At 38.6% G+C, this 1,034,722-nt stretch overlaps 6 protein-coding genes, 2 non-coding genes and 8 pseudogenes across 11 annotated transcripts; 4 read left to right on the top strand and 12 right to left on the bottom strand.

The window, feature by feature from the left end:
- Positions 1–63,821: 63,821 nt before the first annotated feature.
- LOC148007245 (oocyte-specific homeobox protein 8-like) lies at positions 63,822–65,403 on the bottom strand. The gene is made up of 3 exons (XM_087603196.1): positions 65,379–65,403; positions 64,542–64,948; positions 63,822–64,052 (listed from the first exon to the last, which is right to left on the bottom strand). Exons 1-3 carry the CDS (start codon positions 65,401–65,403, stop codon positions 63,822–63,824), a joined length of 663 nt encoding a protein of 220 aa, XP_087459322.1.
- Positions 65,404–137,907: 72,504 nt separating this feature from the next.
- Positions 137,908–195,004, bottom strand: LOC100360574 (alcohol sulfotransferase-like). The gene is given in 7 exon segments (XM_087606683.1): positions 137,908–138,020; positions 145,101–145,278; positions 155,464–155,558; positions 187,071–187,126; positions 187,128–187,174; positions 193,378–193,586; positions 194,872–195,004. Coding segments are annotated over 7 exon segments (831 nt in total).
- A 27,276-nt stretch (positions 195,005–222,280) lies between these two features.
- On the top strand, positions 222,281–223,764 carry LOC148007246 (endogenous retrovirus group K member 6 Gag polyprotein-like; annotated as a pseudogene).
- A 34,305-nt stretch (positions 223,765–258,069) lies between these two features.
- On the bottom strand, positions 258,070–300,846 carry LOC148007247 (uncharacterized). Its single transcript, XM_087606686.1, has 3 exons — positions 300,643–300,846; positions 298,489–298,732; positions 258,070–258,690 (listed from the first exon to the last, which is right to left on the bottom strand). Exons 2-3 carry the CDS (start codon positions 298,598–298,600, stop codon positions 258,350–258,352), a joined length of 453 nt encoding a protein of 150 aa, XP_087462812.1. The 5' UTR covers positions 298,601–298,732; positions 300,643–300,846; the 3' UTR covers positions 258,070–258,349.
- On the top strand, positions 272,917–273,040 carry LOC120100453 (small nucleolar RNA SNORA17; annotated as a pseudogene).
- Positions 295,416–297,482, bottom strand: LOC134485102 (nucleolin-like; annotated as a pseudogene).
- Positions 300,847–309,258: 8,412 nt separating the features above from the next.
- Sult2a1-ps1 (sulfotransferase family 2A member 1, pseudogene 1) lies at positions 309,259–379,603 on the bottom strand (annotated as a pseudogene).
- Positions 379,604–386,732: 7,129 nt separating this feature from the next.
- Positions 386,733–437,859, bottom strand: Sult2a6 (sulfotransferase family 2A, dehydroepiandrosterone (DHEA)-preferring, member 6). Its single transcript, NM_012695.4, has 6 exons — positions 437,669–437,859; positions 436,321–436,529; positions 422,157–422,283; positions 399,753–399,847; positions 388,501–388,678; positions 386,733–386,960 (listed from the first exon to the last, which is right to left on the bottom strand). The coding sequence occupies exons 1-6, from the start codon at positions 437,799–437,801 to the stop codon at positions 386,848–386,850; spliced, it is 855 nt and encodes a 284-aa protein (NP_036827.3). The 5' UTR covers positions 437,802–437,859; the 3' UTR covers positions 386,733–386,847.
- Positions 437,860–460,750: 22,891 nt separating this feature from the next.
- Positions 460,751–882,037, bottom strand: Ncl-ps3 (nucleolin, pseudogene 3; annotated as a pseudogene).
- Positions 509,353–588,073, bottom strand: LOC148007248 (sulfotransferase 2A6-like; annotated as a pseudogene). The gene is made up of 8 exons (XR_015643912.1): positions 587,998–588,073; positions 584,311–584,590; positions 560,061–560,269; positions 559,969–559,996; positions 550,761–550,852; positions 548,072–548,073; positions 518,909–519,035; positions 509,353–509,537 (listed from the first exon to the last, which is right to left on the bottom strand). The product of XR_015643912.1 is annotated as a sulfotransferase 2A6-like (transcript).
- LOC134485278 (alcohol sulfotransferase-like) lies at positions 770,820–856,803 on the bottom strand. The gene is made up of 6 exons (XM_087606690.1): positions 856,632–856,803; positions 855,077–855,285; positions 834,337–834,463; positions 782,806–782,900; positions 778,030–778,207; positions 770,820–771,046 (listed from the first exon to the last, which is right to left on the bottom strand). The coding sequence occupies exons 1-6, from the start codon at positions 856,765–856,767 to the stop codon at positions 770,934–770,936; spliced, it is 858 nt and encodes a 285-aa protein (XP_087462816.1). The 5' UTR covers positions 856,768–856,803; the 3' UTR covers positions 770,820–770,933.
- On the top strand, positions 795,341–795,413 carry Trnag-acc5 (transfer RNA glycine (anticodon ACC) 5). The gene has a single exon. It is a non-coding gene; the product is annotated as a tRNA-Gly (tRNA).
- LOC120100121 (U6 spliceosomal RNA) lies at positions 799,635–799,741 on the top strand. The gene has a single exon (XR_015655750.1). It is a non-coding gene; the product is annotated as a U6 spliceosomal RNA (small nuclear RNA).
- Srp72-ps1 (signal recognition particle 72, pseudogene 1) lies at positions 861,069–864,724 on the bottom strand (annotated as a pseudogene).
- LOC148007249 (nucleolin pseudogene) lies at positions 880,807–881,591 on the bottom strand (annotated as a pseudogene).
- A 45,804-nt stretch (positions 882,038–927,841) lies between the features above and the next one.
- On the bottom strand, positions 927,842–984,795 carry Sult2a1 (sulfotransferase family 2A member 1). Of its 3 annotated transcripts, NM_131903.1 has the most exon segments (6): positions 927,845–928,065; positions 941,723–941,900; positions 946,270–946,364; positions 975,769–975,895; positions 983,315–983,523; positions 984,559–984,725. In NM_131903.1, coding segments are annotated over 6 exon segments (852 nt in total). In that variant the 5' UTR covers positions 984,689–984,725; the 3' UTR covers positions 927,845–927,952.
- Between the last annotated feature and the right edge of the window lie 49,927 nt (positions 984,796–1,034,722).

A 1,034,722-nucleotide genomic window follows, 5' to 3' on the forward strand; every position in this document is an offset into this window, starting at 1 on the left:
TGGATTGTATATTGGGTAATTTGAGCTTTTGGTCTAATATCCATTTATTAGTGAGTGCATACCATGTGTGTTTTTTTTGTGATTTGGTTACACTCACTCAATATGGTATCTTCTAGTTCCATCCATTTGCCTATGACTTTCATGATGTCATTGTTTTTGATAGATGTGTAGTATTCCATTGTGTAGATGTATCACATTTTCTGCATCCATTCCTCTGTTGAAGGGCATCTGGGTGCTTTCCATCTTCAGGCTACTATAAATAAGGATAGTATGAACATAGAAGAATATATGTCTTTGTTGTATGTTGAAGCATCATTTGGGTATATGCCCAGGAGTGATATAGCTCGGTCTTCAGGTAGTGCAATGTCCAAAATTTTTGAGAAACCTCCAGACTGATTTCCAGTATGGTTGTACCAGCTTGCAATACTGTTGCAACACTTCCCTTCTCTAATGGATCCAAAGATCTTTCCCTTCTAAAATTGTTCCCTCTACTCACTGTATTATCCCAGTAGCCAAGTTCAGCACTCCTTGGGGACTCGCAGACCACTCTTGCCCAGGAAATAGGTAGGCTATCTGAATAGATTTTTACTTCTCTCAACATGTCTCAAAGTCAAATCACCCAGTCAGATACTTATCTCTGCAGCAGAACACCAAACTTTGTGGGGCGTGAATTGCTTTGCCCCAATACCCAACTCCAGAATGCACTCCCAAGGAAGCCCCAGCTCATTATGACAAGGAAACCAATTAGGTTACAACTTCAGATCTTCATATGTCCCTTTATTCTTCAAATCCAATCCCTGAGTGTCATGCCCACCTCCTCATTGCTGTGGCCTCTCCTCACTATCTGGCCCCATTCCGCAGAGATTAACTAAGTGGATCCTGGTGGAACACCCTCTTTTCCTACCTCTTGTGAAGTCCCTCTACTGATTCTGGCCCATTTCTATTCCTAACTCTCAGGTCCCACAACCCATAAACACATCTTACCTGGTACCCCAATGTAATTCTTACAGGCTATATAGAACCGCTTCATTCTCCCAATAACCAGAGTAAAACAGATGCCAGGGAATACAACTCCCACCCAATAAAGGCAAGACCAAATATGAGCACCTAGAATTATTATCTTCCTAATCTAAGATGTCTAAATGCCAGTGTAAAAATAATCAATAACAATCAGGACAATATATCTCACTAGAGCCCAGCAATCATAACACAGAAGTTCCTGAATATTTCACCATAGCTGAAACACAAGGAAAAATTCTTAAAACAGCTTGCACAATATGATAGTGGTCTTTTAAAAGTAAATGAATATATCCCTTAAAGAAATCTATGAAATCACAAAGAAACAGTGGAAAGAAATGAATTGAACTGATTTACACCTGAGTAGAAATATAATCAATGCAGAAAATCCAAATTGTAGGTAATCTCAAATTAAAATTTTTAGGAACTCAAACAGGTATCTCAGAGGCAAACTTCACCAACAAATACAATAGATATAATAGAGACTGTTAGATATTGAAGACATGATAGAAGAAATAAATATATTAAAGAAAATAATAAATATACAAAACTCCTGTCACATAATATCCAGGATATCTGGGTCACTTCTATGAAAAGACCAGATCTACAAATAAAGGAATAGAAGTAGGAAAGGAAACCCAGGTCAAAGGCACAGAAAATATTTTCAACAAAATCATAGAAAAATTACTGACTCGAAGAAAGAGATGCCCATCAAAGTTCATGAATCATACAAAACACCAAGTAAATTGGACCATAAAAGAAAATACCTTGGAGAAATGCACCCACCTTAAAAATGGTAGAAAAAGTGGGTATCCACTTGTAAAAATGGAGATATCCCCCTATCTCTCACCCTAAAATAACTCTAAATAGAGTTAATATAAGACAGAAACTCTGAAACTGAAAACAGTTGTGAAAATATTCCAAATGAAAATAAATATCATGGCTTTCTTGTAAGATTTAGTCCCTCAGCAAACAAATTGAGAAGACAAAGATCATTTTTCTCCAATTAACATTTTTTGAATCTCTGTCAAAATTCAGAGGTACATGTTTACATCTGGATATCCTTTTCTGTTCTGTGGATCCACGTGTCTTGTTTAGCCCACTAGTGTTTTGCTTTTATCAATGTGCTACTTAGTGTAATGTAACGTTGCATAGATATCATTTGATGCTGAACAGAGTCTCATTAGCTGTCCACTTTTATCTTGAGTATATAATATACTGGCATCAGCTACCTGAAGAATGTGGCTTATAGACATAGGCTACAAGGTCGGGTTGCTTTGTAAACTTAAGTTACATCATCTTTAGGGAAGATTCAACTTAAATAATACCACTTTGAATTAATAAATACTTATAATATAGTCACTGTTCATTATTTACTATGCACTATTTTAAAATATAACTCTATTAACCTGTGAAGGATAATTTGTAGTATACCTATTTTAAAAAGTCCCCTGAGCACATAATAATAAAAAAATTAAATGTACAGAACAAATTATGAAAGCACGTGCAAGGGATAGGATGGAGAAATCAAGTGGGAAAGGGGAAGGGAGAGGGGGTTGTGGAAGGAATTGCAGGGAGAGACAGGTAAAATTAAGAGGTATTTGAGAGATAGTATTGAAATCTAGTACAGTGGAAACTTCCTAAAATCTATGAATATATGTAGGTGATCAAAGTGAAATCATCAAATAATGGCCATCTCTTGTCACAAAGAAAAAAGGAAAGAAAAAAAGAAAGAAAGAAAGAAAGGAAGGAAGGAAGGAAGGAAGGAAGGAAAGAAGAAAAATTCTAGTATAATGATTGGGTTACAGCTAGTTGAATTTTTGGCCAAATTGACCCCATGGCGATACCTTTCAAAAAATCCAGACTGTTGATAAAACTATAAGTTTCTTTCCACAAATTGACAGTAAGCCCCCATTGCTGAAGACAATATCTGTACAAACTATTGAATGTGAAGCTGTTTTCAGCAGAGAACATTTACTCTTACATCCTAGTGTTGTTAGTACAGAAAGGCACTCTGCATGCCCCACAAAGAGATTCCATTGCATGATTGGGAGGCCATAACATAAAGTGCTTGAATGACCAAGGACCTGAAACTAGATAGACCATGGACCTATGGTAAAACCAAATAATGCTAAAAATACTGGTAAAAATGAAAAAATACTGGTAAAATGACTACTAATGATATTCTGCTATATACATAGAACAGTGCATTGTTTACGCATCTTCAGAGAATCTTCCTCTTGCAGCAGATGGGGACAAATGTAAAAACATACAGCAATATATTATAGAGAGTGAGCCACCCTAAATGGATATCTCCATCAAATCCCTCCCCCTAGAGCTCAGGGAACCACTCAGAAGATGAGGCTGAAAGACTGTAAAAGCAAGAGGAAATTGAGAGCACCAAGAGATATGATCCCTAAGATATCGAAGCAGCACTGACATAGCTTGGGTGAGTCTGTTCCACAAATTCTGTGTCTATATCATTGCCTCCAGTTTAGTGTTTTCTTGAGATTCCTGAGTGAGAGGATGAGTAGGTCTCTGATCCTTGTGCTTTCAATCAGACTTCCTTTCTTTTGTTGGTTTGACTTGTCTAACTTCGATGTGATAGTTTTTGTTTTTCACACATCATTTGGCTTACACTTACACAGCACTGTTCACTATTGGAGGAAATCAGGACAAGAAGTTAAACAGCACAGCAATTTGGCGGCTGGGGCTAATGCTGAGGCAATAGAGGTATGCCTCTTGCTGGGTTGTTCACCATGGTAAATGCAGTCTGTTTTTCTTAAAGAACCCAAGGATGGTAGCTCCCACAGGGGCCTGGGCCCTCCCCTTTAATCAATGATCAAGAAAGGGCCTTGAAGGTTTACCTACAGTCAGATCTTATAAAGGCATTTTTTTGTAATTAAAATTCCCTCCTTTCTGGCGATTCTAGCTTGTGACATGTTGACACACAACTATTCAGCACATTACTTTATATTGCATTCTATTATTTTTTTTCTTAATTTGGGAGTCATGTTGTACTACATGTTTTTGAGGAAAAAAATTAAAGTTCTGTGGGTAAGGAGGCATAGAGGATCTGGAAGGCCTCAGGGAGAGGGTGAATATGAACAAAATACATTCATATTTAAAAGTCGTTTTAATTAATAAAAGATAACTTTAAAAGTCAAACAAACAATAAAAAACAGTTCTCAGTAAGTTTCCTCATTACTAGGGTCAAGTTCTTAACTGTGTAGTGACTGTAAGACTGATGTTCACCTTTTTCATGTCTTCACATTATAGTACCAAGGAATTGTCCTATTCTCTCATGGACATCCAGCCATGGATGTGCTCAAGCCATGATCCGTAAAAGACTATGTGCAGGGAGAAGTAAAGTGTCAATTACAAAACTTTAATATAGGGTCTGCTTGACTTTCTTCACTTTTCTGAAAGTAGCATCAGAAAGTTTCACTCAAAACAAATCTAACTAGTCTGTGTTCATAACATTAAATATGATGTTAGAGGTAAATACACAAATAAAGAACTGATAAAATCAAGTTCATTTACAAACTCATTACCACACAGACTTACCACTGATGCCATGAGGAAAATCCAGAAGGGATTCATGTAAGCACCTGCCTTCTGGTGAGGTGTTCTAGGAAGACAGAAAGATTTGATGACAGAGATGGGAGAACGGTATTTTATATGGTGTAGAAAAGAAAGATTCCCATCAATACAGCAACATATTGGCTGAAATCTAGTGGAGGTATAAATCAAGACTATATGACATCATTAATAATCACACCAACAAAGTGAGTGAAGGGAAGAAGACACGTGTGTGTGTGTGTGTGTGTGTGTGTGTGTGTGTGTGTGTATGACAGAGAGAGGGGGGGAGGGAGGGAGAGGGAGAGGCAGAGGGAAAGGGAGAAGGAGAGTGAGAGAGAGAGAGGGGGGAGAGAATGCTTGTGAGGTTTAAGAATCACCTTAGCAATATGTATTAGAGGTGGATATGTTGATTTTGAGAAATATATAGGGCACTGCCAAGTGGAAAGGCAAGAAGCAGAGGAATTTGAACTGAATATCTCTACTCAGCATACCTATGTCTGAAGTTCATTATGGGGGTATTCTTAAATGTTACAATACAGATGTGCGAGGCCAATGTGCCTTGTAGCATCATAATGACACAATTGTAATGGGGTAACTTAAATGATGTCTGCTTTGATTTGAGGATTGATCTTCAGGAAGGAATTTATGGTTGGTATTATAAACATGGCCATTAACCCATGGCTGGAGAGGTCATAGTTCCAAACTAGGGTTCCTACTATCACTTTACTAAATGGTCATGTTGTCAAATTACCTTCTAAATATTTGTATATGTACACATGGATTTATGTTTTTCTTTATCTTTCTTAGACATTAATTTTTGCAGCTGGTATTAGTTAATGGAGAGACTTATAAATGATCAAAATGTGCATCATAATTGTGAGTGTTCAGTCATTGATATGATTTCTATCATCCCCTACCCATGGCTCAGGAAATATCATGGGATAGGAAGTAGAAAGTAAAAGCTAAAGAAAGGGGGAGAGTGCTTTGAAATTGTCTTCTGTGAATATTGTTCTCTGAATATGAGTTAACTATTATGCAAATGTGCTTATATTCTCAATGGTTGCCTACTGAAAAATTGCATAAAGCCTGTCAACATTCCAGGTTGGATGTGGAGGGTGTTCAGAGACCCCACTCCTGATTGAAGAAATATTTGCAGTTGATGACTACTAGATGAGAAAGACTCCCATACCCTTTTAGTATAGGACCCCTGTTTGGTTTCTCGTGCTCACATGGATGGCCCCACATCCATGTACATATCAGCATCACAAATTAGCCTCAGTGGATTATTTTTTAATAAAAAAATTAAGTTGTGTTATGGGTGCACTGGGGACTGTATAATGTGTTGGAGTGCATACTGGCAAATCTAGTAGAATATGATACACTCTTCACTTTTTAAATTTTCAAAGAATAAAAATATGTAAAAATGAAAATACTATGAAAAATAAAAAAAGAACAAACAAATGACATAGGAATATCTAGTACTTGTCTAGCTGAAATTCTTAAAGCAGATAAATCAGGAAGAAGGGGCCAATATTTGATGTTAATTCACTTACTTCTGAAAGGCACCAGTTCTATTATCTAAGACTTATTTACTTCAAGAATGAGTTTTTAAAATTTATTCAGAAACCAACTCATAATGAGTTTTCATTATAGTTTAGTTCATCTCTCATCCACCATCAGAAAAGTTTATCTATGTAGTAGGCAGTGATTAATTCAGACCCACACCTCTTAAAGGTGCAGACAATAAGAGACTTTGGTGAACACTAAATGGGGCTTCTATATTAAATGTTTTTCTCCAAGGTTCAGGGATCATTTTGGATGGGGATGGGACATATTGTAGAGGCAGAGGTGGTGGATGACTTTACTAAAACAGTACTTTCTGGACACTTCATGGCAGTTGGACATATGAACTCAGCAGTTGTGACAGTATGTGCAAGATCTGTACAAGCCAGACTGAACCTGAGCATGGAGCAAGAAATTGGTCATGATATGCCAACTTTTAGGAACTACTAGTGATTGATAGTTTCCTGAATAAATTCAGTTTACTTTAAGAGAGTTTATCCAACTCCACTGGATAGTCATATACACCCTAAAATGTATAAGCAGCATTAATTGGAATGTATGGTTCTAAAAGTGATAGGAGTGCAGAGATGGCTCAGGAGTTAAGAGCACTTGTTGCTCCCACAGAAGGTCTTGGTTGAGTTCCCAGTATCAAAATTGTGACACACTATCTTCTATAACTTCAGCTCCAGAGGATCTGATGTACTCCTGGTCACTCTGTGCAATACAAACATTGTGGTTCACATACACACATGCAGATAAAAGACACCTAGACATAAAATAAAAAATAAATCTTTAAAAATTGACTATACAAAGTTAGATGCTTATGGAATGAGAAGAGGATATGGGAGGGACCAGGGAAGAGAATGAATGTGATAAAAATGCAATATATGGAATTATCAAGGAGTTAAACATTATATTTAAAGACATTTCATACAAAGACAGATCATAGAGATAATGAGTGAACTCAAAGAACATTACTCTTTTAACTAGTTAGAAGAAAGATCAATGAAAGGAATGCCTCATTTTACAATTATATACATGGAGATTGGGAGAAAATGGAAATCTCTAGAAAGTTGAAGTTAATGAAATAATCTGTAAAAATTTATTTTAATTTTAATTTTTGTATATGCTTCTGTGTTGTTATGTGAGATTGCATGTATGTCTGGGTATACTTGCATAAGAGAGAAGAAGATTTCAGTTGGTCTGAAGCTGGAGTTATAGAAATTTATGACCTACTGTGGGTGTGAGAAGTGGGAAACAGACTCCAGTCCTCTCAAAAGAGCAGCAAATTCTATTGACCACTGAGCCATCTATTCTGCCCCTAATGATATCATTTCAAGAGAAAGATATAAGAGCAACTTTATGGAACAGTGAAAAGTAGAAATTAGCACAAATACAAAATTGTAAGTGAAATAAATAGATTTACAAAAGGTAGGATATTTTATGCCTCAATGTATAAAAGTGCTTATCATATAAGCCTCATGATTAGATCTCAGTCTCTGTAACCTGAATAAATTAGAAGAAAATGAATGACTCCACAAAGTTTTCCTCAGGTTCTCACTGATGTTCAGAGACATATGTGTATCCATACAGACATTTTGGAAACATACACACCAGATAACAATAAAGAAAGAAGTTCGGTCCCCAGCTCCGAAAAAAAGAACCAAAAAAGAAAGAAAGAAAATATCTCTAAAGGGAAAAAAGAAGAAAGCAGCTGAACACAATTTATAAATATACTGTAGGACAGTCTTAATTAGGAATCATGTAGATAACATTGGCCTATGAATATGTATTTAAAGGATTGTCTGATTGTTAATTGATAATGTAGAAGGATGATATACATTGTGGGAAGCACCATTCCTTATTTTCCTGAAAAGTATAATGGAGGAAAAATCTAGGTGAAGGCAAAAATGCAATAGCCTATATCTTTATTCTCTCCCTGCTCATGACTGTGTAAACAAAGAAAGTACATTGAAATCAGTAAGAGAGAATCACTAAATCAAATATAAAGAAAGGACTCTCAGAATAACAGATTCATCAACTACAGTTTTAAAGGCAGGAGGGCTGCAAATCTATATTTAAATTCCAAGAAGACAACCACTGACAAGTCACAGTACTATTCCTAGCAGTGCTACTTGTCATAACTGAAGGAGAAATAAAAAAACTTTATATATGTTGAAAAATATGTGAAATGAATTAATGGCCAGCAAGTCTTTTCTACAAAATATACTTGAGAAAAACAATTGTATCTATAAAACTGTAACATCATGAATTAATTTCAACAGTCAACTTGATAGATCTCAGTGTCTCCTTAGAGTCTAAGTTAAGATATTGCCCCAATCAGATTGGCCTGTGGCTGTGTATTTGAGTGATTGTCTTGATTTATCATTGAGGTGGTAGAGCCCACAGAATAAACTTGTGGACATGATCTATGTGAGAAAACTGTGAGTGAGACACTGAGTAAATTAGTTAGCTGATTTGTAAACTGGTTTCACATCAGTTCCTTTTCAATATACTGCCCGGATTTCTCCAGTAGGTAGATTTTAGACCTGAAAGTGCAAGTCACTTTCTGCTCCTAAGGTGCTTCTGGTAAGAGTATTTTATCAGAGAAACCATAAACCAAACTGGACCAATAAATAAACAAGAAATAAAAGAAGAGCTGGAGTACCTTAGCAAAATCATCAAAATGAAAGGAATTAATAGATACCTTTCAATGGTAACTGCATATTAATGTCAATTCTTTAATCAAAAGATACAGCCTAGGAAATCGAATCAAAAAGTAAAAAGAATATTTTTGCTGTACGTTATCACAAAAGATGGATGGGACCTTGTAATGACATGGTTAAACAAAGTGTTCTAGGCAAATGGAACAAGAAAGCAAGCAAATAGTGCTATTGTCATCTGAGAAAACAGACTAGATCCAAAATCTTGTGAGAAGTAATAAACATCACTTTGTATTGATTAAGTACTAATACATGGAAATAATAGTGCAATTCTAGTCACAGGTCTACATAGTTCTACAAAGAAGATGCTACTAGATATAAAGTCACAAACAGTTGTCTCACTCTGAAGAGTTGACATGTCATCTCATTAAAAAATAAACAGAATTAAATGATGTCCAGAATAAAACAGGCTTAACAAATCTCCACAGAACAATAAATCTAAACACTGTAGAATGCATATTGTTCTCAGCAGCCCACAGAAATATCACTCAAGTAGATACACATGTTAGGACACAAAGAAAAACCTTAACCAATATAAGTTAAAATAAATTTTTAGCCTTCTGGTCTCTAACTGTGCACAGAGCTAAGGCTGTCCCACAGCTGTTCGAACCCAAAATCTTCCTGCAGAGAGCTCTTCAGAAAGGAGCGCTCTCACTCCTAAACTCACAGGTGGGACCCCACTTTCACTCCACTGACAGTCCAAGGAGAGACCCGACAACAGCCTACAGGACAGCCTGAGACAGGACCCTTCCAGCCTCCATTTGAGTCTAGAGCTAAGGCTGGCCCGTAGCCCTCCATTCTCAAAACCTGCCCTGAGAGTGCTGGTCACAGAAGAGCTCTCACTCCTAAGACTACAAGCTCACAGACCCACAGGAGAGACAAGCTTCAGTCAGAGACAGCAAGAACAACTAACATCAGAGAAAACCATATGACCAAAGACAAACACAAGAACCTAAGAATCTTCAGAACCCAGTTCTCCCAACACAGCAAGTACTGGTTATCTCAACACACTGAAAAAGAAAGATTTGGATTTAAAATCACATCTCATGATAATGATAGAAGATTTTAACAAGGACATAAATAACTCACTTAAGGAAATAGAGTAGAACACAGGTAAACAGGCAGAAGCCCTTAAGGAGAAAACACAAAAAATCCTCAAAGAGCTAGAGAAAACATACCCAAAAAGGTGAAGGTATTAGACAGAACCATACAGGATCAAAATGGAAATAAAAACAATAAAGAAATTACAAAGAGAGAAAACACTAGAGATAGAAAACCTAGGAAAGAGATCAGGAGTCATAGATGCAAGCATCACCAACAGAATACAAAAGACAGAAGAGGCAGAAGATACCATAGAAAACAGACACAATAGGCAAAGAAAATGCAAAAAGCAAAACGGTCCTAACTAAAAACATCCAGGAAATCCAGGACACAATGAAAAGACCAAACCTTTGGATAATAGGTATAGAAGAGAATGAAGATTCCCAACTTAAAGACCCAGCACATATTTTTAACAAAATTATAGAAGAAAATTTCCCTAACTTAAAGAAAGAGATGTCCATGAACATACAAGAAGCCTACAGAACCCCAAACTGATTGGACCAGAAAAGAAATTCCTTCCATCACATAATAGTCAAAACACCAAATACACAAAACAAAGAACATTAAAAGCAGTAAGGTATAAAAGTCAAGTAATATAAAATGCAGACCTATCAAAATTACATCAGACTTCTCAACGGGAACTATGAAAGCTAGAAGATCCTGAACAGATGACATACAGACCCTAAGAGAACACAATTGCCAGCCCAGGATACTATATGCAGCAAAACTCTCAATTAACATAGATGGAGAAACCAAGATATTCCATGACAAAACCAAATTTGCACTATATTTTTCCACAAATCTGGCCCTACAAAGGATAATAGATGGAAAATTCCAACACATGGAGGAAAGCTACACCTTAGAGAAACCAAGAAAGTGAACTTCTTGCAACAAACCCAAAATATGAGAGTCACACAAACATAATACACATCTAACAACAAAAATAACAGAAAACAATAATCACTATTCCTTAATATCTATTAACACTAATGGACTAAATTCTCCAGTAAAAAGATATAGACTAACAGACAATATGTAAACAGCATGCAGGATTTCGCTGCACACAGGAAATGCACCTCATTGACAAAGGCCACACAACTTAAGAGTAAAAGGCTGGGATAAAATTTTCCAAGAAAATGTTCCCAAGAAAGAAGTGGATTGGCCATTCAAATATCAAATAAAATTGAATTTCAACTAAAATTTATCAAAATGGTAAGGAAGGATAACATATTCATCAAAGAAAAGTGGCTACCAAGAGAAAGTCTCAATTCTGAACACCTATGCCCCAAATGCAAGGACACCCCCACATTAATAAAAGAAACTTTACTAAAGCTTGAATCATACATTGCACCACACACAATAATTGCAGGAGACTTAAGCACATCATTCTCATCAATAGAAAGGTCATGGAAACAGAAACTACAGAGCCACAGTGAAACTAACAGAAGTTATGAACTGAATGGATTTGACTGATATCTATAGAACATTTCATCTTAATACAAAAGAATATGCCTTCTTCTCAGCAACTCATGGTACCTTCTCAAAAATTGATCATATGATTGGTTACAAAACAGGTCTCAAGATATACAAGGAAATTGAAATAATGCCATGCATCCTTTAAGATCACCATGTACTAAGGCTGGTCTTCAATAACAACAAACATGACAGAAAGCCTACGTATACATGGAAGCTGAACAACATTCTACTCAATGACAACTTGATCAAAGAAGAAATAATAAAAGAAATTGAAGACATTTTAGAATTTAAGGGAAATGAAGGCACAACATACCCAAACTTATAGGATACAATGAAAGCAGTGCCAAGAGGAAATGTCATAGCTTTGAGTGCATCCAAAATGAAAGTAGAGAGAGCATATATTAGCAGCTTGACAGTGCTCCTAAATGGTCTAGAACAAAAGGAAGCAAATACACCCAAGAGGAGTAGAAGGCAGGAAATAATCAAACACAGAACTGAAATCACCCAAGTTGAAACAAAAAGAACTATGTAAAGAATCAATAAAACCAGGAGCTGGTTCTTTGAAAAACCCAACAGGGTAGATAAACCCTTAGTCAGACTAACCAGAAGGCACAGAGACAGTATCCAAATTAACAAGGCCAGAAATGAAAAGGGAGATATAACAACAGAAACAAGAAAATACAAATATTATCATACCTACTGTGAAGTCTATCCTCAATAAAATTGGAAAATCTGGATGAAACGGAATATTTCCTAAACAGTACCAGGTACCAAAGTTAAATCAGGATCAGATAACCATTTGAACACTCCCATAACCCCTCAAGTGGTAGAGACAATCATTAAAAGTCTCCCAACAATTAAGAAAGCCAAGGTCCAGATGGGATTATTGCAGAATTCTATCAGACCTTCATAGAAGACCTACTACAAACTACTCCACAAAATACAAACAGAAGAAACACCATCAACTTCAGTCTTTGAAGACATGGTTGTGTTTATACCTAAACTACACAATGACCCTACAAAGAAAGAAACTTCAGGCCAATATCACTCCTGAATATGGATGCAAAAATACTTAATATAATTCTTGCAAACTGAATTCAAGAACACATCAAAGTGATCATTTATCTGGCTCAAGGAGGCTTCACCCCATGAATGCAGGGATGGTTCAATATATAGAAATCCATCAACAAAATCCACTATAGAAACAAACTCAAGGAAAAAAAATCACATGGTCATTCCATTAGATGTTGAGAAAACATTTCACAAAATTCAACACCCCTTCATGATAAAAGTCCTGGAAAGATCAGGAATTCAAGGCTCATGCCTAAACATGGTAAAAACAATATACAGCAAACCAGTAGACAACATCAAACTAAATGGAGGGAAAGTTGAAGCAATCCCATTCAATTGAGAGACTAGACAAAGCTGCCCACTCTCTCTCTACCTATTCAATATAGTACTTGAAGTCCTAGCCAGAGCAATTAGACAAGAAAAAGAGGTCAAAAGGATACAAATTGGAAAGGAAGAAGCCAAAATACGCTGTTTGCACATGATATGATGGAACACTTAAGTAACTTACAGCTGATAAACCACTTTGGCAAATGTGTGGAAATAAAATTAACTCAAACAAATCAGTATCCTTCCTCTGCTCAAAGGATAGACAGGCTGAGAAAGAAATTAGAGAAAAGACTCCCTTCATGATTGCCACAAATATTATAAAATACGTTGGTGTGCCTCTAACCAAGCAAGTGAAAGATCTGTATGACAAGAAATTCAAGTCTCCAAGGAAAGGAAAAAAATCTTGGAAGATTGAAAGATCTCCGAAATTCATGGATTGGCAGGATTAATGTGCTAAAAATGACCATCTTCTGGAAAGCAATTTACAGATTCAATGGAATCCTCAACAAAATTCCAACTCATTTCTTCATAGAATTAGAAAGAACAATTTGCAAATTCATTTGAAAAATCAAAAGCCCCAGGATAGTGAAAATTATTCTCAACAATAAAAGAATTTGTAGGGGAATCACTATTTATGATCTGAAGCTGTATTACAGAACAATCATGATAAAAAGTGCATGCTATTGCTACAGAGACGAGCAGGGAGATCAGTGGAATAGAATTGAGACTCAGAAATGAACCCAAACACCTATGGTTACTTGATCTTTGACAAGGAGCTAAAATTATCCAATGGAAAAAAGACAGCATTTTTAACAAAATGTGTTGGTTCAATTGGAGGTCAGCATGTAGATTGCATATTGACCCATTCTTAACTCCTTCTACAAAGCTGAAATCCAAGTGGATAAAGACATACACATAAAACCAGCACTGAAACTAATAGAAGAGAAAGTAGGGAAAGCCTCAAATACAAAGGTACAGGGGAAATTTTCCTGAACAGAACACCAGTGGTTTATGCTCTAAAATCAAGAATTGACAAATGGGACCTCATAAAATTGCAAAGCTGCTGTAAGGCAAAGGATACTGTCAATAGGCCAAAATGGTAACAACAGATTGGGCAAAGATTGTTACCATTCGTACATCTAATCAAGGGCTAATGTCCAATATATACAAAGAACACAAGAAGTTAGATTCCAGAGAATCAAATAACTATTAAAATTGTGTACAGAACTAAACAAAGAATTCCCAACTGAGGAATATTGAATGTCCAAGAAACATGTTCAACATCCTTAGTCATCAGGGAAGTACAAATTGAAACAACCTTGAAATTCCACCTCACAGTATTCAGAATGCCTGAGGTAAAAATCTCAGTTGACAGCAGGTGCTGGAGAGAATGGAGTGAAGGAGGAAATCTTTTCCATTGTTGGTGGGGTTGCAAGCTGGTACAATCAATCAGTCTGGTGGTTCATCAGGAAACTGGACATAATACTACCTGAGAACCCAGCTATAACACTCCAGGGCATATACTCCAAAGATGCTCCAGCAATAACAAGGACACATGCTCCCCTTTAATCATAGCAACCTTATTTCCAGAACAGGAAAGAACCCAGATGTCCTTCAACAGAGGAATGAATAAAAAAAATGTAGTACATTTTCACAACGGAGTACTACTCAGCTATAAAAACAATGGCTCCACGGAATTCATAGGCATGGATGGAACTAGAAAATATCATGAGTGAGGTAACCCAATCACAAGAAAGTACACAAGTATGAACTCACTGAGTAGTGGATATTAGCTAAAAAGCTCAGAATACTCAGAATACTTGATCTTCACAGACCATGTGAAGATCAAGAAGGAAGAACAAACTGTGGATGCTTCAGGCCTTCTTAAGAGGGGCAATAAAACTATTCATTGGAGGAGATATGGAGACAAAATTTTTAGCAGATACTGAAGGAGTGGTCATTCAGAGCCTGCCCCACCTGGGGATCCATCTCATATATATATATATATATACAGCCACCAAACCCAGACAAGATTGATGAAGCCAAGTGCATGCTGACTGGAGTCTGATATAACTGTCTCCTGAGAGGCTAAACCAGAGCATGACAAATACAAAGGCAAATGCTAGCAGCCAATCATTGAACTGAGAAGTTGGTCCCCATTGGAGGAGCTAGAGAAATGATAGAAGGAAGCAGAAGGGGCTTGCAACTCCATGAAAACAACAATACCAACCAATCAGAGTTCCCAGGGACTAAACTATCACATGAAGATTATACATGGTCATACCATGTGCCAGCAGGAATGACGCGGCACACACAGGATCCTACTGCAGAAAAGCTTTAATGTGTCTTGAGAGGGAGAGCATAAGCTTACAATGCGGAGACGCCGAGTGAGGAATAACCGTCCCTTATATAGGAAACTATCCTCACCTAGGACGTGTCACTCTCTGACTGGTCGCTGCCAATTATGCCAGATGATGTACCAAAACGTACGTGTCCCTTTGAGTAGGGAAGTTACCAGGCGCCTGCGTATTGCCCTTTTTACTAGGTGCGTTCTGCCGGATGCCGGTGCCATCTTGTAATGGAGTTTGTGAGGACAGCTCCTCACATCTGTGAGGACAGCTCCTTGGACAGCTCCTCACATCTGTGAGGACAGCTCCTCGGACAGCTCCTCACATCTGTGAGGACAGCTCCTCGGACAGCTCCTCATATCTCCCCCTTTTCTGTTTTTTTAAGCAAACAGGACACCCAGATATAGGAGGGCGAAGACAGAGGTCATATCCTCGTACAAAGTTGGCGAACCTGTACAAGAGAGATACCCTTAGGCTGTTGTTGGGACCCAGGGCACTCCCGACCCGTCGCACTGCCATTTTTCGAGGGAGGGAAAACTGGGGCAGAAACCCTCATGTAATATGACATGCTTTCCAGGGAGCGTATTTGGTAGAACTTCCCTGTGCGATGCTAAGCTCGTCACCCCTCATGGGCTGCTCAAGCCGGACACTCTAATCCTGTGCAATGAACCGAGGTTCTAGGAGTGCAAGAGTTGTCCAGCCGGCGACCTGTTGCTTGAGCATGGTCAACCAGATATCGGCTGATGCTCCTTGTTCAAGGGCTACAAGCGCCTGGGCGATCACTACTTTGTCTTTCTTGTTTGAGATCTCAATTTGCAAAGCAACCAGAGGAGTAACACTAATCCACAGCAGAGGATCACTCCAAAAAGTCCCACTCCCACCCATTCCTTGAAATAAGAGACTGCTGAGGTGATCCAGGACGACAATCCCTCCGTCAAAGACAGGTCCAGTCAGGTAGAATTTACTTGAATGATGGTCGCTCTCAGCTCTCAAAGTGTCTGTTCAAACTCCGAGGTCCAATTCTGTAACAGATGCTGTGAAAGACTCTTAGACAGATTAGCAGCTCGGGTAAATTTGTCATATTATATGGAGGTGACACAAAGGCCTGGGAGTTTTTGCTCACAGCCAAGCTGGGCCAGTTGCCATAGAATGTCTAATTGCTCTCGGACCAGATCTATATGTTGGTTGACAAGCATAAGGCCTCCCTATGTCTGAGTATTGGCCGAGGCCTGTCTGTCCCGAGCCACAGAGATGGTGGCCGATAAATCATTGATAGTTTGGGTTGTCTGTACTGAATTTGACAAGGCCAATGCCGAGGCAGTAACCGAGGCAGCGACTGCTGTCATGGCAATAATGCCAGCAATAATTGCAGAAGTACCAAAATCTCTTTTTCCTCTAAATAAGGTCATGGTCCCTGGGGCATCAACAGGGATCGGGATAAAGCTAGGCATGCGGGTAACTACTGTGATATTTTATATGAGTAGCTGTCCAGACAGAGGCAGCAGGTTTGATGTTCCCCGTCCAGGAAAATGACAACCGTCCCTTTTCACCCTTTCCTCCAAGTAGCATCGCCATGGGCGTAAGATCAGTGCAGCTACCATTAACGCAATGTAAGGCCACCACCATAGAGAACTGTGGCGTTAGCCACCATGTCCTCCTCACCAGTTCCCCATGTGGCCTCCCTTAACCAAGCAGAAGATTGATTATATAACATAATGCAAGGGAGATCAAAAGATGTTTTGTTGAATATGCCAAAAGGCTGCCCTTAAGGGGAATAGTCCTATTTTCTTTTAGTCGTTCAACTTGTGGATCCTTAGGTAAATAGGCCAACCCTAAATCCCTGTTAGTGGTACATCACCGGCATCGGGAGTGGAAAGGTTGACATTATTCCCCATCGTAGCTCGCCCTGCACCGTTGCTGGCATCCATGGAAGAAGAGTGAGGAGGTGCAGGAGTCCCAGTCCCTTCTTGATCACTTGCTGTGATGCTCCAAGTAAGTCGTCCTGGGATCCATTTGGGATTTTCATTGTCCTGTGGAAAAACACAGACAGCTCCCCTGGATCTTATTAAAACAGGATCCGGGCCTTTCCATTCATTTGTTAATACATCCTTCCATTTGACTAATTCTTTTGTCCTCTTGGGCTCTGAGCAATGTCGCTCAGCCCTGTTTGTCCAGCTTCATCAAGATTTAAAAAATTTAAGGTAAAAAGGGCCAGAGCAGTGGCCACTCGGGGTGTTGGGGGGAGTTCTATCATAATTCCCCTTCTTTGTTTTATTAAATATGATTTGAACGTCCGATGAGCACGCTCTATGATTCCCTGTCCTTGAGGGTTGTAGGGCAGGCCCGTCAGGTGGGTAACCTGCATCTGAGCACAAAACTGACAGAATTTTTGAGATGTGTAGGCGGGGCCATTGTCAGTTTTTTCACATTTTGGCTTTCCCCAAGCACTCCATGCTTCAAGGCAGTGCTGAATGACATGTGTTGTTTTTTCTCCTGTAAGTGGGGTGGCATGTAGAATGCCAGAACATGTGTCTATAGATACATGCACATACTGTAATTTTCTAAAAGTAGAATTATGAGTAACATCCATTTGCCAGATTTGCAATGGCTGTATTCCTCTCGGGTTGACCCCGATATGAGGAACTGGGAGGAACTGGCAGCACTGTTGGCATTGGGTGACTATATCACGTGCCTCTTTTCTTTTCTTTTTTTTTAAAAAGATTTATTTATTCTATATAAGTACATTGTAGCTATCTTCAGACACACCAGAAGAGGGCATCAGATCTTATTACAGATGGTTGTGAGCCACCATGTGGTTGCTGGGATTTGAACTCAGGACCTCTGGAAGAGCAGTCAGTGCTCTTAACCACTGAGCCATCTCTCCAGCCCCGCCTCTTTTCTAGTTATAGAGAAGCAGCGGCGTAAAGTTTCTGAGGTGACATGGAAATTGCCATGAAAGGCTTTAGCGGCCTCTAAAGGAGAGGCCAGGGCCAGAGCTACCATTTTTGTGGCTTTGTCAGCCAAATCATTCTCTGAACTCATTGGGCCAGGGAGTCCAGAATGGGCCCGTATATGAGTAATGTATACAGGAAATCTTCTATTTAATAGGATAATTTGGATTTTTCGGAAAATATCTGCCACCTTACTAGTGGTTTTAATTATACCGGCGGTTTCAAGAATACTAACAGCACTAGCTCGGCCTCCTCCTCTGAGTCTAAGGTTTTATTTTCAGAGCTTTCAGAACTGTCGAGGTTCAGCGCTTATAGCTCTTTCACAGGGTATAGGCTGGCTTCCCCTCCTGGTTTATGTGTAGAGGAGGAAGTGCTGGAAAATTTCAACGCTGCCTTCTCTGCGGACTTACCGGGAGGGCCCTTTTTCTTTCTTAGGACGTCCTTTTTCTTGCGCGCGCCCAACCTCTCACTACGTTCGGTTTCTGACAGACTTTCCCGGACTACCTTGAGAGTGGCCTGTCCTTCTACTACTGCTGCCTTACACGTTTCATCCTTTAAACAATTCTTAACCAGCTTCCATATAGCTTTTGTCCCTAGGCGCAGATCCTCTTCCGCCAATTTTCTGTCAAGGTCTTTTCCAAGTTTGTTCCATGAGGCAATCGTAAACGAGCCTGAACAGGCAAACCAAGGCGCCACCCTCTCCAGCTCCTTCACAAAGTTTTTAAGTGTTCCTCCTCCAATTTTGATGTTCCTCTGCTTTAACACTGTTTCCAAGGCCGTGACCACAGACTGTGAGGATCCCATGATGGGCCAGGAACGCCGGCGGCTTATCTATGTCCGTCTGACAAGGTGAAAGGGTAGAGACGGACACACTGCTCTCTTATGTACGGGAGTCTTACACGCGCCTCCCGGACGGTGCCACTTATCTATGTCGGCCTTATCGCGTCCTTGTTCCTCAACAGTCAAAATCGAAGGTAAAAGGGAGCTGCACGAAGCTCACTTATATACGAGAGACTGAGACGCGCCTTCAGCTGCTGTGATCGTCCTTTTAACAACGAAAACGGTGAAAACAGAACATAAAGAGTAGGGTGGCTCCCAGGACAAATACTATAGCCTCAACAAATCCTTCCCAAGGTGGTGACAACCCCAGACCAAAGTCCAAGAGAGGGCTGCCTCTCCGAACGTATCTACCTGCAGTTCTGAATCCTCCTTGTCGCCAAGGGATCTCCGAAGGTGCTGACGATGGCGAGGTCTTTCCCGGGTTTTCGGCACCAGATGTCCCGCCTTACATCTCGCCAGCAGGAACGACGCCGCACACACAGGATCCTACTGCAGAAAAGCTTTAATGCGTCTTGAGAGGGAGAGCATAAGCTTACAATGCGGAGACGCCGAGTGAGGAATAACCGTCCCTTATATAGGAAACTATCCTCGCCTAGGACGTGTCACTCTCTGACTGGTCGCTGCCAATTATGCCAGATGACGTACCAAAACGTACGTGTCCCTTTGAGTAGGGAAGTTACCAGGCGCCTGCGTATTGCCCTTTTTACTAGGTGCGTTCTGCCGGATACCGGTGCCATCTTGTAATCGAGTTTGTGAGGACAGCTCCTCACATCTGTGAGGACAGCTCCTTGGACAGCTCCTCACATCTGTGAGGACAGCTCCTCGGACAGTTCCTCACACAGAAGGGGCTTGCAACTCCATGAAAACAACAATACCAACCAATCAGAGTTCCCAGGGACTAAACTATCACATGAAGATTATACATGGTCAGACCCATGGCTCCAGCTGCATATGTAGCAGAGGAAGGCTTTGTTGGACACAAATAGGAAGAGAAGTCCTTGGTCCTGCCAAGTCTAGAACCCCCAGTGCAGGGAAATCCTGGGGGAGGTGGGAGAGTGTGGGTATGTGGTTAGGAGAGCACCATCAGAGAAGCAGGCAAAGGAGAGACAAAATAGGGACTTTCCAAAGGGGAAAATGGGAAAGAAGAAAACATTTGAAATGTAAATAAAGAAATTTACAAAAAAAGTAAAAACAAGATCAACAATTAATAAGTGAGACCTCATGAAACTGGCAATCTTCTGTAAGGAAAAATTGGCAACCCACAGATTGGGAAATCTTCCCTAACTCCACATCAGATAGAATGCCAATATCCAAAATATATGAATAATGCAAGAAGCTAACCTCCAAAATGCCAAACAACCCAATTAAAAAATGGAGTATAGAGCTAAATGGAGAATGTAGAGCAGAGAAATCTTGAATGGCTGAGAAGCCCTTAAAGAAATGTTCATAGTTCTTAGTCACCAGAGAAATGCAAATAAAAACCTTGAGATTTCATCTTATGGCTAAGATAAAAAATAGGGTGACAGCACATGTTGCAGAGGATATAGGAAAGAGGACCACTCCTCCATTGCTGTTGAGATTGCAAACTTATACAACCTATATAGAAATCAATCTGAATGTTCCTCAGAAAAATAAAAAATAGATCTACCTAAAGATCCAATCATACCTTACCACTCTTGGACGTACACCCAAAATATGCCCTACCATGCACAGGAACATGTGCTCTACCTCACTCACTGAAGTCCAATTTGTGATGGCCAGAATCATAAAAAAACAGATGTTTCACAATAGAAGAAAGGATACAGAAATATGGTTCATTTACACAATGGAATACTATTCCACTATTAAGAACAAGGATATCATGAGCTGTGCAGGCAAGTGGAGTGAACTAGAAAATACTTCCTTAGTGAACTAACTGGTCCAAAAGGCCATTCATGGTATGTTGTCACTAATAAGTGCATATTAGTTAAAAATCAGAATGTCTAGGATATATCCCACAGAACTCAAGAAGTTTGACAAAGCAAAGGGTCTAAGTGAGGATGTTTCAATCCCACTTGAGACAGAGAAGAAAGCAATCATGAGATCAGAGGGAGGGACTTGCTTTGGAGAGGAGGGGGACGAGAAAAGGGGAACATGATCATGTATTGGGGGTACATAGGAGAAGCCATGAAGGCTAGCAAATTGAATGGACACATGCAATCTTGGGTTGGGAGGTGGGGGCGCCCTCTACAAAGTACCTAGGATCTGAGAGGTGAGAGATTTTTAGGACTTAAGTGGAGAGACCTTATATGAAATGCTCAACACTGGGGAGAGGGAACTTGTAGAGTACACCTCTAGTTGAAAGACAGGGCATCAAGTGAAGGGATGGGATTGGTATCCCACTATAAAAAACTCTGATTCAGTATTGTCCCTTTCTGAAAGAATTGCAGGGACGAAAACAGAGAATATTACTCAGCTATCAAAAACAACGAGTTTATGAAATTCGTAGGCAAATGGTTGGAACTGGAAAATATCATCCTGAGTGAGCTAACCCAATCACAGAAAGACATACATGGTATGCACTCATTGATAAGTGGCTATTAGCCCAAATGCTTGAATTACCCTAGATCCCTAGAACAAAGGAAACTCAAGACGGATGATCAAAATGTGAATGCTTCACTCCTTCTTTAAATGAGGAAAAAGAATACCCTTGGCAGGGAAGGGAGAGGCAAAGATTAAAACAGAGACGGAAGGAACACCCATTCAGAGCCTGCCCCACAGGTGGCCCATACATATACAGCCACCCAATTAGACAAGATGGATGAAGCAAAGAAGTGCAGACCGACAGGAGCCGGATGTAGATCGCTCCTGAGAGACACAGCCAGAATACAGCAAATACAGAGGCGAATGCCAGCAGCAAACCACTGAACTGAGAATAGGTCCCCCGTTGAAGGAATCAGAGAAAGAACTGGAAGAGCTTGAAGGTGCTCGAGACCCCAAAAGTACAACAATGTCAAGCAACCAGAGCTTCCAGGGACTAAGCCACTACCTAAAGACTATACATGGACTGACCCTGGACTCTGTCCCCATAGGTAGCAATGAATATCCTAGTAAGAGCACCAGTGGAAGGGGAAGCCCTGGGTCCTGCTAAGACTGAACCCCCAGTGAACTAGACTATGCGGGGAGGGTGGCAATGGGGGGAGGTTTGGGAGGGGAACACCCACAAGGAAGGGGAGGGGGGAGGGTGATGTCTGTCCGGAAACCGGGAAAGGGAATAACACTTGAAATGTATATAAGAAATACTCAAGATAATAAAAAAAATAAAAAAAAAAACTCTGATTCAGTATTGTCCCTTTCTGAAAGAATTGCAGGGACGAAAACAGAGAAGTGCCCGAGGAAAAGGAGTTCCTGTGACCAACCCAGCTTGGGATTCATCTCAAGATGAAGCTTCAAGGCCTGATACTATTACTGAAGCTATGGTGTGTTTACAGAGAGGAGCTTAGCTTAGCTGTCTTCTGAGAGCCCCAAGAAGCAGCTGACTGAGATAGATGTAAATATTTGCACCAATGGACTGAATTTGGAGACCCCTGTGGTTGAATTAGGGAAAGGCTGGAAGAAGCTGAAGAGGAAGGTGACTTCATAGTAAGACCAGCAGAATGAATAACCCAGACCCCTGAGATCTCTCACATACTTAGCCATCAACCAGGCAACAAATACTAGCTAGTATAAGGACCAATGCACAGATAAAACTGGGGAGTGCCTGGTTTTGCTTCAGTAAGAGAAGATGCATGTAACTCTAGAGAAACTTGAGACCCCAAGGAGTAGGGATGTCAGGTGGCAGGTGTGGTAGGGGTAGAGGGTTGAGGAGTTGGGAGGGTTGGAACATCTTCTTGCAGACAGGGGGAGAAGAAATGAGATGAGGAACTATGGGAGGGTGGACTGGGAAGGGGATAATGACTGGACTATAAAGAAAGAAAGGAAAAGAACCTGCAGCTAGATCTTATTGAGGCATTTTCTAGATTGAGGGTCCCTCCTTTAAGATAAGTTGTGTCAAGTTTGCATAAAACTATTATATTATATTATATTATATTATATTATATTATATTATACTAATTATAGAGTATAGCTACATTATGGGGTTGGGTCATGGTATGCATAAGGAGGTCAAAACAAAATTTGTGAAGATTCCTCACTCCTTTCTTCATCATACATTATATGCAAGGAACTAATGAAGTCTGGCATGCAAGGCAGTTGCCTATATCTGCTGTGCCAGCCATTGACCTTTAACATTGGTTTCCACCTTCACCATAATAAGCCATGGTGTAGCATTTTCTACAAGTAGGTAGAACTGTATCTTGGGGCTTTTATTTTTTATCAGACTTCTGGATCTTACAGGGATACTTACATGATCTGTTGTCTTTATATTTTGTGTGACTTACTGTCATGGTATGAACCTATTTTTTATTTCACATCCATTTTCTATCAAATCTTGAGCTAGAGAGGAGACTGAGTATATGAAGATACTTGGCACCACACTAAGTTCAATCTTGGCACCAACATGGTGGAAGGCAAGAACAAGCTACCAAAAGTTGTTCTCTGACCTCTACACATACACCATGATACCACCAACAAAATACATTGCTGTAACTTTTCTAATAAAATATTTTTTAATATTTCAAATCCATAGAATGAATAAAATGAATAAAATGATTTAAAATACCATTCAAGTTGTGTCAAATATTTTAAACAAGAAATAAAATCCTGATGAAACTCTTTCATCAGGTTCTTTATCATTCTTTCATGCCTGTCTTCAAAATGTATCATTACATTCTACTCTGGGGTGGAAAAGTCCAGCCTCAGTCTTACTGTCTTACTATGCAATATTGGACCTCTGTAGTCCATGATGACAGAGTAATGACAGGGACAAGCACGCTTTCCTGTTGGTAAGTGGCTGGACAAACTAAGAATTATTTGACTTACACCATCAGAACCCAGTTCTCCCAACAGAATAAGCTCTGGATACCCTGGCACACCTGAAAACTGGGATCCTGACCTAAAATCATATCTCAAGAGTCCTTTAAGAAGGATATAAATAGCTCACTGAAAGAAATTCAGGAAAACACAGGTAAACAGGTAGAAGCCCTTAAAGAGGAATCATATGAATCCCATAAAAAATACAGGAAAACACAAACATGTGAGGGATTGAACAAAGTGGTACATGACCTAAAAATGGAAATAGAAACAATAAAGTAAGCATGAATTCAGGTAACCTTGGAAATGGAAAATCTAGGAGGGAGGTCAGAAGCTACAGATGCAAGCATCAACAACAGATTAAAAGAGATAAAAGAGAGAATCTCAGGTGTAGAAGATACCTTAGAAGATATTGATGCAACAGTAAAAGAAAATACAAAACAAAAACCTCCTAATCCAGAACATCCGGGAAATCCAGGATACAAGAAAAGACCAAACCTAAGAATAATAGGAATAGTAGAGAGTGAAGATTCCAGCTCAAATGACCAGAAAACATCTTCACAAAATCATAGAAGAAAACTTCCCTAACCTAAAGAAACAGAGAGCCATAAATATATGTGAAGGCTTTAGAACACTATACAGATTGGCACAGAAAAGAAAAACACATAATAATTAAAACAGTAAATGCACAGAAGAAAGAAATAGTCTTAAAAGCTATAAGGGAAAAAGATAGATCCATCAGAATTGCATCAGACGTCTTATCAGAGACCCTAAAATCCAAAAGAGCCTTAGAGGTCACACAGACCCTAACAGAACACAAATGCCAGCCCAGGCTACTTATCTCTGTAAACCTCTCAATCATCATAGATTGAGAAACAAAATATTCCAACAAATTTCCCATCCACACAGCAGAATTCAGTGTGATAAAGATACGGTAAGTTGACCCTCCGGTCTTATTTGAGTATTTCTTTAGAAACCTCCTGACTGCTCTAGTAGAACCAGTTCCTTTTCCTAACATTTTGACCAGCATTTTCTGTATGGATGGGAAATGATGTTCTCAGTGTTCCCAATTCCCCACATGTTAGACATGGTTATAGAGAGGTTGTCATCTGTACAGTGAATAGGTATAGAGCTATGGTACCTATTTAATTTAATGGTTAATTAACTGTCCCAAATTCCACTCCTTATGTGGCATACTGGAGAAGCAGCTTGTTGATAAGCATTTGTGTAACAAGCACAAGGCCTGGGTTCAATCCTCTGTCCAGGAAAGACAAAAAATCTCACTTACATGGTTTAGGATAAGTCATCATGGACATATTTATCATTCATTACAAATATGTCATTGACTTGTCTTATGGTTTCAAATGAGAATCACAAAAGAGGGAAAGGCATATCTTCTAGCTGCACATAGTTTTATGGCATGACAATAGCTCTGTGAATACACCCCTAGTGAACCAGAAACAGTAATTAAAAGTGTCCAAGGCAAAAGAAGTTCAATGCTAGATTTATTCAGGGTATAGTTATATCAGATCTTCAAAGAAGAATCCATGTCAGTACCACTTAAATTATTCTGCAAAATAGAATCTGAAGGAACTTTGCCTAATTCTTTTTATAAGGCCATAATTATTCTAATACACAAATAACATAAAGAGTCAACAAAAAAGAAAATTAAAGATAAATTTTCCTTATGAACAAAGATGCAAAATTCTCAATAAAATGCTTGAAAACTAAATTCAAGAACTCATGAAAAATCATGCACATCAATCAAGGAGGCTTCATTCCAGAAATGTAGGTATAGTTCAAAATACATTGATGAACACAATCTACTCAATCTGTAAACAGACTGAAAGACAAACAAACCCCATGGAACAATTCATTAACTGAGTAAGGGCTTTGACAACATACAACATGCTTTCATAAAAGTCCTAGAGAGGTGAAGGATACAAGGGACTTGCACCAATACAATGAAGGCAAAAACAGTAAGCTCACAGGAAACATCAACCTAAATGGAGAGAAATCCAAAGCATTTACACTAAAATTAGGAACAAAACAAGGTTGTCTACTCACTATATACCTATTATTTATAATACTTGAACTTATAGCTAGAGAAATATGATAACTGAAAGAGAACAAGGGAATATAAATAGAAGAGAAAGAAGTCACAGTGTCTTTATGTTCATATGATATGACTTTACATATAGATAACTCTGAAAAACTCCAGGAAACTTCTACAGCTGATAAACCCTTAGAGTGAAATAGAAAGGTCCAAAAAGAACACAATAAATAAATTGATTTTCTATAAACAAATGGATTGAGAAAGAATTGGGGAAACAATACGTTTCACAATTGCCTCAAATATGTCTTGGGGTAAATTTAATTAAGCAAGTGAAAGATTGTATAAACAAACAAACAAACAAACTGTAGCATTGGACTGAGGTCAGGGACTCCTACCGAAGAGTTAGAAGAAGGATTGATGGAACTGAAGAGAATTAATTACAATTTCATAGAAGACCAACTACTAACCTGGACCCCTGGGAGCTCCCAGAGACTAAGCCAACAACCAAAGAGCATACATGGGAAGGTATGAAGCCCCTGAAACATATGTAGTAGAGGACTTCCTTGTTTGGTCTCAGTGGGGGGAGATGTGCCTAATCCAGTAGGGACTCATGCCCAGGGCTTGGGTGGGGGATTCCCAGGAGCTTCCTTTCAAAGGGGAAAGGGAAGGGATTGAGAAGAAGTCTTTGAGGAGTGGAGGACAGGGTGATAAATATGGATCCATTTTAAATTTTCCACATGATGACATTCAGTTAACCCATCGTGATTTCTTTTTTCCATTGCATAATATTGATTTCTTTGTTAAAATCATATGATCAAAGGTTATTGGTTTATATCCGGGTCTTCTACTTGATTCCTTGATCCTCCTGTCTGTTTTTATGCTAATGTCATGCAGTATTTGCCCCGACCCGCAGGGCAGTTGACCAAGGTCTGGGGTCCACTTAGGAGAGAATGGGGGACAAGAGAAGCAAAGAACGGACAGCAAGTCAAGAAGTCTGATCAAGCTGACAATTTTTAATTTTTCTCAGGCTGAAGATATACTGGTAGAAGCAAAATGTAGGGAGGGGTTGGGTGACCACAAAAGAATGGGCCTGGCTTGATAACCAGGATATTGGCTGGGTAAATCAGCCAAGTAGGAGAACAGCAGGGTGGGTTGCTTAGTGACCTGACCATCAGTGCCTGACCACCGGTACTCAGTGATCTGACACCTAGATTTATGCTCTCTATTGAATTTATGGAGAGCTCCAGGTGCTGCTTTGATCTAACCTAAGGCTATTGCTTTGTGTTCTAAAATAAGGCTAAAATACAATTGCTTTTTAACCTGAAGACTATTGCTTATTATTCTAGCATAAGGCTAGAATACAATTGCTTTTTAACTTGAAGGCTACTTTCACCATCTCAAGGCCGCTCCCAACATCTCCCCCTTTTTCTTTACTTAGAAGGACCATGGTGTAATTTTTTTTTCTTTTCTTTTTGCTAAGGTGGGGATAGAGGCCTGACTTCTGGTATTTTTGGCTGGTGTTAACTCTCACGTATGTTGTCTGGATACAAGGGCCCATGAAGCAGACAACACTTAGCTCAGGCAAGGGAAGCACAAGTAGGCAGGGTGGTCTCGGGCAGGACTTCAAGTCATGAGAGAGCCCTTTGGTAACTGCCTCTGTCTTAGGTTGGAGCAAACCATTTTTATGTCTCTAGGCTCGTCATTGGATAAGGCAGCAGCTTATGGCAGCCCTCCTGTCTTAGGCCTCAAATGGTCAGAGAATGTTGCTCTCTTACCCGTCATTGACTGTCCAGTTTAGCTTACGGGGGAGGTGGTTGATAGCAAGGCACACACCTCAATCATTCATGTCGTGGTGATGACAATGGACCTGTATATGCCTAACTTGAATGGTTTCGGGTTGTTGCTTACATGCCATGAGCGTGTTGAAAATCACGGGTCCCAGTAACCACAGGCAAAGTATTAACTAAGGATCTTATAAAGGGCATCAAAAGAGCCAGACTTGTCTCTCAGGAGGCCCAGGAGCTTTGTACAAAGGCATCCCCTTGCAGTGTCTCATCTCGCCTCCCTTAGCAAAGGTAGAAGGAACTTTGTCACCAAGAGGGCGGAGGGCCTGGGACACCTCCCCTTATTTGGTCCTGGGGCAGAAATGCCCTTTCTTAGGTTGGGTGGAGATGGGAATGGGAAGTGCCCAAGGTGGGATAATATTTTTGTCTTGTGTTTTCTGATCCTCCGTAGCCAACCTATGATAATGAATCTGTATAGGTTTAGCCATTAAATCATCTATTTGTCGCTTTATAAAGCCTGTAAGTATACTAAGAGCCCAAGGGCCAAATGAAATAAGCAAAATTAATCCCACAAATGGTCCTAAAATGGAGGGCAGTAAGGTGGTAAGCCATGGGGAGGTTGAAAACCAGTTCTGATACCAGCTTTCATCTTTTTCTCTCTTTTTCTTTCTCTTTTCTAAGCCTTCTCTAACCTTTTTATACTCTCTTTTACCATGCCTGTTTTGTCTACATAGAAGCAACACTCTTCTTTGAGTGCTGCACAGAGTCCTCCTTGTTGTAAAAAGAGCAGATCAAGTCCTCTGTGATTCTGAACTACTACTTCTTCGAGGGAAGACAGAGAGTCAGACAGGTCGTCAACCCCTTGCTGGAGTCTTTGGACATCAGCATCGATGGTAGCGCTGAGTTCTTGGTACCTGGATTTAGAGAGAATGAGTGAAGAGATACCTGTCCCTGTTCCCATGGCACCAAAGCCAAGGAGCACTGATATGGTGATGGCAGAAATAGATTCTCGTCATTGACAGACCAAAGTGGGGGGTAGGTCAGAAGACTGATCCCAGAGATGAAAAAATTCCTCCGAATGATAATAAATTAATCAAGGAACTAATTGTACAAGAATACAAAAATCTGACTTTATGGGGGAAAAAGCCTCAGTTGAAAGGCAGGGAGTAAGGCCATCGAGGCAAACCCACCAGGCATCATTAGGGGGCAACAGGTATTGACTGTTTTTATCAGGGGCAAGGGTGAGATTACAAAGGTGGGCATACTGTAAGGGGGGAGTTATAAGGGTAACACAAAGGCCCAATCCAGAGACCTGGGAGAGGGACAAACCATTCCATTATCCAGGTTGCCAGAGACAATGTCTAGAATTGAAAAGCTCTCAGGGAGAACTTTCCCTCGGGATGGAGACCCTCCAACTTCAATGACCAGACCGAGACACCACAGGATGCAATCAGCAAGAGGATTTGATTTATTGTCGGGATACATAGGTACCTGTGGGCGCTTCAGTCACTCGGGGGACTGGCGCGCCCCACGGAACCAAGGATGGGCTTTTTATAGGATTTTGGGGAGCAGAAGCAAGCATACAGAAGCAGATGCATGGTTACAGGGATATAATTGGTGGATTCTAATGTGGCAAGGGTTCAGCCCGGGGGCAAGTTTCCTAGCTACCTTCCTGGAACATAACGACTGACTCGGCCCCCCACCAGGGTGTGGGACCTCTCCCGGGGCTTTTCTTATTGTTAGGTGCTCAACCGCAGTCGTCCTGTTGCCAGGCCTTCAACCAAACATCTCCTGCTTGGCAGCCACTGTGTACTCAGTGTTCTAACCTTTCCCTGAACCAGTCATCTTAAGTACAGCCTTGCAAAATGGCGTTACTGCTGCTAAGCTGGGGTCTTTCAGAATCATTGGTGGGAAAAAACGTGTCAGGAATAGCAATTCCCTCATAGAAGGGTGGCTGAGAATGATAACATAGTCAGCAATTATCCACAATATCAGGGGAAGTAGCATTAAGCATAAGTGTAGGGAGCGGCACATATAGATAAAAGATTGCGCTGACATCTGGTGGTCATTTGTGGTTAACACCACAAAGCGCATGTCCTTGACATTCCTCTGGCATCTACAAGGCCAGGGTAATATTCATGCTAATAAGGTATTTCATGCTCCACCAATCCCCAGAGGACAAGTTTACAGCTACAGCCTGTCTTGTATATAAGGTGAGTGCCTTTGTTCCTCGGGGTCCCCCGTATCAACAATGAGGTGTTCCTACAATAAAGGCTGTTGAGAAGAATCCAACGGTGTTGCGTCTTCCTTGCTGGACGAGGTGGGCGTTACACGTAAGAAAGGTTTTATTTATTAGGGTAAGGACGAGGTTCTGGGAAGAAGAAACTAACAATGTGGGAACATGATTAGCAGAGGTAGGGGACTGTGGTTCTGAAGGAGATTGGAGTGGAGGTACTAAAATGGGATTAGGTCCAACTGGTATTGGCTTAGAAGCATAGACAGGTTCTTTTGAGAAATTTTATGGTGAAAGTGAGACCTGTATCTGACCCAAACTGATATAGACGGAGGCTCCATGAGAAGCCATGTGTCCAATCCTTGCCCTTTGCGTGATTGGTAAATTTAATATCTAGGGGAAGACACCAACCTAGGGTGGATGGTTCCCTGCCCCTACAGAGGGGGTTTCGATGGAGATAGTTAGAGGGGGGAGAAAAATTTCTAGATACTGTGATGTAATCCCAGGAAGAAGTTGGTTCCCAATAAGTTGTTCCAGTGGTCTCACATCCCCAGGAGGCACAATAGTAATCTGACTCACTGCCACACTTATTGTGGAATGCACGACCTCTGTGATATCCAGGGCATACGGAAAAGTCAGTGGCCTGGAGCAAGGTTCGTCTGATTGCATTATCGCAGCCAGGTTGGGCAGATCTGTGGGTCAAAATGAACGAATTGTGGGTTTGATGGCTCTGAGTGTGGGACATGTTATCCTCTGGGGCTACTTGTAACTCAAGCTGATGTTCAAGGCCCCAAGGGGCCCCAGCCCCGAGGGCTAATTTACAAAGGTCTGGGTGGAGTGAAGAGGACACCAGATAGTGTTAGAGATTTGTGAAATTGACCAAGCCACATCTTGTCTTTCTGTAAGAACTATCTAGGTCTAGTTCCAAGGCATATGTCTATTGTTAGAGTACTTGGGCTGGTGGTGACGAGGGATGGAGATCACCTCTGTCAGTAGCAGGATCAAAAGGATCTTTTTCTGGAGCAGCATCTGGAAGAGAAAAGGGATGAGTCTCAGGAGGAGACGACAGCTCCATTCTGGACATTGGTGGATTAACAGTTTGTATGAGTCTTTCTGGCAACCATCTTGGGCCAGCATTCTCTTTGTCATATATACAGGCAGATCCTCGTCCGCAGATGAGGATGGGGTCTGGTCCTTTCCAGTGTCCCGTGAGGGGATCTTTCCATCATACTAACACATGGGAATCTTGTGACCTAGGGTGCCACAAATGGTCAGCAGCTGACCTGCCCTCAATATCAAGAGATAGGAAATTAAGTACAAAGAGGGCATGATTGAGCCTATTTCGAGGTGTCAGAGGAGAATAAGCATCTGTGACTGTTGTTAAACATTGAAGCATGTTCTTTAAGGTTTGATGGGCCCATTCTACTATGCCCTGGCCCTGAGGATTATATGGAATACCTGTAATATGTTTAATACCAAACTGGGCACAAAATTGTTGAAATTTAACCCCCATGTATCCAGGACCATTGTCAGTTTTGATAACCTGTGGCTTTCCCATGGTAGCCATACACTGTAAAGTGTGGGTGATCACATCATGTGATGCTTCTCCTGAGAGGGGGGACCCATGAATGAACCCACTGTAAGTATCTATGGTGACATGAAGGTATTTTAGCCTTCCAAAGGAGGGAAGGTGGGTGATATCAATTTGCCATCTTTCATTGGGAACCAGTCCCTGGGGATTGACTCCCAAGTGAGGAACTGGCAATAAGGTGGCAATCCTCCACAGGACTTAACTATTTCTCTTGTTTGATCTCTGGAGATCTTAAACATCTGATGCAAGGTGGAGGCATTTAGATGGTGTAGTGCATGAGCCCGCCTTGCCTGATCTATGGGGTCTATAAGGGCAGGGAATATAGCACGAGTGGCCTCATCAGCCAAGGCTTTCCCTTTTGACAGAGGGCCACCTAGACCAGAATGGGCCCTTAAGTGTCCCACGAAAAATGGTTCTGTTCTCTTTATAGTAAGGGATTGAATTTCTACAAACAACTTGGAAGCAGTAGAAGCAGGCTTAATATATGGGACTGTTTCTAATACTGGAATAGAATGAGCCACATAGGCACTATCAGTATATAGATTAAATGGGGTTGTTGCTAATTTTTTAAAGACCTGAAGTATGGCAAACAACTCAACAAACTGGGCAGAGGAGTATGGGGACTGTATCGTGATGACTTGTTCCTGTATAACATAGGCAGCTTTGCCAGTTGAGGAGCCATCTGTAAATACCAGGGTGCCTTCAGGTAACTCTAGGAAAGGTCAAGGAATGTATTTTTATGAATTGTATAAGGGGGTCATTTGGGTAATGGTTATCTATAATCCCTGCAAAGGAGGCACAAGCTATGGCCCAAGCGTCATTGGACTGAAATAGCCAATCAACTTGCTCTGAAGTATGGGTCACAATAATAATGTCTGGATCTTTTCCAAAATATTGTCTAGACATTTTTCTTCCCTAATTAAGGCAGCAGATAGGGAGTAATAGGTGGCCAAAACCTTGTTTGGATTGGAGAGAAGATATGCCCAAAATAGAGGGTGTCCTTTTTCTTTTGGAGCCCGGGATTGTTGCCAAAAGACTCCCACTGGGGTATGTGCAGTAGCACAGACAATAAGATATAGGGGGGAAGCATAATGTATCTGGAATGAGATCTGAGAGGAGATAGCCTGACCTATCTGTTGTAGTGCCAAAATGGCCTGTGGGGTGAGGGCTCGGGGGGGGGGGGACAAGGGATGAGAATCTCCTGAAAGAAGTTCATTAAGAGGGACTAAAGCCTTGGGGGGAATCTTTAAATAGGGGCAGATAAATTGAAGGTTTCCAAGTAATTGTTGAAAATCATGTAGAGTTTTAAGGGATGAAAGCTGGAGTTCAACTTTAGGGGTACGGATCTGTTCAAACTCGAGTTCATACCACAGATAGAAATATGGGTCTTGTATTTGAATCTTTTCAGGGGCAATTTTAAGCCCCCGGGAGCTAAGGGCCTCTTGGAGTTGTTGGAAGCATGAAAAGGCCTGTTGTTTATCAGGACGCCCCAATAATATATCATTCATGCAATGAAGAAGATAAATTTGAGGCCAAGCCCTCCTGATGGGCTGGATTACCTGGGCTACGTATTTTTGAGCCAGGGTAGGGCTGTTGGCCGTGCCCTGAGGAAGGACATGCCAATGAAAGCGATCCATAGGACCCTGGAAATTAACTTGGGGAATGCTGAATGCAAAATGGTGACAATCTTCTGGGTGAAGAGGTATGGTAAAGAAGCAATCCTTTAAATCGATAATAATTTTAAAAAACTCAGCAGGAATGGCAGCAGGGGAAGGAAGACCAGGTTGTAGTGTTTCCATGGGTATCATAACTTTATTTACCATGCGAAGATCCTGTAAGAGCCTCCATTTGCCAGATTTTTTCTTAATGACAAAAATTGGGGTATTCCAGGGGGATGAGGATGGCTCAATGTGGCCAGCTGCTAACTGTTCCTGCACTAACTGTCTAGCAGCTGTCAGTTTTTCTTGAGTTAGTGGCCACTGATCAACCCAGACAGGGATATTTCTCTGCATGAGAAACAATTTCTGTATGAGCCTAGGGAGCAGGCATGACTGTGGCCGCTAAGGAAAATGTGAAGGCGGGGATCCCAAGCCTCTTCGATCTAGCTTCTGTGTCATAGCCAATGGTTCTTTATTGCCCTGTGCCTGTTTTACCAATCCTTATCCAGGTAGGAATCCCTGGGCCAACATCTGCTTTGTAACTACCTCGTTAGGGCTAAAATTCATCTGGGAAAGGATGTCTCTCCCCCAGAGGTTAATTGGCAAGTCAGGTATTACATAGGGAATCACAATTCCTGAATTTCCTTCTGGATCTGTGCATCTAATGGTCTGAGCACTGACTCATGGATTTTTAGAGTGTCCAATTCCTTGCAAGTGAGTGGCTGAATCAGTTAATACCAGGCAGCCGGCCAAAACCTGTCAGAAATAACTGTGGCATCAGTTCCTGAGTCTAAAAGTCCTTGGAAAGTTTTTCCATTCAGACTCAAAGTAAGCATAGTCCGAGAAGAAGGTATCTTCTGGGCCCAAAACACCTCAGATATTCCTTGTTCTCCCGGGACTCTGGCATCTTTATGATGTGGATTTCTGACTGGCAGCTTGGGGAGTAACAATAACTGTGCAATGGCTTGTTGTGTAGGTATAAGTATCGGGGCCACTTGTGGCACTGGCCAGGACCCGTATTTATCCCTGGTGGTCAGGGTTTACAACCCCAGGTGTGATCTGGAGTCCTTTCAGGAAAGGGAAGCTCTACCCAAAATCATACAAGAGTATTTAGGGGTAAGGGGCCATAAACGCCCGTGGATATGGCCTGGATACCTTCCTCAGGTGTTAGTATTGTACTGGCGGAGGCACAGAGGTCCAATCCTGAGCTGCTCTTTGTGGCTCGCCAGAGATGGGCAATTGATTGGGTGAGGGGTGGAATTGATTGGGTGAGGCGTGGCTGGCTTGCTGAGGGACAAACCCTACTGCTCCCGGGCCTGTCCTGAAGGAGGGGGCCGGAGGCTGCCCCCGTGGGAAGTTTCCCGACTGCTGTGGAGGCAGAGGGGGGCCTTGGCTGTCAGTTTTGGATCAGCATTTGTTAGCCCAGTGTCGACCTCTAAAGCAGTAGGGGCACAACGTAGTAGGCGGAGCCCTCATTGGGGAAGCATTCCCTTGTCTCTCAGCTGGGGGTCTTTTATTTTGAGGAGGGTGGGGGCATTCTCGCATGAAATGACCAACTTGTTTGTAGTTAAAGCAGGTTTTTTGAGAATTATATAAGCCTGTCTTTTGAAGAGCAGCTCCAATAGCTAAACCAATAGCGTGGCTTGTTCCTGCCCCTGCGCAGAGGCGTACATACTCTGCAAGAGGCTTTGACCGGTGGTGTTTGAGAATATCCTGGCAAGTGGAATTGGCATTTTCAAATGCTAGCTGTTTAATAAAGGGATTTTCAGGCTCTTGAACACCAAACAAGCACTCCGCTGTTTCGGTCAAATGGCTGACAAAAGAATTGTATGGTTCATCAGCTCCCTGGAGTACCTTAGTGAATGTGGAGGAGAAACCAGACTTGGGAGGCAACCTTTTCCAGGCTGCCAGGCATGTCTGACAAATTTGAGCCAAAAGACCAGGAGAAAATTGCATTTGAGACTCTAAAGTATTAAAGGGTGGCTCACCAAGAATCTTTTTTGCTGTTCATGACCTGGTATCAGGACGTACACGATTTTTTGTTTAAATTTCTTTTGTGGCTTCAGCCATTTCAGATTTCCAAAGCACAAAGTCACCGCCTGAAAGCGCGGCTCGGGCAAGCTGCGAAAACTCGTTTGGTGTGAGCCATCCTTCAGTAAAGGATTCTAAAAGTGCCAGTGTAAAGGGGGCCACTTTGATACTGCTGTTTTGAGCTTTTCTAATATTTTAAAATCTAGGGGCTGATAATGATAGCGTGGAGGACACGGCACAGGTCGAGCTGCGCGGGACCCAGAGCCAGCAGCCGTATCTCCCGGCTCCTGTGAGTCAGGGTGAAATTCTGCCTCCTCCTCAGAATCACCATCTGTAGCTCGATCCTCCTACTCCTCTAGGGTGCCTGGGGTGGAGGGGTCTCTAGGGACTCTTGCCCCGCTCCTCAGGGAGAGGGGAAAGGCTAAAGCTTTATGTTTCTTGTTTGGAGTTTTACCCTGGCCTGCAGCCTTAAGCTGGGGACTCTGCGAGGGTGTCAGCTCTGTCAATTTTGTCTCTAAATCACGAAGAGCTATAAGCAATTGTACCTGCTCTTTTCTAGTCTCTACCATGTGCCTCAAGGATGTCACATCGTTGGTCAGCTGGCGACAAGCATCTGAGACAGGGGTTGAATCAAGGACTGCATCTAGGAGGCCATAAGGCAGAGGGGGAAAAGATAAGGGAGAGCGAGTATCAGCTCTGGTACTATCTGTGGCCAGCGCTATAGTGGCTTCTTTTGACTCAAAATGAGCAGCTCCCGCCTCTAATTTAACCTCCTACTCAGGAGAAGAAACACCACTCTTGCCTAAATCTTGAAGAGAAGGATAAAGTTGTCTATTAGGTTGGCATTCTGGTGTATTGGGTGGAGCATTGGACATAATCTTTTCAGCGGAGAAAGGTCTAGCAGGGATAGGATCAAAGGCACTCTCCATATCAATAATGACCAATGTGGGGGGAGGCGACTTAATGCCAGAGACCAACTCCTCTCCCAATATGGGGTCAACAGGTGAGAGGAGGGGAGCAAGCTTCCTCAAGGAGCTTTCCTTCAGTGAATGCTCTCCTGCCTTGACTAAATGCTGAAGATCTGGGCATTCAGAGGTGGTTCTAAGGATATCATTAATAAGAGACCAATAACTGAAGGCAGTGACTGGAATTTTTTTAGGACCAAGAACCTCATAATAATCTTTAAAACAATCTCCAATTCTGAGCCACCTTTTTTGATCAATTGTCCCTTCCCGGGGAAACCAGGGACATAGATCTTCTACCTAATCTAAAAATTTTATTAAATCTTTCTTTTTAACCCTAATTCCTCGCGTCTTGAGTGACTGCTTCAGTCCTGTCACAAATAGTGACTGCTTTGAAAATGCTTGTCCCATCACTTACTAACCTCCTCCTCCTGAACTGTCTCACGGCGCGTGTTCCGTGGCATCCTAACGATCCAAAGTCACTCTCTGGTGCTTCAGAAAAGGGCGGACAGGCCTGTCCTTACTGATGAGCGGTGTTCTCTCCTCTGTGACCCCCAGGGGGTCCCTAGATAATCATGGTAAATTCGTAGAGCCAGAGATACTAAGGATTCAAGGCAGAGACATGTGAATCTTTTCAGGAAGGGAAAATAAAACAGATAGTTTGGGTGTCCTGGGGGCATGTATGTATCAGAGGGGTCATGGAGGGCAGAGAATGTAGGGAAAGGCTACTGGCAGACACATCTAAATATTTAGGGCATTTGGGAGGGGGCAGAAATCTAGGGCAATGAAAACTATCAGGAAATTTTTAGGATGACCCTACCTAAGACTCCTAGTAATGTGGAACACAGAACATAAACCAGCTGTCTACTGTAAACAACCAATATCCAATTGGAAGTACTGGGACCCCAACCCAACCACAAAACTTTTGGCTTACAATTTGTCCTGCCTGCAAGATGTGTTGATACAGAGATGGAGTGTCCACATTTAGAGTGGCCTACACTGACTCCACCAGCTTGAGACCTATGCTGTGAGAGGGAGCCAACTCCTGATATTTCCTGGAGTGTCAAAAGCTAGATATGCTGGATGGCCCAGAGACTACCATTATGGGCGTACAACCAAATACCCCCATAATGATGAATAATGATATTCTGCTATGCTTGTAGACAGGAGTCTAGCATGATCACCCTCAGAGAGGCTCCAACCAGCAACTGATGGAAACAGATGCAGACACCCGTGGGGAAACATCAAACATAGCTTGTTCTATAGAAGAGAGGGAGGAAGGGTTGCAGGAGACAGAGGGATCAAGAACATTACAAAAAACCCACAGAATCAATGAACCTGGGCTCATAGGGGATCATAGAGACTGAACCTACTATCAGGGAGCCTGCATGGGTCTGACCTAGGCCCTCTGCATGTATGTTATGCTTGTGTATCTTGGTAATCTTGTAGGAATACTAACAGTGAGAGTAGGGTCTGTCTCTGATTCTTTTGTATTTTTTTGGGAACCATTTCCTCCTACTGAGTTGTCTCACCCAACATTAATAGAAGGAGAGATGTTTGGTTTTATTGTAGCTTGATACGTCTGGGTGGCCTGCCTTTATTTGGAGAGAAAAACAAAAAGAGTGGATTGTAATTGGAGATTTGCAGAAGAAAGGAGGGAAAACTTATGTTGGGATGTAATATATTAAAAAATAAAAAAATAGAGAGATATATTTAAGTTGAATACTAACTGAAAATCTTTTATCCTTGACTTATTTTTGTATTCATTTTAGGATTTGATTCATGCAGCAGCATAGTTATGGAACTTAACACTTGAAGGTCAGTGCAGCATCTTAAATCATTCAGGGTCGAAATTTAAAAACAAGAGAGGGGTTGGGGATTTAGCTCAGTGGTAGAGCACTTGCCTAGCAAGCACAAGGCCCTGGGTTCAGTCCCCAGCTCAAAAAAAAAAAAAAAAAAAAAAAAAAAAAAAAAAAAAAAAAACAAGAGGGAAATTGTAACCCCTCCTAGAAGGAAACTGTACAGTATAACCATGAACTCTGCTTCAGAAAGCTTTTTTAAAAACAGGATATATTAAAAATTTACTCAGATCTAACCAAAGGTTAAGTCCTCTTGTAAAAGCAGCTGGCAATATTTACTCAAAGGCTAAGCATGGTACTGCTCTTGTAGCGGACCTAAGTTTGGTTCCTAGAGCCCACATTGTGTGTGTGTGTGTGTGTGTGTGTACATGTGTGCATGCATGTGTGCATACACACACACAAACACACAACTAGAAATAAATATTTTCTAAGGAAATATTTTAAAAATGATCTCTGATGAAGAAGAGAGTACTTCAGATTTTAAAATTTTTAATAATTACTTTTTTATATATCTTTGTGTAAATGGGTTTGTGCATTCCACCATGTGTAGAAGTCAGAAATCAACTTGCAGGTTCATTTCTCTCCTTTTATGTAGGTCTAGTGGATCAAATGCAGATCCTCATGATTGGCCACAAGCACCTTTACCAGTTGAGTGATGCTGCCTGTGCCAATATTGGGGAGCAGTTTTATACAATCCTATGAGGCATATTGTAGTCCATATTGTAGAAAGGAATCTACATGAACATGCTCAGCACATAACCACTGAAAATAGTTTGTTTTGAGTTTGCAGCTCCCACACTCCTGAACCAGATAGCACTAGATGAGCTCAAAGTTCATACTAATTAGACGCAGCTTTACAAGAAGGACTTCACCAGGGAATAGTTCAGAGACCTCTGATCTTTGCACAAATATACACAATAAAGAGAACATTTTGTTTTTAATATTCAATTCTTCCAGACACGTTGGCACATGGCTTTAATACCAGCATTCCGGAGGCAAGAAGTTCAAGGTCACCTACTCTAAAATTTTAATTTAATTAAAAATAAATATAAATATTTTGAGGGAATGTCCATTGCCTTGTTTGGTGCAATTTTTGATTTTTAAACTTGCTATAGGATGAATATGGAGGTAAGAAAACAATGGTCAGGACTTGGATTCTTCTTCCATCATATTGTTTCTGGAGAGAACTCATATCATCAGGCTTGGCCTCAAGAAACCCCACCCACTAAGCTGTCTGTTGGCCCTGTTTTTCAGTTTTCCTCAAACTATTTCTTTGACTGTATATCAACATCACCAGTTTCAAAGGGGGTAAAAATACATGAATTTCATTTTATGTAAAAATTTATCTTGGGGAAAGTATTGTAAGTTGCAAAAAAAAAAGAAAATTAAAACTACAAGGTATTATCCCATAAATGAAAAGAAAGCACATTTTAGTTAAAAATATTCATATAAATGCATATAAGAGCCAATTGTCTCTTCCTACACATTTCTTGACTTGTTTCTATAATTACAGACCTGACTTAAATGCATTATACATTATGTATAGTGTAGAATTTCTCATTTTCAGCTCTGTTGGCATTTAAACTTGGGAATTATGCATTGTGGAGAGTTGCCCTGGGTTTTGTAGGGTATTTATCAATCCCAGATGTCAGTAGTATCTATGTCTTCAAGTTATAAGAAGTTAAGATGCCTCCAAACATGTCATTGTTGAATGTACTTCAGAAGGTGCAAAAATTCTACTAGTAGAATAAGGGCCATCATGAAGGTTCTTATTTGTAGAATTTATTTTCAAAGCACAGGATAATGGAGTCACTGAATGGTTTTTAGTAGTAGAGTAATGGAATTACCAATGGATTTCACAAGCAAGTTAAAAGAGGCAGGACAGACAGACCATGAATTCTATTTCTCTTTCTTTCTCTCTGCACTCAGTTATTAATTCAATTCAGCCTCTAGGTTCAGCATCCATCTCATATCCTCAGGTTAAGCATCCACAGATAATAGGCCTCTTCTGAACATCAGAGCTCTGTTACATGTGACTTTTTAAAAATGGAATTCTGGTGTTCTTTGTGCAACTTGAAGACAGCTCTGCTGAAGAATCTTCTTTCCAATGGCATCTATTTCCTGTTCATGCAATCTTGTGAGTTCTGTAAGCATTGCAATCCCCCTGAATTTTGTAAGCATCCTTTTTGCCTCTGGGAGGGAATACTTCAATTCATAGCTCATTATTTGAGCTTCTTTTGGGGCACTATGTGGCATTACTAATATAATGTCTATGGTAACACTAGAGTTGACTGTGAGTTGTAAGAATCTTAAATACAGGGTAAGTTAGGGTTTTACTGCTGTGACCAAGGCAAGTCTAATAAAGTACAATATTTAATTGGGACTGGCTTTACAGGTTCAGAGTTCCATCCAGTATCATCAAAGAGGTAACATGGCAGCATCCAGGTAGGCATGGTACAGGAGGAGCTGAGAGTTCTACAAGCTGCCAGCAGAACACTGACTTTTAGGCAGCTAGGAGTAGGGTTTTAAAGCCCACATCCACAGTGACACAACTACTACAAGAAGGCCACACCTCCAAATAGTGCCATTCCCTGGGTCAAGTATATACAAACCATTCCACAGGGCCACATGTTCTTTGTATTTGATTTCATTTTAGTTCTTGATACAGTGATTTCTAAATGGTGGATTGTGGGGCAAGTGGCCTGTGCCACTAGAGAGAGAGGAACTGGTAAGACTAAAGTGGGTTAAGAACCCTAGGGAATATCAGAATTGAGAATTGAAGATGGAACCATCTCCCTGCCAAGCTTTACCTGTCCTGGGATACCTAACTATGATGTTGCATGGAGAGGACCATGCCAACCAGTCACAGAGCATAAAAACCTGTAGTTCTCCATGCCTGTGAGGTATCTAGATAGGCCTTGTGTGTTTAGTCAATGAGCTTCCTTCCCTTCCTGAGAATTCTTTCCTGAAAAACGCATTTAATCCCTGGTTTGTTCACCCTGAGATAGATGTATGCATTCATATCTACATACCCCCTAAAATTAAAAATTTTGGACAAGAAACTGTCTCCTTCATCCAGGAACATCACAGGGGTTGGAGGTGCAGAGGTGGCTGGGAGGGAGTTTCATTGTAAAGAACCTCACCTAAATATCCTAGAGTAGGCCCTTTCTCTTTCACTCCTCTTGTCACTCTTGGCATTTACTAGGAACCAAAACTGATTCTGCTTCATCCTGGGCTCAATCATCCACTTCTTGTCTGATGGTTAGAGAAAGGGTGGGCCCGTAGCCCTGTTATCAACTCCCTGATGTCCCCAATGGCATCTGGGTACACAAGAGATTGAGAATCACAGCATCTGGCCCAGATCTCATTGTTTTTTTCCACAGGCAGAGATCTCTATGGTGGACTTTGTTCTGCCTCACCTGAGCAACTTACCAGTAGCATGGCTGTGTTCCAGCACCCCAGCTGTGAGGCAGGTGTGCAGCATGACAATGGATGTTCAATATTTCTTTCTTTGTATGTGCCTTATGTTTGTTTTATTAATCATTTTATTTGTTCACATTTTAAATAATATCCCCCACCCTGGTTCTCCCTATACAGCACTCCCTATCTCACTTCCCTTCCCCCCCTTCTTTGCTTTATGAGGATGCTGTTCTACCCACTCACCCATTCCTGCCTCACTGCTCCAGCATCAATATATGCCAGGGTATCAAGCCTGGATAGAACAAAGGGTCTCCCCAACCATTGACGTCAGAAAGGGTGTCTTCAGCTACATGTATATCTGGAGCCATGGATCCCTCTCTTTATATTCTTTGGTTGGTAGTTTAGTAGTATCTGGAAGATCTGGGTGGTCAAGTTAGTTGATATTGTTCTTTCTGTGGGGTTGCAATCCTCTTCAGCTCCTTTAGTCATTCCCCTAGCTCTCCCTTTGTGGTCCTGAGCCCAGTTTCATGTTTGGGTGTGAGTATCTGCATCTGTATTAGTCAGGTGCTAGAAGAACCTCTCAGGGAACAGACATATCAGGCTCCTGTCAGCAAGCCCTTCTTGGCATCAGCAATAGTGTAGGGGTTTAGTGTCTGCAAATGGGATGGATCCCTAGGTGGGGAAGTTTCTAAGACCAGCCACAGTAATCTAGTCTCCAGTGGGGGAGGGATGTTGGGGAGACCTCTATGTACCCAAGAAGAGTAAATTGACTCCAAAGCCAGATTTCTTTACAGAATTAGAACTTGCTCTTTATTCTGAATGCTTCTAATTCAATATATAGTGAACATTGTTTTAAAAATTTTTAATATTGAAAATTGCATATATATATATACACAACAAAAGAGATTCATAAATGTATACAATAAAAACATCTAACTTTGGGGTTTGAATATGCTTGGGCCAGGAAGTGGCATTATTAAGAGGTGTGGCCTTTTTTGCAGTAGGTGTGGTCTTGTTGGGGGAAGTGTATCACTGTGGGCATGGGCAAAGAGAGCTTCCTCCTAGCCTCATGAGAATGCCAGTCTTCTCCTGGGTACCTGTGGAACAAGATGTGGAAGGTTCGGCTCCTCTAGTCTCATATCTGCCTGGATGCTGCCCTGTTTCCTGCCATGATTATAACAGACTGAATCTTTGAGATTGTAAGTCATCCCCAATTAAATGTTTTATGTTATAAGAGTTGCTTATAGGGTCATAGGGTCTATTCACAGTAATAAAACTCAAACTAAGATACTACCCCCATTTTTTTCTCTTTTCAACTTATCTGTTCTTGTTCTGCTTTTGCAATAATTTTTACAAGAGAAAGGGAGATAAACAACATCTACCCCTTCCAAGGGTAGTAGAGTGGTCAAAATTTTATTTCTTTATTGTTGTAAGAATATGAATGTTTGCCTAAATGCATGGCTGTCTTCATATAAATCCAGTGCCCACAGAGGCCAGAGGAGGGTATCAGATTCTCTTGGACTAGTGTTACAGATATCTTTGAGGTGTAATGTGGGTGCTAGGAATTGATCTCAGGTTCTCTGGAAGAGCAGCCAGTATTCTTTACTGCTGCACTATCTCTTTCCATCATCAACAAACCTAGGTTTGACTTCTTCAAAATTTCTCTGGACTTATTGTGTGTACATGCAGAGGCTGGGTGAGGTGCTGCTAACAGAACACTGAATTGATGAAAAGCATGCTCAGAGGAAATTCTTCATTCCTCAGGTAAATTCTTTTCCTAGTCCTCTCAACCTATTTTCTAGCCCCTCCTTAAGACCACATAGCCATATCCAACTAGGATAGCATAATCGTGTACAAATAGTTGGGGGAGTGATTGGATATCTAGGTGAGGTCCTACCCTTCCCTTGAATGAGGAATTCTCAACAGTCAACAAGCCCACCTGCGATGTGCGTTTTGCAAACAAGCACAGTTGAACTGGTTCAGGTGGGTGATGTTGGCAGGGAGGGTAATGCTGTATAATACAAGGACCTCTCCCAACTTTTCATCATTGCTTGTAACCCACTAAGTATAGTGAATGCTGCTCATATGTGCGTGAGAATGGGGTCACTTACTGTATCACAGAAACCCTAAACATGGTCACATTCTCCAGAGGAATATAGTTCTCACTCCTCCAGCAGTAATAGCTCTTCAGTATGAGATGGAACCTAGAGAACATCTGCTTCAAGAGTGTCAGACATTTTCATACTTGAGATCTTTTGCAAGTAACAACAGCTACTATGAGTTAATGTTGCCATATCATGGTGAATGACTAGAGATACACTATGAACACTTGGAAATTAATTGTTTGTCAAATGGATTCTCTTCACATTGCATATAACATTTGTCCCTTAACCCCATTCTTATTATTAGCATCCATAGCATAAATACTCTCTTTAACCAGAATTCTAAGCCTAGCTCTGATCTTTATATCATCCTTACTCTATTCCATATTATATATTTTTTCATTATATAATCTAGGGTTTTATGTTTTGGTAAAATTTTTGAGACAGAGTCCAACTATGTAACCATGGCTGGTCTGAAAATATACAAGAATATCAGGGTGGCCTTGGACTCACAGAGATCCTTCTGCTTCATCCCTCTGAGTGCTTGAATTTAAAGAATGTGCCACCAGGCTTTGCTATTTCTGAAATTTCACTACATGGTGAAGGAGGCTTGGGAAATAGGTATGTGTACTTGAGCAAAGGAGCACAAAGATGGCAGAAGATGTTATGTCCTCTGGAACATGTCCTCTAACAGATGTTTATGAGCTGCCCAATCTGGGTGTTAGGTATTGTACTTGAGTCCTCTGGAAGAACAGCAAACACTAATAACTCAGCCATCACTTCAGTTTTAGTATAATTTATTCCTTAAACATTTTCTTTAAATTTTATATTTCATGGATATTTACATTTCAAATGATATCCCCTTACCACCCTCTCCTATACTGACTCCCCCTCCTCCTGCTTCTGTGAGGATGCTCCCACTTCCATGTACTCATTCCCAACTCAAAGTCTAGGCATTCACCTACATTGAGGAAATGACCCTTTGCAAGACCAAGGGCTTTTCCTTGATGCTGAACAGTGTTGTCCTCTACTACATATGTGGCTGGAGTCATGGGTTCCTCCATGCATATTCATTGGTTGGTGGTTTTGTCCCTGGAAGCACTTGTGGGGTCTGGTTGGTTGATATTGTTGTTCTTCCTATGGGGTAGCAAACCCTCTCAGCTCCTTCAATCTTTTCTCTAACTCCTCCATTGTGGTCCCTTTGTTCAGTCCAATGGTTAGCTACAAGCATCCTCATCTGTATCAGTAGGGCTCGGGCAGAGCCTCTCAGGAGACACCCATATCTGGCTCCTGTCAGCAAACACTTCTTGGCATCAGCAATAGCAACAGGGTTTGATGTTTGCATATTGGATGGATCTCCATGTGGGGCAGTCTCTAGATGATGTTTTCTTCATTCCTTGCTCCAAACTTTGTCTTTTTGTCTCCTTCCATGAGTATTTTGTTCTTCCTTCTAGAAGGACTGAAGCATCCACATTTTGGTCTTCCTTCTTCTTGACCTTCATATGATCTGTGAATTTTTTTTAGATATTCCAAGCTTTTGGGCTACTATCCACTTATCAGTGAGTGCATACCATGTGTGTTCCTTTGTGACTTGCTTACCTTTGACTAAGAATTTCATGCAGTCATTGGTTTTAATAGCTGAGTGGTACTGCACTGTGTAAATGTACCACACTTTCTGTATCCATTCCTCTGCTGAGAAACATCTGTGGTTTTTTTTTTTGCAGCTTCTGGCTTTTATAAATAACGCTGCTATGAACATAGAGGAGCATGTGTCCTTGTTATATGTTGGAGCATATTTTGGGTATATGCCCAGGAGTGGTATAGCTGCCTCCTTAGGTAGTTCTATGTCCAATGTTTTGAGGAACCACCAGACTGATTTCCATAGTGGTTGTACCTGCGTGCTATCTCACCAACAATGAAGCAGTGTTCCTGTTTCTCCACATTCTCTCCAGCAAACTCTCATGCGTTTTTGATATTAGCCATTCTGACTGGTGTGAGGCAGTATCTCATGGTTTGTTTGAATTGCATTTCTCTGCTGATTATGGATGTTTAACACTCTTTAGGTGCTTCTCAAACATTTGGTATTCCTCAGGGGAGATTTTTTTTTGTTCAGCACTGTATCCCAATTTTAATAGGATTATAGAATTTAATAGAATTATATTGAGAATTTTTTCATCGATATTCATGAGGGAAATTTGTCTGAAGTTCTATTTCTTTGTTGGGTCTTTGCGTGGTTTAGGTATATGCATAATTGTGGCTTTGTAGAAGGAATTGGGTAGTGTTCCTTCTGTTTTAATTTTGTGGAACAGTTTGGACAATATTGGTATTAGATCTTTTATGAAGGTCTGATAATTTTGCACTAAACCCATCTGGTCCTGGGCTTTTCTTGTTTGGGAGACTTATAATGACTGTTTCTATTTTTTAGGAGTTATGTGATTGTTGAGATAGTTCATCTACTCCTGATTTAACTTTGGCACATGATATCTTTCTAGAAAGCTGTCAATTTCTTCCAGACTTTCCAGTTTTGTTGAGTATAGGTTTTTGTAGTAGGATCTTATGATTTTTTGAATTTCCTTAGATTCTGTTGTCATCTCTCCCTTTTCATTTCTGATGTTGTTAATTTGGATACACTTTCTGTGCCCTCTGGTTTGTCTAAGTGTTTATCTCTCTTGTTGATTTTCTCAAAAATCCAGCTCCTAGTTTTCTCGATTCTTTGTATAGTTCTTTTTGTTTCTACATGGTTGGTTTCAGCCCTGAGGTTGATTATTTCCTGCTGTCTTCTCATCTTTGTTGTATTGGCTTCTTTTTTGTTCTAGAGCTCTTTAGTGTGCTGTCAAGCTGCTGATGTATGTATTCTCTTTCCAGTTTCTTTTTGGAGGCACTCAGAGTTATGAGTTTTAATCTTAGCACTGCTTTCATTGTATTCCATTAGTTTGGGTATGTTGTTCCATCATTTTCATTAAATTCTAAAGAGTCTTTAATTTCTTTCTTTATTTCTTCCTTGACCAAGTAGCCATTGAGTAGAGCATTATTTAACTTCCATGTGTATGTGGACTTTCTGTCATTTTTTTTTGTTGTTGAAGATCAGGCTTAGTCTCTGGTGATCTGATAGGATGCATGGGATTATGTTAATCTTCTTGTATTGGTTGAGGCATGTTTTGTGACAAATTATACAGTCAATTTTGTATAATGTACCACGAGGTCCTGAGAAGAAGGTATATTCTTTTGTTTTAGGATGAAATGTTCTATAGATATCTGTTAATTCCATTTGGTTCATAACTCAGGTTAGTTTTTCTATGTCTCTGTTTGATTTCTGTTTCTTTGATCAGTCCATTGATGAGAGTGGGGTGTTGAAATCTCTCACTATTATTGTGTGAGGTGCAATGTATGCTTTGAGCTTTAATAAGGTTTCTTTTATTAATGTAGGTGACCTTGCATTTAGAGATAGCTATTCAGGATTGAGAGTTCTTCTTGGTGGATTTTTCCTTTGATGAACATGAAGTGTCCTTCCTTATCTTTTTTGATAACTTTGGTTATCAAAAACTTGGTTGAGAGTCAGTTTTATTCTACATTAGAAGAGCTACTCCAGCTTGTTTTTTGGGATCATTTGCTTGGAAAATTGTTTTCTAGCATTTTACTTTGAGTTAGTTTCTGTCTTTGTCACTGAGGTGTTTTTCCTGTATGGAGCAAAAAGACAGGTGCTCTTTACATATCCAATCTGTTAGTCTATGTCTTTCTATTGGGGAATTGAGTCCATTGATGTTAAGAGATACTAAGGAATAGTGATTGTTGCTTCCTATTATTTTTGCTGTTAGCGATGGAATTATGTTTGTGTGACTCTCTTCTTTTGAGTTTGTTGCAAGAATATTACTTTCTTGCTTTTTCTAGGGTGTACTTTTTCTCCTTTTATTGGAGTTTTCTATCTATTATCCTTTGTAGGGCTGGATTTGTGGAAAGATAAAGTGTAAATTTGGTTTTGTCATGGAATAGCTTGGTCTCTCTGCCTATTTTAATTGAGAGTTTTGCTATATATAGTAGCCTTTGCTGGTATTTGTGTTCTCTTAGTGTCTGTATGACATCTGCCCATGATATTCTGGCTTTCATAACCTCTGGTGAGAAGTCTAGTGTAACTCTGATAGGTCTGCCTTTATATGTTACTTGATCTTTTTCCCTTACTGCTTTTAATATTCTTTCTTTGTTTTGTGCATTTGGTGTTTTGACTATTATGTGATGGGAGGAATTTCCTTTCTGGTCCAATCTAATTGGAGTTCTGTAGGCTTCTTGTATGCTTATGAACATTTCTTTCTTTACGTTAGGAATGTCTTCTCTAATTTTGTTGAAAGTATTTACTGGCAGTTTAAGTTGGGAATCTTCTCTGTCTTCTATACCTATTTTTTATGTTTGATCTTTTCATTGTGTCATGGACTTAGTGGCTGTTTTGGGTTAGGAGATTTTTGGCTTTTCTAATTTTTTGACAGTTGTGTCAATGTTTTCTAGGGTATTTTTCTACCCCTGAGATTCTTCTATCTCTTGTATTCTGTTGGTGATGCTTGCATCTATGACTCCTGATCTCTTTCCTAGATTTTATTTCTTCAGTGTTTTCTTTCTTTGTGATTTCTTTATTGTTTCTATTTCATATTTATGTCTTGGATGGTTTTGTTCAGTTCTTTCACCTATTTAGTTGTGTTTTCCTTTTATTCTTTAAAGGATTTTTGTGTTTCCTCCTTAAGGGCTTGTACTTGTTCACCTGTGTTGTCCTGTATTTTTTTTAAGGGAGTTATTTATGTCTTTCTTAATTTCCTCCATCATTATCATGAGGTGTGATTTTAAATCCAAACTTGCTTTTCTGGTGTGTTTGGATATTCAGTATTTGCTTTGATGGTAGAACTGGGCTCTAATGATGCCAAGTAGTCTTGGTTTCCACTGCTTTGGTACTCATGTTTGCCTCTTGTCATCAGGTGGCTCTGATGTTAGCTGTACTTGCTGTCTCTAATAGTGGCTTGATTCTCCTCTAACCCTGTGTGTCAGTACTCCTGTAGAAATGTTTCCTCCAATTGGGATTTAGGTACAGAGAGCTTTGGGCCAGGGTCAGCTCCAGGCACTGGAAGGGTCCTGTCCCAGACTGCTGCTGGGTTTATATGTCATGAGGGCTCCAGGTGGTTTGCTTGGACCAGAAGTGTTGGTTTTACCTCTGTACTCAGGTTTGTCAGTGCTCCTTGTGACTGGATTTCAACCTTAATTTCTGGTCAGTTTTCCAAGTGACGACTTCTTCTTCTTCTTCTTCTTCTTCTTCTTCTTCTTCTTCTTCTTCTTCTTCTTCTTCTTCTTCTTCTTCTTCTTCTTCTTCTTTCTTCTTCGTCGTTTTTTGTAACAGATTGAACTTTATTATATGTCTAATCTTTCTTACAGTTGCATTACAGGAGCAGTCTACACTCTCAACTATTGAACTATCTCTCCAGCCCCTACCCAGACAAATTCTAGTTAATGGCCTATGGTAAAAAACAAACAGACAGACAACAACAAAAAAAAAAAAAAACAAAAGAAAAACAAAAAACAGAACAAAACTGTTTTCCTCTAGAAAAATGATGTCAGTAATAATTCAGGGTGGCCTCAAAATCACATGACCTTGAGCTCTTTGTTCTCCAGTTTTTTACCTCCCCAGTGAAGGGATTATAGGTGTACACCATTATGCCTGGTTTATGTAGTGCTAAGAATTGAACCCAGGTCCGTGTGTATACCCTAACAACTGTATGACATTCCAAGAGACTTTAAAAACTTATGTGCTACAGTGTTTTGACCTTAGAGGCACCACTCTGCTAAGGAAAGTTAAACCCCATTTCTGAAGACATCATGAAGTTTAGACAGAGGCCAAGAGGACCCAAGCTGATTGAAAAGCCTCTTCCCTAAGGAGTAGCTTCCATTATATCAGAAGGATCCATAGAAACTTCCAAAGGATAGAAGTAACCAATGTTCCTACCCACCTTTGACACTTGTAAACTACAGCAATGATCAGCCTGGCATGGTAGCTTCATGGGTACAGTGGCATGTATAACTTGGTATTAATCAGCAATCCTATAATTAGGTTAACCTGCTCAAGGGAGAAATCCTGCATATCACTGGAAACCTAGAGAACTATACCTTTGTGTTTTCTAAATGGACATAATCCTCAGCTACATTATAAATATTTATTTATGCCTTCCAATAAGTGTGGTCCTCATCCCTCATCAGGCAATCTTCTCCTTGCCACAGACTGATACCATTACAGAAAGTGACAACCAATCAAAATGTAGAGTTGCTGGACCCAGTTCCAATACATATATCTACAAAGCAACTCCTGCACCTAAAGCTTAGGGATCATTGTGGGGAAAAGGGAGAATAGGGTGCTAAATCTAGAGGACTAGGAAATTTGTTGTGAGATTGTACTTTCTAGAAATGTCAGAGATACTACACCCATGAAGAAGTCTCACTAACATAACAAAACAAAAGCAATACCCACAGGCATGCTAACATATAGAGAAAAAACTCATGAGACCTCCTCAGCTTTAGAACTACAGACACCTAAGGAATTGTGAGAGTGGGAGAAATAGTTTTCCCGAGAAGAGTACAACAGTTTCTATCGAATTCCAAATTATCAGTCTTGAAAAATATAAATACAACTAACATGATATAGACTGAGAAAGTTATCCATGTAAGGATAGTATATATGTATCAACAATCAAGGGGAAAAAGCCATGAATTTGAAAGAGTTTAGGCCAAGTTACATGGGAGGGTTTTGAGGAGGAAAGAGGAAAAGAAAATGATGTAGTTATATTCACAAAAAGTAAAAATAAAAAAATCAAAACTTATCTTGAATTAAAAAAATAAAATAATGAATATAAACAAACAAACAAAATAAGTGTGTGTTAAGATATAGCAAATGCAAAGATCTAGGAATTAAAAACATTTGTGTAGAATATGCTAACGGGGTCCTGAGGAGTGTGGGTCAGCAGTAGAGCACTTGCCAGATTTCCCCCAGTGAAGAACTGGAGATGTAGATTAAGTAGATAGAACACCTGTCTGAAATATGATGGTGAGACTGTTGGCATGTCTCAGCCATACTTCACTAACATAGAATTTATGCACCCTGGGTTCAATCTTTAGGATTAGAAAAAAAAAGATATCTCTTTTAAGTTTTAGTCACACTGTCAAACTTCATGTCAAAGTGTATGCTATTTAAATGCGTACAATCCCTTGTCAAATTCGTGTTTTTAGCACAAATTACAAAGGTTTTGCTGCTTCTCCATGGTTTACTCTCACATAAAATTGGGGTATCCCTCCCTTTCCCACATCTGAGGCCTCCTAGCAAACACAGCTGTTAACTAGGCAACACAGGACCAAGCACCCATAATTGAGCTGGTCCCGGGGTCTAGAAGGCTGGTGTGTTGCTGCCCTCTAGTGGCCATTTATCATCACAAGAGCTATGTGGTCTGGAGCCTCTTTTCTGCACTGGCAGATGAAGAGGTTTGCTCTGTCTTGTGACTACTGGACTATGAAGTAACGAAGAAAACCAGTCTTGCGGACTGCAAAGGAGCCAAGTTCAGTTTCCAGTACCTATGTCAGGTTATTCTAAACTGCCTGTAACTCTAAATCCATACAATCCAACCTCCTCCTCTCCTTTGAGGCCACCTGTGTGGACGTACGTCCCCACCACTCACATAACAAAACATGAACAAAGGAGCAAACAAGTAAATCCATTCAGCATGAGTTACATAAAATACTGGCTCAAATGAACAAAGACATAGTAAGTAATGTGGACACGGGAGAAGATGGCACATGCCTCCAGTCAGGAGGGAGAGACAAGCAGATCTCCATTAGTCTGAGTCAAGCCTGGTCTAGAGGCTACCCAGGACTATATAATGAGACCCTGCCTCAAAATATTATTATTAATGAGGATCCAGAGTGACATGTTAGCAGCTAATAGCACTGGCTGTTCTTCTAGAAGACACGAATTTGATTCCCAGCATGAAATGGGCAGCACACAATCATCTGAAACTCCAGTCCCAGGTGACCTGATGTTCTCTTCTGGCTTCCAATGGTATCATGCACACAAAGGCTATATCCTGGGATTGAACATTGGAGTGGTGATGATTCCTAGTTGAAGTTCTGAACTCAGTAATGAACTCAGCTCTAAATGAACCACCTCTTCTTCTCTCTCTGTTTCTCTGTCTCTGTCTCTGTCTCTGTCTCTGTCTCTCCCTCTCTCTCTCCCCTCCCTCCCTCCCTCCCTCCCTCCCTCCCTTCTTTCTGGCCCACAGTCCTATCATTCCACATCCCATACCTCTTCCCCAATTTCACCCCCTCCCCCCGTCTCCACTAGACCTCTAAACTCCCTGGGGCCTACAGTCTCTTGAGGGTTAAATGCATCTATCTTCTCTGACTGAAACCAGACCTCAGTGTCCTCTGCTGTACATGTGTTAGGGGCTTCATATCAGCTGGTGTATACTGCCTGGTTGGTGATCCAGTGTCTGAGAGATCTCAGGGGTCCAAATTAATTGAGACCCTTACAAATTAATTGAAGTCCTCTCACAGGGTAGCCCTCCTCCTCAACTTCTTCCAGCTTTCCACTATTTGAATCACAGGAGTCAGTAGCTTCTGTTGATTAGTTGGGTGCACATATCTGCATCTGACTCTTTCAGCTGCTTGTTGGGTCTTTTGGAGGGCATTCATGATAGGGTAAACATACTTTTGTTTGTGAGGGTTCCTTAGCCTCAGTAATGGTGTCAGGTCTTTCCCTGTCCGTCGTCCCCTTGAGCTGAATCCTCTTTTGGCCTGAACCTGGAACTTCTTTACCTCAAGTTATTTTCCTTTTCATCTGTGCAGGTTTTTGAGAATGGAACATTTGTGGGTCAGAGTTCTGACTGTGGGATAACAACCCCTTCCCTCTCTTTCTTCTGGAAGTGGGCTCTACAAGTCACCTCATCCCAGTGTAGAACATTTCATCTAGGGTCCCCCACTTTGAGTTCTGAAGGTCTCTCACCTCCCAGTTCCCTTGTGCATTCTCAAGGGACCTCCCAGCCTCCTACCGCCCAAAGTTGCCTGTTTTATATTTATTTCTATTGGAAGTAAAGTTGTGCATATAATATTTTCTTTTTTAAATTTTATTTAATCTTTTTTTACACCAGATTTTATCCCCCTCCAGGTCCACCCTCTGACTGTTCACCATCCCATTCCTCCTCCCCATTCCCTATCTCTATGTAGATGTCCCCACCTCCCCCACCCCACCAGACCTCTATACTCCCTGGGGCCTCTAGTTTCTTGAGGGTAAGCACTTACCCTCTTTGACTGAACACAGATCTAACAGCCCTCTGATGAATATTTGTTGGGGGCCTCATATCAGCTGGTGTATGCTGCCTGGTTTGTGGCTCAGTGTCAGAGTGATTGCGGGGGTCCAGGTTAAATTGAGACAGCTGGTCCTCCTAAAGGGTTGCCCTTCTCCACAGCTTCTTACAGCTTTTCCCTAATTCAATTACAAGGGTTTGCAACTTCTGTCCATTGGTTGGGTATAAATATCTTCATCTGAGTCTTTCAGCTGCTTGTTGGGGTTTTTCAGAGGGAAGTCATGCCATGTCTTCCTGCTGGAGGTAAGCTTTACAAGTTACATTTCATCTAAGGTCCTTCTCTTTGAGTCACGTGAGTCTCTCACACCCCAAGTCTCTGGTACATTCTGGAGGGTCTCCCCCACCTCCTACCTCCCAAGGTTGACCGTTTCCATTTTTCTTCTGGCCCTCAGGGCTTCAATCCTTTTCCCCACCCAATAACTGCTAATGTGTTCCCCTCTTTCCCTTTTTTTCTTTGAGTATGTTTATGTAATGAATTATGTTAATGAATTTACATATATTGCATCCCTGGGATGAAGCCTACTTGAGACTTGTGAATGATGGTTTTGATGTTTTCTTGGATTCGGTTTGCAAAAATTTTATTGAGTATTTTTTGCATCAATATTCATAAGCAAAGTTGGTCTGAGGTTCTCTTTTTTGTTGCATATTTGTGTGATTTAGGTATCAGAGTAACTGTGGCTTTCTAGAATGAATTAGGTAGTGCTCCTTCTGTTTCTATTTTATGGAATAGTTTGAGGGATATTGGTTTTAGGTCTTCTTTGAAGGTCTTATAGAATTCTGCAGTAAAGCCATCTGGCCTTTTTTTTTTTTTTTTTTTTTTTGGTTCTGAGATTTTTAGTGGATTCTTCTATTTCCTTATGGGAGGTGAATCTGTTTAGATATTTATGTGCTCTTTATTTAACTTTGGTATGTAGTAGTTGTTTAGATTACCATTCATTTCATTCAGATTTTCCAGTTTTTGTTGAGTATAGGCCTTTGAAGAAGGATCTGATGATTTTTTTAAATTTCCTACTTTTCTGTTGTGTCTCCTTTTCATTTCTGATTTTGTTAATTTGTATACTGCCTCTGGACTCCTTAGTTTGGCTAGGAATTTACCTATCTTCTTGATTTTCTGAAAGAACCAGCTTTAGGTTTTGTTGATGTTTTGTATCTTTCTCTTTGTTTCTATTGATTGATTTCAGCCCTAAGTTGACTATTTCCTGCCCTCTACTCCTCTTGGGTAAGTTTGCTTCTTTTTGTTTTGGAGCTCTCAGGTGTGCTGTTAAGTTGCTAGTGTAAGATCTCTCCAGTTTCCTTACCAGGGCACTTAGTGCTATGGATATTTCTCTTAACAATGCTTTCATTGTGTTCCATAAGTTTGGGTATGTTGTGACATCATTTTCATTAAATTCAAGAAAGTCTTTCATTTCTTTCTTCTTTTATTCCCTGACTATGTTATCATTGAGTAAAGGGTTGTTCAGTTTCCATGTATATGAGCGCTTTCTGTTGTTTTTATTGTTATTGAAGACCAGCCTTAGGCCATGGTGATCTGAAAGGATGCATGGTATTATTTCAATCTTCTTGTGTTGGTTGAGGGTTGTTCTGTGACCAATTATATGGTCTATTTTGGAGAAGGTACCATGAGGTGCTGAACAGAAGGAGTATTTTTTTGTTTTATCGTATAATGATTTCTATCCCTGTGTTTGCTGGTCTACATGACTCTATCTAGAGCCTGCCTCATTTGTCCCTGGGTTGATTCAGGTCTCATGGTAGGCCTGTGGCCCTGGCTGTATCAGACCTCCTGTTGGGCCTTCTGACTATGGGTTCTTCAGAGGGGCAGAGAATCTGCTGATCTGTTGCCTTGGTTGCAACAGATCTTCTATGAGACCTTCAGACTGGTGGGTCCTGAGAGGAATATTCAAGCTATTGTCTTATTCTCCAGGGGTCCTACAGTGTGTGGTTTCTGTTTCCATGTGTGCAGCAGATCTCCAGAGAGGCTTTCAGTCTGTTGAGTCAGTTGCCCTGCATGCCACAGAGCCTGCAGAAAGTCTTCAGTTAGCCTGTGTGCAGAGGAAATGGTGGGGTACCTTCAAACTTTGGCATATTCAGGGGAGCACATATGGTGGTGGTCAGTTGGTAAGTTGCCATGTGTGCATCAGATCTGTAATGCCTTCAGGCTGTCAGTTTGTGCTGTCAGTTGCCCTGTGTGCTGTGGATCTCCTGGGATGCCAGTTGTCCTGTATGCAGCAGATTTCCTGGGATGCCTCAGGCTGTGGTGTCTTCAGGGGAGCAGACTAGCTAGCAGTCTGCCCCAGAAAAAGGACTGTCCAGGAGGTATGTGGAATTTGTTGGGTGGGAGTTTTGGAGAGTGGTGGGTCCTGAGTCCAGTAGGCTCCCAGTGGCAGCTGCAGGACTTTGGGAGAGTGTTAATTAAATGTTCTGAGTACAGCAGATCTCCTGGCATGCCTCAGGGTGTAGGAACTAGCTCACAGTCTGCCCCAGAAGAAAGGACCAATTGGAAAGGCCTCCTCTTATTTTCTAATGTCTGTCTGCCTGTCTGCCTGTCTGCCTGTCTGCCTGTCTGCCTGTCTGCCTGTCTGCCTGTCTGTGTGCTATATACAGACGTCATGTGGTGACTTTTGACCTCAGAGACCAGAGGAAGACACAATATCCCCTGGAACACATGACTATGTACCATTATGTAGATTTTGCAAGTCAAACTTGTTGTGTTTTTGCCAAGAGTGGTAATGACTCAATACTGCCCCATCCCTCAAGGCCCTATGTGTTTCAATAGACTTATTTTTATATGTATATGTGCAAGGCCTGGATATGTTTATGCACCATGTGTATGCTTTGCGGTCATGTAGGTACCTGGAACTTAGTAGTGGTCAGCCACATTGTATATGCTGAAAACTGAACCTAGGTTCTCTAGAAGAGCTGCCAGTACTCTTAAGCACTGATACTTCTATCCAGCACCTCATTTTTGTTTGAATTTAATATGCTTTTGGGGACTTTAAAGTCTCACTAACACAGCTATCCACATGCAAATATTTATAAGGGAAACCTCATGATACTCATCCCTATAGGCAACAAGTGAATACTGAAATCAGGGGGAATAATCTACACCAGGGCAAAGCATACCAGTTGGTAATCTAATACCAAATGGTGGATCCTGAAAACATACAAGTGACATTATATAGACTTGATAGAGTATATGCATGTAATTAAGAATCTATGTATCTATGCATCTATCTATCTATCATCTATCTATCTATCTATCTATCTATCTATCTATCTATCCATCTATCTATCTATGTATCTATCTATGTATCTATCTATGTATCTATCTATGTATCTATCTATGTATCTATGTATCTGTGTATCTATGTATCTATCTATCTATCTACCTATCTATGTATAATAACAATGAACAGAGGCTATGGATTTTTTTCTGTTTTATAAATTAATTTATTCACTTTACGTCCTGATCACCTCCCCTCCGTATCCCCTTTTCCACAGTACTTCCTCATTTTCCCTCTCTTTCTCCTCTGAGAGGGTGGAGTGCCCCCCCCCCGTTTATTCCCCCTGCCCCTGCCATATCAGATCTCTTCAGAGCTAGATTCAACCTCTCCCACTGAGTCCAAACAAGGCTTCCCAGCTTTAAGAACATAGTTCATACTCAGACAGGCAACAGGTTTAGGGACAGTCCCTGTTCCAATTGTTTGGGACCCACATGAAGACTGAACTACACATCTGCTACATATGAGCAAGGGTTACCTAGATCCATCTCATGTATGAAGAGGCTGTGAATTTCAAATTGAGCAAGAAGAGTTATGTGAGAAGGTTTTGAAGGAGGAAGGAGGGGGAGAAAGTGGTGTAATTACAATCTCAAATGTACAAGAAGTCTTTTAAAAAGTTTATCTTATTGGCTAAGATCAAAAACTCAGGTGACAGCAGATGCTGGCGAGGATGTGGAGAAAGAGGAACACTCCTCCATTGTTGGTGGGATTGCAGACTGGTAAAACCATTCTGGAAATCAGTCTGGAGGTTCCTCAGAAAATTGGACATTGAACTGCCTGAGGATCCAGCTATACCTCTCTTGGGCATATACCCAAAAGATGCCTCAACATATAAAAGAGACACGTGCTCCACTATGTTCATCGCAGCCTAATTTATAATAGCCAGAAAATGGAAAGAACCCAGATGCCCTTCAACAGAGGAATGGATACAGAAAATGTGGTACATCTACACAATGGAATATTACTCAGCTATCAAAAACAACGACTTTATGAAATTCGTAGGCAAATGGTTGGAACTGGAAAATATCATCCTGAGTGAGCTAACCCAATCACAGAAAGACATACATGGTATGCACTCATTGATAAGTGGCTATTAGCCCAAATGCTTGAATTACCCTAGATCCCTAGAACAAACGAAACTCAAGACAGATGATCAAAATGTGAATGCTTCACTCCTTCTTTAAATGAGGAAAAAGAATACCCTTGGCAGGGAAGGGAGAGGCAAAGATTAAATCAGAGACTTAAGGAACACCCATTCAGAGCCTGCCCCACATGTGGCCCATACATATACAGCCACCCAATTAGACAAGATGGATGAAGCAAAGAAGTGCAGACCGACAGGAGCCGGATGTAGATCGCTCCTGAGAGACACAGCCAGAATACAGCAAATACAGAGGCGAATGCCAGCAGCAAACCACTGAACTGAGAATAGGTCCCCTATTGAAGGAATCAGAGAAAGAACTGGAAGAGCTTGAAGGGGCTCGAGACCCCAAAAGTACAACAATGCCAAGCAACCAGAGCTTCCAGGGACTAAGCCACTACCTAAAGACTATACATGGACTGACCCTGGACTCTGACCCTATAGGTAGCAATGAATATCCTAGTAAGAGCACCAGTGGAAGGGGAAGCCCTGGGTCCTGCTAAGACTGAACCCCCAGTGAACTAGTCTATGGGGGGAGGGCGGCAATGGGGGGAGGGTTGGGAGGGGAACACCCATAAGGAAGGGGAGGGGGGAGGGGGATGTTTGCCCGGAAACCGGGAAAGGGAATAACACTCGAAATGTATATAAGAAATACTCAAGTTAATAAAAAAAAAGAAATGAAATATCAATATTTGATATTTCCATGTTCCTCATTTGGAGAAAAAAAAAAGTTTATCTTATTTTTATTTATATCTCTCTGTCTGCCTTAGAAACTACCCAGAAAGGACAGAAAAGCATGTCAGTTTCCTATGGAACTAAGTAACAACTGATTTTAGGTTGTCATGTGGATCCTGGGAACTAAAATTCTCTCCTCTGAATGAGCAACAAGTGCTCTTAACCTCTGAGTCATCTCTCCAGTTCCCACTTTATTTTTTGATTGACTTAAAGAAAGTGTCATTCTTATGGAAACTGGGTTTGTCAGAGTGCTTGCCTGGGATTCATGAAGCTCTGTGTTCAATATACAGCAATAACTGTGATCACATCATTAGGGAGATAGATACAGAAAGAACAGAATTTCAGGATCATTCTTAGCTAGGTTGTGATACAAGAGACCTTTGTAAAAGGATCCCTGTCTTTAGTCCAATCCTATTACCACTTGCCAAAATGAAACTGAAGACCTAATATGCCAACCTCCACATTTCTGGGAAAGTCTCTAAATGTATCAACCTTACTTTTGACTTAGGCAGTTTGTCTTCTGGCTAACTGATATGGTTAACTGAAGTTAACTGAAGGACATGTTTTTTGTGCTTAAAGTCTCACTCTGAAAGAGGTGCAGTGTTATACTGTGATCCATAATACTACTGTAGCTGCCATCCTGCTCAAAGATTTTTCTGTTGGTTTAAATCCATATCTGAGCAGTCTTTTCTGGTTTACAAAAGAATGATGATTTCTCCCCACAAGTATCCTGGCATGTTTATGAGTGGATATAATACTGGTATATGAACAACATGACTGGAGAGTGGATTCCAGATGGATTAGTAGAAGATGAAAGCAAAAAGATCAGAAACCCAAGTCTTGTTCTTTCCAATAATAATAAACTCTTGACCCGGCTGAACTCCATGAAAACACATATCAAAGAATGAAAAGGCTGAATGTGGTGGTGCTTAACTTGGGAGACAAATGCAGTTGTATATCTGTGAGCTTGAGACCAGCCTTGTCTACAATCAGAATATCCAATGCTGTTACACAGAGAAGCCCTGTCTTTAAAAATCACCACCACCACCACCATCCTCACCACCACCACCACCACCACCACCACCACCACCACCACCATCCTCATCACTACCACTACCACCACCACCATCACCACTACTACCACCATCACCACCACCACCATGACCAAGAACAACAGCAAAAGAAAGAAAGAAAAGAAAACTAGAAAGAAAAAGATCCAGGCTCATCCTCTATGTATTCAAAACAACTTTGAACTTTCTAATTCAATCTCAATGCAGTGGTGAGGATGGAGTGCCCCAGGTCACCATCCCTTGCTCCCTCACTCAGCCTTAGGGTTTGGTGCTCATCCATTAGCATATGAAATCATCTCCCCAACCAACCCAGGGGCCCCATGTGTTCTTGATCTCTCAGATAGCCAGGGAGTTCTCTTCTTCTCTGCACCCCTCTAACTAGAAGCAGGATCTTGTTTAAGGAGGGTTAGCATATCTGTTTGTACACTTCCATTAAGGTTTGTTTAATAAGCAGGAGGAGGCCAGGTGTAGTGATACACCTCTGTCATCCCAGTATTCTGGAGTGGGAAATAGGACAGTCTTGTATTCCAAACCAGCTTGGGTTAAGTGAGACCATGGGTGATTCTGGACCCGCCTAACCTACATAATAAGTTCTAGGGCAGCCACATCTATACAGTGAGACCTTATCTCAAAATAGTAACTAAAACAAGTGAGACCCTGTCTGAAAACTAATAAGTACATAGTGAAGATGTCTCAGTGGATCATAGTCATTGCGGTTAAGTCCGATATCATGAATTCTATCACCAGAACCCACAAGGTGGAAGGAGAAAACCAACTACCAAAATGCTGTCCTCTGACCTCCATATATGTGGCAGGAGTCAAGTTAAAATAGATTAATGTAATGCTTAAATTTTCCTTTCATTTTATGTGTTTGTGTATTTTGACTGCAAAATAGCGTATATGTCCACAATATCAGGTCCCTCAGAACTGGAGTTACAAATAGTTGTGATCTGCCACATAAGTGCTGGGAATTGAATCCAGGCCCTCAGGGAAAGCAGCAAGTGCCTTTAACTGGCAGAATCATCTCTCTAACTCCCCAACCAAATTTAAAGGCATTCTGACCAACACAGCCTAATACATATCCACTTACCACATCACACCATATATAAATCTGTTCTGCTCTGACCAAGACCTCATGAAATAAGAGGATTGCAGTATTTGCAAAGGGGGAACAGATAGCCCAAAGAACCAGGTATGAAGAGGAAGACTATAGAGCCCAAATGGCCATAGAAAGGTAAGAGGCACCACAATGGAAGAAGAGGCAGCTGCATAGGAGTCTCATGCAGAGAGTTAGCAGCCAGATATCTCCATAAGCCTGCCCCAGGGACCTAGTGAGAGTAAGATGTCATCACTAGCTGCCAACACATTTCTGCTGTTGTCAAGAGTAGCATATACTCCCTATGCACATGCTCTATATCCTTGTATAAAATGTCAGTACCTCTCCTCCCCATGCTCTTTCTCCCTTCATCTTCACCCAGAGGCAACCTCTGCATACTCCCACTCCCAATAAACCTCTCATGTGAGGTCTGTCACATGGTGTTGCTTTATGATTTCTATCAGTTAAATGATAACACAAAGTACTCAGAAGGAGTCAGCGTGTACAAAATGATCACAGTTCAAACTGTCCAGTCTACACAAATTAAATTGAATAATGATCAAAGTTCCTGAAAACTGAGGGTGAGAGAAATAGTCTTCACCTTCAAGTTGGTGTTTCCCAATACCAAAAATCAGTCTTAGAAATATACATACAAGTAGCAGTATAAGGAATGAGAAGTCTCTATGGGAGGGTTTGAAGGTCTTTAGGGAAGAAAGGGAAGGGATAAATGATGTAATTACATTATGTACAAAAATAAGAGAAAAAAGTCCAGGATTAGGGCTATAGCACAGTGATAAGACATTTTTACTAAGTGCATAAAACACAGGGTTCACTCCACATGAAACAAAACAATAGAAATAATATCCAAAGGTTGAACATAATGAAAATGAAGCAATAGAAGTGAATATAAATAGTTGAATGCAAGGCAAGCTGGAAGAGTACTATGGGGAGGAAGAGACCAAGAGAAAGCCAGGGACACAGGGGAGAAGGAAGTAGGGACAATATGAAAAATCATAATGATAATTATGGATTTGTATTTTTGGTTTTATTGTATTAAAATAGGTTCCTACTGAACAACCAAGTAAAAAACATACATGGGTTGGACCAAGCTCCTCCCACCTACATGTGTAGCAGTTGTGCAACTTGGTCTTCATGTGGATCCACCAACAATTGAAGTAGGGTCTGTGTGTTTCTGACTTTGTTGCTTACCTGTTGGTCTAACTTTGATGACTTGACTTGTCAAGTCAAGATGTGCCCAGTCCTACAGGGACTTGTTGTTCCAGGGTAGGTTGGCACCTGGGAGGAGGGGTTCTTACTTCTTTGAAAGAGGGGGGCTGTGTATCTGTGGGACTGTGAGAACAAGACTTGAGAGGTATGTAAAGGGATGTAAAGGGAATGCATATATTAATGGAAAAATTAAGACAGACTTTCACTATGTAGTCCTGGTTGGCCTGAGGGTAATTATGTAGACCAGACTGGCGTTGAACTCAGAGACCCATCTTCTCTTCCTCATTATTGGGATTAAAGCATGTGAGACCACACCTAGCCTGGAAGCCTCCTCTGTGAGAACTAGTTCTCATAGTTTTCAAAAGTGTTGACACACACCTTTAATCCCAGTTCTTGAAAGGCAGGCGCAGTTCAAAGCCACCTGGTCTACAGAGCTATGCAAGAGAAACCCTCTCTCAAAAAACTCTCAAAGTACTATGCCAGTTGCCAAGGACAAAAAGCACCCATAAGTCCTACCCAGCTGTGAAGCCTACTAAATCCATCGATGATCAGCTGTTATGTAGTAGCAGTTCCCTCCCTCTTGGTGAGAAGATCAGAACAGAGGATATTAAAAGGGAGGTGAGACAATAGAATATTCACAGGGCAATAAGGGAAGCAATAAAAGTAGTGTCCTGAGCCTTTAATCCCAGAACACAAGACAGAATTCTGTGAGTTTGAGACAACCATGGTTTGCATGTACAGTCCCAGCTCAGTCAAGTTATACAGTGAGACCTTGTCCCAAATACCCCTCAAAAAGGGGGGAGCTGGATGAAACAACTGCATGTTTGAAGAACTGGAATCTCCAAACCTATAAAGTTCCTTGAGATCAGGAACTAAACATCTCAATAGCTTCCCAAATCACTGAAACTGACCAGATTCAATAGGTCTCCAAAATCCCAAGAATATATAAAAAAACTGCTCAGACACTCTCAAGTCAATTAAACTACTTGGAAGAGGCTAAAATCACCTGAGCCACCAGGAAGACATTCTCTGTCCTGTTAAAAAAACTGCCTAGAGTTTGGGCAGTGCAGTCCAGGTTTTCAGCATTCATGAGCAGTCATTATTGTTTACACAGGCTTTGGAGGTGTAAATGATTTTTGAGTGACAGTAGAACTCACTCTTCATCAAGTTGTACTTTGGTGATACTTGAACTTCGGTCCTCTCTCTCTACCTGGGGTGTGAAGATATTTGCTCATTCCTCCCCAGGAATTGTGTCACAGAATAAAATCACACCAAGAGAATCTGAGGGTGAAATAGTAGTGACTTGTAAATCTGAGGAACAACAAACAGTCATGTCATTGGATTTAAGGCCTGGGAAATAGGAGAGAATTGATGCTTGGTATTGTAAGCCTAGTCATTAACTCATTGCTGGTAAGGTTGTGGACCTTAAAAGAACTTATTGCTGCCACATTCCTAAACTAGAATAATTCCTAACTGCATTCTAATTCCTTCTTCTCACCAAGTGTAGTTCCCACTCCTCAAACTTTAATAAAAAAAGAGAAACCACTATAGAAAGCCACAAAATTCCAAATGAAGAAGACAAGTGATCATTTGGTATCCTGCCACAACTATCTATCTACAACATAATTCCTTCAGCTGGGCTCAGGAAACATTGCAGACACAGACCATAGAAGAAAGCCATAGGTGGTCAAAATTCAGAGAACAATTATCAACCATGGGGTGCCCAGTTCAACATGAATAAAATAAAGAATTGAGTTTAACTGTCAACACAAATATAGTGCATATATGAAACAAAGAATTGAGTTTAACTACACATGCCTTTAATTAACAGAATATACCAAAGTAAAATATACAATAAACAACAGGGACCAAAGAGTTCTCAGCAATAACCTCATGGAAAGTAGAGATGGGCAAATTCAGGGGCAACAAATTTGATAGCTGTATAGATGGGAATGTCAAATCTTTAGAGGCCTTGATCCAAGAACTAGTCCTGGAATACAATGTTGTGTCTACATGGATTTTCAAAGCTGCAGCTTTTGAGGGAGCTTGAGCTGCTTCTGACTCTATGAAGTTAGCAGAGTACTAGAGCTTTGGCTAGGGCTGAGACTTATCTCTGGAGCTGAGTCTAATGTGTCTTCAACTGCTACAGATTGAACTGGGTCCGTGGCTTTTGTTGAAGGAAATGGGCCAGTGATTGCTATAGTCTGAGTATGGTCAGCCAGCACCACACCCAGAATGTTCCCCAAGCCTGATCAAGACTGGAGAATGGATGGGAAGGTATCAGAGGGACTCGGTTGAAGAAGGGAGCCAACATCTTCTAGGTTTGGGGACATAGAATGACCAGTGGCCCCAGAATTAATGAGAACATGACCCCTTGTGCTAGTGTGGTGAGCATGGGCTCTCCCACCTTGATGCCTTTGTGCTTCTTGGCGTTCTTCTGGATGCTCTCTGAAATATTTAGACCTTCGGTTCTTAAACCATATCTGAAGAGACAAACAAAGAAGAGAAAAATTAAGGAGAGAGGCCTCACACACTATTTAAGTCCTAGAGCTGAAGCTTCTGTGTGGAAAGTCAAGGTCTTTTGCCAGCTCCCATTGACATATCACAGGGCCTTGAACGCCCAATAGGAGGCAGGAAGGCAATATGTGCAGGGCATGAATCCAGAGGGACAATGGAAATTTCTGATATACGAGATCAGAGGGTTCAAAGGAAACTCCATGGGGCATCAGTATGGCTCTAGGTTATTCAGGGTTTTCTGAGAGATCCAAGAGGGATGCAGTGTCTAACCATGTGTCCATGGTAGTGAAACACTCAACTTTCTGTAACCTGGAATTAAACAGCTTCTAACAAACAAACAAACAAACAAGCAACCAAGCAACCAGAAGTGATGGGAGTCGGGGTAACCATGCAGGTGGCTAACAGGGGAGGGACTATACTGACTAGATAGGAGAGAGACAAGAGAGGGGACAGACCCGAATCTGGTTTTCCATCACACAAATGCTTTGTGCCAACATCTTGCGTTGCTTGAAGGAAGGATACTTGGAGTTTTTGAAGAAATTTTCCAGCTCACGCTTTTGTTCTGGACTATACCTGATGCGACCTCTCCACTCTCTCATAGGAGCATTGCTGAGAACTTGTGGCCCTGGATGAGGATCCACTTGTGGATGAGGAGGGAAGTGAGAGGGAAAAACCTGAAAACCTGGGTTCACTGGAGATCCTGGAGGCATTTGTAGACTTTCAAGTAATGGGAAGATTTGTGGCATTTGGCGACTATGAGGTACTAGTTGGGCTGGGGGCATTTGGAGATCTGGGAATGTTGGAGGTCCAGAGATCCTATTTGTAGGTAGAATTGTTGGGGCAGCATTCTGCATTAGAAAGCCTAGGAGAAGGAATAAAAGGTCAAGGAGATGCCACAATCCTCAGAGGCTGCCCTTCAAGATTCCAAATCAATATACCTGACATACTATACAGAGAATTCCGTGCTATCTTGGTAGGAGAGGCAGGAAAACAAAGCACAGAAACTTAGCCTAAGAACCAGTACCCTGGTTGGCACCCTGACTTCTACCTCCCTGCCAGTCCCAGAATATATCTTGCCTTCAGACTTGACATTAAAAAAGTAAACCCACAAAAAACTCCCGGTTTAATTCAGGACCCAGAGAGACTGGGGCTGGGTATGGACCTCACTCTGGATTTGTGATACAACTGTCACAAGCCTGCTGTTCCTCTCTCACCTCCCTTACTGCCCAAGAAGGGGATAAAGTGCCCCATACCATCTACATTATCCATTCAGCTTCCCCAGTACAACTCACCTGAATAATCAGTAGGCTCCTGCATCTTGGCTCGCTCTGTTCTGGTGTTTGAGGATTGTGATCCCAGGACCTGGACTTAAATCACCTCTCATTACTGTCTCCTCTCTTCCCACCCATTCTGAAACTTTCTTGCCCTGTTGTCCTTGCAACACTGCTTTCTATATATAGTCCTCACCTCCAACTCTCCAGCCACACCTTCTCAAGGTGTAACCTTGGTGACTACAGTTTTCTTTCAAATTTTGACACAGGGTCTCTCAAGCTCCAGGGTTCCCTGGACCTCCCTATGTAATCAGATTGTCTGCAAACTCCAGGAAACCTGCTTGACTCTGCCTCCCTTCCAAGAGCTGGGATTAAAGGTGTGAGCAACCACACCCATCAGTTCATCTTTTTTCTGTTTGAGAAGCTTCTGTATGCTGCTTTGTGCTGGAAACTAAGAAACTGATACCATCTAGGTTCTGCTTTCCAAGGGTTCCATCCCTACTCCTCATTGACATCTATGTATGTACTTACAGTCAGCCTTCTTGATGTTCTTTTTCATAACTTTCTAATTCTTGAGGCCCCCTCCACTCGAAACAGGGCCTCTGAATTGAAGGTCAACCTGGTCTACAGTGTGAGTTCCAGGAAAAGGGCCACATGGAGGAACCCTATATTGAAATAATAATAATAATGATAATGATAATGATGATGATGATGATGATGATGATGATGATGATGATGATAATAATAATAATAATAATTTTAAAAAATTATACATATGTGCAGGAAAGCCTATGTCCATCCCATATATGCTTCTTGGTTGATTGTTCAGTCACTGCGAACCCCAAGGATCCAGGTTTGTTGACCCTGTTGATCTTCTTGTAGAGTTCCTATCTCCTTAGATGCCTCAATCCTTCCTCCCAGTCTTCAGTAAGAGTTCCTACCCTCCAACCACAGTTAGGTGTTGGTGTCTATATCTAAGTCAGCTGCTGTATGGAGCCTCTCAGAGGACAGCCATATTAGATCCATGTCTGCAAGCATAAGAGAGTACTATTAATAGTGTCAGGGATTGGTGCTTGCCTGTGAGATGGGTTTCAAGTTTAGTTGGTTATTGGTTGACCATTCCCTCAGTCTCTGCTCTATCCTCCATCCCTGCATTTCTTGTAGACAGGATAAATTTGGGATTGAAAGTTTTGTGGGTGTGTTGGTGTTCCTATTCCTCCATTAAGGTTCCTGCCTGGCTAGAGGAGGTGCCCACTTCAGGTTCCATATTCCTAGTGCTTTGAGTCACACTAACAATACCCCCATTGAGTCTTGGGTACCTTCTTTATCCCAGATCTCTGTCTCTTTCTGGAGTTTGCTCCTTACCTCCCCACCCCATCAGTTGCAGATTTCATTCATTCTCATGATTATCTGGTGATACCCCCTTTCCCTCTTCACAACTGATCCTGAAACCCCCCCCCATTTCACTACACATCCTCTCTCCCATGCAGTTTCCTCCCTCCATCTGCCTCTTATGACTGTTTTATTCCCTCTTCTACGTGAGATTCAAGCATTCTTGCTTGTGCTTTCCTTCTCGTTTAGCTTCTTTGGGTCTATGGAATGTCACATTGGCACCCTGCATTGTACAGCTATTATCCACTTATAAGTTTGTGCATACCATGTCCTTTTGAGACTGAGTTACCTCTCTGAGGATGATATTTGCAAGATTCAATAGCTGAATAGTATTCTATTGAGTAGATCTACCACATTTTCTTTATTCATTATTTAGTTGAGGGTCATCTAGTTTGTTTAGTTTCTGGTTATTTTGAATAAAGCTGCTGTAAAACATGTTGAACAAGTGTTTTTGTCAGATGTTGGAGCATCTTTTGAAAGTATGCCCAGGAGTGGTGGTGTATCTGGGTATTGAGGTAGAACTATTCCCAGTTTTCTGAGAAACTGCCTAATTGATTTCCAAAATGGTTGAATATGTTTTCACTCCCACTTGCAATGGAGGAGTGTTCCCCATGCTCTACATCCTTGCCAACATGTGCTATCACTTCAGGTTTTATCTTAGCTATTCTGACAGGTATAAGACAGAATCTCAGTATTGTTTTGATTTCCATTTCCCTGATGACTAAAGACTTTAAACATTTATGTGCTTTTCAGCCACTTGAGATTCCTCTGTTGAGAATTCTCTGTTTAGCTCTGTGCCTGATTTTAAGTTGGGTTATTTGGGTTGAATTTTAAGCTAATTTCTTGAGATCCTTATAAATTTTGGATATTAGTCCTCTGTCAGATGTAGAGTTGATGAAAATCCTTTTCCAATCTGTAAGCTGCCATTTTGTCCTATTTATTGTGTCCTTTGCCTTGTAGAAGCTTTGCAGTTTCATGAGGTCTCATTTGTCAATTGTTGTTCTCATAGCTTGAGGCATTGATTTTCTGTTCAAGAAATTGTCTCCTATACCAATGAGTTCAATGGTATTTCCCACTTTCTCTCCTATGAGGTTTAGTGTATCTCGTTTTATGTTGAGGTTCTTGATCCACTTAGCCTTGAGTTTTGTGCAGGGTGATAAACAAGACTCTATTTTCATTCTTCTACCTGTTGCTATCAAGTTAAACCAGCACCATGTGTTGAAGATGCTTTCTCTTTTCAATTGTGTAGTTTTGGTTTCTTTGTTAAAAATCATGTGTCCATAGGTGTGTGGATTTATTTCTTGGTGTTCAATTCGATTCCATTGATCAAACTTTCTGTTTCTGGGCCACTACCATCCAGGTTTTATCATTATTTTTCTGTAGTACAGCTTGAGTTCAGTGATGATGATTTCTCCCAAAATTCTTTTATTGTTCAAGATTGTTTTGGCTATCCTGGGTTTTTGTTTTTCCATATGAAGCCGAAAATTGTTCTTTCAATTCTCTAGAAATTGTGTTGGAATTTTGATGGGAATTGCATTGAATCTCTAGGTTGCTTTTGGTAAGATGACCATTTTCACTATGTTAATTCTGCCTATCCACAATCATAGGAGCTCTTTCCATCATCTGAGGTCTTCGATTTTTTTCTTCAGGAACTTGAAGGTCTTGTCATACAATCTTTCACTTGCATGGTTAGAGTTATACCAGAAGATACTATTCTTGGCTACTGTAGAGGGTGTTGTTTTCCTAATTTCTTTATTGGCCAGTTTGTAGAAATGAGAGCTACTAATTTCTTTTATTTAATTTTGTCTCCAGCCACCTTGCTGAAGGTGTTTATCAGCTGTAGGATTTCTCTGGTAGAATTTTGGGGGTTGGTCATGTATACTATCATGTCATCTAGAAATAGAGGTACTTTGGTTTCTTCTTTTCAGGTTTGTATCTCCTTGATCTTCTGTAGTTGTCTTATTGCTCTGGCTAGAACTTAAAGTACTATATTGAAGAGATAGGGAGAACGTGGTTGGCTTGTTTTGTTCCTGAGTTTAGTGGAATTGCTTTAAGTTTCTCTACATTTAGATTGATGTTGGCTATTGTATACTACTCTGATTCTGTTTAGGTATTTGCTTTACATCACTGACACCTCTAATACTTGTAACATGAATTAGTGTTGGATTTTGCCAAAACCTGTGTCAGCATCTAATTAGATGATCGTGTAATTTTTTTATTTCAGTTTGTTTATATGGTGGAGTACATTGATGGATTTTTGTATGTTGAACCATATCTGCATCCCAGGGATGAAGCCTATTTGATCATGATGAATGATGTTTTTGCTGTGTGCCTGACTTTGGTTTGTGGGTATTTTATTGAATATTTTTGGATCAATGTTTATAAGAGAAATTAGTCTAAATTTCTCTTTTTTGTTGGGCTATTGTGTGGTTTAGTTATCAGACTGTGGAAACATAGACTGAGTTTGGCAGTGTTCTTTGTGTTCTGTTCTGTGGAGTAGTTTGAGGATTATTGATATTAGCTCTTCTTTGAAAGTCTGTTAAAATCCTACACTAAAATGATTGGGCCCTGGGTTCCCAGGCATTTTTTAAATTTTTTATTGGAAGACGTTTTTCTTCTTCTTCTTTGGATTTTTTAATTTACATTTCAAATGGTATTTCTTTTCCTGGTTTCCCATTCATAAACCCCCTATCCCACCTCCTCCCCTTCTTCTATAAAAGTGTTCCCTTCCCTATCCACCATCCCCATTCCCGCCACCCTTGACATTCTCCTATACTGGGTCCAGCCTTGGCAGAACAAGGGGCTTTTCTTTGCACTGGGGCCCAAAAAGGCCATAGTCTGCTACATATGCAGCAGGAGCCATGGGCCCATGTATAGTCTTTGGGTCATAGTTTAGTCCCTAGGAGTTCTGGTTGGTTTGGATTGTTGTTCTTATGGGGTTGCAAGCCTCTTCAGCTGTTAATGACTGACTATATTACTTTATGGGTTATAATGCTTTATAGTTTACATATTTTTTTTTCTTTTTTCGGAGCTGGAGACCGAACTCAGGGCCTTGAGCTTGCTAGGCAAGTGCTCTACCACTGAACTAAATCCCCAACCCCACTAATCTTAATTTAACTTTGGTAAGTGGATAATATCTGCCTAGAAAATTATCCATTTCTTTAAGATTTTCTAATTTTTGTGAACTAAAGAATTTTGAAGTAAGGTCTAATGATTCTTTGAATTTTCTCAGTATCTGTTGTTATCTCTCACTTCTCATTTCTAATTTTGTTTCTTTGGATACTCTTTCTCTATCTTTTAATTGGGTTGGCTATGGGTTTGTCTATCTTGTTGATTTTCTCAAAGAACCAGCTCTTGGCTTCCTTAATTCTTTGCATAGTTTTCTTTGTTTCTAACTGATTGTTTTCATCTCTGATATTTCTTTCCTGCTTTCTACTTGTCTTTGGTGTACTTGCTTCCTCCTTCTCCTCCTCCTCCTCCTCCTCCTCCTCATCCTCCACCTCCTCCTCCTTCTTTTCTTCTTCTTCTTCTTCTTCTTCTTCTTCTTCTTCTTCTTCTTCTTCTTCTTCTTCTTCTTTTTCTTCTTCTTCTTCTTCTTCTTCTTCTTCTTCTTCTTCTTCTTCTTCTTCTTCTTCTTCTTCTTCTTCTTCTTCTTCTTCTTCTTCTTCTTCTTCTTCTTCTTCTTCTTCTTCTTCTTCTTCTTCTTCTTCTCCTCCTCCTCCTCCTCCTCCTCCTCCTCCTCCTCCTCCTCCTCCTTTTCCCTGAGATTTCAGGTAAACTTTTAAATGACTCACATAAGAACTTTCTTGTTTGGTTGGTTTTTAATTCTTTAATCTTTCAAACAGTCCAGTCTTTATCCCCCTCCTGGTTCACCCTCTGACTGTCCCACATCCCATACCAAGAGGATGTTCCTATCCCCCATCAGACCTCCACACTCCCTGACCTGGAATTCCTCTCCGAATATGAGTTGGGGGCTTCATATCATCTGTTGTATGCTGCCTGTTTGGTGGCTCAGTGTCAGAGCAATCTCAGTGGTTCATGCTAGTTGAGACTGCTTGCCTTCCTATAGGTCCCTTTCCTCCTCAGTTTATTCTAGCTTTCACTAATTCAACCACAAGGATCACCAGATTTTGTCCATTGGTTGGGTGTAAATATCTGCATCTTACTTCTTTCAGCTGCCTGTTGGGCCTTTCAGAGGGAAGGCATGATAAGTTCCTATTTGTAAGCACACCATAGTATCAGTAAAAGTGTCAGACCTTAGTGCCTCCCTTTGAGCTGGATCCCAATTTGGGCCTGTCAGTGGATATCCTTTACTTCAGGCTCTTCTTCATTTTAGACCCTGCAGTTCTTTCAGACAGGAAAAATTGTGGGTCACAGATTTTGATTGTGGGATTGCAATGCCATTCCTCCACTTGATGCCCTGTCTTTCTGCTGGAGGTGGACTCTACAAATTTTCTCTCCACTGTAGGCATTTCATCTAAAGTCCCTCTCTTTGAGTCCAGAGAGTCTCTCACTTACTGGGCTTCTGGTATATTCTAGAAGATCCCCCACCTCCTATCTCCCAAGATTTCCCATTTCCATTCTCTCTGCTGGCCCCCAGGGCTTCAGTTCTGCTCTCTCCCCCACCCAGTACTTGATAATGTTCCCCTCTTCCCCTCTTCCCCTAGTTGTTCCCTTTTCTACTGTGGTTTCTCACTTCTTCTCCCCACCACCCCTGATTTCTATTTTCTCTCTCCAAAGTGGGATTGAGACATCCTCACTTGAGTTTATCTTCTTGAGTTCTGTGGATTGAATCCTGGCGTTCTGTACTTTTTGGCTAATATCTACTTATTAGTGAGCACATACCATTCATGTCCTTTTTGGGTCTGAGTTACCTCACTCAGAATGATATTTTCTAGTTCCATACATTTGCTTACAAAACTCATGATGTCTTCATTCTTAGTAGATGAGTAGTATTCCATTTTGTGAATGAACTACATTTTCTTTATCCATTTGTCCATTGTGGGACATCTGTCTTATATCCAGATTCTGGCTATCACAATTAAGGCCACTATGAACGTAGAAGAACACATACTCCTGTGGCATGGTGGAGGCATCTTTAGGGTTTATGCCCAAGAGTGATATAGCTGGGTCTTCAGGTAGATATAAATCCACTTTTCCAGGAAACCTCTAGATTGATTTCTAGAGTGGTTGTACCAGTTTGCAATCCCACCAGCAGTGCAGGAGTGATACTCTCTCTCCACCTCCTTAACAACATGTGCTGCCACCTGAGTTTTTGATCTCAGCCATTCTGATTGGTCTAAGGTGGAATCTCAGGGTCGTTTTGATATGCATTTCCCTGATCACTAAGGATTTGAAACATTCCTTTAAGTGCTTCTTGGCCAATTGAGAGGCCTCTGTTGTGAATTCTCCATTTAGCTCTACACACCAGTTTGGGGATGTGGTGGGGGATGGTTGTTTGGTTTCTTGGTCATTAGCAATCTGAGTTCTTTATATATTTTGGGTATTTGCCCTCTATGGGATGTGGGGTTAGTGAATAATTTTTCCCAGTCTTTAGGTTGCCAATTTGTCCTATTGACTATGTCCTTTGCATTACAGAAGCTTTCCAATTTAATAAGGTTCAATTTATCATCTCTTGATCTTAATGATTGAACCATTGGAGTACTGTTTAGGAAATCCCCCTGTGCCAATGAGTTTGAAGCTCTTTCCCACTTTCTCTTCTATTAGATTCAGTGTATCTTGGTTTATGTTGAAGTCTTGATACTCTTGGACTTGAGTTTAGTGCAAGGTAACAAATATAGATCCATTTTCATTTTTCTACATGTGAATTGCCCATTAAACTAGCACCATTTATTGAAGAAGCTTTCTTTTCTTCATTGCATATTTTTGACTTGTTTGTCAAAGATCAAGTTTCTGTAAGTGTGTGGTTGTATATGAGAACTTTCTAACTTCTTTATGGAGGCACTTTGAGTTATGAAATTTCCTCTTAGCACTGCTTTCATTGCATCCCATGAATTTCAATTTATTTTGCCTTCATTTTCATTGAATTCTAGAAAGTCTTTAATTCCTTTCTTTATTTCTTCTCAGATACAGAGACTTGTTTAATTTTCATCAGTGTATAGGCTTTTTGTGTTTCTGCTGTTGTTGAATTCCAGCTTCGATCTGCAGTGATCTGATAAGATACAAGCCAATATTTCAATTTTCTTGTATCTGTTGAGGCTTACTTTGTGACAAATTATATTGTCAATTTTGAAGAAAATCCATGAGATGCTGAGGAAGGTATATCCTTTTGTGTTTGGTTGAAATATTCTATAGATGTCTGTTATGTCTTTTGATTCATAGTGTCTGTTAGTTTTGTTATTTCTCTGTTTAGTTTTTGTTTTGGTGACTTCTAAGTTGGTGAGAGATGGGGTGTTCAAATGTCTCACTATTAATATGTGGGACATGCTGTATGATTTAAGCTTTAGCAATGATGCTTTTACAGATCGAGTGCCCTTGTGTTTGAGGCTGAGGTGTTCAGAACTGAAACACCATCTTGGTCAATTTTTCCTTTGATATGTATGAAGTGACATTACTTGTCCCCAATCTTGGTTGAAATTGTACTTTATTAGATATTAGAATGGCTACTCCAGCTTGCTTCCTGAGTCCATTTGCTTGGAATGCTTTTTTTCCAGCCCTATATGCTGAGGTAATATTTATCTTTACTGCTGAGATGTCTTTCTTGAATTCAGCAGAATTATGGATGCTGTTTTCACATCCGTTTTCTTAGTCTTTGTCTTTTTAATGGAGAATTGAGTCTATTGACATTGAAAGATATTAATGGTGTGTGTGTGTGTGTGTGTGTGTGTGTGTGTGTGTGTGTGTGTGCAATTTCCTTGTTTTGACTGGAATGTTTCTTGGATTTAGTTATTCTGTGTAGGTTGGGGTTTTCCTTCTTGTATTTTTGTAGGGCTGGATTTATGGATATATATTGATTGAATTTGGATTTTTATTGAAATACCTCTTTTTCCCCATCTATGGTGACTTAGAGTTCTGCGGAGTATAGTAGTCTAGGTTGCAGTAAGTTGGCTTAATGTTGTTTATATTCTAATGTTAATTTCAGGCCTCTAAACCTGGCCTCCAAATACAAAGGAGTCTGTATATAAGACACTGAGGGACTCAGTCCCCCATTAATTGTGATTATTAAATAAATATGCAAACAGCTAATAGCTGGACAGAAGAGACATAGATGGAGTAGGTTCCATGGGCTTGGGGAGAGAGGACCAGTAGGACAGAAGGAACAGGAAATAGCCATCACATGGTAAAGGAAGAACATGCAGGAGAGGGGAGAGAGAAGAGTGGCTATGGGAAAGAGAGAAAGAGTGGACAGTGTAGCCTGAGGGCTACCAAACTGGAGCTAAGAGGACCCAAGATGAAATGTAGTAAGTTATGTTACAGGGTTATTATTATTAAAGTAGATTCTAGCTGCACAGATGGTAAGCAGCTGATTAGCTATTTTGATGCATAAGGCTGTGTGTGTTTTAATCTGGGAACTCAACCACCAAAGGTGGGGTAGAATTCCCGCATATGGATTTTTCATATTTTCTACTACATAGGTAGGTGAATTTTAGAGGTTGCAAGATATCTGTTCAGGTCCTTCTAAATTTAGAGTCTTTGTTGAGAAGTGAGGTGTTATTCTGATAGGTCTCCTTTTGTATATAACCTGGCCTTCTGTCCTTGCCGCTTTCAATATTCCTTCTTTCTTCTATAGACTTTGTGTTTTGATGTTCCAGGAGGATTTTCTTTTCTGGTCCAGTCAAATCGGTGTTTTAAAAACCTCACTTTTGTTTACAGGCATCTTTTTCTTTAGGTTGGGAAAATTTTCATCTATGATTTTGTTGAGAATATATTCTCAGCCTTGAAGTTGAGAATCTTTAGCTTCTTCTATTCCTATTATAATTAGTTTAAGTCTTTATGGTTTCTCTATTTTTCTGGTTGTTTTGTGTCAGGAGATTTTTACATTTAACATTTTCTTTGACTGATATATGAATTTCTTCTATTATATCTTCTATGCCAGAGATTCACACTTCCATCTCTGATCTTCATTTTTTAAGCATTTAAAAATTGACACTTTAATAAGTATACAGGGGAGGGGCCATGGAATAGAGGGTTTATGGACGAGAAATTGGGAAAGGGGATAACATTTGAAAGGTAAATAAAAAAATCCACTGAAAAGATTTTAAAATAATTTTCAACAAAAATTTTACTTTTTCTACACTACCATTAAATCTATTCATATATTTTTATGTTTCTTATTTTTTGAGGAAAAATTACTTTGTCATTTGATTTATTTTTTGATTTTTATTGGTTATTTTTAATTTACATTTTAATGTTATTCCCTTTCCTGGTTTTCCATCTATAAACCCCCTATCCCATCCCTCCTCCTTCTTCTATGAGGGTGTCCCCCCTCTCCAAACAACCTACCTTCCTGCCTCCCCACCCTGACATTCCTCTACATTGTGGGAAGGTAGGGGTTCCAGAATTGGCAGGAGCAAGGGATTCTCCTTCCATTGGTGCCCTACAAGACCATCCTCTGCTGCATAGGCAGCTAGAAACATGGGTCTGTCCATATTTAGTCTTTGGTTAGTAGTTTAGGCTCTGGGAGCTCTGAGTGATTGGTATTGTTCTTATGAGGTTGCAAGGCCCTTCAGCTCTTTCAGTGCTTTCTCTAACTCCTCCAATGGGGAGTTCATTCACAATTCAATGATTTGCTGCTAGCATTTGCCTCTGTATGTTTCATGCTTTGGCACAGCCTCTCAAGAGATAGCTATATCAGGCTCCTGTCAGCATGAACTTCTTGTCATCAGCAATATTGCCTGGGTTTGGTGGTTTTTCTATATGGGCTGCATCCTCAGGTGGGGCAGGCTCTGAATGTCCATTCCTTCAGTCTCTGCCCCAAACTTTGTCTCCATATCTCCTCCTATGAATATTTTTATTCCCTCTTTCAAGGAAGACTGGAGCTTCTGAACTTTGGCCATCCTTCTTGAGCTTCATGGGGTCTGTGGATTGTAACTTGGATAAATTGAGCTTTTGAGTGCATGCCATGTTTTTTTTTTTTTTTTTTGGTGATTGGGTTATGTCACTCAGGATGACATTTTCTAGTACAATCCATTTGCTTATGAATTTCATGAAGTCATTGTTTTTGATAGGTGAGTAGTACCCCATTGTGTAGATGTACAACATTTTCTGTATCCATTCCACTGTTGAAGGGCATCTGGCTTCTTCCCAGCTTGTGGCTATTATAAACAATGCTACTATGAACATAGTGGAACATGTGTCCTTGTGATATGTTGGAGCATCATTTGGGTTTATGCCCTGGAGTGGTATAGCTGGGTCCTCAGGTATTATTATGTCTAATTTTCTGAGGAACCTACACATTGATTTCTAGAGTGGTTGTATCAGCTCAATCACACCAACAATGGAGGAATGTCCCTCTTTCACCGCATTCTTGCCAGCATCAGTTGTCACCTGAGCTTTTTATCTTATCCATTCTGACTGCTGTGAAGTGGAATCTTAGGGTTGTTTTGATTTGAATTTCTCTGATGACTAAGGATGTTAAACATTTCTTTAGGTACTTCTCAGCTGTCAATGACGGGCCTGAGGGTACCAGGAAGAGAATGGGGGACAAGAGATATGAAAAAGGACGCCAAGACAAGAGTCTGATCAAGGCGACAACTTTATTTTTTCCCAACGCTGAATTTATACTGTATCAGGGGTAACAGAGGGAGGGAAGAAGTATGAAACATTTCCACAGGCCAAGGACACAGTATTTGTGTGGTCAGCTGATGTTAACAGGATGTTGGTTTTTCAGAAAGGTTACAAGTCATCACATTGGGTATCTTGACGTCAAATGTATTTCTCAGCAAGGTCAGAGCTTTATCATATGATTATTCATCCTGAGCACCAGATTTATATTAGTCTTCTGCAGCTGGCTGGGGATTTTCCATGAACCTAGTCATACTTAATTCTAACCATAATAATAATATCAATAATGGAGGGTTTCAAGGGCATCACTCTCAACACTCAGCCATTTGGTAGTCCTTAGTTGAGAATTAGTTTTTAGCTCTGTACCCCATTTCTATTATGGTTATTTAATCTTGAGTCTAACTTCATTAGTATTTTGTATATATTGTATTATTGTATATAAGCCCTCTATTGGATGTGGGATTGGTAAATATCTTTTCCCAATCTGTTGGTTGCCATTTAGTCCTAATGAAAGTGTCCTTTGCCTTACAGAAACTTTGCAGTTTTATGAAATTCCATTTTCAATTCTGAATTGAAGAGCATAAGCTGTTTGTATTCAGTTTAGGAAATTTCCCCAGTTCCCATGTGTTCGAGGCTCTTTCCCACTTTCTCTTCTACTTGTTTGAGTGTATCTAGTTCTATGTGGAGGTTTTTAATCCACTTATACTTGAACGTTGTACATGTAGAGAAGAATGGATCAATTTGCATTTATCTACATGCTGACCTCCAGTTGAACCAGCACCATTTGTTGAAAATGCTGTGTATTTTTCCCATTGGATTGTTTTAGTTACTTTGTCAAAAATCAAGTGAACTTAGGTGTGTTGGTTCATTTCTGGGTCTTCAATTCTATTCCACTGATTTACCTGCCTGTCTCTGTACCAATACCATACAATTTTTTTATAACTATTTCTCTGTAATTCAGCTGGAATTTAGGAATGTTGATTCCCCCAGAATTCCTTTTATCTTTGAGAATAGTTTACTCTATCCTTGATTTTTTTTAATTCCAATTGAATTCGCAAATTAGTCTTTCTAACTAAATGAAGAAATGAATTGGAATTTTGATGGAGATTGCATTGAATATGTAGATTGCTTTCAGCAAGCTGGCCATATTTACTATATTAATCCTGCAAACCCCTGAGCATGCCTGATTTTTCCATCTTCTGAGATCTTTTGCGATTTCTTTCCTCAGAGACTTTAATCTTGTGTCATACAGATCTTTCACCTACTTGGAAGTCACTCCAAGGTTTTTTATATTATCTGTGGCTATTGTGAAGGGTGTCATTTCTCTAATTTCTTTCTCAGCCTGTTTATCCTTTGATTGGAGGAAAAATACAGATTTGTTTGCGTTAATTTCATATCCAGCCACTTTGCTGAAGTTGTTTATCAGGTTTAGGTATTGGTAAAATTTTTGGGGTGATTTATATATACTATTATATCATCAGCAAATAGTGATATTTTGACTTTTTTCTTTCCAATTTGTATCCCTTTGACCTCCTTTTGTTGTCTTATTGCTTTCACTTGGACATATAGTACTATTTTAGATAGGTAGGGAGAAAGTGGACAGCCTTGTCTTGTCTCTGATATTAGTGGGGTTACTTTACATGTCTCTCCATTTAGTTTGGAGTGGGCAACTGGTTTGCTGTATTTTGTTTTTACTATGTTTAGGTATGATCTTGAATTTCTGGTGTTTCCAAGCTGTTTATCATGAAGGGATATTGAATTCTGTCAAATGCTTTCTCACAATGTAATGAGATGATCATGTTTGTTTATTATGTTGATGGATTTACATATTATGAAGTATTTTTGCATATGTGAGAAGAAACATACTTAACCATGATGGATGATCATTTCAGTGTGTTCTTGGATTCAATTTATGAGAATTATATTGAGTATTTTTTCATCAATATTCAGAAGTGAAATTGGTCTGAAGTTCTGTTTCTTTGTGTGGTTTAGGTACAAGCATAATTGGGGTTTCATAGAAAGAACTGAGTAGTGTTCCCTCTGTTTCTATTTTGTGAAATAGTTTGAAGAGTATTGAGTCTTTTTTAAAGGTTCTTATAGAATTCTGCACTAAACCCATATGGTCCTGAGCATTTTTTAGGTTGTGAGAATTTTAATGATGCTTTTACCTCTTTAGGGGTTACCGGACTTTTTTGATGGTTTATCTGATTCTGATTTAATTTTGGTTCCTCTTATCTCTCTAAAAAATTGTTCATTTCCTTGAGATTTTCCAGTTTTATTGAGTATAGACTTTGGTAGGAGAATCTGATAATTTTTTGAACTTCTTCAATTTTTTGTTAGGCCTGCCTTTTTGTTTTTGACTTTGTTAATTTGGATATCCTCTCTGTGCCCTCTGGTTAGTCTGACTAAGGGTTTATCTATCACTTTGGTTTTCTAAAAATCCCAGCTCCTGGTTTTGTTGATTGTTTGTATAGTTCTTTTTGTTTCTACTCTGTTGATTTCAGCCCTGAGATTGATTATTTCTAGCCCTCTATTCCTCTTGCATATATGGGCTTCTTTTTGTTCTAGAGCTTTCAGTTGCGCTATCAAGCTGCTAGTTTGTACTCTTTCCAGTTTCTTTTTGGAGGCACTCAGAGCTATAAGGTTTCCTCTTAGGACTGCTTTTATTGTATCCTATAAATTTTGGTACATTGTGCCTTCATTTTCATTCAATTCTAAAATGTCTTTCGTTTCTTTCTTTATTTCTTCCTTTACCAAGTTAACATTCAGTTTAGAGTTGTTCAGTTACCATGTGTATGTGGGCTTTCTGTTGCTTTTGTTGTTATTGAAGGCAAGCCTTAGTCTGATAGGATTCAAGGGTTTATTTCAATCTTCTTGTATCTGTTGATGCCTGTTTTGTAACCAATTATATAGTCAATTTTGAAGAAGGTACTGAAGTTGCTGAGAAGAAGGTATATTAATTGGGTTATCTTGCACTTGGTGTATCTGAAAAAGACACGATTGACAATAAAACTAGCAAGCCTAACCGGTCTCTAATCTGCTCTAAATAAAATTGACAAACTTTCCCCCTCTATAGTCAAAGACGCTTGTGATTATCCTATCATCAAGAGTGACTTTCAAACATTTCTTGTAACAGAATGGCTCACATATGAGGTTGATCGACCCTTCTAAGGTACCTTTGGTTATCAGATAACCTGAGCAGTGGTTATCTGATGGCCAACAAGATCAGATGGGTTATATTTTGCCTTGGGTTGAAGCATCTTACAACCAGCCCCCAACATGGATGAAGGTCTGTATGGTCAAAAACTGCTAAGGAGACTAAGCCTTGATTATTAGTAGATGAACTTTTTGAGGGCCAATAGTACAGACCCAGGAATTCACTCTGATCTGGACACCCACCCACCTCAATTTTATCAATCCAGAATTCCTCATGGAAAAGTAAAGGGACAAATGGCCCATCTAAGGATCCATCCCATCTGCTGACATCAAATTCAGACATTGTTGCTGATGCCAAGAAGTGCTTAATGACAGGAGCCTGGTATAGCTGTCCCCTGAGAAACTCTGCCAGAGTCTGGACAATACAGATTCAGATGTACACAGCTAAACATTGGACTGAGTGCAGGAACCCCAATGGGGAAGTTAGAATCAGGACTGTAAGAGCTTAATCATTAGAGACAAAAACTCTCCCAAAGTGCCAATAATTGGCTTTGTTATTCATGTGGTGGGTAAACTGAGGCAGGGAGCTATTAAGGGTCAGTGCTTAGAGCTGCTAACTAAGGTAGATCCAGAAACCTTCAGGGGCTGCTGGGAAAGGCAGCCAGTGATTAGAGAAATTAATTCAAGCTTTTTTCCCCTGAGGGAACAAAGTTTAATTTACTGGTGATAGCACTCTTTGTGGCCAGCAGAAAAAAAAAACTGAACTCTTTTACTTCCTTGGGGCTGGTGAGAAAGAGAATGAAAGAGAAAATGTGTATACACACACACACACAAACACACACACACACACACACAAACACACACACCACTGAGTGGATAACAAAAATGCAGAGTCCAATAACTTCAGACACAAATTTTATATATATATTATGCATATATATGTATATAAATACACACATACACATAACACACACACACGTGCATACAGATGTACTAATGAACATATACACATTCACACATAAAATGGTTAGAGGAAATCTCCAGCAAGCAGGCTCCAAAATTTTCACAAAAACATACATACATATATACATATATAGTTAAATGTACACAACTGGTAGAAGGAGCAAGCTCCACCACAGCCTGGAAAACCTTACATGTATACATATATACATATATTTGGTGGATGGAAGGAACATTATTCTAACACATTACACCCACAAACGTTACACATTCATATAGTTGATGGATGCTTCAACCCTTATTCACCCAAACTTTACACATATACACATACACATAGGTGATGAGTGGGAGAAACAATGTTCCAGATAACCATATCTTATTCTTTTTGCAAAGCGTATATCTCTCAGCAAATTTTTTAAGCAGTATACAATTATAATGTGATTACATTTAATTTCCTTCTAATGAATGATTATGAAAAAAAAACTGTGTTTCTCATTACCTTTATAAGGAATAACATTATATAGTAAAGGTAAAGAAAACAAATTATTCTTTAAAAAATCATGTACATTGATAACAAAGCAACTTATTATATATTAACAAAGTGTAAGCAAGCAAGGTTGCTTTCTCAGCCAGTTTCAATTACTGGTAGGAAGAAATTTGTTGTTACAAAGAAAGAAGTAATCATTTTACTTACCTTTCAAAGTAATTTTGTAAGATTCTTTAATCACAAATCTAAACTTTTATATAAAAATAGTTACATCTACTTTAAATCCTTAAAATGAACGTCTACTTATCAATAATTCTTAGTAAAGCATATCAGGAAGCCAAAGACAAAAATGGGTATAAGAAATCAATCATTTCCTGAGAGACACTACCAGAATACAGCAAATACATAGGCCAATGCCAGCAGCAATCCACTGAACTGAGATCGGGAACCCCGTTGAAGGAATCAGAGAAAGGTCTGGAAGAGCTTGAAGGCGCTTGAGACCTCATATGAACAACAATGCCAACCAACCAGAGCTTCCAGGGACTAAGCCACTACCCAAAGATTATACATGGACTGACCCTGTGCTCCAACCTCATAGGTAGCAATGAATAGCCTAGTAAGAGCACCTGTGGAAGGGGAAGTCCTTGGTCCTGCCAAGACTGAATGTGATTGTTGGGGGAAGGGTGGTAATGGGGGAGGATGGGGAAGGTTAGGGGGATGTCAACCCAGAAACAAGGAAGGGGAATAATAATTGAAATGTAAATAAGAAATACTCAAGTTAATAAAGATAAAAAAGCATATAGTTGCTAAGGTACAGACTTCAGACTTTACTAGAAGATTATTTGCAAAGCTGCACAATAGAGTCCATAAAAATATTTAATAAGTAAACTATTTTGTAAATAAAATTGTGAACGTTGGCCATAATCAGTATCAAATCATCTACATTAGTGTACGGATGAAATTAAAACATATAACTGTCAATAAAAGTCAAAAACAGGAAAAAAAAATCAACCATTACCAGCCCATTCTCAATGAGAGTCACATCAGCCAGAGATGCAATTTTTTTTTTACTCCTGTCCTAGCCTCACTAATAAAAGTGTTGAGACATGGGCACTGGAAAAAATTTCCTGAACAAAACACCAATGGCTAATGCTCTAAGATCAAGAATCGACAAATGGGATCTCATAAAACTGCAAAGCTTCTGTAAGGCAAAGGACACTGTGGTTAGGACAAAACGGCAACCAACAGATTGGGAAAAGATCTTTACCAATCCTACAACAGATAGAGGCCTTATATCCAAAATGTACAAAGAACTCAAGAACTTAGACCGCAGGGAAACAAATAACCCTATTAAAAAAATGGGGTTCAGAGCTAAACAAAGAATTCACAGCTGAGGAATGCCGAATGGCTGAGAAACACCTAAAGAAATGTTCAACATCTTTAGTCATAAGGGAAATGCAAATCAAAACAACCCTGAGATTTCACCTCACACCAGTGAGAATGGCTAAGATCAAAAACTCAGGTGACAGCAGATGCTGGCAAGGATGCGGAGAAAGAGGAACACTCCTCCATTGTTGGTAGGATTGCAGACTGGTACAAGCATTCTGGAAATCAGTCTGGAGGTTCCTCAGAAAATTGGACATTGAACTGCCTGAGGATCCACCTATACCTCTCTTGGGCATATACCCAAAAGATGCCCCAAAATATATAAAAAAGACACGTGCTCCACTATGTTCATCGCAGCCTTATTATATAATAGCTAGAAGCTGGAAAGAACCCAGATGCCCTTCAACAGTGGAATGGATAGAGAAAATGTGGTACATCTACACAAAAGGAATATTACTCAGCTATCAAAAACAATGACGGGGTTGGGGATTTAGCTCAGTGGTAGAGCGCTTGCCTAGGAAGCACAAGGCCCTGGGTTCAGTCCCCAGCCCCAGAAAAAACAAAACAAAACAAAAACAAAAAAACAAAAAAAAGAAACAATGACTTTATGAAATTCGTAGGCAAATGTTTGGAACTGGAAAATATCATCCTGAATGAGGTAACCCAATCACAGAAAAACACACATGGTATGCACTCATTGATAAGTGGCTATTAGCCCAAATGCTTGAATTACCCTAGATGCCTAGAACAAATGAAACTCAAGACAGATGATCAAAATGTGAATGCTTCACTCCTTTAAAAGGGGAACAAGAATACCCTTGGCAGGGAATAGAGAGGCAAAGATTAAAACAGACACAGAAGGAACACCCATTCAGAGCCTGCCCCACATGTGGCCCATACATATACAGCCATCCAATTAGACAAGATGGATGAAGCAAAGAAGTGCAGGCCGACAGGAACCGGAAGTAGATCTCTCCTGAGAGACACAGTCAGAATACAGCAAATACAGAGGCGAATGCCAGCAGCAAACCACTGAACTGAGAATAGGACCCCCGTTGAAGGAATCAGAGAAAGAACTGGAAGAGCTTGAAGGGGCTCGAGACCCCATATGTACAACAATGCCAAGCAAGCAGAGCTTCCAGGGACTAAGCCACTACCTAAAGACTATACATGGACTTACCCTGGACTCTGACCTCATATGTAGCAATGAACATCCTAGTAAGAGCACCAGTGGAACGGGAAGCCCTTGGTCCTGCTAAGACTGAACCCCCAGTGAACTAGATTGTTGGGGGGAGGGCGGCAATGGGGGGAGGATGGGGAGAGGAACACCCATAAAGAGGGGGAGGGAGAGGAATTAGGGGGATGTTTGCCCGGAAACCGGGAAAGGGAATAACACTCGAAATGTATATCAGAAATACTCAAGTTAATTAAAAAAAAAGTGTTGATATATTCCCTAAGACTTTTAGCAGCAGGACCAATAGTAAAAACATCTCAACATAGCTTCACTAATAACTTTATTTTTTTCAAACATTTTCTAAAGGGGATAGTCATTGTTGACAATCAACATCTCTATCTTCTTCCCTAGGATGATGATAGAAGCATTAATCTCCTCCATTATTAATGCCTGAAAGAGAGCAAGCATTAGTACTGTGAATGCTAAAAATACTGCTCAGTGAAGGACTGGCAGCCATTAAAAGTTTACATATAATTCTTAGATTAAGAGGGATTTGAACGTGCTTGTCTAGCAAACGCAAGGCCCTGGGTTCAGTCTCTAGCTCCGAAAAAAAAAAAAAAAAAAAAAGAGGGATTCGAACGCAAGTACAGCAGAGCAGAACTGAATAACAGTATAAAGTACTCAGAACACATAATCCTCAGTGCTGTGCCATACCAAAGACCACCCAGGTGGCTGTGGTAACCTGTGGCACATTCCTTGAGTTATAAAACAACTTGTAACTCCTCCTACATGGTCCTCTGCACCCAAGTCTCTAGGTTTTCAAGTAAAAAGGGTAATCAATTACTTTTCATTCAATCAAAATTTCCATATGAGCTACTTTGCAGGAATAGACCTGAAATCTCAGTTGCTAAGGAAACCACAGCAAGTGAATTAAAAGTTCAAGGGCAATTAGGACTAGAGAGTGAATTCAGGGACAATTACAGTTCCATAGAAAGATGCTTTTTGATCCTGTTTATTTAAAAAAAAATATGGGAGAGGACCTGGCATCTAGCTGAGTGGTACAACTCTCTGCTTTCTTAATACTCACAAGGTCCCAGCTTTAAACTCCAGTATTAAGAAAAAATGAGAGGAGTAAAGTGATGAATCAATGTTAAGAGTATTTGTTACACTTGCGGAAGATGCTAGTTTAATTGCCAGTACCCATATAGCAGTTCTTAACTGTCTGAAACTCCAATTTTAGAGGATCCGATTTCCCCTTCTGGCCTCCAGATGCCTGGGGCACAGATATCTCTAAAAATACCAACATACATAAAATAAAAGTAAACAAATGCTTCAAAAAATAAAGTGGTTGGTGATGGCTGGAATAAGTGATTATATTTAGTGAGGAAATCATGCTAAGTGGCAAATGATTGCAAATGTCTCATGAGGCTGGAGGAAGATCTGCAGATCTCACTCTTAATCCTTTGCCATTACCCTGAGCTGCACTTTCAGACCTGGGAGATTTCATTTTTTAAATGTCTCAATTACATATTATTTAGAGTGAAAGATGAAGAGGGTGACATAGGAGGACATTGACATCTTTCAGGAATCTGTTCTCTTCTCCTTTCCTATGGATTCTGGAGATTGGGTCATACTGAGGATAGAAACAAATGCTTTTATTCAATGAAGTATCTTGTCAGCCTCAGAAAGTTTGTTCTTAAAATTGTGATAGACAGCAAGGCATGCAGATGACACCTTTAATTCCAGCATCTAAGAGAGGGAATCAAATGACTTACTAAGGGTTTGAGAACAACTTTAAACAAGAATATTTAAAAAGTCAATAGATGAGAGCCAGGTGAAATGGCAAAAGCCTATGGTAATCCCATCATGCAGGTCGGCAGGGCCAATAGCTTCAGGACAGAGTCTCCTACATCAATACAAATAAGAAAATCAGAGCAAGAAGAACAATTTATCTGGCATATGAATAAATTAGGAAAACCCCCTGCTGCTATACTCTAGCAGCCCCAGGGTAACACTAAATGGAACTTTGGGAAATATGACCTTAGGAAAGGCCTCATGCCCAGCCTCTCCACTGCTGGACCTGGAAACAAGCTTCTCACAGCATCAAGTGTCAGGTGCTATTTCAGTGCCTCTATACAGCAAGGTGGGAATGAGTACATTGAGAAAGGGGGAAGTAACCCAAGGACCTGGGGATCTGTGGAACATAGCAGACCCTGACACTTTTCTTATATTCATGCATATTCCAGGGTCATCAGTGCTGGTCTACAATACTAACTTTTTTTTGCTGCATTCAAGTCTTGCTAAGACTAAGGCTACTTGGAAGTAACACAAGGATGAGAGGTGCTCTGTGGTGTCAGGATATAGGGCAGTGCAGTGTAGGCATCGATGTTGGGGACTTAGACCTGTTTGAGCCCAGAACTGGGCTGAAGCAGCAGTCAGAGCTCTGATGGGGTCGTGGGCTGCATCTGCAGATTTTGCTGGGGATGAAGCTTACAATAGGTCTTCTCCAGCTGCAGCATTTGCATATTTTGGATTAGCCAGCCAGTAACCCAGCCTGGGCAATATATTCCAGATCCAACCTGCCCCTCTGCAGGCCTGATAAAGACTGGAAAACTTTGTTCCAAGGTTGAGAAGATACCTTACAATTAAATGACTTCTGGAGGGTAGTTGTTATTCTATGGACCCAGGCACATAAGATCTCCACTGACATGTTTAGTGACATGGACATGTCTTCTGAAGCAAAAGGGCTAAGCATGGGCTTCCTGGATATTGAGGCTAATGTGAACTTTTCTACAGAACATCCCAGACACCCATTGCTCAGATCCCCCTGCCCCTCTTTATGGGGCCATAAGCCTTGAAGGATTAAGGAACCCAGAGCTCTGCTCGATTCCATGTAAAAACTCATTCATCCCCAAATATACTATGCTCAAACCCACTATGTAAAGGGTTTGAACAACTCAATAGGGAATCAGTAAGCTTGACATATATGATCGCATACTTTCCCACTCTATCACCCACTCCCACCATAAATCACCAACTCCTGGTGCCTCTACATGAGATAAAATTCATAGATCATTGTAGACCAGAATCCTTCTTAGTGTTTATGTTTTCTCTATTTAAACCTGTGCTTAATACCTGTCTCCACAGTGAACCCTCCATTCCATCCCACCTTTCATTCTTATCCTCTGGAATTTTGAAATTGATGAGTTTATCTCTAATTATTAAGAAAGTACTGTGTTTTTCTTGGGTAGTATGCTGAGGGGTGGAGTTGGAGGTAGGCAGAAAGAAAAACAGAGACTCAGACAAACCCTCTCTATGCTCCAGTTCAGAGGAATCTGAGTTATAGTCTTGTATTCTCTGTTAGTAAATGTGCATCTAAATGATCTACCAGGTAGCCATCCTCATTCTTCTGTATTGGTGGCACTCCTGTGTTACATGAAAGAAAGTACCATCTTTGCCCTCATGGACACTCTATACTTTGCCCATACCATCCAGCAGCATCCCTCTGTCCAGAGGATACTCAGACCTTTATTTTCTATTTTCAAAATTCATCCAGGTGCTTGGATAATAAAGCTCAGAACACGGTACTGATGAAAGCTTGCTTTCTGTTCAATGTTTGTCCCCATGCTCAGGACCAATGGTCATTTAGGAGACAGCTGCTACTACCTACTGATAAATGACTGGACTGCATTCCAGTTTCCATCTGGAACCCTTGAGTTGAACCCCATGAGTCTAGCTAGGCACCTTGGATGGAACACACTTTCTAATATAGTAAATTGCATGTAAGAAATGTATTACGCTGGGTGTAGTGGTGTTTGTCATTAATCCTAGAACTCAGAAGACAGTCACAGCTTTATGAGCTCAAGACCTAGCCTGCACACTAAGAATACATACAGAGATCCTGTTTAAAAACAGCAAAAGAAAGACTGTTACTCAAAATTCAAAAGAAAGAAAGGAAGGTATCAGATTTGTTATCTTGAATCCCCAGAAAAATGATTTTCCATATGTAAGACATAAAAGTGAAATGGAATATCAAATACTCCAAGAATCATAGCAAGCCTGGAAATTGGGCCTGTGGGAAAGCACATGTCTAGAACCCACCAGGGAAGAACTTGGGCTATGGAAAAATACTAGTGGACTAGCCTAGCAAGAGCAGTTCCTGGGTTCATCCTAGCACTGAAGACTAGAGAAAAAAATAGGGCTGTTGTCACAGGTCTGTAATGTCAGTTGCTGAAGGCTCTGATGTAGGAAAATTGAAAACTCTAGGTGACCCTGGGCAAGTCAATGAGAACCTCATTCAAAATAAAAACTATAAAGAGTGGGCCAGTGTGATGTCTCAGCAGTCTTACTGCTCCTATGGGAGATGAGAATTTGATTTCCAGCCCCCATGTCAGGTAGTTTATATCTGACTGTAACTGTAGTTACAGGAAAATTTTAAGTCTCTGCTCATTGAGGGCATCTATATTCAAATGTGTAAAGGCACATACAATCAAAACTATCAAATCTTAGATGAGTGGTGGTGGTGTACATCTTTAATCTCTGTATTCTGGGTGTAGAGGCAGGCAGATGTCTATGCATTTAAGGCCAACCTGGTCTACAAAGATATTTTCAAAACTGCCAAAGCTACATAGAGACACTGTCTCAGTAACAAAACAAAACAAAACGAAACAAAACAAAACAAAAAAGATATAGCAGTCAATAAGATTGCTCTTCAAAAGTCCATGGCCACCAAACCTGAATATATGAGATTTAGCTCCCAGCGAATATGCTTGTAGGTCTGCTTCACCATGCACATTAAGGCATCTAAACACACAAATAGATTTTAATTAATTAATTTACATCACAAACCCTGCTCCTCCTCCAAGTCCCTCTTTCAGAGTTCCTTTCCACATCCTCCCCTCTCTCTAGCCTCTTAGAGGCTGTCCCTCTCCAGTTATCTATCCCAGCAAATCTCTGCCAATTTAGGTGCATCCTCTCTCATTGATGCCATACAAGTAAACCATGAAAACTAAGCTGCCTGTCTTCTACATATGTGCTGGGAAATTCATTCCAACCAGTGTATATTCTTTGGTTGGTGGGTCAAACTCTGAAAGCTCCCAGTGGTCTAAGTTTGGTGACTCTTTTGGTCCTTCTGTGGGGTTCCCAATTACTTCAGGGTCTTTATTCCTTTTACCAATTCTTCTCTGTCACAGACCTCTGTCTAATATTTGGCATAATATTTGGTAGGTATCTGCATTTGTTTCAGTCTGCATATTTTTTTGAGTTATGACTCCCTGTCTTATCCTTGCTGGCCTGGAACTATCTGTGTAGACAAAGCTGACTAGCCTTAAACATAAAAGTGTATAGGATTGAAGGTTGTGCACAGTGTATCTGCCTAAAATTTTAAAAATAACTAAAGTTTCTATACAAAATAGAGCTTGGTATTGGAGTGTATCATAAAAATTCTAAAGCTCTGGATCAAGTTCATGGTATCTCCAAATATAAACAAAATGAATCTCTTTTTGTGGTCACTGGACATCATAGTTGTTTTCAGGATTTCTCGGAGCTTAAAAAACGTGTCTTTGGTGGCACACCTTACAAGAATGAAAATTTTTACTTGTTATCAAAATTTTCCTATTCTTAAAAGAATGTGTACCATTAATTGTGATCTGGCTTTTCCCTTTCCAGCTTGTTCCAGATTTTTTCTAACATTTTATTTAGCTTAGCTGCAATTCAATAATAAATCTAATGCTGTCAATGGTGTGAAGTATTAAAATAGAACAGATTAATTTTTCTCTCAAAACCATTTTACTAACTTATAGAAATCACACAGTGGGTGATTATTACAAAACACTAAACACTATTGATACTTACCCCTTCACCTTTAGAAAATATGTAACCATTTTGTTCCATACTCACCAGCTATTTTATTTTGTTGCTGTAATATTCCTGCCCATCATTGGGAGAGAAAAACAACTTGACTCAAAGTAGGGCCATGCTGACCACATACTTTATTATGTTCTGTATATAATGAGGTTTGTTAATCTTAAGAAATTCCACAGCCATAAATTTCATTTAGAATCTGTCAAATTAAATGTCAATATGAACTGTTATGTTTAAAATGGGTTGAGACAGGGTTAACCAACTACTTGACAGAGCTTCCTGCATCTGCTACTCGGTTTTTACTCTTTCTTCCCTTCTCCCTCCCTCCCTCCCTCCCTCCCTCCCTCCCTCCCTCCCCTCTCTCTCTCCCCCTCTCTCTTCATTTCTTTCTTTCTTTCTTTCTTTCTTTTTTTTACAGTTTTAGCCTTTATAAGCTGGTTCTGAGAAATGTTTGTGGTGCAGCTTTCAGCTCCTGTGTCTGACTGAAGTTGTGTCCTCACCAGTTTTTACGTGAGTGCTCAATAATCTATCCCTGTCTCACTGAAACCAGTGTTTGTATGGTTTGTGGGGTTACTTCTGAACCCCAACAAATGCCAAGATTAGTTTGCAGTGAATCCTGAAATGTCAGCTTACATATACATCCTGTCATTCAGCAGACACAAAAAGGAGCAACAGATCACAGATTCCAGCTTGGTCTACACACAGAGACATTGTCTCAAAAAGAACCAAATACAGGAGTTTGATTATTGAAAATAATAAAACATTCTGTAAATAATGGAAAAAAATATACACACGCATATTTTAAAAACCACAGAACTTAAATGGGTGGTACACATGCCTTTAATCCTAACCCTTGGGAGGCAGAGGCATACAGAGTTCAAGACTATCCTGGGCTACTGAACTAATTATCAGATAGCCAAGGCTACACAGAAACCCTGCCTGGAAAAACAAACAATAAAAATCCCAACAAGGAAATCAAGAAACAACAAAGAGTCAGGAGTAAATGGGTGGGTGGGTGACTGGGCACTTTTATCAAATTAGGAGGATGTGGGGATGAGATAGGGTGGTTTCCAGAGTGGAAACTGGAGAAGGGGATAACATTGAAAAGTAAATAAAGAAAACATACAAGAAAAGAAAAGAAAAAAAATCACACACTTTATAGAATTAAAAAAAAAAACCTAGAGAAATTTCTAATTCTTTTTTTTTCCATTTTTTTTATTAACTTGAGTATTTCTTATATACATTTCAAGTGTTATTCCCTTTCCCGGTTTCCGGGCAAACATCCCCCTCCCCCCTCCCCTTCCTTATGGGTGTTCCCCTCCCAACCCTCCCCCCATTGCCGCCCTCCCCCCATAGACTAGTTCACTGGGGGTTCAGTCTTAGCAGGACCCAGGGCTTCCCCTTCCACTGGTGCTCTTACTAGGATATTCATTGCTACCTATGGGGTCAGAGTCCAGGGTCAGTCCATGTATAGTCTTTAGGTAGTGGCTTAGTCCCTGGAAGCTCTGGTTGCTTGGCATTGTTGTACTTTTGGGGTCTCGAGCCCCTTCAAGCTCTTCCAGTTCTTTCTCTGATTCCTTCAATAGGGGACCTATTCTCAGTTCAGTGGTTTGCTGCTGGCATTCGCCTCTGTATTTGCTGTATTCTGGCTGTGTCTCTCAGGAGCGATCAACATCCGGCTCCTGTCGGTCTGCACTTCTTTGCTTCATCCATCTTGTCTAATTGGGTGGCTGTATATGTATGGGCCACATGTGGGGCAGGCTCTAAATGGGTGTTCCTTAAGTCTCTGTTTTAATCTTTGCCTCTCCCTTCCCTGCCAAGGGTATTACAACTACATACAAGCTAGAAGCTCAACATTCAGGGCACTAACTCAAGAGGTTCAATAATTCCTCATGAGGTAGATAAAGAACCAGATCCTGGATCCAGGGTTGGTTAGGGGTAGGGTGGGGTAAGTGGGATGGGGTGTGGTGGTGTTGGTAGTCTTGGGGGCACATGCCTTTAATCCCAGTACTTAGGAGGCAGAGGTAGGCAGGCTCTGTGATTTAAATGCCATACTGGTATACAGAGCAAGCCTAAGGATAGCCAAGAAACCTTATCTTGAAAACAACTGAAAGAGCCAGAGTTGGGGTCAATATAAGGCCAGTGGGAAAGTTCCAACACAAACCTCCAAGCACAAAGACCCATCTCTTCCTGGGAGTAGTTAGTTCGTGGAGCAACTGCAAGCCAATTGTCAAACAAAGCCACCTGTGCCTCATAACCATCTCTCTTGGTATAGTCCAGAACAGTCCACTGACCATGAGTCACTTTGAAGGTTGCTTTGCCCCACTGATAGTAGCCTTCTTAGCTATCAATTGTTTGTATTCTGTCCCAAATGTTCTCATTCTGCCCAAATTGCTTACAAGGTATATAACTCCCAGTTAGAGTCTGCTTAGGGTCACCTCTCTTCGAAATGGATCTGCTCCTAACTCCTTGTTGGAATAAAGTTTCCCTTGAATTTGCATTGATTGCCGCCTCTATGAGTCACACTCAAGGAGTCCCAGATAGGGTTCAGTTCAGACCTCACACCACAACAAACAAAAACAAAAAAGTCAGCTCCTGTATTAATAATCAAAAATAAACTGGATATGGTATCATGTAACTATATAGTGTTGTTTCATGACATCTCTTCTGGAAAAAATATTAAAATGAGAATAATACCACAGCCATGGAAAATTTAAGATGTTAGGTATAGAACAGTATAACCCAAGTTGTGAGTGAAGTAACCCCCCCCCCCCACTTGAGAAACACCAGGCCTGAACCTGGTAGATCTATAGGTCAATGCCTTCCGCAAAAATTGCCCTCCCCTCTAAAAGTGTCCAATGTCTTCACTGCTGATCCTAGAAATTCACAGGCTTTTCCTGTGATCTCTGCCCTAAGTGCCAATGAAAGAATTAATCTGGCCCACCTTTGTGAAAGCATCAAATGTCCACAGGCATCCTGGGGAGATAATGTACACAGAAAGTTCAAACCAACTCCAGGATATAACTTGGAGTACTCAGAACACAGTAACACCCACTGTCCAGCTCCCACAGATTCAGAAAATGTTACAATCTGTCTTCAAGGCCATCTCTTCCTGGACACTCACTGAGTTTTTGAAAAGAGCAAACTTTTTGATCCAAGGTTGAGAGTGACTAGGTGAGGTCTACAAGAGTGTCCATGTCATGAATTTCTGAGCCAGAGTTTCTTAGCAGATGGACCTTGTTTCTTGAGCATCCTTTGTGTCTCAAGTTATCTCATTGTGTTTGACATTGGAGCTTTGGCTGGGGCTGAGTACCTCTTGAATGAGACTCACAGAGACAGTGATCGATGCAAAAGCAAGAGGAGTTTAATTCTGACATGTCCTCACTTCAAGGAGAAATGACCCTGAGCAGACTCTAACAGGGAGTTTTATATATACCTTGCAAACAATTGGGGCAGTATCTGAAAGACCCCCTTCTAGAAAGGGAATTATACAAGCCCAGCCCTAGGCCCTCAAACATAAAAATGACAGATAAGTTTTAATACACAGGCTTGGAACTAAAATAAGCCTTATGAGAAAGTTCAAGAAGTTCAAATGTGTCCCAAGACTTGTGGGACAAGCTGACCCAACATTTAGACAAAATAGCCCAGAAAAGAAAACAAAAGGCAGAAACCAGACTAAAATATGGGCATTGCTCCATGGGCCACCTGGCAGGGAAAAAGAAACAGTCCCTGACCCCCTGAGAGACCCGACCACCATGTACTTTTTGCTAACTCACTGTTATGATTATAGCCAAAATAGGTAATGTACACGTATGCCTCATTTACTCCACCAATCACATCCCTGTAACCATGCATCTGCTTCTGTAAGCCTGCTTCTGCTTCCCAATGCCCTATAAAAACCCATCCCTGGTTCTGCTAGGTGCGCCAGTCTTCCGAATTGACTGGGACGCCCACAGACACCTGTGCTTCCTGATCAATAAAAATCCTCTTGCAGATTGCAGCCTGTGGACTCGGACTGGTCATTGGGGCTTGAGGATCTCCCTCCTGAGGGAAGATTCTCTCTGAGAGTCTTACATATCCAAACAATTGGAAACTAGGCAGGGTGTTATTGATGGGGTGAAATGAGTTTCAAGCTGACTCCTGGTCAGTGGAACGTTGTGGACTTTCCAAGGGGAAGAATGGTTGGGAGTCAAGGGGGGGTGTTGAGTGGCAGGGGGGTCACAGGCAGCTTTGTTTGACAGTTTGGCTTGAAGTTGCTCCAGGAACTAAACTAGTCCTACCATCCTTGGACGGGAAGGTTCTTTTGTGTTTGGAGGTTTGTGGTGGAATTTTCCCACTGGCCTTAGATTGAACCCATCTCGGGCACTTTCATTGCTGAAGATGGGGATAAAAGTATCAGCAGTCAGGGATATAGGGCACTTATCCAAACACCATAAAGGCATTATACAGCAAGCCAATTGCCACCATGAAATTAAATGGAGAGAAAAAGTAATTTCACCCAAGGCAGGGACATTAAGGCAATTCCCTCTCTGACTATTCAAATTAGTACTTGGAAGTTTTAATTAGAGCAGTAAGACAACTAAAGTAGATCAAAGGGTTAACATTGGAAAGGGAGAAGTCAAAGTATTGCTTTTGGCAGGTTATTTGGTAGTATACATTACTAACTTTTTGTTTTGTTTTTAACTAGGGGTTATAGCTCTGCTTAAATTGTTTATATGATCCTGATTTAACTTTGGTAGGTGTAAGCTCTTGAGAAATTTATTCATTTCTTGTAGAATTTCCAATTTGGTAGATTAAAGGGTTTTTTTTTTAAATTCTCTTGTACATTACACCCAAACCTCAGTTTTCCTTCCCTCCACTCTTCCCAGTTTCTCCCATCTCTCCTTCCCTTACATTCATTCCTCCTCCAATTCCCTCCAGAGCAGAGCAGACCTCCCAGGAATATCAACTGAACAATGGATAACAAGTTACAATAAGTGTAGGCAAAAACCCTCATAAAATGACTGGATTACACAACCCGGTAGGAAATAAAGTGTACTGAGAATTGGAAAAAGAAAGTTTTAATGATAGGACTGGAACACAAACCTAGCTGGAAAACTGTTGATCTACATTTGTCTTGCCAGCAAGATATGCTGGGATAAAGGTGGTGCAAAACTTGTGGGAGTGGCCAATGGATGACTAGTCCCCCCTGAGGGAAACATCACAAGTGAAAACTCACACAACATCTTAGGTTCAGGAAATTTTCATCTATGATTTTTCTTGAAAATATTTTCTGGGCTTTTGAACTGGGTTTCTTTTCCTTCCTCAATTTCTATTATTCTTATATTTGCTTTTTTCATAGTGTCCCAGATTTTCTGAATGTTTTGTGTCAGGAGTATTTTAGATTTTACAATTTCTTTGACTGAGGTATCCCTTTCTTTTCATGTTTCACCTTCAATGCCTGAGACTCTCTCTTTCTTATTTTGTCTTTTATTGCTGAAACTTGCCTCTAGTTCATGTTTTAATTTTCTGAACTTTTCCATTGTAGAATTTAGTCATTATTCTTATTCAGTTTATTTCTAATTTCAGATTTTGAATTTTTATTTTCAAATTTTATTTTGTTTCCTTCCACAGGTTGTTTGGGGTTTCCTACATTTCTTTAATGGATTTATTCATTTTCTTTTAATGTTTGTGTTTCCTGGTTTTCTTTAAGGTATTTATTTGCTTCCTACTTAAGGGTCTCTATCATCTTCTTACAGGTGGTTAAATATCTTTTTTTAAAATTTTCATTCAGCTATGTTGAAATAATTCAGGGCCTGCTATGGAAAAGTGGCTGAGCTGCAGAACAAATATATTTTCCTGGACTTTATTGATTATGTTCTTACACTGGAGTCTGCACATCTGGAATTGGGATGATTGTAGGTCTAGGTATTGATTTTTTAATTTGTCTTTTCTGAATGGAAGGTTTTTTTTGGTGTCTGTTTCCTCTGTGAATTTTAAGTAAGGGTGACAGTTGTGTATGTTGCCTGGCAGTAAAATATTCTGTGGACTTGGTAAATATGGTCTCTGAGAGTTACAGGAAAATGTGTTTCTGGGTAGTGGGATCTAACAATCAGGAATAGGCAAACACTTGGATCTGAAGAGGTTCAGAGGAGGGATGAGAATAGTATTTTAACCAAGTTCTGTTTGCTTAGTTTCCCTGAAATGTAGGTAGACAGTGATGAGAGAATGCATCAGAAGTGATGTTATAGCTCTGGGACATGATACTCGGGAACTGGATGTAGACAAAGAAAATTAGGGAGGAAGACTGCCCACATGCTTCCTTGCCAAGAGTCATCTGTGGGTTAGAAGGGGATGCCTGGTAGAATGAAGGGCTGGGGTAACATAACAAGCAGATGGGCTGGAGATTAGTGGAGGGAAAGGTTCATAGGATCTGCAGAATATATGGATATAGGGGAGGAAGTGTGCACCTGGTGTTCTGTTGAATAATGAAGGCTATGGAGGATTGGGTTTGGAGGAGAGGAGGGAGAAATGAAGGTCTACAGTTAGTTCAGCCTGTTAGGTGGTGTAGTCACAGGGAATGTATGCTGGTGTTGCAGACTGGGATACTGGCATGGTTTTCTGGAACAAAGTTACAGGAGAAGAGTTTTTGTGACCAGGTGGACATGGGATAACATGGGAAAGGGAGACAGCAGCAATTGTTTTAATAAAGAGTTTTGGATGAGACTTAGATATTGTTTTATTTACAATGCTGGAATATGTTTTAGGTTTGTTTTATTATGACTATGCCTCTGTTCTTAACTCTTGAAGTAAGAAACTAACTAATTAATTAATCTATTACTTTACTTTTTGATATAGCTTTTCTCTGTATAGCACTGATTATCTTGAAACTTGCTCTGTAGACTCAGCTGCTCTCAAAGTCAGAGATTCATCTTATCTGCCTTCATCTCCCAAATGCTGTGTTTAAAGGCATGCCCTACCATCAGCTTGGTAGAAAGTATTTAAAATTTGACTTTTACAAGAGGCTACAGTGGAGGGATTTTGAGCTTTTCAAAGAGATTTGGACTTTTAAGGAGAATGGATATTTGTAGGTACTGGACCTTTAACCTGAATTTGTAAAGACTGTGGAGCTTTTAAAGTACTTTATATTTTAATGTGAGATCTTAGGGATGAATGAGATAGAAAAGGTGTGGCTTGATGATCATAACTTTGTGTGTAAAGTTGATAAGGGGTCAATTGTTTTGGATAATTTTATGTCAGTATGACACAATCTGAAGACATTTGAGGGGTAGCAACCTCAATTAAGAAAACACCTCTATAACACTGGGCTATAGGCAAGACTTTAGGGAACTTCTTAATTAGTGTTTGATGGGTGAGGGAGACTGCTAAGTGAATGGTGCCATTCCTGAGCTGATAGTTCTGGGTTCTATAAGAAAAGAGGCTTAATAAGCTATGAGGAGCAAGTAAGTAAGCAGTACTCCTCAATGGCCTCTGTGTCAGCTCCTAACTCTGGGTTACTGCTCTGTTTGACTTCCTGTCCTGTCTTCCATTCATGATAAAAAGTGATATGGAAACCTAATCCAAGTAAGTCCTTTCTCCCAAAATTGTTAGCCATGGTGTTTCATCATAGCAATACTGGTCCTAATGAAGACACCGTCACATCAAGGAGGCTCTTGCAGCCTGTGGGTTAATTCATTCTGCAGCCCCATCCTATGGAAGCATAGCTGTGTTGAGTATACCTTTCTTTATTGAACAGGCATATATAATGATGATTTGTTTGAGAGCTGAAAAACTTAACAGAGACTTGTCACTGCCCTGTAAGGTCTCCTGATACCTTGGGCCTCCAGCCCAGAAGAAATTTGATCTCTACTACTTGGTGACTATCTCAAAAAAAAAAATGGAACTATACTCATCATGCTGTCCATGGGTCTTCCAAATTTCTTTCCATTGTTGGGTACCCCTTATTGATTTTTAATTGCCTGCTCAGATTTCCATCTCCCTGTTACCTTCTCCATACACACTTCCTTTATCTGGACTATTCAGAGCCTTATTGTGCTCTCCAAGTTCACTATAGATCCTTTTGGTATCTATCCAGGGTTTCTCCATGCTCCCACACACATGGTTTAGTGTATTCTCTTGATGGTGGCTTGTTTTTGTGTCCTCAGATTGTACTTGGGTAAATGAATGTTTTGGTGACAGCTACTGACATCTTCTTTTGAGGGACTGAACTTCCTTCAGTTCCTTCTCAGGAGTCCAGCCACTTCCAGATAAATAGAAATGCAGAAGAATAGAAGCTTCAACTTCTTGAGTGTGACTGAAAACCTCTGGCAGGAAGAATTACATTCTAAATATCAGGTTTTGGGGAATGTTCCTTGACATGAGAGAGAATGAATAATCAATACAATATCTAACTCAAGGCTGAAAAAGAACTACTGGCATGTGGCTTGGTAACAAAGCACTTGCTCAGATTTGTGGGGACAACCTGGGTTCAGTTCCCAACAGTTACATCAAAGAAACAAATGCAAGAAAATAGAATACTTTTTGCATGTTTAATTTATTTTGAGATAGAATTTCACTCTATATCCCTGACTGTCTTGAGACTTACTATGTTGACTAGGCTGGCCTCAAACGCACAGAGATCTGCTCATCTCTATCTCCTTAGTGCTACCATGAAAGGCATCTGCTGCCATCACCCAGTTCACATCATGGTTTTTAATAGGATCTCCCTATAAAGTTTTGACTCTGCCAGAATGTCAAGCAAAATAAGTTTTACTAAATTTTATTTTATTTTAAATATATGGGTGTTCTGCCTACATGTATGTTTGTGTATCATGTGCATGCCTGGTGCATATGGAAACCAAAGAGTGTCTTGGATCTCCTGGATATGGATTACATATAGCTGTAGGCTTCCAGGTGGGTGAGGGGAACCAAACCCAGGTCCTCTTAACTATAGAGGCTTCTCTCTAGCCTCAAATAAATCTTTTAAAAGGAAGATATGGGGGAAGCTTTGAGAGAGGAGATGGGAAGAGAGGGGACTGGTATTGGGGTGTAAATGGAATAAATAAGAAATGAATGAAAAACAAAATAAAACATTAGTTAAAATGGCTTTGCTCTGACTAAGGTCCTCTCAGAAAAATCAGAGTCTCCTTCATGCTCTCTCTAAACTTAAATTTGGTCATACCTGTGAGTTTTCCTTCCAAATATTAACTACTAACTTCTTAGTTTTCAAGAATCAGACAAGATTGCATATATTCAGAATGTACCCAATAGCATAATGGGCATAGTTATGACCTACGAGTTCCATAAAGTTAGTTAAAGTCATATTTTCTGGATTACTGGGGGCCTTTCTGGTTGAGATAATATTGAGATATATGAGATATGATTCTCTGTAGGTTGATGAGGCAGGTAAAATGTTTTCTATCAAGCCTAACCACCAACCATTCCTTCATGGTGGAAGGAAAGAACAAACTCTCTAACACAAAATTGTATTCTTACATTCACTGTGTGCACACTCACATGCACTCACACACACAATAAATGAAATGTAATTTAAAATTTGTTCTGGGACTGGTCTATCCTCTGAAAGCATCAGACACACATGATAGACACAGTTATATTCAGGCAAACATTCATACACTTTAAATACAATAAATCTTTAAAAATTAAGAAAATAAGGCAGGGCAATAGAGGAAGACACCCCTTGCCTTCCTGTGACTTTTCCATCATGTCCAAGTACAGGACCATGCACACAAGAACACACACACACACACACACACACACACACACACACACACACAGAGAGAGAGAGAGAGAGAGAGAGACAGAGACAGAGAGACAGAGAGACAGAGAGACAGAGAGAGATAGAGAGACATAGACAGACAGACACATGTTAATACAGCAAGCTCATGTTTATATTATTAGGGTGCACACCTGTGTTCATGTAGAAGGATGAATTTGAGGGATAGATGTTATATAGTTTTTTAAAAAAAATGGTTGTCTCAACAATGTCCCCTCCCCAAAAAGTCCTGAAGTTGAGCCTAATTTGCTGAGTCTGAATCATTGTATTACTAAATTAAACCAGTTCATGGACACAGCAAACATGCATGATATAGAAAGGGTAAATATTAAAAGGCACAGACAACTGCAGAGTTAAAGATAGAAATGGAAAAAAAAGAAGAGAGATGACCAGAAAATACAGAAGAAATAGCAAATATCTATAATATCAGCAGATGGGAGTCAGATTACTATGAGTTTAAGGCCATTCACATCTATGAAGCAAGACCCTGCCTTAAAAGAGTGGTAGTGGTGGTGGTGGCAGTGGTGGAGGAGGATAAGGAGGAAGAGGAGCAGGAGGAGGTGGAGAAAAAGGAGAAGGAGGAGGAGGAGAAGGAGGATGAGGAGAGATGGCTCAGTGGTTAAAAGAACTGACTACTCTTCCAGAGGACTCAGGTTACATACGCAGTACGACATGACTACATACAATCCTCTGTAACTCCAGTTCCAGGGGACTAGATGCCCTCTTCTGGTCTCTAAGGGTGTTGCACACACATGGTCTCTCTCTCTCTCTCTCTCTCTCTCTCTCTCTCTCTCTCTCTCATATGTGTGTGTGTGTGTGTGTGTGTGTATGTGTGTGTGTGTGTGTGTGTGTGTTTGTGTGTGTGGAATGTCGTAGGTGTCCTGACTTTCTTCACCTATAATAACGAGTGTCTATTTGGTGCATTGCTGTGATGTCTACATTTATGACTTACTTATTTTCTTCTCAGTGTACTAGGGATTGAATTTAGGGCCTCCAACTTTTTAGATGAATGTAGAGACTGTGTCACTGAGCTGTGTCCTCAGCCCCTCACTGAGATTATAGGCAGGTGATCTACCACTGAGGCTCATTATTAATCCCTCACTGGAGGATATTAGGCAGGTGATGTAGTACTGACTTATACTGCTAAGCACCTTCAAAATTTGCTATGGCAAGATCTCACTAAGTTTTCTAGTCATGTCTTAAACTTGTGATCCTTCTTCTTTGTTGGGAGCGATGCCCTTGAAACCCTCTATTATTGATGTTATTATTATGGTTAGAATTAACTTTGACTGGGTTCATGGAAAATCCCCAGCCAGCTGCAGAAGACTAATACAATTCTGGTGGTCAGGATGAATAATGATATGATAAAGTTCTGACCTTGCTGAGAAATACATCTGACATCAAGATACCCAATGTGATGACTTGTAACCTTTCTGAAAAACCAACATCCTGTTGACATCAGCTGACCACACAAATTCTGTGTCCTAGACCTGTGTAAATGTTTCACACTTCACACCCTCCCTCTGTTACCCCTGTTATGGTATAAATTCAGCCTTGAAAAAAAATAAAATTTGTCACCTTGAACAGACTCTTCTTCTCATCTCTTGTCCCCCATTCTCTTCCATGTACCCTCAGCCCCCTTGTTGACACTTCTTAGCTCCCCAGTGCTGGAATCCCAGGTCTGCTGTACCTGACCTGGTCCTGTGTTCCTTCTTAGTTCACTTCTAGCACATTTGGAGAAAGGCATTTTCAAAACAAACAAACACCCAGCTGCACACTATGTGTAGGAAGGGTAGATCAAACCTTATTTGTTTCTACCTAACAAAGTTTGCCCTTCAAACAATCACACAGAAGCAAACAGAAAAAAGTATCACTCACATTTAGTAATATCAACATTTTAAATCAATTTTATTCTTAATAACCAGGGAGGGAAGACCTGAGAGGCCTATGAGTGGTAAAGGATAGAACAGGAAAGTTAACATCAAATTAAGAGGAATATTGGCCTTATTTTATGGCTATTTGCTTTGACGGGCTTGTGGATTGAAAAGTAACATTTGTTGGGGAAATGGAGGGTATTGAGATAGGTTTTATGTTGCCAAACCCACAAACGTGCAATGCACCCTACAGTGACCTTAAAGTTTTAATTCCCCTGCCTCAATCTTTCTCATGTTGAAATCACAAATATGGAACATCACTCCTGGCCTTTGAAATAGAACATAGGACATACTCTGTGGACATCTGAAAGACCTCTACCAGGTGGGCGCATGAACAGGTCTTCAAACCTCTTGATGAGATTCAATTCCTACAGACATATGGAGAACCCCAGCACTGGTTCTCTCCTGATTCTGGGATCTTGTGACTGGGATAGAGGGATTAATATTCTACTTTCGTGAGGAATATTAGTGTTGGCATAAATGATAAGCCATACAATTGGGGTGGAGGCTCAGTATGTAGTCAAGACTGGCCTCAAGCTCAAAGCAAACCTTCTGCCTCAGCCTCCCAAATGCTGGGGCTACAGGTGTGATCCATCATGTTTAGTGTGTTACTCTGGTTGGTAGTTCCTGGAAGAAGCTGCCAGGTAAAATGAACTGGCATATCATTTTGAAATGTAAAGCACTGTGAACCATGTGGACCTCCTAAGTTTATAAGATGACTTGATTGATTGACTGGTGGCTGGATCAGCATGATAATGGTACAAGTCTTCTGAACCTAGGTTTAATAGCACAGACCTGTGACAATGCTGTTCTTTAGGAGGGGAAGATGGCAAGAGGATCTGAAGATCAAGGTCTGCCTGGGATGCAAAGTGAATTCAAGGCCAGTCTGGGTAACTTGAGAGACTGTATGCCAATGCTAAAATAGATGGTTCTATCCCCATGTGTATATTAGCAATGTAAATATGACCTAGTGTGTTTTAAAGAAAAGGAGGAAGAGGGGGAGGAGGGGAAAAGAGGCATAAATAAAATTTAGAGAAAAATGGGGGTTGTTCCAGAAGAATCAAAGGTAGAAAAGAGGGTAGATATGATCTAAATATTAACACATTCCTATTTTATCAATAGATAAAATTAACAAACAATAATTTTATTGCTTAGTTTTTTGAAATTATAGTATGATTACATTATTTTCACTTTTCTTTCATTCTTCCAAACCAAAAAATATATTTTTTAAAAAAGTAAGATAACAAAATATGCTAGAGAGATGGCTCAATGTGTTAGAGTACATATTGTTCTTGTAGAGGGTCTGAGTTTAGTTATCAGTACCCAAAATTCATGGCTCTCAATTATATATAACTCCAGCTCCAGGAAATCAAATGCCATCATATATCCCCTTCAAAAACTTCAATTGTTTGTGTGCGTGTGCCCATAGGCACACAAACACACAATTAAAATGAATCTCTATCCTTATGTAGTGGCTTTAATAACATCACCTGGGAGTCAGAGTTATAAGGATCTCTGATGAGTTCAAAGCCAGCATGGTTTACAGATTTAGACCTTATCTCAAAAATAAATTGTTTTCAGATGAAAAAATTAGAGGGCTGACGATGTAGTTCAGTGGTACGTTACTTGTGTACATACATGAGACCCTAAATGGAAACAGAGAGTGCAAAGGGAAGGAGAACTTTGGTAGGACAGTGTGGTGAGAAGGCATCATATGAGAAGGGTGTCATAAAGGAAATGAGGGGCATTTAGGCCACTTCATAAATGTGGCTGCTACCATTGGCCTCTCTCCTTCACCTACTCCGAATCTGACAAGGGTCCACAGAAAGTCATAGTAAGGGTAGGACGGTTCCAGGGAGCAGATCATCCTACCTAGACCCTGAACATAGGCAGGTTGATTGTGAGAACTACCTTCTGTCACATACATATCTGGGGATTGTCTTGGTGACCAGGTCCTCCAATTTCTCCAGTTGGCTCTTGGTGAATGTGGTCCACTCCTGGCACTGCTTCATAGGGGCGCCTGTGTGCAGGCAAAAGAAAGAACTCTCAGGTTAGCTAGATTTGTTGGATGCAGGGTGTTAGGTACCGAGGAATACCTGCCCTGGAGTCTTTTATTCACATCCATCTGCTAAATAAAGAGCTGTATTTATTCCCTGGCTATTTCAGTCTCCAGAAGAATTGGTGTCACATGTGCACTCAGAGAGAACTGATTTCAGTACTGCAAGGAATTGCCCCTCGTTTTTTTTTTTTTTACCTTCCATTTGTTTCTTTCTTACCTCCTACCCCCTTCTCTTCCTCTACCTGACTCTCTTCTTCTATCTATTGCCCTATTTGTTTCCAATCCCCCTCTTTTTCATTACAACTGGGTTTCACTCTGTAACCCAGGAAATCCTGGTGAATAATTATAACTGAATTGTCCATTAAAGAGTCATGGCTGTATTTTCACTTATTCAGTGCATGAAGGCCACCTTCTCTATAACTGGATTCCATTTTTGGGGGAGCAGAGAATATTGAAGAATACCATTTACCATCCATGGATTAGGATCCAGTATGAAAAAGATATGGTGAAGTGACAGTAGTTCAGGAGACAATTTGAGGAATTAGATGAGTCCATGGGAACAGATTCAAGAATAGGAGACTCTCAGGCCCATTTTCCAGGGTCTGAGTAAGGAGGGGATGCACCTAGTGAAAGAATCCACTCCAAATTAAAATGAAAAGAAGGAATTGAGGTGTTAGATATTGAAGACTGTGTTCAGGCAGAAAAGTCATCCTGAATGGTAAGCAGAGACTAAGACAGAACCTAGCAAGTTCACAGAACTGAAAGGACATAGGAGGGCACTGGGAGATAATAGTTGTCCCACGCGCAACCTTGCCAGCAAGAAAACACGCGGGGACATACGAATCCTTGCGGCAGCAAAACTTTTATTGAAATCTTAAGGAGAGCCCCACGCGCCCGCATGGCGCGGCTTATATACACCCTAGTGCGGCGCATCCACACCTGATTGGTCGCTTACCCATGATCTCATTAGGCACGCCCTGGAGTGGGCAAAGACCTGGCACGAAGGCACTCTTGCACATGCGCACAGTTAACTTCCTGAAAGGAAGTTGGCTGGCGCGGCAGAGGCCAGCGCCATCTTGTAATGGCGGAAGCTATCCTGGCCTTCCACGTGGGGCGCAGTGGAAGCCAGCGCCATCTTGTGGTGGCGAATGTTAAAGCGGCCCTCTACATCTCCCCCTATTTATTTATTTATTTTATAACAGTCCTGATTTATTTTATATTATTTTATAACAGTCCTGATCACCCTATCGCGTGCAATGAGGAAACCTCAGCGATGTGGAAGGGCTGATCAAAGGATCATTGAGTCTCTTTCATCCCAGTGCAATGGATCCACAGATCCATGGGGTGCAAGAGCAGAGAACTCAGATACCGACTAATTTTTTGAAGATAGATAACCAAATTCCAGGGGAGGCCCCTTGTACAATGGCCACAAGTGCTTGAGTGATAACGGCCTTGTCACGTTTCTGTTGAGATCTGAGTTTGCAAACCAACTCAGCATGAACACTAATCCACAGCATAGGGCTGCACCAAACAGAGCCACTCCCGATAAGTAGTGGGCACCTCATCTGGTTCACCTCAGCTGTTACCACCAAGGGCCGTAGTCAAGCCGCTCCTATAATAGAATTTAGAATTTCCAATTGTTAGCAACTACTCCAGAAAGTTCACCCACTGTGTTTGTATAACAATAGATTGGGGGAGGATAACTCCAGACACTGCAGACACAATGTCTGCAGCAGTAATGGCTGTTACAATAGCAGCGAAAGTGTCAAGGTCTTTTCCAGGACAGTTCAGGATCAATCATTTTTCTCTGGAACAACCAGCAGACAATGGAACCATTTCTGAGATCTGTACAACCAGGGCAGAGTTCCCCAGTCCACAGCAGCTTTAAGCAGGTGGCATTCCTGTGAAGCTACAGACTGTAAAATGACCAGTTAAGGCAGCAAGAGTCACCAGGGAAAATGAGGGGGGCAGCAACGGCTGGAGTCCAGTCTTCTCCAGCAAGCAGCAGTGCATAGAGGGTCAGAGAGCGGGCCATAGTGGGACGGGACACACGCAGCGGTAACACTGACTGTAGCAACAGCAAAATCTCTGTGATGACAAAAGGTGAGGAGGAATCTTCCATCTTCCTCTCAGTGCAGAGGAATGACTCTAGGGACCCGAACCACGAGAGCTGAATCTTCATGTAACCAGGATCAGCAAGTCTCAGCAACCACTCAGGCAGCTGGCACACTCTTGTAGCATCCTGTAGAAAAAACACAAACATTCCCTCTTCCCCATATAAAATATCTGGACAGGATCATGTCAATATGTGGATCTCTCTATTTCACCTAGGCAGAAGTATGCCTAGTTGTAGGGTGCCATAAACTTTGGCATCCAAATTTTAAAATTGAAATAAAAGGAGCATTATTTAGCATACAGGGATAACTCCCCCTTTTATTTATTAAGATATAGTAAAGATATTATTTATTAAGGTAAGTCCTCAAGGATTAAATTGAGGACACTAAGCACTTGTATTTATAAATTGACTTGTATACCAAATTATTGTCTCCAGCATTATTGTTTTGGATATAAAAAGAATGAAATTTTTTGACTAATTGTTCCTATGTAAGGCCTATAATGTCTGGTATCATTGTCCTCCCTTGCTGAAGAGCCCAGGCAATCCAGTTTGAGTTCTTAAATGTCCTATAAAGGAACAATACTTAGTGCTCTTAACCACTAAGCCATCTCTCTAGCCCCTCACCAGCTTTAATTACCTAAACATAAGCATTAATTAGAAATGCCAAATCCTGTAAATATTGTCCAATTTCAGTCTTACTAGAAATCTCTGAGCTGGCAGGGTGAGGCTGAGAATTTAAAGTAAGCAAATGGAGTCTTCCTCTTTTCATGAGGGAGTGTTATCAACTCCATTACCATTTTCAAAGAACTGGGTCTATGGTTTTGTTTAGTGTCTGAGCCAGAGCACTGAAAGGACAGTGAGTTGTCAGACAATTCACACTGAAATCACTCATTGATTTTAAGTAGAAAACCTGTCTCTAATAAAGCATTAAGTAATTGAAATCAATTGTAAACCACAAGCCACACATTGGCCATCAGTATGTGAATTGAAAGCTTGATTTTTTAACATTTTAAAAACAGTGGCTATAGCATGTAATTTAATAATCTGTGTTGAAGCAATAGAAACTCAAGAGAATAAACAAGTGATCCAATCATATATGTAGTCTTTTCATTAGATGAACCACCTATAAATACATTAGGCGCATTTCCTATGGGTTGTAAGTACAAATATGCAGGAAGTACAAAAGCATGTAAAGAGTAAAATTATCAATTTTTCCTGAAAAATTTGTATATGTAATAGGCCAAATATCAGTATTTTGTAATAACCAATTTGATTGTTGTTTGCAATAAGATATGTTTCACCAGGTTTCTTTTTAAAATACTTCCATGACTCCAGTCCACAACTCTGTATTAACACAGCTGAAGTTTTATCTCCAATGTGCATAACAAAGACCTAAGTCCTCTGGTAAGGTGAGGTACTTAGCCAATTAACATATCCTTAGAAGCTTAAAATTAGTTTCAAATATTCTTTTTTGGAGTAGTGTAACAGCTACTCCCCAAATATTAAAGCTCATTTTGAGAACAAAGGTTTGTAGTAAAAATTTCCATACACACTGAAAGATTTAAATTCTAACTTCTTACATTGAAGAAGCGACAAAATTATATAATATAAGGCTATTAGCCATTCTTAATGATATCACTTTATGGGCTCTTTAAAACTATAAGCAAGCTCATGAAATGAAAACTCAAAATCAATCCTCTAAATCTATCTTGAAATGGCAGTTGGAGTAAGGAAACTGGCTCTAATGTTCTCACAAGTTTTAAAAACTCATCAATCCTACGTGAATCCTGTAGCAATCTCTACCTGTTTGATTTTTCCTCAATTATAAATAAGTTTGAGTTAGTAAATGTAACACTGGCAATCCTTAATCAAATCCTTAAGTTCTCCTTGTAACACCAGAGCACAACCACAAGGTCACCTGAGTTCTGAGTAGTGACTAGGCAGCTGTCCTTGGGGCAGTGGAATTAGCACTAAAATACAGATAACTTCAGGGCAAACCACAACTTTGGAAAGCAAAACTCTCTAGGCAGCTGTTCTTGGGGCAGTGGAATTAGCATCAAAATACAGATAACTTCAGGGCAAACCACAACTTTGGAAAGCAAAACCTCCAACAATCTAGTACAAAGTTTGACTGCCAATTCCTATATATGAACGCACGATGGCATAGTCTCTAGTACCTCAACAAAGAGACATTGTCCTAAATACTTTTAGAAGCCTTGTTTCTAGAATAAGAATTTCATAAAAATATTATCTCAATTTAGATCTGTTTCCCTGGGTTGGTTCATGCCACATGTTGTCTAGAATGACTCCATACAAATTACCAGCTTTATGTCAACTTTCTGTTACCAATATTATACCTTTTTAACCATGTCCAATAACTTGAAAGCCAATAGTCCATAACCAAGGCAAATAGAGCATATTTACACATTTAAAACCAATCAGAAACAAATTGAAGTGGCTACACATATCTTTAATATTTAGACCAAACACCATTTTTACCTTTTAGCTATGATTTTAAGAGAAGCACCTTGTCACCTGTTGAGTCAAATAATAAGTCAGGGATTTCTCTAAGAGAAAAACAGCTCTCAGCTCTTGTACCAAAGAAGCTGAGAAGCTGCTGGCGCCTTTAAGATCAGCTCATGCAGACGCTTAGCCTCTGGGCAGCTTCTCCAGCTAACCTAGACTCCTGGCTGCAGGTGCAGGGCTCTAAAGGCCTGATTGAAACTGTTTTTTATTCATTTGTCCCCTTTTGAAATGAGTTAAAACCAAATCAAGGTGTGAACGATCAGCAGATAAAGTTTTTACCATTTTTTTCTTTTGAACATGAAACATAAAACATTTAAACAACGAGAAACAAGAACCACAGACATAAACTGACAGACATGGGGACATCCTGGTGCACCAAGGACAGACAATAGACAAAGAGGGAAAAAAACAGATGGTGTTCACGGTGACTATCCACTCGAGTGGAGTTGATATGGACGATGGATTGTCTCAATTCCTGGACTAGTCCATCAACGTGTTGAAACCCAATTCCTGTAAGATACTGAGATATATTACGGGATATCTGAACAGCACAACTGACATTCACAAATGGTATGGAAGTGAAACACAGTCTGAGTATTTCCACTCACAACCCAATTACATTAACTCCATCAAGCTGTGCATGGGCATTGAGATGTCCTTTTGTTTGATTCTCCTGAATAAATTTTCAAGCAGTCTGCCTCTATCAAGCCTAATCAGTATGACTCTGCAAAGCTTATAGAGCCTGATTACACCTTTTACCAGCACAAAGACAAAATTTTTCTCCCAAAATACTGTGTTCCTTTTATCTCCTTTTCTTTTCATTTTTTCTTTAGAGACCTTTTCTCCCTCCGACATACTTTCTTGTTGCTCTGTAAGGACCCTCTGACCTGTCCTAATGGCTGTAATGGCTTCCCACACAAAGAAAAAAATAAACAAAATTGCCAGCCTTGTCTACGAAGGGTCCATAACTTTCGATTTCTTCACAGTGGCTCTCCACCTAGGCCCATATCTTTCTTCTTCATAGCGAGCTGCCTCATCCTCTAAATCCTCTTTCTCAGAGGAGCCAAGCTCATCTGTTTCTGAACTATCAAGCCCCAAGACCTCTAACTCCTTTACCAGATAAAGGCTTTTTTTTCGGGGTTTTCTCCTCCTTTCCCTGTTTATTTAATTTAATCTTAGCAGGGAGGCTCCCTTTTTTATTCAGGGTCCCCTTTGTATTCGGGGCCCCCGTTTTTGCAGGGGTCCCTCCCTCAGTAGCAGAGGTGGCCACTGTCCCTGGGACGTCCTTTCCCCGTACTATCACCTCTGACGGTGGTAAGACCGCAGAGGGCCCTGGTTATTGAGATCGATCAGTATCACTTTTTTATTGCAACCTTTCACTACACTCCGTTTCTGACATGCTTTCCTGAATTTCGTCCAGGGCCTCTTGGCCTGCCGCTATTATAGGACGAAAAATGTCTTTACCTAAACAATCCTTAACCATCTGCCAAATTCCTAACGTTCCCGGCCTCAGACTACCGTGTGATAGAGGCCTCAACAGCACCCTCAGCAGAAGGAGAAAGATACGGTAGGTCAAGACCAAACAATTCGGAAATTATCATGTCTCTCAGAGCTTACCTCAATTCCTGCCGCTTCTGGATTCTCTCCTCGGACGGAGGACTCCCTCTCGGTGCCTGGCAATGGTGTGGTGTTTTTTATCCCAGGTTCTCGGCACCAAATGTCCCATGCACGACCTCGCCAGCAAGAAAACATGCGGGGACATACGAATCCTTGCGGCAGCAAGACTTTTATTGAAATCTTAAGGAGAGCCCCACGCGCCCGCATGGCGCGGCTTATATACACCCTAGTGCGGCACATCCACACCTGATTGGTCTCTTACCCATGATCTCATTAGGCACGCCCTGGAGTGGGCAAAGACCTGGCACGAAGGCACTCTTGCACATGCGCACACAGTTAACTTCCTGAAAGGAAGTTGGCTGGCGTGGCGGAGGCCAGCGCCATCTTGTAATGGCTAAAGCTATCCTGGCCTTCCACGTGGGGCACAGTGGAAGCCAGCGCCATCTTGTGGTGGCGAATGTTAAAGCGGCCCTCTACAAATAGTATTGCAAAATGTACCAGTGTTGAGAGCAATAAAACAATGTCTGAAAAAGCATTTCATGTCTAGATAGGTAGCTCTGGGGTTAAGAGCACTGGCTGCTATCTCAGAGGTTGAAGTTGATTAATTGAAACTCTCTTTGGGTAATTCATGAACTGCTGTAGGTTTATAGAACTCTTCCCTGGCCTACGTGTCACAGCAGACATGTGTTACATGGGCACAGTCACACATCTAATAAAAATTAAATGGGCCTAGTTGTGGTTCAGCCAGTCAGAACTATTCTTCAAGGAAGACAGATTTTGTTCCCAGAATTCACATGGCAGTTCACAAACTCTGTATCCCCAGTTTCCATGGATAAGAAGCTTCATTTCACCTCTGTGGGTTACTCCATACCCAAGATGTCACACACAAATGTCAACATAAATGAAGATAAATATTTTAAAACGTGAATCTTTAATACTAAAAAATAAAAAAGGTTTCCAGAGTCAGATGTGGGTTGTATTCCTTAAACTCCAGCACCTGAGACTTGGAATCTAAATGATCAGGAGTTCCAAGGCTTTCATTCTGAGTCCCATGGAAACATTTCTCAGAAACAAACCCAGAAAAATTTGGATTCAGAGAGCACTAAGAAGTCTATTTACTCCAAATGGGAAGATGAACACACATATGTACAAAAACAAAAACACAAACACACATACAGACACCCACAGCAACACAGAGACATGGAAAACCACAGAGGCACAGAAAACCACAGAGACACAGAAACAGGCATGTGTACACACATTCTCTCTCCCCCTCCTCTCTCTCCTTAATCAGCGTTCAATAAGAAGGACCCCTGACACATGATAGAAGAGAATACAATTTAGATTCTGAGGTTGTTTTCCTCTGTAATATAAGCTGATCCCCAAAGAAGCCGTGCTGAGTAATGTCACCAGCATGAAGAGAGGAGAGTAATCAGAATCACTAGAACAAGAGAGAAATGTATCTGTCAGGGGCAGATGGAGAGGGAGAAGGGAGATGCTCTTCATTGAACAGAGATTTTTTTGGTAAGCCAAAAACCTTCTTCAGATCATCTGAGCAACAATTGGAATAGGTTTCACGAGACTAATCACAGCTGAACACCTGTTTTCACCCGTGTAACTGTGTACTGAGATCAGTATTGGCCAATGTGCGATGCCACCCTAATTAAGCAGTAATGTGACAGACTGGTAGAGTTAGAAAACCACAATTCTACCTCTCAGTACTTGTGTGTGTGTGTATTTATTTGTATGTGCATATGTATATTATTTTATGTACATGTACATATAATTTTGTATGTGCACATGTATGTATTCATGATGTGTAGATGTGTTTATATGTGGACATGTGTGTGATATCTACATATGAGTACTTTTGTGTTACAGTCACATGTATATATGAATATGGGCATGCATGTATGAGTATGTGGCATATGAACCTGCGTACATGTATCCAGACATGCTTACTCTTAAGTAGGGGATGGAAGTGAATGTATAACAACTTTTGTATAACAATCACTCTCTTTCATAAATTTTGAGACCAGTTTTGTCTCATGGCACACACTCATATCTGCTTCTATGAGCTTGCTCCCCACCCACCCACTCCTGAATCACAGTTCTAGCATTCCCCTATGCTTGGAGAACCAAGGACCTCCCCTCCAACAGCTGCCAGATTATGCCATTCTCTGCTACATATGCAGCTGGAGCCATGGGTTCCTCCATGTGTACTTTTTGGTTGGTGGTTTGGTCCCTGGAAGCTCTGGGGGATCTGCTTGGTTGATATTCTTGTTCTTCCTATGGGCTTGCAAACCTCTTCCATTCCTTCAGTCCTTGCCCTAACTCCTCCATGGAGGTCCCTTTGCTCATTCTGATAGTTGGCTGCAAGCATCTTCAAATGTATCAGTAAGGCTCTGGCAGACCCTCTCACGCAAAATCCATATCAGGCTCCAGTAAACTTCCAATTAATATTAAAATAATTATTTCAATAATTTTAAATGAAATAATTCCTGTGCTGTTAGTTGAGTCAGTTTTTACAGTTGTTCCTATTATAATCAGTCTGTTCATGTATCAGCATTGATTACTCTATCTTGCTGTGGGTTTACAGTTAATTTTACATCCTCTGAATTAAGTTGTCTGTTGAAATGATAGCCACTCAAATTACTAGTGTGATTGACAGAATTGCAAGGAACAACTGAGAGTCCTGAGGATCTCGCCCAATACATATCATTGTTAGACAGCAGTTTAGTTGCGTGGTCTTCCGGACCTTTTGGTCTGTGAACATTAGACACTTTATTTAACCACTGTTCTGTTAGTGATCTTTCATCTCAGAACACAAATGTAAAGGCATCTACAGTTACACTACATAGAGAGATGTTAAGATGGCTCAGATGTTAAGAGCACTTGCTGCTAAGTCCAGGGAACTGGACTTAGTCCTAGAATCCATTCTGCTTTACTCACAACCATCTGTAATTTCAGCTCCAATGGATCTGACTCATACTTCTTTCCTCCACAAGCATTGCACAAGCATGTGAGTATATACATTGAGAGACATGGGAAATGAATATTAAACAAACAATCCAAGAAACAAAATAACTATCTTTTCAATCTTTCATGGAGCTTTCCTCAGCAGTAGACCAAAATCTAAAAATAATCATCACATCACTCCGTTATTCGAATACTACCACTATAACAACTCCACGGGTATTTTACAACAGATAACTGGTTAATGCATGCTATAAAACATTTGCAAAAGAGTTCATAGAGATTCAGGTGTTCTAATGCATACTGGTAATCCCAGTACTTGACATTTAGAAGGAAGAAGATTAGGAATTCAAGGTCACATTCAATTATGTAACACCTTCATAAATGCTACAAACATGTAACATTTGAGACTGGACTTCACTACCCGAGACTCTGCTTTCTATCCCAGAAGACACTGAATTCTTTTAACAGGTAAAGAGGCATGATGTAAAGCCTAAAGAGTAAAGTTAGATCTCTGGAGCCAACTAACTTGTGGAAGTAAAGAACTGAGCCTACCAGTTTGCACTTTGATCTTCACATACTTGTTTTGGTATATGTACATGAACACAATATGTCAACACAGCATGGGCATGCACCAAATGTAAATGATTAATCTATTGATACTTGGAAGTTATTTTATTAAATTGCTAGGGAAATCAAATGAAGATGTTTTGCAACTGAGTGCATAGGTTTTCCATTATCCTGTTCTTAGGTTGAAGGTTATTTTTTCAGAAATCCCTGGGATGTTATTGTGTAAAGCTATCACTTCTGGAATGTCATCAATTGCAATAAGAGACCTCAGTCACTAGAAGGATATTTCAAGGCTTTCATTCAAGGGAAAGATGACAACTGTGCAATATTTGTAGGTGAGGAATGGGCTACTCACACATATAAAAATTTTAACCCAGAATTGTTTCTGTCAAAAGGAAATACAGGGACAAAAATGAAGCAGAGACTGAAAGAGAGGCCATCCAGAGACTGCCATACCTTGGGATCCATCCCATCTGCAGACACCAAACCCCAACACTATTGCTGATACCAAGATGTTCTTGTCAAGATCAGAGCCTGATATGGTTGTCTTCTGAGAAGCTCTGCCATAACCTTACTAAGACGAATATAGGTACACACAAGAACCATTTGAAATGAGCCTGGGGACCCCAGTGTAAAATCAGGTGAATGACTGAAGGAGCTGAGTCCATAGAAAGAACTACAATATCAACCCATGGGACATCCCAGAACTCTTGGGGACTAAACCACCAACCAAAAAGCACACAGGGGCTAGTTCATGACTCCTGATACATATGTAGGATATGCCTTATCTGACATCAGTGGGAGGGGAGGGGATTGGTCCTATGGAGGCTTTGTGAACCACAGAAGGGGGATGCTGGAAGGGTGAGGCAGGAATGGGTGGGTAGGTGTGTTCGGAATACCCTTTTAGAGACAAAGGGAAGGAGGATGTGATGGGGGGAGTTGTAGAGGGGAGACCAGGAAGGGAGACATTCGAAATATAAATAACTAAAGTAGTTATAGCAAAGTTTTTCTATTTATACAGTGTTTTACCTGCATGTATACCTGCAGGCAAGAAGAGGGCATCAGATCTCATTACAGATGATTATGATACACCATGTGGTTGTGGAAATTGAACTCAGAAGTTCTAGAAGTACAGCCACTGCTCTTAAATCTGGAGCAATCTCTTCTGTCCCATATTTACTATTTTTGCTTGAAATTTATTTATTTGTAGACGTGTTTCATTTACATGTGTTTCTGTGCAACATGTGCATACAGTGCTCACAGAGGCCAGAAGAGACAATCAGATTTTCTGTAACTAGAGTTAGAGATAGTGAGCTGCTGTTTAAGTGCGTGGAAAAGAACCTTGGTATTCTGAAGAACAGTCAGTTCCCCTAACTACTGAACTATCACTCACCTATTTATTTAATATTTCTTTCTACTTATGTGTATGTACATGTGACAGAGTATATGCCATATATATGCATGTATTTGAGGATGCTAAAATTTAGATCTGATTCCCTTAAAGGAAAATTATAGGCATTTGTGAGCCACCCAGTTCAAGAACCAGAAACGAAGGTTCTTTGCAGGAACTATGAGTGCTTTTAACCACAGAACCACATGTCAGGCCTATATATTTTTGACAGAAAGTCTTTAAGGGTTCATTTTAACATGTATATTCTGAAGTACTGTCAACATTTTATATGTGGAAGTCCTAATCTCAAATAGCTCAGAATGTGACTCAGTTTGGAGACAATGAATATTTAATTGAGATAGGGTATTTTATATTATCTTGAAATTGAGTACAAGACTTTTGCTGACTGTATAGATGTGCTACAACTAAGTCATGTCCCAGTCCTAACTGGGAGATTATAGGCATGTGCTCTACACTAAGTCTCACTCCTAAAGACTGAATGATGAATTCATAGCTAGTGCTGTAGTATGAAGCTTTGATATCAGAGACATAGCCCTTTACAAATTTATTAAGCTTAAAATGAGATGATTAGCAGGACACCAAACAGTGGAGCTGGTGTCCTTAAAATGGAAGTTTTAACATAAACACAGCGGAAAAATGCAGTGAAGGCACAGTAATAAGACATCAATTTACAGACCAAGGAAAGAAGCCTGAAAGAGTCCCATCCCTGGTACTCTAGGAAGAAGCAGACCTAAACAAAAAGCCACAAGATCTCAGATTTCTATACCATGAAACTATCAGGACATATGAACGTTTATATATGTAGACTGTGTAGAATTTTTAATTAGTTGAATTGAAATCTTTAATAGTCATCTGCACAGGAATCTTAGCACAGATAGAAAAGGAGGCAAGCAGGGACTTCACATCTCTCACAAGATCTGTCCTAACCTTGAAATCCATGCTTTTCTGCATAGAAGCTCAGACTGAAGCTTCAATAGCGTATTCTATAAGAAGAATGTAGGGTTTTCTAAAGAACTGTTCTAATAGTATCAATATACAAAGCTATCTGAATTATAAATGGGTATTTCACATGTTCTGTTGACTTTGCCCCTGTGTGCACAAAACCCACTGTTTCCTCTCAAAATCCATTAATTATTAAATATCAATCTGGTGAAATGGCTCAGTGGATGAAGTCACTTAGCTCTAATATTGAAGATCTGAGTTCCTAAGCTTAATCATGGCACTAACATGTTAGAATAAGATGCAACTTTCAAAAGTTTTCCTCTGACTCACGTACATATACCACGATGGCAACATATGTGTGTGTGTGTGTGTGTGTGTGTGTGTGTGTGTGTGTGTGTGTATTCTAAACTATACTTAGTACTTTAAATATACAAAATGCTGAAGAAATCATAGAATTATGATTCTTACTTGAGACAAAAATTTTGGATAACATGTAAAAATTCAATTCTGGCTTTTTTTCATCCTTTCACCCTGATAGCCAGAAGTTTTGTCACACTTTAGTCCAAGGTATGGTTCAAGATCTTAGGTTTCAGCTGCACTTATTCTCTGCCATCAGGGACTCTAGCATTATTAAACCACAAGTCAATTTAAATGCTTTCTTTTATACATTTCCTTAGTTATGATCTTTTGTCTCAACAATTGAAAAGTAAATAAGACAATCACCAATGTGATATATCCATTTATCTATTTATATATCAATTAATCTCTGTCTGTCAGTCTGTCAGTCAGTCTTTCTGTCTGTCTGCCTACTTATCCAGCCAGGCATTTTCAAATCTACCCACCCATTTATCTTATACTCAGGCATAAGGATAGTAACAATGTGTTCATATGGCAAATCAGCAATACATTGTCTCAAGAAATTAATTTTAAATAATGTGGTATGATCAAATGGTAAATGTCTTGCCTAGCATTGTGTGGACATGAAAGCCATCCCTATTACCTTTAAAAATATCACAACTCATTGCAAGGGCCTGTCTCTCATTTATCACTCTCAAATTTTGGCAGAAGCATGCCTGCATTCACACATTTGCATTCACACCATCAAAACACAGGTACTTAACATGCATCAAAGAAAAGATAAAAGACAAGCCAGATGCAGTGACACACATTTGCAACGCTGCCATTTTGTAGATAGAAAAAGGTGTCTAGGAGTTCAATGTCATTTTCAGATCCTCAGTGAATTTGTGGCCAATCTTGAATCATCCAGATTCTGTCTCAAAACAAACAAAAATCCATGAACATGTTAGTGCAGACACGAACAATTAGCCCATTACATATATCTATATGGTAATTAACACTGGTTCTACCATGAAAGTTTTTAAGAGATATTTGTTTGGAGACAGTGATTGCAAAGGGCATGTCTACAAGTCTAGCCTCAGTATCATTTTGTAGCCCAGGATGGCTTTGGATTACTGACTCTTTTGTCTCTACCTCATGAGTTTTGGGATTATATTCTCCTACTCAGCCTGGATATTTGTTATTTCTTAAACTTTATTGGAGATGTATAAAGTGTTGAAAATTGATTCATGGATCTAACAACAACCAACCAACCACAAGATCTGTTAGTGGGAAATCATATACAATAAATAGACAGGTTACTATCTGTCTTCTGGTGAAGTATACTAGGAAGATAGAAAGAATTGATGACAGAGGTGGGAGGAATGATATATATGATGTTGGAAGAAGATTCCAATCAGTATACCATCTGATTCACCAAAATAAAAAGAAGGTATGAATCAAGGTTTATGATATCATTTCCATGATGGTAATGAGGGTAATATGGTACATGTTTGTGTGTGTGTGTGTGTGTGTGTGTGTGTGTGTGAGAGAGAGAGAGAGAGAGAGAGAGAGAGAGAGAGAGAGGGAGAGAGAGAGAGAGAGAGAGAGAGAGAGAGAGAGAGAGAATGCAAATCTGGTTTTGAAATCATGTAAGCATTTGTGTAGGAGGTGGATCTGCTGATTAGAAGAAATAGCAAGGGCACAGCCAAGTATGACAGACAACAGCCAGAGGGTTCTATGAACATAGTGGAGCATGTGTTCTTGTTATATGTTGGAACGGCTTATACCCAGGAGTGGTATAGCTGGGTGCTCAGGTAGAACTATTTCCAAATTTCTGAGGAATTGCCAGACTGATTTTCAGCGTGGATGTAACAGCTTTCAATCCCACCAGAAATGGAAGGGTGTTCTTTTTTGCAAGTCCTGGCCAGCATCTGTTGTCACCTGAGCTTCTGATTTGAGTCATTCTGACTGGTGTGAGGTGGAACCTCAGAGTCATTTTGATTTGCATTTCACCAATGACTAAGGATGTTGAACATTTATTTAAGAGCTTCTTGTTCACTCAAGTTTCCTCAGCTGAGAATTCTCTGTACCCCATTTTTAATAGGGATATTTGGTTCTCTGGAGTCTAACTTCTTGAGTTATTTTTATATTTTGTATATTAGCTCTTTATAGGATGTAGGGTTGTTAAAGATATTTTCCCAATCTGTATATTGCTGTTTTGTCTTATTGACAGTGTCCTTTGCCTTATAGAAACTTTTCAATTTTATGAATCCCATTTGTCTGTAGTCCATCTTACAACCTGAGCCCTTTTGTTATGTTAAGGAAACTTTCCCTGTGTCAATGTGCTCAAGGTTCTTTTCCACTTTCTCTTCTACTAGATTCAGTATATCTAGTTTTATGTGTAGGTCCTTGATCCACTTGGACTTGCACTTTGTACAAGGAGATAAGAATGAATCAATTTGCATTTTTCTAAATGCTGACTGCCACTTGAACCAATACCATCTGTTGATTATGCTTTTTTCAACTGGATGATTTTGGCTTCTTTTTCAAAGATCAGGTGACCATAGGTATATGGGGTCATTTCCAGGGCTTCAGTTCTATTCCATTCATTTACCTGTATGTCTCTGTAACAGTATCATCCAGTTTTTAATCACTATTGCTCTTTAGTAGAGGTTGAGGTCAGGGATGGTGATTGTTACAGAAATATTTTTATTGTTGTGAATAGTTTTCACTATCTTGGGTATTCTGTTATTCCAGATGAAGATGAGAATTGCCTTTTCTATTTGTGTGAAGAAATGAATTGGAATTTGATGGTGATTGCGTTGAGTCTATAGATTGATTTTAGTCAGATGGCCATTTTAATATGTAAAGCCTACCAATCTATGACCATGGGAGATCTTTCCAACTTCTGAGTTCTTCGATTTCTTTCTTCAGTCTTTAAATTCTTCTTATTTTATTGGATTTTTTATTTACATTTCAAATGTTATTCCTATTCCAGTTTCCTGTCCATAAGCCCCCAATGCCATCCCCCTAACCCTTCTTCGATGAGGGTGTTCTCCCTCCCCAACCAACCCCCCTTCCTGCCCTCACATTCCCCTACACTGAGGGGGTCTATCTTTGGAAGGACCAAGGGCTTCTCCCATTGGTACCCAACAGGACCATCCTCTGTTACATACATAGCTGAAGCCATGGGTTTTTCCACATGTTGTCTTTAGGTAGTGGTTTAGTCACTGGGAGCTCTGGTTTGTTGATACTGTTTTTCTTATGGGGTTACAAGCTCCTTGAGCTCTTTCAAACCTTTCTCTAACTGCTCCAATGGGGAGATTCCATTCTCAGTACAATGGTTTACTGCTAGCATTCGTCTCTGTATCTGTCATGCTCTGGCTGAGCTGCTCAGGAGACAGCGATAGCAGGCTCCTGTCAGCCTGCACTTCTTGGCTTCATCAATATTGTCTAGTTTTGGTGGCTGTATCTCCAGGAGCAGTCTCTGAATGACCTTTTTTTTCAGTCCCTGCTCCACAATTTGTTCCTATATTTCTTCCCACAAGTATTTTGTTCTCCCTTCTAAGTAGGACTGAAGCATCCACATTTTAGTCTTCCTTCTTGGGCTTCATATGATCTGAGAATCGTTTCTTCTGTATCCCAAGCTTTTTGGCTAATATCCACTTATCAGTGAGTGCATACCATGTGTGGACCTAGTTATACCACTCCTGGGCATATACCCAAAAGATGTTCCAACATATAGCAAGGACACATGCTCTACTATGTCTTATTTATAATAGTCAGAAGCTGGAATGAACACAGATGACATTCAACAGAGGAATGGATACAGAAATTGTTGTACATTTACACAATGGAGTACTACTCAGCTATTAAAAATAATGACTTCATGAATAGACGGAACTAGAAAATATCATCCTGAGTGAGGTAACCCAGTTACAAAAGAACACACATGGTATATACTCACTGAAGAGTGGTTATTAGGAAAAAATCTTGAAATTCCCACAATACAATTTACAGACCTTATGAAGCTCAAGAAGGAAGATCAAAGTGTGGATGCTTCAGTACTACTTAGAAGGGGGAACAAAGTACTCACCAGAGGTTAAGGGGTGAGGGACTTTGGAGGAAGAGAGGAGCGGGAGAGGAAAAGAAAGGGGCAGGATCAGGTGTGGGAAGAGACAGGATAGATGTACAAAGGGTCATGAAATAGAACAGAGGTGTGTATCAATGGGGAAAGGAGAACATGGGTAGTCAATATATAGTCCCAGATGACAGGAAAGCAAGAGTCTCCCATAAAACAATAGAGATGGCATTAGCTGAAATGTCCAACAAAAAGGAAAGAGAGAGAACCTGTAGAAATCATATCCAGAGTGTTGGCATTGTCCCCAATTGAGGGATGATGCCATCCACCTTTCTTAAAAATTTTTTACCCAGAATTGCTCCTGTCTGAAAGAAATACAGGGACACAGAGTGGAGCTGAGATTGAAGGAAATGGCATCCATGGACTATATTTCCTGGGGATTCATCCCATATGTAGCCACTGAACCCAGTCACTTTTGCTTATGCCAAGAAGTGTTTGCTAACAGAAGCCTGTTATTGCTCTCTCCTGAGAGTTTCTGCCAGAGCCCACAATTGCACATGATTGCTACCAACTGTCTGCCTGAACACTGAGACACCAATGGCAGAGTTAGGGGAAGGAATGGAGGAGCTGAATGGGTTTGCAGCCTCATAGGAAGAAGAATAATATCAACCAATCAGAACCCGCAGAGTTCCCAGGAAGTAAACAATTAACCAAAAATACACGTGGAGGGACCCATTGCTCCAGCGGCATATTTAGCAGAGAATGGCCTTCCTTGGCATCACTGAGAGGGCAGCTTCCTTGATCCTGTGGAGGATTGATGACCCAGCATATGGGAATGCTTGGGCATCATGTTAGGAGTAAGTGAGTGGTTGCAGGAGCACTCACAGGCAAAGGAGAGGAGGGGAGGGTGGGAAGGGGATTGGGAGTTTGTGGATGGGTAAGCAGGAAGGGGTATATCTTTTGAAATGTAAACAAATGAAATGATTAAGAAAAATATTTCTGGTACAGAAATTTGTCTTTTTTAACTAATTAATTTAGGTATTTGGGTGATCTATCAGCATGTACACCTGCATGCCAGAAGAGGGCACCAGATCCTATTATAGATGCTTGTGAGCTACCATGTGGGTGTACTCTACCTCTGGAAGATCAGCCAGCCTTCTTAACCTCTCAACCATCTGTAGACCGCCATCTCAAGAGTACACAGGGATGGACATGTGGCTTCAGCTGCAATGTAGCAGAGGATGGCCTTGTCAGAGGTCAGTGGGAGGAGAGGCCCTTGGTTCAGTCAAAGCACAATGCCCCAGTGTAGGGGAATGTCAGCGAAGGGAGGTAGGAGGGAGGGAGCTGGATGGGTGGTAGAATACTCTCACAGAATCATGGGGAGATAGTGAGTTTCTGGATGGAAAACCAGGAAATGGGACAACATTTGAAATATAAGTAAAAAATATCCAATGAAAGAAAAAAGTCAAAAAAGAAGTGTAATTCACTATAAAAATAGAACAAGAAAACAAAAAAAGAGTATAAGCCAAGTAAACACCATTTCCCCCTAAATTGCTTCTGGTATGAAGTGTTTTATCAGAGAAACCGTAAATCAATGTGCAACAGCTTTTAAACAAGAAATAAAGAAAACAAACAAACAAACAAACAGAAAACCAGCTCAAGCTCCTTGGGAAAATCATCAAAATGACAGGAATCATTAGACACCATTATGTTGTAAATGAATATGGTGTCAATTCTGTAATGAAAAGACAAAGGCTAGGAGATTGAATAAAAGTAGAAGGAAATATATAAATTTGTTGTGTTTTAGAATAAAAGACAAATGTTACAATGGAATAATGAAAAAGGTGATTTGGGCAAATGGAACTAAAAAGCAGGGGGTGTTGCTCTTCTAATCTGAAAAAAAATCACTTTCTGCTGATTGAGGAACTATTTATGGAGAATACTGTACAATTCTAAACAGAAGGCACCCATTTCTACAAGAAAATAGTACTCGATGTACTGTCACAGTCTCTCGCCAGGCATCATAGTAGTCTCAACCTCAGCCACAGACTGGTTATGCTGATAGAAAATTAAAAGAATTATATAATATCACAGACAAAATAGATTTAACAGATATCTATAGAGCATTATATATGAACACACTATAGAATATGTATTGTTCTCAATAGCCCCTTGATCTTCCTCTAAAAGTGATCATACATTAGGACACAAAGTCTTAAAACATGGCAAAATAAAACTAATCTCTTATATTCTATCTGACAAAAATGAAAAACTCTAGAATGCAGCAAATCCATGGAGCTTAAACAACTCACAATGATGAATGTGTCCTTGAACAAAAAAAGAAAAAATTCTCCTAAAAATCAAATGAAAATACAACACCCTTTAATCTGTAGAATGCAATGAAAACCAGTACTAATTGAAATGTTTCAATTCAAAATACCTACATTAATAAGTCAAAGACATTTCTAGGTATTAGTTAATGATTCAGCTTAAGCTTTGGAAAAAGAACAAGTAAAACTCCAAAATCAGTGGCTAGAAAAAACCACAGATATTGATTAGTGAAAGGAAAGCAGCTGATGCAACAAAACAAATATAGCAAGACATTGAATCAGAGTTGATTCTATCACATGTAAACAATACTGACAAAATATTAGATAAATTAAATGTTAGACAAAATAATCAAAAGAAGAAGTAGATTTCAAAACTAATAGTTTAAAACCTGAAAAGTGAGACATTATAACAAGCACCGGTGAAATACAGAAAATTATTAAACTTTTCCTCAATAAAACATTTCACTAAGTGGAAAATAAAAAGATGGATGAATTTCTACACAGATTAAAAACTATGAAAATTAAACCAAATGACATTTAAAAATTTAAACTGGTAGATACAGAGATAACAATCAAAATTAAAAGACTTTATGGTCAGAATCAGAATTCAATGGCATATGGCCACATAGTAGCTCACAACGCCCTCTTCCACAAGATTCACATGAAGTAAATCACATAAAATATAAGCTAGAAAAAGAACAAATGGGGAAAAGAAAACGAATACAAATATGAAAGAGAGAAGTCAAAATACCTTTATTTTCCACAATTATAATAAAAGATCTAAAAGAGTTTACCAGAAAAGACTTAGATCAAATAAAGGTTTTATCAAAGCTACAAAATACAAAATTAACATACAAAAATCAATAGTTGTCTTGTTTAATAGTGACAAAAATGAGAAACACATCATAGAAATATTTGTTCCCATTTATCTCAAGAACATATGTCAGAATCAACCTAAACAAGTTTGTGTGTTTAAGAGAGATGTCCCCTTTAAATTTCATGCATTTTAATACTTGGTTTCTAGTTGGTAAATGGTTCTGTACAATTAACAATTTATAAATTTGCTAAAGAAAACATATCACCGTGAGTGGCACTTAAGGTTTCAAAAGATTAACACCATTTTGAGTGCCCTTTGTTTCCTGTTTCCACAATCAGGTTCTATGGGTGGCAAACCCCTTCAGTTCCTTCAGTCCTTTCTCTAACTCCCCCATTGGGAACCCAGTTCTCAGTTCAATGGTTGGACTCAAGCATCCCCATCTACACTTTTCTGGTTGGGCGGAGCCTCTCGAGAGTCAGCTATATCATGCTCCTGTCAGCTTCTTGCATTCCTCAATACAGACTGGGTTTGGTGACTATATATGAGATGCATCCACAGATGAGGCAGTCTCTGGCTGGCCTTTCCTTCAATCTGTGCCCCACGGTTTGTCTCCATATTTTTTCCTGTGAATATTTTCCCCCTTCTATGAAGGACTGAACCATGCATATTTTGTTCTTAATTCTTCTTGAGCTTCATATGGTCTATGAATTTTATCTTTGGTACTGAGCTTTTGGGCTAATATCCACTAATCAGTGAATGCATACCATGTGTGTTCTTTTGTGACTGGGTTAACTCACTCAGGATATTTTCTAATTCCATGAATTTGCCTAAGAATTTCATGAAGTCACTGTTTTTAACTAGCTGAGTAGCATGCCATTGTGTAAATGTACCACAATTTCTTGATCCATTCCTCTTTTGAAGATTATCTGTGTTCTTTCCAGCTCTGGTTATTATATAAAAACATAGTGGAGCATGTGTTTTTATTATATATTGGAGAATATTTGGATATATGCCCTGGAGTCCTATAGCTGTGTCTTCAGGTAGTACCATGTTAAATTTTGTGAGAAACTGCCAGACTGATATCCACAGTGGTAGTACCAGCTCACAGTCTCATGAGCAATGGAGGAATGTTTCTTCTCCACATTCTATTCACCACCTGCTCTCACCTGAGTTTTTGATCATAGCCATTCTGACTGGTGTGAGGTGGACTCTCAGTGTTGTTTTGATTTGCATTTCCCTGATGGCTAGGGATGTTGAAATATCTGTAGGTGTTTCACAGCCATTCTATATTCTTCAGTTGAGAATCCTTTGTTCAACTCTGTTCCACATTTTTAATAGGGTTATTTGATTGTCTGGACTTCTTGAGTTCTCTGTATATACTGGATCTTAGCCCTCTATCACAGAATTGGTAAAGATCTTTTTCAAATCTGTTGGTTGCATTTTGTCCTGTTGACAGAGTCCTTCGTCTTACAGAGGTTTTGCATTTTATGAGGTCCTATTTGTCTATTGTTGATCTTACAGAATAGGCCACTGGTGTTCTGTTCAGGAAATTTTCCCCTGTGCCCAAGTGTTCAAGACTCTTCCCGACTTTCTCATTACAGTCAGTGTTTCTCGTTTTATTTGGAGGTCATTGGTCCACTTCTACATGAGTTTTGTACAAACATATAAGAATGGATAGATTCGCATTCTTCTATATGCTGACTGCCAGTAACCAGTTCCATTTGTTGAAAATTCCAGCACCTTTGTTAAAAATCAGGTGACCATAGGTGTGTGCATTTATTTCTGGGTCTTCAGTTCTATTTTATTGCTCTGCCTGCCTGTCTCTGTACCAATGCTATGAGTTTTTTTTTAATCATGATTGCTATGTAATACAGCTTGACTTACAGGATGGTGGTTCCCCCAGAAGTTCTTATATTGTTGAGAATAGTTTTCCTTCTGACTGTGGGCTTCATATCACATTGCAGTGCTTACCATAGTTTCTAGATGAAGCCTCTGCTCACAGGCAGTGAACTTTATTTTCTTGTTACCAAGCACTTAAATTGTGAAATGTGAATCAGGGTTATGGTGCACAAGGAAAGAATGCTAGCCATGAGGTCTGTGGCATCATATAATGAATTCCATATAAAAGTAAACCATATGTACATTATCTGTAGTAGAATGACTGTCACCTGTTAAATACGCAGGAAGAAAGCTCTTTTTGGTGGCTCAGTATGAAGATTCAGAAAACATGGAATGAAATATAATGTGGATTCTGACAGATCTAATATTTGATGTAATAGTTAACTCTTTGCTTGGATCTGAGCAGTTACCTTGGATCTGAACAGTTGTCCCTAGGTTTGACATCATTGGATAAACAAATCCACAATATGCATAGATAATGGGAATGCCATTTAAACAGTCGAGTGTGATTAGATGTGGGTTTTCTTCTGGAAGAAGTAACTTTTTTTGAATTCATGCAGTGGTCTCTAGATGGCTATTGATAGTCTAGTCTTCTTCAACAGGCAAAGCCTCCTACAGATATCAATAGTGACCTGTAACTCCTGTTTTCCACGTACTACTTGTAGAGTTGTCATGTATTAGAGGGCCCACCCCCTGTGATCTCTCCAAAGAACATCTTAGGTCATCTCTTTGTAAAGAAGTACATCAGCTTTCAGGGCATCAACCTGGTTTTGATGTTTGCAGTTTCTTTCAACTATGCCACTGACAAAATTGAATTTTCCTTAACTACTGTAACTGAGCCAATTGGACAACATCATTCCAGATAATGAACCACCAGAGCTAAATGTGGCAAAGTGTGGTTTTCAGATGCTACAGGGCACCCTAACATTGGAACACAACTCTCTGATTATCAAAGTCATCCATGTGGCTAAAATGAAGGTAGTGATTGACACTAAAACAATTTAAAATATTTTCTCATTCTATAACTGCTCATTTTATACACCAAGTCTAACCAGTTTTGTTCTGTAAAAGGAGAGCCCTTAGCATAAATCATGGCCGATCTATTTAGGGCAATTAAAAAAGACAATTATGAGAAGGCATGTTCTGTAAGTATTTGTTTCTTTACCAACAGATTGATGATGAACTTATTAGTTCCTCACCGTCTCCTGCATCCTGTAATACCTTGATGAATCCTTTATGTCTTTGCTTCACACCATGCATTTGTGACTTGTATTTTCCTTCAAGATCTTACCTTCAGTCTGCTTCAGGTACACACCTTGCTTGTCTTATCTGCTACTTCAATGCCTCCTTACTACCAGCCTGCCTTGTTTCCTTTCTATCCCTTCTATCCATAACTCAGAGGTCACTCTTAAAAGATATTTTCTTATTTGTGTTTCACTTTCACAATCTGCTCACTGTAAGAGCACAATAAATTTCCTTCATTTGATTGCCTCACTTTAATCTTCTGTGGAATAGATATGCATTGGGGCTGTGCTCTCACCCTAAGACCTTAGCTCTGCTCTGGTGCAGAGAATGTTTTCCAGAGTCATTACTCTTTTTTTCCACAAGGAAAGGCTGTTTTCCTTTTGTTAAATGTATTATTTTTAGTTGCCTTTCATGGTAATGGGGTTCATCATGGCATTTTACACACATAATTATACTTTGTCAATATTTGTTCCCATTACTTCCTTTTGGTCTTCATTCTCTCTAGTGTGTGTCTTCTTCCACCTTTCAAATAACTCCCTCCTGCTCTTGTATTTGTGCACAAATTTGTAGTTTAATCTAAATTCTGCATGTCAAATAAGACACGCGATATTCATCTTTTTCATCTCCCATTTTTCTTCTTGTCCTCCAACTCTTCTGACTCATTTACTTCCAGAAAATTATCATCCTTGTATTTTCATTACATATAAAATACATAGATATGGCTAAGGGGAAGAGAGATAGATAGGTAACAAACAGTTGTTAGATGAAATGTAATTAGATAAGATAGATAATTAGTAGATTGATGATAGATACAGGGTAGAGAGATAAGATAGATACATTATCAGTAGATGACAGAAGAAAGATATTAGATAGATAAGTAGATAGCTATTACACTTAATAAGCAAAACATAATACTTGTTTTTTTGAAGTTGCTTTATTTTGTTTAACATGATGGCATCTAGGTCTATTTATTTTTATACAAACAATGTAACTTTACTTTCTTGATGACTCAATAGTCAGTAAAAATTACTGGGTACTGAATTATTTCTCACAAAATGTTGATGCTATATCCACATGCCCTTGTGAATATATGATCTTAACAGGAAATGAAAACTTTACAGATGTGAGCAAATTAAAATAAGATGAGTGGGGGAGTGGCACTCTTCCACTGTTACTATCTTTCTGAATGTAAGAGTATTTAAGCATGTAGATAGATGTGAACACAGGTACTGGGCTATAAGACCATGAAATGGAAACTTACAATGATGTAAACTGAGACAAGGGACACCAAATAATTGTCCATGAGTGTCAATTGCTTCCATACTGACCTCTGAAGTAAAGGAGTCTGATCTCAGAATCCCATATTACACTGGGCCACATGTTCTTGGTCCCAGGTTCACTGAGGACATGTTTGATTTTTACTGTTATTGAGTAATAACTTATATAATTAGCAGTTTATACAAAGATGTTACTTACCAAGACCCTGATTAGTTTTCTGGAGAAATTAACATGAAGTAACATAATACCCATTTTGTAGACAGTGGCCTTGAGACTCTGGAAAGTTAAGTAATAGGCATTTGTTTGTTTGCTTGATGATTTTTATTTGCAAAAATTGGTGCAGTAAAGTTCTTATTTATAGGCAATGAACTTTGACCCTGGTAAGTTGAGTAGCTGATTTTCCCCCCTAAGAAATTCACAAAGACTAACTCAAGACATCACATAGTACCTATGTTGGTGATGTGTGTTTGACTAAGGACTAGAAACAAAGAGAAAACAGGAGAGGAAGTGAACATGAGAGATTACAACAATGGGGCAAGAGGCAAGATTAATTTCCTGGGATAATATCCCCATTTATAAATAGAACATCACAGTTATTTACCTATGGACAAGGTGAGGGATCTGAGCTCACAGACTGTATTTCACATAGCTATAATAACACCTGACAGGATCAACTTGTTTAGAGGATTGAAACCATCATGGTAGGGAAGGCTTGGTGCTGGAACTCAATCATAGAGGCCTGGAATTGACTGTGCAGCTTGTTAATTGTCCCATGAACATAGAGATGGACTAAAAGGGATGCTGGCTCATAATGGGGAAGGCCTACACTGGTGTTCCTACATCTACCAGCTAGGTCCTGCTACCTAAAAAGTTCTATACTCTTTTAAAACAGTGGCATCAACTGAGTACCAAATGTTAAGATACATGTGCCTGTGGTCGCATTTTGGATAAAAACCAAAACAGACAGGAGCTTAGTGGTTTATCTCTAGGTCACTAGAGCCAGCAGTTAGTCTCCTGCCTGCTTTTTTCTCAGGGTTCTGCTGACTACAGAAGAACTGTTAGAGAAAGAAAGCAGAAAGGAATAAAAGGCCAGATATTGAGTATGCTAATAAGCTAATGATTGTGAGGAGCAAGACATTAAGAAGAAGAAAGGGGAAAAGATGGAGAGAGAGGGGAGGGACAGAAAATACAATGAAACAAGTTGGTATGAGACAGATTTGTGGGGGGGCATCAACAGATAGGGGAGGGCATAGAGGAGGGGGGCAGAAGGATAAAATTAATCTCACAGAGTTAAACGAGAGTTGTTTGTGTGGCCCTGAGTTTGGAATTGTCACAGTTTGTTGTGCTTTACAGTGGGTATGCAAGCGGTACTGTGACACCCTCTCTCCTACAGTGTGTTGGATGCCAGTATATCAGGAGTAAGTCGTAGGGCAAGGTGAACCACCTCTACCTCTATAGTTGACACAAAACAAAACAAAAAAGTAGTAAATCTGGGAAGGATATTTGTAATAAGTAATGATATGGTGTTTTGGGGAAAGAACAAAGAGAACAATCAGATCACATTATATGCATGTATAGAATTGTCAAAGAACAAAACTTATTATTTTATTTACTTTATAACCCCAATTGCAATGTCTCTTTCTTCCTCTCCTTGCAGTATTCCTGTTTCACTCTCTTTCCCCTAGTCCACTTTTCAGAAAAGGAGAGGCCTCCTATGTATATAAACCAGCGTTGACTGAAGAACAAAATGTAGTTTTAAAAACTTTTTATTCTTTGTGAAATTTGTACAATGTGTTTTTATTTTATTTATCCTTTCCCAAATCTCCCCAGATACATCCACCCTTCCTTATCTCCCTAACTTTGAGTTCTTTTTAATATTTATTCACCCATCGATTCTCATTTGTGTTGCCTATATGTTCATGACTATGAGGCCTTCTGTTGGGACATGATGGATTATTTTCTGAGAATTTTATCTAAGTATTGTACCTACATCATTTTTTCCTCTCCACCTCACTACTTCAATCTTTCCTGTATCTCCTCGTTAAATTTGTGACCTTTTAAATAAGTATTGTCACATATATGTCACTCACAGGCATACTCTCCTACGTCTAATTAATAATTAAACATTATTTAGCATACATATATATGCTTATATGTATATATACTTAAGAGTGATTGCTTACAATTTTTTTATCTTTTTTTTTAAATTAACTTGAGTGTTTCTTATTTACATTTTGAGTGTTATTCCCTTTCCCGGTTTCCGGGTAAACATCCCTCTAATCCCTCCCCCTCCCCTTCTTTAGAGGTGTTCCCCTCCCCATCCTCCCCCCATTGCCGCCCTCCCCCCATCAATCACGTTCACTGGGGGTTCAGTCTTAGCAGGACCAAGGGCTTCCCCTTCCACTGGTGATCTTACTAGAATATTCATTGCTACCTATGAGGTCAGAGTCCAGGGTCAGTCCATGTATAGTCTTTAGGTAGTGACTTAGTCACTGGAAGCTCTGGTGGCTTGGCATTGCTGTTCATAAGGGGTCTCGAGCTCCTTCAAGCTCTTCGAGTTCTTTCTCTGATTCCTTCAATGGGGGTCCCGTTCTCAGTTCAGTGGTTTGCTGCTGGCATTCGCCTCTGTATTTGCTGTATTCTGGCTGTGTCTCTCAGGAGCGATCTACATCCAGCTCCTGAAGGCCTGCACTTCTTTGCTTCATCCATCTTGTCTAATTGGATGGCTGTATATGTATGGGCCACATGTGGGGCAGGCTCTGAATGGGTGTTTCTCCTGTGTCTGTTTTAATCTTTGCCTCTCTATTCCCTGCCAAGGGTATTCTTGTTCCCCTTTTAAAGAAGGAGTGAAGCATTCACATTTTGATCATCCGTCTTGACTTTCCTTTGTTCTAGGCATCTAGGGTAATTCAAGCATTTCGGCTAATAGCCACTTATCAATGAGTGCATACTATGTGTGTTTTTCTCCGATTGGGTTACCTCACTCAGGATGATATTTTCCAGTTCCAACCATTTGCCTACAAATTTCATAAAGTCGTTGTTTTTGACAGCCGAGTAATATTCCCTTGTGTAGATGTACCACATTTTCTGTATCCATTCCTCTGTTGAAGGGCATCTGGGTTCTTTCCAGCTTCTGCCTATTATAAATAAGGCTGCTATGAACATAGTGGAGAATGTGTCTTTTTTATAAGTTGGGGCATCTTTTGGGTATATGCCCAAGAGAGGTATAGCTGGATCCTCAGGCAGTTCAATGTCCAATTTTCTGAGGAACCTCCAGACTGATTTCCAGAATGCTTGTACCAGTTTGCAATCCCACCAACAATGGAGGAGTGTTCCTCTTTCTCCGCATCCTCACCAGCACTTGCTGTCACCTGAGTTTTTGATCTTAGCCATTCTCACTGGTGTGAGGCGAAATCTCAGGGTTCTTTTGATTTGCGTTTCCCTTATGACTAAAGATGTTGAACATTTCTTTAGGTGTTTCTCAGCCATTCAGAATTCCTCAGCTGTGAATTCTTTGTTTAGCTCTGAACCCCATTTTTTAATAGGGTTATTTGTCTCTCTGCGGTCTAACTTCTTGAGTTCTTTGTATATTTTGGATATAAGGCCTCTATCTGTTGTAGGATTGGTAAAGATCTTTTCCTAATCTGTTGGTTGCCATTTTGTCCTAACCACAGTGTCCTTTGCCTTACAGAAGCTTTGCAGTTTTATGAGATCCCATTTGTCGATTCTTGATCTTAGAGAATAAGCCATTGGTGTTTTGTTCAGGAAATTTTTTCCAGTGCCCATGTGTTCCAGATGCTTCTCTAGTTTATCTTCTATTAGTTTGAGTGTGTCTGGTTTGATGTGCAGGTCCTTGATCCACTTGGACTTAAGCTTTGTACAGGGTGATAAGCATGGAACGATCTGCATTCTTCTACATGTTGACCTCCAGTTGAACCAGCACCATTTGCTGAAAATGCTATCTTTTTTCCATTGGATGGTTTTGACTCCTTTGTCAAAAATCAAGTGACCATAGGTGTGTGGGTTCATTTCTGGGTCTTCAATTCTATTCCATTGGTCTATCTGTCTGTCTCTGTACCAATACCATGCAGTTTGTATCACTACTGCTCTGTTATACTTCTTGAGTTCAGGGATAGTGATTCCCCTGGAAGTCCTTTTATTGTTGAGGATAGTTTTAGCTAACCTGGGTTTTTTGTTATTCCAGAAGAATTTGCAAATTGTTCTGTCTAACTCTTTGAAGAATTGGATTGGTATTTTGATGGGGATTGCATTGAATCTGTAGATCGCTTTTGGTAAAATGGCCATTTTTACTATATTAATCCTGCCAATCCATGAGCATGGGAGATCTTTCCATCTTCTGAGGTCTTCTTCAATTTCTTTCTTCAGTGTCTTGAAGTTCTTATTGTACAGATCTTTTACTTGCTTGGTTAAAGTCACACTGAGGTACTTTATATTATTTGGGTCTATTATGAAGGGTGATGTTTCCCTAATTTCTTTCTCGGCTTGTTTCTCTTTTGTGAAGAGGAAGGCTACTGATTTCTTTGAGTTAATTTTATACCCAGCCACTTTGCTGAAGTTGTTTATCAGCTTTAGTAGTTCTCTGGTGGAACTTTTGGGATCACTTAAATATACTATCATATTATCTGCAAATAGTAATATTTTGACGTCTTCTTTTCCGATCTGTATCCCCTTGACCTCCTTTTGTTGTCGGATTGCTCTGGCTAGAACTTCAAGAACTATATTGAATAAGTAGGGAGAGAGTGGGCAGCCTTGTCTAGTCCCTGATTTTAGTGGGATTGCTTCAAGTTTCTCTCCATTTAGTTTAATGTTAGCAACTGGTTTGCTGTATATGGCTTTTACTATGTTTAGGTATGGGCCTTGAATTCCTATTCTTTCCAGGACTTTTATCATGAAAGGGTGTTGAATTTTGTCAAATGCTTTCTCAGCATCTAATGAAATGATCATGTGGTTTTGTTCTTTCAGTTTGTTTATATAATGGATCACGTTGATGGTTTTCCGTATATTAAACCATCCCTGCATGCCTGGGATGAAGCCTACTTGATCATGGTGGATGATTGTTTTGATGTGCTCTTGGATTCGGTTTGCCAGAATTTTATTGAGTATTTTTGCGTCGATATTCATAAGGGAAATTGGTCTGAAGTTCTCTTTCTTTGTTGGGTCTTTGTGTGGTTTAGGTATAAGAGTAATTGTGGGTTTATAGAAGGAATTCGGGAGTGATCCATCTGTTACAATTTTGTGGAATAGTTTGGATAATATTGGTATGAGGTCTTCTATGAAGGTTTGATAGAATTCTGCACTAAACCCGTCTGGACCTGGGCTCTTTTTGGTTGGGAGACCTTTAATGACTGCTTCTATTTCCTTAGGAGTTATGGGGTTGTTTAACTGGTTTATCTGTTCCTGATTTAACTTCGGTACATGGTATCTGTCTAGGAAATTGTCCATTTCCTGTAGATTTTCAAGTTTTGTTGAATATAGGCTTTTATAGTAAGATCTGATGATTTTTTGAATTTCCTCTGAATCTGTAGTTATGTCTCCCTTTTCATTTCTGATTTTGTTCATTTGGACACACTCTCTGGGTCCTCTCGTTAGTCTAGCTAAGGGTTTATCTATCTTGTTGATTTTCTCAAAGAACCAACTTTTGGTTCTGTTGATTCTTTCTATGGTCCTTTTTGTTTCTACTTGGTTGATTTCAGCTCTGAGTTTGATTATTTCCTGCCTTCTACTCCTCCTCTGTGTATTTGCTTCTTTTTGCTCTAGAGCTTTTAGGTGTGCTGTCAAGCTGCTGACATATGCTCTTTCCTGTTTCTTTCTGCAGGCACACAGCGCTATGAATTTTCCTCTTAGCACAGCTTTCATTGTGTCCCATAAGTTTGGGTATGTTGTACCTTCATTTTCATTAAATTCTAAAAAGTTTTTAATTTCTTTCTTTATTTCTTCCTTGACTAGATTATCATTGAGTAGAGCATTGTTCAATTTCCACGTATACGTGGACATTCTTCCCTTATTCTTATTGAAGACCAATTTCAGGCCGTGGTGGTCTGATAGCACGCATGGGATTATTTCTATCTTTCTGTACCTGTTGAGGCCCGTTTTTTGACCAACTATATGGTCAATTTGGAGAAAGTACCATGAGGAGCTGAGAAGAAGGTATATCCTTTTGCTTTAGGATAGAATGCTCTATAAATATCCGTTAAGTCCATTTGGCTCATGACTTCTCTAAGTCTGTCTACGTCTCTGTTTAATTTCTGTTTCTATGATCTGTCCGTTGATGAGAGTGGCGTGTTGAACTCTCCCACTATTATTGTGTGAGGTGCAATGTGTGTTTTGAGCTTTAGTAAGGTTTCTTTTACGTATGTAGGTGCCCTTGTATTTGGGGCATAGATATTTAGGATTGAGAGTTCATCTTGGTGGATTTTTCCTTTGATGAATATGAAGTGTCCTTCCTTATCTTTTTTGATGACTTTTAATTGAAAATTGATTTTATTTGATATTAGAATGGCTACTCCAGCTTGCTTCTTCTGACCATTTGCTTGGAAAGTTGTTTTCCAGCCTTTCGCTCTGAGGTAGTGTCTGTCTTTGTCTCTGAGGTGTGTTTCCTGTAGGCAGCAGAATGCAGGGTCCTCGTTGCGTATCCAGTTTGTTAATCTATGTCTTTTTATTGGGGAGTTGAGGCCATTGATGTTGAGAGATATTAAGGAATATTGGTTATTGCTTCCTGTTATATTCATATTTGGATATGAGGTTATGTTTGTGTGCTTTTTTTCTCTTTGTTTTGTTGCCAAGACGATTAGTTTCTTGCTTCTTCTAGGGTATAGCTTGCCTCCTTATGTTGGGCTTTACCCTTTATTATCCTTTGTAGTGCTGGATTTGTAGAAAGATATTGTGTAAATTTGGTTTTGTCATGGAAAATCTTGGTTTCTCCACCTATGTTAATTGAGAGTTTTGCAGGATGCAGTAACCTGGGCTGGCATTTGTGTTCTCTTAGGGTCTGTATGACATCTGTCCAGGGTCTTCTGGCCTTCAAAGTTTCTGGCGAAAAGTCTGGTGTGCTTCTGATAGGTCTGCCTTTATATGTTACTTGACCTTTTTCCCTTACTGCTTTTAATATTTTTTTCTTTATTTTGTGCGTTTGGTGTTTTGACTATTATGTGACGGGAGGTGTTTCTTTTCTGGTCCAATCTATTTGGAGTTCTGTAGGCTTCTTGTATGCCTATGGGTATCTCTTTTTTTAGGTTAGGGAAGTTTTCTTCTATGATTTTGTTGAAGATATTTACTGGTCCTTTGAGCTGGGAGTCTTCACTCTCTTCTATACCTATTATCCTTAGGTTTGATCTTCTCATTGAGTCCTGGATTTCCTGTATGTTTTGGACCAGTAGCTTTTTCAGCTTTACATTATCTTTGACAGTTGAGTCAATGATTTCTATGGAATCTTCTGCTCCCGAGATTCTCTCTTCCATCTCTTGTATTCTGTTGGTGAAGCTTGTATCTACAGCTCCTTGTCTCTTCTTTTGATTTTCTATATCCAGGGTTGTTTCCATGTGTTCTTTCTTGATTGCTTTTATTTCCATTTTTAATTTTTTCAACTGTTTATTGTGTTTTCCTGGAATTCTTTCAGGGATTTTTGTGTCTCCTCTCTATGGGTTTCAACTTGTTTATTTATGTTTTCCTGGAATTCTTTCAGGAATTTTTGCGATTCCTCTCTGTAGGCTTCTACTTGTTCTCTAAGGGAGTTCTTCACGTCTTTCTTGAAGTCCTCCAGCATCATGATCAAATATGATTTTGAAACTAGATCTTGCTTTTCTGGTGTGTTTGGATATTCCATGTTTATTTTGGTGGGAGAATTGGGCTCCGATGATGCCATGTAGTCTTGGTTTCTGTTGTTTGGGTTCCTGCGCTTGCCTCTCGCCATCAGATTATCTCTAGTGTTACTTTGTTCTGCTATTTCTGACAGTGGCTAGACTGTCCTATAAGCCTGTGTGTCAGGAGTGCTGTAGACCTGTTTTCCTGTTTTCTTTCATCCAGTTATGGGGACAGAGTTTTCTGCTTTCTGGCATGTAGTTTTTCCTCTCTACAGGTCTTCAGCTGTTCCTGTGGGCCTGTGTCTTGAGTTCACCAGGCAGGTCACTTGCAGCAGAAAAGTTGGTCTTACCTGTGGTCCTGACGCTCAAGTTTGCTCGTGGGGTGCTGCCTACGAGCTCTCTGCGGTGGCAGCAACCAGAAAGAACTGCGCCGCCCTTTCCGGGAGGTTCCGTGCACTAGGGTTCCAGATGGCATTTGGTGTTTTCCTCTGGCGTCCAAGATGTGTGTGCAGAGTGCAGTCTCTTCTGGTTTCCCAGGCGTGTCTGCCTCTCTGAAGGTTTAGCTCTCCCTCCCACAGGATTTGGGTGCAGAGAACTGTTTATCCTGTCTGTTTCCTTCAGGTTCCGGCGGTGTCTCAGGCTCAGGGGTCCGGCCGCTCCTGGGCCCTCCCCTACGGAAACCCAGAGGCCTTATACAGTTTCCTCTTGGTCCAGGGATGTGGGCAGGGGTGGGCAGTGTTGGTGGTCTCCTCCGCTCTGCAGCCTCGTGAGTGCCCACCTGACCAGTCGGTGAGGTCTCCCTCACGGGGTTTGGGAGCAGAGAGCTGCCGTGGGCCAGGATCCGCGGGTGTGGGACTTCCCGAGATACTTTTTTTAAAATTAGACAAAATGAGTGAGTTGTAGGATGATGTCATCACCAAGGTGTAGGCAGGTACAGGATAGAATGAGGCCTGTCATTGAATGAGGAGACTGTAATGGAAAGGGGTGAAGACTGGAGGGACTGGAAGAGAAGCTATAGAGAGAACATGGAGGCTGATGTTAAGATTCCATGCTGTGTATTTGTAGGTTTTTATGAATATTATTAAGGCATGGATGTGTACAGGCCTTTGCAGGTATAGGTGGGTAAATATATCTTATTAATTGGATCAGAGGTTTTTGTGTTGTGTGTTCTTTCTTGTGGAGAGTTGAGTTTGGGAGAGTGTGTGGTGGCAGAGACATTGGGCTGCAATGCGATGTGTATTTCTTGCAAGGTATCTAGTAGATATCTTCGGGCCCTGCAGTGGTGGACTAGTGGGGGAAAAAGACAGCCATTTTTATAATTTTGCAACACCACTACCAGAAGACATATAGCAAACCCTTGACACTATTTAATGATACTCTGCTATTCTTGCAAATAAGAGTTTACCATATCTGCTATCTTTGAGATTTTATCCATCATTTGATTAAAACAGACAAAAAACACATCCAAACATTAGACAGAGCTCAGGTAATCTTAAGGAAGAATTTTGGGTAGAATTGAAGGAGCTGCTGTGGTCAAGATCAATAGAAGAAGGCCTACAGAGGCAAATAACCTGGACCTATATTGGCTCGCAAAGACTTAATGTTCAACCAAAGAGTATGCATTTATTGGACCTAGGCTGCTGACAAGTATGTAGCTGTTATGAATCTTAGTTTTCATGTGAGTCTCATGAAGACCAATTGAAACAGGAGCTGTCTGTGACTTGGACTCTCTTCCCTGCCTTTGGATCCCTTTCCCATAGTTGGGCTGATTTCTCTGAACTCAGGAGGAGAGGTTGCACTTAGTCCTTATGGGATTCGATGTACCATGGTGCGTTTGTCCCTGGGAGGGGAGATAGGTGGTCCCCCTTCATTGAGGAGTAGAGACGAAGAGACAGAGGGAGGAAGTTATCAGTGTGGGATGGAGAGAAGAGGCAATGGCTGTAACCAGCATGAATAAAATAAATGAAAAAAAAAAGAGTAAAAGAAAAAAATAGGAATATATATATATATATATTTCTTCAGCAAAATTTAAGATGATATTTGAGCAAAGTATGATAAACACTTAAATACTGAGATATACTTCTTTAATTTCCATAGCATCACACTGAGAATCTTTTGTCATGTTTGTTCTCAGTAAATAAATCCCCTCATAAATTACTTATGAATGAAAATAAAATATTATAAAGCTGGAATTCTAGAAAGTAAATTGGAATTTGCTGATAATATACTATAAAATAGTAATAAAAGTAGCAAATATTTGATTACTCAAGACTTCGTGATTCTAGGCCAAATAGATGACTATCAAAAATGGAGAGATATTGGTACTGTTTAGGTAGAGGACCTGAGGTCAGATTCTAGGACCCAAATCAGGAAGTTTACAGCTTCATGATACTGCAGGTTCCTAGTACCAGTGCAATCTTCTGGCCTCTGAAGGCACTACAAACTGAAAGGATCACCCACCAATACCACTACCTACACAACCACCACCATCACCACCTCTGTTGATACTACTTGTATTAGTAATACTATCTTTTAAAAAATCACTTTCACAATTCCACAATAGTATTTATTCAATGAAATCATTCAGCTTTCAGATATAGAATAACTGAAACATAAACATCAGTGTTCATAAAATATTTAAAAGTTTTGAAAATTTATTCCCATGGGAACATCCCTGGAGGGAAACCAGCCATTTTTTCCTGGACCACTTTATCAAAGGCTCTAGCTTGGGCTACTGTGAAGTGATTCTTCCAGTCCTCAATTGTGCCTGAGAAATTGGAAGCACAAATAAAGGTGGGTTAATAATGGACTTACACTGCTCTAGCTCCTCCCATCACATGCTCTTACTATCTGTTTCATAAAGACCACACAGTTAATAAAGCAAACTACCATTTTCTGTAGAAACCTACTTAATCCCTGAAATCATATATACAGATTGCTCCCTCTGTGGAAATTATATCCTACCTTTTCCTCACCTAACCTACATGCTACACAATCTAACAGCAGCAAAACTGACTTGATCTTTTTATTTATCCAGATTATTCCTACTTTCCATCATATCTGTTTCTATCAAATTAGCCAACTCAAGAGTGTTTATCATCTCAATTGTCGAAACAGACTTCACCTGTGCTATCTACATTCTAATGTTTACTTATAGATGTTCTTCACAGCATGCAAGTAACTTTCAAATAATATCTTTAAAAGATTACATATGTGTGTGTGGGTTCACATGAGAGCTTCATATATAGTTTTGAGCAGGATTTCAGCTGTTTTGTTTTTCCCACAAAATAAAGGTTACCCAGACACTCTCAGTTGATAACATTGCAGGATTTATGTTTCACTCAGCCATGTTGTTTTGTGATTCATGAAGCTCTGTATAATTTCAGCCCCAAACCTTTGTAGCACTGTCACTTCTGACTGCACATTGATTTTCACCACTCCATAATAGAAGGTCTTTAGATTTAGCCTTAGAGATTGGTCAACTGCTCATGCTGTGATGTGTCTTCCTGCACTCCAGAGGCATAATATCTTTCATTTAATTACATCTTGGTCTTTATTAATAATGTGGTAAGTTTCTCATACCATCTTTCTTCTATTTACAACCCAGCAGCCCCCATCCTGCTTTATTTCCTAGCTATGGGATGTGTTCCATCCATTTCTGCTTTAAATATACGCACAGAATACGCATCTAATATATGTGAAAAAGATGTGTTTCTTAAATTACTAAATGGTTCATTTTACAAAGAGTGCCAGACATATAGGACATTCTCAGGGTTGAATTTTTCAATGAATTTATGAATGTGTGAGAAAATGTGTGTGAAATGTGTTAGGCAGTGCTCAAACTTTACTGATGAGGAAAAATTAGTCTTTGAGATGTTACCAAGTATGATAGTGATGGATGTGGAAGGGAATCCAAATGATTGACAATAGAAGTCATGCTTTTGTTTATCACATTACTTTCTTTCTGTATTATCACACAATTTAATTTTAATTCCCCTGTGGGCTGTATTAAAGAAAAGATAAAGAATTAATAAAGTATAAATCACTAACACAGCATATTAAAATAATATACCATTAGCTGATACGAATACAAAATATCTTCTGATTAGATGAGTGCCTATCAGTATCCATTGCTACTCTCAGGTTTCTTATGTTCTTCATTATTAGACCATGTTTTCTTCTTCTTTTCCACAGCATGTCTGGATCCTGAGAAGCCAAACCAGATAGATGCTGAACTATAAGTATCTCAACAAATTCAATTTGGCTTCCCAATAAAATAAAACAGTCTATCTGAGTAAATCTCATCTTTGGAGGTACACACATTCGGTTCTAAGTCTACCTATGGGAAAATCCTTTGCACCTTACAGATTCAGTACATTTCTTTTCATTCATTTTTTTTTCTGAAAATCTCCCTAAACTTGTGTGTCTCAGATGGCAGAATAAGCCAGATGGCAGGATAAACCAAACATATGGTAGCTTAATTCTTGTTGAAAAGGAACTTCCTCATAGTTCTGGAGGATACACTTTTTCTGACCATTTTAGGCTTTCCTTTTTGGCCTGCTCATGGCAGGCTTCTTCCTCACTCCATAGGTCATCTTCCCTTTGTGTCTCTGATTAATGTCTTCTGAAGTTACCAGGAAAATGATTAATGGCCCGAGTAATTTGTAGAGCAAACATACACTGTGAAGTAATGATGGTTGGGACATTTGAGGTTTGTCAGAAGATACTTCCTACACATGTCCCAATTGTTGCATTGCCTTTACAAAAGGGGTTGAATGATGGCTAACATATCTCTAGTCTGCATTTCCTGAAGTATATAATTGTGGACTTACAATGACTAAAATTGCATGTGGAAAATTATTGCTTGGAGGTTAAAACCAGACTCATCTCATCAACTTGAATGATTGAGTCTACTGGGTGAGGCTGATAAAGTAGCTCTCCAGAGGCAATAAAAGGTATTTTACTTGTGTCCCAAGAAGAAGAATTAAAGGATATGGGAAGATTGGTCTAGTGAATTCTTTCAAGCTATGGTAAGTCTAACAATTAATACAGCATTTTAATGATTTATGATTTAGGGAATTATGTCATCTAGTGGTAAATAATGAAATTGGGTTTAGATTTAATATTTGATTTGCTTATACTTGGATGATTCAAAAGTGCCACAAATATGACATAGGAATTGTGAAGACAAATATTATATTTATGTACTTTTTCCTTTCAAAATTGTTTTTAGTCATAACCATTTAATTTTGCTCTATAATAAGGTAGTGAAGCAGGTTGGTAATGAATTTGGTATCCCCGATTAGTGACCCTGTTTCCAGAGGCACATGGCTTACTAGCTGTGCATCACACTAGTAAAAGAAAGATAATTCCCAAAACAATATTTGTTTTCAAATGCAAAAAATGACACATATAAGAACTACAATAATTAAAAGACAAAAGATTTATGAAGTCTGATCAAATATCTTGACATAACTATATTATGATTAATGGTTTTATGCCTGCATGCATCTATGTATGCATGCATGCATGTATGCATGTATGTATGTATGTATGTATGTATGTGTGTGTGTATGTATGTATATATGTATGTATTGCTCCTATAATCTATCCTACATGACAAATTGTATATACATTTGGAAGAGATTAAATCCATGTGCAGTCTCATCCTAGAAGAAACTTCCTGTAAAAGCAGAAATAATAATTGTCCTCATGGAATTTTGTCTCAAATTCTAATCCATCTGTCTCTGTTTAAGCTTATGCTTGTCAGTTTCCTTATCCCTTTGATATTAGCAGAGCTTCTTGATAGCTTAGGTATTTAATAACATAATTTTATGTTCATTTACTGTTTTGCCTCTGCCAAATTCTGATTCATTATAGAACATCTAAGAAGAGACTACTTCTTGTAGGTGAGACCTTCGGTTCTAGTGCAGAGAAATATGTTTGACTGAATCTGGAGTTCAGGAATATGGAGTTGTCATATGGCAACAGTAGTGTATTCTTACAGAGGCCATGTAGAGAAAATGTAGATACCCATTTTCTTGTAGTGAGTGGTGACATATCATGCTTAATTTTGAGTCAAAATTTCCTACTATTGAGCTACTAAGAGTATCAGATTAAATATAATCTGGTAAGTACTTGATTTCATTTTATCTATGAAAACTCTTGATATTCTTATATTGCTAGTATCCAAATCCCACTCTGCAGCAGAGGAGGACTGAAGGTAAAGTCTCATGCATTTAAATAAGGATAAAAATTAAATCCATAACTCTTTACTTCCTCTGCTTATACCAATGTTCATATTCATTGCTAAATATTTGATGACTGACACCCTTTTCCTTCTACTCTGAGTTTCATCTCACCTATCACTACATAATCAGGTCTGGGTAACTTTCAAGGTTTGATGCATTCTGGCAAAGTCAAACTTACCTGTACCACTATGAACTGACCCACACAATGTTGTCCCAGCATAGAGAGGTGGTGGCAGAGACATAGAGAGAATTTAAATTCCCTTTCCAGGAAAGACAATTCAAAAAAAGAAAAAGTGTCATGAGCCCAAAGAATTCAAACATAGGTTCACAAATGCTGTCAGATTCTTTCTATTGGACATTTTCTTTATTTACATTTCAAATGTAATCCGCAATCCCAGTTTTCACTCCAGAACCCCCTATTGCATTGCCCCCTCCCCCTGCCTCTTTGAGGCTGCCTCTTCCTCCTCTAACCCAATCCTGTCTCCCACCATTGACCTAAAATAGGGCTTTGAGCCTTTACAGTACCATGGGCCTCGCCTACCATTGATGCTCAACAAGGCCATCCTGATGTCATGGGTCATTCCCTATATACTCTTTGGTGGTTTAGTACCTGGCAGCTCTGGGGTTTCTGTATGGTTGATACTGTACTTCTTCCTATGTAATGGCAAACCCATTCCACTCATTCAGTACTTTCTCTAACTCTTTCATTGAGCACCCTCTTCTCAGTCTAATGGTTGTCTGTGAGAATCTGCCTCTGTATTTGTCAAACTCTGGCAGAGGCTATCAAGAGACAGCTATATCTGCCTCCAGTAAGCAAAGACTTCTTGGCATTTGCAATAATGTCCAGGTTTCATGACTGTAAATTGGATGGATCCTCTGATGGGGCAGTCTCATGATGGATTTTCCTTCAGTTCCTGCTCCACAATTTGACTTCATATTTTCTTCTGTTGAGTATTATGTTCCCCTTTCTATGAAGGACTGGATAAGACATACTTAGGTCTTCCTTCTTCATTAGCTTCATATGGTCTGTGAATTGTATCTTGGTAATTCTGATATTTTGCCTTATATCGACTAATTGGTGGGTGTGCAACATATGTGTTTTTTGTGATTGGGTTACCTCACTCAGAAAGATATTTTCTAGTTCCATCCATTTGCTTAAGAATTTCATGAACTCATTGTTTTTTAATAAGCTGCGTTGTACTCCATTATATAAGTGTATAACATTTTCTGTATCCATTATTCTGTTCAAGGACATCCTGGTTCTTTCTAGCTTCTGGATATTATAAATAACTTTGCTATAAACATAATGAAGAATGTGTTCTTGTTATATATTGGAACATCTTTTGGGTAGAAGCCGAGAAGTGGTTTAGCTGGGTCTTCATGTAGTACTATGTCCAATTTATGTGGAAACACTAGATTGATTTCCAGAGTGTTTGTACCAGCTTGCACTCCCACCAACAATGGTGGAATGATTCTATTTCTCATCATCCTCACTAGCATGTACTGTCACCTGAGATTTTGACCTTAGCCATCCAGACTGGTGTGAGCTAGAGTCTCAGGGTTGTTTTGATTTGCATTTCCCTGATGACAAAGGATATTTTAGATTTCTTTAGGTGCTTCATGGCCATCCCATATTCTTCCGTTAAGAATTCTTAGTCTAGCTCCATCACTCCATTTTTAATAGAGTTATTTGATTCTCTGGAGTCTAACTTGTAGAGTTATTTGCATATAGTGGATATCAGCCCTCTATCAGATATAAGATTGGTACAGATCTTTTAACAATTTATTGGTTACCTCTCTGTCCTATTGACAGTGTTCTTTTCCTTGCAGAAAATTGGGGATTTATGAGATCCCATTTGTTGATTCTTGATCTTAGCGCATAGGCTATTGGTGTAATGTTCAGGAAAAGGTTCCCTGTGCCTAAGTGTTTGAGGGTTTTCTTCACATTCTTTTTAATTAGTTCCACTGTATCTGATTTTATGTGGTGTCCTTTATCCACTTGTAATTGAGCTTTGTACAAGAAGAAAAGAATGGAATGGTTTGCATTTTTCTATATGCTGACATCCAGTGAAACTGGCATCATTTGTTGAAAAGGCTGTCTTTTTTCTACTTGTGTGTTTTAGCACGTTTGTCAAAGATAAAGTGACAATAGTTATGTGGGTTCATTTCTGCATCTTCAAGTATGTTCCATGATCTACCTTCTTCTATTTGTACTAATAAAATTCAGTTTTTATCATGATTGCTCTGTTGTAAAGGTTGAGGTCATGGATGGTGATTCCCCCAGAAGTTCTTTTATTGTTGAAAATATTTTTCCTATAGTGTTTTTTTTTATTCTGAATCAATTTGAAAGTTGATTTTTTTAACTCTTTGAAGAATTGAGTTGGAATTTTCATGAGAAGTACATTGAATGTGTAGATACTTTTGTCAAGGTAGCCATTTTTAGTATATTAGTTTTGACAATCCATGAGCATGGCAGATCTTTCCATCTTTTGAGATATTCAATTTCCTTTTTTCACAGACTTGAAGTTCTTGTCATACAGATTTTCACTTGCCTGGTTAGAGTCATATCAAGATATTTTTATATTGCTTGTGACTATTGAATAGTGTGTTATTTTCCTAATTTCTTTCTCTGTCTGTTTGTCCTTTCAGTAGAGGGAGGGTACCTCTTCGTTTGAATTAATTTTATATCCAGCCACTTTGTTGAAGTTGTTTATCATGTTTTGGAATTCTCTGGTTGTATTATTGCTGTCACTTAAATATACCATCATACCATCTGCAAATAGTCATATTTTAATTTCTTCCTTTCCAATTTGTATTCCTTTGAACTCATTTTGTTGTCTAATTACTCTAGCTAGACATGGAATACTATATTTAAAACGTAGGGATAGATTATGCAGCCTTGTCTAGCCCCTGAACTTAGTGATATTGATTCAAGTTTCTCTCCATTTATTTTTGTGAAGGGGCTAGTGAGATGGTTCAGGTGTTATGAGCACTGACCACTCTTCTTGAGTGGTGAGTTTAATTTCCAGTCACCACATTATGGCTCACAACCATCTATAATGACATTTCATGCCATCTTCTGGCAACACACGGAGCACTCTCACACAGGGAAAATGCCTTAAAGTTTTAACCCTAGAGAATTTTCTTAGTCCTTTTGTCTACTCTGCCCTCCTCTAGGGAAGCAATACTGAACTATTCAACATCTTTTCCAGGCGTTAATGTGATTTTTATGTTTCTGTGGTTATCATCTTACATATATTTAGTCTACTCCTGCATTTTTAATATTTTTAGTTCAGGATTATGATACAGGGACCTTTACAATACCTAATATAAACATGACTACTTTCCCATTTTTTTCACAAAAGTTAATGAATATTACTATCTTCAATCCCAAGATCATCTCCCACAATAAATCAAATATTCACAGTGTGTGATGCCCATCTTCTCCATAAAAATATTCACCTGTAATATTTGTGAGAAGCTTTCAGTGGTGATCAGTGACTTTCTTTACATTTCCAACACTTTCTTAGAAATTCATTGGCACAATAAGCCCTTCATGTTTTCTGACATATTTTGAAGATAGACAATCTCTTTACCTTTTCTCATGAGAGTAAAACCAGTAAGAATCAGTTCCTTCTCCATGGGACTATAATTGGACATGTTATTTTCTTTCATGAATTGGAAGGAACTGTACTTGAGGACCAAATTCAGCTCATCTGGGTCTAAATTTTTCCCCAGGAAGTCACATATCTTCTTTATGGTTCCCATTGTATCCTGAAATTAGAAGAAGCAGAAATGCAGGTGATAAACAGAGATGACTGAGATAACAGATGCAAAGAAGAAATCTGTAAATGGGGCATGGGAAAATGGATGTGAAGAAAGAGCATCAATAAATGAGAGAGCATGAATGGGGTGTAGGCTAGAAAACGCAAAGGAATAAAGTCAGGTAAGCCATACACAACATTTATATATTGAGAAAAGAAAAAGGATGGGGTTACTTTTTAGGGAGGAGAAAAATTAGAGATAGGTTCTCATAGAACCAAGGTTAAACTTAAAATTGCTTCATAGAGGACAATGACATTGATTTCAGAAACTTGCACCTCCATCTCCATAGTACCATTGTAAAATGTTTGTGCTGATAAATTCACTAAGTATACTGAGATTTTTTTTAAGACAGGTCCTCAATATGGAGTTTTGTCTTGTGCAGTGGAAGTTGCTATGGAGACCAGTAAACCTCTAGCTCACAGAGATGAGTGATCCATCTATCTGGCTTTTTCCTTTCAAGTACTGCCATTGAACTTAACCTGCCGTGGATATTTAAGGAACCTTAATAAAATACTGTTAGAAAATGATCAAGGCAAATTTAGGGATGTGTACAAAGACCTAGACATAATTTAATATTTACAATTTAATACCTTTGGCTTAGGCTAAGTGGAAACAATACAGTTTTAAAACAGTCTCATAAAATGTTGTCAATATTAATTACTTGAGGTAATTCTGAGAGATTTTGTTTTGAGTAAGCTTCTCAAGTTGCAGCTCAGGTGGGCATCAAATTTAACATTTTTCTGTCTCAGATCCCCAATTTTTGCAATAATATCTGTGTACTACTGCAATTGGTTTATCTGCAGGAGATAGGTATTACAAATAAAAATCTTTGAACAACAAAAAATTGTGCTTTGAATGGGACCACGAATATTTCTTTGTTTAAACTTGTTTTTACATATTTATCAGAGTTCCACTTAATATTTCATAGAAAACACAACAATCATGAGAATAACTGTGAAGAATATTAAATGGTCAGAAAGGAGGCTAATGGGAATGTGCACTAGTGTGCAGCAGACAGCTAGGGAGTGATCCTTCCTAAGGAAGATTTAATTTCATGTTGATTAAGTAAAAGATTCTAGATATGGGAAAAAGAGTGTAATGAAAGTTTTTTTTTACATGTAATCTTTCTGATTCCAGAGAGAGAATAAAAAAGAGGTCAAATTATTTTGTGATGATTTCATGTTTTGTTTGTTGTATGGTTGCACTTTAATTTTTATCAATAATTATTTTTTCTCAATTCTTTCAGTGGGCTGACAGCAGACCTTCCCCTTTCCCTCTGCTTTACTAGATCTCATGCCCAAGTCTCATCCTTAGTTCTGCAGAAAAAAACAAATAAACCACCTTGGCTAGAAAAACAGGTAGCCTCTCAAAAGAAAAATCTTCATTTTTCCCAACATGCCTCAAGTTCAATGACCCAGACACCTAATTAACTCTTCAGAAAAACACAGTACTTTGGTGGGAGAATTGTTTGCCTCAGCCCCCAACTCCAGAATGCACTCCTAAGGAAGCTATACCCCATCATGACAAGGGAAGCAATTAGGTTACAACTTCATATCTTCATTTCCCCCTACATTCTTCAAATCCAATCAGTGAGTCTCATTTTCACCTCTTTATTGAACCTCCTTCTGTGGCCTCTCCTCATTCTCTGACCCAATTTCCAGGAGATTGACTAAAGTTCCTTGTGGAATACCTTGCTTTCCTCCCTCTTGTGTGGCTCTTCTATTGAGTCCAGTCTATATTTGTTCCTAACTCTCAGATCTCACGACTCATAATCACATCTTATCTGGGACTGAAATTTAGTTTCTAAAAGATATATAAATCTACCCCTTTCTCTTAATAAGCAGAGTGAAACAGAAGCCAGGAAACAAAAACTCCCACCCAATAAAATCCAGACCAGCTATCAGCACCTAGACTGATTGTCTTCCTAATTTAAGATGCCTATCTTAGTCACGGTTTCTATTCCTACACAAAATCATGAACAAGATGTAAATTGGGAAGGAAAAGGTTTATTCAGCTTTTACTTCATCACCAAAGGAAGTCAGGAGTGGAACTCCAGCAGGTCAGGAAGGAGGAGCTGATGCAGAAGCCATGGAGGGATGTTACTTACAGGACTGTTTCCCCTGGCTTGCTCAGCTGACTTTCTTATAGAAACCAAGACTACCAGCCCAGGGATGGTTCCACCCATAAGCATCCACCTCCATTGATCACTATTTGACATATGTCTTGCAGCTGGATCACATGGAGGCTAGATTATGTCAATCTAGATTAAGACAGAAAAAACCACCCAGTATAATTCCAGTTCCTAAGTTCCTAAATTCCAATGAAAAAACAATCAATAACAATCAGGAAAATATATACACACCAGGGGCCATCAATCATAACACAGCATGTCTAGAATATTTCACCATAGCTGAGGAACACAGAAAAATACTTAAAACAAATTGTAAGTATGATAGTGTTCTTTGTAAGGGAAATTAATTTCTCCCTTAAAGAAATCTATGAAACCAAAAAGAAACATGAGAAAATGAATTGAACTGATTTCCCCCTGAGTTGAAATAGAATCAGCGCATGAAATTCAAATTGAGGAAATCACAAAAAGGAAATTTCTGGAACTCAGGTATCTCAGGGATAATATTCCCCCAAAAGTACAATACACAGTATAGAGAACTTTAAGTCTTGAACATATTTTATAAGAAAGGAATATATTGAAGAGAAAATTAAAGAAAAATTAAGTACATTAAATTCAATACTAATATCAAGTTTAATGATATAAATATTACAATGTTAGAATCCTGGCACAGACAAAAATCACCAACAGAATACAAGAGATAGAAGAGATAATCTCATAAGCAGAAGATTCCATAGAAATCATCGACACAACTGTGAAAGATAATGTAAAATGGAAAAAGCTACTGGCCCAAAACATACAGGAAATCCAGGAAACAATGAGAAGATCAAACCTAAGGACAGTAGATATAGAAGAGAGTAATTGGACGAGAAAAGAAACTCTTCACATCACATAATAGTCAAAATCCCAAATGCAAAAAACAAAAAAAGAATATTAAGGGAAAAAGGTCAAGGCAGACCTATCAGAATTACACCAGACTTCTCGCCAGAGACTATGAAAGCCAGAAGATCCTGGACATATGTCATACAGACCCTAAGAGAACACAAATGGCATCGCAGGTTACTGTATCCAGCAAAGCTCTCAATTAACATAGATGGAGAAACGAAGATATTCCATGAGAAAACCAAATTTACACAATATCTATCCATAAATCCAGCCATACAAAGGATAATAAATTGTAAAACCCAACACAAGGATGCAAGCTATACCCTAGAAAAAGCAAGAAACTAATCATTTTGCAACAAAACAAAGAGAAGACAAGTACACAAACACAATGTCACATCCAAATATGATATAACAGGAAGCAATAATCAATATTCCTTAATATCTCTCAACATAATTCCCCAATAAAAAAATACAGATTAATAAACTGGATACACAATGAGGACCCAGCATTTTGCTGCCTTCAAGAAACATACCTCAAACACAAATTCAGATACTACCTCAGAGTAAAAGGTTGGAAAACAACTTTCCAAGCAAATGGTCTAAAGGAGAAAGCTGGAGTAGCCATTCTATTATCGAATAAAATCGATTTTCAACCAAACGTCAAGAAAACAGATAAGGAGGGACACTTCATATTCATCAAAGGAAAAATCCACCAAGATGAATTCTCAATCCTAAATACCTATGCTCCAAATAAAAGCGCAAATACATTCATAAAAGAAACATTGCTAAAGTTCAAAGCACACATTGCACCTCACACAATAATAGTAGGAGATTTCATACCACACTCTTATCAATGGACAGATCATGGAAACAGAAATTAAACAGAGACATAGACAGACTAACAGAAGTCAGGAACCAAATGGACTTAACAGATATTTACACAATATTCTATCCTAAAACAAAGATATACCTTTTTCTCACCACTTCAAGGTACTTTCTCCAAAACTGACCATATAATTGGTCATACAAGAGGCCTCAACAGATACAAAAAGATAGAAATGATCCCATGCGACCAATCAGACAACCACCAGCTAAAGCGTCTTCAATAACAATAAGGAATGAATGCCCACATTAACATGGAAGTTGAACAATACTCTACTCAATGATAACCTGGTCAAGGAAGAAATAAAGAAGGAAATTACAAACTTCTTAGAATTTAATGAAAATGATGGTACAATATACCAAAATATATGGGACACAGTGAAAATTGTGCTAAGAGGAAAACTCATAGCTCTGAGTGCCCGCAGAAAGATACAGGAGAGACAATCTATCAGCAGCTTGACAGCACACCTAAAAGCTCTAGAACAAAAAGAAGCAAATACACCCAGGAGGAGTACAAGGCAGGAAATAATCAAACTGAGAGCTGAAATCAACCAAGTAGAAACAAAAAGGACCATACAAAGAATCAACAGAACCAAAAACTTTTTTTTGTTTTTTGTTTTTGTTTTTGTTTTTGTTTTTTTTTTTTGAGAAAATCAACAAGATAGGTAAACCCTTAGCCAGACTAACTAGAGGACACATAGAGTGTGTCCAAATTAACAAAAGTGGAAATGAAAAGGGAAACAGGACATCATAATCAGAGGAAATTCAAAAAATTATCAGATCCTACTACCAAAGCCTATATTCAACAAAACTTGAAAATCTGGAGGAAATGGACAATTTCCTAGACAGATACCAAGTTCTGAAGTTAATCAGGTACAGATAATTGAAACAATCCCATAACTCCTAAAGAAATAGAAGCAATCATTAAAAGTCGCTCAACCAAAAAGAGCCAAGGTCTGGATGGGTTCAGTGTAGAATTCTATCAGATCTTCATAGAAGACCTCATACCAATACTATCCAAACTTTTCCAGAAAATTTAAACAGATGGAGCACTACAGAATTCCTTCTATCAAGCCACAATTACTCTTATACATAAACCTCACAAAGACCCAATAAAGAAATAGAACTTCAGACCAATTTCCATTATGAATAACTACGCAAAAATAATTAATGAAATTCTTGCAAACCTAATCCAAGAGCACATCAAAACAATCATCCATCATGATCAAGTAGGCTTCATCCCAGAGATGCAGTGTTGATTTAATGTACGGAAAACCATAAACATAATCCACTATATAAACAAATGGAAAGATAAAAATCACATGATGCTGAGAAAGCATTTGACAAAATTAAACATCCATTCATGATAAAAGTCCTGGAAAGAACAGGAAATCAAGGCCCATACCTAAATATAGTAAAAGCCAAATACATCAAACCAGTAGTTAATATAAAACTAAATGGAGAGAAACTTGAAGCATTCCCACTAAAATCAGGGACTACAAAAGGCTGCCCACTCTCTCCCTACTTATTCAATATAGCTCTTGAAGTCCTAGCCAGAGCAATCAGAAAATAAAATGATATCAACGGCATACAAATTGGAAAGGAAGAAGTCAAAATATCACTATTTGCAGATGATACGATAGTATATTTAAGTGATCCCAAAAGGTCCACCAGAGAACTACTAAACCTGATAAACACCTTCAGCAAACTGGCTGGGTATAAAATTAACTCAAATAAAGACTTCCTCTACACAAAAGAGAAACAATCTGAGAAAGAAATTAGGGAAACGACACCCTTCATAATAGTACCAAATAATATAAAATACCTCGATGCGACTGTAAACAAGCAAGTGAAAGAGCTGTATGATAAGAACTTCAAGCTTCTCAAGAAGAAATTGAAGCTCTCAGAAGATGCAAAGATCTCCCATGCTCATGGATTGGCAGGATTAATATAGTAAAAATGTCCATTTCACCAAAAACAATCAACTGATTCAATGCAATCCCCATCATAATACCAATCCAATCCTTCAGAGAGTTAGACAGAACAATTTGCAAATTCATCTGGAATAACAAAAAACCTAGGATTCATAAAACTGTCCTCAACAATAAAAGGACTTCCAGGGGAATAACTATCCCTGTACTCAAGCAATATAACAGAGGAATAGTGATAAAAACTTTATGCTATTGGTAGAGACTCAGGCAGATAGACCAGTGGAATACAATTGAAAACCCAGAAATGAACTCACACACATATGGTCACTTGATTTTTGACAAAGGAGCCAAAACCATCCAATGGAAAAAGATAGCATTTTCAAAAATAGTGCTGGTTCAACTGGTAGTCAGCATCCAGAACAATGCAGAGCAATCCATTCTTATCATCCTGTACAAAGCTTAAGTCCGAGTGGATCAAGCACCTCTACATCAAAGTAGATACACTCAAACTAATAGAAGTAAAGTGGGCAAGAGTCTCAAACACATGGTCACTTGAAAAAATTTCCTGAACAAAGCACCAATGGCTTATGCTCTAAGATCAGGAATCGAGAAATGGGACCTCATAAAATTACAAATCTTCTGTAAGGCAAAGGACACTTTTGTTAGGACAAAATGGCAAACAACAGATTGGGTAAACATCCTTACCAATCCTACACCTGAGAGAGAACTCATATCCAAAATGTACAAAGAACTCATGAAGTTAGATTGCAGGAAAGAAATAACCCTATTAAAATTGCGGTTCAGAGCTAAACAAAGAATTCACAGCTGAGGAATGCTGTATGGCTGAGAAGACCCTAAAAAATGTTCAACATCTTTAGTCATGAGGGAAAGACAAATCAAAACAACCCTGAGAATTCACCCCACACCAGTCAGAATGGCTAATATCAAAAACTCTGGAAACAGCAGATGCTGGCAGTGATGTGGGGAAAGAGGAACACTCTTGCATTGGTGGGATTGCAGACTGGTACAACCATTCTGGAAATCAGTCTGGAGGTTCCTCAGATAATTGGACATCGCACTACCTGAGGACCTAGTTATACCTCTCTTGGGCATATATCCAAAAATACTTCAACAAATAACAAAGGCACATGCTCCATTATGTTCATAGCAGCCTTATTTATAATAGCCAGAAACTGGAAAGAACCCAGATGCCCTTCAACAGAGGAATGGATACAGAAAATGTGGTACATCTACACAATGGAATACTACTCAGCTGTCAAAAACAATGACTTTATGAAATTCATAGGCAAATGGATGGAACTGGAAAATATCATCCTGAGTGAGGTAAACCAATCACAAAAAAACACACATGGTATGTGCTCATTTATAAGTAGATATTAGCCCAAATGCTTGAATTACCCTAAATGCACAGAACATATGAAACCCAAGAAGGATGACCAAAATACGAATGCTTCACTCCTTCTTTCCAAGGGGAACAAGAATACCCTTGGGAGGGAATAGGGAGGCAAAGTTTAGAACAGAGGTTGAAGGAATGCCCATTCAGAGTCTTCCTCACATGTGGCCCATACATATACAACCACCAAACTAGATAAGACGGATGAAGCAAAGTAGTGCAGGCTGACAGGAATAGGATGTAGATCTCTCCTGAGAGAACAGCCAGAATACAGCAAATACATAGGCGAATGCCAGGAGAAAACCGCTGAACTGAGAATGGGACCCTCGTTGACAGAATCAGAGAAAGAACTGAAAGAGCTTGAAGGGGCTTGAGATCCCATATGAACAACAATGCCAACCAACCAGAGCTTTCAACTAAGCTACTACCCAGAGACTATACTTGGACTGACCCTAGTCTCCAACTACATAGGTAGCAATGAATAGACTAGTAAGGGCACCAGTGGAATGGGTAGCCCTTGGTCCTTCCAAGACTGAATCCCCAGTGAATGGATTTGTTGTGTGGAGGACAGTAATGGTAGGACGATGGGTACAGGAACGTCCATAAAGAAAGGGAGGGGGAGGAGTTAGGGGTATGGTTGCCTGGATAGTGGGAAACGTAATAACAATTGAAATGTAAATAAGAAATACCCAATATAATAAAGATGGAGAAAAAAAAAGAAGGGGAGTTGGAGGGATTAGGGGGCTGATGACCTGGAAACTGGGAAAAGGAATAACACTTGAAATGTAAATAAGAAATATCCAATTTATTAAAAATGAAAAAAGAGAAAAATATTAAATATAAATATTAAATATTAAATTAAAAATATTTTACTCCTTGCACATAATATCTACAAAATCTGTGTCAGTACTTTGAAAAGATCAGATTTAGGAGTAATAGCAATAGAAGAAGAAAAGGAAGCCCAGTTTAAAGACACAGCAAGTATTTTCAATATAAATATAAATCAAATAGAAAAATACTAACCTGAAGAAAGAGATGCCTATCAACATTCATGAAGCATGCGGAACACCAAGTAGCTTGGACCAGGAAAAAAAGTTCCCTGAGCCAATAATAGTCAAAGCATTAAATGTACAGAAGAAATTATTAAGTCATGTTCAAGAATTAAAATGGAGGAATCAAGTGGGAAAGGGGAAGGGAGAGGGGGTTGTGAAAAAGAGTACAGGTAGAGACAGGTAAAATTAATAGACATTTGAGATGTAGAATTGGAACCTAAGACAATGAAAGCTTCCTAAATTCTATGCGTATAAGAAAGTGTTCAAAGTGAAATTGGCACATAATGGCCATCTCTTGTTCCAAACGAAGAGAATGAAATAATGAAAAAGTCCAGTACTAGGATTTGGTTACATCTAATTGAGCTGTTGTCTAAATGGACCCCATGAGATTCTCCCTCAAAAAACCCAGACTGTTGATAAGAATAGAAGTTGCTCTCAACACACTGACAGCAACCCCCAATTGATAAAGATAACACCTATACAAATTAATGAATGTGAAGCTGGTCACTAAAGAGAACATCCAGCCTTACATCCTAGTGTCTTTAGTTCAGAAATTCACTTTGCATGCTCACAAAGAGAAATATAAACACTAATCTGGACACAAATACTTCTATCGATTGTGCTGTACTAATTTTAAGATGAGTTAGGTCATTGGTGGCTCAAAACTTATGGAATATAAAACCAATAAATGATTTGACTAAAGTCCCATTCCATGAGATGGAGCCTGTATGATAAACTGCATGGGTGTCCAAGAACCTGAGACTAGATTGCCCAGGGCCATATTGTAAAACAAAATAGTGCTCTTAAAAAGAAAAATAGTAGTAAAATGACTCCTGGTGATATTCTGCTATGTGCATTTAACAGTGATTTGCATATGCATCATCAGAGAAACTTCTTGCAGCAACTGGGGTCAAATATAGAAATGTACAGCAATAAATTATAGAGATTGAGACACCCTAAATAGATATCTCTATCAAATCCCTCCTTCCAGAGATCAGGGAACCCTGCAAAAGAGAAGGCTGATAGACTGCTAAAGCAAGAGAAAATTGAGAGCACCAAGTGATATGAACTCTCAGAGAGTGAAGCAGCATGGACAGAGTTGGGTGGGTCTGTCCCACATACTCTCTGTCTATAACATGGTCTCCAGTTTTGTGTTTTCATGAGAGTCTTAAATGAGTGAATGAGTGGATCTCTGATCCTAGTGCTTTTAATCAGAGTCTCTTCATTTTGTTGTTTTGACTGGTCTAATTTCTGTATGATAGTTTTTCTTTTATCACACATCATTTCACTTGCAGTTGCATATTACTGTTATAAATTAATGTAAAAAGTGCAGGAACCTGGTGGTTGAAAATTAGGCTGAGGCAGTAGAGGCATGCTGCATGCTGGCTTTTTTACCATAATATATACAGCCTGTTTTCTTAACCCAAGATTGACAGCTCTCATGACAGGGGGGCCCTTCTCCTTTACTTAATGATTACAGAAATGCCTTGCAGGATTGCCTACAGCTGGATCTTATGTAGATATTTTCATAATTAAAGTTCCCACTTCTCATATTGTCCTAGCCTGTGACACATTTACAAAGAGTTGTTCAGCACATTAATTTACATTGCATTCTTTCATATTTTCTTTTCTTGATGGGTGTATAAGGAGGCATAGATCATTTGGAAAGCCTCTGGGAAAGGGTGAATATGATCAAATCCATTCACATTTAAAATTGTTTCAATTAATAAAAGATAATTTTGAAAAAGTCAAAAGAAGCAAAAGAATCACAATTCTCAGTAGCCTTTTTCATTACTAAGGTCAAGTTCTTAACTGTGCGGTGATTGTAAAATGGATGCTCACCTTCTTCATGTCCTCATAGTACAGTACCAAGAAGTTGTCCCATTCCCTCATCGACAGCCAGCCATGGATGTGCTCAAAACACAATCCATATGCAACTGTGTTCAGCGAGAAGTAAAATGTCAGTTATGAAGCCTTAACACAGGATCTGCTTGACTTTCTTCACTTTTCTGAAAGCAGCAGCAAAAGACTTTCCTAAGAAAATCTAACTAGTCTGTATTTACAGCAGTAAACATGATGTTTGAGGCAAATACACATATAGAGAATGTATAAAACCAAGTTTTATACCTATATCATTAACAAAATCATCACAACACAGATAAATCATTAATAACATGAAGAGATATCCTACTGCCAAGTTGCAAGGACAGGAGTATGTGTTTGGAAACATCTATCACATCAATACAGGAATTGAGGGGAAAACTTTTATGTTATATGGTGTTGGGAAGAAAGACTTCCATCAAAAACAGTATCATAATGTATGAATCAAGGCTATATGACATCAATAATAATCACACTAACAAAATGAGTGAGGGGAGTAAGGCATGTGTGTGTGTGTGTGTGTGTGTATGTGTGCGCGTGTGTGTGTGTGTGAGAGAGAGACAGAGACAGAGACAGAGAGACAGAGACAGAGAGAAAGAGAGACAGAGAGACAGAGACAGAGATACCAACACACACACAGAAAGAGAGAGAGAGACAGAGAGAGAGAGAATTTGTATCAGATTTTAGAATAAACTTAGCATATGTGTTTGAGGCAGATCTATTGATTATGAGAAATATATGAGGCACTGCCCAGTTTGGAAGGCAAGAGGCAGAAGAATTTAAACTGAATCATTCTATTCAGCATACCTATGTCTGCAACTTTTTTGTGGACTACCTTTTCCATTTCTTTTGAATATTCAGCCCCTGATTTTGCACATAATGCTCTTATCCTACATTGGTCTCACATGCTACAATATATATGTGCCAGTCCAGATGTGCACAATATTGCAATAATGATAAAAGTGTTATGGATATCTTAAATGATGTCTGATTGGATTCGAGGATTGATACTTGGGGGGAGGGGTTCGAAACTCCTACCTGGTACTATAAACCTGGTCATGACCCTATGACTGGAGAGATCATTTCTCCAAAGTAGGGTTCCTACTGTCATTTTACTAAATGGCCATATTGTCAAACTGCCTTCTAAATATCTGTATTTATACGTATGAATTTGTGCTGTTCTTTATGTTTGTTAGGGATTAATTTTTGTAGCTGGCATTAATTAATGCAGATTTTAAGTGATCAAAGTGTACAGAATAATTGTGAGTGCAAATATTTCACATTACATATAGCATATTGATATTACATATTACCATTACCCATTACCCATTACATATTACCTATGTTTATATTTTTAATATGCATCCCTTTCTTTGTAGGTGTGTGTGTGTGTGTGTGTGTGTGTGTGTGTGTTTATGTACGTATATAGTGTCGAAGTACATGTATGACCAAGTGTGCTGATAGAGACCAAAGGAAAACTTCTACCATGTGGATTTAGGTCATCAAGTTAGCTGCAAACAAGTTTTACTCTTGAGCCATTTAACTATGCTTTGATGTGTTCCTAAATTTGGTTAAAAGTTATTTTTTAAATTTTATTTTTGATGAAACATTTTACATATTTACATTTCAAATTTTATTCCCTTTCATAGATTCCCTTCTGCAAAACCCGTATTTCACTCCTCCTACCCCAGCTTCTACATACCTACTCCCACTACACTGCCCTGGCACTTTCCTACACTAGGGCATCTGGGCTTCAGAGGATCAAGAGCCTCTACTCCCATTCATGTCAGATAATATCAGCCTCTGCTGTATACACAGCTGGAGACATGTAAACACCTTAATCTCCTTCAGTCCATTCCCTAACTCCTCCATTGGACTCTCCATTCTCAATCCAATGGTTGGTTGCCAGCATCTGTATCTCCGATTGCCATTCTCTTGCAGAGCCTCTCTGGAATGTGCTACATTAGACTCCGGTCAGCAAACACCTCTTGGCATCCACAATAGTGTCTGGTTTTGGTGTCTGTATATGGGATGGATCCCTAGGTGTGGCAGTCTTTGAATGACCTATCATACAGTTTCTTTTCCATACTTTGTCCCTGTGTTTCTTTAGACAGAAGCAATTCTAGATTTAAAATTTGGAGATGAGTGGGTGTCCACATCTTCCAATTAGTGTCCTTCCATATACTCAACAAAACTGAAAAATCTGGATGAAATGAATGGTTTTCTAGACAGATACCAAAAACAAAAGTTAATCAGGATCAGATAAACTAAATTATTTCCTAAGGAAATAGAAGCAATCATTAAAAGTCTCTCAACCAAAAAATTTCTCATGACTAGATTAATTTAGTACAGAGTTCTATCAAACCTTCAAAGAAGACATATTGTCAATATTTTCAAAGTATTTCATAAAATAGAAACAGAAGGAACACTGCCTAATAAATGCAATTAAGTCACATTTACACTAATACCTAAAGCACACAAAGACCCAACAAAGAAAGAGACTTCAGACCAATTTCCCTCATGAATATTGATGGAGAAATAATCAATAAAATTCTTCCAAATGGAATTCATGAAGACATCAGAATGATCATCATGAGCATGTGGGCTTTACCATGCAGGGATGGTTCAATATACAGGAATCCACCAATATAATCTATTATATAAGCCAACTCAAAGGAAAAAAAAACCCACATGGCATTCTCATTAGATGTTGAGAAAGCCTTTGGAAAAATACAACACACTTTTGTGCTAAAAATATTGTAGAAAATAAGAATTCATGGACAATCCCTAAACACAATTATATAGCCAGCCATAACTAACATCAGACTAAATGGAGAGTAACTTTAAGCACTCCCATTAAAATCAGGGATAAAACAAGTCACCCCTCTCCTATGATTTATTCAATATACTTCTTTCATTTCTAGCCAGAGAAATGAGTCAACAAAAGTAGATCAAAGGGATACAAATTGGAAAAGAGGAAGTCAAGACATGACATTTTGCACATCATAAAATAGTCACCATAAGTCACCAAAAAAATCCATGAGAAAAACCCTCAATCTGATAAACAACTTCAGCCAAGTGGCTGGATATAAAATTAAGTCAAATAAATCAGTAGCTTCCCTCTACTCAAAGGGTAAATTGGCAGAGAAAGAAATTATGGAGATGACATTCTTACAATAGTCAAAAATAATATGAAATATCTAGGTGTGAAGCTAGCCAAAAAAATTAAAAGACCTGTATGAAAAGAAATTCAATTCTCTAAAGAAAGAAATTAAAGAAGATGTCAGAACATGGAAAGATCTCCCAAGTTCACAGCATGATTAACATAGAAAAAATGGTCATCTTTCCTAAAACAATTTACAGATTAAATGCAATTCCCATCAAAATTCCCACCAGGTTCTACAAAGATATAGAAAGAGAAATTTTCAACTTAATCTGGAATAACAAAAAAGAAAAAACAACCCAGTATGTAAAACAGTATTCTCAACAACAAAATAAATTCTGTGGAATAACCATAGATGACATCAAGTTATACTATTGAGCAACAGTGATAAAACCCATATGGTATTGTGAAAGAGACAGGCAGGTAGATCAATAAAATAGAACTGAAGACCCGGAAATGAACGCAAACACCTATGGTCACTTGATCTTTGAAAAAGAGCCAAAATCGTTCAGTGAAAAAAGACAGCATTTTCTACAAATGGTGCTGGTTCAACTGGCATTCAATATGTAGAAGAATCCGATTTTAACTATTCTAATGTCCTTGTAAAATCCCAAGTCCAAGTGGATGAAGAACATCAACAAAATGCCAGATACAATTTATCTATTAAAATGTTCCCCTATCATTGGCATAGGGGAAGATTTTCTGAACATATCATCAATGCCTTATGCTTTAAGATCAAGAATTGACAAATGAGAGGTCATAAAATTAAAAAGCTTATGAAAGGCAAAGGACAATATGAATAAGACAAAACAGCAAACCAAAGATTGAGAAAAGATATTTACCATCCCTGCATCCAATGGGGGGCTAAAATTCAAATTATACAAAGAATTTAAGAAGTTAGACTCCACAGAACCATATTTAAAATGGGGTACAGAATTAACAGAGACTTTATACCTGAGGAATTTCAAATGGCTCAGAACTTAAAGAAATGTTCAACACCTTAATCATCAGGGAAATGCATATCAAAACAACCCTGAGATTCCATCTCATATTAGTCAGAGTGGCTAAGATAAAACCTCATGTGACAGATATTGGTGGGGATGTGGAGAAAGGGGAACACTTCTTCATTCCATATGGAAGTGAAAGCTCACACAATCACTCTTGAAATAGGTCTGCCATTACGTCAGAATATTGGATATAGAGCAATCTGAGAACCCAGTTATACTATTCCTAGTATATACCCAGTAGAAGCCTCAACATATAACAAGGACAAATGTTCCACGATGTGCATAGCTGCCTTAATTTTAATAGCCAGAAGCTGAAAAGAACTCAGATGTCTCTCAACAGAGGAATAGACACAGAAATTATGGTAATTTATACTAAGTAGTACTTCTCATTTAATAAAAACAATGATTTCATAAAATTTGCAGGCAAATTGAAGAAAGTTGAAAATATTATCCTGAGTGAGGTACCCCAATAACAAATCACACATGGTATGTTCTCACTGATAATGAATAATAGCCAAAAAGAAGCTCAGAATACCTACAATGTAACTCAAAGACCATATCAACACCTGGAAGAAAGAAGATCACATCAAAGTGTGGATGCTAGAATACTACTCAGTAGCAAGGAGAGAATAATTTCTAGAAACTAGAGAGAGAGTGAGATCATGGAATGATAGAGGAGGGGGTGGTTTAAAAGGGGTGCATATCAGATTTCGGAGAAGATGGCGAAGAAGTATTGAGGGTTAGTAATTTGAAAGTAGGTATGTAGAAGTAGGGAACTGAGGGTAGCTATTATAAAGTTACCAGTTAACAGAGGACCAAGGGGTTCCTAGGATCCAAAAGGGAGTTCTTTAACTGAAATACCCAACAAAGGGGAGAGAGAACCTGTAGACACCATATCCAGTGGGTATGCATGGCCCCCATTTAAGTATTGAGGGCCCACTCACCCACATCAAATTTATTAATACAGAATTCCTCCTGGGAAAAGAAAATGCACGGACAAAGAGTGGTGCAGAAACTGAAGGAAAAGCCTTTCAGAGAATGCCCCTCCTAGGGATTTTCCCCAACAACTGACAATAAACCCAGACACTATATTTGGTGCCAAAAGGTGCTTATTGATAGGAGCCTGAAATAGCTGTCCCCTGGGAGGCTCTGCCATTGCTGTACCAATAAAGATACAGATGTACACAACCAAACATTGGACTGAGCCCAGGAACCCCACTGGGGAAGTTAGGGTTTGCAGCCATATAAGAAGAATAACAATATTAATGAAATGACACCCCAATGTTCCCTGGAACTAAAGCACCAACCAAAGAGTATATAGTGAGAAATATGGCTCCAGCTGGATATGTAGAAGAGGATTGCCTTCTCTGGAATCACATGAAAGAGAGATGCTTATACCTGAGGAGACTTGGTGACCTAGAATAAAGGGATTTTAGGGCCCTGATGTAGGAGTGTGGGTCGGCCAGTGGGTGAGCATCACCATAGAGGCAGTAGAGAGGGGACAAGAGATAGTGGGCTAGTGTGTGTGAGGTGTTGGAAATGGGACTAGGATTTGAAATATCAACAAATAAAATAACCAATTAAAAATTACAGGATCAGAAAGGAAAAGGACAGAAACTGAAGAAATTCAGAAAATCAACACAACCTAATACAAAAGCCCATACTCAAAAACCTGGAAAATCCCAATGAAATAGATAATTTTCTAATAGATACCACATACCAAAATTTAAAAAAAAGTGCAAGTAAACTATATAAACAGGCCCATATCACCAAAGGATATAGAAGGAATCTTCAGAAGCCTCCCAATCAAAAAAAGTCCAGGGCCAGATGGCTTCAAAGCAGAATTCTACCAGACTTTCAAAGAACATTTAAAACAAACACTATTCAAACTGTTCCATAAATCAGAAACAGAAGAAACGTTACATAATTAATTCTCTGAAGCCACAATTACTCTGATACCTAAACCACTCAAAGACCCAACAAAGAAAAAGAGCTTCTGACCAGTTTCACTTATGGATATTGATATAAAAATAATGCAATTCTAGCAAACCAAATCAAACAACATATCAAAACTATCATTCACAATTATATAGGATCCATGGCATGGATGCAAAGTTGCTTCAGTATACAAAAATTCATTAATGTAATCCATTTCCATGAGCATCCCATTAGATGCTGAAAAGCATTTGACAAAATACAACACATCTTCATATTAAAATGAGAGATCAGGAATCTAAGGCCCATAACTAAACATAATAAATGAAATTTATAGAAAATCAATAGCTAGTATCAAATTAAATGGAGAGATATTTGAAATACTTGCATTAAAATTGTAGACAAGAGAAGGAAGCCCATTCTTCCTGTATCTTTTCAATATGATAGTCAAATTTTTAGCTAGAACAATAAGACAAAAAAAGGAGATGAAATTGGCAAGTAAGAAAAAAAATCCCTATTTGCAGATGATATGCTAGTATACACAAGCCACCGCAAACATTCCACCATAGAATTTCTACAGCTGATAAACAACTTCAGCCATGAACTTCAAGTATCTCAAGAAAGAAATCAAAGTAGACCTCAGAAAATGGAGAGATCCCCCAGGATCCTGGATTAGCTGGGTTCACATTGTAAAAATGACCATCCTACCAAAAGCAATCTACATATTCAATTTAATCATCATCAAAATCCCACATAATTCTTCAAAGACATGTAAAGAGCAATTCTCAATTTCATATGGATAAACCAAAAACCCAGGATAGTAAAAGCAATTATTAACAGAAAAGAACCTGTGGGTGAATCACAATCGCTGACCTTCAGTTGTACTACAGAGCAATTGTCATGACCTCTTTATGGTGTTATTGCAGGGACAAGTACATCAATGAAATAAAATTGAAGATCCAGAATTAAAACAATACACTTATAGTCACTTTATATTTGACAAAGAGGCCAAAAATATACAGTGGAGAAAATAAAGCATCTTCAATAAATGGCACAGGTCTAACTTGCAGTCAGTGTGTGGAAAAATAAAAATAGATCCATTCTTTGTTTTATTGGATATTTGTTTTGTTACATTTCAAATGTAATCCCCTTTCCCAGATTTGGTTTCCTGTTTATAAATCCCCTATCCTATACCCCTCCACATTCTTCTATTATGGTGCCCCCCAACCTACCACCCCTTCTGGCCTTCCCACCCTGATTTTCCCCTACACTCTGCTGTCTAGCCTTGGAAGAACCAAGGTCTTTATCTCCCAGTTGTGCACAGCAAGACCATCCTGTCCTACATATGCAGCTGGTGTCATGGATCTGTCCATGTGTACTCTTTCGGAGGTGATTTATTCCCTGGTAGCTCTGGTTGGTTGGTATTGTTGTTCCTATGAGGGGGAAAGCCCCTTCAACTTCTTTAGTCCTTTCTCTAACTTCTTCAATGGAACCCTATCCTCAGCTCAATGGTTGACTGCTAGCATTAGCCTCTGTATATTTCATGCTCTGGAAGAGCCTCTCAGGAGACAGCTCTATCAGTCTCCTGTAGGCATGTACTTCTTGGAATCATCAATAGTGTCTGGGTTTTGTAGCTTTAGACCCATTTTTATCTCACAGTACACAGCTCAAGTTCAAGGGGATCAAGGATTTCAACATAAAACAAGATACACTGAATCAAATAGAAGTCTAATTGTGAAAGAGCTTTGAACACACTGGCACAGTAGTAAATTTTCTAAATTTAATTCCAGTGGCTCATGCTCTAAGATCAAGAATTGATATATTGAACCTCATTAAATTAGAAAGTTTATGTAAGGCAAAGTACACAATCAGTAGGACAAAGCTGCAGCATACTGATTGATAAAAATATCTTCAGTAACCCCACAACTGACTAAGGGCTAATATCAAACATATAAAAAGAACTCAAGAAAATAACCTCCAAAATTCAAACAACTCAATAAAAATGGGGTATAGAACCAAAGAGAGAATTCACAACAGAGGAACCTTGAAACATTGAAAGAAATATCCACAAAACAGGCCTCAACAGATTCAAGAAATTGAAATAATCTCTTGTATCCTATCTGATCATAATGGACAAAAGCTGGTTTTAAATAACAGCAGAAACAACAAAAAGCCCACATACACTTGAAATCTGAACAATGCTGTTATCAGTGATAGCTTGATCTAAAAATATAAAAATAGGAATAAAGGACTTTTTAGAATTTAATGAAAATGAAGGCACAACATATCAAAATTAATTGGACACAATGTAAGCAGTGATAAGAGAGAAACTCAACACTTTATGTACCTCCACAAAGAAACTGCAAAGTGCATAAACTAACAGCTTGACTGCACACCTGAAATCTCTGATATGAAAAGAATCAAATACACCCAACAGGAGTAAAAGCCATGAACTAATCAAATTAGAAGCAGACATCAAGCAAGTAGAAAGAAAAAGAAATAGCAAACCATCAACCAAACCAGGTGGTGGTTCTTTGAGAAAATCAACAAGATAGTTAAACTGTTAGCCAGACTAAGCAGAGGACAGAGAGACACTATAGAAATTAAGAAAGTCAGAAATTAAATTGGAGACATAAAAAAAGAAACTGAGGAAATTCAAACAATTATCAGATCCTACTACAAAAGTCTATACTCAACAAAACTGGAAACTATGGATCAAATGAACAATTTTCTAGACAGATATCAGGTACCAAAGTTGAATCAGGATCAGATAAACCATCCGAGAAATCCCAAAACCCCTAAAGAAAGAAAAGCTGCCATTAAGATTCTTCCAACCAAAAAACCACCAAGAACAGATGGATTTAATGCAGAATTCTATCAGTACTTCAAAGAAGACCTACTACCAATAATCTTCCAAATATTCCACAAAATAGAAACAGGAGGAACACTACTAAATTTTTTCTATAAAACCATTATTATGCTCATACCTAACCCACACAAAGATGCAACAATAAAGAGAACTTGAGATCTATTCCCTTATTAATATCATTGCAAAAACACTCAATACTATTTAAACAAATGGAATCCAAAACACATCAAAACAATTATTGATCATAATCAAGGAGGCTTCATCCCAGCAATGGAGAGATTCTTCAATATACAGATATCCATCAACGTACTCAACTATGTAACGAAACTCACAGGAAAAAAAAACTCACATGATCATCTTATTAAAAACTAAGAAATATTTGTCAAAATTCAACACCCCTCTATAATAAAGGTCAGGGAAAGATCAGACATTCAAGACCCACACATAAAATTAGTAAAAGCAATATATACAAGCCAGTACCCAACATCAAACTAAATAGAGGAAATTCCACTAGAATCAGGGACTATACAAAGCTGTCTAATCTTTCCCTACCTATTTAGTATAGTACATAAAATCCTAGTTAGAGCCATTAAACCATGAAAAAGAGGTGAAAGGGATACAAATTGGAAAGGAAGAATTCAAAATATCACTATTTGTAGTTCAGGTGATAGTATAGTGAAGTTACCCCAAAAATTCCACCAGAGAATTTCTACACATGATAAACAACTTAAAAAATGTACCTGGATATAAAATTAACTCAAGCAAGGCTGAGAAAGAAATTAGGAAATTGACACCCTTTTCTATAGCCACAAATAATACAGATGCCTTAGCGTGTCTCTAACCAAGCAAGTGAAAGTTTTCCATGACAAGAACTCCAAGACTGGAGGAAAATTAAAGAAGATATCAGAAGATGTAAAAATATTTCATGCTCATGGATTGGCAGGATGAATATACCGAAAACTGAAATCCTGCCAAAAGCAATCTACCCATTCAGTTCATTCTCAAAATTCCAAGTCAATCCTTCAAAGATATAAAGAGCAATTTTCACATTTACTTTGTATAACAAAAAACCTTAGATACCAAAAACTATTCTCAACAATAAAGGAACTTCTGTGGTAATCAGCATCCCTGTCCTCCAAATGTATTAGAGAGCAATCATGATATAAACGCTAATGTCTTGGTACACAGACAGGCACATACATCAATAGCATAGAATTGAAGACCCAGAAATAAACCCACACACCTGCGGCCAATTGATCTTTGACAAAAGAGCTAAAACCATCAAGTAGAAAAAAGACAGCATTTTCAACAAATGGTGCTGGTTCAACTGGAAGTCAGCATATAGAAGAATGCATAACAACCCATTCTTTTATTCTGTACAGTGCTCAAGGACAACCAAATTAAGGACCGCCAGAAAAAACTAAATACAGTGAAACTAATAGAACAGAAATTGAGGAAGAGCCCTGAACATACGGGCACAGGAGAAATTGTCCTGAACAGAACACCAATGATTTATGGTTTAAGATCAAGAATCAACAAATAAGACTTCTTAAAACTGCAAAACTTATGTAAGACAGATGACAGAGTGACAATCAACAGATTAAGGAAAGATGTTTACCCATATCTGTTAGAGGGCTAATATCCAATTTATACAAGGAACTCAAGTAGTTAGACTTGAACCAAATAAATCTATTTAAAAATTGGATACAAAGCTAAATAAACAGTTCTCAACTGAGGTACATGAAATAGCCATGAAGCACCTAAAGATAATTTCAATATCCACAGTCAACAGGGAAATGCAAATTCAAAAACTCTGATTCTACCTCACCCCAGTCACAATGGCTAAGACTAGAGACTCATGTGACTGCAGATGCTGGCAAGGTTAGGGAGAATGAGGAACAATCCTTCATTGTTGCTGGGATAGAAAGTTGGTACAACCACTCTGGCAATTGGTCTCAAGGTTCATTTGAATATTGAACATAATGATACTGAGCAGACCTATACCACTCCTTGGCATATACCCAAAAAAAGCTCCAACATATAGCACATATACTCAACTATGCTCATAGCAGCATTATTTATAATGGACAGAATGTGGAAAGAACCCAGATGTCCTTCAATAGAGGAATGGATACAGAAAATGTGGGGTATTTAACAAATGGTGTACTACTCAGCTTTTAAAAACAATGACTTCATAGAATTCATAGGCAAATGGATGGGACTAGAAAATATCATCCTGAGTGATGCAACCGAATCACAAAAAGGACACATGTTATGCACTTACTGATAATTAAATATTAGCCCAAATTCTCAGCTTACCCGATGAGACAATTCACAATACGTGAAGCTCAAGAAGAAGGAAGACCAAAATGTGGATGCTTTTGATCTCCTTTGTAGGCATTTCAAAATACAGGAGGAAATAGAGGGACAATAGTGGAATAGAGACTGAAAGAAAGGCCATCCAGAGACGTCCCCAATGGGGATCCATCCCATATACAGCTACAAACCCAGTCCCTATTGCTGATGTCAAGAAGTACTTGCTGAAAGGAGCCATATAAGAAAGTCTTCTGCAAGGCTCTTCCAGATCCTCACTGATACATATGAGGATTCTTATAGCTACTCTTCAGTCTGAACACAGGAATCCCAATGGAGGACTTGGAAAAAGGACCGAAGGAGTTGAATGAATTTGTAAGTGCATAGGAAAAACAATAATATCAACCATTCAGAACCTCCAGAGCTCCCAGGGACTAAATCCACTAACCAATGAATGCAAATGTAGGGTCCCATGGCTCCAGATGCATATGTACAGGGGATCTCATTGTCCAGCACTAATAGGTGGAGAATCCTTTGGTCCTGTGAAGGCTCATTTCCTCAGTATATGAGAATGCCAGTGTGGTGAGCTGGGAGTGGGTTGGTGGGAGGGCCTGCATCCTCAGAGAAGCATGGTGTCAGGAGATGATAGAGGGGGAACCATGAAAGGGGATAACATTTGATATTTAAATACATAAAATATACAACAAAATGCAAATCAAAAAAATAAAGTGTAACATATTGTGAGGTTTCACAGGGCATATATATAAATTTATTATTCTGTATAGACTTTAGATATCATTAATTTTGGTATATTTTATTTATTTATTTGAAGTTACTTTATAAACATTTTAAATAAATTTTATAATATTATTTTAAAAATGTAATAAGAAAATATAGGGAAAAATTGGTGGGAGTACACAGTCACACAGTAACTATTGAAATCACTGGGTATTTTAGTTGAAAAAGCTGAAAATGTATTTTTATTAGACCCAGATATACAATATTAAGTACATACACAAATTACTTAGGATTATACTACTATATCTATGTATTTAGGTGTATACTACATACTTAGATATGTACTAAGATATACTTATATGTATATATGTATATAGTAGTATATATGTAGTTGTATACTACTACATAGTTAAGTGTACACTATTATATTCTTCGGTGTATTATACTAAATTCTTAGGTGTATGCTACTATGCAGTTAGGTGTATACTCCTACATATCTAGGTATATACTAGTAATAGATATTTGAAAATCTGGGAGGGGAGGAAATGGGGCCTTATGGACAGGAAAATGGGAAGGGGAATAACGTTTGAAATGTAAGTAAAGAAATGTATCTAATAAAAAAATTTAAAAAAAGAAAATTTGTGCTCATTTCAACTCAACTCACAATAGCTTAGAAACAGGTTTAGCCTATGTGCCCATCAACTAAAAAATAGATAATGAAATTGTGATGTGTATCCACAATAAATTTTCATTCAGTTATAAAAATAAAACTATGAGTTTTTATGAAAGTAAATGTAACTGAAAAAAATACACTTAATGATGTAACCCAGGCACAGTGAGACAAACAGCATATATTCTTGGTCATATGAGCATCCTTAGTGTGCTTAACCTGAAGTGCATATTAAGGTCAGAAATTTAGAAAGGGGCCATCAGAAGCAGAACAAGAAAAAGATCCCTAAGGAAAGAGATATTCAAGGATACTTATAATATGGAGGTGGAAAAATGATTAGGAGAATGAGGTGGTATATGAAATATGGGGTGGTAAAAAGAAGGATAATTAATAAAAATCTAGAATATATGAAGATGCATTATGGAAACTCACTAGTTTGAAAGCTCATTAATATATTAGTCAAGGCACCTTTCATAGGTAGAAATGCTGCTTGTAGAGGTCATAGGTTGGCAAATGAAAAGTGTATTGCTAGTGTTAGGAAACTTCCCTAGGAGTTATTGCCTGAAAATATCTGACAATCCAAATAATAGAGGCAATTTTCATTTTTGTTAGGCCCACAGAAATTAGTTGGTAATAACCCATTACTAAAGACATACTTATATATTAATCAGGATACAAAGAATGCATACTGGGAGGAACCTGTTGGTTTCTTCCTGTTCCCAGAACTGAACTAAATGAATCCCACAGCCCCCTTGCACCATAATCCCGTGGGAAATAGAGCGGGACCCTCAGAAGAACAGTAAACCCTGAGACCTCAGGAGAGACATCCACTTCTGTTCACATTCCTGCCCCAAGAGGAACCTGTCTAGTGGCCTCTGGATACAGCAATATAGGAGCAGTATGCATCAGGAACCTGCTGGTTTCAGCCTGTGCCCAAAACTGACCTGGACCAGTCGTCACAGCACCCTGCACCCAAATTCCATGGGCAAAAGTGCTGGATCTTCAGTAGTATGGACAATCCTTATAACTCAGGGAAGACTCCCACTTCTGCTGACATCCCTGAACCAAGAGGGACTTGACTAGTTCCCTCTGTGCTTTCTGGGCACAGGAATCTATGAGCAGTCAAGGTCAGGACCCTTCAGGTTTCTGCCTATGCTGCAAGTTGAAAGCCAATCACCAGCAGCACCTACACACCTGAGAGAAGAGATAAGAACAACTCTTCTGCACTCAGCAACCTGCCTGGAGGCTTCAGGTCACACAAACACAGGAGTAGCTGTCTGCTCCCAAATGGAGCTGAAACAAAACAGGTTTACATGACTGCTGAAATACAGGCCTAAATGAAGTGTCAAGCCACTGTCAGAGACAGCAAAACACGATAACATAAGAGACAACCAGATGGAGAGAGAGAAAAGCAGGAAGCAAAATAACATAAACAAAGACTACTTGGCATCATCATCTGAGCCCAATTCTCTCACCAAAGCAAATACTGTATATTCCAACACACCCTCAATGCAAGATTTGTATTTAAAATCACATCTCATGATGATGAAAGAGGATTTAAGGAGAAGATATATAACTCCCTTAAAGAAATATAGGGCAACACAGGTAAACAAGTAGAAGCTCTTAAAGAGGAAGCACAGAAATCCCTCAAATAATTACAGGAAAAGACAGCCAACAGGAGAGGGATTGCACAAAACCATTCAGGATTCAAAAATTGATAAAGTGGAAAAATAAAGAAAGCACAAAGGAAGAGAATCCTGGAGATAGAAAACCTAGGAAAGAGATCAGGGGACATATATGCAAGCATCAAAAACAGAATACAAGACATAGATGAGAAATTATCAGGGGCAGAATACACCATTGAAAACTTTGACACAAGTCTCAAAGATAATATAAATGCAAAAGGCTCCGAACCAAAAACATCCAGGAAATCCAGAACACAGTGAGAAGATGAAACCAAGGGATAATATTTATAGAAGAGAGGAAAGATTCCCACATAAAGGACTAGTAAATATCTTCAACAAAATTACAGAAGAAAACTTCCATAGCCTACAGAAAGAGATGCCCATAAGCATACAAGAAGCCTACAGAACTCCAAATAGATTGGACCAGAAATGAAATTCCTCTCATCACAAAATAGGTAAAGCACCAAAGCCACAAAACAGAGAAAGATTATTAAAAGCAGTGCGGGAAAAAAATCAAGTAACATATAAAGGCAGACCTAACAGACTGACACCAGACTTCTCACCTGAGAGTATAAGAGTCAGAAGATACTGGCAGAAGTCATATGGAGGCAATGGTAACACAAAAGCCTGCCCAGGCTAGTATGTCCAGCAAAACTCTTCCTTAGCATAATGGATAAACCAAGATATTCCAAAAAGCAAATTTCTACGAAATCTTTCTACAAATTCCACCTAAAACAAGAAAAAGAACAACAAAAAACAAAACAAAACAAAACAAAAAACAGTAATCATTTTTTTCTTTTTTTTAATTTATTTAATACGTAATAATAATTCTTTGGTTTCCCGGTAAACATCCCCCTCCCCCCTCCCCTTCCTTATGGGTGTTCCCCTCCCAACCATCCCCCCATTGCCGCCCTCCCCCCAACAGTCTAGTTCACTGGGGGTTCAGTCTTAGCAGGACCCAGGGCTTCCCCTTCCACTGGTGCTCTTACTAGGATATTCATTGCTACCTATGAGGTCAGAGTCCAGGATCAGTCCATGCATAGTCTTTAGGTAGTGGCTTAGTCCCTGGAAGCTCTGGTTGCTTGGCATTGTTGTACATATGGGGTCTAGAGCCCCTTCAAGCTCTTCCAGTTCTTTCTCTGATTCCTTCAACGGGGGTCCCGTTCTCAGTTTAGTGGTTTGCTGCTGGCATTCGCCTCTGTATTTGCTGTATTCTGGCTGTGTCTCTCAGGAGAGATCTACATCCGGCTCCTGTCGGTCTGCACTACTTTGCTTCATCCATCTTGTCTAATTGGGTGGCTGTATATGTATGGGCCACATGTGGGGTAGGCTCTGAATGGGAGTTCCTTCAGTCTCTGTTTTAATCTTTGCCTCTCTCTTCCCTGCCAAGGGTATTCTTGTTCCCCATTTAGAGAAGGAGTGAAGCATTCACATTTTGATCATCCGTCTCGAGTTTCATTTGTTCTAGGCATCTAGGGTAATTCAAGTATTTGGGCTAATAGCCACTTATCAGTGAGTGCATACCATGTATGTCTTTCTGTGTTTGGGTTAGCTCACTCAGGATGATATTTTCCAGTTCCAACCATTTGCCTACGAATTTCATAAAGCCGTTGTTTTTGATAGCTGAGTAATATTCCATTGTGTAGATGTACCATATTTTCTGTATCCATTCCTCTGTTGAAGGGCATCTGGGTTCTTTCCAGCTTCTGGCTATTATAAATAAGGCTGCGATGAACATAGTGGAGCACGTGCCTTTTGTATATGTTGGGGCATCTTTTGGGTATATGCCCAAGAGAGGTATAGCTGGATCCTCAGGCAGTTCAATGTCCAATTTTCTGAGGAACCTCCAGACTGATTTCCAGAATGGTTGTACCAGTCTGCAATCCAACCAACAATGGAGGAGTGTTCCTCTTTCTCGGCATCCTAGCCAGCATCTGCTGTCACCTGAGTTTTTGATCTTAGCCATTCTCACTGGTGTGAGGTGAAATCTCAGGGTTGTTTTGATTTGCATTTCCCTTATGACTAAAGATGTTGAACATTTCTTTAGGTGTTTCTCAGCCATTCGGCATTCCTCAGCTGTGAATTCGTTGTTTAGCTCTGAACCCCATTTTTTAATAGGGTTATTTGTCTCCCTGCGATCTAACTTCTTGAGTTCTTTGTATATTTTGGATATAAGGCCTCTATCTGTTGTAGGACTGGTAAAGATCTTTTCCCAATCGGTTGGTTGCCGATTTGTCCTAACCACGGTGTCCTTTGCCTTACAGAAGCTTTGCAGTTTTATGAGATCCCATTTGTCGATTCTTGATCTTAGAGCATAAGCCATTGGTGTTTTGTTCAGGAAATTTTTTCCAGTGCCCATGTGTTCCAGATGCTTCCCTAGTTTTTCTTCTATAAGTTTGAGTGTATCAGGTTTGATATGGAGGTTCTTGATCCACTTGGACTTAAGCTTTGTACAGGGTAATAAGCATGGATCGATCTGCATTCTTCTACATGTTGACCTCCAGTTGAACCAGCACCATCTGCTGAAAATGCTATCTTTTTTCCACTGGATGGTTTTGGCTCCATTGTCAAAAATCAAGTGACCATATGTGTGTGGGTTCATTTCTGGGTCTTCAATTGTATTCCATTGGTCTATCTGTCTGTCTCTGTACCAATACCATGCAGTTTGTATCACTACTGCTCTGTTATACTGCTTGAGTTCAGGGATAGTGATTCCCCTGGAAGTCCTTTTATTGTTGAGGATAGTTTTAGCTATCCTGGGTTTTTTGTTATTCCAGATGAATTTGCAAATTGTTCTGTCTAACTCTTTGAAGAATTGGATTGGTATTTTGATGGGGAGTGCATTGAATCTGTAGATCGCTTTTGGTAAAATGGCCATTTTTACTATATTAAGCCTGCCAATCCATGAGCATGGGAGATCTTTCCATCTTCTGAGGTCTTCTTCAATTTCTTTCTTCAGTGTCTTGAAGTTCTTATTGTACAGATCTTTTACTTATTTGGTTAAAGTCACACCGAGGTACTTTATATTATTTGGGTCTATTATGAAGGGTGTTGTTTCCCTAATTTCTTTCTCGGATTGTTTCTCTTTTGTGTAGAGGAAGGCTACTGATTTATTTGAGTTAATTTTATACCCAGCCACTTTGCTGAAGTTGTTTATCAGCTTTAGTAGTTCTCTGGTGGAACTTTTGGGATCACTTAAATAAACTATCATATCATCTGCAAATAGTTATATTTTGACTTCTTCTTTTCCGATCTGTATCCCCTTGACCTCCTTTTGTTGTCTGATTGCTCTGGCTAGAACTTCAAGAACTATATTGAATAAGTAGGGAGAGAGTGGGCAGCCTTGTCTAGTCCCTGATTTTAGTGGGATTGCTTCAAGTTTCTCTCCATTTAGTTTAATGTTAGCAACTGGTTTGCTGTATATGGCTTTTACTATGTTTAGGTATGGGCCTTGAATTCCTATTCTTTCCAGGACTTTTATCATGAAGGGGTGTTGAATTTTGTCAAATGCTTTCTCAGCATCTAATGAAATGATCATGTGGTTTTGTTCTGTCAGTTTGTTTATATAATGGATCACGTTGATGGTTTTCTGTATATTAAACCATCCCTGCATGCCTGGGATGAAGCCTACTTGATCATGGTGGATGATTGTTTTGATGTGCTCTTGGATTCGGTTTGCCAGAATTTTATTGAGTATTTTTGCGTCGATATTCATAAGGGAAATTGGTCTGAAGTTCTCTTTCTTTGTTGGGTCTTTGTGTGGTTTAGGTATAAGAGTAATTGTGGCTTCATAGAAGGAATTCGGGAGTGATCCATCTGTTTCAATTTTGTGGAATAGTTTGGATAATATTGGTATGAGGTCGTCTATGAAGGTTTGATACAATTCTGCACTAAACCCATCTGGACCTGGGCTCTTTTTGGTTGGGAGACCTTTAATGACTGCTTCTATTTCCTTAGGAGTTATGGGGTTGTTTAACTGGTTTATCTGTTCCTGATTTGACTTCGGTACCTGATATTTGTCTAGGAAATTGTCCATTTCCTGTAGATTTTCAAGTTTTGTTGAATATAGGCTTTTATAGTAAGATCTGATGATTTTTTGAATTTCCTCTGAATCTGTAGTTATGTCTCCCTTTTCATTTCTGATTTTGTTCATTTGGACGCACTCTCTGGGTCCTCTCGTTAGTCTGGCTAAGGGTTTATCTATCTTGTTGATTTTCTCAAAGAACCAACTTTTGGTTCTGTTGATTCTTTCTATGGACCTTTTTGTTTCTACTTGGTTGATTTCAGCTCTGAATTTGATTATTTCCTGCCTTCTTCTCCTCCTGGGTGTATTTGCTTCTTTTTGTTCTAGAGCTTTTAGGTGTGCTGTCAAGCTGCTGACATATGCTCTTTCCTGTTTCTTTCTGCAGGCACTCAGCGCTATGAGTTTTCCTCTTAGCACAGCTTTCATTGTGTCCCATAAGTTTGGGTATGTTGTACCTTCATTTTCATTAAATTCTAAAAAGTTTTTAATTTCTTTCTTTATTTCTTCCTTGACTAGGTTATCATTGAGTAGAGCATTGTTCAATTTCCACGTATATGTGGGCATTCTTCCCTTATTGTTATTGAAGACCAGTTTTAGGCCGTGGTGGTCTGATAGCACGCATGGGATTATTTCTATCTTTCTGTACCTGTTGAGGCCCGTTTTTTGACCAACTATATGGTCAATTTTGGAGAAAGTACCATGAGGAGCTGAGAAGAAGGTATATCCTTTTGCTTTAGGATAGAATGTTCTATAAATATCTGTTAAGTCCATTTGGCTCATGACTTCTCTTAGTCTGTCTACGTCTCTATGTAATTTCTGTTTCCATGATCTGTCCATTGATGAGAGTGGGGTGTTGAAATCTCCCACTATTATTGTGTGAGGTGCAATGTGTGTTTTGAGCTTTAGTAAGGTTTCTTTTACGTATGTAGGTGCCCTTGTATTTGGGGCATAGATATTTAGGATTGAGAGTTCATCTTTGTAGATTTTTCCTTTGATGAATATGAAGTGTCCTTCCTTATCTTTTTTGATGACTTTATTTGGAAATTGATTTTATTTGATATTAGAATGGCTACTCCAGCTAGCTTCTTCTGACCATTTGCTTGGAAAGTTGTTTTCCAGCCTTTCACCCTGAGGTAGTGTCTGTCTTTGTCTCTGAGGTGTGTTTCCTGTAGGCAGCAGAATGCAGGGTCCTCGTTGCGTATCCAGTTTGTTAATCTATGTCTTTTTATTGGGGAGTTGAGGCCATTGATGTTGAGAGATATTAAGGAATAGTGATTATTGCTTCCTGTTATATTCATATTTGTATGTGTGGTTATGTTTGTGTGCTTTTCTTCTCTTTGTTTTGCTGCCAAGACGATTAGTTTCTTGCTTCTTCTAGGGTATAGCTTGCCTCCTTATGTTGGGCTTTACCCTTTATTATCCTTTGTAGTGCTGGATTTGTAGAAAGATATTGTGTAAATTTGGTTTTGTCATGGAATATCTTGGTTTCTCCAACTATGTTAATTGAGAGTTTTGCAGGATACAGTAACCTGGGCTGGCACTTGTGTACTCTTAGGGTCTGTATGACTTCTGTCCAGGATCTTCTGGCCTTCATAGTTTCTGGCGAAAATCTGGTGTGATTCTGATAGGTCTGCCTTTATATGTTACTTGACCTTTTTCCCTTACTGCTTTTAATATTCTTTCTTTATTTTGTGCGTTTGGTGTTTTGACTATTATGTGACGGGAGGTGTTTCTTTTCTGGTCCAATCTATTTGGAGTTCTGTAGGCTTCTTGTATGCCTATGGGTATCTCTTTTTTTAGGTTAGGGAAGTTTTCTTCTATGATTTTGTTGAAGATATTTACTGGTCCTTTGAGCTGGGAGTCTTCACTCTCTTCTATGCCTATTATCCTTAGGTTTGATCTTCTCATTGAGTCCTGGATTTCCTGTATGTTTTGGACCAGTAGCTTTTTCCGCTTTACATTATCTTTGACAGTTGAGTCAATGATTTCTAGGGAATCTTCTGCTCCTGAGATTCTCTCTTCCATCTCTTGTATTCTGTTGGTGAGGCTTCTATCTACAGCTCCTTGTCTCTTCTTTTGATTTTCTATATCCAGGGTTGTTTCCATGTGTTCTTTCTTGATTGCTTGTATTTCCATTTTTAATTCCTTCAACTGTTTGATTGTGTTTTCCTGGAATTCTTTCAGGCATTTTTGCGATTCTTCTCTGTAGGTTTCTACTTGTTCTCTAAGGGAGTTCTTCACGTCTTTCTTGAAGGCCTATAGCATCATGATCAAATATGATTTTGAAACTAGATCTTGCTTTTCTGGTGTGTTTGGATATTCCATGTTTATTTTGGTGGGAGAATTGGGCTCCGATGATGCCATGTAGTCTTGGTTTCTGTTGCTTGGGTTCCTGCGCTTGCCTCCTGCCATCAGATTATCTCTAGTGTTACTTTGTTCTGCTATTTCTGACAGTAGCTAGACTGTCCTATAAGCCTGTGTGACAGGAGTGCTGTAGACCTCTTTTCCTGTTTTCTTTCAGCCAGTTATGGGGACAGAGTGTTCTGCTTTCGGGCTTGTAGTTTTTCCTCTCTACAGGTCTTTAGCTGTTCCTGTGGGCCTGTGTCTTGAGTTCACCAGGCAGGTCACTTGCAGGGGAAAAGTTGGTCCTACCTGAGGCTCCGAGGCTCAAGTGTGCTCGTGGGGCACTGCCTAAGTCCTCTCCGCGGCGGCAGCAACCGGGAAGATCTGCGCCGCTCTCTCCGGGAGCCTCTGTGCACCAGGGTTTTAGATGGCGCTTGGTGTTTTCCTCTGGCGTCTGGATGTGCGCAGAGTGCAGTCTCTTCTGGTTTCCCAGGCGTGTCTGCCTCTCTGTAGGTTTAGCTCTCCCTCCCACGGGATTTGGGTGCAGAGAACTGTTTATCTGGTCTGTTTCCTTCAGGTTCCGGCGGTGTCTCAGGCGCAGGGGTCCTGCCGCTCCTGGACCCTCCCCTAAGGTTCCGAGGCTCAAGTGTGCTGATGGGGCACTGCCTAAGTCCCTTCCGCGGCGGCAGCAACCGAGGAGATCTGCGCCGCTCTTTCCGGGAGCCTCCGTGCACCAGGGTTCCAGATGGCGTTTGGTGTTTTCCTCTGGCATCTGGATGTGCGCAGAGTGCAGTCTCTTCTGGTTTCCCAGGCGTGTCTGCCTCTCTGTAGGTTTAGCTCTCCCTCCCACGGGATTTGGGTGCAGAGAACTGTTTATCCGGTCTGTTTCCTTCAGGTTCCGGCGGTGTCTCAGGCGCAGGGGTCCTGCCGCTCCTGGGCCCTCCCCTACGGGAACCCAGAGGCCTTATACAGTTTCCTCTTGGGCCAGGGATGTGGGCAGGGGTGGGCAGTGTTGGTGGTCTCCTCCGCTCTGCAGCCTCAGGAGTGCCCACCTGACCAGGCGGTGAGGTCTCTCTCCCACGGGGTTTGGGAGCAGAGAGCTGCTGCGGGCCGGGATCCGCGGGTGCACAGTAATCATTTTTACTTAATATCTCCTACATCAATAGACTCAATTCCCCAATTAAAAAACCATAGCCTAAGAGACTGGATGTGTATAGAGGACCCAGAATTTTGCTGCATGCAGGAAATATACCTCAGTAAGAAAGAGAGGCATTATCTCAAATGAAAAGGCTGGAAAACAAATTCCCCAGCAAATGGTCTGAAGAAACAGGCTGGAGTAGACATTCTAATATCAAATAAAATCAACTTTCAACCAAATGTTAGCAAAAAAGATGAGGGAGTACAGTTCATATTCATCAGAGAAAAAATCCACAAATATGAACTATCAATCCTGAATAATTATTTTCCAAAAGCAAGGGCACCTATATTTATAAAAGAAAGCATACTAAATGTCAGAGCAAACATTGCACCTCGCATAATAATAGTAGGAGATTTCAACGCCCCACTCTCATCAATGGCCAGATTATAGGAGCAGAAATTAAACATAGACAAAATGAATAAATAGAAGTTATGAACCAAATGGATTTAATAGATATTTATAGAATATTTCATCCTAAAACCAAACAATATACCTTCTTCTCAGCACCTTATAATACCTTTTCCAACACTGATCATATAATCAGTCAAAAAACAGGACTAAACAGATACAAGTAGATTTAAATAATACCATGCATCCTATCAGATCCAGACAAAGTCTGACAGTCAATAATAAAAATAAGGACAGAAATCTCATTCATCCGTGGAAGTTGGACAACGTTCTACTCAATGTTAACTAGGACAAAGAAGAAATAAAGAAAAAATTAAAGACATTTTAGAATCTAATGAAAAAGAATACACAATATACCCAAACTTATATTACACAATGAAAGCAATGCTAAGAGGAAAACTCATAACTCTGAGTGCCTCCAAAAAGAAATTGGAGAAAGCATACATTAGCAGCTCGGCACACACCTAAAGTCTCTAAAACAAAAAGAAGAAAAAAACACCAAAGAGGAGTAGAAGGCAGTAAATCATTAAACTTGGGGTTCAAATCAACCAAGTAGAAACAAAAAGAAGTACACAAAAAAATCAACAAACCAGGAGCTGGTTCTTGGAGAAAATCAGGAACATAGATAAGCCTTCGGCCAGAATAACCAGAGGAAAGAGAGAGGATATCCAACTTAACAAAACAGGAAATGAAAAGGTAGACATTACAAGAGAATCCAAGGAAATTCAAAAAAATCATCAGATCCTACTACAAAAATCTATATTGAACAGAACTGGGAAATTTGGATTAAAGAGTCAATTTTCTGGACAAATAGTAGGTGCCAAATTTAAATCAGGATCAGGTAAACCATCTTAAAAATCCCATTTCTTCTAAAGGTATAGAAGCAGTTATTAAAAATCTCCCAAACAAAAAGAACCCAGGACCAGATGGGTATAGTGCAGAATTCTACCACACTTTCATAGAAGACTACATACCAATACTGTTCAAACTATTACACAAAATAGAAACACAAGGAGCACTACCCCATTCCTTCTATGAAATCACAATTACACTTGTATCTACATCTCACAAAGACTCAACATAGAAAGAGAACTTCAGACCAATTTTCCCAATGAACATTGACAAAAAATACTCAATAAAATTATCACAACCCACATCCAAGAAAACATCAAAACAATTATACATCATGAATAAGTAGGCTTCACCCAAGGTTTCAGAAATGCTTCAATATACAGAAATCCATCCACATAATCAGCTATGTAAACAAACTCAAAGAAGTAAACACGTCATCATTTTAGTAGATGCTGAGAAAGCATTTGACAAAATTCAACACCCTTTCATATTAAAGTCCTGGAAAGATCAGGAATTCAAGGCCCATAACTATACATAGTAAAGGTAATATACGACCAAACAGTAGCCAACATTAAACTAAATGGAGAGAAACTTGAGGCAATCCCACTAAAATTAGGAACTAGATAAGGTTCCCACTCTCAATATCAATACCATACATGAAGTCCTAGGCAGAGCAATCAGACAACATAGGAGGGAAAGGGATACAAGTTAGAAAGTAAACCGTCAAAATATCACTATTTGCAGATGACATGATAGTATAGTTAAGTGATCTAAAAAGTTACACCAGAGAATTACTCAGCCTGATAAACAACTTCAACAAAGTGGTCGTGTATAAAATTAACTCAAAATATCAGTAGCCTTCCTCTACTTAAAGGCTAAACAGGCTGAGAAAGAATTAGGGAATTGCCATCCTTCACAATAATCACAAATAACATAAAATTACTAAGTGTGACTCAAACCAAACAAGTGAAAGATCTTTATGACAAGAACTTCAAGTCTCCAAAGAAATAAATAAAAGATCTCAGAAGATGGAAAGATCTCCCATGTTAATAGGTTGGCAGAGTTAAAATATTAAAAAATGGCCACTTGCCAAAATCAATCAACATATTGAATGCAGTCGCAATCAAATTTGTAATCAATTCTTCATACAGTTAGAAAGAGTAATTTGCAACTTCATTTAGAATATCATAAGACCCAGAATAGCAAAAAATATACTCAACAATAAAATACTTCTGGTGGAATCACCATCCGTGACCTCAAGCAGTATTACAGAGCAATACTGATAAAATGTATAAGGTATTAGTACAGAGACAGGCTGTTAGATCAGTGGAATAGAATTGAAGATCCTGAAATTATTCCACACACATATGGTCACTTTCTCTTGGACAAAGGACCTAAAATCATCCAGTGGAGAAAAAGATAGCATTGTCAACAGATGGTTCTGGTTCAAGTAGAGGTCAGCATGAAGAAGAATGCAAATCTAACCATACTTAACACCTTATACAAAACTTATGTAAAAGTGGATCAAGGACCTCCAGATAAAACAAGATATACTCAAATTAAAATAAGAAAAAGTGGGGCAGAGCCTGGAACATTTGGGCACTGGGGAAAATTTCCCAAACAAAACATGAATGGCTTATGCCCTTGTATCAAGAATCAATAAATGATACTTCATAAAACTGAAAAGCTTCTGTAAGGCAAAGGAAACTACCATTTGCACAAAACGGCAACCAGATTGCAAAAAGTTCTTTAACAATCCTACATCTGATAGTGGACTAATATCCAAAATATACAAAGAACTCAAGAAGTTCAACTCCAAAGAGCCAAATAACCCTATTAAAAATGGGATACAGAGCTAAACAAAAAATCCTCAGCTGAGGAATAGTGAATGGTTGAGAAACACCTAACGAAACGTTCAACAACCTTAGTCATCAGGGAAATGCAAATCAAAGCCACCCTGAAATTTTACCTCACTCCACTCATAATGGCCAAGATCATAAGCTTATGAGACAACATATTCTGGCAAGGACATGGAGAAAGAGGAACACTCCCTCACTGTTTGTGGTATTTCAAACTGATAAAACCACTCTTGAAATCAGTCTGGAGGCTCCTCAGGATATTTGACATTGCACTACCTGAGGCCCCAGCTATGTCTCTCCTGGGAATATACCTAAATGTTGTTCTAACATAGAACAGGGACAGTTGCATCACTACATTCATAGCAGCCTTATTTATAATTGCCAGAAGCTGGAAAGAACCAAGATGCGCTTAAACAGTGGAATTGATACAGAAAATAGTCCATCTACACAATGGAATATTGCTCAGCAATAAAAAAAATGACTTTAGAAAATTTTTAAGCAAATGAATGGAACTTGACTATAAAATTCTGAGTAAGGTAACCTAATCACAAAATATACTCATGGTATGCTCTCACTGATAAATGGATATAAAACCAAAAGCATGAATTACCCACGATACAATCCACAGACCAAATGAATCTCCAGAAGAAGGATCAGGAAAGTGTGAATGATTCAGTTCTTTTTAAAAGATGGGACAAAAATATTCATAGGATGGGAAATAGAGAAAAAGTTTGCAGCCGAGTATGTAGGAATGGCTATTCATAGCCTGACCCATGCTTTTATACAGCCCAATTATGTGCAGCCACCAAAACCAAGTAATATTTATGAAACCAAGAAATGCATGCTTATAGGAGACTGGTATAGCTGTCTCCTTAGAGGCTCAGCCAGAGCATGTCAAATAAAGAGGCTAGTACTAGCAGCAAACCATTGTATTGGGAACTGGCTCTCCTTTGGCATTATTAGAGAAGGAATTGAAGTAGCTAAAGGGAATTTCAACACCATAAGTAAAACAATACCAACCATCCAGAGCTCCCAGAGGCTAAACCACTACTCATAGACTACACATTGTCAGACCAATCACTCCAGCTACATATGTAACAGAAGATGACATTGTCAGGCAATAATGAGAGGAGAAACCGTTGGTCTGGCTGGACAACCCAGTGCAGGGGAATGTCAGACAGGTTCGAATTGGGATGGTTAGTGAAGGGGAATACCCTTAGAAATGATTTTAATTTAACAGTGAGGAAATAGCTAGTTTGAGTTGTACAGTAATAATCTAATTTAGTAACTAAGCTACAATCATATCTTTGCTTTGATATAGAACTTATTGCTTAAACATTTTAAAAGTACAAGGTTTAGAGTCAATCCTTCTATTGATGCCAGTACAAATTTCTGAATTGATTACACATGGTAGTTAAATAGCAAATAGCAAAGTCATGGCTCTAATTATGTTAGAGTACTTTCAAGAAAATAAGATTATTAATGGAAAACAGTCCAGATTACCTCATATAGATAAATGGTTTTAAAATGGTCAGGAATCCACAAAATATGAGGTTTAAAGTTATTTATCGTTTGTTGAGTCATATCTCCCCCTAAGATTTCCGCTTTGGCAGATTTAATGAAGAAATTGAGCATCTCAACCTCCATGTGAGACAATGCTTTGTGGGTAGGCACCCACTGGGCAGAAACTGTTTCATCTGCAGACTAATACTGTCCAAAATGGTACACCTTATGGAGAATATTGTTGAGTTGTAATCCCTACCAAGCCAGAATTATCAGCCATTTGTGGTTTCTGAATGTCAAGAGTCTGTCAGTTGATTTTGGGTCAGAAGGCTAAAGACTTGGACTCACATATTGCTAACAGAGGACTGTGCTAGTGGAGATTTGTCTGTGCAACCTCTCAGTTCTGGAAGCCCTGTTAAGATTCCCATATCTATAGATATTTGGTCATTCTCAGATTTCTGACATGGTTGAAGACTGATTAAAATCTCATAGGTTATTAGTCTATTTAACTCTGAGAATACATGTTTTATTAGATAGTTATCTGATAGTATACAAGCTAGCCAGGATATAACATAGATTTTAAGCCTTTTTTTAGCTGTAATGGATAACTAAATGTTGTTTAACTAATTAAGTGTTGGACTCAGTGCTATATATATTTCATGCTTTTAATTATAAAATGATAATAGTTGTACTCAGCTTATATATTAGTGAAAAGGTTTCTTAAATGAGACAAATGGGGTAAAATGTGAAATGATGTCATTGTGCAGGTGAAGGCAGGTACTAGATAGAACGAGGCCTATCATTGGATGAGAAGGAAGGATAGGCATGAGAAAAGTTTGAGGGAAAAAGAGGAGACTGGAACAGGAAGGCATAAAGCTGCTGAGAGAACATGGAGGCATATGTTAAGATTCCACTCTGTACCTTTACATGTTGTTATAGATGTTCTTAAGGGATAGATATGTATAGGGCTTTGTATGTTTAAGTGGGCAATTATATTGTACCAGTTGGATCAGAGGTTATTGTGTTGTCTGTTTTATCTTGTGGTGATTTGAGTAGGGAGAATGTCTGGCAACAGAGACACTGGGCTGCCATGCAGTTTGGATGTATATTTCTCACATGGTGTAGGATTCTTTGGGAACTAGATGGTTAGAGAGATTATTGAAAGGCTCAGAGAGAGGCCTTTTTCAATGTGCTATGGGATGGAGCAGAGCAGAGTAGATGCTTTTCAGAATGAGATTACAATATCTATCTGTTATCTTGGGGCACTGTGGTGCTGGATCTAGTGGACATAAAAGACAGCATTCGATTTTACATAATTTTACCGTAAAAATTGTCCTCAACAACTCAGCTGTGGATACTGTGACCTATACTTCAACTAGCCTTGCAAGACATGCTCACTGATCAATAATGTCTATTGTTTTATGAGGGAAATAGCCATTTCTTGATTGTGATTGAGAAGAGTTCACAGCTAGTCTACATGGTCAAATATCCAAGTTGTTGAGGAAATAGACTGTAATTTTGTAGCTGTCATTCTTTTTTTTTCACAGTAGGCACATTTCCCCTTTTATAAGCAGGCAGGAAAAAGCAATATTTCAGTATTTGCTTTCCTTCCTCTGAGGGGGAAGTTTTCATTGGGACTTATTTTACTTGCTTTTTACTCTGTCCTATTTTCTTGGCTCTCAGAGTCAGCTCCAGTAGCAACAGGACAATACCACTTTGCACTTGCCCAAAGCTCCTTTTCTCTACAACTCTCACCTGTGGTTTATGTGAGATGAGTATAAAACAGGGGAAACAATGCAAACATCCAAGTTCATCCTTTCATACAAATGTTTGAGAGACCTAGAATCATATTAACTCAAGGGAGGGAATGGAGGCGCTCCTGCCCCCTCCCCTTTCACTCCTCCCCCAGCTCTGTCCAGATAAAAATCCAAACAAATGAGAAAATAAAGTCCCTGAAAAAAAATGTTTAGTAGCCATGAGGCCTCGGGTAAGACTGGCCATTATCTTGAGCTTTGTCTCACATATAAAACAGAGCGTGCCTTCAGGAAGACGTGAAAAGTAACAAGCTGGAATCTGCTAAAGCAAAACTGGGGGGAGGGGGAGGGGAGCGGGAGTGGGGGAGGAGTGTCCAGACTTTAATACGTTTCTAAAAATAAGTCTGAAGTGGGTACCTAGAAACTATTCATGTTTCTGGAATGGGGGATGCTTCCCCCCCTTTTTTTATCTTTATTAACTTGAGTATTTCTTATTTACATTTCGATTGCTATTCCCTTTTCCGGTTCCCAGGCGAACATCCCCCTAACCCCTCCCCCTCCTCTTCTATATTGGTGTTCCCCTCCCCATCCTCCCCCGATTACCGCCCTCCCCCCAACAATCACGTTCACTGGGGGTTCAGTCTTGGCAGGACCAAGGGCTTCCCCTTCCACTGGTTATAGCTGTCATTCTTATTCATCTAAATGGACATGACATGAACATCAAATTATCTTCTATATAGCCATGCCTTTTTTTGCTTATACATCTCTACTGTCAGTTTAATCAAAAGATGCTTCTTGCAGTGGGCAGGGGTAATTTCAGAGACTCAAATCTAGCCAAAGTGCTAAGAGTAAGTGCCCTTTTGTGCTCACCATAAATATGACATCTATAGCCCACAGTAAAGACTAAGAAAACATGAAGGAAAAAGCTAGGGAATTATGTAAGAGCTATGATGTGGGCTATTATTGCTATCAAAATACCTGAACACATGAATGGAAATATCAATAATATAAACTTTATTAGATATAATTAATATATTTCTGTGGAATTTTAAATAAAAACAAAGGATAAAAAATTTTCTTCCCCTTCTCTGAAAATATTTTTGAGACAAGTAAGCCATTAGGATTTACAATATTTTGAAAGATGCACTTTAACAAAATGGTGGATGGTCAGGCTAATGTATAAGATTTATAAGAAACCATTCCAAAATGATTAAGAAAATATACAAATGAGAACCACAGTAGAAAGAAAACAGCATTTTTTTTGTTACTGTGATACAACACCATGTACAGGGCAACTTAAGGAAGAGAGAGGTTGCCTGACAAATTCAGAGGCAAATGCTCACTGTGAACCATTTAACTGAGAACAGGGTCCTCAGTGGAGGAAGCAGAGAAAGAACTGAAGGGAATGAAGGAGTTTACAACCCCATAAAATGATTAGTATCAACCAACCAGAACAACAGACCTTCCTGGGACTAAACAACTGTCCCAAACATATACATGGATTGACCTATAGTACCAGTCACATATGTAGCAAAGGATGGAATTGTGAGGTATCAGTGGGAGGAGAGGTCCTTGGTCCTGTCAAGGCTTGATTCCCCAGTGTAGGGGAATGTCAGGGCAGGGAGGTGGGAGGGAGTTGCAGAGTGTGGGGGAGAGCATCCTCATTGAAGCAAGGGGATATTTCTGGGAGCAGAAACCCAGAAAGGGGATAACATTTGAAATGTAAGTAAAAATATCCCATAAAAATAAATAATAAAAAGGGAAGAGATAGCTTGTTTGTTGCAGGCAGAGCTACAGGAACAGGATCCTGGGATTTTATTTCTTCAGGTACAAGCAGGAAGTACAGCAGAGTGGCCGAAGGGTTTAACCTCTCAAAACCCACCTGGAATGGGATATTTCCCCTACAAGGCTGTGCCACATAAACTATCTGTAAAAGTACCACCAACTGGGAAACAAGTGGTCAGATATGGGAGAATATTTGCAGAGTTTCTTATTCAGATGATGACTGATGTCATTATCTAAGTTAGATCTGGAAAGACTAGCTAAGCAAATAGTACTGAAATTAGATGTCATGGGGCCAGCTGTGGCTGTGCCCTTTTCTTTGGTGGTGTGAGAGAACAGAAACATTTGAAATAATGAGCTTGGGCCTACAGATTTGGTTCATGTACATATAAAAATAGAGCATACATAAGATACTAATGAGCTAGATATGTAGGCAAGTTAGGTGACACACATAAAATTTTGGGATTGATACCCAGTACTAAATAAATACTGGATATGGTAGATGATTGTAGTCCTAGAAATCAAGAGGTAGCAGAAAGAAGCACCTAGCTTCAAGGTCATCCCTGGCTATATAGACAGTTTATGGCCCACCAAATCCATAGACATGACTCTATCTGAGACTCTTAACAGTTGGATTATTGAATCTGAGTTGTGGATTCCTGTAGCCAGGTAGGACTTCCAATGGAGAGATAAAAGTAGTAATCTGCTCACAAACCTTTGTCCCCAAATGTGCCCTACTTACAAGATGTGCGTGAACAGAGTTGTTGCAGAGACAGTGAGAATGGCAATCTATGACTGTCCAGAATTGAGATACACCATGAGATACAGCAATCTCTGGCACTATTAGATACTCTGATATGACTGCAGGCAAGAGTCTAGAATATCTGTACTCTGAGATATCACACCTAGCACCTGAATAAAACACATAGTATTCCACAGCCAAACGTTAGATAGAGTTTTGGGAGTCTTGTGAGAATGTTGGGGAAAGGAGTGAGGGACCCAAAGAGAATGAGAACTCCAGAGGAACACACCAAATGTTTCAACTATCTTGGATTTTTGGGCACTATCAGAGACAGAAACACCAACCATAAATATTTGCATGAGCTAGACCTAGGGGCCCTGTACCTATATAGCAGGTTGGTCTTGACAAACGTCCCTGAACAACTGGAGCCAGGTCTGTCTCTGAATCTGTTTCTTGTCTGTAGAACTTGTTTTCCTAACTAGGTCACCTTGTTTGGTCACAGTGGGAGAGGATACATGTAGTCCTCCACAGATTCGATGTGCAATAATGAGAAGATACCCTAGGTGCACCTACCCCTTCTCAAAATAGAGCGAGATGTGAAAAGGAGCTGTTGGGTGGCATTGAGAAAAGAGGGGTGCTGGATATTGGGATATTAAATGATTTAATTTAAGAAATAAATATCTCTGAGTTTCCCCCATCTCCTACATTTCACAGAAAACTTACCATTTCCTTTGGGGAACCATTCAAGATAAGTTCCCAGTGAGTCTGGCTTCTTCACAATAATGAGAAACAAGAACATCTCTGGGATTTCTGATGAGATAGATCACCTTAAAGCGAAATATGGAAGAGAAAGTCAATATTCACTGATCACTTTTAACTGGCATAATTTCTATAAAATATCAGTCAAATATCCATTGGTTTCTTTTTTTTTCTTTTCTTTTTTTCGAAGCTGACCGAACCCAGGGCCTTGCGCTTGCTAGGCAAGCGCTCTACCACTGAGCTAAATCCCCAACCCCTATCCATTGGTTTCTAAAAACATTTATTACTTTTGTAATTCCCCTTTTCTAATTTTACTTGATTTGTAAAGCTGGAACTACAAAGGAATAGTTTATTAATAATGTAAAAATAAAACCAAAACCATAGTTATTGAACAGTTGTAAAGATCATTTTATGTCCATATATATATATATATATATATATATATATATATATATATATATATACATATACATATATGTGTGTGTGTGTGTGTGTGTGTGTGTGTGTGTGTGTGTGTGTGTATAGGAATACCAGGGTTGCAGGAATCCCTGCCTTGTGAGGGGCACAGTCACCTTCCACTTTGAACCTGCAACTTGAGAATACCTGAAGTGCTGTCTCTACATCAACTCCAACAAAACCCAGATGAAGCTTGATTCCTACGTAGTCTGAAATGCCCAGGATCACAGAATCATGAGGAAGCTCGACGCCAAGGAGATCGGACCCACCCAGGAACATTAGTGTTTTGACACACTCAAGATCACAGTTGAGACAATAAAATATTTTCCAACAGCCAGTGAAATTGGGACCACCACAGAAACCAGGGAAACATAAACCTGCCCAGGCAGAGACACAGGTTCTTTCTTGCTTATACCTGTGCCAGGAACTAATCTAGGCCTCTGACTCCCCACTTATTCATGCATCACACAGAGAAAGCTTGTCTCCCAGGAGCTCTGACAAAACAAGACCTCATGACCATGGTCACACCAGGATTTTAGGATCTCTGAGGCAGCTTGAATCCCAAAAGTTCTGACAGACCCAGGATCTCAGAATCAAATGAACACAGAATCACAGAATCACAAAATCACAGAGACAGCTGGACTCTGAGGAGTTATGAAACAGCCAGAATCACAGAAGGAAAGCCTCAAGTCAGAGACCGAAACAGCAGGTAGCACTAAAGTTAACAAGATGGTAAGAGACAATTACAAGAATATAAGCAACAGAAACAAGGGCTACCTGGCATCATTAGAACTGAGTACTCCCTTTACAGTAAGTCCTGGATACATCATCACAAGAGAAAAGGAAGTTTCAGATTGAAAACCACATCTCATGGTGATAATAGAGGACTTTAAGAAGGACATAATTAATTCCTTTAGGGAAATACAGGAGAACACAGGTAATCAGGTAAAATTCCTTAAAGAGGAAATGCAAAAATCTCTTTAAGAATTACAAGAAAACAAAAGCAAAAAAGGTGAAGGGATTGAACAAAACCATCCAGGATCTAAAACTGGAAATAGAAACAATAAGACAATCATGAACAAAGACAACCCTGAAGAAAGGAAACAGGAAAGAGATGAGGAGTCAAGAGATCAGCAAGCATCACCAACAGAAATATAAGAGATAGAAGGGAGAATCTCAGGTGCAGATGATACCATAGAAAACATTGGAATAACAGTCAAAGAAAATAGAAAATGCAAAAAAACCCAAAAACTGAAACATCCAGGAAATCCAAGACAAAAATGAATAAACCAATCCTAAGTCTAATAGATGTAGTGGAGAATGAACCAACTTTTAGGGCCAGTAAATATCTTCAACCAAATTAAAGAGAAAAACTTCCCTAACCTAAAGAGAGAGGTACCCATGAACCTATGAGAATAATACAAAACTGCAAAAAGATCAGAAGAGAAAAGAAACTCCTGTCATGTAATAATAAAAAGACAATAAACACAAAACAAAGAATATTAAAAAATAAAAAGGAAAAATTCAAGTGACATATAAGGCAGACCTATTAGAATTACACCAGTCTTCTCAAAAATGTTTCTAAAAGTCAGAAGATCCTGAGCAGAGTTCATTCAAACCCTCAGAGAAGAAAAATATCAGCACAGACTACTATATCCAGCAAAACTATCAATTAATATAGATGGAGAAACCAAGGTATTCCATGACAAAAACAAATTTATAGAAAATCTTCCCACAAATGCACCTCTACAAAGGATACGCGATGGAAAATCCAACACAAGGAAGGAAGCTACAGCTCAGAAAAAGCAAGAAAGTAAACTTCTGTCAACAACCCCAAAATAAGATAGCCACACAAACATCTCTAACAACAAATAGCAGGAAGCAACAATTTTCCTTAATTTATCGTAACATCAATGGATTCAATTCCTCAATAAAAAAAATAGACTGACAGGACATGACCAAAGCACCCAGTATTGTGTTGCCTATCGGAAACACACCTCAGTGACAATGACAGACTCTACCTCAGAGTAAAAGACTGATTTTTTTTTGAGCAAACGGTCCCAAGAAAGAAGCTGGAGTAGACATTCTATTATCAAATAAAATCAACTTTGAACCAAAAGTTTTCAAGAAAGTTAAGGAGGTTAGTACTTGTAAAAGAAAAAAAATATCCAGATAACCACTCAATACTGAATATTTATGCTTCAAATGCAAGGGCACCTATATTGATGAAAGAAACCTTATTAAAGCTCAAAGCACACATTGCACTTTACACGATAATAGTGGGATATTTCAACAACCCGCTCCCATCAATGGACAGATTATGGTAACAGAAACTAAACTGAGACACAGGGAAACTAAAAGAATCCATGAACCAAATGGATTTAACAGATATTTATAGAATATTTCATCCTAAAACAAGAGAATTCTCCACACCTCATAGTGCCTTCTTCAAAATTGAACATATACCTGATCACAAAACAAGCTTCAACAGATACAAGAAGTTTGAAATAATCCCATGCATCCTAAGAGATAACCATACATGAGGTCTAGTTTTCAATCACAAGAAAAACAACACAGCCCATATATGATAGCTCAACACCGGTCTACTCAATGGTAATTAGTTCAAGGAAGAACTAAATTCATGACTATTTAGAATTACATGCAGTTGAAGGCACAACAAACCCAAAATTCTGAAACACAATAAAAACAGTGCTAAGAAGGAAACTCAAAGCCCTCAGTGTCAAAAAACCTGGACAGACCACACACTAACAATTTAAAAGCACACATAAAAGCTCTAGAACAAAAAGAAGCAAATGCACATAAGTGGATATAATATACTGCAGAACATAATCAAACTCAGTGCTGAAATTAAACAAGTAGATATTAAAAGATATATACAAAGAAGCAACAAAACCAGGAGATATTACTTTAAGAAAATCAACAAGATATGTAAACCCTAAATGATACTACCAGAGGGCACAGAGAAAGAATCTAAATTAACAAAATCAGAAATGAAATTAGAGACATAACAAAAAACTGAGGCAATTAAAAAATTGGCAGATACTAGTACAAAAGCATATACTAAAAAATACAGAAAATCTTGATGAAATGGACAAGTGTCTACACAAATACCAAATACTAAAGTTAATCACCATCAGATAAACCATCTGAACAGTTCCATAAGCCCTAACGAAATAGAATTAAACATTAAAAGTCATCCAACCAAATAAAGCTGAGGACCAGAATGGTTTAATGCAGAATTCTATCAGATCTTCAGTGAAGACCTAACACCAATACTCTTCAAAGCATTCCACAAAATAGAAATAGAAGGATCAATTCCCAGTTTGTTCTTTAAAGCCATAATATTACTTATATCTAAACCATACAAACCCCAACAAAGAAAGTGACCTTCAGACCAATTTTCCTTATGAATATCAATGCAAAAATAATCAATAAAATTCTAGCAAACCGATTCCAATTATAGATCAAAGCGATCATTCAACATGATCTAGTAGGCTTCATCCTAGGGATGTAGGGTTGGTTCAATATACAGAAATCCATCAACATAATTTATTATAAATGAATTCAAAGAAAAATATTTGATCATCTTATTTAATGTGGAGAATGCATTTGACCAAATTCTACACCCTTTCCTGATAAAAGGCTGGGAAAGATCAAAAATTCAAGGACGATGCATAAACATATTAAAAGGAATAGACAGTAAACTAGTAGCAAGCACCAAACTAAATGGAGAAAACTTGGAGCTATCCCACTGAAATCAGACCTAGACAAGTCTTCCTACTCTCTCCCAACATACTCAATATAGTATTTGTAATCCTAGTCAGAATAATTAAACATCAAAAAAGGAGGTCAAAGGAATACAAATTTTAAAGGAAAAAGTAAAAATATCACTATTTGCAGATGATATGAGTGTATGCTTATGTGACTCCAAAAATTCCACAAGAGAACTCCTAAACCTGATAAACAACTTCAGCAGAGTGTCTGGATAAAAAATTAACTCAAACAAGGCAGTGGCCTCCTTATATTCAAGGCATAACAGTTTGAGAAAGAAATTAGGGAAACCACACCATTCACAATAGTCACGAATAATATAAAGAACATAGTGCGATTCTAACCAAGCAAGGGAAAGATATTTATGACAAGAACTCCAAGTCTCTGAAGAAACAAAAAGACCTCAAGAGATTGCAAATCACCCATCTTAATTGATTGGCATGATTAATATTGTAAAAATGGCCATATTGTCAAAATAAATCTACAGATCTCATTCAATCTTCAACAAAATTCCAACTCAATTCTTCACAGAGTTAGAAAGAGTAATTTGCCCATCCATTTGGAATAACAAAATATCCAAAATAACAAAAAACTATTATGAATAATAAAATACCTTCTTGGGGAATCAGAATACCTGACTTCAAGTTGTATTAGAGAGAAATAGTGATAAAACATAAAACCTGCATGGTATTCCTACTGAGACAGTAAGGTAGATAAATGTAATGGAATTGGAGAACCAGAAATAAACTCACACACCTGTGGCCACTTGATCTTTCACAAAGGAGTTAGAATCATCCATTGGGAAAAAGAAAGCATTTTCAACAGATGGGGCTGCTTCAACTGGAGGTCAGCATATGGAAGAAAGTAAATTGACTCATTCTTCTGGAAACAACTCAGATGCTCTTCAACAGAAGAATGGATACAGAAAATGTGGTACATTGACACTGTGGACTACTACTCAGTTATTAAATACAATGACTTCATGAAATTAGCAGGCTAATGTTTTGAATTAGAAAATATCATCCTGAGTGAGGTAGCTCAATCACAAAAAAAAACTGCACATGATATGTACTCACTGATAACTGGATATTAACCTCAAAATTCATAATACCCAAGATGCAATTCATGACCACATGAAGCTCAAGAAGAAGGAAGACCAAAGTCCTGATGCTTCTGTCCTTCTTCAAAGGGGTAACAGAATACTCACTGGAAGACATGTGGAGAAGAGACTGAAATAAAATTTATCCAGAAACTACCCCACATTGGGATCCATCCCCTATGCAGTCTCGAAATCCAGACAGTATTTTGGATGCCAAGAAGTGCATGCTGAAAGGAGCCTGATATACCTGTCTCTTCAGAGGCTCTCCCAGAGCCTCACAAATACAGAAGCAGATGCTTACAACCAACCACTGGGATGAGAATATAAGTCCCCAAAGGAGGAGTTAGGGAAAGGACTGAAGGAGCTGAAAGAATTGACAGTCACACAGGAAAACAACAATATTAATCAACCAGACAGGTAACAGTTCCCACGGACTAAACCACCAACCAGAGAGTATATATGGAGCCACCCATGACTCTGGCCACATATGTGTCAGAGGATGGCCTTGTAGGGAAGGCATCAGGAGATGAAGAGGCCCTTGGTTCCATGAAGGCTCAATGCTGCAATATAGCGGAATATTACGAAAGGGTGTGAGGAGGGACTGTATAATTGCTTCATTTACTTTTGTGACAATAATATAGTAATACTGCACTGTACACTAAAGTTTGAACTCTGTGTGGCCTTCATGTGTATTTTCTGAATGTTCTAGTGTGATATTTCACTTTATTTCTTAAAACTGCCCAGGATCACTGTGTAATGGTCCACATCTTGATACTCTAATTTAGTCTGAGGTGAGGAAACTTCAGCTTCACATAGTGCATTAGAATCCCACCTTCATATTTCTGTAAGAGCTCCAATGCCTGTCAGGGTCAAATAAATTCAAAGAATATTAGTTAAAGAAAATCTCAACCATTGGACACTGACCTTGGCCTTGGAACTGAAGAGAGACTTGGAGAAAAGATGCATGGGAAGATGGGAGGTCATGAGTTGTGGTCCTTCTATTTTGATTAATTGATCATATCCTTTACCAGTCTCTATCCAGGGTGAGCGATCCCAGATGGGCACAGATTGGATCCACTTGGGATCTCCCTTGGTCTGAATCAAGCAGACAATCTCAATCAGCCAGTTCGTTCCTGAATGAAAAGTAAAAGTGACACTCATTTCAATAGTACATGCCAAAAAGCCTCAAGTAGAATATATACCCATGAAATTTACAGTGCTGCCCACTTTCAATTTTGAAACACAGACTTGTATTCACAATGTTCACATAGAGTAAATACAAAGTATTCACTCAACATTAATTTCAAGACTTCATTTTTAAAAAAAATTGAGACACTATACTCAGTAAACACTAAATTGTCAATGGATTATCTCCTCCAGCTGTGGGCCATCATCATTCGACATTCTGGTTGAGTGAATTTGACTTTTGCAGATATTTCACAGTGATGAAGTCATAGCATCTGTCTTCTAAGACTACCTGTCTGAGTTTAATTCATTGCCATTGAGATGCAACCATGCTGCAGTGTACGACTGAGTACTTCTTTTTAAGGGGAATCAATTCCCTTGTGTATATTTTACCACACACAGTCACATTTGTGTTAATGTGCTCATTTGTTATTGTCTGGTTATCTTTTCCTGGATTCCCACTGCTTTTAGATTTTCTGTGTCTCTGTGATATTGATGTCAGCCATCTAATACTTACTCAAGTTCTGTGCTTTTTCCACAGTGCAAACATCCATTACCCAAACTGCCATAATGTCACTTTTTGAATTCTTGAGTTTTCAGATTCCAATTCCTGACAAGGTCCATTGAAATTCTACATGGTGCTGTTCTCTCCTCCACATCTCCTTTATACAGACCTTTATCTCTTCTCTTCTCTTCTCTTCTCTTCTCTTCTCTTCTCTTCTCTTCTCTTCTCTTCTCTTCTCTTCTCTTCTCTTTCTTTCTTTCTTTCTTTCTCTCTCTCTCTCTCTCTCTCTCTCTCTCTCTCTCTCTTTCTTTCTTTCCTTCTTTCTTCCTTTTTTTTTCGGAGCAGAGGACCGAACCCAGGGCCTTGAGCTTCCTAGGCAAGTGCTCTACCACTGAGCTAAAACCCCAACCACTTTATCTCTAAATGCTCTTTCTTCCAGCTATTTTTATCACTCTCACTCTTCTATCTCTTTAAAACATATAAAGACAAATTCGTGATTCTGACTCAGGGTATATTATCACACTTCTAGTGACATAGTTGATCACTTCTCTTCACATAGGTCATATGTGCAGTCTTTCTCTGAGTGGAACACACACAAATCTCCATTCCCACAAATCATTTTACACAATGGATATATAGAGCACTCCATTCCTCACCCAAAATAAATGAAGATCAAAACCCTACCCTCCCTTACACGATTCAGAATCAGTCTTACTGATGGTCCTTACTTGACTTGGGGTAAGTCAATATGATCAAGTCTTCTTCTTTCACCACAAACTTATTACAAACATTTTGAAAAGTTTCCTTTGGAACCAAATTGGCAGGAAAAGGTATTCCTTCAAAACAAGTATAGTCTAACATCTAGCTCTGTGTAAGTGCTGTTAGGATTCCAGCTCTTGCCACCTTTTCAGCTTGTAGCAAATGCTGAGAGGTAAGAGTTATAGTGCAGTTAAATAAATCATTAACATTCTCTAGTCTGCTGTGAGACTAGCTACTGATAGGAATAAATAAATATTGTAACACACATTCAAAGGTTACTATGTTGAGCAATTTGAACTCGTATAAAGAACATTCTGCAGCATTTGTGAGCCCAGGTTCATGACAACAACACAAAAACTAAGTAAGAAGTAATAGGACATAAAAATGTAGGATAATTTAAAATGTCTTCTAATATAATTTAGTTTTCAGAATGACATTAAATATGCAGAAACTTGACAGATATTATATAGAAACTTCCATGACAAATACTTTTTTAAATTGTGGTTCCTTTTGAGAAACTCATAGTATATTTACTGCCTTTCTTCCCTGCAAAGCTCTCCCTCTCTTTCTATGCTTATGATCTCTTCTTTAATATTTTTGCTATCTATATGTGCACACATATATAGTCAACCTACTGAGTCCATTCAGTTGGACTTGTATGCTGAGGTATGTGCTGAGATTGGAAAATTAATGTGGGAGTTCATCTTCAAACACAGCTTATTCTACATCTCTTAGCAGTCATTGATATGATGTATTTCTACTTCTAGGGTATAACCATATACAATTTTCCCTGATCTCTTTCATGTGACTAATAGTGCTATTATGCTGGTTTGTTTGGATAACTATACTGTTAAGAGTTCATGTGTCTTTTTTTCTCTGTTTTGTCTAAGAGTGACATATTCTACCAACAGGAATCTTAGGACACTGGAGGACTTCTGTATGCTCCTCTGTGATGTTTTCCCTGAGTCCTGCGTTTAAAGGATGTATTGAAGATGTACTGTTTAGGGTTAGGCACCTTACTGTTAATTGTTACCTACATTTTAGCCCACTGTGAATATGGAAGTGTCCCCATATGTTGTAAAAAGAATAGTCTTTAAAAAGGGTGAGGGAATATAATTACCTGTGCATATAAGAACAGGTATTTATAAAAGAGCTGGATACCATACTTGTTTAGGAAACTGATAGCAGTGAGCCTTTTGAGTTTTTTCACTTCCAGCACTAGGTGGTTGCCTACATTTACAATAGAAGACATAACTTCCCTCTTTTTAAAAATATTTCATTATATTTTAATTGAATATTTATTATTTACATTTCATTTTTTTCTTTTTTTTTATTAACTTGAGTATTTCTTATATACATTTCAAGTGTTATTCCCTTTCCCGGTTTCCGGACAAACATCACCCTCCCCCCTCCCCTTCCTTATGGGTGTTCCCCTCCCAAACCTCCCCACATTGCCACCCTCCCCCCATAGTCTAGTTCACTGGGGGTTCAGTCTTAGCAGGACCCAGGGCTTCCCCTTCCACTGGTGCTCTTACTAGGATATTCATTGCTACCTATGGGGTCAGAGTCCACGGTCAGTCCATGTATAGTCTTTAGGTAGTGGCTTAGTCCCTGGAAGCTCTGGATGCTTGACATTGTTGTACTTTTGGGGTCTCGAGCACCTTCAAGCTCTTCCAGTTCTTTCTCTGATTCCTTCAACGGGGGACCTATTCTCAGTTCAGTGGTTTGCTGCTGGCATTCGCCTCTGTATTTGCTGTATTCTGGCTGTGTCTCTCAGGAGCGATCTACATCCGGCTCCTGTCGGTCTGCACTTCATTGCTTCATCCATCTTGTCTAATTGGGTGGCTGTATATGTATGGGCCACATGTGGGGCAGGCTCTGAATGGGTGTTCCTTCAGTCTCTGTTTTAATCTTTGCCTCTCTCTTCCCTGCCAAGGGTATTCTTTTTCCTCATTTAAAGAAGGAGTGAAGCATTCACATTTTGATCATCCGTCTTGAGTTTCCTTTGTTCTAGGGATCTAGGGTAATTCAAGCATTTGGGCTAATAGCCACTTATCAATGAGTGCATACCATGTATGTCTTTCTGTGATTGGGTTAGCTCACTCCGGATGATATTTTCCAGTTCCAACCATTTGCCTACGAATTTCATAAACCCGTTGTTTTTGATAGCTGAGTAATATTCCATTGTGTAGATGTACCACATTTTCTGTATCCATTCCTCTGTTGAAGGGCATCTGGGTTCTTTCCAGTTTCTGGCTATTATAAATAAGGCTGCGATGAACATAGTGAAGCACGTGTCTCTTTTATATGTTGAGGCATCTTTTGGGTATATGCCCAAGAGAGGTATAGCTGGATCCTCAGGCAGTTCAATGTCCAATTTTCTGAGGAACCTCCAGACTGATTTCCAGAATGGTTTTACCAGTCTGCAATCCCACCAACAATGGAGGAGTGTTCCTCTTTCTCCACATCCTCGCCAGCATCTGCTGTCACCTGAGTTTTTGATCTTAGCCATTCTCACTGGTGTGAGGTGAAATCTCAGGGTTGTTTTGATTTGCATTTCCCTTATGACTAAAGATGTTGAACATTTCTTTAGGTGTTTCTCAGGCATTCGGCATTCCTCAGCTGTGAATTCTTTGTTTAGCTCTGAACCCCATTTTTTAATAGGGTTATTTGTCTCTCTGCGGTCTAACTTCTTGAGTTCTTTGTATATTTTGGATATAAGGCCTCTATCTGTTGTAGGATTGGTAAAGATCTTTTCCCAATCTGTTGGTTGCCGTTTTGTCCTAACCACAGTGTCCTTTGCCTTACAGAAGCTTTGCAGTTTTATGAGATCCCATTTGTCGATTCTTGATCTTAGAGCATAAGCCATTGGTGTTTTGTTCAGGAAATTTTTTCCAGTGCCCATGTGTTCCAGATGCTTCCCTAGTTTTTCTTCTATTAGTTTGAGTGTGTCTGGTTTGATGTGGAGGTCCTTGATCCACTTGGACTTAAGCTTTGTACAGGGTGATAAGGATGGATCGATCTGCATACTTCTACATGTTGCCCTCCAGTTGAACCAGCACCATTTGCTGAAAATGCTATCTTTTTTCCATTGGATGGTTTTGGCTCCTTTGTCAAAAATCAAGTGACCATAGGTGTGTTGGTTCATTTCTGGGTCTTCAATTCTATTCCATTGGTCTATCTGTCGGTCTCTGTACCAATACCATGCAGTTTGTATCACTACTGCTCTGTTATACTGCTTGAGTTCAGGGATAGTGATTCCCCCTGAAGTCCTTTTATTGTTGAGGATAGCTTTAGCTATCCTGGGTTTTTTGTTATTCCAGATGAATTTGCAAATTGTTCTGTCTAACTCTTTGAAGAATTGGATTGGTATTTTGATGGGGATTGCATTGAATCTGTAGATTGCTTTTGGTAAAATGGCCATTTTTACTATATTAATCCTGCCAATCCCTGAGCATGGGAGATCTTTCCATCTTCTGAGGTCTTCTTCAATTTCTTTCCTCAGTGTCTTGAAGTTCTTATTGTACAGATCTTTTACTTGCTTGGTTGAAGGGTGTCCTTTCCCTAATTTCTTTCTTGGCTTGTTTCTCTTTTGTATAGAGGAAGGCAACTGATTTATTTGAGTTAATTTTATACCCAGCCACTTTGCTGAAGTTGTTTATCAGCTTTAGTAGTTCTCTGGTGGAACTTTTGGGATCACTTAAATATACTATCATGTCGTCTGCAAATAGTGATATTTTGACCTCTTCTTTTCCGATCTGTATCCCCTTGATCTCCTTTTGTTGTCTGATTGCTCTGGCTAGAACTTCAAGAACTATATTGAATAAGTAGGGAGAGAGTGGGCAGCCTTGTCTAATCCCTGATTTTAGTGGGATTGCTTCAAGTTTCTCTCCATTTAGTTTAATGTTAGCAACTGGTTTGCTGTATATGGCTTTTACTATGTTTAGGTATGGGCCTTGAATTCCTATTCTTTCCATGACTTTTATCACGAAGGGGTGTTGAATTTTGTCAAATGCTTTCTCAGCATCTAATGAAATGATCATGTGGTTCTGTTCTTTCAGTTTGTTTATATGATGGATCACGTTGATGGTTTTCTGTATATTAAACCATCCCTGCATGCCTTGGATGAAGCCTACTTGATCATGGTGGATGATTGTTTTGATGTGCTCTTGAATTCGGTTTGCCAGAATTTTATTGAGTATTTTTGCGTCGATATTCATAAGGGAAATTGGTCTGAAGTTCTCTTTCTTTGTTGTGTCTTTGTGTGGTTTAGGTATAAGAGTAATTGTGGCTTCATAGAAGGAATTCGGTAGGGCTCCATCTGTTTCAATTTTGTGTAATAGTTTGGACAATATTGGTATGAGGTCTTCTATGAAGGTTTGATAGAATTCTGCACTAAACCCGTCTGGACCTGGGCTCTTTTTGGTTGGGAGACCTTTAATGACTGCTTCTATTTCCGTAGGAGTTATGGGGTTGTTTAACTGGTTTATCTGTTCCTGATTTAACTTTGGTACCTGGTATCTGTCTAGGAAATTGTCCATTTCCTGTAGATTTTCAAGTTTTGTTGAATATAGGTTTTTATAGTAAGATCTGATGATTTTTTGAATTTCCTCTGAATCTGTAGTTATGTCTCCCTTTTCATTTCTGATTTTGTTAATTTGGACGCACTCTCTGTGTCCTCTCGTTAGTCTGGCTAAGGGTTTAACTATCTTGTTGATTTTCTCAAAGAACCAACCTTTGGTTCTGTTGATTCTTTCTATGGTCCTTTTTGTTTCTACTTGGTTGATTTCAGCTCTGAGTTTGATTATTTCCTGCCTTCTACTCCTCCTGGGTGTATTTGCTTCTTTTTGTTCTAGAACTTTTAGGTGTGCTGTCAAGCTGCTGACATATGCTCTTTCCTGTTTCTTTCTGCAGGCACTCAGCGCTATGAGTTTTCCTCTTAGCACAGCTTTCATTGTGTCCCATAAATTTGGGTATGTTGTACCTTCATTTTCATTAAATTCTAAAAAATTTGAATTTCTTTCTTTATTTCTTCCTTGACCAGGTTATCATTGAGTAGAGCATTGTTCAATTTCCACGTATATGTGGGCATTCTTCCCTTGTTGTTATTGAAGACCAGTTTTAGGCCGTGGTGGTCCGATAGCATGCATGGGATCATTTCTATCTTTCTGTACCTGTTGAGGCCCGTTTTTTGACCAATTATATGGTCAATTTTGGAGAAAGTACCATGAGGAGCTGAGAAGAAGGTATATCCTTTTGCTTTAGGATAGAATGTTCTATAAATATCCGTTAAGTCCATTTGGCTCATGACTTCTCTTAGTCTGTCTAAATCTCTGTTTAATTTCTGTTTCCATGATCTGTCCATTGATGAGAGTGGGGTGTTGAAATCTCCCACTATTATTGTGTGAGGTGCAATGTGTGTTTTGAGCTTTAGTAAGGTTTCTTTTACATATGTAGGTGCCCTTGTATTTGGGGCATAGATATTTAGGATTGAGAGTTCATCTTGATGGATTTTTCTTTTGATGAATATGAAGTGTCCTTCCTTATCTTTTTTGATGACTTTTAGTTGAAAATTGATTTTATTTGATATTAGAATGCCTACTCCAGCTTGCTTCTTCTGACCATTTGCTTGGAAAATTGTTTTCCAGCCTTTCACTCTGAGGTAATGTCTGTCTTTGTCTCTGAGGTGTGTTTCCTGTAGGCAGCAGAATGCAGGGTCCTCGTTGCGTATCCAGTTTGTTAATCTATGTCTTTTTATTGGGGAGTTGAGGCCATTGATATTGAGAGATATTAAGGAATAGTGATTATTGCTTCCCGTTATATTCATATTTGGAAGTGAGGTCATGTTTGTGTGCTTTCATTCTCTTTGTTTTGTTGCCAAGATGATTAGTTTCTTGCTTCTAGGGTATAGCTTGCCTCCTTATTTTGGGCTTTACCCTTTATTATCCTTTGTAGTGCTGGACTTGTAGAAAGATATTGTGTAAATATGGTTTTGTCATGGAATATCTTGGTTTCTCCATCTATGTTAATTGAGAGTTTTGCAGGATACAGTAACCTGGGCTGGCATTTGTGTTCTCTTAGGGTCTGTATAACATCAGTCCAGGATCTTCTGGCCTTCATAGTTTCTGGCGAGAAGTCTGGTGTGATTCTGATAGGTCTCCCTTTATATGTTACTTGACCTTTTTCCCTTACTGCTTTTAATATTCTTTCTTTATTTTGTGCGTTTGGTGTTTTGACAATTATGTGACGGGAGGTGTTTCTTTTCTGGTCCAATCTATTTGGAGTTCTGTAGGCTTCTTTTATGCCTATTGGTATCTCTTTTTTTAGGTTAGGGAAGTTTTCTTCTATGATTTTGTTGAAGATATTTACTGGTCCTTTGAGCTGGGAGTCTTCACTCTCTTCTAAACCTATTATCCTTAGGTTTGATCTTCTCATTGAGTCCTGGATTTCCTGTATGTGTTGGACCAGTAGCTTTTTCTGCTTTACATTATCTTTGACAGTTGAGTCAATGATTTCTATGGAATCTTCTGCTCCCGAGATTCTCTCATCCATCTCTTGTATTCTGTTGGTGAAGCTTGTATCTACAGCTCCTTGTCTTTTCTTTTGATTTTCTATGTCCAGGGTTTTTCCATGTGTTCTTTCTTGATTGCCTCTATTTCCATTTTTAATTCCTTCAACTGTTTGATTGTGTTTTCCTGGAGTTCTTTCAGGGATTTTTGCGATTCCTCTCTGTAGTCTTCTACTTGTTCTCTAAGGGAGTTCTTTATGTCTTTCTTGAAGTCCTCCAGCATCATGATCAAATATGATTTTGAAACTAGGTCTTGCTTTTCTGGTGTGTTTGGATATTCCGTGTTTGCTTTGGTGGGAGAATTGGGGTCCGATGATGCCATGTAGTCTTGGTTTCTGTTGCTTGTGTTCCTGCGCTTGCCTCTCGCCATCAGATTATGTCTAGTGTTACTTTGTTCTGCTATTTCTGACAGTGGCTAGACTGTCCTATAACCTGTGTGTCAGGAGTGCTGTATACCTGTTTTCCTGTTTTCTTTCAGCCAGTTATGGGGACAGAGTGTTCTGCTTTCGGGCATGTAGTTTTTCCTATCTATAGGTCTTCAGCTGTTACTGTGGGCCTGTGTCTTGAGTTCACCAGGCAGGTCTCTTGCAGGGGAAAAGTTGGTCTTACCTGTGGTTCCAAGGCTCAAGTTTGCTCATGGGGTACTGCCTAAGTCCTCTCCGCTGTGGCAGCAACCTGGAAAATCTGCGCCCCTCTTTCCGGGAGCCTCCGTGTACCAGGGTTCCAGATGACGTTTGGTGTTTTCCTCTGGCGCCTGGATGTGCACAGAGTGCAGTCTCTTCTGGTTTCCCAGGCGTGTCCACCTCTCTGAAGGTTAAGCTCTCCCTCCCACGGGGTTTGGGTGCAGAGAACTGTTTATCCGGTCTGTTTCCTTCAGGTTCCGGCAGTGTCTCAGGCGCAGGGGTCCTGCTGCTCCCGGGCCCTCCCCTACGGGAACCCAGAAGCCTTATACAGTTGCCTCTTAGGCCAGGCATGTGGGCAGGGGTGGGCAGTGTTGGTGGTCTCCTCTGCTCTGCAGCCTCAGGAGTGCCCACCTGATCAGGCGGTGAGGTCTCTCTCCCACGGGGTTTGGGAGCAGGGAGCTGCTGCGGGCCGGGATGCGCCGGTGTGGGACTTCCGGTAAACACAGGAAGTGCCCGGTCTTAGAGGAATTTTGCCTCTGTGTGTCCTGAGTTCACCAGGCAGGTTTCTTGCAGGGGAAAAGTTGGTCCTACCTGCAGTTCCAAGGCTCAAGTTTGTTCGTGGGGTACTGCCTAAGTCCTCTCCGCTGTGGCATTAACCGGGAAGATCTGCGCCGCTCTTTCCAGGAGCCTCCGTGCACCAGGGTTCCAGATGGCGTTTGGTGTTTTCCTCTGGCGTCTGGATGTGCACAGAGTGCAGTCTCTTCTGGTTTCCCAGGCGTGTCCGCCTCTCTGAGGGTTCAGCTCTCCCTCCCACGGGATTTGGGTGCAGAGAACTGTTTATCCGGTCTGTTTCCTTCAGGTTCTGGCGGTGTCTCAGGTGCAGGGGTCCTGCCGCTCCCGGGCCCTCCCCTACGGGAACCCAGAGGCCTTATACAGTTTCCTCTTGGGCCAGGGATGTGAGTAGGGTGGGCAGTGTTGGTGGTCTCCTCTGCTCTGCAGCCTCAGGAGTGCCCACCTGATCAGGCGGTGAGGTCTCTCTCCCACGGGGTTTGGGAGCAGGGAGCTGCTGCGGGCCGGGATGCGCCGGTGTGGGACTTCCGGTAAACACAGGAAGTGCCCGGTCTTAGAGGAATTTTGCCTCTGTGTGTCCTGAGTTCACCAGGCAGGTTTCTTGCAGGGGAAAAGTTGGTCCTACCTGCAGTTCCAAGGCTCAAGTTTGTTCGTGGGGTACTGCCTAAGTCCTCTCTGCTGTGGCATTTACCGGGAAGATCTGCGCCGCTCTTTCCAGGAGCCTCCGTGCACCAGGGTTCCAGATGGCGTTTGGTGTTTTCCTCTGGCGTCTGGATGTGCACAGAGTGCAGTCTCTTCTGGTTTCCCAGGCGTGTCCGCCTCTCTGAGGTTTCAGCTCTCCCTCCCACGGGATTTGGGTGCAGAGAACTGTTTATCCGGTCTGTTTCCTTCAGGTTCTGGCGGTGTCTCAGGCGCAGGGGTCCTGCCGCTCCCGGGCCCTCCCCTACGGGAACCCAGAGGCCTTATACAGTTGCCTCTTGGGCCAGGGATGTGAGTAGGGGTGGGCAGTGTTGGTGGTCTCCTCTGCTCTGCAGCCTCAGGAGTGCCCACCTGATCAGGCGGTGAGGTCTCTCTCCCACGGGGTTTGGGTGCAGAGAGCTGCTGCGGGGCGGGATCCGAGCTATTATTTACATTTCAAATGTTATTCCTTTCCCAGATTACATTCCATAAGCCACAATCCCATCCCCCCACACTTCTTATATGAAGGTGTTTCTTCTCCTCAACCACCCTCCCTTCCAGACATTCTGCCCTGATTTTGTCCTATGTTGGAGTGCCCAGCCCTGGCAGCACCAAGTGCTTCTCCTCCCATTGTTACCCAAAATGGCATCGTTTGCTACATATGGAGCTGTAACCATGGGTCTGTTCATGTGTGCTCTTTGGATAGTGGTATTGTCCCTGGCAGATTTGGTTGGCTGGTATTGTTGTTCTTATGGTGTTTGAAGCCCCTTCAGTTTCTTCAATCCTTTCTATAACCTCTCCAGTGGGTAACCTGTTCTCAGTTCAATGTTTTGTTGTTGCATTAACCTCTGTATACGTCATGCTCTGGCTGAGTCTCTCTCTCGGGAGAGAGCTATATCAGGCATGGACTTCTTGGACTCATTAATATTGTCTAGTTTTGGAGGCTGTATATATAAGGACTGGATCATCAGTTGGGGCAGGTTTTGAAGGGACATTCCTTCAGTTTCTGCTCCAAATATTGTCTTTATATGTCCTCCTATGAATATTTCTGTTCCCCCTTTTAAAAAGGACAGCAGAACCTGCACTTTTTTCATCCTTCTTCTTGAGCTTCATGTGGTCTGTGGATTGTATCCAGGGTAATTCGAGCTTTGGGGCTAATATCCACTTATCAGCAAGCATATAACATGTGTCATTTTTTTATGATTGGATTACCACACTTAGCATGATATTTTCTAGTTCCATCCATTTGCCTATGAATTTCATGAAGTCATTGTTTTTGATATCTGAGTAGTATTCCACTGTGTAGATGTACCAGATTTTCTGTATTCATTCCCTGTTAAAGGGCATCTCTGTTCTTTGCAGCTTCTGCCTATTATAAATAAGGCTGCTATGAACATAGTTGTCTATGTGTCTTCTCATATGTTGGAACAAGTTTTGGGTATATGCCCAGGAGTGGTACATCTGGGTCCTCACGTATTGCAGTGTCCAGTTTTCTGAGGAAGCTTCAGACAGTTTTCCAGAATGGTTGTACCAGTATGCAATTTCTCCAACAATGAAGAGTGATCCTTTTTCTTCACATCCTCCTGAGCATCTGTTGTCACCTGAGTTTTTGATCTTTGCCATTCTAAATGGCAAGAGGTAGAATCCCAGGGTTGTTTTGATTTGCATTTCCTTGATAAGGATGTTGACCATTTCTTTAGGCACATCTCAGATATTCGATATTTCTCAGCTGAGACTACTTTGTTTAGCCAATATACCATTTATAGTAGGGTTATTAGGCTCTCTGAAGTCTACTTTATGGCATTCTTTGTATATATTAGATAAAGCCCTCTATTGGATGTATTATTTGTAAAAATCTCTCCCCAATCTCTTGGTTGATGTTTTGTCCTAATGAGAGTATCTTTTCTATGACACAAGTTTTGCAATTTTATGAGGTCTCATTTGTTGAATCTTGATCTTAGAGCATAAGTCATTGGTGTTTGTCCAGGAAATTTTCCACAGTGTACATATGTTTGAAGCATTTCCCCACTTTTCCTTCTATTAGTGTGAATATATATGGTTTTATGTGGAGGTCCCCGTTCCACTTTGACTTGTGCTTTGTGCAGGGCTATAAGAATAGTCCAATTTGAATTTTCTATGTGCTGACCTCCGCTTGAACCAGAACTATTTGTTGAAAATGAAATCTTTTTTACACTGGATGGTTTTTTCCTCTTTGTCAAAGATCAAGTGTCCAGAGGTATGTAGTTCAATTCTATTGCCTTGATCAATGTGCCTGTTTCTGTACCAATACCATATAGTTTTTATCACTATTGCCTTGTAATACAGCTTGAGGTCTGGGATGGTGATTCCCCCAGACATTCCTTAATTGCTGAAAGTAGTTTTTGCTATCATGGGTTTTTTGTCATTCCATATGCATTTGCAAATTGATCTTCCAAACACTATGAATAATTGAGTTGGAATTTTGATAGAGTTTGCAGTGAATCTGTAGATTGCTTTGGCCAAAATGACCACTTTTACAATATTAATCCTGACAGTCCGTGAGCATGGGACATCTTTCCATCTTCTTAGATCTATTATAATTTCTTTCTTCAGAGACCTGAAGTTCTTGTCATACAGATCTATCACTTGCCTGGTTAGACTAACATGCAGTTGTTTTATGTTACTTGTTACTATTGTGAAGTGTGTTGTTTCCCTATTTTTTTCCCAGCCTGTTTATCATTTGAGTAGAGGAACGCTATTAATTTGTTTGAGTTAATTTATACCCAGTCACTCTGCTGAAGTTGTTTATCAGGCTTAGTACATCTCTAGCACAACTTTTGGGGTCACTTAAGTATACTATTGCATCATCTACAAATAGTGTTATTTTTATTTCTTCTTTTGCAATTTGTACCATTTTATCCTCCTTTTGTTATCTGATTGCTCTGTGAAGGACTCCAAGTACTATATTGAATAAGTAAGGAGAGAGTGGACAGCCTTGTCTAGTCCTTGATTTTAGTGGGATTGTTTTAATTTTGTCTCCATTTAGCTTGATGTTGGCTACTGGTTTGCTGTATTTTGTTCTTACTACGTTTAGGTATGGGGCTTAAATTCCAGATCTTTACAAGACTTTTAACATGAAAGGGTGTTCAAGTTTGTCAAATACTTTGTCACCTTCTAATGAGATGACCTTGTGGTTTTGTATTTGAGTTTGTTTACATAGTAATTTACATTGGTGTATTTCTGTATATTGAACTGTCCCTGCATCCTTCAGATGAATCATACGTGGTCATGTTGTATGATCATTTAGATGTATTCTTGGATATGGTTTGTGACAAATTTATTGAGTATTTTTGCATCAGTATTCATAAAAGAATATGGTCTGAAGTTTTCGTTCTTCTTGGTGGTGTAGGAACAAACATAATTTTGGATTTATAGAAGAAATTGGATTGTGTTCTGTCTGTTGCTATTTTGTGGAATAGCTTAGATATTACTGTTATTAGGTCTGCTATGAAGGTTTGATTGAATTCTGCACGAAACCCATCTAGTCCTGAGCATTTTTTGGTTGGGAGACACTTAGTAACTGCTTCTATATCTCGAAGAGTTTTGGGATTGCTTAGATGCTTTATCTGATCCTGATTTAACTTTAGTACTGGTGTCTGTCTAGAAAATTGTCCATTTCATGCAGATTTTCTAGTTTTGTTGTATATAGGCTTTTGTAGTAGGATCTAATGCTTTTTTGAGTTTCTTCAGATTCTGTTTTTCTGTCTCTTATTTTATTTCTTATTTTTTCAATTTTGATACACCCTCTGTGCATTCTGGTAATTCTGTCTAAGGGTTTTTCTATCTTTTTTATTTTCTCAAAGAAGCAGCTCATTGTTTTGTTGATACTTTTTATAGTTGTTTTTGTTTCTACTTGGTTGATTTCAGGCCTGAGTTTGATTATATCCTGACATCTACTCCTCTTGGATGTTTTTGCTCTTTTTTTTTTTCTCTAGAGATTTAGGTGTGCGGTCAAGCTGCTGATGAGTGCATACCATGAATCTTTTTCTGTATCTAGTTCATTCCATTTTCCTATGAATTTCATGTAGATGCTGTTTTTGATATCTGATTAGTATTCCATTGTGTAGATATTCCACATTTTCTGTGTCCACTGCTCTGTTGAAGGGCATCTGGGATTTTTCCAGCTTCTGGCTATTATAAATAAAGCTGCAATGGTCATAGTGGAGCATGTGTCCTTGTTGTATGTTGGAGCATCTTTTAGGTGTATGCCCAAGAGAGGTATAGCTGGGTCCTCAGATAGTACAATGTCTAATTTTCTGAGGAACTTCCAGACTGATTTCCAGAATGGTTGTACCAGTTTGCAATCCCAACAACAGTGGAAAAGTGTTTCTCTTTCTCCACATCCTCCTCAGCCTCTGCTGTCATCTGAGTTTTTATCTTAGCCATAATGACTGGTGTGAGATGGAATCTCAGGATTGTTTTTATTTTCATTTCCCTGATGACTAAAGGTGTTGAACATTTCTTTAGGTGCTTCTAAGCCATTCAATATTACTCAGCTGTGTATTCTTTGTTTAGCACTGTACCCAATTTTATTGGGGTTATTTGACTCTCTGCAGTCTAATTTCATGAGTTCTTTATATATACTGGATATTAGCCTTCTTTCAGTTGTAGGATTGGTAAAGATATTCACCCAATCTGTTGGTTGCCATTTTGTCCTAACGACAGAGTCCTTTGCCTTACAGAAACTTTGCAATTTTATGAGATACCATTTGGATATTCTTGATATTAGAGAATAAGCCATGATGTTCTTTTCAGGAAAGTTTCTCCAGTGCCCATGTGTTCAATATTCTCTCCTACTTTTTCCTCTATTAGTTTGAATGTATCTGGTTTGATGTGGAGGTCCTTGATCCACTTGGACTTAAGCTTTGTACAAGGTGATGAGAATGGATTGGTTTGCATTCTACTACAGGCTGACCTCCAGTTGATCCAACACTATATGTTGAAAACGCTATCTTTTTTCCATTGAATGGTTTTGTATCCTTTGTCAAAAACCAAGTGATGATAGATGTGTGGCTTCATTTCTCAGGCTTCAATTCTATTCCACTGGTCTTCCTCCTTTTCTCTATGTCAATACCATAGAGATTTTTATCACTATTGATCTGTAATATTGCTTGAGGTCAGGGGTGGTGATTCACCAGGAAGTCCTTTTATTGTTGCGGGTAGTTTTAGCAATCCTGTGTTATTTGTCATTCCAGATGAATTTGCAAATTATTCTGTCTGACTCTATGAATAATTGGATTAGAATTTGATGGGGCTTGCATTGATCTGTAGATTGCTTTTGGTAAAATGGCCATTTTTTCTATATTAATCCTGTCAATCCTTGAGCATGGGAGATCTTCCCATATTCTGAGACCTTCTTCAATTTCTTTCTTAAGAGACTTGAAGCTCTTATCATACAGATATTTCACTTGCTTGGTTAAGGTCACATCGAAGTATTTTATATTATTTGGGACTATTATGAAGGGTGTTGTTTCCCTAATTTCTTTCTCAACCTGTTAATCTTTTGTGTAGAGGAAGGCTACTGATTTGTTTGAGTTAATTTTATACCCACATATTTTGCTGAAGTTGTTATCAGACTTAGTAGTTCTCTGGTGGAACTTTTGGGGTCATTTAAGTATATTATCATATCATCTGCAAATAATGATATTTGAATTCTTCCTTTCAAATTTGTATACCTTTGGCCGCCTTTTGTTGTCTGATTGCTCTGCATAGGACTTCAAGAACTATATTGAATAAGTAGTGAGAGAGTGGGCAGCCTTATCTAGTCCCTGATTTTTTGTGGAATTGCTTCAAGTTTAGTACATTTGGTACAAGGTAAGCTACTCATTTGCTGTATATGTCTTTTACTATGTCTAGGTATGGGCCTCGAATGCTTGTTCTTTCCAATACTTGATCATGAAGGGTTGTTGAATTTTGTCAAATGCTTTCTCAGCCTCTAATGAAATGATCGTGTGGTTTCTATTTTGAATTTGTTTCTATAGTTGATTATGTTGATGGTTTTCTGTATATTGAACCATTCCTGCATACCTGGGATGAAGCCTACTTGATCATGCTGGATGACTGTTTTGATGTGTTCTTGAATTCGGTATGGAAGAATTTTATTGAGTATTTTTGTGTCGATATTCATAAGGGAAATTGGACTGAAGTTCTCCTTCTTTGTTGGTTCTTTGTGTGATTTAGGTATAAAAGTAATTGAGGCATCATAGAAGGAATTTGGTAGTGCTCTGTCTGTTGCAATATTGTGGAATATTTTGGACAGTTTTCGTATGAGGTCTTATATGAAGGTCTGATATAAGTCTGCACTAAACCCATCTGGTCCTGGGCTCTTTTTGGTTGGAGGGCTTTAATGACTGCTTCTATTTCTTTAGGAGTTATGGGGATTTTTAAGTTATTTATCTCTTCCTGACTTAACCTTGGTACCTGGTATTTGTCTAGAAAATTGTCCATTTCCTTCAGATTTTCCAGTGTTGTTGAATATAGGCTTTTGTACTAGGCACTGATGACATTTTGAATTTCCTCTTATTCTGCTGTTATCTCCCTTTTCATTTCTGATTTTGTTAATTTGGACTCACTCTCTGTGTCCTGTTTAGTCTAGCTAAGGGTTGATCTATCCTGTTGATTTTCTCAAAGAACCAGCCTTTGATTCTGTTGATTCATTGTATAGTCCTTTTTATTTCTACTTGGTAGATTTCAGCCATTAGTTTGATTATTTACTGCCTTTTACTCCTCCTGTGTCTATTTGCTTTGTTTTTCTCTAGGGCTTTCAAGATGTTGGTGTATGCTTTCACCTGTTTCTTTCTACAGGCACTCAGAGATATGAGTTTTCCTCTTAGCACAACTTTCATTGTGTCCCATAAGTTTGGGTATGTCGTACCACCATTTTCCTTAAATTTTAAGAATTCCTTAATTTCTTTCTTTATTTCTTTCTTGAACAAGTTATCATTGAGTTGAGCATTGTTCAACTTCCATTTATATGTGGGCGTTCTATCCTAGTTGTTCTTATTGCAGACCAACCTTAGTCCGTGGTGGTCTTATAGGATGCATAGGATTATTTCTATCTTTCTGTATCTGTTGAGACTATCAAGCACTGATCCAGGGTCTGAGTAAATAGGAGATGCACCTAATGAAAGAAACCACCTCCAAATGAAAATGAAAAGAAGGAATGTGGGTTGTTAGGTAAGGGAGACTACGTTCTGGCAGAAATGTCATCACAGATGATGAGAGAAACTGTTACTGAACCCAGAAAATTCACAGAACTGGAAGGACATGGGAGAGCACTGGGAGACAACTCAGTGGTAAGGAGCACTGGATGCTATTTCAGAGGATGAAGGTGGTTAACAGACACTTTCTTTGGATAACTCACAAATTTCTGAGAATATATAGTGCCTTTTCCTGGCCTATGGGTCAAAGCAGATATGTGGTGCATGTGCATATTTACACAGATAATGAAAGTAAAATAAACAAAGTAGGCCAAGAGGTAGTTCTGCAGATCATAAATTTTCCTTAAGGAAGAAAGATTTTGTTTCCAGAATTCACATGGCAGTTCATACACTCTGCAACACTGGTTACCTTGATAAGATGCTCCTTTTCATTTCTGTGGGTTACTGCATGCCCAAGGTAAAGAGAAATAGAGTCAGGCACACACAAATGTATACATAAAATGAGACAAATAAACGAATTAATTAATTAATTAATTAAAAAAACAAATAAATAAAAAAGCGATATTTTATAAAACAATGCAACATTTTTTTACTTGTTTACATAACAAATGATATCTTTTGGGTAAAAAAGGACAAATTAGTGAACAAGGAATTTATCAATTTTTAATAGATATAATTTTATCAAAAATTATTATAATCAAGTGAAAAATAAATGATCAATATTTTAGTTCAAAAATATACAATGTAATAAATATGTACAGAAATTTTTAGTAACAAACTTAATGAATCATGTTACCACATATTGTTACATTATTTTTTTTTACACTTTCTTTATTTTATTTATTTTTTTTATATTTTTCTCCATTTTCTTAACTTGGGTATTTCTTATTTACATTTTGATTGTTATTCCCTTTCTGGGTTTCCAAGCACTTATCCCCCTAACCCCTCCGACACCACTTCTATATGGGTGTTCCCTTCCCCATCCTCCCCCAATTACCGCCCTTCCCCTAACAATCACATTCACTGGGGGTTCACTCTTGGCAGGACCAATGGCTTTCCCTTCCACTGGTGCTCTTACTAGGCTATTCATTGGTACCTATGTGGTTGGAGAACAGGATCAGTCCATGTACAGTCTTTGGGTAGTAGCTTAGTTCCTGGAAGCTCTGGCTGGTTGGCATGTTGTTCATATGGGGTCTCGAGCCCCTTCAAGCTCTTTCAGTTCTTTCTCTGATTCCTTCAACGGGGGTCACGTTCTCACTTCAGTGGGTCGCTGCTGGCATTTGCCTATGTATTTGCTGTATTCTGGCTGTGTCTCTCAGGATAGATCTACATCTGGTTCCTGTCGGCCTGAACTTTTTTGCTTCATCCATCTTATCTAGTTTGGTGGCTGTATATGTATAGGCCACGTGTGAGACAGGCTCTGAATGGGTGATCGTTCTGCCGCTGTTCTATACTTTGCTTCCCTATTCGTCCCAAGGGTATTCTTGTTCCCCCTTTAAAGAAGGAGTAAAGCATCCACATTTTGGTCCTCCTTCTGTTCCTGATTTAACTTCGGTACCTGGTATCTGTCTAGGAAATTGTCCATTTCCTGCAGATTTTCAAGTTTTGTTGCATATAGGCTTTTGTAGTTGGATCTGATGACTTTTTGAATTTCCTCTGATTCTGTAGTTATGTCTCCCTTTTCATTTCTGATTTTGTTAATTTGGACACACTCTCTGTGTCCTCTCATTAGTCAGACTAATGGTTTATTTATCTTATTGATTTTCTCAAAGAACCAATTTTTGGTTCTGTTGATTCTTTGTATAGTCCTTTTTGTTTCTATTTGGTTGATTTCAGCTCTGAGTTTATTTCCTGCCTTCTACTCCTCTTGGGTGTATTTGCTTCTTTTTGATCTAGAGCTTTTAGGTTTGCTGTCAAGCTGCTGATATATGCTCTCTCCTGTTTCTCTCTGCAGGGACTCAGAGCTATGAGTTTTTTTTTTTTTTTTTTTTGGCACAGCTTTCATTGTGTCCCATACATTTGGGTATGTTGTACCTTCATTTTCATTAAGTTCTAAGAAGTCTTTAATTCTTTCTTTATTTCTTCCTTGACCAGGTTATCATTGAGTAGAGCATTGTTCAACTTCCATGTATATGTGGGCGTTCTCCCCTTCTTTTTGTAGAAGTCCAGCTTTAGCCCTTGGTTGTCTGATAGGATGCATGGGATTATTTCTATATTTCTGTATCTATTGAGGCCTGTTTTATGACCAATTATATGGTCAACTTTGGAGAAAGTACCATGTGGTGGTGAGAAGAAGTTATATCCTTTTTTTAGAATAGAATGTTCTATAAATATCTGTTTAGCTCTATAAATATCTTTGGTTCATGACTTCTCTTAGTCTGTCTGTGTCTCTTTAATTTCTGTTTCCATGATCTGTCCACTCATGAGAGTGTGGTGTTGAAATCTCCTACTATTATTGTGTGAAGTGAACTGTGTGGTTTGTACTTTAGTTAGGTTTCTTTTATGTATATAGGTGCCTGTGTAATTGGAGCATAGATATTTAGTATTGAGAGTTAATTTTGGTGGATTTTTCCTTTGATGAATATGAAGTGTCCTTCCTTATCTTTTTTGATGACTTTTAGTTGAAAATCGATTTTATTCGATATGAGAATGGCTACTCCAGCTTGCTTCTTCTGACCATTTGCTTGGAAAGTTGTTTTCCAGCCTTTCACTCTGAGGTAGTGTCTGTCTTTGTGTCTGAGGTGTGTTTCCTGTAGGCAGCCGAATGCAGGGTCCTCATTGCATATCCAGTTTGTTAATCTATGTCTTTTTATTGGGGAGTTGAGTCCATTGATGTTGAGAGATATTAAGGAATAGTGATTGTTGCTTCCTGTTATATCCATATTTGGATGTGAGATTATGTTTGTGAACTTTTCTTCTCTTTGTATTATTGCAAAGATGATTAGTTTCTTGCTCTTTCTAGGGTGTAGCTCTCCTCCTTATTTTGGGCTTTACCATTTATTATCCTTTGTAGGGCGGGATTTGTAGGAAGATATTGTGTAAATTTGGTTTTGTCATGGAATATCTTGGTTTCTCCATCTCTGTTAATTGAGAGTTTTGCTGGATGCAGTAACCTGGGCTGGCATTTGTGTTCTCCTAGGGTCCATATAACATCTGTCCAGGGTCTTCTGACTTTCATAGTCTCTGGTGAGAAATCCGGTGTGATTCTGATAGGTCTGCCTTTACATGTTACTTGACCTTTTCCCTTACTGCTTTTAATATTCTTTCCTTGTTTTGTGCATTTGGTGTTTTGACTATTATGTGACAGGAGGAGTTTCTTTCCTGGTCCAATCTGTTTGGAGTTCTCTAGGCTTCTTGTATGTGTATGGGCATCTCTTTCTTTAGGTTAGGGAAGTTTTCTTCTATGATTTTGTTGAAGATTTTTACTGGTCCTTTGAGCTTGGAGTCTTCACTCTCTTCTATACCTATTATCTTTAGGTTTGATCTTCTCATTGAGTCCTGGGTTTCATGTATGTTTTGGACCAGGGGCTTTTTCTGGTTTACATTATATTTGACCAATGTGTCGATGAATTCTATGGAATCTTCTGCTCCTGAGATTCTCTCTTCTATCTCTTGTATTCTGTTGGTGATGCTTGTATCTATAGTTCCTTGTCTCTTCTTTTGGTTTTCTATATCCAGGTTTGTCTCCCTTTGTGCTTTCTTTATTGCTTCTATTTCCATTTTTAATTCCTTCACCTGTTTGATTGTGTTTTCCTGGAATTCTTTCAAGAATTTTTGTGATTCCTCTCTATAGGCTTCTACTTGTTTATTTATATTTTCCTCCATTTCTCTAAAGGAGTTCATTATGTCTTTCTTGAAGTTCTCCATGTTCATGATTAAATGTGATTTTAAATCTAGATCTTACTTTTCTGGTATGTTTGGATATTCAGTGCTTGCTTTGTTGGGAGTATTTGGCTCCGATGATGCCATGTATTCTTGGTTTCTTTTGCTTGGGTTCCTGCGCTTGCCTCTCACCATCAGGCTGTCTCTGGTATTACCTTGTTCTGCTATTTCTGACAGTGGCTAGACTGTCCTATAGGCCTGTGTGTCAGGAGTGCTGTAGACCTATTTTCCTGTTTTCTTTCAGCCAGTTATGGGAACAAAGTGCTCTGCTTTCAGGCATGCAGTCTTTCCTGTCTATTGGTCTTCGGCTGTGCCTGTGGGTCTATGTCCTAAGTCTACCAGGCAAGTCACTTGGAGCAGAAAAATTGGTCTTACCTGTGGTCCTGCAGCTGAAGTTACTTGTGGGGGGCTGCTTTTGAGCTCTCCATGAGGGTGGCAACCAGGAGGGCCTGTGCCTCATTTTCCCAGGGGCCCCCATGCACCGGGATCCCAGATGGCGTTAGGTGTTTGCCTCTGGAGTCAGAAATGTTGGCAGAGTGTTCTCTCTTCTGGCTTCCCAGTGGTGTCTGCCCCTCTGAAGCTTTAGCTCTCCCTCCCACGGGATTTGGGTTCACGGAGCTTTTGATTGAGTCCCTTCAGATCTGGGCATTGTCTGGACTGCAGGGGACCTGCCTCTTGAGCGCCCCTATCTTCTGGTTTGCCGAGGCCCTATGCAGATTCCTCTTTGGCCAGGGATGTAGTCAAGGGTGGTCAAAATTGGTGGTCTCTCCAGCTTTGCAGTCTCAGGAGTGCCTACCTGTCCAGGCAGTGAGCTCTCTCTCCCAAGGTGTTTGGAAGTAGGGAACTGTGGGCCTGGATCAGTGAGTCTCTAGTTAAATACTTTAAAAATGCTGACAATATTGCTGAGGTTTACCAAAACAAACAAACAAACAAACAAACAAACAAACACCAGCTCTTCTGACAAAAGATCAGCTTGGTTAATGCAGAAGGAAAATCTTCAGCTAAGGATTTTCCCTTTAGTAAGGAAACCTGTGGATGACTAATTCACAGGACTCTTTTTGCTAACCTGTTCCTGTGAAAAGATTATTCAAAATGTATTCAGTAGTATTTTTAATAGGATAATTTTTATTTACATATTAAATGTTATTCCCTTTGCCATTTTCCTAGCCATAAGCCTCCTATTCCATCCCTCCCCCCTTCTTCTACAAACGTGTTTCCCTCTCAAATCATTTCCCTTCCCACTCTCCCCCTTACATTGCCTTACACTCAGGGGTCGAACCTTGGCAGGACCAAGGACTTCTCCTCCCAGTGGTGCCCAGCAAGGCCATTCTCTGCTACATATGAAGCTAGAATCATGGATTTGTCTATGTGTACTCTTTGGATGGTGATTTTTCCATTGGAGCTCTGGTTGATTGGTATTGTTCTTATGGGGTTGCAAACCCCTTCAGCTCTTTTAATCCTTTCTCTAAATCCTCCAAAGGGAACCCCGTTATGTTGTTGTAAAATTATGAAAAATGGTGGTCTTTCACTTGCACTAGATTTGGCACCACACTGCCCAAAGAAATCTGCTAGACATTTTGCCATTAACACTCATCCCAACTCCCTGGTGGCCTAGTGTCTGCTGCCACGCACTCTCCAAAACTCAGTTCTCCACAAGAAAGAACACATACCACAATAACCTACTGATCCAATTGATAAGATATAATTGCCCACCAAAACATACAAAGCCCTGTACACATCCATCCCTTAAGAATATTCATAACTACCTGTAAATACGCAGAGTGGGATTTTAATGACAGCCTACATGTTCTCTCCGCAACTTCTCTCCCTTCTCCTCCAGTCTCCAGTCTCACTTCAATGGTTGGCTTCAAGCATTTGCCTCTGTATTTTTCAAGCTCTGGTAGATACTCTCAGGAGACAGCTACGACAGGCTCCTGTCATCATACACTTTCTGGCATCAGCAATATTGTTTGGGCTTTGTGACTCTATGACAAAGGGGTAGATCCCCAGTGACGGCAGGCTCTGAACGGCAATTTGTTCAGTTTCTGCTCCACACTTTGTCTCCATATCTCCTCTTATGAATATTTTTCCTCCTTTTAAGAAGGACTGAGGCATCTGTACTTTCGAACATGTGGGCTATGGATTTTATGTTGGGTATTTTGAGCTTTTGGGATAATATCCATTTATTCAGCGAGTATATACTAGGTGTGGCTTTTTGTGGTTGGGTTACCTCACTCAGCATGATATTTTCTAGTTCCATTCATTTGCCTATGAATTTTATGAAGTCATTTTTCTTGATAGCAAAGTAGAGCTCCATTGTGTAGATGTACCACATTTTCTGTGTCCAGATAAAACCTTAGCCAGACTAACCATCGGGCATCGAGAATATCCAAATTAACAAAGTGAATCTATAAAATTAAAAAAATGTTTTTCAGAGTCAGAAATGTGTTGTATAATTTAAATCACAACACCTCATACATAAAATCTAAATGATCAGGATTTCAAAGACTTTCATCCTGAGTTTCATGAAAACTATTTTGAAAAACAGAAACAGAAAAATGTGGTTTCAGAGAATACCAAAAAAAGGCCTATTTACTCCAAATGAGAAGATAACCAACACACATAGGTATACATACACAAATCAAACACACAAACACACACACAGCTAAGTAGACAGAGACAGAGAGAACCATAGCCACCCAGAGACATAAACACAGACATATACAGAGACACAGACACAGTTATAGACACACATACACACACACACACAGACACACACACACACACACACACACACACACACACACTCCTTAATCAGTCTTCAATATGGAGAACACCTGGCACATGATAAAAGAGAATCAATTTAGATTCTGAGGTTGTTGTTCTCTGTAAGACAATCTGGTCACCAAAGAAGAGATACTTAGTAATGTCACCAGCACAAAATAAATATAGTAATCAGAATCACAGGAACAAGAAAGAAATGTGTCTGTCAGGGGCAGATGGGGGGGTAGATAGGAAGTACTCCTCATTGAGTAGAGATTTTTTTGGTACATCAAAAATATTCTTCAGATCAACTGAGGAACAATTGGAATAGGTTTCATGAGACAAACTACAAACTACAACTGGATACCTGTTTTCACCACTATTACTGAGTAGTGAGATCAGCACTGGCCAATGGGTGACTCCACCCCAATTATATGGTAATGTGACAAAGTGTTATAGTTATAAAACCACAGTTTTCTTCTAAGAACTTGTGTGTGTGTATTTATGCATGTACATCTACGTATAATTTTTGTACATGTATGTATAGTTTTGTATGTACTCATGTGTATATTCATGCATGATGTGTAGATGTGTAGATGTGTGTATATCTGTACTTGTATGTGATATTGAAATATGTGTATATTTGTGTTGCATCCACATGTTTATATGGATATGTGTGGACAGTCATGTATGAGTGGATGGCATGTGAACCTGTGTGCATGTGTGAAGATATGGCCCCTCTTATGTGGAAGATGTAAAGGGATGTGTAATTACTTTCCCAATCACATTCTTTTGAATATTTTTGAGATCACCCTTCCCTCATACCACCTGGGGCTCATTATTCATGGCTACTCTTATTGCATAGTGAGGCCCTATTATCTGATTCTTCTTACCCCTTTCACTCAGTGCTAGGTTTGCAGGCTTTAATGACAGGACCTGGATTTAATAGGGATTGTGGTATATGAACTCAGCTTAACATTCTTGACCTGAGCTTATATCCAAAATATACAAAGAATTCAAGAAGTTAGGCCACAGGGAGACAAGTAACCCTATTAAAAATGGAGTTCAGAGCTAAACAAAGAGTTCACAGCTGAGGAATTCTGAACGGCTGAGAAACACATAAAGAAAAGTTCAACATCTTTAGTCATAAGGGAAATGCAAATTAAAACAACCCTGAGATTTCACCTCATACAAGTAAGAATAGCTAAGATCAAAAACTCAGGTGACAGCAAATGTTGGCAAGGATGTGGAGAAATAGGAACACTCCTCCATTGTAGGTGGGATTGCAGACTGGTACAACCATTCTGGATATCAATCTGGAGGTTTCTCAGAAAATTGGACATTGAAATACCTGAGGACCCAGTTATACCTCTCTTGGGCATATACCCAAAAGATGCCCCAACATATAACAAAGACACATGCTCCATCATGTTCATAGCAGCCTTATTCATAATAGCCAGAAGCTGGAAATAATCCAGATGCCCTTCAACAGAGGATTGGATACAGAAAATGTGGTACATCTACACAAAGGAATATTACTCGGCTGTCAAAAAATGACTTTATGAAATTCATAGGCAAATGCATGGAACTGGAAAATATCCTGAGTGAGGTAACCCAATCACAGAAAAACACACATGGTATGCACTCATTGATAATTGGCTATCAGCCCAAATGCTTGAATTGCGTTAGATGCACAGAATACATGAAACTCAAGAGGGATGACCAAAATGCCAATGTTCACTCCTTCTTTAACAGGGGAACAAGAATACCCTTGGCAGGGAATAGGGAGGCAAAGATTAAAACAGAGGCAGAAAGAATACCCATTCAGAGCCTGCCCCACATGTGGCCCATACATATACAGCCACCAAACTAGATAAGATGGATGAAGAAAGAAATTCAGGTCGACAGGAACCGGATGTAGATATCTCCTGAGAGACACAGCCAGAATACAGCAAATACATAGGCAAATCCCAGCAGCAAACCACTGAACTGAGAACGGGACCCCCGTTGAAGGAATCAGAGAAAGGACTAGAAGAGCTTGAAGGGGCTGGAGATTCCATATGAGCAACAATGTCAAGCAACCAGAGCTTCCAAGGACTAAGCCACTACCTAAAGACAATACATGGACTGACCGTGGGCTCCAACCTCATAGGTCACAATGAATAGCCTAGTAAGAGCACCAGTGGAAGGGGAAGCCCTTGGTCCTGCCAAGACTGAATCTCCAGTGAACGTGATTGTTGGGGGGAGGGCGGTAGTGGGGGAAGATGGGAAGGGGAACAGCCGTAGAGAAGGGGAGGGGGAGGTGTTAGGGGGATGTTGGCTCGGAAACCGGGAAAGAGAATAACAATCAAAATGTAAATAAGAAATACTCAAGTTAATAAAGATAAAAAAGAGACCTCAAAAAAATCATTCTTGCCCTGAAAGTCCTCTTACCCACTTCACTGCTTCACTAGTAACCAAGCTTAATTCATTAATTATTCTAAATTAACCTAGTACGATGAATTTTTTTTAACTTTTCAAAAAAAATTATTGTTTATTTTGCATAATTACATTTCAAATCTTATTCTCCTTCCTAGTTTCTCCTCTGAAAGACTTCTATCCTACCATTTCCCCCTTCTTCTATGAGGGTGCTCCCCCTATTCATCCACCCACTCCCTTCTCACTGCCCTAGTATTACCCCTAATCTGGGCCTTCAAACCTTCACAGTACCCAGGGCATCCCCTCTCACGGTGACAGATAATGCCATCCTTTCCCACTATGGGGAGCTGGAGGTCCCTTCTTGTGTATTCTTTGGTTGGTAGTTTAGTCCTTGGGAGCTCTGGGGTGTCTTTTTGGTTGATATTGTTGTTCTTTGTATGGGGTTTCAAAATCCTTCAGCTCCTTCAGTTCTTTCACTAACTCCCCCACTGGGGCTGGCTGCAAGCATGTACATCTGTATTAGTAAGGCTCTGGTAGAGCCTTTCAGGAGACATCCATATCAGTCTCCAATAATCTTTCAGTTTTAATGAATTCAAATGAAGTAAATCCTGTGCTGTTAGTTGAAACAGTCTTTACAGTTTTCCTATTATGATCAGCATGTTCATGCATTAGCAACTGATTACTCTATCTTGGTGTGGGTTCACAGTTTTACACCCACTGAGTCAAATGGTCTGTTGTAGTAATAGCCACTCAAATTACTAGTATAACTGACAGAGGATTATAAGGAACAACCAGGAGTCCTGAGGATCTGAAACAGTACATATCATTGTTAGACAGTACTTTGGTTATATGGTCTTCCAGAGCTTTGTGTTGTGAACTTTGAACACTTTATTAACCACTCCTCTGCTAGTAATTATGCATATTATAACACAAATGTAGAGTTATCTACAGTTACACTACATAGAGAGATGGCTAAGGTGTTAATAATTCTTGCTGTTGTTCCAGGGGAGTGGACTTAGTCCCAGGATGAATTTTGCTTGGCTTACAACCACCTGCAATTTCAGCACCATAGGATCTGATTCCTACTTCTATCCACCACAGGCATTGCACAAAAGTGAATATATACACTGAGAAATACGTGACGTGAATATTAAACAAACATGCAGAAAAAATGTCTTTTCAATCCTTATTAGAGCTTTTCTCAGGAGTAGACCAAAACCCAAAACATAACGATCACATCAATCCATTATTTGGATACTAGCACAGTATCAAATTCAGGGAACTTTTACAATGGATAACTGGTTAATGCATCCTATAAAACATTTGTAAAAGAGTCCACAGATACCCAGGTATTCTGATGCATACCGGAAACTCCAGTACTTGAAATTTTGAAGGAAAATATTAGGACTTCCAGGTCACATTCAAATATGTAACATGTTCATAAAAGTTACAAACATGTAACATTTGAGACTGGACTTTGCTACCTGAGACTCTGCCTCCCACCCCAAAAGACACTGACTACTTTTAACCAGTGAAGAGTGTGAGGAGTTGTCCTCACATACTCCATTACAAGATGGCACTGGCATCCGGCAGAACGCACCTAGTAAAAAGGGCAATACGCAGGCACCTGGTAACTTCCCTACTCAAAGGGACACGTATGTTTAGGTACGTCATCTGGCATAATTGGCAGCGACCAGTCAGAGAGTGACACGTCCTAGGCGAGGATAGTTTCCAATATAAGGGACGGTTATTCCTCACTCGGCATCTCTGCACTGTAAGCTTATGCTCTCCCTCTCAAGACGCATTAAAGCTTTTCTGCAGAAGGATCCTGTGTGTGCCGCATCGTTCCTGCTGGCGAGAGAAAGCGAGGGACATCTGGTGCCGAAAACCCGGGAAAGACCTTGCCATCGTCAGCACCTTCGGAGATCCCTTGGCGACAAGGAGTATTCAGAACTGCAGGCAGGTACGTTCGGAGAGGCAGGCCTCTCTTGGACTTTGGTCTGGGGTTGTCACCGCCTTGGGAAGGATTTGTTGAGGCTATAGTATTTGTCCTGGGAGCCACCCTACTGTTTCTTATTATTATGTTCTGTTTTCACCGTTTTCGCTGTTAAAAGGACGATCACAGCAGCTGAAGGCGCGTCTCAGTCTCTCGTATATAAGTGAGCTTCGCGCAGCTCCCTTTTACCTTCGATTTTGACTCTTGGGGAGCAAGGACGTGATAAGGCCGACATAGATAAGCGGCACCGTCCGGGGAGGCGCGTGTAAGACTCCTGTACATAAGAGAGCAGCGTGTCCGTCTCTACCCTTTCACCTCACGCCTTGTCAGACGGACGTAGATAAGCCGCCAGCATTCCTGGCCCATCATGGGATCCTCACAGTCTGTGGTCACGGCCTTGGAAACAGTGTTAAAGCAGAGGGACATCAAAATTGGAGGAAGAACACTTAAAAACTTTGTGAAGGAGGTGGAGAGGGTGGCTCCTGGTTTGCCTGTTCAGGCTCGTTTACAATTGCCTCATGGAACAAACTCGGAAAGGACCTTGACAGAAAATTGGCGGAAGAGGATCTGCGCCTAGGGACCAAAGCTATATGGAAGCTGGTTAAGAATTGTTTAAAGGATGAAACATGTAAAGCAGCAGTAGTAGAAGGACAGGCCACTCTCGAGGTAGTCCAGGACAGTATGTCAGAAACTGAACGTAGTGAGAGGTTGGGCGCGCGCAAGAAAAAGGACGTCCTAAGAAAGAAAAAAGGCCCTCCCGGTAAGTCCGCAGACAAGGGAGCATTGAAATTTTCAGATTCCAGCACTTCCTCCTCTACACATAAACCAGGAGGGGGAGTCAGCCTATACCCTGTGAAAGAGCTAGAAACGCTGAACCTCGACAGTTCTGAAAGCTCTGAAAATAAAACCTTAGACTCAGAGGAGGAGGCCGAGCTAGATGAGGAAGCAGCTAAATATGAGGAGGAAAGATATTACCCCGATGAATGTAGGGGAAGTAATAGAAGGCTTCTAGCGTGGCCGCCACCAACGGCGCCCCCTCCATATGAGACATGCTCACGCGCCTTCTCACTAGTCCCCGAGAGGGTGAGAAGAAAGCTGAGTATGACATTTCCTGTCTTTGAGACTCTGGAGGGAGGACGGGTCCATGCCCCTGTTGAATATAATCAGATTAAGGAATTAGCGGAATCAGTTAGAAAGTATGGAGTCACGGCCAACTTTACTCTAACACAACTCGACAGGTTGGCCATGACGGCATTGACACCAGCTGATTGGCAGATGATTGCTAAGGCAGCCCTTGCCAGCATGGGCCAATACATGGAATGGAAAGCGCTCTGGTATGAGGCAGCCCAAACACAGGCAAGAGCGAATGCAACGGCCTTAATACCTGAGCAACAGGAATGGACTTTCGAACTCTTAACAGGACAGGGCCGCTTTGCAGCTGATCAGTCTGCTTACCACTGGGACACCTATGCTCAGGTCTCCAGCACGGCTATTAGAGCCTGGAAGGCACTGTCCAGGAGAGGAGGGATCGATAATCAACTTACAAAAATCATTCAGGGACCCCAGGAAAATTTCTCAGATTTTGTAGCTAGAATGACAGAGGCTGCAGGACGAATCTTTGGCGATCCTGAACAAGCAGCACCGCCTATAGAACAGCTCGTTTTCGAGCAAGCCACCCAGGAGTGCCGAGCAGCCATAGCCCTCCAAAGAAATAAAGGGCTACAGGATTGGCTTAGAGTCTGCAGGGAACTTGGAGGGCCCCTTACTAACTCAGGCCTGGTGGCCGCCATTCTCCAGTCCCAGCGACACCCCGTTAAAGGGACGGATAAAAGATCATGCTTTCAATGTGGGAAAACAGGCCATCTAAAAAGAGACTGCAGGATGACAAAAGGAGACAGGGGTCTGCAACCCTCTGTGTCCGATGTGGCAAAGGCTACCACCATAGGGCTGACCAGTGCCGATCAGTGAGAGACATTAAAGGCAAACTACTCCCTCCTTTGGAGACTCAGCCTAATGAGATGTCAAAAAATGGGCTGGTGGGCCCCCGGTCCCAGGGCCCTCAAAGATATGGGAACCGCTTTCACAGGGCCACGACCCCAGCAGAGGAGGTCACCCAAGAGGCGACACAAAATTGGACCTGCGTGCCGCCTCAGACCTCTTTCTAATGCCCCAGATGGGCATTCAGCCAATTCCTGCTCAGACTGTGGGGCATCTACCCCCGGGAACCATAGGCCTTGTCCTTGGGAGAGGATCTCTTGCCCTACAAGGACTGATAGTTCATCCAGGCCTTGTTGAAGCTCAGCGCTCTCTTGATGTTCAGATTCTTTGTTCAAGTCACGATGGGATTTTTTCCATAAGTAAAGGAGATAGAATAGCACAGTTATTACTCCTTCCGTGCTCCCAGGCCACGATACAGGATACCAAGGGACCCATGGGGTCCACTGGTCATGATTCGGCATATTTGGTGGTTCACCTTAACAACCGCTCAAAATTGAGCTTAGAAATTAATGGAAAGAAATTCGAAGGCATACTGGATACTGGGGCTGATAAAAGTATAATTTCCTCAAAATGGTGGCCTCAATCATGGCCTACCACAAAATCTTCTCACTCGCTACAAGGATTAGGCTACCAGTCATGCCCTATGATCAGCTCTGCCTCTCTAACTTGGACAACTGCCGATGGTCGACAGGGACAATTTATTCCTTTTGTACTTCCCCAGCTGTTAATCTTTGGGGGAGGGATGTTATGCAGACCATGGGACTGACCTTATCTAATGAATACCCCCCACAAGTGGCCCACATGATGTCAAGGATGGGCTATAAGGAAGGGAAAGGCCTAGGGCGATTAGAACAGGGTCGTCTCACGCCCATTGAACCGATCGCCAACCCCCATAAACAAGGCCTGGGTTTTTCCTAGGCGCCATTGGGGCAGCACGACCCATATCATGGAGGACAGAGTACGCGGTGTGGGTTCCCCAATGGCCATTAACCTCTGAGAAATTACAGGCAGCTACAGGACTGGTGGATGAACAATTAAGATTGGGACATTTGGAGCCCTCCACCTCTCCTTGGAACACTCCAATTTTTGTAATAAGGAAAAAATCAGGAAAATGGCGACTACTCCATGACTTGAGGGCCATTAATGATCAGATGGAATCCCTTGGACCCATTCAGCGGGGCCTTCCTATACTCTCAGCCCTACAAAAAGATTGGAATTTGGTAATAATAGATATCAAGGATTGTTTTTTCTCTATTCTGCTTTACCCCCTGATAGGCCCAGGTTTGCTTTTACTGTCCCATCAATTAATCATACTGAACCTGATAAAAGATACCAGTGGAAGGTCCTACCTCAGGGCATGGCCAACAGCCCTACGATGTGTCAGTTATATGTTCAGGAAGCCCTCAAACCAGTCAGGGAGACCAATCCAAATTTACTGTTAATCCATTACATGGTTGATATATTGATGTGTCATAAAGACTTAGAATTACTCAAACAAGCCTATTGCTTATTACAAAAAACCCTTAAACAATGGGACTTACATATTGCTACAGAAAAGGTCCAAATTGCTGACACAGGTCATTTTCTAGGATCCATTATTTTCCCTGATAAGATTATACCCCAGAAACTGGAAATCCGTAGAGACCACCTCCATACTCTTAATGACTTTCAGAAGCTCTTGGGAGATATCAACTGGTTGAGACCATTTTTGAAAATCCCTTCTGCGGAATTAAAACCTTTGTTCGAAATATTGGAAGGGGACGGCCACATCACCTCCCCTCGTGTGCTAACTCCCGCTGCAACCAAGGCCTTACTAAAAGTAGAAGATGCCATAAAACAGGCCCAATTGCAACGCATTGATTGGTTTCTACCCTTTTCACTCTGTGTACTAGATACCAAGGATTTACCCACTGCAGTTTTATGGCAACAAGGTCCACTGTTATGGATCCATCCACATGCTTCCCCTGTGAAGATTATTGATTGGTATCCAGCCGCAGTAGCACATCTGGCTATTAAGGGCCTAAAAGCTGCCATCTGTCATTTTGGGACTCCACCCCAATCCTTGATTATCCCATATAAACCCTACCAGGTCCAAACTCTAGCCGCTACCTCTGATGATTGGGCAGTGCTGCTCACATCCTTTACAGGGAAGATAGATAATCATTATCCTAAACACCCCCTATTGTGTTTTGCAAGATCACAACCTGTTGTTTTCCCTCGCGTCACATCCCACAGACCATTAAAGGAGGGGATAACAGTGTATACGGATGGGTCAAAAACAGGGGTGGGAGCATATGTGGTAAACTCCCAAGTATTCTCACGATAATATTTTGAAACCTCACCCCAAGTGGTAGAATGCCTAGTGGTCATGGAGGTCATTGAAAAATTCCAGGTTCCTCTAAATATTGTTTCAGATTCCTCCTATGTGGTTAATGCTGTTAGTATTCTTGAAACTGCCGGTATAATTAAAACCACTAGTAAGGTGGCAGATATTTTCCAAAAAATCCAAATTATCCTATTAAATAGAAGATTCCCTGTATATATTACTCATATATGGGCCCATTCTGGACTCCCTGGCCCAATGAGTTCAGAGAATGATTTGGCTGACAAAGCCACAAAAATGATAGCTGTGGCCCTGGCCTCTCCTTTAGAGGCCGCTAAAGCCTTTCATGGCAATTTCCATGTCACCTCAGAAACTTTACACCGCCGCTTCTCTATAACTAGAAAAGAGGCACGTGATATAGTCACCCAATGCCAACAGTGCTGCCAGTTCCTCCCATTTCCTCACATCGGGGTCAACCCGAGAGGAATACAGCCATTGCAAATCTGGCAAATGGATGTTATTCATAATTCTACTTTTGGAAAATTACAGTATGTGCATGTATCTATAGACACATGTTCTGGCATTCTACATGCCACCCCACTTACAGGAGAAAAAACAACACATGTCATTCAGCACTGCCTTGAAGCATGGCGTGCTTGGGGAAAGCCAAAATGTGCAAAAACTGTTAATGGTCCCGCCTACACATCTCAAAAATTCCGTCAGTTTTGTGCTCAGATGCAGGTTACCCACCTGACGGGCCTGCCCTACAACCCTCAAGGACAGGGAATCATAGAGCGTGCTCATCGGACGCTCAAATCATATTTAATAAAACAAAAAGGGGGAATTATGATAGAACTCCCCCCAACACCCCAAGTGGCCACTGTTCTGGCCCTTTTTAATTTAAATTTTTTAAATCTTGATGAAGCTGGACAAACAGCGGCTGAGCGACATTGCTCAGAGCCCAAGAGGACAAAAGAATTAGTCAAATGGAAGGATGTATTGACAAATGAATGGAAAGGCCCAGATCCTGTTTTAATAAGATCCAGGGGAGCTGTCTGTGTTTTTCCACAGGACAATGAAAATCCCATATGGATCCCAGGATGACTTACTCGGAGCATCACAGCAAGTGATCAAGAAGGGACTGGGACTCCTGCACCTCCTCACTCTTCTTCCATGGATGCCAGCAACGGTGCAGGGCGAGCTACGATGGGGAATAATAATGTCAACCTTTCCACTCCCGATGCCGGTGATGTACCACTAACAGGGATTTAGGGTTGGCCTATTTACCTAAGGATCCACAAGTTGAACGACTAAAAGAAAATAGGACTATTCCCCTTAAGGGCAGCCTTTGTTTTGGCATATTCAACAAAACATCTTTTGATCTCCCTTGCATTATGTTATGTAATCAATCTTCTGCTTGGTTAAGGGAGGCCACATGGAGAACTGGTGAGGAGGACATTGTGGCTAACGCCACAGTTCTCTATTATGGTGGCCTTACATTGTGTTAATGGTAGCTGCACGATCTTACGCCCATGGCGATGCTACTTGGAGGAAAGGGCGAAAAGGGACGGTTGTCATTTTCCTGGACGGGGAACATCAAACCTGCTGCCTCTGTCTGGACAGCTACTCATATAAAATATCGCAGTAGTTACCCGCATGCCTCGCTTTATCCCGATCCCTGTTGATACCCCGGGGACCATGACCTTATTTAGAGGAAAAAGAGATTTTGGTATTTCTGCAATTATTACTGGCATTATTGCTACGACAGCAGTCGCTGCCTCAGTTACTGCCTCGGCATTGGCCTTGTCAAATTCAGTACAGACAACCCAAACTATCAATGATTTATCGGCCACTGTCTCTGTGGCTCGGGACAGACAGGCCTTGGCCAATACTCAGATATAGGGAGGCCTTATGCTTGTCAACCAACGTATAGATCTGGTCCGAGAGCAATTAGACATTCTATGGCAACTGGCCCAGCTTGGCTGTGAGCAAAAACTCCCAGGCCTTTGTGTCACCTCCATATAATATGACAAATTTACCCGAGCTGCTAATATGTCTAAGAGTCTTTCACAGCATCTGTTACAGAATTGGACCTCGGAGTTTGAACAGACACTTCAGGAGCTGAGAGCGACCATCATTCAAGTAAATTCTACCTGACTGGACCTCTCTTTGACGAAGGGATTGTCGTCCTGGACCACTTCAGCAGTCTCTTATTTCAAGGAATGGGTGGGAGTGGGACTTTTTGGAGTGATCCTCTGCTGTGGATTAGTGTTACTCCTCTGGTTGCTTTGCAAATTGAGATCTCAAACAAGAAAGGACAAAGTAGTGATCGCCCAGGCGCTTGTAGCCCTTGAACAAGGAGCGTCAGCCAATATCTGGTTGACCATGCTCAAGCAACAGGTTGCCGGCTGGACAGCTCTTGTACTCCTAGAACCTCGGTTCATTGCACAGGATTAGAGTGTCCAGCTTGAGCAGCCCATGAGGGGTGACGAGCTTAGCATCGCACAGGGAAGTTCTACCAAATACGCTCCCTGGAAGGCATGTCATATTACCTGAGGGTTTCTGCCCCAGTTTTCCCTCCCTCGAAAAATGGCAGTGCGACGGGTCGGGAGTTCCCTGGGTCCCAACAACAGCCTAAGGGTATCTCTCTTGTATAGGTTCGCCAACTTTGTACAAGGATATGACCTCTGTCTTCGCCCTCCTATATCTGGGTGTCCTGTTTGCTTAAAAAACAGAAAAGGGGGAGATGTGAGGAGCTGTCCTCACAAACTCCATTACAAGATGGCACCGGCATCCGGCAGAACGCACCTAGTAAAAAGGGCAATACGCAGTCGCCTGGTAACTTCCCTACTCAAAGGGACACGTACGCTTTGGTACGTGATCTGGCATAATTGGCAGCGACCAGTCAGAGAGTGACATGTCCTAGGCAAGGATAGTTTCCTATATAAGGGACGGTTATTCTTCACTCGGCGTCTCCGCATTGTAAGCTTATGCTCTCCCTCTCAAGACACATTAAAGCTTTTCTGCAGAAGGATCCTGTGTGTGCCGCATCGTTCCTGCTGGCAAGATGTAGCGCGGGACAGAAGAGAAATCATATCAAGTATGGAGAGTAAAGATAAATACCTGGAGCCAACTAACTGGTGGAAGTAGAGAACTAAGTCAACCAGTTTGCACTCTAATATCCACACACTTGTCCTGACATATGCACATGGACACAACAGAGTACCACACCATGGACATGCATTAAATGTAAACTAATCATCTAATGATACTTGGAAGGTATTTATTAAATCTCCTAGGAAATAAAATGAAGATGTTAGCAACTGAGTGGATAGGTTTTTCCATTCTCCTGTTCTTATGTGAAAGGTTATTTCTTCAGAAATCTCAGGGAAGTTATAGTTTCAAGTTATCCTGTCTGGAATGCCATCAATTAAAATAGGAGACCAGAATCATTGGAAGAATAGCTTGAGGCATTCATCCAAGAGAAAGATGACTGCTCTGTAATATTTGTCAGAAAATCACAGAGACTCTTTGATCCTTTCTGAGGTTCTTTAGCACTTTATGTTCCTTAAGCCATTGAACTCTATCACCACAGAAAAGTAAAGTTGCCAAATGACTTTAGTCCAGCTTGTGACTATGTTATGATTAAACACATCAAGTTTCTTGAATCTCTAGGTCATTCTATATGCTCTGGAACTCACATATTCCAAGCAAGTGCTCTGTCACCAGCTCCCTTACTAGCCCTAGTTATTTTCCTGTCTGTCTGTCTGTCTGTCTGTTGATCTATCTATCTATCTATCTATCTATCTATCTATCTATCTATCTATCTATCTATCTTTATTCTAAAGCTGTCCTCACATTAAGATTTTATATTGAGAAGTCACAGAAAATCTGCCTTGAAAGAGGTATCTTCACTCAGATAATACATATTATTTAGACTTGTATTTATCATTTTAAGGCATATATATATATATATATATACACACACACACACACACACACACACATATATATATATATATATATATATATATATATATATATTCCACTAACTAAAGAATGGATACAAAAAATGTGGTTTAGTTACACAATGCGATACTACTCAGCTATGAAAAACAAACACCATGAATTTTTCAGTCACATGGGTGGAACTAGAAATTATCATCCTGAGTGAAGTAACGCAGACCCAGGAAACCATACACAGAGTTTAAAAGGAAGGAAGGCCAAAGTGTGGAGGCAACAAACTTATTTAGAAGGGAGAACAAAATAATCATGGGAGGAAAATGGAGGGGGGATCTGGGTGGGAGAGGGGAAGAAAATGGGAGAAAATGGGAAGTAGGATAATATAATGGTCTTTTATAAAAGAAAAACGGAGGAGATATAGGGAGCCATATTGGATTTGGGCCTGGCCGTTTTGTGACTGTATAGCTCAAAGTGGCTACATGACTCTTGGCCACACATACTCCTCTAAGATGACTACCATAAAGCCTCAAGATTGTGGGACAAAAGCCTCTCCCATGAATTTACGGCACAGGAAGATAACACTCACAGGATGTTTTAGCTAAGCAAAAATCAGTTATCTCCTGAGTCAACACCCGGTGTCTCCACTGCCTGACCTCATCGTCTACCGCCTGACCTCTTTGCCTCCAGCTATCACTGCCTATACCCTCATCTGCCTCTCCTTCGTGTTTCACAAAGGTCACTCCCCCTACCTGAAAGCCTTAAAAGCTGTAATGTTCATCCCAATAAATGAGACCTTGACACTAGAATCTTGCTTGGTCTCCTTCTCTCCCCCCCCCATTTGGCCCAAGGGTAATGCCCCTTCGGAACCTTGAATAACTGGACCTGCTGGACAAGTCACATGGGGCCAGGAGAATGAATAGAAATGTGTAGTAGTATCTGCATCTGTCTTAGGATGTGGAGAGGGAAACCACTAGAAAGTCCCAGATACCGGCGGATCCCGGACCGCAGCAGCTCTCTGCTCCCAAACCCCGTGGGAGAGAGACCTCACCGCCTGATCAAGTGGGCACTCCTGAGGCTGCAGAGCGGAGGAGACCACCAACACTGCCCACCCCTGCCCACATCCCTGGCCCAAGAGGCAACTGTATAAGGCCTCTGGGTTCCCATAGGGGAGGGCCCGGGAGCGGCAGGACCCCTGCGCCTGAGACACTGCCGGAACCTGAAGGAAACAGACCGGATAAACAGTTCTCTGCACCCAAATCCCGTGGGAGGGAGAGCTGAACCTTCAGAGAGGCGGACACGCCTGGGAAACCAGAAGAGACTGCACTCTGTGCACATCCAGGCGCCAGAGGAAAACACCAAACACCATCTGGAACCCTGGTGCACGGAGGCTCCTGGAAAGAGCGGCGCAGATCTTCCCGGTTGCTGCCACAGCGGAGAGGACTTAGGCAGTACCCCACGAGCAAACTTGAGCCTTGGAACTGCAGGTAGGACCAACTTTTCCCCTGCAAGAAACCTGCCTGGTGAACTCAGGACACACAGAGGCAAAATTCCTCTAAGGCCGGGCACTTCCTGTGTTTACCGGAAGTCCCACACCGGCGGATCCCGGACCGCAGCAGCTCTCTGCTCCCAAACCCCGTGGGAGAGAGACCTCACCGCCTGATCAAGTGGGCACTCCTGAGGCTGCAGAGCGGAGGAGACCACCCACACTGCCCACCCCTGCCCACATCCCTGGCCCAAGAGGCAACTGTATAAGGCCTCTGGGTTCCCATAGGGGAGGGCCCGGGAGCGGCAGGACCCCTGCGTCTGAGACACTGCCGGAACCTGAAGGAAACAGACCGGATAAACAGTTCTCTGCACCCAAATCCTGTGGGAGGGAGAGCTGAACCTTCAGACAGGCAGACACGCCTGGGAAACCAGAAGAGACTGCACTCTGTGCACATCCAGGCGCCAGAGGAAAACACCAAACGTCATCTGAAACCCTGGTGCACGGAGGCTCCCGGAAGGAGCGGCACAGATTTTCCCGGTTGCTGCCACAGCGGAGAGGACTTAGGCAGTACCCCACGAGCATACTTGAGCCTTGGAACCACAGGTAGGACCAACTTTTCCCCTGCAAGAAACCTGCCTGGTGAACTCAAGACACAGGCCCACAGGAACAGCTGAAGACCTGTAGAGAGGAAAAACTACACGCCCGAAAGCAGAACACTCTGTCCCCATAACTGGCTGAAAGAAAACAGGAAAACAGGTCTACAGCACTCCTGACACACAGGTTATAGGACAGTCTAGCCACTGTCAGAAATAGCAGAACAAAGTAACACTAGAGATAATCTGATGGCGAGAGGCAAGCGCAGGAACCCAAGCAACAGAAACCAAGACTACATGGCATCATCGGAGCCCAATTCTCCCACCAAAGCAAACACGGAATATCCAAACACACCAGAAAAGCAAGACCTAGTTTCAAAATCATATTTGATCATGATGCTGGAGGACTTCAAGAAAGACATAAAGAACTCCCTTAAAGAACAAGTAGAAGCCTACAGAGAGGAATCGCAAAAATCCCTGAAAGAATTCCAGGAAAACACAATCAAACAGTTGAAGGAATTAAAAATGGAAATAGAAGCAATCAAGAAAGAACACATGGAAACAACCCTGGACATAGAAAATCAAAAGAAAAGACAAGGAGCTGTAGATACAAGCTTCACCAACAGAATTCAAGAGATGGAAGAGAGAATCTCAGGAGCAGAAGATTCCATAGAAATCATTGACTCAACTGTCAAAGATAATGTAAAGCAGAAAAAGCTACTGGTCCAAAACATACAGGAAATCCAGGGCTCAATGAGAAGATCAAACCTAAGGATAATAGGTATAGAAGAGAGTGAAGACTCCCAGCTCAAAGGACCAGTAAATATCTTCAACAAAATCATAGAAGAAAACTTCCCTAACCTAAAAAAAGAGATACCCATAGGCATACAAGAAGCCTACAGAACTCCAAATAGATTGGACCAGAAAAGAAACACCTCCCGTCACATAATTGTCAAAACACCAAACGCACAAAATATAGAAAGAATATTAAAAGCAGTAGGGGAAAAAGGTCAAGTAACATATAAAGGCAGACCTATCAGAATCACACCAGACTTTTCGCCAGAAACTATGAAGGCCAGAAGATCCTGGACAGATGTCATACAGACCCTAAGAGAACACAAATGCCAGCCCAGGTTACTGTATCCTGCAAAACTCTCAATTAACATAGATGGAGAAACCAAGATATTCCATGACAAAACCAAATTTACACAATATCTTTCTACAAGTCCAGCACTACAAAGGATAATAAAGGGTAAAGCCCAACATAAGGAGGCAAGCTATACCCTAGAAGCAAGAAACTAATCATCTTGGCAACAAAACAAAGAGAATGAAAGCACACAAACATAACCTCACTTCCAAATATGAATATAACGGGAAGCAATAATCACTATTCCTTAATATCTCTCAATATCAATGGCCTCAACTCCCCAATAAAAAGACATAGATTAACAAACTGGATACGCAACGAGGACCCTGCATTCTGCTGCCTACAGGAAACACACCTCAGAGACAAAGACAGACATTACCTCAGAGTGAAAGGCTGGAAAACAATTTTCCAAGCAAATGGTCAGAAGAAGCAAGCTGGAGTAGCCATTCTAATATCAAATAAAATCAATTTTCAACTAAAAGTCATCAAAAAAGATAAGGAAGGACACTTCATATTCATCAAAGGAAAAATCCACCAAGATGAACTCTCAATCCTAAATATCTATGCCCCAAATAAAAGGGCACCTACATATGTAAAAGAAACCTTACTAAAGCTCAAAACACACATTGCACCTCACACAATAATAGTGGGAGATTTCAACACCCCACTCTCATCAATGGACAGATCATGGAAACAGAAATTAAACAGAGATGTAGACAGACTAAGAGAAGTCATGAGCCAAATGGACTTAACGGATATTTATAGAACATTCTATCCTAAAGCAAAAGGATATACCTTCTTCTCAGCTCCTCATGGTACTTTCTCCAAAATTGACCATATAATTGGTCAAAAAACGGGCCTCAACAGGTACAGAAAGATAGAAATAATCCCATGCGTGCTATCGGACCACCACGGCCTAAAACTGGTCTTCAATAACAATAAGGGAAGAATGCCCACATATACGTGGAAATTGAACAATGCTCTACTCAATGATAACCTGGTCAAGGAAGAAATAAAGAAAGAAATTAAAAACTTTTTAGAATTTAATGAAAATGAAGGTACAACATACCCAAACTTATGGGACACAATGAAAGCTGTGCTAAGAGGAAAACTCATAGCGCTGAGTGCCTGCAGAAAGAAACAGGAAAGAGCATATGTCAGCAGCTTGACAGCACATTTAAAAGCTCTAGAACAAAAAGAAGCAAATACACCCAGGAGGAGTAGAAGGCAAGAAATAATCAAACTCAGAGCTGAAATCAACCAAGTAGAAACAAAAAGGACCATAGAAAGAATCAACAGAACCAAAAGTTGGTTCTTTGAGAAAATCAACAAGATAGATAAACCCTTAGCCAGACTAACGAGAGGACACAGAGAGTGCGTCCAAATTAACAAAATCAGAAATGAAAAGGGAGACATAACAACAGATTCAGAGGAAATTCAAAAAATCATCAGATCTTACTATAAAAACCTATATTCAACAAAACTTGAAAATCTTCAGGAAATGGACAATTTCCTAGACAGATACCAGGTATCGAAGTTAAATCAGGAACAGATAAACCAGTTAAACAACCCCATAACTCCTAAGGAAATAGAAGCAGTCATTAAAGGTCTCCCAACCAAAAAGAGTCCAGGTCCAGACGGGTTTAGTGCAGAATTCTATCAAACCTTCATAGAAGACCTTATACCAATATTATCCAAACTATTCCACAAAATTGAAACAGATGGAGCCCTACCGAATTCCTTCTATGAAGCCACAATTACTCTTATACCTAAACCACACAAAGACACAACAAAGAAAGAGAACTTCAGACCAATTTCCCTTATGAATATCGACGCAAAAATACTCAATAAAATTCTGGCAAACCGAATTCAAGAGCACATCAAAACAATCATCCACCATGATCAAGTAGGCTTCATCCCAGGCATGCAGGGATGGTTTAATATAAGGAACACCATCAACGTGATCCATCATATAAACAAACTGAAAGAACAGAACCACATGATCATTTCATTAGATGCTGAGAAAGCATTTGACAAAATTCAACACCCCTTCATGATAAAAGTCCTGGAAAGAATAGGTATTCAAGGCCCATACCTAAACATAGTAAAAGCCATATACAGCAAACCAGTTGCTAACATTAAACTAAATGGAGAGAAACTTGAAGCAATCCCACTAAAATCAGGGACTAGACAAGGCTGCCCACTCTCTCCCTACTTATTCAATATAGTTCTTGAAGTTCTAGCCAGAGCAATCAGACAACAAAAGGAGATCAAGGGGATACAGATCGGAAAAGAAGAGGTCAAAATATCACTATTTGCAGACGACATGATAGTATATTTAAGTGATCCCAAAAGTTCCACCAGAGAACTACTAAAGCAGATAAACAACTTCAGCAAAGTGGCTGGGTATAAAATTAACTCAAATAAATCAGTTGCCTTCCTCTATACAAAAGAGAAACAAGCCGAGAAAGAAATTAGGGAAACGACACCCTTCATAATAGACCCAAATAATATAAAGTACCTCGGTGTGACTTTAACCAAGCAAGTAAAAGATCTGTACAATAAGAACTTCAAGACACTGAGGAAAGAAATTGAAGAAGACCTCAGAAGATGGAAAGATCTCCCATGCTCATGGATTGGCAGGATTAATATAGTAAAAATGGCCATTTTACCAAAAGCAATCTACAGATTCAATGCAATCCCCATCAAAATACCAATCCAATTCTTCAAAGAGTTAGACAGAACAATTTGCAAATTCATCTGGAATAACAAAAAACCCAGGATAGCTAAAGCTATCCTCAACAATAAAAGGACTTCAGGGGGAATCACTATCCCTGAACTCAAGCAGTATTACAGAGCAATAGTGATAAAAACTGCATGGTATTGGTACAGAGACAGACAGATAGACCAATGGAATAGAATTGAAGACCCAGAAATGAACCCACACACCTATGGTCACTTGATTTTTGACAAAGGAGCCAAAACCATCCAATGGAAAAAAGATAGCATTTTCAGCAAATGGTGCTGGTTCAACTGGAGGGCAACATGTAGAAGTATGCAGATCGATCCATGCTTATCACCCTGTACAAAGCTTAAGTCCAAGTGGATCAAGGACCTCCACATCAAACCAGACACACTCAAACTAATAGAAGAAAAACTAGGGAAGCATCTGGAACACATGGGCACTGGAAAAAATTTCCTGAACAAAACACCAATGGCTTATGCTCTAAGATCAAGAATCGACAAATGGGATCTCATAAAACTGCAAAGCTTCTGTAAGGCAAAGGACACTGTGGTTAGGACAAAACGGCAACCAACAGATTGGGAAAAGATCTTTACCAATCCTACAACAGATAGAGGCCTTATATCCAAAATATACAAAGAACCCAAGAAGTTAGACCGCAGGGAAACAAATAACCCTATTAAAAAATGGGGTTCAGAGATAAACAAAGAATTCACAGCTGAGGAATGCCGAATGGCTGAGAAACACCTAAAGAAATGTTCAACATCTTTAGTCATAAGGGAAATGCAAATCAAAACAACCCTGAGATTTCACCTCACACCAGTGAGAATGGCTAAGATCAAAAAATCAGGTGACAGCAGATGCTGGCAAGGATGTGGAGAAAGAGGAACACTCCTCCATTGTTGGTGGGATTGCAGACTGGTAAAACCATTCTGGAAATCAGTCTGGAGGATCCTCAGAAAATTGGACATTGAACTGCCTGAGGATCCAGCCATACCTCTCTTGGGCATATACCCAAAAATGCCTCAACATATAAAAGAGACACATGCTCCACTATGTTCATCGCAGCCTTATTTATAATAGCCAGAAACTGGAAAGAACCCAGATGCCCTTCAACAGAAGAATGGATACAGAAAATGTGGTACATCTACACAATGGAATATTACTCAGCTATCAAAAACAACGAGTTTATGAAATTCGTAGGCAAATGGTTGGAACTGGAAAATATCATCCTGAGTGAGCTAACCCACTCACAGAAAGACATACATGGTATGCACTCATTGATAAGTGGCTATTAGCCCAAATGCTTGAATTACCCTAGATCCCTAGAACAAAGGAAACTCAAGACGGATGATCAAAATGTGAATGCTTCACTCCTTCTTTAAATGAGGAAAAAGAATACCCTTGGCAGGGAAGGGAGAGGCAAAGATTAAAACAGAGACTGAAGGAACACCCATTCAGAGCCTGCCCCACAGGTGGCCCATACATATACAGCCACCCAATTAGACAAGATGGATGAAGCAAAGAAGTGCAGACCGACAGGAGCCGGATGTAGATCGCTCCTGAGAGACACAGCCAGAATACAGCAAATACAGAGGCGAATGCCAGCAGCAAACCACTGAACTGAGAATAGGTCCCCCGTTGAAGGAATCAGAGAAAGAACTGGAAGAGCTTGAAGGTGCTCGAGACCCCAAAAGTACAACAATGTCAAGCAACCAGAGCTTCCAGGGACTAAGCCACTACCTAAAGACTATACATGGACTGACCCTGGACTCTGTCCCCATAGGTAGCAATGAATATCCTAGTAAGAGCACCAGTGGAAGTGGAAGCCCTGGGTCCTGCTAAGACTGAACCCCCAGTGAACTAGACTATGCGGGGAAGGTGGCAATGGGGGGAGGTTTGGGAGGGGAACACCCACAAGGAAGGGGAGGGGGGAGGGTGATGTCTGTCTGGAAACCGGGAAAGGGAATAACACTTGAAATGTATATAAGAAATACTCAAGATAATAATAAAAAAAAATGAAAGTCCCAGATACCAGGGATGCAAGAAGCTCCCAGGTCCAATGGGAGCCGGTTGTGTTGGCGCATGCCGGTAGTGGTGGTGCACGCCGGTAGGATATGCTGAAGGGATTACATTAGGCAAAATGTCCAAGAGAGGGGAAATACCATCTTAAGAGACCACCTCCAATAGATAGATAGACATGGCTCCCAGTTAAGGGATTGTGCCAACAATCTAAAAATTTTAGATTTAAATTTTAAACTCTGAATTGTTTCTGTCTAAAGAAACCTGGAAACAATAAGAATGGAGCAGAAATTGAAGGAAAGGTCATTCAGATACAACAACCAATGGAACTGGTGTCCTTAAAATTGAATTTTCAACAAAAACACAGAGCAAAAATGCAGTGAAGACAGAGTAAGAAGACATACATTTACAAATAAATGAAAGTAACCTGAAACAGACCAATCCATGGTACTCTACAAGGGAACAGACCTAAACAAAACGCATCAGACCTCAGACTTCTATTCCACAAAACTATCAGTACATTTTATTTTTACCCAATCAAGAGTATGATCTATGAAAACTAATTTAAATACAAGGACATACAAACATTTGTATCCGTAGCATGTACATAGTTTTGAGTTAATTGGATTGAAATCTTTAGTCATCTGCACAGGAAACTAGGCATAGATTGAAATGGAGACAAGCTAGGACTTCACAACCACCATGAGATCTGCCCTATCTTTCTTCTTCATGCCTTTCTGGCATCACAACATTTAAAATAGTCATTTCATAGAAGCTTAGCCCAAAACTTCAATAGTGTGTTCCATAATAAAAATGCAGGCTTTTCTAAAGAACGTTTCCAACTAGATTAATATAAAAAAACTATCTGGATTAAAAATGGATACTTTACCTGTTCTGTTGACTTTGCTCTTGTGTGCATAGAACCTACTGTTTCATCTCAAAATCCATTAATTATCAAATATCAATCTGGTGAGATGGCTCAGTAGATAAAGTCCCTTACCTCTAAGCTTGAGAATCTGAGCTTAAGCCTGGTACCAACATGGTAGAAGTGATGGAACATTCAAAAGTTATTCTCACACATATACCGTGATGGCAATGTCCACAATATATAGGAATTAATGGAAATTAATGTAGTCTAAGCTATACCTAGTAGTTTAAATACACAGAATTATGAAGAAATCCTACAATTATGATTCTTATTTGAGTCAAAAATTTTCATAATAATAAAATGTAAAAATTGAATTCTGGCTTTTTTTCATTCTTTCACCTGATTGCCAAAATTTTGTTGCACTTCGCTCCAAGGTACTGTTCAAGATGTTAAATGTCAAACATGCTTATTCTATGCCATCAGGGACTCTAGCACTATGAAACCACAAGTCAATTTAAATGGTTTCTTTTATACATGTCATTATTCATGATCTTCTATCTCAACAACAGAAAAGTAAATAAGACTATCACCAATATACGAAATCCTATCAAGAGTGAATGACTGATAAATAATATGTGATATATCATCTATGTATCATCAATTAATCCCTGAATGTCTGTAAGTCTATCAATCAGTCTGCCACTCTGTCTGTCTGTCTGCTTGTCTGCCTATCCAGCCAGCCATCTTCAAATCTACCCAAACATCTATATTGTACTCAGGAGACTGAGGCATAAGGAGAGTAACAATGAGTCCATATCACAAATTAGCAATATATTGTTTCAAAAATTCTAAATAATGCTGTGATACGATAAAATGGTAAATGGGATGCCTAGCACTGTGTTGACATGTGGACTAACCTTTTACCATTAAAAATATAGCAACAACCCATTACAACGGCCTGTTCTCATTCATCACATTCAATCTTTGGCACAAGCAAGCTTGCATTCTCACATACACATTCACAACATCAGAAACACACACACCTACATACATCAAAAGAAAAGCTAAAAGGCAAGCCAGATATAGTGCCACACACCTGTAATGCTGATATTTAGTAGGTAGAAACACATGTCCAAGAGTTAAGTGTCATTTTCCGCTCCTCGGTGAATGTGTGGCCAGCCTGGAGTCTTAAAGACTCTGGCTCAAAACAAACAAAGGTCCAAGAAAATGTAAGTGTAGACATTTGTAGTGCAACAACTTACAGACCAATAAAATAAAATAAAATAAAATAAAATAAAATAAAATAAAACAAAGAAGAAGACCAAAGTACAGATGTTTCACTTTTACTTAGAAGGGGGAACAAAATAACCCTGGGAGGTAGATGGAGGGAGGGAAATAGGAGGAAAATATATATGAAAATTAAAGGGGTTCTACTGTGACAGTGGTTAAGAGATATTTGTTTGGAGGCAGGGATTGCAAAAAGCATGTATACAAGGCTAGCATCAGTGCCATTTTATAGATAAGGAGGGCTTTGGACTCCTGACCCTCTTGTCAGGAGTAGTCTTGGATAAAAGAACTGAACCATCTTACTCAGTCTGGATATTTGTTATTTCCCCTACCTCACTGGAGATGTATAAATTGATGAAAGTTAATTAATGAAACCAACAACAAACAAACAACCACAAGATCTGTCTGTTAGTGGGAAATCAAGTTCAATATGCAGACAAGTTGGTTCCTGTCTTCTGGTGTGGTGAGGTATACTAGGAAAATTGAAACTTTTGATGGTAGAGATGGGAGAGATATTTTATATGAAATTGAGAAAGATTCCAATTAATTTGGCATCCAATTCACTGAAATAAAATGAAGGTATTAATCAAGGTTCATAACATCATAATACACATATCAGTGATTGTAATGAAGGAAAGAGGGTGCCTGTGTGTGTGTGTGTGTGTGTGTGTGTGTGTGTGTGTGTGTGTGTGTGTGAGAGAGAGAGAGAGAGAGAGAGAGAGAGAGAGAGAGAGAGAGAGAGATTGAGAGAAAGAGAGAGAAAGAGAGAATGTATTTGTGGAGAAAAAGGATCTGATGACTAGAAGAAATTGAAAGGGCAAAGCCAATTATGGCAGACAAGAGCCAAACATTTCCATAAACATAGTGGAGCATGTGTTGGAACATCTTATACCTAGGAGTGGTATAGCTGGTTGTCCAGCTAGAACTATTTTCAATTTTTTGAGGAACTGACAAAATTTTTTCCAGAGTGGTTCTACCAACTTGCAATCACATCAATGGAGGAGTGTTCCTCTTTCACCTCACCCTCTCCAGCATCTGTTGTCCCCTGAGTTTTTGATCGTAGCCATTCTAATTGGTGTAAGGTGGAATTTTAGGGTCATTTTGATTTTCATATCCCTGATGACTAAGGTTGTAGAATGCTTCTTTAGGCTTTTTTTTGATGATTCAAGATTCCTCTGTTGAGAATTCTATGTCCAGTTCTGGACCCCATTTTTAATATGGTTATTTGGCTCTCTGCAGTTTAACTAATTGAGTTCTGTGTGTATTTTGTGAATTAGCCCTTTATCAGATGTAGGGTTGGTAAAAGCTTTGCCCAATCTTTAGGTTGCTGTTTTTTTCTTACTGAAGGTTTCATTTCCATTACAGAAGCTTTTCAGTTTTATTAGATCCCATTTGTCTACAGTTGATCTTTCAGGCTGAGCCAATTATATTCTGTCCAGGAAATTTTCCCATCCCAATGTATTTGAGATTCTTTTCTTCTTATCTTCTATTAGTTTGAGTGTGCACTTTATCTTCTATTAATTTAAAGATACTGGTTTTATGTGGACCTCATCTTTGTACAAAAGTGTGTGGTATTATTTCTGGATCTTAAATTCTATTCCATTAATTTCCCTGCCTGTGTCTCTACCAATTCCATGCAGTTTTTATCACTATTTCTCTGTAGTACATCTTGAGGTCAGGGATAGTGAGTCTGCCAGAAGATTTTTTTTTATTTTTAAGAATTGTTTTTGCTATCCTGCTTTTTTTATTTTCGATGTGATACTGAAAATTTTCCCTTCCATGTCTTTTGAAGAATGGTGGTGAAATTTTGATGGATGTTGCATTTAATTTGTAGACTGTTTTGGGAGGATGGCCATTGTACTATGCTAACGCTGCCAATCTATGAATGTGGGAGACCGTTCAATCTTCTGAGGTCTTCTTCAATTTTTTTCTTCAGATACTTGAAGTTCTTGTCATACTGATATTTTACTTGTTTGGTTAGATTCACACAAAGATATTTGATATTATTTGTGAATATCATGAAGGGGGTTGCTTTCCTAATTTCTTTCTTAGCCTTTTTATCCTTCGAGTAGAGGAAGGTTACTGATTTGTTTGAGTTAGTTTTATACCCAAACACTTTGCTGAAGTTGTTTTACAGTCATAGGAGTTTTTTGGTGGAAATTTGGGGTCAATTATGTATATTATCTTATCATCCACAAATAGTGATTTTTGACTTTTTCCTTTCCAATTTGTATCCATTTGGCCTCCTTTTATTGTCTAATTTCTCTGGCTAGATTTTGAGTACTATATTGAATGGATAGGCAGAGTTCATGTAGCTTTATTTATAATAGTCAGAAGCTGAAAACAACCCAGATGTCCCTCAACAGAGAAATGAATAAAAAAATTGGTACATTTACACAATGTAATGCTACGCAGCTATTAAAGCAACGACTTCATGAAATTCATAATTAAATGGTGGAACAAGAAAGTATCATCCTGAGTAAGGTAACACAGACACAAAAGACCACACATGGTATGGCCTCATTGATAAGTGGATAATAACTGAAAAGCTCAGAATAACCAGGAGATAACTCACAGACCATATGAAGCCCAAGAAGAAAGAAGATCAAAGTATTGATGTTTCACTTTTACTGAGAAGAGGCAACAAAATAATCCTGGGAGGTAACTTGAGGGAGGGACCTAGGAGGAAAAGAGGAGGAGGATGGAAAAAGGGGGTAGGATGTGGTGTGGGAAGACACAGGGGTGAAGTACAGAGGGTTTGGTATTTGCAAAGAGGTGTGTAGCACTGGATCATGGGGAAGAGAAAGTAGCCACTAGAAAGTCCCAGATACCAGGGATGCAGTAGTTTTCCAGGACCCAACAGGAATGAAATTCACTGAAATACCAAACAAAGAGGAGATAGAACCTATAGAGACCATATCCAGTGGCTAGGTAAAGTTCCTGGTTTAAAGAATGGGGACACCCACCCATTTCAAAAATATTAACCAAGAATTTCTCCTGTCTGAAGAATATGCATGGACAAAGAGTTGAGCAGAGACAGAAGGAAAGGCCATCCAGAGACAGTCCCACCTAGGGATCCATCCCACTAGCAGACATCAAGCCCAGACAATATTCCTGATTCCAAGAAGTGCTTCCTGAAAAGAGCATAGTATAGCTGTCCCACAAGAGGCTTTGCCTGAGCCTGAACAAGACAGAGGAGAATGCTCACAGCAAATTATCTGACTCACTTCGCAGCCAACCATGGAGAAGTTAAGGGAAGGACTGAAGGAGCTAAAGGGCCTTGCAACCCTATAGGAAGAACAATAACAATAGATCTGATACTTCAGAGCTCCCAAGGAGTAAATCCTCAAACAAATAATACATATGGAGGAGCCCGTGGATCCCCCTGTATATATAACAGAAGATTGACTTATCTGTCAACACTGGTTGGGGAGGCTGTTGGTCCCGTGGAGGCCCAATAATTCAACATGGGGAAATGCTAAGGTGGTGAAGCAGGAGTGAGTGGGTGGTTGGGTGAATACCCTAATAGAAACAGGGGGAGGGGCGATGTTGTGGGGGTTTGTGAAGCTGAAATCAGGAAAGGGAATAACATTTGAAACATAAATAAATAAAAACCTATTAAAATAGATATAGAGGGATATAAACTTCACCTCACTACTCATCATTCTTGTGTCTAAAACTCCATACAGAGATATACTTTTAATCTATTATTTTTCAATGTACAATTTTTAGTATTATGCTCCTATCTTACATCATTCCTACATGCTACAATACAGATGTGGCAGGACAAATGTGCCTAGGAATGCAATGACAACTCTTTTTTTTTTTTTCGATCTTTATTAACTTGAGAATTTCTTTATTTACATTTTGATTGTTATTCCCCTTCCCAGTTTCTGGGGAAACATCCCCCTTACCCCTTCCCCTCTACTTCTATATGGGTGTTCCCCTCCCCCCCCCATTACCATCCTCCCCCGAACAATCACATTCACTGGGGCTTCAGTCTTGGCAGGACCAAGGGCTTCCCTTCAACTGGTGCTCTTATCAGGCTATACATTACTACCTATGAGGTTGCAGCCCAGGGTCAGTCCATGTATAGTCTTTGGATAGTGGCTTAGTCCCTGGAAGCTCTGGCTGGTTGGCATTCTTGTTCATATGGGGTCTCGAGCCCCTTCAAGCTCTTTCAGTCCTTTCTCTGATTCCTTCAACGGGGGTCCCATTCTCAGTTCAGTGGTTTGCTGCTGGGATTTGCCTATGTATTTGTTGTATTCTGGCTGTGTCTCTCGGGAGAGATTCATATCCAGTTCCTGTCGGCTTGAACTTCTTTGCTTCATCCATATTATCTAATTGGGTGGCTGTATATGTATGGGCCACATGTGGGGCAGGCTCTGAATAGGTGTTCCTTCTGCCTCTGTTCTAAACTTTGCCTCCCTATTCTCTGCCAAGGGTATACTGGTTCCCCTTTTAAAGAAAGAGTGAAGCATTTGCATTTTGATCATCCTCCTTGACTTTCATGTGTTCTGTGCATCTAGGGTAATTTGAGCATTTGGGCTAATAGCCACTTATCAATGAGTGCATATCATGTGTGTTTTTCTGTGATTGGTTTACCTCACTCAGGATGATATTTTCCAGTTCCATCCATTTGCCTATAAATTTCATAAAGTCATTGTTTTTGATAGCTGAGCAATATTCCATTGTGTAGATGTACCACATTTTCTGTATCCATTCCTCTGTTGAAGGGCATCTGGGTTCTTTCCAGCTTCTGGCTATTATAAATAAGGCTGCGATGAACATAGTGGAGCATGTGTCTTTGTTATATGTTGGGACATCTTTTGGGTATATGCCCAAGAGTGGTATAGCTGGGTCCTCAGGTAGTTCAATGTCCAATTTTCTGAGGAACCTCCAGACTGATTTCCAGAATGGTTGTACCAGTCTGCAATCCCACCAACAATGGAGGAGTGTTCCTCTTTCTCCACATCCTTTCCAGCATATGCTGTCACCTGAGTTTTTGATCTTAGCTCTTCTCACTGGTGTGAGGTGAAATCTCAGGGTTATTTTGATTTGAATTTCCCTTATGACTAAAGGTGTTGAACATTTCTTTAGGTGTTTCTCAGCCATTCGGCATTCCTCAGCTGTGAATTCTTTGTTTAGCTCTGAACCCCATTTTTATAGGGTTATTTGTCTCCCTGCGTTCTAACTTCTTGAGTGCTTTGTATATTTTGGATATAAGCCCTCAGTCAGATGTAGGATTGGTAAAGATCTTTTCCCAATCTGTTGGTTGCTGTTTTGTCCTAACAACAGTGTCCTTTGCCTTACAGAAGCTTTGCAGTTTTATGAGATCCTGTTTGTCGATTCTTGATCTTAGAACATAAGCCATTGGTGTTTGGTTCAGGAAATTTTTTCCAGTGCCCATGTGTTCCAGATTGTTTCCAACTTTTTCTTCTATTAGTTTGTGTGTATCTGGTTTGATGGGGAGTTTCTTGATCCATTTGGAATTAAGTTTTGTACAGGGTGATAAGCATGGATCAATCTGCATTCTTCTACATGCTGACCTCCAGCAACGACATCTCTTATGAGCTAACTAATTTCCTACTTAATTAGAAAATTGATACTATAATCTTGGTCCTTTATTCATGACTAGAGAGCTCATAGGTTTTAACTGGAGTTAGTGCTGCTGTTTTACTAAATGGAAATATTGTTAAGCTCTCTTCTAATTATTTGTATTCATATTTATAGTTTAAAAGTATTTCTCTCTATCTATCTATCTCTATCTCTCTCCCCTTCTCTCTCTCCCTTTCTCTGTAGTTGGTAAGCATTCATTTAATGCCATTAGAGACTAATTTTTTGAGATTCTATCATTGATATAAAATAAGCTGAGGCTTCATTATCTAAGCACATTCCAGATTTTCTGACTTTCCTTTGGTAAAGAGCTATTGTTGAGCTACCCACACTCATACTGTAAGCCATTCTACTAAGTTGCTTATCTGTTTAAATATGTAGATTTTTTTGTAATTTCTGTTATTCTAGAGGAGCCTGACTAACCCATATTAGTATCTAGGTATTTTAATACATACTCTGTGCTTTGAACCAGATACAGCCATTATAAGTTAAAACTCAAGTTTATGTACTCAGGGTTAGAATAAATAGTTGTCACTTAGCATACTTGTTAGGTACTTTACGTGTTGTGACTGGGACACGTGTATCTTTCAGTGTAACCAGATGTGATGATTAATTGGACTATGGTTATCTAATGTTGATACTATATCTGTCCCTCTTCTGAGTTACATTTCTCTCCAATGATAATCAATTTCATAGTCTTAAAAGTTCTATTACTGTCTACATATGCCTCATTTATAGACACAATTGGAAATATGTGTATATAAATAAATAAATAAAAATCAAAATCCTGAGATAGTATAATAAAACTGTGTAATCTCAGGTACTAAGATTGAGGAATGAAAAGGACAAGTTTAAAGACTGCCTGGGAATCTTAGACAAATCATATAACAAAATAAAGAAAATAAACAGAGACGATAACTTAATGCAGTAGAAGAATCTTTACATGGAATCCAGCAGCAAAGTGATGGTGGCTTGTATCATCTTAGAACATACACTTAGAATCCCAAAGTATGTAGATGCAGTGTGGTTCAGTGGTTGAAAACTTTATTCCTAGTACACAGAATTTGATGGATTTGTTCCACATCAATACAAAGATATCACCTTTAAATATGACCAGAAAATTACCATCAAACTAGTTTTTAGTAAATAAGCAACAGCTTATATTAGTTAGTAATTAATGAAACAAATAGGTAGTCAGATCAGTCAGAAATGGTGGAACTTTTCTTTCTCTTCTATAACATCTCTGTGCTCCTTCTAGAGGAAGAAGCTTCTTTGTATTTAAAGATATTTTTAGCCTATAGATCTTCTTCAGGATTATCTATACTAACGTGTTCAATTCTAGAGTCATATACATTTGAACAACATTAAATCAATGCAGTAGGTGTAATATATTAAACTCACACACAGCCCCCCACATGAAAATTAAGGAAAAAAATATTCTGAATTCGAGAGGTTGAGAAAGTGTAGGAGGGGTCAAATATAGCATTTAAAATTATGTAAATGCAATATTCATATAAGAAACCTTCAGAAAATAAAAAGGATTATATTAAAAGAGAAAGTTTTAAATGACTTAATGTTGGAAACTTTATATTAGACTCTAAGAGGGATAATAGGGCTAAGATGTATGTGACTTGTCAAGGCAACGGAGAATAATACTAGACTGTGGGCAGCTCTAGGTTGGTGGAAGCTTTCCTTACACATGTTGTTTTCATTTGTCCATCAGATGCAGGACACTGAGTGAGGCCAGCTATGCTTTGATGTGAAAAGATACCAAGTGTGGCACAGACAGTGAGACGGACATTTGAAATTCAACTGCCTCTGTGAATAGTTCCACACATATTTATTTAGTTTTATAATTGAACTATTAGCAATGCTATAGGAAATGCAATTTGGTCTTCACAAATGTGTGGGCACCTGCATAAACATAGACAAAGTAATCAAAATATACATTAATAAATAATAAAAACAAATCTTATTTTAAAAAAGCAAACAACAAAAAGCATGATTCCCAGTGAATTCATGGATATTTAAGTTGTTGACTGTGCTTTTGTTTTCCCATGTTCTACCATCTCTCTGAAGATATTTTTACAGTACATCCTTCTTCAAAACAATCAATTCCCACAAGTGCATCCAAGAAGGTACAGTAAATCAAAAATCTGAGGTGATATTCATGAACATTTTACCTTAAAAACAGGAATGATGTATTCCTCAGAAACAAGATATTCAGTAAAGCATGTTACAAGTGCTGAATGTTAGAAGAGAGCTCTTGGATGGATTACAGAGGATACTTGAGGCTCAAATATTTGCTTATTAATTTTATCAGAGGTTTGAAAGCATTGCCCATATATGACATACTGCCAGCTACAACCTTAGCAAGCATGTATTACATCACAATATTAAGTTCTTCCTTTGAGATATTTACAGTAATAAAAGATTCTCTTACAGATGTTTAGATAAATCTAAACATAAATTTAGATAAATCTAAATCTGGTATAGAAGAAGAAACACCATTACAAATAAGCAAATGAAGTTTCTCAGAGAGTTCTCTGTAGGCAGAAGCCTTAAGCTTATCTCAGAGTTAAATACAGTACTTGTCAGTATATCCAATTGTTCTACTTCTCCGTAGTAGTACCCACCACCATACAAACGGAAATAAATAAGCATGGTTGCATTCAAATCTATTTTTCTATGAACCCAAAAGTTGTTTATTCACATTTTTCAATTAGATTGCATAACAGCATCTAAGATAGATGTAATTCACTCAGGGATTGAACACAAATCTAGGCTCGTCATTATGCTGGCATAGCAAGAAGAGCAAGCATTACTCTGGTCTCAAGGCAGCTTTGTAGACATGATATATCAAATAGACACCATTAAAATAAAGTCAATGCTGCACTATAGGTAGTTACAAGAATCTTCCTATTTCCTTTCTCATGTACAAGTCATGTTCACACTACTCATACAATGTGCACTCATAAGTATACATGGCTAAATTTAAACACTTTATTGTCCTAAAAATACCATTAACATAAGATATTTTAAAGTGGAATCCTCAGAATCATTGAACATTGAGAAGACATTTTTTGAAAATAGCAAAATCAACATATGCATATAAAAGAAAATAAAGTGCAATAAAATAAGAACTTTGTAAAGAAATTGCTTTATTCAGTAAAGGTTAATTTTAATTGTTAGCTTGACAGGATCTGGAATGAGATGGGAAGAGAGGAAATGAGGAATTTGCTAGATCAAGATGTGCCATTGTATGTGTTATTGTTAAGATTAATTGTTGAAAAAAGATTGATACTGAAAACATGTGGCACCAATTTCATAGATGTAATCCTGGACTGTATAATGAAGGACTGTGTTGAGCAATAAACATCTACTTATTTATAGAAGTCACTCTCTTCTATTGAATGCAAATGTGACTAGCTGTTTTGAGCCCCCAATACTGATGAATTGTACTATGGATGTGTACTCTAGAATAAACCCTTTTGTGCTAAGCTGTTTATGTCAGGAATTCTATCACAAGAGAAAGAAAGCCGTATACCTGGCAGATTAACTACTTCAAATACAGTGTAAAATTTATCATCTGTGAAACCTCAGCAAGTGATGTTAGGAATGGTAAAGTACACTGAACACTTCCTCCAAATTGATTTATCTTTTTATTCAATGGTTTTTTAAGTCTCACAAAGAAAGAAGGTAGCAGAGCATAAGAAAATTAGTCTCACATATACAATTAAACATTTCATTCAATTGGAATGTTGCGCTCTGAATTTACTCTTGTGGTAATGCATTCAATATAATCAACAATCGGCCTGATGCAATTTAACTTCTATTATTTTTACTTGGTTGCTAGGACATTAATACTCAGCATCCACCATGGCTCATTGTTTTTTGTCTATGACCCTGAATTTCACTTGGTTATTTAATGTACACTTTTTATTATTAGAACAATAATCCTTTAAGTTAACTTTTACAAGATCAAAAACTCAAGTGACAGAAGATGCTGGCAAGGATGTGCAGAAAGAGTACACTCCTCCTTTGTTGGTAGGATTGCAAGCTGGAACAACCACTCTGGAAATGAGTCTGGTAGGTCCTCAGAAAATTGGACATAGTACTAACTGAGAACCCAACTATACCACACCTGGGCATATACCTAAAATATTTTCCAACATGTAACAGGACACATGCTCTACTATGTTCATATGAGCCTTATTTATAATACCCAGAATATGTTAAAAAAACCCAGATGTCCTTTAACAGAGGAATAGATACAGAAAATGAGGTACATTTACACAATGGAGCACTACTAAGCAATAAAAAACAATGGCTACATGAAATTCTGAGGCTAATGGATGTAACTGGAAGATATCATCCTGAGTGAGGTAACCCAGTCACAAAAGAAGACATATGGTATGGCCTCACTTATCAGTGTATATTAGCTCAAAAGTTCAGAATACATAAGAAAATTCACAGACCATATGACGATCAAGAAGAAGGAAGACCAAAATGTGGCTGCTTCAATCTTTCTTGGAATGGGAAACAAAATATTTATGGGAAGAAATTCATGGACAAAGAGTGAAGCAGGAACTGAAGGAAAAGCTATTCAGAGATGGTGCCACATGTGGATCTATCCCATATGCAGCTACCTAACCCAGTCACTATTGCTGATGCCAATAAGTGCTTGCTGAGAGGACCCCTGATATGGATGTCTCCTGAGAGGTTCTGCCAGAGCCTTACTGATACAGATGAGGATGCTTACAGCTAACCTTCGGACTGAGCACAAGGACCACAATGGAGGAGTTAGAGAAAAGTCTGAAAGACCTGAAGGGGTTTTCAACCCCATGGGAAGAACAACAATATCAACCAACCAGAGCCCCTGACTCCGAGCTCTCAGGGGGAGTACCAAAGAGTACACAAGGAGGGATTCATTACTCCAGCCACATATATAGCAGATGATGGCATTGTTTGGCATCAATAGGACGAGAAGACCTTGGTCCTGTGAACGCTCATTTCTCCATTGTAGTGGAATGCTAGGTTGTTGACATGAGAGTGGGTAGGTGGTTGAGAGTGGGAGCATCTTGATAGAAACATGGGGGGAGGGATAGAAGGTGGGGGAAAGGGGAGAACATTTGTAATATAAATACATAAAATCCAATTCAAAAAGAATGAAAACCTAGTATATGCTAGAAGGAAATGGCTAGATTTAAGTTATATGTGGCTTTACATAAATGAAACAAAGAAGTGTCTAAAGGGTTATATTTATCTATACAGAACACATTTATATACACAGAACACACACACACACACAGTGGAACAGTTACGATTATGATGAAAAACAAATTTATTCAAATGAAAACTGTTGACGTAATGTAAATAAAACATTTTTTAACCTGCTGAGTCATCTTTTTGGATTTTTGGTAGGGTGAGGGGTAAGAACTCTTGTAGTCCATTGTGGTTTAAAATTTCCTTTGTAGATAATATAACCTTGAACTTGATTAAAAAATATCCACTTGATGAGTGATGAGGTTCCCTGCATGTTGTACCCTGCTTCGTTTATGCAGTTTTTGGGACAAAAATCAAGTCTCCATTTCTGCTGGCCAGGCACTCTAACAAAATGGCTATGTCCCTGGCCCAAAGTAAGTTCTTTGAGTAAATGAGGTATGCCCTTTGACAGCATGAAATTTATTAATACAATGATTAATCTGGTTTGTTTGTACTGAATCCTAGCTCTGTGTATGTCTCTCTCTCTCTCTCTCTCTCTCTCTCTCTCTCTCTCTCTCTCTTTATCTTTGTATGTGTGTGTGTGTGTGTGTGTATGTGTGTGTGTGTGTGTGTGTGTGTGTGTGTGTGTGTGTTTGTGTTTTTGCCTTTATTGGTTGGTTGGTATATTGCTGTTGTTATTTTTAATTGGATTTTTATGTATTTATTTATTTATTTCCATTTTTCTTAAATTGTGTATTTCTTATTTACATTGTAAATGTTATTCTCTTTACCGGTTTTCTATCTTATTGTTTGCTTTTCTGATAGGGTGTCTGCATGGTGAAACTGGCTTCAAATTTGTTATTTAATCAAAAATAACATTGATTCCTGAGGCTTTTGCTTATATCTGTTATGTACTAAACTCTAGGGCATCAATGCAATGTCAATATCACATTAAGGATCATAGAATGAATTACAGGAATTTAAACTGAAGTCTCTCCTCTATTCTTTTCTTAAATTTGGTATATATTTCTCTGGAATGTTCTCTTAGCTATTTCATTCATACAGTCAAATCAACAAAGCCACCTCCAACCTGATATTTCTCTTCCACCCTCAAGCATCTTCCTTCAAGTACCTAGAACATACATAAATTCTTTAAAAATATTTACAGATAAGGGCATGTGAGGAGTTTTCTCTTTGACAATAATCAAGATGCAAACTTTTGTACAAATAGCCTGATGACCTGAACTTGCAATTCTCAAAAAGAAAGGGCAGGGAAGTGCTTTTAAAAGTGTTTAACACCTTTAGTCATCATACAAATGTAAATTGAATCAAATTTGAGAATATTTTGTTCCAGGCAGGATGTTTATAATGAAGGGCAACAAAAGCTGTGAAAAATATGAATTAAAGGAAACCTTATTTTCTGTGTGATATAATGTAACATGCAAAATGTTAAATATTAAAAAGGTAAAATGTAAAAATATAAAGTGTAAACTGGCAAATGTCAAATGTAAAATTTGTAAAATGTAAACTGAGTACAAAACATAGCAACCATTATGTATATGAGTATGGATATTTCCAAAGAAATAGCAAATAGATGAACAGTAAGATCCAGATGTACTCTTCCTGGAAATATATGCAAAGAATTCTTTATCCAGAAACAGAAATACTTCATATTATTATTTATCATTACACTATTCAAAATAGCAGACAGTCATGTTGACACTACATCTGTCTCTCTTCTGAGTTACATTTCTCTCCAATGATAATCAATTTCATAGTCTTAAAAGTTCTATTACTGTCTACATATGCCTCATTTATAGACACAATTGGCAAGTCTGGGTATATAAATAAATAAATAAAAAATCAAAATCCTGAGATAGTATAATAAACCTGTGTGATCTCAGGTACTAACATTGAGGAATGAAAAGGACAAGTTCAAACACTGCCTGGGAATCTTAGACAAATCATATAACAAAATAAATAAAATAAACAGAGATGACAACTTAATGCAGGAGAAGAATCTTTACATGGAATCCAGCAGCAAAGAGATGGTGGCTTATATCATCTTAGAACACACACTTAGAATCCCAAAGTATGTAGATGCAGTGTGGTTCAGTGGTTGAAAACTTTATTCCTAGTACACAGAATTTGATGGATTTGTTCCACATCAATACAAAATATCACCTTTAAATATGACCAGAAAATTACCATCACACAAGTTTTTAGTAAATAAGCAATAGCTTATATCAGTTAGTCATTAATGAAACAAATAGGAAGTCAGATCAGTCAGAAATGGTGGAACTTGTCTTTCTTTTCTATAATATCTCTGTGCTCCTTCTAGAAGAAGAAGCTTCTTTGTATTTAAAGATATTTTTAGCCTATAGCTCTTCTTCAGGATTATCTATACTAATGTGTTCAATTCTAGAGTCATATACATTTGAACAACATTAAATCAATGCAGTAGGTGTAATATATTAAGTCACACACAGCCCCCCACATGAAAATTAAGGAAAAAAATTCTGAATTTGAGAGGTTGATAAAGTGTAGGAGGGGTAAAATATAGCATTTAAAATTATGTAAATGCAATATTCATATAAGAAACCTTCAGAAAGTGAAAAGGATTAAATTAAAAGAGAAAGTTTTAAATGACTTAATGTTGGAAACTTTATATTAGACTCTAAGAGGGATAATAGGGCTAAGATGTATGTGACTTTTCAAGGCTACGGAGAATAATACTAGACTGTGGGCAGCTCTAGGTTGGTGGAAGCTTTCCTTAGACATGTTGCTTTCATTTGTCCATCAGATGCAGGACACTGAGTGAGGCCAGCTATGCTTTGATGTGAAAAGATACCAAGTGTGGCACAGACAGTGAGATGGACATTTGAAATTCATCTGCCTCTGTGAATAGTTCGACACATATATATTTAGTTTTATAAATGTACTATTAGTAATGCTATAGAAAATGCAATTTGGTCTCCACAAATGTGTGGGCACCTGGATAAACATAGACATAGTAATCAAAATATGCATTAATAAATAATAAAAACAAATCTTATTTAAAAAAAACAAACAACAAAAAGCATGATTCCCGGTGAATTCATGGATATTTAAGCTGTTGACTGTGCTTTTATTTTCCCATGTTCTACCATCTCTCTGAAGATATTTTCACAGTACATCCTTCTTCAAAACAATCAATTCCCACAAGTGCATCCAATAAGGTACAGTAAATCAAAAATCTGAGGTGATATTCATGGACATTTTACCTTAAAAATGGGAATGACATATTCCTCAGAAATAAGATATTCAGTCAAGTGTGTTACAAGTGCTGAACGTTAGGAAGAAAGCTCTTGGATGGATTACAGTGGACACTTGAGGCTCAAATATTTGCTTATTAATTTTATCAGAGGTTTGAAAACATTGCCCATATATGACATACTGCCAGCTACAACCTTAGCAAGCCTGTAGTACATCACAATATTAAGTTCTTCCATTGCGATATTTACAGTAATAAAAGATTCTATTACAGATGTTTAGATAAATATAACATGGTATAGAAGAAGAAACACCATTACAAATAAGCAAATGAAGTTTCTCAGAGAGTTCTCTGTAGGCAGAAGCCTTAAGCTTATCTTAGAGGTAAATACAGTACTTGTCAGTATATTCAGTTCTTCTACTTCTCTGTAGTAGTAACCACCACCATACAAACAGAAATAAATAATTATGGTTGCATTCAAATCTATTTATTTTTCTATGAACCCAAAAGTTGTTTATTCACATTTTTCAGTTAGATTGCATAACATCATCTAAGTTAGATGTAATTCACTCAGGGATTGAACACAAATCCAGGCTTTGTCATTATGCTGGCATAGCAAGAAGAGCAAGCATTACTCTGGTCTCACGGCAGCTTTGTAGACATGATATGTCAAATAAACGCCATTAAGATAAAGTCAATGCTGCACTATAGGTAGTTACAAGAATCTTCCTATTTCCTTTCTCATGTCCAAGTCATGTTCGCACTACTCATAAAATGTGCACTCATAAGTATACATGGCTAAATTTAAACACTTTATTGTCCTAAAAATACCATTAACATAAGATATTTTAAAATGGAATCCTCAGAATCATTGAACATTGAGAAGACATTTTTTGAAAATAGCAAAATCAATATATGCATATAAAATTAAATAAAGTGCAATAAAATAAGAACTTTGTAAAGAGATTGCTTTATTCAGTGAAGGTTATTTTTTTTTTTAGAGAACAAAACTTGAAATTTATTCACTAGAAATTTTTAAAGCCAGAACTAAATGTTATCAGAAGGTAAGAGCTGGAGGAGACGAGATGGCAAGGTTCTTGGTACTCTTTTTTTTTTAAATTTAGAGAATACTTTATTAGTTTTTGTAATCAAACCCACGTAGATAAGACCTTACATATTTAATACAGTGTGTTACCCCTGTACAAATGGAAAAAACTTAAGTTCAACATTTCTAGACCAATATGGCTGTTAATTTCTGTACAGTGCCAACTCAACACAGTAAACGGGGATGCTTTTTTCCAAAGTTGACAGTACAGCTAAAGTTTCAAAAAATTCAAATTATATATCTGTATATATATATATATTTATATTTATATAAAAAGACCAATAATAGCAGTGTGTTATGCATCAACAGCAGCAACAGCTTTTCCAGGTTCTGCAGTCATCTGAACAAAACTGTAGAGACATCCAGCACACTCCATTAAAAAAAAAAGTAAAAAAACAAAACCCGAGAAAACAGCACAGTTCTGTTACTCTTGTGGTACCTGGCACCATTTTTTTAAAATTAGCTTCTCAATCATCATCTGGAAAGAAAACATTCTGAGCAACATCATTAAAAACAGCTCTGATAAAGCACGGTCACTACTACGTATTATAAAGCAGGTACAAGCTATTTTACATGCACAGAGGTATGATACAGTACTGTCCTACATCTATAATACTAGAGGATACAATTTAAAAGGCATTATTTGAGACTTGATTCTATTTTTCCAGCAGAGGGCCCAAAGGATGGTGTGACACAGCTTTGTAAAGAAACATACTCTAGACAGGATTTCCTTTCACTAGTGGCACAGTTCTAAGGATTCATTCTCTCCATGAATGTCAGCTAAAACCATTATTAAAAAAATGAAATATCCCTAGAACAAAACCGTATAACCACTGGATTCACATGAAGATGACCTTGTGGAGACAAGCTGGACCTCACCTTACCAACAAGCTATCAAATCTATTATGCTTAAACAGTGAGACCGCCAAGGAAGGAGATGCCAAGTAGTGCTTCAAAGCTTCGGACCACAATCAAACACAGCATCCTTTTCAACAGAAACAGAAGCTCATCTGAATATGCTCAAGGATGCTGACATCAACATTTAATCATTTCCTCACTCATCCAGGAAGAAGGAGAGATCAGTTACTACTGTACTTTATTGTGTTCAACCAAATCACCATGTTACAAAAATAGCAAGCTGCCATAATAAAAAATAAGGCTCCTCTATACAGCACCAGATAGCATCATTTTACTTTGAAGCCTAGAAATTGCACACTTGTATATAAACCAACCGAAGATGAGGATTGAGAGTTCATCTTGGTGGATTTTTCCTTTGATGAATATAAAGTGCCCTTCCTTATCTTTTTTGATGACTTTTAATTGAAAATTGATTTTATTTGATATTAGAATGGCTACTCCAGCTTGCTTCTTCTGACCATTTGCTTGGAAAGTTGTTTTCCAGCCTTTCACTCTGAGGTAGTGTCTGTCTTTGTCTCTGAGGTGTGTTTCCTGTAGGTAGCAGAATGCAGGGTCCTCATTGCGTATCCAGTTTGTTAATCTATGTCTTTTTATTGGGGAGTTGAGGCCATTGATGTTGAGAGATATTAAGGAATAGTGATTATTGCTTCCTGTTATATTCATACTTGGATGTGAGGTTATGTTTGTGTGCTTTTCTTCTCTTTGTTTTGTTGCCAAAATGATTAGTTTCTTGCTTCTTCTAGGGTATAGCTTGCCTCCTTATGTTGGGCTTTACCCTTTATTATCCTTTGTAGTGCTGGATTTGTAGAAAGATATTGTGTAAATTTGGTTTTGTCATGGAATATCTTGGTTTCTCCATCTATGTTAATTGAGAGTTTTGCAGGATACAGTAACCTGGGCTGGCATTTCTGTTCTCTTAGGGTCTGTATGACATCTGTCCAGGATCTTCTGGCCTTCATAGTTTCTGGCGAAAAGTCTGGTGTGATTCTGATAGGTCTGCCTTTATATGTTACTTGACCTTTTTCCCTTACTGCTTTTAATATTCTTTCTTTATTTTGTGCATTTGGTGTTTTGACAATTATGTGACGGGAGGTGTTTCTTTTCTGGTCCAATCTATTTGGAGTTCTGTAGGCTTCTTGTATGCCTATGGGTATCTCTTTTTTTAGGTTAGGGAAGTTTTCTTCTATGATTTTGTTGAAGATATTTACTGGTCCTTTGAGCTGGGAGTCTTCACTCTCTTCTATACCTATTATCTTTAGGTTTGATCTTCTCATTGAGTCCTGGATTTCCTGTATGTTTTGGACCAGCAGCTTCCTCTGCTTTACATTATCCTTGACAGTCGAGTCAATATTTCTATGGAATCTTCTGCTCCCGAGATTCTCTCTTCCATCTCTTGTATTCTGTTGGTGAAGCTTGTATCTACAGCTCCTTGTCTTTTCTTTTGATTTTCTATGTCCAGGGTTGTTTCCATGTGTTCTTTCTTGATTGCTTCTATTTCCATTTTTAATTCCTTCAACTGTTTGATTGTGTTTTCCTGGAATTCTTTCAGGGATTTTTGCGATTCCTCTCTGTAGGCTTCTACCTGTTCTCTAAGGGAGTTCTTTATGTCTTTCTTGAAGTCCTCCAGCATCATGATCAAATATGATTTTGAAACTAGGTCTAGCTTTTCTGTTGTGTTTGGATATTCTGTGTTTGCTTTGGTGGGAGAATTGGGCTCCGATGATGCCATGTAGTCTTGGTTTCTGTTGCTTGGGTTCCTGCGCTTGCCTCTCGCCATCAGATTATCTCTAGTGTTACTTTGTTCTGCTATTTCTGACCGTGGCTAGACTGTCCTATAAGCCTGTGTGTCAGGAGTGCTGTAGACCTGTTTTCCTGTTTTCTTTCAGCCAGTTATGGGGACAGAGTGTTCTGCTTTTGGGCGTGTAGTTTTTCCTCTCTACAGGTCTTCAGCTGTTCCTGTGGGCCTGTGTCTTGAGTTCACCAGGCAGGTTTCTTGCAGGGGAAAAGTTGGTCCTACCTGTGTTTCCAAGGCTCAAGTTTGCTCGTGGGGTACTGCCTCAGTCCTCTCCGCGGCGGCAGCAACCGGAAAGATCTGCGCCGCTCTTTCCGGGAGCCTCCGTGCACCAGGGTTCCAGATGACGTTTGGTGTTTTCCTCTGGCGTCTGGATGTGCACAGAGTGCAGTCTCTTCTGGTTTCCCAGGCGTGTCTGCCTCTCTGAAGGTTTAGCTCCTCCTCCCACAGGATTTGGGTGCAGAGAACTGTTTATCCGGTCTGTTTCCTTCAGGTTCCAGCGGTGTCTCAGGCGCAGGGGTCCTGCCGCTCCTTGGTTCTCCCCTACGGGAACCCAGAGGCCTTATACAGTTGCCTCTTGGGCCAGGGATGTGGGCAGGGGTGGGCAGTGTTGGTGGTCTCCTCCGCTCTGCAGCCTCAGGAGTGCCCACCTGATCAGGCGGTGAGGTCTCTCTCTCACGGGGTTTGGGAGCAAAGAGCTGCTGCGGGCCGGGATCCGCGGGTGTGAGACTTCCGGTGTGAAGGTTAATTTTAATTGTTAGCTTGACATGATCTGGAATGAAATGGGAAGAGAGGAAATGAGGAATTTGCTAGATCAGGATATGCCATTGTATGTGTTATTGTTAAGATTAATTGTTGAAAAAAGATTGATACTGAAAACATGAGGCACCAATTTCATTTATGTAATCCTGTACTACCTAATGAAAGAAAACATTGAGTGTTTGAGCAATAAACATCTACTTATTTATAGAAGTCACTCTCTTCTATTGAATGCAAATGTGACTAGCTCTTTTGAGCCCCCAATACTGATGAATTGTACTATGGATATATACTCTAGAATAAACCCTTTTGTGCTAAGCTGTTTATGTCAGGAATTCTATCACAAGAGAAAGAAAGCCGTATACCTGGCAGATTAACTACTTCAAATACAGTGTAAAATTTATCATCTGTGAAACCTCAGCAAGTGATGTTAGGAATGGTAAAGTACACTGAACACTTCCTCCAAATTGATTTATCTTTTTATTCAATGGTTTTTTAAGTCTCACAAAGAAGGAAGGTAGCAGAGCATAAAAAAATTAGTCTCACATATACAATTAAACATTTCATTCAATTGGAATGTTGCGCTCTGAATTTACTCTTGTGGTTATGCATTCAATATAATCAACAATTGGCCTGATGCAATTTAACTTCTATTAGTTTTGGTTGCTAGGACATTAATACTCAGCATCCACCATGGCTCATTGTTTTTTTTGTTTTTTGTTTTTTTTTTTGTTTTTTTTTTTGTCTATGACCGTGAATTTCACTTGGTTATTTAACGTACACTTTTTATTATTAGAACAATAATCCTTTAAGTTAACTTTTACAAGATCAAAAACTCAAGTGACAGAAGATGCTGGCAAGGATGTGGAGAAAGAGTACACTCCTCCTTTGTTGGTAGGATTGCAAGCTGGTACAACCACTCTGGAAATGAGTCTGGTAGTTCCTCAGAAAACTGCACATAGTACTAATTGAGAACCCAGCTATAGCACTCCTGGGCATATACCTAAAATATTTTCCAACATATAACAGGACACATGCTCTACTATGTTCATATGAGCCTTATTTATAATATCCAGAATATGTTAAAAAAAAAAACCAGATGTCCTTTAACAGAGGAATAGATACAGACAGTGCAGTACATTTGCATAATGGAGTACTACTAAACAATAAAAAACAATGGCTACATGAAATTCTGAGGCTAATGGATGTAACTGGAAGATATCATCCTGAGTGAGGTAACCCAGTCACAAAAGAAGACATATGGTGTGGCCTCACTTATCAGTGTATATTAGCTCAAAAGTTCAGAATACACAAGAAAATTCACAGACCATATGACGATCAAGAAGAAGGAAGACCAAAATGTGGCTGCTTCAATCCTTCTTGGAAGGGGAAACAAAATACTCATGGGAAGAAATTCATGGACAAAGAGTGAAGCAGGAACTGAAGGAAAAGCTATTCAGAGATGGTGCCACATGTGGATCTATCCCATATGCAGCTATCTAACCCAGTCACTATTGCTTATGTCAATAAGTGCTTGCTGAGAGAACCCCTGATATGGATGTCTCCTGAGAGTTTCAGCAAGAGTCTTACTGATACAGATGAAGATGCTTACAGCTAACCTTCGGACTGAGCACAAGGACCACAATGGAGGAGTTAGAGAAAGGTCTGAAAGACCTGAAGGGGTTTTCAACCCCATGGGAAGAACAACAATATCAACCAACCAGAGCCCCTGACTCCGAGCTCTCAGGAGTACCAAAGAGTACACCAGATGGGATTCATTTCTCCAGCCACATATATGGCAAATGATGGCATTGTCTGGCATCAATAGGAGGAGAAGCCCTTGGTCCTGTGAAGGCTCATTTCTCCATGTAGTGAAATGCTAGGCTGTTGACATGAGAGTGGGTAGGTGAGTGAGAGTGGGAGTATCTTGATAGAAGCATGGGGAGAGGAATAGAAGATGGGGGGAAATGGGAGAACATTTTCAATATAAATACATAAAATCCAATTCAAAAAGAATAATAACCTAGTATATGCTAGAAAGAAATGGCTAGATTTAAGTTATATGTGGCTTTACATAAATGAAACAAAGAAGTGTCTAAAGGGGTATATTTATCTATACAGAACACATTTATATACACAGAACACACACACAGTAGAAGAGTTACGATTATGATGAAAAACAAATCTATTCAAATGAAGACTGTTGAGGTAATGTAAATAAAACATTTTTTAACCTGCTGAGTCATCTTTTTGGATTTTTGGTAGGGTGAGGGGTAAGAATTCTTGTAGTCCATTGCGGTTTAAAATTTCCTTTGTAGATAATGTAACCTTGAACTTGATTTAAAAATATCCACTCGATGAATGATGAGATTCCCTGCATGTTGTACCCTGCTTCGTTTATGCAGTTTTTGGGACAAAAATCAAGTCTCCATTTCTGCTGGCCACGCACTCTAACAAATTGGCTATATCCCTGGCCCAAAGTAAGTTCTTTGAGTAAATTAGGTATGCCCTTTGACAGCATGAAATTTATTAATACAATGATTAATCTGGTTTGTTTGTACTGAATCCTAGCGCTCTCTCTCTCTCTCTCTCTCTCTCTCTCTCTCGCTCTCTTTCTATCTCTATCTGTATATGTGTGTGTGTGTGTGTGTGTGTGTGTGTGTGTGTGTGTGTGTGTATTTGTGTTTTTGCCTTTAATGTTTGGTTGGTATATTGATGTTGTTATTTTTAATTGGATTTTTATGTATTTATTTATTAATTTCCATTTTTCTTAAATTGGGTATTTCTTATATACATTCCAAATGTTATTCTCTTTACCGGTTTTCTATCTTATTGTTTGCTTTCTGATAGGGTGTTTGCATGGTGAAACTGGCTTCAAATGTGTTCTTTAATCAAAAATAACATTGATTCCTGAGGCTTTTGCTTATATCTACTATGTACTAAACTATAGGGCATCAATACAATGTCAATATCACATTAAGGAACATAGAATGACTTACAGGAATTTAAACTGACGTCTCTCCTCTATTCTTTTCTTAAATTTGGTATATATTTCTCTGAAATGTTCTCTTAGCTATTTCATCCATACAATCAAATCAACAAAGCCACCTCCAACCTGATATTTCTCTTCCACCCTCAAGCATCTTCCTTCAAGTACCTAGAACATACATAAATTCTTTAGAAATATTTCCAGATAAGGGCATGTGAGGAGTTTTCTCTGTGACAGTTATTAAGATGCAAACTTTTGTACAAATAGCCTGATGACCTGAACTTGCAATTCTCAAAAAGAAAGGGCAGAGAAGTGCTTTTAAAAGTGTTTAACACCTTTAGTCATCATAGAAATGTAAATTGAATCAAATTTTAGAATATTTTGTACCAGGCAGAATGTTTATAATGAAGGGCAACAAAAGCTGTGAATATGAATTAAAGGAAACCTTATTTTCTGTGGGATATAATGTAACATGCAAAATGTTAAATATTAAAAAGGTAAAATGTAAAAATATAAAGTGTAAACTGGCAAATGTCAAATATAAAATTTGTAAAATGTAAACTGAGTACAAAACATAGCAACCATTATGTATATGAGTATGGATATCTCCAAAGAAATAGAAAATAGATGAACAGTAAGATCTAGATGTACTCTTCCTGGAAATATATGCAAAGAATTTTTTATCCAGAAACAGAAATACTTCATATTAATATTTATCATTACACTATTCAAAATAGCAGACAGTCATGGGCAGGGCACTTCTGGTTTCTGCCTGTACCCAGAGTCTTCCTGGTTTCGGAGTCTTCTGTGCACAATTTCCATGGGGGAGAGAGCTAGACTCTCAGAAGTGCAGACAATCCTGAGAGCTCAGAGGAGACCACAACTTCTGCTCACATTCCAGGCCAAGAGGAACAAGCCTAGAGCCTTTCGAACAGTCAGGAGGAGGACCCTTACATTTTATGCCTGCACCCAGACCTGGAAGCCAGTCGACAGGAGCATTGACACACCTGAAAGCAGAGGTAAGACCACCACTTCTGGTCCAATGGACCTGCTTGGAGCCCTCTGGACACATGAACAGAAGAAAAATTTGGGACAGGCCCTTTCCAGTTTCTGCCTGCACCTGGAGGTGACTCAGTACCACAGCTCTCTGTACCCAGATACTGCTGGGAGAAATCTGGTCTTCAGGAGTGTTGACAAACAGGTTCACAGGAGGGTCAAGGCCATTGTCAGAGACAACAAGACCAGCTGACAACAGAGACAACCAAATGGTGAGAGTCAAACACAGGAACCTAAACAACAGAAGCCAAGATTACTTGGCATCATCAGGACCCTGTTCTCCCACCAAAGCAAATACTAGATATCCAATCACACCAGAAAAGCAAGATTTGGATTGAAAATCATATCTCATGATGATGATAAAGGGCATTAAGAAGAACATAAATAAGTCCCTTAAAGAAACACAGGAACAACAAAAAAAAAGAAACACAGGAACACAGGTAAACAAGTAGAAGCCTTTAAAGAGGAAACGCAAAAATCCCTTAAAAATTACAGGAAAACACAACCAAACAGGTGAAGGAATTGAACAAAACCATCCAGGATTTAAAGATGGAAATATAAATGGAAAAGGAAAGGGAGACAACCCTGGAGATAGAAAACCTAGGAAAGAGATCAGGAGTCTTAGACACAGGCACGATCAACAGAATACAAGAGATAGAGGAGAGCATCTTTGGGGCAGAGGATACCATCCGAAAAATTAAAACAACCAACAAGAAAATGTAAAAGGAAGAAAGCTGCTAACCAAAAACATCTGGGAAATCCAGAACACATTGAGAAGATCAAACCTAAGGATAATAGGAATAGAATAAAGCATAGATTCCCAATTAAAGGGCCAGTATATACTTTTAAAAACATTATAAAAGAAAATTTCCTTAACCTAAAAAGAGATGCCCATAAGCATGCAGGACTCCTACAGAATTCCAAATAGATTGGATCAGAATAGAAATTCCTCCTGTCACATAATACTGAAAAAACAAAATGCAGAAAACAAACAGAGAATGTTAAAAGCAGTGAGGAAAAAGGTCAAGTAACATAATGGCAGACCTATCAGAATTAAACCTGACTAGAGATTATGAAAGCAGGAAGATCCAGGGCAGATGTCATAGAGACCTGTGAGAACATAAATGCCAGCCCAGGCTACCATATCTTGCAAAACTCTCAATTAACATAGGTGGAAAATCCAAGAAATTCCATGACTAAACCAAATTTACACAGTGTCTTTCCACAAACCCAGCCACAAAAAGGACAATTGATGGAAAACTCCAACACAAGGATGGAAAGTACAGCCTAGAAAAAGCCAGAAAGTAATCTACTTGGAAGAAATCCAAAAGATGAGATCCACACAAACATAATTCCAACAACAAAAATAACAGGAAACTATCACTAATCCTTAATATTTCTTAAAATCAGTGGACTCAACAACCCAATAAAAAGACAGACTAAAAATATGGATATGGAAAGAGGACCCAGAATTTTGCTGCATACAGCAGGAAATAATCAAACTTGGGACAAAAATCAACCAAGTTGAAAAGAAAAAAAAAAACTATACAAAACTCATGAAAACCAGGAGCTTATTTTTTGAGAAAGTTTACAAGATTAATAAACCCATAGACAGACTGACCAGAGGGACAGGTGGAGTATATCCAAATTAACAAAATCAGAAATGAAATGGGAGATATAATAATAGAATCTGAGGAAACACAAAAAAATCATCAGATCCTAGTAAGAAAGCCTGTATTCAACAAAATTGGAAAATCTGGATTAAATGGACAGTTTTCTAGGCAGATACCAGGTACCAATGTTCAATTAGGATCAGATAAAACATCTATACAGTTCCATATCTCCTAAAGAAATAGAAGCAGTTATTAAAAGTCTCTCAACAAAAAACAAAGTAAGATTAAAAAAACCCTCACAAACAGATGGGTTTAGAGCAGAATTCCATAAGACCTTCATAGAAGGTCTAATATAACTACTGTCCAAACACTTTCAAAATTAATAACAGAAAGAATACTACCCAATTCCTTCTATGGAGCCACAATTACATCAAAAACACACAATGACACAACAAAGAAAGAAAACTTTAGACGAATTACTCTTATGAATATTACCACAAAAATATTCAACAAAATTCTTGAAAACACATCAAAATGATCATCATCATGATCAAGGGGGTTTCATTCCCAGGGATCCAAGGATGGTTCAAGATATGGAAATCCATCAATGTAATCCATTTTATAAACAAACTCAAACAAACATCTCATTAGATGATGAGAATGAATTTGACAAAATTCATCACTACTTCATATTAAAAGCCTTTGAACGATTATGAATCCAATGCCCATACCTAAACATAGTAAAAGCAACATTGAGCAAACTAGTATCCAACATCAAACAAAATGAAGAGAAACCTGAAGCAATCCTACTAAAATCAGGGATTAGACAAGGTTGCCCACTCTGTAAGTACCTATTGAATATAAAACCCCAAGTCCTAGCTGGAGCAATCAGAAAACAAAAGGAGCTCAAAGTGATAAGAATTGGAAAGGAAGAAGTCAAAATATCACTATTTTTAGAGTATAAGATAGAATACTTAATAACCCCAAAAGTTCCACCAGAGAAATTCTTTTTTTGGGGGGGTGTCTTTTTTTTTTGGAGCTGGGGACCGAACCCAGGGCCTTGCGCTTCCTAGGCAAGCACTCTACCACTGAGCTAAATCCCCAACCCACACCAGAGAAATTCTAAGCCTGATAAACAACTACAGTAAAGTGGCTAGATATAAAATTAACTCAAACTTATCAATAACCCTCCTCTACTCAAAGGATAAACAGGCTGAGATAGAAATTAGGGATAAAACACATTTCACAATAGTGCCAAATAACATAAAATAACTCAGTGTGAATATAACCAAGCAAGTGAAAGACTTGTATGACAACGACTTTGGGTCTCTGAAGAAAGAAACTGAAGAAGATCTCAGAAGATGGAAAGATCTACCGTGCTCATGGAATGGCAGGATTAATATAGTAAAAATGTTCATTTTCCCAAAAGCAATCTATGGATTCAATACAATCACTTCAAAATTAATACTCAATTCTTTGTAGAATTAGAAAGAACAATTTGTAATAAAATAAATTCTGGGGGAATTACCATCCCTGACTGCAAGCAGTATTACAGAGTAATAGTGATAAAAATTGTATGACATTGGTACAGAAACAGGAAGAAAGATCAGTGGAATAGAATTGAACACCCAGGAATGAATCCACACACCCATGGTCACTGATCTTTGACAAATGAGCAAAACCGTGCAGTGGAAAAAAAGATAGCATTTTCAACATATGGTGCTGATTCAACTGGAGGTCAACATGTAGTAGAATGCAAATTGACCCAGTCTTATTAACTTGTACAAAGCCTAAGTCCAAGTGGATCCACATAAAAACAAAATAAACTCAAACTAATAGAAGAAAAAGTGAGAAAGAGTCTTGATTGCTTGGGCACTGGGAGAAACTTCCTGAACAAAACACCAATAGCTTATACTCTAACATCAACAGTCAAGAAATGGAACCTCATAAAACTGCAATGCTTCCGTAAGTCAAAGTACACTCTCATTAAGATAAAATGGCAACCAACAGGTTGGGAAAAGATCTTTACCAATAAATAATACATCTGACAGATGGCTAATATCCAAAAAGAAGTTAGACTCCAGAGAGTCAAACAACCCTTTTAAAAATGTGATACAGAGCTAAACAAAGAATTCTCAGTGGAAGAATATTGCGTGGCTCAGAAGTAACTAAAGAAATGTTCAACACCCTCAGTCCTCAGGGAAATGCAAATCAAAAGTGACCCTGAGATTCCACCTTCCACCAGTCACAATGGTTAGGATCAAAACCTCTGGTGACAATAGATGATGGCAGGATGTAGAAAACGTGGAACACTCCTTCCTCCATTGTTGGTGAGATTGCAAACTGATACAACCACTCTAGAAATCAGTTTGGATTTTCCTCAGAAAATTGGACATTGTACTAACCGGGGACCAGACTATAAGTCTCCTGGGCATATACCCAAATGATGCTCTATCATACAACAAGGACTAATGCTCCACTATATTCATAGCAACCTTATTTATAATAGCTAGAAGCTGGAAAGAATCCAGATGTCCTTCAACAGAGGAATTGATACAGAAAATGTGGTACATCTACACAATGGAGTACTATTTAGTTATCAAAAACAGTGTCTTCATGAAATTCATAGGCAAATGGAATGAACTAGAAAATATCATCCTAACTGAGGTAAACCAATCACAAAAAACACTCAAGGTATGTACTCACTGATAAGTGGATTTTAGCCCAATTGCTCAAATTACCCAAGATACAATCCACAGACCACATGAAGTTCAAGAAGAAGGGAGATCAAAGTGCACATGCCTCAGTCCTTCTTAAAAGGGGGAGTAAAAATAATCATAGAAGGAGATAGGGAGACAAAGGTTGGAGCAGAGACTGAAGCAATGGCCATTCAGAGCCTGCCCCAACTGGGGATCTGCTCCATATACAAACAGCCACCAAACCCTGACAATTTTGCTGATGCCAAGGAGTGCATACTGACAGGATCATGATATAGTTGTCTCCTGAGATGCTCTGCCAGTGCATGACAAATACAGAGGCAAATGCTACCAGCTAATGATTGAACTGAGAATGGTGTCCTCATTGGAGGAGTTAGAGAAAGGATTTAAAGAGCTGAAGAGGTTTGCAACTCCATAAGAACAACAATACAAATAAACCAGAGCTCCCAGGGATTATACCACCATCCAAAATATACACATGGAAGGACATGTTGCACTAGCTGCTCTAACCCGAATATGCGTGCGTGAAGAAAATACAACTCAATTAATATGAGTACAAGCTAGCGCCTAGATTGGGCAGTTCTACCACTACACTATCCTATTCCCTAGCTCTGACATCCCTCATCACTTGTGATTTTTCCATGCTATTTCTTCAGCTCCCTCTTCCTTCTTCTCCTCTGAGGTCTTCTCTCTCCTCTGACCCTCCAAATTCCTTCGCTCTGCCCAAATCGTGGGCTCTTGCCTTTATTTTACAAACTAAATGGGAGAAGGTTCTGATAAGGTCACCTGAGTCCTGAGTAGGTGACTAGGAAGCCTTACTTGGGGCAGCAGAATTAGAATCAAAATACAGAAACTGCAGGGCAAACCACAACACATACTCATGGCTCCAGGTCCATAAGTAGCAGAAGATGGCCTTTGGGGGCACCAATGGGAGGAGAAACCATTGTTCGGGCCAAGGCTGAACACTCCAGTGTAAAGGAATGTTTAGGAGGGGAAGTGGTGTGTGGTGGTGGAGAACACCCACATATAAGAAGGGGATAGAGGATCACATAGGGTGTGTTTGGACAGGAAACTGGAAAGGGGGTTAATATTTGAAATGTAAATTTAAAAAAAATCCAATAACAGAATGAAAATAAAAACAATTCAAATTCCTTCAACAGATACACAGTGTAGAAAGTGTGGTAAACAGAGGAGGGGAATATTGAGCCATTTAGAAAAATAAAATTGAGGGAAAATAAACAGATCTGGAAAGAAATATTTAAGGTAATGCATACTGAGAAAATATCTACAGTTAAGGAAACCCTACAATGTTTAACCATAGAGCAAGCAAAGAAGATACTGAAGCCATGTCATTTAGTCAATCTACTTTCCAATGTTGCTGAGGCCAATGGGTTGCTGATACCGAGGTGTATTATAGAAACTTTGGACTTCCCAAACCAACATTACACAGCACGCTCACCAATGAAATACTTAAAGAATACTTCAAGTGATTCTTGTTTCCTACTGTCATCGATGGCATTCTAGAAGTGATGACCAGGCACAAGATTATCTCTAGCATTTCTGATTATATAAATCACCTTCAATATAAACATCGGAGAATGAAATATCTTGCACTCAGTTTCCAACATCTCCACATGGTTTCCCCCAAAATTTAATAAAACTCCTCTCAAATATCAATTGATTGCTCATTTTAATATTGTACTAATATATTTGTACAGGTACTTGTACGTGTGAGTGTGCATGCACAAGCACACATGTTTTTGTTGTGGTTTTCATGTGTATATCACATGTCTAATATATGGAAGTCACAGCACAATCTTCTAATCTGAGGTGTCACCTTTCATCATTAAGTGAATTCTAGAGACCTCATCTCTCTTCTTATTCTTGAAAGAACCTTAATTGATACACTGTTTCCCCCCTTTGTGAAGTGACAAAGTTTCATGTAGTGGAAGCCAACTTTAAGTAAGTGGTATAGGTAATAATTATTTTGAACTTACTTTCCAATTACTTTGAACACAGGCATGCACTAACACCGCTTGCCCTCTGTGGGTTCCATTATGAATAGTTTACAGTGTTCATTAATCAGTTATCCATGGTAAGAACTTCCTGAACTTGTCACTATACTAGGATTGAAGCAATGGAAAATATTATTGATATTCCTTCTAGATATCACCCTACCACTGAGGAAATCTCCATGAAGGATTCAAAAGGAAAGTGGGTTTTAAATGTATTTGATGCCTATGTGTCTCTTCTGTGTGTGTATTCTCATATGAATGCAGAGTCTGTGAAGTAATAGGAGGGATTGAGATAGTCTCAAGCTGAAATTATAAGAGTCCATGAGCCAAAAAGGTGGATGCTGAGAATATATCCCGAGTCCTCTGAAATAAGAGCAGGTGCTCTTAAACACTGGGCCATCTCTCTGTGTAATGTAAACAAAGATAGTTTTACATTTCTGTTGTACAATGGAAGATCACTAGAAGAGGAGTGGCTGATAAAGTATGCAGTGTTTACGCACAAGTCTGTACATACACAGCACTCTGCAGCAACATATTCAAACTTAAATTTATAATAATGATCTTTATAATAAATGAGATTTCCAGTAATCCTGGTCATTTATTGTGCTGTTTTGGTAGCCACAGTAATGATTTTAGTATTTCTGATCTCAATGGACAGCAAGATTTAGTTGGTGTGAAATCAGACACAAACTCACAGCAATCCAGAACTTTAAATACTAGTAACAATTTGTAAATACTAAACAACATGCTGCATACCAAACAAACAACTAACAGGGGGTAACTAGTATACAATAGACATAGACCTTTGAATGTTGAGCACACTGGTACTACCCTCTAATTCCAGCACTTACAGCTTAGTACAGAAGGGTCATAAACTTGATGTTATAATCAGCTACAAAGTGAGTTTATGGCCAGTGTAGGCTTCAAGATACCCTGTCTAATAAAATATTAATAAATTACATTGGATAAAAATAAATCTTTGGGACTGTGAGATGAATAAAAACAACTGCAAAACACACACATAACCCATATATGTACACTTTGTTCACACACTGCATGCCTCTACAGTACCACACAGTCAAACATACTTATATTCACCCAACACACATTTACACAATACACTCTTTTTCACACATCACACACATGCATTTACATGTAAATAGACCAATTTTTGGAGCTTCAGTCTGTTCCTGAGTATTGTCATGCTAATTTCTGTACCCCACTGTCTGTTTGCCTCAAGATGGTTGAATTCTCTTGTGTATGTGAACTTTTGTTGTTCAGTTCTTGGTCCTTAATTTAAAACTTTTGTTCGGATAAAAATGCCTACAACCTGTGCCTGGGCAGAAGGTATGTGGGTTTGTTTCAGATCCCAGACATGGGATCTAAGGTAGAGACAAGAAGGGAGAGGAGAGAAAGAAAAGGAAAGAAGAAAATGCCACGGTGTCGGTGGGACAAAATAGCACAGAGGATTGATATCTCCCATTTCTAGTGCTTTTTAGAGCTTATTATAAATATAAGGGATTCATGTCTTTAATTTTGGAAATAAATTATCAAATGTGGGGTAGAGACCCTCAAATAATATTTATCACAGTATTTTTGGTAACCAACATGAGGTAAGAACTTACTTTTATCCCAAATTGAGAATTCAGCTTCCCAGATAAAAGGAATGCTATTCCATTAAGATAGACACCAGGATGGTGGCTAAGGAAGTTATAGGGACAAATGGGTCCTGAGCAATGCTAGTTTTTCCTCAAACAGTTCATGGTTCAGAACAAGGGTCAGAATGAATGCTAATTTGGCACATTTGATTCCAAGGGGTCAGTTCATGAGCTAAGGTACCATTTCACCCTCAAGCCAACCTCACATCAAGGCTTGCTGTATATCTGCCCAGGGCTAGGACACCTGGCTCCAGAGCTGACCAAGTACAAGACCAGCAACCTGACAAATTCCCACAGCTAACATTTATAAAGTTAACATAAAGAAATATATCACACTTATTTGATCAGGCAACAAAGTCACCATAAAATGTGGAGCTCCCTTAGGAAGACTAATGGCAGCTAAGGAAAGCTAACCTAAAATACAAGGTCAAGTTGTTCTGTGCAAACAGCCTCCTTAGACATGGGACTCCCATGGGAGAACTGACAATGGTTCAGCCTAGCACATGATACATAACCCAGGATGAAACCTCTGAGCAAATACAATTTATTGAAGATATGCTTGGACACTAAAATAGAAATGAGAAATAAAATAGAATGCAAAAATATATTAAATTAAGAGAGAAAAAGAAGGCTAATTACACAAATTTAGTAATCTTTGGAGAAGGAAGAAAGAGATAAAAATTGATATAAATGTTTTCAATGTTCAACAGATACTAAATAAATAACTCATGCTTTTGATTCTAATATTTGGGAGACAAAACAGAGACAGATAATTTCCTTGCCATTTCAAGACCAGCCTGAACTATGGAGCAAATCAAAATCAGCCTGGACTATACAAATAAACTCTGTCTCAATAAATAATAATAGATATATCATTTTAGAAGAGGCTACTTGGATTCTATAAAAACTTGTTTTGATTTATCAAAATAAATATAGTTATAGGTTCAATGGTGATGGTGCCAATATAATACTCTTTGAGAGAAGTCAAAATGGAGATAACCTGGATTAAAAAGCAGAGCTGCTAGATTGGACCACTCCATTCTTATACAAACTTCACACAGGCCTGACACACCTGAGAGTAGAGGTTAGACCAACTCTTCTGTTCCAAGAAACCAGCCTGGAGCCCCCAGGACAAACAAATTCAGGCGTACCCTGTGACAGGACCCTTCCAGTTTTTGCCTGCACCCAGAGCTGACCAGGTCCTACAGTTCTCTGTTCCCAAATCCCATGGGGAATAGAGTTGGACTCTCAAAAGTGTGAACAATTCTGAGAGTACAGGGTAGACATCCCCTTCTGCTCACATACCTGGCCCAAGAAAAACCTGGCTAATACCCTCTGGACATAGGAACCTAGGAGTAATAAGGGAGAATATCTTTCCAGTCTCTGCTGTGCCTAGAGCTGAAATCCAGTCACCAGGAGTGCTGAAACACTTGAAAGCAGGGGTAAAAGCAACTCTTCTGAAATGTAAATAAAAAAATATCCAATAAAAAAGAAGAAATGCCTGAATGGACAGGGAAAACCCCCAAAAGCACAATTATACATAAAGAACTATATATTACTAAAGATTGCTTACATTTGGAGAAATAGTCCAGGTAAGAACACAATAGTTGGCTATCTAACATCAAATGGTGTGCCCAGAAAAGAAAGTTCAACAGCATTATACAGACTGTGGTGGTTTGACTGAGAACAGTTCCTATAGATTCATATATTTAAATGCTTAACCACAAGAGAGTAAAACTGTATCAGAAGGACAGGCAATTGCAGCCTTGTTGGAGACTATTTGGCTTTTTTGAAAGAGGTATGTCACTAAGAGTGTGCATTGGAGATTGAAAAGCCCATGCTTGAGTCTGTCTCTTTATCTTTCTATCTGTCTATCTCTCTTCTTGCTACTTGTATATCAGGAAATAACTCATCTATTTCTCTGGTACCATCTCTGCCTGCTTGCTAGCATTCTTTCTGCCATAATGATGATGAACTATCTTCTGGAAGCTGCAAGGGAGCACCGAAAAATGATGGTAAACATTTTCTTTTATGAGACTTGCTTTTGTTAAAGTGTTTCTTCATAGAAACAGTAGCTTCACAGACCAGTATCTAAGACATGAGTTGTTAATGGGAACTGAGATATTGCGGTGATAACCTGCATGGTAATGTTATAATAGGACTAGTTCTTTGGACCATGAAAATGTATGATCCTGCTCCTAGAATCATTCCAGGTGTGGCTGCTTTGTCACACATGCATCACTAGTGGGCAGAAAGAGGCTATGTTTATACTGAATGTTCTGACTTATGAACAACTGAGGGATGGGCCTGACATTTCCAGTGAGACTGAGATGACCACCAGTCCAGCACCAAGGAGATTGGAAAGGGAGTTAGCCTGAGATGACTATGCAGGCTGTGCAGACTCCAGGGGCTCCCAGGATAAGAAGCAATCCAGAGACTAGAAGAATGCCAACTTAGACTGAGTGACCTAAGAAGGGGTAAGCCTTACCCAAACAGTTCTCACATGGGGCCACTTATATGGACCAGGTGAGGAATGAGTCCAATGTGATCACAATACTGGCACCATGGGTCTTGAACAGGGAACTTGAGACACCTACCAATTGGGTGTCATATCGGCCTGGTGATGTGCAGACCATTCCTGATACCACCCCTGCCTGGCATTATAATGCACTAGCAAGGCATAGGACTCCTCAGACCCCTTCCAAGATAACCTCAGATACTGTGAGTCCCAGGAGCCTCCAAGAGTAACAAGGAAGTGGGGAAAAAAAGAGAAAGAGAAACCAAACAATGAGGGTATGATGAAAAGAGGCAGAACTGGAGACTTGAGGATAGTGAGGAACAGACTGATGTAAATAGTTGGTGATGCCACTTCAGACAATGGTGGAGTCCTGGCCTGTTCCTCTGAGAGCCAGATCATGGTCCATGGCCCTGAAGCAGCAAGGGTCTGTTGCCAACAAAGGCCGGATAGACATGTTGAAGTTTGAACACTGAGTAAGCCAGTCCTAAGGGCAGTGAGTTTCAGAGAGTCAGCCCTGCATCTCATGTGCTGGGCAGTGTCATGGACAAAGGAGAAATACTCTCCTCCCTTCACTCATACCTCATGATCTATGTCAGGCAAGACACCTTGCCCCAGAATCATGAGATTGGAAAAATTTGTCATGTCCACTACTAGCTAGAACACTGAAGAGATTAGGGCCTGTACTCTGCCTGGGCAGCACAGTAGAGTTGTCCCTGGTGGTGGAATTGCTGGTGAGCTGACTCTGAGTCAATGAAAGTGGAAGAGCCAGCTGGTTGACCATCTCAGAAACTTCTCGGCCCCAATTCAGGGCTTTGAATTAACCCATCCCAACCTCTACACCATTGATGAACTGCTGGAATGCATGAAGGGGTCTGTCTTAAACAGATCCAAAATAACAGTGTCTCCATGACACAGGGCAGCAAGAAGATATCTGATAGGAGTCCCAGTGAGGTTCCAGCATTTGGGAAGTAGCAGAATAATGTATCAAAAGGCAGAGGCCCCATAACATATCAATGCAAACACAAGAGGTTTATTTTCTGGCACTTCAGTGTCAACCCTCAATCAGGATTGCCTTATGGCAAGTGACTAGAAGATGACTCTGAATGCCTATAACAAGCAGTTTTTATACATTTTAGGGGTACAGGTTATATTAGCATGGTAACAGTTTATACTTTTTGCCTAAGCATATTGACCTATAAATCTATTGGCTAGCAAGCATCAGTCAATAAATTCTGTGAATTTTTGACTCAATAATGTTTCCATGGGTGGAGAATGGAACTTGGTCTAGCCTAAATCAGAGGCAGGAAGCTGAATCCTAGCCTATTGTTACCATGGGGCAGGTGTAAGGATCCTTTAACTATGAGGGAGGAAGAGATGAGTGTAATTGGGATGCATGATGTGACATATATAGAGAACAATGAAAACTTAGACAAATGAAAAATAAAGACAAAATGAAGAGGCCCATACATTTAAGATCTTGAAAAAAATGATATTAATTCTTAAGTGGAACAATAATGGACCATTCTAATAAAGGTATAATGCTAAGAATAACTTGGATGAGAATCTATTCTTGAATATTGCTCGGTCATGTAAAAGGGGACTACATAACAGGTTTCCTGCCCTTAGAACAGAGCCAGCAGGGCATAGACCTCCACAAATATTGAAGGTTGCTGTGGGAGTAAGGTGTGTATGTGTGTGTGTGTGTGTGTGTGTGTGTGTGTGTTCATGTTTTTCTTCTGAGGAATACCAAAATTAATGACTCTCATGATAAGTTGAGAAAGTACAAGTCCAGGAGGCAGGAAATGTCTCATGTCTCAGTAAAAATGGTACTACTTTGTGACCTTCAGAACACCTCTTAAGGTGGCAGGAAAGAACACTGAAAACATCGTCAAAATTGTTTAATTTCTCAACTACGTAAAATTTAATGATGCAATATGAATTATATAAGGAGCTTCACAGATTTAAAGGGACAGAGGCAGCTGCACTATGAGCCAGCTTCTCCGAAAATATTAAGGAAGGAGATACAGAGATATCCAGAATAGTAATCACAGGGCAAGACCCCACCCAGTTAAGTTTTGTTTGTTTATTCTTACAAAGGCACAGAGATTCCTCAGTTCAAGATCATTCTGATACAGAGGAAGTTTAGGTCCAGGCCCAGGTATGATAAGAATGGTAATTTCAGGGCAGGATCCCACCCACCTACATTATCCTCTACAAAGGCTGGCAGATCTTGGAAATTAATTTTGCAACATTAAAAAAATATGTACTTGCTGTCCTCCTAAGAATAAAGTGGGCTGGGGTCATAGAATGTCCACTCCTGGAATTTCAAAGCATTAAATCTTTTACCTAGTTATCAGTATTCACTCTTATGTAGTGGAAATTAACAAACCGACAAACAGGAGTACAAAAGGTATAGTTTGAGGAGAAAGGGAGCACCAGATAACATAATGTTAAAGCCAAATCTTGTACTACAGAATATACAAAGTTTAAAGACAGGCCTGATGCTAAATGAAAAAAGGGGTTTCTAGCATCAGGTCATGACCCCACATAGGTAATCCTGCAACCTGTGAAAGGAACAAGGATGAGGTCCTAGGCTGTAGTGGCTATTGCAGGTTGTCAACTTGACTATATCTGGAATGAACTACAATCCAGAACTGAAAGGGTCACCTGTGTTCCATATCTTGAGGCTCGGAGATACAAGTCTCTGACCTAGATCTTGGCATGGAGATCTTCAGGCATAGTGGCTATGAATACCAGGAGACTAAGGCAAGGTGATCTGTGAGTTCAAAGCATGGAACAAAGCAAGTCCCAGATCCAGGAATGGTGGTACATACCTTTATTCTGGACCACACCTTCTGCTGGAGACCTACATAATGACATTGGAAGAAGGAAAATTCGCCTTTCTTGCCTGCTTAAACTTACTTGCTAGCACATTTATTGGATCTACTACCCTTGTGGCACTGAGCAACCACTAGATCCTTGGACTTTGCATTCATAACTGGTCATTGTTTGGGAGTTGCGTTCACAGTTGATCAGTGTTGGAGTTGGACTATGTACTGTAAGTCATGGTAACAAATTTCCATACTATATAAAGACTATTCATAAATTCTTTGACTCCAGAGAACCCTGACTAATACAGAAGCCTAAACATCAGCAGAAATTGTATCCAAATGTAATTCAAACAAAGGGTCATACTGTAGCCCATGCAAGCAGAAAACTTGGCAGGTTCTGCCATGTCTATCTCATTATAATCAAGAAAGATACAGGAGAAAGTTTACAGAAGCTTCCATTTTGTTGAAGTTCTGGTTCCTGTGATAGTCTATCTTCTATCTTGTTATACTGCCTCAGAAACTTAAGATGTATAGTCTCCTTTGCTTTGAATTTTATCCATGGTTTCCATGGCTTCCTAGAGGTCACTTGCACGATTCTGAGGATCTTGTGCTTATTAATTTCACATACTTTGCTATACTCCTTTGCTATAGTGGTGGAACTAGTCAGTGTAACACTTAATCAACTCTACACACACTTTCACTCACTGGCTCACTCTGAATCTTCTCTCTTTAACTCCTCATACACCATCTTCTGGGGCTATCTCCTAGTTTTTCTCTGTAAACAAATCATCTGTTTATAGCTCTATAATGATTATTTATCTGAAAGTCTTTCCAGGTGATGCATGACAGCAATTTCATGCTCCATTGCAGCAGATTAATGTAAAACACCATTCCCCCAATCCCAACTAAATGACTAGCAAAGACCCTATTCAACAGACACAGAACTATACCTCTGGAAAATCCTGCTCAGCTCCACAGACCACTTGAAGCCCAAGAAGAGTACAACTAAAGTGCAGATGCTTCAGTCCTTCTTAAAAGAGGGAACAAAAATATTCATAGGAGGCGATTTGGTGACAAAGTTTGGAGCAGAGACTGCCATTCAGAGCCTGCCCCACCTGGGGATCCAGGCTATATATATATATATATATATATATATATATATATATATATATATATACAGCCACGAAAACTACAATAATATTGATGAAGCCAAGAAGTCCATGCTGGCAGGAGCCTGCTAAAGCTGTCTCCTGTGAGGCTCAGCCAAAGCATGTCAAATACAGAAGGAAATGCTAGCAGCAAACCATTGAACTGAAAAAGGGGTCCCTGCTGGAGCAGTTAGAGGAAGGAGTGGGGGAGCTGAAATGGCTCGCAACCCCATAAGTACAATACCAACAACCAGAGCTCCCAGGGACTAAACCACTACCCAACGACTCCACATGGATAGACCAATGTGGCTCCAGGTGCATATGTAGCAGAGGGTGGCCTTGTTGGGCTCCAATGGAAGAGGCAGCCCTTGCTGCTGCCAATTCTGGAACCCCAGTGCATGGAAATGTTGGGAGGAAGTTAGGGGGAGTGTTTGGAGAGGGGAAACACCCTTATAGAAGTGAAGAGGTATTGAATAGGCAGATTATGTATGGGAAAACAGGAAAGGGAATAATATTTGAAATGGAAATAAAAAATATACAACCAGTCAATCAATAAATAAATAAGAAAATATTTTGGCTATATACTAAGAAAAAAATCATTTGCCTTGAACTTCTAATTAATATATTATAATGAAAAACTCTTGAATTTATTATCAGCATTCCTCCTTAACTATCATTTTGTGTAGCAATTTATCTCTGAGATAATTTTCTAAAAAATATTTTTGTCTAAGGAAGTAAAAAGGACCAGAGAAAAGAAAGATGTTGGTTGAATGGATTGGCTTGGGGAGCTTTGACCCATCCATCCCTCCATCCACCTATTCATTTATTCAGCCATATGTCATCCACCTCTCCATCCTTCTATCCTTCAATTTGTCCATTTAAATGTGTATATGTGTTTGTCTATACATTTGTGTGTAGCTATACATATACATGTATGCACACATTAATACTTGGGAAGTTGATTGTAAATGTCTGGCCCAGCTAGAATGTGGGTATATGAAAGTTTGAGTGTATATGTGTCCGTTCATATTTGCTATATAAATCATCTTTATTCATTTCCCTTCCTTCCTATCTGGTTCACAAAGAGTTAAACAACTTAGCTAGAGAGGCTTCTGGCTGATTCACTAGAGAAAGTGACCAGCAATCCTATCCCTTAACACGCCCCTGCTAAACCATATGTTTTAATTGCCAGATATTAGCATTTACTAAAGCACAAATAATAAAGAGGTAAGTTCTTAACACAGACCAGGAAGAGTTAAATTTCTCTAGCACCTTTTTTAAACTTAAAAAGTTAAATAAAGCACAGCGGAGAGAGTTATAATGCTTAGTAAAGCAAAGAGTTAAAGAAAAAGAAACCAGGTATTTTTTTTTACCATATAATGCACAAGGAAGTTTTCAGATTATTTTAAAAATTATCACCAAGTATTCAGTACAGTGAGAGAGGAAGAAGGTCAGAGACCATTAGTCTTAAAGGCAATATCCAATTCTGTATCCCATTTTCAGCTCATTCTAGGCTGGGCAGGCTCCCAGCTATTTGTCTTTCTGAACATGTGCCATCTCACTCAAAATGATTGTTTCTAGCTCTATCTATTTGCATGTTAATTTCAATTTTCTTGACATCCAAATTATATTCTTATGTGTAAATCTACCTTTATATTCATTCATTCATTATTACCACATTGTGGACTATGTGAGCTACCAAAAGACTAGTCGGGTAGGATATGCACTGAGGAAATATTGACCAGTCTCTTTCTGATTGAATTTAAGTACCACTCCACAAGATGAAACCCAAATATGGCACCATTACTGGGCCAGTCATTTGTGCTTCGATGTGCTTAAAATAATTCTGCTAAGACGTAGAGTCTGAGCTGCATAATCTTTTTATTTATGTCAGGGGCCTTGGTCAGCCTTCATGGTCTTTGGTTGGTAACTCCATCTCTAAGAGCCACAAAAGGCCCAGTGAAGTCTATTCTATTGGTCTCCCTATGGAGATCCTATCCCCTTCAGAATCCTCCATTTTTCCCACAACTTTTTCATTAGAGTCCATGAGATCTACTCAATGTTTGGATGTGGGTTTGGCATCTCTATCAGTCAGGTGCTTGGTAGAATCTCTAAGAGGACAGTTATGCTAGGCTCATATCTGCAAGCATAAGAGCGTATCACTAATAGTGTCAGAGGTTGGTGCTTCCATATGGGATGGGTCTCAAATTAGACTGATTATTGGTTGGTATTTCCCTCCATTTTTTCTCCCTGTATTTTTTTTAGATAGGACAAATATTGGGTTAAAAGTTTTGTGGCTATATTAGTGTCCTTTACACTCCACTGAGGTTCCTGACTGGCTAAAGGAATTGGCCTCTTTAGGTTGTTTATCTCTACTGTTTGCATCTGAGTTAAATTCACTTGCATTGATTTCCGGAAGCTTCTCCCTATCTCACATTAATAACAAGTCCTAGAGATGCTCCCAATCTTCCAACCCAGCTCCATACTGTCATTCATTCTCTTGGCCTTATTGCCCTCTCTTCTGTCTCTCTCTACATTTGATCCTGAACTCCCCCTTCCTCCTCCCGATCCCCCATTCTCATCCAGTTTCCTCTCTCTATTTGCCTGCTATGACTATTTTATTCTTGAGGGCCTTCCCAAACTCATTTCTCCTGAGGTTGCCTGTTCCCATTATTTCTGCAGGCTGTCATGGTTTCAGTCCTTTTCCCACACAAAATACCAGATAGTATTTCCCTCTTTCCTTTCCTGTCTCTTTTCCCACCCAGGTCACTCCCTTCCTTCCCTTGTCATTGGTTTCCAAATGGGACTGAGGCAACCTCTCTTGGGCCCTTCAGCATGTTGTTGTTCACTTTGAGTTTTGTGGGCTGTATCTTGGTTATTCTGTATATTTTTGGGCTAATATCCAGTTATTATTGAGCACATACTATTCACATACATTTGGGTCTGAGTTACCTCGCTCAGAATGACATTTTTTTTAGTTCCATTCATTTACCTGTAAAGCTCAGGATATCCTCATTCTTAATAACTGAGTAATATTCCATTGTGTGAAAGAACCACATTTTCTGTGTTCATTCTTCTGTCATGGAACATCTGGGGTGTTTTCAGCTTCTGGCTATCACAAATAAGGCCCATATGAAAAGTGTATAACATGTTCCCCTGTGGCATGGTGAGGCTTCTTTGAGGTATATTCCCAAGGGTGCTATTTCTGGAATCTTTAGGTAGATTTATTTACAATTTTCTGAAGAAACTAAGTGATCAGAGATATGTGGATCAAAATGACCCCGAGATTCCACCTTTTACCAGCCAGAATGTCTAAGATCAAAACCTGAGGTCAAAACACACATTGGCAAGGATATGGAGAAAGAGGAATACTCTTCCATAGCTGATGGAAATGCAAACTGGTTCAACTACTCTGGAAATTAGTTTGAAGGTTGCTCAGAAAATGAGAAATAGATTTTATCTGATTTTTAAGGGGTATTTTATTTATCGGTTGAGAATTCCATGCATACACACACGCACACACACACGCACACACACACACCACACACACCACACACACACACACCCACACACACACACACACACACACACACACACACACACACACACACCCTGCTTTTTCCTTTTACTGAGTCTATTTTAGTTACATTGTATTCCTGTGGATATACTGTGAAAGTCATATTAACTTCCAAAACTACTATGGATACTGGACACTGAGAAATTCATACTCTAGTTACTCTATACTGGATGATTTATTCCCCCCATATTCTCCCATTAAGGCTAGCAGTCCTGTTTACTCCTACTCTTAATCAGTACTCTGACATTTGGAAAAATTGCCAGGTACTGGCTTCATGGGATTAGAGGAAAAAATGAGAAATCTGCGGGGTCAGTAACACCTCTCAGTACTTGGCAGCAAAGTTCTAAGATTTTACCTTTAGGTTTTTTTTTAATGATAGGTTTATTTCATTTCATTTTATTTTATTTATATTGGATTTTATAATTTACATTCAAATGTTATTCCCTATCCCAGTTTTCCTTCCATAAACACCCTATCCCATCCCCTTCCCTCTTCTTCAATAAGGGTGTTTTCACTCCCTAAACAAGCCCCCTCCTTACTCCCAGTCCAGATATTTCTCTACACTGGGGGATCCAGCCTTAGCAGGACTATGGACTTCTCCTCCTCTTGATGTCCAACAAGGCCATCCTCTGCTACATATGCAGCTGGAGACATAGGTCTTCCCATGTGTACTCTTTGGGTCATACTTTACTTCTTGGGACCTCTCATTGTTTGGTATTGTTGCTCTAATGGATTTCCAAGACCCTGCATCCACTTCAATCCTTTCTCTAATTCCTCCAACTGGGACTCTGTTTTCAGTTCAATGGTTGGCTACAAGCATCCACCTGTATATTTGTCATGCTGTGGCTTAGTCACTCAGGAGACACATATATCAGGGTCCTCTGAGCATTCACTTCTTGGTTACATCAATATTGTCAAATTGTGTTATCTATATATACATATATACATATACTGGATCCACAGGTTCACCAGGTCCTGATTGGCCATTCCTTCAGTCTCTTCTCCAAACCTTGCCTCCATATCTACTCCTATGAATACTTTTGTTCCCCCTTTTAAGAAATACTGAAGCATCCACAGTTTGGTCATTCTTCTTGAACTTCATGTGGTTTGTGGGTGTATCTATGGTAATTTGAACCTTTGGGCTAATATATACTTATAACTAATTGCATACTGTGTGGGCTTTTGGGGAATGGATTACTTCAATTGGGATGACATTTTCTAATTCCATTCATTTGCCTATGAATTTCATGAAGTCACTGTTTTTGATAACTGAGTAGATCTCCATTCTAAAGATGTACCATATTTTCTGTAACCATCTGAACTCTTTCCAGCTTCTGTCTATTATAATTAGTGTTACTATGAACATATAGAACATGTTTTGCTGTATGTTGGAGCATCATTTGGGTATATGGCCAGGAGTGGTATAGTTGGGTCCTCAGGTAGTACAGTGTCCAATATTCTGGGAAAAGTACAGACTAATTTCCAGAGTGATTGTACCACCTTACAATCCCACAAACTATGGAGGAGTTTTTCTCTTTCTCTATATCCTCACAATCATGTGTTGTCACCTGAGATTTTTAACTTAGCTATTCTGTATGGTGTGAGGTGGTATCTCAGGGTTGTTTGGATTTGCATTTCCCTGATGACTAAGGGCCTTGAACATTTCTTTATGTACTTCTCAGCCATTCAATATTCCTCAGCTGAAATTTTTTTGTTTAGCTGTGTACCCCATTTTCAATAGGGTTATTTGGCTCTTTGGCATATATCTTCTTGTTTTCTTTGTATAAAATGGACATTAGCCCTCTATCAGATGTAGGATTGATAAAGATCGTTTCCCAATCTGTTGGTTGCCGTTTTGCCCTAATGACAGTGTCCTTTGCAGTTTTATGAGGTCCTATTTGTCTATTTTTGATCCTAGAGCTTAAAGGTTTGTTTTTTTGCTCAGGAAATTTTTCCATAGTGCACATGGTTGCCAGGCTCTTCCCCATTTTTCTTCTATATCCTTGATTGTTTCTGTTTTTTTCTTTGTTTGTTTGGTTGGTTTTTTTGGGGGGAGAGAGGTCCTTTATCCACTTGGAATTAAGCTTTGAAGAAGATGATAAGAATGGATCAAGTAGCAGTTTTCTACATGCTGACCTCTAGATCAATCAGCACCATTTGTTGAAAAATGTTTTTTCCACTGGATTGTTTTAGCTCCTTTGTCAAAGATCAATATTTGGGTTCATTTTTGGGTCTTCAGTTCTGTTCCATTAATCTACCTGCTTGTCTCTGTAGCAATACCATGTAGTTTTTATCAGTATTGCTCAGTAATACTGCTTGAGGTCAGGGACGGTGATTCCACCAGAACTGCTATTATTGAGTAGGATAGTTTTGGCTATCCTGGTTTTCTTGTATTTCAAATGATTTTGCAAATTGCTCTTTCTAACTCTATGAGAAATTGAATTGGAATTTTGATGGGGACTGCACTGAATCTGTAGATTGCTTTTGGCAAAATGTCTATTTTTACTATATTAATCGCACTATTCTTAACTATGGGTGATCTTTCCATCTTCTGAGATTTTCTTCAATTTCTTTTTCATAGAATTGAAGTTCTCATCTATGTCTTTCACTTGCTTGGTTAGAGTTGCACCAAGGTATTTTATGTTATTTGTGACTATTGTGAACTGTGTTATTTCTCTAATTTCTTTCTTTCCTCTTTAGCCTTTGTGTAGAAGAAGGCCTCTGATTTATTTGAGTTAATTTTATATCCAGCTACTTTGCTGAAGCTGTTTATGAGGCTTTGTTGTTTTGTGGTGGAACGTTTGGGGTCACTTAAGTATACTATCATATCTTCTGGAAATGGTGATATTTTGGCTTCCTCCTGATTTGTATCACTTTGACCTCCCTTTATTGTCTGATTGCTCTGGCTATGACTTCAGGTACTCTATTGAATGAGTAAGGAGAGCGTGGTCAGCATTGTCTAGTCCCTGATTTTTAGTGGGATTGCTTCAAGTTTATCTTCATTTAATTACAGGTTGGTTACTGGTTTTCTGTATTTTGTGTTTACTATGTTTAGGTATGGGCCGTGAAATCCTGATCTTTCAAAGTCTTTTAACATGAAGAGGTATTGAATTTCGTCAAATGCTATCAGCATTTCATGAGATGGTCATGTGCTATTTTACTTTTCATTTGTTCACAAAGTGGATTACATTGATGTGCTTCAATATATTTAGCCATCACTGAATCTCTGGCAGAAGCCTAGTTGATCATGGTGGATTACCATTTTGATAAGTTTTGGATTCAGATTTCAAGAATTGTATTGAATATCTTTTAATCACTATTCATAAGGGAAATTGGTTTGAATATCTCTTCTTGTTGTGTCTTTGTGAGATTTAGATATAAGAGTAATTTTGGCTTTACATAAGGAATTTTGCAATGTTCCTTCTGTTTCTATTTTGTGGAATAGTTTGAACAGTATTGGTATTAAGTCTTCTATGAAGATCTGACAGAATTCTACACTAAACCCGTCTGGTCCTGGGCTTTTTTTGTTTGGTAGATCTTTAGAAACTGCTTCTATTTCTTTAGGAGTTACGGTGATGTTTACATTGTTTATTTGATCCTGATTTATCTTTGTTACCTGGTTTCTATCTAGAAAATTATCCATTTCCTCCAGATTTTCCAGCTTTGTTGAATATATGCTTTTGTAGTAGTATCTGATGATTTTTTTGGTTTTCCTCAGATTCTCTTATTATGTCTCCTTTTCACATCTCAATTTGTTAATTTGGATAGAATCTCTGTGCCTTCTGGTTAGTTTGGCAAAGGGTTAATCTATCTTTTTTATTTTATCAAAGAACCACCTCCTGATTATGTTTGTCCTATTTTGATAAGCATGGTCTCAAACATGCTTTTTTGTTTCTATTTGGTTGATTTCAGCCCTGAGCTTGATAATTTCATTCTGCCTAGTCCTCTGGGTGTATTAGATTCTTTTTGTTCTAAAGCTTTTAGGTGTGCCATCAAGCTGCTCATGTATGCTCTATCAGGATTCTTCTTGGAGACATTCAGAATTATGTGTTTTCCTTTTGGCCCTGTTTCATAGTGCCCCATAATTTTGGACATGTTGTGCCTTCATTTTCATCAAAATTTATAATGTCTTTAATTTTTTTCTTTATTTCTTCCTGGACTAAGCTATATTTGAATAAAATTTTGTTCAAATTTCTTGTGTTTGTAGGCTTTCTGTTGTTGTTGTTGTTATTGTTGTTGTTACTGTTGTTGTTGTTGTTTTTGTTTTTAAATGTGAGTTTCCTTGCTGGAGCTTTGCCAAGAAGATTTCTGGTCTGTCTAGTTTCTTTGGCCCAGGAGAAAGGAAAAGAACTTGAGCAGGTGTTATTCTGCTTCTGTTTGAGGCCATGCTTATGAAGCAGGAGATGGACTAGGAAGCAAGGGGTGCAGGGTGGCTTTTGGTGGTGTTTAATGGGAGAGAAGATCTCTTCTCCAAGTGGCAGTGTTACAGTTCTTATGACAGAAGTTCTTAGACAATGGAGTGATGCTTTGCATACCTTTAATTCTGGACATGACCTTGAAATAGTTTTTGCTTGTGTCACCTCATCTACATATCCAGGGGCATGTTCCTTTCTCTATGACTTATCTGTCCTAAGCCTATGTCACCTATGGTCACATCCCCAACTGTAGAAGAGGGGCTTGGGGCATTACCATACCTGACACATTGTCTGATTCGATCCTCTCTATTGGGATCTGTGGGGTCTGCATCTAGTGAGAATCTGATCTGGGAGGCTAAGAATGTGCCTGCCATCCTTATTAGGGTTTCCGTGGATTTGACCTGTCTCAACCAAGAATCATGCTACCTTTCACAACTTGCCACACCATAATTGAAGACAAGCCTCAGTATGTGATGATCTGATAGGATACACGAAAGGGGTATATGCATGAATAAGCCAGCAATGTTAAGGCTGAGGCTGAACCCAGCTTTGTTGAGCCTTTCAAGTCTTTCTACTTTAGTTAACATGACATCTTTGCTCTCAAGTGTTACATTTGATTGCCCTGCCTTCCAGACATTATCACACACTTTCTCTACTTTTCTTTTCTACATACATTTTCACCTTGTTCTTCCCCAAATTGCAGCTACAGTTATAATTTTAATTCATTCAAATACTAATTTAAAAGATGGGTTTTAAATGCTTTAATATCTCTTGTAGCTCACCACCCACCAGGGGTAGTGGAAAAGATAGTATACAGGGATTAGGGAGTGGACCTGTTTAGAAAGGTTCTTTAGATCAATTCCCATCTGTATTGTTTGGAAATCAGCAGTCCAGATCACAGTTCAGCAGCTGTAGCTCAGTGCACTCCCAAATACCTCACATATGCACCAATAATATAGTTTGGTAGAGTTGGGATAGCATCTCAGCAGCAGTGGCATGACCTAGCAAAGACTGCCAGGCCCGAGCCTTGGCTCAATTCAGCAGGTGAGACAAGAAGAAACACCTGGATAAGTTCCAAGTTATATCTCTCTCAAGGAAGCAAAGACAAGTCAAGAACCAAGACCCTCAAGCATTGCACAGCTAACTGCACCAGCAAGCAAAGCTCTGTCTCCTTCTCTATACGAAATCCTATTTATGTCATCCAAACATCCCGTGTCCTCCACATGCCTTGCATCAGCATCAAGCTTACCTCAGCATGTGTATCTAATCAGCCTGAGTCCACAGATGTGTTAAGAAACTACGGTACATCACCAGAAGTTTTTTGGTATATTTCTCTCTAGGGTGTCCAAACAATTGCAGCTCAAACAAAATGCAAGGCAGACCAATACATGTGTGTTGCTACCAAATAATCATTCATCATATCTCCTTTCATGTTTTTGCTTTAGTAAAACTTCCTTTGTACTTTGTCTGCTTCAATACAATGTTCCTTCAGGAGTCTGCCTTTTCTTTTCACCTGGGTCCACTTTAACAAAATGTTCCTTCATATGCCCCAGCAAAACACCATCCAAACAACTTTTCAAAGAACCCTTGAGTTTCCTCTTCAACAGTCTTGGCCTTCCCTATCCTCGCAGCCATCACTCTCCCTACCACTGTACTCTCTGCTTCACCTTTAAAATAATTTGACAATGACCCTGAGAAATCAGGATTGCAAGTTGAACTTAGTATGTCTGAATTTAGGTTAGGTGGTGGGGCTTCTCAAGACATATCCACAGCAGCAACTAATGTCTATCCTGTGCCTTAGTGAACTGAACACTGGCATTAGTGAGGAAACAGGAAAATTAACTGATTTTGATTATACAGCTGTTACTCTAATTTTCATGGGTCTTCATACCGATAACATCAAAAATTGAGATATAAAAAAAGAATTTTTGTTTGGGAAAGCTGTATTTGTGTTAATGTCTCATTAAGGAACAAACTGAATGAGGTCCTTGCTAACAGTGACTGTGCATGCATTAAGAGAGGATGAAAGGCCCAAAATATCCAGATGCTGCCATATACTATGATTCTTTGGAATACCAAATTCCAGCCTTGCAGCATATGTATTGTGCATTGAATTTTGGCACTTTACAAGTTTTGCCGTTTTCTGTCGACTAGAATCACCTAAGAATGTTAATGTTAAAAAAATCCATTTTTCAATTCTATGTCCAAACCTTAGAGCGAGATTCTAAACTTTTGTCACGTTACATTAGGAATTAAACCAAGGTGATGACAAATCATCCAGAAACCTTATAAGTTTATAAGTGACTCTGAGATAATTATTACATAAGTTGTCTCTAATCTATTTGTTACTCATTCTACCACTGGGCTGTCATTCTACTGATCCTTGCTTCATAAACCCCTCTTTACTGTTTCCTTAACAATCATTATTTGATGGTTTTAAGTTTTCAATAATTATTCCAACTAACCAATGTGATCCTATTGGTATTTCACATTATGTAACTTGCAGGAGAATAAAACGGAGAGTTGATAGGTTTAAAGAAAAAAGGACAATAGAGAAGGGCAGGAAGGTAGCAAGCCAACAAAAATTGAGAAAGAAAATCAATGTTAATTTAACTAGCATGTATGAAGAATTTAAATAATCAGTGACAAGAATTCAAGCCCTTGTTCTGCAGCCTAATGACCAAATACTTGAGGCGGGTTCAGATCTATTTTATCTTCAGCTACAAAACAATATAATGAAAATGCCTACTTCTTTTCAGAATGCAGTGAAGACTAAATAGGACAATTCATAGTAAAAGTATTTTAACATTTGAAATATAAATACATAAAATATACAAGATAGAAGTAAAGTAGGTAAGAACCAACAAAACCATAAAAAGAAACCAAACAAACAAACAAGATATAAAAGATGTAAAATTCTCAGCTCCTTCTCCAGCACCATGTCTACTTATGTGTCTTCATAATAATAATGGACTAAACCTTAATAAAAATAAAAGTCTGGGGCTGAGGCGTGAACCTTGCTGATCAGGGCCCAGAGCTCCCTACTCCTGCACCCTGTGGGAGAGAGACCTCACTGCCCAGACTAGTGGGCATTTCTGACATTGCATGGAAGGAGGGACCACCAGTACTGCCCATCCTTGCCCACATTCCTGGCCCAAGAGGAAACTGTATCGGGCTTCTGGGAACAGGAAGATTGGGGCACTCAACAATGTGGTACAGACACTGCCTGGATCTGAAGGGACCCAGTCAAGCAGCTACCTGAAACAAAATCATGTGGGAGGAAGAGCTAAAACTTCAGAGGGGCAACCATGCCTGGGAATCCAGAGGAGACTACTCTATGCCCACATTTCTGAGTCTAGAGGAAAACGCCAAGCACCATCTGGGCACCCTGTGCACAGAGTCCCAAGTGAAGGCAGGACAGACCCTTCTGGATGCTGCCCTCACGGAGAGCTGAAACCTGGCTCTGAGAAATGACTCCAGGCCTGAGACGAGAGGTAAGACCAACTTTTCTGATCCAAGTGACCTGCCTGGTGGACTCAGGTCACAAGCCCACAGGAACACCTGAAGACCAGAAGACCTGAATGACTACATGCCTAAAAGCAGAACACTCTGTTCCCATAACTGGCTGAAAGAGAACAGGAAAACAGGTCTACAGTACTCCTGACACACAGGCCAATAGGACAGTCTAACCACTGTCAGAAACAGCAGAACAAGGTAACACCACAGACAATGTGATGGCAAGAGGCCAGCGTAGGAACCCAAGCAACAGAACCTAAGACTATATGGAATCATCAGAGACCAATTCTCCCAACAAAGCAAACAGTGAATATCCAAACACACCAGAAAAGCAAGATCTAGATTTAAAATCACATTTGATCATGAAAATGGAGGACTTCAAAGAAAGACATAAATGCAGGAAAACAAAAATAAACAAGCAGAAGCCTACAGAGAGGGAATGCAAAAATCCTTAAAAGAATTACAGAAAAACACAATCAAACAGGTGAGGGAATTAAAAATGGAAATAGAAGCAATAAAGAAAGCACAAAGGGAGACAACCCTGGACATAGAAAAACAAAGGAAGAGAAAAGGAGCTGTAGATACAAGCATCACCAACAGAATGCAAGAGATAGAAGAGAGAATCTCAGGAGCAGAATATTCCATAAAAATCATCATCACAACTGTAAAAGATAATGTGAAATGGAAAAAGCTACTTGCCCAAAACATACAGGAAATCCGGGACACAATGAGAAGATCAAACCTAAGGATAATAGGTATAGAAGAGAGTGAAGACTCCCAACTTAAAGGAGCAGTAAATATCTTCAAAAAAACCATAGAAGAAAACTTCCCTAACATAAAGAGATGCACATAAACATACAAGAAGCCTAAAGAACTCCAAATAGATTGGACCAGAAAAGAAACTTCTCCCCTTCACATAATATTCAAAACACTAAATGCATAAACCAAAGAAAGAATATGAAAAGCAGTAAGGGAAAAAGGTCAAGTAACATATAAAGGCAGACCTATCAGAATTACACCAGATTTCTCACCAGAGATTATGAAAGGAAGAAGATCCTGGACAGATGTCATACACACCCTAAGAGAACACAAATGTCAGCCCAGGTTACTGTATCCAGCAAAACTCTCAATTAGCATAGATGGAGAAACCAAGATATTCCATGACAAAACCAAATTTACACAATATCTTTCTACAAATCCAACTCTACAAAGGATAATAAGTAGTAAAGCCCAACATGAGGAGGGAAGCTACACCCTAGTAAAAGCAAGAAACTAATTGTTTTGCAGCAAAACAAAGAGAAGACAAGCACAAACATAATTTCACATCCAAACACGATTATAACAGGAAGCATCAATCACTATTCCTTAATGTCTCTGAACATCAATGAACTCAATTCCCCCAAAAAAGACACAGATTAACAAACTGGATACGCAATGAGGAACCAACATTTTCTGATGTATCAGACCACAACGGGCAAAGCTGGTCTTCAATATCAATATCAATAAGGAAAGAATGCCCACATATACATGGAAGTTGAATAATAGTCTACTCAATGATAAACTGGTGAAGGAAGTAATAAAGAAAGAAATTAAAGACTTCTTAGAATTTAATGAAAATGAAGGTAAACATACCCAAACTTATGAGACAAAAAGAAAGGTGTGCTAAGAGTTTCTTCTGAGGAAACTCATAGCTCTCAGTGCCTGCAGAAAGAAACAGGAGAGAGCATATATTAGAAGTTTGACAGCAAACCTAAAAGCTCTAGAACAAAAAGAAGCAAACACATACAAGAGGTGTAGAAGGCAGTAAATGATCAAACTCAGAGCTGAAATCAACCAATTAGAAACAAAAAGGAATATATAAAGAATCAAAAGATCCAAAAGCTGGCTCTTTCAGTAAATCAACAAGATAGATAAACCCTTAGCCAGACTAACCAGAGGAGACAGAAAGTGTGTCCAAATTAACAAAATGACAAATGAAAAGGGAGACATAACAACAGAGCCAGAGGAAATTCAAAAAATCATCAGATCCTATTACAAAAGCCTACATTCAACAAAACTTGAAAATCTGGAGGAAATGGACAATTTCCTAGACAGATATCAGGTACCAAAGTTAAATCAGGAACAGATAAACAATTTAAACAGCCCCATCACTCCTAAAGAAATAGAAGCAGTCATTAAAAGTCTCTCAAACAAATAGTGCCCAGGTCCAGATGGGTTCACTGCAGAATTCTATCAGACCCTCATAGAAGACCTCATACCAATACTATCCAAACTATTCCAGGAAATTGAAACAGATGGAGCGCTACCGAATTGCTTCTATGAAGCCACAACTACTCTTATACCTAAACCACACAAAGACCAAACAAAGAAAGAGAACTTCAGACCAATTTCCCTTATGAATAGTGATGGAAATATACTCAATAAAATTCTTCGTAACTGAATCCAAGAGCACATCAAAACATTCATCCATCATGATCAAGTAGGCTTCATTCAAAGGATGCAGGGATGGTTTAATATATGGAAAACCTCAACATAATCCACTATATAAACAAACTGAAAGATAAAAACCACATGATCATTTCATTAGATGCTGAGAAAGCATTTGACAAAATTCAACACCACTTCATGATAAAAGTCCTAGAAAGAATAGGAATTCAAGGCCCATGCCTAAACGTAGTAAAAGTCCTAAACAGCCAACCAGTAACTAATACTATGTTAAATGGAGAGAAACTTGAAGCAATCCCACTAAAATCAGGGAGTAGACAAGTCTGCCCACTCTCTCCCTACTTAACCAATGTAGTTCTCAACATCCTACCCAGAGCAATCAGACAACAAAAGGTGTTCAAAGGAATACAGATTAGAAAGGAAGAAATCAAAATATCACTATTTGCTGACTATATGATTGTATGCTTAGTGATCCAAAAACATCCACCAGAGAACTACTACACCTTATAAACACCTTCAGCAAAGTGTCTGGGTATAAAATTAACTCAAATAAATCAGTTTCCTTCATCTACACAAAAGAGAAACAAGCCAAAAATAAAATTAGGAAAACGACACCCTTCATAATAGTCCCAAATGATAGAAAATACCTCGGTGTGACTTTAACCAAGCAAGTGAAAGATCAGTATGCTAAGAATGTCAAGCCTCTGAAGAAAGAAAGTGAAGATCTCAGAAGGTGAAAAGATTTCCCATGCTCATGGATTGGCAGGATTAATATAGTAAAAATGGCCATTTTTACCAAAAGGGATCTACAGATTCAATTCAATCCCCATCAAAATTCCAACCCAATTCTACATAGAGTTAGACAGAAGAATTTGCAAATTCATCTGGAAAAACAAAAAACCCAGGATAGCTAACACTATCCTCAACAGTGAAAAGACTTTCAGGGGAATCACTCTCCCGGAATTCAAGCAATGTTACAGAGCAATAGTGATGAAAACTGAATGGTATTGGTACAGAAACAGACAGATAGACCAGTGGAATAGAATTGAAGACCTGGAAATGAACCCACACATCTATGGTCACTTGATTTTTGACAAAGGAGCCAAAACCATCCAATGGAAAAAAGATAGCATTTTCAGCAAATGGTGCTGGTACAACTGGAGGTCAGCATGTAGAAGAATGCAGATCTACCCATTCTTATCACCTTGTAGAAAGCTTAAGTACTAGTGAATCAAGGACCTCCACATCAAAACAGATACACTCAATCTAAGAGAAGAAAAAGTGGGGAAGTATCTCGACCACATGGGCACTGGAGAAAATTTCCTGAACAAAATACCAATCACTAATGCTCTAAGATCACGAATCGACAAATGGGATCTCATAAAACTGCAAAGCTTCTGTAAGGAAAGGACACTGTGGTTAGGACAAAACAACAACCAACAGATTGGGAAAAGATCTTTACCAATCCTACAACTGATAGAGGGCTTAAATCCAAAATATACAAAGAACTCAACAGATGAGACCGCAGGGAGACAAATAACCTATTAAAAATGGGGTTCAGAGCTAAACAAAGAATTCACAGCTGAGGAATGCTGAATGGCTGAGAAACACCTAAAGAAATGCTCAAAATTTTTCATCATAAAGGAAATGCAGATCAAAACAACCCTGAGATTCCACCTCACACCAGTCAGAATGGCTAAGATCAAAAACTCACATGACAGCAGATGCTGGTGAGAATGTGGAGAAAGAGGAACACTCCTCCATTGTTGGTGGGATTGCAGACTGGTACAACCATTCTGGAAATCAGTCTGGTGGTTCCTCAGAAAATTGGACATTGAACTACCTGAGGACCCAGCTATACCTCTCTTGGGCATATACCCAAAAGATGCCCCAACAAATAACAGACACATGCTCCACTATGTTTATAGTAGCCTTATTTATAATAGCCAGAAGCTGGAAAGAACCCAGATGCCCTTCATTAGAGGAATGGATACAGAAAATGTGGTACATCTACACTATGGAATACTACTCAGCTATCAAAACAATGACTTTACAAAATCCATAGGCAAATGGATAAAACTGGAAAATATCATCCTGAGTGAGGTAACCCAATGACAAAAAAAAAACCCACACACACATGGTATGTACTCATTGATAAGTGGCTATTAGCTCAAATGCTTGAATTACCCTAGATATACAGAACACATGAAACTCAACGAGGACCAAAATGTGAATGCTTTACTCCTTCTTTAAAAGGGGAACAAGAATAACCTTGGGATGGAATAAGAAGGCAAAGTCTTGAAAAGAAGTTGAAAGAACACTCATTCAGAGCCTGCCCCTCATGTGGCCCTTACATATACAGCCACCAAACTAGATAAGATGGATGAATCAAAGAAGTGCAGGCTGACAGGAACTGGATGTAGATCACTCCTAAGAGACACAGCCAGAATATGGCAAATAAATAGGCGAATGCCAGCAGCAAACCACTGAACTGAGATCGAGACACCTGTTGAAGGAATCAGAGAAAGGACTGAAATAGCTTTCAGGGGCTTGAGACCCCATATGAACAACAATGCCAACCAACCAGAGCTTCCAGGGACTAAGCCACTACCCAAAGATTATAAAACGACTGATCCTGGGCTCCAACTGCATAGGTAGCAATGAATAGCCTAGTAAGAGCACCAGTGGAAGGGGAAGCCCTGGGTCCTGCAAAGACTGAACCCCCATTGAACGTGATTTTGGGGGGGGAGATCGGCAATTGGAGGAAGATTGGGAGGGGAACACTAGATAGATGGTATGGGGGAGGGGTTAGGGGTATGTTGGCCCAGAAACTGGGAAATGGAATAACAATTGAAATGTAAATACCAAATACCCAAGTTAATAAAGATGGAGGAAAAAAATAGAAGTGGTTTATAAACCGTGACAGTAAAAAATGTTAATTGTGTGTTTTATTTTTAAAAGGCTATTTTTTGCATTGTCTTCTATTAGGTTTGGTATATTGAGTTTGATTTTGAGGTATTTGATCCACTTGGCCTTGCATTTTGTGTAGGGTGATAAATGTGGACCTATTTTCATTTTTATATGAAGGTACTCAATTAGACCAGTGCCATTTGTTGAAGATGTTCTCTTCTTTACCATTGTATCATTTGGGCTTTTGCATTACACTTCCAGTGTCCACAGATGTGTGGGCTTATTTCAGGTTCTTCACTTCGATTCTATTGATCAGCATGGATTTATGTCAATATCATCTGGTTATTATTGTTATTTATTTGTAGTACAGGTTGAGAACAGGTATGATAATACCCCCAGAAGTTATTATGGTACAAAATTGTTTTAGCTATCCCTGATTTTTTCTTTCTTTCTTTTCTTTTATTGAAGTTTTTTAATTTATATATCAAATGTTATTCCCTTTCCCGGACATAAGTCCCTATCTCATTCCACTCCCCTTCTTCAAGAAGGATTTTCGCATCCCCATCCAGTTCTCCTTCCTGCCCACCCCAGCATTCCCCTACACCTGAGGAATCAGCCTTGGCAGGACCAAGGGCTTTTCCTTCCATTGGTGGCCAACTAGGCCATCCTCTGCTTCATATGCCACTGGAGCCATGTGTCAGTCTATGGATAGTCTTTGGGTCATGTTTTGGTCCCCGGGAGCTCTGGTTCGTTGGCATTATTGTTCTTATGGGGTGGAAGCCGCTTCAAATCTTTCAATCCTTTCTCTAATTCTTCCAATAGAAATCCCATCCTCTGTTCAATGGTTTGCTGATAGCATTTGGCCCTGTATATGACCTGCTCTGGCTGTGCCTCTCAGGAGACAGCTATATCAGTCTACTGTCAGCATGGACTACTTAGCTTCAAAAATCGTGTCCAGTTTTATATATATATATATATATATATATATATATATATATATATATATATATATATAAAATATATATGCAATGTGGGGTTCTAAAGCAATGTGGGGAAGGCTTTGTTTATTCCAAATGATTTTGAGAATTTATTTCAAGGCTTGTAAAATATTTGTGTTGAATTTTTTTCTGGCAACAAAGTTTTGGATCTTTCCTGTTTTGGAATATCCACAGATGGCTCTGTCTTTGAACAGATGACAGAGTAAAAATCTCCAGAGTCCTTTCATTAAAATGACGAGGGTAATAATGAGATGGAAGGAACTATTCAAATTTGTCTTCTTTCCTTGTGGTTTGAAGTCTCCACCTTCTCCTCTGCCACCTCAGTAGCCTCTTCTGCCTCCAAAACCACCTCTGGCTCCACCTTGACCACCAAAGCCAACTTCAAACTTAGGATTGGCCCAGCCCAAGGAAACTTTCTTCCCATCAATTTTTCTATCTTCCATAGCCTCCTTGGCAACACTGGCATCTTTCTCACTATTAAAATCTAGACAACCAAAACCTTTAGAAGAACTAGTTTCCCAGTCAGTGACTATTCTTGAAAGAACAAAGCCCTCAAATGATTGTTTTTAAAGTCTCTTCAGTAGTACCCGCAGACAGACCTTTTACAGAGGTTTGAATGGCAAAATTCTTGAATTAGTTGATCCCCTGGTTCTTTCCAACTCCAGCCTGATTGCTCTGCCCTAAATATCTTTTTTACAGGAATCTCAAGATTCTTTAGCATCTTCAGATGAAGCAAATACTATAAATTTTAGATTTTCCATGTTGGTTCTGGGCACTTTAATAAAAACTGCTTTCTCAAATCCTTCCTGAAGATTTTCTTCTGTTGCACTGTAGGAAAAGTTACTTAAAATAAAAGTCTCTGACTCACCACTCCAAGTGCTATTCTTTGCAATTCTCCCTTGAATTTGCCCTTTCTCTCCAGTGTAATAGAGTGAAACATGTCAACCTTCCATTTCTGCCCCATGATTTATTCCAAGTTTTTCTCTGTATCAGTCTCAGCCTTAAATTCAATGCACACAATCCCTTTACTTTGCACATCCTGGCTACTCTGTTCTCCATGGCATCTTCACACACTTCTTTTAATTCATCCTCAGTGATGTTAAAAGAGAGGTTTTTGGCCAAAAATGTTCTTGCAGCTTGAACTTTCTTTCTATCTCTTCCTTTTTTTTTCTAGTTTAATGTCATTGACAAACCCTTTTAAACCAGTGAGATCCAAAGCCTTTCTAGGTCTTCAACAGACTCAAATTTCACAAAATAGAGTTTCCTATTTGTATCATTTCTGACATTCACAAGATCAAGGTCATTTTTAGGAAAAAGTTCACTTATGGCAACTCATAATTCAGCAACAGACTTGTTTGGATTAAGGTTTCCAATCAACAGATGGAAAGGTGTAGTTGGTTGTGAGCCTTCTACATTCCGTTTCTTGGCTTTAGGGTTTCTTTCTGTCTGGTTATTTCCTTCTTCCATTTCCCAGGTCCTGCTTTTACAGGTTTTTACTCCTCTTCCTCCTCCTCCTCAACTCCTTCATCTTCTTCTTTTTCACTGTCATCTTCTTAATTTTTATCCTCTTCCTTGTCATCATTCTCCTCAGCCACACTCTTTGCTTTCACAGGAACTATGTTTGCAGGAGTTTCCATACGTTTGGGTGGTGTGATCTGCATAACTTCTTCCTCGGAGTCTCTTCCTCTTCTTTTTCATCATCATCTTCTTCACTGTCATCATCATCTTGCTAATCTTCATCCTCTGAGGCAGAAGTAGCAGGAGTTGCTTTTGATTGCTTCACTCCTTTTATTACCAGTGGCTCAAATTTATCCTCTTCCCCATCCTATTCATCTTCATCCTCATCACTGTCTTCCTTCTTGGCATTCTTACCATTCTTAGACCTGTTGGCTGGAGTGACAGCTCCCTATTTGCCAGGAGTTTGTACCAATGTTTTTGCTTGTTTGTCTCCCACCTTACCAGGTATTGGAATTAGTTTGGCTGTTGTAACTTCTTCCTTGGCTAGTGTGGTTGCTGCCTTGTTGCATAGGGTAACAGCTGCTTTCTTAACTGGTGTGAGAACTGCAGCCGTTTTTGTTTATGAAACCGCCACCTACTTTGCTGGTAGTGTGTTAGCATTTTTGCCTTTTTTTCTGAGTGATAACAACCTCCTCTTCTTCACTGCTGTCATCTTCATATTCTAGCATTTCTTCATCCTACTATCTTCTTCCACCTCCTTTGGAAGAGAAGCCATTTTCTTGGACTCACTGTGGATTTTGTCAGGCTTTGCAAGTTTCACCATGATGGCATATTATGGCAATGGCATGTGTGGAGAGCAAGCAGCTCAGCAGAGCTTAGAGCAACCCATGCGAAGTTGAATGCAGGTAAAGAAGATTCTGAAACACGAACAAACTGCCTGCAAGCTACAGCTAGCATCTGAGGCAAAAGCTGTGTTGGAATTTTAATGGGAATGGCATTGAATCTATAGATTGCATTTGGTGACATGGCCATTTTCAGTATGTTAATCTTACTGATTTGTGAGCATGGGAAGTGATTCCATCTTCTCATATAGTCCAATTTCATTCATAAGAGACTTGAAATTCTTGACATAAAAGTCTTTCACTTTCTTGATTAGAGTTACACGAAGATGTCTTAGATTACTTGGGACTATTGGGAAGGGCATTTTCTGTCACTTTCTTTCTCAGCAGGTCAGTGTCAGTATTTTATCAATGTAAGAAGGAACCAAAGTGAAGTCACTTTCAATAAAACTATTTTTGAATAGAAGGAAAACAAGTTTTAAGTTCCCAAGAACTCCCTGCATGAGTAACATTCTGGTTGGCAAGTTGAAACATAAATCATGGGAAAGTTACTCAATCACATTTGAGCAAACCAACCAATGGAATGACAATCAGTACCACAATAAAATATTCTTAGTAAAGTCCCCTGTCTGAATACTGATTGGTGGAATATGTAACTATAACTTGGCACAAGTGATTATTGAGTATGTGATTGTATAGCATTCTGGCACATGGTTGTACTTCAGCATCCTAGATAAATTAGTAATGGTCTGATTAAAATTAACTGCTCTTTGCTATGATGACTTGGTGTTTGTGTTGTCTTGGGTACAAAAGGACCCAAATAGCATTGTAGTAACAGATAGTAACTACAATATACCTTTTATTTTTTTTCCTGGAAAAAAATAAATCACTAGCTTTGTCAATATGACCTCCAAAATATCTCTCTGTGACCTCACTTCCATTCATGTGCAGCTGCTGTTAATATCTGTTTTTTTGTACTTATGAAGTAAATACCAACAAATCTATAAAAAATCAGTTATTTCCTCAGTGGAGTTCTATTAGCAATGAAAGAGACTTCATTTCTACAATTTATACTTTGGAACCTTTTTAATCATCAGGTTTGACTTACCCAGCTGTCCAATACCTCTCTTCATGTTCCCCACTGCCTCCACAAATATTCTTTTTCCTGTTAACACCTTCATCATCATCATCATCAGCAGCAGCAGCAGCAGCAGCAGCATATCTGTGCCTTCTCACAATGCATTGCTCCATGATGAAGGGCACTTTATAAGGGGTTGAGGCTAGTAATTAAGACACTGCCCAATAGAGTTGGTTTTCTTACATTTTTGGAGGATGTAAATGAGAGAATAATTCTGAAAGATGAAATGAATGGGCAAAATGTAAGCCACCTCCCAAACACTGCATATCCTGAAAACTATAGAATACAAAACACCATTCCATAATGTCATATCAAGTTAGGGTTGAATACCTACACTGGAAATGTCATGCCAATGTATAAAAAGCCAGGATGTTCTACCTTCTCAGATGGGAGCTCTTTTCCAAATATCTTCTGTATATATTAGAATAGATTCATCTACACTATTAAGTATAATTCATATTCTAACACTTATTATCCAACATCTTTCAACTGAGAAAATGTTCTCTGATAGACAAGTTCATTTATTGGGGATTAGGAGAACATTGCAGTGGGATTGCTGGTGTCATAGCAAATGTTAGCCATATGTAAGGAACCTAGGGAAAAGGGAAATAATGAAGTCAAAGTTAGGAGGATTTTCAGATAAATTGGGATTGTAATTGTCTCCAGTCCTTCATACTCAGGTTGATGACAAGTCAAAATTCATCAGATATCTTCAGGAAATTTGTGATTGACTGAACCTTTCTATATGAGTTTGTTTATATTCTTTGGGTACAGTTGTGGTTCTGAAACTATTACACTTGTAGTCAAATGGTTTAAACAATTTCATATTCCAAAATCAAATAGTGAGAAAATTCTCACATCTTTATATTATATTGGTCACACTGGACAAACAATTGTGAAACAGAGTGAGATGAATATTTGTTCTTAGCTACCTTTCTCATTTTTTCAGTCCATAACCCAAGTCAAGTCATTGGTGCCATGTATATTAAGGGTATATCCTTCTCTTTTAATTAATCCAATCAAGATTACTTTTCCCAAGTGCGAAGAGAGAATAATGCAATCTATATGAGTCATCACAGAATCATCTATAATAAGCTTGTCTTCCATCTTACAATCTTTCTGTGGCAGGCATCCCAAGAATCTGGCAATTCTCATCTTCTGGGTTCTGCAAAGCTTTTCAGGATTCACCTTCATAACTTCACATGATGACCTTTCTAGGCCTCTATGCCAGATCACCCCTGCCACAAACCTGGCATCAGCAGACTTTCTTAGTCACAAATGAAGATTATGTAACTTCTTTATTCTATCCTTGCCTTAAAAGCTAGAAACATGTACGCAAGGCTGTCAATTTCTTCTGCTTCCTGTGGCTGGAACATAGATGTTATTTACATACTTCTTCACTAGCTTCCTTGTTTTGGTGGTTATCTTCTCTGCCTAAGCTTAGCTGTTCTGGAATTTGCTCTGTAGAAATGGCTGGACTTGATTTAGACATTGTCATGCCTCTACTTTTTGAGGACTGGGATTAAAGTATTGCCATACTTAGAGCTAAACTTTTCTTTATTTTTGTTTCCCAATTCAGAAGCTTAAATCAGTGCATTTCAAATTCTGGAGCAGAATACTTTGCAGCAGACTTTCCTGTCCCCTCTCTCTTGTGGATAGGGCAAATCTTCCTTTTCTATCCTTTCTTTCCCCATTGTTTGCTTTTTCTCGGTCCCCAAATCCAGTATGATTTCATTGTTGATACATAAACCAGACCTTTCAGAAAACAAGTAACACTGCACACAGAACTTTTCTTCTTCCATTGTTCCTTCAGATCTAAAGTACTCAGACTCATCCTCAGTTCTGCAGCAAAACACTGTGTCAGCTTTCCTGCCACCCTGATTTCATCTCCTGTGACTTCCACAGATCTCCCCCTACTAACTTTTCTCACCTGGCTTGTTGCTTTGACCCCCAACCCCAACTCCAGCAGACAGCCCTTTCTAACTAAGGGCTGTTCCTCCCAGGGAAACAAGTGAGAAACAGGAAATTACACACTTTTTCTACTGTTCCTGATATCCAATCATCCCGATCATATGCCCAGCTATCTAGGAGGAAATATGTTGTGGTCTGAAATTTCTTTCTTACCTTGTTCTCAAAGGAACACTGTGACCTCCAAATTTCTTTCCTCAACACGGTCCAGTATCATAAACTCTATCAACTACGGGTCTTTCTTCTGAACACACCATCAGAACTTGTCAAGAAAACAGACAACACAGAGCAATCCCAGTCTCCAAAATCCAGAGAAAAAAACAAAAATCAAGGAAAATATATCATCCAACTGAGGCATATCTGGAAAACAACATCTAAATATATAATAATCCCAAACCCAGATGCCTAGATAACAGCATACAAATACAAACAATAACAACCATGGAAATAAATCTCTATATGAGCCTGGATATTATGTCAGAGCAGGCCCTGAATATTCCACCATTGCTGAAGAACAAACATAGAGAGAAAGACAGACAGACAGACAGACACACACACACACACACACACGCACGCACACACACACACACACACACACACACGCACGCACACACACACACACACAGAGTGAAAGGAAGTGAAAAAAATGATCAAGCCATGAAACTGGGGATAAAATCAATAAAAAACAATGTTTGGAATTCCGGAATGAAAAATTTAGAAATTTGAACAGGAACTGTAGGGCTGACTTTTATGAACAGAATACCAGAGATGAAAGATAGAATCTCAGGAATTGAATATAGGATAACGAAAAAATACATTAGTCAAAAAGTGTCAAATCTACAAACTCCTGACACAAAATATCCAGGAAATCTAGGACAGCATATAAAACCCATATGTAAGAATACTAGATTAGAGGAAAATGAATAAAGTTACCTCAAAGGCCCATAAATATTTTCTATAAAATCATTGAAGAATATTCTCCTAATTTAAGGAAGATGTCTAAAAAAGTATAAGAAGCCCCAAAACACCAAATAGATTGGGCCAGAAAAGAGAGGCCCATGCCACATAACAGTCAAAATGCTAAATATAAAGAACCAAGAAAGAATATTAAAAATTGCAAGTGGAAAAGAAAACGTAACATATGCTGAGTCCTGCATGGCCAGGGAAGGGCAGTGAGTTATAGTCCCGCCCCTGGATCATAAGCAGTAGGCCATGGATCCCCATGAGTGTTGATGAATCTATATGTATGAGGCTTCTTTGTATATAATAATATACATAATTTAATTTATATTCCTCCTTCAAAAAATATTCTTCCTGCCATTGTTAATGACTCCATGATATTATAAACACCTTAAGTCCATGATGCCAGAGTCTGTCTGGTGTTTGTCTGCAAGGTTATAAATGCTCTTACATTCAGGAAAATCCTTAAGAATGTGGGAAATAAAACTAAAAACACCAGTTCAAAAATATGTATTTTCTCAATGATGCAAAATATAAGGATGCAATATGAATTGCATGAGAGTCTTCATGGACCTGAAATAACAAAGGCAACTATAGTAATGAGCCAGCCTGTCAGAAAAATACAAAGTCAGGCATATTTCTGAGCACAAGTTCAGCCTGGGAAAGAGGAAATTTAGGTCCAGGCATCATGGGTATGGTGATTTCAGGGCCATATCCCACTTAGCTAAATGTATTGTTTGTGTTTACAAAAGCAGGGGGACCTATGAGTTCAAATGCTATGTTATAAAAAATGTACTTGCTCTCTTATCTAAAAATCAAGGTTGTTTAGTCAATAAAATGTTGATTCATGGTAGAATCAAAAGGGAATCTAGGGCAGATGATATAATCAGTATGCAAATAAAGGTCTAGAATTTGATCTGAAAGAGATAAGCTGTCTATCGGGAGAGCCATCCCAGATAGAAGACTAGGCTTGCACCCATTATTGACTTTGAATCATTTCTTTGCCATTCCAGAGCACCCCTATCTCAAGACCCCCTCACCAAGATGAAGCTAGTCCATGGCAGCCAGATAAAGTCAGACCTATTAAAACTACACTTGACTTATCAATAGAGACTCTGAGAGACAGAAGGGCCAGGACAGATATGCTGCAGTTTCTAAGTTATCACAGATTCCAGCCCAGACTAATATACCCAGTAAAACTTTCAATCATTGTGGTGGATTGTATATGCTTGACCCAGAGAGTGGCACTGTTAGGAAATTTGGTCTTGTTGGAAAAGCTGTTGCATTGTTGGAGGAAGTGTCACTGTAGGGTTGATATTGAGACTGCCTACCTAGCTTCCTGGAAGACAGTCTTCTCCTGGCTGTGTTGAAATCAAGATGTAGAACTCTGAGATCCTCCTTCAGCAGCACATGTGCCTTCACACTGCCATTCTTCTCTCCACACTGACAGTGGACTCTAAGTCCCTGAAACTGTAAGGCAGTCAAAATTAAATGTCCGTTATAAAAGTTGCCTTGGTCGAGGTGTCTGCTCACAAAAATAAAAACCTATATAAGATAGAAGATGGTACCAGGGACAATGGTATTGATGCAACATGCCTGGCCAGGCTTTGTTTAGAAGAATGTGGATTTGATGACTTTGGTCCTAACATATTCCAACTGCCACAATCGCCATAGATGATGGCCAATTCTAGTATCCAGAAAAGACTTAAAATGGAGGGACCAACTCAGCGACAAGAGATTTAATCCACAAGTGTCATGCCTATAAGAGATGCAGGATAACAATGGACCTGAAATTGGGGGAGATGCAAAGTTTGTGACTGATGTAATGAGAGCAGGAGACACCACCATTGACAAAATAAATGATATTCTGCTGTACTTTAAGACAGGTTCCTAGCATCTGAGAGATTTAATTCCGCAACAGATGGGAACTGACATGGAGACCAACCCCCAGCCAAATATTAGATGGAGCTTGGAAAATTCTGTGAAAGAGGGGGAGGAAGGACTGAAGGAACCAAAGACTCCACAAGAAAACTGACAGAGTCAACTGACCTGGGGCCCATAGTAAGAAAATTTACAAACAGGGACATCCACGGGACAAATCTAGACCCTCTCCACATATGTAATAGTTGCATATCTTGGCCTTAATATGAGACTCCTAACAGAAGTAACATGGGTTGTCTGACTCTGTTTTCTGTACTTGGATGCCTTTCACCTAACTGGGCTTCCTTGGCTAGCAACAATAGGAGATTTGTTGTGTCCTACTGCAACTTGATATCCATGGGAGGCCTCCCATTTTTTTAGGAGAATGGGAGGACTGAAGGATGGGGAGGATGAAAAAGAAAGAAAGATTGGGAGGAGAGGGGGAGGGGTATAAAGTTAAAAATAATTAAATGAATCAAAAATGTGGAAAAGCAGTTTAGTATTTAAAACTTTAAGTGAGGTTTATTGAAGCATAATTTACATGTAGCACACTTTATATTAGCTATGGAGTTTTATGACTTTGGAAAAAGCATATGATTTAATGATTATGCATAATCAAGATTTAGAATGTATCTGAGCAATTGGACTGTTTTAAATGGGAGATAGATTCCAGCAACCCCTCTCTCCCACACACACTCACATGCACACACACACACACACACACACACACACAAACACACACACACACAACACTCTTACTCAAAATTGAAGAAGGGCACTTTGCAAAGTCATATGAGGAGTTTGTTTTGGTGGTCTCAGGGTCATACTGGCTAATTAGTGGTACTAACAAATGTCACTTTGCTGATATACAATTATTGTTGAGGGGAAATTAAAACATTACTCAAAGTTTGAGGGTTTTGGCAAAATATTGATATGTTGGTGCCAAAGAAGAACACACAGGATTCAAAAAGAATACCAAATTTGATTTATTGGGACCTTAGAGAATAACTGATATATTTAGCTCAGGCTAGGATTACAAATAAGAGGACTGATTCCATCCACATTTTGAGAAGGTGTCAGAGGTTTTGTATTTTCTAAATTCTACTGGTTTAATGTCTGATTTCCCTAATTGAATTGATGTGAGAAGAGAAATACAGCACCAGGATGGTATTGGAACCTCCAGGAAGTTTCCTATTTTTTTAACACATTATTTTTTAATATTCAAATTGCAGCCCCTCCCTCCACTTCTTGCAATCCTGCCCTGGCAATATTGCCCTTATAACAACTATTCATTGACAAATGTGTCTTTTTATGTCAGTACCGTACAGGTTGATCAATAGGATAGATTTGAAAAATCCAGAAAGAGACCCACAAGACATTGGTTTTGGACAAGGAAGCCAAAACTATACATTGTAAAAAGAAAAGAATCTCCAACACATGGCATTGTTCAAATTGTATAATTTCATGTAGAAAAGTGAAAATAGACATATATGTTTAGTAGGTTAGCCTAATGCTGCTTGTATTCAAATGTTAAGATTTGTAGTCAGCACATAGCTTCTGGGAACCTGATCCCAGTTAATTCCAATTGGTAGATAAAGATGTCCACAGGCAATAGTTGGGCTGGAGAGACATAGGTGGGGTTTTAGCTTTGCCAGACTTGGGACCTTATAAACAATGTCTCCAGTCCAATGTTTATCATTATATGGATGGTGCCCTATTTCTGATTCAAATATAAATAAGTAAAGATTTTGATGAAGGAAAAAGAACTTGCCTTCCTGGGGATTATAAATCACCCATGAAAAAATACAAAGAGGGAATTCTATTAATTATCTAGAATATGAATAAATTACAAAATGTAACTACAAAAGGTTAGGCTACAAAAGGTACAAATCATAAGAATCTGACTAAATTTCAGAAGTTAATAGGATATATTCACTGGCTGCAGCCTGTTATTGCCTTGGCTACTCAAGAGTTAAATGGTTTTTTTTTTATACATTACAAGGTGCTAAAGATTTAAATAGCCAGAGGAAATTATCAGCTGAGGCTGAGAAGGAGTTAGATCTGCTAGAAAGAAAATTACAGGATAAACATCTAGATTCTATTAATTGAAAAATGGGCCACAGTTTAGTTATCTTACATTCACTCATTCACTACAAGAATTTTTATATATCAGTAAGATTATAAAATATAGATATTTTAGCTCATAAATAGAGGCAGGCATTAAAATCCAATATAAAGAAGGTCTATAAATTGATAGTAGAAGAAAATATGAGACTTCAACACTAATCTGGAATGGATCCAGCTGAAACTGTGGTACCTTTCACTAACATAAAAATTGCCTCATTTTGGGCACAAGATGTATATTGGCAAAGAGTGTGAAGTAATTTCTTGAGAGTTATTAAGAACAGATACTTTTTAAAAAAGTTACTTCAATTCCTAAAAAGAACTAATTGGATTCTCACTCATATAATCAAATGAATTCCAATTTCTAGGTCCCCTACATTTTACACTGATGCAAATAAATCAAAAAAGACAAAATACAAATTAGAAGATGTATGTAAAGTGGCTGAAACTCCCTGTAAGTTGGTTCAGGAGTCTGAATTATATATAACGTTCACAGTGTTGTCAGATTTTCAAGAGACTCTTAGTATAGTAACGGGCTCTCAATATGCAGAAAGGGTTTTTTTACACATAGAGTTGGCTTAACTTATTCATGATGATACTCAATTGACTTCACTATTTACTCAAATTTCACAATATATCAGAAGTAGGAGTCATTCAGTATATATAACACGCATAAGATTTCAGGCAGTTCTTCATGGCCATCTACCAAAAGATAGTAATGAAATTGACCATCTATTGATAGAAAGTATATGAGAGGCTTCAGAGATTAAAAAAAACCACAATGTTAGCAGCAAAGGCTTAAAGAAAGAATGCTCCATTACTTAGGAACAACCCAAGGAAATTGTGAGGCACTCTCCTACTCATATAACCAAACTGTATTACCTACAGGACGTAACCTTAAATGTATCCAAAGAAATTAAATTAGGCAAATGGATATATTCTATTTTACAGAGTTTGATAAACTGAAATATGTGCCCCATACTACAGACACATTCAGTATATCATTGGACATTTTTTACATATTTGTTAGAATTTATGATCATCATGGGAATACTCATATAAATTAAAATGAACAATGGACCGACATATGCCTCTAATAAGATGAAAGAGATTTTTTACATATTATTAGATAAAACAATTTGCAGCCATTTCACATAAACCTACAAGACAAGAAATTAAAGAAAGATCTAATCAAACTCTAAAGGAGGTGCTTAACAAACAAAAGAGGACAACAAAATGTCCCCGGAGGTAGATCCCATAGTGCTTTATTAAACTTACATATTTTCAATGCTAGTGAACAGAACCTATGGCTACTAAAGAACATTGGAATGTAGAAAAAATCTGGTAAACTAAACCAGCCAGTTTATTTTAAGGATGATGTAACATCAGATTGGGAAATGGGAAATGTGTTGTGCTTGGGGAGATGTTATGCCTATATATTCACAAGGAAAGAAAAAGCCCTGAGTTTTTTCCAAATTGGCAAAAATCATGGATGACAAAAGAAACTTCCTGTAGAACTTTGCTACAGACACGAAGAAAGACATAAACAAGATATACAAGGTTGGTGATGTATATGAGGTAAAATTATATATCTATATCTATATAAATATATATAAATATATACATACACACATATAAATATATATATACATACATACATATATACAAATATATAAATACATACATATATACATATATATATATATATATATATATATAGAGAGAGAGAGAGAGAGAGAGAGAGAGAGATCAAGGATCAGCTGAGATTTAAATGTCTATATACATAAAATAATACATATGGGAACAAATTTCTCATGACTTGTTATTACATACTATATTTTAAGATGGCATGAATAGAAATTAAATTTTAGTTTGATTATGTGATCAAAATAACCTCTAAGGAAAGACAGTTGGCTTTCTTTATTGATCTTTACTAACTGATATGTACACCCTACACATTCAATATGAATGTCTTTACAGAGCTATGTGTTGTGTATAAGGTTTACATATTGCAGAATCGAAGAAGAGAACAGAGGCCTGACAGGATTTCACACTCTGAAATGCTGAGATTCTCAGACCTTCCATTCCAGCTCCTTGCTGGATTCTACCTCAACTACACTGAAGATGTTTCCTCTAATGACTTGCTTCCAAGACATTTCCCAAGCAGCCTTTCACATGTCAGAATGTCAGCTAAGCTGTGACTTTCTCAACACATAGAGACTGGAAGGAAAATGAGCCCTCCTTCGGCAAAACCAGTTCTCCTACTTCCCTTTGGGCCCACAGAAGGGAATTATTTTCTCCAGTTCAGCTAAAAGCAAACTAAAGAATATCGTTGTTCCAGTCCCTTAGGTTGGGGTAGACAGTTCTTAATATTTTATGAAGTATAGATATGTTGTCATTTTAAGGGATAATTCACAAATGTAGCTTTGGACAGGGAGGATATTAGAGAGCCTAGACTCTGGGATTTCTACCTTTCCTTTCCTCTTCCTATCCTTCCTTCTTACAAAAAGGAAGGAGTGATGAAAGAGAAAAGAGGAGATATAAAATATCATAGAAATTAGAGGAATAAAAAAATAAGGGTAGGTTGTTAAGTTTACTCTTTTGTTAATTAAGGAAATTCATTTCATATTTTCCTCTCTATTGAGATAAAGAAAACTATTATCCATAAAATTCTGTATGATTCTGAAAATTTTCAAGCAACAACTCTCCACAAGTTTTCATTGAGGCTTGGTCTGTCATCCCAATTTACCAAGGCAGCTGAAATTTGGGGGTTTTGGTGAGGGAGGCAGGAGGTACAGGTGGAACTTGGAACCAGTGAATCCTGACTGGTTATCATCAGTGATGGTTCCTATGCATCTGTCCAGAAGTTTCAGATACACCAGAATCCCAAGGCTAGTGTACTGTAGATGTTGTCATGATTGGAATTTCAGGTTACATGAAAAGCATGGAGTTATGAGATCAATGATATTGAGCACTTGGGACTTGGACTATGTGTCCCAGGATCTTGTACAGCTCCCATGCCTAAGGAAAATCCAAGGGTTCGATCAATGGTCTTTCATTAAACAGAGTCCTGCACAGGTCCATCATGCTCAGCATCAGTTGAAGGCATCTATCCCAGAACTTCCATAAATATCACTAATCAAGGCACCTGCAAAGGTAAGTGAGCTTCTTAGTAATCTCCATGCCTGGGTGGCTGATTTGATATGCAACCACTTACCACACTTGCATGAAGTTCCAGATTTCATGCAGAAACCGAGGTTTATCAGAAGGACCTGAGGACCTTCAGCCTTCCCCCCTGGAACTCCATCTCCTATTGACTTCTTTGGTTGACTCACAATTTGGGCTTCGTTTGCATCTTCCATGATTTTCTCTCCTGGGCGTCTCTTGCTGTACACAAAATTTTATAGAGATATCTTACACTGGCAGAAATCTTTGTAATTAATGCAAATTTAAGTTATAATTTTGCATTGGTACAGAATTTATTGATTGATACAGATGTAAGGTTCTCATTGGTGGAAATTTCTTATATTGATACAAAATTTCAAATTAATATTGATACAGGTTGATAGGCATTGTGTCTATGCAACTCCTTTGAGAACACAAGGCTTAGAATAAGAACTGGCATTACAAACGTTTTAGGATAATTAAGTAACAGAATTTAAGGGACATATATTAAACTCATAGTTATATTAGATTCAGATTTAATTATAATAAAGTGTTTTAAGTGTGCTCAAAGAGAAATGACTAAGAATAATTAGGTTAAAGAGTTCATGCCCACAGCTCTCTATAGCGGAATCCTGTGGGGGAGAAAACTGGACTCTCAGAAGTGTGAGCAATTCTGAGAGCTCAGAGGAGACAATTACTTCTGCTCACATTCCTAGCCCAAGTGGAACCCACCTAGAGCCCTGTATGCCCTCTGGGTACAGGAACCTAAGATCTGTCAGTGACAGGACTGGTCTGGTTTCTGCCTATACCTGGAGCTGAAAGCCAATCACCATGAGTGCTAATACACCTGAGAGAAGATATAAGACCAACTCTTCTGCTCCAAGTGACCCTCCTTGAGGCCTCAGGAAACACATACCTGGGAACAGTCTGGGACTGGACCCTTCCCATTTCTGCCAGCTTCTGGAGCTGACCTGGTACCACAGCACTCTATAGAAAGATATGGCTGAAAGAGAGAGGCCAACAGGAGTGCTGACACACAGGCTTAAAGGATGGTCAAGTGACTGTCAGAGATAGCAAGACAACACCAGAGGCAACCTGAGCAAAAGAAACCAAAATTACTTGTCATAAACAGCACCCAAATATCCCATCAAAACAAATACTGGATATCCAAATACACCAGAAAAGCAATATTTGGATATAAAACAACATCTCATAATGATCATAGAGGACTTTAAGCAAAACATAAATAACCCACTTTAAAACATACAGGACAACACAGGTAAACAAGTTGAAACCCTAAAGAGGAGACACAAAAATCCCTTAAAGACTTACAGCAAAACATAACCAAGCAAGTGAAGGAATTGAACAAATCCATCCAAAATTTAAAAATGGACATAGAATTAATAAAGCAATCCCAAAAAGAGATAACAATGGAGATAGAAAAACTAGTAAAGAGATGAAAGAATCATAGACACAGGCATCACCAACAGAATAAAAGAGATAGAAGAGACAACCTCAGGGGCAGAAGATACCATATAGAATTTTGATACAACTGTCCAAGAAAATGTGAAGCACACTAGGCTCCAAATTAAAAACATCCATGAATTCCAGAGCACAATGAGTACATGAAACCTAAATATAATAGGTATAGATGAGAGGGAAGATTCCCAATATAAAGGGACAGTGAAGATCTTCAACAAAATTATAGAAAAAAATACCCTCACCTAAAGAAAGAGATGGTAACAATCATTCAAGAAGCCTACAGAACTCCAAGTAGATTGGACCATAAAAAATTACTCCTGTCACATAATAGTCAAAACACCAAATACATAAAACAAATAAAGACTATTAAATGCAGTAAGGGATAAAGGACAAGTAAAGGCAGGCCAATCAGAATTACAGCAGACTTCTCACCAGAGTCCATGAAAGACAACAGATCCTGAACAGATGTCATACAGACATTAAGAGAACACAACTGCCAGGCCAGGCCACTGTACCCAGCAAAATATTTAATTACCAAAGATGGAAAAATTAAGATATTCCACGACAAAAACAAATTTACACAATATCCACAAATCTAAGACTACAAACTTAATAGATGGAAATTTCCAACACAAGAAGGAAACATACACACTAGGAAAACAAGAAAGTAATCTCCTTACACAAACCAAAAGAAGATAGCCACACAAACATTATTCCATCTCTAACAGCAAAAATAACAGGAAACAATAATCACTGTTCCTTAATATCTCTTAACATCAATGGATGCATTTTTCCAATATAAAGACATTGACTAACAGACTGGATACAAGAGGAGGACACAGCATTATGCTGCACTCAAGAAACATACCTCACTGACACAAACCTCAGAGTAAAAGGCTGGAAAACAGTTTCCTAAGCAAATGATCAAAAGAAAAGAGTTGGAGGAGCAAATCTAATTTCAAATAAAATTGACTTTCAATGAAAAGTTATCAAAAAAGATAAAGAAGGACACTTCATGTTCATCATAGGAAAAATCTATTAAGATGAATTGTCAATTCTGAATATATATGTGCCATATGCAAGGGCAACTACATTAATAAAAGAAACCTTACTAAAGTTCACAGCACACAGTGCCACTCACACAATAATAGTGGGAGATTTCAATACCCACTCTCATTAATGGACAGATCATAGAAACGCAAACTAAACAGAGACACAAAGAAACTAACAAAAGCTAGGAAAAATGGATTTAACTGATATTTATAGAACATTTCATCCTAAAACAAAAGAATGTACCTTCCTCTAAGCACCTCATGATATCGTCTTCCAAATTGACCATACATTAAGTCACAAAATGGGCCTATACATGTACAAGAAGAGTGAAATAATCTCATTCATCCTATCATATTATCACAGACTAAGGCGGGTCTTCAATAACAATAAATAAACTAAGCACACGTAGACATGGAAATTGAACAATGATCTACTCAATGATAACTTGGTGAAGAATGAAATAAAGGAAGAAGTTAAAGACATTTAAGATTTTAATGTAAATGAAGGCACAATATAAACAAACATGTGGGACACAATGAACGCTGTTCTAAGAGTAAAGCCCATAGCTCTGTGTGCCTCCAAAAAGTATCTGGACAGAGCATACATTAGCAGCTTGACAACATACCTAAAATATCTAGAATAAGAAATGTAAATACCCCCAAGAGGAATATATAGAAAATAATCGAACTCAGGACTGAATCCAACCAAGTAAAACCAAACGAAGTATACAAAAAGTCAACAAAAGCAGGAGCTGGTTCTTACAAAAAAAAATCAACAATATAGAAAAACCTTTACCTGGGAAAATGCAAATCAAAACAACACTGAGATTCTAGTCCACACCAATCAGAATGGGTAAGTTAAAAATTCAAGTGACTTTTAAGCCACATTTAACTTGCCCATCCCCCACTCTGCAGACCCTCCAGGAAAACCTCCCTGACTGTCCGTGGGAAGGTCTATGTAATTTAAACTGTTTTATTTGAGTCTTATTTTCCAGGGATGTTTTCCCCTAATTAAGCCCTGAGGTCTTGACCTAAGCCTTATGATATGGTTGACAAGGGACTTCAGGAATATTTTGGAAGGCAGAAATAAGAAGAGGCTATTTTAAAGACAACTGTGTTCTGCCCCGAGTATTTAAGAAGTAAGCAGAAAATCAAGTTCTACGATGGTAAAGCATGGTGGACCAGACAGGTGTTGCAAATTGGGTCCCACAGGATACAGGCTTTGAGGGTGCATTGTTTGGGTAATTTTAAAAAAAAATTCAAGTGACAAAAGATGCAGGCAAAAATGTGGACAAAGAGGAACACTTCTCCATTGTTGGTGGGATTGTATGCTGGTACAACCACTCTGAAAATCAGTCTGGAGTTTCCTCAGAAAATCAGACATGGTACTACCTGCAGACTCAGCTATACCATTCCCTGGCATATACTCAAATGATGCTCCAACTTACAACACAGATACGTAGTCCTCTATGTTCATAGCATCCTTATTTAGAATAACCAGAAGCTGGAAGGAACCCAAATGTCCTTCAATAGAGTAATGGATACATATAGTGTGGTGCATCTATCCAATGGAATATTATTTATCTATCTATCAAAAACAATGCCTTCATGAAATTCATAGGCAAATGGAAGGAACTAGAAAATATCATCCTTAATGAGGTAACCTAATCACAAGAAACACACATTGTATACACTCAGTGATAAGTGGAAATTATCCCAAAAGCTTAAAGTAGCCAATACACAATCCACAGACCACATGAACTTCATGAAGAAGGATGAGCAAAGTGTGGATGCTTCAGTCCTTCTTAAGTGGACTTAAAGGGGTAACAAAAATATTCATAGGACAAGATATGAAGAAAAAGTTTAGAACAGAGTCTCAAGGAATGGCCATTCAGTATCTAAACACAGACAACAAACCTTAACAATATTGATAAGGCCAAGAAGTGCATGCTGGCAGGAGCCTGATATATGTGTTTCCTGGGAGGCTCAGTCAGAGCAGGACAAATTTAGATAAGGCAAATGCAAGCAGCAATCCATTGAACTAAGAGCAAGGTCCCAATTCCAGGAGTTAGAAAAAGAATTGAAGTAGCTGAAGGGGCTTGCAACTCCATAAGAAAAATAATACCAACCAAGAAGAGCTCCTGGGGACTAAACTACTACCCAAAGTGTACACATAGACAAAGCGATGGCTCCAGCTGCATATTTAGCAGAGGATGGCCTTGTTGGGCCCTGATGGGAAGAGAAGCCTCTGGTCCTGCCAAGGCTGGACTCTACCATTTATAGGGGAATATCAGCACGGGGATGTAGAATAGGTGCCATGTTTACAAAAAAATGGAGGATTAGGATACGATAGGGTGATAACGGATGGGAAACCTGGAAAGGGAATAATATTTGAAATATAAATAAAATATTTCTAATAAAAAAGTTCAGATATACTTTTTATAGATAGTCTTAGAAATTGTGAGATCACCACAGAATATGATATTTCAGGCCATTTCTTTACTAAAGATCATTCAACTAGAGACGTGTCTCTTCCTGACAACATCCTTTTCTTGGTATAAAGAAAATTTGGGGATTAATGGAATTGTGCCAGTTATGGGAAGATACCAATTGAACCAAATTCATCTTAATTCATCTACATAAAAAATACTGTCTGGTATAAGGCCCTATTATGCCAAATAGTCGACTGATAGCTCTGACAAAACTGAGTAACAAGTCCATCATAACTCTTCTTTGACAAGTTCTTTCAGATGATCCTGGACCAGAACCCTGAAGACTGATTTTCTAACATTTTGGGAAATGTTCATGCAGTCAGCAATTTTGACAAATTGGTTATTTCAGGTAATGTTTAAGTTGACCAAACATTTGAACAGAGTTGAAGCCTAGATACAGTCTCATGATGCCATGATACAGATTTCAGGGGGTAGTATTCAGGTGGCAATACAAGCCAAAACCAAAATATAACTCAAGTATACAATTATAATCTTTAAGTTAAAAATAGATAGTAGATTTATCGAAATTCACAGATGTGGTTGTCTGAGAGTTAAGTGTATCTTAAACTTTACAATTTGTGTAACTGTAATGGTTAATTTCTATTTATATCTGAGAGAAAAGAGCCTTTTAGATAATCCAAATGGGGGATGTGTTGTGGGTAGCCTTGGTGCTGTTTGTATCCTGATGTTAATTTTGCTTACTCAAGAGGCGCTACCTCAATGAGTAGTAGATCATAGACTAAGGTGATTTTATGTGAACATTCTCCCCATTTTACCTGCTCAAATAAAGGGTGGAGCCTTTGATTGGGCAGTAGAATGGAAAGGTGAGCTGGAGGATTTAGAGAATGGAAGAAGGGTAGGGGGATGAAGAAGAAGGATGAAAGAAGAGGTAGGAGGAAGATGGAGCAGAAACACATGACCTGGAGAAGGTGCAAGTAGCTAGGGATCTCATAGCTGGGAAATAGATTAGTATAGTAGTAGATCAGCCCAATATATAAATGTACAACTTATAAATACAATAATTGAGTTGTGTGTTTTCTTCATGGGCTAATGGGGTTGGGAATTTATTGCAACATGAATTAACAATCATTGGTATTTAAAATCTCTCAACATCAATGTATTTGTCTCCCCAATACAAAGTCACAGGCTAACAGAATGTATTTGAGAACAAGATGCATTAATCAGTTACACAAAAGAAGCACACTTCAGCAACAAAGATATACATTACCTCAGAAAGAAAGGGCTGGGAAAAAGTTTTTCAAGCAAATGCACCCAAGAATCAAGCTGAAACAGCCATTCTAATATGCAACAGAATAGAATCCGAACCAAAATTAATACAGAGATTGAGAAGTACACTTCATAGTCATCAAAGAAAAAAAACACATCAAGATGATATCTCAATTCTGAATATCCATTCCCCAAATATAAGGGCCCACATTTATAATAGAAACATTACCAACAATTAAATCATACATTAAACCACAAATATAATTAGTGGAAGACTTCATCAGCTCATGCTTACCAATGTACAGGTTGTGTAGACAGAAAATAATCAAAGAAATAATCTAACAAATCAAGTGTACCTAACAGATATAGACAGAACAGTTTATTGAAACATGAAAGAATATGTTGTCTTCTCATTCTGTCAAAGAACTTTCTTAAAAATTAACCATACACTAAGTTACAAAGAAAATCTCAACAGATACAAAAAATTAAAATAACCTCTCATATCAGACCCATGTGCATGAAGGCTGGGCTTCAACAGAAACAGGAGATACAGCAGAAACCCTACAACTCAAGTAGACTGAACACCTCTCTATTGAATGACTAGTAGGTCATGAATGAAAAATAAAGGATATTAAAGAATATCTAGTATTCTTTAAAAAGGAAACCACAACATATCAAAGCTCATGAGAACCAATGAAAGCAGTGCTAGGTGGAAATTTTATAGCACTAAATGCTTTCATAAAGAAATTGATAATGCCTCATGCTAGATATTTAAGATCACACCTGAAAGAACTAAAACGTAAAGAAGCAAATGAACTCAAGAGGAAATGATGGGAGTCAAAAATCAAACTAAAAAATGAAATCAATAAATTAGAAACAAAATGTGCAGTAAAAAAGATCAATGAAGTAAAGAATTGTTTCTTTGAGGAAATTAATAAAATAGACAAGCTCTCAGTCAAATTAACTAAAAGACAGAGAAAGAATATTTAAATTAAAAGCAGAAATTATAAGAGGAACATAACAACAGACACTAAGAAAATACAAAAACTTGTTAAGTCTTACTTAAAAAACCTCCACTTCATAAAAATGGAATATAAAAGTAAAATCAATAATTTTCTTGATAGATAACACTTAGCAAACTTAAGATCAGGTAAACAATTTAAATAGACATATAACCCCTATAGAAACAGAAGTAGTAATAAATCTCTTCTGTGCTAAAAAAGGATACAAGTGTAGGTTGATGTCATTATGCATGTGAACACTGGCACAATTTAGATCAAGGCCATGATTAGGCAGTATAAAATAAGGAGGGGACAAAGGTTTTGTAGAGAGGGAGATACGGAAGGAAAATCAAAATGAAGACCGTGAAGGATGACCCAGATCTTGGTGATCCTCAATTGCCAATGTATCTGGGGTGGATTTCTGTAGACAACTTTACCTTATCTGGGTGGACAGTTTTTATCCTTATCAATTGGTTGTAAGTTTATTGTGTGGATGTATTGCACATTGAGTATTAAACATATAAATCTGGCTGTTAGTTTAAGTATGTTGAATCTTGATATTACTGGGTAGCTGGGTCTGGAAGGCTGGCCAGGGCTGGTCAGCATGACTAGCAGTGGGAGGGTAGAGACTGCTGGTGCCAGAAGATAGCTAGCCTAACATGGTATGGTGCTGCACTGAAACCAACCACCTTTGAGATAAATGAAGGTTCTATATGGCCCTATGTTGCCAAAATTAATGCAATTGAATGCACACTTGAGAACAAGAGTATCAAGGGAACAGCATGGAATAGTGAAGAGTGAGGGAACCAGTCATGCACTTTTTTAATTGTACCACAACTCACTAGCTCCAGGAGAGATGGTTTTAGCACAGAATTCTACCAGACTTTCAAAGAAGAGCAATAGTGATACTCTCTCAAATTATTCTACAAAAGAGAAACAGATGGCATACTCCCAAATTCATTTCATGAGTTAACAGTTACCCTGATTCCTACACAACACAAAGACTCCACCAAGAAATAGAATTAGAGACTAATTTCCCTAATAATCATTGATGCAAAAGTACTCAACACAATATTTGCAAAACCACTCAAAGACCATATCAAAACCATAATTGATCATGATCAAGTACTCTACATCCCAGAAATACAGGGATGTTCATCATACAAAATTCCACCAATGTACTCTACAGTATAAACAAACATTGTAGAAAAAAATATATGATCACCTCATTAGATGTTGAAAATCTTTTGAAAAAATCCAACATCCCTTCTTCATCTTAAATGTCTTAGGGTTATCAGTGATACAAGGCACATACTTAAACAAAATGAAGATAATATACAGCTGGTCAATAGCCATCATCAAATTAAATGGAGAGAAAACTTAAGCAATTCCACTAAAATCAGATACAAGATAAAGCTATCTATGCTCTACATATTTATTCAATGTAGTACTCAAATTCCTTGATATAGCAATAAGACAACAAGGTGATGCAATTTGGAAAGCAAAGAGTCAAAATATCACTATTTAAAAATAATATGAAGATAGTATACTTAAGTATCCCTAAAACATTATCAGGGAGCTCATACAGCTGATAAACATCTTCAGCAAAGGGGCTGGATATAAAATTAGCATCAAAAAATCAGTAACCCTTCTTTACACAAAAGTTAAATGAGCTGAGAAAGAAGTTAGGTAACAATAAAACTCACAACAGCCACAAATAATATAAAACATCTTGGTGTAACTCTAACCAAGGAAGTGAAAGGTATGTATGATAATAACTTCAGCTGTCTGCCAAGAAATTGAAGAAATCCAAAGATGACATAGTCTACCATGCTCAGGTATCAGTAGTATTAACATAGTAAAAATGGCCATCTTACCAATAGCAATCTACGTATTTACTGTGATTCCCACCAAAATTCCAACACAGTTCTTCACACACCTTGAAAGGATAATTCTTGACTCTATGTGCTAAAAGAAAAGAATCAGAATAGCTAAACCATCATGTACAATTAAAGAATTTCTGGACATATCACCTGCTTTCAGTGTTCATTACAGAGGACTAGTAATAAAAACCACATGGCACTACATAAAAACAGACAAGTAATTCAGTGAATTAGAATAAGTTGTTTACCCAGAAGTAAACCTACACAGAGACAGATACTAGGTTTTTGACATAGAATCCAAAACGATACAATGGAAAAATGAAAGCATCTTCAAGAAAATGATTCTGGTATAAGCAGAAGTCTGTATGTAGGACAATGCAAGTAGACCTATAACTAGCACCCCACACAAAATGCATATCCAAGTGGATCAAAGGCCTCAATGTAAAACTGAATACACTACATCTGATAGAAAAGAATTTGGGGAAATGCCTTGAACACATTGGCATAGGAGAGGACTTCTTCAACCTACACCAACATCGCAGTCACTAATATCAACAATTAATAGATGGAACCCCATGAAATCAGAAAAGTTTCTATTAGGCATAGAACGGCATCAAAGGGACAAATTGGCAGCCTACTGAATAAGAAAATATCTTCATCAACCCTATATCTGGCAAAGAGTTTATATCCAAAATACATAAAGTACTCAAGAATTAGATATCAACAAACCACATAAGCAAATTTAAAAAATGGTGTACCTATATAAACACATTATTTCTATAGAGGAATCTCAGAAGACACTTAAAGAAATGTTCAACATCATCAAGAAAATGCAAATCAAAAGAATCCTGAGATTCCATTTTACACTCATTAGAATTGCAAAGTTCAAAAACTCCGGGATAGCTCATGCTTGTATGGAAGTAGCAAAGGGAACATTTCTTCATTGCTTTGAAAACTGCAAAATTCTAATACCACTTTGAAAATCAATTTACCAGCTTTTAGAAATTTCAGAATAATTCTGTCTCAAGATGGAGTTTCACCACTCCTGGGCATATACCCAAAAGATGCTCCATCATATGACAAGAATATTTGTTCAATTATAGATGCATTATTTCATAATAGCCAGAAAGTCAAAACAATTTAGATGTCTTTCAATAGAAGAATGGATAAGAAATAATGTGGTACATTTAAACAATGGAATGCTATTTAGCTCTTAAGGACAAGCACATTATGCAATTTACATGCAAATATATGTAACCGAAGATCATCCTAAGTGAGGTAATCCAGACTCAGAAAGACCAAAGTACTATGTACTTTCTTATAAGTGGATTCTGATCATAAAGTTCAGGATAACAGTGTTACACAGATTCCCAAAAAAGCTAATTAACAGGAAGGACTCAAGAAAGGATGCTGGATTCTCAGAGAGAAGGGGAAATAAAAGAGACATAAAAAGTGGATGGAAAGAGGAAAGTGTTTGGGGGAGGAGATGGGGCTTAGGTTTGCAGAAGAAATTAGTATGGGGAGTCTAGGGTCTGAGGTAGAGAGAAACTCAAGAAACTCAAGACGGATGGTCAAAATGTGAATGCTTCACTCCTTCTCTAAAAGGGGAACAAGAATACCCTTGGCAGGGAATAGGGAGGCAAAGATTAAAACAGACACAGAAGGAAGACCCATTCAGAGCCTGCCTCACATGTGGCCCATACATATACAGCCACCCAATTAGACAAGATGGATGAAGCAAAGAAGTGCAGACCGACAGGAGCCGGATGTAGATCGCTCCTGAGAGACCCAGCCAGAATACAGCAAATACAGAGGCGAATGCCAGCAGCAAACCAGTGAACTGAGAATAGGACCCCCGTTGAAGGTATCAGAGAAAGAACTGGAAGAGCTTGAAGGGGCTCGAGACCCCACATGTACAACAATGCCAAGCAACCAGAGCTTCCAGGGACTAAGCCACTACCTAAAGACTATACATGGACTGACTCTGGACTCTGACCTCATAGGTAGCAATGAATATCCTAGTAAGAGCACCAGTGGAAGGGGAAGCCCTGGGTCCTAATAAGACTGAACCCCCAGTGAACTAGACTGTTGGGGGGAGGGCGGCAATGGGGGGAGGGTTGGGAGGGGAACACCCATAAGGAAGGGGAGGGGGGAGGGGGATGTTTGCCCAGAAACCGGGAAAGGGAATAACACTCGAAATGTATATAAGAAATACTCAAGTTAATAAAAAAAAAAGAAATCCATGACATGATTGGTTTAGTAAGTAGTACTCCATTATGTAAGTGTACTACATTTTCTGTATCCATTCATCTGTTCAAAGACATCTTGGTTCTTTACAGCTTCTAGATATTATAAATAAGGCTGCTATGAACATAGTGGAGAATGTGTTCTTGTTATATATTGGAACATCTTTTGGGTATATGCCCAGGAGTAGTTTAGCTGGACCTTCATGTAGTACTATGTCCAATTTTCTGAGGAACCACCAAATTGATTTCCAGAGTGTTTTTACCAGCTTGTACTCCCACCAGCAATGGTGGAGTGTTCCTATTTCTCCAGATCCTCACCAGCATGTACTGCCACATAAAGTTTTGACCTTAGCCATCTTGACTGATGTGAGGTGGAATCTCAGGGTTGCTTTGATTTGCATTTCCCGGATGGCAAAGTATATTGGAGATGTCATTTGTGGCTTCATGGCCATCCCATATTCTTCAGTTAAATATTCTTAGTTTAGCCCTGTACCCCATTTTAATAGAGTTATTTGATTCTCTGGGATCTAACTTCTTGAGTTATTTTTATATATTGGGCATTAGCCCTCTCTCAGATGTAAGATTGGTACAGATCTTTTCCCAATTTATTTGTTACCTCTCTGTCCTATTGACAGTGTTCATTTCCTTACAGAAAAAATGGCAATTTTATGAGGTCCCATTTGTTGATTCTTGATCTTAGATCATAAGCTATTGGTGTAATGTTTAGGAAATTTTTCCTTGTGCCTAAGTGTTTGAGGGTTTTCCTCTCTTACTTTTCAATTAGTTTCAGTGTATGTGATTTTATATGGATGTCCTTCATTTGTTGAAAGGGCTGTCTTTTTTCCACTGGAGAGTTTCAGCTTCTTTTTCAAAGATAAAGTGACAATAGTTTTGTGGGTTCATTTCTGCATCTTCAATTACATTCCATGATCTGCCTGCCTGTCTTTATTCTAATACAGTTCAGTTTTTATCTTGATTGCTCTATAGTAAATTATGAGGTCAGGGGTGTTTATTCACCCAGAAGGTCTTTTATTGTTGAGAATAAATTTTCCTTTCCTTGTTTTTTTATTCCAAATGAATTTGAAAATTGATCTTTCTAAATCTTTTTTTTAGAATTGAGTTGGAATTTTTATTGAGATTTTATTGAATGTGTAGATTCTTTTGGCAAGATAGCCATTTTTCCTATCTTAGTCCTGCCAATCCATGAGCATGGCAGATCTTTCTATCTTCTGAGAACTCCCATTTCCTTTTTCACAGGCTTGAAGTTCTCATCATGCAGATTTTCAGTTGCCTGGTTAGAGTCACTTCAAGATATTTTATATATTTTGTGACTATTGAAAAGGGTGTTATTTTCCTAATTTCCTTTTTCTGCCTGTTTTTTCTTTTAGTAGAAGAAGGCTACATCTTCGTTTAATTTAATGATATATCCAGTCCTTTGTTGAAGTTGTTTATCATGTTTTCGAATTCTCTGGTGGAATTTTTGCTGTCACTTAAATATACCATCATATCATCTGCAATTAGTAAGATTTTAACTTCTTCATTTCCAATTTTAATTTCTTTGACCTCTTTTTGTTGTCTGATTGCTAAACCTAGGACCTGAAGCACTATATTTAAAAGGTAGGATTAGATTGTTTAGCCTTGTCTAGTTTCTGAACTTAGTGACATTGCTCCAAGTTTCCCTCCATTTAAGAAAGAAGCTGCTGAGATTGTTAAGGTGTTATGAGCACTGACTACTTTTCTTGAGTTCCTCAGTTTAATTCAAAGTCACCACATGATGGCTCACAAGCATCTGTAATGAAATTTCATGCCCTCGTCTGGCACAGAGTACTCATATACATAAATTGAAACCATCAGATTTTAACCCTAGAGAATTTTCTTAGTCCTTTTCTTGTCTACTCTGCCCTATTCTAGGGTTGCACTATTGTACTGTTCAACATCTTTTACAGGTGTTAATGTAATTTTTATCATTCTGTGTTTATCATCTTACATACATTTGGTCTATTCTATTGCATTTTTTATAGTTTAGAGTTTAGGATTGTGATAAAGTGAACTTTACAATACCCAATACAAACATGACTACTTTACCATTTTTTTCACTAAAGTTAATGAACATGACCTATTGTCAATCCCAAGGTCATCTCCCAGAATAAATCAACTTTTCACAGTGTTTGATGCCCCCATCTTCTCCATAAAAATATTCACCTGTAATATTTGTGAGAAGCTATCAGTGGTGAACAGTAATTCTTTGTACATTTCAAACACTTTCTTAGAGATTCTTTTTCACAAAAAGATCTTAATGTTTTCTGACATATTTTGAAGAGAGACAATCTCATTACCTTTTCTCATGAAAGTAAAACCAGTAAGAATCAGTTCCTTCTCCATAAGACTATAATTGGATATGTTGTTTTCTTTCATGACTTGGAAGGAACTATACTTGAGGACCAAATTCAGCTCATCTGGCTCTAATTTTTCCCCAGGAAGTCACATATCTTCTTTATGGATCCCATTGTATCCTGAAAGTAGAAGAAACAGAAATGAAGGTGATAAACAGAAAGTTCTGAGATATCAGATGTGAAGAAGAAGTCAGTAAATGGAGAATGAGAAAATGGATGCAAAGAAGGGGCATCAATAAATGAGAGCGAATGAATGGGATTTAGGTTAGAAAACACAATGGAATAAAGTCAGGTAATACATACAATACATGTATATATTGAAAAATGACAAAGGAAGATGTTTCTTTTTAGGGACGAAAAAATATTAGAGCTATGTTCTCATAGAACCAAGGTTAAACTTAAACTTGCTTTGTAGAGGATAAAGACATTGAATTTCAGCCACTTGCACCTCCATCTCCATAGTGCCATTGTAAAATATTTGTGCTGATAAACTCACTAAGTGTACTGAGATTTTTTTTAAGACACTGCCTCAATATGGAGTTTTGTCTTATGCAGTGGAAGTTGCTGTGGAGACCAGTGTACTTCAAGCTCAAAGAGATCAGTGATCCATTTAACTGGCTTTTTCCTTTCAAGTCCTGACATGGAAAGTATATACAACTGTACCTAACCTGCGCTGGAATATTTAAGGAACCTTAATAAAATACTGCTAGACAATGATCAAGGCAAATGGAGGGACGTGTAGAAAGACTTAGACATACTTTAGTGTTTATCCAGATAATACTGTTTGCTTAGGCTAAGTAAACAATACTGCTTTAAAGAAGTTTCATAAAATAATGTTAATATTAATTACTTGGGGTAATTCTGAGAGATTTTGTTTTGAGTAAGTTTCTCAGGTTACAGCTCAGGTGGGCATCAAATTTATTATATCAAATATCTAATTTTCAAAATAATATCTGTGCACTACTGCAATTGGTTTATTTGCAGGAGATAGGCATTAAAAATAAAAATCTTTGAACATTGAAAGTTGTGCTTTGAATGGGGCCATGAAAATTTCTTGGTTTAAAACTTGTTTTTACATATTTATCACAGTTCCACTTAATATTTCATACAAAAGAAAACAATCATGACAATAACTGAAAAGAATGTTGAATGGTCAAAAAGGAGGCTAATGGGGATATGCACTACTGTGTAGCAGACAGCTAAGTAGTGATCCTTCCTAGGGAAAACTTAATTTCATGATGATTAAGTAAAAGATTCTAGATATAAGAAAATGACTGTAATGAAAATTCTTTTTTACATGTCATCTTCCTGCTTCCTGAGAGAGAAAAATAAGAAGTCAAATTATTTTGTGATAATTTCATGTTTTGTTTTTTTGTATGGTTGTACTTTTTTATCAATAATTACTTTTCTCAACCCTTTCAGTGAAGCAGATAGGGTGACAGCAGACCTTCACCTTTCCCTCTGCTTTTCAAGACTGCAGGCCCAAGTCTCATCCTTAGTTCTGCGGAAAAAAAGAAAAGAAAAAAAGACAGAAACAAACAAAACAAAAACAATCCAAAACACAAAAAGAAAAAAAAAAAAACAAAAAAACCAACGTGACAACACTTCCCTTCTCTAGTGGATCCAAAGACCATTCCCTTCTAAAATTATGCCCTCCACTTATTACATTATTCAGATCGCAAGTTCAACACTTCCTGGAAATTAGCAGAATACTCTGGTTATAGAAACAAGTAGGCTATCTACAGATAAATCTTTCACTTCTCCCAACATGTCTTAAGTCCAATGACACAGGCACCTACTTATCTCTGCAGCAAAACACAAAACTTTGGTAAAAGAATTGCTTTGCCCCAGCCCTCAACTCCAGAATGGACTCCCAAGGAAGCTACACCCAAATATGATCAGGGGAGCAATTAGGTGTCTACTTCACATCTTCATTTCCCTGAACGTTCTTCAAATCGATTCTGTGAGTCTCATCCCCACCACTTTATCAAACCTTCTTCTGTGGCCTCTCCTCACTCTCTGACCCCATTTCCAGGAGATCGACTAAACAGATCCTGGTAGAATATCTTGCTGTCCTCCCTCTTGTGTAGTCCCTTTATTGAGTCCAGTACATATATATGCCTAACTCTGAGGTCCCACGATTCACAAACACTGGAATCTGGTACTGCAATTTAGTTTCTACAGAATAAATAAATCTACCCCATTATCTTAATAACCAGAGTGAAACAGAAGCCAGGAAACAAAACTCCCACCCAATAAAGACAAGACCAGCTATCGGCACCTAACCTGATTATCTTCCTGATCTAAGATGCATGTCTTAGTCACAGTGTCTATTCCTGCACAAAATCATGACCAAGGAGTGAATTTGGGAGAGAAGTGTATATTCAATTTGTATTTCATTACCAAAGGAAGTCAGGAGTGGAACTCCTGCAGGTCAAGAAGCAGGAGCTGATACAGAGGCCATGGAAGGATGTTACTTACAGGCTTGCTTCCCCTGGCTTGTTCAGCTTGGTTTCTTACAGAAACCATGAGTACCAGCCCAGGATTGGTACCACGCACAGGGGTCCACCCACAATAATCACGGATTGATAATTACCTTACAGCTGGATCTCATGGAGGCATTTCCTTAAGGGAGTCATTAAAATTTGTTATAATTCCAGCTTGTTTCAAATTAATACACAAAACCAGCCAGTATAAAGCCTAAATTCCAGTGAAAAAACAATAACAACCAGGACAATATATATCCCCAAGAGGCCAGCAAGTGTAACAGCACATCCTGAATATTTCACCATAGTTGAGGCAAAAGGAAAAAATCTTTAAAACAAATTATAAATATGATAGTGATCTTTTAAAAGGAAATTAATATCTCCCTTAAAGAAATCTATAAACCACAAATAAACAGGAGGAAAAAAACGAGTTGAACTGACTTCCCCCGAGTAGAAAGAGAATCAATGCATGAAATCCAAATTGAAAGAAATCTCAAAAAGGAAATTTTTGGAACTCAAACCAGTATCACAGAGGCAAGTTTCCCCAATAACTACAATAGATAGAATAGAGAACTTTAGGTATTGAAGACATTATAGAAGAAAGGAATACGTTGAAGAAAATATTAAAGAAAAAATAAATAAATTAAGTATTAATATGAATATTACTTTTAATGTTATAAATGATAAAATATTAAACTCCTGGCACATAATATCCACAAAATCTTGGTCACTACAATGAAAAGACCAGATCTATGAATAATATAAATAGAAGAAGAAAAGGAAAGTCAAGTCAAAGGCACAGCAAATATTTTTAACAAAATAATAGAAAAAGTACTAACCTGAAGAAAGAGATGCCTATCAACATTCATGAAGCATACAGACCACCAAGCAGATTGAACCAGGAAAAAAGTTCCCTGAGCACATAATAATTCAAAAATTAAATATACAGAACAAACTATGAAAGCGTGTTCAAGAGCTAGGATTTAGGAATCAAGTGGGAAAGGGGAAGGGAGAGGGGGTTTGAAAGGGAGTACGGGGAAAGACAGGTAAAATTAAGAGACATTTGAGAGGTAGAATTGAAACCTAAAACAGTGGAAACTTCCTAAAATCTGCACATATGAAGTGTTCAAAGTGAAATCACCAAATAATGGCCATCTCTTGTTCCAAAGAAAGAATGAATGAATGAAAAATTCCAGTATTAGGATTGTGTTACATCTAATTGTGCTGATGTCTAAATGGATCCCATCAAATCACCATCAAAAAAAAGGGGGGGTTGGGGATTTAGCTCAGTGGTAGAGCGCTTGCCTAGGAAGCACAAGGCCCTGGGTTCGGTCCCCAGCTCCGAAAAAAAAAAGAAACAAACAAAACAAAACAAAACAAAACAGACTGTTGATAAGATTAGAAATTGCTCTCAACAAACTGACAGCAAGTCCCCAATTGATAAAGACAACACCTATACAAATAAATGAATGTGAAGTTGGTCCCTAGAGGGAACATCCACCCTTACATCCTAGTGTCCCTTTAGTACAGAAAGGAACTTTGCCTGCTCACAAAGAGAAATATAAACACCAAGCTGGACACAAATCCTTCTATCGATACTGCTGTACTACTTGTGAGATAAGTTAGGTCAGTGGTGGCTCAAAGCTTATGGGAATATAAAACCAATAACTGATTTGAATTAATTCCCATTCCATGATATGGAGTCTATATCGTAAACTACATGGGTGATCATGGACCTGAGACTAGATAGCCCAGGGCCGTGTGGTAAAACAAAATATTGAACTTAAAAAGAAAAAAAAGTAGTAAAATGATTCCTCATTATTTTATCCTATATGCATTGAACAGTGCCTTGCTTAAGCATCATCAAAGAAACTTCCACTTGCAACAAATGGGGACATATATAGAAACCTACAGCAATAAATTAAATAATAAATAATTAAGTAGTGTGAGACACCCTAAACGGACATCTCTATCAAAGCGCTCTTTTCAGAGATCAGGGAACCCTGCAAAAGAAAGGCATAATAGATTGTTAAAGAAAGAGAAAATTGAGAGCACAAAGAGATATGGACTATCAGAGAGGGAAGCAGCATGGACAGAGCTTGGGTGTGTCTGTCCCACATACTCTCTGTCTATAACATTGTGTCTAGTTTAGTGTTTACATGAGATTACTGAGTGAGTGAATGTGTGGACCTTGGATCCTAGTACTTTTAATTAGATTCTATTAGTTTTGTTGTTTTGACTGGTCTAATTTCTATATGATAGTTTTTCTTTTATCACATCTCATTTCACTTGAACTTACATATCACTATTATACATCATTGCAGGATGTCAGGACAAGATGTTAAAATGTGCAGGAACCTTGTGGTTGGAAATGATGCCTAGGCAATAGAAGCATGCTGCTTGCTGCCTCCTTTACCATACTACGTATACCCTATTTTCTTAAAGAACTCATGGATGACAGCTCCTGTGAGGGTTGGGCCCTTCCCCTTCAATCAATGATTATGGTAATGCTTGCATAACTGCCTAGAGCTAGATCTTATGGAGACATTTTCTTAATTAAAGTTCGCTCCTCTCAGATTTTTCTAGCCTGTGACACATGTACAAATATCCAGCACATTATTTTATATTGCATTCTTTTTTATTTTCTTTTCTTGATTTGGGAGGCTTGTTCTTGTACTACATGTTTTGCGGAAAAACTTTAAAATTGGGTGAATGAGGAGGCATAGATCATCTGGAACGCCTCTGGGAGAGGGTGAATATGATCAAATACATTCACATTTAAAAGTTGTTTTAATTAATACAAGATAATTTTGAATAAGTCAAAACAAACAAAAAAATCACAGTTCTCAGTAAACTTTTTCATTGCTAGAGTCTAGCTCTTAATTGTGTGGTGATTGTAAGGTGGATGCTCACCTTTTTCATGTCTTCATAGTACAGTACCAAGAAGTTGTCCCATACTCTCATGGACAGCCAGCCACGGATGTGCTCCAACCATGATCCATATGCAACTGTGTTCAGGGAGAAGTAAATTGTCAGTTATAAAGCCTTAACACAGGGTCTGCTTGACTTTCTTCACTTTTGTGAAAGCATGAGCAAAAATCTTCACTAAGAAAAATTGAACTACTCTGTATTTATAGAATTAAACATGATGTTTGAGGCAAATACACATATAGAGAAGTTGTAAAATCAGGTTCATTAACAAAATCATCACCATGCAGATAAATCACTGATGACAGGAGAAGATATCTTACTGTTAAGCTACAAGGACAGGAGTATGTGCTTGGAGAAATCTGTCACACCAATATAGTAATTGAGAGGGGATTCCTGTTAGCTCATGCTTCATGATGAGGTGCACTAGGAAGAAAGAAAGGTGTGATGACAGAGATGGGAAAATGGTACATTATATGGTGTTGGAAAGAAAGATTTCCACCAAAGCAGCAACCTAATGGTGAAATTTTATGGAGGTATGAATCAAGGCTATATGACAACAGTTGAGGGTAATAACGCATGTGTGTGTGTGTTTGTGTGTGTGTGTGTGTGTGTGTATTTGTTTGTTTGTATAAGAGAGAGAGAGAGAGAATGCTTATCATGTTTTAGAATAAACAACCATATGTACTAGAGGCTGATCTATTAATTATGAGAAATATATGAGGCACTGCCCAGTTTGGAAGACAAGAGTCAGAGAAATTCCAACGGAATCACTCTACTCAGCATAACTATGTCTGCAACTCCCTATGTGGGGTATCTTTTCCAGTTCGTACTTTTCAAATTTAAGCCCCTGATTTTGCACATAATGCTCTTATCCTACATTTGTCTCTCATTCTACAATACATATGTGCCAAACTAGATGTACATAGTAGTGCAATAATAGTAAAATTATTATGCAGTAACTTAAATGATGTCTGATTGTATTTGAGGATTGATACTTGGGGTGGGGGAGTTAAACACATACCTGGTACTATAAACCTGGTCATGACTCCATGGCTGGAGATATCATAGTTCCAAAGTAGAGTTCCTATTGTCATTTTACTAAATGGTCATACTGTCAAACTACCTTCTAAATATTTCTATTTATATCTATGGATTTGTGCTGTTGTTTACGTTTGTTAGAGATTAATTTTTGCAGGTGGCATTAGTTAATGCAGGGGCTATTACGTGATCAAAATGTACAGAATAATTGTGAATTCTCAGTCACTGATGTGATTTCTATTATCCCCTATGCAAGACTCAGGAAATATTATGGAGCAGGAAGTAGAAAGTAAAAGGTAGAGAATGGAGTGAAGTGCTGTAAAGGTGTCCACAGTGAATATTGTCCTCTGAACATAAATTGGCTGTTATGTTCATGTTCTCATATCATCAATGTTTGCCTATTGAAAAGCTGCATAACATAAAGCCTGATTATATCCCAAGATGGATGGGGGTGTGTGTCATAAAACCCCACTCCTGATTGAAGATCTATTTGCAGTTTAAGACTGCCTGATGAGAAAGACTCCCACACCCTTTTGGTATAGGACCACACTTAGGTTTCTCAAGCCTACATGGATGGCACCACATCCATGTACATTTGAGCAACACAAATTAGCTTGAGTGTGTTGTATTTTTTGAAAAAAGTTTAAGGTGGGGTATAGATTTATTGTGGAATATATAGCATACTAGAGTGCATACTAGCAATTTTAGTAGAACAAGATTTATTTACTTTTTAAATGTACAAAGATTAAAAATATGTAAAAACACAAAATTTATGAAAATAAATCAAGAACAAACAAATGTAGTAGGAAGATCTACTACTTTTCTAAATGAAATTCTAACAGCAGACAATTCGGGAAAGAGGAGCCAACATTTGATACTAATCCAACTTACTTCTGAAAGACACCACTTCTAATATCTAAAACCTATTGATTCTAAGAATCAGCTTTTTTAAAAATTCTTCAGAAACCACCTCATTATGAGTTTTCATTATAGACTACTTCATTTCTCATTCACCATCAGAAAAGTTTATCCATGTAGTGAACGGTGATTAATTTATAGACCTATAGCTCTTAAATGTACAGACAATAAGAGACTTTAGAATGGTGAGAACTAAATAGGGCTTCTATATTAAACCTTTTTCTCCATGCTTCATGTATCAACTTGAATGGGGATGAGACATACTCTAGAGGAAGAGGTGGTATATGAATTTCTAAAACAGTGTTTTCTGGATACTTCATGGCAGTTTGACATATGAGCTCAGCAGTTGTGGCAATGTGTGCATGATCTGAAGTTTAAGTCAGACTGAGTCCCATTGTAAAGCAAGAGATTGGTCATGATGTGCCACCTAGAGCTACTAGTGATTGATAACTTCCTTAATAGAGTCAGCTCACTTTATGAGAGTTTGTACAACTCCACTTGATATTCATACATCCAAAACTATGTAGGCAGCATTAAGTGGAATGTATGATTTTTAAAATGATAAGACTTGAGAGATAGCTCAGTAGTTAAAGCACTTGTTGCTCCCACAGAATATCTTTGTTCAGTCCCCACTACCAACATTGTGACTAACTATCTTCTGTAATTTCAGTTTTACACAATCTGATATACTACTGCCCACTGTGGGTAATGTATACTTCATGATTAACATACACACGTGGAGATAAAAGGCACCTTGTCATATTATAAATCTTTAAAACATCATCAACTACAATTTTAGAGGTAGAAAGGCTGGAAATCTTCATTTCAAGCTCTAAAAAGTTAACCACTACAAGTAAGAGTGCTATGCCTAACAGTGTTGTCTGACCTAACTGAAGGAGAAATCAAAAAGCTATATTTTGTAAAATATGTGAAATGAATTAATGGTCACCACATCTGTTCTACAAACTAAATGTGAGAAAAACATTTGTATATGTAAAAGCACAACAGCAGGAGTTAGTTTCTGCAGTCCACTTGACACACCCCAGCATGTCACCTTAGAGTCTCAGTTAAGCCTCCATCATATTGTCATGTGGCTGTGTATTTGATAGATTGTCTTTATTTATCACTAAGGTGGTATGGCTCACAGCATAAACATGGACCTGTTCTGTATGAGAAAACTAACTGAGAGTGAGACACTGAGTAATTCAGTATGTAGATTTGTAAACAGGTTTCACTTCAGTTCCTTCTCGAGATACTGTCCCTAACTTCACCAGTAGGTAGATGTTATACCTGAAAGTATAAGTCAGATAAGCCCTTTCTGCTCCTCAGTTTCTTCTGGTAACAGTATTTTATCAGAAAAACTAAAAACCAAACTAGACCAATAGTTGAATAAGACATAAAAGACCAGGTTCAGTAACTTGAAAAAATAATCAAAATGAAAGGCATTAATAGAAATCATAATAGTCACCTATTAAAACAATGACTTCATGAAATCTTAGGAAAATTGATGGAACTAGAAAATATCATATCGAGTGAAGTAACAAAAATCACAAAAATCCTCACACATGGTATACACTCACTGATAAGGGGACATCAGCCCAAAACTCAGATTACTCAAGACACAATCCACAATGGAAGAGTTATGGAAAGGATTGAAAGAGCTGAAGGGGATTGCAAACCCATAAGAACAAGTATACCAAACAACCAGAGATCCAAAGGAATAAACCACCATCCAAAAGAGTACACATGGACAGATCCATGAACGTACCTGCATATGTAGCTGAGGATGGCCTAGTTGGGCTCCCCTGGGCAAGTCCTTGACCCTGCCTAGGTTGAATCCCCCAGTGTAGAGGAACGTCTTGGTGAGGAGGTAGAAAGGAGTATGTGGATGGGTGGGGGGGGAACCCACATAGAACAAAGGGGAGGGGGAAGGGGCAGGGAGTTTATGGACCAGAAACTGTGAAAGAGGATAACATGCGAGATGCAAATAAAATAATATTCAATTTAAAAAAGAAAAGAAAAGGGGAGAGATGGATTTTTTTTATTGTACCACAGTTATGTTGAAAAGGCACATGCTACATATTATGTTTTCAAAAGACTTTTTAAGAGACTGGATTTCTGCTATCTCTTATAATCCAAATAAATATGAATATACTGAAAAAATAGACACCATTCAATGATAACATTTCATTAATGTAAAATCTATTATCAAAAGACACAGGCTTATAGATTGAGTCCAAAAGCAACAAGATAGATAAACCCTTAGCCAGATTAACCAGAGGTCACAGAGAGTGTATTCAAATTAACAAAATCAGAAGTGAAAAGGGAGACATAACAACAGAATTTGAGGACATTAAAAAATCATCAGATCCTATTACAAAAGCCTATATTCAACAAAACTGGAAAATCTGGAGGAAATGAACAAATTTTTAGACAGATACCAGGTACCAAAGTTAAGTCAGGAACAGATAAACCATCTAAAAAAACCCATAACTCCTAAAGAAATAGAAGAAGTTATTAAAAGACTACCAACCAAAAATTGTAGCTGAGAATTATCGAATGGCTGAAAAGCACCTAAAGAAATGCTCAACATCCTTACTCATCAGGGAAATGGAAATCAAAACAACCCTGAGATTCTACCTCACAACAGTCAGAATGGCTAACATAAAAACTCAGATGACAGCAGAGGCTGGTGGATGTGGAGAAGGAGGAACACTCTTCCATTGTTGGTGGGATTGCAAACTGGTACAACCACTCTGGAAATCAGTCTGGAGGTTCCTCAGAAAATTGGACAATTCATTACCTGAGGACCCAGCTATACCTCTCCTTGGTATATACCTAAAAGTTGCTCGAACATACAACAAAGACACATGCTCCACTAAGTTCACAGTAACCTTATTTATGATAGCTAGAAGCTGCAAAGAACTCAGATGTCCTTCAACAGAGGAATGGATACAGAAAATATGGTACATCTGCAAAATGGAGTACTTCAGCTATCAAAAACAATGACTTCATGAAATTCATAAGTAAATGCAATGAACTAGAAAATATCATCTTGAATGAGGTAACCCAATCAGAGAAAAACACACTTGGTATGCACTCAGTGATAAGTGGATATTAGCCCAAAATCCTCAATTATCAAACATGAAATCCACAGACCACAGGAAGTTCAAGAAGAAGGATAACCAAAATTTGGATGCTCCCAATTCTTCTTGAAAGGGGGAAATTTTCCATAGGAGAAGATATGGAAGCAAAACTTATAGCAGTGACTAAAGAATGGCCATTCAGAGCCTGACCCACATGTGGCTCATATCGATACAGCCACCAAAACTAGATAAGATTGATGAAGATGAAAAGTACATGCTAAAAGGGGCCGGATATAAAGCTCTCCTGAGAGACACATCCAGAGCATACTCAATGCAGAGATCAATGCTAGCAGCAAATCACTGACCTGAGAAGAGCATGCCGTTTAGTGGAATTAGAGGAAGGACTGAAAGAGCTGATGGTGCTTGCAACCCCATAAGAACAGAAATGCCAACCAACCAGAGCTTCTAGGGACTAAAAAACTACTGAAAGACTATACATGGACTGACCCAGGGCTCCAACTGCATATGTAGCAGAGAATAGCCTTGTTGGGGCACCACTGGAAGTCAAAACCCTTGGTGCAGGGGAATGTTGGGGGGGGCAGTAAGGGAGGAGAATGGGGGAAACACCTATATGGGAGAGGCAGTGGGGATGCTGGCTTATGGAAAGGAAACCGGGAAGGGAATACCATTTGAAATGTAAGTAAAGAATTATATCTAATAAAGAAATTAAAAAGTAAGAAGTATATATTTGCTGCATGTTATCATAAGAGATAGATGGCACCTTATAATGACATGATCAAACAAAGTGTTCCAGGCAAATAGAACCAGAATGCAAGCAAATGTTGCTGATTTAACCTTACACAACAGACTTGAATCAAAATCTGGAGAGAAATGTTAAACATAATTTTGTATTGATTAATGCATGCTGGGGTCATTGCAATTCTAATAACAGATCAACCCACTTCTACACAGAGAATATAAGATATAAAGTCACAAATAGTAGTCTCACTCTGAATATTATCCCCTTAAAAAAACACAATTAAATGATGTCCCAGGCTTAAGAAATATTTATAGAACACTATATCTAGACAGAACAGAATACAAATTTTTCTCAACAGCCCATGGAACTATCACTAAAATAGATATTTTTTTAGCACAAAAAGAAATATCTTAACCAACATAAGTCAAAATAATTTCTAATATTCTACCTAACAACAATGAAATGACTACAAATAAATGAAAAGAGAAATTCCAGAATTCAAACAAACTCATAGAGATATAAGTACTCACAACTGAATAATAAATGAGTCCTTGAAGAAGTCAGGAACAAAAAGACTCTTACAAACAAATAAAGATGGAAACAAAACTAATTTTATCCTATGGGATAAAATAAAAAAAAATTGCCTAAGACGGAAATTTAATGCTCAAAGTACCTCCCTTAAGAAACCAAAGAAACTGCTATGATTCATTTTCAGATTCTGGAAAAAGAAAAAAAATACCAAACTTATTAGGTGGAAAGATAACAGTGACAACACTAGAAATTAGATAAAAGGAAACAGGAGCAAGAAGAAAACCAATATAGGGAATTGATGAAACATGTTTTTTTCCTTCAAAATATAATCAATATTGATCAAATCTTACCTAACCTAACCACAAGAAATAACAAACACCAAAATTAATACAATTAGAAACTAAAGGTGAGTCATTATGAAAGGGAGAAATAAAATTCAGAAATTTTTTAGAGTTTACCTTGAAAATCATGCCACTAAAATTAAAAAACTAAAAGTTATGGATGAGTTTGTACATATACAAAAACTACCAAACTGAAACTTCTATAACATTTAAAACACTTAAGCCATTACAGATAGAAAGCATCTTGGCTGTTAAAAGGTTTCACTGTTCTTCTATAGGACAAGGAATCCTTTTCCAGTACTCATCTGGAAGCTCACAATAAATTATTGAAACCTAGACACCTGACACTTAAAGCAAACACACATATATGCAGGAAGAAAACTTATACAGTCAAACAAAATAAACCTCAAAATATGGACAGGCTTATAATAAGCAAAACGTTTTCAAATGTTAACATAATTTCCATGTGAATTTTACCAGACATTCATTCAGAGAATATCACGGTTCTTAAACAATTCCATAAAAAAAGGAAAAGAAGGCACATAACTAAAGTGTTTTTCTAAAACATTACCTAGATACAAAATCAGACAAATATTCAACAAAAAAGAAAAGGGTAGAACAAAATCTATGATAAACATGGATGGGAAATTTCTCACTGAAATAATACCCCTGAGAGTCTACCTTACACCAGTCAATATGGCTAAGATGAAAAACTCAGGTGACAGAAGATGCAAACAAGAATGTGGAGAAAGAGAAACACTTCTTTATTGTTGGTGGGATTACAGCTGGTACAGACACTCTGGAAATCAGTCTGGTGGTTCCAAAGAAAATTGGACACAGTATTACCAGAGGACCGATCTATACCACTATGGGGCATATACCCAAAATATGCCCCATATTACAAGGACACATGCTCCACTATGTGCATATCATCCTTATTTATAATAGAGAGAGGCTGAAAGAAACCAGATGTCCTTGAACAGAGGGTGAATACCGGAAGTGTGGTACATTTACACAATGGAGTACTACTCAGCTAATGAAAACAATGACTTCATTAAATTTCTAGGCAAACAGATGGAACTAGACAAAATATTCCTGAATGAGGCAAACCAATCACAAAAGAACACACATAGTATGTATTCACCGAAAAGTGGATATTAGACAAATAGTTCAGAATAGCTAAGTTACAATTGATAGACCATATGAACCTCAAGAAAAAGAAAGACCAAAGTGTGGATGCTGCAGCCTTTTTAAGAAGGAGGAACAAAATACTCACAGGAGGCAGGTGGTAGGAAAGACCTGGAATGAAGACAGGAGGGGCAGGGGAAATGGGGGCACAATCAGGTATGAGAGGAGATGTGGATTATATACAGAAGGTCAGTAAGTTGGACAGAGGTGTATATCAATGGAGATGGGAAACTGTGGGTAGCCACCAAAAAGTCCCAGGTGCCAGAAAATCAAGAGGCTCCCAGGACACAGTGGGGATGAGATTAGCTGAAATGCCCAATGAAGGGGAGGGAGAACCTGTATTGACCATATTCAGAGGTTAGGCAAGGAAACTGGTTGGAAGCTGTGGCAACCTACTCATCTCCAAATTTTTAACCTAGAATTGCTTTTGTCTAAAGAAACACAGGGACAATGTATGGAACAGAAACTGACTGAAAGGCCATCCGAAGACTGCCACACCTAGGGATCCATCCCATATAGAGACACCAAAACCACCAAAAACAATTCTGGCATCAAAGGGGTGACAGGCTCTTGATCCTCTGAAGCCCGGATGCCCCAGTGTAGGGAAATGCCAGGGCAGTGAAGTGGGAGTTGGTAAGTGGGTGGGGAGCACCCTCATTGAAGCAGGGATAGGAGGAGTGAAATAGAGATTTTGCAGAATGGAAACTAGGAAAGGGGATAACATTTGAAATGTAAATATACAAAATATCCCATTGAAAAGTAAATTGAAAAATGCTTTCTAACCAAATTTATGAACACCTCAAAGGGTAGTGAAATGGCTCAAGAGGAAAAGTTGTTTGCAGCTAATGTGACGACTTAAATCCACATGGTAGAAGTTTTCCTTATGTCTCTATCTGCCTACATAGTCATTCATGTACTACCATATTATAAACACAGAGAGAGAGAGAGAGAGAGAGAGAGAGAGAGAGAGAGAGAGGGAGAGAGAAAGAGAGATGTATATTATAAATATAAATATAAGCATAAATATGAAATATGTAATGGGTAGTGGATAATATGCAATATCAATATGCAATATGTAATGGAATTATTTACATATCAAAGTACCTTTACTTTTTGATGATAGAATTCTATTGATAAGAGTTTAGAGTTTTCCAGAAAACATTTGGATCTGATAAAGCCTTTTATCACAGTCACGAAATATAAAATTAATTAACATATAAACATTAATAGATTTTCTATCTACCAATGACAAATGGAGAAACAAAACAGAGACATAAATCTATTTACAGATGCCTCAAGAAAGTATCCCCGAATAAACATAACACAGTGTACTTGCTTTAAAGAGATGTCCTGTACAGGTTTAAGGCATTTGAATATCAGGTGCCCATTTGGTGGATGGCTTGGGAAGATTAGAAGCTGCGAACTTGCTGGAGAAAATTTTTCACTAGAAGTGAGATTTAAGGTTCTAAAAGACTGGCACCATTTTGAGTGATCTCTCAGTTTCCTGGTTATGAATTAATGTCTGAGATCTCAAATGTTGCTCCAATACTGTGCACACTCGAATGGTGTCATGCTTCCAACCATAGTTATGATATACCATTATCTCTCTAAAGCCATAAGCCCCAAAGCATTTCTTCTATATGTTGCCTTGGTCATTATCTTTTATCACAGCAATAGAAAGGTAATGAATTCAAGAAAATGGTGATGTATCCTCCAGAACAAAAACCTCAACATGGTGAGGCATATAGTAAGCCATGAAATATTTTCTTCTGTTCAAAGACTAGGAAAATTAATGTTAAAAAAGCTGCCATCCTACCAAAGCCAATGTACAGATCCAGCAAAATCCCAATAAAAATTTTAATGTCATTATCCACAGAATTAATAAAAAAAATCATAAAATTCATTAAGACTTGCTAAATGCTAATTTCTAAATGGGTACTTTATACAACAACACTCTAATGCTCAGAGATTATTGCAGGAGAGAGTGGAGCAAATGTAGGAGTTAAAAGAGAAGTGCTGTATAATGCTGTCTTCTGAACATGGCAAATAAATGTAGCGAGTAAAATCATCTGAAGCTGCTGGGAATGGGTGTGCACAAGACTTGGCATTCATCAAGAGTGAATCATAGGTTGGGGAGGAGACTCATGAAACATCACTATTCCCTGATGAAGTGCTAGATACTGAAAGATTTTGGGTGATAGAAAGTCATGGTCTTCAGTTGTATACCAACTGATGCTCCTACTATGTTTGAATGAGTGCTTCAACCCACAGTCTCACAGATGATCCTAATAATGGTTATAATACTGGATCACAAATAGAGATATGAAGGTTTTAAAAGAGAACTATATGGAAAGGGGATTTATAAAGGCATAGGGAGATTAGTGAGGATGAAGGGTTTCAGTAGTCAGAATGTAATTTATACATGTATAAAATTTCCAAAAATAAATTCAATAATAAATTCATATGCAAGCAAAAAATCTTTCAGATAATCAAACCAAACTCGGAAAAAGTACCTTATTTCAAGATATACTACAGAGATATAGTAATTAAAACAACAATGCACTGTTATAAAAACAGACATAGAAATTAATGGAAAAAAAAGCAAGACACAAAACTATAGGCTCCTTATGTTTGACAGAATGACCAAAGTATACATTTGAAAAGCATGAGCTTCAGTAAATGGTTCTTGGGAAACTGGAATGCTATATGTAGAAGAGTGAGTGTGCAAACCTAGAGACACCAACAGACACAAACAGACAGAGAGAGACACAGACACAGACACAGACACAGACACACACACACACACAGACACACACACACACACACACACACACACACACACACACACACACACACACGAATCAATCCCACCTGGATCACAAACCTCAACAGCAGACTCAAAATCTAAGAAAGTGTTGAGGGAAAAAGTAGTATAGAGGCACCGGAAGGATTTTCTGAATAAGACTCATCCCACTCAGAAACCCATGCCAATAATGGAGTAGTAGAAACTTGCTAAGTCAAAATGCATCTATAGTCCAATGAAACACATTAGTCATGTGTAGATGTAGGCTACAGAATGGGTTAAAACCATAGCAAGTTTCATGTTCCCATATAATGTGTGCGTACAGTCGAAAAAGGATAAAAAATCAACATCAAGAAAAGTTCTAAGTCTGTCAGAAAGCTTTGATTTTGGTGGTGGATAATTGAGTTTATATAAGTGCTATTGAAGATAGCTCTGAGGGCATACAAAAAAAACTGGAGAAAGCATATTCTAACAGCTTGACAGCACACCTGAAATCTCTAGAACGAAAAGGAACAAATACATGCAGTAGAAGTAGATGGCAAGAAATAACAAACTCAGAGGTAAATTCAACCTAGTAGAAACAAAAGAACTGTACAAAGAATCAACAAAACCAACAGCTAGTACATTGAGATAAATAAAAATAATCAGATTCTACTACAAAAGTCTATACTCAACAAAACTGAAAAATCTGGATGAAAGGAATGCTTTTCTAGACAGATATCAAAGTTAATCAGGAGCAGATAAACAATCTAAATTATTTCCTAAGGAAATAGAAGCAATCATTAAAAGTCGCTGAACCAAAAAATTATCAGTACCAGATTGTTTTAGTGCAGAGTTCTATCAGACCTTCAAAGAAGATATAATATCAATATTTTTCAATGTATTACATAAAATAGAAACAGAAGGAATACTACCTAATAAATGCAATGAGGTCACATTTACACTAATACCTAAAGTTCACAAAGACCCAACAAAGAAAGAGCCTTCAGACCAATTTCCATCCTGAATACTGATGAAGAAATATCACTAAAATTCTTGCTAATGAAATTCATGAATTTATCATAATGATCATTTACCGCGAACATGTAGGCTTTATGCCAGGGATGCAGGGATGGCTCAATATACAAGAATCCTTCAATGTAATCTATTATATAAACAAACTCAAAGAAAAAGAAAGAACTGGTCATCTCATTAGATGCTGAAAAAGCCTTTGAAAAAAATACAACACCCCTTTGTGCTAAAAATATTGTAAAAAATAGGAATTCGTGATCCATACCTAAATACAATTATACAGCCAGGAATAGCTAACATCAAACTAAATGGAGAGTAACTTTAAGCAATGCGACTAAAATCAAGGATAAGGTGAGCCTGCCCACTCTCCTATGATCTACTCAATATACTACTTGAATTTCTATCTAGAGGAATTAGTCAATAAAAGCAGATCAAAGGGATACATATTGGAAAAAAGGAAGTCAAGATATGACACTTTGTTCATCATAAAATAGTATACAAAATCACCCAAAAAATCCTTGAGAAAAATCCTCAATTTGATAAACAACTGCAGTCAAGTGGATGGAAAATAAAATTAACTCAAATCAGTAGCTTCCCTCTACTCAAAGGGAAAATGGACAGAGAAAGAAATTGGGGAAGTGACATTCTTTACAATAGTCAAAATTAATATGAAATATCTAGGTGTGATGCTAGCCAAAAAAGAAAAAGAAAAAAAAACAGAAAAATGCCTGTATGAAAAGAAATTAGATTCTCTGAAGAAAGAAATCGAAGATCTCAAAATATGGAAAGTTCTTCCATGCTCATAGAAGGATTATCACAGTAAAAATGGTCATCTTACCTAAAGAAATCTACAGATTCAATGCATTTCCCATCAAAATTCCAACTAAATTCTAAGAGGAGAAAGAAAGAGAAATTTTCAACTTAATCTGGAATAACCAAAAAAAAGTATGTAAAATACTTTTCTCAACACTAAGAAAACTTCTGGGAGATTCACCATAGCTGACCTCAAGTTATACTACAGAGCAACAGTGATAAAAACCCATATGGTATTGCTAAAGAGACAGACAGACAGAGCAATGAAATACAACTGAAGACCCAGAAATGAACCCACAAACCTATGGTCCCTTGATCTTTGACATAGGAGCCAAATTCATCCAGTGGAAAAAGATAGCATTTTCAAAAAATGGTGCTGATGCAACTGGCAGTCAACATGTAGAAGAATCCGAATTTAACTATTCCAATTTCCTTGTAAAATGCTCAAGTCCAAGTGGATGAAGAACCTCTACAAAATGCCAGATACAATAAATCTATTAGAATTTTCCCCTATCACTGGCATAGGGGAAAATTTTCTGAACATACTATCAATGCCTCATGCTTTAAATCAAGAATTGACAAATGGAACCTCATAAAATTGAAAAGCTTCTGAAAGGCAAAAGACAATGTAAATAAGACAAAAGAGCAAGCCAGAGATTGAGAAAAGGTGTTTATCACCCCTAAATCCAATAGAGGGCTAAAATCCAAATTATACAAAGAATTCAAGAAGTTAGGCTCCAGAGAATCAAATAACCATATTTAAAATGGGGTACAGAATTAACAGAGACTTTTTAATTGAGGAATTTCAAATGGCTGAGAACTTACAGAAATGTTCAACACACTTAGTCATCAGGGAAATGCATATCAAAACAACCCTGAGATTCCATCTCATATTAGTCAGATAGGCTAAGATCAAACTTCAAGTGACAGACATTGGTGAGGATGTGGATAAAGGGGAACATTTCTCCATTGCCTGTGGAATTGAAAGCTCACATAATTACTCTTGAAATAGGTCTGGCAGTTCGTCAGAAAATTGGACATAGAGCCATCTGGGGACCCAGATATACTATTCCTAGTATATACCCAATAGAAGCTTCAACATATAACAAGGACACATGCTCCACAGTGTGCATAACAGCCTTACTTTTAATAGCCAGAAGATGGAAAGAACTCAGATGTCTCTCAAAAGAGAAATAGATAGATAAAATATGGTACATTTACACTAAGCAATACCTCTCTTTTAATAAAGACAATGATTTCATGAAATTTGCAGGCAAACTGAAAGAAGTTGAAAATATTATCCTTAGTTCGGTACCCCAATCACAAAAGAGCACCCATGGTATGTTCTCACTGGTAAGTGGATAATAGCCAAAAAGAAGCTCAGAATACCTACAATGTAACTCACAGATCACAGGAAACCCAGGAAAAAAGAAGATCACATCAAAGTATGGATGCTACTGTACTAGTCAGTAGGGGGAAGAGAATAATTTCTGGGAAGTAGAGGGAGAATGGGATCATGGAATGTGAAAGGAAGGGGAGATTAAAAGGGGGCAGTTCAGATATGGGAGAAGATGGGGAAGAAGTACTGAGGGTTAGTAATTTGAAAGTAGGTATGTAGAGGTAGGGAATGGGAACTGAGGCTAGCTACTATAAAGTCCCAGATACCAGGGACCCAAGAGGTTCCCAGGATACAAAAGGGTGTACTTTACCTGAAATACCCAACAAATGCGATAGTGAACCTGTAGAGACCATTTCCAGTAGATATGCATGGCCTTCAGTTGAGGATTGAGGACACACCAACCCACATCAATTTTATTAATACAGAATTGCTCCTGTCAAAAGAAAATGCACAGACAAAGAATAGAGCAGAAATTGAAGGAAAAAGGCATTCAGAGACTACCCTACCTAGGGATCTCTTCCATCAACTGACAACAAACCCAGACACTATCGCTGATGTCAAAATGTGCTTATTGACAGGAGCCTAGAATAGCCCTGGTTATGCCAGAGCTGGACCAATATATATATATATGCAGATGTACACAGCCAAACATAGGAATGAGCCCAGGGACCCCAATGGAGAAGTTAGGACAAAACTAACTTTTTACATAGTGAGAAACATGGCTGGATATGTAGAAGAGGATTGGCTTATCTGGAATCACAAGGAAGAGAGCCACTTGGTACTGAGAAGGCTTGGTGACCTAGGATACAGGGATGCTAGGGCCCTGATGCAAGAGTGTGGGTGGGCCAGTTGGTGAGCACTACCAGAGAAGGAGAAAGAGTTAGCAGGCTAGTTGAAGGGGGTTGTTAGGACGGAAATTAACATTTGAAATATCAATAAATAAAATAACCAATTAAAAATTACAAGATCAGACAGGAAAAGGACAGAAACTGAGGAAATTCAAAAAAATCATCATATTCTAATACAAAAGCCCATACTCGAAAAAACTGTAAAATATAGATGAAATAGTTGATTTTCTAGTAGATACCACATACCAAAGTTAAAGCAAGTGCAAGTAAACTATGTAAACTGGCCCATATCCACAATGGATATAGAAGAAATGTCAAATGCCTCCCAATCAGAAAAAAACTCCATTGCCAGATGGTTTCAAAGCAGAATTCTACCAGACTTTCTAAGAACAGTTAATACCAATACTGCTCAAACTGTTCCATAAAATAGAAACAGGAGGAACATTACATAACTAATTCTCTGAAGCCACAATTACTCTGATACCTAAACCACGCAAAGACCCAATAAAGAGAGCTTCTGACCAGATTCACTTATGAAAATTGATACAAAAATAATGCAATTCTAGCAAACCCAATCCAAGAATACATAAAAACTATCATTTACAATCATATAGGCTTCATGGCATGGATGCAAGTTTGCTTCAGTATACAAAAATCCATTAATGTAATCCATTCCCATGACAATCCTATTAGATTGTGAAAAGCATTTGACAAAATGCAACACGTATTAATGTTGAATGGAGAGATTAGTAATTCAAGGCCCATACCTAAACATAATAAATGGAATATACAGAAAACAAACAGCCAGTATCAAATTAAATGGAGAGATACTTGAAGCAATTTCTTTAAAGTGAGGGACAAGGGAAGGAGGCCAATTCTTCCTGTATCTTTTCAGTATGGTACTCAAATTTCTAGCTAGAACAATAAGACAAGAAAAAGATCAAGTTGGCAAATACGAAAAACAGATATCCCTATTTACAGATGATATGCTGTTATACAAAAGCGACTCCAAACATTCAACCATAGAATTTCTACAGCTGATAAGCAAATTCAGCCAAGTGAGTGGACATAAAATGAATGCAAACATATCAGTAGCCTTCCTCTATACAAATGATAAATCGGGTGAGAAAGAAAGTAGGCAAACAGCACTCTTCATAGTAATCACAAATAAGTTAAAATATCTTAGGATGTCTCAAACAAAACATGAAAAGGATCTGTGTCTTCACTAATGTTTTACAGCTGTGAATAGATCATGAACAAGACAACACTTTAAAAAATGACTACATTTAATTTGGGCTGGATTTTCAGGTGTAGAGGTTTAGGCCATTTCGTTAGGTGAGAACATGATATCAACCAAGGGGTCATGTTACAGGAGGAGCTAAGAATTCTACATCTTGAGCAGCTCTCTGCTCCCAAACCCCGTGGGAGAGAGACCTCACCGACTGGTCAGGTGGGCACTCCTGAGGCTGCAGAGTGGAGGAGACCACCAACACTGCCCACCCCTGCCCACATCCCTGGCCCAAGAGGAAACTGTATAAGGCCTCTGGGTTCCCGTAGGGGAGGGCCCAGGAGCGGCAGGACCCCTGTGCCTGAGACACCGCTGGAACCTGAAGGAAACAGACAGGATAAACAGTTCTCTGCACCCAAATCCCGTGGGAGGGAGAGCTAAACCTTCAGAGAGGCAGACACGCCTGGGAAACTAGAGGAGACTGCACTCTGCACACACATCTCGGACGCCGGAGGAGAACACCAAGCGCCATCTGGAACCCTGGTGCACGGAGGCTACCGGAAAGGGCGGCGCATATCTTCCTGGTTGCTGCCATCGAAGAGAGCTCGTGGGCAGCACCCCGAGAGCAAACTTGAGCCTCGGGACCACAGGTAAGACCAACTTTTCTGCTGCAAGTGACCTGCCTGGTGAACTCAAGACACAGGCCGACAGGAACAGCTGAAGACCTGTAGAGAGGAAAAACTACACGCCCGAAAGCAGAACACTCTGTCCCGATAACTGGCTGAAAGAAAACAGGAAAACAGGTCTACAGCACTCCTGGCACACAGGCTTATAGGACAGTCTAGCCACTGTCAGAAATAGCAGAACAAAGTAACACTAGAGATAATCTGATGGCGAGAGGCAAGCACAGGAACCCAAGCAACAGAAACCAAGACTACATGGCATCATCGGAGCCCAATTCTCCCACCAAAATAAACATGGAATATCCAAACACACTAGAAAAGCAAGATCTAGTTTCAAAATCATATTTGATCATGATGCTGGAGGACTTCAAGAAAGACGTGAGGAATTCCCTTAGAGAACAAGTAGAAGCCTACAGAGAGGAATCGCAAAAATGCCTGAAAGAATTCCAGGAAAACATAAATAAACAAGTTGAAACCCATAGAGAGGAGACACAAAAATCCCTGAAAAAACACAATCAAACAGTTGAAGGAATTAAAAATTGAAATAGAAGCAATCAAGAAAGAACACATGGAAACAACCCTGGATATAGAAAATCAAAAGAAGAGACAAGGAGCTGTAGATGCAAGCTTCACCAACAGAATACAAGAGATGGAAGAGAGAATCTCGGGAGCAGAAGATTCCATAGAAATCATTGACTCAACTGTCAAAGATAATGTAAAGCATAAAAAGCTTCTGGTCCAAAACATACAGGAAATCCAGGACTCAATGAGAAGATCAAACATAAGGATAATAGGTATAGAAGAGAGTGAAGACTCCCAGCTCAAAGGACCAGTAAATATCTTCAACAAAATCATAGAAGAAAACTTCCCTAACCTAAAAAAAGAGATACCCATAGGCATACAAGAAGCCTACAGAACTCCAAATAGATTGGAACAGAAAAGAAACACCTCCCGTCACATAATAGTCAAAACACCAAACGCACAAAATAAAGAAAGAATATTAAAAGCAGTAAGGGAAAAAGGTCAAGTAACATGTAAAGGCAGACCTATCAGAATCACATCAGACTTTTCACCAGAAACTATGAAGGCCAGAAGATCCTGGACAGATGTCATACAGACCATAAGAGAACACAAATGCCAGCCCAGGTTACTGTATCCTGCAAAACTCTCAATTACCATAGATAGAGAAACCAAGATATTCCATGACAAAACCAAATTTACACAATATCTTTCTACAAATCCAGCACTACAAAGGATAATAAAGGGTAAAGCCCAACATAAGGAGGCAAGCTATACCCCAGAAGAAGCAAGAAAGTAATCGTCTTGGCAACCAAACAAAGAGAAGAAAAGCACACAAACAAAACCTCACGTCCAAATATGAATATAACAGGAAGCAATAATCACTATTCCTTAATATCTCTCAACATCAATGGCCTCAACTCCCCAATAAAAAGACATAGATTAAAAAACTGGATACGCAACGAGGACCCTGCATATTGCTGCCTACAGGAAACACACCACAGAGACAAAGACAGACACTATCTCAGAGTGAAAGGCTAGAAAACAACTTTCCAAGCAAATGGTCAGAAGAAGCAAGCTGGAGTAGCCATTCTAATATCAAATAAAATCAATTTTCAATTAAAAGTCATCAAAAAAGATAAGGAATGACACTTCATATTCATCAAAGGAAAAATCCACAAAGATGAACTCTCAATCCTAAATAGCTATGCCACAAATACAAGGGCACCTACATACGTAAAAGAAACCTTACTAAAGCTCAAAACACACATTGCACCTCACACAATAATAGTGGGAGATTTCAACACCCCACTCTCATCAATGGACAGATCATGGAAACAGAAATTAAACAGAGACGTAGACAGACTAAGAGAAGTCATGAGCCAAATGGACTTAACGGATATTTATAGAACATTCTATACTAAAGCAAAAGGATATACCTTCTTCTCAGCTCCTCATGGTACTTTCTCCAAAATTGACCATATAGTTGGTCAAAAACGGGCCTCAACAGGTACAGAAAGATAGAAATGATCCCATGCGTGTTATCAGACCACCACGGTCTAAAACTGGTCTTCAATAACAATAAGGGAAGAATGCCCACATATACGTGGAAATTGAACAATGCTCTACTCAGTGATAACCTAGTCAAGGAAGAAATAAAGAAAAAAATTAAAAACTTTTTAGAATTTAATGAAAATGAAGGTACAACATACCCAAACTTATGGGACGCAATGAAAGCTGTGCTAAGAGGAAAACTCATAGTGCTGTGTGCCTGCAGAAAGAAACATGAAAGAGCATATGTCAGCAGCTTGACAGCACACCTAAAAGCTCTAGAGCAAAAAGAAGCAAATACACGCAGGAGGAGTAGAAGGCAGGAAATAATCAAACTCAGAGCTGAAATCAACCAAGTAGAAACAAAAAGGACCATAGAAAGAATCAACAGAACCAAAAGTTGGTTCTTTGAGAAAATCAACAAGATAGATAAACCCTTAGTCAGACTAACGAGAGGACACAGAGAGTGTGTCCAAATTAACAAAATCAGAAATGAAAAAGGAGACATAACTACAGATTCAGAGGAAATTCAAAAAAATCATCAGATCTTACTATAAAAGCCTATATTCAACAAAACTTGAAAATCTACAGGAAATGGACAATTTCCTAGACAAATACCAGGTACCGAAGTTAAATCAGAAACAGATTAATCAGTTAAACAACCCCATAACTCCTAAGGAAATAGAAGCAGTCATTAACGGTCTTCCAACCAAAAAGAGCCCAGGTACAGACGGGTTTAGTGCAGAATTCTATCAAACCTTCATAGAAGACCTCATACCAATATTATTCAAACTATTCCACAAAATTGAAACAGATGGATCACTCCCGAATTCCTTCTATGAAGCTACAATTACTCTTATACCTAAACCACACAAAGACCCAACAAAGAAAGAGAACTTCAGACCAATTTCCCTTATGAATATCGATGCAAAAATAATCAATAAAATTCTGGCAAACCGAATCCAAGAGCACATCAAAACAATCATCCACCATGATCAAGTAGGCTTCATCCAGGCATGCAGGGATGGTTTAATATACGGAAAACCATCAACGTGATCCACTATATAAACAAACTGAAAGAACAAAACCAATGATCATTTCATTAGATGCTGAGAAAGCATTTGACAAAATTCAACACCCCTTCATGATAAAAGTCCTGGAAAGAATAGGAATTCAAGGCCCATACCTAAACATAGTAAAAGCCATATACAGCAAACCAGTTGCTAACATTAAACTAAATGGAGAGAAACTTGAAGCAATCCCACTAAAATCAGGGACTAGACAAGGCTGCCCACTCTCTCCCTACTTATTCAATATAGTTCTTGAAGTTCTAGCCAGAGCAATCAGACAACAAAGGAGGTCAAGGGGATACAGATCGGAAAAGAAGAAGTCAAAATATCACTATTTCCAGATGATATGACAGTTTATTTAAGTGATCCCTAAAGTTCCACCAGAGAACTACTAAAGCTGATAGACAAATTCAGCAAAGTGGCTGAGTATAAAATTAATTCAAATAAATCAGTATCCTTCCTCTATACAAAAGAGAAACAAGCCGAGAAAGAAATTAGGGAAATGACACCCTTCATAATAGTCCCAAATAATATAAAGTACCTCGGTGTGACTTTAACCATGCAAGTAAAAGATATGTACAATAAGAACTTCAAGACACTGAAGAAAGAAATTGAAGAAGACCTCAGAAGTTGGAAAGATCTCCCATGCTCATCGATTGGCAGGATTAATATGGTAAAAATGGCCATTTTACCAAAAGCAATCTACAGATTCAATGCAATCCCCATCAAAATACCAATCCAATTCTTCAAAGAGTTAGACAGAACAATTTGCAAATTCATCTGGAATAACAAAAAACCCAGGATAGCTAAAACTATCCTCAACAATAAAAGGACTTCAGGGGGAATCACTATCCCTGAACTCAAGCAGTATTACAGGGCAATAGTGATAAAAACTGCATGGTATTGGTATAGAGACAGACAGATAGACCAATGGAATAGAATTGAAGACCCAGAAATGAACCCACACACCTATGGGCACCTGATTTTTGACAAAGGTGCTGAAACCATTCAATGGAAAAAAGATAGCATTTTCTGCAAATGGTGCTGGTTCAACAGGAGGTCAACATGTAGAAGAATGCAGATTGATCCATGATTATTACCGTGTACAAAGCTTAAGTCCAAGTGGATCAAGGACCTCCACATCAAACCTGATACACTCAAACTAATAGAAGAAAAACTAGGGAAGCATCTGGAACACATGGGCACTGGAAAAAATTTCCTGAACAAAACACCAATGGCTTATGCTCTAAGATCAAGAATCGACAAATGGGATCTCATAAAACTGCAAAGCTTCTGTAAGGCAAAGGACACTGTGCTTAGGACAAATCGGCAACCAACAGATTGGGAAAAGATCTTTACCAATCCTACAACAGATAGAGGCCTTATATCCAAAATATACAAAGAAATCAAGAAGTTAGACCGCAGGGAGACAAATAACCCTATTAAAAATGGGGTTCAGAGCTAAACAAAGAATTCACAGTTGAGGAATGCCGAATGGCTGAGAAACACCTAAAGAAATGTTCAACATCTTTAGTCATAAGGGAAATGCAAATCAAAACAACCCTGAGATTTCACCTCACACCAGTGAGAATGGCTAAGATCAAAAACTCAGGTGACAGCAGATGCTTGCCAGGATGCGGTGAAAGAGGAACACTCCTCCATTGTTGGTGGGATTGCAGACTGGTACAACCATTCTGGAAATCAGTCTGCAGGTTCCTCAGAAAATTGGACATTGAACTGCCTGAGGATCCAGCTATACCTCTCTTGGGCATATACCCAAAAGATTCCCCAACATATAAAAAAGATACATGCTCCACTATGTTCATCGCAGCCTTATTTATAATAGCCAGAAGCTGGAAAGAACCCAGATGCCCTTCAACAGAGGAATGGATACAGAAAATATGGTACATCTACACAATGGAATATTACTCAGCTATCAAAAACAACAGCTTTATGAAATTCATAGGCAAATGGTTGGAACTGCAAAATATCATCCTGAGTGAGCTAACCCAATCACAGAAAGACATACATGGTATGCACTCACTGATAAGTGGCTATTAGCCCAAATGCTTGAATTACCCTAGATGCCTAGAACAAATGAAACTCAAGACGGATGATCAAAATGTGAATGCTTCACTCCTTCTCTAAAAGGGGAACCAGAATACCCTTGGCAGGGAAGAGAGAGGCAAAGATTAAAACAGAGACTGAAGGAACACCCATTCAGAGCCTGCCCCACATGTGGCCCACACATATACAGCCACCCAATTAGACAAGATGGATGAAGCAAAGAAGTGCAGACCGACAGGAGCCGGATGTAGATCGCTCCTGAGAGACACAGCCAGAATACAGCATATACAGAGGCGAATGCCAGCAGCAAACCACTGAACTGAGAATAGGACCCCCGTTGAAGGAATCAGAGAAAGAACTGGAAGAGCTTGAAGGGGCTCGAGACCCCATATGTACAACAATGCCAAGCAACCAGAGCTCCCAGGGACTAAGCCACTACCCTAGACTATACATGGACTGACCCTGGACTCTGACCTCATAGGTAGCAATGAATATCCTAGTAAGAGCACCAGTGGAAGGGGAAGCCCTGGGTCCTGCTAAGACTGAACCCCCAGTGAACAAGACTGTTGGGGGGAGCGCGGCAATGGGGGGAGGGTTGGGAGGGGAACACCCATAAGGATGGGGAGGGGGGAGGGGAATGTTTGCCCGGAAACCAAAGAATTATTATTAAGTATTAAATAAATTTAAAAAAAGGAAAGAGATACAGGGAAATCAGAAGTGAATGTGAGCAAAAATCAATGAATTATGTATAGAAAAATCTGTTGAAAGTATTTTAAAAATAAAAAATATATTACATTAAAAAAATAAATTCTACATCTTCATCTGAAGTCTGCTTGCAGAACACTGCTTCCATGCATTTAGGATGAGGATCTTAAAGCCCAAACCCAGAAGTACACACATTACCTAACAAGTCCACACCTATTACCACAGTGCCACACCTTCTAATAGCGTCAAAACTTAGGACAAGCACATACAAAGTATAAAAATCTGTATAATGTATGATAAGAACTTCAAGTATCTCAATAAAGAAATCAAAGAACACTTCAGAAAATGGAGAGATCACACAGGATCCTGGATTGGCCGGATTGAAATTATAAAAATGACAACCTTACCAAAAGCAATCTACATATTTAGTTTAAACCCATCAAAATCCCACACAATTCTTCAAAGACATGGAAAGAGCGATTCTCAATTTCATGTAGATAAACAAAAAAAAGCAGGATAGTAAAAACAATTATTAACAAAAAAGGACCTCTGAGTGAATCACAATCCCTGACCTCCAGTTGTACTGGAGAGCAACTGTCATAAAAACTTGATGGTGTTATTGCAGAGACAAGTTGATAATTGAAACAAAATTGAAGCTCGAGAATTAAAAGAATACACTTATGGTCACTTTACCTTTGACAAAGAAGCCAAAAATATACAGTGGGAAAAAGAAAGCATCTTCAATGAATGGTGCAGGTCTAACTGGCAGTTGGTATGTAGAAAAATAAAAATAGACCCATTCTTTTCTTCTATTGGATATTTATTTTGTTGTATTTCAAATGTAATCTGCTTTCCCAGTTTTGGTTTTCTGTTTATAAACCCCCTATCCTTTCCCCCTTCACATTCTTCTCTGAGGGTGCTCCCCTCAACCTCCCACTGCTTCCGGCCTCCCCACCCTGATATTACCCTACACTGGGGGGTCCAGCCTTGGTAGAACCAAGAGCTTTATCTCCCACTGATGCACAACAAGGCCATCTTCTGCTACATATGCAGGTGGAGACATGGCTCTGTCCATGTGTACTCTTTGGTAGGTGGTTAATTCCCTGGGAGCTCTGGTTGGTTTGTATTTTTGTTCTTATGGCATTCCAAGCCCCTTCAGCTCCTTCAATCCTTTCATAACTCCTTCAATGGGACCCCATTCTCAGCTCAATGGCTGGCTGCTAATATTAGTCTCTGTTTATTTCGTGCTTTGGCAGAGCCTCCTCAGGAGACAGCTATATCAGTCTCCTGGTGGCATGTACTTCTTGGCATCAGCAAAAGTATCTGGGTTTGGTTGATTTAGACTCATTTTTATCTCACTGTAGAAAGCTCAAGTTCAAGAGGATCAAGGACTTCAACATAAAACAAATTACACTGAATCGAATGGAATTCTAGTTATGAAAGAGCCTTGAACACATTGGCACAGTAGAAAATTTACTAAATATAATTCCAGCAGCTCATGCTCTAAGATCAAGAACTGATAAATTGAACCTCATTAAATTAGAAAGCTTATGTAAAGCAAAGTATACAGTCAATAGGACAAAGCAGCAATAAACTGATTGAGAAAAATATCTTCAGTAAAACCACAGCTGATTGAGAGCTAATATCAAACATAAAAACAACTCAAGAAGCTAATTTCCAAAACTCAAACAACCCAATAAAAATGGGGTGTAGAACAAAAGAGAGAATTCACAACAGAGGAACCTTGAATGGCCAAGAAGCACTTAAAGAAGTACTCACAAAGCAGGTCTCAACAGATACAAGCAGTTTGAAATAATCCCTTGCACTCTATCTGATCGCAATTGACTAAATAACAACAAAAACAACAGAAAGTCCACATACACTTGAAAGGTGAACAATGCTGTAATCAATGATAACTTGGTCAAGGGAAATAAAAAAAAAAGAAATTTGGAACTTTTTGGAATTTAATGAGAATGAAGGCACAACATATTACAATTTATCAGACACCATGAAAGCAGTGGTAAGCAGAAAACTCAGAGTTCTATGAACCTCCAAAATGAAACTGGAAAGTACATACACTAACAGCTTGACTGCACACCTGACAGCTCTAAAACAAAAATAAGCTAATACACTCAAAAGGAATAGAGGCCATGAAATAATCCAACTAAGAGCAGAAATCAATCAAGTAGAAACAAAAAGAAATACTCAAAGAGTCAACACAATCAGGTGGTGGTTCTTTGAGAAAATCAACAAGATAGATAAACTGTTAGCCAAACTAACCAGAGGGCAGAGAGACACTATAGAAATTAAGAAAGTCAGAAATTGAATTGGAGACAAAGCAAAAGAAACTGTGGAAATACAAACAATTATCAGATCCTATTACAAAAGGCTATATTCAACAAAACTGGAAACTGTGGATCAAATGAACAATTTTCTAGACAGATACCAGGTACCAAAGTTAAATCAGGATCAGATAAACCATCTGAGAAGTTCCAAAACCCCTGAAGGAAGAGAAGCTCTAATGAAAATTCTCCCAAGCAGAAAACCACCTAGGACCAGATGGATTTAATGCAGAATTCTATTAGACCTTCAAAGAAGAACTACTACCAACAATCTTATAAATATTCCAAAAAAACAGGAACAGAAGGAACACTATTCAATTTGTTCTATAAAACCATAATTATGCTCATACCTAACCACACAAAAACCCAACAAAAAAAAGAGAACTTGAGACCAATTTCCCTTTATAATATTGTTGCAAAAATATTCAATTATATTTAAACAAATGAAATCCAAAACACATCAAAACAATTATTCATGATGATCAAGGAGGCTTCATCTCAGGGATGCAAGAATGCTTCAATATACAGAAATCCATCAGTGTAATCCACTATGTGAAGAAACTCAAAGTAAAAAAAAAACACACATGATCATCTCAATTGAGGCTAACAAATCATTCGTTAAAATTCAACACCCCTTCATAATAAAGGTCATGGAAAGATCAGAACTTCAAGGCCCACATGGAAACATACTAAAAGCAATATATACAAGCCCGGAGCCAACATCAAACTAAATGGAGGAAACATTGAAACAATCCCACTAAAATCAGGGACTATACAAAGCTGTCTACTCTTTCCCTACCATTTAGTATAGTACATGAAATCTTAGTTAGAGCCATTAGATAACACAAAAGAGATCAAAGAAATACAAATTGGAAAGAAAGAATTCAAAATATCACTATTTGTAGTTCATATGACAATATACTTAAGTTACCACAAAATTCTCCCTGAGAATTTCTAAACATAATAAACAATTTCAGCAATCTGACTGGATATAAAAATAACTCAAAAAAAAAAACCCAGTAGCTTTTCTCTACTCAAATGACAAATAGGTTGAGAAAGAAATTAAAGGAGTGACACCCTTCAAAATAGCCACAAATAATGTAGATGCCATGGTGTGATTCTAATCAAGCAAGAGAAAGATTTCTATGACAAAAACTCCAAGACTCTGAAGAAAAAGAATTGAAGATGATATCAGAAGATGGAAAGATATTCATGCTCATGGATTGACAGGATGAATATACTGAAAACTGCAATCCTGCTGAAAGCAATCTACCCACTCAGTGCAATCTCCATCAAAATTCCAACTCAATTATTCAAAGAGTTAGAGCAATTTTCAAATTCACTTTGAATAACAAAAAACCTTAGATACAAAAAAATCTATTTTTGACCATAAAACAACTTTTAGGTTAATCACCATCCTTGACTTCCGACTGTATTACAGAGCAATCATGATATAAAATCCATTGTTTTGGTTCACAGACAGGCAAGTAGATCAATGGAATAGAATTGAAGACCCAGAAATAAACCCACACACCTATGGCCACTTGATCTTTGAAAAAGGAGCTAATACCATCAAGTAGAGAAAAAGACAGCATTTTCAACGAATGGTGCTGGTTCAATTGGAAGTCAGCATACACAAGAATGCAAATCAATCCATTCTTTATTCTGTACAATGCTCAAGTACAACTGAGTCAAGGACCACCAAATAAAACCAAATACATTGTAACTAATAGAACAGAAATTGAGGAAGAGACTTGAACATATGGGCACAGGAGAAATTTTCCTGAATAGAACACCAATGACTTATGATTTAAGATTAAGAACCAACAAATAGGACTTCATAAAATTGCAAAACTTATGGAAGACAGATGACAGAATGACAACCAACAGATTAAGAAAAGATCTTACCAAGCCTATATCCATTAGAGGGCTAAGATCCAATATATACAAGGAACTCAAGAAGTTAGACACAAACCAAATAAACCTATTTAAAAATTGGCTACAAAGCTAAAGAGACAGTTCTTAACTGAGATATGTGAAATAACCATGAAGCACCTAAAAAAATTTTCAATATCCTTAGTCAACAGGGTTATGCAAGTAAAAACCCCTTATATTCTACCTCACACCAGTCAGAATGCAGATGCTGCCAAGGTTGTGGAGAATGGGGAACAATCCTCCATTGTTGCTGGGATTGAAACCTGGTACAACTACTCTGGCAATCAGTTTTGAGGTTCCTCTGAAAATTGAACATAATGCTACTGATCACAGCTATACCACTCCTGGGCATATACCCAAAAGAAGCTCCAACATTTAAGAAGTCCACATGCTCCACTATGTTCATAGCAACATTTTTTATAATAGACAGAAACTGAAAAGAATCCAGATGTCCTTCAACAGAGGAATGGATACAGAAAATTCACAACACATGAAGTTCAAGAAGAAGGAAGACCAAAATATGGATGCTTTTGTTCTCCTTTGTAGACAGTACAAAATACAGTGGGAAATACATGGAAAAATACTGGAGGAGAGAATGAAAGAAAGGCCATCGAGAGATTTCCCCACCTGGGGATACATCCCATCTATAGCTACAAACCCAGTCACTATTTCTGATGCCAAGAAGTACTTGCTGACAGGAGCCAGATATGAATGTCTTCTGAGAGGCTCTTCTAGAGCCTCACTGACACAGGCGAGGATGCTTGCAGCTAATCTTCAGACTGAACACAGGAACCCCAATGGAGGATTTGGAAAAAGGAATGAAGTAGCTGAATGAATTTGTAAGCCCATAAGACAAACAACAATATCAACCATTCAGAACCCCCAGAGCTCACAGGGACTAAGACCACCAACCAAAGAATACACATGTAGGGACCCATGACTCCAGACGCATATGTACAGAGGATCTCATTGTCCAGCACCAATAGGTGGAGAATCCCTTGGTCGTGTGAAGGCTCATTTCCCCAGTGTGTGAGAATGCCAGGGTGATGAGCTGAGAGTGGGTTGGTAGGAGGGCAAGCATCCTCACAGAAGCATGGTGTCAGGGGATGATAGAGGGGGGAACCATAAAAGGGGATAACATTTGATATTTAAGTACATAAAATATCCAATAAAAATTCCAATCAAAGAAAAATACAGTGTAACATATATTGTGAGGCTTCACAGAGTGTTTTTGAATATATATATATATATATATATATATATATATATATATATATTCGTTTTTATAGATTTTGGATATCATTAATTTTGGTATATTTTACTTATTTATTTAAAGTTACTTTATGAAAAATTTAATAAATTTTATAATATTATTTTTAAAATTGTAATAAAAATATGGGGAAAAACTGGTGGGAGTACATAGTCACAGAGTAACTATTGAAATCACTGGGTATTTTACTCATAAACCCTGAAAATATATTTTATTGGACCCAATTATAAAATATTAAGTATATACACAAACTACTTAGGTTTATAGTACTATATCTTGGTGTATATTACTATGTACTTAGGTATATACTACTTACTTAGATATATACCACTATATACTTAGGTGTATACTACTATATAGTTAAATGTACATTATTATATACTTAGGTGTATTAGACTATATTCATGGGTGTATGTTACTATGTAGCTAGGTGTATACTCCTACACACCTAGGTATTTACTAGTAACACGTAGTTGAAAATCTGTGCTAATTTCAACTCAACTCACAGTAGCTTGGAAACATGTTGAGCCTATGTGCCCATCAACTAAAAAATAGATAATGAAATTGTGATGTGTAAACATAATAAAATTAAATTCATCTATATAAATAAAACAATGAGCTTCTTAGGAAAGTAAAAGTAAATGAAAATATACATAATGAAGTAACCCAGGCACAGATAGACTAACAGTATATATTCTCTGTCATATGAGCAACCTAGATATATAATTAGTGTGTTTAACCTGAAGTGCATATAAAGGACAGAAATCTAGAAAAGTGCCATTAGAAGTAGAACAAGAAAAAGATACTCAAGGAAAGAGATATTCAAAAATACTTATAATATGGAGGTGGATGGAATGAATATGAGAATGAGGTGGTATATGAAATATAGGGTAGTAAGATGAAGGATAATTAATCAAAACCAAGAATATATGAAGATGCATTATGGAAACTCATTATTTTGTAAGCTCATTAATATATTAGTCAAGGCACCTTTCATAGGTAGAAAATGCTGCTTGTAGAAGTAATAGGTTGGTAAATGAAAACTTTATTGCTAGTGTTGGGAAATCTCCCTAGGAGTAATTGCCTGAAAATGCCTGAGTATCCAAATAATAAAGGCAATTTTCATTTTTGTCAGGCCCACAAAATTAGTTTGTAATATCTATTACTAAAGACATACTTATATCCTAGTCAGGAGATAAAGAAAGCAAACTGGGAAGACCTGATGGATTCTGCCTGTGCCCAGAACTGAACTGAATGAGTCCTACAGGTCCCTTGCACCAAAATACCATGGAAGAGAGAGTTGGACCCTCAGAAATGTGGAAAATCAAGAGACCTCAGGAGAGACCTCCACTACTGTTCACATTCCTAGCCCAAGGGTTACATGTCTAATGGTCTCTGGATACAGGAATATAGGAGCAGTCGGCAGCAGGAACCTGCTGGTTATTTCTGCCTGTGCCTGAAACTGACCTGGACCAGTTCCAGTAGCCTCCTGCAATCAAATCCCATGGGAGAAAGAGCTGGACTCGCAGAAGTGCAGACAATCATGATACTTCAGGGGACACTGCCACTTCTGCTCACATCCCTAACCCAAGAGGGATGGCCTAGTTCCCTCTGTGAATTCTGGTCACAGGATCGTACTAGCAGTCAGGACCAGGAACCTTAAGGTTTCTGCCTATGCCAAGAGGTGGAAGTCAATCACCAGCAACTCCTACACACCTGAGAGAAGAGATAAGAACAACTCTTCTGCACTCTGCAACCTGCCTGGAGGCTTCAGGTCACATAACTACAGGAGCAGCTCTCTGCTCCCAGTTGAAGGAAAACCTGTCTACATGACTGCTGAAACACAGGCCTACAGGAGGGTCAAGCTGCTGTCAGAGACAACAAAACAAGCTAACACCAGAGACAAACTGATGGAGAGAGACAAGTACAGGAAGTAAAACAACAGCAACCAAGACTACTTGGCATCATCAGAGGCCAGTACTCTCACCAAAGAAAATATTGGATATCCCAACACACCTTCAAAGAAAGATTTCTATTTAAAATCACATCTCATGATGCTGATAGAGGACTTTAAGAAGAACATTAATAAGTCCCTTAAAGAAATATACGACAATACAGGTAAATAAGTAGAAGACCTTAAAGAGGAAACAAAAATCCCTTAAAGAATTACAGGAAAACACAACCAAACAGAAGGATTGAAGAAAACCATCCAGGATTTAAAAATGGATAAAGTGAAACAATAAAGAAAGCACAAAGGAAGACAACTCTGGAGATAGAAAACCCAGGAAAGAGATCAGGAGACATAAGTGCAAGCATCACCAACAGAATACAAGACATTTATGAGAAATTCTCAGGGGCAGAATCACCATTTAAAACTTTGACACAATCATCAAAGATAATATAAATGCAAAAGGCTTCTAACCAAAAGCATCCAGGAAATTCATAACACAGTGAAAAGATTAAACCTGGGGATAATAGCTATAGAAGAGAGGAAAGATTCCCACATAAAGACCTAGTAAATATCTTCAACAAAATTATAGAAGAAAACTTCCCTAACCTAAAGAAAGAGGTTCCCATTAACATACAAGAAGCCCACAGAACTCAGAATAGATTGGACCAGAACTGTTGTTATTAGGTCTTCAAAATAATTATTAGGTCACAAAATAATTAAAACACCAAAGGCACAAAACAAAGAATATTAAAAGCAGTGCGGGAAAAATGTCAAGTCATGTATAAAGGCAGACCTAACACACTGATACCATACTTCTCACCAGAGACTATAAAATTCAGAAGATCATAAGGCAGAAATCATACAGACTCTATGAGAACACAAATGCCAGCCAAGACTAGTATAGCCAGCAAAATTCTGAATTAGCATAAATGGAAAAAACAAGATAATCCATGACAAAAGCAAATTTCTCCAAAATCTTTCTACAAATTCAGCCCTACAAAGAATAGTAGAAAACTCCAACATAAGGAAGGAAACTACACCATAGAAAAAACAAGAAAGTAATCACCTTACAAAGAATCCAAAAGAAGAGAAACACACAAATATAATTCCACCTAAAAAAACAGCAACAAAAAAACCCAGAACATAGCAATCATTATTACGTTTTCTTAATCTTTACTAACTTGAATATTTCTTATTTACATTTCGATTGCTATTCCCTTTCCTGGTTTCCGGGCCAACATCCCCCTAACCCCACACCATCCCCTTCTTTATGGGTGTTCCCTTCCCCATCCTCCCCCCATTACCACCCTCCCCCCAACAATCATGTTCACTGGGGGTTCAGTCTTGGCAGGGCCAAGAGCTTCCCCTTCCACTCGTGCTCTTACTAGGCTATTCATTGCTACCTATGAGGTTGGAGCCCAGGGTCAGTCCATGTATAGTCTTTGGGTAGTGGCTTAGTCCCTGGAAGCTCTGGTTGGTTGGCATTCTTGTTCATATAGGGTTTCAAGCCCCTTCAAGCTCTTCAAGTTCTTTCTCTGATTCCTTCAACGGGGGCCCCATTCTCAGTTCAGTGGTTTGCTGCTGGCATTTTCCTATGTATTTGCTGTATTCTGGGTGTGTCTCTCAGGTGTGATCTACATCCGGTTCCTGTTGGCCTGCACTTCTTTGCTTCATTCATCTTATCTAGTTTGGTGGCTATATACGTATAGGCCACATGTGGGGAAGGCTCTGAATAGGTGTTCCTTCTGCCTCTGTTCTAAACTTTGCCTCCCTATTCCCTGCAAAGGGTATTCTTGTTCCCCTTTTAAAGAAGGAGTGAAGCATTCATATTGTGGTCATCCTCTTGAGTTTCATGTGTTCTGTGCATCTAGGGTAATTCAAGCATTTAGGCTAATAGCCACTTAGCAATGAGTGCATACCATGTGTGTTTTTTTGTGATTGGGTTACCTCACTCACGATGATATTTTCCAGTTCCATCCATTTGCCTATGAATTTCGTAAAATCATTGTTTCTACAAAATCTTTCTACAAATTCAGCCCTACAAAGGATAATAGATAGAAAACTCCAACATAAGGAAGGAAACTACACCTTAGAAAAAACAAGAAAATAATCTCCTTACTAAGAATCCAAAAGAAGAGAGAGAGACAAACATAATTCCACCTAAAAGAAGGACAACAACAACAAAAAAAAAAAACAAAAAAACCCCAAAACCCCCAGAAAATAGCAATCATTATTACTTAATAACTCTTAACATCAATGGACTGAATTCCCTAATTAAAAAACATAGACTAAGAGACTGTATACATTAAAAGGACCCAGAATTTTGCTGCATGCAGTAAACACACCTTAGTTAGAAAGGCAGGCACTGGGGTTGGGGATTTAGCTCAGTGGTAGAGTGCTTGCCTAGGAAGCGCAAGACCCTGGGTTCGGTCCCCAGCTCTGAAAAAAAAAAAAGAAAAAAAAAAAAAAGAAAGGCAGGCACTACCTCAAAGTAAAAGGCTGGAAAACAAATTTCCCAGCAAATGGTCCTAAGACAAAAGTTGGGGTAGACATTCTAATATAGAGTAAAAACAACTTTTAACTAAATGTTAGCAAAAAATATGAGGAAAGACACTTCATATTCATCAGAGGAAAAATCCACCAAGATGAACTCTCAATCCTGAATAATTATACTTCAAATGCAAGGACAAATTCATTCATGAAAGAAAGTTTAATAAATCTCAAACACACATTGCACCTCAAACAATAATAGTAGGAGAATTCAATGTCCCACTCTCATCAATGGACAGACCATAGAAAGAGAAAATAAACACAGACACAGTCAATATAATAGAAATTATGAACCAAATGGATTTAACAGATATTTATAGAATATTTCATCCTAAAACCAAACAATATTATTTCCTCTCAGCACCTTATAATACCTTCTCAAACATTGACTCTATAATTCGTCAAAAATAGGACTAAACAGATACAAATAGATTTAAATAATCCCATGCATCCTTCAGATCAAGACAGACAAATATAACTACAGAAAGCTCACATATTCATGGAAGTTGGACTACGTTCTACTCAGTGATAACTTGGTCAAGGAAGAAATAAAAAAAATTAAAGACATTTTAGAATTTAATGAGACTGAAGGTACAAGATATCCAAACTTATAGGACACAAGGAAAGCAGTGCTAAGAGGAAAACTCATATCTGAGTGCTTCCAAAAAGAAACTAGAGAGAGCATACATTAGCAGCTTGGGCACACAACTAAAACTCTTTTTTTTTCTTTTTTTCGGAGCTGGGGACCGAACCCAGGGCCTTGTGCTTGCTAGGCAAGCACTCTACCACTGAGCTAAATCCCCAACCCCCCAACTAAAACCTCTTAAACAGAAGAGGAAAATACAGCCAATAGGAGTAGAAGGTAGGAAATAATCAAATTCAGGGCTGAAATCAACCAAGTAGAAAAAAAAAGAAGTATAAAAAAATCACTAAAAGCAGGAGCTGCTTCTTGGAGAAAATCAACAGCATAGAAAAGCCTTTAGCTAGAATAACCAGAGGATAAAAAAGGGTATCCAACTTAATAAAATCAGAAATGAAAAGGGAGACAACACAAGAGAATTTGAGGAAATTCAAAAAATCATCAGATCCTACTAAAAACGTCTATAATGAACAGAACTGGGAAATCTAGATGAAATGAATTTTCTGGACAAATATCAGGTACCAAAGTTAGATCAGGATCAGATAAACCATCTAAACAATCCCATATCACCTAAAGGTATAGAAGCAATTATTAAAATTTCCCAAACAAAGAGAGCCCATGACCAGATGAGTTTAATGAAGAAATCTACCACATTTCCAAAGAAGACAAAATACAACACTGTCCAAACTATTCCACACAATAAAAACACAAGGAGCACTACACAATTGGTTCTATGAAGTCACAATTACACTTGTACCTACACCACACAAAGACTCAACAAAAAAAAAGAGAAATTCAGACCAATTTTCCCTATGAATTTTGACAAAAAATACTCAAAATTCTCACAACTCGCATCCAAGAACCCATCAAAACAATCTTACATCATGATCAAGTAGGCTTCATCCCAAGGATGCAGGAATTCTTCAATATACAGAAATGTATCCACAAACCCAGCTATGTAAAAAATTCAAAGAAATAAATGCATGTTCATTTTACGAGTTGCTGAGAAAGCATTTGACAAAATTCAACAACACACCTTCATGATAAAAGTCCTGGAAAGATCAGGAATTCAAGGCCTATAAGAATACATAGTAAAAGCAATGTACATTAAACCAGTAGCCAACATTAAACAAAATGAAGAGAAACTTGAAGCAATCCCACTAAAGTTAGGGACTAGATAACACTCCCCACTCTCTCCCTAAGTATTCAATATCATACACGAAGTCCTAGCCAGAGCAATCAGAAAACATAGGAGGGCAAAGGGATACGAATTAGAAAGTAAACTGTCAAAATATCACTATTTGCAGATGACATGATAGTACAGTTAAGTGATCTCATAAGTTCCACCAGAGAACTACTAAGCAGGAAAAAAAGATTCAGCAAGTGGTTGGGTATAAAATTAACACAAACAAATCAGTAGCCTTCCTCTACTTAAAAGATAAATAGGCTTAGAAATAATTAGGGAAATGACACCCTTTACAATAATCACAAATAACATAAAATACATATGTGTGACTCTTAACAAACCAGTGAAAAATCTGTATGACAAGAACTTCAAGTCTACAAAGAAATAAATTGAAGAAGATCTCAGAAAATGGAAAGATCTCCCATGTTCATAGATTGGCAGAATTAATATATTAAAAATGGTCACTTGCCAAAATCAATCAACAGATTGAATGCAATTCCAATCAAAATTTATACTCAATTCTTCATACAGTTAGAAAGAGCAATTTGCAACTTCATTTGGAATATCAAAAGACCCAGGATAGCAAAAAATTAACTAAACAATAAAAAACTTCTGGGGGAATCGCCATCCCTGACCTCAAGCAGTATTACAGAGCAATAGTGATAAAAAGTGTACGTATTACTACAGAAACATGCAGGTAAATCAGTGGAATAGAAATGAAGACCCTCACCTATAGTCACTTGCTCTTTGACAAAAAGCTAAAAGCATCCAGTGGGGGAAAAAAAGATAGCATTGTCAACAAATGGTGCTGGGTCAAGTGGAGGTCAGAATGTAGAAAAATGTCAATCTAACCACACTTTTCACCTTGTAAAAATCTTAACTGCAAGTGGATCAAGGACTTCTAGATAAAACAAGATACACTTAAACTAATAGAAGAAAAAAGGGTGCAGAGCCTTGAATGCTTGGGCACTGAGGAAAATTTCCTGAACAAAACAAAGATGACTTATGTTCCCAGATCAAGAATCAACAAATGGGACATTATAAAACTGAAAAGCTTCTATAAGGCAAAGGAAACTATCATTAAAAGAAAGCAGCAACCATCAGATTGCGAAAAGTTCTTTACCAATCCTACATCCAATAGAGGACTATTAGACAAAATATACAAAAAACTCAAGAAGTTAAACTCCAAAGAGCCAAATAACCCTACTAAAATGGGATACAGAGCTAAACAATGAATTATCAGTTGAGGAATAGTGAATAGTTGAGAAGTGCCTAAAGAAACATTCAAAATCCTTATTCATCAGAGAAATGCAAATCAAAACAACCCTGAGATTTCACCTCACACCAGTCATAATGGCTAAGATCATGAACTCACGTAACAACAGATGCTGGCAAGGATACAGAGAAAGAGGAACACTCCCCAATTGTTGCTGGGATTGCAAACTGATACAACCACTCTGGAAATCAGTCTGGAGGTTCCTCAGGATATTGGACATTGCACTACCTGGGGACGCAGGTATATCTCTCCTGGACACATACCTAAATGTTGCTCTTACCTACAACAGGGACACAGCTTCACTACATTCATACTGCCTTATTTATTATCGCCAGAAGCTCGAAAGAACCCAGATGTCCATCAATAGATTAATGGGCACAGAAAATGTAGTCCATCTACAAAATGGAATACTATTCAGCTGTCAAAGAATATTACTTTATAAAATTGATAAGCAAATGGATGGAACTGGGCAATATCATACTGAGTGAGGAAACCCAATCACAAAATACACACATGCTATGCCCTCACTGATAAGTGGATATTAGCCCAACAGTTCGAATTACCCAGGATACAACCACAGACTACAGGAACCTCCAGAACAAGGATCAGGAAAGTGGATGATTCTGTCCTTTTTAAAAGATGGAGCAAAAAATATTCATAGGAGTGGATATGGAGAAAAAGTATGCAGCAGAGTCTGTAGGAATGGATATTCATAGCCTGGCCCACCTAGACATACAGCCCAATTATATACAGTCACCAAAACTGAAATCAAGAAATGCATGCTTACAGGAGCCTGATATTGCTGTCTCTGTAGAGGCTCAGCCAGAGCATGTCAAATAAAGAGATGAATGCTAGCAGCAGACCGTTGGACTGAGAACTGGTTCCCCTTTGGCAATATTAGAGAGAGAATTGAAGTAGCTGAAAGGGATTGCAACCCCATAAGAACAACAATACCAACCAAGCAGAGCTCCGAGAGACTAAACCACTACCCATAGAAGACACATTTTCAGACCCATCACTCCAGCTGCATATGTAACAGAAGATGGTATTGTTGGGCAATAATCAGAGGAGAGACACTTGGTCCTGTTGGACCCCCCAGTGCAGAAGAATGTCAGATGGGTTTGAATTGGGGTGGTTAGGGAAGGGGAAAACCCTCCTAGAGGGGGACAGGGATGGAATTGGGGCTTATGGCCAGCAAACCGGAATGTGTATAACATTTGAAATGTAAATTAAAAATAGTCAATAAAAAAGAGAAAGAAAGCTGGGAGTAGATTGGATTAGGGCATCCTGTCAAGTAGTCCTCACAATAGTAGGCAGGCTGATATTAGGTGATTGTCTGTGGGATGATGTCATTATGCAAGTGAAGGCAGGTAAAAGATAGAATGAGGCCTGTCATTGGATGAGAAGGAAAAATGTATGGGAACAAAGTTTGAGGGAAGAAGAGGAGATTGGAAAGGGAAAGCAGAGAAGCAGCCACGAGAACATAGAGGGAGATGTTAAGATTCTACTCAGTACGTTACAAGTTGTTATGAATTTTCTTAAGGAATGAATGGGTATGGGGCTTTGTATGTTTTGGGGGAGCAAATATATGTCATCAATTGGATCAGAGATTATTGTGTTATATATTCTTTATTGTGGTGATATGGGTTTGGGAGAATGTCAGGCAGCAGAGACACTGGGCTGTCACAGAGTTGGGATATATATTTCTAGCATGGTGAAGATTGCCTTTGGAACTAGACGGATAGATAGACTGTTGACAGGCTCAGAGAGAGGTCTTCAGCAGTGTTTAATGGGATGGAGCAGAGCAGGAAAGACAAAGACGTTTGCTTTGCTGACTGAGATTAACATATCTATCAGATATCTAGGGACACCGTGGTGCTGGATCTAGCTGGGGTAAAGGCAGCATTTTATTTTTTAATTCTTACAGCAGCTGATGGCACCCAGTGTTTATATTATTACTCTGGAAGAGAGTGCAAGATGGCGAACAAACCTGCTAGATGAGAATCCACTAGTAATCTTAAGAGTTGAGAGAAAGTTTTGTTTTCTACATAAGAGGGGGCCAGCACCATGTTGAATCATGTGATATCTCAAGCTCAGGAATTTAAGCAAAGAAACAGAAACAGGCTGGGCTGGCAGGCTGTAGGTCGACAGTTCAAAGGTATTAAGGTTAAATAAACATCTGAGGCTCCAGGTAGAGAGCTTGACAGATTGATATATTTAGGGGCAATACCCTGGTTTAATAAGTTGATTATGGATAATGGAGTTATAGGTATTTAGTTTGTTTTATGAATTATACCACTAAAGGCCATATGGCTTGTAGATGTCAGGTAGCGAGGGTTTGTGGTTATTTTTGACATTTACCAGAACAGGAAGCACAGATTCTCTTAACATGTGCTCCACAGAATTTTGGGTTAATTTCCTAATGTGACAGATTACAAAAGACTACCAAGCTCATACACTATTTTTTTTTAGCTTACTTCCTTTTTAAAAAATGCTTAATCTTCATAATATACTTGACTTTGAGTTTTATGGTTATATTATTACTCTGGAAGTGAGTGAAAGATACAAACTTTCCTGTTTGCAGACTAAGAAACACAGTATTATGGAAAAATGGTTTTGTTTTTGTGTTTTTTAAAGTCTGATTAGGCTCCGGAAACCTCACAGAGTCATAATGATCAGATTTGAGAGAGGGAGATGTCCTGAAAAACTAGATTCAAGAGAATAAAAAAAAGATATCTCTTTTCTAAACATTTGTCTTGAGAATTATCTTTTGCAAAATGTACCTACTTGGATTCCTGGTCTCAAGGACTTTCACATTGATCCAGTCAAGAACCACATCTGGCTACAATATTTGCTTCATTCTTCCTAACTCCTACCAACAAGGATATCTCAACACCAACGTACAACTTGAAAAGATGTTGAAGAGTTAATACCCTAATTCTCTGGACTTTAGCGGGGCTGAAGGTGATTATTCTAAGGTTGTTTTATGAGGAATTTAGAAATGGTTGTAATTTAACAGGGAGAAACTGGCTTGTTTGAGTTGTACAATCATAATCTCATTTGGTAACAAAGCTAAAATCATATCTTTTCTTGGTATATATTTTATTAGTTAAAAAAGTTTAAAAGTAAAAGTATTAAAGTCAGTCCTTCTATTGATGCCAGTACAAATTTCTGAATTGATTACATATGTGAATTAAGAGCCAAATAGCAAATTGATGTCCCTAAGTATGTTTAGAATACTTTCAAGATAATAAGATAATTAACAAAAACATTCCAGATTAATTTATATAGATAGACTGTTTTCAAAAATGTCAGAAATCCACAAAATAAGAGATTTAAAGTTATTTATCTTTGGTTGAGACATATCTCCCCTTAGGATTTCCGATTTGGCAGTTTTAATGAATAAATTGAGCATCTCATCCTCCAGGTGTGATAATGCTTTGTGTCTGGGCAACCACTGGGAAGAAACTGTCTGTTTCATCTTCAGATTATACTGTCCAAAATGGGACACCTTATTCAGAATAGTTCTTGACTGATAATCTCTACCAAGCCAAAATTATCAGCCCTTCGAGGATTCTGCATGTCAAGAGTCTGTCAGTTGATTTTGGACAAGAAGGCTGAAGACTTGCACTCACGTGTTACTAACATAGGACTGTGCTAGTGGAGATTTGTCTCTATGGCCTCTAAGTTCTGGAAACCATCTTAGGCTTCCTATATCTAAGGTATTTTGTCATACTCAGATTTCTGACAGGGTTGAAGACTGATTAAAATCTCATAGTTTATCAGGCCATTTAACTCTGAAAGCACATATTTTGTTAGATAGTTATCAGATACTGTACAAGGTAGCCAGGATATAAATAGGTTTTAAGCCTTTCTTTAGCTGCAATGGATAATTAAATGTTCTGTTTATCTAATAATGTATTGAACTCAGTGTTAGATATATTTTATGCTTTAAATTACAAAATGATAATGGTTGTACTCAGCTTATATTTGAGAGAAAAAGTTTTGTTAATTAGACAAAAATGGTGCAATGTAGTGTGATGTCACTATGCAGGTGTAGGCATGTACAAGATAGAATGAGGTCTGTCATTGGATGAGTAGGAAGGATGGGTAGGAGAAAGTTTGAGGGAAGAGGAAGATACTGGAACGGGTAGACAGAAAGCAGCCAAGGGAACATGGAGGCAGATGTCAACATTCTACTCTGTATGTTACAGGTTATTTTGAATTTTCTTAAGGGATGAATGTGTATGGGGCTTTGTATGATTGGGTGGTCAATTACCTCTCATCAATTGGATCAGAGATTATTGTGTTATCTGTTCTTTCTTTTGGCGATTTGAGTTTGGGGAATGTCTGGTAGCAGAGACACTGGATTGCCATGCAATTAAGATGTATATTTCTGGAATGGTGTAGGCTTCTTTGGGAACTAGATGGGTAGAGAGATTATTGACAGGCTCAGAGAGAGGCCTTTGTCAGTGTGCTATGGGATGGAGCAGAGTAGAGTAGACACTATCCTGATTGAGATTACAATATCTATCTGATATCTTGGGGCACTGTGGTGCTGGATCTAGTGAATTTAAAAGATAGCCTTTGATTTTACATAATTTTACAGCAGCAGTTGTCCTCAAAAATTACTCAGCTGTGGATACTGTGACCTATACTTCAAGCAGCCTTGCAACACATGCTTACTGATCAATAATGTCTATTGTGTTCTGGGGTAAATAGCCAATTCTTGACTGCAATTGAAAAGAGTTCACAGCTAGTCTACATGGTCAAATGTCCACCTTGTGGAGGAAATAGACTCTAGTGTTGTAGCTGTCATTCTTATTCATCTAATCGGACATGATGTGAATATCAAATTATTTCTATATAGCCATGCCCGTTTTTTGTTTATATATCTCTACTGTAAGTTTGATTGAAAGATGCTTCTTGCAGTAGGCAATGGTAATTGCAAAAGTGCTAAGAATAAGTGCCCTTTTGTGCTCACCATAAATAAAACATCTATAGGCTACAATAAAGACTAAGAAAGCATCAAGGAAGAGGGTAGGGAATGATGTAAGAACTATGATGTGGGCTATTATTGCTATCAAAATACCTGCACACATAAATGGAAATATCAATAATGTAACCTTTTTAGATATAATTAATATATTGCAGGAGAATTTTAAATAAAAACAAAATATAAAGAATCTTCTTTCCCAATTTTGAAAATATTTTGGAGACATATAAGACATTAGGATTTACAATATTTAGAAAGATGCATTTTAACAAAATGGTAGATGATCAGGAAAATGTATAAGATTTATAAGAAATCATTCCAAAAATGACTAAGAAAATACACAAATGAGAACCACAGGAGGAAGAAATAACATATGTTATATTTTTGTTGTTGTGATACAACACCATGTACAAGGCAACTTAAGGAAGATAGAGCTTGTCTCATGAATTCAGAGGCAGATGCTCACAGTGAATCATTTAACTGAGAAAAGGGCACACAATGCAGGAATTAGAGAAAGGACTGAAGGGGCTGAAGGGGTTTACAACCCCATAAGATGATTAATCTCAATCAACCAGAACCACAGAACTTCCAGGAATTAAACCATCATCGCATATACATACATCGCATATACATATACACAGATGGATCTATGGTACTAGCCACATATATAGCAGAGGATGGCCTTGTCAGGTATTAATGGGAGAAGAGGTCCTTGGTCCTGTCAAGACTTGATTCCCCAGTGTAAGAAATGTCAAGGCAGGGAGGTGCAAGGGAGTGGGAGAATGTGTGTGGGAGCAACCTCATTGAAGCAAGGGGAGATTGCGGGTTTCTGGAGTGGGTTTCTGGAAAAGGGATAGCATTTGAAATGTAAGTAAAGATATCCCATAAAAATAAGTAATAAGGTGTTGGGGATTTAGCTCAGTGGTACAGCACTTGCCTAGCGAGCGCAAGGCCCTGGGTTCTGTCCTCAGCTACAGAAAAATAAATAAATAATAAAAAAGGAAGAGAGAGATTGTTTATTGCAGGTAGAGCGATAGGAACAGAATGCTGGATTTCATTGCCTCAACTACAAGCAGGAAGTGGAGGAGTACACCAGAAGTAGCTGAAGGTTTTAACCTCTCAAAGACCAACTTGAATGGAATACATCCTCCAACAACGCTGTGCCTCATAAACTATCTGTAAAAGTGCAACCAACTGGGAACCAAGTGATCAAATATGGGAGACTATGTGTGGAATTTCTTATTCAGATGATGACTAATGTCATTATCTAAGTTAGATCTGGAAAGACAAGTTAAGCCAAATGGTGCTGAAATGATATGTCATGGGGCAAGCTGTGGCTGTGTCCTTTTCTTTGGTCGTGTGTATATGAACAGAAACAATTGAAATGATGATGAGCTGGAGCCTAAAGACTGGTTGCATGTACAGATAAAATAGAGCTTACACAAGATACTAAGGGGCTAGATATATAGGAAAGTTAGGTGGCACACATGTAATTTTGAGTTTGAGCTACAGTAACAAATAAATAGTGTATACAGTAGATATTTGTAGTTCCAGGAATCAAGAGGGAGCAGAGAGAAGTGCCAAGATTCAAGGTCATCCCTGGATATACAGACAGTTCAAGGTCAACCTAATCAATAGGGGTGACTCTATCTGAGATTTTTAACAGTTGGGTTATGGAACCTGAATTTCTGATCCCTATAGCAAGGTAGGATTCCAGTAGAGGGATAAAATAGCAATCCACTCATAAAACTTTGTCCCTAAATGTGCCTTGCCTACAAGATGTGCATGAACAGTGTTGTTGCAGACACAGAAGGAATGGCAATCAATGACTAGACAAATTGAGATATACCATGGGCAAAAACAATCACTGACACTATTAGATACTCTGATATGCCTGCAGGCAAGAGTCTAGAATAACTGTTCACTGAGAAATCCCACCTAGCAGCTGACTAAAACAAATGTAGTAATCCACAGCAAAATATTAGATAGAGCTTTGGGAGTCTTGTGGGAGAGTTGGAGAAAGGAGTGAGGGACCCAAAAAGAGTAAGAACTACAGAGGAAGACCAAAAGAGTCAACTGTCTTGAAACTTAGGGCACTATCAGAGACTGAAACACCAACCAAAAATGGTTGCATGAGCTAGACCTAGGGGCCCTGTACATATATAGCAGGTTGGTCTTCACACAAGTCCCTCAAAAACTGGAACCAGGTTTGTCCATGAATCTATTTCTTGTCTGTAGAACTCGTTTTCCTAACAAGGCCACCCTGTTTGGCCTCAGTGTGAGAGGATGTACCTGGTCCTCCAGAGATTTGATGTGAAATGATGGGAAGATAGCCTAGGTACACCTACCCCTTCTCAGATTACAGAGAGGGGAGAAAAGGAGATGTTGGGAGGCATTGGGAAGAGAGGGGTGCTGGACATTGTGATATAAATGAATAAATAAATAAATTATTGAAATAAATGTCTCTGAGTTTCCCCCATCTCCTATATTTTACAGAATACTAACCATTTCCTTTGAGGAAACATTCAACGTAAGTTCCCAGTGAGTCTGGTTTCTTCTCCAGGGTGATCTTACTCCAGAAAAAATAAGCAGAAACAAGAACATCTCTGGGATTTCTGATGAGATATATCACCTTAAAGGGAAATATGTAAGTGAAGGTGAGTATTCATTGCTCATCTTTTAACTGGCATAATTTCTATGTCAAATATCAGTGAAATATCCACGGATTTCAAAAAATATTTATTACTTTTATGTGGACAAAACATACACATGAGTGAAGAAATCTATAGTTATAATTCCCCTTTTAAATTTTATTTGATTTATAAAACTGGAACTACAAATAACTAGTTTATTAATAATGTAAAAATAAAACCCAAACCAGAGTGATTGAACAGTTGTAAAGATCACCATAGTAATTGTTTATCTAACAACAAAGGCCCAGGCCTTAAATTATAAATACAAGTAACATTGTACTGACTGAGAAGATTGTACTAAAGCATTTAGGAATATAAACATTCATTTAGGAATATATTAGTGATAATATATATATATATATATATATATATATATATATATACTAGAAATATGTATGTAGGGATACCAGGGATGCAGGATTCCCTTACTGGCTGGTGAGGGGCACAGTTTATCCATTTTGAACCTGTACCCAGAGCATACCTGGAGTGCTGGCTCTGTACAAACTCCTAAAAACCCAGAGGGAGCTCAATGCCCAGGTCATCTGAAATGCTCAGGATCATAGGATCATGGAAGAAACTAGAGTCCAAGTACATCAGACACACCCAGGAACACTAGAATTTTGACACACTCAAGATAACAGTTGAGGAGACAACATATTTCTCAAAAGTCAGCGAAAATGGGACACCCACAGGAACCAGGGTAACATAAACATTGCGGAGACAGAGGCACAGGTTCCTTCTTGCTTACACCTGTGCCAGGAACTAATCTAGGGCTCTGACTCTCTACTCATTCATGCATCACACAGAGAAAACATGATTCCCAGGAGCTCTGACACAAGACCGCAGGACCTTGGTCACACCAGGATTTCAGGATCTCTGAGGCAGCTTGAATACCAGGAGCTCTGACACACCCAGGATCTCAGGATCACAGGATCACAGAATCACAACATCACAGAGACAGCTGTATTCTGAGGAGTTCTGAAACAACGAGGATCACAAGATGGACAGTTTCAAGTCAGAGCCCAAAACAGCAGGTAGCACTAAAAGTAAGCAGATGGTGAGAGGCAATCACAAGAACATAAGCAGCAGAAACCAAGACTACATGGCATCATCAGAACTGAGTACTCCCATTACAGCAAGACCTGGATACATCATCGCAACAGAAAAGCAAGATTCAGATTTAAAATCATAACTCATGATAATGATACAAACTTTAAGAAGGGCATATTTAATACCTTTAGAGAAATACAGGAGAACACAGGTAAACAGGTAAAAGTCCTTAAAGAGGAAACAAAAAAATCTCTTTAAGAGTTACAAGAATGCAAAAGCAAAAAAAAGGTGAATGGATTGAACAAAACCAGCAAGGATCTAAAATTGGAAATAGAAATAATAACAAAATCACAAAGAAAGACAACCCTGGAGATAGAAAACATAGGAAAGAGATCAGGAGTCAAGAGATCAGCAAGCATCATCAATAGAATATAAGAGATAGAAGGGAGAATCTCAAGTGCAGAAGATACCAAAGTAAATATTGGAAAAACAGTCAAAGAAAATGAAAAATGCAAAAACTCCTAAACCAGAACATCCAGAAAATCCAAGACAAAATGAGAAAACCAAACCTAAGTATAATAGGTACAGAAGAGAGTGAAGATTCCCAATAGGGCCAGTAAATATCTTCAACAAAATTAAAGAGTAAAAATTTCCCTCACCTAAAGAAAAAGATACCCATGAACATACAAGAAACATACAAAACTCCAAAAATATTGGTACAGAAAAGAAACTCACACTGTCACATAATGATGAAAACACAAAATGCACAAAACAAAGAATATTAAAAATAGTAAGGAAAAATTCAAGTGACATATAAAGGCAGACCTATCAGAATTACACCAGACTTCTCCAAAGAGGTTCTAAACATCAGTAGATCCTGAGCAGAGTTCATTCAAACACTCGGAGACTACAAATGTCAGCACAGGATACTATATCCAGCAAAACTCTCAATTAACATTGATGGATAAACCAAGGTATTCCATGACGAAAAGAATTCTTTCCACAAATGCATTTCAACAAAGGATAAGAGATGTAAAACCCAAGAAAAGGAGGAAAACTACGCTTTAGAAAAAGCAAGAAAGTAATGTTTCACCAAACCCAAAATAAGATAGCCACACAAACATAATTCAATCTCTAACAACAAAAATAATAGGAAGCAACACTTTTCCTTAATAGATCTTATAACATCAATGGATTCAATTCCTCAATAAAAAGACATAGACTGATAGGACAGGTTAAAAGTACCCAGCATTGTGTTGCATATAGGAAACATACCACAGTGACAATGACAGACACTAACTCAGAGTAAAAGACAGATTTTTTTTTCAAGCAAATGATACCAGAAAGAAGCTGGAGTAGACATTCTATTATCAAATAAAATCATCTTTCAACCAAAAGTTTTCAAAATAGATAAGGAAGTTCATGCTTGTAGAAGAAAAAAATTTATCTAGATGAACATTCAATACTGAATTTCTATGCTCCAAATGCAAGGGTACTTACATTCATAAAAGACACCTTACTAAAGCTCCAAGCACATATTGCAGCTTGCACAATAATAGTTGGATATTTCAACACCCACTGCCATCAATGGACAGATCATGGAAACAGAAACTAAACTGAAACAGAGAGAAAGTAAAAGAAGTTATGAATCAAATGAATTTAACAGATATTTATAGAATATTTCATCCTAAAACAAGAGAATATACTTCACCACACCTCATAGTGCCTTCTTCAATATTGAACATATAGCTGATCACAAAACAGGCCTCAACAGATACAAGAAGTTTGAAATAATCCCATGCATCCTAAGAAATAACCACGCAAAAGGGCTAGACTTCAATCACAAGAAAGCAACAGAAAGCCCATATATACATGAAAGCTGAACAGTGCACTGTTCAATGATAATTTGGTCAAGAAAGAACTACATTCAGGACTATGGCAATTGAAAGCACAACAAACCCAAAATTCTGAGAAAGAAGGAAAACGGTGCTAAGAAGAAAACTCAAAACCCTCAGTGCCGAAAAAAAAAAATCCCGGACAGACCATACACTAACATCTTAACAGCACACATAAAAGCTCTAGAATGAAAAGAAGCAAATACACCTAAGTGGAAATAATAGACTGCAGAAAAAATCAAACTCAGGGCTGAAATCAACCAAGAAGGTATTAAAAGATATATACAAAAAAGCAACGAAACCAGGAGATAGTACTTTAAGAAAATTAACAAGATAGATAAACCCTAAGTGAGATTACCAGAGGGCACAGAGAAAGTATCTAAATTAACAAAATCAGAAATGAAATTAAGGACAAAACAAAAAAAATGAAGGAATTAAAAATTATCAGATACTAGTACAAAAGACTGTACTTAAAAAAACATAAAATCTGGATGAAATGGGCAAGTTTCTAAACAAATACCAAATACTAAAGTTAAATCAGGATCAGGAAAATAATCTAAACAGTTTCATAAGTCCTAAAAAATAGAATAAATCATTAAAAGTCTTCAAACCAAAAGAAGCCCAGGACCAGAAGGGTCTAATGCAGAATTCTATCAGATCTTTAGTGAAGACTTATCACCAATACTCTTCGAAGTATTCCACAAAATAGAAACAGAAAGAACGTTAACCAATTTGTTCTATGAAGCCATAATATCACTTATATCTAAACCATACAAACACCAACAAAGAAAGAGAACTTCAGACCAACTTCCCTTATGTATATCAATGCAAAATACTCAATAAAATTCTAGCAAACCGATTCCAATTACACATAAAAATGATCCCTCAAGTAGGCTTCATCCTAAGGATGCAAGGATGGTTCAATATGCAGAAATACATCAACATGATCTACTATAAATGAATTCAAAGAAAAAACGTGCAATCAGCTTATTTGATGTGGAGAAAGCATTTGACCAAACTCAATACCACTTCATGATAAAAGATTTGGAAATATCACAAATTCAAAGCCCATGCATAAACATAGTAAAAGAAGTAGACAGCAAGCTAAATGGAGAGAAACTTGGAGCAATCCCACTAAAATTAGACCTATACAAGGCTGCCTACTCTCTCCCTACATACTCAATATAGTACTTGAAGTCCTAGCCAGAACAAGTAAACATCAAAAAGAGGTCAAAAGTATACAAATTTGAAAGGAAGAAGTAAAAATATAACTATTTGTAGATGATATGTGAATATGCTTATATAGCCCCAAAAATTCCACAGTAGAACTCCTAAACCTGATAAACAACTTCAGCAGAGTGTATGGATACAAACTTAACTCAAACAAAACAGTAACCTCTTCTACTCAAAGCACAACAGATTGAGAAAGAAATTAGGGAAACAACACCATTCACAATAGTCAAAAATAATATAATAACTGAGATGTGATTCTAACCAAGCAAGGGAAAGAAAATTTCTCTAAAGGGAGAAATTAAAGAAGACCTGAAGAGATGGGAAATCACCCATCATAATTAATTGGCAGGATTAATATTATAAAAATGGCCATCTTGTCAAAAGAAATCTACAGATTCAACGCAATCTCCACCGAAATTCCAACTCAATTCTTCACAGAGTTAGAAAGAGCAATTTGCCCATTCATTTGGAATAACAAAAAAAAAAAACAAGATAACAAAAATTATTGTGAATAATAAAAAATCTTATTGGAGAATCACAATCCCTAACCTCAAATTGTATTAGAGAGAAATAGTGATAAAACCTGCATGGTATTGTACAGAGACAGTCAGGTAGGTAAATGTAATAGAATTGGAGAGGCAGAAATGAACTGACACACCTATGGCCACTTGGTCTTTCACAAGGGAGTTAGAACCATCCCGTGGGACAAAGAAAGCATTTTCAACAGATGGTGCTGCTTTACCTGTAGGTCAGCCAATAGAAGCAAATAAACTGACCCATTCCTCTGGAAACAACTCCAATACTCTTCAGCAGAGGAATGGATACAGAAAATCTGGTACATTGACACTATGGAGCTATTAAATACAATGACTTCATGAAATTCACAGGCTAATGGATTGAACTAGAAAATATCATCCTCAGTGAGGTAGCTCAATTACAAAAATAAATAAATAAATAAATAAATAAATAAAATAAAAAATGCACATGATATGTACTCACTGATAAGTCAATATTATCCAAAAAGTTCAGAATACCCAAGACACAATTCATGATCACATGTAGCTCAAAAAGAAGGAAGACCAATGTCTGGATGTTTCAATCCTTCTTCAAAGTGGAACGAAATATTCAGTGGAGGATGTGTGGGACAGAGTCTGAAAGAAAATTTATCCAGAGACTACCCCACATTGTGATCTATCCCCTATACAGTCTCGAAACCCAGACTGTATTGTGGATGCCAAGAAGTGCAGACGGACAGGAGAATGATATAGTTGTCTCTTTAGAGGCTCTGCCAGAGCCTGAAAAATACAGAAGCAGATGCTTACAAGCAACCATTGGGATAAGAATATAAGTCCCCGAAGGAGGAGTTAGAGAAAAGACTGAAGGAGCTGAAAGGATTGATAATTACATAGGAAGAACAACAATATCAATCAATCAGACAGGTAAGAGTTCCCATGGAGTAAACCAACAATGAGAGTACACGTGGATCAACCCATGACTCTGGCCACATATGTAGCAGAGTATGTCCTTGTAGGGAGGGCATCTGGGGAAGAAGAGGCCCTTGGGGCAGTGAAGTCTCAATGCTCCAATATAGTGGAATATTATGACATGGAATGGGGAGCGACTCTATGGGTGGGTGGAGGAACACTATCATAGAAGCAGGGGGAGGTGTGAGATGGGGTGTTTCCAGTGTGGAAACCAGGAAAATGGTAACATTTGAAATGTAAATAAAGAAAATGTCCAATAAAAGTAAAGGAAAAATGTAGATATATCTAGGTAGGAATATATAAATGTAGGAATATATTTACGAATGTATATGTGTGTGTGTTTGTGTGTGTGTGTGTGTGTGTGTGTGTGTGTGTGCAACCTGAATTATTAAAAAACAAGGCAAATATTTGAACAAAAGGGGGAATAAGTCAGTATTTTTGGACGGGGAAAGGCGAAATGAAGTATGTAACTATATTTCATTATTTTATTTTAAACATAAAAGAAATAAATTAAAATTATCATTCTTCATAATTTTGTGCCAATTATTCTAGAACTCATCTCTTTAAGCTTCAATTCCGTAGCCAAACATTTACCAAATCCAGATAAGACATATGCATATATTTGAATAGTCACAAATTCATTGTGACATTTTAAAGAGCTGTCATTCTAAGTTTGTCTTTGTAGTTTCAGCATAAACTACTTATAGATTCTATGGCAAAGGGACTTAAAAAGAACTTTCTTATTAACTAGGAGCTATGATAGATGAGAAGGTGGATATGTCTAAATCCTACCTGTCATTCTCATTAAGTTTCATGGGAGATTCCTGTGGCTACTAATCTCAGTAGATAGCTAGACACAGCATGACACTGTGTGTACAACTAACCTTTGAACATTGATGCCTTGTCAGGCTGCTTTCCTATGAGCAACTGTGTCTTCAGTGATTTACCCACACAGAGCTTGGGGTATATGTTATAACTGGATCATTGACTTTGGTGAAAAGAGTACAGTAATATTGCACTATATGCTAAAGTTTGAACCCTGCTTGGCCTACACATGTAGTTTCTGAATGTTCTAGTGTGATATTTCACGTTCTTTCTTAAAGCGCCCAGAATCTCTGTGTGATGCTCCACAGCCTGATAGTCAAATTTATTCTGAAGGAAGGAAAGATCAGCATGACCTAATGCATAAGAATCCCACCTTCATACTTTTGTAAGATCTCCAAGGCTTGTCAGGGTAAAATAAGTTCACACAATATTAGTCAAAGAAAATCTCAACCTTTGGACACTGACCTTGGCCTTGGAACTGAAGAGAGACTTGGAGAAAAGATGCATGGGAAGATGGGAGGTCATGATTCGTGGTCCTTCCTTTTTGATTAATATATCATATCCTACATCAGTCTCTATCCAGGGTGAGCGATCCCAGATGGGCAGGAATTGGGTCCACTTAGGATCTCCTTTGGTCTGAATCAAGCAGACAATCTCGATCAGCCAGTTCGTTCCTGAATTAAAAGAAAAAATTCACTCATTTGAACAGTACTGCAAAAAAAGCCTCAAGTAGAATATATACCCATAAAATTTAAAGTGTTGCCCACTTTCAAGCATATAGAGTAGTGTTCACAGTATCCACATTGTGTGAGTGCAAACTGTATTCACTCAACATTAATTTCAAGACTTCATTTTACAAAACTGAGACGCTATACACAGTAAACACCAAACTGCCAATGGATTATCTCCTCCAGCCCTGGGGCACCATCATTCTATATTCTGGTGGAGTGAATTTGACTTTTCCAGATATTTCACAATGATAAAGTCATACTGTCCTCTAAAACTACATTTCTGATTTTAATTCATTGCCATTGAGATGCAACAATGCTGCAGTGTATGACAATATTTCTTTTTTAGAGTGAATTAATTCCCTCATGTATATTTATCACACACAGTTACATTTGTGTTTATGTGTTCATTTGATATTGTCTGGTTTTCTTTTCCTGGATTCCCACTGCTTTTAGATTTTCTGTGTCATTGTGATTTCAATATCAGCAGTCTAATATTTACCCAAGTTCTGTGCTTCTTCCACAGTGCAAACATCTGTTACCCAAATCATCATAATGCCAATTTTTGATTGCTTGAGTTTTTAGACTCCAGTTCCTGGTCAAGGTCCATGTTAATTCTACATGGCACTTTCCTCTCCTCCACATAACCTCATATACAGTCCTTTTTTTCTTGATGCTCTTTCTTCTTTTTATTCTCATCACTCTCCCTATTTTCTATCTCTTCACCACAGATAAAAATGAATTTGAGATTCTGACTCAGGGTATAGTTTCATTGTTCTATTGCCACAGCTGATCAACTCTCCTCACGTAGGTCATATGTGAAATCTTTCTCTGAGTGGAACACACACAAATCTCCATTCCCACAAACCACTTTCCACATTGGATGTATAGAGGACTCCACTACTCACACAAAATAAATAAATATCAAAGCTCTAACCTCCTCTATACAATTCAGTATTAGTCTTACTGATGGTCCTTACCTGACTTGGGGTAAGCCAATATGATCAAGTCTTCTTCTTTTACCACAAACTTCTTACAAATATTTTCCAGAATTTCTTTGGAAACCTAAAAGGCAGGAAAAGGTATTCCTTCAAACCAAGTATAGTCTGACATCATGAATAACTCTGTGTAGGTGCTTTTAGTATTCCAGCCCTTGCCACCTGTTCTGTTTATAGGAAATGCTGAGAGGTAAGATTTATAGTGCAGTTAAAAAATCATTAACATTCTCTAGTCTCTTGTGAAACTAGCTACTGATAGAAATAAATAAATATTGTAGCACACAGACAAGGGTTATTGTATTGAGCAATTTGAACTCATATAAAGAACATTCTGCAGCATTTGTGTGCCCAAGTTCATGACCCCCAAACAGAAACTAAGTAAGAAGTAATAGGACATAAAATTGCAGAATAATTTAAACTTTACTTTAATACAATTTAGCTTTTAGAATGATTTCAATATGCAGAAAAGTGACAGTGATCATACAGAAACTTTTCATAACAATTTATTTAAATTGTAGGTAGTTTTGAGAAACTCATAGTACATTAGCTGCCTTTCTTCTTCCCCTAAAAGCCCTCCATTCGTTTCTTATATTTATGATCTCTTCTTTAATATTTTTCTATTTATATATGCACACATACAACACATATATAGTCAACCTACTGAGTCCATTCAGTTGGGCTTGTATGCTGAGGTGTGTGGTTGAGATTGGAAAATTAATGTGGGATTTCATCTTCAGAAACAGCTTATTCTCCATGTCTTAGCAACCACTGATATGGTGTATTTGTTCTTCTAGGGTATAACCATATAGAATTTTTCCTGGCCTCTTTTGTGTGCCTAATCATGCTATTATGCTGGTTTGTTTGAATAACTATACTGTAACAGTTCCTGTGTCTATTTTCTCTGTTGTGTTGAGAGACATATTCTACAAAGAGGAATCTTGGGACACTGGAGGATGTCTGTACTATCCTCTCTGATGTTTACCTTGAGTCCTAGGTTCAAAGGATATATTGAAGCTGTACTACTTAGGCTTAGGCACCTTGCTATCAATTATTAACTCCATTTTAGCCCATTGTACATCTATGGAAGAGTCTCCATATGTTGTAAAAAGAGGAATCAAATTTACCTGTGCATATAAGAACAAGTATTTAGAAAAGAACTGGAAATTATACTGGCTTAGTGAGTTTCTTGGGTTTTTGCTCTTCCAATACAAGCTGGTTGTCTACATTTTAAATAACTTCCCTCTTTTAAAAATATTTTATTGTATTTTTATTGAATATTTATTATTTATATTTCAAATGTTATTCCATTTTCCAGGTTCCCATGCATAAGACACAATCATATCCCTCCACACTTCTTACTTGAGGGTGCTCCCCTTCTTCAACCACCCTCTCTTCCAGCCTCTCTGCCATGATTTTCTCCTACATTGGGGGGGGGTACAGAACTGGCAGTACCAAGGGCTCTCCTCCCATTGGTGCCCAAAAAGGCCATCCTCTGCTACATATTCAGCTGGAGCCATGGGTCTGTCCCTGTTTACTCTTTGGGTAGTGGTATAGTCTCTTGGAGATCTGGTTGGATGGTACTGTTGTTCTTATGGGGTTTCAAGCCACTTCAGTACCTTAAAACCTTTCTATAACTCATCCAATGGTTACCCCATTCTCTGTTCAATGGTTTGCATTAGCCTCTGTATATGGCATACTCTGGCTGAACCTCTCAGGAGACAGCTATATCAGGCTCCTGCCATCATGCACTTCTTGGACTCGTCAATATTGTCTAGTTTTCGAAGCTGTATATATAAGGACTGGATCCCCAGGTGAGTCAGCCTCTGAAAGGACATTCTTTCAATCTCTGCTTCAAACTTTGCCTCCATATGTCCTCCTATGAATATTTCTGTTCCCCTTTTAAGAAAGACTGCAGAACCTGAACTTTGGTCATCCTTCTTCTTGAGCTTCATGTGGTCTGTGGTTGTATCCTTTCTAATTTGACTTTTGGGGCTAGCATCCACTTATCAGTGAGAATATAACGTGTGTTTTTATTGCAATTAGGTTACCACACTTGGGATGTTATTTTCTAGTTCTATCCATTTGCCTATAAATTTAATGAAGTTATTACTTTTGATAGCTGAGTAGTTCTCCATTGTGTAGATATACCACATTTTCTGTATCCATTCCACTGTTGAAGGGCATCTGGGTTCTTTACAACTTCTGACTATGATAAATAAGGCTGCTATGAACATAGTATACTATGTGTCTTCTTATATGTTGGAGTATCTTTTGGGTATTTGCCCAGGAGTGGTATATCTTTGTCTTCACGTAATATAATGTACAATTTTCTGAGGAACCTTCAGACTTATTTCCAGAGTGCTGGCTGTACCAGCTTACAATTCTACCAAAAATGGAGGTGTGTTTCTCTTTCTACACATCCTCACCACCATCTGTTGTCAGATGAGTTTTTGATCTTTGACATTCTCACTGGCATGAGGTAAAATCTCAGGTTTGTTTTGACTTGCATTTCCTTGATAAGGATGTTGAACATTTCTTTAGGTACTTTTCAGCTATTCAATATTTCTTAGCTGATAATTCTTTGTTTAGCTCTGTGTACCGTTTATAATAGGGTTATTTGGCTCTCTGAAGTCTACCTTCTGGAGTTCGTTGTATCTATAACCCTATATTGGATACAGGATGGGTAAGAATCTTTCCCCAATCTTTTGGTTGACATTTTGTCTTAAAGAAAGTGTCTTTTCCGTTACACAAGTTTTGCAATTTTATGAGGTCCCAATTGTCAAATCTTGATATTAGAGCATATGCCATTGGTGTTTTGCTCAAGAAATTCTCCACAGTGGACATGTGTTCAAGACTCTTCTACACTTTTTCTTCTATTACTTTGAATGTATATGGCTTTATATAGAGATTCTTGTTCTACTTGGACTTGTGCTTTGTACAGGACTATAAGAACAAATCAATTTGCAATTTCAGTATGCTGATCTCCAGTTGAACCAGTAGCATTTATTGAAAAGGAAATCTTTTTTCTACTGGATGGTTTTACCTCCTTTGTCAAAGACCTAGTGATCAGAGGTTTGTGGGTTCATTTCTGGGACTGCAATTCTATCACATTTATCTAGGTGCCTGTCTCTGTACCTATACCATATAGTTTTTTATCACTATTGCTCTGTAGTACATCTTGATGTCTGGGATGGTGATTTTACACAGAAGTTCTTTTATTGGCCACCTCCTATAGCCAGGCAAGTATTCCAATGAAGGGTGTGGGTTACCAACCCACCCACTATACCTTCAACCCAAATTTTTCCCTGCCTACATGTCATGAAAAGTTACGGATAGAACAAAATTTGATGGCATGGCCAACCAACAACTGGCCAACTTGACACCCACCTGGTAGGATGATGTCATGACATATGTATAGGCAGATACAAGATAGAACAGGCCTATTATTGAATGTGAAGTAAGGATGGACAAGAGAATATTTTGAGGGAAGAGGAGGAGAATGTAACAGAATGAGGGGGGAAACTGGGGAAGACTGGAAGAGAAGCCACAGGGAGGACATGGAGGCTGATGTTAAGATTCCACTCTGTGTATTTATAGGTATTTATGAATATTCTTAAGGCATGGATGTGTACAGGGCTTTATATATTTAGGTGGACAATTATATCTTATCAATTGGATCAGAGGTTTTTGTGTTGTGTGCTCTTTCTTGTGGAGAATTGTGTTTGGAAGAGTGTGTGCTGGCAGAAACACTGGGCTGCCTCAGATTTGGGATATGTGTTTCTGGCAAGATATCTAGCAGATATCTTGGGGCACTGCAATGCTGGACCTAGTGGGGGTAAAAGACATCCTTTTTTTTTTTTTTTTTTTTTTTTTTTTTTTTACAATTTTTCGACAGACAGTGTGTCCAAGTGTTGGGCAAGAATTCACTAGTAATCCTAAGAGTTGAGAGAAAGTTTTAATTTCTAAGAGGAGGCCAGCACCATGTTGAGTCATGTGATGTCTCCAGAGTGGGAACATAAACAAATGGAAACAGCCTGGGCTAGAAGGTTTTAGGTTCCCTGCTGTGTGACAAGTAGTTACAGCTCAGAGAGTTAGAGATAAAAACTGCTTTTTAAATAGCCTTTCAGAACACGCATATTCCTCTTAACATGGACTCCATGGGAATTTTCAGTTGAAATCCTAATTAGACAAGCTACTTCTTAATGGCAGCTATTATTAAAATGTGATTTAAGTTTCTTTTTAAGAAGGGAGTACAGTGATTAGCTAGATCATGCAGAGATTTTTTTCCCAGGGTTACCAATTTAGATAAGGAGAATTAGTCACAGACTCCAAGTAGATAATTGTGATATTTACAAGTTACTAGGGTTAAATAAAAATCTGTGGCTCGGGAAAGAGAGCTTGGCAGATTGATATATTTTGGGCTAAAATTCTGGTTTGATAACCAGAGTTTGGAATTGGTAGTACGTGTTTAGTTTGTTTCATAAATTATCGCACCAACGCCCATTTGGCACCGTGATGCGGCTAGTGAGCGTTTGAAGTTATTTTTTATATTCATCACAAAAGGAAGCTCAAATTCTCTTAATGTGGACTCCATGGGAATTTTGGGTTAATTTCCTGACAGGTGACAAAAGTCTATCAGGCTCATTGTTTAACACTATTGTTTAGCTTACTTCCTTTTCTTAAGGGAATCTAGCTGACAGCTTAATCTTCATAATGGGTGTGACTTTGAGTTTTCTGGTTATATTATTACTCTGGGAGAGAGTATAAGACACAAGCTTTTCTCATTACAGACTAAGGAGCACAGTATTCTGGGAAAAAATGTTTTGATTTTGTGTTTTTAAAAAGTTTGATTAGGTCTGGAAACTTCAAAGATTCATACTCATCAGATTTGAGAGAGGCAGACAGTCCAAAAAACTAGAGTTAAGAGAATAAAACAAAAAGATATCATGATTCTAAACATTTGTCTTGAGATTTGTATTTTGCAGAGGGTGCCTTCTTGGATTCCTGGTCTCAAGGACGTTCAGCTAGGTCCAAACAGGACACATCCGGCTACAGCATTTGCTTCATTCTGCCTACCACCTACCCTCAAGAATCTCTCAATACCCATATCAGCTTGAAGAAGTAATAGAAAAGTCATTGCCCAAGTTCTCTGGACTTTTGGGGGCCTGAAAGTAGCTATTCCAAGGTTGTTTTATGAGGAATTTAGGAATTGTTGTAACTTAACCGGGAAGAATTAACTATATTGAGTTGGACAGTCATAATCTCATTTGGTAACTAATCTGAAATAATATCTTTGCTTTGGTTTAGAATTTATTTTTTTAAAAAAAGTTTAAAAGTACAAGATTTAAAGCCAGTCCTTGCCTTAATGTAATTACAAACTTCTGGGTTGATTACATATGTGAGTTAAGGGCCAAATAGCAAATCCATGGCTCTAAGTTTGTTAGAATACTTTCAAGATAATAGATAGTTAATGGACAACACTCCAGATTACCTTATATAGATCAACGATTTTCAAAAACATCAAAATTCCCCAAAATATGAGATTCAGTTATTTATCTTTTCTATAGACATGTTTGCTCCAAACAGTTCTCCTTTGGAAGATTTAATGAAGAAATTGACCATCTCTATCTCCAGGTGAGGCTATAACTTTTGGCTAGGCAACCACTGGACAGAAACTACCTGTTTCGTCTGCAGACTAATACTACCTAAAACGGACACCTAATGTAGAATAGTGAACTGATGATTTTGCCAAGCCAGAATTATCAGCGCTTCATGATATTTACATTTCAAGAGTCTATTAGTTGATTTTGGGCCAGAAGTTTGAAGACTTGTGCTTACATGTTACGAACAGAAGACTGTGCCAGTGGAGATTTGTCTCTACAACCTGTCAGTTCTAGAAGCCATGTTATGCTTCCTATGTGTATAAATATTTGGTCATTCTCAGATTTCTGACAGGATTGAAGATTGATTATAGTCAGTAGATATCTTGGGCACAGCAGTGCTGGACCTAATGGGGGTAAAAGACAGTCCTTTTTATAATTTTACAACACTACCACCACAGGGCAGATAGCAAACCCTTGACACTATTTAATGATGCGCTTCTATTTGTGCAAATAAGAGCCTATAGTATCTGCTATCTTTGAGGTTTTATCCAGCATTTAGTAAAAACAGACAAAGAACCACATCCAAACATTAGACAGAGCTCTTGGAGTCTTAAGGAAGAATTGTGGAAAGGATTGAAGGAGCTGCAGTGGTCAAGATCACCAGAAGAAGACCTACAGAGGAGAGTAACCTGGGCCTATGTTGGCTTGCAGACGGTGAACCACTATCCAAAGAGTATGAACTAATTGGACCTAGGCTACCTACAAGTATGTGACTGTTATGAATCTTAGTCTTCATGTGAGTCTCATGAAGATCAAATGAAGCAGGGGCTGTCTTGGACTGGACTCTGTTGCCTGCCTTTGGATCCCTTTCCCATAGTTGGGCTGCTTTCTCTGGACTCAGTAGGAGAGGATGAACTGAGTCCTGATGTGATTTGATGTGCCATGGTGGGTTCATCCTGGGAGGGTTGATGGGAGGGCCCCCCTTCCTTGAGGAAAAGAGAAGATTAGACAGAGAGAGGAAGTTATCAGTGTGGGATGGAGAGGAGAGGAGATGGCTGCAACCAGCATGTAAAGTGAATAAATAATTAAATAAATAAGTGAAGAAAAGAGAAAAAGAAAAAAACTAAGAATGTATATATACATGTTTCTTCAGAACAACTTAAAGTGATATTTGTGCAAAGTATGATAAATACGTAAATCTGAGTAATACTTGTTTAATTTCCATAGCATCACACTGAGAATCTTTTGTCATGTCCATTCTCAGGAAATAAAACCCCAAATAAATTTCTTATGAATGAAAAGAAAATGTTTTAAAGCTGGAATTCTAGTAAGTAAATTGTAATATACTACAATATAACAAAAGTAGCAAAGATTTGATGACTCAACACTCCATAATTCTAGGCTAAAGAGATGACTATCAAAAATGGAGATATATTAGTAGTACTGTATTGCTTAGGGAGAGAACCTGAGATTAGTTCTAGTACCCGAAGCAGGAAGTTTACAGCTTCATGAAACTGCAGGTCCCTAGTACCAGTGCAAACATCTGGCTTCTGAAGGCACTGCAAACTGAAAGGTTACACCCACCACCACCACTATGACCACCATCACCAACACCATCACCACCACCATTGTTGATATTACTGGTATTAGTAATACACTATTTTAAAAAATCACTTTCACAATGCCAGAATAGAATTTATTCAATGACCACATTCACTTATTCAGACATAGAACAACAGAAACATAAAAATCAATGTTCATAAAATATTTAAAACTTTTGAAATTTTAATCCCATGGGAACATCCCTGGAGGGAAACCGGCCATTTTCTCCTGAAACACTTTATCAAAGGCTTCAGCTTGGGCTACAGTGAAGTGATTCTTCCAGTCCCCAGTAGTGCCTAAAAATGGGAAGCACACATAAATGTGGGTTAATAATGGACTTACACGGCTCTAGCTCCTCCCATCATATGCTCTTACTATCTGTTTGATAAAGACCACATAGTTAATAAAACAAACTACCATTTTCTGTAGAAACCTAATTAATCTCTGAAATCATTATATATAATATATATTACATATAATGAAATACACACACACACACACACACACACACACACACACACACACACACACACTTCTCCCTCTCTGGAAATTATGTCCTACCTTTTCCTCACCAAATCTATATGCTAGACAATCTAAGAGCAGCAACACTGACTTGATCTTTTTACTTATCCAGATTATCCCTACTTCCCATCAAATCAGTTTCTATCATATTATCCAACTCAACAGTGTTTATCATCTCTATTATCCAAACAGACTTAAATTTTGCTGTCTATATTTTAGTGTTATACATATAGAAATTCTTCAAAGCATGCAAGCAGCTTTCAAATAAAATCTTAAAAAAAGATATACTTGTGTGTGTTTGTGTGTGTGTGTGTGTGTGTGTGTGTGTGTGAGTTCACATGAGAGCTGCATATATAGTTATGAGCAGGATTTCAGCTGTCTTGATTTTCCCACAAGATACAGGTGACCCAGCCACTCCCAACTGACAACATTGCAGGACTTCTGTTTCACTCAGCCATGTTGTTTTGTGATGCATGAAGATCTGCATAATTTCAGCCCCAAACCTTTGTAGCACTGTCTCTTCTGACCACACATTGGTTTTCAACACTCCATTAGAGAAGGTATTTAGAGTTAGCATTAGAGATTGTCCAACTGACCATGCTGTGTTGTGTCTTTCTTTACCCCAGAGGCATAAAAATCTTTCATATAATTACATCTTATGAATTGGTAAAATTCTCATACCATCTTTCATCTATTTACAACCCAGCAGCCCCCATCCTTTCTGTATTTCCTAGCTTTGGCTAGGATGTGTTCCATGCATTTCTGCTTTAAATATATACACAGAATATGTATCTATATATTTCAAAACCAAGTGTATCTTAAATTACTGAATGGTTCATTTCACAAAAAATGCCAGACATATAGGACATACTAGGGTGGAATTTTTTTTCTTTTTCTTTTTTTTTCTTTCCGGAGCTGGGGACCAAACCCAGGGCCTTTCACTTGTTAGGCAAGCGCTCTACTGCTGAGCTAAATCCCAAAACCTAGGGTGGAATTTTTTAATGAATTCGTGAATGTGTGAGAAAGGCATAGGCAGTTCTCAAACTTTGATGATGAGGAAAAATTAGTCTTTGAGATTTTACCCAGTGTGATAGTGATGGATATGGAATTGAATCTAAAAAGATTGACAGGAGAAGTCATGCTTTTTTATCACACTACTTTCTTTCTTTAGTATCACATAAGTTAATTTTAATTTCCCTGTGGGCTGTATTAAAGAACATATAAAGAATTCATTAAAATGTAAATCACTAATGCAGCATATTCAAACAATATACCGTTAACTAATATGAATGTAAATAAGGACAATCTCATTACCGTTTCTCATGAAAGTAAAACCAGGAAGAATCAGTTCCTTCTCCATGAGATTATAATTGGACATGTTGTTTTCTTTCATGACTTGGAAGGAACTGTACTTGAGGACCAAATCCAGCTCATCTGGCTCTAATTTTTTCCCTAGGAAGTCACATATCTTCTTTATGGTTCCCATTGTATCCTGATAGAAGAAGAAACAAAAATGAAGGTGATAAACAGAGAGCTCTGAGATAACAGATGCAAAGAAAGAATCTGTAAATAGGGAAGGAAAAGGGGACATGAAGAAAGGGCATCAAAAAATGAGTGAGCGGTCTTCCTGGTTGCTGCCGCTGCAGAGAGCCCATGGGCAGCACCCCACGAGAAAACTTGAGCCTCGGGACCACAGGTAAGACCAACTTTTCTGCTGCAAGAAAGCTGCCTGATGAGCTTGGGACACACGGAAGCAGAATTCCTCTAGGACCGGGCACGTTCTGTGTTTACCGGAAGTCCCACACACGCGGATCCCGGCCCGCAGCAGCTCTCTGCTCCCAGACCCAGTGAGAGAGAGACCCAACCACCTGGTCAGGTGGGCACTCCTGAGGCTGCAGAGCGGGAGAGACCACCAACACTGCTCACCCCTGCCCACATCCCTGGCCCAAGAGGAAACTGTATAAGGCCTCTGGGCTCCCGTGGGGGAGGGCCCAGGAGCGGCAGGACCCCTGCCTGAGACACCGCCAGAACCTGAAGGGAACAGACTGGATAAACAGTTCTCTGCACCCAAATCCCGTGGGAGGGAGAGCTAAACCTTCAGAGAGGCAGACAAGCCTGGGAAACCAGAAGAGACTGCTCTCTGCACACACATCTCGGACAACAGAGGAAAAAGCCAAAGACCATCTGGAACCCTGGTGCACTGAAGCTCCCGGAAGGGGCGGCACAGGTATTCCTGGTTGCTGCCGCTGCAGAGAGCCCGTGGGCAGCACCCCACGAGCGAACTTGAGCCTAGAGAACACAGGTAAGACCAAATTTTCTACTGCAAGAAAGCTGCCTGGTGAACTCAAGACACAGGCCCACAGGAACAGCTGAAGACCTGTAGAGAGGAAAAACTACACGCCCGAAAGCAGAACACTCTGTCCCCATAACTGACTGAAAGAGAGGAAAACAGGTCTACAGCACTCCTGACACACAGGCTTATAGGACAGTCTAGCCACTGTCAGAAATAGCAGAACAAAGTAGCACTAGAGATAATCTGATGGTGAGAGGCAAGCACAGGAACCCAAGCAAAAGAAACCAAGACTACATGGCACCATCGGAGCCCAATTCTCCCATCAAAATAAACATGGAATATCCAAACACACCAGAAAAGCAAGATCGAGTTTCAAAATCATTTTTGATCATGATGCTGGAGGACTTCAAGAAAGACGTGAAGAACTCCCTTAGAGAACAAGTAGAAGCCTACAAGGAGGAATCGCAAAAATGCCTGAAAGAATTCCAAGAAAACATAAATAAACAAGGAGAAGCCCATAGAGAGGAGACACAAAAATCCCTGAAAGAATTCCAGGAAAACATAAATAAACAAGTAGAAGCCCATAGAGAAGAGACACAAAAATCCCTGAAAGAATTCCAGGAAAACACAATCAAACAGTTGAAGGAATTAAAAATGGAAATAGAAGCAATCAAGAAAGAACACATGGAAACAACCCTGGATATAGAAAACCAAAAGAAGAGAGAAGGAGCTGTAGATACAAGCTTCACCAACAGAATACAAGAGATGGAAGTAAGAATCTCAGGAGCAGAAGATTCCATAGAAATCATTGACTCAACTGTCAAAGATAATGTAAAGCGGAAAAAGCTACTGGTCCAAAACATACAGGAAATCCAGGACTCAATGAGAAGATCAAACCTAAGGATAATAGGTATAGAAGAGAGTGAAGACTCCCAGCTCAAAGGACCAGTAAATATCTTCAACAAAATCATAGAAGAAAACTTCCCTAACCTAAAAAAAGAGATACCCATAGACATACAAGAAGCCTACAGAACTCCAAATAGATTGGACCAGAAAAGAAACACCTCCCGTCACATAATTGTCAAAACTCCAAACGCAAAAAATAAAGAAAGAATATTAAAAGCAGTAAGGGAAAAAGGTCAAGTAACATATAAAGGCAGACCTATCAGAATCACACCCGACTTCTCGCCAGAAACTATGAAGGCCAGAAGATCCTGGATTGATGTCATACAGACCCTAAGAGAACACAAATGCCAGCCCAGGTTACTGTATCCAGAAAAACTCTCAATTAACATTGATGGAGAAACCAAGATATTCCATGACAAAACCAAATTTACACAATATCTTTCTACAAATCCAGCACTACAAAGGATAATAAATGGTAAAGCCCAACATAAGGAGGCAAGCTATACCCTAGAAGAAGCAAGAAACTAATAGTCTTGGCAACAAAACAAAGAGAATGAAAGCACACAAACATAACCTCACATCCAAGTATGAATATAACGGGAAGCAATAATCACTATTCCTTAATATCTCTCAATATCAATGGCCTCAACTCCCCAATAAAAAGACATAGATTAACAAACTGGATAAGCAACGAGGACCCTACATTCTGCTGCCTACAGGAAACACACCTCAGAGACAAAGACAGAGACTACCTCAGAGTGAAAGGCTGGAAAACAACTTTCCAAGCAAATGGTCAGAAAACGCAAGCTGGAGTAGGCATTCTAATATCAAATAAAATCAATTTCCAACTAAAAGTCATCAAAAAAGATAAGGAAGGACACTTCATGTTCATCAAAGGAAAAATCCACCAAGATGAACTCTCAATCCTAAATATCTATGCCCCAAATACAAGGGCACCTACATACGTAAAAGAAACCTTACTAAAGCTCAAAACACACATTGCACCTCAAACAATAATAGTGGGAGATTTCAACACCCCACTCTCATCAATGGACAGATCATGGAAACAGAAATTAAACAGTGATGTCGACAGACTAAGAGAAGTCATGAGCCAAATGGACTTAACGGATATTTATAGAACATTCTATCCTAAAGCAAAAGGATATACCTTCTTCTCAGCTCCTCATGGTACTTTCTCCAAAATTGACCATATAATTGGTCAAAAAACGGGCCTCAACAGGTACAGAAAGATAGAAATAATCCCATGCGTGCAATCAGACCACCACGGCCTAAAACTGGTCTTCAATAACAATAAGGGAAGAATGCCCACATAAACATGGAAATTGAACAATGCTCTATTCAATGATAAACTGGTCAAGGAAGAAATAAAGAAAGACATTAAAAACTTTTTAGAATTTAATGAAAATGAAGGTACAACATACCCAAACTTATGGGACACAATGAAAGCTGTGCTAAGAGGAAAACTCACAGTGCTGTGTGCCTGCAGAAAGAAACATGAAAGAGCATATGTCAGCAGCTTGACAGCACACCTAAAAGCTCTAGAGCAAAAAGAAGCAAATACACCCAGGAGGAGTAGAAGGCAGGAAATAATCAAACTCAGAGCTGAAATCAACCAAGTAGAAACAAAAAGGACCATAGAAAGAATCAACAGAACCAAGAGTTGGTTCTTTGAGAAAATCAACAAGATAGATAAACCCTTAGCCAGACTAACGAGAGGACACAGAGAGTGCATCCATATTAACAAAATCAGAAATGAAAAGGGAGACATAACTACAGATTCAGAAGAAATTCAAAAAATCATCAGATCTTACTATAAATGCCTATATTCAACAAAACTTGAAAATCTTGAGGAAATGGACAATTCCCTAGACAGATACCAGGTACCGAAATTAAATCAGGAACAGATAAACCAGTTAAACAACCCCATAACTCCTAAGGATATAGAAGCAGTCATTAAAGGTCTCCCAACCAAAAAGAGCCCAGGTCCAGACGGGTTTAGTGCAGACTTCTATCAAACCTTCATAGAAGACCTCACACCAATATTATCCAAACTATTCCACAAAATTGAAACGGATGGAGCCCAACCGAATTCCTTCTACGAAGCCACAATTACTCTTATACCTAAACCACACAAAGACACAACAAAGAAAGAGAACTTCAGACCAATTTCCCTTATGAATATCGACGCAAAAATACTCAATAAAATTCTGGCAAACCGAATTCAAGAGCACATCAAAACAATCATCCACCATGATCAAGTAGGCTTCATCCCAGGCATGCAGGGATGGTTTAATATATGGAAAACCATCAACGTGATCCATTATATAAACAAACTGAAAGAACAGAACCACATGATCATTTCATTAGATGCTGAGAAAGCATTTGACAAAATTCAACACCCCTTCATGATAAAAGTCCTGGAAAGAATAGGAATTCAAGGCCCATACCTAAACATAGTAAAAGCCATATACAGCAAACCAGTTGCTAACATTAAACTAAATGGAGAGAAACTTGAAGCAATCCCACTAAAATCAGGGACTAGACAAGGCTGCCCACTCTCTCCCTACTTATTCAATATAGTTCTTGAAGTTCTAGCCAGAGCAATCAGACAACAAAGGGAGATCAAGGGGATACAGATCGGAAAAGAAGAGGTCAAAATATCACTATTTGCAGATGACATGATAGTATATTTAAGTGATCCCAAAAGTTCCACCAGAGAACTACTAAAGCTGATAGACAACTTCAGCAAAGTGGCTGGGTATAAAATTAACTCAAATAAATCAGTTGCCTTCCTCTATTTAAAAGAGAAACAAGCCGAGAAAGAAATTAGGGAAACGACACCCTTCATAATAGACCCAAATAATATAAAGTACCTCGGTGTGACTTTAACCAAGCAAGTAAAAGATCTGTACAATAAGAACTTCAAGACACTGAGGAAAGAAATTGAAGAAGACCTCAGAAGATGGAAAGATCTCCCATGCTCATGGATTGGCAGGATTAATATAGTAAAAATGGCCATTTTACCAAAAGCAATCTACAGATTCAATGCAATCCCCATCAAAATACCAATCCAATTCTTCAAAGAGTTAGACAGAACAATTTGCAAATTCATCTGGAATAACAAAAAACCCAGGATAGCTAAAGCTATCCTCAACAATAAAAGGACTTCAGGGGGAATCACTGTCCCTGAACTCAAGCAGTATTACAGAGCAATAGTGATAAAAACTGCATGGTATTGGTACAGAGACAGACAGATAGACCAATGGAATAGAACTGAAGACCCAGAAATGAACCCACACACCTATGGTCACTTGATTTTTGACAAAGGAGCCAAAACCATCCAATGAAAAAAGATAGCATTTTCAGCAAATGGTGCTGGTTCAACTGGAGGACAACATGTAGAAGAATGCAGATCGATCCATCCTTATCACCCTGTACAAAGCTAAGTCCAAGTGGATCAAGAACCTCCACATCAAACCAGACACAGTCAAACTAATAGAAGAAAAACTAGGGAAGCATCTGGAACACATGGGCACTGGAAAAAATTTCCTGAACAAAACACCAATGGCTTATGCTCTAAGATCAAGAATCGACAAATGGGATCTCATAAAACTGCAAAGCTTCTGTAAGGCAAAGGACACTGTGGTTAGGACAAAACGGAAACCAACAGATTGGGAAAAGATCTTTACCAATCCTACAACAGATAGAGGCCTTATATCCAAAATATACAAAGAACTCAAGAAGTTAGACTGCAGGGAAACAAATAACTCTATTAAAAAATGGGGTTCAGAGCTAAACAAAGAATTCACAACTGAGGAATGCTGAATGGCTGAGAAACACCTAAAGTAATGTTCAACATCTTTAGTCATAAGGGAAATGCAAATCAAAACAACCCTGAGATTTCACCTCACACCAGTGAGAATGGCTAAGATCAAAAACTCAGGTGACAGCAGATCCTGGCGAGGATGTGGAGAAAGAGGAACACTCCTCCATTGTTGGTGGGATTGCAGACTGGTAAAACCATTCTGGAAATCAGTCTGGAGGTTCCTCAGAAAATTGGACATTGAACTGCCTGAGCATCCAGCTATACCTCTCTTGGGCATATACCCAAAAGATGCCTCAACATATAAAAGAGACACGTGCTCCACTATGTTCATCGCAGCCTTATTTATAATAGCCAGAAGCTGGAAAGAACCCAGATGCCCTTCAACAGAGGAATGGATACAGAAAATGTGGTACATCTACACAATGGAATATTACTCAGCTATCAAAAACAACGAGTTTATTAAATTCGTAGGCAAATGGTTGGAACTGGAAAATATCATCCTGAGTGAGCTAACCCAATCACAGAAAGATATACATGGTATGCACTCATTGATAAGTGGCTATTAGCCCAAATGCTTGAATTACCCTAGATCCCTAGAACAAACGAACCTCAAGATGGATGATCAAAATGTGAATGCTTCACTCCTTCTTTAAATGAGGAAAAAGAATACCCTTGGCAGGGAAGGGAGAGGCAAAGATTAAAACAGAGACCGAAGGAACACCCATTCAGAGCCTGCCCCACATGTGGCCCATACATATACAGCCACCCAATTAGACAAGATGGATGATGCAAAGAAATGCAGACTGACAGGAACCAGATGTAGATCGCTCCTGAGAGACACAGCCAGAATACAGCAAATACAGAGGCGAATGCCAGCAGCAAACCACTGAACTGAGAATAGGTCCCCCGTTGAAGGAATCAGAGAAAGAACTGGAAGAGCTTGAAGGGGCTCGAGACCCCAAAAGTACAACAATGTCAAGCAACCAGAGCTTCCAGGGACTAAGCCACTACCTAAAGACTATCATGGACTGACCCTGGACTCTGACCCCATAGGTAGCAATGAATATCCTTGTAAGAGCACCAGTGGAAGGGGAAGCCCTGGGTCCTGCTAAGCCTGAACCCCCAGTGAACTAGACTATGGGGGGAGGGCGGCAATGGGGGGAGGGTTGGGAGGGGAACACCCATAAGGAATGGGAGGGGGGAGGGGGATGTTTGCCCGGAAACCGGGAAAGGGAATAACACTTGAAATGTATATAAGAAATTCTCAAGTTAATAAAAAAAAATGAGTGAGCATGATTGTGGTATAGGCTAGAAAAGGCAGTGAAATAAAGGCAGGTAAGACACACACACACCATTTATATATTGAGAAATACAGAGGATGTTGGTTTCTTCTCAGGGAGGAGAAAATATTAGAGATAGGTTCTCATAGAACCAAGGTTAAACTTAAACTTGCTTGGTAGAGGATAATGATAATGAATTTCAGACACTTGGGCCTCCATCTCCATAGTGCCATTATAAAATGTTTGTGCTGATAAACACACTAAGTATACTGAGATATTTTTAAAGACAGGCCTCAATATGGAGCTTTGTCTTATGCAGTGAATGTTTGTGTGGAGACCAGTACACCTCAAGCTCACAGAGATCAGTGGTCCATCTATCTGGCTTTTCCTTCCAAGTCCTGGCATTGAAAGTATGTACAACTGTATCTAACCTGCCCTGGGATGTTTACAGAAACTTACAGAAATACTGGTAGACAATGACCAAGGAAAATGGAAGAACATGCACAAAGACCTAGGAATAGTTTAATGTTTACACCAGATAATACTGTTTTCTTCGGCTAAGTGTAAACAATACAGCTTTAAAACAGTTTCAAAGAATGTTGTCAATATTAATTACTTGGGGTAATTCTGAGAGATTTTGTTTTGAGTAAGCATCTCAGGTTGAAGCTCACGTGGGCATCAAATTTAAGATTTTTTCTGCCTCAGATACCCAATTGTCACAATATCTGTGTATTAGTGCAATTGGTTTATTTGTGGGAGATAGGCATTACAAATAAAAACCTTTGAACATCAAATATTGTGCTTTTAATGGGGCCATGAAGATTTCTTGGCTTAAAACTTGTTTTTACATATTTACCACAGTTCCACTTAATATTTCATACAAAAGAAAGCAATCATGACAATAACTGAAAAGAACATTAAATGGTGAGAAAGGAGGCTAATGGGAATGTGCACTACTGTGTAGCAGGCAGCTAGGTAGTGATCCTTCCTAAGGAAAACTTAATTTCACGATAATTAAATAAAAAATTCTACATATGGGAGAAAGACTGTAATGAAAGGTTTTTTTTTTACAGGTAGTCTTTCTGCTTCCTGGGATAGGACACTAAGAGCTCAAATTATTTTGGGATAATTTCATGTTTTCTTTTTTTGTTTAGTTGCACTTTAATTTTTATCAATATTTATTTTTCTCAATACTTTCAGTGAAGCAGGTGGGCTGACAGCAGACCTTCACTTTTCCCTATGCTTTTTTAGATCGCATGCCCAAGTCTCATCCTTAGTTCTGCATCAAAAACAAAAACAAAAACAAAAAAGACAAAATAAACAAAACAAAACAAACAAACAAACATACAAAATAGTGGCAATACTTCCCTTCTCTATTGTATTCAATGACCTTTCCCTTCTAAAATTACTCCCTTCACTCATTGCATTATTGCAGACCCCAAGTTCTGTACTCCTTGGGAACTAGTGGACCACTCTGGCTAGGGAAACTGGTAGGCTATCTGCAGATAAATCTTCACTTCTCCCAACATGTCTCGAGTCCAATACCCAGACACCTACTTATCTCTGCAGCAAAACACCAAATTTGCTGGGTGAATTGCTTTTCCCCAGGCCCCAACTCCAGTATGCTCTCCCAAAGAAGCTACACCCCATTATGAAGCAATGAGGTTACAACTTCATATCTTCATTTTCCCCTATATTCTTCAAATCCAATCTGTGATTCTCATCCACACCTCTTTATCAAATCTCCTTCTGTGGCCTTTCCTCACACTCTGACCCCATTTCCAGGAGACTGACTAAGCAGATCCTGGTGGAATACTTTGCTTTCCTCCCTCTTCTGGAGTTCCTCTATTGAGTCCAATACATATGCATTCCTAACTCTCAGGACCCACAACTCATGAACACATCTTATTTGGTACTGCAATTTAGTTTCTACAGTATATATAAATCTACCTAATTCTCTTAATAACCAGAGTGAAACACAAGCCAGGAAACAAAACTCCCACCAAATAAAGACCAGACCAGCTACCAGCACCTAAACACATTATCTTCCTAATCTAAGATGCCTGTCTTAGTCATGGTTTCTATTCCTGAAAAATATCATGACCATGAAGTAACTTGGAGAGGAAAAGGTTAATTCAGCTTACATTTCTTCGCTAAAGGAAGTCAGGAGTAGAACTCAAGCAGGCCAAGAAGCAGGGGATGATGCTGAGATCATGGAGGGATGCTATTATAGGCTTACTTCCCCTGGCTTGCTCACCTTGCTTTCCTATATAAACCAAGACTACCAGCCCAGGGATGGTTCCACCCACAAGGGTCCAGCACCATTAAACACTGATTGACAAATGCCACACAGCTGGATCTCATGGAGGTGTTTCCTCAAGGAAGACATTGAAATTTGTCATAATTCCAGCTTCTGTCATTTGACACACAAAAGCAGCCAGTATAATGCCTAAATACCAGTGAAAAACAATCAGTAATAAACAGGACAAATATATATCCACCAGAGGTCAGCAATCATAACATAGCATGTCCTGAATATTTCACCTTAGCTGAGACACAACGAAAAATCCTTAAAAGAAATTATACGTATGATAGTGGTCTTTTAAAAGGAAATTAATATCTTCCTTAAAGAATTCTATGAAACTACAAAGAAACAGTAGAAAAAACTGAATTGAACTGATTTCCCCCGGGTAGAAATAGAATCATTGCATGAAATCCAAACTGAAGGAAATCTCAAAAAGGAAATTTTTGGAACTCAGACAGGTATCTCAGAGGCAAGCTTCCCCAGTAAGTACAATAGCTAGAATAGAAAACTTTAGGTATTGAAGACATTATAGAAGAAAAGAACACATTGAAGAAAACATTAAAGTAAAATTAAATGCATTAAATTAAATATTATTATTAATATTAATGTTATAAATAATAAAATATTAAGCTCCTGGAACATAATATCCACAAAATCTGATCTCTATTAAGAAAAGACCAGATCTATGAATAATAGGAATAGAAGATGTAAAGGAAGCCCATGTCAAAGGCACAGCAAATATTTTCAACAAAATCATAGAAAAAATACTAACCTGAAGAAAGAGATGACTATCAACATTCATGAAGCATACAGAACACCATGTAGAATGGACCAGAAAATAAGTGCACAGATAACATAATAATCAAAACATTAAATGTACAGAAGAAATTATGAAGGCATGTTAAAGATCTAGGATGGAGGAATCAAGTGGGAAAGGGGAAGGGAGAGGGGGTTTTGAAAGGGGGGTAAAGGGAGATACAGGTAAAATTGTGAGACTGTTGAGAGGTAGAATTGAAACCTAAAACAGTGTAAACTTACTAAAAACTAGGCATATATGAAGGTGTTCAAAGTGAAATGACCACATAGTGGCTATCTCTTGTTCCAAAGAAAGAGAATGAATGATGAAAATTCCAGTACTAGGATTGGGTTACATCTAATTGAGCTGTTGGCTAAAGAGGGTTTCCATGAGGTTCCTGAGTGAGTGAATGAGTGGATCTAGGATCCTAGTGCTTTCAGTCAGATTCTCTTAGTTTTGTTGTTTTCACTGGTCTAATTTCTATGTCATAGTTTTTCTTTTATTACATGTCATTTCACTGGTAATTACATATCACTGCTATACATCATTGCAGGATGTCAGGACAGGACAATAAAAAGTGCAGGAATCCTGTGGCTGGAAATGATGCTGAGGAAATAGAGCATGCTGCTTGCTGGCTCCTTTACTATACTATGTACAGCCTGTTTTCTTAAAGAACCCAAGGATGACAGCTCTAATGAGGGGTGGGCCCTTACCCTTCAATCAATGATTATGAAATGCCTTACAGTATTGCATACAGCTGAACCTTATGGAGACATTTTCATAATTATAGTTCCCTCCTCTCAGGTTCCCCTCCTCTCAGGTTCTTCTACCCTGTGACACATTTACAGACAACTGTTCAACACATTTTTTTTATATTGGATTCTTTTATATGTTCTTTTCTTGATTTGGGAGGCTTGCTTTTGTACTAGAATTTTTGTGAAAAACTTTGAAGTGGGGTGGATAAGGAACCATAGATCATCTGGAAAGCCTCTGGGAGGCTACATTAACATTTAAAAGTTGTTTTAATTAATAAAAAATTGTAAAAGGCAAAACAAACAAAAAATCACACTTCTCGGTAACCTATTTCATTACTAGGGTCTAGTTCTTAACTGTGTGGTGCTTGTAAGACGGATGCTCACCTTTTTCATGTCTTCATAGTACAGTAACAAGAAGTTGTCTAATTCTCGCATAGACAGCCAGGCACGGATGTGCTCAAACCATGATCCATACGGAACTGTGTTCAGAAAGAAGTAATGTGTCAGTTATAAAGCCTTAACACTGGGTCTGCTTGACTTTCTTCACTTTTCTGAAAGCAGCAGCAAAAGTTTTCACTAAGAAAATCTAACTAGTCTGTATTAACAGCATTAAACATGATGTTTGAGGCAAATAGACATATAGAGAACTTGTAAATCAAGTTCATTAAAAATTTAACCACCACACATATAAATCTCTGGTGACATGAGGAGATATCCTACTGCCAATCTGAAAGGACAGGATACAGGAATCCAGAGGTGATTCCTGTAAGTTCATGCTTCCTGATGATGTACACTAGGAAAAGAGAAAGATTTGATGACACAGATGGGAAAATCATATGTTATACAGTGTTGGAAAGAAAGATTTAAATCAAAACAGTAACCTCATGGCTGAAATCTTATGGACTTATGAATCAAGGCTATATGACATCAATAATAATCACAGTAACAAAGTGAGTGAGGGGGAATAAGGTGTGTGTATGTGTGTGTGTGTGTGTGTGTGTGTGAGAGAGAGAGAGAGAGAGAGAGAGAGAGAGAGAGAGAGAGAGAGAGCTTATCATGTTTCAGTTTGGAATACAAGAGGCAGAGGAATTTAAACTGAATAACTCTAATCAGCATACCTATGTCTGCAACACCTTATGTGAGGTATCTTTTCCACTTCTTACTTTTCAATTTCCAGCCCCTGATTTTGTACATAACACTCTTATCCTGGATTGATCTCACATGCTACAATATGTATGTGCCAGGCTAGATGTACATAGTAGTGCAATAATGATAAAATTGTTATGGGGTAACTTAAACGATGTCTGATTAGATTTAAGGAATGAGCTTCCTGGTTGCTGCCGCTGCAGAGAGCTCGTGGGCAGCACCCCGCGAGCAAACTTGAGCCTCTGGACCACAGGTAAGACCAACTTTTCTGCTGCAAGAGACCTGCTTGGTGAACTCGGGACACACAGAGGCAGAATTCCTCTAGGACTGGGCACCTCCTGTGTTTACCGGGAGACCAACACCCGCGGATCCCGGCCCGCAGCAGCTCTCTGCTCCCAGACACCTTGGGAGAGAGACCCCACCGCCTGGTCAGGTGGGCACTCCTGAGGCTGCAGAGCAGAAGAGACCACCAACACTGCCCTCCCCTGCCCACATCCCTGGCCCAAGAGGAAACTATATAAGGCCTCTGGGTTCCCGTAGGGGAGGGCCCAGGAGCGGCAGGACCCCTGAGCCTGAGACACTGCCGGAACCTGAAGGAAACAGACTGGATAAACAGTTCTCTGCACCCAAATCCCCGTGGGAGGGAGAGCTAAACCTTCAGAGAGGCAGACACGCCTGGGAAACCAGAAGAGACTGCACTCTGCACACACATCTCGGACGCCAGAGAAAAACACCAAACGCCATCTGGAACTCTGGTACACGGAAGCTCCTGGAAATGGCGGTGCAGATCTTCCTGGTTGCTGCCGCCACAGAGAGCTCATGGGCAGCACCCCGCGAGCGAACATGAGCCACGGGACCACAGATAAGACCAACTTTTCTGCTGCAAGTGACCTGCCTGGTGAACTCAAGACACAGGCCCACATGAACAGCTGACGACCTGTAGAGAGGAAAAACTACACGCCCGAAAGCAGAACACTCTGTCCCCATAACAGGCTGAAAGAAAACAGGAAAACAGGTCTACAGCACTCCTGACACACAGGCTTAAGGGCAGTCTAGCCACTGTCAGAAATAGCAGAACAAGTAACACTAGATATAATCTGATGGCGAGAGGCAAGCACAGGAACCCAAGCAACAGAAACCAAGACTACATGACACCATCGGAGCCCAATTCTCCCATGAAAACAAACATGGAATATCCAAACACACCAGAAAAGCAAGATCTAGTTTCAAAATCATATTTGATCATGATGCTGGAGGACTTCAAGAAAGACGTGAAGAACTCCCTTAGAGAACAAGTAGAAGCCTAAAGAGAGGAATCGCAAAAATGCCTGAAAGAATTCCAGGAAAACATAAATAAACAAGGAGAAGCCCATAGAAAGGAGACACAAAAATCCCTGAAAGAATTCCAGGAAAACACAATCAAACAGTTGAAGGAATTAAAAATGGAAATAGAAGCAATCAAGAAAGAACACATGGAAACAACCCTGGATATAGAAAACCAAAAGAAGAGACAAGGAGCTGTAGATACAAGCTTCACCAACAGAATACAAGAGATGGAAGAGAGAATCTCAGGAGCAGAAGATTCCATAGAAATCATTGACTCAACTGTCAAAGATAATGTAAAGCGGAAAAAGCTACTGGTCCTAAACATACAGGAAATCCAGGACTCAATGAGATGATCAAACCTAAGGATAATAGGTATAGAAGAGAGTGAAGACTCCCAGCTCAAAGGACCAGTAAATATCTTCAACAAAATCATAGAAGAAAACTTCCCTAACCTAAAAAAAGAGATACCCATAGGCATACAAGAAGCCTACAGAACTCCAAATAGATTGGACCAGAAAAGAAAAACCTCCCGTCACATAATTGTCAAAACACCAAACGCACAAAATAAAGAAAGAATATTAAAAGCAGTAAGGAAAAAAGGTCAAGTAACATATAAAGGCAGACCTATCAGAATCACACCAGACTTTTCGCCAGAAACTATGAAGGCCAGAAGATCCTGGACTGATGTCATACAGACACTAAGAGAACACAAATGCCTGCCCAGGTTACTGTATCCTCCAAAACTCTCAATTAACATAGATGGAGAAACCAAGATATTCCATGACAAAACCAAATTTACACAATATCTTTCTACAAATCCAGCACTACAAAGGATAATAAATGGTAAAGCCCAACATAAGGAGGCAAGCTATACCCTAGAAGAAGCAAGAAACTAATCGTCTTGGCAACAAAACAAAGAGAATGAAATCACACAAACATAGCCTCACATCCAAATATGAATATAAAGGGAAGCAATAATCACTATTCCTTAATATCTCTCAACATCAATGGCCTCAACTCCCCAATAAAAAGACATAGATTAACAAACTGGATACGCAACAAGGACCCTGCATTCTGCTGCCTACAGGAAACACACCTCAGAGACAAAGACAGACACTACATCAGAGTGAAAGGCTGGAAAACAATTTTCCAAGCAAATGGTCAGAAGAAGCAAGCTGGAGTAGCCATTCTAATATCAAATAAAATCAATTTTCAACTAAAAGTCATCAAAAAAGATAAGGAAGGACACTTCATGTTCATCAAAGGAAAAATCCACCAAGATGAACTCTCAATCCTAAATATCTATGCCCCAAATACAAGGGCACCTACATATGTAAAAGAAACCTTACTAAAGCTCAAACCACACATTGCACCTCAAACAATAATAGTATGAGATTGCAACACCCCACTCTCATCAATGGACAGATCATGGAAACAGAAATTAAACAGAGATGTAGACAGACTAAGAGAAGTCATGAGCCAAATGGACTTAATGGATATTTATAGAACTTTCTATCCTAAAGCAAAAGGATATAACTTTTTCTCAGCTCCTCATGGTACTTTCTCCAAAATTGACCATATAATTGGTCAAAAAACGGGCCTCAACAGGTACAGAAAGATAGAAATAATCCCACGCGTGTTATCAGACCACCAAGGCCTAAAACTGGTCTTCAATAACAATAAGGGAAGAATGCCCACATACACGTGGAAATTGAACAATGCTCTACTCAATGATAACCTGGTCAAGGAAGAAATAAAGAAAGACATTAAAAACTTTTTAGAATTTAATGAAAATGAAGGTACAACATACCCAAACTTATGGGACACAATGAAAGCTGTGCTAAGAGGAAAACTCATAGCGATGAGTGCCTGCAGAAAGAAACAGGAAAGAGCATATGTCAGCAGCTTGACAGCACACCTAAAAGCTCTAGAGCAAAAAGAAGCAAATACACCCAGGAGGAATAGAAGGCAGGCGATAATCAAACTCAGAGCTGAAATCAACCAAGTAGAAACAAACAGGACCATAGAAAATATCAAGAGAACCAAAAGTTGGTTCTTTGAGAAAATCAACAAGATAGATAAACCCTTAGCCAGACTAACGAGAGGACAGAGAGATTAACAAAATTAACAAAATCAGAAATGAAAAGGGAGACATAACAACAGATTCAGAGGAAATTCAAAAAATCATCAGATCTTACTATAAAAACCTATATTCAACAAAACTTGAAAATCTGCAGGAAATGGAAAATTTCCTAGACAGATACCAGGTACCGAAGTTAAATCAGGAACAGATAAACCAGTTAAACAACCCCATAACTCCTAAGGATATAGAAGCAGTCATTAAAGGTCTACCAACGAAAAAGAGCCCAGGTCCAGACGTGTTTAGTGCAGAATTCTATCAAACCTTCATAGAAGACCTCATACCAATATTATCGAAACTATTCCACAAAATTGAAACAGATGGATCACTACCGAATCCCTTCTATGAAGCCACAATTACTCTTATACCTAAACCACACAAGGACCCAACAAAGAAAGAGAAGTTCAGATCAATTTCCCTTATGAATATCGACGCAAAAATACTCAATAAAATTCTGGCAAACCGAATCCAAGAGCACATCAAAACAATCATCCACCATGATCAAGTAGGCTTCATCCCAGGCATGCAGGGATGGTTTAATATACGGAAAACCATCAACGTGATCCATTATATAAACAAACTGAAAGAAGAAAACCACATGATCATTTCATTAGATGCTGAGAAAGCATTTGACAATATTCAACACCCCTTCATGATAAAAGTCCTGGAAAGTATAAGAATTCAAGGCCCATACCAAAACATAGTAAAAGCCATATACAGCAAACCAGTTGCTAGCATTAAACTAAATGGCGAAAAATTTGAAGCAATCCCACTAAAATCAGGGACTAGACAAGGCTGCCCACTCTCTCCCTACTTATTCAATATAGTTCTTGAAGTTCTAGCCAGAGCAATCAGACAACAAAAGGAGGTCAAGGGGATACAGATCGGAAAAGAAGAGGTCAAAATATCACTATTTTCAGATGATATGATAGTATATTTAAGTGATCCCAAAAGTTCCACCAGAGAACTACTAAAGCTGATAGACAACTTCAGCAAATTGGCTGGGTATAAAATTAACTCAAATAAATCAGTAGCCTTCCTCTACACAAAAGAGAAACAAGCCGAGAAAGAAATTAGGGAAACGACACCCTTCATAATAGACCCAAATAATATAAAGTACCTCGGTGTGACTTTAACCAAGCAAGTAAAAGATATGTACAATAAGAACTTCAAGACACTGAAGAAGAAATTGAAGAAGACCTCAGAAGATGGAAAGATCTCCCATGCTCATGGATTGGCAGGATTAATATAGTAAAAATGGTCATTTTACCAAAAGCAATCTACAGATTCAATGCAATCCCCATCAAAATACCAATCCAATTCTTCAAAGAGTTAGACAGAACAATTTGCAAATTCATCTGGAATAACAAAAAACCCAGGATAGCTAAAGCTATCCTCAACAATAAAAGGACTTCAGGGGGAATCACTATCCCTGAACTCAAGCAGTATTACAGAGCAATAGTGATAAAAACTGCATGGTATTGGTACAGAGACAGACAGATAGACCTATGGAATAGAATTGAAGACCAAGAAATGAACCCACACACCTATGGTCACTTGATTTTTGACATAGGAGCCAAAACCATCCAATGGAAAAAAGATAGCATTTTCACCAAATGGTGCTGGTTCGACTGGAGGTCAACATGTAGAAGAATGCAGATCGATCCATGCTTATCACCCTGTAGAAAGCTTAAGTCCAAGTGGATCAAGGACCTCCACATCAAACCAGACACACTCAAACTCAAAGAAGAAAAACTAGGGAAGCATCTGGAACACATGGGCACTGGAAAAAAATTTCCTGAACAAAACACCAATGGCTTATGCTCTAAGATCAAGAATCGACAAATGGGATCTCATAAAACTGCAAAGCTTCTGTAAGGCAAAGGACACTGTGGTTAGGAGAAAATGGCAACCAACAGATTGGGAAAAGATCTTTACCAATCCTACAACAGATAGAGGTCTTATATCCAAAATATACAAAGAACTCAAGAAGTTAGACCGCAGGGAGACAAATATACCTATTAAAAAATGGGGTTCAGAGCTAAACAAAGAATTCACAGCTGAGGAATGCCAAATGGCTGAGAAACACCTAAAGAAATGTTCAACATCTTTAGTCATAAGGGAAATGCAAATCAAAACAACCCTGAGATTCCACCTCACACCAGTGAGAATGGCTAAGATCAAAAACTCAGGTGACAGCAGATGCTGGCAAGGATGCGGAGAAAGAGGAACACTCCTCCATTGTTGGTGGGATTGCAGACTGGTACAACCATTCTGGAAATCAGTCTGGGTTCCTCAGAAAATTGGACATTGAACTGCCTGAGGATCCAGCTATACCTCTCTTGGGCATATACCCAAAAGATGCCCCAACATATTAAAAGGACACGTGCTCCACTATGTTCATCGCAGCCTTATTTATAATAGCCAGAAGCTGGAAAGAACCCAGATGCCCTTCAACAGAGGAATGGATACAGAAAATGTGGTACATCTACAAAATGGAATATTACTCAGCTATCAAAAACAACGAGTTTATGAAATTCGTAGGCAAATGGTTGGAACTGGAAAGTATCATCCTGAGTGAGCTAACCCAATCACAGAAAGATATACATGGTATGCACTCACTGATAAGTGGCTATTAGCCCAAATGCTTGAATTACCCTAGATTCCTAGAACAAATGAAACTCAAGACGGATGATCAACCCATTCAGAGCCTGCCCCACATGTGGCCCATACATATACAGCCACCCAATTAGACAAGATGGATGAAGCAAAGAAGTGCAGGCCGACAGGAGCCGGATGTAGATCGCTCCTGAGAGACACAGCCAGAATACAGCAAATACAGAGGCGAATGCCAGCAACAAACCACTCAACTGAGAATAGGACCCCCATTGAAGGAATCAGAGAAAGAACTGGAAGAGCTTGAAGCGGCTCGAGACCCCATATGTACAACAATGCCAAGCAACCAGAGCTTCCAGGGACTAAGCCACTACCTAAAGACTATACATGGACTGACCCTGGACTCTGACCTTATAGGTAGCAATGAATATCCTAGTAAGAGCACCAGTGGAAGGGGAAGCCCTGGGTCTTGCTAAGACTGAACCCCCAGTGAACTTGACTGTTGGAGGGATGGTGGCAATGGGGGGAGGGTTGGGAGGGGAACACCCATAAGGAAGGGGAGGGGGGAGGGGATGTTTGCCCGGAAACCGGGAAAGGGAATAAAACTCGAAATGTATATAACAAATACTCAAGTTAATAATAATAAAAAAAAAGATTTAAGGAATGATACTGGAGGAGGGTGCAAAACTCATGCCTGGTACTATAAACCTGGTCATAACTCCATGACTAGAGAGATCAGAGTTCTAAAGTAGGGTTCCTACTGTCATTTTACTAAACCGTCATATTGTCATCTATCTTCTAAATATTTGTATTTATACAAATATGGATTTGTGCTGTTCCTTACCTTTTTTAGAGATTAAATTTTTCAGCTGACATTAATTAATGCAGAGACTATTAAGTGATCAAAATCTACAGCATAATTGTGAGTGCTCAGTCACTGATATGATTTTTATTATCCCCTACTCAAGGCTTAGGAAATATTATGGAACAGGAAGTAGAAAGCAAAATCTATAGAATGGAGTGGAGTGCTATGAAATTATCCACTGTGTATATTTTCCTCTGAACATGAGTTGGCTGTTATGCTAATGTTTTCATATCATCAATTGTTGCCTATTTAAAAAACTGCATAACATAAAACCTGACAGTATTCCAGGATGTATGGGGAAGGGTGTCCTGAGATCCCATTCCTGATTAAAGATCTATTTGCAGTTTATGACTGCTGGATGAGAACACCATTTTGGTGTTGGACCACTCTTAGGTTTCTCCTGACCACATGGATAGCTCTACATTATTTGAGCAACACAAATTAGACTCAGTGTGTTTTATTTTTTGAAAAAAAGCTTAAGTTGTGGTATAGACATATTGAGGAATATATAACATCCTGGAGTGCATCCTCGGCAAATTTAGTAGAACATGATACATTATAATTTTTTTCAAATTTTTAAAGAATAAAGATATGTAAAAAACATAAATTTATGAAAATAAATCAAGAAAAAGAAAGACTTCAGAAGATCTAATACTTTTTTAACTGAATTCTAACAGCAAGTAATTCAGGAAAAAGGAGCCAACATTTGATGCTAATTCACTTTACTTCTAAAGGAAACTGGTTCTAATATTTTAGACCTATGGATTCCAAGAATGAACTTTTAAAAAAATTCTTCAGAAACCAACTCATAATGAGTTTTCATTATAGTTTAGTTAATCTCTTATTCACCATCGGAAAAGTTTAACCATGTATGAACAGTGATTAATTTAAAGAATTTAAATTAATTTAATTTAATTCAACAATTTAATTAATTGAAAGTGATTAATTTAGCTCTTAAAGGTACAAACAATAAGATACTTTGGAGTGGTGAGCACTAAATGGGGTTTCTATGTTAAACGTTTTTCTCCATGCTTCAGGGGCCATCTTGAATGAGAATGAGGCATACTCTAGAGGAAGAGGTGGTAGATGAATTTACTAAACCAGTGTTTCATGAATACTTCATGGTGGTTGGACATACGAACTCAGCAATTCTGGCATTGTGTGCATGATCTGTACAAACTTAAGCCAGACTGAGTCCCAGCATGAAGCAAAAGGCTGGTCATGATGTGCCACCTTTGAGGAACTACTAGTGATTGATAGATACGTGAAGAAAGTCAGTTCACTTTATGAGAGTTTATTCAACTCCACTTGATATTCATACATCCAAAACCATATAGGCAACATTAATTGGAATGGATGATTTTAAAATGATAGGACGTGAGAGATGGCTCAGGAGTTAAGAGCGCTTGTTCCTCCCACAGAATATCTTGGTTCAGTCCCTACTACCAACATTGTGACTTACTATCTTCTGTAACTTCATTTTTAGAGGATCTAATGTAGTCCTGCCCACTCTGGGTAATGCACACATTGTGGTTCACATATACACATGCAGACAAAAGGTGCCTAGACATAATATAAAAATAAATCTTTAAAGAATGAGTACACAAAGTTGGATGCTTATGGAATGAGAGGAGGAAAAGGGAGGAATCTTGGAAGGAAGTGAATTTGATAAAAAATACATGTATGGAATTAAAAAAGAGTTAAACTATATATTTAAAGACATTTTAGACAAAGACAGATCATAGAGACACTGAGAGAACTCAAAGAATATGATTCTTTTAACCAATTGGAAGGAAGGTCAATGAAAGGCATGCCTTATTTTACAATTATGTATCTGGGGATTCAGAGAAAATGGAATGCCCTGGAAATTTGAAGTCATTGAAATTATGTATAAAAATTTATTTTAATTTTTATGCTTGTGTATGCTTATGAATTGTCATGTGAGATTGCATGTATCTGTGGATTACTTGCATAGGAGAGAAGAGAATGTCAATTGCTCTGAAGCTGGAGTTATAGAAAGCTATGACTCACTCGGAGTGTGAGGACTTGGAAACAGACTCCACTCCCCTAAATAAGCAGCAAGTACTATTGGTGACTGATTCATCTCTTTAGTCACTAATGATATCATTTTCAAGAGAAAGATATAAGAGCAATTTTATTGAACAATGAAAAGTAGAAATTAGCACAAATACAAGAATTGTAAATGAAATGAAATAGACTTTGAAAAGGAATGGTGGAATTGTTTTATGGCTCAATGTATTGATGTACTTATCATATAAGCCTCCTGATCAGATCTCAGTCTCTGTAACCTGCATAAATTAGAAGGAAATTATTGACTTCACAAAGCTGTTATTGGATTCTCATTGATGTTCTGTGACATGTATGTATCCACACAGACACTATGCACACATATACCCCATATAATAATAAAGGAAATATCTTTAAAGGAAATGATAAGAAGGCAACTGTACACAATCTATAAATATCCTGGAAGGCTGTCTTAATGAGGAATCATGTAGATAACATTAGCCTGTGGGTATGCCTTTAAAATCTTGTCCTAGTTGTTAATTGATGATGTAGAAGGATGTGATACATTGTGTACACCAAGTTTCCTTACTGAGGGGGATCCTGTAATGTATAATGGAGGGAAAATCTAGGTGAATGCAAAAAAACCAATGGCCTACATTTATATTCTCTCCCTGCTCATGACTTTGTAAACAAAGAAATTACATTGAACTCAGTAAGAAAGAATCACTAAGCCAAATATAAAGAAAGGCCTCTCAGAATAACAGATTCATCAACTACATTTTTAAAGGTAGGAAGGCTGGAAATCTGTATTTCAAGTTCTAAAAAGACAATCACTAAAAGTAATAATATCATGCCTAACAGTGTTGTCTATCATAACTAAAGGAGAAATAAAAAAATTATGTTATAAAATATGTGAAATCTATTAATGGCTACCTCATCTGTTCTAAAATCTAAATGTGAGAAAAACAATTGTATATGTAAAACCACAACAGCATGAGTTAATTTCTCCAGTCCACTTGACACATCCCAGCCTGTCACCTTAGATTCGCAATTAAGCCTCCATTATATTGGCATGTGTCTGTGTATTTGATTGATTATCTTGATTGATCATTGAGGTGTTATGGACCACAACATAAATTTATGGACCTGGTCTGTATGAGAAAACTAACTGAGAGTGAGACACTGAGTAAATTAGTATGCAGATTTGTTAACTGCTTTCACTTCAGTTCCTTCTCAAGATACTGCCCTGATTTCACCAGTAAGTAGATGTTTGACCTGAAAGTGTAAGTCAGATAACCACTTTCTGCTCCTCAGTTTCTTCTGGTAACAGTATTTTATCAGGGAAACTAAAAACCAAACTAGACCAATAGTTGAACAAGACATAAAAGAACAGCTTCAGCAAATTGACAAAATAATCAAAATCAAAGGAATTAATGGATATCATACTACTCAGCTATTAAGCAAATGACTTCATGAAATTCTTAAGAAAATGGATGGAACTAGAAAATATCATACTGAGTGAGGTAACACAATCACACAAAAAAAACCACACACTGACACATGGTATGGACTCACAGATATTAGTCCAAAAGCTCAGATAGCCCAAGGTACAATAGACAGACCACATGAAGCTCAAGAAGAAAGACATCAGTGGTCTCAACTCTCCAATAAAAAGACATAGATTAACAAACTGGATACACAGTGAGGACTCTGCATTCTGCTACATACAGGAAACACACCCCAGAGACAAAGACAGATACTACTATGGAGTGAAAGGCTGGAAAACAACTTTCCAAGCAAATCGTCTGAAGGAGCAAGCTGGAGTAGCAATTCTAATAGCGAACAAAATCAATTTTCAAACAAAAGTCATCAAAAAATATAAGGAAGGCCACGTCATATTCATCAAAGGAAAAATTCACCAGGATGAACTCTCAATCCTAAATATCTATGCTCCAAATACAAGGGCACCGGCATATATAAAAGAAACCTTACTTGATGCTGATAAAGCATTTGACAAAATTCAACACCCTTACATGATAAAAGTCCTGGAAAGAACAGGAATTCCAGGTCCATATCTAAACATAGTAAAAGCAATATACAGCAAACCGGTAGCTAACATCAAACTAAATGGAGAGAAACTTGAAGCAATTCCACTAAAACCAGTGACTAGACAAGGCTGCCCACTCTCTCGCTACTTATTTGAACTCCAAGCCAGAGCAATCAGACAGCAAAAGGAGGACAAAAGGATACAAATCAGAAGGGAAAAAATCAAAATATAACTATTTGCAGATGATGTGATAGTGTACTTAAGCGACCCCAAAAGTTCCACCAGAGAACACTTAACCTGCTAAACAACTTCAGCAAATGTTGCGGTATAAAATTTACTCAAACAAATCAGTAGCCTTTCGCTTTTCAAAGGGAAAACAGGCTGAGAAAGAAATTAAGGAAATGACACCATTTACAATAGTCCCAAATAATATAAAATTATCTTGGTGTGACTTTAACCAAGCAACTGAAAGATCGTAATGACAAGAACTTCAAATCTCTGAAGAAAGAAATTGAGGAAAATCTCAGAAGACGAAAAGATCTCCCATGCTCATGGATTGTCAGGATTAATATAGTAAAGATGGCCATTTTGCCAAAAGCAATCTACAGATTCAGTGCAATCCCCATCAAAATTCCTACTCAATTCTTTATAGAGATAGAATGAGCAATTTGCAAGTTCATTTGGAATAACAAAAAACCCAGAATAATGAAAAATATACTTAACAATAAAAGAACTTCTGGGGGAATCACCATCCCTCACTTCAAGCAGTATTACAGAGCAATAGTCATAAATATTGTATGGTATTGGTACAGAGACAGGCTGGTAGATCAGTGGAACAGAATTGGAGACCCATAAATGAACCCACATTGATCTTTGACAAAGATGCTAAAACCATTCAATGGCAGAAAGAAAGCATTTTCAACAAATGGTGCTGGTTCAATTGGAGGTCAGAATGTACAAGACTGCAAATTGATCCATTCTTATCACCATGTACAAAACTTAAGTCCAAGTGGATCAATGACCATCACATCAAACCAGTTACACTCAAAGTAATAGAAGCAAAAGTGGGGAACAGTCTTGAATACTTGAGCACTGGGGGAAATTTCCTGAACAAAACTCCAATGGCTCATGCTTTAAGATCAAGAATCAACAAATGAGAATTCATAAAACTGCAGGACTTTTGTTAAGTAAAAGACACTGTAATTAGGACAAAACAGCAACCAACAGGTTGGGAAAAGTTATTTACCAATACTACATTTGATGGAGGGCTATTATTCAAAATATACAGAGAACTCAAGAAGTTAGACTCCAGAGAGCCAAATAATCCTATTTAAAAATGGGGTACAGAGCTGAATGAAGCATTCTCAACTGAGGATTACCAATGGCCAAAAAGCACCAAAGGAAATGTTCAGGATCCTTAGTTGTCAGGGAAATGCAAATCAAAACAACACTGAGATTCCACCTCACAACAGTCATCATGGCTAAGATGAAAAACTCAGGTGACAGCAGATGCTGGTGAGGATGTGGAGAAAGAGGAACACTCCTCCATTGTTGGTGGGATTGCAACCTGGTACAACCACTATGGATATCAGACTGGAGGTTCCTTAGAAAATTGGACATTACACTACTTGAGGTCCCAGCTATACCTCTTTTGGGCATATACCCAAAAGATGCTCTAACATACAACAAAGACACATGCCCCACTGTGCTCATAGCAGCCTTATTTATAATACCCAGAAGCTGGAAAGAACCCAGATGCCCTTCAACAGAGGAATGGATTCAAAAAATGTTGTACATATACACAATGGAGTACTTCTGAGCTTCATGAAATACAGTGACTTCATGAAATTCATAGGCAAGTAGAATGAACTAGAAAATATCTTCCTGAGTGAGGTTACTGAATCACAGAAAAACACACTTGGTATGAACTCACTGATAATTGGATATTAGACAAAAAGCTCAAATTACCCAAGATGAAATCCACAGTCCACAGGAAGCTAAAGAAGGAGGATGAGCAAAATGAGGATGTTCCCACTCCTTCTTAAAAGGAGGGAAAATATCCATAGGAGGTGATGTGGAAGCAAAGTCTAGAGCAGTGACTCAAGGAATGGCCATTCAGAGCCTGACCCACATGTGGTCCATATATATACAGCCACCAAATCTAGATAAGTTTGATGAAGCTAAATATGCATGCTGAAAGGAACTGGGTAGAGATCTCTCCTGAGAGACACATCCAGAGCCTGTCCAAAACAGAAGTCAATGCTAGCAGCAAACCACCGAACTGAGAATAGGACCCCCTTGGGGGGAATTAGAGGAAGTATTGAAAGTGGTGAAGCAGCTTGCATCAGCTTGTTCTTTTTATGGTGATAAAAAGAACACCGGCAACCAACCAGAGATTCCAGGGACTAAACCACTACTGAAAGACTATACATGGACTGACCCAGGGCTCCAACTGTATATGTAGCAGAGAATAACCTTGTTGGGGCACCAGTGGAAGGGAAAGTCCTTGGTCTTGTCAAGGTTGGACCCCGGGCAGGGGAACATGGGGGACAATTAGGGGGATATTTAGGGGGAATATGCATACGGGGAGGGGGGAGGGGAGGGAATGGGCACTTATGGACAGGAAACTGGGATGGGGAATAACCTTTGAAATGTAAGTAAAAAATATATCTAATAAAAAATTTAAACAAAAAAAGACAGATGCCCATAAACAAACAAGAAGCCTTCAGAACTCAAAATAGTATGGACCAGAAATGAAATTCTTCTCATCACAAAATAGTTAAAACACCAAAGGCACAAAACAAAGAAAGAATATTAAAAGCATTTCAGGAAAAATGTCAAGTAATTTACCTAATTAGACCTATCAGACTCATATCAAACTTCTCACCAGAGAACATAAAAGTTATAAGATCCAGTACAGAAGTCATAGAGACCCTAGGAGAACACAAATGTCAGCCTAGGCTTGTATATCCGGCAAAATTCTCCATTAACATGAATGGAGAAACCAAAATACTCCATGACAAAAGCAAATTTCTACAAAATCTTTCTACAAATCCAGCCCTACAAAGGATAATAGATGGAAAACTCCAACACAAGGAAGGAAACCACACCCTAGTAAAAGCAAAAAAGTAATCTCCTTACAAAAAATCCAAAAGACAAGAGACACACAAACAAAATTCCACCTAAAACAAGAACAAGAACAAAAACAAAAACAAAAATAACAGAAAACAGCAATGATAATTACTTAATATCTCTTAACATCAATCAACTACATTCCCCAATTAAAAAACATAGACTAAGAGACCGGATATGTAAAGAGGACCCAGCATTTTGCTGTGTACGGGAAACACACCTCGGTAAGAAAGACGGGCACTACCTCAAAGGAAAAGGCTGGAAAACAAATTTCCCTGCAAATGGTCCAAAGGAAATAGACAGAGTGGACATTCTAATATTGAATAAAAATCAGCTATCAACCAAATGTTAGCAGAGAACATGAGGAAGGACACTTCATATTCATCAAAGGAAAAATTCACCAAGATGTAGTCTCAAACCTGAATTATTAAACTACAAATGCAAGGACATCTACATTCATAAGTGAAAGCTTACTGAATCTCAAAACACTCATTGTACCTCGCACAATAATAGTAGGAGATTTCAATGCCCCACTCTCATCAATGGACAGATCATAGAAACAGAAAATAAACACAGACACAGTGAAACTAACAGAAGTTACAAACCAAATGGATTTAACAGATATTTATAGAATATTTCATCCTAGATCCAAACAATATACCTTTTTCTCAGCACCTCATATAACCTTCTCCAACATTGACCATATAATTGGTCAAAAAAACAGGACTAAACAGACAGAAATAGATTTCAATAATCCCACTGCAGGGAAATGTCGGATGGTTTCGAATTGGGGTAGTTAGTGAAGAGGAACACCCTCATAGAGGAAGGGGTGGGGATGGATAGAGGTTTATGTCCAGCAAACCAGGAAAGTGAATAACATTTGAAATGTAAATTAAAAATAGCCAGTAAAAAGAAAGAATACTGGGAATAGGTTGGATTATGCTTTCCTGTTGGATTATTCCATCAGAATAGTAGGCAGTCTGCTATTAGGTTGTCCGTGGGATGATATATTCTTGGGAGAGTATTAGGCAGCAGAGACACTGGGCTGCCACAGAATTAGGATGTATATTTCTGGCATGGTAAAGCCTGCCTTGGGAGATAGATGGGTAGGGAGATTGTTGACAGGATCAGAGAGAGGCCTTCAGCAGTGTTTTATGGGATGGAGCAGAGCGGGGGAGATGCTTTGCTGTCTGAGATTAATATATCTATCAGATATCTTGGGGCACTGCAGTGCTAGATCTAGTGGGGCTAAAAGGCAGCATTTTATTTTTTTAATTTCATAGCAATATATGGCACCCAATGCTTATATTATTACTCTGGGAGAGAGTGCAAGATGGTGAACAAACCTGCTAGACAAGATTCCACTAGTAATCCTAAGAGTTGAGAGAAAGTTTTGTTTTCTACATAAGAGAAGACCAGCACCATGTCTAGTCATGTGATGTCTCAATCAAGGGGATTTAAACATAGAAACAGAAACAAGCAGGGCTAGCAGGGTGTAGGTCTCCTGCTTTATAATAAGTAGTTACAGCTCAGAGAGTTCGAGATAAAAGCTACTTTTTAAAGAAAGTCTTTCAGCATACTCATATACCTTCTAATGTCTCTCCTCAGGAATTTTGGGTTGAAATCCTAGTTAGACAAGCTATGTCTTAATGACAGGTATTATTAGAATGTGATTCAGTTTGTTTTAAGGAGAGTACAGAGATTACCCAAATCTCATTGGGATTTTCATCTGGAGTTCTGATGTTAAATAGGGAAAAATTAGTCACTGACTTCAAATAGAGAATTGTGATATTTAAAAGGTATGAGGGTTAAATAAAAATCTGAGGCTCCAGGTAGAGAGCTTGAGAGATCGATATATTTGGGGCAAATGTTCTGGTGTAATAACTTGATTATTGATATGGGAATTGATTGAAGGTGTTTAATTTGTTTTATGAATTATGGCACTAAAGGCCATATGACTCGTTGATGCCAACTAACGAAGGTTTGTGGTTATTCTTGATACTTACCACAACAGATTCTCTTAACATGTACTCCATATGAATTTTGGGATAATTTCCTAATGTGACAGATTACAAAAAAAAAAAAACTATCAGGCTCATACACTATTGTTTACTTTACTTCCTTTAAAAAAATCTTTATTCTTCATAATGGGTGTGACTTTGAGTTTTGTGGTTATATTATTACTCTGGAAGAGAGTGAAAGATACATACTTTCCTGGAATCGACTAAGGAGCACAGTAATCTGGGGGAACAGTTTTGGTTTTGTGTTTTTAAAAAGTGTGATTGGGCTCCGGAAACCTAACACAGCCATAACGATCAGATTTGAGAGAGGGAGCCATCATGAAAAACTAGATGCAAGAGAATCAAACAAAAGATATTCTTTTCTAAACTTCTGTCTTGAGAATTATCTTTTACAGTGTGTACCTACTTGGATTCCTGGTCTCAAGGACTTTCACATTCATCCAGTTAAGACACACATCTGATTACAACATTTGCTTAGTTCTTCCTACCACCTACCCATAAGGATATCTCAATGCCAATGTACAGCAAATTATTGAAGAGTCATTGCTCCAATTCCCTGGAATTTTTGGGAGCTGAAAGAGGTTATTCTAAAGTTGTTTTATGAGGAATTTAGAAATAGTTGTAATTTAACAAGGAGGAATTAGCTAGTTTGAGTTGTACAGTCATACTCTCATTTAATAACTAAGTTAAAATCCTATCTTTGCTTTGCTATAGAATTTATTAGTTAAAAAATTTTAAAAGTAAAAGGTTTAGAGCCAGTCCTTCTATTGATGCCATTACAAACTTCTGAATTGATTACACATGTGAGATATGGGCCGAGGAGCAAATTCATGGCTCTAAGTATTTTAGAATACATTGAAGATAATAAGATAATTAACGGAAAACATTCCAGATTACATTATATAGATAGATGTTTTTCGAAAATGTCAGAAATCCACAAAATATGAGATTTAAAGTTATTCATCTTTTGTTGAGACATATTTTCCCCTAAGATTTGTCCTTTGGCAGATTTAATGAAGAAATTGAGCATCTCAACCTCCAGGTGAGACAAGGCTTTGTGGCTAGGCAACCACTGGACAGAAACCGTCTGTTTTATCTGCAGACTAATACAGTCCAAAATGGGACACCTTATGCAGAATAGCTGGTGACTGATAATCTCTACCAAGCTACAATTGTCAGCCCTTCGAAGTTTCTGCATGTCAAGAGTCTGTCAGTTGTTTTTCGGCCAGAGGCTGAAGACTTGCATTCACGTATTGCTTACAGAGGACTGTGCTAGTGGAGTTTTGTCTCTACAACCTCTCAGTTCTAGAAGCCATTTTAGGCTTACTATGTCTGTAGATATTTGGTCATTCTCAGATTTCTGACAGGGTTGAAGATGGATTAAAGTCTCATAGTTTATCAGGCTATTTAACTCTGAAAATACATATTTTATTAGAAAGTTATCAGATAGTATACAAACTAGCCAGGATAGATTTTGAGCCTCTCTTTAGATGTAATCATAACTAAATGTTCTGTTTAACTGACACAGTGTTGAACTCGGTATTAGATATATTTTATGCTTTTAATTACAAAACAATAATACTTGTACTCAGCTTATATTTGAGAGAAGGAGTTTTTTTTTTTAATTAGACAAGAAGGGTGAAATGTAGTATGATGTCATTACACAGGTGAAGGTAAGTACAAGATTGAATGAGGCCTGTCATTGGATGAGAAGGAAGGATGAACGGGAGAAAGTTTGAGGGAAGAAGAGGAGACTGGAATGGGAAGGTCGAAAACAACCAAGAAACATGGAAGCAGATGTTAAGATTCCACTCTTTACTTTTACAAGTTGTTATGAATGTTCTTAAGGGATGGATATGTATAGCGATTTGCATGTTTAAGTGGGCAACTATATCTTATTAATTGGATCAGAGGTTACTGTATTGTCTGTTCTTTCTTGTGGTGATTTGAGTTTGGGAAAGTGTCTGGCAACAGAGACACTGGACTGCCACACAGTTGGGATGCATATTTCTGGCATGATGAAGCCTGCCTTGGGAACTAGATGGGTAGAGATATTATTGACAGGCTCAGATAAAGGACTTTGGAAGTGTGTAATGGGATGGAGCAGAGCAGGTAGATGGTTTCCTGACTGAGATTATGATATCTATCTGATATTTTGGGACACTGCAGTGCTTGACCTAGTCAACGTAAAAGACAGTATTTGATTTTACATAATTTTACAGCAACAGTTGTCCTCAACAATTACTCAGTCTTGGACACTGTGACCTATACTTCAGCCAGCCTTGCAAGACATGCTCACTGATCAATAATGTCTGTGCTATGGGGTAAATAGCCATTTCCTGATTGCAATTGAGAAGAGTTTATAGCTAGTCTACATGGTCAAACATCCACTTTGTGGAGGAAATAGACTATAGTGCTGTAGCTGTCATTCTTATTCCTATAAATGAACATGATGTGAACAACAAATTATCTTCTATATAGCCATGCCTTTTTTTGCTTATATATCTCTACTGGCAGTTTGATCGAATGATGTTTCTTGCAGTAGGCACGGGTAATTTCAGAGGCTCAAAACTAGCCAAAGTGCTAAGAATAAGTGCCCTTTAGTTCTCACCATAAATAAAACATGTATAGCCCGCAATAAAGACTAAGAAAACATCAAGCAAGAAGGCAGGAGAATGACTTAAGAGCATAAAGATGGAGTAGAATCGTGTAGAATATTGTCTTCTAAATATGACATGGTCACAGCACTCTTGAACTCACAGCAGTTGTGATTACTGCTCAAGACCTCCAAACGAACTAGGCCTTTCAATATTCTGTCAAGGAGATAGGAGGTGCTCCCAAATCCCTACACATTTCTTGAGGATATAGAGGCAGTATCTAGGGTCAGGGATCATGAGACCTCCCTCCTCCCAGCATCTATAGGACATTACTGGTTGCTGTTAGAGGAAGATTGTTTTTCAGTAGATAAGGTACCGGTAAGATATCCATGTTCCTACAAATGACTCCTTGCCTTGGCTCCAGTAAACAATCCTAAGGAAACTCACTGGGTCAAAAACACACATGAAGAAAAGGAATATAAAAGTGGAAAGTAGAGCTAGTTGGGAAAAGAAAAATGATCAGCAAAAATGGGAAAAAGACAGGAAATATAAGTGAGCTACTGCTATCAAAATACCTGCACACATGAATGGAAATATCAATAATATAAACTTTGTTAGATATAATTTATATATTTCAGTAGAATTTTTAATAAAAACAAAGTATAAAGAATCCTCTTCCCCACGTCTGAAAATATTTTTGAGACAAAAGACATTAGGGTTTGAAATATTTAGAAAGATGAATTTTAACAAAATGGTGGATGGTTAGGCTAATGTATAAGATTTATAAGAATCCATTCCAAAAATGACTAAGAAAATACACACATGAGAGTCACAGGAGGAAGAAAATAGCATTTGTTATTTTTTTGTTGCTGTTATACAACACCATGAACAAGACAACTTAAGGAAGACAGGGGTTGCCTGACAAATTCAGAGACAGATGCTCACAGTGAACTGTTTAACTAAGAACAGGGTACACAATGGAGGAGTCAGAGAAAGAACTGAAGATACTAAAGGGGTTTACAACCCCATAAGATGATCAATATCAACCAACCAGAACCACAGAACTTCTAGGGACTAAACCACCATCCCACGCATACAAACGGATAGACCCAAGATACCAGCCACATATGTAGCAGAGGATGGCCTTGTCAGCTATCAATGAGAGGAGAGGTCCTTGGTTCTTTCAAGGCTTGATGCCTCAATGTAGGGGAATGTCAAGGCAGGGAGGTGGGAGGGACTGGGAAAGTGGGTGGGAGAACATCCTCATAGAAGCAAGGGGAGATTGTGGGTTTCTGGAGTGGAAACCAGGAAAGGGGATAACATTTGAAATGTAAATATAAATATGCCACCAAAATAAATTTAAAAAAAGAAGAGAGAGCTTGCTTATTGAAGGTAGAGCTATAGGAACAGGATGCTGGGATTTCATTGCCTCAACTACAAAGCAAGAAGTGAAGGAGTTCACCAGAAGTAACTTAAGGGTTGAACCTCTCAAAGCCCACCTGGAATGGAATACTTCCTCCAACAAGGCCGTGCCTCATAAACTATCCATAAAAGTACCACAACTGGGAACCAAGTGCTCAAATATGGGAGACTATGTGGAGAATTTCTTATTCAGATGATGACTAATGCCATTATCTAAGTTACATCTGGAAAGAGAAGTTAAGCCAAATGGTCCTGAAATGATATGTCATGGGGCAAGCTGAGTCTGTGCCCTTTCCTTGCTGGTGTGTGAGAACAGAAAGATTTGAAATGATGATGAGCCTTGGGCCTACAGGGTGGTTGAATGAACAGATAAAATGGAGCCTACATAAGATACTAATGGGCTAGAGATGTAGGCCAGTTAGGTAACACACATGAAATTTGGGCTTTGAGCCCCAGTAGCAAATAAATAGGGTATGCAGTAGATGCTTATAGTGCTAGAAATCAGGAGGTAGCAGAAAGAAGCGCCAAGGTTTAAGGTCATCCCTGACTATATAGACAGATCAAGGCCTAAGCAATAGGGGTGACTCTATCTGAGGGCTGACTCTTAACAGTTCGGTTATGGAACCTGAATTGCTGATCCCTGTAGCTAGGTAGGACTTCCAGTGCAGGGATAAAAATAGCAATCCACTCACAAAACTTTGGCCCCAAATTTGCCCTGCCTACAAGATGTGCACGAACAGAGTTGTTGCAGAGACAGGGAGAATTTCAATCAATGACTGACGACAATTGAGATACACCATAGGCATAAATAATTGCTGGAACTATTATATGCTCGGATATGCCTGCAGGTACGTGTCTAGAATAACTGTACTCTGAGAAACCCCACCTAGCAGCTAACTAAAACACATACAAATCCACAGCCAAACATTAGATAGAGCTTTGGGAGTCTTGTGGGGGAGTTGGGGAAAGGAGTGAGGGATGCAAAGAGAATAAGAACTCCAGAGGAAGATCAAAAGAGTCAACTATGTTGGACCTTTGGGCACTATCAGAGACTGAAACACAAACCAAAAATGGTTGCATGAGCTAGACCTAGGGGACTTTTACACACATATCTGGTTGGTCTTCACACAGGTCCCTCAAAAACTGGAGCCAGGTCTGTCCCTGAATCTGTTTCTTGTCTGTAGAACTCATTTTCCTAACTGGGCCACCTTGTTGGGCCTCAGTGGGAGAGGATGTATCTAGTGCTGCAGATATTGATGTGCAATGATGAGAAGATAGCCGAGGTGCTCCTACACCTTCTCAGAATAGAGAGAGATGGGAAAATAAGCTGTTGGGCATTGAGAAAAGAGGTGTGCTGGATATTGGGATATAATATGAATAAATAAATTAATTAATGAAGCAAATGTCTCTGAGTTTCCCTCATCTCCTATATTTCACAGAATACTCACCATATCCTTTGAGGAACCATTCAACATACGTTCCCAGTGAGTCTGGCTTCTTCGCAAGAGTTGTCTTACCCCAGAAATAATAACCAGAAACAAGAACATCTCTGGGATTTCTGATGAGATAGATCACCTTAAATGGAAATACGCAAGTGAAGGTCAATAATCATTGCTCATATTTAACTGACATAATTTCTATGAAACGTCAGTCAACTATCCATGGGTTTCTAAAAACATTTATTCCTTTTATATGGACAAAACATATACATGAGTTAAAACAATCTATAATTATAATTCGCTTTTTCTAATTTTATTTGATTTGTAAAAATGGAACAACAATGACTAGTTTATTAACAATGTAAAAAAAAAAACCCTAGGGGCGGCACAGGTCTTCCTGGTTGCTGCCGCTGCAGAGAGCCCCTGGGCAGCACCCCACGAGCGAACTTGAGCCTCGGGACCACAGGTAAGACCAAATTTTCTGCTGCAAGAAAGCTGCCTGGTGAGCTTGGGACACACGGAAGCAGAATTTCTCTAGAACCGGGTACGTTCTGTGTTTACCGGAAGTCCCACACCCGCGGATCCCGGCCCGCAGCAGCTCTCTGCTCCCAGACCCGGTGAGAGAGAGACCCAACCGCCTGGTCAGGTGGGCACTCCTGAGGCTGCAGAGCGGAAGAGACCACCAACACTGCTCACCCCTGCCCACATCCCTGGCCCAAGAGGAAACTGTATAAGGCCTCTGGGCTCCCGTGGGGGAGGGCCCAGGAGCAGCAGGACCCCTTCCAAAGACACCGCCGGACCCTGAAGGAAACAGACCGGATAAACAGTTCTCTGCACCCAAATCCCGTGGGAGGGAGAGCTAAACCTTCAGAGAGGCAGACAGGCCTGGGAAACCAGAAGAGACTGCTCCCTGCACACACATCTCGGACGCCAGAGGAAAAAGCCAAAGACCATCTGGAACCCTGGTGCACTGAAGCTCCCGGAAGGGGCGGCACAGGTCTTCCTGGTTGCTGCCGCTGCAGAGAGCCCCTGGACAGCACCCCACGAGCAAACCTGAGCCTCGGGACCACAGGTAAGACCAAATTTTCTGCTGTAAGAAAGCTGCCTGGTGAACTCAAGACACAGGCCCACAGGAACAGCTGAAGACCTGTAGAGAGGAAAAACTACACGCCCGAAAGCAGAACACTCTGTCCCCATAACTGACTGAAAGAGAGGAAAACAGGTCTACAGCACTCCTGACACACAGGCTTATAGGACAGTCTAGCCACTGTCAGAAATAGCAGAACAAAGTAACACTAGAGATAATCTGATGGCGAGAGGCAAGCGCAGGAACCCAAGCAACAGAAACCAAGACTACATGCCATCATCGGAGCCCAATTCTCCCACCAAAACAAACATGGAATATCCAAACACACCAGAAAAGCAAGATCTAGTTTCAAAATCATATTTGATCATGATGCTGGAGGACTTCAGGAAAGACCTGAACACACTTAGGGAAGCACAGGAAAACATTAATAAACAAGTAAAAGCCTACAGAGAGGAATCGCAAAAATCCCTGAAAGAATTCCAGGAAAACACAATCAAACAGTTGAAGGAATTAAAAATGGAAATAGAAGCAATCAAGAAAGAACACATGGAAACAACCCTGGATATAGAAAACCAAAAGAAGAGACAAGGAGCTGTAGATACAAGCTTCACCAACAGAATACAAGAGATGGAAGAGAGAATCTCAGGAGCAGAAGATTCCATAGAAATCATTGACTCAACTGTCAAAGATAATGTAAAGCGGAAAAAGCTACTGGTCCAAAACATACAGGAAATCCAGGACTCAATGAGAAGATCAAACCTAAGGATAATAGGTATAGAAGAGAGTGAAGACTCCCAGCTCAAAGGACCAGTAAATATCTTCAACAAAATCATAGAAGAAAACTTCCCTAACCTAAAAAAAGAGATACCCATAGACATACAGGAAGCCTACAGAACTCCAAATAGATTGGACCAGAAAAGAAACACCTCCCGTCACATAATTGTCAAAACACCAAACGCACAAAATAAAGAAAGAATATTAAAAGCAGTAAGGGAAAAAGGTCAAGTAACATATAAAGGGAGACCTATCAGAATCACACCAGACTTCTCGCCAGAAACTATGAAGGCCAGAAGATCCTGGACTGATGTTATACAGACCCTAAGAGAACACAAATGCCAGCCCAGATTACTGTATCCAGCAAAACTCTCAATTAACATTGATGGAGAAACCAAGATATTCCATGACAAAACCAAATTTACACAATATCTTTCTACAAATCCAGCACTACAAAGGATAATAAATGGTAAAGCCCAACATAAGGAGGCAAGCTATACCCTAGAAGAAGCAAGAAACTAATCGTCTTGGCAACAAAACAAAGAGAATGAAAGCACACAAACATAACCTCACATCAAATATGAATATAACGGGAAGCAATAATCACTATTCCTTAATATCTCTCAATATCAATGGCCTCAACTCCCCAATAAAAAGACATAGATTAACAAACTGGATACGCAACGAGGACCCTGCATTCTGCTGCCTACAGGAAACACACCTCAGAGACAAAGACAGACACTACCTCAGAGTGAAAGGCTGGAAAACAACTTTCCAAGCAAATGGTCAGAAGAAGCAAGCTGGAGTAGCCATTCTAATATCAAATAAAATCAATTTCCAACTAAAAGTCATCAAAAAAGATAAGGAAGGACACTTCATATTCATCAAAGGAAAAATCAACCAAGATGAACTCTCAATCCTAAATATCTATGCCCCAAATACAAGGGCACCTACATATGTAAAAGAAACCTTACTAAAGGTCAAAACACACATTGCACCTCACACAATAATAGTGGGAGATTTCAACACCCCACTCTCATCAATGGACAGATCATGGAAACAGAAATTAAACAGTGATGTAGACAGACTAAGAGAAGTCATGAGCCAAATGGACTTAACGGATATTTATAGAACATTCTATCCTAAAGCAAAAGGATATACCTTCTTCTCAGCTCCTCATGGTACTTTCTCCAAAATTGACCATATAATTGGTCAAAAAACGGGCCTCAACAGGTACAGAAAGATAGAAATAATCCCATGCGTGCTATCGGACCACCACGGCCTAAAACTGGTCTTCAATAACAATAAGGGAAGAATGCCCACATATACGTGGAAATTGAACAATGCTCTACTCAATGATAACCTGGTCAAGGAAGAAATAAAGAAAGAAATTAAAAACTTTTTAGAATTTAATGAAAATGAAGATACAACATACTCAAACTTATGGGACACAATGAAAGCTGTGCTAAGAGGAAAACTCATAGCGCTGAGTGCCTGCAGAAAGAAACAGGAAAGAGCATATGTCAGCAGCTTGACAGCACACCTAAAAGCTCTAGAACAAAAAGAAGCAAATACACCCAGGAGGAGTAGAAGGCAGGAAATAATCAAACTCAGAGCTGAAATCAACCAAGTAGAAACAAAAAGGACCATAGAAAGAATCAACAGAACCAAAAGTTGGTTCTTTGAGAAAATCAACAAGATAGATAAACCCTTAGCCAGACTAACGAGAGGACACAGAGAGTGTGTCCAAATTAACAAAATCAGAAATGAAAAGGGAGACATAACTACAGATTCGGAGGAAATTCAAAAAATCATCAGATCTTACTATAAAAACCTATATTCAACAAAATTTGAAAATCTTCAGGAAATGGACAATTTCCTAGACAGATACCAGGTATCGAAGTTAAATCAGGAACAGATAAACCAGTTAAACAACCCCATAACTCCTAAGGAAATAGAAGCAGTCATTAAAGGTCTCCCAACCAAAAAGAGCCCAGGTCCAGACGGGTTTAGTGCAGAATTCTATCAAACCTTCATAGAAGACCTCATACCAATATTATCCAAACTATTCCACAAAATTGAAACAGATGGAGCCCTACCGAATTCCTTCTATGAAGCCACAATTACTCTTATACCTAAACCACACAAAGACACAACAAAGAAAGAGAACTTCAGACCAATTTCCCTTATGAATATCGACGCAAAAATACTCAATAAAATTCTGGCAAACCGAATTCAAGAGCACATCAAAACAATCATCCACCATGATCAAGTAGGCTTCATCCCAGGCATGCAGGGATGGTTTAATATACGGAAAACCATCAACGTGATCCATTATATAAACAAACTGAAAGAACAGAACCACATGATCATTTCATTAGATGCTGAGAAAGCATTTGACAAAATTCAACACCCCTTCATGATAAAAGTCCTGGAAAGAATAGGAATTCAAGGCCCATACCTAAACATAGTAAAAGCCATATACAGCAAACCAGTTGCTAACATTAAACTAAATGGAGAGAAACTTGAAGCAATCCCATTAAAATCAGGGACTAGACAAGGCTGCCCACTCTCTCCCTACTTATTCAATATAGTTCTTGAAGTTCTAGCCAGAGCAATCAGACAACAAAAGGAGATCAAAGGGATACAGATCGGAAAAGAAGAGGTCAAAATATCACTATTTGCAGACGACATGATAGTATATTTAAGTGATCCCAAAAGTTCCACCAGAGAACTACTAAAGCTGATGAACAACTTCAGCAAAGTGGCTGGGTATAAAATTAACTCAAATAAATCAGTTGCCTTCCTCTATACAAAAGAGAAACAAGCCGAGAAAGAAATTAGGGAAACGACACCCTTCATAATAGACCCAAATAATATAAAGTACCTCGGTGTGACTTTAACCAAGCAAGTAAAAGATCTGTACAATAAGAACTTCAAGACACTGAGGAAAGAAATTGAAGAAGACCTCAGAAGATGGAAAGATCTCCCATGCTCATGGATTGGCAGGATTAATATGGTAAAAATGGCCATCTTACCAAAAGCAATCTACAGATTCAATGCAATCCCCATCAAAATACCAATCCAATTCTTCAAAGAGTTAGACAGAACAATTTGCAAATTCATCTGGAATAACAAAAAACCCAGGATAGCTAAAGCTATCCTCAACAATAAAAGGACTTCAGGGGGAATCACTATCCCTGAACTCAAGCAGTATTACAGAGCAATAGTGATAAAAACTGCATGGTATTGGTACAGAGACAGACAGATAGACCAATGGAATAGAATTGAAGACCCAGAAATGAACCCACACACCTATGGTCACTTGATTTTTGACAAAGGAGCCAAAGCCATCCAATGGAAAAAAGATAGTATTTTCAGCAAATGGTGCTGGTTCAACTGGAGGGCAACATGTAGAAGAATGCAGATCGATCCATCCTTATCACCCTGTACAAAGCTTAAGTCCAAGTGGATCAAGGACCTCCACATCAAACCAGACACACTCAAACTAATAGAAGAAAAACTAGGGAAGCATCTGGAACACATGGGCACTGGAAAAAATTTCCTGAACAAAACACCAATGGCTTATGCTCTAAGATCAAGAATCGACAAATGGGATCTCATAAAACTGCAAAGCTTCTGTAAGGCAAAGGACACTGTGGTTAGGACAAAACGGCAACCAACAGATTGGGAAAAGATCTTTACCAATCCTACAACAGATAGAGGCCTTATTTCCAAAATATACAAAGAACTCAAGAAGTTAGACCGCAGGGAAACAAATAACCCTATTAAAAAATGGGGTTCAGAGCTAAACAAAGAATTCACAGCTGAGGAATGCCGAATGGCTGAGAAACACCTAAAGAAATGTTCAACATCTTTAGTCATAAGGGAAATGCAAATCAAAACAACCCTGAGATTTCACCTCACACCAGTGCGATTGGCTAAGATCAAAAACTCAGGTGACAGCAGATGCTGGCGAGGATGTGGAGAAAGAGGAACACTCCTCCATTGTTGGTGGGATTGCAGACTGGTAAAACCATTCTGGAAATCAGTCTGGAGGTTCCTCAGAAAATTGGACATTGAACTGCCTGATGATCCAGCTATACCTCTCTTGGGCATATACCCAAAAGATGCCTCAACATATAAAAGAGACACGTGCTCCACTATGTTCATCGCAGCCTTATTTATAATAGCCAGAAGCTGGAAAGAACCCAGATGCCCTTCAACAGAGGAATGGATACAGAAAATGTGGTACATCTACACAATGGAATATTACTCAGCTATCAAAAACAACGAGTTTATGAAATTCGTAGGCAAATGGTTGGAACTGGAAAATATCATCCTGAGTGAGCTAACCCAATCACAGAAAGACATACATGGTATGCACTCATTGATAAGTGGCTATTAGCCCAAATGCTTGAATTACCCTAGATCCCTAGAACAAACGAAACTGAAGACGGATGATCAAAATGTGAATGCTTCACTCCTTCTTTAAATGAGGAAAAAGAATACCCTTGGCAGGGAAGGGAGAGGCAAAGATTAAAACAGAGACTGAAGGAACACCCATTCAGAGCCTGCCCCACATGTGGCCCATACATATACAGCCACCCAATTAGACAAGATGGATGAAGCAAAGAAGTGCAGACCGACAGGAGCCGGATGTAGATCGCTCCTGAGAGACACAGCCAGAATACAGCAAATATAGAGGCGAATGCCAGCAGCAAACCACTGAACTGAGAATAGGTCCCCTATTGAAGGAATCAGAGAAAGAACTGGAAGAGCTTGAAGGGGCTCGAGACCCCAAAAGTACAACAATGCCAAGCAACCAGAGCTTCCAGGGACTAAGCCACTACCTAAAGACTATACATGGACTGACCCTGGACTCTGACCCCATAGGTAGCAATGAATATCCTAGTAAGAGAACCAGTGGAAGGGGAAGCCCTGGGTCCTGCTAAGACTGAACCCACAGTGAACTAGTCTATGGGGGGAGGGCGGCAATGGGGGGAGGGTTGGGAGGGGAACACCCATAAGGAAGGGGAGGGGGGAGGGGGATGTTTGCCCGGAAACCGGGAAAGGGAATAACACTCGAAATGTATATAAGAAATACTCAAGTTAATAAAAAAAAAAAAAAACCCTAAACCCGACTGATTGAACAGTTGTAAAGTTAAGGTAATAATTGGTTGTCCAACAACAAATGCCCAGCCCTTGAAATATACATACAAGTAGCATTATACTGTCTGAGAAGATTTAGGAATATATACATTTATTTAGAAATATATTAATTATATATTTTAAAATTTTGCATATATATATGCATATATGTATATTACAGATATGTACATAGGGATGGATACCAGGGATGCAAGAATCTCTGATTGACGAGGAGCAAAGTCTCCTTCCAGTTTTAACCTGCACCCAGAGCATACCTGGAGTGCTGGCTCTGTACCAACTCCTACAAAACCCAAAGGACGTTCGCTGCCCAGGTGATCTGAAATGCCCAGGAACACAGGATCACAGAGAAAACTTGACTTCAATGAGATCAGACACACCCAGGAACATTAGAGTTTTGACACACTCAAGGTCATATTAGAGGTGACAACAAATTTCTCAACAACCTGCAAAATTGGGACCCCCGCAGGAACCATGGAAATATAAATGCTGCCCAGCCAGAGACACAGGTTCTTTCTTGCTTGCACCTGTGACAGAAATTAAACTAGGGCTCTGAGTCTTTACTTATTCATGCATCACCCAGAGAAAGCTTGACTCCCAGGGGCTCTAACACAACAAGACCTCAGGACCTTTGTCACATCAGGATTTCAGGATCTCTGAGGCAGCTTGAATACCAGAAGCTCTGACACACCCAGGATCTCAGGATCACAGGTCACAGGATTACAGGATCACAACATCAGAGAGACATCTGGATTCTGAGGAGTTCTGAAACAACCAGGATCACAAGAGGGACAAGCTCAAGTCAGACACAGAAACAGCAGGTAGCACTAAAAGTAAGCAGATAGTGAGAGGCAATCACAAGAATATAAGCAGCAGAAACCAAGGGTACCTGGCATCATCAGAACTGAGAACTCCCATTACAGCAAGTCCTGGATACATCATCACAACAGAAAAGCAAGATTCAGATTTAAAATCTTATCTCATGAGGATGATAAGGTACTTTAAGAAGGGTATAATTAATTCCTTTAGAGAAATGCAGGAGAACACAGGTAAACAAAACAGGTAAAAGTCATTAAACAGGAAACACAAAAATCCCTTTAAGAATTAGAAGAACACAAAAGCAAAAAAGGTGAATGGATTGAACAAAACAATCTAGGATCTAAAACTGAAAATAGAAACAGTAAGGAAATCACAAAGAAAAACAAACCTGGAGATAGAAAACATAGGAAAGAAATCAGGAGACAAGAGATCAGCAAGCCTCACCAACAGAATACAAGAGATAGAAGGGAGAATCTCAGGTGCAGAAGATACCATAGAAAACATTGGAATAGCAGTCAAATAAAATGAAAAAATGCAAAAAAAACCCTCATAAACCAAAACATCCAAGAAATCCAAGACAAAATGAGAAAACCAAACCTAAGTATAATAGATGTAGAAGAGAGTGAAGATTCCCAACTTATAGGTCCAGTAAATATCTTCAACAAAATTAAAGAGGAAAAATTCCCTAACACAAAGAAAGAGGTACCCATGAACATAAAAGATTGGAATAGAAAAGAAACTCCTTCTGTCACATAATAATAAAAACACAAAATGCACAAAATGAAGAATATTAAAAATAGTAAGGAGAAATTCAAGTGACATATAAAGGCAGACCTATCAGAATTATACCAGATTTCTCCAAAGAGGTTCTAAAAGCCAGAAGATCCTGATCAGAGTTCATTCAAACCCTAAGAGAACAAAAATATCAGCACTGGCTACTATATCTTGCAAAACTATCAATTAACATAGATAGAGAAAAAAGTATTCAATGACAAAAACAGACTTATACAAAATCTTTCCACAAGTGAATTTCTACAATGGATAAGAGATGTAAAATCCAACACAAGGAGGGAAACTACATCTTAGAAAAAGCAAAAAAAGTAACCTTCTTTCAACAAACACAAATAAGAGAGCCACACAAACATATTTCCATCTCTTACAACAAAAATAACCAGAAGCCACACTTTTCCTTAATATAGCTTAACATCAATGGACTAAATTACTCAATAAAAAAGACATAGACTCACAAGACAGGTCAAAATGAACCAGCATTGTGCTGCATATATGTAACAGACCTCAGTGACAATAACAGACACTACCTCAAAGTAAAAAACTGAATTTTTTTCAAGCAAATGGTCACAGGGAAGAAGTTGAGGTAGACATTCCAAAATCAAATAAAATCGACTTTCAACCAAAAGTTATTAAAAAAAAAGATAAGAAAGTTCATACTTGTCAAAGAAAAAAATCTACCCAGATGATCTCTCAGTACTGAATATCTTAGCTCCAAATGCAAGGACATCTACATTCATAAAAGAAACCTTACTAAAGCTCAAACCACACATTACACCTTACACAATAATAGTGGGATGTTTCTATACCCCACTTTCATTAATGGACAGATTATGGAAACAGAATCTAAACTGAGACACAGAGAAATTAAAAGAAGTTTTGAACCAAATGAATTTAACAAATATTCATAGAATGTTTCATCCTTAAACAAAAGAATATACCATCTTTGCACCTCATATTACCTTCTTCAAAATTGAAAATACACCTGGTCCCAAAGGGAGCCTCAACAGATACAAGAAGTTTGAAATAATCCCATGCATCCTAACAGATAACCATGTCCAAGGGCTAGACTTCAACCACAAGAAAAACAACAGAAAGCCCATATATACATGAAAGCTGGACAGTGCACTATTCAATGATAATTTGGTCAAGGAAGAACTAAATTCAAGGCTATTTAGAATTACAAGCAATTGAAGGCACAACAAACCGAAAATTCTGAGACACAATGAAAACAATGCTAAGAAGAAAAATGAAAGCCCTCAGTGCCAAAAAACAAAAACAAACAAACAAACAACAAAAAACCTGGACAGATCATACACTAACAACTTAACAGCACACATTAAAGTTCTAGGACAAAAAGAAGCAAATACACCTAAGTGGAAATAATACAATGAAGGAATATTCAAATTCAAGGATGAAATCAGCCAAGTAGATATTAAAAGATATATACAAAGAAGCAACAAAACCAGGAGATAGTACTTTAAGAAAATCAACAAGATAGATAAACCCTAAGCGAGATTAACAGAAGGCAAAGAGGAAAGTATCTAAATTAACAAAATCAGAAATGAAATTATAGACATAACAAAAAAACTGAGGGAATTAAAATATCATCAGATACTACTACATAGGCCTATACTTAAAAAAATAAATAATCTGGATGAAATGGACAAGTTTCTACAAAAATACAAAATACTAAAGTTAAATCAGGATCAGAGAAACCACCTAAACAGTTCCAGAAGCCTAAAGAAATAAAATAAATCATTAAAAGTCTTCCAACCAAATAAAGCCCAGGACCAGAAGGTTTTAACGTAGAATTCTATCAGATTGTTAATGAAGACCTAACACCAATACTCTTCAAAGTATTCCACAATATAGAAACAGAAGGAGCACTAATCAATTTTTTTCTATGAAGCCATAATATCACTTACATCTAAACCATACAAACCCTATCAAAAAAGAGAACTTCAGACAAATTTTCCATATGAATAATAATGCAAAAATACACAATAAAATTCTAGAAATCTGATTCCGATTAGACATCAAAATGATCATTCAACATGATCAAGCAGGCTTCATCCTAGGGATCCAGGGATGGTTCAATATACAGAAATACATCAACATAATCTATTATATAAGTGAATTCAAGTAAAAAACATATGATCATCTTATTTGATGTGGAGAAAACATTTGACCAATATCCACAACCCTTCATAGTAAAAGGTTTGGAAAGATTGCATATTCAAGGCCTATGCATAAACATAGTAAAAGTAAAACTAGTAGCAAACTAGTAGCAAACCTCAAACTAAATGGAGAGAAACTTGAAACAATCCCACTAAAATCAGACCTAGACAAGGCTGCTCATTCTCTCCCTACATAGTCATTATTGTACCTGAAGTCCTAGCCAGAACAATTAAATGTCAAAAAAGGGGTAAAAGGGATACAAATTTGAAAAGAAGAAGTGAAAATATCACTATGCACAGATTATATGATAGTATACTTTTTTTCTTTTATTTTTTTTCAGAGCTGGGGACTGAAACCAGGGCCTTGTGCTTGCTAGGCAAGTGCTCTACCACTGAGCTAAATCCCCAACCCCATATGATAGTATACTTAAGTAACCCCCAAAATTCCACAGAACTAAAGCTGATAAACAACTTCAGCAGAGTGTCTGGTTACAAACTTAACTCAGGCAAGACGGTTGCCATCTTCTACTCAAAGTATAACAGGTTGAGAAAGAAATTAGGGAAACAACACCATTCACAATAGTCACAAATAATATAAAAACTGTGGTGTGATTACAACCAAGCAAGGGAAAGATCTTTATGACAAGAATTTCAAATCTTTGAAGAAAGAAATTAAAAAAAAACTCAAGAGATAGGAAATCACCCATGTTAATTGATAGGCAGGACTGATATTTTAAAAATGGCCATCTTGTCAAAAGCAATCTACAGATTCAATGAAATCTCCACCAAAATCCCAACTCAATTCTTCACAAAGTTAGAAAGAGCAATTTGCCCATTCATTTGGAATAACAAAATCAAAAAACAAAAAACAAAACCAACAAACAAACAAAAAAACCCAGGAAAACAGAAACTATTCTGAACAATAAAATACCTTTTTCAGGAATCACAATCCCTAACTTCAAGTTGTATTAGAGAGAAATAGTGATAAAATCTGCATGGTATTGGTACAGAGACAGTCAGGTAGATAAATGTAATAGAATTGAAGAGGCAGAAATGAACTCACACACCTATGGCCACTTGATACTTCACAAGGAGTTAGAAACATCCAGTAGTGAAAAGAAAGCATTTCCACCAGAGGGTGGTGCTGCTTCAAGGAGGAGGTCAGCATATAGAAGAAACCAAATTGACCCAGTCTTCAACGCTCTTCGACAGAGGAATGGATACAGAAAATGTGGTACATTGAAACTATGGTGTACTACTCAGCTATTAAATCCAGTGAAATTCACAGGCTAATGGTTTGAACTAGAAAATATCATCCTGAGTGAGATAGCTCAATCACAAAAAACAAAACAAAACAAAAAAAAAGAAAAAGAAAAAAACAAAACAACACGCACATCTGCACATGATATGGACTCACTGATAAGTGGATATTAGCCCCAAAGTTCAGAATACCCAAGATACAATTCAACATGACCACATGTAGCTCAAGAAAAGGAAGACCAAAATCTGGATGCTTCAGTCCTACTTCAAAGTGGGAACAAAATACTCACTGGAGGACATGTGGAACATAGATTGAAAGAAAGTTTATCCAGAGACTACCCCACATTGGGATCCATCCCCTATACAGTCACGAAACCCAGACAGTATTGTGGATGCCAAGAAGTGCATGCTGACAGGAGCCTGATATAGCTGTCTCCTCAGAGGCTCTGCCAGAGCCTGACAAATAAAGAAGCAGATGCTTAAAACAAACCTTTGGAATGAGAATACAGTCCCCAGTAGAGAAGTTAGAGAAAGGACTGAAGGAGCTGAAAGGATTGACAATCATATAGGAAGAACAACAATATCAGTCATCCAGACAGGTCAGAGATCCCACGGACTAAACCACCAGAGAGTACATGTGGAGCTACCCATGATTCCAGCCACATATGTAGCAGAGGATGTCATTGTAGGGAGGGCATAAGTGGAAGAAGAGGCCCTTGGTTTGTTGAATTCTCAATGCTCCAGTATAGTGGAATATTAGGACAGGGAGGAGGGACCTTATGGGTGGGAGGAAGAGCACTATCATAGAGGCAGAGGGAGGGGTGATGGGAGTGGGTTTTCCAGAGTAGAAATCAGCAAAAGGGATAACATTTGAAATGTAAATGAAGAAAATATCCAATAAAAGAAAAGGGAAAAAAAGAAATGAAGATATATATCAATGTAGGAATATATAAATAAAGGAATATATTTAGGAATATATATGCATATGTATATGTTTATGTACATGTGTGTGTGAATCTATCTATATCCATATATATATATATATATGTGTGTGTGTGTGTGTGTGTGTGTGTGTGTGTGTGTATCTATCTCTATCCATATATGTGTGTGTATTTATCTATATCCATTTATACATATGTGTGTGTGGTGTGTATGTGAATGTGTGTGTGTGTGCATATGCAACCTGAATTAATTAAAAAACAAATATTAGAAAGATAGAAAGGAGGGAATATGTCAGTGTTTTTGGGAGAAGAAGGGGGAAATGGGAAATGATGTATATAACTATATTTCATTATTATATTTTAAACATAAAAGAAATAAATTAAAATAATTATTCTTCATAATTCTGTACCAATTATCCTAGAACTCATCTCTTTAAGCTCAATTCCCTAGCCAAAAATTTTACCAAATCCAGATAAGATAAATGCATATATTTGAATGGTCACAAATCCATTATCATATTTTAGAGAGATAATTCTAAGTTTGTCTATGTAGTTTCAGCAAAAACTATTTATAGATTCTATGGCAGAGGGACTTATAGAAAAATCTTTCTTACTAACTAGGAGCTATAATAGATTAGAATGTGGATATGTGTGATTCCTTGTAGTTATTCTCATTCAGTTTCATGGGAGATTCCTGTGGCTACTAATCTCAGTAGGCAGATAGACATAGCATGACACTCTGTGTACAACTGATCTTTGAAAATTGATGCTTTGTCAGGCTGCTTCCCCTATGAACAACTGTGTCTTCAGTGATTTACCGACAAAGAACTTGGGGTATATGGTATAACTGGTTCATTGACTTTGATGACATGACAGTAATATTGCACTGTACACTAAAGTTTGAACACTACTTGTCTTATATATGTATTTTCTGAATCTTCTAGTGTGATATTTCACTTTCTTTCTTAAAACTAAGATCACATGTAGTGGTCCACATCTTGATACTCTAATGTAGTCTGATGTGGAGAAACATCAGCATCACCTAGTGCATGAGAATCCCACCTTCATACTTCTGTAAGAGCTTCAAATTCTGTCAGGATAAAATAAGTTCAAAGAATGTGAGTGAAAGAAAATCTCAACCATTGGACACTGACCTTGGCCTTGGAACTGAAGAGAGACTTGGAGAAAAGATGCATGGGAAGATGGGAGGTTATGAGTCGTGGTCCTTTCTTTTTGATTAACATATCATATCCTAAATCAGTCTCTATCCAGGGTGAGCGATCCCAGATGGTCACAGATTGGATCCACTTGGGATCTCCCTTGGTCTGAATCAAGCAGACAATTTCAATCAGCCAGTTTGTTCCTGAATAAAAAGAAAGAGTCACTCATTTCAACAGTACTTGCAAAAAAGCCTCAAGTAGAATATATACCCATAAAATTTAAAGTGTTGCCCACTTTCAAGCACATAGACTAGTGTTCACAATGTTCACATTGTGTAAGTACAAAGTATATTCACTCAACATTAATTTTAAGACTTCATTTTACAAAACTGAGACCCTATACACACTAAACACCAAAGTGGCAATGGACTATCTCCTCCAGCTCTGGGCTACCATCATTCTACATTCTTGTGGAGTGAGTTTGACTTTTCCAGATATTTCACAGTGATGAAGTAATAGTATCTGTCCTCTAAGACTACTTTTCTGAGTTTAATTCATTGCCATTGAAATGCAACAATACTGCAGTGTATGACTGAGTACTTCTTTTTAGGTGAATTAATTCCCTCATGTATATTTACCACACAGTTACATTTGGATTTATGTGTTCATTTGTTATTGTCTGGTTTTTTTTCCCTGGATTCCCACTGCTTTTAGATTTTTCTGTGTCATTTTGATTTCAATGTCAGCAGTCTAATACTTACCCTAGTTCTGTGCTTCTTCTACAGTGCAAACATCTGTTACCCAAATCATCATAATGCCACGTTTTTTCTCTTTTTTTCGGAGCTGGGGACCGAACCCAGGGCCTTGTGCTTGCTAGGCAAGCGCTCTACCACTGAGCTACATCCCCAGCCCCATAATGCCACTTTTTGATTGCTTGAGTTTTTAGACTCCAGTTCCTGGACAAGGTCCATGTTAATTCTACATGGCACTTTCCTCTCCTCCACGTATCCTTACATACAGCCCTTTAACTCTTGATGCTCTTTCTTTTCTTTATTCTCATCACACTCCCTCTTCTTCTATCTCTTCACCACAGATAAAGACAAATTTGAGATTCTGACTCACGGTATACTCTCATTGTTCTAGTGCCATAGCTGATCACCTTTCCTCACATAGGTCATATGTAAAGTCTTTCTCTGTGTGGAACATACACAAATCTCCATTCCCACAAACTTTTTTAAACATTCGATATGTAGAGCACTCCACTCCTCACCCACAATAAATGAGGTCCAAAGCCCTAACCTCCCTTATACAATTCAGAATCAGTCTTACTGACAGTCCTTACCTGACTTGGGATAAGTCAATAAGATCAAATCTTCTTCTTTCACCACAAACTTATTACAAACATTTTGCAAAGTTTCTTTTGGAATCCCAAAGGCAGGAAAAGGTATTCCTTCAAACCAAGTATAGTCTGGCATTATAAATAGCTCTGTGTAGGTCCTGTTAGGATTCCAGCCCTTGCCCACTGTTCAGCTTATAGCAAATGCTGAGAGGTAAGATTTATAGTGGAGTTAAAAGAATCATTAACATTCTCTAGTCTGTTGTGAAACTAACTACTGATAGGAATAAATAAATATTGTAACACACAGTCAAAGGTTATTGTATTGAGCAATTTCAACTCACACAAAGAACATTCTGCAGCATTTGTGAGCCCAAGTTCATGACCCCCAAACAGAAACTCAGTAAGAAGTAATAGGACATAAAACTGCAGGATAATTTAAAATATCTTCTAATGCAATTTAGCTTTCAGAATGATTTTAAATATGCAGAAAAGTGACAGAGATCATACAGAAACTTTCCGTGACAATTTTTTAAATTGTAGTTACTTTTGAGAAACTTATGGTACATTAGCAGCCTTTCTTCTTCCTCTCAAAGCCTTCCTTTCATTACTTACACTATGATCTCTTCTTCAATATTTTTGCTCTTTATATATATACACATATGTAGTTAACCTACTGAGTCCATTCAGTTGCTCTTATATGTTGCAGAGTGTGGTTGAAATTGGAAAATTAATGTGGGATTTCATCTTCAGGCACAAATTATTCTCCATTTCTTAGCAGCCATTGATATGATGTATTTCTTCTTCTAGAGTATAAACTTACAGAATTTTCCCTTGCCTCCTTGTTATGCCTAATAGTGCTATTTTGCTGGTTTGTTTGAATAACTATACTGTTAAGAGTTCCTGTGTCTATTTTCTCTGTTTTGTCTAAGAGAGACACATTCTACCAACAGAAATCTAGTGACACTGGAGGATTTCTATACACTCCTCTGTGATGTTTTCCATGAGTCCTAGGTTTAAATGACGTGTTGAAGACATACCACCTAGGGTTGGGCACCTTACTGTCAATTATTATCTACATTTTAGCCCACTGTGAATCCATGGAAGAGTCCCCATATGTTGTTAAAAGAAGAATCTTTAACAAGGGATGAGAAACAAATTTACCTGTGCATATAAGAACACATATTTAGAAAAGAACTGGAAATTATACTGGTCTAGAGATCTGATAGCAGTAAGCTTCTTTGGTATTTGTCCTTCACTCACCAGGTGGTTGCCTACATTTATAAGATAAGACATAACTTCCCACTTCTTTAAAATATTTTATTGTATTTTATTTGAATATTTATTATTTACATTTCAAATGTTATTCCTTTCCCAGGTTCCCTTCCATAAGCTACAATCCCATCCTGCCACACTTCTTATATGAAGGTGTTCCCACTCCTCAACCAACCTCCCTCCCAGTCTTTCTGCCCTGATTTTCTCCTATGTTTGGGTGTCCAGCCCTGGCAGGACCAAGGGCTTCTCTTCCCATCCGTGTCCAAAAAGGCCATCCTTTGTTATATATGCAGCTGGAGCAATGGGTCTGTCCTTGCTCTTTGGATAGTGTTATTGTCCCTGGGAGATTTGATTAGTTGATATTGTTGTTCTTATGGGGTTTCAAGCCCCTTCATTTTCTTAAATCCTTTCTATAACTCCTCCAATGGGTACCCTGTTCTCAATTCAATGTTTTGTTGTTCCATTAGTCTCTGTTTATGGCATACTCTGGCTAACAGCCAGAGTATATCAGGAAACAGCTATATCAGGCTTCTGTCAGCATGTACTTTTTGGACTCATCCATATTGTCTAGTTTTGGAGGCTGTATATATAAGGGTTGGATCCAAAGGTGAGGCAGACTCTGAAGGGAGGGTCCTCAGGTATTATAATGTTCAGTTTTCTGAGGACCTTTCAGACAGATTTCCAGAGTGCTGGTTGTACCAGCTTCCAATTCCACCAACAATGGAGGAGTGATCCTCTTTCTACACATCCTGGTGAGCATCTGTTGCCACCTGAGTTTTTGATCTTTGCCATTCTTAATGGCATGAGGTAGATTCCCAGGGTTGATTTGATTTGCATTTCCTTGATAAGGATGTTGAACATTTCTTTAGCTACTTCTCACCTAATAGATATTTCTTAGCTGAGAATTCTTTGTTTAGATCTGTATATGATTTATAATAGGGTTATTAGGTTCTCTGACGTCTATATTCTGGACTTCTTTTTATATATCAGATATAATATATCTGTTGGGTGTATGATTAGTAAAAATCTTTCCCCAATCTGTTGGTTGACGTTTTATCCAAATAAGAGTGCATTTTCCATTACACAAGTTTTGCAATTTTATGAGGTCCCATTTGCTGAATCTTGATCTTACAGCATTAGCCATTGGCGTTTTGTTCAGGAAATTTTCCCCAGTGCACAGGTGTTTGAGTCTCTTCCCCACTCTTTTTTTCAATTAGTGGGAATGTATATGGTTTTGATGTGGACGTCCTGTTCCACTTGGACTTACACTTTGACCAGGGCTATAAGAATAGTTCAATTTGCATTTTCTATATGCTGTCGTCCAGCTAAACCAGTACCATTTGTTGAAAATGAAATCTTTTTTCCACTGGATGGTTTTAGCTCCTTTGTCAAAAATCAGGTGATCAGAGGTGTGTAGGTTCATTTCTGTGACTTAAATTCTACCGCATTGATCTACGTGCCTGTTTCTGTACCAATACCATATAGTTTTTATCACTATTGCTCTGTAACGCAGCTTGATGTTTGGGATGGTAATTTCCCCACCATTTCTTTTATTGTTGAACATAGTTTTTGTTATCCCGGGTTTCTTGTCATTCCAAATGAATTTGCAAATTGATCTTTTAAACATTGAGTTGGAATTTTGATGGGGTATGCAGTGAATCTGAAGATTGCTTTTGGGCAAAATGTCCATTTTTACTATATAAATCCTGCCAGTCCATGAGCATGGGAGATCTTTCCATCTTCTTAGATCATCTTCAATTTCTTTCTTCAGAGACTTGAAGTTCTTGTCATACAGATCTTTCACGTTCTTGGTTAGCCTCACACCCAGGTATCATATGTCATTTGTGACTACTATGAAGTATATTGTTTCCATAATTTCTTTTTCAACCTGTGTATCCTTTGACTAGAGGAAGGCTACTGATTTGTTTGAGTTAATTTTATGCCCATCCACTCTGCTGATGTTGTTTATCAGGCTTAGTAGTTCTCTGATGGAACTTTTGGGGTCACTTAAGAATACTATCACATCATCTACAAATAGTTATATTTTGAATTCTTCCCTCTCAATTTTTATCCCTTTAACCTCCTTTTGTTGTTTGATTGCTATGGGAAGGACTCCAAGTACTATACTGAATAAGTAAGGAGAGTGGACAGCCTTATCTAGTCCCTGATTTTAGTGGATTTGCTTTAAGTTTCTCTCCATTGAGTTTGATGTTGGCTACAGGTTTGCTGTATATTGTATCCCTGGGATAAATCCTACACTATTATAATGAATGATCGTTTTGATGTTCTTGGATATGGTTTGTGACAATATTTTAAGTATATTTGCATCAATATTCATAAAGGAATTTGGTCTGAAGTTTTCTTTCTTTCTGAGCCTTTGAGTGGTATAGGTATAAGCATAATTTTGGCTTCATAAAAGAAATGGAATAGTGTTCTTTCTGTTGCAGTTTTGTGGAATAGCTTAGGCAATATTGTTATTAGGTCTGCTATAAAGGTTTGATAAAATTCTCCACGAAACCCATATGGTACTGAGCATTTCTTTGGTTGGGAGACATTTAGTAACTGGTTTTATTTCTCTAATCATTTTGGGATTGTTTAGATGCTTTATCTGATCCTGATTTAATTTTGGTACTGGTGTCTGCCTAGAAAATTGTCCATTTCATGCAATTTCCCAGTTTTCTTGAATATGGCTTTTGTAGTAGGATCTAATGATATTTTTCAATTTCCTTAGATTCTGTCCTTCTCTCTCCCATTTCATTTCTAATTTTGTTAATTTGGATATACCCTCTGTGCCTTCTGGTTATTCTGGCTAAGATTTTTTCTATTTTGTTGATTTTCTCAAAGAAGCAGCTTCTTGTTTGGTTGATACTTTGTATAGTTCTTTTTGTTTCTACTTGGTTGGTTTTAACCCTGAGTTTTATTATTTCCTACCATCTACTCCTCTTGGGAGTATTTGCTTTTTGTTGTGCTAGAGATTTTAGGTATGCTGTCAAAATGCTAATGTATGCTCTCTCCAGTTCCTTTTTGGAGGCACTCAGAGCTGTGAGTTTTCCTCTTACAACTCCTTTCATGATGTCCCATAAACTTGGGTATGTTGTGCCAATTACATTAAATTCTAAAAAGTCTTTAATTTCTATCTTTATTTCATCCTTGTCCAAGGTATCATTGAGTAGAGCATTGTTCAACTTCCATGGGTATACTGGTTTCTGTCACTTTTGTTTCTATTGAGTACCAACATTAGCCCATGGTAATCTAATAAGATGCATGGAATTATTTAAATCTTGTATCTGTGGAGGCCCATCTTTTGTGTCTAGTTATATGGTCAAATTTAAAGAAGCTACCATGAGGTGCACAGAAGAACGTATATCCTTTTGTTTTAGGGTGAATTTTTCTATAAATATCTGTTAAATTCATTTGGTTCATAACTTCCTTTAGTTTTGTTGTTTCTCCATTTAATTTTGTTTCCATGATCTATTTATTGATGAGAGTGAGGTGTTGAAATCTCTGTCTATTATTGTGCGAGATGCAATGTGTACCTTTAAATTTAGTAAGTTTTCTTTTATGAATGTAGTTGCCCTTGCATTTTGGATCATAGAGATTTAGGATTTATAGTTCATCTTGGATTTTCCCTTTAATATGAAGTTTCCTGCATTGTCATTTTTGATATCTCGTTGCAAAAGGTCGATTTTATATGATATTAGAATGTCTGGACCATCTTCTCTCTTCAGACCATTGCTTGAAAAAAATTTTTACAGCTCTGAACACTGTGGTAGTGTCTGTCATTATCACTGGGGTGTGTTTCGTATAAGTAGCACAATTCTGGGTCTTTTGACCTGTCCCGTCAGTTAGTCTATGTCTTTTTACTGAGAATTGAGCCCACTGGTATTAAAATATATTAAGAAAAAGTGTTCCTCCAGTCGAAGGGGAAGCCCTGGGTCCTGCTAAGACTGAACCCCCAGTGAACTAGACTGTTTGGGGGAGGGCGGCAATGGGGGGAGGGTGGGGAGGGGAACACCCATAAGGAAGGGGAGGGGGGAGGGGGATGTTTGCCCGGAAACCGGGAAAGGGAATAACACTCAAATGTATATAAGAAATACTCAAGTTAATAAAAAAAAAAAAAAGGAAAAGTGTTCCTTTCTGTTATTATTGTTGTTAGAGGTTGAATTATGTTTGTGTGTCTCTCTTATTTTGGTTTTCTAGCAAGAAGATTGCTTTTTCTAAGGTGTAGTTTCCCTCTTTGTGTTGGAATTTTCTATCTCTTATCCTTTGTATGGCTGGATTTATGGAAAGATAATGGGTAAAGTTGATTTTGCCATGGAATATCTTGTTTTCTCCAACTACATTAATTGAGAGTTTGCTGGGTATAGTAGCCTGTGCTGGCATTTGTGTTCTCTTAGGATCTGTATCACATCTGCCCAGTAGCTTCTGGTTTTCATACTCTCCAGTGTGAATTCTGGTGTAATTCTGATAGTTCTACATTTATATGTTACTGGACTTTCCGCCTTAATCATTTTATTATTCTTTCTCTTTTTTGTGCCGTTGGTGTTTTGGTTATTATGTGATGGAGAAATTTCTTTTCTGTCCTTATCTATTTTGTGATTGGTAGGCTTGTTGTATGTTTATGGGCACCTCTATCTTTAGGTTAGGGAAATTTTCTTCTATAATTTTTTGAAGATATTCCTGCCCCTTTAAGTTTGGAATCTTTGTTCTCTTCTATATCTATTGTCCTTCAGTTTCATCCTGTCATTGCGTCTTGGATTGCCAGGATGTTTTGGGTTATGAGCTTATTGTGTTTTATATGTTCTTTGATGGTTGTGTCAATATTTTCTATGGTATTTTCTGCCCCTAACATTTTCTCTTCTATCACTTGTATTCTGTTGGTCGTGCTTTATCGATGACTCCATATCTCTTCCCTTGGTTTTCTTACTCCAGATTATCTAACTTTGTTATTTCTTTATTGTTTCTACTTCCATTTTTAGATCCAGAATGGCTTTGTGAAATTCCTTCACCTGTTTGGTTGTGTTTTTCTATCATTCTTTATAGGAATTTTGTGTTTCCCCCTGAAGGGTTTCTATTTATTTACTTTTGTTGTCCTGTATTTCTTTAAGGGAGTTATTTATGTTCTTAAATGCCTCTATCCTTATGTCATATTTAAATCCAAATCTTGCCTCTCCAGCGTGTTGGGACATCCAGTATTTGCTTTGATGGGAGAACTGGGCTCTGATAATTTCAAATAATCTTTGTTTTTATAGCTTAGGTTCTTGTGCTTGCCTCTCTCCATCAGGTTGTCTCTGAAGTTACCTTGTCTTGCTGTCCATAGCAGTGGCTTTATCCTCCTATAAGCCTGTGTATCAGCATTCCTGTAGATCTGTTTTCTTTCGTCTAGATCTGGGAACAAAGAACTGTGGGACTGGGTCAGATCCAGGAGCTTCCAGAAACTGGAAGGTACCTGTCCCAGACTGCTTCTGGGTCTGTGTGTTCTTAGGCCTCCAGGAAGGTTACTCAGAGCAGAAAAGCTGATCTTACCTTTACTCCTGCCAACTGGCTTTTAGCGCTGGATGCAGGCAGAAACTGGAAGGGTCCTGTCCTTACTGCTACCAGGTTCCTGGGCCCAGAGGGCACAGGGGGCATTAGGCAGGTTCCTCTTGGGCCTGGAATACGCAGAATTGAAAGTCTTCCCTGTGCTCTCAGGATTGCTGGCACTTCTGAGAGTCTAGCTCCCTCCCCCACTAAATTTGGATACAGCTGTGGGACAAGTTTAGCTTCTGGAGCAGGGAGAAATCAAAAGGGCTTCCCTTTTTGGATTAGGCATTAGGTCCAATTAGATAGCTTTGTGTTCCTGTGGTTGTTTTTCCAATCATGTCATTCTTGTGCCTCACAGTCTTCATACCTGCATAATTTGAGTGATTTTTTTCTCTCTCTTGGCATATTAAGTAACATTTTACTTTATGAGAATCCCTTCACTGGGAAGAGATTTCCAAGCTATTCTATTTCAATTCCTCCAAATGGTCTATCTGAAGTACATTGTGGCTTCAGCATCATTATTTCTTTTTAATTCTTAGAGATAAAAAATGTTAACAATAGCTGGTGTTGTATTGGGGTTTCTCATATAGTCTCCTGACCAACGACCTAAGAGAAAGTTCCTCATGCATGACATTGTGGTTTTTTTATGTAGTTCATAGTTCTTGGGAAAGAACATTATCATGCCAAAGGGCACAATATCTTTAAACTACAAATTAGTATTTCACACATATCTGTACTATATGTTATTTTAGACAAATATTGGATGATAGTATTTTCTATATCTTTTCAAATATCCTTAGTATTATTCATCCCTACTTCTCTTCTGTCGCTGTGTATTAAGCTTTATGTCCTAATGCAATCCAACCCATTTTCCAATTTCTACCTTTGTAGCACCTTATGAGCTATTCCAGTGTCTAGAGTTCCTCCCCCAATTGGTCACTTTTTACATTCCTTTTTTCCATGGTTACTCTGACCCTAGGGTCATGAGAGCAGGAGAACTGACTCTCCCTCTAGCCAGCTGCCATACTCAAGCAGTAGTCTCATACATTGCAGGAGTTGTGAGTGAGCTGTCCCCTGAAGTTATGAGTATAGGAGACGTGGCACTACCACTCATCTGCTGTGGGTAGAATGGATAAGGGAGAGAACCACCCTCCTTGATTATCCCTCACCATCTGCATCACTTGGGAGAGCTAGCCATGGAGTCACAAGAGCAGAAGAGATATCTTAGCCCTCATAGTTCCAACACTCAGAAGAGAGGGCCTTATAGAGTGTCTGTCAGCACATTAGATTTGATCCTGGTGTCAGGAGTCCAGATCAGCCAACTCTAAGAGCATGGTCAAGGAAGAGAATGGCCTCACCACTTTTTTTGACATTTGTAACATGGTCAAGGGAGAGATGACTGCCCCCCTGACCTGTTGTCATATACAGCAGGAAGGACAGCAGATCCCTAATTCATCAGAGCTTGTGAGCTGTTCTTGTCCCTCACCTTTTGCAGCATTTGGGAAAGCAGGCACTGCATCTCACATGGGCAATACTGTAGAGCTGGCCTTTGTTGTGGAGGTTGAAAGTAAGCCAATGAGTTTGGGAGAGCCAGCCCTTCCTCTCATCTGTTTGGCAGTGTCAGAAACAAAGTAGAAGTGCTTTCCTCCCTTCCATCATACCTCACCATATATTTCAGGCAGGATACCTTGCTCCAGAATCATGAGAGTGGAAAAATTTCTCATATCTATTACTAGCTAGATTACTCAAGAGAGCAGGGCCTCTATTCTGCTTGGGCAGCACAGGAGAGTTGATCCTGGTGGTGGAAGTTTCTGGTGAGCTGACTCTGAGTACATGAGAGTGGGAGAGCCAGCTGGTTAACCAGCTCAGAAACTTCTCGACCCGGATCCATGACTTTGAATTAGTCTACACCAACATCCACACAATTGATGAACTGCTGGAGTGCATGAGGGGTCTGTCTTGAACAGATCCAAAAGAAAAGGATCTCCATGACACAGGGCAACAGCAGGATATCCAATAGGAGTTCTAGAATTTGGGAAGTAACAGAATAAAGTATCAGAAGCCAGAGGTCCCATACCAAATCGAAGAGTCGCTGCAATGAATATTTGCCAACAAAGATGTATTGGCCAAAGAGTACACTGTGGGACACATTGTGACACACTATAGATTCCTCCATGGGATATTTTATTTTTTCTTCCAGGTATTTGCATAGGAATAAGACTGCTATTGTAAAACTTGAAGTGAGTCTTAACTACTGGAAGACCCTCCCCAATTGAAGCACAAGAACAGAGTTCAATGCAAATGCAAGAGATTTATGTTCTAGCACTTCAGGGTTCACCCTCAATCAGACTTGCCTCATGGCAAGAAGTGAGAAGATGACTCTGAATGGCTATCACAATCAGTTTTTATACTTTTTAGTGTTGCAGGTTACTAGTTCTCCTGCTCTCATGGCCCTAGGGTTAGGGTAACCACAGAAAACAGGAATGTAAAAAATGACCAATTGGGAGAGGAACTCTAGTTGCAGGTGACATTAGCAAGGTATCAGTTTAAACTTATTTGCCAAGATATTGACTTATAAATCTATTGGCTAGCAAGCATCAGTCAGTACATTCTGTGAATTTTTGACTCAATAATGTTCCTATGGGTGGAGAATGGAACTTGCTCTATCATCAGTTGGAGGCAGGAAGCTGGAACCAGCCTAGCCTTATATAACACTGGTGAATGCCACTAGGATCCTTCAGCTATGTGGAGGAAGAGATGAGTGTAATTGGGGTGCATGATGTGATATTTATAAAGAACAAATGAAAAGTTAAACAAATGAAAAATAAAAACAAAGAGGCCCATATATTTAAATTTTTGAAAAAATGATATTAATACTTAAGTGAAACATTAATGGGCCATTCTAATAGAGGTATAGAAGAAAATAATGCTGAGAAAAAATTGGATGAGTTATCTGTTGCTGAATCTTGCTTGGTCATGTGAAAAGGGACTACATAACAGGTTTCCTGCCCTTGGGACAGAGTCAGCAGGGAATGGGCCTTCACAAATATTGGTAGTTGCTGTAAGAGTAAGGCTTGTGTGTGGGGGGTCATGTTTTTCTTATGAGGAATAACAAAATTAATGACTCTCATGATAATCAAAGGAAGTACAAGTCCAGGAGGCATAGAGTGTCTAATGTCTCAGCAAAATGGTAGAACTCTGTGACCTTCGGGACGCCTCTTAAAGCTGTGGGGAAAAGCACTGAAAACATGTTCACAATTACATAATTTCTCAATTATGTAAACTATAAGGGTGCAATATGAATTATATAAGGAACTTCACAGACAAAAGGAACAGAGGCAGATGCAGTATGAGTCAGCTTGTCAGAAAGATACTAAGGAAGGAGATACAGAGATATCCAAATTGGTAATCATAAGGCAAGACCCCACCCAGCTACATTTTTTCTGTTTATTCTTACAAAGACACAGAGATTCCTGAGTTCATGGTCAGCTTCCAACCAAGGGAGTTTAGGTCTAGGCCCAGATATAATAGGAATGGTAATTTTAGGGGAGGATCTCACCCACCTATATTATCATCTACGAAGGCAGGCATATATTGGAAATTTATTTTGCAATATTAAAAAAATGTACTTGGTGTCCTTCTCCTAAAATTGAAGTGGGCTGGGTCATAGAATATTGAATCCTGGGATTTCAAAGCATTGAATCATTTACATGGTTTTCAGTATTCACTCTTGTATAGTGTGAATAAACAAACAGGTTTACAAAAGGTATAGTTTGAAGAGAAAAGGAGTACCAGATAATGCAATGCTAAAGCCAAATCTTGTACTGTAGAAGATACAAAGTTTAAAGATTGGTTTCATGCTAAATGAAAACAGGGGTTTGTAGCATCAAGGCATGACTCCACATAGGTAATCCTGCAACGTGTGAAAGGAAGAAAGATGAAGTCTTAGGCTGTAATGGCCATTTCAGGTTGTCAACTTGACTATATCTGGAATGAACTATGATCCAGAATTGGAAGTATCAACTGTGTTCTATTTCCTGAGGCTAGGAGATACAAGTTTCTGACCTAGATCTTGGCATGGAGATCTTGAGGAATAGTGGCTATAAATCCCAGTAGACTAAGGTAAGGTGATCTCTGATTTCAAGATGACCCTTGAACAAAGCAAGTCCAATGTCCAGGAATGGTGTTACACACCTTTATTCTGGACCACACCTTCTGCTGGAGACATACATAAGGACATTGGAAGAAGGAAAATTTGCCTTTCTTGCCTGCTTGTATTTACTTGCTAGCATATTTGTTGAATCTACTAACCTTGTGGGACTGAGCCACTATTAGATCCTTGGATTTTGCATTCACAACTGGTCATTTTTGGGAGTTGCATTTACAATTGATCATTGTTGGAGAGTTGGACTATGCACTGTAAGTCATGATAACAAATACCCATACTGTATAGAGACTATCTATAAGTTCTGTGACTCTAGAGAATCCTGGCTAATACACAGGCCTAAACAACAACAGAAATTGTATTCAAATGTAACTCAAAAAGGGGGCCAAATTGCAGCCCAAGCAAGCAGAAAATTTGTCAATTTCTGCTATGTCTATCTGATCATAATCAAGAAAAATACAGGGAAGAGTTTACAGAATCTATTTTGTTGAAGTTCTGACTCCAGTCATAGTCTATCTTCTATCTCTTTATACTGCCTCGGAAATTTAAGATGTGTAGTCTCCATTGCTTTGAATTTTATCCATGGTTGCCATGACTTCCTGGAGGTGGTCCATTGCAAGCTTCTGAGGATCTTGTGATTCTTAATTTCATATACTTTGCTCCTAGTGGTGGAACTAGTCAGTGTTACACTGAATCAACTCTACACACACTTCCACTCACTTGCTCACTCTGAATTTTCTACCCTTACCTCCCCATACAATATCTTCTGGTTTTACTCTGTAAACAACTCATCTGTATACAGATCTATAATGATTATTTATCCAAAAGTTTTTCCAGGGGAAGCATGACAGCAATTTCATGCTTCATTGTAGCAGATCAATGTAAAATACTACTCCCCCAATACCAACTAAACAACTAGTGAAGACCCTATTCAACAGACTCAGAACTATACCTCTAACAACAATCCTTTTCAGTTCAAAGCAATTAATTTACAACATGCCATCCATAGACCACTTGAAGCTCAAGAAGAATGCAAATTAAGTGCAGATGCTTCACTCCTTCTTAAAAGAGGGAACAAAAATATTAATAGGAGGAGATATGAAGAAACAGCCTGGCATTCAGAGCGTTCCCAACCTGGGGATGCAGCATATATATATATATATATATATATATATATATATATATATATCCACCAAAACTACATAATATTAATGAAGCCAAGAAGGGGATGCTGGCAGGAGCCTGATATAGCTGTCTCCTGTGAGTCTCAGCCAGAGCATGTGAAATACAGAGGGAAATGCTAGTAGCAAGCCATTTAACTGAGAACGGAGTCCCCATTGGAGGAGTTAGAGAAAGGACTGGAGGAACTGAAGGGGCTTGCAAACCCAAAAGTACAATACCAACAACATTAGCTCTGAGGGACTAAGCCACTACCCAATGATTCCACATGGACAGACCAATGGCTTCAGGTGCATATGTAGCAGAGCATGGCCTTATTGGGCAACAATAGAAGAAGAAGCCTTTGCTCCTGCCAAGGCTGGATTCCCCAGTGCAGGGAATTGTGGGGAGCTATAAGGGGGTGTGTTTGGGGAGGGGGAACACCCTTATATAAAAAGTGAGGGGGGAAGAGATAGGGGGCTTATTTGTGGAAATGTAAATAAAAATATACAATCAATCAATCTATAAATAAATAAATAAGAAAGTATTTTGGCTATATACTAAGAAAAAAACTTGTTGCTCTGAACGTATAATGAATATATTATAATGAAACCCTGTTTTGAACTTAATATCAACATCCTTCCTATCAATTTATGTAACCGTTTATCTCTGAGATAATTTTCTAAAAAAAACTCTTTGTCTAAGGAGGAAGAACTTACCAGAGAAAGGAAACAAAGTTGTTGGTTGAATGGTTTTGCTTTGGGAGTTTTGCCCCATCCATCTGTCTGTCCATCCATCCATCTATCCATCTATCATCCATCCATCCATTCTTCCATCTTTCTGAGGTAATTTTCTAAAAAGACTTTTTGTCTAAGGAGGAAGAACTTACCAGAGAAAGGAAACAAAGTTGTTGGTTGAATGGTTTTGCTTTGGGAGTTTTGCCCCATCCATCTGTCCATCCATCCATCCATCCATCTATCCATCTATCATCCATCCATCCATTCTTCCATCTTTCAATCCATCCGTCAAAATGTGTATGTCTGTTACCTATACATTTGTGTGTAGGTATATGTGTATACATGTAGGCATGCATGAATACTTGGGAATTTGACTGTGAAATCTGGCCCAGACAGAGTGTGGGTCTATGAATGTTTGAATATATATATGTGTCCATGTATAGCTGCCTATATAAATCATCTTAATTCATTTCCCTTACTTCCTCGCTAGTTCACAAAGATTTAAACAGTTTAGCTAGAGAGGCTTCTGGCTGATCACTAGAGAAAAGAGCACCAGCACTCCTCTCCCTTAACTCTCCACTGCTAAACAGTATGTTTTAATTGCCAGATACTAACACGTATTAAAGCACAATTAATAAAGAGTTAAGTTCTTAATATTGACCAGTAAAAGTTAAGTTTCTCTAGCACTTATTTAAACATAAAGAGTTAAATAAATCACAGAGAGTTATAATGGTTAGTAAAGCAAAGTGTTAAAGAAAAAATAAACAAGGTATTTTTTACCATAGAAAAAGCAAGAAAGTTTTAAGAATCTTTTAGAAATTATCAGCAAATCTTCAGTACAGAGAGAGAGCTAGGACAGAGACCATCAGTCTTTAAAGGAATGTCCAACTCTGTATCCTACTTTAAACACAAACTAGGCTGGGCAGGCTCCCATCAATTTGTCTTTCTGAACATGTGTTATCTCACTCAAAGGGATTGTTTCCAGGTCTATTCATTTACATGTTGATTTCAATTTTCTTAACACCAAAATTATATTATTAGGTGTAAATATACATTATATTTATTCATTCATTCTTACCCCATTGTGGACAATGTGACCTACCAAAAGACTAGCCTGGAAGCAGATGCACTGAGTAAATAGTGACCAACCTCTTTCTGATTGGATTTAAGTCCCACTGCACAAGATGAAACCCAAAATGGGACCATTACTGGGCCAGTCATTTGTGCTTCGATCTGTCATAGGCTTTAGTGGAGAACTTAATATAATTCTGTTAAGTTGACATAGTAGTAAGCCAATCCTTAATGACATTTTTGTTATACTTACAGACTAATGCATCTCCCAGTCCTCATCAGTCAAATTTCTATTTGCAATAGATGGAAATCAAAACAGACACCCACTGCTAGCCAAAGTGCAATAAACAAGAGACTCAATAATATGGAGCTATAAATGGGACTTCTGTTTAATACTTTGTCCTCTAAAGGATCAGAGATCATTGTGGAAGAGAAGAAAGAATAAGTGTTAAAATCAGAAATGATAACTGAGTAAGATAAAACAATGTCTTCTGGATATATCAAGACAGTCTATACACATGAGTTTGGAAAGCCAAGGTATTTTACTTCTCTTGTCCTTGGATATATTAAAGGTCACACCCTGTCCTAAGTAAATCAGAAGATGTTTTTGACAGCTTAGATTTTTCAAAACCTACTTTAATAAGGTTTCTCAAATGCTTTTCACTTCCTTTCTAGACCACAGTCCAATGGTAGGGGAGAAAATATGGCAAATATGTAAAGGAAATGTGGACCTGTTTCGAAGTAGTTCTTTGAGGTGATTCCAATCTTTGTTTGTGAGCATACTAGCCATCCAAGTCATTAGTGTCAAGATACCAACAGTCCAGTTCAAAAGTTTCACCAAAAACAGATCAGTAACAGTAGCATGACACTATTGAAACTGTTGGGCCTCTGCCAAAATGGCATGAGTAAGCAGGAGTGATCAGGACTAGCTTGAATGACAGGAGTTCTCCACTGTGCCTCTCAATGAAGTGAAGATCAGGGAAGATGAGAGACCGACATTCATTCGCCTGGTCCTATGGGCCTCTCTTCTGTCTCTCTCCACATATGATCCTGAACTCCCCTTCCTCCTTCCAATTCTGAGTCTCACCCAGTTTCCTCTATCTATCTGCCTCCTATGACTATTTTATTCTTGAGTGTCTTCCAATCCTCCATCCTCTTGAGGTTGCCTGTTTCCATTCTTTCTATTGGCTGTCAGGGCTTTATTTCTTTTACTACACACAATACCAGATAATGTTCCCCTCTTCCCCTTCCTTTCTCCTTTCTTACTCAGATCACTCTCTTCCTCCACCCTTGTGATTGCTTTCTTCTCCATCCAAAATGGAACTGAGGCATCCTCTCTTGGGCCCTTTAGCTTGTTGTTGATCTTTTTGAGTTCTGTGGATTGTATCTTGTTTATTCTCTACATTTTTGGGCTAATATCCTCGTATGAGTGAGTGCATACCATTCCTGTCCTTTTGGGTCTGAGGTACCTCACTCAGGATGACATTTTTTAGTTCCATCCATTTACCTGCAAAACTCAGGATGTCCGCATTCTTAATAGCTGAGTAATAATCCATTGTGTAAATGAACCACATTTTCTATATCCATTCTTCTGTCATGGAACATCTAGGGTGTTTTCAGCTTCTGGTTATCGCAAATAAGGCTGCTATGAAAATAGTAGAACATGTGCTCCTATGACATGATGAGGCATCTTTGAGGATTATTCCAAAGAATGGTATTTCAGAATTTTTAACTAGGTCTATTTTCAATTTTCTGAGGAACATATGTGGTCAAAGAAATGTGAATCAAAAGGACCCTGAGGTTCCACCTAATACCAGTTAGAATGGCTAAGATTGAAATCTGAGGTGAAAACACTTGTTGGCAAGGATTTGAAAAAAGAGGAACACTCCTCAATTGCTGATGGAATTGCAAACTGGTTCTACCACTTTGGAAATCAATTTGAGTTTTCTCAGAAAATTGGAAATACTTTTCATCTGATTTTGAAGTGTTATTTTTATTTATTGGTTCAGAATTTCATGCATTTATAAAATACACACACACACACACACCCCCTACTTCTTTCTTTTACTGAGTTTACTTTTAGTTACATTTTATTAGTATGAATGTACTGTGAAGGTCATATTAACTTCCAAACCTACTGTGGGTACTGAAGACACTGAGAAAGTCATCCTCTAGTTACTCTATACTGGATGATTTATTCCCTCATATCCTCCCATTAAGGCTAGGAATCCTGTTTATCTCTACTCTTAGTCAGTCTTCTGACATATAGAAAACTCCCCAGGCACTGGCTTCATGGAGTGAGAGGAAAAGATGAGAAGTTTGCAGAATCAGTAACACTTCCCAACACTTGGCAGCAAAGTTCTAAGATTTTGCAATTGGTTGTATTTTTTATGATAGATTTATTTTACTTTATTTTTATTGATATTTTTATTTATATTTCAAATGTTATTCTCTTCCCTGGTTTTCCTTCCATAAACCCCTATCCTATCCCCCTCCTTCTTCTTCTATAAGGGTGTTGCTTCTCCCCAGTCACCCCCGGCCCATTTGCTATTCCCATCCCTGATATTTCTCTAAACTGGGTGATCCAGCCTTGGCAAGACTAAGGGCTTCTCCTCCCATTAGTGCCCAACAAGGCCATCCTCTGCTACATATGCAGCTGGAGCCATGGGTCTGCCCATGTGGACTCTTTGAGTCATGGTTTAGTTTCTGGGAGCTCTGCTTTGTTGATATTGTTGTTCTTATGGATTTGCAAGACCCTGTAGCCACTTCAATTCTTTCTCTAACTTCCCCAATGGGGACTCCATTCTCCCTTCAGTGGTTGTCTCCTAGGATTTGCCTCTGTATTTGTCATGCTCTGGCTGAGCCTCTCATGAGACAGCTATATCAGGGTCCTGTCCACATGCACTTCTTGGTTTCATCAATATTGTCATTTTTTGGATAGATAGATATAGATATAGATATAGATATAGATATAGATATAGATATAGATATAGATATAGATAGATGATAGATATAGATATAGATATAGATATAGATATAGATTATATAGATATAGATATAGATATAGATATAGATATAGATATAGATATAGATATAGATATAGATATAGATATAGATATAGATATAGATGATATAGATGATATAGATGATATAGATGATATAGATGATATAGATATAGATATAGATATGCTAGGTGGGGCAGGTTCTGAATGGCCATTTCTTCAGTCTCTGCTCCAAACCTATTCTCCATATCTACTCCTATGAATATTTTTGTTCTCCCTTTTAAGAAGGACAGAAACATCTGCAGTTTGGTCATCCTTCATGAGCTTCATGTGGTCTGTGGATTGTTTCTTGGGTAATTTGAGCTTTTGAGCTAATAACCACCTATATCTGAATGTATACCATGTGTGTGTTTTGGAATTGGGTTACCTCAGTCAGGGCAATGTTTTCTAATTCCATTCATTTACCTATGCATTTCATGAATTCACTGTTTTGATAGCTGAGTAGAACTCCATTGTGTAGATTATCACAGTTCCTGTTACCATCGGGGTTCTTTCCAGCCCCTGACTATTAAAATTAGGGCTTCTATGAACACAGTGGAACATGTGTCTTTGTTGTATGTTGGAACATCATTTGGATATATGCCCAGGAGTCATATAGCTTGGTCCTCGGGTAGGACAATGTCCAATTTTCTGAGGAATCTCCAGACTGATTTTCAGAGTGTTTGTACCAGCTTACAATCCCACAAACTATGGAGAATTGTTTCTCTTTCTCCATATTCTCAGCATCTGTTGTCACCTGAGATTTTAACTTAGCCATTCTGAATGGTGCAAGGTGGTATCTCAGGGTTGTTTAGATTTGCATTTCCCTGATGAACAAGGATGTTAAACACTTCTTAGGTAATTTTCAGCCCTTCGCTATTCCTCAGCTGAGAATTCTTTGTTTAGCTCTGCACCTCATTTTCAATAGGGTTATTTGAATCCATCTTCTTGTGTTCTTTGTATATAATGGATATTAACCCTCTATAAGATGTAGGATTATAAAGATCTTTTCCCAATCTGTTGCATTCTGGTTTGTTTTTTTTTTTTTTGTTTTGTTTTTTTTTTGTTTTTTGTTTTTGTAATGACAGTGTCCTTTGCTTTACAGAATCTTTGCAGTTTTATGAGGTCCTAATTGCCTATTTTCAATCTTAGAGCATAAAGCTTTAGTGTTTTGCTCAGGAAATTTTCCTTAGTACCCATGGGGTCCAGACTCTTCCCTACTTTTCTTCTATTTCCTTGATTGTATCTGTATTTTTTTTAAGAGCTCCTTTGTTACGACCAGCCTCGACCAGCAAGGAAGACACGACCAGAGGAGATCTTCTTCAAGCAGTTTACTCAGGAACCTTGATACAATCTTCTACTACTACCCCGGGGAATGCCCTACATCAGCTTAAGTGCCCAACACCAACCAACTCCAACGTGCCATGTGGGTCATGCAGACAGGCTGTCACTATAAGGAACCTAGCAGGCCAGGTAGGCATAGCCAAATAAAGACTTGTTTACTACAAGAAGCGGTCACCTTCGAGAGGGTGGAAGGCAGAAACCAGCGCCACCTTTGAGGCGCAGCTCCCTACACTCCTTGATCCACTTGGAATTAAGCTATGAACAGGATGATAAGAATGGTCAATTGGCATTCTTCTACATGCTGACCTCCAGTTAAACCATCACCATTTGTTGAAAATGCTTTTTTCCTCTGGATTGATTTAGCTCCTTTGTCAAGATCAATATTTGGGTTCATTTCTGGGTCCTCAGTTCTGTTCCATTGATCTACCTGCCTATCTCTGTACCAATACAATGAACTTTTTCTCATTATTGCTCAGTAATACTGCTTGAGGTCAGGGAGGGTTATTCCACCAGAACTGCTATTATTGATAAGGATAGTTTTGGCTATCCTGGGTTTTTCGTTATTTCAAATGATTTTGCAAATTCTTCTTTCTAACTCTATGAAGAATTTACTTGGAATTTTGATGGGAATTGCATTGAATCTGAAGATTGCTTTTAGCAAAATGTCCATTTTCTTATATTAATACTGCCAATTAATGAGCATGGGAGATCTTTGCATCTTCTGAGATTTTCTTCAATTTCTCTTTCATATACTTGAAGTTCTTGTTTTCCAGATCTTTCACTTGCTTGGTTAGAGTGGCACAAAGGCAATTTATGTTATTTGTGACTATTGTGAAGGTGTCATTTCTTTAATGTCTTTCTTTGCCTGTTTATGACTTGAGTAGAGGAAGGCAACTGATTTGTTTAAATTAATTTTATATCCAGGCACTTGACTGAAGTTGTTTATCAGGTTTAGTAGTTCTCTGGTGGAACTTTTGCGGACACTTAACTATACTATCATACGTATCACCTGCAAATAGTGATATATTGAACGCTTCCTTTCCAATTTGTATCCCTTTGACCTCTGTTTATTGTCTGATTGCTCTAGCTATGACTTTAGTTAATATACTGAATAAATAGGGAGAGATTGGTCAGCCTTGGGTATTCCATGATTTTTACTGGGATTGCTTCAAGTTTCTTTCCATTCAATTTGAGATTGGCTACTGGTTTTTTATATATTGTTTTTTACTATGTTTAGGTATGGGCCTTGAAATCCTGATACTTCCAACTCTATTAATATGAAGGGGTGTTGAATTGTGTCAAATACTTTCTCAGAATTTAATAAGATGATCATGTGGTTCTTTTACTTTGAGTTTGTTTATATAGTGGAGTACTTTGATGAAATTCCGTATATTTAGCCATCCCTGGGATGAAGCCTACTTGATCAGGTTTAATGACCATTTTGATGTGTTCTTGGATTCCAATTTCAAGAATTTTATGGAGTATTTTTGTGTATTCATAAGGGAAAATGATCTGAAGTTCTGTTTCTTTGTTGGGTCTTTGTGTGCTTTAGATATAAGAGTAAATGTGTCTGCATGGAAGGAATTGTATAGTGTTCCTTATGGTAATTTTTTAAAATAATTTGGACAGTATTGGTATTAAGTCTTCTATGAAGGTCTGATAGAATTCTGCACTAAACCCATCTGGTCTTGGATTCTTTTTGGTTGGGAGACTTTTAATACCTGCTTCTATTTGTTTAGGAGTTATGTGGTTGTTTAGATGGTTTATCTGTTCCTGATTTAACTTTGGTACCTGGTATATGTCCAGAAAATTGTCCTTTTCCTCCACATTTTCCATGTTTTTTGAATATATGTTTTTGTAGTAGGATCTGGTGATATTTTGGTTTTCCTTGGATTCTCTTGTTATGTCTCCTTTTTTCCTGACTTTCATAATTTGGATACATTTTCTGTGCCTTCTGTTTATTCTGGCTAAGGGTTTGTATATTTTGTTGATTTTCTCAAAGAACCAGCTCCTGATTCTGTTGGTTCTTTGTTTAGTTCTTTTTGTTTCTATTGGTTGATTTCAGTCCTGAGTTTGATTATTTCCTTCTGACTAGTCCTCTATGTGTATTTGTTTCCTTTTGTTCTAAAGGTTTTAGGTATGCTGTCAGGCTACTAATGTATGATCTGTCCACTTTCTTTTTGGAGACACTCAGAGCTATTAGGTTTCCTCTTAGTCCTGTTATCATTGTGTCCTATAATTTTGGGCATGTACCTTCTTTTACATTAAATTTTAAAATGTGTTTATTCATTTCTTCCTTGACCAAGTTATCATTGAGTAGAATGTTTTTCAATTTGTATGCATTTGTGGGCTTTCTGTTGTTTTTGGTTGTTACTGAATGTGGGCCTCCATGCTGGAATTTTGCCAAGAAGATTTCTGGTCCAGCTAGCTTCTCAGGTCCAGATGAAAGGAAGAGAACTGGGGCAGGTGTGGTTCTGCCTCTGTTTCAGGTCACACTTATTGAGCAGGGGATTGTCTAGACAGCGAGGTGGGCAGGGTAGCTACTGCTGGTGATTTTGGGGAGAGACGATCTCTTTCGCAAGTGGCAGTGTTACAGCATTGAAGGCAGAAGCTCTCAGATGATGGAGTGATTCTTTGCGCACCTTTAATTCTGGGCAGGAATTAAGTGCGGTTTTTCGGTTGGGTCAGCTCATCTACATATTCAGGGTCATGGTCCTGTCTCTACAACTGATCTGCTTTAAGCCTATGTTACCTATGGTCACATCCTCACCTGTGGAGGAGGGGCTTGGGACATTGTGGTACCTGACTTGGTCTGTCTCAAACCTCTCTATTGAGATTTGTTGTGGCTGCTGCTAGTGAGACCCTAATCTGGGAGACTGGGGATGTGCCTGCCATTCTTATTAGGGTTTCCTGGGATTCGACCTGTCTCAAACAGGAATCAGTCTACCTTTCACAATTCGCCACCCCATAAATTCAGACGCGTCTTAGTCTGTGATGATGTGAATGGATGCATGAACAAGGTATATGCATGAATAGGCCATCAATTTTAAGAGTGAGGCTGAACCCAGCTCTGTTGATTCTTTCCAGTCTTTCTTCTTTGGTTAACATGGCATCTTGGCTCTCATGAGTTACATTTGGTTGCCCTGCCTTCCTGACATTGTCAAACACCCCCCCACCTCTGCTGTTCTCTTCTACATTCACTTTCACCTTGTTCTTCCCAACTCACAGCTAGAGTTGTGATTTTAATTTTTTCAAATACGAATTTGAATGATAGTTTTTAAATGCTTTAATATCTCTTGTAGCTCACCAAACACCAGGGATTGTAGAAAGGATACTATACATGGATTGGGGAGAGGAGTGGACCTGTTTAGAAAGGTTCTTTAGATCAACTCCCATCTGTATTGTCTGGAAATCAGCAGTTCAGTTCAATGGTCAGCAGAAGCAGCTTAGTCCACTTCGAAACACCTCATGGATTCACCAGTAATCTAGCATTCTCTTCTATAAGGTTTAGTATATTGAGTTTGATATTGAGGCATTTGATCCACTTTGACTAGTGTATTGTGTAGGGTGAGAAATGTGGATCTATTTTCATTTTTTAATAAGAAGATTTACAATTAGAGCAGTAGCATTTCTTGCAAATATTCTCTTTTTTTCCATTGCATCGTTTGGGCTTTCTTTGTCAAACATCCAGAGTCCATAGGCGTGTGGGCTTAGTTCTGTTTCCTCACTTAAATTTCATTGATCTGCCTATTTTTATGTGAATATCATGTGGTTTTTATAATTATTTCTCTGTAGGAAAGGTGGAGAACAGGTATGATGATACCCCCAGAAGTTCTTCTATCAAAAAAAATTGTTTTAGCTATCCCAGTTTTTTGCTTTTTTTGTTAGTTTTTAATTTTACATTTCAAATATTATTTCCTTTCCTTGTTTGCTGGACATAAGAACCTACCTCATCCCCCTCCACTTCTTCTATAAGGGTGTTCCCATCCCCATTCCCTTCCCCTTCCTGTCCCCATGACATTCCCCTACACCTGGGTGTCCAGCCTTGGCAGGACCAAGAGCTTCTCCTTCCATTCCTGCCTAACAAGGCCATCCTCAGCTATATATGACATTGGAGCCATAGGTCAGTCCATGTATAGTCTTTGGGTAGTGGTTTATTCCCTGGGAACTCTGATTGGTTGGCTTTCTTGTTCTTATGGGATTGCAAGCCCCTACAGTTCTTCCAATCCTTTCTTTAATTACTCCAATAGGGATCTCATTCTCAGTTCAATGGTTTGCTGCTAGCATTCACCTCTGTATATGACATGCCCTGCCTGTGTCTGTCAGGATACAGCTATATCAGGCTCTTGTCAGCATGCATTTATTAGCTTTATCAATCTTGTGCAGTTTTGGGATATATATATATATATATATATATATATATATATATATATATATATATGCTGTATACCCATATGAGGTAGGCTCTGTTTTTTTTAAAATGAAGATGTTAATTTATTTAAAAGCTTGCAAAACATTTGTGTTGGAATATTTTTCTGGCCACAAGGGTTTTGGATCTTTCCTATCTTGGAATATACTTAGAAAGCTCTGTCTTGGGGTTGGGGATTTAGCTCCGTGGTAGAGCGCTTGCCTAGCAAGCACAAGGTCCTGGGTTCGGTCCCCAGCTCCGAATAAAAAAAAAGAAAGAAAGAAAGCTCTGTCTTTGGACAGATAACAGAGTAAAAAACCCACAGTCCTTTCTTTAAAGAAAGAGGGAAAAATGAGATGGAAGGAACTATTCAAACTTTGTCTTCTTTCCTTGTGGATTGAAGTCTCCCCCTTCTCCTCTGCCACCTCAGCAGCCTTTTCTGCCTCCAAGTCTTCCTCTGCCTCAACCTTGACCAACAAAGCCACCTCCTACCGTAGGTTTGGCCCAGTCAAAGATAACTTTCTTTCCATCAATTTCTCCATCTTCCATAGCCTCCTTGGCAGCTTTGACATCTTCTTCAGTATGAAAATCTAGAAAACCGAGCAATTTAGAAAAAGTAGTTTCCAAATCAGTGACTATTCTTGTGTGAACAAAGACCTCAAATGATTCTTTCTAAGATCTCTTCAGTGGTATCCTCAAACAGATCTTTGACAGAGTTTTGGATTGCTGAATTCTTGAATTAAGATATCCCCTGGGTCCTTGCAACTCCAGCCTGATTGCTCTGCCCTGAATTTTCACTTAATTACAAGAATTTCAGGCTCCTTTAGCATCTTCACATAAGCAAATTCTATAAATTTTAGATTTGCCATGTGAGTTCTGGGCACTTTAATAGAAATTGCTTTCTGAAATACTTCCTTAAGAGTTTCTTCTGTTGCACTGTAGGAAGTTACTTAAAATAAAAGTCTCTGATTCACCACTCGAAGTGCTATTCTTTGCAGTTCTTTCTTGCCTTTGTCCTTTCTCTCCAGTGTAGTAGAGTGAAACAGGTCATCCTTCAATTTCTGCCCCCCGATTTTCTTCCAAGTTTTTCTCTACATCTGCCTCAGCCTTAAATTCAATGCACACAGTTCTTTCACTTTGCCCATCCTGGCTGAGTAATCTGTTCTCCATGGCATCCTCGCACACTTCTTTTAGTTCGTCCTCGGTGATGTTGAAAGAGAGGTTTTTGGCCAAAAATGTTCTTGCAGCTTTAACTTTCTTACTATCTCTTCCTTTTGTTTTTTCTAGTTCAATGTCATTACCAAACACTTTTAAACCAGTGAGATCCAAAGACTTTTCTAGGTCTTCAACAGACTCAAAGTTCACATAATCGAACTTCATATTTGTACCATTTCTAATATCCACAAGAACAAGGACATTTTTAGTAAAAAGTTCACATATGGCAACTTTTAATTCAGCAACAGACTTGTTTGGATTAAGGTTTCCAATGAACAGACTGAAAGGTGTAGTTGGTTCTGAGCCTCTTACATTTTGTTTTTTGGCTTCAGGGCATCTGTCTGGTCTATCCTTCTTCCATTTTGCAGGTGCTAATTTATCAGGTTTTTCCTCGTCTTCATCTCCCTCCTCAACTTCCTCATATTCCTCCTCTTCATCATCATCTTCTTCTTCATCTTTTTTTTTATTAACTTGAGTATTTCTTATATACATTTCGAGTGTTATTCCCTTTCCCGGTTTCCGGGCAAACATCCCCCTCCCCCCTCCCCTTCCTTATGGGTGTTCCCCTCCCAACCCTCCCCCCATTGCCGCCCTCCCCCCATAGACTAGTTCACTGGGGGTTCAGTCTTAGCAGGACCCAGGGCTTCCCCTTCCATTGGTGCTCTTACTAGGATATTCATTGCTACCTATGGGGTCAGAGTCCAGGGTCAGTCCATGTATAGTCTTTAGGTAGTGGCTTAGTCCCTGGAAGCTCTGGTTGCTTGGCATTGTTGTACTTTTGGGGTCTTGAGCCCCTTCAAGCTCTTCCAGTTCTTTCTCTGATTCCTTCAATAGGGGACCTATTCTCAAATAGTGGTTTGCTGCTGGCATTCGCCTCTGTATTTGCTGTATTCTGGCTGTGTCTCTCAGGAGCGATCTACATCCGGCTCCTGTCGGTCTGCACTTCTTTGCTTCATCCATCTTGTCTAATTGGGTGGCTGTATATGTGGGGCAGGCTCTGAATGGGTGTTCCTTCAGTCTCTGTTTTAATCTTTGCCTCTCCCTTCCCTGCCAAGGGTATTCTTTTTCCTCATTTAAAGAAGGAGTGAAGCATTCACATTTTGATCATCCATCTTGAGTTTCGTTTGTTCTAGGGATCTAGGGTAATTCAAGCATTTGGGCTAATAGCCACTTATCAATGAGTGCATACCATGTATGTCTTTCTGTGATTGGGTTAGCTCACTCAGGATGATATTTTCCAGTTCCAACCATTTGCCTACGAATTTCATAAACTCGTTGTTTTTGATAGCTGAGTAATATTCCATTGTGTAGATGTACCACATTTTCTGTATCCATTCCTCTGTTGAAGGGCATCTGGGTTCTTTCCAGTTTCTGGCTATTATAAATAAGGCTGCGATGAACATAGTGGAGCACGTGTCTCTTTTATATGTTGAGGCATCTTTTGGGTATATGCCCAAGAGAGGTATAGCTGGATCCTCAGGCAGTTCAATGTCCAATTTTCTGAGGAACCTCCAGACTGATTTTCAGAATGGTTTTACCAGTCTGCAATCCCACCAACAATGGAGGAGTGTTCCTCTTTCTCCACATCCTTGCCAGCATCTGCTGTCACCTGAGTTTTTTATCTTAGCCAATCGCACTGGTGTGAGGTGAAATCTCAGGGTTGTTTTGATTTGCATTTCCCTTATGACTAAAGATGTTGAACATTTCTTAAGGTGTTTCTCAGCCATTCGGCATTCCTCAGCTGTGAATTCTTTGTTTAGCTCTGAACCCCATTTTTTAATAGGGTTATTTGTTTCCCTGCGGTCTAACTTCTTGAGTTCTTTGTATATTTTGGATATAAGGCCTCTATCTGTTGTAGGATTGGTAAAGATCTTTTCCCAATCTGTTGGTTGCCGTTTTGTCCTAACCACAGTGTCCTTTGCCTTACAGAAGCTTTGCAGTTTTATGAGATCCCATTTGTCGATTCTTGATCTTAGAGCATAAGCCATTGGTGTTTTGTTCAGGAAATTTTTTCCAGTGCCCATGTGTTCAAGATGTTTCCCTAGTTTTTCTTCTATTAGTTTCAGTGTGTCAGGTTTGATGTGGAGGTCCTTGATCCACTTGGACTTAAGCTTTGTACAGGGTGATAAGCATGGATCGATCTGCATTCTTCTACATGTTGCCCTCCAGTTGAACCAGCACCATTTGCTGAAAATGCTATCTTTTTTCCATTGGATGGTTTTGGCTTCTTTGTCAAAATCAAGTGACCATAGGTGTGTGGGTTCATTTCTGGGTCTTCAATTCTATTCCATTGGTCTGTCTGTCTGTCGCTGTACCAAAACCATGCAGTTTTTATCACTATTGCTCTGTAATACTGCTTGAGTTCAGGGATAGTGATTCCCCCTGAAGTCCTTTTATTGTTGAGGATAGCTTTAGCTATCCTGGGTTTTTTGTTATTCCAGAAGAATTTGCAAATTGTTCTGTCTAACTCTTTGAAGAATTGGATTGGTATTTTGATGGGGATTGCATTGAATCTGTAGATTGCTTTTGGTAAAATGGCCATTTTTACTATATTAATCCTGCCAATCCATGAGCATGGGAGATCTTTCCATCTTCTGAGGTCTTCCTCAACTTCTTTCTTCAGTGTCTTGAAGTTCTTATTGTACAGATCTTTTACTTGCTTGGTTAAAGTCAGACCGAGGTACTTTATATTATTTGGGTCTATTATGAAGGGTGTCGTTTCCCTAATTTCTTTCTCGGCTTGTTTTTCTTTTGTATAGAGGAAGGCAACTGATTTATTTGAGTTAATTTTATACCCAGCCACTTTGCTGAAGTTGTTTATCAGCTTTAGTAGTTCTCTGGTGGAACTTTTGGGATCACTTAAATATACTATCATGTCATCTGCAAATAGTGATATTTTGACCTCTTCTTTTCCGATCTGTATCCCTTTGATCTCCTTTTGTTGTCTGATTGCTCTGGCTAGAACTTCAAGAACTATATTGAATAAGTAGGGAGAGAGTGGGTAGCTTTGTCTAGTCCCTGATTTTAGTGGGATTGCTTCAAGTTTCTCTCCATTTAGTTTAATGTTAGCAACTGGTTTGCTGTATATGGCTTTTACTATGTTTAGGTATGGGCCTTGAATTCCTATTCTTTCCAGGACTTTTATCATGAAGGGGTGTTGAATTTTGTCAAATGCTTTCTCAGCATCTAATGAAATGATCATGTGGTTCTGTTCTTTCAGTTTGTTTATATAATGGATCACGTTGATGGTTTTCCGTATATTAAACCATCCCTGCATGCCTGGGATGAAGCCTACTTGATCATGGTGGATGATTGTTTTGATGTGCTCTTGAATTCGGTTTCCCAGAATTTTATTGAGTATTTTTGCGTCGATATTCATAAGGGAAATTGGTCTGAAGTTCTCTTTCTTTGTTGTGTCTTTGTGTGGTTTAGGTATAAGAGTAATTGTGGCTTCGTAGAAGGAATTCGGTAGTGCTCCATCTGTTTCAATTTTGTGGAATAGTTTGGATAATATTGGTATGAGGTCTTCTATGAAGGTTTGATAGAATTCTGCACTAAACCCGTCTGGACCTGGGCTCTTTTTGGTTGGGAGACCTTTAATGACTGCTTCTACTTCCTTAGGAGTTATGGGGTTGATTAACTGGTTTATCTGTTCCTGATTTAACTTCGATACCTGGTATCTGTCTAGGAAATTGTCCATTTCCTGAATATTTTCAAATTTTGTTGAATATAGGTTTTTATAGTAAGATCTGATGATTTTTTGAATTTCCTCTGAATCTGTAGTTATGTCTCCCTTTTCATTTCTGATTTTGTTAATGTGGACGCACTCTCTGTGTCCTCTCGTTAGTCTGGCTAAGGGTTTATCTATCTTGTTGATTTTCTCAAAGAACCAACTTTTGGTTCTTTTGATTCTTTCTATGGTCCTTTTTGTTTCTACTTGGTTGATTTCAGCTCTGAGTTTGATTATTTCCTGCCTTCTACTCCTCCTGGGTGTATTTGCTTCTTTTTGTTCTAGAGCTTTTAGGTGTGCTGTCAAGCTGCTGACATATGCTCTTTCCTGTTTCTTTCTGCAGGCACTCAGCGCTATGAGTTTTCCTCTTAGCACAGCTTTCATTGTGTCCCATAAGTTTGAGTATGTTGTATCTTCATTTTCATTAAATTCTAAAAAGTTTTTAATTTATTTCTTTATTTCTTCCTTGACCAGGTTATCATTGAGTAGAGCATTGTTCAATTTCCACGTATATGTGGGCATTCTTCCTTTATTGTTATTGAAGACCAGTTTTAGGCCGTGGTGGTCCGATAGCACGCATGGGATTATTTCTATCTTTCTGTACCTGTTGAGGCCTGTTTTTTGACCAATTATATGGTCAATTTTGGAGAAAGTACCATGAGGAGCTGAGAAGAAGGTAAATCCTTTTGCTTTATGATAGAATGTTCTATAAATATCCGTTAAGTCCATTTGGATCATGACTTCTCTTAGTCTGTCGACATCACTGTTTAAATTCTGTTTCCATGATCTGTCCATTGATGAGAGTGGGGTGTTGAAATCTCCCACTATTATTGTGTGAGGTGCAATGTGTGTTTTGAGCTTTAGTAAGGTTTCTTTTACTTATGTAGGTGCCCTTGTATTTGGGGCATAGATATTTAGGATTGAGAGTTCATCTTGGTGGATTTTTCCTTTGATGAATATGAAGTGTCCTTCCTTATCTTTTTTGATGACTTTTAGTTGGAAATTGATATTATTTGATATTAGAATGGCTACTCCAGCTTGCTTCTTTTGACCATTTGCTTGGAAAGTTGTTTTCCAGCCTTTCACTCTGAGGTAGTGTCTGTCTTTGTCTCTGAGGTGTGTTTCCTGTAGGCAGCAGAATGCAGGGTCCTCGTTGTGTATCCAGTTTGTTAATCTATGTCTTTTTATTGGGGAGTTGAGGCCATTGATATTGAGAGATATTAAGGAATAGTGATTATTGTTTCCCTTTATATTCATATTTGGATGTGAGGCTATGTTTGTGTGATTTCATTCTCTTTGTTTTGTTGCCAAGACGATTAGTTTCTTGCTTCTTCTAGGGTATAGCTTGCCTCCTTATGTTGGGCTTTACCATTTATTATCCTTTGTAGTGCTGGATTTGTAGAAAGATATTGTGTAAATTTGGTTTTGTCATGGAATATCTTGGTTTCTCCATCAATGTTAATGGAGAGTTTTGCTGGATACAGTAACCTGGGCTGGCATTTCTGTTCTCTTAGGGTCTGTATGACATCAGTCCAGGATCTTCTGGCCTTCATAGTTTCTGGCGAGAAGTCTGGTGTGATTCTGATAGGTCTCCCTTTATATGTTACTTGACCTTTTCCCCTTACTGCTTTTAATATTCTTTCTTTATTTTTTGTGTTTGGTGTTTTGACAATTATGTGATGGGAGGTGTTTCTTTTCTGGTCCAATCTATTTGGAGTTCTGTAGGCTTCTTGTATGTCTATGGGTATCTCTTTTTTTAGGTTAGGGAAGTTTTCTTCTATGATTTTGTTGAAGATATTTACTGGTCCTTTGAGCTGGGAGTCTTCACTCTCTTCTATACCTATTACCCTTAGGTTTGATCTTCTCATTGAGTCCTGGATTTCCTGTATGTTTTGGACCAGTAGCTTTTTCGGCTTTACATTATCTTTGACAGTTGAGTCAATGATTTCTATGGAATCTTCTGCTCCTGAGATTCTCTATTCCATCTCTTGTATTCTGTTGGTGAAGCTTGTATCTACAGCTCCTTGTCTCTTCTTTTGGTTTTCTATATCCAGGGTTGTTTCCATGTGTTCTTTCTTGATTGCTTCTATTTCCATTTTTAATTCCTTCAACTGTTTGATTGTGTTTTCCTGAAATTCTTTCAGGGATTTTTGTGATTCCTCTCTGTAGGCTTCTACTTGTTTATTAATGTTTTCCTGTGTTTCCCTAAGTGTGTTCATGTCTTTCTTGAAGTCCTCCAGCATCATGATCAAATATGATTTTGAAACTAGATCTTGCTTTTCTGGTGTGTTTGGATATTCCATGTTTGTTTTGGTGGGAGAATTGGGCTCCGATGATGGCATGTAGTCTTGGTTTCTGTTGCTTGGGTTCCTGCGCTTGCCTCTCGCCATCAGATTATCTCTAGTGTTACTTTGTTCTGCTATTTCTGCAGTGGCTAGACTGTCCTATAAGCCTGTGTGTCAGGAGTGCTGTAGACCTGTTTTCCTCTCTTTCAGTCACTTATGGGGACAGAGTGTTCTGCTTTCGGGCGTGTAGTTTTTCCTCTCTACAGGTCTTCAGCTGTTCCTGTGGGCCTGTGTCTTGAGTTCACCAGGCAGCTTTCTTGCAGCAGAAAATTTGGTCTTACCTGTGGTCCCTAGGCTCAAGTTCACTCGTGGGGTGCTGCCCAGGGGCTCTCTGCAGCGGCAGCAACCAGGAAGACCTGTGCCGCCCCTTCCGGGAGCTTCAGTGCACCAGGGTTCCAGATGGTCTTTGGCTTTTTCCTCTGGCGTCCGAGATGTGTGTGCAGAGAGCAGTCTCTTCTGGTTTCCCAGGCTTGTCTGCCTCTCTGAAGGTTTAGCTCTCCCTCCCACGAGATTTGGGTGCAGAGAACTGTTTATCCGGTCTGTTTCTTTCAGGTTCCGGCGGTGTCTCAGGCAGGTGTCCTGCCGCTCCTGGGCCCTCCCCCACGGGACCCCAGAGGCCTTATACAGTTTCCTCTTGGGCCAGGGATGTGGGCAGGGGTGAGCAGTGTTGGTGGTCTCTTCCGCTCTGCAGCCTCAGGAGTGCCCCCCTGACCAGGCGGTTGGGTCTCTCTCTCACCGGGTCTGGGAGCAGAGAGCTGCTGCGGGCTGGGATCCGCGGGTCTTCTTCTTCATCTTAATCCTCTCCCTTGTCATCATCCTCCTCAGCAACACTCTTCGCATTCACAGGAACTGCTTTTGCAGGCGCTATCTTATTTTGGCTGGCATGATTTCCATAATTTCTTCCTTGGAGTCATCCTCCTCCTTTTTTTCATCATCATATTCTTCACTGTCATCATCATCTTCCTCATCTTCATCCTCTGAGACAGAGGTAACAGAAGCTGCCTTTGTTGGCTTCACTCCTTTTATTATCGGTGGCTCAAAATCATCTGCTTCCTCAACATCTTCATCCTCAGCGCTGTCATCTTCATCCACTTCATATTAATCCTCATCAATGTCTTCCTTCTTGGTATTCTTACCATTCTCAGTCATATTGGCCGGACTGACGCTCCCTTTTAAACAGGAGTTGGCAACAATGTTATTGCTTGTGTGTCTCCTTCTTAACAGGTATTGAAATTAATTTGGCTGGTTTAACTACTTCCTTGGCTTGTGTAGTTGCTGACTTTTTTGCCTGTGTTAACAGCTGCTTTCTTAGCTGGTGTGATAACTGCAGCCTTTCTTGTGCATGAAACAACCACCTCTTTGCTGGAAATTGTGGTAGCCTTTTTGCTGTTTTTCTGAGGGATAACAACCTCCTCTTCTCCACTGCTGTCATCTTCCTGTTCTGACATTTCTTCCTCCTAGTATTTTCTTCCACCACCTTTGGAGGAGGAGCCATGTTCTTGGTTTTTCCAGCCTTTGCGAGTTTCACCATGATGGCAGATTATGGCCATGACATGTGTGGACAGCTAGCAACTCAGAAGAGCTTAGTGGAACCCATGTCAAGTCGACTGCAGAGGCATGTAATGAAAATTCTGGAAAATGTACAACTGCCTGCCAGCTATAGCTGGCATCTGAGTCAAAAATCTGTGTTGGAATTTTGATGGGAATGTCATTGAATCTATACTTTGCTTTTGGTAACATGGCCATTTTCACTATGTTAATCTTACCGATTTTTAAGCATGGGAAGTCATTCCATCTTCTCATACATTCTTCAAATTCTTGGTCAGAGGCATGAGATTCTTCTCGTAAAAGTCTTTCACTTTCTTGATTAGAGTCACACCACAATATCTAAGATTATTTGTGACTATTGTGAAGGGCATTTCCCTCAATTTCTTTCTCAGCAGGTCAGTGTCAGTGTTTTATCAATGTTAGAAGGAACCTAACTGAATCAACTTTTAATAAAACTATTTTTGAATAGGAGGCAAACAAGTTTTAAGTTCCCAAGAACTCCCTGGATGAGAAACATTCTGGTTGACAAGTTGAAACATAAATCATGGGCATGATACTCAGCCACAGTCAATCAAACCAACCAATGGGAAAAAAATCAGTACCACAAAGCAATGTTTTCAGGAAAGTTCAGTGTCTGAATACTGATTGGTGGGATATGTAACTATAATTTGGCACAGATAATTATTGATTTTGAGATAGTATAGCATTCTGGCTTATGGTTGAACTTCAGCATCCTAGATAGATTAATAATGGCCTGATTAAAATTAACTGCTCTTTGCTACAATGACTTGGTGTTTGAGTTGTATTGGGTACAAAAGGTCCCCAATAGCATCACATTAACACACAGTAACTACAACATATCTTTTCTTTCTTTACCTGGAAAAAATAAATCTCTTGCTTTGCTTTGTGACTCCCAGAATATCTCTCTATGACCTCATTTCCATTCATGTGCAGCTGGTGTCAATCTCTGTCTTTCCTACTTATGAAAAAAATATCAGCAAATCTCTAAAAGACAGTGATTTCCTCAGTGGAGTTCCATTAACAGTGAAACAAATTCATTTCTACAATTCATACTCTAGAATCATTTTTAATCATCTGCTTTTACTTTCCCAGTTTTCCAAAATATCTCTCCAAGCTCCCCACTGCCTCCACAAATATTCTTTATCCTGTTAACAGTCACAGCAGAAGCAGCAGCTTATCTGTTTCTTCTCACAATGTATTGCTCCATGATGAAGGGCACTTTATAAGGGGTTGAGGCTAATAATTAAGATGCTAAGTTAGTTGCCTTATGCTTTTGGAGGATGAAAATGAAAGAACAATTCTGAAAGTTGAAATGAATGTGCTAAATGTAAGCCTTCTCCCAAACACTGCATGTCCTGAATAATTATGGAATACAGGACAACCTTCCATAATTTCATATCAAATTAGTATTGAATATCTACCCTGGAAATGTCATGCCAAGGTATTGAAAGCCAGGAAGTTCTACCTTCTCAGATGAGAGCTCTTTTCCAAATATCTCCCCTATATATTAGGATAGATTCAGCGACAATATTAAGAACAATTCATATTCTAACCACATATTGTTGTCCAACAGCTTTCACCTGAGTAAATATTCTCTGAGAGACAAGTTTATTTATTGGGAATTAGGAGAATATTGCAGTTGGATTAATGGTGTCATAGCAAATGTTAGCCATATGTAAGGAACCTAGGGCATGGGGGAAAAGTGAAGTCAAAAGTTAGGAGGATTTTCTCATAAATCCGGATTGTAATTGTCTCTAGTACTTCAGACCCAGACTGATGCCAACTCAAAGTGCAACAGATATCTTCTGGAAAATTGTGATTAACTGATCCTTTCTAAATGAGTTTGTTTATATTCTTTGTGTGCAGTTGTGGTTCTGAAATCATTACACTTATAGTCAAATGGATTAAACAATCTCATATTCCAAAAACAAATAATGAAAATTTTCTGATATCTATATATTATGTTGGTCACACTGGACCTAGAATTGTGAAACAGAAAGAGATATATATTTGTTCTTAGCTACCCTTTCTTATTTTTTTTCAGTCCATAAGCCAAGTCAAGTCATTGGTGTCATGTACATTAAGGATATATCCTTCTGTTATACTTAATATAATCAAGATAACTTTTCCCAAGTTTGCCCAGATAGTAATGTAAACTATATAAGTCATCACAGAATCATCTACAATAGTCTTGTCTTCCGTGTGACAGTAGATCATCTTAAGTTGAGAAACATAATTAATCCCCATCCAGATTATACCTGACATGAAATCATAAAGACATCTATTGAGAAGAGTAAGGAGGTTTACAAAAGAGAACAGAGGCACACAGGAGGCCAGTGATGGAAGAATATTGACAAAAACCAAGGAGGCATGAAAAATACAAAATGATGTGCTCATAATACTAAGTTTTATGAGCTTATTTTGAGAGTGATAGACAATTGTCACATTATGTAACAAACGTTATACTTCATAATACTTATACGTAAATATTAGTCATGTTATTTAAATGCCTTATAATTTACAACTCATACAAATTCACATTATAGAAAACATGATGCTAACAAAAAATATTATTTCGCATGCTAATAATATGAATAACCAAAAGAGTCCATATAGCAGAGTTATTTTTCTACTTTATATGAACAGAATAATAACCTCAGAGAACTTACTCAGACTGGTACAACCAGACAATGTAAGAGCACTTCAGAATGCCATGTGCACTCGAAACTTATAAAGACTGTCAGTGAACAGCCAGCTAAAAGAACATTAATAAATTATCTTAAAAAAAAGACTGAGTCCCTAAACTATTTTAGACATTGCTTTGTTAACACCAGACCTTTCAGAAGTTTCCAAATCAGTTAATTATATTCCCCATCTTTCATTAAAATTTTTGTTGCAGTATTTTCAACGTCTAGTGCGTTGGGGCCTCTAGGTACGCTCGCACACAATCAGGACACAGGGTGTGCAGAGCAAAGGCAGAAGCAACTGCACACATTTGCAAGCTTCATTAATCCTTATATAGATATGAATATGCATTATTTCAATTTCCATTTTGGCAAGATACCATAAGATCATTATTCCCACAATACCAGGAACAACTAAAGAAAGACTAAACAAAGAAATACAACTAAACAAAGGTTTCTTCTCAAAATATTCACGTAACAAATCACACCTATTCTTATTGTCAAAGTATACACACCATTACCAAGAGAGTGTGAGAACTGCTTCCACAGTAACAGAACAGAGCAGAACATAGTTTAATGCCAAGTGAAAAAAACATTTTCTTCTCAAGGGCGGCATTCTAGCCCTTATTTGTACCTGTCAACAGCCATTACTTGACCCTGCCTGGGAGCTGCAACTCTTTGTCTTAAATATTCCTTCTCTTTTCTTTTGTTTTAAAAGTAACACTTTCTAAAACATAGAAACATTTAAACATTGAAGGGGTTTAAACATGAAAAATAAAGCAACATATTAAATAATACATATAATATTATGGCAGAACTAGCTCCTCCCAAGCTATGGAAAAAAAACTTTGAGGCCAATATTTGGGATCCAATGTAGTCAGTTGATCAGTAAATAATTTAGCTATTTCCTCAGGGCTAGTATCTTCTAGCTGTTTAAAAAAGACATTCGAACATCATATTTCAAGGCATTAATTACTTTGGTAGCACTATCATTATCTTCTAAACAGGCTTGAATTAACTTCCAATCACGTTCTCCATAATTATACATATATTCAGTAACACAAAAAGTAGTAGAATTTTAATCACATTTTAAATCCATGTATTTTTCAATAAATAACATCTTATGACCCATTATACTGTTTGTTTTAAAATGTTTACTTGATGTTGAAGTTTACTATCAATTTTAGCTTGCTCTATCCATAAGTCATGTGAATCTTTATGCTAGACTTCAGCAAAATGTTTTGTCTAAATAGGTGTTCTTAAGGCTATGCTGGAAACTGCTGCCAAAGTATCAACAGAAATAAGTCTTAAAATAGTAGCTCAATGACTCCAAAAATTCTTTACTTCTCTTCAGCATATTATTAAAAATTCAATAATCACATGATTAAGAGAATCTTGAGACCAATGACGTCCAAAATTAACAGGCATCCGTACATATAATTTTGGTGAATAATCATAACAGAATCTTGATTCATATCAAACTGAATAGATGAATTAATACATGAATACAAATGACAGTTAATACAAGCAAATCCATTAGTAAAATTAAATCTGCCTATTAAAAACAAATATGGCATAGAAATACAAGTAGTAACCTTTTCTTTCTTAAATGTGGTAAAATTATACTGAGAGTCAGATTGAGCAGTCCCTGAAAAGCTTCCATTAGCAAGGACAACTTCTTTTAATGCAGCAGCAGTCTTCCACAAATGAGTCTGAAACACAGTAGAATCTTCCACAGAGGCCAGTCAATTATCAGCAATGCCACCACCTCCCTATTCCATCAGCAAGGATCCATTAAGGTGTGATTCTCCTCTATGTTCGTCCTGGTAACACTAGATAAATCACAAGTGATAACATTCTATTCTGAACATGTATTAATAAATTGACCATAAGGACCCCAATTTATCCATTTATTTAGAATAATTTTTCCAAACATGCCAAGGCATGTTCCAAATGAATGAGCAATATTTTAAGCCTACATAAGTAAATTGAGCACAATATACTGATTCGCTAAAAAATAAAATGTTATTTCAATTTTGGTTTATAGACAAAGCTATCAATTGCTGCAAGCAAGTCCTGGAGACTGAAACATTTGTTCCTGGTAATAGCCAATTTTGTTTGATAGCACATTTATAGGCATGGTTTCTGTCCTAAACATAAAAGCATCTTTGAGCCAGCATGAGTAAAATTATACAAAGCTCCATCATGCTTATTCAAATTAGTCAAAATATTCCAAGGAGATGAAAAATATTTGGAGTGGTGTATAATACCACATCTGTTTCCCCCCAAGTAGCAGGCTCAAATAAAGGTGGATTAGGAGTATAAGCCCAATAACTCACATTGGCCTCAGGAGAAGATACTGTGAGTAAAGTACACATTGCTAAAAGTAAATGCTCAGCAGTAAAGGACTTTCTCATACAAGACAACAAGTTTTTGTCCTTCAGTGGTTAAATGCTTCACCTGACCCCACATAGGAAATGGGGTTGTCACTGCACATATCCTTTGCAATTGTTGTTTATCAACCTTAAGAGAATTCATGGCCTTAGTAATGGAGGACAACTCCTTGATCTCTGAAGGACTTCCATCAGGAGAAAATACAGCTGGTTTAATTGGATTCCTCTGGGGTTAGGGCTCAGATCTTATCAGTCCATGCTTGGATCCATCTCTTGCATATCCAGAATTGTATCACATCCTGAAATGAGACAAAACCCTATCCCCTACCTAAATCCAGTAATGTACCTCCCTGTCATTCAGCAGCTTGGGCAGTTTTTATCTATACTGGCTGTTCCATGCCTTGAGGGGGAAGATCAATAAAGTGTCTATCTGCTCTTGATAAAACCTCACCTTGTGGTAAATTAAGAAAATTAATAAGAAATAATGATTGTGTCAATATAGCTCTGTGATTAGTCTGCAAAACTCTATTCAAGCTGTATAAAGTCATCTCTTTTCCTCCTTTTAAATTTTGTAATTTGTTGTTTCAGGGTATGGTGTTCTCTTTCAAGAAAAGCTTGTCTTGTGAATTATATTCTATATCAGTAATATATACAATATGATATTGTTGACAAAATTGTTTAAATTTTTAGAAATATACGCTGGTACATTATCAGTTTTAATTTTAGAGGGTAGTCCTGTAACACCAAACATTTCCAATAGATGCTGTATAACATGGACAGTGTGTTCTCCAGGCAAATGACATAGCTCATAAAATTTTGAAAAAGCATCTATGCTTACATGTGTATATGAAAGGGGGCCAAACACAAAATATGGGTTACATCCATTTTCCACAATTCATTAGGTTGTATTCCTCTGGGATTAGTGCTAGACAGAATACATCTTATATGTAAAGGCTTACAAATAAGACAATTAGCAATAATTTGTTTCGCTTGAGAATAGGGAATCTTATATTTAATGTGTAAATATCCTGCATTGGCATGATTATGACTATGTTCTTCTTCTAGGGTAGCAAATGCCACTAATTAATCTACCATATGATTGCCAAATGTTAAACGTCCTGGCAAGTTTGAATGTGATCTAATATGTGTAATAAATGTTCTAGAGTTTTGTAATAAAAATAGTCCTCTAATATGTGAAAACAACATATTTAATGTAGGCATATATGTAGAAATAACAGCAGTTGCAATATTTTGTACTACTCCCACAACATAAGCTGAATCAGCTATAATATTTACATCATGAGTCAAATCCTGCAATACATTAATTACTGCGAACATTCAATTTTATTGTACTGACCCAAAAGAAGATTCTTGTACCCAAGATTTATCTTTGGTCCAATAATCACTCTTGGTTCTAGAGTCATCAGTAAACACAGTAAAGACAGGTGGTAATGGATCAATAGAAATTAGTGTATTTATCACAAATTTTTGTTTTCTAAGCAATCCTACAATTTACTATGGGGAAAATGAAATTCAATATTTCCAGTTAAGAAAACATGGTTAATTGAAAAACATCAGACATCTGCATTAAAGATTCAATTTTATCTTTACTTAATGGGAAAAAATAGCAGCACAATCATTACCACCACAGTGTTGCAGGTCTTTGTCTCCTTGTTTAACAAATGAAATTTGTTCCTCATAAGTGGTTAATGTTTTACTAAATTTATCTTTAGTATATATCCATTCTAAAGGCAAATCATCTTGAGCTAAAATGCTTATATAATATTGAAAAGTATTTAAAATAAAATTTAATAGCTCTATCTTGATCAAGGCAGGCCAAAAATGTATTTTTCCATTTTCAGAAAAGATATTCTTGCATGCCTTCATACAAGCATTAATATCTCCAGTCTCCTTTATAAGTAATAATGCTCTCTCATAGTCTTCATTAGCATTTTCAAAAGGAAGCATTTTCAGGAGTTGTCCTCTAGCTTCCTCTTTTATCACTGTTTTCTCCAATGTTAATTTTAGTATAGGTAAAAACTTGATATATATGGAACCTCGTGATCCCAGCCCACAACTCCCTGCTCCCAAACCTGTGGGAGAGACAGCTCACAGCCCAGACAGTTGGGCACTCCTGAGACTGCAGGGCACGAGAGAACACATATACTGTCCAACCTTGCCCACATCACTGGCCAAAGAGGGAAATGTATACGGCCTCTGGGAACAGGAAGATGGGGCACTCAAGCTGCAGGTCCACTGCAGTCAAGACACTGCCCTGATCTGAAGGGACCCGGTCAAATAGCTCCCTGCACCCAAATTCTATGGGAGGGAGAGCTAAACCTTTGGAGGTGTAGACACAAAGGGAGATACCACCGGATGAAGAAAACTAAAGGAAGAGACAAGGAGCCACAGATACAAGCATCACCAACAGAATACAAGAGATGGAAGAGAGAATCTCAGGAGCAGAATGTTCCATAGAAATTATCGACCCAACTGTTAAAGATAATGTAAAACGGAAAAAGCTACTGGCCCAAAACATACAGGAAATCCAGGACTCAATGAGAATATCAAACCTAAGGACAATAAGTACCAGTAAATATCCTCAACAAAATCATAGAAGAAAACTTCCCTAACCTAAAGAAAGAGATGCCCAAAAACATACAAGATGCATACAGAACTCAAAATAGATTGGACCAGAAAAGAAACTTCTCCTGTCACAAAATAGCCAAAACACGAAATGCATAAAAAGAGAAAGAATATTAAAAGCAGTAAGGGCAAAATGTCAAGTAAAATATAAAGGTAGACCTATCAGAATTACCTATCAGAGAATACGAAAGCCAGAAGATCCTGGACAGATGTCATACAGACTTTAAAAGAACGCAAATGCCAGCCCAAGTTACAATATCCAGCAAACTTCTCAATTAACATAGATAGAGAAACCAAGATATTCCATGACGAAACCAAATTTACACAATATCTTTCTACAAACCTAGCCTTATAAAGGATAATAAATGGTAAAGCCAAAAACAAAGAGGCAAGCTATACCCTAGAAAAGGCACGAAACTGATCGTTTTGCAACAAAACAAAGAGAAGATAAGCACACAAATATAATCTCACATCCAAATACAAATATAACAGGAAGCAACAATCACTATTCGTTAATATCTCTCAAAATCAATGGACTAAATTCCCTAATAAAAAGACACAGATTTAAAAAGTGGATACGTGGGGTTGGGGGTTTAGCTCAGTGGTAGAGCTCTTGCCTAGCAAGCGCAAGGCCCTGGGTTCGGTCCCCAGCCCTGAAAATAAAAAGAAAAAAAAGTGGATACGCAATGAGGACCCACCATTCTGCTGCCTACAGGGAACACACCTCAGAGACAAAGACAGACACTACCTCAGAGTGAAAGGCTGGAAAACAACTTTCCTAGCAAATGGTCTAAAGAAGCAAGTGGAGTAGCCATTCTAATATTGAATAAAATTGATTTTCAGCCAAAAGTCATCAAAAAAGATAAGGAAGGACACTTCCTATTCGTCAAAGAAAAATCCACTAAGATGAATTCTCAATCCTAAATATCTATGCTCCAAATACAAGGGCACCAACATACATAAAAGAAACGTTACTAAAGCTCAAAGCACACATTGCACCTTGCACAATAATAGTAGGAGATTTCAACACCCCACTCTCATCAATGGACAGATCATGGGAACAGAAATTAAAGAGAGACAGAGACAGAGTAAGAGAAGTCATGAACTAAATGGACTTAACAGATATTTATAGAATATTCTATCCTAAAACAAAAAGATATACATTCTTCTCACCACCTCATGGTACTTTCTCAAAAATTGACCATATAATAGGTCATAAAACAGGCATCGACAGACACAGAAAGATAGAAATAATCCCATGTGTCTTATCAGACCACCATGGGCTGAAGCTAGTCTTCAATAAAAATAAGGAAAGAACGCCCACATATACAGGGAAGTTGAACAATATCCTTCTCAATGATAACCTGGTCAAGGAAGAAATAACGAAATTAAAGACTTCTTAGAATTTAATGAAAATAAAGGTACAACATACCCAAACTTGTGGGACACCATGAAAGCTGTGCTAAGAGGAAAACTCATAGCTCTGAGTGCCTGCAGAAAGAAACAGGAGAAAGCATATAGCAGTAGCTTGAGAGCACACCTAAAAGCTCTAGAACAAAAATAAGCAAATACACCCTGCAGTTGTAGAAGGAAGGAAAAAATCAAACTCAAAACTGAAATCAACCAAGTAGAAACAAAAAGCACTATACAAAGAATCAACAAAACCAAAAGCTGGTTCTTTGCTAAAATAAACAAGATAAAAAAAACCTTAGCCAGACTAACCAGAGGACCCAGAGAATATGTCCCAATTAACAAAATCAGAAATGAAAAGGGAGACATAAGAACAAAGCCAGAGAGAATTCAAAATATCATCAGATCCTACTACAAAAGCCTATATTCAATAAAACTTGAAAATCTGGAGGAAATGGACAATTTCCTAGACAGATACCAGGTACCAAAATTAAATCAGGAACAGATAAACCATTGAAACAAACCCATACCTCCTAATGAAATAGAAGCAGTCATTAAAAGTCTCCCAACCAAAAAGAGCCCAGGTCCAGATGGGTTCAGTACAGAATTCTATCAGACCTTCATAGAGGACCCCATACCAATACTTTCCAAACTATTCCACACAATTGAAACAGATGGAGCGCTACCGAATTTCTTCTATGAAGCCACAATTACTAGTATAACTAAACCTCGCAAAGACCCTACAAAGAAAGAGAAATTCAGACCAATTTCCCTTATGAATATTGACGCAAAAATACTCAAAAAAATTCTTGCAAACCGAATCCAAGAGCACATCAAAACTACCATCCATCATGATGCATCCAGGGATGCAGGGATGGATTTATATATGGAAACCAACAACATAATCCACTATATAAAAAAAACTGAAAGATAAAAACAACGTGATCATTTCATTAGATGTTGAGAAAGCATTTGACAAAATTCCACACCCCTTCATGATCAAAGCCCTGGAAAGAATAGGAATTCAAGGCCCATACCTAAACATAAAAAGTATAAGCCATATACAGCAAACTAGTAGCTAATATTAAACTAAATAGAGAGAAATTTGAAGCAATCCCACTAAAATCAGGGACTAGACAATGCTGCTCACTCTCTCCCTACTTATTCAATATATTTCTCGAGGTTTTAGCCAGAACAATCAGACAACAAATGGAGATCAAATTGATACAGATAGTAAAGGAAGAAGTCAAAGTATCACTATTTCCAGATGATATGATAGTATATTTAAGTGATCCCAAAAGTTCCACCAGAGAACTACTAAACTGGATAAATACCTTCAGCAAAGTGGCTAGGTATGAAATTAACTCAAATACATCAGTAGCCTTCCTCTCCACAAAAGAGAAACAAGCCGAGAAATAAATTAGGTAAACGACACCCTTCATAATAGTCCCAAATGATATAAAATACCTCGGTGTGACTTCAACCAAGCAACTGAAAGATCATAATGACAAGAACTTCAAATCTCTGAAGAAAGAAATTGATGAAAATCTCAGAAGATGGAAAGATCTCCCATGCTCATGAGTTGGCAGAAATGATATATTAAAAATGGCCATTTTACCAAAAGCACTCTGAAGATTCAATTCAATGCCCATCAAAATACCAAACCAATTCTTCAGAGAGTTAGACAGAACAACTTGGAAATTCATTTGGAATAACAAAAAAACCCAGGATAGCTAAAACTATCCTCAACAATAAAAGGACCTCCAGGGGAATCACTATTCCTGAACTCAAGCTGCATTACAGAGCAATAGTGATAAAACGTGAATGGTTTTGGTACAGAGACAGGTAAATAGACCAGTGGAACAGAATCGAAGACCCAGCAATGAACCCACACACCTATGGTCACTTCATTTTTGACAATGGAGCCAAAACCACCCAATGGAAAAAAGATAGCATTTTCAGCAAATGGTGCTGGTTGAACTGGTGGTCAGCATGTAGAAGAAGGCAGATCGATCCCTTCTTATCACCTTGTACAAAGCTTAAGTCCTAGTGTATCACGGACCTCCACATCAAACCAGATACACTCAAACTAACAGAAGAAAAAGTGGGGAAGCATCTGGAACACATGGGCACTGGAGAAAATTTCCTGAACAAAACACACATGGCTTATGCTCTAAGATCAAGAATTGTCAAATGGGATCTCATAAAACTACAAAACTTCTGTAAGGCAAGGGACACTGTGGTTAGGAAAAAATGGCAACCAACACATTGGGAAAAGATCTTTACCAATCCTACAACTGATAGAAGGCTTGTATCCAAAATATACAAAGAACTCAAGAACTTAGGTGGCAGGGAGACAAATAAGCCTATCCAAAAATGGGATTCAGAGCTAAACAAGGAATTCACAGATGAGGAAAGCCAAATGGCTGAGAAACGCCTAAAGAAATGTTCAACATCTTTAGTCATAAGGGAAATGCAAATGAAAATAACCCTGAGATTCCACCTCACACCAGTCAGAATGGCTAAGATGAAAAACTCAGATGACAGCAGATGCTGGCGAGAAGGTAGAGAAAGAGGAACTCTACTCTATTGTTGGTGGGATTGCAGACTGGCACAACCATTCTGGAAATCAGTCTAGAGGTTCCTCAGGAAATTGGACATTGAACTACCTGAGGACCCAGCTATACCTCTCTTGGGCATGTACCCAAAAGATGCCCCAACATATAACAAAGTCACATGCTCCACTACGTTCACAACACACTTATTTATAATAGCCAGAAGCTGGAAAGAACCCAGATGCCCTTCAACAGAGGTACGGATACAGAAAATGTGGTATATCTACACAATGGAATACTACTCAGCTATCAAAAACAATGTCTTTGCGAAATTCATAGGCAAACGGATGGAACTGGAAAATATCATCTTGAGTGAGGTAACCCAATCATACAAAAATACACAAGGTATGCACTCATAAGTGGATATTAGCCCAAATGCTCCAACTACCCTTGATGCACAGAACACATGAAACTCAAAAAGGATGACCAAATTGTGAAAGCTCCACTCCTTCTTTAAAAGGGGAACAAGAATACCCTTGGGAGGGAATATGGAGGCAAAGAGTAGAACAGAGCCAGAAGGAACACCCATTCATAGCCTCCCCCACATGTGACCCATACATATACAGCCACCAGACTAGATAAGATCTTTTAAGCAAAGAAGTGCAGGGTGACAGGAACTGGATATAGATCTCTCCTGAGAAACACAGCCAGAATAAAACAAATGCATAGGCAAATGCCAGCAGCAAACTACTGAACTGAGAACGGGACCCCCGTTGAAGGAATCAGTGAAAGGACTCAAAGAGCTTCAAGGGGCTCAAGACCCCTTATGAACAGCAATGCCAACCAACCAGAGCTTCCAGGGACTAAGCCACTACCCAAAGACTAAACATGGACTGACCTTTGGCTCCAACCGCATAGGTAGCAATGAATAGTCTAGTAAGAGCACCAGTGGAAGGGGAAGCCCTTGGTCCTGCCAAGACTGAACCCCCAGTGAATGTGATTGTTGGGGGAAGGGCGGTAATGGGGGCAGGATGGGGAGAGGAACACCAGTATAGAAGGGTAGGGAGATTGGTTAGGGGTGTGTTTGCAGGCTGAGAAATCGGGAAAGGGAATAACAATCGAAATGTAAATAAGAAATACACAAGTTAATAAAGATGGAGAAAAATACATTCTTAAAAAGGCAAAAATTAAAACAAATAAACAACCAAGAAAAACGAAAAAAAAAACAATTGAAATGTAAAGAAGACATGCCCAATTTAATAAAGATGGAGAAAATAAAAATTAAAAAAACCTGCATACATACACCTTTAAAAAAAGAAGACAGAGTAGTTGGTATTAAGTTTAAACTCCCAGGAAAGAACTGAAAATGGAAACACTTTTCCTCAGACTACATAATGAATGCTTTGTATGCAGAATGGTCAATAAAGTACTGGCCAAAGGGAAAAAAAAACTTAATGTATGTTTCATATAAAGTTATTGCCTTTTTCAAACAACCAATATCATCAATATCATCCGGTTGGGCCACACTTTGAACCAATGCTTGCCTAATTATAGGAAAAGAAAAAGTAGGTAATTCATCATCATCAACATCTGATTCTTATCATTAACAAGTCATCCTCGGGAAATGATGTAGAAAAAAAACTGTTTCAGGCAGTAGTGCAGATGATGAAACTTTTACTTTTGCTTGTGTCGTTCGTGGCACAGTTAGTTTTAAAGAATTAAAATCTTTCTGCAACTGATCAGTCTTCCCTGACAATTGTTTAAGAGACTCAGAAGCATCATACAAAGGTAGTGTCAGACTTTCTGGGTTAATAATTCTTGTTTATTCATATTTATCTCTTCCTTGACTTCCTCATCTAAATTTAAATCCATTATTGAAGGCATAGCTTCATGTTCTATAGTCATTATCACCCTTTCTTCATTCATGGCCTTGAAAACAGTAAAAATAACAGCCCAAATAGACCAGAAACGAATTGGAACCTTTTTCCCTGCCTGACAGCCTTTTCCACATTACCTTTAACTTTGATCCAGATATCAGAATCTCTGGTACCCTCATCAAGGAACCAAGGATTATACTCTCTTGCTGTCTCTAAACACATTTCTAAATCAGACTGAGATATGAATTGCCTGCACTTTTATAAGATGTTTAAGCTTAGCAAGATGAATAAAATATTTATCTTGTCCCATTTCCTGTAATAAAATAAACTTACCTTACCCGACCATCCTGACTTATCTTGAGGGTCCCTGTTCAGGTGCCATTTGTCAACATCTAGTCCGTAGAGGCCCCTGGGTATGGTCGCACACAACCAGGACACAGAGGGTGCAAAGCAACTGCACACAGTTGCAAGCTTTATTAATCCTTATATAGATATGAATATGCATTACTTCAATTCCCATTTTGGTAAGATACCATAAGATCATTATTCCCACAATACCAGGAACTTAGGCAAGACTAAACAAAGAAATACAACTAAACAAAGGTTTCTTCTCAAAATATTCACATAACAATTCACCCACTTCTTATTATCAAAGTATACTCACCCTTACCAAAAGAGTGTGAGAACTGCTCCCACAGAAACAGGACAGAGCAGAACATAGTTTAAGGCCAAGTGAGAAAAACATTTTCTTCTTAAGGGCGGCATTCCAGTCCCTACTTGCACCTGTCACCAGTCATTACTTGACCCTACCTGGGAGCTGCATCTCTATGTATTAACACAGCCTGAATACTGAGACCAAGGCTCCTTCATAGGTAAAGCCACCTGATCAGTTTTCACTCAACAAAGGAGGTATTGAACACCAGTAGAACCAAGGCTACCTGCTCTTGATTTGCTTGAATGAAAAGGTAGCAGAGAGAGTTGATCTCCAGCTGTACACAATCCTCACTTGCTCTGGACTCTCCTACTATAATCCTCATCTCCTCTTTCACCTCACCTGAATTCAATCCACAGATGTAGACAGCTAGCAACACCCAGCCCAGAAGGTGGCTCATCACTTCCAGTTGCATGTAGATGGCACACACAGAAGCAAACCTTGCCTCTGCCTTTTTACTTTCTCTTTCTGTTCCTCCTACTTGGTCTGCTAACATGCCCATTCTCAACAGTGAATTCTCCTTGTCCTAAATTTCATGGAGTGATTCAACACATTACAAACATCTACCTTAGAATGTTCTATGGTGTCAATCTCACCGTGTTATGTTTTAAGGAGCTTTTGGTTTCGCTAAAATGACAGCCAATCTGAAAACATTTCAACCTTATTATTTTATGTTTGATCTCTGTCTTTTTCTCTTTGTGACAAAGAAGAGTAAAGTGATGCCCATCTATTCTTTTGAAATCATTGACTTTGTCCAGATACAGTACTCATTCCATATGTATAGAAAACCAGAAAATAGCATCTCAGAAGAAAAAATTTAGTTTCTTTTTAAACATTGCCACCAAACCATAACACTAGAGAGTTGATTTTACATTTGGAACCTAATTTGGGAGAGAAATGGGTGATTTTTTTTTATTATGATTTTTCCATCATAGCACAATCGCAAATCAGAACTATCGCAATATAATAAACATACGTTTCTGGGAATAAAAGGGCCTGTTTATACCTCTCATTTATAAAAAGATATTTGTTGCTGGAAGGTAGCACAACCTTGAACTATTTATCTTTTTCCTGCTTTGTTGACAAATTTTCTTTTAACCTTCCTGACTGTAGCCATAACTTTACCCAAAGACCATGCAAATATGTTCCTGAATATTCATGAATCTATTTAAATTATGTTAAACATGTACATAATGAGTGAGGCATGCTCCAAAGATCACCTTGTGTTACATGCTAAAGGACATTTTGATGTGAGGCCAGAATATCTCACCCTTGTAAAACCTGTGAAAAAGATCAGAGGAACCCATTATTACTCCTTGTTCAACTGGAGAGTTAATATGTCCTGAGGCTCTGGTTGCTTGTACTAAACATAATGTTCTCTAATTTTCTCAGGACCTGGACTCATATTTAATCGGTAGTATTAGGTAGATTGAATCAATCTTAAAAGAAAAATTTTACCTAAGGCAAAAATCTAACTAAATGACAGAGCTGAAATTGAATCACAAAGTTTTTATATGACTACCACATTTCAAGGTTGATGGCAATTAGCAGTGATTCTAATACACATAGACCATATAAGGGGTTGAATAGTATATGGAAAACACATAAAAATGAATAAATATAGCAATACACTTGCATTTTACCCTTTATTAAAATGATGGATCCATAATTTATTTAAAATATATTCACATTTCTGGAATAGAGAGAAATGTCCAAATCACAGAACTACCAAATCTTAATTAGTGGGGATTGTTCTAAAAACTCTATCTGTGGCAGAGAACATTTGTTATCTGTGTTTATTAGTCATACACTGTAATAATATCATGTTCTTGACGTCCTTGAGTATTTTTTGCTCACACACAAGGAAGACATGGATGTAAGAAAGAGAGTGAGAGTATAAGAGATTTCAGAGAAATACCCAAAGTATAATAGTAGAAAGTTTGTGTGTGTGTGTGTGTGTGTGTGTTTGTGTGTGTGTGTGTGTGTGTGTGTGTGTGAAGGACAAAGCTTGTGTCTATCTTATTTTTTCTTCCTTAGAAGATAACAGAGGACAATATCAATTTTAATGACCTTATAATGCACACACTGTTTATATTCTTTAAAGATCTCTTCATGCAGAAATCATTCCACGACTTAATATTCATTTATTTTTTGAGACTGTATCTCAGGGAGGCCATGCTATCACATCGAGTAGCAGAGGACAGCCCTGAATTCTGTGTCCTCCTAAATCTATCTCAACAGTGGCAATAGATGTATGCAACAAATTCAGACATCTAACTTTTAAAAAATAAATAAGTGTTGTAGATTGACCTGCAGTAATTTTACACCCTTTTTAAGTTTTGGTGCACTTCAATACTTAAGAAGATGCATTTATCAGGTTTTGTATTGGCAAATCTATCATCTCTGACATGTATTTGAACATTTCAAAGACTATGAAGAACCAGGGCTGCTTTGAAGTTGGGTTAAATGTATTTTTCTGTTATAGAGCAAGATAGGCAATGAGCCTATGTTGGCTAGCTGCAGAATATGATGTGAACGAGAAATGTCACCTATAGAAACTTGTATTGGAAACTTGGTCCCCACTTAGTGGTCCTTTTGAGGAAACTATGGAATCTTCAGAGAGAGTAGTCTTGCTGGAGAAAACATATCACTGGGAACAGGATTTGTGGTTTTTATATTATGACTCCACTTCCTATTCCTTGTCTCTTCTTCCCATGCATAGATGCAAGATGATCACTGTACATTCTTACTTTCACACTGGGATCATGCTCATCCTGATGCTATGCCTTCTCTTCATGTTGGTTTGTATCCTTTTGTGAAGTATAACTTACAATAAACTACTTTCTCATCTAGTGTACTTAGAGTCATAGTGTTTTATCATAGTATCAGAAATGAACCAATACAGATGTAAGGTTGCAATATGAATTGTATGAGAGGCTTCATGGACTTGAAAGATCAAAGACAACTGTAATAATGAGCCAGCTTGTCAGAAAAATACAAAGTCAGGCAGATTTCTGAGTTATGTTCAGCCCAGGACAGAGCAAATTTAGGTCCAGGCTTCATGGGAATGGTGATCTCGAGGCCATATCCCACTCAGCTAAATATAATGTTTGTGTTTACAAAAGCAGGAGGATCTATGAGTTCAATTGCTATGTTAGAAAAATGTTCTTGCTGTCTATTCTGAAAATCAAGGTTGTTTAGTTAATAAATTGCTGATTCATGGTAGAATCAAAATGGAAACTGGGGTAGATGATTTAATCAGTGTGCAAATAAAAGTCTAGGATTTGTTCTGCAAGAGCTCAGCTGTCTGTATTATCTATCTGAACAGCCATCTCAGATAAAAGACTATGCTGTCAGCTTGCACCCATTATTGACTTTGAGTCATTTCCTTTTCCACTCTTGAGCACTCCTTCCTTAGGACCCCTCTCCAAGATAAAGCTAGTACATGGTAAACATATAAAGGCAGAACTATTATAACTACACATGACTTATCAATGGAGACACTGAGAGACAGAAGTGCCAGGAGAGAAGTGCTGCAGTGTCTAAGAGATCACAGGTTCCAGCCCAGACCACTACACTCAATATAACTTTCAATCACTGTGGTGGTATGTATATGCTTGGCCCATGGTACGTCAGTGTTGGGAGTTGTGGCCTTGTTGGAGAAAGTGTGGCATTATTGGAGGAAGTGTCACTGTAAAGGTGTATATTGATACTGCCTGTTTAGCTTCCAGGAAAATGGTCTTCTCCTGGCTGTTATCAGACCAAGATGTAGGACTCTCAGCTCCTCCTTCAGCAGCATGTGACAGTGCTTCTCACCATACTGACAGTGGACTAAGACTCTGACTGTAAGTCAGTCTAAATTAAATGTCCATTATAAGAGTTGCCTTAGTCACGGTGTCTGTTCACAAAAATGGAAACCTTAACTAGGACAGAAGTTGGTTCCAGGAACTAGTGGATTGATGCAAAAGGCCTGGCCAGGCTTTGTTTAGAAGAATGCATATTTGATGACTTTGGGCCTAACATATTCCAACTGCCCTAATAACCACAGATGATGGCAATTTCTAGCATCCAGAAAAGACTTAAAATGGAGGGATTAGAACACCAACTTAGCCACAAGAACCTTGCTTGATCCACAATTTGTCCTGCCTCTAAGAGGTACAGGATAGTGATGGACCTGAAATTGATGTATTGCTGCCAGAGAAAAACACACATGATATTAAAAGGATACCAAATCTGATTTCTTGGAAGCTCCAGAATATAACTAATACTTTCGGCTCAAGCTAGGATTACCAATAAGTGGTCAGATTCCATCCACATTTTGAGAGGGTGTAAGAGGTTTTGTATTTTCTAAATTCTACCGGTATAATGTCTGAATTCCCTCATTGGATTAATGCGAGAAGAGAAATACAGCACCAAAGACGGTATTGGCACCTCCAGGAAGTTTCCTTTTTTATGCATTATTTGTTTTTTTAATATTCAAAGTGCAGCCCCTCCCTCAACTTCTCCCAGTCCTGTCCTGGTAATGTGGCTCTTATATCAATTATTCATTGACAAATGTGTCTGTTTTTATGCCAATACCATATAGGTTGATCAATAGAATAGAATTGAAAAATCCAGAAAGAGACCCACAGGCCTATGGACACTTACTTTTGGACAAAGAAGTCAAAACCATACATTGGAAAAAAGAAAAGAAATTCCAACACATGGTGCTCTTCAAACTGTATCTCTTCATGTATAAGAGTGAAAATAGACACATTTTTGTAGTAGGTTGGTCTAATGCTTGTATTCTAATATTAAGTTTTGAAGTCAACATGTAGTTTCTGGTAACCTGACCCCAGTTAATTCCAATTAGTAGATAAAGATGCCCACAACCAATAGGTGGGACTGAGACACATAATTGGGATTTTCAATTTTCCAGGCTCGGGACCTCACAGACAACTCCCCCAGTCCAATATTTATCATTTTACAGATGATACCCTATTGCTGATTCCGATACAAATAACGTGGAAAGAATTTGATGAAGTAAAAAATAAAAACATGCCTCCCTGGGGGATTATAAATCAACCCTGAAAATATTCAAAAAGGGAATTCTATTAATTATCTAGGATATAGAATAAGTCTAAAAATGGTTAGCCTACAAAAGGCATAAATCATAAAAAAACCAACTAAGGCCCCTCAATGATTTTCAGAAGTTACTGTGATATATTTACAGGGTGCAGCCTGTTATTGCACTGACTACTTAAGAGCTAAACAATTTATTTAATACATTACATGGTGATAAAGATTTAAAAAGCCATAGGAACTTATTATCTGAGGCTGAGAAGGAGTTAGTTCTGCTAGAAAGGAAATAATAGAATACATATATAGACTGTATATATTGAAAAATGGCCTATATTTTAGTTATCTTACCTTCTATTTAATCACTACAAGAATTCTCATACATCAGGAAGATTATAACTTAGAGTAGATATTTTAGCACATAAACAGTGTAAGATATTAAAAACCTATATAGAGAAGGTCACTAAATTGATAGTAAAAGGAAAAAAAAATGAGACTTCAACAATTATCCTGAATGGATTCAGCTGAAACTGTGGTACCTTTTACTAACACAGAGATTGACTCATTGTGGGAACAAGATGAATATTGGCAGAGTGTGAGTAATTTCTTTGGAGTGATTAACAACAGAAACTTTTTTAAAAAGTTACTTCAGTTCATAAAAAAAAACTAATTGAATTCTTCCTCATATATTCATATGAACTCTAATTTCTTGGCCCCCTATATTTCCATTAATGCAAATAAATCAAGAAAGACAAAATATAAATCAGAAGATGGAAGAGTCTCTTAGTATAGTAACTTGCTCTCAATATGCAGAAAGGGTTGTTTTACAGAAAGAGATGGCTAAACTTATTCATGATGATTCTGAATTGATTTCACTATTTAGTCCACTTTGACAAATGAACAGAAGTAGGAGTCATCCAGTATACATAACATACAGAAGACCCCATAAAGTTTTTCAAGGTTATATAGCAAAATGTAGTAATGAAATTGACCATCTATCCATAGGAAGTGTATGAGAGGCTTCAGAGTTCAAGAAAAAACATCATGTTAGCAGCAAAGGCTTAAAGAAAGAATGCTCTATTAATTGACAACATTCCAAGGAAATAGTGACACAATGTCCTACTCGTTCATTATATAGCCAAACTCTATTACCTACAGGGAGTAAACTTAAATGTATCCAAAGAAATGAAATTAGGCGAAGGAATATGTTCTATTTTACAGAGTTTGAGAAACTGAAATATGTGCATCATACTATAAACACATACATTTGTTAGAATTTATGACCATTATGGGAATACTCATATAAATTAAAATGGATATGTCTCTAATAAAATTAGAGAGGTTTTTTTACATATTATTAGAGAAAACATGTTATAGTCATTTCACATAATCCTACAAGACAAAAAATTGCAGAAAGTTCTAATCAAACTCTAAAGGAGATACATAACAGACAAAAGAGGAAAACAAAAAATTCCCAGAGGTAGATTACATAGTGCTTTATTAACCTTATATTTTTAAATGCTAGTGAACAAAACCTATGGCTACTAAAAAAAAACATTGGATTGTAGAGAAAATCTGCTAAACTAAACCAGCCAGTTTGTTTTAAGGATGTTGTAACATCAGAAGTGTAAATGGGAAATGGGTTGTGCTCAAGGGAGTGTTATGCCTGTATATCCACAGGAAATAAAAAGCTATGAGTTTCTTCCAAATTGATAAAAATCCTTGATGACAAAAAAAGACCTCCTATAGACCTTTGCTACAGACAAGAAGAAAGAGATAAACAAGATCCACAAGATAGGTGATGTATATGTGGTGATATATATATATATATATATATATATATATATATATATATATATATATGAGAGAGAGAGAGAGCGAGAGAGAGAGAGAGAGAGAGAGAGAGAGAGAGAGAGAGAGAAACAGTTGAGTTTAAATGTCTATATACAGAAACTATTTGGTACAAAATTCTCATGACTTTTTATTACATACAATCCTTTAGGATGGCAGGAATAGAAATTTATATTTTAGTTTAATTATGTGATCAAACTTACCTCTAAAGAAAGACAGCTGGCTTTCTTTATTGATATCCATTAACTTATCTCTGCGCCCTATACATTCCATATGAATGTCTTTACAGAGCTATGTGCTGCTTGTGAGGTTTATATAATGCAGAATTGAAGAGGAGTACACAGGCCTGAAAATATTCACACTCTAAAATGCTGAGATTCTGAAACTTTCCATTCCAGCTCCTGGCTTGATTCTACCTCAACTATACTGAAGATGTTTCCTCTAAAGACTTGCTTCCAGGACATTTCCAGAGCAGCTTTCAGATGTTATAGTCAGAATGTCAGCTAAGCTATGAATTTTCTCAACACATAGAGAATGGAAGGAAAATGAGCCCTCCTTTGACAAAACCAATTCTCCTATTTCTCTTTGATTCCCCAGAAAGGAATTATTCTCCCCAATTCAGCTAAAAGCAAGAATAATAGTATTGTTGTTCCAGTCCCTTAGTTTAGGGTGGATGGTTCTTACTATTTAATGAATTATAGATATGTTGTCATTTTACGGGATAATTCACAAATGTTGTAGCTTTGGACAGGAAGGAAATTAGAGAGCTTAGACTCAGGGATTTCTACCTTTCCTTTCCTCTTCTCTAGCCTTCCTTTTTACATAAAGGAAGGGGGGATAGAAGAGAAAAATGGGGATATAGTAATATCATAGAAATTAGAGGAACAAAAACTGGTAGGTTATTAAATTTATTCTTGTTTTAAATTGTGGAAATTTAATTCATTTCATATTTTCCTCTCTGTTGAGATAGAGAAATTGAGTATCCATAAAATTCTGTATGATTCTGAGCATTTTAGAGAAAAAAAATCTCCATGTGGCTTCACTGAGGATTTGGGCTGTCAACCCAAGTTGACCACAGCAGCTGAAAGTTGGTGTTTCCAGGGACAGAGGCAGGAAGTACAGGTGGAACTGTGAATGGACACCTGGCACTCCAGGCTTCCCATCTGGGAACAAGTGAATCCTGACTGGACATCATCAGTGATGGTTCCCATGAAGCTGTGCAGAAGATGCAAACACACCAGAATCCCAAGGCTAGTGTACTGGAAATCGCATCACCATTGGAGTTTCACGGTACATGAAAAGTAGGGCATTATAAGCCCACCTGAGACTTGGATTCTGTGTCCAAGGATCATGTATAATTCCCATGCATAAGGAAGAACCAAGGGTACAGTTGTTGGCCTCTCATTAAGAGAGCTCTGTGCAGGTCCCTCATGTTCAGCATCAGTTGGATGCAGCTATCCCAGCTCTTCCTTAGACCCTGTTGATCAAGGTGCCTACAAAGGGAATTAAGCTTCTTTTTGATCTTCTTGCCTGGGTGGCTGATTTGATATTTGACCACTTCCCACTCTTGCAGGAAGTTTCAGATTTCATGCTGAAAAAAATGGCTATCAGAAGGACCTGAAGACCTTCAGCCTTCCTTCCTTGTACTTCTATTCACTGCTTTGGTGTGCCTCACAATTTGGACTTGGTTTGCATCTCCTTGCATTTTCCCTCCTGAGCTTCCCTTGCTGAACACAACATCTTATTGAGATATATTACACTGGCAGAAATCTTTGTAATTAATGCAAATTGAAGTTATAATTTTACATTGGTACAGAATTTACTGATTGATACAGATTTAAGGTTGCCATTGGGGCAAATTTCTTATATTGATACAAAATTTCAAATTAATATTGTTACACTTTGATAGGCATTGTGTCTATGCTACTCCTTTGAGAACACAAGGCTTAGACTATGAACTGGCTTTACAAACTTTTTAGGATAATTAAGTATCACAAGTTAAGGTCCTTATAGTAAACTCATGGTTATATTTGATTCTGATTTAATTATAATAAAGTGTTTTAACTGTACTCAAAGAGAAATGACTAAGAATAATTAGATTTAAGAATTTAGGCCCACATCTCTCTATACTAAAATCCCATGGGGGAGAAAGCTGGACTTTCAGATGTGTGGACAATCCTGAGAGCTAAGAGGAGACAACTACTTCTGCTAACATTCCTGGCCCAAGAGGAACCCACCTAGAGCCCTCTGTGCTCTCTGGGCACAGGAATCTAAGAGCAGCAAGAGGCAGGACTCATCTAGTTTCTGCCTACACCTGGAGCTGAAAGGCAATCACCAGAAGTGATAATAGCCCTGAAAGCAGAGGTAAGAACCACTCTTCTGCTCCATGTGACTCTCCTGGAGGCCTCAGGAAACAAAAGCCTGGGAGCAGTCTGGGACAGGACCCTTCCCATTTCTGCCATCTCCTAAAGCTGACCTGGTTCCACAGCACTCTATACCCAGATTTGGCTGAAAGAAAGCTGGTCAACAGGAGTGCTGACACACAGGCTTAAATGAGGGTCAACCCACTGTCAGAGACAGAAAGACTACATCAGAGTCAACCTGATGGTGAGAGGCAAGCACAGGAACCTAAGCAACAGAAACCAAAACTACTTGGCATCAACATAGCCCAGTTTTCCCACCAAAACAAATACTAGATATCCAAACACATAAGGAAGCCAGCTTTGTATTTAAAATAATATCTCATGATAATGATAGAGGAATTAAGAAAAAATATGAATAACTCCGTTTTTTGGGATTTTACAAATGAACGCTTTTATTGTAACAAGTAAGAATTTTTCTGGAGAACCTTGTTTTGGTTGCAGTAATATTTTATTTTTTAATTATTTATTATACATTTCTTTACTTACATTTCAAAAATATTCCCTTTTCCAGTTTCCTGCCCATAAGCCCCTATTCCCTACCCTCCCCCTCTCCCACACGGGTATTTTCCTAATACATCCCCCTCATTGTCCTCCCCCATATTCCCAATCGTGGTAAGACCAAGGGTTTTCCCTTCCACTGGTGCCCCAACAAGGTTATTCTCTGTTACACATGCAGTTGGAGACCTTGGTCAGTTCATGTATTGTCTTTTGCTAGTGACATAGTCCCTGGAAGCTCTAGTTGGTTGGCATTGTTGCTTTATGGGGATGCAAGCTCCTTCAACTCTTTCCATACTTCGTATAATTCCCCCAAGGGGGTCCTATTCTCAGTTCAGTGGTTTGCTGCTAGCATTGACTTCTGTATTGGACAGCTCTAGATGTGTCTCTCAGGAGAGATCTATATCCACTCCCTTTCAGCATGCATTTTTTTAGCTTCATCAATCTTATCTAATTTTGGTGGCTGTATATATATATATATATATATATATATATATATATATATATATATATATATATGGGCTACATGTGGGTCAGGCACAGAATGCCCATTCCTTGAGTCACTGCTCTAAACTTTGCTTCCCTACCCCCTCTTATGAATATTTCCCCCTTTTAAGAAGGAGTGGGAGCATCTGCATTTTGGTCTTCCTTCTTCTTGAGCTTCTTGTGGTCTGTAGATTGCATCTTGGGTAATTTGAACTTTTTGGATAATATCCACTAATCAACGAGTGCATACCATGTGTGTTTTTCTATGATTGGGTTACCTCACTCAGGATATTTTTCCAGTTCCATCCATTTGCCTATGAATTTCATAAAGTCATCGTTTTTGATAGCTGAGTAGTATTCCATTGCGTAGATGGAGCACATTTTCTGTATCCATTCCTCTGCTGAAGGGCGTCTGGGTTCTTTCCAGCTTCAGACTATTATAAATAAGGTGGTATGAACATAGTGGACCATTTGCCTTTGTTGTATATTGGAGCATATTTTGGGTATATGCCCAAGAGAGGTATAGCTGGGTCCTCAGGTAGTGGAATATCCAATTTTCTGAGGAACCTCCAGACTGATATCCAAAGTAGTTGCACCAGTTTGCAATCCCACCAAAATGAAGGAGTATTCCTCTTTCTCCACCTCCTCACCAGCATCTGCTTTCACCTGAGGGTTTTTTTTTTATCTTAGCTATTCTGACTCGTGTGAGGTGGAATCTCAGGGTTGATTTGATTTGCAATCACCTGATGACTAAGAATGTTGAACATTTCTTTAGTTGCTTTTTGGCCATAAGATAATCCTCAGCTGAGAACGTTTTGTACCCCATTTTTAATAGGGTGATTTGGCTCTCTGGAGTCTAACTTCTTGATTTTTTTGTATATTTTGGCTATTAGCCCTCTATCAGATGGGCTAAATATTTGCCAATCTGTTGGTTGCTGTTTTGTCCTGATGACAGTGTCTTTTGCTTTACAAAAGCTTTGCAGTTTTATAAGGTCCCATTTGTCAATTCTTGATCTTAGAGCATAAGCCACTGTTGTCCACCTGTTTGAGACTATTCACCTCTTTTTCTTCTATTACTTTGAGTGTATCTGCTTTGATGTGGAGGTCCTTGATACACGTGGACTTAAGCTTTGAACATGGTGATAAGAATAGATGGATTTGCATTCTTCATCATACTGACTTCCAGGTGAACCAGCACCATTTTTTGAAAATGCTATCTTTTTTTCCATTGGATGGTTTTAGCTCCTTTGTCAAAGATCAAGTGGCTGTAGGTGTGTGGGTTCATTTCTGGGTCTTCAATTCTATTACACTGGTCTATCTGTCTGTCTCTGTACCAATACCATGCAGTTTTTAATCACTATTGCTGTATAACACTGCTTGAGTTCAGGGATAGTGATTCCCCCAAAAGTTCTTTTATTGTTGATTATAGCGTTCGCTATCCTGGGTTTTTGTTATTCCAAATGAAATTGCAAACTGTTCTTTAAATCTCTATAAAAATAGAGTAGGAATTTTGATGGGGATTGCATTGAATCTGTAGATTGCTTTTGGCAAAATGGCCATCTTTACTATATTAATCCTGCCAATCCATGAGCATGGAAGATCTTTCCATCTTCTGAGATCTTCCTCAATTTCTTTCTTCAGAAATTTGAAGTTCTTATCATACCAATCTTTCACTTGCCTAGTTAAAGTCATACCAAGATATTTTATGTTATTTGGGACTATTGTGAAGGGTGTCATTTCCTTAATTTCTTTCTCAGCCTGTTTAACCTTTGAGTAGAGGGAGGCTGCTGATCTGTTTGAGTTATTTTTATACCCAGCCACTTTGCTGAAGTTGTTTATCAGGTTGAGTAGTTCTCTGGTGGAACTTTTGGGGTCACATAAGTAAACTATCATATCATCTGCAAATAGTGATATTTTTATTTCTTCCCTTCCAATTTCTATCCCTTTGATCTCCTTTTGCTGTCTGGTTACTCTAGCTCAGACTTCGAGTACCATATTGATTAAGTAGGGGGAGAGTGGGCAACCTTGTCTAGTCCCGGATTTTAGTGGGATTTCTTCAAGTTTCTCTCCCTTTAGTTTGATGTTAACTACTCGTTTGCTGTATATTGCTTTTACTATGATTAGATATGGGCCTTGAATTCTTGATCTTTCCAAGACTTTTATCATGAAAGTGTGTTGAATTTTGTCAGCTGCTTTCTCAGCATCTAATGAAATGGCCATGTCGTTCTGATCTTTGAATTTGTTTATATAGTGTATTACATCCCTTTCAAACACACAGGACAACACTGGTAAACAAGTTCAAGCCATAAAGAGGAAACACAAAAATCCCTTAACCTATTAAAGGAAAACACATCCAAACAGGTGAAGGAATTGAACAAACCATTCAAAATTGAAAAATGGAAATAGAAACAATAAAATAATCACAAAGGGAGACAAAGGTGTAGATTGAAAACCTAGGAAAGAGATCAGGAGTCATAGACACAAGCATCACCAACAGAATAAAAGAGATAGAAGAGAGAATCTCAGGGGCAGAAGATACCATAGAACACATTAACACAGCCAACAAAGAAAATATAAAACACAAAAGGCTCCTAACTCAAAACATTCATGAAATCTAGAACACAATGAGAACATGAAACTTCAATATAATAGGTATAGAAGAGGGGGAAGATTTCCAACTTAAAGGGACAGTAAATATTTACAATATTCTAGAAGAAAACTATGCTCACCTAAAGAAAGAGATGCTCATAAACATTCAAGAAGCCTACAGAACTACAAATAGATTGGACCGGAAAAGAAATTACTCCTGTCACATAATAGTCAAAATACCAAACACACAAAACAAAGAATATTAAATGAATTAAGGAAAAAAAGTTAAGTAACATGTAAAGGCAGACTTACTAGCATTACACCAACTTTCTCACGAGAGAGCTTGAAAGCCAGCAGTTCCTGGGCAGATGTCATACAGACCCTAAGAAAACACAAATGCCAGCCCAGGCGACTGTATCCAGCAAAGCATTCAATTACCAAAGATGGAGAAACGAAGATATTCCATGACAAAAAAATTACACAATATCTTTCCACAAATCCAGCCCTACAATGGATGATAGATGAAAATTTCGAACACAAGAAGGGGAAATAAACACTAGTAAAAAGCAAGAAAGTAATCTCCTTACCACAAAACCAAAAGAAGATAGCCACACAAACATTATTCCATCTCTAACAACAAAAATAAAAGAAAACAACAATCACTGGTCCTTAATATCTAGTAACATCAATGGATGCAATTTTCCAATAAAAAGACATTGACTAGCAGATTGGATACATGAGGAAGACCCAGAATTATGCTGCATACACACGTCAGTGACAAAGACAGACAATACCTCAGAATAAATGGCTGGAAAACAATTTTCCAAGCAAATGATCCCAAGAAACAAGCTGGAGTAGCCATTATAATATCAAATAAAATTATCTTTCAACCAAAAGTTATCAAACAAGATAAAGAAGAACACTTCATGTTCATCAAAAGAAAAATCCACCAAGATGAACTATCAATCCTGAATATACATGTGGCAAATGCAACGGCAACTACATTCATAAACGATACCTTACTGGAGGTCAAAGCACATACTGCATTTCACACAATAATAGTGTGATATTTCAACACCCCACTCTCATCAATGGACAGATCATAAAAACACAAAATAAACAGAGACACAGAGAAATTAGCAAAAGTTAGGAAAAATAGATTTAACAGATAGTTATAGAAAATTTCATCTTAAAACAAAAGAATCTACCTTCTTCTAAGTAGCTAATCATACCTTATTCAAAATTGACTATACAATCAGTCACAAAATGGGTGTCTATAGATACAAGAAGATTGAAATAATCTCATACCATCCTATCATATTACCAAGGACTAAGGCTGGTCTTCAATAACAAAAGAAATCAAAGAAAGCACACATAGACATGGAAGTTGAACAATGATCTACTAAGTGATAACTTGGTGAAGGATGAAATAAAGTAAGAAATTAAAGATGATTTAGAATTTAATGAAAATGAAGGTACAACATAAACAAATGTATGGGACACAATGAAAGCAGTGTTAAGAATAAAACTCATAGATCTGACTGCCTGCAAAAAGAAACTGGACAGAGCATACATTAGCAGCTTGACAATACACCTAAAATCTCAAGAATAAAAAAGGGAGGAATACACCCAAGAGGAATAGATGGCAGGAAATACTTAAACTCAGGGCTGGCATCAAACAAGTAAGATCAAATAAATTATACAAAGAATCAACAAATGCAGGAACTGGTTCTTACAAAATACCAAGAATATAGAAAAATTCTTACCAGACTAACTAGAAGTCACAGAGACTTTATCCAACTTAACAAAATCAGAAGGGAAACGACAGGCATAACAGAATCTGAGGAAATTCAAACAGTCATCAGTTCCTACTACTAAAGCCTTTACTCAAATACAGTGGAAAATCCAGAAGAAATGGATAATTTTCTAGACAAATAACAGGTACCAAAGTTAAATCAAAATCAGATAAACCATCTAAAGAGTCCCATACCTCCTAAGGAAATAGATGCATTTATTAAAAGTCTCCTAACTAAAACAGCCCAGGACCCAGATGGGTTTACTACAAAATTCTTTCAGAACTTCATAGATCACCTAATACCAATACTGTCTAAATTATTCAACAAAATTGAAACAGAAGGAGCACTACCCAATTCCTTCTATGAAGCCACAATTACTCTTATACCTAGGCTACACAATAACCCAACAAAAAAAAAGAATACTTCAAATTGTCATTAAAAATAATGATGCACAACTACTTAATAAATTTCTCATAAACCATATCCAAGAATACATCAAAATGATCATTAATCATGCACAAGTAGGCTTAATCCCAAGGATGCAGAAATGGTTCAATATATGTAAATCAAACAATGAAATCCAGTATATAAACAAACTCAAAAGAAGAACTACATGATCATTTCATTAGATGCTTAGCAAGCATTTGACAAATTTCAACGCTTCTTTATGTCAAAAGTCCTAGAAAGATCAACAATTCTAGGCCAATACCTAAACATAGTAAAAGCAATATTCAGCAAACCAGTAGCCAACCTCAAACTAAATGGAGAGAAACTTGAAGCAATCCCACTAAAATCAGGGACTAGAAAACGCTGCCTACTCTCTCCCTACTTATTCAATATGGTACTCAAAATCATAGCCAAAGCAATCAGACAACAAAAGGAGGTCAAAGGGATACAGATTGGAAAGAAGTAGTGAAAATATCGCTATATGCAGATGATATGATAGTATACTTAGGTGACCGCAAAAGTTTCACCAGAGAACAATTTCAGCAAAGTCGCTGGGTATATAGTTAACTCAAACAAATCAGTGGCCTTCTTCTACAAAAGGATAAACAGACAGAGAATGAAATTAGAAAAATAATACCCTTCATAATATTCCCAAATAATATAAAAAATACCTTGATATGACTCTAACCAAGCAAGTGAAAGATCTGAATGACAAGAACTTCAAGTCTCTGAAGAAAGAAATTGAAGAGGATCTCAGAAGATAGAATGATCTCCCATGCTCATGGATTGGTAGGATTAATATAGTAAATTTGACCATCTTGGTGAAAGTAATCTACAGATTGAAATCACTCTCCATCAAAATTCCAAATCAATTCTTCATAGAGTTAGTAAGAGAAATTTGCAAATTATTTTGGATTACAAAAATCCCATCAAATTGTAAACTTGTTTCAACAATAACAGTATTTCTGTGGGAATTACCATCCCTTACCTCCAGGTGTATTACAGCGCAATAGTGATAAAAATTGTATGATATTTGGTACAGAGACAAGCAAGCAGATCAGTGGAATATAAGTGAATACTCAGAAATGAACCCACATACCTATGGCCACTTGATCTTTGACAAAGGAGCTAAAACTACACAGTGGAAAAAAAAGATAGCATTTTCAACAAATGTTGCTGGTTAAACTTGAGGTCAGCATGTAGAATGAAAATCAATCCATATTTATTTCAGTGTACAAAGCTCAAGTTCAAGTGGTTGAAGGACCACTACACAAAACCAGATACATTCAAATTAGTAGAAGAAAATGTGGAGAAGAGCCTTGAACACATTGGCACTGGCGAAAATTTCCTGAACAAAACACCAATAGCTTGTACTCTAAGATCAAGAAACAACAAATGGGACCTCATAAAATTGCAAAGCTTCCATAAGGCAAAGGACATTGTCATTAGGACAAAGCAGCAAGGAACAGATTGAGTAAGATTTTTACCAGTCCTACATCTGATAGAGGGCTAAAATCCAATACATACAAAATATTCAAGAAGTTAGACACCAGAGAGTCAAATAAACCTATAAAAATGGTGTACAGAGCTAAGAAATATCAAATGACTGAGAAGTACCTAAAGAAATGTTCAACATCCTTAGACATCAGGAAACAGCAAATCAAAACAACCCTGAGTTTCCACCTCATACCAATCAGAATGGATAAGTTTAAATCTCAAGTGACAGAAGATTCAGGCAAGGATGTGGGCAAAGAGGAACATTCCTCCATTGTTGGTGGGATTGCCTGCTGGTATAACCACTCTGGAAATCAGTCTGGAGTTTTCTCAGAAAATTAGACATTGTACTACCTGAGGACCCAGATATACCACTCAAATTATGCTCCAACTTACAACAAAGACACATCATCCTCTATGTTCATAGCAGCCTTATTTATAAAAACCAGAAGCTGGAACTAACCCAAATGTCCTTCAGTAGAGGAATTGACACAGAAAATTTGGTAAATATACACAATGGAGTGCTACTCCACTATCAAAAACAATGCCTTCATGAAATTCATAGGCAAATGGATGGAACTAGAAAATATCATCCTTAGTGCGATAACCCAATCACAAAAACACCCATGGTATGCATTTACTGATAAGTGGATATTAATCCAAAACCTTGAAGTTCCCAAGACACAATCCACAGACCACATGAAGCTCAAGAAGAAAGATGACCAAAGTGTGGATGATTCAATCCTTCTGAAGAGGACTTAAAAAGAGTAACAAACACATTCATAGGAGGAGATATGGAGACAAAGTTTGGAGCAGAGTCTTAAGGAATGGCCATTCAGAGACTGCCTCTCCTGGGGATCCAGCCTATCTATCTATCTATCTATCTATCTATCTATCTATCTATCTATCTATCTACACACAGCCACCAAACCTCAACAATATTGACAAAACCAAGAAGTGAATTCTGACAGGAGACTGATATAGGTGTTTTCTGAAAGGCTCAGCCAGAGCACGACAAAGACAGATGCAAATGCTAGAAGCAATCAATTGAACTAAGAAGAGGGTCCCCATTGAAGAAGCTGAAGGGGCTTGCAACCCCATAAGAACATAGTACCAACCAACCAAAGCTCCTGGGGACTAAACTACTACCCAAATAGTACACATGGACAGACCCATGGCTCCAGCTGCATATGAAGCAGAGGATGGCCTTGTTGGGCACCAATGGGAGAAGAAGCCTCTGTTCCTGCCTAGAGAGGACCCCCTCCATTGTAGGGGAATGTCAGTACCAGTAGGCACGATAGTGGGGCATATCTGGGGAGAGGGAACAACCTTATTAAAAATGGAGTATGAGGATGCGGTAGAGTGCTTATGGATAGCAAACCTGGAAAGGGAATAACATTTGAAATATAAATTAAAATTTTCCAATAAAAAATTCAGGTATATTTTATATATATAGATAGATTTAAAATTTGTCAGATCCCCACAGAATATGATATTTCAGGTCATTTCATTACTAAAGATCATTCAACTAGAGGCATGTTTCTTGATGACAATACCCTGTTCTTGATGTAAAGAAAAATTTGGGCATTAGTGGAGTTTTGCCAGTTGTGGCAAGATACCTATTGAGCAAAAATTATCTTACTTCATCTTCTGACAAAAATACTGTCTGGGACAAGGGCCTATTATGCCAAATAGTTGACTGATATCTCTGCCAACACAGAGTAAAAAGTCCATCATAACTCTTTTTACCAAGTTCTTTCAAATGATCCTGGACCAGAACCCTATAGACTGGTTTTCCAACATTTTGGGAAATGTCCCAGTAGTAAGCAGTGTCAACAAATTGGCTATTTCAGGTAATGTTTAAGTAGTCCAAACATTCTGACAGGGTTGAAGACTAATTATAGTCTCATGGTGCCATGATACAGATTTGAGGAGATAACATCCAGGTAGTAATACAAGCCAAGACCTAAACATAATTCAGATATCAGATTGTAAACTCCTTAACTTAAAATAGATAGTAGAGTGCTTTACTGAAATTGACAGATATGATAGACTGAGAGTTAAGTGTATCTTATACCTTACAATTAATGTAATTGTAATAGTTGTTTTCTATTTATATCTGAGAGAAAAAGCCTTTTAATTGAACCAAATGGGGGATATGTTGTGGGTAGACCTGGTGCTGTTTGTATTCTGACATTAGTTTTGCATACTCAAAAGGGGCTACCTTAATGAGTAGTAGATCACAGAATCAGGTGACTTTATGTGAACAATCTCCCCATTGTAACTGCTCAAATAAAGGGTATAGCCTGTGATTGGGCAGTAGAATGGAAAGGTGGGGCTAGAGGATTTAGAGAATGGAAGAAGGGTAAGGGATGATGAAGAAGGATGGAGGAAGAAGAGGTAGGAGGAAGATGGAGCAGAAACACATGACCTGGAGAAACTGCAAGAAGCAGGTGATATTATAGCTGGGAAATAGATTAGTATAGTAGTAGATCAGCCCAATCTAAATGTACAGCTTATAAATGCAAAAATTGTGTTGTGTGTTTTCTACATGGGCTTATGTGGGTTGGGAATTTACTGGAATATGAATTAACAATCATTTCTATTTAATATCTCTCAACATCAATGTATTTGCCTCGCCAATACAAAGTGACAGGCTAACAGAATGTACTTGAAAACAAGATCCATCAATCAGTTACACAAAATAAGCATACCTCAGCAACAAAGATAGACATTACCTCAGAAAAGGGGCTGGGAAAATATTTTTCAAGCAAATGTACCCAAAAATGAAGCTGAAACAGCCTATCTAATATCTAATTAAATAGACTCCCAACCAAAATTTATACACAGATTGAATAGTACTCTTCATAGTCATCAGACAAAAAACCAATCAAGATGATAGCTCAATTCTGAATGTCCATTCCCCAAAGACAAGGGCCCTGCATTTATAAAAGGAGCACTACCAAAACTGAAATCACACATTGAACCCCAAATATTAATAGTGGAAGGTTTCATCACTTTACTCTTACTAATGTGCAGGCTATGTAGACAGAAACTAAAGAGATAAATAATGAAACAAACAGATGTTATAAATCAAGTGTACCTAACAGACATCTACAGAATATTTTATTCAAACATGAAAGAATATATTGTCTTCTCATTCTATCAAAGAACTTTCTTAAAAATTAACCATATACTTAGTCACAAAGCAAATCTAAACAGATACAAAAAAAGTTAAACTAACCTCTGGCATCTTATCAGACCCCTGTGGGAAGACAGTGCTTCAAAAACAAAAACAAAAAAAAAAAAACAAGAGAAACAGCAGAAAGCCTACAAACTCAAGGAGACTGAACAACTCTACTGAACAACTACTAAGTCATGGATGAAATGGAAAAGAAATTAAAGAATTTCTAGAATTATTTAAAAAGGAAACCTCAACATACCAAAGCTTATGAGAACCAATGAAAGCAATGCTAGGAGGAAAATTCATAGCACTAAGTGCTTTCATAAAGAAATTGATGATGTCTCATGCTAGGTACCTAACAGCACACCTGAAAGAACTAAAACAATGAAGTAAATGAACTCAAGAGAAGAGGATAGGAGGCAAAAATCAAATTCAAAGATGAAATCAATAAATTAGAATAAAAGAGTGCAATAAAAAGGCTCAATGAAGCAAAGAATTGTTTTCTTGAGTAAATCAACAAAAATAGACTAGCTCTCAGCGAAATTAGCTAAAAGATATAGAAAGAATATTTAATTTAAAATCAGAAATGAAAAGGGGAACATAACAACAGACACCTAGGAAATACAAAATATTCATTAAATCTTACTTTAAAAACCTCTACTTCATAAAATTGGAATATAAAAGTAAAGTCAATTATTTTCTTGATAGATACAACTTACCAAACTTACGATCAGGTAAACAATTTCAATACACTTATAACCCTTAAAGAAACAGAAGCAGTCATAAAGCTTTTCTATGGTAAAAAAGGACACAAGTGTAGGTTGTTGTCATTATGCAGGTGAAGACTCACACAAGTTAGATCAAGGCCATGATTGGACAGTAAAAGAATAAGGTGGGGAAAAATTTTGTAGAGAGGGAGAGCAAGAGGGAGAATCAAAATAAAACTGAGAAGGTTGACAGGATCTTGATGATAGTCAATTGCCAAGGTACCTGGAACAGATCTGTAGACTAATTTATCTTATCTGTGTGGGCGATTTATATCCTTATCAATTGGTTGTAAATGTATTGTGTGGATGTACTGTACATTGAGTATTAAACATATACAACTGATTGTTGGGTTAAAGTATGTTGAGTCTTGATATAACTGGGTATCTGAAACTGGGAGGCTGGTCAGGGCTGGCCAGTGTGACTAGCAAGGGGAGTGGAGAGACTGCTGCAGCAAGAAGATAGCTAGACTAATATGGTGTGGTGCCTCACTGAAAGCAACCACTTCTGAGATAAATTAAGGTTAGTCGTATATGGCCCTATGGTGCCAGAACTAATACCAGTGAGTGAACACCTGACTCCAAGAGTCGCAGGGGCCCAGCATGAAGAAGGGAAGCATGAGGGAATCAGTCATGCTCTTTTTAAATTATACCCCAACACACAAGCTCCAGGAGAGATGGTTTTAGCATAGAATTCTACCAGACTTTCAAAGAAGAGCAATACTGATACTTTTTCAAATTTTTCTACAAAAGAGAAACAGACAGCATACTGCCAAATTCATTTCATGAGTCAACAGTAACCCAGATTCCTACACAACACAAAGACTCAACCAAGAAAGAGAATTACAGACTAATTTCCCTCATAAGCATTGATGCAAAAATACTCAACACAATATTTGCAAATCCAAAGATCATAACAAAACCATGATTGATTATGATCAAGTAGTCTCCTTGTCAGGAATGCAGGGATGTTCACCATACAAAAATCTACCATTGTACACTACCATATAAAAAACTGAATAGAAAAAAAAATGATCTCATCATTAGATGTTGAAAAGCATTTGACAAAATCCAACATCCCTTCTTCATCTTAAATGTCTTAGAATTATCAGGGATACAAGGCACATAGCTAAAGACAATGATGGTACTATACACTAGACCAATAGCCATCATCAAATTAAATGGAGAGAAACCTTAAACAATTCCAATAAAATCAGATACAAGATAAGGCTATCCATGCTCTCCAAATTTATTCAATGTAGTACTCAAAATTCTTGATAGGGCAATAAAACAACAAGGTGATACAAATTGGAAAGGAAAGAGTCAAAACATCACTATTTGCAGATGATATGATAGTATACTTAAATGACCCCTAATATTCTATCAGAGAACTCTTATAGCTGATAAACATCTTCAGCAAAAGGGCTAGATATAAAATTAACTCAAAAAAATCAGTAACCCTTCTTTACAGAAAAGTTAAATGGGCTGAAAAAGAAGTTAGGAAACAGCAACCCCCAAAATAGCCACAGATAATATACAACATCTTGGTGTAACTCTACACAAGTAAGTGAAAGATCTGTATGACAATAACTTCAGGTGTCTACCAAGAAATCGAATAAATCAGAAGATGGCATCACCTAATGTGCTCATATATCAGTAGGATTAACACAGTAAAAATGGCCATCTTACCAAAAGCAATCTATGTATTCACTATAATTCCCATCAAAATTCTAACACAGTTCTTTCCAAACCTTGAAAGAATAATTCTTCACTCTATGTGCTAAAGGAAAAGAGTCAGGATAGCTAAACAATCATGTACACTTAAAGAACTTCTAGAATTATCACCTGATTTCAATCTCTACTACAAGGAATAGTAATAACAACCACATGGCATTACATAAAAACAGACAAGTAATTCCATGAATTGAATAAGTTGTTTACCCAGAAGTAAACCTACACATGGATACTAGTTTTTAGACAGAGAATCCAAAATGATGGAAAACTGAAAGCATCAGTGGTGCTGGTATAACTGGATGTCTGCATGTAGGAGAATGCAAGTAGACTCATATCTATCACCCCACACAAAATGCATGTGCAAGTGGATCAAAGACCTCAATGTAAAACTAGATACACTAAATCTGATAGGAAAGGAAGTGGAGAACTGCCTTGAACACATTGGTATAGGAGAGGACTTCTTCAACATACACCAACAGCCCAGACACTAATATCAACAATTAATAGACGGAACCTCATGAAATCCGAACAGTTTCTATTAGGCAAAGGACAGCAAAAAAAGGACAAAATGGTACCCTACTGAATAGGAAAAGATCTTCATTAACACTATATCTGACAGTGGGCTTATATCTAAAATGCATAAAGTACTCAAGAATTAAATATCAACAAACCACGTAAGACAATTTAAAAAATGGTGAACTTATGTAAACAGAGAATTCTCTACAGAAGAATCTCACAAGGTACTTAAAGAAATGTTTAACATCATCAAGAAAATGCAAATAAAAAACGATTCTGAGATTCTATTTTACACTCATTAGAATGGCTAAGTTCAAAAACTCGAGGGAAATCTTATGCAGTTGAGGAAGTGGGACAAAGGGAACACTTTCTTATTGCTTGGGAGACTGCAAACTTCTACCGCCACTTTGAAAATCAATTTGCCAGTTTCTCAGAAAGTTTGGAATAGTTGTAGCTCAAGATGCAGCTTCACCACTCCTGGATTGATATCCAAAAGATGTTCCACCATATGATGAGAACATTTGTTCAGTTATATTTATAGATGCTTTATTTCATAATAGACAGAAAGTCAAAACAATCTAGATGACACTCAAAGGAAGAACGTATAAAAAATGTGGTACATTTAAACAATGGAATGCTATTCCACTATTAAACACAAACACATTATGCAATTTGCATGCAAATAAATATAACTGGAAAAGATCATCCTAAGTGAGGTAACCCAGACGTGGAAAGACAAAAATGATATGTACTCTCTTATAATTGGATTTTAATCATAAAGTTCAGGATAACCATGTAACAATTCACAGATTCCCAAAAAATTAAGTAACAGGAGGACTCAAGGGAGGATGCTGGATTCTCAGTCAGAAGGGGAAATAAAATAGACATCAAAAGTAAATGGAAAGGGGAAATTGTGTGGGAGAGGTGCTGCGGCTTAGGTTTGGGGAGAAAATCAAGTATGGGGAGTTGAGGGTTTGAAGTAGAGGGCTGCAAGGAAAAGGAGAAATTGGTGGTAATGGAGCAACTCTGAAACAAGCTGGACACCTGGAATGGGAGAGATTCCTGGGAGGATGTGAGAGTGACTCTAGCTGATTCTCCTTGCATGGGGGCATGAAGATTGGAGTGGCCGCCTCCTGTAGCCAGGAAAAACTTCCAATGAAGTGCATGGGTTACCAGCCTACCCACTAAACCTTCACCCAGAAAAGTTTGATGGAATGGCAAACCAACACAGGCCAAACTGAGACCCACCCTGTAAGATGATATCATCACTTAGGTATAGGCAGGTACAAGCAAAAGCCTGTCATTGAACAAGAAGGAAGGAGGGGCAAAAGAAAAGTTTTATGGAAGAGGAGGAGACTGTAACAGAAAGGGTGCTGTGAAGGGTGGGGAGACTGAAGCAGACTGGAAGAAAAATGGTGAAGAGAACTTGGAGGCTGATGTTGAGATTCTTAAGGGATGGATGTGTACAAAGCTTTGTATGTTTAGGTGGGCAATTATACCTTATCAACTGGTTTAGAGGTTATTGTGTTGTGTGTTCTTTCTTGTGGAGAATTGAGTTTGGGAGAGTGTGTGGTACAACGACACTGGGCCACCTTGGAGTTGGGATATATGTTCCTCATAAGATATCTAGCAAGTATCTTGAGGCACTGCAGTGCTGGAACTAGTGGGTTTAAAGTATAGCCCTTTTTCTAAATTGACATCACCACACCAGGGCAGATAGACAACACTTGACACTATTTAATGATACTCTGCTATTCTTGAAAACAAGAGCCTACCATATCTGCCATCTTTGAGGTTTTATCCAGCAGCTGGTGAAAACACACAAAGAACCATATACAAACATTAGCTGAAGCTCAGGGAATCTTATGGAAGAATTGTGTATAGGATTGAAGGAGCTGCAGTTGTCAAGATCACCAGAAGAACACATACAGAAGCAAGTAACTTGGGCCTATGTGGGCTCACAGAGACTGAACCACCAACCAAAGAGTATACACTGATTGGACCTAAGCTCCCTATACATATGTAGCTGTTATGAATCTTAGTCTTCGTATGAGTCTCATGAAAACCAATTGAAGCAGGGGCTGTCTCTGATTTGAACTCTTTTGCCTGCCTTTGGATCGCTTTCCCATAGTTGGAGTGCTTTCTCTGGCCTTAGTAGGAGAGGATGCACTTAGTCCTGATGTGATTTGATTTTCCAGGGTGGGTTCATCCCTGGGATGGTGGATGGTAGAGCCCCCATTCCTTGAAGAGAAGAGAAGAGAAGAGAAGAGAAGAGAAGAGAAGAGAAGAGAAGAGAAGACAGAGGGAGGAAGTTATGCATGTGGAATGAAGAGGAGAGGAGATGGCTGCAACCAGCATGTAAAGTGAATAAATAAGTAAATAAGTAAATAAATAAAACTAAGTATACACATACATGTTTGTTCAGCAAGATGTATTTGTACAAAGTAAGGTAAACACATAAACACTGAGTAATACCTGTTTAGTTTCCATAGCATCACGCTTAGAAGCTTTTGTCATGTCCATTCTCAGTAAATAAAACCCCAAATAAATAACTTATGTATGAAAAGATAATGTTTTAAAGCTGGAATTCTAGTAAGTAAATTGGAATTTTCTGATAATACACAACAAAACATTAATAAAAGTAGCAAATATTTGATGACTCAAGACTCCATGATTCTAGGCTAAAGAGATGACTCTCAAAAATAGAGAGATATTAGTAGTACTGTATTGCTTAGGCAGAGGACCTGAGATCAGTTTCTAGGACCCAAAGAAGGAAGTTTACAGCTTCATGAAACTGCAGGTCCCTAGTACCAGTGCACTCTTCTGGCCTATGAAGGCAATGCAAACAGAAACATACACATACCACCACCACCACCACCACCACCACCAACCACCAACACCACCACCACCACAGTTGATACTACTAGTATTATTAACACTGTCCTTAAAAAATCACTTTCACAATTCCACAACAGAATTTATTCAATGACTACATTCAATTTTTCAGGTATAGAACAACAGAAACATAAACATTAGTGTTCACAAAATATTTAAAACTCTTGAAAATATATTTCCATGGGAACATCCCTGGAGGGAAACCAGCTATTTTCTCCTAGAACATTTTATTGAAGGCTTCAGCTTGGGCTACTGTGAAGTGATTTTTCCAGTCCCCAGTTGTGCCTGGAAAATGGAAGCACACACGTAAGTGGTTAATAATGGACTAGTTCTGTTCTAGCTCCTCCCATCATATGATCTTACCATCTGTTTGATAAAGACCACGCAGTTAATAAAGCAAACTACCATTTTCTGTAGAAACCTATTTAATCCCTGAAATCATATATACAGACTTTTCCCTCTGGGAAATTATGTCCTACCTTTTTCCTCACTCAACCTATATGGTAGACAATCTAACAGCAGCAACACTGACTTGATCTTTTTTTTTTGTTAGTATAGAACAGAATTTATTCAGGGCATGGGGAGGGGAGTTAAGAGGCTAGTAGGGGCAGAGAAAGGCATAGAGAGAGAGAGAAAGAGAGAGAGAAGCCATGAGCATGTGGAGAGAGAGAGAGAGAAAGGGAATGAAGAAAGCAGGAGCAGGAAGGCAAGAACAAGAACAAGAGAGAACAAGAAAGCCTGACTTGATCTTTTTATTTATCCAGATTATTCCTACTTCCAATCAAATCTGGTTCCATCACCCTAGCCAACTAAACCATGTTTATCATCTCAATTATCCAAACAGACTTCAATTGTGTTGTCTACATTTTAGTGTTTACTTATAGAAGTTCTTCAAAGCATGCAAGCAACTTTCAATTGATATCTTAAAAAAGATTTAGTTATGTGTGTGTGTGGGTTCACATGAGTGCTGCAGATACAGTTATTAGCTGAATTTCAGCTCTCTTGATTTTCCCACAAGATACAGGGAACCTAGCCACTCCCAGCTGACAAGATTGCAAGACCTCTGTTTCACTCAGATATGTTGTTTTGTGATGCGTGAGGATCTGTATAATTTGTAGCACTTTCTCTTCTGACCACATATTGGTTTTCACCACTCCATTACAGAATATCTTTAGGTTTTGCCTTAGAAATTGTCTATCTCAGATAGACCAATGGAATAGAATTGAAGACCCAGAAATGAACCCACACACCTATCGTCACTTGATTTTTGACAAAGGAGCCAAAACCATCCAATGGAAAAAAGATAGCATTTTCAGCAAATGGTGGTGGTTCAACTGGAGGTCAACATGTAGAAGAATGCAGATCGATCCATGCTTATCACTCTGTACAAAGCTTAAGTCCAAGTGGATCAAGGACCTCCACATCAAAGCAGACACACTCAAACTAATAGAAGAAAAACTAGGGAAACATCTGGAACACATGGGCACTGGAAAAAATTTCCTGAACAAAACACCAATGGCTTACGCTCTAAGATCAAGAATTGACAAATGGGATCTCATAAAACTGCAAAGCTTCTGTAAGGCAAAGGACACTGTGGTTAGGACAAAACGGCAACCAACAGATTGGGAAAAGATCTTTACCAATCCTACAACAGATAGAGGCCTTATATCCAAAATATACAAAGAACTCAAGAAGTTAGACCACAGGGAAACAAATAACCCTATTAAAAAATGGGGTTCAGAGCTAAACAAAGAATTCACAGCTGAGGAATGCCAAATGGCGGAGAAACACCTAAAGAAATGTTCAACATCTTTAGTCATAAGGGAAATGCAAATCAAAACAACCCTGAGATTTCACCTCACACCAGTGAGAATGGCTAAGATCAAAAACTCAGGGGACAACAGATGCTGGCGAGGATGTCGAGAAAGAGGAACACTCCTCCATTGTTGGTGGGATTGCAAACTGGTACAACCATTCTAGAAATCAGTCTGGAGGATCCTCAGAAAATTGGACGTTGAACTGCCTGAGGATCCAGCTATACCTCTCTTGGGCATATACCCAAAAGATGCCCCAACATATAAAAAAGACACGTGCTCCACTATGTTCATTGCAGCCTTATTTATAATAGGCAGAAGCTGGTAAGAACCCAGATGCCCTTCAACAGAGGAATGGATACAGAAAGTGTGGTACATCTACGCAATGGAATATTACTCAGCTATCAAAAACAACGACTTTATGAAATTCGTAGGCAAATGGCTGGAACTGGAAAATATCATCCTGAGTGAGCTAACCCAAACACAGAAAGACATACATGGTATGCACTCACTGATAAGTGGCTATTAGCCCAAATGCTTGAATTACCCTAAATGCCTAGAAAAAATGAAACTCAAGACAGATGATCAAAATGTGAATGGTTCACTCCTTCTTTAAAAGGGGAACAAGAATACCCTTGGCAGGGAAGAGAGAGGCAAAGATTAAAACAGAGACTGAAGGAACACCCATTCAGAGTCTGCCCCACATGTGGCCCATGCATATACAGCCATCCAATTAGACAAGATGGATGAAGCAAAGAAGTGCAGACCGACAGGAGCCGGATGTAGATCGCTCCTGAGAGACACAGCCAGAATACAACAAATACAGAGGCGAATACCAGCAGCAAACCACTGAACTGAGAATAGGACCCCCGTTGAAGGAATCAGAGAAAGAACTGGAAGAGCTTGAAGGGGCTCGAGACCCCATATGTACAACAATGCCAAGCAACCAGAGCTTCCAGGGACTAAGCCACTACCTAAAGACTATACATGGACTGACCCTGGACTCTGACCTCATAGGTAGCAATGAATATCCTAGTAAGTGCACCAGTGGAAGGGGAAGCCCTGGGTCCTGCTAAGACTGAACCCCCAGTGAACTAGACTGTTGGGGGGAGGGGGACAATGGGGGGAGGGTGGGGAGGGGAACACCGATAAGAAAGGGGAGGGGGGAGGGGGATGTTTGCCCGGAAACTGGGAAAGGGAATAACACTCGAAATGTATATAAGAAATACTCAACTTAATAATAATAAAAAAAAGATATTGTCTATCTGCTTGTGCTGTGTTGTGTCTTCCTTCACCCCAGAGGCAAAATATCTTTTATATAATTACACCATGCTCCTTATTAATGACACTAAACTTCTTGTACCATCTTTCTTCCATTTATAACCCAGCAGCCCCCATCCTTGCTATATTTCCTAGCTGTGGCACTGCAATGTGTTCCATGCATTTCTGCTTTAAATATACATGCAGAATATGCATCTAATATATTTTAAAAGCAAGTGTTTCTTAAATTACTAAATTGTTCATTTCACAAAGAGTGCCAGACATATAGGACATACACAGGGTGGAATTTTTTAATGAATTCGTGAATGTGTGAGAAAGGTATAGGCAGTGTTTAAACTTTGTTGATGAAGAAAAATTAGTCTTTGAGATGTTACCCAATGTGATAGTGATGGATGTGGAGTTGAATCCAAAACGATTTACAATAGAAGTTATACTTTCTTTATCATGTTACTTCCTGCTCTGACAAAGGAGGAAGACAGGCCTGTCTATTCACAGGGGATGGCATTCTCCTCCAGGAGACCTCCAAACAGCCCCACATTAGGCGCCATTGTCAGCGACAATGCTGAGGGTACCTGGAAGAGAATGCACGACAACAAACATGAAGAAGGATGCCAATACAAGAGTCTGATCAAGACAACAATTTTATTTTTTCCCAAGGCTGAATTTATACCAAAACAGGGGTAACAGAGAGAGGGGACAAGTGGAAAACATTTACGCAGGCCAAGGACACAATATTCGTGTGGTCAGCTGATGTCAACAGGATGTTGGTTTTTCAGAAAGGTTACAGGTCATCACATTGGGTACCTTGACGTCAGATGTATTTCTCAGCAAGTTCAGAACTTTATTATACCATTGTTCATCCTGACCACCAGATTTGTATTAGACTTCTGTAGCTGGCTCGGGATTTTCCATGAACCCAGTCCTACTTATAATATCATCAGTAATGGAGGGTTTCAAGGGCATCACTCCCAATGGAACCTCTTTTTTTTTCACAGCTGGGGACTGAACCCAGGGCCTTGCGCTTGCTAAGCAAGCGCTCTACCATTGAGCTAAATCCCCAACCTGTCCCAACGGAATCTCAACAAATTCGATTTGGTTTCATAATAGAATAAAAGAGTCCATCTGAGAAAACCACATTTTTGGAGGTACACACATGGATTTCTAAGTCCACCTATGTCGAAATTCTGTACATTTATTTTCATTCATTTTTTATAAAAATATCCCCAAACATGTGTGCTTCAGATGGCAGTATAAGCCAAACATATGGTAGTTTAATTCTTGTTGAAAGGGAACTTCCTCATAGTTCTGGAAGCTGCAGGTCTCACAACATGGTGTTTTGTTCTGATCACCGTCGGTTTTTCTGTTTGGCCTGCACATGGCAGGCTTCTTACTCCCTTTATAAGTCATCTTCCCTTTGCGTCTCTGATTAATGTCTCTGAAGATACCAGTGAAAATGATTAATGGCCCAAGTACTTTGTAGAGTAAACATACACTGTGAAGTAATGAGGACTGGGACTTTTGAGGTTTGTCAGAAGGTACTTCCTACACATGTCCCAGTTGTGGCATTGCCTTTACAGAAGTCTTGTCAACCAAACAGGGGTTCAATGATAGTGAATATATCTCTAGTCTACATTTCCTACAGTGCATAATTGTGGAATTACAATGACTACAATTGTATGTGAAAAATTATTGTTTGGAGGTTAAAACCAGATTCATCTCATCAACTTGAATGATTGAGTCTACTGGGTGAAGCTGACAAAGTAGCTCTCCAGATGCAATAAAAGATATTTTACTTGTGTCTCAAGAAGAATAATTAAAGGATATGGGAAAATTAGTTAGTGAATTCTTTCAAACTAAGACAAGTCTAATGCTTAGTACAGCACTTTAATGATTGATGATTTAGGAAATTAGGTTATCTAATGTTAAATAGTGAAATTGTGTTTAGAATTATTATTTGATTTTCTCATATTTGGATGATTCAAAAATGCCACAAATCTGATATAGGAATTGAGAAGACAAGTATTATGTTTACATACTTTTTCTTTTCAAAATTGTTTCCAGTCATATCTGTTTCATTTTCCTCTATAATAAGTTAGGGAAGCTGGTTGGTAATTAATTCGGTATCCCCAATTATTACCCCAACGATAATACCCCAAAATATTAGTTGTTTTCAAATGCAAAAAAATATGCCACATATAATCACTATGATAATAAAAATACACAAGATTTATGAAGTTCGATCAAGTAATTTGACAGAACATTATAATTACTGATTTTATGCATGCATGCATGTATGTATTAATTTATGTATGTATGTATATATGTATGTATGTACGTACATACGTATGTACTGTTCCTACTATCTACCCTATATGACAAATAGTATGTATATTTGGAAGATATTAAATCCATGTGTGGTCTCATCCAAGAAGAAACTTCCTGGAAAAGCAGAAATAATAATTGTCTTCATAGATTTTGGTCTTAAATTCTATTCCATCTTCTCTGATGTGTCTCTGCTAAAGCTTTGGCTCATCAGTTTCCTTATTCCTTTGATATTAGCAGAGCTTCTTTATTTTTTAGGGTTTTAATAACATAATTTTATGTTCATATACTGTTTAACCTCTGCCAAATTCTGTTTCATTATAGGAAATCTAAGAACAGATCATCTCTTTTAGGTGAGAACTTCAGTTCTAGTGCAGAGAAATATGTCTCCACTGAGTCTGGAGTGCAGGACTATGAGGTCATATGGCAACAGCAGTGTATTCTTACAGAGGACTTAATCTTTAGTGTATAGATACCCATTTTCGTGTAGTGAGTGGTGACATACTTAAATTTGAGTCAAAATTTCCTATTATGAGGCTACTAAGAGTATCGGATTAAATACAATCTGGTGAGTATTTGATTTCATTTTATCCATGAAAACTCCTGATATCCTTATATTGCTAGTATCCAAATCTCACTCTGGAGCAGAGGAGGAATGAAGGTAAAGGCTGATGCATTTAAATTATGGCTAAAACATAAAACCATAATTCTTTACTTTCTTTGCTTTTATCCATGTCCATATTCATTGTTAATTATCTGATCTGACACTCATTTTCTTCTATTCTGAGTTTAACCTCATCTATCACTACCTAATCAGGTCTGGGTAAGGCTAAATATATGATTCATTCTGGAAAATTCATACCTTATCTGCACAGCTATGAAATGACACAATCTGTTCCTAGCAGAGAGTGTTGACAGAGCCATAGAGAGAGTTGAAATTCCCCTTCCAGGAGAGACGATTCAAAAAAAAAAAAAAAAAGAAAAGTGTCATGAACCTAAAGTAATCAAACATAGGTTGAGAAATACTGTCAGATATTTTATTGTATATTTTCTTTATTTACATTTCAAATGAAATCCCCTTTCCCAGGTTTCACTCCAGAAACCCCCTATCTATTGCCCCTACTCCTGCCTCTTTGAAAATGCCTCTCCAACCTCTAATCCAATTATGCCTCCCATCATTGACATTCCCTAAATTAGGGCCTCAAGCCTTCACAGGACCAAGGGCCTCTTCTCCCATTTATGCACAAAAAGGCCCTCCTCTGTTAGATAAGTGTCTGCACTCAGGGGTCTTTCCATGCGTACTCTTTTGTTGATGATTTAGTACCTCGTAGCTCTGGCGGTTCTGGATGGTTGATATTGTTCTTCTTCCTATGGAGTGGCAAGCCCATTCTGCTCCTTCAGTTCTTTCTCTGACACTTAATTGACTACCCTGTTCTCAGTCCAATGGTTGGCTGTGAAAAATCTGCCTATATTCATCAGGCTCTGTCAGAGACTCTCAGGAGACAGCTATATCTGGCTCCTGTCAGCGAGCACTTCTTGGCATTTGAAATAATGTCTAGGTTTGATGATTGGAATTGGGATGGATCCTCATGTGGTGTAGTCTCTGCTCCACAATTTGACTTCATATTTCTTCCTGTTGAGCATTATGTTCCCCCTTCTATGAAGGATTGGATAAGGCACAGTTAGGTCACCCTTCTTTAGCTTTATATGGTCTGTGAATTGTATCTTGGTTATTCTGGTCTATTTGCCTAAGTACTTCATGAAACCATTGTTTATAATAAGCTGAGTAGTACTCCAATATGTAAGTGTACCACATTTTCTGTAGCCACTCCTCTGTTCAAGGACATTTTGTTTCTTTCTAGCTTCTGGCTATTATAAATAAGGCTGATATGAACATAGTGGAGAATGTGTTCTTGTTATATATTGGAACATCTTTCGGGAATATGCCCAGGAGTGGTATAGCTATGTCTCCAGGTAGTACTATGTCCAATTTTCTGAGGAACCAACAGATTGATTTCCAGAGTGTTTATACCAACTTGCACTCCCACCAGCAATGGTGGAGTGTTCCTATTTCTCCACATCCTCACCAGCATATATTGTGACCTGAGATTTTGATCTTAGCCATCCTGACTGGTGTGTGTAGGAATCTCAGGGTTGTTTTGATTTGCATTTCCCTGATGACAAAGAATATTGTAAATTTCTGTAGGTGTTTCAAGGCCATTCCAAATTCTTCAGTTAAGCATTCTTGGTTTAGACCTGTACCCCATTTTAATAGAGTTATTTGATTCTATAGAGTCTAACTTCTGGAGTTCTTTGTACATATTGGATATTAGCCCTCTAACAGGGGTAGGATTGGTAAAGAACTTTTCCCAGTTTATTAGTTACCTCTCTGTCCTATTGACCAAGTTCTTTTCCTTACAGAATATTTGCAATTTTATGAGGTCGCATTTGTTAATTCTTGATGTTAGAGCATAAGCTATTGGTGTAATGTTCAGAAAATTTTTCCCTGTGCCCAAGTGTTTGAGGGTCTTCCTCACTTCTTTTTCTATCATTTTCAGTGTATCTGATTTTAAGTGGAGGTCCTTCATCCAACTAAGACTTGAGCTTTATAAAAGGAGATAAAAATGGATTGATTTGAATTCTTCTATATGCTGACCTCCAGTTAAACCAACACCGTTTGTTGAAAATTCTGTCATTTTTCCACTGGATGATTTTAGCTCCTTGTCCAAGATTAAGTAACAATAATTGTGTGGCTTCATTTCTCCATCTTCAATTCTACACCATTTATCTACCTGCCTGTCTTTGTTCTAATAAAATTCAGTTTTTATCATGATTGCTCTGTAGTAGTTTGAGTTCAGGTATGTTGATTCCTCCAGACGGTCATTTATTGTTGAGAATTTTTCCTTATCCTGGTTTTGTTATTCCAAATGAATTTGAAAATTGATCTTTCTAACTCTTTGAAGAATTGAGCTGGAATTTTCATGGGGATTGCATTGAATGTGTAGATTCTTTTGTGAAGTTAGCCATTTGTACTATATTATTTCTGCCAATCCATGAGCATAGCAGATCTTTCCTTCTGAGATCATCAATTTCTTTTTTCGTAGACTTAATGTTCTTGTCATACAGATTTTCATTTGATTGGTAGAGTCACACCAAGGTATTTTATATTATTTCTGACTATTGAAAAGGGTGTTATTGTCCTTATTTCTTTTTCTGCCCATTTATCCTTTGAGTAGAGTAAGTGTACTCATTTGTTTGACTGAAACTTATATTGAGCCCTTTTGTTGAAGTTGTTTACCATGTTTGGAATTCTGTAGTAGAATTTATGCTGTCTTTTAAATATACCATCATATCATCTGCAAATTGTTATATTTTGACTGCTTCCTTTCCAATTTATATTACTTTGACCTCTTTTTGTTTTCCTATTGTTCTAGCTAGGACCACGAGTACTTTTTTTAAAAGGTAGGGATAGATTGTGCAGTCTTGTGTAGTCCCTGAATTTATTGAGATTGCTTCATGTTTCCCTCCATTAATTTTTATGAAGGGTCCAGTCAGAAGGTTCAGCTGTTATAAGCACAGACTACTCTTCTAGAGTTCCTGAATTTAATGCTTAGGCACCAGATGAGGGCTCACAAACATCTGTAATGAGATTTCATGCCCTCTTCTTGCACCCACAGAGCACTATACACATAAAATAATAACATCAGATTTTAACCATAAAGTATTTTCTTAGTCCTTTTCTTATCTACACTGCCCTACTATAAGGTAGCACTATTGAACTGTTGCACACCTTTTCCAGGTGTTAATGTAATTTTTGTGGTTCTGTCGTTATCATCTTAGACATATTTGGTCTACTCCACTGAATTTTTATATTTTAGAATTTAGGATTATGATAAAGGGAACTTTACAATACCTAATGTAAACATGACTACTTTCCCATTTTTTTCACTGAAGTTAATGACATGACTATCTTCAATCCCAAGATCATCTCCAAGAATAAATCAACTTTTCAGAATGTCTGATGCCACAGTCTTTCCACATAAATAATCTCTTATAATATTTGTGAGAAACTATCAGTGTTAAGCAGTGATTCTCAGTACATTTCCAACACTTTCTTAGAGATTCATTGCCAGCACTACAAGCCCTTAATGTTTTGTGACATATTCTGAAGCTAGGCAAAATCTTTACCTTTTCTCATGAGGTTTAATCCAGTAATATGCAATTATTTCTTGATGAGACTGATAATGGACGTGTTATTTTCTTTCATGATTTGGAAGGAACTGTATTTGAGGACCAAATCCAGTTCATCTGGCTCTAATGTTTTCCCCAGGAAGTCACATTTCTCCTTTCTGGTTCCCTTTATATCCTGAAAGAAGAAGAAACAGAAATGAAGGTGATAAACCAAGAGCTTTGAGATAACAGATGAAAGAAGAAATCTGTAAATGGGGAATGAGTAAAAGGATGTGAAGAAAGGGCACCAATAAACGAGAGAGCATGAATGGGGTGTAGGCAAAAAAAAAAGCAATGGAATAAAGGCAGATAGCACACACACACACAATATCTTTATATTGAGAAAGGACAGGATGAAGTTTCTTTTTAGGGAGGAGAAAACATTAGAGAGAAGTTCTCATGGAACCAATGTTAAATTTAAATTGCTTGGTAAAGGATAATGACATTGATTTCAGATACTCGTGCCTCCATCTCCATAGTGCTATGATAAAATGCTTGTGCTGATACACTCACTAAGTATACTGAGATTTTTATAACACAGGACCTCAATATGGAGTTTTGTCTTATGCAGTAGAAGTTGCTATGGAGACCAGTATACCTCAAGCTCACAAAGATCTGTGATCCTTCTATCTGGCTTTTTCCTTTCAAGTCCTGGCACTGAAAGTATGTACAACTATACCTAACATAAACTGGGATGTTTAAAGAACCTTACAGAAATACTGTTAGACAATGATAAAAGCAAGAGGAGGAACCTATACAAAGACCTCGACATAATTTAATGTTTAGGCTAGATAATACTGTTTGCTTAGCCTAAGTGTAAACAATACAGCTTTAAAACAATTTCATAAAATGTTGTCAAAATTAATTACTTGGGGTAATTCAGAGATTTTGGTTTGAGTAAGTATCTCAGGTTGCAGTTCAGGTTGGCATCAAACTTAACATTTTTTTTGTCTCACATCCCCAATTTCTCCATAATATGTGTGTACTACTATAGTTAGTTTAATCGTAAGAGATAGTAATTACAAGGCAAAATATAAGAACATCCAAAATTGTGCTTTGGACGGAGCCCTGAAGTTTTATTGGCTTAAAACTTGTTTTTACATATTTACTACAGCTCCACTTATTATTTCATACAAAAAAAACCAATCATGACAATAAGTGAAAAGAACATTAAATCGTGAGAAAGAAGGCTAATGGAAATGTGTACTAGTGTGCAGCAGACAGCTGGGTAGTGATCCTTCCTGGAGAAAACTTAATTTCATGATGACTAAGTAAAAGATTCTACATATGGAAAAAAAGAGTGCAATGAAAAGGGTTTTTTTACATGTAAATTTTCTGTTTCCTGAGAGAGAACACTAAGAGGCCAAACTATTTTGGGATAATTTCATGTTTGGTTTTTGTTTGGTTACACTTTAATTTTATCAATAATTATTTTCCTCAGTCCTTTGAGTAAAGCAGATAGGCTGACAGCAGTCCTTCACCTTTCCCTCTGCTCTTCTAGATCCCATACACAAGTTTCATAATTAGTTGTGCAGCAAAAAAGTGGCAACACTTCCCTTCTCTAGTGGATCCAAAGGCCATTCCCTTCTAAAATTGCTCCCTTCACTCATTGCATTAGTGCAACCCCAAAATTCAGCACTCTCTGGGAACTAGTGGACCACTCTGGCCAGAGAAACAGGAAGGCTATCTTCACATAAATCTTTATATCTCCCAATATGTCTCAAGTCCAATCACCCAGATACCTACTTATCTTGGCAGCAAAACAGCAAACGTTGGTGGGTGTATTGCTTTGCCCCAGCCCCCAACTTCAGAATGCCCTCCAGAGATAGCTACAGCCCATCAGGACAAGGGAAGCAATTAGGTTACAACTTCATATCCTCATTCCCCTACATTCTTCAAATCCAATCTGTGAGTCTCATCCCTCCCTTTTATGAAACCTCCTTCTGTGGCCTCTCCTCACTCTCTGACCCCATTTACAGAAGATTGACTAAGTAGATCCTGGTGGAATGATTTGCTTTGATCCCTCTTTGTAGTTCCTCTATTGAGTCAAGTCCATATCCATTCCTAAGTCTCAGGTCCCACGACTCATAAACACATCTTATCTGGTACTGTAATTTAGTTTCTACAGGATATATAAATCTACCTCATTCTCTTAATAAGCAGAGTGAAACAGAAACCAGTAAACAAAATTCCCATCTAATAAAGACTAAACCAGCTCAGCAGTTAGACTGACTATCTTCCTAATCTACAATGCCTGTCTTAGTCAGGGTTTCTATTCCTGCAGAAACATCATGACCAAGAAGTAAATTGGAGAGGAAAGGGATTATTCAGCTTACAATTCATCACCAAAGGAAGTCAGAGGCCATTGAGGGGTGTTACTTACAAGCTTATTTCCACTGGCTTGCTCAGCTTGTTTTCTTATAGAAACCAAGACTACCAACCCAGGGATGGTACCACCCACAAGGGTCCTTACCCCTTAGATCACTAATTGACAAATGCCTTACAGTTGGATCTCATGGAGGCACTCCCTCAACGGAGGCTCTGTTCTTGGTGATAACTTCAGCTTGTTTCAAGTTGACATACAACACCAGCCAGTATAATGCCTGAATGCCAGTGAAAAACAATCAATAACAACCAGGACAATATATATCCACTAGAGCCCAGCAATTAATACACAGCTGGTTCTGAATTTTTCACCATAGCTGAGGCACAAGCAAAAATTCTTCAAACACGTTGTAAATATGGTAGTGGTTTTTTTTTTTTTTTGCTTTTTTTTTACCTTTTATCCATCTTTATTAAGTGGGGTACTTCTTATTTACATTTCAAATGTTATTCCCATTCATGGTTTCCCTGCCAACATCCCCCTAGCCCCTCCCACTCCCCACCTACTTGGGAATTCCCCTACCAACCCTCCCCCCATTGCTGCCCTCTCAAAAAGAATCTCATTCACTGGGGGTCCAGCCTTGGCAAGACCAAGGGCTTCCCCTTCCATTGGTGCCCTTACTAGGATATTCATTGCTACCTATGCAATTGGAGCCCATGGTCAGTCCATTTATAATCTTTAGGTAGTAGCTCAGTCCCTGGAATCTCTTGTTGGAAAGCATTGTTGTTCATATGTGGTCTTAAGCGCCTTTAACTCTTTCAAACCTTTCTCTGACTCTTTCAACATGGGTCCCATTCTCAGTTCAGTGGTTTGCTTCTGGCATTTTCCTATGTATTTGCCATATTATGGCTATGTTTCTCAGGAGAGATCTACATCTGGTCCTGTCAGCCTACACTTCTTTGCTTCATCCACCTTATAAAGTTTGGTGAATGTATATGTATGGGCCACATGTGGGACGGTTCTGAATGGGCGGTCCTTCATTATCTGTTCAAAATTTTGCCTCCTTATTCCCTCCCAAGGGTATTCTTGTTCCCCTTTTAAAGAAGGAGTGAAGAATCTGCATTTTGGTCATCCTTCTTGAGTTTCATGTGTTCTGTGCATTTAGGGTAATTCGAGCATTTGGGCTAATATCCACTTATCAATGAGTGCATGCCATGTGTGTTTTTCTATGATTGGGTTACCTCACTCAAGATGATATTTTCCAGTTCCATGCATTTGCCTAGGAATTTCATAAAGTCATTGAGGTTGATAGCTGAGTAGTATTCCATTGTGTAGATGTACCACAATTTCTGTATCGACTCCTCTGTTGAAGGGCATCTGGGTTCTTTCCATCTTCTGACTATTATAAATAAGGCTGCTATGAACATAGTGGAGCATGTGTCTTTGTTATATGTTGGAGCACATTTTGGGTATATGCTCAAGAGAAGTACAGCTGAGTCTTCAGGTAGTGCCGTGTCCAATTTTCTGAGAAACCTCCAGACTGATTTCTAGAATGTTTGTAGAGTCTGCAATCCCACTAACAATGGAGGAGTGTTACTCTTTCTCCACATCCTGGACAGCATCTGCTGTCACCTGAGTTTTTGATCTTAGCCATTCTCACTGGTATGAGGTGGAATCTCTGGGTTGTTTTGATTTCCATTTCCCAAATGACTATTTCTTTAGGTGCTTCTCAGTCATTCCTGATTCCTCAGCTCTGAATTTTTTTTTAGCTGAACCAAACTTTTTAATAGGGTTATTTGACTCCCTGCAGTGTAATTTCATGAGTTCTTTGTACATTTTTTATATAAACCCACTATGAGTTGTAGGATTGGTAAAGATCTTTCCCAATCTGTTGGTTGCTGTTTTGTTCTAACAAAAGTGTCCTTTGTCTTACAGAAGCTTTGTAATTTTATGAGATCCCAATTGCCGATTCTTTATCTTAGAGCATAAGCCATTGGTGTTTTGTTCAGGAAATTTTCTCCAGTGAGCATGTGTTCGATATTCTTCCCCACTTTTTCTTTTATTGGTTTGAGTGTATCTGGTTTGATGTGGAGATCCTTGATCCACTTGTACTTAAGATTTGTACAGGGTGATAAGAATGGATTGATCTGAATTCTTCTACGTGCTGACCTCCACTTGAACCAGCAAATTTGCTGAAAATGCTATGTTTTTTCCGTTGGATGGTTTTGGCTCCTTTGTCAAAAATCAAGTGAACATAGGTGTGTGGTTTGATTTCTGGGTCTTCCATTCTATTCCACTGGTCTATCTGTCTGTCTCTGTACCAATACCATAAAGTTTTTATCATTATTGCTCTGTAATACTTGTTGAGTTCAGTGATGGTGATTACAGTGGAAGTCCTTTTATTGTTCATGATAGTTTTAGCTATCCTCGGTCTTTTGTTATTCCACATGAATTTGCAAATTGTTCTGTCCAACTCTCTGAAGAATTGGATTGGAAATTTGATGGGGATTGCATTGAATCTGTAAATCATTTTCAGTAAAATGGCCATTTTTACTATAGTAATCCTGCCAATGCATGAGCATGGGAGATCTTTCCATCTTCTGAGATCTTCAATTTCTTTCTTCAGAGGCTTGAAGTTCTTATCATACAGATCGTTCACTTGCTTGGGTACAGTCACACCGAGGTACGTTATTTGGGACTACTATGAAGGGTGGCATTCCCCTTATTTCTTTCTCAGGTTCTTTCTCCTTTGTGTAGAGGAAGGCTATTGATTTATTTTAGTTAGTTTTATACCCAGACACTTTGCTGAAGGTGTTTACCAGGTTTAGTAGGTATCGCCTGAAACTTTTAGGATCACTTAAATATACTATCATATCATCTGCAAATAGTGATATTTTGACTTCTTCCTTTCTAATCTGTATTCATTTGATTTCCTTTCGCTGTCTGACTGCTCTGGCTAGGACTTCAAGAACTATATTGAATAAGTAGAGAGAGAGTGGGCAGCCTTGACTAGTCCCTGATTTTATTGGTATTGCTTCAAGTTTCTCACCATTTAGTTTAATATTACCTGCTGGTTTGCTGTATATGACATTTACTATGTTTACATATGGGCCTTGAATTCCTGTTCTGTCCAGGACTTTTATCATGAAGGGGTGCTGAATTTTGTCAAATGATTTCTCACCATCTAATCAAATGATCATGTGATTTTTTTCTTACAGTTTCTTTATATAGTAGATTAAGTTGATGATTTTCTATATATCCCTGCATACCTGGGAGGAAGCCTACTTGATCATGATGAATGATGGTTTGATGTGCTCTTGGGTTCGGTTTGTAAGAATTTTATTGAGTATTTTTGCGTCGATAATCATAAGGGAAATTGGTCTGAAGTTCTGTTTCTTTGTTGGGTCTTGGTGTGGTTTAGGTATAAAAGTAATTGTAGCTTCATTGAAGGAATTCTGTAACGCTCCATCTGTTTCATTTCTATGGAATAGTTTGGATAGTATTGGTATGATGTCTTCTATGAAGGACTGATAGAATTCTGCACTTAACCCATCTGGACGTGGGGTCTTTTCAGTTGGGAGACTTTTAATGACTGCTTCTAATTCATTAGGAGTTATGGGTTGTTTAAATCATTTATCTGTTCCTAATTTAATTTCAGTATTTGGTATCTGTCTATGAAATTGTACATTTCCTCCAGATTTTTCAAGTTTTGTTGAATACAGGCTTTTGTAGTAGGATCTGATGAATTTTTGAATTTCCTCTGGTTCACTTCTTATGTCTCCCTTTTCATATCTGATTTGGTAATTTGGACACACTCTCTGCATCCCCACGTTAGTCGGGCTATGGGTTTATCTATCTTGTTGATTTTCTCAAAGAACCAGCTTTTGGTTCTGTTGATTCTTTGTATAGTGATTTTTGTTTCTACTTGGTTGATTTCAGCTCTGAGTTCGATTATTTCCTGCCTTCTACTCCTCCTGGGTGTATTTGCTTCTTTTTGTTCTAGAGCTTTAGGTGTGCTGTCAAGCTGGTGACATATGCTCTCTCCTGTTTCTTTCTGCAGGCACTCAGAGCTATGAGTTTTCCTCTTAGCAGAACTTTCATTGTGTCCCATAAGTTTGGGCATGTTTTATCTTCATTTTCATTTAATTCTAAGAAGTCTTTAATTTCTTTCTTTATTTCTTCCTTGACCAGGTTATCGTTGAGTAGAGCATTGTTCAATTTCCACGTATATGTGGGCATTCTTCCCTTATTGTTATTGAAGACCAGTTTTAGGCCGTGGTGGACCGATAGCACGCATGGGATTATTTCTATCTTTCTGTACCTGTTGAGGCCCGTTTTTTGACCAATTATATGGTCAATTTTGGAGAAAGTACCATGAGGAGCTGAGAAGAAGGTATATCCTTTTGCTTTAGGATAGAATGTTCTATAAATATCTGTTAAGTCCATTTGGTTCATGACTTCTCTTAGTCTGTCTACATCTCTGTTTAATTTCCATTTCCATGATCTGTCCATTGATGAGAGTGGGGTGTTGAAATCTCCTACTATTATTGTGTGAGGTACAATGTATGTTTTGAGCTTTAATAATGTTTCTTTTACATATGTAGGTACCCTTGTATTTGGGCCATAGATATTTAGGATTGAGAGTTCATCTTGGTGGATTTTTCCTTTGATGAATATGAAGTGTCCTTCCTTATCTTTTTTGATGACTTTTAGTTGAAAATTGATTTTATTTGATATTAGAATGGCTGCTCCAGCTTGCTTCTTCCGACTATTTGCTTGTAAAGTTGTTTTCCAGCCTTTCACCCTGAGGTAGTGTCTGTCTTTGTCTCTGTGGTGTGTTTCCTGTAGGCAGAAGAATGCAGGGTCCTCATTGTGTATCCAGTTTGTTAATCTATGTCTTTGTATTGGGGAGTTGAAACCATTGATGTTGAGTGATATTAAGGAATAATGATTATTTCTTCATGTTATATTCATTATGGATGTGAGGTTATGTTTGTGTACTTTTCTTCTCTTTGTTTTGTTGAAAAGAGGATTAGTTTCTTGCTTTTTCTAGGGTTTAGCTTGCCTACTTATTTTGGGCTTTACCATTTATTATAATTTGTAGGGCCGGATGTGTAGAAAAATATTGTGTAAATTTGGTTTTCTCATGGAATATCTTGGATTCTCCATCTATGTTAATTGAGAGTTTTGCAGGATACAGTGGGATGGCATTTGTGTTCTCTTACAGTATGTATGACATCTGTCCAGGATCTACTGGCTTTCGTAGTCTCTGGCAAAAAGTCTGGTGTGATTCTGATAGGTCTGCCTTTATATGTTACTTGACCTTTTTCCCATACTGCTTTTAATATTCTTTCTTTTTCAGTGCATTTGGTGTTTTGACAATTATGTGACGGGAGTAGTTTCTTTTCTGGTCCAATCTATTTGGAGTTCTCTCAGCTTCTTGTATGCTTATGGGTATCTCTTTCTTTAGGTTAGGGAAGTTTTCTTCTATGATTTTGTTGACGATATTTACTGGTCCTTTGAGCTGGGAGTCTTCACTCCCTTCTGTACCTATTATCCTTATGTTTGATTTTCTCATTGAGTCCTGGATTTCCTGTATTTTTTGGACCAGTAGCTTTTTCTGCTTTACATTATCTTTGACAGTTGAGTCCATGATTTTGATGGAATCTTCTGCTCCTGAGATTCTCTCTTTTATCTCTTGTATTCTGTTGGTGATGCTTGTATCTATGGCTCCTTGTCTCTTCCTTTGGTTTTCTCTATCCAGGGTTGTTTCCATGTGTTCTTTCTTGATTACTTCTATTTCCATTTTTAATTCCTTCAACTGTTTGATTGTGTTTTCCTGGAATTCTTGCAGAGACTTTTGTGATTCCTCTCTGTAGGCTTCTACTTGTTTATTTATGTTTTCCTGTGTTTCTCTAAAGGAGTTCTTCATGCCTTTCTTGAAGTACTCCAGCATCATGATCAAATATGATTTTGAATCTTGACCTTGCTTTTCTGGTGTGTTTGGATATTCAGTGTCTGCTTTGGTGGGATAATTGGGCTCCGATGATGCCATGTACTCTTGGTTTCTGTTGCTTGGGTTCCTGCGCTTGCCTCTCGCCATCAGATTATCTCTAGTGTTACTTTGTTCTGCTATTTCTGACAGTGGCTAGACTGTCCTATAAGCCTGTGTGTTAGGAGTGCTGAAGGCCTGTTTTCCTGTTTTCTTTCAGTCTGTTATGAGAACAGAATGTTCTGCTTTCAGGCGTGTAGTTTCTCCTATCTACAGGTCGTCAACTGTTCCTGTGGGCCTGTGTCTTGAGTTCACCAGGCAGGTCACTTGGAACAGGAAGGTTGATCTTACCTGTGGTCCCGAGGCTCAAGTTTGCTCGTCGGGTGTTGCTTATGACCTCTCCATGAGGGCAGCAACCAGGAGGACATGTGCTGCCCTTTCCGGGAGCATCCATGCACCAGGGTTCCAGATGGTGTTTGGTGTTTTCCTCTGGAATCAGTAATGTGGGCAGAGTGTAGTCTCTTCTGGCTTCCCAGGCGTGTCTGCCTCTCTGAAGGTTTAGCTCTCCCTCCCACAGGATTTGGGTGTAGAGAACTGTTTATCTGGTCGGTCCCTTCATGTTCCAGCGGCATCTCAGACACAGGGGACCTGCTGCTCCTGTGCCCTTATCTAAGGGAGCCCAGAGGCCGTATACCGAGAGTTTATTTTAATTTATTTACTGTTAGGAAATTTGATTTTAGATTAATCTGTTATATTTCTTATCACTGGGTTTTTATTGTTGACTTTTGAAAATAACTTGCTTGCCAAGTATTTTATAGTAGAAATAGAGTCTCTAATATCAACCTCTATTTACTGCCTCTGTGTGAACTGCCCTGTTTACTTGAAGTGACTCTAAGTAGATTAAGACAGTAAATCCACACAGGGGGCAGTGTGGAAAGAGATAACTAGAGGTGTATATGTGTGTTTGTGTGTGTGTTTGGTGTTTGTGTGTGTGTGTACATTTTGATGAAGTCACTTCATTTTTCCATCAATCAAACAATGAAAGTTCACAATGTATTTTATTTATGTTGTAAAGAGGTTTAAGCATTCTCACCATAAGAGTAAGAATTAATTTATAGAAAATAATTGTCTCTTACTCTTTCTGTGTGTCTCCTTGTCTGTCTTTCTCTCCTCTTAAATTTTTCTTTGGTTTTATATTTCTTATATACATGCTCTCCCCCCTGAAACACTGTCAAGGAGAAGAAGGTTAGGAAAGGGCAGTCATTTATCAGGATAATCACATATTTCTGTCTAATATTTCTCCCATGTGTGATCCATGGCCAACAACCAGGTCTCGTTTAATTTCTCAGAAAAATTCTGGAATTCCTATTAGGTTTTTAGTTCCTGAGTTACCTGGGAAGCATCCTTCTTAGATACTATGGAGATGCAGGACCACACTTTCACCCACCTATGATCCATAGTCCTGTGTTTACCTCCATACTGTGGGCATAGCATTCACTTACCTGAAGTTGGTGGTGAGAAACTTTGTGATGGTCACCATCTCACTCTAATCACAGGAGAAATGCAGTGATCAAGGTTCTTCCCCACAGAATTCTGCTTTGTCTCAGGTTGTAATATTCACCACACAGGCTCGAACTATTTCCACCAGTCTTCAGCAGGGTTGTTCAATTTCCTCATTGCAGAACTGAAACACGGATTTTTGTACACAGCTATCATGGCTTCTTAAAAACTCTTTTGGTAATCCCTGACATCTATGCCCTCCCCTCAGTGTTTCAGTGAAAGAAGCACATCCATTGGTTGATTTATACATATCTATCAAGGATTTTAATCCCATCCAACACAGAAGTGGGGAATGGAAGACAAGAGACAACAGAGAAAAAAAGCTGCTTTGCAAAGTCACTGAAGATTGGGTGGGAGTACTCATATTATTTTTGAAGTCTGAATTGGCAGAAAATATGAAATGTTAGAAACTTTCTAACATAGTCAACCATTCTCTTCCCTAATGTCAGAAGCGATAAACAATGACCAAAGTATGTTTGGCATCTGTGCAGTCTATGCTCTCACCTCCTAAAAGGACCATATAGTCCCTTCTTAGAATGCAAACCAGGTTTTTAATGTCTACCGCTGTTGACCCTCTTTGGGCTCACATGTGGCCCCAGATGGCATCAAAGGTGCTCAGCACAGTGGAGAAAGAGCTGTAGGTCGCAAACAAAGAGGGTGGCCAGCAAGAAATATGGCCTATATACCAAATATCTCCATTAATTTTTTTTTTAGTTTTGAAAATAAATCACTCAACTACACATGCTTCAGTTCTACCATGGTAACATATATGGAGTTTAATACTTACATTTTCTTCTCGTTCTAAATTTAGAGATATTGAAGGGCTCTTTTTTAGACTGCCTACTATACATTCTGTAACAATGTAAATTACCATTGCTTTTCTCTTTTTTCATGTATTATTATACGTATTAGTGCATTATAGTACTAGATGCAGCAGTCCTTTCGTATTCTTACACATTTTAAGAGATTTAGTTGAATATATAATAGAAAATAAAATGTCAAATAATCAATATATTCCACTTCTAGAAAACAAACATTAATGGTTTCAAAGATTTGAGACATGCCATATCTTTGCATTACTAAACTTTTAATATATTCTGATTGTATAAAAAACACCGATTTCCTAACAGTATATAATAAATTTTCATATTATTGCATTATAGTAATACTAAAAGTAGTTATACATAAGTAACATATAATTTTCCTTGATTTGATACATGCTATGCTGAATGTCCCTTTTTTACATTAAACCAAGTAACCTAATTAAAAACTTCACTTTCAAGATGAAAGCTATGACTTCAAAATACTTATTAAGTGCTGTTAAAAGAATACTTAACATTTTGATATACTAAAAAGTTAATGAAATGCTCAATACTCAATGAAAGTACAGTAAAAAGTTAATATTTTATTGCACTTTCAACTGTTAAAAGAAGTAAAATATTCTACAATTTACTATAGTGTGAAATTTATTAAGAACTTAAAGATGACCACTAGTTTTGTTGTAATAAAACAGAACCTTTATTGTAATAAAAGAGGAGATATACTATTGCTTATTAGGAATGTGGCATTTCAGTAAACTATTGGAATATAATTCTTTACGAATTCATACTATATTTGCAATATGGACATTGTTGTTATACCTTCTTACATTTGCTTTGCAGTCTATGATCACAACATACTTTGAAAAAAGCTTTAGCTAGTCAAAGTTGACATTTATGAAAAGCATAGTATAAATTAGTATAAACATTTTAATCCCAAAGAACAAAAGTATTTTGTTTAACTGGCTCTACATGAACATATGAATCATTTTCATGATACTTTTATATCCATAACTGGAGAAGTTGTTTTTCCAGTGGCAATATTCACAGATAAGATCTTAACCCTATAAAGCAAAGAAAAGTTACACAGCATGGACCTTAGTATTGATATTTTACACTTAAATCTTGACAATCAAATGTGAGTCCCTTTCACTTAACCCCAAATTTACACCAAACTAAATACTGCAGTTTGCCAATGTAAATGGGCAAGGAATGGTGAGTACAGAGAAAGTTATTTATCCTTCATGTTGAGTCCTGGGAGCTTCTTGGGTTTCTGACATCTGATACTTTCTAGTGGCTACTTCCAATTCTCCATCCCCCACTACTACCCACCACCATTCAATTTCCTGACCCTCTGTACTTCTCCCCAGTCTCTTTCTACACCTGACCCAACACCCCTTTTTGCCTCCCCCCATCTCTCCCTCACAGGTTTCTCCCTCTTACCTCCCTTGACTATTTTGTTCCCCATTCTAAGTAGGATTGAAACATCCCCAGCTATACCACTCCTGGGCATATACCCAAAAGATGCTACATCATATAACAAGAACACATGCTCCACTAGGTGCATAGCAGCCTTATTTATAATAGCCAGAAGCTGGTAACAACCCAGATGTTCTTCAACAAAAGAATGGATACAGAAAATGTAGAACCCAATAGAATACTATTAAAAACAATGACTTCATGAAGTTTGCAGGCAAATGGATGTAACTAGAAAATATCATCCTGAGTGAGGTAACACAGTCATAAAAGAACACACATGATATCCACTCATTGATAAGTGAATATTAGGAAAAAAAAATCTCAGAATACCCAGGATACTCACAGACCATATGAAGCTTAAGAAGAAGATCTCATCATTACTGTTTAATATACAATTAAAGTTTTAGCTGGTTGGGGATTTAGCTCAGTGGTAGAGCGCTTGCCTAGGAAGTGCAAGGCCCTGGGTTCAGTCCCCAGCTCCAAAAAAAAAAGAACCAAAAAAAAGTTTTAGCTAAAGTAATAATACAAAAGAAGGTGATCAAAGGAAAGAATAGGAAAGGAAGATGTCAAAGTATTCTTATTTGAAAATGATATAAATCTACATAAAAAATTCTAAAGACTCTACCAGAAAACCCCTGTACCAGTGATAAATGTTATATAGCAAATCTCAGACAAATGTCTGAGACAGCTGTTAACATTATCACCTAGCTATGAAAGCTGGCAGATTCTCTCAGTAACTCTCAGTCCCTACTCAATACAAGTCACCCTAGTTGACATAAACTCTTTACTGAAGTCTCCATCCCAGGAACAGGGATAGCTTGTCCTTTTCCCAGCTGTTCCTTGCTATATAACCCAGCACTTTTGATTAAGTGGCCTTTTTTACTTTTTGTTCTTTTGCCCCTTTGGCTGCTGCTCCTGATTTCCATCTTTTTTTCCTATCTTTATTAACTTGAGTATTTCTTATTTACATTTCGATTGTTATTCCCCTTCCCGGTTTCCCAGCCAACCCGCTAACCCCTTTCCCTCCCCTTCTGTATGGGTGTTCCCCTCCCCATCCTCCCCCCACTGCCACCCTCCCCACCAACAAGAACGTTCACTGGGAGTTCAGTCTTGGCAGGACCAAGGGCTTCCCCTACAACTGGTGCTCTTACTAGGCTATTCATTGCTGCCTATGAGGTTGGAGCCCAGGATCAGTCCATGTATAGTCTTTGGGTAGTGGCTTTGTCCTGGAAGCTCTGGTTGGTTGGCATTGTTGTTAATATGGGGTCTCAAGCCCCTTCAAGCTCTTTGAATCCTTTCTCTGATTCCTTCAATGTGGTTCCCATTCTCAGTTCAGTGGTTTGCTGCTGGCATTCGCCTATGTATTTGCTATATTCTTGCTGTGTCTCTCTCAGGAGAGACCTACATCCAGTTCCTGTCGGCCTGCACTTCTTTGTTTCATCCATATTATCTAATTGGGTGGCTGCATATGTATGGGCCACATGTGGGGCAGGCTCTGAATGGGTGTTCCTTCTGCCTCTGTTCTAAACTTTGCCTCCGTATTCCCTCCAGCTTACCATTCTCCAGCTTCTTTCTCCCTCTCCTCAAATGGCACAGTTTAATTTGCCAGTTATGTTCACTCAAGGATCTCCCAGATACCTCTTGTCCTAATTGCACTCTTCCTTGTATCTATAATAAAATGTTCAAGCCCTTAGAGTCATTCATACCATCTTTTTAAATTAGGAGTTTTTTTCCAGGGGAGGGCTGTTTTTGTCTTTGCAATCCTGAAACTTCAGGGTGACATAGAAGAGCTACCTTCCAACACATTTGGCAGGTTGGAAACGAGCTACTATTCTGACTCTCCTAAAGAGTGTGCAGATCACTTGCTTCTGTTGACTTGTGACACATAATAAACCTCTCTTCCACCTACTCTAACCAACTGACTTTCCTCTACTACTCAGAAAGTTTGTCTCTGGCTCCTGGAACCTATCAACATGGCAGCCTGGGCATCTGCCTTACTAAGACACTTCCTCTCCCTCTACTAAACCCATCCCTTTTCCCCAAAAACCCTCTCCCAATCTACCTCTCCAGCTGCTTTCTTCTCTCCCTCTTATAACAACATGGCTTTTGTGTTCCGGGTAAGTGTCAACATGAAGCTGCCTGCTTTGTCTACTATTCCTACTAAAAAAGCCACACGACTGTTCCAGGCATCTGCTTGTGTTTCCACTGAGCCCCAATCACAAAGACAAGGGACAAAGGTTTCAAAATAATTTAGAACTTTTCTTTTTGACAAGTTACCCGTTTCACTTGGGGATTATCCACATAAAAATTCTTGTCACCACCCTTGACCCACTTCAGATTAGCTCTTCCTTTCATGTGCCCTTGAAGGCCCCTGACCCACTGCACTTGCCTGAGAGCACCTGCAACCCTTGGCTTACTTCCTCCCTCTAGGAGCTGCCTGTAGCTGCACAGCTTTTTCTTTTTCATGTCCCTATTTGAGCTGCCTGCTCTGTCTCTTCCTTAAAGTACCTATTCCTCTTTACTCCCAGGCAGAGCTTCTGTGCTCTGTGACCTTGTTCTCTGTGTCTCATCTCCCTGCTAATAGTCCCACAGCTTCTCCAATCCTATCTGTGCCACTGTGATCCCTCGCTTCCATTTTGAAGCCTATATAAATCTGTCCAGGGAATTTCTTTGTGCTCCCTCCTGCTCTCCACCTTACACTAAAAAAGAATTTGGCCTCCTTACAGGTGTATAGCCAAGAAATGGCATATTCAATTTTCAAATTCACTCATCTTAATGACTTCTACCCCTGCACAAACAAATGAGTCCAAACTATCTCATATCTAAATTTACTCTGTTCTAGCCTTCCAATGTTTTCTTTTCTTTTTTAAAAGATTTATTTATTTATCATTATATATAAGTACACTGTAGCTGTCTTCAGATACACCAGAAGAGGGCATCGGATCTCTTTTACAGATGGTTGTGAGTCACCATGTGGTTGCTGGGAATTGAACTCATGACCTCTGGAAGAGCAGTCGGGTGCTCTTAACCGCTGAGCCATCTCTCCAGCCCCCCAATGTTTTCTTATTTGTAATGTTTCTCTACTTCCCACTAGGAAAAATCTTTTATCCCTATAGGAGTTTGTGGGTCTGCCTCCCCCCAAACAAAAAACCTCTTAAGACTATGCTGTAAACTCTAACTCAGTGTTTTTAAGTACATTCAGTGTGACTAAGAATTCTGCAACAAAGAGACAACTAAAATTGAGGTAGGAGTTCCTTCTTGGGACAATCTAGAAACCAAGGGCAATGGAATTTCCCAGGAATCTAGGAGAGTGACCCTTACTAAAACTCCTAGCAATGAGGAATATGTAGCCTGAACCCACCATCTCTTATAACAAAACAAGACTTCCAATGGTGGGACTCGAACCTTAACCCAGCCACAAAACCTTTGACCTATGATTTGTACTGCTTACAAGGTGTAAAGGGAAGAGAAATTTAGACAATGGTCAATCAACGGCTGGTCTAGATCAAGACACATGCCATGAAAGGGATCTCACTCCTGATACTATTAGTGATAATTTTGCTATACTTACAGATAGAAACCTAGAATAATTGTCATCAGAGAGGTTTCACCCAGCAACTGATAGTAATAGATGCAGAGACTTCCAGCAAAACGTTAGTTGGAGCTTGTGGAATCCCATGGAAAAGGGAAAGGAAGACTTTTAGAGCCAGAGAGATCAAGAGCACAATTACAGAACCAAATAACCTGGGCCCATAGGTGTTCACAGAGATTGAAGGGCCAACTAGACACCTAAATGGGAGTGAGCTAGGCCTTCTGTACATATGTTATAATTGTGTAGATCGGTCCTCAAGTAGGATCCCTGCTGCAGAGCATAGCCTGTCTCTGATTCTGTTGCCTACTTTTGGGATACTTTTCTCTTACTGGGATCCTTTTATCTTATTGTGTGTCCTCAATAAAACACAATGTGCTCAGGCTTACTACAGCTTGTAAACCATGGCTGGATGATATCCATGGAGGCCTCCCCTATTCTGGAAAAGAAGGAAGGAAGAGTGAATGAGGCCAGGGAAGATCAGGGATAAGAACTGGGAGGAGAATGGGGAGGAGAAACTATAGTCAGGGTATAAAGAAAATTAATCAAAAAATTATGTATAAAGAAGACATTTACTACAAAAATTGGTATAAAATTGTAACAAAAGACTCTCAGTTAAAAATCTATGCACATGTAATTTTATTAAATATTTAAAGTCTTATTTAACATATACTGTAAATGAAACTTTAATTCAACTTTCTTTAAAAAACAGATTTACTAAAAGATAAAGTAGATGTGTTAAATAACAAGCACATGGCTGACATCCATCTTTACTAAGGTTAAAGGGTACATGCCTTTTGACTTCATTGCCATTTTATGATGACCACATACTGTAAGTTAACTAAGGCATTATCATTTTAGACTAAAGGAGCAATAGCAACTATACAAACTATTTGAATTACAATGTAGGTTTGTTTGTATTACGATGTCAGTCATTCAGCAGCATAACAATGAAAGGCACATTATGTAAATATGCTCCTAGCAGTCTCCGCCCTGAAATAATTACTCTCCATCATAAGGAAGATATGTGTTTATTATGTAGTTGTTTCATGATTGGCAGCTGATATTCTGGATCCTACACTTATTAAAATAGATACATTCTGTTACAATAGAAGAACCATAAACTTTGAAATCAACGGAAGAACTCTGCTGCATTCATTATTTTAAAGCCAAGAATAATTTGATGATAATGGCATCCTGTTCATAGAAAATGAGTTTCAAACATATCTGAATTTATTATTATTCCTGTTCCTCATGAGAAGGAAAATTTAGCAAGTTTCTCGATGAAGTGAAAAATTCACAAAATTAGTCATTGATATCTAACAGAGTAAAAACAGCATCCGCAGTATGGCTAAATATAATTACCTCCTATGGATGTTATCATGACTGCTAATTTTAGGCAACCCATATACTCATGTTTTTCTATCGGGGAGGTCCAATACAAGAAAGCACAAATATTCTGTTTAAATAAAAATATGATTTCTTTCTGTTGACTCAGAACAACAATAGAAATATGTTGGAGTATTGGCTCAGTGATTAAAAGCATTGCTGTTGTTGTAGAAGACCTAGATTTGGTTTCCAGCACTCATAAAATGGTTCACAATTGCCTCTAACTCCATGTTTTTCCAAGGTTATTGGAAATGACCTTCTGACCTCTATAGTCAATAGAGACATATATGGAGCATACACATTCATGCAAAACGCTTGTGCTCAAAACACCAAAAATATTAAAAATAGTTTTAATATCCTGACTACAAATTATGGTAGTGCAATGGTGGCACAAAACATGTGGGAGTAAACAAACAATCTGAGACAAAGCAAAGCCATATGAGATAGTACCCACAGTGTGTGTTGCCACAAGGTTACAAAGGTATCCTGGCAGTCAGAAGGGAAGGAATACCACAGAGTCACACAGTACAACAAACCTCACACCAGAGATTTATTGGGTGGGAAAAACCCAGAGGGATGTGTGGGAAGAATATCTTGCGTCTCTATGAATAAGGCATCTGTAAATAAAAATCTGATGGCCTATAGCTTAGGCAGAACATAGGAGGTGGGGCATCCAGGAGGCAGAAAGGATTCTGGGACAGTGCCAGGTGGAAGATTCATCTGAGAAAATGTGACAAGACAGGCACATGGTACTGGAGCACAAGTAAGCAGCTACATGGCAAAATGTAGATTTGGATAAATGGGTTAATTTTTGTTACGATCTAACCGTAGATGAGCCTAGATATATGACTAGGTAATTGTAAATATATTTTGAGTCTGAATCTTACTCCTGGGAACATGGGACTGGGAGGAAGAACCATCCTTAACCTCTTCAGGAGAAACTGCCTCATCTCAGTTGAGAAACAACAGAGAACTAAGTAGAAGACAAGGATATATACGTGTTCTTGGGGCTGGGACAAAGCTTTTCAGGTTGGGGATTCAGGGGATTTTGACTTGGGATTCTCTGTAAGAATGGGGAAGGCTGAGGATGGCCTGTAGGGCAGTGTGTTCTGTGTGTGGAATCTGGCAGTTGGTAGTGCTCTCAGGAGAGGTTTAGCCACTCCTGTGCCTCAAGGGATTTACAGGCATATCTGACACTATTTGGGAGGCTAAGAAACAGGGTCTAGATACCCAAAATACTTAGGTTAATAATCAATCCTACAGATCTAAAAATGAAAAAATACAAATAACTACATAATTGCTTCTTATGATATTCTGTTATACTCATAGTTCAGTGTCTTATTCAGTTATAAGAGAAGGCTTCTCCAGTAGCTGACAGTAATAAATGCAGGCGCAGAGACAAACAGACATACACACAAACATGCACACACACACACACACACACACACACACACACACACACACACACACAGACTGAGACAGAGACAGAGAGGAAGAGAGAGACACAGAGAGAGACAGATTGAGAGAGAGAGAGAGAGCACAACAAAAAATGGAATATACAGTAAATAGTCCTTTTCAGAGCTCAAGGAACCCAGAAGTAGAAAATGAAGCAGAGATAGTGTAATTGCCAGAGGAAAGATTAGACGTAAGGAGAACAAAGACCTCTAAGTCTACTGATTAGAGTTTATATGTACACATGGAGATTGAAACAGCAACCATAGGGCCTACGGGGCTCTGTAAAGAGGTCCTCCACAAACACACCTTTTAATTTAATGTTTTTAACGGACTCCAGAATGTGTAAAAATGTGTCTGATATTCTTGTGTCTTAAGATCTTTTTCTTCTGTTGGTTTGAAAAGTCCTACTTTATTGTGATGACTTTCTGTTTGACAGCCTAAGTTTCATTATCAAATTTTAATCTTTATTAAAGATTAAAGAAGAGAATCCTCTTCACTAAATTGTCCTCTGACATGCAAATTTCATACATTTACTGCCCCAGAACAAACAAACAAACAAACAAACAAACAAACCAACAGCGTGTATCTTCAATAAGGACTGGAGGCTTCAGTGATGAAAAGCATATATTGCTGTTGCAGAAGAGGTGACTTCAGTTTCTAGCTGCACAACAGCTGCCTCACAATTGGGAAAGTGGAAGGTACCCGAAAAGCAACATCTGAGTTTGTCTCTGAGCTCCACGTCTGCATGCTGTGCACATTTATCCATTGTTTGGGTGACATTTCTTACTTTGTATGAAGGTGTGTCTCTGTATTTTCAGTTGTTAATTCTGTACTGGCAAAGAGATAAGTGATGGCAGGATTTTGATATTGTCATTTCTAAGACCCATCATAGGTTTCAGATCTATAAATTTCATCCTTACTCACCTGCTCAAAACATGAATGTCATTGCCTGAAGGTAACTGAAAGGATGTTCTGGCACAGCCTTACTGCTGACAGATAATAATAAATATCAGACAGCCAATACCTAGGGCAGAAAGCATTGGGGTTTTACCTGCTCAGGAAAGAGACCAAAGGGACAAAAGAAGATGCAGGAGAATCAAAAGGTACTGAAGGAAGAAGAAGATAGGGAACAGAGCAGATAGTAAGAACCACAGGGCTAGACAGGTTGTTCTACAAGTTAAGGTAAGATTAAATGCACCATCTGAGAGTCTGTCCTATCAATATGTAAACAGCTTTGCCCTACAGAGAAGTCTCTGCTTCATTAATACTGTAAACTGATCTGTGAAAAGCCCTGCTTTCACTCATGCCTACAACAATGCACACCCCCAAAAGGGGATGTTATGCAGCTTCTTTGGGTATATGGAGGAGAAAGCTGAGAAGTAGACACTTTCAGCCTATTCCTACAGAGAGGATCCAGACAAGTGTCCATCCCTCTTGCAAAGACCATTGACCTTCCTGCCTTCCAAGTGCAGCCCAGCCTTCTCATATCTCTCTCCTGCTCGAATGTCTTTGAGCTGTGGTAAAAAGTTCCCAGGGCAGCAGTAGATCCCTTGACAACAAGGGATCTTTGCTTTATTCTCGTGTGCTCTGTGCACAGAGGCAGGGAAAGCACACAAAGAGCCAAGCACACATGTATGAACGCTCTCACCTACCAGTATATGCTCACACTCATTAAGACCCTCACCTGTATACATACTCATATCTCACTCATATAATTTGGGATAAAGGCACATGCATATACACATGCTTTAACAGGATTTTTTTTATAACTCTGTTACCATTTCCTTTACTGTGCACTCTTTTGCTAGAGAAACTGTCCCTTGTCACCATGGAAGTAGGCCTGCGTGTCAGTTTATGATAAATCTAGATCTATGGCTTCCTCCTTTTCCTAGACTTCTATCACAATGTTAGGGAACCAAACAGCTGTCCAATCATGTTCTCTTTCAGATATTCTTGGATCAAAAAAGCTAAGGGGCTAGAATGCCAACAGCACAACCAATGTGGTAGCCAGTGTTTCAGCCTGCTACTACTATCAAGTAGCCCATGTCACCGATGGAGGTAGATGCATGGGACTCCCACAGGGCAGGCAAGGGAGAAGCATTTAACAAGAAGCAACATGTATGTCACCTCCCTCAATCAGCCTAGAATCTCTGTATCCTCAGGTGGCTGCAGGCAGTCTATGAAGAACTTCAATCCTCTGCTGCCTCTAAATCTCTCCTGACAATAGAAAGGTAAGTGGCCAGAGAGAGCGAGGCATTGACCCTGGGCTATGAGCAATCAGAATTTCTTTAGCTACATGTGCCTTTCCCTGCCTGTGTAGTATTTTTTAGCTTCTGGCCGCTATAGTGATGATTTGTAGGATTTGGCAATCCAGAATTGAGCATCCTAGATCTCCAGCTCTGGCCTAAACAGAACACCAATATCACTGTCACTCAAAGCTCTGTGAAGCTGAGGCAAGAAAAGCATGTAACTAGTCTGCCTCATGTAGATATCCTACCTCAAAAACTACAGGACTAAATGTCTGTTCAGAAATGTCTCTATGCCTCACTTCTCTTAGATTTCTAATACTACTTCCAATGCTACTAGAAAAATTTCACTACCTAAAGACTATACATGGACTGACCCTGGACTCTGACTTCATAGGTAGCAATGAATATCCTAGTAAGATCACCAGTGGAAGGGGAAGCCCTTGGTCCTGCTAAGACTGAACCCCCAGTGAACGTGATTGTTGGGGGGAGGGCAGCAATGGGGGGAGGGTGGGGAGGGGAACACCCATAAAGAAGGGGAGGGGGAGGGATTAAGGGGATGTTTGCCTGGAAACCGGGAAAGGGAATAACATTCGAAATGTAAATAAGAAATACTCAAGTTAATAAAAATAATACTAATAAAAAAGAATCTACAATGGGAACAAATTAATTAAATAATATTTCAAAAAGGTAAAAAAAAGAAAAAAAAAAGAAAATGTCATCATCAGGAGGAACAGAAACAGCTCCATGGTCACCTGTGTTATGGAAAGCACCTGAGTGGTTCTTTGCACTTGTTGATGAAGGAGCACCAACATATCAGCAGGTGACTCCCCTCTCTCCAGAATTGGATTTATTTGAAACAAGGTTTCACTATGTAATATAGACAGGCTAGAAGTCCTGGTAATCCTGCTTCTATGCCAAGTAGCAGGACTTCAGACGTAGGCTGGCACACCCAGAAAACATGTGTTTTTGTCTTCTAGATGAGTTACCTAATTACCTTGAGCCTCAGTGAAAGGAAACAAAAGATATTAGCAACCTTTTACCTAAAACTTCAGGAATCCCAGCACATATGTTCTTTCCTTATTGCTAAATTTCCTCATTTCATTCACCTTCAGACACAGTTTAAATTTGGTATTTAACTCAGACTAGAACATATGTACATAAAGTTTATCCCAGTCAGACTAAACTGCCAGAGCAAAGCCTGAGGGTCTGCACTCAGTACAATAAACAATAAGAGGTTTGACAAGGTGTCTTAACTATTATTTTTTCCTTCAGGTTCTCAACAGGCAGCCCAAGGTATCCCCATAAAAACTCATTCAATCCTCACAACATGAGAGCAATTGTGCTTTGCGTGGTGCAAATCAGGGAGAACTGGTGGCTGAGGAGAAAGTCCATAGAAACTTGGCTAAAATATTCCATGTTCTCCATTTCTTCTTGCCTTGCATTCAGTCACATTATGAGTCCACTAGAACTCCAAACTCTCCACTTCTCCATGGTTTCACAGACAAAGGTGCCATCCCACATTCCTTGAGGGATCTGCATCAAAACTGAGGAAACCTATGGAGACTCATGAGCAGGTCCAGGTTATAGAATCCCACATTTATGGATTTCCTTTTTTTTGCTTTTTTGCAAGACATTTGAGTGTTTGTTCTACAGGTAGGTACATGCATTCCTGATGGCAGTTGTGGCCACCAGAGGGAATGAGATTTCCTAGAACTAAAGTGGAGAAAATGTGTTTCTGGAACAGATGTGGACTGGAATGTGAGCATTGCAAAGAGGACACTTACAGATTCAATTCCTGCACTTATCAAAGCAGAGACATCCAAGAGACAGTGGTAAGAAAACTGTGCCCTGTAGTGGTGGAATGATGATCAGTATAGTTTCCATGTATGATCCACTTGCTGAGTGTGGACTTGTGGAAATAGGTGAGAGCACATTATTCTCAAGCAGTAATGACTCATGAGCCTCTGTCTACACTTGAGAATCCAGTAGGAATCATTCTGTACACAAGATATTCATTCTTGTCATATTCAAATTTTCTAGGCAACCTTGGAAAACAAGTTCAGTTCAGAAAGAAAAGTCTAGTATTGTCTCCAGCTTTGCACCATCTTAGTCTAAGATCTAAGACCTAAGAGTCAACAGGTTAATTTAGGAAGCTGAATGTCTAGGCAAATGAACCATTATGTTATATGTATTCAGGCACTCTTAACATGATTCAGTGTCCAAGCTGAAGACAAGGAGTCTTTTTTTTTTATTAACTTGAGTATTTCTTATATACATTTCGAGTGTTATTCCCTTTCCCGGTTTCCGGGCAAACATCCCCCTCCCCCCTCCCCTTCCTTATGGGTGTTCCCCTCCCAACCCTCCCCCCATTGCCGCCCTCCCCCCATAGACTAGTTCACTGGGGGTTCAGTCTTAGCAGGACCCAGGGCTTCCCCTTCCACTGGTGCTCTTACTAGGATATTCATTGCTACATATGGGGTCAGAGTCCAGGGTCAGTCCATGTATAGTCTTTAGGTAGTGGCTTAGTCCCCGGAAGCTCTGGTTGCTTGGCTTGTTGTACATATGGGGTCTCGAGCCCCTTCAAGCTCTTCCAGTTCTTTCTCTGATTCCTTCAATAGGGGACCTATTCTCAGTTCAGTGGTTTGCTGCTGGCATTCGCCTCTGTATTTGCTGTATTCTGGCTGTGTCTCTCAGGAGCGATCTACATCCGGCTCCTGTCGGTCTGCACTTCTTTGCTTCATCCATCTTGTCTAATTGGGTGGCTGTATATATATGGGCCACATGTGGGGCAGGCTCTGAATGGGTGTTCCTTCAGTCTCTGTTTTAATCTTTGCCTCTCCCTTCCCTGCCAAGGGTATTCTTTTTCCTCATTTAAAGAAGGAGTGAAGCATTCACATTTTGATCATCCGTCTTGAGTTTCGTTTGTTCTAGGGATCTAGGGTAATTCAAGCATTTGGGCTAATAGCCACTTATCAATGAGTGCATACCATGTATGTCTTTCTGTGATTGGGTTAGCTCACTCAGGATGATATTTTCCAGTTCCAACCATTTGCCTACGAATTTCATAAACTCGTTGTTTTTGATAGCTGAGTAATATTCCATTGTGTAGATGTACCACATTTTCTGTATCCATTCCTCTGTTGAAGGGCATCTGGGTTCTTTCCATTTTATGGCTATTATAAATAAGGCTGCGATGAACATAGTGGAGCACGTGTCTCTTTTATATGTTGAGGCATCTTTTGGGTATATGCCCAAGAGAGGTATAGCTGGATCCTCAGGCAGTTCAATGTCCAATTTTCCTTATCACCCTGTACAAAGCTTAAGTCCAAGTGGATCAAGGACCTCCACATCAAACCAGACACACTCAAACTAATAGAAGAAAAACTAGGGAAGCATCTGGAACACATGGGCACTGGAAAAAATTTTCTGAACAAAACACCAATGGCTTATGCTCTAAGATCAAGAATCGACAAATGGGATCTCATAAAACTGCAAAGCTTCTGTAAGGCAAAGGACACTGTGGTTAGGACAAAACGGCAACCAACAGATTGGGAAAAGATCTTTACCAATAGTACAACAGATAGAGGCCTTATATCCAAAATACTTACATGAATGAGAGATTCTGTGAAATTTGTGGGAAACATCAATATGTTCTGAGTAGCTTCATTTCAAAGTGAGAAGCACTGAAGGGAATGGTCATTCACTCACAGGTCATAGCCTCTTTTTGTGACTCTGTCACCAACAGTGAATTTGTCCTCTCATTCCTTGTTCAGGACAGTATCTTTGTGTGAGGTGGATGTAAACCTCAGTGGTGCAGTGATTAAAATTGCAGAGAAAGCACATGCTATAGGAAACATGTTCACGTAGGTACCTTACTCCTTCTAGGCTAAACAGACTTTCCCGGTGTATTATGTTTTATGTGGCCATATTGGTCAGTGTGTAGTATGGACATTAGGACAATTTAATTGCAGGAGTGAAAAAATTGGAGTGACTGACATGGTGTATGAGGACTAGAGGAAGGATTCCTCATCTTATTTATATGATATAAATGTGACACCTTCCATAGAGCTGTAGTCATCTCCTCTGGTCTTCCAGGGCTTTTGAGGTGATCACTTTGTTCCAAAGTTATTTTCACACCTATGATGCACTGCAGATTCAATATGCAGTGACCATGAAAGTCCAACGCTCCCCACTTCAATAGTATAAGCCTCAAACAGCATCCTCAAGGGTTCTTCTGGGAGCCCACAGCAGAAACACTCATCAATAGGATATTTTCCAGGAAATACACCTTTTTCAGTTTTCCATATTGGGGGACCAGACTATAGTAATGAATCTAATGTAGGGGGACATCATATCATGCTGTTTGTATTAGAAAGTGAATGTTGGTGGTAGCCTCATCTCAGATTAAATTCAATCCAAAAGCAAAGATGGTTCACTTCAATCAGAAAATTTTCTTATTTCTTCAAAAATGTAGGACAACACTGTTGAGTAGACGAAAAATGTAGGCCAATTTCTGGAACCTTTGAAATATTTCTCTCCTGCAGTTGGTTAGTGGGTGTTGACATTACAACCTATTCCTCCTTTCCATCCTGTGGCAAGTGAGGCAGACCAGCGTTTGGTGCACTGGGTCCTTAGACATATTAGTTCATGGTCAAAGAAATATTTTCTTAATATCTTAATAAATATGTTATATAACAAAATCAATTTCTAACTGTTATGAACTACTAATATACAATTCTATCTTTAAATATGCCTGTAAACAATCCTTACATAGACAGTATTTTCTTCTGGGTACCATATAGGACCACAGTGAGACTTCCATACAGTGGTAAACATACATGACACAGGGGCAATATTCATTGAAGCAACATGCATAACACACATTGAACATACACAGATATCTATACCATCCTACAGTCATACATATACCATAGTTACATATATATAAACACACACAGAGACATACATACACACACACACACGCACGTACACACACACACACAGACACACACACACAGACACACACACACACACACACACACACACACACACACTCCTACTGATGAAAGTCTGTGGGATTCGATTCATTTCTTTTTTTTCATCTTTATTAACTTGAGTATTTCTTATTTACATATCAATTGTTATTCCCCTTCCTGGTTTCCAGGCCAACATCCCCCTAACCCCTCCCCCTCCCCTTCTATATTGGTGTTCCCCTCCCCATCCTCCCCCCATTACCACCCCCCCCAACAATCACGTTCACTGGGGGTTCAGTCTTGGCAGGACCAAGGGCTTTCCCTTCCACTGGTTCAAAACTGTGACAGTCACCATAGTGTTCTGTATGGTGACATGGAAACAGTCCTGAAATTAGAGAAAAGGAAATGATAAGTTATGAAAATCTCCCATTTTGAAAACACTTATACTTTTCATATTATTCCAAAGGAGAGTCTTACGTGAACTAGGATAGACCATACATCCTAGATAGGACAGGAGTATCTTGAGATAATTCTACTGACACTTGCTTCCCAGTGCTCTGTTATAAACAAATGTCACCATTGCAGATTCCAGATGTGCTGGGAATTGAATGCAGTGCATGAAACAGGAGCACTCTCCCTACTGAGCCATGTCCCAGGCTGTAATGTAAGAAGCTCATTGTAGTACAGTAGGTCTCAGCCTAGAGTTGAGATTGGAATGTTGGTGGCAGCTATAGGACCCAGTGCACCTGCTTAGTTCTTGTCTCACCATGTATCTTGAGACATATTTTCCAGAGTCAAGTGAGAAATATGGCTTTATTAAAAGGACCATTAAGTCCAGTGCAGTATTGGAGCCATGATGTAAATCAGATGTGAAAAGTGATCTAATAGGCTTTGAGAGGATGCTCAAATATGGCATACAAAGACATAAGAATTAGTCAGTCTGACACAGTTTAATTACATAGTGTCAAATGGGCTCATTCATGATTTGCCTGCTGTAACTGTCCAACTTCTGACATTGGCCAGAATGAGAAAAGGTCTTTCCAACTGGGAACTTTGGAATTGGGGTTCTAGGCATTTTTAAAAAACTCTTTCAACATCCTAGTACGTTAATATTATTGGGTATGTTGTACCTTCATTTTCATTAAATACTAAGAAGTCTTTAACTTCTTTCTTTATTTCCTCCTTGACCAGGTTATCATTTAATAGAGCATTGTTCAATTTCCATGTATATGTGGGTGTTCTTCCATTATTGTTGTTGAAGATTGGCTTTAGCCCGTGGTGGTCTGATAGGACTCATTGGATTATTTCTATCTGTCTGTATCTATTGAGGCCTATTTTTTTGACCAATTATATGGTCAATTTTGGAGAAAGTACCATGAGGTGGTGAGAAGGTATATCCTTTTGTTTTAGGATAGAATGTTCTATAAATATCTGCTAAGCCCATTTGGTTCATGACTTTTCTTAGTCTGTCTATGTCTCTGTTTAATTTTTGTTTCCACGATCTGTCTATTGATGAGAGTGGGATAGTGAAATCTCCTACTAATATTGTGTGAGGTACAATGTGTGCTTTGAGCTTTAGTAAGGTATATTTTATGTATGTAGGTGTCCTTGTGTTTAGAGCACAAATATTTAGGATTGAGAGTTCATTTTGGTGGATTTTTTCTTTGAAGAGTATGAAGTGTCTGTCCTTCCTTATCTTTTTTGATGACTATTTTTTTGAAAATCAATTTTATTTGATGTTGGAATGGCTACTTCAGCTTGCTTCTTCAGACCATGTGCTTGGAAAGTTGTTTTCCAGCCTTTTACTATGAAGTAGTGTCTGTCGTTTTCTCTGAGGTATATTTCCTGTAGGCAGCAAAATGCTGGGTACTCATTGTGTATCCAGTTTGTTAATCTATGTCTTTGAGTTCATTGATGTTCAGAAGATATTAAGGAATAATGATCGTTGCTTTCTGTTATCTTCATATTTGGAGGTGAGATTATGTTTGTTTGCTTGTCTTTTCTTTGTTTTGTTGCAAAACGATTAGTTTCTTGCTTTTTCTAGGGTATAGTTTGCCTTCTTGCATCAGGCTTTACCACATATTATCCTTTGTAGTGCTGGATTTGTAGAAAGATATTGTGTAAATTTGGTTTTGTCATGGACTATGTTGGTTTCTCCATCTATCTTAATTGATAGTTTTGCTGGATACAGTAACCTGGGCTGGCATTTGTGTTCTCTTAGGATCTGTATGACATCTGTCCAGGATCTTCTGGCTTTCATAGTCTCTGGTGGGAAGTCTGGTGTAATTCTGATAGGTATGCCTTTATATGTTACTTGACCTTTTTCCCTTACTACTTTTAATATTTTTCTTTGTTTTGTGCATTTGGCATTTTGACTATTATGTGAGGGGAGGAGTTTCTTTTCTGGTCCAATCTGTTTGAAGTTCTGTAGGCTTTTTGTATGTTTATGGGCATCTCTTTCTTTAGGTTAGGGAAGTTTTCCATGATTTTGTTGAAGATATTTACTGGTCCTTTCAGTTGGGAGTCTTCGCTCTCTTCTATACCTATTATCCTTAAGTTTGATCCTCTCACTGTGTCCAGGATTTCCTGTATCTTTTGGGCTAGTTGCTTTTTCCGTTTTACATTATCTTTGCCAGTTCTGTCAATGATTTCTACGGAATCTTCTGCTCCTGAGTTTCTCTCTTCTATCTCTTGTATTCTGTAGCTAATGCTTGTATCTATGGCTCCTTGTTTCTTCCTTTGTTTTTCTATATGCAGGGTTTTCTCCCTTTGTGCTTTCTTTATTGTTTCTCTTTCCACTTTCAATTCCTTCACCTGTTTGATTGTGTTTTCCTGTAATTCTTTCAGGCATTTTTGTGTTTCCTCTCTAAGGGCTTCTACTTGTTTACTTGTGTTTTCCTCCATTTCTCTAAGGGAGTTCTTTATGTCTTTCTTGAAGTCCTCCATCATCATGATCAAATGTAATTTTAAATCTAGATCTTGCTTTTCTTGTGTGTTTGGATATTCAGTGTTTGCTTTGGTGGGAGAATTGGGCTCCGATGATGCCATGTAGTCTTGGTTTCTATTGCTTGGGTTCCCTGCACTTGCCTCTCAACATCAGGTTGTTTCTGATGCTACCTTATTCTGCTATTTCTGATAATGGCTAGGACGTCCTATAGGCCTGTGTGTCAGGAGTTCTATGGACCTCTTTTTCTGTTTTCTTTCAGCCAGTTATGGGAACAGAGTGTTCTGCTTTCAGGCATGTAGTCATTCATGTCTACTGACTTTTAGCTATTCCTGTGGGTGTGTGGGTGTGTGTCCTGAGTCCACCTGGCAGGTCACTTAAAGCAGAATAGTTGGTCTTACCTCTGGGCTTGGGCCTCAAGTCACTCCTCAGGGCTAGGTTTCTGCTCGTTTTGAGGGCAGTAACCAGAAGGGCCTGCCCTTCCTTCTCTCCGGTCCCTGTGCACAGGGGGACCAGATGGTACTAGGCATTTTCCTCTAGAGTTAGAAATGTGGGCAGAGTGTAGTCTCCTCTGGTTTCCCAGGCATATCTGCCCCTCTGAAAGTCTAGCTCTCCTTCCCACAGAATTTGGTACAGGGATCTGTTCGACCAGGTACCTGTAGATCCAGGCACAGTCTGAACTGCAAGGCTCTAGCTGCTGGAGTGCTGATACTGGTCTTTTTAAAGGAAATTAATATATCCCTTAAAGAAAACTATGAAACCACAAAGAAATGGTAGGAAAAATGTGAACTGATTTCCCCTTGAGTTGAAATAGAATCAATGAATAAAATCCAAAATGAAGGAAAACTCATAAAGGAAATTTTCAGGACTCAAACAAGTATCTCAGAGGTAAGCTTTACCACCAAGTAAAATCAATAGACTAGAGAACTTTAGATATTGAAGACATTATAGAATAAAGATATATATATATATATCAAATAAAATATTAAAAATATTAAATACTAATAATATTAAATCATAAGTACTGAAAATTAAACTCATGGCACATAATATGGCCAGATCTATGAATAATAGGAATAGAAGAAGAAAAGGAAGCCCAGGACAAAGGAAGAGCAAATATTTTCAACAAAATCATAGAAAAAATACTAACCTGAAGAAAGAGATGCCTATCAACATTCATGAAACATACAGAAGACCAAATAGATTGGACAAGGAAAAAAGTCCCCTGAGCACATAATAATCAAAACATTAAATGTACAGAACAAATTATGAAGGGAAGTTCAAGAGCTAGGATGGAGGAGTCAATTGGAAAGGGGAAGGAAGAGGGGTTTTTGAAAGGGAGTACAGGGAGAGAAACATAAAATTAATAGGCATTAGAGAGGTAGAGTTGAAACCTAATACAGTGGAAACTTCCTAAAATCTATGCACATATGAAAGTGTTCAAAGTGAAATCACCACATATTGCCCATCTCTTGTTCCAAATAAAGAAAATGAATGAAAGAAAAATTCCAGTACTAGGATTGGGTTACATCTAATTGAGATGTTGTCTAAATGGACCCCGTGAGAATCCCCATCAAAAAACCCAGACTGTTAATAAGATTAGAAGTTGCTCTCAACAAACTGGCAGCAAGTCCCCAATTGCTAAAGACAACGCCTATACAAATTAATGTATGTGAACCTGGTCCCTACAGAGACCATTCACCATTACATCCTAGTGTCTTTAGTACAGAAGGGCACTTTCCATGCTCACAAGAGAAATATAAACACCAAGCTGGACAAAAGTCCTATCGATAGTGGTGTACTACTTGTGAGATAAGTTAGGTCAGTGGTAGCTCAAAGCTTATGGGAATATTCAACCAATAACTGATTTGACTTAAGTCTCATTCTGTGACATGGAGCCTGTATGATAAACTACATGGGTGACCAAGGACCTTGGACTAGATAGGCCAGGGCCCTATGATAAAACAAAATAATTTTATTAAAAAGAAAAAATAAAAAATATTAGAAAAATGTCTCCTCATGATATTCTGCTATACACATTGAATAGTGCCTTGCTTAGGCATCATCAGAGAAACTTCCTCTTGTAGCAAACAGGGACAAATACCGAAACCTACAGCAATACATTGTAGAGAATGAGACACCATAAATGGATATCTCTATCAAATCCTTCCTTCCAGAGATCAGGAAACCCTGCAGAAGAAGAGGCTGATAGACTGCTAAAGCAAGAGAAAATTGACAGCACCAAGTGATATAAATTCTCAGAGAGTGAAGCAGCATGGACAGATCTTGGGTGCCACTGACCCACATATGCTCTGTCTATAAAATTCTGTCCAGTATAGTTTTTTCATGAGATCCCCAAGTGAGTGAATGAGTGGATCTCTGATCCTAGTGTTTTCAATCAAATTCTCTTAGTTTTGTTGGTTTGACTGGTCTAATTTCTATGTGATAGTTTTTTTCACATCATTTCACTTGCACTTACATGTTGTTATTATACATCATTGCAGGATACCAGGGCAAGAGGTAAAAAAGTACAGGAACCTGGAGTCTGGAAATGATGCTGAGGCAATAGAGGCATGCTGCTTGATGTCTCCTTTACCATAGTATGCTCAGCCTGTTTTCTTAAAGAACTCAAGGATGGCAGCTCTCACGAGGGGTTAGGTACATCCCCTTCAATCAATGAGTACAGAAATGCCTTATAAGATTGCCCACCGATGGATCTTATGGAGATATTTTCATAACTGTAGTTGCCTCCTCTCACATGATTCTAACTTATGACACATTTACAAACAAGTGTTCAGTACATTACTTCATATTGCATGGTTTTATATTTTCTTGATTTGGGAGGCTTCTTGCTGAACTAGATTTGTTGTAGAAAAACTTTAAAGTTGGGAGGATAAGGAGGCATAGATCATCTGGAAAGCCTCTGGGAGAAGATGAATATGATCAAATATATTCACATTTAAAAGTTGTTTTAATTAATAAAAGATAATTATGAAAAAATTAAGACAAAAATCACAGTTTTTAGTAACCTTTTTAATTACTACGATCGAGTTCTTAACTGTGTAAATGATAGTAAGATGGATGCTCAACTTTTCATGTCTTCATAGTGCAGTACCAAGAAGTTGTCCATTCTCTCATGGACAGCCAGTCACAGATGTGCTCAAACCATGATCCACCTACAACTGTGTTCAGGGAGAAGTAAAATGTCAATTATTAAGCTTAACACATGGTCTGCTTGACTTTCTTCACATTTCTGAAAGCAGCAGCAAAACACTTCACAAAGAAAAACCTAACTAGTTTGTATTTACTGCATTAAACATGATGTTTGAGGCAAATGCACACATAAAGAACTTATAAAATCAAGTTCATTAACAAAATCATCACCACACAGATTTATCACTGATAGTATGAGGAGATATTCTACTGCCAAGCTACAAGTACAGAAGTGCTGGGAGAAATCTACCACACCAGTACAGGAATCCAGAGAGGATTCATATAAGCACCTGCTTCCTGGTGTGGTGCACCAGGAAGACAGATAGATTTTATAGCAGAGATTGGAAAATGGTATGTTATATGGTGTTGGAAAGAAAGATTCCTATCAAAACAACAGCCTAGGGGTTGGGGATTTAGCTCAGTGTTAGAGCGCTTGCCTAGCAAGTGCAAGGCCCTGGGTTCGGTCCCCAGCTCCGGAAAAACAAAACAAAACAAAACAAAACAAAAAAAACAAAACAAAACAACAGCCTAATGGCTGAAATGTTATGGAACTATGAATCAAGGCCGTATGACATCAATAATAATCTCACTAACAAAGTGAGTGAGGGGAATAAGGCGTGTGTGTGTGTGTGTGTGTGTGTGTGGGTGTGTGTGTGTGTGTGTGTGTGTGTGAAAGAGAGAGAGAGAAAGAGAGAGAGAAAGAGAGAGAGAGAGAGAGAGAGAGAGAGAATGCTTATCAGGTTTAGGAATCGACTTAGCATATGTATTAGAGGCAGATCTATTGATTATGAGAAATATATAAGGCACTGCCCAGTTTGGAAGACAAGAGGCAGAGGAATTTAAACTGAATCTCTCTACTCAGCATACCTATTTCTATAACTCCTTATGGGGGATATTCTTTCCATTTCTTACTTTTCAATTTTCAGCCCCGGATTTTGCACATATTGCTCTTATCCTGCATTGATCTCACATGCTACAATAAATATGTGCCAGGTCAGATGTGCATAGTAGTACAATGATGATAAAATTGTTATGGGGTAACTTAAATGATGTCTGATTGGATTTGAGAATTGATACTTGGTGGGGGGAGTATGAAACTCATGCTTGGTACTACAAACCTGGTCATGACCCAATGACTGGAGAGATTATAATTCCAAAGTAGTGTTCCTACTGTCATTTTACTAAATGGTCATATTGTCAAACTACCTTCTAAATATTTGTATTTATACCTATGAATTTGTGCTGTCCTTTATGTTTGCTAGAGATTATTTTTTTTGCAGCTGGTGTTAGTTAATGCAGAGATTATTAAGTAATCAAAAAGTACAGAAAATTGTGAGTGCTCAGTCATCGATGTGATTTCTATTATCCCCTAACCAAGGCTCAGGAAATATCATGAAACAATGAGTAGAAAGTAAAAGCTGGAGAATGGAGTGGAGTGCTATGAAATCGTCCACGGTGTATATTGTCCTCTGAACATTATTTGGCGGTTATGCTAATGTTTTCATATCATTAATGGTTGCCTATTGAAAAACTGCATAACATAAGCCTGATAATATTCCAGGATGGATGGGGAGGATATCCTAAGACCCTACTCCTGATTCAAGATCTACTTGCAGTTTATGACAGCTAGATGAGAAAGACTCTCACACCCTTCTGGTATAGGACCACTGTTAAGTTTCTCATGCCCACATGGATGGTCCCACAACCATGTACATTTGAGCATCACAAATTAGCCTCAGTGTGTTGTATTTTTTGAAAAAAGAATAAGTTGTGGTCTGGACTATTGGGGAATATATAGTGTACTGGAGTGCATAGAGGCAAATTGAGTAGAACATGATACAATATATTCACTTTCTAAATTTTCGAAGAATAAAAATATGTAAAAAAAACACAAAATTCATGAAAATAAATTCTTAGGAAATGGATGGAACTCGAAGATATCATACTAAGTGGGGTAACAAAATCGCAATATTGTTGATGCCAAGAAGTACATGCTGACAGGAGCATGATAGAGATGTCTCCTGAGAGACTTTGCCAGAGCAAGACAAATACAGAGACGGATGTTATCAGTCAACCATCGAACTGAAAACAGGGTCCGGAATGGAGGAGTTATGGAAAGGATTGAAAGAGCTGAAGGGGATTGCAACCCCATAAGAGACAAGCACAGGAAGCAAAGCAACAGAAACCCAGACTACTTAGCATCATCAGAGCCCAGATCTCCTACCAAAGCAAATATTGGATATCCCAACACACCATCAAAATAAGATTTGGATTAAAAATCACATATCATGATGATGATAGAGGATTTTAAGAAGGAGATAAATATAGAAATTAAGAAATATAGGACAACACAGGTAAAGAAGCAGAAGCCCTTAAAGAGAAAACACAAAAATCCCTTAAAGAATTACAGGAAAACACAACCAAAAAGAAGAAGGATTGAAAAACCCATCCAGGATATTTAAATGAATAAAGTGAAACAATAAAGAAAGCACAAAGGATGACAACCCTGGAGATAGAAAACCTAGGAAAGAGATCAGGAGACATAGATGCAAGTATCACCAACAGAACACAAGAGAAAGAATAGAGAGTTTCAGGGGCACAATATACCATTAAAAACATAGACAAAACCATCAAAGATAATATAAAATGCAGAAAGCTCCTAACCAAAAACATAGAGGAAATTCAGAACACAATGAGAAGATGAAACCTAGGGATAATACATATAGAAAAGGGGAAAGATTCCCAGATAATGTCCTAGTAAATATCTTCAACAAAATACACTGAAAATAACAGAAGAAAAAGTAGGGAAAAATCTTGAACACATTGGCACTGAGGAAAATTTCCTGAACAAAACACCAATGGCTGAGGCTCTAACATCAAGTATCGACAAAAGGGATCTCATAAAAATGCAAAGCCTCTGTGAGGCAAAGGACACTGTTGCTAGGACAAAATGGCAACCAACAGATTGGGAAAAGATCTTTACCAATCCTACAACTGATAGAGGGCTTATATCCAAAATATACAAAGAACGCAAGAAGTTAGACTGCAGGGAGACAAATAACCTATCAAAACTGGGGTTCAGAGCTAAACAAAGAATTCACAGCTTAGGAATGCCGAATGGCTGAGAAACACCTAAAGAAATGTTCAACATCTTTAGTCATAAGGGAAATGCAAATCATAACAACCCTGAGATTCCACCTCACACCAGTCAGAATGGCTAAGCAGATGCTGGCAAGGATGTGGACAAAGAACACTCCTCCATTGTTGATGGGATTGCAGGCAGGTACAAACATTCTGGAATTCAGTCTGGAGGTTCCTCAGAAAATTGGACATTGAACTACCTGAGGATTCAGCTATACCTCTCTTGGGCATATACCCACAAGATGCCCCAACATATAAAAAAGACACGTGCTCCACTATGTTCATAGCCGCCTTATTTATAATAGCCAGAAGATGGAAATAACCCAGATGCCCTTCAACAGAGGAATGGATTCAGAAAATGTGGTACATCTACACAATGGAATACTACTCAGCTATCAAAATCAATGACTTTATGAAATTCCTAGGCAAATGGATGGAACTGGAAAATATCTTCCTGAGTGAAGCAACCCAATCACCAAAAAACACACATGGTATGCACTCATTGATAAGTCGATATTAGCCCAAAAGCTCGCATTGCCCTAGATGCACAGAACACATGAAACTCAAGAAGGATGACCAAAATGCGAATGCTTCACTCCTTCTTTAAAAGGGGAATAAGGATACCCTTGGCAGGGAATAGGGAGGCAAAATTTAAAGTAGAGGCTGAAGGAACACCCATTCAGAGCCTGCCCCACATTTGTCTCATACATATACAGCCACCAAACTAGATGAGATGGATGAAGCAAAGAATTGCAGGCCGACAAGAACCAGATGTAGATCTCTATTGAGAGACACAGCCAGTTTATGGCAAATACATAGGCAAATGCCAGCAGCAAACCACTGAACTGAGAACAGGAACCCCATTGAAGGAATCAGAGAAAGGACTGGAAGAGTTTTAAAGGGCTTGAGACCCCATATGAACAACAATGCCAACCAAACAGAGCTTCCAGGGACTAAGCCACTACCAAAGACTATACATGGTCTGACCCTGGGCTCCAACCTCATAGATAGCAATGAATAGCCTAGTTAGAGCACCAGTGGAAGGGGAAGCCCTTGGTCCTGCCAAGACTGAACCCCCAGTGAACGTGATTGTTTGGGGGGAGAGCGCTAATGGGGGGAGGATGGGAAGGGGAACACCTATAGAGAAGGGTAGGGAGAGGGGTTAGGGAGATGTTGGCCTGGAAACCACGTTAGGGAACAACAATTGAAAGGTAAATAAGAAATACCCATATTAATAAAGATGAAGAAAAAAAATCTTCACAGATGACTTCTCAATTTTGAATATCTATGCTCCAAATGTAAGAGACCTACATTCATTAAAGAAACCTTACTAAATCTCAAAGTACACATTGCACCTTACACAATAATAGTAGGAGATTTCAACACCCCACTCTCATCAATGGACAGAAACTAAACTGAGACACATAGAAACTAAAAGAACTCATGAATCAAATGAATTTAACATTTATAGAATATTTTATCCTAAACAAAAGAATATACCTTCTCTGCACCTCATAGTGCTTTCTTCAATATTGACCATATGATTGGTCACAAAACAGGCCTCAACAGATACAAGAAGTTTGAAATAGTTCAATGCATCATAAGAGATAACCATGCACGAGGGCTAGACTCCAATCACAAGAAAGACAACAGAAAGCCCATATATACATGAAAGCTGAACAATGATAATTTGGTCAAGGAAGAGCTCAATTCATAACTATTTATAATTACATGCAATTGAAGGTACAACAAACCAAAAATTATGAGACACAATGAGAATTGTGCTAAGAGGAAAACTCAAAGCTCTCAGCGCCAAAAAAAAAAAAAAAAAACCAACCAAACAAACAAACAAAAAACCCAAACGAACAAAAAAAAAACAAAAACAAAAACAAAAAAACCCCAAAAACTGCAAAGTAGACATACCATACACTAACAACTTGATAGAACACATGAAAGTTCTAGAACATGAAGAATCAAATATGCCTAGAAGGAAGTAATACACAGCATGAAATAATCAAACTCAGGGCTGAAATCAACCAAGTAGTTATTAAAAGATCTATAGAAAGAAGCAACAAAACAAGGAAATGGTTCTTTTTTTTTTTGGTTCTTTTTTTTGGAGCTGGGGACCGAACCCAGGGCCTTGCGCTTCCTAGGCAAGGGCTCTACCACTGAGCTAAATCCCCAACCCCAAGGAGATGGTTCTTTAATATAAATCAACAAGCTAGATTAAACCCTTAGCGAGATTACCATAGGGCACAGAGAAAGTATATAAATTTTAAAAATCTAAAAGGAAATTGGGGACATAACAAAAAAAACCTAGACAATTAAAAAAATCATCAGATACTCCCACAAAAGACTATACTCAAAAAACCCAGAAAACCTGGATGAAATGGACAAGTTTCTATACAAATACCAAATACTAAAATTAAACCAGGATCAGATAAACAATCTAAATAATTCAATAACCCCTAAAATAATAGAATAAATCATGAAAAGTCTTCCAACGTAAAAAAGCCTGGGACCAGATAGGTTTACCACAATATTCTATCAGATATTCAACAAAGACCTAACACCAATACTCTTCAAAGTATTCCAGAAAATAGAGTGAAGCCATAATATCACTTATACCTAAACCACACAAACCCCAACAAAGAAAGAGAACTTTAGACCAATTTCCTTTATGAATATCAATGGAAAAATACTCAATAAAATTCTATCAAAGCGATTCCAGTTACACATCAAAACAAGCATTCAACATGATCAAGTAGGTTTCATCCTAGGGTTGCAGGGATGGTTCAAAATACAGAAATCCATCAACATAATCTACTATATAAGTGAAATCAAAGAAAAATAACATACGACCATCTTATTTGATGAGGAGACAATATTTGAACAAATTCAACACCCCTTCATGATAAAAGGTTTGGAAAGATCACAAATTCAAGGTCCATGCATAAATTTAGTAAAAGCAACAGACAACAAACTAATAGCAAGACAACAAACTAATAGCAAGCATCAAACTAAATGGAGAGAAACTTGAGGCAATCCCACTAAAATCAGACCTAGACAAGGCTGCCCACTCTCTGCCTACATACTCAATATAGTACTTGAAGTACTAACCAGAGCAATTAAACATCAAAAAAGAGGTAAAGTGGATACAAATTTGAAAGGAAGAAGTAAAAATATCACTATTTGCAGATGATAAGATAATATACTTAAGTAACCCCATAAATTCCACAGGAGAACTCCTAAACTTGATAAACAACTTCAGCAGAGTGTCTGGATACAAACTTAACTCAAACATGACAGTGGCCTTTTCTACTCAAAGCACAACAAGTTGAGAAAAAAATTAGGGAAACAACACCATTCACAATAGTCACAAATAATATATGAACCATGGTGTGATTCTAACCAAGCAAGGGAAAGATCTTTATGACAAGAACTTAAAGTCTCTGAAGAAAGAAATTAAAAAAAACCGCAAGAGAAATCACCCATGTTAATCGATTGCCAGGATTAATATTGAAAAAATGGCCATCTTGTCAAAAACAATCTACAGATTCAACGCAATCGCCACCAAAATTCCAACTCAATTCTTCACAGAGTTAGAAAAAGCAATTTGCCCATTCATTTGTAATAACCAAAAAAAAAAAAAAAACAAAAAACAAAAAACAAAAAACAAAAAAACAGGATAGCAAAAACTATTCTGAATAATAAAAGACCTTCTTGGAGAATCACAATCCCTAACCTCAAGTTGCATTAGAGAGAAATAGTGATAAAACCTGCATGGAATTCGTACAGAGATAGTCAGGTAGATAAATGTAATAGAGTTGGAGAGGCAGAAATAAACTCACACACCTATGGCCACTTGAACTTTCACAAAGGACTTAGAACCATCCAATGGGGGGAAAAAGCATTTTGAACAGATGGTGGTGCTGCTTCAACTGGAGGTCAGCATATAAAAGAAAGCTAATTGACCCATTCTTCTGGAAACAACTAAGATGCTCCTCAACAGAGGAATGGATACAGAAGAAAATGTGGTACATTGACACTTTGGAGTACTATTCAGCTATTAAATCAATGACTTCAGGGGTTGGGGATTTAGCTCAGTGGTAGAGCGCTTGCCTAGGAAGCGCAAGGCCCTGGGTTCGATCCCCAGCTCCAAAAAAAAGAACAAAAAAAATCAATGACTTCATGAAATTCACAGGCTAATGGATTGAACTAGAAAATAATCATCCTGAGTGAGGTAGCTAAATCACAGAAACATCTCACATGATATGTACTCACTAATAGGTGGGTATTAGTCCAAAAGTTCAGAGTACCCAAGGTACAATCCACGACCACAAAAAGCACAAGAAGAAGGAAGACCAAAATCTGGATGCTTCAGTCCTTCTTCAAAATGAAAACAAAATACTCACTGGAGGACATGTAGAGCAGAGACTGAAGAAAGTTTATACAAAGACTACCCCACATTGGGTTATATCCCATATACAGTCAAGAAACTCAGACAGTGTTGTGGATGCCAAGAAGTGCATGCTAACAGGAACCTGATATAGCTGTCTCCTCAGAGGCTCTGCAGTAGTCTGTCAAATACAGAAGCAGATGCTTAAAACCAATCATTGGGTTGAGAATATAGTCCACAATTAAGGAGTCAGAGAAAGGACTGAAGGAGCTGAAAGGATTGACAATCACATAGGAAGAACAACAATGTCAATCAACCAGACAGGTCAGAGTTCCCTCGGACTGAACCAGCAACAAGAGTATATGTGGAGCGACCCATGACTGTAGCCACATATCTAGCAGAGGATGGCCTTGTATGGAGCGCAGAAGTGAAAGAAGAGGACCTTGGTTTGGTGAAAGCTTAATGCTGCAGTGTAGTGGGACATTATGACAGAAAGGGGGAAAGGACCGTATGGGTGGGTAGAGGAGCACTATCATAGAAGTATGGGGAGGCATGATGGGAGTGGATTTTCCAGAGTGAAGCCCAGCAGAGGGGATAACATTTGAAATGTAAAAATAGAAAATATCCAGTGAAAAAAAAAGGAAAAAAAAGAAACTTAGATATATCTATGTAGGAATATATAAATGTAGGAATATATTTAGGAATGTGTGTGTGTGTGTGTGTGTGTGTGTGTGTGTGTGTGTGTGTATGCAAACTGAATTTATTAAAAAACAAGCCAAATATTTGAAAGAAAGAAATTGGGGAATCTGGCAGTGGTTTTGGAGGGAGAAGGAGGAAAGGGGAAAATAAAAGAAATAAATTAAAAGTAATCATTCTTCATAATTTTTGCCAATTATTCTAGAATTTGTCTCTTTAAGCTTCAGTGCCCTAGCCAAAAGTTTATCAAATGCAGATAAGACACATGCATATATTTAAATAGTCACAAATTCATTGTGACATTTTAAAGAGAGATAATTCTAACTTTGTCTTTATAGTTTCAGCAAAAACTATTTATATATTCTATGGTGGAGGGACTTGCAAAAAAAACCTTTCTTACTAAGAGCTATGATAGATCAGAATGTGGATATGTCTGAATCTACTAGTCATTCTAATTCACTTTCATAGGAAATTCCAGTGCCTACTCATCTCAGTAGATAGCTAGACATAGCATGACACTGTGTATACAACTGACCTTTGAACATTGATGCCTTATCAGGCTGCTTTCCCTAAGAACATCTATGTCTTCAGTGACTTACACACACAGAGCTTGGGGTATATGGTATAACTGGCTCATTGACTTTGATGAAAAATATAGCAATATTGCACTGTAGACTAAAGATTGTACTCTGCTTGGCCTACATATGTAGTTTCTAAAAGTTCTAGTGTGGTATTTCACTTTCTTTCTCAAAGCTGCCCAGGATCAGTGTGTGATGGTCCACATCGTGATACTCTAATTTAGTCTGAAGTAAGGAAACATCAGCATCACATAGTGCATGAGAATCCTACCTTCATACTTCTGTAAGAGCTTCAAATCCTGTCAGGGTAAAATAAGTTCAAAGAATGTGAGTGAAAGAAAATCTCAACCATTGGACACTGACCTTGGTCTTGGAACTGAAGAGAGACTTGGAGAAAAGATGATTGGGAAGATGTGAGATCATGAGTCGTGGTCATTCCTTTTTGATTAATGTATCATATCCTACATCAGTCTCTATCCAGGGTGAGCGATCCCAGATGGGCAGAGATTGGGTCCACTTGGGATCTCCCTTGGTCTGAATCAAGCAGACAATCTCAATCAGCCAGTTCATTCCTGAAAGAACAAGTGTCACTCATTTCAACAGTACTTGCAAAAAAGCCTCAGGTAGAATATATACCCATAAAATTTACAGTGCTTCCCACTTTCAAGCACACAAACTTGTGTTCACAGTGTTAAAATGGTGTAAGTACAGAGTATATTCACTCAACATAATTTTAAGACATGATTTTACAACGCTGAGTCCCTATACTCAATAAAAAGCAAACGTCCAGTGGATTATCTCCTCCAGCCCTGGGCAACTATCATTCTACATTCTGGTGGAGTGAATTTGACTTTTCCAGATATTTCACAGTGATGAAGTCATAGTAGCTGTCCTCTGAGACTACCTTTCTGAGTTTAATTCACTGAGATGCAATAAAGCTACAGTGTATGACTGAGTACTTCTTTTTAAGGTAAATTAATTCCCTCATGTATATTTACCACACACAGTTACATTTGTGTTTAAGTGTTCATTTGTTATTGTCTGGTTGTCTTTTCCTGGATTTCCATTGCTTTTTGATTTTCTGTGTCATTGTGATTTCAATGTTAGCAGCCTAATACTTACCCAAGATCAGTGCTTCTTCCACAGAGCAAACATCCATTCTCCAAACCACCATAATGTCACTTTTTGAATTCTGGAGTTTTCAGATTCTACTTCCTGGACAAGATCCATGGGAATTCTACCTGGCAGTGTCCTCTCCTCCACATATCCTCAAATATAGTCCTTTATCTCTTGGTGCTATTTATTCTCTTTATTCTCATCACTCTTTCTCTTCTTCTATCTCTTCACCACAGATAAAGACCAGTTTGAAATTCTGACTCAGGGTATACTATCATCGTTCTAGTGCCATAACTGATCACCTCTCCTGACATAGGTCATAAGTGGACTCTTTCTCTGCATGGGACACAGACAAATCTCCATTCCCACAAATAATTTTACACATTGGATCTATAGAGCACTACTCCCAAAGTAAATGAAGATCAAAGCCCTAACCTCCTTTACACAATTCAGAATCAATCTTACTGATTGTCCTTCCCTGACTTGGGATAAGTGAATACGATCAAATCTTCTTCAACCACTTATTACAAACCTTTCCAGAATTTCTTTTGAAACCCAAAAGGTAAGAAAAAGTATTCCTTCAAACTTAGTCTGAAATAATGAATAACTCTGTGTGGTGCTTTTAGGATTCCAGCCCTGGCCACCTTTCCAGCTTATAGCAAATGCTGAGAGGTAAGATTTAGAGTGCAGTTAAAAAATCACTAATATTCTCTAGTTTGTTGTGAAGCTAGCTACTGATAGGAATAAGTAAATATTGTAACACCCAGCCAAATGTTACTGTATTGAGCAATTTTGAACTCATACAAAGAACATTCTGCAGCTTTTCTGAGCCCAAGTTCATGACCTCACACAGAAACTCAGTAAAAAGTAGTAGGACATAAAATTGCAGGATAATTTAAAATGTCTTCTAAAACAATTTACCTTTCAGAAGGATTTTAAATGTGCAAAAAAGTGACAAAGAGGATACAGAAACTTTTCAAGACAATTCTTTTTTTTCCTTGTGGTTTTGAGAAACTCATAGATATTAGCTGCCTTTCTTCTTACCCTCAAAGCCCTCCCTCCATTTCTTATATTTATGATCTCTTCTTTAATATTTTCTCTTTATATGTGCACACATATAAAGTCAACCTACTGAGTCCATTCACCTGGGCTTGTATGCTAAGTGTGGTTGAGATTGGAAAATTAATGTGGGATTTCATCTTCAGACACTGCTTATTCTCCATGTCTTTGCAATGACTGATATGATGTACTTCATCTTCTATGGTATAAGCATGTAGAATTTTACCTGGCCTTTTTGGTGCACCTAATAGTGCTATTATGCTTGATTGTTTGGATAACTATACTGCTAAGAGTTTGTGTGTCCAACGGAATAATACTCAGCTATCAAAAACAATGACTTTATGAAATTCATAGGCAAATGGATGGAACAGGAAAATATCATCCTGAATGAGGTCACCCAATCACAGAAAAACACACATGGTATGCACTCATTGATAATTGGCTATTAGCCCAAATGCTTGAATTACCCTAGATGCACAGAACACACGAAACTCAAGAAGGATGACTGAAATGCAAATGCTTCACTCTTTTTTTTAAAAGAGGAACAAGAATACCCTTGGCAGGAAATAGGAGGGAAAGTTTAGAACAGAGGCAGAAGGAACACCCATTCAGAGCCTGCCCCACATGTGACCCATACATATATAGCAACCCAATCAGATAAGATGGATGAAGCAATGAAGTGCAGGCTGACAGGAACCGGATGTTGATCTCTCCTGAGAGACACAGCCAGAATACAGCAAATACATAGGCGAATGCCAGCAGCAAACCACTGAACTGAGAACGGGACCCCCATTGAAGGAATCAGAGAAAGGACTGGAAGAGCTTGAAGGGGCTTGATACCCCATATGAACAACAATGCCAACCAACCAGAGCTTCCAGGGACTAAGCCACTACCCAAAGACTATACATGGACTGACCCTGGGCTCCAACCACATAGGTAGCAATGAATAGCCTAGTTAGAGCACCAGTGGAAGGGGAAGCCCTTGGTCCTGCCAAGACTGAGCCCCCAGTGAATGTGATTGTTGGGGGCAGGGCAGTAATGGGGGGAGGATGGTGAGGGGAACACCCATAGAGAAGGGGAGGAGGAGGGGTTAGGGGGATGTTGACCCGGAAACCGGGAAGGGGAATAACAATCAAAATGTAATTAAGAAATAATCAAGTTAATAAAGATAAAAAAACAAACAAACAAACAAACAAACAAAAAAAGAGTTCGTGTGTCTATTTTCTCTGCTGTGTCTAAGAGAGACTCTACCAGAAGGAATCTTGGAACACTGGAGGATGTCTGTACCCTCCTCTATGATATTTACCTTGAGTCCTAGGTTAAAAGGATAAATTGAAGCTGTACTACTTAGGCTTAGGCACCTTGCTATCAATTATTACCTCCATTTTAGCCTATTGTGCATCTATAGAAGAGTCTCCATACGTTGTAAAAAGAAGAATCTTTAACAAGCGTTGAGAATCAAATTTACCTGTGCATATTAGAACAGGTATTTAGAAAAGAACTGGAAATTATACTGGTTTGGTGAGCTTTTTGAGTTTTTGCCCTTCTAGTACCAGTTGTTTGCCTACATTTAAAATGCAAGCCATAACTTCCCTCTTTTTAAAAAATATTTTATTGTATTTTAACTGTATATTTATTATTTACATTTCAAATGTTATTCCCTTCCCAAGTTCCCATCCATTAGCCACAATCCTATCCCCCGACACTTATTTGAGAGTGTTCCCTCTCCTCAACCACCCTCTCTTCCAGCCTCTCCGCCATGATTTTCTCCTACATTGAGGGGTACAGAACTGGCAGGACCAAGAGCTTCTCCTCCCATTGGTGCCCAAAAAGGCCATCCTCTGCTACATATGCAACTGGAACCATGGGCCTGTCCATGTGTACTCTTTTGGTAGTGGTCTTGTCCCTGGGAGTTTTGGTTTGTTGGTATTGTTGTTCTGATGGGGTTTCAAGCCCTTTCAGTTCCCTTCTATAACTCCTCCAATGCATACCCTGATCTCAGTTCACTGGCTGAGTCTCTCAGGAGACAGCTATATCAGGTTTCTGTCATCATGCACTTCATGGACTCATCCCTACTGTCTAGTTATGGAGGCTGTATACATAAGGGCTGAATCCCCAGGTACGGCAGACTCTGAATGGACATTCCTTCAGTCTCTGCTCCAAACGTTGCCTCCATATGCCCTCCTATGAATATTTCTGTTCCCTCTTTTAAGAAGGACAGCAGAACCTGCACTTTGTTCATCCTTCTTCTTGAGTTTTATGTGATCTGTGGATTGTACCCTGGGTAATTTGAGCTTTGGGACTAATGTCCACTTATCAGTGAGCATATAACATGTGTGTTTTTTGGTAATTTGGTTACCACACTCAGGAAAATATTTTCTGGTTCCATCCATTTGCCTATGAATTTCACAAAGTCTTTGTTTTGTTAGCTGAGTAGTATTCCATTGTGTAGATGTACCTCATTTTTTTATCCATTCCACTGTTAAAGGGCTTTTCAGTTTCGGTTCTTTCCAGATTCTGCCTATTATATATAAGGCTGCCAAGAACATAGTGAACTATGTGTCTTCTTATATTTTGGAGCATCTTTTGGGTATAAGTCCAGGAGTGGTATATCTTGGTCCTCAGGTACTACAATGTCCAGTTTTCTGAGGAAACTTCAGACTGATTACCAGAGTGGTGGTTGAACCAGCTGGCAATTCCACCAACAATTGAGGTGTGTTCCTGTTTCTACACATCCTCACCAGCACCTGTTGTCAACTGAGTTTTTGATCTTTGCCATTCTGACTGACATGAGGTAAAAATCTCAGGGTTGTTTTGACTTGCATTTCCTTGATAAGGATGTTGAACATTTCTTTAAATGCTTCTCAGATATTTGATATTCCTCAGCTGAGAATTCTTTGTTTAGCTCTGTGTACATTTATAATAGGATTATTTGGCTCTCTGAAGTCTACCTTCTGGCTATATTCAACATACCCCTCTATTGGATGTAGGATTGGTAAAAATCTTTCCCCAATCTTTGCCGATATTTTGCCCTAAAGAGAGTGTATTTTCCATTACACAAGTTTTGCAATTTTATGTTTTGTTCAGAAAATTTTCCCCAGTGCACATGTGTTTGAAATTCTTCTCCACTTTTTCTTCTATTAGTTTGAATGTATATGATTTTACATGGAGCTTCTTGTTCCATTTGGACTTGTGCTTTGTACAGTGCTATAAGAATGGATCAATTTACAATTTCAATATGCTGACCTCCAGTTGAACCAGTAGCATTTGTCGAAAAGGAAATCTTTTTTCCACTGGAAGGTTTTAGCTCCTTTGTCAAAGATCAAGAGATCAGAGGTGTGTGTGTTCATTTCTGGGACTTCAGTTCTATCACATTCATCTAGGTGCCTGTCTCTATGCCAATACCACATAGTTTTTATCACTATTGCTACATAGTACAGCTTGATGTCTGGGACGGTGATTTTCCCCAGAAGTTCCTTTATTATTGAAGATAATTTTTGCTATCCTGGGTTTTCTGTTATTTCAAATGAATTTGCAAATCGATCTTTTAAACTCTATGAATAATTGAGTTTTAATTTTGATGGGGTATGCAGTGAACCTGAAGATTGCTTTTGGCAAAATGACCATTTTTACTTTGTAAATCATGCCAGTCCATGAGCATGGGAGATCTTTCCATCTCCTTAGATCATCTTCAATTTCTTCCTTCAGAGACTTGAAGTTCTTGTCACACAGATCGTTCACTTGCTTGATTAGACTCCCAGGTATTTCATGTTATTTGTGACTATTATTAAGTGTATTGTTTCCCTAATTTCTTTCTGACCGTATTTATCCTTTGAGTAGAGGAAGGCTACTGATTTGTTTGAGTTAATTTTATACCCAGCAACTCTGTTGAAGTTGTTTATCAGGCTTAGAAGTTATCTGGTGGAACTTTTGAGCTCACCTAAGTATACTATTGTATTATCTTCAAATAGTGATATTTTGATTTTTTCCTTTCCAATTTGTATCCCTTTAACCTCCTTTTGTTGTCTGATTGCTCTGTGAAGGACTACAAGTACTATATTGAATAAGTAAGGAGAGAGTGGACAGCCTTGTCTAGTCCCTGATTTTAGGGGGATTACTTTAAGTTTCTCTCCATTTAGTTTGATGTTGGCTACTGGTTTGCTGCATATTGCTTTTACTATGTTTAGGTATGGGCCTTGAATTTCTGGTCTTTGTAAGACTTTCAATATTAAGGGGTGTTGAAGTTTGTTAAATGCTTTGTCAGTTTCTAATGAGATGAACTTGTGGTTTTATATTTTAGTTTATTTACATAGTAATTTACGTTGATTGATTTCCATATATTGAACCATCCCTTCATCCCTGAGATGGATCTTACTTAATCATGATGTATGATCATTTTGATGTGTTCTTGGATTCGGTTTGTATCAATTTTATTAAGTATTTTGCATCAATATTCATAAAGGGAATTTGGTCTAAAGTTTTAGTTCCTTTTGGGTCTTTGAGTAGTTTAGGTATAAGCATAATTTTGGCTTTATAGAAGAAAAGTGGATAATGTTCTTTCTGTTGTTATTTTGTGGAACAGCTTAGACAGTGTTGTTTTTAGGTCTGCTATGAAGGTTTGATAGAATTCTGCACTAAACCCATCTGGTCCTGAACTTTTTTTGATTGGGAGACATTTAGTAATTGCTTCTATTTCTCTAAGAGTTATAGGATTGTTTAGATGCTTTATCTGATCCTGATTTAATTTTGGTACTTGTGTCTGTCTAGAAAATTGTCCACTTCATGCAGATTTTCCAGTTTTGTTGAATGTAGGCTTTTGTAGTAGGATCTAATGATTTTTTTAATTTCTTCAGATTCTGTTCTTCTGTCTCCCATTTCATTTCTGATTTTGTTAATTTGGATATACTCTCTGTGCCTTCTGGCTATTCTGGCTATGTGTTTTTCTATCTTGTTAATTTTCTGAAAGAAGCAGCTCCTTGTTTTGTTGATAATTTGTATAGTTCTTTTTGTTTCTACTTCATTGATTTCCGCCCTGAGTTTGATTATTTCCTGCCTTCTACTCCTCTGGTGTGTATTTGTTTGTTTTTGTTCTAGAGATTTTAGGTGTGCTGCCAAGCTGCTAATGTATGCCTTCTCCAGTTTCTTGTTGGAGGCACTCAGGGCTATGAGTTTTCCTCTTAAAACTCATTTCATTATGTCCCATAAACTTGAGTATGTTGTGCCATTTTCATTAAATTCTAAAAAGTCTTTAATTTCTTTCTTTATTTCATCTTTGTCCAGGTATCATTGTTTAACTTCCATATGTATATTTGTTTCTGTAATTTTTGTTGTTATTGAAGACCAGCATTAGCCCATGGTGATATAATAGGATGCATGTAATCATTCCAATCTTCCTGTATCTGTTGAGGTCCGTTTTTTGATTAGTTATATGGTCAAGTTTGAAGAAGGTACAATGAAGTGTGGAGAAGATGGTATATTCTTTTGTTTTAGGATGAAAAATTCTATAAATATTGGTTAAATCTATTTGGTTCATAATTTCTTTTAGTTTCTCTGTTTCTCAGTTTAGTTTCTGTTTTTATGATCTGGCTATTGATGAGAGTGGGGAACTGAAATCCCCCTCTATTATTGTGTGAGATGCAATGTGTGTCTTGAGCTTTAGTCAGGTTTCTTTTATGAATGTAGTTGCCCTTACATTTGGACTGTAGACATTTAGGATTTAGAGTTCATCTTGGTGGATTTTTCTTTCGATATATATGAAGTGTCCTTCCTTATCTTTTTGATATCTCTTGGTTGAAGATTGATTTTATTTACTATTAGAACGTCTGCTCCAGCTTTTTTCTTGGGATCATTTGCTTTATTTTTTTTTTCAGCTTTGAACTCTGAGGTAGTGTCTGTCATTGTCACTGAGGTGCGTTTCCTATATGCAGCACAATGCTGGGTCTTTTGACTTGTCCTGTCAGTTAGTCTGTGTCTTTTTATTGAGGAATTGAGCCCATTGGTGTTTAGATACATTAAGGGAAAGTGTTGTTTCCTGTAATTTTTGTTGTTAGAGGAGGAATTTTGTTTGTGTGGCTATCTTATTTTGGTTTTGTTGCAAGGAAATTACTTTATTGCTTTTTCTAAGATGTAGTTTCCCTCCCTGTGTTCGAACTTTCCATCCATAATTCTTTGGGGAGCTGGAAATGTGGAAAGATATTGTATGAAGTTGGTTTTGTCATGGAATTTTTGGTTTCTCCATCTATGTTAATTGAGTTTTTTCTGTACATAGTAGCCTGTGCTGGCATTTGTGTTCTCTTAGGATTGGTATCACATCTACCCAGGAACTTCTGGTTTTCATAGTCTCTGGTGAGAAGTCTGGTGTAATTCTGATAGATCTGCATTTATATTGTACTGGACCTTTTTCTCCCTTACTCCTTTTAATATTCTTTCTCTTTTTGTGTGTTTGGTGTTTTGCCAATTATGTGATGAGAGAAATTTCTTTTCTGTTCTAATCTACCTGGTGTTGGTAGGCTTCTTGTATGTTTATGGGCATCTCTATATTTAGGTTAGGGAATTTTTCTTCTATAATTTTGTTGAAGAAATTTCCTATCACTTTAAGTTGGAAAGTCTTTGCTCTTTTCTATAGCTATTGTCCTTCAGTTTTATCTCATTGTGTCTTTGATTGCCTGGATATTTGGGGTTAGGAACTTTATGTGTTTTATATTTTCTTTCACAGTTGTGTCAATGTATTCTATGGTATCTTCTGCCTCTGAGATTCTCTCTTCTAACTCTTGTATTCTCTTGGTGGTGCTTCATCGATGACTTCTTATCTCTTTCCTAGGCTTTCTTTCTCCAGGCTGTCTCCTTTTGTTATTTCTTTATTGTTTCTATTTCCATTTTTAGACCCTGGATAGTTTTGTGCAGTACCTTCACCCATTTGCTTGTGTTTTCCTATCATTTTTTATGGAATGTTTGTGTTTCCTCTTTAAGGGTTTCTACTTATTTACTTTTGTTGTCCTGTATTTCTTTAAGGGAGGTATTTATGTCCTTAAATGCCTCTATCCTCATCATGAGATGTGATTTTAAGTCCAAATTTTGGCTTTCCGGTGTTGGGACATCCAGTATTTGCATTGTTGGGTGACCTGTGCTCTGATAATTTCAAACAATCTTTGTTTCTGTAGCTTAGGTTCTTGTGCTTGCCTCTCCCATCAGGTTGTCTCTGGTGTTAGCTTGTCTTGCTGTCCCTAACAGTGTCTTTACCCTCTTGTAAGACTGTGTGTCAGCACTCCTTTAGATCTGTTTTCTTTCAGCTAGATCTGGATATGGAGAGCTGTGGACTGCGTGAGCTCCAGAACATGCCAGAAAATGGAATGGTCCTGTCCCAGACTGCTCCTCGGTTTGTATGTCCTTAGGCCTCCAGGCAGGTTCCTACGAGCAGAAAAGCTGCTCTTTCTTCTGCTCTCAGGTGTGCTTTGATTCAGGTGACTGGCTTTCAACTCTGGATACAGGCAGAAACTGGAAGGTTCCTGCCCCTGACTGCTACTAAGTTTCTGTGTCCAGAGGGCACAGAGAACGCTAGGCAGGTTACTCTTAGGCCAGAAATGTGTGCAGAGGTGAAGGTCTTCCCTGAACTCTCATGATTACATGCACTTCAGAAAGTCTAGCTCCTTTCCCCACCAAATTTAGATATAGAGAGCTGTGGGACATCTATAGCTTCTGAAACAGGCAAAAATCAGAAGGGCTTCCCCTTTTTTGAGTTGGCATTAGGTCCAATTAGATAGCCTTTTATTCCCTCAAGATGAAAGTGCAACCATTGTGCTCCTGTGGTTGTCTTTCCAATAATGTCATTCTTGTCTCACAGTCTTCATATATGCATTGTTTGAGTGATTTTTCCTCTCCCTTGGCATAGTGAGTAACATTTTACTTCATAAGAATCACTTCACTTCGAAGAGATTTCCAAGCTATTCTATTTCAATTCCTCCAAATGTTCTATCTGAAGTACATTGTAGCTTCAGCATCATTATTTTTTTAAGTTCTTGGAGATAACAAATGTCAACAATAGCTGATGTCGTTTTGGGGTTTCTCTTAGACTCTCCTAACCAACTACTTAGGAGAAAGTTTCTCATGCATGATATTGGGGTTATGTTTTATAGTCCACAGTTCTTGGGGAAGAAAATTATCATTCCAAATGGCACAATATCTTTAAACTACATATTAATGTTTCACACATATCTATGTGTGATTTTAGATAAATAGTGGATAATATGATTTTCTATGTCTTTTCAAATATTCCTGGAATTATTTATTGCTACTTCTCTTCTGTCACTGTGTAATAAGCTCTGTGTTCTATCTACAGCTAATGCAATCCAACTAATTTTCCCATTTCTCCCTTTGTAGCACCTCTGAACTATTCCAGCATTCCAGTGTCTAGAGCTCATCTCCCAATTGGTCCTTTTTCACTTTCCTGGTTTCTGTGATTACTCCAGGTCATAAATGCATGCACATCTACAGATTCAAAGTAAGAAAGCACAATTAAAAAAGAAAATTTCACACTTGTCTTTCTTGGTCTGGGTTACCTACCTCAGTGTAGGCTTTTCTAGTTCTACCCATTTGCCTGAAATTTTCATGATTTCATTTATCTTCAAAGCTAAGTAGAATTTCATTGTACATATGCCACACTTTTTCATTAGTTATATATTCATCAAAGTACATTTGAGTTGTTTTCATTTTCTAGTTATTATGAGGAGAAAAGTAATGAACATGGCTGAGATAATTTTTGTGGAGTAAAATATCAAGCCCTTTCAACATATGCCAAGTAGTATTGTATCTGTGCCACATGATAGGTTTTAACACTGATTTTAGAGTAACTACATCAGTTTGATATGCAACTAAGTGAGTGAGTATACCCTTTTCCACACATTTGTACAAGCATTTATTGGTACAAGCAATACCAGCATAATGTTTCCTTGGTCATAGTATTTCTGATTAGAGTAGATTAAATCTCAAAGTAGTTTAACTTTTATGTCCTTAATTGCTAAAGATTTTGACCAATTAAGGGATATATCTTACTTATTTTTATTTCTTCTCAAGAGAAGAATGAAGGTAAAGGGCAGTTTTTAATGAAGTCTTGTTTTCACATGGACTGTTTGCCTGTCTCTTTTGCGTCTTGTCTGTAACTCCCTACTGCAGCAACATTACACTATCAGTCTTTCTCCTCCCTTCTCCCTTTAAATAAAAAATAAAAATAAAAACAAACAAAAAATCTAAACCAGAATGAAATAAAAGTCTGTCTTCCCTTAAAAAAACAAGAAGATTGTTCCGTGTTGACTAACTACCTAGGTATGGGGATTGTCCTGGAATGTGGTTGATAACCCCAGTGACACTGCTTTAAACAAAACTAGCTTTACTTTTCCGAGAAGGTATCAGTTGCAAGAAGCTTCTCGATTAAAAGTGGAATGTTGTGTCCACTTCCTATTCTCTCTACACTTCTGCCTCTTAACCATCTTTCTAGCTCTTTCATTGATTCTTAAGCCTTGAGATAGATTTGATGGAGACTAAGTGCTTCAAGTTTTCACTGGGTATTGTCCAGATGGGAGTGTGTGTTTTAATTACAATCTGATGGGAAAAAACTTCTCTGATGAGAGTTGAGCAACGCACCATACTATGGCTGTAGAGATATCTTATTAGGACTCATTTTATTGCTATGTTAGTTTAGCAGAATAATCGTAACAAATTTTCCTGTGGGCCCATGATCTCTCTAGAATAAGAGTCTTGGCCCCATAACCAGTGTCAGGTATGGGTTCCATCTCACATAATTGGATTTAGAGCCAATCAAATAGTTGTTGATTACTCCCATAACACTATGCCATCGTTAAACTAATATATCTTGTAGTCAGTGTTATAGGTCACAGGGTTCATCATTATGTGAGATTGATGATCTCTGTGCTTCTCCTTTAGTATGTACACTATATTCCAGCACTATTGATGACAAGTAGTAGGGTTGAAACATCTGGTTAGACACCAGTTCAATCTCTCCATGTCCAATGGTATCAGTTAACTTGTTCATAAATAGGACCTTACCATCATGGAATGGAATGTAAAAAAATAAATAGCATTGACAGTAGCCTATAATGTTTAGCAGGTTACATTAGACCCACTGGGCCAACAACTCACAATTCCTAATCCTAGAGATTTTACTTGGTAGTATATGTTTTCTAGTTGGGGCATTGTCTGTCCCATATATCATAATTTAAGTACTTTTTATTTATTTTAGAAAGCTTCAAATGAATAAAATTTCCATATACCTTTTCAAAATGTCTACAGTACTAATTGAGGGAAAACACAGTTCTCAATATCCAAATTATTATTTGTGGATAAAAATTTGAATTGACCTCTTATTTTGATATTCTACCAGATTTCATTTTGTGGAAAATAATGGATATTAACACTACAGAATAAATCAGATCAGAATAGAATGTCATTTTAAATTCATTTCTAACAAATTTTCTCTTCTCAGATACCAGATTTGATTATTATGGGGGAAGGAACAAGAGACCAGACCACTGAGAACCAGTATTTCATAGAATTCACAGCAAAAGCAAATCTTGTTGGACAAGATTTTTCATTTTACAAAGAGATCCTGAAATTGGGGAAATGGGATATTACTCAATGGTTAAAAGCAATTGCTGCTCTTCCAGAAGATCCAGGTTCCATTCTCATCTGCCATATGCCAATTACCACAATTTGTAACTACAGCTCCATGGAATTCAATGATCTATTCTGGCTTCTATAGGCACCAAGCATGCATGAGGTGCACAGACATGAATGCACTCACACACATAAAAGTAAATTTAAGGTGCATTGTTTCTTTTTACGGAATGCAATTAGTATTGTAATTACACTGAGTCTGTAGATTTCCTTTGGTAATTTAGTCATTTTCATAATATTGATTTTGCCAATCCATGAATGGTATGTGGTGATGTCTTCCCATCTTGTATCATCTTTTAGGTGTTTTTAAACAATGGTATCTTCCAAAGAAGCTAAACAAGAAGGAAAGCCCAAGTTAAGAAGTTTGAATCTTACTTAGAGGGGGAACAAAAGAGTCATGGAGCAAGATGGTGGTAAGGAAGTTGGTAGAGAGGGGATGGGGAGAGTAAAGTGGGGTTCAGGATCAGGTGTGAGGAAGGACAGGGGAGATGGCCAGATAGCAATGAGAATGAATGGAAATCTGCAACTAACAAGGGTAGGAAGATGGTAGCATCTGGAGGACATGCCAGAGATCTGGGTTAGGGGAGGAATTCAAAATATGACTTGTAGCTTCAGAGATATGGAACCTGTAAAGGTCACCTCCTATAGCCATGTGGGAACCCCAATGGAGTGTAGGTACACCAATCTGCCTACAAAGCTTTTGACCCAAAATTTATCCTGTCTACAAGAAATGTAGGCAGGGAAGATGGAGCAGAGTCTGATGAAATGGCCAACCAATAACCGACACAACTAGAGACACATCCCATGGGTATCAATTTCTGACACTATTAATGATACTCTGCTATGCTTGCAGACAGGAGTCCATCATAACTGTTCTCTGAGAGTCTCCACATGGCAGCTGATTCGTATAAATGCAAAGACCCACACCCAAACAGAGGATGAAAGTTGGAGCTCTTATGGAAGTTGGGGGAAGAATTGAGGAATCAAAAAAGGGAGAGGAACAATGCTGAAGACCAACAGAGTCAACTATCCTAAACACTTGAGGCTCTCCATGACTGAAACATCAACCAAGAACACAAGCTGGAGCTAGACCACACCACATGGCATATATGTAGCAGAAGTCCAGTTTGGTGTTTATATGAATTGCAAACAACGGGTTCCAGGGCTATACCAAAAGCTGTCTGTAGAATGTTATTCTATCTGGGCTGTGTTGTATGGCCTCACTAGGAGAGGAAATGAGTAAAACTGCAGAGACTTGTTGTGCCAGGGTTGAAGGAGGGATAACCAAGGGACCCTCCACCATTCAGACATTTACATTGAGATAGTGTCTGTCTTTGTCTCTGAGGCATGTTTCCTTTATGCAGCAAAAAGCTGGGTCCTCTTTATGTATCCAGTCTGTTAGTCAATGTCTTTGTTGTTGTTGTTGTTGTTGTTGTTGTTGTTGTTAAAATTTTTTTCATCTTTATTAATGGGTATTTCTTATTTACATTTTGATTATTATTCCCTTTCCTGGTTTCCAGGCCAAATCCCCCTACCCCTACCCCTCTCCTTCTCTATGGGTGTTCCCCTCCGCATCCTCCCCCCCATTACTGCCCTGCCCCCAACAATCACGTTCACTGGGCGTTCAGTCTTGGCAGGACCAAGGGCTTCCCCTTCCACTGGTGCTCTTACTAGGCTATTCATTGCTACCTATGAGGTTGGAGCCCAGGGTCAGTCCATGTATAGTCTTCGGGTAGGGGCTTAGTCCCTGGAAGCTCTGGTTGCTTGGCATTGTTGTTCATATGGGGTATCAAGCCCCTTCAAGCTCTTTCAGTCCTTTCTCTGATTCCTTCAACGGGGTTCCTGTTCTCAGTTCAGTGGTTTAATGATGGCATTCCCCTATGTATTTGCTGTATTCTGGCTGTGTCTCTCAGGAGAGATCTACATCCGGTTCCTGTCGAGTCTATGTCCTTTTATTGGGAAATTGAGTCCGTTGATGTTGAGAGATATTAAGGAACAGTGATTGTCACTTCCTATTGTTTCCCTTGCTTGAGGTGGAGAGGTGGAAATATGTTTGTGTGTCTCTCTTTTGACTTCATTGCAAGGAGGTTATCGTCTTGCTTTCTGTATGACATTGTTTCTCTCCTTGTCTTGGAGTATTCCATCTATTATCCTTTGTAGGGCTGGATTTGTAGAAAGATATTGTGTATTCAGTTTTGTCATGGAATATCTTGGTTTCTTCATCTACGCTAATTGAGAGTTTGCTGGATATAGTAGCCTGGGCTGTCATTTGTGTTCTCTTAGGGTCTGTATGACATCTGTCCAGGATCTTCTGGCTTTCATAGTCTCTGGTGAGAAGTCTAGTGTAATTCTGATAGGTCTGCCTTTATATGTCATTTTACCGTTTTCTCTTACTGCTTTTAATACTTTTTCTTTCTTTTGTACGTTTGATGTTTTAACTATTTTGCGACGGGGGGAATTTTTCTTCTGGTTCAATTTATTTGGAGTTCAGTAGGCTTCTTGTATGTTTACGGGCATCTCTTTCTTCAAGTTAGGGAAGTTTTCTGCAATTTTGTTGAATATATTTACTGGCCATTTAAGTTGGGAGTCTTAACTCTCTTCTATACATATTCATTTACATTTACAGGAGGCTGCAATTGAGGGAATTCAGCTTTTAAAAGATTTGGAGTTTTATAGTGGAGGGATATTTTAAAGATACAGGACTTTCAATCTGAATTTGTAAAGACTGTGGAGCCTCTAAAGTACTTTATGTTTTCAGTGTAAGATCATAGAAATGAATGAGATAAAAATGTTGTGGCTTAATGGAGTTGTATTTGTGTGTGAAGTTGACAAGGAGTCATTTATATTAGTTTTAGGTCGACTTGACACCAGCAGAAGATATCTGGGGGGAGGGAGGATCTCAATTAAAAAAGCATCTCTGTAACATCTGGATATAGTCAAGACTTTAGAGAACTTTCCTAATAAGTGTTTGATGGGGGAGGACTCAGGTTTTGTGATTGGTGCCATTCCTCAGCTGATAGTTCTTTGTTCTATAAGAAAGCAAGCTCAGCAAGCCATGAGAAGCAAACCAGCTAGCCAAACCCCTCAATGGCCTCTGTATCAGCTCCTTACTCTAGGTTACTGCCCTGGTTACGTTCCTGTCCTGGCTTCCATTCATGATAAAAAGTGATATGGAAACCTAAGTCAAATAAATTTTTTTCCAAAATTTTGTTAGCCACGGTATTTCATCGAAGCAATATTAATCCTAACTAAGATACCTTCATATACAGCAGAATCCTCTCACTCTGTGGCCCCATTCATTCTGTAGCACCATCCTATGGAAGCTTGGCCCTGTTAAGTACACCGTTCTTTATTGAACAGGCATATACAGGAATGATTTTTTTGAGAGCTGAAAAATGTTAACAGAGACTTGACACTCCTCTGTAGGATTTCCTGATATCTTAGGGCTCCAGCCCAGAAGAAATTTGATCTCCATGTTTGTTGACCATCTCAAAAATGGAACTATACTCAGCCTGCTGCCCACAGGTCTTCCTCATTCCTTTCCCTTGTTGGGGACTCCTTATTGAAAGTTAAGTGCCTGCTCAGTTTTTCATCTTCCTCTTAACTTCTCCATACACACCTGCTTATCTCAGCTATTCAGAGCCTGACTCTGCTCTCCAAGTTCACTACAGATCCCCTGGTCTCTACCCAGAGTTTCTGAAAGCTTCTACACAAATGGGTTAATGTATTCTTTAGATAGAGGCTCAGATGTTTGTCCTTAGATTGTCCTTAGGCTGAATGAATATTTTGATGACAGCTATTGACATCTTCTTGTGAGGGACTGAACTTACTTCATTCCATATTTGGAACCTCTCAGTTTGCTTCTCAGCAGTCCATGCACTTCCAACTAGATAGAAATGCAGAGGAACAGAAGCCTAAACTTCTTGAGTATGATAGAAAACCTGTGACAGGGAAAATTATATTCTAAATACCAAGTTTGGGGAATGTTCATTGAAATGAAAGCAAAGGAAAATACAATACAAAATCCAACTCAAGGTGAAGAAAGCTCCACTAGCGTGTGGCATGGTAGCAAAGCATTTGCTGAAATTTGTGGGAATAACCTGGGGTCAGTTCCCAATAGTGACATCAAAGAAACAAATGCAAGAAAATGAAATACTTTTTGCATATCTAAAATTTTTGAGACAGATTTTCACTGTGTAGCCATGTCCTAAAACTACCTCTGTTGACTAGGCTGGCCTCAGAGTTACACAGATCTGCTTGCCTCTATCTCCCTAGTGATAGCATGAAAGGCATTTACTGTCAACACACAGTTCACATCATAATTTTTAACAGGTTCTCACTATAAAGTTTTGTCTGTGCTGGAACTTCCAGCAAAATATATGTTTTGTTAGTTTTTATTTTATTTTAAGTGTATCAGTGTTCTGTCTACATGTATGTTGGTATATCATGTGCATGCCCTCTAGAAGAGGAGCACATACTCTTAAATACTGAGCCATCGCTCAAATCTCAAATAAGTCTTTTAGAAAAAGGCTAAGAGGAAAGGTGAAGGAGCTGGGAGAGAGGTGCTAGGATTTTTGGGGGTATGTTATTGGGATGTAAAGTGAATAAATAAATTAATGAAAAACAAAACATTAAAGTGTCCTTCCTCTGATCAAGGTCCTCTCAGAGAATGGGCGTCTCCATCATGCCCTCTTTAAGCTTCAATCTGGTCAGACCTGTGAGTTGTCCTTCCTAAATATGAATTACAAACTTCTTAGTTTCCAAGAATCAATCAGACAAGATTGCATACATTCATAATTTACCCAATAGCAAAATGGACATAGTTATGACCTGTGAATACCATAACGTTCACTCAAGTCATATTTTCTGGGTCACTGGGGGCCTCTCTTGTTGAGAAAATATTGGGACGTATGAGACATGATTTTTATAAGCTCATGAGGTGGGTAAAAATGCTTTCCATCAAGCCTAACCACCAACCATTTTCTCATGGTTGAAGGAAACAATCAACTCTCTAACCCCAAATTGGGTTCTTATACTCACTGTGTGTGCATTCATTTTCACCCACATACAAAATAAATGGAATGCAATCAAAAATTTGTTCTGGGGCTGTTCTAGTCTCAGAGCATTAGACACACATGGTAGACACATTTATATTCAGGCAAAACACTCACACATTAAATAAAATCAATAAATCAAAAATACCACTAAATAAAAAGGCAGAGATAGAGGGAGACATTCGATGTCTTCCTCTGACTTCACTATGTCCAAGTACGTGGTCATGCACACAAGAACACAAACACATGCACACACACACACACACACACACACACACACGTTAATAGCAGCAAACTCATGTTAATATTATTATGGTGCACACATATATACCTGTGTTCAGGTGGAAGGATTAATGTGAGGAATAGATGTTATATAGTTTTTAAAAGATGGTTGTATCACAAAGTCTCTTCCCCAACAGGTCCTGAGGCTGAGCCTAAATTGCTGAGTCTGGACCATTGTATTACTAAATTAATCCTGTTCAGGGACATAGCAAACAGAACGAACACATGAGGTAGAAAGGGGAAAGGATAAAAAAGACAGACAGCTGCAGGGGTAAGGACAGAAATGAAAAAAAGTGGAAGGGAGATGACCAAAAAGTACAGAAGACTGAGTACATGTCTGTAATCACAGCAGATGGGAGTCAGATTACTATGAGTTTACCTATACAGTTAAATCCTGCCTTAAAAGTGTGGTTGTCGTGGTGGTAGTGGTGGTGGTGGTGGAGGAGGAGGAGGAGGAGGAGGAGGAGGAGGAGGAGGAGGAGGAGAGATGACTCAGTGGTTAAAAGAACTGACTGCTCTTCCAGAGGACTCAGGTTTCATAACCAGCACCCACATGACCCCGTACAATTCTTTGTAATTCCAGTTTCAGGGGATTGGGTGCTCTCTTCTGGTCTCTATGAACATTGTACACAGATGGTTCACAGACGTGTGTGTGTGTGTGTGTGTGTGTGTGTGTGTGTGTGTGTGTGTGTGTTTGTCTGTGTAATGTGAGGAACTCCACATTCCAAGGAAGGACCAACAATGCCCAGTTCTGTCCTCTCACAGATTTGAGATGTGGTGAGTATTGTGACTTTCCTCACCTATAATAATGAATGTCTATCTGATGCATTGCTATGATGATGTCTACAGTTATGACTGACTTATTTCCTTTTTGTTGTACTAGGGATTGAATTTAGTGCCGCCTACATTTTAGACAACTGTTTAGACTGTGTCACTGAGCTATGTACTCAGCCTTTCACTAGAATTCTAGGCAGGTGATCTACAACTGACCTACACTGCTGGACCCCTCTAAAACTTACCTATGACAGGATCTAATTAAATTTTGTATGCAGTTCTTAAACTTGAGATCCTTCCTCTCAGTTCCCCAGTGCTGGGATTCCTGGGTATGCTTTACCTGACGTGGTCCTGTGTTCCTTCTTAGTTCACTCCCAGCACATTTGGAGAAAGGCATTTTCCAAACAGAAAAAAAAAATCCCAGGTGCACACTATAGGTAGAAAGGGCAGAACAAAACTTAACTCTTTCCACCTAACAAAGTTTACCCTTCAAAGAAATCACATAGAATCAAAAAGAAAAAAATATCACTCAGACTTAAGTAATATCCATCATTTTAAATCAGTTTTATTTTTAATAGCTTGGGAGGGAGGACCCGAGATATCAGTGAGTAGTAAAGGAGAGAACAGAGAAGCTAACATCAAATTAGGGGACCTTATTTTATGGCCATTTGCTTTGTCAGACTTGTGAGTTGAAAGTAAAATTTTGTGGGAAAAGGCAGGGTATTGAGATAGGTCTTATGGACCCAAGGCCATACATTTGCAATGCACCCTACCTCAATCCCCCTGCTTCAATCTTCCTCATTTTGAAATCACAAAGATGAAACACCACACTTGGCCTATGAAATAGACTATTGGACATACTCTGTGGACCTCTGAAAGACCTCTCTACCAGGAAGGCCCATGAATAGGTAGGTCTTCAAAACTCTTAATGAGATTCAATTCCTATAGATACCTGAAAAACTCCAGCACTGGTGCCTTCTCCTGACACTGAGAACTTGAGATTAGGGCGACAAGGGCTCATGTGGCCACACCAACCTCAGTAGATACTGTGTAACAAGTTCCACAGACTGAGGTGTTAGATTCCAAAGAAAGGAGGTCTCCTGGAACCGGTTGCGGAACTCTCTAGGATAAAAATATTGAGCTGTAGTTCTTATGGCAGTTTGTTGCTTTACTTTCTTCTATTCCTTTTCTATATTTATGAGATGTTCTTGATAGCCTGGGCTAAGATTTTAAGTGAGAAAATTGGATGAGAAGGCACCCTTTGAGTTGGGGTCACTAGCCATGACCTTTTCTCCAAGAGATCCAGTGCTTTGCTTCATAATCATTTACATAATTACAAAATAGTACTTTGATGGAAATCCTCCCAACAACATATGAACTTACATGGCTATAGTATGTAATTGAGGTGGACTCTGACATTTTGATATAAAAAGTATTGTTTTTAAGTACAGTTTTAAATTGAATTTCAAGGACTTTTACTAAGACAGGAGCTACATGTTAGAAAAAGTTTACCCATGGAAATTTATTAACTTGTTCAGGACCTACAGGTCATAACCAAGTGCCCCTGAAAATCTTTTGAACCCATTCCTGGAAGTTTGCTATTAACTATAAGTGATTTTTTTTTGTACTTTGTTCGGTTAAGTGATAATGATGTTGTTTATTTTATTTGTACTTAATTCTTTGAACCCACTATTTAGAAATTGTAATACCAAAATGTTTTCTATTTTCTTGTGCCAGATGATAATTGTTCTTTGTAGCTGCTCCAATGAACACATCTTTTAGAATTGTAATACCTGTTTTTCTTGCACAAAAGCCCCAGTTTGAAGGCTGCAAAATACATTCAGATTCAAACCTCTGTGTTTGTTTCTGGTTGTCGCTGCCAAATCCTTACTCACTTAGTCTACGAAGGACCAACATCCCAGGAAACCACACACAAGGCTGGGGTGGCATCATATAACATACTCTTTATCTTTAGCTTGGGGTAAGCTGTAAAAGAGCTAAACTCTCTAATGGAGATGAGGGTGGACTGCACCTAAGGCTGAATTGTTCATCACTTTTTGCAGTATTGTTACTTCCTGGTGCTTGCTGAGAGCTACTCTCCTGGACTCTAAGCTACACTATACTTACTTAATACAATCTACTCACCTTCCATACATAGTCATGTAGTATGCATATATTGTGTTAACATGTTCCTGCTCATGACTATGAACATGCAAACATGCATACATTATACTCACATATAATACATGCACACATACATCTATGTATAGATCATTTTCCTGGCATGTACAAGGGTCTGAATTATATTCCACACATAGCAGAACACACCTACACACACACACACACACACACACACACACACACACACACACACATTTCTCTTACCCACTAATCCTCTCAGTCACCTAATAATCATGCATTACCACGCCTTTACTATTTAAAGGGGACATCAGAGGGATTAGTATTCTGTTTTGGTGAGGAATACTAGTGTTGGCATAAGTGTATAAGCCACTTAGGGTGGAGGCCCAATATATAGTCTAGACTGACTTCAAGCTCAAAGCTAACCCTCTGCCTCAAAATTCTAGGGTTAAAGGTGTGAGTTATCATGTTTAGCATGTTATTCTAGAACTAGTAGTTCCTGGGAAACACTGTCAAGTAAAATTCACTGGCATAGAAGTTTCACTGGCAAAGCTCTGTGAATCATGTGAGTCTCCTTAGTTTATAATATGACTTGATTGATTGGCTGATTGCTCAATAACCATGATGATGGGGCAAGTTCTCTGAACCTAGGCCCAATAGCACAGACGAGTTATAATGCTGCTCTTCAGGAGGAGAGGGAGGAGGCAAGAAGATCTGAAGATCAAGGTCTGCCTGGGATGCAATGTGAGTTCAAGCCCTGTCTGGGAAACTGTCTCCCAATACTAATTCTTAAAAATATGATTCTACACTGATGTGCATATGGGAAATGTAATATGACCTAGTTTATTTTAAAGAGGAGGAGAAAGAGAGAGGGAGGAGGAGAAAAACAAAAAGAGGCACGAATGAAATTGAAAGGGAAATGAAGGGTGTCCAAGAAGAAGCAAAGGTAGAGAATGGGGTAGAGATGACATCAGTGCATTCTCTCATTGTATAAAATTAACAATAATTTCATTGCTTAGTTTTTGAAATTACAGTATAATTACATTATTTTTACCTTTCTTTTCTTCTTCCAAACAAAATAATATTTTTAAAATTAAGATAACAAAATATGCTAGAGAGAGATGGCTTAATGATTAAGAGTACATAGTACTCTTGTAGAGGATCTGAGTTCAGTTTCCAGCATCCACATTTCCTGGCTCTCAACTTTCTACAGCTCCAGCTCCAGGGCATCTAATGTCATCATCTGGCCTCTTCTGAAACTGCAGTTTTGTGTGTCAGGTTATACACCCCACACACAAACACACAATTAAACTGAATCTCTAGTCTTATGCAGTGGCTTTAATATCAGCACCTGGGAATCAGAGACAGGGGGATATTTGATGAGTTCGAAGCCAGCATAGTTTACATATTAAGACCTTGTCTCAAAAATAAATTTTTATCAAATTTAAAAAATTGAGGGCTGATGATATATCTCAGTGGTAGGTCACTTCTGCATATATGAAACCCTAAACAGAAACAAAAAGTACAAAGGGAAGGAGAACTCTTAGAGGACAGTGTTGTGAGAAGGCATTATATAAGAAGATTGATGCTATAAGAAGGGGCATGGGAGGCTTTTAGGCCACTTCATAAATGTGGATGCTATCCTTTTCCTCTCTCCTTCATTCACTCTGGATCTGACAAGGGCCCACAGAAGATTATATTAACTGTATGAGGGATCCAGAGAAAAGATCATCCTACCTGTGCCCTGGACTCAGGTAAGTTCATGGTGAGAACTACCTTCTGTTTCATAGATATCTGGGTTTGGATCTTGGTGAACAGGGCCTCCAATTTCTCCCACTTGGCTCCTGGTAAATGTGGAACAATCCTGGCAATGATTCATAGGGGTGACTGTATGCAGGCAAGAGAAAGAACCTTCAGGTTAGCTAGATATGCTGGCTGCAGGACATTAAGTACAGAGTAATGCCTGCCCAGGAGTCCTTTCTGCATATCCATCTGCCTAAACAAAGATCTTGATTTATTCCCTGGCTATCTCAGTTCCCAGAATAATTGAAATCACATCTACACTAAGAGAGAACTGGATTCAATCCTGCCAGGTCTTGCCCTTCATTTTGTTTTATTTTACCTATCATGTGTTTCATTTTTGCCTCCTACCCCATCCTCTTCAGCTACTTGACTTCCTTCTTCACTCTATCTCTTGCCTTATTCATTTCCAACCCCCATCTCTTTCACTTTGTAGCCCAGAAAATCCTGGTGGAAATTGTAAATGAACTGTCCTTTGAAGAGTCTTGACTGTGTCTTCACTTACTCGGTACATTCTGGCCACCTTCTTTATAACCAGATTCTATTTCTGGGGAACAGGGAACATAGAAGAACACCATTTACTATCTATAGAGAAGGTTCCAGTATCAAAAGATATGGTGAAGTGACAGTTCAGGAGACAATATAAGGAATTAGATGAGTCCATGGGAAGAGATGTAGGGGCAGAAGGAGACTATCAAGAACTGATCCAGGGTCTTAGTAAAAAGGATATGCAGCTAATGAAAGAAACCACCTCCAAATGAGAAGAAGGAATGTGGGTTGTTAGGTAAGGAAGACTGTTCTGGCAGAAATGTCATCACGGATGGTGAGTAGAGAGTGACACATAACCCAGCAAATTCACAGAACTGGAAGGTGTTAGCATTGAAAAATATACCAGTGTTGAGAGCAACAAAAAATTATCTGAAAAGCATTTCACATCTAGATAGACAGCTCAATGGTTAAGAGCACTGGATGCTATTTCAGAGGATGAAGTTGGTTAATTAACACTCTCTTTCAGTAACTCATAAATTGCTCTAAATATATAAAATCTTTCCATAGCCTATGAGTCATGGCAGACTTCTGTTGCATAGGCACATTCACGCAGCTAATAAAAGTAAAATTAATTAAATGGGCCCAGAGGTAGTTCTGCAGGTCAGAACTGTTCCTCAAGACAGATTTTTGTTCCCAGAATTCACATGGGTTTATAACCTCTGTAACCCTGGTTTCCATGGATAAGATACTTCTTTTCACCTCTGTAGGTTGCTGCATGCCCAAGGTAAACAGAAATAGAGTCAGGCACACACAAATGTATACATAAAATAAGATAAATAAAATTTTTAGAGTGAATTTTTTAAAATAATGCAACATTTCTTTATTTATTTATATAATAAAATGATAGTTTTTAGGTAAATAAGGACTAATTAATGAACCAAGAATTTATCGATTTTTAATAGATACCATTTTATCAAAAAATTTCCTATATTCAAGTGAAAAATGAACAACCAATATTTTAGTTCAAAACTATATAATGTACTAAGATATATCCAGAAATTTTAAGTACCAAAACTTTAATAAATCGTGTTACTATATATTATTGCATTTCAATGTGCTTTTATATTTTTTTCTTTTTTCTTTATTTTGGCTAAGTATCACATAAAAATGCAAATCATTAAAAGTAAAAGGATTAAGTTCTAAAGTTTCATACTTGCAAGTAGTAGGAACAATGTAGGGAAGTAATCTCCTCTTCTGAGAAAGAAGTTTTGGTAGGGAAATCTGTTTATATCCATTGAGTTTTGCTTTCAGACTCACTTCAACAAATACTCCCAGCATCTTGAAGGTTCCAGTGTTCTCATGTGGACTTCCAGCTCATGGTCTTCCTACACCAGCTGCCAAGGGGTTGTTACAACTACTTAAGGTATGGGCTGCTTGTCTTTGCCTTTACCCTTGTTTTAAAATCCAAATTGTAGGAAAAGCAATGGAACATTCTGTTAAAAAGAGTAATTTATTAGATATTTTTAACATTGGCATCTGAAGTTGTCAAAACGTAAGGGACACATGATATTGAAATAATTGTAACAACTATTGTATTCTAGTTAAATACTTTTAAAAAATGCTGACAGTATTGCTGAAATTTACCAAAACAAACAAACAAATGCCAGCCCTTCTGACAAAAATGACCAATCTTGGTTAATACATAACGAAAATCTTCATCTGAGAATTTTCCATTTAGTAAGAAAACCAGTGGATGACTAATTCACAGGACTCTTTTTCACTAACAGGCTCCCGTGATTAGATTTTTTTAATGTATTTAGAAGTTTTTCTTAATTGGATAATTTTTATTTACATTTCAAATGTTATCCCCTTGCCTGGTCTCCTGGCCATAAGTCCCCTATCCCATCTGTCTTCCCTTCTTCTATGACAGTGTTGCCCTCCCCAAACACCCCCCTTCTGGCTCCCCTAACATTCCCCTACACTTTGGGGGTCCATCCTTGGCAGGACCAAGGATGCCCAACAAGGCCATCCTCTGCCACATATGCAGCTAGAATCATGGATCTGTCTGTGTGTACTCTTAGGATGGTGGTTTATTCCCTTGGAGCTCTGGTTGGTTAGTATTGCTGTTCTTAAGGAGATGCAAACCCCTTCAGCTCCTTCAAACCTTTCTCTAACTCTTCCAATGAGGACGCCAATCTCACTTCAATGGTTGGCTGTGACCATCTGCCTCTGTAATTTCCATGCTCTGGTAGATCCTCTCAGGGGGCAGTTAAAACAGGTTCCTGTCAGCATGCACTTCTTGGCATCAGCAATATTGTCTGGGAATACAGGCTAGATCCCCAGGTGGGGCAGGCTCGGACTGGCAATTTGTTCAGTCTCCATATCTCCTCCTATGAACATTTTTGTTTCCCCTTTTAAGAAGAACTGGAGCATCTATACTTTGGCACATGTGGTCTGTGGATTGTATGTTTGGGTATTTTGAGCATTTGGGATAATATCCACTTATCAGCGAGTGTATAGTATGTGTGGCTTTTTGTGATTGGGTTACCTCACTCAGAATGATATTTTCTAGCTCCATTTATTTGCCTATGAATTTCATGAAGTCATTATTTTTGACAGCTGAGTAATACTCATTGAGTAGATGTACCACATTTTCTGTATGCAGATAAACCCTAGCTAGACTAACCATAGGGCACAGAGAGTATCCATATTAACAAAGTGAATCTTTAAAATTAAAAAAAAAGTTTTCAGAATCAGATGTGTGTAGTATGACTTAAACCACAGCACCTCAGATATAAAATCTAAATGATGAGTGCAAAGGCATTCAATCTGCATTCCATGAAATCTTTTCTCAAAAACAAAAACAGAAATATTTGGTTTCAGAGAATACCTAAAAAAAGGTCTACTCCAAATGAGAAGATAAACACACATATGTATATATATACACAAAAACACACAAACAGACAAACACAGCCACAGAGACAGAGACACAGACACACATAGCCACACAGAGACATAAACACAGATATATACAGAAACAGACACAGGCATCACACACATACACACACACACACACACACACACAGAGAGAGAGAGAGAGAGAGAGAGAGAGAGAGAGAGAGAGAGAGAGAGAGAGAGAGAGACATTCAATAGGAAGAACACCTGACACATGATAGAAGAGAATACAATTTAGATTCTGAGGTTGTTGTTCTCTGTAAGATAATCTGATCCCCAAAGAAGAGATGCTGAGTAATGTCACCAGCATAAAATAAGTGTAGTAAACAGAATCACAGGAACAAGAGAGAAATGTGTCTGTCAGGGGCAGATGGAGGGGAAGATAGGAAGTGTCCCTCATTGAGTAGAGATTTTTTGTTATGTCAAAAATATTCTTCAGATCAACTGAGGAACAATTGGAATATGTTTCATGAGACGAATCACAGCTGTTTTCACCCGAGTAACTGAGTACTGAGATCAGCACTGGCCAATGAGTGATTCCATGCATCAAATGTAAATAAATAATATATCGATAGTTGGAAGGTGTTTTATTAAGTTGCTTGGGAAATAAAATGAAGATGTTGACAACTGAGTGCATAGGTTTTCCATCCTCCTGTTCTCGTGTGGAAGGTTATTTCTTCAGAAATCTCAGGGAAGTATATTGTCAAGCTATCACTTCTGGTGTGCCATCAATTAAAGTAGGAGACCAGAATCATTGGAAGGATATTTTGAGGCTTTCATTCAAGGGAAAGATGAATGCTCTGCAGTATTTGGTGGAAAATCTCAGTCTCTATGGTCTCTTTGATCCTTTCTGAGGTCTTTTAGTACTATGTGTTCCTGAAGCCTTTGAGCTTTATCACCACAGAAAAGTAAAGTTGCCAAATGACTTTAATCCATCTTATACAAACTTTATGATTAAACATATCAAGTTTCTTGAATCCTTAAGTCATTCTACATACTCTGGAGCTCTGATATACCAAGCAAGTGCTCTGTTACCAGCTCCTTTACTAGCCATTATCTTTTTTTCTTGTCTGTCTGCCTGTTTGTCTAATATATATATATATATATATATATATATATATATATATATATATGTATATATATATATACATATATATATATTAGATATATATAATTTTGAATATATATTTGAATATATATATATATATATATATTAAAAAGCTGGTGCTGTCCTCACATTAAGGTTTGATATTGAGAAACCACAGAAAATCTGCCTTGAAGGAGTTATCTTCACTCAGATATTACATATTATTTAGACTTGTATTTATTATTTTAAAGAATTTTATTATATATAATTGAGGTCTACCAACTGAAGAATGGAAACAAAAAATGTGGTTCATTTACAAAATGGAATACTTTTCAGCTATTAAAAACAATGACCATGAATTTTTCAGGCAAATTAATGGAACTAGAAAATATAATCCTGAGTGAGGTAACCCAGACCCAAAAAAACATACACTTTTCCTAGTCCTATATGCACAGGTTTAAAGATAAATAAATCAGAGAAACCCCAAAATTCCCAAGTCCTACAGTAATGCCTCTGAACAATTGATCCAGGCTTTTTGCACAACACATGGCTCAGGCCTGTGCCTAGAATGGAGAATAGAGCACCCAGGGGTCTCCTGAATGCTCATTCACAGACTGATCCAATCCTTGTTACTTGACAGGTCCTCAGTGTTTACATGTATGGGATAATCTTAAATAGCTCATAAATTTACGCAATACCTTTTGCCTCTTTACAGGGCATATTTTAGATTTCACCAATCAAACAACCATACAAGTTACAGGATGTTAGCAAGGCTCCTCCTTCACTGTGTCCTAATTTTCCCCACTATGATTTCCATTTTACACAACTTTAAACATTTCATACAGCACAGCAACTCACCTGAAATCCAGAGGGTTGCTGTAATTTGCCTATCCCTCTGTCTCTTTCACTTCTACTCAAAGTACCTGCACTTAAATATCTCTCCAAACTTGAAATACAGTGCCCCTCCCACACTTTGGCTCCTCCCACCATGCAGCTATTCAAATCAATTATCCTTATCCACCCTTTGGTGCCATACTGGTTAAAGCTTGAACTTTTAGAGCTTTAATTTTTGTTGTCTCTTTTATTTAATTTAACTTTTTAAAGATTTGTTTATTTTATGTATATGAGTGTTGGGAGCGCTTATAGAAGGCACTGACATCTAGTGGTCGTTTGTGGTTTACAACCATTATAGCCTTGTCCCTGGCCTTCCTCTGGCATTTACAAGGCCAGGGTGATATGCATGTTAATAAGGTATCTCATACTCCACCAATCCCCAGAGGACAAATTTACAGCCACTGTCTGTTTTGTACTTAATGCGAGTGCCTTTGTTCCCTGGGGTCCCTCGTATCAGGAATGAGGTGTTCCTGCAATAAAGGCTGCAAAACGGTGTTGTGCCTTCCTTGCTGGTCGAGGTGGGCACTACATAGGAGTACACTGTTGCTCTCTTCAGACACACCAGTAGGGGGCATCAGATCCCAAAACAGATACTTGTGAACCACCATGTTGCTGCTGGGACTTGGCCTCAGGAATTCTAGAAGAGAAGTCAGTGTTCTTAACCTCTGAGCCATCACTCCAGGCTTTAACTTTATCTTCCACTTATTCACTTTACATCTTGCTCACTTCCTTCCTTCCCATCATCCCTCCCACAATCCCCATCCCCATCCTGCACCTTCCATCCCCATGTTCTCTGAGGAGGTTGTAGGTCTACATAGGTATCTCCCAACCCTGACACTTCAATTTTCTCCAGTAATATGTCCTCTCCCACTGAAACAAGACAAGGCAGCTGAACTAGAAGAAGATATCCCACATACAGGGAACAGTTTTGGGGATAATTTTTCCTCCAGTTATTTCAGACCCACATGAAGAACAAGCTGCAAATCTGCAACATATTTGTGGAGAGGCCTATGTCCAGCTTATGGACATGGATGGAGGTACAGTCACTGAGAGCCCTAAGCATCCTGAAAATCTTTCTTCACATTGACTGAGGATTAAACTTAACCACAAAATTGAGCACACATTTAACCAAATAGGATCTTGTGAGCCTATTGCCCCAGAATTGTCTATGATCTGGTGAGATCCTGGGAACAACTTCAATATTTTCTGGAAAAAAAATACGAAGTAGACCAAAAAACAATACTGTGTTTCAGTGTCTTTTAATTAGTTTGGCTAAGGGTTTGCCTGCCTGGTCGATTTACTCAAAATACCATGTTTCGTTGATACTTTATATTTTTTCTCTTTGTTTCTAATAGCTTGATTTCAGCCCTAAGATTGATTATCTCCTTCAGGAGGAGTGCCTGTTTATTCTTACACATTCCTAGCTATAGCACCATTCAGCCAGAATATCATCTGTGTGCATATATCCTGTGTGCATATCTTTAAAGAGAAATAAATTAGGGAAGTCCCAAAGCCCCTTCCTCATATATAAAAGCCTTTCCATCAACCACCATCTCTAGGGATCCAGGGATGATCAATATATAGACATCCATAAACATAAACCACTGTATCAGAAAATTCAAAGATAAAAAACACATGATCATTTCATTAGATGCTAAGAAAGCATTTGACAAAAATCAACAGCCCTTCATAATAAAAGGCTTGGAAAGATCAGGAATTCAAGACCCATACCTAAACACAGTAAAAGCAATATACAGCAAACCAGTAGCCAAAGTCAAACTAAGTGGAGAGAAACTTGAAGCAATCCCATGAAGATCAGGGAGTAAACAAGGCCCCCTTTCTGCCTACTTATTGAATATAATACTCAAAATACTAGCAAGAGCAATCAGACAAAAAAAGTAGGTCAAAGAGACACAAACTAGAAGGAAAGAGTCAAAATATTACTATCTGCAGATGATATGATAGTATACTTAAGTGAACTAAATGAACCCAAAAGTTCAGCGGAGAACTGCTAAGCCTGAAAAACTTCAGCAAAGTGACTGGATATAAAATTAACTCGAATAAATCAGTAGCTTACCTCTACTCAATGAATAAACAAGCTGAGAAAGAAATTATGTATTAACCAAAGGTATTAACCAAGCTATTAACCAAATATAATTAATGTTTATGCTTGCAATATTCCATCTCACTTCATTTTGTATTGTTGTAGTTTGTTTTCTTTATCTGAAAAAATATACAACATGAACAAAAGCAACCTACTCAGAAACAATTTCCTGTATTTGCAGGGCTAAACTGTTGACTATCTCACATTGTGTGTCCTTTTCTGGACACTATTTTTTTCTGTAGATTATTTAGGGAAATTCTTGCTCAGTGGCTGCCTTTCCAGAGCTGGAGCAACTCCATATACAGGTTATTATGCTCAATATCCTCATTGAACTGAAGAGGGGATACTGTCAGGAGCTTACATGTCTCTTAGTCAAAAATCTGATGAAATGACTATAAATGACATTTTCTGAGGACTTATGATGTTTTAAAGATTATGTATTTCTATAATGTTTATCTGAACTGTTAAGTTTTGACTACTCTTTCTCTTCTATTAGCTTTAGTATGCCTGGTTTTATGTGGAGTCCCAAGATCCACTTGGACTTGATCTTTCTACAGAGTGATAACAATGGACTTATTTGCATTCTTCAACATGCTGATCTCCAGTTGAACTAGAACTATTTGTTGAAAATGCTAACTTTTTTCTACTAGATGGTTTTAGCACCTTTGTCAAAGATCAAGTGACCATAGGAGTGTTGGTTTATTTCTGGGTTTTCAATGCTATTCCATTGATCTATGTGCCTGTCTCTGTACTAATACTATACAATTTTGATCACTATTTCTTTGCAATATAGCTGGACATTAGGGGTGGTGATACTCCCAGAAATTCTTTTATTGTTGAGAATAGTTATCACTATCCTTTTTTTTTTGTTATTCCAAATAAATTTGCAAATTGCTCTTTGTATCTTTGTGAAGAATTGACTTGGAATTTTGATGTGGATTGCACGGAATCTGTAGATTGCTTTTGGCAAATTGGCCATTTTTACTATATTAATCTTGTCAATCCAGGAGCATGGGAGATCTTTCCATCTTCTTAGATCTTCTTCAATTTCTTTCTTCAGAGACGTGAAGTTCTCTCACACAAATCTATCACTTGCTAGCTAGAATAACAGCAAGCTATTTTATATGATCTGTGATTATTGTGAGTGGCGTCATAGTCCTGCTTTCCTTTTCAGCCTGTTTATCCTTGGAGTAGAAGAAGGCTACTGATTTCTTTGAGTTAATTTTATACCCATACACTGTGCTGAAATTGTGTACCAGGTTTTGGAGTTCTCTGGTGGAATGTTTGAAGTCACTTAAGTGTACTATCATATAATCTGCAAATAGTGGTATTTTGATTTCTTCCTTTCCAATGTGGATCCCTTTGAATTCTTTTTGTTGTCTAATTGCTCTGGCTAGGAGGTCAAGTGCTATACTGAGTCATAAGGAAAAAGCAGGCAGCACTGTCTAGTCCAAGATTTTAGTAGGATTGCTTCAATATTCTCTTCATTTAGTTTGATGTTGGCTACAGGTTTGCTGTATATTTTATGTTTAAGTATGATTCTTGAATTCCTTATCTTTCCAAGACTTTCATTATGAATGGCTGTTGAATTTTGTCAAATGTTTTCTAAGACTCTAATGAGGGGATCATGTGGATTTTTTCTGTCAATTTTTTACACAGTCGATTACATTGATGGATTTTTATATATTGAATCATCCCAAAATCACTGGGATGAAGCCTACTTGATCATGATAGATGATTGTCTTGATATGCTGTTGGATTTGGTTTGCAGAAATTTTATTGAGTATTTTTGCATCAATATATAAGGGAAATTGGTCTGAAGTGCTCTTGTTGGGAAATTGTTTGGTTTAGGTATAAGTGTAATTGTGGATCCACAGAACAAATTAGGTTGGGTTCATTCTGTTTCTATTTCTTGTAATAATTTGGACAATACTATTATTCTATGAAATATACTGTCTTCTATGAAAGTCTGATAGAATTCAACACTAAACACTTTTTTGGTTGGCAAAGTTTTAATGACTGCTTCTATTTCTTTAGGAGTTCTGGGACTGTTTAGATGGTTTATATGATCCTAATTTAAATTTGGTTTCTCATATCTGTTGAGAAATTGCCCATTTCATCCAGATTGTACAGTTTTGTTGAGTAGATAAGCTTTTAGAGTAGGATCTGATGATTTTTTGGATTTCCTCAGATTCTGTTGTTATTTCTCCATTTTCATTTCTGATTTTGTTAATTTAGATACTGTCTCTTTGCCTTCGGTTAATCTGGCTAAGGGTTTATCTATCTTGTTGATTTTTTCAAAGAACCAGTTCTTGGTTTTGTTTTTTTGGATTAGTTGTAAGAGATTACTTTCTTGCTTTTTCTAGGGTGCAGTTTTCCTTTTAAGTTGGGAATCTTCACTATCTTCTATACCTTTTATCCTTAGGTTTGATCCTCTCATTGTTTTCTGGATTTCCTGGATGTTTTGGGTTTGGATTTTTTGCATTTTGCATTTACTTTAACTGTTGTGTCAATATTTTCTATGGTACCTTCTGTCCCTGAGAGTCTCTTTTCTATTCCTTGTATTCTGTCGGTCATGCTTACATCTGTGACTCCTGATCTCTTTCCTGGGGTTTCTATCTCCAGGGTTGTTGTCCTTTGTGATTTCTTTATTGATTCTACTTCAATTTTTAAGTAATTAATGGCTTGGTCAAATCCTTCACCTGTTTATTTGTGTTTTCCTATAATTCTTTAAGGAATTTTTGTGTTTCTTTAAGGGCTTTTACTTGTTTACCTCTGTTGTCCTGTATTTCTTTAAGGAAGTTATTTATGTCCTTCTTAAAGTCTTCTAACACCATCATGAGATGTGATTTTAAATCAGAATCTTGCTTTTCCAGTGTGTTGAGGAATCTAGACTTTGCTATGGTGTGTTGGGAAAACTGGTTTTCTGCTTCTTAGGTTCTTGTACTTTCCTCTGGTCATCTAGCTATCTATGGTATTAACTGACTTGCTATCTGTGACAGTGGCTTGACCCTCCAGTAAGTCCGTGTGTCAGCACTCCTGGGAGACTAGCTCTTTCCTGAAGGGATCTGAGTAGCATGAACTGTGGCACAGGGACAGCTCCTGATCAGAAACTGGTTGTTCTTTTCTTATACTAGATCATTTAGGTGTACTTCTGCATTGCTAATATGACAACTCTAATTTAGGACAGACATGCCTGGGAACCCAGAAGAGACTACACTCTGCCCACATTTCTGACTCCAGAGGAAAACACCTAACGCCATCTGGAACCCTAGTGCATGGGGGTCTGGAGAAAAGGTGGGGCAGGCCCTTCTGGTTACCAAGCCTCAGTTTTTATTCATGACCCCTTCAAGGCTTCAAAACTAACACCACCAATGTTGGCTATCTCTGGAACACAGCTTGTTTGTGCTCTCAGAAAATGTTTCCCATAAGATTTTATCTCTTTCATGATGGTCTCTTCTTAATCACCACCACTTTCTTACTTCAGGTATCCAGCATCAATTGACCCAGTAGTGCTTTCTATTCTGGACTCTAAAGTCAGAGCCACAAGGGCAAATGTGCAAAATTCTGCTGCTTGCTGGGGCTGGAACATGGCCTCCTTTTTCTATTAGATTATCACTAACTTTCTGTTTTCCAACTCCTACACTCCCTAAGCCTGGCTGTCTGTAACTTGCTCTATAGACTAAATTTAAACTCAGATCTGCATGCCTGTCTCCTAAGCACTGGGATTAAACGTGTGATCCACCAAGCCCAGATTTAAGTTTTGTTACCTAGAATTTGTTATCTCTGGCTGTATCTCCTGAGATTAAAGCTGTGTACCACCATGGCTGGATCTAAATTTAACTGGATAGGATCTTGTCCCAAAGTCATAAATCCCTTAATTTATTTTAATATCCTTGAATACAGGATTCAGCTCAATTTCACTTCCTGGTGTCCCTAAATACTCAGATCATGTATTTGTATTTTTCCTTTCTCAACTTGCGCCTTTTCACTCAAATGCTCTTCAGGAGAGTGATTTTTAGTAACCACACAACAGAATTTACATCAGTTTGTTTTGAGACTTCCTTTCTCAAGCAAAAGTTTAAATCTCTTAACTTTACCCTCAGGTAGACTCTTTGAACAATGGCAAAAAGCAACTACATATTGCCCCAAAATACCAGTAAAACAGTTTCTAAGCTACATACTCAAATTCTTCTCCACTGAACCAACTTGGGCCAGGTCCAAAGAGTTCAAATCACTCTCAGTCACAAAGTATTTGTATATTCCTACTAGGAGAGCCCATTAAGCCCCATTTAAAGCATTCCACTGCTTTCCAAATCCAACGTCCCAAAATATGCATTCTTCCAAAAAAAAGCATGGTCAGGCCTATCAGAGCAATACCCCAGTTGCTGATACCAACGTCTGTCTTAGTTAAAGTTTTATTGTTGTGAATAGACATCATGACCATGACAATTCTTATAAAGGACAATATTTAATTGGGGTGGCTTATAGATTCAATCTATCATCATCAAGGAGGGATCAGGGCAGCATCTAAGCAAACATGATGCAGGCAGAGCTGATAGCTCTACCTCTTTATCTGAAGGCTGCTATTGGAAGAATGGCTTCCAGGCAGCTAGGATATATATCTTAAAGCCCACACATACAGTGACCCACCTATTCCAACATGACTACATCTTCTAATAGTGCCAGTCCATGGGGCAAGTATATACAAATCATCACAACAACATATAGTCGGAGAGATGGCTCAGTAGTTAAGTGCACTCACTTCTTTTTTCAAAGAATCTAAACTCCCTCATCATGTAATTGAAAAATACCTGTAATTTTCCCATGCTTCCTAGGCCTTCTCCTGGGATCCTTTATCACTCCACACATGCTGTAACATGTGTACAAACAGACACACATAATAAGATTTAAAAATAGGAAGTGGAGAGATGATTGAGTGATGAAGAGCACGAACTGCTATTCCAGAGGTCCAGGCTTCAATTCTTAGCATCCATATGGCAGTTAATATATCATTTTCAAATCCAGTTTGAGGGGCTCAGAAACATTCTGCTGGCCTCTGCAAGCATCATGTATTCGATATGATACACAGACATATATGCAGGCAAATCACTCACTTGCATAAAATACAATATGAAGTACATTAATACATAATTAAAAAGAATACTCCACAAAAATTAAAATAACAGCAGAAGTAGCTGAGTGCTGAAATCTCTTTCTATGGGTAGCATTCCTTTGGCCTTGTCATGAGTTATGCACATTAATTTGAATAAACCCCATTAGAACTAAAGTAGTTTTCATGATACTTCCTCACATTGTTACCAGAGTCAGACTTCTTATACTTAGACAATGATCACACTTAGAAATATTCTATTTAGAAAAAGCCACATTTCTAGCTGGACAATCACTACAAATGTTCATTTTTACATTTTAACCCTAATTATTGACTGAACACAATCTAAACAGTTCTTTTTTGAAAAGACATAGAATTCCTTTTCCTCACTAAACACTCACTTTTACATTTATTCTGCCTGTACTACAATTGTGGAAGTCAGAAAAAAACCTTGTTAGACCTTGTTCTCTATCACTGTGTGGATTCTGGTAGCAAGCATTTTAACCATCACACCATCTTCCCTGCCCAGAGATATATTTTTTTAAATGGGAACTGTATCCTAAAACTTATAAGTTAAAGAATATGTTGTCATCCTTAGAAACAATAGAAGGTTAAACAACATCCAGGGGAAGGAACTTTCTAGAAAAATGGTAGGCTACTATGGGTGTACTCTTGAAGATTATTTTACTTTTGAAACTTACTCCATCTTATCTTTCATGGTCCAGTGATTAAAGTAAGCTCTAAAGTTATAAGTATAGGCTTTGAGATGCGACTCCTGGTTTTCAGTTGTCCTCATGAATTAATAGCCTTATCAATATGATTTCTGATGAGCTCTTTCTTTGCAATATTTCACTCTCCAATAACCAATCTGACACTAACCACACTGCTTAATTTACCATGCTTCAGCTTTCTCACTTTCCGCACTCAACTCTCCTCTCAAAAAAAGTCTTAAAAAATAGTTATCTTGCATTCTGTCTAACCTGAACCCACATATACTTGACTTTAGGCCATCTTGATTTCTTCCACTCATTGTATGAAGAGCTTTAGGTAGATGGCAATTCTGTGCTGCTCATGCTTCTTTGGATATTCATGTTTAGTCCATCCTCTACCAAGTCGCTTCTGGCTCTCAGGATATGCCTCTTTCTCACACTAAGAAACAACTGTTTAAACTCAAATATGTTCTCACTTCAGCCCAATCCTCTGGTTCCAGGTCTATGCAGACATTACCATGTTTAAAATTCCAAAAGAAAAAAAAAATCAACAAAAAGGATAGGCCTCTAGAGGCTTTGTATTCTTTCTTAGACCAACATTTACCTCTCTCTCTAAAACCCTAGACAACAAAGTTGGTAACTGACCACCCTGTCTATGCACTTTTGATACAGCCTCTTTGTTCATATCTAAATCTAAGAAATGAATCATGGTATTACTCCCTCACAATGTATTCTCACCTCTCTCTCTCTCTCTCTCTCTCTCTCTCTCTCTCTCTCTCTCTGTCTGTCTCATAATTTACAGAGGAATTCAACCCCCTCCAGAGTTTTGGATTCTCTCCTTCCAAATTTCTCTTATTCAAATTTATCTTTTCTTCCTTTAATCCCTTTACATTTATCTGTTTACCGCAACAACATTCCCTAGCCCCTAATCACAACTGTACAAATACTCAAAGACCAAATCCTTTACTTCTTTCACAAACAAGAGAGTCTTCTAGATACTTCTGCCTATACTTTTAATACAGACAGCAGCTACTTCGAATCAATGGTTGTTGTGGGCAGCCAGGCAGTTATGGTGTGGGAGGAGCTGAGAGTTCTACGTTCTATATCTTGTTTCAAAGGCAAACAGGAGAAGACTGGCTTCTAGAGAGAACTAGCATGAGGATCTTAAAGCCCAAGCCCAAAGTTGTATACCTACTCCAACAAGGTCACACGTACTCCAGCAAAACCACATCTCCAAATAGTGCCACTGCCAGGGCTTTACATACCCAAACCATCACACTGATTTATTTACTCTGAATTTGGGTAATGTCCTCACTGGTTCTCTAAAGTCCATTGGGCCACTGGTACCATATAGTGGAATATCTTTTGAAAGCCACTCACAGGATCTGTACACCTATATATCACTAAAGTTCACACTTTCCTACTACATAACCAAGAAACATTGAAGAACAAATTGGCAACTGTAGTCCAAGATATACCTAGGAAAACACACCTGTCCATTTATTCCTTGGGCAGAGGCACAACTACTATTCACTGCCAGATAGCCTTGGCAGTCCTGGTGTCTCCAGACATCAAATTTTCTGAAAAGGACCTATAATCCCATTAATAAGACATAACTAAACCCAAACCTTCCCAATAGTTTTCTATTTGATGCAACTCTTCATGAACAAAACATCATTTGGGTGGAAATCATCTAGAAATCTCTCTTTCTTCTCAATTTCACCAATTGATTATTCTATGTACTCCAATGTTATCTCTTTGCCTCCCTTCAATGTCTTCCCTTACTTATGGTTCCTCCCACTTGTGCACTTGTGTTAACAATTTCCCACACACCAGTATCGACCACTTGTCCCAGCCTCCTGAGTTCACCTTGGAGAACAAGGAAAATTTTTTTCTCAACATTTTCACATGATTTCAAAAATTTTTTTACCAATTCTCCCTTTCACCATTTAACAAAAGCCTCCCAAATCATCCATAGACTCAAAAAGTCTCATTCATAGCCAACCTGGACACTCCAGTGAAGGCTATTTTGGTGTAATGGATGGGAGCCTTTCAAATTATATTTTCTCCAATGATACTGGACTCTCTTCTTTTTTGATGGCAGTAGTGTACCAGTTGACAATAGAGATAACCTGAATTCTATCGACTTCTCTTAAGAACTAATTTATGAGGGATGCCTTTCTCTAGGCAACTGAGGCCATAAGCCTACCTTAAGTGAGAGAGCTATGGGTAGTTGACAATGTTGTACTCACAAGTCAAGACTGTTAAGCCAAATTATAGGTCTCTTTAAACTCCATGCTTCAATCTCTAGAGTCCCTCTAATAATAACTAACCTCACTGGCCTGAGTCTCTCTCCAGAATGACCAGGCCTTAGATCTATTAGGAGCAGTTATTACTAGAGAAACTTCTCTGTTCCACAAAGAAGACAAGAAGACTGTTGCTATTACATCAATGAATCTGGTTGGGAGAGGAAAATATTTACGAGGAAAATGGCCTTGGTGAGGATCTGCTAAAATGAAATTTCCTCTTTCATTCCAGGTTAATCAGATGATTCCAGTCCTGGGGAATGAACTCCTTGTTAGTAATGTTGCACTATTACTTTTTGCCCCCCCTCCATTCCTAAACAACCTCTCCTCTTTTCTAAGAAGAAAAGAATAACAAAGAAATTACTAATGTTTGAATCACCCCCTTTCATATACTAATACGCTTTCACAACCAAATATGACAGCATTTCCTCCTCTTGCCCATGAACATCATATATGAGCATGGGGTTAATTCCATGGTGGCCTTCAGGAGTAGTCTTGGCTTCTATGAATGCCCTTCCATGAACCACATGACTTCTATGATTCAATTACTGACCTCTAAATTCAAGGAAGCTTCCAACTCCTTATACCAGAGTTTATGGAACTTTGTACTTTCCATCTTTTTCTACATTTTCCCTTGCATTTGATTCTACTAATGACTCATCTTTTCTTATTATTGGCTCCTATTCATCAGGAAATAGTCAGAAGAACACAGTCATTTATCCCACACCTAAGGGCCCAATAATTAAGTCAAATGGTGGAAATGAAGGACTCTCAAAAAGACCCAAGCATGGTGGCAAACACAGACCTGTGAATGCCAAACATGGGGACTTCAGCTCTTACTTTCTACCCTTCTCCCACTTGATAAACTGCTAGATTTTTTTTCTTTTTTTTCAGACCTGGGGACCGAACCCAGGGCTAGGCAAGCTCTCTACCACTGAGCTAAATCCCCAAACCCAAACTACTTTTATTTCCTCATTTGGCCAGTTATTTTTGAGGCTGATCACCAAGGTCCAAATATCAAAATTTTGAAGCCCATCATTCAAAATTGGTTATTTTGACAAACCTAATTAAAATATTCAGTCAAAATTTACCAACAATCATAGCATTTCCTGATACAGATCTCCCCATTTTTCTTTCCTTGATTTTTCTTTTCTTTTTTCATGAGGATAGTTCATCTTCTCTCACTGAGGCTAGACCAGGCAGTCCTCTGCTGTATATGTGTTTGAGACCTCAGACCAGCTAGTATATGCTGCCTCATTGGTAGTTCAATATCTGAAAGATCTCAGGGGTTCAGTTTAGTTGAGATTGATGGTCTTTCTATGGGGTTACCCTCCTCCTCAGCTTCTTCAGCCTTTCCTTAATTCAACCACAGGAGTTCCTGACTTAATTCATTAGTTGAGTATAAATATCTGTTTCTGTTTCAGTCAGCTATTTGTTGTGAGTCTCAGAGTGCAGCCATGCTAGCATCCTGTCTGTAAGTACACATTAGCATGAGTAATGGTGTCAGGCCTTGGTGCCTCCCCTTGAGCTGGATCTCACTTTTAGCCTGTTGCTGGACCTTCGTTTCTTCAGTCTCTTCTCCATTTCCATCCTTGCAGTTCTTCAGATAGGAACAACTATGCGTTAGAGTTTTGGCTGTGTGAAAACAACCCCATTCCTCACTTGACACACTCTCTTTCTACTAGAGGTGGACTCTATCATTTCCCTGTCCCCAATACTATACATTTTATTGAAAGTCCCTCCCTTTCAATCCTGAGAGTCTCTCACCTCCCAGCTCTGTTACTTTCCAGAAGATCCTTCCTCCCAACCTCTTGAGGATGCATATTTAAATTCATTCTGTGTCAGAAACATGATGGAACAAATGTATTTTTGCTCTGAATATGAGATCAAACCCAAATACCAAATTTATATCAACATTAGATTCCAGATCCTTACATTACATGTCCTAGCTCATTTTCAAATGTTGTAATAAGCATTCTTGAAAAAAAGCAACTTGAGGAATGTGGTGGTTTCAGTATGATAGATCCATAGAGGGTGGCAGTATTTGGAAGTATGATCATGTTGGAGGAAGTATGTCACAGTGTGGGTAAGCTTGAAGATCCCAGAATTGAAACATCTAACATCATTGGTCTGGGCATTCTCATACCAATTATTAATCAAGTAAAGGACCTCCAGATCTGACTACATGCCAGCCAATTTTAGATATTTTCAGAATAGTCATCCCAACATTGCATATGACCCCAGATCATATGCAGTTGTTAAATAAAACAAAACAAAAGAAAAACTAAAAGTAAACAGTACATATCAGTTTTCATTGAGTCAGTAATATTTGAATCAGTTTATTTATGTATAACCAGTCATTACTTAATTAAAACTAATCTATTCAATAATCTCTGATAGACAACTGCATTTCTTCTTTCATCTCTGTGTTCCTTTTCATAAACTGTAGCCTTATCTATTAATTTTTCTTAGTTTCTTTGTTTTGCTGAAACTCCTCATCTAAATTGTCAAATTCAAGGTGGTCAATCCAAATACAAATGAGCCCCATTAAATCAACTTCAAAATTTTGAACGTGTGTGTGTGTGTGTGTGTGTGTGTGTGTGTGTGTGTGTACACAATAGTTTATATTTCTCATATATCACTTACATATACAATGATTTAGAAAAGATCCTGAATTTGACAGCATATTGGTGAACAAAGAAAGAGTAGACGTGGCAAGGAGGGAGAGATGTTAAAATATCGTACAGAAATTGTGGAAGTGGCCAATGACTGGTTTAAATTGAAGACCATTGCATAAGGAGTCTATTTCCTACTTTGCATGAATGACCAGCACCTGTAAACAGAATAGCCCAGAGACATAGGTAGAACAAAACACAATTGTTCAATAATAGATAGATAGATAGATAGATAGATAGATAGATAGATAGATAGATAGATAGATGGATGATCGACAGGGAGAGAGAGAATTATTTTTTATTATTAGATATTTTTATTTACATTTCATTTGTTAATCCCTTTCCCAGTTTCCCAGCCGTAAGCCTCCTATCCCATTCACCTCCCATTCTTCTATAATGGTGGTACACCTCCCCAACCACCCCCTTCTTGTCTCCGCCTCTGAAATTCCCCTACACTGGGGGTCCAGCTTTGACAGGACCAAGGGCTTCTACTCCTATTTGTGTCCAAGAAGGCCATGCTCTGATACATATGCAGCTGGAACCATGGGTCTGTCCTTGTGTAGTCTTTGGGTAGTGCTTTAGTCTCTGGGAGTTTTGGTTGGTTTGTATTATTATTCTTATGGCATTGCAAGCCCCGTCATCTCCTTCAATCCTTTCTCTAATTCCTCCAGCGGGAACCCAGTTCTCAGTTCAACGATTTGCTGCTAACATTCGCCTCTGTATTTGACATGCTCTAGCTGAACCTGTCAAGCTCCTGTCAGCAGGTATTTCTTGGCTTCGTGAATATTGTCTAGTTTTGGTGTCTGTATATGTACTGGCTATATCCCCAGTTGGGGCAAGCTCTGAATGGCCATTCCTTCGGTCACTGTTCCAAATTTTGTCTCCATATCCCCTCCTACCAAAATTTTTGTTCCCCCTTTTAAGAACTACTGAAGCATCCACACTTTGATCATCCTTCCTGACCTTCATGTGGTCTGTGGATTGTAACTTGAACTATTCCAGCATTGGGGCTAATATCTACTTATCAGTGAGTGCATACCATGTGTGTATTTTTGAGATTGGGTTACCTCACTCAGGATGATATTTTCTAATTCCATACATTTGCCTATAAATTTCATGAAGTCATTGTTTTTGGTAGCTGTTTATGTACCACATTTTCTGTATCCATTCCTCTGTTGAAGGACATCTGGGTATTTTCAGGCTTCTGGCTATTATATATAAGGCTGCTATGAACATGGTGGGACATGTGTCTTTATTGTATGTTGGAGCATCATTTGAGTATATGCCCAGGAGAGGTATAGCTGGGTCCTCAGGTACTGCAATGTCCACTTCTCTGAGGAAGCTCCAAACTGGTTCTGGAGTGGTTGTACCACTTTGTAATCTCACCAAAAATGGAGAAGTGTTTCTCTTTCTCCATATCCTAGCCAGCATCTATTGTCACCTGAGTTTTTTCTTAGCCATTCTGATTTGTATGAGTTGGAATAGCAGGGTTGTTATGACTTGCATTTCCCTGATGACTAAGAATGTTGAACATTTCTCTAGGTACTTCACAACCACTCAATATTTCTCAGCTAAGAATTTTTTGTTTAGCTTTGTAGCCCATTTTAAAAGATTTATTTGATTCTCTGGAAATTAACTTCTTGAGTTCTTTGTATATTTTGGATGTTAGTCCTCTATCAGATATAGGATTGTTAAAGATCTTTGCACAATTGGATCGTAGCTGTTCTGTCTTAATGAGAGTGTCCTTTGCCTTAGAGAAATTTTGAAGTTTTATGATGTCCCATTGTCTTTTGTTGATCTTAGAGCATAAAACAGGCGTTTTGTTCAGGAAATTTTCTCCAGTGCCCAAGTGTTCTAGGCTCCTCCCTACTTTTTCTTCTATTAGGTTGAGTATATTATGTGGAGGTCCTTGAGATAAAATTAGTTTTAATGATATTCTTCTATCTTCATTGACCAAGGACCTGTCCAGTCATCATTATAGAGGCTTCCTGTACCAGAAGATGGGAGTCAGATGAGAGATCTACAGCCAGACCTTATTTGGAGAGAGAGTTTAAATTAGAGGGGCAGGTCCATTGGGTCTCTACCCTTATATCTCAGGGAATACTAAAGAATAAAGAATTAATTATATGAGTAAGAGATGATGAAAGATGTGAGGACAACATGTCCCACTGTATCAACTCAGAAGATCTCACATGGGCTAACAGAGAATGAAGCAGCAAGCACAGGCCTGCATGAATATCAAACATGTCCTCTGTATATATGTTATACCTAGTAACTGAACATGTTCAAGTGACTCCTAAAAGTGGGAGTAATTCTGTCTTTGATTCATTTGCCTGTTTATGGGACTCTTCCTTCTTTTGGCTTATCTTTTCATGTGTTGATATGGGTGTGTGTTAGCAGTATTATATCTTATTTTGTTTTGTTTGTTTCTTGTCCCTTGGAAGCCTGATCCTTTCTGAAAGTCAACAGATTTAGAGTGGAAATATGGCAGAGGGAAGATGGAATAATTTTATGGAATAAGGAGTGGAAATTGTATTTGGGGTGTTGTGGCTAAGTTCCTTGAATAGTAGTAATTCTAGTTTGGCCAGCTCTAGTTTGATGGAAGACTTCCATACACATGTGCTTAATTTTCTTCACCATAGTCCGAGCAGTGAAACAAGCTATGCCTTTATTTGGGACTGGTAATACACCAACTGTGGCACAGGCAGTAAGATGGGTGTTTGAAAATCGACTTTATCTGTGAACAATTCCACATTAATAATTTGCTTTGGCTAATTTACTGATAATAATTTACTGGATACAATTGTGTCGTCTGTCCTTTCTAGATACATACAGACATGTGAAATAGTAATGGGAGAATATGCAAATAAAAAGTAAAGTACTTTCTTTAGAGAAAAGAACAATAAGCATGATCTTCTATGGTTCATTGATATTTAACCTTCACACTGTTTTTACTTTCTTCTCTTGAGCCTCTATTAAGGCACTTTTAAAGTGTCCTTCAGAGAAATTCAAACCCATATGTGAACCTAACAAGGATATAACTTGAATCTTAGCTGTTTTCATGGGTCAACAATTACAGTAAGATGGAACATGGGGAAAATAATCCCCTGGAGTGTGAGAAGCTAGGGAAAATATGGAAAAGTGCCAAACATTAGAGAAGAATAGTTGGATGAATAAAGAGGGGCACATGAGGTTCAAATTAGTGCTTGTAACTTTTTTAAGGGTGGGCTAACATTTCCAATTAAGGACCTAATACATGTTTCCATGTCAGAATGCCATGCAGTCAAACATAATATGTAGTTCTTCTATTGAAATAAATACAGGAACAGGTAGTTTCTTTTTAACTATATAGACAAATATGTTACTCTAGGTCAAGAAAGACTGTTACAAACTTTGAGATAAGTTCCAAGTGACCTCTGTTTAGGCAAATTCTTAAACTTGTCTCAGGAATAAATACAAAATCTCTGATAAAATATCCAATTCTCCCACTGCTGTACAATTGTAGACAACAGCCATGCAGAAAGAAATAAGATGACTATGATAGATTGTATATGCTTGGAACAAGAAGTAGAACCATGATGAAATAGGTGTGACCTTATTGGAGTAGGCATGTCACTGTAGGTTTGGGCTTTAAGTCCTAGCTGCCTGGGATTCAGTTTTCTGCCAGCAGCTTTCAGATAAATATGTAGAATTCTCAGTTCCTCCTCTGACTGAACATCTGAACCTGTAAGTCAGCCCCTATTAAATGTTGTCCTTTATAGGACTTGCCTTGGTCAGGGTGTATGTTTGCAGCAGTAAAACCCTAACTAAGACAATGACTGTATTGCAATTCTAATTTTGTTGATTCCTGAAATGTGAGATTCTTGTAATTTAGTAAGTTTTTTGTTTGTTTTCATTTTAGTTCATAGAAAAGCATTCAAAGGAGAGATTGTTCACTCAGGTGGAGAAAATCCTTGTATTTTGCCTCTAGGCTATAAGTTGTATCTGACATGGATGTTTAGTCCTGTTGCTGAGAATGATGTATAACTGTGGTTTTCTATTTCCACTGTAAAGTTGTAGAAATTGAAAAGAAGAAAACAAACAAGACTTTCATCCTAGGCCACCTGTGGAGATATGATATGTTAATGAAATGATACAGAAAATAATGCAATACCAGGGGTTCAAAGGAACTTTTTTCATTTCATGTCTCTACTTTTTATCGAGTGTAATAGCACTGTGAATAAACTCTCATGCTTTAATTTAACCATTCATTGAATAAAGTTTCTAACACTAAAGTAAAATGGTTTCCACAGTCGTGCAGAGTCATGATCAGAGTCAGATGATCGTTGAGAGTAACTTAATTCAAATACACACAAACAAACAGAAAATACCTGCTAGTACAATAAAATGATGGAAAATAAAAGACAAAGGATTTATTTAGTGATGATTACTGCTATTTGTCAAGTTGACACAATAAGGAATGGCATGGCAGAAGAGTGTCCATGGGGGAATATATTGATCCATTGGGCCCATAGTTATGTCCATGTAGAATTATTTGCATTGCAATTATTTACATGGAAAGAACAAGCCTGAAAGTCTCTGCCAACAATATATGGGTTTGAATACTGAACTGAATAAGTGATTCAAACAGAGAGCTGAGCAGTAATTATTTAATCATACATTTACTCTCAACTCTTGAGTATGGGTGTGACTAACTGTTTTAATTTCCTGGCCCCTTGACCCAGGAAGTATGTGTTGAAATAAACTCTTCTCTAAGATTTTTATGTCTGATTTTATTTCAAAATAATATTATCGATAATTTGAAAATTTCACTTCATGCACCCCAAGTACCCTGTTCTTAACCCTCCCAGTTCTGCCTTCCAGTCCATTGAGACCACGCCCCCTCCCCCCCAAAAAAAAGAAGGAAAAAAAAGTAACAGTTCCAAAATTGGCTTTCATATATAGAAGAACTTTTAAGAACTCACAGTGATGGCTTTCTATCTAACATATTATTTGGTGGAGTAGTAGTTGTCAATTAAGAACTCTGTGTCCCTCTTTCTCATCTCAGAGTCAGTAGTCATGAACATGGCAAAAATATATCTCATGGATGTCACATTCAGTATGAATATAGATCATTCATGTACTTACACATTGTTTCTTGTGACAATGGAGACCTTGGATATCCACATAGTCCCTGGAATCAGCACATATTGCTGACTTTAATGGAGGCATTACATCCTGGAGACATTAATTTAGCCCTCTGGCACTGTACAAGCTTCAGACATGATCATCATCTTTGGTAGCAGTCCAGGCCAATTTCACTTATAGATACTGATGCAAAAAATTCTCAATAAAATTCTCACAAGCTGAATCGAAGAACACAGAAAAACACCATTCAACACTACCAAGTAAGCTTCATCTCAGGCATGTACTGATGGTCCAATATGAGTATCTGTCAAGTAATCCACTATATATAAACAAATTAAAAGAAAAAGAATCAGAGGATTATCACATGAGATACTGAAAGAGCCTTTGACAAAATACAACACTCCTTCCTTTAAAAGTGTTGGAGAGACCAGGAATTCATGGCACATACATAAACATTACTGAAGCAATATACAGCAAACCAACAGGCAACATCAAATTAAATGGAGAGAACTTAAAGCAATACCACTGAAATTTGGGATGAGACACAGCTGCCCACTCTCTCACTATCTATTCAGTATAGTACTTGAAATTCTAGGTACGGAAATTAGAAAGTAAAAGGAGATGAAAGGGATATAAATTGGAAAGGAAGAAATCAAGATACCACTATTTGCAGGTGATAGGGTAGTTTATATAAACAACCCCATAAATGTTATCAGAGAATATGTAAAGCTTATAAACAACTTCAGCAAAGTAGCTGAATATAAAATTAACTCAAACACATCAGTAGCCTTCCTTCATACAATTGATAAATGGGATGAGAAAGAAATCAGGGAAAAACATCCTTCATAATAGCCACAATTATTATGAAACATTGTGGCGTAACTAATCAAGCAAGTAAAGATATGTATGACAAGGGCCTCATTCCATAGAGAAAGAAATCAAAGAAGAACTCAGAAGATGGAAAGATTTCTCAGGATCATGGATTGGTAGAATTGATGTAGTAAAAATGGTCATTCTACTAAAATCAATCTACATATTGAATGTAATCCCAATCAAAATTCCAACTCAATTCTTCACAGACATGGGAAGAGTAGTGTAAACAATTCTCAACAATAAAGATCTTCTGGGGGAATCACTATATCAGGCAATAGTAATAAATACTGCATGGTATTGGAGACAGACCAGTCAATCAATGGAATAGAACTGAAGAACCAGAAATAAACCCATATACCTATGGCTACTTGATCTTTGACAAAGAAGTCAAAACCATACAGTGGAAAAACCAAAGCAACTTCAACAAATGGTGCTGCTCTACCTGATGGTCTGCATGTAGAAGAATGTAAATTGTCCCATATTTATCACTTTGCAAAAAGCTCAAGTCGAAGTGGATCAAGGAACTCAACATAAAACCAGTTTCACTGAATCTAATGGAAGAGATAGTAGGAAATAGCCTTGATCACATTGGCACAGAGGAAATTTTCCTGAATGAAACAGCAATGTCTCAGGCTCTAAGATCTACAATTGACAAATGAGACCTCATGAAACATCTAATTCGACCAGCACCATTTCTTGAAGATGCTTTGTTTCCATTCTGTCAATTTCACATTGTGCACCCCAACCCCACTCATTTTCCCCTCCCCTCATACCTACCATCCAACTTTGCAACTTCACCCCAACAGAGAAAAGAAATCTCATTGTAGAAGCTGTAGTGTCTCACAGTCTGTCCCACAATATAATCATTTGTCCACACCACTTTGCTTACAAATGTTCATTGCGATGACTCCTTAGTCTGGTACAAGTACTCTGGCTTCGGCTACTCTATCAATACCAGATCCTCATGGGGACTTCTCTCAGATAGATTGTTGTTTCCATGTGTCAAGTTCATGTAGCTTTGGATATGTACAACCAGCTCTTAAATACACGCCAGCAGTTGAAAGACAGTGTAGATGTAGACTGTGCCAATTCAAATTTATTTAATATTTCAGCATTCACATTAAATACAGAAATTGTTCAAGAAGCATGTAACCTCTCCACTGTGGTAGAGAAATGGAAGCATTCAGGGACTCACTGGAAATTCAGACTAAAAACAGTGAGTTTGGATGCCTTGAAAAAAACGTAAAAGAGTGAATGCGAAAGATATTCTACATCTACCTACATCCTCTACATAAGGGATATCATGTCTGAAGACATACACTCACAAGTCCACATGCTACTCTGTCATACACACGTGAGCATACATAGTCAAACTTGCTAACACATTCCTCAAGCACATACACATGTGAATAGCACAAACATAATCATGTATAAATACTACATGTGTTACCTATACCATATGCTTACACATATGTGCACATCCATAACCATATGTATATGTACACACAATTGCATAAATGTGTTTGGTTTTTGCAGGTTTTATTGTTACTCTGGCTGTATACAAACTCATGGCATAACCCAGAATGATTCATCCATCTGCTTCAACTTACTAAGAGCTTAGATTACATATGTGTATAGCACATCTGATTTATATGCCACTGAGGATTGAACTGAGAGATACCTGGATTCTAGATAAGCTTCTTACCACTGAGCTGCATTCCTAAGTTTGCATATTGCTTTCATGTCATTCTGTGCCTAAACCAGAATTGATCAAATACAATATGACCTTTAAGCTATTGAGCAAACCTTACAAGCCACCATGTGTAAATATTGGACTCCATTCTATATTACATGTCAAAGTTTGCTTTCCACTGCTCTGATAAACAGCATGTGGAAAAACTCTGACCAAAAACAGCATGTGGAGGAAGCATTTGTTATACTTTATAAATCCATCCTGGATGGAAATCGGTACAAAAATCTCAAGACAAGAACTGAAGCAGGACAAAAAAAAGATCAAAAGTAGCTATGGATAAAAAGAGATACCAAAACTTCTAGTGCCTAAATTGAGATGTCTAGCAGTGACTTAAAACAGGACAAGAAAACTTCTCCCCTTTACCATCCTAGGGGAGAATTTTCTTTTCTTCTCCAGAAAATTTTCTTTTCTAGAGCTAAGAAAGTTTTACAGAAATTGAGATTACAGGTTTCTAAATGGAACCATTTCATCTACATTAAACAGAACTAACTGTTTGAGCATATATCAGTGTACTGGCTTGTTTTGTGGTAAACTTGACACAAGCTGGAGTTATCACAGAGGAAAAAAAAGCCTCCCTTGAGGAAATGCCTTTGTGAGATGCATCCACCAGATGTCTTCTCAATTAGTGATAAAGGGTGTGGGAAGGCCAATTTTGGGAGGTGCAATCCTTAGGCTGATAGTCCTGGGTTCTATAAAAAGCAAGCCAAGAAAGTCATGGAAAGCAATTCTGTAAGTAGCACCACTCCATACCATCTGCATCAGCCCCTACCTCCAAGTTCCTGCCCTGTGTGAGTTTCTGTCCTGACTTCTTTTGGTGATGAACAGCAATGTGGAAGTATAAACTGAATAAAGCCTTTCCTCCCCAACTTGTTTCATGGTCATGATGTGCTGAGCAGGAATACAAACCCTAAAACAAGCAGTGAAGATCATGTTGCAAGAGAAAACTGCAGAGACCATAGAAAATCAATTGTTCCCGGCTTCCTCTTCAGGGTTTCCTCAGTCTTTTTAATTATAGAATGCAGGATCAGCTGCCCAGGGCTCATACATCCAACACTATTGACCTGAGCCATTTCACATCAATCATTAATTAAGAAGATAGCCTTCGGATTTGACTAAAGTCCTGTTTGTTGGGGATATTTTCACAATTTTTCCCTCTTCTCCGATGCTGCTGGAATATAACTCTAGTTTCACAAGAAACTAATCATCTTCTGTATAGTTTTTGATGTTGTCTATTGGTTGTTTTTTTTTTCAGTGAATAATCAATTGCTATGTCCAGCTTGCCATTTCTGTACAAAAAAAGTAACTCTATTCAGTCAGGAATGCTGGATACAGTCCTTTTCTTCTCTTATATCTCTGTGTTTTTCCTAGAAAAAGAAACAGAGATGTTTCCTATTCATTTATTTGTTTGTTTTATTATGGCTCTTCATCTACATCATTACTCTTAAACACATCTACATCTAATTATCAGCTCAGAAAATATACATGTTAGAATGTATAGCAGTATTTTATTTTTATGTAAAATGTTGTATGTCTATAACAATGATTAATGAGGACAGGGCCCTGGATTTGAGAGGGATTTGGGAAAAACAGGAGGATTGGAATTAATGCAAATAGAGAGGGGTTAAAAAGAATAAAATGCAGTAATCACTTACAGCATTCTCAGAAAGCATAAAAAACAAGTGATTAAAACAATATTTTAATCCCCAGCTCCGAAAAAAAAAAAGAACCAAAAAAAAAAAACAAAAAAAACCAATATTTTAAATAAGGTTAAGATGGAGACTTCACATTAGGCTATAGAAAAAACACTAAAGTTTGAGATTTGGTAAATGATATATGTCATTGCTCAAGGATAATTTCCTAAAGGAGGAACTATTCTAATGACTAATCAGTTACAGAATGTTACAAGCATGTCGTCATAATTTTGGAATTTTTGTTTCTTTGCAAAGCAGAAAAATATTATAAGAATGTTTTCATTTTAATCCCAGGCATGGGATATGAGCTGCTTCAGATTGCCTATAGCAGTTGACTATGATGTGCTTCATGCTCTTGCAAGAACATGATATTGCCAGCTGGAGATTATTTCTATGATTATGAGATGATTGGATTTCTGGGGACATTTTAGAGGGTATATCAATGCCACAAGAAGTATGGTGGGTTGTTGGTTTATTGCTCTTGGTCACTATCCCATGTTTTTAAATACTCATGTCCAAAGAGAAAACACAAAAAGGAATTAGATATGCTAAGAGTGAATATCAAACTTGCCTTGAGAAACTCAATGCCCCTAATCAGCAGGAAGTAGTTGGAACATTCCTTTCTATTCTTTTTTCTCTTCTATCAGGATTGAAATGCGGAAGAAAAAAGGAGGAAAGACTGAATGAGAAAGGAATCCAAAAAATGGCAAATATTGACTACATAAGCCTTCCCCAGATTTGTGTGTTTTATCTTTGATTTTGGATTTTAGTTTATCTCATTCAGGGCAGTTAATGAGACAGCCTTAAGTAGATATCAAATGTAATATAGGTAATGAAATAGATGTTTGTATCTACACACATACAAATTGAAATGCAGAAAACATGCACAAAAAGTAGAAAACTAACATGAGAAAAATCATGACCACAATGAAGCCATGAATATTTTAGTTGCAGACTGTGTACTTGGTTTACCCTCTTGCTTTCTCTCTCTGAAGATACTTTACCAGCACGTTCACTTTCAGAACAATGCCACTACATAATGACACCCAGGAACGCAGTTTACTTTTTAAATATAGTGTTGTGTTCATGGAGAAGAAATTGCAATGATGGGAAATGGAAGGAAGTAATATTTCCCAGAAAAGTAAATATTTGGGACAGTATATATTAAGTGGCAATTGATAGAGGGGAACACTTGGTTCAAGGGAAGAGGACACTCGAAGTCAAATTCTCTGCTTCTTACTTGAATAATGGGTGTGAAAACATTACCACAAAGAAAATACTGCTTATTTCACTCTTAGTCACACAACAATCCATCAGAATATTCAGTTCTTCAAATAAATTTCAATAGATACAGATAAAGGATTTATTTTGGTTTATGAACTTTTAAAGGAGATAATTTGCTTCTTAGACAAGAAACACCATAACAAGTACGCAGACGATGTTTCACCCTGAGCAGTATGCAGGCAGAAGCAGTGAAAACTGCCATCTCTGGCAAAATACCCATTTCTTCATATGCATTGCAACAGCCACTAGCCACATGGAAAAATGCAAAGATGTCTCTGGTCCAATCATTTTTTATGAATACCACAATTGAGACTTTTGTAATTTATTGACTTTATTTTCTTCCCAGATTATAGAAAAGCATTCAAAAGAAGAGATGGTTCATATACATATTGTAGAGTATACTTGAGTTTGTCCTCTAGGTTCGCATGTATGATAAGTACTTCATCAGAGGCTAAGTGTGTTTCATTTCCACTGTAAACTTGAAAAACAGAAAAGAAAACACAGCAAGATTGTTCTCAAGGAAGCAAAGAATCACAGTGTGTTACAAGAACATTCTGTTCCCTGGAACATGTCAAAGACATGTCTACATTGCTCATCAAAAGTGCTGTTTAGCATTGTGTATATGAATATATGACATAATTTAAACATGTACTGAAGAAAAGCTCTAACAATTATGTAAAATACTAAGAAGAAATGGTATCTATAGATTCAGGAGTCTGAATATTAACAAAACTTTGAAAACAAAAAATGAAATCTATTATTACATTAAGGTGATATTAAGTAATGTATAGGGTATCCGTGTGTTGCAAAGATTTTATGCAGTGATGTGTACTTCTACTTGTCAACTTCACACAATCTGAAATGACACGGGAAGAGAGTGGCAATGAGGAATTGTCTTGATCAAATAGACCAATATGGATATTTTTGGAGAATTTTCTGGATTTATTTGTTGGTGTGGGAAGATGAAGTCTGAAGGCTTTAATCTCTGGGATTGGAACCTGAACTGTATAAAGGACTTGAAAGGGAGCTGAACAGTCAGTTTGAATGCATTTATTCGGATTGAATGTTGAAGGATAATGCTTAGTTTCAATACTCTATGTTTCTTATTTGTGGCATAAAGTCCTACCAAATCTCTGAAGGCATTGTTAATCACCTAGTGTTTTTATGCCATGGTTTAACAGCTTATCGTTCCAGGTAGTTGAATGGCATATAGAATTTCTTTTCATTTCTCTCTCTCTCTCTCTCTCTCTCTCTCTCTCTCTCTCTCTCTCTCTCTCTCTCTCTCCTTTTTTTCTTTATATCTTGACTCTCTTTTGACAAGGAGGGCTTATGGAGATGGTCCTGTGGTTAAGAACAAATTTTTTACTCTATCTGTTGATCAGGGATCAAGTTTCTGCTCCTAAATAGAGGCTCACAAGAATATGAAACTTCAATGTTATGAGATCACAATCCTGTTTTGTCCACTAAGAGCACTGTCAGTACACATTGCAGTCAATCAAGCAGGTTGTATAAGTTTGTGTATAAAAACAGTAAAAATATTATAAAATATAATTTGGGGGAAGGCAAGTGAGCTTTCATCTGCTTAAAGTTACTGTATTTTTATTGTATTACTTTTATTTTCTTTTTGTAATTTTTTATTTGTTATTTTGGTTGTGTACATTTCAAATATTATCCCCCTTCCTGGTTTCCCTCTGAAAACCCCCTATCGCAAAACCTTGCCCCTGCTTCTATGAGAGTGCTCCCCCACCACCCACCCCTTCCTGCCTCACCACCTTAACATTCCCCTTCAGAGGACCAAGGGCTTCCCCTGTCATTGATGTCAGACAATGCCACCCTCTGCTACATATGCATCTGGAGCCATTTGTCCCTCCATGTGTATTCCTTGGTTGATAGTTTAGTCCCTGGGAGCTCTTGGGGTGTCTGGTTTGTTCATATTGTTGTTCTTCCTATGGGGTTGCAAACTCCTTCAACTCCTTCATTCCTTTACTCAACTCCTGTACTGGGGTCCCTGTACTCTGTCGGATGGTTGGTTGGTTGCATGAATCCATATCTGTATCAGTAAGGCTCTGGTTGAGCCGATCAGGGGACATCCATATCAGGTTTCTATCAGCAAGCACTTCTTGTCATCAGAAATAGTCCCTGGGTTTGGTGTCTGTATATGATAAGGATTCTCCAATTCGTGCAGTCTATGGACGGTCTTGCCTTCTGTCTCTGCTTCACTATTTGTCCCTGTTTTTTGCTTTTGATAGGAGCAATTCTGTGTTAAAAATTTAAGAAGGGTGGGTGACCCCATCCCTCAACCAGGGGCTGTGCCTACCCTCTGGATATGGTCTCTACAGGTTCACCCTCCCCTTTATTGGGTATTGCAGCTAGTGTCATCCTCATTGGTTCCTGGGAGCCTCTTGCTTTCTTGGCTTCTGGGACTTTCTGTTGGGTACATGCAGTTCCCCATCCTCCATTGCTACACTCCACTGTTCAATTTCCCGACCCTTTGTACTTCTCTCCATCTCCTCCAAAACCTGACCCTGACACTTTTCTTCACTTTCCCCTCTTCTCCCTTTCTCCCAGGTCTCTCCAACCCACTACCTCCCAAGATTATTTTCTCCCCTCTTCTAAGGAGGACTGAGGCATCCACACTTTGGTCTTCCTTTCTTTTTGAGCTTCATATAATCTATAAATTTTATCATGGGTATTCTGAGCTTTTCTTCTAATATCCATTTATTAGTGAGTATATACAATGTGTGTCCTTTTCTGATTAGGTCACCTTACTCAGGATGATATTTTCTAGGTCCAATCATTACCTGGCAATTTAATGTAATCATTGATTTTAATGGCTAAGTAGTAATCCATTGTGTAAATGTACCATATTTTCTGTACCATTACTCTTTTGAGGGACATTTGGTTGTATCCAATTACTGGTTATTATAAACATGGCTGCTATAAACATAGTGGAGAATGCGTCCTTGTTTAATATTGCACCATCTTTTGGGTATATGCCCAGGAGTGGTATAGCTGGCTCATCAGGTAGTATTATGTCCAAATTTTCTGAAAAACCACCAGACTGATTTCCAGAATGGTTGTACCAGCTAGCAACCCCACCAACAATGAGGAGTGGTCCTCTTTCTCCCAACTCTCTGCTCCTACCCAACTTATTGATCTTAGCCATTCTGACTGTCATGAGGTGTAATCTCAGGTTCATTTTGATTTTCATTTTCCTGATGACTAAGAATGTTGAACATTTAAGTGCTTCTCTGCCATTCATGATTCCTCAGTTAAAAATTCTGTTTGCTCTGTACCCCATTTTTAAATAGGGTTATCTGGTTTTCAGGAGACTAATTTCTTGAGTTCTCTCTTTTTTTTCTGAGTTTCTCACATTTTTTTAATGTTCATATTTCATTGTATATATTTCAAATGTTATTCCCTTTCCCAGTTTCCTGTCCATAATCCCCCATCTTCTCCCCCTCCCCCATAAGGGTGTTCTCCCTCTGTCTACCACCCTAACCCCCCCACCCAACATTCCCATGCACTGAGGGTCCTTGAGTTCTCTTTATATTCTGGAATTAGCCTACTATTGAATGGAGTGTTGGTAAAGATATTTTCCCAATCTGTGGGTTTCCGTGTTGTCTTATTGACAGTGTTCTTTGCTTTATAGATGCTGTTCAAGTTTATGAGGTTCCATTTATCGATCGTTGATTTTAGGGCATTAGCCAATAGGGTTTTGTTTAGGAAAATTTACCCTGTGTCCATGTGTCCACGGCCCTTTCTCATTTTCTCTTTTATTAGATTTGGTGTATCTGGTTTTATGTGGAGGTACTGGGTACACTTGAACTTGAGCTTTGTACAAGGATATAAGAATGGGTCAATTTGCATTCTTCTCCATGCTGACCACCACTTGAGCCAGCAGCATTTGTTGAATATGCTGCCTTTTTTCCATTGGATGGTTTTAGCTTCTTTGTCAAAGTCAAATGACCATAGGTGTGTGGGTCTTCAGTTTTTTTCGTCTGATATATATATATATATATATATATATATATATATATGTGTGTGTGTGTGTGTGTGTGTGTGTGTGTGTGTGTGTGTGTGTGTGTGTCTCTGTACCAATGCCATGCGGTTTTTATCACTTTTACACTATAGTGTTGCTTGAGGTTAGGGATGGTGATTACCCCAGGAGTTCTCCTATAGTTGAGAATAGCTTTCAATTATTCTGGGTTTTTTGGTTGTTGCAAATAAATTTGAGGATTGCTCTTTCTATCTCTGAGAAGAATTGAGTTGGAATTTTGATGGGGATTGAATTGAATCTGTACATTGCTTTTGGTAAGATGGCCTTTTTTACTATATTAATCCTTCCAGTCAGTGAGCATGGCAGGTCTTTCGATCTTCTGGGGACTTCTAGAGCTTCTTCAAAGACTTGAAGTTCTTGTCATACAGATCTTTTATTTGCTTGGTTAGAGTCACAACAAGATACTTTATTTTATTTGTAAGTATTGCTTAGGCTCTGTCCATTTTTCTCTTGATAGTGTGTTTAGTTTGTAATATAGGGCCTGTAGAGATTGTCCTGTGGTTACAACCAATTATGTATCTTTCTGAGGACTGAATATCAACTTTCAGGTTCTACATAGAGGACCATAGCATTGTGAAACTCCAATTTTATGAAATTATACATCCTCTTCTATTCTATAAGAGTACTGCATCAATATAGTTCTCGAGGTCCTAGCCAGAGCAATCAGACAATGAAAGGAGGTCAAAGAGATACAAATTGGAAAGGAAGAAGTAAAAATATCACTATTTGCAGATTATATATATATATATATATATATATATATATATATATATGAGATCCAATAAGTTTCACCAGAAAACTACTAAGCCTGATAAACAACTTCAGTAAATTGACTAAGTATAAAATTAACTCAAACAAGTCAGTAGCCTTCCTCTACTCAAAAGATGAATAGGCTGAGAAAGAAATTACAGGAATGACAACCTGCACAATAGTCCCAAATAATATAAAAGACCTTGGTGTGACTTTAACAAAGCAAGAGAAAGATCTTTTTGACAAGAATTTCAAGTCTCTAAGGAAAAAATTGAAGATCTCAGATGACGGAAAGTCCTCCCATGCTCATGGATTGGCAGGATTAATATAGTAAAAATGGCCATTTTGCCAAAAACAATATACAGATTCAATGCCATCCCCATCAAAATTCTGACTCAATTCTTCACAGAGTTAGAAAGAGGAATTTGCAAATTCATTTGCAATAAAAAAAATCAAGGACAGCAAAAACTATACTCAACAATAAAAGAACTTCTGGGGGAATCACCATCCCTGACCTCAAGAAGTATTACACAGCAATAGTGATAAAAAGTGTATGGTATTAGTACAGAGACAGGTAGGTAGATCAGTGGAATAGAATTGGAGACCCAGAAATGAACCCACACACCTATGGTCACTTGATCTTTGACAAAGGAGCTAAAACCATCCAATGGAAGAAATATAGCATTTTCAGCAAATGGCGATGGTTCGACTGGAGGTCAGCATGTAGAAGAATGCAAATTGATCCATTCTTATCACCATGTACAAAGCTTAAGTCGAAGTGGATCAAGGACCTCCACATCAAACCAGATATACTCAAGCTAATAGAAGAAAAAGTGGGTAAGAGTCTCAAACACATGGGCACTGGGGAAAATTTCCTGAACAAAACACCATTGGCATATGCTCTAAGATCAAGAATTGACAAATGTGACCTCATAAAACTATAAAGCTTCTATTAAGGCAAAGGACACTATCATTAGGACAAATTGGCAACCAACAGATTGGGAAAGGTCTTTACCAGCCCTATATCCAATAGCAGGCTACCATCCAAAATATACAAAGAACTCAAGAAATTAGGCTCCAGAGAGCAAAATAACCCTATCAAATATAGGGTGCAGAACTAAGCAAATAATTTTAAGCTGAGGAATGTCAAATGGCTGGGAAGCACCTAAAGAAATGTTAAACATCCTTAGACATCAGGGAAATACAAATCAAAACGAACCTGAGATTCTACCTCACAACAGTCAGAATGGCTAAAATAAAAACCTTAGGTGAAAGCAGATGCTGAAAAGGATGTGGAGAAAGAGGAGTACTCCATTGTTGGTGGGATTGCAAACTGGTACAACCACTATGGGAATCAGTCTGAGGTTTTCCCAGATAATTGGACATTCCACTAGCTGAGAAGCCAGCTATACCTCTCCTAGTCATATAACCAAAAGATGCTCCAACTTACAACAAAGACACATGCTCCACTATGTTCATAGTAGCCTTGTTCAATAGCCAAAAGCTGGAAAGAACCCAGATGCTCTTCAACAGAGGAATAGATACAAAAAATGTGGTACATATACTCACTGGAATACTACTCAGCTATCAAAAACAATGATTTCATGAAATTAATAGGCAAATGGATTGAACTAGAAAATATCATCCGAAGTGTGATAACCCAATCACAGAAAAAACACATGGTATGCACTCACTGATAAGTGGATATTACCCCAAAAGCTTGAATTACCCAAGATGCAATCGACAGACTACATGAAGCTCAAGAAGGATGACCAAAGTGTGGATGATTCACTCCTTCTTAAAAGAAGGAATAAAAATATCCAGAGGAGGAGATATGGAAGCAAAGTTTAAAGCAGAAACTGAAGGAATGGCCCTTCAAAGCCTCCCCCATATGTGGCACATACACACACACACACACACACACACACACACACACACACACATACACACACACACACACAGCCACCAAAACTAGATGAGAGTGATGAAGCTAAGAAGTGCATGTTAACAGGAATTTGATGTAGATATCTCCTGAGAGACAAAGCCAGAACGAGTTAAATACAGAGGCGAATGGTAGCAGCAAACCACTGATCTGAACACAGGGCACTCATTGGAGAAATTAGAGCAAGGATTGAAAGAGCTGAAGGGGCTTACAACCCCATAAGAACAACAATGACAACTAACCAGAGCTTCCAGGGACTAAACCACTACCTTAAGGCTATACATGGACTGACCCATGGCTCTAACTGCATATGTAGCAGAGGATGACCTTGTTAGGCAATAATGGAATGAGAAGCTCTTGGTCCTGCCAACATTGGACCTCCAGTGTAAGAGAAGGTCAGGGGGTTTTAAGGGGGTGGATGGGGATGGTAACTCTCTTATAGAAGAAGGGGAGAGGGAGGAGATAGGGTGTTTATGGACAGGAAATTGGGAAAGGGAATAATATTTAAAATGGAAATAAAGAAGCATCTCAAAACACTGTACTGCAAGCAAACATTGCAGTAAATCATACAAGTCAATCACCTCTCTATATAAAATAAAAATATTGTACAAATAGTTTTGGGAAGGCAAGAGAGGTTTTGTCTGCTTAAAGTCACTGTAATTTTACTAAAATGTATTATTTTTGAATGTGTGTGTGTGTGTGTGTGTGTTTGTGTGTGTGTGTGTACACATGCTCAGGTCCCATGGTGTTCCTTTGCAGGTCAGAAGTCAAGTTGCATAGCCAGTTCTCTCCTTTTACTCTGAAATTTGAGGGAGTCAATTTTGGTTATCCAGCTTGGTGGCAAGAACTTTTAATCTGTTGAGTCATCTCATCTTCATTCATTGGAATATATTTTTTATTTTATTTGTTTGATGGCATAGGTTCTCTTATCGCCTAGACTATTCTGCAAATTGCTTTATAGCCAAGAATAATCTTGGTTGCTTATCCTTATACCTTCCTCATAAAAGTGCTAGAATAAAGGGTTTGTTCAACATATTCAGGTTATATATAGCTGGCATCATTCACCAGAGTGTCTCATATCAAAGTTTCTCCTTTCTTGTATTCCATTCAATTTACCTATTGCTGTTTATGTTCACTTGTTCAGGGAGATTTTCTAGGCTTAACTCCTGAAGGGTAACACCAATATGACTCCATCCTAATGAATTCCCCTCCCTAGATGAAATCAATTCTCCAAGTGTCTGGAATCTACAATAATACCATGAATATATTCCTGGTTAAGGACACATGAGCTTCTCTCACAGGGACAATGATCAATGCTGATACATACACTAAAAAGATTTTAAAATATCAGCCAGTTTATAAGCTGATGAGCCAGGCTTACAGATGAATGCCTTGAATTCACCATTTGGGAATCAGGAAATGTCCCATCTCTGTGGTCTCTGGGCTTACCTAGTCTACAGAGTGAATTTCAGCTCAGCCAGGGCTATATAGTGAGACCTGAAAAACAATAGATAAACAAAGAAACAAATAAAACAGGGGGATTTTCACAGAAGAAACATAACTGGCACCTAATATGTTCTACATACCTATAATAGATATGAAATTTTAAAATACTTTATTTTGTTTTAACATAATCTAAATTGTCTTTATGAAGGAAAAATGTGCATCAAGTGCTGGTGAAAATATGGGAAAAGGACAACCCTACATATTTCAATGCATTTAACTGAAAATGTGGCAGTATAAAAAAATGCCTTTGTTCACTTCTGTGTGGAAGTTTTTTTAAAAAAAATGACAGGTGCCTGATATGACCCAGATTTATTCTTTCTATGTATATTTGCAAAGATGTCTGTGTCCAGAAACAGATAATAATGTTTCTCAACCATTTTCACTACTACATTATTCAAAATTGTAATAAAACAGAAACAACCTAGATATCCTCAATACAGAGATTAATAATATGGTACATATAAGCACAGTGGGAGTATAGTCAGCTTATGCAAAAATAAAGTTTCTAAAATTTGCAAAAATATGAATTTGAGTACCATTAAATTAAATTGAAACTCAGAAACTTATGTTGGATCAACAAAGGCTCTTATCAATTGAATTATTTCTCCATTCCTAGCACAGAAACATAGATGTGCAACTGGGTGTCAGCATTGCATAGAAAAAATTATTTTACTATTTTAAAATGCAAGTAGAAAGACATGAATAAAGAGTGTGAATCTTGGAAAGGACTAACCTAAAGCAGGATAATTGAGAAAGCAAAGCTCTTCCTTGAGAATCTTCATTAGACTAACACTGATGCAGAAGGTTTAATGAGGACACTGAGGATTCAGGCTATTGCATCCTCAAGGTGGGGAGAGGCTGTGTGGACTCTAAAAATAATGGTGCCACTTTGATTATCTGATTCAGCAGAAGGATGTTTTCTCTCTTTCACGGGCATCTACCTGTGTATGCTCAAACCTTGTTCTAAGTGGCCCAGGGTGGAAGACATAAGAAACTGAAAGTCAACAGGATCAAACCATGATTTCAGTGCCAACTTCATGGCTCAATGATTAAATGTGATTGTTCCCAACACTTTGATATGAATTTGAGCAATATAAATCATATGCATTATCAAGGTAACTGACATATTCCTCTGTAGTCAAATCCAATTGGGGAGAGAGATGGACTCTCAGAAGTGTGGACAAACTTGAGAACTCAGGGAAGACTGCCACTTCTTCTCACATTCCTAGTGCAAGTGGAACCTGCCTAGTGCCCTCTGGATACATAAATATAGGAGCAATCAGTGGCAAGAAACTTTGCATTCTCCCTGCATCTGGAACTGAACAGAACCAGTCCCACAGCCCTCTATACCCAAATCCTGTTGGGGATAGAGCTGGTCTTACAGAAGTCCAGAAACTATTGAGAGCTCAGATGAAACAACTACATACTTGACCAAAGAGGAACCAGCATAATGCCCTCTGTGCTTTCTGGGCACAGGTACCAAGGAGCAGTCAGAGGCAAAAACCCTCCAGTTTTTGCCTGTGTTGAAAGACAAAAGCCAGTTACCAGGAGCACCTACAAACCTGAGATCAGAAGTAAGACTAACACTTCTTCTGCAAGCAAACTGGATGGTGGAAAGAAAGAAGTCAAAACATCACTATTTGCATAGGGTATGATAGTATACTTATGTGACCCCAAAAATTCCACCAGAGAACTACTAAGCCTGATAACTTCAGCAAAGTGGCTGGAAATAAACTCAATTCAAGCAAATAAGTAGCCTTCCTCTACTCAAAGAAAAAACAGGCTGAGAAAGAAATTATGAAAATGACGCCCTTCACATAGTCACAAATAACATAAAACACCTTAGTATGACTCTAACTAAGCAAGTGAAAATCTGCATCACAAGTACTTCAAGTCTCTAAAGAAAGAAATTGAGGAAGATCTCAGACTATGGAAAGACCTCTCATGCTCTTGGATTGGGAAGATTAATACAGTAAAAGTGACTATTCTGCCAAAAGCTACATACAGATTCAATGCAATGCCCATCAAAATTTCAACTCAGTTCTTCATGGAGTTCAAAAGAGCAATTTGCAAATTCATTTGAAATAAAAAAAAACCCAGGATAGTGAAAACTATCCTGAAACATAAAAGAACTTCTGGGAGAATCACCATCCCTGACCTCAAACTGTATTCCAGAGAAATAGTGATAATAGTGTATGGTATTGGAACAGCGACAGGCAGGTAGATCAATGGAATAGAATTGAAGACCCAGAAATGAACCCACACACCTATGGTCACTTGATCTTTGACAAAGGACCTAAAACCATCTAGTGGAAAAAAGCTAGTGTTTTCAACAAATGGTGCTGATTCAACTGGAGGTCAGCATGTAGAAAAATGCAAATTGATCCTTCTTTCTTATCACCCTGTACAAAGCATCAATCCAAGTTGGTCAAAGACCTCCATATAAAACCAGATACACTCAAACTAATAGAAGAAAAAGTGCAGAAGAGCCTTGATCACATGAGCAAAAGGGAAAATTTCCTCAACAGAACAATAGTTTATGCTCTAAGTTCAAGAATTGGTAAATAGAACTTCATAAAATTGCAAAGCTTCTGTAAGGCAAGAACACTGTCATCAGAACAAAACTGCAACCCACAGATTAGGAAAATATCTTTAACAATCTTACATCTGATAGAGGGTTAATATCCAATATATACAAAGAACTCAAGAAGTTAGACTCCAGAGAATCTAATAACTCTATTAAAAATGGGCCATAGTGCTAAACAAAGAATTCTTAGCTTGAATAGCTGAGAAGCACCTAAAGAAATGATGAACTTCCTTAGTCATCAGGGAAATACAAATCAAAATAAACCTGAGATTCTACCTCACATGCATCAGACTGGCTAAGAACAAAAACAGAGATAACAACAGATGCTGGTGTGTGGGTTCACTTCTGGGTCTTCATTTCTATTCTTTTGAACTACCTGTTTCTCTTTGTACCATACAGTTTTATAACTATTGCTCTGTAATACTGCTTGAGGTCAGGGATGGTGATTCCCCCAGAAGGTCTTTTATTGTTGAGGATAATATTTATTATCCTGTGCCTTTTGTTATTCCAAATGATTTTGCAAATTGCTCTTTCTAACTTTATGAAGAATTGAGTTTAAATTTTGATTGGGATTGCACTGAATCAGTAAATAGCCTTTGGCAAAATGGCCATTTTTACTATATTATTCTGGCAAATCCATAAGCATAGGAGATCTTTCCATCTTCTGAGATCTTCAAATTCTTTCTTCAGAGACTTGAAGTTCTTTTCATACACGTCTTTTACTTGCTTGATTTGAGTAACAGCGAGGTATTTTATGTTATTTGTGACTATGTGAAGGGTGTCATTTCCGTAATTTCTTTCTCAGCCTGTTTATTCTTTGAGTAGAGGAAGGCTACTGATTTGTTTGAGTAATTTTATGCCCAGCCACTTTGCTAAAGTTGTTAATCAGGCTTACTAGTTCTCTGGTTGAACTTTTGGCTCACTTAAGTATACTATCATATCATCAGCAAATAGTGATAGTTTGACTTCTTCCTTTTCAATTTGTATCACTTTAACTTCCTTTTATTGTCTGGCTAGGGCTTTGAATACTATATTGAATGAGTATGGAGAGTGTTGGCAGCCTTGTCTAGTCCCTGATTTTAGTGGGATTATTTCAAATTTCACTCCATTTACTTTGATGTTGGCTACTGGTTGCTATATATTGTTTTTACTACATTTAAGTATGGGCCTTGAGTTCCTGATCTTTCTTGACTTTTAACATGAAGAGGTGTTGAATTTTGTCATGACTTCACAGCATGTAATGTGGGTTTTTTTTCTTTGATTTTGCTTATATAGTGGAGTATGTTGATGGATTGCCATATATTGAACCATTCCTGCATCCCTGGAATAAACCCTACTTTGTCATGATGGATTATGGTTTTGATGTGTTTATGCATTTGGTCTGCAAGAATTTTATTTAAAATTTTTGCATCAATATTTGGGTCTATATTTGTAAGAGTTTTCAATGCTCTTTCTTTGTTGGGTCTTTGTGCAGTTTAGGTATAAGCATAATTGTGGCTTCATAGAAGAAATTAGTAATATTCCTTCTGTTTCTATTTTGTGGAATTGTTTAAAGTAATGGTATTATGTCTTCTTTGAAGGTCTGATAGAATTCTCCTCTAAACCCATCTGGTCCTGGGCTTTGTTGGTTGGGAGACTTTTAATAACTGCTTCAATCTCTTTAGGAGTTATGGAACAGTTTAGATGGTTTATCTGATGTTGATTTAACTTTGGTACATGGTATCTGTCTAGAAAATTGTCCATTTTGTCCAGATTCTCCAGTTTTGTTGATTATCAGCTTTTGTAGTAGGATCTGATGATTTTTTTTAATTTCCTCAGATGCTGTTGTTATGTCTCCCTTTTCATTACTGATTTTGTTAATTTGGATACTTGGTCTTTGCCCTCTGGTTAGTCTGGCTAAGTGTTTATCTATCTTGTTGATTTCTCAAATAACCACCTCCTGGTTTTGTTGATTTTGGGATAGTTCTTTTTGTTTCTACTTTGTTGATTTCAGCCCCAAGTTTGATTATTTCCTTCAGACTAGTCCTTTGGGTGTATTTGCTTCTTTTTGCACTAGAGCTTTTAGGTTTGTTGAACTATGAGTTTTCCTCTGAGCGCTACATTTCTTGTGTCTCATAAGTTTGGGTATATTGTGCCTTTATTTTCTTTAAAATCTAAAAAGTCTTTAATTTTGTTCTTTATTTCTTCCTTGATCAAGGTATGATTGAGTGGAGTGTTATTCAACTTTCATGTGGATGTAGGCTGTTTGTCATTTTTGTTGTTGTTGAAGATCAGACTTAATCTGTGCTGATCCGATATGATGCATGGGATTATTTCAATCTTCTTGTATCTGTTGATGCCTGTTTTGTGACTGGTTGTATGGTCAATGTTGGAGAGGTACCATGAATTACTGAGAAGAAGCTATATTCTTTTGTTTTAGGATGAAATGTGCTATAACTATCGGTTAAATCCATTTAGTTCAAAATTTCTGTTAATTTCTCTATGTCTCTGTTTAGTTTCTGTTTCCATGATCTGTCCATTGATGAGAGTAGGGTGTTGAAATTTCCCACTATTATTGTGTGAGGTGCAATCTGTACTTACAGCTTTAGTAAGGTTTCTTTTATGAATGTAGGTGTCCTTGAATTTGGAGCATTGATATTCAAAACAGAGTTCACCTTGGTGGATTTTCCTTTTTCGAATATGAAGTGTTCCTTAGCTTTTTTGATAACTTATGGTTGAAAGTTAATTTTATTCGATATTAGAATAGTTACTTCAGCTGATTTCTTTGGACTTTTTGCTTGGAAAATGTTTTCTAGCCTTTTACCTCTGAGGTAGTTTATGTCTTTTTCACTGAGTTATGTTTCCTGTATATAGCAAAATGCTGGTTCCTTTTTAAGTATTCAGTCTGGTAATCTATGTCTTTTTGGGGAATTGAGTCCATTGATGTTAAGAGATAGAATTATTGGTTCTTGTTTCCTGTTATTTTTGTTGTTAGAGGTGGAATTATGCATGTGTGGCTCTGTTCTTCACTCTCTTTAATAGCTATTATCCTTAGGATTGATCTTCTCATTGTGTCCTGGACTTTTTGGGTGTTTTGGTTAGGATCTCTTTGTGTTTTACCTTTTCCTTGATGGTTGTATTAGTGATTCTTTATGGTATCTTCTGCCCCTGAGATTCTCTATTCAATCTCTTCTATTCTGTCGGAGATGCTTGTGTCTAAGACCCTGATCTTCTCTCTAGGTTTTCTATCTTGAAGGTTGTATCCTTTGCAATTTCTTTATTGTTTCTATTTCCATTTTTAGATCCTGGATGATATTTTGCTTTTACTTTTTTTTTACTTTTTTTTCTTCTTTATTAAATTGGGTATTTTTTATTTACATTTCGATTGTTACTCGCTTTCCCGGTTTCCGGGCTAACATCACCCTAATCCCTACCCCTCTCCTTCTCTATGGGTGTTCCCCTCCCCATCCTCCCCACATTACTGCCCTTCCCCCAACAATCACGTTCATTGGGGGTTCATTGGAGGACCATGGGCTTCCTCTTCCACTGGTGCTCTTACTAGGCTATTCATTGTTACCTATGAGGTTGGAGCCCAGGGTCAGTCTGTGTATAGACTTTGATTAGTGGCTTAGACCCTTGAAGCTCTGGTTGGTTGGCATTGTTGTTCATGTGGGGTCTCTAGCCCCTTCAAGCTCTTTTAGCCTTTCTCTGATTCCTTCAACGGGGGTCCCGTTCTCAGTTCAGTGGTTTAACGATGGCATTCGCCTATGTATTTGCTGTATTCGGGCTATGTCTCTCAGGAGAGATCTACATCCAGTTCCTGTCAGCCTGCAACACTTTGCTTTGAAAGAGCGAACCCCAAAACGGGGAGCCGAGTCTCTCGCTCCGATCGCGGGTTGGGGTGCCCCCAGGAATCACGAGTAGCCATTCTTGATGTAACAGCAAGAGGTAGCTTTATTAACGAGATCCCGGGTCTTAGCGGGATCCCGGGTCGACACGTATCTCACACAGGAGACAGAGGAATCGACCCCGAGCTTCCACACTCCGGGGTTTATATAGAGGAGGTAAGGGGCATTCGCACGATTACACATGATTGGTCAATTCAAAAGGTGCACGGTTACTTTTGGCGCGAAATGACATCAGCAAGGAGTATGTGTTATCTAGCAGCTCGGCAGGCAGGTAGGGTGGCTCATCTCACTCAGGGGGGTGAAAGAAGGGGAGGAGGTGGCTATGGATGGTCAGTGTCCTTGGGGCTAATAGCTGGTTTGGCAAGTCCTATCTCTGGCTCTCCCTCAGGCACGTCCGGCCCTGCACATCCGGACTCTGACAATGAGCAACCTTTATGAAATTCTAGTTCTGCACATTTGGGCTCTGACAATGAGTAACCTTTATGAAACTCTAGTTCTACATTTTCCCCACTTCTTTTTTTTTGTTAATAGTTCTAATCTTAGAACTTCATGGAGAACTCAGCTTCATCTAGCATAACAGCTTGGTATTGTTGTCTTAACATGAGGATTCTAATCTGGACACTATCCAAGCCTATACACCAAGGTCATGACTAGCTTTTAGAACTTCTAAGCTTATACAGACTGTGATCCCTGAGGCACAGTCCCAAGAAGTGTTAAGAGTACTAACATATGCAATGTTACATCATTTGTAATGGAAATCAAGCTTATCCCACACCTATCTTGATAGAACCCAGGAAAAACATGACTGAATTTCCCTCTAGGTCCCAGCTCTCAGCCCCAACAGCTAGTACACGGTTGGTGAGGGCTGAGAATTGACAACTGTCAGGGTAGTCAGCAGCACCAGGTACAGTCCTTTCCAGCGAGGCTTGAGTGTCTGGGCTCAGTGTAGCTGCAGTCTCCTGGAACTAATGACTGATGAGATGTCTCAGGGGTCTCCGGGGCATAGGCTGCTGTCAGCTGTGAGCAGATTTCTTTCTGTATCACCTGTAGGTCTTTTAGCCTGGCACACAAATCATTATTACTATGGCACTATGACATGTTGGTTCAGTAATATCATCTAATACAGTCGCGGGGGGAGGGCTGAGGCCTGATATAAGATCTCAAAAGGGGTTAAGGCTGAATCTGGAAGAGGGAAGGAGTGTCACCCAGTCTGTGCCAGTCTCCATGGTCAATTTAATTTGGTCAGGGTCTCTTTTAAAATTTGATTTATTTACTCTACCTGTCCTGAACTATGAGGTCTGTAAACACAATGTAATTTCCAATCGACCTCTAAATACTTGGCCACACCCTGACTTACCTTGGCCACGAAAGTAGGGCCGTTGTCTGACCAGATTACCTTGGGCATTCCAGACCTGGGGAAGATTTCTTCCAGTATCTTCTTGATGACTATCGGGGCCGCCTCTTGCAGTTGTTGGCTTCACCAGGGCATCCAAGAGATGGTAAAGGCATCTGAAGTGCTGATGTGCTGGGGGGTAGAAGTTCAGCCATCCCAGATGACATCGTGTTGTCCACCATGGCAGCACCCACTTATCTCTGACCTTCATTCATGAAGAGAACTGTTCCCGTCTGTGGACAAGGTCCTCGGCTTTCAGCAGGGGTCAATCAGCCAGTCGCAGAGGTCTTTCCTCCACCCATGGGCTTCTGCCACTGCTTGACACTCGTGCTGTGGTGGCTCCAGGTCCGGATTGGGCAGCAAGGTGACCAGATTGTCCCCAACTGGTGGAGAATCTAGAAAGCTGACCAGTGGTCCCATCTTTTGGGACACTCTATTTAAAGGCAAAACATCAGCCACTCTATCACAGTTTAAGTCCTGGATTGGGTGATAATTGTTAGTGCCTGGCTGGCAGGAGTGATGTGTTCCAAGCAGAACAGGACTAAGCCACACATCTCCCAGCATTAGGTACTGGTGCATTGAGGCAGGTTTTAAGCTCCACATACACAGTCTGTAGATATGCATACAAATGGCCTCACCCAGCCATTTCAGCCCACGCAAGCCAATTTGGAGAGCAATTTTCTCATGAGCAAGGGATAGGGGCAGTCAGGGATGACCATGAACTAGTGGGTGGGTTACCCGGCCCACGCCAAGGTCCACTGTTCTTCGGGCAGTCCATAAGTATTCTTCATTGCCAGTAGCCCCTTGCACTCAAGGGCTTTGGATATTGGCCCACTGGGGGGCATAGGAGCACAGAGCATTGGGTCCCTGTCCAGCACTCTAGGACCAAGAAGCTCTCCAGTGACCCCTCTTGTTCTTACTTGGGCAGTCCCTGACCCAGTGTCCTTTTTCTTTGCATTAGGCACACTGATCTTTAGCCAGGAATTCTCTTCTGTTGCCAGGTACTATCTTCCTAGGTTCCCTAACTACTGTGGCCAGTATATGATCCTCTCTCATCTTTTATCTCTCTTTAGCTCTCTAACTTCCTCTTCTTTTTGTCTCTTTTCTTCCCTAGCTTCCTGCTCTTTTTACCTCTTTCATTCTTTCTTTTTTTTTCAGTCTCTCTCCATCTTCTTCTACAGCTATTAGGTGCTGTCCACTTTTCTCCACAGACCCTGAACCACACATCAAACTTATTTTCTCTGCAACTTACAATAACTCTCTCAGTGACTTAGCTTAACCCTTCAAGTTTCTGTAACTTTCTCTTCATTTCCTTATCTTAGCCGATTGGTGGGGCATTTTCCAGCCCCTCAGAGACCCACCCTTGGAGCCTGGCGGCAGACCTGGCACTCCCTACCTTTGGGCGTCTGAAGAGAGCAGGCAGAAGTGAGGGCCTTCTATCCGTGTTGGAACCTTCTTTCTGGCCTCCAGTAGGATTCTGTCTTTCCTCAGTGGTAAAGAAGACTTGTAACAATTACTAACAAGCATCTCAAATGGGATGGTGAGAAAACAAGAGAATCTTGAGAATAGAGGTCTACTGAAGAGGGCAAACAGCATTTAGTCACACAGCTAAACCAGAAGGCCTTTCTTGGAACAAAAAGTCCATTGTACAAATAAGCACAAGCTTTGTCTATGAAACGGAAAGGTGAGCAGAGAGGTAGCCGATCTGTTATTGACTATCTCTCTAGACTTAGATTTTCCCTCAAGGAGCATCTCTCTTCAGTGTCAGCTCTGTGGCTTTGTCTCTCAAGAGAACTAGCCTCCAAATGACACTAGGCTTTTAGTAACAACTAATAACAAAAGGATGGAGAGATGGTTAGAACCTGGTTGCTAGATGCCAGGTGGCTGACAAAAGAATCATAACCAGTTCACCTGGGGCTATCAGGACCTCAGTAGTAGCCCTTTACCAAACTGTCTCACTGGGTTTAAAAGGCCCATGGAAAAGAAAACATTAATCCTGACCTTGGCCACCGCCAAAGCCTGAATTCTAAATTTTGACTGGCACAACAAAACAAAGTTCTTTACAGCTTGTTGTAGATTCTTTGAAACTATTTTAGGGGCTCTTTTTGTCCCCCAACCTGGGGCATTTTAACCATAGGGGCAGGAGCTGGCTGCTGTGGGGATAGGACCAAAGGCACTCTCCATGTTAATGATGACCAACGAGAAAAGTAATTTAGTGCTGGAGACTAACTCCTCCCTTGGAATAAAGACAGCAGATAAGGCAGGCTTCCTTAAAGAACTTCTCTAAATGAGCGCTCTCCCTCTGTGAGCAAATGTCAGAAATTCCTTTCTTGTTCTTGTTTTCCTTATAGTCCTCTCCCACCTTGCTCTCATCCTATTTAGATAGTTCCTCCTGTAGCATTTCTAACACAGCCTGTCCCTTTTTTTTATATTGCCTGTTGACAGCATTTCTGATCTTTTAGGCAGCTACGCACTAAGTGTCAAACTGGCTGAAACTCCGCCTTTAAGATTCCTTACTCCCAGGCAAAATTTAACTCTTCCCCAGCTTATCACAGCTGGCTGTGAGCACAACCACAGATAAAACACTATGCTTTAAAAATTAACTTTGGCTATCAACCAACATACCGCCACTAGAGCGGGGTCCACAAAATTAAGTTCCTTACTTCACTAAGCACTAAGGGGACCAAGTAAAACTCTTCAACGAACAAAGCAAACAGTTCAAACACAATTGTCAGTCCAAGATTTCAAAAACGAAACAAAAGCCAAAAAGACACTGGACAATACCACAGATAACAATCCAGACAAACAAGACCAAGACAAAGCATCCTATAACCAATTTCCACTGATGCCTGGTACCTTCAGTACCTGGCCCAAACTGCACCTTAACCTTAGCTGCTTCTGGGATACCAAACACAGAAACAGAATACAGACAACAGACACTAACACATCTAAGCACACTTGTCCGTGCCTATACTCAAATAGGCAGCCGAACACGACCTCCGAAGTCAACTCACATTCAGATCTTTTTGACTGCTAGTTGCCGGGTCCTCCCGACAGAGGCTGGCTCGCGAAATGTCTCTCACGCGTCCCAGAGCCTGCGCGATTGGGGCGTCTCCCGGTGTGCTTTCTAAAAAGGAAAAAAAGAAAGAAAAAGACTATTCGGAGTAGGAAACCCTTCTACTCACAGGCGCCTGTCTGGAGCGGGAAACCCTTCCGCTCAAGTACACGCAAATAGGGGGCAGGAAACCCATCTGCCCAAGTGTACTGACTGTCCGGGGCAGGAAACCCTTCTGCCCGAGTGCACTCAAATACGGGGCAGGAAACCCATCTGCCCAAATGTACTCGAAAACGGGGTGCACTCAAATTCAGGATGGGAAGCCCTTCCACCCGAGCGCACCCAACTTAAACCTTAGACCATGGCACAGTACACAGTACGAGAAGCACAACGTACACACACACACACACACACACACACATACATACACATACACAGCGGCCGCTTTCCAGCACTCACACTAACGTACCTCCAAGTGGCATTTGGGGTTCCCGGGGGGGGGTCATGCTCCGATCCCGGACGAGCCCCCAAATGAAAGAGCGAACCCCAAAATGGGGAACCTAGTCTCTCGCTCCGATCGCGGGGTGGGGTGCCCCCAGGAATCACGAGTAGCCATTCTTGATGTAACAGCAAGAGGTAGCTTTATTAACGAGATCCCGGGTCTTAGCGGGATCCCGGGTCGACACGTATCTCACACAGGAGACAGAGGAATCGACCCCGAGCTTCCACACTCCGGGGTTTATATAGGGGAGGTAAGGGGCATTCGCACAATTACACATGATTGGTCAATTCAAAAGGTGCACGGTTACTTTTGGCGCGAAATGACATCAGCAAGGAGTATGTGTTATCTAGCAGCTCGGCAGGCAGGTAGGGTGGCTCATCTCACTCAGGGGGGTGAAGGAAGGGGAGGGGGTGGCTACGGATGGTCAGTGTCCTTGGGGCTAATAGCTGGTTTGGCAAGTCCTATCTCTGGCTGTCCCTCAGGCACGTCCAGCCCTGCACATCCGGACTCTGACAATGAGCAACCTTTATGAAACTCTAGTTCTGCACATTCGGGCCCTGACAATGAGTAACCTTTATGAAACTCTAGTTCTACAGCTTCATTCATCTTATCTAGTTTGCTGGCTGGATATGTATGGCCACATGTGGGGCAGGCTCTGAATGGGTGATCCTTCTCCCTCTGTTCTAAACATTGCCTCCCTATTCCCTCCCATGAGTATTCCTGTTCCACTTTCAAAGAAGGAGTGAAGCATTCGCATTTTGGTCATCCTGCTTGAGTTTCATGTGTTCTGTCCATTTACGGTAATTCGAGCATTTGGGCTAATAGCCACTTATCAATGAGTGCATGCCATGTGTGTTTTTCTGTGATTGGGTTACCTCACTCAGGATGATATTTTCCAGTTCCCTCCATTTGCCTACGAATTTCATGAAGCTACTGTTTTTGATAGCTTAGTAATATTCCATTGTGTAGATGTAACACATTTTCTGTATCCATTCCTCTGTTGAAGGGCATCTGGGTTTTTTCCAGCTTCTGGCAATTATAAAGAAGGCTGCAATGAACATAGTGGAGCACGTGTCTTTTTTATATGTTGGGGCATCTTGTGGGTATATGCCCAAGAGAGGTATACCTGAGTCCTCAGGTAATTCAATGTCCAATTTTCTGAGGAACCTCCAGACTGATTTCAAGAATGGTTGTACCAGTCTGCAATCCCACCAACAATGGAGGAGAATTCCTCTTTCTCTACATGCTCACCAGCATCTGCTGTCACCTGCGTTTTTGATCTTAGCCATTCTCATTGCTCTGAGGTGAAATCTCAAGGTTGTTTTGATTTGCATTTCCCTTAAGACTAAAGACGTTTAACATTTCTTTAGGTGTTTCTCAGCCATTTGGCATTCCTCAGCTGTGAATTCTTTGTTTAGCTAGGAACCCCATTTTTATAGGGTTATTTGTCTCCTTGCAGTCTAACTTCTTGAGTTCTTTGTATATTTTAGATATAAGCCATCTATCAGTTGTAGAATTGGTAAAGATCTTTTCCCCAATATTTTGGTTGCCATTTTATCCTAATGACAGTGTCCTTTGCCTTACAAAAGCTTTGCAGTTTCATAAGATCCCATTTGTCAAATCATGATCTTAGAGCATAAGCCATTGGTGTATTGTACAGGAAATTTTCTCCTGTGCCCATGTGTTCGAGATGCTTCCCCACTTTTTCTTCTATTAGTTTGAGTGTATCTGGTTTGATGTGGAGGTCCGTGATACACTTGGACTTAAGCTCTGTACATGGTAATAAACATGGATCAACTGCATTCTTCTACATGCTGACATCCAGTTGAAGCATCACGATTTGCTGAAAATGCTATATTTTTTCCATTGTATGGTTTTGGCTCCTTTGTCATATATCAAGTGACTGTAGGTGTATGGGTTCATTTCTTGGTCTTCAAGTCTATTCCACTGGTCTATCTGCATGTCTCTGTACCAATACCATGCAGTTTTTATCACTATTGCTCTGTAATACTGCTTGAGTTCAGGGATAATGATTCCCCCAGAAGTCCTTTCATTGTTGAGGATAGTTTTAGCTATCCTGGGTTTTTTGTTATTCCAGAAGAATTAGAAATTATTCTGTCTAACACTCTGAAAAGTTGGATTGGTATTATGATGGGGATTACATTGAATCTGAAGATTGCTTGTGGTAAAATGACCACTTTACTATATTAATGCTGCCAAACCCATGAGCATGGGAGATCTTTCCATCTTCTGAGATCTTCTTCAATTGCTTTCTTCAGAGGCTTGAAGTTCTTATCATACAGATCTTTCACTTGCTTGTTTAAATCACACCTAGGTATTTTATATTATTTGGGACTATTACGGAGAGTGTCCTTTCCCTAATTTCTTTCTTGGCTTGTTTCTCTTTTGTGTAGAGGAAGGCTACTGATTTATTTGAGTTAATTTTATACCCAGCCACTTTGCTGAAGGTGTTTATCAGGTTTAGTAGTTCTCTGGTGGAACTTTTGGGATCACTTAAATATACTATCATGTCATCTGCAAATAGTGACATTTTGACTTCTTCTTTTCCAAACTGTATCCGCTTGATCTCCTTTTGTTGTCTGATTGCTCTGGCTAGAACTTCAAGAACTATATTGAATATGTAGGGAGAGAGTGGGCAACCTTGTCTAGTCCCTGATTTTAGTGGGATTGCTTCAAGTTTCTCTCCATTTAGTTTAATGTTAGCTACTGGTTTGCTGTATAGGGCTTTTACTATGTTTAGTTATGGGCCTTGAATTCCTATTCTATCCAGGACTTTTATCATGAAGTGGTGTTGAATTTTGTCAAATGCTTTCTCAGCATCTAATGAAATGATCATGTGGTTTTATCTTTCAGTTTGTTTTTATAGTGGATTATGTTGATGGTTTTACATATACTAAACCGTCCCTGAATGCCTGGGTTGAAGCCTATGTGAACATGATGGATGATTGTTTTGGTGTGCTCTTGGATTCAGTTTGCTACAATTTTATTGAGCATTTTTTAATCGATATTCATAAGGGAAATTTGTCTGACGTTCTCTTTCTTTGTTAGGTCTTTGTGTGGTTTAGGTATAAGAGTAACTGTGGCTTCATAGAAGGAATTCGGGAGTGCTCCATCTGTTTCAATTTTGTGGAATAGTTTGGATAAAATTGGTGTGAGGTCTTCTATGAAGGTCTGATAGAATTCTGCACTGAACCCATCTGTATCTGGGCTCTTCTTGGTTGGGAACTTTTAATGACTGCTTCTGAAAAGAAATTATACAAATTTAAGGTTTAAAAATATAAAATTAAAAGAGTAAGCCCCAAAAGCCACAAACTCAGGAGCAGCAGGCCATAAAGATAAAGAAAAAAAATACAAAAGAACTACTTTGCTTATCACCCGGTGTGAGTAACTGTTCTTTGTTCTGCCCCTGTGATGTTTATTTAAGCCCCTACTTTTGCTTTCCAGCCATTGCGTCCTACAGAGAGCACTCCAAGAAACCAGTGGCCCAAGCCTAACCAGAGGTGTTTCAAATACAGATGCTTCATCAATTTTGACAAACTTTTAAAAATAATGAGGACCTGAAGACCCGACCCTTCTCCTGATTTAGTAGCTCTGTTCCAGGAACCAGGGGGCCATAAAACCTTCTGGCGTCCCCTTATCTCCTGGAGCCATAAAACAATCCTGTAACTTGTGGTGCCTTCCTCTTTGACATCCCCCATCCCCTGGGCTCACAGCCTCTGCCTTTAAATGCTCTTTCTCCCAGCCTTTCAGGGCCGACACCTCTGTCTCCTGAGTGGGATACGTGTCGGCCCAGAGATCTCTGCAATAGGTCTCTGTAATAAACCTCGCCTTTGCTTATTACATCCAAAATGGTCTCTCTGTGTCTGGGGTCCGCGATTTCCCAAGACTTGAGTAAGGGTCTCTCTGCGTGGGATCTTTCACTTCTATTTCTTGAAGAGGTGAGGGATTGTTTAAATGATTTATCTGTTCCTGATTTAACTTTGGTATCTGGTATGTGTCTAGGAAATTGTCCATTTCTTGAAGATTTTCAAGTTTTGTTGAATGTAGGCTTTTGTAGTAAGATCTGATGAATTTTTGAATTTCCTCTGATTCTGTAGTTATGTCTCCCTCTTCATTTCGGTTCTATTAATTTGGACACACTCTCTGTGTCCTCTCAATGGTCTGGCTATGGGTTTATCTATCTTGTTGATTTTCTCAAACAACCAACTTTTGGTTCTGTTGATTCTTTTTATGATCCTTTTTGTTTCTACTTGGTTGATTTCAGCTCTGAGTTTGATTATTTCCTGCCTTCTACTTCTGGGTGTATTTGCTTTTTTTTGTTCTAGAGCCTTTACGTGTGCTGTCCAGCTGCTGATATATGCTCTTATCTGTTGCTTTCTGCAGGCACACAGAACTATGAGTTTTCCTCTTAGCACAACTTTCATTGTGTCCCATAAGTTCGGGTATTTTATACCTTAATTTTCATTAAAATCTAAAAAGTCTTTAATTTCTTTATTTCTTCCATGACCCAATTATCATTGCGTGGAGCATTCTTCAATTTCCAATGTGTATATGGGCATTCTTCCCTTATTGCTGTTGAAGACCAGCTTGAGCCTGCAGTGGTCTGATAGGACGCATGGGATTATGCCTATCTTTCTGTATCTATTGAGGCCTATTTTATGACCAATTATATGGTCAATTTTGGAGAAAGTACCATGAGGTGGTGAGAAGAAGGTATAACCTTTTGTTTTAGGATAGAATGTTCTATAAATATCTGTTAAGTCCATTTGGTTCATGACTTCTCTTAGTCTGTCTATGTCTCTGTTTAAGTTCTGTTTCCATAATCTGTCCATTGATGAGTGTGGGGTGTTGAAGACTTCTACTATTTTTGTTTGAGGTGCAATGTGTGCTTTGAGCTTTAGTAGGGTTTCTTTTATGTATGTAGGTGCCCTTGTATTTGGAGCATAGATATATAGGATTCAGAGTTCATCTTGGTGGATTTTTCCTTTGATGAATATGAAGTGTCCTTCCTTATCATTTTGATGACTTTTGTATGAAAATCGATTTTATTCGATATTAGAATGGCTACTCCAGCTTGCTTCTTCAGGCCATTTGCTTGGAAAATTGTTCTCTAGCCTTTCACTCTGAGGTAGTGTCTGTCTTTGTCTCTGAGGTGTGTTTCCTGTAGGCAGCAGAATGCAGGGTCCTCATTGCATATCCAGTTTCTTAATCTATGTCTTTTTATTGGTGAGTTGAGTCCATTGATGTTGAGAGATATTAAGGAATAGTGATCGTTGCTTCCGGTAATATTGGTATGTGGATGTGAGGTTATGTTTATGTGCTTTTCTTCTCTTTTTTTTTGTTACAAGACAATTAGTTTCTTGGTTTTTCTAGGGTGTAGCATGCCTCCTTATGTTGGGCTTTACCATTTATTATCATTTGTAGCGCTGGATTTGTAGAAAGATATTGTGTAAATTTGGTTTTCTCATGGAATATCTTGGTTTCTCCATGTATGCTAATTGAGAGTTTTGCAGGTTACAGTAACCTGGGCTGGCATTTGTGTTCTCTTAGGGTCTGTATGACATCTGTCCAGGATCTTCTGGCTCTCCTAGTCTCTCGCGAAAAGTCTGGTTTGATTCTGATAGGTCTGCCTTCATATGTTACTTGACCTTTTTCCCTTACTGCTTTTAATATTCTTTCTTTATTTTGTGCATTTGGTGTTTTGACTATTATGTGACTGGAGGAGTTTCTTTTCTGGTCCAATCTATTTGGAGTTCTCTAGGCTTCTTGTTTGCTTATGTGCATCTCTTTCTTTAGGTTAGGGAAATTTTCTTCTATGATTTTGTTGAAGATATTTACTGGTCCTTTGAGCTGGGAGTCTTCACTCTCTTCTATCCCTATTATCCTTAGGTTTGATCTTCTCATTGAGTCCTGGATTTCCTTTATGTTTTGGACCAGTAGCTTTTTCCATTTTACATTATCTTTGACAGTTGTGTCCATGATTTCTATGGAATCTTCTGCTCCTGAGATTCTGTCTTCTATCTCTTGTATTCTGTTGGTGATGCTTGTATCTACAGCTCCTTGTCTCTTCCTTTGATTTTGTATATCCAGGATTGTCTCCCTTTGTGCTTTCCTGATTGCTTCTATTTCCATTTTTAATTCCTTCACCTCTTTGATTTTGTTTTCCTGGAATTCTTTCAGGGATTTTTGTGATTCCTCTCTGTGGGCTTCTACTTGTTTTTTTCTTGCATTTCTGTAAGGGAGTTCTTAATGTCTTTCTTAAAGTCCTATATCATCATGATCAAATGTGATTTTAAATCTAGGTCTTGCTTTTCTGGTGTGTTTGGATATTCAGTGTTTGCTTTGGTGGAAGAATTGGGCTCCAATGATACCATGTAGTCTTGGTTTCTGTTGACTGAGTTCCTGTGCTTGCCTCTCACCATCAGGTTTTCTCTGGTGTTACCTTGTTCTTCTATTTCTGACAGTGGCTATACCGTCCTATATGCCTGAGTGTTAGGAGTGCTGTAGGCCTCTTTTCCTGTTTTCTTTCAGCCAGTTATGGTAACAAAGTGTTCTGCTTTCAGGCGTGTAGTCTTTCCTGTCTACTGGTCTTCAGCGGTTGCTGTGGGCTTGTGTCCTGAGTCCACCATGCAGGTTGCTTGGAGCAGAAAATTTGGTCTTACCTGTGGTCCCATGGCTGAAGTTGCTCCTGGCGGGCTGCTTTGGAGCACTCCGTGAGGGCAGAAACCAAGAGGCCCTGCGCCACCTTTTCCCCAGGCCCTCGTGCACCTGGGTCCCAGATGGCATTTGGTGTATTCCTCTGGAGTCACAGAAATGTGGGCAGAGTGTGGTCTCTTCTGGCTTCCCAGGCGTGTCTGCCCCTCTGAATGTTTAGCTCTCCCTCCCTCAGGATTTGGGTGTAGGGAGCTGTTGATCAGGACTCTTCTGGTCCAAGTGGTGTCTGGACCTCAGGGTAACTGCCGCTTGAGTGCCCCTATTTTCCTGTTCCCAGAGGCCCTGTACAGTTTCCTCTTAGGTCAGGGATGTGGGCAGGGGTAGGCAGTATTGTTGGTCTCTCCCACTCTGCAGTCTCAGGAGTGCCCTCCTCTCAGGGCGGTGAGCTCTCTTTCCCACAGGATTTGGGAGCAGGGAACTGTTGGCCCTGGATGGTATATTTCAATTCTTTCACCTGTTTGGTTCTGTTTTCCTGTTATTCTTTATGGGATTTTTGTGTTTCCTCTTTAAGGGCTTCTACTTGTTTACCTGTGTTGTCTTGATTTTATTTAAGGGATTTATTTATATCATTCTTAAAGTCCTCTATCATCCCCATGAAATGCGATTTAAATCCAAATCTTGCTTTTCCAGTATATTGGGGTATCCTGCATTTGCCTTGGTGGGAGAACTTGTTTCCAATGATACTAAGTAGCCTTGGTTTCTGCATTTGCCTTTTGCCATCAAGTTGTCCTGGTTTTAGCTTGTCTTTCTGTCTCTGACAGTGGCTTGGTCCTCCTGTAAGACTGTGTGTCAGCACTCCTATAGACCTCTTTTCTCCCAGTGGCATCTGGGTTCAGAGAACTGCAGAGCTGTGTCAGTTTCAGGTGAAATAGAAACCAGAAGTGTCCTATCCCAAACTGCTTCTGCAGGCTTCAGGCTGCTCAGTTAGAGCAGACAAATTTGTCTTAACTGTGCTCCCAGGTGTGTCAGCGCTCCTGGCCACTGGCTTTCAGCTTTGAACACAGGCAAAGTCTGGAAGGATCCTTTTCCTGACTACTCCTAGGATTCTGTGTCCTTAGAGCTTTAGGTGGGTTCCTTTTGGGCCAGGAATATGAGCAGAAGTAGAGGTCTCCTCTGAACTCTCAGGATTGTCTGCACCTCTGAGAGTCTAGGTCTCTCCTCCATAAGATTTGGTTACAGAGATCTGTGGGCAGGGGTCAGCTCTGGGCACAGGCAGAATCATAAGGCTCCAATTCCTTCCTGAAGGCATTTAGCTGTTTGAATTTTCTTCTTAACTTTGTGTCTCATATTATTTGTCTCTGCTCCGTTCATTTTCTTTTTTCTTTTTATTTTTTATTAGATATTTTATTTATTTAGAGTTCAAATGTTATCCCCTTTCCAATTTCTCCTCCAAAAACCCCTATCCCGCTCCCTTACCCTGCTCCCATGAGGGTGCTCCCAGACCCACCCACTCCCACCTCACTGCCCTGTCATTCCCCTACACAGGGTCATTGAGATTTCACAGGAACAAGGGCCTCCCTTCAGTTGATTCCAAATAATGCCATCCTCTGCTACATATGCAGCTGGAGCCATAGGTCCTTCCATGTGTACTCTTTGATTGGTGGTTAATTCCCTGGGAGTTCTGGGGGGACTGGTTTGTTGATATTGCTGTTCTTCCTATGGGGTTGCAAGAGCTCCTTTGGTCCTTCTCCGAATTCTTCCACTGGGATCCCCATGCTCTGTCTGATGGTTGGCTGCAAGCATTCACACCACTTCTATGCCCGAGACATTTTCTTCCAACTCTCCCATTTTGTATTCTGCTAATTTCTTTACTGGGTTTTCCATCTCCAGGGTTGCTTCCATTTGTGATTTCTTTATTGTTTCTCTTTACATTTTTGGGTCTTGGACCATATTGTTTGATTATTTCACCTGTTTGACAGTATTTTCCTGTATTTCTTAAGGTGATTTCTTTGTTTCCTCTTTTAGGTCATCCACGTGTTTGCCTGTGTTTTTCTGTATTTCTTTAAGGGGGTTAAAGAAATCCTATCCTTCTTAAATGCCTGTATCATCTTCATGAGATGGGATTTATCATGGTCTTAAAGTGTATTAGGGTAGCCAGGGCTTGCTGTGGTAGGAGAAATGTGTTCTAAGAGGCCAAAATTACATTGGCTCCTGTTGCTTATGTTCTTGCAGTTGGTATTGGCCATCTGGTTATCTAAGGTGCTAAATTGCCTGAGTTTTTCAGGCTGGAGAAGGCCTCCTTGGTAGCAAGTACAGCAATGTAACCTGGGTTACAGCAGACTTCCTAGGAGGCAGGCAGTGCTATTTCTGTTTTTGGCAGGACTCCTGTAGGCATGGTTATGGCAAGCATCATCTGTCCCTTTGTTATGGTACCCCTGTGCACTGTATCACTATTTCCCTCTGTCCCTGGTTAGGGCAGACATCCTGGGAGATGAGAAGACTTTGGACTCAGAAGACTGACACATCAATCTGTCATTGGCTCAGGTGGAGGTACAGATCTAAAGGACTATGGGGTTCAAGCAGAATGGTATTGATACCACATCTGCTATGCTCTATGAGGGTTCTAGCTGCTGTGGGTATTGGGGCAATGGTATCACCTCTGTTTCTAGCTAGGGCAGACAGCTAGGCTTTGCAGGGAGGAGAACATGTTAATGTGCCATGGGTTCAGGTAAGGTGCAAACCAGAAGAAAACTGGGGCTCAGGCTCAGAAGGATAGATGAGGGGGAAGGGAAGATAGCCTGTTTGGTTCAGGAGTCGCAGTTATGATAGAGGAGGGAGTAGCAGCAACTGAAGAATGGTAGTCTCCCTTGGATTGCAGTGTACTTAGGGCAGCTTGGCTTGGCCCAGAGATATCAGAGAGCAGGTAAGATGGTGAAGAAAAGGAAGCTTTTTCTGTATGGTTCAGAAGTCTGATGGGGTTAAAGGAGAGGCAGAGGGATCATCCTACTACCTATTCCTTTGTGGATTCTACCTATCTATCCATCCATGTATCTCTATCATCTCCATTTCTACCTCCATCTATATCTCTATCTCTATGATACTGCTAGGCTGGACTTCTTCCAAACCCCAAATACCAGAATCACAGTTCTGGAAATTTCAAGGATGTACCCAATATAAGAGTTACCCTAAGCATCTGAACTTTACCTTCTGTACCTACAGTATATCTGCATCTGTCTTAGCAGATTTATACTCACCTGAAGACTGAAAATTTCTCTAAATAAAAATCTCTATCACTGGACTTATTAAAAAAACCATAAACTAGATTTTTCTGATGAAATTTCCAACTGGCTTGAGATTCTGGTTTGAACCAGAATTTCAGAATTTCAGACTTCTCCAAAGCTGCCTGAAATTTGCTAGCTCCTGCTGGTCACACAGAACCTGTGAAGCAAATAAAGCAGATGTCATCAATCTTCTCTACCTTGTACACCTCTCTTTCCTTACAATATTTATTAGCCAGGTATGTCAGATTGAAATCCTTACTCAGCAAAGAAGTAGTTACAGAAGGAGATAACATTGCTGCTTACCATCTACAGTAAGGCTAGAATGTCAGGCATAAAAGAAATTCAGGACAAATAGATAACTTTGATGTCTATTGGCATATAAACATCCATGCTGGCCTCCTGGCTTTGTTAGCAAGTACCTATAACAGAATCCATGTTGGCATCCTGAGTTTCCTCAGCCCTTATTACCCTACCCTTTCACCAAACTTCTCCAGATCATGAGCTTCCATTCTCCAGTTTTTAGTTCCTACATAACTCTGATATTGCAATCATGTGCCCTCTTGGCTCTGTCGGTCTTCTTGTCCCCTTTCTCCCCATTTTCCCTATTCTTGGTCTTCCTTTATCACTACCACCATTTGGCCTTGCTTATTTGGGCAGCTGTGTTCAGTCTATTAGACTGTGTTTATGCTTTGAACTGTATTTTACCTGTCACTGTCTCTATTCTCCATCAAAACTATAGGAAAAATCTCCTCAACCACAGAAAACAGAAGAAAATGTTGCAATCCTTCTTCAATATGCACATCTGTATTCATATATAAGTGTATCTATATTACATAAAAACAGTCAGGGTACATCATAGGAACAATCATGCCTAGGCAGTAGAGTTCAATACTGAGTAAATTATATATATATATATATATATATATATATATCAATGTTTTATAATGAGACACATTATTTTATACACTCACTAGAAATTACCAAAAATGAAGAAAAAGTGATATACAATTTAAAAATTCTGAACAGAAATGTAAGTTTATACATGTCTTAAATGATAGGATATTTGGATAACATTTCAGAATCTCTATGAAGACATTTTTTGCTCAATTCTATAGAGTAAAAATATTTCAGTTTGTGGTAATTTTATGGTTAAATATTTTTAAGATAGAATTTCATAAACCAATTTGGGACTAGATGGGAATCTATAACACACCAGTAATAAAAGTAGCTGACATTTGATGACCCAAGAACTAAGAATTGAGGCTGGAGAAATGAATCAGAGGTTAAAAGGTCTGTATTGCTCTTATAAAGGGCCTGAGTTCAGTTCCTAGGACCCAAAACATGCTGCTAAGAGATAGCTGCATGTAACTACACTCTTCTGACTTTTAAAGGCACTATGCACAAAAATTGGTATACACACATTCACACACACACACAAAACTACTACTACTACTACTACTACTACTACTACTACTACTACTACTACTTTTGTTGCTGCCATCACAATTATTACTGCCAATATGATCTTTTAAAAAAGCTTGACAATTCAACAACAGGATTTATTTGATGATAAAACCCAGTTATGGAATCTATGGGGGTGAGATTAGCAGTGAGTGATATGGATCCTGAAGTAGTTACTCCTTTCAGTGAAGGGAGGGACCAGCATGCTTCAAACCAAAATTTCTACAACCTAGAATATAAAGGGATAATGAAAGAGCAGAGATTGAAAGAATCACTAAGCAATGACTGACTCATCTTGAGACCCATCGCATGGGAGAAAGAAAATGCATTATACTATTAATGATACCTTTTTATGCTTACAGGCAGGAGCCTAGGATACCTGTCTTTTGTGATGCTTTGTCAAGAACCTGATGGAAACAGATGCAGAGACCATGTGATGGCTTGGCCCAGGGAATGGCATTATTATAAGGTGTAGCCTTGTTGGAGTAAGTTTGTCACTGTGGATGTGTGCTTTAAAACCCTCATCTTAGCTGCCTTGAAGCCTGTATTCTGCTAGCAGCCTTCAGGAAAAAATGCAGAACTCTCACCTCCTTCTGCAACATGCCTGCCTGGATGTTTCCATGTTCCTGCCTTGATGATAATGGACTGAAACTCTGAGCCTATAAGTCCACCCCAATTAAACTTTATTTTCACAAGAGTTGCCTTGATCATGGTATCTGTCCATAGCAGTAAAACCCTAACTAAGAATAACCCACTGCTAAAGAATAGGCAGATTTAATGGGGCCTTGTGGAAGAGTGGGAGGATTGAGGGAGCTGGAGGAGTCAAGGATATCACAACAAGATCTTCAGAGTAAACAAACATGGGTGTTAACACAGACTGAATGACCAGCAAAAGAGTATGCATAGACTGACATAGAGCCCCTACAAATATGTAATAGATGCGTATCTTCTTCTACATGTGTCATCTAACAAATGGAGTAGAACTGGTCTCTGACTCTGTTGCCTGCATTTTGATTCCTTTACCTAGCTGGGCTACCTTGTCCGACCTCAGTGGGAGATGATGCACTTGGTCTTCTGTGACTGTGACGGGATATGCCCAAACAAGTTGGTACTAATGGAGGGTCTCCCTTTCTCTGAGGAGGAAAGGAAAAAACAGGGGAAGGAGTGTGTAAGGGTGGGACTGGAAAAAAGGAGATAAGGGCTGTGAATAGGTTATGAAATGAAGAAAATAATGAGAAAATACAATTCAATAACAATATTTATTCTATGAACACTCCAATCATTCATATATACAAGGACAGGAAAATCATATACAGATTTAAAAGTTCAAAGAACTCGTTCCCATGGGAACAGCCCTGTAGGGAAACGCACCATTTTCTCCTGGTATACTTTATCAAAGGTTTCAGCTTGGGCTAGCATAAATTAATTCTTCCAGTGCCCAGGTGTACCCCACAAAATGTGAATCAGATATATAGGTGGGCTAATGATAATCTTAACACTGTTCTCACTCCTTACTTCACATGCTTTACTATCTACTTCACAAGGACCACACAGTTAATAAAATCCAACTTTCAGTGGTTCTCTAGAAAACACTTTTTATGTCATAAAATAATATACATAAAGACTTTTTCCTCTTTGGAAATAATGTACCACATTTTCCTTCCTGATTTATAATCCATACCATCTATTAGAAGCAACACTGTGTCTCTTTTTTTACATGTTCAGATTATTCCTGCTTCCCATTTTGCCTGAATCCATCACCCGATCTTACCCAAAAGAGTTTCTCATCTTAATTATCTAAACAAACTTCATTTGTTTTCTTCTATGTTTTAGTGTTTAGTTATATACGTTCTTCACAGGATATAAGCAATATTTACAAATATATAAAGTTAAACATAATGGTGCATGTGTGTGCGTGCGTGCGTGTGTGTGTGTGTGTGTGTGTGTGTGTGTGTGTGTGTGTGTTTTGGTACAAATTAATAAAGATGCCTATGGAGGATGGAAGCATCAGATGCCCTGGAACTGGAGATGCACACAGTGTGAGCTGCATGGTAGTCATCTTGATGCTTCCAACAAATGCAGGAATCCAAGTGACTTCCAGCTCAGAATATCCCAGGACTTCTGTTTTCACACAACTACTGTATTTAGTGATGCATGAAGATGTTCATGATCATATCCCCTATTCTTCCTATCTCTGTCTTCTTTGAACATATGCTAGCTCTCATCACAGCATTCCAGTAGTCTTTTGGTTTTGACCTTAGAGACTTCAAATTATTTAATCATTCCTCATAAGTTGCATGCTTATTCATTCCGGAGTGCTGATGTCTTCTATATAAACATATTTTTATTGGCTTTCTTATTTATGTCACTGTAATCAATTATTCCAATCTCTATATCACGTATATAACTGCAGCCCCCGTTTTCATGTATTTTATCTCCTATATACTAACTGTAACACTTCAATATACTCCGTGCACTTCCATGTTGTATATATGAATGGAATGATCATGTAGCTAATATTTGTGAAAGATAACTTTTTTCTTTAGCTGTGATGGGTCATTTGTGAAAGAATATCAGACCTATAAAACATACTCAATATGGAATTGTTGAAAGCATTCGTGAATGAGTAAGCAAGGTGCCTGTATTGATCTCATTTTGTCGATGAGGTATAATTAGTCCTTGATATGTTACCTGGCATAACAGTGATAGATAAATAGTTGAAGCTCAAAATATTGACAAGACAAGTAATGCTTTAACTTGTTACATTACTTTCTTTAGGTACTATATAAATTATTCTTAATTCCTCAGTAGGATAGATTAACAAACATGTATAAAACCATAATTAAAGAGTAATTATTGATACACCATATTCAAATAAAACACAATTAATTGATATAACAATAAAATTGACATATGATGAGAGGGGCACCTGTCAGTATTTATTGTTTCTCTCAGATTCGTTACTATATTTATTATTAGAGCATATTTCATTATTGTTTCCTATAGCATACTTGAATCCTAATAAGCCAGACTATAAACTGTGGTATAAGAATCTCAGCAAATTCAATAAGGTTTCCATTGGAATGAATTAGTCCAGATAAGAGAACCGTGTCTTTGCATATACACCCATTAGACGTACATTTCTCTTCATTATTTCTGTGTAAATATCTCTGTAAAATTTAGTGTGTCAAATAACAAGATAACCCTAATATGTGGTGGATTAACTCTTGTGAGAAAGGAAAGTCTCATAATTCTAGAGGCTGCAGTTCTCAAAAAAGAGTGTTTTTCAAACCTTCTCAGGATTTTATTTTGGCTAGCAGTTAGTGGGATTTTCCCTCAATCCTCAGGTCATTTTTCCTCTGTGTATTCTAAGGACGTTAGTAACCATGATTAATGGTCTGACCACTGTCAAGGAAACACCAAGTGTGAAGTATTAGAGGGGTAGGACCACTGAAGTTTGTCAGAAGACATTCTCAGACATGTGAATTGATTGTGACAATGTCTTTACAAAATTTCTATCAAGCAAATAGTGACTGAAATTAGCATGTTATTCTGTAGTGTCTGAATATAAAAATCAAAATAAGCATACTGGTATATGGAAAATTATTGCTTAAATCTTAAAACCAGGATCTTAACCCCACCAAATGAAATAATTCTTTGATCTATTAATACCTCAAAAATTAAAAAGCAACATCCATATGATGAAGTATTTGGGAGGACAAATATTATGCAAACATTTTATTCTTTCAAAAGTGTTTACCAGCATATCCATCTCAGAATTCTCTATACTAAAGTAGTTAATCACAGGGTAATGATGTTTGTGTCCTCATGCAGAGCCTTGGTTTTCAATGGAACTTGGAGCTTATTAACTGTGAGTTACAACACTGGTATAAGGAACATAATGCTCAAGGATAAAAATGTATCTGCAAATGCCAAATACATATATATCTGCATATATATGCCTCATATAACCACTATAATTAATAAACTATAAATGACTTATGAATTCAGATCAAGTGTTTTGAGATAACTACCACATTGATAGACAGAAAAAGAGAGACAGAGAGAGAGAGAGAGAGAGAGAGAGAGAGAGAGAGAGAGAGAGGAGTAAACAGATACAATTAATTTCATTAGTAAACTCATATGTTCAAAGACTTACATAGCCCTGATTCTATGCAGGAACATCTTGCTGAGAGGTTGCACTGCCAGAGCTACATGCTCCTCATAATTACCATAAATCCTGAAGGGTACCAGTTCTTGTATCTAACACCTACTTATTCTAAGAGTGAGCTTTTTGAATATGCTTCAGCATAGGCTCAAAATCATTTTTCATTATATCTATCCCTATATTTTAGTGCATCTCTCAACCATTAACAGAAAACTTTCTCCAGTAAATAATGATTAATACATAGGCACACAAATGTCAATGGTGGATACAAATCCTTGAAGAAGCTGGTAAGAATGTGGAGAAAGAGGAACACACCTCCACTGCTGGTGGGATTACAATCTAGTACAACCACTCTGGAAATCAGTCCGGCAGTTCCTCAGAAAATTGGATATAGCTATCAGAGGAACCAGCTATATCACTCCTGAGCATATACCCAAAAGATTTCCAACTTATAACAAGGATACATGCTCCAGTGTGTTCATAGCAGCCTTAATTTATAATAGCCAGATGCTAAAAACAACCCAGATGTCCCTCAACAGAGTAATGGATACAGAAAAATGTGGTGCATTTACATAATGGTGTACTACTCAGCCATTCAAAACAATGACTTGGTGATATTCTCAGGTAAATGGAAGGAACTAGAAAATATCATTCTGAATGAGGTAACCCAATCACAAAAAAAGCACATATGGTATGTATTCACTCTAAGTGGATATTAGGAAAAAAGCTTGTAATACTCATAATACAACTTACTAGCCATATAAAGCTCAAGTAGGAAGATCAAATTGTGGATGCTTCAGTCCTACTTATAAGGGGGCACAAAATAATCACTGGAGGTAGAGGTTAGGAGGGACTTAGGAGGAAGAGATGAAGGAAAGAAGAAAATAGAGCAACAGGATCCAGTGTGGAAGGAGAGAGGGGGGATGTACAGAGGGTCAGAAAATTGAAAAGGTGTGTAGCAATGGGGGATGGGAAATGGAGGGACCCGGTAGATAGTCCTAGATGCCATGAAAGCAAGAGTCTCTGCCAACCCAACGGGGATGACATTAGCCAAAAACCCACCAAAGGAGAGAGAGAACCTGTATAGACTATATCTAGCAGGTGGGCATGGCCCCCGATTAAGGGAAGGGGCCACCCATGCTTTGCAAAAAATTTTCATTTTAACACAGAATTGCTCTTGTCTCAAAGACTTACAGGGAGAAAGAGTAGAACAGAGACTGAAGGAGAGGCCATCCAGAGACTGTCCTACAAGGAGATTCTTCTTTTATACAGCCACCAAATCCAGTCACTATTGTTGATGCCAAGAAGTGCTTGCTGTCTGGAGCATGTTATTTCTGTCTCCTGAGAGCCTCTGCCAGAGCCTGCAAATGAGGATGCTGCTGTCAATTATCTGCCTGAACACTCCCAATGGAGAAGTTACAGAAAGGAATGGAGGAGATGAAGGGTTTTGCAACCTCATAGGAAGAACAAAAATACCAAAAAACAACCAGACACCTCAGAGACCCCAGGGACTAAACTGGCAATGAAGAATACACTTGTTGGGACCCATAGCTCTAGCTGCATATGTAACAGAGGATGGCCTTATCTGGCATCACTGGGAGGAAAGCCCCTTGTTCCAGGAGGCTGAATATCCAAGTATAGGGGAATGTTATAGGGTAGTGGGGTGGGAGTGAGTGAGGGAGTGGAGGAGCACCTTCACTGAGGCAAAGGAAAAGGGGGAGAGTGGGAAGAGGATAGGGCGTTGTGGAGGGGTAACTGGGAAGGGAGATATCATTTGAAATGTAAACAAGTGAAGTAATTAAGAAAAAAGAAAAAAGAAAAGAAAGTATAAGCCAAATAAACACCATTTTTGCCTAAATTGCTTCTGGTATGAAGTATTTTATCAGGAAAACCATAAGTCAAAGTAGTACAACTGTTAAGTAAAAAGATGAAGAGGGGGAAAAAGCTCAAGCTCCTTGGCAAAATCATCAAAATGAAAAAAAAATCAATAGACACCATTTCGTAGTAAATGAATATGTATAGTGTCAATTCAGTAATGAAACGACAAAGGCTAGCAGATTGGATATAAAGAGTAGGAAGTATTGAGTTATTGCATTTTAGTATAAATGACAAATGTTACAGTGTAATGATGAAAAAGGTGATTTGGGTAAATGATGCTAAAAAGCAGGAGGTGTTGCTGTTCTAATCTGACAAAACAGACTTGAAACCAAATTTGGTGAGAAACAATAAACATCTCTTTCTACTGATTGAGGGAATATTCTGGAGATGACTGTACAACTCTAAACAGAGGTCACCCATTTCTACCCAAAGGGAAAAAAAAAAAGATGCTACTAGATATACAGTAACAAGTTATCACCAGTCACCATAGTAGTCTCAAACTCAACCATAGACCGGTCATCCTGATAGAAAAATAAAGAATTATATGATATCATAGACAAAATGGATTTAACATATTTCTATAGAGCATTTTATCCAAACACCCTAGAATATGCGTTGTTCTCAGTTAACACATTGAATTTCCTATAAAGAAGATCGTATAGTATAACACAAAGAAAGTCTTAAAAACATGGGAAGCTAAAATTATCCCTTATATTCTATCTGACAAAAATTAAAAACTCTAGAATGCAAACTAATTCGAGGAGCTGAAACAACTCAACTTTATGAATCAAAGAACAAATCAAGAAAAAAAAACACACCTAAAAAAAACAAATAAAAACAAAGCATTCTTTAGTCTGTAGAATGCAATGAAAACAGTTCTACTAAAGTTGTTTCAACCTCAAAGTACCTACATTAATAAATCAAAGATATTTCTAGTATAGGCTTTGGAAAAAACAAGACAAACACTAAAATCAGTGGCTGAAAAGAAATCACTGATATTGATTAGTGAAATGAAAAAACTAACGGAACAAAATAAATATAGCAAGGTTTTGAAATACAGTTGGTTCTTTCAAAATGTTAGATAAATTAACCAAAAGACAAAGTGCATTTCAAAGCTAATGGAGTAAAACATTAAAATGAGACATTATAACAAACACAAGTGAAATACAGAAAATTATTAAATTTTACCTTAAAAAACATTTCAATAATATGTACAATCTTTAAAAAGTGAATGAATTTCTACACAAATAAAAACTATGAAAATTAAACCAAATGACATTTTAAAATTTAAACACATAGGGACAGAGATAACAATCAAAGAAAGTTAAAAGCTTTCACTGTTCTCTTTGGGAAATCAGGATTCAATTGAATATGGCCACATAGTAGCTCACAGTGCCCTCTTCCTCCAGATTTACATGAAGCAAACATTCATAAAGCATAAGCTATAACAAAAAGACAAAAGCCAAAAAGACAAAGGGGGAAAAAAGAATACAATAAAAAAGAGAGAAGTCAAAGTACCTTTAGTTTTGACAATTGTACTACTAAGAGATCTAAAAGAGTTTACCAGAAAAGATTTAGATAAAATGAAAATTTTATCAAACCTACAAGATAGATACAAAATTAATATACAAGCATCAGTAGTTTCCCTACCTAATAGTGACAAAAAAATGAGAAACAAATCACAGAAATAATTCTGTTCCCAAGTATCTCAAGAACACATGTCAGAATCAACTTCATCAAGTGTGTGTGTGTGTGTGTGTTTGAGTGTGTGTGTGTGTGTGTGTGTGTGTGTGTGTGTGTGTGTGTGTGAAATAGAGTTGACCGCTACAAGTTTCAGACATTCGAATACTTGGTTTCTAGTTGGTAAATGGTTCAGGACAATTATCAGATGGAAACTTGCTAAAGAAAATATATTACCATGGGTGGCACTTAAGGTTTCAAAAGATCAGTGTTCCCCTCTTTGTTTCCTCTTTCCACAAACAGGTGTGAGATATTGGTTGATGACCCAATGCAATTGCTGCTTTTCTTATACCACACATTCTTCCATAATGATGCTGGACCCTTATCTTTCTGAAACGTAAACACGCAATGGATCATTCCATTAATAATTGTTTCTTATTCATGGTGTTTTATCACAGTAATAGAGTAATGCATACACTAAGGATACTAACTCATCTATAGTAAAAAGAACTCACTAAAGAATGAAACATAGGCAGACATTAGAAGGTAAACCTTACCCTATTCATAGACTAGGAGAATTAATGTTATGTAAATAGCCATGCTACCAAAAGGAGTATACATTTTAAACAAAATGCAAATCAAAAATTTAATGACATCATCCACAGGAAATAAATATTAAAATTCCTACAGAATATTTAGATGCTCATACCAAAATGGAACCTTATACAACCAAACTCTAAGGCTTAGAGATCGTTACAGAAAACTTATGGAGGAGTTAGAGAAAGGACTGAAGAAGCTAAATGAGTTTATAACCCCATAGGAAGAACAACAGTACCAACCAACCAGACCCCACCAGATTTCCAGCAACTAAACGACCAACCAATGAGAGCATATGGAGTGACCCATGGCTCCAGCTGCATATGTTGCAGAGGATGGCATTGTTCAGCATCACTAGAAGGAAAAGTCCTTAATCCTGCGAAGGCTCCTTTCCCCAGTGTAGGAGAATGCCAGGGCAATGATTTGGGAATGGGTAGGTGAGATTGGGAGCATCCTCATAGAAACAGGATGAGAGGGGGAAAGGGGAATAACATTTGAAATGTAAATACATGAAATATACAAGAAAAATAAAATTTTAAAAAAATGAGTGAGAAATGTTGAATCTGAAAAAGAAATAGAGAAGAGCTGTAAAATGCTAACATGTGGACAGGACAGAGCAAATGGAGTCATGACCACAAAGCAACTGAAACTTCTTCTAATGGGCTCTAACAAGTCTGTTCTATTATGATTTTGGGATGATTCTCAGGGGATACTATTATACCCTGCTGTAGTCCTGATTTTTGAAGTATTCTACATGACAAGAAGTCACTGTTATCAGTTGTGTTCCCACTGAGATGCCTATTAGGGTTCAATGGGTAGTTAAAAATCCACAGTTCCACTGATGAGTCTAATAATGGTTAAATTAAACGAATGACAAATAAGTAGACACAAATGTTTTAAAGGAGAACTACAGGGAATGGAGGTTAATGGTACTAAGAGTGAGAATAGAGAGTGTTAATGGTTTTGATAATCATTTATATTTATACATTATACAGATATAAAATTTCCAAAAAACAAATCAATGCCAAATTTATATGAAAACACTAAATCCTAGAAAATCAAACCGATCCCACAGACACTGTAGCTTATTTAAAATTACACTACAGGCACAGAATAAAAAAACAGCATTTCACAAATAAAAATATAGACATGTAAATTAATGGAATATAAAACAAGACATAAGTTCACACAATTGCAGACACCTGATTTTTTGGCAAAATGTCAAGAATAGGCTGGAGAAAAAAAAAAGACTTCAGTACATTGTGCTTTGAAAAGTGGATATCTACTTGTAGAATGAATTTAGATCTTAATACCTCATTATGCACATGCACATACATGCATTTGTGCATACACACACACACACACACACACACACACACACACACACTAATTCAGGCTTCAGGCACCAATCCTTAGTGGATCAAGATCCTCAAAAGAAAATCTGAAACACTGAAAGTCCTGGAAGAAAGAGGAGAAATTTCACATTGAGACAGAATAAGAGGTAAAGTAGGTGATTCATGTCATTTTAAAATTGGACCTCATGAAGTTAAAAGTCTTATGTCAACCAAAAGAATATAAAAGTGCAGCCTATAGTATGAGAGAAAAATCTTTTGGCAGCAGTATGCTCAAAAAGAAAGCCCATGTAGTATGCAACATGAATGTAAAACTCACTTTTAAGAAACAACTAGTGTGAGATAAGGGCACAGGAGCAGCAGGACCCCTCGTAATCCTGGCCCACAGCTCACGGCTCCCAAACACAGTGGGAGAGAGAACTCACCTCCTGTACAGGTAGGCACTCCTGAGACTGCAGAGCGGAAGAAACCACCAACACTGCCCACGCCTACCCACATCCCTGGCCCAAGAGGAAACTGTATACGGCCTCTGGGTTCCCGAAGAAAAGGTCACAGGAGCAGCAGGTCCCCTGCGACTGAGAAACCCAGAACTTGAAGGGACGAACTGGATAAAGAGTTCTCTGCACCGAAATCCGGTGGGAGAGAGAGCTAAAACTTCAGAGAGGCAGACACTCCTGGGAAGCCAGAAGAGACTACACTCTGCCCACATTTCTGACTCCAGAGGAAAACACCAAATGCCGTCTGGTACCCTGGTGCACGGGGGCTCCCGGAAAGCCCAGCACAGGTCCTCCTGGTTGCTGCACTCATGGAGAGCTCATAAGCAACAGCCCACGAGCAAACTTGAGCCTCAGGACCACAGGTAAGACCAACTTTTCTGCTCCAAGCGACCTACCTGTTGAACTCAGGACACAGGTCCACAGGAACAGCTGAAGACCTGTAGATACATGCCCGAATACAGAACCCATATGAACAACAATGCCAAGCAACCAGAGATTCCAAGGACTAAGCCACTACCCAAAGACTATACATGGACTGACCCTGGACTCTGACCTCATAGGTAGCAATGAATAGCCTAGTAAGATCACCAGTGGAAGGGGAAGCCCTTGGTCCTGCTAAGACTGAACCCCCAGTGAACGTGATTGTTGGGGGGAGGGTGGCAATGGGGGGGGTGGGGAAGGGAACACCCATAAAGAAGGGGAGGGGGAGGGATTAGGGGGATGTTTGCCTGGAAACCGGGAAAGGGAATAACATTCGAAATGTAAATAAGAAATACTCAAGTTAATAAAAAAAATGAAAAGAAAAAAAAGAAACATCTGGTGTAAAATTTAGGCTATCAAACTCAACGGAGTTGAAAGACAAATAACTTGTACACATTTTGAAAACCTCAAAATTATTAATCATCAAGGAAATAGAAATAAAACCTTACCCCAGTCACAGTGGCTATTGTCAAGAAAAAATTGTGAAAAATAAGTTTGAAATATTGATAAAAGTGAAGAAAATCTAAATATAATGAGATGAGAAAAGAGTAATCTAAATATAAAGAGATGCAGAAAGTGGACAACAGTGTTGACAGAGAATATAAGGGAAAAACTTTTTAGTTCAAATTCTGTCATAGGTTTTTGTTATTCCTTAGATAATTCAGTATTATATAAGTGATGTTAAACATATAACAATTAATGTGAATCATCACAGATTGTCTTTTGAGTACCGATTCTAATTGTATATAAATTCATTAAGTGATATAGACTTTACATCTCAGTACTTTCCACATATCTTTTTTTATTTATTTGCAATATTTTATAATAAAATTAGTTATTTTAAATTTGAAAAAATATGAAGAAAGGAAAACTCTGGTGGAACTTGACATATACATTATTTAAATTACTGTGGAATTTACTCAAAAATTGGAAAGTAGAACTTCCATATGGTCCAGTTATAGAATTTTAGGTACATACTCAAACTACTTAGTTATATACTACTATGTCCTGAACTTAATACTACTATGCACTTAGGTATATACTACTATATAGGTACTTGAAGATTTGTACTCATTGCAGCTCTATTTACAATAGATAGGAAATAGATTTTGACTAGATGGCCATCAACTAAATAATAATAATGAAATTGTGATATATGAATGAGAGGAAAGCAATGAAATTATTTTCATCTGTAAAAATGAAATTATAAGAAATAAAATAAAATATATGCTTAATCAGAAACTCAGGCAATGATACATGAATACTGCATGTTCTCTCTCATATGAGTATACTAGACAAATTGTTAGTATTTTAACTTAAAGTGCATATAAAGAACAGGAGAGTTAAAACGGACCTTTATAAGGGAACAAGGAAAAATACTGCAAGGAAGGAGAAGTTTCAGAAAACCTATAGTATGTAAGTGAAGGTAGAGACTATGAGAGTGAGTAGATTTATGTAGAGATGTAGTGAGGAGATGTTAGTTAGCACTCACCAAATACAAGAATACATAAAAATGCCATATGGAAACTCACTATTTCATCAGCATATAATATATTTTATATTAATTACATATATATACATATATAATGAATAATGTATTTAGATATAATGTGTTATATATGAATATGCATTAATATAATTAATACAGTGTAAATATATAATATAAATGATACAATATATACACATTTTATAATATATCATGTATTATACATGATTTATATATTATGTTATGTGTTATAAAGTATAGATTTTTAGATTTTTATTGTATATATTGTTCAAACAAAAGCTATTTTTATATTCCATGGTAGAAAGATATCAAGAAAAGACATCTTACTAACAAGGAGATATGACAGGTCAGAACCTAGATATCTCTGATCACTTCTGGTGGTCCTCTACCAGAGACACTGAAGATTCCTCTGGGTACTATTCTTAAAATACAGCTAGATACAGCAAGATACAGTGTATACAAATGAGACATGAATGTTGAACAATCCTCCAGATTAGAGCATTGATTCCTGAATAGTCTGCTTCCCCTATGAACCAATAGGCCTTGAAAGATTCACCCACATGGCACAGGATATTTGAAGAATCTTCATTAGCTAATAAAATTTGATAATGACTAATACAGAAATACTTACTATACCCTAGAGTTTGAACACTTCTTGACATATATATGTTGTTTCTGAAGGTTGCAGTGTGACATTTCACTTTCTATCTTAAAGCTTCCCAGGATCACTATGGGGTGTTACATATGCTAGTACTCTAACATACTCTGAGCAGTGGACAAATCAGCAATACCTAATGCATAGAACCTCAACCTCTCTCCCCTAAACTATACAATGAGAGTGAATTTTAGTAAGAGTTCCAGGGCCAGTCAGGGTAGAATAAGTTCAAATAGCATTTGATCAAACATTCTTTAACCACTAGACACTGACCTTGGTCTTGGAACTAAAGAGAGATGTGTGGAAAAAATAAATGGAAATGTGGGAGCTCATGAGTCATGGCCCTTCCTTATTGATTAATGTGGAATATCCTATGTGAATCTCTATCCAGGGTGAGCATTCCCAGATGGGCACAGATTGGATCCACTTGGGATCTTCCTTGGACTGAATCAAGCAGACAATCTGAATCAGCAAGTTCGTTCCTGAACAAGAAGGAAAAGTGACTGTCAGTTACATCAACAGTATATGTGAAAAAAAAAAAACTCAAGTGGAACACATGGCCGTACAATTTATAGTGACACTGTTTTCAAGCACAGAGACAAATAGTGTTCACTCTAACTACATGGTATATACATACCCATAAGTACAATGTCTATTCATCCATGACATTTCTAATCAGTCTTCTGAATCCTTTTCCTGAATTCTCACGGCCCTTAGTTTCCCTTGTGCTTTCAATGAGAGAAACCTAATACTTACCCAATATTTTCTGTTTCTGCCACTCAGCAAACACACCTCTCCCAAAAGTCCATAAAGATTATTTGATTTTTTGAGTTTTCAGACTTTTTTTACACTACCTGACACTGTCCTCTCCTCCAATATTGTCACATCCATGCCTTTATCTCTTGATACTTCTTCTGTTTATTCTCTTAATTCTCCATCTTTCACTCTCTACTCTCCACAGAGGCAGAAAACTTACAGAGTCTGCCTTAAGATCTACTGTCATTGTTCTTGTGCCTCAGGTGATCAGCTCTGACTATGCATTTAAGGTTAGTGATCTAGGTCTGAATTGAAATGGTCTCATGCACAGATCTCCATGTCAAAAAGCAATGGAGAGAGAGAGAGAGAAAGAGAGAGAGAGAGAGAGAGAGAGAGAGAGAGAGAGAGAGAGGTGTCTCAGTTAGGATTTTACTGATATGAATAAAAACCACAATCAAGGCAACTCTTATAAGGATGATATTTAATTGTGGCTGTCTTATAGACTTAGAGGTTCAGTCTATTATCATGAAGACAGGAGCACGGCAATGTTTAGGCAAGCATGGTGCAGAAGGAACTGAGAGTTCCACATTTTCATGGAATGATACTAGAAGACTACCTTCCAGGCAACAAGGACAAAGGTCTTAGAGCCCACAATGACACACCAACTCTAACAAGACCACACTTTGAAATGGTGCCACTACCTGGTCCAAGCATATACAAACTATTACATGTGTGTGCGTGTGGGACCACACACACACACACACACACACACACACACACACACACACACACTCCAATCATCTCCCAAATGATTCAGGATCAAAGCCCTCCTCATAAAGTTCAGTGTCATTGCCACCGAGGAGCATTACCTGAATTGGGATAAGAGAGTATGACTGTGTCTTCTGTCATAACAAAATCATGATTAATCTTGTCAATGAATCTTTGTGAAACCCTATGCAGGCAAAAAGGATTCCTTCAAACCAAATGTAGTCTGATGACATTGTAAAGAATGCTTTGTGGGATTTACTCCAGGCTTGGCCACCTCTGCAGCTTGCAGCAAATGATGAGATGAAAAATATATAATGCAGTCAAATAATTGTTGACATCACAATTTGTTGTGAAACTACCTACGGATAAGAAGAAATACATGTTGTAACCTAGAGTCAACGCTTGATTAAGCAATTGTGAACTCATTGGGAGATAATACCACACTATTTGTGAGACTGGGTTCATGACCTAAGCCAGAAAATCAACTGCAAGAGGTTGAGACTCAACACAGGATCAGAGTTCTCAACTGGAAGCAGGAATATCTGGAAAGTGCATTAAAAAAAGACACAGACTGCTTTCTGGGCACAAAATGACAGGCAAATTTTCAAGTCCTAAAGTACTTGCGTTCTCTCTCTCTCTCTCTCTCTCTCTCTCTCTCTCTCTCTTCTCTTTCTCTCTCTTTCTCTCTCTTTCTCTCTCTCCTCTCAGCTTGAGGTTGCACACACTCTGCATTGTCATGTGAACTCTGCTTTTCTCCTGTACACTTACATCTCTGTGTGCTGCCCTTTCACTCACGCATACACTATTTATACATATCTCACACATACCACATGCACTCTTCTTTCACTCAAACATACATTCTCCATACACACCTCTCTTCATTCGCTCTTCACATTCTCTCTGTCTTGCTGCCTCTGTCTTTCTCTCATGTATACACACTTCTGAAACTCCCATATTCTTTCTCTCACTCTATTTTCACCTCACTCACACCTCATGCAACTTCATTCTCTCCACTCATTCTCTACTTGCTCTTCACATGTTCTCCACTCAATCTTAACATGCTCACTAGTCTTTCTCTTGTCCTAGTCTTTTATTGAAGTCACAAAAGCAGATTTTAAAAAAAGACATTGTGCCCCTGTGCCCAAGACACCGCCGGAACCTGAAGGGACTGACCGAATAAACAGTTCTTTGCACCCGAATCCCGTGGGAGGGAGAGCTAAACCTTCAGAGAGGCACACGCCTGGGAAGCCAGAGGAGAGTACACTCTGCCCACATTTCTGACTCCAGAGGAAAACACAAAATGCCATCTGGGACCCTGGTGCACGGGGGCTCCCGGAAAGGGCAGTGCACGTCCTCCTGGTTGCTGCCCTTGAGGAGAGCTCATAAGCAACACCCCACGAGCAAACTGGAGCCTCAGGACCACAGGTAAGACCAACTTTCCTGCAACAAGCGACCTGCCCGGTGAACACAGGACACAGGTCCACAGGAACAGCTGAAGACCTGTAGGTAGGAAAAACAACATGCCCGAAAGCAGAACACTCTATTCCCATAACTGGCTGAAAGAAAACAGGAAAACAGGTCTACAGCACTCCTAATAAACAGGCTTATAGGACAGTCTAGCCACTGTCAGAAATAGCAGAACAAAGTAACAGCAGCAAAAATCTGATGGGGAGAGGCAAGCCCAGGAACCCAAGCAACAGAAACCAAGACTACATGGCATCATCAGAGCCCAATTCTCCCACCAAAGCAAACACTGGATATCCAAACACATCAGAAAATCAAAATCATATTTGATCCTGATGCTGGAGTACTTCAAGAAAGGCATGAAGAACTCCATTAGAGAAAGAAAGGAAAACATAAATAAACAAGTAGAAGAGTATAGAGAGAAGTATAAGAGTATAGAGAGGAATCACAAAAATCCCTGAAAGAATTCCAGGAAAACACAAGCAAACAGTTGAAGGAATTAAAAATGGAAAAAGAAGCAATAAAGAAAGAACACAGGGAAACAACCCTGGATATAGAAAACCAAAGGAAGAGACAAAGAGCTGTAGATACAAGCATCACCAACAGAATACAAGAGATAGAAGAGAGAATTTCAGGAGCAGAAGATTCCATAGAAATCACCGACACAACTGTCAAAGATAATGTAAAGCAGAAAAAGCTACTGGTCCAAAACATACAGGAAATCCAGGACTCAATGAGAAGATCAAACCTAATGATAATAGGGATAGAAGAAAGTGAAGACTCCCAGCCCAAAGGACCAGTAAATATCTTCAACAAAATCAGAAAAGAAAATTCCCTAACCTAAAGAAAGAGATGCACATAAGCAAACAAGAAGCCTAGAGAACTCCAAATAGATTGGACCAGAAAAGAAACTCCTCCCGTCACATAATAGTCAAAACACCAAATGCACAAAATAAAGAAGGAATATTTAAAGCAGTAAGGGAAAAAGGTCAAGTAACATATGGAGGCAGTCCTATCAGAATCAAACCAGATTTTTCGCCAGAGACTAGGAAAGCCAGAAGATCCTGGACAGATGTCATACAGACCCTAAGAGAACACAAATGCCAGCCCAGGTTACTGTATCCTGGAAAACGCTCAATTAGCATAGATGGAGAAACCAAGACATTCCATGACAAAACCAAATTTACACAAATCTTTCTACAAATCCAGCGCTACAAAGGGTAATAAATGGTAAAGCCCAACATAAGGAGGCAAGCTACACCCTAGAAAAAGCAAGAAATCAATCATTTGGCAACAAAACAAAGAGAAGAAAAGCACATAAACATAACATCACATCCAAATATGAATATAACAGGAAGCAATAATCACTATTCCTTAATGTCTCTCAACATCAATGGTCTCAACTCCCCAATACAAAGACATAGATTAACAAACTGGATACGCAATGAGGACCCTGCATTCTGCTGCCTACAGGAAACACACCTCAGAGACAAAGACAGACACTACCTCAGAGTGAAAGGCTGGAAAACCACTTTCCAAGCATATGGTCAGAAGAAGCAAGCTGGAGTAGCCATTCTAATATCAAATAAAATCAATTTTCAACTAAAAGTCATCAAAAAAGATAAGGAAGGACACTTCATATTCATCAAAGGAAAAATCCACCAAGATGAACTCTCAATCCTAAATATATATGCCCCAAATACAAGAGCACCTACATACGTAAAGAAACCATATTAAAGCTCAAAACACACATTGCACCTTACACAATAATAGTAGGAGATTTCAACACCCCACTCCCATCAATGGACAGATCATGGAAACAGAAATTAAACAGAGACGTAGACAGACTAAGAGAAGTCATGAGCCAAATGGACTTAACGGATATTTATATAACATTCTATCCTGAAGCAAAAGGATATACATTCTTCTCAGCTCCTCATGGTACTTTCTCCAAAATTGACCATATAATTGGTCAAAAAAAATCGGGCCTCTACAGGTACAGAAAGAGAAATAATCCCATGCGTGCTATCAGACCACCACGAACTAAAGCTGATCTTCAATAAAAATAAGGGAAGAAAGCCCACATATAGGTGGAAATTGAACAATGCTCTACTCAATGATAACCTGGTCAAGGAAGAAATAAAGAAAGAAAATAAAGACTTCTTAGAATTTAATGAAAATGAAGGTACAACATACCCAAACTTATGGGACACAATGAAAGCTGTGCTAAGAGGAAAACTCTTAGCTCTGAGTGCCTGCAGAAAGAAACAGGAGAGAGCACATGTCACCAGCTTGACAGCACACGTAAAAGCTCTAGGACAAAGAGAAGCAAATGAAGCCAGGAGGAGTAGAAGGCAGGAAATAATCAAACTCAGAGCTGAAATCAACCAAGAAGAAACAAAAAGGGACATAGAAAGAATCAACAGAACCAAAAGTTCGTTCTTTGAGAAAATCAACAAGATAGATAAACCCTTAGCCAGACTAACGAGAGGACACAGAGAGTGTGTCCAAATTAACAAAATCAGAAATGAAGAGGGAGACATAACTACAGAATCAGAGGAAATTCAAAAATTCATCAGATCTTACTACAAAAGCCTATATTCAACAAAACTTGAAAATCTGCAGGAAATGGACCATTTCCTAGACAGATACAAAGTACGAAGTTAAATCAGGAACAGATAAACCAGGTAAACAACCCCATAACTCCTCACGAAATAGAGGCAGTCATTAAAGGTCTCCCAACAAAACGAGGCCAGGCCCAGATGGGTTTAGTGCAGAATTCTATCAGACCTTCACAGAAGATCTCATACCAATACTATCCAAACTATTCCACAAAATTGAAACAGACGAAGCACTCCCGAATTCCTTCTGTGAAGCCAGAATTACTCTTATACCTAAACCACACAAAGACCCAACAAAGAAAAAGAAGTTCAGACCAATTTACCTTATGAATATCAATGCAAAAATACTCAATAAAATTCTGGCAAACCGAATCCAAGAGCACATCAAAACAATCATCCACCATGATCAAGTAGGCTTCATCCCAGGCATGCAGGGATGGTTTAATATACAGAAAACAATCAACGTGATCCATTATATAAACAAACTGAAAGAACAGAACCACATGATCATTTCATTAGATGCTGAGAAAGCATTTGACAAAATTTAACACTCCTTCATGATAAAAGTCCTGGAAAGAATAGGAATTCAAGGTCCATACCTAAACATAGTAAAAGCCATATACAGGAAACCGGTTGCTGACATTAAACTAACTGTTGAGAAACTTGAAGCAATCCCACTAAAATCAGGGACTAGACAAGGCTGCCCACTCTCTCCCTACTTATTCAATATAGTTCTTGAAGTTCTAGCCAGCGCAATCAGACAACAAAACGAGATCAAGGGGATACAGAATGGAAAATCAGAAGACAAAATACCACTATTTGCAGATGATATGATAGTATATTTAAGTGATCCCAAAAGTTCCACCAGAGAACAACTAAACCTGATAAACAACTTCAGCAAAGGGGCTGGCTATAAAATTAACTCAAATAAATCAATAGCATTCCTCTCCACAAAAGAGAAACAAGCCGAGAAAGAAATTAGGGAAATGACACCCTTCATAATAGTCCCAAATAATATAAAGTACCTCGGTGTGACTTTAACCAAACAAGTAAAAGATCTGTACAATAAGAACTTCAAGACTCTGAAGAAAGAAATTGAAGAAGACCTCAGAAGATCCAAAGATCTCCCATGCTCATGGATTGGCAGGATTAATATAGTAAAACTGGCCATTTTACCAAAAGCGATCTAGAGATTCAATGCAATCCCCATCAAAATTCCAATCCAGTTCTTCAAAGGGTTATACAGAACAATCTGCAAATTCATCTGGAATGACAAAAAACCCAGGATAGCTAAAACTACCCTCAACAATAAAAGGACTTCAGGGGGAATCACTATCCCTGAACTCATGCAATATTACAGAGCAATAGTGATAAAAACTGCATGGAATTGGTACAGAGACAGACACATATACCAATGGAACAGATTTGAAGACCCAGAAATGAACCCACACACACATGGTCACCTGATTTTTGACAAAGGAGCCAAAACCATCCAATGGGAAAAAGATAGCATTTTCAGCAAATGGTGCTCGTTCAACTGGAGGTCAGCATGTAGAAGGATGCAGATCGATCCATGCTTATCACCCTGTACAAAGCTTAAGTCCAAGTGGATCAAGGACCTGCACATTAAACCAGATACACTCAAACTAATAGATGAAAAAATGGGGAAGCATCTCCAACACATGGGCACTGGAGAAAATTTCCTGAACAAAACAACAATGGCTTATATTCTAAGATCAAGAATCAACAAATGGGATCTCATATAACTGCAAAGCTTCTGTAAGGCAAAGGATATTGTTGTTAGGACAAAACCACAACCAACAGATTGGGAAAAGATTTTTACCAATCCTACAATTGATAGAGGGCTTATAGCCAAAATATACAAAGAACTCAAGAAGTTAGACTGCAGGGAGACATATAACCTTATTTAAAAAAAGGGGTTCAGCGCTAAACAAAGAATTCACAGCTGAGGAATGTTGAATGACTGAGAAACACCTAAAGAAATATTCAACATCTTTAGTCATGGGAAATGCAAATCAAAACTACCCTGAGATTTCACCTCACACCAGTGAGAATGGCTAAGGTCAAAAACTCAGGTGACAGCAAATGCAGGCAACCATGAGGGGAAAGAGAAACACTCCTCCATTGTTGGTGAGATTGCACACTGATACAACTATTCTGGAAATCAGTCTGGATGTTCCTCAGAAAACTGGACATTGAACTACCTGAGGACCCAGGTATACCTCTCTTGAACCTATACCCAAAAGATGCCCCAACATATAACAAAGACACGTGCTCCACTATGTTCATAGCAGCCTTATTTATAAGGGCCAGAAGCTAGAAAGAACCCTGATGCCCTTCACCAGAGGAATAGATACAGAAAATATGGTACATCCACACAATGGAATATTACTCAGTTATCAGAAACAATGACTTTATGAAATTCATAGGTAAATGGATGGAACTGGAAAATATCATCCTTAGTGAAGTAACTCAATCAGAGAAAGACACACATGGTATGCACTCATTGAAAAGTGGATATTATCCCAAATGCTTGAATTACCCTAGATGCACAGAACACATGAAACTGAAGAAGGATGACCAAAATGCAAATGCTTCATTCCTTCTTTAAAAGGGGAACAAGTATACCCTTGGCAGGGAACAGGGAGGCAAAGTTTAGAACAGAGACAGAAGGAACATACATTCAGAGCCTGCCCTACATGTGGCCCATACATGTGGCCACCCAATTAGATAAAATGGATGAAGCGAAGAAGTGCAGGCCGACAGGAAATGGATGTAAATCTGTCCTGAGAGACACAGCCAGTATGGCAAATACATGGTTGAATGCCAGCAGCAAACCATGGAAGTGAGAACAGGACCCACGTTGAAGGATCCAGAGAAAGGACTGAAAGAGAGTTGAAGGGGCTTGAGATCTCATATAAACAACAATACCAACCAACCAGAGCTTCCAGGCACTAAACCACTACCCAAAGACTATAACATGGACTGACCCTGGGCTGCAACTGCATAGGTAGCAATGAATAGCATAGTAAGAGCACAAGTGGAAGGTGAAATCCTTGGTCCTGCCAAGACTGAAACCCCAGGGAACGGAATTGTTGCAGGGAGGGTGATAATGGGGGGAGGATGGGTAGTGGAACACCCATAAAGAAGAGGAGGTGGAGGGGCTAGGGGATGTTGGTCTGGAAACCGGGAAGGGGAATAAAAATTGAAATGTAAATAAGAAATACCCAAGTTAAGAAACATGAAAAAAATTGGCATTACATTAAAGAAATTTCAGCAATCCTGTCCTCTGGGACTTACCCACCCACCAGTCCTGAGCAGGTTTCCAACCCTGCTGGCCCTTCACTCTCCTGCCACCTCTCTGGACCCCTTATTAACATGCTTGTCCAAAAGCATATTGGTTAGATTCCCTTCCTGAACCCATTTCCTCCACCTACTTCTGACTCCTCTATAGCAGGAACAGCTGCACTGTGCAGGCAGTTACCCCACTGTACCTCTAGTCTCCCAGTGTTTCTTCACCCACTTTTATCAGACCTGGTTATTCAGAAACATATGTTCTTGCTGATCTGGAGCCTTACAACCAAAAAATATTCATCAGAGGTTTACCACACCAGAGTCATTGATATTAACCTCTCTCCCAATTCTTCCTATAACATGAACATCCAGGGACTAAAGCTTTCTCGATGGCTAAAGTCCAAAGAAAGAACAAATAAAGTCCGTGTAGTATAACACCACCAGAGCACAACTATCCTACTACAGCAATCCCTGGATACCTGGCAACAACTGAAACACAAGAAAATGACCTTAAATACCATCTTAGAAAGATGATAGGAGTCTTTAAATAGGAAATGGATAAATACCCTTCACAAACACAAGAAAGTACAATCAAACAGTTAGTTTCAATTTAAGAAGGGGAAAAAACCTCATAGGAATAAAGGAAAACACAATTAAATTGGAAAAGGAAATGAATATAACTGTTCTCAAGACTTGAAAATGGAAATAGAGGCAATAGAAAATCATAAACTGAGAAAATCCTGGAGATGGAATACCTAGGGAATAAAACAGGAACAGCAGATGCAAGCATTACCAATAGAATGCAAGAGATGAAAGAGAGAATCTCAGGTGTAGAGATAAAATAGAAGAAATTGATGCACCAGTCAAAGAAAATGTCAAATCTAAAATATTTCTGACAAAAAAACCCTGTACAATAATGTCATTATGCCGGTGAAGGCAGGTACAAGATAGAATGAGGCCTGTCATTTGATGAGAAGGAAAGATGGGAGGGAGAAAACTTTTAGAGAGGGGAAGGTGATGGGAGCAAAGGGGGAGATGGAGACGGTGGAGGGAGCAGTCAAGAGAACCTGGAGGCAGATGTTAAAGATTCCTCTCTGCACATTTACAGGTTGTTAGGAATATTTTTAAGGGAAGGATGTGTACGGGGCTTTGTATGTCTAGGTGGGCAATTATATCATATCAACGGGATCAGAGGTTATTGTGTTGTGTGTTCTTCCATGTGGCAATTTCAGTTTAAGAGAGTATGTGGTGGCTGGAGGCATATGTATGTCTGGTATGGTAGCAACCTGCCTTGGGAACTAGATGGGTAGAGAGATTTGTTGCCAGGGTCAGAGAGAAGTCATCAGCAGTGTGATATGGGATAGAGCAAAGCGGGTAAGAGGCTTTGCCAACTGAGATGAAGATGTCTACCAGATATCTTGGAGCATTACAGCGGAATCTATTGTGACATAAAAGACAGCATTTTTTTTTATAATTCCGCAGCAACACAAAACATCCAGGAATTCTGGGATATCATGCAAATACCTAACCTCAGAATAGTAGAAATAGATGGTGAAGATTCCTTGCTCCAAGGTTTAGAAAAATATTTTCAAGGAATCATAGAAGAAAGCATTCCTAATCTAAAGAAAGAGATGCACATAAACATGAAAGAAGCTTACAGAACACCAATTAGAGTGAAAAAAGAAAATACTCTTGGCACACAATAAAATCACAAAATCTATAAACCAAAGAAAGAATATTAAAAGCATCAAGGGAAAAATGCCAGGTAACATACCAAGGCAAATCTATTAGATACGCACTCAAATTCTTGAGACTCTAATAGCTAGAAGGGCCTGGATAGATATTTTGCAGACTGAAAAACAAAAACAAAAACAAAAAACCACAGATGTCAACCTAGACTACTCTATTCAGCAAAACTCTCAATTACCTTAGATGGAGAAAACAAGATATTTCAAGGCAAATTTAAATTCAAATAGTGTCTATCCACAAATACTGCCCTACAGAAAATACTAGAAGGAAAATGCCTAGCCAAGGATGATAACTACATCCAAGAAAACACGGGAAATAAGTAATTCCATATCAGCAAAACAAGGGAGGCACTCTCTGTGTCTCTGTCTTCCCCCCCTCACAAACACACCACCACCACCACCACCACCTCCACCACCACCACCACCACCACCACCACCACCACCACCACCACCATCACCACCACCACCACCCCCAACATCAAAACAACAGAAATTAACAATCACTGGTCATTAAAATCTCTTAGCATCAATGGACTCAATTCCCCAGTAAAAATGGTGGGCTAACAGGATGGTTGTCAAAACAGCATTCTGCTGCATACAAGAAACAAACCTCAGCTTAAAGATAGACATTACCTCAGAGTCTGGAAAGAAGCATCTAAGCAAACATATCCTAGAAGGAAGCTGGATAGTATCTTCTAGTATCTACTAAAGTAGATTTTTAAAAGGATATTATTTATTTTATGCATGAGTACAGTGTTGCTGTCTTTAGACGCACCAGAAGAGGGCCTCAGATCTCAAAGTAGATGGTTGTGAGCCACCATATAGTTGCTGGAAATTGAACTCAGGACCCCTGAAAGAGCAATCAGTGTTCTTAACAGCTGAGCTATCTCTCCAGCCCCATAAAATAGATTTACAACCAAAATTAATCAAAAACTATAGAAATGGACACTTCAAAGTTATCCAAAGGAAAAAAAATCTGTCAAGATGACACCTCAATTCTGAACATCTATGCCTCAAACACAAAGACAGCCACATTTGTAAAAGAAACATTGCTAAAGCTTAAATTTCTCATTGACCCACACATATTAATAGACAGAGACTTCAACATCCCACTCTCACCAATCATAATCTCACCAAACAAGTCATCCAGACAAAAACTAAACAGAGAAATGATGAAAGTAACAGAGATTATAAACCAAATGAACCCAACATTTACAAAATAATTCACTGAACATAAAAGAATATCTCTCTTCTCAGCACCTCATAAGCCTTCTCCATAATTAACTGTATAATCAATCACATAGCAAACCTCAAAGTTAAAATAACATCTTGTTTCTTATCAGTCCACCATGGTTTAAGGCTGGACTTCAACAACAGCAACATAAGAATGAAAATTGAATGACTCTCTACTCAGTGATCTCTGGGTCAGAGAAGAAATAAAAGGCTTTTGAGAATTCAATGAAATTGAAGGCACTTGATACCCAAATTTATGGGATACAATAAAAGCAGCCATAAGATGAAAATTCATAGTACTATCTCCATAAAGAAATTACACAGTTCTCAAACAAGCAATTTAAAAGTACACCTGCAAGCTCTAGAAAACTTCAATTTTTTTTCTTTTCTTTTCTTTTTCTTTTTTTTTTTTTGGAGCTGGGGACCAAACCCAGGGCAAGCACTCTACCACTTAGCTAAATCCCCAACCCTGAAAGCTCTAGAAAAAAAGAAGCAAACACACTAAAGAGGAGTAGAAGACAGGAAATAGTCAAACTCAGGGCTGAACTCAACCAATTAGAAACAAACAAACAAACAAACATTACAAAGAGGTAACAAAGCCAAGATCTGGTTCTTTAAGAAAATCAATGAGATAGCCAAACTAACTAAAAAAAGACAGTAGCCAAATAAACCAATTATAAATAAAAAGGGAGACAGAACAATAGACAGTGAGGACATTCAAAGAATCATTAGATCTTACTTCAAAAGTCTGTACTCCACAAGATTGGAAAATCTGAATGAAATGGATAACTTTCTAGACAGATACCACTTACCAAAGTTAAATAGAGATAAGGTAAACTAAACTATTTAAACACCCATATAACCCCTATGGAAATAGAGGCAAACATCAAAAGTCTCACAACCAAAAATGTCCAGGTCCAGATGATTTTAGCACAAAATTCTATTAGACTTTCAAAGAAGAGCTAATATCAACAATCCTCAAATTGTTCCACAAGATAGAAACAGAAGGAATACTGCCAAACTCATTCCATGAGGTCACAGTTATCTTGAAACTTAAACCACACAAAGACTCAACAAAGAAAGAGAATTTCAGACTGAATTCTTTTGTAAATATTGATGCAAAAATACTCAATAAAATACAAAACAAATCCAGGAACATATCAAAAAATATGATCAAGTATACTTCAATCCAGGATGTATGGACCAATATATGAAAATACATCAATGTAACCCACCATCTAAATGAATTGAAAGACAAAATCACATGACCATATCATTAAATGCTGAAAAAGCCTTTGACAAAATTCAATATTATCAATAGAGCATATGCGGGGTGGACTTATGCCCCTCTCTACATCTGTAGCAGATATGGAGCTTGATTGTCATGTGGATCCCTCAATAACTGGAATGGGAGCCATCCCTAAAGCTTTCTGTGGAATATACTCTCCTAACTGTGCTGTCCTGTCTGACATCAGTAGGAAAGGATGTTTTTAGTCCTGCAGAGACTTAATGTGCAATGTTAAGGGGGGATACCCAGGAAGGTTACCACTGTCTCAGTGGAGAAGGGCATGGAGGTAAGAAAGGGACTGTGTGAGGGAGAACTTGAATGGGGGGGGGCAGTAATCAGGATATAAAGTGAATAAATAAATTAAAAAAGGAGACTTTCAGTACATTGTTCACAAATATGTTTTGAAGGTAGTAGCTTTCTTGATTAATTTTTTATTGGGTAGATTATGTATTTGCATTTCAACTGCTATCCTCTTTCCAAGTTGCCCTCTCATCTCAATGCCATGGCATTCCCCTACATTGGGAAAAGGTGCCATTAGAGGACCAAGGGCTTCTCCTCCTATTGATGCTGAATCTCTGCTACATATGTAGCTGGAGCCATGGGTTGCTCCATGTGTACTCATTGGTTGGTTGGTGGTTTATTTCCTGGGAGCTATGGGGTATCTGGATGTTTGATATTGTTGTTTTTCCTATGGGGTTGCAAATTCCTTCAGGTCTTTCAGTCCTTTCTCTAACTCTTCCATGGAGGTCCCAGTGCTCAGTCTGATGGTTAGCTGCAAGCATCCTCATCTGTTTAAGTAAGGCTCTGGCAGAGCTTCTCATGAGACATCCAAGTCAGGCTCCTGTTAGCAAGTACTTCTTAGCATCAGCAATAGTAACTGGGTTTGATGGCTGCATATGGGATGGATCCACTGATGAGGCAGTCTCTAGATGGCCTTTCCTTCAGTCTCTGCTCCACTCATTGTCCCTGTATTTCCTCCCATGAATATTTTCTCATCTGTTCTAAGAAGGACTGATGAATCTGTATTTTGGTCTTCCTTTTTCTTGAACTTCATATGGTCTGTGAATTTTATCTTGGGTGTTCCAAGCTTATCAGTGAGTGCATACTATGTGTGTTCTTTTGTGACTGGGTTACCTCACCTAGAATGATATTCTCTAGATCCGTCTATTTGCTTAAGAATTTCATGAAGTCATTGTTTTCAATAGTTGAGTAATACTCCATTGTGTAAATGTAGCACATTTTTTATATCCATTCTTCTGCTGAAGGACATCTGGGTTCATCCCAGCTTCTGGCTATTATAAATAAGGCTACTATGAACATAGTGGAACATATGTTCTTGTTATATGTTAGAACATCTTTTGGGTACATGCCCAGGAGTGGTATAGCAGGTTCCTCAGGTAGTACTATGTCCAGTTTTGTGAGGAAATGGCAGATTGATTTCAACAGTGGTTGTACCAGCTTGCAATCACACCAACAATGGAAGAGTGTTCTTCTTTCTCCACATCTTTGCCAGCATCTGTTTTCACCTGAGTTTTTGATGTTAGCCACTTTCACTGGTGTGAGGTGGAATCTCAGGGTCATTTTGATTTGCATTTCCCTGATGACTAAGGATGTTGAACATTTCTTTAGGTGCTTCTCAGCCTTTCGATATTCCTCAGTTGAGAATTCTTTATCTCTTTATCCCATTTTTAATAGGATTATATGGCTCTACGGACTCTATCTTCTTCAGTGCTTTATATTTTAGCCCTTTATCAGATGTAGGATTGGTAAAGATCTTTTCCCAATCTGTTGGTTGCCATTTTGTCCTATTGACAGTGTCATTTGCCTTACAGAAGCTTTGCATTTACATGAGGTCACATTTGTTGATTATTGATTTTAGAGCATAAGCCACTGGTGTTATGTTCAAGAAAATTTCCCCTGTGCCTATGTGTTCTAGGCTCTTCCCCAGTTTACCTTCTATTAGTTTCAGTGTATCTGGTTTTATGTGGATATCTTTAATACACTTGGACTTGAGCATTGTAGAAGGAGGTAATAATTGGTTGATATGTATTCTTCTCCATGCTGACCTCCAGTTGAACCAGCACTAAAATGTGGTCCTTAATGGAGGAGTTAGAGAAAAAAACCATAGGAGCTGAAGGGGTTACCTTCAGGAACAACCCTCTAGGAGAAAAACAATATCAACAAACCAGACACCACAGAGCCCCCAGGGACTAAACTACCAACCAAAAAGCACAGAAGGAGCAAGACATGGCTCCCGCTGCATATATAGCAGACAATGGCTTTGTTGGGCATCAATGATAGTAGAGACCCTTTGTCCTGTAAAGGCTCGATGTCCCAGTGTAGGGGATTGCCAGGGCAGGGTCCTGGGAGTAGATGGGTGGGTGGGTGGGTGAGCATCCTCACTGAAGCAAGGGGATGGTGGATGGGATAGGTGGTTGCTGAAGGGGTAACCAGGAATGGGGAAAACATTTTACATTTAATTAAAGAAAATATCCAATAAAACCAAAAATAAATTAAGAAAGTAAAGAAAATGCTGTGTGTTTTCCACTGGATGGTATCAGCTCCTTTGTCAAAGATCAAGTGACCATAGGTGTGTGGGTTCATTTCTGGATCTTCAATTCTATTTCATTGATCTACCTGCCTGTCTCTGTACTGATACCATTATGATTGTTCTGCAATACAGCTTGATCTCAGGGATAGTGATTTCCTCAGAAGTTCTTTTATTGTTGAGAATAGTTTTGCTATCCTGGGTTTTTGTTATTTGTTATTCCAAATGAGTTTGAAAATTGCTCTTCCTATATCTATGAAGAACTGAGTTGAATTTTGGTGGTGACTGCAATGATTCTGTAGATAGTTTTTTGGCAAGACTTACACTTTTACTATATTAATCCTGGCAATCCATGAGCATGGGGGAGCTTTCTATATTTTGAGATCTTTGATTTCTTCTTTTAGAAACTTGAAGTTCGTGTCATACAGATCTTTCCATTGCTGGGTTACCGTCACACAAAGGTGTTTTATATTATTTGTGAAGGATGTCATTTGTCTAATTTCTTTCACAACCTGTTTATCTTTTGAGTAGAGCAAGGCTACTGATTCGTTAGAATTAATTATATATCCAAAGACTTTGCTGAAGTTGTTTCTCACATTTAGGATTTCTCTGGTAGAATTTTAGGGTCACTTATGTACAGTATCATATCATCAGCAAATAGTTATATTTTGACTTCTTCCTTTTCTTAATATTTTGTATTTCTTGGATATTTTATGTATTTACATTTCAAATGTTATTCCCTTTTCCCCCTTTCCCCTATCCCCTCTTCCCTCTTCCTGCTTCTATGAAGATGCTTTAACTCCCACACACTCTCACCTCAATGACCTGGCATTGGGGAAAGGAGCCATTACAGGGGCAAAGGCTTCTCCTTCTAATCATGCTGGACAATGCTGTCCTCTGCTACATATGCAGCTGGTGCCATGGTTTCCTCCATCTGCACTCATTGGTTTGTGGTTTAGTCCTTGGGAGCTCTCCAATTTGAATACCTTTGATCTTCTTTTGTTGTCTGCTTGCTCTCACTAAGACTTTGAGTACTATATCGAATATGTCGGAAGAGAGTGGGAGGCTTTGCCTAGTCCCTGATTTTAAATACTTTGTGCAGCATGAAAAGAACACAATTCAGGGATCTATCTGGCCACTCTTCTACCAATGTATTAAGTCATAGGACTCTGGAACAAGAAACTTTCCTGGGTTTCTACAACACATTCCTCAACTCTGGCATAAGAAGATAGATTAAGGTATCTTTATACACATGATTCCCCATGTGATGTGGATGATTTTCTTCCTGGGAATACCTTGAATTTCTTTGTTTACACTTAGTGCCATTGATATGAAGTGTTTCTTTTAATGTATATATTCAATTGCAAGGCTAGGTGCTTAGTTTTGTAGTCTGGAGAGAGGGAAAGATGATGGAGAGAAGAAAGTGGAGGGGCAGATGGAGAATCAGAGTCTGCAGTAGAGGAAGTTGAAGGAGGGGAATGGAGAGAAGAAGAAGGGGAAGTAGAACAGGGGGTGAAAATATAGGAGGCATTGAAGGGATTAGAGGAAGAAGGTGGTAGAAGACAATATGAACTGGAGTTAGAAATGGAGTGAGTGGAGCAGATGGTGAGGAAGAAGAGATGGAAATGGATGAGGTGGGGGAGAAAAAGCATTAGAGGAAGAAGAGAGGAAGGAAGAAGGAAGAGAGGAAGGCAAGCAGTCATTTTCAATACAAAAATATAAGAAATAGTACCAGACTGAGTCTAGTTGTGGAAAGAAAAGAGTGGGAGGAGGAGGGAGGAGGGAAGAGATTATGTAACAAGGAGGAGACAGAAGGTATAATTGGATCCCAGGCCTGTAAGATCTTCAGAGTGAGCTACATTTGCCAACCTGACAGGAGGAACATGACCCTGCATGTCGGTTTTATATTGGTTTCAATCTGCCTGTTTCACAGCCTTTTCAGTTTTCAAGAAGAAGGTAAGGGAGTGAAGTGAGTGTGTCTTGTGGTGGATTTTTGATGAAGCAGCCTGGTATATCATTGTCATACATAACAAACTCTGAGATGTCCTGGAGGGGAGAGGCCATTCTGATTTCGTGTGTTCTAATAAATGAAAAGGAAAGGCAAGTTCTCTACAAAACATGATCTTACAAAAGGCTCAAACCTAGCAAGAAAAAAACTAACAGGAGAGAAAGAATGAGAATGATAATTGGGGTATTCTTGTGGCAGAAATCACATGACAGAACAAGTATTCTCTTCATTTTGATATGTTTGAAATGGCTACATAAGGTGAAAAGGAGACTGAGTTTTGTAAAGTCTATTCTACTCCCTTATTTAAATTGTGTTGTCCTGAGTGACTCTGAAATGGCTATTTACTGAAGGATTGCTTTCCAGTTCCTGTCTTAGTGTTGTGAGGACTGTGCAGAGCTCTGCAAACTATGCTTTATGGAGTGGCTAAGAGTCACTTAAGTACTCCTCAGCACATCTTTGCATCTAAAAATAATTAAAAGAGTGGATAAATCTTTAAAAGTGAAAGAGAAAAAAGGAAGATGCTCTTTGTATAACCACGTTTATATCAACTGGAATTCCTATTTTATTATTATTGAAAGGCAGCACTTTTTTCCGTAGCTATATATTTTTATTTGAAAAACTTAAATTATATTTATTTGTGTATGTGCATGTACACTTCTATATCATAGTGCGCATATAGAGATCAAAGGAAAACTTGCAGGAGTCTGTTCTCTCCTTCCACTATATAGATTCTGGGGGACTACACTCAGGCCATCAGCTTTGTCAGCAAGCACCTCTATCCCCTGAGCCATGCTGTTGGCTCGGTTCTCTCTTTTATCATGTACACACAGTACATAATCCAATAAACTACTTAAGATGTTCCTAAGACTTTTTTCATGTTATCCTGAACTTAAAATGATGCAGTGATGTTTTGTTTTTAGTCATCCAATTATTGCTTATTTATGATCCTCCTTTAGACAGCTTACAAACATTTGCTTTTGGAGGATACCACAAAGGATACCATCATTGCCTTTTTTCCCAAAAGACTTATTTTATATGTATGAGTGTTTTGGCTTCAGGATTATACATATACCATGTGCATGCCTGGTGACCATGAAGAGTGGAAGATATGCCCTGGAACTGGCATTACAGATGGTTGTGAGTTGCCATGTGGATCCTGAAAACTGAATTCAAGTCCCCTGCAAAAGCAGTGAGGGCTCTTAAACACAGAGCCATCCACAGGTGTCACCTCAGTTTTTGTATCATGTTGTCTTTTTGGGGGAGTTGTATCTCATCATAGTGGTGATCAGAAGACAACTTGTGAGACCCCAATCTCTTCTTTCCACTATGAGGGTTCTAGGGATCTGATTTGTGTCCTCAGACTTGGCTTGGTGGGAAGTGCCTACAGGCCTTTTGTTTGAGCCACTGAAGTGCATACTGAAGGCTTGTGGTGCTAACTCTAGTCAGTGTGGGCTGTAAAGATCATATTAGTGTAATAGCCAGTCTAAATATGAAAGAATATGATCAGAAGTTAGAAGCATTATGCTTTCAGAGAAATCCAATAATGAAAATCATCAAATCGTAGCACTTTGGCAGTGATATCATGGTAGGATTTGGAGTGAAAAATTAAACATCACAAATATCTTTAGTCAATGATTGAATAGGCAAGTGGGAAGACAGAAGAAACAGGATTTGATACCGAAACCATTATGATTATAGTCTGAAGATGGAGAAGTAAGAGTTGGAAAAACTTCACAGAGGGCTGGTTTGAGTGATCTATTTCCAGGGCTGAAATTATTATTTTAGGAATAAACTATATAATCAATAGCTTGCAAATGGTAACCCCTCCTGTAAACTATTTCTTCTACTTTTGTTTAGAATTGTAATTATTTTTAAGAATTTCATACATACATACAGTAAAAATAATTTTACTCTTTGATTTACACCTACATGTCCTATTCACAAATCTTTTTTAAAACGTATTATTTTTTCTGAAAATTTTTTAGGAATTTTATGTCATGTACCACATCACACCTATTTCCCAGTCCTCCCCTGTATACCCTCCCTCTTGTGACCCCACTAAAATAACCAAGTCCAATTTGTGTTATTTCTATACTCACTGGAACATGGTCAATCTCTCTTAGCCTGCCCCTTAAATAGAACTGAATTGTTTCTCTCTCACACTCCATACCAGAAGCCATCAATTGTGGAGAACTAACACCAGCATTCTTATCACACTTTAATAGTTCTCTTCAATGGCTCAATATTAGGCTGCTACTATTTTGGGGAGGAGGTGGTGGTTGGGGATATGGTAAAGGTTGTCATAGAAGCCTTTCATGTCCCTCTTTCTCAACTATGCATTAACAGTCATTGATATAACTGCAGAAGTAGCTTTTTTGGTCTTTACAGTCAGCTGGAACATGGACCATGGGCTTCCACATAGCTTCTAGTGACTGTACGGACAATGAACATGGCCTTAGAGTGCAATAGGCCCAAAGACATATACAAGGCCCTTAAAGGCAACCTGAACTTCAGAAATCACCATGGTTTCAGATGGTCATGAAAACTATTCACATCAACATGGCCCCCAGTGGCAGCAAGGTTCATGAACATAAACATGGATTTGGTGGCAGTTCAGATCATGGACATCCTCATGCTCTTTGGTGGCAACATTGACCACAAACAGACCCAGGATACAGTAGGACCTCTGACCCAGACATGGTCCTTGGTAGCAGCATGAATCAAATATCACCATGGCTTCAGATGACAGCCCAGGTCACCCACAACAATATGGTCCCCTGTAGTAGGATGGTCCACAGGTATCAACATGGACCCAGGCTACAACACTGACCACAAGCATTCACATGGTTTTTGGTAGTAACATAGATCATGGATATCAACATAGACGCTGGCTTTGGTAGGATCATGGGCCCAGGAATACTGCTCAGTGTCAGTATGGATCAGAAAATCACCATGGCCTCACGTGGCAGCACAGGCCATTCAGATAAAATATGTCTCCCTGATGAAGCACAGTTCCCAAACATCAGCATGGCTTTGGATGGAAATGGACATCTGAAGCACTTTGGTGTTATTGCAGGCTATGGACATCAACACAAACTCCATATCTTCAAGACCAAAAGTCCAGCCATGGCCCTTGAGGACAACAGTAGCACAGACATCACTATTGCCTTAGGTGGCAGTTCAGATTATTCAGATCCATGTGACCCCAACAATAGTATGGCCCATGGAATTCAATATGGTTTCAGGAGGTAGTACAGACCATAGTCATCTGCATGGCCTTTTGTGGTAACATGGACAACAGACATCAACAGAGGCCCTCAATACAGTAGGACCATAGATACAGTATGACATAGAACATAGCCTTTGGAGGTAGCACAGATACAGACATTACCATGGTGTTAGGTGGCAGTGCAGTCCACTCACATCAGCCTGGTTCTCAGTGCTGCTGCATCTCGTCACGTCTCCAGATCTGTCTATTTCCACAGTGCAAGAAGCAGATTTTTCTCCTTTTTTTCTATCTTTCCAATCTCTCAATCACGTATTTGCTCTTCATAATTGTGCCCACGACTTGTCCATGAAAGCAAGGAGGCCTGAGTGTCTTCTAATGCCTGTGATCCCAAACATTTTTTGTGTTTATTTTATTGGATATTTTATGTATTTACATTTCAAAGGTTATCCCCCCTCCCATTCCCCTACTCCAGTTTCTTTTTTCCCCCTCCACCTTTATTAAATTGGGTATTTCTTATTTACATTTCAATTGTTATTCCCTTTCCTGATTTCCAGGCCAACATCCCCCTAACCCCTCCCTCTCCCCTTCTATATAGGTGTTCCCATCCTGACCCTCCACCCATTGCCGCCCTCCTCCCAACAATCCCGTTCACTGGGGGTTCAGTCTTGGCAGGACCAAGGGCTTTCCCTTCCACTGGTGCTCTTACTAGGCTATTCACTGCTACCTATGCAGTTGGAGCCCAGGGTCAGTCCATGTATAGAATTTGGGTAGTGGCTTAGCCCCTGGAAGCTCTGGTTGGTTGGCACTGTTGTTCATATGGGGTTTCGAGCCCCTTCAAGCTCTGCAAGTCCTTTCTCTGATTCCTTCAACGGGGTTCCCGTTCTCAGTTAAGTGGTTTGCTGCTGGCATTTGCCTATGTATTTGCTGTATTCTGGCTGTGTCTCTCAGGAGAGATCTACATCCGGTTCCTGTCAGTCTGCACTTCTTTTCTTCATCCATCTTATCTAGTTTGGTGGCTGTATATGTATGGGCCACATATGGGGCAGGCTCTGAATGGGCATTCCTTCAGCCTCTGTTCTAAACTTTGCCTCCCTATTCCCTCCCAAGGGTATTCCTGTTCCCATTTTAAAGAAGGAATGAAGCATTCACATTTTGGTCATCCTTCTTGAGTTTCATGTGTTCTGTGCATTTAGGGTAATTAGAGCATTTGGGCTAATATCAACTTATCATTGAGTGCATACCATGTGTGTTTTTCTGTGATTGGGTTACCTCACTCAGGATAATATTTTCCAGTTCCATCCATTTGCCTATGAATTTTATAAAGTCATCGTTTTTGACAGTGGAGTAGTACTCCATTGTGTAGATGTACCACATTTTCTGTATCCATTCCTCTGCTGAAGGACATCTGGGTTCTTTCCAGCTTCTGGCTATTATAAATAAGGCTGCCATGAGCATAGTGGAGTATGTCCTACCCCTGTTTCTAAGAAGATGTTACCACTCGCACCCACCGAATCCCAACTCAATGCCCTGGCATTCCCCTACACTGGTGAAACTAGCCTTCAGAGGACCAAGGGCTTCTCCTACTGATGCCAGACAATGCTAATCCTCTGCTACATATGTGGCTGGAGCCGTGGGTTCCTCCATGTGTACTCATTGGTTGGTGGTTTAGTCTCCGGGAGCTCTAAGAGGGTCAGCTTTGTTGATATTGTTGTTCTTCCTATGGGGTTGCAAACCACATCAACTCTTTCAGTCCTTTCTCTATCTCCACCACTGCAGTCTCCATGCTCTGCCCGATGATTAGATGCAAGCATCCTCATCTGTATCTGTAAGACTCTTGCAGAGCCTCTCAGGAGACATTCATATCAGGCTCCTGTCACCAAGTACTTCTTAGCACCAGCAATAGTTATTGATTTTGGTGGCTGTCTATGGGATGGATCCCCAGGTGGGGCAGTCTCTGGATGACCTTTTATTCAGTCACTGCTCCACTCTTTGTCCCTGTATTTTCTCCAATGTGTGTTTTGTTCTCCCTTCTAAGAAGGACTGAAGCATTCACATTTTGGTCTTAGACAGTGAGTGGAGCAAACGCGGGGTTCTACCTCTGGGCTGAGGAGTGAGAGCACTCCTGGCAGACCAGCTTTCTGAGAGCAGGTTTTATGTCTAGAGTGCTGTGGAACAGCCCCAGTTCTAGGCGCATGTCGAGACTGGAAGCCCAATTTTAAAAAAAAAATTCATTAAGTCTAGTTTATGGAACACATTTGAGCATGGGTATAGGCAATTCGGACCTGGAAGCCATGGACTCCTATCAGTAGCTATACCCTCAAAAAAGAATAATGCTCTCTCACAGAAGCTTCTGGCTGTCAATAGCTTCCCAGTAAGACATGTGCCTAGAGTTCACCTACCACGTCTCCCCTGTCTATGCTGGAGCTTTGGTTATATTGATCATTTGCAAGATATCTACAGCTGCTACGAGTGTGATAGCCAAACCATACCATGTCCAGAGAACATCATTTCACACTTCTCCCTACACTTTGGCTCTTCTATTCTTTCTGTTTCTTTTTCTGCATTGTTTCTGAAGCTCCATTGAGAGGGGCTTGATATAGATATCCCATTTAGGGCTGAGCACTTAATAGCTATGTTTTCTTGTTTCAAAGCTCTCATTACTCGTATTTTGATGTTAATCCTAGCGAGCACCTCAAACTTACTCTTCTTGAAAGATATTTCTCTTTTTAATTTCTGTAACTTTGGATCACCATATAGTAGAGTTGGTTGGTAGGCAATGGACACTAGTAGAGGTTTCTGTGTTGCTTTGTTTGTTTTATGCACTTGTGGAAAGTGTTATGGCTTCCTCTTCTCCTGAGCCTATAAGAATATTGTGTTTTCTGTGATTCGTTGCAGAGGAATATCTCCATGCAGTTAATCTAGGAGGCTGATGAAACACAGTGTTGCACATGGATTGCTGACATCATCCTATATTGCCTATGTGTCAATAGGATCAAGGGTGAGACTGGACAATCAGCACCAAGGTGACTAGGTGGAGTCAAAACCTGTTACACTTTGGGTTCTAGAAATCTTCTGGAGACAGGAAACCCATTTCAGGTCCAGCAAAGTATGTCTACTCACTGGGAACTATGGTTAGAGCCACAGGCCCAGTATAACATCTGAAACCACAGTTGTATAGAGTTAAGTTTCTTCAGCAACAATTGGAATGGGATGAATACTCTCACAATGACCCAAGAGACCAAAACTCAATTTAAAAAAACACACTCTCTCTCTCTCTCTCTCTCTCTCTCTCTCTCTCTCTCTCTCTCTCTCTCTCTCTCTCTCTCTCTCTCTCTCTCAATATATTCCAGCTGAAGTTTCCCTTCCCTCCACTCCTCTTGGTTCCCCAGCACCCCTGGAACCTCCACTCCTCCTCCATTTTCATTCAGATAAAGAGCAGGTCTCCAGGGATATCAATTGAAAATGGCATAACAAGATACAAAAATCTAGGCACAAACCCTCATATCAAGGTTAAGTGATGTAGCCCTGAAGGAGGAAAAGGTCCCCTGAACAGGTGAAACAATCTGATAGTCCCCACTCCCATTAGGAGTCCCATAAAAACACCAAGCCAACAACCATAACACATATGAACAGGACCTACCTTAGACTCATGCAGGTTTCATGATTGCCACTTTAGTCTCTATGAAAAGCTCCACTTATTTATTAGACCCTGAGCACTAGAGCCAAAACTAATCCATGCACTAACCTCTAAGGACACTGAGCTAGATTCATAGTCACTCAGGGTACTCTCTTGTCTTGTAGAAGCCATGATACTTTAATACTTAATTTTAAAGTAGTTAAAAATTTTGGGTGACTTGAACTTGCACGGGTCTTGTGCATGCTGTTACAACCACTGTGAGTTCAAATGTACAATATAGGAATAAAAAATTTTGCATAAATTTAGCGAGATATTTTTGTCTCTAATTCTAAATGTTAAAAAAAATAGTGAAATAAATATTTGTTCCTATTTGTATTTTCAGAATATTATGCAGCAACTATAGGTGAATTTGCTTTTTAAAAACCTTTTATTAGAGGTTGTAAAAATGTTCTAGTAAGTGATATCAATGGATATTTCATATTTTTAAAGGATAAAATATCATTTTATGTATATATATACTATACAATGAAAAGTAAGCTCCTTTAAAATAGGTAAGGGTTTTTTTTATGGTTTGAATTTGCATGGGTCTTGTGCATGTTGTCACAGTAGCTGTGAGTTCAAATATGTAACAGTCCTACGATGTATGGAAAACACTCTATATTTGTCGAGTGCATCTCCCTCTGACAATATTTTTTAAATTCATTAATCATTTTGTTTGTTTATGTTTCATATATTATCCCAATTCCCTGTCTTCCCTCCATATTTCCCATCCTCCTCCTCTTTGACTCTAAGAGAATGCTCCCCTACCCATCCGCCAACCTACTCCCATCTCATCCCTCTAACATCCCCCTTTTCTGTGGCATCAAACTCCACAGGACCAAGTGCATGCCCTCCCACTGATGCAGTCCTCTGTTACATATGTAGTGGAAGCCATGAACAGGCCCATATAATCTTTGGTTGTTGGTTTAGTGCCTGGGAGCTCTGAGGGGTCGAGTTAGTTGATATTGTTATTCTTCCTATGGGGTTGCAATCCCCCCTTCAGCTCCTTCATCCCTTCCCCTAACTCTTCCATTGAGGTCCCTAGGCTCAGTGAATGATGGGATGAGAATATCTGCATCTTTCTTAGTTAGGTGCTGCCAGAGCCCCTCAGAGGACAGCCATACCACACTCCTGTCTGCAAGCACATCTTGGCATCAGCAATAGTGAGTGTTGGGGTTTGGTGTCTACAGATGGATAGATCTCAAGATTCCTTCAGTCTCTGCTCCATTTTTGTTTCTGCATTTTCTTTAGACAAGGACAAATCTGGGTTAGAAATTTTTTGATGGGTGGGTGGCCCCATCCCTCCACTGGGGGACATGTCTATCTACTGAAAGTGATCCATTTAGGTTCTCTTTCCCCAGTGTTTGGTATTTCAGTTAATGTCATTCACATTGGGTTCTGGAGATGTCTCACATCTCTGGTGTCTGGAACTTTCTAGTAGTTCTCCACCTTCCCCACACTCCACTGTTACTTATTTCTATTTATTCTCCTGGCCCTCTAAACTTCTATCCTGTCTCTACAAATTCATGGTCTGCTTCCCTTTTTCCCTCCCCCTGCCCTCTTCCACCTAGGTCCCTCACCCTGACTCCCATGATTATTTAGTTACCCTTTCTAAATGGGTTGGAACATCCACACTTTGGTGTTCCTTCTTGCTAAACTTCATATGGTCTATGAGTTGTATCATGGGTGTTCTGAGATATAGGACTAATATTCACTTATCAATGAGTACATACCACGTATGTCATTTTGGGTATGGGTTAACGTCACTCAGCATTATATTTTTTAGTTTCATCTATTTGCCTACAAAGTTCATGAAATTGTCATTTTTAATAGGTGAGTATTATCTCATTCTATAAAGTTTCACATTTTCTGTATCAATTTTTCCATTGAGGGACATCTGGTTTGATTCCACATTCTGGCTGTTATACATAAGGCTGCTATGAGCGTAGTGGAGCATGTGTCCTGCAGCATCTTTTGGCTGAATGTCCAGTAGTGGTATACCTCTGTCTTCAGAAAGAAATACTGCTAATTTTCCAAGTGGTTTTACTAGCTTGCCATCCTACCTAAAATGAAGGAGTATTCCTCTTTCTCCATATTCTTGTCAGGATCTACTGTTACCTGAGTTTTTGATCTTAGCCATTCTGACTGTTGGGATGTGGAATTTCAGGGTTGTTTTGATTTGTATTTCCCTGATGACTAAGGATGTTGAACATTTCTTTAGGTGCTTCTCAGCCATTCAGTATTCCTCAGTTGAGAAATCTTTGTTTATATCTTGTATGCCATTTTTAATTGGGTTATTTAGTTTTCTAGAGTGTAACTTCTTGAGTTCTCTGTATATTTTGGATATTAACCCTCTATCAGATCTAGGCTTGCTAAAAACCTTTTCCCAAGCAACAGGTTGCCATTTTGTCCTTTTGACAGTGTCCTTTGCCTGACAGAAGCTTTCCAGTTTCATTGGGTCCCATTTGTCTATTGTTGATCTTAAAGCCTGCTATATTGGTGTTCTGTTCAAGAAAATTTCTCTTGTGCTGATGTGTTTAAGGCTTTCCCACACTTTTTCTTTCTTTTGTTTTTAAAATTGGATACTTCTTTATTTACATTTGAAATGGAATTCCCTTTCCCAGTTTCCTGTCCATAAGTCCCCTATTCCCTCCACTCCCCTTCTTCTATAAGGGTGTTCCCCTCCTGATCCATCCCACTTACTCCCCCCCCCCATATTCCCTTACACCACGGTCCAACCTTGACAGGACCAAGGGCTTCTCTTCCATTGGTGCCCAACAAGGCCATCTTCTGCTACATATGCAGTTGGAGCCATGGGTCAGTCCATGTATCATCTTTGAGTAGTGGTTTAGTCCCTGGAAGCTCTGGTTGATTGACAATGTTGTTGTTATGGGGTTGAAAGCCCCTTCCACAATTTCAATCCTTTCTATAATTCTAAAATGGGTGTCCCATTCTCAGTTCAGTGGTTTGCTGCCAGCATTCACCTCTGTATTTGACATGCTCTGGTTGTGTCTCCCAGGAGAGATCTATATCCAGTTTCTGTCAGCTTGCACTCCTTAGTTTCATCAATCTTATCTAGTTTTGGTGGCTGTATATATATGGGCCACAAGTGGGGCAGGCTCTGAATGGCCATTTCTTCAGTCTCTGTTCTAAACTTTGCCTCCATATCCCCCTTTTAAGGAGTGAGGCATCCTCATTTCCATCATGAGACCACAGCCTCATGTGGTCTGTAGACTGCATCTTGAGTAGCTAGAGCATTTAGGCTAATATCCACTTATCAATGAGTGCATACCATGTGTGTTTTTTCTGTGATTGTGTTACCTCACTCATGATGATATGTTCTAGTTCAATTCATTTGACTCTGAATTTCATGAAGTCATTATTTTTGATAGCTGAGTAGTATTCCACTGTGTAGATGTACCACATTTTCTGTATCCATTCCTCTGTTGAAGGGCATCTGGGTTCTTTCCAACTTTGGTTATTATAAGTAAGGCTGCTATGAACATAGTAGAGCATGTGTCTTTATTGTATGTATGAGCATCTTTCGGGTGTATGCCCAGGAGAGGTATAGCTGGGTCCTCAGGTAGCGTAGTGTCCAATTTTCTGAGGAACCTCCAGACTGATTTCCAGAGTGGTTATACCAGATTGCAATCCCCCCAACAATGGAGGAGTGTTCCTCTTTCTCCACATCCTCACTAGCATCTGCCGTCACCTGAGTGTTTTATCTTTGCTATTCTGACTTGTGTGAGGTAGAATCTCAAGGTTGTTTTGCTTTTCCTTTCCCTGATGAGTAAGGATGTTGAACATTTCTTTAGGTATTTCTCAGCTATTCCCCCACTTTTTCTACTATTAGATTCATTGTATCTGGTTTCATGTGGAGATTCTTGATCCACATGTACTTGATCTTTGTCCAAAGAGATAAAATGGATTAATTTGTATTTTTCTACATGCAGAATCTCAGTTACATCAGCACCATTTGTTGAAGATGTTGTCTTTTCCCCCACTCTATGTTTTTGGCTTCTTCGTCAAAGATCAAGTGATCATAGGTGTGTGGGTTCATTTCTGGGTCTTCAATTCTATTTCATTCATCTGCCTGCCTGTCTTTGTACCAACATCATTCAGTTTTTATCAATATTGCTGTTTAGTACAGCTTGAGATCAGAGATGGTGATTCCCTTAGTTCTTTTATTGTTGCAGATTATTTTAGTTATCCTGGACTTTTTGTTATTCCATATGATGTTGAGAAATGTTCTTTCTATCTCTTTGAAGAATTGAGTTGGAATTTTTACAGGAATTGCATTGAGTCTGAAGTTTGATTTTCGTAAGATGTCCATTTTTACTACTCTAGTCCTGCCAATCTGTCAGCATGGGAGATCAAACTTCTGAGGTCTTCTTCAAACTCTTTTTTCAGAGACTTGAATTTCTTGTCATACAGGTCTTTCACTTGCTTGTTTAGAGTTATGCCAAGATATTTTATATTATTTGTAACTATTACAAAGGGTGTTGTTTCCCTAATTTCTTTCTCAGCTCATTTATCCTTTGTGTAGAAGAAGGTTACTTATTTGTTTGAGTTTATTTTGTATACAGCTAATTTGCTGACATTGTTAATCAGCTGTAGGAGTTCCCTGGTAACATTTTGGATTTGCTTATGTATACTATCATATCACCTGAAAATAGTGATGTTTTGACATCTTCCTTTCCAATTTGTATCCCCTTGATCTCCTTTTGTTTTCTAATTGCTCTAGCTAGAACTTTTGAGTACTATATTATATAGGGAAAGAGAAAATGGGCAGCCTTGTCCCTGATTTTAGAGGGTTTGCTTCAAATTTCTCTCCATTTAATTTGACTGTGGCTGTTGGTTTGCTGGATATTGCTTTTATTGTGTTTATGTATGGGTCTTGAATTCCTGTTCTTTCCAAGACTTGTAATATGAAGAGGTGTAGTATTTTGTCAAAGGCTTTTTTGAACATCTAATGAAATGATTGTATGATTTTGTTCCTTGAGTTTGTTTATATAGTGATTTACATTGATCAATTTCTATATATTTAATCATTCCTGCATTCCTTGGATGAAACTTACTTGATCATGGTAAATTATCATTTTGTTTTGGTTTTGGATTTGATTTGTGAGAATTTTATTGTGTATTTTGCATTCATATTCCTAAGCAAGATTTGTCCGAAGATCTTTTTTGTTGAGTCTTCATCTGGTTGAGTTATCAGCCTAACTGTGGCTTCATAAAATGAATTATGCAGTATTCATTCTGTTTCTATTTTGTGGAATAGTTTGAAGAGTATTGATATTAGGGCTTCTTTGAAGGTCTGATAGATTTCTGCAAAAAAAACATCTGGCTCTGGGCATTTGGGAGGTGGGGAGAGACTTTTAATGATTGCTAATATTTCCTTAGGGGTTATAAGACTGTTTAGATAGTTTATCTGGTATTAACTCAACTTCAGTATAGGGAATACGTATATAAGAATTCCATTTCGTTTAGATTTTCCAGTTTTGTTGAGCATAGGCTTTTGTAATAAGATCTGATTTTTTTCAATTTTCTCAGTTTCTATTGTTATGTCTACCTTTTCATTTTTGATTTCATTAATTTGGATACTCTCTCTGTGCCCTTTATTTCTTCTGGCTAAGAGTTTATTGTGTTGATTTTATTAAAGAACCAGCTCTTGGTACTGTTGATTCTTTCTATACTTCTCCTTGTTTCTAATTGGTTGATTTCAGTCCTGAGTTTGATTATGTCCTGTTGTATACTCCTCCTGGGTGTATTTGCTTCTTTTGTTCTAGAACTTTCAGATGTTCTGTTAAGTTGTTAATGTATGTTCTTTCCACTTTTTTTTTTATTAAGGTACTCCATGCTATGAATTTTCCCCTTTGCATTGCTTTCACTGTGACTCATCAGTTTATGTATGCTCTGCCTTCATTTTCATCAAATTCTAAAGTCATTAATTTCTTTCCTTATTTCTTACCTGACCAAGTTATCACCAAGTAGAGAGTTATTCACTTTCCATGGGTATGTGGACTTCCTGTTGTTTTGTTGTTATTGAAGATGGTTCTTATTCTGTGGAGGTCTGATAGAATGTATGGGATTATTTTAATTTTCTTGTGTCTTTTGAGGCTTGTTTTCTGTCCCATTATATGGTCAGTTTTGGAGACAGTATCATGAGGTGTTGAGAAGAAGACATATTCTTTTGTTTTAGGTTGAAATGCTCTTTAGATATCTGTTAAATCCATTTGATTCATAACTCCTGTTAGTTTCTGTGTATCTCTGTTTAGTTTCAGTTTCCATGATCTTTCTCTTGTTGAGAGTGGGGTGTTGAAGTCTCCCACTATCATTGTGGGGGATTCAATGTGTGTTTTGAAGTTTAGTAACATTTCTTTTAAAAATATGGGTGCCCTTGCATTTGGTGGTAGATATTCAGATTTGAAAGTTCGTCTTGGTGGATTTTTCCTTTGATTAGTAAAAAGTGTCCTTTCTCATCTCTTTTAATAACTTTTGGTTTAAAGTTTATTTTTTGTGTATTACAGTGGTTATTCCAGCTTGTTTCTTTAAACCATTTGCTTGGGAAATTTTTTCCAGCCTTTTACTCCGAGGTTATGTCTGTCTTTGTCACTGATGTGTGTTTCTTGAATACAACAAAATGCTGGATGCTATTTATGTAGCCAGTCTGTTAGCGTATGTGTTTTTATTGGGGAATTGAGTTCACTGATGTTGAGAGATATCCAAGAGCAATCATTCTTTGTTACTGTTATTTTTGTTTAAATGTGGTATTATATTTGTGTGGTTCTCTTCTTTTTGGTTTCTTGTGAGGTTATTAATTTCGTGGTTTGTCTTCAGTATATTTTTCCTCCATGTGTTGGGGTTTTCCTTCTATCATCTTCTGTGGGGTTGGATTAGTGGAATGATATTGTTTAAATTTATTTTTGTTGTGGAATATCTTGGTTTCTCCATCTATATTAATTGAGAGGTTTGCTGGATATAGTAGCATTGGCTGGCATTTGTGTTCTCTGATGAACTGCATAACATCTTTCCAAGATCTTCTAGCTTGTAGAGTCTCTGATGAGAAGTCTGTTGTAATTTGATAGATCTGCCTTTGTATGTTACTTGGATTTTTTCTCTTACAGCTTTTAATATGTTTCCTTGTTATGTGTATTTCCTAATTTGAATATATTGTGATGGGAGGAATATTTTTGGTACAATCTATTTGGTGTTCTGTGGGATTCTTGTATATTTATGATCATCTCTTTCTTCAGGTTAGAAAAGTTTTCTTCTATGATTTTGTTGAAGTTGTTTCTTGGTCTTTTGAATTGGGAATCTTCACTCTATTGTGTTCCTATTATTCTTAGGTTTGGTGTTTTCATTGTATCCTTAATTTCCTAGATGTTTTGGGTTAGAAGCATATTGTGCTTAGTAATTTTCTAACTCTTGTGCCAGTATATTCTATTGTATCTTTTATAGTTTAGATTCTCTCTATCCCTTGTATTCTGTTGGGGGTGCTTGCATCTGTATCTCCTGATCACCCTCCTAGTTTTTCCATCTCTAGGGTTGCTTTCCTTTGTGATTTCTTTATTGTTTATTTCCATTTTTAGATCCTCAGCTGTTTTATTCAATTTCTTCACATGTTTGATTGTGTTTTCTGTATAAGAGATTTATGTATTTCCTCTTGAAGGGCTTCTACCTGTTTACTTGTGTTCTCCTGTATTTCTTTAAGGGAGTTATTTATGTCCTCCTTAAGGTTGTCTTATCATCTTCATGATATGCGATTTTAGATCAGAATCTTGATTTTCAGGTATGTTGGGGTATCCAAGGCTTTCTATGGAGGGAGAATTGGGTTCTGATATTGCTAAGTGGCATTTGTTTCTGTTACTTATGTTTATGTGCTTGCCTCTCACCATCTAGTATCTCAAGTGTTAATTGCCCTCACTGTTTCTGACTAGATCCTGACCCTCCTGTGAGCTTGGTTGTGATGGATCCCTGGCTGTCAAGCTGTCTCTAGGTGTTGGAGGTTAGCTGCACTCTAACCTGGAGTGCAGTCTCTGCCCTGGGTTGAGTTGTGGGCTAAAAGGAAAATATACCTCTGACAGAGCAATGAAATGTGTCATTATGGATACATCAAACTGTTATTTTCTTTTCTCAAAGACTGAATTCTTCAAAAAGTAACAAATCAGACTCTTTTTCTGTATGTGTTTCTATGGTCATTTTTGGTAACACTTTTGGTAATATATTATAAAAATATTTTTCTTTAAAATTCCCTTTCTGATTGATATTTTATTTTTAATTTACTGTTTTAACAAGAGTTATTTCAGTTTTAGTTGTGCATATGTGTGTATGTCTGCCTGTGGGTATGTATATATTAGTGCTGGTGCCCACTGAGGCCAGGAGAGAGCATTAGATTCTCTGCTTCAGTCTTACCTGTTCTTTGAATGTTACAAATTTTCCTTCCCTCAACCATGATGTTCCTTGAGCCTCAGGGGAGGAGTATATGTCATAGATGTTTTGTCTGTGGCTGAACACTCCATAGACACTTACTCTTTGCAATTTGACCAGTTGTGATTTGTAATCATATTGGAATTTTAGTTAGAATGCCATTCCAACTAAACCAAAAAACACAGGATTATATATTGTCAAAAATACTAGTTAACTTGACTAGAGTGGGAACTTCTACTATATATGATATTTTGAATGAGAAATAATGTATATGCTGATATAAAACAATAGGCTACTAGTCAACCTCGCAGAAATTACTAGAATCTGGCTTTGTGGCTGATATAGGATAAATATATTATAAATACTTTTTCTGGATAGTTAACATTAAGAGCCATTCAGAAACTGATAAAAGAGGAAGTACTATTCTGTTTTACCTGGATAATGAAGTCATTAAGAAATGTATAGGATAAGTAGAGAGCCTGCCAAGAATTTCCCAAGTGAGGGTCTGGAGGTTCAATCACTAGCAATGAAAAAGATGTAGGATTGTAGGATTTCTAAACAGTAAATTATTTCAGGAGCATAAAACTAGATCTGAAAATAGAATATGTATGGTATCTATTATGGTTTGAATAGGTATGCTTCCCATAGACTCATGTGTTTGAATGTGGGGCCCATGGTGGATGGCATCATTAGGAAGTGTGACATTATTGAAGTAAATGTGGCCTTGCTAAATGGAAGTGTGTCACTGTGGGGGTAGGCTTTAAAGTCTCCTATGCCAAAGCTGTACCCAGTATGATATACAGTCTTCTGCTGTTTGTGCATCATGATGTAAAATTCTCAGCTCTTTCTCCAGGACCATGTCTACCCATGCACTATCTTCCTTCTTATCATGATTATAATGGACTAGACCTCTGAAACTGTAAGCCAGTCCCAATTAAGTATGTTTTTTTTTCAGAAGAGTTGCTGTGGTCATGTGATTCTTCCTTGACACAATCTCATGTCAATACTGCATTTCCTAAGACTAACATATCTATTAATGTCATTTGCCAGAAGAGTCTGTGTTAAACCCTATGAATGAAATCAACTTTACTTAAATATTTATTTTTCAGAGTCTGTAATTAGAAATCCAGAGACAGAAGGTAAGTTAATCAGAAAATTTCTTTATTAATGTATGCTTGCTATCTTTAAATGTTTTCTTTATTTTAATTTTATGTGTATGGGTGTTTTGCCTGTCTGTATGTATGTTCACCACATGAATGCCTACTGTCAGTGGAGGCCAGAAGAAGGCACCATATTCCATAGAACTGAAGTTACAAATGGTTTTGAGAAGTGATATAGGGTTCTGACAACTGAACCCAGGTCCTTTGGAAGAGCATCCAGTGCTCCTAATCACTGAGCTATCTCTTTAGTCCCTGCGTGTTCTCCTCTGATTCCATAAAAATGTGAACTCAGTGATTTTGTTTCTAGTAAGTTTTTCTCTTTTTTCATAAAACACTGCATATTTCCCTTTTAAATAGATAAAAGAGTGAAATATGCCTCCATGAATCCTTACCCAGCACTAAAAATGTATACTTTTAATTTTCTGCCATTCTAAAAGGGAATGCTAGATTTTAAAAAATCATATAAAATCAGCCAGTAATAATTTGGGATATTGCAAACAAAACAATACTTAAGGAGAAAAATATGTTGTCTTATAATCAGTTGTCTAACCATATTGTAGATGTTTCAATATAAAAAACATGGTATTGACCTAGGTTGAATCAAATAAGTAGTATTTTTTAATACTTGTGGGATTCAGGTTGTGGTAGTTCGAATAAAAATGACCCCCATAGTCTCAAAGGGAGTGCTACTATTAAGACTTGTGGCCTTGCTGGAGTAGGTATGCCCTTGTTGGAATCGGTCACTAGACAGCAGACTTTGAAGTCTTAGAAACTCAAGTCAGTTCAGGTTGTGCTACATGCCAATCCAGATGTAGAATTCTCAGCTCCTTCTCCTGCACCATATCTACCCGCATGTTGCCTTGCTGGCTTCATGACAATAAGGGACTAAAGCTCTGAAATTGTAAACCCAAAGAAATGTTTCCTTTATAAGAGGTGCCATGTTCGTGGTGTCCCTTCACAGCAATAGAAACCTGAGACCCAGGTCCTGCCTGTTTTTTCACAATGGTGATCACAGTTCTAATAGAGGCTTTGATCTTTAAAGTAAAGGATTCTGAGGAATAACTTACCTTTTAGAAAAGTTACATTTAGCTATTAGTTGTGTATGTGTTTGTGTCTGAATTTGGGTGTGCTCATGTGAGTGCAAATGCCTTTGGAGGCCAGATGTATAGGATCTTCCCTGGAGCCTGAGTTACAAGAAATTGTGAGTTGCCACACTGGGGTGCTTAGAACTGGACATGGATCCTATGCAATAAAAATATGAGCTCTTAACCACTCAGCCATCTCTTTAGCCTTGAAAGAACTCACTTAAAGATTTAAAATAGAATAGTGTTTTTTTTAAATATTACTATTACTTTATTCTTTTTTTTGACACTCAAATACCAGCAATTTTGTATTTCCTGGATGTATCTCAGTACTTCCTAGGTACAGTAAAGGCTGATGCAATAAAATCAAGGGACAGAATAAAACCATGTTTTGAAACCTATAATGGCTTATATACACGTTTTTTATTAAATTGATTATTTCTTATTTACATTTCGAGTGTTATTCCTTTCCCGGTTTCCGGGCCAACATCCCCCTAACCCCTTCCACTCCCCTATTTATCGGTGTTCCCCTGCCAATCCTCCCCCCATTGCCGCCCTCCCCCCAAGAATCACATTCACTGGGGGTTCAGTTTTAGCAGGACCAAGGGCTTCCCCTTCCATTGGAGAGCTCACTATGATATTCATTGCTACCTATGAGGTCAGAGTCCAGGGTCAGTCCATGTATAGTTTTTAGGTAGAGGCTTAGTCCCTGGAAGCTCTGGTTGCTTGGCATTGTTGTTCATATGGGGTCTCAAGACCCTTCAATCTCTACCAGATCTTTCTCTGATTCCTTCAACGGGGGTACTGTTCTCAGTTCAGTGGTTTGCTGCTGGCATTCGCCTCTGTATTTTCTGTATTCTGGCTGTGTCTCTCAGGAGAGATCTACGTCCAGCTCCTGTCGGCCTGCACTTCTTTGCTTCATCCATCTTGTCTAATTGGGTGGCTGTATAAGTATGGGCCACATGGGGGGCAGGCTCTGAGTGGGTGTTCCTTCTGTCTCTGTTTTAATCTTTGCCTCTATTCCCTGCCAAAGGTATTCTTGTTCCCCTTTTAAAGAAGGAGTGAAGCATTCACATTTTGATCATCCGGCTTGATTTTCATGTGTTCTATGCATCTAGGGTATTTCAAGCATTTGGGCTACTAGCCACTTATCAATGAGTGCATACCATGTATGTCTTTCTGTGATTGGGTTACCTCACTCAGGATGATATTTTCCAGTTGATTCCATTTGCCTATGAATTTCATAAAGGCATTGTTTTTGATAGCTGAGTAATATTCCATTGTGTAGATGTACCACATTAACTTTATCCAATCCTCTGGTGAAGGGCATCTGGGTTCTTTCCAGCTTCTGGCTATTATAAATAAGGCTGCTATGAACATAGTGGAGCATGTGTCTTTGTTATATGTTGGGGAATCTTTTGGGTATATGCCCAAGAGAGGTATAGCTGGATCCTCAGGTAGATCAATGTCCAATTTTCTGAAGAACCTCCAGACTGATTTCCAGGATGGTTTTACCAGTCTACAATCCCACCAACAATGGAGGAGTGTTCCCCTTTCTCCACAACCTCGCCAGCATTTGCTGTCACCTGAGCTTTTGATCTAAGCCATTCTCACTTGTGTGAGGTGAAATCTCAGGGTTGTTTTGATTTGCATTTCCCTTATGACTAAAGATGTCGAACATTTCTTTAGGTTTTTCTCAGCCATTTGGCATTCTTCAGCTGCGAATTCTTAGTTTAGCTCTGAACCCCATTTTTGATAGGGTAATTGGTCTCCCTGCGGTATAACCTCTTGAGTTTTTGTATATTTTGGATGTAAGCCCTCTATCTATTATAGGGTTGGTAAAGATCTTTTCCCAATCTCTTGGTTGCCATTTTGGCCTAACCACAGTGTCCTTTGCCTTACAGAAGCTTTGCAGTTTTATGAGATTCCATTTGTCGATTCTTGATCTTAGAGCATAAGTCATTGGTGTTTTCTTCAGGAAATTTTTTCCAGGGCTCATATGTTCGAGATGCTGCCCTAGTTTTTCTTCTATTAGTTTGAGTGTATCTGGTTTGATGTGGAGGTCCTTGATCCACTTGGACTTAAGCTTTGTACAGGGTGATAAGCATGGATCAATCTGCATTCTTCTATATGGTGACCTCCAGTTGAACCAGCACCATTTGCTGAAAATGCTATCTTTTTTCCATTGGATGGTTTTGGCTCCTTTATCAAAAATCAAGTGACAATAGGTGTGTGGGTTCATTTCTGGGTCTTAAAATCTGTTCCATTGGTATATGTGTCCACCTCTGTAACAATACTATGCAGTTTTTATCACTATTGCTCTGTAATACTGCTTGAGTTCAGGGATAGTGATTCCCCCTGAAGTCCTTTTATTCTTGAGGATAGTTTTAGCTATCCTGGTTTTTTTGTCATTCCAGAAGAATTTGCAGATTGTTCTGTCTAACTCTTTGAAGAATTGGATTGGTATTTTGATGGGGATTGCATTGAATCTGTAGATCCCTTTTGCTAAAATAGCCATTTTTACTATATTAATACTGCCAATCCATGAGCATGGGAGATCTTTCCATATTCTGAGGTCTTCTTCAAATTCTTTCCTCAGTGTCTTGAAGTTCTTATTGTACAGATCTTTTACTTGCTTGGTTAAAGTCACACCGAGGTTTTTTATATTATTTGGGTCTATTATGAATGGTGTCATTTCATTAATTTCTTTCTCGGCTTGTTTCTCTTTGGTGTAGAGGAAGGCTACTGATTTATTTGAATTAATTTTATACCCAGACACTTTGCTGAAGTTGTTTATCAGCTGTAGTAGTTCGCTGGTGGAACTTTTGGGATCACTTAAATATACTATCATATCATCTGCAAATAGTGATATTTTGACTTCTTCTTTTCCAATCTGTATCCACTTGATCTGCTTTTGTTTTCTGATTGCGCTGGCTAGAACATCAACAACTATATTGAATAAGTAGGGAGAGAGTGGGCAGCCTTGTCTAGTCCCTGATTTTAGTGGGATTGCTTCAAGTTTCTCTCCATTTAGTTTAATGTTAGCAACTGGTTTGCTGTATATGGCTTTTACTGTGTTTAGGTATCGGTCTTGAATTCCTATTCTTTCCAGGACTTTTATCATGAAGGGGTGTTGAATTTTGTCAAATGTATTCTCAGCATCTAATGAAATGATCATGTAGTTTTGTTCTTTCAATTTGTTTATATAATGGATCATGTTGATGGTTTTCCATATATTAAACCATCCCTGCATGCCTGGGATGAAGCCTACTTGATCATGGTGGATGATTGTTTTGATGTGCTCTTGGATTCAGTTTGTGAGAATTTCATTGAGTATTTTTGCGTCGAAATTCATAAGGGAAATTGGTCTGAAGTTCTCTTTCTTTGTTGGGTCTTTGTCTGGTTTAGGTATAAGAGTAATGTGGCTTCACAGAAGGAATTCGGTAGTCCTCCATCTGTTTCAATTTTATGTAATTGTTGGATAATATTGGTATGAGGTCTTCTATGAAGGTCTGATAGAATTCTGCACTAAACCTGTCTGGACCTGGACTCTTTTTGGTTGGGAGACCTTTAATGACTGCTTCTATTTTCTTAGGAGTTATGGGGTTGTTTAACTGGTTTATCTGTTCCTGATTTAAGTTTAGTACCTGGTATCTGCTAGGAAATTGTCCATTTCCTGCAGATTTTCAAATTTTGTTGAATATAGGCTTTTAGAGTAAGATCTGATGATTTTTTGAATTTCCTCTGAATGTGTAGTTATGTCTCCCCTTTCATTTCTGATTTTGTTAATTTGGACACACTCTCTGTGTCCTCTTGTTAATCTCACGAAGGGTTTATCTATCTTGTTGATTTTCTCAAAGAACGAACTTTTGGTTCTGTTGATTCTTTCTATGGTCCTTTTTGTTTCTACTTGGTTGATTTCAGCTCTGATTTTGATTATTTCCTGACTTCTACTCCTCCTGGGTGTATTTGCTTCTTTTTGTTCTAGAGCTTTTAGGTGTGCTGTCAAGCTGCTGACATATGCTCATTCCTTTTTTTTTTTTTTTTTTTCTGCAGGCACTCAGAGCTAAGAGTTTTCCTCTTAGTACAGCTTTCCTTGTGTCCCATTAGTTTGGGTATGTTGTACCTTAATTTTCATTAAGTTCTAAAAAGTATTTAATTTCTTTCTTTATTTCTTCCTTGACCAAGGTATCGGTGAGTAGAGCATTGTTCAACTTCCACGTATATGTGGGGATTCTTCCCTTATTGTTATTGAAGACCAGCTTTAGGCTGTGGTCGTCTGATAGCACGCATTGGATTATTTCTGTCTTTCTGTACCTGTTAAGGCCCGTTTTTTGACCAATTATATGGTCTATTTTGGAGAAACTACCATGAGGAGCTGAGAAGAAGGTATATCCTTTTGCTTTAGGATAGAATGTTCTATAAATATCTGTTAAGTCCATTTGGTTCATGACTTCTCTTAGTCTGTCTACGTCTGTTGAATTTCTGTTTCCATGATCTGTCCATTGATGATAGTGGGGTGTTGAAATCTCCTACTATTATTGTGTGAGGCCCAATGTGTGTTTTGAGCTTTAGTAGGTTTCTTTTACGTATGTAGGTGCTCTTGTATTTGGGGCATAGATATTTAGGACTGAGAGTTCATCTTGGTGGATTTTTCCTTTGATGAATATGGAGTGTCCTTCCTTACCTTTTTTGATGACTTTTAGTTGAAAACTGATTTTATTTGATATTACAATGGCTACTCCAGCTTGCTTCTTCCGAACATTTGCTTGGAAAGTTGTTTTCCAGCCTTTCACTCTGAGGTAGTGTCTGTCTTTGTCTCTGAGGTGTGTTTAAGGTAGGCAGCAGAATGCAGGGTCCTCGTTGCGTATCCAGTTTGTTAATCTATGTCTCTTTATTGGGGAGTTGAGGCCATTGATATTGAGAGATATTAAGGAATAGTGTTTATTTCTTCCTGTTATATTCATATTTGGATGCGAGGCTCTGTTTGTGTGCTTTTCTTCTCCTTGTTTTGTTGCCAAGTCAATTAATTTCTTGACTTTTCTAGGGTGTAGCTTGCCTCCTTACGTTGGGCTTTACCATGTATTATCCTTTGTAGTACTGGATTTGTAGAAAGATTCTGTGTAAATTTGGTTTTGTCATGGAATATCGTGGTTTCTCCATCTATGTTAATTGAGAGTTTTGCAGGATACAGTAATCTGGGCTGGCATTTGTGTTCTCTTAGGGTCTGTATGACATCTGTCCAGGATCTTCTGGCTTTCATAGTCTCTGGGTAGAAGTCTGGTGTAATTCTCATAGGTCTGCCTTTATTTGTTACTTGACCTTTTTCCCTTACTGCTTTTAATATTCTTTCTTTATTTTGTGCATTTGGTGTTTTGACTATTATGTGACGGGAGGAGTTTCTTTTCTGATCTAATCTATTTGGAGTTCTCTATGCTTCTTGTTTGCTTATGGGCATCTCTTTCTTTAGGTTAGGGAAGTTTTCTTCTATGAGTTTGTTGAAGATATTTCCTGGTCCTTTGAGCTGGGGGTCTTCACTCTCTTCTATACCTATTATCCTTAATTTTGATCTTCTCATTGAGTCCTGGATTTCCTGTATGTTTTGAACCAGCAGCTTTTTCTGTTTTACATTATCTTTGACAGTCGTGTCAATGGTTTCTATGGAATCTTCTGCTCCTGAGATTCTCTCTTCTATCTCTTGTATTCTGTTGGTGATGCTTGTATCTATGGCTCCCTGTCTCTTCCTTTGGCTTTCTATATCCAGGGTTGTTTCCCTGTGTTCTTTCTTGATTGCTTCTATTTCCATTTTTAATTCCTTCAATTGTTTGATTGTGTTTTCTTGGAATTCTTTCAGGGATTTTTGTGATTCCTCTCTATAGGCTTCTACCTGTTTATTTATGTTTTCCTGGAATTCTTTCAGGGATTTTTCTGATTCCTCTCTGTAGGCTTCTACTTGTTTATTTATGTTTTCCTGTGTTTCTTTAAGGGAGTTCTTCACGTCTTTCTTGAAGTCCTCCAGCATCATGATCAAATATGATTTTGAAACTAGATTGCTTTTCTGGTGTGTTTGGATATTCCGTGTTTGCCTTGGTGGGAGAATTGGGCTCCGATGATGCCATGCAGTCTTGGTTTCGGTTGGTTGGATACCTGCATTTGCCTCTCGCCATCAGGTTATCTCTCTTGTTAGGTTGTTCTTCTGTTTCTGACAGTGGCTAGACTGTCCTATAAGCCTGTGTTTCAGGGGTGCTGTAGACCTGTTTTCCTGTCTTCTTTCAGCCAGTTATGGAAACAGAGTGTTCTGCTTTCGGGCGTGTAGTTTTTCCTATCTACGGGTCTTCAGCTGTTCCTGTGGGCCTGTGTCTTGAGTTCACTAGGCAGGTCACTTGGAGTAGGAAGGTTTGTCTTACCTATGGTCCCGAGGCTCAAGTTTGCTCATGGGGTGTTGTTTATGAGCTCTCCGTGGGGGCAGCAACCAGGAAGATCTGCGCCGCACTTTCTGGGAGCTTCTGTGCACCAGGGTTCCAGATGGTGTTTGGTGTTTTCCTCTGGAATCAGTAATGTGGGAAGAGTGTAGTCTCTTCTGGTTTCCCAGGCGTGTCTGCCTCTCTGGAGGTTTAGCTCTCACTCCCATGGGATTTGGGTGCAGAGAACTGTTTATCTGGTGGTGTCTCAGATGCAGGGAACCTGCTGCTGCTGTGCCCTTATCCAAGGGAACCCAGAGACCATATACAGTTTCCTCTTGGGCCAGGGATGTGGGCAGTGTTGGTGGTCTCTTCCGCTCTGCAGTCTCAGGAGTGCCCACTTCTCCAGGTGGTGAGGTCTCTCTCCCACGGGGTTTGGGAGCAGGGAGCTGCTTTGGGCAGGGATCCACAGGTTTGGGAATCCCGCTAAAAACCGGAGGTGTCTGGTCCTAGAGGAATTTTGCCTCTGTGTGTCCTGAGTTCACCAGGCAGGTTGCTTGGAGTAGGAAGGTTTGTCTTACCTGTGGTCCCGAGGCTCAAGTTTGCTCATGAGGTGCTGCCTACGAGCTCTCCGCTGGGGCAGAAACCAGTATGATCTGCCAATTACTGATTTTTGACATAGAATTCAAAATGATACAATGGAAAAAAGAAAGCATCTTCAAGAAAATGGCACTGGGATAACCAGATGTCTGCATGTAGGAGAATGCAAATAGATCCATATTTATCTCTCCGCACAAAATGTATGTCCAAGTGGATCAAAGACCTCAGTGTAACACTGGATATAATAAATATGGTAGAAAAGAAAGTGGGGGACTACTCTGAAATGTTGGCATAGGAGAGGACTTCTTCAACATACACCAATATCCCAGGCACTAAAATCAACAATTAATACATGGAATCTCATGCAATCAGAAAAGATTCATTTAGGCATAGGGCAGCATCAAAAGGACAAAATAGCAGCCTACTGAGTAGAAAAAGATCTTCATCAACCCTATATCTGAGAGAGGACTTATACCCAAAATACATAAATAACTCAAGAATTAAACATCAATAAATCATGTAACCCAATTTAATATGGTATACCTATATAAAGAGAATTCTCTACAGAGGAATCTCAAAAGGTATTTAAAGAAATGTTCAACATCATCAAGAAAAAGCAAATCTAAAGGATTCTGATATTACATTTTACACTAATTAGATTTGCTAAGTTCAAAAACTCCAGGGAAAGCTCATGCTTGTGAGTAAGTGAGACAAAGAGAACACTTCTTCATTGCTTGTGAGATTGGAAATTTCTAACACCATTTTGAAAATCAATTTGCCAGTTTTTCAGAAATTTCATAATAGTTCTATCTCAAGTTGCAGCTTCACTACTCCTGGGCATATATCCAAAAGATGCTCCACCATATGAAAAGAAGATCTGTTCAGTTATATTTATAGATGCTTTCTTTCATAATGCCCAGAAAGTCAAAACAACATAGATGTCCCTGAATAGTAGAATGGATAAGAATAATGTGATGTTAAAACAGTGTAATGCTATTCAGCTATTAAGGACAAACACATTATGGAATTTGCTTGCAAATAGATGTAAATGGAAAAGACCATCCTAAGTGAGGTAATCCAGAACCAGAAAGACAAAAATGGTATGTACTCTCTTATAAGTAGATTTTAGTCATGAAGTTCAGGATAACAGTGTTACAAATAACAGATTCCCAAAAAGCTAATTAACAGGGAGTGCTTAAGGGAAGATGTTGGATTCTCCATCAGAAGAGGAAATAAAATAAATGTAAAATGTGCATTTAAAGAGAAGAGGTGAGGCTTAGACGTGGAGAGGAAATCAAGTATTGATACTTTACAGTTTGAAGTAGAGGGCTTGGAGGAAAAAGGGAAATTGGTGGTAATGGGGCATCTCTGAGACAAGCTGGAGACCAACAATGGGAGAGGTTTCTGGGACGACATGACAGGGATTCTATCTAACGCTTCTTGTAGTACGGGCATGGATCTTGGAATGACCACCTCCTGTAGCCAGCCAAAAATTCCAATGGAGTCTGTGGGATAGCAAGCCACCCACTCTAACTTCAACCCAGAATGTTCCCGGTCATGAGAGGTTAAAGATAGAACGAAGATTGATGGAATGGCCAACAACAACATGTGAACTTGTGATCCACCCTGTGGTATGTCATCACGCAGGTGTAGGTAGGTATAAGACAGAACAGGCCTGTCATTGAACGAGAATGAAGGATTGGCAGGAGAAAAGATTGAGTGAAGAGGAGAAGACTAGAATTGGTTGTGGGTAATCCTGGAGGAGACCGGAAGAGAAGCCAGGGATAAAACATGGAAGCTGATGTTAAGATTCCACTCTGTGTATTTACAGGTTGTTATTTATATTCCTAAGTGATGGATGTGTACAGGGCTTTGTATGTTTAGGTGGGCAATTATATCTTATCAACTGGATCAGAGGTTTTTGTGTTGTGTGTTCTTGTGGAGAATTGAGTTTGGGAGAGTGTGAAGTGGGAGAGGCACTGGGTTACCTTTTAGTTGGGATATGTGTTTCTAGCAAGATATCTAGCAGATATCTTGGGGCAAAGCAGTGCCAGATTTTGTGGGTGTAAAAGACAGCCGGTTTTATAATTTTACCACAACACCACCCCAGGGCAGATAGGCAACTCTGAACACTAAATAATGATACTCTGCTATTCATGCATATAAGAGCCCACCATATCTGCAATTTAAGAGGTTTTATCCAGCAGCTGATGAAAACACACAAAGATCCACAGCCAAACATTAGACAGAGCTCAGGGAGTCCTATGGAAGATTTGTGGATAGGATTGAAGGAGCTGCAATGATCAAGATCACCAGAAGAAGACCTACAGAGGAAAGTAACCTGGGCTTATGTGGACCCACAGAGATTGAATCACATACCAAAGAGTATGTACTGATTGGAACTAGCCCCCCTATACATATGTAGCTGTTATGAATCTTAGTCTTCCTGTGAGTCTCATAAAGACCAATTGAAGCAGGGGCTACTCTGACTGGGACACTGGTGCCTGCATTTGAGTTCCTTTCCCACAGTTGGGATGCTTTCTCTGGCCTCAGTAGAAGAGGAAGCACTTAGTCCTGTTGTGATTTGATGTGTCAGGTTGGTTTCACTCCTGGGTGGGTGGATGGGAGGGCCCCCTTTCCTTGAGGAGCAGAGAAGAGGAGACAGAGGGAGGAAGTTATCAGTGTGGGATGCATAGGAAAGGAGATGGCTGCAACCAGAACGTAATGTAAATAAATAAGTAAATAAATTGAAAGGAAGAAAAAAGAGAAAAACTAAGAATATGGATGTTTCTTTAGCAAAATTTAAGCTGGTATTTGTGCAAAGTATGATAAATAATGAGTAATACTTGTTTAATTTTCAAAACATCACACTTAGAAACATTTGTCATATCCAATCTCAGTAAATAAAACCCAAATAAGTGACTTATGAATGAAAATAAAATGTTTTAAACCTGGAATTCTAGAAAGTAAATTGGAATTTACTGATAATATACAACAAAACATTAATAAAAGTAGCAAATATTTGATGACTCATGACTCCATGATTCTACCTAAAAAGATGACTCTCAAAAAATGCACAAATATTAGTAGTACTGTTTTGGTTGGGCAGAGGGCCTGAGATTAGTTCTTAGGACCCAAAGCAGGAAGTTTACAGTTTCATCAAACTGCAGGTCCCTAGTACTAGTGCACTCTTCTAGCATCTGAAGGCACCACAAATAGAAATGTACACACACACCACCACCACCACCACCACCACCACCACCACCACCATTGTTACTAATAGCATTAGTAGCACCATGTTTTGAAAAATTACTTTCCCAATTCCACAATAGGATTTATTCAATTACCACATTCAGTTTTTCAGATATAGAACAACAGAAGCATTAACATCAGTGTTCCTAAAATAGTTAAAAGTTTGAAAATTTATTCTCATGGGAACATCCCTGAAGGGAAACTGGCCATTTTCACCTGGAACACCTTATTGAAGTCTTCAGCTTGGGCTACTGTGAAGTGATTCTTCCAGTCCAAATTCATGCCTGGAAAATGGGAAGCACCTATATGTGGATTAACAGTGGACTTACACTGCTCTAGCTCCTCCCACCATATGCTTTTACCATCTGTTTGATAAAGGCCACACAGTTAATAAAGCAAACTACCATTTTCGTAGAAACTTACTTAATCCCTGAAATCATTTATACAGACTTGTCCCACTGTGGAAATTATGTCCTATCTTTTCCTCACTCAACTTATAAGCTAGACAATCTAACAGCAGCAACAATGACTTGATCATTTTATTTATCCAGATTATTCATTCTTCCCATCAAATCTGTTTCCATCACACTAGCAAACTCAACCATATTTATCATCTCAATTATCCAAACAGACTTCAGCTGTGCAGTCTACATTTTAGTTTTCACTTATAGAAGCTTTTCACAGCGTGCAAGCAACTTTCAAATAATATCTTAAAGAATATTTACTTACATGTGTGTGGGTTTACATGAGTTCTGCAGGTGCATTTATGAGCAAGATTTGAGCCTCAAGATACAGGTGCCCCAGCCATTCCCAGCTGACAACATTGTAGGACTTCTGTTTCATTCAGCCATGTTGTTTTGTGATGCATGATCTATATAATTTCAGCCCCTTACCTTTGTAGCACTGTCTCTTCTGACTACCACTGCATTACAGAAGGTCTTTAGATTTAGCCTTAGAGATTGTTCAACTGCTCATGCTGTGTTGTTTCTTCCTTCACCCGAGAGGGATAATATTTTTCATATAATTACATCTTGCTCCTTATTCATGACACTTTAACATTCTTGTAGCAGATTTCTTCAATTTATAACCCAGCAGCCGCCATCCTTGTTTTATTTCATAGCTATGGCACTGTGATGTGGTCCATGCATTTCTGCATTAATTATTCACGTGGAATACGCATCTAATGTATTTGAAAGCAAGTGTTTCTAAAATTAATAAATTGTTCATTTCAAAAAGAAATGAACTTTTTCTTCAGTATGACATACTGAAGGTGGAATTTTTTTAATGAGTTAATGAATGTGTGAGAAAGGCATAGGCATTGCCCAAACATTGCTGGTGAGGAAAACTTAGTCCTTGAGATGTGTGATAATGATGGATGTGAAATTGAATCCAAAAAGATTTAAAATAGAATTCATGTTTTCTTTATCACATTACTTTCTTTCTGTAGTATCACATAAGATAATTTTTATTCCCCTGCGGACTATATTAAAGAACATATGAAGAATTCATAAAAATTTAAACCACTAATGGAGAATATTCAATTAGTGAAACATTAATTAATATGAATATAAGATATCTTCTGATAATATGGGTTCCTATCAGTATCCATTGCTACTATCAGGTTTCTTATGTTCTTCATTATTAGACCATGTTTTCGTATTGTTTTTCACAGCATGTGTGGATCATCATAAGCCAAATCAGATAGATGCTGGACTACAAGAATCTCAACAAATTCAATTTGGCTTCTCAATAGAATAAACATTTCATCTGAGAAAATCCCAACTTTGGAGGTATACGCATGGAGTTCTCAGTCCACCTATGTCAAAATCCTGTGCACCTTATATTTATTTGCATTCCTTTTTTATAAAAATCTCCCCAAACTTGTGTGCCGCAGATGGCAGGATAAGCCAAATATATGGTATCTTAATTCTTATTGTAAAGGAACTTCCTCATATTTCTGGAGGCTGCAGGTCTCACATCATGGTTGTTTGTTCAGATCTTTGTAGGATTTTCTTTTTGGCCTGCACATGGCTGGCTTCTTCCTCTATTCGTAGGTCATCTTCCCTTAGTGACTCCAATTAATGTCTTCTAAAGATATCCCTGAAAATGAATAATGGCCCAAGTACATTGTAGAGTACACATACACTGTGAAGTAATAAGGGCTGTGACTTTTGAGGTTTGTCAGAAGATACTTCCTACACATATCCAGATTGTGGCATTGCCTTTATAAAAGTCTTGTCACCTAAACAGGGGTTGAATGATGGTAAACATATCTCTAGTCTGTATTTCCTGCAGTGCATAATTGTGGAATTACAATGACTATAATTGCATGTGTAAAATTATTGGTTGGATGTTAAAACCAGACTCATCAACTTGAATGATTGAGTCTACTGGATAAGGCTGGCAAAGTAGCACTCCAGAGGCAATAAAAAGATATTTTAGATATTTTAATTGTGTCTCAAGAAGAAGAACAATTAAGGGATATGGGAAAATGCCAGGGGCCAGTCACAGGATTAGTCTTTTTTCTTGTGTTGGTTCTTCTTGAGGTAGCAGAGGTGTAAGAGCATCAGCAGAGGGTAAGACTTTGTCTTATGAGATATTTAGGGTTGCTGTATAATAATAAGTTTATTTATCTAAGTCTAAGTTACTATGTTACTATAGCTGACTTACTTATCTATGTGTAAGTTACTATGCTCTGCTACTGTAACTGACCCACTTTCTGTATTTCTCTGAGGACAGAAACTGCAGTCTCTGGCATTTAGCACCAAATTTTAAAACAGCAGGAGATAAAGTAGAGGATTAATTACTAGAGCCTTTTGCCTTTTGTCCCTATGCCTCTTGCTTGTCAGGCTATGGGGCAATAAACTTCTATTGAACCAAGAGAAGTGAATAGCGCTTGCAGACGGAAAAACGTTTATATATTCAAATATCCATAAATGTATATAACGTCATACACAGATTCATAAATGTGAATTTATACATTTGTGCTTCTATCAGTTGAGCCTAGCTTACATACATTCTCACATTTACATTTTTACACATACACATGCATACATTCTCATGATCACATACTTATATATCCATACTTACATATGATTATGGACCTAAAGACCAAGCACCGGTGCAGAAAGAATTCACTCATTCAGGATGAAAGATGGGCTCCAGTCTTTATTGCATAGAGAAAGTGATAGCTTCTACCGTTTTAATGCTAAATGAATTAAACCCAAGTTTGTAAGAGAAAAGGCTTGTTCATTTCAATAAGGCTAATCCGGTCTTGCTATTAAGAAATGACCTGTTCTGTCTCATGGTAAGAAAAAAAAACCTGCCTGATCCTTCTGCTGTCTTCAGCTCTTTCCTTTTCCCTCTTTTCCTCTGTAATCTGTACATTGTTCTCTTAGTATTTTAAGTTACCTATAGTCTCTAAGTTATTTCAATCATCATTTCTTCTCAACCCAAATAATTTTAGCTCAGTTCTCCTTAACTAAATTGAGCTCAGTTCTCCTTCACACAGTCCTGACCCTTGAGCTCATTCCCCTCCATCTCAGTTCTTCTCCAGCTCTGTCCTTTCCCAGCTCAGTCCCATCCAGCTGTCCCTATTCTTCACCTCAGTCCTTGGCACTTAATCATCTTTCAGAGTACATGATCACATGTTACAAAGTTCATCACAGGTTCATATGAAAGATCAAGCCATAAATTGAAATAGAAGTTTACAGGAGAGAATTTTTACATGCATATCCATCAGGAGTAATTATCTCACTAACCATCCATCACCTGCCACAGCTCCAGAGGTTCACTGAAAGTTTGAAACCAGAACAAAGTTATTGGTGAAGTTTTGTATAGATAAACCCAGTCAATATTTTATTCTCTCTCCTAGCACCTATAATAAATCCTTAGTTCACTCTTTATGGCCTTTGGATAATTCTGTTGCAACCTCTTGAAATGTGCTCTGAGTAGGAGAAAGTCTGGTTACTATCTAAGAACAATTAACTGGTGACACTTGGGAGACTGGCAGAGTTCTCACTGCAGTTTTGACGATCAGAAAAAGACTTGACAGCAGTCCCACTATAGAATAGCTTAATCACTCATATAATTTTAGGAATTCTTATAGGATCATCATTAAGACTTAAGAAGTCATCTATTTGTCTATATAGCATCACTATGAGACAGTACACCTTTGTAAGTCTGCAGAAATCTGCTCCAAAGGGGTGTGCTATTACTTAATGTTTGTTATGTATGTCTAATAATAACAGGAAAAGCCTTTTAGTAGAAGGAATGTTTCCTAAAAGAATCCCTTATAGCCTTGCTTAATGAGGGCAAACCAGTCACAGATGATATAATAATCTGAGGCTGGCCATCTCAGCATGATCAACTGCTAGTTATTAGCTTGTCCTCTTATGGTTCCCAAAAGGTCTAGTGAATTCTTTCACGATAAGGCATGTCTAACACTTAACAGCATTTTAATGATTTTTGATTTAGGGAATTAGATTATCTAATGGAAAATAATGAAATTGGGTTTAGAATTAATATTTGATTTGCTAATACTTGGATGATTCAATAGTGCCACCAATCTGACATAGGAATTGAGAAACAAATATTATATTTATATACATTTTCCTTTCAAAATTGTTTACAGTCATATCCATTTATTATCCTGTATCATAAAGTAGTGAACCAGGTGGGTAATGAATTTTGTATCCATAATTAGTGACCTGGTTTGCAGAGGTACATGACTTACTAGCTATGCATCACAATTGTATCAGAAAATTAATCCCCCAAAATAACAGTTGTCTTCAAATGGAAAAAATTACACCACATATAATCACTAGGATAATTAAAATATAAAAGACTTATGAAGTCTGATCAAGTATTTGGACAGAACTTAGTATGATTACTGGTTGTATGTATGTATGTATGTATGTATGTATGTATGTATGTATGTATGTATACTTATTGATCCTATCATCTATATGACAAATAGAATGTACATTTCAGAGAATAAATCCAAGTGTGGTCTCATCCTAGAAGAAACTTCCCAGAAAGGAGAAATAATGTTCTCATTGAATTTTGTCTTAAATTCTTTTCCATTGGATCTGATGTATCTCTGCTAAAGTTTCTGCGTGTCAGTTTCCTTATACCTATGATATTAACAGAGCTTCTTGATTTTTTTAGTTATTTAGGCACATAAATTTATGTTCATATACTGCTTTAGTTCTTCCAAATTCTGATTCATTGTGCTAAATCTAAGGACATACAACTTCTTTTTGGTGAGATCTTCAGTTCAAGTGCAGAGAAATATGTCTCTATAGAGTCTGGAGTTCAGGAGGTCATATGGCAACAGCACTGTCTTCTTCCAGAGGCCTTATTCTTTAGTGTATATATACCCATTTTCTTGTGGTGAGTGGTGAGATATCATGCTTAAATTTGAGTCTAAATTTCCTATTATGAGGCTTCTAAGATTATCGGATTAAATACAATCTGTTAACTATTTGATTTCATTGCATCTATGAAAAGTCCTGATATCCTTATATTGCTAGTACCCAAACTCACTCTGGAGCAGAGGAGGACTGAAGGAAAGAGCTGATGCATTTAAAGTATTGATAAAAAAATTAAATCTGTAACTCTTTACCTCCATTGCTTATACCCATGTTCATATTCATTATTAAATATCTGATAACTGACACCCTTTTTCTTTTACTCTGCGTTTCATCTCACTCATCACTACCTAATCAGATCTGGGTAAGGCTTAAGGTCAGATTCATTGTGGTAAAGTCAGACCTTACCTGCACAGCTATGTAATGACCCACACAATCGGCTTCCAGCATAGAGATGTGGCACAGACATATAAAAAATTGAAATTCCCCTTCCAGGAGATGCAATACAAAAAAGGTAAAGGGTTGTGAACCTAAAATAATCAAACATAGGTTGACAAATTCTGTCAGATTTTTATTGGATATTTTCTTCATTTACTTTTCAAAGGTTATCCCCTTTCCCAGTTTTAAATCCATAAACCCCCTATGCCATTGCCCCCTCCCTCTGCCACTGGGAGGTTGCTTCTCCAGCCTATAACCCGATCCTATTTCCCATCCTTGACATTAACTTACAAGAGGCATCAAGCTTTCACAGGACCAAGGGCCTCTCTTCCCATTGATGCCCAACAAGGCCATCCTTTAATAGATATGCAGCTGGAATCATGGGTCATTCCATGTGTACTCTTTGTGGTTTAGAACCTGGCAGCTCTGTGCATTCTGGATGATTGATATGGTTCTTCTTCTCATGGATTGGCAAGCCCATTCTGATCCTTCAATTCTTTCCCTATCTCCTTCATGGACTATACTGTTCTTAGTCCAATGGTTGACTGTGAGAATCTGCCTCTGTATTTGTCAGGCTCTAGCAGAAGCTCTCAGGAGAGAGTGATATCTGACTCCTGTCAGCAAGCACTTCTTGGTATTTGCAATTATATCTAAGTTTGATGACTGTAAATGGTATGGATCCCCATCTGGGGCAGTCTCTTGATGGACTTTCCTTCAGTAACTGCGCCACAATTTGACTTCATATTTCCTCCTCTTGCTTACTTTCCTTCAGTCTCTACTCCACAATTTGACTTCATATTTCTTTCTCTTGCATATTTAGTCCCCCTTCTGTGAAGGACTGGATAATGCACACTTAGGTCTTCAGCTTCATATGGCCTGTGAATTATATTTTGGTTATTTTGATCTTTTTAGCTAATATCGACTTATTAGTGGTTGTGTGTCACATATGTTTTTTTGTGATTTGGTTACCTCACTCAGGGAAATATTTTGTAGTTCCATCTATTTGCTTAAGGATTTCAAGAATTCATTGTTTTTAATAAGCTGCGGAGTACTCTACTGTGTAATTGTACCACATTTTCTGTATCCATTCCTCTTTTCAAGGACATCTTGTTTCTTTCCACCTTCTGGATATGATAAATAAGGCTGCTATGAACATAGTGGAGAATGTGTTCTTGCTATATATTGGAACATCATTTGGGTATAAGGCCAGGAGTGGTATAGCTGGGTGTTTATGTAGTACTATGTCCAATTTTCTGAGGACCACCAGATTGATTTCCAGAGTGTTTGTACCAGCTTGCATTCCCACCAATAATTGAGGAGTGTTAATATTTGTCCACATCCTCACCAGCATGTACTGTCACCTGAGATTTCGATCTTAGCCATCATGACGGTTGTGAAATGGAATCTCATGGTTGTTTTGATTTGCATTTCCATGATGACAAAGGATATTGTAGATATCTTTAGGTGCTTCATGGCCATTCTAAGGTCTTCAGGTAAAAATCCTTGGTTTAACCGTGCATCCCATTTTTAATATGGTTATTTGATTCTCTGAAATCTAACTTCTTGAGGATTTTGTACATATTGGATAATAGCCTTTTTTAGAGGTAAAGATATTTTCCCAATGTATTGTTTACTTCTCTAGTCTGTTGACAGTGTTCTTTTCCTTACAGAAAATGTGCAATTTTTTAGGTCACATTTGTTGATTCTGGATTGTAGTGAATAAGCTATTGGTGTAACGTTCAAGAAATTTTTGCCTGTGCCCATCTGCATCTTCAATTCTATTCTATTGATTTACCTGCCTGTCTTTGATCTAATAAAATACAGTTTTTATCATGATTGCTCTGTAGTAGCATTTGAGATCAGGGATGTTGATTCCTCCAGTTCTTTTATTTTTGAGAATAGTTTCTCGAATCCTGATATTGTTATGCAAAATGAATTTGAAAATTGATCTTTCTAACTCTTTAAAAAATTGAGTTAGAATTTTCAAGGGTATTACACTGAATGTGTAGTTTCTTTCAGCCAGATAGCCATTTTTACTATATTAACCCTGCCAATCCATGAGCATGGCAGATTTTTCCATCTTCTGATATCTTCAGTTTCCTTTTTCACAGACTTGAAGTTCTTGTCATACAGATTTTCACTTGCCTGGTTAGAGTCACACCAAGCTATTTTATATTATTCATGACCATTGAAAAGTGTGTTATTTTCCTAATTTCTTTCCCTGGCTGTTTATCATTTGTGTAGAGGAAGGGTATTGATTTGTTTCAGTTAATTTTTTATCCAGCCCCTTTGTTGATGTTGTTTTTCGTGTTTAGGAATTCTATGGTAGAATTTTGCTGTCACGTAAGTATACCATCATATCATCTCCAAATAGTGATATTTTAGCTTCTTCCTTTACAATTTGTATTCCGTTGACCTCTTTTTGTTGTGTAATTGCTCTAGCTAGTACCTCAACTACTATATTTAATATGTAGGGATAGATTGTGGAACCTTGTTTAGTTCCTGAATTTAGTGAAATTGTTTCAAGTTTCCCTCCATTTATTCTAAGAAAGTGGCTGGTGAGATAGTTCTGGTGTTATGATCACTGACTACTCTACTAGACTACCTGAGTTCAATTCCCAGCTACCACATGATTGCTCACAACCATCTGCAATGAGATTTCATGCCATCTTCTGGCACACATAGAACACTCATACACATAAAATAATACCATCAGATTTTAATACTAGAGAATTTTCTTAGTCCTTTTGTTGTCTAATCTGCCCTATACTAGGACAGCAATATTGAATTGTTCAACATCTTTTGCAGGTGTGGTTCTGTGGTGAACCCATTGCATTTTTTTTATATTTTAGAGTTTAGGATTATGATACACGTAACTTTACAATACCTAATGTAAACATGACTAGTTTCCCATTTTTTTCACTGAAGTTAATGAACATATCTATCTTTGATCCCAAGATCCTCTCCCAGACTAAATCAACATTTCAGATTGACTGATGCCACAATCTTTTCCATAAAAACATTCTCCTCTAATATTTGTGAGAAGCTATCAGTGTTAAGCAGTGATTCTCAATATATTTCCAACACTTTCTTACAGTTTCATCAGTGTCACTACAAACCCTTAATGTTTTGTGACATATTGTACAACTAGGCAATCTCTTTATCTTTTCTCATGAGGTTCAATCCAGTGATATTCAATTCTTTCTGGATGAGACTGAAATTAGACATGTTCTTTTCTTTCATAACTGGGAAGTAACTATACTTTAGGATCAAATCCAAATCATCTGGCTCTACTTTTTCCCCAGGAAGCCACATATTCTCTTTTTGGTTCCCTTTGTATCCGGAAAGAAGAAGAAACAAAAATGAAGTTGATAAACAAAGACCTGTGCGATAACAGAGGCAGCAAACAAATCTGTAAACGGGGAATGAGTAAAGGGATGTGAAGAAAGGTCATCAATGAATGAAAGGGCATGAATGGGGTGTAGGCAAGAAAAAGCAATGGAATAAAGGCAGGTAACACACAACATTTATATTGAGAAAGGACAGAAGGTTTCGTTTTAGGTAGGAGAAAATATTAGACAGAGGTTCTCATAGAAACAAAGTTAAACTTAAATTGCTTTGTAGAGGATAATGACATTGAATTTCAGACACTCATGCCTCCATTTCCATAGTACTATGGTAAAATGCTTGTGATGATACACTCACTAAGTATACTGAGAATTTTTTTTGAGACAGGGCCTCAAAATGGAGTTTGTCTTTTACAGTATAAGTTGCTATGGAGACCAGTATACCTTAAGCTCTCAAAAATCAGTGATTCATCTATCTGGCTTTTTCCTTTCAAGTTGTGGTATTGAATGTAGTTACTATTATACCTAACAGGACCAGGGATGATAAAAAGAACCATTCAGAAATACTGTTAGACAATGATAAAAGCAAATGCAGGAACCTGAAGAAAGACCTCAACATAGTTTAATGTTTATGCCGGATAATACTGTTTGCTTAGGCTAAGTCTAAATAATACAGCTTTAAAACAGTTTCACAGAGCTGAACACCCAGGAGTACAGACATCCTGAGCTTGCAGGACAGACTGCCACCTCTGCACACCTCTGCCAACATTCCCGGTCCAAGGGGAAGCTGCACAGTGCCTCTGGACACAGGGATATAGGAACAGACAGCCATCAGTACCAAAGTTCTGGTCTGTGCCCAGGACTGAAATTAACTGTTCAAATAGCTCCCTGCACCCAAATACCGTGGGGGAGAGACCTGGACCCTCAGAATTGGGGACACTCTTGAGAAATCAGAGGAGAGTACCCTCTGCCCACAGTCCAGACCCAAGAGGGAATCACCTACTGCCAACTGTGCCCCTTGGGCTTAAGGACCAAGGAGCAATCAGGGGCAGAAACCTTTATTCCTGCCTATGCCTAGAGCTGAAAAAGAGTATCCAGAATCACTGACACCCCTAAAATCAGTGCACCTGTTCTCAGAAAATCCTGAAAGAAAACAGGGAAACATTTCAACTAGAGTGCTGGCACAGAGGGCTACAGCAGGGTCAAGTCACTCTCAGAGACAGCAAGACAAGCAAACACCAGAGATAACTCAATGCCTTGAGGCACGCATAAGAACCTAAGCAACAGAAACCAAGAATACTTGACATCATCAGAGCCCAGTTCTCCCATCAAAGAATATACTGGATATTGAAACAGACCAGAAAAGCAAGATTTAGATTTAAAAATCACATTTATTGATAATGATGGAGGACTTAATAAAGACATTAAAAAACTCCCTTAAAATGCAGAAAAAACACAAGTAGACAAGTAGAAGCTCTTAGAGAGGAAACACAAAAATCCCTGAAAAAATTACAGGAAAACACAACGAAACAGGTGAAGGAATTGAAAATGGAAATAGAAACAATAAAGAAAGCACAAAAGGAAACAACCCTGGATATACAAAACCAAAAAAAGAGAAAAGTCACCATAGAAGTAAGCATCACCAACAGAATACAAGAGATAAAAAGGAGAATCTGAGGGGCAGACGATACCATAGATATCACCAACACAACTGTCAAAGATAATGTAAAACGCAAAAAGCTCCTAACCCAAAACATACAGGAACTCCAGCACACAATGAGAAGTTCAAACTTAAGGATAATACATATAGAATAAAGTGAAGACTCCCAACTTAAAGAACCAGTAAGTATCTTCAACAAAATTATAGAAGAAAACTTCACTAACCTAAAGAAAGAGATGCCCATAAACATAAAAGAAGCCTGCAGAATTCCAAATAGATTGGCAAGAAGAGAAATTCGTCCTGCCACATAATAGTTAAAACACTACATGCACAAAAGAAAGAAAGAATATTAAATACAGTAAGGGAAAAAGGTCCAGTGACCTATAAAGGCAGACCTACAAGAATTACACCAGATTTCTCACTAGAGACTATGAAAGCCAGAAGATCCTGGATAGATGTCATACAGACCCTAAGAGAACACAAACGCCAGCCCAAGTTACTGTATCCAGCAAACTCTCAATTAACATAGAAGGAGAAACCAAAATATTCCATGACAAAACCAAATTTACACAATATCTTTATACAAATCCACCCCTACAGAGGATAATAGATGGAAAAATCAAACACAAGGAGAGAAACTATACTGTACAGAAAGCAAGAATATAAGTTCTTTGCAATGAAACCAATAGAGAGAAAAACAAACATAGTTCCAACTCTAACCACGAAAATAACAGTGACAATCACTATCTATGCTCCAAGTACAAGAGCACCTACATTCATAAAAGAAACCTTACTAAAGCTCAAAGCACACATTGCACCTCACACAATAATAGCAGGACATTTCAACACCACACTCTCATCAGTGGACAGACAATGAAAAAAATTAAACAGAGGAGAAGCTGTGACAGGAAAATGGAGGCTGACATACAGATCTTGCTCTGTGTATTTACAGGCTGTTATCCATGTTCTTAAGGGATGAATGGTACTGGGCTTTGTATGTTTAGGTGGGCAATTATATATTATCAATTGAATCTAAGGTTATTATGTTGTATGTTCTTTTGTGTGTAGCCAAGTGTGCAGCAGCAGGAGACACTGCACAACCAAGGAGTTGGGTTGTGTTTCTGCCAAGATATCTAGCAGATGTCTGCAGTCACTATGGTGCCAGACCTAGCGAGGTAAAAGACAACTATACCTTTTTTTTATTTTTTATATTCTACAACAAAAGATGGTGAACCAATGTGATGGGCAAGAATCCAGTAGTAATCCTAAGAGTTGAGAGAAAATTTTTATTTTCTAAGAAAGAGGAGGCCAGCACCTTGTTAAATCATGTGATCTCTCAAGGGCGGGGAATATAACCAAGAAACAGGGAAGTAACCTGGGCTGGCAGGCTGTAGGTTCCAGGCTGTGTAATAAATAATGGCATCTCAGAGAGTTAGTGATTAAAGCTGATTTTAAAAGAAAATTGTTCAGAAAGTCTTTCAGTATACTCATATTCTTTTTAACGTGGGCTCCACGGGAATTTTGGGTTGAAATCCAAGTTAGACAAGCTACTTATTAATTACAGGTATTATTAGAAGGTGGCTAAGTTTGTTTTTAGAAAGAAGAGAGTAAAGAGATTATATGAATCAGGTAGGAATTTTCTTCCACGGTTCAGAACTTAGATAATGAAAAATTAGTCACTACCTCCAAGTAGAGTGTTGTGATGAATATCTGTAACACCAAGGAGAGTGAATGCAGACATACATTATAGAAGTTATTAAGGTTAAAGAAAAATCTGTGGCTCTGGGTAGAGAGCTTAACAGATGGATATATTTGGCTAAAGTCCTGGTTTGACATGTTGCTTATTGATATTAGAATCGATAGAAGGTATTTAGTTTGTTTTATGAATTACCCTGCTAAAGGCCATATGGCTCGTTGATGCCTTCTAGTGAGGGTTTGTGGTTATTTTTTATATCTACCACAACGGGAAGCTCAGATTCTCTTAACATGGGCTCCACAGGAATTTGGGGTAAATTTCCTGTTATCACAGAGTACAAAAGCCAATCAGGCTCATTGTTTAGCTTACTTCATTTTTAAAAAAAATTGTTTAATCTTCATAATGGGTGTGACTGAGTTTTATGGTTATATTATTCCTCTGGGAGAGAGTGCAAGATACAAGCTTTTCTGGCTTAAGGAACACAGTATTTTGGGAGAAAGATTTTGTCTTCATGTTTTTAAAAAGTGTGATTAGACTTTGGAAACCTCACAGAGTCATACCGATCAGAGTAGACAGAGGTAGACCACCTGAAAAATTAATGCAGGAGAATCAAACAAAAAGAAATTTTGATTCTAAACTTTGTTCTTGAGCATTGTATTGTACAGATTGTGCCTACTTGTTGTCCTGGTCTCAAGGACTTTCAGCTGCGTCTAGTCAGGACACATCGGCTACAGCATTTGCTTCATTCTTCCTACCCCCTACCCCCAAGGATATCTCAATGCCCATGTACAGCTTGAAGAAGTTATAGTGGAGTCATCGCCTCAACTCCCCGGACTTTGTGGGGCTGAAAGTGGTTATTCTAAAGTTGTTTTTATGAGGAATTTAGAGATGATTGTAATTTGACAGAGAGGAATTATCTAGATTGAGTTATACAGTCATAATCTCATTTGTTAACTAAGCTAAAATCATATCTTTGCTTTGATATAGAATTTATTTGTTAAAAGTTTAAAAGTAAAAGGTTTAGAGCCAATCCTTCTATTGCTGTCATTACAAACTTCTGAGTGGATTATACATGTGAGTTACGAGCCAAATAGCAAACATTTTGCTCACTTTGCAAGAGTACTTTCAAGATATTATTAGGATATAAAGACGACAGTACAGATTGTCTTATATAGGTAGTTTTCCAAAATGTCAGAAATCCACAAAATTGAGATTTAAAGTTATTTGTCTATTGCTGAAATATATCTGCTCCTAACAGTTCACCTTTGGTGGATTTAAGAAAGAATTTGAACACCTCTACCTCCAGATGAGGCAATACTTTGTGGCTAGGCAGCCACTAGGAAAACTGCCTGTTTCATCTGCAGAATAATACTGTCCACAAAAGGACAAATTATGCAGAATAGTTGACTAATAAACTCTGCCAAGACAGGGTGATCAACCCTACAAAATCTGCATTTCAAGAGTCTATCAGTTGATTTTTGGCCAGAAGGCTGAAGACTTGCACTCACATGTTTCTAACATGTTTCTAATCTCCACTGTGCTAGTGGAGATTTGTCTATACAACCTCTCAGTTACAGAAGCTTTGTTAGTTTTCCTATGTGTACAGACATTTGATCATTCTCAGATTTCTGATTGGGTTGAAGACTGATTATAGACTCATAGCCTATCAGGCTGTTTAAGTCTGAATATACATATTTTATTAGATAGTGATCAGATAGTTTACAAGCCTGCCAAGATATAATATAGATTTTAAGCCTTTCTTAAGCTGGAACGTTAAATAAATGTTCTGTTTAACTGATATAGTGTTGGACTGGGAGTTAGATATATTTTAAGCTTTTAACTACAAAATAATAATAGTTGTGCTCAGGTTATATATGATAGAAAAGTTTTTAATTAGACAAAAAGGGTGAAATGTGGGATGATGTCACAGGTGTGGCAGGTACAAGATAGAGGGAGGCCTGTTATTGGATGAGAAGGAAGGATGGGCAGGAGAAAAGTTTGACGGAAGAGAAGGAGACTGGAGAGGAAGAGAGGAGGAGAGGCCGAGAAGCCATGGAAGGACAAGGGAGGCTGACATAAAGGTCTCTTTCTGTGTATTTACAAGTTGTTACTAATGTTCTTAAGGGATGGATGGTACTGGGCTTTGTATGTTTAGGTGGGCAATTATATATTATCAATTGAATCTGAAAAAATTAAACAGAAACATAGATAAACTGAAAGATATTATGAAACAGATGGATTTAATAGATATTTATAGAACATTCCATCCTAAATCAAAAGGATATACCTTCTTCTCAGCACCTCGTACCTTCTCCAAAACTGACCATATAATCATTCACAAAACAGGCATAAACAGATACAGGAAAACATAAATAATTCTGTACATCCTATCAGATCACCACACACTAAGACTGGTCTTCAATAACAATAATAATGAGAGAAAGTCCACATGTACATGGAAGTTGAACAATGCTCTACTCAATGATAACTTGGTCAAGGAAGAAATAATGAAATTAAAGACTTCTTAGAATTTAACGAAAATAAAGATAAAACATTCCCAAACTTATGGAACACAATGAAAGTAGGGCTACGAGGAAAAAACCATAGCTCTGTTTCCTTGCAAAAAGAAACAGGAGAGAGCATATGTCAGCAGCTTGACAGAACACATAAAAGCTCTAGAACAAAAAGAAATAAATGAACCAAAGAGGAGTAGAAGGCAGGAAATAATCAAACTCAGAGCTGCAATCAACCAAGTAGAAAAGAAAAGGACTATACAAAGAATCAATAAAACCAGGAGTTGGTTCTTTGAGAAAATCAACAGGATAGATAAACCCTTAGCCATACTTAACAGAAGTCACAGAGTGTGTATCCAAATTAACAAAGTTAAAAATGAGAAGGAAGACATGAGAACAGAATCTGAAAAAATTTTAAAAAATCATCATTTCTTACTACAAAAGCCTATATTCAACAAAACTGGAAAATCTGGAGGAAATGGACAATTTTCTAGACAGATACCAGGTACCAAAGTTAAATCAGGAATAAATAAGCCATCTATATGACCCCCTAACTCCTAAACAAATAGAAGCAGTTACTAAAAGTTTCTCAAAGGAAAAGAGCCCAGGACCAGGTGGTTTTAGTACAGAATTCTATCATACCTTTAGAGAACACCTCATACAAATAATGTCCAAACTATGTCACAAAATAGAAACAGACAAAATACTACCAAATTCCTTCCTTCTATGAAGCCACAGTTACTCTTATACCAAAACCACACAGAGCCCAAAAAAAGAAAGAGAACTTCAGACCAATTTCCCTTATGGATATTGACACCAAAATACTCAATAAAATTCTTGGAAAACTGTTCCAAGAACCCATCAAAATGATCTTCCTTCATGATAAAGTAGCCTGCATCCCAGGGATGCAAGGATGCTTTAACATACAAAAATCCATCAATATAATCCACTATATAAACAAACTCAAAGATAAGAAGCACATGAACAGTTCATTAGAAGCTGAGAAAGCATTGGACAAAATTCAACACCCATTCATGATAAAAGTCCTAGAAAGATCAGGAATTGAAGGCCCATATCTAAACATAGTAAAAACAATATACATCAAACCAGTATCTAACATCAAACCAAATGGAGAGAAACCTGAAGCAATCCCACTAAAATCAGGGACTAGACAAGGCTGCCCACTCTCTTTATACTTTATTCAATATAGTACTTGAAGTCCTAGCAAGAGTAATCAGACAGCAAAAGGAGGATAAAGGAATATAGGTTGGAATGGAAGAAATCCAATTATCACTGTTTGCAGATGATATGATAGTGTACTTATGTGATCTCAAAATTTCCCCCAGACAACTACTTCACCTGAAAAACAACTTCAGCAAAGTGTCAAGGTATAAAATTAACTCAAACAAATCAGTAGCCTTCCTCCACTCAAAGGACAGTCTGAGAAAGAAATTGGAAAAATTGCACCCTTCACAACAGTCCCAAATAATATAAAATATATTGGTGTGACTTTAACCAAGCAAGGAAATGAACTCTATGACAAGAACTTCAAGTTTCTGAAGAAAGAAATTGAGGAAGATCTCAGAAGATGGAAAGATCTCCCATGCACACGAATTGGCAGGATTCATATAGTAAAGATGGCCATTTTGCCAAAAACAATCTACATATTCAATGCAATCCCAATCAAAATTCCTACTCAATCTTTTATAGAGGTAGAAAGAGCAATTTGCAATAACAAAAAATCCAGGATAGCGAAAACTACACTCAACAATAAAGGAACTTCTGTTCAGAATCCACATCCCTGACTTCAAGCAGTATTACAGAGCAATAATCATACAAAAGTTGTATGGTATTGCCACAGGGACAGGCAGATAGATCAGTGAAACAGAATTGAAGACTCAGGCATGAACCAACACACCTATACTCAATTGATTATGACAAAGAATCTAAAACCTTCCAATAGAAGAAAGATAGGATTTTCAGCAAATGGAGCTGGTTCAACTGGAGGTTAGCATGTACAAGAATGCAAATTGATCCATTCTTATCACCAGGTATAAAGCTTAAGTCCAAGTGGATCAAGCACATACATATCAAACCAGATACACTCAGACTAATAGATGAAAATGTGGGGAAGAGTCTCAAACACATGAGCACTGGGGAAATTTTCCTGAACAAAACCCCAATGGCTTATGCTCTGAGATCAAGAGTCACTAAATGGGACTTCATTAAACTGCAATGCTTCTGTATGGCAAAGGACACTGTAGTTAGGAGAAAAGGGTAACCAAAAATTTGGAAAAGATATTTACCAATCCTACATCTGATATAGGGCTTTTATCCAAAAAAAAAAAAAAAACTCAAGAAGTTAGACTCAAGAGAGTCAAATAAGCCTAATAATAAATGGGATACAGAGATAAACAAAACATTCTCTGCTGAGAATTATTGAATGGCCAAAAAGGAGCTAAAGAAATGTTCAACATCCCCAGTCATCAGGGAAATGCAAATCAAAACAACCCTGAGATTCTACCTTACACCTGTCAGAATGGGTTAGATGAAAAACTCAGGTGACAGCACATGCTGGCACAAATGTGGAGAAAGAGTAACACTCCTCCATTGTTTCAATGGTGGGATTGCAAACTGGTACAACCACTCTACAATTCAGTCTAGAGTTTCCTCAAAAAATTGAGTATTCCATTACCGGAGGACCCAGCTATACCTCTCCTGGGCATGTACCCAAAAGATGCTCCATCATACAACAAAGTCACCTGTTCCACTATGTTCATAGCAGCCTATTTATAATAGCCAGAAGCTGCAAAACACCCAGTTGCCCTTCAACAGAGGAATGGATTCAAAAGATGTGGTACATCTATACAATGGAGTACTACTCAGCTATCAAAAACAATGACTTCATGAAATTCATAGGCAAATGGAATGAACTAGAAAATATCATCCTGAGTGATGTAATCCAGTCACAGAAAAACACACATCATATTGCACTCATTGATAATGGATATTAGCCCAAAAGTTGAAATTACCCAAGATGCAATCCACAGATCATAGGAAGCTCAAGAAGAATGACCAAAACACAATTGCTCCTACTCCTTCTTAAAAGGGGAAAATATCCATAGGAGGGGATATGGAAGCAAAGTGTAGAGCAGCGACTCAAGGAATGGCTGTTCAGAGCCTTCCCTACATGTGGCCCATACATATACAGCCACCAAAACTAGATAAGATTGATGAAGCTAAAAATGCATGCTGAAAGGGACTGGATATAGATATCTCCTGAGAGACACATCCAGAGCATGTTCAATACAGAGGTCAATGATAGCAGCAAACCACTGAACTGAGAACAGGACCCCTTGGGGAATTAGAGGAAGGATTAAAAGAGTTGAAGGAGTTTGCAACCCATAAGGACAACAATGCCAATGAACTAGAGCTTCCAGGGACTAAACCACGACCAAAGGGCTATGCATGAACTGACACAGGGTTCCAACTGCATATGTAGCAGAGAATAACCTTGTTGGGGCACCAGTGGAAGGAGAAGCACTTGGTTCAGGAGAGTTGGGACCCCCAGTGCAGTGGAATATCAGGGGTCAGTAAAGGGGATGGATGGGGGAAATACCCTTATGGGGGAGGGGAAGGTGATGGGGGATTTTGGAGAGGAAACTGGGAAAGGGAATAACATTTAAAATATAAGTAAAGAAATATATCTAATTAAATAAACAGTTTCATAAAATGTTATCAATATTGATTACTTGGGGTAATTCTGAGAAATTTTGTTTGTGTAAACACCTCAGGTTGCAGTTCAGGTGGGCATCAAATTTAACAGTTTTCTGTATCAGATCCACAATTTTCACAATAATATCTGTGTACTATTACAATTAGTTAAATTGTAGGAGATAGTCATTACATGGAAAAATCTTAGAACATCAAAACTTGTGCTTTGAATGGGACCATAAGATTTTATTGCCTTAAAACTTGTTTTTACATATTTCTCATAGTCCCAGTTAATATTTCATACAAAAGAAAACAATTATGACAATAACTGAGAATAATATTAAGTGGCCAGAAAGGAGAATAATGGGAAGGTGCACTAATGTGCAGCCTACAGCTAGGTAATAATCCTTCCTAGGGAAAACTTAACTTCATGATGATTAAGTAAAAGATTCTATATATGGGGAAAAAGTGTAATGAAAGATTTTTCTTACATGTAATTATTCTGCTTCCTGAGAGAGAACACTAAGAGATCAAATAATTTAGGGATAATTTCATCTTCTGGTTTTTGTTTGTTTGCATTTTAATTTTCATCAATAATAATTTTTCTCAGTCCTTTCATTGAAGCATGTAGGCTGACAGCGAACCTTCACCTTACCCTCTGTTTTTCCAGATCCCTTGCTCAAGCTTCATTCTTAGTTATACAGCAAAAAACCCAAAACAAACAAAAAAACAAGAGCAAAAATAAAAAAAAAACCAAACAAAATGTGCTAACATATCCCTTCTCTAATGGATTGAAAGAGCATTCCATTCTAAAATTGTTCTCTCCAGTCATTGCATGATTCAAGCCCCCAAGTTCAGCTCTCTGTGGGAAATAGCTGACTACTTTAACCAGGGAAACAGATAAGCTATCTGCAGATCAATCTTCATTTCTCCCAACATGTCTCAAGTCCAATTACCCAGACATGTACTTATCTCTGCATTGAAACATAAAACTTTGTGTCCCGCACTACGTCTCGCCAGCAGGAACGACGCGGCACACACAGGATCCTACTGCAGAAAAGCTTTAATGCTTCTTGAGAGGGAGAGCATAAGTTTACAATGCAGAGACGCCGAGTGAGGAATAACCGTCCCTTATATAGGAAACTATCCTCGCCTAGCACGTGTCACTCTCTGACTGGTCGCTGCCAATTATGCCAGATGACGTACCAAAACATACGTGTCCCTTTGAGTAGGGAAGTTACCAGGTGCCTGCATATTGCCCTTTTTACTATGTGCGTTCTGCCGGATGCTGGTGCCATCTTGTAATGGAGTTTGTGAGGACAGCTCCTCACATCTGTGAGGACAGCTCCTCGGACAGCTCCTCACATCTCCCCCTTTTCTGTTTTTTTAAGCAAACAGGACACCCAGATATAGGAGGGCGAAGACAGAGGTCATATCCTTATACAAAGTTGGCGAACCTGTACAAGAGAGATGCCCTTAGGCTGTTGTTGGGACCCAGGGCACTCCCGACCCGTCGCACTGCCATTTTTCGAGGGAGGGAAAACTGGGGCAGAAACCCTCATGTAATATGACATGCCTTCCAGGGAGCGTATTTGGTAGAACTTCCCTGTGCGATGCTAAGCTCGTCACCCCTCATGGGCTGCTCAAGCCGGACACTCTAATCCTGTGCAATGAACCGAGGCTCTAGGAGTGCAAGAGCTGTCCAGCCGGCGACCTGTTGCTTGAGCATGGTCAACCAGATATCGGCTGACGCTCCTTGTTCAAGGGCTACAAGCACCTGGGTGATCACTACTTTGTCCTTTCTTGTTTGAGATCTCAATTTGCAAAGCAACCAGAGGAGTAACACTAATCCACAGCAGAGGATCACTCCAAAAAGTCCCACTCCCACCCATTCCTTGAAATAAGAGACTGCTGAGGTGATCCAGGACGACAATCCCTCCGTCAAAGACAGGTCCAGTCGGGTAGAATTTACTTGAATGATGGTCGCTCTCAGCTCTTGAAGTGTCTATTCAAACTCCGAGGTAACAGATGCTGTGAAAGACTCTTAGACAGATTAGCAGCTCGGGTAAATTTGTCATATTATATGGAGGTGACACAAAGGCCTGGGAGATTTTGCTCACAGCCAAGCTGGGCCAGTTGCCATAGAATGTCTAATTGCTCTCGGACCAGATCTATACGTTGGTTGACAAGCATAAGGCCTCCCTATATCTGAGTATTGGCCGAGGCCTGTCTGTCCCGAGCCACAGAGATGGTGGCCGGTAAATCATTGATAGTTTGGGTTGTCTGTACTGAATTTGACAAGGCCAATGCCGAGGCAGTAACCGAGGCAGCGACTGCTGTCATAGCAATAATGCCAGCAATAATTGCAGAAGTACCAAAATCTCTTTTTCCTCTAAATAAGGTCATGGTCCCTGAGGTATCAACAGGGATCAGGATAAAGCGAGGCATGCGGGTAACTACTGCGATATTTTATATGAGTAGCTGTCCAGACAGAGGCAGCAGGTTTGATGTTCCCCGTCCAGGAAAATGACAACCGTCCCTTTTCGCCCTTTCCTCCAAGTAGCATCGCCATGGGCGTAAGATCAGTGCAGCTACCATTAACGCAATGTAAGGCCACCACCATAGAGAACTGTGGTGTTAGCCACAATGTCCTCCTTGTCGCCAAGGGATCTCGAAGGTGCTGACGATGGCGAGGTCTTTCCCGGGTTTTTGGCACCAGATGTCCTGCGCTACGTCTTGCCAGCAGGAACGATGCGGCACACACAGGATCCTACTGCAGAAAAGCTTTAATGCGTCTTGAGAGGGAGAGCATAAGCTTTCAATGCGGAGACGCCGAGTGAGGAATAACCGTCCCTTATATAGGAAACTATCCTCGCCTAGGACGTGTCACTCTCTGACTGGTCGCTGCCAATTATGCCAGATGACATACCAAAACGTACATGTCCCTTTGAGTAGGGAAGTTACCAGGCGCCTGCGTATTGCCCTTTTTACTAGGTGCGTTCTGCCGGATGCCGGAGCCATCTTGGAGAGTTTGTGAGGACAGCTCCTCGGACAACTCCTCACATCTGTGAGGACAGCTCCTCGGACAGCTCCTCACAACTTTGGTGTGTGAATTGCTTTGCCCAAGTCCCCAACTCCAGAATGCACTCCTGGAGAAGCTACACCCCATTATGACAAGGGAAGCAATTAGGTTACAACATCATATCTTCATGACCCCCTACATTCTTAAAATCCAGTTTGTGAGTCCCATCCCCTCTTTATCAAACCTCATTCTGTGGCCTCTCCTCACTCTGACTTCCAGTTCCAGGAGATTGACTTAGTGGATCCTGTTGGAATGCTTTGCTCTCCTCCCTCTTTTGTAGTCCCTTTATTGAGTCCAGTCCATCTCCATTCCTAATTCTCAGGTCCAACACCTCATAAACACATCTTACCTGTTACTGCAATTTAGTTTGTACAACACATATAAATCCACTTCATTCTCTTAATAACCAGAGTGAAAGAGAATCCAGGAAACAAAGCTCCCACACAAAAAAAGACCAGAAGAGCTGTCAGCACCTAGGCCAATTATCTTCCTAATCTAAGATGCTTGTCTTAGTCAAGATTTCTATTCCTGCACAAACATCATGACCGAGAAGTAACTTAGGAAGGAAAGGGTTTATTCAGCTTATACTTCATCATTAAAGGAAGTCAGGAGTGGAATTCAAGTAGGTCAGGAAGCAGAAGCTGATGCAGAGGCCATGGAGGGATGTTACTTACAGGCTTGCTTCTCATGGCTTGCTCAGCTTGCATTCGTTCAGAAATGAAGACTACCAGCCCAGGAATGGTACCACCAACAAGGGTCCTCCCCACTTGATCACTGATTGACAAATGCATTGCAGCTAGATATCATGGAGGCATTTCCTCAAGGGAGGCTTCTTTCCTTGGGATAACTCCAGCTTGTGTTATGTTGACACACAGAACCAGCCAATATAATGCCTAAAGCCCAGTATAGAAACAATCAATAACATATAGATATATGCATTAGATATATGCATATAACATATACCCACTAGATCCCAGCAATCATAACATAGCAGGTCCTGAACACTTCACCATTGCTGTGGCACAAAGATAAGAATCCTTAAAACAGCTTGTACAATGTAATAGTAGTCTTTTTAAAGGAAATTAATATATGCCTTCAAGAAATCTATAAAACTACAAAGAAACAGTTGAAAAAATGATTTAAACAGATTTCCACCTGAGCAGAAATAGAGTCAATGCAGAAAGTTCTAATTGAAGGAAACCTCAAAAAGGAAATTTTTGGAGCTCAAACAGGTATCTCAGATGCAACCTTCACCAAAAAGTACAGTAGATAGGTTAGAGTCATTTAGACATTATAGAAGAAAGAAATACATTAAAGAAAATAATAAAGAAATATTAAACCCATTATATTAAATATTAATTTCAATATTAAATTTAATGTAATAAATATTAAAATATTAAATTGCTGTTACATAGTATCCAAAAAATCTGGGTCACTACTATGAAAAGACCAGTTCTGTGAATAATAGGAAAAAAAGATGTAAAGGAATCCCAGGACAAAGGCACAGAAAATATTTTCAACAGAATCATAGAAAAAATAATAACCTGAAGAAAGATGCCTATTAGTATTCATGAAGCAAACAGAACACCAAGTAGTTTGGACCAGGAAAAAAGTTCCCTGAGCACATAAAAATCAAAACATTAAATGTAAAGAACAAATTATGAAGGCATGTTCAAGAGCTAGGATGGAGGAATCAAGTGGGAAAGGGGAAGGGATGGGGGTTGTGAAAGGGAGTACAGAGAGAGATAGGTAAAATTAAGAGGCATTGAGAGGTAGAATTGGAACCTAATACAGTGGGCTTTTCCTAAAATCTATGGATATATAAAGGTGTTCAAAGTGAATTCACCACATAATGGCCATCTCTTGTTCCAAAGAATGAGAATGAATGAATCAAAAATTCCAGTACTAGGATTGAGTTACATCTAATTGAGCTGTTGGCTAAATGGACCACATGGAATCCCATTCAAAAAATCCAGACTGCTGATAAAACTAGAAGTCACTCTCAATAAACTGACAGCAATTCCCCACTGCTAAAGCCAACACCTATACAAATTAATGAATGTGAAACTGGTCCCTACAGAGAATATCCACCCTTACATACTAGTTTCTTTAGTACAGAACGGCACCCTGCATGCTCACAAAGAGAAATATAAACACTAACCTGGACAAAAATCCTCCTACAGATAGTGGTGTACTACTTGTGAGATAAGTTAGGTCAGTGGTGGCTCAAAGCTAATGGGAATAACCAATCAATAACTGACTTGAGTTAAGTCCCATTCCACGAGCTGTAGACTGGATCATAAACTACATGGTTGAATAAGGACTTAAGACTAGATAGCCCAGGGACCTGTGGTAAAACAAAATAATGCTCTTAAAAAGGAAGAAAGAAAAAAATAGTAGCATAATGACTCCTCATGATATTCTGTTATATATTGAACTGTACCTTGCTTAGGCATCATCAGAGAAACTTCCTCTTGCAGCAAATGGGGACAAATATAGAAACCCTCAGCAATATATTACATAGGGTGAGACACACTAACTAGATATTTCTATCAAATCCTAACTTGAAGAGATTGGGAAACCCTGCAAAAGAAGAGGCTGATAGATTGTAAAAGCAAGAGAAAATTGATAGTACCACATGATATGAACTCTCAGAGAGTAAAGCAGCATGGACAGATCTTGGGCTCTTCTGTCCCACATACTCTCCGTCTATAACATTGTCTACAGTTTAGTGTTTTCATGAGATTCCTGAGTGAGTGAGTGAATGAGTGGATCTCTAATCTTAGTGCTTTCAATCAGATTCTCTTAGTTCTGTTGGTTTAAATGGTCTTATTTCTATGCGATAGTTTTTTTTATTAATCACAAATCATTTCACATACACTTACATATTGCTGTTATACAACTTTGCAGGATGTCAGGACAAGAAGTTAAACAGTGCAGGAACCTGGTGGCTGGAGATGATGCTGAGGCAAAAGAGGCATGATTCTCAATGACTCCGTTATCATATTATGTACAGCCTGTTTTCTTAAAGAATCCAAGTATGACAGCTCTGACAAGGGGTTAGGCACTTCCCCTTCAATCAATGATTACCAAAATGCCTTGAAGGATTACCTACTCCTGGATCTTATGAAGATATTTTCATAATTAAAGTTCCATCCTCTCAGGTGATCCTAGTTTGTGTCACATTGACAAACAACTATTCAGCACATTATTTCATATTGTATTCTTTTATATTTTCTTTTCTTGATTTGGGAGGCTTGATGTACTAGATTATTTGTGGAAAAACCTTAAAGTTGGGTGGATTCGGAGACTTAGATCATCTGGAAAGCCTCTGGGAGGGGGTGAATATGATCAAATACATTCACATTTAAAGCTTGTTTTAATTAAAATAAAAGACAATTGTGAAAAAGTCAAACCAAGAGTCCCACACCTGCGGATCCCGGCCCGCAGCAGCTCTCTGCTCCCAGACCCCTTGGGAAAGTGGCCTGGTCAGGTGGGCACTCCTGAGGCTGCAGAGCGGAAGAGACCACCAACACTGCCCACCCCTGCCCACATCCCTGGCCCAAGAGGAAACTGTATAAGGCCTCTGGGCTCCCGTGGGGGAGGGCCCTGGAGCGGCAGGACCCCTGCCTGAGACACCGCCGGAACCTGAAGGAAACAGACCGGATAAACAGTTCTCTGCACCCAAATCCCGTGGGAGGGAGAGCTAAACCTTCAGAGAGGCAGACAAGCCTGGGAAACCAGAAGAGTCTGCTCTCTGTACACACATCTCGGAAGCCAGAGGAAAACAACAAAGGCCATCTGGAACCCTGGTGCACTGAAGCTCCCGGAAGGGACGGCACAGGTCTTCCTGGTTGCTGCCACCGCAGAGAGCTCGTGGGCAGCACCCCACGAGCAAACTTGAGCCTCGGGACCACAGGTAAGACCAAATTTTCTGCTGCAAGTGACCTGCCTGGTGAACTCAAGACACAGGCGCACAGGAACAGCTGAAGACCTGTAGAGAGGAAAAACTACACGCCCGAAAGCAGAACACTCTGTCCCCATAACTGACTGAAAGAGAGGAAAACAGGTCTACAGCACTCCTGACACACAGGCTTATAGGACAGTCTAGCCACTGTCAGAAATAGCAGAACAAAGTAACACTAGAGATAATCTGATGGCGAGAGGCAAGCGCAGGAACCCAAGCAACAGAAACCAAGACTACATGGTATCATCGGAGCCCAATTCTCCCACCAAAACAAACATGGAGTATCCAAACACACCAGAAAAGCAACATCTAGTTTCAAAATCATATTTGATCATGATGCTAGAGGACTTCAAGAAAGACGTGAAAAACTCCCTTAGGGAAACACAGGAAAACATTAATAAACAAGTAGAAGCCTACAGAGAGGAATCACAAAAATCCCTGAAAGAATCGCAAAAATCCCTGAAAGAATTCCAGGAAAACACAATCAAACAGTTGAAGGAATTAAAAATGGAAATAGAAGCAATCAAGAAAGAACACATGGAAACAACCCTGGATATAGAAAACCAAAAGAAGAGACAAGGAGCTGTAGATACAAGCTTCACCAACAGAATACAGGAGATGGAAGAGAGAATCTCAGGAGCAGAAGATTCCATAGAAATCATTGACTCAACTGTCAAAGATAATGTAAAGCTGAAAAAGCTACTGGTCCAAAACATACAGGAAATCCAGGACTCAATGAGAAGATCAAACCTAAGGATAATAGGTATAGAAGAGAGTGAAGACTCCCAGCTCAAAGGACCAGTAAATATCTTCAACAAAATCATAGAAGAAAACTTTCCTAACCTAAAAAAAGAGATACCCATAGGCATATAAGAAGCCTACAGAACTCCAAATAGATTGGACCAGAAAAGAAACACCTCCAGTCACATAATAGTCAAAACACTAAACACACAAAATAAAGAAAGAATATTAAAAGCAGTAAGGGAAAAAGGTCAAGTAACATATAAAGGCAGACCTATCAGAATCACACCAGACTTTTCGCCAGAAACTATGAAGGCCAGAAGATCCTGGACAGACGTCATACAGACCCTAAGAGAACACAAATGCCAGCCCAGGTTACTGTATCCTGCAAAACTCTAAATTAACATAGATGGAGAAACCAAGATATTTGATGACAAAAACAAATTTACACAATAACTTTCTACAAATCCAGCACTACAAAGGATAATAAATGGTAAAGCCCAACATAAGGAGGCAAGGTATACCCTAGAAGAAGCAAGAAACTAATTACCTTGGCAACAAAACAAAGAGAAGAAAAGCACACAAACATAAACTCACATACAAATATGAATACGACAGGAAGCAATAATCAAAATTCCTTAATATCTCTCAACATCAATGGCCTCAACTCCCCAATAAAGAGACATAGATTAACAAACTGGATATGCAACGAGGACCCTGCATTCTGCTGCCTACAGGAAACACACCTCAGAGACAAAGACAGACACTACCTCAGAGTGAAAGGCTGGAAAACAACTTTCCAAGCAAATGGTCGGAAGAAGCAAGCTGGAGTAGCCATTCTAATATCAGATAAAATCAATTTTCAACTAAAAGTCATCAAAAAAGATAAGGAAGGACACTTCATATTCATCAAAGGAAAAATCCACCAAGATGAACTCTCAATCCTACATATCTATGCCCCCAAATACAAGGGCACCTACATACATAAAAGAAACCTTACTAAAGCTCAAAACGCACATTGCACCTCATACAATAATAGTGGATGATTTCAACACCCCACTCTCATCAATGGACAGATCATGGAAACAGAAATTAAACAGAGACGTAGACAGACTAAGAGAAGTCATGAGCCAAATGAACTTAACGGATATTTATAGAACATTCTATCCTAAAGCAAAAGGATATGCCTTCTTCTCAGCTCCTCATGGTACTTTCTCCAAAATTGACCATATAATTGGTCAAAAAACGGGCCTCAACAGGTACAGAAAGATAAAATAATGCCATGCGTGCTATCGGACCACCACGGCCTAAAACGGGTCTTCAATAACAATGAGGGAAGAATGCCCACATATACGTGGAAATTGAACAATGCTCTACACAATGATAACCTGGTCAAGGAAGAAATAAAGAAAGAAATTAAAGACTTTTTAGAATTTAATGAAAATGAAGGTACAACATACCGAAACTTATGGGACACAATGAAAGCTGTGCTAAGAGGAAAATTCATAGCGCTGAGTGCCTGCAGAAAGAAACAGGAAAGAGCATATGTCAGCAGCTTGACAGAACACCTAAAAGCTCTAGAACAAAATGAAGCAAATACACCCAGGAGGAGTAGAAGGCAGGAAATAATATAACTCAGAGCTGAAGTCAACCAAGTAAAAACAAAAAGGACGATAGAAAGAATCAACAGAACCAAAAGTTGGTTCTTTGAGAAAATCAACAAGATAGATAAATCCTTAGCCAGACTAACGAGAGGACACAGAGAGTGTGTCCAAATTAATAAAATCAGAAATGAAAAGGGAGACATAACTACAGATTCAGAGGAAATTCAAAAAATCATCAGATCCTACTATAAAAGCCTATATTCAACAAAACTTGAAAATCTGCAGGAAATGAACAATTTCCTAGACAGATACCAGGTACCGAAATTAAATCAGGAACAGATAAACCAGTTAAACAACCCCATAACTCCTAAGGAAATAGAAGCAGTCATTAAAGGTCTCCCAACCAAAAAGAGTCCAGGTCCAGACAGGTTTAGTGCAGAATTCTATCAGACCTTCATAGAAGACCTCATACCAATATTATCCAAACTATTCCACAAAATTGAAACGGATGAAGCACTACCGAATTCCTTCGATGAAGCCACAATTACTCTTATACCTAAACCACACAAAGACACAACAAAGAAAGAGAACTTCAGACCAATTTCCCTTATGAATATCGACGCAAAAATACTCAATAAAATTCTGGCAAACCGAATCCAAGAGCACATCAAAACAATCATCCACCATGATCAAGTAGGCTTCATCCCAGGCATGCAGGGATGGTTTAACATACGGAAATCCATTAACGTGATCCATTATATAAACAAACTGAAAGAACAAAACCACATGATCATTTCATTAGATGCTGAGAAAGCATTTGACAAAATTCAACACCCCTTCATGATAAAAGTCATGGAAAGATAAGGAATTCAAGGCCCATACCTAAACATAGTAAAAGCCATATACAGCAAACCAGTTGCTAACATTAAACTAAATGGAGAGAAACTTGAAGCAATCCCACTAAAATTAGGGACTAGACAAGGCTGCCCACTCTCTCCCTACTTATTCAGTATAGCTCTTGAAGTTCTAGCCAGAGCAATCAGAAAACAAAAGGAGATCAAGCAGATACAGATTGAAAAAGAAGAAGTCAAAATATCACTATTTGCAGATGATACGATAGTATTTTAAGTGACCCCAAAAGTTTCACCAGAGAAATACTAAAGCTGAAAAACAACTTCAGCAAAGTGGCTGGGTATAAAATTAACTCAAATAAATCAGTAACCTCCCTCTACACAAAAGAGAAACAAGCCGAGGAAGAAATTAGGGAAATGACACCATTCATAATAGACCCAAATAATATAAAATACCTCGGTGTGACTTTAACCAAGCAAATAAAATATCTGTACAATAAAAACTTAAAGACTCGGAAGAAAGAAATTAAAGAAGATCTCAGAAGATGGAAAGATCTCCCATGCTCATGGATTGGCAGGATTAATATAGTAAAAATGGCCATTTTACCAAAAGCAATCTACAGATTCAATGCAATCCCCATCAAAATACCAATCCAATTCTTCAAAGAGTTAGACTGAACAATTTGCAAATTCATCTGGAATAACAAAAAACCCACCATAGATAAAACTATCCTCAACAATAAAAGGACTTCAGGGGAAATCACTATCCCTGAACTCAAGCAGTATTACAGAGCAATAGTGATAAAAACTGCATGGTATTGGTACAGAGACAGACAGATAGACCAATGGAATAGAATTGAACACCCAGAAATGAACCTACACACCTATGGTCACTTGATTTTTGACAAAGGAGCCAAAACCATCCAATGGAAAAAAGATAGCATTTTCAGCAAATGGTGCTGGTTCAACTGGAGGTCAATATGTAGAAGAATGCAGATCAATCCATGTTTATCACCCTGTACAAAGCTTAAGTCCAAGTGGATCAAGGACCTCCACATCAAACCAGACACACTCAAACTAATAGAAGAAAAACTAGGGAAGCATCTGGAACACATGGGCACTGGAAAAAATTTCCTGAAGAAAACACCAATGGCTTATGCTCTAAGATCAAGAATCAACAAATGGGATCTCATAAAACTGCAAAGCTTCTGTAAGGCAAAGGACACTGTGGTTAGGACAAAACAGCAACCAACAGATTGGGAAAGGATCTTTACCAATCCTACAACAGATAGAGGCCTTATATCCAAAATATACAAAGAACTCAAGAAGTTAGACCACAGGGAGACAAATAACCCTATTAAAAAATGGGGTTCAGAGCGAAACAAACAATTCACACCTGAGGAATGCCGAATGGCTGAGAAACACCTAAAGAAATGTTCAACATCTTTAGTCATAAGGGAATTGCATATCAAAACAACCCTGAGATTTCACCTCACACCAGTGAGAATGGCTAAGATCAAAAACTCAGGTGACAGCAAATGCTGGCGAGGATGTGGAGAAAGAGGAACACTCCTCCATTGTTGGTGGGATTGCAGACTGGTACAACCATTCTGGAAATCAGTCTGGAGGTTCCTCAGAAAATTGGACATTGAACTGCCTGAGGATCCAGCTATACCTCTCTTGGGCATATACCCAAAAGTTTCCTCAACATACAAAAGAGACACGTGCTCCACTATGTTCATCGCAGCCTAATTTATAATATGCAGAAGCTGGAAAGATCCCAGATGCCCTTTAACAGAGGAATGGATACAGAAAATGTGGTACATCTACACAATGGAATATTACTCAGCTATCAAAAACAACGAGTTTATGAAATTCATAGGCAAATGGTTGGAACTGGAAAATATCATTCTGAGTGAGCTAACCCAATCACAGAAAGACATACATGGTATGCATTCATTGATAAGTTGCTATTAGCCCAAATGCTTGAATTACCCTAGATGCCTAGAACAAATGAAACTCAAGACGGATGATCAAAATGTGAATGTTTCACGCCCTCTTTAAAAGGGGAACAAGAATACCCTTGGTAGGGAAGAGAGAGGCAAAGATTAAAACAGAGACTGAAGTAACACCCATTCAGAGCCTGCCCCACATGTGGCCCATACATATACAGCCACCCAATTAGACAAGATGGATGAAGCAAAGAAGTGCAGACCGACAGGAGCCGGATGTAGATCGCTCCTGAGAGACACAGCCAGAATACAGCAAATACAGAGGCGAATGCCAGCAGCAAACCACTGAACTGAGAATAGAACCCCCGTTGAAGGAATCAGAGAAAGAACTGGAAGAGCTTGAAGGGGCTCGAGACCCCATATGTACAACAATGCCAAGCAACCAGAGCTTCCAGGGACTAAGCCACTACCTAAAGACTATACATGGACTGACCCTTGACTCTGACCACATAGGTAGCAATGAACATCTTAGTAAGAGCACCAGTGGAAGGGGAAGCCCTGGGTCCTGCTAAGACTGAACCCCCAGTGAACTAGACTGTTGGGGGGAGGGCGGCAATGGGGGGAGGGTTGGGAAGGGAATACCTATAAGGAAGGGGAGGGGGAAGTGGGGTTTTTGCCCGGAAACCGGGAAAGGGAATAACACTCGAAATGTATATAAGAAATACTCAAGTTAAAAAAAAAAAGAAAAGAAAAGAAAAGCAAACAAAAAAAAAAGATTTGGAGTCAGCACATAGCTTCTGGGAACCTGAACCCAGTTAATTCCAATTGGTAGATACAGATGTCCACAGGCAATAGTTGGGCTGGAGATACATAGGTGGGGTTTTAGCTTTGCCAGGCTTGGGACCTTATAAACAATGTCTCCAATCCAATGTTTATCGTTATATGGATGGTACCCTATTGCTGATTCAAATATAAATAAGTAAAGATTTTGATGAAGGAAAAAGAATTTGCCTTTCTGGGGATTATAAATCACCCATGAAAAAATACAAAGAGGGAATTCTATTAATTATCTAAAATATGAATAGATTACAAAATGTAACTACAAAACGTTAGGCTACAAAAGGTACAAATCATAAGAACCTGACTAAATTTCAGAAGTTAATAGGATATATTAACTGGCTGCAACCTATTATTGCCTTGGCTACTCAAGAGTTAAATGGTTTTTTTTCATACATTACAAGGTGATAAAGATTTAAATAGCCAGAGGAAATTATCAGCTGAGGCTGAGAAGGAGTTAGATCTGCTAGAAAGAAAATTACAGGATAAACATCTAGATTCTATTAATTGAAAAATGGCCCACAGTTTAGTTATCTTACATTCACTCATTCACTACAAGAATTTTCATATATCAGTAAGATTATAAAATATAGATATTTTAGCTCATAAATAGAGGCAGGTATTAAAAGCCAATACAAAGAATGTCTATAAATTGACAGTAAAAGAAAAAATGAGACTTCAACACTAATCTGGAATGGATCCAGCTGAAACTGTGGTACCTTTCACTAACACAAAGATTGCCTCATTTTGGGCACAAGAAGAATATTGTCAAAGTGTGTGAAGTAATTTCTTGACAGTTATTAACAACAGATACTTTTTTAACAAGTTACTTCAATTAGTAAAAAGAACTAATTGGATTCTCACTCATATAATCAAATGAATTCCAATTTCTAGGTCCCCGACATTTTACAAATAAATCAAAAAAGACAAAATACAAATCAGAAGATGTATGTAAAGTGGCTGAAACTCCCTGTACGTTGGTTCAGGAGTCTGAATTATATATAATGCTCACAGTGTTGTCAGATTTTCAAGAGACTCTTAGTATAGTAACTGGCTCTCAATATGCAGAAAGGGTTGTTTTACACATAGAGTTGGCTGAACTTATTCATGATGATACAGAATTGACTTCACTATTTACTCAAATTTCACAATATATCAGAAGTAGGAGTCATTCAGTATATATAACACGCATAAGATCCCAGGCAGTTCTTCATGGCCATCTAGCAAAAGATAGTAATGAAATTGACCATCTATTGATAGAAAGTATATGAGAGGCTTCAGAAATTAAAAACCCACTTTGTTAGCAGCAAAGGCTTAAAGAAAGAATGCTCCATTACTTAGGAACAACCCAAGGAAATTGTGAGGCACTCTCCTATTCATTCTTATATAACCAAACTCTATTACCTACAGGATGTAACCTTAAATGTATCCAAATAAATTAAATTAGGCAAATGGATATGTTCTATTTTACAGAGTTTGATAAACTGAAATATGTGCACCATACTACAGACACATTCAGTATATCATTGGACATTTTTTTCATATTTGTTAGAATTTATGACCATCATGGGAATACTCATATATATTAAAATGAACAATGGACCGACATATGCCTCTAATAAGATGAAAGAGGATTTTTTACATATTATTAGATAAAACAATTTGCAGTCATTTCACATAAACCTACAAGACAAGAAATTAAAGAAAGATCTAATCAAACTCTAAAGGAGGTGCTTAACAAACAAAAGATGACAACAAAATGTCCCCAGAGGTAAATACCATAGTGCTTTATTAAACTTATATATTTTCAATGCTAGTGAACAGAACCTATGGCTACTAAAGAACATTGGAATGTAGAGAAAATCTGCCAAACTAAACCAGGCAGTTTATTTAAAGGATGATGCAACATCAGATTGGGAAATGGGAAATGTTCTGTGCTTGGGGAGATGTTATTCCTATATTTTCACAAGAAAAGATAAAGCCCTGAGTTTATTTTCTCCAATTCAGCTAAAAGCAAACAAAAGAATATCGTTGTTCCAGTCCCTTAGGTTGGGGTAGATAGCTCTTAATATTTTATGATTTATAGATATGTTGTCGTTTTAAGGGATAATTCACAAATGTAGCTTTGGACAGGGAGGAAATTAGAGAGCCTAGACTCTGGGATTTCTACCTTTTCTTTCCTCTTCCTATCCTTCCTTCTTACAAAAAGGAATGAATGATAAAAGAGAAAAGAGGGGATATAAAATATCATAGAAATTAGAGGAATAAAGAAAGGGGTAGGTTGTTAAGTTAATCTTATGTTAATTATGGATATTTATTTCATATTCTCCTCTCTATTGAGATAGAGAAAATTATTATCCATAAAATTCTGTATGAATCTGAAAAATTTCAAGCAACAATTCTCCACAAGTTTTCACTGAGGCTTGGGCTGTCATCCCAATTTACCAAGGCAGCTCAAATTTGGGGGTTCTGGGGAGGGAGGCAGGAGGTACAGGTGGAACTGGGAACCAGTGAATCCTGACTGGTTATCATCAGTGATGGTTCCTATGCATCTGTCCAGAAGTTTCAGATACACCAGAATCCCAAGGCTAGTGTACTGTAGATGTTGTCATGATTGGAATTTCAGGTTACATGAAACGTATGGAGTTATGAGATCAATGATATTGAGCACATGGGACTTGGACTCTGTGGCCCAGGATCTTGTACAGGTCCCATGCCTAAGGAAAATCCAAGGGTTCGATCAATGGTCTTTCATTAAACAGAGTCCTGCACAGGTCCCTCATGCTCAGCATCAGTTGAAGGCAGCTATCCCAGAACTTCCATATGTATCACTGATCAAGGCACCTGCAAAGGTAATTGAGCTTCTTCCTGATCTCCATGCCTGGGTGACTGATTTGATATGCAACCACTTACCACTCTTCAATGAAGTTCCAGATTTCATGCAGAAACCAAGGTTTATCAGAAGGACCTGAGGACCTTCAGACTTCCCCCCTGGAACTCCATCTCCTATTGACTTCTTTGGTGTGACTCACAATGTGGGCTTCATTTGCATCTTCCATTATTTTCTCTCTTGGGCTTCTCTTGCCGTACACAACATTTTATAGAAATATCTTACACTGGCAGAAATCTTTGTAATTAATGCAAATTTAAGTTATAATTTTACATTGGTACAGAATTTATTGATTGACACAGATGTAAGGTTCTCATTGGTGGAAATTTCTTATATTGATACAAAATTTCAAATTAATATTAGTACATGTTGATAGGCATTGTGTCTATGCAACTCCTTTGAGAACACAAGGCTTAGAATAAGAACTGGCATTACAAACGTTTTAGGATAATTAAGTAAAAGAATTTAAGGGGCATATAGTAAACTCATAGTTATATTAGATTCAGATTTAATTATAATAAAGAGTTTTAAGTGTGCTCAAAGAGAAATGACTAAGAATAATTAGGTTGAAGAGTTCAGGTCCACAGGTCTCTATAGTGGAATCCTGTGGGGGAGAAAACTGGACTCTCAGAAGTGTGGGCAATTCTGAGAGTTCAGAGGAGACAACTACTACTGCTCACATTCCTAGCCCAAGTGGAACCCACCTAGAGCCCTGGGTGCCCTCTGGGTACAGGAACCTAAGATCCACCAGTGACAGGACTCATCTGGTTTCTGCCTACACCTGGAGCTGAAAGCCAATCACCATGAGTGCTAATACATGTGAGAGAAGAGGTAAGACCAACTCTTCTTCTCCAAGTGACCCTCCTTGAGGCCTCAGGAAACACATACCTGGGAGCAGTCTAGGACTGGACTCTTCCCATTTCTGCCAGCTTTGGAGCTGACCTGGTACCATAGCACTCTATAGAAAGATATGGCTGAAAGAGAGAGGCCAACAGGAGTGCTGATACACAGGCTTAAAAGATGGTCAAGTGACTGTCAGAGATAGCAAGACAACACCAGAGGCAACCTGATGGTAAGAGGCAAGCACAGGAACCTGAGCAAAAGAAGACAAAATTTCTTGTCATAAACAGAGCCCCAATATCCCATCAGAACAAATACTGGATATACAAATACACCAGAAAAGCAACATTTGGATATAAAACAACATCTCATAATGATAATAGAGGACTTTAAGAAAAACATAAATAACCCCCTTTAAAACACACAGGACAACACAGGTAAACAAGTTGAAAGCCTAAACAGAAGACACAAAAATCCCTTAAAGACTTACAGGAAAACATAACCAGGCAAGTGAAGGAATTGAACAAATCCATCCAAAATTTAAAAATGGACATAGAATTAATAAAGCAATCCCAAAAAGAGATAACAGTGGAGATAGAAAAACTAGGAAAGAGATGAAAGAGTCATAGACACAAGCATCACCAACAGAATAAAAGAGATAGAAGAGACAACCACAGGGGCAGAAGATACCATATAGAATTTTGATACAACCGCCAAAGAAAATGTGAAGCATACTAGTCTCCAAACTCAAAACATCCATAAATTCCAGAGCACAATGAGTACATGAATCCTAAATATAATAGGTATAGATGAGAGGGAAGATTCCCAATTTAAAGGGACAGTGAAGATCTTCAAAAAAATTATAGAAGAAAACTACCCTCACCTAAAGGAAGAGATGGCAACAATCATTCAAGAAGCCCACAGAACTCCAAATAGATTGGACCATAAAAAATTACTCGTGTCATACAATAGTCAAAACACCAAATACATAAAACAAATAAAGACTATTAAATGCAGTAAGGGATAAAGGACAAGTAACTTGTAAAGCCAGACCTATCTGAATTACAGCAGACTTCTCACCAGAGACCATGAAAGACAACAGATCCTGGGCAGATGTCATACAGACATTAAGAGAACACAATTCTGCCAGGCTAGGCCACTGTATCCAGCAAAATATTTAATTACCAAAGATGGAAAAATTAAGATATTCCATGACAAAAACAAATTTACACAATATCCACAAATCTAAGACTACAAATCTAATAGATGGAAATTTCCAACACAAGAAGGGAACATACACACTAGCAAAACAAGAAAGTAATCTCCTTACACAAACCAAAAGAAGATAGCCACACAAACATTATTCCATCTCTAACAGCAAAAATAACAGGAAACAATAATCACTGTTCCTTAATATCTCTTAACATCAATGGATGCATTTTTTACAATATAAAGACACTGACTAACAAACTGGATACAAGAGGAGGACACAGCATTATGCTGCACTCAAAAAACATACCTCACTGACACAGACAGACACTACCTCAGAGGAAAAGGCTGGAAAACAATTTCCTAAGCAAATGATCAAAAGAAACAAGTTGGAAGAGTAATTCTAATTTCAAATAAAACCGACTTTCAATGAAAAGTTATCAAAAAAGATAAAGAAGGACACTTCATGTTCATCATAGGAAATATCTATTAAGATGAATTGTCAATTCTGAATATATATGTGCCATATGCACGGGCAACTACATTAATAAAAGAAACCTTACTAAACTTCAAAGCACACAGTGCCTCTCACACAATAATAGTGAGAGATTTCTTTTTTTTTTCTTTTTTTTTCTTTTTTCTTAGTAATTTTTAATTTTTATTTATTTTTTTTAATTAACTTGAGTATTTCTTATATACATTTCAAGTGTTATTCCCTTTCCCGGTTTCCGGGCAAAATCCCCCTCCCCCCTCCCCTTCCTTAGGGTGTTCCCATCCCAACCCTCCCCCCATTTCCGCCCTCCCTCCATAGTCTAGTTCACTGGGGGTTCAGTCTTAGCAGGACCCAGGGCTTCCCCTTCCACTGGTGCTCTTACTAGGATATTCATTGCTACCTATGGGGTCAGAGTCCAGGGTCAGTCCATGTATAGTCTTTAGGTAGTGGCTTAGTCCCTGGAAGCTCTGGTTGCTTGACATTGTTGTACATATGGTGTCTCGAGCCCCTTCAAGCTCTTCCAGTTCTTTCTCTGATTCCTTCAACGGGGGACCTATTCTCAGTTCAGTGGTTTGCTGCTGGCATTCGCCTCTCTATTTGCTGTATTCTGGCTGTGTCTCTCAGGAGCGATCTACATCCGGCTCCTGTCGGTCTGCATTTCTTTGCTTCATCCATCTTGTCTAATTGGGTGGCTGTATATGTATGGGCCACATGTGGGGCAGGCTCTGAATGGGTGTTCCTTCAGTCTCTGTTTTAATCTTTGCCTCTCCCTTCCCTGCCAAGGGTATTCTTTTTCCTCATTTAAAGAAGGAGTGAAGCATTCACATTTTGATCATCCGTCTTGAGTTTCGTTTGTTCTAGGGATCTAGGGTAATTCAAGCATTTGGGCTAATAGCCACTTATCAATGAGTGCATACAATGTATGTCTTTCTGTGATTGGGTTAGCTCACTCAGGATGATATTTTCCAGTTCCAACCATTTGCCTACGAATTTCATACACTCGTTGTTTTTGATAGCTGAGTAATATTCCATTGTGTAGATGTACCACATTTTCTGTATCCATTCCTCTGTTGAAGGGCATCTGGGTTCTTTCCATTTTCTGGCTATTATAAATAAGGCTGCGATGAACATAGTGGAGCACGTGTCTCTTTTATATGTTGAGGCATCTTTTGGGTATATGCCCAAGAGAGGTATAGCTGGATCCTCAGGCAGTTCAATGTCCAATTTTCTGAGGAACCTCCAGACTGATTTCCAGAATGGTTTTACCAGTCTGCAATCCCACCAACAATGGAGGAGTGTTCCTCTTTCTCCACATCCTCGCCAGCATCTGCTGTCACCTGAGTTTTTGATCTTAGCCATTCTCACTGGTGTGAGGTGAAATCTCAGGATTGTTTTGATTTGCATTTCCCTTATGACTAAAGATGTCGAACATTTCTTTAGGTGTTTCTCAGCCATTCGGCATTCCTCAGATGTGAATTCTTTGTTTAGCTCTGAACCCCATTTTTAATAGGGTTATTTGTTTCCCTGCGGTCTAACTTCTTGAGTTCTTTGTATATTTTGGATATAAGGCCTCTATCTGTTGTAGGATTGGTAAAGATCTTTTCCCAATCTGTTGGTTGCCGTTTTGTCCTAACCACCGTGTCCTTTGCCTTACAGAAGCTTTGCAGTTTTATGAGATCCCATTTGTCGATTCTTGATCTTAGAGCATAAGCCATTGGTGTTTTGTTCAGGAAATTTTTTCCAGTGCCCATGTGTTCCAGATGATCCCTAGTTTTTCTTTTATTAGTTTGAGTGTGTCTGGTTTGATGTGGAGGTCCTTGATCCACTTGGACTTAAGCTTTGTACAGGGTGATAAGCATGGATCGATCTGCATTCTTCTACATGTTGCCCTCCAGTTGAACCAGCACCACTTGCTGAAAATGCTATCTTTTTTCCATTGGATGGTTTTGGCTCCTTTGTCAAAAATCAAGTGACCATAGGTGTGTGGGTTCATTTCTGGGTCTTCAATTCTATTCCATTGGTCTATCTGTCTGTCTCTGTACCAATACCATGCAGTTTTATCACTATTGCTCTGTAATACTGCTTGAGTTCAGGGATAGTGATTCCCCCTGAAGTCCTTTTATTGTTGAGGATAGCTTTAGCTATCCTGGGTTTTTTGTTATTCCAGATGAATTTGCAAATTGTTCTGTCTAACTCTTTGAAGAATTGGATTGGTATTTTGATGGGGATTGCATTGAATCTGTAGATTGCTTTTGGTAAAATGGCCATTTTTACTATATTAATCCTGCCAATCCATGAGCATGGGAGATCTTTCCATCTTCTGAGGTCTTCTTCAATTTCTTTCCTCAGTGTCTTGAAGTTCTTATTGTACAGATCTTTTACTTGCTTGGTTAAAGTCACACCGAGGTACTTTATATTATTTGGGTCTATTATGAAGGGTGTCGTTTCCCTAATTTCTTTCTCGGCTTGTTTCTCTTTTGTATAGAGGAAGGCAACTGATTTATTTGAGTTAATTTTATACCCAGCCACTTTGCTGAAGTTGTTTATCAGCTTCAGTAGTTCTCTGGTGGAACTTTTGGGATCACTTAAATATACTATCATGTCATCTGCAAATAGTGATATTTTGACCTCTTCTTTTCCGATCTGTATCCCCTTGATCTCCTTTTGTTGTCTGATTGCTCTGGCTAGAACTTCAAGAACTATATTGAATAAGTAGGGAGAGAGTGGGCAGCCTTGTCTAGTCCCTGATTTTAGTGGGATTGCTTCAAGTTTCTCTCCATTTAGTTTAATGTTATCAACTGGTTTGTTGTATATGGCTTTTACTATGTTTAGGTATGGGCCTTGGATTCCTATTCTTTCCAGGACTTTTATCATGAAGGGGTGTTGAATTTTTTCAAATGCTTTCTCAGCATCTAATGAAATGATCATGTGGTTCTGTTCTTTCAGTTTGTTTATATGATGGATCACGTTGATGGTTTTCCGTATATTAAACCATCCCTGCATGCCTGGGATGAAGCCTACTTGATCATGGTGGATGATTGTTTTGATGTGCTCTTGAATTCGGTTTGCCAGAATTTTATTGAGTATTTTTGCGTCGATATTCATAAGGGAAATTGGTCTGAAGTTCTCTTTCTTTGTTGTATCTTTGTGTGATTTAGGTATAAGAGTAATTGTGGCTTCGTAGAAGGAATTCGGTAGTGCTCCATCTGTTTCAATTTTGTGGAATAGTTTGGATAATATTGGTATGAGGTCTTCTATGAAGGTTTGATAGAATTCTGCACTAAACCCGTCTGGACCTGGGCTCTTTTTGGTTGGGAGACCTTTAATGACTGCTTCTATTTCCTTAGGAGTTATGGGGTTCTTTAACTGGTTAATCTGTTCCTGATTTAACTTCGATACCTGGTATCTGTCTAGGAAATTGTCCATTTCCTGAAGATTTTCAAATTTTGTTGAATATAGGTTTTTATAGTAAGATCTGATGATTTTTTGAATTTCCTCTGAATCTGTAGTTATGTCTCCCTTTTCATTTCTGATTTTGTTAATTTGGACGCACTCTCTGTGTCCTCTCGTTAGTCTGGCTAAGGGTTTATCTATCTTGTTGATTTTCTCAAAGAACCAACTTTTGGTTCTGTTGATTCTTTCTATGGTCCTTTTTGTTTCTACTTGGTTGATTTCAGCTCTGAGTTTGATTATTTCCTGCCTTCTACTCCTCCTGGGTGTATTTGCTTCTTTTTGTTCTAGAGCTTTTAGGTGTGCTGTCAAGCTGCTGACATATGCTCTTTCCTGTTTCTTTCTGCAGGCACTCAGCGCTATGAGTTTTCCTCTTAGCACAGCTTTCCTTGTGTCCCATAAATTTGGGTATGTTGTACCTTCATTTTCATTAAATTCTAAAAAATTTGAATTTCTTTCTTTATTTCTTCCTTGACCAGGTTATCATTGTGTAGAGCATTGTTCAATTTCCACGTATATGTGGGCATTCTTCCCTTGTTGTTATTGAAGACCAGTTTTAGGCCGTGGTGGTCCGATAGCATGCATGGGATCATTTCTATCTTTCTGTACCTGTTGAGGCCCGTTTTTTGACCAATTATATGGTCAATTTTGGAGAAAGTACCATGAGGAGCTGAGAAGAAGGTATATCCTTTTGCTTTAGGATAGAATGTTCTATAAATATCCGTTAAGTCCATTTGGCTCATGACTTCTCTTAGTCTGTCTAAATCTCTGTTTAATTTCTGTTTCCATGATCTGTCCATTGATGAGAGTGGGGTGTTGAAATCTCCCACTATTATTGTGTGAGGTGCAATGTGTGTTTTGACCTTTAGTAAGGTTTCTTTTACATATGTAGGTGCCCTTGTATTTGGGGCATAGATATTTAGGATTGAGAGTTCATCTTGATGGATTTTTCTTTTGATGAATATGAAGTGTCCTTCCTTATCTTTTTTGATGACTTTTAGTTGAAAATTGATTTTATTTGATATTAGAATGGCTACTCCAGCTTGCTTCTTCTGACCATTTGCTTGGAAAATTGTTTTCCAGCCTTTCACTCTGAGGTAATGTCTGTCTTTGTCTCTGAGGTGTGTTTCCTGTAGGCAGCAGAATGCAGGGTCCTCGTTGCGTATCCAGTTTGTTAATCTATGTCTTTTTATTGGGGAGTTGAGGCCATTGATATTGAGAGATATTAAGGAATAGTGATTATTGCTTCCCGTTATATTCATATTTGGAAGTGAGGTCATGTTTGTGTGCTTTCATTCTCTTTGTTTTGTTGCCAAGATGATTAGTTTCTTGCTTCTTCTAGGGTATAGCTTGCCTCCTTATGTTGGGCTTTACCCTTTATTATCCTTTGTAGTGCTGGACTTGTAGAAAGATATTGTGTAAATATGGTTTTTTCATGGAATATCTTGGTTTCTCCATCTATGTTAATTGAGAGTTTTGCAGCATACAGTAACCTGGGCTGGCATTTGTGTTCTCTTAGGGTCTGTATGACCTCTGTCCAGGATCTTCTGGCCTTCATAGTTTCTGGCGAAAAGTCTGGTGTGATTCTGATAGGTCTGCCTTTATATGTTACTTGACATTTTTCCCTTACTTCTTTTAATATTCTTTCTTTATTTTGTGCGTTTGGTGTTTTGACAATTATGTGACGGGAGGTGTTTCTTTTCTGGTCCAATCTATTTGGAGTTCTGTAGGCTTCTTCTATGCCTATTGGTATCTCTTTTTTTAGGTTAGGGAAGTTTTCTTCTATGATTTTGTTGAAGATACTTACTGGTCCTTTGAGCTGGGAGTCTTCACTCTCTTCTATACCTATTATCCTTAGGTTTGATCTTCTCATTGAGTCCTGGATTTCCTGTATGTTTTGGACCAGTAGCTTTTTCTGCTTTACATTATCTTTGACAGTTGAGTCAATGATTTCTATGGAATCTTCTGCTCCTGAGATTCTCTCTTCCATCTCTTGAATTCTGTTGGTGAGGCTTGTATCTACAGCTCCTTGTCTCTTCTTTTGGTTTTCTATATCCAGGGTTGTTTCCATGTGTTCTTTCTTGATTGCTTCTATTTCCATTTTTAATTCCTTCAACTGTTTGATTGTGTTTTCCTGGAATTCTTTCAGGGATTTTTGCGATTCCTCTCTGTAGGCTTCTACTTGTTCTCTAAGGGAGTTCTTCATGTCTTTCTTGAAGTCCTCCAGCATCATGATCAAATATGATTTTGAAAATAGATCTTGCTTTTCTGGTGTGTTTGGATATTCCATGTTTGTTTTGATGGGAGAATTGGGATCCGATGTTGCCATGTAGTCTTGGTTTCTGTTGCTTGGGTTCCTGCGCTTGCCTCTCGCCATCAGATTATCTCTAGTGTTACTTTGTTCTGCTATTTCTGACAGTGGCTAGACTGTCCTATAAGCCTGTGTGACAGGAGTGCTGTAGACCTGTTTTCCTCTCTTTCAGTCAGTTATGGGGACAGAGTGTTCTGCTTTCTGGCGTGTAGTTTTTCCTCTCTACAGGTCTTCAGCTGTTCCTGTGGGCCTGTGTCTTGAGTTCACCAGGCAGCTTTCTTGCAGCAGAAAATTTGGTCTTACCTGTGGTCCCAAGGCTCAGGTTCGCTCGTGGGGTGCTGCCCACGGGCTCTCTGCAGCGGCAGCAACCAGGAAGACCTGTGCCGCCCCTTCCGGGAGCTTCAGTGCACCAGGGTTCCAGATGGTCTTTGGCTTTTTTCCTCTGGCGTCCGAGATGTGTGTGCAGGGAGCAGTCACTTCTGGTTTCCCAGGCTTGTCTGCCTCTCTGAAGGTTTAGCTCTCCCTCCCAGGGGATTTGGGTGCGGAGAACTGTTTATCCGGTCTGTTTCTTTCAGGTTCCGGCGGTGTCTCAGGCACAGGGGTCCTGCCGCTCCTGGGCCCTCCCCCACAGGAGCCCAGAGGCCTTATACAGTTTCCTCTTGGGCCAGGGATGTGGGCAGGGGTGAGCAGAGTTGGTGGTCTCTTCCGCTCTGCAGCCTCAGGAGTGCCCACCTGACCAGGTGGTTGGGTCTCTCTCACCGGGTCTGGGAGCAGAGAGCTGCTGCGGGCCGGGATCCGAGGGTGTGGGACTTCCGGTAAACACAGAACGTGCCCGGTCCTAGAGAAATTCTGCTTTCCTGTGTCCCAAGCTCACCAGGCAGCTTTCTTGCAGCAGAAAATTTGGTCTTACCTGTGGTCCCGAGGCTCAGGTTCGCTCGTGGGGTGCTGCCCACGGGATCTCTGCAGCGGCAGCAGCCAGGAAGTCCTGTGCCGCCCCTTCCGTTAGCTTCAGTGCACCAGGGTTCCAGATGGTCTTTGGCTTTTTCCTCTGGCGTCCGAGATGTGTGTGCAGGGAGCAGTCACTTCTGGTTTCTCAGGCTTGTCTGCCTCTCTGAAGGTTTAGCTCTCCCTCCCACGGGAATTGGGTGCAGAGAACTGTTTATCTGGTCTGTTTCTTTCAGGTTCCGGCGGTGTCTCAGGCACAGGGGTCCTGCCGCTCCTGGGCCCTCCCCCACGGGAGCCCAGAGTCCTTATACAGTTTCCTCTTGGGCCAGGGATGTGGGCAGGGGTGAGCAGTGTTGGTGGTCTCTTCCGCTCTCAATAGTGAGAGATTTCAACACCCACTCTCATTAATGGACAGATCATAGAAACGCAAACTAAACAGAGACACAAAGGAACTAACAAAAGCTAGGAAAATGGATTTAACCAATATTTATAGAACATTTCCTCCTAAAACAAAAAAATGTACCTTCCTCTAAGCACCTCATGGTATCGTCTTCAAAATTGACCATACAACAAGTCACAAAATGGGCCTATACATGTACAAGAAGAGTGAAATAATCTCATTCATCCTATCATATTATCACAGACTAAGGTGGTTCTTCAATAACAATAAATAAACAAACTAAGCACACATAGACATGGAAATTGAACAATGATCTACTCAATGATAACTTGGTGAAGAATGAAATAAAGGAAGAGGTTAAAGACATTTAAGATTTTAATGTAAATGAAGGCACAATTTAAACAAACATGTGGGACACAATGAAAGCTGTTCTAAGAGTAAAGCTCATAGCTCTGTGTGCCTCCAAAAAGTATCTGGACAGAACATACATTAGCAGCTTGACAACCTACCTAAAACATCTAGAATAAAAAATGTAAATACCCCCAAGTGGAATATATAGAAAATAATCAAACTCAGGGCTGAATTCAACCAAGTAAAACCAAATGAAGTATACAAAGAGTCAACAAAAGCAGGAGCTGGTTCTTACAAAAAAATCAACAATATAGAAAAACCTTTACCTGGGAAAATGCAAATCAAAACAACACTGAGATTCTATTCCACACCAATCAGAATGGGTAAGTTAAAAATTCAAGTGACAAAAGATGCAGGCAAAAATGTAGACAAAGAAGAACACTTCTCCATTGTTGGTGGGATTGTATGCTGGTAAAACCACTCTGAAAATCAGTCTGGAGTTTCCTCAGAAAATCAGAGATGGTACTACCTGTGGACCCAGCTATACCATTCCTTGGCATATACTCAAATGATGCTCCAACTTACAACGCAGACACATAGTCCTCTATGTTCATAGCAGCCTTATTTAGAATAACCAGAAGCTGGAAGGAACACAAATGTCCTTCAATAGAGTAATGGATACATATAGTGTGGTGCATCTATCCAATGGAATATTATTCATCTATCAAAAACAATGCCTTCATGAAATTCATAGGCAAATGGAAGGAACTAGAAAATATCATCCTTAATGAGGTAACCTAATCACAAAAAACACACATGGTATACACTCAGTGATGAGTGGATATTATCCCAAAAGCTTAAAGTACCCAAGACACAATCCACAGACCACATGAACTTCATGAAGAAGGATGGGCAAAGTATGGATGCTTCAGTCCTTCTTAAGTGGACTTAAAAGGGGTAACAAAAATATTCATAGGACAAGATATGAAGAAAAAGTTTGGAACAGAGTCTCAAGGAATGGCCATTCAGAGCCTGACCCCCCTTGGGATCCAGCCTATCTCTCTCTCTCTCTCTCTCTCTCTCTCTCTCTCTCTCTCTCTCTCTCTCTCTCTCTCTCTCTCTCTCCACACAGACAACAAACCTTAACAATATTGATAAAGCCAAGAAGTGCATGCTGGCAGGAGCCTGATATATGTGTTTCCTGAGAGACTCAGCCAGAGCAGGACAAATTCAGATAAGGCAAATACAAGCAGCAATCCATTGAACTAAGAGCAGGGTCCCAATTTCAGGAGTTAGAAAAAGAATTGAAGTAGCTGAACGGGCTTGCAACTCCATAAGAAAAATAATACCAACCAAGAAGAGCTCCTGGGGACTAAACTACTACCCAAAGTGTACACATAGACAAACCGATGGCTCCAGCTGCATATTTAGCAGAGGATGGCCTTGTTGGGCACTAATGGGAGGAGAAGTCTCTGGTCCTGCCAAAGCTGGACTCTCCCATTTATAGGGGAATATTAGCACAGGGATGTAGAATAAGTGCCATGTTTACAAAAAAAATGGAGGATTAGGATACTATAGAGTGATAACAGATGGGAAACCTGGAAAGGGAATAATATTTGAAATATAAATAAAATATAATTATAAATAAATATAAATATATATAAATAAAATATTTCTTATAAAAAAGTTCAGATATACTTTTTATAGATAGTCTTAGAAATTGTCAGATCACCACAGAATATGGTATTTCAGGCCATTTCTTTACTAAAGATCATTCAACTAGAGACATGTCTCTTCCTGACGAAATCCTTTTCTTGGTGTAAAGAAAATTTGGGCATTAATGGAATTGTGCCAGTTATGGGAAGATACCAATTGAACAAAATTTATCTTAATTCATTTCCTGACAAAATCCTTTTCTTGGTGTAAAGAAAATTTGGGCATTAATGGAATTGTGCCAGTTATGGGAAGATACCAATTGAACAAAATTTATCTTAATTCATCTACTGACAAAAATACTGTCTGGTATAAGGGCCTATTATTCCAAATAGTAGACTGATAGCTCTGACAAAACAGAGTAACAAGTCCATCTTATGACAAGTTCTTTCAGATGATCCTGGACCAGAACCCTGAAGACTGATTTTCCAACATTTTGAGAAATGTTCATGTAGTCAGCAATTTTGACAAATTGGTTATTTCAGGTAATGTTTAAGTTGCACAACCATTCTAACAGAGTTGAAGCCTAGATACAGTCTCATGATGCCATGATACAGATTTCAGGGGGTAGTATTCAGGTGGCAATACAAGCCAAAACCAAAATATAATGCAGGTATAAAATTATAATCTTTAAGTTAAAAATAGATAGTAGAGTGCTTTATCGAAATTCACAGATGTGGTAGTCTGAGAGTTAAGTGTATCTTAAACTTTATAATTTGTGTAACTGTAATGATTAATTTCTATTTATATCTGGGAGAAAAGAGTCTTTTAGTTGATCCAAATGGGGGATGTGTTGTGGGTAGCCTTGGTGCTGTTTGTATCCTGATGTTAATTTTGCTTACTCAAGAGGGGCTACCTCAAGGAGTAGTAGATCATAGACTAAGGTGATTTTATGTGAACATTCTCCCCATTGTACCTGCTCAAATAAAGGGTGGAACCTTTGATTGGGCAGTAGAATGGAAAGGTGAGCTGGAGGATTTAGAGAATGGAAGAAGGGTAGGGGGATGATGAAGAAGGATGAAAGAAGAGGTAGGAGGAAGATGGAGCAGAAACACATGACCTGGAGAAGGTACAAGTAGCTAGGGATCTCATAGCTGAGAAATAGATTAGTATAGTAGTAGGTCAGCCCAATATGTAAATGTACAACTTATAATAATTGAGTTGTGTGTTTTCTTCATGGGCTAATGGGGGTTGGGAATTTATTGCAACATGAATTAACAATCATTGGTATTTAAAATCTCTCAACATCAATGTATTTGTCTGCCCAATACAAAGTCACAGGCTAACAGAATGTATTTGAGAACAAGATGCATAAATTAGTTACACAAAAGAAGCACACTTCAGCAACAAAGATATACATTATCTCAGAAAGAAAGGGCTGGGAAAAAGTTTTTCAAGCAAATGTACCCAAGAATCAAGCTGAAACAGCCATTCTAATATGCAACAGAATAGACTCCCAACCAAAATTAATACAGAGATTGAGAATTACGCTTCATAGTCATCAAAGAAAAAAACACATCAAGATGATATCTCTATTCTGAATATCCATTCCCAAATATAAAGGCCGTACATTTATAATAGAAACACTACCAACAATTAAATCATACATTAAACCACAAATATAATTAGTGGAAGACTTCATCAGTTCATGCTTACCAATGTACAGGTTGTGTAGACAGAAAATAATCAGAGAAATAATCTAACAAATCAAGTGTACCTAACAGTTGGACAGAAGAGTTTATTGAAACATGAAAGAATATGTTGTCTTCTCATTCTGTCAAAGGACTTTCTTAAAAATTAACCATAAACTAAGTCACAAAGAAAATATCAACAGATACAAAAAAATTAAAATAACCTCTCATATCAGACCCATGTGCATGAAGGCTGGGCTTCAACAAAATCAGGAGAAACAGCAGAATCCCTACAACTGAAGTAGACTGAACACCTCTCTATTGAATGACTACTAGGCCATGAATGAAAAATAAAAGATATTAAAAAAAATCTAGTATTCTTTAAAAAGGAAACCACAACACACCAAAGCTCATGAGAACCAAAGAAAGCAGTGCTAGGAGGAAAATTTACAGCACTAAATGCTTTCATAAAGAAATTGATGATGTCTCATGCTAGCTACTTAAGATCACACCTGAAAGAACTAAAACATAAAGAAGCAAATGAACTCAAGAGGAAAAGACAGGAGTCAAAAATCAAACTAAAAAAATGAAATCAATAAATTAGAAACAAAGAGTGCAGTAAAAAAATCAATGAAGTAAAGAATTGTTTCTTTGAGGAAATTAATAAAATAGACAAGCTCTCAGTCAAATTAACTAAAAGGCAGAGAAAGAATATTTAAATTAAAAGCAGAAATTATAAGAGGAACATAACAACAGACACTAAGAAAATACAAAAAATTGTTAAGTCTTACTTAAAAACCTCCACTTCATAAAAAATGGAATATAAAAGTAAAATCAATAATTTTCTTGATAGATAACACTTAGCAAACTTAAGATCAGGTAAACAATTTAAATAGACATATAACCCCTATAGAAACAGAAGTAGTAATAAATCTCTTCTGTGCTAAAAAAGGATACAAGTGTAGGTTGATGTCATTATGCATGTGAACACTGGCACAATTTAGATCAAGGCCATGATTGTGCAGTATAAAATAAGGAGGGGACAAAGGTTTTGGAGAGAGGGAGATAAGGAAGGAGAATCAAAATGAAGACTGTGAAGGATGACCCAGATCTTGGTGATCCTCAATTGCCAATGTAGCTGGGATGGATTTCTGTAGACAACTTTATCTTTTCTGGGTTGACAGTTTTTATCCTTATCAATTGGTTGTAAGTTTATTGTGTGGATGTAATGCAAATTGAGTATTAAACATATAAATCTGGCTGTTAGGTTAAGTATGTTGAATCTTGATATTACTGCATAGCTGGGTCTGGAAGGCTGGCCAGGACTGGTCAGCATGACTAGCAGTGGGAGTGGAGAGACTGCTGGTGCCAGAAGATAGCTAGGCTAACATGGTATGGTGCTGCAATGAAACCAACCACCTTTGAGATAAATGAAGGTTAGTTCTATATGGCCCTATGTTGCCAGAATTAATGCAATTGAGTGAACACTTGAGAACAAGAGTATCAAAAGTACAGTATGGAATAATGAAGAGTGAGGGAACCAGTCATGCTTTTTTTAATTGTACCACCACTCACTAGCTCCAGGAGAGATGGTTTTAGCACAGAATTCTACCAGACTTTCAAAGAAGAGCAATAGTGATACTCTCTCAAATTATTCTACAAATGAGAAACAGATGGCATACTCCCAAATTCATTTCATGAGTTAACAGTTACCCTGATTCCTACACAACACAAAGACTCCACCAAGAAATAGAATTAGAGACTAATTTCCCTAATAATCATTGATGCAAAAGTACTCAACACAATATTAGCAAGACCACTCAAAGACCATATCAAAACCATAATTGATCATGATCAAGTACTCAACATCCCAGAAATACAGGGATGTTCAACATATAAAATTCCACCAATGTACTCTACAGTATAAACAAACATTGTAGAAAAAATATATGGTCACCTCATATATTGATGTTGAAAAAATCCAACATCCCTTCTTCATCTTAAATGTCTTAGAGTTATCAGTGATACAAGGCACATACTTAAACAAAATGAAGATAATATACACCAGGTCAATAGCCATCATCAAATTGAATGGAGGGAAAACTTAAGCAATTCCACTAAAATCAGATACAAGAGAAAGCTATCCATGCTCTACATATTTATTCAATATAGTACTCAAATTTCTTGATATAGCAATAAGACAACAAGGTGATACAAGTTGGAAAGGAAAGAGTCAAAATATCACTATTTAAAAATAATATGAAGATAGTATACTTAAGTATCCCTAAAACATTATCAGGGAGCTCATACAGCTGATAAACATCTTCAGCAAAGGGACTGGATATAAAATTAGCATCAAAAAATCAGTAACCCTTCTTTACACAAAAGTTAAATGGACTGAGAAAGAAGTAGGTAACAACAAAACTCACAATAGCCACAAATAATATAAAACATCTTGGTGTAACTCTAAACAAGCAAGTGAAAGATCTGTATGATAATAACTTCAGCTGTCTGCCAAGAAATTGAAGAAATCCAAAGATGACATAGTCTACCATGCTCAGGTATCAGTAGTATTAACATAGTAAAAATGCCCAACTTACGAATAGCAATCTACGTATTTATTGTGATTCCCATCAAAATTCTAACACAGTTCTTCACACACCTTGAAAGGATAATTCTTGACTCTATGTGCTAAAAGAAAAGAGTCAGGATAGCTAAACCATCATGTACAATTAAAGAATTTCTGGAAGTATCACCTGCTTTCAGTGTTCATTACAGAGAACTAGTAATAAAAACCACATGGCACTACATAAAAACAGACAAGTAATTCAGTGAAGTAGAATAAGTTGTTTACCCAGAAGTAAACCTACACAGAGACAGATACTAGGTTTTTGACATAGAATCCAAAACGATACAATGGAAAAATGAAAGCATCTTCAAGAAAATGATTCTGGTATAACCAGAAGTCTGTAGATAGGACAATGCAAGTAGACCCATAACTATCACCCCACACAAAATGCATATCAAAGTGGCTCAAAGGCCTCAATGTAAAACTGGATACACTAAATCTGATAGAAAAGAATTTGGGGAAATGCCTTGAACACATTGGCATAGGAGAGGACTTCTTCAACCTACACCAACATCCCAGTCACTAATATCAACAATTAATAGATGGAACCCCAGGAAATCAGAAAAGTTTCTATTAGGCATAGAACGGCATCAAAGGGACAAATTGGCAGCCTACTGAATAAGAAAATATCTTCATAAACCCTATATCTGGCAAAGAGTTTATATCCAAAATACATAAAGAACTCAAGAATTAAATACAACAAACCACTTAAGCAAATTTAAAAAATGGTGTACCTATATAAACACGTTATTTCTATAGAGGAATCTTAGAAGGCACTTAAAGAAATGTTTAACATCATCAAGAAAATGCAAATCAAAAGAGGGGTTGGGGATTTAGCTCAGTGGTAGAGCACTTGCCTAGCAAGCTCAAGGCCCTGGGTTCGGTCCCCAGCTCCGGAAAAAAAAAAAAAAAAAGACCAAAAGAATCCTGAGATTCCATTTTACACTCATTAGAATTGCAAAGTTCAAAAACTCCGGGATAGCTCATGCTTGTATGGAAGTAGCAAAGGGAACATTTCTTCATTGCTTGGAAAACTGCAAAATTCTAATACCACTTTGAAAATCAATTTTAGAAATTTCAGAATAATTCTGTCTCAAGATGGAGTTTCACCACTCCTGGGCATATACCCAAAAGATGCTCCATCATATGACAAGAACATTTGTTCAATTATATTTATAGATGCATTATTTCATAATAGCCAGAAAGTCAAAACAATCTAGATGTCTTTCAATAGAAGAATGGATAAGAAATAATGTGGTACATTTAAACAATGGAATGCTATTCAGCTCTTAAGGGACAAGCACATTATGCAATTTACATGCAAATATATGTAACCGAAGATCATCCTAAGTGAGGTAATCCAGACTCAGAAAGACCAAAATACTATGTACTTTCTTATAAGTGTATTCTGATCATAAAGTTCAGGATAATAGTGTTACACAGATTCCCAAAAAGCTAATTAACAGGAAGGACTCAAGAGAGGATGCTGGATTCTCAGACAGAAGGGGAAATAGAATAGACATAAAAAGTGGATGGAAAGAGAAAAGTGTTTGGGGGAGGAGATGGGGCTTAGGTTTGCAGAGGAATTTAGTATGGGGAGTCTAGGGTCTGAGGTAGAGGCCCGGGAGGAAAAAGTGAAATTGATGGTAATGGGGCATCTCTGCGACCAGCTGGAGACCTGGAATGGGAGAGGTTCCTGGGAGGATGTGAGGGCGACTCTATCTGAGTCTTCTTGCAGTGAAGTCATGGAGCTTTGAGTGGTCACCTCCTGTAGCCAGGCAAGAATTCCAATTGAGGGAGTGGCATACCAACCCACCCATTAAACCTTCCACCCAAAACTTTCCCTGCCTACAGGTCATGAAAGGTTAAAGATAGAACAAATTTGATGAAGTGGCCAATGAACAACCCGACAATTTGAGACCCACTCGGTGGGATGAAGTCATCATGAAGGTGTAGGCAGGTACAACGCAGAACAGGCCTGTCATTGAACAATAAGGAAGGATTGGTGGGAGAAATGCTTAAGGGAATAGGAGGAGAATGGAATGGAAAGGATGGGGAAGGCTAGAGTAGACTGGAAGTGAAGCTTTTTATATGAATTCTTTCAGGATACCCATATTCCTTTTAACATGGGCTCCATGGGAAATTGCGGTTGAAATCCTAGTTAGACAAGTTACTTCTTAATGACAGGTATTATTAAAGGGTGATTTAAGTTTGTTTTTAAGAATGAACCTGACCTACCTCAAATTAAGACAATAATCCTGACAGAATTAATGTATGTAATTGAAAACACATATCCACAAATATGAAAAACCATGCCCTTTTGTAGTCTGAATTATCTCTTAGAAAAAATGTTTTCCTGGATTTAGACTGCAAGCGTATCACTGCTGCCATTCGACAGGAGCAAGAACTATACTGCTGGAATGATGGCCCCACTCCTTTACGAATGTAAGTCTCCATCTCTCAACTCTGAGGAGTTTCAGTACCATACCTCTGAGGACTTCTGAAGACTATCACGACACGAATCAAGAACGAGAGTCTTCTCCCATTTCTGTGCAACTTGATTGGCTTCTTCTATCTTCTGTTCGCAACTCTTTTGAGAATTTAATAGCGTAACCTCATAAAATTCTTGAATGTCTGTAACGAAAATGTCAGGAAAGAGTCAAAATGTCATATAACACCTCATAAATATGTGTATATGTACCTATAATATGCATATGAAAATGTGCCTGATTAAAATAAATGAATATTTGCACCCCAAACTAAAGTAATCAGAAGAGAAAATTCTGAGGACTGACTTTTTACCAGCATTAGAATTATACAGATGCTTCATTCATAATGCTGAGCATGGGACGCTATCAAGATGTTGTTCAATAGTTGAACAGCAAAACTGTAATAAGTTCATAAATCAGTTTATCACTGAGACATAAGAGATAACAAGTTATCAAACCATCTGAGCACAGATGACTTTCCAAACAACATAGTGGTAAACGAATGAACCCAGTATGAAAGGGATATATACTGAATGATTGTATACATCTCACATCTAGCAGGGAGTGGGGAAAGCAAAATTAAAGGGATGGAAACATGAATTTTGGAAGGAATAAGTATGTAAACCAAAAATAGTGCTATTTGATTGTTTCTAATGATCCATAATGGGGATGATAAAACCTAAGGCATGTATCAAAGCTTTGAGAAACTGTCATGACCTAGAAAAGTGCAATGAAACAGACATGAGGACCATCCCACTGGGCTCCTGTAACCCAGAAAGCCTGAGCTAAAACATAAGGAAATTTGAGCAAGAAACGACCACATGGTTACATGTTATTAGTTGCTACCACACTGCTGGAAGGTGTCCATGGTGGGGAAAACAGAAGGGGGATCTATAGCAAGTCCCCCTGAAATGTCTTTGTAACTTTTTTTCTCCATCTTTATTAAATTGGGTATTTCTTATTTACATTTCAAAAAAAAAAAAAAAGAATAGAGTAGTGAGTAGCTGAATCACGTAGAGATTTTTGCCCAGGGTTCCAACATAGATATGGAGAATTAGTCACTGGCTCCAAGTAGAGAATTGATATATTTACAAGTTATTAGAGTTAAATAAAAATCTGTGGCTCTGGGTAAAGTGCTTGACAGATTTATATATTTTGGGCAAAAGTCTTGGTTTGGTAAGTTGCCTATTGATATTGGAATTGGTAGAAGGTGTTTAGTTTGTTTCATAAATTATCATGTGAAAGGACATATGGCACATTGAGGCCAGCTAATGGGGGTTTGTGATTATTTTTTATATTCACCATATGAAGAACAAATTCTCTTTATGTGGGCTCCATGGAAAATTTGGGTTAATTTCCCGATATGACAGGTTACAAAAGCCTATCAGGCTCATTGTTTAACACTACTGTTTAGCTTACTTTCTTTTACTAAAGGAATCTAGCTAATTATTTAATCTTCATAATGGGTGTGACCTTGAGTTTTCTGGTTATATTATTACTCTGGGAGAGAATACAAGACACGAACTTTTCTAATTACAGACTAATTAAAGAGTACAGTATTCTGGGGAAAAGATTTTGTTTTTGCATTTTAAAAAGTGTGATTAGGCTCGGGAAACCTCAAAGAGTCAGACTGATCACATTTGTGAGAGGAAAACCGTCTGAAAAACTAGATTCAAGAGAATCAAACAAAAAGATATCTCAATTCTAAACATTTGTCTTGATAATCGTATTTTGCAGAGTGTGCCTCCTCGGATTCCTGGTCTCTAGGACTTTCAGCTGGGTCCAGTCAGGACAAATCTGGCTACAGAATTTGCTTCATTCTTCCTACCCTGTACCCTCAAGAATCTCTCAACACCCAAGAAGAGCTTGAAGAAGTTATAGAAGAGTCATTGCCCCAATTCCCTAAACTTTTGAGGGGCTGAAAGTGGTTTTTCTAAGCTTGTTTTTATGAAGAATTTAGGAATTGTAATTTAACAATTGTTGTTTAACAGGGAGGAATTAACTAGATTGAGTTGTATAGTCATAATCTCATTTGGTAGCCAATCTAAAATAATATCTTTGCTTTGGTATACTATTTATTTGTTAAAAAAAGTTTAAAAGTACAAGATTTAAAGCCAGTCTTGTATTAATGCCTTTACAAATTCTGAGTTGATTACATATGTGAGTTAAGGGCCAAATACCAAAACCATGGCTCTAAGTTTGTTAGAATAATTTCAAGATAATAGTTAATGGACAGCTGTCCAGATTACCTTTTGTAGATCGATGGTTTTCAAAAACACCAAAAATCCAGAAAATATGAGATTTGCAATTATTTATCTTTTCTTGAGACATATTTCCTCCTAATAGTTCCCCTTTGCCAGATTTAATGATGAAATTGAGCATATCTGTCGCTAGGTGAGGCTATATTTGTGACAAGACAGTCACTGGACAGAAACTACCTGTTTCATCTGCAGACTAATTCTGCCCAAAAGGGACACTTTATGAAGAATAGTTAACTGATAATTTTTCCAAGCCAGAATTATTAGCCCTTCAAGATTTCTACATTTCAAGAGTCTGTCATTCTCAGACTCTTGAATGATATTTGGTCATTCTCAGGTTTCTAACAGGATTGAAGAATGAATATAGTCTCATAGCCTATCGGGCTGTTTAAATCTGAAAATACATACTAAGTTAGATAGTTATCAGTTAGTATACAGGATAAACAGGATATAGCATAGATATTGTTGCAATTTTTATTAGATATATTTCTTTATTTACATTTCAAAGGTTATTCCCCTTCCCAGGTCCTGTCCATAAGCCCTCATTCCTTCCCCTCTCCCTCCCCTAAACAGGTATTCCCCTTATACCTCCCTCTTATTGTCCGCCATATTCCCCTGCACTGGGGATTCAACTTTGGCAGGACCAAGGGCTTCCCCTTCCCCTGATTCCCCAATGAGGCTATCCTCTGCTACAAATGCAGATGGAGACCTGGGTCAGTCCATGTACAATCTTTCAGTAGTGGTTTAGCCACTGGAAGCTCAGGTTTGTTGGCAGTGTTGTTTTTATGGGGTTGCAAACTCCTTCAACTCTTTCAATAATTCCGCTAATTGCCCCCAAGTGGGTCCTATTCTCAGTTCGGTGGTTTGCTGCCAGCATTGACCTATGTATTTGACATGCTCTGGATGTGTCTCTCAGGAAATATCCATATCTGGTCCCTTTCAGCATGCATTTTCTAACTTCATCAATCTTATCTAATTTTGGCGGCTGTACATATATGCAACACATGTGGATCAGGCCCGAATGGCCATTCCTTGAGTCGCTCCTCTAAACTTTGCTTCTATATCCCCTCCTATGGATATTTTCCCCATTTTAAGAAGGAGTGGGAGCATCCACATTTTGGTCATCCTTCTTCTTGAGCTTCCTGTGGTCTGTGGATTACATCTTGGGTAATTTGGGCTTTTTGGCTAATATACACTTATGAATGTGTGCATACCAAGTATGTTTTTCTGTAACTGAGTAACCTCACTCAGGATGATATTTTATACTTCATTCCATTTGGCTATGAATTTCATGAAGTCATTGCTTTTGATACTGAGTATTATTCCATTGTGTAGATGTGCCACATTTTTTAATCCATTCCTCCATTGAAGGGCATCTGGGTTCTTTCCAGCTTCTCGCTATTATAAATAAGGCTGCTATGAACATAGTGGAACATATGTCTTTGTTGTATGTTTGAGCATCTTTTGAGTATATACCGAAGAGAGGTATGGCTGTGTCCTCAGGTAGTAGAATGTCCAATTTTCTGAGGAACCTCCAGACTAATTTACAGAGTGGTTGTACCAGTTTGCAATCCTACCAACAGTGGAAGAGTGTTCCTCTTTCTCAACGTCCTCACCAACATCTGCTGTCACCTGAGTAGTTTATCTTTGCCATTCCGACTGGTGTTAGGTGGAATCTCAGGGTTGTTTTGATTTGCATTTCCCTGTTGGCTAAGGATGTTGAACATTTCTTTAGGTTCTTTTTGGCCATTCAATAATCCTCAGAGAGAATGAGCTCTATACCCCAATTTTTATAGGGTTCTTTGGCTCTCTTGAGTCTAACTTCTTGAGTTCTTTGTGTATTTTTGATATTAGTTCTCTATCAGGTATTGGTAAACATCTTTTCCCAATCTGTTGGTTGCTGTTTTATCCTAATGACAGTGTCTTTTTTTTTACAAAAGTTTTGGAATGCCCCCAAACCATATGGGAAAGAGAGCTCACTGCCCTGACAGGTGGGTACTCCTGAGACTGCAGAGCAGAAGAGACCACCAACACTGACCACCCCTGCCCACATCCCTGGCCCAAGAGGAAACTGTATACGGCCTCTGGGGTCCCGCAGATAAGGGCACAGGAGCAGCAAGACCCCTGCATCTGAGACACCGCTGGAAACTGAAGGGACCGACAGGATAAACAGTTCTGTGCACCCAAATCCCATGGGAGGCAGAGCAAAACCTTTAGAGAGGCAGACACGCCTGGGAAGCCCGAAGAGACTACACTCTGCCCACATCTGTGACTCCAGAGGAAAATTCCAAATGCCATCTGGGCCTCTGGTGCACGGGCCAGGGCGGCTCAGGTCCTCCTGGTTGCTGCCCCCGTGGAGAGTTCATAAGCAACACCCCACGAGCAAACTTGAGCCTCAGGACCACAGGTAAGATCAACTTTTCTGCTCCAAGCGACCTGCCTGGTGAACTCAGAGAACAGGCCCAAAGGAACAGCTGAAGAACTGTAGATAGGAAAAACTACACGCCCAAAAGCAGAACACTCTGTTCCCATAACTGGCTGAAAGAAAACAGGGAAACAGGTCTACAGCACTCCTGACACACAGACTTATAGGACAGTCTTGCCACTGTCAGAAATAGCAGAACAAAGTAACACTAGAGATAATCTAATGGCGAGACGCAAGTGCAGGAACCCAAGCAACAGAAACCAAGACTAAATGGAATCATCGTAGCCCAATTCTCCAACCAAAGCAAACACGGAATATCCAAACACACCAGAAAAGCAAGATCTAGATTCAAAATCATAGTTGATAATGATGCTGGATGGCTTCAAGAAAGACATGAAGAACTGCCTTACAGAAATGAAGGAAAACATAAATAAACACGTAGAAGCCTACACAGAGGAATCACAAAAATCCCTGAAAGAATTCCAGGAAAACACAGTCAAACAGTTGAAGGAATTAAACATGGAAATAGAAGCAATCAAGAAAGAACACATGGAAACAACCCTAGATATAGAAAGTCAAAGGAAGAGACAAGAAGCCGTAGATACAAGCATCACCAACAGAATACAAGAGATGGAAGAGAGAATCTCAGGAGCAGAAGATTCCATAGAAATCATTGACTCAACTGTCAAAGATAATGTAAAGCTGAAAAAGCTACTGGTCCAAAACATACAGGAAATCCAGGACTCAATGAGAAGATCAAACCTAAGGATAATAGGTATAGAAGAGAGTGAAGACTCCCAGCTCAAAGGACCAGTAAATATCTTCAACAAAATCATAGAAGAAAACTTCCCTAACCTAAAGAAAGAGATACGCATAAGCATACAAGAAGCCTACAGAACTCCAAATAGACTGGACTAGAAAAGAAACACCTCCCATCACATAATTCTCAAAATACCAAATGTACAACATAAAGAAAGAATATTAAAAGCAGTAAGGGAAAAAGGTCAAGTAACATATAAAGGCATACCTATCAGAATCACACCAGACTTTTCGCCAGAGACTATGAAAGCCAGAAGATCCTGAACAGATGTCATACAAACCCTAAGACAACACAAATGCCAGCCCAGGTTACTGTATACTGCAAAACTCTCAATTAACATGGATGGAGAATCCAAGATATTTGATGAAAAAAAACAAATTTACACAATATTTTTCTACAAATCCAGCGCTACAAAGGATAATAAATGGTAAAGGCCAACATAAGGAGGCAAGCTATACCCTAGAAGAAGCAAGAAACTAATCATCTTGGCAACAAAACAAAGAGAAGAAAAGCACACAAACATAACCTCACATACAAATATGAATATACCAGGAAGCAATATTCACTATACCTTAATACCTCTCACCATCAATGGTCTCAACTCCCCAATAAAAAGACATAGATTAACAAACTGGATATGCAATGAAGACCCTGCATTCTTCTGATTACAGGAAACCCACCTCAGAGACAAAGACAGACACTACCTCAGAGTGAAAGGCTGGAAAATAATTTTCCAAGCAAATGGTCTAAAGAAGCAAGCTGGAGTAGCCATTCTAATATCAAATTAAATCAATTTTCAACTAAAATCCATCAAAAAATAAGGAAGGACACTTCATATTCATCAAAGGAAAAATCCACCAAGATGAACTCTCAATCCTAAATATATATGCCCCAAATACAAGGGCACCTACATATGTAAAAGAAACCTTACTAAAGCCCAAAACACACATTGCACCTCACACAATTATAGTAGGAGATTTCAACACCCCACTCTCATCAATGGACAGATCATGGAAACAGAAATTAAACAGAGACATAGACAGACTAAGAGAAGTCATGAACATTTATAGAACATTCTATCCTAAAGCAAAAGGATATACATTCTTCTCTGTTCCTCATGGTACTTTCTCCAAAACTGACCATAAAATTGGTAAAAAACGGGCCTAAACAGGTACAGAAAGATAGAAGTAATCCCATGCATGCTATCAGACCACCACAGCCTAAAGCTGGTCTTCAATAACAATAAGGGAAGAACGCCCACATATACATGGAAGTTGAACAATGCTACTCAACGATATCCTGGGCAAGGAAGAAATAAAGAAAAAAATTAAAGACTTCTTAGAATTTAATGAAAATGAAGTTCCAACATACCCAAACTTTGGGACACAATGAAAGCTGTGCTAAGAGGAACACTCATACCTCTGAGTGCCTGCAGAAAGAAACAGGAGAGAGCATATGTCACCATCTTGACAGCACACCTTAAAGCTCTAGAACAAAAAGAAGCAAATACACCCAGGATTAGTAGAAGGCAGGAAATAATCAAACTCAGAGCTGAAATCAACCAAGTAGAAACAAAAAGGACCATAGAAAGAATCAACAGAACCAAAAGTTGGTTCTTTGAGAAAATCAACAAGATAGATAAACGCTAAGCCAGACTAACGAGAGGACACACAGAGTGTATCCCAATTATCAAAATCAGAAATGAAAAGGGAGACATTACTACAGATTCAAAGGAAATTCAAAAAATGATGAGATCTTACTATAAAAGCCTATATTGAGCAAAACTTGAAAATCCACAGGAAATGGACAATTTCCTAGACAGATACCAAGTACCGAAGTTAAATCAGGAACAGATAAACCAGTTAAACAACCCCATAACTCCTAAGGAAATAGAAGCAGTCATTAAAGGTCTCCCAACCAAAAAGAGCCCAGGCCCAGACAGGTTTAGTGCAGAATTCTATCAGACCTTCATAGAAGACGTCATACCAATACTATCCAAACTATTCCACAAAATTGAAATAGATGGAACACTACTGAATTCCTTCCATGAAGCCACAATTACTCTTATACCTAAACCACACAAAGACCCAACAAAGAAAGAGCACTTTAGACCAATTTCCCTTATGAATATCGACGCAAAAATACTCAATAAAATTCTGGCAAACAGAATCCAAGAGGCATCAAAACAATCAACCACCATGATGAAGTAGGCTTCATCCCAGGCATAAGGGATGGTTTAATATATGGAAAACCATCAACGTAATCTATTATATAAAGAAACTGAAAGAACAAAACCACATGATCATTTCATTAGATGTTGAGAAATCATTTGACAAAATTCAACAGCCGTTCATGATAAAAGTCCTGGAAAGGAAAGGAATTCAAGGCCCATACCTAAACATAGTAAAAGCTATATACAGCAAACCAGTTGCTAACATTAAACTAAATGGAGAGAAACTTGAAGCAATCCCACTAAAATTAGGGACTAGACAAAGCTGCCCACTCTCTCCCTACTTATTCAGTATAGCTCTTGAAGTTCTAGCCAGAGCAATCAGACAATAAAAGGAGATCAAGGGGATAAAGATCGGAAAAGAAGAAGTCAAAATATCACTATTTGCAGATGATACGATAGTATTTTAAGTGACCCCAAAAGTTTCACCAGAGAAATACTAAAGCTGATAAACAACTTCAGCAAAGTGGCTGGGTATAAAATTAACTCAAATAAATCAGTAGCCTTCCTCTACACAGAAGAGAAACAAGCCGAGGAAGAAATTAGGGAAATGACACCATTCATAATAGACCCAAATAATATAAAATACCTCGGTGTGACTTTAACCAAGCAAGTAAAATATCTGTACAATAAAAACTTAAAGACTCGGAAGAAAGAAATTGAAGAAGATCTCAGAAGACGGAAAGATCTCCCATGCTCATGGATTGGCAGGATTAATATAGTAAAGATGGCCATTTTACCAAAAGCGATCTACAGATTCAATGCAATCCCCATCAAAATACCAATCCAATTCTTCAAAGAGTTAGACAGAACAATTTACAAATTCATCTGGAATAACAAAAAATCCAGAATAGCTAAAACTATCCTCAGCAATAAAAGGACTTCAGTGGGAATCACTATCCCTGAACTCAAGCAGTATTACAGAGCAATAGTGATAAAAACTGCATGGTATTGGTACAGAGACAGACAGATAGACCTATGGAACAGAATTGAAGACCCAGAAATGAACCCACCCACCTATGGTCACCTGATTTTTGAAAAAGGAGCCAAAACCATCCAATGGAAAGAAGAGCATTGTCAGCAAATGGTGCTAGTTCAACTGTAGGTCAACATGTAGAAGAAGGCAGATCGATCCATACTTATCACCCTGTACAAAGCTTAAATCCAAGTGGATCAAGGACCTCCACATCAAACCAGATACACTCAAATAATAGAAGAAAAACTAGGGCGGCATCTCAAACACATGGGCACTGGAAAAAATTTATTGAACAAAACACCAATGGCTTATGCTCTAAGACCAAGAATCGACAAATGGCATCTCATAAAACTGCAAATCTTCTGTAAGTCAAAGGACAAAGGCTGAAGTTGTTTATCAGCTTTAGTATTTCTCTGGTGAAACTTTTGGGGTCACTTAAAACTTCTGTGGTTAGGACAAAACGGAATCCAACAGATTGAGAAAAGGTCTTTATCAATCCTACAACAGATAGAGGGCTTCTATCCTAAATATACAAAGAACTCAAGAAGTTATACCGCAGGGAGACAAATAACCCTATTAAAATATGGGGTTCAGAGCTAAACAAAGAATTCACAGCTGAGGAATGCCAAATGGCTGAGAAACACCTAAAGAAATATTAAATATCTTTAGTCATAAGGGAAATGCAAATCAAAACAACCCTGAGATTTCAACTCACACCAGTGAGAATGGCTAAGATCAAAAACTCAGGTGACAGCAAATGCTGGCAAGGATGTGGAGAAAGAGGAACACTCCTCCATTTTTGGTGGGATTGCAGACTGGTACAACCATTCTGGAAATCAGTCTCGAGGTTCCTCAGAAAATTGGACATTGAACTACCTGAGGATCCAGCTATACCTCTCTTGGGCATATACCCAAAAGATGTCCCAACATATAAAAAAGGCACGTGCTCCACTATGTTCATAGAAGCCTTATTTATAATTGCCAGAAGCTGGAAAGAATCCAGATGCCCTTCAACAGAGGAATGGATAGAGAAAAGGTGGTATATCTACACAATGGAATATTACTCAGCTATCAAAAACAATGCCTTAATGAAATTCATAGGCAAATGTTTGGAACTGGAAAATATCATCCTGATGTGAGGTAACCCAGTCACAGAAAAATACACATGGTATGCACTCATTGATAAGTGGCTATTAGCCCAAATGCTTGAATTACCCTAGATGCATAGAACACATGAATCTCAAGACAGATGATCAAAATGTGAACGCTTCACTCCTTCTTTAAAAGGGGAACAAGAATACCCTTGGCAGGGAATAGAGAGGCAAAGATTAAAACAGACACAGAAGGAACACCCACTCAGAGCCTGCCCCCCATGCGGCCCATACTTATACAGCCACCCAATTAGACAAGATGGATGAAGTAAAGAAGTGCAGGCCAAAAGGAACCAGTTGTAAATCTTTCCTGAGAGACACATCCAGAATACAGCAAATACAGAGGCAAATGCCAGCAGTAAACGACTGAACTGAGAACAGGACCCCCGTTGAAGGAATCAGAAAAAGAACTGGAAGAGCTTGAAGGGGCTTGAGACTCCTTATGAACAACAATGCCAGATAAATCTGGAATAACAAAAAACCCAGGATAGCTAAAGCTATCCTCAACAATAAAAGGACTTCAGGGGGAATCACTATCCCTGAACTCAAGCAGTATTACAGAGCAATAGTGATAAAAACTGCATGGTATTGGTACAGAGACAGACAGATAGACCAATGGAATAGAATTGAAGACCCAGAAATGAACCCACACACCTATCGTCACTTGATTTTTGACAAAGGAGCCAAAACCATCCAATGGAAAAAAGATAGCATTTTCAGCAAATGGTGCTGGTTCAACTGGAGGTCAACATGTAGAAGAATGCAGATCGATCCATGCTTATCACCCTGTACAAAGCTTAAGTCCAAGTGGATCAAGGACCTCCACATCAAACCAGACACACTCAAACTAATAGAAAAAAAAACTAGGGAAGCATCTGGAACACATGGGCACTGGAAAAAATTTCCTGAACAAAAGAACAATGGCTTATGCTCTAAGATCAAGAATCGACAAATGGGATCTCAAAAAACTGCAAAGCTTCTGTAAGGCAAAGGACACTGTGGTTAGGACAAAACGGCAACCAACAGATTGGGAAAAGATCTTTACCAATCCTACAACAGATAGAGGCCTTATATCCAAAATATACAAATAACTCAAGAAGTTAGACCGCAGGGAAACAAATAACCCTATTAAAAAATGGGGTTCAGAGCTAAACAAAGAATTCACATCTGAGGAATGCCGAATGGCTGAGAAACACCTAAAGAAATGTTTAACATCTGGTTCTGAGACAACAGTACAAGTCAGTTAGGACAACTGGTGAGACCAAATACGAGACTTGATATCAAAATTCTAAGATTAGAATTACTTAGTAGAAGAAGAGGGGAATGAAAGGAAAATTATACAGATTTTAGGTTTAAAAATATGAAGTTAAAAGAGTATGTTTCAACTCAGGACTAAACACTGTGAAAAGCGAGTCCAGGCAGCCCCGCCCTGCTGCTAGAACTAACAGACCATAAAAAGAAAGGAATGCAGAACAGACCAGGAGTACCGGATCTGACTCACAGGCCACCTGGCAGGAAGAGATAAGCCGCCAGCCCCCGACATCCACGACGCCCCAAACCTGCCAATGTGTGTAGCTATACCTTATTACCTCATCATGTGAAATAGCCAATCATATGTGAACATGTCTATGTGCCTCGTTTGAATCCACCAATCCCCGTAACTATGCATCTGCTTGTACGCCCGCTTCTGCTTCCCCAATCCCTATAAAAGCCCCATGCTGGAGCTGCTGGGCGCGCAAGTCCTCCGAAGAGACTGTGTGCCCACAGGTACCTGTGTTTTCCAATAAACCCTCTTGCTGATTGCAAAAAAAAAAAAAAAAAAGAAATGTTCAACATCTTTAGTCATAAGGGAAATGCAAATCAAAACAACCCTGAGATTTCACCTCGCACCAGTGAGAATGGCTAAGATCAAAAACTCAGGTGACAGCAGTAGCTGGCGAGGATGTGGAAAAAAGAGGAACACTCCTCCATTGTTGGTGGGATTGCAGACTGGTAAAACCATTCTGGAAATCAGTCTGTAGGTTCCTCAGAAAATTGGACATTGAACTGCCTGAGGATCCAGCTATACCTCTCTTGGGCATATACCCAAAAGATGCCTCAACATATAAAAGAGACACGTGCTCCACTATGTTCATCGCAGCCTTATTTATAATAGCCAGAAACTAGAAAGAACCCAGATGCCCTTCAACAGAGGAATGGATACAGAAAATGTGGTACATCTACACAATGGAATATTACTCAGCTATCAAAAACAACGAGTTTATGAAATTCGTAGGCAAATGGTTGGAACCGGAAAATATCATCCTGAGTGAGCTAACCCAATCACAGAAAGACATACATGGTATGCACTCATTGATAAGTGGCTATTAGCCCAAATGCTTGAATTACCCTAGATCCCTAGAACAAACAAAACTCAAGACGGATGATCAAAATGTGAATGCTTCACTCCTTCTTTAAATGAAGAAAAAGAATACCCTTGGCAGGGAAGGGAGAGGCAAAGATTAAAACAGAGACTGAAGTAACACCCATTCAGAGCCTGCCCCACATGTGGCCCATACATATACAGCCACCCAATTAGACAAGATGGATGAAGCAAAGAAGTGCAGACCGACAGGAGCTGGATGTAGATCGCTCCTGAGAGACACAGCCAGAATACAGCAAATACAGAGCCGAATGCCAGCAACAAACCACTGAACTGAGAATAGGACCCCCGTTGAAGGAATCAGAGAAAGAACTGGAAGAGCTTGAAGGGGCTCGAGACCCCATATGTACAACAATGCCAAGCAACCAGAGCTTCTAGGGACTAAGCCACTACCTAAAGACTATACATGGACTGACCCTGGACTCTGACCTCATACGTAGCAGTGAATATCCTAGTAAGATCATCAGTGGAAGGGGAAGCCCTTGGTCCTGCTAAGCCTGAACCCCCAGTGAACGTGATTCTTGGGGGGAGGGTGGCAATGGGGAGGATCAGGAGGGAAAGAGCCATAAAGAAGGGGTGGGGGAGTGATAAGTGGGTTGTTGGCCCGGAACCCGGGAAAGGGAATAACACTCGAAATGTAAATAAGAAATACTCAAGTTAATAAAAAAAAAGCTTTGTAATTTTGTGAGGTCCAATTTGTCGATTCTTGATCTTAGAGAATAAGCCATTGGTGTTTTGTTCAGGAAATTTTCCCCAGTGCCCATGTGTTCAAGACTCTTCCCCACTTTTTATTCTATTAGCTTTAGAGTATCTGGTTTTTTATGGGTGTCCTTGATCCACTTAGACTTAAGCTTTGTACATCATGATAAGAATGGACCAATATGCATTCTTCTACATGCTGACTGCCAGTTGACCCAGCGCCATTTGTTGAAAATGCTATCTTCCTTTCATTGTATGGCTTTAGCTCCTTTGACACATATCAAGTGGCTATAGGTGTGTGGGTTCATTTCTAGGTCTTCAATTCTGTTCGACTGATCAATCTGCCTATCTCTGTACCAATTCTATACAGTTTTTATGACTACTGCTCTGTATTCCTGCTTGAAGTCAGGGATGCTGATTTACCCAAGAAGCTCTTTAATTGTTGAGTATAATTTTCACAATCCTGGGTTTGTTGTTATTCCAAATGAATTTGCAAATTGTTCTTTCTATCTCTATAAAATATTGAGTAGGAATTTTGATAGGGATTACATTGAGTCTGCATATTGCTTTTGACAAAAGGCCATCTTTACTATATTAATCCTGCCAATCCATGAGCATGGAAGATCTTTCCATCTTCTATAGTCTTCCTCAAGTTCTTTCTTCAGAAATTTGAAGTTCTTGTCATAAAGATCTTTCACTTGCTCGGTTAAAGTCACACCAAGATCTTTTATGGTATTTGGAATTATTGGGAATGGTGTCATTTCCTTAATTTCTTTCTGAGCCTCTTTATCCTGTGAGTAGAGGAAGGCTACTGATTTGTTTGAGTAAATTTTGTACCCTGACAATTTGCTGAAGTTGTTTACCAGGTTAAGTAATTCTCTGGTGGAATTTTGGGGTTGCTTAAGTATACTATCATATCATTGGCAAATGGTGATATTTTGATTTCTTCCCTTCCAATTTGTATTCCTTTGACCTCCTTTCACTGACCAATTGCTCTGGCTAGTACTTCAAGTACTATATTGAATAAGTAGGGAGAGAGTAGGCAGCCTTGCCTAATTGCTGATTTTAATGGGACTGCTTCAAGTTTCTCCCCAAGTAGTTTGATATTAGCTACTGGTTTGCTGTATATTGGTTTTATTATGTCTAGATATGGGCATTGAATTCCTCATCTGTCCAGGTCTTTTATAATGAAGGGAGGTTGAATTTTGTCAAATTCTTTCTCGGCATCTAATGAAATAACCATGTGGTTCTTACATTTGAGGTTTTTATATGGTGGATTATATTGATGGATTTTCATATATTAAATAATCCCTGCATCCCTGGAATGAAGCCTACTTGATCCTGATGGATGATCGTTTTGATGTGTTCTTGGATTCAGTTTGCAAAAATCCTATGTATGTTTGTGTCAATATTTATAAGGGAAATTGGTCTGAATTTCTCTTTCTTTGTTGGGTCTTTGTGAGGTTTCAGTATAAGAGTAATTGTGGCTTCATAGAAGGAATTTGGTAGTGCTCTGTTTCTATTTTGTGGAATAGTTTGGACAGTATCGGTATGAGGTCTTCTATGAAGGGTTGATAGAATTCTGAACTGAACACATCTGGACCTGGGCTCTTTTTGGTTGGGAGGCTGTTAATAACTGCTTCTATTTCTTTAGGAGTTATGGAGTTGTTTAGATGGTTTATTTGTTCCTGATTTAACTTTGGTACCTGGTATCCGTCTTTTTAAGCTTTTATTTAGCTGTAAGGGATTAATGTTCTATTTAAATGATAAAGTGCTTGACTGGGTGCTATATATATTTTATGCTTTTAATTACAAAGTGATAATTGTTGTACTCAGCTTACATTTGTGAGAAAGTTTTTTTTAAGTTAGACAAAATGGGTGAATTTTGGGATGATGTCATCACGCGTGTATAGGAAGGTACAAGACAGAATGAGGTCTGTCACTGAAAGAGGAGCAAGGATAGAAGGGAGAAAAGTTTGAGGGAAGAGGAAGAGACTCTGATGGAAATGGGGAAAGACTGGGGAGGCTGGAAGAAAAGCCGCGGAGAGAACATGGAAGATGATGTTAAGATTCCACTCTGTGTATTTCTATATTTTTATGAATATTCTTAAGGCATGGATGTGTACAGAGCTTTGTATGATTAGGTGGGCAATTATATCTTATCAATTGGATCAGAGGTTTTTGTGTTTGTGTTCTTTCTTGTGGAGAATTGAGTTTGGGTGTATGTGTGGTGGCAGATACACTGGGCTGCATTGGGATGTGCGTTTCTGGCAAGATATCTACTAGATATCTTTGGGCACTGCAGTGCTGGACCTAGTGGGGGAAAAGACAAACCTTTTTATAATTTTACAACAATACCACCATAGGGCAAATAGCAAACCCTTGACACTATTTAATGATACTCTGCTATTCTTGCAAATAAGAGTCTACTGTATCTGATATCTTCGAGGTTTTATCCAGCATTTGATGAAAACAGACCAAGAACAACATCCAAGCATTAGACAAAGCTCAGGGAGTCTTAAGGAAGAGTTGTGTATAGGATTGAAGGAGCTGCAATGGTCAAGATCACCAGAAGAAGATCTACAGAGGCAAGTAACCTGGGCCTATATTGGCTCCCAAAGACTGAACCATGCACTAATTGGACCTAGGCCGCCTACACGTAAGTAGCTATTGTGAATCTTAGTCTTCATGTGAGTCTCTAGAAAACCAATTGAGGCAAGGGCAGTCTCTGACTTCGACTCTGTTCCCTGCCTTTGGATCACTTTCTCATAGTTGGGCTGCTTTCACTGGACTCATTAGGAAAGTCAGTCCTGATTTGATTTGATGTGCCACGGTGGGTTCTTCCCTAAGAGGGAGAATAGCAGGGCCCCCATTCCTTGAGGAGAAGAGAAGAGGAGGCAGAGGGAGGAAGTTATCAGTGTGGGATGGAGAGGAGAAAAGATGGCTGCAACCATCATGAAAAGTGAATAAATAAGGAAATAAATAAATGAAAAAAGAGAAAAATAATATATATATATGTGTGTGTTTTAAGGTGATATTTGTGCAAAGTATAATAAATATGTAAGTACTAATTAATACATGTTTAATTTCCATAGCATCACATTGAGAATGTTTTCTTGTATCCATTCCCAGTAAATAAAACCGCAAATAAATTACTTATAAAAGAAAATAAAATGTTTTAAAGCTGGAATTCTAGTAAATAAATAGGAATTTGCTGATAATATACTATAAAACATTAATAAAAGTAGCAAATATTTGATGACTCAAGACTCCATGATTCTAGGCTGAAGACATGACTCTAAAAATGGAGAGATATTAGTAGTACTGTATTGTTTAGGCAGAGGACCTGAGGTCAGTTTCTAGCACCCAAAGCAAGAAGTTTACAGCTTAATGAAACTGCAGGTCCCTAGTACCAGTGCAGTGTTCTGGCATCTAAAGGCACTACAAACTGAAAGGTACACCCACCACCACCACCACCACCACCACCACCACCACCACCACCACCACTGCTGATACTACTAGTATTAATAATACTATCTTTTAAAAAATTACTTTCACAATTCCACAACAGGATTTATTCAATGATCACATTCAGTTATTCAGACATCATAGAACAACATAAACATAAACATCAGTGTTCATAAAATATTTAAAACTTTTGAAAATTTATTCCCATGGGAACATCCCTGGAGGGAAACCGGCCATTTTCTCCTGGAACACTTTATCAAAGGCTTCAGCTTGGGCTACTGTGAAGTGATTCTTCCAGTCATTAGTTGTGCCTGGAAATGTGAAGCAAACATATAGGTGGGTTAATAATGGACTTACACTGCTCTGGCTCCTCCCACCATATGCTCTTACCATCTATTTGATAAAGACCTCACAGTTAATAAAGCAAACTACCATTTTCTGTAGAAACATACTTAATCTCTGAAATCATATATACAGACTTCTTCCTCTGTGGAAATTATGTCCTACCTTTTCCTCACCCAACCTATATGCTAGACAATCTAAGAGCAGCAACACTGACTTGACCTTTTTATTTATCCAGATTATTCCTACTTCCCATCAAATGTTTCTATCACATTATCCAACTTAAGAGTGTTTATCATCTCAATTATCAAAACAGACTTCAACTGTACTATCTACATTTTAGTGTTAACTTATAGAAGTTCTTCACAGCATGCAAGCAACATTCAAATAATATCTTTAAAAAGATAAACTTATGTGTGTGAGTTTACATGAGTGCTGCATATACAGTTATGAGCAGAAGTTCAGCTGCTTTGATTTTCCCACAGGAAACAGGTTACTCAGACATTCCCAGCTGACAACATTGCAGGAGTTCTGTTTCACTCAGCCACGTTGTTTTGTGATGCATGAAGATCTGTACAATTTCAGTCCTAACCTTTGCAGCACTGTCTCTTCTGACCACACATTGGTTTTCACTACTCCATTACAGAAGGTCTTTAAATTTAGCCACAGAAATTGTCCAACTGCTCATGCTGTGTTGTGTCTTGCTTCACACCAGAGGCATAATATCTTTCATATAATTACATCTTGGTCCTTACTAATGATGCAGTAAAATTCTCATACCATCTTTCTTCCATTTACCACCCCACAGCACCCATCCTTTCTGTATTGCCTAGCTGTGGCACTGTGATGTGTTCCATGTATTTCTGCTTTAAATATACGCACAGAACATGCATCTAATATATTTCAAAAGCAAGTGTTTCTTAAATTACTAAATAATTCATTTCACAAAGAGTGACAGACTTATAGGACGAACTCAGTGTGGAATTTTTTTTATTGAATTCAAGATTTTGTGAGAAAGTCATAGGCAGTGCTCTAACTTTGCTGATGAGGAAAAATTAGTCTTTGAGATTTCCCCAGTGTGATAGTGATGGATGTGGAATGGAATCCAAAAAGATCGACAATAGAAGTCATGCTTTTCTTTATCACATTTCTTTCTTTCTATTTTATCATATAAGTTAATTTTAATCCCCCTGTGGTCCATATTAAAAAATATATAAAGAAGTAGTAAAAATGTAAATCACTAATACAGCATATTCAAATAATATACCATTAACTAATATGAATATAAAATGTCTTCTGAATAGAAGGGTGCCTATCAGTATCCATTGCTATTCTCAGGTTTCTTACATTATTCATTATTAAACCAAGATTTCTTACTGTTTTCCACATCATGTCTGGATCCTGATAAGCCAAACCAGATAGAAACTGGACTACAAGAATCTCAACAAACTCAATTTGGCTTCACGATAGAATAAAGCAATCCATCAGAGAAACAGATCTTTGGAGGTACACACATGGAGTTCAAAGTCCACCTATGTCAAAATCCTTTGCACCTTACAGATGTACATTTATTTTCATTAATATTTTCTAAAAATCTACCCAAACTTGTGTGCCTCAGATGGAAGGATTAGCCAGATGGCAGGATAAGCCAAACATATGGTAGGTTAGTTCTTGTTGAAAAGGATTTTCCTCATAGTTCTGGAGGGTGCAGCTCTCACATCATGGTATTTTGTTCAGACCATTGTAGACTTTTCGTTTTGGCCTGCACATGGCAGGCTTCTTCTGCATTCCATCGGTCACCTTCCCTTTGCATCTCTGATCATTGTCTTCTGAAAATACCAGTAAAAAGAGTAAATGGCCCTAGTACTTTGTAGAGTAAACATACACTGTGAAGTAATGAGGGCTTGGACTTTTGAAGTTTGTCAGAAGATACTTCCTACACATGTCCTGATTGTGGTATTGCCTTTACAAAAGTCTCGTCAATCAAACAGGGATTGAATGATGGTGAACATATCTCTAGTTTGCATTTCCTGCTGTATATAATTGTGGAATTACAATGACTACAATTGCATGTGGAAAATTATTGCTTAGAGGTTAAATCCACATTCATCTCATCAACTTGAATGATCGAGTCTACTGGGTAAAGCTGAAAAGTAGCTCTCCAGAGACAATAAAATATATTTTACTTGTGACTCAGGAAGAAGAATTAAAGAATATGGGAAAATTGGTGTAGTGACTTATTTCAATCTAAGGCAAGTCTACATTTAATACAGAATTTTAAAGATTTATGATTTAGGGAATTAGGTTATCTAATGATAAATAATGAAATTGCGATTAGAATTAATATTTGACTTGTTCATACATGGATGATTCAAAAACACCACCAATCTGATATAGAAATTGAGAAGAAAAATAATATGTTTACATTCTTTTTCCTTTCAAAATTGTTCCCACTCATATCCATTTTATTTTCCTCTATAAGGTAGTGAAGCAGATTGTTAATGAATTTGGTATCCCCAACTAGTGACTTGGTTTCCAGAGGTACATGGCTTACTACCTATGCATCACACTAGTTTAAAAAATATAATCCCCCAAAATAATAGTTATTTTCAAATGCAAAATTATGCCACATATAATCACTAGGATAATTAAAATACAAAAGATTTATGAAGTCTGATCAAGTACTTGACAGAATTATATTATGGTCTTATGCATACATTCATGCATGCATTCATGTATGTATGTATGTATGTATGTATGTATGTATGTATGTATTGCTCTTATAATCTATCCTGCATGACAAAGAGTATATACATTTGGAAGAGATTAAATCCATGTGCGGTCTCATCCTAGAAGAAACTTCCTGGAAAAGCACAAATAATAATTGTTGTCATGGAAATTTGTCTTAATTTATTTTCCATCTGTTCTGATGTGTCTCCGCTAAAGTTTTTGCTTGTCAGTTTCCTTATTCCTTTGATATTAGCAGAGCTTCTTGATATTTTAGGTATTTGATAACATAATTTTATATTCATATACTGTTTTACCCCTGCCAAATTCTGATTCATTATAGGTAATCTAAGAACAGACTACTTCTTTTAGGTGAGTCCTTCAGTTCTAGTGCAGAGAAATATATCTCCACTGAGTCTGCAGTGGAGGAGTATGAGTTAATATGGCAACAGCAGTGTATTCTTCCAGGGGCCTTAATATCTAGTATATAGATACCCATTTTCTTGTAGTGAATGGTGACATATAGTGCTTAATTTTGTGTCAAATTTTCCTATTATGAGGTTACTAAGAGTATCAGATTAAATACAATCTGGTAAGTATTTGATTTCATTATCTATGAAAACTCCTGATATTCTTATTTTGCTAGTATAAAATCTCACTCTGAAGCAGAGGAGAACTGAAGGTAAAGGCTGATGCACTTAAATTATGGAAAAAATTAAATCCATATCTTTTTCTTATTAAATCCAACACCCTTTTTCTTCTACTCTCAGTTTCATCTAACCTATCAAAACCTAATCAAGTCTGGGTAAGGCTCAAGGTCTGATTCATTCTGGCAAAGTCATACGTTATTTGCATAGCTATGAAATGACACACACACACACACACACACACACACACACAATCTGTTCCCAGGACAGAGATGTGGCAGAGACATGCAGAGAAATGAAATTCCCTTTCCAGGAGAGACAATTCAAAAAAGAAAAGGGTCATGAACATAAAGTAATCAAACATAGGTTGACAAATGCTGTCAGATTTTTTATTGGATATTTTCTTTATTTACATTTCTAATGTAATCCCTTTTCCCAGTTTTCACTCCAGATACCCAATATTCCATTGCCCCTCCCCCTGCCTCTTTGAGGCTGCCTCTCTACCCTCTAACCCAATCCTGCCTCCCATCATTGACATTCCCCTATAATAGTGCTTTGAGCCTTCACAGGACCAAGGCCTCTCCCCCCATTGAAGCCCAAAAAGGCCGTCCTCTGCTAGACATCCAGCTGGAGTCATGGGTCTTTCCATGTTTACTCTTTGGTGGTTTAGTACCTGGCAGCTCTGGGGGTTCTGGATGGTTGATATTGTATTTCTTCCTATGGAGACGCAAGCATGTTCCGCTCATTCAATTCTTTCTCTAACTCCTTCATTAAGTACCCTGTTCTCAGTCCAATGGCTGGTTGTGAGAATCTGTCTCTGTATTTGTCAGGCTCAGATATAGGCTCTCAGGAGACACCTATATCTGGCTTCTGTCAGCAAGTACTTCTTGGCATTTGCAATGAAGTCTAGGTTTGATGACTCTAAACGGGATGAATCCTCAGGTGGGGCAGTCTCTTGAAGGAATTTCCTTCAGTCCCTGCTCCACAATTTGACTTCATATTTCCTCCTGTTGAATATTATGTTCATCCTTCTATGAATGACTTGATAAGACACACTAAGGTCTTCCTTCTTATTAAACTTCATATGAATTGTATCTTTGTTATTCTCATCTTTTTGGCTTATATCGACTTATTAGTGAGTGTGCATCATATTTGGGGTTTTTGTTGTGATTGGGTTACCTCACTCAGGAAGATATTTTCTAGTTCCATCCATTTGCTTAAGAAATCCATGACATGATTGGTTTAATAAGCTGAGTAGTACTCCATTATGTAAGTGTACTTCATTTTCTGTATCCATTCATCTGTTCAAGGACATCTTGGTTCTTTATAGCTTCTAGATATTATAAATATGGCTGCAATGAACATAGTGGAGAATGTGTTCTTGTTATATATTGGAACATCTTGTGGGTATATGCCCAGGAGTAGTTTAGCTGAACCTTCATGTAGTACTATGTCCAATTTTCTGAGGAACCACCAGATTGATTTCCAGAGTGTTTGTACCAGCTTTTACTCCCACCAGCAATGGTGGAATGTTCCTATTTCTCCACATCCTCACCAGCATGCACTGCCTCATGAAGTTTTGACCTTAGCCATCTTGACTGGTTTGAGGTGGAATCTCAGGGTTGTTTTGATTTGCATTTCCTGGATGGCAAAGTATATTGGAGATGTCATTTGTGGCTTCATGGCCATCGCATATTCCTCAGTAAAATATTCTTAGTTTAGCACTGTACCCCATTTTAATAGAGTTATTTGATTCTCTGGGGTCTAACTTCTTGAGTTATTTGTGCATATTGGACATTAGCCCTCTCTCAGATGTAAGATTGGTACAGATCTTTTCCCAATTTATTTGTTACCTCTCTGTCCTATTGACAGTATTCATTTCCTTACAGAAAATGGCAATTTTATGAGGTCCCATTTGTTGATTCTTGATCTCAGCTCATAAGCTACTGGTGTAATGTTTAGGAAATTTTTCCTTGTGCCTAAGTGTTTGAGGGTTTTCCTCTCTTACTTTTCAATTAGTTTCAGTGTATCTGATTTTATATGGATATCCTTCATTTGTTGAAAAGGCTGTCTTTGTTCCAATGGAGGGTTTCAGCTTCTTTTTCAAAGATAAAGTGACAATAGTTTTGTGGATTCATTTCTGCATCTTCAATTACATTCCATGATCTGCCTGCCTGTCTTTGTTCTAATACAGTTCAGTTTTTAATCCTGATAGCTCTATAGTAAATTATGAGGTCAGGGGTGTTTATTCCCCCAGAAGGTCTTTTATTGTTGTGAATAGATTTTCCTTTCCTTGTTTTTTTTTTATTCCAAATGAATTTGAAAATTGATCTTTCTAAATCTTTTTTTAGAATTGAGTTGGAATTTTTATGGAGATTGTATTGAATGTGTAGATTCTTTCATCAAGATAGCCATTTTTACTATCTTAGTCCTGCCAATCCATGAGCATGGCAGATCTTTCTATCTTCTTAGAACTCCCATTTCCTTTTTCACAGGCTTGAAGTTCTCATCATGCAGATTTTCAGTTGCCTGGTTAGAGTCACTTCAAGATATTTTATATTATTTGTGACTATTGAAAAGGGTGTTATTTTCCTAATTTCTTTTCTCTGCCTGTTTATCCTTTTAGTAGAAGAAGGGTATGTCTTTGTTTAATTTAATGATATATCCAGTCCTTTGTTGAAGTTGTTTATCATGTTTTCGAATTCTCTGGTGGAATTTTTGCTGTCACTTAAATATACCATCATATCACCTGCAATTAGTACGGTTTTAACTTCTTCATTTCCAATTTTAATTCCTTTGACCTCTTTTTGTTGTCTGATTGCTAAACCTAGGACCTGAAGCACTATATTTAAAAGGTAGGGTTAGATTGTTTAGCCTTGTCTAGTTTCTGAACTTAGTGACATTGCTCCAAGTTTTCCTCCATTTAAGAAAGAGGCTGCTGAGATTGTTAAGGTGTTATGAGCACTGACTACTTTTCTTGAGTTCCTGAGTTTAATTCAAAGTCACCACATGATGGCTCACAAGCATCTGTAATGAAATTTCATGCCCTCTTCTGACACAAACAGAGTACTCAACACATAAATTGAAACCATCAGATTTTAACCCTAGAGAATTTTCTTAGTCTTTTTCTTGTCTACTCTGCCCTATTATAGGGTTGCACTATTGTACTCTTCAACATCTTTTCCAGGTGTTAATGTAATTTTTATCATTCTGTATTTATCATCCTTGATACATTTGGTCTACTCTATTGCATTTTTTATATTTTAGAGTTTATGATTGTAATAAAGTGAACTTTACAATACCCAATACAAACATGACTACTTTACCATTTTTTTTCACTAAAGTTAATGAACATGACCTATCGTCAATCCCAAGGTCATCTCCCAGAAAAAATCAACTTTTCACAGTGTTTGATGCCACCATCTTCTCCATAAAATTATTCATCTGTAATATTTGTGAGAAGCTATCAGTGGTGAACAGTGATTATTTGTACATTTCAAACACTTTCATAGAGATTCTTTTTCACAAAAAGTTCTTAATGTTTTCTGACATATTTTGAAGAGAGACAATCTCATTACCTTTTCTCATGAAAGTAAAACCAGTAAGAATCAGTTCCTTCTCCATGAGGCTATAATTGGACATGTTGTTTTCTTTCACGACTTGGAAGGAACTATACTTGAGGACCAAATTCAGCTCATCTGGCTCTAATTTTTTCCCCAGGAAGTCACATATCTTCTTTATGGATCCCATTGTATCCTGAAAGTAGAAGAAACAGAAATGAAGGTGATAAACAGAAAGCTCTGAGATAACCGATGTGAAGAAGAAGTCTGTAAATGGAGAATGAGAAAATGGATGCAAAGAAGGGGCATCAATAAATGAGAGAGCATGAATGGGATTTAGGCTAAAAACAATATGGAATAAAGTCAGGTAATACATAAAAAACATGTATATATTGAAAAATGACGAAGGATGTTGTTTCTTTTTAGGGAGGGAAAAATATTAGAGCTATGTTATCATAGAACCAAGGTTAAACTTAAACTTGCTTTGTAGAGAATAAAGACATTGAACTTCAGCCACTTGTACCTCCATCTCCATAGTGCCATTGTAAAATATTCGTGCTGATAAACTCACTAAGTATACTGAGATTTTTTTAAGACACTGCCTCAATATGGAGTTTTGTCTTATGCAGTGGAAGTTGCTATGGAGACCAGTGTACTTCAAGCTCAAAGAGATAAGTGATACATCTAACTGGCTTTTTCCTTTCAAGTCCTGGCATGGAAAGTATATACAACTGTACCTAACCTGCCCTGGGATATTTAAGGAACCTTAATAAAATACTGCTAGACAATGATCAAGGCAAATGGAGGGACGCGTACAAAGACTTAGACATAGTTTAGTGTTTATGCCACATAATACTGTTTGCTTAGGCTAAGTGTAAACAATACTGCTTTAAAGAAGTTACATAAAATATTGTCAATATTAATTACTTGGGGTAATTCTGAGAGATTTCGTTTTGAGTAAGTTTCTCAGGTTGCAGCTCAGGTGGGCATCAAATTTAACATTTTTTATATCAAATCTCTAATTTTCACAATAATATCTGTGCACTACTGCAATGGGTTTATTTGCAGGAGATAGGCATTAAAAATAAAAATCTTTGAACATTAAAAGTTGTGCTTTGAATGGAGCCATGAAGATTTCTTGGTTTAAAACTTGTTTTTATATATTTATCACAGTTCCACTTAATATTTCATACAAAAGAAAACAATCATGACAATAACTGAAAAGAATGTTGAATGGTCAAAAAGGAGGCTAATGGGGATATGCACTACTGTGTAGCAGACAGCTAAGTAGTGATGCTTCCTTGGGAAAACTTAATTTCATGATGATTAAGTAAAAGATTCTAGATATAAGAAAATGACTGTAATGAAAATTCTTTTTTACATGTAATCTTCCTGATTCCTGAGAGAGAAAAATAAGAGGTCAAATTATTTTATGATAATTTCATGTTTTGTTTTTTTTTTGTATGGTTGTACTTTTTTATCAATAATTACTTTTCTCAACCCTTTCAGTGAAACAGATAGGGTGACAGCAGACCTTCACCTTTCCCTCTGCTTTTCTAGAACCCATGCCCAAGTCTCATCCTCAGTTCTGCAGAAAAAAGGAAAACAAAAAAGGACAAAATAAACAAAACAAAACAAAAACAATCCAAAACACAAAAAGAAAAAAAAATAACAAAAAAAAAAACAACGTGACAACACTTTCCTTCTCTAGTGGATCCAAAGACCATTCCCTTCTAAAATTATGCCCTCCACTTATTGCATTATTCCAGATCCCAAGTTCAACACTTCCTGGAAATTAGCAGAATACTCTGGTTATAGAAACAGGTAGACTATCTACAGATAAATCTTTCACTTCTCCCAACATGTCTTAAGTCCAATGACACAGACACCTACTTATCTCTGCAGCAAAACACAAAACTTTGTTAAGAGAATTGCTTTGCCCCAGCCCTCAACTCCAGAATGGACTCCCAAGGAAGCTACACCCAATTATGGTCAGGGAAGCAATTAGGTGTCCACTTCACATCTTCATTTCCCTGAACGTTCTTCAAATCGATTCTGTGAGTCTCATCCCCACCATTTTATCAAACCTACTTCTGTGGCCTCTCCTCACTCTCTGACCCCACTTCTTGGAGATATACTAAACAGATCCTGGTGGAATATCTTGCTGTATTCCCTCTTGTGTAGTCCCTCTATTGAGTCCAGTACATATATATGCCTAACTCTGAGGTCCCATGACTCACACACACTGAAATCTGGTACTGCAATTTAGTTTCTACAGAATAAATAAATCTACCCCATTATCTTAATAACCAGAGTGAAACAGAAACCAGGAAACAAAACTCCCACCCAATAAAGACAAGACAAGCTATCAGCACCTAAACTAATTATCTTCCTAAACTAAGATGCCTGTCTTAGTCACAGTGTCTATTCCTGCACAAAATCATGACCAAGGAGTAAATTTGGGAGAGAAGGGTATATTCAATTTATATTTCATTACCAAAGGAAGTCAAGAGTGGAACATCTGCAGGTCAAGAAGCAGGAGCTGATACAGAGGCCATGAAAGGATGTTACTTACAGGCTTGCTTCCCCTGGCTTGTTCAGCTTGGTTTCTTACAGAAACCATGAGTACCAGCCCAGGATTGGTACCACGCACAAGGGTCCACCCACAATAATCACGGATTGATAAATACCTTACAGCTGGATCTCATGGAGGCATTTCCTTAAGGGAGTCATTAAAATTTGTTATAATTCCAGCTTGTTTCAAATTAATACACAAAACCAGCCAGTATAAAGCCTAAAGTACTAACCTGAAGAAAGAGATGCCTATCAACATTCATGAAGCATACAGAACACCAAGTAGATTGGACCAGGAAAAAAGTTCCCTGAGCACATAATAATTCAAAAATTAAATATACAGAACAAACTATGAAAGCATGTTCAAGAGCTAGGATTTAGGAATCAAGTGGGAAAGGGGAAGGGAGAGGGGGTTTTGAAACGGAGTATGTGGAAAGACAGGTAAAATTAAGAGACATTTGGGAGGTAGAATTGAAACCTAAAACAGTGGAAACTTCCTAAAATCTATGCATATATGAAAGTGTTCAAAGTGAAATCACCAAATAATGGCCATCTCTTGTTCCAAAGAAAGAGAATGAGTGAATGAAAAATTCCAGTATTAGGATTGTGTTACATCTAATTGTGCTGATGTCTAAATGGATCCCCTCGAATCACCATCAACAACAACAACCAAAGATAAAAAATAAAACAGACTGTTGATAAGATTAGAAATTGCTCTCAACAAACTGACAGCAAGTCTCCAATTGATAAAGACAACACCTATACAAATAAATGAATGTGAAGTTGGTCCCTAGAGAGAACATCCACCCTTACATCCTAGTGTCCCTTTAGTACAGAAAGGCACTTTGCCTGCTCACAAAGAGAAATATAAACCAAGCTGGACACAAATCCTTCTATTGATACTGCTGTACTACTTGTGAGATAAGTTAGGTCAGTGGTGGCTCAAAGCTTATGGGAATATAAAACCAATAACTGATTTTAATTAATTCCCATTCCATGATATGGAGTCTGTATCATAAACTACATGGGTAACCATGGACCTGAGACTAGACAGCCCAGGGCCCTGTGGTAGAACAAAATATTGATCTTAAAAAGAAAAAAAAAGTAGTAAAATGACTCCTCATTATTTTATCCTATATGCATTGAACAGTGCCTTGCTTAAGCATCATCAAAGAAACTTTCTCTTGCAGCAAACGGGGACAAATATAGAAACCTACAGCAATAAATTAAATAATAAATAATTAAATAGTGTGAGACACCCTAAATGGACATCTCTATCAAATCCCTCTTTTCAGAGATCAGGGAACCCTGCAAAAGAAAGGCATAATAGATTGTTAAAGAAAGAGAAAATTGAGAGCACAAAGTGGTATGGACTAACGGAGAGGGAAGCAGCATGAACAGAGCTTGGGTGTGTCTGTCCCACATACTCTCTGTCTATAACATTGTCTCAAGTTTAGTGTTTTCGCGAGATTCCTGAGTGAGTGAATGTGTGGACCTTGGATCCTAGTACTTTTAATTAGATTCTATTAGTTTTGTTGTTTTGACTGTTCTAATTTCTATATGATAGTTTTTCTTTTATCACATCTCATTTCACTTGAACTTACATATCACTATTATACATCATTGCAGGATGTCAGGACAAGATGTTAAAATGTGCAGGAACCTTGTGGTTGGAAATGATGCTTAGGCAATAGAAGCATGCTGCCTGCTGCCTCCTTTACCATACTACGTATACCCTATTTTCTTAAAGAACTCATGGATGACAGCTCCTGTGAGGGTTGGGCCCTTCCCCTTCAATCAATGATTATGGTAATGCTTGCAGAACTGCCTAGAGCTAGATATTATGGAGACATTTTCTTAATTAAAGTTCGCTTCTCTCAAATTTTTCTAGCCTGTGACACATGTACAAATATTCCGCACATTATTTTATATTGCATTCTCCTATATTTTCTTTTCTTGATTTGGGAGGCTTGTTCTTGTACTACATGTTTTGTAGAAAAACTTTAAAATTGGGTGAATAAGGAGGCATAGATCATCTGGAAAGCCTCTGGGAGAGGGTGAATATGATCAAATACATTCACATTTAAAAGTTATTTTAATTAATACAAGATAATTTTGAAAAAGTCAAAACGAACAAGAAAAATCACAGTTCTCAGTAACCTTTTTTCATTGCTAGAGTCTAGCTCTTAATTGTGTGGTGATTGTAAGATGGATGCTCACCTTTTTCATGTCTTCATAGTACAGTACCAAGAAGTTGTCCCATTCTCTCATAGACAGCCAGCCACGGATGTGCTCAAACCATGATCCATATGCAACTGTGTTCAGGGAGAAGTAAATTGTCAGTTATAAAGCCTTAACACAGGGTCTGCTTGACTTTCTTCACTTTTGTGAAAGCAGCAGCAAAAATCTTCACTAAGAAAAATTGAACTACTCTGTATTTATAGAATTAAACATGGTGTTTGAGGCAAATACACATATAGAGAAGTTGTAAAATCAGGATCATTAACAAAATCATCACCATACAGATAAATCACTGATGACAGGAGGAGATATCCTACTGTCAAGCTACAAGGACAGGAGTGTGTACTTGGAGAAATCTATCACACCAATACTGGAATTGAGAGGGTATTCCTGTTAGCTTATGCTTCATGATGAGGTGCACTAGGAAGACAGAAAGATGTGATGACAGAGATGGGAAAATGTTATGTTATATGGGGTTGGAAAGAAAGATTTCCACCAAAGCAGCAACCTAATGGTGAAATTTTATGGAGGTATGAATCAAGGCTATATGATGTCAGTTGAAGGTAATAAGGCATGTGTGTGTGTGTGCTTGTGTGTGTGTGTATGTGTTTGTATAAGAGAGAGAGAGAGAGAGAGAGAGAGAGAGAGAGAGAGAATGCTTATCATGTTTTAGAATAAACAGTATATGTGCTAGAGGCTGATCTATTAATTATGAGAAATATATGATGCACTGCCCAGTTTGGAAGACAAGAGTCAGAGAAATTCAAACGGAATCACTCTACTCAGCGTAACTATGTCTGCAACTCCCTATGTGAGGTATCTTTTCCAGATCGTACTTTTCAAATTTAAGCCCCTGATTTTGCACATAATGCTCTTATCCTACATTTGTCTCACATTCTACAACACATATATGCCAAGCCAGATGTGCATAGTAGTGCAATAATAATAAAATTGTTTTGCAGTAACTGAAATGATGTCTGATTGGATTTGAGGATGGATACTTGGGGGGGGGCGGTGTTAAACACATCCCTGGTACTATAAACCTGGTCATGACCCCATGGCTGGAGATATCATAATTCCAAAGTAGAGTTCCTATTGCCATTTTACTGAATGGTCATACTGTCAAACTACCTTCAAATATTTGTATTTATACCTATGGATTTGTGCTGTTCTTTACATTTGTTAGAGATTAATTTTTGCAGGTGGCATTAGTTAATGCAGGGGCTATTAAGTGATCAAAATGTACAGAATAATTGTGAGTTCGAAGTCACTGATATGATTTCTCTTATCCCCTAGGCAAGGCTCAGGAAATATTATGGAGCCGGAATTAGAAAGTAAAAGCTAGAGAATGGAGTGAAGTGCTATAAAAGTGTCCAGAGTGAATATTGTCCTCTGAATATAAATTGGCTGTTATGTTCATGTTGTCATATCATCAATGTTTGCCTATTGAAAAACTACATAACATAAAGCCTGATTTTATCCCAAGATGGATGGGGGAGTGTGTCCTGAGACCCCACTCCCGATTGAATATCTATTTGCAGTTTACAACTGCTAGATGAGAAAGACTCCCACACCCTTTTGGTATAGGACCACACTTAGGTTTCTCATGCCCACATGGATGGCACCACATCCATGTATATTTGAGCAACACAAATTAGCTTGAGTGTGTTGTATTTTTTGAAAAAAGTTTAAGTTGTGGTATAGATTTACTGGGGAATATATAGCATACTGGAGTGCATACTGGCAAATTTAGTAGAACAAGTTATATTTACTTTTTAAATTTACAAAGATTGAAAATATGTAAAAACACAAAATTTATGAAAATAAATCAAGAACAAACAAAAGTAGTAGGAAGATCTACTACTTTTCTAACTGAAATTCTAACAGCAGACAATTCAGGAAAGACGAGCCAACATTTGATACTAATCCAACTTACTTCTGAAGGACACCATTTCTAATATCTAGAACCTATTAATTCTAAGAATAGGCTTTTTAAAAAAATTCTTCAGAAACCAACTCATTATGAGTTTTCATTATAGACTACTTCATTTCTCATTCACCATCAGAAAAGTTTATCCATGTAGTGAACGGTGATTAATTTATAGACCTATAGCTCTTAAATGTACAGACAATAAGAGACTTTTGAATGGTGAGAACTAAATAGGGCTTCTATATTAAACCTTTTTCTCCATGCTTCAGGTATCAACTTGAATGGGGATGAGACATACTCTAGAGGAAGACGTGGTATATGAATTTCTAAAACAGTGTTTTCTGGATACTTCATGGCAGTTTGACATATGAGCTCAGCAGTTGTGGCAATGTGTATATGATCTGAAGTTTAAGCCAGACTTAGTCCCATTGTGAAGCAAGAGATTGGTCATGATGTGCCACCTAGAGCTACTAGTGATTGATAACTTCCTTAATAGAGTCAGCTCACTTTATGAGAGTTTATACAACTCCACTTGATATTCATACATCCAAAATTATGTAGGCAGTATTAATTGGAATGGATGATTTTTAAAATGATAGGACTTCAGAGATGGCTCAGGAGTTAAAAGCACTTGTTACTCCCACAGAATATCTTTGTTCAGTCCCCACTACCAACATTGTGACTTACTATCTTCTGTAACTTCATTTGTACACAATCTGATGTACTCCTGCCCACTGTGAGTAATTCATACTTCACGATTAACATACACACGTAAAGATAAAAGGCACCAAGTCATATTATAAATCTTTAAAACATCACCAACTACAATTTTAGAGGTAGAAAGGCTGGAAATCTTCATTTCGAGTTCTAAAAAGGTAACCACTACAAGTAAGAGTACTATGCCTAACAGTGTTGTCTGACCTAACTGAAGAAGAAATCAAAAAGCTGTATTTTGTAAAATATGTGAAATGAATTAATAGTCACCACGTCTGTTCTACAAACTAAATGTACATCCCAGCATGTAACCTTCGAGTCTCAGTTAAGCCTCCATCATATTGTCATGTGGCTGTGTATTTGATAGATTGTCTTTATTTATCACTAAGGTGGTATGGCTTACAGCATAAACGTGGACCTGTTCTGTATGAGAAAACTAACTGAGAGTGAGACACTGAGTAATTCAGTATGCAGATTTGTAAACAGGTTTCACTTCAATTCCTTCTCGAAATACTGTCCCTCACTTCACCAGTAGGTAGATGTTATACCTGAAAGTATAAATCAGATAAGCACTTTCTGCTCCTCAGTTTCTTCTGGTAACAGTATTTTATCAGAAAAACTAAAAACCAAACTAGACCAATAGTTGAATAAGACATAAAAGACCAGGTTCAGTAACTTGACAAAATAATCAAAATGAAAGGCATTAATAGATATCATAATAGTCAGCTATTCAAACAATGACTTCATGAAATTTTAGGAAAATGGATGGAACTAGAAAATATCATACCGAGTGAAGTAATACAATCACAAAAAAAAAAAAAAACCCACACATGGTATATATTCAATGATAAGGGAACATCAGCCCAAAACTCAGATTACTCAAGATACAATTCACAATGGAGGAGTTATGGAAAGGATTGAAAGAGCTGAATGGGATTGCAAACCCATAAGAACAACTATACCAACCAACCAGAGATCCAAAGGAATAAACCACCATCCAAAGAGTACACATGGACAGATCCATGAACGTACCTGCATATGTAGCTGAGGATGGCCTAGTTGGTCTCCCCTGGGCAAGTCCTTGACCCTGCCTAGGTTGAATCCCCCAGTGTAGGGGAACATCTGGATGAGGAGGTGGAAAGGAGTGTGTGGATGGGGGGGAACTCTCATAGAACAAAGGGGAGGGAGAAGGAGCAGGGAGTTTATGGACAGGAAACTGTGGAAGAGGATAACATGTGAAATACAAATAAAATAATATTCAATTTGAAAAAGAAAAGAAAAGGGGAGAGATGGATTTTTTTTTATTGTACCACAGTTATATTGAAAAGGCACATACTACATATTATGTTTTCAAAAGACTTTTTTAGAGACTGGATTTCTGCTGTCTCTTATAATCCAAACAAATATGAATATATTGAAAAAATAGGCACCATTCAATGATAATATTTCATTAATGTAAAATCTATAATCAAAAGACACAGGCTTATAGATTGCATCCAAAAGCAACAAGATAGATAAACCCTTAACCAGATTAACCAGAGGTCACAGAGAGTGTATCCAAATTAACAAAATCAGAAGTGAAAAGGGAGACATAACAACAGAATTTGAGGACATTAAAAAATCATCAGATCCTATTATAAAAGCCTATATTCAACAAAACTGGAAAATCTGGAGGAAATGAACAATTTTCTAGACAGATACCATGTACCAAAGTTAAGTCAGGAACAGATAAACCATCTAAAGAAACCCATAACTCCCTAAGAAATAGAAGAAGTTATTAAAAGACTACCAACCAAAAATTTCAGCTGAGAATTATCGAACGGCTGAAAAGCACCTAAAAAAAAATGGTCAACATCCTTACTCATCAGGGAAATGGAAATCAAAACAACCCTGAGATTCTACCTCACACCAGTCAGAATGGCTAAGATAAAAACTCAGATGACAGCAGAGGCTAGTGAGGATGTGGAGAAGGAGGATCACTCTTCCATTGTTGGTGGGATTGCAAACTGGTACAACCACTCTGGAAATCAGTCTGGAGGTTCCTCAGAAAATTGGACATTCCATTACCTGAAGACCCAACCATACCTCTCCTGGGTATATACCTAAAAGTTGCTCCAACATACAACAAAGACACATGCTCCACTAAGTTCACAATAACCTTATTTATAATAGCTAGAAGCTACAAAGAACCCAGATGTCCATCAACAGAGGAATGGATTCAAAAAATATGGTACATCTGCAAAATGGAGTATTTCAGCCATTAAAAACAGTGACTTCATGAAATTCATAAGTAAATGCAATGAACTAGAAAATATCATCTTGAATGAGGAAACCCAATCACAGAAAAACACACTTGTTATGCATTCATTGATAAGTGGATATTAGCCCAAAATCTTCAATTATCAAACATGAAATCCACAGACAACAGGGAGTTCAAGAAGAAGGATGACCAAAATGTGGATGCTCCCAATTCTTCCTGAAAGGGGGAAATTATCCATAGGAGAAGATATGGAAGCAAAGCTTATAGCAGTGATGAAAGAAATGACCATTCAGAGCCTGACCCACATGTGGCTCATATAGATACAGCCACCAAAACTAGATAAGATTGGTGAAGCTAAAAAGTACATGCTGAAAGGGGCCAGATATAAAGCTCTCCTGAGAGACACATCCAGAGCATACTCAGTGCAGGGGTCAATGCTAGCAGCAAATCACTGAACTGAGAAGAGCATGCCGTTTAGTGGAATTAGAGGAAGGACTGAAAGAGCTGATGGTACTTGCAACCCCATAAGAACAGCAATGCCAACCAACCAGAGCTTCTAGGGACTAAACAACTACTGAAAGACTATACATGGACTGGCCCAGGGCTCCAACTGCATATGTAGCAGAGAATAGCCTTGTTGGGGCACCAGTGGCAGGCAAAGCCCTTGGTGCAAGGGAATGTTTGGGGGCAGTAAGGGAAGTGGATGGGGGAACACCTGTATGAGAGAGGCGGTGGGGATGCGGGCTTATGGAAAGGAAACCGGGAAAGGGATTACCATTTGAAATGTAAGTAAAGAATTATATCTAATAAAGAAATTAAAAAGTAAGAAGTATATATTTGCTGCATGCTATCATAAGAGATAGATGGGACCTTATAATGACATGATCAAACAAAGTGTTCCACGCAAATGGAACCAGAATGCAAGCAAATGTTGCTGATTTAACCTGACACAACAGACTTGAATCAAAATCTGGTGAGAAATGTTAAACATAACTTTGTATTGATTAATGCATGCTGAGGTCATTGCAATTCTAATAGCAGATCAACCCACTTCTACACAGAGAATATAAAATATAAAATCACAAATAGTAGTCTCACTCTGAATATTATCCCCTTTAAAAAACACAATTAAATGATGTCCCAGGCTTAAGAAATATTTATAGAACACTATATCTAAACAGAACAGAATACAAATTTTTCTCAACAGCTCATGGAAATATCACTAAAATAGATATTTTTTAGCACAAAATAAAATATCTTAACCAACATAAGTCAAAATGATTTCTAATATTCTACCTAACAAAAATGAAATGACTACAAATAAATAAAAAGAGAAATTCCAGAATGCAAACAAACTCATAGAGATATAAGTACTCACAACTGAGTAATAAATGAGTCCTTGAAGAAGTCAAGAACAAAAAGACTCTTACAGACAAATAAAGATGAAAACAAAACGAATTTTATCCTATGGGATACAATAAAAAATTGCCTAAGACAGAAATTTAAAGCTCAAAATACCTCCCTTAAGAAACCAAAGAAACTGCTATGATTCATTTTCAGATTCTGGAAAGAGAAAAAAAGCAAATACCAAACTTATTAGGTGGAAAGATAACAGTGACAACAGTGTAGAAATTAGAGAAAAGGAAACAGGAGCAAAAAGAAAACCAATATAGGGACTTGATGAAACATGTTTTTTCCTTCAAAATATAATCAATATTGATCAAATCTTACCTAACCTAACCAGAAGAAATAACAAACACCAAAATTAATACAATTAGAAACTGAAGGTGAGTTATTATGACAGGGAGAAATGAAATTCAGAAATTTTTTAGAGTTTACCTTGAAAATCATGCCACTACACCTAAAAACTAAAAGTTATGGATGAGTTTCTACATACACAAAACCTACCAAAATGAAAATTCTAAAACATTTAATACAATTAAGCCATTACAGATGGAACGTGGCTTGGCTGTTAAAAGGATTCACTGTTCTTCTATAGGACAAGGAATCATTTTCCAGTACTCATCTGGAAGCTCACAATAAATTATTGAAACCTAGATACCTGACACCTAAAGCAAACACACATATATGCAGGGAGAACACTTACACAATCAAACAAAATAAACCTCAAAATATGAACAGGCTTAAAATAAGCAAAACATTTTCAAATGTTAACATAATTTCCATGTGAATTTTACCAGACATTCATTCAGAGAGCATTATGGTTCTTAAACAATTCCATAAAAAAGGAATAGAAGGCACATAACTAAAGTGTTTTTCTAAAACATTACCTAGATACAAAATCAGACAAATATTCAACAAAAAAGAAAAGGGTAGAACAAAATCTATGATGAACATGGATGGGAAATTTCTCAATGAAAAAATATCCCTGAGAGTCTACCTTACACCAATCAATATGGCTAAGATGAAAAACTCAGGTGACAGAAGATGCAAACAAGGATGTGGAGAAAGAGAAAGACTTCTTAATTGTAGGTGGGATTACAGCTGGTACAACCACTCTGGAAATCAGTCTGCTGGTTCCAAAGAAAATTGGACACAGTACTATCAGAGGACCAATCTATACCACTACGGGGCATATACCCAAAATATGCCCCATATATTACAAGGACACATGCTCCACTATGTGCATATCATCCTTATTTATAATAGAGAGAGGCTGAAAAGAAATCAGATGTCCTTGAACAGAGGGTGAATACCGGTAGTGTGGTACATTTGCACAATAGAGTACTACTCAGCTAATGAAAACAATGACTTCATGAAATTTCTAGGCAAACAGGTGGAACTAGAAAAATATTCCTGAATGAGGCAAACCAAACACAAAAGAACACGCATAGTATGTATTCACTGATAAGTGGATATTAGACAAATAGTTCAGAATAGCTAAGTTACAATTGATAGACCATATGAACCTCAAGAAAAAGAAAGACCAAAGTGTGGATGCTGCAGTCTTTTTAAGAAGGAGGAACAAAATACTCACAGGAGGCAGGTGGTAGGAAAGACCTGGAATGAAGAGAGGAGGGGCAGGGGAAATGGGGGCACAATCATGTATGAGAGGAGATGTGGATTATATACAGAAGGTCATTAAGTTGGACAGAGGTGTATATCAATGGAGATGGGAAACTGTGGGTAGCCACCAAAAAGTCCCAGGTGCCAGGAAATCAAGAGGCTCCCAGGACACAATTGGGATGAGATTAGCTGAAATGCCCAATGAAGGGGAGGGAGAACCTGTATTGACCATATTCAGAGGTTAGGCAAGGAAACTGGTTGGATGCTGTGGCAACCTACTCATCTCCAAATTTTTAACCTAGAATTGCTTTTGTCTAAAGAAATACAGGGACAATGTATGGAACAGAAACTGACTGAAAGGCCATTCGAAGACTGCCACACCTAGGGATCCATCCCATATAGAGACACCAAAACCACCAAAAACAATTCTGGCATCAAAGGGGTGACAGGCTCTTGATCCTCTGAAGCCCAGATGCCCCAGTGTAGGGAAATGCCAGGGCAGTGAAGTGGGAGTTGGTAAGTGGGTGGGGAGCACCCTCATTGAAACAGGGATAGGAGGAGTGAAATAGAGATTTTGCAGAAGGGAAACTAGGAAAGGGGATAACATTTGAAATGTAAATATACAAAATATCCCATTGAAAAGTAAATTGAAAAATGCTTTCTAACCAAATTTATGAACACCTCAAAGGGTAGTGAAATGGCTCAAGAGGAAAAGTTGTTTGCAGCTAATTTGACGACTTAAATCCACATGGTAGAAGTTTTCCTTATGTCTCTATCTGCCTACATAGTCATTCATGTACTACCATATTATAAACATACACACACACACAGAGAGAGAGATAGAGATGTATATTATAAATATAAATATAAGCATAAATATGAAATATGTAATGAGTAATGGATAATATGCAATATCAATATGCAATATGCAATGGAATTATTTACATACCAAAGTACCTTTACTTTTAGATGATAGAATTCTATTGATAAGAGTTCAGAATTTTCCAGAAAACATTTGGATCTGATAAAGCCTTTTATCACAGTCACGAAATATAAAATTAATTAACATATAAACATTAATAGATTTTCTATCTACCAATGACAAATAGAGAAACAAAACAGAGAAATAAATCTGTTTACAGATGCCTCAAGAAAGTATCCCAGAATAAACATAACACAGTGTACTTGCTTTAAAGAGATGTCCTGTACAGGTTTAAGGCATTTGAATATCAGGTGCCCATTTGGTGGATGACTTGGGAAGATTAGAAGCTGTGAACTTGCTGGAGAAAATTTTTCACTAGAAGTGAGATTTAAGGTTCTAAAAGACTGGCACCATTTTGAGTTATCTCTCTGTTTCCTGGTTATGAATTAATGTCTGAGATCTCAAATGTTGCTCCAATACTGTGCACACTCGAATGGTGTCATACTTCCAACCATAGTAATGATATACCATTATCTCTCTAAAGCCATAAGCCCCAAAGCATTTCTTCTATATGTTGCCTTGCTCATTATCTTTTATCACAACAATAGAAAGGTAATGAATTCAAGAAAATGGTGATGTATCCTCCAGAACAAAAACCTCAACATGGTGAGGCATATAGTAAGCCATGAAATATCTTCTTCTGTTCAAAGACTAGGAGAATTAGTGTTAAAAAAAAGCTGCCATCCTACCAAAGCCAATGTACAGATCCAGCACGATCCCAATAAAAATTTTAATGTCATTATCCACAGAATTAATAAAAAATCATAAAATTCATTAAGACTTGCTAAATGCTAATTTCTAAATGGATACTTTATACAACAACACTCTAATGCTCAGAGATTATTGCAGGAGAGAGTGGAGCAAATGTAGGAGTTAAAAGAGAAGTGCTGTATAATGCTGTCTTCTGAACATGGCAAATAAACGTAGCAATTAAAATCATCTCGAGCTGTTGGGAATGGGTGTGCACAAGACTTGGCATTCATCAAGAGTGAATCATAGATTGGGGAGGAGACTCATGAAACATCACTATTCCCTGCTGAAGTGCTAGATACTGAAAGATACTGGGTGGTAGGAAGTCGTGGTCTTCAGTTGTATACCAACTGATGCTCCTACTAGGTTTGAATGAGTGCTTCAACCCACAGTCTCACAGATGATCCTAATAATGGTTATAATACTGGATCACAAATAGAGATATGAAGGTTTTAAAAGAGAACTATATGGAAAGGGGATTTATAAAGGCAGAGGGAGATTAGTGTGGATGAAGGGTTTCAGTAATCAGAATGTAATTTATACATGTATAAAATTTCCAAAAATAAATTCAATAATAAATTCATATGAAAGCAAAAAATCTCCCATATACTCAAACCAATCTTTAAAAAAAGTACCTTAAATCAAGATATACTACAGAGATATAGTAATTAAAAACAACAATCCACTGCTATAAAAACAGACATAGAAATAAACGGAAAAGAAAAGCAAGACACAAAACTATAGGCTCCTTATGTTTGACAAAATGACCGAAGTATACATTTGAAAAACAAGAGCTTCGGTAAATGGTTCTTGGGAAACTGGAATGCTATATGTAGAAGAGTGAGTGTGCAAACCTAGAGACACCAACAGACACAAACAGACAGACAGAGACACAGACACAGACACACACACACAGACACACACACACGAATCAATCCCACCTGGATCACGAACCTCAAGAGCAGACTCAAAATCTAAGAAAGTGTTGAGGGAAATAGTAGTATAGAGGCACAGGAAGGATTTTCTGAATAAGACTCATTCCACTCAGAAATCCATGCCAATAATGGAGAAGTAGAAACTTGCTAAGTCAAAAGGCATCTATAGTCCAATGAAACACATTAATCATGTATAGATGCAGGCTACAGAATGGGTTAAAACCATAGCAAGTTTCATGTCCCCATATAATGTGTGTGTACAGTCTAAAAAGGATAAAAAATCAACATCAAGAAAAGTTCTAAGTCTGTTTGCTTTTGGTGGGGGATAATTGATTTTATTTAAGTGATATTGAAGATAGCTCTGAGGGCATGCAAAAAAACTGGAGAAAGCATATTCTAACAGCTTGACAGCACACCTGAAAGCTCTAGAACGAAAAGGAACAAATACATGCAAATAGAAGTAGATGGCAAGAAATAACAAACTCAGAGCTAAAATCAACCTAGTAGAAACAAAAGAACTATACAAAGAATCAACAAAACCAACAGCTAGTACATTGAGATAAATAAAAATAATCAGATCCTACTACAAAAGTCTATACTCAACAAAACTGAAACTGAACAGTTATCAAAGTTAATCAGGAGCAGATAAACAATCTAAATTATTTCCTAAGGAAATAGAAGCAATCATTAAAAGTCTCTCAACCAAAAAATTATCAGGACCAGAGTTCTATCAGACATTCAACGAAGATATATTATCAATATTTTTCAAAGTATTACATAAAATAGAAACAGAAGGAATACTACCTAATAAATGCAATGAAGTCACATTTACACTAATACCTAAAGCTCACAAAGACCCAACAAAGAAAGAGACTTCAGACCAATTTCCATTCTGAATATTGATGAAGAAATATCATTAAAATTCTTGCAAATAAAATTCCTGAATACATCATAATGATCATTCACCGTGAACATGTAGGCTTTATGCTTGGGATGCAGGGATGGTTCAATATACAAGAATCTTTCAATGTAATCTATTATATAAACAAACTCAAAGAAAAAAACACCTGGTCATCTCATTAGATGCTGAAAAAGCCTTTGAAAAATACAACACCCCTTTGTGGTAAAAATATTGTAAAAAATGGGAATTCGTGTTCCATACCTAAATACAATTATACAGCCAACAGTAGCTAACATCAAACTAAATGGAGAGCAACTTTAAGCAATGCGACTAAAATCAAGGATAAGGTGAGCCTGCCCACTCTCCTATCATCTACTCAATATACTACTTGAATTTCTAGCCAGAGGAATTAGTCAACAAAAGCAGATCAAAGGGATACATATTGGAAAAGAGGAAGTCAAGATATGACACTTTGTTCATCATAAAATAGTATACAAAAGTCACCCAAAAAAATCCATGAGAAAAATCCTCAATTTGATAAACAACTGCAGTCAAATGGATAGAAAATAAAATTAACTCAAACAAATCAGTAGCATCCCTCTACTCAAAGGGAAAATAGACAGAGAAAGAAATTGGGTAAATGACATTCTTTACAATGGTCAAAATTAATATGAAATATCTAGGTGTGATCCTAGCCAAAAACAAAAAAAAACAAAAAAAAAAAACAAAAAAAAAAAAAACAGAAAAATGCCTGTATGAAAAGAAATTGGATTCTCTGAAGAAAGAAATCGAAGACCTCAAAATATGGAAAGTTCTCCCATGCTCACAGAAGGATTAACATAGTAAAAATGGTCATCTTACCTAAAGAAATCTACAGATTCAATGCATTTCCCATCAAAATTCCAGCTAAATTCTAAAACGAGAAAGAAAGAGAAATTTTCAACTTAATCTGGAATAACCCCCCCCCCAAAAAAAAGAAAGAAAGAAAACAAGTATGTAAAAGACCATTCTTGGGTTGGGGATTTAGCTCAGTGGTAGAGCGCTTGCCTACCAAGCACAAGGCCCTGGGTTCGGTCCCCAGCTCCAAAAAAAGAAAAGAAAAAAAAAAAAAAGACCATTCTCTACAATAAGAAAACTTCTGGGAGAATCACCATAGCTGACCTCAAGTTATACTACAGAGAAACAGTGATGAAAACCCATATGGTATTGCTAAAGAGACACACAGATCAATGAAATACAACTGAAGACCCAGAAATGAACCCACAAACCTATGGTCCCTTGATCTTTGACATAGGAGCCAAAATCATCCAGTGGAAAAAAGACAGCCTTTTCAACAAATGGTGCTGATGCAACTGGCAGTCAACATGTAGAAGAATCCAAATTTAACTATTCCAATTTCCTTGTAAAAAGCTCAAGCCCAAGTGGATGAAGAACCTCTACAAAATGACAGATACAATGAATCTATTAGAATATTCCCCTATCACTGGCATAGGGGGAATTTTTCTGAACATACTATCAATGCCTCATGCTTTAAGATCAAGAATTGACAAATGGAACCTCATAAAATTGAAAAGCTTCTGAAAGGCAAAAGACAATGTAAATAAGACAAAAGAGCAAGCCAAAATTGAGAAAAGGTGTTTATCACCCCTAAATCCAATAGAGGGCTAAAATCCAAATTATACAAAGAATTCAAGAAGTTAGGCTCCAGAGAATCAAATAACCATATTTAAAATGGGGTACAGAATTAACAGAGACATTTTAACTGAAGAATTTCAAATGGCTGAGAACTTACAGAAATGTTCAACACACTTAGTCATCAGGGAAATGCATATCAAAACAACCCTGAGATTCCATTTCATATTAGTCAGATAGGCTAAGATCAAACCTCAAGTGACAGACATTGGTGATTGTAGGGAATGGCGCGGCGAAGTAAAGATGGCGCCGACAGCCAGCCCCGTCCGAATGTGAATAACTTACCGCGCATGCACAGGCATCTCCCCTGTCAGGGCAGCTGTATGATAATGAGGTGAATCTGGCGCCCTCCTGTGGTGAACAACAGTACTGCGCATGCGTGGGGTTTTGCACCTGAAGTCAGTCTGGCTGGGGCGGTACTATGCTAATGGAGGTTCATGCCGCACCAATCTCTGGAGGACAAGTAGCTGGGATGACAGTGGGGTGACTCGTGCCCCACCAATCCCTGAAAGAATATTAGCATACTGCTGTGTATATAAGGCGAGCGGCTTTGCTGCTCGGGGGCGGTAACATTTGAAGCTGTAACACTTGGAGCTGTAACACTTAGAGCTGTAAGACTTAGGGCTGGCTGCTGCCGCCGCCGCCACCGCCTCCCTGTGTCAACAATGAAGGTGTCCTGCAGTAAAGGCTGTTGAGAAGAATCCAACCATGTTGCCTCTTCCTTGCCGGCCGAGGTGGGCGTGACAGGTGATGATGTGGAGAAAGGGGAACACTTCTCCATTGCCTGTGTAATTGAAAGCTCACACAATTACTCTTGAAATAGGTCTGGCAGTTCATTAGAAAATTGGACATAGAGCCATCTGGGGACCCAGATATACTATTCCTAGTATATGCCCAATAGAAGCTTCAACATATAAAAAAGACACATGCTCCACAATGTCCATAGCAGCCTTACTTTTAATAGCCAGAAGATGGAAAGAACTCAGATGTCCCTCAACAGAGAAATAGATAAATAAAATATGGTACATTTACACTAAGCAATACCTCTCTGTTAATAAAGACAATGATTTCATGAAATTTGCAGGCAAACTGAAAGAAGTTGAAAATATTATCCTTAGTGAGGTACCCCAATCACAAAAGAGCACCCATGGTATGTTCTCATTGATAAGTGGATAATAGCCAAAAAGAAGCTCAGAATCCCTACAATGAAACTCACAGATCACAGGAAAGCCAGGAAAAAAGAAGATCACATCAAAGTGTGGATGCTACAGTACTACTCAGTAGGGGGAAGAGAATAATTTCTGGGAAGTAGAGGGAGAATGGGATCATGGAATGTGAGAGGAAGGGGAGATTAAAAGGGGGGCAGTTCAGCTATGGGAGAAGATGGGGGAGAAGTACTGAGGGTTAGTAATTTGAAAGTAGGTATGTAGCAGTTGGGAATGGGACCTGAGGGTAGCTACTATAAAGTCCCAGATACCAGGGACCCAAGAGGTTCCCAGGATAAAAAGGGGATTACTTTAACTGAAATACCCAACAAATGGGATAGTGAACCTATAGAGACCATTTCCAGTAGATATGCATGGCCTCCAGTTGAGGATTGAGGACACACCAACCCACATCAATTTTATTAATACAGAATTGCTCCTGTCAAAAGAAAATGCACAGCCAAAGAATAGAGCAGAAACTGAAGAGACTACCCTACCTAGGGATCTCTTCCATCAAATGACAACAAACCCAGACACTATCGCTGATGTCAAAATGTGCTTATTAATAGGAGCCTAGAATAGCCCTGGTTCTGCCAGAGCTGGACATGCAGATGTACACACCCAAACATCGGACTGAGCCCAGGGACCCCAATGGGGAAGTTTGGACAAAACTAACTTTTTACATAGTGAGAAACATGGCTGGATATGTAGAAGAGGATTGGCTTATCTGGAATCAAAAGGAAGAAATCCGCTTGGTACTGAGAAGGCTTGGTGACCTAGGATACAGGGATGCTAGGGACCTGATGCAGGAGTGTGGTGGGCCAGTGGGTGAGCACCACCAGAGAAGGAGAGTTAGCAGGCTAGTCGAAGGGGGTTGTTAGGAAGGAAAATAACATTTGAAATATCAATAAATAAAATAACCAATTAAAAATTACAAGATCAGAAAGGAAAAGGACAGAAACTGAGGAAATTCAAAAAAATCATCATATTCTAATACAAAAGCCAATACTCAAAAAACTGGAAAATATAGATGAAATAGATGATTTTCTAGTAGATACCACATACCAAAGTTAAAGTGAGTGCAAGTAAGCTATGTAAACTGGCCCATATCCCCAATGGACATAGAAGAAATGTCAGAAGCCTCCCAATCAAAAAAAGTCCAGTGCCAGATGGCTTCAAAGCAGAATTCTACCAGACTTTCAAAGAACAGTTAATACCAATACTGCTCAAACTGTTCCATAAAATAGAAACAGGAGGAACATTACATAACTAATTCTCTGAAGCCACGATTACTCTGATACCTAAACCATGCAAAGACCCAACAAAGAGAGCTTCTGACCAGATTCACTTATGAAAATTGATACAAAAATAATGCAATTCTAGCAAACCCAATCCAAGAATACATAAAAACTATCATTTACAACCATATAGGCTTCATGACATGGATGCAAGTTTGCTTCCGTATACAAAAATCCATTAATGTAATCCATTCCCATGACAATCCTATTAGATGCTGAAAAGCATTTGACAAAATACAACACGTATTCATGTTGAATAGAGAGATCAGAAATTCAAGGCCCATACCTAAACATAATAAATGGAATATACAGAAAACAAGCAGCCAGTATCAAATTAAATGGAGAGATACTTGAAGCAATTTCTTTAAAGTGAGGGACAAGGGAAGGAGGCCCATTCTTCCTGTATCTTTTCAGTATGGTACTCAAATTTCTAGCTAGAGCAATAAGACAAGAAAAAGATCAAGTTGGCAAATAAGAAAAACAGATATCCCTATTTACAGGTGATATGCTGGTATACATAAGCGACTCCAAACATTCAACCATAGAATTTCTACAGCTGATAAGCAACTTCAGCCAAGTGAGTGGACATAAAATGAATGCAAACATATCAGTAGCCTTCCTCTATACAAATGATAAATCGGGTGAGAAAGAAAGTAGGCAAATAACACTCTTCATAGTAATCACAAATAAGTTAAAATATCTTAGGATGTCTCAAACAAACATGAAAAAGATCTGTGTCTTCACTAATGTTTTATAGCTGTAAATAGATCATGAACAAGGCAACACTTTATAAATGACATTTAATTGGGACTGGATTTTCAGGTGTAGAGGTTTAGGCCATTTTCATTAAGGTGAGAACATGATAGCAACCAGGCGGTCATGTTACAGGAGGAGCTAAGAATTCTACATCTTCATCTGAAGTCTGCTTGCAGAACACTGCTTCCATGCATTGAGGATGAGGATCTTAAAGCCCAAATCCAGAAGTACACACACAACCTAACAAGTGCACACATATTACAACAGTGCCACAGCTTCTAATAGCGTCAAAACTTGCGACAAGCACATACAAACTATAAAAACCTGTATAACGTATGATAAGAACTTCTAGTATCTCGTGCTCGCTTCGGCAGCACATATACTAAAATTGGAACGATACAGAGAAGATTAGCATGGCCCCTGCGCAAGGATGACACGCAAATTCGTGAAGCGTTCCATATTTTTGCAAACCACTGAACTGAGAATAGGACCCCCGTTGAAGGAATCAGAGAAAGAACTGGAAGAGCTTGAAGGGGCTCGGGACCCCATATGTACCACAATGCCAAGCAACCAGAGCTTCCAGGGACTAAGCCACTACCTAAAGACTATACATGGACTGACCCTGGACTCTGACTCCATAGGTAGCAATGAATATCCTAGTAAGAGCACCAGTGGAAGGGGAAGCCCTGGGTCCTGCTAAGACTGAACCCACAGTGAACTAGTCTATGGGGGGAGGGCGGCAATGGGGGGAGGGTTGGGAGGGGAACACCCATAAGGAAGGGGAGGGGGGAGGGGGATGTTTGCCCGGAAACCGGGAAAGGGAATAAAAAAAAAGAAAAAAAAATTTTCTGCTGCAAGTGACCTGCCTGGTGAACTCAAGACACAGGCCCACAGGAACAGCTGAAGACCTGCAGACAGGAAAAACTACATGCCCGAAAGCAGAGCACTCTGTCCCCATAACTGGCTGAAAGAAAACAGGAAAACAGGTCTACAGCACTCCTGACACACAGGCTTATAGGACAGTCTAGCCACTGTCAGAAATAGCAGAACAAGTAACACTAGAGATAATCTGATGGCGAGAGGCAAGCGCGGGAACCCAAGCAACAAAAACCAAGACTACATGGCATCATCGGAGCCCAATTCTCCCATCAAAACAAACATGGAATATCCACACACACCAGAAAAGCAAGATCTAGTTTCAAAATCATATTTGATCATGATGCTGGAGGATTTCAAGAAAGACGTGAAGAACTCCCTTAGAGAAACACAGGAAAACATTAATAAACAAGTAGAAGCCTACAGAGAGGAATCGCAAAAATCCCTGAAAGAATTCCAGGAAAACATAAATAAACAAGTAGAAACCCATAGAGAGGAGTCACAAAAATCCCTGAAAGAATTCCAGGAAAACACAATCAAACAGTTGAAGGAATTAAAAATGGAAATAGAAGCAATCAAGAAAGAACACATGGAAACAACCCTGGATATAGAAAACCAAAAGAAGAGACAAGGAGCTGTAGATACGAGCTTCACCAACAGAATACAAGAGATGGAAGAGAGAATCTCAGGAGCAGAAGATTCCATAGAAATCATTGACTCAACTGTCAAAGATAATGTAAAGCGGAAAAAGCTACTGGTCCAAAACATACAGGAAATCCAGGACTCAATGAGAAGATCAAACCTAATGATAATAGGTATAGAAGAGAGTGAAGACTCCCAGCTCAAAGGACCAGTAAATATCTTCAACAAAATCATAGAAGAAAACTTCCCTAACCGAAAAAAAGAGATACGCATAGGCATACAAGAAGCCTACAGAACTCCAAATAGATTGGACCAGAAAAGAAACACCTCCCGTCACATAACAGTCAAAACACCAAATGCACATAATAAAGAAATAATATTAAAAGCAGTAAGGGAAAAAGGTCAAGTAATATATAAAGGCAGAAATATCAGAATCACACCAGACTTTTCACCAGAAACAATGAAGGCCAGAAGATCCTGGACTGATGTCATACAGACCCTAAGAGAACACAAATGCCAGCCCAGGTTACTGTATCTTACAAAATTCTCAATTAACGTAGATGGAGAAACTAAGATATTCCATGACGAAACCAAATTTACACAATATCTTTCTACAAATCCAGCACTACAAAGGATAATAAATGGTAAAGCCCAACATAAGGAGGCAAGCTATACCCGAGAAGAAGCAAGAAACTAATCGTCTTGGCAACAAAACAAAGAGAAGAAAAGCACAAAAACATAACCTCACACCCAAATATGAATATAACAGGAAGTAATAATCACTATTCCTTAATATCTCTCAACATCAATGGCCTCAACTCCCCAATAAAAAGACATAGATTAACAAACTGGATACGCAACGAGGACCCTGCATTCTGCTGCCTACAGGAAACACACCTCAGAGACAAAGACAGACACTACCTCAGAGTGAAAGGCTGGAAAACAATTTTCCAAGCAAATGGTCGGAAGAAGCAAGCTGGAGTAGCCATTCTAATATCAAATAAAATCAATTTTCAACTAAAAGTCATCAAAAAAGATAAGGAAGGACACTTCATATTCATCAAAGGAAAAATCCACCAAGATGAACTCTCAATCCTAAATCTCTATGCCCCAAATACAAGGGCACCTATATACGTAAAAGAAACCTTACTAAAGATCAAAACACACATTGGACCTCACACAATAATAGTGGGAGATTTCAACACCCCACTCTCATCAATGGACAGATCATGGAAACAGAAATTAAACAGAGACGTAGACAGACTAAGAGAAGTCATGAGCCAAATGGACTTAACAGATATTTATAGAACATTCTATCCTAAAGCAAAAGGATATACCTTCTTCTCAGCTCCTCATGGTACTTTCTCCAAAATTGACCATATAATTGGTCAAAAAACGGGCCTCAACAGGTACAGAATGATAGAACTAATCCCATGCGTGCTATCAGACCACCATGGCCTAAAAATGGTCTTCAATAACAATAAGGGAAGAATGCCCACATATCGTGGGAATTTGAACAATGCCATAACGTGGAAGTTGAACAATGCTCTACTCAATGATAACCTGGTCAAGGAAGAAATAAAGAAATTAAAAACTTTTTAGAATTTAATGAAAATGAAGGTATAACATACCCAAACTTATGGGACACAATGAAAGCTGTGCTAAGAGAAAATTCATAGCGCTGACTGCCTGCAGAAAGAAACAGGAAAAAGCATATGTCACCAGCTTGACAGCACACCTAAAAGCTCTAGAACAAAAAGAAGCAAATACACCCAGGAGTAGTAGAAGGCAGGAAATAATCTAACTCAGAGCTGAAATCAACCAAGTAGAAACAAAAAGGACCATAGAAAGAATCAACAGAACCAAAAGTTGGTTCTTTGACAAAATCAACAAGATGGATAAACACTTAGTCAGACTAACGAGAGGACACAGAGAGTGTATCCAAATTAATATAATCAGAAATGAAAAGGGAGACATAACTACAGATTCAGAGGAAATTCAAAAAATCATCAGATCTTACTATAAAAGCCTATATTCAACAAAACTTGAAAATCTGCAGGAAACGGACAATTTCCTAGACAGATACCAGGTACGGAAGTTAAATCAGGAACAGATAAACCAGTTAAACAACCCCATAACTCCTAAGGAAATAGAAGCAGTCATTAAAGGTCTCCCAACCAAAAAGAGCCCAGGCCCAGACAGGTTTAGTGCAGAACTCTATCAGACCTTCATAAAAGGCCTCATACCAATATTCTCCAAACTATTCCACAAAAATTGAAACAGATGGAGCACTACCAAATTCTTTCTACGAAGCCACAATTACTCTTATACCTAAACCACACAAAGACCCAACAAAGGAAGAGAACTTCAGACCAATTTCCCTTATGAATATCGACGCAAATATACTCAATAAAATTCTGGCAAACCGAATCCAAGAGCACATCAAAACAATCATCCACCATGATAAAGTAGGCTTCATCCCAGGTATGCAGGGATGGCTTAATATACGGAAAACCATCAACGTGATCCATTATATAAACAAACTGAAAGAACAAAACCACATGATCATTTCATTAGATGCTGAGAAAGCATTTGACAAAATTCAACACCCCTTCATGATATACGTCCTGGAAAGAACAGGAATTCAAGGCCCATATCTAAACATAGTAAAAGCCATATACAGCAAACCAGTTGCTAACATTAAACTAAATGGAGAGAAACTTGAAGCAATCCCACTAAAATCAGGGACTAGACAAGGCTGCCCACTCTCTCCCTACTTATTCAATATAGTTCTTGAAGTTCTAGCCAGAGCTATCAGACAACAAAAGGAGGTCAAGGGGATACAGATCAGAAAAGAAGAGGTCAAAATATCACTATTTGCAGATGATATGATAGTATATTTAAGTGATCCCATAAGTTCTACCAGAGAACTACTAAAGCTGATAAACAACTTCAGCAAAGTGGCTGGGTATAAAATTAACTCAAATAAATCAGTAGCCTTCCTCTCCACGAAAGAGAAACAAGCCGAGACAGAAATTAGGGAAACGACACCCTTCATAATAGACCCAAATAATATAAAGTACCTCGGTGTGACTTTAACCAAGCAAGTATAAGATTTGTACAATAAGAAATTCAAGACACTGAAGAAAGAAATTGAAGAAGACCTCAGAAGATCCAAAGATCTCCCATGCTCATGGATTGGCAGGATTAATATAGTAAAAATGGCCATTTTACCAAAAGCAATCTACAGATTCAATGCAATCCCCATCAAAATACCAATCCAATTCTTCAAAGAGTTAGACAGAACAATTTGCAAATTCATCTGGAATAACAAAAAACCCAGGATAGCTAAAACTATCCTCAACAATAAAAGGACTTCAGGGGGAATCACTATTCCTGAACTCAAGCAGTATTACAGAGCAATAGTGATAAAAACTGCATGGTATTGGTACAGAGACAGACAGATAGACCAATGGAATAGAATTGAAGACCCAGAAATGAACCTACACACCTATGGTCAATTGATTTTTGACAAAGGAGTCAAAACCATTCAATGGAAAAAAGATAGCATTTTCAGCAAATGGTGCTGGTTCACCTGGAGGTCAACATGTAGAAGAATGCAGATCGATCCATGCTTATCACCCTGTACAACCTTAAGTCCAAGTGGATCAAGGACCTCCACATAAAACCAGACACACTCAAACTAATAGAAGAAAAACTAGGGAAGCATCTGGAACACATGGGCACTGGAAAAAAATTTCCTGAACAAAACACCAATGACTTATGCTCTAAGATCAAGAATTGACAAATGGGATCTCATAAAACTGCAAAGCTTCTGTAAGGCAAAGGACACCGTGGTTAGGACAAAACGGCAACCAACAGATTGGGAAAAGATCTTTACCAATCCTACAACAGATAGAGGCCTTATATCCAAAATATACAAAGAACTCAAGAAGTTAGACTGTAGGGAGACAAATAACCCTATTAAAAAATGGGGTTCAGAGCTAAACAAAGAATTCACAGCTGAGGAATGCCGAATGGCTGAGAAACACCTAAAGAAATGTTCAACATCTTTAGTCATAAGGGAAATGCAAATCAAAACAACCCTGAGATTTCACCTCACACTAGTGAGAATGGCTAAGATCAAAAACTCAGGTGACAGCAGATGCTGGAGAGGATGTGGAGAAAGAGGAACACTCCTCCATTTTTGGTGGGGTTGCAGACTGATACAACCATTCTGGAAATCAGTCTGGAGGTTCCTCAAAAAATTGGATATTGAACTGCCTGAGGATCCAGCTATACCTCTCTTGGGCATATACCCAAAAGATGCCCCAACATATAAAAAAGACACGTGCTCCACTATGTTCATCTTAGCCTGATTTATAATAGCCAGAAGATGGAAAGAACCCAGATGCCCTTCAACAGAGGAATGGATACAGAAAATGTGGTACATCTACACAATGGAATATTACTCAGCTATCAAAAACAATGACTTTATGAAATTCATAGGCAAATGGTTGGAACTGGAAAATATCATCCTGAGTGAGCTAACCCAATACAGAAAGACACACATAGTAGGTACTCATTGATAAGTGGCTATTAGCCCAAATGCTTGAATTACCCTAGATGCCTAGCACAAATTAAACTCAAGACGGATGATCAAAATGTGAATGCTTCACTCCTTCTTTAAAATGGGAACAAGAATACCCTTGGCAGGGAATAGAGAGGCAAAGATTAAAACAGAGACAGAAGGAACACCCATTCAGAGCCTGCCCCACATGTGGCCCATACATCTACAGTCACCCAATTAGACAAGATGGATGAAGCAAAGAAGTGCAGACCGACAGGAGCCGGATGTAAATCGCTCCTGAGAGACACAGCCAGAATACAGCAAATACAAAGACGAATGCCAGCAGCAAACCACTGAACTGAGAATAGGACCCCCGTTGAAGGAATCAGAGAAAGAACTGGAAGAGCTTGAAGGGGCTCGAGACCCCATATGTACAACAATACCAAGCAACCAGAGCTTCCAGGGACTAAGCCACTACCTAAAGACTATACATGGACTGACCTTGGACTCTGACCTCATAGGTAGCAATGAATATTCTTGTAAGAGCACCAGCGAAAGGGGAAGCCCTTGGTCCTGCTAAGACTGAAACCCCAGTGAACTAGACTGTTGGGGGATGGGCAGCAATGGGGGGAGGGTGGGGAGGGGAACACCCATAAGGAAGGGGAGGGGGGAGGGGCATGTTTGCCCTGAAACCGGGAAAGGGAATAACATTCGAAATGTATATAAGAAATACTCAAGTTAATAAAAAAAAAGAATATAGGTTATTTACATATCCAAAGGTCAATAACTTTAATGTTGGAGACCCAATATTGTGATGTATTTACAAACTATGTTTTATACATTCCATAATTTCCCTTTATGAATCTTTCTACTTATATAATTGAGAAAATAATTATGTTGTAAGACTTACATATTATACTAACACATTTATTACTGATTAAGAAACTAATCAAGATCCCGGCCCGCAGCAGCTCTCTGCTCCCAGACCCGGTGAGAGAGAGACCCAACCGCCTGGTCAGGTGGCCACTCCTGAGGCTGCAGAGCGGAAGAGACCACCAACACTGCTCACCCCTGCCCATATCCCTGGCCCAAGAGGAAACTGTATAAGACCTCTGGGCTCCCGTGGGGGAGGGCCCAGGAGCGGCAGGACCCCTGCCACAGACACCGCCGGACCCTAAGGAAACAGACCGGATAAACAGTTCTCTGCACCCAAATCCCGTGGGAGGGAGAGCTAAACCTTCAGAGAGGCAGACAGGCCTGGGAAACCAGAAGAGACTGCTCCCTGCACACACATCTCGGACGCCAGAGGAAAAAGCCAAAGACCATCTGGAACCCTGGTGCACTGAAGCTCCCGGAAGGGGCGGCACAGGTCTTCCTGGTTGCTGCCGCTGCAGAGAGCCCCTGGGCAGCACTCCACGAGCGAACTTGAGCCTCGGGACCACAGGTAAGACCAAATTTTCTGCTGCAAGAAAGCTGCCTGGTGAGCTTGGGACACACGGAAGCAGAATTTCTCTAGAACCGGGCACGTTCTGTGTTTACCGGAAGTCCCACACCCGCGGATCCCGGCCCGCAGCAGCTCTCTGCTCCCAGACCCGGTGAGAGAGAGACCAAACCGCCTGGTCAGGTGGGCACTCCTGAGGCTGCAGAGCGGAAGAGACCACCAACACTGCTCACCCCTGCCCACATCCCTGGCCCAAGAGGAAACTGTATAAGGCCTCTGGGCTCCCGTGGGGGAGGGCCCAGGAGCGGCAGGACCCCTGCTGGAGACACCGCCGGACCCTGAAGGAAACAGACCAGATAAACAGTTCTCTGCACCCAAATCCCGTGGGAGGGAGAGCTAAACCTTCAGAGAGGCAGACAGGCCTGGGAAACCAGAAGAGACTGCTCCCTGCACACACATCTCGGACGCCAGAGGAAAAAGCCAAAGACCATCTGGAACCCTGGTGCACTGAAGCTCCCGGAAGGGGCGGCACAGGTCTTCCTGGTTGCTGCCGCTGCAGAGAGCCCCTGGACAGCACCCCACGAGCAAACCTGAGCCTCGGTACCACAGGAAAGACCAAATTTTCTGCTGCAAGAAAGCTGCCTGGTGAACTCAAGACACAGGCCCACAGGAACAGCTGAAGACCTGTAGAGAGGAAAAACTACACGCCCGAAAGCAGAACACTCTGTCCCCATAACTGACTGAAAGAGAGGAAAACAGGTCTACAGCACCCCTGACACACAGGCTTATAGGACAGTCTAGCCACTGTCAGAAATAGCAGAACAAAGTAACACTAGAGATAATCTGATGGCGAGAGGCAAGCGCAGGAACCCAAGCAACAGAAACCAAGACTACATGCCATCATCGGAGCCCAATTCTCCCACCAAAACAAACATGGAATATCCAAACACACCAGAAAAGCAAGATCTAGTTTCAAAATCATATTTGATCATGATGCTGGAGGACTTCAGGAAAGACCTGAACACACTTAGGGAAGCACAGGAAAACATTAATAAACAAGTAAAAGCCTACAGAGAGGAATCGCAAAAATCCCTGAAAGAATTCCAGGAAAACACAATCAAACAGTTGAAGGAATTAAAAATGGAAATAGAAGCAATCAAGAAAGAACACATGGAAAAAACCCTGGATATAGAAAACCAAAAGAAGAGACAAGGAGCTGTAGATACAAGCTTCACCAACAGAATACAAGAGATGGAAGAGAGAATCTCAGGAGCAGAAGATTCCATAGAAATCATTGACTCAACTGTCAAAGATAATGTAAAGCGGAAAAAGCTACTGGTCCAAAACATACAGGAAATCCAGGACTCAATGAGAAGATCAAACCTAAGGATAATAGGTATAGAAGAGAGTGAAGACTCCCAGCTCAAAGGACCAGTAAATATCTTCAACAAAATCATAGAAGAAAACTTCCCTAACCTAAAAAAAGAGATACCCATAGACATACAGGAAGCCTACAGAACTCCAAATAGATTGGACCAGAAAAGAAACACCTCCCGTCACATAATTGTCAAAACACCAAACGCACAAAATAAAGAAAGAATATTAAAAGCAGTAAGGGAAAAAGGTCAAGTAACATATAAAGGGAGACCTATCAGAATCACACCAGACTTCTCGCCAGAAACTATGAAGGCCAGAAGATCCTGGACTGATGTTATACAGACCCTAAGAGAACACAAATGCCAGCCCAGATTACTGTATCCAGCAAAACTCTCAATTAACATTGATGGAGAAACCAAGATATTCCATGACAAAACCAAATTTACACAATATCTTTCTACAAATCCAGCACTACAAAGGATAATAAATGGTAAAGCCCAACATAAGGAGGCAAGCTATACCCTAGAAGAAGCAAGAAACTAATCGTCTTGGCAACAAAACAAAGAGAATGAAAGCACACAAACATAACCTCACATCAAATATGAATATAACGGGAAGCAATAATCACTATTCCTTAATTTCTCTCAATATCAATGGCCTCAACTCCCCAATAAAAAGACATAGATTAACAAACTGGATACGCAACGAGGACCCTGCATTCTGCTGCCTACAGGAAACACACCTCAGAGACAAAGACAGACACTACCTCAGAGTGAAAGGCTGGAAAACAACTTTCCAAGCAAATGGTCAGAAGAAGCAAGCTGGAGTAGCCATTCTAATATCAAATAAAATCAATTTCCAACTAAAAGTCATCAAAAAAGATAAGGAAGGACACTTCATATTCATCAAAGGAAAAATCAACCAAGATGAACTCTCAATCCTAAATATCTATGCCCCAAATACAAGGGCACCTACATATGTAAAAGAAACCTTACTAAAGCTCAAAACACACATTGCACCTCACACAATAATAGTGGGAGATTTCAACACCCCACTCTCATCAATGGACAGATCATGGAAACAGAAATTAAACAGTGATGTAGACAGACTAAGCGAAGTCATGAGCCAAATGGACTTAACGGATACTTATAGAACATTCTATCCTAAAGCAAAAGGATATACCTTCTTCTCAGCTCCTCATGGTACTTTCTCCAAAATTGACCATATAATTGGTCAAAAAACGGGCCTCAACAGGTACAGAAAGATAGAAATAATCCCATGCGTGCTATCGGACCACCACGGCCTAAAACTGGTCTTCAATAACAATAAGGGAAGAATGCCCACATATACGTGGAAATTGAACAATGCTCTACTCAATGATAACCTGGTCAAGGAAGAAATAAAGAAAGAAATTAAAAACTTTTTAGAATTTAATGAAAATGAAGATACAACATACTCAAACTTATGGGACACAATGAAAGCTGTGCTAAGAGGAAAACTCATAGCGCTGAGTGCCTGCAGAAAGAAACAGGAAAGAGCATATGTCAGCAGCTTGACAGCACACCTAAAAGCTCTAGAACAAAAAGAAGCAAATACACCCAGGAGGAGTAGAAGGCAGGAAATAATCAAACTCAGAGCTGAAATCAACCAAGTAGAAACAAAAAGGACCATAGAAAGAATCAACAGAACCAAAAGTTGGTTCTTTGAGAAAATCAACAAGATAGATAAACCCTTAGCCAGACTAACGAGAGGACACAGAGAGTGTGTCCAAATTAACAAAATCAGAAATGAAAAGGGAGACATAACTACAGATTCGGAGGAAATTCAAAAAATCATCAGATCTTACTATAAAAACCTATATTCAACAAAATTTGAAAATCTTCAGGAAATGGACAATTTCCTAGACAGATACCAGGTATCGAAGTTAAATCAGGAACAGATAAACCAGTTAAACAACCCCATAACTCCTAAGGAAATAGAAGCAGTCATTAAAGGTCTCCCAACCAAAAAGAGCCCAGGTCCAGACGGGTTTAGTGCAGAATTCTATCAAACCTTCATAGAAGACCTCATACCAATATTATCCAAACTATTCCACAAAATTGAAACAGATGGAGCCCTACCGAATTCCTTCTACGAAGCCACAATTACTCTTATACCTAAACCACACAAAGACACAACAAAGAAAGAGAACTTCAGACCAATTTCCCTTATGAATATCGACGCAAAAATACTCAATAAAATTCTGGCAAACCGAATTCAAGAGCACATCAAAACAATCATCCACCATGATCAAGTAGGCTTCATCCCAGGCATGCAGGGATGGTTTAATATACGGAAAACCATCAACGTGATCCATTATATAAACAAACTGAAAGAACAGAACCACATGATCATTTCATTAGATGCTGAGAAAGCATTTGATAAAATTCAACACCCCTTCATGATAAAAGTCCTGGAAAGAATAGGAATTCAAGGCCCATACCTAAACGTAGTAAAAGCCATATACAGCAAACCAGTTGCTAACATTAAACTAAATGGAGAGAAACTTGAAGCAATCCCACTAAAATCAGGGACTAGACAAGGCTGCCCACTCTCTCCCTACTTATTCAATATAGTTCTTGAAGTTCTAGCCAGAGCAATCAGACAACAAAAGGAGATCAAAGGGATACAGATCGGAAAAGAAGAGTTCAAAATATCACTATTTGCAGATGACATGATAGTATATTTAAGTGATCCCAAAAGTTCCACCAGAGAACTACTAAAGCTGATAAACAACTTCAGCAAAGTGGCTGGGTATAAAATTAACTCAAATAAATCAGTTGCCTTCCTCTATACAAAAGAGAAACAAGCCGAGAAAGAAATTAGGGAAACGACACCCTTCATAATAGACCCAAATAATATAAAGTACCTCGGTGTGACTTTAACCAAGCAAGTAAAAGATCTGTACAATAAGAACTTCAAGACACTGAGGAAAGAAATTGAAGAAGACCTCAGAAGATGGAAAGATCTCCCATGCTCATGGATTGGCAGGATTAATATGGTAAAAATGGCCATTTTACCAAAAGCAATCTACAGATTCAATGCAATCCCCATCAAAATACCAATCCAATTCTTCAAAGAGTTAGACAGAACAATTTGCAAATTCATCTGGAATAACAAAAAACCCAGGATAGCTAAAGCTATCCTCAACAATAAAAGGACTTCAGGGGGAATCACTATCCCTGAACTCAAGCAGTATTACAGAGCAATAGTGATAAAAACTGCATGGTATTGGTACAGAGACAGACAGATAGACCAATGGAATAGAATTGAAGACCCAGAAATGAACCCACACACCTATGGTCACTTGATTTTTGACAAAGGAGCCAAAACCATCCAATGGAAAAAAGATAGTATTTTCAGCAAATGGTGCTGGTTCAACTGGAGGGCAACATGTAGAAGAATGCAGATCGATCCATCCTTATCACCCTGTACAAAGCTTAAGTCCAAGTGGATCAAGGACCTCCACATCAAACCAGACACACTCAAACTAATAGAAGAAAAACTAGGGAAGCATCTGGAACACATGGGCACTGGAAAAAATTTCCTGAACAAAACACCAATGGCTTATGCTCTAAGATCAAGAATCGACAAATGGGATCTCATAAAACTGCAAAGCTTCTGTAAGGCAAAGGACACTGTGGTTAGGACAAAACGGCAACCAACAGATTGGGAAAAGATCTTTACCAATCCTACAACAGATAGAGGCCTTATTTCCAAAATATACAAAGAACTCAAGAAGTTAGACCGCAGGGAAACAAATAACCCTATTAAAAAATGGGGTTCAGAGCTAAACAAAGAATTCACAGCTGAGGAATGCCGAATGGCTGAGAAACACCTAAAGAAATGTTCAACATCTTTAGTCATAAGGGAAATGCAAATCAAAACAACCCTGAGATTTCACCTCACACCAGTGCGATTGGCTAAGATCAAAAACTCAGGTGACAGCAGATGCTGGCGAGGATGTGGAGAAAGAGGAACACTCCTCCATTGTTGGTGGGATTGCAGACTGGTAAAACCATTCTGGAAATCAATCTGGAGGTTCCTCAGAAAATTGGACATTGAACTGCCTGATGATCCAGCTATACCTCTCTTGGGCATATACCCAAAAGATGCCTCAACATATAAAAGAGACACGTGCTCCACTATGTTCATCGCAGCCTTATTTATAATAGCCAGAAGCTGGAAAGAACCCAGATGCCCTTCAACAGAGGAATGGATACAGAAAATGTGGTACATCTACACAATGGAATATTACTCAGCTATCAAAAACAACGAGTTTATGAAATTCGTAGGCAAATGGTTGGAACTGGAAAATATCATCCTGAGTGAGCTAACCCAATCACAGAAAGACATACATGGTATGCACTCATTTATAAGTGGCTATTAGCCCAAATGCTTGAATTACCCTAGATCCCTAGAACAAACGAAACTCAAGACGGATGATCAAAATGTGAATGCTTCACTCCTTCTTTAAATGAGGAAAAAGAATACCCTTGGCAGGGAAGGGAGAGGCAAAGATTAAAACAGAGACTGAAGGAACACCCATTCAGAGCCTGCCCCACATGTGGCCCATACATATACAGCCACCCAATTAGACAAGATGGATGAAGCAAAGAAGTGCAGACCGACAGGAGCCGGATGTAGATCGCTCCTGAGAGACACAGCCAGAATACAGCAAATATAGAGGCGAATGCCAGCAGCAAACCACTGAACTGAGAATAGGTCCCCTATTGAAGGAATCAGAGAAAGAACTGGAAGAGCTTGAAGGGGCTCGAGACCCCAAAAGTACAACAATGCCAAGCAACCAGAGCTTCCAGGGACTAAGCCACTACCTAAAGACTATACATGGACTGACCCTGGACTCTGACCCCATAGGTAGCAATGAATATCCTAGTAAGAGCACCAGTGGAAGGGGAAGCCCTGGGTCCTGCTAAGACTGAACCCACAGTGAACTAGTCTATGGGGGGAGGGCGGCAATGGGGGGAGGGTTGGGAGGGGAACACCCATAAGGAAGGGGAGGGGGGAGGGGGATGTTTGCCCGGAAACCGGGAAAGGGAATAAAAAAAAAGAAAAAAAAATGACAACCCTACCAAAAGAAATCTACATATTTAATTTAAACCCATCAAAATCCCACACAAGTCTTCAAAGACATGGAAAGAGCGATTCTCAATTTCATGTAGATAAACAAAAAACCAGGATAGTAAAAACAATTATTAACAAAAAAGGACCTCTGAGTGAATCACAATCCCTGACCTCCAGCTGTACTAGAGAGCAACTGTCATAAAAACTCGATGGTGTTATTTCAGAGACAAGTTGATAACTGAAACAAAATTGAAGAGCGGGAATTAAAAGAACACACTTATGGTCACTTTACCTTTGACAAAGAAGCCAAAAATATACAGTGGAAAAAAGAAAGCATCTTCAATGAATGGTGCAGGTCTAACTGGCAGTTGGTATGTAGAAAAATTAAAATAGATCCATTCTTTTCTTCTACTGGATATTTGTTTTGTTATATTTCAAATGTAATCTGCTTTCCCAGTTTTGGTTTTCTGTTTATAAACCCCCTATCCTATTCCCCTTCACATTCTTCTGTGAGGGTGCTCCCCTCAATCTCCCACTGCCTCCTGCCTCCCCACTCTGATATTACCCTACACTAGGGGGTCCAGCCTTGGTAGAACCAAGAGCTTTATCTCCCACTGATGCACAACAAGGCCATTATCTGCTACACATGCAGATAGAGACATGGCTCTGTCCATGTGTACTCTTTGGTAGGTGGTTAATTCCCTGGGAGCTCTGATTGGTTTGTATTCTTGTTCTTATGGCATTCCAAGCCCCTTCAGCTCCTTCAATCCTTTCTCTAACTCATTCAATGGGACCCCATTCTCAGCTCAATGGTTGGCTGCTAGCATTAGGCTCTGTTTATTTCATGCTTTGGCAGAGAATCCTCAGGAGACAGCTATATCAGTCTCCTGGTGGCATGTACTTCTTGGCATCAGCACAAGTATCTGGGTTTGATTGGTTTAGACTCATTTTTATCTCACTGTACAAAGCTCAAGTTCAAGTGGATCAAGGACTTCAACATAAAACAAATTACACTGAATCAAATAAAAATCTAGTTATGAAAGAGCCTTGAACACATTGGCACAGTAGAAAATTTACTAAATATAATTCCAGCAGCTCATGCTCTAAGATCAAGAACTGATAAATTGAACCTCATTAAATTAGAAAGCTTATGTAAAGCAAAGTATACAGTCAATAGGACAAAGCATCAATAAACTGATTGAGAAAAATATCTTCAGTAAAACCACAGCTGATAGAGAGCTAATATCCAACATAAAAAGAACTCAAGAAGCTAACTTCCAAAACTCAAACAACCCAATAAAAATGGGGTGTAGAACAAAAGAGAGAATTCACAACAGAGGAACCTTGAATGGCCAAGAAGCACTTAAAGAAATATTCACAAAGCAGGTCTCAACAGATAGAAGCAGTTTGAAATAATCCCTTGCACCCTATCTGATTGCAATTGACTAAATAACAGCAAAAACAACAGAAAGTCCACATAAACATGAAAGGTGAACAATGCTGTAATCAATGATAACTTTGTCAAGGGAAAATAAAAAAGAAAGAAATTGGAACGTTTTAGAATTTAATGAGAATGAAGGCACCACATATTATAATTTATCAGACACCATGAAAGCAGTGGTAAGCAGAAAACTCAGAGTTCTATGAACCTCCAAAATGAAACTGGAAAGTACATACACTAACAGCTTGACTGCACACCTGACAGCTCTAAAACAAAAATAAGCTAATACACCCAAAAGGAATAGAGGCCATGAAATAATCAAACTAAGAGCAGAAATCAACCAAGTAGAAAAAAAAGAAATATTCAAAGAATCAACAAAACCAGGTGGTGGTTCTTTGAGAAAATCAACAAGATAGATAAACTGTTAGCCAAACTAACTTGAGGGCAGAGAGACACTATAGAAATTAAGAAAGTCAGAAATTAAATTGGAGACAAAGCAAAAGAAACTGAGGAAATACAAACAATTATCAGATCCTATTGCAAAAGGCTATATTCAACAAAACTGGAAACTGTGGATCAAATGAACAATTTTCTAGACAGATACCAGGTACCAAAGTTAAATCAGGATCAGATAAACCATCTGAGAAGTTCCGAAACCCCTGAAGGAAGAGAAGCTCTAATGAAAATTCTCCCAACCAGAAAACCACCTAGGACCAGATGGATTTAATGCAAAATTCTACTAGACCTTCAAAGAAGACCTACTACCAACAATTTTATAAATATTCCAAAAAAACAGGAACAGAAGGAATACTGTTCAATTTGTTCTATAAAACCATAATTATGCTCATACCTAACCACACAAAAACCCAACAAAAAAAGAGAACTTGAGACCAATTTCCCTTTATAATATTGTTGCAAAAATATTCAATTATATTTAAACAAATGAAATCCAAAACACATCAAAACAATTATTCATGATGATCAAGGAGGCTTCATCTCAGGGATGCAAGAATGCTTCAATATACAGAAATCCATCAGTGTAATCCACTATGTGAAGAAAATCAAAGGAAAAAAAAAACACATGATCATCTCAATTGAGGCTAACAAAGCATTTGTCAAAATTCAACACCCCTTCATAATAAAGGTCATGGAAAGATCAAAAATTCAAGGCCCACATGGAAACATACAAAATGCAATATATACAAGCCAGGAGCCAACATCAAACTAAATTGAGGAAACATTGAAACAATCCCACTAAAACAGGGACTATACAAAGCTGTCTACTCTTTCCCTACCATTTAGTATAGTACATGAAATCTTAGTTAGAGCCATTAGATAACACAAAAGAGATCAATGAAATACAAATTGGAAAAAAAGAATTAAAAATATCACTATTCGTAGTTCATATGACAGTATACTTAAGTTACCACAAAATTCCCCCAGAGAATTTCTAAACATAATAAACAATTTCAGCAATGTGACTGGATATAAAATTAACTCAAAAAAAACCCAAAAATGACAAATAAGTTGAGAAAGAAATTAAGGAAGTGACACCCTTCAAAATAGCCACAAATAATGTAGATGCCTTGGTGTGACTCTAATCAAGCAAGAGAAAGATTTCTATGACAAGAACTCCAAGCCTCTGAAGAAAAAGAATTGAACATGATATCAGAAGAAGGAAAACTATTCATGCTCATGGATTCACAGGATGAATATACTGAAAACTGCAATCCTTCCGAAAGCAATCTACCCACTCAGTGCAATCTCCATCAAAATTCCAACTCAATTATTCAAAGAGTTAGAGCAATTTTCAAATTCACTTTGAATAACAAAAAACCTTAGATACAAAAAATCTATTTTCAACCATAAAAGAACTTTTAGGGTAATCACCATCCTTGACCTCCGACTGTATTACAGAGCAATCATGATATAAAATCCATTGTTTTGGTTCACAGACAGGCAAGTAGATCAATGGAATAGAATTGAAGACCCAGAAATAAACCCACACACCTATGGCCACTTGATCTTTGACAAAGGAGCTAGTACCATCAAGTAGAAAAAAGACAGAATTTTCAACAAATGGTGCTGGTTCAATTGGAAGTCAGCATGCACAAGAATGCAAATCAATCCATTCTTTATTCTGTACAATGCTCAAGTACAACTGAATCAAGGACCACCAAATAAAACCAAATACATTGTAACTAATAGAACAGAAATTGAGGAAGAGACTTGAACATATGGGCACAGGAGAAATTTTCCTGAATAGAACACCAATGACTTATGCTTTAAGATTAAGAACCAACAAATAGGACTTTATAAAATTGCAAAACTTATGGAAGACAGATGACAGAATGACAACCAACAGATTAAGAAAAGATCTTACCAAGCCTATATCCATTAGAGGGCTAATATCCAATATATACGAGGAACTCAAGAAGTTAGACACAAACCAAATAAACCTATTTAAAAATTGGCTACAAAGCTAAACAGACAGTTCTTAACTGAGATACGTGAAATAACCATGAAGCACCTAAAGAAATTTTCAATATCCTTAGTCAACAGGGAAATGCAAGTAAAAACCCCTTATATTCTACCTCACAGCAGTCAGAATGGCTAAGATTAGAGACTCATGTGAATGCAGATGCTGCCAAGGCTGTGGAGAATGAGGAACAATCCTCCATTGTTGCTGGGATTGAAAGCTGGTACAACCACTCTGGCAATCGGTCTCGAAGTTCCTCTGAAAATTGAACATAATGCTACTGATAACAGCTATACCACTCCTGGGCATATACCTAAAAGAAGCTCCAACATTTAAGAAGTCCACATGCTCCACTATGCTCATAGCAACATTTTTTATAATAAACAGAAACTGAAAAGAATCCAGATGTCCTTCAACAGAGGAATGGATACAGAAAATTCACAACACATGAAGTTCAAGAAGAAGGAAGACCAAAATATGGATGCTTTTGTTCTCCTTTGTAGGCACTACAAAATACAGTGGGAAATACATGGAAAAATACTGGAGGAGAGAATGAAAGAAAGGCCATCGAGAGATTTCCCCACCTGGGGATACATCCCATCTATAGCTACAAACCCAGTCACTATTCCTGATGCCAAGAAGTACTTGCTGACAGGAGCCAGATATGAATGTCTTCTGAGAGGCTCTTCTAGAGCCTCACTGACACAGACGAGGATGCTTGCAGCTAATCTTCAGACTGAACACAGGAACCCCAATGGAGGATTTGGAAAAAGGAATGAAGTAGCTGAATGAATTTGTAAGCCCATAGGACAAACAACAATATCAATCATTCAGAACCCCTAGAGCTCACAGGGTCTAAGACCACCAACCAAAGAATACACATGTAGGGACCCATGGCTACAGATGCATATGTACAGATGATCTCACTGTCCAGCACCAATAGGTGGAGAATCCCTTGGTTGTGTGAAGGCTCATTTCTCCAGTGTGTGAGAATGGCAGGGTGATGAGCTGAGAGTGGGTTGGTAGGAGGGCAAGCATCCTAATAGAAGCATGGTGTCAGGGGATGATAGAGGGGGAAACCATAAAAGGGGATAACATTTGATATTTAAGTACATAAAATATCCAATAAAAAATTCCAATCAAAGAAAAATAAAATGTAACATATATTGTGAGGCTTTACAGAGTGTTTTTGACTATATATAAACATATATATATATATATATATGCATATATATACATATATATATTCACTTTTATAGATTTTGGATATCATTAATTTTGGTATATTTTACTTTATTTAAAGTTACTTTACGAAAAATTTAATAAATTTTATAATATTATTTTTAAAATTGTAATAAAAATATGGGGAAAAACTGGTGGGAGTACATAGTCACACAGTAACTCTTGAAATCACTGGGTATTTTACTCATAAACCCTGAAAATATATTTTATTTGACCCAATTATGAAATATTAAGTATATACAAAAACTACTTAGGTTTATAGTACTATATCTTGGTGTATATTATTATGTACTTAGGTGTATACTACTTACTTAGATATATACCACTATATACTTAGGTGTATACTACCAAACCAAAGAATACACATTATTCTATACTTAGGTGTATTATACTACATTCATGGGTGTACATTTTTATATACTTAGGTGTGTTATACTACATTCATGGGTGTATGTTACTATGTAGCTAGGTGTATACTCCTACACACCTAGGTATTTACTAGTAACATGTAGTTGAAAATCTGTGCTAATTTCAACTCAACTCACAGTAGCTTGGAAACACGTTCAGCCTATGTGCCCATCAACTAAAAAATAGATAATGAAATTGTGATGTGCAAACATAATAAAATTACATTCAGCTATAAGAATGAATCTATGAGCTTCTTAGGAAACTAAATGTAAGTGAAAAATGTACTTAATGAAATAACACAGGGAAAGATAGACAAGTTGTATATATTCTCTGTCATATGAGCATTCTAGATAAATTCTTAGTGTGTTTAATCTGAAGTTCACATAAAGGACAGAAATCTAGAAAGGGGCCATTAGAAGGAGAACAAGAACAAAATACCTAAGGAAAGAGAGATACAAAAATACTTATAAAATGGAATGGAGGGAATGAATATGAGAATGAGGTGGTTTATGAAATATGGGGTAGTAAGATGAAGGATAATTAATCAAAACCAAGAATATATGAAGATGCATTATGGAAACTCATTATTTTGTAAGCTCATTAATATATTAGTCAAGGCACCTTTCATAGGTAGAAAATGCTGCTTGTAGAAGTTATAGGTTGGTAAATGAAAACTTTATTGCTAGTGTTGGGGAATCTCCCTAGGAGTGATTGCCTGAAAATGCCTGAGTATCCAAATATTAAAGGCAATTTTCATTTTTGTCAGGCCCACAAAAATTAGTTTGTAATATCCATTACTAAAGATATACTTATATACTAGTCAGGAGATAGAGAAAGCAAACTGTGAGGACCTGATGGATTCTGCCTGTACCCACAACTGAACTGAACGAGTCCTACAGGTCCCTTGCACCAAATTGCCATGGAAGAGAGAGTTGGACCCTCAGAAATGTGGAAAATCATGAGACCTCAGGAGAGACCTCCACTTCTGTTCACATTCCTAGCCCAAGAGTAACATGGCTAATGGCCTCTGGATACAGGAATATAGGAGCAGTTGGCAGCAGGAACCTACTGGTTATTTCTGCCTGTGCCTGAAACTGACCTGGACCAGTCCCAGCAGCCTCCTGTACCCAAATCCCATGGGGGAAAGAGCTGGTCTCGCAGAAGTGCAGACAATCATGATACTTCAGGGGAGACTGCCACTTCTGCTCACATCCCTGACCCAAGAGGGACAGCCTAGTTCCCTCTGTGAATTCTGGTCACAGGATCGTATGAGCAGTCAGGATCAGGAACCTTAAGGTTTCTGCCTATGCCGAGAGGTGGAAGCCAATCACCAGCAACTCCTACACACCTGAGAGAAGAGGTAAGAACAACTCTTCTGCACTTAGCAACCTGCCTGGAGGCTTCAGGTCACATAAACACAGGAGCAGCTCTCTGCTCCCAGTTGAAAGAAAACCGGTCTACATGACTGCTGAAACACAGGCCTACAGGAGGGTCAAGCTGCTGTCAGAGACAACAAAACAAGCTAACACCAGAGACAAACTGATGGAGAGAGACAAGTACAGGAAGTAAAACAACAGCAACCAAGACTACTTGGCATCATCAGAGGCCAGTTCTCCCACCAAAGAAAATATTGGATATCCCAACACACCTTCAAAGAAAGATTTCTATTTAAAATCACATCTCAAGATGCTGATAGAGGACTTTAAGAAGAACATTAATAAGTCCCTTAAAGAAATATACGACAATACAGGTAAATAAGTAGAACACCTTAAAGAGGAAACACAAAAATCCCTTAAAGAATTACAGGAAAACACAACCAAACAGAGGATTGAAGAAAACCATCCAGGATTTAAAAATGGATAAAGTGAAACAATAAAGAAAGCACAAAGGAAGACAACTCTGGAGATAGAAAACCCAGGAAAGAGATCAGGAGACATAAGTGCAAGCATCACCAACAGAATACAAGACATTTATGAGAAATTCTCAGGGGCAGAATCACCATTTAAAACATTGACACAATCATCAAAGATAATATAAATGCAAAAGGCTTCCAACCAAAAGCATCCAGGAAATCCATAACACAGTGAAAAGATTAAACCTAGGGATAATAGCTATAGAAGAGAGGAAAGATTCCCACATAAAGAGCTAGTAAATATCTTCAACAAAATTATAGAAGAAAACTTCCCTAACCTAAAGAAAGAGGTTCCCATTAACATACAAGAAGCCCACAGAACTCAGAATAGATTGAACCAGAACTGTTGTTATTAGGTCTTCAAAATAGTTATTAGGTCATAAAATAATTAAAACACCAAAGGCACAAAATAAAGAATATTAAAAGCAGTGCGGGAAAAATGTCAAGTCATGAAAAAAGGCAGACCTAACACACTGATACCATACTTCTCACCAGAGACTATAAAATTCAGAAGATCATAAGGCAGAAGTCATACAGACTCTAAGAGAACACAAATGCCAGCCCAGACTAGTATAGCCACCAAAATTCTGAATTAGCATAAATGGAAAAACCAAGATATCCATGACAAAAGCAAATTTCTACAAAATCTTTCTACAAATTCAGCCCTACAAAGAATAATAGATATAAAACTCCAACATAAGGAAAGAAACTACACCATAGAAAAAACAAGAGAGTAATCTCCTTACAAAGAATCCAAAAGAAGAGATACACACAAACATAATTCTACCTAAAAGAAGAAGAACAACAAAAAACCCAAAAAATAGCAATCATTCTACTTTTTCTTAATCTTTATTAACATGAGTATTTCTTATTTACATTTCGAATGTTATTCCCTTTCCCGGTTTCTGGGCCAACATCCCCCTAACCCCTCTCCCTCCCCTTCTATATGGGTGTTCCCCTTCCCATCCTCCCCCATTACCACCCTCCCCCCAAACAATCATGTTCACTGAGGGTTCAGTCTTGGCAGGGCCAAGGGCTTCCCCTTCCACTGGTGCTCTTACTAGGCTATTTATTGCTACCTATGAGGTTGGAGCCCAGGGTCAGTCCATGTATAGTCTTTGGGTAGTGGGTTAGTCCCTGGAAGCTCTGGTTGGTTGGCATTCTTGTTCATATGGGGTCTCAAGCCCCTTCAAGCTCTTCCAGTTCTTTTCTGATTCCTTCAACGGGGGTCCCATTCTCAGTTCAGTGGTTTGCTGCTGTCATTCGCCTATGTATTTGCTGTATTCTGGATGTGTCTCTCAGGTGTGATCTACATCCGGTCCTGTCAGCCTGCACTTCTTTGCTTCATTCATCTTATCTAGTTTGGTGGCTGTATATGTATGGGCTACATGTGGGGCAGGCTGTGAATGGGTGTTCCTTCTGCCTCTGTTCTAAACATTGCCTCCCTATTCCCTTCCAAGGGTATTCTTGTTTCCCTTTTAAAGAAGGAGTGAAGCATTCACATTGTGGTCATCCTTCTTGAGTTTCATGTGTTCTGTGCATCTAGGTTAATTCAAGCATTTGGGCTAATAGCCACTTATCAATGAGTGCATACCATGTGTGTTTTTCTGTGATTGGGTTACCTCACTCAGGATGATATTTTCCAGTTCCATCCATTTGCCTATGAATTTCATAAAATCATTGTTTCTACAAAATCTTTCTACAAATTCAGTCTTACAAAGGATAATAGATAGAAAACTCCAACATAAGGAAGGAAACTACACCATAGAAAAAACAAGAAAATAATCTCCCTACAAAGAATCCAAAAGAAGAGAGACAGAGAAACATAATTCCACCTAAAAGAAGAAGGACAACAAAAAAAAAGAAAGAGAAAACAATCAGAAGATAGCAATCATTATTGCTTAATATCTCTTAACATCAATGGACTCAATTCCCAAATTAAAAAACATAGACTAAGAGACTGGATATGTTAAAAGGACCCAGAAATTTGCTGCATGCAGGAAACACACCTTAGTTAGAAAGGCAGGCACTATCTCAAAGTAAAAGGCTGGAAAACAAATTTCCTAGCAAATGGTCCTAAGACAAAAGCTGGGGTAAACATTCTAATATAGAGTAAAAACAACTTTTAAGTAAATGTTAGCAAAAATATGAGGAAAGACACTTCATACTCATCAGAGGAAAAATCCACCAAGATGAACTCTCAATCCTGAATAATTATACTTCAAATGCAAGAACAAATTCATTCATGAAAGAAAGTTTAATAAATCTCAAAGCCCACATTGCACCTCACACGATAATAGTAGGAGAATTCAATGTCCCACTCTCATCAATGGAAAGACCATAGAAAGAGAAAATAAACACAGACACAGTTAATATAATAGAAGTTATGAACCAAATGGATTTAACAGATATTTATAGAATATTTCATCCTAAAACCAAACAATATGACTTCCTCTCAGCACCTTATAATACCGTCTCAAACATTGACCCTATAATTTGTCAAAAAATATGACTAAACAGATACAAGTAGATTTAAATAATCCCATGCATCCTTCAGATCAAGACAGACAAATATAACTACAGAAAGCTCACATACTTATGGAAGTTGGACTACGTTCTACTCAGTGATAACTTGGTCAAGGAAGAAGTAAAGAAAAAATTAAAGACATTTTAGAATTTAATGAGACTGAAGGTACAAGATATCCAAACTTATAGGACACAAGGAAAGCAATGCTAAGAGGAAAACTCATATCTGAGTGCCTCCAAAAAGAAACTAGAGAGAGCATACATTAGCAGCTTGGGCACACAACTAAAACCTCTAAAACAGAAGAGGAAAATACAGCCAATAGGAGTAGAAGGTAGGATATAATCAAACTCAGGGTTGAAATCAACCAAATAGAAAAAAAAAAGAAGTATAAAAAAAACACCAAAAGCAGGAGCTGCTTCTTGGAGAAAATCAACAACATAGAAAAGCCTTTAACCAGAATAACCAGAGGAAAAAAGAGGGTATCCAACTTAATAAAATCAGAAATGAAAAGGGAGACAATATAAGAGAATCTGAGGAAATTCAAAAAAATCATCAGAACCTACTACAAAAGTCTATAATGAACAGAACTGGGAAATCTGGATGAAATGGTCAATTTTCTGGACAAATATCAGGTACCAAAGTTAAATCAGGCTCAGATAAACCATCTAAACAATCCCATATCACCTAAATGTATAGAAGCAATTATTAAAATTCTCCCAAACAAAAAGAGCCCAGGACCAGATGAGTTTAATGAAGAAATCTACCACATTTCCAAAGAAGACTACATACCAATACTGTCCAAACTATTCCACACAATAGAAATATAAGGAGCACTACACAATTGCTTCTATGAAGTCACAAGTACACTTGTACCTACACCACACAAAGACTCAACAAAAAAGAGAAATTCAGACCAATTTTCCCTATGAATATCGACAAAAAATACTCAAAATTCTCACAAACCGCATCCAAGAACACATCAAAACAATCTTACATCATGATCAAGTAGGCTTCATCCCAAGGATGCAGGAATGCTTCAATATACAGAAATGTATCCGCATACCCAGCTATGTAAAAAAAAAAACTCAAAGAAATAAATGCATGTTCATTTTACGAGTTGCTGAGAAAGCATTTGACAAAATTCAACAACACCCCTTCATGATAAAAGTCCGGGAAAGATCAGGAATTCAAGGCCTATAAGTATACATAGTAAAAGCAATATACATCAAACCAGTAGCCAACATTAAACAAAATGAAGAGAAACTTGAAGCAATCCCACTAAAGTTAGGGACTAGATAAGGCTCCCCACTCTCTCCCTACTTATTCAATATCATACACAAAGTCCTAGCCAGAGCAATCAGAAAACATAGGACAAAGGGATACAAATTAGAAAGTAAACTGTCAAAATATCACTATTTGCAGATGACATGATAGTACAGTTAAGTGATCTCAAAAGTTCCACCAGAGAACTACTAAGCAGGAAAAAAAATTCAGGAAGTGGTTGGGTATAAAATTAACTCAAACAAATCAGTAGCCTTCCTCTACTTAAAGGATAAATAGGCTGAGAAATAATTAAGGAAATGACACCCTTCACAATAATCACAAATAACATAAAACACATATGTGTGACTCTTAACAAACACGTGAAAAATCTGTATGACAAGAACTTCAAGTCTCCAAAGAAATAAATTGAAGAAGATCTCAGAAAATGGAAAGATCTTCCATGTTCATAGATTGGCAGAATTAATATATTAAAAATGGTCACTTGCCAAAATCAATCAACACATTGAATGCAATTCCAATCAAAATTTATACTCAATTATTCATACAGTTAGAAAGAGCAATTTGCAACTTCATTTGGAATATCAAAAGATCCAGGATAGCAAAAAATAAACTAAACAATAAAAAACTTCTGGGGGAATCGCCATCCCTGACCTCAAGCAGTATTACAGAGCAATAGTGATGAAAAGTGTACGGTATTACTACAGAAACATGCAGGTACATCAGTGGAATAGAAATGAAGACCCTCACCTATAGTCACTTGCTCTTTGACAAAAAGCTAAAAGTATCCAGTGGGGATAAAAAAGATAGCATCATCAACAAATGGTGCTGGATCAAGTGGAGGTCAGAATGTAGAAAAATGTCAATCTAACCATACGTTTCACCTTGTACAAAGCTTAACTACAAGTGGATCAAGGACTTCTAGATAAAACAAGATACACTTAAACTAATAGAAGAAAAAAGTGGGGCAGAGCCTCGAATGCTTGGGCACTGAAGAAAATTTCCTGAACAAAACAAAGATGACTTATGTTCTTAGATCAAGAATCAACAAATGGGACATTATAAAACTGAAAAGCTTCTATAAGTCAAAGGAAACTATCATTAAAAGAAAGTGGCAACCATCAGATTGTGAAAAGTTCTTTACCAATCCTACATCCAATAGAGGACTATTAGACAAAATATACAAAAAACTCAAGAAGTTAAACTCCAAAGAGCCAAAAAACCCTACTAAAATGGGATACAGAGCTAAACAATGAATTATCAGCTGAGGAATAGTGAATGGTTGAGAAGTGCCTAAAGAAACATTCAAAATCCTTATTCATCAGAGTAATGCAAATCAAAACAACCCTGAGATTTCACCTCACACCAGTCATAATGGCTAAGATCATGAACTCATGTAACAAAAGATGCTGGCAAGGATACTGAGAAAGAGGAACACTCCCCAATTGTTGGTGGAATTGCAAACTGATACAACCACTCTGGAAATCAGTCTGGAGGTTCCTCAGGATATTGGACATTGCACTACCTGAAGAAACAGGTATATCTCTCCTGGACACATACCTAAATGTTGCTCTAACATACAACAGGGACACAGCTTCACTACATTCATACTGCCTTATTTATTATTGCCAGAAGCTGGAAAGAACCCAGATGCCCATCAATAGATTAATGGACACAGAAATGTAGTCCATCTACAAAATGGAATACTATTCAGTTGTGAAAGAAAATGACTTTATAAAATTCATAAGCACGTGGATGGAACTGGGCAATATCATACTGAGTGAGGAAACCCGATCACAAAATACACACATGCTATGCCCTCACTGATAAGTGGATATTAGCCCAACAGTTCGAATTACCCAGGATACAACCACAGACTACAGGAACCTCCAGAACAAGGATCAGGAAAGTGGATGATTCCATCCTTTTTAAAAGATGGAACAAAAATATTCATAGGAGGGGATATGGAGAAAAAGTTTGCAGCAGAGTCTGTAGGAATGGCTATTCATAGCCTGGCCCACCCAGATATACAGCCCAATTATATACAGTCACCAAAACTGAAATCAAGAAATGCATGCTTACAGGAGCCTGATATTGTTGTCTCCGTAGAGGCTCAGCCAAAGCATGTCAAATAAAGAGGTGAATGCTAGCAGCAGACCATTGGACTGAGAACTGGTTCCCCTTTGGCATTATTAGAGAAAGAATTGAAGTAGCTGAAAGGGACTGCAACCCCATAAGAACAACAATACCAACCACGCAGAGCTCCGAGAGGCTAAACCACTACCCATAGAAGACAAATTATCAGACCCATCACTCCAGCTGCATATGTAACAGAAGATGGCATTGTTGGGCAATAATGAGAGGAGAAACACGGTCCTGTTGGACCCCCCAGTGCAGAAGAATGTCAGACAGGTTTGAATTGGGGTGGTTAGGGAAGGGTAAAACCCTCCTAGAAGGAGACAAGGATGGAATTGGGGCTTATGGCCAGCAAACCGGAAATGTGAATAACATTTGAAATGTAAATTAAAAATAGTCAATAAAAAAAGAGAAAGAAAGCTGGGCGTAGGTTGGATTATGTCATCCTGTCAAGTAGCCCTCACAATAGTAGGCAGGCTGATATTAGGTGATTGTCTGTGGGATGATGTCATTATACAGGTGAAGGCAGCTAAAAGATAGAACGAGGCCTGTCATTGGATGAGAAGGAAAAATGTATGGGAACAAAGTTTGAGGGAAGAAGAGGAGATTGGAATGGGAAGGCAGAGAAGCAGCCACGAGAACATAGAGGGAGATGTTAAGATTCTACTCAGTACGTTACAAGTTGTTATGAATTTTCTTAAGGAATGAATGGGTATGGGTCTTTGTATGTTTGGGAGGCAAATATATGTCATCAATTGGATAAGAGGTTATTGTGTTATGCATTCTTTATTGTGGTGATATGGGTTTGGGAGAATGTCAGGCAGCAGAGACACTGGGCTGTCACAGAGTTGGGATATATATTTCTAGCATGGTGAAGACTGGCTTTGGAACTAGATGGATAGATAGACTGTTGACAGGCTCAGAGAGAGGCCTTCAGCAGTGTTTAATAGGATGGAGCAGAGCAGGAAAGACAAAGACGTTTGCTTTGCTGACTGAGATTAACTTATCTATCAGATATCTAGGGACACCATGGTGCTGGATCTAGTGGGGGTAAAGGCAGCATTTTATTTTTTTAAATTTCACAGCAGCTGATGGCACCCAATGTTTATATTATTACTCTGGAAGAGAGTGCAAAATGGCAAACAAACCTGCTAGATGAGAATCCACTAGTAATCCTAAGAGTTGAGAGAAAGTTTTGTTTTCTACATAAGAGGAGTCCAGCACCATGTTGAATCACGTGAGCTCAATCCTCAAGCTCAGGAATTTAAGCAAAGAAACAGAAACGGGCTGGGCTGGCAGGCTGTGTAGGTCGACTGCTGTGTGATAAGGAGTTACAGCTCAGAGAGTTAAAGATAAAACCTGCTTTTGAAAGAAAGTCTTTCAGGATACTCATATACCTCCTAATGTCTCTCCACAGGAATTTTGGGTTGAAATCCTAGTTAGACAAGTTACTTCTTAATGACAGGCATTAATTAGAAGGTGATTTAGTTTGTTTTAAGAAAAGTACAGAGATTAGCCAAATCACATTGGGATTTTCATCCACAGTTCAGAACTTACATAGGGAAAGATTAGTCACTGACTTCAAGAAGAGAATTGTGATATTTCAAAGGTATTAAGGTTAAATAAACATCTGAGGCTCCAGGTAGAGAGCTTGACAAATTGATATATTTGGTGGCAATATCCTGGTTTAATAAGTTGATTATGGATATTGTAGTTAATAGGTGTTTAGTTTGTTTTATGAATTATGCCACTAAAGGCCATATGGCTTGTTGATGCCAGTTAGCAAGTGTCTGTGGTTATTTTTGACATTGACCACAACAGGAAGCTCAGATTCTCTTAACATGTGCTCCACAGAATTTTGGGTTAATTTCCTAATGTGACAGATTACAAAAGACTACCAAGCTCATATACTATTTTTAGCTTACTTCCTTTTTAAAAAATGCTTAATCTTCATAATGTACTTGACTTTGAGTTTTATGGTTATATTATTACTCTGGAAGAGAGGGAAGATACAAACTTTCCTGTTTGGAGACTACGAAGCACATTATTATGGGAAAATGGTTTTGTTTTTGTGTTTTTTTAAAGTCTGATTAGGCTCCAGAAACCTCAGAGAGTTATAATGATCAGATTTGAGAGAGGGAGATGTCCTGAAAAATTAGATTCAAGAGAATCAAACAAAAAGATATCTCTATTCTAAACATTTGTGTTGAGAATTATCTTTTGCAAAATGTACCTACTTGGATTCCTGGTCTCAAGGACTTTCACATTGATCCAGGCAAGACCCACATCTGGCTATAATATTTGCTTTATTATTTCTACCTCCTACCCACAAGGATATCTCAACACCAACATACAACTTGAAAAGTTGTTGAAGAGTTATTACTCTAATTCTCTGGACTTTAGGGGGGCTGAAAGTGGTTATTCTAAGGTTGTTTTATGAGGAATTTAGAAATGGTTGTAATTTAACAGGGAGGAATTGGCTAGTTTGAGTTGTAGAGTCATAATCTCATTTGGTAACTGAGCTAAAATCATATCTTTGCTTGGTATAGATTTTATTAGTTAAAAAAGTGTAAAAGTAAAAGGATTAAAGTCATTCCTTCTATTGATGCCATTACAAATTTCTGAATTGATTACATATGTGAATTAAGAGCCAAATAGCAAGTTTATATCTCTAAGTATGTTAGAATAATTTCAAGATAATAAGATAATTAACAGAAAATATTCCAGATTAACTTATATAGATAGATGGTTTTCAAAAATGACAGAAATCCACAAAATAAGAGATTTAAAGTTATTTATATTTTGTTGAGACATATCTGCCCTTAGGATTTCCCATTTGACAGTTTTAATGAATAAATTGAGCATCTCAACCTCCAGGTGTGAAAATGCTTTATGGCTGGGTAACCACTGGGAAGAAACTGTCTGTTTCATCTTCAGAGTATACTGTCCAGAATGGGACACCTTATGCAGAATAGTTCTTGACTGATAATCTCTATCAAGCCAAAATTGTCAGCCCTTCGAGGATTCTGCATGTCAAGAGTTTGTCAGTTGATTTTGGGCAAGAAGGCTAAAGACTTGCACTCACATGCTGCTAACATAGGACTGTGCCAGTGGAGATTTGTCTCTATGGTCTCTAAATTCTGGAAACCATCTTAGGCTTCCTATATCTAAGGTATTTGGTCATACTCAGATTTCTGACAGGGTTGAAGACTGATTTAAATCTCATAGTTTATCAGGCCGTTTAACTCTGAAAGCACATATTTTGTTAGATAGTTATCAGATACTATACAAGGTAGCCAGGCTATAAATAGGTTTTAAGCCTTTCTTTAGCTGCAATGGATAATTAAATGTTCTGTTTAACTAATAATGTATTGAACTCGGTGTTAGATATATTTTATGATTTAAATTACAAAATGATAATGGTTGTACTCAGCTTATATTTGAGAGAAAAGGTTTTGCTAATTAGACAAAAATGGTGAAATGTAGGATGATGTCACTATGCAGGTGTAGGCATGTACAAGATAGAATGAGGTCTGTCATTGGGTGAGTAGGAAGGATGGGTGGGAGAAAAGTTTGAGGGAAGAGGAAGATACTGGAACGGGTAGACAGAAAGCAGCCAAGAGAACATGGAGGCAGATGTTAAGATTCTACTCTGTATGTTACAGGTTGTTATGAATTTTCTTAAGGGATGAATGTGTATGGGGCTTTGTACATTTGGGTGGTCAATTACCTCTCATCAATTGGATCAGAGATTATTGTGTTATCTGTTCTTTCTTTTGGCGATTTGAGTTTGGGAGAATGTCTGGTAGCAGAGACACTGGTTTGCCATGCAATTAAGATGTATATTTCTGGAATGGTGAAGGCTTCTTTGGGCACTAGATGGGTAGAGAGATTATTGACAGGCTCAGAGAGAGGCCTTTGTCAGTGTGCTATGGGATGTAGCAGAACAGAGTAGACACTTTCCTGAATGAGATTACAATATCTATCTGATATCTTGGGGCACTGTGGTGCTGGATCTAGTGAATGTAAAAGACAGCCTTTGATTTTACAAAATTTTACAGAAGCAATTGTCCTCAAAAATTACTCAGCTGTGGATACTGTGACCTATACTTCAACCAGCCTTGCAAGACATGCTTACTGATCAATAATGTCTATTGTGTTCTGGGGTAAATAGCCAATTCTTGACTGCAATTGAAAAGAGTTCACAGCTAGTCTACATGGTCAAATGTCCACGTTGTGGAGGAAATAGACCCTAGTGTTGTAGCTGTCATTCTTATTCATCTAATCGGAAATGATGTGAACATCAAATTATTTCTATATAGCCATGCCCTTTTTTGCTTATATATCTCTACTGTCAGTTTGATCGAAAGATGCTTCTTGCAGTAGGCAAAGAGACTCAAAACTTACCAAAGTGCTAAGAATAAGTGCCCTTTTGTGCTCATCATAAATAAAACATCTATAGACTACAATAAATACTAAGAAAGCATCAAGGAAGAATGTAGGTAATGATGTAAGAACTATGATGTGGGCTATTATTGCTATCAAAATACCTGCACACATAAATGGAAATATCAATAACATAACCTTTTTAGATATAATTAATATATTGCAGGAGAATTTTAAATAAAAACAAAATATAAAGAATCCTCTTTCCCAATTCTGAAAATATTCTGGAGACATATAAGACATTAGGATTTACAATATTTAGAAAGATGCATTTTAACAAAATGGTGGATGATCAGGAAAATATATAAGATTTATAAGAAATCATTCCAAAAATGACTAAGAAAATACACAAATGAGAACCGCAAGAGGAAGAAATAACATATGTTATATTTTTGTTGTTGTGATACAACACCATGTACAAGGCAACTTAAGGAAGATAGAGTTTGTTTCATGAATTCAGAGGCAGATGCTCACAGTGAATCATTTAACTGAGAAAAGGGTACACAATGCAGGAGTTAGAGAAAGGCCTGAAGGGGCTGAAGGGGTTTACAACCCCATAAGATGATTAATATCAATCAACCAGAACCACAGAACTTCCAGGAACTAAACCATCATCGCACACATATACACAGATGGACCTATGGTACCAGCCATATATATAGCAGAGGATGGCCTTGTCAGGTATTAATGGGAGAAGAGGTCCTTGGTCCTGTCAAGACTTGATTCCCCAGTGTACGAAATGTCAAGGCAGGGAAGTGAAAGGGAGTGGGAGAATGTGTGTGGGAGCAACCTCACTGAAGCAAGGGGAGATTGAGGGTTTCTGGAGTGGGTTTCTGGAAAAGGGATAACATTTGAAATGTAAGTAAAAATATCCCATAAAAATAAAAGAAGGGGTTGGGGATTTAACTCAGTGGTACAGCGATTGCCTAGCGAGCGCAAGGCCCTTGGTTCTGTCCTCAGCTACAGAAAAATAAATAAATAATTAAAAAAGGAAGAGAGAGATGGTTGTTGCAGATAGAGTGATAGGAACAGAATGCTGGGATTTCATTGCCTCAACTACAAGCAGGAAGTGGAGGAGTACACCAGAAGTGGCTGAAGGGTTTAACCTCTCAAAGACCAGCTTTAATGGAATACATCCTCCAACAAGGCTGTGCCTCATAAACTATCTCTAGAAGTGCAACCAACTGGGAACCAAGTGATCAAATATGGGAGACTATTTGTGGAATTTCTTATTCAGATGATGACTAATGTCATTATCTAAGTTAGATCTGGAAAGACGAGTTAAGCCAAATGGTGCTGAAATGATATGTCATGAGGCAAGCTGTGGCTGTGCCCTTTTCTTTGGTGGTGTGTGTGTGAACAGAAACAATTACAATGATGATGAGCTGGAGCCTAAAGACTGGTTGCATATACAGATAAAATAGAGCTTACATAAGATACTAAGGGGCTAGATGTATAGGCAAGTTAGGTGGCACACATGTAATGTTGAGTTTGAGCTCCAGTACCAAATAAATAGTGTATACAGTAGATACTTTTAGTCCTAGGAATCAAGAGGGAGCAGAAAGAAGTGCCAAGATTCAAGGCCATCCATGGATATACAGACAGTTCAAGGTCAACCTAATCAATAGGGGTGACTCTATCTGAGACGTTTAACAGTTGGGTTATGGAACCTGAATTTCCTTTTTTTTTCATTAGAATTTCTTTTTCTTAATATTTTTTATTAACTTGAGTATTTCTTATTTACATTTCGAATGTTATTCCCTTTCCCGGTTTCCAGGCAAACATCCCCCTAACCCCTCCCCCTCCCCTTCTTTATGTGTGTTCCCCTCCCCATCCTCCCCCCATTACCGCCCTCCCCGCAACAATCACGTTCACTGGGGGTTCATTCTTAGCAGGACCAAGGGCTTCCCCTTCCACTGGTGATCTTACTAGGCTATTCATTGCTACCTATGAGGTCAGAGTCCAGGGTCAGTTCGTGTATAGACTTTGGGTAGTGGCTTAGTCCCTGGAAGCTCTAGTTGGTTGGCATTCTTGTTCATATGGGGTCTCGAGCCCCTTCAAGCTCTTCCAGTTCTTTCTCTGATTCCTTCAACGGGGGTCCTATTCTCAGTTCAGTGGTTTGCTGCTGGCATTTGCCTCTGTATTTGCTGTATTCTGGCTGTGTCTCTCAGGAGAGATCTACACCCGGCTCCTGTCGGCCTGCACTTCTTTGCTTCATCCATCTTGTCTAATTGGGTGGCTGTATATGTATGGGCCAAATGTGGGGCAGGCTCTGAATGGGTGTTCCTTCTGTCTCTGTTTTAATCTTTGCCTCTCTATTCCCTGCCAAGGGTATTCTTGGAACCTGAATTTCTGATCCCTATAGCAAGGTAGGATTCCAGTAGAGGGATAAAATAGCAATCCACTCATAAAACTTTGTCCCTAAATGTGCCTTGCCTACAAGACGTGCATGAATAGAGTTGTTGCAGACACAGAGAGAATGGCAATCAATGACTAGACAAATTGAGATACACCTTGGGCAAAAACAATCCCTAGCACTATTAGATACTCTGATATGCCTGCAGGCAAGAGTCTAGAATAACTGTACTCTGAGAAATCCCACCTAGCAGCTGACTAAGACAAATGTAGTAATCCACAGCAAAATATTAGATAGAGCTTTGGGAGTCTTGTGGGAGAGTTGGAGAAAGGAGTGAGGGACCCAAACAGAGTAAGAACTCCAGAGGTAGACCAAAAGAGTCAACTGTCTTGAACCTTTGGGCACTATCAGAGACTGAAATACCAACCAGAAATGGTTGCATGAGCTAAACCTAGGGGCCCTGTACATATATAGCAGGTTGGTCTTCACACAGGTCACTCAAAAACTGGAACCAGGTTTGTCCATGAATCTATTTTTTGTCTGTAGAACTCGTTTTCCTAACTAGGCCACCTAGTGCGAGACGATGTACCTGGTCCTCCAGAGATTTGATGTGCAATGATGGGAAGATAGCCTAGGTACAACTACCCCTTCTCAGATTACAGAGAGGTGAGAAAAGGAGATGTTGGAGGGCACTGGGAAGAGAGAGGTGCTAGATATTGTGATATAAATGAATAAATAAACAAATTATTGAAATAAATGTCTCTGAGTTTCCCCCATCTCCTATATTTTACAGAATACTAACCATTTCCTTTGAGGAACCATTCAACGTAAGTTCCCAGCAAGTCTGGTTTCTTCTCCAGGGTGATCTTACTCCAGAAAAAATAAGCAGAAACAAGAACATCTCTGGGATTTCTGATGAGATATATCACCTTGAAGGGAAATATGTAAGTGAAGGTGAGTATTCATTGCTCATCTTTTAACTGGCATAATTCTCTTCCAAATGTCCTGAGTTCAAATCCCAGCAACCACATGGTGGCTCACAATCATCTGCAATGGGATCCAATGCCCTCTTCTGGTGTGTCTGAAGACAGTGACCGTGTACTCATATATATTAACTGGCATAATTTCCATGTCAAATATCAGTCAAATATCCACGGATTTCAAAAAATATTTATTACTTTTATGTGGACAAAACATATACATGAGTGAAGAAATCTATAGTTGTAATTCCCCTTTTAAATTTTATTTGATTTATAAAACTAGAACTACAGATGACTGGTTTATTAATAATGTAAAAATAAAACCTAAACCAGAGTGATTGAGCAGTTGTGAAGATCACAATAGTAATTGTTTATCCAACAACAAATGCCCAGCCCTTAAATTATAAATACAAGTAACATTGTACTGACTGAGTAGATTGTACTAAAGTATTTAAGAATATAAACATTTATTTAGGAATATAATATATATATATATATATATATATATATTAGAAATATGTATGTAGGGATACCAGGGATGCAGGAATCCCTTACTGGCTGGTGAGGGGCACAGTTTATCCATTTTGAACCTGTACCAGAGCATACCTGGAGTGCTGGCTCTGTACAAACTCCTACAAAACACAGAGGGAGCTCAATGCCCAGGTGGTCTGAAATGCCCAGGATCATAGGATCACGGAAGAAACTCGAATCCAAGTACATCAGACACACCCAGGAACACTAGAATTTTGACACACTCAAGATAACAGTTGAGGCAACAACATATTTCTCAAAAGTCAGCGAAAATGGGACACCCACAGGAACCAGGGAAACATAAACACTGCGGAGACAGAGACACAGGTTCCTTCTTGCTTACACCTGTGCCAGGAACTAATCTAGGGCTCAGACTTTCTACTCATTCATGCATCACACAGAGAAAACGTGATTCCCAGGAGCTCTGACACAACAAGTCTTCAGAACCTTGGTCATACCAGGATTTCAGGATCTCTGAGGCAGCTTGAATACCAGGAGCTCTGACACACACAGGATCTCAGGATCACAGGATCACAGAATCACAACATCACAGAGACAGCTGTATTCTGAGGAGTTCTGAAACAACGAGGATCACAAGATGGACAGTCTCAAGTCAGAGCCCAAAACAGCAGGTAGCACTAAAAGTAAGCAGATGTTGAGAGGCAATCACAAGAACATAAGCAGCAGAAACCAAGACTACCTGGCATCATCAGAACTGAGTACTCCCATTACAGCAAGACCTGGATACATTATCGCAACAGAAAAGAAAGATTCAGATTTAAAATCATAACTCATGATTGTGATAGAGGACTTTAAGAAGGGCATATTTAATACCTTTAGAGAAATACAGGAGAACACAGGTAAACAGGGAAAAGTCCTTAAAGAGGAAACAAAAAAATCTTTTTAAGAATTACAAGAATAGGCAGAGAGCTCGTGGGCAGCACCCCGCGAGCAAACTTGAGCCTCGGGACCACAGGTAAAAAAAAAATTTTCTGCTGCAAGTGACCTGCCTGGTGAACTCAAGACACAGGCCCACAGGAACAGCTGAAGACCTGCAGACAGGAAAAACTACATGCCCGAAAGCAGAGCACTCTGTCCCCATAACTGGCTGAAAGAAAACAGGAAAACAGGTCTACAGCACTCCTGACACACAGGCTTATAGGACAGTCTAGCCACTGTCAGAAATAGCAGAACAAGTAACACTAGAGATAATCTGATGGCGAGAGGCAAGCGCGGGAACCCAAGCAACAAAAACCAAGACTACATGGCATCATCGGAGCCCAATTCTCCCATCAAAACAAACATGGAATATCCACACACACCAGAAAAGCAAGATCTAGTTTCAAAATCATATTTGATCATGATGCTGGAGGATTTCAAGAAAGACGTGAAGAACTCCCTTAGAGAAACACAGGAAAACATTAATAAACAAGTAGAAGCCTACAGAGAGGAATCGCAAAAATCCCTGAAAGAATTCCAGGAAAACATAAATAAACAAGTAGAAACCCATAGAGAGGAGTCACAAAAATCCCTGAAAGAATTCCAGGAAAACACAATCAAACAGTTGAAGGAATTAAAAATGGAAATAGAAGCAATCAAGAAAGAACACATGGAAACAACCCTGGATATAGAAAACCAAAAGAAGAGACAAGGAGCTGTAGATACGAGCTTCACCAACAGAATACAAGAGATGGAAGAGAGAATCTCAGGAGCAGAAGATTCCATAGAAATCATTGACTCAACTGTCAAAGATAATGTAAAGCGGAAAAAGCTACTGGTCCAAAACATACAGGAAATCCAGGACTCAATGAGAAGATCAAACCTAATGATAATAGGTATAGAAGAGAGTGAAGACTCCCAGCTCAAAGGACCAGTAAATATCTTCAACAAAATCATAGAAGAAAACTTCCCTAACCGAAAAAAAGAGATACGCATAGGCATACAAGAAGCCTACAGAACTCCAAATAGATTGGACCAGAAAAGAAACACCTCCCGTCACATAACAGTCAAAACACCAAATGCACATAATAAAGAAATAATATTAAAAGCAGTAAGGGAAAAAGGTCAAGTAATATATAAAGGCAGAAATATCAGAATCACACCAGACTTTTCACCAGAAACAATGAAGGCCAGAAGATCCTGGACTGATGTCATACAGACCCTAAGAGAACACAAATGCCAGCCCAGGTTACTGTATCTTACAAAATTCTCAATTAACGTAGATGGAGAAACTAAGATATTCCATGACGAAACCAAATTTACACAATATCTTTCTACAAATCCAGCACTACAAAGGATAATAAATGGTAAAGCCCAACATAAGGAGGCAAGCTATACCCGAGAAGAAGCAAGAAACTAATCGTCTTGGCAACAAAACAAAGAGAAGAAAAGCACAAAAACATAACCTCACACCCAAATATGAATATAACAGGAAGTAATAATCACTATTCCTTAATATCTCTCAACATCAATGGCCTCAACTCCCCAATAAAAAGACATAGATTAACAAACTGGATACGCAACGAGGACCCTGCATTCTGCTGCCTACAGGAAACACACCTCAGAGACAAAGACAGACACTACCTCAGAGTGAAAGGCTGGAAAACAATTTTCCAAGCAAATGGTCGGAAGAAGCAAGCTGGAGTAGCCATTCTAATATCAAATAAAATCAATTTTCAACTAAAAGTCATCAAAAAAGATAAGGAAGGACACTTCATATTCATCCAAGGAAAAATCCACCAAGATGAACTCTCAATCCTAAATCTCTATGCCCCAAATACAAGGGAACCTATATACGTAAAAGAAACCTTACTAAAGATCAAAACACACATTGGACCTCACACAATAATAGTGGGAGATTTCAACACCCCACTCTCATCAATGGACAGATCATGGAAACAGAAATTAAACAGAGACGTAGACAGACTAAGAGAAATCATGAGCCAAATGGACTTAACAGATATTTATAGAACATTCTATCCTAAAGCAAAAGGATATACCTTCTTCTCAGCTCCTCATGGTACTTTCTCCAAAATTGACCATATAATTGGTCAAAAAACGGGCCTCAACAGGTACAGAATGATAGAACTAATCCCATGCGTGCTATCAGACCACCATGGCCTAAAAATGGTCTTCAATAACAATAAGGGAAGAATGCCCACATATCGTGGGAATTTGAACAATGCCATAACGTGGAAGTTGAACAATGCTCTACTCAATGATAACCTGGTCAAGGAAGAAATAAAGAAATTAAAAACTTTTTAGAATTTAATGAAAATGAAGGTATAACATACCCAAACTTATGGGACACAATGAAAGCTGTGCTAAGAGAAAATTCATAGCGCTGACTGCCTGCAGAAAGAAACAGGAAAAAGCATATGTCACCAGCTTGACAGCACACCTAAAAGCTCTAGAACAAAAAGAAGCAAATACACCCAGGAGTAGTAGAAGGCAGGAAATAATCTAACTCAGAGCTGAAATCAACCAAGTAGAAACAAAAAGGACCATAGAAAGAATCAACAGAACCAAAAGTTGGTTCTTTGACAAAATCAACAAGATGGATAAACACTTAGCCAGACTAACGAGAGGACACAGAGAGTGTATCCAAATTAATATAATCAGAAATGAAAAGGGAGACATAACTACAGATTCAGAGGAAATTCAAAAAATCATCAGATCTTACTATAAAAGCCTATATTCAACAAAACTTGAAAATCTGCAGGAAACGGACAATTTCCTAGACAGATACCAGGTACGGAAGTTAAATCAGGAACAGATAAACCAGTTAAACAACCCCATAACTCCTAAGGAAATAGAAGCAGTCATTAAAGGTCTCCCAACCAAAATGAGCCCAGGCCCAGACAGGTTTAGTGCAGAACTCTATCAGACCTTCATAAAAGGCCTCATACCAATATTCTCCAAACTATTCCACAAAAATTGAAACAGATGGAGCACTACCAAATTCTTTCTACGAAGCCACAATTACTCTTATACCTAAACCACACAAAGACCCAACAAAGGAAGAGAACTTCAGACCAATTTCCCTTATGAATATCGACGCAAAAATACTCAATAAAATTCTGGCAAACCGAATCCAAGAGCACATCAAAACAATCATCCACCATGATAAAGTAGGCTTCATCGCAGGTATGCAGGGATGGCTTAATATACGGAAAACCATCAACGTGATCCATTATATAAACAAACTGAAAGAACAAAACCACATGATCATTTCATTAGATGCTGAGAAAGCATTTGACAAAATTCAACACCCCTTCATGATATACGTCCTGGAAAGAACAGGAATTCAAGGACCATATCTAAACATAGTAAAAGCCATATACAGCAAACCAGTTGCTAACATTAAACTAAATGGAGAGAAACTTGAAGCAATACCACTAAAATCAGGGACTAGACAAGGCTGCCCACTCTCTCCCTACTTATTCAATATAGTTCTTGAAGTTCTAGCCAGAGCTATCAGACAACAAAAGGAGGTCAAGGGGATACAGATCAGAAAAGAAGAGGTCAAAATATCACTATTTGCAGATGATATGATAGTATATTTAAGTGATCCCATAAGTTCTACCAGAGAACTACTAAAGCTGATAAACAACTTCAGCAAAGTGGCTGGGTATAAAATTAACTCAAATAAATCAGTAGCCTTCCTCTCCACGAAAGAGAAAGAAGCCGAGACAGAAATTAGGGAAACGACACCCTTCATAATAGACCCAAATAATATAAAGTACCTCGGTGTGACTTTAACCAAGCAAGTATAAGATTTGTACAATAAGAACTTCAAGACACTGAAGAAAGAAATTGAAGAAGACCTCAGAAGATCCAAAGATCTCCCATGCTCATGGATTGGCAGGATTAATATAGTAAAAATGGCCATTTTACCAAAAGCAATCTACAGATTCAATGCAATCCCCATCAAAATACCAATCCAATTCTTCAAAGAGTTAGACTGAACAATTTGCAAATTCATCTGGAATAACAAAAAACCCAGGATAGCTAAAACTATCCTCAACAATAAAAGGACTTCAGGGGGAATCACTATTCCTGAACTCAAGCAGTATTACAGAGCAATAGTGATAAAAACTGCATGGTATTGGTACAGAGACAGACAGATAGACCAATGGAATAGAATTGAAGACCCAGAAATGAACCTACACACCTATGGTCAATTGATTTTTGACAAAGGAGTCAAAACCATCCAATGGAAAAAAGATAGCATTTTCAGCAAATGGTGCTGGTTCACCTGGAGGTCAACATGTAGAAGAATGCAGATCGATCCATGCTTATCACCCTGTACAACCTTAAGTCCAAGTGGATCAAGGACCTCCACATCAAACCAGACACACTCAAACTAATAGAAGAAAAACTAGGGAAGCATCTGGAACACATGGGCACTGGAAAAAAATTTCCTGAACAAAACACCAATGACTTATGCTCTAAGATCAAGAATTGACAAATGGGATCTCATAAAACTGCAAAGCTTCTGTAAGGCAAAGGACACCGTGGTTAGGACAAAACGGCAACCAACAGATTGGGAAAAGATCTTTACCAATCCTACAACAGATAGAGGCCTTATATCCAAAATATACAAAGAACTCAAGAAGTTAGACTGTAGGGAGACAAATAACCCTATTAAAAAATGGGGTTCAGAGCTAAACAAAGAATTCACAGCTGAGGAATGCCGAATGGCTGAGAAACACCTAAAGAAATGTTCAACATCTTTAGTCATAAGGGAAATGCAAATCAAAACAACCCTGAGATTTCACCTCACACTAGTGAGAATGGCTAAGATCAAAAACTCAGGTGACAGCAGATGCTGGAGAGGATGTGGAGAAAGAGGAACACTCCTCCATTTTTGGTGGGGTTGCAGACTGATACAACCATTCTGGAAATCAGTCTGGAGGTTCCTCAAAAAATTGGATATTGAACTGCCTGAGGATCCAGCTATACCTCTCTTGGGCATATACCCAAAAGATGCCCCAACATATAAAAAAGACACGTGCTCCACTATGTTCATCTTAGCCTGATTTATAATAGCCAGAAGATGGAAAGAACCCAGATGCCCTTCAACAGAGGAATGGATACAGAAAATGTGGTACATCTACACAATGGAATATTACTCAGCTATCAAAAACAATGACTTTATGAAATTCATAGGCAAATGGTTGGAACTGGAAAATATCATCCTGAGTGAGCTAACCCAATACAGAAAGACACACATAGTAGGTACTCATTGATAAGTGGCTATTAGCCCAAATGCTTGAATTACCCTAGATGCCTAGCACAAATTAAACTCAAGACGGATGATCAAAATGTGAATGCTTCACTCCTTCTTTAAAATGGGAACAAGAATACCCTTGGCAGGGAATAGAGAGGCAAAGATTAAAACAGAGACAGAAGGAACACCCATTCAGAGCCTGCCCCACATGTGGCCCATACATCTACAGTCACCCAATTAGACAAGATGGATGAAGCAAAGAAGTGCAGACCGACAGGAGCCGGATGTAAATCGCTCCTGAGAGACACAGCCAGAATACAGCAAATACAAAGACGAATGCCAGCAGCAAACCACTGAACTGAGAATAGGACCCCCGTTGAAGGAATCAGAGAAAGAACTGGAAGAGCTTGAAGGGGCTCGAGACCCCATATGTACAACAATACCAAGCAACCAGAGCTTCCAGGGACTAAGCCACTACCTAAAGACTATACATGGACTGACCTTGGACTCTGACCTCATAGGTAGCAATGAATATTCTTGTAAGAGCACCAGCGAAAGGGGAAGCCCTTGGTCCTGCTAAGACTGAAACCCCAGTGAACTAGACTGTTGGGGGATGGGCAGCAATGGGGGGAGGGTGGGGAGGGGAACACCCATAAGGAAGGGGAGGGGGGAGGGGCATGTTTGCCCTGAAACCGGGAAAGGGAATAACATTCGAAATGTATATAAGAAATACTCAAGTTAATAAAAAAAAAGAATATAGGTTATTTACATATCCAAAGGTCAATAACTTTAATGTTGGAGACCCAATATTGTGATGTATTTACAAACTATGTTTTATACATTCCATAATTTCCCTTTATGAATCTTTCTACTTATATAATTGAGAAAATAATTATGTTGTAAGACTTACATATTATACTAACACATTTATTACTGATTAAGAAACTAATCAAGATCCCGGCCCGCAGCAGCTCTCTGCTCCCAGACCCGGTGAGAGAGAGACCCAACCGCCTGGTCAGGTGGCCACTCCTGAGGCTGCAGAGCGGAAGAGACCACCAACACTGCTCACCCCTGCCCATATCCCTGGCCCAAGAGGAAACTGTATAAGGCCTCTGGGCTCCCGTGGGGGAGGGCCCAGGAGCGGCAGGACCCCTGCCACAGACACCGCCGGACCCTAAGGAAACAGACCGGATAAACAGTTCTCTGCACCCAAATCCCGTGGGAGGGAGAGCTAAACCTTCAGAGAGGCAGACAGGCCTGGGAAACCAGAAGAGACTGCTCCCTGCACACATATCTCGGACGCCAGAGGAAAAAGCCAAAGACCATCTGGAACCCTGGTGCACTGAAGCTCCCGGAAGGGGCGGCACAGGTCTTCCTGGTTGCTGCCGCTGCAGAGAGCCCCTGGGCAGCACTCCACGAGCGAACTTGAGCCTCGGGACCACAGGTAAGACCAAATTTTCTGCTGCAAGAAAGCTGCCTGGTGAGCTTGGGACACACGGAAGCAGAATTTCTCTAGAACCGGGCACGTTCTGTGTTTACCGGAAGTCCCACACCCGCGGATCCCGGCCCGCAGCAGCTCTCTGCTCCCAGACCCGGTGAGAGAGAGACCCAACCGCCTGGTCAGGTGGGCACTCCTGAGGCTGCAGAGCGGAAGAGACCACCAACACTGCTCACCCCTGCCCACATCCCTGGCCCAAGAGGAAACTGTATAAGGCCTCTGGGCTCCCGTGGGGGAGGGCCCAGGAGCGGCAGGACCCCTGCCGGAGACACCGCCGGACCCTGAAGGAAACAGACCAGATAAACAGTTCTCTGCACCCAAATCCCGTGGGAGGGAGAGCTAAACCTTCAGAGAGGCAGACAGGCCTGGGAAACCAGAAGAGACTGCTCCCTGCACACACATCTCGGACGCCAGAGGAAAAAGCCAAAGACCATCTGGAACCCTGGTGCACTGAAGCTCCCGGAAGGGGCGGCACAGGTCTTCCTGGTTGCTGCCGCTGCAGAGAGCCCCTGGACAGCACCCCACGAGCAAACCTGAGCCTCGGGACCACAGGTAAGACCAAATTTTCTGCTGCAAGAAAGCTGCCTGGTGAACTCAAGACACAGGCCCACAGGAACAGCTGAAGACCTGTAGAGAGGAAAAACTACACGCCCGAAAGCAGAACACTCTGTCCCCATAACTGACTGAAAGAGAGGAAAACAGGTCTACAGCACCCCTGACACACAGGCTTATAGGACAGTCTAGCCACTGTCAGAAATAGCAGAACAAAGTAACACTAGAGATAATCTGATGGCGAGAGGCAAGCGCAGGAACCCAAGCAACAGAAACCAAGACTACATGCCATCATCGGAGCCCAATTCTCCCACCAAAACAAACATGGAATATCCAAACACACCAGAAAAGCAAGATCTAGTTTCAAAATCATATTTGATCATGATGCTGGAGGACTTCAGGAAAGACCTGAACACACTTAGGGAAGCACAGGAAAACATTAATAAACAAGTAAAAGCCTACAGAGAGGAATCGCAAAAATCCCTGAAAGAATTCCAGGAAAACACAATCAAACAGTTGAAGGAATTAAAAATGGAAATAGAAGCAATCAAGAAAGAACACATGGAAACAACCCTGGATATAGAAAACCAAAAGAAGAGACAAGGAGATGTAGATACAAGCTTCACCAACAGAATACAAGAGATGGAAGAGAGAATCTCAGGAGCAGAAGATTCCATAGAAATCATTGACTCAACTGTCAAAGATAATGTAAAGCGGAAAAAGCTACTGGTCCAAAACATACAGGAAATCCAGGACTCAATGAGAAGATCAAACCTAAGGATAATAGGTATAGAAGAGAGTGAAGACTCCCAGCTCAAAGGACCAGTAAATATCTTCAACAAAATCATAGAAGAAAACTTCCCTAACCTAAAAAAAGAGATACCCATAGACATACAGGAAGCCTACAGAACTCCAAATAGATTGGACCAGAAAAGAAACACCTCCCGTCACATAATTGTCAAAACACCAAACGCACAAAATAAAGAAAGAGTATTAAAAGCAGTAAGGGAAAAAGGTCAAGTAACATATAAAGGGAGACCTATCAGAATCACACCAGACTTCTCGCCAGAAACTATGAAGGCCAGAAGATCCTGGACTGATGTTATACAGACCCTAAGAGAACACAAATGCCAGCCCAGATTACTGTATCCAGCAAAACTCTCAATTAACATCGATGGAGAAACCAAGATATTCCATGACAAAACGAAATTTACACAATATCTTTCTACAAATCCAGCACTACAAAGGATAATAAATGGTAAAGCCCAACATAAGGAGGCAAGCTATACCCTAGAAGAAGCAAGAAACTAATCATCTTGGCAACAAAACAAAGAGAATGAAAGCACAGAAACATAACCTCACATCAAATATGAATATAACGGGAAGCAATAATCACTATTCCTTAATTTCTCTCAATATCAATGGCCTCAACTCCCCAATAAAAAGACATAGATTAACAAACTGGATACGCAACGAGGACCCTGCATTCTGCTGCCTACAGGAAACACACCTCAGAGACAAAGACAGACACTACCTCAGAGTGAAAGGCTGGAAAACAACTTTCCAAGCAAATGGTCAGAAGAAGCAAGCTGGAGTAGCCATTCTAATATCAAATAAAATCAATTTTCAACTAAAACTCATCAAAAAAGATAAGGAAGGACACTTCATATTCATCAAAGGAAAAATCAACCAAGATGAACTCTCAATCCTAAATATCTATGCCCCAAATACAAGGGCACCTACATATGTAAAAGAAACCTTACTAAAGCTCAAAACACACATTGCACCTCACACAATAATAGTGGGAGATTTCAACACCCCACTCTCATCAATGGACAGATCATGGAAACAGAAATTAAACAGTGATGTAGACAGACTAAGAGAAGTCATGAGCCAAATGGACTTAACGGATACTTATAGAACATTCTATCCTAAAGCAAAAGGATATACCTTCTTCTCAGCTCCTCATGGTACTTTCTCCAAAATTGACCATATAATTGGTCAAAAAACGGGCCTCAACAGGTACAGAAAGATAGAAATAATCCCATGCGTGCTATCGGACCACCACGGCCTAAAACTGGTCTTCAATAACAATAAGGGAAGAATGCCCACATATACGTGGAAATTGAACAATGCTCTACTCAATGATAACCTGGTCAAGGAAGAAATAAAGAAAGAAATTAAAAACTTTTTAGAATTTAATGAAAATGAAGATACAACATACTCAAACTTATGGGACACAATGAAAGCTGTGCTAAGAGGAAAACTCATAGCGCTGAGTGCCTGCAGAAAGAAACAGGAAAGAGCATATGTCAGCAGCTTGACAGCACACCTAAAAGCTCTAGAACAAAAAGAAGCAAATACACCCAGGAGGAGTAGAAGGCAGGAAATAATCAAACTCAGAGCTGAAATCAACCAAGTAGAAACAAAAAGGACCATAGAAAGAATCAACAGAACCAAAAGTTGGTTCTTTGAGAAAATCAACAAGATAGATAAACCCTTAGCCAGACTAACGAGAGGACACAGAGAGTGTGTCCAAATTAACAAAATCAGAAATGAAAAGGGAGACATAACTACAGATTCAGAGGAAATTCAAAAAATCATCAGATCTTACTATAAAAACCTATATTCAACAAAATTTGAAAATCTTCAGGAAATGGACAATTTCCTAGACAGATACCAGGTATCGAAGTTAAATCAGGAACAGATAAACCAGTTAAACAACCCCATAACTCCTAAGGAAATAGAAGCAGTCATTAAAGGTCTCCCAACCAAAAAGAGCCAAGGTCCAGACGGGTTTAGTGCAGAATTCTATCAAACCTTCATAGAAGACCTCATACCAATATTATCCAAACTATTCCACAAAATTGAAACAGATGGAGCCCTACCGAATTCCTTCTACGAAGCCACAATTACTCTTATACCTAAACCACACAAAGACACAACAAAGAAAGAGAACTTCAGACCAATTTCCCTTATGAATATCGACGCAAAAATACTCAATAAAATTCTGGCAAACCGAATTCAAGAGCACATCAAAACAATCATCCACCATGATCAAGTAGGCTTCATCCCAGGCATGCAGGGATGGTTTAATATACGGAAAACCATCAACGTGATCCATTATATAAACAAACTGAAAGAACAGAACCACATGATCATTTCATTAGATGCTGAGAAAGCATTTGACAAAATTCAACACCCCTTCATGATAAAAGTCCTGGAAAGAATAGGAATTCAAGGCCCATACCTAAACATAGTAAAAGCCATATACAGCAAACCAGTTGCTAACATTAAACTAAATGGAGAGAAACTTGAAGCAATCCCACTAAAATCAGGGGCTAGACAAGGCTGCCCACTCTCTCCCTACTTATTCAATATAGTTCTTGAAGTTCTAGCCAGAGCAATCAGACAACAAAAGGAGATCAAAGGGATACAGATCGGAAAAGAAGAGTTCAAAATATCACTATTTGCAGATGACATGATAGTATATTTAAGTGATCCCAAAAGTTCCACCAGAGAACTACTAAAGCTGATAAACAACTTCAGCAAAGTGGCTGGGTATAAAATTAACTCAAATAAATCAGTTGCCTTCCTCTATACAAAAGAGAAACAAGCCGAGAAAGAAATAAGGGAAACGACACCCTTCATAATAGACCCAAATAATATAAAGTACCTCGGTGTGACTTTAACCAAGCAAGTAAAAGATCTGTACAATAAGAACTTCAAGACACTGAGGAAAGAAATTGAAGAAGACCTCAGAAGATGGAAAGATCTCCCATGCTCATGGATTGGCAGGATTAATATGGTAAAAATGGCCATTTTACCAAAAGCAATCTACAGATTCAATGCAATCCCCATCAAAATACCAATCCAATTCTTCAAAGAGTTAGACAGAACAATTTGCAAATTCATCTGGAATAACAAAAAACCCAGGATAGCTAAAGCTATCCTCAACAATAAAAGGACTTCAGGGGGAATCACTATCCCTGAACTCAAGCAGTATTACAGAGCAATAGTGATAAAAACTGCATGGTATTGGTACAGAGACAGACAGATAGACCAATGGAATAGAATTGAAGACCCAGAAATGAACCCACACACCTATGGTCACTTGATTTTTGACAAAGGAGCCAAAACCATCCAATGGAAAAAAGATAGTATTTTCAGCAAATGGTGCTGGTTCAACTGGAGGGCAACATGTAGAAGAATGCAGATCGATCCATCCTTATCACCCTGTACAAAGCTTAAGTCCAAGTGGATCAAGGACCTCCACATCAAACCAGACACACTCAAACTAATAGAAGAAAAACTAGGGAAGCATCTGGAACACATGGGCACTGGAAAAAATTTCCTGAACAAAACACCAATGGCTTATGCTCTAAGATCAAGAATCGACAAATGGGATCTCATAAAACTGCAAAGCTTCTGTAAGGCAAAGGACACTGTGGTTAGGACAAAACGGCAACCAACAGATTGGGAAAAGATCTTTACCAATCCTACAACAGATAGAGGCCTTATTTCCAAAATATACAAAGAACTCAAGAAGTTAGACCGCAGGGAAACAAATAACCCTATTAAAAAATGGGGTTCAGAGCTAAACAAAGAATTCACAGCTGAGGAATGCCGAATGGCTGAGAAACACCTAAAGAAATGTTCAACATCTTTAGTCATAAGGGAAATGCAAATCAAAACAACCCTGAGATTTCACCTCACACCAGTGCGATTGGCTAAGATCAAAAACTCAGGTGACAGCAGATGCTGGCGAGGATGTGGAGAAAGAGGAACACTCCTCCATTGTTGGTGGGATTGCAGACTGGTAAAACCATTCTGGAAATCAGTCTGGAGGTTCCTCAGAAAATTGGACATTGAACTGCCTGATGATCCAGCTATACCTCTCTTGGGCATATACCCAAAAGATGCCTCAACATATAAAAGAGACACGTGCTCCACTATGTTCATCGCAGCCTTATTTATAATAGCCAGAAGCTGGAAAGAACCCAGATGCCCTTCAACAGAGGAATGGATACAGAAAATGTGGTACATCTACACAATGGAATATTACTCAGCTATCAAAAACAACGAGTTTATGAAATTCGTAGGCAAATGGTTGGAACTGGAAAATATCATCCTGAGTGAGCTAACCCAATCACAGAAAGACATACGTGGTATGCACTCATTGATAAGTGGCTATTAGCCCAAATGCTTGAATTACCCTAGATCCCTAGAACAAACGAAACTCAAGACGGATGATCAAAATGTGAATGCTTCACTCCTTCTTTAAATGAGGAAAAAGAATACCCTTGGCAGGGAAGGGAGAGGCAAAGATTAAAACAGAGACTGAAGGAACACCCATTCAGAGCCTGCCCCACATGTGGCCCATACATATACAGCCACCCAATTAGACAAGATGGATGAAGCAAAGAAGTGCAGACCGACAGGAGCCGGATGTAGATCGCTCCTGAGAGACACAGCCAGAATACAGCAAATATAGAGGCGAATGCCAGCAGCAAACCACTGAACTGAGAATAGGTCCCCTATTGAAGGAATCAGAGAAAGAACTGGAAGAGCTTGAAGGGGCTCGAGACCCCAAAAGTACAACAATGCCAAGCAACCAGAGCTTCCAGGGACTAAGCCACTACCTAAAGACTATACATGGACTGACCCTGGACTCTGACCCCATAGGTAGCAATGAATATCCTAGTAAGAGCACCAGTGGAAGGGGAAGCCCTGGGTCCTGCTAAGACTGAACCCACAGTGAACTAGTCTATGGGGGGAGGGCGGCAATGGGGGGAGGGTTGGGAGGGGAACACCCATAAGGAAGGGGAGGGGGGAGGGGGATGTTTGCCCGGAAACCGGGAAAGGGAATAACACTCGAAATGTATATAAGAAATACTCAAGTTAATAAAAAAAAAAGAAACTAATCAAATAAAGAATCACAAATGTATCTAAGTAGATCATAAAACTAAAAAAAATGTACCTTTAAAATTTTAGTAATATGATAAAACTTGATATATTTGATAGTAGTATAAATGTGAAATTTTCAAATTTAGTCACTGTATCTATTAATGAATATACTTACTGGATTTTATGTATTTCTATGCAAATATACCTATCACAATATCTTGAAATAAAATTTTCATTATTGCAAGTGAAAAAAAAGAATTACAAGAATACAAAAGCAAAAAAGGTGAATGGATTGAACAAAACCATCAAGGTTCTAAAATAGGAAATAGAAACAATAACAAAATCACAAAGAAAGGCAACCCTGGATATAGAAAACATAGGAAAGAGATCAGGAGTCAAGAGATCAGCAAGCATCACCAATAGAATATAAGAGATAGAAGGGAGAATATCAAGTGCAGAAGATACCAAAGTAAACATTGGAAAAACAGTCAAAGAAAATGAAAAATGCAAAAACTCCTAAACCAGGACATCCAGAAAATCCAAGACAAAATGAGAAAACCAAACCTAAGTATAATAGGTACAGAAGAGAGTGAAGATTCCCAACTTAGAGGGCCAGTAAATATCTTCAACAAAATTAAAGAGTAAAAATTCCCTCACCTAAAGAAAAAGATACCCATGAACATACAAGAAACATACAAAACTCCAAAAATATTGGTACAGAAAAGAAACTCATACTGTCACATAATGATAAAAACACAAAATGTACAAAACAAAGAATATTAAAAATAGTAAGGAAAAATTCAAGGGACGTATAAAGGCAGACCTATCAGAATTACACCAGAGTTCTCCAAAGAGGTTCTAAACATCAGTAGATCCTGAACAGAGTTCATTCAAACACTCAGAGAACACAAATGTCAGCACAGGCTGATATATCCAGCAAAACTCTCAATTAACATAGATGGATAAACCAAGGTATTCCATGACAAAAACAAATTCTTTCCACAAATGGATTTCAACAAAGGATAAGAGATATAAAACCCAACAAAAGGAGGGAAATCACACTTTAGAAAAAGCAAGAAAGTAATGTTTCACCAAACACAAAATAAGATAGCCACACCAACATAATTCAATCTCTAACAACAAAAATAATAGGAAGCAACACTTTTCCTTAATAGATCTTATAACATCAATGGACTCAATTCCTCAATAAAAAGACATAGACTGACAGGACAGGTTAAAAGGACCCAGCATTGTGTTGCATATAGGAAACATACCACAGTGACAATGACACTAACTCAGAGTAAAAGACAGAAATTTGTTTTCAAGCAAATGGTACCAGAATGAAGCTGGAGTAGACATTCTATTATCAAATAAAATGATCTTTCAACCAAAAGTTTTCAAAATAGATAAGGAAGTTCATGCTTGTAGAAGAAAAAATATTCAGATGAACACTCAATACTGAATTTCTATGCTCCAAATGCAAGGGCACTTACATTCATAAAAGAAACCTTACTAAAGCTCCGAGCACATATTGCAGCTTGCACAATAATAGTTGGATATTTCAACACCCACTACCATCAATGGACATATCATGGAAACAGAAACTAAACTGAGACAGAGAGAAACTAAAAGAAGTTATGAATCAAATGGATTTAACAGATATTGATAGAATATTTCATTCTAAAACAAGAGAATATACTTCTCCACACCTCATAGTCCCTTCTTCAATATTGAACATATACCTGATCACAAAACAGGCCTCAACAGATGCAAGAAGTTTGAAATAATCCCATGCATCCTAAGAAATAACCAGGCAAAAGGGCTAGACTTCAATCACAAGAAAGCAACAGAAAGCCCATATATACATGAAAGCTGAACAGTGCACTATTCAATGATAATTTGGTCAAGAAAGAACTACATTCAGGACTATTTAGAAATACAGGCAATTGAAAGCACAACAAACCCAAAATTTCTGAGACAGAAGGAAAACAGTGCTAAGAAGAAAACTCAAAGCCCTCAGTGCCTAAAAATAAAAAAAAATCCCGGACAGACCATACACTAACAACTTAACAGCACGCATAAAAGCTCTAGAAAAAAAAGAAGCAAATACACCTAAGTGGAAATAATAGACTGCAGAAAATAATCAAACTCAGGGCTGAAATCAACCGAGAAAGTATTAAAAGATATATACAAAAAAAGCAACAAAACCAGGAGATAGTACTTTAAGAAAATCAACAAGAAAGGGCACAGAGAAAGTATCTAAATTAACAAAATCAGAAATGAAATTAGAGACAAAACAAAAAACTGAGGGAATTAAAAAATCATCAGATACTTGTACAAAAGACTGTACTTAAAAAAAGCATAAAATCTGGATGAAATGGACAAATTTCTAAACAAATACCAAATACTAAAGTTAAATCAGGGTCAGGAAAATAATCTAAACAGTTCCATAAGCCCTAAAGAAATAGAATAAATCATTAAAATCTTCAAACCAAATGAAGCCCAGGACCAGAAGGGTCTAATGCAGAATTCTATCAGATCTTCAGTGAAGACTTATCACCAATACTCTTCGAAGTATTCCACAAAATAGAAACAGAAAGAACATTAACCCATTTGTTCTATGAAGCCATAATATCACTTATATCTAAACCATACAAACACCAACAAAGAAAGAGAACTTCAGACCAATTTCCCTTATGTATATCAATGCAAAAATACTCAATAAAATTCTAGCAAAGTGATTCCAATTACATATCAAAACAATCCCTCAAGTAGGCTTCATCCTAAGGATGCAGGGATGGTTCAATATGCAGAAATACATCAACATAATCTACTATAAATGAATTCAAAGGAAAACATGCAATCATCTTATTTGATGTGGAGAAAGCATTTGACCAAACTCAATACCACTTCATGATAAAAGATTTGGAAATATCACAAATTCAAAGCCCATGCATAAACATAGTAAAAGAAGTAGATAGCAAGCCAAATGGAGAGAAACTTGGAGCAATCCCACTAAAATTAGACCTATACAAGGCTGCCTACTCTCTCCCTACATACTCAATATAGTACTTGAACTCCTAGCCAAAACAAGTAAACATCAAAAAGAGGTCAAAAGTATACAAATTTGAAAGGAGGAAGTAAAAATATCACTATTTGCAGATGATAGTGAATATGGTTATGTGGCCCCAAAAATTCCACAGGAGAACTCCTAAACCTGATAAACAACTTCAGCAGAGTGTATAGATACAAACTTAACTCAAACAAAACAGTAGCCTCCTTCTACTCAAAGCACAACAGATTGAGAAAGAAATTAGGGAAACAACAGCATTCACAATAGTCACAAATAATATAAAAACTGTGATGTGATTCTAACCAAGCAAGGGAAAGAAAATTTCTCTGAAGGGAGAAATTAAAGACGACCTCAAGAGATGGGAAATCACCCATCATAATTAATTGGCAGGATTAATATTATAAAAATGGCCATCTTGTCAAAAGAAATCTACAGATTCAACTCAATCTCCACCGAAATTCCAACTCAATACTTCACAGAGTTAGAAAGAGCAATTTGCCCATTCATTTGGAATAACAAAAAAAAAAAAAAGATAACAAAAATTATTGTGAATAATAAAAAATCTTATTGGAGAATCACAATCCCTAACCTCAAATTGTATTAGAGAGAAATAGTGATAAAACCTGCATGGTATTGTACAGAGACAGTCAGGTAGATAAATGTAATAGAGTTGGAGAGGCAGAAATGAACTGACACACCTATGGCCACTTGGTCTTTCACAAAGGAGTTAGAACCATCCCGTGGGACAAAGAAAGCATTTTCAACAGATGGTGCTGCTTTACCTGTAGGTCAGCCAATAGAAGCAAATAAACTGACCCATTCCTCTGGAAACAACACCAATGCTCTTCAGCAGAGGAATGGGTACAGGAAATCTGGTACATTGACACTATGGAGCTATTAAATACAATGACTTCATGAAATTCACAGGCTAATGGATTGAACTAGAAAATATCATCCTCAGTGAGGTAGTTCAATCACAAAAATAAATAAATAAATAAAATAAAAAATGCACATGATATGGACTCACTGATAAGTCAATATTAGCCAAAAAGTTCAGAATACCCAAGACACAATTCATGATCACATGTAGCTCAAAAAGAAGGAAGACCAAAGTCTGGATGCTTCAATCCTTCTTCAAAGTGGGAATGAAATATTCACTGGAGGACGTGTGGGACAGAGACTGAAAGAAAATTTATCCAGAGACTACCCCACATTGTGATTTATCCCCTATACAGTCTCGAAACCCAGACTGTATTGTGGATGCCAAGAAGTGCAGGCTGAGAGGAGCATGATATAGCTGCCTCTTCAGAGGCTCTGCCAGAGCCTGAAAAATACAGAAGCAGATGCTTACAAGCAACCATTCGGAAAAGAATATAAGTCCTCGAAGGAGGAGTTAGAGAAAAGACTGAAGGAGCTGAAAGGATTGATAATTACATAGGAAGAACAACAATATCAATCAATCAGACAGGTCAGAGTTCCCATGGACTAAACCACCAATGAGAGTACACATGGATCAACCCATGACTCTGGCTACATATGTAGCAGAGGATGGCCTTGTAGGGAGGGCATCTGGGGAAGAAGAGGCCCTTGGGGCAGTGAAGTCTCAATGCTCCAATATAGTGGAATATTATGACATGGAATGGGGAGCGACTCTATGGGTGGGTGGAGGAACACTATCATAGAAACAGGGGGAAGTGTGAGGTGGGGGATTTCCAGTGTGGAAACCAGCAAAATGGTAACATTTGAAATGTAAATAAAGAAAATGTCCAATAAAAGTAAAGGAAAAATATAGATATATATCTATGTAGGAATATATAAATGTAGGAATATATTTATGAATGTATATGTGTGTGTATGCAACATGAATTATTAAAAAACAAGGCAAATATTTGAAAGAAAGGGGGAATATGTCAGTATTTTTGGATGGGGAAAGGGGTAATGAAGTATGTAACTATATTTCATTATTATATTTTAAACATAAAAGAAATAAATTAAAATAATCATTCTTCATAATTTTGTGCCAATTATTCTAGAACTCATCTCTTTAAGCTTCAGTTCCCTAGCCAAACATTTACCAAATCCAGATAAGACATATGCATATATTTGAATAGTCACAAATTCATTGTGACATTTTAAAGAGCGATCATTCTAAGTTTGTCTTTGTAGTTTCAGCATAAACTATTTATAGATTCTATGGCAAAGGGACTTAAAAAACTTTCTTATTAACTAGGAGCTATGATAGATGAGAAGGTGGATATGTCTGAATTCTACTTGTCATTCTCATTAAGTTTCATGGCAGATTCCTGTGGCTACTAATCTCAATAGTTAGCTAGACACAGCATAACACTGTGTGTACAACTAACCTTTGAACATTGATGCCTTGTCAGGCTGCTTTCCTATGAGCAACTGTGTCTTCAGTGATTTACCCACACAGAGCTTGGGGTATATGTTATAACTGGATCATTGACTTTGATGAAAAGAGTACAGTAATATTGCACTATATGCTAAAGTTTGAACCCTGCTTGGCCTACACATGTAGTTTCTGAATGTTCTAGTGTGATATTTCACGTTCTTTCTTAAAGCGCCCAGGATCTCTGTGTGATGCTCCACAGCCTGATAGTCTAATTTATTCTGAAGAAAGGAAAGATCAGCATCACCTAATGCATAAGAATCCCACCTTCATACTTTTGTAAGATCTCCAAGGCTTGTCAGGGTAAAATAAGTTCACACAATATTAGTCAAAGAAAATCTCAGCCATTGGACACTGACCTTGGCCTTGGAACTGAAGAGAGACTTGGAGAAAAGATGCATGGGAAGATGGGAGGTCATGAGTCGTGGTCCTTCCATTTTGGTTAATTTATCATATCCTGAACCAGTCTCTATCCAGGGTGAGCGATCCCAGATGGGCATAGATTGGATCCACTTGGGATCTCCCTTGGTCTGAATCAAGCAGACAATCTCGATCAGCCAGTTTGTTCCTGAATGAAAAGAAAAAAAGTCACTCATTTGAACAGTACTGCAAAAAAAGCCTCAAGTAGAATATATACCCATAAAATTTAAAGTGTTGCCCACTTTCAAGCATATAGAGTAGTGTTCACAGTATCCACATTGTGTGAGTGCAAAGTGTATTCACTCAACATTAATTTCAAGACTTCATTTTACAAAACTGAGACCCTATACACAGTAAACACCAAACTGCCAATGGATTATCTGCTCCAGCCCTGGGGCACCATCATTCTACATTCTGGTGGAGTGAATTTGACTTTTCCAGATATTTCACAGTGATGAAGTCATACCATCTGTCCTCTAAGACTACGTTTCTGATTTTAATTCATTGCCATTTGTTGGGAGCGGCTAAAGACGGCACTGACATCGAGTGGTCGTTTGTGGTACACCACAAAGCGTGTGTCTTTGGCGTTATCTGGCATTTACAAGGCCAGAGTGATATTCATGCTAATAAGGCATTTCATACTCCACCAATCCTTAGAGGACAATTTTACAACCACTGTTTGTATTGTATTTAAGGCGAGTGCCTTTGTTCCCCGGGGTTCCTCGAATCAACAATGAGGTGTTCCTGCAATAAAGGCTGTTAAGAAGAATCCAACGGTGTCGAGTCTTCCTTGCTGGTCGAGGTGGGCGCTACAGCCATTGAGATGCAACAATGCTGCAATGTATGACAATATTTCTTTTTAGGATGAATTAATTCCCTCATGTACATTTACCACACACAGTTACATTTGTGTTTATGTGTTTGTTTGATATTGTCTGGCTTTCTTTTCCTGGATTCCCACTGCTTTTAGATTTTCTGTGTCATTGTGATTTCAATATCAGCAGTCTAATATTTACCCAAGTTCTGTACTTCTTCCACAGTGCAAACATCCATTCCCCAAACCACCATATTGTCAATTTTTGATTTCTTGAGTTTTCAGTTGCCAGTTCGTGGACAAGGTCCATGGAAAGTCTACATGGCACTTTCCTCTCCTCCACATAACCTCATATACAGTCCTTTTTCTCTTGATGCTCTTTCTTCTTTTTATTCTCATCACTCTCCCTATTTTCTATCTCTTCACCACAGATATAAATGCATTTGAGATTCTGATTCAGGGTATACTCTCATTGTTCTATTGCCACAGCTGATCAACTCTCCTCACATAGGTCATATGTGAAATCTTTCTCTGAGTGGAACACACACAAATCTCCATTCCCACAAACCACTTTACACATTGGATATATAGAGGACTCCACTACTCGCACAAAACAAATAAATATCAAAGCTCTAACCTCCTTTATACGATTCAGAATCAGTCTTACTGAAGGTCCTTACCTGACTTGGGGTAAGTCAATATGATCAAGTCGTCTTCTTTTACCACAAACTTCTTACAACTATTTTCCAGAATTTCTTTGGAAAACCAAAAGGCAGGAAAAGGTATTCCTTCAAACCAAGTATAGTCTGACATCATGAATAACTTTTAGTATTCCAGCCCTTGCCACCTGTTCTGTTTATAGCAAATGCTGAGAGGTAAGATTTATAGTGCAATTAAAAAATCATTAACATTCTCTAGTCTCTTGTGAAACTAGCTACTGATAGGAATAAATAAATATTGTAACACAGAGACAAGGATTATTTTATTGAGCAATTTGAACTCATACAAAGAACATTCTGCTGCATTTGTGCGCCCAAGTTCATGACCCCCGAACAGAAACTCAGAAATAATAGGACATAAAATTTCAGGATAATTTAAACTGTATTCTAATACAATTTAGCTTTTAGAATGATTTCAATATGCAGAAAAGTGACAGTGATCATACAGAAACTTTTCATAACAATTTATTTAAATTATAGGTACTTTTGAGAAGCTCATAGTACATTAGCTGCCTTTCTTCTTCCCCTCAAAGCCCTCCATCCGTTTCTTATATTTATGATCTCCTCTTTAATATTTTTCTATTTATATATGCACACATATAACACATATATAGTCAATCTACTGAGTCCATTCAGTTGGGCTTGTATGCTGAGGTGTGTGGTTGAGATTGGAAAATTAATGCGGGATTTCATCTTCAGAAACAGTTTATTCTCCATGTCTTAGCAACCACTGATATGGTGTATTTCTTCTTCTAGGGTATAACCATATAGAATTTTTCCTGGCCTCTTTTGTGTGCCTAATCGTGCTATTATGCTGATTTGTTTGAATAACTATACTGTAACAGTTCCTGTGTCTATTTTCTCTGTTGTGTCTGAGAGACATATTCTACAAAGAGGAATCTTGGGACACTGGAGGATGTCTGTACTGTCCTCTCTGATGTTTACCTTGACTCCTAGGTTTAAAGGATATATTGAAGCTGTACTACTTAGGCTTAGGCACCTTGCTATCAATTATTAACTCCATTTTAGCCCATTGTACATCTATGGAAGAGTCTCCATATGTTGTAAAAAGAAGAATAAAATTTACCTGTGCATATAAGAACAAGTATTTACAAAAGAACTGGAAATTATACTGGTTTAGTGAGTTTCTTGGGTTTTTGCTCTTCCAGTACAAGCTGGCTGCCTACATTTTAAATAACTTCCCTCTTTTAAAAACTATTTTATTGTATTTTTAATTGAATATTTATTATTTACATTTCAAATGCTATTCCATTTTCCAGGTTCCCATGCATAAGACACAATCATATCCCTCCACACTTCTTACTTTAGTGTGCTCCCCTTCCTCAACCACCCTCTCTTCCAGCCTCTCTGCCATGATTTTCTCCTACATTGGGGGGGTACAGAACTGGCAGTACCAAGGGCTCTCCTCCCATTGGTGCCCAAAAAGGCCATCCTCTGCTACATACGCAGCTGGAGCCATGGGTCTGTCCCTGTTTACTCTTTGGGTAGTGGTATAGTCCCTTGGAGATCTGGTTGGATGGTACTGTTGTTCTTATGGGGTTTCAAGCCACTTCAGTACCTTAAAACCTTTCTATAACTCCTCCAATGGTTACCCTGTTCTCTGTTCAATGGTTTGCATTAGCCTCTGTATATGGCATACTCTGGCTGAGCCTCTCAGGAGACAGCTATATCAGGCTCCTGCCATCATGCACTTCTTGGACTCGTCAATATTCTCTAGCTTTCGAAGCTGTATATATAAGGACTGGATTCCCAGGCGAGTCAGCCTCTGAAAGGACATTCTTTCAATCTCTGCTTCAAACTCTGCCTCCATATGTCCTCCTATGAATATTTCTGTTCCCCTTTTAAGAAGGACTGCAGAACCTGAACTTTGGTCATCCTTCTTCTTGATCTTCATGTGGTCTGTGGTTGTATCCTTTGTAATTTGACCTTTGGGGCTAGCATCCACTTATCAGTGAGAATATAACGTGTGTGTTTTTTATTGCAATTAGGTTACCACACCTGGGATGTTATTTTCTAGTTCTATCCATTTGCCTATGAATTTAATGAAGTTATTACTTTTGATAGCTGAGTAGTTCTCCATGGGGTAGATGTACCATATTTTCTGTATCCATTCCACTGTTGAAGGGCATCTGGGTTCTTTACAGCTTCTGACTATGATAAATAAGGCTGCTATGAATATAGTGTACTATGTGTCTTCTTATATGTTGGAGTATCTTTTGGGTATATGCCCAGGAGTGGTATATCTGGGTCTTCAAGTAATACAATGTCCAATTTTCTGAGGAACCTTCAGACTTATTTCCAGAGTGGTGGCTGTACCAGCTTGGAATTCCACCAAAAATGGAGGTGCGTTTCTCTTTCTACACATCCTCACCTCCATCTGTTGTCAGATGAGTTTTTGATCTTTGCCATTCTCACTGGCATGAGGTAAAATCTCAGGTTTGTTTTGACTTGCATTTCCTTGATAAGGATGTTGAACATTTCTTTAGGTACTTTTCAGCTATTCAATATTTCTTAGCTGAGAATTCTTTGTTTAGCTCTGTGTACCATTTATAATAGGGTTATTTGGCTCTCTGAAGTCTACCTTCTGGAGTTCTTTGTATCTATAGCCCTATATTGGATACAGGATGGGTAAAAATCTTTCCTCAATCTGTTGGTTGACATTTTGTCTTAAAGAGAGTGTCTTTTCCGTTACACAAGTTTTGCAATTTTATGAGGTCCCAATTGTCAAATCTTGATCTTAGAGCATATGTCATTGGTGTTTTTCTCAAGAAATTCTCCACAGTGGACATGTGTTCGAGACTCTTCTACACTTTTTCTTCTATTACTTTGAATGTATATGGTTTTATGTAGAGGTTCTTGTTCCACTTGGACTTGTGCTTTGTACAGGGCTATAAGAACAAATCAATTTGCAATTTCAGTATGCTGATCTCCAGTTGAACCAGTAGCATTTATAGAAAAGGAAATCTTTTTTCTACTGGATGGTTTTAGCTCCTTTGTCAAAGATCAAGTGATCAGAGGTTTGTGGGTTCATTTCTGGGACTGCAATTCTATCACATTTATCTAGGTGCGTGTCTCTGTACCAATACCATATAGTTTTTTATCACTATTGCTCTGTAGTACATCTTGATGTCTGGGATGGTGATTTTCCACAGAAGTTCTTTTATTGTTGAAGATAGTTTTTGCTATCCTGTGTTTTTTGCTATTCCAAATGAATTTGCAAATTGATCTTTCAAACTCTATAAATAATTGAGTTGGAATTTTAATGGGGATTGCAGTTAATCTGAAGATCGCTTTTGACAAAATGGCCACTTTTACTATATTAATCCTGCCACTCCATGAGCACCAGAGATCTTTCCATCTTCTGAGATCTTCTTCAATTTCTTTCTACAGAGACGTCAAGTTTTTGTCATACAGATTTATCACTTGTTTGGTTACACTCACACCCAGGTATTTTATGTTATTTGTGACTATTCTGAAGTGTTTTGTTTCCCTAATTTCTTTCTCACCCCATTTATCCTTTAAGTAGAGGAGGGCCACTAATTTGTTTGAGTTAATTTTATACCCAGCCATTCTGCTAAATTTGTTTATCAGGCTTAGTATTTATCTGCTGGAATATTTGAGCTCACTTAAGTATACTATTGTATTATCTGCAAATAGCGATATTTTGATTTCTTCCTTTCCAATTTGTATCCCTTTAACCTCCTTTTGTTGTCTGATTTCTTTGTGAAGGTCTCCACGTACTATATTGAATAAGTAAGGGGAGAGCTGACAGCCTTGTCTAATCCCTGATTGTAGTTGAAATACCTATAATTTATCTCCATTTAGTTTGATGTTGGCTATTAATTTGCTGTATATTGCATTTCCTAAGTTTAGGTCTGGGCCTTGAATTTCTAATATTTACAAGACACCTAATAAAAAGGGGTGTTGAAGTTTGTCAAATGATTGTAAGATTCTAATGGGTTGCTCTTGTGATTTTGTGTTTGAGTTAGTTTACATAGTAATTTACATTGATTGATTTCCATACATTGAACCATCCTTGCATCGCTGGGATGAATCCTACATGATTATGATATATGGTCGTTTTGATGTCTTCTTGAATATAGTTTATGACAATTTTATTGAATATTTTTGCACCAATATTCATAAAGGAACTTGGTCTGAAGTTTCCTTACTTTTTTGGTCTTTGAGTGGAGTAGGTATAAGCATAATTTTGGCTTTATAGAAGAAATGAGCTAGTGTTCTTTCTTATGCTATTGTGTGGAATAGCTTAGACACTGTTGTTATTAGGTCTATTATGAAGGTTGGATAGAATTCTGCACTAAACTGATCTGGTCCTCAGCTTTTTCTGTTTGGTTTTTTTTTCACACTCACCACTAGTTTATTTTAATATTTATTTTAAAATGTGACACAGTGAATGAGGTTATCCACATAGTTTTTTATTAATGCACCCATGCACACACGCACACACACACACACACACACACACACACACACACACACACACACAGAAAGAGAGAGAGAGAGAGAGAGAGAGAGAGAGAGAGAGGGAGAGAGAGAGAGAGAACTGGTTAAAGACTTCTCCCCAAATAGTTACTAGAGTGTTAATACAGATGAAGTTTAGATAAATAACTTATTTGAAATGAGGTTTCTGTGGCTTAGCAATGACAGTATTAAATGCTAGCAATGCTAACTAAGAGGACTATGTATGTACTTGACCACGATGTCTTAGAACGAAATTCTCAAGGTTTAGTACACCAAGATTCTGTTGGTCCGCTTAAGCAAAGGAGGTGCAATCCTAAACACTAGTCCTGTAGCAGGTATTCAGTCCTCTGGAGAGCAGTGTAATCCTCCTTAGACGCCACTGCACATACTGACTATGGCAAACAGAAAAGCAACCCCCATTTCTAATTCCATGGAGCAGGAGAGCCTTACAAAAACCCACTGAAGACGTTTCAATAGATAATGCTCCGCACAGCAGCACATTTATTAACAAGAACAGAGTAACTTACCACAGGAAATATAGGTGTGAAACGAATGATACCTCAGGTGGCATAAATGAGTCCTAAGCATGGGGAGGCACCCGTGTGTGTCTCACGACTGCTGAGTGTGACAGTGGCCTGCTAGCAATGAAAGACGAGAGCAGCATTCAGGCCACAGAATGACTGCAGACCACGGCACTTTGAAAAAGGTAATGATGGTCATGTCCCATAACCAGAAGGGGGAGCCATCTGATTATTAATGGGGCCAAATGCTCCTGTGAATGTCAATACCACCTGACATTGTTTCCTCTTACGATAAAGAAGCCAACTTTTATGTTCTTGATAGTAGCCATTAAGTGTTCTGATTGAGAAGCCCGAACCCATTTGCCCTCAGAACCCTGGGTCTAAGAGTCAACTACTTGGAACACTGATACAGTTTCTGAGGTCTTCAGTGGAACTAAATCAACATGTTAACATAATCCGAAATTGAAAACGACAAAGGTCAAAGGAGTCAGATGTGCAGAAATATACACACACATACGTGAAAGCGTCTCAGTTCCAGTATCACAGGACAGAATTTATGGTTAAGATTATTTTAGACGGCGAGTCTGGCCACTTGGTTACTCAGATCCTTTTTCATCCATGATAGCTCTAAACACATACTTGGAATACTCAGAAGGTTCCACGTTTAGCCTTGTAAGACACAATTTAAGGTGAGACTTGATAGGAGCATGTATTTTCCCACAAGAGAATTTAAGCCCCGCGAACCCTAAAAAGCCTGTCTTTGTCTTATGCTGCCATCTGCAGGCCTCTCCCTGGAAAGCTATTTGGTACAGCAGGCCAAGTTTGATTAGGCAGTTTGAGGAGGGTGCTGCTTTCCCATCTGAAGTGTAAGAAATCATTTCAGGACTATGGGGATGGAGGAGGGACCTCTGTGCTTCTTGCTGTGTCACCTTTATTATGTCCCTAATGTCGCTGACACTGGGTTAAGAACTGCCTGTGACAAGTGTACTGCCATCACCAACCACTTTTCCCTCCTTTCTTCTTCTTCTGTTGCTGATTCATTTTCGTTGCTGGGGCCCCTGCGGGTTTCTGGTATCTTGGGGGTACAATGTTACTTGTAGAGGAGGCCATCGTTGCCGCACTGCCGGGTCTTGGGGAGGTGGGTGGGCTGCTCACAGTTTTACTGGCGTCCAACTCAGAGGAGGCTCCTGCGATCGCTCCCTGTGTTCCTTTTCCGATCTGGTCCTTCTTTTTGCCCTTCTTTCTTCCTCGGTAGTAAGAGCACTCTCGCATTGGTAGCCGTCTTTCTGGATCTGGGGTAACTTTTGGGTCATAATTCTTAGGCAGTTTTCCTTTCTTTTTCTTCTTCTTTGTCAAATCTCCCTGTCCTTGTTCCTTTGGTTGATTATCTCCAGTAACTTTTCCACCCTTCTTCCGAATGTATGTAGCACCAGGAGAATTCTCAAGAGCCTCAACATCTACCTTTAGAGACATACTATCCGATGAGGGCAGGTGTTTACTAAGAGCCTTTGCTTTCTCTGGATCCACAAGCGAGTAAGCAGAGATAAGCTGGGCTAGCGTGTGAATATCTTTTGAATTTTGTTTCCACAGCTGCTCTAGGTCACTAACTGCCTCCTTCTTCCGTTCATATTTGAGCTTGAACTTTGCAGCCTCTCTTATCAAGGACAAATGAGCAGGGGACTTGGACTGATGGCTTTGATACCACTGGATAGCCTGTGTGAAGACTTCAATGGCACTCTCAAAGTCTTCCTCGTGGCTGTACATGGTCACCAACGCGGATACCATGCCTGACTTATGCTTTAATTCCTCTATGCTTCTCAGTATTAGGCACGCTTTGGAAATATTACCTTGGGAAATTTTCAATTGAGCCATGGTAAGCTTGATTTCAGCTGCATTTTCTGGATGTTGATCAGAAAATTCCTGAAGCAGCTCTATTGCCTTTGTATGCTGCTTTTCACGACAGAGCTGGGCAGCTTGGATCAGCACAGGCAGGAGATGCTCAGGACTCTGGGACTGCAAGCTAGAAGCTATTTTTCGGCACCGTTCTGCCTGGTTTGTATACATGGCAAGCAAAGCCTTGTTGAACTCTATGGCTTGAAGCTGTCTCTTGGAGAGCTTAAACTCCACTCCTTCTGCATTGGTTAATTTCACTTTCTTCTTGGAGTCAAAGACATTTTGGTCCTTATTAATGGTAATGATATTATATGCAATTACAGCAAGAAGTGCCACATCTGTTGGCTTCAGTTTTATTATCTGATTGTAAAGCTGCAGAGCCTCCTCGATGCGCCCCTGAAGCTGCATGATGTAAGCCATTTGATCGTGAATGATGGCCAGCTCGGTCTGAGGGTCTTCCTCAGTCCCATCTGAATCTTCTGAAAATGAACGGCAACAAAGATCTTCAGCCTTTTGTAGGATTTTCATTGCCTGGGTCAGCTGGCCTTGCCTTATCAGTGCACACGCAGCGTTGTAACAGAGTTCGTGTGTGCCTTCTTGGAGACCTAAGTTCTCGGGAACCACTTTTTCCCAGTTGCTTTGAGCGGCAACGACCGCTGACAGGTTTGTCTTCCTCTCCTCATCGTAGTCATACTGGGAGTTGCGGACAAGATCTCGGTACACTGCCAGGCACTCATCGTAGCGTTCCAGGCGGTACACAACTTGTCCATAAAGCTCCTTCAGTTTGTCTGTCTGCTGGTTGGCACTTTCTATTGTCTTCAAGGCATTCTCGATTCTGTTCAACCTGTACTCGCAATATGCCTTCTCAAAGGACAGAGAGTTATTGGCTAACACTTTGGTGTGAGTATTGATGACATTCAAGGCTTCTTTGAAACTTCCATTCTGGATAAGGCAAACAACTTTACAGTGCAAGGCCGTGACATCATCCTTGTTGATCTGCAATATTTTGTTGACGGTCTTGAGGGCACGCGAGAAGTCGCTGTTCTGCCCATAACCGTTCACCTCACTCCACAGCGCGCAGGGACTGACACCCCACCGCTGCTGCCGCTCCCCATCTTTGAGAAGGTGGAGGTGGGGCTTTTTTTGTTTGGGAAACATTTAGTAATTGCTTCTATTTCCCTAAGAGTTTTGCGATTGTTTAGCTGCTTTATGTGATCCTGATTTAACTTTGGTACTGATGTCTGTCCTGAAAATTGTCCATTTCATGCAGATTTTCCAGTTTTGTTGAATATAGGCTTTTGTAGTAGGATCTAATGATTTTTTTTTAATTTCTTCATATTCTGTTCTTCTGTCTCCCATTTTATTTCTGATTTTGTTAATTTGGATACACTCTTTGTGCTCCTGGTTATTGTGGCTCAGGAATTTTCTATCCTGTTGATTTTCTCAAAGAAGCAGCTCCTTGTTTGGTTGCTACTTTGTATAGTTCTTTTTGTTTCTACTTGGTTCATTTCAGCCCTGAGTTTATTTCCTGCCATCTACTTCTCTTGGGTTTATTTGCTTGTTTTTGTTCTAGAGTTTTTGGGTGTGCTCTCAAAGTGTTAATGTATGCTATCTCCAGTTCCTTTTGGAGGCACTCAGAGCTATGAGTTTTCCTCTTACACCTCCTTTCATGATGAGCCATAACCTTGTATATCTTTCTTGTGCCATTTTCATTAAATTCTAAATTGTCTTTAATTTCTATCTTTATTTCAATTTGTCCAAGGTATCTTTGAGTAGAGTGTTGTTCAACTTCCATGTTTATATTGGTTCCTGTCATTTTTGTTGCTATTGAATACAAATATTAGCCCATAATGATCTAATAGGATGCATGGAATTATTTAAATCTTCCTGTATCTGTTGAGGCCCGTTTTGTAACCAGTTATATGGTCAAATTTAAAGAAGCCACCCTGAGGTGCGGAGAAAAATGTAAATTCTATTGTTTTAGGATGAATTATTCTATAAATATCTGTTAAACCCATTTGGTTCATAACTTCTTTTAGTTTTGAGATTTCTCAATTTAATTGCTGTTTCCATGATCTATCTATTGATGAGAGTAGGGTGTTGAAATTGCCTTACATTACTCTGTGAGATGCAGTGTGTGCCTTGAGCTTTAGTAAGTTTTCTTTTATGAATGTAGTTCCCTTGCATTTTGCATATAGACATTTAGGATTTATAGTTCATCTCGGATTTTCCCTTGAATATGAATTTACCTTCATTATCATTTTTGATCTCTTGGCTGAAGGTCGATTTTATATGATATTATAATATCTACTCTAGCTTCTTTCTTGGGACCATTTGCTTGAAAAAAATTTTTTTGGCTTTGAACACTAAGGTAGTGTCTATAATTGTTACTGAGTTGCGTTTCCTATATGTAGCACAATTCTGGGTCTTTTGACCTGTCCCGTCAGTTAGTCTATGGTTTTTTATTGAGGAATTGAGTCCATCAATATTAAAAAAATATTGAGGAATAGTGTTGCTTCCTCTTATTTTTGTTATTAAAGGTGGAATTATGTTTGTGTGGCAGTCTTATTTTGGTTTCCTAGCAAGGAGTTTATGTTCCTGCTTTTTCTAAGGTATAGTTTCCCTACTTGTGTTGGAATTTTCCATTTCTTATCCTTTATATGGCTGGATTTGTGAGAAGATATTGTATAAAGTTGGTTTTATCATGGGATATCTTGGTTTCTCCATCTATGTTAACTGAGAGTTTTGCTGAATATAGTAGCCTGGGCTGGCATTTGTGTTCTCTAAAGATCTGTATGACATCTGCACAGGATCTTCTGGTTTTCATACACGCTGGTGAGAAGTCTGGTGTAATTCTGACAGGTCTGCATTTATTTGTTACTGGACCATTTTCCCTTACTCCTTTTAATAGTCTTTCTCTTTTTTATGCCTTTGGTGTTTTGATTATTATGTGATAAGAGAAATGCCGTTTCTGTTCTCATCTATTTCATGTTTGGTAGGCTTCTTGTAAGTTTATGGGCACCACTATCTTTAGGTTAGGGAAATTTTCTTCTGTAATTTTTTGAAGATATTCCTGGACCTTTAAGTTGGGTGTCTGTGTTCTCTTCTATACTTATTTTCCTTCAGTTTCATCTTCTCATTGTTTCTTGGATTGTCTGGATGTTTTCAGTTAGGAGCTTATTGTGTTTTATATTTTCTTTAACAATTGTGTCAATATTTTCTATGGTATCTTCTGCCTCTGAGATTCTCTCTTCTATCTCTTGTATTCTGTCGGTTGTGCTTCATCAATGACTCCTTATCTCCTTCCTAGGTTTTCTTTCTCCAGATTGCCTCACTTTGTTATTTTTATTGTTTCTATTTCCATTTCTATATCCTGGATGGTTTTGTGAAATTCCTTCACCTGTTTGGTTGTGTTTTCCTATCATTCTTAATGGGATTTTTGTTTCCACTTGAAGGGTTTCTACTTATTTACTTGTGTTGTCCTGTATTTCTTTAAGGGAGTTATTTATGTTCTTCTTAAATGTCTCCATCCTCATCATGAGTTGTCATTTTTAAATCCAAATCTTGCCCTCCAATGTGTTAGGACATCCTGTATTTGCTTTGATGGGAGAACTGGGCTATGATGATTTCAAATAATCTTTGTCTTTATAGCTTAGGTTCTTGTGCTTGCTTTTCTCCATCAGGTTGTCTCTGGCGATAGCTTGTCTTGCTGTCCCTGCCAGTGGCTTTACCCTCCTGTAAGCCTGTGTATCAGCACTCCTATAGATCTGTTTTCTTTCAGCTAGATCTGGGTACAGAGAGCTGTGGGACAGGATCAGCTCCAGGAGCTGCTGGAAACTGGAAGGGCCCTGTCCCAGACTGCTCCTGGGTTTGTGTGTCCTTAGCCCTCCAGGAAGGTTACTCAGAGCAGAAAAGCTGGTCTTACCTCTCCTGTCAGTTCTGCTTTGCTCCTGGTGAATGGCTTTTAGCTCTGCATGCAGGCAGACACCAGAAGTGTCCTGTGCCTGACTGCTACCAGGTTCCTGTTCCCAGAGGACATAGAGGGAACTAGACGGGTTCCTCTTTGGCCAGGAATGTGTGCAGAAGTGAAAGTCTTCTCTGAGCTCTCAGGTTTGCCTACACATTTGAGAGTCTAGCTCTCTCTCCCAACAAATTTGGATACATAGAGATGTGGGACAGGTTTAGCTTCTGGAGCAGGTAGAAATCATGAAGGCTTCCCTCTTTTTGAGTAGGCATTAGGTCCAGTTAGATAGCTTTGTGCTTCTGTGGTTGTCTTTCCAATCATGTCATTCTTGTGCCTCACAATCTTCATACTTAGAGTATGAAGTATATGTTTGAGTGATTGTTCCTGACCCTTGGCATATTGAGTATCAGTTTACTTTATGATAATCACTTCACATGGAAGAGATTTCCAAGCTATTCTATTTCAATTACTCCAAATTCTCTATCTGAAGTACATTATGGCTTCAGCCTCATTAATTTTTTAAGTTCTTGGAGATAAAAATGTTAACAATAGTTGATGTTGTTTTGGGGTTTCTCTTAGAGTCTCCTGACCAACTACTTAAGAGAAAGTTCCTCATGCATGATATTGTGGTTTTGTTATATAGTCCATAGTTCTTGGGAAAGAACATTATCATGCCAAAGGGCACAATATCTTTAAACTACATATTAATGTTTCACACATATCTGGACTATATGTGACTTTAGATAAATATTGGATAATATAATTTTGTTTTTTTTCAAATATCCTTAGTATTATTTATCCCTACTTCTCTTCTGTCACTGTGTATTAAGCTCTATGTCCTGTCTACAGCTAATGCATTCCAACACATTTTCCCATTTCTCCCTTTGTAACACCTTATGAGCTATTCCAGTGTCTAGAGTTCCTCTCCCAACTGGTCAGTTTTTACTTTTCTGATTTCTTTACTTACTCTAACCCTAGGTCCATGAGAGCAGTAGAGCTGACTCTCCCTCTAGCCAGCTGCAGTACTCCAAAGAGTTGCCTAGTTCATTGTTAGAGTTGTGAGTGAGCTGTCCCTTAAGGATATGACTACAGGAGACCTGTTCCTACCACTCATCTCCTGTGGGGTAGAATGGATAAGGGAGAGAACCCTCCTCCGCAATTATCCCTCATCATCTGCATCAGGTAGGATACTTAGCCTTGGAGTCACAAGAGCAGGAGAGATATCTGTGCCCTCTCAGTTGCAGCACTCAGAAGAAAGGGCCTTATACCTAGTCTGTCAGCACATTAGAGTTGATCCTGGTGTCAGGAGTTCAGATCAGCCAACTGCAAGTGCATGGCCATGGAAGAGAAGGGCCTCACCACTTATCTGACATGTGTAACATGGTCAAGGGTGAGATGACTGCCCCTGACACCTTGTCACATACAGCAGGCAGGACAGCTGATCCCAAATTCGTCAGACCTGGAGAGCTGCTCTTATCCCTCACATGCTGCAGCATTTGGGAAAGCAGACACTGCACCTTACCTTGGCAATACTGTAGAGATTGCCCTTGATGTGGAGTTTGCAAGTAAGCCAGCTCTGAGCACAATGAGTATGGGAGAGCTCAGAGCTCTGCCTCTCATCTGTTGGGCAGTGTCAGTGTCACAGACAAAGGAAAGATGTTCTCCTCCCTTCCCTCATGCCTCAACATCTATGTCAGGCAGGACACCTTGCTCCAGAATCATGAAAGTGGAAAATTTGTCATGTCCATTACTAGCCAGAACACTCAAGAGAGCAGTACTTTTACTCTGCCTAGGCAGCACAGTATAGTTGACCCTGGTGGTGGAAGTTCCTGGTGAGTTGACTCTGAGTAAACAACAGTCAGAGAGCCAGCTGGTTGACCAGCTCAGAAACTTCTCAACCCATATCCAGGGCTTTTAATTAGTCTACACCAACATCCACACCATTGATTAATGGCTGGAGTGAATGAAGTAGTCTGTCTTAAACAAAGTGTCAGGCTGTCCATGACACAGGGGAGCAACAGGATATCTAAGAGGAGTACCAATGAGGTTCCAGCATTTGGGAAGTAGCAGAATAAAGTATCAGAAGTCAGAGGCCCCACACCAAATTGAAGAGTCATTACAATGAATATTTGCAAACAAAGGTGTATGGACCAAAGGTTATACTGTGGGACACATTGTGACACACTGTAGATTCATCCATGAGATAATTTTTTTCCTCCAGGTGTTCTCATATGAATAAGATTATTATTGTACAACTTGAAGTGAGTCTTACCTACTGGGAGACCCTCCCTAATTGAAGCACAAGAACAGAGTTCAATGCAAATGCATGGGATTTATTTTCTGGTACTTCAGGATCGACCCTCAATCGGGCTTGCCTCACAGCAAATAACTAGAAAATGACTCTGAATGGCAATAACAAGTAGTTTTTAATACTTTTTCAGGGTACAGGTTACATTAGCAAGGTAACAGTTTAAACTTTTGGCTAAACATTTCGATTTATAAATCTATTAGCTAGCAAGCATCAGTCAATACATTCTGTGAATTTTCGATTCAAGAATGTTCCTATGGGTGGAGAATGGAGCATGGATTAGCATCAGTTGGAGGCAGGAAGCTGGAACCTAGCTTAGCCTTACCCTAAGGCAGGTGGATATGAGGCTGGCAAATGCCACTAGAGTCCTTCAACTATGTGGAAGGAAGAGATGAGTGTAATTAGGGTGTTTGATGTGACATTTATAAAGAACAAATTAAAAGTTAAACAAATGAAAAATAAAAACAAAAGCAAAGAGGCCCATATATTTAAATTTTTGAAAAAATTATATTAATACTTAAGTGGAACTTTAATGGACCATTCTAATAGAGGTATAGAAGACAATAATGCTGAGAATAATGTGTATGAGTTGATCTCTGGCTGAATCTTGCTTGGTCATGTGAAAGGGGACTACATGACAGGTTTCCTGCCCTTGGATCAGAGTCAGCAGGCCATGGGCCTCCATAAATATTGATGGTTGCTGTGAGAATAAGGTGTGTGTGTGTGTGTGTGTGTGTGTGTGTGTGTGTGTGTGTGTGTGCATGCGCGCGCACACGCGCGCGCACACACGTTTCCATGTTTTTCCTTTGAGGAAAAAATTAATAGCTCTCATGATAATCAGAGGAAGTACAAGTCCAGCGAGTGTCTAATGTCACACTAAAAGAGTAGAACTCTGTGACCCTCAGGACCCCTCCTAAGACTGTGGTAAAGAACCATGAAAACATGCAGAAAATTATATAATTTCTTAACAATGTAAAATATAAGGGTACAATATGAATTATATAAGGAGTTTCACAGATCTAAAGGAACAGAGGCAATTGCACTATGAGCCAGCTTGTCAGAAAGATACTAAGGAAGGAGATATGAAGATATCCAGAGTGGTAGTCAGAGGGCAAGACCCCACCCAGCTATGTTTTGTTTGTTTCTTCTTACAAAGGCACAGAGAGTCTGAGTTCAAGGTCATCCTGAGACAGAGGGAGTTTAGGTCCAGGCCCAGGTATGATAGGAATGGTAATTTCAGGACAGGATCCCACCCACCTATATTATCCTCTACAAAGGCAAGCAGAACTTGGAAATTTATTGTGCAATATTTTTTTTTAAAATGTACTTGCTGCCCTTCTGCTAAGAATGAAGTGGGCTGGGGTCATAGAATGTCCATTCCTGGGATTTCAAAGCATTGAGTCTTTTATGTGGTTTCCATTATTCACTCTTATGTAGTGGAAATGAGCAAACAGACAAACAGGAGTACAAAAGGTATAGTTTGAAGAGAAAAGGAGCACCAGATAATATAATGCTGAAGCCAAATATTGTACTGCAGATGATACAAAGTTTAAAGCTTGCCCTTATGCTAAATGAAAACAGGGATTTTTAGCATCAGGACATGACTCCACACAGGTAATCCTGCAACCTATGAAAGGAAGAAGGATGAGGTCCTAGGCTGTAGTGGCTATTTCAGGTTCTGGAGGCCAAAGGACAACTTGCAAGAATCAATTCATTCCCTCTATTGCATGTGTTCCAGCAATCAAACTGAAATTCTTTGGTTCAGCACTGAGACATTTTAAATTTTGAGACGTTAAAATTTTATTGACTATCACCTTCTGGCTTTTCCCATTAATTTATTTATTCATATCACATCTTGATCAATGCCGCTCTTCAAATTTCCCCTCACAGTAACCATCCTCCACTCCTTTTTCATTCTGCTCTGAAAGGTTAGGGAAGTGCTGGGTATCTTCACCCCACCAACCTGAGATATCAAGTCTCTGCAGGTTTAAGTGCATCCTCTTCCACTGTGACCAAACATGGCAGCCCAGCCCAGTTGAGAAATGGATGCCACAGAAAAGCAACAGCTTTAAGGACAGATCCCAATCCACTTGATGGGGAACCAACCTGAAGACTGGGCTGCATATTCTCTCTATTTGTGTCAGCAGCCCTGGTTGGCCTTTATGGTCTGTGTTTGGTAACTCAATCTCTAAGAGCCACCAAAGGTCCAGTGAAGTCAATTCTGTTGATCTCCCTGTGGATATCCTATCCCCTTCAGGGTCCTCCATCTTTCCCACAGCTCTTTCATTACTGTACATGAAATCTGTCTAATGTTTGACTGTGGGTTTTGGCATCTGTTTCAGTCAGGTGCTTGGTAAAATCTCACAGAGGACAGTTATTCTAGGCTCCAATCTGCAAGCATAAGAGAGTATCATTGATAGTGTCAGAGATTGGTGCTTGCCCATGGGATGGGTCTCAAGTTGGGCTGGTTATTGGTTGGTATTTCCCTCCATCTTTGTCCCTTTTACATTTGCATTTCTTTTACGTAGGACAAATATTGGGCCAAAAGTTTTGAGGATGTATTTGTGTCCTTTACACTACACTGTGGTTCCTGCCTGGCTACAGGCATTGGCCTCCTTTGGTTCCTTATCTCCACTGTTTGCATTGAGCTAAGGTCACTTGCATTGATTTTTGGGGGTCTTCCACTATCCCATATTAATAACAAGTCCTAGAGATGCTCCCAACCTCCCACACCAGCTGCAGATTTTCACTCATTCTCCTGGTACTATGACCCTCTCTCCTGTCTCTCTCCACATCTGATCCTGAACTCCCCTTCCTCCTTCCAATCCCCACTCTCACACAGTTTCCTCTGTCTATCTGCTTCCTATGACTATTTTATTCTTGAGGGTCTTCTCATCCTCGTTTCTCTTGAGGTTGCCTGTTTCCATTCTTTCTGTCAGCTGTCAGGGCTTCAGTTCTTTCCCCACACACAATACCAGATAATGTTCCCCTCTTCCCCTTCCTTTCTCCTCTCTTACTCAGGTCACTCCCTTCCTCCACCCTTGTGATTGCTTTCTTCTCCCTCCAAAATGGGATTGCTGCATCCTCGCTTGGGCCCTTTAGCTTGTTGACCTTTCTGAGTTCTGTGGACTGTATCTTATTTATTCTGTATATTTTTGGACTAATGTCCAATTATTAGTGAGTACATACCATTTATTTACTTTTGGGTCTGAGTTACCTCACTCAGGATGACATTTTTTAGTTCCATCCATTTACCTGCAAAACTCAGGATATCCTCATTCTTAATAGCTGAGTAATTTTCCATTGTGTTAATTAACCACATTATCTGTATCCATTCTTCTGTCATGGGACATCTGGGTTGCTCACAGCTTCAGGCTATCACAAATAAGGCCACTGTGAAAATAGTAGAACATGTGCCCCTGTGGCATGGTGAGGCATCTTTGGCATATATTCCAAAGAGTGGTATTTCAGAATTTTTAGGTAGGTATATTTCCAATTTTCTGAGGAATGTACGTGGTCAGAGAAATGTGAATCAAAACAACCCTGAGATTCCACCTAATACCAGTCAGAATGGGTAAGATCGAAACCTGACGTAAAAACATAGTTTGGCAAGGATATGGAGAAAGAGGAACCCTCGTTCATTGCTGATGGAATTGCAAACTGGTTCTCTCTCTGGAAATCAATTTGAGTTTTCTCAGAAAATTGGAAATATTTTTATCTGATTTTTAAGTGGTAATTTTATTGGTTGAGAATTTCATGCATTTATACAATACACACACACACACACACACACACACACACTACTTCTTTCTTTTACTGAGTCTATTTTAGTTACAGTGTATTAGTGTGAATGTACTGTGAAGGTCATATTAACTTCCAAACCTAATATGGACACTGGAGACAATGAGAAAGCCATCCTCTAGTTACTCTATACTGGATGTTTTATTCCATCTTCTCCTCTCATTAAGGCTAGGAATCCTGTTCATGCCTACTCTTAGTCTTCTGACATATAGAAAACTTCCCAGGCACTGGCATCATGGGGTGAGAGGAAAAGATGAAAAGTCTGCAGAATCAGTAACACTTCCCAATACATAGCAACAAAGTTCTAAGACTTTACCATTGATTATATTTTTTATGATAGATTTATTTTATTTTATTTTTATTGGAAATTTTTTATTTATATTCCAAATGATATTCCCTTTCCTGGTTTCCCTCCCATAAAGCCATATGCCATCCCCATCTTTCTTCTTCTATAAGGGTGTTGTTTCTCCCCAATCACCCCAGACCCATTTGCTATTCCCATCCCCAATATTTCTCTAAACTGGGTGATTTCTCTAAACTGGGCAAGACTAAGGGCTTCTCCTCCCATTAGTGCCCAACAAGGCCATTCTCTACTACATATGTAGCAGGAGCCATGGGTCTGCCAATGTGTACTCTTTGAGTCGTGGTTTAGTTCCGGGGAGCTCTGGTTTGTTGGTATTGTTGTTCTTATGGATTTGCAAGATCCTGCAGCCACCTCAATTCTTTCTCTAATGCCGCAAATGGGGATTCCATTCTCAGTTCAATGGTTAGCTGCTAGGATTTGCCTCTGTATTTCATGCTCTGGCTGAGCCTCTCAGGAGACAGCTACATCAGTGTCCTGTCAGCATGTACTTCTTGGTTTCATCAGTATTGTCAAATTTGTTGGATATATGTTTATAGATAGATAGATAGATAGATAGATAGATAGATAGATAGATAGATAGATGATGATATAGATGATATAGATATAGATATAGATATAGATATAGATATAGATATAGATATAGATATAGATATAGATATAGATATAGATATAGATTAGATAGATATAGATATATAGATATAGATATAGATATAGATATAGATATAGATATAGATATAGATATAGATATAGATAGATATAGATATAGATATAGATATAGATATAGATATAGATATAGATATAGATATAGATATAGATATAGATATAGATATAGATATAGATATAGATATAGATATAGATATAGATATAGATATAGATATAGATATAGATATAGATATAGATAATGAATATTTTTGTTCCCCTTTTTAAGAAAGTTTGAAGCTTCTGCCATTTAGTCATCCTTGAGCTTCATGTGGTCTGTGGATTTTATCTTTGGTAATTTGAGGTTTTGGCCTAATAACCACTTATAAGTGAGTGCACACCATTTGTGTGTATTGGAATTGGGTTACCTCAGCCAGGATGAAATTTTCTAGTTCCATTCATTTGCCTATGAATTTCATGAATTCACTGTTTTTGATAGCTGAGTAGAACTCTATTGTGTAGACATACCACATTTCCTTTAACCATCTGGAGTCTTTTCAGCTCCTGACTATTATAATTAGGGCTTCTATGAACATAGTGGAACATATGTTTTTGTTGTATGTTGGAGCATCATTTGGGTATATGCCCAGGAATTGAATACCTGGCTCCTCAGGTAGTACAATGTCCAATTTTCTGAGGAAACTCCATTCTAATTTTCAGAGTGATTGCACCAGCTTAAAATCGCACAAACTATGGAGGGTTGTTTCTCTTGCTCCATATCCTCACAATCATCTGTTGTCACTGAGATTTTAAGATAGCCATTATGAATGGTGCAAGGTGGTATCTCAGGGTTGTTCAGATTTGCATTTCCCTGATGACTAAAGATATTGAGCATTTCTTTAGGTACTTCTCAGGTATTCGATATTCCTCAGCTGAGAATTCTTTGTTTAGCTCTGCACCCCAATTTCAATAGGTTTATTTGTCTCTTTGGAATCCATCTTCTTGTGTTCTTTGTATATAATGGATATTAACCATCTGTAAGATGTAGGATTCTAAAGATCTTTTCCCAATCTGTTGTATTCAGTTTTGCCATAATAACAGTGTCCTTTCCCTTACATAGCTTTTGCAGTTTTATGAGGTCCTATTTGTATATTGTTTATGTTAGAGCATAAAGCATTTGCGTTTTGCTCAGGAAATCTTCCATAGTACCCATGGGGTCCAGACTATTCGTACTTTTCTTCTAATTCCTGGATTGTATCTGTTTTTGTTTGTTTGTTTCTTAGTTTGTTTTTTATTTTTGGAGAGCTCCTTGATCCACGTGGAATTAAGCTTTGAACAGGATGATAAGAATGGGACAATTTGCATTCTTCTACATGATGACCTCCAATTAAAGTAGCACCATTTGATGAAAATGCTTTCTTCCAATGGATTGCTTTAGCTCCTTTCTCAAAGATCAATATTTGGGTTCATTTCTGGCTCTTCAGTTCTTTTCCACCAATCTACTTGCCTGTCTCTGTACCAATACCATGCACTTTTTATCAGTATTACTTTGTAATACAGCTTGATGTCAGGAAGGGTGATTCTACCAGAACTCGTATAAATGGTTAGGATAGTTTTGGCTATCCTGTTTGTTTTGTTATTTCAAATGATTTTGCAAATTGTTCTTTCTAACTCTGTGAAGAATTTACTTGGAATTTTGATGGAAATTGCATTGAATCTGTAGATTGCTTTTGACAAAATGTCCATTATTACTATATTAATCCTGCCAAATCATGAGCATGGGAGATCTTTCCATCTTCTGAGATTTTCTTCAATTTCTTTTCATAGACTTAAGTTCCTGTCATCCAGAACTTTCACTTGCTTGGTTAGAGTTGCACCGAGGTAATTTGTGATATATGTCTAGAAATGTGTGAAAGTGTCATTTCTGTAATTTCTTTTTTGCCTGTTTATCATTTGACTAGAGGAAGTCTACTGATTTGTTTGAGTTAATTTTATATCCAAGCACATTGCTGAGTTTGTTTTTCAGGCTTAATAGTTCTCTGGTGGAACTTTTGGGCTCACTGAAATATACTATCGTACCATCTGGAATTAGTGATATTTTGAAATATTCCTTTCCAATTTGTATACCTTTGACCTCTGTTTATTGTCTGATTGCTGTGGCTATGACTTCAGGTACTAATTGAATAAATAAGGAGAGAGTGGTCAGCCTTGTCTAGTCCCTGATTTTTAGTGGGATTGCTTCAAGTTTCTCTCCATTCTGTTCAAGGTCGTCCACTGGTTTTCTGTATCCTGTTTTTACTATGTTTAGGAATGGGCCTTGAAATCCTGATCCTTCCAAGTCTTTTAATATGTAGGGGTGTGGAATGTTGTCAAGTGCTTTCTCAGCATCTAATGATGTGATCATGTAGTTCTTTTACTTTCAGTTTGTTTACATAGTGGAGTACATTGAAGAAATTCCATATATTTAGCAATCACTGAATCCCTTGGTGAAGCCTACTTGATCATGATGGATGACCGTTTTGATGTGTTCTTGGATTTCAATTTCAAGAATTTTATGTAGTAAATTTGTGTCAGTATTCATAAGGGAAATTGGTGTGAAGTTCTCTTCCTTTGTTGGGTCTTTGTATGCTTTAGATATAAGAGTAAATGTGGCTTCATGGAAGGGATTGTATAGTGTTCCTTTTCTTTCTATTTTGTGAAATAATTTGGACAGTATTGGTATTATGTCTTCTATGAAGGTCTGATAGAATCCTGCATTAAATATATCTGGTCCTGGGCTTTTCTTGGTTGGGAGAATTTTAATACCTGCTTCTATTTCTTTAGGAGTTATGCGGTTGTTCAGATGGTTTATCTGTTCCTGATTTAACTGTGGTACCTGACGTATGTCTAGAAAATTGTCCATTTCCTCCAGATTTTCCAGCTTTGTTGAATATGTGTTTTTGTTGTAGGATCTGATGAATTTTTGGTTTTTCTCAGGTTCTCTTGTTATCTCTGCTTTTCATTTCTGATTTTCTTAATTTGGATACATTCCCTGTGCCTTCTGGTTGTTTATCTTGTTGATTTTCTCAAAGAACCAGCTCCTGATTTTGTTGGTTCTTTGTTTAGTTCTTTTTGTTTCTACTTGGTTGATTTCAGCCCTGAGTTTGATTAATTCCTTCCAGCTGGTCCTCTGTGTGTATTTGTTTCCTTTTGTTCTAAAGGTTTTAGGTGTACTGTCAGGCTACTAATGTGTGCTCTATCCAGTTTCTTTTTGGAGACACTCAGAGCTATGAGATTTCCTATTAGCCCTGCTATTATTGTGTCCCATAATTTTGGGCATGTACCTTCTTTTAAATTAAAATTTAAAAAGTGTTTATTTATTTCTTCCTTGACCAAGTTATCATTGAGTAGAGTGTTTTTCAACTTCCATGTTTTTGTGGGCTTTCTGTTGTTTTTTGTTGTTATTGAATGTGGTCCTCCAGGCTGGAGGTTTGCCAAGATTTCTGGTCCAGCTAGGTTCTCAGGTCCAGAAGAAAGGAAGAGAACTGGGGCAGGTGTTGTTCTGCCTCTGTTTCAGGCCATGCTTATCGAGCAGGAGATGGATTAGACAGCAAGGGGTGCAGGGTGTCTTCTGCTGGTGACTTTGGGGACGGAAAATCTCTTTCCCATGTGGCAGTGTTACAGCACTTATGGCAGTAGCTCTCAGATGATGGAGTGATTCTTTGCACACCTTTAATTCTGGACATGAATTAAATACAGTTTCTTGGTTGGGTCACCTCATCTATATATTCACAGTCATGGTCCTGTCTCTACAACTGATTTGTCTTAAGCCTATGTAACTTATGGTCACATCCACACTTGTGGAGGAGGGGCTTGCGGCACTTCTGTACCTAACTTGGTCTGTCTCAAACCTCTCTATTGAGGTTTGTGGGGGCTTCAGCTAGTGAAACCCTGATCTGGGATGCTGGGGATGCACCTACCATCCCTATTAGGGATTCCAGAGTTTTGTCCTGTCTCAACCAGGAATCAGGCTACCTTTCACAACTTGCCACCTCATTATTGAAGACCAGCCTTAGTCCGTGATGATGTGAATGGATGCATGAACAAGGTATATGCATGAATAGGCCAGCAATGTTAAGACTGAGGCTGAACCCAGCTGTGTTGATCCTTTCCAGTCTTTCTACTTTGGTTAACATGGCATCTTGGCTCTCCTGTGTTATATTTGATTGCCCTGCCTTCCTGACATTGTGAAACACACTCTCTCTCTCCCTCCCTCCCTCTCTCTCTCTCTCTCTCTCTCTCTCCCTCTCTCTCTCTCTCTCTCTCTCTCTCTCTCTGCTTTTCTCTTCTACTACACTTTCACCTTGTCCTTCTTCAACTCATACCTACAGTTGTGATTTTAATTTTTTTTCAAATATGAATTCTAATGATAGTTTTTCAATTATTTAATATCTCCTATAGCTCACCAAATTCCAGGGGTAGTAGAGAGGAGAGTATACAGGTATTGGGAGTGGACCTGTTTAGAAAGGTTCTTTAGATCAACTCCCATCTCTATTGTCTGTAAATCAGCAGTCCAGTTCTGTAGTCAGCAGAAGAATCTCAGTTCACTCACAAACACCTCACGGATTCACCACTAATCTAACATTGTTATCTCTTAGGTTTAGTATATTGAGTTTAATGTTGAGGTATTTGATCCACTCTGACTTTTATTTGCATAGGGTGATAAATGTGAATCTATTTTCATTTTTTACATAAAGACTTACAATTAGAGCAGTATTATTTGTTGGATCTATTCTCTTTTTTCCATTGCATCGTTTGGGCTTTTTTTGTCAAACATCAAGAGTCCATGTGTGTGGGGACTCATTTTCGGGTCCTCACTTCAACTTCATTGACCAGCCTGTTTTTATGTGAATAAAATGTGGTTTTTATTATTATTTCTCTGTAGTAAAGGTTGAGAACAGGTATGATGACGCCTCCAGAAGTTCTTCTATCAAACAAAATTGTTTTAGCTATCCCAGATTTTTTCTTTTTTTTTTCTTCTCTTTTGTGAGATTTTAAAATTTACATTTCAAATGTTACTCCATTTCCCTGTTTCCTGGACATAAGCCCCCTATCTCATCCCCCTCCCCTTCTTCTATAAGGGGGTTCCCATCCACATCCACCTTCCATTTCTGCCCTCCTCGACATTCCCCTACACCTGGGTGTCCAGCCTTGGCAGGACCAAGGGCTTCTCCTTCCATTCCTGCCTAACAAGGCCATACATATGCCAGTGGAGCCATAGGTCAGTCCATGTATACACTTTGGGTAGTGGTTTAGTACCTGGGAGCTCTGGTTGGTTGGCTTTCTTGTTCTTATGGGGTTACAAGCCCCTTAAGATCTTTCAGTCCTTTCTCTAAGTGCTCCAATAGGGATCTCATTCTCATTTCTATGGTTTGCTGCTAGCATTCGCCTCTGTATATGACATGCTATGGCTGTGCCTCTCAGGAGACAGCTATATCAGTCTCTTGTCAGCATGCACTTCTTAGCTTCATCAATCTTGTGCAGTTTGGGGGCGATATAGATATAGATTATAGATATAGATATAGATATAGATATAGATATAGATATAGATATAGATATAGATATAGATATAGATATAGATAGATATAGATATAGATATAGATATAGATATAGATATAGATATAGATATAGATATAGATATAGATATAGATATAGATATAGATATAGATAGATATAGATATAGATATAGATAGATAGACATTGATAGATAAAAAGAGATAGAGTTATACAGATATGGATATAGATAGATGTAGATGTAGGAATAGATAGATAGATAGATAGATAGATAGATAGATAGATGATAGATAGATAGATAGATAGATAGATAGATAGATAGATAGATAGATGACAGGCAGATATAGAGATAGAGAGAGAGATAGAGAAATATTGTATACCAATGTGGCACAGGCTCTGCTTTTTCCAAATGAGGTTGAGAATTTATTTCAAGGCTTAAAACACTTGTGTTGGATTTTTTCTGGCAACAAGAGTTTTGGATCTTTCCTGTCTTGGAATATTCTTAGAAGGCTCTGTCTTTGACCAGATAACAGTAAAAAACCTAGAGCCCTTTCATTAAAAGAAAGAGAGAAATAATGAGATGGAAGGAACTATTCAAACTTTGTCTTCTTTCCTTGTGGATTGAAGTCCCCCCCTTCTCATCTGCTACCTCAGAAGCCTCTTCTGCCTCCAAGTCCTCCTCTGCCTCGACCTTGACCAACAAAGCCACCTCCTACCTTAGGTTTGGCCCAGTCCAAGGTAACTTTCTTTCCATCAATTTCTCCATCTTTCATAGCCTCCTTGGCAACTTTGACATCTTTTTCACTATTAAAATCTAGAAAACAAAGCACTTTAGAAGAATTAGCTTCCCAATCAGTGACTATTTTTGTGTTAACAAAGCCCTCAAATGATTCTTTTTAAGATCTCTTCAGTGGTATCCTCAAACAGACCTTTGACAGAGTTTTGGATTGCTGAATTCTTGAATTAGGATATCCCCTGGGTCCTTGCAACTCCAGCATGATTGCTCTGCCTAGAATTTTCATTTAATTACAAGAATATCAGGCTCCTTTAGCATCTTCAAATGAAGCAAAGTCTATAAATTTTAGATTTGCCATGTGAGTTCTGGGCACTTTAATAAAAATTGCTTCCTCAAATACTTACTGAAGAGTTTCTTCTGTTGCACTTTAGGAAAAGTTACTTAAAATAAAAGTCTCTGATTCACCACTCCAAGTGCTATTCTTTGCAGTTCTCTCTTGCTTTTCTTTTCTTTTTTTTTTCAGCTCATCAACTTCCTCATCTTCAGTCTCTGAGGCAGAAGTAGGAGGAGATGCTTTTGCTGGCTTCACTCCTTTTATTACCGGTAGCTCAAATTCATCCTCTTCCTCATCATCTTCATCTTTATCCTCATCACTGTCTTCCTTCTTGGTATTCTTACTATTCTTAGTCCTATTGGCTGGACTAATGCTGCCTTTTAACCAGGAGTTGGTACCAATGTTTTTGCTTGTGAGTCTCCCTTCTTACCAGTTGTTGGAATTACTTTGGCTGGTTTAACTGCTTCTTTGGCTGGTATGGCTGCTGCCTTTTTGCCTCGGGTAACAGCTGCTTTCTTAACTGGTGTGGGAACTACGGCCTTTCTTGTTTGTGAAAGAACCACCTTCTTTGCTGGAGTTGTGGTAGCCTTTTTGCCTTTTTTCTGAGGGACAACAACCTCCTCTTCTCCACTACTGTCATCTTCATTTTCTGACATTTCTTCATCTTAGTATCTTCTTCCACATACTTTGGAAGAGAAGCCATTTTCTTGGAATCATCATGGGTTTTACCAGCCTTTGCAAGTTTCACCATGATGCAGATTATGGCAATGGCATGTTTGGAGAGCGAGCAACTCAAAACAGCTTAACAGAACCCATGCAAAGTCGAGTACAGAGGCAGGTAATGAAGATTCTGGTACAGATACAACTGCCTGCCAGCTACAGCTAGCATCTGAGGCAAAAGCTGTGTTAGAATTTTGATGGTAATGGCATTGAATCTATACATTGCTTTTGGTAACATGGCCATTTTCACTATGTTAATCTTACCAATTTATGAGCATGGGAAGTCATTCCATCTTCTCATACATTCTTCAAATTCTTGGTCAGAGGCATGAGATTCTTGTCATAAAAGTCTTTCACTTTCTTGATTAGAGTTACACCAAGATATGTTAGATTATTTGTGACTATCATGAAGGGCATTCCCCTCAATTTCTTTCTCAGCAGGTCAGTGTCAGTGTTTCGTCAATGTTAGAAGGAACCAAACTGAAGCCACTTTCAACAAAACTATTTTTGAATAGAAGGCAAACAAGTTTTAAGTTCCCAAGAACTCCATGGATGAGAAACATTCTGGTTGGGAAGTTGAAAGATAAATCATGGGCATGTTACTCAGTTTAAGTTGAGCAAACCAACCAATGAGAAGACAATCCCTATCACAAAGACATGTTCTTAGGAAAGACCCCTGTCTGAATACTGATTGGTGGAATATGTAACTATAATTTGGCACAGATAATTATTGATTTTGAGATAGTATAGCATTCTGGCTTATGGTTGAACTTCAGCATCCTAGATAGATTAATAATGGCCTGATTAAAATTATCTGCTCTTTGCTACAATGACTTGGTGTTTTGAGTTGTAATGGGTCTCTTGCTTTGCTTTGTGACCCCCAGAACATCTCTCTATGACCTCACTTCCATTCATGTGCAGCTGGTGTCAATCTGTGTTTTTCATACTTATAAAGAAAATATCAGCAAATCTCTAAACAGTGGTGATTTACTCAGTGGAGTTCCATTAGCAGTGAAAGAGACTTTATTTCTACAATTCATACTCTGGAATCTTTTTAATTATCTGCTTTGACTTACCCAGATTTCGAAACCATCTCTCCAAGTTCCCCACTGCCTCTCCAAATATTCTTTATCCTGTCAACAGCCACAGCAACAGCAACAGCATATCTGTGCATTCTCACAATGTATTGCTCCATGATGAAGATCACTTTATAGGAGGTTGATGCTAATAATTAAGATGCTGCTCAATAAAGTTGGTTGCCTTGTGTTTTTGAAGTATGTAAATGAAAGAACAATTTAGAAAAATGAAATTAATGGGCAAAATGTAAGTCACCTCCCAAACACTGCATATCCTGAATAACTATGAAATATATAACAACATTCCATAATGTCATATCAAATTAGTGTTGAATAAATGTCATGCCAAGGTATTAAAAGCCAGGAAGTTCTACCTTCTCAGGTGAGAGCTCTTTTCCAAATGTCTTTCCTATATATTAGGATAGATTCATCTACAATATTAAGTACAATTCATATTCTACCCATATTGTTGTCCAACAGCTTTAAACTGAGAAATATTCTCTGAGAGACAAGTTCATTTATTGGGGATTAGGAGAATATTGCAATTGGATTAATGTTGTCATAGTAAATGTTAGCCATATGTAAGGAACCTAGGACAAGGGGGGAAAGTGAAATCAAAAGTAAGGAGAATTTTCAGATATATTGGGGTTTTGTTTCCAGTCCTTCATACTCAGGCTGATGCCAACTTAAAGTTCAACAGATATCTTCTGGAAAGTTATGATTAACTAATCCTTTCTATATGAGTTTGTTTATATTCTATGTGTGTGGGTGTGGTTCTGAAATTATTACACTTGTAGTGAAATGGATTGAAAAATCTCACAATCCAAAAACAAATAATGAAAATTTTCTCATATCTATACATTTTATTGGTCACACTGGACCTAGAATTGTGAAACAGAAAGAGATGAATATTTGTTCTTAGCTACAACAATCCTTTCTTGTCCTTTCTTGGTTTTTTAGTCCATAAGTCAAGTCAAGCCATTGGTGCCATGTACATTAAGGCTGTATCCTTCTGTTTTAATTAATCTAATCAAGATAACTTTTCCCAAGTGTGCCTAGAGAATAATGCAATCTATATAAGTCATCACAGAATCATCTATAATAGACGTCTTCCATGTAACAGTAGGTCATCTTAAGTTGACAAACATAATTAATCACCACCTACATTATATGTGACATGAAATCATAAAGACATCTATTGAGAAGAGGAAGGAGATTTACAAAGGAGAACAGAGGCACACAGGAGGCCAATGATGGAAGAATTTTTTTTGTTTTTTTTTTTTTGTTTTGTTTTTTTTTCGGAGCTGGGGACCGAACCCAGGGCCTTGCGCTTCCTAGGCAAGCGCTCTACCATTGAGCTAAATCCCCAACCCCATGATGGAAGAATATTGACAAAACCAAGGAGGCATGAAAAATACATAGTGATATACTCACTATGCTAACTTTTATGAGCTTATGTTGAGAGTGATTGACATTTGTCATATTATATAAAAACATTATATGTCATAATACTTATATGTAAAAATAAATCATAATTTTAAATGCCTTATAATTTATATCTCATAATTACAAATTCACATTAAAGAAACCATGACGACAACAAAAAACATTGTTTTACAAGCTAATAATATAACTAATCAAAAGTCCACTTAGCCAGGCTATTTTTCTACTGTATGTGAACAGAATAAAAACCTCAGAGAACTTACTGAGACTGGTACAACCAGACAATGTAAGAGCACTTCAGAATATCAGATGCACTTGAAACTTACAAAGACTGTCAGTGAACAGCCAGCTAAAAGGGCATTAATAAATTATCTTCATGTGAAGACTGTGTCCCTACATTATTTTAGACATTGCTTTGTTAACACCAGACTTTTCAGAAGTTTCTAAATGAATTAATTATATTCTCCACCTTTCATTAAAATTTTTTGTTGCAGCGTGAGTACTGAGACCAAGGCTTCTTTATAGATAAATTCACCTGATCAGTGTTCACTCAACAAAGGAGTTACAGAACACCAGTAGAACCAAGGCTCTCTGCTCTTTATTTGCTTGAATGAAAGGTTATCAGAGAGAGTTGATCTCCAGCTGTACACTCTCCTCACCTGCTCTCAACTCTTCTACTACAATCCTCATCTCCTCTTTCACCTCACCTGAATTCAATTCACAGATGTAGACAGCTAGCAACATCCAGCCCAGAAGATGGCGCATCACTTCCAGTTACCTGTAGATGGCACACACAGTAACAAACCATGCCTCTGCCTTTATACTTTCTCCTGCTGTTCCTCCTACTAGGTCTGCTAACAAACCCTTCCTCCACAGTGAATTCTCCTTGTCCTAAATTTCATAGAGTGATTCAACACATTAGAAACATCTACCTTAGAATGTTCTATGGTGTCATTCTCACCGTATTATGTTTTGGGGAGCTTTTGGTTTCGCTACCATGACAGCCAATCTGAAAATATTTCAGCTTTGTTATTTTATGTTTGATCTCTGTCTTTTTTCTTTGTGACATAAAATAGAAAGGTGATGGCCATCTATTTTCTGAAATCATTGACTTTGTGCAGTTACAGAACTAATTCCATATGTATAGAAAACCAGAAAATTGCAACTCAGAGGAAAAATTTTATTTTCTTTCTAAACATTGCCACCCAACCATAATTCTAGAGAGTTGATTTTACATTTAGAACTTAATTTGGGAGAGAAATGTGTGTGTTTTTATTGTGATTTTACCATCATAGCCCAATCGCAAATCAGAACTGTCATAATATAATAAACATACATTTCTGGGAATAAAAGGGCCTGTTTATACCTCTTATTTATAGAAAGATATTTGTGTCTGGGAGTTAGCACAACCTTGAATTATTTCTTGTTTTCCTGCTTTGTTGACAAATATTCTTCCAATATTCTTTGCTGTGGCCATAACTTTATGCTGCAGACCATCCAGGGGAGTGTACCAGCAGAAAGACCAAGGCTTGGATTTCAGGTAAAGAACAGATTCACGGCGACAGACAGACACAAACTCAAGATGTGTGGTGCTGTAAAATGTTTTACTTATTGGCAGAGTTTTAAGCAATCATCCTGCTCTTATTCATCACCTCAACAAATGTCCCTTGCAAAGAGGAAAGCTGAAGGTACAGTCCAGGAAACAGTTCTCAGCTGTAGACAATAGTTTAGAAGACTGCAGTTATACTGCCAGACTTGTGGGCACCAGATATACATTCAACACTTACCTTTATTTTAATAAAGTTTAAACTCTATGTTTATGGCCCCTCAAGATAATATGGAAACTTTTGTAACCATTTTATGATTTCCTTCATTTCATATTGTCTTCCAAAAATATCAGACCACCTCCTTTTAGACAATGCAACCTTTCCTCTTCTGAGAGCGCACACAACAGAGGTCAATCTCTCCTAGTTCTTTCCCACATACTCCGTGTAACATACTTTGTCTTTCTTCCATTCACCACTACCCACCTTGTTAAGTCTATATCATAAATCCCTGTCCATGGAAGTGGTGAATCTGTAGGTTTGTAATAATAAGGACTTCTATATCTCGGAGGCTGCCACTATTGTCCAATAACATTAATAAACAGGACTCCATTCTCCATTTTAGTCTCTAACCCTAATTTCTATAATTCCTTCACTTCTTGCTCAATGTTAGTTTCTCTTTTCCTTCTAGTTAACCCTTGATAAGTTTGTTCATCTTATCCATGATCTTTCTAAAAGAGTCACTACTATTCTGAATCAAGCTAAACAAAACTTTCCCAAAAGGGGGGAAAGACTTTTCTGGAACAGTCATGTTCTTAATAGCTGCAATTAATTTCTCTCCTATTTACTGGGAAATAATGGGTGCAACAGTTGAGTTCATCGCAGCCATTGAGTTCATCAGGATCATGGTGGTGTGACGTTTCCCTCTCTGAACTTTCAGCTACTGAAACATTTAAAGGTACATGACCATCTTCCCACATTGCTATATTCTTAAAATCAGATATTGCTGACACGCTTAAAGTTGCCAAGATCACCAAGGCTAGAACATAGAAGGCACCTCCATGGCAATCATAGACCCTAGTCATCATCTTTTTGTAGGGAGACTCCCAGGGACCTCCAGGAGGCCAAGCCATTTCAGGCACATGCCTCTATTCTGTATAGAAATGAAGCACAAGAACTTCGTGTCACACAGACTCCACTGGAGTCTTTATCCAAAGACCAGGAAGCTATGTTCCTTAATATTCATGAAGCTATGTAAATTATGTTAAACATGTACATAATGAGTGAGGCATGCTAAAAAGATTTGCTTTGTGTTACATGCTAAAGGACATTTTGATCTGAAGCCAGAATATCTCACCCTGTGTAAAAGCTGTGACAAGTATCGGAGGAACTCATTATTATTTTCTTGCTCAACTGGAGAGTTAATATGTCCTGAGGCTCTGGATGCTTGTACTAAACATGATGTTTAATAATTTTCTCAGGACCAGGACTCATATTTTTAATCAATCATATTAGGTAGATTGAACCAATGTTAAAAGAATAATTTTAACCAAAGTAAAACTAACAAAATGGCAGAGCTGAAATTGAATCACAAAGTTTTTATATGAATACCACATTTCAAGGTAGTAGCGATTCTAATACACATAGACCGTATAAAATGTTGAGTTGTATATGTAAAACACATAAAAATGAATAAATATAGCAACATATTTGCATTTTACTCTTTATTAAGAAGGTGGGTCCATAATTTGTTTAAAATATCTTCACATTACTGGGATGAATGTCCAAATCACAGAACTACCAAGTGGTAATCAGTGGGGATTGTTCTAAAATCTCTATCTGTGGCAGAGGACACTTAGTATCTGTGTTTATTAGTCACACACTGTAATAATAGCATGTTTGTGACCTCCTACACTATTTTTTGCTCACACACATGGAAGACATGCATGTTAGAGAGACAGTGACTGAGAATATAAGAGATTTCAGAGCCATACCAAAAGTAAAATAATAGAAAGTTTGTGTGTGTGTGTGTGTGTGTGTGTGTGTGTGTGTATGAAGGACAAAACCTGTGTCAATCTTATTTTTTCTTTCTTAGAGGATAATAGTCAGAGGACAATGTCTATTGTAATGACCTCATAATACACACATTTCTGTTGTTTATATTCTTTAAAGATCTCTGCATGCAAAAATCATTCCATGCTCAATATGCATTTGTTTTTGAGACTGTGTCTCAGGGAGGCCATCCCACCACATCAAGTAGCTGATGACAGCCTGAATTCTTGATCCCCCTAAATCTACCTCTCCACGGTGGCAATACATATATGCACAAAATTGAGAGATCTGACTTTTAAAAAATAGATAAGTGTTATAGATTGACCTACAGTATTTTACATTCTTATTAAGTTTTTGGGCATTTCAATACTTAAGAACTAGCATTAATCAGTTTTTTCAGGCAAATCTATCATCTCAGACATGTATTTGAACATTTGAAAGATTATTAAGGACCAGGGTTACTTCAAAGTTGGGTTAAATGCATTTTTCTGTTATAAGGCGACATAGGCTCATTCCCTATATAGGGACAGAATATGATATGAAAAAGAATTGTCATCTATGGAAACTTGTATTGGAAAACTTGACCCCCCAATTGGTGGTCCTTTTGAGGAACCTATGGAAGCTTTAGAGAGAGAAGTCTTGCTGGAGAAAACATATCACTGGGAACAGAATTTATGTATTTTATATTATGGCCCCATGTCCATTTCCTTGTTTCTTCTTCCCATGTGTAGAAGCAATATGATCACTGTGCATTCTTTCTTTCACACTAAGATCATTCCTCCTGATGTTGGATTGTATCGTTTTCTGAAGTATAACTTACAATAAACAACTTCCTCCTCTAGTGTACTTTTAGTCATCATATTTTATCATAGCAACAGAAATGAACCAATACACTGCATTGTAGTATAATGCAAACTTTTATCCCTTGGCAAATTATTCCCAACACTCAGCTTCCCTTGACTCTAGATACTGTTACAATAACAAACTAGCCTCTTTTTTTAAATTCTCAGGATGATGATACTCATTTTACCTCTTGTATCTTCATTATAATACTTATCCCAAAAGGAGAGTAAGTGAAGAGATGAGCATTGCATGTGTTTATGGTGTGTGTGTGTGTGTGTGTGTGTGTGTGTGTGTGTGTGTGTGTGTAGTCTGGAATCAAGTCTCTGTTCTTTCTCAAAGTCTTTAAGACATGAGTCCTTAGAGCTACTCACTTGACACCTTTAGCAGAACCACTAAAGCATCTGCAATGACAGAACTCATTACTCTTTACCATGTACTCTTTCGTTGTAGAGATTTAACAATTTGCTTACTTAGTTTGTTTGAAAGATATTTGTTTCTGTAATACGCATCTACAAAACTGATTATTTTATATCAGTGGCATGAAACAATTTTCCTAGGAAGCCTTTAAAATGAATAAGTAATACATTAAACTTGGGCTATTATAATGCTAGGTTCAGAGAAAGGCTTCCTTACTGTCTTAGTTACAGTTTTATTCATGTAAAGAGACACTATGGCCATGGTAATGGTAAAGGAAAAAAGTTTAATGGGGTTGGCTTACAGGAAGAAAGCAAGTGAAATAGTGCTGGAGAAGAGCATGAAATCCTCCAACAATACCACACATTCTCCAAAAAGACCATATGTCCTAATAGCGCCACTGATTATGGACCAAGCTTTCAAACACATAAATAGGCCATACCTATTCAAACCACCACATTCCACTCCTCATAGGCTTATAATTATAACTTAATACTACAAAGTGCACTTAGTCTAACTTTAAAAGTCCCCATAGGCTACCAGAGTCTCAACAATAATTAAAAGTTCAAAGTTCAAAATAACTTTTGAGATTCATACAACCTCTTAACTGTAATGTCCTATTAAATATAAGTCAAAAAGCAGATTACATACTTCCAACATATAATGACACAGGAAATATATTATCATTTCAAAAGGGAGGAAAGGGGGATAATAAACACGTACTGCACCAATGCAAGACCAAAAACTAGCATTGTAAACTCCAAACTCTACATATGTGAATCCAATATCAAAATACTCTTTAGGTCTCAACTCCTTTCATCTTTGTTGGCTTCAGAAGAATTCTTTCTCTTGGGTTGGTTTCACTACCTGTTATAATCTTACCTTAGCAGGCATTCCAAGAATCTGACAATTCTCTTCTCCTGGGGGTCTGCAAAGTAATCCAGGATTCACCTTCACTACTTCACATGATGACCTTTTTATGCTAGATCACTCCTGCCACACACCTGGCCTCAGCAGACTTCCTTAGTTATGAAAGAAGATTCTGTAATTCCTTTGTTCTATCTTTGACTTAAAAGCTAGAAACATGTAACCAAGGCTGTCCATTTCTTCTGCTTCCTGGGGCTGGAACACAGATGGTGTTTAAGTACTTGTTCACTAGCTTTCTGTTTTTGGTAGTTATCTTCTCCACCTAAGTTTGGCTGTTCTGGAACATGCTCTGCAGACCTGGCTGGACTTGAATTGAGACATCTGCATGCCTCTACATTCTGAGTGTTGAGATTAAAGGAATCTACTGCCATACCTGGACCTAAGCTTTTCTTTAATTTTGTTTCACAAGTCAGAAGCTTAACTGAGTATGATTTCAAATTCTGGAGCAGAATACTTTGTGGCAGTCTTTCCTTCCCCCTATCTATTGTGGAGGGCAAATCTTCCTTTTCTAACCACAATGTTTCCCTTTTTCCACATTTTTTGCTTTTGCTCAGTCCCCAAATCCAGCATGCTTTCCTTGTTGACCCATTAGCCAGACCTACCAGAAAACAAGTAACATTACACACGGTACTTTCCATCTTCCATTGTTCATTCAGATCTAACTACTCAGATGCATCCCCAGCTCTGCAGAAAAACACCCGTGGCAGCTTTCCCTGCCAGCCTGCTTTCATCTCCTTAGACGCCCACAGATCTCCCTTCTAACTTTTCCAACCTGGCTTGTTGCTTTGACCCCAAAACCCAACTCCAGCAGATACTGCTTCCTAACTTAGGGCTGCTTCTCCCAGGGAAACAAGTGGGAAATAGGAAGGTCCACACATTTTCTACTCTTCCTGAGATCTGATCAACCCTGTCATATGCCCAGCTCCATAAGAGGAAATATACTGTGGTCTGAAATTTATTTCTGACCTTCTTGTTAAAGGAACACAGTGACCTCCAATTTTCTTTCCTTAACACATTCCAGTATCATAGCCTCTAACAATAGCGGGCCTTCCTTCTGAACACACCATCAGAACTTGCCAAGAAAACAGACAACACACAGCCATCCCATTCTCCAAAATTCAGAGAAAAAGCAAAAATCAAGGAACAAAACATCATCCAAAAGAGGCATATCCAGAAACCAACATCTAAATATATAATCATACCAAACCCAGATGCCTAGATAACAGCACACAAATACAATCAAAAACATCCATTGAAACATATCTCTATTAGAGCCTAGATATTATACCAGAGCAGGCGCTGAATATTCCAACATTGGTGAAGCACAAACATAGACCAAAAGACAGACAGATAGACACAAACAAACACACACACACACACACACACACACACACACACACACACACACATCTATACAGTGAAAGGAAGTGAATAAAATTAAACAAGCCATGAAACTGGGAATAAAATTAATAAAAAAACCCAACATAAGAAATAATGGAATGAAAAATTTAGAAATATGAATAGGAATTATAGGGGTGAACTTTATGAACAGAATACAAGAAATGAAAGATAGAATCTCAGGAGTTGAAGATAGGATAAAGAAAAGAATACATCAGTCAAAAAATTGTCAAATCTAAAAATTTCCTGACACAATTATCCAGGAAATCTAGGACAGCATATAAAGACCAAGTGTAAGAATACTAGAATAGGGGTTGGGGATTTAGCTCAGTGGTAGAGCGCTTGCCTAGGAAGCGCAAGGCCCTGGGTTCGATCCCCAGCTCTGAAAAAAAGAACCAAAAAAAAAAAGAATACTAGAATAGAGGAAAATGAAGAAAGGTAGCTCAAAGGCCCATAAAATAATTTCAGTAAAATAATAGAAGAAGAGTCTCCTAATTTAAAGAAGATGTCTAAAAAAGTTCAAGAAGCACACAGAACACCAAATAGATTGGACAAGAAAAGAGAGGCCCATGCCACATAAAATCAAAACTCTAAGCATAAAGAACCAAGAAAGGACCCGCGGATCCTGGCCCGCAGCAGCTCTCTGCTCCCAGACCCCGTGAGAGAGAGACCCAACCGCCTGGTCAGGTGGGCACTCCTGAGGCTGCAGAGCGGAAGAGACCACCAACACTGCTCACCCCTGCCCACATCCCTGGCCCAAGAGGAAACTGTATAAGGCCTCTGGGCTCCCGTGGGGGAGGGCCCAGGGCGGCAGGACCCCTGCCTGAGACACCGCTGGAACCTGAAGGAAACAGACCGTATAAACAGTTCTCTGCACCCAAATCCCGTGGGAGGGAGAGCTAAACCTTCAGAGAGGCAGACAAGCCTGGGAAACCAGAAGACACTGCTCCCTGCACACACATCTCGGACGCCAGAGGAAAAAGCCAAAGACCATCTGGAACCCTGGTGCACTGAAGCTCCCAGAAGGGGCGGCACAGGTCTTCCTGGTTGCTGCCGCTGCAGAGAGCCCGTGGGCAGCACCCCACGAGCGAACTTGAGCCTTGGACCACAGATAAGACCAAATTTTCTGCTGCAAGAAAGCTGCCTGGTGAACTCAAGACACAGGCCCACAGGAATAGCTGAAGACCTGTAGAGAGGAAAAACTACACGTCCGAAAGCAGAACACTCTGTCCCCATAACTGACTGAAAGAGAGGAAAACAGGTCTACAGCACTCCTGACACACAGGCTTATAGGACAGTCTAGCCACTGTCAGAAATAGCAGAACAAAGTAACACTAGAGATAATCTGATGGCGAGAGGCAAGCGCAGGAACCCAAGCAACAGAAACCAAGACTACATGGCACCATCGGAGCCCAATTCTCCCATCAAAACAAACATGGAATATCCAAACACACCAGAAAAGCAAGATCTAGTTTCAAAATCATTTTTGATCATGATGCTGGAGGACTTCAAGAAAGACGTGAAGAACTCCCTTAGAGAAAAAGTAGAACCCCATAGAGAGGAGACACAAAAATCCCTGAAAGAATTCCAGGAAAACACAATAAAACAGTTGAAGGAATTAAAAATGGAAATAGAAGCAATCAAGAAAGAACACATGGAAACAACCCTGGATATAGAAAACCAAAAGAAGAGACAAGGAGCTGTAGATAGAAGCGTCACCAACAGAATACAAGAGATGGAAGAGAGAATCTCAGGAGCAGAAGATTCCATAGAAATCATTGAGTCAACTGTCAAAGATAATGGAAAGCGGAAAAAGCTACTGGTCCAAAACATACAGGAAATCCAAGACTCAATGAGAAGATCAAACCTAAGGATAATAGGTATAGAAGAGAGTGAAGACTCCCAGCTCAAAGGACCAGTAAATATCTTCAACAAAATCATAGAAGAAAACTTCCCTAACCTAAAAAAAGAGATACCCATAGACATACAAGAAGCCTACAGAACTCCAAATAGATTGGACCAGAAAAGAAACACCTCCCGTCACATAATAGTCAAAACACCAAACGCACAAAATAAAGAAAGAATATTAAAAGCAGTAAGGGAAAAAGGTCAAGTAACATATAAAGGCAGACCTATCAGAATCACACCAGACTTCTCGCCAGAAACTATGAAGGCCAGAAGATCCTGGACTGATGTCATACAGACCCTAAGAGAACACAAATGCCAGCCCAGGTTACTGTATCCAGCAAAACTCTCAATTAACATTGATGGAGAAACCAAGATATTCCATGACAAAACCAAATTAACACAATATCTTTCTACAAATCCAGCACTACAAAGGATAATAAATGGTAAAGCCCAACATAAGGAGGCAAGCTATACCCTAGAAGAAGCAAGAAACTAATCGCCTTGGCAACGAAACAAAGAGAATGAAAGCACACAAACATAACCTCACATCCAAATATGAATATAACGGGAAGCAATAATCACTATTTCTTAATATCTCTCAATATCAATGGCCTCAACTCCCCAATAAAAAGACATAGATTAACAAACTGGATACGCAACGAGGACCCTGCATTCTGCTGCCTACAGGAAACACACCTCAGAGACAAAGACAGACACTACCTCAGAGTGAAAGGCTGGAAAACAACTTTCCAAGCAAATGGTCAGAAGAAGCAAGCTGGAGTAGCCATTCTAATATCAAATAAAATCAATTTCCAACTAAAAGTCATCAAAAAAGATAAGGAAGGACCCTTCATATTCATCAAAGGAAAAATCCACCAAGATGAACTCTCAATTCTAAATAACTATGCCCCAAATACAAGGGCACCTACATACGTAAAAGAAACCTTACTAAAGCTCAAAACACACTTTGCACCTCACACAATAATAGTGGGAGATTTCAACACCCCACTCTCATCAATGGACAGATCATGGAAACAGAAATTAAACAGTGATGTCGACAGACTAAGAGAAGTCATGAGCCAAATGGACTTAACGGATATTTATAGAACATTCTATCCTAAAGCAAAAGCATATACCTTCTTCTCAGCTCCTCATGGAACTTTCTCCAAAATTGACCATATAATTGGTCAAAAAACGGGCCTCAACAGGTACAGAAAGATAGAAATAATCCCATGCGTGCTATCAGACCACCACGGCCTAAAACTGGTCTTCAATAACAATAAGGGAAGAATGCCCACATATACGTGGAAATTGAACAATGCTCTACTCAATGATAACCTGGTCAAGGAAGAAATAAAGAAAGAAATTAAAAACTTTTTAGAATTTAATGAAAATGAAGGTACAACATACCCAAACTTATGGGACACAATGAAAGCTGTGCTAAGAGGAAAACTCATAGCACTGAGTGCCTGCAGAAAGAAACAGGAAAGAGCATATGTCAGCAGCTTGACAGCACACCTAAAAGCTCTAGAACAAAAAGAAGCAAATACACCCAGGAGGAGTAGAAGGCAGGAAATAATCAAACTCAGAGCTGAAATCAACCAAGTAGAAACAAAAAGGACCATAGAAAGAATCAACAGAACCAAAAGTTGGTTCTTTGAGAAAATCAACAAGATAGATAAACCCTTAGCCAGACTAACGAGAGGACACAGAGAGTGCGTCCAAATTAACAAAATCAGAAATGAAAAGGGAGACATAACTACAGATTCAGAGGAAATTCAAAAAATCATCAGATCTTACTATAAAAACCTATATTCAACAAAACTTGAAAATCTTCAGGAAATGGACAATTTCCTAGACAGATACCAGGTATCGAAGTTAAATCAGGAACAGATAAACCAGTTAAACAACCCCATAACTCCTAAGGAAATAGAAGCAGTCATTAAAGGTCTCCCAACCAAAAAGAGCCCAGGTCCAGACAGGTTTAGTGCAGAATTCTATCAAACCTTCATAGAAGACCTCATACCAATATTATCCAAACTATTCCACAAAATTGAAACAGATGGAGCACTACCGAATTCCTTCTACGAAGCCACAATTACTCTTATACCTAAACCACACAAAGACACAACAAAGAAAGAGAACTTCAGACCAATTTCCCTTATGAATATCGACGCAAAAATACTCAATAAAATTCTGGCAAACCGAATTCAAGAGCACATCAAAACAATCATCCACCATGATCAAGTAGGCTTCATCCCAGGCATGCAGGGATGGTTTAATATACGGAAAACCATCAACGTGATCCATTATATAAACAAACTGAAAGAACAGAACCACATGATCATTTCATTAGATGCTGAGAAAGCATTTGACAAAATTCAACACCCCTTCATGATAAAAGTCCTGGAAAGAATAGGAATTCAAGGCCCATACCTAAACATAGTAAAAGCCATATACAGCAAACCAGTTGCTAACATTAAACTAAATGGAGAGAAACTTGAAGCAATCCCACTAAAATCAGGGACTAGACAAGGCTGCCCACTCTCTCCCTACTTATTCAATATAGTTCTTGAAGTTCTACCCAGAGCAATCAGACAACAAAAGGAGATCAAGGGGATACAGATCGGAAAGGAGACGTCAAAATATCACTATTTGCAGATGATATGATAGTATATTTAAGTGATCCCAAAAGTTCCACCAGAGAACTTCTAAAGCTGATAAACAACTTCAGCAAAGTGGCTGGGTATAAAATTAACTCAAATAAATCAGTAGCCTTCCTGTACACAAAAGAGAAACAAGCCGAGAAAGAAATTAGGGAAACGACACCCTTCATAATAGACCCAAATAATATAAAGTACCTCATTGTGACTTTATCCAAGCAAGTAAAAGATCTGTACAATAAGAACTTCAAGACACTGAGGAAAGAAATTGAAGAAGACCTCAGAAGATGGAAAGATCTCCCATGCTCATGGATTGGCAGGATTAATATAGTAAAAATGGCCATTTTACCAAAAGCAATCTACAGATTCAATGCAATCCCCATCAAAATACCAATCCAATTCTTCAAAGAGTTAGACAGAACAATTTGCAAATTCATCTGGAATAACAAAAAACCCAGGATAGCTAAAGCTATCCTCAAGAATAAAAGGACTTCAGGGGGAATCACTATCCCTGAACTCAAGCAGTATTACAGAGCAATAGTGGTAAAAACTGCATGGTATTGGTACAGAGACAGACAGATAGGCCAATGTAATAGAATTGAAGACCCAGAAATGAACCCACACACCTATGGTCACTTGATTTTTGACAAAGGAGCCAAAACCATCCAATGGAAAAAAGATAGCATTTTCAGCAAATGGTGCTGGTTCAACTGGAGGGCAACATGTAGAAGAACGCAGATCGATCCATGCTTATCACCCTGTACAAAGCTTAAGTCCAAGTGGATCAAGGACCTCCACATCAAACCAGACACACTCAAACTAATAGAAGAAAAACTAGGGAAGCATCTGGAACACATGGGCACTGGAAAAAATTTCCTGAACAAAACACCAATGGCTTATGCTCTAAGATCAAGAATCGACAAATGGGATCTCATAAAACTGCAAAGCTTCTGTAAGGCAAAGGAAGCTGTGGTTAGGACAAAACGGCAACCAACAGATTGGGAAAAGATCTTTACCAATCCTACAACAGATAGAGGCCTTATATCCAAAATATACAAAGAACTCAAGAAGTTAGACTGTAGGGAGACAAATAACCCTATTAAAAAATGGGGTTCAGAGCTAAACAAAGAATTCACAGCTGAGGAATGCCAAATGGCTGAGAAACACCTAAAGAAATGTTCAACATCTTTAGTCATAAGGGAAATGCAAATCAAAACAACCCTGAGATTTCACCTCACACCAGTGAGAATGGCTAAGATCAAAAACTCAGGTGACAGCAGATGCTGGCGAGGATGTGGAGAAAGAGGAACACTCCTCCATTGTTGGTGGGATTGCAGACTGGTAAAACCATTCTGGAAATCAGTCTGGAGGTTCCTCAGAAAATTGGACATTGAACTGCCTGAGGATCCAGCTATTCCTCTCTTGGGCATATACCCAAAAGATGCCTCAACATATAAAAGAGACACGTGCTCCACTATGTTCATCGCAGCCTTATTTATAATAGCCAGAAACTGGAAAGAAGCCAGATGCCCTTCAACAGAGGAATGGATACAGAAAATGTGGTACATCTACACAATGGAATATTACTCAGCTATCAAAAACAACGAGTTTATGAAATTCGTAGGCAAATGGTTGGAACTGGAAAATATCATCCTGAGTGAGCTAACCCATTCACAGAAAGACATACATGGCATGCACTCATTGATAAGTGGCTATTAGCCCAAATGCTTGAATTACCCTAGATCCCTAGAACAAACGAAACTCAAGACGGATGATCAAAATGTGAATGCTTCACTCCTTCTTTAAATGAGGAAAAAGAATACCCTTGGCAGGGAAGGGAGAGGCAAAGATTAAAGCAGACACAGAAGGAACACCCATTCAGAGCCTGCCCCACATGTGGCCCATACATATACAGCCACCCAATTAGACAAGATGGATGAAGCAAAGAAGTGCAGGCCGACAGGAGCCGGATGTAGATCGCTCCTGAGAGACACAGCCAGAATACAGCAAATACAGAGGCGAATGCCAGCAGCAAACCACTGAACTGAGAATAGGTCCCCCGTTGAAGGAATCAGAGAAAGAACTGGAAGAGCTTGAAAAGGCTCGAGACCCCAAAAGTACAACAATGTGAAGCAACCAGAGCTTCCAGGGACTAAGCCACTACCTAAAGACTATACATCGACTGACCCTGGACTCTGACCCCATAGGTAGCAATGAATATCCTAGTAAGAGCACCAGTGGAAGGGTAAGCCCTAGGTCCTGCTTAGACTGAACCCCCAGTGAACTAGACTATGGGGGGAGGGCGGCAATGGTGGGAGGGTTGGGAGGGGAACACCCATAAGGAAGGGGAGGGGGGAGGGGGATGTTTGCCCGGAAACCGGGAAAGGGAATAACACTCGAAATGTATATAAGAAATACTCAAGTTAATAAAAAAACAAAAACAAAACAACAAAAAAAAGAACCAAGAAAGAATATTAAAAACTGCAAGGGGAAAGGAAAAAGTAAGATATGCTGAGTCCTTCATGATGGCCATGGAAGGTCAGTGAGACATGGTCCTATACCTGTATAAGAACAAGTAGGGCATGGACCTTTATGACTGTTGATGTTTTCTATATGTATAAGGCTTCTTTGTATATAGTAATGTACATAATTTAATTTATATGTCCTCCTTCTGAAAATATTCTTCCTGCCATGGTTAATAACTTCATGATATTAGAAATACCATGAGTCCAGGATGCCAGAGTGTGTCTGGTGTTCTGCAAGCTTGTGAATGCTGTGACCTTCAGGAAAGTCCTTAAATGTATAGGAAAGAAATCTAAAAACACTAGTTCAAAAATATGTATATTCTCAATGAGGCAAAATGTAAGGGTGCAAGACAAATTGCATGAGATGCTTTATGGACCTGAAATAACAAAGACAACTATAATAATGTGCCAGCCTGTCAGAAAAATACAAAGTCAGCCAGATTTCTGAGTTTAAGTTCTGCCCAAAACAGAGCAAATTTAGGTCCAGGCATCATGGAAATGGTGATCTCAGGACCATATCCCACTCAGCTAAATGTATTGTTTGTATTTACAAAAGCAGGGGGACCTATGAGTTCAATTTCTATGTTATAAAAATGTACTTACTGTCTTTTCTAAAAATCAAGGTTGTTTAGTCAATAAAATGCTGATTCAAGGTAGAATCAAAAGGGAACTTGGGCTAGATGATTTAATCAGTATGCAAATAAAAGTCTAGGATTTGTTCTGCAAGAGCTAAGCTGTCTGAATATTTATCTGGACGACCATCTCAGGTAGAAGACTCAGCATGCACCCATTATTGACTTTGACTCATTTCCTTTGCCATTGCAGAACACCCCTTCTTCAGGACTCCCTCTCCACGATGAAGCTAGTCCATGGCAACCATATAAAGGCAGACCTATTATAACTACACCTGACTTATCAATGGAGATTCTGAGAGACAGAAGGGCCAGGACAGATGTGCTGCAGTTTCTAAGATATCACAAGTTTCATCCCAGACTACTATACCCAGTAAAAATTTCAATCCCCGTTGTGGTTTGTATGTGCTTTAGGAGATATGTTCTTGTTGGAGAAGGTGTGGCATTGTTGGAGGAAGTGTCACTGTAAGGATGGATATTGAGACTGCCTGCCTAGCTTCCTGGAAGACGGTCTTCTCCTGGCTGTGTTCCAATCAAGGTGTAGAACACTCATCTCCTCCTTCAGCAACACATGTGCCTGTACACTGCCATGCTTCTCAACACACTGAAAATGGACTAAGACTCTGAAACTGTAAGGTATTCAAAATTAAATGTCCATTATAAGAATTGCCTTGCTCACAAAAGTGGAAATCTTAACTAAGACAGAAAATAGTACCAGGGACTACAATATTAATGTAATTAGCCTCGCTAGGCTTTTATTTAGGAGAATGTGGATTTGATTATTCGGGCCTAACATATTCCAACCGCCACAATCACCATAGATGATGGCCAATTCTCATATCCAGGAAAGACTTAAAATGGAGGGATTAGAACACCAACTCTGTGACAAGAAATTTGATCTGCAAGTGTCCTGCCTATAAAAGGTGCAGGATAATGAAGGACCTGAAATTGAGGGAGAAGCTGAGCTTCTGACTGATGTAATGAAAGCAAAATCACCACCACTGACAAAGTAAATGATATTCTTCTATATTTTCAGACAGGTTCCTAGCATCTGAGAGGTTTAATGCAACAACAGATGGAAACTGATGTGGAAATCCCCCAAGCCAAATATTAGATGGAACTTGGAAAATTCTATGAAAGAGGGGGAGAAAGGATTGAAGGAGCCCAAGACACCACAAGAAAACTGAGAGAATCAACTAACCTGAGTCCACAGGGGCCCAGAGTAAGAGAATTTACAAACAGGGAGCACCGATGGGGACAGATCTAGACTGTCTGCACATATGTAACAGTTACATATCTTGACCTTAATATGAGATTCCTACCAGAAGGAAAATGGCCTGTCTGACTCTGATGCCTGTGCTTGGTTCCTGTTTCCCTAACTGGCTTGCCTTGTCTAGCCAAGATAGGAGATTTGTTGTGTCCTACTGCCACTTGATATCCATGGGAGGTCTCCCACCTTCTTAGTAGAAAGGGGGGGCTGGAGGATGGGGAGAATGAAGAAGAGAGAAGGATTTGGAGGAGAGTGGGGAAGGGTATAAAGTAAAAAGTAACTAAATGAATCAAAAATGTGGAAAAACACTTTAATGTTTAAAACTTTAAGTGAGGTTTATTGAAGCATAATTTATATGAAACAAACCCTAGCTATATTACCTATGGAGTTTTATGACTTTTGAAAAAGCACATGATTAAATAGTTACACATAATCAAGATGTAAAATGTATCTGAGTATTTGGAGTGTTTTAAATGGGAGATAAATACCAGGCCTCACAAACACACACACACACACACACACACACACACAAACACACACAAACACACACAAACACACACACACACACAAACACACACAAACACACACACACAAACACACACACACACACACACATACACACACACACCGGTCTTACTCAAAATTGAAGAAGGGCACTTTGCAAAGTCATATGAGGAGATCATTTTGGTGGTCTCAGGATCACATTGGCTAATTAGTGGTACTAGCAAATGCCACTTTACTCATATACAATTATAGTTGAAGAGAAATGAAAAGTATGCCCTCAGTTTGAGGGTTTTGGCAAAGTACTGATGTGTTGGTGCCAGAGAAGTACACACAGGATATTAGAAGGATAGCAAATTTGATTTCTTGGGATCTTCAGAGCATAACTAATACCTTCAGTTCAGGCTAGGATTATGAATAAGATTCCATCCACATTTTGAGAGTGTGTCAGAGCTTTTGTATTTTCTAAATCCTACCGGTTTAATGTCTGAATTCCCTCATTGGATTGGTGTGAGGAGAGAAATACAGCACCGGATATGGAAGTTTCCTTTTTTTACTCATTATTTATTTTTTTAATATTCAAATTGCAGCCCCTCCCTCTACTCCTCCCAGTCCTGTCCTGGCAATGTGGCCCTTATAGCCACTATTCATTGATAAATGTGTCTGATTTTATGCCAATATCATAGAGGTTGATCAATAGAATAGAACTAAAAAATCCAGAAAGAGATCAACAGGCCTATGGACACTTGGTTTGGGACAAGGAAACCAAATCCATACACTGGTAAAAAGAAAAGAATCTCCAACACATGGTGCTGTTCTAACTGTATGTCTTCACATAGAAAAGTGAAAATAGACACATATTTGTAGTAGCTTAGCCTAATGCTGCTTGTATTCTAATGTTAAGATTTGGAGTCAGCACATTACCTCTAGGAACCTGAACCCAGTTAATTGCAATTGGTAGATAAGGATGCCCACAGTCAATAGCTGGGGAGGAAAGACATAGGTGGAATTTTAGGTTTGCCAGTCATGGGACCTCATGAATATTTTCCGCAATCCAATGTTTATCATTATATGGATGATACCCTATTGCTGATTCAGATATAAATATCCTGGAAAGATTTTTGATGGAGTGCAAAAACATACTTGCCTTCCTGGGGATTATTAATCACTACTGAAGCAAATACAAAGAGGGAATTCTATTAATTATCTAGGATATAGAATAAGTTACAAAAGGTAACTACAAAAGGTTAGGCTACAAAAGGTACAAATCATAAGAATCCAACTAAGTTTCAGAAGTTACTAGGATATATTAACTGGGTGTAGCCTGTTATTACCTTGACTACTCAAGAGTTAAACAGTTTATTTCATACGTTACAAGGTGATAAAGATTTAAAGAGCCAGAGGAAATTATCAGCTGAGGCTGAGGAGTTAATTCTACTAGAAAGAAAATTACAGGATACACATCTATATTGTATTAATTGAAATTAGCCTACATTTTAGTTATCTTACCTTCTACTAATCCACTACATGAATTCTCATACATCAGGAAGATTATAGCTTAGAATAGATATTTTAGCACATAAACAGAGTAAGATATTAAAAGCCTATATAGAGAAGGTCTATAAATTGATAGTAAAAGAAAAATATGAGACTTTAACACTAATCTGGAATGGATAGAGCTGAAACTATGGTACCTTTTACTGACACAGAGATTGTCTCATTGTGGGCACAAGATGAATATTGCAAATAGTGTGAAGTAATTTCTTGGGAGTGATTAACAAAAGAAGATTTTAAAAAAGTTTCTTCAGTTCATTAAAGAACTAATTGGATTCTCCTTCATATAATCAAATGAACTCCAATTTCTGGGCCCCCTACATTTTACACTGATGCAAATAAATCAAGAAAGACAAAATATAAATAGAAAGATGTAAGTAAGGTGGCAGAAACTCCCTGTAAGTTGGTTCAAGAATCTGAATTATATATATTATTCACAGAGTTGTCAGATTTTCAAGAGTCTCTTAATATACTAATTGGCTCTCAATATGCAGAAAGGGTTGTTTTACACATAGAGATGTCTGAACTTATTCATGATGAGTCTGAACTGACTTCACTATTTACTTATCTTCGACGAATTATCAGATGTAAGAGTCATCCAGTATGTATAACACACATAATATCCCATGCAGTTCTTCAAGGCCATCTAGGAAAATGTCCTAATGAAATTGACCATCTATTGATAGGAAGTATATGAGAGGCTTCAAAGTTCAATAAAAAAAAAACACCATGTTAGCAGAAAAGGCCTAAAGAAAGAATACTCTATTGTTTGGCAAAAATCCAAGGAAAATATGAGGCTCTGTCCTACTCATTCATTATGTAACCAAACTCTATTACCTACAGGAATTAACCTTAAATGTATCCACAGAAATGAAATTAGGCAAAGGAATATGTTCTATTTTACAGAGTTTGATAAACTGAAATATGTGCACCATACTACAGACACATTCAGGATATCTTTGGACATTTTTTACATATTTGTTAGAATTTGTGACAATCATGGGAATACCCATATAAATTAAAATGGACAATGGACCAACATATGTCTCTAATAAGATGAAAGATGGATTGTTTTTACATATTATTAGATAAAACAGGTTGCAGTCATTTCACATAATCCTACAAGACAAGAAATTGTAGAAAGATCTAATCAAACTCTAAAGGACATGCTCAACAGACAAAAGAGGACAACAAAAAATCCCCAGAGATAGATTACATAGTTCTTTATTAACCTTACATTTTTAAGCATTAGTGAACAAAATATATGGCTACAAAAGAACATTGGATTGTAGAGAAAATCTGCTAAACTAAAACACCCAGCTTATTTTAAGGATGTTGTAACATCAGAATGGTAAATGGGAAATATGTTGTGCTGGGGGAGGTGTTATGCCTGTATTTCCACAAGGAAAGAAAAAGCTATGAGTTTCTTCCAAATTGGTAAAAATCATATATGACAAAAAGAACCTTCCTTTAGATCTTAGCTACAGACAAGAAGAAAGAAAAACCTACTGGGGACAAAATTCTCAGGAGTTGTTATTACATACAATCTTTTAGGATGACATGAATAGAAATTTATATTTTAGTTTGACTGTGTGATCAAAATAAGCACTAAAGAAAGACAGTTGGCTTTCTTTATTGATCTTCGTTAACTGATCTGTGCATCCTACACATTCCATGTGAATGTCTTTACAGAGTGATGTGTTAGTATAAGGTTTATTTATTGCAGAATCAAAGAGAAGAACACAGGCCTGACAAGATTCACACTCCAAAATGAAGAGATTCTAGGACTTTTCATTCCTACTCCTTGCTTGATTCTACCTCAACTACACTGAAGATGTTTTATCTAAAGATTTGCTTCCAAGACATTTCCCAAGGCACCTTTCAGATGTTATAGTCAGAATGTCAGCTAAGCTGTGAAGTTTCTCAACACATGGAAACTGGAAGTAAAATGAACCCTCCTTTGGCAAAACCAATTCTATTTCTCTCTGGGCCCGCAGCAGGGAATTATTCTCCCCAATTCAACTAAAAGCAAGCAAAAGAATATCATTGTTCCAGTCCCTTAGCTTGGGGAGGATGATTCTCACTATTTTATAAATTATAAATATGTTGTCATTTTAATGGATAATTCACAAATGTAGCTTTGGACAGGTAGGAAATTGAAGAGCATAGACTCAGAGATTTCTAACTTTCCTTTCTGCTTCTCTATCCTTCTTTCTTACATAAAGGAAGTGGGGATGGAAGAGAAAAGAGGATATAGTACTGTCATAGAAATTAGGGAATAAAAATAGGGGTAGGTTATTAAATTTTCCTTTTTTAATTCATGTAATTTTATTTCATTTCATATATTCCTTTCTATTGACATAGAAAAATTAAGTATCCATTAAATGCTGTATGATTCTAAGAATTTTAGTGAAAAAACTCTTCAAATAGGATGTGTTGTTGGTGATGGTTCCTATGAAGCTGTCCAGAAGTTGCAGATACACCAGAATCCCAAGGGTAGTGTATTGGAGATGGCGTCACTATTGTAGTTTCAGAGTACATGAAAAACAGGGGGTTATGAGAGCAATCATATTGAGCAACTGGGACTTGGACACTGAGGCCCAAGAGCTTGTCATGTCCTTTGCATAAGGAAAAAGCAAGTGTTCATTCTTTTGCCTCTCATTACACAGAGCTATGTGCAGGACCCTCATGTTCAGCATAAGTTGAAGGCAACTATCCCAGCTCTTTCTTAGATCCCGCTGATCAAAGCACTTGCACAGGGAATTGAGCTTCTTGCTGATCTTCATGCCTGGGTGACTGATTTGATATGCAACAACTTACCACTCTTGCAGGAAGTTCGAGATTTCATGCTGAAACCATGGGCTATGAGAAGGACCTGAGGACCTTTAACCTTCCTCCATGGAACTCCTTCTCTTATTGACTTCTTTGGTGTGCCTCACAATTTGGACTTGGTTTGCATCTCCTTGCATACTCTCTCCTGAGCTTCCCTTGCCGAACACAATATCTTATAGAGATATCTTACATAGACATAAATCTTTGTAATTAATGTAAAATGAAGTTATAATTTTGCATTGGTACATAATTTATAGATTGATACAGATGTAAGGTTTTCATTGGTGCAAATTTCTAATATTGATATAAAATTTCAAATTAACATTGTTACACTTGGATAGGTATTGTGTCTATACAATTCCTTTGAGAACACAAGGTTTACATCCAATTTTTCTAATAACTGCAATTACAAATTTTTAGGAAAATTAAATAACACAATTCAAGGGTCATATAGTAAACTCATGGTTACATTAGATTCTGAGTTAATTATGAGTTAATTATATTAAAGAGTTTTAAATGTACTCAAAGAGAAATGACTAAGAATAATTATGTTTAAGAGTTCAGGTCCACAGCTCTCTATACCCAAATCATGTGGGGGAGAAAGTTAGACTTTTAGAAGTGTGGAAAATCCTGAGAGCTCAGAGGAGACAACTACTTCTGCTCACATTTCTGGCCCAAGAAGAACCCACCTAGTACCCTCTATGCCCTCTAGGCACAGGAAACTAAGAGCAGTCAGGTGCAGGACTCATCTGCTTTCTGCCTATACTTGGAGCTGAAAGCCAATAACTAGGATGACTAATACACCTGAGAGATGAGGTAAGTAAGACCAACTCTTCTGCTCCAAGTGACCCTCCTTGAAGCCTCAGGAAACATAAACCTGGGAGCAGTCTGGGACTGGACGCTTCCCATTTCTGCCAGCTTCTGGAGCTGACTGGGTCCCACAACACTCTATAAACAGATCTGGCTGAAAGCAGGTCAATGGGAGTGCTGAAACAGGCTTAAAGGATGGTCAAGCGACTGTCAGAAAAAGCAAGAAAACACCAGAGGCAAACTGATGGTGGAGGCAAGCACGGGAACCTGAGCAACAGAAACCAAAACTACTTGGCATTATCAAGGCCCAATTCTCCCACCAAAACAATACTGGATATCCATACATACTAGAAAAGCAACATTTGGATATAACATAACATCTCATGGTGATAATAGAGGACTTTAAGAAAAACATATATAATGCCCTTTAAAACACACAGGACAACACTGGTCAACAAGTTGAAGCCATAAAGAGGAAACACAAAAATCTCTTAAAGACTTACAGGAAAACATAACCAAACAAGTGACAGAATTGAACAAATCCATCCAAATTTAAAAACATAAATAAAAATAATGAAAAAATCACAAAAATAGACTAAGATGCAGATAGAAAAAACTAGAAAAGAGACCAAGGAGTCATAGACACAAGTATCACCAACAGAATAAAAGAGATAGAAGAGAGAATTTCAGGGATAGAAGATATCATATAAATTATTGATACAAACATTTATGAGAATGTAAGACACAACAGGCTCCAAACTAAAACCATCCATGCAATCCAGAACACAATGAGAACATGAAACCTAAATATAATAGTTATAGAAGAGAGGAAAGATTCCCAACCTAAAGGGATAGTAAATATCTTCAACAAAATCATAGAAGAAAATACCCTCAACTAAAGAAAGAGATGCTCATAATCATTCAAGAAGCCTACAGAACTCCAAGTAGATTGGACCAGAAAAGAAATCACCCCTGCAACATAATAGTCAAAACACCAAACACACAAAACAAATAAAGAATATTATATGCAGTAAGGGAAAAAGGACAAGAAACATGTAAAACAGACCTATCAGAATTACATCACACTTCTCACCATAGACCATGAAGGCCAGGAGATCCTGGGCAGATGTCATACAGACCTTAAGAGAACACAAATGCCAGCCTAGGTCACTGTATCCAGCAAAACTTTCAATTAACAAAGATGGAGAAACCAAGATATTCCATGACAAAAACAAATTTACACAATATTGTTCCACAAATCTAGCCCTACAGAAGGCTAATAGATGGAACTCCAACACAAGAAGGGAAAATATATACTAGAAAAAGCAAGAAAGTAATCTCCTTACAACAAAACCAAAAGAAGATAGCCAATCAAACATTTTTTCTCTAACAACAAAAATAACAGGAAACAACAATCACTGTTTCTTTATATCTCTTAGCATCAATGGATAAACATTTCCAATATAAAGACATTGACAAACATACTGAATATATTAGGAGGACACAATATTATGCTACATTCAAGAAACACACAGTTACAAAGACAGGCATTACCTCAGAGTATAAGGCTGGAAAACAAATTTTTAAGCAAATGATCCAATTAACAACCTGGAGGAACCATTTTAATATTGAATAATATCAACTTACAACCAAAAGTTATCAAAAAAGATAAGGAAGGACACTTCATGTTCATCAAAGGAAAAATCCAACAAGATGAACTGTCAATCCTGAATATATATGTGCCAAAGTACACACTGCATCTCACACAATAATAGTGGGAGTTTTCAACACCCGACTCTCATCAATGAAGAGACATAGAAACACAAACTAAACAGAGACACAGAGAAACTAACAAAAGTTTGGAAAAAAGGGGATTTAACAGATACTTATAGAATGTTTCATCCTAAAACAAAAGAACATATCTTTTTCTAAGCACCTCATGGTACCTTCTTCAATATTGAGCACACAATAAGTCACAAAATGGGCCTCTACATATACAAGAAGATTGAAATAATCTCATTCATCCTATCATATTACACAGACTAAGGCGGGTCTTCAATAACAATAAAAACAAAACTAAGCACACATAGACATGGAAATTGAGCAATGACTCACTCATGATAACTTGGTGGAGGAAAAATGAAATAAAGAAAGAAGTTAAAGACATTTTAGAATTCAGTGAAAATGAAGGTGCAACATAAACAAACGTATGGGACACAAAGAAAGCTGTTCTAAGAGTGAAACTCATAATTCTGAGTGCTTCCAAAAAGAAACTGGACAGAGCATAAATTAGCAGCTTAACAACATACCTAAAATTTCTAGAACAAAAAATGTAAATATACCCAGGACGAATAGATCGCAGGAAATAATTAAAACCAAGACTGACATCAAAAATGTAAAACCAAATGAAGTATACAAAGAGTCAACAAGAACAGGAGCTGGTTCTTTTTTAAAAATCAACAATATAGGAAAAACTCTTACGAGTAAAATGCAAAACAAAACAAACCTGAGATTCCACCTCATACCAATCCAAATGGACAAATTTAAAAAATCAAGTGACAGAAGATGCGGGCAAGAATGTGGACAAAGAAGAATACTTCTCCATTGTTGGTGGAATTGCATGCTGGTACAACGACTCTGGAAAACAGTCTGGAGTTTCCACAGAAAATTAGACATGGTACTACCTGAGGACCCAGCTATACCTCTCCTTTGGATATATTCAAATGATGCTCCATCATATAACAAAGACACATAGTCCTCTATGTGCATAGCAGTCTCATTTATAATAACCAGAAGCAGGAAGGAACCCAAATGCCCTACAATATACAATAGAGGAATGGATACAAAAAGTGTGGTACATCTACACAATGGAGTACTACTCAGCTATCAAAAACAGTGCCTTCATGAAATTCTTGGGCAAATGGACAGAATTAGAAAATATCATCCTGAGTGAGGTAACCCAATCACAAGAACACACACTCAGAGATAAGTGGATATTAGCCCAAAACGCAAAGTATCCAAGACACAATCCACAGAGCACATGAAGCTCAAGAAGAAGGATGAACAAAGTTTGGATGCTTCGGTCTTTCTGAAAAGTACTTAAAAAGTCCTTCTAAGACTGAGCATCCAACCTATCTATCTATCTATCTATCTATCTATCTATCTATCTATCTATCTATCTATCTATCTACACACAGCCACCAAATCTCAACAATTTTGATGAAGCCAAGTAGTTCATGTTGATAGGAGCCTGATATAGGTGTTTCCTGAAAGGCTCAGCCAGAACATGACAAATACAGAGGCAAATGCATGCATCAATCCATTGAACTGAGAATGGGGTCCTCATTGGATGAGTTAGAAAAAGGACTGATGTAGCCGTAGGAGCTTGCAACCCCATCAGAACAGCAATACCAACCAACAACAACTCCTGGGGGCTAAACTACTACCCAAAGAGTACACACAGACAGACCTATGGCTCCAGCTGCGTATGTAGCAGAGAATTGCCTTGTTGCGCACCAATGAGAGGAGAAGCCTCTTGTCCTGCAAAGGCCGGACCTGTCATTGTAGGGGAATGTTAGTACAGGGAGGCAGGAGAGGGGGAGCATGTTTGGGGTGAGGGAACAGCCATATAAAAAATGGAGGATGAGGATGTGATAGGGTGCTTGTGGATAGGAAACCTGGAAAGGGAATAACTTTTGAAATATAAATTTAAAAAATCCAATAAAAACATTCAGATACACTTTATGTAGAAAGATAGTCTTAAAATTGTCAGATCCCCACAGAATATGATATTTCAGGCCATTTCGTTACTAAAAGTCATTCAACTAGAGACATGTCTGTTCCTGACAATACCCTTTTCTTGGTGTAAAAGAAAATGTGGGTGGTAATGGAGTTGTGCAGTTATAGCAAGTTACCTATTAAGTAAAAATCATCTTAATTCATCTACTGAAAAAAATACTGACTGGGACAAGGACCTACTATGTCAAATAGTTGACTGATAGCTCTGCCAAAAGGGAGAAACAAGTCCATCATAACACTTCTTTAACAAGTTCTTTCAGGTGATCCTGGACTAGAACCCTGAAGACTGATTTTCCAACATTTCGGAAATTGTCCACGAAATCGGCAGTTTCAACAAATTGGTTATTTCAGGAAAAGTTTAATTTTTCCAAATATTCTGACACTGGAGAAGACTAGTTACAATCTCATGATACCATGATACAGATGTGAGGGGATAGTATTCAGGTGATAATACAAGCCAAAACCAAAATATATTTCAGGTATAAAATTGTAAGCTCTTTAAGTTAAAAATAGATAGTAGAGTACTTTATCGAATTTGACAGATATAGTGGACTGAGAGATCTTATACTTTATAATTTATGTAATTGTAATGGCTGTTTTCTATTTATTTCTGAGAGAAAAGAGCCTTTTAGTTGAACCAAATGGGGAATATGTTGTGGGTAGCCCTGGTGCTGTTTGTATTCTGATGTTAATTTTGCTTACTCAAGAGGGGCTACCTCAATGAGTAGAAGATCAAAGACTCAGGTGATTTTATGTGAACATTCTCCCCATTGTACCTGCTCAAATAAAGGGTGGAGCCTATGATTGGGCAGTAGAATGGAAGGTGGGCTAGAGGATTTAGAGAATAGAAGAAGGGTAGTGGGATGATGAAGAAGGATGATGAAGAAGAGGAAGAAGGAAGATGGAACAGAAACACATGACCTGGAGAAGGTACAAGTAGCTAGGGATCTCATAGCTGGGAAATAGATTAGTATAGTAGTAGATCAGTCCAATCTAAGTGTACAAATTAGATTAATGAGTTAGTAAATGAGTTGTGTGTTTTCTTCATGGGCTTATGGGGACTGTGAATTTACTGCAACATAAATAAACAATCATTGATATTTAATGTCTCTCAAAGTCAATGTATTTGTCTGCCCAATAGAAAGTCACAGGCCAACACAATGCATTTTAAAACAAGATCCATCAATCAGTTATACAACAGAATCACACCTCAGCAACAAAGGTAGACATTAACTCAGGGGGAAAATGGGCAGGGAAAATGTTTTTTCAAGCAAATGTACCCAAGAATCAAACTGAAACAGCCATTCTAATATCTAATAAAATAGACTCCCAACCAAAATGTATATAGAGATTGAAAGTACTCTTCATAGTCATCAAAAAAAAAACCCATCAAGGATCTCCATTCCCCAAATACAAGGGCATTACAATTATAGAAGAAACACTCCCAAAACTTATATTTTTGGTTGTGAGCCTAGCCTTTAACGGCTGAGCCATCTCTCCAGCCCAACACTCCCAAAACTTAAATCACACACTGAACCCCACATATTAATAGTGGAAGATTTCATCACTTTACTCTTACCAATGTGCTGGCTATGTAGACGGAAACTAAACAGAGGAATAATGTAACAAACGGACGTCTTAAATCAAGTGTACCTAACAGATATCAACAGAACATTTTTTCAAACATGAAAGAATATATTGTCTTCTCATCCTATTAAAGAATTTTCTTAAAAATTAACCATATATTCAGTTACAAAGCAAATCTCAACAGATACATAAATATTAAAATAACCTCTGGTATCAGACCCCTGTGGGTTAAGGCTGGACTTCAACGAAAACAAGAGAAACAGTAGAAAGCCTACAAACTCAAGGAGACAGAAAACTCTCTATTGAATGACTACTAGGTCATGGAGGAATAAAAAAATAAATTAAAGAAATTCTAGAATTATTTAAAAAGGAAACTACAACATACCAAAGCTCATGAGAACCAATGAAAGCAGTGCTAGGAGGAAAATTCATAGCACTAAATGCTTTGATAAAGAAATTGAAGAGGTCTCATGCTTGCTACTTAAGAGCACACCTGAAAGAACTAAAACATAAAGAAGCAAATGAACTGAAAAGGAGAGGATGGGAGGAAAAAATCAAACTCAAAGATGAAATCAATAAATTAGAAACAAAGAGTACAATAAAAAGGCTCAATGAAGCAAAGAATTGATTCTTTGAGGAAATCTATAAAATAGACAAGTTCTCAGCCAAATTAAAAGATGGAGAAAGAATATTTAAATTAAAATCAGAAATGAAAAGGGAAAGAACAACAGATACCTAGGAAATACAAAAAAATCATTAAGTCTTACTTTAAAAACATCTACTTTAAAAATTGGAATATAAAAGTAAAATCAATTATTATCTTGATAGATAACACTTAGGAAACTTTAGATCAGGTAAACAATTTAAATAGACCTATAACCCCTATAGAAACAGAAGCAGCCATTAAGCTCTTCTGTGCTACAAAATAGGACAGACAATTGTAGGTTGATGTCATTATGCAGGTGAAGACTGATACAATCTAGATCAAGGCCTTGATTTTACAATAAAAAATATGGTGGAGACAAAGGTTTTGTAGAGAGGGAGAAAAGGAGAGAGAATCAAAATAGAGACAGAGAAGGATGACACACATCTTAGTGATCCTCGATTGCCAAGGTAGCTGGGATGAATTTCTGTAGACAAATTTATCTTATCTGGGTGGGTGGTTTATATCCTTATCAATTGGTTGTAAGTTTATCGTGCAGATGTATTGTATATTGAGTATTAAATATATAAATCTGGTTGTTAGGTTAAAGTATGTTGAATGTTGATATTACTGGGTAACTGGGACTGGAGGCTGGCTAAGGCTGGACAGTGTGACCAGCAGTAGGAGTGGAGAGACTGCTGAGGCCAGAAGATAGTTAGGATAACATGGCATGGTGTCACACTGAAGCCAGCCGATTTTGAGATAAATGAAAATTAGCTTTATATGGCCCTATGTTGCCAGAATTACTGCCATTGACTGAACGCTTGGGTCCGAGAATACCAAGGGAACAGCATGGAGTAGTAAAGAGTGAGGGAACCAGTCATGCTCTTTTTTATTTGTACCACAACACACTAGCTCCAGGAGAGATGGTTTTACCACAGAATTCTACCAGACTTCCAAAGAAGAGCAATAGTGATACTCTCTCAAATTATTCTACAAAAGAGAAACAGACAGCATACTGCCAAATTCATTTCATGAGTCAAAAGTTACCCTGATTCCCATACAACACAAAGACTCAACCAAGAAAGAGAATTACAGACTAATTTCCCTAATAATCATTGATGCAAAAGTACTCAACACAATATTAGCAAAACCAATCAAAGACCATATCAAAACCATAATTGATCATGATCAAGTGCTATACATTGCAAAAATGCAGGGATGTTCAACATACAAAAGTCCACCAATGTACTCTACCACATAAACAAAGGGAATAGAAAAAAAAATACGTGATCACCTCATTAGATGTTGAAAAGCCTTTGACAAACTCCAACATCCATTCTTCATCTTAAAAGTCTTAGAGTTATCAGGGATACAAAGCACATACTTAAACAAAATGAAGGTAATATACACCAGGCCAATAGCCATCATCAAATTAAATGAGAGAAAACTTAAACAATTCCACTAAAATCAGATACAAGATAATACTATCCATGCTCTCCATATTTATTCAATGTAGTACTCAAATTTCTTGATAGAGCAATAATACAACAAGGTGATACAAGTTGGAAAGGAAAAAGTCAAAATATCACTGTTTGTAGATAATATGAGTGTATACTTAAGTGACCCCTAAAATAGTATCAGAGAACTCCTACAGCTGATAAACATCTTCAACAAAGGGGCTGGATGTAAAATTAAGTCAAAAAATCAGCAACCTTTCCTTACACAAAAGTTAAATGGGCTGAGAAAGAAGTTAGGTAACAACAACCCTCACAATAACCACAAATAATATAAAATATCTTGATGTAACCGCAACCAAGCAATTCAAAAATCTATATGAACGACTATAACTGCCTGCAAAGAAATTGAAGAAATCCAAAGATGGCATCATCTACCTTGCTCATGTATCAGTAGGATTAACTTAGTAAAAATGGTGATCTTACCAAAAGCAATCTATGTATTCACTGTGATTCCCATCAAAATTCCAACATAGTTCTTTACACACGTCGAAAGCATATTTTTTCACTCTATGTGCTAAAAGAAGTATCAGGATAGCTAAACAGTCATGTACAATTAAAGAACTTCTGGAAGTATCACCTGCTTTCAATCTCTATTACAAAGGAATAGTAATAAAGACCACATGGCACTACATAAGAACAAACAAGTAATTCACTGAAGTTGAATAAGTTGTTTACCCAAAAGTAAACCTACGCAGAGACAGATACTAGGTTTTTGATATAGAATCCAAAATGATACAATAAAAAAAGAAAGGACCTCCAAGAAGGTGGTGCTGGTATAACCGGAAGTCTGTATGTAGGACAATGCAAATAGACCCATATCTATCACCTCACACAAAATGAATGTCCAAGTGGATCAAAGACCTCAATGTAAAACTGGATATGCTAAATCTGATAGGAAAGAATATGAGCAAATTCCTTGAACAAGTTGGAATAGGAGAGGACTTCTTCAAAATACCTCGACAGCCCAGGCACTAGTATAAACAATTAATAGATGGAACCTCATGAAGTCAGAAAAGTTTCTATTAGGCATAGGACAGCATCACAAAGACAAAGTGGCAGCCTACTGAATAGGAAAGTATATTCATCAACCCAAAACCTGACAAAGAGCTTATATCCAAAATACATATATAACTCAAGAATTGAACATCAACAAACCACATAAGCAAATTTAAAAAATAGAGCCAGAACTTCAGAGGGGCAGACATGCCTAGGAAACCAGAGGAGATTAATCTCTGCCCACATTTCTGACTCTGGAGGAAAATGCCTAGCACCATCTGGGCCCCCTGTGCACAGGGACCCAGGAGAAGTAGGGGCAGGCCCTTCTGGTTGCTGCCCTCATGGAGAGCTGAAACCCAGCCCTGAGGAGCGACTTCAGGCTTGAGACCATAAGTAAGACCAACTTTTCTGCTCCAAGTGACCTGCCTGGTGGACTAAGGACACACAAAGGCAAAATTCCTCTGGGACCATACATGTCCAATATCTAGCTGGCACCCAAACCTTGCTGATACCTGCACACAGCTCCCTGCTCCCAAACCCTGTGGGAGAGAGAGCTGATAACCCAGATGTGTGGGCAATCCTAAGACTTCAGGGCAGGAGAGACTGCCACATCTGTCCACCTTTGACCACATCCCTGGCACAAGAGGGAACTGTATATAGCTGCTGGGCACAGGAAGAGAGGGTCAGTCAAGCTGCAGGAGCCCTGCAGTCCAGACTGCGCCAGGAACTAAATGGACCTGGTCAAACAGCTCCCTGCACCCAAATCCCATGAAAGGGAGAACTAGACCTTCAGAGGATCAGACACACCTGAGTAACCAGAGGAGACTACACTCTGTCCACATTTCTAACTCTAGAGGAAAACATCTAGCACTATCTGGGTCCCCTACACACAGGGACCCAGGAGATGAAGGGGCAGGACCTTCTGGTTCCCACCCACTGAGACAGCTGAAAGCCAGTGGACAGGAATGGCTACACACCTGAAAGCAGAACACTCTGTTCCCAAACTGACTGAAAGAAAACAAGAAAACAGGTCTATAGCCCTACTGACACACAGGCCTATAGGACAGTCTAGCCACCATCAGAAATAGCAAAACAAGGTAATGCCGGAGACAACCTGATGGTGAGAGGCAAGCGCAGGAACCCAAGCAAAAGAAATTAAGTATACATGGCATCATCAGAGCCCAATTCTCCCACCAAAGCAACCACTGAATATCCAAACACACCAGAAAAGCAAGATCTAGATTTTAAATCACCTTAGATTATGATGAACGAGGACTTTAAGAAAGACATAAAGAACTCCCTTAGAGAAATGCAGGAAAACACAAGTAAACAAGTAGAAGCCCTTAGAGAGGAAGCATAAAAATCCCTGAAAGAATTCCAGGAAAACACAATCAAACAGGTGAAGGAATTAAAAATGGAAATAGAAGCAATAAAGAAAGCACAAAGGGAGACAACCCTGGATATTGAAAACCAAAGGAAAAGAGAAGGAGCTGTAGATATAAGTATATCCAACAGAATACAAGAGATAGAAGAGAGACTCTCAGGAGCAGAAGAATACATAGAAATCATCGACACAACTGTCAAAGATAATGTAAAATGAGAAAAGGCTCCTGGCCCAAAACATACAGGAAATCCAGGGGACAATGAGAAGATCAAACCTAAGGATAATAGGAATAGAAGAGAGTGAAGACTCCAAACTCAAAATACCAGTAAATATCATCAACAAAATCACAGAAGAAAACTTCCCTAGCTGAAAGAAAGAGATTCCCATAAACATACAAGAAGCCTACAGAACTCCAAATAGATTGGACCAGAAAAGAAACTCCTCTCATTACATAATAGTAAAAAAACACAAAATGCACAAAACAAAGAAAAATATTAAAAGCAGTAAGGGAAAAAGTCAAGTAACATATAAAGGCAGACCTATCAGAATTAAACAAGACTTCTCACCAGAGACTATGAAAGCTAGAAGATCCTGGACAGATGTCATATAGACCATAAGAGAACACAAATGCTAGCCCAGGTTACTGTATCCAGCAAAACTCTCAAATAACATAGATAGAGAAACCAAGATATTCTATGACAAAACAAAATTTACACATTATCTTTCTACAAATCCAGACCTACAAAGGATAATAAATGGTACAGCCCAACACAAGGAGGGAAGCTATACCCTAGAAAATGCAAAAAGCAAATAGTTTTGCAACAAAACAAAGAGAAGACAAGCGCACAAAAAAATCTCACTTCCAAATATGAAGATAACAGGAAGCAACAGTCACTATTCCTTAATATCTCTCAACATGAATTGACTCAATTCCCTCAAAAAAAGAATCAGTTTAACAAACTGGATATGCAATGAGAACCCAGCATGTTGCTGCCTACAAGAAACACACCTCAGAGACAAAGACAGACACTACCTCAGAGTAAAAGGCTGGAAAACAATTTTCCAAGAAAATGGTCTGAAGAAGCAAGCTAGAGTAGCCATTCCATTATTGACTAAAATCGATTTTCAATCAAAAGTCATCAAAAAAGATAAGGAAGGACACTTCATATTCATCAAAGGAAAAATCCACGAAGATAAACTGTCAATCCTAAATATCTATGCTCCAAATACAAGGACAACTACATACATTAAAAAAAAAACTTACTAAAGCTCAAAACACACATTGCAACTCACACAATAATAGTAGGAGATTTCAACACCCCACTCTCATCAATGGACAGATCATGGAAAGAGAAATTAAACAGAGATATAGACAGACAAGAGAAGTCATGAACCAAATGGACTTAACAGATATTTATAGAACATTCTATCCTCAAACAAAAGGATATACATTCTTCTCACCACCTCGAGGGACTTTCTCCAAATTTGACCATATAATAGGTAGTAGGACAGGACTCAACAGATTCAGAAAGGTAGAAATAATCCCATGCATCCTACCAGACAACCATGGCCTAAAGCTGGTCTTTAGTAAGGAAAGAAGGCCCACTTATACATGGAAGTTGAACAGTGCTCTACTCAATGATAACCTGGCCAAGGAAGAAATAAAAAAATTAAAGACTTCTTAGAATTTAATGAAAATGAAGGTACAACATATCCAAATTTATGGGACACAATGAAAGCTCTGCTAAGAGGAAAACTCATAGATCTGAGTACCTGCAGAAAGAAACAGGAGCGAGCAAATATCAGCTGCTTGACAGCACACCTAAAAGCTCTAGAACAGAAAGAATCAAATACACCCAGTAGGAGTAGAAGGCAGGAAATAATCAAACTCATAGCTGAAAATCTACCAAGTAGAAACAAAAAGGACTATACAAAGGATCAACAGAATCAAAAGCTAGTTCAGTGCCAAATTCTATCAGACCTTCATAAAAGACCCCATACCAACCCTATCCAAACTCTTCCACAAAATTGAATCAGACAGAACACTACTGAATTCCTTCTATGAAGCTACAATTACTCTTATACCTAAACCACAGAAAGACTCGACAAAGAAAGAGAATTTCAGACCAATTTCCCTTATGAATATCAACACAAACATACTCAATAAAATTATAGCAAACAGAATCCAAGAACGCATCAAAACAATCATCCATCATGATTAAGTAGGCTTCATCCCAGGTTTAATAAACTGAAAACCATCAGTGTAATCCACAATATAAATAAGCTGAAAGATAAAAACCACATAATCATTTCAGTAGATGCTGAGAAAGCATTTGACAAAATTTAACACCCTTCAGGATAAAAGTCCTGGAAAGAACAGAAATTCAAGGCCCATACCTAAACTGAGTAAAAGCTGTATACAGCAAACCAGTAGTTAACATTAAACTAAATGGAGAGAAACTTGAAGCAATCCCACTAAAATCAGGGACTAGACAAGGCTGCCCACTCTCTCCCTACTTATTCAATATAGTTCTTGAAGTTCTAGCCAGAGCAATCAGACAACAAAAGGAGATCAAAGCGATACTGACTGGAAAGAAATAAGTCAAAATATCACTATTTGCAGACGATATGATAGTATATTTAAGTGGTTCCAAAAGTTCCACCAAAGAACTATTAAACTTGATAAACACCTTCAGCGAAATGGCTGGGTATAAAAATAAGTCAAATAAATCAGTAGCCTTCCTCTACACAAAAGAGAAACAAGCCGAGAAAGAAATTAAGGAAACGACACCCTTCATAATAGTCCCAAATAATATAAAATACCTCGGTGTGACTTTAACCAAGCAAATGAAAGACCTGTATGATAAGAACTTCAGGGGCTGGGGATTTAGCTCAGTGGTAGAGTGCTTGCCTAGCAACCGCAAGGCCCTGGGTTCAGTCCCCAGCTCCGAAAAAAAAAAAAAAGAAAAGAAAAGAAAAAAGAAACAAAAAAGAACTTCAAGACTCTGAAGAAAGAAATTGAAGAAGACCTCAGAAGATGGAAAGATCTCCCATGCTCATGGATTGGCAGGATTAATATAGCAAAAATCGTCATTTTACAAAAAGCGATCTACAGATTCAATGGAATCCCCATCAAAATTCCAATCCAATTCTTCATAGAGTTAGACAGAAAAATGTGCAAATTCATCTGGAATAACAAAAACCCATGATAGCTAAAACTATTATCAACAATAAAAGAACTTCTGGGGGAATCACTATCCCTGATCTCAAGCTGTATTACCGAGCAATAGTGATAAAAACTGCATGGTATTGGTACAGAGAAAGACAGATAGACCAGTGGAATAGAATTGAAGACCCAGAAATGAACCTACACACCTATGATCACTTGACTTTTGACAAAGGTGCCAAAATCATCTGATGGAAAAAAAGATAGCATTTTCAGCAAATGTTGCTGGTTCAACTGAATGTCAGCATGTAATGCAGATCGATCCATGCTTATCAACATGTACAAAGCTTAAGTCCGAGTGGATCAAGGACCTCTACATCAATCCAGATACACTCAAACTAAGAGAAGAAAAGGTGGGGAACAATGTAGAACACAAGGGCACTGGAGAAAATTTCCTGAACAAAACACCAATTGCTTAAGAATCAAAACAAGGGATCTCATAAAACTACAAAGATTCTGTAAGGCAAAGTACACTGTTGTTAGGACAAAAGTGCAACCAACAGATTGGCAAAAGTTTGTTACCAATCCTACAACTGATAGAGGGTTTATATCCAAAATATACAAAGAACTCATGAAGTTAGACTGCAGGGAGTCAGATAACCTAATTAAAAAATGGGGTTCCAAGCTAAAGAAGGAATTCACTGCTGAGGAATATCAAATGGCTGAGAAGCACCTAAAGAAATGTTCAACATCATTCGTCATGAGGGAAATGCAAATCAAAACAACCCTGAGATTCTACCTCACACCAGTCAGAATGGCTAAGATCAAACAGATCAAAAAGTCTGGCTACAGCAAATGCTAGCGAGGATATGGAGAGAGAGGAACACTCCTCCATTTTTGGTGGGATTGCAAACCGGTACTACCATTCTGGAAATCAGTCTGGAGGTTCCTCAGAAAATTGGACATTGTACTACCCAAGGACCCAGCTATACCTCTCTTGGGCATATACCCAAAAGATGCCCCAACAGAAAACAAAGATTCATGCTCCACTATGTTCATAGCACCCTTATTTATAATAGCCAGAAGCTGGAAAGAACCCAGATGCCCTTCAACAGAGGAATGGATACAGAAAACGTGGTACATCTGCACAATGGAATACTACTCTGCTATCCAAAACAATGACTTCATGGAATTCATAGGCAAGTGAATGGAACTGAAAAATATCTTCCTGAGTTATGTAACACAATCACAGAAAAACACTCGTGGTATGCACTCATTGATAAGTGGATACTAGCCCAAATGCTTGAACTACCCTAGATGCACAGAACACATGAAACTCAAGAAGGATGACCAAAATGTGGATGTTTCACTCCTTCTTTAAAAGGGGAACAAGAATACCCTTGGGACGAATAGGGAAGCAAAGTTTAGAACAGAGACTGATGGAACACCCATTCAAACCTTTCCCTACATGTGACCCACACATATACAACCACCAAACTTGAGACGATGGATGAAGCAAAGAAGTGCAGACTAACAGGAACGGGATGTAGATCTCTCCTAAGAGACACAGCCTGAATACAGCAAATACATTGGCGAATGCCAGCAGCAAACCACTGAACTGAGATCGGGACCACCATTGAAGGACTCAGAGAAAGGATTGAAAGAGCTGTAGGGGATTGAGACCCCATATGAACAACAATGCCAACCAACCCGAGCTTCCAGGGACTAAGCCACTACCCAAAGACTATACATGGCCTGACCCTGGGCTCCAACTCCATAGGTAGCAATGAATAGCCTAGTAAGGGCACCAGTGGAAGGGGAAGCCTTTGGTCCTGCCAAAGCTGGATCCCCAGTGAACAGTATTCTTTGGGGGAATGCTGTAACGGAGGGGGGAGGAGATTAGGAAGAGGAATACCCATATAGAAGGTGATGGAGAGGGCTTACAGTGATGTTGGCCTGGAAAGCAGGAAAGGGAATAACATTTGAAATGTAAATAAGAAATACCCAATTTAATAAAGATGGAAAAAATGGTGTACCTACATAAACAGATAATTCTCTACAGAAGAATCTCAAAAGGCACTTAAACAAATGTTCAACATCATCAAGAAAATGCAAATCAAAAGGATTCTGAGATTCCATTTTACACTCATTAGAATTGCTAAGTTCAAAAACTCCAGGGAAAACAAGTGCTTGTGAGAAAGTAGGACAAAGGGAATGCTTCTTCATTTCTTGGGAGACTACAAACTTCCACCACCACTTTGAAAATCAATTTGCCAGTTTCTCAGAAATTTTGGAATAGTTCTATCTCAAGATGCAGATTCACCACTCCTGGGCAGATATCTATAAGATGCTCCACCATATGACAAGAACATTTGTTCAATTATATTTATAGGTGCATTATTTCATAATAGCCAGAAAGTCAAAACAACCTAGATGTTCCTCAATAGAAGAATGGATAACAAAAATGTTGTACATTTAAACAATGGAATGCTATTCAGCTATTAATGACAAACACATTATGCAGTTTGCATGCAAATAGATGTAATTGACAAAGATCATCCTAAGTGAGGTAATCCAGACCTAGAAATACCAAAATGGTATGTACTTCCTTGTAAGGGGATTTTAATCCTAAAGTTCATGATAAGAATGTTATGATTCACAGATTCTCAAAAATCTAATTAACAGGAAGGACTGAAAAGAGGATGTTGGATTCTCAGTCAGAGGGGGAAATAAAATAGACATAGAAAGTGGATGAAAAGAGGAAACTGTATGGGACAGGAGGCGAGGCTTAGGTATGGGGAGGAAATCAAGAATGGGGGGTTTCAGAAATGAACCCACACACCTATGGTCACTTGATTTTTGACAAAGGAGCCAAAACCATCCAATGGAAAAAAGATAGCATTTTGAGCAAATGGTGCTGGTTCAACTGGAGGGCAACATGTAGAAGAATGCAGATCGATCCATGCTTATCACCCTGTACAAAGCTTAAGTCCAAGTGGATCAAGGACCTCCACATCAAGCCAGACACACTCAAACTAATAGAAGAAAAACTACAGAAGCATCTGGAACACAGGGGCACTGGAAAAAATTTCCTGAAAAAAACACCAATGGCTTATGCTCTAAGATCAAGAATAGACAAATGGGATCTCATAAAACTGCAAAGCTTCTGTAAGGCAAAGGACACTGTGGTTTGGACAAAACGGCAACCAACAGATTGGGAAAAGATCTTTACCAATCCTACAACAGATAGAGGCCTTATATCCAAAATATACAAAGAACTCAAAAAGTTAGACCGCAGGGAAACAAATAACCCTATTAAAAAATGGGGTTCAGAGCTAAACAAAGAATTCACAGCTGAGGAAGGCCGAATGGCTGAGAGACACCTAAAGAAATGTTCAACATCTTTAGTCATAAGGGAAATGCAAATCAAAACAACCCTGAGATTTCACCTCACACCAGTTAGAATGGCTAAGATCAAAAACTCAGGTGACAGCAGATGCTGGCAAGGATATGGAGAAAGAGGAACACTCCTCCATTGTTGGTGGGATTGCAGACTGGTAAAACCATTCTGGAAATCAGTCTGGAGGTTCCTCAGAAAATTGGACATTGAACTGCCTGAGGATCCAGCTATACCTCTCTTGGGCATATACCCAAAAGATGCCTCAACATATAAAAGAGACACGTGCTCCACTATGTTCATCGCAGCCTTATTTATAATAGCCAGAAACTGGAAAGAACCCAGATGCCCTTCAACAGAGGAATGGATACAGAAAATGTGGTACATCTACACAATGGAATATTACTCAGCTATCAAAAACAACGAGTTTATGAAATTCGTAGGCAAATGGTTGGAACCGGAAAATATCATCCTGAGTGAGCTAACCCAATCACAGAAAGACATACATGGTATGCACTCATTGATAAGTGGCTATTAGCCCAAATGCTTGAATTACCCTAGACCCCCAGTGAACTAGACTGTGGGGGGGAGGGCGGCAATGGGGGGAGGTTTGGGAGGGGAATACCATAAGGAAGGGGAGGGGGGAGGGGGATGTTTGCCCGGAAACCGGGAAAGGGAATAACACTCGAAATGTATATAAGAAATACTCAAGTTAATAAAAAAAAAAAGAAAAAAAATGGGGGGTTTAGGGTTTGAGGTAGACGCCTGAGAAGAAAAAGTGAAATTGGTGGTAATGGGACATCTCTGCAACAAGCTGGTGACGTGGAATGGGAGAGGTTCTTGGGAGGATGCGAGGGTGACTCTATCTGAGTCTCCTTCCAGAGGGGGCATGGAGCTTGGAGTGGCTACCTCCTATAGCCAGGCAAGAATTCCAATGAAGGGTGTGGGATACCAACCCACCCACTATACCTTCAACCCAAATTTTTCCCTGCCTACATGTCATGAAAAGTTACAGATAGAACAAACTTCAATGGCATGGCCAGCCAACAACTGGCCAACTTGACACCCACCTGGTGGGATGATGTCATCACATAAGTATAGGCAGATACAAGATAGAACAGGCCTATTATTGAACGTGAAGTAAGGATGGACAAGAGAATACTTTGAGGGAAGAGGAGGAGAATGTAACGGAAGGGGGGGAAAACTGGGGGAGACTGGAAGAGAAGCCGCGGGGAGGACATGGAGGCTGAGGTTAAGATTCCACTCTGTGTATTTATAGGTATTTATGAATATTCTTAAGGCATGGATGTGTACAGGGCTTTATATATTTAGGTGGGCAATCATATCTTATCAATTGGATCAGAGATTTTTGTGTTGTGTGCTCTTTCTTGTGGAGAATTGAGTTTGGAAGAGTGTGTGCTGGCAGAAACACTGGGCTGCCTCAGATTTGGGATATGTGTTTCTGGCAAGATATCTAGGGGCACTGCAATGCTGGACCTAGTGGGGGTAAAAGACATCCTTTTTTTTTTTTTACAATTTTTCAAAAGACAGCGCGTCAAAATGTTGGGCAAGAATCCACTAGTAATCCTAAGAGTTGAGAGAAAGTTTTAATTTCTAAGAGGAGGCCAGCACCATGTTGAGTCATGTGATGTCTCCAGAGTGGGAACATAAAGAAATGGAAACAGCCTGGGTTAGAAGGTTGTAGGTTCCCTGCTGTGTGATAAGTAGTTACAGCTCAGAAAGTTAGAGATAAAAACTGCTTTTTAAATAGCCTTTCAGGACACTCATATTCCTCTTAACATGGACTCCATGGGAATTTTTAGTTGAAATCCTAGTTAGACAAGCTACTTCTTAATGGCAGGTATTATTAAAATGTGATTTAAGTTTCTTTTTGAGAAGAGAGTACAGTGATTAGCTAGATCATACAGAGATTTTTTCCCCAGGGTTACCAACTTAGATAAGGAGAATTAGTCACAGACTCCAAGTAGATTATTGTGATATTTACAAGTTATTAGGATTAAATAAAAATCTGTGGCTTGGGGAAGAGAGCTTGACAGATTGATATATTTTGGGCTAAAATTCTGGTTTGATAAGTTGCTTATTGATTTTGGAATTGGTAGAAGGTGTTTAGTTTGTTTCATAAATTATCACACCAAAGCCCATTTGGCACCTTGATGTAGCTAGTGAAGGTTTGAAGTTATTTTTTATATTCATCACAACAGGAAGCTCAAGTTCTCTTAATGTGGACTCCATGGGAATTTTGGGTTAATTTCCTGATAAGACAGGTGACAAAAGTCTATCAGGCTCATTGTTTAACACTATTGTTTAGCTTACTTCCTTTTCTTAAGGGAATCTAGCTAACAGCTTAATCTTCATAATGGGTGTGACTTTGAGTTTTCTGGTTATATTATTACTCTGGGAGAGAGTACAAGACACAAGCTTTTCTCATTACAGACGGAGGAGCACAGTATTCTGGGGAAAATGTTTTGATTTTGTGTTTTTAAAAAGTGTGATTAGGTCTGGAAACTTCAAAGATTCATACTCTTCAGATTTGAGAGAGGCAGACAGCCCAAAAACCTAGAGTTAAGAGAATAAAACAAAAAGATATCATGATTCTAAACATTTGTCTTGAGATTGGTATTTTGCAGAGGGTGCCTCCTTGGATTCCTGGTCTCAAGGATTTTCAGCTGGGTCCAAACAGGACACATCCGGCTACATCATTTGCTTCATTCTTCCTACCACCTACCCTCAAGGATCTCTCAATGCCCATGCCAGCTTGAAGAAGTAATAGAAAAGTCATTGCCCCAGTTCTCTGGACTTTTGGGGGCCTTAAAGTGATTATTCCAAGGTTGTTTGTATGAGGAATTTAGGAATTGTTGTAATTTAACCGGAATTAACTATACTGAGTTGTACAGTCATAATCTCATTTGGTAACTAATCTAAAATAATATCTTGGCTTTGGTTTAGAATTTATTTGTTAAAAAAGTTTAAAAGTACAAGATTCAAACCCAGTCCTTGCCTAATGCAATTACAAACTTCTGAGTTGATTACATATGTGAGTTAAGGGCCAAATAGCAAATCCATGGCTCTAAATTTGTTAGAATACTTTCAAGATAATAGGTAGTTAATGGACAACACTCCAGATTACCTTATATAGATCGACAGTTTTCAAAAACATCAAAATTCCACAAAATATGAGATTTAGTTATTTATCTTTTCTATAGACATGTTTGCTCCAAACAGTTCTCCTTTGGCAGATTTAATGAAGAAATTGACCATCTCTATCTCCAGGTGAGGCTGTACTTTTTGGCTAGGCAACCACTGGACAGAAACTACCTCTTTCGTCTGCAGACTAATACTGCCTGAAAGGGACACCTTATGCAGAATAGTTAACTGATGATTTTGCCAAGCCAGAATTATCAGTGCTTCATAATATTTACATTTCAAGCATCTATTGGTTGATTTTGGGCCAGAAGGTTGAAGACTTCTGCTTACATGTTACAAACAAAAGACTGTGCCAGTGGAGATTTGTCTCTACAACCTGTCAGTTCTAGAAGCCATGTTAGGCTTCCTATCCGTATAAATATTTGGTCATTCTCAGATTTCTGACAGGATTGAAGATTGATTATAGTCTAATAGATATCTTGGGCACAGCAGTGCTGGACCTAGTGGGGGTAAAAGACAGTACTTTTTATAATTTTACAACACTACCACCATAGGGCACATAGCAAATCCTTGATACTATTTAATGATGCACTTCTATTCATGCAAATAAGAGCCTATAGTATCTGCTATCTTCGAGGTTTTATCCATTATTTGGTAAAAACAGACAAAGAACCACATCCAAACATTAGACAGAGCTCTTGGAGTCTTAAGGAAGAATTGTGGAAGGAGCTACAGTGGTCAAGATCACCAGAAGAAGACCTACAGAGGAAAGTAACCTGGGCCTATGTTGGCTTGCAGAGAGTGAACCACTATCCAAAGAGTATGCACTAATTGGACCTAGGCTGCCTACAAGTATGTGGCTGTTATGAATCTTAGTCTTCATGTGAGTCTCATGAAGATCAAATGAAGCAGGGGATGTCTTTGACTGGACTCTGTTGTCTGCCTTTGGATCCCTTTCCCATAGTTGGGCTGCTTTCTCTGGACTCAGTAGGAGAGGATGAACTGAGTCCTGGTGTGATTTGATGTGCCATGGTGGGTTCATTCCTGTGAGAGTTGATGGGAGGGCCCCCCTTCCTTGAGAAGAAGAGAAGATTAGTCAGAGAGAGGAAGTTATCAGTGTGGGATGAGAGGAGAAGAGATGGCTGCAACCAGCAGGTAAAGTGAATAAATAATTAAATGAATAAGTGAAGAAAAGAGAAAAAGAAAAAACTAAGAATGTATATATACATGTTTCTTCAGAACAACTTAAGGTGATACTTGTGCAAAGTATGATAAATACATAAATACTGAGTAATACTTGTTTAATTTCCATAGCATCAGACTGAGAATCTTTTGTCATGTCCATTCTCAGTAAATAAAACCCCAAATAAATTACTTATGAATGAAAAGAAAATGTTTTAAAGCTGGAATTCTAGTAAGTAAATTGTAATATGCTACAATACATTAACAAAAGGAGCAAATATTTGATGACTCAAGACTCCATAATTCTAGGCTAAAGAGATGACTATCAAAAATGGAAATATACTACTAGTACTGTATTGCTTAGGCAGAGAACCTGAGATCAGTTCTAGTACCCGAAACAGGAAGTTTACAGCTTCATGAAACTGCAGGTCCCTATTACCACTGCAAACATCTGGCCTCTGAAGGCACTGCAAACTGAAAGGCACACCCACCACCACCACTATGACCACCATCACCACCACCTTCACCACCACCATCACCACCACCATCACCACCACCATTGTTGATATTACTAGTATTAGTAATACACTCTTTTAAAAAATCACTTTCACAATACCAGAACAGGATTTATTCGATGACCACATTCAGTTATTCAGACATAGAACAACAGAAACATAAATATCAATGTTCATAAAATATTTAAAACTTTTGAAATTTTATTCCCATGGGAACATCCCTGGAGGGAAACCGGCCATTTTCTCCTGAAACACTTTATCAAAGGCTTCAGCTTGGGATACAGTGAAGTGATTCTTCCAGTCCCCAATAGTGCCTAAAAATGGGAAGCACACAAAAATGTGGGTTAATAATGGACTTACATGGCTCTAGATCCTCCCATCATATGCTCTTACTATCTGTTTGATAAAGACCACACAGTTAATAAAGCAAACTACCATTTTCTATAGAAACCTAATTAATCTCTGAAATCATTATATAATATATATATATATATATATATATATATATATATATATATATATTTCTCCCTCTCTGGAAATTATGTCCTACCTTTTCCTCACCAAACCTATATGCTAGACATTCTAAGAGCAGCAACACTGACTTGATCTTTTTACTTATCCAGATTATCCCTACTTCCCATCAAATCAGTTTCTATCATATTGTACAACTCAACAGTGTTTGTTTATCATCTCTATTATCCAAACAGACTTCAATTTTGCTGTCTATATTTTAGTGTTATACATATAGAAATTCTTCACAGCATGCAAGCAACTTTCAAATAATATCTTAAAAAAGATATTCTTGTGTGTGTGTGTGCGTGTGTGTGTGTGTGTGTGAGAGAGAGAGAGAGAGAGAGAGAGTTCACATGAGAGCTGCATATATAGTTATGAGCAGGATTTCAGCTGTCTTGATTTTCCCACAAGATACAGGTGACCCAGCCACTCCCAACTGACAACATTGCAGGACTTCTGTTTCACTCAGCCATGTTGTTTTGTGATGCATGAAGATCTACATAATTTCAGCCCCAAACCTTTGTAGCACTGTCTTTTCTGACCACACATTGGTTTTCAACACTCCATTACAGAAGGTCTTTAGAGTTAGCATTAAAGATTGTCCAACTGGCCATGCTGTGTTGTGTCTTTCTTTACCCCAGAGGCATAAAATCTTTCATATAATTACATCTTGTTCCTTATTAATGAAGTGGTAAAATTCTCATACCATCTTTCATCTATTTACAACCCACCAGCCCCCATCCTTTCTGTATTTCCTGGCTTTGGCACTGTGATGTGTTCCATGCATTTCTGCTTTAAATATATACACAGAATATGTATCTAATATATTTCAAAACCAAGTGTATCTTAAATTACTAAATGGTTCATTTCACAAAAAAATGCCAGACATATAGGACATACTAGGGTGGATTTTCTTTTTTTTGGAGCTGGGGACCAAACCCAGGGCCTTGCACTTGTTAGGCAAGCGCTCTACCGCTGAGCTAAATCCCCAACCCTAGGGTGGAATTTTTTAATGAATTCATGAATGTGAGAGAAAGGCATAGGCAGTTCTCAAACTTTGATGATGAGGAAAAATTAGTCTTTGAGATTTTACCCAGTGTGATAGTGATGGATGTGGAATTGAATCTAAAAAGATTGACAGGAGAAGTCATGCTTTTTTTCAACACATTACTTTCTTTCTTTAGTATCACATAAGTTAATTTTAATTCCCCTGTGGGCTGTATTAAAGAACATATTAAGAATTCATTAAAATGTAAATCACTAATGCAGCATATTCAAACAATATACCATTAACTAATATGAATGTAAAATGTCTTCTGATTAGATGGAGTCCCATCAGTATCCATTGCTACTCTCAGGTTTCTTACATTATTCATTATTAGACCATGTTTCCTTATTGATTTCCATAGCATGTCTGGATCCTGATAAGCCAAACCAGATAGATGCTGGACTACAACATCTCAACAAATCAACTCAATAAATTTTATTTGGTTTCACAATAGAATAAAAGAGTCTATCTGAGAAAACCACATCTTTGGAGGTACGCACAGGGAGTTCTAAGTCCACCTATGTCAAAATCCTCTGTTACTTACAGATGTACAGTTATTTTCATTAATTTTTCTAAAAATCTCCACCAAACTTGTGTGCCTCAGATGGCAGGGTAAGCCAAACATATGGTAGCTTAATTCTTGTTGAAAAGGAACTTCCTCATAGTTCTGGAGGCTGCAGATCTCATATCATGGTGATTTGTTCAGACCATTGTAGGCTTTTCTTTTTGACCTGCACATGGCAAGCTTCTTTCTCTCGCTGTAGGTCATCTTCCCTTTCTGTCTCTGATTAAGATCTTCTGAAGATACAAGTGAAAACGATTAATAGCCCTAGTACTTTCTAGAATAACATGCACTGTAAAGTAATAAGGGCTGGGACTTTTGAGGTTTACCAGAAGATACTTCTTACACATGTCCCAATTATGTCATTGCCTTTACAAAAGTCTTGTCAAACCAACAGGGTTTCAATCATGGTGAACATATCTCTAATCTGCATTTCCTGCAGTATATAATTATGAAATCACAGAGACTACAATTGCATATGGAAAAGTACTGTTTGGAGGCTAAAACCAGACGCATCTCATCAGCTTGAATGAAAGAGCCTACTGAATAAGGCAGACAACGCAGTCCTCCACAGGCAATAAAATATATTTTACTTGTGTCTCAAGAAGAAGAATTAAAGGATACGGGGAAATTGGTCTAGTGAATTCTTTCAAGCTAAGGCAAGTCTAATATTTAATAAAGCATTTTAATGATTTATGATTTAGGGAATTAGGTTATCTAATGGTAAATAATGAAATTGGGTTTAGAATTAATATTTGATTTGCTCATACTTGGATGATTCAAAAATGATACCAATCTGGTATAGGAATTGTGAAGACAAATATTATGTTTACATACTCTTTCCTTTCAAAATTGTTTCCAGTCATATCCATTTCATTTTCCACTATAATAAGGTAGTGAAGCAGGTTGGTAGTGAATTTGGTATCCCCAATTAGTAAAATGGTTTCCAGGTTCATGGCTTACTAGATATGCATCACACTCTTTTAAGAAAGATAATCCCGACATAAGAGCACGGGAGCAGCAGGTCCCCTGTACCTGAGAAACCACCGGAAACTGAAGGGACCAACCAGATAAACATTTCGCTACACCCAAATACTATGGGAGGGAGAGCTAAACCTTCAGAGAGGCAGACATGCCTGGGAAGCCAGAAGAGACAACACTCTGCCCACATTTCTGACTCCAGAGGAAAACACCAAACGCCATCTGGGACCCTGGTGCACAGGGGCTCCCGAAAAGGGTGGCCCAGGTCCTCCTGGTTGCTGCCCTCACAGAGAGCTCATAAGCAACACCCCAAGAGCAAACTTGAGCCTCGGGACCACAGTTAAGACCAACTTTTCTGCTCCAAGTGACCTGCCTGGTGAACTCAGGACACAGGCCCAGAGGAACAGCCAAAGACATGTAGATAGGAAAAATTACATGCCCGAAAGCAGAACACTCTGTTTCAATAACTTGCTGAAAGAAAACAGGAAAACAGGTCTACAGCACTCCTGACACACAGGCTTATAGGACAGTCTAACCAATGTCAGAAATAGCAGAACAAAGTAACACCAGAGATAATCTGATAGCGAGAGGCAAGCACAGGAACTCAAGCAACAGAAACCGAGACTACATGGCATCATCAGAGGCCAATTTTCCCAACAAATCAAACACTGAATATACAAACACACCAGAAAAGCAAGATCTAGATTCAAAATCATATTTGATCATGATGCTAGAGGACTTCAAGAAAGACATGAAGAACTCCCTTAGAGAAACGCAGAAAAACATAAGTAAACAAGTAGAAGCCTATAGAGAGGAATCACAAAATCCCTGAAAGAATTCCAGGAAAACACAATCAAACAGTTGAACGAATTAAAAATGGAAATAGAAGCAATAAAGAAATCACAAAGGGAAACAACCCTGGATATAGAAAAGTAAAGGAAGAGACAAGGAGCTGTAAATACAAGCATCACCAACAGAATACAAGAGATAGAAAAGGGAATCTCAGAAGCAGAAGATTCCATAGAAATCAATGACACAACTGTCAAAGATAATGTAAAGCAGAAAAGGCTACTGATCCAAAACATACAGGAAATCTAGGACTCAATGAGAAGATCAAACCTAAGGATAATAGGAATAGAGGAGACTGAAGACTCCCAGCTCAAAGGATCAGTAAATATATTCAACAAAATCATAGAAGGAAACTTCCCTAACCTAAAGAAAGAGATGCCCATAAGCATACAAGTAGCCTACAGAACTCCAAATAGATTGGACCAGAAAAGAAAATCCTCCTGTCACATAATAGTCAAAACACCAAATGCACAAAATAAAGAAAGAATATTAAAAGCAGTAAGGGAAAAAGGTAAAGTAACATATGAAGTCAGACCTATCAGAATCACACAAGACTTTGGGCCAGAGACTATGAAAGCCAGAAGATCCTGGACAGATGTCATACAGACCCTAAGAGAACACAAATGCCAGCCCAGGTTACTGTATTCTGCAAAATTCTCAATTGAAATAAATGGAGAAACCAAGATATTCCATGACAAAACCGAATTTACAAAGTATCTTTCTACAAATCCAGTACTACAAAGGATAATGAGTGGTAAAGCCCAACATAAGGAGGCAAGCAACACCCTAGAAAAAGCAAGAAACTAATCGTCTTAGCAACAAAAAAAAAAAGATAGAAGAAAAGCACACAAACATAACCTCACATACCAATATGAATATAACAGGAAGCAATAATCACTATTCCTTAATATCTCTCAACATCAATGGTCTCAACTTCACAATACAAAGACATAGATTAACAAACTGGATACGCAATGAGGACCCTGCATTCTGCTGCCTACAGGAAACACACCTCAGAGACAAAAACAGACACTACCTCAGAGTGAAAGGCTGGAAAACTAATTTCTAAGCAAATGGTCGGAAGAAGCAAGCTGGAGTAGCAATTCTAATATCAAATAAAATCAATTTTTACCTAAAAGTCATCAAAAAAGATAAGGAAGGACACTTCATATTCATCAAAGGAAAAATCAACCAAGATAAACTCTCAGTCCTAAATATCTATGCCCCAAATACGAGAGCACCTACATACGTAAAAGAAACCTTACTAAAGCTCAAAACACACCTTGCACCTCACACAATAATAGTAGGAGATTTCAACACCCCACTCTCATCATCGGACAGGTCATGGAAACAGAAAATAAACAGAGACGTAGACAGACTAAGAGAAGTCATGAACCAAATGGACTTAACAGATATTTATAGAACATTCTATCCTAAGCAAAAGGATATATATTCTTCTCAGCACCTCATGGTACTTTCTCCAAAATTGACCATATAATTGGTAAAAAAAAAAAAAAAAACCGGGCCTTAACAGGTACAGAAAGATAGAAATAATCCCATGAGTGCTATCAGACCACCACGGGTTAAACCTGGTCTTCAATAACAATAAGGGAAGAACACCCACATATACGTGGAAGTTGAACAATGCTCTACTCAAAGATAACTGGTCAAGGAAGAAATAAAGAAAGAAATTAAAGACTTCTTAGAATTTAATGAAAATGTAGGTACAACACACCCAAACTTATGGGACACAATGAAAGCTGTGCTAAGAGGAAAACTCATAGCGCTGAGTGGCTGCAGAAAGAAACAGGAGAGACCATATGTCAGCAGCTTCACAGCACACCTAAAAGCTTTAGAACAAAAAGAAGCAAATACACCCAGGAGAAGTAGAAGGCAGGAAATAATCAAACTTAGAGCTGAAATCAACCAAGTAGAAACAAAAAGGACCATAGAAAAAATCAACAGAACCAAAAGTTGGTACTTTGAGAAAATCAACAAGATAGATAAACCCTTAGCCAGACTAACGAGAGGACACAGAGAGTGCGTCCAAATTAACAAAATCAGAAATGAAAAGGGAGACATAACTACAGAATCAGAGGAAATTCAAAGATCATCAGATGTTACTATAAAAGCCTATATTCAAAAAAACTTGAAAATCTGGAGGAAATGGACATTTTCCTAGACAGATACCAGGTACTGAAGTTAATCAGGAACAGATAAATCATTTAAACAACCCGATAACTCCTAACGAATTAGAAGCAGTCATTAAAAGTCTCCCAACCAAAAAGTGCCCAGGTCCAGACTGGTTTACTGCAGAATTCTATCACACCTTCATAGAAGGATTCATACCAATACTATCCAAACTATTCCACAAAATTGAAACGGATGGAGCACTACCGAATTCCTTCTATGAAGCCACAATTGCTCTTATACCTAAACCCAAACACAAAGACCCAACAATGAAAGAGAACTGCAGACCAATTTCCCTTATGAATATCGACGCAAAAATACTCAACAAAATTCTGGGAAACCGAATCCAAGAGCACATCAAAACAATCATCCACCATGATCAAGTAGGCTTCATCTCAGGCATGCAGGGATGGTTTAATATATGGAAAACCATCAACGTGATCCATTATATAAATAAACTGAAAGAACAAAACCACATGATCATTTCATTAGATGCTGAGAAAGCATTTGACAAAATTCAACACCGCTTCATGCTAAAAATCCTGGAAAGAATAGGAATACAAGGCCCATACCTAAACATAGTAAAAGCCATATACAGCAAACCAGTTGCTAACATTAAACTAAATGGAGAGAAATTTGAAGCAATCCCACTAAAATCAGGGACTAGACAAGGCTGCCCACACTCTTCCTACTTATTCAATATAGTTCTTGAAGTTCTAGCCAGAGCAATCAGACAACAAAAGGAGATCAAGGGGATACAGATTGGAAAAGAAGAAGTCAAAATATCACTATTTGCATTTGATATGATAGTATATTTAAGTGATGCCAAAAGTTCCTCCAGAGAACTACTAAAACTGATAAACAAATTCACGCAAAGTAGCTGGGTATAAAATTAAGTCAAATAACTCAGTAGCCTTCCTCTACACAAAAGAGAAACAAGCCTCGAAAGAAATTAGGGAAACGACACCCTTCATAATAGTCCCAAATAATATAAAGTACCTCGTTGTGACTTTAACCAAGCAAGTAAAAGATCTGTACTATATGAACTTCAAGACTCTGAAGAAAGAAATTGAAGAAGAACTCAGAAGATGGAAAGATCTCCCATGCTCATGGATCGGCAGGATTAATATAGTAAAAATGGCCATTTTATCAAAAGCAATGTACAGATTCAATGCAATCACCATCAAAATACCAATCCAATTCTTCAAAGAGTTAGACAGAACAATTAGCAAATTCATCTGGAATAACAAAAAACCCAGGCTAGCTAAAACTACCCTCAAAAATAAAAGGACTTCAGGGGGAATCACTATCCCTGAACTCAAGCAGTATTACAGAGAAATAGTGATAAAAAAACTGCATGGTATTGGTACAGAGACAGAAAGATAGACCAATGGAATAGAATTGAAGACCCAGTAATGAACCCACACACCTCTGGTCACTTGATTTTGACAAAGGAGCCAAAACCATCCAATGGAAAAAAGATAGCATTTTCAGCAAATGGTGCTGGTTCGACTGGAGGTCAACATGCAGAAGAAGGCAGATCGATCCATGCTTATCACCCTGTACAAAGCTTAAGTCCAAGTGGATCAAGGACCTCCACATCAAACCAGATACACTAAACTAATAGAAGAAAAACTAGGGAAGCATCTGAAACACATGGGCACTGGAAAAAAATTTCCTGAACAAAACACCAATGGCTTATGCTCTAAGATCAAGAATCGAAAATGGGATCTCATAAAACTGCAAAGCTTCTGTAAGGCAAAGGACACTGTGGTTAGGACAAAACGGCAACCAACAGATTGGGAAAAGATCTTTACCAATCCTACAACTGATAGAGGCCTTATATCCAAAATATACTAAGAACTCAAGAAGTTAGACCGCAGGGAGACAAATAACCCTATTAAAAATGGGGTTCAGAGCTAAACAAAGAATTCACAGCTGAGGAATGCCAAATGACTGAGAACTACCTAAAGAAATGTTCAAAATCTTTAGTAATAAGGGAAATGCAAATCAAAACAACCCTGAGATTTCACCTCACACCAGTGAGAATGGCTAAGATCAAAAACTCAGGTGACAGCAGATGCTGGAGAGGATATGGAGAAAGAGGAACACTCCTCCATTTTTGGTGGGATTGCAGACTGGTACAACCATTCTGGAAATCAGTCTGGAGGTCCCTCAGAATATTGGACATTGAACTACCTGAGGACCGAGCTATACCTCTCTTGGGCATATACCCAAAAGATGCCCCAACATATAAAAAAGACACGTGCTCCACTATGTTCATAGCAGCCTTATTTATAATAGCCAGAAGCTGGAAAGAACCCAGAAGTCCTTCAACAGAATAATGGATACAAAAAAATGTGGTACATCTACACAATGGAATATTACTCAGCTAACAAAAACAGTGCCTTTATGAAATTCATAGGCAAATGGATGGAACTGGAAAATATCATCCTGAATGAGGTAACCCAATCACAGAGAAACTCACATGGTATGCACTCATTGATAAGTGGTTATTAGCCCAAATGCTTTAATTACCCTAGATGCATACAACACATGAAACTCAAGACAGATGATCAAAATGTGAATGCTTCACTCCTTCTTTAAAAGGGGAACAAGAATACCCTTGGCAAGGAATAGAGAGGCAAAGATTAAAACAGAGACAGAAGGAACACCCATTCAGAGCCTGTACCACATGTGGCCCATACATATACAGCCACCCAATTAGACAAGATGGATGAAGCAAAGAAGTGCAGGCCGACAGGAGCCGGATGTCGATCTCTCCTGAGAGAAACAGCCAGAATACAGAAAATACATTGGCGAATGCCAGCAGCAAACCACTGAACTGAGAATGGGACCCCCGTTGAAGGAATCAGAGAAAGAACTGGAAGAGCTTGAAGGGGCTCAAGACCCCATATGAACAACAATGCCAAGCAACCAGAGCTTCCAGGGACTAAGCCACTACCCAAAGACTATACACGGACTGACCCTGGACTCTGACCTCATAGGTAGCAATGAATAGCCTAGTAAGATCACCAGTGGAAGGGGAAGGCCTTGGTCCTGCTAAGACTGAACCCCCAGTGAACGTGATTGTTGCGGGGAGGGCGGTAATGGGGGGGATGGGGAGGGGAACACACATAAAGAAGGGGAGGGGGAGGGGTTAGGGGGATGTTGGCCCGGAAACCGGGAAAGGGAATAACATTCGAAATGTAAATAAGAAATACTCAAGTTAATAAAAAAATGAAAAAAAGGCATAGCAAATGCAAAAGATTGGGGTGCCATTCCGTAGTTGTGATGTGTTTCTTATGTGAGAGAATACTGGTTAACTTACTTCTCTGTGACTGTTTTCTTATTTGATAATGAGGTCATCTGTGGAGTGGTTAGTAAAATTAAAGCATTCCCTAACGTGAATTAAAAAAAAAAGAAAAAGAATCCTCCCAAATAATAGTTGTTTTCAAATGCAAAAATATCTAACAATAATCACTAGGAAAATTAAAATACAAAAAATATTATGAAGTTTGAACAAGTGTTTTGTCAGAACTGTATTATAATTACTGATTTTATGCATGCATGCATGTATGTATGTATGTATGTATTGTTCCTATAATCTATCCCGCATGACAAATATTATGTACATTTGGAAGAGATTAAATCCATGTGTGGTCTCATCCTAGAAGAAACTTCCTGGAAAAGAAGAAATAATAATTGTCCTTATAGAATTTTGTCTTAAATTCTCGTCCATCTCCTCTGATGTGTCTCTGCTAAAGCATATGCTTGTTAGTTTCCTTATCCCTTTGATATTAGCAGAGCTTCTTGATTTTATAGGTATTTAATTACATAATTGTATGTTCATATACTGTTTTACCTCTGCCAAATTCTGATTCATTGTAGGAAACGTAAGAACAGACTACTTCTTTTAGGTCAAACCTTCAGTTCTAGTACAGAGAAATATGTCTCCACTGACTGGAGTGCAGAGGTATGAAGTCATATGGCAACACCAGTGTATTCTTACAGAGGCCTTAATCTTTACTGTATAGATACCCATTCTCTTGTAGTGAGTGGTGAGATATCATGCTTAATTTTGAGTCAGAATTTCCTAACATGGGGCTATAAGTGTATCAGATTAAATACAATATGGTAAGTACTTGATTTCATTTTGTCTATGAAAAATCCTGATATCCTTATATTGCTAGTAGCCAAATCTCATGCTGGAACAGAAAAGGAGTGACAGTAAAGGCTGATGCATTTAAATTATGGGAAAAATGAAATCCATAACTCTTACTTCCTTTGCTTATGCTGATGTTCATATTCATTGTTAAATATCTGATTACTGGCACCCTTTTTCTTCTACTCTGAGTTTCATGTCATCTATCACTACCTAATCAAGTCTGGGTAAGTCTCAAGGTCTGATTCATTCTGGCAAAGTCATACCTTACCTGAACAACTATGAAATGACACACACAATATTCTCCCAGAATACAGAGATGGCAGAGACATAAAGAGAGTTGAAATTCCCCATCCAGGAGAGACAATTCAAAAAAAGAAAAGGGTAATGAACATAAAGTAATCAAACATAGGTTGACAAATGCTGTCAGATTTTTATTGGATATTTTCTTTTTACATTTCAAATGTAGTTCCCATTCACAGTTTTCATTCCAGAAACCCCATAACCCATTACCTGCTACTCTTGCCCGTCTGAGGGTGCCTCTCCACCCTCTAACCAAATCATGACTCCCAGCATTGACATTCCCCTACAATAGGGCTTTGAGCCTTCACAAAACCAAGGGCCTCTCCTGCCATTGTTGCTCAACAAGGCCATCCTCTGCTTGATATGCCTCTCGAGTCATGGGTCATTCCATGTGTAATCTTTGGTGGTTTAGTACCTGGCAGCTCTGCATGGTTGATATTGTTGTTCTTACTATGGAGTGACAAGCCTGTTCTGCTTGTTCAATTATTTGTCTAACTCCTTAGTTGAGTACCCTGTTTTCAGTCCAATGGTTGGGTGTCAGAATCTGCCTCTGTATTTGTCAGGCTCTGGCAGAGGCTCTCAGGAGACAGCTATATCTGGCTCCTTTCAGCCAGCACTTCTTGGCATTAGCAATAATGTCTAGGTTTGATGACTATAAATGGGATGGATCCCCAGGTGGGGCAGACACTTGCTGGACTTTCCTTCAGTACCTGCTCCACAACTTGACTTCATGTTTCCTCTTGTTGAGTACTATGTTCCCCCTTCTGTCAAGGACTGGATAAGACACACTTAGGTCTTCCTTCTTCTATAGCTTCATATGGTCTTTGAATTATATCATTGTTATTCTGATCTTTTTGGCTTATATAAACTTATTAGTGGGTGTGCATCATATGTGTTTTTTGTGATTGGGTTACCTCACTCACGAAGATATTTTCTAGATCCATCCATTTGCCTAAGAATTTCATGAAGTCACTTTTTAATATGCTGAGTAATACTCCATTACATAAGTATACCACATTTTCCGTATCCATTTCTCTGTTCAAGGACATCTTGGTTCTTTCTAGCTTCTGGCTATTATAAATAAGGCTGCTATGAACATAGTGGAGAATGTCTTCTTGTTATATATTGGAACATCTTTTAGGTATATGCCCAGGAGTGGTATAACTGGGTCTTCAGTTAGTACTATGTCCAATTTTCTGAGGAACCACCAGATTGATTTCCAGAGTGCTTGTACCAGCTTGCACTCCCACCAACAATGGTGGAGTGTTCCTATTTCTCCACATCCTTACCAGCATGTACTCTCACATGAGATTTTGATCTTAGCCATCCTGAGTAGTGTGAGGTGGTATCTCAGGGTTGTTTTGATTTGCATTTCCCTGATGGCAAAGGATATTTTAGATTTCTTTAGTTGTTTCATGGCCATTCAATATTCTTCAGCTAAGAATTCTTGGCTTAGCCCTGTACCCCATTTTTAATAGGTATTTGATTCTTTGGAGTCTAACTTTTTGAGTTCTTTGTATATATTAGATATTAGCCCTCTATCAGATGTAGGATTGGTAAAGATCTTTTCCCAATTTATTGGTTACCTCTTTGTCCTATTGACAGTGCTCTTTTCCTTACAGAATATATGCAATTTTATGAGGTCCCATTTGTTGACTCTTGATCTCAGAGCATAAGCTATTGGTGTAATGTTCAGGAAATTTCTTCCTTTGCCCAAGTGTTTGAGGGTTTCCTCACTTTCTTTTCAGTTAGTTTCAGTGTATCTGATTTTATGTGTATGTCCTTCATCCACTTGGGCTTAAGCTTTGTACAAGAATGTAAGAATGGATTGATTTGCATTCTTGTATATTCTGATCTCCAGTTAAACTAGCACCATTTGTTGAAAATGCTGTCATTTTTCCACCTGAGGGTTTCAGTTCCTTTGTCAAAGATAAAGTGACAATAGTTGTGTGGGTTCATTTCTGCATCTCCAATTATATTTCATGCCCTACATATCTGTCTTTGTTCTAATACAATTCAGTTTTTATCATGATTGTTCTGTAGTAAATTTTGAGGACAGGGATGTTGATTCCACCAGATGGTCTTTTATTGTTGAGAATAGTTTTTCCTATCCTGGTTTTATTATTCCGAATGATTTTGAAAATGGATCTTTCTAATGCTTTGAAGAATAGAGTTGGAATTTTCATGGGGATTGCATTGAATGTGTAGAGTCTTTCTGCAAGATAGCCATTTTTATTATATTTATTCTGCCAATCCATGAACATGGCAGAACTTTCCCTCTTTTGAGATATTCAATTTTCTTTTTCACAGACTTGAAGTTCTTGTTCTATAGATTCACACCAAGATATTTTATATTGCTTGTGACTATTGAAAATGGTGTTATTTTCCTACCTTCTTTCTCTGCCTGTTTACCATTTCAATAGAGAAAGGGTACTTCTTTATTTGAGTTAATTTTTTTTATCCAGTCCCTTTTTTGTAGTTGTTTATCAGGTTTAGGAATTCTGTGGTGGAATTTTTGCTGTCACTTAAGTATACCAGCATATCATCTGCAAATAGTAATAGTTTAACTTCTTCCTTTCCAACTTGTATTCCTTTGACCATTTTTTGTTGTCTAATCACTCTAGTTAGGAACTGTATTTAGTAGGTAGGGATGGATTGTGCAGCCTTTCCTATTCCCTAAACTTACTGACATTGATTCAAGTTTCACTCCATTTATTTTAAGAAAGGGGATGTTGAGATGGTTCAGGTGTTATCAGCACTGACTACTCTCCTTGAGTTCCTTAGTTCAATTCCCAGTCACCACATGATGGCTCACAACCATCTGTAATGAAATTTCATGCCCTCTTCTGGCACAAACAGAGCAGTCATACATATAAATTAATACCATCAGGTTTTAACCCTAGAGAATTTTCTTAGTCCTTTTCTTGTCTACTCTGCCCTACTCTATGGCAGCACTATTGAACTGTTCCATATCTTTTCCAGGTGTTAATGCAATTTTTGTGGTTCTGTGGTTGTCATCTTAGATATATTTGGTCTCCTTCATTGTAATTTTTATATTTTAGAGTTTAGGATTATGATACAGGGACTTTACAATACCTAATGTAAACATGATTACTTTCATATTTTTTTCACTGAAGTTAATGAACATGACTATCTTCAATCCTAAGGTCATCTCCCAGAATAAATCAACTTTTCACAGTGTTTGATGCCCCCATCTTCTCCATAAAAATATTCACCTTTAATATTTGGGAGAGGCTTTCAGTGGTGAGAAGTGATTCTCTGTACATTTGCAACACTTTCTTAGAGATTCATTGGCAAAACAAATCTTTAATATATTCTGATGATAGACAATTTCTTTACCTTTCCTCATGAGGCCAATTCCAGTAAAAATTGATTTTTTCATCAGGAGGCTATAATTGGACATGTCATTTTCTTTCATGACTTGGAAGGAACTATACTTGAGGACCAAATCCAGCTCATCTGGCTCTAATTTTTTCCCCAGGAAGTCACATATCTTCTTTATGGTTCCCATTGTATCCTGATAGAAGAAGAAACAGAAATGAATGTGATAAACAGAGAGCTCTGAGATAACAGATGCAAATAAGGAATCTGTAAATAGGGAAGGAAAAAAGGGACATGAAGAAAGGGCATCAAAAAATGAGTGAGCATGATTGTGCTGTAGGCTAGAAAAGGCAGTGGAATAAAGGCAGGTAAGACACACACACAACATTTATATATTGAGAAATACAGAAGTTGTGGGTTTCTTCTCAGGGAAGAGAAAATATTAGAGATAGGTTCTCATAGAACCAAGGTTAAACTTAAACTTGCTTGGTAGAGGATAATGATAATGAATTTCAGACACTTGGGCCTCCATCTCCTTAGTGCCATTATAAAATGTTTGTGCTGATAAACTCACTAAGTATACTGAGATATTTTTAAAGACAAGCCTCAATATGGAGCTTTGTCTTATACAGTGAAAGTTCGTATGGAGACCACTACTCCTCAACCTCACAGATATCAGTGATCCATCTATCTGGCTTTTCCTTTCAAGTCCTGGCATTGAAAGTATGTACAACTGTATCTAACCTGCCCTGAGATGTTTACAGAAACTAACAGAAATACCGTTAGACAATGACCAAGAAAGTGGAAGAACATGCACAAAGACCTAGGCATAGTTTAATGTTTACACCAGATAATACTGTTTGCTTAGGCTAAGTGTAAACAATACAGCTTTAAAACAGTTTCATAAAATGTTGTCAATATTAATTACTTGGGGTAATTCTGAGAGATTTTGTTTTGAGTAAGCATCTCAGGTTGAAGCTCACATGGGCATCAAATTTAATATTTTTTCTGCCTCAGATACCCAATTTTTGCAATATCTGTATATTAGTGCAATTGGTTTATTTGTACGAGATAGGCATTACAAATAAAAATCTTTGAACATCAAATATTGTGCTTTTAATGGGGCCATGAAGATTTCTTGGCTTAAAACTTGTTTTTACATATTTACCACAGTTCCACTTAATATTTCATACAAAAGAAACAATCATGACAATAACTGAAGAGAACATTAAATGGTGAGAAAGGAGGCTAATGGGAATGTGCACTACTGTGTAGCAGACAGCTAGGTAGTGATCCTTCCTAGGGAAAACTTAATTTCATGATGATTAAGTAAAAAATTCTACATATGGGAAAAAGACTGTAATGAAAGGTTTTGGGTTTTTTTTACAGGTAATCTTTCTGCTTCCTGGGATAGGACACTAAGAGCTCAAATTATTTTGTGATAATTTCATGTTTTCTTTTTTTGTTTAGTTGCACTTTAATTTTTATCAATATTTATTTTTCTCAATACTTTCAGTGAAGCAGGTGGGCTGACAGCAGACCTTCACTTTTCCCTCTGCTTTTTTAGATCCCATGCCCAAGTCTCATCCTTAGTTCTGCACCAAAAACAAAAACAAAACAGACAAAATAAACAAAACAAAACAAAACAAACAAACATACAAAATAGTGGCAATACTTCCCTTCTCTATTGGATTCAAAGACCTTTCCCTTCTAAAATTACTCCCTTCACTCATTGCATTATTCCAGTCCCCAAGTTCAGTACTCCTTGGGAACTAGTGGACTACTCTGGCTAAGGAAACTGGTAGGCTATCTGCAGATAAATCTTCACTTCTCCCAACACGTCTCGAGTCCAATACCCAGACACCTACTTATCTCTGCAGCAAAACACCAAATTTGCTTAATAAATTGCTTTTCCCCAGCCCCCAACTCCAGCATGCTCTCCCAAAGAAGCTACACCCCATTATGACAGGGAAGCAATGAGGTTACAACTTCATGTCTTCATTTTCCCCCATATTCTTCAAATCCAATCTGTGAGTCTCATCCACACCTCTTTATCAAATCTCCTTCTCTGGCCTTTCCTCACACTCTAACCCCATTTCCAGGAGATTGACTAAGCAGGTCCTGGTGGAATACTTTGCTTTCCTCCCTCTTCTGGAGTCCCTCAGTTGAGTCCGATCCATATGCATTCCTAACTCTCAGGACCCACAACTCATGAACACATCTTATTTGTTACTGCAATTTAATTTCTACAGGATATATAAATCTACCTAATTCTCTTAATAACCAGAGTGAGACACAGCCAGGAAACAAAACTCTCACCAAATAAAGACCAGACCAGCTATCAGCACCTAGACACATTATCTTAATCTAAGATGCCTGTCTTAGTCATAGTTTCTATTCCTGAAAAATATCATGACCATAAAGTAACTTGGAGAGGAAAAGGTTTATTCAGCTTACACTTCTTCTCCAAAGGAAGTCAGGAGTAGAACTCAAGCAGACCAAGAATCAGGGGATGATGCTGAGACCATGGAGGGATGCTATTATAGGCTTACTTCCCCTGGCTTGCTCACCTTGCTTTCCTATAGAAACCAAGACTACCAGCTCAGGGATGGTACCACCCACAAGGGTCCAGCACCATTGATCACTGATTGACAACTGCCACACAGCTGGATCTCATGGAGGCATTTCCTCAAGGAAGACATTGAAATTTGTCATAATTCAAGCTTCTGTCTATTTGACACACAAAAGCAGCCAGTATAATGCCTATATTCCAGGGAAAAAACAATCAGTAATAAACAGGACAAATATATATCCACCAGAGGTCAGCAATTGTAACATAGCACGTCCTGATTATTTCACCTTAGCTGAGACACAACAAAAAATGCTTAAAAGAAATTATAAATATGATAGTGGTCTTTTAAAAGGAAATTAATATCTTCCTTGAAGAAATCTATGAAACCACAAAGAAACAGTAGAAAAAACTGAATTGAACTGATTTCCCCCTGGGTAGAAATAGAATCAATGCATGAAATCCAAACTAAAGGAAATCTCAAAAAGGAAATTTTTGGAACTCAAACAGGTATCTCAGAGGCAAGCTTCCCCAACAAGTACAATAGCTAGAATAGAAAACTTTAGGTATTGAAGACATTATAGAAGAAAAGAATACATTGAAGAAAACATTAAAGTAAAATTAAATGCATTAAATTAAATATTATTATTAATATTAATGTTATAAATAATAAAATATTAAGCTCCTGGAACATAATATCCACAAAATCTGGGTCACTACTATGAAAAGACCAGATCTATGAATAATAGGAATAGAAGATGTAAAGGAAGCCCATGTCAAAGGCACAGCAAATATTTTCAACAAAATCATAGAAAAAATACTAACCTGAAGAAAGAGATGACTACCAACATTCTTGAAGCATACAGAACACCATGTAGAATGGACCAGAAAATCAGTGCACAGATAACATAATAATCAAAACATTAAATGTACAGAAGAAATTATGAAGGCATGTTAGAGATCTAGGATGGAGGAATCAAGTGGGAAAGTGGAAGGGAGAGGGGATTTTGAAAGGGGGTAAAGGGAGATACAGGTAAAATTGTGAGACAGTTGAGAGGTAGAATTGAAACATAAAACAGTGGAAACTTACTAAAAACTATGCATATATGAAGGTGTTCAAAGTGAAATGACCACATAGTGGCCATCTCTTGTTCCAAAGAAACAGAATGAATGAATGAATGAAAAATTCCAGCACTAGGATTGGGTTACATCTAATTGAGCTGTTGGCTAAATAGGGTTTTCATGAGTTTCCTGAGTGAGTGAATGAGTGGATCTAGGATCCTAGTGCTTTCAATCAGATTCTCTTAGTTTTGTTGTATTCACTGGTCTAATTTCTATGTCATAGGTTTTTTTTTATCACATGTCATTTCACTGGTAATTACATATCACTGCTATACATCATTGCAGGATGTTGGGACAAGACAATAAAAAGTGCAGGAACCTGGTGGCTGGAAATGATGCTGAGGCAATAGAGGCATGCTGCTTGCTGGCTCCTTTACCATACTATGTACAGCCTGTTTTCTTAAAGAACCCATGGGTGACAGCTCTCATGAGGGGTGGGCCCTTACCCTTCAATCAATGATTATGAAAATGCCTTACAGTATTGCATACAGCTGGACCTTATGGAGACATTTTCATAATTAAAGTTCCCTCCTCTCAGGATTTTATACCCTGTGACACATTTACAGACAACTGTTCAACACATTATTTTATATTGGATTCTTTTATATGTTTTTGTCTTGATTTGGGAGGCTTGCTTTTGTACTAGAATTTTTGTGAAAAACTGTGAAGTGGGGTGGATAAGGAGCCATAGATCATCTGGAAAGCCTCTGGGAGAGGGTGAACATGATCAAATACATTAACACTTAAAAGATGTTTTAATTAATAAAAAGAAAAGGAAAAAGCAAAACAAACAAAAAATCACATTTCTCAGTAAGCTATTTCATTACTAGGGTCTAGTTCTTAACTGTGTGGTGATTGTAAGATGGATGCTCACCTTTTTCATGTCTTCATAGTACAGTAACAAGAAGTTGTCCCATTCTCGCATGGACAGCCAGGCACGGATGTGCTCAAACCATGATCCATATAGAACTGTGTTCAGAAAGAAGTAATGTATCAGTTATAAAGCCTTAACACTGAGTCTGTTTGACTTTCTTCACTTTTCTGAAAGCATCAGCAAAAGTCTTCACTGAGAATTTCTAACTAGTCTGTATTTATAGCATTAAACATGATGTTTGAGGCAAATAGACATATAGAGAACTTATAAATCAAGTTCATTAAAAATTCCATCACCACACATATAAATCACTGGTGACATGAGGAGATATCCTACTGCCAAGCTGAAAGGACAGGATACAGGAATCCAGAGGTGATTCCTGTAAGTTCATGCTTCCTGATGAGGTACACTAGGAAGAGAGAAAGATTTGATGACACAGATGGGAAAATCATATGTTATACAGTGTTGGAAAGACCAAAACAGCAACCTCATAGCTGAAATCTTATGGACCTATGAATCAAGGCTATATGGCATCAATAATAATCACACTAACAAAGTGAGTGAGGGGAATAAGGCACGTGCATGTGGGAGGGAAGGGAGGGAGGGAGAGAGGGAGGGGAGAGAGGGGGAGGGAGGGAGAGGGAGGGAGAGAGAGGGAGGGAGAAAGCTTGTCATGTTTCAGTTTGGAATACAAGATGCAGAGGAATTTAAACTGAATAACTCTAATCAACATACCTATGCCTGCAACTCCTTATGTGAGGTATCTTTTCCATTTCTTACTTTTCAATTTCCAGCCCCTGATTTGCACATAACACACTTATCCTGCATTGTTCTCACATGCTACAATATGTATGTGCCAGGCTAGATGTACATAGTAGTGCAATAATGATAAAATTGTTATGGGGTAACTTAAATGATGTCTGATTAGATTTAAGGAATAATACTGGAGGAGGGTGCAAAACTCATGCCTGGTACTATAAACCTGGTCATGGCCCCATGACTGGAGAGATCAGAGTTCTAAAGTAGGGTTCCTGCTGTCATTTTACTAAATGGTCATATTGTCAAACTACCTTCTAAATATTTGTATTTATACAAATATGGATTTGTGCTGTTCCTTACTTTTTTAGAGATTAAATTTTGCAGCTGACATTATTTAATGCAGAGACTATTAAGTGATCAAAATCTACAGAATAATTGTGAGTGCTCAGTCATTGATGTGATTTCTATTACCCCCTACTCAAGGCTTAGGAAATATTATGGAACAGGAAGTAGAAAGCAAAAGCTAGAGAATGGAGTGGAGTGCTATGAAATTGTCCACTGTGTATATTGTCCTTTGAACATGACTTGGCTGTTATGCTAATGTTTTCATATCATCAATTGTTGCCTATTGAAAAACTGCATAACATAAAGCCTGACAATATTCCAGGATGGATGGGGAAGGGTGTCCTGAGATCCTATTCCTGACTGAAGATCTATTTGCAGTTTATGACTGCTGGAAGAGAAAGGCTCCCACACCATTTTGGTGTTGGACCACTCTTAGGTTTCTCCTGACCACAGGGATGGCCCTACATCCATGTATATTTGAGCAACCCAAATTAGACTCAGTATGTTTTATTTTTTGAAAAAAGTTTAAGTTGTGGTATAGACATATTGGGGAATATATAACATCCTGGAGTGTGTACTCGGCAAATTTAGTAGAACATGATACATTATTTCTTTTCAAATTTTCAAAGAATAAAGATATGTAAAAAAACAAAAATTTATGAAAATAAATCAAGAACAACAAAGACTTCAGAAGATCTAATACTTTTTAAACTGAATTCTAACAGCAAATAATTCAGGAAAGAGGAGCCAACATTTGATGCTAATTCACTTTACTTCTAAGGGACCCCGGTTCTAATATCTAAGACCTATGGATTCCAAGAATGAACTTTTAAAAAAATTCTTCAGAAACCAACTCATAATGAGTTTTCATTATAGTTTAGTTCATCTCTTATTCACCATCAGAAAAGTTTAACCATGTATGAACAGTGATTAATTTAAAGACATTTAGCTCTTAAAGGTACAGACAAAAAGATGCTTTGGAGTGGTGAGCACTAAATGGGGCTTCTGTATTAAACCTTTTTCTCCATCCTTCAGGGACCATCTTGAATGAGGATGAGGCATACTCTAGAGGAAGAGGCGGTAGAGGAATTTACTAAACCAGTGTTTCATGGATACTTCATGGTAGTTGGACATATGAACTCAGCAATTCTGGCAATGTGTGCATGATCTGTACAAACTTAAGCTAGACTGAGTCCCAGCATAAAGCAAGAGGTTGGTCATGATGTGCCACATTTGAGGAACTACTAGTGATTGATAGATACCTAAAGAAAGTCAGTTCACTTTATGAGAGTTTATTCAACTCCACTTAATATTCATACATCAAAAACCATATATGCAGCATTAATTGGAATAGATGATTTTAAAAATGATAGGACTTGAGAGATGGCTCAGGAGTTAAGAGCACTTGTTCCTCCCACATAATATCTTGGTTCAGTCCCTACTACCAACATTGTGACTTATTATCTTCTGTAACTTCATTTTTAGGGAATCAAATGTAGTCCTACCCACTCTGGGTAATGCACACATTGTGGTTCACATATACACATGCAGACAAAAGGCACCTAGATATAATATAAAAATAAATCTTTAAAGAATGATTACACAAAGTTGGATGCTTATGGAGTGAGAGGAGGAAAAGTGAGGAATCTTGGAAGGAAGTGAATTTGATAAAAAATACATGAATGGAATTAAAAAAGAGTTAAACTATATATTTAAAGACATTTTAGACAAAGACAGATCATAGAGACACTGAGAGAACTCAAAGAATATGATTCTTTTAACCAATTGAAAGGAAGGTCATTGAAAGGCATGCCTTATTTTACAATTATGTATCTAGGGATTCAGAGGAAATGGAGTGCCCTGGAAATTTGAAGTCATTGAAATTATGTATAAAAATTTATTTTAATTTTTATGCTTGTGTATGCTTATGAATTGTCATGTGAGATTGCATGTATCTGTGGATTACTTGCATAGGAGAGAAGAGAATGTCAATTGCTCTGAAGCTGGAGTTATAGAAAGCTATGACTCACTCAGGATGTGAGGACTTGGAAACAGACTCCACTCCCCTAAATAAGCAGCAAGTACTATTGATGACTGATTCATCTCTTTAGCCACTAATGATATCATTTTCAAGAGAAAGATATAAGAGCAATTTTATTGAACAATGAAAAGTATAAATTAGCACAAATACAAGAATTGTAAATGAAATGAAATAGACTTTGAAAAGGAATGGTGGAATTGTATTATGGCTCAATGTATTGATGTACTTATCATATAAGCCTCATGATCAGATCTCAGTCTTTGTAACCTGCATAAATTAGAAGGAAATTATTGACTTCACAAAGCTGCTATTGGATTCTCACTGATGTTCTGTGACATGTATGTATCCACACAGACACTATGCACACATATACCCCATATAACAATAAAGGAAATATCTTTAAAGGAAATGATAAGAAGGCAACTGTACACAATCTATAAATATCCTGGAGGACAGTCTTAATGAGGAGCCATGTAGATAACATTGGCCTGTGGGTATGCCTTTCAAATTTTGTCCCAGTTGTTAATTGATGATGTAGAAGGATATGATACATTGTGTACAGCAAGCTTCCTTACTGAGGGGAATCCTGTAATGTATAATGGAGGGAAAATCTAGGTGAATGCAAAAAAACAATGGCCTTCATTTCTATTCTCTCCCTGCTCATGACTTTGTAAACAAAGAAATTACATTGAACTCAGTAAGAAAGAATCACTAAGCCAAATATAAAGAAAGGCCTCTCAGAATAACAGATTCCTCAATTACATTTTTAAAGGTAGGAAGGCTGGAAATCTGTATTTCAAGTTCTAAAAAGACAACCACTAAAAGTAAGAATATCATGCCTAACAGTGCTGTCTATCATAACTAAAGGAGAAATAAAAAAAATTATGTTGTAAAATATGTGAAATCTATTAATGGCTACCACAACTGTTCTAAAAACTAAATGTGAGAAAAACAATAGTATAGGTAAAACCGCAACAGCATGAGTTAATTTCTCCAGTCCACTTAAAACATCCCAGCCTGTCACCTTAGATTCGCAATTAAGCCTACATTATATTGGCATGTGGCTGTGTATTTGATTGATTATCTTGATTGATCATTGAGGTGTTATGGACCACAACATAAATTTGTGGGCATGGTCTATATGAGAAAACTAACTGAGAGTGAGGCACTGAGTAAATTAGTATGCAGATTTGTTAACTGCTTTCACTTCAGTTCCTTCTCAAGATACTGCCCTGAATTCACCAGTAGCTAGATGTTTGACCTGAAAGTGTAAGTCAGATAACCACTTTATGCTCCTCAGTTTCTTCTGGTAACAGTATTTTATCGGGGAAACTAAAAACCAAACTGCACCAATAGTTGAACAAGACATAAAAGAATAGCTTCAGCAACTTGACAAAATAATCAAAATCAAAGGAATTAATGGATATCATACTACTCAGCTATTAAACAAATGACTTCATGAAATTCTTAAGAAAATGGATGGAACTAGAAAATATCATACTGAGTGAGGTAACACAATCACAAAAACACACACACACACACACACACACACGTGGTATGGACTCACAGATATTAGTCCAAAAGCTCAGATAGCCCAGATACAATAGACAGACCACATGAAGCTCAAGAAGAAAGACATCAGTGGTCTCAACTCTCCAATAAAAAGACATAGATTAACAAACTGGATACACAATGAGGACCCTGCATTCTGCTGCCTACAGGAAACACACCTCAGAGACAAAGACAGATACTACCACAGAGTGAAAGGCTGGAAAACAACTTTCCAACAAAAATCGTCTGAAGAAGCAAGCTGGAGTAGCCATTCTAATAGCGAACAAAATCAATTTTCAACCAAAAGTCATCAAAAAAGATAAGGAAGGTCACGTCATATTCATCAAAAAAAATTAATCAAGATGAACTCTCAATCCTAAATATCTATGCTCCAAATACAAGGGCACCGACATATATAAAAGAAACCTTACTAAAGCTCTAAGCACACATTGCACCTCACACAATAATAGTAGGAGATTTCAAGACCCCACTCTCATCAATGGACAGATCATGGAAAGAGAAATTAAACAGAGACATAGACAGACTAAGAGAAGTCATGAACCAAATGGACTTGACAGATATTTAGAGAATATTCTATACTAAAACAAAAGGATATACCTTTTTCTCACCACCTCATGGCACTTTCTCCAAAATTGAACATATAATTGGTCATAAAACATAAAACAAGCCTCAACAGGTACAGAAAGAAATAACCCCATGCGTCCTAATAGACCACCACGGGCTGAAGCTGGTCTTCAATAACAATAAGGGAAGAACACCCACATATACATGGAAGTTGGACGATGTTCTACTCAATGATAACCTGGTCAAGGAAGAAATAAAGAAAGAAATTAAAGACTTCTTAGAATTTAATGAACATAAAGGTACAACATACCCAAACTTATGGAACACAATGAAAACTGTGCTAAGAGGAAAACTCATAGTTCTGAGTGCCTGCAGAAAGAAACAGGAGAGAGCATATATCACCAGCTTGACAGCATACCTAAAAGCTCTAGAACAAAAAGAAGCAAATACACCAAGGAAGAGTAGAAGGCAGGAAATAATCAAACTCAAAGCTGAAATCAACGAAGTAGAAACAAAAAGGGCCATAAAAAGAATCAACAGAACCAAAAGTTGGTTCTTTGAGAAAGTCAACAAGATAAATAAACCTTAGCCAGACTAATGAGAACTCTGAGAGAGAGTGTGTCCAAATTAACAAAATCAGAAATGAAAAGGGAGACATAACTACAGAATCAGAGGAAATTCAAAAAAATCATCAGATCCTACTACAAAAGCCTATATTCAACAAAAATTCAAAAGCTGCAGAAAATGGACATTTTCCTAGACAGATCCAGGTACCAAGGTTAAATCAGGAACAGATAAACCATATAAACAACCCATAACTCCTAAAGAAATAGAAGGAGTCATTAAAGTTCTCCCAACCAAAAAGAGCCCATGTCCAGATGGTTTCAGTGCAGAATTCTATCAGACCTTCATAGAACACCTCATGCCAATACTACCCAAACTATTCCACAAAATTGAAACAGATGAAGCTCTACCGTATCCCTTCTATGAAGCCACAATTATTCTTATACCTAAGCCACACAAAGACCCAACAAAGAAAGAGAACTTCAGATCAATTTCCCTTATGAATATTGATGAAAAGTACTCAATGAAATTCTGGCAAACAGAATCCAAGAGAACATCAAAACAATCATCCATCATGATCAAGTAGGCTTCATCCCAGGCATGCAGGGATGGTTTAGTATACAGAAAACCATCAACATAATCCACTATATAAACAAACTGAAAGAACAAAACCACATGATCATTTCATTAGATGCTGAGAAAGCATTTGACGAAATTCAACACCCCTTCATGATAAAAGTCCTGGAAGGAATAGGAATTCAAGGCCCATACCTAAACATGGTAAAAGCCATATACAGCAAACCAAGCCTGAGATTACATCTTATATTTGTCAGAATGGCTAAGATTAAACTTCACATGACAGATTCTGGTGAGGATGTGGTAAAAGGTGAATAGTTCTTCATTGCTTGTGGAATTGCAGGCTCATACAATCACTCTGGAAATAGATCTGGCATTTTGTCAGAAAATTGGACATAGAGCTGTCTGAGGACCCAACTATACTATTCCTAGGCATATACCCAAAAGAAGCTTCAACATATAACAAGGACATGTTCTCCACTTTGTTCATAGCAGCCTTACTTATAATAGCCAGAGGATGGAAGGAACTCAGATATCCCTCAATGGAGGAATAAATACAGAAAGTATGAAAAATTTTTACTATGCATTACTACCCAGTTATTAAAAATAATCACTTCATGAAATTTGCAGGCAAATTGAAGAAACTTGAAAATAGTATACTAAGTAAGGTATCCAAAGTATAAAAGAGCTCCCGTGGTATGTTCTCACTGTTAAGTGAATATTAGCCAAAAAGAAGCCCAGAATACCTACAATATAACTCACAGACCATATGAAACCAAGGAAGAAAGAAGATCACATCCAAGTGTGGATGCTATAGTATTGCTCAGTAGGGGGAAGAGAATAATCTCTGGGAACTAGAGAGAGAGTGGAATCATGGAGTAAGAGAAGAGGGGGAGCTAAAAAGGGGGTAGGTTCAGATATAGGAGAAGATGGGGAAGAAGTACAGAGAGTTAGAAATTGGTAAGTAGGTATGTAGCAGTAGGGAAGGGGAACTGAATGTAGCCACTATAAAGTCCCAGATGCCAGGGACCCAAGAGGTTCCCAGGACCCAAAATGGAGTACGTTAACTGAAATAACCAACAAAGGGGAGAGAGAACCTGTAGAGACTATATCCAGTGGATAGGCATGGCCCCCTGTTGAGGAATGGGGGTCCAACCACCCACATCAATTTTATTAATACAGAATTCCTCCTATCAATAGTAAATGCAGGGTCAAAGAGTGGAGCAGAAACTGAAGGAAAGGCCATTCAGAGACTTCCCCACCTTGGGATCTGTCCTATCAGCTGACAATAAACCCAGATACTATCACTGATGCCAAAATGTGCTTATTGATAGGAGACCGGTATAGCTGTCCCCTGAGATGCTTTACCAGATCTGGACCAAAATAGATGCAGATGTACACAGCCAAACATTGGACAGAGCCTGGGGAACCTGATGGGGAAGTTAGTGTGAGAACTATAGGACCTGAAAGGTTTTCCAACCATATAGAAAGAACAACCATATTAACCAATCAACACCCCAATGCTCCCTGGGACTAAAGTACCAACAAAAGTGTACATAGTGAGAACCCATGGATCCAGCTGGATATGTAGAAGAGGATTGCCTTATCTGTATCCTATGGAGGGAAACCTCCTGATCCTGTGGAGATTTGGTGACCTAGGATACAGGTATGCTAAAGAACTGATGCAGGAGTGTGGGTGGGCCAATGGGTGAGCACCACCGTAGAGGCACTAGAGAGGGAGCAAGGGATAGTGGGCTTGTGGGGGGAGGGCTGGGAAGGGAAATAACATTTGAAATGTCAATAAATAGACTAACCAATAAAAAATTACAAGATCAGGAAGGAAAAGGACAGAAACTGAGAAACTTCAAAAAATCATCACATCCTAATACAAAAGCCCATACTCTGAAAACTGGAAAATATAGATAAAATAAATGACTTTTTTAGTAGATAGTATATACCAACTTTAAGTCAAGTGTAAATAAACTCTCTAAAATTCCCATATCACTAAAGGATATAGAAGAAATTTTAAGAAACCTCCCAATCAAAAAAAGTCCAAGGCCAGATGACTTCAGAACAGAATTCTACCAGACTTTCCAAAAAGATTTAACACCAATACTGCTCAAACTGTTCCATAAAAATATAAACAGAAGGAACATTACATAATTAATTATCTGAAGCCACAATTACTCTGATATCTAAATCACGCAAAGGCCTAAAACCGAAAGAGAGCTTCTGAGCAGTTTCACTTATGAATACTGATACAAAAATAATACAATTCTAGCAAACCCAATCAAAGCTATCATTCACCACAATCATTATAGGTTTCATGGCATGATACAAGGTTGGTTCAATATACAAAAATCCATCAGTGTAATCCATTGCCATGACCATCTCATTAGATGGTAAAAAGAATTGGACAAAATACAACATGTCTTCATGTTAAAAGGAGAGATCAGGAATTCAAGGCCCATACCTAAACCTAATAAATGGAATATATAGAAAATCAACAACCAGTATCAAATTAAATAGAGAGATATTTGAAGCATTCACGTTAAAATCAGGGACAAGAGAAGGCTGACCACTCTCCCTGTATCTGTTCAATATAGTACTCAAATGTCTATGTAGAGTAATATGGCAAGAAGAGGAGACCAAACTGGCAAATAAGAAGAAAAGATATACCTATTTGCAGATGATATGTGAGTATACATAACAACCTGAAACATTCGACCATAGAATTTCTACAGCTAAAAAAACAACTTCAGCCATTTGGATGGACATAAAATTAAGTCAAACACATCAGTAGCCTTTCTTTATAGAAATGATAAATGGGCTGAGAATGAAAACAGCACTCTTCATAATAGTCACAAATAATTTAAACTATCTTAGGATGACTCTAACAAATCAAGGAAAATATCTGTGTCTTCATTAGTGTTTTAGTGCTGTGGCTGTGAATAGATTGTAACCAAGACAACAGTTAAAAGAAATTGCAACTTTTAATTAGGGCTGGTTTTCAGGTTTAGAGGTTCAGGCCATTTTCATTAAATTGAAAACATGATAGCAATTAGGCAGTCATGTTGTAGGATGAACTGAAAATTCTACATCTTCATCTGAAGTGTGCTTGCAGAACACTGCTTCCAGGCATCTAGGATGAAGATCTTAAAGTCCACACCCATAAGTATACACATAATCCAAAACGGCCACACTAACTACAACAGGGCCATATCTTCTAATAGTGTTACACCCTGGGCCAAGCATATACAAACTATAATAGTTTGTATGTTGTATGACAATAACTTCAAGTCTCTCAAGAAAATGGAGAGATCACCCACGTACCTGGATTGACAGGATTAACATTGTAAAAATGACGACCCTATCAAAAGCAATCTACAGATTCAAGTTAAACCCAATCAAAATCCAAACACAATTCTCCAAAGACATGAAAAGAGCAATTCTCATTTTTTATGGATAAATAAAAAATCCAAGGATAGTAAAATCAATTATTAACAAAAAAGAACCTCTGGAGGAGAAACAATCCCAGACCGCCAAGTATATTACAGAGCAACTGTGATAAAAACTCCATGGTATTATTGCAGGGACAAGTTGATCAATGAAATAATACTGAAGATCAGAGTTAAAACAACACACATGAGTTCATTTATCTTTGACAAAGAAGTCAAAAATATACAGTGGAAAAAAGAAAGCATCTTCAATAAATGGTGCAGGTCTAACTGGGAGTTGGTGTGTAAAAAATGAAAATATACCCATTCTGTACTTGTATTTGATATGTATTGTGTTACATTTCAAATGTAATCCCCTTTCCTGGTTTTGGTTTCCTGTCCATAAACTACTTATCCTATCACCCTCCACCTTCTTTTATGAGTATGCACCACAACCTCACACCCTATCCTTCCTCCCCACCATGACAATCCCCTACACAGGGGGCGGGCCAGTCTTGGCAGAACCAAGAGCATTACCATCCACTGGTGCCCAACCAGGCCATCCTCTGCTGTACATGCAGCTGGAGCCATGGGTCTGTCCATGTGTACTCCTTTGGAAGTGGTTTATTCCATGGAAGCTTTGGTTGCTTGGTATTGTTGTTGGTATGAGGTTGCCCCTTTAGCTCCTTCAATCCTTTCTCTAACTCCTTCAATGGGAATCCAATTCTCAGCTCAATGGATGTCTGCTAGCATTAGCCACTATATATGTCATGTTCTGGGAGGTCCTCTCAGGAAACAGCTATATCAGTCTCCTGCAGGCCTGCATTTCATGGTATAAGCAATAGTGTATAGGTTTGGTGGGTTTAGACCCATTTTTATCTCACTGTACAAAGCTCAAGTTCAAGTGGATTAAGGACTTCCACATAAAACAAGTTACACTGAATCTAATAGAATACAAAGTATAAAAGAGTCTTGAACACATTGGCATGGTAGTACATTTTCTAAATTTAATTCCAATGGATCATGCTCTAAGATCAAGAATTGATAAATTGAACGTCATTAAAATAGAAAGCTTCTGTAAGGCAAACGACACAATCAATAGGACAAAGCAGCAACATGCTGATTGGGAAAAATATCTTCACTAACCCCACATCTGATTGAGAGCTAATATCAAACACATAAAAAGAACTCAAGAAGCTAACATCTAAAGCTCAAAAAAAAATACCAGTAAAAATGGGGTGTAGAATGAAAGAGAGAATTCACAGCAGAGGAATCTCAAGGGTCCAAAAAGCACTTAAAGAAATATTAACAAAATATTCACAAAACAGTCCTCAATAGATACAAGAAGATTGAAGTAAGTCCTTCCATCCTATCTGATCACAATGGACTATTGCTGTTGTTTTCAACAACAACAAAAACAACAGAAAGCCCAAATACACTTTAAAGCTGAACTATGCTGTAATCAATGATAACTTGGTCAAGAAAAAAATTAAAGAAATTAAAGACTTTTTAGAATTTAATGTAAATGAATGCACAACATACCACAACATATCAAACACAATGAAAGCAGTGGTAAAAGGAAAACTCAGAGCACTATTTACCTCCAGAATGAGACTGGAAAAAGTATACACTTGACTGCACACCTGAAAACTCTGAAACCAAAAGGAGTAGACGCTGGCAAATAATCAAACTAAGACCAAAAATCAACCAAGTAGAAACAAAAAGAAATATTCAAAGAATCAACAAAACCAGGTGTTGGTTCTTTGAGAAAATCAACAAGATAAATTATTAACTAGACTAACCAGAGGACACAGAGACGTTATCAAAATTAAGAGAGTCAAAAATAAAAATGGAGACATAACAAAAGAAACTGAGGAAATTCAAACAATTATCAGATCCTACTACAAAAGGCTATACTGAAAAGAACTGGAAACTATGGATGAAATGGACCAATTTCTAGACAGATACCAGGTACAAAAGTTAAATCAGGATTAAATAAACCATCTGAGGAGTCTCAAAACCCCTAAAGAAAGAGAAGCAGTCATGAAAATTCTCCCAACCAAAAAACCTCCAAGGACCAGATGGACTTAATGCAGAACACTATCAGACATTCAAAGAAGACCTACTACCAATACTCTTCCAAATATTCCACAAAATAGAAACAGAAGGAACACTACTCAATTTGCTCTATGAAACCATAATTATGTTCATACCTAAACCACACAAGGACACAAAAAAGAGAACATAAGACCAGTTTCCCTTATTAATATCAGTGTAAAAATACACAAAAATCTAAACAAATGGAATCCAAAACATATCAAACAATTATCCATCATGATCAAGTAGGCTTCATCCCATGGATGCATGGACACTTCAATATAGAGAAATCTATCTATGTAATCCAGAGAGTGTAATGGAGGGGATCTTGAAGCAATTCCACTAAAATCAGGGACTATACAAAGCTGCCTACTCTTTCCCTACCTATTTAATATAGTACATGAATTCGTACTTAGAGCAACTAGACAACAAAAAAAGAGGTCAAAGGATACAAATTGGAAAGAAATAATTCAAAATATCACTATTTGCAGTTGATATGATAGTATATTGAAGTGACCACAAAAATTCCACCATAGAAAATGTACACATGATAAACAACTTCAGCAAAGTGACTGGATATAAAACTAACTCAATCAGTAGCCTTCTTGTACTCAAATGACAAACAGGCTGAGAAAGAAATTAGGGAAATGACACCCTTCAAAATAGCCACAAATAGTATAAATGCCTTGGTGTGATTCTAACCAAGTAAGTTAAAATTCTGTATGACAAGGGTTTCAAGACTCTGAAGAAAAAAATTGAAAAAGATTTCAAAAGATGAAAAGATATTTCTTGCTCATGGATTGGCAGGATGAACATACTGAAAATTGGACTCCTGCCAAAAGCCATCCACCCATTCAATGCAATCTCCATCAAAATTCCAACTCAATTATTCAAAGAGTTAGAAAGTGCAATTTGCCAATTCACTTGAAGTAACAAAAAAAGATAACAAAAACTACTCTCAACAATAAAAGAACTTCTGGGGTTATCACCATCTCTGACCTCCAACAGTATTACAGAGCAATCATAATATAAACTCCATAGTATTTGTAAAGAGACAGGCAAGTAGACCAATAGTATATAATTGGAGACCAAGAAATGAACCCACATACCTATGGCCAATTGATCTTTGACAAAGGAGCTAAAACGATCAAGTAGAAAAAAAGACAGGATTTTCAACAAATCCTGGTGCTGGTTCAACTGGAGGTCATCATGTAAAAGAATGTGAATCAACTCATTCTTTTATTCTGTACAGTGCTCAAGTTCAACTGAATCAAGAACCTCCAGATAAAACCAAATTCAGTGAAACTAATAACACAGAAATTGAGGAAGAGCCCTGAACATATGGGCACAGGAGAAATTTTCCTGAACAAAACACCAATGGCTTATGCTTTAAGAACAAGAATCAACAAATAGGACTTCATAAAATTGCAAAACCTATGTAAGACAGATGACAGAATGACAACCAACAGATTAAGAAAAGATCTTTGCAAATCCCATATCCATTAGAGGGCTAATATCCAATATATACAAGAAACTAAAGAAGTTAGACTCGAACCAAATAAACCTATTTAAAAATTGGGTACAAAGCTAAACAAACAGAGGTACATAAAATAGGTGTGAAGCATATGAAGAAATTTTCAACATCATTAGGCAACCAGGAAATTCATATCAAAAAACCACATAGATTCTACCTCACACCAGTCAAAATAGCTAAGATTAGAGACTCATGTGACTGCAGATGCTGGCAAGGCTGTGGAGAATGAGCAACAATCCTCCATTGTTGCTGGGATTGAAAGCTGGTACAACCACTCTGGCAATCGGTCTCGAAGTTCCTCTGAAAATTGAACATAACACTACTGAGCAGAACTATAGCACTCCTGGCACATACCCAAAAGATGCTCCAACATATAAGAAGTCCACATTGCTACACTATGCTCATAGCAGTATTATTTATAATAGACAGAAGATGGAAAAAGCACAGGTGTCCTTCAACAGAGGAATGGATTTGGAAAATGTGGGGTATTTACCAAGTGGCTTAGTACTCAGCTATTAAAAACAATGACTTTATGAAATTCATAGGCAAATGGATGGAACTAGAAAATATCATCCGGAGTGAGGCAACCCAATCACAAAAGAGACATATTATGCACTCATTGATAAGTGGATATTAGCCCAAAAGCTCAGCTCAGAAAAATTCACAACACATGTAGGTCAAGCAGAAGGAAGACCAAAATGTGGATGCTTTTGTTCTCCTTTGTAGGCATTACAAGATACAGGAGGAAATACAGGGAAAAATACTGGAGTACAGACTGAAAGAAAGGCCATCCAGAGATTTCCCCACCTGGGTATCCATCGCATAGACAGCTACAAACCCAGTCACTATTGCTGATGCCAAGAAGTGCTTGCTGACATGAGCCAGATACAGATGTTTCCTGAGAGGTTCTACCAGATCCTCACTGATACAGATGCGGATGCTTGCAGTTAATCTTCAGACTGAACACAGGAACCCCAATAGAGGACTTAGAAAAAAGACTGAAGGACCTGAAAAGATTTGTAAGCCCATAGGAAAAACAACAATATCAACTATTCAGAACCCCCAGAGCTCACAGGGACTAAAATCACCAACCAAAGAATACACATGTAGAGACCCATGGCTCAAGCTGCATATGTACAGAGAATCTCATTGTCCAGCATGAATCGGTGTATAATCCCTTGATCCTGTGAAAACTCATTTCCCCAGTGTATAAAGAATGCCAGGGTGGTGAGCTGGGAGTGGATTGGTAGTAGGGTAAGCATTCTCATAGAAGCATGATGTCAGGGGATGGTAGAGGGGGGAACCATAAAAGGAGATAACATTTGATATTTAAATACATAAAATATCCAATAAAATGTGAATCAAAAAATAAAGTGTAACATATAGTGTGAGGCTTCACAGGGTCCTTTAAAATAACACACACACACACACACACACACACACACACACACATATATATATATATATGTATATATATATGTATATATATATATATATATTATATAAACATTAGCCTGGATATCATTAATTTTGGTAAATTTATTTGAATTTACTTTACAACAAATTTTTTTAAAAATTTATATTATTTTAAAATTAGTAATAAGAAAATGTGGGGAAAACTGTTGGGAGTACATAGTCACACAGTAACTATTGAAATCACTGGGCATTTTACTCAAAAACCCTGAAAATATATTTTACTGGAGCAGTTGTACAATATTAAGTATATACACAAACTACTTAGGTTTATACTACTATATACAGGTGCATATTACTATGTGCTTAGGTGTATACTACATACATATATATCACTGTATATTTAGGTGTATACTACTATATAGTTAAGTGTACACTATTATATACTTAGGTGTATTATACTACATTCTTAGGTGTATGCTACTATGTAGTTAGGTGTATACTCCTACACACAAAGATACATACAAGTAACAGGTATTTGAAAATCTGTGTTCCTTTCAACTGAACTCACAATAGCTTGGAAATAGGTTCAGCCTATGTGGCCATCAACTAAAAAATAGATAATGAAATTGTGATGTGTATACATAATAAAATTACATTCAGCTATAAGAATGAATCTATGAGCTTCTTAGGAAATTAAATGTAAGTGAAAATGTACTTAATGAAGTAACACAGGGAAAGATAGACAATTATATATATTCTCTGTCATATGAGCATTCTAGATAATTTCTTAGTGTGTTTAATCTGAAGTTCACATAAAGGACAGAAATCTAGAAAGGGGCCATTAGAAGGAGAACAAGAACAAAATACCTAAGGAAAGAGAGATACAAAAATACTTATAATATGGAATGGAGAGAATGAATATGAGAATGAGGTGGTATATGAATATGGGGTGTTAATATGAAGGATAATTAAACAAAACCAAGAATATATGAAGATGCATTATGGAAACTCACTAGTTTGTAAGCTCATTAATATATTAGTCAAGGCACCTTTCATAGGTAGAAAATGCTGCTTGTAGATGTAATAGGTTGGTAAACGAAAACTTTATTGATAGTGTTGGGAAAACTCCCTAGGAGTTATTGCCTGAAAGATCCAAATAATAGAGACAATTTTCATTTTTGTCAGACCCACAAAATTTAGTTGGTAATAGCCCATTACTAAAGACATACTTATATACTTGTCAGGATATAAAGAAAGCAAACTGGGAGGAACCTGCTGGTTTTTGCCTGTGCCCATAACAGAACTGAATGAGTCCAACAGTTCCCTCGCACCCAAATTCCATGGGAGAGAGAGCTGGACCCAAGAAGTGCGTAAAATCCTGACACCTAAGGAAAGACATCCACTTCTGTCCACATTCCTGGCCCAAGAGGAACCTCTCTAGTGGCCCCTGGATACAAGAATATAGGAACAGTTGGCAGACGGAACCTGCTAGTTTCTGCCTGTGCTGGAACTGACCTGAACCAGTTCCAACAGCTCCCTGCACCCAAATCCTATGGGGGGGAAAAGCTGGACCCTCAGAAGTGCAGACAATCCTGATATGTCAGGGGAGACTGCCACTTCTCACATTCCTGATCCAAGAGGAAGCCATGTAGTTCCCTCTGTGCCTTCTGGTTACAGGAACCTATGAGCATTCAGGTTCAGGACCCTTCATGTTTCTGCCTATACTGAGAGCTGAAAGCAAATCACCAGCAGCACCTGCACACCTGAAAGAAGAGGTAAGAACAACTCTTCTTCACTCAGAAACCTGCCTGGAGGCTTCAGATCACACAAACAGAGGAGAAGCCCTCTGATCCCAGATGAAGCTGAAAGAAAACAGGTCTACATGATTGCTGAAACACAGATCAACAGGAGGGTCAAGCCACTTTCAGAGACAACAAAACAAGTGAACACCAGAGACAACCTGATGGAAAAGACAAGTGCAAGAAGCAAAGCAACAGAAACTAAGACTACTTGGCATCATCAGAGCCCAGTTCTCCCACCAAAGCAATTACTGGATATCCTAACACACCCTCAAAACAAGGTTTATTTTTAAATCACATCTCATGATGATGATAGAGGACTCTAAGAAGAACATAAATAATTCCCTTAAAGAAATATAGGACTACACAGGAAAACATGTTGTATCCCTTAAAGAGGAAACACAAAAATCCTTTAAAGAATTACAGGAAAACACAGCGAAACAGGAGACAAACTGAACAAAACCATCAAGAATTTTAAAATGGATAAAGTAAAACAATAAAGGAAGCATAAAAGGAGAAACACTGGAGATAGAAAACCTAGGAAACAGATCAGGAAACATAGACACAAGCATCAACAACAGAATACAAGAAATAGATGAGAAATTCTTAGGGGCAAAATATACCATTGAAAACATTGATATAACCATCAAAGATAATACAAATGCAAAAGGCTCCTAACAAAAGGCATCCAGGAAATCAAGAACACAGTGAAAAGATAAAAACTAAGGTTAATAGCTGTAGAAGAGAGGAAACATTCTACATAAAGGGCTAGTAAATATCTTCAACAAAATTATAGAAGAAAATTTCCCTAACCTAAAATAAGATATGCCCTTAAAACTAACAGAAATTACAAACCAAATGGATTTAACAGATGTTTATAGAACATTCCATCCTAAAACAAAAGGATATACATTCTTCTCACCACCTCATGAAACCTTCTCCAAAATTGACCATATAATCCATCACAAAACAGGACTCAACAGATACAGGAAGACATAAAAAAATGTATCCTATCAGATCACCATGCACTAAGACTGGTCTTCAATAACAACAATAATGACAGAAAGCCCACATATACATGGAAGTTGAACAATGTTCTACTCAATGATAACTGGGTCAAGGAAGAAATAAAGAAATTAAAGACTTCTTAGAATTTAATGAAAATGAAGATACACCATTCCCAAACTTATGGGACACAATGAAAGCGGTACTAAGAGTAAAACTCATAGCTATGAGTGGCTGTGAAAAGAATGAGGAAAGAACATATGTCAGCAGCTTGACAGCACACCTAAAAGCTCTAGAACAAAAAGAAGCAAATACACCCAGGAGGAGTGGAAGGCAGGAAATAATCAAACTCAGAGCTGAAATCAACCAAATAGAAACAAATAGGACTATACAAAGAATCAACAGAACCAAAAGTTGGTTCTTTGAGAAAATCAACAAGATAGATAAACCTTTAGTCAGACTAACCAAAGGTCACATAGAGTGTATCCAAATTAATAAAATCAGAAATGAAAAAGGAGACATAACATCAGAATCTGAAGAAATTTAAAAAATCATCAGATTCTACTACAAAAGCCTAAGTTCAACAGAACTAGAAAATCAGAGAAAATGGAAATTTTTCTGGACAGATAACAGGTACCAAAGACAGATCAGGAACAAATAAACCATCTAAACATCTTCATAATCCTAAAGAAATAGAAGCACTCATTAAAAGTCTACCAACCAAAAACAGCCCAGGTTCAGACGGGTTTAGTGCAGAATTCTATCAGACCTTCATAGAAGACCTCATGCGAATACTGTCCAAACTATTGAACAAAATAAAAACAGATGGGGCACTACCAAATTCCTTCTATGAAGCCACAATTACTCTTATACCAAAACCACACAAAAACCCAATAATGAAAGAGAACTTCAGACCAATTTCCCTTACGAATATTGACACAAAAATGCTCAATAAAATTCTTGCAAACCAAATCCAAGAACACAACAAAATGATCATCCATCATGATCAAGTAGGCTTCATCCCAGGGATGCAGGGATGGTTTAATATACGAAAATCCATCAATGTAATCCACTATATAAACAAAATCAAAGATAAGAACCACATGATCATGTCATTAGATGCCGATAAAGCATTTGACAAAATTCAACACCCCTTCATGATAAAAGTCCTGGAAAGAACAGGAATTCCAGGTCCATATCTAAACATAGTAAAAGCAATATACAGCAAACCAGCAGCTAACATCGAACTAAATGGAGAGAAACTTGAAGCAATTCTACTAAAACCAGTGACTAGACAAGGCTGCCCACTCTCTCCCTACTTATTAGAAGTCCTAGCCAGACCAATCAGACAGCAAAAGGAGGACAAAAGGATAAAAATTGGAAGGGAAGAAATCAAAATATCACTATTTGCAGACAATATGATAGTGTACTTAAGTGACCCCAAAAGTTCCACCAGAGAAATACTTAACCTAATAAACAACTTCAGCAAAATGTTGGGGTATAAAATTAACTCAAACAAATCAGTAGTCTTCCGCTTTTCAAAGGAAAAACACTCAGAGAAAGAAATTAAGGAAATGACACCCTTTACAATAGTCCAAAATAACATAAAAATATCATGGTGTGACTTTAACCAAGCAACTGAAAGATCGTAATGACAAGAACTTCAAATCTCTGTAGAAAAAAATGAGGAAAATCTCAGAAGATGAAAAGATCTCCCATGCTCATGGATTGGCAGGATTAATATAGTAAAGATGGCCGTTTTGCCAAAAGCAATCTACAGATTCAACGCAATCCCCATCAAAATTCCTACTCAGTTCTTTATAGAGATAGAAAGAGCAATTTGCAAGTTCATTTGGAATAACAAAAAACCCAGAATAATGAAAAATATACTTAACAATAAAAGAACTTCTGGGGGAATCACCATCCCTGACTTCAAGCAGTATTACAGAGCAATAGTCATAAATATTGTATGGTATTGGTACAGAGACAGGCTGGTAGATCAGTGGAACAGAATTGGAGACCCATAAATGAACCCACATACCTAAAGCCACTTGATCTTTGACAAAGATGCTAAAACCATCCAATGGCAGAAAGATAGCATTTTCAACAAATGGTGCTGGTTCAATTGGAGGTCAGCATGTATAAGACTGCAAATTGATCCATTCTTATCACCATATACAAAACTTAAGTCCAAGTGCATCAATGACCACCACATCAAACCAGATACTCTCAAAGTAATAGAAGAAAAAGTGGGGAACAGTCTTGAATACTTGAGCACTAGGGGAAATTTCCTGAACAAAACACCAATGGCTCATTCTTTAAGATCAAGAATCAACAAATGAGAATTCATAAAACTGCAGGGCTTTTGTTAAGTAAAAGACACTGTAATTAGGACAAAACAGCAACCAACAGGATGGGAAAAGATCTTTATCAATACTACATCTGATGGAGGGCTATTATTCAAAATATACAGAGAACTCAAGAAGTTAGACTCCAGAGAGCCAAATCATCCTATTAAAAAAATGGGGTACAGAGCTAAATGAAGTATTCTCAGCTGAGGATTACCCAATGGCCAAAAGCACCTTAGGAAATTTTCTAGATCCTTAGTCTTCAGGGAAATGCAAATCAAAACAACCCTGAGATTCCACCTCACAACAGTCATCATGGCTAAGATAAAAAACTCAGGTGACAGCAGATACTGGTGAGGATGTGGAGAAAGAGGAACACTCCTCCATTGTTCGTGGGATTGTAACCTGGTACAACCACTATGGATATCAGACTGGAGGTTCCTTAGAAAATTGGACGTTACACTACTTGAGGTCCCAGCTATACCTCTTTTGGGCATATACCCAAAAGATGCTCTAACATACAACAAAGACACATGCTCCACTGTGCTCCTACCAGCCTTATTTATAATAGCCAGTAGCTGGAAAGAACCCAGATGCCCTTCAACAGAGGAATGGATTCAAAAAATGTTGTACATATACACAATGGAGTACTACTGAGCTATGAAATACAATGACTTCATGAAATTCATAGGCAAATAGAATGAACTAGAAAATATCTTCCTGAGTGAGGTTACTCAATCACAGAAAAACACACTTGGTATGAACTCATTGATAATTGGATATTAGACAAAAAGCTCAAATTATCCAAGATGCAATCCACAGACCACGGGAAGCTAAAGAAGGATGACCAAAATGAGGATGTTCCCACTCCTTCTTAAAAGGAGCAAAAATATCCATAGGAGGTGATGTGGAAGCAAAGTCTAGAGCAGTGACTCAAGGAATGGCCATTCAGAGCCTGACCCACATGTGGTCCATATATATACAGCCACCAAAACTAGATAAGCTTGATGAAGCTAAATATGCATGCTGAAAGGAACTGGGTATAGATCTCTCCTGAGAGACACATACAGAGTATGTCCAAAACAGAGGTCAATGCTAGCAGCAAAACACAGAACTAAGAAGAGGACCCCCTTGGGGGGAATTAGAGGAAGTATTGAAAGTGGTGAAGCAGCTTGCAGCCCCATATAAACAACACCGGCAACCAACCAGAGATTCCAGGGACTAAACCACTACTGAAAGACTATACATGGACTGACCCAGGGCTCCAACTGTATATGTAGCAGAGAATAACCTTGTTGCGGCACCAGTGTAAGGGAAAGCCCTTGGTCTTGTCAAGGTTGGACCCCAGGCATGGGAATATGGGGAACAATTAGGGGGATATGCATATGGGGAGGGGGAGGAGAGGGAATGGGCGCTTATGCACAGGAAACTGGGAAGGGGAATAACCTTTGAAATGTAAGTAAAAAAGCTATATCTAATAAAAAATTTAAACAAAAAAAGACAGATGCCCTTAAACAAACAAGAAGCCTTCAGAACTCAAAATAGTATGGACCAGAAATGAAATTCTTCTCATCACAAAATAGTTAAAACAACAAAGGCACAAAACAAAGAAAAAATATTAAAAGCATTTCAGGAAAAATGTCAAGTAATTTACCTAATTAGACCTATCAAACTCATATCAGACTTCTCACCAGAGAACATAAAAGTTATAGGATCCTGTGCAGAAGTCATAGAGACCCTAAGAGAACACAAATGCCAGCCCAGGCTTGTACATCCGGCAAAACTCTCCATTAACATAAATGGAGAAACCAAAATACTCCATGATAAAAGCAAATTTCTACAAAATCTTTCTACAAATCCAGCCCTACAAAGGATAATAAATGGAAAACTCCAACACAAGGAAGGAAACTACACCCTAGTAAAAGCAAAAAAGTAATCTCCTTACAAAGAATCCAAAATAAGAGAGATACACAATCAAAATTCCACCTAAAACAAGAACAAGAACAAAAACAAAAACAAAAATAACAGAAAACAGCAATCATAATTACTTAATATCTCTTAACATCAATCAACTACATTCCCCAATTAAAAAACATAGACTAAGAGACCAGATATGTAAAGAGGACCCAGCATTTTGCTGTGTACAGAAAACACACCTCGGTAAGAAAGACAGGCACTACCTCAAAGGAAGAGGCTGGAAAACAAATTTCCCTGCAAATGGTCCAAAGTAAATAGCCAGAGTGGACATTCTAATATTGAATAAAAATCAGCTATCAACCAAATGTTAGCAGAAAACATGAGGAAGGACACTTCATATTCATCAAAGGAAAAAATTCACCAAGATGAACTCCCAAAACTGAATTATTAAACTACAAATGCAAGGGCATCTACATTCATAAATGAAAGCTTACTAAATCTCAAAGCACTCATTGTACCTCAGACAATAATAGTAGGAGATTTCGATGCCCCACTCTCATCAATGGTTAGATCATAGAAACAGAAAATAAACACAGACCAGTGAAACTAACAGTAGTTATCAACCAAATGGATTTAACAGATATAGAATATTTCATCCTAGAGCCAAACAATATACCTTCTTCTCAGCACCTCATATAACCTTCTCCAACATTGACCATATAATTGGTCAAAAAACAGGACTAAACAGATAGAAATAGATTTAAATAATCCCAGTGCAGGGAAATGTCAGACGGTTTTGAATTGGGGTAGTTAGTGAAGAGGAACACCCTCATAGAAGAAGGTGTGGGGATGGGATAGAGGTTTATGTCCAGCAAACCAGGAAAGTGAATAACATTTGAAATGTAAATTAAAAATAGCCAGTAAAAAAGAAAGAATACTGGGAATAGGTTGGATTATGCTTTCCTGCTGAATTATTCCGTCACAATAGTAGGCAGTCTGCTATTAGGTTGTCTGTGGGATGATATTTTCTTGGGAGAGTATTAGGCAGCAGAGACACTGGGCTGCCACAGAGTTAGGATGTATATTTCTGGCATGGTAAAGCCTGCCTTGGGAGATAGATGGGTAGGGAGACTGTTGACAGGATCAGAGAGAGGCTTTCGGCAGTGTTTTATGGGATGGAGCAGAGCGGGGGAGATGATTTGCTGTCTGAGATTAATATATCTATCAGATATCTTGGGGCACTGCAGTGCTGGATCTAGTGGGGGTAAAAGGCAGCATTTTATTATTTTAATTTCATAGCAATAGTACCCAATGCTTATATTATTACTCTGGGAGAGAGTGCAAGATGGCCAACAAACCTGCTAGACGAGAATCCACTAGTAATCCTAAGAGTTGAGAGAAAGTTTTGTTTTCTACATAAGAGGAGGCCAGCACCATGTCTAGTCATGTGATGTCTCAATCAAGGGGATTTAAACATAGAAACAGAAACAAGCAGGGCTGGCAGGGTGTAGGTCTCCTGTTTTATAATAAGTAGTTACAGCTCAAAGAGTTAGAGATAAAAGCTACTTTTTAAAGAAAGTCTTTCAGCATACTCATATACCTTCTAATGTCTCTCCTCAGGAATTTTGGGTTGAAATCCTAGTTAGACAAGCTATGTCTTAATGACAGGTATTATTAGAATGTGATTCAGTTTGTTTTAAGGAGAGTACAGAGATTACCCAAATCTCATTGGGATTTTCATCTGGAGTTCTGATCTTAGATAGGGAAAAATTAGTCACTGACTTCAAGTAGAGAATTGTGATATTTAAAAGGTATTAGGGTTAAATAAAAATCTGAGGCTCCAGGTAGAGAGCTTGAGAGATCGATATATTTGGGGCAAATGTTCTGGTGTAATAAGTTGATTATTGATATGGGAATTGATAGAAGGTGTATAATTTGTTTTATGAATTATGAAACTAACGGCCATATCACTCGTTGATGCCAACTAGCGAAGGTTTGTGGTTATTCTTGATACTTACCACAATAGATTCTCTTAACATGTGCTCCATATGAATTTTGGGATAATTTCCTGATGTGACAGATTACAAAGAAAAAAAAGACCTATGAGGCTAATACACTATTGTTTACTTTACTTCCTTTTAAAAAAGTCTTTAATCTTCATAATGGGTGTGACTTTGAGTTTTGTGGTTATACTATTATTCTGGAAGAAAGTGAAAGATACATACTTTCCTGGAATAGACTAAGGAGCACAGTAATCTGGGGGAACAGTTTTGGTTTTGTGTTTTTAAAAAGTGTGATTAGGCTCCGGAAACCTAACAGAGCCATACTGATCAGATCTGAGAGAGGGAGACATCATGAAAAACTAGATACAGGAGAATCAAACAAAAGATATCTCTTTTCTAAACTTCTGTCTTGAGAATTATCTTCTACAGTATGTACCTACTTGGATTCCTGGTCTCAAGGACTTTCACATTCATCCAGTTAAGACACACATCTGATTACAACATTTGCTTACTTCTTCCTACCACCTACCCACAAGGATATCTCAATGCCAATCAATGTACAGCTTGAAAAATTATTGAAGAGTCATTGCTCCAATTCTCTGGAATTTTTGGGAACTGAAAGTGGTTATTCTAAAGTTGTTTTTATGAGGAATTTAGAAATAGTTGTAATTTAACAAGGAGGAATTACATAGTTTGAGTTGTACAGTCATACTCTCATTTAATAACTAAGTTAAAATCCTATCTTTACTTTGCTATAGAATTTATTAGTTAAAAATTTTTAAAAGTAAAAGGTTTAGAGCCAGTCCTTCTATTGATGCCATTACAAATTTCTGAATTGATTACACATGTGAGATATGGGCCGAAGAGCAAATTCATGGCTCTAAATATGTTAGAATACATTGAAGATAATAAGATAATTAATGGAAAACATTCCAGATTACATTATATAGATAGATGGTTTTTGAAAATGTCAGAAATCCACAAAATATGAGATTTAAAGTTATTCATCTTTTGTTGAGACATATTTTCCCCTAAGATTTGTCCTTTGGCAGATTTAATGAAGAAATTGAGCATCTCAACCTCCAGGTGAGACAATGCTTTGTGGCTAGGCAACCACTGGACAGAAACCGTCTGTTTCATCTGCAGACTAATACAGTCCAAAATGGGACACCTTATGCAGAATACTTGGTGACTGATAATCTCTACAAAGCTACAATTGTCAGCCCCTCGATGTTTCTGCATGTCAAGAGTCTGTCAGTTGTTTTTCGGCCAGAAAGCTGAAGACTTGCATTCACATGATACTTACAGAGGACTGTGCTAGTGGAGTTTTGTCTCTACAACCTCTCAGTTCTAGAAGCCATTTTAGGCTTACTATGTCTATAGATATTTGGTCATTCTCAGATGTCTGATGGGGTTGAAGACTGATTAAAGTCTCATAGTTTATCATGCTATTTAATTCTGAAAATACATATTTTATTAGAAAGTTATCAGATAGTATACAAACTAGCCAGGATATAACATAGATTTTGAGCCTCTCTTTAGATGTAATGGATAACTAAATGTTCTGTTTAACTGATACAGTATTGAACTCGGTATTAGATATATTTTATGCTTTTAATTACAAAACAATAATACTTGTACTCAGCTTATATTGGAGAGAAAGGTTTTTTTTTAATTAGACAAGAAGGGTGAAATGTAGTATGATGTCATTACACAGGTGAAGGTAAGTACAAGATTGAATGAGGCCTGTCATTGGATGAGAAGGAAGGATGAGCAGGAGAAAAGTTTGAGGGAAGAAGAGGAGACTGGAACAGGAAGGTAGAAAACTGCCAATTAACATGGAAGCAGATGTTAAGATTCCACTCTACTTTTACAAGTTGTTATGAATGTTCTTAAGGGATGGATATATATAGGGCTTTGCATGTTTAAGTGGGCAACTATATCTTATTAATTGGAGCAGAGGTTATTGTATTGTCTGTTCTTTCTTGTGGTGATTTGAGTTTGGGAAAGTGTCTGGCAACAGAGACACTGGGCTGCCACACAGTTGGGATGCATATTTCTGGCATGATGAAGCCTGCCTTGGGAACTAGATGGGTAGAGATACTATTGACAGGCTCAGAGGAAGGACTTTGGAAATGTGTAATGGGATGGAGCAGGGCAGGTAGATGGTTTCCTGACTGAAATTACGATATCTATCTGATATTTTGGGACACTGCAGTGCTTGATCTAGTCAACATAAAAGACAGTATTTGATTTTACATAATTTTACAGCAACAATTGTCCTCAACAATTACTCAGCTTTGGACACTGTGACCTATACTTCAACCAGCCTTGTAAGACATGCTCACTGATCAATAATGTCTATTGTGTTATGGGGTAAACAGTCATTTCCTGATTGCGATTGAGAAGAGTTTATAACTAGTCTACATGGTCAAACATCCACTTTGTGGAGGAAATAGACTATAGTGTTGTAGCTGTCATTCTTATTCATATAAATGAACATGATGTGAACATCAAATTATCTTCTATATAGCCATGCCTTTTGTTGCTTATATCTCTACTGTCAGTTTGATCGAATGATGTTTCTTGCAGTAGGCATGGGTAATTTCAGAGAATCAAAACTAGCCAAAGTGCTAAGAATAAGTGCCCTTTAGTGCTCACCATAAATAAAACATGTATACCCCGCAATAAAGACTAAGAAAACATCAAGTAAGAAGGCAGGAGAATGATGTAAGAGCATAAAGATGGAGTAGAATCATGTAGAATATTGTCTTCTAAATATGACATGGTCACAGCACTCTTGAACTCATAGCAGTTGTGATTACTGCTCAAGACCTCCAAAAAACTAGGCCTTTCAATATTCTATCAAGGAGATAGGAGGTGCTCCCAAATCCCTACACATTTCTTGGGGATATAGAGGCAGTATCTAGGATCAGGGATCATGAGACCTCCCTCTTCTCAGCATCTATAGGACATTACTGGTTGCTGTTAGAGGAAGATTGTTTTTCAGTAGATAAGGTACCGGTAAGATATCCATGTTCCTGCAAATGACTCCTTGCCTTGGCTCCAGTAAACAATCCTAAGGAAACTCACTGGGTCAAAAACACACATGAAGAAAAGGAATATAAAAGTGGAAAGTAGAGCTAGTTTGGAAAAGAAAAAGGATCAGCAAAAATGGGAAAAAGACAAAAAAGATAAGTGGGCTAATGCTATCAAAATACCTGCACACATGAATGGAAATATCAATAATATAACCTTTTTTAGATATAATTTATATATGTCAGTAGAATTTTTAATAAAATCAAAGTATAAAGAATCCTCTTCCCCACCTCTGAAAGTAATTTTGAGACAAAAGAAATTAGGGTTTGCAATATTTAGAAAGATGCATTTTAACAAAATGGTGGATGGTCAAGCTAATGTATAAGAATGATAAGAAGCCATTCTAAAAATGACCAAGAAAATACACACATGAGAGACACAGGAGGAAGAAAATAACATTTGTTATTTTTTTGTTGCTGTGATACAACACCATGAACAAGACAACTTAAGGAAGAGAGGGGTTGCCTGACAAATTCAGAGGCAGATGCTCACAGTGAACTGTTTAACTAAGAACAGGGTACCCAATGGAGGAGTCAGAGAAAGAACTGAAGATGCTAAAGGGGGTTACAACCCCATAAGATGATCAATATCAACCAACCAGAACCACAGAACTTCTAGGGACTAAACCACCATCCCACACATACAAATGGGTAGACCCAAGATACCAGCCACATATGTAGCAGAGGATGGCCTTGTCAGGTATCAATGAGAGGAGAGGTCCTTGGTCCTTTCAAGGCTTGATGCCCCAATGTAGGGGAATGTCAAGGCAGGGAGGTGGGAGGGACTGGGAAAGTGGGTGGGAGATCATCCTAATAGAAGCAAGGGGAGATTGTGGGTTTCTGGAGTGGAAACCAGAAAAGGGAATAACATTTGAAATGTAAATATAAATATGCCACAAAAATAAATTTAAAAAAGGAAGAGAGAGCTTGCTTATTGCAGGTAGAGCTATAGGAACAGGATGCTGGGATTTCATTGCCTCAACTACAAAGCAAGAAGTGAAGGAGTTCACCAGAAGTAACTTAAGGGTTGAACCTCTCAAAGCCCACCTGGAATGAAATATTTCCTCCAACAAGGCCGTGCCTCATAAACTATCCATAAAAGTACCACAACTGGGAACCAAGTGCTCAAATATGGGAGACTATGTAGAGAATTTCTTATTCAGATGATGACTAATGTCATTATCTAAGTTAGATCTGGAAAGACAAGTTAAGCCAAATGGTGCTAAATGATATGTCATGGGGTAAGCTGAGGCTGTGCCCTTTTCTTTGGTGGTGTGTGAGAACAGAAAGATTTGAAATGATGATGAGCCTTGGGCCTACAGGGTGGTTGAATGTACAGATAAAAAGGAGCCTACATAAGATACTAATAGGCTAGAGATGTAGGCCTGTTAGGTAACACACATGAAATTTGGGCTTTGAGCCCCAGTAGCAAATAAATAGTGTATACAGTAGATGCATATAGTGCTAGAAATCAAGAGGTAGCAGAAAGAAGAACCAGGGTTTAAGGTCATCCCTGGCTATATAGACAGATCAAGGCCAACCTAAGCAATAAGGGTGACTCTATCTGAGGGCTGACTCTTAACAGTTCGGTTATGGAACCTGAATTGCTGATCCCTGTAGCCAGGTAGGACTTCCAGTGCAGGGATAAAAATAGCAATCCACTCACAAAACTTTGGCCCCAAATGTGCCCTGCCTACAAGATGTGCACGAACAGAGTTGTTGCAGAGACAGGGAGAATTTCAATCAATGACTGATGACAATTGAGATACACCATAGGCATAAATAATCGCTGGAACTATTAAATGCTCTGATATGCCTGCAGGCAGGTGTCTAGAATAACTGTACTCTGAGAAACCCCACCTAGCAGCTAACTAAAACACATATACAAATCCACAGCCAAACATTAGATAGAGCTTTGGGAGTCTTGTGGGAGAGTTGGGGAAAGGAGTGAGGGATGCAAAGAGAATAAGAACTCCAGAGGAAGATCAAAAGAGTCAACTATGTTGGACCTTTGGGCACTATCAGAGACTGAAACACGAACCAAAAATGGTTGCATGAGCTAGACCTAGGGGACCTTTACACATATATCTGGTTGATCTTCACACAGGTCCCTCAAAAACTGGAGCCATGTCTGTCCCTGAATCTGTTTCTTGTCTGTAGAACTCATTTTCCTAACTGGGCCACCTTGTTGGGCCTCAGTGGGAGAGGATGTATCTAGTGCTGCAGATATTGATGTGCAATGATGAGAAGATAGCCTGGGTGCTCCTACATCTTCTCAGAATAGAGAAAGATGGGAAAAGGAGCTGTTGGGCATTGAGAAGAGAGGTGTACTGGATATTGGGATATAATATGAATAAATTAATTAATTAATGAAGCAAATGTCTCTGAGTTTCCCTCATCTCCTATATTTCACAGAATACTCACCATTTCCTTTGAGGAACCATTCAACATAAGTTCCCAGTGAGTCTGGCTTCTTCACAAGAGTTGAATTACCCCAGAAATAATAACCAGAAACAAGAACATCTCTGGGATTTCTGATGAGATAGATCACCTTAAATGGAAATACACAAGTGAAGGTCAATAATCATTGCTCATATTTAACTGGCATAATTTCTATGAAACGTCAGTCAACTATCCATGGGTTTCTAAAAACATTTATTCCTTTTATATGGACAAAACATATACATGAGTGAAAACAATCTATAATTATAATTCCCTTTTTCTAATTTTATTTGATTTGTAAAAATGGAACAACAAATGACTAGTTTATTAACAATGTAAACAAAACCCTAAACCAGACTGATTGAACAGTTGTAAAGTTAAGGTAATAATTGGTTGTCCAACAACAAATGCCCAGCCCTTGTAATATACATACAAGTGACATTATACTGTCTGAGAAGATTTAGGAATATATACATTTATTTAAAAATATATTAATTATTTATTTTAAAATTTTGCATATATATGCATATATGTATATTACAGATATGTACATAGGGATGCATACCAGGGATGCAAGAATCTCTGATTGACGAGGAGCAGAGTCTCCTTCCAGTTTTAACCTGCACCCAGAGCATACCTGGAGTGCTGGCTCTGTACCAACTCCTACAAAACCCAAAGGACGTTCAATGCCCAGGTGATCTGAAATGCCCAGGAACACAGGATCACAGAGAAAACTTGACTTCAATGAGATCAGACACACCCAGGAACACTAGAGTTTTGACACACTCAAGGTCACAGTTGAGGTGACAACAAATTTCTCAACAACCTGCAAAATTGGGACCCCCGCAGGAACCAGGGAAATATAAATGCTGCCCAGCCAGAGACACAGGTTCCTTCTTGCTTGCACCTGTGCCAGGAATTAAACTAGGGCTCTGAGTCTTTACTCATTCATGCATTTACATCATTCAGAGAAAGCTTGACTCCCAGGAGCTCTAACACAACAAGACCTCAGGACCTTTGTCACATCAGGATTTCAGGATCTCTGAGGCAGCTTGAATACCAGGAACTCTGAAAACACCCAGGATGTCAGGATCACAGGACTACAGGATCACAACATCATAGAGACAGCTGGATTCTGAGGAGTTCTGAAACAACCAGGATCACAAGAGGGACAAGCTTAAGTCAGAGACAGAAACAGCAGGTAGCACTAAAAGTAAGCAGATAGTGAGAGGCAATCACAAGAATATAAGCAGCAGAAACCAAGGGTACCTGGCATCATCAGAACTGAGAACTCCCATTACAGCAAGTCCTGGATGCATCATCACAACAGAAAAGCAAGATTCAGATTTAAAATCTTATCTCATGAGGATGATAAGGTACTTTAAGAAGGGTATAATTAATTCCTTTAGAGAAATGCAGGAGAACACAGGTAAACAAAGCAGGTAAAAGTCATTAAAGAGGAAACACAAAAATCCCTATAATAATTAGAAGAACACAAAAGCAAAAAAAAAAGGTGAATGGATTGAACAAAACAATCTAGGATCTAAAACTGAGAATAGAAACAATAAGGAAATCACAAAGAAAAACAACCCTGGAGATAGAAAACATAGGAAAGAAATCAGGAGACAAGAGATCAGCAAGCCTCACCAACAGAATACAAGAGATAGAAGGGAGAATCTCAGGTGCAGAAGATACCATAGAAAACAGTGGAATAACAGTCAAAGAAAATGAAAAAATGCAAAAAACCCTCATAAACCAAAACATCCATGAAATCCAAGACAAAATGAGAAAACCAAACCTAAGTATAATAGATATAGAAGAGAGTGAAGATTCCCAACTTATAGGTCCAGTAAATATTTTCAACAAAATTAAAGAGGAAAAATTCCCTAACCTGAAGAAAGAGGTACCCATGAACATAAAAGAAGTATACAAAACTCCAGAAAGATTGGAATAGAAAAGAAACTCCTTCTGTCACATAATAATAAAAACACAAAATGCACAAAATGAAGAATATTAAAAATAGTAAGGAAAAATTCAAGTGACATATAAAGGCAGACCTATCAGAATTATACCAGATTGCTCCAAAGAGGTTTTAAAAGCCAGAAGATCCTGATCATAGTTCATTCAAACCCTAAGAGAACAAAAATATCAGCAAAAATATTTGCTACTATATCTAGCAAAACTCTCAATTAACATAGACAGAGAAAACAAAGTATTCAATGACAAAAACAGACTTATACAAAATCTTTCCACAAATGAATTACTACAATGGATAAGAGATGGAAAATCCAACACAAGGAGGGAAACTACACCTTAGAAAAAGCAAAAAAGTAACCTTCTTTCAACAAACACAAATAAGATAGCCACACAAGCATATTTCCACCTCTAACAACAAAAATAACCAGAAGCAACACTTTTCCTTAATATAGTTTAACATCAAAGGACTAAATTCCTCAATAAAAAAGACATAGACTCACAAGACAGGTCAAAATGAACCAGCATTGTGCTGCATATATGTAACAGACCTCAGTGACAATAACAGACACTACCTCAAATTAAAAGACTGAATTTTTTTCAAGCAAATGGTCACAGGGAAGAAGCTGAGGTAGACATTCCAAAATCAAATAAAATCGACTTTCAACCAAAAGTTATTTTAAAAAAAGATAAGAAAGTTCATACTTGTCAAAGAAAAAAATCTACCCAGATGATCTCTCAATACTGAATATCTAAGCTCCAAATGCAAGGACATCTACATTCATAAAAGAAACCTTACTAAAGCTCAAACCACACATTACACCTTACACAATAATAGTGGGATATTTCTATACCCCACTTTCATTAATGGACAGATTATGCAAACAGAATCTAAACTGAGACACAGAGAGACTAAAAGAAGTTATGAACCAAATGAATTTAACAAATATTTATAGAATATTTCATACTAAAACAAAAGAATATACCATCTTTGCACCTCATATTACCTTCTTCAAAATTGAAAATACACCTGCTCACAAAGGGAGCCTCAACAGATACAAGGAGTTTGAAATAATCCCATGCATCCTAACAGATAACCATGTCCAAGGGTAGACTTCAACCACAAGAAAAACAACAGAAAGCCCATATATACATGAAAGCTGGACAGTGCACTATTCAATGATAATTTGGTCAAGGAAGAACTAAATTCAAGACTATTTAGAATTACAAGCAATTGAAGGCACAACAAACCGAAAATTCTGAGACACAATGAAAACAGTGCTAAGAAGAAAACTCAAAGCCCTCAGTGCCAAAAAACAAAAACAAACAAACAACAAAAAACCTGGACAGACCATACACTAACAACCTAACAGCACACATTAAAGCTCTAGGACAAAAAGAAGCAAATACACCTAAGTGGAAATAATACAATGAAGGAATATTCAAACTCAAGGATGAAATCAGCCAAGTAGATTTTGAAAGATATATACAAAGAAGCAACAAAACCAGGAGATAGTACTCTAAGAAAATCAACAAGATAGATAAACCCTAAGCGAGATTAACAGAAGGCAGAGAGAAAAGTATCTAAATTAACAAAATCAGAAATGAAATTATAGACATAACAAAAAAACTGAGGGAATTAAAATATCATCAGATACTACTACATAGGCCTATACTTAAAAAAAACAAATAATCTGGATGAAATGGACAAGTTTCTACACAAATACCAAATACTAAAATTAAATCAGGATCAGATAAACCACCTAAACAGTTCCATAAGCCTAAAGAAATAAAATAAATCATTAAAAGTCTTCCAATGAAATAAAACCCAGGACCAGAAGGTTTTAATGTAGAATTCTACCAGATTGTCAATGAAGACCTAACACCAATACTCTTCAAAGTATTCCACAATATAGAAACAGAAGGAGCACTAATCAAGTTTTTCTATAAAGCCATAATATCACTTATATCTAAACCATACAAACCCTATCAAAAAAAGCGAACTTCAGACCAATTTTCCATATGAATATCAATGCAAAAATACTCAATAAAATTCTAGAAATCTGATTCCGATTAGACATCAAAATGATCATTCAACATGATCAAGCAGGCTTCAGCCTAGGAATGCAGGGATGGTTCAATATACAGAAATACATCAACATAATCTATTATATAAGTGAATTCAAGGAAAAAACATACGATCATCTTATTTGATGTGGAGAAAGCATTTGACCAAAATCCACAACCCTTCATAGTAAAAGGTTTGGAAAGATTGCATATTCAAGGCCTATGCATAAACATAGTAAAAGTAAAACTAGTAGCAAACTAGTAGCAAACCTCAAACTAAATGGAGAGAAACTTGAAACAATCCCACTAAAATCAGACCTAGACAAGGCTGCCCATTCTCTCCCTACATAGTTATTATTGTACCTGAAGTCCTAGCCAGAACAATTAAACGTCAAAAAAAGGGGTAAAAGGGATACAAATTTGAAAGGAAGAAGTGAAAATATCACTATGTGCAGATTATATGATAGTATACTTTTTTTTCTTTTCTTTTCTTTTTTTCAGAGCTGGGGACCGAAACCAGGGCCTTGCGTTTGCTAGGCAAGTGCTCTACCACTGAGCTAAATCCCCAAACCTATATGATAGTATACTTAAGTAACCCCAAAAATTCCACAAAACTAAAGCTGATAAACAACTTCAGCAGAGTGTCTGAATACAAACTTAACTCAAGCAAGACAGTGGCCATCTTCTACTCAAAGTATAACAGGTTGAGAAAGAAATTAGGGAAACAACACCATTCACAATAGTCACAAATAATATAAAAACTGTGGTGTGATTCCAACCAAGCAAGGGAAAGATCTTTATGACAAGAATTTCAAATCTTTGAAGAAAGAAATTAAAGAAAACCTCAAGAGATAGGAAATCACCCATGTTAATTGATCGGCAGGATTAATATTTTAAAAATGGCCATCTTGTCAAAAGCAATCTACAGATTCAGTGAAATCTCCCCCAAAATCCCAACTCAATTCTTCACAAAGTTAGAAAGAGCAATTTGCCCATTCATTTGGAATAACAAAAAACAAAAAAACAAAACAAAACAAAACAAAACAAACAAACAAACAAACAAACAAACAAAAAGGACAACAGAAACTATTCTGAACAATAAAATACCTTCTTCAGGAATCACAATCCCTAACTTCAAGTTGTATTAGAGAGAAATAGTGATAAAACCTGCATGGTATGGGTACAGAGACAGTCAGGTAGATAAATGTAATAGAATTGAAGAGGCGGAAATGAACCCACACACCTACGGCCACCTGATACTTCACAAGGAGTTAGAAACATCCAGTAGGGAAAAGAAAACATTTCCACCAGAGGGTGGTGCTGCTTCAACTGGAGGAGGTCAGCATATAGAAGAAACCAAATTGACCCAGTCTTCTGGAAACAACTCAGATGCTCTACGACAGAGGAATGGATACAGAAAATGTGGTACATTGAAACTATGGTGTACTACTCAGCTATTAAATACAGTGAAATTCACAAGCTAATGGTTTGAACTAGAAAATATCATCCTGAGTGAGATAACTCAATCACAAAAAAAAAACACGCACATCTGCACATGATATGAACTCACTGATAAGTGGATATTAGCCCCAAAGTTCAGAATACCCAAGATACAATTCACCACGACCACATGAAGCTCAAGAAGAAGGAAGACCAAAATCTGGATGCTTCAGTCCTTCTTCAAAGTGGGAACAAAATACTCACTGGAGGACATGTGGAACATAGACTGAAAGAAAGTTTATCCAGAGACTACCCACATTGGGATCCATCCCCTATACAGTCACGAAACCCAGACAGTATTGTGGATGCCAAGAAGTGCATGCTGACAGGAGCCTGATATAGCTGTCTCCTCAGAGGCTCTGCCAGAGCCTGACAAATAAAGAAGCAGATGCTTAAAACAAACCTTTGGAATGAGAATACAGTCCCCAGTAGAGAAGTTAGAGAAAGGACTGAAGGAGCTGAAAGGATTGACAATCATATAGGAAGAACAACAATATCAGTCATCCAGACAGGTCAGAGATCCCACGGACTAAACCACCAGAGAGTACATGTGGAGCTACCCATGATTCCAGCCACATATGTAGCAGAGGATGTCATTGTAGGGAGGGCATAAGTGGAAGAAGAGGCCCTTGGTTTGTTGAATGCTCAATGCTCCAGTATAGTGGAATATTAGGACAGGGAGGGAGGGACCTTATGGGTGGGTGGAAGAGCACTATCATAGAGGCAGAGGGAGGGGTGATGGGAGTGGGTTTTCCAGAGTAGAAATCAGCAAAAGGGATAACATTTGAGATGTAAATGAAGAAGATATCCAATAAAAGAAAAGGGAAAAAAGAAATGAAGATATATATCAATGTAGGAATATATAAATAAAGGAATATATTTAGGAATATATATGCATATGTATATGTTTATGTACGTGTGTGAATCTATCTATATCCATATATATATATATATATATATATATATGTGTGTGTGTGTGTGTGTGTGTGTGTGTGTGTGTATCTATCTCTATCCATATATATGTGTGTGTATTTATCTATATCCATTTATACATATGTGTGTGTGGTGTGTATGTGAATGTGTGTGTGTGTGCATATGCAACCTGAATTAATTAAAAAACAAATATTAGAAAGATAGAAAGGAGGGAATATGTCAGTGTTTTTGGGAGAAGAAGGGGGAAATGGGAAATGATGTATATAACTATATTTCATTATTATATTTTAAACATAAAAGAAATAAATTAAAATAATTATTCTTCATAATTTAAGCTCAATTCCCTAGCCAAAAATTTTACCAAATCCAGATAAGATAAATGCATATATTTGAATGGTCACAAATCCATTATCATATTTTAGAGAGATAATTCTAAGTTTGTCTATGTAGTTTCAGCAAAACTATTTATAGATTCTATGGCAGAGGGACTTACAGAAAAATCTTTCTTACTAACTAGGAGCTATGATAGATTAGAATGTGGATATGTGTGATTCCTTGTAGTTATTCTCATTCAGTTTCATGGGAGATTCCTGTGGCTACTAATCTCAGTAGGCAGATAGACATAGCATGACATTCTGTGTACAACTGATCTTTGAAAATTGATGCTTTGTCAGGCTGCTTCCCCTATGAACAACTGTGTCTTCAGTGATTTACCGACACAGAACTTGGGGTATATGGTATAACTGGTTCATTGACTTTGATGACAATACAGTAATATTGCACTGTACACTAAAGTTTGAACACTACTTGTCTTATATATGTATTTTCTGAATCTTCTAGTGTGATATTTCACTTTCTTTCTTAAAACTACCCAAGATCACATGTAGTGGTCCACATCTTGATACTCTAATGTAGTCTGATGTGGAGAAACATCAGCATCACCTAGTGCATGAGAATCCCACCTTCATACTTCTGTAAGAGCTTCAAATTCTGTCAGGATAAAATAAGTTCAAAGAATGTGAGTGAAAGAAAATCTCAACCATTGGACACTGACCTTGGCCTTGGAACTGAAGAGAGACTTGGAGAAAAGATGCATGGGAAGATGGGAGGTCATGAGTCGTGGTCCTTTCTTTTTGATTAATATATCATATCCTACATCAGTCTCTATCCAGGGTGAGCGATCCCAGATGGTCACAGATTGGATCCACTTGGGATCTCCCTTGGTCTGAATCAAGCAGACAATTTCAATCAGCCAGTTCGTTCCTGAATAAAAAGAAAGAGTCACTCATTTCAACAGTACTTGCAAAAAAGCCTCAAGTAGAATATATACCCATAAAATTTAAAGTGTTGCCCACTTTCAAGCACATAGACTAGTGTTCACAATGTTCACATTGTGTAAGTACAAAGTATATTCACTCAACATTAATTTCAAGACTTCATTTTACAAAACTGAGACCCTATACACACTAAACACCAAACTGGCAATGGACTATCTCCTCCAGCTCTGGGCTACCATCATTCTATATTCTTGTGGAGTGAATTTGACTTTTCCAGATATTTCACAGTGATGAAGTCATAGCATCTGTCCTCTAAGACTACTTTTCTGATTTAATTCATTGCCATTGAAATGCAACAATGCTCCAGTGTATGACTCAGTACTTCTTTTTAGGTGAATTAATTCCCTCATGTATATTTACCACACAGTTACATTTGGGTTTATGTGTTCATTTGTTATTGTCTGGTTGTCCTTTCCTGGATTCCCACTGTTTTTAGATTTTCTGTGTCATTGTGATTTCAATGTCAGCAGTCTAATACTTACCCAAGTTCTGTGCTTATTCCACAGTGCAAACATCTGTTACCCAAATCATCATAATGCCACTTTTTGATTGCTTGAGTTTTTTAGACTCCAGTTCCTGGACAAGGTCCATGTTAATTCTACATGGCACTTTCCTCTCCTCCACATATCCTCATATACAGCCCTTTATCTCTTGATGCTCTTTCTTCTCTTTATTCTCATCACTCTCCCTCTTCTTCTATCTCTTCACCACAAATAAAGACAAATTTGAGATTCTGACTCAGTGTATACTCTCATTGTTCTAGTGCCATAGCTGATCACCTTTCCTCACATAGGTCATATGTAAAGTCTTTCTCTGTGTGGAACATGCACAAATCTCCTTCCCACAAACTTTATTAAACATTGGATATTTAGAGCACTCCACTCCTCACCCAAAATAAATGAGGTCCAAAGCCCTAACCTCCCTTATACAATTCAGAATCAGTCTTACTGACAGTCCTTACCTGACTTGGGATAAGCCAATAAAATCAAATCTTCTTTCACCACAAACTTATTACAAACATTTTGCAAAGTTTCTTTTGAAATCCCAAAGGCATGAAAAGGTATTCCTTCAAACCAAGTATAGTCTGGCATTATAAATAGCTTTGTGTAGATGCTGTTAGGATTCCAGCCCTTGCCCACTGTTCAACTTATAGCAAATGCTGAGAGGTAAGATTTATATTGGAGTTAAAAAAATCATTAGCATTCTCTAGTCTGTTGTGAAACTAACTACTGATAGGAATAAATAAATATTGTAACACACAGTCAAAGGTTATTGTATTGAGCAATTTCAACTCACACAAAGAATATTCTGCAGCATTTGTGAGCCCAAGTTCATGACCCCCAAACAGAAACTCAGTAAGAAGTAATAGGACATAAAACTGCAGGATAATTTAAAATGTCTTCTAATACAATTTAGCTCTCAGAATGATTTTAAATGTGCAGAAAAGTTACAGAGATCATACAGAAACTTTCCATGACAATTTTTTAAATTGTAGTTACTTTTGAGAAACTCGTGGTACATCAGCAGCCTTTCTTCTTTCCCTCAAAGCCCTCCCTTCATTACTTACACTATGATCTCTTCTTCAATATTTTTGCTCTTTACATATATACACATATGTAGTCAACCTACTGAGTCCATTCAGTTGCTCTTATATGTTGAAGAGTGTGGCTGAAATTGGAAAATTAATGTGGGATTTCAACTTCAGGCACAGATTATTCTCCATCTCTTAGCAGCCATTGATATGATGTATTTCTTCTTCTAAAGTATAAACTTATAGAATTTTCCTGGCCTCCTTGTTATGCCTAATAGTGCTATTTTGCTGGTTTGTTTGAATAACTATACTGTTAAGAGTTCCTGTGTCTATTTTCTCTGTCTCATCTAAGAGAGACACATTCTACCAACAGAAATCTTGGGACACTGGAGGATTTCTATACACTCTTCTGTGATGTTTTCCATGAGTCCTAGGTTTAAATGACATGTTGAAGACATACAACTTAGGGTTGGGCACCTTACTGTCAATTATTACCTACATTTTAGCCCACTGTGAATCTATGGAAGAGTCCCCATATGCTGTTAAAAGAAGAATCTTTAACAAGGGATGAGAAACAAATTTACCTGTGCATATAAGAACACATATTTAGAAAAGAACTGGAAATTATACTGGTTTAGGGATCTGATAGCAGTAAGCTTCTTTGTTATTTGCCCTTCACGCACCAGGTGGTTGCCTACATTTATAAGATAAGACATAACTTCCCCCTTCTTTACAAATATTTTATTGTATTTTAATTTAATATTTATTATTTACATTTCAAATGTTATTCCTTTCCCAGGTTCCCTTCCATAAGCCACAATCCCATCCTGCCACACTTCTTATATGAAGGTGTTCCCACTCCTCAACCAACCTCCCTCCCAATCTTTCTGTCATGATTTTCTCCTATGTTTGGATGTCCAGCCCTGGCAGGACCAAGGGCTTCTCTTCCCATCCGTGTCCAAAAAGGCCATCCTCTGGTATATATGCAGCTGGAGCAATGGGTCAGTCCATGTGTGCTCTTTGGATAGTGTTATTGTCCCTGGGAGATTTGCTTGGTTGGTATTGTTGTTCTTATGGGATTTCAAGCCCCTTCATTTTCTTAAATCCTTTCTATAACTCCTCCAATGGGTACCCTGTTCTCAATTCAGTGTTTTGTTCTTGCATTAGTCTCTGTTTATGGCATACTCTGGCTAACAGCCAGAGTATATCAGGAGACAGCTATATCAGGCTGCTGTCAGCATGTACTTTTTGGACTCATCCATATTGTCTAGTTTTGGAGGCTGTATATATAAGGGTTAGATCCAAAGGTGAGGCAGACTCTGAAGGGAGGGACACTCCTTCAGTTTCTGCCCCAACCTTTGTCTCCACATGTCCTCCTATGAATATTTCTCTTCCCCCTTTTAAGAAGGACTGCAGTACCTGCACTTTGGTCAACCTTCTTCTTGAGCTTCATGTGAACTATGGATTGTATCTGGGATAATTCGAGTTTTGGAGGTAATATCCACTTATCAGCATACATATACCATGTGTGATTTTTTGTGATTGGGTTACCACACTCGGGATGATATTTTCTGGTTCCATCCACTTGCCTATGAATTTCATGAAGTCATTGTTTTTGATAGGTGAGTAGTACTCTATTGTGTAGATGTACACATTTTCTGTACGAATTACACTGTTGAAGGGCATCTCGGTTCTTTTCTAGCTTCTGCCTATTATAAATAAGGCTGCTATAAGCATAGTGAACTATGTGTCTTCTTATATGTTGGAGCATCTTTTGGGTATAAAGCCAGGTGTGGTACATCTGGGTCCTCAGGTACTATGATGTTCAGTTTTCTGAGGACCTTTCAAACAGATTTCCAGAGTGGTGGTTGTACCAGCTTGCAATTCCACCAACAATGGAGGAGTGATCCTCTTTCTACACATCCTGGTCATCATCTATTGTCACCTGAGTTTTTTTTTTTATTAACTTGAGTATTTCTTATTTACATTTCGAGTGTTATTCCCTTTCCTGGTTTCCGGGCAAACATCCCCTAATCCCTCCCCCTCCCCTTCTCTCTGGGTGTTCCCCTCCCCATCCTCCCCCCATTACCGCCCTCCCACCAACAATCACGTTCACTGGGGGTTCAGTCTTAGCAGGACCAAGGGCTTCCCCTTCCACTGGTGATCTTACTAGAATATTCATTGCTACCTAGGAGGTCAGAGTCCAGGGTCAGTCCACGTATAGTCTTTGGGTAGTGGCTTAGTCCCTGGAAGCACTGGTTACTTGGCATTGTTGTTCATAAGGGGTCTCAAGCTCCTTCAAGCTCTTCCAGTTCTTTCTCTGATTCCTTCAACGGGGGTCCCATTCTCAGTTCAGTGGTTTGCTGCTGGCATTCACCTCTGTATTTGCTGTATTCTGGCTGTGTCTCTCAGGAGAGATCTACATCCGGCTCCTGTCGGCCTGCACTTCTTTGCTTCATCCATCTTGTCTAATTGGATGGCTGTATATGTATGGGCCACATGTGGGGCAGGCTCTGAATGGGTGTTCCTTCTGTGTCTGTTTTAATCTTTGCCTCTCTATTCCCTGCCAAGGGTATTCTTGTTCCCCTTTTAAAGAAGGAGTGAAGCATTCACATTTTGATCATCCATCATGAGTTTCATTTGTTCTAGGCATCTAGGGTAATTCAAGCATTTGGGCTAATAGCCACTTATCAATGAGTGCATACCATGTGTGGTTTTCTGTGATTGGGTTAGCTCACTCAGGATGATATTTTCAATTTCTGACCATTTGCCTATGAATTTCATAAAGTCATTGTTTTTGATAGCTGAGTAATATTCCATTGTGTAGATGTACCACACTTTCTGTATCCATTCCTCTGTTGAAGGACATCTGGGTTCTTTCCAGCTTCTGGCTATTATAAATAAGGCTGCTCTGAACATAATGGAGCATGTGTCTTTTTTATATGTTGTGGCATCTTTTGGGTATATGCCCAAGAGAGGTATAGCTGGATCCTCAGGCAGTTCAATGTCCAATTTTTGGAGGAACCTCCAGACTGATTTCCAGAATGGTTGTACCAGTCTGCAATCCCACCAACAATGGAGGAGTGTTCCTCTTTCTCCACATCCTCGCCAGCATTTGCTATCACCTGAGTTTTTGATCGTAGCCATTCTCACTGGTGTGAGGTGAAATCTCAGGGTTGTTTTGATTTGCATTTCCTTGATAAGGATGTTGAACATTTCTTTAGGTACTTCTCACCTAATAGATATTTCTTAGCTGAGAATTCTTTGTTTATCTGTGTATATGATTTATAATAGGGTTATTAGGTTCTCTGACATGTATCTTCTGGACTTCTTTTTATATATTAGATATAATGTATCTGTTGGATGTATGATTGGTAAAAATCTTTCCCCAATCTGTTGGTTGATGTTTTATCCAAATGAGAGTGCCTTTTCCATTACACAAGTTTTGCAATTTTATGAGGTCCCTTTTGCCGAATCTTGATCTTAGAGCATAAGCCATTGGCATTTTGTTCAAGAAATTTTCGCCAGTGTACAGGTGTTTGAGTCTCTTCCCCACTTTTTTTTTCAATTAGTGGGAATGTATCTGGTTTTGATGTGGACGTCCTGTTCCACTTGGACTTACACTTTGACCAGGGCTATAATGAAGCACCCACCTCGACCAGCAAGGAAGACACGACCCAGTTGGATTCTTCTTTAACAGCCTTTATTGCAGGAACACCTCATTGTTTATTCTGGGGACCCCGGGGAACAAAGGCACTCGCCTTAAGTACAAAACAGACAGTGGCTGTAAACTTGTCCTCTGGGGATTGGTGGAGTGAGAGATATCTTATTAACATGCTTATCATCTTTGGCCTTGTAAAATGCCAGAAGGAAGCTGAAGACATGGCTTAATTGTTGCATACCACAAACGACCACTAGATGTCAGTGCCATCTTTAGCCGCTCCCAACAACTCCCCCTTTGTTGTATTATTAAAAAAATGAAACCATTAGATGAAGGTAGCGTTCTGAGAGAGATCAGACATGCCTCACAGAGTGCCTAGCTCGGCCATGGCGAGCCACTCTTGCAGTTAGGACTGCACCCCAATGGCTAGAGATGACTTACGTTGTAACACACCGTTCTGGGCTATACGTGTGTGTTTAATTTGGGGGAGAAACTGGGCAGAGGCGCATTTGACCAGCCCGAATGTTCAAACGGGGCATAGCCACGTCTGTCTATGACTGGTCTAGATCAGGGTGTCATGTCAATACATGTCATTGCTCCTGTCTTAGGTCGTTCCTCTCCAAAACTCGGCCTTACCCGTCGTCGGAAAAACCCTATCGCCACCGGGTTCCTGCCTTAGGTTGGTCCGAGCCCGAGGAAATTTGCCCGTCTCTGGATACAATGGCTTCACATGACAGTGACAAAATACGATCTAGGGCGAACTCTTAATTTTTCAAAGAGGCCAGCCATATGTTGGGAGAAGCACCACTTTCAATGGCAACCATAGCCTGGTAAATAATCGCTTTGTGTCTGGCATGCTCTCGTTGTAAACGGCAAAAAAGCCATAGACATACTCCACATCCCAAGAGGACAATGGCCCCCCAGGCAAACATGCCAGCTCATTCTTTTAAAAAGGAGAAAGCATTGGCAATCCACGAGGTGAAATCTCCAAACGTGATGGGTTCTATTCTAGTGTTGTTAAGGACAGCAATCTGCATCAGCAACTGTCTTGATAATTGCTCCGCTTTCATGGACCAGTTTCCTTTCAGATAATTCGAGATTTCTTTGCTCTGTTGAGAATACTGAGAAAGGTTAGCTTGCAAAGGAGTAATACATAAGCCTCTAAGGGAGGAAACACAGGACAGCTAGTCATATGATATAATGCCTCAATTTGTTCTTGAATCAAATCCATTCGTTGGTTAGCTAATAGAAAGCCAGATGCCAAGTGGGCATTAAATTCTTCTTGTATCTCTAATGCCACTGTGGTTCTTTCCACAATCTGATTGGTAGTCTCAGCCGTCTGTACTTGATTAGTCATAGCAATCGCGGCTCTGTTGCTGCAGTGGCTGATAGTACAATGGCTGAAATTATAGCTGCCATAATACCAAAATCCCTTTGGTTCTTAGTAAATGAAGTATGGGAAAATTATCTGGATTTGCTTCCACAGGGATAGGCACAAAAGAAGGAATCTTGACCATCACTGCGGTATCATTGGTACCATCCCAGCATTCAGCTAAATAACAGACTACATCAGAGTTATTACAATTTAAAGCATTATTGCTTACATTAGTGCTTATCAGAAAGAAGAAATGTGGTCTAACACATACTGAAGCACCAACAGCAGTATCATTTGCTAAAAGGCCATTAATCTTTACTTTTACTAATCTGGTTTTGTTATTTGCTCTAGTGGCTGAAATATTATACAATGTGAATTCTTCACCTAATAATGGAGCAAAAGGAATTAGAGATGTGTATGCTCCCTGTTCATTTGATAATGCCCATTGATACCAGGGCCAAAAATTACGCTTGCCAGTCTTATTTTTTTTCCCGATTATACTGTACATTGCCAAGAGGAGGGGAAAATTCAAATCCTGGTAGGAATTGTATAGCTCTATGGAATGGACTCTGACATGGGGTAAATTTAGGTGGAAAGACTTGATATGGAGGGGCAAGTAGGTAGGACTCTATGACAGGTGGAGTCATCCAGTGTGTGAATGCCTTGCCCCAGGGGTGATGGAAAACTACAATTATGCATCATAATCAAAGTTGTAATGTTTAACCTAGCAGACTTCTTGATTGATGTGTCTCCACTGCCTGAAGAGGTTCTTGGGTAATTTGACTCAAAGCAGCCAGGATGGTTCCAGTGCCCATAGCACTATTGCTCACAAGATCTAACCAATTAGCCAATGTGGTCCTTCGCAGCCATATACAAGTCTGGGAGGAATTTTTAAGAGTGAAACATAATGTATGTAATAAGGAAAGATTAGTGGCAGTATACCGTTGGGGTGATTCTCCATTTGGCACTATATAAGGAACATCACGCAAACAGGATGTGGAGAAAAAGGTTGGCAAGACAGTAGAATTGCTATGAACTGGCATAAGTACTGGCCAGGATCTGGCAATAGCCCACAGCGTGAGTGAATCAACCTGGATTACCATTCACAGTAGTAATAGTCAGGTTCGTAGTCTCATCTTCATGAAGAACAGGAGGCAGTTTGCTAGTCAAACGTTCAGGCACCCAGATTGGATTGTCTTGATTCTGTGGAAAAACACAAACAGCTTTCCTGGATCTTGAAATTACGGGATATGGGCCACACCATTCACCAGTTAAGACATCCTTCCACTTTACGTCTGCATAAGTCATAAGTTTAGTAGCAGCATGGCGATCCGCAGCAGAGTGGCCATGCACGTCCAAAATTAAGAAATTTAGTGTAAAAAGAGCTAAAGACAACTGTTCTCTTGGTGTTTTGCCATAGGCAATTCCCCCTTTTTGTTTTTGTAAGAGCTCTTTTAAAGTACAATGTGCTCTTTCCACAATTCCTTGACCTTGGGGATTGTATGGCAATCCTGTAGTATGTTTGACCTGCATTGTTTGGCAAAATGCCTGAAAGGACTTTGCATTGTAGGCAGGCCCGTTGTCTGTCTTGAGACTATTAGGCTTTCCCCAGGCTGCCCACGCCTCTAAGCAATGACTAATGGCATTATGAGCCTTTTCACCAGTCATCAGAGTGGCATGTATAATCCCAGAACAGGTATCAACAGAAACATGCGCATATTTTAAATTTCCAAATTGAGATATGTGCGTGACATCCATCTGCCAAAGTCTTAATGGGAGCAGACCACGAGGGTTAATCCCCACCTGAGGAGGGTGGTGAAACTGAACACAATTCTGGCAACTAAATACCACATCACGAGCTGCAGCTCTAGAGATGTTAAATTTTTGTTGAAGAGTGAAAGCAGGAACATGAAACTTTTGATGAAATTCTCTAGCGAGATCAACTGGAGCTGCATGAAAAATAAATTCTCTATGAGTACTAGGATCCACCAGGGTGTTATTACTGGCCATGGGACCAGGCAAATTAGTATGAGCTCGAATATGTTGTATGAAAAACTTATTTTTTCTGGCCCAAATCAATTTTTGTAATTCTAAAAGAATTTGACATACAGTACTAGTCGACCTAATTGGCCCTGTAATTTCAAGTGAGTGCACAGCATTAACTACATAAGCAGAATCAGAAATTAAATTAAAAGAATCATGAAATCTTTTAAAAACTTCCAATACAATTTTATATTCTGAAATTTGGGGGGTGCCTGGCTTCTAGGATAAGAGTTCTATAAAAATATTATCTCAATTTAGACCTGTTTTTCTAGGTTGGCTCATGTCACATATTGTCTAGAATGATTCCGTCCAAATTACCAGTTTTATGTCAACCTTTTGTTATAGATGTTATAATTTTTTAACCATATCCAATAACTTAAAGGCCAATAATCTATGACCAAGGCATGTAGAGCATATTTATACATTTAAAACCAGTCAGAAACAAAATTGAAGTGGTTACACATGTCTTTAATATTTAGAAAAAGCACCATTTTTGCTTTTCTAGCTGTGATTTTAAAAGAAGCACCTTGTCACCTGCTTAGTCTAATAACAAGTCAGAGATTTTTCTAAGAGAAACAGCCATCAGCTCCTGTACCAAGAAGCTGAGGAGCTGCTGGTGCCTTTAAGATCAGCTCCTGCAGATGCTTCGCCCCTGGGCAGCTTCTCCAGCTGACCTAGGCTCCTTGCTGCAGGTACAGGGCTCCAAATGCCGATTGAAACTACTTTTTACTCATTTGTTCCCTTTTTAGAAACAAGTTAAGACCAAATCAAGGTGTGAACGACTGGCAGATAAAGTTTTTACCATTTTTTTCTTTTGAACATGAAACATAAAACATTTAAACAACGAGAAACAAAAACCACAGACATAAACTGACAGACATGGAAAGCTTGGTGCACCAAGGACAGACAATAGACATAAAAGGAAAAAAACTAGATGGTGTCCCACTGAAAGGACCCAGATATCTTATCTATTGAATTCAGAACCAGAAATAAGCATTTCTCCAATAGAAGCCAGTAGAGAGGCAGGACGTCTCCTGCCTTTCTTCTGTTCCCAGGAGAGCTCTGAAAGTTTTTCTCTTTCTCCAAAGCATCTGTGGAGAGTCTGGGAGGACTATTTTTCCCAAACCCATTCTCTCTCATGTCTAGGGTGTAAACTATCTCTAATCAGGGTCCAAAGACTAAAACATAACTCTAAAAGAACGCATACACAAAAACACTTTACCATTACCTTGTCTCTTTTTTATTACAAGTTTTACTCACGCTAGCCCAAATCATGAAGGCCTTTTCTAGCCCATCTTACTCCAATACGTCCCTGTTTTATGGCTCCAGGAGATAAGGGGATGCCAAAAGGTTTTATGGCCCCTGGTTCTTGGAACAGAGCTACTAAATCAGGAGAAGGGTCAGATCTTCAGGTCCTCATTATTTTTATCTCGTCCTGTCGGAGTAAAAGTTGGTCAGAGTTGATGAAGCATCTGCATTTGAAACACATCTGGTTAGGCTTGGGACAACCAGTTTCCTGGAAGGCTCTCTGTTTTAACTTTCACCTTTGGCTGTTGGCAGTTTTGAGGTCTGAGGGGCTTCTCTGCCCCCCCAACCTGGGGCATTTTTACCATAGGGGCAGGAACTGGCTGCTGTGGGTATAGGATCAAAGGCACTCTCCATGTTAATGATGACTAATGAGAAAAGTAACTTAATGCTGGAGACTGACTCCTCTCTTGGAATAAGGCCAGCAGATAAGGCAGGCTTCCTTGAAGAACTTCTCTTAATGAACACTCTCTTTCTGTGAGCAAATGTTGAAGGTCAGGCCACTAAAGTCAGCAACTGGAATTTTATTTTTTTTCTGACCTTGTTCTTTGAGGGATGGATAAATTCCTTTCTTGTTCTTGTTTTCCTTAGAGTCTTCCCCACCTCACTCTCAGCCTTTTCAGATCATTCCTCCTGTAGCATTTCTAACACAGCCTGTCCCTTTTTTATAGCCTGCTGACAGCACTTCTGATCTTCTAGGGAGCTACGCACTAAGTGCCATACAGGCTGAAACTCCGCCTTTAAGATTCCTTGTTCCCAAGCAAAATTTAAATCTTTCCCAGGTAATCCCAGCTGCCCACAGTGAGATTCCCAGAGACAAAGAACCAAGGTGCAAATAGCAGCGCATTCATTAAGAAATCTCTCTATAGTGCTTTTTTTTTATCCTAAGCCTTTTTCTTTCAAACAGCTCCTGAAGAGCCAGAAAAATTGGCTGAGACTGAGAAGTCTCCATGCTCTCTGCAGCAGCTCTGCAGCTAGTTTCGCTCCCCCCCTACTGTGTGGGCTGGGAGCACAAGCACAAATAAAACACTATACTTCAAAAATTAAAGTTGGCTATCAATCAAAACACCGCCACTAGAGCGGGGTCCATAAAATTAAATTTCCTACTCACTACACTTGCTCCGTACTCGGAGAGAGGTAAACTGTAGCTAAACTCACCCAATCTCCAGGGGTGAGACAGTATCTGCCAAGAGCCTCAATTTGAGCGATAACAAAATCTGCGTTGATGCCATAGGTTTTCACTGACTCTGCTAATTGCTTTATTGTCTTGAAGTCAACAGGTTCATGATGTCGCTGCCCATTTGCATCCAGAAAAACTGGAAAACTCAATCCTAACTCTTTCCATACTTCTCGGCAAAAAGAAGTACCTCCTGCAGGCTTCACCATCCTTTTACATTGAAAGTTATACGGAGGTGCAGGGGGTGCCATTGGTATAATTGCTTTCTTATCTAATTCTTTGGCTTGTTTCTGCATAGCGTAGGCATGTGGCCAGTCAGGATGACAAATCTCTTTCTCATAACGAGCGGCTTCTTCCTCAAGGTCTTCTAAGTCATTATCACTAAGCTCTGAGTCACTACACATAACTAAGGTCAATGTCTTTTTTTTCTTTTTTTCAGAGCTGGGGACCGAACCCAGGGCCTTGCGGTTGCTAGGCAAGCGCTCTACCACTGAGCCAAATCCCCAACCCCAAGGTCAATGCCTTTAATGAGGGATATATTTTCTTTGTCTCTAGGTCCTGATTATTATTCCCGCCTTTGTCTATCCTCTCCTTGATCTTTTCTGTCTTTTCTTTTACCTCTTTTCCTCCTTTTCTTTTCTTTTCTTCCTTCAAAACTTTCTCTCCTTCTGACATACTCTCTTGTTGCTCTGTAAGGATTTTCTGACCTGTCCTAACAGTTTCTTCACATTGTTTATCATCTAAACAGGCACGAACCATACGCCAAAGCGGCTTTGTCCCTGGTTTAAGCTTGCCCTCTGTAGTTTCCCTATCCAGATCTTTTCCTAACTTGTCCCATGCTCTTAAAGTGAGTGACCCTGACACTATAAACCACGGAGCACAACAGTTACATTCATCAAGAAAACTCAACAGGATTTTCTTTTCAATTTTAAGCTTACGCTGACCAAGAAGCTCCTGAAGAGCTGACAGGAGCGGGGTGGAGTGTAAGTTTCCCATGCTCTTACGACCTTATTTACGATTGATTTATGAGCAGGGTGAGCTGGCATGTTTATTTACACATGATCTTGTGGCTCATCATTAGTGGGCTCTTCCCAACAAATGCATTCGTGCCCTGGACTGTGGCAATTCAGACAGTAGCAACACCACAACACAAAAGAGTATAAGGCAAAAGTGCTAGTCCAACCCACAAAGGATCAAATGGGAAAGACAACATTGCCGTGTTCCACAAACCCCTTTGCCTCTAAACCAAGGCTTTCATCGTCTCTGCTTACTCCAGAGAACCTTATTGTCCCATTAGGGAAATTTTATAATCCCTATTATCCGGGAGCCTTATCATCCCAATTCCGGGAACTTTATTGTCCCAATTCCGGGAACTTTATTGTCCCAATTCCAGAAGGTAATTGCCCCTTCTGGGACTTACCGACGTCGACCATCCTGAGGCTGAAAAAGTTCTGAATCCAAACGAGAAAAAAGAATTTTCTCGGGTCTCCGTACATGGCCACCAGTTGAAGCACCCACCTCGACCAGAAGGAAGACACGACACCGTTGGATTCTTCTTTAACAGCCTTTATTGCAGGAACACTTCATTGTTGATTCCGGGGACCCCGGGGAACAAAGGCACTCGCCTTAAATACAAAACAGACAGTGGCTGTAAACTTGTCCTCTGGGGATTGGTGGAGTGAGAGATATCTTATTAACATGCTTATCATCTTTGGCCTTGTAAAATGCCAGAAGGAAGCTGAAGACATGGCTTAATGGTTGTATACCACAAACGACAACTAGATGTCAGTGCCATCTTTAGCTGCTCCCAACACTATAAGAATAGCAGAAAGGGCGGCGCAGATCTTCCTGGTTAGTGCCGCCACAGAGAGCTCGTAGGCAGCACCCCACGAGCAAACTTGAGCCTCGGGACCACAGGTAAGACCAACTTTTCTGCTGCAAGAGACCTGCTTGGTGAACTCAGGACACACAGAGGCAAAATTCCTCTAAGACCGGGCACTTCCAGTGTTTACCGGGAGTCCCAAACCCGCGGATCCCGGCCCGCAGCAGCTCTCTGCTCCCAGACCCCGTGGGAGAGAAACCTCACCACCTGGTCACGTGGGCACTCCTAAGGCTGCAGAGTGGAAGAGATCACCAACACTGCCCACCCCTGCCCACATCCCTGGCCCAAGAGGAAACTGTATACGGCCTCTGGATTCCCGTGGGGGAGGGCCCAGGAGCGGCAGGACCCCTGCGCCTGAGACACCGCCGGAACCTGAAGGGACAGACCGATAAACAGTTCTCTGCACCCAAATCCCATGGGAGGGAGAGCTAAAAGTACAGAGAGGCAGACACACCTGGGAAACCAGAAGAGACTGCACTCTGCACACATCTCTGATGCCAGAGGAAAACACCAAACACCATCTGGAACCCTGGTGCACGGAGGCTCCCAGAAAGGGCAGCGCAGATCTTCCTGGTTGCTGCTGCCATGGAGAGCTCATAGGCAGCACCCCACGAGCAAACTTGAGCCTCGGGACCACAGGTAAGACCAACTTTTCTGCTGCAAGTGACCTGCCTGGTGAACACCAGACACAGGCCCACAGGAACAGCTGAAGACCTGTAGATAGGAAAAACTACACGCCCAAAAGCAGAACACTCTGTCCCCATAACTGGCTGGAAGAAAACAGGAAAACAGGTCTACATCACTCCTGACACACAGGCTTATAGGACAGTCTAGCCACTGTCAGGAATAGCAGAACAAAGTAACACTAGAGATAATCTGATGGCGAGAGGCAAGCACAGGAACCCAAGCAACAGAAACCAAGACTACATGGCATCATCGGAGCCCAATTCTCCCACCAAAGCAAACATGGAAGATCCAAACACACCAGAAAAGCAAGATCTAGTTTCAAAATCATATTTGATCATGATGCTGGAGGACTTCAAGAAAGACGTGAAGAACTCCCTTAGAGAGCAAGTAGAAGCCTATTGAGAGGAATCGCAAAAATCCCTGAAAGAATTCCAGGAAATCATAAATAAAAAAGTAGAAGCCCATAGAGAGGAGTCACAAAAATCCCTGAAAGAATTCCAGGAAATCATAAATAAACAAGTAGAAGCCCATAGAGAGGAGTCACAAAAATCCCTGAAAAAATTCCAGGAAAACACAATCAAACAGTTGAAGGAATTAAAAATAGAAATAGAAGCAATCAAGAAAGAACACATGGAAACAACCCTGGATATAGAAAACCAAAAGAAGAGACAAGGAACTGTAGATACGAGCTTCACCGACAGAATACAAGAGATGGAAGAGAGAATATCAGGAGCAGAAGATTCCATAGAAATCCTTGACACAACTGTCAAAGATAATGGAAAATGGAAAAAAGCTACTGGTCCAAAACATACAGGAAATCCAGGACTCAATGAGAAGATCAAACCTAAGGATAATAGGTATAGAAGAGAGTGAAGACTCCCAGCTCAAAGGACCAGTAAATATCTTCAACAAAATCATAGAAGAAAACTTCCCTAACCTAAAAAAAGAGATACCCATAGGCATACAAGAAGCCTACAGAACTCCAAATAGATTGACCAGAAAAGAAACACCTCCCGTCACATAATAGTCAAAACACCAAATACACAAAATAAAGAAAGAATATTAAAAGCAGTAAGGGAAAAAGGTCAAGTAACATAGGAAGGCAGGCCTATCAGAATTACACCAGACTTTTCGCCAGAAACTATGAAAGCCAGAAGATCCTGGACAGATGTCATACAGACCCTAAGAGAACACAAATGCCAGCCCAGGTTACTATATCCTGCAAAACTCTCAATTAACATAGATGGAGAAACCAAGATATTCCATGACAAAACCAAATTTACACAATATCTTTCTACAAATCCAGCACTCTAAAGGATAATAAATGGTAAAGCCCTAAAAAGGAGGCAAGCTATACCCTAGAAGAAGCAAGAAACTAATCGTCTTGGCAACAAAACAAAGAGAAGAAAAGCACACAAACATAACCTCACATTGAAATATGAATATAACAGGAAACAATAATCACTATTCCCTAATATCTCTCAATATCAATGGCCTCAACTCCCCAATAAAAAGACATAGATTAACAAACTGGATACGCAACAAGGACCCTGCATTCTGCTGCCTACAGGAAACACACCTCAGAGACAAAGACAGACACTACCTCAGAGTGAAAGGCTGGAAAATAAATTTCAAGCAAATGGTCAGAAGAAGCAAGCTGGAGTAGCCATTCTAATATCAAATAAAATCAATTTTCAACTAAAATTCATCAAAAAAGATAAGGAAGGACACTTCATATTCATCAAAGGAAAAATCCACCAAGATGAACTCTCAATCCTAAATATCTATGTCCCAAATACAGGGGCACCTACATACATAAAAGAAACCTTACTAAAGCAAAACACACATTGCACCTCACAAAATAATAATACGAGACATCACCACCCCACTCTCATCAATGGACAGATCATGGAATCAGAAATTAAACAGAGACGTAGACAGACTAAGAGAAGTCATGAGCCAAATGGACTTAACAGATATTTATAGAAGATTCTATCTTAAAGCAAAAGGATACACCATCTTCTCAGCTCCTCATGGTACTTTCTCCAAAATTGACCATATAATTGGTCAAAAAATGGGCCTCAACAGGTACAGAAAGATAGAAATAATCCCATGCGTGCTATCAGACCACCATGGCCTAAAACTGGTCTCCAATAAAAATAAGGGAAGAATTCCCACATATACGTGGAAATTGAACAATGCTCTACTCAATGATTACCTGGTCAAGGAAGAAATAACGAAAGAAAATAAAGGCTTTTTAGAATTTAATGAAAATGAAGGTACAACATACCCAAACTTATGGGACACAATGAAAGCTGTGCTAAGAGGAAAACTCATAGCGCTGAGTGCTTGCAGAAAGAAGCAGGAAAGAGCATATGTCAGCAGCTTGACAGCACACCTAAAAGCTCTAGAACAAAAAGAAGCAAATACACCCAGGAGGACTAGAAGGCAGGAAATAATCAAACTCAGAGCTGAAATCAACCAAGTAGAAACAAAAAGGACCATAGAAAGAATCAACAGAACCAAAAGTTGGTACATTGAGAAAATCAACAAGATAGATAAACCCTTAGCCAGACTAAGGAGAGGACACAGAGAGTGTATCCAAATTAACAAAATCAGAAATGAAAAGGGAGACATAACTACAGATTCAGAGGAAATTCAAAAAATCATCAGATCTTACTATAAAAGCCTATATTCAACAAAACTTGAAAATCTGCAGGAAATGGACAATTTCCTAGACAGATACTAGGTACCGAAGTTAAATCAGGAAAAGATAAATCAGTTAAACAACCCCATAACTCCTAAGGAAATAGAAGCAGTCATTAAAGGTCTACCAACCAAAAAGAGCCCAGGTCCAGACGGGTTTAGTGCAGAATTCTATCAGACCTTCATAGAAGACCTTTTACCAATATTATACAAACTATTCCACAAAATTGAAACAGATGGGGCAGTAGAAAATTCGTTCTATGAAGCCACAATTACTCTTATACCTAAACCACACAAAGACCCAACAAAGTAAGAGAACTTCAGACCAATTTCCCTTATGAATATCGATGCAAAAATACTCAATAAAATTCTGGCAAACCGAATTCAAGAGCACATCAAAACAATCATCCACCATGATCAAGTAGGTTTCATCCCAGGCATGCAGGGTTGGTTTAATATACAGAAAACCATCAACGTGATCCATTATTTAAACAAACTGAAAGAACAAAACCACATTATTATTTCATTAGATGCTGAAAAAGTATTTGACAAAATTCAACGCCCCTTCGTGATAAAAGTCCTGGAAAGAATAGGAATTCAAGGCCCATACCTAAACATAGTAAAAGCCATATACAGCAAACCAGTTGCTAACATTAAACTAAATGGAGAGAAACTTGAAGTAATCCCACTGAAATCAGGGACTAGACAAGGCTGCCCACTCTCTCCCTACTTATTCAATATAGTTCTGGAAGTTCTAGCCAGAGCAATCAGACAACAAAAGGCAGTCAAGGGGATACACATCGGAAAAGAAGAAGTCAAAATATCACTATTTGCAGATGATATGATAGTATATTTAAGTGATCCCAAAAGTTCCACCAGAGAACTACTAAAGCTGATAAACAACTTCAGCAAAGTGGCTGTGTATAAAATTAACTCAAATAAATCAGTAGCCTTCCTCTACACAAAAGAGAAACAAGCCGAGAAAGAAATTAGGGAAACAACACCCTTCATAATAGACCCAAATAATATAAAGTACCTTGGCATGACTGTAACCAAGCAAGTAAAAGATCTGTACAATAAGAACTTCAAGACTCTGAAGAAAGAAATTGAAGAAGACTTCACAAGATGGAAAGATCTCCCATGTTCATGGATTGGCAGGATTAATATAGTAAAAATGGCCATTTTACGAAAAACGATCTACAGATTCAATGCAATCCCCATCAAAATACCAATCCAATTCTTCAAAGAGTTAGACAGAACAATTTGCAAAATCATCTGGAATAACAAAAAACCCAGGATAGCTAAAACTATTCTCAACAATAAAAGGACTTCAGGGGGAATCACTATTCCTGAACTCAAGGAGTATTACAGAGCAATAGTGATAAAAACAGCATAGTATTGGTACAGAGAGAGACAGATAGACCAATGGAACAGAATTGAAGACCCAGAAATGAACCCACACACCTATGGTCACTTGATTTTTGACAAAGGAGCCAAAATCATCAAATGGAAAAAAGAGCATTTTCAGCAAATGGTGCTGGTTCGACTGGAGGTCAACATGCAGAAGAAGGCAGATCCATCCATGCTTATCACCCTGTACAAAGCTTAAGTCCAAGTGGATCAAGGACCTCCACATCAAACCAGATACACTCAAACTAATAGAAGAAAAACTACGGAAGCATCTGGAACACATGGACACTGGAAAAAATTCCCTGAACAAAACACCAGTGGCTTATGCTCTAAGATCAAGAATAGACAAATGGGATCTCATAAAACTGCAAAGCTTCTGTAAGGCAAAGGACACTGTGGTTAGGACAGAACGGCAACCAACAGATTGGGAAAAGATCTTTACCAATCCTACAACTGTTAGAGGCCTTATATCCAAAATATACAAAGAACTCAAGAAGTTAGATGGCAGGGAGACAAATAACCCTATTAAAAAATGGGGTTTAGAGCTAAACAAAGAATTCACAGCTGAGGAATGCCGAATGGCTGAGAAACACCTAAAGAAATGTTCAACATCTTTAGTCATAAGGGAAATGCAAATCAAAACAACCCTGAGATTTCACCTCACACCAGTGAGAATGGCTAAGATCAAAAACTCAGGTAACAGCAAATGCTGGTGAGGATGTGGAGATAGAGGAACACTAGGCCGACAGGAGCCAGATGTAGATCACTCCCAAGAGACACAGCCAGAATACAGCAAAAGAGGCGTATGCCAGCAGCAAACCACTGAACTGAGAATAGGACCCCCGTTGAAGGAATCAGAGAAAGAACTGGAAGAGCTTGAAGGGGCTCGAGACCCCATATGTACAACAATGCCAAGCAACCAGAGCTTCCAGGGACTAAGCCACTACCCAAAGTCTATACATGGACTGACCCTGGGCTCCAACCGCATAGGTAGCAATGAATAGCCTAGTTAGAGCACCAGTGGAAGGGGAAGCCCTGGGTCCTGCTAAGACTGAACCCCCAGTGAACTAGACTGTGGGGGGGAGGGCGGCAATGGGGGGAGGGTTGGGAGGGGAACACCCATAAGGAAGGGGAGGGGGGAGGTTGATGTTTGCACGGAAACCGGGAAAGGGAATAACACTCGAAATGTATATAAGAAATACTCAAGTTAATAAAAGAAAAAAATATATACAAAAAAAAAGAAATGTAAACGTTAGAAACTAGGATCTACTTTGTCTTAGGGTTTTATTGCCGTGAAGAGACACCATGACCATGTCAACTCTTATATAGAACAAATTTGATTGGGGCTGGCTTACCCTTGCAGAGGCTTACTTGGTCTACTGTCATCGCAGTGGGAAGTATGGCAGCATGCGGGAAGAAATGATGCTGCGAAAGAGCCTGGAGTTCTACATCTTGATCTGCAGGTAGCAGAATGTGTATCACACTGGTCGTACCTTGAGCATAGGAGACCTCGAAGCCCATTGTGTCTGGCTTGTGATTTTCATTTAGTATTTTCACACTCTTTTTGATAGATTTATCTTTATTGGTGATGGCTTTTGATACCTCTGAAAATGGCTCTTCTATTTTTATTTCAACTTGTTTGTTGATATTTAAATATGCAATGGATTTTTTTAGCATATTGGCATTGAAATCATATGCTTTGCTGAAATTACTAATAAAGTCTGCTTATAAATTAAAAAAAAGAAATGTATATAAGAAATACTCAGGTTAATAAAAAAAAAAAAAGAATAGTGTCCCGCGCTACATCTCGCCAGCAGGAACGATGCAGCACACACAGGATCCTACTGCAGAAAAGCTTTAATGCGTCTTGAGAGGGAGAGCATAAGCTTACAATGCGGAGACGGAGAGTGAGGAATAACCGTCCCTTATATAGGAAACTATCCTCGCCTAGGACGTGTCACTCTCTGACTGGTCGCTGCCAATTATGCCAGATGACGTACCAAAACGTACGTGTCCCTTTGAGTAGGGAAGTTACCAGGCGCCTGCATATTGCCCTTTTTACTAGGTGCGTTCTGCCGGATGCCGGTGCCATCTTGTAAGGGAGTTTGTGAGGACAGCTCCTCGGACAGCTCCTCACATCTGTGAGGACAGCTCCTCGGACAGCTCCTCACATCTGCCCCTTTTCTGTTTTTTTTTTAAGCAAACAGATATAGGAGGGTGAAAACAGAGGTCATATCCTCGTACAAAGTTGGGAAACCTGTACAAGAGAGATACCCTTAGGCTGTTGTTGGGACCCAGGGCACTCCCGACCCGTCGCACTGCCATTTTTCAAGGGAGGGAAAACTGGGGCAGAAACCCTCATGTAATATGATATGCCTTCCAGGGAGCGTATTTGATAGAACTTCCCTGTGCGATGCTAAGCTCGTCACCCCTCATGGGCTGCTCAAGCTGGACACTCTAATCCTGTGCAATGAACCGAGGTTCTAGGAGTGCAAGAGCTGTCCAGCCAGCGACCTGTTGCTTGAGCATGGTCAACCAGATATCGGCTGACGCTCCTTGTTCAAGGGCTACAAGCACCTGGGCGATCACCACTTTGTCCTTTCTTGTTTGAGATCTCAATTTGCAAAGCAACCAGAGGAGTAACACTAATCCACAGCAGAGGATCACTCCAAAAAGTCCCACTCCCACCCATTCCTTGAAATAAGAGACTGCTGAGGTGATCCAGGATGACAATCCCTCCGTCAAAGACAGGTCCAGTCGGGTAGAATTTACTTGAATGATGGTCGCTCTCAGCTCTTGAAGTGTCTGTTCAAACTCCGAGGTCCAATTCTGTAACAGATGCTGTGAAAGACTCTTAGACAGATTAGCAGCTCGGGTAAATTTGTCATATTATATGGAGGTGACACAAAGGCCTGGGAGTTTTTGCTCACAGCCAAGCTGGGCCAGTTGCCATAGAATGTCTAATTGCTCTCGGACCAGATCTATACGTTGGTTGACAAGCATAAGGCCTCCCTATGTCTGAGTATTGGCCGAGGCCTGTCTGTCCCGAGCCACAGAGATGGTGGCTGATAAATCATTGATAGTTTGGGTTGTCTGTACTGAATTTGACAAGGCCAATGCCGAGGCAGTAACCGAGGCAGCGACTGCTGTCGTAGCAATAATGCCAGCAATAATAGCAGAAGTACCAAAATCTCTTTTTCCTCGAAATAAGGTCATGGTCCCCGAGGTATCAACAGGGATCGGGATAAAGCGAGGCATGCGGGTAACTACTGCGATATTTTATATGAGTAGCTGTCCAGACAGAGGCAGCACGTTTGATGTTCCCCGTCCAGGAAAATGACAACCGTCCCTTTTCGCCCTTTCTTCCAAGTAGCATCGCCATGGGCGTAAGATCAGTGCAGCTACCATTAACGCAATGTAAGGCCACCACCATAGAGAACTGTGGCGTTAGCCACAATGTCCTCCTCACCAGTTCCCCATGTGGCCTCCCTTAACCAAGCAGAAGATTGATTACATAACATAATGCAAGGGAGATCAAAAGATGTTTTGTTGAATATGCCAAAACAAAGGCTGCCCTTAAGGGGAATAGTCCTATTTTCTTTTAGTCGTTCAACCTGTGGATCCTTAGGTAAATAGGCCAACCCTAAATCCCTGTTAGTGGTACATCACCGGCATCAGGAGTGGAAAGGTTGACATTATTCCCCATCGTAGCTCGCCCTGCACTGTTGCTGGCATCCATGGAAGAAGAGTGAGGAGGTGCAGGAGTCCCAGTCCCTTCTTGATCACTTGCTGTGATGCTGTAAGTCGTCCTGGGATCCATATGGGATTTTCATTGTCCTGTGGAAAAACACAGACAGCTCCCCTGGATCTTATTAAAACAGGATCCGGGCCTTTCCATTCATTTGTTAATACATCCTTCCATTTGACTAATTCTTTTGTCCTCTTGGGCTCTGAGCAATGTCGCTCAGCCGCTGTTTGTCCAGCTTCATCAAGATTTAAAAAATTTAAGGTAAAAAGGGCCAGAGCAGTGGCCACTCGGGGTGTTGGGGGGAGTTCTATCATAATTCCCCCTCTTTGTTTTATTAAATATGATTTGAGCGTCCGGTGAGCACGCTCTATGATTCCCTGTCCTTGAGGGTTGTAGGGCAGGCCCGTCAGGTGGGTAACCTACATCTGAGCACAAAACTGACGGAGTTTTTGAGATGTGTAGGCGGGGCCATTGTCAGTTTTTACACATTTTGGCTTTCCCCAAGCACTCCATGCTTCAAGGCAGTGCTGAATGACATGTGTTGTTTTTTCTCCTGTAAGTGGGGTGGCATGTAGAATGCCAGAACATGTGTCTATAGATACATGCACATACTGTAATTTTTCAAAAGTAGAATTATGAGTAACATCCATTTGCCAGATTTGCAATGGCTGTATTCCTCTCGGGTTGAACCCGATGTGAGAAACTGGGAGGAACTGGCAGCACTGTTGGCATTGGGTGACTATATCACGTGCCTCTTTTCTAGTTATAGAGAAGCGGTGGCGTAAAGTTTCTAAGGTGACATGGAAATTGCCATGAAAGGCTTTAGCGGCCTCTAAAGGAGAGGCCAGGGCCACAGCTATCATTTTTGTGGCTTTGTCAGCCAAATCATTCTCTGAACTCATTGGGCCAGGGAGTCCAGAATGGGCCCGTATATGAGTAATGTATACAGGGAATCTTCTATTTAATAGGATAATTTGGATTTTTCGGAAAATATCTGCCACATTACTAGTGGTTTTAATTATACCGGCGGTTTCAAGAATACTAACAGCACTAGCTCGGCCTCCTCCTCTGAGTCTAAGGTTTTATTTTCAGAGCTTTCAGAACTGTCGAGGTTCAGCGCTTCTAGCTCTTTCACAGGGTATAGGCTGGCTCCCCCTCCTGGTTTATGTGTAGAGGAGGAAGTGCTGGAATCTGAAAATTTCAACGCTCCCTTGTCTGCGGACTTACCGGGAGGGCACTTTTTCTTTCTTAGGACGTCTTTTTTCTTGCGCGCGCCCAACCTCTCACTACGTTCGGTTTCTGACAGACTTTCCCAGACTACCTCGAGAGTGGCCTGTCCTTCTACTACTGCTGCCTTACACGTTTCATCCTTTAAACAATTCTTAACCAGCTTCCATATAGCTTTGGTCCCTAGGCACAGATCCTCTTCTGCCAATTTTCTGTCAAGGTCTTTTCCAAGTTTGTTCCATGAGGAAATCGTAACGAGCCTGAACAGGCAAACCAAGGCGCCACCCTCTCCACCTCCTTCACAAAGTTTTTAAGTGTTCCTCCTTCAATTTTGATGTTCCTCTGCTTTAACACTGTTTCCAAGGCCGTGACCACAGACTGTGAGGATCCCATGATGGGCCAGGAACGCCGGCGGCTTATCTACGTCCGTCTGACAAGGCGTGAGGTGAAAGGATAGAGACGGACACGCTGCTCTCTTATGTACGGGAGTCTTACATGCGCCTCCCCGGACGGTGCTGCTTATCTACGTCGGCCTTATCGCGTCCTTGTTCCTCAACTGTCAAAATCGAAGGTACAAGGGAGCTGTGCGAAGCTCACTTATATACGAGAGACTGAGACGCGCCTTCAGCTGCTGTGATCGTCCTTTTTACAGCGAAAACGGTGAAAACAGAACATAAAGAGTAGGGTGGCTCCCAGGACAAATACTATAGCCTCAACAAATCCTTCCCAAGGCGGTGATAACCCCAGACCAAAGTCCAAGAGAGGGCTGCCTCTCCGAACGTATCTACCTGCAGTTCTGAATCCTCCTTGTCACCAAGGGATCTCCGAAGGTGCTGACGATGGCGAGGTCTTTCCCGGGTTTTCGGCACCAGATGTCCCGCGCTACGTCTCGCCAGCAGGAACGATGCGGCACACACAGGATCCTACTGCAGAAAAGCTTTAATGCGTCTTGAGAGGGAGAGCATAAGCTTACAATGCGGAGACGGAGAGTGAGGAATAACCGTCCCTTATATAGGAAACTATCCTTGCCTAGGACGTGTCACTCTCTGACTGGTCGCTGCCAATTATGCAAGATGACGTACCAAAACGTACGTGTCCCTTTGAGTAGGGAAGTTACCAGGCGCCTGCGTATTGCCCTTTTTACTAGGTGCGTTCTGCCTGATGCCGGTGCCATCTTGTAATGGAGTTTGTGAGGACAGCTCCTCGGACAGCTCCTCACATCTGTGAGGACAGCTCCTCGGACAGCTCCTCACAGAATAGTTCAATTTGCATTTTCTATATGCTGTCGTCCATTTAAACCAGTACCATTTTTTGAAAATGAAATCTTTTTTTCCACTGGATGGTTTTAGCTCCTTTGTCAAAAATCAGGTGATCAGAGGTGTGTAGGTTCATTTCTGGGACTTAAATTCTATCGCATTGATCTACGTGCCTGTTTCTGTACCAATACCATATAGGTTTTAATCACTATTTCTCTGTAACGCAGCTTGATATCTGGGATGGTGATTCCCCCACCATTTCTTTTATTGTTGAACATAGTTTTTGTTATCCTGGGTTTCTTGTCATTCCAAATGAATTTGCAAACTGATCTTTCAAACTTTGAGTTGTAATTTAGATGGGGTATGCAGTGAATCTGAAGATTGCTTTTGGCAAAATGGCCATTTTTACTATATAAATTCTGCCAGTCCATGAGCATGGGAGATCTTTCCATCTTCTTAGATCATCTTCAATTTCTTTCTTCAGAGACTTGAAGTTCTTGTCATACAGATCTTTCACTTTCTTGGTTAGACCCACACCCAGGTATTTTATGTTATTTGTGACTATTATGAAGTATATTGTTTCCCTAATTTCTTTTTCAACCTGTTTATCCTTTGACTAGAGGAAGGCTACTGATTTGTTTGAGTTAATTTTATACCCACCCACTCTGCTGAAGTTGTTTATCAGGCTTAGTAGTTCTCTGGTGGAACTTTTGGGGTCACTTAAGAATACTATCACATCATGTACAAATAGGTATATTTTGAATTCTTCCCTTTCAATTTTTATCCCTTTAACCTCCTTTTGTTGTTTTATTGCTATGGGAAGGACTCCAAGTACTATATTGAATAAGTAAGGAGAGAGTAGACAGCCTTATCTAGTCTCTGATTTTAGTGGAATTGCTTTAAGTTTCTCTCCATTGAGTTTGATGTTGGCTACAGGTTTGCTGTATATTGTATTCCTGGGATGAATCCTACATTATTATAATGAATGGTCGTTTTGATGTTCTTGGATATGGTTTATGACAATATTTTAAGTATTTTTGCATCAATATTCATAAAGGAATTTAGTCTGAAGTTTTCTTTCTTTCTGAGCCTTTGAGTGGTATAGGTATAAGCATAATTTTGACTTCATAAAAGAAATGGAATAGTGTTCTTTCTGTTGCAATTTTGTGGAATAGCTTAGACAGTATTGTTATTAGGCTTGCTATAAAGGTTTGATAAAATTCTCCATGAAACCCATATGGTACTGAGCATTTCTTTGGTTGGGAGACATTTAGTAACTGGTTTTATTTCTCTAATCATTTTGGGATTGTTTAGATGCTTTATCTGATCCTGATTTAATTTTGGTACTGGTGTCTGCCTAGAAAATTGTCCATTTCATGCAGATTCCCAGTTTTCTTGAATATAGGCTTTTGTAGTAGGATCTAATGATATTTTTCAATTTCCTCAGATTCTGTTCTTCTGGCTCCCATTTCATTTCTAATTTTGTTAATTTGGATATACCCTCTGTGCCTTCTGGTTATTCTGGCTAAGAGTTTTTCTATTTTGTTGATTTTCTCAAAGAAGCAACTCCTTGTTTGGTTGATACTTTGTATAGTTCTTTTTGTTTCTACTTGGTTGGTTTTAACCCTGAGTTATATTATTTCCTACCATCTACTCCTCTTGGGAGTATTTACTTTTTGTTGTGCTAGAGATTTTAGGTGTGCTGTCAAAATGCTAATGTATGCTCTCTGCAGTTCCTTTTTGGAGGCACTCAGAGCTGTGAGTTTTCCTCTTACAACTCCTTTCATGATGTCCCATAAACTTGGGTATGTTGTGCCATTTTCATTAAATTCTAAAAAGTCTTTAATTTCTATCTTTATTTCATCCTTGTCCAAGGTATCATTGAGTAGAGCATTGTTCAACTTCCATGGGTATACTGGTTTCTGTCATTTTTGTTTCTATTGAATACCAACATTATCCCATGGTAATCTAATAAGATGCATGGAATTATTTAAATTTTCTTGTATCTGTTGAGGCCCATCTTTTGTGTCTAGTTATATGGTCAAATTTAAAGAAGCTACCATGAGGTGCACAGAAGAACGTATATCCTTTTGTTTTAGGGTGAATTTTTCTATAAATATCTGTTAAATTCATTTGCTTCATAATTTCCTTTAGTTTCGTTTTTTCTCAATTTAATTTCTGTTTCCATGGTCTATTTATTGATGAGAGTGAGGTGTTGAAATCTCCCTCTATTATTGTGCGAGATGCAATGCGTGCCTTTAACTTTAGTAAGTTTTCTTTTATGAATGTAGTTACCCTTGCATTTTGGTTCATAGACATTTAGGATTTATACTTCATCTTGGATTTTCCCTTTAATATGAAGTTTCCTTCATTGTCATTTTTGATATCTCGTTGCTAAAGGTCGATTTTGTATGATATTAGAATGTCTGGACCATCTTCTCTCTTGGGACCATTGCTTGAAAAAAAATTTTCAGCTCTGAACACTGCGGTAGTGTCTGTCATTATCACTGGGGTGTGTTTCCTATAAGTAGCACAATTCTGGGTCTTTTGACCTGTCCTGTCAGTTAGTCTCTGTCTTTTTATTGACAATTGAGCCCATTGTTGTTAAAATATACTAAGAAAAAGTGTCCCTTTCTGTTACTATTGTTGTTAGAGGTTGAATTATGTTTGTGTGTCTCTCTTATTTTGGTTTTCTAGCAAGAAGATTATTTTTTTTTGCTTTTTCTAAGGTGTAGTTTCCCTCTTTGTGTTGGAATTTTCTATCTCTTATCCTTTGTATGCCTGGATTTATGGAAAGATAATGGGCAAAGTTGATTTTGCCATGGAATATCTTGTTTTCTCCAACTACATTAATTGAGAGTTTGCTGGGTATAGTAGCCTGTGCTGGCATTTGTGTTCTCTTAGGATCTGTATCACATCTGCCCGGGAGCTTCTGGTTTTCATACTCTCCAGTGTGAAGTCTGGTGTAATTCTGATAGTTCTGCATTTATATGTTACTGGACCTTTTCCCTTTAATCTTTTTATTATTCTTTCTCTTTTTTGTGCCTTTGGTGTTTTGATTATTATGTGATGGAGAAATTTCTTTTCTGTCCTCATCTATTTTGTGTTTGGTAGGCTTGTTGTATGTTTATGGGCACCTCTATCTTTAGGTTAAGGAAATTTTCTTCTATAATTTTTGAAGATATTCCTGCCCCTTTAAGTTTGGAGTCTTTGTTCTCTTCTATACCTATTGTCCTTCAGTTTGATCTTGTCATTGCGTCTTGGATTGCCTGGATGTTTTGGCTTATGAGCTTATTGTGTTTTATATTTTCTTTGATGGTTGTGTCAATATTTTCTATGGTATTTTCTGCCCCTAAGATTTTCTCTTCTATCACTTGTATTCTGTTGGCCGTGCTTTATCGATGACTCCATATCTCTTTCCTCAGTTTTCTTTCTCCAGATTATCTAACTTTGTTATTTCTTTATTGTTTCTATTTCCATTTTTAGATCCAGGATGGCTTTGTGAAATTCCTTCACCTGTTTGTTTGTGTTTTTCTATCATTCTTTATAGGAATTTTGTGTTTCCCCTTGAAGGGTTTCTATTTATTTATATTTTTGTTGTCCTGTATTTCTTTAAGGGGGTTATTTATGTTCTTAAATGCCTCTATCCTTATCATGAGATGTCATTTTTAAATCCAAATCTTTCCTTTCCAGTGTGTTGGGACATCCAGTATTTGCTTTGATGGGAGAACTGGGCTCTGATGATTTCAAATAATCTTTGTTTTTATAGCTTAGGTTCTTGCGCTTGCCTCTCTCCATCAGGTTGTCTCTGAAGTTACCTTGTCTTACTGTCCATAACAGTGGCTTTACCCTCCTGTAAGCCTGTGTATCAGCATTCCTGTAGATCTGTTTTCTTTCATCTAGATCTGGGCACAAAGAACTGTGGGACTGGGTCAGATCCAGGAGCTGCCAGAAACTGGAAAGTACCTGTCCCAGACTGCTTCTGGGTCTGTGTGTTCTTAGGCCTCCAGGAAGGTTACTCAGAAGAGAAAAGCTGATCTTACCTTTGCTCCTGGCAACTGGCTTTTAGCGCTGGATGCAGGCAGAAACTGGAAGGGTCCTGCCCCTTACTGCTACCAGGTTCCTGGGAACAGAGGGCACAAGGGCAATTAGGCAGGTTCCTCTTGGGCCTGGAATATGCAGAAATGAAAGTCTTCCCTGAGCTCTCAGGATTGCTGGCACTTCTGAGAGTCTACCTCCCTCCCCCACCAAATTTGGATACAGCTGTGGGACATGTTTAGCTTCTGGAGCAGGGAGAAATCAGAAGGGCTTCCCTTTTTTTGAGTAGGCATTAGGTCCAATTAGATAGCTTTGTGTTCCTGTGGTTGTTTTCCCAATCATGTCATTCTTGAGCCTCACAGGCTTCATACCTGCATAATTTGAGTGATTTTTTCTCTCCCTTGGCATATTGAGTAACATTTTACTTTATGAGAATCCCTTCACTGGGAAGAGATTTCCAAGCTATTCTATTTCAATTCCTCCAAATGGTCTATCTGAAGTACATTGTGGCTTCAGCATCATTATTTCTTTTTAATTCTTAGAGATAACAAATGTTAACAATAGCTGGTGTTGTTTTGGGGTTTCTCATATAGTCTCCTGACCAACGACCTAAGAGAAAGTTCCTCATGCATGACATTGTGGTTTTGTTATGTAGTTCATAGTTCTTGGGAAAGAACATTACCACGCCAAAGGGCACAATATCCTTAAACTACAAATTAATATTTCACACATATATCTGTACTATATGTTATTTTAGATAAATATTGGATAATAGTATTTTCTATATCTTTTCAAATATCCTTAGTATTATTCATCCCTGCTTCTCTTCTGTCACTGTGTATTAAGCTTTATGTCCTGTCTATAGCTAATGCAATCCAACCCATTTTCCCATTTCTCCCTTTGTAGCACCTTATGAGCTATTCCACTGTCTAGAGTTCCTCTCACAATTGGTCACTTTTTACATTCCTGTTTTCTATGGTTACTCTGACCCTAGGGCCATGGGAGCAGGGGAACTGACTCTCCCTCTAGCCAGCTGCCGTACTCAAAGTAGTGGTCTCATGCATTGTAGGAGTTGTGAGTGAGCTGTCCCGTGAAAATATGAGTATAGGAGACGTGGCACAACCACTCATCTCCTGTCGGGTAGAATGGATAAGGGAGAGAACCATCCTCCTCGATTATCCCTCACCATCTGCATCAGTTGGGAGAGCTAGCCATGGAGTCACAAGAGCAAAAGTGATGTCTCTGCCCTCACAGTTCCAACACTCAGAAGGGAGGGCCTTATACAGTGTCTGTCAGCACATTAGAGTTGACCCTGGTGTCAGGAGTCCAGATCAGCCAACTCTAAGGGCATGGTCATGGAAGAGAATGGCCTCACCACTTTTTTGACATTTGTAACATGGTCAAGGGGGAGATGACTGCCCCCCTGACCTGTTGTCACATACAGCAGGAAGGACAGCTGATCCCTAATTCATCAGAGCTTGTGAGCTGTTCTTGTCCCTCACCTGCTGCAGCATTTGGGAAAGCAGGCACTGCATCTCACATGGGCAATACTGTAGAGCTGGCCTTTGATGTGGAGGTTGCAAGTAAGCCAGTGAGTTTGGGAGAGTCAGCCCTTCCTCTCATCTGTTTGGCAGTGTCAGAAACAAAGTAGAGGTGCTTTCCTCCTTTCCCTCATACCTCAAGATATATTTCAGGCAGGACACCTTGCTCCAGAATCATGAGAGTGGAAAAAATTGTAATATCTATTACTAGCTAGGATACTCAAAAGAGCAGGGCTTCTATTCTGCTTGGGCAGCACAGTAGAGTTGATCCTGGTGGTAGAAGTTTCTGGTGAGCTGACGCTAAGCACATGAGAGTGGGAGAGCCAGCTGGTTGACCAGCTCAGAAACTTCTCGACCCAGATCCATGACTTTGAATTAGTCTACACCAACATCCACACAATTGATGAACTGCTGAAGTGCATGAGGGGTCTGTCTTGAACAGATCCAAAAGAAAAGGATCTCCATGACACAGGACAACAGGATATCCAATAGGAGTTCTAGAATTTGGGAAGTAACAGAATAAAGTATCAGAAGCCAGAGGTTCCATACCAAATCGAAGAGTCACTGCAATGAATATTTGCCAACAAAGATGTATGGGCCAAAGAGTACACTGTGGGACACATTGTGACACACTATAGATTCCTCCATGGGATATTTTATTTTTTCTTCCAGGTATTTGCATAGGAATAAGATTGCTATTGTAAAACTTGAAGTGAGTCTTAACTACTGGGAGACCCTCCCCAATTGAAGCACAAGAACAGAGTTCAATGCAAATGCAAGAGATTTATGTTCTAGCACTTCAGGGTTCACCCTCAATCAGACTTGCCTCATGGCAAGTAGTGAGAAGATGACTCTGAATGGCTATCACAATCAGTTTTTATACTTTTTAGGGTTACAGGTTACTAGTTCTCCTGCTCTCATGGCCCTAGCGTTAGGGTAACCACAGAAAACAGGAATATAAAAAGTGACCAATTGGGAGAGGAACTCTAGTTGCAGGTTACATTAGCAAGGTATCAGTTTAAACATATTTGCCAAGATATTGACTTATAATTCTATTGGCTAGCAAGCATCAGTCAATACATTCTGTGAAATTTTGACTCAATAATGTTTATATGGGTGGAGAATGGAACTTGTTCTATCATCAGTTGGAGGCAGGAAGCTGGAACCAGCCTAGCCTCATCCCGAGGCAGGTGGATATAACACTGGTAAATGCCACTAGGATCCTTCAGCTATGTGGAGGAAGAGATAAGTGTAATTGGGGTGCATGATGTGATATTTATAAAGAACAAATGAAAAGTTAAACAAATGAAAAATAAAAACAAAGAGGCCCATATATTTAAATTTTTGAAAAAATGATATTAATACTTAAGTGAAACATTAATGGGCCATTCTAATAGAGGTATAGAAGACAATAATGCTGAGAAAAAAAATTGGATGAGTTGATCTGTTGCTGAATCTTCCTTGGTCATGTGAAAAGTGACTACATGACAGGTTTCCTGCCCTTCGAACAGAGTCAGCAGGGAATGGGCCTCCACAAATATTGGTAGTTGCTGTAAGAGTAAGGCTTGTGTGTGGAGGGTCATGTTTTTCTTCTGAGGAATAACAAAATTAATGACTCTCATGATAATCAAAGGAAGTACAAGTCCAGGGGGCATAGAGTGTCTAATGTCTCAGCAAAATGGTAGAACTCTGTGACCTTTGGGACACCTCTTAAGGCTGTGGGAAAAAGCACTGAAAACATGTTCAAAATTATATAATTTCTCAATTATGTAAACTATAAGGGTACAATATAAATTATATAAGGAACTTCACAGACAAAAGGAACAGAGGCAAATGCAGTATGAGTCAGCTTGTCAAAAAGATACTAAGAAAGGAGATACAGAGATATCCAAACTGGTAATCACAAGGCAAGACCCCACCCAGCTACATTTTGTCTGTTTATTCTTACAAAGACACAGAGATTCCTGAGTTCATGGTCAGCCTCCAACCAAGGGAGTTTAGGTCCAGGCCCAGATATAATAGGAATGGTAATTTTAGGGGAGGATCTCACCCACCTATATTATCATCTACAAAGGCAGGCATATCTTGGAAATTTATTTTGCAATATTAAAAAATGTACTTGGTGTCCTTCTCCTAAAAATGAAGTGGGCTGGGTCATAGAATGTTGAATCCTGGGATTTCAAAGCATTGAATCTTTTACATGGTTTTCATGGTTTACTTGTATAGTGTGAATAAACAAAAAGGTTTACAAAAGGTATAGTTTGAGGAGAAAAGGAGTACGAGATAATGCAATGCTAAAGCCAAATCTTGTACTGTAGAAGATACAAAGTTTAAAGATTGGTCTCATGCTAAATGAAAACAGGGGTTTGTAGCATCAGGGCATGACTCCACATAGGTAATCCTGCAACCTGTGAAAGGAAGAAAGATGAAGTCTTAGACTGTAATGGCTATTTCAGGTTGTCAACTTGACTATATCTGGAATGGACTATGATCCAGAATTGGAAGTATCAACTGCGTTCTATTTCCTGAGGCTGGGAGATACAGGTTTCTGACCTAGATCTTGGCATGGAGATCTTGAGGAATAGTGGCTATAAATCCCAGTAGACTAAGGTAAGGTGATCTCTGATTTCAAGATGACCCTTGAACAAAGCAAGTCCAATATCCAGGAATGGTGTTACACACCTTTATTCTGGACCACACCTTCTGTCCTTCCATAAGGACATTGGAAGAAGGAAATTTTGCCTTTCTTGCCTGCTTGTATTTACTTGCTAGCATATTTCTTGAATCTACTAACCTTGTGGGACTGAGCCACTATTAGATCCTTTGATTTTGCATTCACAATTGGTCATTTTTGGGAGTTGCATTTACAATTGATCATTGTTGGAGAGTTGGACTATGCACTGTAAGTCATGATAACAAATTCCCATACTGTATAGAGACTATCCATAAGTTCTGTGACTCTAGAGAACCCTGGCTAATACACAGGCCTAAACAACAACAGAAATTGTATCCAAATGTAACTCAAAAAGGGGGCCAAATTGCAGCCCAAGCAAGCAGAAAATTTGTCAGTTTCTGCTATGTCTATCTGATCATAATCAAGAAAAATACAGGGAAGAGTTTACAGAATCTTCTATTTTGTTGAAGTTCTGGCTCCAGTCATAGTCTATCTTCTATCTCTTTATACTTCCTTGGAAATTTAAGATGTGTAGTCTCCATTGCTTTGAATTTTATGAATGGTTGCCATGGCTTCCTGGAGGAGGTCCATTGCAAGCTTCTGAGGATCTTGTGATTGTTAATTTCACATACTTTGCTCCTAGTGGTGGAACTAGTCAGTGTTACACTGAATCAACTCTACACACACTTCCACTCACTGGCTCACTCTGAATCTTCTACCCCTACCTCCCCATACACCATCGTCTGGTTTTACTCTGTAAACAAATAATCTGTTTACAGATCTATAATGATTATTTCTCCAAAAGTTTTTCCAGGGGATGCATGACAGCAATTTCATGCTTCAATGTAGCAGATCAATGTAAAATACTACTCCCCCAATACCAACTAAACAACTAGTGAAGACCCTATTCAACAGACTCAGAACTATACCTCTAACAACAATCCTGCTCAGTTCAAAACAATTAATTAACAACATGCCATCCATAGGCCACATGAAGCTCAAGAAGAATGCAAATTAGGTTCAGATGCTTCACTACTTCTTAAAAGAGGAAACAAAAATATTAATAGGAGGAGATATGGAGAAACAGGCTGTCATTCAGAGCGTTCCCAACCTGGGGATGCAGATATATACATCCACCAAAACTACATAATATTAATAAAGCCAAGAAGTGGATGCTGGCAGGAGCCTGACATAGCTGTCTCCTGTGAGTCTCAGCCAGAGCATGTGAAATACAGAGGGAAATGCTAGTAGCAAACCATTTAACTGAGAACAGAGTCCCCATTGGAGGAGTTAGAAAAGGGATTGGAGGAACTGAAGGGGCTTGCAAACCCAAAAGTACAATACCAACAACATTAGCTCTGAGGGACTAAGCCACTACCCAATGATTCCACATGGACAGACCAATGGCTTCAGGTGCATGTGTAGCAGAGCATGACCTTATTGGGCAACAATAGAAGAAGAAGCCTTTGCTTCTGCCAAGGCTGGATTCCCCAGTGCAGGGAATTGGGGGGAGCTATAAGGGAGTGTGTTTGGGGAGGGGGAACACCCTTATATAAAAGGTGAGGGGGGAAGAGATAGGGGACTTATGTGTGGAAATGTAAATAAAAATATACAATCTATAAATAAATAAATAAGAAAATATTTTGGCTATATACTAAGAAAAAAACCTGTTGCTCTGAATGTATAATGAATATATTATAATGAAACCCTGTTTTGAACTTAATATCAACATCGTTCCTTAACTGTCAGTTTATGTAACAGTTTATCTCTGAGGTAATTTTCTAAAAAGACTTTTTGTCTAAGGAGGAAGAACTTACCAGAGAAAGGAAACAAAGTTCTTGGTTGAATGGTTTTCCTTTGGGAGTTTTGCCCCATCCATCTGTCCATCCATCCATCCATCTATCATCTATCATCCATCCATCCATTCTTCCATCTTTCAATCCATCCATCAAAATGTGTATGTCTGTTACCTATACATTTGTGTGTAGGTATATGTGTATACATGTAGGCATGCATGAATACTTTGGAAGTTGACTGTGAAATCTGGCCCAGCCAGAGTGTGGGTCTATGAATGTTTGAATATATATGTGTCCGTGTATATTTACCTATATAAATCATCTTAATTCATTCCCCTTACTTCCTCGCTAGTTCACAAATATTTAAACAGTTTAGCTAGAGAGGCTTCTGGCTGATCACTAGAGAAAGGAGCACCAGCACTCCTCTCCCTTAACTCTCCACTGCTAAACAGTATGTTTTAATTGCCAGATATTAACACGTATTAAAGCACAATTAAGACCAGTAAAAGTAAAGTTTCTCTAGCACTTATTTAAACATAAAGAGTTAAATAAAGCACAGAGAGTTATAATGGCTAGTAAAGCAAAGTGTTAAAGAAAAGTGTTACCATAGAAAAAGCAAGAAAGTTTGAAGAATCTTTTAGAAATTATCAGCAAATCTTCAGTACAGTCAGAGAGCTAGAAGGACAGAGACTATCAGTCTTTAAAGGAATGTCCAACTCTGTATCCTACTTTAAACACATTCCAGGCTGGGCAGGCTCCCATCAATTTGTCTTTCTGAACATGTGTTATCTCACTCAAAGTGATTGTTTCCAGGTCTATTCATTTACATGTTGATTTCAATTTTCTTAAAACCAAAATTATATTATTACGTGTAAATATACATTATATTTTTTCATTCATTCTTACCCCATTGTGGACAATGTGACCTACCAAAATACTAGAATGGAAGCAGGTGCACTGAGTAAATAGTGACCAACCTCTTTCTGATTGGATTTAAGTCCCACTGCACAAGATGAAACCCAAAATGGGACCATTACTGGGCCAGTCGTTTGTGCTTCGATGTGTCATAGGTTTTAGTGGAGAACTTAATATTCTGCTAAGTTGACATAGTAGTAAGCCAACCCTTAATGACATTTTTGTTATACTTACAGACTAACGCGTCTCCCAGTCCTTATCAGTCAAGTTTCTATTTGCAATAGATGAAAACCAAAACAGACACCCACTGCTAGCCAAAGTGCAATAAACAAGAGACTCAATAATATGGAGCTATAAATGGGACTTCTGTTTAATACTTTGTCCTCTAAAGGATCAGAGATCACTGTGGAAGAGAAGAAAGAATAAGGGTTAAAATCAGAAATGGTAACTGAATAAGATAAAACAATGTCTTCTGGAAATAGCAAGATAGTCTATACACATGAATTTGGAAAGCCAAGGTATTTTACTTCTCTTGTCCTTGGATATATTAAAGGTCACACCCTGTCCTAAGTAAATCAGAAGATGTTTTTGACAGCTTAGATTTTTCAAAACCTACTTTAATAAGGTTTCTCAAATGCGTTTCACTTCCTTTCTAGCCCACAGTCCAATGGTAGGGGAGAAAATATGGCAAATATGTCAAGGAAATGTGGACCTGTTTAGAAGTAGTTCTTTGAGGTGATTCCATCTTTGTTTGTGAGTATACTAGCCGTCCAAGTCATTAGTGTCAAGATACCAACAGTCCAGTTCAAAAGTTTCACCAAAAACAGATCAGTAACAGTGGCATGACCCTTTTGAAACTGTTCAGCCTCTGCCAAAATGGCATGAGTCAGCAGGAGTGATCAGGACTAGCTTGAATGCCAGGAGTTCTCCACTGTGCCTCTCAATGAAGTGAAGATCAGGGAAGATGAGAGACCGACATTCATTCTCCTGGTCCTATGGGCCTCTCGTCTGTCTCTCTCCACAAATGATCCTGAACTCCCCTTCCTCCTTCCAATCCCGAGTCTCACCCAGTTTTCTCTATCTATCTGCCTCCTATGACTATTTTATTCTTGAGTGTCTTCCAATCCTCCATCCTCTTGAGGTTGCCTGTTTCCATTCTTTCTATTGGCTGTCAGGGCTTCAGTTCTTTTACTACACACAATACCAGATAATGTTCCCCTCTTCCCCTTCCTGTCTCCTTTCCTACTCAGGTCACTCTCTTCCTCCACCCCTGTGATTGCTTTCTTCTCCATCCAAAATGGAACTGAGGCATCCTCTCTTGGACACTTTAGCTTGTGGTTGATCTTTTTGAGTTCTGTGGATTGTATCTTGTTTATTCTCTACATTTTGGGGCTAATATTCACATATTAGTGAGTGCATACCATTCCTGTCCTTTTGGGTCTGAGGTACCTCACTCAGGATAACATTTTTTAGTTCTATCCATTTACCTGCAAAACTCAGGATGTCCTCATTCTTAATAGCTGAGTAATATTCCATTGTGTAAATGAACCACATTTTCTATATCCATTCTTCTGTCATGGAACATCTGGGGTGTTTTCAGCTTCTGGCTATCACAAATAAGGCTGCTATGAAAATAGTACAACATGTGCTCCTATGACATGATGAGGCATCTTTGAGGATTATTCCAAAGAGCGGTATTTCAGAATTTTTAACTAGGTCTATTTTCAATTTTCTGAGGAACATATGTGGTCAGAGAAACAGGAATCAAAAGGACCCTGAGATTCCACCTAATACCAGTTAGAATGGCTAAGATTGAAATCTGAGGTGAAAACACTTGTTGGCGAGGATTTGGAAAAAGAGGAACACTCCTCGATTGCTGATGGAATTGCAAACTGGATCTACCACTCTGGAAATCAATTTGAGTTTTCTCAGAAAATTGGAAATACTTTTCATCTGATTTTTAAGTGGTATTTTTATTTATTGGTTGAGAATTTCATGTATTTATGAAATACCCCCCCCACACACCCTACTTCTTTCTTTTACTGAGTCTACTTTAGTTACATTTTATTAGTATGAATGTACTGTGAAGTTCATACTAACTTCCAAACCTACTGTGGATACTGGAGACACTGAGAAAGTCATCCTCTAGTTACTCTATACTGGATGTTTTATTCCCTCATCTCCTCCCATTAAGGCTAGGAATCCTGTTTATCTCTACTCTTAGTCAGTCTTCTGACATATAGAAAACTCCCCAGGCACTGACTTCATGGGGTGAGAGGAAAAGATGAGAAGTTTGCAGAATCAGTAACACTTCCCAATACTTGGCAGCAAAGTTCTAAATTTTGCAATTGGTTGTATTTTTTATGATAGATTTACTTTACTTTATTTTATTTTTTTAGCATTCATTGGGTGTCAGTTTTATTGAGAAAATGCCACTTCAAATAAAATAAGCAAGGTCTTTTTGCCATGGACTTACAGGTTCATATGAGTATTGTCACTGAAAATGACTAATAACAAAATCATGCTACAAATCTTTTGGCACAGGTAAAAAGCTGGGAGTTAATTTAGGAGGTGGATATAGGCACTATCTTCCATGGTAAATAACTTTTAAAATAAGTGCAAAACACAGGTAGGAAACTGATAGAGAACATGCGACATAGAAATCCGCTAGCTAGATTATTTTATTTTTATTGATATTTTTATTGATATTTCAAATGTTATTCTCTTACCTGGTTTTCCTTCCACAAACCCCTATCCTATCCCCCTCCTTCTTCTTCTATAAGGGTGTTGCTTCTCCCCAGTCACCCCTGGTCCATTCGCTATTCCCATCCCTGATATTTCTCTAGACTGGGCCATCCAGCCTTGGCAAGACTAAGGGCTTCTCCTCCCATTAGCACCCAACAAGGCCATCCTCTGCTACATATGCAGCTGGAGCCATGGGTCTGCCCATGTGTACTCTTTGAGTCATGGTTTAGTTTCTGGGAGCTCTGCTTTGTTGATATTGTTGTTCTTATGGATTTGCAAGACCCTGCAGCCACTTCAATTCTTTCTCTAACTTCTCCAATGGGGACTCCATTCTCACTTCAATGGTTGGCTCCTAGGATTTTCCTCTGTATTTGTCATGCTCTGGCTGAACCTCTCAGGAAACAGCTATATCAGGGTCCTGTCCACATGCACTTCTTGGTTTCATCAATATTGTCATTTTTTGGATAGATATAGATATAGATATATATGCTAGGTGGGGCAGGTTCTGAATGGCCATTTCTTCAGTCTCTGCTCCAAACCTAGTCTCCATATCTACTCCTATGAATATTTTTGTTCTCCCTTTTACGAAGGACAGAAACATCTGCAGTTTGGTCATCCTTCTTGAGCTTCATGTGGTCTGTGGATTGTATCTTGGGTAATTTGAGCTTTTGAGCTAATAACCACTTATATCTGAATATATACCATGTGTGTGTTTTGGAATTGGGTTACCTCAGTCAGGGCAATGTTTACTAATTCCATTTATTTGCATGAATTCACTGTTTTGAAAGCTGAGTAGAACTCCATTGTGTAGATTATCACACTTCCTGTTACCATCGGGGTTCTTTCCAGCCCCTGACTATTAAAATTAGGGCTTCTATGAACACAGTGGAACATGTGTCTTTGTTGTATGTTGGAGCATCATTTGGATATATGCCCAGGAGTCATATAGCTTGGTCCTCGGGTAGGACAATGTCCAATTTTCTGAGGAACCTCCAGACTGATTTTCAGAGTGTTTGTACCAGCTTACAATCCCACAAACTATGGAGGATTGTTTCTCTTTCTCCATATTCTCACAAGCATCTGTTGTCACCTGAGATTTTAACTTAGCCATTCTGAATGGTGCAAGGTGGTTTCTCAGGGTTGTTTAGATTTGCATTTCCCTGATGACCAAGGATGTTGAACATTTCTTAGGTACTTCTCAGCCCTTCGCTATTCCTCAACTGAGAATTCTTTGTTTAGCTCTGCACCTCATTTTCAATAGGGTTATTTGGCTCTTTGTAATCCATCTTCTTGTGTTCTTTGTATATAATGGATATTAACCGTCTATCAGATGTAGGATTATAAAGATCTTTTCCCAATCTGTTGGATTCTGTTTTTTGTTGGTTTGTGTGTGTGTGTGTGTGTGTGTGTGTGTGTAATGACAGTGTCCTTTGCCTTACAGAATCTTTGCAGTTTTATGAGGTCCTACTTGTCTATTTTCAATCTTAGAGCATAAAGCTTTGGTATTTTGCTCAGGAAATTTTCCATAGAACCCATGGGGTCCAGACTCTTCCCTACTTTTCTTCTATTTCCTTGATTGTATCTGTGTTTTTTTTAAGAGCTCCTTTGTCTCGACCAACCTCGACCAGCAAGGAAGACACGACCAGAGGAGATCTTCTTCAAGCAGTTTGCTCAGGAACCTTGATACAATCTTCTACTACTACCCCGGGGAACGCCCTACATCAGCTTAAGTACCCAACTCCAACCAACCCCAACGTGCCACGTGGGTCATGCAGACAGACTGTCACTATGCAAAACCTAGCAGACCAGGCAGGAATAGCCAAATAAGGACTTGTTTACTACAAGGAGCGCTCACCGTCGGGAGGGTGGAAGGCAGAAACCAGCACCATCTTTGAGGCGTGGCACATCGCAGTTCCCTACAGTTCCCCCTTTTTGTTTAATTAATCAAGCAAGCAAAGGCACCGCTGAGCGTGTCGACCCCCATCTTAGGATCATCCCTTCATTAAACCCGTCTTAGGACACCTCGTCACCCACAAGGTTCCCATGCCTTAGGTAGAAGGGAAGTTGCCCGTCACTGGGCAGGGTCACTCACACATACTCAGGGGCGAGGTGCAACTAGGTCTTCTGAATGACCATAAGCCAGGCTTGAGGGGACTGTCCTGCCTCAATGGCTGCAAATGCCTGTACCACAATAGCCACGTGCCGCCTCTGGACAAACCTCATTCTACAGAGACACCACAGGCTCACTAGGGAGAACAGCAGCAAGAGTCCAGCTAGGGTTCCCATACCCACCCACTCTCTAAGATGATTCATAGCAGCAGCAATCCAAGATGACAATCCCATAGCCAGTCTAGCATCTGCACATGTGGAGTTCACGGTCACAATTGCTACATGTAGCTGATCCATTAAGAAATCGAATTCTCCAGTCCAATTACCCAGAAGATAACTTGACAATCTGTTTAGACAGATTAGAGGAGTGGGCTTAAAGGTCATGGTGTATCGGCATGGGTCCACCAGGGCTCTGTTTTGACCAGCACTTGGGTCACACTGAGAAGTGTCAGCAACAGCAGGATCTTCATTCTTGCTGCACCTCCTGGTCAATCTCTCGGGGACCCACAACGGATCTTGCCAGTCCTGGGGAAACACACAAACAGACCCTCTCGCCCACGCCACCACAGGATCTGGCCCATGCCATAAGCCAGTGAGCACATCTTTCCACTTCACATAACCTTTCAATGTGCCCGACTGGTGTCGGTCAGCGGAAGAAAGGCCATCATCATCCATAATCAAAAAATTAAGAGTGAAAAGGGTTAGGATATCTGTTCCTTGGGAGTTCTGCCATGGCTTATTCCCCCTTTTTGTTTAATTACGTATTCCTTCAAGGTACGATGTGCTCGCTCAACAATACCTTGACCTTGGGGATTATAAGGCAGGCCATGGCTCAACTGCATATCCATCTGTTTGCAAAAGGATTTGAAAGAGTGGGCAGTGTACGCTGGGCCATTATCAGTCTTTAACTGTTGGGGCTTTCCCCAAGCAGCCCCGGCTTCTAGGCAGTGTCCAATAACATTGCGTGCCTTTTCCCTACTCATAGGGGAAGCATGAATGACACCTGAGCAGGTATCCACAGAAAACGTTAATGTATTTTAGAGTCCCTAATCCAGATATGTGAGTTATGTCCATTTGCCAAATCTTTAGGGGCAAGAGGCCTCTAGGATTAACCCCTACACTAGGGGGATGGTGAAAAGTGATACACTGTTGACATCCTAAAACTATCTGTCGAGCATCTGCTCGTGACAGAGGAAACTTCTGCTGTAAGGTTTTGTAGGCACATGAAATTGTTGATGGAACTGTCAGGCCTGATCCAATGATGAGCTTAAGAAGATACACTCCATTTGGGTACATCGATCCACAAGATCATTTCCCTTACTTAGAGGATCAGGCAAGCCTGTATGAGCTCTGATATGCTGGACAAAAAAACTTGTGATCTCTTCCCCAGATCAATTCCTGAAGTTCCCTCAATAGCTGTCATACCATACTGCTAATTTTAATAGGGCCAGCCACTTCTAATATCTTAACTGCATTAACAACATATGATGAATCAGAGAGCAAATTAAAGGGAAAAGAACAATTTTTAAACACTTCCAGCACAATCTTGAGCTCAATTACTTGTGGAGAGCCAGGTTGATATTGACACAAAATTGACTCTTGATGGTCAACCATATAGGCTCCACAGCCAATTTTGGATCCATCTGTAAAAATGGAGCCCCCTGTATGGGAACACTGGAAGTAGCCTTAGGAAAAATTACGGGATGTTCCTTAAAAAATGATAGCAAAGGATGTTTTGGATAATGGTTATTTATCTTTCCATGGAACCCACAGCATAATATGGCCCAATCATCCACAGTGCCCCATAAGATCTTTATCTGCTGACTTGTATAGGTCATTACAATCGAGGTAGGGGACACACCAAAGAAATGAATGCATTGTTGGATCCCATTAAGGGCTAATTCTGCCACGGCTGTAGGATAGTACTCTATTGATCTAGCTGGAGAAGCCTTGGGATAAACCCAAAGCAGAGGGCCATCTTGCCACAACAATCCTGTGGGCTGCATGTAGGTGGCTAGAATGCATAATATGATGTCTGCACTCTCCTTCCATCGATGTAAACCGGCACTTCGTGATCTTTTTTCAGCCTTCTTTAAAGCTTCCCTTGCTTCATCAGTTAATTGTCTAGGAGCATCCAAGGCCGAATCCCCAGCCAAAATATTATACAACAGTTTTAATATATAATTTGGTAATTTTAAATAACATCTGACCCAATTAATATCTCCTAGTAATTTTTGAAAATCATTAAGAGTCTTAAGATTATCTTTCCTCAATTCAACCTTCTGGGGGATAATGGTATAAGGATTTACTTTTGCTCCTAAATAAGTTACACCTGTCCCAATAGCATGTCTCTATCCCAGGTAGCCTGCCCGCCTCCCGCCGCCAAATTGGCAACATCCTGTTCATTGGCATATTCAATTAGAAAAGCTCTCCAATCTAGATACTTCCCTGGGCTGAGGTACGCCAGGTTGGTCCAATCATTAGGAGTCATGCAAAATCTGTGCAGAACCTCTATCTGAGCAATAGTAAAGGAGGCAGTGATACCATATGTTCTCACTGACTCAGTCAAGGCTTTAATCACCTTGAAATCAAGAGGCTCATGATATCTTTGTTGATTAGCATCCACATAGACAGGATAGGCCAAATGCAGCTCAGTACGAACTGCTCTCCACACTTCAGGGCAGAATGTACTACCGGAAACTCTACTTCCTCCCTCTACAACATTGCAGGGAGGAGCCGAGGGGAACTGCCCAGGAGGTTCCTCCACCATTTTAGGCTTTTTCCTTTTCTTCTTCTGTCTATTCCTTAGAGACTGTTTCCACATTTGATCTATCAACTCTTGTAACTCTTCTTCTGAATCTGTTTCTTCTGTTTTCTCCTCTGTATCTGTCTTTTCTGAGTCTGTCTCCTTTGTGCTTCCCTGCTTTTCTGACCTCTCCTCTTGAAGCAATTCTAGGGCAGCTTGCCCCTTCTCTATAGCTGCCTGACAACATTTCTGATCCTCAAGGCAACGACGCACTAAGCGCCACACGGGACGGACCCCATGTTTCAGTGTCCTTTGTTCCCAGGAAAAGTCAAGGTCTCTGCCTAACTTGTCCCAGATCACCACCATCAGATTACTGGACACTGCGAACCAAGGTGCAATGGAATCGTATTCGCTCAAAAATCTCTCTATAGTGCTCCTTTTTATTTTTAGTTTCTTTCGCTCGAACAGCTCTTTTTTGTGTGTGTGTGCACATTGGCTGCTTTAATGAAAAAATGCCACATAATCCAAACTCCTCAAAGTTTAACAATGCTTAAATTATGAGTAACTGATTATTCAGTAAAATTTATGCCTGAAGGATACTTTTACATTCCAACCTCAAGCTGAACAAAGCTATCTTTAATTAGAGCCCCCTAGAGTCAGATGAGAATCTCTTTTCACTCCTTTCTCTCTTTCCCTTCCTTGTCTCTGGAACTACAAACACATTCTTTTTTTTTCTTATTCATTTTTTATTAACTTAAGTATTTCTTATTTACATTTCGAGTATTATTGCCTTTCCCGGTTTCCGGGCCAACATCCCCCTAACACTTCCCCCTCGCCTTCTTTATGGGTGTTCCCCTCCCCATCCTCCCCCCATTGCCACCCTCCCCCCAACAATCACGTTCACTGGGGGTTGAGTCTTGGCAGGACCCAGGGCTTCCCCTTACACTGGTGATCTTACTAGGATATTCATTGCTACCTATGAGGTCAGAGTCCAGGGTCAGTCCATGTATAGTCTTTAGGTAGTGGCTTAGTCCCTGGAAGATCTAGTTGCTTGGCATTGTTGTTCATATGGGGTCTTGAGCCCCTTCAAGCTCTTCCAGTTCTTTCTCTGCTCTTCCAGTTCTTTCTCTGATTCATTCAACAGGGGTCCTGTTCTCAGTTCAGTAGTTTGCTGCTGGCATTCGCCTCTGTATTTGCTGTATTCTGGCTGTGTCTCTCAGGAGAGATCTACATCGAGCTCCTGTCGGCCTGCAATTCTTTGCTTCATCCATCTTGTCTAATTGGATGGCTGTATATGTATGGGCCACATGTGGGGCAGGCTCTGAATGGGTGTTCCTTCTGTGTCTGTTTTAATCTTTGCCTCTCTATTCCCTGCCAAGGGTATTCTTGTTCCCCTTTTAAAGGAGCAAAGCATTCACATTTGATCATCCGTGTTGAGTTTCATTTGTTCTATGCATCTAGGGTAATTCAAGCATTTGGGCTAATAGCCACTTATCAATGAGTGCATACCATGTGTGTTGTTCTGTGATTGGATTATCTCACTCAGGATGATATTTTACAGTTCCAACCATTTGCCTATGAATTTCATAAAGGCATTGTTTTTGATAGCTGAGTAATATTCCATTGTGTAGATGTACCACATTTTCTGTATCCATTCCTCTGTTGAAGGGTATCTGGGTTCTTACTAGCTTCTGGCTATTATAAATAAGGCTGCTATGAACATAGTGGAGCACATGTCTTTTTATGCGTTGGGGCATCTTTTGGGTATATGCCCAGATTGGTATAGCTGGATCCTCAGGCAGTTCAATATGCAATTTTCTGAGGAACCTCCAGACTGATTTCCAGTATGCAATCCCACCAACAATGGAGGAGTGATCCTCTTTCTCCACATCCTCTCCAGCATTTGCTGTCACCTGAGTTTTTGATCTTAGCCATTCTCACTGGTGTGAGATGAAATCTCAGGGTTGTTTTGATTTGCATTTCCCTTATGACCAAATATGTTGAACATTTCTTTAGGTGTTTCTCAGCCATTCGGCATTCCTCAGCTGTGAATTCTTTGTTTAGCTCTGAACCCCATTTTTAATAGGGTTATTTGTCTCCCTGCGGTCTAACTTCTTGAGTTCTTTGTATATTTTGGATATAAGGCCTCTATCAGTTGTAGGATTGGTAAAGATCCTTTCCCAATCTGTTGGTTGCTGTTTTGTCCTAACCACAGTGTCCTTTGCCTTACAGAAGCTTTGCAGTTTTATCAGATCCCATTTGTCGATTCTTGATCTTAGAGCATAAGCCATTGGTGTTTTGTTCAGGAAATTTTTTCCAGTGCCCATGTGTTCCAGATGCTGCCCTAGTTTTTCTTCTATTACTTTGAGTGTCTGGTTTGATGTGGAGGTCCTTGATCCACTTGGACTTCAGCTTTGTACAAGGGGATAAGCATGGATCAATCTGCTTTCTTCTACATGTTGACCTCCAGTTGAACGAGCACCATTTGCTGAAAATGCTATCTTTTTTCCATTGGATGGTTTTGGCCCCTTTGTCAAAAAATCAAGGGCCCTTAGGTGTGTGGGTTCATTTCTTGGTCTTCAATTCTGTTCCATTGGTCTATCTGTCTCTCTCTGTACCAATACCATGCATATTTATCACTATTGCTCTGTAATACTGCTTGAGTTCAGGGATAGTGATTCCCCCTGAAGTCCTTTTATTGTTGAGAATAGTTTTATCTATCCTGGGTTTTTTGTTATTCCAGATGAATTTGCAAAATGTTCTGTCTAACTCTTTGAAAAATTGGATTGGTATTTTGATGGGGATTGCATTGAATCTGTCGATCGTTTTTCATAAAATGGCCATTTTTACTATATTAATCCTGCCAATCCATGAGCATGGGAGATCTTTCCATCTTTTGAGGTCTTCTTCAATTTCTTTCTTCAGAGTCTTGAAGTTCTTATTGTACAGATCTTTTACTTGCTTGGTTACAGTCATGCCAAGGTACTTTATATTATTTGGGTCTATTATGAAGGGTGTCGTTTCCCTAATTTCTTTCTCAGCTTGTTTCTCTTTTGTGTAGAGGAAGGCTACTGATTTATTTGAGTTAATTTTATACCCAGCCACTTTACTGAAGTTGTTTATCAGCTTTAGTAGTTCTCTGGTGGAACTTTTGGGATCACTTAAATATACTATCATATCATCTGCAAAGAGTGATATTTTGACTTCTTCTGTTCCAATCTGTATCCTTTTGACCTCCTTTTGTTGTCTGATTGCTCTGGCTAGAACTGCAAGAACTATATTGAATAAGTAGGGAGAGAGTGGGCAGCCTTGTCCAGTGCCTGATTTTAGTGGGATTGCTTCAGGTTTCTCTCAATTTAGTTTAATGTTAGCAACTCGATTGCTGTATATAGCTTTTATTATGTTTAGCTACGGGCCTTGAATTCCTATGCTTTCCAGGACTTTTATCATGGAGGGGTGTTGAATTTAGTCAAATGCTTTCTCAGCATCTAATGAAATGACCATGTGGTTTTGTTCTTTCAGTTTGTTTATATAATGGATCACGTTGATGGTTTTCCGTATATTAAACAATCCCTGCTTGCCGGGGATGAAGCCTACTTGATCATGGTGGATGATTGTTTTGATGTGCTTTTTGATTCTGTTTGTCAGAATTTTATTGAGTATTTTTGTGTCGATATTCACAAGGGAAATTGGTCTGAAGTCCTCTTTCTTTTTTGGGTCTTTGTGTGGTTTAGGTATAAGAGTAATTGTGGCTTCATAGAAGGAATTCAGCAGTGCTCCATCTGTTTCAATTTTGTGGAATAGCTTGGATAGTATGGGTATGAGGTCTTCTATGAAGTTCTGATAGAATTCTGCACTAAACCCGTCTGGGCCTGGGCTCTTTTTGGTTGGGAGACTTTTAATGACTGCTTCTATTTCCTTAGGAGTTATGGGGTTGTTTAACTGGTTTATCTGTTCCTGATTTAACTTCGGTACCTGGTATCTGTCTAGGAAATTGTCCATTTCCTACAGATTTTCAAGTTTTCTTTAATATAGGCTTTATAGTAAGATCTGATGATTTTTTGAATTTCCTCTGAATCTGTAGTTATGTCTCCCTTTTCATTTCTGATTTTGTTAATTTGGATACACTCTCTGTGTCCTCTCCTTAGTCTGGCTAAGGGTTTATCTATCTTGTTGATTTTCTCAATGTACCAACTTTTGGTTCTGTTAATTCTTTCTATGGTCCTTTTTGTTTCTACTTGGTTGATTTCAGCTCTGAGTTTGATTATTTCCTGCCTTCTACTCCTCCTGGGTATATTTGCTTCTTTTTGTTCTAGAGCTTTTAGGTGTGCAGTCAAGTTTCTGACATATACTCTCTCCTGTTTCTTTCTGCAGGCACTCCCAGCTATGAGTTTTCCTCTTAGCACAGCTTTCATTGTGTTCCATAAGTTTGGGTATGTTGTACCTTCATTTTCATTAAGTTCTAAGAAGTCTTTAATTTCTTTATTCATTTCTTCCTTGACAAGGTTATCGTTGAGTAAAGCATTGTTCAACTTCCACGTATATGTGGGCATTCTTCCCTCATTGTTATTGAAGACCCGTTTTAGGCCGTGGTGGTCTGATAGCACGCATGGGATTATTTCTATCTTTCTGTACCTGTTGAGGCCCGTTTTTTGACCAATTATATGGTCAATTTTGGAGAAAGTACCATGAGGAGCCTAGAAGGTATATCCTTTTGCTTTACAATAGAATGTTCTATAAATATCTGTTAACTCCATTATCTGACTTCTCTTAGTCTGTCTACGTCTCTGTTTAATTTCTGTTTCCATGATCTGTCCATTGATGAGAGTGGGGTGTTGAAATCTCCTACTATTATTGTGTGAGGTGCAATGTATGTTTTGAACTTTAGTGAGGTTTCTTTTACGTATGTAGGTGCCCTTGTATTTGGGCACACTCTCTGTGTCCTCTCGTTAGTCTGGCTAAGGGTTTATCTATCTTGTTGATTGTCTCAAAGAACCAACTTTTGGTTCTGTTGATTCTTTCTACAGATATTTAGGATTGAGAGTTCAGCTTGGTGGATTTTTCCTTTGATGAATATGAAGTGTCCTTCCTTATCTTTTTTGATGACTTTTAGTTGAAAATTGATTTTATTTGATATTAGAATGGCTATTCCAGCTTTCTTCTTCTGACCATTTGCTTGGAAAGTTGTTTTCCAGCCTTTCACTCTGAGGTAGTGTCTGTCTTTGTCTCTGAGGTGTGTTTCCTGTAGGCAGCACAATGCAGGGTCCCCATTGCGTATCCAGTTTGTTAATCTATGTCTTTTTATTGGGGAGTTGAGACCATTGATGTTGAGAGATATTAAGGAATAGTGATTATTGTTTCCGTTATATTCATATTTGAATGTGAGGTTAGGATTGTGTGCTTTTCTTCTCTTTGTTTTGTTGCCAAGATGATTAGTTTCTTGCTTTTTCTAGGGTGTAACTTGCCTCCTTCTGTTGGGCTTTACCATTTTTTATCCTTTGTAGGGCGGGATTTGTAGAAAGATATTGTGTAAATTTGGTTTTGTCATGGAATATCTTGGTTTCTCCATCTATGTTAATTGAGAGTTTTGCAGTATACAGTAACCTGGGCTGGCATTTGTGTTCTCTTAGGGTCTGTATGACATCTGTCCAGGATCTTCTGGCTTTCATAATCTCTGGCGAAAAGTCTGGTGTAATTCTGATAGGTCTGCCTTTATATGTTCCTTGACCTTTTCCCCTTATTGCTTTTAATATTCTTTCTTTATTTTGTGCATTTGGTGTTTTGACTATTATGTGATGGGAGGTGTTTCTTTTCTGGTCCAATCTATTTGGAGTTCTGTAGTCTTCTTGTATGCTTATGGGCATCTCTTTCTTTAGGTTAGGGAAGCTTTTGACTATGATTTTGTTGAAGATATTTACTGGTCCTTTGAACTGGGAGTCTTCACTCGCTTCTACACCTATTATCCTTAGGTTTGATCTTCTCATTGAGTCCTGGATTTCCCGTATGTTTTGGACCAGTAACTTTTTCCTCTTTACATTATCTTTGATGGTTGAGTCGATGATTTCTATGGAATCTTCTGCTCCTGAGATTCTCTCTTCTATCTCTTGTATTCTGTTGGTGATGCTTGTATCTACAGTTCCTTGTCTCTTCCTTTGGTTTTCTATATCCAAGGTTGTTTCCATGTGTTCTTTCTTGATTGCTTCTATTTCCATTTTTAATTCCTTCAACTGTTTGATTGTGTTTTCCTGGAATTCTTTCAGGGATTTTTGTGATTCCTCTCTGTAGGCTTCTACTTGTTTATTTATGTTTTCCTGCATTTCTCTAAGGGAGTTCTTCATGTCTTTCTTGAAGTCCTCTAGCATCATTATCAAATGTGATTTTGAAACTAGATCTTGCTTTTCTGGTCTGTTTGGATATTCCATGTTTGCTTTGGTGGGAGAATTGGGCTCCAATGATTCCATGTAGTCTTGGTTTCTGTTGCTTGGGTTCCTGTGCTTGCCTCTCGCCATCAGATTATCTCTAGTGTTACTTTTTTCTGCTCTTCCGACAGTGGCTAGACTGTCCTATAAGCCTGTGTGTCAGGAGTGCTGTAGACCTATTTTCCTGTTTTCTTTCAGTCAGTTATGGGAAAAGAGTGTTCTGCTTTCGGGCGTGTAGTTTTTCCTATCTACAGGTCTTCAGCTTTTCCTATGGGCCTGTGCCCTGAGTTCACCAGGCAGGTCGATTGGAGCAGAAAAGTTGGTCTTACCTGTGGTCCTGAGGCTCAAGTTTGCTCGTGGGGTGTTGCTTATGAGCTCTTCATGGGGGTAGCAACCAGGAGGACCTGTGCCGCCCTTTCCAGGAGACCCTGTGCACCAGATTCCCTGATGGCCTTTGGTGTTATCCTCTGGAGTCAGAGATGTGGTCAGAGTGTAGTCTCTTCTGGTTTCCCATGTGTGTCTGCCTCTCTAAAGGTTTAGCTCTCCCTCCCACAGGATTTGGGTGCAGAGAAATGTTTATCCTGTCAGTCCCTTCAGGTTCCAGCGATGTCTGAGACACAGCGGACCTGCTGCTGCGGTGTCTCAGATGCAGTGGACCTGCTGCTCCTAGGCCCTCATCTATGGGAACCCAGAGGCCGTATACAGTTTCCTCTTGGGCCAGGGATGTGGGCAGGGGTTGTCAGTGTTGGTGGTCTCTTCTGGTCTGCAGTCTCAGGAGTGCCCACCTGTCCGGGCGGTGAGCTCTCTCTCCCACGGGGTTTGGGAGCAGTGAGCTGGAGACAGGGCTCGAACAGCTCTTGAAGAGCCAGAAAAATTAGATGAGACTGTTATGACAAAAACTTTCTATGTTGCTATGACTAAATTCACCACTTGTCTTGCTACTTTTGGTTCGCTGCTGCCGCGAATCTTTATTTTCGGTTCGCTGCTACCGCGAACTTTCTTGCTCACTACCCTGAGACTTTATGGCCAGTTATTTCCTGAGGTCTTTTTGGTCCCACCTTACTTTGGGAACTTACCAGCACTGCCCTGACTGTAAGAAGTTCTAATCTCAGGAGGTCCCCGTACAGGCCACCACTTTTCTCGACCAACCTCGATCAGCAAGGTACACACGACCAGAAAAGATCTTCTTCAAGCAGTTTACTCAGGAACCTTGATACCATCTTCTACTACTACCCCAGGGAACGCTCTACATCAGCTTAAGTACCCAACGCCAACCAACCCCAACGTGCCAAGTAGGTCATGCAGATAGGCTGTCACTATGCGGAATCTAGCAGGCCAAGCAGGCATAGCCAAATAAGGACTTGTTTACTACAAGTCGGGAGGGTGGAAGGCGGAAACCAGCGCCATCTTTGAGGCGCGGCACGTCGCAGCTCCCTACACTCCTTGATCCACTTGGAATTAAGCTATGAACAGGATGATAACAATGGGTCAATTGGCATTCTTCTACATGCTGACCTCCAGTTATACCATCACCATTTGTTGAAAATGCTTGTTTCCACTGGATTGATTTAGCTCCTTTGTCAAAGATCAATATTTGGGTTCATTTCTGGGTCCTCAGTTCTGTTCCATTGATCTACCTGCCTATCTCTGTACCAATACCATGAACTTTTTATCAGTATTGCTCGGTAACACTGCTTGAGGTCAGGGAGGTTGATTCCACCAGAACTGCTATTATTGATTAGGATAGTTTTGGCTATCCTGGTTTTTTCATTTTTTCAAATGATTTTGCAAATTCTTCTTTCTAACTCTATGAAGAATTTACTTGGAATTTTTATGGGAATTGCATTGAATCTGTAGATTGCTTTTAGCGAAATGTCCATTTTTCCTATATTAATACTGTCAATTAATGAGCATGGGAGATCTTTGCATCTTTTGAGATTTTCTTCAATTTCTTTTTCATATACTTGAAGTTCTTGTTTTCCAGATCTTTCACTTGCTTGGTTAGAGTGGCACAGAGGTAATTTATGTTATTTGTGACTATTGTGAAGGTGTCATTTCTTTAATGTCTTTCTTTGCCTGTTTATGACTTGAGTAGAGGAAGGCTACTGATTTGTTTAAGTTAATTTTATATCCA

This window comes from Rattus norvegicus, chromosome 1, assembly GCF_021556685.1.
Source record: "Rattus norvegicus strain SHRSP/BbbUtx chromosome 1, alternate assembly SHRSP_T2T, whole genome shotgun sequence".
NCBI classification, from domain to species: Eukaryota; Metazoa; Chordata; class Mammalia; order Rodentia; family Muridae; genus Rattus; species Rattus norvegicus.

Coding starts and splice junctions, on each gene's coding strand:
- Sult2a1 (XM_087623277.1), bottom strand. CDS start 984,688: ATGCCAGACTATACTTGGTTTGAAGGAATACCTTTTCATGCCTTTGGG. Junction 946,365..975,768: donor ATGGTTCCTCAAAGGAAATG/GTGAGTATTCTG, acceptor TTCTGAACACAG/TTCTATATGGATCATGGTTT. Junction 941,901..946,269: donor ACTATGAAGACATGAAAAAG/GTGAGCATCCAT, acceptor TTCTTCTATCAG/GATACAATGGGAACCATAAA.
- Sult2a6 (NM_012695.4), bottom strand. CDS start 437,801: ATGCCAGACTATACTTGGTTTGAAGGAATACCTTTTCCTGCCTTTGGG. Junction 422,284..436,320: donor TCTTCAGTTCCAAGGCCAAG/GTCAGTGTCCAA, acceptor TTTCCATTTAAG/GTGATCTATCTCATCAGAAA. Junction 386,961..388,500: donor TTTTACTTTCATGAGAAACG/GTAATGAGATTG, acceptor TCCCATTTTTAG/GCACTACTGGGGACTGGAAG.
- LOC148007245 (XM_087603196.1), bottom strand. CDS start 65,403: ATGCAGGAGCCTACTGATTATTCAG. Junction 64,949..65,378: donor GGAGCCTACTGATTATTCAG/GTGAGTTGTACT, acceptor TCCTTCTCCTAG/GCTTTCTAATGCAGAATGCT. Junction 64,053..64,541: donor TGATGGAAAACCAGATTCGG/GTCTGTCCCCTC, acceptor TTGTCTCTTCAG/ATATGGTTTAAGAACCGAAG.
- LOC148007247 (XM_087606686.1), bottom strand. CDS start 298,600: ATGCTGCTGCTGCTGCTGCTGCTGCTGATGATGATGATGATGAAGGTG. Junction 258,691..298,488: donor GAGAGGTATTGGACAGCTGG/GTAAGTCAAACC, acceptor ATTTCATTCCAG/ATCATGTCAAGCTAACAATT.
- LOC134485278 (XM_087606690.1), bottom strand. CDS start 856,767: ATGATGTCAGACTATACTTGGTTTGAAGGAATACCTTTTCCTGCCTTT. Junction 782,901..834,336: donor ATGGTTCCTCAAAGGAAATG/GTTAGTATTCTG, acceptor CCCTGAACACAG/TTGCATATGGATCATGGTTT. Junction 778,208..782,805: donor ACTATGAAGACATGAAAAAG/GTGAGCATCCAT, acceptor TTCTACTTTCAG/GATACAATGGGATCCATAAA.